Below are 980,829 nucleotides of genomic sequence, written 5' to 3'. Positions count from 1 at the left end.
CAATGGTGTTGGTGCACGCAGAGAACGGATGTTGAAGGTTGTTGATTGTAACTGATCTGTCTGGAAGAGAAGTAAAAGGATAGAGAAATGGGTAAGCCAAAAGAAAAATAGTGATGGTACAGATGTAAAAATACACTGCAGCATTGTAAATTGCTGGAGATACAGATAAGTTTAGGCTGCATCTGTGGAGAGGTGGAGAAAAACTGAGTTCATGTTACCTCAAGGAACATCATTACTTCAACTAACTAGGCATGCACTGTCCCACAGGACAATTAACAATTCCAAATAATAAATCTTTCCAATTTGTGAGAAGACTGTCCAGTTCTGAAGAAAAGTCTTCAGCCTATAATGTTTACTCTTTCAGCTCTCTTTTCAGCTTCTACACTCATTTATTAATAAACTTTTAATTCATAACTATTTTTCACAAAATGCTTTTATTTTGCACAGTTTCCCCTTGTAGTCAGTTATTTTAAGACACTGTAACCCTTTCAAAACTGATTTGAAAATCCATTAAATGTTTCTGTTGAAGTAGGAATTTCAAGGCCTTTTTTTGGTCTCACAGCAGTAATTAGCAGGAAGATACCACCCCTAGTGGTTGCTAACTTCACTCATGTCATTTATCAATGTTCACAACCTGAACCTCTTCCCAGATCTAGTGATAAATCATGGCAAATGGCATATGTAAAGCTTCTACATTTATTCCCAGCATTTATTTTTTTCAGCAAGTATTTTTATACACTGAATCATGCATCAAGAAACAATGAATTACTTTGTGTGTTATCCAAGAAAGTCAACCCATACTTAAGTACTTCAGATAGTTCAAAAGAAAAGTAAGTAGCAATAGTATTACAGAGAAGAGGTTCAATTAAAGTAGTGCAACACCATTTCTTGGGGTTAGAGTAAGGATATGAGAGAGAACAATTGTTAATGTAAGGAAAGCAGGGAACAGCATACAAAAAGTAAGTGTTCCAGCGCCATTGAGCTCAAATTCTGTCCATAGAGGCTATCCTACTGGTTAATCATTTTATATTGATTAGCCATCAAATATACACAAGAATTATCCCACCACTGCCATATTTCTCTGTGGCATGGAATTAGAAAGGCTTCCATCCATTAAGAAAATAAATTCTTCAATTCAGTGATAAATGTTCTGCTTGTTTCAATACTTAAATGTGTTGTTATTAGTCAAAGAGACTTTCCGGCATTGTGCTTTTATTTCCTCCATCATAACTATCTTGCAATGAAGAGCAATGGCACAAGTTCTTTCAGAGGTCAATTTTCTCCCTTGTTTGTTGAGACAGTGTGGATTACAAGACACAGGACATCTCTGAGAAATTAAAACAGAATGTTTCTGCAGAATACTATCTTTTCTGTACCTGATAATGGCTGAAATTTCTAAAAATATAAAAGGGGAAAATCACAAATTATCAAACTACCTGCCACCAACAAATAACATACAGCTAAAATTGATGTTTATTATTTGATACATCTTTCAAATATTGCATTTTTCCCCCTTTTATTTTTTTTCTGTTAAATAGTTAAGAACATAAGAATGGAACAAGATAGACTATCTTGCCATTCAAGCCTGTTCCACATTTAATAATTTCATGCCTGATCTAGCCTTGGACTCAGTTCTATCTGGCTTTTCTCCATAGCTTTTAATTCCACTTCTGTACAAAAATCTATCTGCCGGTAACTGTGTTTTAAATATATAATAACTACTTCCCTAGGCAGAAAATATCACATTCATTACTCTCTAAAAAGCAGTTCCTCATCATTGCCAACTTAAATTTACTCCCCCAAACCTTGAGGCTATGTCCCCTAGTTCTAGTCTCATCTACAAGTGGAAACAACTTTCCTCACTCTATTTTCTCTGTCTCTTTCATAATTTTATATATTTTTATTAGATCCCCTCTCTTCTGAATTCTTGCTCGTACAGTCCGAGGCAAATCAATCTCTCACAGGCTAAACCCCTCATCTCCAGAATCAACCTGTGAACCTCCTCTGCAGCACCTCCAAAGCCAGTATATCCTCTCTCAATTCAGGAGTTCAGAACTGCACAAAGTCATTTGGATGCAGCCTTACCAGTACTTTGTACAGAGCCTCCCTGCTCTTAAATTCAATTCCACCAGTAATGAAGGCCAACATTCCATTTCAAATTTATTGTTAGAGAATGAGCATGACATCACATACAACCCTGAGATTCTTTTTCCTGCAGTCCAGACAGAATTTCTAAATACCAATAACTGTACTCAAAGAAAGAAATGTAAACAAACTGCAAATACTAAAGAATAAATATTCAGTAATAAATAAATAATGATCAAAGTACAAGTCCTTAAAGAGTCTGAGTTTGTTGTTCAGGTGTCTGATGGTTGAGGGGTAGCAACTGAATGTGATGGTGCAGTGAGAACAGAGCATGTCCTGGGTGGTGCAGATCCTTGATAATGGCGGCTGTTCCATGTTGATGTTCTCATTGGTGGGGAGAATTTTGCCTGTGCTGTGTCCACTATATTTTTCAGGGCTTTCTACTCAGAGGTATTGATGCACCCCCACCCACCCACCAGAACATGATTCAGCCAGTCAGCACCCTTTCCACTACACATCTGTAGAAGTTTGCCAAGTTTTTTGATGACATTCTGAACCTCTGCAAACTCCTTAAGAAATAGAGGCGTTGACGTACTTTCTTCACCATGGCATCAATATGATGGGTCCACGACAGGTTCTATGAGATAGTGACTCTGAGGCATTTAAAGTTGCTCATCCTCTCCACCTCTGATCCCCAATGCTGTAAATATTTTGCATGCCTTTCTGTCATTCTTTAAGAAAGCAGCCCTATGCCACACAGACCTTTGTACCTGCTGTTTAATATGATCAGGGCTGATCTTTTATCTTTCCAGTTTCATCCTTTCTGAATGAGACGTGATCTCATTGAAACATATAAGAGTCTTACAGGGTAGATGCAGGGAATGATGTTTCCCCTTGCAGGGGTACCTTGAATCACAGCTCACAGTCACAAATTGTGTTCTTGGCCATTCAGAAGACATAAGAAGATTACCTCTGGGCAGAGAGGTTAAGTTGGTGGGTGTTTTCAAGATGGAGATCAATAGATGTTTGCATGTTCAGGCAATGAAGAGATGCTGTGGGAAAGACAAGATCAGTCATGATCTTACCAAACAGCAGAGCAGGCACTGTGTGGTCTTGTCTCTCCTTTCAGAATAATCGCTCCATCCTAGGGATCAATCTTGAACTTTTGTAGAGCTCTATTGAAAGCACATCTTTCCTCAGTAAGAGACAAACTTGCACATGATATTCCAAGTGTGGTCTCACCAGGGCTCTATACAATTCCAATAATACATTTTTACAATTAATATTCAAAACTTCTGTTCCTATTTGCATGTGGATAATGTATTAACTTTCAGTACTTTGAGCACATAGATACAAACACCTTACGATCTCTCATGATGATCTCATTTTTTTTCTACCTAGCTTTTCCAGGCTGAAAATTTTCTCTGTGATAGCAAGCTCCATGGTGATTGCTAGCTGTTGACAGTGTTACCATGGAAAAATAACTGGGCTGCGAAAAGACATGCAGCCAAGCAAACAAGAGGGCAGACAGCTATTTCCATCGCCACTAATAGCAAAGAGAGGCTTTAGCATCCAAGCAGCCCGTCAACACCTGAAGCAGCCACTGCCTGTCCACGGAAATGTCTTGGATTTCATTATGCTAATCAAAACCCAGCCCCACATCTCTGCGCTAGCCAGATGTACTGCTCACCTTAACTCTTGCAGGCAGCCTTGACACATTGTTAGCTGTACAACAAGTCTGGGAGTGATGAAGTGACTATAGATTCAATGCGACAAAAGTGCCATTGGACGAACGAACCCTAAGCCAGGCAGCCAGCAAAGCAGTGGGTTAGGTAGGTGTTATATCAGGATGTAGGTAAAGCAGTGCAGTCATTACACAACTCTCTACCCAGGATGAAAAGCAAACAAGTTTGCAGATCCTGGACATTGCAATAAAATCAAATTAAAAATGCTGGAAACACTCAGTAGGTTCTGACAAGATCTTAATTGTCATATGCACTGAAATAGTGAAAAACTGTTTTGTTGTGTTATCCCAACATCAGGCTCTGCAGAGTACAACAGGTCGTGCAAGAGTAAAACATAAAGAGTTTAATAAAGTAAGATACAGTGTCACATAAAACTCTGAAGAAGCAGATTTAACATTACAGGACAAACACCCTTTTGTCAGAATTCTGTTTCTCTTTTCCAAAAGCAGTCTGACCTGCTGAGTATGTTTTTCCGAGCACTTTATTTTTCATTTTTCTATACAATGCAATAATGACTTCTTCCAGCACCGATTCCAGTTGCACTCTTGTCCCTTGTATAAGAACGTAAGTCATAGAAGCAAGAGACGGCCATCTAGCCTGTCGAACTTGCTTCGTCATTCAGTAAGCTCATGGCTGATCTGGCCATGGATTCAGTTCCATCTACCTGTTTTTTCCTCATGACCCTTAATTCCCCTACTATGTAAAAATTTCTTTCTTAAATATGTTTAATGAGGTGGTCTGTCCTGCTTCCTTGGGCAGAAAATTCTAGCTTCACTCTAAACATACCTCAGATAAGCAGTTCCTCCTCATTGCCATCCTAAATTTACTCTTGCAAATCTGGTCTCACCCACCAATGGAACCATCTTTCCCACCTATCTTGTTCATTCCTTTCATAATTTTATGTTTTGATAAGATCCCTTTTCATTCTTTTGAATTCCAGATGACTCTATATTTCCTCATCGGATAACACCACAGTTTTGAACCTGGTAAATCTCCTCTGCATTGCCTCCATAGCCAGTGTATCTTTCCTTGTGTAAGGAGACCAGAGCTGTTCTCGATACAGTTGCTGCAGAACCTCCTTGCTTTTAAATTTAATCCTAGTAATGAAGGCCAACATTTTATTTGCCTTCTGAATTATATGTTGCACTTGCAAACTAACCTTTTTCCTATTCACTCACAAGCACTCCCTCATCCTTCAGCACAACAACATGCAACAATCTTTTACAGTTTAAATAATCTGGTCTATTTTTGCTTCCAAAGTGGTTGACCTTGCAATTTCTAACATTGTACTCCATCTGCCTGAACAGTGCCCACTCAACCCATCCACATCTCTCAGCATCCTCTGAAATCAGTGGTATCTCAGCAGAGAAGCAATACTGTCCATTCTTTCAAATTGTATACAGTAAAAGTATTAAAATCTCGACTGCTTGGGGATTGGGTCAGTCTGGCGTTTCTGGATTCTCAGGTGGTACGTCTGTGCTGCTTATGCAGTGCACGCAAAAAGCCGAGAGTTTTTGAGAAGCACGTGTTTTCGGGTGGTCCAGATTTCAGGTGAGAGTTTTCGAGAAGTCTGAATTCTCCGTAGTCTGGATCTGGATTTTCATACTTTTACTGGGCAGTGACCAGGCAGGACCAAGCACAGAACCCAGTGGTACTCCTCTCACCATCTTAAGCAAGATAGGAGTGTGCTCTTGGGTATTGTTTGGGAAGGTGGAATTGAGGTAGATGAGAGAAGATCTGATGAACTCACTTTATTTGAAAAGTATTATTCGTGCTCAGTATTCTCTTCTTAGGAGTTAAATGGGGGGGGGGGGGGGGGGGGGTGGAATGAGATGCAGAGCCCCACAAGGCGTTTCAGGCCATGGTGTGGCTGGATGCAGAGGTCGTGACGCTTCTTAGCATCCTTGATGAGTGGGGGGTCACGGTACAAGTGCAAGAGAACAGTGAGCATCGCCCTGGGTGTAGAAGCACTTCTCCACCATCACTTGATCGGCGTTGTGTCCGGCGTCCGAGCTGGGCGGGTGATTGACAGGCGGTCAGGGTTTTGGGTGGGGCGGCGGAGGCTGACCGCGCGCAGGTGCTGACGCTGGCAGCGCGAGGCTGGTGCCGGTCGGCCGCTGGGAGGTGGGAGCGGCGGCGGCGATGGTGAAACGAAAGAGCTCGGAGGATGCGGAGCGGGAGTGCGGGCGCGGCATCCCTCTGCCCATCCAGACCTTCCTGTGGCGACAAACCAGGTGAGAGCCGTCCTGGCCCATGACGAAGCCCGGGGCCTGGTGGCGGTGAAGGGAAGAGGTTGCATCGCGTGACGCAGATTGAATGCGGCCGTTCGGGCTATCCTGCCGTTGCCAGCCCCCAGACCTATTCGGATCTGCATGATGTTCCTGTCTTGGTGGACTTGCTCCTCTTGAATCGGCATATTTCTTTCCAACTGCAGAACCTAACAACCTGCTGCCTAAATTATTGTAAATGCTTAAATCTGCAAACACTGCGGTCATCTGGTTTAATTTGGACAACCCCTCCCTAATGGTCTTGGTTTGAAATGCATCGGATGCGGCAAATTCACGCATAATTAGCCGTTGAACCGTGTTGTGGAGCCGTGGTTTCCACTGGTGAAGGCTGGTTCCATTCAAATCCACCTGTCACGACCTCGAGTCCGGAGAGCAAAACAAACTCAGGAGGTTGGGGCAGAGGGAGAACCTGGAAAAAGGGGGGTGGAGGAGAAAACCAAACACCAGCCTATGGTGGCGAGAGAAGGGAGAAGCAAGGAGGTAATATACTGCATGCTTTAAAAGCAGAGATTTGGCAAACACTGAGGGTGGGGTGGGCTTGATGAGAAATCCAGTCAAGTCATGTTGAGGCCAAGATTGGATCAGCCATAATCTTGTTGAATAACAGAGTTGGGTTCCAGAGGCCGGATGGTCTACTGTCTCTTCAGAAGAGGACAGATTGGATCATGAAATAGAAGGTGGAGGCACTCAGTGGGTCAGAGACCATCCATGAGTGGAAATGGTCAATGTTTCAGGTCGGGACCATTTATCAAGTCTCAATGAAGGATCCTGACCTGACATGTTGGCTGGCCATTTCTACCCATGATGCCACCTGACCTGCTGAGTCCTTCCAGCTTCTCTTTGTCCACTCAAGAATCCAGCTTCTGCACTTTTAATTTTCTGGAGCGTGAAATAATTCATTTTGGTGTGCTCTGTGACACTTCCCTCTCAAATTCACCTTAAACTGATTTCTACAACCCCCCCCCCCCAAAAAAAAAAGGCTTTGGAATACTGTAAATACTAGGAGCAGCAAAGTCGCAATAGCGACTGAGAAGATCTCACAAGGCAAAACAGGAAAGGAAAAGCCACAGAGTTTAGCCAAAGAGAAACTTGCGGTAAGTGCTGGTCCTATGTTGATACATCTGTCATCCTTGAGCAGGGGTTGAAAATGTTTATTATTTTACATTTATTTTAATTCTTGGTCTTTGGAGTTTAAAAAATTTTTTTAATAATCATTTATACAATTTGTAATTTTCAGTGGTTCCAAATATCAGAAACATTTAAAACTCATTGCTTGCCTGTTTTTTAAAAATTAGATTATGATGTGTGCCTGCTCCTTGGCTGGGCCAGCATTTATTGACCATGCATAATTGCTTGAATTGAGGTTCTTGGTCTTCCAGAATATTCGGTATGGAATTTAAACGGGAGGTGGGGGAGGGTGGGCTTAACAAGGAGATTGGGAGTGAGAGTAGGTAGTGGGACCCTTCAACCACTTTGCTCTTTAATTTAGGATTTCTTTTATTGCAAGTGCTTTTAGCCCCCAGTTGCATTGGTGAGATTCAAACATTTGTGCTTGGATTAATATTCTATGCTTTCAGGTGTTGGTGCAGTAACTTCTGAGTGACTATACCCACACCTCTGTCTTCTGCATTGCATTTTGTTTTCTATCAGTAGTTACCAGGATGTTTAGGAGGTTGGGTTTCAGCAAATCACCATTTAATATCTTTTTTACTGTTTTCACTCTCACCTGCCAGGGTGAGAAGGTTAATTTGATTAGCCCTCCACACCTGGTCCAATAAGTGCAAGCAAGCCAAACTGAATTGAGTTTAATTTGGCCAATTAATTACAATTAAATCACTGTAAGGAAAGTGAAATAAAGGATGGAACATTCACATGATGAAATGAATAGTTTAAATAGCAAAAATAAAGTTGCAAATACAAAAATACTATGATCTGTACATTACAAGCTATATCATAATTACTAAATACCTTCCCCCCCCACCTCAGACCAGATCACTTCAACCTCCACCTCACCCCACCTGATTTTCCCCAAACTCACCCCCACTCGACTGATCCTCCTCTTCCCCACTCTAACCTCTGCCAGATCTTTACTGTTCCCTCTGACCATCCCCTCTCAGAGACGGTATGTCCTGTCCACAGTTGAGGCCTCCTCTTCATTCCCCTAGCCCCACACCTCGAGTTCCGTGCATGCCAGGATGCAAGACCCTTCTTCCATCGTCTCTGTCTCAGTGCCTGCTTCCTCCACCAGAATTCTCCACTTCCCACTAAAGACTGCTTCTTCCACCTTATGCATTCATCCTCCTCTTGGACACCTTGTCCTGGCCTTCTGCCACTCTGGATCTTTATATTACCCATAGTTGCTGAGACAGCAACAGTCTCAACTTCACTCCCCTCATTTATTCTAGTCTCACCCCCCCTTGAAATGCAGTGCCATTCCCTCCACATCACTATCAGACATGCAGACAAGGGTGGTGCAGTTGTAGTCTGGCATACTGGCCTCTACTTTGCTGAAGCCAGATGACAGATCTCAGACCATTCCATTTACTTGCCTCTTGAGCAGGACCCCACAAATAAACATCGCACTCCTGTCTCTGACCTGGTCATCTCCTCACCCAAGATCCACAAGCCCAATTGTCCCAGTAGACTTCATGTACTGGTCTCTCCCTCGCAGCCCTCCCCTCTCCCTGGCCCTCACATTCCCCTCTCTCTCTCTCTCCCTGGCCCTTCCCCCTCATCTCTCTCTCTCCCTGGCCCTTCCCCCCCATCTCTCTCTATCCCTGGCCCTCGCCCCCCTCTCTCTATCCCCGGCCCTCGCCCCCCTCTCTCTATCCCCGGCCCTCGCCCCCCTCTCTCTATCCCCGGCCCTCGCCCCCCTCTCTCTATCCCCGGCCCTCGCCCCCCTCTCTCTATCCCCGGCCCTCGCCCCCCTCTCTCTATCCCCGGCCCTCGCCCCCCCTCTCTCTATCCCCGGCCCTCGCCCCCCTCTCTCTATCCCCGGCCCTCGCCCCCCTCTCTCTCCCCCCCTCTCTCTCCCCCCCTCTCTCTCCCCCCCTCTCTCTCCCCCCCTCTCTCTCCCCCCCTCTCTCTCCCCCCCTCTCTCTCCCCCCCTCTCTCTCCCCCCCTCTCTCTCCCCCCCTCTCTCTCCCCCCCTCTCTCTCCCCCCCTCTCTCTCCCCCCCTCTCTCTCCCCCCCTCTCTCTCCCCCCCTCTCTCTCCCCCCCTCTCTCTCCCCCCCTCTCTCTCCCCCCCTCTCTCTCCCCCCCTCTCTCTCCCCCCCTCTCTCTCCCCCCCTCTCTCTCCCCCCCTCTCTCTCCCCCCCTCTCTCTCCCCCCCTCTCTCTCCCCCCCTCTCTCTCCCCCCCTCTCTCTCCCCCCCTCTCTCTCCCCCCCTCTCTCTCCCCCCCTCTCTCTCCCCCCCTCTCTCTCCCCCCCTCTCTCTCCCCCCCTCTCTCTCCCCCCCTCTCTCTCCCCCCCTCTCTCTCCCCCCCTCTCTCTCCCCCCCTCTCTCTCCCCCCCTCTCTCTCCCCCCCTCTCTCTCCCCCCCTCTCTCTCCCCCCCTCTCTCTCCCCCCCTCTCTCTCCCCCCCTCTCTCTCCCCCCCTCTCTCTCCCCCCCTCTCTCTCCCCCCCTCTCTCTCCCCCCCTCTCTCTCCCCCCCTCTCTCTCCCCCCCTCTCTCTCCCCCCCTCTCTCTCCCCCCCTCTCTCTCCCCCCCTCTCTCTCCCCCCCTCTCTCTCCCCCCCTCTCTCTCCCCCCTCTCTCTCCCCCCCTCTCTCTCCCCCCCTCTCTCTCCCCCCCTCTCTCTCCCCCCCTCTCTCTCCCCCCCTCTCTCTCCCCCCCTCTCTCTCCCCCCCTCTCTCTCCCCCCCTCTCTCTCCCCCCCTCTCTCTCCCCCCCTCTCTCTCCCCCCCTCTCTCTCCCCCCCTCTCTCTCCCCCCCTCTCTCTCCCCCCCTCTCTCTCCCCCCCTCTCTCTCCCCCCCTCTCTCTCCCCCCTCTCTCTCCCCCCCTCTCTCTCCCCCCCTCTCTCTCCCCCCCTCTCTCTCCCCCCTCTCTCTCTTTCTCTCTCTCTCTTTCTCTCTCTCTCCCCCTCTCCCTGGCCCTCCCCACTCTCTCTCTCTCTCCTTTTTGGCCTTCTCTCTCCCTCTCCCTCTCTCTCTCCCCCCCTCTCTCTCCTGGCCCTCGCCCCCCTCTCTCTCCCTGGCCCTCGCCCTCCTTTTTGGCCTTCTCTCTCCCTCTCCCTCTCTCTCCCTGGCCCTCGCCCCCCTCTCTCTCCCTGGCCCTCGCCCCCCTCTCTCTCCCTGGCCCTCGCCCCCCTCTCTCTCCCTGGCCCTCGCCCCCCTTCTCTCTCTCTCCCTGGCCCTCGCCCCCCTTCTCTCTCTCTCCCTGGCCTCGCCCCCCTTCTCTCTCTCTCCCTGGCCCTCGCCCCCCTTCTCTCTCTCTCCCTGGCCCTCGCCCCCCTTCTCTCTCTCTCCCTGGCCCTCGCCCCCCTTCTCTCTCTCTCCCTGGCCCTCGCCCCCCTTCTCTCTCTCTCCCTGGCCCTCCCCCCCCCCCTCCCTGGCCCCTCCTCCTCGACCATCCCCGGCCCTCTACCCCCAGCTGCCCCCTTCCCTCTCTGGCCACACGCCTTCTCTGTCCCTTGTTCCCCCTCCTTCGCCTCGCCTCCCCTCTCGCTCTCTCTCTGGCCTCTTTCCCTCTTTGTGTCTCTCTGTATACTCAGTCTAGTCATTATTTGAAGTCCATCCTACATTGGTGGTGCCATCTTCAAACTTGCAGATGAAGTTGGAAAAATATTGGCCACACGGTCATGAGTCTGTAGAGATACAGTGAAGGGCTGAGTATGCAACTTGGTGGGTCACAGGTAATCCGAATTACTGTGGAGTAATGACATTTTTGTTGAATCATTGATAATTGTTTTTTTTTCATTGAGATTCATAGTTTACAAACATCGTATTTTTGTTGAATAGAAATATTTGAAGTTTGTTTTGTTGATAGTACAGCAATATCACAAATGTCATCTGTATTTAAACATTACATTTTTAAATTATTCTTCTAATTTATTAAATATTTTACAATGTAAAGCCAAGTATTTTATATAAAGCTTGTCTCTATTGAGAATGTATGTGATCATGTTCCCTGTGATTTGCCATCCTATGACCAGTAGTTAAATGTTAGATCATTAAACACAAGATCTCCAGAATGTGTCAAATCAGACAGTCACATTAGACAGAAACTATTTTTATTTCTAAAAAAATCAGAAGTATGATGGAAAACCGTAGAACACCACAGTACAGAAATAGGCCTTCTAGTCTGTGCTGAACCTTTTTGGCCTAGTCCCACTGACCTGCATCCAGTCCATAGCCCTCCATACCTCGTCCATCCATATGCCTGTGCAAATTCTTCTCAAATGTTAAAATTGAGCCCGCATTTACCACTTCAGTCTCTGTGTGAAGAAATTCCCCCTCATGCTCCCCATAAACTTTTCCCCTTTTACCCTTAACCCATATCCTCTGGTTTGTATCTCACCTACCCTCAGTGGATAAAGCCTATCGACATTTATCCTGTCTATCCCCCTCATAATTTTAAATACCGCTATTAAATGTCCCCTCATTCTTCTATACTCCAGGAAAAAAATCCAAACCTGTTTAACCTTTCCAGTAACTTAGTTCCTGAAGCCCAGGCAATATCCTAATAAATCTTCACTGTACTTTTTATATCTTATTGGTATTTTTCCTGTAGTTAGGTGACCAAAACTGCACACAATATTCCAAATTTGGTCTCACCAATGTCTTTACCATAACATCCAACTCCTGTACTCAATACTTTGATTTATGAAGGCCAATATGCCAAAAGCTCTCCTTACAACCCTATCTTCCCTGTGATGCCACTTTCAGGGAATTATACATCTGTATTCCCAGATCCCTCTGTTCTCTACACTCCTCAGTGGCCTACTGTGTCATTACCGTGTATGTGCTTTCTTGGTTTGTCCTTCCAAAATGTAGCACCTCACACTTCTCTGCATTAAATTCCATCTGTCATTTATCATTCCATTGATCCAGATGGTCCAGATCCCTCTGTAAGCCTGAAAACATTCTTTGCTGTCCACAATACATCTGCAAACTCGCTGATCTTATTTACTACAAATGGTCTCAGCACTGATCCCTGAGGCACACCACTTGTCACAGGCCTCCAGTCTGAGAAGCAACCATCCACCACTACGCTCTGGCTTCTCCCATCCAGCCATTGTCGAATCCAGTTCATTACTTCACCATGAATACCTAGTGTCTATGAACCTTCCTGACTACACACCCATTTGGGACCTTGTCAAAGGCCTTACTAAAGTCCATGTAGAAAACCAAGAAAATTTTATAATGCAAAGCTAGAGAAAGCAATAAGGGCCTTGTATTACACTTTAATTAAGGTACAAAATTCAGATTTATTGTCAGAATACATACATGACATCACATACAACCCTGAGAATCTTTTTCCTGTGGGCCAGGCAGAATTTCTACTTATTGGTCATGCAAAAAACTACTCAAGTAAAGATATGTGTACAAAAGAGAGAACTGTAAACAAGAATGAAATGCAAATAACTGCAATACAGAAAAAATACAGTGAACTCCTGTTATCTGGAATTCATGCAAGAGGCAATTGCAAAAAAAATATAGGTTAAAAAATACAGGTTTAAAATTGCCGTTGCAATACTCATGCAATACACAATCTCAAACAACCAGAAAATTCACTTATCCAACATCTACCAATCCCACAGGAACCAGATACCAGGGGTTTTATTGTATTCAATAATAAATAATCTGTAAAGTAAGAGTCCTAAAATGAGCCCCTGATTGAGTTTGTTTTTTTTATATATTTTTTTTATTTTTCACACCATAAACCACATTGACCATGATACATACATTTTCCTTTTCAAATATATACAGTGTCATTTCTCCCCCTCTCCCTCCTCCCATCCCACCCTCCCTACCTCGCCCCCCATCCATTTAGAGTACAAATTCTAAGATTCGTTAAACCAGTCAAACAATGTTGTCATTCAATAAAAATAAACAAGAAATTCCACTGAGTCAATTCTTTTCATTTCGTTCTCCTTTCGTTAATTTAGGTAGTGAATGTCCCCGGTAGGTTTTCTCTATTGTGTTTCATGTAAGGCTCCCATATTTGTTCAAATATTTCAATATTATTTCTTAAACTATCTGTTATTTTTTCTAATGGAATACATTTATTCATTTCTATATACCATTGTTGTATTTTCAAATTATCTTCCAATTTCCAGGTTAACATAATACATTTTTTTGCTACGGCTAGAGCTATCTTTACAAATCTTTTTTGTGCACCATCCAAATCAATTCCAAATTCTTTGTTTTTTATGTTACTTAGGAGGAAGATCTCTGGATTTTTTGGTATATTGTTTTCTGTAATTTTATTTAATATTTGGTTTAGATCTTCCCAAAATTTTTCTACTTTCTCACATGTCCAGATTGCATGAATTGTTGTTCCCATTTCTTTTTTACATCGAAAACATCTATCATATACTGTTGGGTCCCATTTATTTACTTTTGAGTTGTAATGTATAGCCTGTGTATCAGTTATATTGTATCATACGTAACCTCGTATTTATTGTATTTCTCATCGTTCCAGAACATAACTTCTCCCATGTTTCCTTTTTTATCTTTATATTTAAATCTTGTTCCCATTTTTGTTTAGTTTACCATTTGTTTCCTCATTCTCCTTTTCTTGCAGTTTAATATACATATTTGTTATAAATCTTTTGATTATCATTGTAACTGTAATCACATATTCAAAGCTACTTCCCTCTGGTAACCTCAGACTGCTTCCTAATTTGTCCTTCAAGTAGGATCTCAATTGGTAATATGCCAGCACTGTATCTTGAGTTATATTGTATTTATCTTTCATTTGTTCAAAGGATAATAATCTATTTCCTGAAAAACAATTTTCTATTCTTTTGATCCCTTTTTTCTAGCATTCTCTAAAGGAAAGGTTATCTATTGTAAAAGGGAGTAACTTATTTTGCATCAATATTAGTTTTGGTAATTGGTAATTTGTTTTATTCCTTTCTACATGAATCTTTTTCCAAATATTGAGTAGATGATGTAATACTGGAGAACTCCTACGTTGTACCAATTTTTCATCCCATTTATATAATATGTGTTCAGGTATCTTTTCCCCTATTATCTAATTCTAATCTAGCCCAATCTGCCTTTTCCCTTGTTTGATAAAAATCTGATAGGTATCTTAATTGTGGGGCTCTATAATAATTTTTAAAGTTTGGCAGTTGTAATAAGCCTCCTTGTTTATACCATTCTGTTAATTTATCTAGTGCTATCCTCGGTTTCCCCCCCCTTTCCATAAAAATTTCCTTATTATTTTCTTTAACTCCTTGAAGAATTTCTCTGTCAAGTGTATTGGCAATGCATGAAATAGGTATAATATCCTTGGAAAATGTTCATTTTAATACAGTTTATCCTTCCTATTAGTGTTAATGGTAAATCTTTCCAATGCTCTAATCGTCCTGTAATTTTTTCATTAGTGGATAATAATTGAGTTTATATAGTTGGCCGAGATTTTTATTTATTTGTATACCTAGGTATCTTATTGCTTGCATTTGCCATCTGAATGGTGATTCCTTCTTAAATTTTGAGAAATCCGCATTATTCATTGGCATTGCTTCACTTTTATTTACGTTAATCTTGTAACCCAAACACTTCTCCATATTCCTTCAATTTCTTATATAATTCTTTTATTGATAGTTCTGGTTCTGTTAAGTATACTATAACATCATCCGCAAATAAACTGATTTTATATTCCTTGTCTTTTATTTTTATCCCTTTTATATTATTTTCTGTTCTTATCTATTCTGCTAGTGGTTCTATAGCTAACGCGAACAATAAGGGTGATAGTGGGCATCCCTGCCGTGTTGACCTGCTTAAATTAAATTGCTTTGATATATATCCATTTACTGTCACTTTCGCCAATGGCCCCTTATATAATGCTTTAATCAATTAATATACTTCTCTGGTAAACTGAATTTTTGCAATACTTTGAACAAATAATTCCATTCTACTCTGTCAAAGGCCTTCTCTGCGTCTAAAGCAACTGCTACTGTTGGCGCTTTACTCCCTTCTACTGCATGAATTAAGTTAATAAATTTACAAATATTGTCTGTTGTGCGTCTTTTTTTAATAAATCCAGTTTGGTCTAGATTTACCATTTTCGGTACATACTCTGCTAATCTGTTTGCTAATAGTTTAGCTATTATCTTATAATCTGTGTTAAATAATGATATTGGTCTATATGACGCTGGTGCGAGTGGATCTTTCCCTTGCTTTAGTATTACTGTAATTATTGCTGTTTTACATGAGTCTGGTAAGCTTTGTGTTTTATCAATCTGGTTGATTACTTCCAGGAGGGGAGGAATTAATAAATCTTTAAAAGTTTTATAGAATTCTATTGGGAATCCATCCTGTCCTGGTGTTTTATTATTTGGTAATTTTTTTATTATCTCTTGTATTTCTACTATTTCACATGGTTCTGTTAATTTATTTTGTTCCTCTATTTGTAATTTTGGTAGTTCAATTTTGGTTAAAAATTCATCTATTTTCCCTTCTTTCCCTTCGTTTTCAGTTTGGTATAATTGTTCGTAGAATTCTCTAAAGTTTTCCTTGATCTCCGTTGGATTATATGTGATTTGTTTGTCTTTTTTCCTTGATGCCAATACCATTTTCTTAGCTTGTTCTGTCTTTAAGCTGCCATGCTAGAATTTTGTGCGTTTTTCCCCTAATTCATAATATTTCTGTTTTGTCTTCATTATGTTCTTCTCCACCTTATAAGTTTGTAATGTTTCATATTTATTTTTTTTATCTGCCTATTCTCTTCTTTTAGTTGTATCTTCCTTCATTGCTAATTCTTTTTCTATATTTACTATTTCCCTTTCCAACTGCTCTGTTTCCTGATTATAGTCCTTCTTCATCTTGGTTACATAACTTATTATTTGCCCTCTAATGAATGCTTTCATTGCATCCCATAGTATAAACTTATCTTTCACTGATTCTGTATTTATTTCAAAGTACATTTTAATTTGTCTTTCAATTAATTCTCTAAAATCCTGCCTTTTAAGTATCATGGAGTTTAATCTCCATCTATACATTCTTGGAGGGATGTCCTCTAACTCTATTGTCAATATCAAGGGTGAATGGTCCAATAATATTCTAGCTTTATATTCTGTTTTTCTTACTCTATCTTGCATACGAGCTGATAACAAAAATAGGTCTATTCTTGAGTATGTTTTATGTCTACCCGAGTAATATGAATATTCCAATTCAGTTAAATGTGTTTCTTGCACAAATGCTATATCAATTTTTTCTTTTTCAGTAAATTTAGCAGTTTTTTCCTTTTAATTTGGTCATGTATTCCATTAATATTTAAAGTCATATAGTTCAGCGTAGCCATTTCATACTTTGTTTATCTTCCCTTTCCGTTTCTCCATCATCACCTTTCCTTCTTATCCATTTCTGCTTTCTTGTTTTGAACACTTTATAAGACAACATTTCTAAAACATCAAACATTTCCCTTATTCTCCTATTTAAAACTTCTTTAACCCCATTCTCCCCTCCCCCTCCTGAGTTGCTCTTTATCCCTTGACGGGCAACCACATCTCCCCTCTCCATTTGGATTTGCGAATTCACTCGCAAACGTCAACTGATTTTGTTGTGACCGTAACTCCTCCCCACCCAGCCCCCCCCAGAAAAGATTTCAATTTTCATATGTAACAAAGGTCACTCTTTTAATTCCCTCCTTATTCCCTCTATTCCCTTTCCCTCCCTTATTAATTCTTGTCTATACTCTATATATTTTCCTCTAAATACGGATACATTCATGTATACACACTATATATATATATATATATATATATATACACACACAGACATATAGTTCGTGGTCATTTTTACTCTCATTACATGTCTTCATCTCTTTGCTTGTTTTGTAGTTGTTCTGCAAATTTCCTTACTTCCTCTGGATCCGAGAATAGTCTGTTTTGTTGCCCTGGAATAACTATTTTAAGTACCGCTGGGTACTTTAACATAAATTTATATCCTTTTTTCCATAAGATCGTTTTTGCTGTATTGAACTCCTTCCTCTTCTTCAGGAGTTCAAAACTTATGTCTGGATAGAAAAAATTTTTATGACCTTTGTATTCCAGTGGCTTTTTGTCTTCTCTTACTTTCTTCATTGCTTTCTCCAATATATTTTCTCTTGTTGTATATCTTAAAAATTTTACTAACATGGATCTTGGTTTTTGCTGCGGTTGTGGTTTCGTGGCTAATATTCTATGTGCCCTCTCTATTTCCATTTCTTCCTGTAATTCTGGTCTTCCTAGGACCCTGGGGATCCAATCTTTTATAAATTCTCTCATATTCTTGCCTTCTTCATCTTCCTTAAGGCCCACTATCTTTATATTATTTCTTCTATTATAGTTTTCTATTATATCTATCTTCTGAGCTAACAGCTCCTGTGCCTCTTTAACTTTTTTATTAGATTCTTCTAATTTCTCTTTTAAGTCCTCTACTTCCATTTCTACAATTATTTCTCGTTCTTCCATATTTTCCACTCTTTTTCCTATCTCTGATATGGTCATTTCCATTTTATTCATTTTTTCTTCTGTATTCTTAATTCTTCTTTTTATCTCATTAAATTATTGTAATTGCCATTCTTTCACTGATTCCATATATTCTTTAAAAAAAGATGCATCCATTGTCTTGCCTTTCTCTTCTTCTTCCACTTCTTTCTGTTCTTCTTCTTCTTCCTCTGGATTGACCATCTGTTGTTTCCTTGTTTTCTTTTTACCCTCTTCTTTCTTGTTGTCTTATTGTCTGTGTTCTGCACCTGCTGCTGTGTTGCAGGTGTCTCTCTCAGCTGTGGAGATCGACTCCGCAGCTGTTCCCCCCTCCCGTCAGTGTGTTTTTTTTCATGCGCATCGCGCATGCGTGACTCCTCGCGCATGCGCGGTTGCGCACTTTTACTCGGCTCTGCGAGCCATGTTTGTAGTCCCGAGCCCGGGACTTCCACTGACCTGCGGGAGCGGGCTTCTCTCTCCGCGGCGGGCCTCTTCGGACAGGCCTCTTCTGACATTCTTTCTTCCTCTTCTTCCCGTTGTTTTCGACTTTTCTCTCTTCGCTGCCATTTTCTTCTCACCTTTATTTTTACTTTATTATAAATTTTAATCTTGTACCTTTGTGCTTTGTGTGTTTTTTTTTAAACTTTTCGGGAGAGGGCTGGAATTCCCTGACCGGCCACTACTCCATCACGTGGCTCCTCCATTGAGTTTGTTGTTGAGGAGTCTGATGTTGGAGGGGGAGCAGCTGTTCCTGAACCTGGTGGTGTGAGTCTTGTGCCACCTATAGCTCTATCCTGATGGCAGCAGCGAGAACAGAGCCCAATGTGGCATGGATCCTTGATGATTGCTGCTGCTCTCTGATGGCAGTGTTCCATGTAGAGTTTCTTGATGGTGTGGAGGGTTTTGCCTGTGATTTACTGAGTTGTGTCCACTACCTTTGTAAGGTTTTCCATTCAGAGGTGTTGGTTTTCCCATAACAGGCCATGATGCAGCCAGTAAGCATACTCTCCACTACACATCTGTAGAAGTTTGCTAAGGTTTTCGAGGTCACACCAAACTTCCACAAACTCCTAAGAAAGTAGAGGTGTAGATATGCTTTCTTCACAATGACATTGGTGTGTTGGGTCAAGTAAAGAGCCATAATTTAACATTATGACTCCAGGGAATTTAAATTTACATAACCTCTCGATCTCGGATTCCCCCAATGATCACTGGATCGTACCCCTTTGATTTTCCCCTCCTAAAGTTCACAATCAGCTTATTGGTTTTGGTGACATTGAGTGCACCATTCAACCAAGTTTTCAGTCTCCCTCCTGCATGCTGACTCATCACCCCTTTTTGTACAACCCATTATCATGGTACCATCAGCAAATTTGTAGATGGTATTACTGATGTACTGAGTCATGTCTAAAGTGAGTAGAGCAGGGGGCTAAGAATGCAGCCCTGTGCTGCACCAGTACTCATGGAGATTGAGGAGCAAATGTTCATACAAACCAGTTGTGGTCTGAAGGTGAGCGAATCAGAATCTGATTACACAGTGGGGTATTGAGGCTCAGGTCTTGGAGTTTGCTGATCAATTTTGAGGGAATGATAATGTTGAATGCCTACTGTAGATGATAAAGATCATCCTGATGTATGTGTGTTTGCTGTCCAGGTATTCCAGGGCTTTATATAGCGAGATGGCACCTTTTGCTGCAGTGGGCAAATTTGAACAGACCCATGTCACCACTCAGACAGGAGATGATAATACTTCAACACCAGCCTCTCTGGTGGATCACTATGGATGTGAGTGCCAATGGTTGGTAGTCATTTAGGCAGGTTACCACACTCTTATTAGGCACAAGTACGATTGAGGCCTATTTGAAACGTTTGGTGCCATGCCCTGCCGGAATGAGGTGTTGAAGATATCCATGAATAAATTGGCCATTTGGTCAGTACTCAGCTGAGTACTCCATCCCTCTGCTGAAGATAGCCTCCACGTCATCCTCAGATACTGATGGTAGACGATCATCAAGAGATGGGGGTGAGCAGTGGTTTTTGTTCTCGTGTTCAAATCCGGCTTAGAAAACATCGTGTTCATCTGGGAATGAAGCATTGCTGTCTCCTACTGTGCAAGGTTTGGTTTTGTAGCCCATTAGATCCTGCCGCAGCTGCAGGGTATCCTTCATTGTCTTGGGCATGCCTTTTCGTGCCATTGTGAATGAATCTAATTGCTGACCTGTTTCAGGTGTTAGTTCCTCTCTGACTGACAGGCACATAGTCAGAGAGGGAATGGTTTACTGCTGGACAGAAAAAAGGACAGACAGGTAAATTAAAATTTTTAAATTTAGACACAGCATGGTAACAACCCATTCAGCCCACGAGTCCGTGCTGCCCAATTTACGCCCAATTAACTTACAACCTCCAGTACGTTTTTAATGGTAGAAGGAAACCAGAGCCTCTGGGGAAAAACCAGTGGCATTTCTAGTGAAAATAGTGCCTATGGCAAGCACTGAAATAGTCCCCCCCCCCCCCCCAAAACTTAATTCAATTCTTCAACCTGCAACCATCCCTTGCCACCGCCAAGCCATCCATTTCACCTTCCCTTCCTTCCTCGCCGTGTAGAATCTTAAAATTATCATATCCAACATTGTGTTGGATATATTAAGATATTGGAAAATAATCTACACCTTAAAAAAACACAACAATCGTTTCAATTAAAAAAATAGCCTCTGCTTACTTCAAAGGCCAGCATTCGCTGAATGAAAACAGTGGGCGGTGTTCCCTGGGCCGAAGAGGAGCGGGCAAAGTTAAAGGTGTTAAATGGTTGTCACTGTCCCTATGAGTACCCTCTCTTACCTTCAGTTGAAAGGTGACTCTCGGCGCCTAACACCTGATGTGAGAGAAGCGGGAAGATACCGATGCCCATGCTCAAACACATCCTTTAGTGCATATCCTCCTTAGCCTGGCTCCAACAGGGGAGAGGGGAGGGTTCAGAGTCAGTGTCGGGAGCTCCATTCACCAGAGCTCCCAACACTCGACTCCAAACCCCTCAGCCTACTGCACACCGGAGCTCCTGACACCTGATTTGGAACCCTCACCTCAGCCTACTTTGGAGCTCCTGATGCCAGAATCCCAACTCCAAACCCTCCCTTCAGCCAGCCTACTCCAGAGCTCCCAACACCAACTTTAAACCCTCCCTTGGTCTACCGTACACTGGTGCTCCCGACGCCCAACTCTGAACCCTCCCTTCGGCAGTCGGCCTACAGACGCACACCTGAGCTCCCAACGCTGACTCCAAACACTCCCCTTGGCCTACTACTACACATGCACGAGTGCAGAAGGCTGAGGGGACGGTTTTGTATTGGGAGCTCCGATGTAGGCCAAGACTCGCACATCAAAGTGTTATGGGCCCAGAGGACCCCAAAACCCAACAGCAATAGAAATTCACCAAAACAAATGGTTTCTTAAGCAAAAGTTAATTTTAATTATCTTTAAACATAAAAACAAGATCAAACTTTAACTTATTACTATTAACTTAACCCTCTTCTAATTCTAAGCGCACGTGTATGTAATGTGTATAAGTTCAGAAAAGTTATTTGATTCACAGTCCAATCTCACTTCTCATTCCTCCAAGTTCACTGGTATCAGGCAATTCTTAGACTGTGCACAGAATTTAACATTATGAATCTTCACCAGGCTTTGGTGCTTGAAAGGTAAATGATTATCGCTTAGGAAGGTTCTTGTCAGTTTTTAGAGAGAGAATTGTTGCTCGTTGGACACAAACTGATTCTTCAAAGTTTTTTCAAAGGCACTCAGAGCCTAGACTGTCTGGCTTAAGCCAAGCTCTTGCATTTTAAATGAGATCTGTGTTGTGAAGTATTTGTATCTTTTTGTGACCTAACTTAAAAAAAAATCTCCACAATTTATCTCCTTCTAAAACATATGTATATACAATATTAAATATTACTATAATCTATCACAAAAGAAACACAATTAAAGACATTCAGTGACACCATTTTTTTTTCTTCACAAGAATACCAAATTCCTGTTTGGAAATAGTGAAAGAAAACCTGTTGACCTGCATCCCAGCTATAAAGGACAATGTTGTAATGGGAGCTGCTGGTCATTCCATTGCCATTAAAGTTGATACAGTTTAATTTTGCACCTTTGCTTCGGTTTGGTTTGGCATTTTCTGCGTACCCTCACACCAGTACGTTGTTATGAAAGCAGTTGTTGAGACAAAGAGAGCCACCAATTTTAACCCCACCACCAACAAAGCTCTACATTTTCTGGTGATTTTCTCTGAACTGTCTGTCTCCTATCCCGAGTCGATGGCGAGTTTTCACTGACAATGCAAACGGCTGGTATTTCTAGTCTGCATGAAACGTGGTAAACGATTCAAACCAACGCTGTGCATCCACCGCAGTTGCATCAGGAGTTAGAATTGGGAGGAGGTTGGCGACAGATGGCTGGGGCTAGGAGTGAAGCAATCAGGTGAGGCAAGGACAATGGTGCCCCCTTCGATACACCTATGGGGAAAATATGGGGAGAATGTACAAGCTCCTTACAGTAATTCAAGAAGCTTGGTGGGGGGGGGGGGGGGTGCGTACCACGTGATGGCGTGTGGTTAGACTTGGAATTTCTTCTCTCTGTAAAATTTTCAAAAAAGAGTTAAAAAGGCTGAAGTGATTAAAAGAAAATAGAAAGAAAAGCTGTTGCAAGGCCTATAGAACAGCTCAGAATGCCACCTTAGAAGGATAAAACAATTACTATCTTTCAAGAACTTGAACAAGAAAAGGAAGCTGATAAAGAAGAGAGGCCTACCTTGAAGAAGGATCCTGAAGCTATAATAATAACTAAATAAAAAACCTACAGATCAGATTACTTATAAAACACAGGAAATTATAATTTTAAGGAACTTTATCATTCAGAATCTATGAAAGATGATAATAAAAAAAAGATTATTTGAGTCAAGTTAAACTACCTGTGCTAAAGGAAGATGAAAAGTTAAGGTTGTCTGAAAATCTTTCTGAAATAGGTTAAGAAACCCTAATGTCTTTACAGAATAATAAGGCACTGGGTCAAGATGGTTTTCCACCACAATTTTAGAAAGAGTTTAAGGAGTTATTAATGTATGTATTAATGGAGGAATTAGACCAAATGAAAAAGATACATGATTTACCAGAAATCATTTAAAACAGCGTTAATAAGTGATTCCTAAGAAAGGGAAAAATTGTTTACAACCTTCTTCATATAAACCTATATCATTATTGAATACAGATTACAAAATTACTAGCTAGCATGTTAGCTGAATTTTTGCCAAAATTAATAATTATGGATCAAACTGTTTTTATTAGAAATAGAAGAGTAGCAGACAATATTGTTAAATTTTGAAATTTGATAAATATAGCACAAAATAAAAAGATCCCAGCGGTGGTGGTAGCATTAGATGCAGAGAAAGCATTTGATAGATTGGAATGGGACTTTTTTATTTGAAACACAATGCTTTTGGGATTCCAAATGCTTTTGTAAATTGGATAAAGGCATTATATGATCAGGCAAAGGCAAAAGTGATTACAAATAAACAAATGTCAAAACCCTTTTTGTTAGAAAGGTCTTCTAGACTAAGTTGCCCGTTATCACCTTTTTTATTTGAAATTGAAATTGAACCATTGGCAGAAATAATTAGAACTGATAAAGAAATTAAGTTTTAAAGTAGTTAATAAAATCATAAAATTAGTTTAATATACTATAACATCATCTGCAAATAATGAGACCAGAAATATCGTTAAATAAGTTGAATGAGAGATTAAAACAATATGGACTAACATCGGGAGATAAAGTCAATGTTGACAAGAATGAGGTGATGCTTATGGTACATATGGATTATTCTCAGTATAAAAGATTGACAAAATTTAAATGGAAAAATTATTTAATTAAATATTTGGGAATAAAAATTAATAGAAATATAAATAATTTGTTTAAGTTAAATTATTTGCCATTATTTTAAAAATTGGAAGAGGAGTTGAGAAGATGGAAAAATTTGCCAATAATGGTAATAGGATGTGAACTGTATTAAAATGAATATTTTTCCAAGATTACAATATTTATTTCAATCGTTAGCTATTGATGCAACAGAATCATTCTTTTGAAGTTTGAATAAAATAATAACAGAGTTTATTTGGAAAGGCAAGATGTCAGAAATTAGTTTGGAAAAATTAACATGGAAGTCTGATCAGGGAGGACTAAGATTACCAAATTTTAAGAATTATTTCAAAGCAGCTCAATTGAGATTTTTGTCCTCCTGTTATCAAAGGGGTGAAAAAGAAGCTTGAGTTCAGATTGAAATGAATAAAATTGGTGAATTTATCCCAGAGCAAATTTTGTATAAATGGGTTGTTCAAAGGAACTAAGGAGACATTAGTTTTAAAACATTTATTAAAAATATGGAATGGAATCCATATTGAGAGAGGAATTAAAAACTATCAATTACTAAAAATGTTGTTAAAACAAAATCAACTTCTTCCGTTTACTTTGAATAATTCTTTGTTTGATAATTGGTATAATAAAGGTATACAGAGGAGAAAAGATTGTTTTTTAGGATTAAAAAAAAACTTTTGACCAATTAAAAGATAAATACAAAAAGCATAATAATATAATTTTTGCAAATTATCAATTAAAATCATATTTAAAAAAGAATTGGGAACAGATTTGAGACTTCCAAAATGAAGTCAATTTGAAGATATGATAACAGATACATTTATGGTCAAGAAATTTATGATTAATATGTATATAAAATTACAAGAAACCACAAAGAAAAAAGATTTATATAAATCAAAAATGAGATGGGAGAAAGATTTAAATATACAAATTCAAGAGGAAATATGGTCAAGAAAGTGTTACGAATACAGTTAATTCTAGATACCAATTGGTTGAATATAATTTTCTCCATCAATTATACTCCATATATAAATTAAATGGACTTAACCCTAATGATTCCAATAAGTGTTTTCGTTGTACAAAAGAAATAGGGACTTTTTTTTACATTCAGTGTGGTCTTGTGAAAAAGTGGTTTGGTTTTGGAATGATTTGAGTATTATTAGGACAAATTATGAAGATATACAAAAGAATCCAAGATTTTTTTTAACTATGAAAAGGATCATTTATAAATAGAGCAATAGCGGTTGTAAAGAATTGATTAGCGATAACATGGAAAGTTGATAATAAAGTATTATTAAGTAGGTGGCGTAGTGAAATGCAAAATAGTATACCTTTAGAAAAAAGTTACATATAGTTTAAGAAATTGAGTTGAAAAATTTTAAAGTATTTGGAAACCATATAAGGATTTTATGAATAAGTTTCTGTCCATCTCTTCCACCTTATCTTCCCCTCTCAATTAGAAATTAATAATAATAATTAATGAACATATATATATGATAATGCTATTGTATATGTAGTAGTAGGTGTTTATTTTCTCTCTTTTTTTCTTACTTTTGGGAGGGAGGAGGATTGGGGAGAAAATGATCAAATGATTAGCATTGTATCCATTGAATTATTCTTTTTGTCTGCATTGAAACAAATTAAAATTAAAATTTTCAAAAAACGAGGCTATTGAGGGCTTTCTCACCAGCGTTTGGTTCTGAATATTAATGAGGGAGGATTTCTGCTGGTGAATGCAACACAATGGCAGGTGATTTATACAGGAAAACACTTTAGAGGCTTCTGTCGTTTGGGCAGCTAGCAGTTGTTTCTGTCATGCAGGCATATTACAGGATAAGTTGCTTCCATGGTGTGAGAGTCAAGGACATTGCTGATTATCCTAAACATGTTGAGGTTATGGCCATCTTCTGCTCCACTTCTTTAGAGCAAATATTGACTAAATGCAGACCCTTCTATCTTCCCTGAAAGTTCTCCTTAGTGATTCTGGAGCTTCTATCAATCTGGACGCTGAATTCAACAGACATTTGCAGAGCTGAATGATGTCATCAGTAAACAAGAGATGGCCCATCCCGATGCACTACAAATCATAGTCAGGCCTGTCTTTAGAAAATCATGCCCAACTATCACCAGCTCATAACCGGTTGTACCAGAGGTCCCAGCGCATTTGATCACTGCTACAGTATGATAAGGAAACCTATTGTTCTTTTCTGAGACCACATTTTGGCAAGTCAGATCATTTGGCTGTGCTTCTTCTGCCTGCATACAGACAAAGCCTTAAATGAGAGGCTCTGGAGATCCGGATCAGGTGGTTGCAGGAAGAACGGCTGCTGGACTGCCTTGCGTCAATGGATTGGATGATGTTTAAGAACTCAGCTGAGGATCTGAATGATTACCCCAGGGCTCTTATGGGCTTTATTAGAGCAGCTGTAGATGAATGTGTCCCCATAAATCATTCAGGAAGCCCTGGATGAACAGTGAAATCATGAACCTACCGAGACCAAGATTAAGTCTGGAGATCCAGAACACTGCACAAGGAGCAGTTATGACCTACTGTAAGCCATCTCCTGAGTGAAGAGGAGATTTTGGATAAGAATATAAAGAATAAAGGATACCCGACCGCTATAACAGGGTCTAAATGATATAACCTGCTTCAAAACCAAATCCAGTGCAGTAGAAGACAGCAAAATTTCTCTCTCATATGAACTCAATGACTTCTACTCCCGATATGACCATCAGAACAAGGAAGAACCGCTGCTACCTCTCCATGTCCCCGATGATACTTTACCGTCATTATCCGAGGATGACATGTGGGCTGCCTTCAGGAGAAAGGCATCTGGTCTGGGCGGAGTACCTGCTCAAGCACTGAAAACCTGTGCTAACTTTGCTCTGTTACCTTTGGGAAGAAAGTACAGAAGACTGAAAACTAGCACCTCAAGATTCAATAGCAGTTTGTTTCAAACAGCCATCAGAACCTTGAACCTCCTTGTTTCTCTAATCATGGACTGCTCTGACAAACATAATCATGGTCTGCACAATTAATAAATCACTTTTATTTTTGCACTTGGACAACTGAATATTTGTTAACAAACTTTAAAAAAAATATTCTTTTTAATTCATTTGTATGCTATTATAGTTGCTTACTTTTAGTTTTAAAATTATTTCTGTTATAAAGTAAGAATTTCAGAGAATATGTACCTTGTTCAATGTATGTGACAATAAACTCATTGTTTTCATTATCATTATGAGGGCTGTAGATTCATGGGAGCTTGGGACCAATTCTGGTAAGGTAGGCTTAGACATAATTCTCAGTTAATTACATTCAACAGGATTGGGACTAAAATCCTTGCAGGCAAGTTTGCTCTTGTTGGGGAGATTTGCCAAAAGGTGGAAAGCTGAACAAATATTCAGAAATAGTATCACCCAAGTCAAAAAGAAACTGCAGGTACGAACGCAGTTTATGCCATCGCATAACCATCAACTCCATGTGTGTGGTCTTTGTGTTACTTTGAACTAATTAAAAGAATCGAGCAACAACCATCTGCTGGAGGAACACGGGTTCAATCAGTATCAGTGGGATAAAAGAATGGTCATAGTTTCAGGTCGGAACCTTTCATCAGTAGCAAGAATGGAGACGGTGGGAGGGTTGAACAGAAGCCGGTGGAAGATTGAGGATCCAGGGAGATGGAAAAGGGTGATGGGCCAATGTGGAGGCAGATGATTGAAAGATGCCAGACAAAGAAGGAAGGAGGAAGATGAGTCATAGAGGGTGAAGTGGAAGATGCCTGTAAGGGGATGATCTGTAGAGACAGAGGCTACCAGTGCTGTAATCAGATGTGACAAAGTGAAAACAAACAGTGGGGCACTGCTGGAACTGCAGTAATGGCATCTTTGCTACTGGTGTGAACCCAGGAGAGTGGGGAGTGGACATAGAGTGCTGTTCTACAGGGACATGCTGCCTGGCCATGATACTGACTGCTCCAAATAAGCTTTAAACAGCCTGTTAGAGTGTTGCAGTTGTGTACTTACCTGCGTGGGGAGCAGTGCTGGTCGCCGCGGATGACGTATCCGGGAGTCGTGGTGCACATGTGCGGGTCAGTTCAGAAGGCTGCATATACTGTGATGGATGTAGGAGGAGGAGACGATTGAAAGTGTTGGGACCACCTGTGTGGCGGAGAGCTAATGAGAAGGTCAGGGTTTTGGCTGGGTGGTATTTGGTGGATTGAAGATTTCATTGTTGTGACTGAGAAAAATAAAGATGATCAACTCCATTTTGTACTGATGAATGGGTGAGTGTATTCTTTTGATTATATGTATATCGAATAAATTATAGCTGTCTCAAGTGGTGACCCTGAGGGTTGACAGCACCTTTTAGTTAAAGATGGAAAGAGATGAGATTAAACCCCTTTCGGGAGCATTCGGGGAGGTCGAGCTGGAAGTTCCCTCCATTTTCATTAACAGTGCACCAGTTTGGTTCATGATCCTCGAGGCACATTCTCCACCCTCAGTGTGACAAGTCAGAAGACAAAATTCAGTTTACTTGTGGCTTGTCGTCCAGAGGAGATTGTGAAATGGAGAATTTTCTAATTAAGCCAGACGATACCTTCCAATTCAACATCTTTAAGGCTGCTATTCTGGAGTGTACTCAACCATCTCGGGGCTCATATTGCCGGATTGCTAGCTGACAACAGCCTAGGGGAATAAGAAACCATCACAGATGCTGAGACAATGGCGCAGGCTAGCTGGGATGGACCCTATCGGAGGGGATATATAGAAGCAGAGATTCCTCCATTGTTCCTCAATGTCATTCGGGTGTCCACCCCGATGAGTTTGAGGAAACATGCCAACCTCGTCGTTAAGTCCACAACCTCTGCAGTAAAGCTAGAAGCATTAGCCACTCCTCCCAGTCAGCAGGAGCAAATAGAGCTGAAACAACTGATTACTGCACCTTGTATATGCAAAGGTAGGCCTGGTGTGTGGTTACTACTGGATTCCTGTGGAGCCTTCTGATGTTACCAAGACAGCAGTAATTACTCCTTTTGGCACGTTTGAGTTTCTTCAAATGCCATTTGGTGTGTGGAATGCAGCTCAGACGTTCCAGCATTTTATGGACCATGAACTCTTCAGCCTGAATTTTATATATGTCTATATTGATGATATTCTTGTAGCAAGCATGGATGAAGATGGGTACAAATGCCATCCTATTATCTCTGTTCCAGATACTCGATGAATTTGGCATTGTGATCAATCTGAATAAATGCATTTTTGGTGTTGCTGAACATATTTTTGGGACATAGAGTTATCAGGCATAATATATTTATTGCCTGATGAAATGAAAGTGCAAGAATTTGGAGATTTTTCGTATACCAGTTAGTTTGGCCAGTTACAATGTTTTTAGGAATGATGAATTTCTGCCATTTCCTGCTGAATGCAGCAAAGTCTCTCTTACTGAGCAAATTAAGGGATCCGATAAGTCCGTTTCTTTTAAAAAATTTAAAAAAAATAAATTTGAGTTTGGGAGACAATGCCATTCACACTTTCAACGATGTGAAGACTGCACTTGTGATTGCTATGATGCTTGTACACCAAAAGCCAAATATCTTGCCCTCTCTTACCACGGATGCCTCCTTTAGTACCATGGGAGCGCTGTTAGAACAAAGGGAAGTTGGAACCTGTGGCATTCTTTTCAGCCAAGCTGTCACCAGCTCAGGTGAGATATAGCACGTTTGGGCGAGAACTCCTAGCCATCTATCTTGCAGTGAAGCATTCCCAGTTTTTGTTGGAAGGTCACCCTTTCGCCATTTATACAGACCACCAGCCTCTTACGCATACTGCACGTACAAGCACGATTCTCTACTTGACACGGGAAATTCAGCACTTGGTTTCATCTTGCAATTTTCATTGCCATAGCTAGTGCACAACACACTGATCCTGATCTCATCAGAATCTCTGGATCAACACAGGTCTCCATCCACAAGATGTGCACCTGGATGAATCGGGTGAAACACTGCTTTGCCACTTTTATGCAGGAAGACATAACCATTTTATGCTGGTGGCATGCGGAGGGAGGTTTTCGAGGCTCTTCATAACCTGTCTCATCCTGGTAGAAGAGCTTCAGTCAAACTGATTACAGAATGTTTTACCTGGCCTCAGATTGAGCGGGATGTCAGATTATGGGCAAAAGCCTACTTGCCGTGTCCATTCTCTACAGTTTCCAGGCGCACAAAATCCAGGCTGGGAGATTTTACTGTTCCAGATTCCTTATTTCATCATGTGCACTGGATTTGGTGGGTCTACTTCCCCAGCCAGAGGATGCATATCTACTCACACATGGGGACTGGGCTAGCATTACAGGACTTCATCTCTTTTTCCTCGTACATCACCAGAATGGGCCACAATCTACTTGCTCACCTTCACCTCTCAGAATGTCCTAGACTTGCCCAGAGACCTCCCTGAATCTGCACGAGGGAGGCAATACACCATCCTGGAGTCTTGCTTGTGGCCACAGAAACAAATTGTCTGTTTCTCCAACTATTGAGCCTCCTATCACTATCATTCTGCTTTCTTCATCCTGACTGAGCTTCAGAGTGAGTTGAAGTGCCCCATATCTGGCTCCTGCAACTAATGTAATCCCCATCACCCAGCAGCAGTATCCAAAGAGGTGCACTTGTTAGTGGGATGGCTACAGGGGACCACTGCACTGTCTGCCTTCTCCCTTTACATGAAACATGTGGAACATCTTTGTTATGCTCGGATATTGTACTTTGTGTGTCAAGTGTCACAAAGAAGGCTCGCCAGCAGTTATACTTAGTGAGGTGTTAGAGGAGATTCAGTACATCTCTGAAGACTCTCGAAAACTTGTACATGTATATCGTGGAGAGCATTCTGGCTGGTTGCATCACTGTCGAGTATGGAGGCACCAAATGTCAAGGCAAGAATAAACTCCAGAGGATTGTTAACTCGGTCTGCGACATCGCAGGCACCAGACTTCATTCCATGAGGCGGTGTCTTAAAAAAGCAGTCTATGTCCTCAGAGACCCCACCACCCAGGCCGTGCCCTCTTCACTCTGCTACCATTGGGGAAAAGGTACAGGAGCCTCAAGACAAGCTCTCAGTGACACAAGAACTGCTTCATCCCCTGCTGCCATCAGATTCATGAGTAATCAATGAAGCAAAGACCCTGCTTTACTTTTCGTGCATTATTATTTAAATTTTTTTATAGTAATGTTGTAAGATGGTAATAATATGAATGTTTGCTCCACGATGCTGCTGTAAAACACCGAATTTCATCACTTGTTCATGACAATAAATTCTGATTCTGAGGTGGCTCTGCATCTCTATGGAGTGAGTGGTTCTCCTTGGTGTGCATACTGCTGTAAAAGCAGGCCTTGGATGTTTAGCAGCAGAAATGGTATATGGCATCACGTCAACGCTGCATGGTGAGTTTGTGAATCCGGGTCCAGAGACAGCGCTGTATGATCCAGCGAGTTATGTCGACCATCTTCAGGAAAACATTTGGATGCTCAGACCAACACCTATTCGATGTGTCACCTGCAGTGTATGTGCTGGGTGATTTACAACCCTTTGACATGCCGCTGTTCGCAGACCATTTCAGCAATTTACAACAGATCTTTTGAGGTTATACATTGCCACCCAAAGACTTTTGTGATTCTCAGAAATGGGAAAGCTGACTTGATTGGGTAAGTTGACAGATTAAAGCCGGCAGATATTGACGGTCGGTGTTCTGCAGTTGAACCCTTGTCAGCTGGAGCATACACTGCCTGCGGTCGGGTATCCTTTATTCTTTATATTCTTGTCCAAAATCTCCTCTTCACTCAGGAGATGGCTTACAGTAGGTCATAACTGCTCCTTGTGCAGTGTTCTGGATCTCCAGACTTAATCTTGCTCTCGGTAGGTTCATGATTTCACTGTTCATCCAGGGCTTCCTGAATGATTTATGGGGACACATTCATCATGTGCACTGGATTTGGTGGGTCTGCTTCCCCAGCCAGAGGATGCATATCTACTCACACATGGGGACTGGGCTAGCATTACGTGCTTACATGTGTCAGGGGCAGACCCAGTCATTGTAGTAGCATGCATGTGTGGGCCAGTTCAGAAGGCTACATACACAGGAGCAGGAGATTGAGAAAATCGGGATCACCTGTGTGACGGAGAGCCATTGAGAGGGTCATGGGGTTTTGGCTGGGTGGTGTTTGGTGGAATGAAGATTTCATTGTTGTGTCTGAGAAGAACCAAGATGATCAACTCCATTTTATACTGATGAATGAGTGTATTCTTTTGAATATGTAAATATTGCATAAATTATAACCACTATGAGAGATGGCTGGTGTTTTTTTTAAGCATTCTGCAGCCACGGAGGTCTGTGCCCAAGACTGCGGTGCCTTTGCTGGACAGCGTTCTGGGACGGGTTGCAGACTCTGAGGGAGCGGCACAGAGCATGAGAAATATGGGAACATCCCCGTTGAGAAGGAGAAGCATAGGAGATGACCCTACTGGATGGTAACCAAGGCAATGGACCAGCAAGGAGCTCAGTGGCTGAGGGACCCACAGAGGCTGCAGGCTACTGGTGACTTGCAGTCGAAGGACTCACACAGGCTGCAGGCAGCTAGCAACTTGCTATGGAAGGACTTAACAGGCTGCTTGGAACTGGCTCCTGGGAACCAGGTATCAGAAACGGGATTCGAGAGGGTGCTAAGGGCAAGAGGGAATCCCAAAGGCCCTTGAGTGCTGAAAGCTCCCTGATCATATCGGAGGATCTGGAGCTCAGGTTGGCAATAGTTTGAACTGGAACCAGTGTGGCTGCAAGGGCACTGCAGGTGAATCCACAGACACTCATTGTTTCTGAAGGGACTCTCTTGGTTCTCTTTTTCTTGTTGTTCGGGATGCTGGGCAACGCTAATGGTGACGCTTTGTTTGGCTTTATGGCAGGCAAAAATTGACATGTATTGAGTATACAGTACGTTTCCGATTATCCGAAACACTCTGGTTCGAACATGTATCAGTTAACTGCATTTTCAGGATATCTGAGAAATGCCTGTAAGCAGCCCAGTTTAAGCAGCAGAATATTTTTTTTATCGGCTGTCGCCGATCCCGACACCTCCCTGCTGCCGTCGCCAAACCTGCACAGGTGCCCAGGGTTGCTGCTCAGATCCCCAGTACCTCCCCACCGCCATCACAGAACCTTCCCAGGCATCCAAGGTCGCTGCTTAGATCCCTGGCACCTCCTCACCACTGTCGTGGAACCTGCCCGGGAGCCCAAGGTCCCTGCTCTGATCCCCGACACCTCCCCACTGCCATTGCTGATCTTGCCTGGGAGCCTGAGATCCCTGCTCTGATCCCAGCCCATTTGCATCGGCATAAAACAACCATAAAGAACAAGGGAAGGTTTTATCAAGCATGAAATAAAGTTTAATTCTACCTCGAGGACAGCAGGTTTAAAAAAAAAATTCAACTATTTTTTTTGTCGCTGCCGAAAATTTTCGTAGGTAATTGACAATTCTGCTAAAGTGGTTTTTGGATAATTGGAAACATTCTGTATTACATTATTTGTATTATTACATGACAAAATGGAACCTTGAAAAGGTGTTGATGGGAGCTCCTAGGACAGAGGTGACAAACAAATTGGACGAAATGAAACCAAAGGTGGGGAATCATGCAGTTAAATGTGAGAGTTAGAGGATGGAATCAGAAAGGAAGGGGGATGAGAATGGGAGGGGTTTGAAGGAGTGAATGGCTTATTCCTGCAACTATATACTATAGCCCCTTTTATATAGAGGCTTCCTACGCTTCACCTACCTGTGAGAATACAAAAAAGGGGGATCGGTGTGTTCATTTTCCTCCGGGTTCCCTCCACCTTGGCACCTAGTGCACCACCTCCTGCCTAAACCGATGAATGCTAAAACGGCTTGGAAGGGGGATGGCTAAATGATGTCATGATGACATCCTCAGACCAAAGTGCGCAAATTTTAAAATTAAAAAAGTGTTCCCGATAAAGAAGTTGTGAACTCGAACTGTGATGTTGATTCTTTCCAAACTTCAAATGGTTTGAAATTTACATGAATTACAATATTCACCAAATCCCAGACAACTGGAGAAGGTATACTGCTGGTTTAACAATTGAATTTCTTGCCAGTGACTGATGAAACAGTGAGAGAGTTCTGGCAATAAATTGCGGTGAATGGGGTTTGAAGTTTGATTTTACTTTGTTAGGTGCAATTTTACTGCAGTGATGTTGCAGTAAGAGGGAACCCTGGAGGGCTGCAGTGAGGTAAGTGCAGTTACTTGAAGGAACATTTCATAGAAAGGTAATTCTAGGTACCTGCTTTTAGATTTACGCAGTTATTTATAGCAACAGTCTAAGGAGAAGAGAGGCCCTTAGTGGGCAAGTTTCTTCTTGCATGCATCCACGCCAATAGATTTCACTTCCACGTGAGAATGAAACGAAATAGCAACTTTGGATATATTAATTGTCTTCGATCCCACATTGAGCTGCCGCTGCCCCATGAGGTGCCAAAGCAGCCTCGAAGCAGCCTGATGAGGTTCTGGAGCATTGCAAGCTCCGGCAGCACTGCCTCCCTGTCTACAACAGATGTCCCAACAGATTCCCAGTGAGGTTCTGACTCCAATTCAAACTGGCACATTGCTGAGTGAATATAAATATCATGCTCTGAGCCCCCAAAGAGGTGAAATCAAGTTTATAGAGAAAATAAACAAGAACCTGAATTGCTTCAAATGAGTAATGGGTGTTATGAGGTCAAGCAAAGTTTTATAAATGCATATATATGTGTGTGTCTGTGTGTGTGTCTGTGTGTGTGTCTGTGTGTGTGTCTGTGTGTGTGTCTGTGTGTGTGTCTGTGTGTGTGTCTGTGTGTGTGTCTGTGTGTGTGTCTGTGTGTGTGTGTGTGTGTGTGTGTGTGTGTGTGTGTGTATGACTAATTGACACTGGGTTGTTTCGAGGGTAAAACATTATGTATGAAATGGAACTGGCATTTAATGGGCTGTTTAGTGTCAGCCCTTTTAATTAAATCATATGGCTCCAAAGCAACTGTACGTGTTTCCTCAAGCAAATCTCACATTGCCATGTATGCAGAGGGATCGTTTTCTAGATTGAAGTTCACATTGGAACTAAGGAATTGTACCTACTGGGTGGGGAAAATAAACACCTTGATCCTGTTTAGGACTTGACTAAATCTACTTGATTTTAGCCATCAGGGAAATTCATTTGGCCAGGTGGTGGGGGTAGGGGCAACGGCGACAGGCATTCACATTTCCTTGGCGCTGGCAGAACGGTTCCAGCTGTGTGGGGGAATTATGGGTATCGAAGACGGCCATCGATCCCACATTGAGCTGCCGCTGCTCCATGAGGTGCCAAAGCAGCCCCGAAGCTGCCTGATGAGGTTCCGGAGCATTGCTCCAGCAAGCTCCGGCAGCACTGTCTCCCTGTCTACAACAGATGTCCCAACAGATTCCCAGTGAGGTTCTGACCCCAATTCAAATTGGCACATTGCTGAGTGAATATAAATATCATGCTCTGAGCCCCCAAAGAGGTGAAATCAAGTTTATAGAGAAAATAAACAAGAACCTGAATTGCTTCAAATGAGTAATGGGTGTTATGAGGTCAAGCAAAGTTTTATAAATGCAAGTGATTTTTAACATAAATTACTGCAAATAGTCGAAATAATAATAAAAGTGATTCACTTCCTGGTGCGTATGTTCTACAACACAGTAGAGGGCGGCGCACTTTTGCCCTGGGAAGCAGGACTTAGCAGCGTAAGCACTGTACCCACCTTTCAGATTTCACTTTTACATAGATCGTGGGTTGGGCAATAAGGCAGCTTCTCTATGTGAAAAAGGGCTTATGATTACAATTTGTGGGGAGGGTGATGGGTGTTGACAGGGGTGTGTGGGAAAGGGGACAATATAAATAGGGAAAGGGGGAATATTAAGTGGTTTGGGGGAAGAGATGCGGGCATGCTACCTGAAATTGGGAAATTCACACCATTGGGCTGTAGACTGCCCAGGCAGAACATGCGATGTGATTCCTCTAGTTTACGTTGGGCCTCACTACCAGCGAAAAAGGCCAAGTGTGGATTGGTTGGTGTAAGATGGGATGGGGAGTTGAAATGACATGTAACCGAAAGCTCAGTCAGGATGGCTGTTGTAAATAGAACATAGATTCTCTGTGAAATGATCTCCTTTGCTGTAGAGTAAGTAGCATCGGGACCATCAAATGCTTAAGTGAGGTTAGAGGAGGTGCATGAGAATCTGCCTAATTTGGAAGGGCTGTTTAGGTCCCTGAATGGTAGTGAGGGAGAGTATTAGGAGTGTTATATCTCCTGTGGTTGCAGGGGCAAGAACCAGAGATCGTAGGGAATGGTTGGTGATCCTTGTGGACAGGGGTGTGGTGGGGCAAGTTGGGTCTAGTTGCAGCTAGCGAAATGAAGAAGAATGATGTGCTGAATGGAGGCTGTTGAGGTGAAAGGTGAGAACAAGGGGAACTCTGTTCCTGTTCTGTTTGGAGGGAGTATTGAGCAAAGCTCTGAGAAATGGAGAAAATGTGAGAGGTGGCTGTATTGCCAACAGTGGAGGGGAAGCTGTGTTCCCTGAAAAAAAAGACTGGAAAGCCTCATCTTGGGAGCTGAAGTTGCAGAGGAGAAGAAATTGGGAGAAAGGATGGCATCTTCGCTGAAGATTGAGCAGGAAAAGGTGCAGTTATTTTCTGTGGAAGTCTTGAGTCTCTAGTAAACATCAGCAGATAATTTTCTTCCTGACTTGAGACTCATTTCATTGTGGCCACACTCTCACCACCCTCCTCCCATTGTGAAGAAGATTGGTGAGTATGAGATTACAGGCAAATTCTGCTTTACATGATTTTTACCCGCGAAAGACGAATGCATGTTAAGCGATTAATTGAATTAATGGGAATAATTACAATGAATCCCTGTTTTTTCAGATCATCCAATACATTAAAAATGTGTTTTAAAAACAACTTTTAGCTGCATATAATGCCAAAAGTGTTAAGGTTAATTAAAATAATCATGATATTTTTCTTTTATTTCATAATTACTTCATAAGTAAACTATTTCTTAGAAAAATATTTGTCCAAAGTTGCCTGCACAGATTTTGATTTTTTTTTCATTATACAATTTCCTATAGCTAGCGATCAATTTTTCTAAATTGCTGTGGACTTCCATGCTTCTTTCCATATTGGGATTGACATTTAGATAAAACTCCTTGGCAAAAAAGTTCAAATGCTCTTTGAGAAATTTCTGGAAATTTAGCAGCATATTTATCAGCACTGGGCAGCTTCCCCTGTAATTCTTGTTGTGCAATCCTGTTTGACATTTAAAGCTGACAAACCAACTGAAACTTGCAGCAAAAGTTTCTGTATCCCTTTGAAATTTATTTTCTTCTCTTTTCAATATTTTTATTGGTTTCATCAAATAAGTGTCACTATATGACAATAAAATAAAGAATGAATAAATCTTATATAGTAATAAAAATAGTATTGAAACCTAAGTTACATTGAAAAGAAGTTCAAAAAAACCCCAAATAAACATTAATTATTAATCCCCTCCCTCAGAGGCTACTGGTTAACTCAAACAGTCCACTACTAATAATAACAACAAAAGAAGGTAAACAATGGGGGTCAAAAACCCAAAACTAATTAATCTCACACATTATGAAAATAATTAAGAAAGGAATCCCATAAAGAAACAAAGTTAAGATTTATTTCAGTTGTGGAACCTATAATTTTTTTTCCAAATTCAAACATGCCATCATATCAGACAACCATTGAGTATGAGTGGGAGGGACAGCATCTTTCCATCTCAGCAAAATGGCCCTTCTAGTGATGAGGGAGGTGAGGGCAACTATATGGGATTGTGAAACAGTCAGTATCAAACTGTTGGCCCACTTATTCCAAAGAGGATGAGAAAAGGATTTGGAGTCAAAAGTAATATTAGCTAAAGACAAGGTTCAAAATACCCCTTCCCAAAAATTGGAAAGAGAGGAAATAACCAAAACATATGGTTCAATGTACCTTCTTCAGTGGTACATTTGTCACATTTAGAAGAGAGAATAAAATTTTGCCAATTGGATTTTGGAATAATGGGCTCAGTGTACCACCTTAAATTGTTATAATGAGTGTCTATCCCAGTGGTTTTCAAACTGCCCCCAAAACTCATATTTCACCTTTAAGCAATCCCTATGCCATAAATGCTGTGATTTGTAAGCATTTGCTTAAGGTGATTTGTAAGTGGGGAAAAAAGGTTTTGAACCACTGCTCTAGACCCAATTGTTACTGAAATATTTTTGAGAAAAATTGTCATTGGCCCATTTCCTTTGGAGTTATGAAACCGGGCACATAACGAGTCAATTAGGTACGATTAAAACAGTGGTTTTAAAACGGTTTTTTTTTCCCACTCACATACCACCTTAAGAAATCCCTTAAGGTGGAATATGAATTTAGGGGGTCAGTTTGAAAACCACTGGTCTAGGGCAAAGAGGATGAATGTGATCACTTCAAAATAGAATTACTTGTAGTTTCAGAAATTAACTGTTGAAAATCTTGTTCCTGTAGTTTTTTAAATTCTGTCCCTAGAATTAAGAAATAATTCATAAAGGCCAGATGTCACCCCTTCATAATTAGGTTTGAAATTATAAGTCATTCCTATCATATTAGGTTCCAGGCCTTCAGGGAGCTTCAAAATTAAATAATTCAAAAAGCTCCAACCTGTAAATAACAAAAAAGTGATGTCTAGGTATTATAAATTTGGTGGATAATTGTTCAAAAGAGGAAAGAATTTGGTCAGTAAAAATATCTAAAAAGGATTGGATACCTAAATTTGACCATTAATGGTAATTGGTATCTTGAACCAAAGGTAAAAAGGAATTATCTGAAATAGGTACCCAAAATGTTTCCTAAATTGAAACCATATTTTCAGTGTAGGACTAACCACAAAAATTATTAGTTAATTTGGAGACCAAAAAAGGTAAAGGTGCTCCAAGTATCGAAAGAAGAGAGTACTTTTTGGTGGCTTTAATTTCTAAATTAATCCATCTTGGAGCACCTAAATTTTCCTTATGAATCCAAAATGTAATGTATCTAATATTAGCTGCCCAGTAATAAAACCTAAAGTTAGGTAATGCTAAGCCCCCGTTCTTTTTAATATTTTGATGAAATTTTTTAAAAGACTGGGGTGCTTATTATTCCATTTAAATGAGAGAATCCAATGAATCAAAATAGAATTTAGAAACAAAAACAGGAACAGCTTGAAAAATATATAAACATTTAGGAAGGATATTTATCTATTTTGAATATTTTATTTTCATTTTTAAAAGCCATACATGTGTCAACAAAAAATAAAAATATTCAATATACAATTTAGAATTTGTAAGCTATGATACATGGTGACTATAACCCTTCAACCCTCATCCTCCCTCCCAAAGAAATGAAAAAGAAGTAAAGATAAAGAAAAAAGTCCCAATGATAATTAAAATAGAAAAGACGTGAAAAAAAGAAAGATTAGAAGATAGAGAGGAATTGTCAGGGCCCACCATCCACTCCAGAGGGTAAAATTTCCATGACTTAACTTGATAATTTATTTTTCAAGGAATGGGATAGAAAAGGAATCAAGAAAATAGAAGATTGCTTTTTGGGAAATAATTTATTAACATTTGAGCAATTAAAAGATAAATATGGAATAACACAAGGTACAATGTTTACATATTACCAATGGAAAACTTATTTAAAAGTTAAACTGGGAAATAACTTGAGATTACCAGAAAGAAGCAACTATGAATATTTAATAACAGACACAATGATAATTAAAAATTTTATTACCAACATGTACATCAAATTGCAATATAAAGAAGAGGATAAAATAAAGTATAAACCTAAACAAAGTTGGGAAAAAGATTTAAACACAGAGATGAAGAATGAAACATGGGAAAAGTTATGTAGAGGAACAATGAGGAATACGTTAAATACTAGATTATGTATGATACAGTATAATTGGCTACATAGATTATATATTATTCCTCCGAAATTAAAAGAGTGGGACCCAACAGCATCGGATAGATGCTTTTGTTGTAAACAAGAGACTGGATCAACATCACATGCAATTTGGACATGTTCAAAAGTAAAAACTTTCTGGGAAGATCTAAACCTAATAGTAAATAAAATCACAAAAAATAATATACCAAAAGATCAAAAACATTTCTGTTAAATAATATGAGACAAAAAGTTAGGACTAAAATTAGACAAAGCCCAAATGAAATGTATTATGATGGCACTAGCAGTAGCAAAAAAAAATATGACTTGGAAAACGGAAACAAACCTTAAAATACAACAGTGGTACAGAAATAAACAAGTGTATTCCATTAGAAAAAATTACATCTGAAAGACAAGAGTACATTATTCGAACAAATTTGGGAACCAGACATAAAATATGTCGGAGAATGCCGACCACAAACCTCCATCTCTTAAAACAATTTAATTATGAGCACAATAACACTTAAGTATGTGAAAGTGGACGATACGACTTTTTTCTTTTTGTTTTTATTTCTTTGTTTTATGTGTTTTATTATTTATTGATTTTGAAGGGGGTGGGGAAGGGGAGAGGGATGAAAGGGGGATAAAGAAGAAATGTCACTATGTATATATTGATGATGACCATTTGTGGACGTTATTGATATGACTCAATGCAAGAAATCATTTTAAAAATACTAGATCTCAGTTTTTTTTTAATTTTTTATTTTTCACACCATAAATCACATTAGCCATGATATACACTTTTTCTTTTTCACACATATACAGTGACTTTTTCTTCCCCCCCCCCTCCCTCCTCCCAAGCTACCCCCCCACCCCCCCCTCTCATCCATTTTAGGTATACAATCTAGGTTGCATTAAGCCAGTCAGACAATGTTGTCATTCAACAAAAATACATCAGAAATTCTACTGAGTCCATTCTTTTCTTTCCTTCTCCTTCCATCAACTTAGGTAATGTTTGTCCCCGGTAGGTTTTCGCTATTGTATTTAATGTAAGGCTCCCATACATGTTCGAATATTTCAATATTATTTCTTAAACTATATGTTATTTTTTCTAATGGAATACATTTATTCATTTCTATATACCATAGTTGTATTTTCAAATTATCTTCCAATTTCCAGGTTGACATAATACATTTTTTTGCTACGGCTAGGGCTATCTTAACAAATCTTTTTTGTGCATCCTCCAAATCAATTCCAAATTCTTTGTTTGTTATGTTACTTAGGAGAAAGGTCTCTGGATTCTTTGGTATATTGTTTTCTGTTATTTTATTTAATATCTGACTGAGATCATCCCAAAATTTTTCTACTCTCTCACATGTCCAGATTGCATGAATTGTTGTTCCCATTTCTTTTTTACATCGAAAACATCTATCAGATACTGTTGGGTCCCATTTATTTAACTTTTGCGGTGTAATGTATAGTCTGTGTAACCAATTATATTGTATCATACGTAGCCTCGTATTTATTGTATTTCTCATCGTTTCAGAACATAATTTCTCCCATGTTTCCTTTTTTATCTTTATATTTAAATCTTGTTCCCATTTTTGTTTAGTTTTACCATTTGTTTCCTCATTCTCCTTTTCTTGCAGTTTAATATACATATTTGTTATAAATCTTTTGATTAACATTGTATCTGTAATCACATATTCAAGGTTACTTCCCTCTGGTAAACTCAAATTGCTTCCTAATTTATCTTTCAAGTAGGATCTCAGTTGGTAATATGCCAGCGCTGTATCTCCAGTTATATTGTACTTATCTCTCATTTGTTCAAAGGATAAGAATCTACTTCCTGAAAAACAATTTTCTATTCTTTTAATCCCTTTTTTTTCCCATTTTCTAAAGGAAAGGTTGTCTATTGTAAAAGGGAGTAGCTTATTTTGCGTCAATATTAGTTTTGGTAATTGATAATTTATTTTATTTCTTTCTACATGAATCTTCTTCCAAATATTGAGGAGATGATGTAATACTGGAGAAGTTCTATGTTGTACCAATTTTTCGTCCCATTTATATAATATGTGTTCGGGTATCTTTTCCCCTATTTTATCTAATTCTAATCTCGTCCAGTCTGGTTTTTTCCCTTGTTTGATAAAAATCTGATAGGTATCTTAATTGTGAAAATACTAGATCTCAGTTGATGCAAGGTTCAAGGGTGAGGGGGGCATCACTAGAGTTTTGCACCTACTTTCTGTAAATATGGTTGCCATATTTTCAGAAACATGCTGTATTTTCTTAAGTTATAGATAATTTTCTCAAGGGGAACACAACTCTGCATTTCTTCATTCCAATAAGCTATACCCAAGTGGGAATCAAATTTCCAGGTAAATGGTACACATTTCTTGGCCACTGTCAATATGATCTTGACAAATTCTGTTTGATATTTGGGCAGCTTCATTATAGGTCTTACGCCTGCAATATTCCCCAATAGAAACATTTCTGGGTTTTGTGGAAGTCACTTTCAAATACTTTGTTCCAGGGAATTTGCTAGATCTACCCAAAAGGGTTTCACCTTGGAACATGACCAGGTTGAATTTAAAAAGGATTCTGTTTCTTCTCCACCTCTAAAACATTGATCTGAAATATTAGAATTTAGTTTATGTAATTTTTGAGGTGTGAGATACAGCTGGTGCAAGAAATTATATTGCACCAATTTATAACTTACATTTATTGTATTTGTCATACTCTCCCGACATAAGTTGGACTAGTTTTTTTCACAAATGTTTATATTCAAGTCTGATTCCCATCTTTGTGTAGATTTATGCACCCCCTGTTTGGATCCCATTTCAAGTAAGATATATATTGCTGAAGTAAATGTCATTGCATTTCCCTTTCAAATCAGGGTCTCCATTTCATTGCACTTTGGTAGAATCATTGATGGGCCCAATTTGTCCCTTAAATAAGATTTTAACTGAAATGGCAGAAGATTGTGTTATTGACAATATTATATCTTTAATTGTTCAAATAATATAAGTTGCCATTCTCATAACAAGTATTCAAAATCTTATTATCCATTGTTAAAGATATTTATTCTGAGTCAGGGGCGATTTTGGAGATATCTCTCCCTTAGTCCCAATTTGATTATTTATTTTATACCAGATATTAATTATATGTTGTAACAGGAGTCTTCTTTCTCACTCAAAATTAATTTTGAGTCCCATTTATATAAAAAAAATTTCTGCTATCTTTTAACCCGCCTTGTGCAATTCAATTTCACCCATGAAAGCTTGTCTCCTCCCTCAAATAGGGAGGTGACAAATTTCATCTGAGCTTCCCAATAGTAATTTTTTTTTAAATTTGGGAGTTGTAAATCTCCCATTTGGTATTTCCAAGTTAATTTTTCCATGGAGACTCTGGCCATCTTACCTTTCTAAAGAAATTTCCTAATGTAGTTATTCAAGTCCTGGAAGAACCTCTGAGGTAATGGCATAGGCAGTGTCTGGAAGAGATATTGTACTCGTGGAAACACATTCATTTTTACACAATTAACTTTTCCAACTAATGTTATTGGAAAGGTTGTTCACCTATTTAACTCCTCTTCAACCTTTTTAAGCAAGGGGAGATAGTTTAACATATAAATTCTATAAATCATTATCTGTTCTGATCCCTAAATATTTATCCCATTTTTAGCCACTTAAATTGAGAATTCCTTTGACAGTGACTATTAATATTCATCCGTAAGTGGCATAATTTTCTTTTATCCCAGTTTATTTTGTATCCCAAAACTTTTCCATAATCTTCCAGCTGTGAATACAGTTTTTGTAAATAAATTAATCTTGTATTCCAGGAGGTTAACCCTGAGTCCTTTAATGTCTGGATCTCACCAAATTGCTTCCACTGGTCTTTTGCCAAATTGAAGAATGCCTGAAATAATGGGCATCCTTGCCTGCTAGATTTAGTCAGTGGGAATGCTGGAGGAAGAATATTCATCTTGAAAATATTAACATGTCCAAAAAATGTCAACAAAACATGGGACCTTTGTGTCAAGGTCTTGGTAATAGTAATACTTAGATAGTTGAATTGATTTTTAGCTATTTCAGAATTTATTGTAATGAACAAATCATGAAATTGGGTGTTTTCCAACATCAGAGTGGAAGCATTAATATTATAACCATCTTATGACATTACTACAAAAAATAAAAATAATAGTGAACGAAAAGTAAGTCAGTGTCTTTTGTTTATTGATTATTCAGAAATCTGACGGAGTGAGGAAGAAGCTGTCCTTGTGCCATTGAGTGCTCATCTTTAGGCTCCTGTACCTTTTTCCTGATAGTAGCAGAGTGAAGAGGGCATGGCCTGAGTGGTGGGGGTCTTTGAGGATAGAGGCTGCTTTTTTAAGACACCGCCTCATGTAGATGTCCTCAATGGAGTGAAGTCTAGTGCCTATGATGTCACAGACTGAGTTAACAATCCGCTGAAATTTATTCTTGACCTGAGAGTGGGCACCTCCATATCAAGCAGTTTTGCAACCAGCCAGAATGCTCTCCACGGTACACCTGTAGAAGTTTTCGAGAGTCTTCGGTAATATACCGAATCTCCTCAGACACTTCACAAAGTATAACTGCTGATGAGCCTTCTTCGGAGATGTTGGCATCCAAGAATTTGAAGTTTTTGAACCTCTCCACTACTGAGCCCTCGATGAGGATTTGGTCATGTTCCCCTGACTTCCTCCTGAAGTCCACAATCATCTCTTTGGTTTTGCTGATGTTGAGCACAAGGTTGTTGTCTTCACACCATTTAACGAGCTGATCTATTTCACTCCTGTATGCTTCCTCATTGTTGTGTGGTGTCATCGGCAAACTTGTGGATGGAATTATGCCTGGCGACGCAGTAATGGGTGTATAACGAATAGAGCAGTGGGCTAAGCATGTATCCTTGTGGTGCACCTGTGTTGATAATCAGTGAGGAGGAGACATTGTTTCCAATTCATGTTGACTGTGGGCTTCTGATGTGAAAGTCAAGGATCCAGTTGCAGAGTGAGGTACAGAGGTCTAGGGTTTGTAGCTTCTTGACCAGCATTGAGGGAATAATGATATTGGAGGCTGAGCTGTAGTCAGTGAAGAGCAGCTAGATGTATGAATTGCTTTTTTTAAGGTGATCCAGGGCTGAGTGGAGAGCCAGCGATACTGCATCTACTGTGGAGCAATTGTGACGATAGACGAATTGCAGCGGTCTAAATATTTGCTTAAGTAAATGTTAATTCTGGCCATGAGCAGCCTTTCAAGGCATTTCATTACAGTAGAAGTTAGTGCTACTGGGCGGCACTGGTTAATGCAGATCACTCTGCTCTTCTTTGGTACTGGAATGATTGATGCCCTTTTGAAGCAGGTGGGAACCTCTGACTGCAACAATGAGAGGTTGAAAATATCTGTGAACACTCCAGCTAATTGGTTGGCTCAGATTTTCAGTACCCTGCCAGGTATGCCATCAGGACCTGATGCCCTGCTGGGGTTCACCCTCTTGAATGATGTTCTGGTGTCGCCCTGAGACAGATATCACAGGTTCCTCGAGCCTTTTCAGGGATTCTAGTATGTTTGGTTCTTGTCAAAGTGGGCACTGAAGGTGTTCAGCTCAACGGGTAATGAAGCATCACAGCCATCTATAGTGTTCGCCCTCGCTTTGTAGGCTACAATGGCCTGCACTCCCTGCAATAGCTGGCCTTAAATGTCCTTGTTCTCACCCTTAGCATGTTGTGAATTCTCTGATTCATCCAGGGCTTCTAATTGGACAATACACAGTATGTGCACATGAGCGCACACTCATCCACGCAGGTCTTGATGAAGTTGGTGACACCCATTATATATTAATTCAAGTCTTTGGATGAGTTCTTGGATACATTTCAATCCACTGATTCAAAGCAGTCCTGCACATGCTCCTCCGCCTCCCTCGACTATACTTCTGCCATCTTCACCACTGGTGCTATGGTCTTCAGTGTCTGCTTATATACCTCTTTAAAAGGAATAGATGGATTTAAAGAGCAGGAAGAACTCAGAACAAACAGCTCTCTCTTCTGCAAATTCAATTAATATCCCGAAAATTACCCAAATTGATAATAAAGTGATAAAATAGATGGAATCGATCAGTTAGGATTCAATATATACAATCAACGATCATCTGCATAAAGAGACACTCTTGTGATTTCTGAAATATCAGCCGATTGCCAAAGAGCCACTGCTGTAGGTTCTAAAGGCAAATTAAGTAATAATGGGCTTGAGGAACATCCCTGTCTTATACCACAATACAGCTTAAAAGGTCTGGATTTAATTAAGTTAATAAAGATTAAAGGTGTAGGAGATAAATATATTAATTTCATCCAATTTATAAATTGGGGAACAAAATTAAATTTCTCTAACACGTGAATATGTATTCCCATTCTACTCTATCAAAGGCTTTTTCAGCGTCGAAGGAAATAATACATTCAGATGACAAAACTGTAGGAGAATAAAGAATAGCTAACACGACGGATATTAAATTGTAAGTAACATCCCTTAATAAACCCAGTTTGATTTTCAGAAATGACTGGTGGCATGATATTCTCTAACCTATGAACTAAAATCTTAGACAGTATCTTAATGTCAATATTTAAGAGGGAAATTGGTCGTTAGGAGGAACAGTCTAATGGGTCCTTATTTTTAGCATTGAGCAAAATTGAGATTTCATAAAACGTTTCTGGCAACTTCCCACTAAGGATTGAGTAAATCCAAATGGGTATCAGTAAATGTGAAAATTATATATAAAACTCCGCTGGGAAACTGTCAGGACCAGGGACCTTACCGGACTGCAAAGAGTTAATAGCTACTGTAATCTCCTGCTCAGAGATAGGCTCTTCCAACTTTAATTTATTCTCTGAAGAAACTGTAGGAATAGTCAAACTATCCAAGAATTGCTGTATAGAATTTCTGTCTTTGTTCAAATCAGAACTGTACAACAGAGAAAAACTTATTTATTTCAATATGATCATTAGTAATCTTACCATCATCAATACGAATCTCACTAATAAGACGTTTCGCTGTATATTTTTTAATTCTCTTTTTTTCTCTAAGGTCCACCATACATATTCACGTATTGATTATTTTGTTATGGACCAACAATTAATTTTCTCTGTTGACCTTTGTTCTTACGAAGGCATACTAATTTCTGATCACTCTCTAGTGATTTTGTCTATTAATATCCCAGATTTACCTAGAATTACTAAACAGTGGAGGTTGAATACCCTTTTATTGTCGGACCCTAACTTTTTAAAAATTCATGAAAGATCAAATCGCCTATTTTTTTAGTAAAAAGTCCTCTATGGAGGAGATTTCTGTTTTAATAATTTGAGATGTTAGAGGTCAAATAATTAATGGCTAATGTTAAAAAGAAGGCTAATTCTGAGAGAGATGATTTGGCCTACCAGATGAAGCATATTGACCAACAATATGCCTCATCTCCAAAACATGAGCTTTTTAAAAGCAGGGTCGAACGTGACTTGCTTCTTATTAACCCTAAGTAAATCTAAGTTCTCTATATACATAGAGAAAAGGCAGGAAAACTTTTTGCTAGCCAAATTAAAAATGATACAGCTAAACATCTTATTACTGAGATTTGTAGAGATGATGGTAAGATTACTAATGATCATGTTGAAATAAATGACACTTTCTCACAGTTTTACTCTTTTAGTTGTGCAGCTCTGATTTGATCATTGACCTGTATCGCCTCCTTGATGGTAGTGTGTCAGATTCTGTGTGCAGGATTAAAGGGATCTTCTATAATTCTACCACTCCTGATAGATGTCTTCCATAGAGTAAAAGAAAACTTCAGTGATCTTCTCAGATGTGTTGATGATTTATGATGCTTTCAAAAAAATAGTTGTCAAGATGGGGGCAGTATCCTTAACCACCCCCAGTTAAACATCTTAGGAAATGTAGGCACTGCTGTGCCTTTCTGACTAATGATGAGGTGTTGTGGGTCCAGGAAAGGTAATTATTTTTCTGCACACGAAGGAACTTTGTCCATGATGGACAATTGATGTGTAGTGGAGAATGGTCAACCTTCAAGTCCATCATAATCTCCTTTGTCTTGCCTATTTTGAGATTAGTTTTGTTGTTCCTGCACCATTTTACAAGTTACCCAACCTCCTCTCTGTAAGCCTAGATCATTGTTGAATTGATACTGTGTGGGAAATAGAAAATGTTCCTTGTAATATTTGATGAATGGAAGGTTATAAATGGAAGAGAATAACTATTGAGATAGTTGAGCCAATAACATTGCTTGGAGGAACTCCTGTTGTGTTTCTGACTTGAGATTTAGAGTTCTTCAACATTTAAAAAAAAAAATCCTTTTAAAAGGATTGTCACATTTTCCACTCCTCCATTTTAAATATTTTTCTGAAAATTAAGCAAAAGAAAAAATTAACGATCTGTTTTTCAGCTTTGCAAAAGAACATAAGTCATAGAAACTATTCAATCAGATTGTAGCTGACCTGGCTGTGAATTCAGCTCCATTTACCCACCTATTTTCCTCAATTTCCAAACTACTCTATCTTTCTTTGTCTTAAATACATTTAATGAAGCAGTTTTTACTGCTTCATTTTGGAGAGATTTCCACAGATTCACCACTCTCTGGGAGAAACAGTTCCTCCTCATCTCTATCTTAAATCAATTTCCCTGAATTTTGAGTATATGTCCTCTAGTTCTCATCTCAGCTGCCAGTGGAAACAACCTCCTTGTCTCCTTTATATCAATTCCTATAATAAAAGTATACGTTTTTAAGAGAAACGTATCTTGAAATTACAGACACGAGATTCTGCAGGGAAGCAAACAGCTGCAGGAGAAAAAAAAGATTAATTGGTTGATGTCATTATTTTTCTTGTCCTTTTTTCAGTTGAATATATATTTATCTATCTCCTGTTGCTGTGAAAGAACTAAATTAACCTCTACTCATTTCAATATCTTATTTGCAAGCAGGGAAATGGTTGATAAATGAGAATAGAAATATATATATATTAAAGTATTTATGTGTTTGTTCCATCAAATTTTCAAAATATTGGTCTGCATTTCAAATGTAATTTTTTTTAAATTTTGCAGTGCATTTCTGAGACCAAAGCTGGGAAAACAGTATGAAGCCTCCTGCGTGGTATGGTCTGATTTTTAGCATTTCATGTGTTCTTTGGTTTTAATTTGCATTGTTAAATAAGACACAAATTAAAGTGAGAATTTGTTATCTTTATGACTATGCCATTAGAACTTCCACTGAGCTCAATTGTCATCAAATTCCATCACCACTCTCCTGTAGCTGCAGTTAGTAACTGTGTAATGTTACTGATATAACATCTCTTTCAATGTCAAAAGTTAAAAAGACTGAAGTGTGTTTCTATGTAGAAATTTTGAAAATCTGACAGTTCCCAAGTATTTTGCAATTAAATACTGTTTAACTGCATTTATTGTACCCATGTAGGAAAAAAAATGGCAAAGACAGCAATGTTATGAAAATATTGTCATTTGCCAGATTGCACATGTACAGAGTGAAACACAGGATGCTGAACTTTCGATGTTACTGAACAAAAATCTTAGAATTCCCTATGATTGACACCCAAATTGTGGTGGTTAAATGATAAGTCTAACCACCATCTTAAAGGAGTAGCTAGGAAAGGCCAAAAAGTTTAATATTGCTCATGAAGTGTAAGGAAAAAACAAAGACACTTGCCAGTGGTGGAAGCTCCCTCACCTTACCACACCACTTGAATCGTAATTCAATGATCATATCAAGTATTCTATATTTGTTGAAGAAAGGACAGCTCTGGCAACGCGATGTTTTTATTAACTAAGTTGCAGGTATGTCATTGGGACAGGGGGTGGTGGTGGGGGGGTGGGTAATAAGAGGCGATGCTGCATTACAGATCAAGGAGACCATTGCAGCAGTAGTAGGAAGTTGTAAGTAGCAGAAGGGAGTTGTCGGTAAAAGTGGGAACATGCTAGAATAGAAATTGAATGGCCCCTTATTTGTATAGTGCATGGATGTCAGCAGATTATTTCAGTATGAAGTCCAAAGTGTTAGGCTTTACACAATTAATTGGGTTCGCTATTGTGTGGTATTTTTATGTTGCAGGGTAGAGATGCAAAGGAATGGAAGAATATCCAGGGTTAGTAGAGAGATATATGGCTGGATATCAGAATGAAGATTGCCATTTTGAGATCATGAAGGATGATTATCATCTTGGTATCAAATGACAGAATTCTCACAAAAGAATGTTGGCCATGGTCAGAGGGCTGGTGGTGATCCTTGAGTCTCAAAGTTTAATCTCTGACTATAGTTTTAATAACAAATTTCTAACCAATTCATTATGATGTGAATTTTAAAAATGGTAGGATTGTTTATAAGAATCTATTGATATATTTTTTTTTACTGTCTTATTGGTTTCTAGTCTTTTGAGCGTGTGTTGGTGGAAAGTAAATTACATGGTCTCTCACCTGTACTTTCTGAGGCCATTCAGAGTATTACACGTTGGGAACTAATACAGGCTGCCCTTCCACATGTACTGCACTGCACAGCCACACTACTGTCAAACCGGAATAAGCTTGGTGAGTTCCTTTGCATCCTTCTCTGTTTGTTAATTTTTCAAACTTTAAACATATTTTGGGTATTAGGCATAACAAATCAGATAATTTTTAATACACCTGCTCATTATCGACAGACTTGATGGTAGGTGCACTTAGCGGTAAGAATAAAATAAAAGATGATAAAAGTTTATTGTCATATACACAAGTATAACGTAGATATGCTCAAAAATGTTACTTGCTGAAACTAAACGCATGCTTCGTAAAATAGAACAATAGTAAACACCAAACTGCAATGTGGAAGTATATAATAAATATAAAAGAGGATAAATTTTTCCTGCATTATTGTAGTTATGAATATTTATGTTTCAATTGTGCAGATAACTCTTTTTGTGGTGTCTGAGTAGTTTATAATTAGGGTAGTAAATGGATGTTTAAGAGTCTGACATCTGTAGGAAAGAAATTGTTCTTGAAACCTGAAATGCTGGACCAGGCTTCTGTATCTTCTTCCTGAAGATAGAAGCAAGAATAGGTTGAGAACAGGGTGTTGGGAAGCTTTATGATGCTGATGTTGTTATCATGTCCATTAATATTGATTTTTTTTGGATGGTGGAGTAAATAAATTGACGGAGGTCATACTTGTAGCAGTATTCGTATGCAAAAGACGATGAGAAAGTGTCCACTTTGCAATGGATCGGGTACTCATTCACAGTAGCCAAGTAAAATAGAATAATGATATGCATGTTCTGTTGAAAGCATGGTTCCACTTAACTGAAGGGCAGATGGTAAAGATTATGAGCAAAGCATTTCCCTTTAGTTAATATTGTTTTTACATTTTAATTCCTCAACAATTGTTTTCCAATTTTTATGCAGCAATTGAAGTTTTGATCAGAATTAAAACAAAATTTGAAGATGTACATTTTCAGTATAAAGATGATTAGCTTTCAGTTCATCAGGTGGCAAGTGACAGTGTTGAGAAATGACGACTGAATAAGCTTTGCATCTTGGTATTTAAGATTTCAGGTTATTCTCAGAGTACATACATGACATCACATACCACCCTGAGATTCTTTTTCCTGTGGGCCAGGCAAAATTACCACTAATTGGAAGTGCAAAAAAACTGTACATGGCATGCACATGAAATAAAATAAAGATTTGTAAACAGATAACAAATGTAAACAAGCTGTGCAATGAAGAGAGAATTTTAAAAATCAATAAAGTGCACAAGTAAGAGTCCCTGATTGAGTTTGTTGTTGAGGAGTCTGATGGTGGAGGGGTAGCAGCTGTTCCTGAACCTAGTGGTCCAAGTCTTTTGGCACCTATACCTCTTTCCGGACTGTGATGTCTGGGTTGTGTCCACCACCTTTCGCAGAGCATTATGCTCAGGGGTTTTGGTGTCCCCATACCAAACCATGTCAGCAAACTTTCCACCATCTGCAGAAATTTGCCAGGGTTTCTGGTGTCATACCAAACTTCCGAAAACTCCTGAGAAAGTAGAGGCACTGATGCTTTCTTCACAATAACTTTAGTGTTTTCGGTCCAGAAAGGATTCTCTGAGATGGTGACTTCCAAGAACTTAAATTTTCTCACCTTCTCCATCTCTGATCCCTCAATGAGCATTGGATTGTATTCCTCTGGCTTTCCCTTCCTGAAGTCAACAATCAGCCCCTTAGTTTTGGTGACATTCAGAGCAAGGTTGTTGTTGGTGCACCATTCTGCCAAGTTTTCAATCTCCCTCCTTTATGCTGATTCATCAACTTTCTTTATACAACCCACAACTGTGGTATTGTTGGCAAATTTGTAGAAGGTGATTTTGTTATACTGAACCACACATCCATCGGTGTAAAGTGAGTAGAGCAGGGGGCTAAGAACACATCCTGTGGTGCTCCGGTACTGATGGAGATTGTAGAAGAGATGTTCTTTCCAATCCTTACTCATTGTGGTCTGTAGGTGAGGAAATCCATGATCCAGTTACACAGTGGGGTGTTGAGTCCCAGGTCTTGGAGTTTGCTGATCAGTTTTGAGGGGATAATGGTGTTAAAGGCCAAACTGTAGTCGACAAAGAGCATACTGATGAATGCATCTTTACTGTACAGGTGTACCAGGGCTTTGTCTAGAGCTAATGACCTGTTACTTCGATAGGTGAACTGGAATATATCCCATGTCGCTGCTCAGACAAGAGCTGATACGCTTCATCACTGGCCTTTTAAAACACTTCATCACTGTTGATAGTCATTAAGGCTGGTTACTACACTTTTTGGTTTTTATCTCAACCATAGATTCTTCCATTATCAATCATTGATTAATGTTTTAAAAGTTATCTCAATTTTTTGAGCATTAATTTTTAAACATTCGATACAAACAAGTACATACCCTAGATATGTAACAATGAGACGTGGAAAAGTAGGATAAGAAAAATGCTGTTTTTTTTTCCCTTCTTTTGCTTTAAGTGGTTGAGGGAATAAAGGATGCATTCCGTCTATTCTGATGATTGTGTTGCGAGGCACAATCAAATGCCTTCAAAATATTTGCCAATGTCACCACAGACCTCAGCAGGATGACAAACAGCAATGAGGAAACATGTAAGATATAGATTAGTACAATATAATTTTTTTACATCAATTATATTTAGCACCTCAAAAATTAAAGATTTAATTTAATTTCTTCAGAATTATGTTTTAGATGCCATTAATAAATAGTTTTTTTTTTCATTCAACTTGGCAGTGTATTCAGGTTAAGTCATTTAACTATTTTTAGAGAATGTGTTAAAGGTTAAACTTCCATTAGACCCAATGTATCTTTATTAGGAAATATTAAAATGTTTAGTTTAAAATTAAGGATAACTATTTATCAAATTGAATTTTTATGATTTGTTTTAATTGTTTCAAAGAAATGTATATTATTTGGAAGTCTGATAAGGATTTGGAGATGTAGAGATGGCATACTGAAATTAGATCTTGTATTCCTCTTGAAAAAGTAACTTATAATTTACGTAATAAGTTTTTCTTTTTGAAAATATGGAGCCCATATTTACAAAAAATTGGTTTGAAAATTTAAGTTCTCATTGCTCGTCCTATTGGTGGCACTTGGTTCCATGGCAGTTGATTTGAATTTATATATTCATTGATAATCTCCTTTCTTTTTTTAGGAGTATTTGGAAGGGAGGGAGGGAGGGATTGGTTATATAAAATGTATTGTTTTATATGCATAATTCATTGTTAATTAAATGTATTGTGGTTTTAAAATTTTAAATAAAATATTTTTTAAAAAAAAGCAATGAGTAAGTGTGAGACACAAAAGTCTACCAGATGCTGTGATTGTATTAAAAACACACAGAAATACTGAAGGAACTCAGCCAGACTCAGATAGGAGATAAAGATACATTACCAACGTTTCGGGCCTGAGGCCTTCTTCAAGGTACTATTATAAGCAAAGAACAGGAAGGCTTCAGAATGAAGACTGAAGAATGGCAGGGGGAGAGGAGTCCTGACCAACAAGAGGTGTTAATATAATAAAAGGAAAGATGAGAATTGATTTTGGCTTTGTGAAAGGAGACAGAGCAGAGAAGATAAAGCTGTGAGAAAGGCGACAAGGGGAAGAAGGAGCTTGGGGCTGGGGAATTTAATAGTAACTGGAGAAGTTGATTTTAACCATCCCATTGGAGGGAGGCCAGACTGAAGATGAGAGGTTGTTCCTTTGCCCATTACCTCTCTATTTCTAGATATTCTTAACACATCTTACTGAGTGTCATTTTTTCAAACCGGCTTTTGGGCACTAATTCCCACCCTCAGAATGTTGTCTGGTAATCTCAAAATGTCAAAAAGTCGAATTATTTTTCACGTTCAATCTTAAATTCACCATTAGAGGTCTCAGCTTTACTATGATCTTGAGCCACGAGCCAAATGGATTTGAAAAAATGGCTTATTAATAGAAGTCAGTGAGTGATTGTAGAGGACGATTTTTCAGACTGGAGGACCATGATCAGTGGAGAGCCTCAGGGTTCAGTACAATTATATTTTTTTGTGATATACTGTATATAAATGATCTGGATAAGGTTGATTGTGGCAAGGTGAGTAAACATAGCACAAAACTATGCGCTTCGATAGACAGTAAAGACAATTTCATGGGCTTGCAACTATTTCGAGATCAGATGGGGATCTGAGCTGACGAATGGGAGATGCAGTTCAACTTGGAGAAGTGCGAGGTGCTGCAGTTGGGTAAATTGAACCTGGCAGGAGGACTGTAGAGTGTGTTTGTAGCAGAGGTACCGAAAGGTGCTCTTTAAAGTTGGCAGCAAAGGTAGTCAGAGTAGTGAAGAGGGCTTTTGAGATTTTTACCTTTTTGAGTCGGGGCATTGAATACAAGTGTTCGGGTATATGTTGAAGTTGTACAAGATGTAATTGAGGCCATATTTGGAATATTTTGTGCAATTTTGGATGCTGACCTTGAGGAAGCATATTATAAAGTTGGAAAGGGTACATAAGATATTTACAAAGTTGTTGCCAGGATTAGGGAAGTTGAGTTGTAAGAGAATCTGGAAAAACTAGGCTTGATTTCCCTGGAGCATGGAAAGTGACAGGAATCTTATTTAGGTCCATAAAATGATAAGGAACATTGATAAGGTAAATAGTGTCAATCTGTTTCGTAGATTAAGAGAATCTAAGAAGAGAGGGCATAACTATGAAATGAGGAAAGTGGGACTTCGAAGGAATTTGAAAAAACAATTCTTCACTTGGGAGAGAGAGGGACAAAGTGATAGGGAAAGAGAAACCAGTTTTGACCTGAAACCATTGGACAGACATTTTTAAATAACGGGAAGATTTGTATTTTGAATATGGTTATGTCAACCCTCTTTCTCTTTCCATAAATGCTGCATGCCCGATTGAGTGTTTCCAGCATTTTCTGTTTTTAATGCAATCTGAAAGAGCAGTGTTAGGGACAAAAGAATTTATGAATCTGTAGAGTAATCAAAAAAAGCCTTTTTAAGCCACTTTTGCCATTCTGTGTCATGTTTCATTCTGTATATGAAGTTCATTTACTGGCTGAATTCCATATGTCTTAATCCCCTCAAAAACCTCAATTTTGAATATACTGAACAACTGAGCATTCAGTCCTACAAGGTGAAGAATTCAAAAATAATTCTGAGATGGAGCATTTCTCATCTCAGCCACAGGTACTCTATCCTGAGACCACACAATCTTAAATTGAGTATCTTGAACCTGGGACGATTCAATCTTAATTCTGGCGTTTCCTGCCAGTCTCTCAGCATGCACTCTGCCCACTTCTCTTGTGTGAAGAGAGATCCAGATGATTGCTTTTATCATTCTCTTAATTTATGACACTTGAATTGTTTGGCATGTTTACAATGTAGTTATGCTTTTGAAATAAATATCCATCTTTGTCAGACATATTTTCCAAAAATAAGGACAAAAGGTGAGGCTTGAGCCAAACTGTGACTTTAGATAATTATTTTATGTTAGTTTTCATCCAGCATAGCTACATATATGTAATATTCTGTTCTCCCTTATCGTGTTTCTCTCTCTCATCCTCAAAAAAAGATGGATCGAACTCTCTTGATATTTTCACATTATGTTAGTACTGAAAATGACTTGAAAGACTGCAATTTGCATAAAAATGCCATGGTACTCTTTCAAAGATAAAAAAATGTATATTTTTGGTGTACTTATAGGCATTTCTTTTTGTTTAAGCACACTATCCAGAGTGAAATATGAATGATTATTTATCTATATGTTGTTAGGAATTCTCAGTGCTATTAATAAGATGTTTCCACATGCATTTGATGTTCTATTTACCTAAACATTCTGAGAGTAAGGGACCTGAAAATTTGGCCAGGTGATTTATAAATACAAATCCTTAGCTTTTTCTTTTCTGATTTTTCGAATTCTTGCAGATTAAGTTTTCTGAATTTAAAATCTGAAAATATTATAACAAAATCTTTGCTTCACATGTGTACATTGAGTTGCTAGATACTTTGCTTCATTGCATTTTTCTCACCCACTACTGAATAATATTCAGGATCAGAATTGTGAGTTGTTACTTTTTGTTGTATTAAATTTCAAAACTTTATCGTCTAACCCAGGGGTTCCCAATCTGGGGTACATGTACCCCCAGTGGTACATTTGCACTTTTCAGGTGGTACATTGGGTCTAAGAGAATTACCACTACTGTACAATACATGGTGTTGTAATCTGCACTCAGATTGCACAATGTCGTGTTTTTTTTTAATCCTTAATTTTTAGGAGTACACGGGAACCTATCAAAAATGCCCAAGGGGTACAGAGGAATAAAAAGGTTGGGAACCCCTGATCTAACCAGTTAACAGTCGGTGGATTGTTTCTTGAATATTACCTAAAGGAGAGTTTGACAAAGGCAAACTCTATAGGTTCTCTATATTCTCAAACCTGTGTAAGTCTCTGCAGTGATTCCTGGGGGAGAGATTTGAATACAGTACTCAAGTGCAGAGACTGGGAGAATTTGCATTAAGTCCAGGTCTTCTGGATACCTTGAACTGTATATGTTATTTTCTAGTTAACTTTGGTACTCCTTTTGATATTGGGCATTTAAGATGTGGTTAGTAGTAAACCAACAATGCCAAATCAGGACAGAATTTATTTATAAATTGGAAAGTGGAACAATTACCTTCAGTTATGCTAATTATGTTTAACTTTTCCTTGCTACCATTTTTATTTTTAGTACAGTATGTATCAATAATATCTAGTAAAATTCTGAAGAACTTGCATCAGGCCTGGTTGATGATGATTGTTTTTACCTGATCTCATACTACGGCTTTGAGAAGTTTATAAGATTGCATGAATTGGAAGTGCCTACTGTAGTCTAATAAGTTCGATATAAACAGCTGATGTATGTTCTACCTTACTACATTAAAGGCCATCAAGATAAGCTTGGTGTGGCAGAGACCAAGCTTCTTCATACACTGCACTGGATGCTATTGGATGCTCCTCATGAATGCAGTAATGAAACTACAGCTGCTTTCAGTACCGGAGGAGGTGGTTCCAGTTGGTCTGGGAGTAGCAGTGCTTTTATTCATCAAGTGGAGAATCAAGGATCTCCAGGCCAGCCCAGGCAATGCAGTGTCACAGAGGATGAAGAGCACTTCAGACCCAAGTTATTCACAAATTCAATGGCCACGGTAGAACTGTTTGTCTTCTTGTTTGCGCCTCTTGTCAACAGAATTAAGGTAAATTGATAATCTAATAATCTTTTTGAACACTTTGAGTACTCACCACAAAGCCCGAGTTATTTCCGATGGTTGGTGTACTGCTGAATCACCTGCTTAAATTATGATTTTTATTTTTGCAATTTAACTGTGAATTGTACAGTTTGTTTTAGTCTTGAATATTATGCTAAATGTCTATTGAATGCTAGGGTTCCCTGTTAAGTTTATCCTTTATGAATCTGGGCCATAACTCAGTCTTGTATTTCTTTCTGGTTGCCCTACTTCAGGAGAGGGCACAGAAAGGCTTTGTTGCAACATCATGAAGGGGAAGATGGTTACTGTTAGTCATGGGCAGAGATTAGAATAGCTAAGATTTTCTCCTTAGCCCAAGAAAGTTGAAAGGAAGAAAAACAGATTTTGAAAGCTATGATTGGTTTGGGTTGAATCATAAAGTAGAAATTGTTTAAAGTGGCAGGGTGAGTTAGTAATCGAAAGGCTCAATGTTGAGGTAATTGCAGGAAAATCTGAGAGGCTTTTTCTTCCAACATGGTTTAAGAATAGGAATATATTGCAGAATTTTTCAAATAATTTAAGTACAGAATTGAACGCTAACATTTTCCCAGCTAAGGAGCAGAACAAGGAACTGTAAGTAGTTGTGTGCTTACGAAGAAAGTTCACATGCAAGATCAGCCTAAAGGTTATTATCTCTGCTGCACAGTTATATACAGATGTCTAATGTAATAATTTGACTTCTTCTCTTGATCATGAAGTTCTAATATGGCAAAGGGATGAAGTATTGCAAAAAAAATCATACTTGAATAGTGATTTGTGCACACATCATTTAGTGAGATAACTTAGAATGATTAAAACATTATAAAATTATTAAGCTTTATTTAATAATAGATACAAGAATACCATAACTGTGATATAGCAAACTTGATTCCAGTGAAACGGAATTTTGAAAGATATTTTGCAAAATCACTATCTTCTTAATTACACATTTAGTAGAAGATTTATTGAAAGGATGAATTTTAGCTCCTATATATTGGAGTAAAAATAGCAATATTGTGATTGAACCATATTAAATTTATTGATAATTTCCAGTAGATTTACAGTCAGAATCAATGATGTGAAAATAATTTATTTGTCCTCCATGAATGATGTATTACCTTGAATGCTAATTTTTAGGAATCTGATCTTACATTTCGCCTGGCCAGTGGCCTTGTGATTTGGCAACCAATGTGGGAGTACAAACATCCTGAAGCTCCAGCATTTACTGCTCTTGTAAAACCTGTTAGAAATATTGTTACAGGTAAGAAAATAGTATTTTTTGCTTTGAACTTTGCAGTAAAACCCCTGGTATCCAGAATTCAGGCAACTGGCAGCTTCAAGCAACCTGCTAAAAAATGGCGGAAAATAATTAAATAAAATACATAAGTGAGAGTAAAGTAATTGGAGTACTGTGTGCAGTTTTGATCACTTTACTCCAAGAAAGATAGAAAGAGTGCAGAGAAGATTTACTGGGATGTTGCCTGGTCTTCAGGACCTGAATTACAGGGAAAGGTAAAACAGATTATGGCTTTATTCCTTGGACCATAGAAGAATGAGGGGAGATTTAATAGAGGTATTTAAAATTATGAGGAAGATAGAGTAAATATAGGTAAGCTTTTTCCACTGGGAGTAGGTGAGATACAAACCAGAGGACCTGAGTTAATGGTGAAAGGGAAAATGTTTAGGGGGAATTTCTTCACACAGAGAGTGGTGGGAGTGTGGGACGAGCTGGCAGCTGAAGTGGTGAATAAGGGCTAAATTTTAACATTTAAGGAGAATTTGGACAGGTACATGGATGGGAGAGCTATGGTGGGCTATGGACTGGGTTCAGGTCAGTGGGACTAGGCAGAGAAATGGTTCGGCAGGGACTAGAACAAGCCTGGTTCTGTGCAGTAATTTTCTATGGTTCTAATAAAACGGTAAGTTTAAATTGTAAAAGTAAATATTATCTGAAGGAAGACATAAACCTTTGGTGAAGATGGGTGCAAATATTCAGCCAGCAGAGTGCCTTGGTCATGCTTTGCTCGTAGCAGGTGTTTGATCACCCAGAATGAAGATGCTGCTTGCCGTTGGTATGACTCTCTTAAAGTGTCTCCTTATACCTGCTTAGTAAGAGTCACCCTAGTCAGAGTTTTTAAATCTGTAAACTTGGGGAAGGGCGATTAATTATCTAAAATGTGACCGGGCAGCTTAATGGAGGGGAGGAACCTGCAGGTGCAGTGATATTTAAATGTTTTTAAAAATGTGACTGAGAATAAAATAAAATGCTTTAAGATTTATATACTCATGTGAGTGAATTTGTTCAGTGCAAGTACAGTATAGTAATTTTGTCTTTTAAGCTTCTTAGCTTAATGCAGATGTATTAGTTAAGCATTGTAAGTCTCCAGCAACCGGAAAGTAGATTTATTTGGCATCTACCAATCCCCATAGGTGTCAGATACCAAGGATTTTACTATATTATTGAGTATTTTAATAGTTATTTACATTAAAGCCTTTTGTCTATTGATTTAATACAATAAATAAAAAGATTGATGAAATGTTGGGATTATTTGTAGTGTAATGATCTGGATTTTTAAAAAAATACCTTTATCAGAAATTAAACAATTAGATATTTCTCTCATATCCAACTCTGTATTTTGCTCTATGCATATAGTTGAAATCAGGATGTTTGGAGAGTTTTTAAATCAATGAAAATTGTTTATTTCTAAATTAAGGATAATCTATTTGACATTGAAGAATTAATGGGAAAAGTGCATGTACCTGCATGTATGCTTGTATTTAAATATATAATGAAAGAATTCATTTGAAAGGAACTGTCTGGTAGGAGAATATAAAATCGCAAGCAACTCAAACCATTTGTGGGTTTTGACAAGTTTTAAGGCAAAAGAATCATAGGTACAAGTCTGTCAACAAATGATGGGTCAGTCAGAACCTGACCTTTGTTTGATGCCTACTGAAGCTGTGATTTGCTTGATGAAAAGTTTGTAAGGAGAATGGGTTTTTACAATGGACTATTGGTTTATGGTTAAATTAGCATTGCAGGTGGTGTCATTCTGCAATTTTTTTGTTAAATTGAAAATTTGTCAATGTTGCGCACACTCAAGTGAAATCAGAGAAAAAACCTCTTGAAAGTCCACAATGGACCTTAGTATTAGGGATGGAGCAAATAGGTTAATTGAATGTCTAACCATCAGAATGGTTGCTTGGATCTTCTGAAGCCCCCAATGCATATTTTAAGAATTCACTTATCATGGTCATTCCAACACCCTTAATTCCCTCCCTCTTGCAAACATCCAACAAGCAGCACTCTTGCTTGATTTAAGTAGTTAAAATAGGGAGCAAAGATTAGTAAATTTAACCTCTTTTCTACTGGTGATTTTTCTTTCTAGCCAAGAGGACTTCACCCTTAAACAACAGAGGAGTACCTTGTGATTTGGATAAAGCAGGAACAACGGTGAGTACTTTGTTCTTTGAACACTCTCCTGTACCTGAATCTCTTTTGATTAAAATTTTTGAGGAAGTATTGTCATTTAATTACACTTAAAAATATACCTCAGTTGCTTTCACCTGTCATTATGTCCCTTATTACTGATTCTAACAAAAAGTCTGTTAACCTTCTCAATTTCTAACTGACTTTAACGTCTAAAAATTGTTCAACTAAATTGAAGATTTTTGTTGACCTTTATGGGAGAAATGTGTTTCCTAATGGTAGTTCAAAATCCCTGACTTGAATTTGAAGTTAAGTTCTTTAGTTCAGGACTGCCAGCTTTTCTGTGCCCAAATCCATGCCTTGCAATTACACTGGAAAACAAAGATTTCACTTCCTAAACAATTTTGCGTGTATTTTATGGATTTTGGGCTGCTGATCACAAAAAAATCACCTGAAAATGTTCTATCACATACTTATTTTTAGATATAACCTAATTTTGTGGTTTCCTGTCATATTTAAATTTACCTCAAGCATACTAAACCATTAAGTGCAACATGTCACAGAAAATTTATTTTCTGCATTCGCACTTGGACTTTTCTCCTGCTGATCTTGATGCAGTCAGTGACGAACATGGTGAAAGGTTTCATCAGGACATTGTGACCATGGAAAACCAATATATCAGGGCAACTGGAATCCATCAATGCTGGCCGACTAATGTTGTCACCGACATAAGAAGTTGAGTACAAACAAAAATTAGCAGCAAAACATTTTTAGGTCAGTTGAACTAACACAATGTGCCAGCATCATTATGTGATTAAACATGCAAAATTCAACATTTCTCCAGCGTGATACACAAATCTGAAATTATCTTTGTGTTCAGCATGAAGTTGTCTATCATAATCCCCTTTTTTCCCCCAGGAAGCAGATCTTTTGGAAAAAAAATTGTTGTCCAGTGTTATTAGCTGTTGAATATAACAAACTTACATTAAAATACTTGCCGCTTTATAAATTCATATTTATTATCACAGTGTACACACATACACATTAAATACACAGCACATGGTAATCACATAAAGACGTAAAGATATAATTTAAAATAAATATATACAGTGTCCTCAATATTTGGGACAAATATACTTTTCTCCTTTATTTGCCCCTGTGCCTCAGAGTTTTAAATTTGTAATCAATTCGAGTGATTAAAATGCACATTTCAGATTTTATTCAACGTTCTTTGGATTACAGCACTTTTCAAATTGGACCTCAATTTCAGGGCACAATGATGTTGGAACATTTGGCTTCATAGGGGTTGGTGAGTACTCGGGTATGTTTTATTGCTTCATTGGTGCAGGTATAAGAGAGCTAGGCTTTCTTCTAAGTTTTTGATCACCTTTAGAGTCTGTGGATGCCATTTTGCAACATGAGGACCAGGGTTGTGCCAATGAAAGTCAAAGAAGCCGTTACGAGGCTAAAAAAAACCAAGAATAAAACAGTAAGAGACGTTGCCCAAACCTTAGAATTACCAAAATCAAGAGTTTGGGACATCATTAAGAAGAAAAAGTGTACTGGTGTGCTCAAAAACACGAAAATCTGTCAACTCTGCGGTTGAAGTAAAAACATAATGCTAGAGAAACTCAGCAGGTCAAACAGTGTCCTTTATATAGCAAAGGTAAAAATACATAACAGATGTTTTGGGCTTGAGCCCTTCATCAAGATATGGAAAAATGTCAGCAGGAGTCCAAACAAAAGGCGGGGGGGGGAGGGATTTGTGGTTGCAAAGGCAGGAGGTGATAGGTGCAAAAGGGAAGGGGTGACAACAGTGATCAAGGGGAGGAGGGAAGGCTAGGTGTATAGAGAGGGAAAGGTGGAGGAGTACTGGGAAGGGTGAGGGTGTTGGCAGGGGGTGGGGTGGTAAGGAGGGCAGGTTAGCAGAAAATGTAAAAGTTGATTTTAATGCCATCCAATTGGAGAGTGCCCAGATGGAAAATCAGCTGTTGTTCCTCCAATTTGCACATAATCTTGGTGGAATAGTACATAAACAATGGACAGACATGTGAGTATGGGAGTGTGACAAAGAAATGAAATGGTTGGCTGCTAGGAGGTCTCTGTCACTGGTGCGGAGATGCTCATTGAAGCAATCTCTCAAAATGCGCCCAGTCTCTCTGATGTAGAGAATGCTACAAAGGGAGCACCGGATGCAATAATCGTTCCTGTGGATACACAAGTCAAGTGTTCCTTTACTTGAAAAGCCTGCTTGAGGGAGGAGCTGTGGGCACGTGTGGCATCTCCTGTAGCCACAGGTAAAGGTGTCAGGGGAGGTGATTCGTGGGGAAGGATAAGTGCATGAGGGAGTCACAGAGGCCACAAGGGGAGGAGAAGACAGTCGCATACACATACTTGCCTTCATCAGGAAGAGAGTGAGAGTGTCAAAATACCCATGTGGCAGTGAGCCCATGAGAAGGTCAGAGGAATTTAACTGCGTAGTGGTTGGGAGGTTGATAAATGCAGTATTGTACTCGACTCGGATTCACAAACTCGGCTGGCTTGCACAGTCATATGAGGTCGGGCCGAACTGTCAGCCCTCCAGGCTGTTGTGTAGCAAGACAGTTCCAATCAGTCACCTCCTTGCATGGCTTGGAGGCTGAGGGAGGGCTGTCGTAGTTGTGTACTTACTTTCGTCAGGAGAGGAGTGAGAGTGTCAGGATCATCTGTGAGGTGGTGAGCCAATGAGAGGATCAGAGGAGTTTAGAGAATTGAAGAATGCAATGTTGTGTTTAGTGAATAATAAAAAGAAAGTTGACTTCATGGTATGCTGAAAGAAACGAATGAGTGTATTCTTTATTTGTTTGTAAGGTGTGGATAATCAGTACTGTTACAGGGAAAGATGTGTCTAGTAGTAGGATCCTGTTGTAAGTGCTGGAAATTCCAGACGATAATGTGTTAGATGTGGAGGCTGGTGGTGTGGTAGGTGAGGATGGGGCGGGGTTCTATGTTTGTTATGTTTGGGGGAACGGGTAGATGAGAGGGAAAAGGAGGAGATGTGGGTGAGGGCTGAGTTGATGGTAGTGGAAGGGAAGCAATGTTTTTGGAAGAAAGCAGACATTTTGGAATATCTGGACTGGAAGACTTCATCTTGGGGACAGATGTGGTGGAGACAAAGAAATTGAGAGAAGGGGATATAATTCTTGCAGGGGACAGTGGGTGAGGAAATGTAGTCAAAGTAATTAGTTAGTGGAAAAACACACAAATTTGGAGCAAAGGTGAAGATATATAACCAACGTTTCAGGCTTGAGCCCTTCATCAAGGTGTGGGGGAACATGAAAGATGTCCAAACAAAAGGGGGGAGGAGGGTGGTGAGGGTGGGAGATGAGGGGAGGGGGAGTAGTCTAGGCTAGGAGGAGAGAGAAAGAAAGTAGGAACTGGAATAACAAGTTAAAGTGGGTTGGGGTGGGGGGGGAGGCGGGAGGCAACCTGATTAGTGGAATGCAGTGAACTCAGTATTCATGCCCTGGGGTTGGAGAGTGCCCAGACGAAAAATGAGGTGTTGTTCCTTCAATCTGCAGGTGATCGGGGTGGGGTAGTGTGAAAGGCCATGGACAGACATGTGAGCTTGAGACTGTAACTCAGAATTGAAATGGTTGGCTATGGGGAGGTCGCTTTAGTTGTGGACAGAGAGGAGGTGCTGTGCGAAGCAGTCTCCTAATCTACAGCCGGTCTCTCTTATTTAGAGAAGGAGTTAGTGGGATTGTAATGTATGGCGATGAAAACCTTGTCACCTAAAATGGAAACCGAGAAATCCAGGAAGGGGAGAGTTTTGTCAGAGATAGACCAGGTGAGTTTGAGATTGGGGTGGAAGTTGGCCGCGAAACGAATGAAGTGGACAAACTCATCGCAGATGCATGAGGCAGCCCTGAAATAGTCCTCAGTGTACCGGAGGAAATGTTGAGGGCATTTTCCCTGTGAGGCTTGCAGCTTGGATTGTCTGTTAAGTAAAAGACACTGCTTGACCTGCTGAGATTCTCCAACATTCTGCTTTTACTGGTATTCCAGGGAAGACCTCCATTGTTGATGACAGACAAATTCTCATCATAATGAAGAAAAATCCCCAAATCTCTTCAAGACCCATGTGTGGATATGTCAGTGACTACTGTCCACAGAATAATTAATGAATAGTGCAGAGGCTAATCTGCAGAATGCAAACCATGGCAAAGGTGGTATGCTTTGGACCCTGGGCAGTTCTTTTACACCTCCATACTTTGCTCTTGCCTTCACAGATGCAGGTTAATCTTGGTCTCACCTATCCACAAGACCTTTTTCCAGAATTATGTGGAATATTTCTGTAATCTGGCCATCTATTTCTGTGATTAGTTGTTTACATTGTGAAGTGTAGCCTCTGTATTTATTTTCGTGAAGACTTCTGTGAACAGTAGGCATTGACACCTCCACACCTGCCTCCTGGACACCTCCACACCTGCCTCCTGGACACCTCCACACCTGCCTCCTGGACACCTCCACACCTGCCTCCTGGACACCTCCACACCTGCCTCCTGGACACCTCCACACCTGCCTCCTGGACACCTCCACACCTGCCTCCTGGACACCTCCACACCTGCCTCCTGGACACCTCCACACCTGCCTCCTGGACACCTCCACACCTGCCTCCTGGACACCTCCACACCTGCCTCCTGGACACCTCCACACCTGCCTCCTGGACACCTCCACACCTGCCTCCTGGACACCTCCACACCTGCCTCCTGGACACCTCCACACCTGCCTCCTGGACACCTCCACACCTGCCTCCTGGACACCTCCACACCTGCCTCCTGGACACCTCCACACCTGCCTCCTGGACACCTCCACACCTGCCTCCTGGACACCTCCACACCTGCCTCCTGGACACCTCCACACCTGCCTCCTGGACACCTCCACACCTGCCTCCTGGACACCTCCACACCTGCCTCCTGGACACCTCCACACCTGCCTCCTGGACACCTCCACACCTGCCTCCTGGACACCTCCACACCTGCCTCCTGGACACCTCCACACCTGCCTCCTGGACACCTCCACACCTGCCTCCTGGACACCTCCACACCTGCCTCCTGGACACCTCCACACCTGCCTCCTGGACACCTCCACACCTGCCTCCTGGACACCTCCACACCTGCCTCCTGGACACCTCCACACCTGCCTCCTGGACACCTCCACACCTGCCTCCTGGACACCTCCACACCTGCCTCCTGGACACCTCCACACCTGCCTCCTGGACACCTCCACACCTGCCTCCTGGACACCTCCACACCTGCCTCCTGGACACCTCCACACCTGCCTCCTGGACACCTCCACACCTGCCTCCTGGACACCTCCACACCTGCCTCCTGGACACCTCCACACCTGCCTCCTGGACACCTCCACACCTGCCTCCTGGACACCTCCACACCTGCCTCCTGGACACCTCCACACCTGCCTCCTGGACACCTCCACACCTGCCTCCTGGACACCTCCACACCTGCCTCCTGGACACCTCCACACCTGCCTCCTGGACAGTGTTTCTGATCTGTTGGACAGACGTTTTGGGATTTTTTCATCATTATGATGAGAATTCTTCTGTCTTCAGCTGTGGAGGTCTTCCATGGAAGACCAGTCCCTTTGTGATTACTAAACTCACCAGTACTCTCTTCATAATTTTCCAAACTGCTGATTTTGGTCATCCTGAGGTTTGTTTTATTGTTTTATTTTTGCTTGCCAGCCTCTTAATGGCTTCTTTGACTTTCATTGGCACAACTCTAGTCCTCGTGTTGTAAATGGCAACGACAGACTCCAAGGGTGAACAAGAGCTTGGAAGTAAGCCTAGCTCACTTATACCTCCACCAATGAAGCAATTAATCATACCCGAGTACTCACACAAAGGCTGTGAAGCCAAATTTCCCAAACATTACGGTACCCTGAAAAAAGTGCTATCAATTTTACATAGTTAAAACAAAATATATACAAATAATCTTCAATAAAATCTGGAATATGCACTTTAATCACACGTGAATTGTTTGATAACAAATTTAAAACTGTGGAGCACAGGAGCAAATAAAGGAATAAAGTGTCTGTCTCAAACTTTATGGGGAGCACTGTATAAATACTTAGGAATTATTTACAGGATACTGTTCATCAATCCCACAGCCTATGGGAAGAAGCTCCAAGAGGTCTAACTAATTCCAGGAGAGTTAAACAGCTAATATTCTCTAGTTCCCAAATTTTGTGATATCCAGTACTCTCAGTAGCTTTTTGACCTCAAAAGGAGTGAATAGAATTGGCTGAATGCTAATATCAGTGTAGTGGAAATCGGAAAAAAAACTTTGAGCCCATTAACTCCCTCAGTTACATTGACTACACATCTTCCCATCCTGTAAGGATTCTATCACTTTTTCTTAATTCTTTTGACTCCATCGCATCTGCTCTCAGGATGAGTTCTTCCATTCTGGAACATCCGAAATACCCTTCTTCAGAAAACATGGTTTCCCCTCTGCTGCCATTAACTCAGCCCTCACCCTCATCTCCTCTATTTCCCACATATCTGTCTTGGCCACTTACGTCTGGAGAGGCATCAAGGACAGAATCAGAATACCCCTTGTCCTCAACTAACCCCCCCCCAGCCTCTGCATCCAATATGTTATCCTCCACAATTTCCACGGCCAGACATATCTTGCTCTCCCCTCTCCACTTACCATAGCAACCGCTCTCTCCATGACTCCCTCGTCCACTCATCTCTTCCCTCTAATTACCCCCTTGGTACCTATCCCTTTTACCACAAGAAGTGCTGCACTTCCACTTACACCTCTTCCCTCACTACAATTTTAAGCCTGAAACAGTCCTTTCAAGTGAAGCAGACCTGTGAATCTGTAGGGGTCATTTGCTACATCCAGTGTGGTATCCTTTACATCAGGGAAACTGGACACTGACTGGGAGATTGCTTCATTGAGCACGTTCGCTCTGTCCAGGGCAACAGCAAGGACCTTCCAGTTGCCAACCATTTTAATTCCACATACCATTGTCACACTGACATGCCTCTCCATAGCCTGGTATTGCCAAACTGTGGCCACCAGCAAATTGGAGGAATGACACTTTTTATTCCGACTCGGCAGTCTCCAACCAGATGGCATTTAGATTGACCTCCAATTTTTGTTAACCCTCTCCCCTCTTTCCTTATTCCTCTGTTTCCTTTCCTGCAGCTCCCCATCCCCTTCCCTTCTTTCTCCTATCAGGAACCTACCCTCGGCCCTCTCCCCATCATCTCAGCTTGTTTCTCTGATACCCTCCAACCTGTATCCAACTATGACCTCTTGCCTGTAAGCCTGTGCTTCCCCCCCTCCCCCAACCCTCTGACCTTTTTATTCAGGCACCTGCCTGTTAATTCTTGTACCTGACTAATGGCCTAGCCCAAAAAGTTAGTAACCCTTTACTTCCAGGTCAGTTCTTTGTTGTAGTTGACCCCAGCATCTGCAGTCATTCTTGTAAATCTACTTTAAGATTTAAGTTAAACAATAAAATTTTGGAAAATAAATGTAGACAGTAGTTCCTTGGACCTCTCTGACACCATTGTTGTAACGTTGGAGAACGATTTGTGAAAACGATGTTAAAACAATGGCACTTGATCATGAAAAGCCTTGCTCTTTTTAATTTTTGAGTTTTTTTTTTATCTTTAGCAATGCAATCCTGTGGAGTAAAGTTTTGAGAGATTATGAAATAGCATTTGAAGCAAAAACCAGTAGATCTAGAAAAACAAAAAATACACATGCAAGAAGCACTCAGCAAATCAAACTGCAGTAGTGGGGAGAGAATTTCAATGACGTATCAGGTCAAGGCTGCTTCAACACAACTATAAAAGTGGGATATAAAAGTGGGTAAAATTCTGGGGAAGGGAAGGTTGGGGGAATGCATGGGATGAGGTGCAGACTAAAATTGTCCAAATAACAATTACCGTAAAAATTATCTGTTGGAGGGAGAAGAAAAACAAATTGAAAAAGAAAGGTTCAGCCACATCTGTGGAGAAAATATTGACTTTCTGTCTGAAACTATATACTGAGGACATCAATTATCCCAGATGGTGCAGTTCCTTCTTTTTTCTTTTTATAATATTTTTATTGATTTTAATAAAGAACTCCTACAAAATGGGTACAATTCCATAAGATAGTATGGACAGAAGCTAAATAAGATATTCCATTTATCACTAACATACATAAATTGTAAATCATATCCATAATTCATATTCTAAATAGTATATACCTTTTTTGGAAAAAAACTAATAATATTTAAAAAAAAAAGGAAAGAAGAAAGTAGTAGAGGAGAAAAACTCAAACCCATTACCTAACCACATTGCCAGATGCTATATATGACTAATAATTTTTTAAAAAGTTAAATAAAAAATAATATAAGGAACATGGAAAAGATACAAGACAAACAATTTAATTATACTGGAGTAAAATTATAAAGTAAGATAGTGAGTCATGAATGACCCCCATAACTTCTGAGTTATTGATTGAATAATGAATCTTTTCCATGTTCAGACAGCACATGAGTAGGTGGGGCAGCATCCTTCCATTTTAGTAAAATCGAACGCCACACCAAAAGAGACAAAAGAAATGGCATGACTCTGAACGAAAGATAAAGAAGAATCATTCCCTCCTGTTGTACCGAAGAGGGCCACCAAAGGATTTTGTGTTAAATCGAAATTGAAAATTTTTGATTTAAAAAATTTCTCCAGTATTTTTCTAGACAAGATCAAGTCCAGAACATATGAATTAATAACACTTCTCTGCTCTTACACCTGTCACTCCAGGGAGTCGTATCAGAATAAAAGTGAGATAATTTAGCCTTGGACAAATGTGCTCTATGTATCACTTAGAATTGTAATAGACAATGTCAAGCACATAATGAGGAGCAATTAACCAACTTAAGAATCCACATCTGATATAGTCAAATTTAAATCCTGATTCCAAGCATTATTGACTTTAACTAATGAAGTCTGATTTGAACATAACAATTTCTCGTAAATAAGAGATATTAAACTTTTACAAGAAGGCATTAAGCTAAAAAAAAAACTCACCTGCAAAATTTAATTCAAACTCTTTTGGAAAATTACAAACTTGTGATTTAAGAAAATGCCGGACTTGCAAATATCTAAAGAATTGAGATTTAAGCAAGGAAAATTTAGCAGTAATCTGTTCAAACGATGCAAAATATTAATCAATGAACAGATCCTTAAAGCTTGGAATACCCTCTCTATTATCGTCATGTAAAGAGGGTTGAAAAAAGTGATTCAATACGATAGGACTTGAGAGAAAAAAATTATGAAATGGAAAATGTTTTCTAAATTGTGCCCAAATTCTCATAGAATATTTAACAATTGATTATCTATTAACTTAGTTGAGAATGGAAGTGAAGAGCCCAAAAATGCTAATTTAGAAACATTTTTGGGGAAATTCATCTTCATTGATGGCCATAATGGGCAGTCAGAATGATTATGAAAGAAGGACTAAAGTGTAAGACTTAGTATATTGACTGCCCAATAGTAGAATCTAAAATTAGATAGAGCCATTCCACCATCTTTCTTTGATCTCTGAAGAAGAACTTTATTAAGGCAAGAATGCTTACCCTTTCATATGTAAGACAATATGGCTGAGTCAAGTAAGTAAAAAAAAAAAAAAAAATGATTTAGGAACAAATATTGGAACAGATTGAAAAAGATATTAAAATGTAGGCAAAATAGTAATTTTAATAGAACTAATGTAGCCAACTAGAGTTGTAGACAATGGTGACCTTTGGGTCAGGGAATGTTTCACTTGTTTAAGCAAAGCTAGATAATTCTCATTAAAAATATGTTGATGATTCTTTATAATTGTAATATTCTAAGGTAAGTGAACTGATTTTTAACAACCTTAAAAGGAGAATCACCATACACTGCTGTAGAAACAAAATATCAATGGAAGAACTTCACTTTTATGCGCATTCAGTTCATATCCTGAGAATTGACAAAATTGTGATAGCAATGACATCATATGGGGAAGATAGGTGATTGGATTTGAAATGTAAAGTAGGAGATCATCTGCATAGAGACCTTTCTCTCGTATCCCCAAGATATCCTTGTACTCAAGAAATGAAATTGCTAATGGTTCAGTCGCCAGATCAGATAAAATAAAGGGCTTAACGTGCATCCTTGATGAGTGCCATGGACTAGAAGGCCCTAATGGCCTGATTCCGTGCTGTAATTGTTATGTTATGTTGCAGATTAAAAGGTTGAGATTGTGGTAAATTAGTAAAAATTGTGGCAGAGGGCCGTGAATACAATAGTTTAGCAATTCCTTGAACTTTTATTTTGGACATCATTGAAGCAATGTCAGAGATCAAGGTCTGAAGCAACTGATGATTGGTCATTCTGTTGAGCTTCTCCTGCACATTGGTGTATTGTGCTCAACCTCAGCATCTGCAGGCAGACTTTCCTGTTCAACACTATGTTTGGTCTGCACTCTTTTAGTCATTGCCTATGCTCTCTGCCACTTTTTCCTCCTCTGCAACTGAAATTACATTTCCATTTTCACCTTTCCAGGTCAGCATCTTCGCAGATGCTGAGTACTTCCAGCGCTTAGCAATTTTGTTATTTTAAAATGGCATTTGAGGTGATATTGAATGTGTTGTGGGGGTCTGCATTATGTAGGGTTTCTTTCAGGAAAGATACAGAATTGAATCCCTGAGAAGCACTCATTAACAGAAATTGTTCTGCATAGATTTCTTCATTAAAGGGAAAGAGGCAGTTTGCTAAATTTATTGTTGAACCTCTTTTAATTTGACACCTTCACAAAAATGTAGTTCAAGAAATCAATGTAAATCTGTAATTGACAAGCCTCGGAATCTTTGGTGACTGCACTATTTTGCTTTTTGTTTTGTAGCATGAAAATGAAAAGATGTTATCTTTAGTCTTCAGCTGCCCCATAAATTGGCTAAACAATCGTGTGAATTATTTTTTTAAACTTTGGTTCTTCTGGTATACCTTGGAAATAATAATGTTGTTAAATGTCACTGGTTTCAATTATGTGTTAAAATGTCAATTTAATGAACCATAAGTTAATTTATTCCCTCTAATGATACAAAGGGTTTTCAGGTGGTTTGTGAAACTGCTAAGTTGGACTCTCTAGCTCCAGAAATTGGAACACAGAGCTCTCATCTAAAAAATTCACGTGAATCTACAGGTACTTCCCAGGACAAAGGAACCTCTAACTCCAGGTATTGATGTTTCTCTTTTTAATATTAATAATAAATTATATTCCCTGACAGTTTTTAATGAAATTTGACATTCCTGATTTGTTAAATAGTAAACATTTAGTACTTTATAGAGAAACAAGGTTTTGGTGCGGCTTTCAAGCTCAGTTAATTATATTGTGGCTGGTCACATTGAACCCAATGTTCTTGCAAAGCTTGATTGTGGTGATGTTCAGTAAATTATTTTAACGCATTTTTCAGCATATCCATTTCTGCTGTGATTACTTTTTGATGATATCACCTCTGAACTCCCAAGGTGAATATACTGATGCAATTCGAAAAGTATGGTTAAGTTGAATGGTACCCAGCTATTTACGTTTTTAATTTATCACCAAATGGGTTCTGCAAACAAACAGATTATTTCTAACATCCATAAAGCCATGTGCAGAGAACAATTTATAGTATAGGATTACATTCAAAGAAAAATCATGCTTCTACATAAACCTGGGTGTCTGGGGCACTCCCAGGGTTGAATGTATTTCAAATTTTTTGTAAAGTTCTGACTCAATTACCTCAATATTATTATAATTTCATTGACACTATGAAAATGTCATTCAATCCCAAGTAAGGTGGTGGGGATTGACACACTTTAGGTTTTGAAAAATATGTGTAGCTCACTCAACAATATCTACTGAAGTAGTGATGGCACATGCACGTTCTTCTCTGAAGGATTGATAATTTTATTATATCTATTTGTTATCTGGGACTTTCAAGCATATTATTTTCGTTGAACAGCATAGGAAAAGGTCCCTTGGCCCACGTGTCTACATTGCCTCACCACTTTTCCCCATGATAATTGTTGCACCTCTAGCTTCTGGCAGCTATCTGTTTCTCAAATATCACGTTACTATAAAATTTATTCAGCTCTTTGCTTCCATTACACGTACTGAAATTAAAAAGATGGATAAAGGATCAAATGATGAAATTATTGAAAGAAAGAGACACTGAGGTGAAAGATTGCAATAGGAGGCATGAGGAGCTGAATTGTCTTTTATTTTCCATCTTTTAACTTTTTTCTTAATCTGTATAATTGGCATTTTTATTTTTATCTCTCTTTAGAGAAAATCTGGAATATATTTTCTAATTTTGTCAACAGACTTTTCCATAGAAGTCAAAAATGTTTCAGCACAAATATTTTTATTAAATAATTCAAATTGTAATTGCAACCATGCTGCATTATCCCTGCTTGCTTTTTTTGAATCTCTGCAGTTTTTATTCCCCAACTTTTTCTGCACTGTTGAATATGGTGGGTTTTTTTTAAATCTCAGTTTGGTTCCACTCACTTTTAAGATTACAGACATCACTGTCCCAGTGAAAACCCCAGGCACCTACATGCACATATTGTGTCAAGGACAATGTGACCTAGTGTGTATTCTGTACACTTACTGCTCACTCAATTCTAAGCCCTGAGTATGTTTGGCACCAGTTGGTTTTCTAATCCATAGAGCAGAAATAGCTCCTTCAGCCCATCTAGTCTGTGCCAAACTATTATTCTGCCTCGCCCATTTGACCTGCTTGTGACCAAATTTTACATCATTGTCAAAGTGGAGCCTATATTCACCACTTAAGTTGGTAGCTTGTCCCCACTCGCACCACTATCTACGTGAAGAAGCTTCCCTTAATGTTCCCTTGTCATTTCTCCTTTCAACCATAACCCATATCTTCTAGTTCTTGTCTCACCTAAAAGCCTGTATGCCTTTATCTATACCCCCTCATAATTTTGTACACCTCTATCAAATACCCCTCATTTTTATACACTCCAAGGAATAAAGTCCTAACCTATTTGACCTTTCCCTGCAAGTCCATTCAAGTCCCAGCAATATTTTTGTACATCTTTGCACCCTTTCAATCTTATTGATACAGTATATTTCCTTTAGTTTAATGACCAGAAATACACAATTTGTCCTCACCAACCTCTTGCACAAATTCATCATAACATTCCTAACTCCTCTATTCAATAATTTGACTTGTGAAGATCAACATGCCGAAAGCTCTCTTTATTTCTCTATCTACCTGTGACACCACTTCCAAGGAATTTTGTATTTGTGTTCTCAGATCCCTCCTTTCAACTGCACTTCTCACTGCCCTCCTGTTTACTGTGTATGTCTGACCTTGGTTAATCCTCCCAAAATGCATTTCCTCACACTTGTCTGAAATAAATTCCATTGGCTATTTTGCACCCCATTTTTCCAACTGGTCCAGATGTTGCTGCAAGCTTTAAAAGCCGCCTTTACTGTCCATGACACCTCTAATCTTTGCGTCCTATACAGACTTGCTGATCTAATTTGCCAAATTGTCATTCAGATCATTGATATAGATGGAACAAACGACAACGGACCCAGCATCGACCCCTGAGGCAATTTACTAGCTACGTCTCCAATTAGATATGCAATCATCTTCTGCAGCGCCTGTCTCTAATCTAATATACTACTTTATCCTGAATATGGAGTGTCTAAACCTTATTGACCAACCTCCATGGGGAACCTTATCAAAGATCTTGCTAAAGTCCATGTAGACCACATCCAGGATCTTCAAGAGGAACAATTACCGGATCTGGTTGGACAAGCATTATCAGGCCATATTTACCCATTAATTCAGGATCATCTGAGAGAACAAAAGCTTCTCCACTGTCGGTTATTTGCCTAGTGCCGTACATCTTCACCTTCGCTTTGGAAAAGCGAGCACAAAGAATTCATGTCCATTTTTGTCACTATTATCAATGTCTAATTATTCAACTTATTTTCTTGTTTCCTTTCATCCATTAAGAATAATTATAATTGTCATATATATTGTGTAAAATATATATGCACCAAAATTCTTGCTTGCTGCAGCTAGACAAATAATTTGTAAAAAAAAAACTAGAAAAGCAACAAGATAAACAACCGCAATAGTACTCTTCTTTGAAATAAAAAGTAACAATAAATTTAAAAAAACAGTTATTCTAGGGCAAAAAAGTGACTTAACAACAGTGCAGACAGTCCTTTTGTGGTGTTGGAACTGTCCATGATTACTTTAACAAGTGTAGGTTCAAGATCCTGAGAGAGCTGATGGAAAAAATTGTTCTTGAACCTAGAGGTGCTGGTCTTCAGGCTTCCCAAAGCTAACAGTGAGAAGAAGTTGTGACCAGGGTGCTGAGGGTCCTTATTGATGTTGGCTGCCTTCTTGAGGAAGCCCTTCACATGGATAAATTCAGTGGATGGGAAGTCAGAGCCTATGTTGTCTTGTATGTTTCTACAACCATCAGTGTCAAGTCAAGTCACATTTATTTGTCGTTCATACCATAAACCTTGCAGTGAACAGTGAAAACGGGATAGCGTTTATCTGGACCATGAGTGGGTAGGTTTGTGGCACCTCAGCCTTTCCTTCATAAAATCAACAATAAGGTGACATTGAGAGCAAAGTTGTTCTTGTATCACCTCAGTCTCCCATCTGTATTTTGACTTAATATTTCTAGTTATTTGGCCAACAACAATGGTGTCATCAGAAAATTTGTAGATAAAGATGGAGCCAGATTTGGCTATGCAGTCAATAATGAACAAGGTGTAAAGTAGCTGGTGAAGCTTGCAGCTTTAGGGTGCCCCTATGCTGATGGTTAGTGGAGTAGGTGAGTTGATTTGCACTGATTGGGGTCTACTGATGAAGAAGTTGAGGATCCAATTGTAGAGGGGCGGACAGGATCCTGAAGCCTTTAGCTTGGTTATAAGTTTTGGTGTGAGGATGTTGAACACTGGGTAGTAATCAGTGAGCAACAGCCTGACATGGGTGTTTCTCTGGTCTAGGTGAAAATGAAAAGCCAGTGAGATGGCATCTGCCATTGACCTGTTGAGACAATAGGCACATTGAAGTGGGTTCAGGTCCTTTCTGAGATAGGAGTTGATTTGCTTCATAACCAACCTCTCAAAGCACTCGAGTAGTTAAGGAGTATGATTCCTTGTGGCCTAATTGTATCAGTATCTTTCGTATTTTTCCATTTCTCACACGTACCAATCTATGTGATTAAAATTTAGTCATAATTTAATTTCATGTCAAATTTTATGTTAGATTTGATTTCTTTGCTACCTTCAGTATAATGTAATTGATTTGGTAATGATTACGAATGAAATATTGATGATAATGAGCTAAGTCAAGCTGATGAATGGTTAGCAGTTCCAGAGGGAACTGCACATCAACTGCTCCATTTCTCCTTCTGCATGCTGAGAAAGCTAGCATGGGTGGTAGCAAGTACAAGCGTGGCTAGGTCTAGGATGATCTGGCCTCATTTAAAGCTGGCAGTGATTTTTTTTAAAATCTCATTTATTTGTTTAAGAAATAGAGCTCTGAGAAAATGCTAACTAATGCAAAAGTGACTAATAATGAGGTGGCCTTAATAATTATCTGTGAAGGCGCAGTGGCTGCAAGGAAAGGCTGACTCATTGTACAATTTTTTTAGTTGCCATGGTTTCTAAATTATTCAGACAATCTAATCTTCAAGCATGTACCTTATCAAATCCTAAATCAATAAGGAGTTGGAATGTAATTGTAATGCATCCTTGGTCTGTGCATCAGCAGCAGGGTAATTTATTTTGGCAGCTACTAAGGCACTAAAGTAGTAATCAATTTTTATCAATAAATTAAGTCAATTTATGATGACATCAAAAAAAGAATTAAAATACAGTAATTTTGTTTTGCCTCTAAATGGACAATAACAGCCACCACTGGCAGAAAATCAGGCAGACAGAAATTCCACCTTTGTTGTTTCAGTAAAAGTATAGTGTTTGGTTAACAATAATGTCCAAGCCTATTTTTATCTCATCCATCTCTGTATTTACTGCAGTTTACCTCCTTGGTAAAAGTCGTTGTAGAACACTTATTTAGTCAGCCAATTCTTTGCCTTTACCAGTACATCTCTATTTGATCCTGAATTAGCCTCAATGTTCCTATTGTGTATGCACTCAAACAATTAAGACCCAGAGACATGATGCTTTCTCATCCTTTTCTTCCATTAGACTAACATGGCTACTGACACACCGGGTTGGGTGACATCATGACATGGGCGTAATGATGTCCTGCAGAGAGGAGGGCTTATACCCAACACTCTTCCCCCCTCCCCCCCCCCCCCCCCCCCCCCCCGTGCAGTAAATGCTGACTGGGCCCCTTCTAACTAATAAGATTACATCAGGCTCAGGACTACAAGTGAGAATTAGAATACACCTCATGAGTAATTATAATTATAAACGAGAGTGTATTTATTAATAATAAGGGCACATAGTCCTTAAAGCTTTCAGGTGGTCTTCTTTCTCTTTTGGTCTGCCTCGGCTTGGTTTGCTGTGCTGGTCTTTGCTCGGGACCTGTAGGCTCGCAGGTCGAGTCGGCGGCGACTGCCCGTCTTCGCTACCCTCCTGGCTGTTTGTCTCAGTTACTGGACTCCTTGGCTCTGTGACTGGCTCCGTGACCGTCTCTGCCCCCCCCCCCCACCCCCACACACAACTCGGCCTGAGGCGTGGGATGGTTGGGGCAGGCTGCTGCAGGTCTGGTTCCACCTCCTCTAGTTCATGAGGCAGTTCATGGACCTTCGTGTCAGTCAATGCTCGCAATTGGTCAATGTGTGGCTTTCACAATCTGTCCCCCACTAGAACAGAGTATGAACAGGGGATCAATTTTTGTAAGATTATTTCTATCACCCATGGGTCTTTATATTGTCTATAATCTTGTACCAGAACTCTCTTGCCCACTTCCAATGTTCTAACTGAGGTTTAAGGCAATGTTGTTTTTTGTCATCGGAAACCCAGATCTGGATGAACTGGACACCCTGGTCCGCAGATTGCGGCCAAACATTAGTTCTGCTGGGGTGCGCTTTCTGGTAGAATGTGGTGTGTTTCTGTATCCCAATAGGAAATCTGCAATTTTGTGTGTTTAGGAGGTATTTAGAAGTTTCATGGTTTTCATTGCTTTTTTGAATGTTTGTACAAAATGTTCTGCCTCCCCATTAGTACTTGGATGATAGGGTGTGAACAAAATATGTCTGATATTGTTGTTACACATAGATTTTTTAAAATGTTCTGATGTAAATTGAGGCCCATTGTCTGTAACTAATTCATGAGGCAATCTGTAAGTTGCAAAGATAGCTCGTAGACAGTCAATCGTGGGATCTGCTTTGGTATTTTTCAGCTGTGAAACTACTGGCCATTTGGAGTGTGCGTCCATAGCTATTAGGAAAGTCTCACCCATGTATGGTCCAGCGAAGTCTATGTGAATCTGATGCCAGGGTTTGGATGGCCATTTCCATGAGTTAACTTCGGCTTGTGGCACTTTTGGCTGCATTGACTGATATATTTTCATTCCCTTATTGTTGTTTCAATGTCTCTGTCTATGGAGGGCCACCAGACATGGATCCATGCCAGTGCATTCATTCATACCATTCCAGGATGGTTGTGGTGCAGTTCTGATAACATGATAGTTTGCCATTTGGCTGGAATAATTGTGCGGGTACCCCATAGTAAACCTCCTTCTTCGACTGATAGTTCATGGTGGCGTGTGTGGTAAGGTTTTAGATCTGCTGGGATGACCAGAATCAGGCCACCCATTAAGGGTGAAGTATAGGATCTTGCTTAATGTTGCCTCTTTTCGGGTTTCCTTTGCGATCATCTGGGCTACAATGGGTAGTTGTTGAAGTTGTTCTTCGTTGATGGCTGCGGCCTCTGCTGTCCATTTAATAATTCTCGTTGTTCTGTCTTGGGTAGCGGCATGCGAGATAAGGCATCTGCTGGCTGTTGAGTGTTCCTGATTTATGTTTTATATCATAGTTATATGCCGCTAGTTAGCATGGCCCATCTTTGAATTCTGGCTGCAGCAAATACTGGTATACTTTTGTGTGGCCCCAGGATTAAACCAAGAGCCTTGTTGTCTGTGATCTGGGTGAATATTCTTCCAAAAATATATTCATGGAATTTTGTTTTACACCAAAAATTATTGCCAATCCTTCATTTCCTAGTTGGGTGTAATTGCGTTCGCTTGTGGTTTATATTAACGAAGCGTACACTACTGGTTGCTCACCTTTTTCTGTGATTTGGGATAGTGCCTCTCCTAGTCCCACTGGTGAAGCATCCATGGCTCGTGTAACTTCTTTACTAGGAGTAGTGCATCAACACCTTTTTTGTTGATGTTAGTATTTCCTGTAGTTGATTGACTGTTTTTAGTTTCTGTGTTACAATACCATGTTGGATCTTTCTTGAGTAATGTTTCAACGGGCTGCATAGTGTAGACATATTAGGGATATGTTTTTGGTAGAGATTAACAAGGCCTTGTAAGGACTGTAATTCCGATTTGTTGGTTGGGTATGGGGCCTTGCGAACGGCTTCCGTTCCTGCTGGATTCATTTGGGCCCCCTCATTGTCGATTGTAAATCCAAGATGTGTTACCTAGGGCACATGAAGACACATTTGTCCTTTCGTAATCATACTGTTGTAGTCTGGTTATAACCTTTTCAAGGTTTTGTAAGAGTTCACTGTCGTTTCAGCCCGTGATGATAATATCATCGAGTTAACACCCAACTGAGAGTCCATGTAGTAATTTGTCCATTGTTGCTTGAAAAATCACAGGTGTTGCTGATATTCCGTAGGGCAGGTGTGTAGGTGAATAATCCCAGATGGGGATTGATTGTCACATATTCCCTTGATTTTTTTTGTCCAATTCAATCTGTTGATATGCTTGTGACAAATCTAGTTTTGTGAATTTTTGTGCTTGGAACAATTCTTCTGCCTTGGGCATGAGGTGTTCGGACATTTTGAGTGATGAATTGATGGTGATTTTGTAATTGCCGCAAATGCGAATCTCACTGTTTGCTTTTCAATCGCTGTATTGATTTAGTTCTAATATGCCTTCATGTTTAATTGAGCCTCAATTTTCCCTTTCAGAGCAAATGGGACTGTTCTGGCTTTGAAGAATTTTGGTTCTGCGTTATCTTTTAATTGCAGTTTGGCTTGAACACCTTTGATTTTCCCCAATTCTCGTGGTTGTTGAGGATTTGGCAAAGTTCTGGTGGGAGGTGTCTGTGTGGTTTACATTTAGTATTGAACTGATTTCCAGCCAGTCTAGGAGAATGCGTTGTAGCCAATTTCTTCCGAAAAGTGCTGGTTCCTGGGTATCTACAATGTAGAGAGAGACTGTTTTTGGTTCCTGTTTGTATTGTACTTTGACCGTACTTTTTCCAAACACTTTGATTCTGTCTCCTGTAACAGATCTTAGAGTTATTTGAGTTGTTTTTAACCGGGAGGCGTGGTAGCAAGCATTCCTTTACGTGTAATGGTATTTGGGAAACCTCTGCCCCGTGTCTAACTCCATCTTCGGGGGTGTCCATTTATTTTTAGCTGTATAAAGATTGCTGTGTTACCTCCATTTATTCCTCGAATGTGTAATATCTCAGGAGCATTGGGCTGTTAGCATCATCATTGCTAGGTTGTCTCTCTCTGCCATTGTTTTGACTTTAGCTGCCTGCTTATTTGTAGGCCACCTGCGCTTTGATATGTCCTTCTGTTTTGCAATGGTTGCATTTAGAATTTTTGAAGAAACAGTTTTCTGGTCAGTGGTTGTATATCCCACAACAGAAGCATTGTTGACGCGAAGACCTCCCGACCAGTATGTCTGTTTGACCCACATCCAAGTTTTTATCTGCTATTTTAGACCTCAGCCAGCCCTGTATGCAATCTGTAATATAACGTCTTGATCCATTCCTAATAATTTTTGCCTTGCTTGGTGATTTGCCAGCCCCATCACTAATCTATCTTGTAATGCCTGATTTAGAAACTGCTCAAAATCACAGTGGTCCGCCAGTTTGGGCAACGATGCCAGGTATTCACTTACTGTTTCTTCTAGTCCTTGTCTCCTTTCATAGAATCGTTACCTTTCTGCCATAACTGGTGGTTTGGGGCTTATACGGTTCCTTAGAGCTGTGCATAATTAGTTGAATGTCTTCGTCCCTGGATCCTCCGTGGAGAGCAAGATCTTAAGGATGTCGAATGCTTTGCTGCCCATTATACTGAAGAAGAGGGCATGTTTGTGGTTTACTGGACCTTCCACAATATTGTGGGCTATGCTGTAGAGGTTAAACCGTTCTATGTAGTTATCCCAACTTTCTTCTACTTCATTGCATTCCCTGAACTTTCCTGCAGCCATCTTGGTACACTTTTACCTTGATCTTTTGGCGGAAATTTGTTGGGATTGTTAGGTAGTTGTTTTCTACCTTTTGTTGTTTTCTTTCTCACTGTTGGTGCATGGAATATGTGTAGGTTCGTTTTCCTCTTCGTCGCCACTGTTGTGTATGTACTTACACAATTAAGACTTGGAAACGTGATGCTTTCTCATCCTTTATTTCTATTGGATTTACATGGTTACTGACACACGGGGAAGGGTGATATCATGACATGGGCATCATGATGTCCAGCAGAGGGCGGGCTTATACCTAACAGTTCCTCTAATGTCCTTTACTTTGAGCATGCCTATGGAAATAAAATCTTTGCATTCTTCCTTATGTTTAGCCCAAGCTATTCTCCTCCTGTCTCTTACTTCATTTTCTTATTTGCTTCTTCCCTATACTTTTTTTATATTCGGCCTAATTATCTCTTGCCACACTCACCCATTTTCTGTTTCATCCTACTCTAAAGCTTCTTTATCACACATGAGCCCTGAACTTGGTTGCTCTTCCTTTCCCTGTTGTAAGACTGTTTTTTGCATTATAGCTAAACCATTATCTTTTCAAAGGCTTTACATTTTCACCATTCTTTGATTCAACTTTATTTAAGCGAGGTCTTGCCTCAGATTGCTGAAATTGCCCTTTTCCTGTCAAGCATTATTGTTCAGCTTTGCTCTTTGTCCTAATCCATTACAACTATAAAACTTAATTTTAATTTTTTAAATTTAATTCAGAGATACCTCACACTAACAAACCCTTCTGGCCAAGAACCTGTGCTTCTGAAATACACTATGTGACCAATTAACCTACTAACCCATTACATTTTGGGAACATGGGAAGAAACCCATAGAGACCCTGGGAACATACAAACTCCTTGCATACAGGAGCGGACTTGAATCTCGGTTGTTGGCGCTGCAACAGCATTCCCCTGACTGCTATGTGTGATTCATTTATTCCTATATCTGAGACGAACCTACAATGTGGCATGTATCCTCTTAAATCAATTATTACCTAATGATATTTGATTATTTATTGTCATATACATTGCATTTTGTATGGCTCTGTTTGTATTCAATTCTGCATTTATTTTAGAATTCTGTTTTTACTTATCCTGTGTGATTTTTTTTTCTTCCTTTTTTTGTTACATTTTACTTTGCTTTTTAAACAAAAAATACACATTACACAAACTTTCCCAGCAAAGCAGGTTTAAAGGGAATATCAGAAATGGAACCCTGGTCAATTTAAATAGAGCACAAGAATTGGGACTGAGCAAATCAGAAGGCGTATGGGAAGGTGGGTTCTGGAGTGTTCAAAGACAGTGAGGCAACCAAACTCCTGGAAGGGAGAATTGAGAACCGAGGCCCTATGCTAGTTGAAAGGGAGTTGAGGAGCCAGGGCCCTGATGAGTCTGAATTTATTGTCATGAACAAGTCATGAAATTTGGTGTTGCCACAGGAGCATAGTCCAAACATTCATATTATAATGATCTTATGAGATTATAATTTTTTTAAAAATGTATAAAAAGTAAGGCAGTATCTTTGGTTCATTGATTATTCAGGAATCTGATGGCAGTGGGGAAGAAGCTGGCCTTGTGCCATTGAGTGCTCATCTTTAGGCTTCTATACCTTTTTCCCGATGGTAACAGAGTGAAAAGGGCATGGCCTGAGTAGTGGGGGTCTTTGAGGATAGAGGCTGCTTTTTTTAAGACACTGCTTCATGTAGATGTCCTCAATGGAGTGAAGTCTGGTGCCTGTGATGTTGCAGGCTGAGTTAACAACCCTCTGGAGTCTATTCTTGTCCTGAGAGTTGGCGCCTCCATGCCAAGCAATGGTGCAACCAGTCAGAATACTCTCCACAGTACACTTGTAGAAGTTTACAAGAGTTTTTGGAGACATACCGAATCTCTTCAGGCACCTCACAAAGTATAGCTGCTGGTGGGCCTTCTTTGTGATTGCCTCATCGTGAAGGCTCCAGAACAGATCCTTGGAGATGTGGGCACCCAAGAATTTGAAGTTCCCGACTCTCTCCACTACTGAGCCCTCGATTGAGGACTGGATCAAGAGACCTCATTGGGCCCAAAGGAAGAATGGAAACTGGGGTCCTGCGAAGTTGGAGAGGGATAGGGGTACCAGGTCCCAGCAAGTCAAAAGGGACGATGGAAATAGGGGTCCTGGTGAGTCAGAAGTGATCATGGGAACTGGGGCCCTGGTGAGCAAAAAGGGAACACAGCAAAAGTCACCCAGTATCTAATGGTTGGATAGCAGATTATTGGGGAATTACTGTATCAGTTTTTCGATAGTGTTTCGATTGAAGTGGTAGTTCAGCTCTACATTTATTTTCAAAATCCATTTTATTAATTTTGAATATGTTTCTAAGCATTTCTCTCACTTGCCTTCTAACATAGCTTAAACTGCATCTGTTACAGAACTTCATTAACCATTCCACCAAGCCAAAAATCTCGGTATGCCACCTATTTTGACATTGCAGTATTGCGCTGCCTGCTGCAACCCCACTGGTCTGAAGAAGGTATCCACTGGGCTTTGATGTATTATTTACAAAGACTTCGACAAATTTTGGAAGAGAAGCCTGACCGGCCTACTGAACCAGAAATAAGCCACTTACCCAGACCACGCAGTAGTTCCATGGTGGCAGCAGCTCCTTCTCTGGTTAACACTCACAAAACACAGGTAGGAATATTACAGTGCCTTCCAAAAAGTTACACCTGTACAAAGATGGATTTGTTTTGTAAAATAAAATGCCACAGGCCTGGTGATTTTTTTTTTAAAAAGGTGGATGATCATTTCAGGCTATGAGGTAGTGGGAAAATAATTAAGACATCTGATTAATGTTAAGAATTTGCAAGCTTAACCATTATTTTTGTGGTTGAGGAGTGAAAGCAACTTTTTATATTTGTGTGCATTGTAAGAAGTGATTAAACAATGTAAGATCATTTGCAATTCAAAATGATCTTTTTGGATCAGACGTAATGTCTGGAAAGTATTTGATAATGAGCAACCCAGTAGTGTATAAAGAAACATAAATTTTAAATTTAGACGTATAGCGCGATAACAGCCCTTCCACCCCAAGCCTGTGCCACTCAAATATACCAATTAACCAACAGCCCCTGTACATTTTGAAGGGAGGGAGGAAACTGGAGCACCTGGAGGAAACCCACGCAGATACTGGGAGAACCTACAAATTCCTTACATATTCCTCAAACCCAAAGTTGCTGGTGCTGCATGAGTGTGACTCATGCATGACGACTGCTACATTAACCACGCCGCCCAAACTGACTTTTCTCTTTCTCAAGGAAGTTGGACCATGATAGTATATTGAGCATTTCTTGCATTTTTCTCATAGATTTAACTCACTTTTTAATTATCTGCCCATAGATAGAGCTGATCATTTCTATTGTTATCCACCTGCAATATTAAATCAGTTTTTTTCTCTCCATAGATGACGACTAATCTGGGTGTTTCCAGCATTCTCCTTTTGGTTTCCTAGAACTGTACAGCACAATGCAAGCCCTTTGGCCCACATAGTTGTGACAATCTCTAGAACAATGTAGCATGATTACTTGGGATCTCTACAAATCAAATGGCTTTATAAACAGTGGATGAAAAGGACAACTTTGACCATGTCCTTCCTTTCGGCCTGTTCTTTTCCCCTCCCTTCCATCCTCTCTGCAACTTGAAATGAATTTGGTTTCTTGTATTTTTGCTTCAGGTTATGGGTTTTTGATCCAAAACATTGGTCCCTTGGTACCTACCCCTGTGAATTCAAGAAGTCCAATACTTGTACCACTTCCCTCATCTCTGTTGGCTCTAAACAGTCCTCGAAGTGAGCAACACTTCATCTATAAATATGTAGTGGTCTCTTACTGCAGTTGGTATTCCCAATGTGGCCCCCTCTAAATTGGGGAGACTGGGAGATAGTTTCATTGAGCATCTTCACTCCGCTACAACAGCAAGGATTTTCAAGAGACCAACCATTTTAATTCCACACACCATAGCCATACTGATATTTCTGTCCATGGGCTCATGCACTGCCAAATCTAGTCTGTGCCTAACTCTGCTTAGTCCTAATGGCGTGCACCTGGACCATTGCCCTCCATATCCTTCCTATCCATGTATCTATACATTTTTTGTTAAATGACAAAATTGTGCCTTCATTCACTAACCTGGCAGATTGTTCCACACTTTCACTACTCGTTGTGTGAAGTTCCCTTTAAACATTTCCACTTTCACCATAACCCATATCCTTTATATTTTGTCTCATCTAACCTCAGTGGAAAAATCCTACTTGCCTTTATCTGTGCCCGCATAATTTTGTATACCTCTATTAAATCTCTCCTTGTTCTTCTTCTACGTTCAAGGAAATAAAGTCCTAACCTTTGCCTGTAACTCAGTTTCTCAAGTCCCAGATCCCTTTGTTCTACTATACTCCTTAGTGCCCTACTGTTTATCATACATGTCTGACCTTGATTAGTCCCCTCCAAAATGTAACCCATCACATTTGTCTGCATTAATTCCCTCTGCCATTTTGCAGCCTAATTTTCCAACTGGCCCAGATCCTGCTGCAAGCTTTGAAAAACTTTCCTCACTGTCCAAGACACCTTCATTCGCAAACTTGCTAATCCACTTTAACATATTATCATCCAGATCATTGATGTAAATGACAAACAACAGCACTGATCCTTTGGGCACAACACGAGTCACAGGTCTCCAATTAGATAGGTAATCATCTACTGCCACTCTTTGCTTCTCCACAGAGCCCATTTCCAATCCAGTTTACTACCTCATCCTGAATACTGAGCAACTAAACCCTCTTGACCAACTTCCCTTGCGGATTCCTATTAAAGGCCATATAGACAACATCCATGGGTGAAGGAGTTCATTGTAAATAGATACTGCATTTAATTGGCTTGAGTTATAATTGATATGAAGTGTTTAACAGGTTTGGGATGCCAGGAAAGAGAAAGATTCAGAGGTAAGGGGGTGGGGGGGGGGGGGGGGTGGTGGTCAGAGCAAAAGCATTGTTTTAAAATGCTAATCAACTCAGAAACCTGTTTCAGAAAAACTTGTACTGCATTCAAAATAAGAAATAGTGACTGCAGGTTGCTGCAGGGTTAATTATTGGAGGTCCATAAGCCAGTTTTATTTGTAATAGATTGAATATCTGTTCTAATAATCTAATAGTTTCTTAATAAACCAGCAATAAAAATCCCTCTATTCCCTGTGTAATCTGTGACACTGTCTTTATAAGGATCTTACTCTGAAATGCAATGAAGAGGAAAAGTCCCAGAGTTCTGAAACATTTTCAAAGTTGTCTGTGACAAACCTTAGAAGACAAGCTGTGCCAGACCTTTCTACTGATCTAGGAATAAACATCTTCAAAAAGGTAAAGGAAGCTTTCAGAGATGGCTAATTGTCCCAGGTTAAAACATTTAATACTGACATTACTGGTGTTGTTCGTGCTGTAATTAAGAATTATTTATCCTTCTGTGTCCTGTCTCTTGTAGACAGGGTTATTTTTTATAATAATGAATAATAAAATCCATACTAGTGAGTGTATTTGCACACCTAGTTGGTTATGTGCCAGACCAATTTATGCTGCAATATAGAACATAAGAAATTGAAACTCAAGTGATTCATTTGGATCTTCAAGCCTGTTCTACCATTCAATAAGATCTTGCGTCAATATCACCTTCACCTCAATATCATTTTTTTTGATTTCTTATATATATTTTTCTGCTTTGAATGCAATTAACTTCTTAGCTTTTGGGCTATAAATTTGAGTATTACAGCTCCCTCTGATATCAGTGCCAATTGACGTATCCCTTATGTCAAGATGGTGAAATCAATTTCAGGCCTCTAAATGTTTTTGTTTGTTTCAATGAAATCATTCTCATCCTTATTCTTGTAAACTGCAGGGATAGAGGCTGGGTATCCATGAAAAACCCTCCTTCCCCGTAAATAGCTGGTGAATCTTTGCTGTGTTCCCTCCACAGCGAGCATTTTGCTCTGCTCTCCAAGTGGTGTAAATATGGCCCCACATTAACAGCAGTAAGGTATAAATATTCTTGTTGTCCAAATCAATAAACCACTTGCCTTCCAAATTGCCTGCTGCATCTGAAAGTTAGTGACTGAAGCACAAGATCACCCAGGTCTTCTTGGACATCGGCATTTCCCAGATTTTCACCATTTAATTAATACATGGCATTACTGATCCGTTCACCACTGGATTTTTTTCTACCTTGGACTCCATCTATTTCTTTAGCTTGTATTTGTCCCCTTGAAGCCTTTTTGTATTCTCATCACTATTCGCATTCCTAGTTAATTTTGCATTATCAACAAATTTAGAAATGTTGCATTTAATCTGCACAGATAATTCAAAAATACAGATTGTAAATACATTATTGGGTCCCCCATTTGTCACTCTCTGCCAACCTGAGAAGGACCTGCTTATTTTTTTTACTGTAAACCAACTTTTAGTCTATTATCTGGATTTCATCTGTGTTAACATTGTTGATCATTTTTTCTGTAAAAGATGTTAATGATAAGCTTGTTTTGAAAAGAAGAATTTAACGATACAGACAAGAGTCCCTGCAGAACCTGGTGGCCCTGTGAACTCTGTCTCGGAGGCTAATGTCAACATCTTTCAAGGGGATGAACCCTCGCAAGGCATTATGCCCTGATGGCACATCTGGCAGGGTAATGAAAATCTGCACTAACCAACAAGCTAGAGTGTTCACAGACGTTTTCAACCTCTCATTGCTGCAGTCAGAGATTCCCACCTGCTTCAAAATGGCATCAATAATTCTGGTGCCCAAGAAGAGGAGAGGGAGCTGCCTCCAAGACTATCACCCTCACATGAACTGTAGTGAAATGCTTTGAAAGGTTGGTCATGGCGAGAATTAACTCATAGAAAAGACCTAGATCCACTGCAATTTGCCTATTGCCACAATCACTCCATAGCAAATTCACTCTCACTGGCTCACCCGTGAGCCCTATCACCTAGACAACAGCATCATGTACATAAGTCTGCTTTTGATTGATTACACCTCAGCTTTCAACACCATTATCCCCTCATTACTGGTTAGCAAGCTTCAAAACCTGGGTCTCTGCAACTGAGTTCTTGATTTACTTATCAGAAGATGCGGATTGGTAACAACATCCCCCTCCTCACTGACAGTCACTGTAGGTGCATCTCAAGGATGCCATGCTTAGCCCACTGCTCTACTCTTCCTGCACCCATGACTGTGTGGCTAGGTACAATTCGTGCAACATCTACAAATTTGCTGATGGCACCACAGTCATTGGCAGAATCACAGACGGCAATGAGGAAGCGTGCAGAAGTAAGGTAGATCAGCTCGTTGAGTGGTGTCACAACAACCTTGGACTCAACATTAGCAAAACTAAGGAACTGATTGTGGAATTCAACATGGGGAAGCCAGGAGAACACAAACCAGTTCTCATCAAACTCTCAGCAGTGGAAAGGATAAAGAACTTCAAATTTCTAGGTGTCATCCTCTCTGAAGATTATCCTGGAGCCTTCATGTTGATGCAATCATGAAGGCTTGCCAGCAGCTATACTTGGAGAGGAATTTCAGAAGATTTGTATGTCACCAAAGACTGACAAATTTCTACAGTGTACCATGGAGAGCATGCTGACTGGTTGCATCACTGTCTGTTATGGAGGAGCTATGGTAGTTATGAACTCAGCCAGCACCATCATGGGCATTAGTCTTCACTTTGTTAAGACTAATTGTCAAGAGGCAATGACTGAAGAAAGCAGTCTCTATCATCAAGGACCTTCACCATCCCTTTTCACTGCTACCTTCAGGTAGAGGAACCTGAAAAAAAACACCCAATGGTACAAAAACTGCTTCTTCCCCTCTGCCATCATGTTTACGAGTGGGTAATGAAACACAGATACTACCTCAGTTTTCTCTTTTGCACTAGTTATCTTTGGCTTGGCTTCGCGGACGAAGATTTATGGAGGGGGTAAATGTCCACGTCAGCTGCAGGCTCGTTTGTGGCTGACAAGTCCGATGCGGGACAGGCAGACACGGCTGCAGGGGAAAATTGGTTGGTTGGGGTTGGGTGTTGGGTTTTTCCTCCTTTGCCTTTTGTCAGTGAGGTGGGCTCTGCGATCTTCTTCAAAGGAGGTTGCTGCCCGCCCAACTGTGAGGCGCCAAGATGCACGGTTTGAGGCGATATCAGCCCACTGGCGGTGGTCAATGTGGCAGGCACCAAGAGATTTCTTTAGGCAGTCCTTGTACCTTTTCTTTGGTGCACCTCTGTCACGGTGGCCAGTGGAGAGCTCGCCATATAACACGATCTTGGGAAGGCGATGGTCCTCCATTCTGGAGACGTGACCCATCCAGCGCAGCTGGATCTTCAGCAGCGTGGATTCGATGCTGTCGGCCTCTGCCATCTCGAGTACTTCGACGTTTACTTATTTTTTAAATGGTGTATTTATGGAAATGTAATTTATTGCAATTTTTCACCTGTACTGCATGATATTGCTGCTGCAAAAGAACAAATTTTGTGACACTTGTTCATGATAAATTCTGACTCTGAAGCTTCCTGAAAGTCCAGGTTTTTTTTTCTCTCCCCTATTCCATTCGACTGGATACATTTCCATAGAATTCCAACAAATTAGTCAAATATGATTTCCTTTTCAGAGATCAAACAAGGAATGGAGGATTATCACTTCCAGATTTTAGCTTTTACTGTTGGATGATTAACATACATAATTTACTTTTATCATTACATTTGGTTAAGTCAGTGAATTGCCCCTTCTGGGTCAAAATGGAACTGCAATTCTCAAAAAAAAACTTCTTAGGTTGCAATTTTAGGATCCTTTTTGCCATTTTCCTTCTCTATATTGACACATTATCTGTTCATGAGAAATGGATTGAGAATATGGGCTCAATTTAGGATTTTTTTGAGCTTAATGGTTTTTCCTTGGCTAGTTATAGATAACCATTTTTTTCAGCCGACCTTGCTGGACACAGGTTTCAAGGAATGGCATAGATTAGGCATCCAATGTTTTAACGATCTCTTTATTCAAGATAATTTTGCCTATTTTGAATAAGTATTAGCTAAATTTAATCTTTCTGGCAGATTTTTTTAGATATTCACAAATTAGACATTTTGTTCAGTCTAAGCTTTCTGATTTCCTGTGAATTTTAAATACTAAAATTTTTGATTTATTTTTTAACTTGGGAGTTTTATTTTAATTGTGTACTGATATCATGTATTTATAATAAATTGTTTGATTTTAAAATCGGTCTCCATGGCTGCGATCAAGATGATTGGGAATGAGTGTGATGATTTGTCTGGGAAACTAAGTGAGAGTTTGTTTACGTTGGAGAAAAGCAGTTGGTAGAAATTACAGCGTTACCGTTTGTTTTAAATAGTTTAATTGTACGCGATGGCTTCTAATTTTAGAAAAACTGTAGGATCCGCACAACGCAAAAAATCTGGGCCGAAACCTGAACTCACAGAAGAACAAAAGCAAGAAATTAGAGAAGCTTTTGATTTGTTTGACACTGATGGCACTGGAACTATTGATGTAAGAGAAATCAAGGTCGCCATGCGCGCCTTGGGGTTTGAACCCAAAAAGGAAGAAATTAGAAAGATGATTTCTGACATTGATAAGGAAGGATCTGGTAGCATTGATTTCAATGACTTCCTAGCTATGATGGCTCAGAAAATGAGTGAGAAAGATTCTAAAGAAGAAATTTTGAAGGCCTTTCGGTTATTTGATGATGATGGCACAGGCAAGATATCATTCAAAAACCTGAAAAGGGTTGCTAAAGAATTAGGGGAAAATCTGACAGATGAAGAATTGCAGGAAATGATAGATGAAGCTGACCGGGATGGTGATGGTGAGATAAATGAACAGGAATTTTTGCGGATTATGAAAAAGACAAGCCTCTATTAATTTCTATAATATTGTTCTAGTGTCTTGAATTAGAGTTAGTTTTGTTTTTATTTAAGTAATAAAGAATGAAAAAAATTCTTTGAGGCATGTTATATTTTTGTGTTCAGTATCATTTATTTAATATAAACCCCAAAAATATAAATTCAAGCAATTGAAACTTGTTATCCTTCATTTATATCAATTATTTACTGTTGTATCCCTGCCATAGAAAGAAATTTCATCTTCATTTTCTGCGGTCCCTGGGGAAATAAATAATTTTGTTGCTATTTCAGAATTTAAGTGGTTAGAATTCTGTAGAAATCATAACTTTACAGTTACATTCCTATTTGTTGTATTCAATTTCTATTTGTAAAACATGTAATTTGAGATGCTGGAAATTAATAGTTCAATTAAAATTTATGATGAAAATGAAATACTATGATACAACAGTTCAGTATTTAAGATCAATGTGTATTATATCTGGATAAACCTGATGACAGTTAATATTTGTAAACATTTGAAATCACTTGTTTTCTAGTGGTATGTTCACTCCTGTTCCTTAAATCTTTATTGTTCACTGTGGGCTGGGTACAATTTTATTTAAAAGACCACATATCCCACATTCAGCATTTTCTATAGAATTTCGTGGTAATTTTGGAGTAATTAACTTTTATTGGCGGTGTTTTTGCTGAAAAACAGATGGTGTCAAATCTTTTTTGTTTACTAATAAAATGATATGAAATTGCATCTGAAAAAAAAGATGATTGGGAATGAGATTTGAACATAACATTTTCAGATGAAGATTGCTACTCTACTCTTCGTTTGATTAATGATTCCTCATTTTGTGCAAGGCACTGATTATTACAATTTAAGGTGGTACATCGAACACATGCCCAAACTTAAATTATCTTATTTTTATGTGGATATTGATCCACTATGTGAGAAATGTAAAATTTTTGAAGCTTCTCAGATCCATATGTTTTGGGAGTGCCCAAATTTAGAGAGATTCTGGAAAGACATTTTCCAAACTTTATTAACAATTCTTAAGATTAATTTATAACCTTGTCTGTTAATTGCTCTGTCAGGTTTTTCTCATGACCCAGATAAACCTATGTCTGCATCTGAGGAAAAAGTTTTAGCTCTTACCGCATTGATGGCCAGATGAGCAATCTTATTGAAATGGAAAGATGAATCATCCCCTACTCGTACACAGTGGTTATATGATGTAATGTCCTATTTAAGTTTGGAGAAAATTAGATATATTAAAGATAGAAAGTTTCAGTTTATAAATTTGTGAGGCCCATTCTTAGAATTATATTATTATTAGAAGAATTAGAATTATTGTGTGCTCCAGAGATTTACTATCCAATGGGTTGGGGGGGGGGGGTCACCATTGGATCTACATTTTAATGTTTATTTATTATATAAGGTTACCTTGATTAAAGGGAGGGGGTAGATTAAATGTAATTTTTAGGGTTTTTTTTCTCCCCTTTTCACTTTTTATTTGGCGTAATTCAGCAAACAGGTTTAAGATGGTTAAAAAGATCAATTTGAATTATTGTTTCTTATGTTCATTAAGAAATTCTTGACTTAGTTTAATCTATTTTTTCTTTTTTGTGTGGTTACATGTATACAAATGATTTGTAATGTGCTTTCTTTTCTAAAATTCTGTATGTAAGCTTATATGTTAAACTCAGTAAAAAAAAAAAATTAAAAAGAGAAAAGTAAATCTATGTTGTCTCTGCATTTTCATATTAATCTCTTGAGTGTCTTGATGTCACATTCTATATTATAGATTCCAGCATTTTCCCAATGACAGTCTAAGAGGGTGATAGTTTGCTGGTTATTTTCCCTTCTTTAGAGTTGTTCAGCCCAGAAGTGGACATATCAGCCAACCATGTCGATTCCATCATGTTTTATAACTACACTAATTCCATTTACCAGCAATAAGACTATATCTGCATAGCTTTATGCCTTGCCTATTTAAACATCTGTTTCGGAATGTCTTACACAGTAATTATTTCTGATTCTACCACCTCCTCTGGCATTATTTAAATTCAGGTTTATTGTCACCTGATTGTTCATATACCTATATAACCTGATGTAACAGGGCATCTATGGACCATAGCACGCACGCATACAGTGCACCTTACACTCAAACGACATTTTTCACAGCGATCCAAAATAAATATTTAATTCCCCCTCCCCCCCCCCAAGTTTCTGATGTTGTTCAACAGTCCCACTGCCTGTTGGGAAAAAAAAACTGTTTCCCAGCCTGGCAGTCCTGATTTTTATGCTCCTGTACCCCTTCCTTAAAGGTAGTGTTTCAAAGATACTGTGAACTGGATGATAAAGGTCCTAAATGACTCTCTGAACCCTCTTTAAGCATTGCTCCCCCCTGTAAATGTTGATGGAGGGAAGGAAGACCCAAGTGATCTTCTCAGCAGTTTAAATCACCCTCTGTACTGACCTCCAATCTGATGCTTCGCAGCTACTGTATCACAGTCTGATGCAGCCAGTCAGGACACTCTCTATTGTGCTGTTCTTAGGATGGTAGCCTTGCCCTCCTCAACGTCCTTAAGAATTCCAGGCGCTGCTGCAGCTTTCTAACTAATGAATAGGAGGTGTGTGTCCAGGATAGGTCATCCTTTAAATGGACACCAAAGAACTTTGTGCTCCCCGCTCTCTATGTCAGAGGATTTGATATGTTATGGGGAGTAATCCTTAATTCTCTGGAAGTCCACAATTATCTCCTTTGTCTTCTTGATGTGCTCAATGTGTTCTTGAGATAACGCTGTGTATATTTTAAAAAGATTCTGCTGAAATTTTCTTAATACATCTCTCTCGCCTTTAACCTTGTTTCTCACACCTTTACTATGGGAGAAAAATGTTGACTATCCAAACATGGCTCTTGTAATCTTGTAACAGGTCACCCTTCATCTTCCTTCAACAGGGAAAACAACCACTTATGCACCACTGGATTCAAGAACCGTTTTCTTCCCTCTGGTTATCAGACTCCTGAACGAACCTCACAATAGTAAAGCTATTAATTTTGTAACTAACTAATCTTTCTCTATAACTCTGCACTTCTGTAGTGCCTTAGATGGCTGAGATATCTTGCTGGATTGCTCGCAACACAAACTCTATGACTGCATCTTGGTACATGTAGCAATAAACTTGAACAAGCCCATCTTATCCATTTTTATTCCATAAATAAAGTCCTCCTATCTATACAATATTCTCTGTCCTATCTCTAGCTCAGTCCTATTCTTCGACTTCTGACTAGATTCCCGTTCAATCTACAGAAACCATTCCAGATTTTGGATAATTTTGGAAGATGATAGAGCCATCTTCTTTCAACAGGATATAGATCATCAGTTCCTTGGAATGTCAGATTAATTTACATGAATTTATTAGTTTGCAGGCTGATTCCTAAAGTCGGGTCACTCTTTTGAGTGCTCCTGGTACCATATAACCCAGTGCTACCTGTCGCATGGTCAGGTGGTTGGCGACAAAACTGACTCCCCCACCAGGCTTGCCTGGCGTGGTGAGTGGCTACACACCTTGCAGGATGAAAAAGAGTAGAGAAACCCTCTTGTAGGGCTAATGGCCATCTAGCAAGCACGTGCTGTGAAGTGTGGAAAGGACATACCTTGCCTCAAAGCTTGGTGCGACCATTCACTGCAACAGAACTTCTCCCAGCTGTCTTGGACCTCAACATGCTGCTGAATCCAGGAGGGGATGTCAAGAGGGTGGGTCTGGACTTGTGCAAGCCGACGGACCTAAATCCATTCACACATATGCTGTTCCTTTTTGAGGAGTTAGGTATCCTCATTATCAAATGCCACAAGCTGACTGAAAGGAGCCACCATCATCCTTTGGATGGATAGCCAAAAGAAAACAAAAGGCTAAAGATATTCTGATCATTGTTATTTTATTGCTAGCTTGTGAATTATGAATGTATACATAGTAAAAGAAAATTAAATTGCAAAGGTAAGCTAGTTCACTCTAAATGTTGATATGTAACATTAATTTGTGATCCACTTCAAGTAGGATTTAATAAAAAATTATTCCTGTTTACCAGTTCAAAAGTCGTAAAGAAGACCGTGAACGCAAAGGTTCTATCCCATTCCATCACCCAGGTAAAAAGAGACCAAGGCGAACAGGAATACCATTCCTTCTACATGAGGATCATTTGGATGTATCACCAACTCGAAGCACGTTCTCATTTGGGAGCTTTTCTGGAGCTGGGGAAGAACGACGTGGTTTGGATAGAGGAGGCTGGCAAGCAACTATACTGGGTTAGTCAAATACAGTGGCATATCTCCCTTGCTTAACCTTGAGAGCTTAACCTTGCTCTCATGTAATTAATAATGCTTCTGCAGTTCTAATTCCTCCAATGAAATTAGTGATTGTATACATCTTAGCCCTTCAAATAATTAGCATTCAAGTTGCCTTCCAAATATAAGCACATCTGAAAGCTAACTTTTGTTTCATAAACTGGAACCCCAGTGTTGGTTTGTCTTCTCACTCAATTTAAATACATTTTTTTCCCGAAGTGGATAACCTCACATTTTCATACATTATGTTCCATTTGCCATCTTCTTGCCCATTCATTTAACTTCTCTAAGTACTTTTGCAGTCTTTGTGTCCTCCTCACTATTTTCATATTTGGATCCTTTATCTCAATATCATCAAGGTCTCGGCATTCATCTTTATGGCACCTGCCAGTTGCTGAATGAAATGACACATTTAACGACATGGGTTGGCGCAGCAGTTAGCACCATGCCTTTACAGCACCAGTGATTTGGACTGGGTTTCAAATCCCATGTTGTCCATAAGAAATTTATATGTTCTCCCTGTGTTTGCGTGGGTTTTCCCCAGGGACTTTGGTTTCCTCCACCGTTCGAAACATACTAGGCGTTGTCGGTTAATTGGGTATAAATTGAGTGGCACGGATTAATGGGCAGAAATGGCCTGTTACTGTGCTGTATGTCTACATTTAAAATTTAACTATTTTCTGTTAGTTAGCTGTTCCCTATTCATGCCACTTGTCCCCAAGTGTATTTGTTTTAATCTTGTACTATTATCTTTAATTTGGTGTAAATTACTTAATACTCTGTAAATCCAAATCCTCTGGTTATCAATTTCCCAGCCTGTATGTCGCATTTTCAAAGAAGCCTAGCAAATTTATTAAACTCTGTTGTAAAAGCCACCTCCAACTGTGATTGTCACAAGGTTTACTAATTGTCCAACAATAACCTCCATCATAATGGATTCCAACATTTTCGTAATGGTAGTTGGGATAATGGGACAATTGCTCCATATTTGGATTATATTTTGCAGTTCTACCATCTTCTATGACCTCTATAGAACCTAGGGTATTTTGGTAGTATCAACAATCCATTGCTCCTACGACTACTTGCTTTAAGGATTGAGGGCGCAGGTCATTAAGCAACCTTATTTTCTATTTTTTTTTCAGAGTAATGTTTCTTTCCCCTCATAAATGATCTTTTGTTATTTTATCATTCTGCATTGAAGATGATCTAAAATAATTATCAGTTCTTTCTCTTTGTAAATCCCCCAGTCTCACCCCCATAAGGGATCAGTCTCCCAGTCTTTTGACCTACAACTAATGTATGCAGCATTTGTTTTTCATTTTAAAACCATGCATAAATTCCTTAGTCATAGATCCTCCTTGTAAAATTATTTACTCACTAGAAAATACTTTTGTTTACATTTATGAAATATCTCTTTATATGATGGCTGCTGCTGTCCTGCGATCTTACCATTTAACTGATCTTCTCGGTTTGCTTTGGCCAACTCTGCTCTCCAATCATTGTATCTTAAATTTAAGGCACTTAATTTCAGACTTGTGTTTCTCATTCACCAACCAAATTTGAAGTTGCACAATGTTATGATCATGTCCAAGGAAATACTTCAGTATGAAATCATTAATCTAGTCTTTTTTTAAATATTTTTATTTTTCACACTATGAACCATACTGACCAAAATACACACAAACATTTCCCTCTTGAATATACACAGTGTCATTTTCTCCCCTTCCCCCACCTTCCCTCCCTCCTTCACTCCCCCTCCCCACCCACTCAACATTCAACATATATGATACATTAAACCCATTAAACAATGTCATCACACAATGAAAATAAACAAGAAAATTGTGTCATCTACTTTTACACACTGGGTCAGTTCATTTCGTCTTTTTCTCATTCTGTCATTTTAGGGGGTGGAGGTCCGCCGTAGACCCTCTCTGTCGTGTTCCATGTACGGTTCACAAATTTGTTCGAATACTGTGACGTTATTTCTTAAATTATATGTTATTTTTTCCAATGGAATACATTTATTCATTTCTATGTACCATTGCTGTACTCTCAGGCTCTCTTTTGATTTCCAGGTTGACATTATACATTTTTTTGCTACAGCTAAGTCTATCATAATAAATCTTTTTTGTGCTTCATCCAAATCGAGGCCTAATTCTTCTTATTACTTAGAAGAAAGATCTCTGGATTTTTTGGTATGTTGCTTTTTGTGATTTTATTTAATAACTGATTTAGATCTTCCCAAAACTTTTCCACTTTCTCACATGCCCAAATTGCATGTACTGTTGATCCAGTTTCCTTCTTACAGCGAAAATATCTATCTAATACTGTTGGGTCCCATTTATTTAACTTTTGGGGCGTGGTGTATAGCCTGTGTAACCAATTATATTGTATCATGCGTAACCTCGTGTTTATTGTATTTCTCATAGTTCCGGAGCATAGCTTTTTCCATTTTTCATTTTTTATCTTTATTTATGTTTAGATCTTGTTTCCACTTTTGTTTGGGTTTACAGCTTATTTCATCATTCTCTTTCTCTTGCAGCTTGATGTACATGTTTGTTATAAATCTTTTAATTATCATTGTGTCTGTAATCACATATTCAAAGCTGCTTCCTTCTGGTAACCTCAGCCTGCTTCCCAATTTGTCCTTCAAGTAGGTTTTCAGTTGGTGGTATGCAAACATTGTACCGTGAGTTATACCATATTTGTACTTCATTTGTTTAAAAGATAATAAATTATTTCCCAAAAAAACAATTTTCTATTCTTTTGATCCCTTTTCTCTCCCATTCTCTAAAGGAAAGGTTATCTATTGTGAAAGAGATTAGTTGATTTTGCATCAATAATAATTTTGGAAATTGATAATTTGTTTTATTCCTTTCTATGTGAATCTTCTTCCAAACGTTGAACAGATGGTGCAGTACTGGTGAACTTCTATATTGCACCAGCTTTTTATCCAACTTATATAGTATATGTTCTGGTACCTTCTCCCCTATTTTATCTAGCTCTAATTTGGTTTTTCCCTTGTTTGATAAAAATCTGATAGGTATTTTTATTGTGCTGCTCTATAATAATTCTTAAAGTTTGGTAGCTGTAAGCCCCCTTGTTTGTACCATTCTGTTAATTTATCTAGCGCTATCCTCGGTTTTCCCCCTTTCCATAAGAATTTCTTTATTATTTTCTTTAGCTCATTGAAGAGTTTCAGTGTTAAAGCAATTGGTAACGATTGAAATAGGTATTGTATCCTTGGGAAGATATTCATTTTAATGCAATTTACACTTCCTATCAGTGTTAGTGGTAAATCTTTCCAATATTCTAAGTCATCTTGTAATTTCTTCATTAATGGCTGATAATTTGTATAGATGGCCTAGATTATTATCTAGTCAAATACCTAGGTATCAGATTGCTTGTGCTTGCCATTTAAATGGTGATTCTTTCTTTGTGAAATTCGCAGTATTCATTGGCATCACTTCACTTTTATTTATCTTGTACCCCGACTTTTCCTTCTGTACTTTTCATTTTTCTTTTTATTTCATAAATTCTAGTGTCAGCCATTCTCTTAATGCTTTCATATGTTCTTGAAATTTTTTTAAAATCTATTTACTGTCCATTCATTTTACCTCCTATTCCACTGTGCAGAGCTTGGTCTTCTTCTTCTTCTGTGTCTGTTCTTGAGTTTGTGTCTTCTATTTCTCTTCCTTTTATCTGTGTCTCTTCTGACTTTCTTGTTGAGCTGCTTGTCTCAGTTTGTTGGTTTTTTTTTTCCATGGTGTCTTGATGTTGGTCCTCTTCTGGGTTGGTTATCTGTTGTGTCTCTAGTTTCCTTTTTTCATTCTCACCCCTCCCTTTCCCATTATTTTCTTTATCTTCCAGCTGGGAGCCCTGCTGTCAGGTCTCTCTCAGCTGTTCGTGCTGTGGAGTGAAACTCCACAGCTGTTCCCCCCTCGCGTCAGTGTTGTCTTTGTCATGCGCGGTTGCGCACCTCTGTTTGGCTCTGTGAGCCACCTTTGCAGTCCTGAGTTCGATGGGTCGTGACCCTGCGGGGTCTCCACTGACCTCGGGAAGTGGGCTCCTCTTTCCACGGCGGGTCCCTGCTTTTTCGTACAGGTAAGGCCTTCACCTTTCTCTTTCTTCTTTTCTTCCTGTTGTTTTTGGATTTTCTTTCTTAGGTGCCATTTTTTCCACACCTTTATTTTTTATTTGTTGTGATTTGTGTGTCTGGGGCTTTATTTTTTCTTCAGTTTTTTTCCTTCTTTTCTGGAGAGGGCTGGTATTCTCCTAGCGGCCACTACTCCATCACGTGACTCCTCCATTAATGTAGACTCCTTATGCAAGACTGATTTATATGAGCCTGCTCCTCATCATTTTGCTTTAAGAAACCTTTTTGCATCTATTCACTGAACTTCGCTTCAAGACTGACCTTGCTGTTTTGATTTCCTTAGTTCTTGTGATAATTAAGATTCCCTATCTTTTTTATGTGCGCCTATTTATTGATTTATACCCTGTTCTGCAGTAAACTTAAAAGGATGTTAATGTGCAACTACTACCAGTGATTTCTTGCCTTTATTTTTTTCTTTATCTCGACCTAAGCTTCTGAAACAATATCATCCTTGACCTTTGCAGTGATCTCATTCTTTATTAATAGATCAATACTCTTTTTTTCTGCCTATTCTACTGATAGGTCTAATATCCTTTTACATTCAATCTCTATCCCCTCTCCTCCACGAGCCCTGGTTCAGCCTGCATTCACATCTCCTCAATGAATATTAAAGGTGCCTACGTAATAATACATAAAAATGCAATTTATACAATACACTTTAACATTTGTCTGCCACAAGGCGAACCAAGATTCTCCATGAGCATTGCTAACAATCTAACAATAAGAGAAGGAGAAGCAAAAGGGAGTTACTTCAGATACAGAGTATCAGTTGATTCACTTCCAGCATTCTTCAGTGTCTAAAGCTGCACAGACTCCATTTCAAACCATTGTCAACCCCATACCCACTTATTTCTATATTTTAAATTCCTTATCCTGCAATCATGTATTTTTGTTGTAATTTTCATTTGAATCCATGTTGCTTTGTATATTTTGGTTAATATACCAATGATTTTAATGGATGCTGCTTTGAAAAATATTCTTTTACAGGAAAATTTTCTCGACGAGGCAGTTCTGATACAGCAACAGAAATGGAAAGCATAAGTACGAAACACTCTCGTTCCCATCATACTTTGCTGAGTGACATACCTGATCACTCTAACAGTCATGGAGATAATGCAATTAAAGAAGGTATGGTGTCTAATGTTTTTGTTGTCATATACATTGTACAATGTACTTATGGATCAAAATTCTTGCCGCAGCTGAATAAGCATTTCACAAAAAAAGTATACATTAAATTAAATTGAAGAGGTGATAAATAATAAACATTCTCAGTTACCATAGTGCAAGAAACAATTGGTGTGACAATAGTGCAGACAGACTCTTGTGTCAGAGCAGTTCAAGAGATTCAAGAGTCTGATAGCCATTCTTGAGCCTATAGGTGTTCTTGAGCCTAGAGGTGCTGACCTTCAGGCTCCTCTACCTTTTACTGGAAGGTAACATTGAGAAAAGATTGTGATCAGAGTGACAGGGGTCTTTGATGTTTGCTACCTTTTTGAGGTATGAATTAGCTGTAGGACATAGACAATATATAGTTTGTCCTTTGTATTCCCCTCACTCTAGGAATGAAAACAGTCAAAATTAAATCAAAATGGGGAAAAAAAATTGCAGATGTTGGATATCTAAAGTAAGAAGAGAAAATGCTGGAAATATCCAGCTTATAGATGAGAAACAGAATTAGCATTTTAAGTGGAAAACCTTTTGTCTGAACTGGGAAAGAGGGAAAAGAAGCTTGCTAAGCTTCAGAAAGAAAGGGGGAGGGATCTCTGATAGGCTAAAGCACACATGTCAAACTCAGGCCCGCGGGCCAAATTTGGCCCGTGATATAATTATATTTGGCCCGCAAGATCATATCAAATATGTATTAGAGCTGGCCCGCTGGCCGCCGCGCCAGTATAGCGCATGCACAGCTAATACTACAAATCCCAGAATGCTTTGCAAATGCATTGGCGCCGGCCCGTCAGCTCGCTAATCGCCCCCACCTCCTCTCTTTACTTTCATTAGCATCTGTGACCTGTCGCTCAACTCGCATGTAATAAACCCCTTACGAAAAATGGCCAAACGAAAGACAGAAAACAGGACCTTTCAAGACAGGTGGGAGGCGAACTCTGACCCCACAGTTTGATGAACTTGCATCTAAGAAGAGATGCCAAGTATCTGGTTTAGACCCAGGTGCATCAGAGTAAATCACAGTGTAGCAAGCTAAGCTTGGATTAATATTTTCTTTGGTTAACTTTGGACTGTTCATAGTTGAAAGATTGGATTTTCATTGAAGCAAGTTGTTTTTTTTTGACTTGTTGGTTTGTGAAAAAATATACATTTAAAAGGAGCTTAAAGGCTATAGAGAAATATTATTTATTGAATATTTTATTTCTCATTTGTTAATGCTTCTTCTGGAAAGAGTTTAACCAAAACTATTATTAAACATTTATTTTAATAAGAAAAAGTTTAACATTACATATGTTGAAAGAAGAGAAAACATGCAGGTGTTGTTGAAAATTTTCAATAAATATTTAGTTTGGCCCACAACTTAGTCCAAGTTTTTAATTTTGGCCCTCTGTGAATTTGAGTTTGACACCCCTGGGCTAAAACCTGTGAAAACTTAAGTGACCATAGAGATACAAGCTGTAAACATCGTCATCCAGTAAATGGATGAATGGGAGCAATTAGAGAGTGAAAACGTGCACAACATTACATGGACAAGAGTGTAGGAATTGTGAAATGCAGTGTAGGAAGACATAATCTGGCAGGTCATGCTGTGCACGTTCACCATTTCCAGTAGGGAAATGAAAAAAAAGGAACAAAGTAAACAAGCTGAGCCAATATAGATGGCTGGTACAGACAGAGAAGTTGTAGAAACAAATATTGAATCCAGAAGGTTGCATCATGCCCTGGCAGATGATCAGGCTTGTGTAGGTGGAGGAAGTCACAGACTGGTGGTCAGTGGCCAGTTTGAATCCATTTTAGTTTGATTAATTGATGCCTCTGTAGGTAAATTAAATTACCAAAATAATGTTATAATTAAATTGCAAACATAACAAAACTGCAAGAGAGGATGGTCCTGAAATCCATTGAGCAAATAAATATTACGACCTCAAATTATTTTATGAAATTGGAAATCAGAATTCTATTGTACAAAATTATTCTGTGACAAAATCATGTAATTAGTGGCATATACTACCAAATGTACTGTTTCAGGAAATCCTAAGTGGTTGTGTTATTCGTTAGGTTTGCTCTTAAAGTTGTAGATATGAAAAACAAAGTAAATTATTTTTATATTTTGCAGTGAGATCACAGATTTCCACAATCACAGTTGCTACCTTCAACACCACTGTAGCTTCGTTCAATGTGGGATATTCTGATTTCTTCAGTGAACATATGCGTAAACTATATAACCAAGTGGCTATACCGGAATTACCCCATGAACCATTGGCATGTGCCAACCTGCCCCGCAGTCTGACTGATTCCTGTATAAACTACACCTGCCTTGAGGAAACAGAAAACATGGAAGGAACTAACAATTTTATCAAGAAAAATGGGATGCTTGATCTAGCGGTAAAGTTTTATGATTAAAACTTGGCTTCAGGTATAAAATGAGGTCTGAAAATTTGAGCAATTAATCAATTCAATCCTTTGGAAAATCAAAATGATTTTAAAAGTAATGGTGGCTATTGTGTGATTATTTAAGGTGTACTCTTTAATTTGAAATGGTTTTTCTTCAAATGCTTTAGTGAAATAATAAAGGGCAACAACTTTGCAGGTTCATTGAGATGCAATCATTGACTTGAAGAACAGTCAAAGGGGTAAATTGGAAATGTTGTCTAATTTATTCAAAGTCAAATAAATTAAAAACCTGCTTTACAATGTAGCATAAAATTTTACAGAGATTAAGTATTCAATATGACATTGAACAGCACAGTATGGACCATTCGGTCTGCAATGTTGTGCTGACCTATTTAAACCTATTCCAGTATCATTCTGACCTTTCCAAACCTCATAGCTTCTATTTTACTTCCATTCATGCCTATTCAACATTTTTTGAGTGTCCTTATTGTACCAGCCTCCACCACCACCTCTGGCATTGCATTTCAGGCACCCACCACTCTCTGTGTATCTAAAAAACACTTGCATATGATGTTGCCCCTAATCTTTCCTCCTTTCTCTTAAACAAATGTTCTCTAATATTGGCCATGGCCACCTTGGAGGAAAGGTGCTGGCTGTCCACCATATGCCTCTGATAATCTTGTACACCTTTTGAGATGCCTCTCATCCTCTGTTGCTCTAAAGAGAAAAGATCTCACTAGGTCAACCTTTATTCAAAATACATATACTACAATCCAGACAGAATCCTGGTAAATCTTCTCCGCAGGCTTCCACATCCTACAATTGGGGGAGGAGAACTGAACACCATGTTCTGTGTGGTTTAACATTACCTCAAGCACTGAAACGTAATTCCTCAACTCATGAAGGCCTACATACTATAAGATTCTTAACTACTCTATAAATTTGCGCAGCAACCTTGAGGGATCTATGCATTTGAACACCAAGAACCCTCTGTTTCTCCACACTGCTAAGAATCTGCCATTAATCACAATCTCCACCTTCCAGTTGGACCTTCCAAAGTAGAACACTTCATACTTTCTGCAGGTTGAACTTTATCTAGCACATCTCCATCCAACTCTGCATCCTGTCCTTATCCCATTGTGACTACTACACTATCCACAATACCTCCTTGTTATGTACGTACTAGATAAGCAGCAATGGTAATACCAAGACAATTTTTTCAAAATAATTTTATTATTAATAACATAAAACTTCTTAACTTTAAACTTAACCCCACTATGCACAAAGGTGTGTGTGTGTGTGTGAGAAAACCTAAGCCATTACAGTTTAAGCTTGATTCTGAAGAGATGATTTTAAAGTTTAGTCTCAGAAAGCTTTTGTGTTGAAACTTGGTCTTTATTGCTGTTCAAAAGCAGTTATGGACTAAGTGTAAGGCATCAAATTTTTTAAAATGTTTGCTCTAAAGCAATAATGAAATATTTTGAAACATCAAGTTATCAGACCTCTTTAAAACTCGCATTTCTTTTGTAGAATTGTTTTCAGAGCAATGTTTCTTCATATGAATGATTTTCTCTCTTGCATGGATATTTTGGAATATGTGTTCAACATGATAAATCTACCCCCTTTTCAAAGACACAGCAAAGTGGTATTCGATGATGATTTCACAAACCCAGACAAGGGTTAAACAAAGTGCCCAACTAGAAAAGGACACAGTTGAACTGCCCTCTTTATCTTAAAGAGACCGTCATAAGTGGTCTTCCTCATTCAAAAACCACTTATTTTGTTTTCCTTTGACCAGGAGTAACATATAACAGCACCTTTTCTGGTTACTGTATTTCAATCCTGTCTTAATTACAGGATGGCTAGGCATCTTCTGGTTTCAAAATGCCTCTCGTTCCAGCAACATCTTTCTCTGAAAACTCTCATCACGTGATGTGTGACATGATTTCCGTTTCATTTCTCCAAAAGCATGAATCATGCCAGATGGCCTTTTAAAGTTACTTCCAAAGTTAATTCACATTTATATCCACTTTGACCCATTTCAAAAGTATGAATCTAAAGCAAAAGGCTCTGAACTATCTGTGCAAGTCACTCAAGGAAGAACTTGCTTGCTTGAACAGCTGCCAGCAGAATGCTGTGTGTACACACAAATGCTTTTAAGCAAACACCCATTGTTCTAGAGTTTCAATTAAGAAGCCACTTCATCTTTATGGCTCTGCTTTCCTAGACGCTTTTGTTAGAAACAGAAGTACCTTCACAGAAATTGCTCGAGACAAAAATTGAGAACAAAGAACATTTATTATACAACAATGCAAAGTTGGGTGCTTCCCCTTACCCTGGGAATACACACACACACTGGGGCTCACCCAACTTTTATACAGTTGATTTAAGTATAGGAATACCCTCCCCCTTACATTCTTCTGCCTCCTGGATGAGTTTGGCATTAGGCAATTCTGTCTGCCTACGTGCTGTTTCTGTGAACTTGGAGGACCAGGGGGTATCCTGTCGGTGTCCCATCATGTCATTGTCCTTATTCACACCTTCCTGACTCTCAGGGCTGACTAACTTCTTACATGCAGAACTTGCTAATTCTGTCTAAGGCTAGAAGACCCTTATCTTATTCAGACTAACTTTACTTCCTACATTCTATTATCTATTATCTACCTTATCTTATTCATACTGGTGAACTTGCTGATTCTGTCTAAAAGGCTAGAAGACCCTTATCTTATTCAGACTAACTTTACTTCCTACATTCTAATATCTATTCTTATCCTATTCATACTGGCTTTATTCTTTCTTTCTTCTTCTTTGGCTTGACTTCGCGGACGAAGATTTACGGAGGGGGTTAATGTCCATGTCAGCTGCAGGCTCGTTTGTGGCTGACAAGTCCGATGCGGGACAGGCAGACACTATACTAGTTTCCTCATCTTCATATTTTTATATCAGTTTTACTCATCTCTCACAATCCTCACTTTTCTTTTAGATCAGTGTTACTCATCTCTCACACTTTGATTCCGAAAACGGCTTCTCTCTCTGATTGCATCTGTGTGTCTCTGTGTGACCCTGAATCCAGCCCACAATTACCTCACTAAAAATCCATTACACTCCTACCTTTTTGTCATCTGCAAACTTGCTGCTGGCTGTTGGACCAATAGTATACCACTATCAAAGAGATTGCACCTTTCGAATTTTTTACCTCTACCCACACTGCCTCAGTAGTTGTGCCCACTATCTCTTCCTCTGTGAGTGCAGCTGTGACATTCTCCCTGAATAGCCATGCTATACCTACACCCCTTTTACCTCCATCTCTATCCTGTCTGAAACAAAGAAATCCAGGAATATTGAGCTGCAAATCCTTTCCCTCTTGCTTCTCTTTATAACAACCGTAGCATGATAATTCCAAGTTCTGATTCAGCCTCTTGTTCATCTGCCTTACTCACAATACTAATTGAATTAAAACAAGCACATTTCAGCTCCTCAAGTCTCATTATGACCATTCACTTGGCCTTTCAGACTTGCTTGTCCTAACATCTGCCATCCCCTCAACTCGTCCTCTTACTGTGCGTTGCTCATCTTCACATACCCCTGCTATTCAAGTTTCAACCCTCCTGAGTAGCACTAGCAAACCCCCATGAGGATATTGGTACCCCACCAGTTCAAGTACAACCAATCCATCTTGTATCGATCTCACCTTTCCTGGAGGAGAAACCAGTGATACATATATTTGAATCCCTCCATCCTGTACCAGCTCCTTAGCCAGACATTAAACTGCACTCTTTGTTTTATTGCTTCACTACCACATGGCACAGATAGTAATCCTAAGATTATACCTTGGAAGTTCTGCTTTTCAACTTAGTACCTAGCTCCCCAGACCAGTTCCGCAGGACTGCATTTCCTTTTCTATCTAAGGCATTGGTACTAGTCTGGACCATGATCTCCAGTTGCTTATAGAACATCCTATATCCTGGTGCTTTTACACAGATCACCAGAACTCAAAGCAGTTCTAAATTATTAAATGAGAATCTATTCTGAAATTGTAATAATTAATGTGACAAAGTGAGCACTCTCCACAAATTAGTAAAATATTAGCTGGTTGCTTTTCACACAAAGATTGCTTAAAGACAAGTAGATTTTTGATAGAAAATATCCAGGCAAGAGATCAGCCATGATCTTTTTGAATGGTGGAGCAAATTCTGAGGGCTGGTTCTGTTTTTGCTTAAATTCTTCTCTGAAGGATGATGTTTCCATTTCCCATTGTGCCAATGAGAAGGTGCAGTGATATTAGGCAAGTAGCTGCACTTCACCAAATTAGTGAAAGGTGAGAGTTGAGATCATTATTACAGTTACGATCAGAAATTAAGATGATTCACTTTGTTGGGGGGTGGGGGAGGGGAGGAGAGGAATTAAAATGTACCTAAGCAACAACAGTGTAAAGAACACTCCTACATGGTTAAGAAGTGTCCAGATCAGCCATTCTCAGTGGGGGCTCTCTGCCTCTCCTCCTCCAACCCTCACGGGGGAGGGGGGGTTGGAGGGGCAAGAACACATTTAAGTAAGGGCCTTATTCCTTACTTTTTCACTTCACATTACATAAATAATTTAATGTTTTTTTTAATGTAGTCAGAGAGAAATGCGGAAGAAGAAAAAAACTTGACTGCTTCACAGGGAATGGGGCCTGTAAACCTAGAGCAGAGTTCCAAGGGGCCAAAGCCAAAAAGGCATGAAAATGGCTGGTCTAGATTATTATTGAATCACATAGCAGGCTGTAGGCTAAAGGATATGTGGGTCCCCAGGACAGCATGGATGTGGTGGGCTGAATGGCCTATTTCCAAGCTCTATGTCCCTATATGGTCTCAATACTATATGAAACTGAAATATAAACGTTATTTTTTTATTTTTGCAGTAATTTCAGCTCCTCTGATTACTTCTCTTTTGTAAAACAAGTATTAGGATACACATATGCCATCTCATTATTTCCCATTATTAATTCTTCAGGCTTACTTTGTAACTCTTTTTAAAGTTTATATAAACTCTTAAGTAATTGTTTTTCTATTTTTAGATGTTTTGTGAATTCTATTTCTTACTGTAATAATCTCTCAGACTTTCCTTTCACCATCCTCTGCTTTGTTTGAACATCCTGTCCAATATTCTGGCCTTACTCTTTAAATGTTTGACCTTCCCTTGGAATTTTTCTTCATTGGAATGTATCTATTGTCTGCCACTGCACTCTGATTAACTCATCCTTGAACCTAATTTACCATTTAACTGTAGTTAACTCCGTTTTTGTCCTCAGATCATTGTCATTTAAGTTTAGGTACTAATCTTAGATCCTTGGAGGTGGAAGCACAGGTAGATAGTGTGGTTAGAAAGGCACATGAGATTATTGGTCTTCATTAGCATGTCACTAAGACCTCAACAATGATGACGCTGTTTACATCGGGTACCGCACGGATAGCAGTCTCTTCAATCTGTGGCGCCTGCAAGCTCACACCAAGACACAAGAGCAACTTCTCCGTGAACTACTCTTTGCAGACGATGCCGCTTTAGTTGCCCATTCAGAGCCAGCTCTCCAGCGCATGACATCCTGTTTTGCGGAAACTGCCAAAATGTTTGGCCTGGAAGTCAGCCTGAAGAAAACTGAGGTTTTCCATCAGCTAGCTCCATACTATGACTACCAGCCCCCCCACATCTCCATCGGGCACACAGAACTCAAAACTGTCAACCAGTTTACCTACCTCGGCTCCACCATTTCATCTGATGCAAGGATCGGCAACGAAATAGACAACAGACTCGCCAAGGCAAATAGCGTCTTTGGAAGACTACACAAGAGTCTGGAAAAACAACCACCTGAAGAAACACACAAAGATCAGCGTGTGCAGAGCCGTTGTCATACCTACACTCCTGTTCGGGTCTGAATCATGGGTCCTCTACCGGCATCACCTACAGCTCCTAGAACGCTTCCATCAGCGCTGTCTCCGCTCCATCCTCAACATTCATTGGAATGACTTCATCACCAACATCGAAGTACTCGAGCTGGCAGAGTCCTCAAGCATCGAATCCATGCTGCTGAAGTCCCAACTGCGCTGGGTGGGTCACGTCTCCAGAATGGAGGACCATCGCCTTCCCAAGATCGTGTTATATGGCGAGCTCTCCACTGGCCACCGAGACAGAGGTGCACCAAAGAAGAGGTACAAGGACTGCTTAAAGAAATCTCTTGGTGCCTGCCACATTGACCACCGCCAGTAGGCTGATATCGCCTCCAACCGTGCATCTTGGCGCCTCACAGTTCGGCGGGCAGCAACCTCCTTTGAAGAAGACCGCAGAGCCCACCTCACTGACAAAAGACAAAGGAGGAAAAACCCAACATCCAACCCCAACCAACCAATTTTCCCTTGCAACCGCGCCTGCCTGTCCCGCATCGGACTTGTCAGTCACCAACGAGCCTGCAGCAGACGTGAACGTACCCCTCCATAAATCTTCATCCGCTAAGCCAAGCCAAATTAAAAAGAAACCATGGCACTGAATACAGAAGTAGGAATGTTATGCTCCAACAATACAAAACCATGCTTAGACCTCATCTGGACTATTGTATGCAATTCTGGTCCCTCTCCTTTGGATAGGATGTGGTAAAGACCAAGAGGTGCTGAGGAGATTCACCAGGGTATTGCCTGGAGAGGATCAGTTCGGTGATGAGAGGCAGGAGAAGCTAAATCTGTTCTTCTGGATTGAAGGAGATAATGAGGAGACATTGAGGTATATTAAATTATGATGAGCATAGCTGGGGCAGACTGCAGAAAAACTTTCCCTCCTATCGAAGGGAGATAAAATTGGGAGGCACAGATTTGGAGTGGGGCAGAAAAGAATTAAAGAGGATATGAGGGGGACTACTTTACCTTGAGAATGATAAGTACCAAGAAAACACTGCCTGCGAGAATGGTTGAACCAGAGTCCCTGAAAGCATTTAAGAACTATTTAGGTGAGCATTTGAATTCCTTGCAAAGAGGGCTATGGGCAAAGTGTTGGCAAATAAGAAAGGGTGGCCACTGGTCAGTGTAAATGAGTTGGGCCAAACAGCCAGTTTCAATGCTGTTTATTGTACGATTAGCTTGACTTCAATATTCATATCCCACTTACATCATTCTGCTGTCTCTTAATGGCTGTCTGATGATATGTATTTTCATGTGCTCTGAATTCAACTGTTTCATTGAAAATACAGTGGTACCCCGTTACAGCGTGATGGTTCAGGGCCAAAATAATGGAATCGCGAGGAAAGCGAGGTCGTGCGATCACGGCTGTACTCACATTTCCCCCCCCCGTTCATGGCAACACTCATCCCCAAGTTCTAGTTCACAGCAGCACTCACCCCCCCCCGCCCCCCCCGTTCATGCCAGCACTCCCCCCCCATTCACGTCAGCACTCGCCCCCCCCCCCCCATTCGCGCCAGCACTCCCCACCCCTCCAGTTCGCTCGCACCAGCACTCCCCCCCCCCTCCTGTTCAGGCCAGCAATCGCCCCCCCACTCCTGTTTGCGACAGCACTTGCTCCCACCTTCACCCCCCCTCCCCCCCACCATTCGCGCCAGCACTCGCCCCAATCCAATAGTGGCAGCACTCACCCCCACTCCCATTCACGGTAGCACTCACCCCCCTTCCACTCCTGTTCACGGCAGCACTCCCCCCCTTTCATCCCCCGTTCACGGCAGCACTCCCCCTCCCGTTCTGAGCAACACACACCACCCCCACCCCACATCTATGCGATTTGTTCCCACCAAGATAAACTTTACTGTACTTACCTTAATCATTTAGATGTGCCACTTCTAAATATCCACTGCGCCACAGGGTGGCCATCCCTGGTACTGCACCTTCAAAACTGGCTCGCTTAACATCCTATCTCAAAGAATGGAATGTCGATGTTAAGCGTTCCAATGACTCATTGCATTATATCTGAATTCACATTAAATCGGGGCTCCACTGTATATCCATTAAAAATGCTTTCAATTTTACTCTTTTTATTAACTTTGAAACCTTTTACTGACATTCTTATGCTAACATTCTTAAATTTGTATTCTCTAGCCTTCCAGTCACATTCTATTTATCATTTCCCTTAGTCAGGTTTTTCTTCCCAGCTTGGTTTCTGCTCTTAGATTTACCACATATTCCTTGTTTATAAAAAAAAAGTTAAATTTTTTCATTATTTTCCATAAATACATTCATTCTTTGTACATTTCAAATGTATATTAAAATTTAAAAAAAAAGAAAAAAATCCCCTTTGCCCTTCCCCACCCTCCAATATAAGAATATAACTTTTCATCCCGTCATAGCTCTCATTTCTTTCAAAATACTTTTTTTGGAATATCACGTCTTTACCTACCTTAAAGGGTCAGGCTTACAATTGGATCCATACACAATCAAAGTGTGGTTGCCATATCTTAATTAAAGTGTCATATTTATTTTTTAGGTTAAAAGTGATTTTTCTTCCATAGGTATGCAACTACACATCTCCCCAGCTCATCGAGTAAAAAGGAGGGGAGAATCGGACTTCCATGTGATTGCTATACACACCTTGGCCACAGCCAGGGCTACTTGAACAAAACAAATTTGAAATTTAGTTAATTTGTTGCCCACGTCCATAAGGTTGCCCAGAAGGTACATCTCTGGGTTGCATGTGAAAGTCACCCTTGTTATTCTTGTTGGTGTTTCAGCAATATCATGCCATAATGGTCTTCACACATGAACCATATAGAGTGTCTAAATGTTCCAATTTCAGCTTGTGGTTGATGATGTAGAGATGTTATACAATATGTTTGGCTCATTCCAAACTTTTCTCGCACTTTGAATAGGAATGGTCACTTTAAAGCCTCAAATGCCTTTTCTGCATCTAATGATACAATTATACTTGGATTTTCTTTAGACTTAGCCAAATGAATTATATTAAATAGTCTGCTCAAATTATCTACAGCTTTTCTTTTTTTAAGAAGCCTATCTGGTCTGAATTTATCAGTTTAGGTAGATAATCTCCTAGTCTATTGGCTAACATTTTTACCAGAATTTTGTAATCTGTGTGAAGACTGTTTGTGCGGGTCTCTTTTTATTTTTGGTCGCTTCATAATGATAGCTGTTAAGAAGGATTACGGAAGAACCTTATCCACGACCACCATAATGAGAGGTATCAAAAGACCTTCAATTTGTGACTAAAACTCAGGTGGGAAACCATCCTCTCCTGGTGACTTATTTGCCTGTAATATTATTCAAGGCTATTTCGATCCCTTCTGTAGTAAAGTGGGCATCTGATCTCTGTCTTCCAATTTTGGCAGTTCAACCACTGAGAGAAATCTATCTATTTCAGTAGAGTACCCTTTGAAGTATGACTCATGTAGCTTTGTATAGTATTGTTTTAAAATATCATTATTTCTTTCTGATTTTTTATTAATTTGTCTGGCTCTTTTTGAATTGGATTTATGATCCTTGATGTCTCCTGTGCCTTGAATTGCCATGACAAAACTTTGTTCTCTATCTCCCAATTTATAATACTTCTATTTTGACTTCAAAGTAGATTTTTTCTTTTCTGTCTGTTTGTAAAATATTATATTCCAATTTTTTTATTTACCAAATTTTTGTAATTTTCCTTCAAACCCATTCTCTGGTATTCTTTTTCCAGTTTTGTTGTTTTTTTTCTCCAGACTATTGACGTCTGCCGTATATTCTCTTCATTTTTTCGTATATGAAATTATCAAGTAAGTGTTTAATGTATCCTATCTTAGGAAACTATCATTAGTAGATGGTTTGTTTGTTTCACAAAAAATTCTATTTGTTCCCTACACAAACAATTCTATTTGTTCCCTGATAAAATTATAGAAGTCTGTCCTTCACAACAGTGTAGGATTACAATGCCACCTGTATACATTCTCTTGCTTCTGAGGAATTGTTATCATTAAAGTCAGAGGCACATGGTCAGAGAGTAGTCTAGTTAAGTTTTCAGTGTCAACCACTCTCTTCAATTTTACTTACATTCAGAGCAAATCTATTCTTGTATAAGAGTCATGAACCTTTGAGTAGAATGAGTAATCTCTCATAATGGGGTGTAACTGTCTCCATACATCTATCAGGTTTAAATCTTTCATAAAAGATAGAACAACCTTTGTAGGTTTTGCCTTTGTTATTCTCCTTGCTGATTTATCAAGGATAGAATGCAAGCAAAAATTAAAATCTCCAATCAGTACATTTTGTGTACCCGCTACTGTTTTTAAGAAGACATTTTGTATAAAAGATTTATCATCAAAATTTGGAGCATAAGTATTCATGAGCATCCAAGATTCTGCATAGATGTGACAATGTACCATTACAAACCTTCCTGTTGGGAAAATGGATTGTCTTTGACCAATTTTTGTTTATTAAAGTTGCTACTCCCCTTTGGCATTTAAAGATTATTGTTATGTTCTGATAAAAAAATTTATTATTGTGTTCTGATTTTGTAAGACGTGTTTCTTGTCAGAAAACTATGCCTGCCTTTAATTGTTTTGTGTGCCAAAACTCTTCTTCTTTGTGTCCATTTATCCCATTAATATTGTAACTGATAAATTTTAATGATCTATTCATATTTACATTTGTACATATTTAGTTCTATCATTAGACCCTTTTGATAGATTGTACAGTAAAGTGATTTTCTCCTTTTAACAAACACATATATTGCCCCTGCACTGACTACGATGTAATCAAGAAACCCTGATTAATTTTATAAAGCCCATGGTACTCTCTGAGGAAGAACCCCTCCCCTTAGCTTCAGTGCCATTCAATAATAAATTTTTTTATCAGAACATAACAATAATCTTTAAACGCCAAAGGGGAGTAGCAACTTTAATAAACAAAAATTGGTCAAAGACGATCCATTGTCCCAACAGGAAGGTTTGTAATTCTCTCCGGCTCCATTAACCCCCCTTAAATCGGAGTCTCTACCCTGCTACTATTTTGCTAAATATTTACTCTCTTGAGTTCTCCGTATACTTATTATTTTAAATAACCGATAATAAAATAGTTCAAAAATATATTGTTTTAATTTTTATCCAATTTTTAACATTTACAATTCACTTTGTCTTTGTTCTTGATTTTTTTTCCTTCTTTCTGGCATCTATTTTTTGGTCCCCTTTATAGTTCTTGTAGAAATCTCTCTACTTCTTTTACTGTTTATAAAATCTTCGGGATCCCTCTGTTGCATCGATCATTAAGCATCTCCAAGTATAGCATTTTATATTTTATATTCCATGTTCCTAATTGCCTTTCAACATCGTCAAATTCTTTTCATTTTACTAAATTAGCACTTAAGTCTGTAAATAGTACCATTCCCCTATCCTTCTCGACTGGGCCGCCGTTTTCCCTAACATACTCCACTGCTGCTCTCAATGTTGCCTCCCGATCTGGGTAACTCAAAAAAAAACTCACCAGGACCAGTCTTGGTCTTTGGTTATCTGTTCTCCTGGGGCCGGGGGCTAATGAGCTATCTCTAATAGTAGTTTTTCCTTCAGTTTTTCCACTCCAAGCACTTTTGGGATCCAGTCTTCAAAGAAATTCACCCTCAGTCCCTTCTCTCAGACTGACAATTCAGACATTATTTCTTCTTCTAAAATTTTCCATCTGCTTGATTTTGTCCAGCAGCAGAGGTTTATCTGCTTACCACTTCTTTGCATTTTCTTCCAGGGTTTTTAATTGTTCTTGAATCATTATCAGATAGTTTTCAACCTGGCCACCTGAGTAGTCAGGACTTCATTCGCTTTTGAATTTACTGTTATTTTTCCTGTCACCTCTCTTAGCACATTTTCCACCTTGGAGAATTGTTCACTCAGAACTTCCATAGATTTTATTGGAAGTCCTGTGTCGATCCCCCATTTCCTTGGGTTTGTGCTGATGTCGTGGCTGCACCTTCTTCACCACTCCTATGTGGACTTTCTGTCGACGATCTCGACGATTCCTGAGCTGCTTCAGTTTTATTTTTCTGGGTCTTGCTCTTCCTACCCATCAGTCCTTTGTTTTTTTTTAAACACAATTTTTTTAAATTTTGATTACTTTAAATCAGTGTTTTAATCAATCTTCATGGAAAGCTCTTCCAACCTACGTCTGTCTAGATCCTCAGCATGGCCATACACCCTCTTACCACATATTACTTTTCCAAATTTTGATCCTTTGCCCCACTATAAATTTTTTAAAAATTTTAGATCTACAGCACGGTGACATGCCATGTCGGCCCACGAACCTGTGCCACCCAATTGACCTACAACCCCCGGTACATTTAAAAGGAGGGAGGAAACCAGAGCCCCCAGGGAAAATCCACATAGACATGGGGAGAACATACAAACTCCTACAGCCAGCACGGGATTTGAACCCCGGTCCCGATCTCTGGCACTGTAAAGGCATTGTGCTAAATGCTACACCAACCGTGCCACCTCAGAAATGCTCTCAAATGTGGAGTTTGCAGGAACACTGGCCCCAGTGTCACTCTGGTGTCAGTGACACGACTCTACTTTTTATGCGTGCCAGTGACCAACTGGAATCCACTTCCACTGCATCAGTCTTTGAGACCTGCATTCACTGCCAACTTGTACTCAGCTTGGGTAATAATACAGAAATGCTGTCTTTAGCCTTGTTTAATTTGATGCCAAACTCCTCACACTGACCATATGAATATAAAACAGAGTAGTACAGCACAACAACAGGCCCTTCACTACATTGTCTGCACTGAGAGTGATGCCAAAATAAAACTAAATTTCTTCTGCCTGTACAAGATCCATACCCCTCCATCCCTGAATTTTCATGTATCTATCAAGAAACCTCTTAAACACGACTATTGTGTCTGCTTCTTCTTCTACTTCTGGCAGTCCATTCCATGTACCTGTGCAGAAAAAAATGTCCCAGACACCTCCTTTATACTTTTGCTCTCTTTCCCCCCCCCCCTCCCCCCATATCATCTGAAATGCATATGTTTGACATTTTTACCTTGGGGGATAAGATTCTGATTGTCCACTTTATCTCTGCATGTCATAATCTGAACCTCCAGAGAAAACACCCCAAGTTTGTCCAATGTATCCTTGTAGATCTTCCCACCAATCCAGACAGGATCCTGATAAATCTTTTCTGTGTCCTTGACAAAGTGTTCAGTTCCTTCGTGTAAGAGAGCAACCAGAATTGCACATAATACTTCTAAGTGTGATCCAAATAAAGTTGAAAATAACTTCAACCTGACTTCCTTCCTCCTATGCTTAGTGCCCTTCCCAATGATGGCAAGCATGCCATATTGCCTGCTTTACAACCTTATCTAGTTTCAAGGAGCAATGAACTTGGAACTCCACCTTCACCCCCCCCCCCCCCATAATTCCTCTGTATGCCAATATTGTTAAGGGTTCTACCATTAATTTTATACCTTTCCATTTGTCCTTTCAAAACGTACACCTCGTACATGCTTACACTAAACTCCATCGGACATTTCCCTGCTTCTATTTCCAATTGATCTATTTTTTGATAACTTCCTCACAATCCACAACTCACAACAGTTTTCAGGTTGTCTGCAAACTTGCCAATCAGCTCATCTATATAGACTCGTATATATCACAAACATCCTAACATTGATCCCTGCAGAGCACTACTGGTCTGAACCTCCAGCTAGAATGTCCATCTGTCTTCATCGGGCAAGCCAGTTCTAAGTCCAAACTGTCATTTCATCATGGGTCCCATGCATCTTTACTACCTTGATAAGCCTACCATGAGGGACCTTGTCAAATTCTTTACTAAAGTCCATGTAGACAACATCCAGTGCCCTTCCCTCATCAAAAACTTTCATCACCTCTTCAAAGAAGCACTTGAGTTTATATGACATGCCTGAAACAAAGCCGTGCTATTTGTCCTTATTTTAGAAGTAACCAGGAAATGTTTACTGTGTTCAATCTGACCATACCTTTCCAAAAATATGTAAATCGTACCCATAATTCTCCTCTCAATAGCTTCCCTATCTCTGGTGTGAGGCTCACTGGTTTATAATTTTTTGAATTCATCCTGATTTCCTTTATTAAACAAAGGAACAACATTGGCTTCTCTCCAGTCCTCCAGGAGCTCTCCTGTTGCTTGTGAGGAGGCTGCAGTGATCTCCTCACTTACCTCTTTCAGTCATGTGGGATATTTCTCATCAGGCCCTGGGAATTTATCCACCTGAAAGCTCTTCAAAAGACTGAGCACCACCACCTCCTTGATCTCAAAATGCCTTAGGTCTTTGCATTTTCCCACTGCTCTCATTATCCCCCATGTCATTAAAGTTCTATAGCACAGAAACAGGCCTTTAGACCAACTTGTCCTTTACGCAGCCAAGTATCTGCAAGTTAATCTGCCTTACCCATCACATTCCTTGCATTGAAATAAACAGCTCATTCACCTGGCCCTTCCTATCAGACTTTTCTCGATATCCACCCTAACATCAACTCCTCTGCCGCTCAGGTTTGTACCCTCCCAACCCCGCCACTCTAGTTTAAACCCACCTGAGTACCAGTATCAAACCTCCCTGTGCAGTTCAGGTGAAAACCTGCCCTCTTCTACCTTCAAAAACAGTGCCAGTTCCATAGCCATGCATTGAATTCCACTGTGTTCCTATTTGTGATCAGCAGGCTGAGGAATAGTTTCTTCCCATAGGGAGTGAGAATGCTGAACGACGATTAAAGCAACTCTCTGTGACTCTACTATTTATTAATATTTATTTTAATATATGTACATATGTTCTATGCTCATGTATAGTTTGTATGTGTGTGATGTCTGTACACATGTTTGTTGCGCATTGTAAATTGTAGAATGCTGTTTTGTCGGGTACTGACCATTGGATGACAAATAAACTTGAACTTCTTGCCTCAGTAGCATGATGCACGGGTAATAATGCTAAGAAGTTTTGGAACTTCTGGTTTGGTTTTTAACTTGCTACCTTACTCCCGACGATCATATTACATCTCTCTTCCCTCCTGTGTCACCAGAATGGTCCACAATCTCTACTTGCTCACCTTCACCTCTCAGAATGTCCTGGACTTGCCCAGAGACCTCCCTGAATCTGCACGAGGGAGGCAATACACCATCCTGGAGTCTTGCTTGTGGTCACAGAAATAAATTGCCTGTTTCTCCAACTATTGAGCCTCCTATCACTATCATTCTGCTTGCTTCATCCTGACTGAGCTTCAGAGCGAGTTGAAGTGTCCCTGACCTGGCTACTGCAACTACCCACAGACAGGTAATCCCCTTCATCCAGCAGCAGTATCCAAAGAGGTGCACTTGTTTAGTGGGGTGGCAACAAGGGACCACTGCACTGTCTGCCTTCTCCCTTTACATGGAAGATGTGGAACATCTTTCTTTGTTATGCTCTGGTATTATTCTTTGTGTGTCATGACATGTCATGTGTCACGAGGAAGGCTTGCCAGTGACTATACTTTGTGAAGTATTTCAGGAGATTTGGCAGGTCACCAAAGGACTCGCATGAACTTCTACAGGTGTACAATGGAGAACATTCTGGCTGGTTGCATCACTGCCTGGCATGGTGGCACCAACTCTCAGGTTAAGAAAAAATCCGGGGGCTGTGAACTCAGCCTGCAATATCACAGGCATCAGGCTTCACTCCATTGAGGACATATACATGAGGCGGTGTCTTAAAAAAGCAACCACTATCCTCAAAGATCCCTACCACCCAGCCATGTCCTCTTCACTCTGCTACCATTGGGGAAAAAACTCAACAGTTCAAGGACAGTTTCTTCCACGCTGCCATCAGATTCCTGAATGATCAATGAACCAAAGACACTGCCTTACTTTCTGTGCACTAGTTTTTTTTTATATTATTGTTGTAAGATGGTTCATAATATGAATATTTGTACTATGCCGCAAAAAAATGTATTTTGTGACTTGTTTGTGATAATAAATTCTGATTCTGATTTTTCTTCTTCCCAGAGGAAGTTCCTTACCAGCCCAGAACCGATCTCAAACCTTAGTCTCAAGAAACATATCCTTCTGGGCTTTTGATCTTTGCTACAGAGAATATCAATCCCATAGCTATCCTGTCCATGACTACCACTGCATTCTTGCTTTCTCTCCCTACTTGAATGACTTCCAGTGCACATTGGTATGATCAGGAAACTTAAACTTGTTGACCCTGCAGCCCCTGTTTTCATCTAAATAGCTGAAAGAAATTCCGTCTCCTGGGATGATTGAAAAGGCTGGGGCTGCTGCATTTCTACATGTCTGGTTCCTTTACTTGGCTCACTTGCAGTCACTCTTCCCTGTACCTGACTACTGACCATATCAAAAGTGGCTACTTCCTGGTATGAAATTTCATGGTACCTTTTATCCCTTAAAATATTTGCAACTTGGGGTGCAGTTCAATTCTTTATTGTAGATGTGTTTGCTAATTTCCATTGCAATGTGGTTATTAGAAATGTGCCAAAGCCTGTGACTTGCTGTTCAGTCACTGTACCTGGCATTGCTTGAGAGAAAGCACTCGATTTCAAAGCTCTCATTGAGCTTGGGAACAATTTAAAAAGGATGATACTGTATTATAATAATGAACATTTTTTCTTAAAAAATAACCGCGCACAGAGATCATCTTTTTAAAAAAAAAAACCACTTCAATAAAAAGTTTTTTCGATCAACACTTTCTCCCAGTTGGCATCTGTAACATGACTATTTGTACAAGGTTCATAGCTGGTGAAAAAGTAAATGCTGGTGAGAAGATTTTTTTTTTAACTTAACATTCTTACATTTTAATTTGAAACATATTTAAAAAAGGATTTTTTAATCCTTTTTTATTATATTTCCTTTCAAATTGTTTTTAAATTTCTGAGTATCACAAATGGATCTCTAATGACTGAAAGGTGTCAAAAGGTGATATGAGTGGCTTCAAGATCTATATTAGAGTTTTTGTTTCTGGTCCCAGACATTCTGCTCTGTAAGATGGCTGCAGTAGTGTACCCTGAAGTTTAATTGGAATTCTGCAGTCACAAAAATTAAGTAGGGCTGTGGAATTTGCAGAGGTAAAGAGGTAAAAATAGATCTACCCTAGTTTTAGCTCTTCACATGTATGAGTGGTGACATTTCTTTGAATTTGTAATGGATATTTTCTTATTTTGTAGGTCATATTGAAAGCTTTGTTCGTGGTACTTAACCATGAGATCAGTTCTCGGATATGTGATGTTGGACTAAGCATTATAGACTGTTTGTTGCAATTGGAAGTAGTGCAAATGGTGGACAAAAATTACAAAACTGAAGAAAATAAGGAGAATAATGTCGGTGACAAATGGCAGAAAGAAGCAGTCAATCAGCGAGGAGCACCAGGAGGATCATCCTGTGCATTTTCGGCTGCACCAGAGGATGGAGATGGAAGTGGTGGCAAAGGAGATGGTGGAGGAGATGATGGAGATAAAAAGAGCAAAAGTCAAGAGGTTTGCTTTTATTTCCAACCTTTAGAGTATGAACGTTACAAATTTGTGAAATCTAGCATTTTATTTTTTTGGCTAATGAGAAATGGGAGCCTTTTAATGGTGAAACATGTTTGTTAAATTGAGCAGTGAACTCATGGTCGAGAAAATTTAGGGTTTTAAGCTGCCTGAAAATACAAAAAAATGACAATTGAAGATTTGAGTTTGGAAATTCTTTCTGTTTAGTGTGTGTACTTTGAAGCAACAGTATTAAAAGGCCATTCGCTGCTACATATTCCAATTAAAGTAACAGCAACCTGTTATTTAGAAATTTAATCAAAATTTTAACTTGCTGCAAGACAACTTGGATTACCACAATGTTGATTAACATTATTCCTTAATCACTTGGGAACAAATTGAAGCAGGTCCTTTTCTGATGTCAGTTCACTGACCACTTGTCCATGGACCATATTTTATCCCTGATGTCTGTCACAGTTTTCAAGTCCCCACGCAATGGTGTGTTATTGTGGAAGTGAGGAAGTGTTTCGTGTAGACTCTATTAAACTCAGTGAAGGCCTGTTTCACTCGATTTCAAAGCTCTCATTGAGCTTGGGAACAATTTAAAAAGGATGATACTGTATTATAATAATGAACACTTATTCTTAAAAAAATATCAGTGCACAAAGATCATCTTTTAAAAAAAAACTTCAATAAAAAGTTCTGATTACCTTCTTTTTTCGATCAACACTTTCTCCCAGTTATTTTAATAGGCACCTACTGTGCCTCAGTGGGCGAATTTGACAGCCTGGGAGCAGAGAAATTAACAAGCTCGGGCTTTCCTTTTGAGTCAAATGGTGTAGTACAAGGGGTGGTGGCAAAATATTATCTTGATGTCAATTTATCTACTTCAGTCAGAATTTCCACTCTTCTCCAGAACACTGATTTGAAGAATTTAACAAAAATTTGTCCATAACTGACTCGTAGTTCTAATCCAAAGTAACCAACACAACATTACCATTGAATCTTGGAACACTACAACATTTTATATTACTCCGAATATAAAGGATGCTACCAAAAATTAAGTGTATGTGAGTGACTGGACAGAGAAGGACCAGACTGAGCTAAAACCAATTACATATTCAAATAATTTACCAGAATTCAGTTTACAACTGCAGTACATCTTCGATTATCCTGTGATAACTGGTCTTTTTTTTTAAAACAACCCAGTAGCAAATCACTTGTATCAATGTTTAAACAACAACAACAACAAAGGAAGGCTTTTTAAGTATTAGAATAATGTTTAATTCTCACCAAAAAAAAATGCTGGCCAAGGTCAATGCCTGACACTTTCCCAGCCCCGCCGCCGATCACCGAGACCTCTTAACCACCGCCGCTGATCCTGGCATGTCCCCACCACTGCTGATGATCCCCAGGGAGGTTTCCCAGACCGGTGGAACACTCACTGGTGAGTCGGTGGGATCCTGTCTCCCTGGTCACTGGAGGTCCCGTCCCGACTCCGAATCCTCCCCTAGGCCTACCGCACACATACACTGGGGAGTCTGGTGTGCATGTGCGGGTTAGTAGGCCGAAGGGAGGGCTCAGAGTTGGTGTTGGGACAGGAGCTCCAGTGTGCTGAGAGGGGAGGGAATGCTACTGAGCCCAAGGTCCCGTTCCTACTCTGGAGACTGCTCTCTTTTGATGACGCCAGGACAAAGGATTCTTCTGACTGCTTGAGGCTCGGAGACAGTGGCTCGCAGTTTGAGAGGGCGAGTTGAGAGAAAAGTCAATAGGGGAAGGTAAAGAAGAAATGGAAAGAGAGGGGAGGGAGTTACCTGAAACAAGGACAATCGTCATTCTAATTTCATATCGGGTGAATTTTTTTTTTCTGATCTATGTGGTCAGTTCGGCTCCAAAAAATTTTGGCTGAATGAGGGTTTCTGATTTGCTTTGGATATCCTCATTTATTCAAATTGTTTTTTTAAAAATTGATAATTGAGGATTTTGGAGAATCCAATTTTGGATAATTGGACTTGTACTGTATTTACATGTGAAAAATCATCCATTTGATGAGAGCATGCAGAATTTGTGAAACAATATTTAGACAAAGCTATTACCATCAAAAATGGAATGAGTAAAACGAGGAAAAATATTTCAGCCTTTTTAACGATCAAAATTATTTCTATTCTTTGGAAATGTTTAGCCATATATAGTTCTGTTCAGAACATACATTATTTTTACTTGAGAATACGATAGAGTGTTTACTTTGTGAACTTTTTTATTTCTCGCAAACATTTATATTGCATCAGGAAATCACTTTACCATCAAATGTTGTGGTTTTTTTTTTGCAGTAGTTTCTTTCCAAGTGCTAAATAGTACATGTTTTTACTTAGGAAGAAGATATCCCAGGGAGTATTCATAAGCTCACATTAACAATGCTTATCAAAATCGTAAAATCATTGGGATGTGCGTACGGTTGTGGTGAAGGCCACCGCGGCCTCTCTGGAGATCGTCTCCGCCATCAGGTATGTAAATTCTGTTTGTGAGTACCAGTAGCAAAGATTAAAATGCTGTACAAGTTACCAAAACACGTAATCTTCTAAAAGTCATCTCTAAAATAGTAAGCGATGGAAAGTGCTTTTGCCATTGTTCCACTAATCTTCTGAAAAGCAGGTTATAATTAAGGCTAATTTCAAATTGATCCAAAATTACAAATTTTGTAGGTCCTTTTAAAATCAGTCCTGCTATTCTCATATACCCATTGAATGCTATTTTTAACATGGAACTAAATTTATTATCGTGTATTCTGACCTGTTTGTAATACAAAGTCTTTTTCCCAGGATAGTGGAGTCTAAAATGAGAGCATAGATTTAAAGAGAGATGGGAAAGATTTAAAAGGGGTCTGAGGGACAACTTTTTCATAGCGGGTATGTGGAATGAGCTCCCAGAGGAAATGTTAGAGGCAAGGACAATTACAATGTTTGAAAGATGTTTAAGCAGGAAAAAAGTTCGAGACATTTGGGCTAAATGCAGGCAAATGGATCTAGTTTAGGTAGAGAGTTTGGATCCACGAACAGTTTAGATGACATGGACAAGTTGTGCTGAAAGGTTTACTTCCAACATTCTGACTTTTTTGAATGATGTTACATTTAAATCATTGTTTATTCATTACAACAAATTGGATTGTTCTGTTGATCTCTCACTGCAGCATAATGGAGCTACCATATTTTGTAAGCATTTTGATCAGCTAATAAAATATTGTTCATTTTAAAATGTATCTATTCTTTTAGGCTAAAAACTGCCTTACAAGATTGTACAAACTTAGCAAAGTACAGTTTCGACAAACTCTACGGGAGTATGTAAACAAGGATTCATTGAACAATGTGGTGGATTTTTTGCATGCTCTGCTTGGGTTTTGCATGGAGCCAGTTACTGACAGTAAGTACTCTTGAGATACTATGATATATTTTCTTCAATTGTAGCTGTCAGAAAGTATATACCCAATGTGATTTTTTTTTTAAAGTGCTTGAAATAATTAGCATCTCAAGCAGCAAAAATAAAGCTGAAAACCATCTGCTGGAGGTACTCAGTTGAGCAGCAAAAGTGCGAGAAAATAAATGGTCAACTTTTTGGGTTCTTGATGAAGGTTCTCACCCAAAACGCTGACTATTCTTTTCTAGACCCTCTAATTAATAAAGAAATTCATAGCCCTTTAATTTTACTCTGTTACCATCATTGAAATGGTGGGGGAATCAAAACAGAAGCATAGATTAATTGATGCAGCCAACTGTTTAACATTTGGGTAACTGAGAGGAAAACAAGGGAGCAAGCTTCATTATATCTGACAACTGATGCTTGAATCAGAATTCTTTCCCCTAAATTTTAATCATCTTCTGCTCTCTGAAGATAAGTAAATGAATTTATTTTCAGAAGTTTGCAGATGCTGTTGTTCACAAGGGTGAAGTACCTAGCATTCCCATGTGACTTCTAATAATCTTAAACAGTATGAAGGATCTTAAACTTCTGGTACTAAAAAGATCCCAGAATTTAAAAAAATTTAACACCTATGCATTTTTCAAAAAATACTTTAAACCTATTAGATTGTCATATTTCATCAGTGGGAAGTTGAAAATTCTATTTTAAGTGCCCCAGCCTATGTGAAGCAGGGAAATCAATGGCTCCAATTTGGAAGCCTTGCACAGAATTGTATATTTTACTAAATCCTTTTGTTCCTATGTGTAGGTGGTAAGGTAAAAATATTGCATAAGTAGGTTTAATATTGTGGGGCATTATACTGTTCTCTGTAATGTTTGGGACACTTTTTATTTTCCTTCATTTGCCTTTGTGCTCCACAGTTTAAAATGTATAATTAAACAATTCACATGCAATTAAAATGCACATTCCAGATTTTATTGAGGGTTATTTGTATACAATTTGGTTTGATCATAAAGAAATTACAGTGTTTTTTATACATAGTTCTCCCATTTCAGGGCACTATAATGTTTGGGACATTTGGCCTCACAGGTGTTTGTCAGTACTTGGGTATATTTAATTGCTTCATTGGTGCAGGTCTAAGAGAGCTAGGCTTGCTTCTAAGATTTTAATTGCCTTTGGAATCTACAATTGCCATTTTTCAACATGAGGACCAGGGCTGTGCCAATAAAAGTCAGAGATCATTTTGTGGCTGACAAAGAAGGACAAATCATTAAGAGACATCACCCAAACTTAGGATTACAAAATCAACAGTTTGAAACATCATTTAGAAGGAAGAGTGTACTGATGAGCTCAGCAATCATAAAGGGACTGGTATTCCAAGGAAGACCTCCACTGCTGATGTCAGAAGAATTCTCATCGTAATGAAGAAAAATCCCCAAACGGACAGATCAGAAATGCTCTTTAGGAGACAGGTGTGGATGTATCCCTGACAACTTATGCAAAATCAAGATTTATTGCCATAAACAAGTCGGAAAATTTGTTTTGCAGCAGCGTCACAGAGCAAACATTTATATAAACCATCTTACAAAACTAAATGAAAATAGTGCGTGAAAAGTCACAGTAAAGCAGTATCTTTGGTTCATTGATCATTCCGGTATCTGATGGTAGCGGTGGAGAAGCTGTCCTTGTGGAGCTGAGTGCTCGTCTTTAGGCTGTACCTTTTTTCCCCGATGGTGGCAGAGTGAAGTGGGCATGGCCTGGGTGGTGAGGGTTCAGGCTGCTTTCTTAAGACATCGCCTCTTGTAGATCTCAATGGAGTGAAGTCTAGTGCTCATGATGTCGCAGGCCAAATTAACAACCCTCTGGACTTTTTTCTTGTCCTGACCTTTGGCACCTCTGTACTAGAAAGTAATGCAACCAGCCAGAATGCTCTCCAGATATACCCGTAGAACTTCTTGTGAGTTTTCGGTGACATGCCGAATCTCCTCAAATGCCTCACAAAATATAGCTACTGGCAAGCCTTCTTCATGATTCCATTGACATGGAGGCTCTAGGACACATCTTCAGAGATGTTGACAGCCAAGAATTTGAAGTTCTTGACACTCTCCACTACTGAGCCATAAATGAGGACTGGATCGTGTTCTTCTGCCTTCCTCCTGAAGTCCACAATCGTCTCCTTGTTTTTGCTAATGCTGAGCACAAGGTTGTTGGTGTGACACCATTCAACGAGCTGATCTATCTCCCTCATGTACGCTTCCTCATTGCCATTTGTGATTCTGCTGGCAACTGGTGTCATTGGCAAACTTGTAGATAGCATTGGAATTGTGTCTGGTCACACAGTCATGGGTGTTTAATGAGTAGAGCAGTGGGATAAGCACACATCCCATGTTAATAGTCAGTGAGGAGGTGTCATTTCCAATTTGTACTCACTGTGATTTTGGAATGAGGAAGTCAAGGAGCCATTTGCTGAGGGAGATGTGGAGGCCTAGGGCTGGGGGCTTCTTGACCAGAATGGAGGGAATAATGGAGTTGAAAGCTGAGCTACAGTCTATGAAGAGCAGCTTTATGTACGAGTTCACAAGATAAAGGAGCAGAAGCAGGCCACATGGCCCATTAAGTCTGTTCCATGACTCTACACTAAGCTAAACTTTGCTCACACCAAGTTCCAATTTCCAGCCTTTTCCCCACATCCCTTGATACCTTTATTGATGAGATACTTATCCATTTCCTGTTTAAATACTCCCAGTGATCTGGCCTCCTGCTTTGTGTGGCAGTGAGTTCCACAGATTCATGACTCTCTGACTAAAGAAGTTCTTCCTCCTCTCTGTTTTAATTGGATAACTTCTAATTTTAAGACTATGACCCCTTGTCCTCGATTCACCCATCAAAAGAAGCATTCATTCTGTCAAACCTTTCAATTTTCTAAATGTCTGAGATCCCCCCTCATTCTCCTATACTCCAATGAATGCAACCCAAGAGCTGCTAAATGCTCCTCATTCCTGGAATCATCCTAGTAAATCTCCTCTGCACCCTCTCCAGCAATATCACATCTTTTCTAAGAATGGGGACCCAAAACTATACAATACTCCAAATGGGGTCTCACCAGTGCCCCATAGAATCTCATTAACACCTATCTACTTTTATACACTATTCCTCTTGAAATGAATGCTAGCATAGCATTAGCCTTCTTCATTAGCAAACCTACCTGGGCGTTAACTTTTAGATTACTCTGCACAAGGATGCTCAGGTCTCTTTACACCTCCGAGGATTGAATTTTCTCCCCATCCAGATAGTACTCTGCCTGTTTATTTCCACTGTCAAAATGTAGAACCGAACACTTCTCAACATTGCACTTCATCTGCCACATATTTGCCCAGTCTCCCAGACTGTCTATATTCTTCTGCAATTGGTTTTTTCAACATTTCCTGCTCCACCACCTGTCTTAGTGTTATCGACAAATTTGGCCACTAAACTATTCATTCCGTAATCCAAATCGTTAATACAAATTATAAACAGCAGCGGCCCCAAGACTGACCCCTGCAGAACACCACTTGATACAGGCAGCCATCCTGAATGGGATCCCTTAATTTCAACTCTTTTCTTTCTGCCTATCAGCCAATTTTCTAACTTACCTGAAATTCCATGGGCCCACATCTTTAGCAGACTAACATGTGGCACCTCATTGAAAGCCTTTTGAAAATCCAAAAATATTACATCCGCAGCCTCCCTTTTTTCTATTCTCCCTGAGATTTCTTCAAAAAAACTCTAATAGATTGGTCAGGCAGGATCTACCCTTTAAAAAACCATGCTGACAAGGACCTATCCTGTCAAGCATCTCCAGGTATTTCATAACTTCATCCTTGAGGATTGAATTAGAATATCTTCCCAACCACTGACGTCAGACTTGAGGGTCAATAGTTTCCTTTTTTCTGTTTCCCACCTTTTTTGTACAGTGGAACCACATTTGCTACCTTCCAATCCCATGGAATCACACCCGAGACTATTAATTTCTGGAAGATTGTCACCAATGGATCCACAATCTCCAAAGCCACCTCGACCGGTCCGGGAGATTTATCTATCTTTAATCCATTCAATTTACCTAGCACAATTTCTCTAGTAATCTTAACTGTATCCAACTCTACGCCCTGAAGCCTGTTTCTGTCAGGGATATTACTAATATCTTCCACAGTGAATACTGATGTAAAATATTGATTTAATTCTTCTGCTATATCTTTGTAGCCCATTATAATTTCCTCAGCATCATTTTCTATCAGTCCTATGTCACACGTGTCTCTCTTTTATTCTTTTTTTTAAAACTCTTAGTATCTTTTTTATTTTGTTTGCCAATCTCCTTTCATAACTCATCTTTTCTTTCCTTATGACTTTCTTTATTTCTTTCTGCAAGTTTCTGAAGGAATCCCAGCCCTCTAATTTCTCACTAGTTTTAGCTACCTTATATGCCCTCTCCTTTGCTTTTATCTGAGCCTTCACTTCTTTTGTTAGCCATATCTTTCCTTTGACTAATTTCCTTTTCCTTGGAATATATCTATCCTGCATGGCTTTTATTATTTGCAAAAACATCTTCCAATCCTGTTCTGTTCCTCTGACTAGTTGGCTTTTCCAGTCGACTTGAGCCAGTTCCTTTCTCATACCACCATGGTTTCCTTTATTCCACTGAAAGATTGATACATCCAATAACATTTTTACTTTTTCAAATTTGAATTTGGTCACTGTTTCCTAGAGGTTCTAAGACCTTTAACTCCCTAACATCCTCAGGTTCACTGTACATGACCCAATCAAGAACTGCTGATCCCCTAGTAGGCTTCTCAACAAGCTGTTCAAAAAATCAATTTCTTAGGTTTTCTATAAACTCACTCTCCTGTGAACCAGTAATTTCCTGTCCTTCCCAATTCCCTGCCATGTTAAAATCCCCCATATTTGATATTATCTTTGTGACATGCCCTTTGTATTTCTGTCTGTATCTCATAGTCCACTTCCGGACTGCTGTTTGGGGGGTCTGTATATATGATCTTTTTACCCTTAGTATTTCTTAATTCAACCCATACTGATTCTACCACTTTAGACCCTATGTCCCTTCTTTCTATTGATTTAATGTCATTACTTATCATCAAAGCCACCCCTCCACCTCTACCCTCCTGTCTAACTTTCCAATAGACTGTGTATCCTTGGATATTGAGCTCCCAATCACACACCTCATTGAGCCATGTTTCAGAATCTGAGCAAGCAGGTCATCTACAGTTTCTAATGCTACATGCATTTAAGTTTAGTGCCCTTAAGCCCGTTATTAATGTTGTTGGCACTGTATTCCTATTGAACAGCTCTTTCTCCTGTCTGCTCACCTGCCTTTCCTTTATGTCATTAATGACCACCTGTTTACTATTAATTTCTACCTCTGCTGTAACTTTCTGTCTCGCTGCTATCCTATTCTCTTTCCCCTCATTATGATTTTCCCCCTGCAAAGCTAGTTTAAACTCTCCCCAACGGCTCAAGCAAATCCTTCTGCCAGGATATTGGTCCCTTTCCAGTTCAGGTGCTGCTCATCCCTTTTATAGATGTCTGACCTTCCCCAGAAGCGATCCCAATGATCTAGGGATCTAAAGCCCTGCCCCCTACACCAACTCTTTAGCCATGCATTCATCTGCCATAACTTCCTATTAGTATCCTGTCTAGTGTGTGGCACAGGCAGCAATCTGGAGATTACCATCCTCATAGTCCTGTCTTTTAACTTTCTACCTAACTCCCTAGATTCCCTCTTGAGCACCTTGTCTCTAATTAAAAATAAAAAAGTGCATTTTCTTAGTCTAAATTATTTTAAAAAATAAGGGAAAACAAAAGTTACACTTTTCCAATTCACATGAAAGCAGTTATGCCAGCCTTGGCTGGGTGGCACAGTTAGTGTAGCGGTTAGCGCAACACTTACAGTGCCAACGATTGGCATAGGTGTATGGGGACTCTTTTGTTAAGGGGGGGACATAGGAGTTGATTTGTCCAAAATTTTACATGGCCCCACACTGTGCCCAGGCCGTTTTCTCCTCTGCAAACCAGCTGCTGACAGGCTGAATGCGGGGGTGGAGGGAGTTGCTGAATGGGCTGAGCAGCGGATGGGGGGGGTGGCGTTGAGCCGGAGTGGTGGGGGGGGGTGAGGTGCAGAATAGGCTGAGAAAGGTGGGGGGGGGGAGGGGGAGAGAGAGTTGCTAAACAGGCTTAGAACAGGAGGGGAGGAGTGAGAATAATACCCAGCCAACAAACAGGCTGCTGGACAGATCCCAATTGACTAATAAAGTAAAGCTCCGGCTGTGAGGGAAAGAGGGAAGGTGAAATCAGGCAAAGCTGGGGATTCAGGCCTCCATCTCCCCAGCTTTGTTTGAAACGGAGAGGGAGATCTTTTTTTTGGGGGGGGGGGGAGTCCCCCCCACCCCCAATCCCAGCTTGTATGCCTATGGCGATCAGGACCAGGGTTCAGATCTCTTGCTCTCTGTAAGCAGTTTGTATATTCTCCTCATGTCTACGTGGGTTTTCCCTGTGGGCTCTGGTTTCCTCCAACCCTTCGAAATGTACCAGGTGTTGTAGGTCATTTGTGTATACATTGGGCAGCATGGGCTCAAGGGCTGAAAGGACCTGTTACCATGCTGTATGTTAAAAAAAATTAAAACTCGGGAGCCAAATGTGAAGTGCAGCCAACCCATCAGCTCAGCCTAGTGTGAGGCAATAGGCCAGATATTTGGTCATCTGATATCCAGCTTGTCTCTGACTGTTGCAGCTCATTGATGTGAAATCCAAGATTCACTGAATATTGGGGGGATGACAGGCAATAGTTCTCCATGGAAACGTCAATATTCCTTATCCTCAGTTCTGCCTTGATGCATCTCGTTTAAATTAATTTATGCATTTGAAAGATGTAGAGGCATGTAAATTCTTCCTTAACCTTCTGTATTAGGTGCACAAAGTAGCAGGGTATGTATCTTGTACTTCATCCAGTGTTTGCTTTTGATTGGTATTAATAAATCCAAATTTCAGAGTGAATACACATTGAGCTTGTGGTACTTTTACTGAATGGATGAATTTCTAATCTCTTTAATTTTAAATATTTTCCCATTATATCCTTAATCACACATGTTATTCTAATTCTGTTAAACCTACAGACCCTGTTGGCACCTTAACACTGAATAAATCCGCTGTCTAATTCAGAAATTAATGGCTGATACTTAGAATGGAAAGGAGAATAGATTGTCTGGGAAATAAAATTAAATGACAGGGAAAGGCAAAAATGATTGCTTATTGATTTTTTTTTTGGGCACATTCACCAGTTACCAGGCTGTTGTACATTGCCTACAGCTTGGAGTTCAACACAATCTGATGGATGAACTGTCCTCACTGGAATGCAGTATCTCTCTGCAACTGAATTCTGGACATTTTGATTGAAAGACCTAAGTCTGCTGGGTTGACAGCAAAACCTTGAGCACCATCACACTGAGAATTGACACACCTCAGGGCTGCATGCTCAGCCAGCTACTGTTCACACTGCTGGGTCACAACTGTACTGCCAGGTTCAGCTCTAACAAAATCATCAAATTAACAGATGACATAATGGTTCTTGGCTTTGTCAGCTTATAAAGAGGAGGTTGATACAGTGTTGTAAGAATTCATTGAGGACAACACAAAGGAGATGCTGGTGGATTTCAGGAGGACAAAGGACCACTCCCAAACACATAACAATGGCTCCATCATAGGGAGTGGGGAACACAAATTTCTTGGCGTCCGTTTAAAGAATGACCTATCCTGGACCCACAAGACCTTATTAGTCAGGAAGGTGCGGCTGCGCCGACACTTCTTAAGGAGGTTAAGGCTCCCGGCCACCATCCTAACAGCATTCAACAGGAGCACAATAGTCTTCTGGCTGGCTGCATCATCATATGGTATAATAGCGGCTGAGGATCAGATTGGATGTCAGTATGGAGGGTGATTAAAACTGCTGAGATCTACTGGGAGTGCTGCTTGAAGAGGGCTCAGAATCTTTGAGGGCCCTTACCATTCAGCGCATAGTATCTTTGAATCACAACCTTCAAGGAAGAGGTAGAGGAGTATTAAAAACCAGAACTGTCAGGCTGGGAAACCCATAAATTATTTTTGTATATATTTATTTTGGATTGCTTTGTTGTCGGGGTGTGCGTGCACTCACGTGCACTATTGTCCAGAGATAATGCTGTTTTGTCAGGTTGTATATGTACCATCAGATAACAATAAACTTGAACTTACCAAGCATAATTTAATAAAAGCATTTTGAAGCTCGCTATTGAGTCATATAGTTGAATTGTCAGCACTTGGCAATAAAGATAAATAAATGATTTGTAGTCCAATGGGAATGAATAAGAGAGATTTATGAAGATTAAAGCTCAATCAGAGGATGTAAAACAGGATTCAAACAATAAAGCATTCATTTGTATTTTCTGTGTGTTTAGACAAGGCTGGATTTGGAAATAATTTTACAACTGGTGACAGTAAATCAGCTACACGAAATATGGAAGCAATTATTGTGAGCTGCATGTTCAAGCCTCTGATCACCCGATGTGCATCCACTACACATGAATTACACAGTGCTGAGAATCTGGTGAGGATCTCCATTGGAAGCCAACTTGTTGTGAATCTGGCACCATCTTAATACTTTGTCACCTCACAACAACTTCCTAATAAATTATATTCCACTATGTACTTATTAAGTTATAGAAAGACCTTGAATTTTTTTTGTGGCTGACTTAAAATCAAAATGTTTAAAAAAAAATTATACCAAGATAATGAAGAAAATATTTGTTTGTAGCATAACCCCATTTTTGACCATGCATTTGGTAATCTACCTTAATATTCCCTTATTTGGTGGTGTCAATTTTGTTAATTTAAGTTCACAAGAATTATCTTGACTTTGCTGAATTAAATGCATATAAATACAAGTTGTTGCTACTGTTGTAGGGACTTTATTGTGACATTCGTCAGCTTGTTCAATTCATCAAAGAATCTCATGGGAATGTTTTTCGAAGGGTGACACTAAGTGCTCTCCTAGATAGTGCTGAGAAAATTACACCTGGGAAGAAACCTGAAGAAACTGAAGAAAAGAAAGTGTCAGTCAGCAAAAGGTAGTCCGTTGTTTCATGTTTTTTAAAAAAAAATGTATTTAATTGTAACCCTTTCTGATAAACAACATTGTTATAATTGGAAAGGTATTACATAATTACAGTAATAGACTTAACAGTTATTTTTCTTCATAAGACCCAAGTGGAAGTCATGTTGGGTATTGTAATCATGATGTTAATCAAATGAACAATTCATTTACGTTAACCACTGTGCATTAAAAGCTTGATTTCACAGTTCTACTTCATGCCCCAAAATGGATGCAGCATTTTCCTAGATTACAAATGGTACATGGCTGATCTCATTCTTGTTAGGTGTTGTTCCTGGTGTACTTAGTTGCCGTCCCCCATTCTGTTGTCGGGCACTTGGCTGAAATTGATGTTGGATGCATTTAGTTACAGCTCCAGAATTTGGTGGAAATAAATAACACTGCTTTGAAATTCTTGGAAATAATAGCTGATATTAATTTCACTGACTATGCAAATTCGTAATGATTTGCAACATGCTCCATTTGTATTAATCACAAGAGCAAATGCCTGCAAATACAACAATGCTCAAAGCTTTACCATTTAAACTGAAAATTAAAATCATTGGAACCTGGCAAGAACCTGATTTATTTCTTTATCTAGGATAGTTGTTTTAGATTTGACATTATTTCTGTGTTACATTCAATTAATCTGGAGCCAATCCCCAGACCTACTCTTGTGAATCAAATCAGAGTTGAAAGTGATTAGAATGAAATCTCCTTGAGAGTTGACTGCAAGAGATCGAGTTCAAATTGTGTTAATGCATCGAGTACAACCAAATAATTTGTCATTCAATTTATTCGGTCTATAATACAGCACAATATTGGTCTTATTCCTTCAAAATAATTATCAATATAAGAAACACTAAAGTACTGAAATATTTCCTGTTTCTTTTACCAATTATACTTTTTTGTATTTAAATCCTTTATTTGTAACACACAAAACTTGCAACCTTTATTGTTCTATGAAAAGTCTTTAAGTGGTTGTTCTAAGTGGTTGTTTCTTAATAACAAAATATTGGTATAAAAGTTAATACAGCTTACGATATTTAACATCATTCAACATCTTAACGATGTTCAACAATCTTTAATATTCTTTTACGATGCTTATCTTTAACATTGCTTAAAGGTTGCTTAATCGTTGTTCAATGTTATTAAATGGTCAACAGAAATTGTCAACACCTAACTCACCCTCCTCAGATCACAAACTGTCCAGTTGGACAGAGGAACCTTTATTTAAACTCCCACCCATGCGTGCTCCTTTGTGCATGTCTGTTGAAATCAAAATAACCAGATAAATCTTCAAAATCTGGTTTTGAAAGTTCAAATTCTTACTATGAGAAGTGGAATGCTCGAAGAAAGGAAGAAATTCAAACGACATGTTGACGTATCTCGTGTTAAACTCAAAAAAGGGGGCCGTGTCTATTCTGTCTGAGGAAGATCTGGTGGATGTCTGTAACTTAAGGATTCTATAGAAGATGGGGGAATTGTAATAAGTACAAACTGACTTTATTTTGTTGGAATTTTGTGTCGGTACTCTGTCCACTACACGGACTGCAGAGTGGGGGTAAAGATTATAAGGACCTGTGTAACATTTTGAATGTTACGTAGTTAATTGTTTATGTTTGGTGTATTTGTTTTTCATTACAGTAGAAAATTATACTTAGAGCCATAGTATCTTATAATAATAATAATAATTAGGGGCCAGTGCAAGAGCAAAAGGCTCGCTCCTTACCTGTTGGGCGGTGTCCCATTGGTCCCTGCAGGCGACACCGGCATCCCAGAAGTTAGTAGGCCATGTTGATTACTGCACAGGTGCCGGCAGGTGCGTGTGCGAATGTTGTGTGTGAAGGCTGGCACCGTTTGCGGTGCTGGAGGAGTATGGTTGCACATGCGCGTTTGGCTCGGCCCTTGCAGTGAACCATTGGAGCTGGGGACAATTACACTTTTAACAAAAAAATTACATTTATTGTCTTTGTAAGTTGCATAAATTCTGATTATTATTGCACTAGTATCACAAAAGTAATTTGTGAGGGCATAGATTCGCTACTTGTATTTGTATTTCATGATATTGAATATTAAGTTAAACTGGTTGACGTTATGTAGTGATAAAAGGGTGCCCAGTTCCATAAAAAAATCTCAATAATGTAATTTGGAATAATATACATTTACAGCATAGTTAGTAATTGCTTATATATCCATTTCATTTTTTATCTTTAATTTAGGATTTAATTGATAAATACAAGAACACAAAAATATAAGAACATGTTAATTTGGCCCTTCATGCCTGTCCTTCCAGTGAATATGACGATGGCTGATCCACACTTGTCTCAATTCCTGTGCCACTTTTTCATAGCTGTCATTTTCCTGTACTTTAAAATATTAGTCTGCCTCCATTTTAAACATATCCAATTAATTTATCCTCCACAAACCTTTTGAGGTGAGAACTCCAAAGATTTGTGACACTCTGAGTGAAGTTTTAGCTCATCACTGTTGAATGACTGGTGCCTGATCTTGTAACAAACTGCTTATTCAAAATTCTCATGCTAGTAAAACATGCTGATATCAACATTCTGTCCCCTCAGAATTTTTTTGTCTCAGACCGTTTTCAGGTGAAATAGCTGGGAGGATGCGGCTCTTCAGCCGGCTGCGAAGCGACATTTAGGTGGCAGCGCTGAAGGCGCTGTTCTGGCACCTAAAAGGTCCACAGCAGGGAGAGACGCCTTGGAGTGAACACTGGCTCCTGTCAACTGTGGCCGTAGTCCCGCCTTCTGTCAGGGCCGGGGCGGCCAGTGCAGGACTTTGGGGCAGGGGCGTCCGGCGCGGGACGTGAGGGCTGGGGCAACACGTGCCAGCCTCCCCTGCTCCATAGTCCTGCGGCAGCAGGGGAGGGGTCTGTCAGGCAGTGAGGAGGGGGTGCTGTCGGGCGCGTGGAGTTGGGTCGCTAGCTGATTGACTGCTTTTAGACTGCTGCTTTCAGGTTCCTCGGGGACTGCTCAGATGTGGAGATATACCTCCTGGAGGAGGGTTGGGTGAGTACTCCTTCGGACCAGATTTTGCGCTTTCAGGTGGTAGACTATGCGGCTTTACATCAGGGTACTCTGGCCACCTAAAAGTGGCTTCACTAAGTTCACCCATCTTTCTTCTAAGCTCCAAAGAAAGAGAACAACACTTTCAAAGAAGATCTGAGGAAATCACTACCAGAGGAGGTGATAGAATTGGATACAATTGCTACATATAAGGGCATTTAGACAACCACTTAAACAGAATAAGCAGAGAAGGATACAATCCTAATGTAGGGAAATTACATTAGTGTAGATGGGGAAAAGGGTTGCTATGGATGTAACAAAATCTGAATTTGTTTGGTTGCAGGGCAGAAGGGGGGTCAACCACTGATAAAGCACAAGCCTCAGCAGCAGCACCAGATGAATGTCGTAGTATTGTGTCCAGTCGCCCTCCTCAGACCCCAGAACAGTAAGTGGGAGGAAGTTGCTTAACATTTATCTACCAGTATCTTTTATATGCAATAATTCTTTTTGGACACAGTTTCCATAAAGCAAACCTGGCTCTTTAAGTTGTTTGTGTTTTAATGTTGTTTGAATATTCTTTTGTTTTATGCAATGGCAAAGTGCACCAAACTGGTGTACTTTTCTGAAATGAACTCTTAGTTTATTTGTCTCTGGAATTTAATGCATGTGCTGTGTGGTTCAAGTGTTTTATATTAGCTGTCTAAGTCTGGTTAATTGTTTTACTGAATAAAATTAATAGGATTTTGTTAGTTGAGATAGGAGCCAGTGCTGATATTCTGGGTGTAGATGTTCCAAAATGGATACAGAGGGAGGTAGCGAGGGGGAGGGTAGTGGTATTGCAAATCAGGGAAAGTATCACAGCTGCACAAAGGAAAGACATTTTGGAGGGTTCATCTACTGAGTCCCTTTGTGTAGAAGTTAGAAATAGGAAGAGAGTGATCACACTACTGAGAGAGACTGAGGAGCAGATAAACAGGTAGAGTTTGGAAAGATGAAAAAAATAACAGGGTTGTTGTCATGGGAGACTTTATCTTCCCTGTTACTGATTGGAAAAGTTTCAGATTGGGTAGAATTTGTCAGGTGTGTCCAAAGGATTCTTGCTACAGTATCTTGACAGATCGACTGGAGGATAGGCTAAACTGAATTGAGTTCTTGTTGATGAACCTGGTCATGAGACTGACCAGGTAGGTGAGATTTTCTGAGATAGAGGCCACAACTCTCTCACTTTCAGCAAAGCCATGGATAATGACAATGAGTTTATTGTCCTGTACAATCTACTTAGGCATTGAACCTTTTGCTTCTGACAAAAAAAAACAATTGAATACCTAATTGAATTAAAAGAGATAATATTCACAGTTATCCAAATGCAAAAATAAGTGACTGCAAAAGTGCAGATCAACCATCCTATGTAGTGTCAGAGCAGTCCATGATTAGAGGAGTTACAAGAGCCTGATAGCTGTTGGAATGAAACTGTTGGTCTTGAACCTAGACCAATGGAGATGGGAGCAGATGATATAGGAAAGTATTTATTGGGGTGGGCTGAATATGATGGTATGAAACAAGAACATGGGAGACTTACGAGTCCAGAGAACTACAAAACCCAGCAGCAATAGAAATTCACCAAGACAAATGATTACTTAAACAAAAGTTGCTTTTAATTGTCTTTAAATATAAAAACAGGATCAAACTTTAACTTGTTACTATTAACTTAACACCCTTCTAATTCTAATGTATATAGGTTCAGGTAAGTTCTTTCATTCACAGTCCAATCTTACTTCTCACTTCTCCGGTATCGAACAATTCTTATACTGTGCAAAGAATTTAACATTTATGAATTTTCGCCAGACTCCCTCAGGAAGGTTCTCGATGGTTTCAGAGAAATTTATTGCTTGCTGATTTCCCACGATCAGCACTTTACCGTCTTGCTGAAGAAACTTGCCCCATCATGGGTTTTCCAAATGATAACCTCTTCTAAATTACCCCCCTCCCCCCTCCCCGTAGCTTAACATACACAAATAAAAGTATTAAAACAAACAAATAAAGTGGGTTAGCTTACAATACATCATTTCAACAAATGAAACAAAAATGTTAAAAAAAATTTATGCATCTAAATTCATACATTTCAAATATGGAGTCCACATTTTTTCTAAAAAAAGAATAATAATTAATTATATGCAATTTTCTCTAAACATAAACATGATTGAATTTCATTATGCCACCTCTGTATATTCGACTCTGCATCATTTTTCCAAGTTACCGCTATGCACTTCCTTGCTACTCCGAACTCAATCAAATAAATGCAATCAAAGATTTATCCAAACATGCTGTTAATGGATTCATATATCCTAATAAACACAACCATGGATCCACATATAAATCTATTTGAAATAAATCTCGCAAAAAATTTATAACCTTTTCCCAAAAGGGTTTAACCTTTGTACAATTCCACACAGAATGAACAAAAGTACCTATATGATCTCCACACTGAAAACACAAATCAGAATCTCTAAAACCATACCTCTTTAACTTTTCAGGAGTTAAATATAACTGATGTAAAAAATTATAATTGACTAAACTATAACATATTAACTAATTTTGTAGCACTATGCAAATATAAGTCAGACCATTCATCCTCAGAAATAGAAGTAGATAACTCCTGTTCCCATTTATCTCTTATTCTCAATACACCTACCTGACTGTAACATCGAATACATTTCAGAAGCAAACCTCTTTCTTTCCCTTATCCATAAGCAATATTTTGAACTTCGATTGTATTGGTAATATCATTTCTTGACCGAAACTATTCATTAAAAAAATCACATACTTGATAATAGGCAAACAATGTATTTTGTGATATCCCAAACTTATCCCTAAGCCTATCAAATGAAAGAAATGAACCTGCCTCAAAACAATCTTCAGTTCATACCAAACCCTTTAAATCCCATTCCTTCAGATAAGGATTGTGCATAGAAAAAGGAATAAACTGATTTTGATATAACGGAGTTTTAATTGAACATACTTCTTTTGAACTTATAAGTTGGTTCCGTTTACTCCATACTTTAAATAAATGAGTTAAAACAGGTAACTTATATGTTTGTAAAAGCAATAAATTCCATTTATATATAAAATTATGTATTGATCTTTCATGTATCTGATCTATTTCCACATAAGCCCACATCGGTGGTTGATCAATATCAAACTGTCTACTAATAAATTTCAACTGCGCTGCCTGATAGTAAATTTGAAAATGTGGTAATTGAAGGTCTCCCAAATCATATGACCATGTCAACTTTTGTGTCAATACTCGAGATAATTTACCTTTCCGTAAAAAAGAATGTATCACTTTATTTAATTCTTTTAAAAATTTCCCCGGTACCAGACATGGAATTGATTGAAACAAATACTGAATACATGGATCTATATTCATTTTAATACAATTTACCTGACCAATTAATGTCAATGGTAGATCCTTCCATCGATTTAAGTCAGAGTTAATGTTGTTTAACAAAGGTAAATAATTTAAACCGTACAAATTCTTAAACTCCTTGTCAATAATTACACCTAAATATTTAATCTTCTCTGACCATTTAAATTTAGTAATTTGCATACAATCTGAATGATCCTCATCAGATATAGGTAATATCTCACTTTTATCCCAATTTACTTTATACCCTGACAGTGATCCATAAAATTTTAACAAATCTTGTAAAGGTTGTAATGAAGTCTTAGGTTTAGATAAATATATCATCAACACATCATCTGCAAATAAATTAATTTTATTCTCTCGTTGCCCAATCGTAATACCTTGAATATTTATATTTTGTCTAATTGCCTGGGCTAAAGGTTCTATAACTAATGCAAATAAGGCTGGTGATAATGGATAGCCCTGTCTAGTTGATCTATACAAAGTAAATACTTGAGAAATCTGACCATTTGTTACCACCTTTCTGGAAGGATTCGTATATAATGCCTTCACCCAGCCAATAAAAGACGGTCCAAATTTAAATCTCTCCAACATTTTAAATTAGAATTTCCACTCAGCTCAATCAAAGGCTTTCTCAGTGTCTAATGCTAATATCATCGGTTGATTAAGTTGCTGTCTTGATGCATTAATTATTGTAAGTAATTTAGTAAATATCAGCTGAATATCTATTTTTAATAAACCCTCCTTGATCCACATGCACCAATTTCAGTAAAAAAAATTAGCCAATCTATTTGCTAAAACTTTTGCTACAATCTTATACTCTACATTCAATAAAGATATAGGCCTATAAGAACCAACTTTCAATGGGTCTCTATCTTTGGAATAACTGTTATCAATGCTTTCAAAAATGATTCAGGAAACAACCCAGTATCTGTAACTGCTTCAATACATCCATGTACACTGAAAACAACAAATCATAAAATTCTTCATAAAATTCTACCATAAATCTATCCTCACCAGGTGATTTACCAATCAGCATAGATTGTAATGCCTCTTTTAATTCAAAATCAGTAAATGAAATATCTAACAATTTTGTATCTTCCTCCTCCAAAGAAGATAAATTCAGCTTAAGACAAAAAAGTATCAATCTGTTCAGTATCCACATTACCTCCAGATGCAAACAAATCTTGATAAAAGACATGGAATTCTTCATTAATCTCCTGTGGTTTATAAGTGACATCTGAATTTCCACGTATTGCATTAATTGTTCTAGAAGTTTGTTCAGTTTTCAACTGCTATGCCATTACTTTACATGCTTTTTCCCCTAATTCATAATAACGCTGTTTTGATCTCAAAAGCAAACTCTCATAATTATAAGTTTGCTTCATATTATAATGAAGTTTCAAATTAGCTAACTGTATCTTATTATATTCCATTGCATTTTCCTGAAACTTTTTCTCTAAATCTGCAATCTTTCTCTAACTCCAAAAGTTCCACTGTATATTGCTTTTGCACTTTAGCCGTATAACTGATAATTTCACCTTTCAAATATGTTTTTGAAGTATCCCACAACGTAAATATACTCATTTATCTCCAGATAAACTTTAATCTGATCTCTTAAAAACAAAACAAATTCAGATCGTCTACATAACATCTCATTAAACCTCCCAACGATAAATTATTTCAACTTTCTCAGCAATCTCACAAGAAATCAACAATAAAGAATGATCTGACAATATTCTACTTTTGTATTCTGCATAATCAATCCTTCCCTGTAGATGAACTGAAACCAGGAAAAGATCTTTTCTTGAAAATGAATCATGATGAGCAGAATAAAATGAATAATCCTTCTGGGTCGGACGAATATGTCGCCATATATCAACCAAATTTAATTCCTCCATCACTTCTCTTAAACATTTAACCACATCTTGCTTAATCGATGCCACTTCACCTCTTAATTCAGTAAATTGAAGTTTACTTTCTTGAAAACCTTGAGTAACTCGAACAGCCATATTATCCATACGTCACATAAACTCCTCTGAAACAGACAATGTAGTATCTTCTTCCACCTGTACTGTTTTGAAAGTTTGTAAAGTTGGAGATTTACTTTTGGAAGATTTTACAAGTTTTTGAAACATTTAAGGCCTATCTTTAATAAGCCTGGCAGCTTTCAAAATCAGTTCCAGTTCTTCTTCAGAATGTTCTTCTACCTCCTGTTCTTCCCCTTCCCCTCAGTTGGTAAGACAGATGCTGCTGCCCGGGCCTCCCAACTCTGGGTCAACATCTCCTCCCACATAGGCCCGACTGTTCGGGCCATCGGGAGAGGGTCGGCCCTGTCGTCAGGACCCGTTCCGACATCATGCGCATGCATGAATCTTTGCTCGTGCCCAGTACCGACATTTCCACCGTCCCCGCATCCGCAGGAGCGTGCTCTGAATCACAAGCACAGCTCCTCAAACAGACGGCCAGCAGTGGCGCCATCTTGTGTCGAGGGTGCTGGAGTTAAAATTACCTTTGCCTGGCTTGTCTTTGGAATCTTCAGCTGTTCAAAAATCGATCTCTGGGAATCCTTCAACGAGGTAGGCCTCAACTCCTCTGCACTTTCTGCTCTTTTAAACTGTCCTTTTTTTGAAGTTTGAGTTTTAATAGCTTTCATTATGACTGTTAAAATTCTTTAAAATCTTATTAAAAACATTTTTAATATGCTAACAACTTTAAAATTCGGTATTAATTATTCAACTGGGGAGAGATGGAATCTCACGTCTACTCCCTATGCCATCTTGCCAGAGCCCCCCCAAGGTCCCTCTCTTGTAATACACAAAAGTGCTGGAGAACCATAGCAGGTTATGGAGCATCTACAGGAAGGGTAATTAATGTTTCAGGGCTGAACTCTTCACTAAGATATTAGCAAAAACAGACAGGAGCCTGCATAAAATGGTAGGTGGAGGAGAGGAGTGAGGAAGAGGTAGAGAAAGGAGTGTTGGGTAAACAGGTAAGAGGTCATAGGTGAATAGGTTGGGAAGATAGAGAAGAATGCTGAAAAATTGTAGGGAAGGGGTTAGTTCTCTGAATGAGCAGAGATGAGGAGTTGTAGGGAAGGAGTCAAGGGATAGGGAAAGAGAGAGACTTGGGGAAGGGATTTAATGGAAACTGGAGGTTAATGTTCTCTGTTTGAAGAAAATGCCTGGATTGAATATTAGATTTTTTTTCCTCTTTGTTCAGCATTTTATTCTTCTACCCTCCCACCTATTTCCACCTATGACTACTTACCTCTTAGCCTGTGCTCTTCCCTCCTCTGTTTTCTCCACCTTTTTATTCAGGCTCCTGCTTGAAGGGCTTGGACTCAAAAAGTTGGTTACCCTTTACTTCCCTATAAATGCTGAATGACCTGCTGAGTCTCTCCAGCACTTTTATGTATTGCTCTACAATCACAGTGTCTGCAGACTCCTATTCATCCCACTCTAAGAAGTTGGGTTTGTTCCTTACCTAAGCACTCTCAGAAACCATTGTGCTTTACAATTTTAGTATTATCTGAGATATTGGTCAGCTAAAACCAAGGTACACAGAATTTTCTACTAACAGAGGGTATGAAATCTGGAATTCTTCACCCTTGGGAGTTTAAAGGCCAGATCACAAAAAAAAATTAAAGTGGGGTTAGATATATTTGTGAATGAGTGGGGAATTCAGGATTTGATACCGAGAAGTTGTGGCCTGAGGTGGATCAATCATGATTATGTTGAATGACAGAGACATGTGGCCTGCTCCTGCTCCTATATATTTGTGTTCCATTTCTTAACAAAATATTTTTGCTTTGAATTAACACAGTGATGAACAAATTCCTGGAGCTCTTTTGGGTCGCAAAGACTTTTGGCGCAAGATGTTTAAATCACAAAGTGCTGCGAGTGATACAAGTAGCCAGTCTGAGCAGGATACTTCTGAATGCACAACAGCTCATTCTGGAACCACCACAGACAGGCGCTCGCGTTCACGATCCAGAAGAATTTCCCTGAGGAAAAAACTCAAACTCCCTATAGGTAAATACTGATGAAGTAAGAATAACGTTTAATCTTGTTGCAGATATATCAAAGGTAGGATATATATTGCATTTTTGGAATTATTATAAATATTTATTTCAAAATAAAGTATTGACTACATTGAGGAATTTCTTTTGAATGGTGGATTTTTTATAAAAAACATTCTTTTTCATCATTTGTACTTAAATATCTTCAAATAAATTAACTAATTCTTAAAGTTGCTTTCTTTTTTCCTTTAACTTAACCAGGATAACTTATCTAAAGAGCAAAAGACTTAAAAAGCAACTGTGTAAGGTTTTTGTGAAAGTTCAATTGTAATATAACAGCCCTGATTTATACAAACAATGAGAAAAATTAGTATTGCAAGATCATAGAATAGTTGCAGCATGGTAGGAGACGTGTTCAGCTGTCAGGTCAAGGCTACTTTAATCTTTAAGAACAATCTCTTCACAAAACACTGCATTTTTTTTCCTTCATTTTAGCAGTATATCTAGCTCCCCTTTGAATGCTGCAGTTGAATCTCCTTCACCTGACAGTTCATTACCACTCTAACCAATCATTTCTTAAAATTTATTGTGTCGCTCCAATATCTGGCAAGTGGGGAGAGAGACGGCAGCACGAGTCGGACAGGCGAGGGGGGAGACTGGCAGCGCAAGTCAGTGGGAAGGGGGGGGAGGGAGAGATGGCAGTGCGACTGGAAGGGGGCGGGGTGGATAAGGCAGCACAATTCAGGTGGGCTTAAATCTGGTTTTCTGAAATATGGAAAAATCTAAAATTTGGAACACACTTTGTTCCCCAAGGGTTAAAGGATTATGTATCTGTACTTTCTCAAATGTGTGGTGAGGGCTGATGACAGTTGAAGAGTGGTCATGTATTCTGCACAATGTCCTGAGAGCAGAAATTACAGAGATGGAAGAACTGATGGAAAGTAATAGAATCCTTACAGGAGATAGGGTGGGAAGAGGTGTAGTCAAGGTAAATGTGGGAGTCAATGGGTTTATAGACCAATGGTTCTCAACTTTTTTTTCCACTCATATACCACTTTAAGTATTTCCTATGCCATAGGTGCTCTGTGATTAGTAAGGGATTGCTTAAGGTGGTATGTGGGAGGAAAGAAAAAGTTTGAAAACCACTGTTTTAATTGTACCTAATTGACTCGTTATGTGCACGGTTTCAGAACTCCAAAGGAAATGGACCAATGATAATTTTCCTCAAGAAAAATATTTCAGTAACAATTGGGTCTAGAGCAGTAATTCTCAACCTTCCCTTCCCACTCACATTCCACTTAAGCAATCCCTTACTAATCAGTGAGCACTGATGGCATAGGGATTACTTAAAGTGGTATGTGAGTGAAAAGAAAAGGGTTGAGAACCACTGTTATAGAAGATATCTGTTGTTAGTTTGTCTCCTGAAACTGAGAGAAAGGGATCAAAAAAGGGGAGATAGTAACTGGAGATGGTAAAGTGAGCCCCTGAGGCTCAGAAGGGAAGGAGGGATAAGAACAGGGTAATTGTGGTTGGGGACTCACTTGTCAAAGGGACAGATATGAGGTTTGTTGGACGAGATCGGGGATCCAGGTTGGTCTGTTGCCTCCCTGGTGCTAGGGTTAGGGGATGTCTTCTGACTGAGTTCACAGAATTCTGCAAGGGGAAGGTGAGCAGCCAGAAGTCGTGGTCCATGTGGGGACCAATGACTTAGAAGTGGGGATGGGGTCCTGAAACAGCAATACATAGAATTAGGCAGGAAGTTAAAAAACAGGACCTCCAAGTAGTAATCTCTGGATTGCTGCTGGTGCCACGCTCTTGAGAGGGTAGTAATAGGAGGATGTGGAGGATGAATGTGTGGCTAAAGAGCTGGTGCAGGGGGCAGGGGATAAGAATTTTGGATCATTGGGATCTCTTCTGGGGAAAGTTGGACCTGTAAAAAAGGGACGGACTCCACTTGAACTGGAGGTGGACCAATATCCTGGCAAGCAGATTTGCTAGATCTGTGGGGGAGGATTTAAACTAGTTTGGCAGGGGGGTGGGGAGCAGAGTTTGCGAGCAGTGGCTAGGGTGCATGGCCACCTAGTTAAGAATGATAAAGATAACAAAGGAGGGATGGAGGTTAAGGTAAAAGGTAGAATAGGGAATATATGTGAGGGTCATTCTCTGAAATGCGTGTACTTTAATGCAAGAAGCATAGTGAAAAAGGTAGATGAGCTTAGAGCATGGATTGGCACTTGAAATCATGATGTTGTGGCAATTAGTGAGACCTGGTTACAGGAGGGTCAGGACTGCCAACTAAATATTCCAGAATACAAATGTTTTAGATGTGATAGAACAGGGGGTAAAAAAGCGGGAGGAGTTGCTCTGCTTGTTAAGGAGGACATTACTGCCATGAGGTGGCAGGATGGTTTGGAGGGATCGTTCAGTAAGGCTGTTTGGGTGGAATTGAGGGGTGGAGGAGGCACGGGGGTACTAATAGGAGTGTATTATAGACTACCAAATGGGCCAAGAAAATTGGAAGAACAAATTTGTAAGGAGATAGCATATATGTGTAATAAACATAAGGTAGTGATCATGGGAGATTTTAACTTCCCTCACATTGATTGGGATACCCATACAGTTAGAGGGCTGGATGGGCTAGAGTTTGTCAAATGTGTGCAAGATAGTTTTCTTAATCAATACGTAGAGGAACCGACTCGGGACAGTGTAATACTGGATCTCCTGTTAGGGAACGAGATAGGTCAGTGTCTGAGGTTAATGTTGGAGAACAAATTGGGTCTAGTGATCACAACTCTATTAGTTTTAGGGTAGTTTTAGGGAAGTGCAGAGAAGGGCCTAAAGTTGAGGTTCTGGATTGGAGAAAAGCAAATCTCAAAGGAATGAGAATGGCTTTGGGGGAGTACTGAGTGGGACATGATTTTTTCAGGAAAGGATGTAAATGAAAAATGGAGAATATTCAAAGAAGAAATTTTGAGAGTACAGAGTAGATATGTCCCAGTGAGGATCAAAGGAAAGGCTGGAAGTCATAGGGAGCCTTGGTTTTCGAGGAATATTAGAAATTTGGTTAGGAGAAAGAGGGAGGTATAAACAGCAGGGTGATGAGGAATTGAAAGAGGACTACAAGGAGTGTAGAAAAAATCTTAAGAAAGAAATTAGAAAGGCCAAAAAGAGGCACGAAGAGGCTTTGGCAGGCAGAGTAAGAATAAATCCAAAGGGTTTCTATAGGTACATTAAAAGTAAAAGATTAGTGAGGGATAAAATTGGACCCCTTTCACATAGGGTAGGCTATGTGAAAAGTCAGAGGAGATGGGGGAAATTTTAAATGATTTCTTTTCCTTGGTATTCACTAGGGAAAAAAATATTGTACCAGTTGAAGTAAAGAAAAATAGTGGAGAGATCATGATTCATATAAGGATAACTGAGGAGGTAGTGATGGCAGTGTTAAAAAAGATAAAGGTGGACAAATCTCCGGGTCCAGACAGTGTATTCCCAAGGACACTCAGGGAGACTAGTGTACAGATAGTGGGGCCATTAACAGAAATATTTAAAATGTCACTGGTCACGGGGGTAGTGCCAGAGGATTGTTCCGCTGTTTAAGAAAGGGTCCAAATGTAAGCCTGGAAATTATAGACCTGTGAGTCTGACGTCTGTGGTGGGTAAGTTGATGGAAAGTGTTCTGAGGGATGGCATTTACAAATATTTGGAAGAACAGGGATTGATAGGTAGTAGTCAGCATGGTTTTGTCAGGGGTAGATCATACTTAACAAACCTTATAGAGTTTTTCGAGGGGGTTACAAAAAAGATTGATGAAGGGAAGGCTGTGGATGTTGTCTATTTAGACTTTAGTAAAGCTTTTGACAAAGTTCCCCACAGGAGGTTAGGAAAAAAGGTGGAGGCATTAGGTATAAATAAGGAGGTAGTGAAATGGATTCAGCAATGGTTGGATCGGAGGTGTCAGAGTACTGGTAGAAAATTGTTTGTCAAATTGGAGGCCGGTGACTAATGGAGTTCCTCAGGGATTGGTCCTGGGTCCACTATTGTTTGTTATACATATTAACGATCTGGAAGAAGGGGTGGTGAATTGGATAAGTAAGTTTGCAGATGATACAAAGATTGGTGGTATTGTGGACAGTGAGGAAGATTACCGTAGCTTAAAAAGAGATATAGGAAAACTAGAGGAGTGGGCTGAGAAATGGCTGATGGAATTTAATACGGATAAGTGTGAAGTATTGCATTTTGGAAAGGCAAATCTAAATGGGTCATATACATTGAATGGTAGACAATTGAGGAGTGCAGAGCAACAAAGGGATTTAGGAGTTATGGTAAATAGTACTCTCAAAGTTGATACTAAGGTAGATAGAGTGGTGAAGAAGGCATTTGGAATGTTGGCCTTCATAAATCAGAGTATTGAATTCAAGAGTTGGGATGTTATGATGAAATTGTACAAAGCATTGGTGAGGCCAAATTTGGAATACTGTGTGCAGTTTTGATCACCAAATTATAGGTAGGATATAAACAAAATAGAGAGAGTGCAGAGAAGGTTCACGAGAATGTTGACAGGATGTCAGGGTTTGAGTTACAGAGAAAGGTTGAGCAGCCTGAGGCTTTTTTTCTCTGGAGCGTAGAAGATTGAGGGGGGATTTGATGGAGGTGTTCAAGATTTTAAAAGGGACAGAGAAGATTTTAAAAGGGACAGAGAGAGTCAACGTGGATAGGCTTTTTCAATTAAGAGTGGGGGATATTCAAACCAGAGGCCATGGTTTGAGATTGCAGGGGGAAAATTATAAGGGGAACATGAGGGGAAATTTCTTCACGCAAAGGGTGGTTGGGATGTGGAATAAGCTTCCGGCAGAGATGGTTGAAGCAAGGATTTTATTTACATTTAAGGAAAGACTGGATAATTACATGGAGGGGAGAGGATTGGAGGGGTATGGACCAGGTGCTGGTCAGTGGGACCAGGAGGGTGGGGATTTGTTCTGGCATGGACTAGTAGGGCCGAACTGGCCTGTTCTGTGCTGTATATAGTTATATGGAATTTGAGGTCAAAGTGGAAGTTGGCAGCAAAGTGGATAAAATTGACAGGCTCATCATGGGTGTATGAGGCAGCACCAATGAAGTCATTAATGTAATGAACTGAGGAGCCTTGCCTGTGTCGGCTTGCAGTATGCATTGCCCCATATATCAAAAAAAGACAGGCATAGCTGGGACCTGTAGCTGTAGCTAAATCTTTGATTAGTAGAAAGTGGGATGAGCCAAAGGAGAAATTATTGAGGGTGAGAACAAGTTCCTTCAGGCAGAGGTGGGTGGTGGAGTAGGAAGAATGTTTAGGTCTGTTGTCTAGGAAGAAGTGGAGAGCCTTGAGACCTTCTTTATGGCAAATGGAAGTGTAAAGGGACTGGATGTCCATGGTGAAAATCAGCCGGTACAACCCAGCAAATTGGAAGTTGTTAAAGTAATGGAGAGCATGTGAAGTGTTCCAAAAGTAAAGAGGAAGGGACTGGATTAAGTCAAGGTACGATGAAACCAGTTCAGTGCGGCAGGAACAAATAGGGGTAATGGGTCTACCAGGGCAATTGGGTGATGGGTCTTGGGTAGGGGGTAGAACTGGGCAGTGCGGGGTTGGGAGACAATGACATTAGTGGCTGTGGGAGAGAGATGAATGTAAGTGATGAGGTCATTGGTGGTGCGGAAGACAGTGGCCTGGTGTTTCTTGGTGAGGTCCTGTTCAAAAGGTAAGTAAAAGGTGGTGTCTGGGAGCAGTTGTCTGGCCTCGGCAAGGTTGAGATCAATTAACCCGACCATGATAGCACCACTTTTCCCTGTGAGTTTGATTGTACGTTTGGGATTGGTGTGCAGAGAATGGCGGGCTGTTCATTCCAAGGGGTAAGATTGGAATAGGTAAGTGAAGTGGTGAAGTTGAGACAGTTGATGCTTCAATGGCAGTTGTACAGGAGGAAGTAAAGAAATGATAGCAACAGTGGAAGCAGATGGGGGTGGCTGTTATCTAAAATTTAGAAAAATCTGTGTTAAAGCAGTTATCTTCAAGGCTGTCCAGCAGACCGTCCATTGTCAGGGTGAGGCCAAACATAAATTTGAGGAACAAGGTATCATATTTCTGTTGGATAGCTTTAAATCTAATGACATGAATGTTAATTTTCCTAATTTTAGGTAACCCCATCCCATCTGATTCCACTGTTTCCATTCCTCCTTTTTCTATCCTGGTGTTCTTTTTCCTCTCTAATTTTCTTTCCTTACCTACCCCCCCCCCCCCCCCATCATCTCTTCCTAATGGTTTCTCCTATCTGTCTCTCCGCCTTCTGTCCCATATTCTTTGGGACACCTCCCTCAGGTTCTTTCTTCCTTTTATACAGATAATTTAACCTATTTTATGTTTATCTTGATAAAGGGTTGAGACCCAAGGCATTGACTGACCAGTTCTACCCATGGATGCTATCTGACCAGCCGAGTTCCTCTTGCAATTCTTTGTATGCTCAATCCCAGTTTAATGATGGGAATGTTAAAATTCCATATTACTACAGCACTTGTTTTTTTTCACCCTTCTGTGAATTTTTTTTTAATCCTGCTAACTATTTGCAGGCCTATATTAAAACCCTATCAAAGTCACCATCCTTTTTTATTTCTACATTTGACCTTAATAGCTGAAGTGAAACACGATAGGCTACAGACACTGTGATTGTAATAAAAACACCGAAATGCTGGAGGAACTCGGCTGTTCTTTTCAGCATTAATAGGGGACAAAAATATATTGCTGACGTTTTGGGCCTGAGGCTTCTTCAAGGAAAGCCTTAATAGTCTTAGAAGTTGATCTCTCCAGGATATCCTCCTTTAACTCTGCCATAATGCTCTCCCAGCTTAGCAATGTCATGCTCACCCCTATTTTCCTCCCTCCTTTCTGTTTTGTGGAACATGAAGATGGCAGCCCTGCCTTTCCCAGACCCAGGATTCTATTAATCTTGCAATCACATAATCCCATGCTGTCAGATCATCTGTTTGATTTGCTCTCCCTACTTTGCCTGCTTTACTCACTAATTTGCCTATTTTCTACATTTGAGTCAACCTCTTTATGTGCTGCAATGTTAATTCTTGAGAGTTTAAACCTTCTTGCGTAACACCAGCAAACCTCCTTCCAAGGATATTGCCCTGTTAATTCATCAACCTTATTGAAAATGTTCTGTGCATTCAGGCTTAAATATGTTTACCTGTAGCGGTAACTACCAACTCTGAAACACACCACAGGATCCTGAGGGGTTTCAGTTGACATGATTTATTTGAACTTTGCGCACGCCCTTTAAGGACAGCATGGGCTCCACCCCCCGCGCAGGTAGTGATGTCATTGCGCTGCCCTAGGCACGCACTGTGGCCTTAGCCATGAGGCACTGGGATTCCCCCGACGGCGCCATCTTCCCGCGGCTGTCCTGCTGGCATGACTATATAAGCGGGCGCCGGCTCGCAACGAGAGATGTGCGCCACCACACAACACCCCCCCCCCCCCCCCCGCCAGCCTCCCAGAACCGGCTTAAGCGTCTCGCCACTTGGGCGGCCAACCATGTCGTTTGAATTGGGCTGTTAGCACTGGCTGGCTAAGGTCCAAGTGTGTCGCCTTGAGTCTGTCGACCGTAAATAGCTCCTCCCTGCCCCCAGTGTCCAAGGTGAATGTCTTGCCTGAGCATTTCAGGATTTTATAGGGGCCCTCGTAAGGGCGTTGCAGGGTGTGGGCCTCACCAGACGAAAACAAAGTCTGTTGTAGCCACCTCCTTGGGGGTGCAAGTCGGGCGGCTGCTGTGGTGGGTCAGTGGCGGGGGCACAAGTGAAGCGAGCTTGTCCCGCAAGTCTGCCAGGAGCATCTGGTTCTCAGTCCCGGAGCCTGTGCTTGGGCTGAAGAACTCCCCAGGCAGCGATAACGGTGTGCCGTAGACCAGCTCTACGGTCGATACCTGTAGGTCTTCCTTTGGGGCTGTTCTGATGCTGAGCAGAACCCAGGGCAATTCGTCCATCCAGTTGGGGCCAGTGAGGTGTGCCATGAGAGCTGACGAGGTGCCGGTGAAAGGGCTCTATGAGTTCGTTGGCCTGGGGATGATGAGCAGTAGTATGGTGAAGCTTAACCCCCAGGGGTTTGCCAGTTGCGACCACTGGGCACCCTTGTCGCTTGTCATGTGCGCTGGGACGCCGAACCTAGTGATCTAGTGGGCGAGAAGAGTTCTGGCGCAGGACTTGGCGGAAGTGTCTTTTAGCAGGATGGCTTCCGGCCACCTTGTCATGCGGTCGACCACAGTCAATAAGTAGTGGGTGTCCCCGGACACCAATAGAGGGCCCACGATGTCAATGTGAATATACTCAAACCTCTTGGCCGGGGGGTCAAATTGCTCCACCGGAGCCTTAACATGACGCTATTCCTTAGAGGTTTGGCACTGTGTGCAGTTCCTTGCCATCTGAGCCATTTGCTTCTTGAGGCCATGCCACTCAAAGCATTCTGAGACCTTGAAAGAGGGGTAGACCAAGTCAAGGACCGTGCTGAAGGCCTGCGGCCTCCGTTGCGACGAGACTACTGTGCACAGCGAGCCGGTGGAGACATCGCAGAGTAGCATGCCGGGGCTGTCCGGCAGCTTAAGATCCTCAAGACGGAGGCCCTTGATGACGGTGTGGAAGGCCTGTGTTTCCTCGTCATCTTTCTGCGCCTGCTCTAGTTTGGCGTAGTCCAGACCAGGAGACAGGTCGTGGATCATGGGCCACAAGAACATGTCTGCAACAACGTTGTCCTTACCTGCCTGGTTTCGGATGTCAGTAGTGAATTTTGACACATAGGACAAGTGTTGCTGCTGGTGTACCGATCAGGGGTCTTTGGCCATGGCGAGGGCCTGGGTGAGCGGTTTGTGGTCAGTGAACACCGTGAACAGCCTGCCCTCCAGGAAGTACTGAAAATACCTGATGGAAAGGTACAGGGCCAGGAGCTCCCTGTCAAAGGCGCTGTACTTCAGTTTGGGAGGGCGGAGGTGCTTGCTGAAGAACACAAGTGGGCGCCACTGGCCATTCACCAATTGCTCTAGGACACCCCCGATGGCTGTGGCTGAAGCACCCACTGAGAGTGCAGTGTGGGTGTTGGGCTGCGGGTGGGCCAGTAGAATGGCGCTCGCCAGGGCGTCTTTTGTCGCAACAAAGGCTGTTCCTCTCTAGGGTCTTATTTTAAGCAGCGATTAATGCGAACAACTGTTGCATGATGCATGCTTCACCCAGGATGAAATGGTGGTAGAAAATGACCATCCCGGTGAATTCTTGTAGACCCTTGAGGGTGTTGGGTTTCCGGAACTGGGCATACAGCCGTGACCTTTTCCAGTGATAGGGCGGCCCCATCCACGGAGATGGTATGGCCCAGGAACTGCAAGGACTCCTTGCCGAACTGTCATTTGGCCACGTTGACAATGAATCCGAATTCTGCTAGGCAGGCAAATAGTGCGCGGAGATGGACTTTGTGTTCATTGTGGTCCCGACTAGCAATGAGATAAATAAACACGAAATCCAGATCTTTGCCCACTGCATCCCTTAACTGTTGGAAAGTCTGGGCCTCGTTTCTAAGGCCAAAGGCCATCTGCAGAAACTCAAATAGGCCGAAGGGGGTGATGATAGCAGTTTTGCTGATATCGGCGGAGTGGACCGAGATTTGATGGTACACCGTACCAGATCGGCCTTCGAGAAAATATTGGCGCTGTGTAAGTTGGCTGTAAATTCTTGTATGTGTGGTATGGGACATCGGTCCGGCGTGGTCGCATCGTTTAAACGATGGTAGTCGTCGCATGGGCGCCAACCCCCGGAAGTTTTTGGGATCATGTGGAGGGGGGATGCCCAAGGGCTATCCGACCTGCGGACGATCCCCAGCTCTTGTAGTTGAGAGAATTTTTCCTTCACCAGTTGTAGCTCTCGGCGCAGCCGCCTGGCCTTGGCATGGTGGGGGGGTATCCCTGGTTTGAGATATGGTGGCAGACGCTGTGTTGGGGCATGGCGGAGGTGAACTGAGGCCACAGGATGGTGGGAAATTCATTGAGAATACGGGTATATTCATCTCCAATGGTGGCTATCCACTGGTTGCACATGCCTGTGGAATCGAGGCGGACTGTTTGAAAGGTGTGCACGTGCACTAAACGTTTGCCTTTTATGTCGACCAATAAGCTGTGCGCCCAGAGGAAGTTGGCTCCCAGTAGCGCTACACCCACTGTGGGCAGCACGAATTTCCAGTGAAACTTGTCTTTGCCGAGCTGAATCTGAACGCTATGCGTGCTGAATGACTTGATCGTGGATCCGTTGGCTGCTCATAGTGTGGGACCTTGTGCTCGGGTGTGGGTCTTGAGGGTGGTTGGGGGAAGCATGCTCAGCTCAGCTCCGGTGTCCACCAGGAAACGTTGGCCGCTGGTCTTGTCGGTTATGTGCAGGAGGCTGTTCGTGTGGCCAGCCTTCGCAGCTGTCACAGTTTAGGATGCAGCACTTGAGAACCTTTGTCAAGTTCTGTGACCAGTGGTGGTCTGCAGAGATCCTTGGTGGGACCCCTGTTTGTGATGTACATTAGTGACTTGGATGAAAATGAAAGGGGGTGAGTAAGTTTTCAGATGGTACAAAGATTGGTGAAGTTGTAGAGAGTGTAGAGGGTCATCAGAGAATACTACAAATTATAAATATGTTGCGATATGAATAGAGAAATGGCAAATGGAGTTTAATCCAGACAAGTATGATGTATTATACTTCGGGATGTTGAATGTCAGGGGAATGTATGCAGTTAATGGCACGGCTCTTAAAAGCATTGATATGCAGAGGGATCTGGGAATCTAGTTGATTTTTAATATTATATTTTAATTTTTTCAAGACTCATATACAACATTATTACATACATCATATAAATAGTATTTTAAAATTGTGGAGTCTCCTTATGATTGCCCAAATCTCACCTCCCCACCCTCCCCCCCCCCCCCCCACCCACAACTGCTAACATTAAAAAAAATTGTCCAACAAAGAAGGGATGTTTGAGCATGCCTTCATTAATTAGTCCATATCTTGATCTTCAGGCATTCAACACTATGATTTAAGCCTTCCAGGGAAGTTAATTATATCCTTAAGCCAGTATGATTCAAATAAGATTGCCATATTTTTAAAAAACTCATCATATTTCTATCTAAGATTATAAGTTATCTTTTCCATTTTCCATTGCATAACAAGTATAGGGGATTTGAACTTCCATGTAACAGCTATACATATCCTGGCTACCGCTAGTGCAATCCTCATGAACTGTATTTGCTATTTTAATAGTTTTGTACCAAATAACCATAAGATTGCTCAATAAATAAAGTTCTAGTTCCAATGGAAAATGCACTAAGATAATTTTTGTCAAAATTTTTGCCAAGCCAAATCATAAGGATCTTACTTTCATGCTTAGCCAGGTTGAATATATAAATGTTCCAACCTCTATATCACACCTCTAAAACACAAGTCCGGAATTTCAGATTTTAATCAGTGTAATTTTTGCGGTGTAAGGTATAACTGGTGTATAAAATTGTTTTGTACCAATCTATATCTGACATTAATAAATGATGTCATATTATCAGAGCACAATTTTGACCAATAATGTTCTTGAATCCTTTTCAGCAAGTCCGTCTCCCACCTTTTCCTCGATTTGTGCGAGCCCAGTTTTGGGCTATTGCTTGGCAATAAGAAATACAGCTTAGATATAAATGTACTTGTGATCCCCTTTTGTTGAAGAGCCTCCACATCATTACACATTGGCAGGGTCCTGGTGGGTCCTAAACTAGCTCTTTAAAAAAACCTTAATTGAAGATTACAGAAGAAAGTTCTATTTGATAAATCAGATCTATTTTTTAGCTGTTCAAATGTCATAAATTGTCCTTGTTCATAAAAATCCTCGATACACTTGATCCCGTTACACTGCCAAGTATCCAGGATTTTATTTCCTAATGTCATTGGTATTAACTCATTTTGATACAAGGGTGTTTTTGAAGATAACCTCACTTTTAGACTTATACATTTATTCATTTGTTGCCATATTCAAATGATGTGTTTAAGAATGGGGTTATTTGTCTTTCCAGACAATAATTTAATATTCCATTTGTAAATGAAATCATCTGTTATCTTCTCACCTATTATATGTAGACCAATTTGAGTCCAATCAGGAGTCCAGAGGACCCCCAAAACCAGCAGCAATAGATATGCACCACAACACAGGGTTACTTAAACAAAAGTAGATTTTTAATTATATTTGAACAAGAAAACAGAATTAAATTTTAACTTATTATTTAACCTACTTAATCCCCCCTCTAATACTAAGTGCAGGTGTGTATAATGTAAATGTAAGATTAGATAAGTTCTTTGGATCACAGTCCAATCTCACAGGTTGCAGGCAATTCTTGTACTGTGCACAGAAGTTAGCATTAACAAAGTTCACCAGTCTTTGGTAATTAACAGGAAAGTGGTTACCACTCAGGAGGTTTTTTGCTGATTTTCAGAGAGAGATTCCTTTTGTCCCAGGGCATTCGCAACTGATTTCTTCTCAATCAGTCTTACTGACGAACATGCCCCCTTCAGGGTTCTCCAGATGATCCTCTTTCTTTCAGGTCACCTTTCAGACAGCCAGCCTTCTCCTTTGACCAGACAGTCTTCCAAATGTTTGCCAGCTTTGTCCTTCAAGAACTAATTTCTATTCCTCTCTCTGTTTTCACCCTCCCTCTCTGAGAGCAAAACTGTTTACCTGCTTACCTGCAAAAATCACATGCTTTCTCAGGCAACCTGTATGCTGATACTTCATGGTACATTTGCAAAAAGCATTCTGCAAAAGTCTTGCAAAATGTCTGTTTTAAAATGTGTGTGTGTAAGCTGCTCTAGCAATTCCTCCCAAGCTACCTTAAAATACTTTGTCACATTCCCCTCCCTCAAAAAAAAGCTATAAATTTCAATCAGGCAACCAAATAATATTTTTTAAAATCGGTTTATCATAGTCCACCCAGTGAATAATCCCAAGTAAGCTTTTCCATGGAGAGTCTTGGCATCTTAGAATGATCTAGGTCCACAATTCATTGAAAGTGAATTCACAAGTAAAAAGGGATTATTGAATGAGTCATTGAGTATAAAAGTTGGATAGTAGTGTTGCAGCTATATAAAACTTTGGTTAGGTTTCACTTCGAATACAGTTTCCCCAGTAAGGAAGGATGTGTTGGCTTTGGGAAGGGTACAAAAGACAATAACCTGGATGTTACCTGGTTTAGAGGGTACGAGTTATGAGGAAAAATTGGACAAACTTGTTTTGTTTTTCTGAAGTGCAGGATGCTGAGGGGAAACCTGAAAATTATTTAAAAAGTAATGATAGGGTGGAGAGGCAGGGTAAAAGTGTCACACACAAGAGGGCATGTGTTTAAGGAGAGGGAGAGGAAGTTTAAAGGAGATGTGGAGGGTAAATATTTTATAGAGTGTAGTAGATGACTGAAATGGGTTGCCAGGAGTAATGGTGGAAGCAGATACAATATTAGCTTCTAGATAGATACATAAATATGAAAGGTTGGAGGGATATCTACCAAGTGAAACAGCAGAGTTTAAGTTTGATTTGGACAACATGTTCAGCACAGACACTTGGGCTGAAGGGTCTGTTCCTGTGCTGTCCTGTTGTATGTTCTATGATACGGCATTGAATTTAGACAAAATGGTAGGGTGTTGATCAAACATCCTGTGATTTTCTTGAAATAATTGTGAATCATGTTTGCTATTATAGGTAACTGGTTAAAACGCTCTTCGTTGTCGGGGTTCACAGATGGTGTTGAAGACCTTTTGGATATAAGTTCTGTTGACAGACTTTCATTCATACGCCAGAATTCAAAGGTGCAGGAACTAATATTTATTTCTATTGAATTAGCACTGTCTGAATTAACTTCTTATTTATATTTGATGTCATATAAAAATGATTTTTTTTATATAAGTTCATGTACTTGGGACTTAAAAGGGTTTTGCAATTAATTGATTGTTTTCAATGAGCAGTTTTATAGCTAAATAGATGTTTGTGATTCATATCAGTTAAGGCCCCCACCATTTGCCTGGAAGTGCTTAGAAGCTAACTTGTGGCTGTAACTCCACTTAAAATGCAGGCAACCCGGTCGAATCAGAATGTTCTTTGTGGTATTTTAAGTTTGCCAAGCCTCAAGAAGGCACATTAAGTGTAACTTGTGTTAACATTTCAGAAATACTGAGTATATTTTAGAAAGAGTTTTCTTTCAGTGCATGGCCATTAACTGCTGAATCTTTGAAGTTCAGTTTCAGTGATAATCTCTCAGCAAAACAAATGTTTTATCATATAGTTATGATTTACAGCGTTACTTAAATGTGAATAGTGATGGTTTGAATCATGATATTACCAGCATAAGCAATGAAATATTACAAAACGTTCCAAACAAAAGACGTTTGTCATGTTTTTAATTTTTATTTAAGCTGGAGATAAGTTTAATTCTGTGCTCTGGTACTCCTTTGCTGCTTAAGACAGTAAGAAGTCACCAAGCATCGTGGAAGGTTTGCCACTTGAATAATTAAGTACATTACAACAAAATGTTCCTTGCAATTTCACTTTACTATACAGTACATGGAAAATAATTACCCTGATTATTTATGTTTGTTAGATACTTCCTGTGGTTCTGAATAAGCTTGCTTTAAATGCTTAATTTATTTTCTCATATAAATCAGAAAAGATTAAGTGAATACCCGTGACCCTATAAGTAGATGTGGTATATGATGAGAAATATTTATGTAAAACCTAACCTTCCATCCCTGGTCTGTGCTATGACGGCCATTTTAAACTTGCCGGCAGTCAGGCAGATGTGCTTGTGCCCACTACAGATTAATTCTCAACTTTAGTTGTGAATTACTGATTTAACTCAAGCAATTTGGATCCCTCATGAATACATCCATTTGACCAAAGCAATGGAAGGTCTCCATCTTCATGAGGCATTTGTTGCTGGTTTAAGAGTACAGAGAACAAAATAATACTGTTCATTTTCACTTCAAGATGCAATTGCAGATCTTAAAATAATTGCCTCAGTATTTCTAAATATTGGCTGTGTTTGCCAAAAATCCAGAAGCCACCAACTTCCATCCCCATCAAAATTAGGCAGAATTGGAAGCATAAATAAGAAGTAAATATGCAAAAAAAATTAAACACAAAAGGCTAGTAATGATACATTTCTTTCAAGTTAATGGAATAATAAATTTTCAATCCTTTTGATATTGTGGCCTTGTTTCTGTGGCTTTACTATCAAAAGATGATGGGTTCAAATGACATGTTTTGAGCTGATTCACTTTGGTTGGGTACAGCATGCTGCCTTCAGGAGAGTGAATCTGAGGAAAGCATCCAATCCTGAGGGAGTACCTGGCTGAGAATTAAAAATCTGTGCTGACCAACTTACCAATGTATTTACAGATATTTTCAACAGCTCCATCTGGCAGGGCGTGGTACCTACCTGTTTCGAACAGGTGTCAATCATACCGGTGCCCAAGAAGAGTGTAGTAACCTGCCTTAATATCTATTGACTAGTAGTACTTACATCAACAGTGATTAAATGTTTTGAAAGGCTGGTGTTGAAGCATATTGGCTCTTGTCTGGGCTGTGACATGGATACATTCCAGTTCACCTATAATAGCAACAGATGCCATTTCACTGGATCTACACAAAGCACTAGAACACCTGGACAGCAAAGATGCATTCATTAGAATACTCTTCATCAACTACAATTCGGCATTTAACACCATTGTCCCCTCAAAACTGATCAGTAAACTCCAAGACCTGGGATTCACCACTCAATTGTGCATTTGGATCCTAAATTTTCTCACCTTCAGTCCACAATCAGTGAGGATTGGTAAAAACATCTCCTCAACAATCTCTATCAGTACCAGAGCTCCATGGGGTTGTGTTCTTAATCCTCTGCTCTACTCACTTTACACCTGTGACTGTGGCTTGGAGCGACAATAACCCTGTCTACAAATTTGCAGTCGATACCACGGGTAGTGGGTTGTATAAACAAAAGTGTTGAGCCAACATACAAATTGAAAACTTAGCTGAATGGCGCACCAACAACAACCTTGCACTCAATGTCACCAAAACTAAGGAGCTGATTGCTGACTTCAGGAAGGGAAAGCCAGAGGTATACAATCCAGTGATCATTGGGGTTGGGGGATCAGAGGTGGAGAGAGTGAGTGAATTTCAGTTCCTGTGAGTCACTTATCTTTGAGGATCTTTCTTGGACCCAACACACTAATGGCCTCGTGAAGAAAGAAACACATCAGTACCTTTACTTCCTTAGGAGTTTGCGGAGGTTTGAAATGACACCAGAAACCCTGGAAAATTTCTTCAAGTGTAGTGGAAAGTGTGGTCTGGTATAGGGACACTGATATCCCTGAACATAAATCCCTCCAAAAGGTAGTGGACCCAGCCCAGAACATCATAGGCAAAACCCTTCCCTCTATCGAGGACATCTACAGCGAACACTACCATTGGAGTACAGCAGCAATCATCAGGGATCCATCCACAGCAACCAGCACATGCTCTGTTCTCGCTGCTGCCATCAGGAAAGAGGTAGAGGTTCCTGAACCACAAGGTTCAGGAACAGGTGTTACCCCTCCACCATCAGCCTCCTCAATGACAAACTTGATCAGAGCATTCAAGGACTCTTACTTTTGCACTTAATTGATTTTTTTAAAAATTCATTCTGTTTTGCACAGTCAGTTTGTTTATATTTGTTAGCTGTTTACAGTTTTTATTGGTTTACATGTGTATGTTATGTACAGTTTTTTTTGCACTACCAATAAGTGGTAATTCTCCTGCATCCACAGGAAAAAGAATCTCAGGGTTGTATGTGATGTATATACTCTAAGAATAAATCTGAAATCTGTTGTGTGCAGATGGATTTTATATTATTTTAGAGAGGAAAGTTGTAAGAGTACAAGATTTTATCAGAGACATGGAAATCAATTCTTGGTTGATAAAATTCTGTAAAAGAACAAATGTATTATTTTCTCCTTTATGATCCTATTGTACACAGGTGAAGTTTAATAGTGCGGTAAAGCTTTCTGAAGGTGAAGGCCTGGAAGATGGGCGAGATGAAGAAGAGAACTTCTTCAAGCGACTTGGTAAATGGCGCTCTGGTCGAAGGAATCCATCGAAGCTTCATCACCCTGAAGAGAAAGAAGGTACTTGCCCAAACACTTAATTCTAAGATGCATATTTTTTGTGCCCAGTGTATTTGGTTTTACTTAAGCTTTTCAATCATTTGTGTATTTTTTTTTCCCTCCTGCTTTGTCCCATTTTGGAATTGAATGGCATATTTTCAGCCACTTGTGTGCGTTATTTTTGCGACATGAGCAGTTGAGGCAATGCATTTTATTGAATAATTAATAGCCTTAAAAACACCTCTTGCAATATTTAATAGTTATATTTATTTGGGTGTTTAAACAGAATAAAAATGCAACATACAGGTTGACAAACCAACAAACACTAGAGCAGAAAACGTGTTGGGTGCATTTTTTGGCCACACTTGTGCACATTATAACTTGCATGTGGGAATGAAAGAAATAAGTACCAAATTGAACAAAGGAAATCTGCAATCAAGTTATGAAATCCATGAATTATTGTGGCTTCTTAGCAAGATTTACATTGATTCTACTGTGCTTTAGGTTTATAAACCTGCCAGATATAATTTTATTTGGTGTTACTGATTTCATGGACATATTACCATAATAACATGATTTTCCAGTGGTTTCAATGATCTTAAGTTTTTCATATTTCCTTAAGTCTAGCATTATTATATTTGCAAGTGCTTCTTGTGAGCAGAAGTGAAAAAGAATGGGTTAGGTATAACAGTATATAATAATGTGAAATATTTCTACCATTCCATCATCAGTTGCAACACAGCCACAATCAGCTTAGCTCATGCCCAAACTCATAACCTTTATGTTCAGTAACAATAGGAGGTACACACCACTGTTTGTATGTGCATGGTTGGCCCGCCCCTTGCTGATTGTACCTGTGGCTCCACCCCCTTGGTCGAAACACCAGAACAAGCTCAGGTCTCGGGTGAGCATCATGAGACATGCCTTCTGTTTATGGTAATAAAAGCCTATCAGTCAGGTAACTTTTAGTCTTTGGAGTTATTGATAGTGCATCAATTTCACAAACATTTTTTTTTGGAATGGATAAGTTGCTTAGACCAGAGAGACTAGAAACCAACCCACAATCATCTGAAACATTCAACAAGTTTGAATTCTGGCTTCTCTGCTTCAACGTGTTTCTGCAGCCTTCACTGCGATTGTCCGATCTAACGCAGACAAGCTGCACTTACTAATCTCATAGGTTGGGTACTGTGTTTACCTAATGGTCACAGACTGCACGGCATTCACCAAAGCAATGGATATTCTGAAAGCCCAGTACCTGGGCCAGGTGAACGAAGTCTACTCCAGGCACATCCTAGCCACGCGTAAGCAGCAAGATGGGGAGTTGATTGATTATCACCTTCAGGTCCTGTGAGACTTTGGACAGGCGTGTGGCTGCAAGGCCGCATCAGCAGAATAGTACATGGAGGAGCTGATCCAAGATGCCTGTGTAGCAGGTATTAGATCAGATTACATTTACCAATGACTGCTAGAACAAGGTGAGCTGAAGCTGCAGAAAGCCATCAAACTAGCTAAAACTCTGGAAGTAGTCCTCTGCAACGTAGACTCTTTCTCAACTGATAACGCAGCTGCCTCATGGAGAATGCAGGCACTGCCATCTTGGGACGCGGGATCTCAGGCCGCCCCACATCCCGACCTGACCACCGGTGGGCACCTGAAATGCTACTTCTGCGGCCAGCAGCAACACCCCAGGAAGCGCTGTCCAGTGAAGGATGTGGTCTGTTCCTGCTGTGAGAAGAAGGGACACTACACGAAGGTATGCAAATCCAAGCAACTTTCTAACCCAAGTGGCACTGTATGTGGGCAGTGGGGCTCTCCACCTTCTTGGATAATGTCACTTCCGACGAACAATATCACCGCGTGTGCACTATTGGAGGTTGCCATCTTACCAGACTATGAGCCACTACAGCAGATCAGACAGCACCGCTACTCTAGCTTCAGTCACGCTCGACCAAAACAGCCCTCATCAGCTCGCCAGGTCAGTGATGGACATGGAGGGAAATGGCTGTAAGTCAAGCTACCTGTTCAATAGCAGGAGCACAGAGAGCTTCATCCACCCCAACGCCGTGCAGCATTACCCCTTCACAGTGAGACCAGTGAGTTACAGACTCTACATGACCACCAAGCGACACTTGACAGAGATCCGTGGCAGCTGCATGGTGTCGCTGATTGTGTGTGGCACAGAGTACAAAAATTTTAAACTCCTTATGATGCCACAGCTCTGCGCGCCTGTACTACTGGGATTGGACTTTCAGTGGCACCTTAAGAGTGTCACCATGGAATATGACAGGCCCCATCCCCACCTCACGATCTGCAACCAACAGTTTTTAAACTGCCTGCCCTCCCTTCCAAATGTGTCCAACCAACAACCTGCCCACTGCACGTGACCTGAGGGCTCTCCACCCTCCAGATACCCCCCCCCCCCCAACCTCTGTTCGCCATCCTCACCCCGACTGTAAGCCCATCACCACCAAGTACAGTGCTGGGGACAGGGCCTTTATCAAATCAGAGGTGAGACAACTCCTGACTGAGGGGATTATCGAACCTTAACAGGTTTACGCAACTGGATGTATACCCCCCTCCCTCACATAGTCGACATTGTAAACCAAATCGCCAAATATTGGTAGTTTACACCAATGACTTAAAGTAGGCATACCACCAGCTCCCTATCCATCCAGAGGACTGCCAGTACACTGTGTTTGACACGGATGGTCGCCTCTACCACTTTCTGAGATTCCCCTTCGGGGTTACCAGTGGAGTCTCTGTCTTCCAGAGGGAGATGGACCGAATGGTGGATGAGCGTAGGTTGCTGGTCACATTCCCCTACTTCAACAATGTCACAATCTGTGGCCACGATGTGCAAGACCATGATGCAACCTCCCGAAAATTCCTCCAGGTAGCCAAAAGCCTTAACCTCACCTACAACAAAGTTAAATGTATATTCCTCACATCACGCCTGGCTATACTCAGCTGTGTCATGAAAGCCGCCTCTTTTCCCTTGTCGGCAGAGGCCTGTGAGGCCTTCAGCCACATCGAAGGCGATATTGCCAAGGCCTCAATACACGCTGTGGATGAATCCACCTGTTCCAGGTGGAGAGCGATGCGTCCAACATTGCCCTGGCCGCAACACTTAACCAGAGCAGACCTGTAGCTTTTTTCTCCCGCATCCTCCAAGAATCCAAGATCCAGCACTCCTCCATTGAGGAGACCCAGGCCATCTTTGAGGTGATATGGCACTGGAGGCACTATCTTGCCAGCAGTTTACCCTGTTGACTGACCAACGTATAGTCGCTTTCATATTCAACAACAAACAGCGGAGTAAAATCAAAAATGACAAGATTCTGAGGTGAAGAATTGAACGCTCCACCTACAACTATGTTATTTTGTACCTGCCCGGAAAGCTCAACGAGCCTTCGGATGCCGAATCCCATGTGACTTCACCAGGATGCAGATGGACCGTTTACAAGCCATCCACAGTGACCTCTGCCACCCCTGGGTCACCAAGTTCTTCCATTTTGTCAAAGCCTGCGACCTATTCGGTTGAGGACATCAGGAGGATGACCAGAAACTGCCAGATCTGTGCGGAGTGCAAACCACACTTCTACCAGCTGGGCAGGTTGCACCTGATTGAGGCCACCTGCCCCTTTGAGCACCTGAGCATGGATTTCAATAGGCCCCTGCCCTCCTTGAACTGCAACATCATTGATGAGTACTCATTTGGCCATTTCCCTGCCCAAACATGACTGCTGCCACCATCCTTAATACCTTGCTCAACCTCTTCATCCTGTTCTGATACCGCTGCTATTTTCATAGCGACCATGGGTCCTCCTTCATGAGTGACAAGCTGTGCCAGTATCTGCTGGCAACAGTTATCACGACGAGCAGGACCACCAGCTACAACCCCTGAGAGAACGGCCACCTGTCTTCCTCGCCCTGAGGTCAAAAGCCCTGCCCACTCTCCCACTGGCAAGAGGTCCTCCCTGAAGTGCTCCATGCAAACAGATCACCACCAATGCCACCCCACATGAAAGGTGGTTTCCATTCCCCAAGAAGTCAGCATCGGGAACCACGCTGCCATTCAGGTTGACACCCCCAGGACCAGTCCTGCTCTGGAAGCACGTGAGAGACCATAAGACCAACCCAGTGGAGTCCACCTCCTCCTTGCCAACTCCCAATCTGGTGTACCCAGAAGGGTGCGAGGATACTGTGTCTATCTGGGACCTGGCACGCGCAAGAAACGCTTGGATTCCGGCTGACCAATTAGTGCATATCCCCTCCCCCCCCCCCCGCCGATCATCCACCCTACCCCAGCCCCTGCCCCAACTCTCTCAGTTCACTGCCAGACACTCCATCCACCAATGAAAACCAGACCATCCAGGCCAGAAGTCAACACAGCCAGCGCTACGATGGTCACGACGGTTGACAAGATCACTGAACAGACTGAAACTGTGATAGACATGGAACCCATTTTACCCTGCCGGACTTCTTTTAAAAGAGGAGGTGAATGTGATGGAACTACTGTTAATACTGTTTGTATGTGTATGGCTGGCCCACCCCTTGCTGATTGTACCCGTGGCTCCTCCCCCTTGATTCCTCTAATAAAGGCGGCAACACCATAACCCTTCCCCCAGAACAAGCAACATGAGACATGCTGAAGTGCCAGTTAATGAAGAAACCGAAGGCTGTGTAGATAACCAGAAATCATGGCTTTTATTAGTAGAAACTTTGTAATACAATAATGAATGATAATGGGCGCATACACAGTTATACCCAAGGGGATAATACTCGTCCAATGTCAAGAGAGCAGACTAAGTGCAGTGAAAGACTGACAGCATGACACAGATTCATCACACATGCCTTCTGTTTATGGTAATAAAAGCCTCAATCAGGTCACTTCTAGTCTTTGGAGATATTGATAGCCTTCAAGTAGGGTGACTCGTTTGTGTGTGCATTTATCTTATGGTTCTGCATTGATTATTTAGGAAATGAAACAGGAAATGACTTTTTTCATTGTTGAAAGTATAATATAGCCTTTCACTTGGGCAGTCCTGTGGCAACGAGGCTGATGGTTACCCTGTTTTTGTCAGTTCTGTGATAGCTAATGAAGCAAATGGCAAAAGGGGTAGGTCAAGTGTGAGCTGGTGTCCTCTTTATGCAAGGTTCTCAGTGCCCTAAAAAAATTGTTTGAATAGATGCAAAATTGGCTTGGTTATTGGAGATAGAGGATGGTGGTGGAAGGTTGTTTTTCTGATTGGAAGTGCATGACTAATGGTGTATCACAAGGATTGGTGTTGAGACCCTTGTTGTTTTGATACATGTCAGCAACCTGGTTGTGGATGTAGGAGGAACTGTGGATTTGGAGGTGTGGATAGTGAAAAAAGCTACGGCAGGTGAGGTCAGATGAAAAATTGGGCAGAATATTGCTGGATGGAATTTAATATCAACAAGTGAGGTGGTGCAGTTTGGGAAGTTAAATAGGAGTAGGATAAATTCAGTAAATAATAGGATGTAAAGTAATGTTGATAAACAGAGGACTCAAGGGATAAGTCCACAGTTCCCTGAAATTGGCAACATAGGTAAACAGGATAGTGAGTAAGGCATATGGCTTGCTTGCCTTCAGTGGTTGGGATTGTTTATATAAAATTTGGCAAGTAATGTTGCAACTTTATAGAACACTGGTTAGCCCTCACAGACAGTATTGTGTGCAGTTTTGGTCATGAAGTCATTGAGGTGTTCAGCATAGAAATGGGTCCTTGAGTCCACTGTGCCCATGTTGACCTTTTTATCCATTTGCCCAATTATGTCCATATCCTTCTAGTGCATTTGCAATAACATCAGAATTCAAAGTGCTGGTCCATATTCCAAGTTCATCAGAGCTTGTCTAAGGCAACTGTAACATATTGATCAGATGCCAAATTGGGCAACCATTGAAAGATTGAATTTAATTCCAACAAGGGCAAGGTGCTGAACTGTTGTTTTTTATCCCCTGCATTTGTCAGCTTGCTGAACATATGCTCTCATATTTTAAGCAAAGCCATAATAGAGGATATTTGGCCCATCAAATCAGTGAAAAGTCTGAGAAGACATTGCATCAGTCGCATAATTCCAATAATTTCTCTATAACTTATTCTCTCTCATGCCCAGTCACACCAGTAATTCTATCACCCAACTGAACTCATGATAATTTTTCGTAAACAGTTAAACTAACAAGCCAATTTTGGGCTGTGGGAGGATGACGGAGGATCAGGGCATGCAGTGTGTAATTTTCATATTTGGTTTATGTTTGGTTTGTTAGTTTGAATTATGGTACTTGTGAAAGGTGCTGGATTTTTACACAGTATTTTTTTTAATTCTGGAATGAAACAATTATGATGACTTCTGGGTCATAACAAAACTCAATGGCCATAAGGTTACTTGGTTGCCCTACTGCTTTTAATTGTGCATCATGTAATTCCCTACATAACTGTCTTGCTTGTGACATGAGACATGAGTAGATATTGTCCAAGGCATAACTATCCTTGATCACATGCCCAACAGGTTTTAATGATTCTTTTCTAGGCTGGGACCCACATGTGTGTTCTATTATTTGTTTCCTTTTCTTGGGTCCCCATTCCACACCTGAATGTGTCAATTCACTTCTTATCCTTCACTCCACTGTCCAGAACCCAATATCTGGTCAGCACTTCTACCTCCTCCCCCATTTGGTCTTTAGTCACTGACCCTCATTCACATGATCCTGGATGATGTGCATTTACCTTGGTATGTCTTGCTGCAAACAAAAGCTCAATTGACCCCAAGGGCTTGGGGTTTTGGTGCTGCTGGTTTGCATTGACACACCCACAAATGAGATTGCAGTTGGAATTCATTTGGGGCATACATCAATTTCAAATTTTTGTGCTTTATAACTATGTTAATCATCTATGATAATACATAAAACATGCATAGTTAAAAACCTATTTATGTTTAAAATAATTAAATTTAGCATTTATTCTATTCTCTGATCTTTTATTGCATTACAGAAATATTATACAAATTTTATACTATTGCATTCCTCTGTATTTGGCATTTTCCTTCAACTTATATAGACAGTATAGTCATCAATAAACTTTTGATTTCAAATTGCCCACTTCTAATCCCTATAATAAATCATGTGTGTCAGTTTATGATTTATTGTTTGTCAATTAATTAGATTATAATTACTGGGGTAAATATTGCATTCTGTAACTTTTTATGATATGATCTGATATCCTCATGAAAGATACTGACTGGAATACCTAATAATTCTGTTCTTTTCACAATTGCCCATGGCTCTGCATGACATACATGACTTAAAATAGATTAATTGTAATTAAGTATTTTCATTGTCTAAGGACTTGCTTTATCATTTATTATTGGATTTCATTGAGTACTTTTTACAACACCTGGCATTTTGCCACATATATTTGAAATGCAGTAAATCCTCTGGTATCTGCCACCTATGGGGATTGGTAGATGCCGGATAAGTGTATTTTCCAGTTGCCTGAGACTTAACTCTTACACTTCACTGAACAAACTTCACTTGCATGAACATATAACTCTTAAAGCATTTTAGTTTATTTTCAGTCACATTATTGGAAAACTTTTAACCGTCGCTGCATCTGCAGATTCCTCCCCCCCCCCCCCTTTCCATGGAGCTGCCTAAAGGATGAACAATAACATTATAGATTAAAAACCTCCATTCCCCCCCACCCCACCACTCCAAGTTTACAAATAAAGCCTCTGAGGCAACTAAGATGAAGTAAGGAGACACTTTAAGAGAGTCACTCCATGCCAAGAGACATCAACCAACTCTTGATCCTGGGTACTGTTAAACACAAATTTATTCATACAGCTGCTAAGAACAAAGCACCACCAAGGCACTACGTTGCCTGAATATTTGCTCCCATCTTCACCAAAGGCTTATGTATTACTTCAGGGAATATTTACTTTTACAATTTTAAACTTACATATTCTAACCTATTACTTTATTATTTATTTTAATGTTTTAATTTATTTTCCTTATTTTTGTCATTGATTGAGGTTACCAGTTGCTTGAATTCTGGATACCAATGTTTTTACTGTATACAATTAAAACATGGTGACAATCTTTTTCTAGTAATTCTATGACCATGATATTTAACATAATAACTGACAAAAGAGTGTCAATACCACTGGGTTCTTGACTTACAGGGTAAATTCATCATTACTTAAAAAATATATTATAAATGAAGGAGGGTTTTGGATTAGTACATGATTTTTTAAAGTATTATTTCTATCTGATATAATGTATGGTATACTAGTCATAGAGTTTGACAGCACAGAAACTGGGACTTCAGTGAAGACTCTAAGCTAGTCTCATTTGCCTGTATTTGGCACAAATCACTCTAAAACTTTCCCATCCATGTAATTGTACTCACTGCTGCTGCTTGCATTGGCAGCTTATTTCCTATGCTTACCATCCCTTGTGTGATAAAATTACCCCTCAGGTACCCTTTTTTGAAAAGTTTATTTAATTTTTTTAAAAATACAGATGCAAAATACAAAAAAAACAAACCCATCCAACTGAAACCCCCGCCCCATACCCCCCACCCTCCACCCCACTATCCCACCCCTTACTATCCCTCCCCTCCCCTCAGAGATTAACATACACAAAAAGAAATATTTATAAACAAACAAAGTGGGTTAGGTTGCAATATATCAAATCACCAATCCAAACAAGAATTTAAAAATTACTTAACATCCAGATTCATATATTCTAAATATGGAGTCCACATTTTCTCAAAAAAAGAATAATTATTTTGCAAATTATATGTAATTTTTTCTAAATGTAAACATGATTGAATTTCATTATGGCATCTTTGCATATTTAACTCCACATCATTTTTCCAGGTTATTGCTCTACATTTTCTAGCCACTGCCAAACTCAATTGAATAAATGCAATCTAAAATTTATCCAAGCGCGGTGTTAATGGATTCATATAAATCTATTTGGAGTAAATCTCGCAAAAACTTTATAATCTTTTCCAAAAAAGACTTAACTTATACACAATTCCACACAGAATGAACAAAACTGTCTGAGTTTCAGATTCTCTCTGAGACGAGACTGTGACTACTTACTTTATCTATTCCACTCATGATTTTATATATCTTATTAAGGTGATCTGTCAGTCTCCAGCATTCTGGGGGTTGGTGGGGGGGGGGGGGTGGTGAATTAACAGGCTATCCATACTTCCCTTACGACTTAAACCTTCTAGCCTAATACTGGGTGATAAGATCTGTACATAATACTCAATGTGTGGTCTTACCTGTGTTTCTTTCATTTATAATGTGACATTTCAATTCCTGTTCTCAGTCCCTGACCGGTGAAGGCAAATCTGCTCAATGCTGCCTTCACCAACCTGTCTACCGGTGTCACCATTTTCAAGGAACAATATATTGTAGGTCTCTGATCTAACATGCTCTCCATTTACTTTGCTCTTCCTGCCATGTTTTAACAACCCAGAATCCAATGCCTTGGATCTCTGAGAGTAAAATTCCATTTGCCATTCCCCATTTCCCAGTTGGTCTACATCCTGTTGTAGTCTCAGATAATCTTCACTAACCACTATAGTACCATTTTTGGTGTCATCCACAAACTTATTAACCATGCCAACGACATTATCATGTAGCAGTTAATATCAGTAACAGACAACATTGGACCTAGTACTGATCCCTGCGGAGCATCACCGTTCTTGGGTCTCCAATCTGAATAAAAACTTTCCACTACCATCAAGCCAATTCACTGAGCCCAATCTAATGAAATTTGTTCTTTGGTGTAGCTTGTGTCAATTCATATTGATTGCAGTTATATTATTCGCAGGTAAGTTGGATCCCTTTGTTCTTGGGTTTGCATAGAGGTTGTTCTTCATTGATGTAAATTCGGATGATGATATCAGATCCAAGACATTTTCAGAAATTTGTTTTGAGGATGATGCTACAAGCTAACAAATTTTGTTATGAACTAACAAAGGAACAGCAATGGAAAATTCACCAGACAATGGTATTCCAAGTAATAGTTTTTATTAAACTATTAATAACATAACATTTCTTATTTCTAAACTCTAAAAAAAACTTCCCACTATACGCAAATGTATGTTTGTGTGTCAAAATCCAAACCGTTACAGTTTAAGCTTGAGTCTGAAAAGTCCATTTTAAACTTCAGCGTCAAACATCTTGTGTTGCTTGAAGATTTTTAAATTACAGTTCAGAAGTAATTAAGAAGCACTTTTTACACATCATGTCTTCAGATCTCTTTAAACTCACAAGTCTGTTGATGAGTTGTCTTTCCGAGTGAAATTTTCTTATGAGTGTTTTCACAAGTTTCCCTCTATCTTTTTAGGGTTATGGAACTGTGATCTTCATGATGATTTATTTCTTAATAAAGAGCAAAGGGGTCTTACTTACTTTAAAGCCACTTATTTTGAGTATCTCCTATGATAAGGATAACACAATACAAAACAGCATCTTTCTCCCTCTCTCTCCAGAGACTTCTCTTTCCCCCCTGTGTCTTTCACAGGCTGGTCAATTTCTTCAGTCTGTTTTTTCTTAAATGTCTCTCTGACTTCAGTTATATGTTTCTCTGAAGTCGTGGCACAACACTACCACTGTTTCATTTCTCCAAATTATCACTTCACATCCATAAAGACATCTGACCTCATCTCTGTCCAAGAGGTTTAAGTGATTATGTCTCTGCATAGTCTGAGCACTTGAGGAGGAATTTTCTTAATTGCTCAGCTGCCAGCATATTGTACACGCATATTGTCCTGGAATCAATTAAGACTGACTTCAGTTCCATCAAAGGTCTGGTTCTTCTGACTCGCCGACTCCGAAATGAACTATCTGAGTGCGATGGTGTCTCTGAAAATGTGATGTGACTTGTGTGTGACTCTGTCCACCATAACTAACTCTACTAAGACATATAAAAACATTAAACTAAATATTAGCACATCTATTATAATAATTATCTGAAGCCTGCCTTGGGATTAACTGTGGGTGATTAAAACCATGAAGATTAAAGAACATGCGAAGAATTGAAGGTTTCTTCAAAATTAATCATTTATCGTGATGTGATTTTTTTCCCCAGAATGCTTGAAGTGTAATTAGAGAGATCAAAGTCTGATTTATTTAGTTTCATATGTTTGAATACAGATTGATTTGTTAGATGAAATTTTGCTACTAGATATATGTGACAGATTAATTTCTTAACAAAGGTTCACTTACATTTGAAGTTGTGCCATTTGACGTATTATATTTTATTAGGTTGTCGTAGTTTTGAGGAACACCTCGCCGCTAATCAGGAAGAAAGCAAAAGCAAAAATATTTTGAATCTTGGAGCCATTAGACAGGGCATGAAACGATTCCAGTTCCTTTTAAACTGCTGTGAACCTGGGACAATCCCTGATGCTTCAATCCTAGCTGCCGCTCTTGACCTGGTAAAAAAAAATATATATATATATATATATATATACACATATTTTGTCTTTTATCTTTGTTTTTATATCAATAGATCTGATATTGCACTTCATCCCAGAGGTTCCTGGTAGAAGACATTCACTGTTAGATGTTAGAAACACACAAAATGCTGGAGAAATTAACAGTTATGGAAGGCAATTAATAGTTAATGTTTCGAGCCTTCATCAAAAATCGCTGTAGGTTTGTCTCACTTAACCTTAACTGGAACGTGGTTAGAATGTTGAACTTGCCACCATAGCAACAGTTGTGCAACTATCATGGATACATGAAGAGAAAAAAGCTAGGTAAATAGTGGCTGGAAAAAGTAACAGTGAATGCAGATGCAGTGAGATGTATTTCAAGATGTGGCTTTTGGAGAGCATAAATACTGGTACAGATGAAATGAGTTAATTCACCAAGTTTTGTATTATAAATTCTTCTGCGGTGTTTTGGGTGTTCCCAGCATCAAATTGAATGCAATTTAATCACAAATAGTAAAAATGTCTACAAAAAAGCCAGTTAATCAATTAAGCATCTAAGTCCATCCCACAGATCTACAACATATTATCACAGAACATCAGGCTCTTCGCCCCTACAATGTTGTGCTGACCTATAATGTACTGAACAAACTAACCCCTCCCTACCTCATAACCCTTTTTATTCTTTCATCCATGTGCCTAAGAGTCTTTTAAATGTCCCTATGGTACCAGCCTCCACCACCACCCCTGGCAATGCATTCTAGGCACCCACTATTCTCTGTATAAATAACTTACCCCTGAGATCTCCTCTAATCTTTCCTCCCTTTATTTTGTACAGATGTCCTCTGGTGTTTGCTACTCTCACCAAGAGGAAAAAGATGCTGGCTGTCCACCCTATCTATGTGTCTCAAAATCTTGCAGACTTCGATTAAGTCACCTCTCATCCTTTTTCACTCCAAAGAATAAACCCATAGCTCTGTTAACCTTGTCTCATAAGACTCATCCTCCAATCCAGGCAACATCCTGGTAAATCTCCTCTGCCCTCTCTGCATCGCTTCCACATCCTTCCTGTAATGATGTGACCAGAACTGATCACATATTCCAAGTGTGTTGTGACAGAGTTTTATAGAGCTGCAACATAAAACATTACCTCATGGCTCTTGAACACAATCTCCCACTAATGAAGGCCCGCATACCATAAACCTTAACTACCCTATCATCCTGCACAGCAACCTTGAGAGATCTATAGATTTAGACCCCAAGATCCCTCTTTTCTTCCGCACTGTAAAGAATTCTGTCATTAACCATCCAAAATGCATCATCTCACACTTTTCTGGATTGAACTCCATCTACCACTTTTCTGCCAAACTCAATATCCTGACTATACCCTGATATAATCTACAACAAACTTCTACACTATCCACAACACTTCCAACCTTCCAGTCATCTGAAACATAAATACAAGGTTAGAAGTTATTTAATTGGGTCATTTATTGAGAACATTGTTGACCTGTGGCCTCTGTCTGTATTCGCTCCTTGCCCTGCAACCTTTTTTTCCATTTCCTGAACAAAAATCAAACATGAATTGGCATCGGGAGATGATGATTTCAAATGCCTTATTCTTCTAGCCTGACTGTAATTTAGACTGTTTCCCAACACAGAAACTGGAGGTAAAATTACAAATACAGAGCATTACATTTCAGAATTGTAAAGTATGCAATATGAAGTTGTACAAAAATACAATCTGCTGGAGGAGCTCAACAAGTCGAGGAGCATCAGTGGTAGAAAAAGAATAGTTGGGGTTTCAGGCCAGGACCAAAGGGCTGGTGGGAAAAAGTTGATGTGGTGCTCCATTAGCATGTAAAATCCCTGTTTGTAAAGCTTCAGTACAGCATCAGAGCATTAAAATTATTATTCTTGGATACCTACCCATCGGTCTTTTGAAATCTCCGCAGCAAAGTAAAATAAAAGCAGAAATAAGTGTATTGTTCATCAAGGAAGCATATGTTGGGATTAAAAAAAACTGTTAACATGCAAAGGGCTATAACTTGAAGTTAGATAAAAAGAATCACAATAAAGACACACAAATGAATGTTTATATAATTGAATGGAGAAATACATTTAAGGCCCTGAATGTTTGTGTTCCACTTGTGAAAAATTCATCAAGTTTGGATTCCATCCCAAACCTATCTTTTTCCATGCATCTCCTGCACTTGACAAGCATGTGAGAATGTCTACTCTGCAGTCTTCCTTGTGTTATGTAGTTTTTATGCAATTTCTAAATAAAAATCCAGAATTTATTTTATTGAAATACAAAAAAAATTAAATCCCAGTATCAATTCAATATGCCTTTCTCAAATAAGTAATTTAACCCTTTTCAAAAAAACAATTGCCAACCTCCTTTAAAAACTGGAAAAGCATACTTCTAATTCCCTTTAGCTTTTTGTTCAAAAGGTTTATCTGTCAATCTATTACAGGACCAAAATATAATGAGTATTCCATTCACATCTATTAATTTTTTTAAAAATTGAACATACAGCACTATAACAGGGCCAATTCAGCCATACAAGTCCGTGGTGCCTAAATTACATCCCATTAACTTACACCCCAGGTGCGTTTTTGAAGGGAGGGAGGAAACCAGAGGCCCTGGAGAAAACCCACGCTAACACGGAGAGAACATACAAACATAAATACTTATAGCATGGGATTCTGGTCCCGATCACCAGCACTGTTAAGGCGTTGCGCTAACCGCTATGCCAACTGTAACTTTCTACCTGTTGAGATTATTATTAATTAGTAAAACGTGCTTTCTGTCTTTTATTGAACTTAACATAATAAGCATACATAATAAATGACGATTATAGAATGAATCAATTGTATATGAGCAAATACATACCAAAGGGAGATTTTCAAAAAAAGTAATAAAATGTGCATATGTACATTAATAGTTATTTCTACTAACTCCATCTAGTAATAAACATAATGAATGGAGCCATGTCAGACCCATTATTAGACTGTTATATTAAAATAATAAGGTTTTTTTTAAAAAAAGAAAAAACCTAAAGGACTAAACTAATCTAATCCCCTTCCTCTAATCAAGGTTACCTTTTTGAGTGGAAAAAGAAATCAATAATGATGTGGAATCACTGGTGACCCTCGGAGAACAAATAAAGAATTACAGGAATGTAATCGTCTTCTCCACTAACCTATTTTTTTGATCCTTGTCAATAATTTTGGACATATGTTGTCTAATTGATAGTTTGATGCTCTCATTAAATAACCTTTTATTTTCCTCAATGGATTTAAAAGGATTAGTAATACGTGCCCACTTACCAATTAAGTTGCTTCTCTGACTGCATAATTCCTTATTGAAAAGGGAAGCCCAACCCAGTCCTTTGTAAATGCTATTCATGATCTGATTGCAAAAGCATAAGAGTGGTAATAAGGAAAGCAATGGAAATGGATGGTTGGATACAGAACAAAATGAAAATGAAGGAAATGGAATGTTTGGGATCATTTTCTAGCTTTATTCCTGTGCTTCTTCAAGACCTTACTCTTCTTTCCCTTTGCTGCACCTACATATTTTAAATGAATATAACCTAGAGTAGATAATGGCCTGGATGGAATTTGGGTTGAGTAATATTTAGAAGCTGATACCATATTTAAATCTAATTGGCAATTTGTCAAAAGTTGTAATGTATGTTTAAAATGTATTTTGATTTTCATATCTCTCTTTGATCCATTCAGGAAGCGCCAGTTGTAGCAAGGGCAGCGTTATTCATAGAGTGTGCCCGGTTTGTACATCGATGTAATCGAGGAAATTGGCCAGAGTGGATGAAAGGACACCATGTTAGTCTAACTAAAAAGGGTTTATCACGAGGAAGATCTCCTATCGTTGGAAATAAGCGTAATCAGAAATTACAGTGGAGGGCAGCAAAACTCTTCTGTCATTGGGGTGAGGTAAGGAAGGAACTTTTGATGAATGATAACATGATTTTCTAAAAAAGAATGAAATCCAGAACTAAACTAGTATGTCCGTGAAATATTCTTCAAAATGCAGATCAGAAATAGAGGCCTGATATTCTCCTGAAACTTTGTAAATATTCAATTTTTAAAAATGAAAGAAAATACTGCCAATAAAAATTATAAAACTAACCAGTTCTGGTATTATCTGCAGAAAGTTAATTCATCACTTTTGAATGATGGTGTTTACTGTGGTTTTGGTTTTCATTTCAGATTTCCAGCATTTGCCACATATTTGTTTTTGAGGCATATAATATCCCAGAAGAATATATAATGCAGATTTACTACCAAAGAGTGTGGTAAATCTCTGAAATTCTCTACCCCAAAGGGTGTGGAGATTAGATCACTGTGGGCATTTAAAGAAGATGTAGATACATTTTTGAAACAGGGGAGATGAGGCTTGAGGCAGATTAGCTATAATCATAGTGAGGGAAGGTTTGAGAGCCCAAGTGACCTATTCCTCTGGAACATAAGAAAATACAAGGAGAAAAGACTGAAACAGATTCTCCCTGTGTCCACGTGGGTTAACTCCAGGTGCTCCAGTTTCCTCCCACGTTCCAAAGACATATGGGGTAGTAGGTTAATTTGCCACATAATGTGCGCTTGTGTACCGGAAGGGCCTGATATCGCGCTGTATCTCCAAATTGATGTTTTTTAATATGTTTGTACTCTAATGAGCTGTGATACAAGTAGAAAAAAAAAGATATGATCCAAAATTACAGTGCAAGGCTGCTGCATTTGGATGAGTTTAAGGGGAGTTGATCAAAACTCTACCCACTGGTCGATATATTGAAGATGCAAGAATCTTTCCAAGGCATGCATGAAATGTTGCCTTGGGAAATTAATGCAACAGCATGTGTATTTAAAACTAAAGATCTCTTCCTGAATGGAAGCAATGGTTGTTTCTAATTTATTTTGCCCAGCAGTGAAGCTGATAGTCTCCCACCTGCTTTCCAGTGATATGCCTTCCACCATGCACAACATCCCTTACCCAGCAAATGGACCAGATTTCTTATTCAATTCCTTGGACTTCTATCTTTGACATACTTTCAAACAGTAGATTAAAATAAGAGATTTTTATTTAAATGTGGCAAGCCAATTCTGAACCCAAAATTAGACTAGTAATGTTGGTAAACATTTTTTTGTAGTAGCATTTAACAAGTTCATAAATGATCTTCAGTTGTTGGTTTCCCAATCAAATCCAACTATGCCAAGATGGGTTCCTAGACAAAGTTACAATTCATGTATTCTTCTTCTTCTTTGGCTTGGCTTCGCGGACGAAGATTTATGGAGGGGGTAAAAAGTCCACGTCAGCTGCAGGCTCGTTTGTGGCTGACCAGTCCGATGCGGGACAGGCAGACACGATTGCAGCGGTTGCAAGGGAAAATTGGTTGGTTGGGGTTGGGTGTTGGGTTTTTCCTCCTTTGCCTTTTGTCAGTGAGGTGGGCTCTGCGGTCTTCTTCAAAGGAGGCTGCTGCCCGCCAAACTGTGAGGCGCCAAGATGCACGGTTTGAGGCGTTATCAGCCCACTGGCGGTGGTCAATGTGGCAGGCACCAAGAGATTTCTTTAGGCAGTCCTTGTACCTTTTCTTTGGTGCACCTCTGTCACGGTGGCCAGTGGAGAGCTCGCCATATAATACGATCTTGGGAAGGCGATGGTCCTCCATTCTGGAGACGTGACCCATCCAGCGCAGCTGGATCTTCAGCAGCGTGGACTCAATGCTGTCGACCTCTGCCATCTCGAGTACCTCGACGTTAGGGGTGTGAGCACTCCAATGGATGTTGAGGATGGAGCGGAGACAACGCTGGTGGAAGCGTTCTAGGAGCCGTAGGTGGTGCCGGTAGAGGACCCATGATTCGGAGCCGAACAGGAGTGTGGGTATGACAACGGCTCTGTATACGCTTATCTTTGTGAGGTTTTTCAGTTGGTTGTTTTTCCAGACTCTTTTGTGTAGTCTTCCAAAGGCGCTATTTGCCTTGGCGAGTCTGTTGTCTATCTCATTGTCGATCCTTGCATCTGATGAAATGGTACAGCCGAGATAGGTAAACTGGTTGACCGTTTTGAGTTTTGTGTGCCCGATGGAGATGTGGGGGGGCTGGTAGTCATGGTGGGGAGCTGGCTGATGGAGGACCTCAGTTTTCTTCAGGCTGACTTCCAGGCCAAACATTTTGGCAGTTTCCGCAAAGCAGGACGTCAAGCGCTGAAGAGCTGGCTCTGAATGGGCAACTAAAGCGGCATCATCTGCAAAGAGTAGTTCACGGACAAGTTTCTCTTGTGTCTTGCATGTATTAGTATCTACCTTAATGTCCTGCCACTTTGATTATTTTTAAATTGGTAAGATATTTTAAAAAGTATTGAGAAGTGACCATTCTTGGTCATTTCAGAACAATTCAGTTCTATAAATGTAAGTGGTTTAAACTCTATAAATGAAACATATACTAAACTTCAGTCCATCTGTTGAGACCACATTCAAAGAAGAATTTCTTCTCAATTCTGAATTACCTTCAATATTTCCCACGCGAGAACCTATATATAAATTACACGTGTAAATGGATTCCCACCCAGCTTACACATATGTCTTTATATGTACTTCTGTCTGCTGCATCTTCAACCTAATCCATTTTGGTGTCAGTAATTTCACTAACATGGAATTCACCAGCTAATGCAATTCATATGAAATAGAAGCCAAGTACTCCAAATGTTATTAAGTGTATTTTCCCATCTTTAATTAATTAGCACAGAATGTGGACTGTTGAAAGATCAGGCTACTAAAAGGTAAGTTTTAGCTGAACATTTTCTGATCTTCCATGTCATGCCCCCTTTCTATCTGCATTCTAATTTTACCACATTTACCATTTCCTGGAGGGAAGGGTTGTTGGGGAAGACTGAGGTGAAGATTGGTGGGTTGGGGAAATGGCAAAATATGGAAGGGTACGTTTATGCATCTCAGAATCAGGAGGTTTTTTAAAACATGTTGTATACACAGTCTTTGTGTACATGCAGATACATAAATTGCTACTCTGAAGTTATGATACTGTCTTCTAACAGGCTATTGGGACTAGACTAAATGAGCTTTGTCATACGGAGAGTGAGACCCCAGCAAACATACTCGGTGTCATTTATGATGATGAGACTAAGCGACGTTTGAGGAAAGAAGATGAAGAAGAGGATTTCCTTGATGACAGTATGTCTATTGACTTTTGACTTTAAACCTATTTTTATAATGTTTTCATGCCACAAGGGGAAATATTTTCTCTGGGCGAGCTGAAGCAAAACTGCAGACTTTTTGAGAAGACTGGGTTGTGATCTACTTGGAAACAAAAACAAAAAAGAAAATACTGGAACTGAAAAAAAAACCCAAAAAACAGGCCATCTGACATTGGTGAGGAGAAACAGAGTTGACAATGGTTCTGATGAAGGATCCTTCAGCCAAAACATCAACTCTTTTTCTCTTCTCACAGATGTTTTTTGACCTGATGAGTGTTTTTGACATACAGTTTTTGCTTTAAAGCATCTACAATTCTTTTCTGCAGTACTCCTTGTGAATAGGCAAATGTTCACTCTCTAATTGCCATGTAGAAATGCCAAAAGTGTAATTAAAATGTGATTCCTGCAGTCTATTTTGTACTGTTAAAGTGGATGGTGTAATTAGTGGGAGGCACACCTTTCACTCCTGCGTGATCGACACAGACAGAACATTAAGTATCTGTCAATCAGCAGGTGAACTCTGGCTGGCGGTTTGCATTTCTTTGCTGGTTAGGAGTATATAAGCTGCTTCACATAATTATCGTCAAACTATATGCGTGAAAATGTGGATTTCTGGTTGATACTCACGGCTGCATTGCCAGATTCAGTTTAGACAGAATCATAAGTTTGCAAATGATACAACAGTAGTTGACCTCCTAGGCAATAATGGTTGGTGCGATCAAATGGTATGTGACAACAACCTGAGTCTCAACTTGGACAAGGCAAAGGAATTGATTGTGGACTTCAGGAGGATGAAGGTCGACCACTGTACTGCACATAAATAGCTCTATCGTGGAGAGCGCAAAGTTTCTTGGTGTGCATTTAATGGATGTCCTAAATGGATCCACAAAACAACCTCATTAGTCAGGAAGGCGCATTAGAGCCTCTGCTTCCTAAGGAAGTTGAGGAGGGCAAGACAGCATTTTACAGAAGCATAGTTGAGTGTGTCCTCTCTGGCTGCATCATTGTGTGGTATGGTAGCTGCAAAACAGCGGACCAGAAGTCAGTAAGGAGGATCATTAAAACAGCCAACAAGATCATTGGGGTCACCCTGTCCTCTATTGATGACATCCAATCCAAGTCTTGCTTAAATAGGAAGGAGGTACAGGAGCCTCAAAATCAGGATTGCTTGGAAATAGCTTCTTTCCACAGGCTATGAGATTGATGAAAGATATCCTGTAACCTTGGGTCTCTTATCAATAGAAAGAATAAATTATTCCAAAATATTTACAGCATGTATATTTATGTTGTATTTTTATGTACACCTGTCATTATGTGCTGTGATTTATGTGTTTGTGTGTGCACCATTGTCCAGAGAAACACTGTTTCGTCTGATTTTATATATATCTATATATATATATATCTATATATATCTATATATATACACACAGCCGGATGATAATGAACTTGTAACAAAATTCACAATATTGATTAGTTCTTGAAATATTTTGGAAATTAATAAATTTTAAATAAATTCAGGGACCGGTGTGAAAACTATTACATCTCTCTATTTTTAAATTATCTTGATAGATATCCATTAATTTTTTTTCCCAAATAGCTTTGACTTTTCACAGTAAACAGTCAAGTGGTGTTATAACAGTTGAATCTGGATTCTTCAAATAGGAGGCAATCGATTTCTTTCTTCAAGAAGGATGGAGAGATTATTTTAGTGTCTGGAAGAGATGCTGTTTAGTGGAATAGATTTCCGTTAATATAAAACTCTAGAAATGTGTAGCAGTTAGTGAAATAGGTATGGTTCTGATCTCTGGAGTTGGATTTTGAGATTGACATGTTTTCCCTGTCACTGATGGGATTCCCCCTGGATCTTCTGCTTTTTTTTAAGATTATTTTGAGATTCAGTATGCCCACGCTGCCCATATACATCCATGTGACCAATTAACCTCCTAACTCTGTATGTCTTTGGAGTACCCAGAGGGAACCACACGGACGTGGGAGAATGTACAAATTACTTACAGATAGGGACAGATTCAAACCCAAGTCAATGGCACTATACATTCTAAAGATATACTGAATTGTAGGCCATTTGAGGTCTGGAGGTTGTTCCAAGTGTAGATGAGATTGGCTGGAGAATCGAAGGAATTGATGGGCATGTGTGAGGTAAAGGGTTATAGGAAGAAATGAGATTACTCTGACAGTCAGTAACAACCAGATGGGCTAAAGAGCCTCTTCCGAGGTCATGAAAATACGAGAATTTGAAATAAAATTGAGAAGCGTCCTGCAGCCAGAAAGACTTCTGTATGTATTTCAGTTTCTTGAGACTGAGTGGATTTTATAATAGATCTTACTTCTCATTTAACTACCAAGGATATGTGGCCATATAACAGCAATAATTATCCATAAAAAGCTGTCAGCATCTGACATGAGATCAGTGTCATTAATAATTTGAATACTTAAATTTGGCTAATGTCTTATGTAAGTTTGTGTTTATCCTTGTATTCTTTGTTGTTGTAACTGCCCAAAATGTTTGGGCTCCATGCGTATCTGAGGAATCTAACTCCTACTTTGAGTTTACTCAGAGAATTAACGACAGACACAGAGTTTCACCAAACCATGCCCCAACTCTCTTCTTTTCCAAAAATGGAGTGAGCTATTTATAGAAACTTACGCAAGCTTGACTTCAAGGCACAAGGCAGACTCGTGAGCCATTCAGTTGATTGATGGCTCCTGTTCTGGCAACTGTGATTAAGGCGCTCTGATTAGGGTGTCCTAGAATTTGTTTATATTATTTGCATATAGTCATGGACTGAATATGGCATATTTACAGTATGTGGCCAAAGAACTATTACAAAAATCTCAGAGTATTTCTTGATTGAATGTAGCAAGGAAGGCATATGTGCAAACTTGTTACAAAATTCAATAATTAAAATTGTCTGAGACCATAGCTGGGAACCCCAGCATTCCATTTAGCTGCTTTATATTATATCCCCATGAGCCTCAAAAAGCATACCGATCTGAAAAATCAAGTGAATTTCCAGCACTGAATTGTAGCAAATAATTTTAAAGCTTTGTGTGTAATCAAAGGTACGTTGCCACCTGGGTTAGGATTTGGGCGGAGGGTATAATTTTAATGCTGGATTTAGTTGTAAAGGGAATATGATAAATCAGCCAAGGAGAAATGTGCTGCAGGGATATTGAGAAAGAATGTTCTTCCAAATAGTTGGTACAAATGGAATATTCCTTTACTGTGACCTTTTGCATCTGTGTTAATCACAAATCTCAAAACAGTTTATGTTACGTCTTCTTAACCTTTCTCCATTCCAATGTTTCAAACAGATACAGTTAATCCTACTAAGTGTGGCTGTCCATTTGCATTAAAGATGGCAGCATGCCAGCTTCTTTTGGAGATTACAACGTTCCTTCGAGAAACTTTTCCTTGCTTGCCTCGACCACGTACTGAACCTCTTGTTGTAAGTATCATCAGCCGCAATATTGTGTTGGGGTAAACCATTTAACAAAACTAAGATGCTTAGAGGAGTCAATAATCTTATGTACAAAAGGCCAAAAGCAGGGCAACTTCACATTCATCCAACTGCATTTCAAGAGTTCATTTACCAGTTTAATTTTAAGTACCAGTCCTGTTGCCAAGTTTGGTACCAATGCAAGAACTTCAATTGTCAGTGGATCAGAAAATTAGTGAAAATAAATGGCTTCTCCCTCATTTTAGATTTAAGGTTTACTTTTAGGTCTCTGGAATTTGGGTCGATTTGCTATTGGTTGTGCATCAACAAGGCTTTGAAACTTTTTGTAAAATGTTGGTCTGTGCAATGTCTAACTCTCTTCAACAGGATTTGGAAAGCTGCAGACTTCGTCTCGATCCCGAATTAGATCGACACAGATACGAACGTAAAATCAGTTTTGCAGGGATTATTGATGATGAGCAAGATGCAAAGGATTCACCACACAGCAGCAGTCATACTCTTAAATCGGACACGGCCTGTGAAGAGAAAAAAGGTTGGCGAGGACTTTTTAAACAGAAAAGATTTTAAATTAAAAAAAGCTCTAAATTAATTGAGAATGCAATAAAATTAAATGATTATTTGACTACCTTTTAAAATCAACAAGCTGATGTTCCTGAGGTCAAGGTCAGAAGAAGATTCATTTATTTTCTGTTAAAATCAAAGTACTATGCTTTCAAACTGCACCAGTACAAATTATTAGTCGTGATAAGATTGAAAACCTACTTGGCTTCTTTTTTTAGCACTTGATAATTGATGTACTAAGGATGCATCTTCTAAAAAAAAAAGAAATGGGGCTGAAACATACTTCTCAATGTGAAATATAAAGGATCTGTCTGCTGGCAACAATCAATCAGTAGATATTTCAAAGCAGATAAAATCAAAAGGTGTAATGGCTGTCATAGGACTTCAGAAAATATGAAACTGAAAAGGGGATCATGAAAAAAAGGTTTACAAGTCAATGGAAGCTTAATGCACCTAAAAAGTAACTTCCGAATTAGAAACATTGATGTGATGCAAGTTGGAGAGAAATTTCATCAATAAGGAAATTGGGTAAATGAAAAGCATTTGTTCTTCTAAGCAAAGCTCAGTCCATAACTTGTATTTTTGAGCAAATGATGGTTAATGGTAAAGTATATCTGACAAAAATTCCACAGTTATCATGGACCCAAAAGTAATATTCTCCACCGTTTGGCAACCATTTTTCCCTATTTCCAATGTTAAGTACCATATTTGATGGCATATAAGACCCACTTTTTTCCCCCAAAAAAATGGCTCAAAAATATCCCCCAGGGCTTGTGTACGAAGTTGAAATTAGGGTGATAATGGTGAGTAATGCCAACAGTTATTATCCTCACTCCATGGCTTACTTGCATCACCACCATCTATTGTTGGGGGGTGGTGGTGGACTGTCAGTGGCGGGGAAGTGGGGTGAAGGGATCAGTGTGAGGGCTGATGGCAGGTTCTCAGGAGACTCCCAGCGGTCCCTGCCCTGGTCTCTCCCAGCAGCCCACTGTCGGTCCCCACACTGATCCTACCGCCCCTCCCCCCTCTGGGGAGAGCAGGGCAGTGGGACCAGTGCGGGGACGTTTTTGTAAAATGTTTTCTGCTATAGCTAAGCTGCTTTTGTTTTCTCTTGTAAATACAGCAGTATTATTATTAAAAATATTTTTCTTGTTTTAGATGCATATTTTGTCCAAGTTTTTTCTGCTATACTATAACTACATATTTCAATAACGTTGTGCTTACTTGTAAATACTGTACACTTAAAAAAATGTTTAATATTCCCTGCTGAAATAGGGGGTGTGGGTTTTATATGCCATCAAATACAGTATATTCTTGAGCAGTGAATTGTGTTCTGTTCCTCTTATACCATTCAATTGTCTTTCATCTTTTCAAAGATCCCAAAGTGATGAGATAGTGATAAACCCTGCATGAAAGTGGAAGTCATTGAAAACCTTTAAAAAGATTAGAACAAACGGATTTCACATTGAACAATCAAGCATTGAGAAAGCTGAGAGGTACCAAAAGCATGTTGTCAGGTCTCGAAGAAGCATATGGAGACATCTTTACCACAAGACAAATGTTGTCTTTGTCCTAACTGTGCCAATTTCCTGCAGCCTTGCAGGGAAGTTTGGTATCAGTGTACTGACCTGTATTGGTGTTCATGCTATTAATAAATCTGGAAATGACAAAATGTATTGCATTTTCCAGCATTGCATTGAGGCTGTCCTCTATCATGGATGTCAATTGGGTATCAAGAACATTACTCTCTAGTAGTTAGAGTCAGGCCTCAAACAAAATGAGATACCTCTAGTTATTGGAGGTCAATCGTCAGAATCCAGGGTGTTACTGCAGGAGCTCTGTAGGAGCCATGGTAATGCTGGGCAATGAACATCTCCAATACAATACAATCAATATGTTTCACAGTCAGCAACATTGCCATCACTGAATCCCTACAAACAGCAACCTAGTGTTCATCAGCAACTCAAATGGACCAGACATGCAACTACAATAAGAGCATATTAAAGGCTCTTAAGGACTGGGCCCATTTCAGATAAACATTTTTTTTTGGAGAACAGATCATTTTTTAAAAACAGCCCAGTAACAACAGCAAATCACTTGTAACAGTGTTTTACTACAACAGCAACCAACAAGGGAAGGCTTTTTAAGCATTAAAATAAAGTTTAATTGTCAACAAACAAAAATGCTGACCACCGTCGATCACCACCACTTCCCCACCAGGGTCCAGCTCCTGCCTGGGAGCTTGAGCTCTGTTGCTACTGGCGCCGGGGGCCTGAGGTCTGCTGCTGCCGACACTGGGGGCCCAAGGTCCCTGGTCAATTCAGTTCTGAAAAAAATTTCAGATACCTTTGTTTAGATGATTTAAAAAAAAATTTTGGATAACTGATAATTTTGGAGAATCCAATTTCGGATAATTGGAGTTGTACTGTACTAGTTATTCCAGCATCCAGGATAAAGATGCTCACTTGATTGATACCCAATCCACCAAGTTCATTGTCTCTACTCTGGTATGCCAGGAATAACATGGACTTCAGTCAATTGGAAATGCCGTGACCTGTTGTTACTCTTCAAGTCACTGGAACTCAGTCCCGACTATCACTGTGAGAGTGCTTTACATTAGATGGTTCAAGGAGATCACTCATCACCATCTCAAAGTTAGATTTCTTGTCAGAATGCATACCTGACATCACATACAACCCTGAGATTGTTTCTCCTATGGGCCAAGCAAAATTTTTAATTATTGATAGTGCAAAAAAACTGTACTCAAGAAAAGATATGTATGCAAAGGAGAAATATAAACAGTGCAGTGTAGAAAATAAAAATTGAATAATAAATAATATACAAAGTAGAAGTCCTTAAATGAGTTTGTTGTTTAGAAGTCTTAGGAATGAAAGGCAGCAACTCTTCATGAACTAATGATACGAGTCTTGTGGCACCTATACCTCTTTCCTGATGGCAGCAACGGCAACCACAGAGCATGTTCTTGGTGGCGGTGTTCCTGCTCTCTGACAGCCGCGTTCCAATGTCTTTGATGGCAAAGACAATTTTGCCTGTGATGTACTGAACTGTGTCCAATATCTTTTGTAGGGCTTTCCTCTCAGAGGTATTTGTGCCCCCATACCAGGCTATAATGCAGCCGGTTAGCACAGTTTATACTACACATCTGTAGAAGTTTGTTAAGGGTTTCAATCTCATACCAATCCTCCGCAAACCCCTGAGGAAATAGTTGTGCTGACGTGCTTTCTTCACAATGACGCTAGTGTGTTGGGTCCAGGAAAGGTGACTCCCAGGAATTTAAGTTTGCTCACCCTCTCCACCACTGATCCCCCAATGATGCTTGATTGTACACCTCTGTTTTTTCTCTTCCTAAAGTCCACAATCAGCTCCTTGATTTTGGTGTCATTGTTGGTGTCATTTGGTGTCAAGGTTATTGTTGGTGTACCATTCAGCCAAGTTTTAAATCTCCTTCCTGCATGCTAACTCATCGCCTCTTTTTATACAACCCACTGCTGTGGTATTGTCAGCAATTTTAATGCTGTTGTCATTGTCGTACCAAACCACACAGTCATAGGTGTAAAGTGAGTAGACCAGGAGCTAACAAAGCAGCCCTGTGGTGCTCTGGTACTGATGGAGATTATGGAAGAGATGTTTTTACCATTCCTCGCTGATTGTGGTCTGGAGGTGAGGAAATCCATGATCCAAGGCCCAGGTCTTGGAGTTTGCTGATCAGTTTTGAGGGGATGATGTTGTTCAATGCTGATCTGCAGTTGATAAAGAGCATCCTGATATACGCATGTGTTATTGCTGTTCAGGTGTTCCAGGGCTTTGTGTAGAGCCTGTGATCTGCCATAACATCTGTTGCTACAGAAGGCAAATTGGAACAGATTCATGTTACTGCTGAGACGGGAGTTGATATGCATCAACATCAGCCTCTCAAAACACTTCATCACTGTGGATGTGAGTGCCTCTGATTGGTAGTCATTTAGGCAGGTTACCACATTCTCCTTGGGCATAGATACAGTTGAGGCCTATTTTAAACATGTAGGTGCGACACTCTGCTGGAGTGAGATGTTATCCATGAATACCTTGGCAAGTGAGCACAGGTTTTCAGTACTCAGGTACTCCATCTGGACTGGATGCTTTCCTTGGATTCACTCTCCTGAAGGCAGCCTGTATGTCATCAGGGGATGTGGGGGCCTCCAGTGACTCTTCCTTGATTTGGTGGTCAAATTGACATCGAAGGCATTGATTTCATCTGGGAGTGAAGCTCTGCTGTCTCCCACTGCACTGGATTTGTTTGCATACAAAAAAGGGAACTGTAATCAAAGAAAGAAGTGTAAATCAATAGTAAAAAAACGCATAAAAAAAGCTCAGTAATAAATAATGTGCAAATGAGTCTCTGAGTCCGCCAAGTTCAGGAATAGTTTTGCTTAGGAGTCTGATGATAAGGGGTGGCAACTATTCCTGAACTTGGCTGTACAAGTACTGTGGCGCCTATACCTTTCTCCTGATGGCAACAATGAGAACAGAGCATATCCTTGGTGGTGTGGATACTTGATCATTGCTGCCGCTCTCTGTCAGCAGCGTTTCATGTAGATGTTCTTGATGGTGGGAGAGTTTTGCCGGTGATGTACTGGGCTGTGTCCACTACTTTCTGCAGGGTTTTCTGTTCAGGTATTAGTGCCCCATACGAGGCCATGATGTAGCCAGTCAGCACATTTTTCACTACATCTGTAAAAGTTTGCCAAGGTTTTTGATGGCATTCTGAACCTCTGTAAACTTCTAAGGAATTAGCAGCACTAGCCTGCTTTTTTCACAATGACATTAGCATGATGGGGTCAGGATGGTACATGGACTAGTTCCAATACAATGACATTCACTTATTTAAACATAGAAATAATGTATTGATTGCTTGCATTTTATATAACATATCCTGGCAATGGGACCATAATTTTTAAGGTGTAATTTCTTAGGACCAATTAGAAGAGCAAGACCAGGAGGGTCCCGACTACTTCAGATAAAGGGGGCACGGAGTTTTCGAGTAAAGAAGGGTGGATCTTTGTCAAGTATACGTCGAGCAGGAAGTTTGAAGAGCACAAAACTTTCACGACAAGATTCTGAGTCAGAAAATGAAGAGCTTCTAATGTCTCAAAGCCACGATACTGTTACTGATATAGGTAATTTCTTAACATGCATTTTATTCAAGCAATTTTAGGATGGGTTTTAGTGTGAAAAGATTATACATAGCATTTATTCCTATTTTTAATAGGTAGCCCCTGGAGTACTAGTGAACCTAGTATTGAACCAGAAAGGTTGAGTACAGGAGGGACAGAAGAAAACTATCATAGAAACATGACGTGGTTACCGGTATGTATTACAGTTTAATTTTTTTATGCTTCCTTTTATGTTTGAGATGCCAGGCTTTAGAGACTTGTAATTGAACCAGAAAACATAGTTGATTGCTCCATTGAAAATGGGGAAAAAACTTCAGAAACTGGAAATCAAAATACCAACAAGAAATGGTAGATATATTCAGCATGTCAGGCAACATCTGTGGGAAGTGAAACAGTGGACTTGTTCTTACATGATCACTACAGCAAATATATGTTCTGCTGCATTGGGCTTTCATTTGTTTTGGCTTGTACATGCTCCATCTTATTTAAAATAGAGTATATAAACATTAAAATATATGCAAGTACTAATGTGTTTGTACACAAGTAAATTTGCGTGGATAATTGATCAGACTTGCTTCAAACATTTGTGCAGTTTTGGTCATTTTGCTTCTCAAGAGAGTCAAAGAATTGTAATAATAGATGTGTAACGGTTAAAACCTTGTGTTTTTAACTCTGTTAATTTTGTGCCTGTCTCTTTAAGTAGTGTTAACATAGTGACTATTATGTAATATGTCATAATACCCACCCAGGCTAATCACTTGCATTCTACAAGATGTGAAAGAAGCTTGAGCATGAGAAATTTTTCTTTGAATTTTTGGATTTCTTTAAATACCTTTGTGTATCTCTTTAAAAGCTTTTTATATCATTTGCATCTTTATATATGTTTTATATCTCTATAAATCTTTGTATCATTATACAGTAAATGCTTTGTTATTCATCGTTATGAAAGTCTTGTTGCGAAGCTATGCAAAATGTTTATCCATTCTATCGACAAATTAAAACTACATACAGAGTTTGATTTATTAGATTAAAGAGATCGAAATTTGGGATATCGTAACTCATGCTTTGGAAGATGATACTGAAATTAGGATATATTAGAATAAGGAAAGTGTCATCTATAAGCTGTGTCTCTGAAATATCATAGAATCTAATATATATTTGTGCATGTATGACTGTTTGTTTGTCTGTTTTCCATGCAAATAAATATGAAGTACTCTAGAGATCTCCAAGGAGGTTCAATAGGGTTAACATTTGATGATGAATGTCATGACCACATTGATATGAAGTTTAAAGGTATTTTTTGACCAGCTTGTACTTGTTTAGGAAACATATTTACTGGCTTGCATTACTGTTTACTATAATTGTGGTAATATTTGATGCTGAAAGTCATGCCCAAATTGAATTTAACCTTTATGGTCATATGAAGTTCAAAAAAATTTGAACTTGGACCAGGAATACCTCAATTATTTACAGTCCTGTGGATCAATGTACATTCAGAATAAAAACAAGTGGCCAAACCCAGTTCAATACGGGCCCAAAAAGTGAAGCAACATTGGCAGAAGCTCTTCACAAGCCCATAGAGTTCGACAAAGGAGAAAGCAAGAGACAGGAGAGGAACATAAGTCTCTCCTCCCTGTTGAAACTTCCAGACGTGCAAGGAGCAGGCAGCAGGAAACAGAACAGCAGTGATACATCCGTCTCAAGTGCTCATGTCTCCAGGCAGGCAGCGGGAAAGAGAACAACAACACCAGGCCTGCCTCAGTGCTCAGGCCTCCAGACAGTCAACAACTGAGTGTTTTATTTCCTGGGCAATGCTGGGTATCACATAAAATAAATGGAAGCCATGTTTAATAAAGAGTATTTATGCTGAGCATCTCCATCTGACTCTATACATAAAGCTATGCCAGGGCCTAATCTTCAAATATCTGAACAATTCTCTTGAAATATTATGGAATTGCCTTTGTTTCAAACTGCACGTTACAAGCAGCAATAGACAATGAGCAAGACAGTGTTTAATTTTAAAACACTAATTTTATTTCTTACTCTTAAACTGTAGTCTTAACTCTTAAACTATCCTTAACACTAAATTTATCCCAATTATGCGCTGGTATGTATGTGTGTGCGTGTGTGTGATATACCCAAACAATTACAGTCCAGGCTAAAATCTAGAAAATTACTTCAAAGTTCACTCTTTGAAATTTAGTATTGAAGCACGGGCCTTTGAAATTTGATGCCCAGAATTAATGTCAAATTGATGGGAAGACTGGAGTTGTGGCTGCTACAGACTCATGAATTCTCCGTGCATTTCGTTTGAAGAAACGTCCATCGACACGAACTGTGGTCATAACACTCCTGGTCCTTTTGTAGGCAGGACTCTAACTGGGAAGCCTCCATGAAGCTTCCAAGACCCTGGCACTCGTCTCTCCAAGTGACCTTCACTCAAAATGAACCACTTTGCTTCCAAAAGGATCCTCCTGGCACAGGTCAATTCATCAAAAAGGCTCAGTCATTCCACAAAATGGCTGGCAACAAGAGCTGCTTCAAAAAGCTGTTTTCTCTTCAGCAGTCAGAATCGTTCTCCCTTACAAAATTGCAATGTCTTTGCAAATGTATCAAATCTGGTACAGACTTTGACAAGGCTTCTCTCAGTTCTTCCAATGTATCGAATTGTCACTGGGCTGTGACTTGTATTGATTGTGATGGTGCTTATGTAAAATGATAAATGTTAACTGTGGCCATTCAGTTCTTCCTGTCTGTGCTATCCCTTACAGTGATAATCCCATTTTACTAAAATGTGAACTCGTACTACCTTATTGAACAAAATGCTACTAATCCTGTAGGGAAGCTTGTAAAATTGAACTTATTTTCCTACTGGAAACCTGCAATAATCTGATTTTTGTAGTGTCAATTTGAGTTGATATTTTTTAAAAATATTTTTATTGTTTAATAGAAAAAAGTTAATATTTCAATTTATCTTTGTGATTAGGATTAAAAAGTATAAGCAAAAAATCAACAAAGCATGAAGTAAATTGTGATTAGATTTAGCTGCTGGCAATTTCCTAGCCAAATGAATTAATGTTAGTATTTTTTTAATTTAGAAAAATTGCCTGAGCATCAATGCTGTGCTGTCTATTTCCAGGTTGTCGCCACTTGATAACCACGTTTTTTTTTCAACCTTGTATAGTAGTAGGGGTTTTGATTAATGGGAGAGGCGGGGTCTTTTTCTTATAATTTGTATTTCAATATATAATTGAAAAAAATAAAATAAAGATGAAAAATTGCCTGAGTAAATCCAAATGAAGATTGGGAAGCTAAACAGAAATGGAGATCGTGTTTTGCAAGATTTTTTTTGCTAGGTAGAGGCAGTCCACAGGTTTCGATAGGGTTCCGTTCCTGAGAATTGTTTGTAAGGCAAACTTAAGTCAGAAATGAACAAAAGTACTGATACAGCTGCAACAGGAAAGTGAGCCATGTGGGAAGAGTGGCTACAAGCTGGGTCACTAACCAAATGAATGAGGTTTGTGACTGCTCATTGCTTCTAATTCTGCTCAACTCGGATTGGATAGACGTGAGTGGGACAGAAGGTATAGGAAATGCCTCATTCCTACTTGGCAAAAGATTCCTGCAGCCCCGTAGCAGCTGACAAATCCTTGCACATCTATGTCTGTAACTGAAGCACGAGGGAAAGGACTTGTAGCTGAATGTAAGAATAAGGAAATCGTCTTTCAATTTTATTTGATATGAATTCACCAAGAGTGCAATTTTGAATTATGACCTATGAAAGAATATTAGAAGGCTGCAGGTACAATGGGGATTCATTGGATTGATTTTTGGGATGAGAGGTCTATAATAAATGGAATAGAATAGGCTTTATTATTTTGGGATGATTGCATGGAAATATACGGCATTATTATAGGATGGGTAAGGAGAAGGTTTCATGAACTGTATAATCCAGATCTAGAAGATAATAATTTCACGATTAAATTTGGTCAACTAGGGATTAGATGAGGAGAAACTTCACATAAAGGGTTGGGACCATTTGGAATTCTCAATTTCAGATACCTGGGGATTCTCAGATCATTAATCAAAATGATTAATTCTTGGCCATCAAGAGATAAAGGGTAAAGGTAATGAAGTTGGAGTTATGTCAATACTCAATCATGATACTGAATGATTTTGAGCCAACTTTTTATATTTCTATGTTAGTGCCACAGCAAGGGAAAATGACAGGTCAGCTGGTTGAAAAGACATTTCTAACACATTTCAGTAACCTGTTAATATGCTTAGAGAGTGCTTAACTATGAATTGGAAATACTCTTATATCATTGGAAAATAATGTAGTTCTTATATTTGTAAAATAATTCTTAAAAAAACATAGAAGATTGGAAGAAAATAGGTCAGTCAGCATCTGTGAAGGCAGAAAGAGTAAATGGAGTGTTTTGAAGTAAAAGACAGAATTCTGTGGACACTGTGTTTGAAGTAAAAAACACACAATGCTGGTGAGACTCAGCAGGTCAAACAATTTCCTTTATGTAGCAAAGGCAGAAATACATAAGAGACATTTTGGGCTTGAGCCCTTCATCAAAGTATGGAGTGTTTTGAGACCTGGCATCGGGATAGATTAGAAGGAAGAAGAAAGATAACCAGTATAACAGTGTACTTGTTGGAGATGGTGGAACCAGACAGGAAAATGATGGATAGAAGGAACCAGGTTGTGGAGGAGGGATGGAGCAGATGCAGGTAAGTAACAGTTGGAGTTGAATCGGGAGGGGATGTAGGGTGAAAGCTGAGGACAAAGGACACTCTCTTGCTATTCTGCCTGGGATGGGGGTACAGAAGACTCAGAGTAGAAAATCTGGAAATGGAGGAAATGCATGTGAGGCTCCTTCATCTATGGAATAGAAAGCCACACTTCAGGAGGAAGGAGGGCATTTCAGAAGCATTAGAGCATGTCTAATCTTGAGGACAGATGTGGCACAGACAGAGAATTTCAGAAAAAGGGATAAAGTCCTTATAGGAGGCAGGGTACAAAGACATGTTGAAGTAGCCATGCGAGTTGGTGGGTATATAGAAGATGTCAGTGGCAAGTCTACCTTCTGAGATGAAGAGCGAGAGATCCAGAAAAGGAAGAGAAGTGTCAAAGATGATTCAGATTAATTTGAGGGCAAGGTGGAATTTGATGGCAAAGGTAATGAAACCTTTGAATTCTGCATGTGTGCAGGAAGCAGCAGCGATGTAATCTTCGAGGTAATGAGGTAAAGACTGGCGGGGTTGGGGGTGGATTAGGACTGTGAGCAAACAAAAAGACAAGCTTAAACAAGGCCTATATATGAGTGCGCAGGACCAGCACTTCGATCTGTAGTAAGTGAGAGGGACCAAAAGTTGAGTTGTTGAGGATAAGGACAAATTCTGCCAGGTGGATGAGAATGTTCGTGAAAGGGGACTAATTGGGACTTTATTCAAGAAAGAAGTGGACCGTCCTAATACCTTTCTGATGGGGAATGGAAATGTATAGAGACTAGATGTCCATGGTAAAGATGAGCCAGATAGGACTAGAGAATTGGAAATTATTGAAATGGCCAAGAGCACAAGAGATGCCCCAGATGTAAGATGGAAGGGGCTTACACCTTTTGTTGACATAATCTGAATGATGGACTGAATTTTTCAGTGTGCTAATTTTGTTTGAGATTCCACTTTCTTTTGTCTTTTTAATGATGCATATTTTCAGATGAGAAAATATCTGCCAGCTTCATTATCAAATCTGACTTTTGTTCTGAGTCTCACTAAGGCATAAATAACACCAGAGTTTAGCTGTCTGTTACCAGATTTCTTATTTTGTTCAAAATTAGGTTTTTTTTTAAAGTATTAATGATTATTATGTTCCTTTCCTATAGGTTATGATATTGTTAAGCAGCCAACAAAGTTTCATCTGTTGTCATGTTGATTACTGCCACCCTTGTTGCTACCAGCATCACAGCCGATCTTGTGCTCGACTTGTGAGGGCAATCAAGCTCCTCTATGGGGACACTGTGGATACAATCCGTGATGATGATTCTGCAAATAAAATTGGTTTGAGGCCCAAGAAATCCAAAGAGGTATTTATAATTCTGTAATCCTTTTACATTTTGGATGAAGAATCTTGTTTTTCTATCTTGCCTTATTCTCAGCAGAATCAGAATTTATTGTCATGTTGTTGTCCAATATTTGAATACAACATAGTAAAGGCGCACTGGTTAAATTCATTTTGCTTTAGTTCTCATCAAATGTGCTGTTTGTTGATTGTTCAAAGAGCCACTTATTGTGGTTCAGGTAGAAAATAAAGTTGATGTGGATTATTTGTCGATATATTAATTTGTAAAATTGCCATGCTTTAGAATTTCTCTCTAAATTCTGCCCATTCCTCACCCTCTGTAAAACCAAGGCGCAGGATTCCCGCTCTCCAATGCAATGGATCTAGTTCTCCCTTCCTGAACTGATGCTCATCAAGGCCCAGGGTTCCTGTTCTCTCTTCAATGCAGATTTGTGGCTCTGTCCCTGACCTGATTGTCATTGGGGTCTAGTGTTCCTGCCCTGCTGTAACATTCACGAGGCTCTGGGGACTTCCCACTGTTCCGACACTCACCGATACCCAGGTGTAAAGGTTAAAACCTTGTGTTTTTAACTCTTAGTTAATTTTGTGCCTGTCTCTTTAAGAAAACTCTTGTTTGTAATGTTACCATAGTGACTATGGTGTAAAATGTTGTAATATCCGCCCTAACGACTTGCTCATTATTCAACCAGATATGAAGGAAGCATGAGCACGAGAAATTTTTCTTTGAATTTTTTGTCTCTTTAAATATCTTTGTATCTCTTTAAAGTTTGTGTATTTATTTAAAAGCTTTTTATATCTTCATTATACAGTAAATACTTTGTTATTCATCGTTATGAAAGTCTTAATGCAAAGCTATGCAAAATGTTATCTGTTTTATCAATTAATTAAAATTATATAAGCAACAGCCACAGTGTTTGATTTGTTGGATTAAAGAGATCAAAATTCAGAATATTGTAACTCGCGCTTTTGGAAGATAATACTTTGAAATTGGGATATATTAGAATGGAACCAGGGTTCCTGCACTTCACAAGTTTTCTAGAAAATTTCTTCCAATACTGTGCGATCTTTTTTTTTTAATCTTAAGAGTGTTGGGGTATTAATAGCATGCAATAATACTAAGAAATCTGACAGTCCAGCACCACTAATTTTAAGCATAGTGGATTAATTGAGTTTTACTGTAGCTTCATCTTATTTCCCCTCAAATAATGACAATTGAATGCCACTGCCATTTTGTTTGGAGGTTGAAAAGCAAGTTCATAAATGGTTAACTGGATGTAAAGAGAGAAAGGATGGACCACTTGTCAACATTTTCTTGTTAACTTGGGTTTTCTGCAAAAATGTTTGTAAATTTGATGCCTCCTCTCCAAGACCAAAGGAAACAGCAAAATCATTCCTGGGAACTCAACCTTATGTTGGATGTCCTTTTACTTTTCTCATGCTTTTTTCTCATACCACATTTGGCATGTTCCATGTTCAAAGCTGCATCTGTTAAAAACTCATCATGTGGAAAATAAGGTCAAACAATACATTTGCATTTGAGTAAGTATAAAATACAGTAAAAGTGAAGTAATTTTTGGAATACTAGGGGGAAAAAATGTTTGCCTGTCACTTAAACCCATACTATATGTACAAAAGTACTGAAGAAGCTCAGGAGGTTGTGTCGCATCAAGAGTAAGTTAAGGGTAACCAACATTTCGGGCTTGAGCCCTTTGTCAAGGTATGAACAAAAAGCAGACAGACACCTGTATAAAAAGGTGGGAGGAGGGGGAGAGGAGAGAAGGGAGGAAGGGGCAAGGTGAAGAGCACAGGCTAACAGGGAAAAGGTCATAGGTGGATGCAGATGGAAGGGTAAAAGAGAAAAAAAGCTGAGAAGTAATAGGAGATAGGGTGGCTCTCTGAATGGAGAGGGAATGGTATAGGAAGCTGGAGGAAAGGAGACAGAGAGATAGGGAAAGAAACTCGGGGGGGGGGGGGGGGGGAGAGGGGAAGGTTTAACAGAAACTGGAGTTGATGACAATCCCATGTGGTTAGAGAGTGCCCAGATGGAATATCAGGTGCTGTTAGCTTTTAAAATGCAGTTATTTTAACCCAAATACTTATGGGTTCTCTTTTCTTTAGTGCTCTGACAAATCTTGTCTCCGTACACCTTTGAGAAAAAGGATTCCTGTTACAAGTCTGGAGGGAAAAAAGGATTCTGGAATGTTGAAATATATTAGGACTCAGGTATGATATCATTTGGTTAGTTTTAGTTTTATTCTTAGGCTAATAGTTGTACATAATGATTATCATCTCATCTGCCATTTTTCTGCAGCTCATTGATTTGGTTGGGAAAAAGTTCAGGCAATAATACTGATGCTTTATTTTCAATACAAACATCAGTTAAATATTTGAAATTCTTGTCATATGTCGTTTAACATCCACGATACTTTCTGTGAAATAGGACGTTATGCGATTTGGACATTGTGCTAACAGCATATTATATACTTAGCAAAGCAATATGGTACAATTTAGTATACCTGTATTGAACTAAATAGCCAAGATTCTGTACACATACGGAACTGTATTTTCAGCTAATAATCTGGCAAGGCAATATATGGGTTAATAAACTTTTTATTTGTAAGTAGGGAAAGTTCACATTAAAATAATGATAGAAAGTACAGTAAATATGTCAGTAACATAGGCCTTTATAATGACTATCAAGACATGTATTGTAGGTTATATATGAGCAGGAAAGGGCTTTGGCAAATACTAGAGCGCATCGGATGTCCCCCAAAGTTCCTCAACATGATTATCCAACTGCACGAAAACCAACAAGGTCGGGTCAGATACAGCAATGAGCTCTCTGAACCCTTCTCCATTAACAATGGCGTGAAGCAAGGCTGTGTTCTCGCACCAACCCTCTTTTCAATCTTCTTCAGCATGATGCTGAACCAAGCCATGAAAGACCCCAACAATGAAGACGCTGTTTACATCCGGTACCGCACGGATGGCAGTCTCTTCAATCTGAGGCGCCTGCAAGCTCACACCAAGACACAAGAGAAACTTGTCCGTGAACTACTCTTTGCAGATGATGCCGCTTTAGTTGCCCATTCAGAGCCAGCTCTTCAGCGCTTGACGTCCTGCTTTGCGGAAACTGCCAAAATGTTTGGCCTGGAAGTCAGCCTGAAGAAAACTGAGGTCCTCCATCAGCCAGCTCCCCACCATGACTACCAGCCCCCCCACATCTCCATCGGGCACACAAAACTCAAAACGGTCAACCAGTTTACCTATCTCGGCTGCACCATTTCATCAGATGCAAGGATCGACAATGAGATAGACAACAGACTCGCCAAGGCAAATAGCGCCTTTGGAAGACTACACAAAAGAGTCTGGAAAAACAACCAACTGAAAAACCTCACAAAGATAAGCGTATACAGAGCCGTTGTCATACCCACACTCCTGTTCGGCTCCGAATCATGGGTCCTCTACCGGCACCACCTACGGCTCCTAGAACGCTTCCACCAGCGTTGTCTCCGCTCCATCCTCAACATCCATTGGAGCGCTCACACCCCTAACGTCGAGGTACTCGAGATGGCAGAGGTCGACAGCATCGAGTCCACGCTGCTGAAGATCCAGCTGCGCTGGATGGGTCACGTCTCCAGAATGGAGGACCATCGCCTTCCCAAGATCGTATTATATGGCGAGCTCTCCACTGGCCACCGTGACAGAGGTGCACCAAAGAAAAGGTACAAGGACTGCCTAAAGAAATCTCTTGGTGCCTGCCACATTGACCACCGCCAGTGGGCTGATAACGCCTCAAACCGTGCATCTTGGCGCCTCACAGTTTGGCGGGCAGCAGCCTCCTTTGAAGAAGACCGCAGAGCCCACCTCACTGACAAAAGGCAAAGGAGGAAAAACCCAACACCCAACCCCAACCAACCAATTTTCCCTTGCAACCGCTGCAATCGTGTCTGCCTGTCCCGCATCGGACTGGTCAGCCACAAACGAGCCTGCAGCTGACGTGGACTTTTTACCCCCTCCATAAATCTTCGTCCGCGAAGCCAAGCCAAAGAAGAAAAGAAAGAAGATGTACTGTTGTGGTGGCCCTTTGCAGCTCCCCCGTGGGGCCTCACAAAATGGAGGGTGAACGCAATGATCCAGCAGGCTGCACGAAGCCCACAGCGCTGCCCTCCAATTGGCCATAACCAAAATAACTTAACTGGCCTATCAGGGAAAGCAGATCACAAACACACCAATCAGTGCTGAGAGGGTTTTGACCATGCCCCTCATCTTGAGATTAAAAGCAGGGCTGTGAACCCAATAAAGCTCAGTGTGTTAACTACACTCAACTGAGGTTCGTGTCATTTTTTCTGGGAACGGCATGTTCTTTCTGAGCTAACCTGCATGCAATTATAACTTCTCTTGCGCTATGGGCTAGCTACACTGTACCATTATACAGCTAGCAGTGCAATCGCTTTGTATACAACAGATATGAGATATACACATTGCATGTTGTGTTCACTGCATCCAGTTATGTCCTGTTCTCCGATTGAGATTTCTGAACTCTAACCTTATGGGGCCACGGTTTCTTGACCGAACGAATGTTATGCAGTGCATACCTGAACATAATTTCTTGGAACTCAAACTGGAAAGTTATGACAAAACTTGGAATTTTGCAGCACTTTTCAAAGTGTAGACGTTAACTGCTGTAGATTACAAAAAGAAAAAATTAAGTCGATACGTAAGTATTGACAACCAAATTCTGAGAGGCCCAATTGAAAGTGTTGCTGGTTCAAATAACTCAAGGAGGGAGGATCTTCTTGGAATCACCCAACATGGATGCTCAAGATATTGAAAGGATGAGCTGTGTTTTCTTTGTTCAAATGGAAACCTGATGTTACACGGGCTCTCGGATATTCCGGGTCAGGCAAGTGTAACTGATATGATTCGCACATTTGTAGATAACACAAAAATTGGTAGGGTCACAGATAATGATGAAGATTATCTCAGGTTACGACGGAACATAAATCAGCTGAAAGTTGAGCGAAGTAATGGCAATTGAATCTAGACCAGTAAGGTAATGCAGGAGATTGCAGATGCTGAAATCTAAAGTGAAACACAATCGGCTGAAGAACTCAGTGGGTCGAGCAACATCAGTTGAGAAGAAGAATTATCAAAATTTTCAGCTGAAGTCTCAACATAAGGTTTCAGCTTGAAATGTCAGCCATTCTTTTTCTCTCACTGAATCTGCTTGACCCCCGTTGAGTTCTTCCAGTGAAGTTGTGCATTTTTGGAGGACAAATTGTATTAGCCCACTGGAATATATGGCAGGGACCTTGATGCAGAGAGACTTGGGGGCGCAAGGTCATAACTTTCTGAAAGTGATAACACGAGTAGGTAATGCAGCAAAGAAGGCCTTTGATATGCTTGGCTAATTGATCAGGACATGGAGTGTAAGATGAAAAACAAACTTCTAGAGGAACTCAGCAGGTCAAGTTGCATCTGTAGAGGCCAAGGAATGGTCAGTAGTTTGGTTCGACCCTGCTTCAGGACTGGGAGTGTAAGAGGGAAGATAGCCAATATAAAAAGATGAGAAGTAGAGTTAAAAGGGTCTGGTAGGTAATAGGTGGAATGAGGTGAGGTGATGAATGATGGAAAGATGGAGTCAAGTGGGTGAGAGTGGAAGGTTAGAGACAGAGGCTGGTGAGTGATGGAAAATAAACAGGCAAATGGAGCCATGGAGGAAAGGTAGAGAAAGATGCTGTATTGCAGTGCTTGCAGACAGTGCTCAGGAACAGAATCTTTACATGGCTAGCATAGCAGTTAGGGTAATGCTATTACAGTGCCAGTGACCCAGGTTCGATTCTGGTGCTGTCTGTAAGAAGTTTGTATGTTCTTCCTGTGTCCATATGTGTCTGGGTGCTCTAATTTCCTCTAAAAACGTGCAGGGTGTATTTGGGTGGTACTGGCCTGTTATCATGCTATATTTCTAAATTAAATTAAACATTATCGGGGGACCTCCTGTATGTGTCTGATTGCTCTTGCCTTTGCATTCAGAAGGCACAAAACCCACTCCAGAGTGGTGAAAAAATCTGTCAGCTGATACTTCATTGGAATACTGCTGAATACTACATTAACACAGATCCTATCATTCAGGTGAAAAATAGAGGTCATGTCTGCTTTTACCAATTGCTGTAAAAAATTCTTTAATAAACATAATAAAAATGTAGACTCAGCACGGCAAATGTAGACTCAATGTAGACATTCGGCCCACAAGCCCATGCTGCCCAATTACATCCATTTTACCTACAACCCCCAGTATGTTTTGAATGGTGGGAGGAAACTGGAGCCCCTGAGGCAAACCCACACAGACATGGGGAGAACGTACGAACTCCTTACAGACAGAATTGGTGCTGTACCAGTGTTGGGCTAACCTCTACACTAACCGTGAAGCTTTTTAAGGAGAGGGGGGGAGTTTTCACTGGTAACTTGGTCAATATTTATCCTTCAATTATCATCATAAAAATCATTATTTGATACTGTCCCATACTTATTGTTGCATGCAATAAGGTCAAGTTTATTGTTATCTGATTGCACAAGTACAATTTGACAAAACAGCATTCTCCAGTGCTCAGTGAAAAGCATGCAGACGTACCATCAGACATATTACACATACAAACAAACTATATATATGCAGGACAAGTATTAAAATAAGATTGAATTATTTATTTGTATATATGATGAATATGAGAGTTTTGGATGGTTAGTGTGAGCAGATCCTTTGGTCGTCCAGCATTCTCACTGTCCATGGGAAGAAGCTGTTCCTTAGACAGGTGGTGCTGGCTCTGATCCTCCTGTATCTTTTTCCCAGTGGGAGCAGCTGAATGATGCTGTGTGCAGGGTGGAAGGGATCCTCAATGATATTGCACACCCTCTTCAGACATGATCCCAATAGATCATGTGGATGCCGGGGAGGGAAATGCCAGTGACCCTCTCTGCCAGTTTTAATGTCCTGTGGATTGGCATCCGATCCATTTCTCTGCAGCAACCATCCCATGCTGTGATGCAGCCGGCCAGTACGCTCTAGATAGAGCTCCTGTAGAAAGTTGACATAGTAGCCTGGCCTGCTTCAGTCTTTTCAGGAAATGCAGTTGCTTCTGCACCTTCCTGACAAGTGAAGAGATGTTGTGTGTCCACAACAGGTCACTAGTTAAGTGAACTCCAAGGAGCTTGGTGTAATCAACCTTCTCCACTGCAGAAGTTTTGATATGTAGTGGAGGATGGTCGTTCCTGAAATCTACAATCATCTTCTTCATCTTGTCCACATTGAGACTCAGGTTGTGCTCTTGCACCATTTCACAAGATTTTCCACCTCTTCTCTGTTGTGCGACTCCTCATTGTTGCTGATGAGGCCAAGTACTGTGTTATCATCTGCAAGCCTGATGACACTAAAATTGGAGCTGGGTCTGGTGATGCAGTCATGGGTGAGTAGCATGAACAGGAGCGGGCTGAGCACAGTCCTGAGCAGCAGTGCAACATTGCTAGACGTTCTGCTAATGACCCAGATAGACTGTTGTCTTTCCATTAGGAAATCCAGAATCTATCCTTTCAAGATGGCGGAGCACGAGGTTACAGTAGCCACTTCAGCTCCTGACAATGGTGTATACTCTGTAAAATTTATCTTTCTTTATAATTCTACTTGATCTTTGTTTTAATATAGGTCATGAGCCTGTCTCCAGCCCCACTGTCTTTGTTGATTAAAGCTGCACCTATACTGACCGAAGACATGTATGGTGACATACAGCCTGCAGCTTGGGAGCTTTTACTCAGTGTGGATGAACACATGGCTGCTGCAGCTGGTAATATCCATCTCATTGCGACACATACTTAGACTGTACCTTAAAATGGTGGAAATTTTAAGATGTTGCATTTGTTCAGTTTATGGAATGTGTTTTTTTTTAATTGGTGGCCCACCTGTAGTATTCATTTGGCAATGCTCATTATACCAAATAAGTAAGTTTGGACAGTTTACATTTCTTTATTGCCATTTCACATTCCTTGAGTTTGCTTTGAAGAAATAATATAAATTTGTTTAACAATAAACCTGTTGATTTCAGTGTAAAATGTATGTAAATATAATAGTTCTGTGCATTAATAAGACTGCTGTGTTAACTTTCCAGGCATGATTTATTAAACCCAAATAAAATTCTAATTGTTTAGAAAAATCGTATGATCTTCTGGAGATTAGTTAAATTATAATAGTGTTTGGTGGGCGGCATGTTATTAATGTATTACAACATTTTTTTCATGATTATTTTTTATATTCTGCTAAATATTGCCCAGAGGAGATAAGCATTCAGTTTATTTACAATGGTGAAGATCTTAAATGCAAGAGAAGTTCAAGTTTGTGATCATCTGTCTATACATGTACAATCCAACGAAACAGGTTTTCTTCGGACAATTGTGCACCCACATACACATGCAATTACAGGTTAAAAACTTAGAAGAAGAGTTGAGTAGATTATCAAGTTATGATGAAGGCAAATGCAATAAATAGATGAAGAAATAGAGAGATGACTAAATGATCGGAGTAGTAGAGATGGTGCAAAAATCTTAATTGATGGGATTGGTTAACAAGAAAGTATTTGTTGTCTTTATTTTTGTTGCATGAAAGTTTTTGTTCTAAATAGTTATATAGAAATGCCACTGGATTGGATACTTCATCTCCACAACTTTTTTTTAAAGTTTATGCATAAACTTTATAGCATAATGTTATATGCATGTCCTTCTGACAATGAAAAATTAAACCATTCTCAGATTGCTTGATTTCTGGTTTCAACATAAACACTGCCCAAAAGGATTTAATAAATTTGGGATTGTTGCTGAAATTAGTTGATAGAAACAAACTGTGATGGGTATTGGAAAAGTTTGAATGAAGACGTACATAGACGAGCCAGATGGACAGAGAGGGACAAGTAACATTTAACAAGTAACAGTGTGACAATGCACATTCTCAAATCAAAATAGGAGAAAGTAATATATTTTAAATAGATTAGAGTATTGAATGCTACTGAAAAAGTTTTTGCTAAACACTGCTTAGGATATTATGAAAAGAGCTGCACTTTTTTTCCTTTTTACAGCTGCCATGTTTCTATTGTGTGCGGTCAAAGTTCCTGATGCTGTTTCCGATATGGTAATGTCTGAATTTCACCATCCTGAAGCAGTACAGCGCATCAATGCTATTGTGAAATTTAACACCCTCTGGAGATTCCGGTACCAGGTCTGGCCTCGCATGGAAGAAGGTGCACAACAAATTTTTAAGGTAGACATTAAAGGAATATTTTGGAGCATCTCTGCTATCCACACTAAGAAAATGTGATATTTTGGGGGTGATATATGTGCCCTGGCTACATCTACCTTTTTTGCAAAATTTGTGAAATTTCTTTATTCCAGTGCTTTAGGGCCTTACCTTTTCTTGTACATTGTATTAACATAATTTATGGCCCAAATGACATATAGCATAGAAATTAGAAGCAGTAGTAGATCTCAACATCACATTCCCACCATTCCCAGCAACTTTTCACCCGTTGCTTATTATACCTCACCCTTTTGCGAAGTAGATGTCCCTTTCATTTGAATTAAGGGCGGCAGGGTTAGTGTAGCAGTTAGCGCAACACTGTTTCAGCACCACCAATTGGGATTGAGGTTCGAATCCCGCGCTGTCTGTACGGAGTTTGTACATTCTTCCCGTGTCGACGAAGGTTTTCCCCGAGTGCTCCTACTTCCTCCCATTATTCAAAATGTACTAGGGATTGTAGGTCAATTGGGTGTCATTGCTTGGCATGGGCTCATGGGCCGAAATGGCCTGTTACCATGCTGTATGTTTAAATTTAAAATTAAAACTTCATTTAAATGTAATTATTTCAAAACCATGTACTTTAATTGCACCTCTTATTGTTCTAAGCTCCAGCAGATATAAAGCTAGCCTGTCCAGTCTTTACATTATCTGAGGATCAAGTAAATATCCTTTGAGCTACCATACTTCCAATGTTGTTAAACCCAACTTAAATAAAAAATATATATTACAGTCCATTATATAGGTGGAGTAATTAGCATGTATGGTCACAACTTGAAAATTAATGGAGTTGTGGACAGTGAGGAAGCCATCACCAAGATAGAGATTGATTGTTCATATGGGAAGAGAAACCAGAGATGGAGTTTAATCGGCATTCTGGTATTGCATTCACAGCATCTGTAGACTTTTGTGTTTTAGATAATTCACATATATCCCAGCACGAATCTATGTGGAATGCTACTGGTCACAGACCTCCAGTTGGAATAACACCCCTCCACCACTACCGTCTGTCTTTGATGGCCAAGTTTATTTTTTAATTTAATTTATCAAATCTCTATGGATTCCATGTGCCTTAATCTTTTGGATCAGCCTGTCAACAGGGACTTTGTCAAATGTTTTGTCAACGGCATCCATTGCTGTGGGAGAGGAATGGAGGGCTATGAACTGGGTGCAGGTCAGTGGGACAAGTAAAAAAAAAAAGCTCGGCACAGACTAGAGGGGCTGAAGTGGCCTGTTTCTGTGCTGATTTAAAAAAAAAAGATTGAAAAAAGCAGCATCCATTGCCTACTGCTCTACCTTCAACAATCGGCTTTGTCACCTTAGAGAAAACTCAAAACATGTCCTTTGCACAAAGCCATGCTGACCATTTATGCTGTGTCTATGATAGTCCAGTGAGTAAATCTATCCATAAGAATCTTCTCAATAACTTCCCTTCCACTGATTTAAGGCTCCCCATTTATAATTTCCTATTGTCGCTTAGTTGCTATTCTTAAACAAAGTCCTCTGGTACCTCACCTGTGGCTAAAGATTTACATCAAGGTCCCAGCAATCTCTTATCTTCCCATCTCTCAATACCCAGGATAGATCTCATCTGGTTCTAGGGATTAATTTATCAATTATTTTATGGAAAAATACCCAACACCACCATTGTTGATGCCAACGTGACTTGGAAACATAAGTATAGATCCTCCTCTTTATCAACAGGACATGTTAGTTCTGCAGAGCTCCAATAAATTGGTCAAACCTGATTTCTTTTTCATAAAATAACATTGACTATCTTTTAATTACCTCAAAAGTTCCCTGCAACCATATCTTTACCAGTAGAATATGGTTTTCCCAATGACAGATATTTTATAAATTTAACTTCCATTACTTACCATTGTCATACCCAAGACCTTTCATTTTTCTCATCCTTTTTATATTCATTGACCTATTAACTAGTATCTTTTATATGCTTCTGATTTCCACTGTCACTTCAACTACACTATTTCCTACTCTGCTTCCAGTGAGAATTCATTCCTCTCTCTGACCTTATCAATGCTGTGTTCTTTACCAAGAGTTCTAATGTGCCTCTTGCAGAGTACAATTAAAGTTTACCTTTCTTCATCTCAACTTCCATCTCATTAGACTCTACATTCATTGCATAATCTTCTGCCACCTCAGGTGTGAAATTCATTTTTCTCTCCCCTTTCAGCTTTCCAATGGGATGTTTTTCCATCACCTTAATGTCATCTTCCCTCCACGTGATATCTATCTGTGGAAATGCAGGAGAAATCGCACCTGCCATTATTATCTCCTCCATTTTCGCTTCCCAGGCACGAAATGCAAGTTCAGATGTAACAACAGTTTTTTTTTCCAATTCAGTTGCCGTCACCACTTGCAATATTATGTCCTATTCACTGGAAAGGCTAAATGCAGATAGAGTGGCTACTTTGTACAAAGCCGCACTAAATTCATTACTATGATCTTGAGCTTCCACTATTATAATTCCCTGCCCTGCTCTTATTCTGCTTTTGACTTCCAGAACAGTTATAGTGAAAAAAAAATCAGAAAATTTGTCTCTTTTTTGAATGAGATAATTACACCATTCAATGTTTTCAACAATTTCACATCATAACCATTTTTAGGAGCGGCTGTAAACAAAGAACGATAGGTTTGTCTTTTCTACTGGTAAAGACATTATTGCAGGGAACTCTTGAGGTAATTAAAAGATAGTCAATGTTATTTTATATTGGCCTCTTGGAATTCGGTTTTGGTCATTGCAAGTAGACAAGTGGCAGGGGCAGCCTGATCTAGCCAGGATATTTTACCTTTATTTGTATATTTGCTTTTCAATTTTGAAATCCAGTTATGTCCACTACATTAGATCAGTTAATTACATTTCTATTTTTGATTCATTAATGGTCATGTGTCTGTTGCAAGTATAATAGATATTAATTAATTCCTATTTTAATTTAAAACTTTTAAATTTAGACATACAGCACAGTAGCAGGCCATTTTGGCCCACGAATCCATGCTGCCCAATTTACAACCAATTGAGCTATATCCCCGGTACTTTTGAAATGGTGGGAGCCCCCAGGGAAAACCCGTGCAGACACAGGGAGAATTGCTACACCGACTGTGCTATTTCCTATTCAAAAAGAAAAGCTTGTGATTTAAAATATCTTAAAGCCTTCTCAGTATGATATTTGAAGGGCAGTGGTACTCATTTTCCTTTCAATGGAATGAATAAATATTGCAGCTTTTCTGTAATTACTATACCATTTAATGTCTATGCAGATATTAGTACATTGGGTATAAAGAGTGTAAAGCTAATTGAAATACAAAATTTTGTCTGTAAAAGGTGATGAGATTTCTTTCTTATGTACATTTATCAATGGTCTGTTTCTTTGCATTTAAGATTCCTCCTCCAAGCATAAACTTCACTTTACCTTCTCCAATTTTGGGTATGCCATCAGTACCAATGTTTGATCCTCCTTGGGTTCCCCAGAGCACAGGGCGAGTACAGGACCCAATCAGCGAAGATCAATCTGTAAGTGTATGCTTTCTGCTAAATAAGGTTTCTGAAAATGATTCTGGTTTATACAAGATAATTTCCAGTCAGCATTATGAAAAATTAAGTTGATCTATTTTGTAGACCAATTGGACATACAGATCCATCTGCAAAATCTAGCATCATTGAGATTGTACCAGGATGGCTTTTGGATCATGAGCCATGAATTTCTTTTTTAAAAAAATCCTGAATATAATTGACAACTTGTGTTTATCACATTGTGCTCTGATATAAAAGGATTAGCTCTGACATAATTATGGTAGCAATAAGCACAGCTTGTGACAAAGATTATGTTGTGCATGCACTCATACAATTAAGACTCGGAGACGTGATGCTTTCTCATCCTTTACTTCTATTAGACTGACTGGGCCCTGTTATGAGCCCAAAAGACCCCAAAACCCAGCAGCAATAAATATTCACCAAGGCAAATGGTTACTTAAACAAAAGTTGCTATTAATTATCTTTAAACATGAAAACAGAATCACACTTTAACTTATCACTATTAACTTAGCTAACCTAACTTAACCCCCTTCTAATTCTAAGTGCACGTGTATATATGTGTGTGTAGGTTTAGAAAAGTTCTTTGATTCATAGTCCAATCTCACTTCTCATTCCTCCAAGTTTACTGGTTGCAGGCAACTCTTATACTGTGCACAGAATTTAATATTTATAAAGTTCACCAGGCTTTGATGCTTGAAAGGTAAATGGTTACTGCTAGGGAGGTTCTTGTTGGCTTTCAGAGAGCGATTTGTTGTACGCTGACACCCACAACTTATTCCTTTTTTTAATCAGCCACTTCAGTGTTTTGCCGAAAAAACTTGTCCCATCAGGGTTCTCCAGATGATAACCTCTTTCTTTCAGGTCACCACAGAGTGCCTTTTTGTTTCCCTTATTCCAATTGAAACATTAGCCAGCCAGTCCTCTCCTCTTGCATGAACCACAAGGGCTTTGACCAGGCTGAACTAAGCACTCACAACCTGTCTTCCTTATGGGGTTTTCCACAAGCTTGTCCTGTTCCATTCTCAGTTGCTGCTACTGACTGTAGAACTGATCGATCTCTCTCTCTTTCTTTCTCTCTCTCTCTCTCTCTCTCTCTCTCTCTCTCTCTCTCTCTCTCTCTCTGAGAGTAAAAACCTGTTTGACTCTCTGCTTGAAAAACCACATGACCCTCCTAGAACATCAAGTTCCACTCCAGACAGAATGCGGCTCCAACAAGCTCTTTCATCTGTTACCTTTTTGTAAACAACAATCCATTAGTGAAGTCTCTTGGGTGCCAATCAAGTGGATTGCTTTGTACTAGATGGTGTAACATTTCTTGAGAGTTGTTAGAACTGCATTCATACAGGCACATTAAAAATATTTTGGCACAGTCTTGATTTATGCCTTTATTGGTGATTTAAAATGCTTTGGCATGTCTGAAGATGGGCCATTTACTGCAAGATACCCAGTCTCTGACTTAGTGTTGCAGTTGTGTATTTATGTGACTGGTTCAGTTGAATTTCAGATCAGTAGTGAATCCCATAATATTGATGGTGTTAATTCAGTGACCTTAATGCCATTAAACGCCAAGCCGACAGGTTAGAAATTTTTTTTTTTGGCTTATCAGCCAAGTACCTGTCTAGACTGATCACATTCCAGCACATTGCCAGTAGTTTTCAATGCAATGGCACTTCAGATACTTAAATGTTAACAGTACCTATCTTTACCACCTCCTTGTTCAGATATTTCCAAACTTCACACCCTCCACGAATGTAAAAAAAAAACTTTCAACTCCCTTCTAAATCTAAATATTTTACTCTCTTAAACCTAGCTGTATACACCTCTGCTGTGAGAAAAGTGTTTTTTTATACTTTCTACCACTCTACTCATGTTATCTCTTACATATTAATTTGGTTCAGAGTCATATAGTTCTATAGCACAGAAATAAGCCTTCCAGCCCAACTTGTTCATCCCAACCAAGCTGGTCCCATGTGCCTGCAATCGGCCCTATATCAATCTGAACCTTTCCCATCCATGTACCTGTTTAAATTACTTTTCAATATTGCAATTGACTCACTTCTCCCATTTCCTCTAACATTTAATTTCATGTACCTTTTACCCTATTTGTGAAGAAGATGTCATTCACCTTAAATCTATGATCTCTTATTTTAGCCTATTAAATCTCTCCTTATTGCTTCATCCCAACAAAATCCTGGTGCATCTCCTCTGCCCCCTTGCCATTGCAATCACTGTTGTATATTCCTCCCATTGTAGGACACACTCTCATGAAACGTGGTTAATCGTTTGTATTCTTTATTTAATCTAAAATGGTTCAACTCTGTCCCATAATACAAATCTGATATCACATGCATGAGCGTTCCATAAAACTCTTCCCCCCCAAAAAATTAAACTAAGAATACCAACAATATTAGTCAGTGGCAACAAGTAAATTACTAAGCACAGTACTTCTCAATCATGGGACACAGTCCTTCAAATGTAATTGAGGATGCTTCTCATGTTTAGATCTCCTTGGCAGTGGAAGACTTGGAGGACTTTTTGACTTCTCAGGAGAACCCTTTGGTCTTTTCAAGGAAATTTTTGGTCTCGCAGAAGGAAGTACCATTTCCTCATCGGCTGTCCCTAGAGATTGGGTAGTTACTGTTGGAGTATCCAGTGGTGGCTCATCACTCTCCTGTGTACCCAATGGCGAGGGTATCTTTGGAACTGGTATTGGGGTCAGATCCAACGTGTCCTTGTTGGCATCAACCCACTCTGAATCTGGTGTGTCAAAGAGATTGTGCACCTCAGAAATGGACCCTGGAGTATCTATTGCTCTCAATTGGTCAATGTGTCATTTCCATATCATTTCTCCCACCAGTACAGAATATGAACATGGGCTCAATTTTTTCTGAAGCATTCCTCTTATTCATGTTTCTTTATTCTCTCTGTAATCTCTCACCAATACTTGTTGTCCAACTTCTAGAGTTATGGTTGGTCTCGATACGAAGCTCCATGTTCGGGTGTACCATGGAGAGTATGGTTTTCAAGTTGCATCCAAACATCAGTTCTGCTGGCATGCGTTTTGTTGTAGAGTGTGGGATTGTCCTGTATGATGACAGAAAGTTTGCAATCTTGTGATTGTTCAACGACTTCTGGGCCTTCATGGCTTCTTTAAAAGTCTGTGTAAAGCATTCCACTTCTCCATTGGTACTTGGATGATAGGGTGCTGATAAGATGCGTCTCACGTTGCTTTTTTGCAGGAATTTTTTTGAAGGCATCAGACACAAGTTGTGGTCCTTTGTCAGAGGCCAGTTCTATTGGCAAACTGTATGATACAAAAATACTCCTTTGTCACTCAATTGTTTTTTCTGCTGCTGTTGTCCGCATTTAAGAAACAATAGGTCATTTGGAGTATGCATCCACCAGAATCAGAAATTTTTCACCCAAAAAGCAATATTGACGTGAATTCGGTGCCAGGGGTATGAAGGCCATTTCCAGGTATTATCTTCGACTTGGGGTACTTTAGGTTGCATGTCTTGACAAATGTAGCATCTTGTCACTGTCTTTTCAATGTCCATGTCCATTGATGGTCACCAGATATGCATGCACACTAGGGACTTCATTTGGACCATCCCTGGATAATTGTTGTGGAGTTTGGCTAACATGGTTGTTTGCCATTTCTTCGGAATGATTGTTCTTGTTCCCCACAATGAACAATCCTCTTCAATCAATATCTCGTTGCGTCACAAATAATAAGGTTTTAATTTGGGCCTATTCCTCTCGGCTTTGGGCCATCCATTTAATATGGAGTTTAGGATCTTTGATAGGGTCACCTCATTTTGTACCTCTTTACTGATAGTTTTTGCTGTAATTGGCAAATGTCAAAGTTGCTCTTGATTGAAGGCTGTGGCCTCTGCTATCCAGCTGATCAATCCTTCTATTTGCTCTGCCTCTGGTGGAGGTAGATGCGTCAAAGTATCCGCATGGACTATGTTTTAAATCTTAATTGTATTCTGCGAGCTGCATTGCCCATCTCTAAATTCTTGTGGCCTCCAGAACCGGAATGCTTTCTTCGGGCCCAAGATTAAACTCAGCTGCTTGTTCTCTGTCACTAAGGTGAGCATTCTACATGTAGGTATTGATGAAATCTTGCGACACCAAATATTTTGGCCAGACCTTCCTTTTCCAGTTGTGCATAATTCTGTTCACAGGGTGTTAAAGAGCAAGAAGTGTAAGCTACAGGTTGTTTGCCTTTTTCTGTGACTTGTGCCAATACTACTCTGAAACCTACTGGTGATACATTGACCGCTGGGGTCACTTCTTTGCTGGGTCATAGTGAATGAGAACATTAGCCTTAGAAGTCAACATTTTCTTCAACCAATTGAAAGTTTTCTCTCTTTCTGTAGTGCATTGTTGATCCTTCTTTAGTAGTTGGTTAAGCAGGTTACATGTTGGGGATGTTTTTTTGATAATGGTTCCCCAGACCTAAGAATGATTGTAATTCTGCGGACGGCTTCAGTACCTACTGTGTTCATCTGGACTCCTTCATTGTCGATTGTAAATCCCAAGTATGTTACTGAGGGTACCATAAACACACGTTTGTTTTGACGTAGTCTGACCTTGGTTTCTTTAGCCAGATTAGCATTTTTTCCAGGTTTGCCAAGTGCTCTGCGTCACTGCAACCAGTAATGTAATGTCGTTTAGGTAACATCCCACATTTATTCTGTGCAAGAGCTTATCTATTATTGATTGAAGTATCGAGTGCTGCTGACATTCAGTACGGCATTCTGGTATATGTGAACAATCCTAGGTGAGAATTGATTGCCACATATTTTCTCGACTGAGAATCAAATTCAACTTGCTGATATGCTTGTAATAGATCCAATTTTGTGAATTCTTACCACCATTCAATGTTTGAAATGTCTTCTGTTCTGGGAATTGGATGTTGGGGTACTTGCAGAGCTTGATTAATGGTGGCCTTATAGTCATCACAAATTCGAATTTCACCTTTGGGATTTCTAACAGGAACTATGGGAGTGGTTCAATTGCTGTTTTGCAATTTCTCAATGATCCCTTTGTTTTCCAGTCTGTTGAGTTCAGCTTTGATTCCCTTCTTCATTGCAAAAAGGAACCATCCTTGGTTTGGAGAATTTGGGGTTGGCCTCTGGATTCAAGTGCAGTCTGGCCTAGACTCCTCGGATTTTCCCCAGGTCTTTTCCAAATACTATATGATACTTTTGGAGCACTTGCTCAAGCTTTGATATTTGCTCTGGCTCAGACTACATTTTTTATTGTCCCAATATCCTTCAATCCAATTGGATTTGTGACTTCCAATTTCTTCCAAACAAAGCAGGTCCCTTTGTGTCTATGATGTAAAGGGGTAAACTTTTAGATGCCTGTCCCTGATATTCGACATCTACCTTGCATTTTCCCAGTACTTTGATTTTCTCTCCGGTGACTGTTTTCAACATGATGTCAGATTGTCCCACCTTGTCATTGGGTAATACTCTTGTTTTTAAGCTCTTTAGCATTAGAGACACCGCAGCCCCAGTGTCCAGTTCCATCCAAGCTGGGGTTCATTGCAAGTAACGCCTTTGGAAGACTACACAAAAGAGTCTGGAAAAACAACCAACTGAAAAACCTCACAAAGATTAGCGTATACAGAGCCGTTGTCATACCTACACTCCTGTTCGGCTCCGAATCATGGGTCCTCTACCTACGACTCCTAGAACGCTTCCACCAGCGTTGTCGCCGCTCCATCCTCAACATTCATTGGAGCAACTTCATCTCTAACATCGAAGTACTCGAGATGGCAGAGGCCAACAGCATCGAATCCACGCTGCTGAAGATCCAACTGCGCTGGGTAGGTCACATCTCCAGAATGGAGGACCATCGCCTTCCCAAGATCGTGTTATATGGCGAGCTCTCCACTGGCCACCGTGACAGAGGTGCACCAAAGAAGAGGTACAAGGACTGCCTAAAGAAATCTCTTGGTGCCTGCCACATTGACCACCGCCAGTCGGCTGATATCGCCTCAAACCGTGCATCTTGGCGCCTCACAGTTCGGCGGGCAGCAACCTCCTTTGAAGAAGACCGCAGAGCCCACCTCACTGACAAAAGACAAAGGAGGAAAAACCCAACACCCAACCCCAACCAACCAATTTTCCCTTGCAACCGCTGCAACCGTGTCTGCCTGTCCCGCATCGGACTTGTCAGCCACAAACGAGCCTGCAGCTGATGTGGACATTACCCCTCCATAAATCTTCGTCCGCGAAGCCAAGCCAAAGAACATTCACTACTTCCATCGCTTTGTCCTCTTCAGAGCCACTTGGGTCATTGCTTGGACTTTTGTTGGAACTTTCCTCTTCCTCCTGGAGGTTCCTCCTCTTGTGTATTTTTATTTCTCAATTTCTGATTTCCCTTCTTGGGGGTGATCCTCTTTTGGCTTTTTTTTCCCTTTTCTGTGTCCCTCTTTGTCGCATAGGTAACATTTGGCTTTTTTGAAGAAACAGTTATCTGCAGCAGAAACATTCCTGGCATTCCATTTTCTTTATTTGATGTTCCCGCTGCTCTCCTTGTATAATCCCCTGGTTGTGGATGACCATTTTGAAACTCAGTCCTACTTCATATTGCAGAGTCAATGTCTAATCATCTTTTACTCAGTAATTGGTGAACTTTGCAGTCAGCCAAACCAATGATCAGCATGTCCTTTAAAGCTTAATTTAAGAATATTCCAAGCTCACAGGCTTTTGATAACCTACGCAATTCAGCTATATATTGGTTCACAGTTTCGCCTAGTTTCTGCTTTCTAGTCCAAAATTGGTATCTTTCTGCCATCACTATTGGTCTTGGGGACAGATTTCCTCCGTCTTGGGCACACAAAGCCATATAAGACATAGAATCTGGGCTTGCGGGGACGGCTAGGGATTTTGTCAGGCTATATGTCCTGCTTCTCACCTCACTTAGAAATGTTGCCTGTTTTCTTAAATTGCTCTCTGTATCTCTTATTCCTCGGCAGTACAGAATAAATTGAATCTTTCAACATTTTCATCCCAGTTTTCTGATTCCTTGTACTTTTCAAAAAGTCCTTCTGCCATTTTTGGCTTCTCCTTTGATTCGCTGTGAATGAGCTTTGCCAGCTCAAGGTCTTTGTAGTTTCAGTTTAAAATCTTTTCTCCCTCTCTGACATTTGAAGTGTGGGATAACATTTATTTTTATCCTTGTCACCATTTTGTTGTATATTCCTCCTATTGTAGAACACACTCACAATGAGACATGGTTAAACCTTTGTGTTCTTTATTTAATCTAAAATGGTTATACGGTGTCCCACAATACAAAGCTGATATATGACATCACACACATGCGCGTTCCATAACAATCACCTCCTTCTTAAGTCCATAATACACAAGACATAGGAGCAGAAATAGGCTAATCAGCCCATCAAGTCTGCCCCCGCCCCCCCCCCCCCCATATAATCATGAGCTGATCCATTTTCCTACTCAGCCCCACTGCCTGGCCTTATTCCCATAACCTTTGATGTCCCGGCAAATGAATAACCTATCAATATCTGCCTTAAATACACACAATGACCTGGTCTCCACAACTGTCTGTGGCAACATATTCCACAGATTTACAATTCTCTGGTTCAAGAAATTCCTATTCATCTCTGTTCTAAGCAAATGTCCTTCAATCTTGTCCAAGACCATGGGAAGCAACCTTTCTATATCTACTTTGTCCACACTTTTCAACATTCAAAATGTTTCAATGAGATATCCCCCTCCCCCCCCCCCCACTCTTCTAAATTCTAACGAGTACAGGCCAAGAGCTGTCATGTGTTAACCCTTTCATTCCCAGATTCATCCTTGTGAACCTCCTCTGAACCCTCTTTATCACCAAAGCTTCAACCTCATTTTCCTGCCCCTATTCTATTCCTCTTGAAATGAATACCAATATTGCATTAGCCTTCTTCACCACTAACTAGGTATGCATATTTACCTTCAGGTTCTCCTGCGCAAGAACTCCCAGAGCCCTTTGCTCCTGGATATTATCAATTTTTTCTCCATTTAAAAAAAATAATCTGCTCATTTATTTTTTTCTACCAGTCATCTAAAGTGAATAACTTATAAGAAAATATTCCAGCACTAATCCCTGTGGTACCTCAAAGGATACTAACACCCAGTCACAAAATACAACCCCCAATGCAATACATTTTCGATTATCTGAAATACTTGGGACTGAACATGTATTGGTTAAATGCACTTTCAAAATATCTACTCTGTAGCCCAGTTTAAGCAGCAGAATGCTTATATCTGCCATCATCGATCCCGACACCTCCCTACCGCTGTTACCGATCCTGCCCAGGCACCTGAGGTCCATGCATGGATATCCGGTGCCACCCCATCGCCATCACAGAACCTGCCCGGGGGCCTGAGATCCTCAATCGGATACCTGACACCTCTGCACCACCGTCAAGGAACCTGCCCAGGCGCCCATGGTCCCCACTCGGATCCCCGATACCACCCCACTGCTGTCACTGATCCTGCTCAGACACCTGAGTTCCATGCTTGGATCCCCAACACCTCCCCGCCGCCGTCACAGAACCTGCCCAGGCACCTGAGGTCCCCGCTCGGATCCCTGACACTTCCTCATCACCATTTTGGAACCTGCCCAGGAAACTCCAGACCTGGATCTGGTCATTGACCCATCAGAGCTCCTGACGTCGCAGCTGCTGACCCAAACACTGGCCCTGGTTGCCGACTCATCGGAACTCACGACAACAAGGTTTTTATTATGAAGACTGGCCCCAGTTGCCCACCTGACAGAGCTCCTGACGCCACGGCCGCTAACACGAACACTGGCCCCGCCGCCAACTCCAATGAACTCCCAATGACACGGCTGCCAACTCCAGCCCTTGTCCCGGCCACTGACCCAATGGAACTCCTGAAGCCACAGCCACAACTTTAACCTGGCCCCTGATCACCTACTCACTGGAGCTCCCAACACTTTGACCTCCGACTCCAGCATTGAACCACTCCACCTACCTGCAGGAGATCCCAACGCTGATGCCACTGACTCTTACCTGAGCCTCAGGCTAGCTATAGCTTCCTGGGAGCCTGAGATCCCCGCACCAATTCTAGCCCTGTAGCATTAGTATAATTCTTATACATTCTTATATAATTCTTATAGTGGTTAAAACAACAATTCTTACCTTGAGTACGCGCGAGCTCTGTTGGATTCCAAATGGGGCTAACAGCGCATCAGAGCCCCACTTGAGCACAGCAGGTTAAAAAAAAGAACTTTTTTTAAAACTTGTGATGTTATGTCGCTACTGAAAATTTTCACGGATAACTGGTAATTTTGGTAGAGTTGCTTTTGGATAATTAGAAACATAATGTATCTCTTGAAAATCATTGTTACTTCTGTCAGGTCAGTATTGAAATGGGCTTCAGTCTAGCCCTCTCCATAACTAGCTTAAACCTTATGGGCTTATAGTATTTCTCTCCAAAATGCCCTTCCACTGGTGCTTCCATCACTTGCCAGGCTACATCCCCAAAAATTAAATCCAGTACTGCCCCTTTTCTAGTGGGACTGTTTGTACTATCTCAACAGGTTCTCCTGGGCTCACTTAAAAATGTTCATCCTCTCTAAAACTTTCACGTACAGCTGATCCCACTTAATGTCAGTTGAAATCCTCTGCTAATGTTGCCATATTATTTTTACACTTTTCAGAAAGAACAGATGGCTAGATTCTCTTTTTTTAAATTATTAATATTTTGAATATACAGGTGCAGAATCCTTTATCCCGACATCTAAAATCCAGAAAGCACCAAAATCCGGCAAGTGGGGAGAGAGAGAGAGAGAGAGAGAGAGAGAGAGACGGCAGCACGACTCAGGCGGGCGAAGGGGAGAGACCGGCAGTGCGATTTGGGCGGGCGAGGTGGGGGGTAAAAACCGGCAGCATGAGTCGGGAGGGCAAGGGGGGGAGACAAGCAGCGCGAATCGAGCAGGTGAGGAGGAGAGACCAGCAGCATGAGTTGGGCGGGCGAGGGGGGGAGACCAGCAGTGCGACTGGAAGGGGGTGTGGTGGATACGGCAGCACGATTTGGGAGGGCTTAAATCTGGCTTTCTGAAATACGGAAAAATCCAAAATTCAGAACACATTGTCCACCAAGGGTTCCGAATATAGGATTGTGTACCTGTACAATACAAATGAAAATCACCCCCACCACCCCCCATTACCCACCCTCCTCCCACCAAAAAAAACCCAAAAGAAAAGAGATTTAAACCATTAAAAACACAATAAACCACCATGGTTCAACGCAACACCACCATGACGAACTCCAGGGAATTCAACATTTCAAACCCATATCTTTAGAAAAAAATAATAATTATCACATAAAGTATATGTTATTTTTTTCCAAAGGAATACATGATCTCAATTCCAGATGCCATCTCTGCAACCCCAGGTCAATCTCATTTTTCCAAGTTATAGCTATACATTTTCTTGCTACAGCCATTGCCAACCTTAAAAACGCAATTTGATACTTAGTCAAACTCAACATTTTAACATTATCTAATAAAAATAATGTTGGATTTATTGGTAATTGAATCTTTAAAATTTTCTCTAGAAATCCCTTAAGATGTATCCAAAATAATTTAACCTTATCACATAGCCAAGTCAAATATAAAAAATAATCTACCTCTTTACAACATCTAAAACATAAGTCTGAAAAAGATTAAATTATATTTCTTTAATTTCTGAGGAGTTAAATACAAAAAATGGATAAAATTATAATGAACTAATCTATTTTGGACATTAGTAATTTTAATCATACTGTCATTACGTGTAGTTCTCCAATTCTCTTGATCAATTCTTGGTCAGGTCCCAATCTTTTTCCCATTTTGATCTTGATTTATGAATAATGTAGCCATCTTATTTTGTAATTATTTATTTATTTCAGAAATAAACTTTTTTGTATTGCCATGGCTAGATTCTCATGTGGCAGATGGTTATTGTCTTGCATGTTTATGGCATTAATATTATATGCTACATATCAGCCCATTCCTGAATGTTGCTTTGGTCTGACTGCATTGAGGCACAGAGTGCTTCATTTTCTGAAGAGTTGCAAATAGAATTCAACAATGTGCTATCATTAATAACACTACTTATAGCCTTGTGATGGAAGCCCTATTAGTACAGCAGTTGACTGGGTCGAGTATAATTTCCTGGGGAACTGATGATTGATTTCTATTAAAAATAATAATCTTCCTTTATACAAGGTGTGAGTCCAAGGTGTGAGTCCAATAATTGACAAATTTTCACTCATCCTACCTGGACACGTGCAGACAAATGCTGTTTTGATGTCAAGGGCAGATATTTCTGACTCTCTTCTGAAATTCATTTCTTCAGTCCAATGAAATCACTGCAGGGTGACTCCCAGAGGTTCTGAAGAATGGCTCCACAGCTTTGGGAAGCTTCTCAAAGAATGAATTTGCAGCAAGAAAGGTTGAAAAGTAACGTTCCATTGTTTGATACCAGTCTTGACTGAGTTTGGCTCTGATTAGACCAGTTGGTTATGGTGATACAACCATTACACTGGCTGCACTCTTACCAGCCTACTACAGGGGATAACCTTTACCTCCAGGTAGGCAACCTGGGAGGCAGGTCCCACCAGTCTGCTGTCAATCACCGGGCCAAATAAAGACTTGAGCCAGCCCGTTTGGAAGCAATCATGCGCATGGTGCCAGAAATGTCAGGCGGCCTTTCCCCTACCGACTATAGACCAGGAGCCTGTCCTGCGATGGCCCCAGAGGTACAGATGACCACTGGACAGCCTGAACCTGTAGATACTACTTAAGTCCTAGAACCTCCCCTTTACCATCCAAGAAGTCCAGACCATGACTGAGTTCTGCAGGATCTGTGCAAAGTGCAAACCACGCTTCTTCCGCCCACCACAGGCTCATGTAGTAAAGGCCACTCGGCCCTTGAAGCGACTCAGTGTTGACTTCAAGGGACTGTTGACTTCCACGAATAAGAATGTCTTTTTCCTCTCGGTGATAGACAAATACTTCCGTTTTCCCTTTGCCATCCCTTGCCCTGACACCTCCACCGTCTCCGTTATCAAGGCGCTGGTGTAGATCTTCAGCATGTTTGGATATCCGTCATTCATCCAGAGCGACTGGGGATCCAGTTTCACGAGTGAGGGGCTGCACCAGTACCTAGCGGTGCGAGGCATCGCATCTAGTCGCATGACTAGCTACAACCCCAGGGCAACAGGCAGGTGGAACTTTAAAACGGGGTAATCTGGAAGGCAGTCCTCCTGGTCCTACAGTCAAAAGGCTGGTCCATCAACCATTGGCAAGAGGCCCTCGCCTAGATGCTTCATGCCATACGGTCGCTCTTGTGGATGACTGCCATCAAACCCCTCACAAACACCTTTTCTCCTTTCCTAGGAAATTAGCAACTGGCATCTCCCTGCCAGCGTGGCTGACATCTCCAGGAACAGTACTCCTCCATAAACACAAGGACCCACAAATCCAATCCTCTGGTCAAGCAGGTGCACCTCCTCCATGCAAACCCAAAGTACGTCTCCATCAGGTACCCCACCGGCTTGACCAGGGACCTGCCACCAGCAGGGGCCCAGGCCCCCACCCCAGGCACTCCTGGCCCATCCAGGATCTCCTGGGAGTCGACACCCTCTCTCTGCCTCTCCAAAGGGCCTCACCTCCTGCGGACCCGCCCCACACCTACGCCCCTGCACTGGTAGACACCCCCACTCTGCCAGACATCATCCCGCCCGCACTGTCAGCCACCCCGGACCCAGCCAACCCTCAGGCAACCCTGTCCCTACCAACCATTGACCAGGACCCTGTCCTGTGATGGTCCCAGAGGCACAGACAACCGCTGGAGTGCCTGAACTTGTAGAAACCGCTCGGTACCAAGAATACCCGCACCGCCCCCACCCTCCACTCCAAGGGCTCATTTTAAGAAGTGGGTGAATGTGGTGTGAATGTGGTGATGCAACCACAACACTGGCTGCATTGCTACTGCAGAGGACAACCACTGTATCTACGGGTAGGCAACCCAGGAAGCTGGCCTAACCTGCCAGCTGTCAGTCACCAGCCCGTGGAGCCAGGAGTGTACTGAGACCTGGTGTGCTCAAGTTTAAGCTAACTAAAGCCTGTTAATACAGTCTGTGGACTTTGTGTCAGTATGATTCGCACAGCAGTGCTCACATGGGTTAAAATCGTTTTGAAGCAACGAGCATTAAGAAGCACCTCTGAGATGGTGACAAATTTCTGCTGGTATCTCTTGATGTGTGATTTTAGTCTCCTGGAAAGAACCCTTCTTTCCCAACCTATTAGAAGCCTGTCCTTCTTTTCTTTGACTCTGCTATCTAAGCTGTCACACTATATTGATTACCTCGTTCCCTGTCCTGAAATCAGCAAAAAAAATACATAATCAGTGCCACTCCACACTTAAGACTTCTACCCCTTGGAAGAAAAATAACGAAAACATTAAATTGCAACAACATACAGAATAAATCAGCAACTTATCAGTAAGCAGATGAATTTCCCTTCAAATTTTGGGGGAGGTGAGTGGATCATGTTTGCATCTCTGTGAGGTTATCAAGGAATGCTGAGCAGGGAAATGTCTTGCTGGTTTAAGATGGGATCACCTGCTCACACATTAATCTCATCAAGAAAGTTTTGTTCTGGTACATTTTGCATTATTAGTAGGTCCAAGAATGCAAGATGCCTTTTTCCCCGCAAAACACATATCCAGTTTATAGGCCCTTTTACAGAGGAAAAAAAAAAGTAAAAATATACAGACCGAGATTCTCGGTCTTTACATCGCTGCACTTCCCTTCATAAAAGGTCGCCGTTTTTGAGTATAGGCCACTTTCCCTTCTCAGCGTGCAAATTGGACATCATGGTGACGGGATGCACTACTCGCTCCACCTCCTTCAGCTAAAAGCCGGCTCCCGACTCAGCTCTGCATAAAGGCACAGAGGGATCTGCCTTGTAGGTTGTCACTATAAAAGGTAAAATTGCTTTTTTTTAAAACTTGAGCTGGATATAATGCAGTGTTCCCCATAAAAAGGCCTTTTGTCTAAGGATTTATTCAGAATCTTAATGACTTAACTTGAGTGAGTTACAGCAGAGTTATATTGGGCATCTGTTTCGTGTTCTCGTGGAGAGTGAAATGGGAGAAACCCTTGCCATGACAGCTTCTTGATGGAAGGAGTTGATGGTTCTTTTTTGCTTTTAAGATCCATGTATTCACTTTCCTTTCCCACCTCTGGAAGTGCTAACGACCTCCCATTATTTCCTTTTGACCAATGTCATATTTTTTCTTGTATTTGAAATGAAAACAAATTAATCAATTAAATACTTAATTAAATGCTCCAGAATTGGATTATTTACAGAAAGATTCTGTTTTAATGATCTTAATAATCTGTTACAGAAATCATTTTCGACTCGTGCGGTTTCGCGATCACATCAGCGAGCTGAGCACATTCTGAAGAACTTGCAGCAGGAAGAGGAAAAGAAGCGACTGGGTAGAGAAGCCAGCCTGATCACAGCCATTCCCATCACACAAGAAGCATGCTACGAACCCATTAACACGCCTCCACCTGAACTAGAGGAAGAAGGTAACAGCTGCACAAGTTATGAACCAGTTCCTCAGGTGTGCCTTTAAAAAAGCATTGAAAAATGTAACACTCTCTTTGGGTAAGATCACAGTAGGCCTCAACTACTCTAAAGAATCAGGTTTATTGTTGCGAACACGTATCATGAAAGATGTTGTTTTGCGGCAGCAGTGTTGTGTATTATAGGCGCAAAATTGCTATAAATTACGGTTCTGTAAATACATTATTTAAAAATAAATGCAAAGAAATGAAGTAGTGTTCATAGGTTCATTATTGGTTTACAAGTCTGTTGGCAGATCAGGAATCAATGCAGGAAATAATGGGTTACGAACAGGCAGCAAGATAAAGAAATCATAGACAGGGAAGCTTAATTATGCCTCTTCAGAACAATATGCTTGAACTGTTAAGATTGTGGGGAGATGGAATTGAGGTCTTAGTAATCATGTGGCAATAAATGTCTATCTTTGTGTTGGATAAAGTGGAAGCCCAGAGGATTTTGCATTTCTAGTGAAGATGTGGAGCTGGTTTAAATGCCACAAGGTTTACCTGTTCATAAGATCATTAACCTTCTGAATTCAAGCTCCTTGAATGCAGAGCAATTGAAAATTTGCTTTCAGTGAATTCATTCAAAGATTTTCCAGAATGTTTCCTTTGTCTGAATTTATCCAGAAAGATTTTATTTCGTTCATTTCTTTTCCCCAAGTTCCATTAAATCGTGAGCTGAATGTATATATTGTAATATAAATTGCACCAGGATAATAGGGGATATACTAAACATACCAATTATCAGCTTCATCCTCAGTTTGTGCTATTTATAGCCCTCTCTAATGGAGCCAAAGTTTCCATTAATAATGACTTGCCCTGTATGAACTCTTTTGCTAGTTGAGGTTGTGATATTTTTAATAGTGCAGTGTCAGACTATACTTCAGCACACTCCTGGCCCTAAAAACATGTAATGAATGCAACATAATAGTTTGCTCAAAAATAAAAACAGTGCCTTCCATAATATTTGGGACAAAGACACTTTTTTATTCCTTTATTTGCCCCTGTACTCCACAGATTTAAATTTGAAATCAAGCAATTCACATTTGATTAAAGTGCAAACTCCAGATTTTATTCAAGGTTTTTTGTATACATTTTGGTTTGACCATGTGAAAATGACTGCACATTTTATACATTATCCCTTCCTTTCAGGGCACCATAATATTTGGGACATAGCAATGTACTTATATTAAAATAGTCATGTTTAGTGTTTTCTTGCATATCCCTTGAATGCAATGACTGCTTGAAGCCTTTGATTCAGAGACACCTGCCTTACGGAATATCAGCAACACCTGTGATTTTTCATGCAACAATGGACTCTCAGTGGGTGTTACCTCGATGATATCATCATCATGGGCCGAAACGACAGTGAACACTTTGAAAACCTTGAAAAGGTTTTAACCAGACTACAACAGGTTAATGAAAGGATAGATCTGTCTTTATGCGCTCTCAGTAACATATCTTAGATTTACAATCGACAACGATGGGTGCGAATGAATCCAGCAGGAACAGAAGCCGTTCACAAGGCCCCATACCCAACCAACAAATCGGAATTACAAGGCCTTGTTAATCACTACTAAAAACTTATTCCTAATATGTCTACACTATGCACCCCGCTGAATCAATTACTCAAGAAAGGTCAAACATGGTATTGGAACACAGAAACTAAAACACAGTCGATCAACTGAAGGAAATACTAACGTCAACAAATAAGGTGCTGATCCACTACGACCTAGTAAAGAAGTTACACTAGCCGTGGCTGCTTCATCAGTGGGACTAGGAACGGTACTATCCCAAAACACAGAAAAAGGTGGCGTATGATTCATGAACATTAACCACAAGCGAACCCAATTGCGCCCAACTCGGAAAAGGATTGGCAATTTTTGGTGTTAAAAAAAAAAAAAAAAAAAAAAATTCCACCAATATCTTTATGGAAGAAAATTCACCCAGATCACATACAACAAGGCTCTTAGTTTAATCCTGGGGCCACAGAAAGGTCGACCAGTATTAGTTGCAGCCAGAATTCAAGATAGGCCATGCTAACTAGCAGCATATAACTATGATATAAAACAAACAGGAACACTCAACAGCCATGCAGATGCCTTATCACGCATGTTGCTACCTGAGACAGAACAATGAGAAGAAATTATTAAATGGACAGCAGAGACGGCACCCATCAACCAAAAACAACTTCAACAAACTGTGGGGAGAGAACGGGAAGTGGGATCAGTATGGGGACAGCCCGTGCTGGGGGCAGGGGAAGCTGGGGGGGGGTTTAAGGCGCTTGCCAGCTGATTGTCATCCCGTTATCAGAGATGTGGACGAACTGCTTTTCGCAAAGGGTGGTGAATCTAGAATTCGCTGCCCACTGAAGCAGTGGAGGTGACCTCAGTAAATACAGTATATTTAAGACAAGGTTGGATAGATTTTTATATTGGTAAGGGAATTAGTGATATGGGGAAAAGGCAAGTAGGTGAAGATGAGGTGATCATCGGAGCAGCCATGATCACATTGAATGGTGGAGTAGGCTCCACGAGCTGGATGACCTACTCCTGCTCCTATTTATAATGTTTTTCTAAAGATGTCAGACTAATTCATTCTTGAGGGTGCAGCCAACCCCATGGAAAAATCTTTTCAGCTTTTTCCAGAAGGAACTGTCCCTGCCAGCTTCTTTCTTCAGTTGGCTTTCCCCTGCCATTGTGTCTATCTCAGTGTGATAATGTCAATGTCAAAGTTCTTGAGTTCCCAGGCACTGGTTGTGGTGCATCACCAAAAGCAAATATAACTGTAGATACAGGATAATTCAGCCAGTCAGCCAGTGGCAAGAGAAACCAGTGAACTTTTTGTGTCAATGACCCATCCTCAGAAATGGATTGTTCAGGCTTAGTCGCTTCTGGTGTTGTACACAAAGGTATCAATGATCAGGCTCTTAAACTTCATTTTGGTGAGTGGAAGATTCCTAGACATGATTGTCTTTTCTTTGACACACGCTTAACTTTATGATGTTGCCATACTGACTTGACATAGAATGTGTGTGGTCAATGTGTGTCCATGAACAGTGTCTGTCGATGTTTGTGCATGTATCAATTTTAAATTAGCCTCCTTTTATTTTGCATCTCCTCACGTTTTGACCAGGACCTTGCTTAGTTTTGTACAATAAACATACATCTGGGTTGTCATCTGGGTCAACTAACTAATGAAAGAACTCTGCGCATGAGGTTGCATCTGTGGAGCAGATGAGCCGTTGTTTCAGGACAGGAACCTGCATCAGGCCTGAATTCTTCAATACTTTTTGTTTTTGGGTCCAGTATTGTGACCAAAGTCATCTGTTAATCCATTTCCCCTCCATGAAGGGCTAACAGCATAACAGCTAGATAAGTGTTCAAATTTGTGTCTATTAATTTCCATGCAATTGTGTGCTACAATACGCAAGATTCGTCACAATGCTGTGAGTTTTCATGTTTTTATGCAGGCTACATCACTGCTGCTCTCTTAACACCTGAGATTATTATTGTGCTTCCATTACAGGAACAGTGCACAAAGTTCTCCATTACTTTAAAAGAAGTCAATTGTGGTTGGAAAAAGATTAATTACAAAATTTAAGGAAAGGAATAATCGTTATCTGCAACCAGTACATTACCAGATGTATTGTGATTGTGTAAAGGTGTGTATTCAATGCACATACTTAATAGTCAAAAATGTTCATTTCCTTTTGCAGTGGAGGATGCTACAAATTTAGCTTCCCGCCGGCTATCAGTTAGTCCATCCTGTGCATCCAGTACATCCCATAGAAATTACTCATTCCGCCGAGGTTCTGTCTGGTCAGTGAGATCAGCAGTCAGCGCTGAAGGTAAGTGGCAACTTGGATTCTTGTATGTCTTAACATGCAAAGATCTTGCATTTCTGAAATTCTTTAAATATTTTAACGACTGGCATTGGTATCTGTTTTCTGTGCAGATGAAGAAGATGCTACAGACAACACACCAACGCATCATGTAATGCAGCCTCCCCAGGCTGTATTTCCTGCATGCATTTGTGCTACTGTGCTCCCTATTGTTCATCTCATGGAAGATGGAGAAGTACGCGAAGATGGTGTGGCAGGTACCTTCTGTCACATCTTGCTACTCATTTGCTTTTTAAACAAATAGGTTACACTTTCAGCTCCAAATTGGGCATCATCAAATGCTTCTTGGTTGATGACACTTCCATGCTTGAGTTTGATCGCTGAGAGTTATGGATTTGCACCTGAGACTTGAGTGCAAACATTTAAGCTTGTGTCGATAAACAAAAATTTCCAGATGCTGGAAATGACTCTTGTTCATCTTCTATTTGCATCTGCTGCAGACAGGCTAAGGTTTACAAACCTTCACCACCACTAACACCACCATCTTTTGTGTCCTTTGTCGTCCCTTGCTTTTTAACCCATCACAGACATTCCTTTTTGTTTTCTCCATCCTTCTCCCCTCCTTGCATGTATGACTTCCAGCTTTTCCTAATTGTAATTAAATCTTCTAAACCTGATAAGGTGTAATAGTATATGCCTTCACTACCTCCTCTGGCAGGTTGTTCCATATATTCACCACCGAACCGCACGTATGTTAATTTTTCCCTTCTCACCTTCAACCTATGCCCTCACTTACCTGTCCTAGGAATAGAATTCTGCCTATCCTATCTATTTTACTCATAATTTTATTAACTTCCATAAGGTCACCCCTCAGCCTCCCTAGGTCCCATTGCGAATAAACACAGCTATCTTGCTGTAGCTACAGCTCTCCATTCTAGGCAATATCCTATTCCATTTCTTCTACATACCATATGCTTACAGCAATGTGGTGACCAGAATCGTGCTTAATACTCGTAATTGCAATCAAGCCAATGTTTTGTACAACATCATCCAACGTCTCTGCTCTTACATTCAATATTTCTAGATGCAGATCACCAGATCCACCAATAATTAGAGCAAGATGTTTCTACTTTTGAATTCAAATCCTCATGCAAATAAATTTTACCTTCCTAATTGGTGGTTATGTATTGCAGGTTAACTTCATGTACTCCAAGTGCAGTGCAGCCACATCCTTATGAACATCAATATCTGTCAGACTCACCATTTAAAACATTCTCCACCTTTCACTTTTTTTACTTCACATTTTTTACATATTTAATTCCATCCATGTTATATTCTATGTCCCGTGTACTGGCCCATTTTAACCTGTATTTATTCCCCTGAAGTCTCTCTGCATCTTCTGCATAGTCCATGTTCCCATCTATCTTTCCCTAACCAGCTGAGTATTTTCAGCATTTTCATTCTTGGTGTTGAGGAACTGTTGTACTGTGACAATGCTGTTCTTCAGATGAGATGTGAATCCTTTCCTCATGGGTGGAAATAAAGCATCCCAGAGATTATTCTATTGAAGAATGGGGTTTTTATTTCCCTTGTATTGCCCAATAATAAATCTTAGATCAGTGTACCACAGACATTTCTATGGTGCAAAGTCACTATTTGTGAGAGTTTGCTGTGCACAAATTGGCTACTTTCTTTACAATAGCAACAGTACTTCGAAAATACTCAAGTATGATGATGATGAAGATGATGAAGAACACTTCATAAATGCCTTTTTTTTAAACTTAAATCACTTGGTTTATTTGTATATTTTTATTGCACCATGAATTTATTTCATTTATATTATTTTCAAGTCTTAAGGTAGTGTTTTAATGAAACCTTTGATTTAAAAAATTTCTTGAAGACAGTGCCATTTTTTTTCTCTCAGACTTTCTTATTTTTATCATTGCTACTGCCTCAGTTGTACAAATCTGCAATGAAGGGGAAAGCTTTTAATGTTGGCAATGTAGATTACACCAACTTGAGCTTGGTGCATAATTGCCCATCATGACAATGTTTAGATATTCATTTTGTGCAAAACCTGTGAGCTGATATTTAACAGTGAGTTGCATTTGCATTGTTCTTTACTGATGGTAGCAGAGCAAAGATTGCTCTTTACAAATGTATACAGTTAAAATTCAACCTTGAGCCAAATAAGGAATAAAATGGGATATCAAAGGACTTCAAGCTGATGGGAAATAGAGGAAATTCAAGGGCAGCTGCTCGGGTGATTCCAGGTGTAATGAAGCACGTGAAGAAAAAATATTGCTATAGATTCTCTGATTGACCAGAGTGGGGATAAAACTAATGTTATTAGACTGAGCTGGAGAGTGCAAGATGGATGTTGTTGTGGGATGGTATGATTAAATATTTTGGATGCTGCAAAGATATCAGGAAGGATGATACACAAGAGGTGAAGGTGCTTTAATTTGGATGTGGTGGAGTAGAAATTCCATTAGAAAAGTGATGAAGTTGGCCAAAATTTTTTTATAAATTTGGAAAGTTTCAGCCCTTAGGAAAGGATAGGGGAAGGGAAAAAAAATGACAAATTCACATGTCTGGGTCAGGATTTTTTAAGGAATAGAGCTAGAAATGGAAGTTGGATGACCAAAAGAATGAAAGTTTGGAGATAGATCCCTTAAACGAGATGAGCTCAGGAGGAAAGTTGGATGGGAGTTATGGGGGAGATGGGGTGGTGATGGTGTTTGGGAATGTTCTTGATAGGGGATAGAGAGGAACCAAATTAGAAAATGTTCCTGGTTTCAGGGAAAAGATGAGAAGAATTTGAGCAAAATTGCAAAGTTTGTGGATTTCAAAATGTACAAAGAAGGTAGTCCAATAGAAATTGATCACTGTAAGTGATTTTTCAATGCTCCATCCTGTTTTGTTAGAGCAATGTCCATAGGCCAGACTATGGATTTTACTTTGGCCCAGATGATGACTGAAATGTAGGCCTCTCCTTTCACAGATCCAAACATCTACAAAAGTAAGCCTGCCTGTTTATGCTTGATAAGCAATGACTAGTGGACCTTTGTGGTCATTTTGTCCTTTGTGGAAGGAAAATTGACCCTGTTTTCAGCTGATGTGAGAGCAGTACTTATACTGTTCTCTAAAATGGCTAAAACAATCCATTCAGTTAAAAGGAATAGTGTAGATAGACAATAATTTCTTCTATTGTCAGTTAATTCACATTCTATATGCAAATTTAAGACAAAATAAATCAGTCATCTATCTTATTCTCAACATCCAAGAAAAGAGCAGAGAACAAAACAAAGGACTCTACATCACCTTTGTTGACCTCACCAAAGCCTTCGACACCGTGAGCAGGAAAGGGCTTTGGCAAATACTAGAGCGCATCGGATGCCCCCCAAAGTTCCTCAACATGGTTATCCAACTGCACGAAAACCAACAAGGTCGGGTCAGATACAGCAATGAGCTCTCTGAACCCTTCTCCATTAACAATGGCGTGAAGCAAGGCTGTGTTCTCACACCAACCCTCTTTTCAATTTTCTTCAGCATGATGCTGAACCAAGCCATGAAAGACCTCAACAATGAAGACGCTGTTTACATCCGGTACCGCACGGATGGCAGTCTCTTCAATCTGAGGCGCCTGCAAGCTCACACCAAGACACAAGAGCAACTTGTCCGTGAACTACTCTTTGCAGACGATGCCGCTTTAGTTGCCCATTCAGAGCCAGCTCTTCAGCGCTTGACGTCCTGTTTTGCGGAAACTCCCAAAATGTTTGGCCTGGAAGTCAGCCTGAAGAAAACTAAGGTCCTCCATCAGCCAGCTCCCCACCATGACTACCAGCCCCCCCACATTTCCATCGGGCACACAAAACTCAAAACGGTCAACCAGTTTACCTATCTCGGCTGCACCATTTCATCAGATGCAAGGATCGACAACGAGATAGACAACAGACTCGCCAAGGCAAATAGCGCCTTTGGAAGACTACACAAAAGAGTCTGGAAAAACAACCAACTGAAAAACCTCACAAAGATAAGCGTATACAGAGCCGTTGTCATACCCACACTCCTGTTCGGCTCCGAATCATGGGTCCTCTACCAGCATCACCTACGGCTCCTAGAACGCTTCCACCAGCGTTGTCTCCGCTCCATCCTCAACATTCATTGGAGCGACTTCAACCCTAACATCGAAGTACTCGAGATGGCAGAGGCCGACAGCATTGATTCCACGCTGCTGAAGATCCAGCTGCGCTGGGTAAGTTACGTCTCCAGAATGGAGGACCATCGCCTTCCCAAGATCGTGTTATATGGCGAGCTCTCCACTGGCCACCGTGACAGAGGTGCACCAAAGAAGAGGTACAAGGACTGCCTAAAGAAATCTCTTGGTGCCTGCCACATTGACCACCGCCAGTGGGCCGCCTCAAACTGTACATCTTGGTGCCTCACAGTTCGGCGGGCAGCAACCTCCTTTGAAGAAGACCGCAGAGCCCACCTCACTGACAAAAGACAAAGGAGGAAAAACCCAACACCCAACCCCAACCAACCAATTTTCCCTTGCAACCGCTGCAACCGTGTCTGCCTGTCCCGCATCGGACTTGTCAGCCACAAACGAGCCTGCAGCTGACGTGGACATTTACCCCCTCCATAAATCTTCGTCCACGAAGCCAAGCCAAAGAATATGCAAATTTAAGACAAAATAAATCAGTCATCTATCTTATTCTCAACATCACAAAATCAATTAAAGACAGAAGATTGGTCTAGTCTGAGCTTGAAAATTTCTGCTGGTTCCCTGAAATATGGAGCCTGCAACTTGGACAGAAAATATTGGATCAAAATACCTTGCAAGTTGATCAGATGACTTTCCATTAACATATTAGCAACGTCACAGGAAGGCTTTCATTTCAATTTTCTGCTTGTTGTCACATGGTTTGCATTGCATGCTGCCCAGCAAGTCTAACAATACACAAGTACATCAGAAAAAAACACAGTGCGAAGGCTAGAGTTATAGCTTGAATGGAGTAAGGACAAAATCATTTTACTTGTGTGAGGTTTGTTTTGAAGTCTGATAGTAGCAAGAAAGAAACTGTTATTGAATCTGGTGCTAAATGATTTCACACGCTTTAATCTTCCAGGTCATTGGGAGGTGAAGGTGGCCAATGAAGAAAAGGGAGATTTGTGTGATGGTCTGAGCTGTGTTCATCTTTGCAGTTTTTTGTGGTCTTGGGCAGAGCTGCACCCATACTATGCAGGGATCCATTCCAACAAAATGCTCTTGATGGTGTATAGTATCTGCAGAAGTTGGTGAGAGGCACCAGAGACCTGCCAAATTACCTCAAGCTTTAAGGAAAGTAGAAGCATGGTGCTTTCTTGGCCTTTGCATAGATGTGGTTGGTCCAGAATAGATCATTGGGGATAATTTATCTGAGAAACTTGAAAGCTGTCTACTGTCTTCACCTCCGCACCATGAATAGGGACTGGAGAGTGAGCTCTACTCTTTTTATTTACAATATGGTAGATTGTAAATTCCGGCCATTGAAACTGTTCAATTTCACCCAATGTACCTACAACCCCATACATTTTGGAGGGTGGGGAAAAAACAGAAGCACCTGGGGAAAACCCATGGAGGTCACAGAGAGAATATACAAACTCCTTACAGACAGCCCCTGATGCAAACCTGGGTTGCCATCACTGTAATAGCATCGTGCTAATTGCTATGTTAACTGTGCCACTTCCTGAATTCTGTGACCAATTCCTTAGTCTAATTAACATTGAGGGAGATATTGTTGTCCTCATACAAAGCCAGGGGACACTCTATCTCCTTTCTGTATTCCATTATTCAGATCCTTTAGCGGAGGTATCATCTGCAAATGTATAGATGAAGTTGGAATAGACTGTGTGATGATTTCCATTTTTTTTAGTGAGTGCAGTGGCACAACAGGTATTGTGGAACTGTTTAATTGAAGACCCTGCACTTGTTCTGCGTCATTTTCTGGAGAAGCTCACCATCAGCAATCGTCAGGTAACTAAATTTACAATGTAATTTTTTAAGAGATACAGCCTGTTAACAGACCCCCTCCACAAGTCCGCACTGTCCAATTATACCCATGTGACCAAATAACCTACTAACCCCATACATCTTTAGAAAGTTGGAGTAAACCAGAGCCTCCAGAGGTAAGCTACCTCGTCACAGGGAGAATGTATAAACTACTTACAGACAGCGCCTGGGTCATTGGTATGTTGTGTTTGTTTTGGAATTTATCTCATAATCCCATCATTGGAACTTTGGAATTTCAATTCAGTTGGTAAAATAGATTGAAGAAAAACATATACTCTCAGTTACTCAAATTTATGGCTACATTCAGGGAAGAATGTGCTTGCACTGGAAAGAATATAGAGGGCATTCACTAGTGTGCTGCCTGGATTGGAGATTGTTTGAAAAAAAAGACTGGATTTGATTCCCCTAGAGCAAAGGAGATTAAGGGATGACCTGATCAATAGTTAGGATATACTGTATATTTCGGCATATAAGTCGAGACATGAAACCCAAAAAATCTCTCAAAAAATGGGGATCAACTTATACACCAGATGTGCTTTTGAGACCTGTTTAATTGAAGACCCTGCACCTGTTCTGCATCATTTTCTGGAGAAGCTCACCATCAGAAATCATCAGGTAACTAAATTTACTTAAGGTAATTTTTAAAATGCAGATCAAAATCCAATCTGCGCTGATCCAGCGTATGTCGACCTTGAAAAACTGATTCAGTATATTAGTCAATCCTTGAAAAACAAAAAAAAACCTGACTGACAGATTTTCATTGAAATTTTTATTGAAAACAACAGTGCAATTAGCACCCTTCAAAATTGATATTGTTGTCTAAAAACAACACATTTAGAACCCTTAAATCTCTCTCGCTGTCATCGTCTGAAGCAAAGATGGTGGCAAGCACATCCATACTCTCACTGTTTAAAATGTCATTATACGGGTCCCAGTCTGTATCTGATGAGGTGGTTTCAGTTTCATCATCAGTGTCCCACAATCTTCCGTTGCACAAGAGATACCACACTTTTTAAACGATTTTTATCACAGGCTCTATTTTAACTTTGTCCCATGCTTTGAGCACGAAGTTACACAGCGCATCAAGTGATGCAGCACACATTGGCCCGCCTTTTGTAAACTGCTTTTCTGCGCTCAACATCCATTCCTCGCGCACATGGTCTTTGAATGGCTTGTTCAAGTAGACATAAAGAGGATGCAATATAGACTTCAAACCGTCATGTAAGTATAATATAATGCTAATCTACTTTTAGTCTTCTCAGTTAAGTGGCTCCGAAACATATCTCAGACCAGCAAACTCTTCTTTGTGTAAACTGCCTGGCTGCCTGTTCCACACATTGTCTATCCATAGTTTTACACTACTTTCATCCATCCATCCTTTTTCATGAAAATATACAAAAATACCTGCAGGGAATTTTATTTTCAGTTTAATTTTGCGTTTGAAGATGACCATGGGTCTTAACTTGGTCCTGTCAGCCATGCACAATAACATCACAGTAAACCTGGTCCTTTCATGGCCTGTACTTCTGGTTTGCACAATTTTAACACCTTTCCATTCCACGGTTCTATTACCTATAATGTCAAAATTCGTGGCGATTTTGTCCATGTTTCCAATATTTACCAATGAAATATTTACCCAATAAACTGGTGAAAACTTACAACTTTTTGATCAAGATCTTTTTATAGTTTCTGTGCAATTTTTGTTTTTTGGTGTAATACCAGATTTTTCCTGTTCATGAAACAATTGCACCAGCCTCAAAATCATCTCTGAGGTCTGGGTGCTACTTTGCCCACTGCAGTGCAAATGTTTTTTATTTTATTTTGGGTAACTATATAGCAATCTTGCCGCCTCTGTTCACGTACCCATTCTGCAAAGTGATTTTCCAACTCTGGCCAATGTGTGATTCCTCTTCTCATCGAACATTGTCTTTTTGGTATTTTTCTTAAAGTCTCTTTATTTTCTCTAATCTCTTACCAACTTCTCATGCACATCATTTTTTTTTTTTGCAGCACAGTTGTTGGTTTTCTTGACCATTTCTATCACTTTCAACTTAAAGCTCACTTCATATTTTCGTCGCATGTTGTATTGTGTCGATGGACCCTCCATGATAGCAATCACCTCCAGCCAATGCCCAGCAGATAAATCCGTGGGGTATCTATGGGATCGATGTATACTCTGGCCAATGGCCCATCTCAGGGAACCAGAAAATGGGGGTTGACTTATCTGCCGGATATGCTATAAAACCCTTAAAATGAGCCTGAAAAAGGGGGGTCAACTTGTATGCCGAAATAATAACTGAGAGGAAGCAACAAGGTTTATGGTGGAAGAAAACAATATTAAAGGGGCATTTGAGGGGAAGTTTATTTTTACGTGAGTGCTTGATATCTGAACCTTACTCCCAGAGAAGGAGGTGAAGTTGAATATCATCACTAGATTTCAGATGCACTTTGATAGACACTTAAGTAAGCAAGGCACGGAAGGATACAGATGATAGGAATTCTGTGGATGAGCTGAAAGGTCAGTACAGGAGTGATGGTCAAAGGGCCAGATTTTGAGTTGTCTAGCTCTATGACTAAAGTTTCCTGTCTGTTGTAAAAAATCTGTCTTGTTCCCCAGTATCCTTCAGTTGATTGTCTGCCATCCTCAGCCAGTCAAGCCAATGTTTGACTTCTCATCTGCAGTCAATGTTACTGCCTTCCAAAACAGCATAGCAAATTACCCAATTGTAATTAATATGTGATAACTATGCTAAGATAGATGAAAAATAAAGCAGGACACATAACCTGGTGTTAACTCAGCAGTGAATTTAGAAACAGCAAAGTTGCAGGTAGCTTATTTAACCTAGCAAACTTTCTTCATAAACATTTGGAAAGAGTGTTTACAGGCAGTCCCAGGGTTATGAACGTCCAGGTTATTGTGACAGATTATGTTATATTGTATATAGATATTTTTTAAAGGAGATAAATTGTGGGGTTTTTTTTAGTTAGGTTACAAAAAGATACAAACACTTCACAACACAGATCTCATTTAAAATTCCAGAGCTCTGCTCAAGCCAGACAGTTCAGGCTCCGAGTGCCTTTGCGAAAACTTTAAAGAGTACCTATAGAGACTTCACAAGTAGGTGCTAATTGGACATGCTGTGGAGTAATGGATTATTGTTTTGGAAAGCAACAGACGAACAAACTCGGAAGATTAGGTCCGATGCTGCAGTCTGTCTGAATGTAGTTTTCTGTTCTAAGGGGGTCATGTGGTTTTCCTGAGAGAGAGAAAATTCATTTCTACAGTTTAGCAGCAGCAGCAGGGACTGGAACATGACCAAGCTGGAAAGCTTGTGGTAAAACCCCATTTTGAAGACAGGTTGTGAGTTCTTAGTTCAGCCTGTTCAAAGCCCTTGTGGTCCTTTTAAGAGGAGATGGCTGGCTATACAGGTACACAATCCTTTCTCCGGAACCCTTGGGGGACAGTGTATTCCAAATTTTGGATTTTTCCAGATTTCAGAACAAAAGCCAGCTGCCCCAGATTTAAGCCCTCCTGAATTGTGCTGCCGTATCCACCCCCACCCCCTTTCAGTCGCGCTGGCGTCTTTCTCCATCTACCTGAGTCGCACTGCAATCTTTCTCTCTCTCCCTCCACTGTACCAGCACCAGGAGCTTCCGCTGGTACAGCACTTTCATCTACATGGGGGATTTTGGGTAACAACGACGGCCATTGAGTCACTGCTGGGCCAACTGAAAATGCCACAGGCGTCATTATAAGCAATTCAGAGGCACTTAGAAAGTGGCGAAATGAGTCAAGATATACGGGAGTTGAGCGAGGGTCGTATCAAATCATGTTTGGTGACGAACTCCATCTTTGACGAGCGGATGTCATCTACCGGAAAAAAAAAATGCTGGTTTTTGGAGGTTGTCGGTTTTCAGAATTCCAGATAAAAGGTTGTGTAGCTGTATAATGTTTCACCTGAGTTAATGAAAACAGAAAAGGAACTCTGGTGACCTGAAAGAAAGAGGTTATCATCTGGAAAACCCTGATGGGGCAAGTTTCTTTGGCAAGACACTGAAGTGGCTGATCAGAAGGAATCAGTTTGTGTCCAACAAGAACCTTCCTGAGTGGTAACCATTTACCTTTCAAGTTCCAAAGCCTGATGAAATTCATAAATATTAAATTCTGTGCACAGTATAAGGATTGCCTGCAACCAGTGAACTAGGAGGAGTGAGAAGTGAGATTGGACTGTGAATCAAAGAACTTTTCTGAACTTACACACACACACATTACATACACGTATGCTTAAAATTAAAAGGGGGTTAAGTTAGGTTAGTTAAGTTAATAATAATAAGTTAAAGTCTGAATCTGTTTTCATGTTTAAGGATAATTAAAAGCCACTTTTAAGTAACCATTTGTCTTGGTGAATTTCTATTGCTGCTGGGTTTTGGGATTCTTTGAACCCATAACATTATGAATAACTCGTACTGATGAACAGGCTGTTCTCCAACTCGTTCATGAGTGTATTTGTATTTGTGCCCCAATTCACACATGCGCATAAACTGGTGCACTTTTCCCCCCAATTTGCACATGTGCATAATGTTACCTCTAAATAATGAATGCTAAATAAGAACCATAAGTAACTGTTCTGCCTTACATACAAATTTGGCTTATGGACAGACCCAAGTAACGGAACTCGTTTGCAACCTGGGGTCTGTCTGTAGTTTGGAAAAGTTTTCCTACAAATCAATGAAGTAGCAGAATCATACCTCATTGACAGCATGCCAGCCTCTCAAAATCTTGGTCTATTCTGTGCTACTACTGACATTTCTCCTCTGATGAATCAATGCTGCACTTGAAGAAGGAAAAAATATACTAGAAATGGGGTATCAATGTTGATTACCATGAGTTGCTTGTGTCAGCTTATCAAGTCCTGAAAAGCATAGCAGCCACACTGAGTCTGCACCATGTAATAAACAATCTCATAGAAGGGATAAAACAGCTAGAGCTCACTTCAGTCGTTTTCCTGTTGCAGACACATTTGTTCATGGCTGCATTTGCAGGAGTGATTCCTCCATTGTCCCATTGTGGACAAAGTCCAAGCTGCAGATCAGGAGCAGGCTCCAATCTGCAATGTGGCACCACAGTCATCCAAAATGGGATAGACTCTGGAAATCTGATTTGAGTTTTGTGAAGAAAAGGATTGATAAGGGCATGAAGTATATATAGGTTTTAACAACGCTTTTAAAAAGGTCCCGCATGACTGTTTTGTCTGGAAGATTATCTCATTTGTGACCTAAGAGTGCTGATCCATTTGATTCAAAATAAGAAAAAGATGATGGCTATTCACCTTATTTATACCCCTCATAATTTTGTAAACCTCAATGAGGACCCTTCTCAACATCTTAGCCTTCACGGAAAAAAAGTCTTAAGAATATCCAGCTCTATTTGTGATCCAACTCTGCCAGTCTTGTTAACACTTTCCAGCTTAATGATAACTTTCCTTTTGCTTGAGGACCAGAATTGCGCACAATACATCAATTATGAACTCACCAATGGAAAATGCTTCTTTACTCAATGCCTTGATTGATGAATTGATGAAGGCAAGGATTTTAAATACAAACCAAAGTAGTAAATAAAACTTAGATTGCCATTTCAGATGAGAACGTATTGGAGCATGCTAAAATATTTTTTCCAGGTGTACACAATTGCACTTTCTGTGTAGAAAACACGATTGTAAGAAATAAATAATCAGAATCAGGATTTATTGTCATGAACAAGTCATCAAATTTGGTGTTTTGCGGCCGCATCACAGTGCAAACATACATATTATAACCATCTTACGATATTATTGTAAAAAAAAAATAATAATAGTCCACGAAAAGTAAGGCAGTGTCTTTGGTTCATTGATTATTCAGGAATCTGATGGCAGCAGGGAAGAAGCTGTCCTTGAGCCACTGAGTGCTTGTCTTTAAGCTCCTCTAGCTTTTCCCCGAAGGTAGCAGAGTGAAGAGGGCGTGGCTTGGGTGGTGAGGGTCTTTGAGGATAGAGGTTACTTTTTTAAGACACCGCCTCATATAAATATCCTCGATGGAGTGAAGTCTGGTGCCTGTGACGTTGCAGGCCGAGTTAACCACCCGAGTTTATTCTTGTCCTGAGAATTGGCATCTCCATACCAGGCAGTGATGCAACCATCCACAATGCTCTCCATAGTACACTTGTAGAAGTTTATGAGAATCTTTGGTGACCTACCAATTCACCTCAGGCGCTTAATAAAGCTGCTGACAAGCCTTCTCAATAATTGTGACATTGTTAATAAATCAATGTCTAATGAAATTCATGTAATTTAGAACTTTGCAAAATGTTATTTTAAGAAATATTTATCTTAAATAACTAAGTTATAAAAGTGCAAGGACTTCTGAGTTGTACTCTTCTTTGAAGGATGAACTGATCTACATGCTGCGAAAGCTTCTTTTGAATATCGGAGACATGCCTGCTCAGACGTCTCATATACTTTTCAACTATCTGGTAAGTGTTGGTGGCATCTTGTATTCCATCAGCATTATTGATGCCTGGGACAGGCTTCAAAGATAGAAGTGAAAACAGATAGGATCCTAACATTTAAGAGGTTTCCAGATCGATACATAAATATTCAGTGTGCATATAACAGTTTTTGTGTAATATCAGCACCATGTTATGTTCTGTGACCATTCCTCTGCAATAATAATTATGAATATAGCCTTCCACTTCTATTTCTGATATTTTCAATTCATTAAAGCTGTTTCTATAATCTGACTGAGTAATGGTCACATAATCGATCTATTTGAACAAAAATAGAAAATTACAAATTACATTGAAATAATTTTTAAATCATTTATCTGAAAAAGTGTTAATGGCTGTATGGGTATAATCAGGAATGTTGAAATATGTAGGATAGTCCTACATATTTTGGATATGCAACATTCTATTAATAACTATACTAATTTCATGTTGCCTTGCAGGTGGGCCTGATTATGTATTTTGTGCGCACCCCTTGTGAATGGGGTATGGATGCAATCTCAGCCACTGTCACCTTTCTATGGGAGGTTGTAGTTTATGTAGAAGGTCTTTTCTTTAAAGATCTGAAACAAACAATGAAAAAAGAACAGTGTGAAGTCAAACTGCTGGTCACAGCCTCGATGCCAGGTAGGTGCATAACTCAAATTATTTGTATGCGATATGTTTAAATAGCAACATCATTTTCTTATTCCTATTTAATTTTAATGGCATATCATTTTCTGCATTTGCTGAAATGATAGAAGATTGTTTATAAACACAAGTATTAGATCCTGACCCAGTTGACGATATATTATTCATTTTTCTCCAATATTGCCATTTCTATATAAAAATAAGCAGTTGTAGTTCAATGTTAAGCCTAGCAATCCTTTCTGTAACGACAGATGAGGCTCTCATTATTACCTTATTATTCAGGAAGGAGCGCCAGTGCCTACACTTCATAAGGAAGTTGAGGAGGGGAAGGCTACCAACCCCCATCGTGACAACATTTTACAGGATCACAATTGAGAGTGGCCTGTCCAGCTGCATCACTATGTGGCATGGTAGCTGCAAAGTATTGAACCAGAAGTCAATACAGAGGATCATCTCAATAGCTAAGCAGATCACTGGGGTCTCCTTTCCTCTTTTGATAATATTCATCAAGAATGTTACTTAAATCGGGCTCAACAAATTATTGAGGAGCCTTTCAACCAGCACAGAGTATCAGGAAGAAGGAGCTTTAAAATTAGGTCTGCCCAGCGAGGAAATAGCTCCTTCCCACAGCCTATGAGATTGATCCGTGACTTGGGTGGCCACATTCCATTCTCAGAGCAGTATGGCACATATTAAAGGCTGAGGCTTGGCCAGGATTTCCTTGGTAGTAGAAATCCTGGGGCTTGCTCAGGTCAGATGCTTGACTGCAATTAACAATATTTTTTGCCACTGAGGTGGGGATATCATTAGTTTTTAAGCTTGGTGTGTTAGTGGTTGTGATTTTTCAAGTCCTTACACACAAAAGGAACTGAACATTGATCTGGAGGCAACCAAGATTGGAAGAGCAGCATGAGTTGTGGAATCTACATTGAATTCATGAAGAGCATGGGGCTACATAGAATGAAGTGGCTTAAAGAAAATTGTTTATCAATGTATGCAGCAAAGCCACCATTCTCAATATCTGCTGTCTGGAAAGTGACCATCACCAAGTCTGGGATATCAATAAACAATCTACCTTGCTACCATCCCATCACCTTACTTGTAAGAACTTTGAAGATTCTGGAATCTCTCCTTATGAAAAGATTGAATGATCCTCAACAATATTGATGGTCAAGTTTTATACAGATCGAAGCAGATTCTGTCTTCTACCACTCACATTGATGTTAAATTCGAGGATTGCTTGAAGATAGAAGCCATGTTACTTCTGAAGTGACGCCCCGACAGTCTGCTTAAACCCCAGGAGCCCGAGATCCGCTGCTGCTGGCACCGGGACCCCAAGGTCCATGGTTAATTTGGCTCAAAAAAAATTTAGGATAAATGAGGATTTTGGATATCCTCAGTTATTCGAAATTAATATTTCAGATAACTGAGGAATTCAGAGAATCCAATTTTGGATAATCAGAGTTTTACTGTAATTAAATATTAAATTATTTGGAATTGTTCAAAAAACCTTTGCCTGTGAATCTGGTTTGACTTACAACTTGACACACAATGTTTTACGCTGATGATAAAAATGTCTTCATTATTTGTTCAGTCTTGAATTGATAAACATTCACATTGAGGATAAAAACAAATAACATCATTTGAACTCCATTTAAAAGTGCAAAATAGATCTGTATTCTTTTAATGGTTTAATAGTTTGGTCTCTCAATTAAACATTTTCAAATTTATAATGTGCTTCTTCCTTTCTAGAGTTTTTGTGTTCAGCAAAAAGAACTTGTAGAGCCAGTCTTGCATTTACTCTGTTACAGTCCAATCCAGCATAGTAATTGTTGTAATGGTCAAACCAATTCTACTATATTATGGTCACTACTTCATTGTAAATCCTTAACCACAAGTTCTCTTTTTAATTCTTCCTCATGAATTTTCCAGTGTTCCCTGTCCCTCGTGTTATGGACCCCAACCCTAGCTCTGACCATAGATGTAGCCCACAGTCCAGACCCCCACCTCTGTCCATATTCCCTGTTCGCACTGTGGAGCTCCAGCTGACATTCCAAACTAATGAGTGAGCCAGGTGCTGAACTATCGGAACTTCCAAACATTCAAATGCTGGATTATGGGAGTTGTGCCTTCTCTTTGTTCTACTGTTATTTTATTTGACTATTTATGAGCTCTGTAAGCATGTTTGGGCAGTTATGATGAATAGCCATTTCCATAACTTTCAAGAGACACATTTCACTAAAATTGCATATTCAATCAGGTACAGTTAGGATAACTTTCAGTTTGGTAATCCATCTTAGCAGAAGCATTTTCATCCTGTTGAAATCAGACAAACCTGATAAGAGATGGGCAGTCTTCTTCAGCAAATTACTATAAACCCTGCTGCAACAACTTGGAATTGTGGAGTTTATTTAACTTAGTAAAACATCTCATAGGATTTCAGGGGAGCAGCATCAAACCAAATGTGACAGATAGGAGATGTTAGGATGGTTGACTGAAAATTTGATTGAAGAAGTATATACAAGGGGACATAGAACTAGGACATAAAATCTGACTCTCACGGAAAAAGTTTAAAAAGAAGTGGGGGGAAAAAAGGACTTCTCTAAAACTTATTTAAAAGACTGTTAATAGTCTAGAGAAAATAATTAAGATGCCTCCAAAAAAAATAACTATATTGAAGAAATAACAGAGCAAATAACAGGAAAAGCAAAGAGAAGAAAAAGAAGGGCCTACCTAGATGAAGAAGCCGGGACCCGAAGTGAAGATGTCTCTCCATATAAAGAGAACCTCCAAGTTGGCCTCCCAGTGGTCAGCAGCCCCTCTACATCAGCGGGGGCGCCGGAATGAACTTGGAAGGTCCCAACTGCCCATGCGCGAGTGAATGGGAGGCCTTTGAGGTAATGTTCAGAGGCTCTTCCAAATGGGCTATGAAGACATCAGGAATAATTTCGGAAGAGGAAGAAATGCAAGAAGAAACTGACGGGAAAGATGACGAAGAAGCAGAAGATGACCCAAGATCAGAAGAATTAATAGAAGAAGATGGGGTGAGAAAGAGAACTAAAAAGATTAGTAAATTTATGTCCTGTTAAAATTATTATGGAAGAGTTAAAATTAATAAGACAAGGTATTAAGAGGTCAGAGTTAAAGGTTAATACAGTGTGTGAAATAGTTAAAGAAATACAAAGAAAACATCAAGAGATAGAAGAAAAAATTCAAAATATTAATGTGGAGTCTCAAATTGTTCATAGACGGGTGGACAAGATGGAAGATAGTTTGGATGCTATGGCAATGAATAAACAATTGTCTGAGAAAGTATTCATTAGAGAATTTCAGCTGAAGAAATAATGTTAAGATTATAGGTCCTGAAAGAAGGGGATGAAGATGTTAAACAATTTTTACAACGTTGGATCCCAGAGACTTTGAGGCAAAATTATTTTCGAGGAGATACTGAAATAGAAAGGGCTCACAGAGCTCTAAGGCCTAAGCCTTCGCCAGATCAGAAACCAAGACCTATTTTGGTGAAATTTCTCCAATACCAAGTAAGAGATAAAAATTATAGAACTGGCAGCAAAGTAAGCTAAGGAAAGAAAAGCTCCATTAGAATTGGGTGGAAATAAGATTTTTTTCTACCCTGATATGTTTTGAAGTATTGAAAAGAAGAAAGGATTTTTAAAACTCACTGTGGAAGAAAAGGTCTAATTTTATTCTACGTTACCCTGCAACTTTGAAAGTGTTTGGGCATGGTGTTCCAAATAGATGCTTCACAGATCCAGAAAGTGCTCAAGAATATGCTGACCGGTTACCAGATATGTGTCAGGATTTGATTCAGCAGATGGACATTTGAGGACATTATTATTTTCTTTGGATGAAATATTTGAAAAATGTTCAGTAAAGATGTTAAAATGAGTTTGAATTTTTCTAGGGAGCCAGAGTTAAGCTGATTGGTTTCTGCCAAACTGTGAGCTTTTTTGGTGGCCTTTGCCACAACCCATAAAATGGAGGGGGGAGAGTAGCATTGTCTGGGAAACTCAGGGCAATGTTAAAGGAGGGTTTTCTTCTATATTTCTTTATTCTTTTTCTTTTATTTCTAACTTTGCTATTATTCTTATAACTGGATTTTATAGGTTAATCTTATTTAGAATGTTTTTGTCATGGGAGATGACAGGGAGTGATGAAGGGAAAAGATGAAAGATAAGTAAAGGGCTACATTTTATGTTTTAATGTTCATGGGCTTCAGAATCCAATAAAGAGGAAGAGAATTTTAATCAATATTAAAAAAATGAAAGTAGATGTTGCTTTTCTTCAAGAGACACATGTAATTGAGAAGGAGCACCAAAAATTAAAGAGGGATTGGGTGGGAACAGTGATAGCTTTGCATTTTAATACAGAAGCAAGAGGAATAGCTATTTTGATAAATGAGAATCTTCAGTTGGAATACAAAGTGTAATTTTGGATCCATTTGGTAGGTTTGTTTTGATAAACTGTCAAATTTTCTCTGAACAATGGACATTATTGAATATATATGCACCGAATGCGGACGATGGAAAATTTATTCAAGTAACATTTTTAAACATGGGTGGTGTGGATCAAAATGTTTTAATAGGGGGGAGATTTTAATTTTTGTCTTGACCCTATTTTAGATGGATCTACGAGAGTATGGTAAGGTCTAAAGCAGTCAAAATAATTCTATTAATTATATTAATTTATTTTAGAAAGAATTTCTTAAAATAGCTAGGAAATGTGTAACAGTGTCATTGGAACTTTTTTAAAAAACACTTTATTTCTGTTTAGAGTGTAATATAATTTTCTCTGTTCTTTACATTAACATTGTATTATATTGTAATTTTTTATTAACTAAAGTTCTATGCTTAGCCTCGGAAGGTGATTTTTGGATTTCCTTTTCCAATGAAGTTGTATTTTTTTTGCATTTTATCTATATCTTTCATGTATTCCTTTTTGAGCTTCAATGAATAACTTATAATTTGTCTTCTTCAATAAGCTTTCAAAGCATTCCAAATAACGTACATATCTTCAATGGACTGTAAGTTAATATGACAAAACAATTGAATTTGTTGTCATATAAATAAACAAAAATATGGTCTTTTCAATAATAAAAATTTATTCTCCATCTTTAAACTGAAGGTTGTATTTCTGAAAACTTTAACTCAATCAAAAGAGGAGAATGGTCAGATATTAATCTAGATTTATAATCCACACCAATCACTCTTGATCGATTATGGGTAGAAAGCAAAAGGAAATCAATTCGAGAATATGTATCAAACCTGCTAGAATAAAAAGAATAGTCCCTGTCCTTGGGATGCATTCTTCACCGTATATCAATTAAATTAAAATCTTTCATCAAAGACAACAATGATTTAGCTACCTTTGACTTCACTATAGTTTTTGAAGCTTTATCCAATACAGGTTTCAAACAAAAGTTAAAGTGTCACCTGCCAAAATATTTTCATGTACATTCCCCAAATTTAAAAAGGTATCCTGAATAAATTTCTGATCATCCAAATTGGGTGCATAAATATTCAATGAGGCCCAGATGGTATCGAGAAATGCGTAATTGTATTCCTCTGGAAAAGATCACTTATAATTTAAGGAATAAATATGATAATTTTTTTTAAATTTAGTCTCCATATATACAATCTATCGGTGTTATAAATATATGAATATTATTTAATTGTAGTAGTATATAATTATATAATTAATCTGGAACTTCATCTACTCCTTGGCGCATGCTCTTTCTATATATTTATATATAATATATATATATTTCTATCTATATGTGTGGTGGTGCACATCCTCATGGCAAACTGGCCCCGCTTTTATCGCCACGTGGCGGGACAGCCCTGGGGAAATGGCGTCATCAGAGGTTTCTCTGTGACTCCAGCATCCCTTCCAGCCCGTACCCTGGGCAGCGATTATGATGTCACAATGCACCAGGTGACTGACCTCATGCTGCCCTTATAGGGGCGTGCTGAATTTGGATAAAAACAGTCGTTAGCGACCCTCAATGTGGTGGCCGTGTCTCATTAATTATATAAAACACATACACACACACACATATATATAGATTTAGAATGAGTTATATTTATATAGAATTAGAGTTAGTTATACATTATATACTTCACTTATGTAATTAATTAGTAGGTGTATATATACCTACTTATATATACTATAAGTTTTAATTTTAAAATTATATCCAATGTATTCTCTATTTTTTTCGTTTTTTTCTCTCTCACTCTTATGTTTTCTTTTCTCTTTCTTTTTTATTTTCTTTTCATATCTGTGGGATTTTGGAGTGGGAGGTTGTGGGTGGGGTGGAATGGGTATATTTTCAATCTATTGTATTTGTATATGATCTTAATATCATGTGCACCAAAGAAAAGGTACAAGGACTGCCTAAAGAAATCTCTTGGTGCCTGTCACATTGACCACCGCCAGTGGGCTGATAACGCCTCAAACCGTGCATCTTGGCGCCTCACAGTTTGGCGGGCAGCAACCTCCTTTGAAGAAGACCGCAGAGCCCACCTCACTGACAAAAGGCAAAGGAGGAAAAACCCAACACCCAACCCCAACCAACCAATTTTCCCCTGCAGCCGCTGCAACCGTGTCTGCCTGTCCCGCATCGGACTTGTCAGCCACAAACGAGCCTGCAGCTGACATGGACTTTTACCCCCTCCATAAATCTTCGTCCGCGAAGCCAAGCCAAAGAAGAAGAATATCATGTAAAAATTAAAATGTTTAAAAAAAAGAAATATATACAATACTTTTCATTTGTAAGATCTCATTGGTTGAAAAGTGGCTACAATGGTCCTGTGTAATTTCAGGTTTGGCAGCACTTTAAATTACCATCAAAGTATGTCGGCACAAACCTATGTAATTGGTGCTTCACAAAATCATGAAATGGCTACAACATTATAGGAGGCCATTGAGCGAGTCAAGTCTGTTCCAACTCCATATATGAGAAATCCCACTTGTTCTAATTCTCCACTCACTTTCCTGGTTTTAGAAATTATTTCAGATACCCAGGCAGCTTCTTTCTGAATGTTGCCACGAATAGTAATCCCCACCACTATCCACTCCAGACGTCAGCACTTGCAGCTATTAGAAATAAATCCTCATTATGTGGAACCAAAAGTTTATCTTATTGTCTCAGTTGTTTAATATTTGGTTTTTAGCAAACTTGATGTGGGGCTTCTTGTTTTACCAGGCACAAAGACTTTGGTTGTCCATGGACAGAATGAATGTGATATTCCGACACAACTTCCTGTGCATGAAGATACGCAGTTTGAAGCTGTCCTCAAGGTAAAGAGGGTTGACGTTCTGTTAGTGATCATTGGAGTTATCATTTCACGACAAGATTGTTATAAGTAAATATATAATAAATACTTAAATATTTGCTGCATTTAAAAGAATGCCTGTCACTGATACATATGCATTGTATCCTTTTTTCTGTCCTTATACACTGATCGTATTTCACTTTACACATCTTAAATTAAGCAAATACCGATTAAAAATATAAATAATTAAGTTTCAACTTATCAAATATTCACTGCTTTAAATTTCTATTAGTGTTTTGTACGATACTTATAAATACACAAAAATTATGATTCTAATTTAGATATCTTTAAATAAATTTTAAACCCAACAAAATATATTTTGCTGGACAAAAAAAATCATGATTAAGGCCCACAACATTTTGTGACCAATGACCTCACTGCAAACTCTATTTTTAATTTAGCAGAATTGGCACTTTCAACAATGGAAAGCAGAATGATTGAGTTAATATTTTGCTTTGACGACCTTCTTGGTCTGAGTAACCACCTTACTCTCCATTGCATCCATTCACCAGCTTAAGTGCAACCACCATAGCTGAAACTGCTTGTAATTTAATCACCTCCAGCCGGACATCTTGGGAGGGCCAGATTGTGTTTGGGGCCTGATCTGCATATGTGTGTGTGTGTGTGTGTGTGGCCCACACCACGATTTAATTTTGATCAATGAACACAAAACTGATCATTTTAAATGAACAAATGAAATATTTATTCCAGTTTCTTGCTGCTGGTGACCATTTCCAGAGGGCTTTTGTGCATTTCTCCTATTCAACATCAAAAGAAGTCACCCTCTTTCCTGTTCCCCTGGTTCATATTAATTGTAATTGTTCTATCTGTCACATTATTTCCTTCTAGGAGTGCTTGGAATTTTTTAATATCCCTGAAGCTCAGTCAAACCATTACTTTTTGATGGATAAACGCTGGAACCTAATACATTATGCTAAAGTAAGGCTGATCTATTTTGCTTCGCAAATACTAAATGAGCTGATTATTATATGTAAAAGATTGTAAAGCAGGAAAGCAACTTAAATTCAATAGTAATTATACTTTGACTGTTATTTGACAGTGAGTCAAATATTTTGCTGGTTGAAATATGCTTACAATATACAAAAAAAGCCACTCACTACTGAACATGCAACCTCCGACCCTCTCCAACTTAATTTACATTTTTGATCACTGGCTACTTTGAAGGACGACACTGGGAGATGCAGTGATGAAATGCCAGAAAAGCCAGCATCTCATGAATGAACTGCAAAACAATATTGAGCTAGAAAAAAGCAAGACATGGCCAGCCCACCTCTGATTACCCTTACCATTGCACCTTCTCCATCATCCTTTCCCTCCCACTCCTACCTCACCTCTTCTCAGATTCCCCTTTGGCTCCCAGTTACCATCTAAGCTGAAAGTGTTGGCCAGAAAAGGGGAGGTATTATACCTGCAACTTGCTGTCATTATTGCAGTGGAGCCCAAGGATAAATCTCTTCCTTGATGTTATGGTCATGGTAATTTGTGCAACAGAACGATTAATTTAAAATCCCTGGCAATATTTTTCATGTTATTCCTTTCCTTACTGAACAATGCTACAGAACGTCATCTGTAATCATTATACGATGCATGTCCGATGTAGATTCTTAAGTATTGATCCATGTGAAAAACAAAATTGTAATTGCAAGGCATTTTGTCATATGTCTCAGATACTCCACAATGCCTGTTTAACCAAATTCCTCAAATTACAGTTACTATTGAATTGTTTACTGTCATGTGCACTGAAAATCGGTTTAAATAAAAACATTGCTTTGCGTGTGATCCAGGCAAGCTGCTCATATAGCAGGTAGCACAATACTTAATAAAAAGATAAACAACAGTGTAGGGAGTAATTGTTACAATGAGTCGAATAAACTATGAGCTTGCAAATACTGGAGAGTGACAACTCAGCATGTTGCACAGCAATCGTGGAAAATAATAGTCAGTCACCGTTTTGGGCCTCCACCTTTCATTAGGAATGCCAAAAATCTAGCAAACACCCAAGTAAAAAGGTGGGGGGTGGAGGAGAGGGGGGACGAGCTCAGTCCTGCATGTTATAGGTAGATACAGATGGGAGGGAAAAAGTGAAAGGAGCTGATAGGTGATTGGAGAAGTGGACAGAGGCTGAGAAGGATGCTCTGACTGGCGAAAGAAGGGAAAGGGAGGGGGAGCTGGAGGAAGGAATATGTGAGTGATGGGCAGGGGAAAGACAAGAAAAGGAGTCAGAGAGATGAGGGATATAGTGTTACAAAAACATAGTACAGGTTGTTAAATACAAATAAATTGCCAGTGAGGAATGTAGAATACAACTGTTCTGTACACAATAAGATCCCACAAGAGAAAATTGTCTTTGTTTTTATTGTTTTTGATTGAATGATTTTTGATCAGAACTTTGGAAAGTGAAATTTTGAATAATGCAGCACCGAAAGATATGGGCCGAGTTCTAGTTCAGCATTTGATATGACAAATTGCATTTTTAAGAATAATCATTTCTCAGTACTGGATTGGAGTGCCAACTTAAACTAAATAATAAAAGCTGGTAAAGTGTTGTTGTTCAACAGTGATCCAATTGAGGGAAGCATATGCAGAGAGATTGAAGCTTGGATGTTTCTGGAATCAAATCCCTGGCAATGTTGTAGATTGGCCCGCTTGGTTAACTTGTTTTGAATGTTATGGATGGTTTTGCTTTTATAGACCTACGTACGAGACATTTACCCCTTTCGACGATCAGTCTCACCACAATTAAATCTTGTCCATATGCTTCCAGCCAAAGGACAAGAACTCATCCAGAAACAGGCAAGTAGAAGATCAATGTGCAGAAATATAATTTGGAATCCTTTACTCACATTTTTCATTCTCCATTATCCTACATTTTCTTCAGAGGTTTATCACCTTTTTATTTTTTAATGATTCAGCACGGTGGAAGGCCCTTCCGGCCCATGAAACTCACATTGCCCAATTGCACCCAGTTAACCTACCAGGCTGTACATTTTGTAGAGTGGGAGGAAACTGAAGCACCTGGAGGAAACCCATGCAGATCTCAGGGAGAACGTACAAACTCCTTACATACAGCACCAAATTCAAACCCAGATTGCTGGCGTTGTGCTAATCGCTGCACTATATGTGCCACCCTGCACAAAATATTTAATTATGCAAAATGGACTTAATACATTTCAAGACAATGTTCTACTCTTACAAATATGTAACTTCATTTATCAGATTGATTGTAAAGTAGCCTAAAGCTTAAATCCATATCACACTGTTGATTGAAACAAGAAAGTCTGCAGATGCTGTAATTGTAATTAATACACAAAAGTGCTGAGAAACTCGGCTGGTTTCGCAGCGTTCATAAGAGGCAAAGATATATAACCAATGTTTTGGGTGTTTCAAATAAAGTTGCTTGTGTATCAAGAAATCTGCTCCATTAATGACTACATTGGCACTGCCTCCAGTACCCATAATCAGCTCAACTTTATCCATTTTGTTGACCTCAGATTCACTTAATCTCCCATTTCTCAATCTCTCTCTCTCCATCTTGGGAGACAAACTCTACAGATATTTTCTACAAGCCTACCAACTCCCACAGATACTACGACTACACCTCTTCACTGTCCCCATAAGGATTCTATTCCTTTCTCTCAATTCCTCCATCTCGTCAAATTTGTTCCCAGGATGAGTTCTTCCATTCCAGAACATCTGAGATGCCCTTCTTCAAAATCATAGCTTCCCCTCTACTACCATCAACTCAGCCCTTATCCATATCTCCTCTATTTTCTGCTCATTTGGCCTGGCCCCCTCCATTCCTAGACACGTAAGGATAGTATTCCTTATGTCCTCATCAACTCACACCCTCCACATTCAACATATTATCCTTCACAATTTCTGCCAACTACAATGTGATATCACCACAAGACACATATTCCCCTCTCTGCCTTCTGTAGGGACCAATCCTTCTGTGACTTCCTTGTCCACTTCGCCCTTCCCACTAATTTCCCTCTTGATTCCTACCCCTGTAACCGCAAGAAATGCTCCACTTGCTCCCCATGTCTCCTCCCTCACGACCTTTCTCACCACCATTCGTACGGCCAAACAATCCTTCCATGTGAAACAGCACTTTAGTTCTGAATTTGCAAATGTCACCCAAGTCTCTCTCTTTCTCTATCCCTCAAGTCTCTCCTTTTCCCTATTCCTCTGTCTGTACTCCTCCCCCTGCTCCTTCCTCTCTCCTTTCCTCAGTTCCTCCCATCCTGCTTTGTGCTCATACCTTGATGAAGGGTTTAGGCTTCAGATGTTATACTTCCTTGCTGAGTTTCTCCAGTGCTTTTGTGCATTGCATGATTATAATGACAACCTGATCAGAAACACTTTTCCTATTTGTGTATCTCTGTGCCCCAACTGAGAGCATCATTTACCTATACATTTAATCGTGGTGAGTATTGTTAGTTCTGGCAGAATTATTTTCTTACAGCAATGCTGAGCCCAGATTGTTGGTCTACTTAAGGATCTCATGAATAAGAGAATATAAGAGAATGCTGAAGGCACGTAATTGAAGTAAAACAGGGTATTTTTATTTAAAGTAAAGTTGAATAAAATCTATTTGAGTTGAAAAGGTCTGATATGAATATTTGAAAGATTAATTCAAATGAGCTGTGAATCTCATTGCAAGAGGCATCAATCAACATTTATTAGGTATGTTCAAAGTAAATTGTAGGTTTTTTTAACATTATAATTAAAACTTTCATGATTATCCAGGATCTCGCAATGCGAGGATATTTCTTGATCAGGACTGAAAAATCAACACCAACTAATAATCTTTCTTAAAATACGAGATACTGAAATGCTGAATGCAAACACAAAATATTAGAAATAAATAAGAGGATAGGTTGTGTGGAGAGAAAACAGTGAAAATTTCAAGTTGATGACTTTAAGCAATATTTGAGTTCAGAGAGGCTTTCATTGATTGAAAGGATGTGTTTTGAAACTTGAAAAGTTCTATTAGTTAACATAGACCTGAATAGATAATTTGGGAATTCACAATATTAGAACAAGAGTAAGGTTTTTTTGTCCAATTTTAAAGGTAGTTCTTAAATTGCCACTTTTCTCCACAGTTTTTGATGTACTCAAAATGCTATTTTTGTTAAGTCCTTGTGAGACAATATTTGGAGGATTATTGTAATGAACTATTCTTAAATATTGGTTTTAAAACCTATTGTCTGGGTTCGAGTTCTTCCTGCTGCTGAGCCCAAATTTTTAGGTGAAATAACTTTGGGAGCATACTGGCATAATGATTTCTTATTTGCTGAAGTCACCAACCTTCTTGATATTTTAAAAGAAAAGCATAACATCATTATGTTAACATTAAGAAACAGATTGTAAAAACACATTTTATCTTCTCATATTTTAGCTAATGCTGAATATATAATTTTAAATAGATGTTTACACGAAAACTGGAGGAGCTTGGGCGAGTGATGTTTCTGATGTCACTTACTCAACACATGCCTGCTGTACACAAACAATCCCATGTGTCCTTGCTGCAAGAGGATCTCCTCAGATTACCATCATTCCCTCGCAATGCGGTTGATGCAGAATTTTCCTTGTTTGCTGATCATCATGGTAAAATAACTTCACCAAATGTCAAATTATGTAATATTAATTTTCAAGCAACTATTTGTTTTCTTACTTCATGGTTTCAGTGAAACATACTTAATTTCAGAGCTGATGAAGATTCATAATGGTTGTTTAATTTGTTATATCTAGGAATTATTTTTATTTTAAAGGAACAGCTAGCTTTCAGTTTTTGAGCTCTTTCATGTGGATAGATTAAGCTCTTTACTTATTCACTGAACCAATGTTTTGGGTGTTTCAAATAAAGTTGCTTTTGTATCAGGAAATCTGCTCCATTAATGACTACATTGGCACTGGATAGTGTGGAGGTTTGAAATAAAATGTCCTTATGAAAGACAGCTGCATGTCATGAAATCTTTCATTATTTTCTCAGGTAAAGAGTTATTTGGACTTGATACTCTTCACAAGAGCATGTGGATCAAACTATTGGAAGAGATGTTTTTAGGAATGCCAAGTGAATTTCCCTGGGGAGATGAGATCATGCTATTCCTCAATGTGTTTAATGGGGCTTTAATTCTTCATCCAGAGGACAGTGCATTGCTTCGACAATACTCTGCAACAGCAATTAACACTGCAGTGCACTTCAACCATCTTTTTTCATTGAGTGGCTATCAGTGGATCCTTCCTTCCATGCTTCAGGTAGGTTTATTTGAACAATTCACACACACACACACACACACACACACACACACACACACACACACACATGCATATAACGTGCATAAAATCATAAATTCTGTAAAATATTTTTTGTATAATACTCATATAACATGCGGGTATAGTATTCTAAATTCCAATTGGCAAAAGCAATTTGCATTTAAATGGGTCATGAGGCAAAGCATAGTTAATTTCCTACAATTAACACTCAATCAATTTTCCTCAGTGGTGTCAATCACCCTTTATATAGATGATATCCTGCTACAACACATTAACAAACTTTGGAGAGGAATCAATTAAATAGATCGAAGACTGGCTTCAGAGTTGAGAAGGATTTTAATTCTAATGTCTCAAATAAGAGCTGCTTGATATGTTAATCTCCTCCCTCAGGGATGGCCCGGGCCTGAGCAATTAACATTGATAAAGGTGCAGTGCCAGCCAGGATGTCCCGATGATAGGAAAACTATGGCATTCAGTACAAAGAGAAATTCCCAAGATCAAAATTTACCACGCCTGCTATAAATTGTGCTCATTTTTTCATTGTCGCTATTACATTTTCACGCTGACTATAATATTCCCACGTCTGCTATAAATGGCTGACACGTCTTTCCCATGACCGTTATTAATTGTGCGTGTTCTTTCAATGCCACTATTGTATTCTCACGCTTGCTATAAATAGCTGTTTGAGTTTCACATGCCCGCTATTAATATGTGCATTCTTTCAACATGTAAAAATATTCTTGTATAGCGCACACATGCATATAACACTCAGTGGGGGGGGGTTAACTGATTTGTAAAATACGGTTGCCTGTAAGTGAGTTGGAGAAATTTTATTTGCATAAATCACATAAAAGTTTGAGGAAATGCATTACACGGTTAAACTAGAAATACTGCGGATGCAGGTCATACATCATCCATTGGAAGTAAAGGGTAACCAACAGCCCCTTTTCCACTGGCATCCCAGTTAATTGCCCATGCAGTGTTCCAGGACAGGAAGCCCTTTGTGCCATTTCCACTGGGCTACTTTTAACTGGGACACTAATTGCTTTTCCATGAACACAACTCATCCCTGGGGATCGGAGAGTTCTACCTTCAACTGGAAACGGGTGACTTTCTGCTGTCACTTTTCCATTAATTTTATCAGCACACACCCATGTCAGCAAATGCCAGGGATATGAATAGGAGTAGAGGCAGTTAATCCCTGGTGTGAAATTACAGCATTTGATGCTGGCGTTAGGACAGTATTCCTTTTCCACTAGACCCTGTCCCAGTAAATTCCCAGTTAAAGGGCCTAATGTTTCAGGCATGCAGCCTTCATCAGGGTATAAGCAAAAAGCAGGCAGGTGCCTAAATAAAAAGGTGGGAGGGGAAGGAGGGAGGAGGACATGCTAACAGTTAAGAGGTCTCAGAATAGAGTTGGAAGGGTAGAAAAAAATTGAGGTGGTCGGGAGAGGGAGTTCACTGTATAATGAGAGAAGAAAGGGGATGGGGAGCTGAAAGAAAAGAGAGAGGAATGGGGAAAGGGAGATTCAGGGGAGGGGTTCAACAGAAACTGGAGAAGTCAATGTTATTGCCATCTGGTTGGAAAGTGCCCAGCTGCTGTTCCTGCAGATTGAGGGTAGCCTTGGTTTGATCGTGCGTGAGGCCAAGCATAAACATATCAGTGTAGCAGTGGGTGTGGAATTAAAATGGTTGGACACTGGGAGGACCCTGTTTTGGCAGTGGACAGAGCAAAGGTGCTCAATGAAATGATCTCCCAGTCTGTATCCAGTTTCTCCAATGTGGAGGCCACATTAGGAGCACTGGATGCAGTAGGTGGCTCCTGCAGATTCACATTTGAAGTGAAGCTTCATTTGGAAGGACTGATTGGGGTCCCAAATGGTGGTGAGGGAAGGAGGTGGTGAGGAGTGTCGTAAATGTACAAACATTTGCTACACCCTCATTTAACAGGTGCCTCATCCTTCACCATACTCCACGGTTCAGTCTTCTAAGGATTCCTCAATGTTATTCTGGAGACTTGAGGGGCACCTCAAAAGGTTGTGGTTATATGGAACAAGCTGACAGGAAGTGATGGAGGTGAGGTCAATTGTAATGTTCAAAGAGCATTTCAACAGATACATGGATGGGAAAGATTTAGAGCAATATGGACTGAATCCAGGTCAATAGGACTGGCTTGATCAGCAAGAACAAGTTGGATTGAAGGACCTCTTTCCATTGTGCAGAAATCTCTGACTATTAGAGCATAATAACTACAAAAAATTTAGAAAAGCTTGGATTATTTTCTCTGGAGTGTCAGAAGCTGAGAAGCAACTTGATAAATGTAAATAAAATTATGAGAGGTAGAGATAGAGACTTCTTCCTTGGGTAGAAATTTAAAATACCTCGCTTTAATGTGAGAAAGGGTAAATTTAAAGGAGATATTTGAGATAAGTTTTTTTTTACACAGAATAGTAGGTGGCTGGTATATACAGCCAGGGTAACTGGTGGAAGCAGATGGAATAGCAACATTTCAGAAGCATTTAGATAGGTGCATAAACAGGCAGGGGTGGACAGATATGAAGCACATGTAGACAGATATGATTAGTTTGAATTGGCTTCAAGGGTGAAGCCTTTATCTTGGGCTGAAATTACTGTTCCTGTGATGTACTGTTCTGTGTTCTACTGGGAGAGTAATAAAATATAAGAGCAGGGATGTGATGTTTAGTCTTTACAAAGCACTGGTGAGACCTCTCTTGGAGTATTATGAATAGTTTTGGGATCCTCATTTAAGAAAGGATGTGCTGACTTTAGAGAGGGTTCAAAGGAGATTCACAAGGAAGATTGTGGGAATGAAAGGGTTATGAAGAACATTTGACAGCTCTTGGTCTGTATTTGTTGGAATTTAGGACATTGAAAGGCATGCACAGAGTAGATGTATAAAGGTTATTTCCAATGGTGGGAGAGTCTAAGTCAAGAGAGCACAATTTCTGGATTGAAGGGTGTCTGCTTAAAATAGAGATGTGGATGAATTTCTTTAGCCAGAGGGTGATAAATCTGAGGAATTTGTTGCCACAGGAAGTTGTGGGGGCCAGGACATTGGGTGTATTTAAGATATTGTCAATTAGCCAGGACATCTAAGGTTATGGGGAGAAGGTCTCAGGCAGTAAGGTTGAATTGGAAAATGGATCACCTCATGATTAATTGGAAGGGCAGACTCAATGAGCTGAATAGCCTATTTCTGCCCCTATGTCTCATGGTCTTGTGATCTTATGGGTGTGGGTGCCTCTTGTCCATAAATTTGTCTGCCTTCTTGCCCCTTTGATGTTTAAGCCTTGCGTGACTTTGACATTACAGAATAATTCAATTCATGTCATGGCTATTAGTGAGTTCCTGGACATCCTGTGCTCTTCACATCAACCAACTGTTCTTCTTGTTGGAACTTGAGCTATTCATAAGAAATGGAAGTAGACCATTTAGCCTCTGGCACTAGTTCAACTATTTATTGAGATTGTGGCTGTTCTTTTACCTCAGCACCACTTTTATGCATTAACTCCATATTCCTTAATTCTCTTCTGTCAAAATTTCTTCTGATCTCTGTCTTGAAGAGCCAGTTCATTAGTCTGAGGTCAATGAGATACCCCAGCCACTGGAAGCATCAACTCCTGTCTACTTGTCTTTTAAATTTTTGTTTTTTTCAATGAGATTATTTTTCATTCTTCCAAACTTGAGAAAGCATAGTCATATTCTGCCTAACCTTTTCTTGTATTACGCACCTGCCAATCCAGGAATAAATTTGCCAAAATATCCTTTCTTTGGTAGGGAGACCATACCTGGACTCAATATTCCAGATATAGTCTGAACAAGGCCTATACCATAATTGTTTGAGACAAAGATACACTTTTTTCCTTTATTTGCTCCTGTGCTCCACAGTTTTAAATTTGTAAACAAACCATTCAAGTGTGATTAAAGCGGCCATTCCAGATTTTATTAAAGGGTGTTTGTGTACATTTATGGAAATTACAGCACTTTTTAATACATAATCTCTTCATTTCAGAGCACTATATATTTGAGACATAGCCATGTATATACATTAAAGTAGTCATGTTTAGCACTTTGTTGCATATCCCTTGCAAGAAATGACTGCTTGAAGCCTGTGATTCATAGACATTACCAGGTGCTGAGTCCCTTCTCTGGTGATGCTCTTCCAGGCCTCTGCTGCAGCCTTCTTTTGCTCCTGCTTGTGGAAGGGAATCTCAATTAGATTTAGATCAGGTGACTAACTTAGCCATTGAAGAATTTTCCAGTTTTTACCTTTAGAAAAACCTCCTTTGTTGCTTTAGCAGAATGTTTGGGATCATTCTCTTTCTATAGGATGAAGCACTGTCCAATGAGTTTGGAAGCATTTGCTCAAAATTTGAGCAGAAAAGATGTTTCTATACATGCCAGAATTCATTTTGCTACTGCCATCAGAAGTTACATCATCATTGAAGATAAGTGAGCCAGTACCTGTGGCAGCCTTACATGCCCAGGCCACAGCATCCCCACCAGCATGTTTCACAGATGAGGTAGTATGCTTTGAATCATGGGCAGTTCCTTTACATCTCCACCTTTTGCTCTTGTCATCATTCCGATACAAGTTCATCTTGGTTTCATCTATCCACAAGTCCTTTTTCCAGAATTCTACAGGTTCTTTGAAGTGCTTCTTGTCAAATTGTTTACTGACCATTTAGCTAACTAGTAATTTGCATCTTGTAGCATAGGCTCCATATTCCTGTTCATGAAATCTGCTGTGGACAGTAGTCATTGACACATCCACACTTACCTTCTGAAGAGTGTTTCAGATCTGTCAGACAAGCACTGGGTGATTTTTCTTCATTATGATGAGAATTCCTTTGTCATCAGCAATGGAGTCTTCCTTAGAATACCAGTCTCTTTGCGATTACTGAGCTCACCAGTAAGATCTTCTTAACAGTTCCAAACAGTTGATTTTGGTTGTCCTAATGTTTTAGAGATCTCTTTTACTGTTTTATTCTTGTTTTCAGCCTCAATAGCTCTTTGACTTTCATTGATACAACTTTGGTCCTCACGTTGAACAATGGGAACTATAGATGTCAAAGGTGATCAAAAGCTGGGAAGCAAGCCTAGCTCTCTTATACCTGCACCAATGAAACAAATAAACATATCTGAGTACTCGCCAACACCTGCCAAATGTCAAATATTATGGTGCCTGAAGTGGAGAACTATGTATAAAAAGTGCTGTAATTTCTACATGGTCAAGCCAAAATGACTGAATAACCTTGAATAAAATCTGGAATGTGCACTTTAATCCTATGTGAATTGTTTGATTACAAGTTTGAAACTATGGAGCAGAGAAGCAAATAAAGTAAAAAATGTATTTTTTCCCAAGCATTATGGGAGGACACTATAGTATTGATGCTGTTTAACAGTTGCCTGTGTCTGGGTTGGTCAAGCATGATCACTTCATTTTTAACACCCATCAAATAGTTAGCTTTTTTGTGGGGTTGCTCTTTGCTTGTCTTCTGAGTAATGTGTATATCTTCAATTCCCTTTATCATCATTTTGACCTCATCTTTAATGTTTCCTGGCCGCTTGGCAAAGAAAATTGAAAAATGAAGAAGTCTTTTAAGGAGTTTTTGGCATTATGACATACCATTTAATTGCTACTGTGACAGATTATGTTATATTTTATATTGTATATTGATATATTTTTTAAAAAGACAAATTGTGGCAGGTTTTTTAGTGGAGGCCACATACAAACACTTCAAAACAGACCTCATTTAAAATGCCAGAGCTCTGCTCAAGTCAGACAGTCCAGACTCCGGGTGCCTTTGCAAAAACTTTGAAGAGTGCCTATAAGGACTTCACAAGTAGGTGTGAATTGGACATGCTGTGGGGTAATGGATAAATGTTTTGGGAAGCAAAAGATGAACGAACTCAGAAGGTTGGGTCTGGAACCACAGTCTGTCTGAGAGGGAGTTGGCTGTTCTAAGAGGATCATGTGGTTTCCTCTGAGTCAGAAAGAGAATTCAGTTCTACAGTTCAGCAGCAGCAGCTGGGACTGGAACAGGACAAGCTGGCAAGCTTGTGGAAAACCCCCATTTGAAAAGACAGGTTGTGAGTACTTATTTCAGCCTGGTCAAAGCCATTGTGGTGCATACAAGAGGAGAGGACTGGTTGCCTAATGTTTCACTTGTAATAAGGGAAGCAAAAAGGATCTCTGTGGTGACCTGAAAGAAAGAGGGAACTGATGGGTCAAGTTTCTTCAGCAAGACACTGAAGTGGCTGTTCGAAAGAGACCAGTTGTGTGTGTCCAATAAGGAACAAATTTCTCTCTGTAAACCGACAAGAACCTTCCTGAGCAGTAACGATTTATCTTTCAAGCACCAAAGCCTGATGAAATTCATAAATGTTAAATTCTGTGTACAGTATAAGAATTGCCTGCAACCAGTGAACTTGGAGGAATGAGAAGTGAGATTGGACGGTGAATCAAAGAACTTTTCTGAACTTACACACACACACACACACACACACACACACACACACACACACACACACACACACACACGTTTAAAATTAGAAGGGGGTTAAGTTAAATTAATAGTAAAATGTTAAAGTTTTTTCATGTTTAAAGAATATTAAAAGTAACTTTTGTTTAAATAACCATTTGTCTTGGTGAATTTCTATTGCTGCTGTGTTTTGGAGTTCTCTGGGCCCATAACACTACCATCTTGAAATTTTCAGAAAGTTTTCCTGCTCATTGCTCTGCATTTTGGGCTGTGGGTTTTAGTTCAACTCTTTTTGACTTGAACACAAAATGTAGTGTATTGTAGATGTTGGAGGAGCCGGCTTTTGAACGAGAAGTTAAACAAAGAATGCTTTAGTGGGTGACCTTGCAAGAATCATAGAGTATGTTCTGTTTAATAAGATTATTAAACAGAAATTACATTTATCTTCTAAAGTTGTGTTTGGAATTTAAATAAAATAATTGAAAAATTTGTAATTATATGACCAACTCTTACTACTGTTCAAATTATTAAACTTAATTTGTTTAATATTTTCATTTACATCTTTTGAAATTTTAATTTCTATCGTCTCTCCTTTTACAGGTTTTTGCTGATTATGAGAGCAATCCATTGCTACGCCAAGCAATTGAGTTTACGTGTCGGCAGTTTTATATTTTACATCGGAAACCCTTTATCCTCCAGTTATTTGCAAGTGTTGCACCGTTGTTGAAATTCTCAGTGAGTAAACCAAATTCACTTCCTTCCCTTTCCCTTCCATCCTGATTTTTTTTTAAAATCTCCCTGCAAATACAGGTGTGCGCCACTTAATGTCCAATCAGGCAACATGCAACCACGTATATGTCCATGGTCTGATTGGGTTATAATGGAGTTCAGTCAGAAATCCCGATTGTAGAACATGAGAACAGGGCGTAGCGAATGTAAATGGACTATGCTGCAATTGAAGACACTGGCAGTTCTGGAAGGAATATGACATTTATCAATGCATAAAGAACCTTGCTTAGGCCTGGGATGATTTGACCAAAGAGTGCATGAATGGCATATGGAAAAAGAATACTGTGCATGACTTTAAGGCAGGGGTTCCCAATCTGCGGTACATATACCCCCAGTGGTACATTTGCACTTTTCAGGGGGTACATTGGGTCTGAGAGAATAACCACTACTGTACAATACATGGTGTTGTAATCTGCAGTCAGATTGCACCATGTCGTGTTTTTTTCTCCTTAATTTTTAGGGGTACACGGGAACCTATAAAAATGCCCAAGGGGTACAGAGGAACAAAAAGGTTGGGAACCCCTGGATCTTAGGGATTTGAAAAAGATGATGAGATTGCAAGGATTGACAGAGCTGTTGATGACATGGTAAACAACAATCTGAACCTAAACATAGATAATGAGGACAATGAATAACTCCTAGAAGTGTTTCCTGAGGAACTAACAAATGAAAGTTGCTGGAGCAATAGCAAATAGCTGAAGAAGAGGCAAGGGAAAAGGAAACTGCAGAAGGAGAAGAAGAACAAGTGCAACAGTGGTTCACTATTAAGGGGTTAGCCCCATTCTTTACAGACCTTAACAGCTTGTTGAAGAGTTCTGAAGGGGTGAACCGAAACACTGAATGTTTTTCACTGATAGAGAGGAATGCTCATACAGCATTTGCAGCATATAAAGAAATTTGAGAAGAAAAGAAACATCAGACTAGGCAAACACCGGGCATATTCCTGAAGGAGCCAACACCTCCCTATGAAGAGCCTCGGCCAGGTTCTTAAGGCATTACAGAGTGACAGTTCACCAATGGAGGTTATTGGACCTGAAACTCTTCCAGTGGAGCACTATGAGGAGGTTGAGAACAGAGATGTGAGTGATTCAGATCCTCTTTGTTAGATTGTGTGTGATATAGGCTAAGAAAGTGTTTACATAAAGTTTAAAAAGTGGAAAAAAATAAAACAGTTTAACTTATCATCAGTTCAGTATCCCATATAGTTTTGCTAAGTATATACAGTTTGCACAACGTCCACATCACAAGTTTCACAGAACATTAAGTGGTGCATACCTGTATTCTGAAGGCAAAGTGAAACATAATTATACTTTGGAAGGATTTTTAAAAACTCAAAATGTTGTAGCTTGGCAAAATAATAACTAAAATGCTTTATTTTTATCATTTGAATTTGGTGTTGAGTCCCAATACCATTTGCCACTTAAATATGATCGGTTTTGTCCTACTTAGACAGCTCGCTATACCTTGTGCTTATATAAAAATACTAATAATAACCATAAACCTTATATAAAGTTAACAACAGATGAACCATCAGTTTTTATTCAATGAGATAAATAGTTATGGTTGTCTTTTTTTTTTAAATCAATTCTTTCCCCTGTCTCAAATATTCAGATTCAATTTTCCAGGTGACAGACATCCTGAGTAGTGATTTTCCCCTTTTTATATTGTGAACTTTGGAAAACTTGAAAACTTCAAAGGCATGATCATGTGTTTGGATGACATTTTTAGGTCTTTTTTTTTCATTTGGAATAATTGAACAAGAATTTTGACAAGCATCTCATCCAAGAGCAGGATGCAGAGACCAGTTACAGCAATCTATCATTGCTGGCATTGAAAATAAATGTCCATGTACAGTAATTTAATTTATTACAGTATTTAATTGGGTCAACTGGTAATCAATTGATCTGGCAGAACAATTCATTAACCTTCACCCAGGATTTTAAATGCATATTTTTAAAATATTTTTGTATTTAGGATGTTACAATTAATGGATCATCCAAAGGTGTGTCTTCTCAATGCCTGTTTAATCTCCTGGTATCCTTGGAAAACGATACACAAGATATATTGGATGTACTGGAACTGGTAAAAGCTGAGAAGCCTCTAAAATCACTAGGTAATCTAAATTAATCTTAGCAGTAATCAAAGGCTTTGAGCAAGATATATGTGCAAGGAGAAATATAACAGGCATTATGCCATTATATGATTAATTCTGTTGAAAATTATTCCATTTAAAACATTGTGCAATGTGAAATTCTGTGACAATTCTCATTGTAATCTTTGCTTCTGAATGATAAGTATTATTTAGCAGTAACGAGGCAGTTGATCAATGTTATTTTGCCCACATCATAACCTTATCATAATTTAGCATTTAACAAATGCACAGATTATTGCAGTATCAAACACTCTCCTGAGATGGATTTTAAACTGTTCTTTGGTTGACAGCTAGGCATCTGTCAAGTGAAAATCCATCATCACACTTATAAATGTTTAAATGAAAGTACAGAAAAATCCTTAGATGTGAAAGACATTGTTACTTTAGCTTCATGTTTTGGGTATTAAAAAAACAGGTTTTAAATACAAAAATTCAATGCCTATTCCTCAAACTCTTCAAATAAATTATTTTTTCTGACATTAAGCAATACTTTCGTTCTGACCATCCAATGTCATATAGTAATCTTGGAGCAGGCTCGGTCTCAAAACTGGAGTTCCATTTATTTGCATCTCTACAGGAAATGGTCTTAATTTATTTTACATTGAAGACTGACAGTTGACCTTAAATTCTTATCAAGAGAGCATCAACCAGAAACTCCTAAAATTTTGAGATTAATGTATAACATGATAATGCTGTACTGTGAATAGACTTGGCATAGATCAGGTCAGATGATTTTTCTCAGCACATTAGCAAACTGCATTCTGTGTGAGTCTCAAGATATTCCATTGTACATTTTGTAGCTGGGCGAGCAGATTATCTCATTATTAATGGTTTGATCTTTTCTACCAGCCTTACACTGTGTACACTCTCAAATAGTATCCCTACCTGTTGGAAGGGACCAGGACCATCTTCAACAATCCTGTTCACCTTGGTGCATTGCAGTTGAGTTTGTTAACTATTGACTTCAGTTGAACAATATACCAGCTTGGCTATTATGTTTATAATGCTGTTCCATATCATAATTATGAATCAAATTTATATATCATCCAATTGTTCAAGTACAACCTGACAGAACAACATTCTCCCATCCACAATGCAATACACTGCAAACACAGATACAAACATAACACATACAGACAAATGATGCATATGCACAGTCCATATATACAAATATTAAAATTAATAAATATTATTTTTAAATAAATAGTAGAGTCACAGAGGATGTACATGTTCATCAGTCATTCAGCAATCTCACTACCCATGGGAAGAAGCTGTTTCTCAGCTTGGTGGTTCCAGCTCTGATACTCCTATATCTCTTTCCCAATGGGAGTAGCTGGAAGATATTGTGTGCGTGGTGGTAGGGGTCCTTGCTGATTTTGTGAGCCCTCTTTAGACAATGATCCCAGAAAATCACAATGAAGGGGGAAGGAGACCTGGTGTTCATGTTCAGGTGAAGACATTTTCCATTATTAATACAACTTTTTACCCCCAAATTGCTTATAAATTGATAATGTACTGCATAATATTAGCAAAATTATCTCAAACAGGCATTAACACATATAAATGAAACATGAGGAAAACAAACTATATAACTTTAATAATTTTCTGTATACTTCTAGATTTCTGCTATGGAAATGAGGACCTTGCGTTCTCCATCAGTGAAGCTATCAAGCTGTGTGTAACTGTGGTTGCATATGCTCCAGAATCTCTAAGGAGGTACTAGATTATTATTGGAAATTTTAAAGTGGAAAATAATTGTTCATGTATTCCACGTCAGTAAAATACATAATAGAGAAATGTGTCCATATTGTTAATACCATAAAACTTATGAAATGAAAAGTATAAATAGATTTAGATGCACAACTGACAGTTGTGAATAGATGACATTTTAGCAATGTATCTTCCATTTAATTTAGCTACACACTGCAGGAGTATTTCTTTGTATTTTTTCCAGTGGGTCAGTATGTGCCAGGGGAAATGCCCTCCTGTCATACTACTAGACTTGCACTGAATCAAGTCAGACTGGGCTGAAGAACCAGATACACCTAGCATTCAGGCTCTCAGCCGACTATGACTGAAGCAAGTAATATGACACGATCCAATTATCACATTTTTGACACATTGAGATCAAGTAGCTTTTTAAAAATTGTTTTGTTAGTTTTTAAAATAATTTGTATTTATTTCCATTGGTTTTAAAAGTTCTTATGCCAAGAAGGTCATTGGGGGAGCTCGGGAGGCAAATGCTCAAGATCTGCCAGCTGAAGGCTTGTAGTTTTAAAGCTGGTTCTTCAATGTTTATATTTTACATTCTCTGATAATGGCTACTACTTCCTAACAAAGGAAGAGAATATTGAGAATAAAGAGGAAGTCGTTTCTCCTAAACTGCCTTACCTGTGATGGCAGAATGAAAATGTATTATGCCTGGAAGAGACAGAGAGCACAAAATCAAAATTCAAAAATGAAGACAGCCAAAATGAAAAAGAGATAAGGATAGCAATTAACCATGTTGGGAATGGTTAGTGTTGAGAATAGATCAGGAATTAATGGCAAGATGTATGGCGTTACCATGTCAGTATTTCTGAGAGACAGTGGTGCTGAGAAACAGGTGCCATCTACTGGAAATAATGGCAGTGAATCAGGATCAATGTGTAATACATTACAGACAATGTAATAACAAGCTAGGCACAGATTAGCAAAAAAATCTTGGTGATTATACTGAATGCAAAAATAAAAACAGAAACTGCTGGAAGATTAGCAGGCAAGGCAAATTATGCAAGTTGTTGAATTGCTCATATCTGGACGGTTCCTATCCTTTAACACCACTTCGCGTGAACACGCCTGCGATTGTCTGATCTCAGAAGCTAAACAGGCTCAACCCTGGTCAGTACTTAGAGGGGACACTGCCAAGGAACACCAGGTGCAGTAGGTTTCTGTGAGGGGCACTGGACAAAGTGATGACTCTATGTCTGCCTTACGGTAGACAAAAGTTAAAGGAATTTCATGCATGTTACATTCTAAATGTACTGTAGAATTGCATGACAATAATGGAACTTTACCTTTTACCTTTACATCAGCCTCTGATATGAAGCAAATTTGTGTGTGTTTTAAACAAAATTTCTTGCATTCAAAGTGCTCATATTTGGCATTATATTGTAGACACACAATAGCAGAGAACATATTTTATTTATTTGCTCAGTTCTTGTTTAAGAAAAACAGCTTATTGGAGGGAATATGCTAGTGAATTTATGTTGTATAACCTACAATGTCACATTAGTTCCTAAATGTTTATACAGAAGCTAATGTAATTTATAGATTCACTATTTTATCTCAAATTTTATATTGTGAAGCTCTTTCTGCCAAAGTAGCACTTATATCCATTTCAGGTGATTCAGTTTTTAAGCAATGGATTATATTGTGTCTCTCAGCTATGCTTATTGAGTTGCAGAAGAACATATGAAAAAGCGGCAACCATAGACATGGTCTTTTAGAGTCTGATTCACCTTTTAATAAGATCACAGTGATCTGATCTCGGCTTTAACACTTGTTAAGTTCCCCATCACCTTTGACTTTCTTATTCATCCATATAATTCTTCCACGTCAAGTAATTTTAAAGTATAAATATTAGCATTTTAAAGAAAAGATACCACCTTGTGTTTACTGGCATTGATTTTTCTTACCTATCCTCTGTTCCACTTGCTTAACAAAAGATTATGTGGGAAAACAATCAATGTTATCCAGCAATGCTAACCTATTTTTGAAAATGTGAATAAAATGCCTCTTAAGGAGCAATCCTGGTGTTGCACGATCTGATTATACCTTCACATCTTCTTGCGTCTTAACTGTTAACTCAGAGAATTCGTTTTGATTTTGCCAAGCAAACTGTTTTGTCTGCTTCAATGTATCTATTCTTGCCACAGCCTTCAAATGCTGATGGTTCTCGAGGCACTAGTCCCTTGTTACCTACAGAAACTAAAGAAGCAAACGTTTGAATTGGAGTCAGCCTCTGCAGCACGGGATGAAATTACTGCCATCGCTTCACTTGCCACATCTATACAAGCTCTGTTATACAGTGTTGAATCTCTCACCAGGTAATTCCTTGTACATTTTCTTTTCAGCCTGATCAATGATTTGTCATTTCCTTCTAAATTAAGTTTACAATATTGCAAGAATTAGACCATTACTATATTGCTTTGTGTTTTAATTGTATATTAACAATAGATTCAGTTCTGGTTATAGTTAATTAAGTGTGAGGAGACAAGAGGAGAGGCCATACTTGATAAAGTACTGGGTAATGAACTTGGTCAGGTGACAGACCTCTGGGTGGGGGAGCATTTCGGTAATAGTGACCACAACTCCCTGAGCTTTAGCACAGTTATGTACAAGGATAAAAGCAGACAAAATGCTAAAATGTTTAATTGGGGAAGGGCTAATTACCGTGGGATGAGGCAGGAACGAGGGAGAGGAAATTGGGAACAGATGTTTACAGGAGAACACACAGAAGTAATATGAAGTGTGTTTAGGGACCACTTGAAAGAGGTTCTGGATAGGTTTATCCCATTGAGACGGAAAAAATGGCAGGAACATGGAACCGTGGTTGACAAAGCAGGTGAGGCAGCTAGTTAAGAGGAAGAAGGAAGCGTACATTAGATTTAGGAAACAGGAAGGGCCCATGTAAATTATATGGTAGCCAGGAAGGAACTTAAGAAAGGACTTGGGAGAGCATGTTGGATTAAAGAGAACCCCAAAGTGTTCAATGCATATGTGAAGAACAGAAGGATTATCAGGGTGAAGGTGGGACCGCTAAAGGATAAAGGAGGCAACGTGTCTGGAGGCGGAGAAAGTTCAAAATGAATACTTTGCTTCAATATTCACCAGAGAAAAAGATCTTGGACAAGGTGAGGTCAAAATAGAACATGCATGTATGCTGGACCATGTTGAGATTAAGAAAGTGGAAGAGCATGATATTCTCAAAAACATTAAGATTGATAAGCTCCTGGGGCCAGATGAGATATTCCCCAGGTTGCAGTGGGAAGGTAGGGAAGAGATAGCTAGGGCATTGGCTATGATCATTGCATACTCCTTGGCCACAAGGGAAGGGCAAGAGGATTGGAGAATGGCAAATCTGGTCCCCTTGTTTAAAACAAAATCATGGGGAGAATTCTGGGAATTGTAAACTGGTGACTCTTACTTCAGCAGTGTTTAAACTATTGGAGAGGATTCTTGACAGGATTTATGAGCATTTGGAGAAATACTCTTCTCAAGGAGAGTCAGCATGGCTTTATGAGGGGAAAGTCGTGCCTCAAGAGCCTAAATGAGTCCTTTGAGGAGGATACAAAAGAAATTTCTGAAGGTAGGGCAGTAGATTTGGTATGCATGGATTTTAGTCAGGTATTTGACAGTCCCCCATGAGAGACTCATTCAGAAAGTCATGATATCTATGGAACTTTGGCTATGTGGATTCCGAATTAGTTTGCCTGCAGAAAGCAGAATAGTAGTAGACAAAAAGTATTCTGCCTGGAAGGTCAGTGGCAAGTGGAGTTCTGCAGGGATCTTCTGGAACCCATGCTCTTTGTGACTTCTTTAAATGACCAAGATGAAGAAGTGGAAGGAAGGAAGGATCAGTTTGTGGATGATCTGGACGTTGGAGGAATTGTGGATGGAGCTGAAGGTTGTCGTAGGTTACAAAAGGATATAGACAGGATCCAGAGTTGGGTTGAAAAGTGGCTGATGGAGTTCAATCTGGATAAGTGTGAGGTGATGCATTTTGAAAGGTCAAACCTGAAGGCTGAATACAGGGTTAATAGTCGGATGCTTAACAGTGTGAAAGAACTGAGGAACATTGGGATCCAAATCCATACATCTCTTAAAGTTGCTGCACAAATTCATAGGATGGTTAAGAAGGCCTAAGGGATGCTGGACTTCATAAATCGGAGGATTGAGTTCACGAGTCAAAAGGTCAAGTTGCAACTCTACAAATCTCTAGTTAGACTACACTTGAAATATTGTGTTCAGTTCTGGTCACCTCCTTATAAAAAGGATGTAAGGATGTGGAAGCTAAAAGGAGGGTGCAGAATGTTGCCTGGATTGGAAAATACATCTCCTGAGATTAAATAAGATTAGCAGAGCTAGGACTTTTCTCTCTGAGTGAAGAAGGCTGAGAGGTGACTTAATAGAGGTCTACAAGATTCTGAGAGGCATATAGAGACAGCCAGTGCCTTTTTCCCAAGTCGGGAATAGCAAAAGCCAGAGGACATCTGTACAAAGTGGAGGAAAATTTAGGGGAGACATCAGGGTTACATTTTTTAACACTGAGATTGTAAGTGCCTGGAATGCCTTGCCAGGAGTGGTGGTGGAGACTAAAACATTAGGGTCATTTAAGACACCCCTAAACAGGCACGTGGATGACAGAAAAATAAAGAATTACAAAGTAGGGAAGGTGTAGTTTTTTCAGTAGGAATATAAAGGTCAGCACAACATCAAGCACAGAAAGGCCTGTACTTTGCTGCAGTATTCTCTGTTGTAAGTACATTTAACTATATTAGAATACAACAAAGTAAGCAACTATATATTACTTTAATTTTTTTTTTGGTTGGATTAGTCAGGCAATATTAACTAAAATGGAAGCATTCTTTGAATTTATGTAATGAGTGTTGATTTCATTCATGGGTTCGGTGCAGGCCAATGACAGCTCCTCAGATGAGCAGGTCTGACCAAGGTCACAGAGGAGCTCCAACAGCCAACCACGCCATGCCTGGAGGTGTCAACACAAGGTCAGGAAGAAGCCTTGATCGTTTTTACATATTCCTTTTTTATCGTCTTCCAATGCATGCATACAAGGGGCTGAATGGTCTATTTGTTCATTCTATTTGTCTTTCCTGAGATTTTCCAATTATTTAGTTTTGTAAGTTAAAGGTTCCTTTTTCTTATGTTTGAAGAGTGATTTATGGTCCTGGAGACTAAAGCAGTTGCCAATTAGATCTAGTGTTCTTGCATCAGCAGTGGAGGTCTTCTTTGGAATACCAGTCCCTTTGCGATTACTGAGCTTACCAGTACGCCCTTTCCTCTTAATGATGTTCCAAACTATTGATTTTGGTAATCCTAAGGTTTGGTTGATGTCTCTGTTTTATTCTTGTTTTTCAGCTTCATAATGGCTTCTTTAACTCTCATTGGCACAACTCTGGTAACTACAAACTCCGAAAGTGATCAAAAGCTTAGAAGCAAACCTAGCTCACTTATACCTCCACCAATGAAGCAATTAAACATAGCCGTGTACTCACAAACCCTGTAAAGCCAAATGTCTCAAACATTATGGTGCCCTTAAATGGGGGGGACTATGTATAAAAAGTGCTGTAATTTCTTCATGGTCAAACCAAAATGTATCCAAATAACCTTGAATAAAATCTGGAATGTGTACTTTAATCACATGTGAATTGTTCGATTACAAATTTAAAACTGTGAAGCATAGGGGCAGGTAAAGGAAAAAAAAGTGTATTTGTCCCAAACATGAAGGTCACCATATCAAGTCCCTAAATATCATTGAGCCCTCCCTACTCTTAACATTTTACTGTTTGGAAACATTTGGGTCTAGTTTAAAATGATGACATCATATTTGCTTGTTTTTAACTAATTTTCCATCACTTAATATATTTTTGCAATTGAATGATCCCGCCAATGCTCTGCCACTTTATGTTACTGGTGACTAAATTATAAATATTAATGTGGGTAGTTAAAGCCTTTATCCAGATTTTTGAGAGACACCACTATTAATTTCACTACAAACCCCATTATTCCTACTCATCCTTCTACCCAACCAGTCTCCCAACCAAATATAAAACTTTAACTAATCCCAAATGAACTGCAAATATTAGCACTTCTCTGCTGCAGTTAAATTCATGAAAACATTCAGTCGGTTTTGTTGGGGGATTTTGTTGGACAATTTATAAGCTATCCTCACATATCTCTCGTTTATTTACCCCTGATGTCTCCCCTGAACTTTCCTCCCTTCACTTTGTACAGATGTCCTCTGGTTTTTGCTATGAACATGGTTGGTGGACGGTCCTATTTCTGTCCTGTAAAACGCTTGTTAAGTAACTTTAAATCTGCAACACCTCATGTGACCCTTTGGGACTGGAAACTTCCTTTTTACTTACTCTTTCTATTCATGGAATTTTATCATCTACTTAATTCATTGGCCACTTTTATGTCTTCTGGGAATCGGTCACCAGGCTGTAGGACACTTCTTGGATCACTGTGGTTGTTTGATCACATTAGGATTTTGTTCTTTGTAGCTGCTGAATGATTCATTAGTAATTTTCATTGATTACTGATGATATTGAAATTTATTTGTCCTTATAGCTAAATAAAGCTCTTTTTCATCTGCAGAGATAACCTACATTTGTTGGAAGAGGGTCAGAATCTTCCAAATGAAGAGCTGGATGAACGTATAGCAAGAGAGGAATTCCGCAGACCTCGGGAGTCGCTGTTAAATATTTGCACAGAGTTCTTCAAGCATAGTGGTTCTAGATTGAAAATTCTGCAGAATATGGCTGGAGAGCCCAGGGTCACTGCTTTTGAACTTCTTGATGTGAAGTCACATATGAGGTAAGGATATTTAAGGTCCTGGGCCACACATTTGATTTTGCTTTTGGTTTGGAACATTGGTATTGCTGGAAAGAACAGATTGTCTTGCTGATCCATAACTGCCCTTAAATTGAATGGGTAATGAAACCATTTCTAAAGGCAATTAAGTGTGAAGATTTTGTTGTTTGCTTTTGTGAACCTTTCCGGACTTGATCTGTCCTGATTGTTCTACTCAATTTTAATTTTAGTAGACTATTCTAGAGGGCTTAGTTTATCTCCCAATGCCAATTCAGAAACTTGGCAAAACACGCATAATCATTTTCCTCTTTGATTTTGAACAAGTGCCCCCCTCCCACCCACTAACGAGAAGATAAGGTCTTTTCTTTTCAGGTTCTGTTTAAACCCATTTTCAATAAACCAGGTAACTTTGATAAATGCCTGACGATGTAAAACAATTTCAATGATGCAGGTCAGTAGAGGTGCTCCCTCAGTGGGTCAGAGACCCACTTTCGATCCTGACCTCTGGTGTTGTCTGTGTGGTATAAAGGGTGGGGCCAGTACTGCGCGCACTGCACTCCACCTAAAAGCTCCTTTGCGCAGGCCCGAGGACAGGTCCACGTCCACCCCCTCCACGTCCACCCCCTCCACGTCCACCCCCTCCACGTCCACCCCCTCCACGTCCACCCCCTCCACGTCCACCCCCTCCACGTCCACCCCCTCCACGTCCTCCCCCTCCACGTCCTCCCCCTCAAAACATGCTCACAAACTCAAGCTAGCATGCTGGAACATCAGAACCATGCTAGACAAGGCTGACAGCCACCGACCTGAACGTCGGTCTGCCCTCATTGCACATAAACTCCTCAGACTTGACATCGACATAGCTGCTCTCAGTGAAGTCTGCCTGGCAGATGTAGGCAGCCTCCAAGAATGCGGCGCGGGCTACACACTCTACTGGTCTGGCAAGCCTTTGGATGAACGACGCCTATCTGGTGTAGGCTTCGTGGTCAAGAACTCCATTGCCTCCAAACTCGAAAACCTCCCGACAGGCCACTCGGACCGGATCATGTCCATGCGACTCCCCCTTCAAAACAAGCGTCGCATCACCCTCATCAGTGTCTATGCTCCAACCCTCCAGGCAGAACCAGCAGAAAAGAACAAGTTCTACACTGACCTGCACAACCTCATTCAACGCACCCCTACAACCAACAAGGTTGTCATCCTTGGCGACTTCAACGCTCGCGTCGGCAAAGACTCAGAAACCTGGCCAGGGATCCTGGGCAAGCATGGTGTCGGCAAGTGCAACGACAATGGGCGCCTCCTGTTGGAGCTCTGCGCAGAACAGCGGCTTGTCATTACAAACACCCTTTTTCAGCAGAGGGACAGCCTGAAGACTACCTGGATGCATCCGTGATCCAAACACTGGCACCTCCTGGACTACGTCCTGGTGCGAGAAAGAGACAAACGAGATGTGCTCCACACCAGGGTCATGCCCAGCGTGGAATGCCACACTGACCACCGGCTGGTTCGCTGCAAGCTCAACCTTCACTTCAAGCCAAAGCCCAGGAACAGTAAAGCCCCCAGAAAGAGGTTCAATGTTGGAAACCTGCAGTCAGACGAAGTGAGAGGAAACTTCCAGGCAAACCTCAAAGCAAAGCTCGAGGATGCAATCTGCCTCACGGACTCGTCCCCTGAAACCCTCTGGGATCAGCTGAAGACTACCATACTGCAATCCACTGAAGAGGTACTGGGCTTCTCCTCCAGGAAAAACAAGGACTGGTTCGACGATAACAGCCAGGAAATCCAGGAGCTGCTGGCAAAGAAGCGAGCTGCCCACCAGGCTCACCTTACAAAGCCGTCCTGTCCAGAGAAGAAACAAGCTTTTCGTCGCGCATGCAGCCATCTTCAGCGCAAACTCCGGGAGATCCAAAATGAGTAGTGGACTAGCCTCGCCAAGCGAACCCAGCTCAGCGCGGACATTGGCAACTTCAGGGGTTTCTACGAGGCTCTAAAGGCTGTGTACGGCCCCTCACCCCAAGTCCAAAGCCCGCTGCGCAGCTCAGACGGCAAAGTCCTCCTCAGCGACAAGATCTCCATCCTCAACCGATGGTCAGAACACTTCCAATCTCTTTTCAGTGCCAACCGCTCAGTCCAAGATTCCGCCCTGCTCCAGCTCCCTCAACAGCCCCTAAGGCTAGAGCTGGATGAGGTCATCACCCGGTATGAGACATATAAGGCAATTGAACAACTGAAAAGTGGCAAAGCAGCAGGTATGGATGGAATCCCCCCCAGAGGACTGGAAGGCTGGCGGCAAAACTCTGCATGTCAAACTGCATGAGTTTTTCAAGCTTTGTTGGGACCAAGGAAAACTGCCTCAGGACCTTCGTGATGCCATCATCATCACCCTGTACAAAAACAAAGGCGAGAAATCTGACTGATCAAACTACAGGGGAACCACGCTGCTCTCCATTGCAGGCAAAATCTTCGCTAGGATTCTCCTAAATAGAATAATACCTAGTGTCGCCGAGAATATTCTCCCAGAATCACAGTGCAGCTTTCGCGCAAACAGAGGAACTACTGACATGGTCTTTGCCCTCAGACTGCTCCAAGAAAAGTGCAAAGAACATAACAAAGGACTCTACATCACCTTTGTTGACCTCACCAAAGCCTTCAACACCGTGAGCAGGAAAGGGCTTTGGCAAATACTAGAGCGCATCGGATGCCCCCCAAAGTTTCTCAACATGGTTATCCAACTGCACGAAAACTAACAAGGTCGGGACAGATATAGCAATGAGCTCTCTGAACCCTTCTCCATTAACAATGGCGTGAAGCAAGGCTGAGTTCTCGCACCAACCCTCTTTTCAATCTTCTTCAGCATGATGCTGAACCAAGCCATGAAAGACCTCAACAATGAAGACGCTGTTTACATCCGGTACCGCACGGATGGCAGTCTCTTCAATCTGAGGCGCCTGCAAGCTCACACCAAGACACAAGAGAAACTTGTCCGTGAACTACTCTTTGCAGACGATGCCGCTTTAGTTGCCCATTCAGAGCCAGCTCTTCAGCGCTTGACGTCCTGTTTTGCGGAAACTCCCAAAATGTTTGGCCTGGAAGTCAGCCTGAAGAAAACTGAGGTCCTCCATCAGCCAGCTCCCCACCTTGACTACCAGCCCCCCCACATCTCCATCGGGCACACAAAACTCAAAACGGTCAACCAGTTTACCTATCTCGGCTGCACCATTTCATCAGATGCAAGGATCGACAACGAGATAGACAACAGACTCGCCAAGGCAAATAGCGCCTTTGGAAGACTACACAAAAGAGTCTGGAAAAACAACCAACTGAAAAACCTCACAAAGATAAGCGTATACAGAGCCGTTGTCATACCCACTCCTGTTCGACTCCGAATCATGGGTCCTCTATCGGCATCACCTACGGCTCCTAGAACGCTTCCACCAGCGTTGTCTCCGCTCCATCCTCAACATTCATTGGAGCGCCTTCATCCCTAACATCGAAGTACTCGAGATGGCAGAGGCCGACAGCATTGATTCCACGCTGCTGAAGATCCAGCTGCGCTGGGTAAGTCACGTCTCCAGAATGGAGGACCATCGCCTTCCCAAGATCGTGTTATATGGCGAGCTCTCCACTGGCCACCGTGACAGAGGTGCACCAAAGAAGAGGTACAAGGACTGCCTAAAGAAATCTCTTGGTGCCTGCCACATTGACCACCGCCAGTGGGCCGCCTCAAACTGTACATCTTGGTGCCTCAAAGTTCGGCGGGCAGCAACCTCCTTTGAAGAAGACCGCAGAGCCCACCTCACTGACAAAAGACAAAGGAGGAAAAACCCAACACCCAACCCCAACCAACCAATTTTCCCTTGCAACCGCTGCAACCGTGTCTGCCTGTCCCGCATCGGACTTGTCAGCTACAAACGAGCCTGCAGCTGACGTGGACATTTACCCCCTCCATAAATCTTCGTCCACGAAGCCAAGCCAAAGAAGATATGGATTTCTTCCAGAAACTCAATATCCTTCCATGTTGGTAGGTTAATTGGCCTCTGTAAATTGGCCTAGTGCGTCGGTTCCTGGTGGAATTTTGGGGGAGAATGTGGGGAGAATAAAATAAAATTGTAATTATTGTGGGAATAGTGTAAACAGGTGGTTGATGGTTGGCACAGATTCAGTGGACTGTTTTGATAACTATATCTCTGTATGACTATAACGTGCTAGTATGATGGTGAATATCCTCAATGCAGTTTCTTTGAAGCCCTTGTATTAAAAGCATCATGGTAAAATGGTGGATGGCATGGTTAGCATAGCAATGAGCACAACACTGATACAGCACCAGTGACCCAGGTTCAAATCATCATTCTCTGTAAGTATTAGGTACATTCTCCCTGTGTTTCCTTTGGGTTCTCCATTTTCCTCCCACCCTTCAGAAAACGTACATGAGTTGTAGTCAATTGGGCGGCAAGGGCTCATGGGCTGGAATGGCCTGTAACTGTCCTGTATGTATAATTTTTTTTAAATTTAAAAAGAATACCAATTTCTAACTATATCTGCAGACTTTTATTGAGACATTGGATATAGAAAATAATAGACTATTGCGGCGGCTCTTTGCAGCTCCCCCACGGGGCCTCACAAAATGAAGGATGAAAGCAACGATCCAGCAGGCTGCATGAGGCCCGCAGCGCTGCCCTCCAATTGGTCACAACCAAAAGAGCTCAACTGGCCTGTCAGGGAAAGCGGATCACAAATGCACCAATCAGTGCTGAGAGGGTTTTAACCATGCCTCTCATCTCCCTCATCTTGAGAATAAAAGCAGGGCTGTGAGCCCAATAAAGCTCAGTGTTAACCACATTCAACTGGGTTCGTGTCAGTCTTTCTGGGAACAGCGTGTTCTTTCTAAGATAACCTGCATGCAGCTATAACTTCTCCTGCGCTCTAGGCTCCATGGAGCCATAGCTTGTAGCAGCTAGCTACACTATCATTACACTCCATGTATTGATTTTAATGCTCCATATATTTGAAAGCTCTGCTTCTGCATTATCAAGAACCAATATATTCAAAGGGCAGCAATTATAACTTCAACGTTGATTTAATCCTAATCTATAAAATGGCCAAATGGATATAGTAGTGAGGAGATATGGTGGGGAGAGGGTCAGGGGGTTGTGGGTGGTTTTCAGTTGGAGAAGGCAGGAAAGAAAAAAGGAACAGGGTAAGTGGGGATGGAGGGTGATGGTGGTGGGGTTGAAAAGAAAACTGTCCAGAGAGGTCCTGGGTGGATGAGAAGGAAAGAGAAAGGGACAGAAGAGAGTGGGTTTCTTGAAGCTGAAGCATTCATTGGGTTGGAGGCTACCCTGGCAAAATATTAGTGTTCTTTGAATTCGTGTTTGGCCTTACCTAGCAATGACAGGTTGGTGTGGGAATGAGGAGGGGAATTGAAAGGGTGGCAACAAGGAGATCTAGTTGGCACATGAGGACAGAGCACAGGTGCTTGATAAAAGCACTTGTCTGCATTTGGCTTCACTGATATAGAGGAAGTCAGATATAGAGAATATATATGTATAATCTTTCCCACTACATGCATGCTGAAACCTTCTTTTGACGAATGCTTTCTTCAGTTTGAAAGCAGAAAATGAATTTGTCTCGATGATGAAATATTCAACTTCATTAAATTAGTCTTCCTTAATTTATTCTTCTTAGCATAAATGTGATGTTATTTGTGTCCAGGTTGGCAGAAATTGCACATTCCCTTCTGAAACTTGCGCCGTATGACACCCAGACCATGGAAAGTCATGGACTTCGAAGATACATCATGGAAATGCTTCCAATCACTGACTGGACTGCAGAAGCTGTACGGCCTGCTCTCATTTTAATCTTAAAGCGATTAGATCGGATGTTCAATAAGATTCACAAGATGCCAACCTTACGGTAAGTTGAATTGTAACTTAATAAACATGGGGAAAAATCATTTCAGTTTCGCCTTCTAAATCCCGGTGTTTTAAAGTTAATGTGCAGTGCTTGATTGACAACATGAACTGATCAAGGGACAACCAAGGTCTGCAATCTGACTGAGCAAGTAAGCCAGAAGTATTGGAACTATCACATATCACACTGGAACTAACAATACAAACACAGAGGGAGTCTAAAATAGAGTTTTGTTTTTGACAGATGCTGCCAACAAGCCTGTTGAGTGTTTGTATTTTCTGTTTTTATTTCAGATGTCCAGCATCTACAGTATTTTAATTTTCAATTATAAATCAAATGGCTGAATTTGATATTAAGGTCTGAAAAGTTTTTTATTTAAAAAAAGACATGCTGAAATTTTGAAGTAAGAACAGATATGCTTTTTTCATGTTCCACACTGATGAAATATGGTCAAATCATGGAATGAGCTCAAAATCGAGCAGAAGAACAATTGAATTTAGCAAAAAGATAAAACATAATTAGGTATTAAATTGAATGTTTAAAAATTTCCGACTAGGACCAGAAGAAATGAGACTCCATGAAGGCTAAACATTTAAAAGATAGCAGAGTCCTGGAGGATCTCAATGTGTACTTCATAATGATAAAAATTTTAACTATCTGTAGAGATACAGCTCGGTAACAAGCCCATCTGGTCCACAAGCTTGTGCCATCCAAATACACTAATTAACCCACAAACCTGGTTAATTTATTTTTCGTCTAAGCCACTGCACTCCATCTGAGGAAGGTTTTATTTAGGGTATTCCTAAATTTGACCCAGCCACAGTGAAGAAACAACTATATCCTGACCAAGATTGTGCACATCTTGTTGGAGGTTTTTGTATGTAAAATGCAACTTGATATGTAAAGTAGCCATTAATCAGCAGAAAATTTTAAAAAATATTCATTGGGATCCAAGAGAGATGCACAAAACTATGAGAAGAGTAGATAGCAGGCTATCAAAAACAAGTGGTTTAAGATGAGAGGAATACATTTTAAAGGGGATCTAAGGGAATTGTTTTGCTTATATGAAGAGTGGTTGATTTCTGGACAGTGGACCATAGGAGGCACAGGTACATAATCCTTTATTTGGACATCTAAAATCCAGAAAGCTCCAAAAACCAGCATTTTTTTTCCTGGTGCTGGTACAGCGGAGGGAGGGAGAGAGAGACAGTAGCGCGACTAAGTTGGGCAGGGAGTGGGGGAGAGACGGCAGCATGACTCAAGTGGGCGAGATGGCAGTGTGACTCGAGCGGGCGGGGGGTAGAGATGGCAGCGCCACTCAGGCGGGCAAGGAGCAGAGAGACAGCAGCGCGACGCGGGTGGGTGAGGGGGGAGAGAATCAGCAGCCCGACTCAGGCAGGTGAGGGGCAGAGAGACTGCAGTGCGACGCGGGCGGGTGGAGAGAGTCGACAGCACGACTCGGGTGGGCGAGGGGGCAAAGAGATGGCAACGTGACTCAGGCGGGCAGGTGGAGAGAGATGGCAGTGTGACTTGGGTGGGCGAGGGGTAGGAGAGAGAGATGGCAGCGTGACTCGGGTAGGCGAGGGGGGGGGAGATACGTCAGCACAATTGGAAGGGGCTGGATACAGAAACACAATTGGAAGGGGCTGGATACAGAAGCACAATTCATGTGGGCTTAAATCTGGGGCAGCTGGCTTTTGTTCTGAAGTCTGGAAAAATCCGAAATTTGGAACATACTGTCCCTCAAGGGTTCCGGATAAAGAATTGTGTACCTGTAGTAGAGAACTACTATATTGAAGAAGCATTTACTCAGGCAATTTAAAAGGCAAGCTTTGCAAGAAGGATGTGGAGGTTTTGGAGAAGAGGGTACAGTAATGGTTCATCAGTTTATTGCCTGAATTGTGGAATATTAGTGACAAGGAGAGGTTGGACAAGCTTTGATTGTTTTCTCCAGAGCACCAGAGGCTGAGGGCTGACCTCACAGAAGTTTTTTTTTAATTCTGAGAAGCATAGGAAAGGAAGGGAGGCAGAGACTTTTTCCTGAGATGGAAATGTCAAATACTAGAGCATAAATTTAAGACAACAGTTGAGAGATTAAAATTACTGATGAAAGTTTTCTACACAAAGAAGGGTAGGTGTCTGAAATGTGCTGTAGAGGAAGTGGTGAAAGCATATATGAACACATTTAAGAGGCACTTAGACAGATACATGAATAGGCAGGGAATAGAGGAATCTAGAGCAGTTTAAATTTGGCATCAATCTTGATGTGCGATGTGATGTATTTTGCAAGGACAAACCAGAAGGCTGAGTACAGGGTTAATGGCCAGTTACTTAAGAATGTGGATGAGCAGAGGGACATTGGGGTCCAAATCCATACATACCTCAAGGTCACCACGCAGGTTGATAGGACAGTTAAGAAGGCCTAAGGGATTTTGGGATTCATTAATAAGGGGATTGAGTTCAAGAGTCGAGAGGTCATGTTGCAATTCTACAAATCTTCGGTAAGACCGCACAAGACTATTGTGCTCGGTTCTGGTTACCTCATTATAGAAAGGATGTGGAAGCTATGGAGAGGGTGCAGAGGAGATTCACCAGGATGTTGTTTGAATTGGAAAACAAGTCTTAAAAGGCAAGGTTAGCAGAGCTGGGACTTTTGTTTTTGGTGTGTAGAAAGATTAATAGAGGTCTACAAGATTCTGAGAGGCATGGATAGGGTGGACAGCCAGTATCTTTTTCCAAGGGCAGGAATAGAGGACATATGTACAAAGTGAAGAGAGGAAAATTTAGGTGAAACATCAGGGGTACGTTTAGAGTTGTGGGTGCCTGAAATGCCTTGCCAGGGATGGTGGTGAAGGCTGAAACATTAGTGTCATTTAAGCAACTTTTATACAGGCACATGAGTGGAAGAAAATAGAGGGTTAGAGGGTAGGGAGGGTTTAGTTTTTTTTTTAAGGAATACAGGTGTGCGCCACTTAACATCCACGATATATTTTATGAAATTGGGAGTTGTGCAATGTGGACTGTGTGAACACTATTATATACTGTACTGGGGAAAAGCTATATAGGATACTGTAGTGAACCTGTAAACTTTGCATTTCTGAGTAGGGATCAGAATGGTGACCGACATGGGGCTATGAGCAGTGGGGACTGGTACAGGGCTGTGGGGAGAGCGTGGGGCAATGGGATCAATGTGGGGACTGGTACAGGGCTGTGGGGAGAGTTTGGGGCAATGGGATCAGTGTGGGGACAGATACAGGGCTGTGGGATCAGTGTGGGGACTGGTACAGGGCTGTGGAGAGAGCGTGGGGCAATGGGATCAGTGTGGGGACTGATACAGGGCTGTGGAGAGAGCGTGGGGCAATGGGATCAGTGTGGGGACAGATACAAGGCAGTGGGATCAATGTGGGGACTGATACACGGCTGTGGAGAGAGAGCAGGGTAGTCGGATCAGTTTGGGTATACAGAATACAATTTCCTATAGCAAGCAATTGCTTTTTCTAAATTGCTGTAGACTTGAATAATTATGGGACCACAATATATACATTCAGATGTGGCCCGAACAGACTTTAAGCGGTGCATACGTGTATATTTGAAGGCATAACATCAAGGGTCCAAAGGCCTGAACATAGTGTTCTATGTTTGTCCCTGTGCTGTCTTGTGCTAAGTTCTATCCCAGTGGTTTTCAACCTTTTTCTCTCCACTTGCATACCACTTTAAGTATTCCCTATTCCATATGTGCTCTGTGATTAGTAAGGGATTGCTTAAGGTGGTATGTGGGTGGAAAGAAAAAGGTTGAAAACCACTGTTTTATTCATACATAATTGTTATCTGCATGGTTTCATAATGCCAAAGGAAATTTTTCTCAAGCAGAATATTTCAGTAACAATTGGGTCAAGAGCAATGATTCTCAACCTTCCCTTCCCACGCACATACCACCTTAATCAATCCCTTACTAATCACAGAACACCAATGGCATCAGGATTACTTAAAGTGGTATCTTATAATTACATCAGTAATTCCAGGCCACTTTTTTGGTGAGTCTCTTCTGCACTGCCTCTAACACCACTATATCCTTCCTGTAATATAGCAACCAGATCTGTGGACAATACTCTGTCCTGCCTCACCAACATTTTATACAGTTGCAATATAATGTCATGACTCTTGCACTCAATGCCTTGGCATACATGGGCTATGTGGAACAGTTCTTGTTCCTCTCAAATTCACTTTGACAATTTTTGGCCCTTGATCTCCATCTCCATCTCAGGAGACATGCTGACATTTACTCTAAACTACTGACTCCCTCAGCTACTGCGACTGTGCTATAGTGTGCTATGTCCTAGCCAATCTTCCCACTCTGTCTTCTTTAAGAGTACCTTTCCTTCCTCCCTTTACGCCTTCACCACATCTGCTCTCAGGAGGACATTTTCCTTTCCAGGACATCTGAAACCTCCCTTGCCAGGGAATGCAGCTTCCCTTCTACCATAGTCAATAGAAGCCATTTCACACATTTCCTCCATCCCAGAGTTAAGAATATTTATTCTATTTACAACATGGTAGAAGAACCTGATTCTGGTCAATGTAAGATCACTGGAGAAGAAAATGAATCACCTGAGGTTGCATCTGAACTAGAAAGAACTGGAGAGCTGCTGTGTCCTAGTGATTATAGAAATGTGGCTTCAGGACTCCATACCAGACTCAATGATCCAGTTTGATGGCATCTCCTTCAGGGCAGACAGAGATGCTGCTGCTTCTAGCAGGACTTGAGGTAGGGAACTGTGCATTTACATCAGTGAGAAATGCTGTACAGATATCTCTAATTGTGAAGACCTACGCAGCAGAGATGGAGTACCTGATGTTGAAATGCATACTCCTCTGCCTGCCCAGGGAATTTTTGGCCACGCTGATTGCCACAGTCTGTGTTTTGCCTTCAGCTAATGATGATGAAGCAATGAAGGAGCTTTATGGTGCCATTTGCAAAGCCCAGATAGCCCATCCTAGTGGCACCATGATTGGAGCGGGTGACGTCAACCGTGCCAAGCTGAAAACAATCTTACCATGGTTTTAACAACTGTCAACTTCACCACCAGAAGAGAGAACACTCTGGATTGATGTACACCAATGTCCCTCGTGCATACAAGGCCGTCCTTGACTCCCAGCTTAGATACTCGGATTATGTATCTGTCCTGTGAACTCCAGCATACAAATTGCTGGCAAAATGAACTAAGCCAGTCCACATGGAGATCAGGACGGGGTGGGGAGCGCGGTAGAATTGACCACAACAGTGCTACAAGACTTGTTTGTGATCATGGACTGGACCTGATTCAGGTGGGCAGCCACCTACAACAGCCATGTAAACATAGACAAGTGCACAAGCTCAGTGACAGGCTATATCAGCAGATGCTTTGAGGATGTCACTGCATATATATTAATGTGTTTTATGTCTTGTGTGTTTGCATATTTTGCACCGAGGACAGGAGAATGCTATTTCATCTGGTTGTACTTGTGCAATCAGATGATAAATGAACAAACTTGAACTTGAAACCTGTGCTGCCCCAATTGCACCAATTGACATACTATATTTTGGGAGGGTGGAAGGAATGTACAAAATCCTTACAGTCAGGCTTGTATTCGAACCCCAGTCGCTGACACTGTCATTGTGTTGTGCTAACCACTACACTAACTCTGCTGTTCTCCCCCTCGCCAGCCAAACAGAACAGCGATAGGGTTAATCTTGTCCTCACCTTTCACCTCAGTATTCAGCACATCATCTTTCATCATTTCTGCGAGCTGCAATTAAAACCCACCACCAGACACATCTACTCCTGTCCATCCCTTTCTGCCTTCTGGAGAGATCTCTCCCTCTGTAACTCCCTTGTTTACTCGTACCTCCCATCTTATCTCTCTGACCCCTAATGCTCTCACCTGCAACCACAGAAAGTGCAAATCTTGCTCTTACGCCTCCTACTCTACCACTGACCAGGGATCTGAGCAATCCTTCCAGGAAAAGTAAAGATACTTGAACACCTCTACCAACCTGCTGCATTCGATGATTCCAATGTGGCCTCTACATCAGTGAGACCAAGTGCAGACTTGGGACCATTTCACAGAGCATCTGAGCTCTGCCCACAATGGCCATCCTGAGCTCCCAGTTGCATAACATTTCAATTCCCATTCCCACACTGGCCTTTCCATCCTGGGGCCTTCTCCATCACCTGAGTGAGGTTCAATGTAAACTAGAGGAATAACTCCTCATATTCTGCCTGGCAGTCTGCAGTTCATTAGTATCCTCCCCCTCAAGTTCTTTGATCTTTGACCACATTTTCCCTACTGGATTCTAATTTAGCCCCACCCCCTCCCAACTTCAGTTCCACTTGGTCTCTCATTGCCACTATTACTACATCAGATTCCAGCACGACCAGACTTTGTCTCTGCTTATCATCACCTCCATCCTGTATGACTCTTCTTCCTCAACCTGACCCTTTTACCTCCCAGTCTGGCCAATCAACTGGCTCTGTCCATCATTCTCACTCTTCCCTAGTTAACCAATCCCCTACCAGTCCCTGTCTAGCATCTCCCACCCTGTTTTCATGATACTGGCTATCTCCCTTCTGCACTCAGTCTTGATAAAGGGTTCTGGTTGAAAACTTTGACTACCCTTTTTCTCCCACTAAAATGCTTCTAAAGTCACTGTCCTTTTCTCTCTGCATCCTACAAGAATTTTACTTTCTAAAATACATTATCTCACACTCATCTGGATTAAATTACATCTGCCACCGCTCCACCCAGTCTTCCACCTGATATATGTCCAGCTATATCCTCAGGTAACTACCTTCCCTGTCAATGGCCACACTAATTTCATGTTGCCTACAAACTTACTAACCATCCCACTTACATTATCTGAATCATGCATATTCATTGAAACAACAAAAAAAATCCACGCTGAGATTTAACATTTAAATTTCCACATGATCGTTCATTCTTAAGATCCATATTGTGGCAGCTCGCCTCAGCGTATTTCAAATCGGCTCAGAAAGTCAGGGGTAGATCACGGACTTCAGCAACCGGGAGGACTTTGACTTTGGGGCGAACCACAGGCCCGAAGGTGACGTCATTTCCGCCTCACAGCGCACGAGAGTTCCTGGGAGGAAAGTTTAAAGCGTGTGTGAACAAATAAACAGGATGCCACTCAAATCAGACTCCTCCTTTCTCTCGTTGCGACACAGCGCGACGACATGTTTATCAATCTGAGATTGGAGAACCTTTTACAGTTTTGATTTGGTATGCTTAAGAGACAAGCTCAAAAAAGCAGTGAGGATTAAACAAAAGGTATTGGAATATTTGAAAAGCAGACCTGAAAGTTGCAAAGTTGAGAGGTGCTCTCGTGCACACAGTAGAGGATACCTTGAGAGTTGGACAATTTATTTTAAAAATTTTTATTTTTCACACTATAAACCATATTGATCAAGATACATACATTTTCCTTCTTAAATATATACAGTGTTGTTTTCTCTCCTCCCCTACCTCCCCTCCCATTTATTTAAAGTTCAGAATATAAGATACATTAAACCCGTCAAACAATAATGTCACTCAATAAAAAGAAACAAGAAATTCCACTGAGTCAGTTCTTTTCATTCTCTTCTCCTTCTATCATTTTAGGTGGTAGATGTCCACGGTAGGTTTTCTCTATTATGTTTCATGTATGGCTCCCTTATTTGTTCAAATATTGTAATGTTATTCCTTAAATTATAGGTTATTTTTTCTAATGGAATACATTTATTCATTTCTATATACCATTGTATTCTCAAGGTGTCTTCTAATTTCCAGGCTGACATAATACATTTTTTTTGCTACAGCTAGGGCTATCATAACAAATCTTTTTTGTGCACCATCCAAATCGAGTCCAAATTCTTTGTTTTTTATGTTACTTAGGAGGAAGATCTCTGGGTTTTTTGGTATATTGCTTTTTGTGATTTTATTTAATATCTGGTTTAGATCTTCCCAAAATTTTTTCACTTTCTCACATGTCCAAATTGCATGAATTGTTGTTCCCATTTCCTTTTTACAGTGAAAACATCTGTCAGATACTGTTGGGTCCCATTTATTTAACTTTTGAGGTGTAATGTATAGCCTGTGTATCCAGTTATACTGTATCATACGTAACCTCGTGTTTATTGCATTTCTCATAGTTCCTGAGCATAACTTCTCCCATGTTTCATTCTTTGTCTTTATGTTTAGATCTTGTTCCCATTTTTGTTTAGTTTTACCATTTGTTTCCTCATTCTCCTTTTTTTTGTAGTTTAATATACATGTTTGTTACAAATTTTTTGATTATCATTGTGTCTGTAATCACATATTCAAAATTACTTCCCTCTGGTAACCTCAGACTGCTTCCCAATTTGTCCTTCAAGTAGGATTTCAGTTGGTAGTATGCCAACACTGTATAGTGAGTTATATTTATCCTTCATTTGTTCAAAGGATAGGAATTTATTTCCCGAAAAACAATTTATTATTCTTTTGATCCCCTTTTTCTCCCATTCTCTAAAGGAAAGGTTATCTATTGTAAAAGGGATTAGCTGATTTTGCGTCAGTATTAGTTTTGGTAGTTGGTAATTTGTTTTACTCCTTTCTACATGAATCTTCTTCCAAATGTTGAGCAGATGATGTAATACTGGAGAATTCCTACGTTGTACCAATTTTTCATCCCATTTATATAATATATGTTCAGGTATCTTCTCCCCTATTTTATCTAGTTCTAATCTAGTCCAATCTGGCTTTTTCCTTGTTTGATAAAAATCTGATAGGTATCTTAATTGTGCGGCTCTATAATAATTTTTAAAGTTTGGCAGTTGTAAGCCTCCTTGTTTATACCATTCTGTTAATTGTCAAAACTCTATTGTCAATATCAGGGGTGAGTGGTCCGATAATAGTCTAGCTTTATATTCTGTTTTCCTAACTCTGTCTTGCATGCGAGCTGATAACAGGAATAGGTCTATTCTTGAGTATGTTTTATGTCTACCCGAATAATATGAATATTCCTTTTCCTTTGGGTGTTGTTTCCTCCATATATCCAAAAGTTGCATTTCTTGCATCGATTTAATTATAAATTTTGTTATTTTGTTTTTTCTGTTAATTTTTTTTCCCAGTTTTATCCATGTTTGAATCCAAATTAAGGTTGAAATCCCCTCCTATTAATATGTTCCCTTGCGTGTCTGCTATCTTCAAAAAAAATATCTTGCATAAATTTTTGATCTTCTTCGTTAGGTGAATATACATTGAGTAAATTCCAAAACTCCGAATATATCTGACATTTTATCATTACATATATCCCTGCTGGATCTATTATTTCCTCTTCTATTTTAATTGGTACATTTTTACTGATTAATATAGCTACTCCTCTAGCTTTTGAATTATATGACACTACTGTTACATGTCCTATCCAATCTCTCTTTAATTTCTTGTGTTCCACTTCAGTTAAGTGTGTTTCTTGTACGAATGCTATATCAATTTTTTCTTTTTTCAGTAAATTTAGCAGTTTCTTCCTTTTGATTTGGTTATGTATTCCATTAATATTTAAAGTCATATAGTTCAACATAGCCATTTCATACTTTGTTTATCTTTCCTTTCCGTTTCCTCATCATCACCTTTCCTTCTTATCCATTTCTGCTTTCTTTTTTTGAACACTTTATAAGACAACATTTCTAAAACATAAAACATTTCCCTTATTCTCCTATCTAAAATTCCTTTAACCCCACTATCCCCTCCCCTTCCTGAGTTGCCCTTTGTCCCTTGTCGGCAACCACATCTCCCCTCTCCATTTGGATTTGCGAATTCATTCGCAAGCGTCAACTGATTTCGCAGTGACCGTAACTCTTCCCCACCCAGCCCCCCGAGAAAAGATTTTAATTTTCATATGCAACAAAGGTCACTCTCTTAATTCCCCCCATATTTCCTTTCTTCTCTTTCTTTCCCTTCTTAGTTCTTACCTATATTCTATTTTTTTTATATATATACAAAGACACATACACATATATATATATATACCTACATACACACATACATATAGTCTGTGGTCATTTTTGTTCTTGATACATATCTTCCTCTCTCTGTCTGTTTTGTAGTTGTTCTGCAGATTTTCTTGCTTCCTCCGGATCCAAGAATAGTCTGTTTTGCTGCCCTGGAATAACTATTTTAAGTACCGCTGGATACTTTAGCATAAATTTATATCCTTTTTTCCATAGGATTGTTTTTGCTGCATTAAACTCCTTCCTCTTCTTCAGGAGTTCAAAACTTATATCTGGATAGAAAAAAAATTTTTGACCTTTGTATTCCAGTGGATTTTTGTCTTCTCTTATTTTCCTCATTGCTTTCTCCAATATATTTTCTCTTGTTGTATATCTTAAGAATTTTACTAGAATGGATCTTGGTTTTTGTTGTGGTTGTGGTTTAGGGGTAATGTTCTGTGTGCCCTTTCTATTTCCATTTCTTCTTGTAATTCTGGTCTTCCTAGGACCCTGGGGATCCATTCTTTTATAAATTATCTCATATTCTTGCCTTCTTCATCTTCCTTAAGGCCCACTATCTTTATATTGTTTCTTCTATTATAATTTTGCATTATATCTATCTTCTGAGCTAACAGCTCTTGTCTCTTTAACTTTTTTATCAGATTCTTCTAATTTCTTTTTTAAGTCATCTACTTCCATTTCTACGGCTGTTTCTCATTCTTCCACCTTGTCCACTCTTTTTCCTATATCTGACATGATCATCTCTAATCTATTCATTTTTTCTCTACTTTTTACTCTTCTTTTTATTTCACTGAATTCTTGTGATTGCCATTCTTTTACTGATTCCATATATTCTTTAAAAAAATATATCCATGTACTTGCCCTTCCCTTCATCTTCCATTTCTTTATGTTCTTCCTCTTCTTCTTCTGAGTCCACTCCAGGATCTGTGTCCTTTACCTCTGTCTCTTCTGGTTTTCTTGTTGGTTTGTTTGTTTTATTTTGTTGGGTATTTTTGGTCTTCTTATTTTTACTAAAAGTGTCTTGCTGCTGGTCTTCTTCCTCTGGGTTGGTCATCTGTTGTTTCTTTGCTTTCTTTTTACTCTCTTCTTTCTTGCTCTCGTTATTTTATGTGTTTTCCTCTTGCTGCTTTGTTGTGGTTGTCAATTTCAGCTGTGGAGATCGACTCCTCAGCTGGTCCCCCCTCCCGTCAGTGTTATTTTTGTCTTGCGCATCGCGCACTTTTGTTTGGCTCTGTGAGCCATTTTTGTATTCCCGAGTTCGGGGCTTCAACTGACCTTAGGGAGCGGGCTTCTCTCTCTGCGGCGAGCCTCCTCGGACAGGTAAGGCTTTCACCTTCTTCTTCCGACATCCTTTCTTCTTCTCTTCTTCCCGTTGCTTTTGGCTTTTCTTTTTTCGCTGCCATTTTCTCCACACCTTTACTTTCACTTTATTTTGGTTTTTGTGTTTGTGCCTTTGTTTTTTCACTGTCTTTTTTTACTTTTCTGGAGAGGGCTGGAGTTCCCCGACCGGCCACTACTCCATCACGTGACTCCTCTCGAGAGAGTTGGACAATTGATGTGTTTTGTTGGTAGGAATTTAGTCAGGTGGGGATTACAAGTGGCAACATAAAAGTTAAAGAAGACTTTATATTCCATTGTAGTTAAACACATAACTCACCCCAGAAGGCCATAATATTTTATGCCCTAAAGCCCTAGACCATGTCTTAAACCTGGAATGGAGATGTACCTGAACAGTTATGTGGAAGCTCTTGGTCCAAGAGGCCTACTTTTCTTCAAGTATTGCATTGAATTTGCTTTTCTTATGCAGTTTGTAGAGCAATTGTGAAGTTTTATCAATAAATATCTTGCCCTGGATACTGCAATAAATCCTTAAAGATCAAATGGTTCTATTTTTAATGCTTATTGCTGAGGTAAGGATTAGATCACAATGGAAATACAGGTTACACATCAATCCTACACTCTGTAATTGTGCTCTTGACATGGTGGAATGAATGCTTGCCATAACTTGATAGTCTGCATGCAGAAGAACCCTTCTCATTTTGGACAACCAAACTGATTTTGTAGAGTAGCTGCACTTTAGTGTGGAACACGCAAAGTGAAGAAAAGTACGTTGTTACCGGACTTTACGATAAAAGAGGAAATCTAACAGTGATTTCTGGAGTGTGGATGTGTGCAGTTAAATATGGAGGTACACAGTGAATGCACTGTGAATTCATGCTAAGTTCAGATATTTGCAAATAGACCTAAAATTTGATGCCTGGGTGAAGATCTGCAACTTAATACAGTCAAATCCCTGTTTTCTGGAATTCAAGCAACCGGCAAAAAAAAATGCAGAAAATAAATTGGTTAAAAAAAAATACAGGAGTTTAAAATTGGTGCCCCTCGCCGTTAGTTTGGCAATCACGTTTCACACGATTTCAAGCAACCAGAAAATTCACTTATCTGGCATCTACAAATCCCCACTGGTGCTGGACACCATAGGTTTTACTGTATTTATGTTTAGTAGGCTAGTCAGCCCTAATTAGTGCCTAACAATTGCTCTGGCTACCAACTATAATTTTATATTTGTGAATTGTCTTTAATATTCTGTTCTTTTGAAAATAACAAAAATGAAAGTTGATTTTATTATAGTATTAAATATATCACATATTTAATATTATATTCTCCTTTAATCTGAATATATTCCAACCATAAAATATTAAACATAAAATGAATTTTTATAAAATTTTGGATGTGCATTGTGTTGAATTACCGTATTTACTGTGATGAGGTTGTTTTTTGTTGCCATTTTGATGACATCACTTGCTGAATGCCAGATATTCTTTGGAGTGGATGGCCCACAGTGTCTGGTGTCAGGAATGAAAAATCCACACCAAAGAATTTGCTGGAACTGCATAGCTGATTACTAGGCTAAGTCCATAACCAGTGCTGTTAAGCCATGCTTCACTACATTAGCCTTTGATCTAAACTGTGACTTTGAAGAGGCCCAGGGTATGGTCCCAAGAGAAGGAAGAGGAACAAATTCGTTTTGTTTTCTTTTCTATTATCAGGTTTTGATATGAATGGATTATTTTGCTCACCTGGATACAAGCAATTATGTACATGTTATATGTACAACATTTGAGATCGATATTTTGAACTGATACAGGTTTAGGTCCATCGTGAAGCTTGTTTTAGCAGAGCCAGTGCGACTAACTACTTAGTCACTGTGATAACATCATTTGCTAGATGCAGAAGTTGCCAGGAACTGATGCCTGACAGCAAATGATGTCAGAAAAGGAAGAAATTGGTGCCACAGAAAATGCTGGCTCTTCATGGTCAATCAAAAGGAATAGGTTAGTTTGCAAAGAACAATAATTGATCTGGAATTTGGGATCAGCTGTGAAGAACTAACATGATTTTCTTCATTTTCTTCCATTCTGTAATCAGTTGCTGCTGGGCATCAAATGTCTGGCATCCATCATGTGATTAGCTTTGAGACAATGAGCAGTCAGTCACATTGAGGAATTAACCAAAACAGCAAATAAAGAAATGAAAAGCATTGAGTGTTAATTAACTTTGAAAATATTTAACAAAGTGACATTAAAATCAAGCTGCTTGCCGTTTTCACCCAATAAATTAGCCGAAAATATTGGGATATTTCATCAGGTTCTGCTTAAACGATCTTTTGTTTCCATAGGCGTCAGGTGGAGTGGGAAGCCGCCAGCAGTTTAATAGAAGGCATTTGTTTAACTCTTCAAAGACAGCCAATCATTTCATTTCTGCCTCATCTCAGGTCATTGATTAATGTCTGTGTCAATCTGGTGAGTAGAATGTCAGCACTGTGATTTAACCACTTTTCGCGTAACTTTGCATATAGTATTGTACAGAAAGACATCAACTATCAAGGACTGAACTGTATAGATCAAAAGATAAAGCTTTAATTTCCAAGCCATGCTGATTGAGTTTTGGTGTGATGCTAGTTAGGGTTCTATATTTGGCCTCCTTGTCAACACACAAGGGAGATGCAAACTATTTGCCATTGTTCCTGCTCTGGTCAGCTCTGTTAAAAAATCTATGCATTTTTAAAATGTAGGTTCCCTACATGAATTTTGATTGGGAAGAATTAAGATTAAGTAGGTAACAAGTTAACTGGCTGTCACAGATTGGCTTCCAAACAATATGTATCATCTTCAATAAGATAATGTATTTTAGTGATTGCATCATGGCAGACACACACTTTCTGGGAAACTGTACTGGTGCTTTTACATTTTTTCTACTTTCTCCCTCCAATTCTAACTTCTCAATTCTCTATTACCAAGCCATTGCGCACTCTCAACCATGGCAACTGAGGAAATATTTTCTGTACCCAGCACTAGGATACAAGATCATTTTTCTGCGGATATAAACATGCCTGGAAAGTTCGTAAAATGATTGTAGGTTAATATCACCATGAACTGTTCCAATTTATGTATAAAGGTGCTATCACAGGCATTCAAATATATAGTACTAGTATTTTGCAAGTTTGGTGAATGGATTTAGGGGAGAATTTGCAAATGGTGCCCTTTTTCCCTGCTTTGCTACCTTTGCCCTTCTAGGCAGCATAGCTTATGTATTTGCAGTGAACTGAGATTCACTGGTGGTGTGTTATACATGGCTGGCTCCGTCCCCATCTACCCATATATAACCTTGGTGTCCTGCCTGAACCCTGAGGCCCTCTGAAGACCACTGTAAGACCCTACCCTCAGTTATAAGCTAATATGTTCTCCCTCCAGTTGAGAGCTTTTATTCATGCTACAATTTTATGAACTTATTCCCTAAACTATGGAAGTGCTACTCAAGCCAGGTATGCTGTTGATAGAGTTTCTGTCCCCCAACGTGGCTGAGGTGTTCACGTACTGGCTAGACTGCTTCCAGGCCTACCTGAACACGACCAGAGACGTCTTCCACACTGGGTATGCAGCCATCAGGGACTGCTCTACTTATGACGCCGCCAACAAGACATTGAAGACTCGCTCTACATTCCCAACGGTCAGGAGAGACCATCAATGACTACCTGCTGGATCTCTGGATGCTTGCAGGCACAAAGGGGCTACGGGCTACATTTGTGAAGAAGAACAGATCCGGGACACTCAGGCTACATGAGGCAGCGACTGCTTGAGTCGGGTAAGAGGGACCTGGCTAGCCTTGTTGAACTGGCCAAATCATTGGAGTAGGCTAAACTCGAGAATGACGACCTCAGAGTCAAGGACCGGCTGATCCCACTACCCCAGCCCTAACGGCTACCACTTCCCGTGCTAGTGAGCGCTCCCTTGCTAAGGAGTGCCTTTTCTGCGGCAAGAGCCAGCATTCCCGATCGCATTGCCTGGCTAAAGACTCAGTGTGTTCCAGCTATAGCAAGAAAGGACATTGGGTGCGGGTTTGCCACGCAAAGAGAAGCCCAGGGAAGTCCTCAGCCTGCACCGCTCCTGGATTCGATTCCAGCCCCAAGCCATCTGCACCGAATTCACCCAAACCCACTTGCTATGCTACACACTGATGGAGGGTGGCAGTGAGGAAAGAGCGCAAAATGGCTCAGCAGCCTTCTTGCCGCGATTCAAATTCAAACTCAGCATCATTGTCGGAGGAGGAAGGAGGGCGGCCATCTTGCCGCACCACGAGGTCAACGCCATCTTACCCACAAGGCAACCCAAGATGGTGGGGACCACTCGAGTGAGGAGTATGGAGTCTCTGGGGTCCTAGCTTCGATGGTTCTAGATCAGGACAGACCTCACCGGCTCAGCAACTCCATAGTGACTGTGAAGGTAAATGGACATTCCACTAAATGTCTAATCCACACGGGCTCTCCTAAAGATGTATCCTTCCAAATATGGCATATTCCATGCATCTCAGTCACACTCTACACATATTCAACAACATTGTATAGTACATTTGTCGTTTGAAGGAGTGGAATATTGTAATTTACGCCTGTATGTACTTGATGAATTGTGTGTTCCTGTGCTGTTGGGTCTGGACTTCCTGTGTCTCCTTAAAAGCATGACCTTGGAGTATTCTGGTCCCCTCCCTCCTGTAACGGTTCGGAACGGAGGGCCCCTAAAATCAGAACCCACATCCAGCCTCTCCACACTGAATATTGACCCCCTCCAACTTCTCTTCTTGAATCTGTCCTCTGACTGCAAACCTATTGCTGCTAAAAGCAGGAGGTACAGCACAGCAGACCAAGATTTCATACACTCTGAGACACAATGTCTGCTTAATGAAGGTATCATCGAACCTAGCACAAGCCCATGGAGAGCACAAGTGGTAGTGATAAAAGGGGAAAACAAGTCCTGGCTAGTAATTGACTATAGCCAAACAATTAATAGGTACCCACTCCTGGACGCATACCCCCTCCCTCGAATTTTGGACATGGTGATATTGTGCAGTATCGGTTCTATTTGACCATTGACCTGTAAGCTGCTTATCACCAGCTGCCAATCTATTCCGAGGGCTGTCCATATATGGCATTTGAGACTAACGGTCATCTCTGTCAATTCCGGGGTCCCTTTCGGTATTACTAACGGGGTTTCTATCTTCCAGAAGCAGATGGACAGAATGGTGGATGAGTATGGGTTGAAGGCTACCTTCCCCTACCTTGATAATGTCACCATCTGTGGCCATATCTTGGAAGACCATTATATCAACCTCCAGAGCTTTCTCCACACGGAAAAAGCTCAGAATGTCACATAACTATAGCAAGTGTATGTTCAGGACTAAACATCTGGCCATGCTCGGCTACGTGGTGGAGAATGGCATCATTGACCCCAATCTCAAAAGGATGTGCCCCCTGTTAGAGCTCCCCATTCCCAGGACCACGAAGCCTTTGAGGAGGTGCCTGGGGTTTCTCTCCTATTTCACCCAGTGGATCCCTCAATATGCTGATAAGGTTCATCCTCTCTTAAAAGCCACCTCTTTCCCCCGCTTGGCTGAAGCCCAAACGCCTTTTAACTACCTCCAAAATTACATTGTGGAAATCGCCATGTAAGCGGTGGACGAGAATGTACCTTTCCAAGTGGAAAACGACGCTTCGGACGTAGTCCTGGCTGCTACCCTCAACCAGGTTGGGCAGGCCAGTTGCATTCTTTTCTTGAACATTACAAGGCCACAAGCTCAGAAACACCTCTGAGGTAAAGGAGGCTCAAGCCATTGTAGAAACCATGAGGCAGTGGAAACACTACCTGGCTGGTAGGGAATTTACGCTCCTCACTGACCAGCGCTCGGTCACATTCATGTTTAATAATGTCAAGAGGGTCAAAATCAAAAATGACAAGATTGCTAGGTGGAGGATCGAGCTTTTCACCTACAATTATGACATTGCCTATGGGTCAGGAGCCCTTAATGACCCTCCAGATGCCTCTGCACACACTGGCCAACTGTGGTCTCTGCATAATGAGCTCTGCCGTCCAGGGGTCACCCGCATGACTCATTTTGTCAAGGTGCGCAATCTGCCCTACTCCATGGAAGATGTCAGGGAAATGACCAGGTATGCGCGGAGTGCAAGCCACACTTCTACCGCTCCACAAAGGAGCACCTGATCAAGTCATCAGGCCCTTCAAACGACTCAATGTCGATTTTAGGGGACCTCTCCCCTCCACGAATGGGAGCACCTTCTTCCTCTCTATCATTGACGAGTACTCCTGCTTCCCATTCACCATTCTGTGTCCAGACACGTCCACTTCATCAGTCAGAATGGCCCTAGATTCCATTTTCACCCTTTTTGGGTATCCCAGCTATATTCATCGTGACCTGGGCTCATCCTTTGTGAGTGACAAGCTATTACAGTACCTGCTGGCAAGGGGCATCGCATCCAGCGGGACTATGAGCTACAACCCCCCCCCCCCCCCCCCCATCCCCGGGGAACGGGCAGGTTGAAAAGGAGGGTGCCATGGTCTGGAAGGCTATCAAACTGGCCCTGAAGTCGAGGACTTCCAGACTCAGCTGGCAGGAAGTCCTTCCTATGGCGCTCCATTCCATTTGATTGCTACTATGTACCACGACCAACGCTACTCCTCATGAGCTCCTATTCAATTTCATAAGTAAATTAGCATTGGAACCACACTCCCAACCTGGCTTACTCCTGGTCCCGTCCTTCTAAGGAAGCACATGAGGAGAAGTAAGACCGACCCCCTGGTGGAAAGGGTGGAACTGCTCCATGCCAATCCCACGTATACCTATGTGGAGTACCCAGATGGCAGGGAGGACACCGTCTCCATCAGTGACCTGGCACCTGCCGGAACGAGTGCCCTGCGAGCCATGGAGTTCATTCCCACCATCCCCATTCAGGGCCTCAGGGAATCTGGTTCAGGAGTAAAGTTCATTTCCCTCCATTGTAGAGCCAGAGACCAGCTCGCCTCTCCTCCCTCACAAGGGGACCAGGAGACCCAAGGAGGCCAAGGCCCTCCCGTGCTCAGGTGCTCCACCCCCCCCCCCACTAGATTGCTTAAATTTGTAAATGTATATTTTCTTGAATTTTTTTTTTGAATCAGTGTTCTATGTCTTCATCCACAGACCCTAAATTCTGCAGGAAAGGGTGAATACTGTGAACTGAGATTCACTGGTGGTGTGTTATACTGATGGCTGGCTCTACCCCCATCTACCCATATATAAACCTGGTTTCCTGCCTAAACCCTGAGCCCCTCTGAAGACCACTGTAAGATCCTACCCTCAGTTATAAGCTAATAAAAGTGTATGTTCTCCCTCCAGTCGTGAGAGCTTTTATTCGTGCTACAGTATTCAAAAGGTGCTGTTTAAGAAACTTCACCGTGTTGCTGCACTGTACCTTATAAATGGTACACAATTTATCTATCATGCAGTAATGTTGGAGAGAGAGTGAATGTTTAATTGCTCTTCAAATCAAGAGGACAGTTTTACTCTTGACTGTATCAAGCTTCAAGAGTATTGTTCGGGCTACCATCACACTCTTGCCTCTGCAGAATGTTTCTTGGAGCTATTTGATCTACGGAACATTTGAAGAATTCAGGCAGCCTATGTACATCTGAAGCTTCATTGTGAGTTTTGTTTTGTATTTAAATGCTCTTTCAAGAAGAAAATGTTTTTAAAGTAAACATTCTTCAGTGAGAATATTAAACAGAATAATGTTCAGTTATTAACAGAATGAAAATATCTTTGCTTTGTTAGTTACTGAAGATTTTTGGTGGTGTTACCTGTCTGACTCATTGTGGTGAAATTTAATTCTTTCATTGGTTTCCACAGGTAATGGGTGTTGTTGGTCCATCAAGTGTTGCTGATGGTCTACCCCTTCTGCACTTGAGTCCATACCTTTCTCCTCCATTACCCTTCAGCACAGCTGTTGTTCGGCTTGTTGCTTTACAAATTCAGGTACGTTTTTTTTTTTTTTTTTTTTTTTTTTTTTTTTTCACACCATAAATCACAATAGCCATGATATACACTTTTTCTTTTCCACACATTTACAGTGACTTTTTCTCCCTCCCCCCTCCCTCCTCCCAAGCCACCCCCCATCCCCCCCCTCTCATCCATTTTAGTTATACAATCTAGGTTGCATTAATTCAGTTAGACAATGTTGTCATTCAACAAAAATACACCAGAAATTCTACTGAGTCCATTCTTTTCTTCTCTTCTCCTTCCATCAACTTAGGTAATGTTTGTTCCCGGTAGGTTTTCGCTATTGTATTTAATGTAAGGCTCCCATACTTGTTCGAATATTTCAATATTATTTCTTAAACTATATGTTATTTTTTCTAATGGAATACATTTATTCATTTCTATATACCATTGTTGTATTTTCAAATTATCTTCCAATTTCCAGGTTGACATAATACATTTTTTTGCTACAGCTAGGGCTATCTTAACAAATCTTTTTTGTGCATCCTCCAAGTCAATTCCAAATTCTTTATTTTTTATGTTACTTAGGAGAAAGATCTCTGGATTCTTTGGTATATTGTTTTCTGTTATTTTATTTAATATCTGATTGAGATCATCCCAAAATTTTTCTACTCTCTCACATGTCCAGATTGCATGAATTGTTGTTCCCCTTTCTTTTTTACATCGAAAACATCTATCAGATACTGTTGGGTCCCATTTATTTAACTTTTGCGGTGTAATGTATAGTCTGTGTAACCAATTATATTGTATCATACGCAGCCTCGTATTTATTGTATTTCTCATCGTTCCAGAGCATAACTTCTCCCATGTTTCCTTTTTTATCTTTATATTTAAATCTTGTTCCCATTTTTGTTTAGTTTTACCATTTGTTTCCTCATTTTCCTTTTCTTGCAGTTTAATATACATATTTTTTATAAATCTTACAAATTCAGGTACGTTTATGTTGCTGTAAAATTTCACAGGTGTTGGGTGCTACCAGTTGCTCCAGTGATGCACAGACAAAGACTGAGGGGAACGATAGGCTTTATTACACTAGAGATTGCTGGCCCGGATTAAGGCTACGGAAATGAGGAGAGGAAGAGGAGCGACCTTAATGGCCTGGTTCACATGGGAGGAGTCTAGGAAAGGATATCATTAGGAGGGCGCCCCAGCCGGTACATACAATGATATCATTACATTCAACCCCTCTTTTAAAATAGAAACCTCAGGTAACAAACATGAGGGAAAAAAACACAGGGGTGGGGGAGAAGGCTCCTTCAGACTAGAGGTTTAGACGCACGGGTGACCTCCTCCTTCTACCAGACCACCGAGGGGCCGGTGTGTCTGATCCCTGCTCCTCCAGAGAGGGGGACTGTCGCGGGAGAATCCAGGATGGGGGCTGCAGGGGACAGAGTGCTGGCGGGGTACTCCCGAGGGAGTTTCCATACTGTGGGTAGGCTCCTGGAGGTTCATCGGAGAGACAGGCAGCTCGGACTCCAGGACTGTGCTTTTGTGCAGTGCGATCAGGTCCGCAGTCTGATCCGTGGCCAGCAGGGCTGTTTCAGGGCCTCAGGCCCTTTCCAGGTCTCGGATCGGTATAGTGTCCTTGTGGCCATCAGGGTATCTTACGAATTCATATCGGGGTTTGGCATAAATGAGGTGCACTGCTTCCACCAGAAGGTCCGTCTTGTGGCCCCTGACGTGCTTCTGAAGCAGGATCGGCCCTGGGGTTGCCAACCATGGAGGGATGAATGAACCATTTGCCGATTTCCTAGGGAAAGCGAGACGTTCATGTGGGGTGGTGTTAGTGGCGGTGCATAGCAATGACCGGATGGCGTGGAGAGCCTCGGGCAAAATGTCCTGCCAGTGGGACACTGGCATGTTTTCTGACCTGAGGGTCAGGTGCACCGCCTTCCAGACAGTGGCGTTCTCCCTTTCCACCTGGCTATTACTCCTGGGGTTATAGCTGGTGGCCCTGCTGGTGGCTATGCCTCTGGCTAGGAAGTACTGTCGCAGCTCCTCATTCATGAACGAGGATCCCCGGTCGCTGTGAATGTAGTCTGGGTACCCAAACAGGATGAAGATGCTATGCTGTGCCTTGATAACCGTCAATGAGGTCATATCTGGGCAGGGCATAGCAAGGGGGAACCTGGAAAATTTGTCCACCACTCAGGAAGTAGGCATTCCTATTGGAGGTTGGGAGGGGGCCCTTGAAATCGACAGTGAGTCATTCAAAGGGGTGTGTGGCCTTAATGAGGTATGCCTTTTCTGGTCAGTAAAACTGGGGCTTACACTCCGCAGATCTGGCAGCATCTGGTCGTGGACCGGACATACTCAACGGAGTGCAGGAGGTTCCAAGTCTTAACAAAATGGTACAGCCTTGTGACTCCGGGGTGGCACAGGTTATCATGTAGGGCCTGGAGTTGGTCGAGATGCGCGCCTGGCGCACCATCCCCCGGGATAAGGCATCTGGAGGAATCGTTGAGTTTGCCCAGCCGGTACAAGATATCGTAGTTATAGGTGAACAACTCGATCCTCCACCTAAGAATCTTGTTGTTCTTGATTTTACCCTGCTATTTTGTATTAAACATGAAGGCCACTGCCCTCTGGTCTGTCAACAGGGTAAATCTTTTGCTGGCCAGGTAGTGTCGCCAGTGGCGCACTGCCTCAACGATTACCTGTGCCTCCTTCTCGACGGAGGAGAGCTGTACTTTGGGACTGTGCAGGGTGCAGGAGAAAAACACTGCCAGCCTGCCTGCCTGGTTAAGTGTGGCGGCCTGTGCGAAGTCGGAGGCATCACTCTCCACCTGGAGGGGGATGGATTTGTCCCACTGCATGCATCATGGCCTTTACAATGTCTCCTCGGATCTGGTGAAATGCAGCCTGGGCTTCCGCCGATAACAGGAAGGTTGTGGACTTAATCAGGGGGTGGGCTTTATCAACGTAATTGGGCTCCCATTGTGCGTAATAGGAAAACAGCCCCAGGCACCTCTTCAACGTCTTTATGGTGTTTGGGACTGGGAGCTCATTAAGGGGTTGCATGCGGTCAGGGTCTAGGGCAATGAAACCAGGCGATCTGTATTGAACACGCACTTGTCCTTGTTGTATGTCAAGTTGAGGGACTTGGCTGTACTTAAGAACTTGGCAAGGTTAGCATCGTGGTCCTGCTGGTCGTGGCCGCAGATGGTGACATTATCGAGATATGGGAACGTTGCCATCAGCTTGTGCTCCTCCACCATCCGATCCATAACCCTCTGAAAAGCAGAGACATCATTAGTAACACCAAAAGGCACCCGCAGGAAGTGGAATAGTTTTCTGTCGTCCTCGAATCCCGTGTAGATTCGATCGCTTGGACGGAGGGGGAGTTGATGGTAAACCGACTTGAGGTCAATGGTTGAAAAAACTCTATTACACGACCTTATTGACCAAGTCGGCTATCCAGACTAGCGGGTACGCGTCCAACTGGATGAAGAGGTTGATGATTTGACTATAGTCGATCACCATCTGGGGCTTGCTCGGCCCTCTGACCACAAGGACCTGTGCCCTCCAGGGACTAGTGCTAGGGGTTATGATTCCCCTCCGCCAGGAGTCGCTTAACCTCAGCCCGGATGAACTCCATATCCTCAGTGCTATAGTGCCTACCCTTGGTGGCGATCGGTTTGCAGACCGGAACGATGTTCGCGAATAAGGATGGAGGGGCCATCCACAGGGTGGTGGGACTGCAGGACGCTGCCGGAGACTGGGTGTCTGGTTGGGGAGTAGAGTCCGAGAGCTGGGGGTTGTGGACAGTCAGTGGCGGTTGGGGGCCCCTGAACACCATCGTCAAACTCCTGAACTGACTCTGGAAGTCAAGGCCCAGGAGGATCGGCGCACAGCTGAGACATAATGAACGATACAAAATCATTGTAACATTTCACCCCCCCCCCCCCCCCGACACCATTGGAGACGCTACACAGTACCCCCGGATACAAGTTTGTTGTGACGGGAAGGGAGAGTCTACGGACCACGTCGGGGTGGACAAAGCTTTCTGTACTGCTGCTGTCAAAGAAGCAGTTTGTCTTACACCAATTCACCTCGATCTGCATCATGGAGTTCGTGGTCGGGTGGGGGCTGGCTTGATCCATGGTGATTGATGCCAATACAGGCATCTCGTCACCGTTGTTGTCGGTGGGGAGGCACGTCCAAGATGGCGACCTCCATGTTGACCATGCAGCCCTTGTCGGAGAAGAAGGATGAAGTGGAGTTGTGGCAGGTGGAAGTGATGTCATCGTAGGGGTAAGCCACGGCATAGAGGTTGGGAGCGGGTAAGATGGCGCCCCCCCCTTACCGCGCACACTGTCGGCACCGGAAGCTCCTCGGGCACACACGCCGCGCTTCTCATGGACAGGGTTCTGGACTTGCAGACTTTCTGGTAGTGGCCCTTCTTCCCGCAGCCCAAGCAGGTGGTTCCTTTCGCGGGGCAGAGATGTCTCGAGTGCCTAGCCTGCCCGCAGAAGTTGCATCGTGGCGATGCTGGTGTCACCGCAGCCATGGTTGGGTCTTTAACCCTGACGCTGAGTCCCAGAATGGCGGCCCCCGTGGTGGAATGTACACAGTAGGCCCTCTTCTGCCCGCAATCGACACTGCGTGGCACTGGGCCGAGTCTAGAGTCCTGACCAGGTTGATGGCCTTTTTTAGCGGGAGTTGATTCTCTTCAAGGAGACGCTGTCGGATATAGTCCAACCTCAACTCCGACACACAGGCGTCCTGGATCAGGTCTTCCACGCACTGGGTCAATGATATCAAGGCCGTGGGGTTCCCCAGACAGTCTTTTCCCAGTGTGACCAAAGAACAGATGAACTCCTCAGTGGACTAACCAGGCTGTTGTTTTCTGGAAGCCAGCAGGTAACGGGAGTAAACCGTTCACCCATGGCTTGTACAGCGACTGTAGCTCGGCCATGGCATCAACGTAGGTCGCGTTGCTCTGGATGGCCTGGTAGGCCCTCTGGCTGACTCGCGCCTGCAGGATCTTCAACTTCTTTTCGTCGGAATCGACCACTTCAGCGGTGGCGTTGAGGAAATTATTAAAGCAGTTCACCCACTGTTCGAAGGGTTCGGGTCCACCCGGGAGTTGGGGTTCTACTTCTAGCTGTTCAGGGCGCAGCAATTTCTCCATTACTGGAGATTTTCAAAATCTAGTGTAATAAATTATTGGGCGCTACCAGTTGCCCCAATAATGCACAGACAAAGACTGAGGGGAACAATAGGCTTTATTACACTAAAGATTGCTGGCCTGGGTTAAGGCTAGGAAAATGAGGAGAGGAAGAGGGGACTTGACCCTTATGGCCTGGGTCACATGGGAGGAGTTTAGGAAAGGATGTCATCAGGAGAGCGGGCCAGCCGGTACATACAACCATATCGTTACAACAGGGCCATTCAATTGTTATTATAAACATGACTGACACCCTGGAGAAAAACACTTGTGTGGACATTTATGCAATTCTTCCAGTTCCATGCAAGTTGCATCCAATGATTGGGTGAACCAAACGTAGATTTCCTGCCCACTGAATATTATTCAAGCAGTGATCTACTAATGGATAACTGAAACAAAATGTTAAATACTTGAAGAAAGAAAGTGACGTGAGAATTTTTTGCCCATTTTAATTATTTGCTTAAGTTTTATTTTCTGAGGAATTGTCAAAGGAAAGAATTCACCCATCTTGAAACAGGTAACCAGTTAAGTTCATCAAAAAACAAACAAAAGTACCGAAGTTGTAAATTTGAATTAAAAACAGAGAATGGCGACATTACTCAGCAGATCAAACAGGGTCAGTGGAAAGAGAAACAGAATTAATTTTTAAGTTTGTTGATCTATCATCAGGACATAGAAAAAGTAAGAAATCAAACTTTTTTCAAGTTGCAGAGTGTTGGTGAGACTAAAGTGATATAGTCCAGGAATGAATGAATACAAGTGTGGTGATGGCAGTTTCGACTAAGAGAAGTAGGTGAATGCTTGTCTGGAGGTTATGTATATTGACAAAGAAATGCAGAACAGAGGAAATGAGCAGAGAGAACGCTGCTAGAACCGCGCAAATCCAACTGGTGAAGCGAATTATTGCAGGTACTGGAATTCCAAGGTTATACAGCATCTGGTACAAATTGAATGATATTAGTAGATAATCAATACATATTTGTTCAATGTACAAATGTCATGCCATCTTTTCAGTTTCCAGTCACCTTGATTCTTTATCCCAATTTTGCCTTTTATACTTCCCATTAAAGTCCAATGGAAACTAGAGGGACAACATTTCTTTTTCCAAGTAAGCACATAGCACCCATCAGCAATTTCAAATGACCCACAATTCAATTTGATCCAAAAATGACAGTCTCTCTACCTGCGTTAGTTCTCACTGCTTTCTTTTCACGGTGCCAGGTTCTGAAGTTCTTTGCTTTCCCAGACTGACCCTCACAATAAGCATTAGTTCTTACCATTTTCATCTCTTTTCTCCTTTGTTTTGGAATTGTCTCTGTGGGGTCTATCAGCAAAACACTGAGGAGAGAGGGCAGCTACTTGATAACCCAAAAAATGCCCATTCTCTTGGTAACCCTGCAGAGTCTAGATAGCAAGTCTCAGGAGTGGAATAAAGGATATTAGCATTTAGTCCTACATAACATAGTTGCATCTAGTGTCGGCAAATCTATAACCAGAATCAAAATTCAGGTGCTCCTCTTCCCACCCCTTCACAGGCATTCTCTTTGTTCTCTCTCTCTCTCTACTACTCCTCATTACCATGTTTGATTTCTAACTTTTCTTAATTCAGCTACAAAGTTAATTCCTTTTTTCTCTTTTTACCCCTCAGAGGTTGCCTACCTCCTGAGTGTTTCCAGCATGATCCAATAAAATTGTATTTTTGTTAGTCTGGATTTGCAGTTCAAAAAAATTCAGCCTTTTGTTGACATTCAAGCTGAGAAATCACAAGAAATAGAATTGGCTGCTGCAGATATGTCCATATCGATGGCAGACTGGCACGGTTAGTAGAGCTTTTGCTGCACAACACCAGAGAACTAGGTTGAATGCTGACCTTGGATGCTGTGTGAATAAAGTTGACACCTTCACCTTGCAACTGTGTTGGTTGCTTCCCAATTACCAAAGACTTGGAGGTTGGTAGAGTCGCAGAATTTGTAAAACACCCATAATTGGCCCTTTGGCCCAACTAGACCTCACTATCTGTGATTACTGTCTACAGTAATGCCATTTGCATATGTAAACTCTGTGCCCCTATACTCCTTTCAAAATGTAGATACCTGTCCAAATTCATAACTGAACCCAGCTCTACCACTCTGGCAGCTTGTTCCAAATAACCACAGAGTTTGAAAGCCTGCCCATCAGAAACCTTGAAATCTCTCCTCTCTCACATTAAACCTTTGTTCTTGTGGTGATATGTATATACTGTTTCTGCTCTCTGTATAAGTGGCTGGCTCGTCCACTGCTGACTCGACCCCATGTAACCCCTCCCCCTATGACCTGGCCATAAAGGTCGAGACCTCCCTGCCCCCTTCCATTCATTCGAGCACATGGAGTTGGGCCATCTGAAATCTAATGTGTATTAAAGCCTCACTCAGTCTTTAGAGTCATTGATAGAGTGTATCAGTTCTCTAGTTTTCCCCCATCCTAGGATGAAGTCTCTATGTCTATACCCCTTGCTTTTATAAACCTCATTTCGGTCTCCCTTCAGTCTCCAATAGAGTCATACACCATACTGAATGGAACAGGCCTAACTCTTCTATGTTAATCAAGTTGGCATTCTGGACTACTTCCATTTCATTGCATTTCAGATCAGATATTATTTATTGTCATGTAATAAAACAGATGTCATATTGCACAAAATCTTTGTCTCTCATAAGGCAGACAAAGATTCACCATTAGCATTGCCCACCACTCCTTACAGTCAGAGAAAGAAAATCAAAAGAGTCCACCTAGAGTTTCTGAGTGTCTGTGGATTCATCTCCAGCTGCACAAGACTCCAGTTAAGTTCAAGCCATCAGCAGCCTGAGCCCAGATCCAAACCTCTGACATAATGAGAACCCTTCAGCGCCCAGGATCTTTCAGGAGCCCTCGTTGCTCTCACTATCTTCTTGAACCCTGGTTCTGATACCTGATTCTTATGAGCCAGTCTCCAGCAACCCACAGGTGTGAGCCTTTTGACCTCAAATCAACAGAAGCCCACAGTCTGTGTGTATCCTTCAGCCATAGAGCACCTCTCTGGTCCATCACTGTCCTGTAGGATCATTTCCTCTGCTTCTCCTCATCGGGAAGTGTTCTCCCATTACTGGTGCCTTGTGCTAGTCCACTGTTCCCCCAGAGTCTGCAACCCCTCTTGGGAGCTGCTGATTGCAGGCACCACCATCTTGGGCACAGACCCTATGGTCACAGGATTTTAAATAAAACACCGTCATTTAACAGGCCGTTTAAAACCTGTGTGGAACCCTGAGCAGAAGGACCCTATGAGGGAATGCTGTCTCTCTGCTTTCTGCTCATATCCTTTTAAATTTGTCCTATTTGTATATGTCTAAATGTCTTTTTTGATGTCTTAATTATATCCACTTCTGTAGCTTCCTCTGGCAGCTCATTCCACATATGGGTCTACTTGGGTGATTAAAAAAAAAATGCCCCTCTAACACTGCCTTTTTACCTTAAACCCTCTAGTTCTGGAATCATCTACCATGACTTTATCCATGCCTCCATAAGGTCACTCCTCAGCCTGCAATTCTCCAGAGAATAAAGACCTAGACTGCCTCATACCCTACCCCTAACTCAAGTCCGGGTATTTTGATAATACCCTGGAAAATCTCTTCTGCAACTTAATGTTATCCTTCCTACAGCTGGGCAACCAGAACTGCACAAGGGTGGTCTTGCCACCAACTTGCTTAGCTGAATTATGTTATCCCAACCTTTGTACTCAATGCCCTACTCAGTGAAAGAAAGCACATTGACCATCTTTAAAAGTTAGGTTCTGATCAATTTCCTGTTCAATGACATTACCCCCATAGATGCTAATGCATCTATGCATAAAGAATATGCAGTGTTTCTCAGATCCTACTTTTCAGATTTCTTGATGTGTTTTCCCAGAATTATTTTCTAAAATGTTTGTTAAAGCAATCATTTATATTTTATATCATTTATATTTTATATCAATCATTTATATTTTGAATCAATACTTTTATCTTGATCTGCTGCAGATATTAAGCATTTCAAATATCTTATAATTTACAAACTACTGTATCACCCTGGACTTTTTAATTCAAAAACCATAAGAAAATGTATGCCGTGACAGAACACATTGAAATGCTGTTGAATTCTAAACAAAGGATTTCTTTTCAATGAAAGGCTTTGAAAGAAGATTTCCCATTAAGCCACGTGATTTCACCATTCACTAATCAAGAAAGAAGGGAGGGGATGCTTTTGAATCTTTTGATCCCATTTGTTCTAACAGTTGGAACTGGGAGCAAAGGTCAGTGTTATGATTATATTTACAAGTGAGTTTTCGTAAGCATCTTACCACTAAGAACTAGAATCGTGTTTCTTAGCTTGTAGAATTTGTGAAAATCAGACAACCTTTCAGTGGAAGAAAATTAACTTGAGGTTGTTTCTAAATGTATTCCTTTTTTTTGTACACCTCCTACAAGTCAATTTTGTCCATTAGTTGGAAATGTGCAAAATTACTCAATATAATAATCATATCTCAACTGTATTTGTAATGAATGGTGTTGATGAGAACCAATTGACAGAGCATTTCGCATAAACCTATGGTCTTTCCCCGCATCATTTCGATTATAAAGAATCAGGATGGCCCACTCCCAGTAATCGAGTTCTATGGGCTTGAAGTATAAGTCGATGTTGGATCATTTAATTGAGTATCATTGCATGAGTATCAATAGAAGTGATCACTTGCCCTTTTCCAAAGCAATTCTCTTAAGTTGCCCTCTGTATGAAACTGGCAGCCAATGTTCTTGTGAAACATTGATATCTGATAGATGTGGGGAGGTTGAACTAATCATATTTGTGGAAGATTGTTAATATTTATAGGTGTCTGTAATCTGAAGAGGGATAAAGGCAATGGGTAGCAATTTCTTTTAAATTTATCTGTGAAAATTCTTTATATGGTAAACCCCTTCCCCCAGTCTCTTACCCTATCCAACTATCTGCTTTCTTCCAGATACCCACCCCTTTCTTCTCTGATTAAAGCTACTGCTCAATCCTCTTCTCTCTTCTACCCTCCTACCTGTATCCTGTGCTCCTCTTTCTACCTCTTTCTCCCTCCTCCCCCTCTCCACCTTTTTATTCAGGTGTCAACCTGTTTTTCCAGATTCCTGACAAAGGGCTCAGGCCTGAAAGTCTGACTGCCTTTTACTTCCTCTGGATGCTGTGTGACCTGCTTAGTTTCTCCAGCATTTTTGGGTGTTGCACAAGACCCTAGTATCTGCAGATTTACTTGCTTATCTTTTTATCAGCTGGTACTTTTCAGATTCAAAATTAAAGGGTGACATGAATAGTGATGTGATTCTCTCACTTTCTAAAATGACATAGATCTATTCCTCTCTGGTATAGATAGCCCTAACTTGGAGCAGCTCGAGGTTTTCCTGCTGTTGCAGACCGTAATCAATATCCTTCTCCCGCCACGAATCATCAGTACTTCCCGCAGCAAAAACTTCATGCTAGAGAACTCTCCTGCACACTGTTCAACTCCGGGGGATGCTGGGAAGGATCTACGACGGGAAGGATTAACAGAATCTACAAGCCAGGCAGCTTACTTGGGTAATGTGAGAGAGCATAGTTTTAACAGTAGACAACAAAAGATGTGCTTCAAGCAGAGTTTATCTCTCTCTATGAATCAGATTGAGATGTTTATTGCCATTTCACTGGTGAGATATTTTCAAATTGAAGCTGATTTAAATTTGGGATGTAACTACCCAGCTGTGCCTTATGAATTGACATTGCAATAGTTCCATGTAAATAGAAACTCAGAAAAGAAACAAAATGGCAATGATTATAAAAAGAAATAGGACTGATGCCAAGGCTGGCTGAAATAAATTGTATAAATTTAGTGCTGGATGATGTGTTTTTTTAATGGTGCATCATTTGAGCAGTTGATAGAAAAAATATGCTTTTAATTTTATTACTTTTTAATATAGTAATATTTATTTATTTATTCCCTTATTTTAACCCAATTAACTGTTATTAATCCTGTGTAAAATATCCAGATAAAATTAATTATTAATAAGGCTTATTGACATTTTTCTACTTTGTGAATTGTTCTGTCTACCTTAGCATTGAAGGTGATCCTTGTGTGCTTTGAACATCATTTGGGGAGCCAGTGGTACAAGCTCAGTTTGCAAGTTAAAGAAATGGCTTTGCGGAAGGTTGGAGGACTTGCCATGTGGGATTTCATAGACTTTATAGTAAGAACAAGAATACCTATCTTTATCCTGCTGCGCCCTTTTATCCAGTGCAAGGTATATATTTATATAATTATTTGGTCTTTTCATTGTCACTTTGGAAATTGTCATGATGCCTTAAATTTCCATATCGTCTGGCCTTCCGAAATACAGACCAAAAGTTGCCTTAATTTTGAAGAACCTCCTCCGACTCGATTGCACATTGCTGAATGCAAACCCCGCTGTGAGTCATGCAACTAGCCAGTGACTTAAATTCAATTTTGTTGTCGCATGTCACAAGAGATCACAGGAAATCAAATTGCTGTGAACCCAAGTGGCTTATAGAATTCAGCAATCTTTTGTGATGGTGTTATTTTTGAATGAAAAAAGATTTTACAACAATTAATATTCTCCTTTACCATGATTGAACAAACTGCTCCAGGCTGATATTATCAAAAGCTGCAAATGCAGCTAAAAGCTTTCGGAGCCTGCAAGCTTGCCTATCCTCAACAGCATTAATTTCAAATTAAAGTGTTACATGTGATGAGAGTTGGGCTGATTTGTTAAAGGGATGAATCACAAAAGATTTATTGCTGTCACGCCTCTAGCCAAATCAGCAGGTAAGACTACAGTACTAGCATCTTTTAAACTTCAGCACCTGGTTAGCCCTCCTGGGACCCAGGAGTGATTACTGGGGCAAAGGTGCTGGAAGCACCTTTTAAATTGTAGGGAAATCAACCCATTAAATCGCCAACCTGGCAATTTAAGGGGGATCCCGCCCCCGCAATGACACGTCACATACTCACCGGAAGAACGGCTGGATGTTTGATGCTGGCTGCCCAATGATGCACGCTTGCAAGCATTGACATCACCAGGATAAGCGGGTTGGCCATTTTCGTTTTCAAATCACCTGTGGGCACAATCTAGGTAAGTATAACTGGGTTCCCTGACTACCTCTGAGGTAGGTCAGGGACCCGGTTGGATTCCGACAGTTTTGACTGGGTCAGACCCTTTCTTAACTGGGGCACTAACTGTGGTGATATGTAATTACACCACTAGGTCATCAGGGGTCATCCCGGTGACCTTGTATGTAAAGCAGTCCAGAGCTACAGTCTAGCCTTCCAGGTTTGTCTTGCAGAGAGACAAGACCTCTTAGTGTACATATTAGTTTATTAAAGCTGTCTTATACTTGCACTGCTGTTATGGTTATTGTCAGTACACTCACCAGGCCAATTGCCTGGTTAACCCCATTTTACATGGCAGTTTGAAAGGGCGTACTCATTCCTTTCTAGGCTAACACTCAGACAAATAAATCCATATTATGGTCTCCTTTTCAGGAGATGAGGAAAAATTAAAGGCTAGATCAGCTAATCCTTCTGCAAAGCTTCAGAACTTTGTAGGTGAATGAATTACGCTATTATCTAGCTGATTCCAGATGGTATCTCTTGATATCCCATGGGGAGAATGTAAAAGATGAAGATAATGGTGTTTAAAAAAAGGTGATAACAAACTGAAGGCAATTTATAATAGCCCTTGTTCTTTGGATTCTTCTAGCTGTTAAGTCAACCAGCAGAAAATCATGAGGAAGTAACTGCTCGGCATCACATTATAGACCAGCTGGAGCGCCGATTTATTCCAAGGCCACTCAGCAAGAGTTCACTTGTCGCTGAGTTTAATAGCGAACTAAAAATCCTGAAGGAAGCAGTCCATAGCGGATCAGGTAATGGTAAACTAAGCACCCAAACTTGCCTTTTGTAAATTACTGTACTTAGCAATAAAACTGACAGTTCATTCACCATGCATGTAATCTAGGTCTTGGAATTATGTTGATAACAAAGTAGAAGTGATTGCTATGGGTTGAATTAACATACAAATGCATTTATTTTAATAACTTTTATCTATGTTTATGCATTGACTCCAATTCTGTGATATTGCACTCCATGAGATTAGTGGCACCTTTATCACAGAAGTATTTTTCTTATCGGAGAACTAGCCCAGGATTTGTTTACTGCTAGGCTGAATTCTAGCTTGCTGCATTTTATGACTCCAAGGACTTTTAATCATTTCATACCTGAGTCTTATAAAAGCACAAGTTTGGCAATGCAGGTTTTTGCTTTATGGCTTCATATAAGCTTAATTTAAAGAGCTCAAATACACAGTTGAGGTAATGCACAAGACACATGCATGAATCACACAATATCTACAGACTATAGCAATGTGCTTGCTGTTGACCAACCTCTGCAGGAAAAGTTGTACCGATATCATCTGTAGCAAACGTGCAATTAAATGACCTCCAGATCAGAAGTTGGTGATGTCAAACATGCTTGTATCTTTTATGGCCATGGCTTATTCTCATCTTTCATTTAAATGTTTCTTAATGTGCTGTTTATTTATGTATCAAACAACTGATTGATGTTTCTGTCACCATGACCTGCACTGTCATTCATTTTCACAGTGACTAGTATCTGTTGTTTTGATGTAATGACTGTTGGTCACTGATAGCTGCAATAATATTGACTTTGTATCCTCACCTGAGCGACTATGTTCATGTTCCACTGATTTGATTTCTCTTAAAAGATGCACATGGACAAAGTATTCGATGGAACCTAGTTGAAGTGTAGGTATACATGAATGCAGTTTCAGAGCGGTAAGAATATGTGAGGGAGAGCAAGGGATTTGTAAATATGGCAGATGTTGTCAGGTAATGTTGCTGACATAACATTTGGGGAAGGTATCTGGTACTAGTCCTGTTGAGACACGAGAGAGACAGTCCTGAAGTAGGGTTTCAACCTGAAACGTCAACCCCCATGGATGCTGCCTGACCCGCTAAGTTCCTCCAGCAGTTTATTGTTTTTGCTTTAGTTTTGTTGAATTTTTTTCTGTTTGTCTTCTTAAGTTACGACCTCATCTTCTATGTGGAGGCTAGGCAGATCTATTAAGCAGAGCTGGTACATTATTTTATTCTATCCCTGTACACTTGTTTGCTTTCGGGTGACTTCATCACATTGACTACACGATCCATTAATGTACTCTTTGACCATTGTGCATCAAGAGTGTTTTGTGGAAGATTTTCTTATCTGGCTTTGCAAGTTCAGACCAGCATTAGTGATGAACATTTTGCATAAGAAGCAGTTTTCTTGCACTGCAGCAAGATTGCAGAATTGTTCATGTTTGTTGCTCTGTGTTAGTGTGAACCAATTTTGTAAAAGAAGTTAAAAATACTGGGGAAAAAAGATCAACACAGACTATTAATGTGACATAAAATTTTATAATCTAATCTACATTTCCTTCTTATACATTCAAATCTATTGTTGAACATTAAATTGTTAAAAGAATGGAATTGTGCTTCAGCTCCGCCAAGTATATTTTTACAGCCTCCCAGCATTAATGGTATGTGAATGCAGTTTAGTATCACTAATTTTTCACATGTATTGTTTCTTTAAAATACATGTTCATTTTCTTCACCATTTTTATCAAATTTCATTGCCTTACAAATTGCACATCATTGTGCATCCTCTGCATTGAGAGCTGGATAGTCTACGCCACCGACTTCTGCTCAACTGCTATCCTTGAATTTTCTGATTAGGTGGTGAGCAAAATGAATTCTTATTGGGTGGTTTCTAACTGCTTAGCACAGAACTGAATAAATTTGCCCAACTGGATTAAGCAGTAACATGGCCTTGTGGTTTGGACTCAAGTCATGTTTCAGCTCCTAAGATTTCCCAGTAACCTAGGCAAAAGCATCTAGTCTTAATCTCAAATGCAAACTGGTTTAACTTTGCATTTTCTACCACCCTCTACAAAATGATTGACATTTTATCAGTATTTTCTACTGATTCTAATTTCTTGTGCAAGACGCCTGTTACTGCTTGCAGTTGATGAAAGTAGTAAGACTCTAATCAGAAACTTGCACTGTCATATTTGTCTCACATAACTTGTTCATTATATCTTTGCAGCATACCAAGGCAAACCTTCCATCAGCACTGTGGGAACTTCCACATCAGCTTACCGCTTGAGTCTGGCCACCATGTCTCGTTCAAACACGGGGACAGGCACTGTGTGGGAGCAGGATAGCCAACCTTCTCATCAGGCCTCTCAGGACACACTAAGCAGGACTGATGAGGAGGATGGTGAAAGTGAGCATTTGTCATTAACAGCTTCAGTTCAATTTGCATGCTAATTGCTTTAGCAGACTGCACGTGCCAGTTTATTCATCCTTTGTTTATTTTTCCATTTCAACCATCATAATTTAGAGCTATGAAAAAGCATAAGCTGCAGTTTCTGTTTGATACATTATAAGGTCTAAGTTGAAATCGTTTTTGAATGGTGCCTGTTGGAATGTTGAATTCACCTTTATATTTCACATTATTTCCATTCTTTAAATTATTTGTAATACAATTATTAAAGCTTCACATTTACGCAGGCAGTTTTAATTCTGATTCATCATTATGCAGAGCCTGATGAATACAGACATACCCTGTACACACAGTTATTAAGCTCTAAATAAATTCAGTGTTATGGAAAACTGCACTGTTCAAGCATTATTACAATGCACTTTAAGATAATACATTCTAATTCGATATTTATTGGCAATATGTGAACATCTTTTATTTAAGTCAATATTTGTCTAATGTAGATTTGCATCAAATCGTCCACGAGAGACTTTCACCAAAGTTAGATTGGTACCATCACGGATTGTTCAGGGAGTCCAATCACAGCGTGGACAGCAATAACTTTCAACACAGCCACTTAACTCTCTCTATTCCACAGCAAATTCCAGGGTTCCCCTCCATACAAACAGATTCCCATCAGTGTGAAGCTGCGGGATAGTTCAGGGAGTCAGATCACAGCAGGGGCAGCAATAACTTTCAACACAGCCACTTAACTCTCTCTATTCCACAGCAAATTCCAGGGTTCCCCTCCATACAAACAGATTCCCATCAGTGTGAAGCTGCGGGATAGTTCAGGGAGTCTGATCACAGCAGGGGCAGCAATAACTTTCAACACAGCCACTTAACTCTCTCTATTTCACAGCTCAGTGCCTATATTTCAAATGTTTTAAACTAGAGTCTTGGAAAGTATCATGAGGTGGTTTAAATAGCAACAACAATAAAATTTTAACTTTGCAAAATTTAAAACTGCAGGTCAGAAATTTCAAACCTGTGCTTTTTGAAACCTTGTTATACAGGGTATGCCTGTAATATTAGAACATTTTACATAATTTTTATGTTAACACATATTTGGCTCTTAGTCCAAAATGCAATTGCTTTCTGTTTTTCTTGCTTTATTTTTTTTCCGCTTTATTTCTCCGATACAATGCATAAATGCAAGTGGTACGATACTGAGCCACAATGATTAGGTTTGTCCAAATCCTGCTGATGTTAATGATCAAAAATATTGCAGTAAAAGTTGTTGGAGACACCCTCAACCTCCAACCCCAACTCCTCCTGCACAACTTTGCTCCAACAGCAATGGAATATTGATTGTGTTTGTTGCGGGTGTCCCAGTGCAACCTTCCCTGGTGTTTTTTTCACTGCTCTGAGAAATTTCTATCCCAGTGTCTCCGGGCTCATGAGTGGAAACAGTAGGAATTCCTTCTATTGATCATTATTGAGTTTAGTAAAGATTTCTTCTCAGAAGCCTTTAATTTGAGTGGTGTTAGAATAGATCAGAAAAATTAATATTAAAAACAATTATAGCCAGCAGCCTAAAATGATAAACTAATAACTCATTGGTATGTGCTGGGTGAACGCTGAAATTGTTCTGCCAATGGCTCTATGGCCTCAAGTTGCACAATTTGTTGGGTGAGTTTATCGCATAAAGCAATGAGTGGGCTGCTCAATTTCAGAAAATGAGCTCTGCATTCTTCTTTCAATGTTTTAATTGCCATTTTAAATACTCTAATACAAGAAATGTTGCTTGCCAATATGGATTATTAGATAACTTTTCTGCCAGTAAATCAATGTCCTCAAATGCTAAGGATTTGATATCACAAATACAAGTACCATATAGACTGGTTTGAAATTTGGATGTTCACCGTGGTTGATGTCTATTATAAAGTAAGAGAGATTTGTTTTATGTCGTGCATACATTCCACTTATGTGTCCGCTTAACTTCTTTACAGCCATTTTTGTTTAATTTAAATTTAGACATGAAGCACTGTAACAGGGTGTGCTTCCAGCCCTCCCAAATACACCAATCAACCTACAACCCTATACGTTTTGGAGGGTGGGAGGAAACCCATGCAGACATGAGGAGAATGTACAAACTCCTTGCATACAACATGGGATTCGAGCCCAGGTTGCTGGCTCTACGACACTGTTGTGTTAACGCCTTTTAATATCTTAAAGTAGGAGTTTCCATAAACAGATTGTGATGACCAGATAATAAATATTTAATATTTGTTAAAGGATCATTTTTTTCCAGTAAGGTGGATGAGCTTGGATACATTTCCAAATTTGCACACATTAATCATTTCTTTTCATCTTTGCAATACAGCAGGAGGCCACTCATCCCATCACCCATGCCGGTTTTTAGTCCAATCCTATTACCCCAGTTATTTTCCTCTAACCTGTTCACACACATGTCCATTCTCCCGCAATCCACCTACACTAGATATCATAACCAAACAGAAAACTCTATGGATGTGGGAGGAAACTAGAGCACCCAGGGAAGACCCATGTGATCACAGGTAGGACAAGCAAACTCTACACAGACAACATCAAAATTGATGCTGAATCATTAGAGCTGTGAGATAGCTGCACCACCTAAGGTGTGACTCCACTCCCTGTCGCTACTTAACTTCCTCTGTGCCAATCATCACCATTTCCCCTCATCAGATGATAAACATTCTGTACAGGGATGGGCCAGAAAGTGGTCTTAGGTAGAATGTGTTAAATGTAGCTATAAACTATAGCATTTGATACTTTTCCTCGCTTTGTCTTATCCACAGCTCTAGTCTTATTCTCTAAACATGTAACTAAAATTATATAATCTTTGACCACTGATGAGATCACGACCATCAGGTCCAGATCCTTAATTACTATGAAATGTGCATGCAAGTTGTGTGAAATTTTCTTCAGCTATTTTCTTAAATTAAAGAGCTATTTGAAGACAATATTTGTAATTTGGTAAAATAGAACAATGTTGCTACGATACATTTCTACAGTATGTAGCTTTAAGATCACACAGACAAAAAAAAACTATTTGGCTGAAGAGTGCATCCTAATGAATTGACTAATGAAATTCATCTCATGTTTATAAATTTTATAGTTGAATGCAAACAGACAGTTCAGAGATAAACCCTTCCTGTTAAGTAGGAAGTGATGTGTTGTCGCTTAAAAACTGGGAAAGGAAAAATGAATATTAATGAATTAGAAATGGCTAACAGAAGGACCTTTCTCATTGGATGTGAAAGGCTCGTGGATTCTGAGTTAAATTCCCCTGTTCCAGCCATGGGCAGATTATCATGCAATGAATGAAACCTAAATTTTATTAATGAAATCTTCATTAGCGACATTTGAAATAAAGGATGTTGCATAGGAAGGAATGTAATTCTGATATTTATCACCTTATTGGATCAAATTGACAGTTGAACAGGTGCACAGATTTTGAAACTTCTAAACCCTCCCCACAGAAGTGCTGCTTTTATTGGGAGTTTCAGCATGTTCCATGCCAGCCTTATCATTTTAATCTGCTGTCGTTGGTGCACCATATTGCTGTTATTAAAATAGAAAAGTGTTTAAATAGGTTTTCCTTTCTGTCTTCAGATGACACCGTAAGCATGCCAAGCGTGGTTAGTGAACAAGAAGCATATCTGGCCAGCAGTAGTCGAGGACGCCGTCGATTTTCCAGCCACATCTCCACAATGTCTGCTCCTCAATCTGATTCAGGAATTCGAATTTTGCCCAGCCACAGGTAATATAGCTTGCAATTTTCTGACATGTATTCAAGTAATAATATTTAAATATTCCATAAATTATCAACATTTTATTGTGCTGTCGATGAAATTTGAATTTTGAGCAATGGCATTTGAATATGGGAATATCTTATTGTTTCAATAAGTCTGTAAATTTTTCTTGATGACTTGAGATTTCCCTCTTGCAAGATCAGTTCAAGTTCAAATTTATTTTCAGAGTATATAAACATGGCATCCTGAGATTCACTAATAAATAATATGCAAAATAAGAGTCCTTAAATGAGTCTCTGATTGTGTCTGTCATTGAGGAGTCTGATGGTGGAGGGGCAGCAACTGTTCCTGAATCTAGTGGTACAAGTTTTGTCGCACCTGTCCCTCTTTCCTGATGACATCAGTGAGAACAGAGCATGTCCTGGGTGTTGTGGATCCTTGATGATTGCTGCAACTCTCTGATACCAGCATTCCATGTAGATTTTCCTGATAGTGGGGAGAGTTTTGTTTGTGATGTACTTGGCTGAGTCCACTACCTTTTGCACTGCTTTCCACTCCAAGCTATTGGAGCCCCCATGCTAGGGCATAATTCAGCCGGTCAATACACTTTCCACTACACATCTCCAGATGTTGGCCACGGTTTCCGATGTCATAGCGAACCTCCAAAAATGCCTGAGGAAGTAGAGGTTTTGACGTGCTTTCTTCATAATGAAATTAGTTTTTTTGGGCCCAGGAAAGGTCCTTTGAGATAGTGACTCCCCGGAATTTAAATTTGCTCACCCTCTCCACCTCGGATCCCCCAGTGAGCACTGGATCAAACTCCTCTGATTTTCCCTTCCTAAAGTCTACAATCAGCTCTTTAGTTTTGGTGACATTGAATGAGAGGTTGCTGTTCATACACCATTTGGCCAAGTTTTCATTCTCCCTCCTGTATGCTAACTCATCCCCCCATTTTTAATGTGGCATCAGCAAATTTGTCGATAATGGTGTTGTCATACTGAGCCACACAGTTGTAGGTGTAAAGTGAGTAGAGCAGGGGGTTAAATACACAAGTTCTGTGGTGCTCCAGTACTGATGAAGTTTGTGTTAACCAAAATCAATCAAATAATTCATGCACTTGCAAGAGCTATATCCTTAAAATATTGTTTGATTGTTCATGACCCAGTTACTGTCTACTAACTTTTTTGAGATGTCTATGTAGGATAACATAGAAGAATTTGGGAAGACAATTTACAGAATTTTGTTCCCACCTACATTACTAACATGATTGTTGTAACATAGCGTGCCAGAGGAACAGGAGTGTGCTGAACATGATGTCCAAATCAAACTCAGACTCTGCTGCTTGCTCTTGCTAGACATCCCTCCAATCCCCTCATATTCACATTGTGTATCTAGAAACCTTTTAAATGCTACTTTTGTATCTACTTCTGGCAGCCCACTTCAGGCATCCACCCCTCTTTGTGTAAAATATTTGCCCCACACATCTCCCTCCTCCTCATCTTAAAAGCATTCCCCCCTGGGGAAAAGATTCTGACTCTCCACCCTATCAATGTCTCACATGATTTTATAATCCTCTATCAAGTTGCCCCTCAGCCTCTTACACTCCAGAGAAAATAATCCGTTTGTCTATTTCTCCCCATAACTCAAACCCCATAAACAAGGCAAAATACTGGTAAATCTCTTCGGATTCCTTTCCAAAGCCTCGACCTCCTTTCTGTAACAGAGCAACTGGTAATGCACACACGATGCTGACCAAAGTTTTATAGAGCTACAATATGCTTTTATATTCAGTACACTGCTCTATGAAGCCAAACATTGCATACGAAGGGCTCAGTCCCGAAACATTGATTCCCTTTTGCTTTCTGTGGATGCTGTGTGATCTTCACCAGCCACTTCTCTCTCCATATCCTGATCTATATCATGTTGTATTATTTGATAACTCCACAATTCTACCAATGTTTGTACCATCTTACAAATTTGTTAACCTACCCAGCTACTTTTTTTACTTTTCATTTATATTTATCTCATACAGCACAAATTAAAATTGACAAAATTAAAAAAAAAATTAATGAATGTTTAAGTTTCATTTGGATCATGGTTGGAAATAGGAATTTTCCAGTTCTATGAACTATTGGTTTTTTCCCTTTGCTCTAATGGTCCTTTAGTACATGGTTTCTTGAATTTTAAAATTAATTGCATATTACTTGCATGTTTGTAACAAATGTTCCAATTTGATGATGTATTTACAAAGTTTGTGCAAAATGGACATTCTCAAGCATTGAAATGCCTTATTTCCAACCCATTGTTTTAAATCGTTTGAAGGCCGTAAATAGTTTGGGGAACAGATCACACTATTTTATCTGAATTCACCATGTCAGTGTAACATTGCCATGAAATATTAACAAATGCTGGTCACAACAAGGGCATCAGCTCAGGAACCACACTGTATTTTTTGCCTTGGTTCCCTCTGGAATTTATTTATCTTGAGCTGTTATTTCTGTGCCTGTTTGCCATCTAATTAACATTTACATACATGCAGTTCTGAAAACCATATCTTGCAATCGCCTATTTCCTGGAATTAATATTCTCCTTCAACCTTTGGTACATTGTTATGCTAATTAGACATGGCAGAAATTTGTTTTTAAAAAGCAGACAGTGCCAAAACGATTGTGTGTTAATTTTCAAATTGTTTATCAAGCCAAACAATTAGCAAAAATCACAATAACTGTGGTAAATAACAATTATAAATTACTTGTGTCCATGATTTTTTAAAATTTTTTATTTTTCACACCATAAATCACATTAGCCATGATATACACTATTTCTTTTTCACACATATACAGTGACTTTTTCTCCCCCCCCCCCCCCCCTTTCGTGTCCATGATTAATACTAAAATAGAGTACAGACATTTTGAAATAAGATCATGTCTGTATCTCCATTTGGACTTTTTTTGCTCTGTGGCGATCGTGCCAATATAATGTGTTCTTTGAAAACAATAGCACTTCTTTTGAAATGCTATTTTCTGTGCTATGCAATCTCCCTTTCTGGGCTGGTTTGATGCTTTGAAGTGTCTGCTAATTATTTGCTTTAACGTGCTACTAAAATGCAAGCAGAAATAATGTGAATTACCTGCCTGCTGATGTTGGTTCCTCAGTGTCACCTCAGCACAGAATTGTGCAGGTAGAAACTATCTTTTAGAATTCCATTCTGCAAATTAGTTTGATTCAAAATACATGCAAATAATTATTTTGTAGAACAATATGAAAGGAATACTGGCTGTCATAAATGTGCAATGTATTCTGAAAAATTTACAATTGTCACATTTAATTTTCAGAAATAATGAACATGATTCTTTTATGTTACAAACAGGTCTTCAGCAATTGATGTTTCCTGTATACAAAACTCAAAAGTTTTACTTGTACACTATATTACAATATCGATAATCTATTTTGAACTTCCAGTCCCAAAACCAGTATAAATTTATATTATTTTTGTAGTTTATATGAAATACATGCATTTGAAAAGCATGTGAGTTTGTGAATAGCCCTGTTTGTGGATAAGGAATGCATAATTTCCCTAAATACTCATCTCCCTGCTCTGCAGTGAACCTAATGTGCTCGATGAATCCCAGGGGCTGGCTGCTGAGATTAACCTTTCTAGGTACAGTGTAATGTATTTGTGTCAATATATGTGCTGGGAATCCTAATAAACACGTTCTTTGTCATTTAACAAGTCTTGATATTTAATTATCATTCTACTTTTCCCTCAAAAAAACATAATTCCATTCACTTGTCTTTAAACTCATAAATTTTGTGTTTCTTTTTGTTTGTGGAACTGTGATTTAATTAAAAATCAGATATGTTGTAAAGATTTCCCATTATATTGATCTTATAATCTCATGATCTCATAATGTTCATGTGCTCCGGCTTTGTAAATGATCAATTCATTGATGCAAAATTGCATGGCAAAGGTGGAAATGTTGCTTAACACAAAATTATTAAGAAGCAACGAACAAAAAAATTCCCCTTTTTATTAATGACTAATCTCTGTCTACTGAAACATATTCACCCTCATAAATTGTACCATGAGACACTTAAAGACAAAACTTGAAATGCCCCATAGGCTGCAGTTATACAGGAAAATAAGGCAACAGGAAATCTGATAAATGGGATTACTCTCCCAGCATGGGCAGGTCAGCTGAGTGGCCTCTTTATGTGTCATTATAAGACCAATAAACAATCGAGTGAAATCTCAGGATATCAGTTGGCTATGTGAAATAGTCCTTCCAATAGTACTCTGGTTCTAAACTTTTTCTCAATTGCGTCAAGGACTGTATTGGTGCTGCCTCTTCTACCCATGCAGAACTACAATTTCATCAACTCCGCTCTCTAACTTCCACCCTGTCCTCATATTCACTTGGACTAATTTTAACACCTCTCTCCCCTTTCTGGACCTTTCTGTCTCTCAAAAGAAAAATTAACTACAGACATTTATTACAAGCACACTGACCTCTGCAGCTGCAAGGATGACAACTCTTCCAACCTTGTCTCTCGTAAAGTCACTATCCTTTCATCTCTGCCCCAAATGTCTCCAGGATGAAACCTTCCAACAGAACATCAGAACATCTGAAATGTCCACTTTCTCAATCCATCTTCCCCACCCACCCCCCCTCCCCGAGTCAGAACGTAGATAGAGTTCCCTTGGTCCTCATTTTTTATCCTTGGTCCTCATTTTTTATCCTTGGTCCTCATTTTTTATCCTACCAGCCTTCACTACCAGACACATCTTCCATTCCCCACACCTTATTCAGGGATCACTCTCTCCATGACTCCTTGGTTCATTCTTCTCTTGCTTCTCATCTTTCCACCCCCTTAGTCACTTCCTGTTGCAACTACAGGTGTAATATTTGTCCCTATATCTCCCCTCTCACCTTCTAGGTGAGGCAGACATTTGTGTTCCTCTATTCCAACATAGTCTAATGCATTCATTGCTGACCATGTGGCTTCTACATCAGTGAGACCAAATGTTTTGTCGAGTGACTATGTTCTGTCCTCACACACCACCTGGAACTCCCGATTTTCCTCTCCCCGTTGTCACACAGACTGACCTTGACTACATCCATTGCTCTGCTGGGGTCATACATAAACTTGAAGAACATCATGCCATATTTCCAAGCCTAACACCCAAGGACATGAAGAATGAATTTTCTGATTTCAGGTAACCCCACCTCCCCCCCCAACTCCAGTCCTTCTGTCCTTTACATAATCCCATTGTCCAACAGCCAGTGATCTCCTCCTTTACCTGTCTTCCCACTTCCCCTCTCCCACTTTCATTAGTCCAGTTCTCGTGGTCCCTCCCCTCCTTTTTATGCTTGCTATCTTCGCTTCCCTCCTTGCCCTTGAGAAAGGCTCCTGTCTTGAAATACTGACTTTCTTTTTCAATCTTTTCTATTGGCTTTTATAATAAATACACTACAATGAAGAAAAGGGAACGAAACTGAAAATACAATATCAGATATGTATATCAAGATAAAACTTCAAAACAGTATAAACTCAGTCCCTCCTCCACTGCACTGGATGAAGACAGAAAAGACATCAAAGATATTTTTTACATATAAAACCCCACCTAAACTGCCCTATTTAAAAAAAAACCTAACCAAATAAAAACATCTGAGCGGCTCATCCCGAGGTCAAAATACTAACTGCCCATTGTGGTTTGCACAAAACCGAAGAGACTGCTGCTATAAACTCTGAGTGAGTCTTCAGAGGGCTGGCTCAGTCTTATATCCCGGAGGGTGATTGACACCCGACTGGGTGGGGGTTAATCCATTCAGGTCGGCTGATTGACAGCGGCCAAGTGTGGTCCTGTCTTCCATACTCTCCTGCAGGTACAGAGGTTGCCCCCTGCAGTAGGCCAGTGGTGTACCACCACACCCATTTCTCTCCATGGACACTGCCTGACCTGCCAAGTTCCTCCACCTTCTCATTGGTTGCTCAAGATTCCAGCATCAGCGTTTTCTTCTCTCTCTGAAATTTAATATTGTTAAGGTGCTCAGGTCTATCCATTAGAGAAATCATTGCTCATCTGTGTAGGCAGAATGTTTGCAGCTTTTAAGGAAGTAATAACAATGGAAAGCAGGATATAAATCGTCAGTGCATTATTGTCCCACTTAACAATTCATGTTCTCATTATATTTATGTGATAAAAGTGAAGGATGTAAAATGTAATTGATCCAGAATAATTGACTTCCACATCAACACACTTGATATCATCAAGAATCTAGAAAAATTATTGTTAATATGCCTATTCCACACACTTTTGTACATGCTTATATCAAAGGATCTAACATACCGTTCTGTCAATTTCTTATTCATGAATAACATATCTTGCAAAGTCAGAACTTATTGCCTATCCCAAATTATTTTAGAGTTTATGATGGTGAGCTGCATGTTGAACCACAGAGGTTCATGCAGTGGGAGTATTTTCACACTTAGTAAAGGACATGGAAAGAATGGTACTGTACATATTTTCAAGTCTGGCCTTTTGTGATTTGGAAGTAGTTTTCCAACAAATCTGTTTCCCTTATCCTATTTTAACAGTGGAGGTGACAGATATGGGATATACCATTGGGGGAACAAGCCATGGTGAATTGTAGATTGCTGTGGTGCGTTAGTAATAGAGGAAGCGAATGTTTAGGATGTGGTGACAATCCTCTCCTGACACATCTCTTTGGTGTAGTTGGAGTTGCATTCATCCGAACAGTGGATAGAAAGCTTTATCCATACAAATGGCTTGTGTCCTGTTGGTAGATGAAAAGGTTTGGTGAGTTATACTGAACATAGCCATACCATGTTGTATGTCTGAATTTAAAAGTTAAGTCACTTGCATGGTCCTCGTCTTGTAGCCATAATTTTCTTTTCCCAAGTTAGCCATAATTTTATGATTTTGAAAGAGGGGATCCAGGGGATTGCACCGGTTTGACATGCATTGTAAAATATACAGATTTCATTGTGATCTATTGTGGAAGGTTTACGAGGTTGACCTCATTTATAGAGATGTTCCGTGCTGCTTCTGGTGTGGTCTTCATTTGTTGAACATGGGCAGCGTGATGGTACTGTAAAATGAGAGATTATGAGGGTTTACACAACTTTAATCTACCTTGTTCTTACTGAGCTTGTTTAGCTGTTCAACTGCAGAAGACTATTATTTAACAGGTAAAATAAAAGTGCTGTAACTTCACCAGATTGATATCTCAATACTTCTGATACATTTCACCAGATTGCTCATTTCATTGAAGTGCATCTACTCATGTATTTCCCTCATTGAAGTAGGGCAGGAGTCCTAACTTGACGATAGGCTTTTGCTGTTGGTCTGCGTCTCATGTGAGCCAGATTGGGTAAGGACAAGGGCGTTTGTGAGTCAGATGGGAGAAGAGTTTGTGGTTAAAATGCTGCTTCATTGTTCAACATTTACTTAATTAACTGAATCATCCAATAGTCCCAGAGGGACACAGTGAAGGACACTGTTTCTCCTCCCTATGGATCCGTCAGCCTTCACAATATGCTGTATCTTTATCTATCACTTCAACGGCTTATTATCATCAATTAGCATCACTTTTGTTTCAGAGTTCTTATAGTCAGTCGCTCTAGAGAATAATATTTTAAGCACAGGAGCAGCCTTTTCAGCCCACCTCATTCATGTTGACCGTGATGCCGACCTTCACTAATCCCATTGCCTGCATGTATCTAAGTACCTGTCGAAATGTATTTTAATATTGTAATTGTATCTGCTCTACACCTCCCCTGAGAGTCCATTCTGGATATAGATAGTCATCACACCTATATGAAAAATTTGCCTCGGATCTCCATTAAATTTCTTCCCTTAAATCTGTGCCCTCTCGTTCCTGATAACTCTGCTGTGGTGGGAAAATTCTGTCAACATCTGAGCCCAGTGTTAGTTTGGGAACAAAAGCAGCAAAATCTCCTTAGCTATCTGATCAAAGCATGCAGTTATAATGGGTGATTTCCTTTGAGCAGCTGGTGTGGAATATGTGCCAGTAGCTATTTGAACTGAGAAATGTTGTCTATTTTCAATTGAGCACAAATACTTCTTACAAATAAAATTATATCTCATAAAAGATTGGAATTTTGATGCTTCCCTTGTTCTTTTTATTTGAAATAAAATTTGAACATTTGAAATAAAATGTTCACACCTCCACCATTGCCAAACACATTTTTGTGATTACCAGACCTCTGTGATTTCTAGTTTTTATTTCTGTTTTAGCAGCATTATCTTCTGACTGAAATATTGTTCAAATTAGTATTTTGCATGTCAGAAGGAAATTATTTGGGTTGCAATGCAAAACAAATATTCTTTTGGAAAAATGAAGCCATTGATTTTCTAACATTATTTACACAGGATATAAGAGTTTTAGTAAAATCTACTTGTGGATTGTTAAATATTTGGCTTAGACCATGATTAATCTTGGATTAGTAATTAAAAATGAAATTATTCAAATCTGAAAAAGGTTTTTTGGCTTTTTAATTTCTAGTGCATGAAAAGTTTTAACAAAAATTTCAGACATGCAGAATACAATCCTGAAATATTACATATTGTCCCATAAATTTATTTTTAATTGGGTGCTTTAATATGTAAACAATGTTTTTGCTGGAATTAAAAGGAATCTTTAAAATCTCTTCTGTCAATTGTCTTTATGACTGCTTATCACAAAAACATGAAGCAAGCCCTGCTATTTTTTTTGTTTTGCTTAATAATTAGCATTTGCAATCTAATTCACGTTTAATGTGTTCAACAGGGTCGCAAGTGTACAAAGTGAACCTGGTCAGCAGAATCTTCTTCTCCAACAACCTTTGGGAAGGAAGAGAGGTCTTAGACAGGTGAGAGTAAATTTTGATCTTTAAGAGCAATGCTGAAAACTTGGGAATTGAACTATGAATGTTATTTTGGAATGGATTGGGAGAAAAAAATCACAATGTTGATTTGATATTTTGAGGTTCATTAAAACATAAAATGACAGATCATCAAATTGAGCATGCAAAATACATTCAGTGATTCATTAATGTCTGAAGGGTGTGCCAATTGCAGTTCATCAATGGACCAGCCAACATACCAGCTAAATTTGTCAGGCTAAGCCTGTGATAACCTTCACCTTGTTTGTCAAGCATCACTGCAAGGAGAGCCCATTTACTAAAACACTTTGTAACGTTGGTCCTTCAAGGTGATAAATATGGGTAACCCTGGAAAACATTTCTTGCCTGTCACCTTTTGGGTGGTCAGTGGGCAAATTTCTACCCACATTAAATAAGGTTGTGGCTGAGAAACATCACCAAGGCTGTCCATGTATGTGCTGTGCTGTATTGAAAATAAATAATCATCTCCCTGCTACCACTATGAAACCAAAGCTCAGCATTGTGTTTTTTTCCTCACCTCAGCAAGTCAACTTGTTGAATGCCTCAAATTGCTTTTGAATCCTGTACTTGCACCAGAATTAGAGTTCATTTTTTGATGATTTCTCCCACCATAGCAGTGCAAGCTGCGAGAAATACTGTTTATGGATGGAAGCATAATTTTCAGTAACGTTACAGCAGTGGACACAAGTTTCATGAATTATTGCTTTGTTTAAAAAAAAAACTTTTGTTCTGGTGTTGAATTTTTGTATGTACTAAAATCACTGTTTTTCCAATGATAATGCAAGAAAGTATTTCTCTGTAAGGAACATTTATTCTAAATATAGCGATATTATAAGCAAATAATTCTTTGCTTATTCCTTGAAGAAGGGCTCAGGCCCAAAACATCGCCAATATATCTTTGTCTCCTATGGATGCTTGAAAACTGGTTGAGTTACTCCAGCATTTTGGCCTGTTTAGCAATCACAGTCTGTAGACTTACATGTTTCTACTAACGTTTCTGGCCTGAGCCCTTTTTCAAGGTATAAGCGAAAAACAGGAAGGCAACTGGATAAAGACTGGAGAGAGAAAAAGGGAAGACCTCAGGATAGGCTGCTCAGATTATTTTTTTGGTTAGTTTTTTTTAATAGAGTAGGTTAGGTGAGGTTTTATCATGATATATATATCTGATATTGTATTTTCAGTTTTATTCCCTTTTCTTCATTGTACTGTATTTATTATAAAAAAGATTGAAAAAGAAAGAAAGGGGAAGAATGGGAGGGGGAGGAGTTCAAAGACCAAAAAAATGTAAATTGGATATGATGAGGAAAGGTGAGAATTGATTTTGGCTTTGTGAAAGGAGACAGACAGAAAGGGAGGGAGAGAGAGACAGAACTAGAGGAAAAGAAACAGGAAGCAGAAGGGTGTGAGGAGGGTGTTTATTGGAAAATGGTGGTCGATGTTGATGCCATCCAATTGGATGGTGCCCAGACAGAAGATGAGGTGTTGTTCCTCCAATTTGCAGTTGGTCTCAGTCTGGCAGTGTATGAGTCCATGGACAAACATGTCAACAAGAGAATGGGATGTGGAATTGAAATGGGCGGCCAATGGGAGATCCACGTTCTTCTGGAGGACACAGCTGAGGTGCTCAACAAAGCGATCTCCAAGTCTGTGTCCAGTCACTCTGATGTAGAGGAGACCACAAATGGAGGCAGTAGATAACCCTGCAAATTCACAAGTGAAATGTTGCTTCCTCCAGATTCCCACCTCTTCCCTCTCCATTTAGTGAGCCTCCCTCTCTGTCTATCATTTCTCAGCCTTTTTCTCTTCTACTCTCCAACCCACTTTCACCTGACCTCTTGCCAGTTAGTTAGCCTGTACTCCTCCCCCTGTCCCATCCTCCCTCCTCTCCTCCCCCCCCCTCTCATTTTTATTCAGTTGCCTGTCAGCTTTTTGCTCACACCTTGACAAAGGAATCAGGCCCGAACCATTGGTTACCCTTTACTTCCTATTGATGCTACATTACCTCTTTTAAAAAATGTAAATAACTACACCTGCAGGCGATGCATTCAGCTACAACTGCTCACAGCCCGAGTTTGGGAACTGGACCTTGAGTTGGACGAACTGAAGATCTTGGAGGAGGCAGAGGTAGTTGCCTATGAGAGTGTTGAGGAGGCAATCACCCCTAAATTTCAGGAGGCAGGTAGATGGGTGACTGTCAGGTGAGGGAAGGGAAGATTCGGACAGTGCAGGATTCCTCCAAGGCCATTCAAGTCAACAACAGGTATACCCTTTTGGATACTGTTGACAGAGATGAGCGTCCAGGTACAAGTCAAGGTGTTGATGTCTCCGGTACAGAGGCTGGCCCTGGCTCAGAAGGGAAAGGGGAAGAAGAGAAGACCAATAGTGATTGGGGTCTCTTTCATTAGGCGTGTGGATAGCGATTTCTGTGGATGAGATCGAGGCTCCCGACTAGTGTGTGGCCTCCCAGGTACCAGGGTCAGGGACGTCTCTGATCAAGTTCACAGCCTTCTGGTGGGAGAAGGGGAGCAGACAGACGTCATGGTCCATGTGGGGACTAATGACATAGAAAGGAGTAGGGATGAGGTCTTAAAAAGAGAATACAGGGAGTAAGGTAAGAAGTTAAGAAATAAAACCTCGAGGATGGTGATCTCAGGATTGCTGCCAGGGCCGTGTGAAATAAGATGGTAGAAATAAGTTGTGGCAGATGAAGGTGTGGCTGAAGAGTTGGTGCAGGGGGCAGGAGTTCAGATTTGTGAATCATTGGAATTTCTTCTGGGGAAGGTCTGACCTCGACAAACAAGATGGGCTGCACCTGAACTAGAGGGGGACAATATCCTGGCAGGCAGATTTTCTAGAGCTGTTGAGGAGGGTTTAAACCAGTTTGGCAGTGGGGTGGAAATCTGAATCTTAGTGCTGAGATTAGAGTAGAAATAAACCAGGGTGTAATGGTAGCAAAGTTAAAATTGGAAAAAAGTCCAAATTGATATGCAGCAAAAAAGGCATAAAAGACAGACAAAGGAAAATACAAGATAATTTGGTGAACATTGGAACTACAGAGAAATCAGAGGGCATTGTACTTAAATGCAGAGTATTAGAATAAGGTAGATGACCTAGTTTTACAGATGCAAATGGAAAGGTATGATATGTGGCCATCACCAAAACACGGCTGAATGAGGGATGTGATTGGGAACTGAATGTACAGGGTTACACCTTGTAAAGGAAAGATAGGCAGGTAGGTAGAGGGGGTGGCGTGGTGTGGTCCTAGTGGTAAACAATGCTATTAAATCACTTTAAAGAAGGGACATGGGGACAGAAATTGTGGAATCGTTATGGGTTGAAATAAGAAATGGCAAGGGTAAAAAGACCTTACTAGTGAGGGTTTTACCCATGAGGGCTTCTCACCACTGGAATGCAGAGTCTCCAACAGAATTGTATTACAAATATCATTGAAATTCTATTTTAGCTTCAAAAGCAATAAGCATTTGGGCAAAGAATACTTTATTTAAGTTGAATTAAAGTCATTATTGAAACTGATTAGAGACCATTTGTATTGTTTTTTGGCATCAGAAATGTTTTTAAAAAAAATGTTCTACATCCAAACACAGAGAGGCTTCACATTGTCAAAATAAGTTTTAGATAAGAAATTAAATTAACCTGGGGAAGAAATTAAGCTGTAAAATTCATTGTCAAATGGATCGATATTCCTTGCAGCCTCGGCGAGCTCTCCTCTCGCGCCCAAAGCTACAGACTGATGTCAGAGGACGACAGGGGGCCCGGTTGTCCACTACCAGACGAGGGATCCAGCCAAAGGCTAAACCACTTGGTAAGAGCAGGAAATTTGTTTCTTGATCCCAGGGGTTATCTAATGCCTAAATACATTTAGAAACTAGAATGACAGAAAATATTGCGTGGAAATGCAAATTTTTGAAACATAAGATTTCAGATTTATTGTCAGAATGTATGTATTCTGACAACCCTGAGATTCTTTTTTTTTCTCCAGATGAGGCAGAATTACCACTTATTGGTTGTGCAAAAAAAAACTGTACACAGCGAATACATGAAAACAAAGAACTGTAAACACGGAACAAATGTAAATAAACTGTGCAATACAGAGAGAATTTTTTAAAAAGCAATGAAGTGCACAAGAGTCCCTAAACGAGTCCCTGATTGAGTTTGTTGTTGAGGAACCTGATGGTTCGAGTCTTGTGGCTCTTTATTTAATAATTTATGTGGTTAAGACGAGGTGTATACAAAAAGAGAAGGCAGGGGTACCAGCATCTTATTTTGCTCCCATGGTCAATAGGCATATAAGAACATGAACATTTGGGTAGGTATGTTTCTTATGTTCCCCTCAACAACAGTGAGCTTAAATGTATTTGTCTCAAAATACATTGGACAGTATGATGGGTTCTTCTATGAACAGACCATAAGTTATTCCTAGCATTGTATATATTATGAATAGAGCACAATTTTTAGAATATAGATTTTCAATCTAAAGCACCAGGTAAGGACAGCATGAGAGCACTGTTATGGGGTTCATTCAGGAGCCAACGGCTTTGGGGAAGAAACGGCCTTTAAGCCTCTTGATGTATTTTTACACTCTTACCCTTCTCCCCAAAGGGAGGAGAGAAAAGAGAGCATGCCTGGGGTGTAATGGATCTTTCAGTTTGTTGGGTGACTGTCCTCGAAGTAGATGAAGTCCATAGAGGGGAGGGAAGTTTTCATTATGAACTGAAATTCACTAGCTTTTTTCCCCATCTTGAGCCGAGCAGTCCCCATACCACACTGTGATGCGTCCTGTAAGTTTGTTTTTGATGGTACACCTGTGGAAGTTGATGATAGACAGGGGGAGAACTTCCTTAATCTTCTAAAAGACGTAGAGATGTCAGTGTGCACATTTGATTGTCGTGCCAATGTGCTTGTCCTAGATCAGGTAATTGGAAATATTTATTCCTAAGAACTTGATGCTATTGATAATTTCCAATTCAATGCCATTAATGTGGATATGGTGTGGACTCAGCCCCCCTTTCCTGAAGTCAATGGTCACCTCTTTCATTTAATTGACATTAAGAGATTGTCATCTTGGCATCATGCTACAAGACTTTCAATCTCTTATCTATATTTCGACTTTACTGTTATTTGATAACTTGACCATTACTGTGGAGTCATTGGCAAATTTAAAGATGGAGTTTGAACAGTATTTAACTGTACAGTCATGGGTGTAGAGGGAGGATGGAAGGAGATGCAACACTTCTTCATTGATTGTAGTCTGTTAGACACAAGGTTCAGTTTCTGATGCTGGAATAATGATGGTCTTCTTGAAGCAAGTGAAGACTTTCGCCAGTTGTGGGAGAGATTAAAGATGTCATTGAATGTGTCCAAATCAGAATTTACTGTCATGAACAAGTCACAAAATTTGTCTGGCAGTTGATCTGCACAGGCTCTTAGGACAAGACTCCATCTGGGCCAGTCCCTTTCCATGGGTTCACCTGGCGAAGGCCACCTGACTTCAGCAGCAGTGACCATGCATGCAGTAGTGATGTGGTGATCTCCTCCCTATCAGCTCCCTGTTCAAATAAAGCATAGAACCTGTTGAGTAGTGTTGTACTGTTGCATGCTGCACTTTGCTTTGTGCTCCATGATAGCGTGCATCCCCTGCCATGGTCCCCACGTGTCTCTGATGGGACTCAAGCTTGGTGTGGAACCATCTCTTAACTTCTGTAATGACATTTCAGAGTTCAATTCAGAGTTGTATGTGTTTGGGGGGGGGGGGGGATCCTTTTCTGATTAGAACTCGTGACTAGTGTGTGCCACAGGAGTTGGAGCTGGGTCCAAATCATTGCTATATAGTTATCAATATAGTTAACATGATTGGTAAATTAGAATATATCTAATTTCCATATAGTAGATAGGAAATATAGCTAATTGTACAACTAGATCATTTAGGAAGGAGGGCCAAGGAGTGGCAAATCGAAGTCAAACAAGTGTAGGACTTGCACAGTAACTGGCAGGACTTTAGAAAGTGTTGTCGACCTAGGATGCAGGTGCACAGTTCCATGAAAGTGGCAACTTAAGTGGATAGGATAGTGAAAACGGTGTTTGGCATGCTGACTTTGTATAACATAGAGTGCTGAGTACAAAAGTTGGACCCTCCTGATTCCACTGTACAAGGAGTTGGTGAGACCTCACTTGGAGTTCTGATCACCCAGTTATAGGAAAGACACAAAAAAATTGAAAAGGGTGCAGAGGAAATTCACCAGGATTTTAAGTTATACAGAGATGGAGAAATTTGGCCTAATGATAATGTTTGATAATGTTTATTGTCATATGCAATATACGTGTGCACCGAAATTCTTACTTGCTACAGCCAAACAGATAATTAATTTAAAAAAGCAACTAAATTGTACACATTAAATTAAAAAGAGATAATAAATATGAAAGTTAAAATTTTACATTTACCATAGTGTAAAACAAAACAAAAATGACATTACATTACAAAAGTGCAAACAGTCCTTTTTGTGGATTTGGAATTTTTTATGATTAATGTACTATGCACTGGTTCAAGGCCCTGATAGCTTTTGGGGAAGAAAGTGAACTTGAATCCAGAGGTAGTGGACTTTTTGTGCTTGCTACTTGAAGGTAGTAGCAAGAAGCGGTTGTGATCAGGGTGATGGGGTTCTGTGTGACATTGACTGCCTTCTTGAAGCAGCGCCTCACAAAGATGTCTTCAGTGGATGGGAGGGCATCCCTCAACAACTTTTACAGGAATGCCATTGAAAGCACCCTGCATGGTATAGGAACTGCTCTGGCCCAGACTACAGAAACTGCAGGGGGTTGTGAACTCAGTCCATCAGCTCTACCCCCTCCCATTCATCGATTTCATCTATACTTCCCGCTGCCTTGGAAGAGCAGCCAACCTCGTAAGACTTATCCAACCTCTTCACCCCACTCCCATCACAAAGAATCACGAGTATGAGATGGCATACCATGAAATTCAATGACAGTTTCCTTCTTGCCATTATCACGCTCCATAATAAACTCTAATATAGTAACACTATGTTGCTTTACACCATACTGATCATGCTTTGTAATTCTTTACTTTTGTACAGTGTCTTACTTCTTGTATTGCCCAGAAAACAGTCTATCACCGCATCGTGCTACATGTGATAATGAAAGAACAAGGTTGAATTTGCTGGGTCTGTATTCACTTTAACTTGAAAGCCTGATGGGTGACCTTATAGAGATTTTAAAAATCATGAGGGGCATAGAGAAACCTTTGAACTAGAGGGCATGGATTTAAAGTGAGCAGAGAATGGTTCTGGAGGGACCTGAGGGGAAAAATTTTCACTCAGAGCATTGTCTCTATCTGGAATGATCTGCCAGAAGAACCAGAAGAAGAGAATATGATTAAGTCATTCATAAGGCATTTGGATAGAAAGGGCTTTGAAGGATATGGATGAAATGCGGGCAAAGGGACTAACCCATAATGCCTATTTGGTTGGCATGATCAAGTTGGGCTGAAGTTGTTACTGAAGTTGAACTGAAGTTTAAATGAAGTTCAGTGTTGTATGCCTCAAGCATGCTTAGATAAAGGGAATGCTTGCTCACAGGTATGAAGATGACTGAAAGACACAACATCGTTAAAACCCCATCCAACACGGAATCTAATGAGATGGTGTGGTTCTGGTCATGAAATCATGTGATTCTCCAAAGCTTATAACAAATTTTTGGCAAGAATTATGTCTGAGGTAAAGCAACATGCTGTTTGAATGAAGGAAAAAAAACAATCCTTTTTTTTTAAGATTCCCTTTCCTTTGGATTATAATTGGTAAGAATTAATGGTAATATCACTTAAACAAATATTACATTATCCTTTACAATCATATTTGTTTCAATACTTCCTGGGCACAAAGATGGCTAGTCTGTTAATAATAGACTAACCACAAGCCAGAAGTGGAAATAATAGACTATACAGGCACATGGTGTATTTTGTTGTCTTTCCAAACATCTTATTTTTCCTTATTTCACGTTTACTCATAAGATGCCCTGTAATTAGGATAATCTGAATTTTAGGTTATTTTCTGAAAGACTGCATTATTTTTGTAAAGCCATTGACATTCTTGAAATAGCACAATGGATGTGTTAATTGGATCACGTAAGATATGTACAAGGAAGAAACAGAGCCTTCAATCCACTATATCTGTGCCAACCATGATGCTAATCTAATCCCATCCCTCCCTCCATTCATATCTCTCTATTCTCTGCCTGCCTGGCTGTCTGTCCAAATGCTCTTCAGCATTGCTATTGTATCAAATTCTTCCTCTTCCTCGGCAGCTGTTCAAGCAATGACCACTCTGCATTTATAAAAATATTACCTTTCAAATCTCCTGTTACCCCCCCCCCCCCCCCCACCCCTCATCTTAAAGATATGCCTTCTCGTATTTGACTTTTCCACCTTGGAATAAAACAGAATCTACCCTAACTCTGCATACTGTACATCGTTTCTTAGTACTATATTTGTCTTCTGTTGTTTGATAATGGAGATTTCAGATAACTTTGCCTTTCTGCATCCCCTCCTGATCAGAGACTGATGTAGACCAAAAGGTGAATTGCATAAAAAAAGAGAAGAAATTCAAAATTGTGCAACAGGCATCGATATATCACGTTATGTTATTAGAAGCCAACAGTTAATTTTCCAGTTTTGTTACAATTATCTATCCATTCTGTTAAATAAATATACATTATGGCTGATGATGCATTGACTTTATCATACTCTTGTTGTTTAATGAATAAATATTTAGAAAAAAAATTCAGCATTTTACTGGATTCTTACAGAGCAAAAGAGATCCGTTACATTCACTGAGAGGCAGCAGGAAAGCATTGCTACTCAGCAACAGGCAACAATTGCAGAGGGGAAGGAAAGTGCACCTGAACAAACTGAGGGCAATATCCCAGGATCTTCTGCTAAACCATGTCCAACCACCACCTCACCTGTTTCGGCGGTGCAACTTGCATGCCTTTCACATCAGGATTCAAGTATTTGTGACAGTAGCCAGGTAAATGTCCTTAACTGGAAGCTAATCTAGAAGCTAATAGTTGCAAACAAAAATTGTTTATTTTAATGTCATGTTCACTAACTTACTGGCTTCAGTCTTTGATAATGGAATAAATATTTTAACATATTTATTTTGGAAAGGCTAGTTACAATTATATAAATGAAGCAGGCGAATTCATATTGCAGGATCTCATGATGAGCTCTGTCAGAATTGCCAAATCAGCCTGCCTTGATCGTTTTGGCTGAATATTAACTGGAACACCAGGGAAATGACATTATCATTCAGAGAATTCAGGGAAACATTTGAGATTCTCAGAAGACAGAGAGGACATTGGTTAACTTCTCAACTGAATTATCTGCAACACTTGGTACTGAAGTTCTTTGTGATTTAAACTTTTTTTGTAATTCTTTATTTATCACACTATGAACCATATCAACCAATATATTTACAGATGCATCTCTTTAAATATTCACAGTGACATTTTCTCTTTTTTTCCCCATCCCTCCCTTCCCACCCCCTCCAAAAACAGTAAATATTGAACATATAAAATACAATAAAACAATATACTTATTCAAAAGGAATAGAAACAAAAAAGACGTATCATCTACTTATTCACATTAAATCTGATCACGTTTATCTTCATATCATTTTAGGTGGTGGTGGTCCGAGGCCTGTTCTTTCTGTTATGTTCCATATATGGTTCCCAGATTTTTTCAAACTTAGCAACTTTGTCTCTTAAATATATGTGACTTATTTTTCCAATGGGATACACTTAAACTTGGTTATATATTCCATTAATGTTTATAATCATATAGTCCAACGTGGTCATCTTATATCTTTATTTTCACTTCTTTTCCACCTCTTCACCGCCTCCATCCCTTTTTTCCATTACTGTCTTTTAAGTTTTCCTTTTTAATCTCAATATATGACAACGCACTTAAGACATGAAATACCCCAACAATCCCCACAAGCAATAACCCTTTAACCCCAAATGAACCTCCCCTCCTTGGATTGTCCCTTGACAGCAACCACAACTCCCCTTTCCATTCGGTTTACGAACTTACTCGCAAGTGTCAACTGATTTCGCAGTGACCATTATTCTCCCAGCCCCCTCCCCCCAGAACACTATTTTCCTATACTTATAACAAAGCTCTCTTTTTTTCCCCCTTCTTCCCTTTCTCTTATCCATCTTTTATATATATATATATATATATATATTATCTTTACTTTATATTTTTACATATTTTTGTATATTTTCTTGCCGGTCATCCTTCTTGTCACTCCTCCTCCTCCTCTCTTCTCCTGTCCTGCAAATTTTTGGGCTTTCTTTGGGTGCAAGAACAGTCTATTCCGTTCCCCAGGAATAAATATTTGAGTACTGCTGGATGTCTTAATATAAAGTTATACCCTTTCTTCCATAAGATTGTTTTCGCCGTGTTGAATTCCTTCGTCTTCTTTAAAAGTTCGAAGCTTGTGTCCGGGTAAAAAAAATATTTTTTGTCCCTTATATTCCAATGGCTTATTGTTTTCTCTAATCTTCTTTCTTGCCTGCTCCAGTATGTTTTTTTCTTGTCATATATCTTAGAAATTTTACCAATATGGATCTCGGTTTTTGATGTGGTGGCGGTTTCGGTAACTAGCGCTCTATGCGCCCTTTCGATTTCTATTTCTTCATGTGAATCTGTCATTCCCAGCACCTTCGGGATCCATTCTTTTATAAATTCCTTCATATCTGACCCTTCTTTGCCTTCTTTCAGGCCCACTATTTTTATGTTGTTTCGCCTACTGTAGTTTTCCAATACATCATTTTTTTGAGGCAATAAATCTTGTGTCTCTATACATTTTTTTTCACTCTCTTCCAACTTACCTCTTAAATCCTTTATCTCCATTTTTACAACAGCTTCTCGTTCCTCCACATTTTCTACACTTTTCCCTATTTCAGTCATGACCAACTCTTAAGCTTTGCATTCTGTCTTCAGCTCTTTTCATTTTTCTTTTGATTGAACTAAATTCTAATGATAGCCATTCTTTTAATGGCCTCATTTCTTCTTCAAAAAAGGCTTTATCTAAACTTTGTCCTTCTATTTTACCTTCTTCTTTCCTTTGAAATTCTTGGTCTTCTTCCTCCTCTTCTTCTGTGTCTGTTTCTATGTCTGTGTCATCTTCTTCTCTTCTCTATATCTGTGTATCTTCATCCTTCTCTGGTGAGCTGTTTCTGTATCCTTGCTGGGCCTCCAGCTGCTGTCTCCTGTTGTTGGGCCTCCTGCTGCCATTCGACCCAGCGCTGGGCCCCCTGATGCAGTCTGGCCCCCTGCCGGTCGCCCCATTGGCGCTTACTCTCTTCCAGCCCTTCATTCTCTTTCTCACCACTCTTCTTCTTTCTTGCTTACTTCCCCCAGCTGAACGCCCCGATACTGGGTGTCTTTCAGCTGGCTGCTCCGCAGCTGGCAGCTCCCCAGCTGAGTCCCCCTTCCGCCAGCGTTAACCTTTTTACTTGCGCATTGCGCATGTGCAACTCTTCGTGCATGCGGAGTTGCGCACCTCTTGGCTCTGAGAGCCATTTTTGAAGTCCGCCGGTCGGGAGGTCACAGCTCCTCTGGGGACTCACAAACACCCGAGATCGGCCGCTCCTCTCCATGGTGGCTCTCTGCTCCAACATGCAGGTAAGGCCTTCTTCTTTCTTCTCCAGTGATTTTCCTTCTTCCCTTTTCTCTGTTGTTCTTACTTTTTCTCTTTTGGATCCCATCTTCTGTCTCTTCTCTGGAACTTTATCTTTGTTTTCCGGTATTTTATGTTTATTGAGCTCTGTTTTTTCACACTTTTTTTTTCTCTGGAGAGGGCTGGTTCTACTCGACCAGCCATTACTCCATCATGTGACTCCCCTGGATTTAAACTCTCAGTGAAGTAATGGTTAAGATGTCAAGTTGGCATTTGAGATGTGGACATCTTGTAATGATATCTAAGCAGATTAATTGAATTAGAATTTTATAAAAAAAATAGAGGCTATTGAATCCAGTACATGCATGCCATCTCATTAACAGAATTTTATAAAACATAAACACTTGTAACTCTTTGTCCACATTTAATTTGTTTTCTGTGCAATACTCATACATTTAATTTTCATGTAACACTCATACATTTTCTTGCATTGTAAAATCTTTAATGGATGCAATATCTCTATTCAACAATTTTATGAATGAGAGATTTCTCTGAATGAAAGACGTTCCCAAAACATTTGGAAATCATTAATTTTTTAGGATTACCAATCAATAATTGAAAATTGTTTTGCTTTAATCTTAAATTTATCTTCTAAAACTCCTACATTGTTTTGAATTCCAAATGGAACTGAAGCAAACTCTTCAATTCTGTATTTTCTGTGCCACAAAAATGAGTGACTTGGGCAAATAAGGCCTTTTGAGCTGAAGATGGTGTGATGAAATATCTGGGGATTTAGATCCAGGTGCTAAAATAAGGAGAAAATGATCTAGATATGTAATGCCCGATTCACATTATTCGAATGAGATGTGGCCATTGACAGTGTCAAATAAATATGCATAATACATCCCATAACTCTGCCTGCTAATCTCATAGAATGGCCATGGAATTTTGCATGTAAAAGGACTCCAATTTGTGCATTAGGAAAGGCTCATGTTAACTTGGTTGAACTCTCCAACCTCCCACCAATGGACTTTGAGAATCAAGGGTGACATCTATGAACTCTGAATTAGGCCCAAAATTCTGTCATTCTATTCGGTTTAATTATTATGAAGGGTTTGGATGGATTTTCAACCAGGTTATATGGGGTTGAATTTACCCAGGGATGTGGTGGCTACTGGATGATAAGGATGCCACATTCTATTCAGCCATTGCCTGCATTCCAGCAAGTTAAATAAAGGTATGTAGAGCAGCAAAGATCAGAATTGTGAAAATAAGAGAAGACGACTATATCAACTGCAGTGAAGATAGTAACGGGTATGAAAATAAATAAAAACATTAACAAGTGCAAAAATACAAGCAGAAGACAAAATAAATGAAAGGGAAGGGCAGTGATTTATTAAAAATGTTACAACACAGAGAGAATAACAATTAAACCTAATTCTGGAGAATTCAATTCTTTAAATTGTGTCTGATGTAAACTGGTCATCAGTTAAATTTAGCGTTGACCAGGAAAGGATAAAGGTAAGGTACAAGGCAAGTCAAAGTTCAAGACCGTGAAGTCTGTTCCTACCAATTATCTAATGTTAAAGAAGGATTAAAATTGTAGAAATGCCAAGTGAAGAATAATATGTATGGAAACTAAAAGGAGGGGAGAAAGATCTCCTTTATTTGAGTCTTAACTATTTACTAAGATGCTGACAAAATACATGTTGGGATATTGTTGACCAAGCAACTGAGTGGCTTGATATTTGATGCCCTTTATGTATTAAAAATACAGAGCATAATAAAAGTATAATCCATAATGGTAACAATTCTGCACACTTTGATAAAGTGCTAAGGCTTTGGGTACTGTGACCTTCTGATCTCTATATTAAAACAATAGAATGAGGTGGCCTCTATAGAAATGATATGTTTCCTTTATTCACAGGGAGAGTCATCGAGCCATACAGCGTGGAAACAGGTCCTTCTGCCCAACTTGCCCACACCCACCAAAATGTCCCATCCACACAAGTCCTACCTGCCTGCATTTGACCCATTTTCTTCTATCCATGCATCCGTTCAATTTTTTTCTTAAACATTGGAGTAGTACCTGCCTCAACCACCTCCTCCCACAGGTCATAAACCCACCACCCTCTGTTTGGGGAAAAATGTTATCCCTCAGGGTCCTGTTAGTCTTTCCCTTCACCTTAAACTATTGTCCTCTGGTTACTGAATCCCCTACTCTGGGCAAAAGACTAGGCATTCACGTGATCTATCCGTCTCGTGATTTTGTACTCCTCTATGAAATCATCTCATGCTCCTGCTCAACCACTTCCTCCATATTTAATGCCCCCCGAGTCCTGACAACATCCTCGTAAACCCTCTCTGCACCCTTTACAACATTTTTGTACAATACCGTGAACAAAACTGAGCATACTTCTCTCCTCACGAATGTCTTGTACAACTGTACATGACCTCCCAACTTCTATACTCAGTACTCTGGCTGATGAAGGGCAATGTGCTGAAAGCCTTTCCCACCACCCTATCTACCCTTGATGCCACTTTCAAGGTACCATGTACCCATTCTCATAGATCCCTCTGCACTAACCACTCCCCAGATCCATACCATTCATTGTTCAGGCCCAACTCACATTGGATGTCCCAAAAGGGAATTAAATTCCATCAATCATTCCCTCTGCCTACCTGCCCAACTGGTCAAGATCTTTGGCAATCATCTTCACTGTCTACAACATCAGACACTCTAGAATCATCTGTAAACTTGCTAATCATGCCATGTATGTTTTCATCTAAATCATTGATATAGATGACAGAGCAATGAACCCACTACCATACCCTGAGGCACACCACTAGTCAGAGGCCTCCAGTGTGAAACAATCTTCCACCATCACCCTCTGCTTTCCACTCCGTTGTGTCCAAGTTGCCTAAGTTATTGCTTTGAAAAGGAATGCCTTAGTCTGTTATAAAGTAGTCCTTGTACTCTCCTTAGGTGAAGCCAACATTTTCAGGGAGTGAATACATGGATCATAAAACAGGAAGCATGGATCCAGCCCAAACACAACCACCGGAACAAGTCCCAGTCCCTCACAGTGAAGACTTTGCTGGGCTTGAAATAAGCAACTTGCCGGAACATCCAGGGACAGCCCTGTATATCAATGAAGAGAATGGGGCAGAAAACCCTCCCCTTTCAGATCCACTTGTTTTGTCACATGATTCTGGTGAGACTGAAGCAAATGTAGATGAATCCCATGTTTAATGGCGTGTGTCCTCAGGGATGGAGAGCTTTTCCTTCATTATATTTGTGACCCAAATTACATCACGTTTTCTTGTTAGTAAATCTTTCAATCAGTAATATAGTTCATTTTCTGGACAGTTTTATTGTCCAGAATCTATTGATGCATTGGTGATGTTTCAAGATAATTGGTCAGTCAAAAACATAGCTAAAATATCAGCTGCCACAAACCTAAATTAATAAGTTTAATTCTCATGATTTATTCAGTTTACAGAATTTCTTTGTCTATTGCAACCGTGTAACAATGTGCCATCCTATAAATAGCGCAATGACCCAAAGCTAGCAAGTCAGTTATCAGCCATAAATGTAATGGTCTAAATTGTCTGAAATCTTGATGTTCCGTCATTGTAAAATAACAGTGTTACTGCCTTATGAACGTATTGTACTGCAGAAGTGAACCTTCTTTATGTCATTAAGTGTGTAGTGCAAATCATTTAATGTAAGTACCTACTCTGAATCCCAAGTTATTTGTCTCTGTGATAACTTTACAAGTTTTCTGCTATCCAAACACTCTAAATATTAAGCTGCGCTTAAGCTTGTTATTTGCAATGTACAAGCTTTATTTTCCTAGCTAAAGCCAATCCTTAAATACTATTAATGATTTGTGATGGAGTTGCATATTTCATTGTTTATGTGGCATACATGTTTAAAATATAGATGCATTATTCAACAGAATGAAATTATTTCATTCCATTGGTCATATACGTGATGGCATAAGATAATGCAAATCTTGTCCTCGTTTTGGATTTTGTTACTAATGCTAAGTGCTTTTAAGAATGTGAAGATTATTATTTTCATTAAAATTGGAGCCAATTTCCCACATTAGCCAGCGAGACTTATCAGTGCGTTGTCAGGCATATTATTTTGATGCAGAGAGTAAAGGATGGACTTCATACATTTTTTGAGGATCAGTTTCCTGTCATTTGGTTTGTCTCATTATTCCTGGTGCAGTGAGAGGGTTCTTCTACAAGCAGTGGAACAGGTCAACTCTAACAGTAGAAAGTAAAATAAAAGAACAACTCTAGAGCATGGAGTTACAAATGCAATTTTTAGGTTAAATGGATATGGGCCAAACATAATCAGGTGGGACTAGCGTAATGGAACATATTTGCCCATGGCTTGGGCAAAGGGGCTTTTTCCACACTCTGTAATAAGAAAAAGGTAATCTGCTGCAATAGCAAGGACCTCCCAGTGGCCACACACCATTCCCACATGAACATGTCTATTCCTAGCTAAATGACGTGCACAGTGGTGTGGCAGCAAGGAGCAGAGAGTCATGGGAAAAGCAGACAAAAAAAATGCGACTATAAAGTGAATGATCAGTCTGTGTGATTCAAGGATAAAAGAAAGTGAGAGAGCAAAGCCTAAGACAAAGAAAGAGGATCCCAGTGCCTTAAACACACAACTGGGTCCTCCCAATTACATCCTGGTTGATACCAATTTCTCTATCAAGACCAAGCTGGACATTGTGCAAAGTGTATTCCCTATAATCACTGACTGTGTGACTGGGAGAAAATGGGAATGAAATACAGTGTCTCCCTCAGAATAGCAAAGGATCCACGGTTTGAATAACTGCCCTGAATGCACAAAGGAATGTATACCGACGATTGTCTAGTGAACAGAGATCTGAAAAGGAGGATCTGGAAAATTCCAAGGGTTCCTATTATGTACATCTCTAATCACTGGTATAACAGAACGAATACCAGAGAACTATGGTGCTCCAAGATTTTGAAAAGGCAGGAATATTCTGGTTGCATTGAAAGATGTTTGTATTTTCATAAAGAATTGTTTTTGTTTCATATTAAACAAAGTTGCTGTTTTTTTTAAAAAAATGTCTTCATAGCCTCATATTCTGTCTGGCCTCTGTCTAACCAGATGGCATTAATATCAATTTCTGTTAAACCCCCCACCCTCCCCACCCAGTCTCCCTTCCCCAATCATCTCTCAATTTTTCTCTTCTACCCACCTATGACCTCTTACTTTGTTGGCCTGTCCTCCCTCCTCCTCTTGTTTTTATTTAGGTGCTTGCCAATTTTTGCTTGTACCTGACGAAGAGAGTGTGTCCAAGTAATGGGTTTTTCAATATGTTGGCTGTCTTTCTAAAGCAACATCAGATTAGATGGAATCCATGACTGCATTCACCGCCTTCTGCAGCTGCTTCCTACCTTGAGCAGAACTGTGACGCATCCAGCAAAAATAGGCTTTCAGTGGCACACCTGCACAAGTTGTTGAGGGACAAGGGAGATATCCCAAACTTATTTTGTCTTCTGAGAATGTAGAATTTCTTGAGTGCTGCATTAACATGGCTGGTGCATGTCAGGTCACTAGAAATATTTTGTTCTAAAGAATTTGAAGCTGTCCACTCAGAGGCATTGATTTGAACAGGTACGTTGTCTTCTGAAATGACTATCTCTTTTATCTTGACATTTAGAGAGAGGTTGTTAGCTTCTCAATTGTCTTTCTGTATTCATATTGTAGGTGACGACACCCTGCTCATTTCAAGACAAGTGCCAAAAGGCAGACTGATGAGGGCAGTGGACATGACGTGTGCTGGAGGGCCAGTTCTAACTCAGTGAGTATGAGTGCTGAGAGTTCATCAGGCCTTAAAAGGTACTCTAGCTTTTGTATAAGGTTCTGCAGGAATGCTAACTGAAGAAAATGCATCTGCTTTTCAACCTATGCAGAGCCAGGCTGAGCACAAATCTGGTTTCACAGCACCACAGAGAAGCTACAAGACTGCACTCATCATTCACACCCCAGGATATATCTGAGGTGCTAATCAATTTTCATGTTGTGGCTACATGTCTAATTTACAGTGAGATAATTAATCCAAGATTGTTGTGTTAGGACTGAAGGGCCTTTTATTTTGTGTATGTGACTCTACTAATCGAATGCAGAATTTTTGGGTGCTCATGATTTCTACTTTTTTTCCCCACTTGACATTGTTACTATATCACCCCCCTGCTCAAATGTTGATGTTTAGGGTAATCTTAATTAGCAAAGTGTATGACAGGAGTATATAGCAAATATTCAATGGCAAAGCTCAGGGTGCTAAATATGTAGACAATGAGTGGGACAAGTTCCATTGTACTTTCGTTCCACCGTAGAAACCTATTAAAGAAGCTGCACCATCAACTCTGACATGCTACTCACTGCATGAGGATGAAGTACCGTAAACATTCGTGTAAAATACGACCTCCCTCACCCCCATATTTTTGAAGGGAAAAAGGACATTTTTCTTGCATTATACACAAATATTTACAGTAAGTTGGAGCAATCAAACTCAAAGGGAGACATCCACTGCAAGGTTTCTGCTCGTCTCTGGATTGTGCAATACTTGTTGAAAAATTGCTGTCGTACTGATTGGAATGTGTACATCAGGTAAGTATTTAATTCATGCCTAGGAATCAATGACACTTGTTTTATTAAACTTTGTTATATAGTCTGTCCCAATGATTTTACATACAATATTGAGACAATTTGAAGTTTATGACTGGAGTGTATGTAATAACAATGTACTTTTATTGAAACAGAACTATATGCAAGTTTGCCAAAAGCATGTAACTTTTCACTTATTGCATTTACAAACTCACTATTATTTTGCTAATGGAGGTATTGAAATGTGTTAATGTCTGGAATTAAATTTCTATCTCTTTATGAACAGGTGAACTATTACCAACATTTAATATAAATCCCTACTACTATATAGCAATATGTTAAATGTTTCCACATCTTGACCAATATCTAGTTTTTTTAAAAAAAGTGAACTATCCCCAGTACTGACTTTGAATTACTTTCTATTCTGTTAGAAAAGTCATTTGTTAATAGAACACTGCAGATTGTTACAATCTTTATTTACATGAACTGAACTTTCTAATCAATTGGTGGCTACTTCAACCTTTAAATATGGCAAGAAGATTCCTTTGATACATTGTTCTGAATGGACTGAGAAAAAGATGGGGTGGAGGATGATTCAAGACAATTTGTAAAAAAAGGTTTTGATTGGTGTTTACATTTGGAAAATTGAGGCACAAAAGACAGTTTAATTAACCATAGTAGCTCTTTTAATATTTATTACTTAAGACAAAATAGTCAATGAAATAAACCATTAGAATGATCATTTTCTTCTTTAAACAGGATTGTAAACAATGTTTCCAGGTAAGAGCTGACCTGTTCCATCACCATTTTGTTTTTTGGGGGACCTATTTTCTCTGGTTTGCTCCACTAAATGCCCAGGAACTTGAGTGATTACGTTCTAGGTAAATATGCAGATACAGGTGCTCCCTTACTTATGATGGTTCTGTTGCCGCTCTTGCGAGAGTGAAATTGATGACCGTCACTTTAGCATCCCCAGCAATTAATTTTAGTTAAATGCTTCAAACATTCTTCATGCCCAGTGTTTTTTCAGTGTTGAACAAAATTTAATTATAAAAAAAATGGTAGGTGCACTATTCTTTTTCGAAAGAATGTAACTATTTGTAAGTTGAGGGGTACCTGTACCTTTAAGCAGAATAGCCATAATTTTAACTGAATTTGCAAAGGAACTAAAAATAAGTGTAAACCCCCCCCAGCTCAAATAATCTCCTCACATTAGATACGAATAATATTGGTCCAAAGCCACATCCAGGTTTCAATGTTTAGTCTCTGGTATTTCTCAATTAATCTCACACAGTTGTACAGACAGAGAGAACAGGATCCAGACCAGTGATGCAAGTCAAACAGATCTTACTCAATTTGGTGTAAACTGCTGTGAGAACTATAGTATTCATCATCTGATGGTCTCCACAGTTGATGTTTCGGTTCTCCCTTATTCTCATGCTGCATCTCCAGAAGTGGGCAGCAAATACCGGAATAGGAATAATTTGTTGTCTGCTCCACCACTCAACAGCAACTGAAAAAGAGAAAAACATGGATTAACTTCTCCACCCCAGTTTGGCTTACGAAGGTTAAATAAAAAATTAATACAAGAAAATCAAACTTTTTGCCTAGCACTGGCTGTGAGGTCCATCTATGAGACAAATTGGGAAAAAAATGACGCTATAAAGGTAGGAGCGGATGTACTCAGGGAAATGTTCAGAAAATATTTGCTGGTCCTATGTACAAGGGACGCAGAAAATATAGTTTAGAAGAAAGAAATTGAGCTCAAGCAAGGACAGGCAAGTAGGATTAAAGAACAAGAGGATGTAGGACCAATCAGGAGTGATAGGAGACATGTGTATGGAGTTGCAGTTGGACTTTAATACTTTGCTTGAGTGTTCACCAGAGAAAAGGACCACTTAAAGCAGACTGAAAGAGCATTTGAAAAGCATGAAGTTAGACAGGTTGCCAGATGAGATTTATCCAAGGCTATTGTGGGAAGTGAGGGAGGAGATTGCTGAGTAACTGGCAAAGATCTTCACTAGGGATAGGACAGGAGTACTGGAGGGTTTAAAACGTTGGTCCTATGTTCAAGAAAGGGAGTAGAGAGACAACTGAGTCTTACTTGAGTGGTGGGCAAGCTGTTGGAGAAGTTCCTGAGAGACAGGATTTTCATTTAGATGGATAGTCAGCATGGCGTTGTCAGAAGGTTGTATCTCATAAGCCTAACTGAATTCTTTGAGAATGTAACAAAGCAAATTGATGAAGGTAGTATGGTGGGTGTAGTGTACATGTATTTCAGTAAGGCATTCAATAAGGTTCCCCATGCAAGGATTCTTCAGAAAGTAAGGAGGCCTTGCTTTATGGATACAGAATTGGCTTACCCACAAATGTAGACAGTTTGTATTCTGCATGGAGGTGTTCCACAGGAATCTGTTCTGGAACCCCTCCTTTTTGAGATTTTTATGAATGATCTGGATGAGAAGGTGGTGGATTGGTTCAGCTGGAGAGTTGCCAGAGGTTACAAAGGGGATGCACAGATGGAGTTTAACCCAGAAAAGTGTGAATTGGTTAATTTCGGTAGGTCAGAATACTTGAGAGATCTTGGGATCCATGTCTTTAGTTGATCGTGTTGTTAGGACCCTGTATGGACCTGCGTTAAGTGTGGGATCAAATTCAAGAGCCGTGAGATAATATTACAGCTATATAAGATCTTTGACACCACTTGGAATATTGTGTTTATTTCTGGTCATCTCACTACATGAAAGATGTGGATGCTGCAGAGAGATCTGCCAGGATGGGAGTGCATGCCTTTATAAGGTAAAGATTGAGTGAACTTGGAGGACGAGAGATAATCTGCTAGAGGTGTATTAGATAATGAGAGGCATTGTCATGTGCATGGTGAGAGAGGGAGAGCAAAAGTGAGCACGGGAGAAAGAGTGGGAGAATGTGAGAGTAAGGGAGAGAGCATAAGAGAAATAGTGTCTGAGTAAAAAAAGACTATGGGAGAGAGTGAAGGAGAGTGTGTTAGAGTGAGACTGTGAAAGAGCGAAAGGTAATGTGAGTGAGTGCGCAAGTGTGTGAATGTGAGAAAAAGGAGTGAAAGTGTCCCCGTGAGTGTGAGAGAGTGGGAGAAAAAGAGTGCAAGCAAGAGAGGGAGAGCACATGTAAGAGTGGGTGAAGGAGCGAGGATGCAAGGCAGTGAGGTATGGAGAAAGAGTGAGAGAAATAGAGTGCGGGAGAGCGAGTGTAAGAGAGGATGTGTACCACACTTCATTTCCTTACCTTATCTTGCTAAATTATGGAAACGTCGTCTCACCACCAATGTATTCGTAACTTAGATCAAACTTCAGTAGACATAGCAATGCAGTTATTAGTATTTGGGATGCCATCTAGCACACTTCCAAATAGCTCTTTTAATATTCATTAGTGAGATCACAGCTGTTGCTCCTTTATACCAACTGAAGGACTAAATATTGCCTCTATAAGGTCATTTAGCGGCCTAATTTAGAGTTCTGTGTGCAGTTCTGGTCGCCTAATTATAGGAAGGATATAAACAGAGTGGAGAGAGTGCAGAGATTTACCAGAATGTTACCTGGGTTTAAGCATCTAGAGTACAGGGAGAGATTGGGCAGATTAGGTCTTTATTCTTTGGAGCATAGAAGGTTGAGAGGAGATTTGATAGAGGTATTTAAGATTATGAAAGGGATAGACTATTTCCGTTAAGAGTAGGAGAGATTGAAACAAGGGTCAGAGGTTTAGAGGTAACATGAGGGGAAACTTCTTTACTCAGAGAGTGGTAGCCGTGTGGAACGAGAGAAATAGTGGCGGCAGAGTCAATTTTATTATTTAAAAAAAGCTGGACAGGTATATGGATGAGAAGAAGATGGAGGGTTGTGGTCATTGTGCAGGTAGGTGGGACTAGAAGGGCCTAATGGCCTGTTTCCGTGCTGTAATTGTTATGAAGGACTAAACATTGCCTCTATAATCCTTATTGCAAACTTACCCCAGTCTCTGTCCAGTCGACACAAAGTACTCTATCTTCATGTGCATTCATATCATATAATGGAGCCTTGCAACTAAAACAGAAATGTAATAAATACATCTTACTGAATGGATAGGGTGTGAGCAAGTCCAAGCATAATGCAAATTCACTTCATCCAAGATTCTTTTTGTGTAACCAACCTAATTGATTATGGATACAATCAGTGACAAGGCAAAGGTTGGTCAAAATAAAAATGGAAAACACAGATCAGGTGGTTATTGAACTGGAGCCAGCAATCCATTAAGAGGGATGTTACTTATTTTCCAGTAAATCATTCAGAGGCATTTTATTAACGATATGATAAAATCTGCCACTTTTAAAAAATCAATGTCTGATCTTCAACTAAACGCAAATCAAACGTACATTGATATCTGCTTATAATCTGGGTTGTTGCTGCCATCGAGGAACTATCCCACAACCATCTATCTGGAAGAAGAACAAACTAGTTACGTCATTATTGTTGGACAGGGGAGGGAAATGGAGGTTTTGCACGTTACTAAAGAGCAGCTGTCCATCCCCCTGCAGACAAATTCCCAAGATACCTTCGTGTGTCCCACAGCTTGACCAGTTTGTCAAAAGAACCAGAAATCAACTGATATTCATTCATGGGCGACCACTGCACTGCCGTTACCCATCCATTGTGTGAAGTTAGAGACAGCAAAACTAGAGATCCATCTGCAAGAGAAGGTAAACATTTACCACAGGTTCAGTAAATAATCCTTTTCTAATAATATGTACCCAAAGACAAGCTTTAACACACTTCCATTCTTTACAAAGAGGATAATTGTAGTGACCTCGTAGCATTAAAGTACCAAGAACCAGAAACATCTTTGAATCCAAGGTCATTGCGTAGTGTATCAGGGATTACAAGTATAAGTGCATCTGCTCTGTCACTCAAGATCGCAATTTTTTTTTCTATCGACCCCACTTTCCTACATATCAATATCCTTGATAATCAAAATTCCACCAAAGTCTCTACAATTCTTGGGGTTAAAAGCTTTCAGGAGAAAATCAGTGAACCGGTGCGGACTCGAAAGGCCAACATGGCCTGTTTCCACTCCGTAAATGGTTATATGGACTGCAGATAGTGGAATGTGGAGCAAAAACCAAATGCTGTGGGAACTCAGCAGGCTGAGAGGATCTGTGAGTGTGGGGAAGGGTGGAGGAATTCTTGGCATTTTGGGTTGAGTCCCCAAAACATCAACAACCCTCCTTCACTGATGATGTTCAACCCACTAAATTATTCCATCAGTTTATTTTTTGCTAAAGTTTTCTCACCATTGTCCAAGTGGTCAGTCCCTGCTTGTAATCCCTGTTTCTTTTTCTAAAACACTGGATAATTTCCTCTCATGCATCTAACTTCAAGACATTGTAAATCCTGTCTGTTTAATCTCTCCTCTCAATTTTGCTTAATACTTTAATTTTATAATGTCCTGGAAAATATTGGCATATGGTCTTTAAAATTATAGCAAATATAAACAAACAGTATCATTTATAAAACTGAAATGTTTAGGCATCATAAAATCTGGTGCAATATTAACATCCTATAGGTGGAGACCAGACCCGTTCCCTCAATGTGTCAAAATCAACCACTGAATTTTGTATCGCAATTCTTGTGCAAAATTATGCTACAATAAGAGGTAGCCCTGTCAATAGAGATTTTAGACTAAAGGGTTTAAACAGCCTTTAACTCAGGAGTGGTACAAGTTCCCGGATTCTTGCACCTGTGGACATAAGATTTGGACTTGGATTGGCTCAACTGTAATCTGCTCCTGTCCAAAACCAGATCCACTAATGGACACACACACAGGTGAGTGTAGAAGCTGGAACCTGAAGCTAAAATGGGTGGCAAGGATGGCATAGTGGTCAGCACAACACCAGCGATCAGGATCAGACTGGGGATAGAATCCCACGCTGTCTCTAAGTTCTCCTCGTGGGTTTTCTCGGAGGGCTCCCTCCGTTCAAAACATACTGAGGGTGTAAACTGGGCAGCATGGACTCATGGGCTGAAATGGCCTGTATTTTTAAAATTTAAATACAACCAGCTGGAGAAACATAGAAGACAGTGTATAGAGTACAGGGGTCCAAGGTGGACAGGCAAGAAATTCAATGGGATCACTTGGTGATCCAGGGTGTGATTGGTGATTAGACAAAAGCTGCCAGTTTTGGAATGCAGTGAAGGCTAGAATGATGGCAGAAAGTGACCAGATAGAACCGGTGGGGTGTGTGTGCATATAAATACACACACAGATAGGTTATGGAATCAAACTGATGGGAATATGTGGGGCAGAGCAGAAGGGGTACAGAACAACATTTATAGTAAATTAGCATCTTACATGTCAAACTCCTTGTATATTACCTTTCGAGCGTGGATCCCACAGCCTGATGTGCCTGTCTGTGCTGCCTGAAACCAGCCTTTTGGACAGAGTGGAATATGAGATGCAGTTAAACACTTTATTCCCAGTCTGCAGAAGACAGAAAATGAAACATTCAGTTTCAGAAAGCACAAAAGTAATACACCACATCAGATAGATGCTTGAGTACCAAGGGTGGTGGTGGAGACAGAACAATAGGGGCATTTAAGAGACTTAGGCAGGCACATGGATGAAAGGAAAAATAGAGGGTTACTTTTATTTGGGTAGGTATACATAGGTCTGCAGAACATTGTGTGCCGAAGGGCTTTTACTGTGATGTAGTATTCAATGCATCATATGTGATTTAACCAAAGAAGAGGTACAAGGATTGCCACATTGACCACCGCCAGTGGGCTGATAACGCCTCAAACCGTGCATCTTGGCGCCTCACAGTTCGGCGGGCAGCAACCTCCTTTGAAGAAGACCGCAGAGCCCACCTCACTGATAAAAGACAAAGGAGGAAACACCCAACCCCAACCAACAAATTTTCCCCTGCAACCGTGTCTGCCTGTCCCGCATCGGGCTTGTCAGCCACAAACGAGCCTGCAGCTGACGTGGACATTTACCCCTCCATAAATCTTCGTCCGCCAAGCCAAAGAAGTATTCAATGCATCATATGTGATTTAACTACATCACACAGATTACATGTTCATTCTTGCTTTACAGTAAAGTTTAATCCTGTAAAGTTTAAGATTTTTAGCCACAATTTGTCCAATAAATTATTTTGGAAGAAAAAAATGAGACACACATGCAACCACTGGAATACTATATAGTACTCATTGTCTGGACTTACTCCTGAAGTGTAGCAAGACACATGAAATTAGTTTTTTTTTTAAATCATAAACACACTCTACTAGAAACTAAAAATAAGTTTTGACTTTCTAATTGGGAATTCTCCAAAGAAGCTTAGCTTACTCTGCAGTGTTTCAACAACAAGGTATCGGTTTAATGAAATGTTCTTTCATTTCTCAATACAGACAAGGAAAATCTAAAATAAAGTCCTCAAACCTGAGCAAGCACACAAATGAACTAAACCACAAACTCTTCGTTATAACAAAAGAAGCTGCAGCAACAGTTCCTTTACCCAACTCTGCTATTGTCTCCTTTGAAAATAAATTCTGTACTGCCCACACAGATGTTTAAACTGGAGCAGATAGGCTATGAACTCACCAGGGTACACTTCTGGGATCCAGTCTCAGCATCCCATATCTTGATGGTATGATCCCAAGATGCACTACACAGTTCCTCAGAATCAGACCACAGGACTGAAGAAACTGCTTCGGAGTGGCCAGACAGCGTCATCATGGGGGTCTGTGGAAGGGCATATTCAACATATCCAAAATCATTTCTCAGTTGGACTTGCATTCCCAGTTAATCTTCCACTATTTAAATAATAATCCAAAGTGGATTACCTTATGCTAACCATTATATCACTTCCAGACTGTGTCCTCTTCCCAATTTGTTTTTCCATTCAATTTAGTATCATCAGTAAATTTAGATACATTACATATATTGTGAACAGTTGTCAGCCCAGTCGAAAAAGGATGAGAATAGCTGCTCCAGATCGTATCCTTCAATTACCTACCTTCAACTGCAAGGTCAAAAGTAGGAATATTCACTGATAATCTCCCAATGTTCAGCACCATTCATGACTCTTCAGATAATGAAGCAGTCCAAATGCAGCAAGACTTACACAACATTTGGGCCTGGACTGACAGATGGCAAGTATCATTCCTGCCACACAAGTGCCAGGCAATAGAGAAAATACAGCCATAACCCCCTGACATTCAATGGCTTTACCATCACTGAATCTCCCACTGTCAATATCCTGAGGGTTATTATTGGCCAGAAACTGATGTGGAGTAGCTACAAGAGCAGTTCAGAGGCTAGGAATCCTGTGGTGAATAACATCTCCCAACTCCCCAAAGCCTGACCACTGTATACAAGGCTCAAGTTAGGAGTGTGATACAACACGGTCCACTTGCCTGGATGAGTCCAATCTCAACAACTCAAGTAGTTCAACTCCAGACAGGACGCAGCAGACCACGTGACAGGTATCCCATTCCATCACGGACACATAGCACAATAGTAGCAGTTTGTACGACCTACAGGATTAATTGCAGCAATGCACTAAGGCTCCTTAGACAGAACCTTCCACAACCACAACATTTACTGCATGGGAAGGACAAGGTCAGCAAAAGCACAGGAACACCACCATCTGGAAGTTGTCCTGCAAGCAACACAACACCTTGACTTGGAAACATGTTGCTGGATCAAAATCCTGGAGCTTTCTCCCTAACAATATTACGGGTAATACTATTCGTCAAGAACTGTAGCGGTTCAATAAGGCTGCTCAAAGGCAATTAGATATGGGCTCATCTGTGAAGCCCACATCCCTTGAATGAACAAAACAAAGACATCACTTTATGGCTGATCTAGTTATGACTCCCAAGAAGTCACAATACAAAACTCCTTACTCTTGTTAATCCCATCTGTTCAGTCTTCTGTTTCTTCTTTGGTCGGTTTTCACACTCCTCCACCACCATTTCTTCATCCTCATTGGGAACTAATAGAACGCAAACAGAAAGGATGATGAGAAAGTTGAGATGGTACAGCATAGAAAGATTTTAAAGTCCAAACCACCCACAAGAGAAACCACTAATTCTGAGAAATGAAGCAACTGAGAGCAATAGAAAGGCTCACCTTGGATTATACAAAACCACAAATGGCAGTGGCACACAGAAGTGAATGATCTATTTCCATAGCCAAGATAAAATGCATGATCCTTCAGGCATAACACTGTGAAATAACACTGTCCATCCTGTTGTCTGCTTACTCTATTAAGATAACCCTGTGCAATTTATGTGCACTTGCCTCCCAAAGATCATTCCTACAATATTCTGCAAGTGTTTCAAATACACATTCTCACAAGAGCTTTGAGCAGCTTGTTTGATCAGTTAGGAACAACTATATTGAACAGCATCAGATTTATAGGCACATGGGCAATTCTGCCAAAATAATGTTATAAAACTTTATAATTCAATGACCAAAAAAAAAATTTGAGATAAGCCCTGCAGTTTTGGAGGTAAGAACAGGAAGGAGGACTATTATCTAAATTGTATCTGTTTAGGAAAAGGGGAGATGCAGAAAGAACTGGGTGTTGCTGTGCATCAGTTATTGAAAGTGGGCATGCAGGTGCAGCAGGCGGTGAGGAAGGGGAATGGTATGTTGGCGTTCATAGCAAGAGGATTTGAGTACAGGAGTAGGGAGATCCTGCTACAGCTGTACAGGGCCTTGGTGAGACCACATCTGAAGTACTGCGTACAGTTTTGGTCTCCTTATCTGAGGAAGGAACATCCTCGCCATGGAGGGGGTGCAGAGAACTTTCACTAGAATAATACCAGGGATAGAAGGACTTGCATATGAAGAAAGGTTGGATAGACTAGGCTTGTATTCTCTGGAATTTAGAAGATTGAGGGGAGGGTGGGATCTTACAGAAACATATAAGATTCTTAAGGGATTAGACAGACTAGATGCAGGTATTGTTTCCAATGCTGGGGAAAACCAGAACCAGGGGTCACAGTTTAAGGATGGGGAATGTTTTTTAGGACTGAGACAAGGAAAAATTTCTTCTCTCAGAGGATGGTAGATCTGTGGAATTCTTTGCCACAAGAAGTAGTTGAGGCTGGTTCCTGTCAATATTTAAGAGTAGGTTAGATTTGGCCCTTGTGGCTAAGGGGATCAAGGGGTATGGGGAAAAGGCAGAAACTGGGTACTGATCAGCCATGATCATATTGAATGGTGGTGTAGGCTTGAAGAGCCAAATGGCCTACTCCTATGTTTCTGTTACCAATTATACTAAGACTCTATCCTGTACAAAATGTGCTCTTTTATTCAAGAAATGCTGTATCTGTCTGCAACTTGCATCATGCAGATGGCCAAGAAACTAATTACGAGCAGTTCAAAAGGTGGCCTAAGGAGTTGAACAGTTTGTGAACAAATACTTTAAATGAAGCCAAAATTCCAGACAAAATCCTTAAGTACCTGTTGACCAAATCTTTACCATCTTGTCCCAGGAGCCACTGCAAAACTAAAAAAAAAATACATTACTAAATGAGATGAAGAAAAATACTCCATACAGCTATGGTCAAGAAAATAATTAACTGCACGCCACAAAATGCCATTAAACCACAGAGTTTCCTTGTGTGAAGGTCATTGAAGAAACCCTTTCCTCAAATTGCTCAGAGGTTTCTGAGGTAACAAGCTCGGAGATGATTCTGGTCTGGGGAGAGCTGGAGGCAGATAGGCCCAGGGAGGCAGCATTTTTGACCACATCCCACAGGTGGTGATGTGGGAGACTAAGATCTTAGTGAGTCATCAACACATGAAGCTGTCATCTCCCAGCAATGGTCCAGGTTATCTGTGCTGAATGGGGTGAGTCCAAGCCCCACACGCTGCTCAGTCTGGCCTGCCCAACTCCAGCCTCACAGTTAGTCTCTCTCCACTGATTCGCTGCCTTGCTAGGGGATTCACAAGATTCCTGGCATAGCAATGCTATCAGTAACTCAAGTTTCTCATGTACAACAGTCCCCTTTAACACTCATTCCATTAGTTCCCTTACTCCAGCATAAAATATCAAGAGGGAAACTCACTTTGGTTTTGGAGTTATCCACAGCAATTGATTCCACACTAGCAGCATGACCTCGACAACAGTGCAATGCTTTCACTTTGTTATTTTCACAGTTCCACTCCCATAAAATAATATTCTGGTCCTGTGAGGCAGTGAGCAGCAAGTTGGTGGGAGCAGCTAACAGAAAGAACATGCATAATAGTTATTCAAATTAAACATCACACATGAAAGCTAAAGCAGGAGCTGGGACTTCACGCTACAAATGTGCCATCTGTTGATGTGATTGTACTTGGAGTACGGTGTGCTGCTCTAGTCATCATACCCTGGGAACGATATCGTTAATCTGGAAAGGGTGCATGAGGGTGTTACCTAAGAGGAGGCTGGGACTTTTCTCTCTGGTGCCCCTGTCATAAATGTTCCCAAGGGCAAGTGAGTATAAAATGAGGGATAGATTTAAGGTAAGAAGGAAAAGATTTAAAAAGGACCTAATGGAAAACTTTCCAACACAAAGGGTGCCAGGTATGTGGAACGAGATTCAAGAGAAAGTAATAAAAGTGGGTACAACTACAACCTTTAAAAGCCATCTAAACAGGTAGATGGGTATGTTAGGAATTAAAGTACCTTTAAAGAAATTGCTCGAGACAAAAATTGAGAACAAAGAACATTTATTACTACAACAATGCAAAGTTGGGTGCTTCCCCTTACCCTGGGAATACACACACATACTGGGGCTCACCCAACTTTTATACAGTCAATTTCAGTATCAGAATGCCCTCCCCCTTACATTCTTCTGCCCCCTGAATGGGTTTGGCATAGGTAATTCTTCCTGCCTACGTGCAGTTTCAGTACACTTGGAGGACCAGGGGGGGTATCCTGTTGGTGTCCCTTCATGTCATTGTCCTTATTCACACCTTCCTGATTCTCTGGGCTACAGTCTCTTGATATGCAGAGTTGACTCATTCTATCTAGGGTTGGCTAATTTCATATGTATAAATCTGTGTATGGTTAGCTAATTAGAAATGTATGACTTGGTACTTCTGTCCAGGGCTAGGAGACCCTTATCTGATCCAGACTACCTCAACTTCCTACATTCTATTGTACCTTACCATTCCTTATCTTAGTCCTATGGTCTTGTCACAAAGGATAGAAGATTCTTATGTTAATCGTGCTGACTCTGCTTTCCTGCATCCTAAGCCCCAAACTTATCCTGTTTGAACTGGTTTCAGCCATTTTACTGATGAACTTTAGTTTCTTCCATGTTCATAATTTTAGGTCAATTTTCCCATCTCTCACAATCCTCACTTTTCTTTTAGATCAGTAATACTGATCTTTCACCATGATCAGTGTTACTGATCTTTGGTTACTAGTGTCAGTGTGACTGATCCCCCCCCCCCCCCTTCCTCACTTTTCTTTTAGATCAGTAACACTGATCTTTCAAGTGTAAGGTGTAGTTTTACCCAGCTGGTCAATAACCGAATTGTAATGTCTGTGTAAAGTCTTTAGGTAGGGGAGCACCATGAAGGTCAGGGGAGTGAGTCCAGCTGCTTATTAGGGTTTGGAGTATCAGGCTCCAGTTCTCAGTAAAGAGTCTAGTCCATCCCATACGTTGAAATATGGAAGCAGTGTCTTTGAAGCACACGACCTTTGTTAAGTGTTGTCCCGACGAAGTCTGTGAGAGGCGCTGCCTTCAGCAGCGAACGAGTAGCAGTCTATGAGAAGCGCTGCCTTCAGCAGCGAACGAGTCGCAGTCTATGAGAAGCGCTGCCTTCAGCAGCGAACGAGTCGCAGTCTATGAGAAGCGCTGCCTTCAGCAGCGAACGAGTCGCAGTCTATGAGAAGCGCTGCCTTCAGCAGCGAACGAGTCGCAGTCTATGAGAAGCGCTGCCTTCAGCAGCGAACGAGTAGCAGTAGTCAGGCGGTTCCGTTTGATTGTGGCTAGTATCTGATGTCCCCTTCAGCCCCGAACCCTAGGGCCACCGATCTCCGAAGGCTGTTTGGAGCCTGATATTAAAGTGTCAAGCAGCTCACGTTGTTGGAAACTGGTGCTCCCTTTCATGGGGTGATGAAAAGAGACCAAGCTGGGGGGGGGATTGTTTCTTGTGATTTAACTGTGTGTTGCAGCTTGTCTGCTAACATTCATTGAACTTGTGAGTTGCAGCCTGTCTGTGTACATTAGCATATGTGTCAACTCTCTCTCTCTCTGCTACATGTACAATCCAATGTCCTTTGTGAGGATTTTGACACCCTGCACTCTACTTCGCTCCTTTCCACGTTATATAAGCACCAGATGAGCAGCAGCTCCCTGAAAACAGGTGTTCCCCTTCAGGGATGATCAGAGAGAGAGAGCCAGGTGGGGGATTATGTGTCTCGTGGTTGTGTGAAGTGTCTGTTTGTTTTGCGGTTAGCTTGTTAGTTTCCCCCTTTGTGTGAAATGTACATTGTTTGTTTTGCGGTTAGTCTGTGTACACAGGTGCCTCACTGTGTGACTGCCTATCCCCACTGTGTTTCCCTGATCCGTATTCTAAATACCTTGCCTCTATGCCCTCTCTAGCCTGTAAAACAGTACAATCTGTAACCTCTGCTACCCCTTCTCCAGAAGTACTTAAAACATCGAGAGTACTCCACTAAAGCTGTTTAATTCCCCTGGTCCGTATTGGGATCCCTTATATCCCATTATGACTATACATTAAATCTATGCCCTGTCTACATTCTAAAGGAGCTGAATTGTAACCTCTGCTGCCCCTATTCCAGGGGGGCTTAAAACATTAACGAACAATATTCCAAAGAAATTAGTAAACAACAATGAAGAATACATGTAAGCTCATTAAAATACAATAAGAACTTAATAAAACACAAAAAATGTAAAGCTCATTGAAAACTGCAATAAAATGCAAGAAGAACTGAATAAAACCACAATAAATGTAAAGCTCATTGAAAACAGCAATCAAATGCAAGAAGAACTGAATAAAACCACAATAAATGTAAAGCTCATTGAAAACAGCAATCAAATGCAAGAAGAACTGAATAAAACCACAATAAATGTAAAGCTCATTGAAAACAGCAATAAAATACACAAAACTGAATAAACCATTAAAAAAAACGAATAAAATTGTAACATTATGGCACTTTGTCATTAATTCTTTGAATGTGGGTCCAGCCTTTCTCTCTTGTTCTTACTGCTGTGTCTGTAATTAAAAGTACACAGAAGGGACCATCCCAGGCAGGTTTTAGTTGATCCTCTTGCCATGCTTTTACATATAACCAATCACTAGATTTTAATAAAATGAATAACAATCTGACTTTCCTTTGTGTTAGTGTAAAAATTGTAAAATGAAACACAAACCATATTTGCATGGGTTTTGAATATGTTAGACCTTATTAAAATGCAGTTGGAGCTGCTTGTCTGTATGGGGCACAACCCTCCAATTTGTTAGAGTGAGTACATAACAGACATTGCAGCACAAGAGCCCCTGCAAGAGAACTTGAAACATATTCAACCTTTAGTTCTGCCTTAAGTAAAATGCCTTGTGCCACAGCTCACAGGAGCTGGCCTTATTTAAAACAGTCTGTAAAACAGGCACCAAAAAAAAGTTAAAAGATGTTCTTCTGAGGATTGCACACACAATAATTTAAGTACAGGCTAGTTTCTATTATATTCCACTTAAAAGTTCTGCTGCATGAATCCTGGAGCTTGTGGAGTCATTATTGAATCAAGAAATATTGGTACCATGCCAATCTCATTCTAACATGCCAATTTCTCCAGTCCTTAAGTCAAGATGTACTGAATAGCATCTGGTACAAGATCTGTGAGTTCTTAATGATATTATTATTCTTATGCACCCAATTGTTCTGAACTATGCCACCAATTTAAATCATATTCCACCTATTGCAGTACTCACACAGCACCATAGACCAGTTCGCAGGTTTATTTCTCCATTAAGCTGAATCCAGTTGCGCAGGGTTTACCTCCGTGATTATTTACAATGTAACTTCCGCACTACCGGATTTAAATATAAACCTGATGAATGGGGGAAAGTTATCATGAATTAAATAACAGCGGCAATACAGAGAAATTGTGCTGAGGCATTAATTTCACTCCAGAGGAAAATGCACCAGAGAAATGAATGATTAAACTTATAGGAATCCCCATAGGAATCCCCAGAGGTATCTTTATTCTCCAGAGGTGGGTGATCTTTAAACTCACGGACCTTGACTGCTGAATGTGTAGAAGAAATGTATTAAATGTGTTGATAGGGCTCCATACCTCTAACTGCAAGACAAGAGCCTGAAGCCTCAATTTCAAGTGCCACAGTGTACTTAAAGGGACATGCACACTCCCCCTTCAACTGGCTGATCCAGCCACTTTACACATCAGATCCTTTCTTTATCTCACATACACTTAAAGTTAAGATGTATAGAACTCACCCTATTTGCGCAAACATTTCTCCCTGCAAATGTTATAACATCACTCAACTCTCAGGTACTCCCTGTGCAAAATCACATTTAAATACAATTTATTTCATAAATTGGAATTAACTGGTAGTTAAATTCGCTAATTCTACAGTATTGAAAAACGATCATTTATGACATTTAATTTTTAGCATGAATTTTAATCAATATTGGTCAGTGACTGAAGTGGGAAGTCGTGATTTATGAAATTATCTCTGGTCTCTACTCTCCCACTCCCTGCACTTCTCCCAACATTCAGGAGCTGGCACACAGTCCCTGCCTTTTTTTTTTTGTTACTCATCTACTATTCCTTTAACTGCTTGCATCAAAATGTTAGCCTTTGCTTTCTGCTTATCCTCAGATGTCTGGACAAATGCTTTTTGTGTGATCTGTAGAAGCTGGGTTATTCCCTGCTCATGCCAATTTTCTGTCTTTTGTAATTTTCTCTTAATGTCTGGGGCTGAGTTGGTAACAAAACCTGTTAGTACCAATTGTTCCCCTGCTGGGGATTCTATGTCGAGACCCCCATATTGTATATATATTTGGTCCCAAAAATTGGTCTAACTGTTCGGCACATCCCTGGGGATCTTCTATCAGGGAGGTCAGTTCTTTCTTAAAGTTACACACTTCAGTACTGGTCAGGGGCACATTTACGAAACCGAGACCCTCTCTCATGGGAACTTCCCGCAGTGGTCTCATCCAATTGGTTTCTGGCTTATTAGGTCTGGGTTCCTGCTCCCTGGGAAATGAATCAAAGGGTTCTGCCCTTTCTTCCTGAAGAGTCTCACGCTGTTCTGAATTAAAGTTACCTCTCTCTCCTGCCAACAGAGGTGGTAATCGAGTGCTTTGTGAGCAAGTTATCATACCACTCCTGCTCTCTTCTCTAGTGGTGGGGGAGGTGGGGAAGGTGCAGAAGGGTAGGTCATAGGAGGGGAAGGAAAGATAGGAGCCGGCATAGGAGGAACATAGGGTGGAGGGAGGGAATGTAACACATCCCAACCCTGTGGTTCAGGGACAAGAGGTTCCTCCTCTCTCTTATCCCTGGATTCTTTCTCATTCAAAACCAGCTGTTCAATGGATCCCTTGAGCCAGCAGGCTGCATATTCCCTGCTCTCAACATTGTCTGGCTGGTTTTGATAGAGCCATAAGTTCAAAGCTTCACACATCCATTCATCCTCGGATCCGAATTTTGGCCAGTACACGGAGCTCCCTTTAACCGGGTATCCCACCCATTCATTACAACAATATCTGACCGTCGTCAGTTTGTCTTTACCGCGGGTCTTTCCTGTGCCCCACTCAGATAACATCATCCCAAGCGGGCTGTACGTAGCTATCTGGTGGTCACGTCCTGTGTCAGGACTCTCATCTCTACTGCCCGCTAGTCTGTCTTTACCGCGGGTCTTTCCTGTGCCCCACTCAGATAACATCATCCCAAGCGGGCTGTACGTAGCTATCTGGTGGTCACGTCCTGTGTCAGGACTCTCATCTCTACTGCCCGCTATTCCCATACTTAGGAACAAGTAAAATACTCTTACCGAGTTCTGGCAGTACTGCTCTAGCGCGCGTCCTTCCGCCGTTTGTTCTCAATGCCTCTTCTCGGATATCACTCGCTTCTTCCACTGACCAGCCACCCGTCGCCCGTGAGTCCAGCTGAATCAGCCGGGGTGCACCTACTCTCGTCGTCAGGGTACTCTGTCAGTGGAGGGAGTGTGATCCCGGACGAGCCCCCATTTGTTAGGAATTAAAGTACCTTTAAAGAAATTGCTCGAGACAAAAATTGAGAACAAAGAACATTTATTACTACAACAATGCAAAGTTGGGTGCTTCCCCTTACCCTGGGAATACACACACATACTGGGGCTCACCCAACTTTTATACAGTCAATTTCAGTATCAGAATGCCCTCCCCCTTACATTCTTCTGCCCCCTGAATGGGTTTGGCATAGGTAATTCTTCCTGCCTACGTGCAGTTTCAGTACACTTGGAGGACCAGGGGGGGTATCCTGTTGGTGTCCCTTCATGTCATTGTCCTTATTCACACCTTCCTGATTCTCTGGGCTACAGTCTCTTGATATGCAGAGTTGACTCATTCTATCTAGGGTTGGCTAATTTCATATGTATAAATCTGTGTATGGTTAGCTAATTAGAAATGTATGACTTGGTACTTCTGTCCAGGGCTAGGAGACCCTTATCTGATCCAGACTACCTCAACTTCCTACATTCTATTGTACCTTACCATTCCTTATCTTAGTCCTATGGTCTTGTCACAAAGACTAGAAGATTCTTATGTTAATCGTGCTGACTCTGCTTTCCTGCATCCTAAGCCCCAAACTTATCCTGTTTGAACTGGTTTCAGCCATTTTACTGATGAACTTTAGTTTCTTCCATGTTCATAATTTTAGGTCAATTTTCCCATCTCTCACAGGTAGGAATGGTTTAAAGGGATATGGGGCAACACAGGCAAATGGGATAAGGTTAGGAAGACAACATGGACAAGCTGGGCATAAGGTTCTATTTGCATGCTATAAAGTTCCATGTCATTAGAACATTTACCTTTGACCAATACTTGTAGCTAAAAAGAGGGAAGCACATAAACAGCAAATGGTCAAAACCACAACAATCTGCTGGGCCAGGGTCTATTAGCAGTGATCATCTGGTGGGCTTTGTCTCAAAAAAATAACCAGTACATGTTGCACATAAAGCAGCAATTCACTTCAATTCACACACCCACTGGTGATCAGCTCTGAATTTGCAGTCAACACTAACATCAGTTAATAATTTCTTCAGTCAGAAGTCTGACAGCTGAAGAATAAAAGACTAATACAAAAGAGGGAGAGAGAGATGAGACATAGTGAAAGATGGGGTGGCGGGGAGGGGAAGAATCACTAACGGAAACTGGAAAAGTTGATGTTATTGTTATACAGTTGGAGAGTTGGCACCTACAGATTCACAAGTGGAGTGGATGAGGGAGCCATGGAGTGAGTGGTCTCTGCAGAAGGCGGAGAGGGGAGCAGCAGGGAAGATGTATCTGGTGGTGAGATCATGTAGTAGGTGGCAAAAATGGCAGAGAATGATATGTTGGATGCAGAGACTGGTAGGATGGTTGGTGAGGACAAGAGAAATCCTGTCCTTGTTGCACAAGGGGAGGAGGGGGCCAGGGCAGATGTGCAAGTAATGGTTGAGATGATGGTGTGTAATGGAAGACTTAAACTGTGTTTTTTACTTCTGCAGCTGCAAGGCTGAGAACCTGTTTGTTTTAATCCAATTTACACCCATGAGGCCCAGGATGCATATTTAGTAGACACACCATGGGGCCCAGGATGCAGTTGAACAGAAGACATTATCTAATTTACACTATGGGGCCCAGGGATGTATATGAATCAGTAGACATTATCCAACTTCCACCATTAGGCCCAGAGATGCAGTTTTCTTTTGTTGGTCAGACAAAAGAAGACTGTCAGGAGACCTTGAAGATAATTAAATCATTTGTTCAAAGAGATAAGATCTGAAGTAAACAACTTTTGGGTAATATAAGCCATGGTCCCACTGCTGAAGTTTGAGACTCTCCAAGAGGTGGCAACATCTCTCAGCAAGAAGAAGAACTTCAAGAGTCCAGCTAACATCCTGGTCGAGGGAGGTAGAGAAGCTGCTACCGGCGCCCCAATAACCTACTACAAGTGTGCAGTCATTGCCTCGCTTCGGCAGTTGGGACCAGTCCAGGCGTTGATGAGTATAATTAGGAAGGGCTTGCATATTGTAGTGTGAATTCAGCTTTAGATTTAGTAATAAAGCCTTGTATAAACTAAACTGCTCTCGGTGCGTGTGTGTGTCTATTTTCTTTCGGTAGCTCAAACACTGTGACCAATCTAAAACGAACAAAATGAGAGGTATAAGTTTACCCAAGACATGGTGGTAAAGGGGAAGCCATGTTGTTTGAAGGAGGACATCTCAGACGATCTGGTAGGGAAAACCTTGTCCTGGGGGCAGATGTGATGGAGATGGAGGAATTGAGAAAAAGGAATGGAATCCTTTGTGCCATCTGTCCAATGGGTGATGAGTAGCAAATCTGTCATGTGTTGTGCCCTGCTTTCATCAATGAGTGTATGGTTTGGCTTCGTTTTCAATAAAACTGCAATTTAATTTGGACCTCTAGGCTTGTACTCAAATTAATCAAACAATTCTACATCCATAATAGCTTAAAAATGTTCCTTTCCTCACTAGATAACTTGCTCATGGCCTTTGCAGCAACATTGGAAGAGAGCATTGAATAGCCCCCTCCTCCCACAAAATGCACAGCATAAAACCAGGGCTCATTAAATGCCCAAACTCCTGAATTTGAGCATATGTCTACATATACTTACACTGCAGGCAAAAAAATTTTCTCGATTCCAAGATGTTCAACTACTCTGGCAAAACTCTTTCAAACTTTAATATTTGCTGCAGTTACTACCTTGGAAATAACAGGTTAGTGAAAGTGGCATTAAATTACACTCCTAAATTTCAAAGCACCTGAGCTTCCAGGAGAGGGCCTCGGTCAGGAGACAGCAAGAAACAGAGCTGATGTGTGTTGGGTATTTGGGTGAATATATAAGAAAGCAGGTCAAGAAGAGTGGTCATTTTGAAAGGGGTTGGTGTCTTGTGCGAGTGTTGCTGGTTGTCTAGGTACAAGCTTTGGTGAACCGGGGCTTCTGTGAAGACAGCAAAACCAAGCTAAGGTGAAAGTAAAGTTCTTAATCACCACTCCCAAAGTTACTTTCCTCAAACATTTTGGTCACGGCAGGTGAGCTTACATCTGTACCATGCTCAAACCTCTTGAGATAGTGTCAGGGGAGATGGCTCAAAAGAGAAAGGCAGCAGTAGCCAAAATCATTGCACTGTGGGTAACTGCTGCCCAGGAGGGCCGAAAAAAAAGTGGCAGAAAATATAGCAGCAGGGATTTCATTTTAAGGGGAATGGACAGGACTTTCTGTGCCACAAGCTGGGCTCCCAGATGGTGTGTTGCCTCCTGGATTAAAAGATCAGGAATGTTAAGAAGTGGTTACAGAGCATTCTGAAAGTGGAGGGTGAACAGCCATTCGTTGTGGTGCAAGTGGGTACCAATGATTAGGTTAAAAAAAACTGGATGAGGTCCTACAAGTAAAATTTCGAGAGCAAGAAAGCAAATCTTCAAAAATAGCAGTCTCAGGTTTACTAATAGTTAGCATGAATATCTGGCTCAAGCAGTGGTATAGGGAGGAGGCTTTCAGAGTCCTGAGGCATTGGAACAGTTCTCAGGAAGGTAGGACCAGTATAAACTGATCAATCCACACTTAAGCACAATTGGGATCAATGTATATTGGGAATTGTTTGCTGGTCCTGTTGGGGAAGGTTTAAATTAATATGCAGGGGATGGAATCCAGCCAGAATGACAGAGGGAAGCAATGAAGAGACCAAAGCAAAAGTTAAAATAAAGAAAAAGTGAGGTATGGAAAGGTCAAATGCAAAAGATTGTTAGATTCTAAAAGGAGAATGAATATAAGGGCACTTTATCTGAATGGCTGTAGCATTTGAATCAAGGTAAAGGTGGCACAAATTAGAACAAGGGAGTATGATTTAATGATAAATCATAATGGCCATTACTGAAATATGGTTGCAGAGTGGGGAAAATTTGGAATTAAATAGCCAAAGGTATCAGGTAATTCAGGATAGCCAGGAAGCAAAGGGAGGTCAGGATGAGATCAGGGTGATAGTGAGAGATGATACAAGATCTAAGGAGCAGAATGTTGAATCCATCTGAGTAGAGATTTAGAAATATCAAGGAGAAAAATAAGTCAATAGTGGGAGTTGTCTAGAGGCCACCAAATAATAACATTACCACGGCACAAGCAATAAACCACAAAACCATTGGAAGCAATGCAATAATGGAATGGCAGTTGACACAGTAGAATTGCACATAGATTGGGCGAATCAAATCAGGTTAGGCAGACTTGAGGGGGACTTCAAAGAATGCACGTGTTAGCTTTCTTGAGCACCACAGGAATTTACTAACCAATGTGTTATTTTAAAATCTGTTACAGTACTATAATTCAGGTGTAATGAATGAGTTAGGGATCATCTTAGAAAGATGATTTGAATTTCTCATACAGAATGAGCATGTGATAGCACGATCCAAAACCAATTATGCCTAAGCAAGGAAGACTACAATGGGACAGGAAACAAAGGCTAGATCACAGGACAGTTGAGGAACAGTAGATTTCAAACACATTTTTTCACTGTGCTCAAAAGTACAATCCAATTATGATAAAGCAACAATAAGGGTAGTGAGAGCCATCCTTCTATACAAAGGCACCAAACTAAAAGCTCATGTACACAAAGTTGCCAATGGTAGTGGGAAAATGGCCGACTGAGAAAACTTAAACAACAAAGGACCACTAATTAGGCAATAAAGAAAAGATAAATAATGAAAGCAAGCTTGCATACAGCATAAAAAAGTGGTTTTATAACTGTATAAAATTGAAAAGTGAAGCAAATATGCTGGCAGAACAGCAGGTTAGGCTGCATCCATGGAAGGCAATCAATAATCAATATTTTAAGCCATAATCCTTCATTAGGAATAGCAAGAAAAAGGGCAGGCACTCAAATAAAAAAAGTGGGGGGCAGGGGGAGCAGAATGAATCAGCAGGTGATAGGTGAATCCAAGAGGGAGGGGTAAGAAGTGGGGTAAAAACTTGGAGGTGGTAGGAGAGGCAGAGGCTGAGTGAGATGCACTTTGATAGGACAGTGGATCATAGAATAAAGGGAAGGGAAGGGGAGGCTGGAGAAACTGTGGGTGGCAGGCAGGTAGAGAGGGAAGGGGAAGATGAGGAAAAAAAGGAATGGGGCCAATGAGAGAAAGCAAAGGGGCTGGCCATCAGAAACTGGAGATTGACATTGATGCCACCTAGATGGAGATTGCCAAGACAGAATATAAGGTGTTCTGGTTTGCAAGTGACCCCAAACTGGCCATTTAGAAGGCCATGGACAGACAACGGGAAGGGAATTAAAGTGACTGGTCATTGACAGATCTTGGCTGTTGTGGCAGATGGAGTGAAGGTGCTGAATGAAGCGATCCTCCAACCTGCACCCAGTTTCCCCAATGTAGAGAAGTCACACTGGGAGCACCAGATGCAGTAGATGATCCCTACAGATTTATAGGTGAAGTATTGCCTTATTTGGTAGGACTATTCAGGACCATGAATGGTAGGGAGGAAGGTGTAGGTTCCAGTGTAGCACTTGGTGAGGTCACAGGGATAAATGGCAGGGCAGCAATTAGTCGGAAGGAATGAATGGACAAGGGAGTCGCAGAGAGAACTATCGTGCAGAAAGTAGAGGGGAGAAGGAAAGGATAAGATGAATCCTATCCGTGTTATGTTGGACGAAGGGGGTTCACCCAAGTGCTGTAAATGGAGGAGATGCAGGTGAGAGCTATGTTGATAGCACGAAGGGAAACGATGTTTATGGAAGGAGGATACCTCAGATGTCCCCCAATATAAAGTCTCACAGAGACAGAGGAACTGAGAGAAAGGAATTGCATCCTTTCAAGAGACTGGGTGGGAAAAGGTGTAGACTGGGTAACTTTGACAGTAGGTTTGCAAAGATGTCAGTAGTCTGTCTTCCAAGATAAAGTCAGAGGGATCGAAAAAGAGAGGTACAGAGATGGACCAACAGAATTTTGAGCGCAGGGTGGAAGGTGGCGGGGAAGCTGATAAAGTTGATGAGCTCATCATGGGTGCTAGATGCAGCACCAATGGGAGAAAGAGTTTGCAACATGGATTGTTCTACTTGGCCAAAAAGCTGGGGCCCATACAAGAACCCATGGCTAAACTTTTAAATTGGAGAAACTGGAAAGTGAGAGAAGTTGAATGAAAAGTTATTGAGGGCATCTATGAGTCCTGGCAGCCAGAAGAAGGTAGAGATAGAGGTGGAGGGGGACTGCTTTACTCAGGAAGAAGCAGAGAGCCTAACACCTTCCTTATGGGGATGTAAATATACAGGAATTGTATATTGTAAGGTAAAACATCATGAGATGGGAATGTGTAAGGAGTTACCCTGCCCTGTACAGGGCTGTAACAAGATGTAAATGCATCCTTGTACTTACAAGATAAGAGAGACATTGATGGATTGAGAGGCAGGAAGCTAGCAGGGAAAGGATAGCAACAGTTTTAGTCATTGGACAAGTAATGATATGATGATGTTCTAAGCACGTATCCAAGGGTATAAAAAATCACCATTTTGCTGATAACGGCAGAATGCATTCTCCGACTAACATGGTTGGTCGCAAGTGTTACAATCCGGTAATAAAGAACAAAGAACCCTGATTTCGACTCAGCCTGGTGTTTGTCTCACTCATTCATGAACAAAGCAAACCTAACAATTTCAATGGTGAAAATCAGGCGGTTTGGCAGAGGGAACAGAAAGCTGTCAAAGTGGTGGAGAGCACGAGGTGTGTTAGATTTTAAGTGGAAAAGAACTGGACCAAGGGGGACAAAATGGATTTGAGATGCAATGGTACAAATTCGGTGAGCCTGGAAGGTGGAAACAATAGGTCCACAGGGGCAGATGTGTTTGTGGATCTTGAGGAGGTTGAACCGAGTTGTGTGGGGTTGGTAAACAATGAGGTGGGTCACTGTGGAAGAGAGATCTCTGGAGGTCTTATGGCTCTTGGTGCGTTCTTGTTAAAGAGGTAAACAAAAGGAGCCACAGCAAAAAGTAGTCAGTGAGATAGACTACAACAGGACCACTCTTGTCTGCGGGTTTGATGGAGGTTGGGATTTGTGCCAAGAGGGTGGCAAGCAGTGTATTCAAAGGGCTCGAGGTTAGAATAGTGGAGGCAGTGGCAAAATTAAGGGTTGATGTCCCGTCAGCATTTGAAGATGAAAAGATCCAGTGTGGGCAAAAGGCCAGAACAGAATGTCAAAGATGAGGAAAAAAAAACAGGGATGGGAGTTGGGGTCACTGGCAAGGGGTGAAGAAGTTGTCAGGGAGATGGGGGCAGAGGGTATAAGAGCTCTGCATCAAAGCAGGAGCAGAACTCATTGAGTTCTGGATGATGCAGAAGGACAATGGTACAATGGTGATGCCTTTACTGAGGACTGTTTCAGAAAGGGGAAGGTCAGAGGGAAGAGGATGGGGCAGGAAGGGAATAAAGGAAGGGTAGGGGGGAGAGGGGAGGGTGGAGGTTGAAGGGTGGAGGAGGTGCGGGAAGAATGGAGGCAAAAGGGATCCAAGGAGGCCAGAAGGTGAAGAGGGTCTGAGTGTAGTGGGTCAAGGGGTTGGAGGGTTGGGAGAAAAGGGGGCCTCGGAGGGGGAGGCGTAAGGGAACAGGGATGGGTAGTGAATAGTAATAGAAAGGGGATGTGTAACCCAGTGGCCCCTGGACCTGATGGAATGCATCCTAGGGTACTGAAAAAATGGTGGAAGTTACGGTAAAGGTGTTTGTAATAATTTACCAAAATTCTCAAGGCCTTGGACATGTCTTAGTGGATTGGAAAACAGCAAATGTTATGCCACAGTTTACAAAAGGATGTAGGCAACAGGCAGGTGATTAGAGGCCAGTTAACTTGATGTCTGAAGTCAGGAAAGTGCCCAACAGTATCATTTATGTTTTTTATTAAACACACACGCAGCCACTATGTTCCAGGAAATGATTCCCAATTTCCTAGAACTCATTCCTGTTCCAACATTTTACCTCCTTGACCCTTAGTTATTTTCATAGATCACCTGCAGTCTAAACTGAACTGAAGAAGATTCGTGAACAGGTTAATGAATAGGATGTCCAGCCTCCTTAAATACCACACTTCAAGAACTCTGTCTAAACCCAAGGTGTGATATGGATATTTGGAGTTTTGTTCATTCCTGTGTGAACGGCCATTCCCGGAAGGTAGGGAGACACTTAGGAACAGAAAAATCACGTAAATTTCTAGGTAAAAAAAAACATGAGGATATATATAGCCAGACACCTGAATAGAAATGGTTGCATGGATTCAGGAAGGAAGGCAACATTTGACAAATTTACTGGAGTCATTTGAGGATATAATGAGTGCAGTGGAAAGAGGGGAACAGGAGGATGTTTCTACTTGTATTTCCAGAAGACGTTCAATAAGATGCCTCATAAAAGATGCTCAAAAGATAAGAATGCATGCAATTGAGCCTTATATTTGCATGAACAAAGGATAGATTAATCAATAGAAGAAAAGAATGGGGGTAAATAGGTGTTTCACTGGTTGGAAATCAGTGATGTGCAGAGTGCCACAGAGGCTTAGAGCAAGGCCTCCAATTGCACTGCATATATTAATAATTTGGAAGAGCAGGCTGAGTGTAGCCATGATCTTATAAAATGGCAAGGGTGGAGCAGACTTGATGGCCCAAATAGCCCACTCCTATTTCTATGGTGACAAAATCTTACTTACTTCTCAGCTCTTAAATGTAGTAAAGTATTTACCAATAAATATTTTGTTCTTAAAATTCAAGAGTTCCAACAGCTTATGAAATCAAACTAAATGTGGAAAGAATCTGTAATGTCCATTACATTATATAGACATAACCACAGGCCAGTCCGCTGCTCAGATGCAGAAGTACAAAACGATATTGTCACTTTTCTAAAATTTAGACATCCAGCGTGGTAACAGGCACTGTTCCCTCTAAGCTGTGCACCTGCGCGCACGCCCACGCAATTTGCACCCAACGCACAAAGAAAATTCATGTGCGCACAAAAGATCAGTTGCCTAAAATAATGTAGTCATTGATAATTATACTTATTGAAAATAATCTCTGAGCGAACGGTTTCTGTTAATTATTTAGTCAGTTTTAAAACAATCCAATACAGTTTTATTAGCCATGAGACAGGCTGTGCCAAAATTACCTTGGAACAATTGCAAGTTTACATCTGCACAAGCGTTCAGTGCGCTCATACTTTTGTCACAGGAGAAAAAATTTGCACCACATGAGATTTTTGCACACACTGACCACTAAAAATTAGAGGGAACATTGGTAACAGGCCCTTCCGGCCCACGAGCATATGCCACCCTCTTACAGCCAATTAACCAACAATGCCCGCACGTTTTGAATGGTGGGAGAAAACCTGAGCATCTGGAGGAAAACCAAGCAGTCTCAGAGAGAACAGACAAACCTCCTTATGGGGAGTGCTAGATTTGAACAGTGCTGTAAAAGTGTTGCGTTAACCACTGTGCTAACCGTGGCGCCCAACTCTTAAGTTTGACAGACTTAGAAGAATTTTATCAATCACAATATGGGCATCCAAAAACCTTAAGCTTTTACACATTCAAGGAGTCATAAGAAACTCCGCTCTATATGGATAGAGCCAAAGTTCTTCTATTTAAAAATGAACACAATGTTCTAACTTACTGATTGAGCTATGAAGGTAAAAAATTATCTGTGATCTCAAAGCCCAAATACACTCAAAATAGACAGAACTTAGTTGAACCCTCCCCTCCCTCTTGTGGCAAAACAAAGAACTTACCTTTCCTAACCCATGCTACATCTTTGACTACTTCAGTATGTCCAGAAAGAGCCACAAGTGGGGAGCCATCTAATGTCCAGATATGAGCAGCTTTATCATACGAACCTGTGAGAACCCTGCCAGAACACAAATTAACCGTATCACAAGCAACAAACTGATATAGGAGCACGGTGTGGTTGGAGAATACAAATAAACAATTAACATCAAGCAGCATTGACATGGACCACAGTGCAAATTGTACACAAAAGACGATCCTCCCATTACAGATGCATACCTTAAAAAGGAGTGCAAGGGAGGGTTCTGGGGAACTTATTTTGTGTAAAGGGATACCAGAGCTTTAGGTCATTACTTTTGCTGGATAAAGGTGGAGGTAAAGTGAGATGCTCCCGTTCCTGCAGGATAAGTCTGCTGGACAATGACCCTTTAATACCCAGGAGCAAACTACAACCTGACAAACAAAGATCCGATGATCCTCCTGAGGTTTGTCTGGAGGGATTTATGAGATCTAGGCCAGGCCACAAGCAACAAGAGGCTTGGCAACTGGGGAATGACTCATGAAGAGGGCAAGGCCTCAATCTTTGAGAGAACAAACAAATAGAGATCGGAGAACAGCAGGATCAGGCTGGGTCTGGAAATCAAGAGGGAATGTGCTTACCATAAAGGTTGCAAGTTAACAGGCAATTGAGATAGATGAAAAGCCTCTCAAAGGAGACTGAAGAAGGGGATCAAGATGAGGGAGGGACCTGAGGCCCAAGGCCCAAGAGAACTCGTTTAAGGAACCAATAGTCTAATATGTTCTATATTTCAGCAATGAAAAAAATGCAACAAAAAAGGTAGAGAATCATCAACAATCCAAAAATCATTCTATTGGCACTGATAGAAATCTAGTCCAAGCTATCTTGTCGAGCAGCCAATCTCAACCTTTTTGGGGGTATGACCCTAGGGCTCTGCTCAAAGTTTATCGACTCCCTTCCCTGCGAAGCTGCTAAGATTAGTTGGTTTCTTCCCTATGCCTCTTCTATATAAAAAAAAATGATTTTGGTCTGTGTCCCCCACCCCAGGGACAGTATTGCTCTGTTGAGAATGGTTGTTATAGAGAAAGATATTTTCTCCATTATTAGAGTCAAAGATCACACTATTCATTGCACCTAAACCATAACAATGTCTTGAAAATCTTTAATTAAAAAGGCAATAGTATAGATTCTCCATTAGCTTAAACTTAAAAAAGATTGTTTAAATCTTCAGCGCCATGTTTCAAATCCAGATTCTTACCAATCTCAATGCCAATTTGTTCTGTACTTACCAATCACCTTGTGCCTCGACAGCACTGACCCAGTCATCGTGGAACAAACATTCTTCTGGTTGAGGGGCACTGTACCGTTCAACATATTCAATCTCAACCACCTCTTCCTAGTATATTGGGGAGGAGGAGGTGGGGTGGGGGGGGGGGGAGAAAGTATCAGTGTTCTTCACAATTAAAAAAAAACCAAAAGAAAACCAAATACCAATTTTGTCAAATATTGTTGCCCTATAATTTAGTAGATGATTACTGCATTAATAAACTTCAGCAGGATGTTTTACGATGACTTACTGTTGAAATGTTCTCCAGTTCCATGTGCTTACCCAGCGGTACCCGCAGGAACTGGTCCCTGATGAGGAAATCAAAATCTGCATGCCTGTGATCAACTGCAAGAGAAGAAATTGGTGCTGATTAATTTTACACAATCCAACATTAAACCCGCATCGACATTTCCTCACCATGCACAACAACAGAAACACTTATCAGAAATCATAGCTACATATTTCTTGGTCCAAATCTCAGAGAATCATACAAGTCATTGCTGACCAAGTCATCTAAAAGTGCTGGTAAGGTCACTGAACTGGATATATTGTGGTGTGGTGGCCCTTCGCAGCTCCCCCACGGGGTTTCACAAAACGAAGAGCGAACGCGATGATCCAGCAGGCTGCATGAGGCTCGCAGCGCTGCCCTCCAATTGGCCACAACCAAAAGAGCTTAACTGGTCTATCAGGGAAAGTGGATCACAAACACACCAATCAGTGCTGAGAGAGTTTTGACCATGCCCCTCAGCTTGAGAATAAAACCAGGGCTGTGAGCCCAATAAAGTTGAGTGTGGTAACTACACCCAACTAGGGTTCATGACGTTCTTTCTGGGAACAGCATATTCTTTCTAAACTAACCTGCATTCAGCTATAACCTCTCCTGCGCTATAGGCTCCATAGAGCCATAGCTTGTAGTAGCTAGCTACAGTGGAATATTATAATGGACAGGCAGCATCCACCATCTGGTGACGCTGATGCACTCCTGTTCGGAGGACACACTACCTGCCAATCAAGGTCAAAGACTCACCCCAAGCCATCAAGGCGACCCTTTCAATTGGCCCACTTAAATCACCAGGTACCGCAGTACAGGCAGTCTGCCCAGACTCAGCCATGACCTTCACCCAATTGGACCAGGTGAATCACCTCGGCTGACCCCTGCTGAGCCCCTGCACTTGGCTTCAAGCCATTGACCACAACAGCCAAAAGGGCCCAGCCTGCCCCGAGTGATTGCCCCCAGTACTGCCTACAGAACTATAAAGGACCATGTGCCTCTTTGGACTCCTCATGGCATGTAAGTAGCACCTTTCACACTGGGTTGGGGTGAGTCCCGAGGTCAGGTAGCAAGAGCCATGTCCGTACTGGTCAAGGGGTGGGGGCATGTAGTATCACCTTGATCCCAACCGTTGAATGTGTGTGTTCATGTAATTTCCAGCAGTCTTCTGTCAGTTCTTCCCTCGTTATCCCTTGTGTACTGTGTGTATACAAGTTTGCCTAGCATATTGACCCTGTTGTCCCATTTGCATCCCCAAAATAAACCCATGCTTTGTACCTCAGCTTTAGTCTGGTTCTTAACCTGTTGGACCCACATGAACCTGAACAACAAATGGCCACACATCATGACATTTTTTTTTAATATATCTAATACACAAATGTGCTTTTTTTAACATTTCCTATACCAATCACCATTGAAATCATAGAAAATTAGCCAGCTCCTTTTCAATGTCAGGGCACTTTGGTCCTTCTTGCGAAATACTTTTTCCTTTTAAAATATTTTTATTGAGTTTAACATAACCATCCATGTACAAAATATTAAAAAAGCAAGGCAAAAATAATAACATATACATTCCATCCCTTAATATTATTTGTGATTATCTGTTAAAATAATTAATACATATAAATCAATTAATTACTATTACATCAAATCACAATACATCATAATAAGATCTAAAAAAAAGATAATTATAATTAAACCAACAAATCCACTTATCAAAAGAAAAAAAACCTCAAACTAAAACTAATCTACCCCCACCCTCTAATCAAGGTTACAAGAAAAATAGAAAATTGGATCAGGTCACGACCTCCAGAAGACAGACAGAACACCCCAGGAGCACACAAATCCTCAAACTGGCAAATCCTCACATTGTCAAACTGTCCGCACGGAGATGTGGACTGGCCCACAAAATGGCCAATGAACGCTGCAACCACATGGACTTGGCCGTTGTCCCAGGTGACCTCCCGCACGGCAGGAAGACAGTGAACTCTGGTGGGAATGCTGGCCAATCCCAGGCCAACACTCTGATGACACGGTGCCCTGACATCAGTGCTTGGGGCCCATAATGCCAGTGCAATGAACCAGCCTGGACTTCAAGGCTTTGGTGTGCGTGCTGTTCTTTTCCACACCCATGTAGCAGAAACAGTACTTTGGTGACCCCAATAGGTTTAACCGGCAGTTGGACCTGAAGATTACAAATCAGGTGGAGCCAGCGACCATCCACGTGGTCTCACTCAGGCTCCCAACATTTTGAGTGTTGCAGCCACACGTGTGGTTCGAGCAGGCTGAGGCTGAGTTTCAACTTCGATATATTGCCGATGACGGCACCTGCTATTTCAATGTCGTGAGTGCACTCAATCAAGACACAGTGCTGCTACGGCAGCATCCGGAGCAAGGCAAATACACGACTCTCAAAGAGCTGTTAATCTGCACTTTCGGGCTCTCCCAGCGCGAGCACGCAGACCAATTGCTGCGTATGGACAGACAGGGGACAGGGCCCCGTCCGCCCTAATGAGCGAGCTGCTTGCTTTGACCAAGGGCCACAAGCCTTGCCTGATCTTCAAGCAGATCTTTCTGGAGCAACTGCCCGAGGATATCCAATTCTTGCTCGCAGGTAAGGACTTCAGCAATGCCTGGAAGGTTGCGGCCCAGGTGGACATGCTGTGTAGAGCGAAGAAAGATACCAGCACCATTGTGGATCACATCAGTAAGCCCCACGAACAGCCGACTGCTAAACCAAGACCAGCGGAGAGGCAAGTTAATAACCCAGGACAATTTTCTGCTATTACGATCAGCAATGGGGTGCGGAGTCCTGTCGATGCCTCCCACCCCATGGGTTTCCGGGAAACGCACTGGCCAACTGTTGTTGATGGGTGCGGCGGTTGGTCCACGTGATAGCCTCCTCTACTTTTGGGATTCCTTGTCATGCAGGCGTTTCCTGGTCAATACTGACACCAAACTAAGCATCCTGCCCCCCAGAGGCCTTGACACTCACAATAAGCAGGACCCAGCACTGAGGGCAGCTAACAGCTCCTCCATACAAACTTTTGGTACCTGCATCATCCCCCTTCCGTTTGGCAACAGCCAGTTTACATGGACTTTCACCCTTGCGGCAGTGGCGCAACCACCTCTGGGGACCCAACTTCCTTCATGCCCACTTCTTGCTTGTAGACCTCAAGAGACAGTACCTTGTACACGCCTGAACTTTTCAAACTCGACCTCTGGGGGAAGCCAAACTACTTGCCCCCACCCCCCCCCCCCCCCAACCTACCTTGATTCTATAATGCTTTCCAATGAATTTTCCCACATCGTGGCAGAGTTCCCCTCAATAGTGGCACCACATTTCTCCATGGCCAAGTGAAAGTACGGAGTAAGATACTGAATTCTGACTGAGGGCCTCCTGCTCCGCGCCAGGGTGCATTAACTCCCTCCCAATAAGCTCAGCCTCATGAAGGAGGAGTTCAAGAAAATGGAGGAGATAGGGATCATGTGGTGCTCCAACAGTTCCTAGGCCTCCCCCCTCCACATGTTGCCAAAAACAGCTGATGGGGGGGGCACGCAGTGGAGGACATGTGATGATTACCGCCGCCACCTCAACAAGGCCACCACACCCAACAGATATCCCGAACCCCACATCCAAGAATTCATCGCCAACCTGAACAGGACACAGGCGTTTTTCAAGGGGTACCACCAAGTCCCAGTTCATCCCCAGGATGCCCCCAAGCCCATGATTATATCCCCCTTTGGCCTGTTTGAATTCCCACGCATGCCCTACTGGCTGAAAAACACGGCACAAACTTTTAGTGGCCGATGGACACTTTGGGCCTGGATGTAGTGCTGTAATGGAGGATTAAAACCATGTACCCAGATGCTTTTTGCTTATGTGGAACTGACGACACTGGGTCCACACGCAGGTCACCTTACTTTCAGAACTAGCAGATGTAATTAAACTCAGCCATGGGGACTTATCTGAAGATACACTTTGAAATGGAATTCCACTGTGAGGCCCAGGGAAAGCAGTTGTCAAATGCAACACTCTGAAATTGACGAATTGGTCACAACCTGTCTTGCTCGAGAAGTTTTAATAAGTCTTTGTATCTACGAGATAAACCAGGAAATAATAACATCCTGGTTCCATAATAATTAATCTTCTAAATTGTAGAATGTAATGTTCAGTTTTGATTTTGACTGACAAATATTAGAAGGAGTAGGCGCATGATTAATTGTTTTTGGGGTATATAAGCCTGTGGTCCTGCTGCTGAAGTTTAGATTCTCCGAGGGGTGGGAACACCCCTTGTCAAGAAGGAAGAACAGCCAGAGTCCGTGCAACGTCCCGGTCGGGGGAGGTGGAGAAGCTGCTACCAGCGCCCTGACAACCTACTACAAGTGTGCAGTCGTTGCCTCGCTTCGGCAGTTGGGACCAGTCCAAGCGTTGATAAGTATAGTTGGGAAGGGCTTGCATATTGTAGTGTGAAATCAGCTTTTGAATTAGTAATAAACATTTGTATAAACTGAACTGCTCTCGGTGTGTGTGTCTATTTTCTTTCGGTAGCTCAAACACTGTGACCAATCTAAAATGAACAAAATGAGAGGTATAAGTTTACCCAAGACAAGTGCATTCATCTATTCAGACAATATCCTTATCGCTTGTCCCAGCTGCAAAGACCATCTGAGACAACTGTGCACCCGGTTGAGAAAATTCAGCTTAACAATTAACCCCGCAAAGTGCCAATTCGGCCTGGACACTGTTCATTTTCTGGGGCACAGAATAATCAAAATAGGGCAACATCCTTCCCCGAAAAGGTTGCCAAGCAATGAACAGTAAATAGGCTGCAGGAATTCACCAACATGATACACTTTTACCACAGATTCATACCGGCAGCAGCCCACATCATGCACTCCTCTTTGCGATAATAGCAGGCAAGTCAAAGGACGTTACCTGGGACAATGAGTCTTTGAGCGCGTTCCAGAATGCCAAAGACACGCTGGCCAATGCCGCCCTCCTGGTACACCCCAGACCAGAGACACCGACCGCTATGACAGCTGACACCTCCAGCACAGGAGTAGGAGGCCATACTGGAACAGCTCATTGAAGGCCAGTTGCAACTCCTGGCCTTTTCCAGCGGTTTTCTCCGCAAACACAACCCCCCCCCCCATCAAGAGCGCCTTTGACCGAGAGCTATTTGCATTGTACCAGCCAGCAAGATATTTTCGTTACATTTTGGAAGGTCGGCAATTCAAGGTCTTCACCGATCATAAGCTGATGGCCTTCGGCAGCACCAGAGACACTTGTCCTATGTGTCCAAATTTACCATGGAGATACAGCACATCTTGGGGAAAAGCACTGTCACGCCCCACAATCGAGTCAGCCCATACCCTGTCCCAGGGGGCCAACTACGTGGCCCTCAGCAGCAGGACCCTGAGATCTCCGTGTATAAGACAGCTGTCTCCGGTCTCAGGGTGGAAGACGTCCCCGTCAGCCCAGGGAACCTGACACTACTGTGCAACACCTCCACCGGCAGCCTTCGCCCCATCATCCCATCCACATGGAGGCGCCAGGTTTTCAACACCATACATACAATACCAGGTGCATCCGGCAATACAAGCCACAGTCAAGATGGTGGCTAGCAATGTTTGTTTGGCACAGCCTCCAGTGAGCCAAGTTCTGCAGGCACTGCCAGTCTTCACACAAAGGTCCCCACACAGACTTCTGAATTAGAGTGCCCAAATTCAGCTATCTGCATATCGATGTAATGGGGTCACTACCAGTTTCCTGTGGGGCGAGATATCTCTTGACCATGGTTAACCGCTCCATGTGGTGGCCTGAGGCAGTCCTGCTGACTGATACCACCACAAAAACCTGTGCCAGGGCACTCATCAACACATGGGTGTCCAGATTCAGGGTCCCTGAGCACCTAACCTTGGGGGGTGGGGGGGGGGGGGAGGGGGAATTTACTTCTGGGCTCTGGGCAGATCTGGCTAACTTCCTGGGGACACACTACGACATACCACTCTCAGGCCAATGAGTTGGTGGAGCGGTTTCACAGGCACCCAAAGGCAGCTTTGATGGCCCAGCTCAAGGGTCCCAACTGGGTGGACAAACTGCCTTGGGTCCTACTGGGGATTCGCACCATGCCAAAGGAAGTCCAACACCTTGGCAGAGGAGATGGTCTACTGTACATCTTTAATCATTCTGGGGTAGTTCCTGGCCCCCGACAAATGTCCGGGAGACCCTGCAGCCATCCTCGAGAACTTGCGGTGAAAACCTTGGTCCCGCAACAACCACCACCATCTGGTCAGCCCAAACATAACATCCCCAGGGACTTAAAGACTGACCAATATGTGTTTGTGCAAAAGGACACAAACCAGTAAGGAGGCCTTTACCGTTGACCACCTGAAGCCAGCATATCTGGACTGTAACCAGCCGGTCTCCACTCCTCCCATGCAACATGGGGCAGACTGCCCAAGGCAATGGACAATGGCCCAATCGCAGCAGGTTCTGGGTAGGGGGAGGGTCATGTAGCGGCCTGCGCACAGAAATGCAGACTAGCCCATAAAATGGCTGACGAATGCAGCGACCGCGCGGACCTGGGAGTGACACCGGCTGTCATCCTAGGTGACTTCCTGCACAGTAGGAAAACAGTGAACTGTGGTGGGAACGCTGGCCAATCCCAGGCCTGCGCTCAGATGATACAGTGCCCTGACGTCAGTGCCTGGAGCCCGTATAAACGTGAAGGCCAGTGCATAAACCAGCCTGGTCTTCAAGGCTTTGGTGTTTGTTCTTCTCCACGATCGCATTGTGCCAACACTACAATACTTTATTTTCTCTAAGCCCAAATATGACATTATATCGTGTAAGCCACTGTGCATGAATCAGTGAAAGTTCATCTTTCCATTTCATTAAAACTGCATGACTAGCTATCAACATACTAAAAGCTAAAACTTTCACTTGAGATGTTGATAAAAGTTTATCTGGTTCACATGAAAAACCAAACAATGCAGTTAAAGGGCAAGAATCTAATTTAATCTTAAAAATCATTGACAAAGAATTAAAAATATTCTGCCAATAACTTCGTAATTTAAGACATTCCCAAAACATATGAATCAGTGAGGCTTCAAAATTTTACGTTTCACAAAATGGATCAACATCCGCATAGAAACAGAATAACTTTAGACATGTGTATTTTATGTATCACCATACATTGTAATAAACAGTGCCTTGCACAAAACGAGGAATCATTAATTCCTAAGAGTGGAATACTAATCCTCATCAAAAAAGTTATATTAAGATCACGTTCCCAATCAATTTTAATTTGAGCCATTGAGGCTTCTTCTCGTGAAATCTACTGAAATTTCATATATCACAAATCAGTGTTAGATTCCAATCCAGATAGTATATAGTTCCAGAACATTTATTTCATGGAGAAAGGCTTTAGAATACTTCGCAGAATATTTCTATTCAGGACACAAGTATGCCACTGAGCTTCCAGTGCCTTTCATTTTATTTCCCAGATGAAGTGATGAAGTGTCAACTGCCCATTTCCTTCTACAGTTGCTGAGTTCCTCCAACATTTGTTTTTTGTTCTAGATTCCAGATCTGTAATCTTTTGCCCCCATTTTACTTTCTTGCCTCACTCCCTACTTTTCTCCAAGGATGCCCAGAACAAGCTCAAGCAGCAATGCCTCATCTAATTTTCAGTAAAACTTCTATTTTTCCCTACCAAAGCAGATGTAAATTTAATTTAGCATTAATTTTAATTTAGAGATATAACATGGTAACAGGTCCTAACAGCCCATAAACCCATGCTACCCAAATACACCATTTAACCTACAAATCATACATCTTTGGAGGGTGGGTGGAAACTTCTTTTCTTTCTTCATTGGCTTGGCTTCGCGGACGAAGATTTATGGAGGGGGTAAAAGTCCACGTCAGCTGCAGGCTCGTTTGTGGCTGACAAGTCCGATGCGGGACAGGCAGACACGGTTGCAGCGGCTGCAGGGGAAAATTGGTTGGTTGGGGTTGGGTGTTGGGTTTTTCCTCCTTTGCCTTTTGTCAAAGTTCCTCAACATGATTATCCAACTGCACGAAAACCAACAAGGTCGGGTCAGATACAGCAATGAACTCTCTGAACCCTTCTCCATTAACAATGGCGTGAAGCAAGGCTGTGTTCTCGCACCAACCCTCTTTTCAATCTTCTTCAGCATGATGCTGAACCAAGCCATGAAAGACCCCAACAATGAAGACGCTGTTTACATCCGGTACCGCACGGATGGCAGTCTCTTCAATCTGAGGCGCCTGCAAGCTCACACGAAGACACAAGAGAAACTTGTCCGTGAACTACTCTTTGCAGACGATGCCGCTTTAGTTGCACATTCAGAGCCAGCTCTTCAGCGCTTGACGTCCTGCTTTGCGGAAACTGCCAAAATGTTTGGCCTGGAAGTCAGCCTGAAGAAAACTGAGGTCCTCCATCAGCCAGCTCCCCACCATGACTACCATCTCCATCTACATCTCCATCTCCATCTACATCTCCATCGGGCACACAAAACTCAAAACGGTCAACCAGTTTACCTATCTCGGCTGCACCATTTCATCAGATGCAAGGATCGACAATGAGATAGACAACAGACTCGCCAAGGCAAATAGCGCCTTTGGAAGACTACACAAAAGAGTCTGGAAAAACAACCAACTGAAAAACCTCACAAAGATAAGCGTATACAGAGCTGTTGTCATACCCACACTCCTGTTCGGCTCCAAATCATGGGTCCTCTACCGGCATCACCTACGGCTCCTAGAACACATCCACCAGCATTGTCTCCGCTCCATCTTCAACATCCATTGGAGCGCTTTCATCCCTAACATCGAAGTACTCGAGATGGCAGAGGTCGACAGCATCGAGTCCACGCTGCTGAAGATCCAGCTGCGCTGGATGGGTCACGTCTCCAGAATGGAGGACCATCGCCTTCCCAAGATCGTGTTATATGGCGAGCTCTCTACTGGCCACCGTGACAGAGGTGCACCAAAGAAAAGGTACAAGGACTGCCTAAAGAAATCTCTTGGTGCCTGCCACATTGACCACCGCCAGTGGGCTGATATCGCCTCAAACCGTGCATCTTGGCGCCTCACAGTTTGGCGGGCAGCAACCTCCTTTGAAGAAGACCGCAGAGCCCACCTCACTGACAAAAGGCAAAGGAGGAAAAACCCAACACCCAACCCCAACCAACCAATTTTCCCCTGCAGCCGCTGCAACCGTGTCTGCCTGTCCCGCATCGGACTTGTCAGCCACAAACGAGCCTGCAGCCATAAACCCATGCTACCCAAATACACCATTTAACCTACAAATCATACATCTTTGGAGGGTGGGTGGAAACTGGAACGCTTGGAGAAATGCACGCAGAGAATGTACAAACTCCTTGCAGCGCCGGGTTTGGACCCGTGTTGTGCTAACCATTCTATGTTTAAAACTTTGCTTTACATTTTTGTTACAACTGCTCATCCTCAAAGTAATTATCACCAAAACAACTTTGGTCCACACTCTATCATAAATATTTTTTCCGTTCTCTCCTCTCAGCAACTTTACATGCTGGTCTCCACATTTTTGCCCTTCTGATCATGAGTTTAACAGAGAATGGAAACTTTGATGCTGCCTGACTATGTGTCCTTACAACGTTGTTTAATTTTTTCTGTTTGGAATAAAGGTACACGATCCTTTATCCGGAACCCTTGGGGGGACAGTGTGTTCCGAATTTCAGATTTTTCCGGATTTCAGAAAGCCCACCTGAATTGTGCTGCCGTATCCACTCCCACCCCCTTCCAGTTGCCCGGCCGTCTCCCCTGACCTGCAGTTTCTCAGCCACCCGGCCACCTCACCCAACCACAGTCCCTCCGTCACCCGGCCACCTCCCCCAACTGCAGTCTCTCAGCCGTCTCCCCCGACCACTGGACCCTCGGCCACCCGGCAGTCTCCCCTGGCAGCCGGCCCCTCAGTCACCCAGACATCTCCCCCAGCCGCCGGCTCCTCAGCCACCCAGAGGTCTCTCCTGACCACGGTCCCTCGGCTGGCAGTACGTCTCCCCTGACTGCGGTTCCTTGGCCGCCAGGACGTCTCCCCCGGCCACCGGTCCCTCGGCCACCCCTCCCCCCCCCCACCAATTGCGGAGCAGTCTCCCCTGGCTGCCCGGCAGACTTCCCTAGCCACTGGTCCCTCGGCAGTCTCTCCCGACCGCCAGTCCCCACTTGCCAGATGAGTTTTCCGGATTTTAGATGTCCAGATAAAGGATCGTGTACCTGTACAGAATCAAACTAATCTCAATAAGTGGTGGCTGACAGATGTCAATGAGGACAAAATATGTGTACAACTTAAACTCACCATGTTTAACTTCCAGAAGTTTATTTATGATCTTACTGAGGTCAAGAACCTCAGATGCAGCTGGCACAGAGAATGGTATGTCATCTACTTCGTATCTGTGATCAGAAAAATATAGCAGAATGTCACAATCACACATTTTACTGTCAACTCTCCCTCATTTTGGTTGCCAAAACAAGGACGTATACAATAAATGTGAGAAACACCAGGGAAGTTTGACAAACAGAAGGAGCTCGGGGTTCCCAGGAATGTCAGAATTAGAGATTTGATAGAAATATATAAAATCATGATGGGAATAGATGCAAGCAAGCTTTTTTCAGTGAACTAGGGTTCAGGGTAAAAGGTGAAATGTTTAAAGGGAACATTTGTGCAGAAAGGGGTGAGAGCTTGGAACGAGTTGCCAGCTGAAGTGAACGCAGCCTCCATTTTGACATTCATGAAAAATGTGGATAGGTACATGGATGGAAGGGGTATGGATGGTGATGGTCCAGGAGTAGGTCAATGGGACTAGACAGACAAATAGTTTAGCACAAATGAGATCAGCCGAAGGGCCTATTTCTCTGCTATATTCCTTGAGATTTTTCCTCTTCTGGTGAGCTGTGCAGAGATGATCAAATATTACATCTTGGGCAGTGATTATTTGACACAAAATATACTCCAACAATGTTGAAGACCCATCCTGATAGTCTCACTCCCTTGCTCTCTCGTTCATATCCCTATATTTTTCTCATTCAAGCACTGATCCAACATCTGATCAAATCTACTTTGGTGTTATATTCTAAATTTGACAGTGCTCTCTCAGAAACCTCTTTTGGTGAGAGAAATCAGTTTATTTTTATATATATTTGAGGAATTTCAAAAATATTACCATAAATCGCATTTTAGTTCTCTCTGCTCTATAGATCAAAAGTTGAAAATCACTTAACTTAGGACAAGGGAGGGGAATACAAGGTGAGTGTTGGAGGTGAGGGAGGGAATGGACAACCAAGAAAATGGTGGCACCGAGGATGGAGGGAAGGAAGCAGCAGGGGTGAGGGGAGGGAGTCGACGGCGCCAGTGGTTGGTGAGAAAAGAGGGAGCTCTGGGGAGGGGGCTCGTGAGAAAAGAGGGGGCTATGGGAGTTGGTGGGGAAAGAGGAGCACTGGCGATGGGGTGGGTGGGGAAGGAGGGGGCGCGGGGGGCGGGTGGGGAAGGAGGGGGGGGCGGGTGGGGAAGGAGGGGGGGGCGGGTGGGGAAGGAGGGGGGGCGGGTGGGGAAGGAGGCGTGGGGAAGGAGGGGGCGCTGGCAAAGGGAGGTTCAGTGGGGGGGTGCTGGTGAAGGGAGGGGTGCTGGGGAAGGAGGGGGTGCTGGGGAAGGAGGGGGTGCTGGGGAAGGAGGGGGTGCTGGGGAAGGAGGGGGTGCTGGGGAAGGAGGGAGTGCTGGGGAAGGAGGGGGTGCTGGGGAAGGAGGGGGTGCTGGGGAAGGAGGGGGTGCTGGGGAAGGAGGGGGTGCTGGGGAAGGAGGGGGTGCTGGGGAAGGAGGGGGTGCTGGGGAAGGGGGGGTGCTGGGGAAGAGGGGGTGCTGGGGAAGGAGGGGTGCTGGGAATGGGGGTTTTGGTGGGGAAGAAGAGGGGTTTCTTTGGGGACGTAGGGGGGTTCGGGGGCGCTGGGAAAGGGGGTTCGGTGGGGAAGGCAGGAGCACAGACTCGTCGAGTCCAGTGGAGCGGTGGGAACCCCCCGAGTCAGTGTGCCTGGGTGTTTGGGGGGACAGGCAGGACGGGGTGGGGGGGGGGGGCAGACGAACCGCGGGACCCTCCTCACCTTTTGTTGTCGGTGCGAAAGCGAACCTGCACCTGGGCCATGTCGGAGCACGAGTCAAGTCAGCGCCTGCGCACTGCCCACTGCTGTCACAGACCTGAGACAGCACATGGCCGCGCCAGGCCCAATCAGCCGAGCGCCGTGCCAGACCCAACTAACCGAGGGCCATGTCGTCGATCTCCTTCGGGAGCATGCGGCGTCGTAGAACCGGAGCACTGCGACGTCTCCACAAAAATGTGGTCGTCTCTACCGTGTCTTCAACGGGGCAGAATTCGGCCATTTGGCCCATCGAGCCCGCCTTGGCCTTCAATCATGCTGATTTGCTATCCCTTCCAAACAGTGGGCATCTCACATGCTGCCATTTATTTTCAGCCCATGGCCTTTGATTCCCCTCCGAATCAAGAACCTATTAATCTCTGTCTTAATTATACCCAATAAGACAAGTTGGGAAGGAAGCAGTCCAGCTGGAGTGAAGTTATACAGGAAAGTCCACAGACGCTGTGATTGTAGGGACACAAAAAATGCTAGGGAAACTCAGCAGGTCACACAGCATCTACTGTACACGAAATCAAGGGTAACCACTATTTTCATGCCTAGGCCCTTCATGAAGGTAACTAGCCAGACCGAAGGAAGGGGAGGGATGGTATTGCCAACCCCTCACCACTGTGACATCAGGTGCAGTCATGTTGAGAGGGCTGAAATTATCAGCAGGATTTCTGAACCGAGGCAGTAAAACAGTGTCCGGCAGATAGGCTGGACACTGGCTCATGGGGACCAGATATTGGAACTGTGATTTGAAAGGGCGCTGAGGGAATGAAGAGCTTCCAAAATGCTTGGGGTGCTGAAGTTTTCCTGATTATGTGCTAGGTTTGGATCTGGAGCTCGGGTTGCCGGTGAATTGACAAGAGTCTGTGCAGTTGCAGAGGCAAATCTACAGACACACAGTGACTCTGAAGAAAATTTTGTTTTCTCGTACTGTTATGGGTGCTGGGCAATACTAATGGTGACTGACTGAGCAGATAAAATTTACAGTATATCATCTGTTATATTTTTAATGAAAGACTTTTGGTGTGTGTTCACCATCAGTCTTGGAGGTGAATGAGACCTGAGGCAGCACAGGATGGCCGATGGGCGTTTGAAGAACACACAGGCCAAAAGGGTGGCAAATGTTCACAATGTCACCATCCAGTCAGAAAATGAAAGTGACAGAACTGCAGCACCTGAGATTCCCATAGTTTGTATATTGTACCCTGTCCTGCCCGAATCATGGGTCCTCTACCGGCATCACCTACGGCTCCTAGAACGATTCCATCAGCGCTGTCTCCACTCCATCCTCAACATTCATTGGAATGACTTCATCACCAACATCGAAGTACTCGAGCTGGCAGAGTCCGCAAGCATCGAATCCATGCTGCTGAAGACCAAACTGCGCTGGGTGGGTCACATCTCCAGAATGGAGGACCATCGCCTTCCCAAGATCATGTTCTATGGCGAGCTCTCCACTGGCCACCGAGACAGAGGTGCACCAAAGAGGAGGTACAAGGACTGCTTAAAGAAATCTCTTGGTGCCTGCCACATTGACCACCGCCAGTGGGCTGATATCGCCTCCAACCGTGCATCTTGGCACCTCACAGTTCGGCGGGCAGCAACCTCCTTTGAAGAAGACCGCAGAACCCACCTCACTGACAAAAGACAAAGGAGGAAAAACCCAACACCCAACCCCAACCCACCAATTTTCCCTTGCAACCGCGTCTGCCTGTCCCGCATCGGACTTGTCAGTCACCAACGAGCCTGCAGCGGATGTGGACATACCCCTCCATAAATCTTCGTCTGCGAAGCCAAGCCAAAGAGAAGTAAGATATTGTAAACCCAGCCAAACCTATCCATTAAATAAAGGAGATAGGAAAATTCTTCCAATTTGCATACAATGGATCAGGATACCAATTGGCATTCAGTGGAAGTAACTTAATAATAACAATGGAAAGGTGGAGCTGCTCAAAATATGAACCCTTACTTTGAAATACAACATTGGCAATCCTAGGATTTAGGGTAGGGAAACCATATACTGTAGATGTTAATAACCATTCCCAGATTCACCCTTTTGGGAACAACAAGTTAATTAAAAGGTCATTGGTTCTTCACAGTTGCTGTCCTACCCATGTGTTTATCACAGTTTTGAAACTGAGCTACTGAAAATTCGTTTCACTACCCTTTCATCGCTGGACCAAAATCTTTGGAAGGTCATCCCAAATAGCATCAAAAATCTTCACATCTATTTACAACCTTCAGGATGTCTTTTGATGGAGGTACTCGGTCAAATTTATTTTGTTTTAATCCATTATCCCTTGAAACCTGTACTGACTATTTGACCTTACCAACAACAACAAATCTCAAATCTGAGCACAGCAAAAGGCATATTTTTGCAATGATACATTTATAGTTATCCTAATACATCAAATATTGTTATTTAAAGCAGCTTTAAGCATTAGTATAGGAACTGCTCTTCCCAAGACCTCAAGAAACTTAGGAGGATTGTAGATGTGGCTCAGATCATCATTCCCCCCCACACACTCCCCCCCCCCCCCCCCCCCCACCACCACACACTCCCCTCGATTTATAACCATTGCTACCTTGGATAATTAGTCAACATATTAGAATACTCACCTCCCCTCCTGTTCAGGAAGATTCACAAGTATGAGCCAGAATGATAGTCAGTTCCTTTGCCACTGTTATCAGATTCTTTAAGGAACCTCAAAATAGCATCATTATATTGCCTTTGCTTTGTACCAACTGATCTCTCTCTGTAACTTTGCACTTTATTTTAGTCTTATTGATACAATTATGAGATATCTACTAGACGGGTTGGAAAACAACCTCTCCCACTGCATTTTTGATACACGTGACAATGAACTAAGGTCTGTTGTGTGAGATTTGGAGGATGGCCAAAGCATACCAGCCATGTGCAGACCACTTGGAACTTGTGCCCTCTGCTGCAGAACATGTTGGAGAATAATCCTTCTGAAATTTGTACCTACCTAATCATCATTAAATCTTTGAATGTGCTCTTGTTGCCAGTTCTGAACTTGAAAACTTTTTACAATGCTTGGTGCTTCTGATAAAAGTCAATGCCCTGTTGACAAAATCCAAGATAAACCCATTAGCAAGCACAATGTTGTTAATTTGCATTGAAAACTGAAGTAATTGGGTATCCAGGGAGAACACCTTCTAGTTGATACACACCTTGCACAAAGAAAAATGGTTTTGATCGTTGAGATCAATCATCTGTTTTTCCCTACAAAAGTTCTTCAAGTGAGTGTCCAAGGCTCAACCATATAGAAAATTCCTTCCATCATAATCTCAGACGTGTGGATATTCATTAATGATTACAATGTTCAGTTTCATTTTTAATTCCCTCCGAATTAAACTGTCCATGTTGATGTGCAGCAAGAGCCAGGCAAAATTTGTAGTACAAATATTACTTGTTACTAAAAAGTCTGGAAATTACCATCTCCAACAAGAGTATCGAATCACATGCACAGTTAAATATCTATTCATCTATTCATCAGAATCCCAGAAAGGAAGCATTCAGCAAAAAATAAATTTCATTATCACATGTTCAAAACATTATCAAATGTCTACATGAACTTCAGCAAAGTTTTAGACAAGATCCTGTATGGTAGGTTGGTCCAGATTAGATAGATCCATACATGATCGAGGGTGTCAGCCTACAGGAATCAAAACTGGTTTGATGGAAGGAGGGGGGTAAGGAGTGGGTTTTTTTCCCCCTAGATTGTCAGCCTATTATCAGTAATATTCTGCAGGGATTGGTGGATCCTCTGTTGGTTGTCACTTATTTCAATGATTGGAGTGAGAATGTAGATGGCATAATTAGTAGACAGCATGGTGGACAGTCAAGGTAGTCTCAGGTTACAAAAGGTTGGAGATCAACTGTGAAAGTGGGCAAAGGAATAAGATTGAATTTAGCTCAGACAAATGTATTTTGAGAAGGTAAACCAGAGCAAGACAATATGTAAACAATGCCATGGGAAGTGTGGTGGATGAGACACCTAGGGGTACATAGGTGGCTGAAAATAATGACAAAGGTAAACAAGATGGTGAAAGCAATATGGCACACTTGCTTAATTGTTTATGGGCTGGTGCATCATGTTACAGCTGTACAAGACATTGGTGACACAACATCTGGAATACTGTGTGTAGTTCTGATTGTCATTCTATAAGAACATGATCAAGCTGGAAAGTGGCAGATCAAATTCACAAGGATGTTGCCAGAACTGAAGGGCATGAGTAAAAGGAGAGATGGGAAAGGATTGGACTGTTTTCCTTGTAGTGAAGGGACTGAGATACCAGATATCAGAAACAGGAAGCTAGGGGCTGCCGAAGGCACTGAGGGGTCCCTGACTGTATCGGAGGTTCAGATCTGGAGCTCGGCTTGTCAATGGTTTGGACTGGACTCTGTATGGCTGCAGAACACTGAGGTGAATCTACAGATACTCGGTGGCACTGGGGGAACTTTGCTTCTGTGACTGTAAGAGGCACTTCAGGCATGGCAAATCTGTCTGCTTTACAGCAGGCAAGAGCAATTTCATGTAACATGACACTGTTTTATTACAAAATCTTGAATCTTAAATTAATGAGTGGCATAGATAAAATGGATGGTTGTGGTCTTTTTTCCAGGAGAGGGAGACTAAAACTAGAGGGCATAGATTAAGGATGAGTGAGGAAAGATTTAAAGGGAACTGAGGGACAGGTTTTCAGAGGTTGGTCAGCATTTGGAATGAGCTGACAAAGGTGAGAGGAGGGTACCATTAAAATGATTAAAACATGCTTGGACAGATTCATAGAGAGGAATGGTACAAGGGCATACAAATCCAAAATAGCTTAGGAAGACATTTTGGTCAGCATGGATGTGTTTACTGCCAAAGGATTTGTTTCTGTGCTGTATAACCAACTCAGCCTGTCAGGCAATGCACAACATGACTGAGAGCAAGAGGTCATTCAGTGCCAGGAGGGCCTCACTTTTTCTCTGGAGTTTTGCAATTACGTCAGCCATTGCTGAAACTAGCCTATCACAGCCCTTGTGATTTTGTCCAGATCACAGTCATAGCAAAATATAGTATAAACATAGGCCCTTCGGCCCAGTATCTACACCGCTTATCAGCTACCCTTTTGCACTCTCCACCTGGCTCCATCTACTCATCAAAATCCTTCTCATCTAAATCCACCATTCATTCGCTTACCAGCTCCTGCCTCGCCCTCCTCCTCCTCCTCCTCATTTCCTCATACTATCTATCTCCTCTCTACACTCTCCATCTCGACCCGAAATGTGGACTATCTCTTTCTCTTCACAGATACTGCCTGATCCATTGAATACTTCAGCAGTTTGTTTTTAACTTCCCATTTACCCTCATCCTAATTTAATCTCATTTTAAAAAATTCTCCCTATAGTCTGATCAACTTTCTCCAGATTCTACCCCTCATTTTCCTTTGAGGCAATTTACAGTGGCCAAATAACCTACCCACTCAGAGGTCAATGGGATGTAGGAGGAACCAGTGCACCCAGCGGAATTCCACATAGTCATAGGGAGAACATCCAATCGCCACACAGACAGCACCCAAGGTCAGGATTGGAGAGCTCTCCAGAGATGTGAGGCAACAGATCTATGACTAAACCACTCTGCCTCCCTTGTTAGAACTGCTATCTGGACTTGCCATGTATTAGAAAAATTGTTTTTTTTTCTTGCCTGACTGTGGGGGGAGATGTGTGTGAGCATGGCTAACACTGTGCTAATGTGAAGCGAAGGTCGCACATTGTCGCAAGTGCAGGGTAGAACTGAGAGACTGGAATCCCACTGTGATTACTGGATGCAGCTGCATGAAATTCACCTGCAGATTTAACATGCTGCTCAAATTTCCATGAAAGGAACCATGCTGGGAAAAATGGCATCAATGCACCATTTACAAATATAAATGATAATTGTTTCAACACCATTTGGAAGCAAAGAATTCTCGGCCAAGTCCTCCCCACCCCCTCCCACAGAAAATGATTAAACTGCTAAAGTTCTTAAATTATAAAACAATGTGATGCATCATATCATGAGAGTCTGATATTTTAACAATTTTTTACAACATTCTTAGTCTTTCTCAATAAAAATACAACTGTCCTCCAAACAAAACTTTTAAAATTAAAAACAACAAATGATCAATAAAAGTGGTGTTATTTGAATTATTTTAATTCTGTAAACAAATGCAATCTTCTGCAAACACTGATGTACTAAACATTATCTGTGATCAAAACTCACTGCAGCAAATGCACTTTTTAAATGGCTCAGGTAGATGTGTAATCAGAGAAATACAATTAATCCTTCTTATACCCATATTAAAATTGGGGTAGAGTATATTGGCAGTTCCCTGTGAGTTTGCTAAAAGGATAGGCAGGGCAACAGAAAGGTTGGTCCTACTTTGCCTGAAAAACATATTCCACTTGTCTTAGACCAATGAAATAAGTTTTACCACCAAAGATGTTCCACTGATTTAACTGTTGGATCATCTCATGTGGCGCACCTTCGTCATCTTAATTTTTTTTAAAATGTGTGTTCTGTAAAGCTTCCAAAAAATAAATGGCAATTTTTTTTAAATATGATTGCCTGTGGCATCTAAATATAAATACACATTTTAATTTTTGAAGTTAATCAAATAGTGATAGGAATTGCCATCAAAAACGCTTGTGGTAATTCTCTGCACCTTAACATTAAGAAATTCACAGCCTAAAAATGTGAAAGCTTCTGGTGGTAGTTTTGCCACAATTGCATGTGCATTGTTTATCACGAACTGAAGGCCTGTGTGTATGACATGTGATCGCATGGGCATTACAGGTATTCTCCAGAAGATGGCCTCTTGTTCCTGAACAAAGCATCTTAATTACAGTCACACTGGTTTGTACAGAAAAAGAGCTCACATTTCATCTTAAAATACAATATACCTTTTTAAATCAATTGAGTTAAAAGAAATGATGTTCTCTTTAACTGTAACTTTACATTTCTGGATTCCTGCTATTCATGCTGTGAGCACATTTTTCAAAATAGTGGGGAATACAATTGGCAGGAACCAGATGAGAGAAATTTACTGCAACACGTTCATCCATCTTACAGGCTTTAGAAGAATGCTTTCTGATGGCAAATTCTCATTGGCCGTCAGTCCCACAGTGCAAATCTAACTGCATTTCTAAGCTGCTTGCTAGATGTCAGTATTCAAATCCTGAGCAGTTTCTCCTCTATAATTTTGACGACAAATCGAAAGACTTCAATTCCACCTTCACCCCTGACCAAACCAATCATTAGCCAATATAAAATCGGTCCATATTTGCCCACTCAAAAAAAGTTCAGAATAAATAGATCAGATGATCAGATCTGGCATGCTTTTAATTCCTGTTTGCTAATCAGCACAGATTTGGCAGCAGCACCAGAAATAACAATAGATAACACTGACAAGCAGTGTGAGCAAAAGAATCTTTAATCAAGACTTGAAGCAGCCTTAGGTGAGGAAACCAATACCTAGGATGATCTCTCACGTTGCTGGCACATGCTCCAAAACCAGTTGGTAAATACTGAGCTGTACCACGTGATCTGTTATCTGCATTTGCTGATATTTTATGGAAAGATATATTCACTATTAAAACTGAGATTTCTTTAAGCAGCTGATTTTTGCTAAAGTGTTCAGTGTCCCCCACTGTTGATTCTTGAGAAGATTGAGCAGGAGATCCGTGTATTTAGTAAGTTTCTCTTTTTAAAATTCCCACTTTACAAAGTGGACAAACATATTCCTTCAGTTTGAGTCGAAGAAAAGCTTTAACCTGGTATGTGCCTGAAATCAGGTTCTTCTCTATTCCATGATAGTTCAGGAATTTCTCTACACCAGGGCTGCTATTGATCACTGGGTACCAGCTGATTCTTTGGTTGTGCACATGAAGTGAACAAAAACTTTCAGTCTCCTGGTCTAGCAATTTCAGACAAACAGGGCTCAGGTGCAGGTAGAATTCCATCTTCAGATTCCTCTTTCACTTGGATAATATAACTGTCTTGAGCTAGAATCACATGAAAAGAAAAAAAAAGTAAGTAATAATATTCACCAAAACAGCAATTAATAATACTAAATTTCTGTCAAAGTCATAGGGAAGCAATTCATTTAATTCTGTGGCTACAAGTCCATATTTAGGACTTCCAAATAAAAAGGGTAAAGTGCTATAAATACTCAGCAGGTCAGGCAGCATCCAAAGAGAGAGAAAGAGAATTAAATACTTCTGATCAATGACTCTTCAAATCAATAATTGTACTTCTCTCTCTGCAGATGCTGCCTGACCTGATAAGTACATCCAGCATTTCTTCCCTTAAAATAGGATTTACAGAATCTGCAGTTATATGATTTTCAATTATTTAGTGTTTAGGATCTACATTATGTCATCAATAAAAATGCAAGACAAGGTTTCTCTTGGATGCCAATTTTCAACAATGGATTGATATCGGCTGAGAGAAGCGAAGGTAAGTCTCCTTCCACTGCATCCTTCTGAATCAGTGGGAATAGCATTTGAATTCAGCTTGTGGGGAAAATGATTAATGTTTTCTTTCCATTGGCCATCACAGAACAAAAGTCATCATGACAATTACTTTCTCAAACTTTTTAACTCATCAATAGTGAAAAAAGAGCACCCTGTGATAGTACAGAGTCTATCACCAATGTGTATATGTACAGATGGTTGTGTAGGATGACTGTGATTGGCTGAGAGTGTAGCCACACTTACTGGCAGGTCTTAAAGGAATGACCAGGTCATTCTGGACTGGTCGACCTACTTGTGATATGCTCCAGTCTTTTCAGTTAATAAAAGCCTTGGTTTGGATCAACAAGTCTTTGGTTCTTTCGACGCGCATTACAATTTTATTAACTAAAAAAAATTTTGAAGGGATGGAGCGTATGCTACGGCTGGAACGCCTTGACATCGACCCACAGTAAGCTACAGCCTCGAATGACTTTAAGCACTGGGTGAGATGCAGCTCTCTGACCCTGCCGTGATAGAGGACAACCATCGACTACTAATATTGATGACTATGGTGTCCCCGAGAGTCTACCAGAGTGTCCAGGACGCGACCTTTTACACCACAGCCATCAAGGTGCTGAAAGGGCTCTACGAGCGACCGGTGAACAGGGTCTATGCTCGGTACAAACTTGCTACAAGGAGGCAACAGCCCGGTGAGTCCTGTGGAGCTTATATTCAGGCACTAAGGGCAATGGGCAGGGACTGTGCCTGCACAGACAGAACTGCTGCGGAGACTACAGACAATCTAATTCGGGATGCCTATGTGGCCAGGGTCCGATCAAATTAGGTGAGGCAGCAGCTGCTAGAGCACAGGGGAGAAAACCTAGAGGACGTGATCCAGATCGCAGAGACGATGGAGGCTGCGGTCTTAAGTATGGACATGTACTCTCGGAGCTGGATCCCACACTCTGATGTGAATAGGATGCCCTCTCTCTACCCTACTACTGCCGCTACACTGCCCGATGCAACCCCAAAGTGTTATTTCTGTGGGAGGAACAAGCACAGCAGGTCCCAGTGCCCGGTGAGAAAAGCCAGGTACCAGAAGTGCCTTAAACCAGCCACTTTGCTGCAGTCTGTTACTCCAAAATGGCCACCGTCAAACACAGTGCCTTGTGTGAAGCCCAATCGCCACCCTCCCATTCAAACACTTCTTCCTCAGAGCTCTCGTTCAATGAGAGCGAGAACTCCACCGCACGGCAGCGCCTGATGTCATGGGGTAGATGCTGAGCGTGCAAGGTACAATCCACCCTCGCCGCAATGATGTTCACCCAACCTCATGAAGCAACGTCTGACCAGGCCCCAGTCCCGACCTCAACACTGCTGCCGCTGCCGGCCAGGGACCCGCCGCCACCGCCAGCCAGGGAACTGCCACCACCGCCCGGGGCCCTCCGCCGCTGCTGACCGGGGACCTACCGCCACTCAGGCAACTGACCAGGTACCTGCCGACACTGCCGACCGGGGACCCGACGCTGCCGACCAGGGACCCCCCACTGCTGACCACCCCACCACCGATGGCAAACAGCGACCCCCAACACTTACCGTTGGCTGCAGGCAGCAACACCAACTCCTCGAAACTGCCTTTTCAGGTCCAACAGTTTGCTTGACGTCATCACGCACACGTTGCGTGACATCATCACGCAGGACTCCATTGTCCCCATTACAAGTCTCTGCATCAATAACCCTCGACCAGGACTTCCCTATCCCCTCACAATAGCAATGGAACTGATTAAAGTGCATGGACACTATACCAATTTCTTATTTGACTCGGGATCAACTGACAGTTTTATCTGCCCAGACCTGGGCCACCGTTGCGGACTGGCTATTCTCCCCACTGCACAGAGAATTTGATTGGCGACCAGATTGCACTCGACTGGGGTAAAGGGGTACTGCATGGCAACCCTCAAAGTCCAGGGCATCACGTTCACAGACTTCAAACTATTAGTCCTTGTCCAAATGTGCACCTCTGCACTGCTGGGATTGGATTTTCAGTGCCAGTTTCAAACCATTTCCCTGCACTTTGGGGAGGGCCTCACGCTCCGCTCTCTGTCTGTAACCACTCCACCCTGGGAACCTCCTGCCAGCAGCAGCCCGAGCCACCCACCCCCGCGCCCCAGGGCCTCACCTGTAGTCTCTCTACCCTCTGAGTTGCTCCGCCAGCACGTTTCGCAAATCTCACCCCTGGCTGGAAACCTGTGGCCACCAAATGCCGGCAATATAGTTATGAACACAGGAAATTTATCACAAATGAGGTGCGCAGACTGCTGGATGAGGGCATTATCGAACCTAGCTCGAGTCCATGGAGGGCCCAGGTGGTGGTTGTTAAAAACGGAGAGAAGCTGCGGATGGTGGTTGACTATAGCCAGACAATCAACCGCTTCACGCTTCTGGATGCGCATCCCCTTCCACGGATTATGGATGTGGTCAATCAGATCGCCCAATACCGTGTATTTTCCACCATTGACTTACGTTCGGCCTATCATCAACTCCCGATCCGCCGAGAAGACCGACCTTTCACGGCCTTCGAAGCGAATGGGCGGCTGTATCAATTCCTCAGGGTACCCTTTGGGGTCACAAATGGCATCGCAGTCTTCCAGCAGGCAATGGACCGGATGGTGGACCAGAACGGGCTGACAGCTACTTTCCCGTATCTGGACAATGTCACAATCTGCGGCCATGACACACAGGATCATGATGCCAATCTTGAGAAATTTTTTCAGACTGCAATTCGGCTGAACTTGACCTACAATTTCGACAAGTGTGTCTTCCGGACCAATCGGCTTGCAATTCTGGGTTGTGTGGTGGAGAATGGGGTGGTCATGCCGGACCCCAACTGCATGCGTCCCCTCATGGACTTCCCCCCCACCCCCTCACCCAGAAGGCTCTCAGACGCTGCCTGGGTTTTTTCTCTTACTATACTCAATGGGTTCCACATTATGCCGACAAGGCATGGCCGCTCATCAAGACCACCTCCTTCCCCCTGTCAACCAAAGCCAGAGTGGCCGGCCGGTAGCCTTCTTCTCCAGAATCTGCCAGGGTACTAAGAGCCAGCACTCCTCTGTCAAGAAGGAGGCCCAGGCCATAGTCGAAGCATTACAACGTTAGAGACACTACGTCACTGACAGGCATTTTACGCTGCTGACTGATCAACATGCAGTCTCCTTCATGTTTAGCAATACCCAGCGAGGTAAGATCAAGAATGACAAAATCGCCAGGTGGAGAATTGAGCTCTACACCTTTAATTATGACATACTGTATCAGCCAGGTAAACTCAACAACCTGCCAGAGGTTGCGACAACATAAAACTGGACAGGCTGCAGAAACTCCACGAGGGGCTCTGTCATCCAGGGGTCATTAGGTTCGTGCACTTTGTCAAAGCTCACAACCTGCCCTACACATTCGAGGAGATTCGCTCCATGACTCGAGCCTGCCTGGTGTGCACTGAGTGCAAGCCCCACTTCTTCCATCCGGAGAACAGCCACGTCATCAAAGCCACCCGGCCCTTTGAGCGTCTCAGCATATACGTCAAGGGGCCCCTACCGTCGACCAACCATAACACCTACATCCTTATGGCCATCGACGAGTACTCTCGCTTCCCTTTGCTGTGCCCTGCTCAGACATGACTGCCTCCTCAGTTATAGAGGCCCTGCACAGCATCTTCACCATCTTCGGGTACCCCAGTTACATCCACAGTGACAGGGGTCCTCGTTTATGAGCGCGGAGCTGCGGCAGTACCTTCTGGAGCTTCGAGCAGGCCACCAGCTATAACGCACGCGGTAATGGGCAAGTCGAAAGAGAGAATGCCACCATCTGGAAAGAGGTTACGCTTGCCCTCCGGTCCAAAGGTCTCCCCACCTCTCGCTGGCAGGGCATGCTCACTAGTGCCCTACACTCCATCCGCTCCTTCCTATATACCGCGACCAATACCACCCCCCCATGAAAGGATGTTCTCTTTCCCGAGTAAATCCGAGTCGGGTACAACCATACCGGCGTGGCTCACGGTTCCCTGTCCGGTCCTCTTACGACGCCACGTCCAGTACTCAAAGAACGACCCCTTAGTTGACTGAAAGCGAACCCGCATTATGCCTACGTTGAGTACCCGGACGGGTGGGAGGACACAGTCTCAGTAAGGGACCTGGCCCAAGCCGGATCAAGTGCAGCAGTGCCTTTAACCTAACCTCCCCCTATTCCTTCTTCCCCAGGTCATGTGCTTGAAAAGAGGGACCAGCACCACCCTACCAGCTCAGGTCAGACTGTCAACAACACCGTTGGGAAATTGAGCGAAGCAGTGGCCGCACCCTACGGGCTTGCTGGCGACACCACTCTGGCGACCCCAATCCCGGCGCCACAGCGGTCATGCCGGATGGTCAGGTCCCCTGACCTTCATCCACCCGGGGGTCGGTTCTCAAAGAAGGGGTGAATGTACAGATGGTAGTGTAGGATGACTGTGATGGGTTGAGAGTGTAACCACACCTACTGGCAGGTCTTAAAGGATTGCTCCTAGCCAGACCAGGCCATTCTGGACTGGTCGACCTACTTGTGATATGCTCCAGTCTTTTAATTAATAAAACCCTTGGTTTGGATCAACAAGTCTTTGGTTCTTTCGACACGCACTACACACCCATACCAGCTTTCTTTCCAAATATTGGAAAGAATTTTCATTTCCACTAAAAATTCAGAATTAGGTTGGCACTTGTCCAATAAACAATGTAAATCAGAATATGAACATATGAAGTGGGAGTAAAGGAACCTACTTAATCGATCAGAATTGTTATGCCATTTAATATGATCATGGCTGACCTGGCTGCAACTTTATCTTGCATTTCTGTCTATGATAATCTTTCATCTCCTTTGTTCACATTTTCCTTAAAACATTCAAAGACACTCCTTCCAGTCCTTTATGAAGAATTTCAAACACGAACAACTCTCAGGAAAAAACCCAACCTTTCTGTCCTTTTCTTTGAAAATTTTATTTATCATTTGCATCAATACAAAATATACATTCAATAATAGTAATTATAATAAATCATACAAAATGATACAAAAAAATAATTTTCTCCCCACCCCAAAAAGAAAAAAAAGGAAGAAAAAAGAACACCTACTTCTAAATATATAATATTATTAACATATATAATATTCATTGATTATTTTTTATAATTTCTAAACAGAAGGGTGAGTAAGGTGAAAGATGTGGATGGAATTTTATTCTCAAATCCATAAATGGTTCCCAAATTTTATAAAAGTTTCCAATTTGATTTCTTAAAGTATGTCATTTTTTATAAAGGTATACAATTTTGCATTTCAATATGCCATCTGTCTAATTGTACCACACTCTCAGTTTTCCACCTTACTGCTATACATTTCTTTGCAGTCGTTACTGTTATATTTTAAAATTTTTCTTGATATTTATTCAATTTCAATTTTATATCTTTTTCATATATATTCCCAAGTCAAAATATTCTTGGATCCTTTTGTATCTTTATCTTCATAATTTGTCCTGAGAATACACTCAAATAATTCCAAAATCATTCCACTTTCTCACAGGAACATACCGAATATAAAAAAGTCCCTATTTCCTTGGTACATCGAAAACACTTATCCAAATAATTAGAATTAAGTCAATTCAATTTATGTGGAATATAATTGATGAAGAAAATTATATTGAACAATTTGATATCTTGCATTAACTATATTTGTACCACTCTCTTGACACAACTTTGACCATATTTCCTCCTGCATTTGTTTATTTACATCTTTCTCCCATCGTAATTTTGATTTGTATAAATCTTTTTTTCCTTTTAGTTTATTGTAATTTTATATACATATTAGTAATAAATTTCTTAATAATAAAGTATGTTATTATACCTTCAAATTGACTTTGTTCTGGGAGTCTCAAATCAGATCTGAATTATATTTATCTTTTAATTGCTCAAAAGCTTTTTATAATCCCAAAAAAAACAATCTTTTATCTTCTTTTGTACCTTTATTATACCAATGATCAAATAAAGAATTATTTAAAGTGAAAGGAATAAGTTGATTTTGTTTTAAGAACATTTTAAGTAATTGATAATTTTTAATCCCTCTCTCCATATGAATCTCATTCCATACTTGCAATATGTTTAAAAAAAAGGTACTTCCATTTTTCCTTTAATCAATTCACTATTCCATTTATACAAAATTTGTTCTGAGGTATTTTTTCCAATTTTATTCATTTCAATCTGAACCCAAGCTGTTTTCTCACCCATTTAATAACAGGAGGACAAAAATCTTAATTAAGCTGGTTTATAATAATTTTTAAAATTCGGTAATTTTGGTCTGCCCTGATCAAATTTCCATGTTAATATTTCAAGACCAATTCTTGACATTTTACCTTTCCAAGTAAATTCTTGTATAGTTTTATTCAAACTCTGAAAAAAATTTCTGGTATACGAATGGGTAATGATTGAAATAAATATTGTATTCTCAGAAAAATATTCATCTTAATACAATTCACACATCCTATTAACTTTATTGATAAATCTTTCCATCTTTTCAGATCTTCTTCTAACTTTTTTAATAGCGGTGAATAATTTAACTTAAATAAATTATTTATATTTCTATCAATTTTTATTTCTAAATATTTAATTGCTTTATTTTGCCACTTAAATTTGTCAATCTTTTACATTGTGAAAAATCCATACCCACCATAGGCATCAACTCACTTTTATTAACATTAACTTTATAACCCGATACTAATCTATATTCAATTAATCTCATATTCAACTTATTCAATTATATTTCTGGTCTTATTAAATATACTATAACATCACCTGCAAACAAACTAATTTTATGTTCTTTATTATCTATCTCAAAGCCATTAATTTCATTATCAATTCTAATTATTTTTGCTAATGGCTCTATTGCTAATGCAAATAAAAAAGGTGACAAAAGACAACCTTGTCTAGAAGACCATTCTAACAAAAAAAGTTTTGATATTTGTCTATTCGTAACCACTTTTGCTTTTGGCTGATCATTCAATGCTTTTATCCAATTTACATAAGTATTTTGAATCTCAAAAGCATTAAGTGTTTTAAATAAAAATCCCATTCCAATCTATCAAATGCTTTCTCTGCATCTAATGCAACCACTATCACTGGTATCTTTTTATTTTGTTCTATATTTATCAAACTTAAGAATTTAACTATATTATCTGCTACTCTTCTATTTTTAATAAAATCAGTTTGATCAATATTTATTAATTTTTGTAAAAATTTAACTAACCAATTAGCTAATAATTTTGATAGAATTTTATAATCTGTATTCAATAATGATATAGGTCTATATGAAGAAGGTTGTAAATAATTACTGTTATTAATGCTGTTTAAAAAATTCTGGTAGGTCATTGACCTTTTTCATTTGGTCTAATATCTTCATTAATACAGGTACTAATAACTCCTTAAATTCTTTATAAAATTCTGGTGAAATCCATCTTCACCTGGCTTTTTATTATTCTGTAATGACATCAAGGTCTCATAGACTTCTATTTCAGAAAAAGTATGAGATAATTATAATTTTTCATCTTCATCTAATGCAAGTAATTTAACCTGTTGCAAATACTCTTCTATTTTATTATCATCTTTCAAAGATTCTGATTGATAAAGTTTAGAATTTAATTCCTTAAAATTATCGTTTATTTCCTGTGTTTTATAGGTAATTTGACCAGTACTTTTCTTAGTGGCAAATATTGTTCTAGAAACTTGTTCTCCCTTTAATTGCCATGTTAGAACTTCATGAGCCCTTTCACCTAATTCATAATATTTTTGTTGTGATCTCATTATATCTCTCTCTCCATTCTGTAAGTTTGATTTGTATTAAATCTTATTTTTTATTCTAACAATATTCTTTTCTCCTCATTTTTTTTGCACTTGTATTTCCTTCTCTAATTTCATTTCTTCTTTTTCCAACTGATCCACCTCTTTCATATATTCCTTTTTTACTTTTGAAGTATAACTTATTATTTGAGTTCCTACTATGCCTTCATAGAATCCCATATTGTAAACTTACTCGTTACTGAATCATTATTAGTTTGAAGAAAAAATTTTATTTGTTCTCTCATAAAATTACAAAATCCTTTTTGCTTTAGTAGTGTTGTATGTAACCTCTGCCTATAACCTATCTTTTGTTCTTCTTCCAACAAAATTGACAAAATTAAAGGTGAATGATCCGATAGAACTCATGCTTGATACTTGTGCTTTTGCACTCTAAATTGAAATTGTGCAGAAATTAAAAACATATCTGTTCATGAATATGCTTTATGTCAAAAAGAGTAAAAAGAATAATCTCTTTCACTTGGATGAATTCTTCTCCATCTATCCACTAACCCAATGTCTTTTATTGAATCTATTGCTATTTTAGCTACTTTATTTTTCATAATTTTATCTCCTGATCTATCAAATTTAGGGTTCTAAAGTAAAATTAATATCTCCCACTAATATAATTTTTCCCTTGACATTTAATAATTGCGTAAAAAATATCTTGCACAAATTTACTATAATCTACATTAGGTGCATATACATTCATTAAGGTCTATTATTCCAAGTAAATTTGACAATTTCCCATAACATATCTTCCTGCTACATCACAATTGTTTCTCATATTTTCACTGGTAATTTTTATTTATCAATATTGCTGTACCTCTAGCTTTTGGATTAAATGAAGATTCTATTATAGTTCCTACACAATCTCTTTTTAATTTTCCATGTTCTTTTTCTGTCAAATGTGTTTCTTGTAAAAAGGTAAAAAAGTTATTTGATTCTGTATCCCATTAATATTAATACTAATAAAATTCAATTTTCCAGCCATCTGATCATTTTACTAAATCTACTAACCATCCATCTTTCCACTCACATCTCTCTCATTTTAAAAACACACACATATATATATATAAATATATATATTTTGTAATATTTTTGATAAAAAGAAAAGAAGAAAAACGGAAAAAGATAGAACAACCCCCCCCCCCCCCCACAAACCCTGAGTTGCGGTCAAAACCACATCAGCACTCATGACTTTGAAGAAGTTAGTCTTTCACTCCCAACTAACTTTCCAATTACTGTACTGTCTCTTGTTATATTAGAACTATACAGTCTTTGCCAATTACAAATTTTTACTTATTTATAAATCTTTCAGGTTAAAAACTTTCCTCCCTAATATTCTCTCTCTCAAAAAAATCTTTTTTTAATATATTTGCTGTTTCCCTATAATCCTTCTGTATTATTTCTCATTTCAAATATCACTCACTTCTTGTCTTTCTTTCTCAGGCAATGAATCTGCAAACATCTTTGCCCCATTGGGTTCCGTAAAAAATCTATTTTTCAATACTGCCAGATACCTTAGGACAAAAGCGTAACCTTTCTTCCATAACACATTTTTAACATCATTGAATTCTTTTCTTTTTTTCACCAAATCAAAACTTACATCAGGGTAAAAGAAGATCTTATTTCCATCATAAATTAATGGTAATTGTCATTCTTTTGCTTGTTTCACCACCAGTTCCAAGATCTTTTCTCTCACTTCATAGCAAAGCAATTTTCCCAATATCGAACAGGGATTTTGATCTGGTTATGGTTTCGGTTGTAATGCGCTATGAGTTCTTTCAATTTCAATATCTCTTTGAAATTCAGTTACCCCCCCCAAAACTTCTTCATGTCTTGACCTTATTCGCCTTCTTTAAGTTCAACAATTTTTATATTTCTTCGTCTAAAATTTTCTAAAATGTCAATTTTTTTAGTTAGTTGCTCTTTCAGCTTGAATTTTTTAAAATCTGTCCTTTAACATTTTGAATTTAAAATTCATTTCCTTTAATTTTTTCTTCCACAACTTTAAATTTTTTATCCACTTGCTTTGTAAAATTCTTATTTTCAACTACATTCTCATTATACTTTTTAACTTCTACTGTTAATTGCACCAAAGATTGCTGAAAAATTTCCATGTATTTCTTCATTTTAGCTTTAGATATACGTCTTTTTCACTTTTTCTGACTTTTTAGCCATAGCTTCTTGTTCTAGATGTAATTCCCATTCTTCTTGATCTTCATCCTGATCATTGGAGCTGGAGGCTTCTTGGGCTTTTTAAAAAATTGCCTCATTTTTTTCTGCTCTGTACATGCGCAGTCACTTCTTCTCCGGTAGCAGGCAGCCATTGTCGGGGGAGACCTTGTACAGCAATGTCCAAGGTCTCCCCAGCTCCAGACTTTTCCCCACAGACTCCTACCTTTCAGCTAGCTCCAGGATCCTTCTTCAAGGTAGGCCTCTCTTCTTTATCTGTCTCTTTTCTTGTTCAATTTCTTGTGAAATTATAGCTGCTTTATCTTTCTTTGGTGACATCTTGTACTGTTTATTAGATCTTCCAACTTTTTCTTTTTTTTTAAGTATTTCAACCTCTATTAACTCTTTTTTTAACTTTTTGGAGAGAGAAGGGATTTACAGTCTAACCCCCAGCCAATTTTCTGTCCTAAATTTTTTAAAAATTTCTTTACACCTACAGTGATCCTTCATTCTAGATACATCTTCTCCATTCTCTGTCAAAACACCTCTGGATCTTCTATGTTTTAATCAAATCATCTCTCAATGTGCCAAACCTTCAGATGCAAGCCGAGTTCGTCAAAAGACAACCTGCTCATTCAGGTTAATCATCCTGTCACATTGTATAGATTAAAGCAAAGATCAATTACGAATTGTCATCTTAAATTTGTTAAATTATGGTTGCATTAATGAAGTATATTTTATTTTTTGAGGAGGTAACAAGGAGAGTCAATGAAAGAATGATGAGAGAACTTTAACATGGTCTACAATGGATTTTAGCAAGCCTTTTAACAAAGGCCAAAAACTTGACTGGTATAAAGCTTGTGGGAGTAGCTATCACGCAAGAATCAAGGGAGTAACAAATTCAATTCAAAAAGTAAGTTCAGTGAAAGAAAAGTGATAGGTAATAGTTGATTGCAGATTTTGTGATTAAAAAGTTGTTATCAGGATCCCAAAAGATTCCCTTTCTTTTTGTAATAATATTTAACAATTGTTATCTAAATAAAGGGAACATGATAAAGTAATGTACAGATAGGACATAATCTGGCCACTTGATCAATAGTGAAGAACGAAGTTTAAGACTGTAAGGTGATATCAATGTTCTATTCAATTGGGTAACAAGTGGCAAATGGAATTTAATCCTGAGAAGTGCGAGCTAATGTATACAACAAGTAAAGGCATTAAATAGCAGAATGTGGAGTTGTGTGGAGGAATAAAATTACCTTGAAATTATCTCCATTTAAAGATAAAAGATCAACAAGATGGTTAATACAGCTGTTTCAAAAACTGACTCTAATTTAAAAGGTAATTTCTTATTAATCAAAATAGCAACCTCTCTTGCTTTTAAATTAAAAGAAGATGATATAACCTGCTCAACCCAATCCCTTTTTAATTTTTGATGCTCTTTATCTGTCAGATGAGTTTCCTGCAAAAAAAGCCACATCAACCTTCAATTTTTTAATATAAGCCAAAACACTCTTTCTCTTAATTGGGTTATTCATCCCATTAACATTAAAAGTAACAAAATTTAAATTAGGCATTTAGTAGTTCTTTAATCATCCCACCATAAATGGAGAAGTACCTCCCCACAACATCAATACACAAAAAAATTAAGCATCTCCTCCAAAAGACAGAAAGAAAAAAAAAGCCCTATTAAAAACCCAATACAAAAAAAATACCCAATGGTGCTACCTCCCTCAATTACGCGGGAGTGACAAATGCCACAAAGTGGTCGACGACTTCGGAAAGATCAGCAGTTGGACTACCCCACCCCCCGAACAGAACAATCAAAAATAATACAGAAAATCATCTCAAGTATGAAACACTTCTTCACCTGATCATCAATACCCATATCAATCAACTGCTGAGATTCCATCTCTCATTTACCATTCTTCCCCTTCAGAATAACAATGAGCTGCTGAGGAAATTTATCTGAATTTTGACCCCTGCTTATTATCAGGTAAAGAATTAGCAAATCCAAAGCTTCAGCTTTCGAGACTAATAATCCTCAAAAAACTTTGAACACAGCAGGGTAACGGAAAGCAAATTTATAACCCTTCCTCCACAAAACAGCTTTAGCCGAATTAAATTTTTTACAATGTTTAATCACAATTTGGCTCAGATCAGCATAAAAATAGACCCTGAATTGTTATCAAGCAAAGGCCCCTGATTATTTCTCGCATTCTGCACCGCAAGTCTCAAAATCAGTTCTTTATCTTAATATCATGAACAACATATCAGAATAGACTTTGATGCTTGATCAGGAAACAGCTTCCTTCGTATTGCCCGATGAACTCTATCCAACTCCAGACCATTCGCAAAATGCAATGTTCCCAAGACCTCAGGAATCCACTTTTTAAAAAACTGAACTGGGTTTGGAACTTCAAAATCTTAAGGAAGACCAACCATCTTAACTTTATTTCTCCGACTCTGATTTTCCAAAGCATCAATCTTCTTTGACCAATCAGTTTTATGTATTTCCCATCCAGTAAATGAATCCTCCAACTGTCCCACCTTCTCCTCACATAAGTCAACATCATCTTTCTCGTTAATAAATTCTTCTCCAATCTTTTTAAACTTGTCCTGGACTTTATCCACAACATTCAAACATTTTGCCACATTCATTTTAATTGTTGCTATTTCCCCTTTCATCTCAGCCAATTGATCTTAATGATAGAAAAGCCTTGACTTATTTGCAGAGCTAAATCAGCATTTGAAGGTAAATCTGATGGGTGGGACCCAGACTTAGACTTGGAAGTCTGGCTCACCATGGGCCTACCCTGAAATGTAACAGTTTCCTCCTCAGTCAGATGTAAATCTTCTTCCTCCACTCAACTGGTGTCTTCTTCTTCCTCCGTCAATAAAACAGATGCCTTTGCCTGACTGTGGGTGCAGGACCCTCCCTCCCCCACCAGCCCAGGTTCACTGAGCCGGTGGAGATCGGGTCCCCCCACAGCCTGGGCCTTGTTGGGCATTGTGTGCATGTGCGAAAGTTCGTGCATGTGCAATTGTTCTCCTTGGTCAGGAGTCGATCGACGCTGCACACCAGCGCCATCTTGCGCGATTGCATGCAAAGTCAGCGCCAGTGTGGTGGACACCTTTCCGATGGATTGTCGTTGAGGCCTTGGTTGAGTAGAAATCGAATCCGTAGCTGCATTGTCAAGGTAGGCTGAGATTCTTCCGATGTTGTAGCTGATTTAGTAGCCGTTTTTTAGTAGTTTGAGTTTTAATTTTCCTTATTGCTACTAGTTAGATGCTTCAACTATGTAATCTACAATTTTTAAAGTTATTTCAACGCTTTTCTACAGGCTGTTAAAAGTTCTGCCAGGAGGGGGTGTTTTTTCACGTCTTCTCCCTATGCCATTCCTACATTTGCTATTTCGATAACCCCCGTTGCACTAATCTCTTGCAAATTATGGATTCAATAGAGCACAAAAATGGAAAGCTTATTAAAATGTAAAGATATTAGAACTAGGATGTATATTTAGGGTCTGTTAATTAAGGAAGAGCCCTATACTCAATGTTGCAACACTGAGATAGATCTTTTATGTATAGTTTTACATATCTCAAATTGCAAAGGATTAAGGCTTCATAGAAAATATCTGACTGGGCTGACAATTGAAAAGCTTTACAGAAGATGTGTTACAGGTTGCAAAATGAAGAGGATTCAATATCATTCAGGAAAAAGTTAAATAAATTATTATTTTAGCAGAAAGCTAACACATAAAATTTTAGATTTGGACTAAAAAAGTTCCTATACGGAAAAGCAAACATTCCCAGTGACATATAGGTGGCACGGTTTGCATAGTGGCTGGAACAACACCATTACAGTGCCAGTGTCCTGGCAAGGTCTGTAAGGAGTTTGTACATTCTCCCTATGACCCCATGGTTTTCTTCGGGTGCTCCGCTTTCCTCTCAACTTCCAAAAACATGATGTGGGCTCATCAGCCCGAAGCACCTATTACCGTGCTGTATTTATAAAACAATTTTTTAAAAAAGCAAGTTCCATTTGGTTTGATAAAGACTGGATAAAAGTTAGATTTTTTTAAAAATTCAGCATTTAATTTAATGCTAGTTTGGCAAGATAGCTTATCCTTCTCAAGAGCAGCTGATTTGAGCCAAGGACAACTTCAAAGAAAAAAAAATTAAAAACATAAAATAGAGAGGACCATACCAAATTATCAATTTATTACATGAAATCCTTAAAACACCAAATTCCATTAATAAAGACAATTAAACTTACTGCCTGTGGTAGGTGGTGATGAGGCTTCCATGATTTGTACAGGGATGGTCTGCCCAGGTCCAAGCAAGATCTGGTGAACTCCTCCATCAAGGCTTGTGTCTCCTCCAATCGAGGTTCCTACTGTTACCAGCTGCCCCATGTTAACCATATTCTGTTCAGATCCTGCCACGCCCACCAAGGCTGAAGTTGCAGAGTCACACTCTGACAGTGAACTGCTAAGCTGCAAGAAGTGAGCTTGGCTAAAAACCTGCTGCTGTGCAGGGGGGCTGTTTGAATCCAGCACTGTGGAAGAGTTGTTGATGCCCACTTGTTGAGAATTCAATGTAACAACTGCTGTGCCTGCGTCAGAAGCAGCAAAAGCTGGCTGTAATTGTAAACCCTTAATGAAAAAATAGCAATAGTAAATGACAACAGATAATGCGCTGCAAATTGTTCAACCTTCTTCATCACAGAGATTGCTAAGGAACAGAAGTCACCCAGTAGGATATGCATTTAATCAAATTATTCCATCAGTGAAGCAACAAGCTCCAATTTAAAAATTCATTGAGTACCACACACATAAAACTACACTTAATTCAAACTGAAACTGAAATGTCACAATTATTGTCTGTGATGTAAATTCCTTTCTGTGTATATTTTAGCATGAATATGATAGCCACACACAAAGCCAGTTAAAACTTCTAGGCAAAACATTGCAATGCATTTTTTGAGAATACAACTAAACAAAATAAGGGCACTAAGAAAGACAACTAAATGCTTTGTCAAACAGAAAGATTTTAACTAATATCTTTTAAAAGGACAGGCAGAGGGAGGAATTCCAAAGATTGGAAGATGGATGGGAAAAGGAACTTTTTTTTTCCCAATGATAGGGATAAGGATACAGAAGTTGCCACATTGGCAAGAACTCAAGACATCTAGGGCAGGGGTGTCAAACTCAAATTCACAGAGGGCCAAAATTTAAAAAACTTGGACTAAATCGTGGGCTAAACTAAATATTTATTGAAAATTTTCAACAACATCTGCATGTTTTCTCTTCTTTCAACATATGTAATGTTAAACTTTTTCTTATTAAAATAAATGTTTAATAATAGTTTTGGTTAAACTCTTTCCAGAAGAAGCATTAACAAATGAGAAATAAAATATTCAATAAATAATATTTCTCTATAGCCTTTAAGCTCCTTTTAAATGTATTTTTTTTCACAAACCAACAAGTCAAAAAAATAACAACTTGCTTCAATGAAAATCCAATCTTTCAACTATGAACAGTCCAAAGTTAACCAAAGAAAATATTAATCCAAGCTTAGCTTGCTACACTGTGATTTACTCTGATGCACTTGGGTCTAAACCAGATACTTGGCATCTCTTCTTAGATGCAAGTTCATCAAACTCTGGGGTCAGAGTTTGCCTCCCACCTGTCTTGAAAGGTCCTGTTTTCTGTCTCTCGTTTGGCCATTTTTCGTAAGGGGTTTATTACATGTGAGTTGGGCGACAGGTCGCAGATGCTAATGAAAGTAAAGAGAGGAGGTGGGGGCGATTAGCGAGCTGACGGGCTGACGCCAATGCATTTGCAAAGCATTCTGGGATTTGTAGTATTAGCTGTTCATGCGCTATACTGGCGCAGCGGCCAGCGGGCCAACTTTAATACATATTTGATATAATCTTGCGGGCTAAATATAATTATATCACGGGCCAAATTTTGTTTGACATGTGTGATCTAGGGAAAGGATTTGGACACAAGAATCATAACTAAATAAAACGACAGCTTGATCAATTTAAATCAAACATCAACCAACAAATATGGTGAATGGGTCAAAGGACCATGCAAGCCTTGATCATGACGTAGCTCCAGAGTTCTGATCAAGGTCATGTTTGTGGCAGATTGATGCTGGGAGTTCCAATGAGAAAGCATTAAATGATCTGGAGGTAATAGACAGAAGTTTCTGCAGCATTACAATGTTCATAACACGATTCAAAACTAAGCTCAAAAGCCAGACTTTCCCATTTTGGTAAAAAAAAACAAATTGCAAGAAATTAAATTAACATCTGAATGAACAGTGAGAGGTTTAGGTTTCCTTTAGCAGAACATATCAATCTGACCTGTAATTGTGCAAAAAGCTTTGGCTGTAATGAGGAGATTGTTGAAGGAATCTGTGTTGCCTCTGGAGACAGCGTATCTGCCAGCTGGGAGGACTCCACCTTTGTTATGACTGAATCAGCTGTGGTACTCTCTGTAGAAAACAACATCCATGTAAAGATGTTAATATTTTAATGTTAAAATTTCATCTGCATTTTTCATTGAAATTAACTGGATAATGTATCCTCCAGAAGTAGAGTAAGATAAGGCAATCTGGTATACAAATACCAATGAAACTTCAAAATGTTGTGAGAAATTATAAAAAATACAATGCTATGGAATGGACTGTAGTCAAATGGGTCATTGCAATGGTCACTTGAGTAACTAACAGCATTTACAATTGAAAAATAATGAACTGGAAGATGAGCACACTACAACATACGAAAATCTCATTCAGCTTTAAAAATGGCATTCTATTGACATATTTTATTTCTACCTATTTCTTATAATGAAGTCTTGCTGCAGCAGATTTCAAGCTGTGAATACCTTAAAAAGAATTTGCTTAATCCTTCAAAAAATTTTTTGAAAAGATACCTTACTTTTCTCCATTTAATCTTTGACAGAAACTACTGAGGTCCATCATCCATCAAGGTGCCAATGCTTCATTTAAAACTTTAACAGTTTTTCACTGCAGAAGGCCCAAATTCTGAAGCTGGCAATAACATCTTTGCCATTCATGTTGCCAAACGCAAACCACACCCCCATTAGTGAGGACTACCTTTATTTCCCAGCTGTCAAGCCAATGCTGGGGTTGAATGCAATACACAAACATGCTGGAGAAACTCAGCAGGTTATGCAATATCTATAGGAAGTAAAGGGTAACCAATGTTTCAGTCCTGAGCCCTTCATCAAGATATGAGCAAAAAACCAGGCAGGTGCCCGAATAAAAAGGTGGGAGGAGGGGATAAATAATAGGAGAGGAGGGAGAAGCACAGGCTAATAGTTATGAGGTCAGAGGTGGATACAGTGGGAGGGTAGAAGAGAAAAAAAGCTGAGAAGCAAAAGACGGAGAGGGTAGCTCTCTGATAGGAAGAGGGAAGGGGGTGGGGAGCAGTTAATATCAACTTAATATCCAATTTCTGTTAAATCCCTCCCCCACATCTCTCTCTTTCCCTATTACTCAATCTCCTTTCCTCTAGTTCTCCATCCCCTTCCTTTTCAATCATGTTGAGTCATGGGATCGACTCTCAAAGTTATTACTTGAATATGGTCATTAACACCTAGAAAGATCCTGCAATGGCCACAGTAACAAGCCAGGAGCCTACAACCTAGTATTGATGCACATCGGACCATCCTAGAAGAAAGTGCAGCCAACAAGCACTGACGTCTTTGGATTCAGTAGAAGTTCTTTACCACTAAACCCAGGTGGCAACATTTCTACAGAAGCCAAAAGTGTTCTCCTTGAATCAGGAAGAGGAGATGAGATGAATAGGTTTTGGGCAAAATGCTTTTCTAAAGGTTATTATTATTTGTTCATTGCAAAAATCACTCATCATATCTTTGGATATTCCAAGCATCTTTGAAATGTAGTCAATGCTGTAATGCAAGCAGTCATTTTCATTTCAAAGGGAATATATATTAGCTGAGACCCCTCTGTTTTTGGAGTCAGAGAATCAGAGTTTATCTCACTGACTTACACTAAACCTATTTTCTTGCATTAGAACCATATTCTTCTTTGCATTGAATGAAGACATCTTTTACATCCATCCCACAAGGCAAAAAGAGACCATTTAATGTATCATTTGAACAAATGATTATTCATTATAACTAAGCAAGGACTGTTCTGACATGACAAAAGGACTAACTGCATCACTTATTTCTTGCACTATGGTAACTGAATATTTATCATCTTTCTTTTGCATTTTATGTATACTGTTGTATGAATTTTGGTGAGATTATACATTGATTAATAAACTCATTATTGTTATCATTCTCATTCAGAGACATGGTTATTACCATTAGAGTCACAATTGCTACCAATGGCCAATTTTGATGTACACTGATATTGAAATCAAGGACAAATTTATTATAGTTATTTCCTGCTGCACATTACAGATTTTAGATCAAAATTATCATTAAAACTTGTACCAGCACTTACCATCTCCAGGTGCAGATGCAAGTGTGACTGTCACTGTCTCTGTGTGAAGACTCCCATTGGAAGCTGTCCACTGCAGCTGGAAAAATAATCTCCATCATTAAACACAGACTGAGTTGAGAAATACAGAAGTCACTGACCCAGGCACCATTTCACATGCAACTCAGAGGGCACTGGATAGCTGAATATTTAAAAGATAGCACAATCCAACGATAAGAGCAGATTCATTCTCCCCAATACCCTCACCACAATTTATTACCTTTACCATTTCCAATTAAACATTAACTGATCACCATTTCACTGCTTTATCTGGGACCTTGCTATACATTAATTAGCTTAAAATCTTTGTTTTTCCTTGGGGTAATCAGCTTACCTGCAGCATATTGCCTCAAAGTTCCAGTTAACATCAGGCAGTAAAATTTGGGTACTCACATTATTAAACTTTATCTACTTCTTTATATGCAGGATTTAAAAAATTTGGCACTTTGTCTATAGCTACAAACATGCAATAACATTCCAATTAATTAGGATATGATTATGCAGTCCAAATACAACAACCTTATACTATAAAATCTCGCAAATATAAAAGTTGTTCTTTGCTTAAAGAATGTCAACTATACCAAAGAAAGAATAACTGGTGCTTTTCAAATAATAATAGCAAATTTACAATCTATTTAAACCACCAGGAAAGGCAGACATGGCATCTGTTTAAAAGCTAGAATAACTCATGACTTTATTGCAGATGTAAATAAGATTCATAACTAATTAAGAAATAAGTAAAAACAAAACCTTTGGTTTCTTTCATACAGCTATTCATAGGTTAGTAGATACAGTTAAAAGGGCCAAGATCAGAGGTGATACGTTTCTCCACCAAAGTCATGAAGATTGAACTAAATACAGTGTTTTTAAGGAGAACTTGGGAAAAATACCAATGAAGATGAACATTCTCATGGCCCATTTCCTTCTCATTTATTTATCCACTATAAATTTTAGCTCATCCAAAACTCAGTTGCCCTTCTCCTAATTCTCACTATTATTATATTTACCCATCATCTGTGCGCTGAATAACCTGATTCATAATTTGGCTCAAACTTTAAAATTGTTCTCTCTTAATTTCTCTAACAAACTCAAGTCATTTGCTAAAATTTATAATCATCAACAAACTTTACATTTCAATTTGGCCATGGCTCAGAATAAAAATTCATTTGAAAATCCTGGTGAACTATGTGAGAGCTTTTTTGATTACATTAATAGCACGGGGAATTGTTATTGTTGCACCTGACAGATGGTTACCAAGTCTGGCTGCCAACTACATGTTAAAAACATTTTTGAGAACCTGAGAGGCAAGATTCCTAGAATAGAAAGGCAAACTTGAATATTGGATGTGTCACAAAAAAGTGGGTGGACAAAGCTTTGATAGACATATTCACTAGGTCAAATATTTGATTCTTTCCCGTGTCTGTAACCTTTCTAGACTCTAACTTGTACTCTGCTTATCGGATATACTGAGCTAGCAGTCCACCTTAAGGCTTAGAACAAGACTAAGGGATCTTATGGGAATGGTATTTTTATTCTAAACCTCTTCACCATAGCAAAAGAAGAAACTATCTCCATCAGGTAAAACTAAAATCATGGTCCTCACCTGACACTAACTACAAATTGTTTCAAGGAAGGCTTTCCAAAACAGACATATATTTTACTAGATACCAAATAAAAAAAAATAAAGATGGTGAGAGCGAACACCTAAAAGATCACAAAATTGCCCCTTACCGCAGCCACCTATTCATTAAATTTCACTCCTTTGTCAGCATGCTAAATTCTGTGGAATATTTTGAATGAATCATTGCTTCTTCATATTTTGTATAGACATTCTTCATGCCTGAACTATGATAGGTCAGTGCTATGGCTTTTGACTCTACAGGACAACACAACTAACAGTGCTCTCACTCAATTGCTCATATGCAGGCATTACTAGTCAAAAGCAAGAACTCCCCAACGTATTCTTATTTTGCTTATCATCACTAAGGTCAACCAAAGGACCTCAAATTTCCCTCAACCAACTTCATCAATGGTGAAAAATATGCGTAATTCTCATCTGCAGTGGGCATTTTCACTCATGTGTTTCAGGTTAATAGTGTTTGTAGATCAGTGTTTGTGCCAAATATATCACCTTGGGTTCAAGAGAAAAAAATATGCTTAGTGCTATCTTAAAGTCAGATTCCACCTTTCGAACAAGAGTAGTTTTAGTTTAGCTGGAAAATAAATGCAATTCACAACAAAGGTTGTAACTATTAACAGAACTTTATGTGGAGGCAGAGGCATTAATAAAAGGATAGTGCTATTTCCATCTATTGTTTGTCACGATGCAGTTTGTTAGGGACTCAGACACACTGGATACTAATCTGGGGTTTGGTCAGTTCATGCAATGTGATGTGAAGATGGTTCAACTTGTGCAGAGCCCATGCCCTTAAAATGTTTCTTATTTAGATCTAATTCCTTCTGTTGGCTGGAAGCATGAAAGCATTTGACTGAAAAGGATCCTCGTCTGCAAGAAAAGATGCAGCATCAATGGAGGCCAGTATTCCATGTGACCTACTGAAGTCATCCAACATATAATGATTGAAGACTCAAGTTGAGAAAGATGATGGAAGGTAAATGCTGTGTATTTCTGTAATTAGGAAAACATATGTACATTTATTGCTGATCATAAAGACAAGGACTGGTACAAAACTAGAAATATTCAAAGTCGGAATGATTCAGGAAGAGCTGGATGGCTAATAATGTTATTTGGCATCATTTAGGTGTTTTATTTTTAATATGGTAGAATTAAAAAGCTATTGTCATCACTGGGAAATCAATGAGAAGTTAAAATCCACTGACAAAACAAAACAAACAGATCTTACCGCTGCAGTCATTGATCCAGACGTGTACTCCAGCTCGCCCCTCTGGAGTGCTAACTGTGCTTCATGGATGTGATTTTTGATGTCATTGACGGTCGGAAAGAAGGAAAGATTGTGTCTCTCAGGAACATCATCTGGTTTAAACAGTTCCCTTTCCACAAACTTTCTGTACAAAGGAAAACAGACCATCAATTATAGTCCAGTGCATTACACTTGACAACTGAATTCATCTGATCCAAATTTTAAATAATAAAATAATATGCCAACCTTTGTCACATTCAGTCAGCTTAACAAAACTGACATAACCCAGATAAAGCAGAACTCTTATATTTATTCAAAATGCAACCAGAAATGAATGAGTTATGATTTAAAGTGGGAATAACAAGAAAAATAGATGAACAAATAGTTGGATGTAACCTGGTTGCCTGCTTCCCAATTTTCCTTCTAATCTATTCAGAGTTGGTGGATTGGCTGATCATGAATATTTCACTTAGCAAGCTTTAAATTGGCATTCCTCATTACAAAACTCATTATTTGCTTCCCTTTTATTTCAGCATGCAACCAGAATGTAAAATAAATTTACTTTAAAAATCCAAAAGGATTTAAATGACAAATGTGACTTTTAAGAGTAAATCATATTGATACTATTCACTTCAAGATACATAATCAGTTCCAATCTTATAAAATAGAAAGTCAACGTTGAGCTCTAACCTTCCATCAGGAATAGCAAGAAGCCTGACTAACAGGGTGAGGAGGACCCATCCCTCTAATCAAAGTTAGTTTGTAAGGGTATAAAAAAAAGAATCGAATAGCGATCTTCAGACACCAGACAGAGAGTCTCCGGAGCTTCCAAACTTTTTAAATCTTCCAATTATGATAATAATCTATGAATGGGCCCTAGATCTTGCCAAATTGAAACTTAATGTCTTTAATATATCTAATTTTCTCCAATCTTAAATAGGACGTGACATCATGTAACCACTGAGAATGAGTGGGTGGAGACTTATCTTTCCATTTCATTAAAATTGCTCATCTGGCTAGCAACGAGGTAAAAGCTAAAATTCTCTCTTGGGTTGAAGTCAGTAATATATCCTCTTCTCAAGAAAAAACAAACAAAGCAATGAAAAGGCATAGTTCTAATTTGATCTTTACAATTATTGATAAAGTTTGAAATATACCTTTTCAAAATGTTTCTAAATTGGTGCATTCCCAGAACATATGAATCAACATCCACATAATTTGACTTTGGACATATGTATCTTATGTACCACCTTAAATTGTAACAAACAATGTCAAGCACAAAATGAAGAGTCATTAATCAATTTAAGAGTGAAAAATCAGTCTTGATCTGAAAATGATATACTCAAATTACCTTCCCAATCATTCTTAATCCTAGTCATTGAGGCTGATTTCAAATCTAATAAGTTATTATAAATAATTGATATTAATCCATGTGGGAGATCCACAAATCAAAAAGTAAATCCAATTTTTTTTTAGAAATTTGAAGAAAATTAGAAACTTAGACTGAACAAAATGCCTACCTTGTAACAAAAAATCTAACAAAAAATGTCTATTTGAAAGTTTAAATTTGGCTTTTATTTGTTCAAAAGAAGCAAAATTATTTTGAATAAAAAGATCTTTGTAGCTTTTGATACCTAATCTATACCATTCCTTAAAACCTGAATCTAACAAAGATGGTTGGAAAAGATGTCTATCTATAATAGGACTGGCAAGAATAAAACTATTATAGCCAAAATTAAATTGTGTCCATATTCTCAACCTATTTCTATTATGGGATTATTGTGTCAATTTAGAAAAAGGGATAAGAAGAAATCTAAAATTGCCAACATAAATAAGTTTTTAGAAAAATTCAATTCCTTTTCTACCAAAGAAGGGCAGTTTACCCATGTATAAAAATGTACCAAGAAAGGTAGATTCCCTATATTAACCGTCCAGTAGTAAAATCTAAGATTTGGAAGTGATAATCCCCCATTCCATTTAGTTTTTTGAAGATGAGCTTCATTTATGCTAGGTTGTTTTCCATGTCATATGTTCAAAGAAATAAACAAATCCACTGAATGTAAAAAAGATTTAGGAATGAAGATTGGTAAAAATTGAAAAATATATAAAATTTTATTCTAATTAAATTAATGCGTCCAATCATTGTAATGGCTAAGGGAGACCATTCTGATAATAATTCTTTAATCTGATTAAATAATATCAAAAAGTTTTATTTTAATAGATTTTTATAACTTCTAAAAAAATGTAATTCCTAAATATCTAAATTGGTTTTTTACTATTTTAAACGGGAAATTAGAATATCTTGAAAAAGATCCCTTCAGTGGTAATAGTAAACACTCATGCAAATTTAATTGATAACCTTAAAATTAGCTAATTTGGGTAAACAAGTTTAGTATATTTGTAATAGAAATCTCAGGGTTTGAGATAAAGAGCAAAAGATTGTCCACAAATAGGGATACTTTATGTTCAACTCCATTTCTAGTTATTCCTATAAAATCTCTGCTCTCATGAAGAGCAACAGCTAAAGGTTCTAATACCAAGTTAAAAAGCAAAGGACTAAGAGGGCAGCCTTGTCGAGTTCCCCTATAAAGCCTAAAAAGTTTTGATTGTTGTAAATTGGAGCAAGTTGAATATAAATAAATATAAATAAATATAAATATGAATATAATATCTTAATCCATTTAATAAAATCTGGACCAAAGTTAAATTTTCCTAAGAGAGCAATCAAATATTCCCATTCCACCCTATCAAATGGTTTCTCAGCATCTAATGAGAGAACACATTCTGTCACTGGTGTTGAGGGTAAATATAAGATATTCCGTAATCGATGTTTGTTAAATAAGGATATTTAATAAAACCAGTTTGGTCCAAATCAATAATTAATGATAAAAAAAATTCTAATCTATGAGCAAGAACTTTAGATAAAATCTTCATATCTACATTAAGTAGAGAAATAGGTCTATAAGATGCACATTCTGTTGGGTCCTTCCATTTGTTCAGAATAAGAGATATTCAAGCTTCATTGAAAGATGAAGGAAGCTTCTCATCCTTGAATGAGTCATCGAACACAGAACTTAACTGAGGTACAAGCCATTTGAAGATTTACCAGACTGAAAATAAGGAAGTAGCTAAAAATATTTCCTCCTGAGAAAGAGGTGCCTCCAGACTTGTATGCTAATCCTAGGAAAGGGTAGATAAATTAAGAAAATCTAAGAAATTCGTCACTGAAGTGACAAATTATTATATTATTATTACATTCAGAGCTATAAAGATTAGAGTAAAATTCTCTATGTTTCATTTATTAAGAATGATCTGTAGTCATTTTACCATCTCTCATCTGAATCTTGTTAAATTTGTTTTTTAGATGAAATTCCTTTCAATTGCCCAGCCAGTACCATATCAGATTTTTCACCATGAATATAAAAATCCTCAACAATTGCTGTTTGATAGGATAAGGTCAAATCTACTCTTCTTTTGTCTTGAGCAAATTGTATATCAATTTGGTTAATCTGATCAATTAATTCCAACCTTTCCTTGTTGGAGGGTGATTTAAAACTTGGGCGAAGGATGTACCAAAAACAACCTTGCACTCACTGTCACCAAAACTAAGGAGCTGATTGTGGATTTTAGGAAGGGAAGACTTGAGGTGTACGATCTAGTGACCATTGGGGAATTAGAAGTGGAAAGGGTGAGCAAATTTAAATTCCTAGTTGTCACTATCTTGGAAGATCTTTCCTTAACCCAACACATGAATTGTCATCGTGAAGAAAGCACATTAGCACCTCTACTTCCTCAGGAGTTTGTACAGTCTTAGTAATGACAACAGAAACCCTTTCAAACTTCTACAGATATGCAGTGGAAAGTGTGCTGACTGGCTGCATCACGGCCTGGTATGGGGGCACCAATACCTCTGAGCAGAAAGCCCTGCAAAAATTAGTGGACAAAAAATAATGTACATCACTGGCAAAACTCTTCCCCATCACTGAGAAAATCCAAATTGAATGCTGCCGTCAGAGTGCAGCAGCAATCATCAAGGATCCATACCACCCAGGGCATGCTCTGTTCTTGCTGTTTCTATGAGAAAAGCGGTATAGGTGCCATTATATTCGAACCTCCAGCTTCACGAACAGGTGGACTCCTAAGGAGTCTTACTTTGCACATTATTTATGACTAAATGTTTTTCTCTGTTTTGCAGTTTGTTTACATTTCTTTCTTTTTTATATATTTCTCTTTTATGTATACATAACTTTTTTTGAGTACAATTTTTTTGTACTACAGATAAGTAGAAATTCTGCCCGGCCCATAGGAAGAAAGAATCTCAGGATTGTAAGTGATGTCATGCATGTATTCTGACAATAAATCTGAACTTTTGAACTCTGATGCAGTCAGGTCAGAGAATGCCAAGATGGATTATAAGGTGCTGTTCTTCCAATTTGTGTGTAGTCTCAATTTGGCAGTACAGTAGGTCATGTCAAGAGATGTTAGTATGAAATGGGAAGTGGAATTCAAGTGGCTGGCCACTGAGAGATCCAGGCTGTTGTGGCAGATGGAAGTGATAGTACTTGCCCTCTCCACTCTTTCATTTGGGCTACAACCCTTTTCTTGCTATTCCCAAAGAAGGGTTATGGCCTGTAACGATATCTATGCCTTCCATGGATGCTGCTTGACCTGCTGAGCTTGTCCACCATTTTATGTGCTGCTCCAGTTTTCTACCATCTGCAGTCTCTCTTGCTTATCTCCATTCTTGTAAATATATATCAAATAGGAAACTTGGTCACTGGAAATGAGATTTTTAAATGCTGAAGAAAAGCAAAACTATACATGAGATAAGTTTCTACACCACTGATAGTGTTTACCTTCCCCATGAAACTAAACTGGTACCCTTTCATTTTGAGGCTGCTGAATGAAGATGCAGAATTTGACCAAATGTTATTTATTTTTTTTACATGCATTATATACCAGCTAAAACACAGCCCTGACAGACAATTTTATATTGTTGAGTTGCTCTGCAAGTACATTTTAGAATGGAACTTCTGATAAAGTTGTATGTGAAATAAAACGCTGAAAATGAAAAACATACTCTGGTAGAATTTGTGGACGATGAAGCACAGTTCACATTTCAATTCAGTGACCTTTTATCAGTCCTTAATTAGTTCCAAACAAAAATCTTGACCTGAAATGTTAGCTCTGCCTTTGTTTCTCTCCAATTTGATACTAGTTTGCCAATTACACCAAATATTTATAATTTCCACCATCCATATAATTTTGTTTCATTAAAACTATACCTGAGCTGCTTCCGGACCATGTAGACCTGGTCAATTCCCTGAGCAACCAGCTCTCGAATCTTATCAGTGACCCGTGGGTGTAAGCGAGATGGAAGGATCCCATTTTCATCCATCATACCGACATCCTCCTCTTCAATGGAGACAAATGTTGGAGATGGTGGCAACGGAGGAGGTGGTAAATAGGAGCCATTCTGATCATGATATTGATGAGCCTGTGGTGTCGGTAGCTGTACATACCACCTATGACAAACACAAGACTTGGTCAAAGGCAAAATTTGTCGGTTATCAGAAAAGACATCAAGCAACAAGCCCATAGCCCAATAAACCCTGTTAATATTTCAGTCTCGACCAGTGAAATTATTTTGAAGTTGTAGAAGGCCATGATCTCTGCAAATTCAAAGAAAAATTTAAGTATTATGTTTTTTGCAAGAAAATTATGTGGTCAGACAGGTGATCGTTACCTTTGCAAGCATGGAAGTCCAAGTTTGTGCCACAAAGCTATTCTGAATTCAATTGAAAGGAGTAATCTCTGGATAAAGTCAGTGCAATGCACAATTAAAAGGAGAAATAGGAAAATATGTAATCACCAAATGGTTAGAGGCAGAATACAGGAGGGAGAGGTTCTGATGCCTGTGAACTGGGGCTATTTCTATGACACTAGATAATATTTCAAGATATACAAGTTGCTCCTTGGCTGATGTGACTTCTTCTCAACCCCATTCTCTTGCCTTCTCCCCATAACCTTTGACACCTTTACTAATCAAGAACTCATCAATCTTCACTTTAAATGGTCTTTGAGATTTAGACTAACAGGGGAGTAGCTACGTCATATACTCTAGACCAGCGGAGCGGTCCTCTTCTAGGGGGCCATCCTCTGCAACCGAGCGCTGAGCTTCAGGAGGGACGCACATGGAGCTGTGAGGGAAGGGTGACACCCGCCTAGCCAGCCAGATCAGCCGAATCATCTCTAGCAATCAATGGGGTGACAGATGTCGCAGCCAGATCGCCCTCACACCCAAACTACTGAACAATAAAACACCGGGAGAGGATGGACTCCCAATAGAATTCTATAAAACATTTAAAGACTTATTAATTCCTCCTCTCCTGGAAGTAATGAACCAGATTGAAAAAAAACACAAAACATACCAGATTCATGCAAAACAGCAATAATTACAGAAATACCAAAGACAGGGAAAGATCCACTAACACCAGCATCGTATAGACCAATATCTCTATTTAACACAGATTATAAGATAATAGCTAAACTATTAGCAAACAGATTGGCCGACTGTGTACCAAAATAGTAAAACTAGACCAAACTGGATTTATTGAAAAAAGACGAACAACAGACAATATCTGTAAATTCATTAACTTAATCCATGCAGTGCAAGGAAACAAAACTCCAATAGTAGCGGTTGCTTTAGACGCAGAGAAAGCCTTTGACAGAGTAGAATGGAATTATTTATTCAAAGTACTACAAAAATTCAACCTACCAGAGAAATATATTAATTGGATTAAAGCATTATATAAGGGACCATTGGCGAAAGTGACAGTAGATGGATATATATCAAACCAATTTAAATTAAGCAGATCAACAAGGCAGGGATGTCCACTATCTCCCTCACTGTTCACGTTAGCTGTAGAACCACTAGCAGAACTGATAAGAAGAGAAAATAAAATACGAGGGATAAAAATAAAAAAGGAATATAAAATCAGTCTATTTGCAGATGACGTTATAATATACTTAAAAGAACCAGAAATATCAACAAAAGAATTACATAAGAAATTGAAGGAATATGGAGAAATATCGGGGTACAAGATCAATGCAAATAAAAGTGAAGCAATGCCAATGAATAATGCGGATTTCACAAAGTTTAAGAAAGAATCACCATTTAGATGGCAAACACAAGCAATTCGATACCAAGGTAAACAACTAAATAATAATCTCGGCCATCTATATAAACTAAATTATCAGCCATTAATGAAAAAATTACAAGACGACTTAGAGCACTGGAAAGACTTACCACTAACACTGATAGGAAGGATAAACTGTATTAAAATGAACATCTTCCCAAGGATACAATACCTATTTCAATCATTACCAATTCACCTAACAGACAAATTCTTCAAGAAAATAATAAGGAAATTCTTATCGAAAGGGGGGAAACTGAGGATAGCACTAGATAAATTAACAGCATGGTACAAACAAGGAGGCTTACAACTACCAAACTTTAAGAATTATTATAGAGTAGCACAATTAAGATACCTATCAGATTTTTATCAAACAAGGGAAAAACCAAATTGGACTAGATTAGAGCTAGATAAAATAGGGGAAAAGATACCTGAACATATACTATATAAGTGGGATGAAAAATTGGTGCAACGTAGGAATTCACCAGTATTGCACCATCTGCTCAACATTTGGAAGAAGATTCACGTAGAAAGGAATAAAATAAATTATCAACTACCAAAATTAATATTGACACAAAATCAACTAATCCCTTTCACAATAAATAACCTTTCCTTCAGAGAATGGGAGAGAAAAGGGATCAAAAGAATAGAAAATTGTTTTTCGGGAAATAAATTATTATCTTTTGAACAAATGAAGGACAAATATAATATAACTCACGATACAAGGTTTGCATACCACCAACTGAAAACCTACTTGAAGGACAAATTGGGAGACAGTCTGAGGTTACCAGATGGAAGCAATTTTGAATATGTGATTACAGACACAATGATAATTTAAAAATTTATAACAAACATGTACATCAAACTGCAAGAAAAGGAGAACGAGGAAACAAACTGTAAACCTAAACAAAAATGGGAACAAGATCTAAACATAAAGATAAAGAATGAAACATGGGAAAAGCTATGCTCTGGAACTATGAGAAATACAATAAACACGAGGTTACGCATGATACAATATAATTGGTTACACAGGCTATACATCACAACCCAAAAGTTAAATAAATGGGACCCAGCAGTATCAGACAGATGTTTTCGCTGTAAAAAGGAAACGGGAACAACAATACATGCAATTTGGACATGGGAGAAAGTGAAAAAATTTTGGGAAGATCTAAACCAGATATTAAATAAAATCACAAAAAGCAATATACCAAAAATCCCAGAGATCTTTCTTCTAAGTAATATAAGAAATAAAGAATTTGGACTCGATTTGGATGGAGAACAAGAAAGATTTATTATGATAGCCCTAGCTGTAGCAAAAAAATGTATTATGTCAACCTGGAAATTAGAAGACAACTTGAGAATACAACAATGGTACATAGAAATAAATAAATGCATTCCATTAGAAAAAATAACATATAATTTAAGAAATATCATCACAATATTCGAACAAATATGGGAACCATACATGAAATACAACAGAGAAATCCTACCATGGACCTCCACCACCTAAAATGACAGAAGAAGAAGACAACGAAATGAATTGACTCAATATATAAAAGTAAAAAACAAAAAATTCTTGTTTATTTTTATTAAGTGATGACATTGTTTAACGGGTTTAATGTATCTTATAGATTGAACTTTGAATAAATGGGAAGGGGGGAGAGGGAGGGAGGGAAGGGAGGGGGGAAAAGGGGAGAAAATGACACTATATATTCAAGAGAAAAATGTCTGTATGTATTTTGGTCAGTATGGTTTATAGTGTGAAAAATAAAAAAAAATTTAAAAAAAATCTTCATTTTAAATATACCCTACGACCTGTCCTCCACTGCCATTTGTGGGAATAAATTCCATATTCAGCGGGTTCTGTCTCCTCATCTCTGTTCTGAGGCTGCCCTCTGGTCCTCGATTCTCCCATGACTGGAAACACCTCTCCACATTCTCTGTTGAGCTCTTTCAATACTTAAGATCTAAAATTCCTTTCTTGTCATGTAATAACACACAAAATTCATTAAAGTTTTCCTGCCGTAAAGACACTCACACATATGCCACTAGCCTAGTCCAGCACCTGCAACAATAAAAGAAAAAGAAGCAAAAGGGATTCCCTTCAGATTTGACTCCAGCGCTCCCACAGCCTCTAGCCAGATAATCTCGTATCTGATCCATTGGGAAACCCAAGCTCCCAGTTTGAGACCTCTGATACGAACATGGCCCTTTCTGGAGCCCTTGCCCTCAGCATCCTCTTCATTCCCAGTCCTGACACCTCACTCCCATGAACCAGCCTCCAGATATCTGCAGCTTAGTGTGATTCCTTCAGCAGGCAGACTCCGATCTCCAGCAACCTGCAGCCTGGTTTACCTTTGGCCTCCAGTAGCCCACAGCCTGTGTGATTACTTCAGCCGCTGAGGCCCTTGCTGGTCCACTGCCTTGGTCACCTTCCTTCTAGGGTCTTCTCCCAGTCTTGTCCTTCTCAGGCAGTGGGGGGGGGGGGGGGGGGGGGGGAGTAGTCTCCCACTTCTGATGTGTTTCAATAAAATCTTCCCATCATCCTACTAAACTCTAATACATAAAATATATAATATAAAATAAAAATAGGCCCAGCACCATCAACCCTTTTATTACCAGGATCATCTGATAAACCTCCTCTTATCTCTCCTCATTACCAGCACGTCCTATATATCCATTAAATATGGGGGTCAAGAATGATCACAATACTCTTAACGTGGTCTCACCATCTTTGCTTTTGCATTCTAGTCCTCTCAAAATAAATGCTAACATTGCATTTGCCTTCCTTATGACTGGCTCAACCTGCAAGTTAATTTTTAGGGAATCCTGCGCCTTTGAACTTCCACTTTCTGAACTCTCTCTTCATTCAGAAAATTGTTTACTTCTTTACTCTTTCAAACAAAATGCATGACCAGATACCCCTACACTGTATTCCATCTGCATGTCATCCCAACTTGTCAAAGTCTCACTGGAGACTTCCTGCTTTCTCAACACCATCCACCCCTCCACCTATCTCTGTATCATCCACAAAATTGACCACAAAGCCATTAATTCTGTCATCTTAATTATTCACAAACAACGTGAAAGGTACCTCTGCAGAACACCATGAGTCTCTGGACAGCCAGAAAAGGCCCCCTTTCTTCCCACTCTTTGCCTTCTGTCAGTCAACCAATCTTCTATCCATGCTCGTACCTTTTCTTAAAATTTAAGTAAATAACATCCACTGACTCTCCTTTGTCCGTCCTAATTGTTACTTCCTCAACAGATTTGCCAGGCAAGGTCTTCTCGGAAGGGAACCATACTGACTTTGGCCTATTTTATCTTGTGTTTTCAAGTACTCTGAAACATCATCCTTAATGATGGGTTCTAGAATTTTACCAATCACTGAAATTAACTGACCTACAATTTCCTGTCTTATGCCTCTCTACCTTCTCAAAGAGTGGAGTGATATTTCCAAATTTCTAGTCCTCCTGAACCATTCCCGACTCTAGCAATTCCAGAAAGATCATTACTAATGTGTTCACAACCATCTTCAGCTACCTCTTTTAAAACCCTGGGTGCTATCCATCAAATCCAGGTGACTTTATCTACCCAACCATCTTCTCCTTAGTATTAGTGACTCCACTCAATTCTGCCCTCAACACTCTCGATTTTCCACAGTGAAGACTGATACAAAATACTTATTCAGTTCATCTGCTATTTTTTTGTTCCCCTTCCACTTCTCTAGCATTTTCCAGTGGTCCAAAATCCAGTCTTCCCTCTCTTTTACTCTTTATATATCTGAAAAAAATTTTGATCACCCTTTTTTATATCATCAGCTAGCTTACCACATTGAATTTTTCTTCCCCTTGTGGATTTTATGCTACCTTCTGTTGGTTTTTAATGGCCACCCAATCCCCTTGCCTTCTATTAATTTTTGCAATATGGTATTCCCTCTCTTGGATTTATGCTGTCTTTGTCTTCCCTTGTCAGCCAAGGTTACCTCATCCTCCCTTTAGAATGATTCTTCTTCTTCTTTGGGACGAAACAATCCTGCAACTTGCGAATTATTCCCAGAAACATTGCTGCTCTATTGTCTTCCCTCCTAGAATCCCCTTTCAATCAACTTTGTCCAGAGCTTCACTTGGGCCACCATAGTGACCTTTACTCAGCTTAACACTGACACATTTGAATTTAGTTCTCCCACTCAAACTGCAGTGTGAATTCTGTCATATTGTGATCATTGCCTTCTAGTGGTTCCTTTACCTCACGCTCCCGAATCAAATTCAGTTCATTGCACAGCATTAAATCCAGATTTGCCTTTTCCTTGTGGTCTCGATCACAAGCTTCTCTAAAAAGCAATCTCATAAGCATTCCACAATTTCCTTCCCTTGAGATCCAGCAGCAGCCTGATTTTCCCAGTCTACCTGCATACTAAAAACCACCATAATATTGCCTTTCTTACATGCCTTCTCTAATTCTTAATGCAATGTGCTCCCTACATCCTGGATGATATTTGGAAGCCTGTATGTAATTCCCATCAGGGTCTTTTTAACCTTGCAGTTTCTCAACTTTACCCACAAGGATTCTACATCTTCTGATCCTATTTCCTTTAACTCAGGATTTGATTTCTTTCTTTTTTAACCAACAGAGCCACCTTCTGCCCACCTGTGTGTCTTTTCGATAGAATGCGCTTCCTTGGATCTTTAGATCCCAGCTGTGATTCTCCTTCAGCCAAGTCTCTGTTATGCTTACAATGGCATACCTGCCAATTTCTAAGTGTGTTTTAAGCTCATCTACCTTGTTTCATGGACTGTGTGTGTTTAATTACACCTTCAGTCTGTGCTCACCCTCATTCTTTTCAAGGTTGTTTCTGTGTTGCCAAAGTTTAAATTTTTGTCCTTTTCTAAATATTCTGTCTTACTTTTCATTCTGGAGACTTCAATAACCTATCCTGTGCTCCCCTTCCTAGCTTTATCCATACTTTTCCAATCTGCTGAACCAACCCCCAACCCAGTTTAGTTTAAAGTCATATTCACAACTCTAATTATGCAATTCACCAGAACCCTGGTCTTAGCACGGGTCAGGTGGAGCTCGTCCCTTTGGAACAACTCCCTCTTTCCCCCAATTCCCACAAATTCAAACCCACTTCTCCCACACCAGTCTTTGAGCCTCACATCCAACTCACTAATCTCACTGATCTTGCACCAATTTGTACATAGCTCAGGTAGTAATCCAGAGATAACCACCCTTTTGATTCTGCTTTATAATTTGGTGTCCAGTTGCTCAAAATCCCTCAGCAGAACCTTTTTCCTAGTTTTATTCACATGAACCACCAAAACTGGATCTTTCCCCTCCCACTTCAAATTCCGCTGCCAGTCAGATGAGGTGTCAAGTTCAAGTTTATTATCACCTAACTGTACATGTTCAACCACATGAAACAGCATTTCTCTGGACTAAGGTGCACATCTTTTTCTTTCTTCTTTGGCTTGGCTTCGCAGTCGAAGATTTATGGAGGGGTAAATGTCCACATCAGCTGCAGGCTCATTTGTGGCTGACAAGTCCAATGCGGGTCAGACAGACACAGTTGCAGCGGTTGCAGGGGAAAATTGGTTGGTTGGGGTTGAGTGATGGGTTTTTCCTCCTTTGTCTTTTGTCAGTGAGGTGGGCTCTGCGGTTTTCTTCAAAGGAGGTTGCTGCCCGCTGAACTGTGAGGTGCCAAGATGCACGGTTTGAGGCGATATCAGCCCACTGGCAGTGGTCAATGTGGCAGGCACCAAGAGATTTCTTTAGGCAGTCCTTGTCCCTCTTCTTTGGTGCACCTCTGTCACGGTGGCCAGTGGAGAGCTTGCCATATAACACGATCTTGGGAAGGCGATGGTCCTCCATTCTGGAGATGTGACCCACTCAGCGCAGTTGGGTCTTCAGCAGCGTGGATTCGATGCTGTCGGCTTCTGCCATCTCGAGTACTTCGATGTTAGGGATGAAGTCGCTCCAATGAATGTTGAGGATGGAGAAGAGACAACGCTGGTGGAAGCGTTCTAGGAGCCGTAGGTGATGCCAGTAGAGGACCCATGATTCGGAGCCGAACAGGAGTGTGGGTATGACAACGGCTCTGTATACGCTAATCTTTGTGAGGTTTTTCAGTTGGTTGTTTTTCCAGACTCTTTTGTGTAGTCTTCCAAAGGCGCTATTTGCCTTGGCGAGTCTGTTGTCTATCTCGTTGTCGATCCTTGCATCCGATGAAATGGTGCAGCCGAGATAGGTGCACATATGCACATACATAATACATATCTTACATAGCACATAATAATCAAATACATACATAAAAAAAGTTATTAAATAAGTTTGAAAATTCCAAAAACTTTACTCAATTTAATTAATAAGAGACCCAATGTCCCAAAGTCCTGCAGGCAATATAGCCTTGGATTTGCTCAATTCTTGCTAGAGAATGATATCTATTCTCCTAATTATATTATCCCAATTATCGCTTCATCCTCTTAAATGGTTTCCTAAACCACTGTGCCACCATTAAGTAGTTCATCCTCCTACAGTCCATATTCTCACTCACAAAGTGACCAAAAATCTCTGACCTGTTAGATGAGCTCAAGAGCAAAGGCTTCTCCAGCACTGCCTCTTGGATCCTCCCACCTGACTCATTAGTAGTCACCCCCTCTTATCCCTGACCACAGTCCGAACTTGAAGCAGTTAATCTAATGGGAATGAGTATTTCCTGACACAGTTTCGAGGTTATCCTCCTTGAGCCTGAGTTCCTCAAGCAACCAACACAATGTAACTGTGGTCACCTGGATCCACAGCGGAGTCCACCAGCTCTCACATCTCTTGACACTGACGCCCTACTTTATTTAATTAGTTCTAATTTGGTGTCTTGTTTAATAACTACGTTGCCACTGTGAGATATTGCACTTCAGGAAGTCAAATGTAAGGAGAATGTATATAGTTAATGGCAGGACTCTTAAAAACAATGATACACGAAGGGATCCTAGGGTTCAGGTTCATTGATCCTTGAAAATGGCCACAAAACTAAATAGATTGGTAAAAATGGTATATGGTATGCCTGCCTTAATTGGGTGGTTATAGATGTAAGGAAGTCATATTGCAAACATTCAAGACTTTGGTTCAGCTGCACTTTGAAGTGTGTGCAATTCTGGTTGTCCCATTACAAGAATATGGAGGCAGTGGAAAGGGTACAGAAGAGGTTATCAGGATGATGTCTGGATTGGAGTGTATGAGGTAGGAGAGGTTGAATAAACATGGGTTGATCTCTCTCTGGCGCATTGAAGACTGAGGGGTGACCTGATAGAAGTTTATAAACTTATAAGAGGCTTCGATCGGGTAGTTGGAATTTATTTTTCGCAGAGTAGGCACATCACATACTAGAAGACATGCATTTAAATTGGAGGGGAGGGGTTGGGGTAGTTTAAAGGATATGTGGTAAAGTTTTTTCCTTTTACACAGAAAGTGGTAGAAGTCTGGACCTAATACTACCAAATAGTGGTGGAAGCAGCTACAATAGAAACATTTAAGGGGCTTTTAGATTGACACATGAATATGCAAGAATAGAAAGATATGCATCATGTGCAAGTAGCAGGGTTTTAGTTTAACTTAGGCTGTAATGTTCTATGTTCTATACTCTATCTAGTGGAAGATAGACAACAGATCTCTAAGACAAATACTGTGCAAATCATGGAGTAACAATGAAAGACATTGTACCCCAATGTTGAATATGTCGGTGACTATATTTGGGGAGGTTTTATAATATGTTTTAGAGAGTATTTTTAACTTTATTTGAATATTTTATTTTGAGAATTTTCAAATATGCAGTCAAAACAAAAAAATAATCAAAAAAAATCAAAATCAAAAATATTGACAAAATAATACAAGTACCAATCTGCAAGTTGAAAAAAAGAAATCAATATGTGATTCAAATATTATAGAAAAAGAAAAATTACAATAATATTACAAAAATGCAAATTCAAAGTCCATATTAAACTAAAGGGAGAAAAATAGAAATAGAGAAAAAAGAACAAAACAAGAGGAACGCTCCCACCCAGCAAGAAACAAGAAGAAAGAAGAAAAAGTAAGAAAAGAGAAAAAATAAGAAAAAGAAAGGATTGCCTTTACCTGGAATAAACCCCACTCCCACCAATGGACAAATAACCGGACTTATCAAGGGTCCTCGGTGCTGTGAGCACCATGGGGGGGAGAGACAAGAGAGGGGAAATCATTAAAGATTTACCCCAATGTATGAATTCCATATTCTTGAAAATACAACATACCTGTTTCTGAGGTTATAGGTGATCAGAAGACCAGGGGAACACAATTATGCATTTCTATCTTCCAATGGGATAAACCTAGTTGGGAATCAGATTTCCAAGTAACTGCTATGCATTTCCTAGTCACTGCTAAAGCGAGCTTAATGAATTTTAATTGATAAATGTCCTCTAAATACCCCAATAAAAATAATTCAGGTGCCTAATGGAATCGAATTTCAGTAATTTTTCTCCAAGAGATTACACAAATCTTTCTAGAAAAGCCTCACTTTAGGACATGACCAAGTTAAATGCAAGAAAGTACATCGTTTTTGACCACATCAAAAATATTGGACTGATAATTCCAATTTGAATTTATGTCACTTTTGTGAAGTAAGCAAATGCAAGAAGTTATATTGCACCAGCCGATACCTTCCATTAATGGTGTTAATCATGCCGTCCAAACGTAAGTCGGACCAGTAAAATGGATCAATTTCTCTAACCAAATCTAATTCCCACCTTTATCTTGGTTTATCACGCCCTTGTTTAAGGGTTCCTACCTGAAGTAAGGAATACATTTTTGAAATAATTTTTTTGTGCTCTCCTTTTGAACCAGAATCTCTATTTCACTACACTGTGGTAAGGTCAGTACAGGTCATAATTTGTCCCTTAAATAAGATCTTATCTAAAGATAGAAAAAATGCATTTAAAACTCCATATTTATTCCTAATTTGTTCAAATGTCATAAATTGTCCCTGCTCACAACAATCCTCAATACACTTGACCTCTCTCTGGGACAAAGTGTCCCAGATTTTATCATCAATCATTTTAATGGAATTAACATATTTTGAGCAAGGGGTGTTTTAGGTGAAAGACCCCATCCATAATTTGACCATTAATTTTATTCCATATAGTAATATGCTTTAATTTGGGGGAGGGGTACTTCTTTAGGGCCCAATAATAATTTAGAATTCCATTTATATACAAGGGTTTCTGCTATCCTCTCACCAACCTTATGCAACTCCAATTTTACCCATGAAGACTTGTCTCCTCAATCAAAGAGGGAGGTGACAAACTTCAATTGGGTTGCCCAAAAAATTTTTTTTTAAATTCAGGACCATTAATCTTCCTAATTCATAATTCCAAGTTAATTTATCAATAGAGACTCTGAAAGGCTTACATTTCCACAGAAACTCCCTGATGCATTTATTAAGGCTTTGAAAGAATCTCTGAGGTATAGGATCAGGCAAACTTTGAAATAAAATATTGTACCCTAGGCAGCACATTCATTTTAATACAGTTAACCCTTCCAACCAAAGTTATTGGGAGGGTCACCCATTTATTAAAGATCATCTCAATTTTCTAAAGCAAGGGAAGATAAATTCAACTTGTATAAATTCTGTAGGTTGTTATCTACCTTACCTAAATTTATAATCCCATTGAGCAGCCACTTAAATTGAGAATTTCTCTTAATTTGTTCATAATTCCCACCCATAAGTGGCATAACTTCACTCTTGTCCCAATCTTCCCATTTATGCTGCAAATTTTGTAACTGGTTCTGTCAGATATATTAGAACATCATCAACAAATAAATTGATTTTATGTTCTTCCTGATTGATCCTGGAAACACTTTAGCTCTGGATCTAGGTGGATGGATTCCGCTAATGGTTCAATAGACAGGAGGAAAAAAGATGGAGATAATGGACAACCTTGTCTGCCTGATTTGGACAGTGGAAATGCTGATGAAATTTGACTATTAGTTATTACTTTAGCTTGAAGCTCAGAATATAGAGCTCTAACCCAATTAATAAATATTTGTCCTAGTTCAATTTTTTTCCACCATTCCAGTCTGCCAAAAGCTTCCTCCATATTTCGAGCTATGAAGACACTCAAGTCATTTCTTGTTTCCGCCATATGTATAATACTGAGCAATTTGCTTACATTGTCCACTGATTTCCTTCCCTGCACAAAGCTAGTTTGATCAGCATTTATTAGTTTAGGCAAATAAGTTGACAATCTATTTGCCAAGGCTTTGGCAATAATCTTATAGTCTGTATTCAAAAGTGATATGGGTCTATAAGATGATGGTTTCAATGGATCCCTATCTTTTTTTGGGAATCACCATAATAACTACTGTCGAAAAGGACTCTGGGAGAGTGTGGGTCACCATTGCCTAATCTAACACCTCCATAAACATAGGTATTAATAAATCTTTAAATTCTTTATAAAATTACAGTGGAAATCCATAATCTCACATGGATTTATTAATTTGCAAGGAGGCCAATGCTTCCCTATCTCAATTTGAGTTAAGGGAGCATTTAACCACTCCCTTTCTTCTAAATTCAACTTTGGGAGATCCAATTGTGACAGGAAACTCTCAATTTTATTCAAATCCCCCACCAATTGAGATTTATATAAATTAACATAAAATTGCTTAAAAGCTTCATTTATATCCTCCAGTTTATAAGAGATCCTGTCCGAGTTTAGCTTAATCGCATTTATTGTTCTAGAGGCTTGTTCTGCTTTCAACTGCCAGGAGAGGACCTTCTGAGGTCTTTTCCCCAGCTCATAGTATTTCTGTTTAGATCTTAATTTTTCCATTTTATATGTATATATTGTATTATACTTGAGCTTTTTATTAATGATAGTATTCTTAACTTGCAAAAGTTAAGGCGGGAGTAACTATGACTCTCCTGTCACCAAGGCAAATGAGCTTGAGAATACAGAATCACATTGCATGTAACTGTGGTGTCTTCTTGGATTCTGAACCACAGTGAGTCACGCTTCCTCACTGGACCCACTGGAAACAGCTTGACTGCTGGCCAAAGTTACTGTCGAAGACTGCAGGCGAGCGTGGTGTATGATGGTTGCACCACTCAGAGAAAAATGGTGAGCATGTAGATTTAACAACCTGGTCGGACTCCTCATCCACGTGTCTGCAACAACACGCGATGGTAATTACATTTCTTGCATGAAGTCTAGTGAACCACCTTCGTCACGAGCAAAAATCCCCTCGCTACTTAAATTGATGAGGATTTGAGGCTAAAAATTACCACGGGTACCAGGATGAAACTGGAATGTGGCGACAAGTCTAAAGTACAAGACTGATAAACCAATAGGTGAAGACCTGGAGGACCTGTTTGATGGAGAGATCAAGACCACCATCTTTTATAATACGATTACCATATAAAGGAAGAAGAGCATGGTCAAGTACTCCCTTCTGAAACTGAATCAGGCAGGGATGATGGAACATCCGTACACAAATCCAAAAGCATCTGAAGACAGAAACCAAAAGGATGAGTAGTGATGTTGAGATCCAGTTCCCTCTAGGAATTCTCCAATGTGTTCAAGAAGGCTACAATGAAATTCATCCCATACTGGGGACATTCCAGGCACATGTGAGAAGGAAACATTAAATCCGGTGAATAAAAGTAGCATGCTCAAGATGTGGTAGGACTGGGAACTATCATCCTATTACCTGCCATAATTGTATGTAAAGGAATGAAGGAACAAGAGAAAGAGAAATAGTTTGTTTGTATGTAATGAAGCCTTTGAGACTGGATCAACATGAGCACCACCATTTCTGATCTCAGAAATGTGAAGAGAGAAGCCACAGTCCTTCAACAAGAAAGGCTTGGAAGGAAATCCAAGTTGACTCATGAAGGGGTATGTTTCCTGATACAACTGGAGGAGAAACTAAAAGGAAAAAAGAACATCAACATCAAAACAGCCAAGATTCTAACAAGAAAGACAAATAAGCAAATTTCTGAAAAGAAAAAACAACTGAAAGAAAAGGCACAAACCACAGCATTTCAGACCAGAAATGAGGAGTCTGAAATGGCCACGAACACTGCTGAAGACTCAAGAGCTGTCAATTCCCCATCAAAATTAAGAATGAAGATGACTTTCTCTGTTGGGGGCAACCTAAGAGCTCATGACATGGAAAAAAATATTGAACAGGCCATGAACCTGGTCAATAACAGAAGGGCTAAAGCCAACTTTGCCCTGGGAATCGGTTTAATTAAAAGCATAATCCTTGATCTTATGGGAATCTAGGGTAAAATTCCCATGGTAAGACAAGATAACATGTAACAGAAATATACATTTCATGAGGACCCCAACAACGGTAATGGAAGAGGTATGCCCAAAAGAAGGTCAAGTATAAGAACCCCTAGATAATACACAAGAAAGATTGCCAAAGCCTAGTACACCAACTAATGGGAGTTCCAACACTGAGCAACTGCCCCTCAGCAAAGAGGAAGCCACTGACCGCTTCCTGCAAAAAAAAAAAACTGGCCACAGCAAACAACCAAGCGGACCACAACAGTTGGTGGGATACAATGGAGGGGTTGATGCCAAGATGCTTCTTCAGGACATCGAGGTGCAGGAGATTACCATTGTAATGAAAGAGATCAAGGAAGAGACTGCGCCTGGTCCAGATGGTATAAGAGAGACTGTAACAAGCTTTTGAAAACAAAGAGAACATCTCATCAGAACTCTTCTCCCTGTGGCTCAAGGTGAACACCATTCCCGATTGCCTAAAAATAACAATCAGACCTATGCTCCTGAGATTCTTTACCAAGATCATCACTAAATGCTTCAATGAGTCCATTCAAATTAATCTGAGGCAAAAGAGACATCTGTCCAACATCCCAGGGTGCAGTGAGAATATATCAATCCTTCAAAATATCATCAAATGATTAAAGAGACGCCAAAAGGAGCTGGCAGTCTTATTTGTGGATTTTGCCAAAGCATTCGACTCAGTCGGCCACAGTTAATTGTTAAGGCTCTGGCAGAATGCATTTGACAAAGATCTTCATTGACCTTGTTTTAGATCTGTAATGCTAGTACTGTAATCAAGGTCAGAAAGGAAAAGACCGACAACATCAAGATCAAAACTGTGTCAAACAAGGTTTACCGGGGGGGGGGGGCATGGAATGATGGCATAGGGTGAAGACGTGGGAAGTCATCTCTCCTAACTGGACAGTTTAAAACCTGAAATTAATGAACTGATAAATATCTGAAAAGTTAAGAAAAGTTTCCTATGATATGAGAATGAAAGAAGCAAGAAGAGGAAAAGTACAACAATCAAAAAAACTACACTTCAAAGTACTGGAAAAAAAACAACTTGGGCTTACTGAAGAATTGAAGCCTCAGGATCGATTTCAGATGGATCCGAAGCCCCAGTGTACTTCTCCGGCAAGGTTGACTGTAGCGGCGGCGTCCTCAGTGCATGCAGCGACACAAGATGGCACCGCCGCTGTCTCCCTGGCATCGCTCCAGGAGGTGCGCGGGAGCGCCGCACTGAGCGTCGCTAGTAGCGTGGCCGAGCACAGTGGGGCCAGGGGACGCAAACATAAGCACAGTAGTGTGTCTTTGAGCACGCTGGTACGTGCCGACGCGTCCTCACTTGAGTCCCATTCCCACGCTAGTGCGCGCATGCGCGAAACCCTTGAGCGGGTCCAGGCTCCGGCGGGGGCCCCATCCACCGCCACACTGATGATGTCGGCCCGAAGTGGAGAGGCATCCAGACCCACAGCCAGGCTGCTAGAGAGGTGAGTTTAATACATGAAGAAGATGAGGAAGTTACTGACTATTTAGATGAAGAAGATAATGAGCTTCTTATGGCTGCTGCTAATATTATGGAAGGTAAGCCTAGAACCTTAAAGGCACCTTCACCATATAAATCTCCAAGTCTGAGGAGCCCTTCACCTGGACCTGATATGGTAACCATGTTAGAAGGATAACTAAGCAAAATGAAAATTGGATGGACTATATATCTACTAGTTTTCATAGTATTGATGAACAGTTTGCTGATATTAGAATTAGAATAACTGACATGTCTGGGGATATTGCTTCAATGAAGTTGGATATTAATAAATGTTTGACAGCTGTTGACGTGGTTCAAGAAAGAGCGAAGAACGTTGAAGATAGAGTTGATCATATTGAAGAATCTATTACCGGATGGCAAATGGAGAAAAAATTTTTTTTGCAGAAGATGGATTCATTGGAAATCAAAGTCGTCGGAATAATATTAAAATAGTGGGTTTACCCGAGGGTATTGAGGGAGCAAATTCTACAAGGTTTTTAAAAAAATGGATTCCTGATGTTTTGGGTTCTGAATATTTTCCTGAGGGTTTGGAATTAGATAGAGCCCATCATGCTTTAAGAAGGAAACCTTTACCAGGTCAGCCGCCGCAGGCAGTTTTGGTTAGATGTCTTAGGTGTCAAGATAAAGAGATGATTTTACGTGCGGCAATTCAGCAAGTTCGTATGAATAAAAGCCCGATGATGGTATGGGTAATAAGGGTTTTTTTTTATGCTGATTTGAGTCAGGAGGTTATTCTGAGACATAAGGAGTTTAATGCGGTTAAAGCGGTATTGTGAAAGAATGGATTTAGATCTGCCTTTCGATATCCAGCAATTTTGAAGGTGTTCTACAGGCAGTATCAATCACAATTTTTTGAAAGGGCACAAGACCCATTAATTTTTGCTCATTCTTTGTCAGATTCCAAGTTGACTCAAGATCTTTCTATAAAACCTTTGGTGACCATAAGTAAAGCTGGAAATGGACGGGGAAGTAGAAAGCTGGAAACTGAACAATTGGTTGATTTGGAGGTGGAACTTCCAACTACATCTGAATCTTGATTGAACTATGTATTTCATTATTGAGTTGTCTGGTTGGGGAGAAGATGACAATCCAGTTGTTTCCGAAGTCATCAGCTACTGTTGGTATTAACTGCACCTGGTTAAGAGAGGGGAGGGTACTGCTTTTGCAGTTTTATTTTAGGGGGGATATTTGTATTTTAGTTTAGAGGAGAGGGGAGTTTGGGGTTTTTTTTCCATTTTTTAGGAGGGGGGGCTTATATCTATTTAGTAGTAGTTTGGAGACGTAGTTGAATTTATATTTTTACTGTGTACCTGCTTTATTTTAGTTGTAATGCCTAACTTAAATTTTGCAACCTTTAATGTTAAGGGTTTGAATAATCCAATAAAAAGGAAGCGCGTATTAGCTTATATTAAGTAAATGAAAGTGTTTCATTGGTTTTTTACAAGAAACAAATTTGACAGAAAGAGAACATTTAAAATTGAAAAGGGACTGGGTGGGCCAAGTTATTTCATCTTCTTTTAATTCTGAAGTGTGTGGAGTTGCAATTTTAATTCATAAAAATTTGTCTTTTACATTGGATTCAGTATTGGAAAGAAGGGTAGGGTATTGATGGTTAATTGTAAGATTTTTTTCTGAATTATGAACGTTGTTAAATGCTTATGCTCCTAATATAGATGATGAAAAGTTTATTACTGAAGTTTTTGGGATTGAATCAGGCAAATTATAATATATTGGTGGGAGGGGATTTTAATTGTTGTTTAGAACCTTTATTGGATAAATCCCCAAAGTCTGTAAGAAAATTAAAGATGGCAGATCGTTTGGCAGAAGTTATGAAGGATTTAAATTTAGTGGACATTTGGAGAAAGAGGAATCCGACTGAGAAAGATTTTTCATTTTATTCAGCTAGACATGAATCTTTTTCAAGAACTGATCTTTTTTTTTTAGTATCTGCTCAATTGCAAGGGAGAATAGTTAGTGCTGATTATAAATGTCGAACGTTGTCAGATCATTCACTTTTATTGATTTCATGTGTCAGTTCCAATGTGGTTCCAACTAGTTATAGATGGAATTTTAATATTGCGTTGTTGAAACAGCCAGAATTTATTACTTTTATTAGAGATCAAATTAATATGTTTTTAGAATTAAATGAGAATTCAGTGCAAAGTAAATTCATGTTATAGGATGCTTTGAAAGCATATTTAAGAGGTCAAATTATTAGCTATACTTCCAAAGTTAAGAAAAAATATTTGACAGATAGTAATAGGCTTGAGGAAGATATGGAGAAAGACTTGCAGAGGATGTTACTGAAGATAAAAAGATAATTATTTAATTTGAAAATGCATTATAATACTTTACAAACGTATCAATATGAGAAGTTAATTCAAAGATCTAAACAGCGGTATTATGAATTGGGAGAAATAGCTCATAGGGTTTTAGCTTGGCAGTTGAAAACGGAACAAGTTTCTAGGACAATAAATGCTATTAATAAAGGTACAAAAATTACATAAACCTCAAGAAATGAATGATGAATTTCACTCTTTTTATCAGAATTTATATAAATCAGAGATTGAACAAAATGTTAATAGAGTAGAATCTTTCTTGGCTGGATTAGATCTTCCATTTTTGAATGATTTAGAAATTCAGGATTTAGTTTCTTCTTTTACGGATATGGAAATTAAAGAGGTGTTACAAACAATGCCCAATGGGAAATGTCCAGGAGAGGATGGATTTATGCTGGAATTTTATAATTTATTACTTCCAGTATTTCGACAAGTATTAGAGCAAGCAGTAGAAACATCTTCTCTTCCGGAATCTTCTTCTAGAGCATTGATTACGGTTATTCCAAAAAAAGATAGAGATCTGTTAAAAGTAGCTTTTTATAGACCAATTTATTTGTTTAATGTAGATTATAAAATTGTAGCTATAGTGTTGGCAAATAGGTTAGCAAAATATTTACTGAAGTTAATTCGTGTAGATCAAGCAGGATTTATTAAAAATCGTTACTCAGCTGATAATGTTGTTAAATTAATTACATTAATTAATGCTTCTAGAGAGCAACGTGAATTACATTTGGTAGTGGCTTTAGATGCAGAAAAAACTTTTGATCGTGTTGAATGGTATTATTTATTTAAAATTTTGGAACATTTTAAATTCGGTCCAGTTTTTATTGGATGGGTAAAAGCTTTATATAATAATTCTTCAGCTAGGGTAGTACAAATGGAATAATTTCTCCATCATTTACTTTATCAAGATCAACTAGACAGGGTTGTCCACTGTCTCCGGCTTTATTTGCTTTGGTGATTGAGCCTTTGGCCTAATCAATTAGACAGATGTTAATATTAAAGGTATTATGGTTGGGGAGTATGAATATAAAATTAATCTATTTCCAGATGATGTGTTAATTTATTTAACAAATCCTAAAGAATCTTTAGTATATTTACAGACATGTTTGGAACAATATGGAAAGATCTCTGGGTATAAAATTAATTGGGACAAGAGTGAATTATTACCCATTTCAAATGATGATTATTCGGAGTGTAAACAGATTACTCAGTTTTGTTGGTCTGAAAAGATAAAGTATTTAGGAGTAGTAATAGCTGTGGATTATTGTCAGTTATATCAGTTGAACTATATACCATTGTTAAGAAAAATTAAAGCAGGTTTGAAAAAGTGGAAAGATTTACCTTTAACTTTAATAGGAAGGGTGAATTGTATTAAGATTAATGTGTTTTCACAAATACAGTATATTTTTCAGTCTATTCCTTGTTTTTTACCAAAGTCTTTTTTTTAAAGAATTAAATGCAGCTGTTCATTTATTTTTGTGGAAGAGTAAATTATCTAGAGTTTCACTGCAAAAATTGACTTGGAAATATGCATTAGGAGGTCTTCAGTTATCCAATTTTGAAAATTATTATGAGGCCCAATTGAAATTTACTAATCGAATGTTAGATAGGGAGCAAACTCCTATATGGTCTAGAGTAGAATTAACTCAACTTTCAGAAAGTGATGTAAATTATTTTATATATAAGTGGAGACCAAGTTTTTTGAAGTCTTATAATGTTCCTGTGCTTAGACACTTAATTGATATTTGATATAAGAGAGATTGTATAATTGGAGCAAAGGGTAAAATTACTGATCGGACTCCTACATATAAAAATAAGATTATACCATTTTCAATGGATAGTTGTTATTTAAAGGAATGGGATTTTAAAGGTATTGAAAGGGTAGATGGTTGCTATGAGAAAGTTTTTCTTCCTTTTATTCAATAACAAGAAAAATTTCATATTTCACTGAATTCAATATTTGCTTATTATCAAATATGAGCTTTATTAAAGGACAAGAAATTAAACTTCCTAATTTCTCCAGATTTGAAAAATTAATTACAGAACCTTTAAAAAAGGATTTATATCAGAAATACATGGCTTGTTGCAAGAGAAGATGAATAAACTTGGTGTTTTTAAGAACAAAAAGTAAATGGGAGAAGGAGTTACAACTTATTATATTGGAGGAGGATTGGTTAAAGATATGTGAAAATGGGGTAACTAAGATGATTAATGTAAGATATAATTTAGTTAATTATAATTTTGTACATCAGTTATATTTGACACTGGAGAAGTTAAAAAAAATATGGTTTTAGGGATTCAGATTTATGTTTCCGGTGTGGAATACAAAAAATGACTTTTTTTTTACATTCGGTTTGGTTATGTGAAAAGGTGCAAAATTTTTGGTTAAAAGTTAGACTATTTTTAGAACGTTTATATAATATTCAGTTATTACTTGATCTGATATTATTTTTATTAGGATTTATGGCGGACTTATAGGGATTGAAATTGGATAAATTTCAAATTGCTTTTTTTTAAACTTTAGCTGTTGCAAGAAAATGTATAGCAGTAACATGGAAAGATGATGTAGAGAGTAGTGTTCAAAGATGGCATAATGAATTGAAATCTTGTATCTAGAAAAAATAACATAGATTACATAACAATTATTCTTTTTTACTAAAATGTGGGATCCATATTTAAAATATATGGGTCTTAGTATATGTTAATTAAGATACTTTAATTATTCTTTATATATGTTATGTTGAGGCACTTTTAAAATTTGTATAAGGCTCCTTTAGCATGTAGAAGTAGGGGTAGTTTGTGGTTTTTTTCAAGGAGGGGTCAGGAGATAGGGGTTGGGGTTGTTTATTAATTTAAGACTATTTTACTAATGTATTTTTGTAACAGGAGTTTTTTTATTGTAATATCTTTTTTAAATATTATAAATAACGATTTTTAAAAAAAAACAAGGTTTACCCCCCCCACCACCCATCCATCTTTAACATTTGCAGTTATAAGAAACATGCTGTCCCTCAACTAACTCCGATAACAAAATAGTTGAAACACTGTTCAAGATGGCCAATGAAAATAACCCTGAAACCTTCGAAAGACAGGTCTATCAGCCCTCCAAGAAATCGACGCATTTCAGAGCAATGGCATGATAACAACACCACGCAAATAATTTATTGAGAAAATGAGGAAAATCAGAGAGACCAAGCCACATCAGGAGGGGAGGAAAAGACCAAAGCCTCCAAATTTATGTGTAGGATTGCGAGCATAGGAATTTGAGAAGTGAGTAAACCTTCCATGTCAAGTCTTAGGCATCAAGGAATTTGAGGGACCCACAATTTCAATCTCATAGGTAAAATACAACAAGACGTGGAAAGATTGATGCCCTTCTGCTTAAGTGTGGCCTACACCCAACAAGGTGCACGAGGAGTCGTGGCAGCCCTGACCATGCCAAGACCTGTAGAAGATATCGTATGGCTGACAAAATCCAGGCACACCTCTTGGGAAGACAGGTGTGTGGAAAAACTCCCACATTAATCTCCACAATAAGATCGTCGACCATCTGAAGGATGGATGGACACCATAGATCAAACCACATATCCGTACTCCGGACAGGACACTTAAGAAACCTGACTTAATCTTGGCTAAAGATAGAAAAGTTGCTGTGGTCAAACAGGTCCATCGAGAAACCCTGAGACAAAACAAAAGACAAATATAAGCACCCGGGACACCGAAATTAAAATTGACCAAGGACCAGGGTTTCCAATTATTTGGCTTTGTCATCAGGGCCAGAGGATTTATGGGCTAAGGATAATGACAAGCTGATGAAGTTCCTTGGAATTAAGGACCACAATTTTTGCAAAGCCCATCTACAGTCTTACCATCGAACTAACTACAGATATCCTGCAAATGTTTATGGACTGACAGGGGAGCATGTGTGAAGAGTGAAGAAGTCACCCTCCACACGAGATTTGCACATTCCAACTGAGACACGCCCCATGATATTGGATTGGTGTCTTTTGTGAATGCAGGAAGGAATCTATTGGAGTAGATATGACACTTTAGACCATGAGAGATGAACAGTCTTCGGATGAAAATTTTTTAGATTAGCAAAATAAACATGATCAATTGAAAATGCCACAATAAAGGAGCATCTTGAGGAGAACAATCACATTACAGTAGGTTCCACTTTACTTGTAAAAAATTACAAAAAGGCCGAGATATAAATGAGCCACAGACTGCCCTTATAAAGGAAAAGGCGCCAGTTCCAATTTGTAAAAGGACGTCAACTAAAAGGAAAACAAAACTGAATACAAGAAATACAAAAGGAAACTTAAAATAAATGTGGGACCATGAGACTGTACCAGAAGATGGCTAACATAATATGTCCTGAGTATGTATGTCAAAAAAATGGATCTTGAGCTTTTATAAATAAAGAAATTATGTAAAAACAAGAAGTTTTACTAACTCTGTTTAATACTAGTTCTGCCTGTTCTAGGACATTAGGTCCAACAATGAATTGCATATTTTACAATGTATGTGGAGATTTTCAAACAGTATGAAGTGTTGGTAGCAAAACATAAATAATCGGATTTATTAGACCAGGCTTCTGCATTAATAGTTGCAGAATTAAAAATCATACAGTGTCAGCGGTGGAATTTAAATTCGGTTAATAATCAGGATTTAGGAGAAACAAAAATCAACTAAACTTAGTAATGATGACTGAAGAAACCACCTAATTTTTCAGAATCAACAAATGTGGGGTTAGCATAATGAAATGATACTTTTGCAAAAGATAGGTCACACCCTTCTTGAATTATATCAGGAACTGGGTTCAGTGTGGTATTTTTCTTACATTCTGCTAGCTAGACTATTTTTTATGGAAATCTTCAAGGTGCTAATAAACTTTGGCATTTACTCATTTGTGTACACTAAACTACGATGTTAAAAATCCAACTGTTCACTGTTGTCATTCATGGGAGAAAATCTGCTGTCTTCTATCAAGTTAATTCTGTTTGTAACTATCTATGTGAACAGCTGCTGCTCTACAGCTCTATCTACCTGGCTTTAATTCTGATCTCTGGTGGTACCTGCATGGATTTATTCCATCTCCTGTTGACTATGTGGTCATGCTCCAGTTTCCTCCCACATCCAAAGACTTGGATCAATCAGTAGGAGGTGAGTGGTAGAATCCAGGGTGTTTCATGGGAATATGGTGAAACTAAAACATGGTTAAGTCTAAATGATCAGTGCAGACACAGAGGCCAAAAGGGCCTATTTCTGTGCTGAAAGATTAAGAATTATGATGGCACAATAAATAATTTCCAGTGACACTCGTCTTGAAAATGTAAAGAAAAATAGGTGATATAGTCATTGGGGATATTTTCCTTTAAAGCGCAAGGTTAAAAAAAGATTTTTCTAAATGTTTAGCATCATGAATAGTTTAAATAAAGCATATAAAGCAAAACCATAATCAGATATTAATATTTTCAGTGTACATGAACATGTTTATTGAAACCTTTGTCAAGATTTCCATCAAAAATTGACTATCTAGTAAAATGTAGGAAATAAACAGTGGGTCTCATCTCTTAGCAACAACCAGGAAGATCATGGCTGATCTTTTCTCACTACATCCTTTTTTCAGTACCAATGCATAATCCATTTATTCCCTTAACATCCAAAAGTTTCCTTATTTCAAGTGCACGTGATGAAATGACTAATATTTATGACCGTATCACAACAGAATTTGCTTTAAATCATTTATCAGCCCTTCTCTGTGATCTTCATATAGCACAGAACAGCCCTTCAGCCCAACTATTCCAAGCCAACAATGTTGGCATTCTGGATTAGTCCCATTTGTCTGCATTTGGTTCTCATCCTTCCAAATCATTCATGGATCTGTCCACATGCCTTTTTAATTATGTAATTGTACCCATTTCTATTGATTCCTGGCATCTCGTTCCAGATACAGATTACCCTCTGAATGAGAAAGCTGCCCCTCATGTCCATCTTAAATCTTTCCCCTCTCATCTTAAACATACACCCTCTAGTTTCACAATTGTCTACCTTTTGAAATAGACCGTGAACGTTCATCTTATCTGCTCCATACACCCCCATGATTTTATAAACCTTTCTCGAAGTCACCCTTTAGACTTGTATGATCTAGGAAAGAAAAGACCCAGCCTATCCAACCTCTCCCTATACCTTAAGCCCTCCAGTTCCAGCAACATTTACTGCATACAGTGCTCCAAATATGATCTTACCAGCCCACTGTTTAACTGAATCATAAGGTCCCAACTTTGCACTCAGTATCCTCACCAACAAAGGTGAGCAGGCGAAACACTTTCTTCATCACCATGTCCATCTGTGTCACCAATCTCATGAAATCATGCACTTGCAGACCTTTCTGTTTCTACAACTCTCCAGGGCTCTGCCATTGTCTACGCAAGCCCTACCAGGGTATCACTTATCAAAATGCAATACCTCCAACTTATCAAAGTTAAATTCCATTTGAAACTCCTTGGCACTACCTTCTTCATTGATATTGATCCTGTTGTAAACTTAGATATCCTTTCTCACATCCCATTACACCAGGGGTGTCAAACTCAAATTCACAGAGGGCCAAAATTAAAAACTTGGACTAAGTCGTGGGCCAAACTAAATATTTATTGAAAATTTTCAACAACACCTGCATGTTTTCTCTTCTTTCAACATATGTAATGTTAAATTTTTTCTTATTAAAATAAATGTTTAATAATAGTTTTGGTTAAACTCTTTCCAGAAGAAGCATTAACATATGAGAAATAAAATATTCAATAAATAATATTTCTCTATAGCCTTTAAGCTCCTTTTAAATGTATTTTTTTTCACAAACCAACAAGTCAAAAAAATAACAACTTGCTTCAATGAAAATCCAATCTTTCAACTATAAACAGTCCAAAGTTAACCAAAGAAAATATTAATCCAAGCTTAGCTTGCTACACTGTGATTTACTCTGATACACTTGGATTTAAACCAGATACTTGGCATCTCTTCTTAGATGCAAGTTCATCAAACTCTGGGGTCAGAGTTTGCCTCCCACCTGTCTTGAAAGGTCCTGTTTTCTGTCTTTGGTTTGGCCATTTCCCGTAAGGGGTTTATTACATGTGAGTTGGGCGACAGGTCGCAGATGCTAATGAAAGTAAAGAGAGGAGGTGGGGGCGATTAACGGGCCGGCGCCAACGCATTTGCAAAGCATTCTGGGATCTGTAGTATTAGCTGTATACTGGCGCAGCGGCCAGCGGGCCAGCTCTAATACATATTTGATATGATCTTGCGGGCCAAATATAATTATATCACAGACCAAATTTGGCCCGCGGGCCTGAGTTTGACATGTGTGCGTTACCCCATCAATGTTGAAGACATTTGAATTTTACTAATCATGTTAACTACATTGTAATCCAAATCGTTAACACAGATGACAAATAACTGTGGACTCAACGCTGATTCCTATGACACACCAGTAGACACAGGTAAATAACCACCACCACCTTTTTTGCCTACCATCAAGCCACTTTTGAATCCAATTGAATACCATGTGATCCAACCTTCCAGACTAACCTGCTACCTGATCATGCCTTAATCAATCCCATGACCACCTCTTCATTAAACTATCGGATTCATGAGAAAGAATCACCCATACACAAAGTAATGCCAATTACAGGTGCCTAACCTTTTATCCACGATTCCAAAAACTGGCAACCTCCAAAAACCAGCACTTTTTCCTGTAGATGACATCTGCTCATCAAAGACAGAGTTTGGTGACAAATACAACCCAATGTGACTCTTGCTCAACTCCCACGTATCCTGTCACATTCAGTGTCACTAATTAGTGGTATCGTTACTTTATAAGTACTCTACCCATCAAGCATGACCCTCACTCAACTCACATGTCATTCTGCTACTTTATACGTGCCTCCAAATTGCTGTATATTGTCTGTCCAGCATCGTGTTTTCAGTCGGCCCAATGGCGCAGCTCAGTGGCCACTGTCGCTACCCATGATCCCCCACACGACTGAAATTGCTGTACCAGCACCAGCACAGGAGAACCACGAAGGGGGCCATTCCCCTGGCGCTGGTACAGCAGTGGCAATGGGGGAAAGAGAGAGAGACAGCAGCGCAACTCGGGTGGTGGGGAGGAGGGAAGGAAGCGTGACTCAGGTGGGAAAGTGAGGGGCGAGAGATGGCAGTGTGACTCAAGCATGCAGGGTGGGGAATAGACAGCAGCATGATGGGCAGGTGGTGGGGGGAGGAAGAGACAGCAGCACAACTCAGGCAGGTGGGGGGGAAGAGACGGCAGTGCGACTCAGGTGTGCGGATGTGGGAGAGACGGCAACACGATGGGCAGGTGAGGGGGAGAGATGGCAGCACGACTCGGGCGGGCGAGGTGGTGAAACAGCAATGCGACTCGGGTGGGTGAGGGAGAGACGGCAGCGCGACTCAGGAGGGCGGGCTTAAAGGGACCGAAATCAAAATGATTCTGAAATCTGAAAGATTCCAAACAAAGGCAGGTGTCCAGTCCCGTTGATTCCAGATAAAAGGTTAGGCACTTGTATCTTTAATCAGTCCCTATCCTCTCCCATAGAATTCCCTCCAGTAACTTTGCCACTACTGACATTAGTCTTGCAGGCCTTCACACATTAGCCACTCTCTAGTTTTATGGCAATTCACATGAAATAAAAGATAATGTAAATATCTCTGAAAGGGGTCCCTGCAATTTTTTACCTTGCCTCCTTCAAGGTGCAGGATGCTCTGGGCCAGGTCCTGGGGAATTATTCACCTTAATGATCTCCAAGACCACCAAAAACCCCTCCTTTCCTGGTACTTCATACATGTCCTTGGGCTTAGCAACTTGTTTGCTTCAATTCTTTAGCTCTTATGACCTTCACAATAAAGACTGATGAAAAATATTAGAAATATTTATTTAAATCCTCACTCATCTCAAGGCTCCAGAAAATGACAGGCAGTTTGATCTTTAATGGCTCCAAGTCACACTTTCAATATATCTGTAAAATTTCCTGGAATTTTTCTTTACCTTGATTGCCAAATCCATTTCATGTTCACTTTTTAGACCGTTTTCCCTTTTTGCGTACTCCTTCACCTCTTGTATTCACTGACACAATTGCTTGCTCTGGAAAGCTTCAGGCTAATGTATGCCTCCTTTTCCCCTCATGATCCAGGTTCCCTTAAACTTACTATCCTTGCCCTTCACCCTAATAGGAACAGGTCGTGCTTGAATTCTTAGTATCTCACTTTTAAAAGCCTCAACTTTCCAGCTGTCCCCTTACCTGTAAACATCCTTTCCCAGTCAACCTCTGCAAGATGCCACCTAACACCTCCAAAAATTGGACTTTAACTTGCAGACCAGTCCTGTCTTTCCTCATTACTATTTTAAAACTAATTGAATTTTACTCACTACTCCCAAAGTGCTCCCCCACTTACACCAGTCTTAATTCTTAAGAGGAATCCCAATTTTCCACTCCGTCTGGTCAGGCCCTCAATATATTAATTTAGTTTTGGAAAACTTAATACAGTCTGAATTTTTTAATTAAACTCATAAATGATTTTAAAATACATATTGTTTTACACATTAAAACAGTATAAATTTAACAGATCTACATTTTTCTGGTGTGTTTTCTGGGAGATCACTTTGGGATTGTCAACCATTACTTTCACCAGAGAGATAACTACCTCAAGAGCTTTAGAATCAATCACATTATTTTAATTTGACAAGATCTTTAGAATCAATCACATTATTTTAATTAGAACTTAAATCCATGACCCTCTGCCGTACTTTCATAATCTTAAAAAAATTGTGCACGTTACTAATATTTTCTGCAATGTGAATTGCACCATTACACGTTCTGTGTGCTCACAATAATTCTGGATCAGCTGAAAATGGTTCAGCAAATAACCATAAAACTTAGAAAATTGCCATTCAAATTAATAATCAAGCTTCCTCCCACTGACATGAAGAGAACACAAGTCATGCTGTGATCAGAAAACTCTCCTTGCTTTTTTTTTGGTTTTTCTGTCCTCAACCCTGAGGAGAATCCTAGCTTTTGCTTCAATGATAGCTAGACGAGCAATTTTGATGAAGTGGAAAGATAATGTTTCACCCACTCACATTCAATGGTTACATGATATCATGTCATATTTAAGTTTGGAAAAAATTAGACATAATATTAAATATTCAAAGTCTGAATTTGAAAAGATTTGTGGTTAATTAAGCATTATTTTGTGATATTGTAAAGAATTCTGGGAGTTTTTACATTGAACATGGCCAACTCTTATTGATAAAGAATTATGGGAATGTAACTATAGATGAACTTTTAACTAAAAGTGAACTTTCTTGTTAAGTTACTGAAAACAAAAACACATTAGGTTTACATCTCCCCAGAAGGGCTGTCTTATCAAAAAAGAGCAACATTCTACATCTGTAGGAGACATTAGCTGTGACAGTATTGAATGAGTAATTGAAACTAAGAAGTAAAGGTTTTGGGAGATTTCACCAAATGAACAAAGAAATACTAAGTCCATGAACAAATGTGAAAGGTATGTCCAACTAGTTAGAACACATGAAGTCATAAGTAGACATTGATCTAATTTACTATATAAATTGAGCCATTTCTGTACAAACTTTGATCAAGGAATCATCAATGATATTTCATAGTGTCTCCATCTCTCCAACCGGTGTTACAATTGAAGTATTAAAACTGGTTGTATTTTAATACTGGTTCCGTGGTTCTCTGCTGCGTTCTTTATTCACAGGTAAGTTTGCAGCACCTGTAGAATTTAACAGATGTGGGGCCCATTCATGGATTATTATCATAATCTGAGGATTTAAATGGTGTGGATGCTCTGGGGATTCCCTTTCTGGGGTCTGGGGGCCGTTATTCAATTCATATTTACAATATATACAGATAATGGGGATAGATTAGTAGGGATTACAAAAAACTTTTTTTTCCCCTTTTTACTATTAAGGCAAATAAGTAGGGGGGGGGGGTTTAACTACAGATTACAAAAAAAATCACAAAAAAAACCACATCAAAGAAGTATAAAATATCTTGTATAAGGGCATTTTGCATGCATTATTTGTGTATTCAATATTATTTTGGGGCATAGTATGAGCTATGATTTAATTGCTTAATTATTATAATTATAGAATTTGATGTCCTGAACAAAATAAGTTATGTAATAATTATGGTTCTGCTTCTAATTTACAATTGATATTTGATATGATTTGATTTATGCTATCATTAGTATACCTTGTGTAAAAGGTTTTTGTTAAACTCAAAAATATTTTAAAAAGAAAGAAAACTCCTGTTGACAGGTAGGAATGTGAAATGGCTCAACTTATGATTGTGTTTGGATCTGTTTCAGGTCAGTCTGAAATACCATGATCTAGCAGAGTTAGACACAAGCTGCTCCTTTCCCTGACACTGAACATTTAGATCATTCACATTTAAGCCTTAACCCCAGTTGTACCACACCACTTCAATATCATAAAGAACTTCAGTGTAAATTTATCACAAATAGATTTTATACTGATAGTCATTCAATTTAAAAGATTAATATGCTTGACAATAGAAATAACAATTTTCATTATGAAAATGAAAAGACATCTCCCATATTGAATTTGCAGTGATACTTAATGAAGTTTAGTCACATGCAGAGCAAAATATTGTAATTTCCAGTGAACCAAGGAGCCACTTACTCGTTGATACATACAACATCCCTACCTAACAACTCCGCCTACATCAAATCCATTCTTCTTCAGCATATTAAAGGCCTTTTCCTGCTCTTGCCGAATAACTTTCTTATCAATTTTAGGATCTGTGGGAACCCTGTATTCTGGAAATTTCCGCACTTTTTTAATGTAGATCCTGAAAGAGAATAACAGTTATAGTAGAAAAAGGTTTAATTACAAGACAGATGACAAACATACATACATGACAAACCTAAGTTCATCTTAAGAACAGAGTTATTCATGAAGGTCAAAATATGTCAAAGATTCTCATTTATGAAATGCTGTATTTGCCCTTCCTTTTACATGAAGGCCCCTAAAATTACATGCCAATTACCAAATGGGGTCTTAAAATTTGTTATGGTTGGGTTCAGAACAGTTCCAAAACAATTTTAGGGTAACTAATTCATCTTTAACGTTGTTCGGTCTATATTTATAAATGACATATGAACTCTAAGTAGCTTTAAATACACAAGAACTCAAGCAAATAGCAAGAGTCTGCTAACCCAGCCCCTCAAGCCAGCTCTACCATTCAATGGCTCATGATTAATCCTCCCTTTAAGTCTTCTGTGACAGTTCCACACCACCTCCAATTCTTTGATATTTCAAATAGTTATCTATTTCACCCCAAATACATTTCATGATCCGGTCTCCACCACACTCGGGAGCAGAAAATTCCAGCGATTAATTACTCTCTGAGAAGAAATGCCCACGCAGCTCATTTTTAAATTCCTAGCCCCCTAGCTTGACATCTCTCCTGCCATTCCCACTTTGGATCTGTCTTCATCAGGGAAGATATAGGAAAAGGTCAGGTAAGGGATAGAGGTCCTTCGGTATTGAAGAAATTGATAGAAATTTAAATGGTAATGGAGGAATTGATGGAAATCCAGATTCAGAAGCATGTAGTCTTGGGTAAATTGAATGGACTGAAGGCTGATAAGTCTTCAGGGCCTAATGGACTGCATCCCAGGGTGCTTTGGGAGGTTGCTCTTGAAATTATGGACATTTTCCAATGTTCTATAGATTCAGGAGAGGTGCCTGTGGATTGGAGGGTGGCTCATGTTGTGTTGCTTTTTAAGAAGGGAGAAAACAGGCAATTATAGACCGGTTAGCCTGACATCAGTTGCGGGGGAAGATATTAGAATCTATTAAAAAAGAAGAAATAACAGAACACTTAGACAGAAATAATAATATCATTACAAGTCAGCATGGATTTCTGAAGGGAAAATCATGCTTGACTAATCTGAAATTTGTTGTGATGAGAAGGGTGGACGTGAAAGAGTCAGAAGGCTTTTGATAAGGTCCCACATAGGAGATTAGTAGGCAAAATCAGAGAGCATGGTATTGGGGGTAGGGTGCTGACATGGATAGAAGATTGGTTGACAGACAGGAAACAAAGAGTTGGGATGAAGGGGTCACTTTCAGAATGTGACAAGTGGGGTCCCACAGGGCTCAGTGCTGGGTCCTCAGTTGTTTATCATATACATTAATGATTTAGATAAGGGGATTATAAATAACATTAGCAAATTTACAGATGACATTAAACTGGGTGGCAGTGTGAAGTGTGAGGAGGATGTCAAGAAAATGCCGGGGACTTGGACAGGTTAGGTGAGTGGGTGGATGCATGAAAAATGGGGATAAATGTGAGGTTATCCACTTTGGTTGCAGGAACAGGAAAGCAGATTATTTTTTAAATGGAGTCAAGTTAGGGAGTGGGGAAGTGCAACGTGATTTAAGTGTACATATACATTAGTCACTAAAAGCTAGCTTGTGAAAAAGGCAAATGGCATGTTGGCCTTCATAAAAAGGGGAGTTGAGTATAGGAGTGAAGATGTCCTTCTGCAGTTGTACAGTGGCCTGGTGAGACGACACCTGGAGTATGGTAGTGCAGTGTAGATTCACAAAGTTAGTTCCCGGGATGGCGGGTTTGATGTATGCCGAAAGATTGGATAAACTGGGGTTGTATATGTTGGAATTTAGAAGGATGAGGGGATATATGATTGAGGTATATAAGATTATTAAAGGATTGGACACAATAGAAACTGATTACATGTTCCCAATGTTGGGGGAGACTAGGTCTAGAGGTCATAATTTAAGAATACAGGGAAGGCCCTTTAGGTCAGAGATGAGAAAAGAAAATTACCTAGAGAGTTGTTGGTCTGTGGAATGCTTTACAGCAGACAGTGGTAGAGGCGGGTTCTCTGGATAAGTTCAAGAGGGAGTGAGATAAGGTTCTTGTGGACATAATTAAGGGTTATGGGGAGAAGGCAGGGACAGGGTACTGATAGTGGAAAATCGCCATGATCTAAATGAATGGCAGTGCAGGCCAAATGGCCTACTCCAGCACCTATTGTCTATTATCTATGACATGTTACATGGTTCAAAAAAAATTCTAAATTCTAATAAAAAGAACTCCACCCTATTTAAGTTCTGTTGATTAAACAATGTTTTCATCCCAGGATTCGCCTGGTATTTTAGACTGCTCTCAAAGTTACTATCTTTTTTAGGTAAGAGGAGCAAACAGTGTGCAGGTTTAGCCTCTCCAAAACCCTTTACAACAGTATTATCCACCCCTCTGCAATAATGTCCAATGTACTAAATGCTCTCTTCTTTTTTTCTTTGGCTTGGCTTCGCGGACGAAGATTTATGGAGGGGGTAAAAAGTCCACGTCAGCTGCAGGCTCGTTTGTGGCTGATGTTAGGTCTGCTTTGTTCATGAATGAGTGAGACAAACACCAGGCTGAGTCGAAATCAGGGTTCTTTGTTCTTTATTACCGGATTGTAACACTTGCGACCAACCATGTTAGTCGGAGAATGCATTCTGCCGTTATCAGCAAAATGGTGATTTTTTATACCCTTGGATATGTGCTTAGAACATCATCATATCATTACTTGTCCAATGACTAAAACTGTTGCTATCCTTTCCCTGCTAGCTTCCTGCCTCTCAATCCATCAATGTCTCTCTTATCTTGTAAGTACAAGGATGCATTTACATCTTGTTACAGCCCTGTACAGGGCAGGGTAACTCCTTACACATTCCCATCTCATGATGTTTTACCTTACACTGACAAGTCTGATGCTCTCTTAACCACTTACTATACTTGCCTGCTAACTTTCTTTGTGATTCATGGACAAGAACACCTAGCTCCTCCAAACTTCAATCATTTGCAGCCTTTTTCTATTTAGATAATAATTTGCTCTTTGATTCCTCTCAATGAACTGTATGACCTCACACTTTCCCACATTAAATTCCATTTGCCAAGTTTCCATTACTACCCAATCCTTCATAGCCTATTGCAGTCACAATATCCTCGTTACAATTTACCTTTCTAACTATTTTTGTGTAATTGACAAACTTGGACTCCTTACATTTTGCTTTCTCTCTAGTCAATAATAAATGTACGGGGGCCTGGTTTGCAAGGCAGTTAGCACAATGCTATTATAGTGCCAGTGTCCCGGGTTCAAATCCGGCACTGGTAATACACAAACGTCTACAGACATGTGGTTGAAGTAAAAACACAATGCTGGAGAAAATTAACACATCATACTTTATCTTCTTTGGCTTGGCTTCGCGGACGAAGATTTAAGGAGGGGGTAAATGTCCACGTCAGCTGCAGGCTCGATTGTGGCTGACAAGTCCGATGCGGGACAGGCAGACACGGTTGCAGCGGTTGCAGGGGAAAATTGGTTGGTTGGGGTTGGGTGTTGGGTTTTTCCTCCTTTGTCTTTTGTCAGTGAGGTGGGCTCTGTGGTTTTCTTCAAAGGAGGTTGCTGCCCGCCGAACTGTGAGACACCAAGATGCACGGTTTGAGGCGATATCAGCCCACTGGCGGTGGTCAATGTGGCAGGCACCAAGAGATTTCTTTAGGCAGTCCTTGTACCTCTTCTTTGGTGCACCTCTGTCACGGTGGCCAGTGGAGAGCTCACCATATAACACGATCTTGGGAAGGCGATGGTCCTCCATTCTGGAGACGTGACCCACCCAGTGCAGCTGGATCTTCAGCAGCATATATATATATATATAGCAAAAATAAATATACATAACATTATAGGCAGGCTTGAACCATTCAACAAGGTATGGAAAATTGTTGATAAGTTCAAGCCTGTAACTTTGGTTATGTATCTTTATCTTTGCTATATAAAGTACACTGTTTGACCTGCTGAGTTTCTCCAGCAATGTGTTTTCACTTAAATCTGACACTGTAAGTTTATATGTTATACATTCACTCCATGACAGTGTGGGTTTCCTCTGGATGATCCAATTTCCTCCCACCCGGCTTTGATTTGATGGGCTTAATAGCCTATTGCTACTCCTATGTGTAATTGGGAGGCACATGTTTCATGGGCTGGAAGGGCCTTCTACCGTGCTGTATCGTTAAAAAAAATCTGAAGATGTTTTAACAGTGAGAATTCTCTTGAGTCTATGACATTCCCTTTTCATTCTAGCAATTACTTTGAATCCTTTATTTACCACTGTTCAGTAGAAGTCCAAGCCATGAGAACAAGACTGTAAATTTCTCTACTTCCCGCCAATATTAATCTAAGGAAACAGATGAAATGGTTCAGTCAAACCATTCTGACAAAAAAAAATCTTTTATTTTAACCATGAATTTAACCGAAGACAACTAACTAACTAAGCTAATCAGAAAGGCGGGGTCTCATCTTTGAATTGTTCAAAACTAATTCAGAATCTAAGTGTAACATCAGATGAAAAACTGGAATAGCTCAGAAAAGGGAATCTTTCAAAATTTCCTTAAGCCATTAAGCAGGAAGTGAAGTCCCACAAAACACAAGGACTTCATTTCCCATTACCTGACAGTACAGAGATTTATGTTTGGTAATCAGTTGTGGAAAATTGTAGAAGATATCAAATTGCAAGGGTTTGGTTGGGTGGGCCGGTGGGGTGTACCAAATGAAACATGAATTGCATCAAATTGGCATTTAACCGATAAATAAAATGGAAGATTAAAAATTGTGACTAAATACTGATAGGAAAGAGATCACATGTCTTGGTGCAAAAGGGATAGAATAATAAAAATCTAGGATCAGACATTTACAATTCTTTAAAAAGTAGCAATATGTCTGTAAAGACAAAGATGCTCATTTTCAAAGGATTACATGAAAGGGATATAATAAATAATCCAGAAACTTGGTTATGTCAAACAGAGTATTGTGTGTAGTGCGGCTGTCAACACGACAAGAGTATATCAATGATTATAACATTCAGGAAATAATCAGCAGGTTTAGATTCTCCTCTCTGTAAATGAGATGATTGAACACAGACAAGTTATAAATCTTCAAAATAATGAAGGGGTACAATAGGGTAATATGAAGAAAGAGTTCTACATAGATAAGTCCACTTCAAGGGCCATATATTCCAAACATTGCAGATTTACCACTTCATAGAATCACAGCAAGGTCCCTTTCAGCCTTCCACATTTATGCCAACCATGATGCCTATCTGTGCTAATCCCATTGCTTCTTGCATCCCTCTCTGTCCTTCCTATCAATTGCCCAAATGCCTTATAATTGTATATTCCTCCACAAATGACATCTCTTTCCAGATAACCACCATCCTACAGAAAATTTCATTTTAAACCTGTTCACACAAATTCTAGATTATCCTACAGTGGGAAGACTCTTGAGTTATATATTCTATCTTTGGGCTTCATGATTTTATAATCCTCTATCAGAAAATTCAGCCCTCTATCCCAAGGATTATCTTGGTGAATCTCTTCTGACCTCTGTTGCAGCCACATCCTTGTACTGCAGTCACCAGAATGCTACACAATACTCTCAGTGCAGTCTTCTAACCAATATTTTAACCAGTATTTTGTGCAGCTATGATAGGACATCCCGAAACCAACATTTCATGCCTCAGCATACTGAATCCCTTCTTCACTACCCAATTTGCTTAAGTTGTCAGTTTCAGGGATTTATGCACCCAAAGACTATAATCTCTCTAAAATCTCTACCATTCATTCTATGCTACCAGAATTTACCTTCCCAAAGTGCATTTCCACACTTCTCTGCATTGATTTCCATCTGCCACTGTGCCACCCAATTTTCCAACTGATCTACATCCTGCTGTATTTTACACAATCATCTTTGCTATCCAAGACTCCACCAGTTTTCATGTTATATACAAACGAACAATTAGGACCACCTACATTCTTACTGAAACCATTATATACATTAAAAAATCCTACTACCCCGCACACAGCATCCTCCAGCTATTCCCATCAGGAAACAGACACAGAAAGCATCAGGGCTAGAACCACCAGGCTGAGAAACGCCATCTTTCCACAGGCAGTGAGACTGCAGAATGACTGATGAACTGCTCATACAAACCCTCTGAGACTATGATTTATTTTAACAATATTTATTTATTTTCATATATGCAGAGCATATAAATTACTTGTAAATATGTGTGCTATGTCAATATACATATTTGCATGTTTTTACATGCAAGAAAACTGCTTCATCCACTTGTACTTATGCAATTGGATGATAATACTAAACTTGAACTATCACCAAGCCAATCTTGGATTCAGTTTCCCAACAAGCCTCAGATCCCTAGCGCCTTAACCTAGACTAGCCTTTCATTTAAGATCCTGACTAAAGGCTTTATGAAGTTCATACAGATCAATCTACTGTGTTGTCTTAATCAATTTTATTAATTTGAAGTATTTCCTTCAGCAGAAAATAGTGAACTTGCTGTTACAGCCAGAGATTGAGGCAAGGCATTTAGGAAAACTAATTAAAGCGAGAGGAAGCAGAGGCCTGCAACTGTTCACAAAGTACATGAACAATCTGGAAGTGAAGACAGAGTGTAGTGTATCTAAGTTTGCTGATGACACACACTAAATTGAGGGGAAAATCAAATTGTGCAGAGGTTACAGAGAGTCTGCAGAGAGATATCGATAGATTAAGTGAGCGGGCGAGGGTCTGGCAGATGGAGTACAACGTTGACAAATATGAAGTTAGCCACTTTGGAAGGAAAAATGGAAGATCAGAATATTATTTAAATGGCAAGCAATTGTAGCCTGCTGCCGTGCAGAAGGACTCGGGAATGCTTATAAGTGACTTGCAAAAGATTGGTTTGCAGGTGCAGCAGGCCATCAAGAAGACAAATGGAATGGTGGCCTTCATTGCTAGAGGGGTGGAATTTAAGTGCAGGGAGGTCATGGTACTGGTACTGGTGAGGCAGCATCTGTAGAACTGCGTGCAGTTCTAGTCTTCATACTTGAGGACAAATGTACTAGCTTTGGAGGCAGTGCATAGGAGGTTCACCAGGATGATTCCAGAGATGAAGGGATTAGCCTATGAGGAGAGATTGAATCATCTGGACTGTACTCGCTGGAATTTAGAAGAATGAGAGGGAAACTTGTAGAAACATATAAAATTAAGAAAGACATAGATAGGTAAAGAAGTTGTTTCCATTGGTAGGAGAGACCCATACTAGAGGACTTTGCGTCAAGATTCAGGGTAGTAGATTTAGGCCCAAGTGATGAGGAGGAACTGCTTTCCCCAGAGGGTGGTGAATCTGTGGAATTCGCTGCCCATTGAAGCAGTGGAGGCGACCTCAGTAAATATATTTAAGACAAGGTTGGATAGATTTTTACATAATAAGGGAATTAAGGGATATGGTGAAAAGGCAGGTAGGTAGAGATAAGTCTATCATCAGCCATGATCTCATTGAATGGCAGATGGCCTACTCTTGCTCCTATTTATGTTCTTATATAGACCTTAGCTACTGCAAGATATCTTTTGGGCCTTACATTACAGCTTCATAATATGTTGCAGTTCCACTTGAAGCATCACTTTGGCACAGCAAGCAGGGTTGATGCCTCACAGCTCCAGCACCCCACCAAGCCTTTCACAGCTGTCTGTGTTATGTTTGTATGTCCTCCTTGTGACCATGCAGGATTCTTCTGGGTACTTCAGTTTCCTTTCATTGTCAAAGAAGACAGCTCATTCATGTGCATCATCCCAAAGATATTCTGCCAATTGCCCCTAGTACGTAGATGAGTGGTATTACCTTGGGAGATTTGATGGACATATTGAGTGAATAGGATAGATTAGGGTAGAATTTGGATAAAGATGGGTGTCCAATGGCCAGTGTGAATTTGATGGGTTAAAGAGCTTACTTCCATGCTGTATTTACATATGGCCTTTTCTCAGCAGTTGAAAATAATACAGATTTTCTTAATGATATTTGACTGATTACTGATTTATTATCTGATAAACATTCTGAATCTGTTTATTTCAGGAATAGGGTCAACTTCCTGTGGGGCTGAAAGGACTGTTTTATGCTGTATATTTTGCATAATTTGAGGCAAAAGGAGTATCAAAAGTAAAAATGATTCCACAAAGTTTCATAACTCAACATTTAGGTTTTGAAATGATATTTATAGTTGAGCTATTTCCTGCATGAAAGAATCCACCCTCTGTCTTGGAAACCATTGACTTTAATTGTCCTCTCATGCAATATAATTTGGGCATTTTTGTGACAGGATCACTGTCAGTTAGCACTTGAAAATAATAGTTCTATTATCGATTTCAAAATCTAATAGCAATGTGAGAGCAAGGAAAGTAGCACTTCAGGCAGGTGGCTCACCATCACTTTCTTGTTAAGAATGTGCATTAAATCCTAATCTTATCAGTAATGCCCACATCCCCAATAATTATGTCTCCCATGAGACATAATTGGGACCTTTGAAAACAATTTAGACTAAAGAAACAGCAGTTTGAGTAACATTATTATATCCACATTTACAACTACAGTAGTTATTTCCATTATCTGGAAATTCAATCAACTTGAAACTCAAAAATCAAGGAAATAAGTAAACATATCACAATAAATAATATTGAGCAGATGGACCGCACATGAGTACGCTAAGACCTCATTGGACATACAAAGCTTTTCCCCCATTGAAATAACAATGCTCCTCAATGCACGGGTATTCCTTTTACTGTCGCTACTTGCGTGGAGATGAGTCAGGTTGTTAGTGCGAGGAAGATGCGCCGAGGGCCTGACCAGGACACTTGCATGGAAATGAGTTGGGTTGTCAGTGTGAGGAAAGCATTCCGAGGATCTGACGGGATACATGCAGAGAGGTGAGTTGGGTTGTCAGCATGAAGAAGGTGGTAGAGTGCACCTGGGGCCTGACTGGGACACCAATATAGAGAAGGCCATAAAGGTCACAGATCGGGAGATCGCTTCGCTCAGCACCTCTACTCCGTCCACCACAACAGAGACCTCCCAGTAGCCAGCCATTTCAATTCTGAGTCACGCTCCCATACTCACATGTCTGTCCAAGTCCTATGTACTATCTACCCTGACCATCTGCAGATTGGAGGAACAACACCTTATTTTCCTTCTGGGCACTCTCCAGCCAATTGGCCTTAACAGAGACTTCTCTGCTTTCTGCTAACTTGGTCACCTTTTTCCTTCCCCTCCCCCTTCCCACACCCAGCTATCCCTCTTCCTCTGATCGCTGCTGACCTCTCCATCCCTTCTCCAGCTATCACCTCCTGCCTTTACCACCCCCTATCTTTTTGTTCAGACACCTGCTGTCATTTTCTCATTCCTTGATGAAGGGCTCAAGTCTGAAACGTCGGTAATGTATTTTTACCTTTGTTACACAAAAGACACTGTTTGACCAGCTGAGTTTCTCCAGTATTTTGTGTTTTTACTCAACTAGGTGACTTTAGATTTTTGTGATTTACAAATGTCGCAATATCATCATGAATGGATTTGTTTCAGACAAGTTAAAAATTAGTGTCCATTTCTTCTCGGGATTCTTACCGTGCAGCACATGTTGCCTTGTAATGCTGATTTGTGATGTTCTCCTGTTCTGTTTTCTTAGGTTGAACTCCTTTTCGCCTTGGTCCAAATTGGCATTCCATGACAATGGCCCTACTTCCTTAAAGAGAGCAATACAAATGCTGGTCATGCTTTCAGTCAGTCAAATGACTTCAAACAAACTAAAATCATTCCTGACTGCTTATATAGGAGCTACCACCTCTCCTTCAGCTTCAATAAAGGTAGGTCCAAAGGCTGAAGAAACATGATGACGTAACTGAAATCATGGGCTGCATAGCAAGTTGACCACATGAAAAGGCCATTCAGCTTAACTAATGTATCTCCACGGTTTCTACCCTACTTGAGCTTTCTCTCATCCTCTCAGCATATTTATTGTCCTTGCTCTCTTGTCAACTTATTTGAATATGTTATATGAAGGGGATGAAGAGATATCTATCAGTACAAAGACGATATTTGCTTGATTTGGACATCATGCAGGTACAGACACGTGAGTTGAAAGGCCTGTTTCTGTGTTCTATTGTTCGATGTTCTAACTGATTTCCCATTAAAGTTGAACTGCTTAGTGCACTGTTTTAGTTTTGAACTACAATCCAGGAAATCACTTGTATTTTTACTCGGGAAATTTAATTTCACAACTTCCTTTGAATATAAATCTTTGGGTTACCAGCCTAGTGTCATAACCACTGTACAATTTAATCTAATTCTAGCAATCACTTTTTAAATATTATTATTCAATTTTACATATAAATCCTACATATATAGTCTCTAATAAAACAAATATCAGGTCATATAATTTACAAATGGATAGAAAATAAGTAAAACTACATTAGACAATCTCTTGATCTAAACAAAGGGTAAGTTCTGTCTAATTTATTGATCTATGGCAACCATATTAAAACCCATATTTAACAAGTTAATAAAAAAAATAAAAATAAAAAAGGAAAACAAAAAAAATTCCTAAAACTACATCTAATCATACCATCCCTCTAATCGAGGTAACCTTGTAGAAAAGGATGTAAAGATATGGATGAAATAACGACCTTCAGACACCAGACAAAACTTCTTAAATCTGCCGATCATGATTGTATCTATGAATGGACCCCACGCCTTTTCAAATTGAAAATTTCTATCTTTAATGTTGTATCTAATTTTCTCCAAGCTTAAATATGACATTGCAATATTATTGGGTGATTCATATATGTAATCTACTTTTATTATTACATTTTTATAAATTAGTGAATCAACCCACTTGGTTAGAAATGGAGCTGAAGTTTTCTAAAAAATCATCTATATTGGCAATTTTAGGTTCCTTTTTACCCTTTTCCTTTTCTAAATTGAAACATAATCCGATAAAAGGTTGAGAATATGGACTCCATTTAGAAAATTTGGTTATAATAGTTTTTCTCTTGCTAGTCCCATTATAGATAACCATCTTTTTCAGCCATCTTGTGTTTGTCACAGATTTTAAAAAATGGTATAGATTAGGTATCAAATGTTATAAAGATCTTTTTGTTTGAGATAACTTAGCCTCTTTTGAACAATTGTCAGTTAATTTTTTTTAGATGTTTACAAGTTATGCATTTTACAAGTTAGGTATTTTGTTCAGTCCAAGCTTTCTGATTTTTTTAAATCTCAAATTTTCTTTATTTATGGTGGATTAATATCATGTATTTATAACGACCTGCTGGATTTAAGATCAGCTTCAATGGCTGGGATTAAAAATGATTGGGAACATGATTTGAATATAATATTTTCAGATTGGTATTCCACTCTTAGCTTGATTAATGATTGCTCATTTTGTGCAAGGCATTTTTTTACTACAATTTAAGGCGATAACATAAAACACATATGTCCAAACTCAAATTATCTTATTTTTATGTAGATGTTGATCCATTATGTGAGATGCATTAAATTTTTGAAGCTTCACTGATTCAATTTTGGAAAAAAATTTCCATACTTTATTAATGATTTTTAAGATCAAAATAGAAGTATGCCCTTTAATTGCCTTGTTTGATTTTTCTCGTCAACCAGATATACCTGTCAGCAACCCAGGAGAAAACTTTAGCTTTTATCATGTTGATAGCCAGATGAGCAATTTTAATGAAATGGAAAGATGACTCTTCACCCCAATGAGAATGGTGTTTTAAATAGTAAAACATTAAAGTCCTTAGGGGTTCAAATAGACATTTTGGGAAAAAAAATGGAGGACAAGATTAAGCTGTAAAAATTACAAGTTTAAAGAGACAGGCATTCACATTCCAAAGAATTCCCAAAGCAATTCAATAGCCTGTTAAAATAATATCATTAAATTCCAGATACCCCTTTTTCTGAAAGTCAAAGCCACCAATAGGGAGATGAAGAAATGAATGAAAACAATCAATTGTGAAACTATAGAAACAGACCATCGAGGGAAAATTTGGGAAGATTCTTTGAACATGAATGAGTTTGATGAAGTTAAAAAGAACAAAAATCTACTGGCTGGCACTGTGGTTCTGGAAACATTAAATCAGAACTAAAGAATGAAGGGACAGATCAAGAAACTTCTTTCATGCGGCAGTTTGTTTTGATTGTATCAAAATCAGAATGCATACTTTTTAAAAAGAAAACTATACAAAACTGAAAACTTTTTAAAGGTATGGAATATCAAATAGACAGTTCTTATAAAAATCTGGTACAGAAGCACTGAACTGAATACCTTTCCTTGTATTACAAAATTCTTTTGTAACATAGGATGGAGAATAATCAACCTTCAGCATTCCTATCTTTCTTTTCTTTGGCTTGGCTTCGCGGACGAAGATTTATGGAGGGGGTAAATGTCCACGTCAGCTGCAGGCTCGTTTGTGGCTGACAAGTCCGATGCGGGACAGGCAGACACGGTTGCAGCGGTTGCAGGGGAAAATTGGTTGGTTGAGGTTGGGTGTTGGGTTTTTCCTCCTTTGCCTTTTGTCAGTGAGGTGGGCTCTGCGGTCTTCTTCAAAGGAGGTTGCTGCCCGCCAAACTGTGAGGCGCCAAGATGCACGGTTACTAGGAAAGGCTCATTACTTTAACATTTAGGAAATAGTATGTGAAGTGAGATTAGTCAGAACAATGAACAAGAATAAATAATATAAAAATGGAACATGGGAATCGAAAAAAATTTGAAATATCAAATTTAGTTATAAGTGTCAATGAAATTTTTCTCTAGTATCTGACCTGCATTAACAAATGGAATTCCATCATATGGGACATACTGGGATTTCCACATCAGCCTGGTGGCAGGCTTGGCTGGACTTGGAGACTGCCTTGTCCCCCAGACACTTTGTGTTTGCTGTTTGTGGACTGTTAGTACGTTTTCCAATTCAGTTTCACTCTCACAGTATCCACGGTAGGAGTCTCCAATTTTCTAGAATAACAAAATGAAACAGAACGATGAGAAGGTTTCTCTTCAGACATTTTATCTGTAGTCATGTTTTCTTCTTAGCATCCTCTGATTCTTTTTGCACAACTAACTATAATATTCCAATAAAATAGGCTAAGGTAACTACATAGGCTTTGATTAACTCACATTTTAGATATCACATTGAGTTCTGAACACTGACCAGAAAATGAAGCATCTAAGTACTGAGATAACAACAAAAAGTGTTGGAAATACTTTGTCAGACAGAGTCTTTGACCTGAAATCTTCATAGTTTCTTTTTCCACAGATGCAGTCGGATCTGCTGAGTGTTTTCAGTATTTTCTGGTTTTATTTCAGATTTACAGTGTCCGCATTTTTAAAAAAAATCTAATCTCTGAAGTGCGGTTAAGCAATGAACATTTAAAGATATTTCTGGATGGTAGGTTGCCTCCCATGTACCAGGGTCAGGGTCGTCTCTGATCGAGTTCATAGAATTGTAGAGGGGGAGGGCCAGCAGCCGGATGTTGTGGTCCACATGGGAACCAATGACATAGATAGGAGTAGGGACGAGTTCCTGAAGAGGGAATATAGAGCATTAGGAAAGGAGTTAAAAAGCAGGATCTCAAGGGTACTAATCTCAGGATTTCTTCCTGTACCATGCGCCAAAGAGGGTAGGAACAGGAAGTTGTGGCAGATGAAGCATGGCTGGTGCCAGGGGCAGGGGTTCAGATTTGTGGATCATTGGGATCTCTTCTGTGGAAGGTCTGACCTGTACAAAAAGGACGGGCTGCACCTGACCTGGAGGGGTCCAATATCCTGGTGGGCAGGTTTGCTAAAGCTGTTGAGGAGGCCACCGCACAGGTTGATAGGATAGATAAGAAGGCCTAAAGGATGCTGGGAATCATTAACAGAGAATTCAGGAGTAGAGAAATCATGTGGCAATTCTACAAATCTCTGGTAAGACCACACAGAGTATTGTGTTCAGTTCTGGTTATCTCAATAAAGGAAGGATGTGGAAGCCAAGGAGAGGGTGCAGAGGAGATTTACCAGGATGTCGGCAAACAAGTCTTATAAGGAAGGCAAAGTTGGCAGAGCTGGGACTTTTCTCTTTGGAACATAGAAGAATGAGAGGAGACTTGATAGAGATTTACAAGATTCTGAGAGGCATAGACAGGGTGGACAGCCAGCAACTGTTTCCCAGGGCAGAAGAATAATCAGAGAAAATATCTACAAAGTTAAGGGAGGGAAGTTTAGGGGAGACACTGGGGTATGTTTTTTTTTTATACAAAGTTCTGGGTGCCCAGACTGCCTTACCGGGGATGGTGGTGGAGGCTGAAATATTGGAGGCATTTAAGAGACTCTTAGACAGACACATGGATTAAAGTAAAATAAAGGGTTACAGGTCAGGATGGTTTAGTTCTTTTTTTTAGGAAGAAACATATGGGTCAGCACAACATTGAGGGCCAAAGGGCCTGTACTGTGCTGTATTGTTCAATGCTCAATAAAAGGGACTCTGCAGCATTGTATAATGAAACATTTTGGTTAATAATAGCTATATTTTTTTCATCAGATCATGCCCATGGGAGAGAATCTAGTAAAATACAAGGATGGATAACAACTGGGAGCAAACAAAAGATACATCAATGGCTGCTTTCATAAATACAATGGTGGAAATAACAAGTCTAAAACTTCAATGAAATGGTTAGATGCCATCACAAATTTTGATGAATAAGATAGACAAAATTGCTAACTTCATTGTAACTGAACAATTATCAAAAAACCACTGGGCCTACTTAAACTAATTTAACCTGAGTTGCCAAGATGAGGCCAATTGTAAAGTTGAAGAAGAATACATCATATTCCTCTTGTACAGCCTTCAACATAACAGCATGAAATTTTAGGAAACTTTCATCTCTAATTGGGTCCATTGCTTCCATCTCTTCTTTATCTACCACTTTCCTCCGTTTGCCCCCTCCCAATGGTCTCTTCCACCTTTTGTCCAATACCCTATTACCCTCTCCAGCAACTTTTCCCCTTTATATACATAACCTTCTTCTTACTTACACCCCTTCTTTCTTCAGTCTTGATAGTGTACCAACCCAAAATGTAACCAATCATTTCTGACCATGATCCATTCTCATCTGCTGAGTTCCTCCCCAACATGTCAATGCTTCCTCAAGATTGAAGATTTGATATTTTTTTTGTGCATCCCTAGCTTGAGTAATAATTTCACCCCTTATTCAGGCTCTTGCAAGAAATATTAGGAAGAAATATGCCAAAAAAAAGCAATATCAAAATACTATCAATAGCCTCAAGGATCCCACCACCAAGATTTCACAATGCACAAATATTTTTGCAATTTACAGTGGAGCCAACATAGCTCAAATCCATGTGTGAGATGGTGGAGCATCCTAACTGCATAAGGTCATGTGTGAGATGGTGGAGCATCCAAACTGCAAAAGGTCATGTGAGAGATAGTGGAGCATCCTAACTGCATAAGGTCATGTGAGAGATGGTGGAGCATCCTAACTTCATAAGGTCATGTGTGAGTAGGTGGAGCATCCTAACTGCATAAAGTCATGTGTGAGATGGTGGAGCATCCTAACTGCATAAGGTCATGTGAGAGATGGTGGAGCATCCTAACTGCATAAGGTCATGTGAGAGATGGTGGAGCATCCTAACTGCATATGTCGTCAGAATATGAAAGTAAACTTTGCTGTTCCTTCTACATACCGACTTGGAGGAATTTCAACAATGGAACAGTCTCTTTTCCCATCAATATAGGCACAATATCTTCCTATACTTAGGACAGCAGGAGCAGCAAAAACCTTCCTCCACTGTATAAACTGACTGCAGGTTTTTAAGAAATGAATTCTAGAAGTATGAAATAAAAACAGGGACTGGTGGAAAAGCAGGACCAGAAAGAGAAAAATACCGAATCATTCAATTCTGTCAGAAATCTTGGATGTTCCTCATTTCTCTGATCTTTCATTATTTTTAATGAATAAACCAAACCTATACATTGTCTATAAAAAAGATTATTGAATTTGTTTGCTTTCTGTTCATTACTTCTGATGAAAATTTATACTCTTTTGAAACGTTAAGAATAATTTTTTTTAAATATCTGATCTCAGACTGTAACCCTGATCATTTTCCACAAGAGTGCGCACTGTACCTACAGACTAAAAAAAATTTCAAGATCATATTGCTGAATTAGAAATCAACAAGGCAAACATCCAATAAAGATGATATATAATTAGCTTATCAACCTCACAGCTCCGAAGTCTTCGTGCCCAGGCAGGAGTGTTGTGTGGCAATGGCTGAAGTGGGACAGAAAAATTATCTTCAACCATTCTGAAATACAAAAAAAGTTGAACTTATTATTGCAATTTTCCATTCCATATAACCATTTACGGAGCGGAAACAGGCCATGTTGGCCTTTCGAGTCCGCACCGGTTCACTGATTTTGTGCGCCCTCTTCAGGCATGGATCCCGGTAGATCTTCATTCAATAACGATGGGCGAATTCAATGCAGGTGGAATCAGTCATAGAAATGTTTGTGAAATGTGCAGTTCAATACTTCTGGGCACATTCAATACAGGGTCAATCTGTTTCATTATATTACATTCAGCAATAACAAAACTGATAGGCAGAGGCAAGAAAGAGAAAATTGCTACACCAAAAGAAACTCCATTCATTACTGCTAACATCACGAACTTCAAGCCCCATCAATTTCACCAAAATTAATTGTACCTTCTCCAAATGAAACTCCATGTTAATATTTAACTCCAATTTCTTGCATGGTAATTTTTTTTCAGATCCAGCCATTGCAAATCCATTGCTTTAATGATCTGTTACTTCCTTAATCCCACCAGAATGACATCAACAGCAACTCAAGTTAAGGGTGTATCCAATTATGCAAAGTCTCAATGTTCCATGCAAGTCAGAGCCTCAAGATCAAATGATACAACAGAAGTCATGAGTAAGATTTTCTATACTGGAATTTCTCACTTTGTTTAGAGGATCCTGCAGTTTCATTCGTAGATCATCTGATTTGGCCAGGTAGACCAACTGACCAAACATGGAGTGGTTTTTTTTCCAAAAAGTGGGAAGAAGTCTGGAATTCACTCCCCAAAAGAGCACTGGAGGTAGAAAACCTCAACACATCTTTTTTAAATGCCTGGATGAGTACTTGAAGAACCATGAAATGTATGGTTGCAATCAAGTACTAAAAAATTAGATTACATTTGGTACATTTAAAATCAGAATGAACACTATAAGCTGACTTTTCCCATGTTATAAATTGTCTCCGATTCCATGATTTCAAAAGGATAAAGGTTTGTCTAGATTCCATTGAAAGGACAGTGTACAATTCTACTCATTAATCAATTAAGATATTTGTCAAGGTGGTTCAGGGTAATAGAAATTTAATGGGAGATTAACAATTAATGTAGCTTTGATAGATTTCAGGCTCTTGCAAATTACAGGTTAAAAATTGCCCAGATATTTGACTTGCCAAAATTGGCTCCATGGCAAAAGGTTTCAGATCTCAGAGAATGTATGTTAAAATTAAGATGGAGACATAGCAATTGTAGATGCTGGAACTGGTGCCTAAAAGAACTGCTAGAGGAACTCTGTGGGTCGGGCACATCTGTGAAGGCGGATGGTCAACAATTCATGAATGAGAATGGACAGAGGATACAGCCAGTAGAAAGAAGAGAGGGAGAGGAGTGGCACAGGAGCTGGCAGGTAATAGGTGAAACCACATTAGAAGAGGGTAAATAGGCAGATGGAGCCAGGTTGTGGGGGAGGAAAAGGTGGAGATTGAGACAGTGGCTGAAAAATAATGCGGAGGCACAAATGGTACAGATTTAGGAATACGACAGAGGAAAGGTGAAACAAGGAGAAAGTCAGTGGATAAAATAGGGATAGGAGGTGGAGTTGGAAATATGAGGTGAGAGAGGGAATCTGGGTGGATCAGGAGAGAAAAGAAAAAAACTGAATGGTGCAAGTTGTCTGAAATTCAAACAATTCGAATTGTTTTCCCACTGATGCTGCCCGATCTGCTGAGCTCCTCTAACAGATTGGGGTTTTTTTTCTGGTCAACTTTAATGCTTTACACATATACTTGAGGAACATAAATCTTCAAGAAAGGCCCTCTGATATCAACAATATAAATTTATTTAAAAGACAATTCTATATTTTATATTTTATGGGAAGACTGAAATTAGGCTCGTGATGAAGAGGTTACTATAATAAAGGGTGAAAGCCAAATTATGCCATCAATTTTTCCATATACTAAAAGGTTTGCAATTGCATCATTTATCACTAATTCATGTTATTCCAACCTACAAACTAAGGTAAAAGAATAACGAATAAAAGAATAAAACTTAGCTGAGTCATTCAGCAAAATAAAATGAAACTCATCATAAACAACCTACACCTGAACGCCAAGACAAAGGAGATGCCAGAAGAGCACAGTGGGACCACTCTCCGCTGACCATCGATGGGTCCACCGTCAAGGTAGTCAAGAGCACCAAATTCCCTGGTGTATACCTGGCGGAGGATATTTCCTGGTTCCCCAACACCAGGTCCATTGTCAAGAAGGCCCAACAATACCTTTACTTCCTGTGGAGGATGAGGAAAGTTCAGCTTCCACCCTCCACCCTCACTACATTCTACATGGGATATATTGAGAGCATCCTATGTAACTGGTTCGGGAACTGTACCATCTCAGAATGCAAGTCCCTGCAGCGGATAGTAAGGACTGCTGAGGGGATGATTGGGGTCTCTCTCCCTGACAATGATGGACATTTATAATGGCCACTGTTTGCGGAAAGCCATAAACATTGTGAAGGACTCCACACACCCCTCCCACAATCTGTTCTCCCTCCTGCCATCCAAGAAGAGGTACTGAAGCGTTTTGGCCCTCACTACCAGATTACAAGACAGCTTTCTCCCCCCACCCCCCCAAGCTGTGAGGCTTCTGAACTCCAGGGACACAGGGCTAGCATTTGTAACATGAGATTTAATGAGAAATATGTTATTTATAAAATTTGTTCATAAGGTAACTTAACCATTTAAATAACCAGCTCCATGGTCTAGAGAAATGCTATCTCGTTTTTCACTGTTCACTGCAAGGTTTATAGTATGATTAACAAAAAAAGCGACGACTTGACTTGGAATATGCAATTGTAACATTCATTTATACCTAATGTAAGCATATATCCTGTACGTACCTGATTGCTGTCTTTTTGGGCAATGTTATTGAAGACTGTGGGTGCAAAACATAGCCAGTGTTATCTGCTATTGCAGCTACTGTCACCGTCTGAAGTTCATCATTTATCTGTTTGTCATCTGCTACATCTGTCAATAAATAGGTTAAGATTAGAAATTAAACCTTCAGTCCGTGCCCTCTGTGTTACAGACGGACATGAAAGAGCAAAAATTTTTTTTTAAAGTGGGATAGGTGAACACATACACCAACACACAGCTCATCGTTGCTGCAGAATAACACAGCAATGCTCATCTCCAGCAGTCTGATTACAGCCCTAACCTACTGTGCTGTCCACAAGGAGTTTAGATGTTCTCTCTGCAATTACATGGATTTCCCCTGGTGTTCTCAATTCCCCCCACCACATACCAAAAACATCCCTGCAGGTTTAATGGACCAGAGTCATAGGGCTGGGAGTGGGGGGGGAAGAGAGTGGATGGAAATAAGAAGTTGATACTACGAAAATAGGTTATTTTTGGATGTGTGTGACATCATGACCTACTACCTAGGTAGAAAAAAAGTCTAACCTATTCAATAATAATGCGGTTTGATGCTGCTGCAAAACACCAAATTTCATGACTTGTTCATAACAATAAATCCTGATTCTGAATAGATTTAATATATTGGATTAGATGGTGTTAATGTTTTTCATCCTGAGCAAGGAAACGGTCCAGAATTCAAGTGAAATAAAGACTGCACTCAAGAGAAATTAATGAAAAAGTACAATAAAGATGGTGATTACTGCACTTGCATTTATTGGACAGGCACTGAGTATGAGAGTTGAGATGTTGTGTTACATCAGTAATGTACAATACATATTGTGACTGCACCTGGAATATTGTTTGCAGTTCTGTTCACCATATTAGAGGAAGATATAATTAAACTAAAGAGGATGCAGAAAAGATTCACAAGAATGTTGGCACAACTAGATGACTAGATAGGTTGGGAGTGTAATCAAAGGAGAAAAGGGGGGTGAGGAGTGGCCTGAGAGAAGTTTATGAAATTATGTAGGGCATAGACAATGAAACATATCTCCAATATCCTAACCTGGAACAAGCATGTTGAGGCGACAGTCAAGTAAGCATACTGAAGCTTCTACTTTCTCAGAAGACTAAGGAAGTTCAGCATTTTTCCCATCCTTCAACAACTTCTACAGGAGTGTGGTTGCCGTCAAGGGACAAGGGTCAATCCAAGGAGGGGGGGGTTCATTTGGGGTTAAAGGGTTATTGCTTGTGGGGATTGTTGAGGTATTTCATCTCTTAAGTGTGTTGTCATATATTGAGATTGAAAAGGAAAACTTAAAAGAACAGTAATGGGAAAAAAGGGGATGGAGGTGGTGAAGAGGCGAAAAGAAGTGAAAATAAAGATATAAGATGGCCACGTTGGACTATATGATTATAAACATTGATGGAATATATAACCAAGTTTAAGTGTATCCCATTGGGAAAAAAAAAATCACATATAATTTAAAAGACAAAGTTACAACGTTTGAAAAAACCTGGGAACCATATATGGAACATAACAGAAAGAACAGGCCTCGGACCACCATAACCTAAAATGATAAGAAGATAAACATGATCAGATTTAATGTGTATAAGTAGATGATACGTCTTTTTTATTTGTATTCCTTTTGTATAAAGATATTGTTTTATTGTATTTTATATGTTCAATATTTACTGTTTTTGGAGGGGGGTGGGAAGGGGGAAGGGAGGGATGGGGGAAAAAAGAGAAAATGTCACTGTGAATATTTAAAGAGATGCATCTGTAAATATATTGGTTGATATGGTTCAAAGTGCAATAAATAAAGTATTACAAAAAAAACCCAACTTCTGCAGGTGCACCATTGAAAGTATACTGGTTGAAAACATCACAGCATGGTAGGGGAGCTGCTCTGTTCAAGACCAAAAGCTGCATATGGTAATAAATGGAGCTCAGATTAATACAAAAACTTGCCTCCCCTAACAGACTCCATCTACATGTCCCACTGCTGAGGAAAGGCAGCCAACTTACAAAGGTCCCAGCCTATCCCAAACAAACTCTCTTGTTCCCCACCAAAGAGAATGCTTTAAAGTGTTTATGCGTGTACCAACAGGTTTTAAGAGAGTTTCTTTCACCCAGCCATCAGGTCCTGAAAAAAATCCCACGAAAAATTTAGCAGTTGAATGGGCAATGGAGTTCATTCAAAACAAAAGGTTTGAAAAAGGAGTGACTCAGCAGTTGTTTGGGCAATCAGGTTCAACAGATGAAGGGAATCAAGGTTATGTGACTGAAACATCACTATAAAAGTGAGGGACTATGTAGTGGAGTAGTGGAGGGAGGGACAATGGAGTAGTGGAGGGAGGGACAATGGAGTAGTGGAGGGAGGGACTATGGAGTAGTGGAGAGAGGGACTATGGAGTAGTGGAGGGAGGGACTATGGAGTAGTGGAGGGAGGGACTATGGAGTAGTGGAGGGAGGGACTATGGAGTAGTGGAGGGAGGGACTATGTAGTGGAGGGAGGGACTATGGAGTAGTGGAGGGAGGGACTATGGAGTGGTGGAGGGAGGGACTATGGAGTAGTGGAGGGATGGACTATGGAGTAGTGGAGGGATGGACTATGGAGTAGTGGAGGGAGGGACTATGGAGTAGTGGAGAGGGACTATGGAGAAGTGGAGGGAGGTACTATGGAGAAGTGGAGGGAGGGACTATGTAGTGGAGGGAGGGACTATGGAGCGGTGGAGGGAGGGACTATGGAGCAGTGGAGGGAGGGACAATGGAGTAGTGGAGGGAGGGACTATGGAGTAGTGGAGGGAGGGACTATGGAGTAGTGGAGGGAGGGACTATGGAGTAGTGGAGGGAGGGACTATGGAGTAGTGGAGGGAGGGACTATGGAGTAGTGGAGGGAGGGACTATGGAGTGGTGGTGGGAGGGCCTATGTAGTGGAGCGGTGGAGGGAGGGACTATGTAGTGGAGCGGTGGAGGGATGGACTATGTAGTGGAGCGGTGAAGGGAGGGACTATGTAGTGGAGCGGTGGAGGGAGGGACTATGTAGTGGAGCGGTGGAGGGAGGGACTATGTAGTGGAGTAGTGGAGGGAGGGACTATGGAGTAGTGGAGGGAGGGACTATGGAGTAGTGGAGGGAGGGACTATGGAGTAGTGGAGGGAGGGACTATGTAGTGGAGGGAGGGACTATGGAGTAGTGGAGGGAGGGACTATGGAGTGGTGGAGGGAGGGACTATGGAGTAGTGGAGGGATGGACTATGGAGTAGTGGAGGGATGGACTATGGAGTAGTGGAGGGAGGGACTATGGAGTAGTGGAGAGGGACTATGGAGAAGTGGAGGGAGGTACTATGGAGAAGTGGAGGGAGGGACTATGTAGTGGAGGGAGGGACTATGGAGCGGTGGAGGGAGGGACTATGGAGCGGTGGAGGGAGGGACTATGGAGCAGTGGAGGGAGGGACAATGGAGTAGTGGAGGGAGGGACTATGGAGTAGTGGAGGGAGGGACTATGGAGTGGTGGTGGGAGGGCCTATGTAGTGGAGCGGTGGAGGGAGGGCCTATGTAGTGGAGCGGTGGAGGGAGGGACTATGTAGTGGAGCGGTGGAGGGAGGGACTATGTAGTGGAGCGGTGGAGAGAGGGACTATGTAGTGGAGCGGTGGAGGGAGGGACTATGTAGTGGAGCGGTGGAAGGATGGACTATGTAGTGGAGCGGTGGAGGGAGGGACTATGTAGTGGAGCGGTGGAGGGAGGGACTATGTAGTGGAGCGGTGGAGGGAGGGACTATGTAGTGGAGCGGTGGAGGGAGGGACTATGTAGTGGAGCGGTGGAGGGATGGACTATGTAGTGGAGCGGTGAAGGGAGGGACTATGTAGTGGAGCGGTGGAGGGAGGGACTATGTAGTGGAGCGGTGGAGGGAGGGACTATGTAGTGGAGTAGTGGAGGGAGGGACTATGTAGTGGATTAGTGGAGGGAGGGACTATGTAGTGGAGTAGTGGAGGGAGGGACTATGTAGTGGAGTAGTGGAGGGAGGGACTATGTAGTGGAGTGGTCATCATCAGAGTAGAAAAGCTTTGTCTCAAGGGGCTTTGGTAAATAGGGGCTGAGGTGGTGGTGCTGGAGTTGAAGTAAGAAAGGGCCACCCTATTCGAGGAAAAAAAAGGATTCATTAGGTAGGCACAGGTAAGGGCAGGTTTAAGATATCATTTCTTTTCCTCGTCATAAACAGTGGGAATGGCAGCCAAGGTAGGGAATGCTCCTCTTGCAGAATGTGCGTCATCAGGGAAGCAAGCAGTATCCCTGACAACTTCATGTGTGAGAAATGCATCCAGCTGCAGCCCCTGACAAGCCAAGTTACGGAATTGGAGCTGGAGTTGGATGAACTCCAGATCATTTGGGAGGCAGAGAGGGTAATGCATAGGAGTTACAGGGACACTATCACACCAAGGAGGCAAGAGGAGGGTAGGTGGGTTACAGTCAGGAGAGCTAAGGGAACAGGCAGGCAGTGCAGGGCCTCCATGGTGCCAGGGTCTGAGATATCTCAGATCAAGTCAAGGTATTTTCAGGAGGGAGGGTAAGTAGCCAGATGTGGTGGACAATATAAGGACTAATGGCGTGGGTAGGAAAGGTGAGGAGGTTCTGGAAAGAGAGTTCAGGAAGTTAGGTGCTAGGTTGAAGGACAAGACCTCGAGGGTAGTGACCTCAGGATTGCTACTTGTGCCATGTGCTAGTGAGGTAAGAAATAGGAGCCTAACATGTGTCGCAGGAGGGAGGGCTTCAGGTTTCTTGATCATTGGGCTCCCTTCCAGGAAAGGTTGGACCTGTTCTGATGGGACAGTTTGCAGCTGAATTGGAGGGAGACTAACATCTTTGTGGGAAGGTTTGCAAGTGCTGCTCCAGCAGGTTTCAACTATATTAGGAAGGGGATGGAAACCAGAGTGCCAGAATAGATAGAGGAGTGGAGGGAAAAGATTATGTGAAAAGTGCATGCACTGAACGGGTTGTACATGGTGGAAATGTTCTCAGGTGCATCTATTTCAATGCAAGGAATACTGTAGGAAAGGCAGGCGAGCTTAGAGCATGGACTGACACGAAGAATTAGGATATTGTGGCCATTAGTGAAACTTGACTGCAGGAGCGGCAGGACTGGCAGCTCAATGTTCTGGGCTTCCATTGTTTTAGATGTGACAGAAGGGGGAATGAAAGGGCGAGGAGTGGCTTTGCTCATCAGGAAAAATATCACAGTGGTACTCAGGCAGAACAGACCAGAGGGCTTTGTCTACTGAGGCTATATGGGTGGAGCTGAGGAACGGCAAATGTATGACCACATTGTTGGGGTTGTATTAGAAACCACCCAATAGTCAATGAGAATTGGAGGAGCAAATCTGTAGAGAGATAGCAGACAGGTGCAGGAAACATAAGGTTTTGATAGTAGGAGATTTTAATTTTCCACATATTGACTGGGACTCCCATACTGTAAAAGGGCTGGAAGGCTTGGAGTTTAAGGAATGTGATCAGGAAAGTTTTCTAAATCATCATGTAGAGGTACAAACTAGAGAGAATGCAATACTGGATCTCCTTTTATGGAAGGAAACAGGACAGGTGACAGAAGTATGTGCAGGGGGACTCTTTGGGTCCATTGATCATAATGCTATTAGTTTCAAGTTAATTATGGAGAAGGATAGGTCTGAGCCTCGGGTTAAGATTCTAAATTGGAGAAAGGCCAATTTTGAGGAAATGAAAAAGGATCTAGAATGCATGGATTGGGATAAGTTGTTTCAGACAAGGATGTGCGAGGTAAGTGGAGGACCTTCAAAGGTGAAATTCTGAGAGTACAGTTTGTATGTTATTAAAGGCAAGGTTAGCAGGCATATGATTTTCGAAGGATATTGGGGATCTAGTTCAGAAGAAGAGGTGTACAGCAGGTATAGGCCACATGGAGCAAATGAGGTACTTGAGGAGTATAAATATCCAAGAAAAACTTCAAGAAAGAAACCAGGAAAGCTAAAAGTCATGAGGTTGATTTGCAGTCAATGTGAAGAAAAATTCTAAAGGTTTCTACTGGTATATTAAGAGCAAAAGGATAGTAAGGGATTTGATCAGAGTGTTTGGCTTTTAAAGAGATGAGACAGGTCTTGAATATTTTTTTTAAAAATCAGTATTCACTCAGGGAACAGGCACAGAGTCATGGGAAGTAAGGAAAACAAAAATTGAGGTAATGGAACCTCTACGGATGAAAGAGAAGGGAGGTGCTTGCTGTCTTAAAGCAAATATGGGTGGATAAATCCTCAAGGCCTGACAAGGTATTCCCTCATACATTGAGGGAGGCTACTGTAGAAATTGCAGGGGCTCTGGCAGAAATATTTAAAATGTCCTTAGCCATGAGTGAAGTGCTGGAGGACTGGAGGGTAGCTCAAGTTGTTCAAAAAAGGCTCCATAAGTAACCCAAGAAATTATAGGCCAGCGAGCCTAACATCAGTAGTAAGTAAATTATTGTAAGATTTTCTAAGACATCAGATATACAATTATTTCGACAGCCAGAAACTGATTAGGGATAGTCAACATGGCTTTGTGCGTGGTAGGTTGTGTTTAACCAATTTGATAGTTTTTCGAGGAAGTTACCAGGAAAGTTGACAAAGGAAAGGCTGTGGACATAGTCTACACAGACTTTAGTAAGATCTTTTACAAGGTCCTACATGGGAGGTTAGCCAGGAAGATTCAGACACTAGATATTCATGGTGAAGTAGTGAATTGGATTTGACAATGGCTGGATGGGAGAAGGCAGAGGGTAGTGGTGAATGATTGCCTCTCAGACTGAAAGCCTGTGACTAGTGGTGTTCCTCAGGTTGGTGCTGGGACCATTGTTGTTTGTCATCTATATCAATGATCTGGATGATAATGTAAATGTGATAAGTTTGCAGATGACAGTAAGAATCTTTTCAAAGCTTGCAGAGGGATCTGAACCAGCTGGAAAAATGGGCTGAGAAATGGCAGATGGAATTTAATGCAGACAAGTGTGAGGGGCTGCATTTTGGAAAGACAAACCAAGAAAGGACATACATGGTAAATAGTAGGGCACAGAGGAGTGAGGTAGAACAGAAGGATCTTGGAATACAAATATATAATTCCCTGCAAATGGTGTCATAGATAGATAGGGTTGTAAAGAGAGTTTTTGGCATACTGACCTTCATAAATCAAAGTATTGAGTATACGAGTTGGGATGTTATGGTAAAATTTGGAGTATTCACAAGATCACAAATTTGGAATATTCACGAGATCACAAGATAAAGAAACAGAAGTAGGCCATTTTGCCCATCGAATCTTCTCCGCAACTCCACCCTGAGCTAAACCATTCTCATATCTGGTTCCAAATTCTGGCCTTTTCCTCATATCCCTTGATACCCTGACTAATTAGATACCTATCGATCTCCTCCTTAAATTCACCCAATAATTGGGCATCTGCAGCTGAATGTGGCAATGAATTCCACAAATTCATGACCTTTTGGCTAAAGAAATTTCTCTTCATCTCTGTTTAAATGGGTACCTACTAATTCTAAGACTATGCCTTCTTGCCCTGGATTCACCCACCAAGGGAAACATCTTATTCATGTCTACTCTGACCAATCCTTTCAGCATTCAAAATGTTTCCATGAGATCCCCTATTGTGTGCAGTTTTGGTCACCTAATTACAAAAAGGAAATCAATAAAATAGAAAGAGTGCAGAAAAGATTTATAGATGTTGCCAGGACTTCAGGAACTGAGTTACAGGGAAAGGTTAAACAGGTTAGGACTATATTCCCTGGAGCATAGAAGTATAAGGGGAGATTTGATAGAGGTATTTAAAATTATGAGGGGGATATGTAGATAGGCTTTTTCCACTGAGGGTAGATGAGATACAAACCAGAGGACATGGGTTAAGAGTGAGAGTGGGAAAGTTGAGGGTAAACATGAGAGGAAACTTCTTCACACAGAGAGTGGTGGGAGTGTGGAACAAGCTGCTAGCTGAAGTAGTGAATGCAGGATCAATTTTAACATTTTAGAAGAATTTGAACAAGTACATGGATGGGAGAGATATGGAGGATTATGGACTGGGTCCAGGTCACTGGGGCTGTGCAACAAAAAAAAATGGTTTGGAATATATTAGAAGAGCCATTGAGGCCTGTTTCTACGCTGTAATGTTCTATGGTTCTAATGTGGGAAAGAAATGCGTAGTGATTAATGCAACATTATTACAGTGCCAGTAACCTGGGTTCTTATCCAGCACTGTCTGTTAGGAGTTTGTCTGCTCTCCCCGTGTCTACGAGGATTTCCTTTGAGTGCTCCAGTTTCCTCACACTCTTCAAATCATACAAGGGTTGTCAGTCAATTGAGTGTAATTGGGCAGCACGGGCTTGTGGGCCCAGTTACCGTCCAGTATTTCTAAATTTAAAAAGTATAATTTAAAATTTAAACTAGTCCATCGGGCCCACATGGCCAAAGTCAAACTATCTCACTTTTATGTGGATGTATCTCCTTGTTGTGACAGATGCAACAATGGAGACGCTTCACTAATTCATATGTTTCCAAAATGTCCAAGGCTTTGGAAATACTGGAAGTATTTCAAACTTTTGCTGTACTTTTTAAAGTAAATTTTAAGCCTAACTGCCTTGTTTGGTATTGTTGGAGAAAGTGGCATAACTTTAACGTCATCGGATTTGCAAGTAGTAGCTTTTATTTCTCTTATGGCTCGGTGGGCAGTGTTGCTCAGATGGAAGGACGTTGCTCCGCCTACCCACACTCAATGGTTATGTGGCATCATGTCGTGTTTAAATTTAGAGAAGATTTGATGCTTAAAATCCGATTAAAATTTAAATTTTCAAGCACCGTGGGGATCTTTTTGAATTACTTTCAAAATCTCAGATTCGGTATTAATGCAGAGGTGTTGACTAATAAGACAGGGAATTCTTTTTTTTCTCTTTGCCATACAGCTTCGGTTTTGGGAGTGGGATTGGAAATTTTAATAATAAAATATTACTGTAATATATTTTGCTTGATTAAAGTATAGTTTTCTATTTTTTTAATATGTATTCTTATGTACTCTGTATTTTTTAACGTGGAATTTCAGTTTAAATAAAAATATTGAAAAAGAAACAAAAAGGACTCTGGCTGCCCTTGCTCAGTGCCTCTTGATCTTTATTTTTATTTCAATCCTGGACTTTTTAAAATGTTTACATAAATGTGTGAAGGCAAAGATAACCTGTTAGCTTGCTTGTATAAAAACCTTTCTCAATTTTTTCCAGACAGGAGAGTCTTAAAATAGAGGTCATAGCTTTAAAGTGAGAGGGGAAAGATTAAAAGGAGATCTGAAGCTTTCTTATCATGGTTCATCTCGGCAGCTGTTGAATTTACAGGCTGTTCCCAGCTACACACTCAGAGATAGACATCCATTGCAGCTGGAAGCTGATTAACTCAGTGAAAGACGTCCTTTCTTTTGCCCGGAACGTAATCGTTTTTGGGCAAAGTGAAATATCTGTGAGGGAAAGTTCCTGAATGACACTTTCAAGGCTGCAGGAGCACATGCTGAGGGATATATTGAAGCTTGGTGCAGCCAATGCAAAGATATTGTTGGGAAGGACCACAGTCTAGAGCAGTGGTTCTCAACCTTTTTGGTTACACTCACATACCACTTTAAGTAATCCTATGCCATCGATGCTCTGTGATTAGTAAGGGATTGCTTAAGGTGGTACGTGAGTGGGAAGGGAAGGTTGAGAATCACTGTCCTAGACCCAATTGTTACTAAAATATTTTGCTTGAGAAAAATTGTCATTGGCCCATTTCCTTTGGAGTTATGAAATCAAGCACATAATGAGTCAATTAGGTACAATTAAAACAATGGTTTTCAAACCTTTTCTTTCCATCCACATACCACCTTAAGCAATCTCTTACTAATCACAGAGCACCTATGGTATGTGAGTGGAAAGAAAAAGGTTGAGAACCACTGGTCTGGAGTCCTTTTGCTACTAAACAATGAGGGGCTGAGAATGGTGGGGAAGTCCTTTAAATAGCTGAAGGGGGAGTAACCTCAGGGGGTTACGCAGTATAATTAGTGGCTAACAAAATGTATATAGGAATATGACAGTATGTCATTTTTATTATGAATTAAAGTTTATTTTTGGATTTAAAAAAACCTGAGAGGCAAGTTTTTCCACAGTGGGTGGAGGGTGTATGGAATTAAATGCCACAGGAAGTTTTGAAAGATGTTCATGGATAGAAATAGTTTAAAAGGAAGAGGCCAAATGCAGACAAATGGATGAGTTGGGTTGTAGGGCCCGTTTCTCTTGTGCATAATTCCAAGGCTCTAACCAACAAGACAACAGACCAATACGGAAAGTAAATTAAGTTGGAGAATTATTTTTCTGCAAGCAGATATAAATGAGCCAGACTCATCCTCTATGTCATAGTTTTCTACAATTCTAAAAGAACATATATTTTAATACTCAACAATTTAGGTTTTTATCCCCTATATGGAATTTTTATTTACCCATTCCCTCTGTACTGAATTAAAACAAATTAAAACAAAACTATACCAGAATTTAGTTGACTTTCAAATGTAGTTGTGAATGATGCTCTAGAATGAATCTGGATTAAAATGCACAATCATCATTCTGGTATTCTTTTAATTTTCCTTTATTTTTGAGGAAGATTTACTTGTGCTGGTCAATAAGGTTTAGAGTGGAGTGAAGGATATGGAAGATGCTTGGGCAAGAAAGTCTAAAAGTATGGACAGGAAAGGGCAGTGAATGGTCACAGCGAGACTAAAGGGCTGAATTGTATTTATTTTTGTGCAAGTATTGTGGGCAGAACTGATGAAAGTGCCTGGATCAGTACTTGGAATGATAATGTTGTGGCTATTACAGATGCAAGAGGGACAGGTTTACAGCTCAATGATTTAGATACAATAGGGAAGAGGTAAAAGAGGAGGAGGCATTGCTTTGCTCACCAGAGAGCGTCACAGCTGCAGTCAGAGGACACATAATGCTGAGCTCATCTACAAAGGCAACATGGTTGGAGATCAGAAATAAGAAAGGTGCAATCACTCTGACAAGGTTATACCAGAGGCTTCCCAATAGCCACTGGAGGGGTGGAGGCACAGATATGTAGAAAGATTATGGAAAGTTGCAAAAGCAACTGAGTTGACTTCATGGGAGACTAATTTCCCCTATATTGACTGGGATGTCCTTAATGCAGAGGATTAGATGCGGCAGAATTTGTTAAGTGCATCCAGGATTTCCCGAAACAGCATGCAAATATTCCAAGGAAGGGGCCATACAAGAACTATATTGGGAAATTAGCCTGGACAGGTGAATGGAGTTTCAGTGGGAAAGCATTTTGGGAATAGTGATCACTATTCCGCAAGATTCAAAGTTCAGATTTATTTTCAGAGTACATATCTGGCAGCACCTACAAACCCGAGATTCTTTTTCCTGCAGGCCAAGCAGAATTTCTATTATTGGTTGTGCAAAAAAACTGTCCTCAAGAAGCAATACATATACAAAAGAGAGTAGTGCAAAGAAACTGTCGAATACAGAAAATAAATATTCAATAATAAATAATGTGCAAAGCAAGAGTCCTTAAATGAGTTTCCAATTGACTTTGTTGTATTAGACTCTCATGGTGGAGGGGTAGCAACTGTTCCTAAACCTGGAGGTGTGGGTATTGTAGCACCTATACCTCTTCCTTGATGGTAGCAGCAAGAAAAGAGCATGTCCTGTTGCTGCTCTCTAATGGCAGTGTTCCATATATATTTCCTTGATGGTGGGGAAGCTTTGCCTGTGATGTACTGGGCTATGTCCACTATCTTTTGCATGGCTTTCCGCTTAGAGGTAATAAGTACCCCCATACCTGGCCATGATGCAGCAGTCAGCACATTTTCTACAACACATCTGTAGAAGTTTGCCAAGGTTTCTGTTATCATACCAAGACTGCAAACTTCTGAGGAAGTAGAGGCGCTGATGTACTTTCTTCAAGATGACATTCATGTGTTGGGTCCAGGAAAAGTCCTCTGATGTAGTGACTCCCAAGAATTTAAATTTCCTCGCCCGCTCCACTCCTGATTCCCCAATCACTGGATCCAACACTTCTGGTTTTCTCCTCCTGAAGTCCACAATCAGCTCCTTGGTTTCGGTGACATTGAGTGCAAGGTTCTTGTTGGTACACCATTCAGTCATGTTTTCAATCTCCCTCCTGTATGCTGACTCATCACCCGCTTCCATACAATCCACTACCATGATATTGTCAATAAATTTGTAGATGGTGTTATTGTCATACTGAGCCACACAGACATAGGAGAGAACACAACCCTATGGTGCTCCAGTACTGACGGATATTGAGGTGCAGGTCTTGGGGTTTGCTGTTCAATTTTGAGGGCCTAAACTGTAGTCAATAAAGAGCATCTTGATGTATGCATCTTTGCTGTACAGCCAGTGAGATGGCATCTGCTGTAGACCTGTTGCTGCTGTAGGCAAATTAGAATGGATCTATGTCGCCGCTCATACAGTTGATATGTTTCAACACCAGCCTCTCAAAATATTTCATCACTGTGGCTGTGAATGTCACTGGTCATTTAGTCAGATTACCATTCAATGCATGATTGAGAACTGTTTGAAACAAGTGGGTACCAACAGATAGAGTGAGATGTTGAAAATATCTGAGAATACATTGGCAAGTTGGTCAGCACAGGTTTTCAGTGCTTAGCCAAGTACTCCATCTGGACCGGATGCCTTCCTTAGATCCACACTCCTGAAGGTAGCCTATATGACATCCTCAGATGCTAACAACAGAGGATCATCATGAGTGGCTCTTCCTTGTTCCAGTAGACAAATCAAGCGTGGGAAGCATTTAGTTCATAAGGGAGTGAAGCTCTGTTGTACCAGATTTGGTTTTGTCGCCGTTTATGTCATTTAAGCCCTGCAACAACTGTCAGGTAGCTTTCATTGTTTCTGCTCTCCTCCAGAATCTTTTTGAAGGTCGTACTTGCTCCTCGTGTAGTGCTTTGGATCTCTGGATTTGAATCCTGTGATCTGGCTCTCTGCACATTCTGGATTTCATTGCTCATCCAAGGCTTTTGGTTGAGGAAAACGCTGAATGATTTGGTGGGAACACACTCATCACAGCTGTTTTTATAAACTCCATAACTACCCTGGTGTAATTATTCAGATCCTCAGCTGAGTTCTTGAACTATGACAAATTCACAGACTCTAGGTTATCATGTAACTGTTCTTCAGCTTCCCATGACTACATTCTAGCTGTCCTCATTTCTGGAGCCTCTCTTTTTAGGCTCTGTATGAAGGTAGAAGGAGCACAGCCAGGTGATCAGACTTGCAAAATGCAGTCTCGGTAAAGAATGGTAGGCCTTCCTTATCTTGGTGCAGCAGTGATAAATTGTACTGAAGCCTGTTACAGCAGGTTAAATGCTGTTGGCAATTGGGCAGGGTTTTCTTGAAACAGGCCTGGTTAGTCACCAACTATGTGTCGGGATGGGCTATCTCTTGTTTACTGACCATGTCATGTAGCTCCACAAGTGCCTGTTTGTCAACAGCATCAAGAGGGATATAAACTCCAGTGAGTCACTGATGAGAACTCTCAGGGTAGATAGAAGAGTCTGCATTTAATCAAGATTTTCTCTAAGGCAGTGGAGCAGGAGATTGACATGACCCCAACGTTCATGAACCAAATGGTATTAACTAAAAAGCACACACTGTCCCCTCTCTTTGCCAGAATCTGAGTTCAAATCCAGTAAGTGAATGGTGAAGCTCTTTGGTCGGATCTTGGTGTTCTAATAGCCAGGACTCAGTGCAGCAAACAACTGATATTTGTTTCATCTGTCTCTGATAAAACAGCTTTGCCCTGATATCATCAATTTTATTTTCTAATATCTGGACATTCACCAGTAGTATTAATGATGAGGGAGGACTCAGTTCCCTGTGCTTCAGTCTGGTTTGGATCCAGCCCCTCATGCCACATTTCCAGCCTTGGTCAGGGTGGTGGCCTGGCCCTTTAAAGCCTCTGCATTTCAGCTAGCCTGTCTTAGCCATTCCCCGAGAGATTTGAAGATCGTTAATGCAAATTGGCAGTTTCGGAAAGAAAGTAGAAGGAAAGCTGTTGTCGATTGCTGGTGCCATTTCAAGTTTCAAGATATTATGAATAAGAATAAGCTTGGACATTCTGGAAAAGTAGTAATTTGTGGAGGGTAAATTATAAAGTTAGGCAGGAACTAAGGGGAGTTAATCGGAAAAGGCTGTTCTCGGGCAAGCCCACAACTAACATGTTGGGGCTGTTTACGGGCCAACTAATTAGAATCCAAATGGAGCATGGTCAGGGATGGCAAGGTATGAAAACCTTGGACATCAATGATTTAGTTGAAAGCGAGTTTGCAGATGGCATAAAAGAGTCTGTCATTCTAGATCTTGAAGATTATTGCCAAACATTGCAGCAGGATCTTGATCCAATGGGCAAATGGAGAAAGGAATGGTTGGTGGAATTTAATACATGTAATAAAACAGCTTTGTGAAGTGTTGCATATTGAGAGGTCTAACATGGATAGGACCTTCAAAATGAATGGTATAGATCTGATAGTGTTGGAATCCTGTAGAGCCTAGGGATTGAGGAGTGTAGATACATAGTACCTTGAACATGGCGTCACATGTAGATAGAGTGGTCAAAATCACTAGCCTTCATTGGCACATGTACTTAATACTCTGATTGATGAAACCCAGAGGTTGGGAGGTCATATTGAAAGCTGTACAAAATGGTGGTGAGGCCCCATTTGCAGTATTGTGTTCAGTTTTAGTCACCATCTTATAAGAAAGATGTCATCAAGCTGAAGAGGATGCTGGGAAGATTTACAACAATGTTGTCAGAACTTGGAGGCCTGAGCTCAAGGGAGAAGTTGAGCAGGTTAAAGGTTTATTCTTTGGAGCGCAGGAAAATGATGTGGAATCTCATTGCGGTGCACAAAATCATAAGCTGAATAGATCAGGTGAACACAGAGAATTATTTACCCGGAGCAGAGAACAGGTTTAAGGTGAGGGGGAGAGGACCTGAGGGATAACATTCTTTTTTACACAGATGATGGTGGGTGAATGAAATGGGTTGCCAGAGGAAGTGATTGAGGCAGGTACTATTGCAATGTTTAACAAAAAAGGACAGATATATAGATAGGATGCATTTAGAGAGATATGGGGCAAAAGCAGGCTAGTGGAACTATTGTAGGTCAGTCATTTTGGTTACTGTGAACAAGGGCCTTTCTCCATGCTTTATTGACAAGTGAGATCTTGAATCAGTGGCGTCACTAGGATTGGTGTCACCCAGTGCAGTAGCTCATGGTGTCACCACACCCCCTCCAACCATGGACCTCCTCCTGTACCAGATCACAGGCTCCTTAAGAATGTTTCTTGCACTAAATGTTACTCATAAATCACAAATATTAATTACTACGATATTGTTGCTAAAACATCAGAAAATTTGACAAGAGCAGTCACGATAAAAATACCAGCAGCAACAAAAACAACAGCACATGCTTGTAGCGCGTGCAGACAAAACCACGTGATTTGAAGCATCACGTGCATACAGATTCCAAATTGTTTGTGTGTCCCATAGCACACCCTTACTGAGAGGTGGTCAGGTGGAGCGTAGAGCCTCCTGGCTAGGAAAGGGAAAATGTGTGGGTGTGGGTCTTTTTTGAGGTGGTCAGATGGTGTCAACTCTCCTGGCTAGGAAGGGAGCACCAAGTGGGAGGTTCGCAGCACACGGACTCAGAATTATGCAATGGGTGGCATTATGAGAATGACTTGTCTACACTCACACAGCTCAAGGGATGTTTTACCTGTGGGTGCTTGAACTGGTGATGGCTGCATTAAGTTATGGTTAGAGGCATGGCTGATAAATACACCGACAGAGCCAACAACTTCAATGGTACTAAAGACTACTGCCAACATTAATCCCTGACAACACGGAAAACAGAGACTCTGGGGTGGGGGGGATAAACTGTCCAGTTCCACGGGTTTTGATATTCCTGTGTTGGAAAGATAATGATCGCCAACCAACTTTAACCCATACCAGTAGTAGCGGACATCCAGCTTCCCAATGGGGTAGGTGCCCTAGGGGCAGGACTTTCTCTGTGCACAACCTGGCCAATACAAAGTCCTAATTCTTAGAGTGAGTCCCCAAACTGTGAGCAGGTCTTGGGAATGTTTGTGCAGATGGTACAGCCAGCACTGCTCTATGCAATTGGTGAGAGTGCAAGCAGAAACAGTATCCAGACATGAGAGGGTCTGCAGCTCACAGCCCAGCACTCCCTGGGGGCTAAATGGTACGACCTAGATGTGTGGTTGTTGGGCTGACCCCTGGTTACCTATGGGACAGTACATACCTGCTTTTTGGGATATGTTCCACCATATTCCACTTAATTCTGAAAGAGCATTCGGACAAATAGCCATTGTGGTGGAGATACTGATCAATGAAGTGGCTATAACATTTCGTCATAAGGAGGAATCAGGCCTTGGACTACCTACTCACAGACGGAGGTAGCACCAGTGTCGTTGGTAAGGAGCAGGGCACTTGCGTTCTGGGCCAGTCGGAAACACCACTCACTTGCCACATGCTGGGGATGGGTCCCTTGGACACAACTCCACATGGGGAAGCTGGTGGACCTGTGGGGCTGGGGAATTGGCAGGCCATCAGTGGGTATAGGCTATGTGAAAGTCACCGCACCTGCAAATCAAGTGTTAGATCTGCCCACAGGTAAGGCAAATGCGTGATTGGCCCTCGCAGGTCAAGTGGACACGTCTTGCAATGAAAAAGTCGAGCATGTTCAGTATCTGTTCTCTCTCTTTGTTTGCTGCTGCTGCTTGGAGTCCATCACTGAACTCCAGGCTGCAGGCCACAGGCAGCTCCAGAGGTTTAAATGCAATGAGTCCGTCCCGGATCCCGATTCATAGGCAATACTGGAGGCCAGGTTAATTTAATATATTTGTTGATTGTAATTAATTTACTGTTTGCTAGTATGCTATGCCTGATAGAGATAGAGAGAGTTTATGGTACTGTGTGTTTAACCTTTGCGTTCCCAATTGGGAGTTGAGAATGTTTAGCAGTAATTTATTCGTATCCGATATGTAGTTATTTGTATATTATTGCTATGTATGTGTTTGTTAGTTGTGACCATTGCTAAACTCCAAGCCACGAGCCACAGGCAACTCCAGAGGGCCAACTCAATGGCCAAATCCTAAGTAGCTGAGACACTGGAGATCAGATTCATGTGTATATACTCATTAGTTACGCAGTATACCTTGCCTTCTGGGTGGTGGGTGCTGAAGAAGGTAAACCCTTGCTTCTGGGTATACTGTGTCTATGGGTAGTATGTGCTGAAGAAGTTAAACCCTTGTTTCTCAGTATACCATACGTGTGTGCTGTGTACATTAGTCTGTGTGAGTGTGTGCCCTTTTGTATATTCGCCTGTATATAAATAAAGCCCACTGTTTGTTGATAACATGTGTTCAGCCTTGATTCTCTTTGAACCCATGGAACCTATTCTTGAACACAACACTCCTTACAGACATCGGCTGATTGGAGCATGGGTCACCGGCGCTATCAGAGGGTTGAAATGTGATGATACAAACACCCAATACTCTAACTTTTGATAACATGACTTCACACTGTTACGAACTAACAACCCTTTTAAATTATTTTTGGGACTAAAGGGACTTTGTTAGTACTAACACAGGAAGAGCAATGGAAAATTCACAAGAGAGTGGTAAATTCAAAATACTAGATTTTTAAATTAAACTATTAACTATTTCTTTCTTATCTCTAAACTTGACTAAATTTAACCCCACTAAGCACAATTGCAAATGTGAGAGAGAGAGAGAGTGAGAGTGAGAGAGAGAGAGGTCAATCTTTAAAAGTTCAGCATCAATTTAGTCTTGCTTGAAGGTCTTAAATTCTCAGTTCAGAAATAATTATAAAGCACTTTTAAATGCCTTATCTTCAAGCATCTTTACTCAAAATGTAGCTATTTTCTTCCACGATGAATTCACATACCCAGACAAGGGTTAAACAGATGTGGTTATCTTCTCGCACGATAAATGAAGTAGTGATACAAAAAGTAGAAATCTGTCCTCTTTTCCAGAGAGAGCGAAATAGTCATCCTTATTTCAAAAGCCAATGATTCTGTGTTCCCCTTTTCCCCGGAGTAACACAACAGCAACAATTCTGGTTACTGTAACTTATCTCAGTCTTTCAGAAAGTTTCAACCCGTGTCACAGGGATCTGACTTCTGTCCTCTCCAAACTGAACTGATCTCTTTGTCTCTTATTTTGATAATATAGTTCTGCCATTTCTCATGTCCCATGGTATGTTGCATCATTTCTGTTTCTTGACACTAATGTGCTAAAAGTCCACTTATGTCTCCGAGAAGTCTGCTTTCCTCAGAACTAATATGGCCATGCGTTTATATAGGTGCTTCTAAAATAATACATATTGTTTCCAATATCTCAAGAACCATCACAAATACTTTTCATCTTCTTGACTCAAAAATCAATCAACATCCACTTTGTCTCAAATTGGTTTTTGTCTTCTATCTCAAAGAACCATGTGTGTTTAAAATATAATATGTTGTCTTTGTGTCCCTGTAATGACCCAAACTAACTAAGAATGCATCTTCTAAGACATTCAAGATTAACATAAATTGGTTACACGTCCTTCCCACAGAGAAATTTTGAACTTGTAAATGGCCAAAATTTTAAACTGCAATTTACCATTTGTTTTTTAATAGATTTCACAGCCTTAAACAATATAATACAAACAAATGAAGCAGAAACATATAAATTCAACATCTAGATAAGCAATTAGCAATAACACTGTCTCATAATGTCATTATGTTTTATAGCTAATTCATAGGTTTGCAAAAATAAACTATGGTTTAAAAATAATCTATACTTTTTATTTTACACAAAAATTATGGTTAATTTAAACAATTTTTAATCCCATAGAAGTGCAAACATCAAAGCTAATAAAAGAGGTAATAATTATTTTCCAATAGTAGAATATTTTTTTTTAATGTTTCTTGAATTTCTTAAGACACTTAAGCCACTGGATTTGTGACATAACAAACTTTCAGTTTGTAAAATGTTTCTTGACAAATGGCTGTCCAAATAAACTTTCCATTCTTCTTTAGAATATTAGTCAAGTAAAGAGCAATGTCAACAAAGCCTTTACAGAATTTCCCATAGTATCCAACTATTGCTAAAAATCTCCTAACAACTTCCTTACTTGTGGGCATAGGAAATTCAGAAATTATCTGAATTTTCACCTGAACATGCTCCAATTTTCCTTGGCCAACGAGATAATTTACTTGAGCATGACAAAATTCACTTTTAGCCAAATTAACGATAAAATTGGCTTTCAAATGTCTATCGAACAGATTTTCTTTAAATGACTCTCAAGAGTTTTAATAATGCAGTTAACTATATTTACCTTAGATGTTATCTCATTGTGCCCAGACAATCTTGCTATAAGATTATTAGATATTGCTGAGAACAGAATTAACACTTTATCTCCTGGTTTAAAACTTCTCTCAGAATATTTTCTGCTGTACCAAACATTCACTTTGTCTTGAGCCACTTTTAAATTCTCCTCAGCTACCTTACAATATTTTTTCCAGTGATCTTTATACTTTTAAACATAATCCAACAAATTCAACTGCACATCCTCATTAATCCACTGTTCTTTTAACAACGTTAAAGGTCCTCTAACTTCATGTTCCCTTACTTCAAACAAAAGTAGGTGAACATCTTAATCCCAATTCTTTTCATTTTCATAGTAAGTTCTCTTCATAATTTTCAAAGTTGAATGAAACCTCTCCAAATCTCCCTGAGATTCTGGGTGAAATGCAGACAATGCTATTTCTTCAGCTCAAATTTATAAACTAACTGTTGAAATACGTGTGACAAAATTATTTCCCTGATCTGATTATATTTCTTTAGGCAGACCAAACAAACTGAAAATTTTTCCTAGAGCCCCAGGCACAGTTTTTACTTTAATGTTCCAAAGTGATATGGCTTCTGCAAACCTGGAAATGGCACACACGATAGTCAACAAATATATATTTCCATCTTTTGCTTTGGATATTGGACAAACTCAGTCCACAATACTTTAGTAAAAGGTTCTCCAAAAACATATTTTAAAGATAATACTGTGGGACCTTCATTAGGTTTCCTTGCAACTCAACAAGTGTGACAAGTCTTACAAAATCTCTTAACATTTTTTTTTTGTTTAAATTAGGCCAGTAAAATTGTTTCATAATTTTGTAGATAGTTTCTTTTACCCCCAAAGTGCCCACCTAAAGGTGTTTTATGAGCCATGTTCAAAATCTTGTCTCTATAGGCTCTAGGAAATATAACTTGGTAAACCACTGCCCATTAGCAATAATCTCATGTAACCTCTATTTTCTCACTAATGTGCCTCCTTTGAAATAATATGCAACTGGCACTTTCTTAACTTCTCTTCTCCAGAGAATGGTTTCCCTCTAACTTCAGCAAGATCACTCTATGAATTCTGACATATCCTTTTCCAGCTGCTCTGCAATATCACATACTTCTAGAGGTAAAATACAGGATTCTGTTGACATCGTGATTAAGTGAAAAACCACGCAAATTCTGGAGAAACACAGCAGGTCAAACTGCATCTTTATATAGCAAAAGTGAAGATACATCACCAAAGTTTTGGGCTTGAGCCCTTCATCAAGGATCTTAACCTGTACACTCACCTTTCAGGTGGCAGCCCTGGTCCACCTGAAAGGGCCTATTCATATTCAAAGGCTCATCACAGCGCCTCCAGATCTGATGGAGGCGGGGCAACTGGTGCCACAGCGCCACCCATCATAAATATGTGGCATAGCAATGGCTGTCTTCCCTACCTATAATCCCCCATGCAGGTGGAACCACTCTGTGTTTCCCACACATTCCACCTGCTTGGAGAATTAGGGGTTGGGAAGGCCACCATTATTATGCCACATTTTGAGGTGCAAAGAGCAACGTTGGTGCAAGAGCGCCCAGCCAGGCTGTGACAGCCTGCACTGGCTGTCCCCCGACGTTTCCCCACCTGCCCCCCCACCCCAGCATTCCTCTGCCGACTGCCCCTGCCCCAATGACCTCCCATCCCCAGTAGGGCATGGACCTTCAGGCAACTGGGTGGGGAGGGGGGCTGTCAGGCGGCGGGGCGGGGGGCTGTCAGGCGGCGGGGCGGGGGGCTGTCAGGCGGCGGGGCGGGGGGCTGTCAGGCGGCGGGGCGGGGGGCTGTCAGGCGGCGGGGCGGGGGGCTGTCAGGCGGCGGGGCGGGGGGCTGTCAGGCGGCGGGGCGGGGGGCTGTCAGGCGGCGGGGCGGGGGGCTGTCAGGCGGCGGGGCGGGGGGCTGTCAGGCGGCGGGGCGGGGGGCTGTCAGGCGGCGGGGCGGGGGGCTGTCAGGCGGCGGGGCGGGGGGCTGTCAGGCGGCGGGGCGGGGGCTGTCAGGCGGCGGGGCGGGGGGCTGTCAGGCGGCGGGGCGGGGGGCTGTCAGGCGGCGGGGCGGGGGGCTGTCAGGCGGCGGGGCGGGGGGCTGTCAGGCGGCGGGGCGGGGGGCTGTCAGGCGGCGGGGCGGGGGGCTGTCAGGCGGCGGGGCGGGGGGCTGTCAGGCGGCGGGGCGGGGGGCTGTCAGGCGGCGGGGCGGGGGGCTGTCAGGCGGCGGGGCGGGGGGCTGTCAGGCGGCGGGGCGGGGGGCTGTCAGGCGGCGGGGCGGGGGGCTGTCAGGCGGCGGGGCGGGGGGCTGTCAGGCGGCGGGGCGGGGGGCTGTCAGGCGGCGGGGCGGGGGGCTGTCAGGCGGCGGGGCGGGGGGCTGTCAGGCGGCGGGGCGGGGGGCTGTCAGGCGGCGGGGCGGGGGGCTGTCAGGCGGCGGGGCGGGGGGGCTGTCAGGCGGCGGGGCGGGGGGCTGTCAGGCGGCGGGGCGGGGGCTGTCAGGCGGCGGGGCGGGGGGCTCAGGCGGCGGGGCGGGGGGCTGTCAGGCGGCGGGGCGGGGGCTGTCAGGCGGCGGGGCGGGGGCTGTCAGGCGGCGGGGCGGGGGCTGTCAGGCGGCGGGGCGGGGGCTGTCAGGCGGCGGGGCGGGGGCTGTCAGGCGGCGGGGCGGGGGCTGTCAGGCGGCGGGGCGGGGGGCTGTCAGGCGGCGGGGCGGGGGGCTGTCAGGCGGCGGGGCGGGGGGCTGTCAGGCGGCGGGGCGGGGGCTGTCAGGCGGCGGGGCGGGGGCTGTCAGGCGGCGGGGCGGGGGCTGTCAGGCGGCGGGGCGGGGGCTGTCAGGCGGCGGGGCGGGGGCTGTCAGGCGGCGGGGCGGGGGCTGTCAGGCGGCGGGGCGGGGGCTGTCAGGCGGCGGGGCGGGGGCTGTCAGGCGGCGGGGCGGGGGGCTGTCAGGCGGCGGGGCGGGGGGCTGTCAGGCGGCGGGGCGGGGGCTGTCAGGCGGCGGGGCGGGGGGCTGTCAGGCGGCGGGGCGGGGGGCTGTCAGGCGGCGGGGCGGGGGGCTGTCAGGCGGCGGGGCGGGGGGCTGTCAGGCGGCGGGGCGGGGGGCTGTCAGGCGGCGGGGCGGGGGGCTGTCAGGCGGCGGGGCGGGGGGCTGTCAGGCGGCGGGGCGGGGGGCTGTCAGGCGGCGGGGCGGGGGGCTGTCAGGCGGCGGGGCGGGGGGCTGTCAGGCGGCGGGGCGGGGGGCTGTCAGGCGGCGGGGCGGGGGGCTGTCAGGCGGCGGGGCGGGGGGCTGTCAGGCGGCGGGGCGGGGGGCTGTCAGGCGGCGGGGCGGGGGGCTGTCAGGCGGCGGGGCGGGGGGCTGTCAGGCGGCGGGGCGGGGGGCTGTCAGGCGGCGGGGCGGGGGCTGTCAGGCGGCGGGGCGGGGGCTGTCAGGCGGCGGGGCGGGGGCTGTCAGGCGGCGGGGCGGGGGGCTGTCAGGCGGCGGGGCGGGGGGCTGTCAGGCGGCGGGGCGGGGGGCTGTCAGGCGGCGGGGCGGGGGGCTGTCAGGCGGCGGGGCGGGGGGCTGTCAGGCGGCGGGGCGGGGGGCTGTCAGGCGGCGGGGCGGGGGGCTGTCAGGCGGCGGGGCGGGGGGCTGTCAGGCGGCGGGGCGGGGGGCTGTCAGGCGGCGGGGCGGGGGGCTGTCAGGCGGCGGGGCGGGGGGCTGTCAGGCGGCGGGGCGGGGGGCTGTTTAAAGTTTTGGAGAAATTTAAGTTTGGTCCTTCTTTTATTGGTTGGATTAGGGCTCTATATAGTAAACCGGTAGCTAGAGTATTGACGAATGGTTTGATTTCTGAATCTTTTAAGTTAACTCAATCAACTCATCAAGGTTGTCCTTTATCACCAGCTTTGTTTGCGTTAGTGATTGAACCTTTAGCACAGCTTATAAGACAAAATACACAGATACAAGGTATGAAAGTTTTAGATGAGGAATATAAAATTAATTTATTTGCTGATGATGTATTGGTGTACCTAACAAATCCAGCTCAGTCACTTTTGCATTTGAAGGAGTGTTTGATGCAATATGGATGTCTTTCTGGATATAAAGTTAATTGGGATAAAAAGTGAAATATTACCGGTAAGTGAAGGAGATTATTCAGTTTATAAGAATATTATTAATTTGAAGTGGACTGATCGAATTAAATATTTGGGTATAATTTTGAATGTTAATTATCAATCTTTATATAAATTAAATTATGCTCCGTTAATGAAAAAAATTAAAACTGATTTGATTAAATAGAAATATTTACCTATTAATTTAATGGGTAGGATAAATACAATTAAGATGAATATCTTTCCACGTATGCAATATTTGTTTCAATCTATTCCATATTTACTTGATAAAAATTTTTTTCGAGATTTGAATAAAATGGTTAGGGAGTTTTTATGGAGAGGTAAATTTTCGAGAGTAGCTTTGAATAAATTAACTTGGAAATATGAATTAAGGGGACTACGTTTACCACATTTTCAAAATTATTATGAAGCAGCCCAACTTAAAATTATTAGTTCATTGATGGATTTGGTACGGCCTCCTAGTTGGGCTAAAATTGAGATGGCAAGTATTTCTGAATTTGAAATACATCAATTTTTGTTTAGATGGAATACAAATTTGTTACAACAATATAATGTGCCTATACTAAAACATTTAATGAAGTTATGGATAAAGAAAAATAAAATGACAGGCTTTAGGGGTAAATTATCAGCTTTATATAATAATCAACTTATTTCTTTTTCAATACATAATCAAAGTTTATTGCATTGGAGATTTAAAGGTGTGAAAAATTTGAGAGATTGTTTTAAAGAGGGTAAGTTTTTAATCTTTTAATCAGATAAGGGAAGGTTTTGGTATTGATAAGAACTCTATTTCTTTATTATCAAATTTGATCTTTGGTAAAATGCATGGTTGGTAGAGATATGATTTTACCTAAAATGACTAAATTTGAGACTTTTCTTATGAAGGGTTATATTTCATCTATGTATCAAATATTACAGGATGGTATGGATAAAAAGGGTTGGGATAGAGCTAAAATTAAATGGGAAGCGGATATTGGTTTTATTTTTTCTGAAGATGATTGGTTAGATATCTGTTATGATAGTGTAACTAGATTGATAAATGCACGTTATGCAATGATTAATTACAATTTTTTACATCAATTATATTTGACACCTGAAAAATTAAAAAAATATGGTTTTCATGAATCAGATTTGTGTTTTAGATGTGGTGATACGATTGGAACTTTTTTTCTTGCTGTTTGGTTATGTATACATATACAATCTTTTTGGAAGAAAATTCAATCATTTTTAGAATACCTGTATAAGATTAAAATAGTTTTCGATCCAACAGTATTTTTATTGGGTAGTTTGCAACCTTTGAAAGGTTTGGGATTAGATAAGTTTCAGCTTGCTTTTGTATATTTAGCTTTATCCGTAGCGAAAAAATGTATTGCTAGTACGTGAAAGATACAAATATGATTGATATTAATAGATGGCAAAATGAGATTAAATATTGTTTAATAATGGAAAAAATTACGTACGTTTCGCGTGATAATTATAATTTTTTTATTAATAAGTGGCTGTTATACTCAGAATATTTACATTTCAATTTATATTGAGTAGATTTTAATATGTATATTTAACTTTTTCTTTAATATTCTTTCTTTTTTCTTTTTTATGGCTCTCCATAGGAGAGTTGGCTGAAGGGGGGGGGTTCTTTTCTTTTTTTTTCTATATAAAAAAAATTCATGTTTATGTTTAATTGCTGCATATGTCATATATTATTTGTTTTTGAACAAATAAATAAAGTTTTAAAAATATATATATTTATTAAATGCTTTTAAACATAATATTTTCAGGCCTCTTTATTCACAATGCTGCTATTTATTTCCATGATGAATTCACAAACACAGACAAGGTTTAAACGAAGTGGCCAAACACAAAAACAGACCCAGTAGAAATCTGTCCTCGTTTCCAAAGAGACAGTAAAATTATCTTCCTTATTTCAAAAGCCACTGATTCTGTGTTCCCCTTTTCCCAGGAGTAACACACACACACACAACAGCACCAATTCTGGTTACTGTTACTCAACCCTGTCCTTCACAAGGTTTCAACCCCTGTGTCACAGGGATTTGACTTTTGTCCTCTCCAAACTGAACTGATCTCTTTGTCTCTCATTTTGATAATATATTCTCCCATTTTTCATTTTACATGTTATGTGGTATCATTTCAGTCTATGAAGCTCATAAGGTCTTTTGTCACGAATGTTCTAAAAATATTTAAGTTCACTTATGTCTCCAAGAAGTCTGCTTTTCTCAGAACTAAAATGGCCTTGCTTTTATACAGGTGCTTCTGAAATAATACATATTTTTTCCAATATGTTAACGACCATCATAAATCCTTTTCATCTTCTTGATTCTAACTTCAATCAACATCCATTTTAATCTCAAACTGGCTTCTGTCTTCTATCTCAAAGAACTGTGTGTTTATAATGCTAATATGTTGTCTTTGTGCCCCTGTAACAACCCAGACTAATTAAAAATACACTTAATCAAACATTTATTTCTAAAATTAACATTAAATTAAAAATTAACATAAATCCATTACCACATCCATACTCACACTTTAATTGCCATAAAATTGTTCTCACCGTGTGAGCTTGCAATGTCGAGAAGCTGTCCCTGTGGAATTAGGACTTGTGCAACACCGGACTGATTGGATGGAATCACATGAAGTACCTGGCCATTTTCTGACTGGCTGGTAACAATCATCTAGAAATAGCAACCAACAGAACTTGTGGCAGATCATGTTTAGTATACAAATATACCATTTTAATCCAAAAGCACATTGACCCAACAGCACTCTTACCTTTTTTCCCTGTATTGAAACAAGCAAAATAATTTTGGCTCATGTTTTACCAGTTTTAGCCAAACATTCTAAAGTCATACGATGAAATGGACATAACTTTAATTCTGCTGTCAAAATGTATATTTTACTTATTCAACCTTTTTTGGGGTAGGGGTTTAGATTAGATTATCTAGATCTCCTCTTTTTTCCTCTCTTTTGAATTTACTCATGTTTGTTGAACCCTTTCCGATGAATTACCATCTATGTTTATACAATTCTGTAGTACCTTTTACATTTTATTTCTTAATTATAATGAATGATAATATTAACAAAATTTAATGGTTCCTATTTGTATAATAACTATGTTGAATCCAATAAAGAGATTTTAAAAAGAAATGGAAGCAATTGAAGAATATCTTGTCAGGGATATGGAATTGAAAACCTGAAAACAGCATAAAACATGATTATTTTTAAGCAAGTTGTTTTTAAGTAAGCAATGCCTTTTTAAGAAATATTATTCCAAGACATCCAATAGATAATTTTCCCTCTTGCATTATCACAAAATTAATGAAAGTACTTTAATATTTTAATCAAGAAATTACAGCAACAAGGCGCAATATGTCATAAATACCATTAAATACAACAAAGAAGTTGAGTTGAATATCTCTCAAACGATAAGCAATGTTTCATTGATGCTCAAATTTTTCAATTCATAATGATATACTGGAAATATTTTATAACACTGCTTACATATTTGTAAGAGTTGAGTAGGAAGGGGGTGGTATTAAATATATCAAGGGGGAAAAGAGGCTGTGGAGGGGCTGAGGTGAAATGGCATTGGACAGAAGATGGGAGAGGTAGAGAAATAAGTGGAGAAAGAAACCACTGGAGTAAGAAAAGGAGTAGAAAAAAGAGATGGAAACAATGAAGCCAGGTCATGGTAGGGTCACCTAAAATTTGAAAAATCAATGTTCTTGAGGTCTTACAAATTAGAAATAATTTGGTGAAGAAGTTCAACTGTAATTTGTCAATGTGTCTTAGAGGAATTTTCTTGTACTTGATTTCAATTTCCACAATTTTAGTGCAAACAGCATGTAGAAAAGTGCCAAAGTGGATTCCAGGGCCTAGATGTTTAAAATCAAATCAAACACAAAAGATTGAGATTCCAAAACAATAGCAGAGTTAACTATTCTGAGTATGTGCCTTCAGTTCATTAGAAAAATCACTTGGGATGTTTATTCTCTGGCTATTTTTCTCAAGCAGCTGTGATAGTAAGGCCAGTCACTGAAACTGATGGGCCAATGCAAAGCTGGGTTTCACCAAGGTCCCAATCAAGAATAAGGCAACTATAAATTATGGAAATAGAAAAGAGAGATTAGAACTAAAACACTAAAGGTGTAAATATAAAGTATGTCCTAAGCTGGCTACCTGGAAACCTGTTTAGCAAGCTCCAAATAAGTAAAACCCATGGTATCCAGAATTCAAATAACTGGCAGCCTCAAGCAACCGGCAAAAAAAAAATTTAAATCAAGGAACATAAATAAAAAATTAAAATAAATAAGAACAAAATAATAGGTAAAAATACTAAGTTTAAAATTGTAAATGTTCTCTGAAGTAACACAAACCTTTGGTGAAGATGGGAGCAAATATTCAGCCAGCAAAGTGCCTTGGTCATGCTTTGCTTGTAGCAGCTGTTTGAATAAAGTTGTGTGAAGGATGAAAAGTTGGCTGATGCTGCTTGCCATTGGGGGTGACTCTTTTAAAGTGTTTCCTTATCCCTACTTAATAAGAGTTGCCCTGGAGAGAGGGTTTATCTGTAAACCTCGGGGTGGGAGGGGGTTAATTATCTATGTTATTATGCATCTTTCAGGTAGCTCCATGGAGGGGTAGCAACCTGCAGATGTAGCAACGTTTGAAAATTTTCAAATAAAGTGACTTAAAAAGAAAGATGCTAGGAGGTTTATATAATATTTATATATAAGCAAGTGAATTTTATTCAGTGTAAGTACTGTATAGTATTGTTGTCTTTTAAATTGTTTATTCTTTATGCAGGTACATTTGTTAGCCATTGTAGGAGTAAGTCTCAAGCAAATGGAAAATACACTTATCTGGCATCTAACAATCCCCAGAGGTGCTGGATACAACTGTTTTTTTTTAAACTGTAGTAACATTCTAACATTTACTTTTTCAGGAAATACAAGTCTACTCTCATAAAAAGTTAACTTTTGCCTAAGCTATAAAATCCTTTGTAAATGTCCTCAACAAATGTTTGTGTTTTCTAATAAATCCAGCCTACATTTTCATCATCCTTTATGGATAAAGATGCTTGTTGTGGGTTCTTCATGCCATGATTCAAGACATGCAGATTTTTTAACAATGATGAAAAGGTTACAAGTATAGTGAAATTATCACTATTCAAAACTTTTGCCATGTGTATGAGTCTAGGGACAGGCATCAATAAATGTTTTTGGTTGGATCAAAGAAAATACACAATTTATCATTACTAACCATACGTGCATTCGTGTCCCCCAGTGACTGAAGTTCATACTGGATAGGATGCCCATTCTGATCCATCAGCTGGAACTGGTCAGTAGATAGGGACTGTGGTTGCTGAGACACCTGTACTGTAGGATTCTGGGAAGCACCTGAGTCATCTGTAATATGTACCGTGATAGGAATGACAGTGATTGGATCGTTCCTTCCAAATGTAGAATCTCCATCGTCTATCCAAGCCAATTGCTTTGAATTAAAAAGAATACACAAAACTGAGTTCAATAGCTTTGTACTTAAGCAAGAGTTGTTGAACAACCTTTTAAAAGAGCTAAGGGAATGTTTAAGTGGAGACACACAAGGGAATGTGAAAACTATTTTCTGGAGGAACTTGCATTTCAACCAGCATCAGTGTGAATAAAAGATTGGTTAATGTTTTGAGCTTGAAGTCTTAATGAAGAGTTTCAGCAGGATTTCTTGACAAATACAGTGAAACCGCGTTAGAATGCGATTCGTTAATCCGCGGAATCGCTTATAGCGCAGGTGACTGTGGACCCCAAACACTGATTTTAGGAGCCAGGCTAACAGTGGCTAACAGCCACAAACTCAAAAACTGATTCTTATAACTCATTTACAGGGTGTGTATGTTCTTATGTGGAGTTTAAAGGTCCTAAAGGTCTTATTATAGGGTTTGAGTCACAGTATTCTGTTTTCCTGCTTCCTGAATCATGAAACTGTTCCGCAACTCGGCTGTAACGTGGTATGAAATTATGGACGCTAACTACCGTGTTCTAGCGAGGTTTTAGTATATTGCATTTACCACTGTTAAATGACTGTTTTAAATAAATGCAATCTACTGGAGAAATTTAGCATGTTAAGCAGCATCAGTGTGAGGAAAAGAATGGTCAACATTTTACCCTGAAATGTGGATTTGTGGCGGCGCACACTCTCATGGCGAACTGGCCCCAGATGTATTGCCACATTGCGGGGCAGACAGGGGAAGATGGCATCGTCAGGGGTTCTCACTGACTCCAGCCTCCCTTCCAGCGTGGGCCCTGGGCAGCGATTATGACGTCACCACGCACGTGGTGGCTGAGCACGCGCTGCCCTTAAAGGGGCGCGCGCTGAATTCAAATAAACAGTCATTCACAACTTTTGGTGCTTTCTCCAGCTGCGCAGAGCGCCACAGTGGTTACCCCGACGGACCCAGACGTCTTCCTGGACCCAATTAATGATGGACACAGCTGAGGTAAACACCATAGCCCTCAAGCTTCCCCCTTTCTGGTCCCATCGCCCACGAACATGGTTCAGGCAAGCGGAGACACAATTCCACCTGCGCTACATCTCAGCCGACGCCACGAAATTCTACCACGTCGTGGGCACGCTGAATCAGGAGACGGCGGCGAGGGTGGACGACCTCATACATCGACCACCAGCAGAGGGCAAATATACCGCCCTCAAAAACCTGCTCCTGGGGAAGTTTGGACTTACCCCCCCCCAGCAGCGTGCTTCCAGGCTCTTACACATGGACGGGTTAGGTGAACGCAGCCCTTCAGCCTTGATCCTCTGCCAGAGCCAGCATCATGAGCCGTGTTTCCTCTTTGGCCAGATTTTCCTGGAACAAATGCCAGATGATATCCAGCTACATTTCTCTGAAGAGGACTTCACTGATCCCCATAAGGCCACAGCCTGGGCAGATGCCCTCTGGGGCACAAAGCAGGAAAACGAGCGGGACCCCATCGATTGCAGGCTGCCCCCAAGCACAAGCCAGAGGAAACCCAGTGAACATGGTGCTTTTACCACCAGTGCTGGGAAGCGCAAGCCATAAGTGCTTCCAACCCTACAATTTTCAGGGAAACGACCAGGCCAGCCTCCAATGATGGATGGTTGGCCTCCTTCAATTCACAGACAGATCCACAGGCCGTCGGTTCAGGGGCCGAGCTGAGCGCCCTGCCCCCTACAGTGCTGGAGACTTGTACCTGATCTCCCGGTCCAACCCTGCGGACGGCCAATGGCTCCGCAATCAAGACCTATGGCACCTGTGGAGCGCAGATACAGATCGGGGAAGAAAAATTAACCTGGAGGTTCGTGCTGGCCTTGGTGGGCACTGCGCTGTTGGGGGCCAACTTCCTAAGGCTCACGGGCTGCTGGTGGACTTGAGGGGCAGGAGGCTGCTCAATGCCCGCACTTTTCATTCAGTGCGACTGGGCATGGCGGATGTCAACAGGCCCAGAATTTCCGCAGTAGTCGCCGCCAAGGACGAGAACACTGAGATTCTCAGTGAGTTTCCCGCCATCCTGGAGCCACAGTTCAATGTCACTTTCCCCGATACGGAGTGTTCCACCACATCGTCACACGAAGCCCCCCGTTGCACGCCAGAGCTAGATGGCTGCCACCAGAAAATTGAATTAGGTGAAGGAGGAATTCTCCAGGCTCCAGGAGTTGAGCATCATCTGGCGGTCGGACAGTGCCTGGGTGGCGCCTCTGCACATGGCCCCCGAAATCATCTGGCGGATGGAGGCCCTGCGGAGACTACAAGCGGTTAAACGACGCCACAAGTCCAGACAGGTACCCGGTCCCTCATATCCAGGACTTCTCAGCCAACCTTCACGGCTCGCAGTTCTTTTCTAAGGTCGACTTAGTGCGGGGATACCACCAGATCCCAGTTCACTCCGACGACGTTGGAAAGACTGCTATTATCACCCCTTTCAGCCTTTTCGTGTTCCTCTGGATGCCGTTCGGGTTAAAGAGCTCTGCCCAGACGTTCCAGCGCCTCATGGACGAGGTAGGTAGGGATTTGGACATTGTCTTTATCAACCTGGGTGACATTCTGGTCACCAGCCACAGCCGTGAAGAGCACAAGGCCCATCTCTGTACCCTGTTCGCCCGGCTAGCAGTGTTTAGCCTCACATTCAACAAGGCCAAATGCCAGTTTGGGAAACAAACATTGCAGTTCCTGGAGCACATCTTAGCACCTGGGGCAGCTCCGGCACTGGAGAAAGTGGCAGCTGTCCAGCGTTTCCCCAAACCCTCCACCCTTAAAGGCCTACAAGAATTTGTGGGGATGGTAAATTTCTACCATAGATTCATCCCCAGTGCTGTCCGCACCATGTGCCCTCTGTTCGCACTGATTGTGGCAAAGGAGAAGACCCTAGCCTGGTCGGAGGAGGTGGACGATGTCTTAACACAACAAAACAGGTTCTCGGCGGGGCGACATTATTGGTACACCCACAGCCGGAAGCACACACGCCGGTTTCAGTCGATACTTCGGCTATGGCAGTCAGGGGAGTATTGGAACAGTGGCTGGAACAGCAATGGCGCCCGCTGGCCTTTTTCAGTAAGCAGTTGCAGTCGCCAGAGCTCAAATACAGCACATTTGACTGGGAGCTCTTGGCGCTGCACCTGGCCATTTGCCACTTTCGTTATTTCTTGGAGGGCAGAACTTTCACAGTCTTCACTGATCATAAGACCCTCACCCAAGTACTGGCTATAGCCAAGGACCCGTGGTCCGCCAGACAGCAGCGGTACCTTTCCTATGTATCTGAATATACCACGGACATACGGCCCAGGGCGGGCAAAGACAAGGTGGTCGCGGACACGCTCTCCCGCCCAGCCATCAACACGTTAGCTCCCGGCCTCAACTACACGCAAATGGTGCAGGCCCAACAGCACAATGCCGATACACAAGCCCTCCGAAAAGCCATCTCGGGTCTGCACCTCCAGGATATCCGGCTACCCGACTCCCCTCAGGTGCTGCTCTGTGATACCTCCACTGGCCCAGTAGTTCCACAGGAGTGAAGGGTGAGGGTCATAGGCTCGATCCACGATCTCACTCATCCCTCAATAAAAGCAACAGTGAGGATGGTGGAGCAATGATTCATCTGGCAAGGGCTCAAAAGAGGCGGCGGAGTTGGCCCGGAACTGCACCAGGCGCCAGGCTTCTAAAATTCACAGGCACATGTAGGCCCCTATCCAACATTTCGACTTGGCAACGCAGAGGTTCCAGCACATTCACTTGGATGTCGTGGGCCCCTTACTGGTGTCCAAGGAGTCGCGCTACCTTTATACGATAGTGGACAGAGCAGCGAGATACCCGGAAGCCATCCCAGTCCGTGAGGTGTTGGCAGAGATGTGTGCCAGAGCCCTGGTCAGCCAGTGGGTCGCTCGTTTTGGCATGCTGGCACACATCATGAGCAACAGAGGTGCCCAATTTACCTCTGTGCTATGAACTCAGCTGGTGAAGCTTTTGGGTTAACACTCCACCACACCATGGCCTACCACCCACAGTTTAACTGATTAGTGGAGAGGTTCCACTGACACTTAAAGTCCGCTCTGATGGCAAGACTTTCCGGACCGACTGGACAGACTAGTTACCCTGGGTCCTTCTCGGGATCAGAACGGCGCCCAAGGAAGACCTGCAAGCCTCGTCAGCGGAGATGGCATGCAGCGCGCCACTCTCCCTACCAGGCAAATTTTTGACCCGGAGGCCAATGCGACGCCCAAAGAAGAAGAGCTGCTAGCTGTCCTCCGCAAAAGACTGGCCAACTCACCCCCATCACACCACGGCACCCGACCATCCCGTAGACCCAAGGAACTGGATGCGGTGCGGTTTGTATTTGTCCGGAGAGGACCACAGAGGGCCCCATACGAAGCGCCCATACGAAGGACCGTATAAGGTTCTCCGGTGATTGGGTGGGACTTTCACCCTGGATGTGGGAGGGGGGGGGGGGGGGGGAGGAGGAACTTTTCACTGTGGACTGCTTAAAAGCCGCTCATTTGGACTTATCCCAGCTGGTGCAGACGACCATTCCCAAGAGCCGGGGCTGGCTGCCAAAGCGGCGGGACGCATAGCCGGTTCTGGAGGGGGTGGTGTGGCGGTGCACGTTCACATGGCGAACCTGCCCCGTGTGTATCGCCACGTGGCAGGGCAGCCATGGGAAGATGGCGTCGTCAGGAGTTCTCCCTGACTTCAACCTCCCTTCCAGCGCACTCCCTGGGCAGCGATTATAACATCACCACGTTGGCTGAGCCCGTGCTGCCCTTAAAGGGGCGCACACTGAATTCAAATAAATAGTAGTTAACGACCTTTGGTGTGGTGACTGTGCTTTCTCCAGCTGCGCAGAGCGCCACAGGTTATTATTTTTCTCCTACTGATGCTGCTGACCCACTAAGTTCTTCCAGCAGATTGTGTTTCCCCTCATATTCCAGCAACTGCAGTCTCCTGCGTAACTCTGCTCAGTTTGTTGCTGTGGAACTGTCAATTTACAGACAAAATCTGGCCATTTTCTTTCATTATGGCTTTACATGTGACTGTCTCTCATATTTTGGCTTGGTCTCTGTTTAATACTTGGTCTGAAGATAATAAATGCAATATTCGTCAAGAGGTCCTGCTACTCGACTTCTCTTGGAGTTCAGCAACAAAGCTGCAAATGTAATCTCCCAGATTTTTAGCTGTAGAAAACTGGTTTGAAGCCAGGTTAAATATTCGCCACTGATTTCAACTGGCACTATAGAGAAACAAAAGCTAATTTCTGTCTCTAAACAAAAACAACTATATTTAAACAAATTCTCAACTTTTTTTTTAAAATATGTATGAGCTAGACACTGACTTCTAAAATGTAAATAACTAAGGTGGGCACATTTTGCCAAAACTTTCTGGAAAGGCCTCATCCAGCACAGATACCACTTAAGCTTTGTAATTAGAACCAGGGACATGTTTGGACATGGTGTGATTGTACGCACCATTTCTGCTAGAAATATCTGGCCAAGCTCTTACATCAGATTCAAATGATTATTTACTTTATTCTCAACCTTTTCCACAGACAGTTTATGGAAAGATCTGTAACCACTCTTACAGGTGCTGACTGCATCATATTCCTGCGGTATATTTTGTTCAGCTTTCATTTATTTTACCTGGAAAACTTGTCGCTCTGCCTCAGAATCCTCAGTTATGTCAGAGTCTGATCCCAATAATGCTGGGCTCTTCTCAATACTGATATCATCCTGACTGACATCTTCTTCCATCTCAGAAATAACCACTGGGGAAAAAAAATGGCTTACTCGTTAAAAAAATAATCAAGTAGAAAAATTTAACCATAGAAAATAGATAGATGGAAATTAACTTTTAAAATTGTACAATAAAACTAAAATGCATAGAAATAGGAATGGAACAGGAACTCAAGACTGCAGAAGGCAATAAAAACAATTCAACATACATAAAGTAATGAGAAAGGCAAATCATTGAGTACAATGGATGAACCTTTTAGAATATGCTGCAATGGCAGCTCCCAATTACAGCAATATTCAGAAAGGTTATCAGTTAAGAGTACTGTCATAAATAATGATTATTTATGAAAAGCTGTAATGCTCCTTTATGATGGAATAATCCTGCTGACGTTTACCATCAACATAACATTATGTGCATGATTACTTGGGAAAAACATTGGTGAATACTGATGTCTTTAAAGGAACATTTTCAATTTACAATATCACATAGTACAGGGGTGGCCAAACCTTTTTGGTTTTGGGCTACATGTTGAAAAATATAAAGAGTCATGGGCTACACCATATTTTTCAACCAGTTACACTTCAACAAAAACAATGTTTTTAGACAAGAAAACCCCAGTACCATCCGAAATTCATTTTCTATCAAAATAACTGAACGGTTAAACTGTTGACATTACAGATTTATTGATGTCCTCACATATTATAATAGGCATTTTAATTTAAATGAATACAGTACAATAAAACTTTTTTTAAAACTCATTCAAATAGCAGAGGTAAATGTTTTTTTTAAACTGAGGCAAACATTTTCATCGATGAGTAACATTTCAACGGTCGGTCTAATAGTTGCTCAAAACGGCAGCAACATCTAGTGTTATATTTTTCTGCATGTAGCCCAAAACCAAAAAGGTTCGCCCATCCCTGTATTATGTGATACAGTGCAATTTATTGTTAGAGACCGTGTACTAACAGGCCATATTCCACTTCATTTTTAAAATTCACCTTGGGTTTAAAAAGAGGCAAAAGGGTGCAGATGGTCCAGTGGCCATAGTTTGGCCACCCCGATGTAATAGTTCTCCAGGACCACTTCTGCTCAAGTCACATGACGTGGAATGAAGACCTTGGAAGATTGTTAAAATTAATTGATGACAGGCTATGTAACCTGAATCAAGTGTAAAAGAAAAATCTAGAATTGAAAGAGATATAGATTAGTCTGCATAAACATGAGGAACCATACACCTGAACAAAATATACAAGTTTTATATTCAGTCCTTCCTAAAAAAGGCTTCTGGAAAGTTCAAGATGGTGTAAAAGAAAAACGGTTGAATAGAAATTTATAATCTCAAATTTTTGTTCAAGCTTTTTTCATTCTGCAGTATGTATATGTTTATCAAAAATTAAAATAACTGGAGATGCTGGAAATCTAAAATATAGAAAATACTCAGATCGTCAAAGAGAAATACAGTTAGCATTTCAAGTCTTACAAATGGTGTCTGTCATGAAATGCATCTCTTTCCATATATGCAGCCTGACCAACTGAGTATTTCCAGCATTTTCTACCTTTCCTGCATATGTATAACTGTACCAAAGTAAATTCTCTTGTCTTTACTTACACTAAAATCCATCCACTATTTGTCTGTTCCTTTCAAAATCTTGAATCTTCTTTGTATTGGCTCACTGATAGGATTTAAAAAAAAATCACATTACATCAAGAAGTACCTCTCCTCAGTTACAAATCAAAATCATCTGTGCAAATATTTCCAACACTTTAACCAATATTCAGTTAGAAAATTCACTATTAATCCCATACATGAATAATGTCTGCATAGGTGTTGTTTCCAAACAAGATGATTGGAAAGTTTTATATCAAATTAATATTGCATTTGTTCTCAGATATGACTGCAAATGCTTTGGGTGGAGTTCAGAGTATGCTTTCAATCACGTCACACAGGTCATTTCTGAGGAGAGCACATGAGCAATTTAATGGAACTTATTTTCTCAATCATCTCTTAATCACAAAACATAATATTTGTCCATTTCCAAATACTTATAATTTTAAAATAAGATTATAATTTTATAGTCAGAACAATGCAAGAAAACAGGCCCTTCAGACTGCCATTTACACACTGACCTTCAACCTCTCATTTGCACTAATCCTTCATGAATCCCAATTTGTTTATTCTCCTCACATTTTCATCAACTCCCCAGATCATATCACTCGCCTATACCCTGAGGGCAATTTACAGCATATCTTTTGAAATGTGGGAGAAAACCAGAGCACCCAGAAGAAACCCACATGGTTACATGGGAATTGTGCAAATTCCACATCGAAGTGAACCTTGGACTCTAGAGCTGAGACTGCAGGACCTAGCTCTTTGTGAATAAGATAACACAATTCAGTGTGTGGTACAAATAAAATGTATTCTAAGTCATGGATGAAAAAGTAATTTTGGCATCTTCAGTTAAACAATCTGAAACTTGATCTCACTGCTTGATTTCTGTTTCCACTATATTTCAGTGATTAACTGCACAAAAAAAACCCCAGAATATCTGTATATTTGTACAAACTAATCAGAGTAAATAAAAGCAAAACACTGTGGATGTTGGAACCCTGAATGAAAGCAGGAAATGATGGAAACCAATCAGGTGGCTAACGATAAAGCAGAATTCACACTTTAAATACTTTTCATCAGATCATTCTTTGAAGGCTTCCATTTCCATGCTCAATGCTGCTCTTCTGAAAGCTGGTTCTTAATATTCTGAAGACTCACAATTAACATAACATCAACTTCAATAACCAATTACCAACATAATAACAACCTCACAAATATTGTTTTCCTGAAAGTGAATAAATGCAGTGTTGTCTTTATTATTAAACATTTTTTACATCTGTATCATGTGTTTTTTTCACAAATGGATGAATACTATATTCAAACACTTTATGGGAAACCTTTCTGCACTTAAATGGTTCTATTGCTATTCTAGCATTCGAAAATGTACTGCTTAATTTTTTTTTAGAATTAGGAAACGATTGTTATAGGATCTATTGAGAATGTGGTCACATAGAACTTGGACACTGGTTTATGAAAATGCAAGGTTCAGCAAGCATCTTGGAAGACAAATGTATTACCCTTTAATACAAAGGAGTTGGAGAAAATACAATCTTGCTCCAATTATGCAAGGTATTGGTGAGGCTACAGCATTTTGGTGTCTGTATCTTGTGGATATATTTGCAGTTAGTGCAGCCTATCCTAGACATTGGATTTGCCAACAATAGATTAATCATCCTGAAATCTTAGAAAAATGGGAGATTGTGTAATTGAGCTATATAAACGTGAGAGGAATTAGCATCGCAGCAAGAGACTCTGCCCTCAGCCTGGATGGGTTTATTTTAGGATCTATTGTCACACGGGGGTGATGGAGTAGTGGCCAGTAGGGTAAAACCAGCCCTCTCCAGAAAAGAAGAAAAAAAGTTAAGAAAAGACAAAGTTCAATAAATACAAAATATTTATAAAATGAAAGCCTTCATTAGAGGGCAGATAAGTTATGTAACTAAGATGAAAAAGGACTACAATCGGGAAATAGAACAGTTGGAAAGGGAGATAGTAAGTACAGAAAAGGAATTAGTAAAAAGGGATGATATAACAGAAAAGAGAGAATTGGCAGACAAAAAAATAAAATATTTGTAAAACAATACAAACATACAAGTTGGAGAAGAACATAGTGAAAATAAAGCAAAAGTATTATGAACTAGGAGAAAAAACATAAAATATTAGCCTGGCAACTTAAAACAGAACAAGCTAAAAGAACTGTATTGGCATCAAGGAAAAAGGACAAACAAATTACATATAATCCAATGGAGATTAATGAGAACTTTAAAGAATTTTATGAACAATTATACCAAACTGAGAAGGAGGGGAAAGATGATAAAATAGAAGAGTTTTTAGCTAAAATTGAACTGCTGAAATTGCAAGAAGAGGAAAAAAACAAACTAATAAAACCATTTGAAATAGAGGAAGTACAGGTTATATTAAAAAAGCTGCTGAACAATAAAATGCCTGGAGAGGATGAATTCTATAAAACATTTAGAGTTATTAATTCCTCCTCTCCTGGAAGTAATGAACCAGATAGAAGAAACACAAAACTTGCCAGATTCATGTAAAAGAGCAATAATTAACAGTAATACCAAAGACGGGGAAGGATCCACTAACACCAGCATCATATAGACCAATATCTCTACTTAATTCAGATTTTAAAATAATAGTGAAATTATTAGCATGCAGATTGCTGATTGTGTACCAAAAATAGTAAAACAAGATCAAACTGGATTTATTAAGAAAAGACGAACAGCAGATAATGTCTGTAAACTTATTAATCTAATTCATGCAGTTCAAGGAAATAAGAAGCCAAAAGTGGCTGTTGCTTTAAACACATAAAAAGCCTTTGACAGAGTAGAATGGAATTATTTATTTAAAGTATTACAGAGGTTCAATCTACCAGAAAAATATATTAATTGGATTAAAGCATTATATAATGGACCATTGGCGAAGATGACAGTAAATAGATATGTATTGAACCAATTTAAATTAAGTAGGTCAACGAGACAGGGATGTCGATTATCCCCCTCACTGTTCACTTTAGCAATAGAACCATTGGCAGAACTGATAAGAACAGAAAATAAAAGAGATAAAGATAAAGGAGGAGTATAAAATCAGTTTATTTGCAGATGATATCATAGTATACTTAACAGAACCAGAAATATCAATAAAAGAATTACATAAGAAATTGAAGGAGTATGGAGAAATATTGGGGTACAAGATCAACGCAAATAAAAGTGAAATGATGCCAACGAGTAACGCGGATTATACAGAATTTAAAAAAGAATCACCATTTAAATGCCAAACACAAGCAATCCAATACCTAGGTATTAGGTTAGATAATAACTTAAGCCACCTGTACAAACTAAATTATCAGCCACTAATAAAGAAATTGCAGGAAGACTTAGAACATTCGAAAGAATTACCACAAACGTTGTTAGGGAGGGTAAATTGCATTAAAATGAATGTCTTCCCAAGGATACAATGCTTATTTCAATTCCCTTAACAGAGAAATTATTTCATGTACTAAAGAGAATAATAAGGAAATTCATATGGAAAGGGGGAAACAGAGGATAGCGTTAGATAAAGTAACAGAGAGGTACAACCAAGGTGGTTTGCAGTTACCAAACTTTAAAAATTATTATAGAGCAGCACAATTAAGGTATCTATCAGATTTTTATCAGACAAGGGAAAAACCAGATTGGACCAAGATAGAGCTAGATAAAATAGGGGAGAAGGTACTAGAAAATGTACTTTATAAGTGGGATGAAAAGTTGGTGCAATATAAAAGCTCACCAGTACTGCCTCATTTACTCAAGAAGATCCACTTAGAAAGGAAAACAAAACAAATTACCAAATACCAAAATTACTATTGATGCAAAATCCGCTAATCCCCTTTACAATAGATCACCTTTCCTTTAGAGAATAGGAGAGAAAAGGAATCAAAAGAATAGAAAATTGTTTTTTGGGAAATAATTTATTAACATTTGAACAGTTGAAGTACAAATATGGAATAATTCATGGTACAATGTTTGCATATCATCAATTGAAATCTTATTTAAAGGATAAATTGGGAAACAGACTGAGATTACCAGAAGGAAGCAGCTTTGAATATGTGATTACAGACACAATGATAATTAAAAGATTTATAACGAACATGTACATTAAGCTGCAAGATAAGGAAAATGATGAAATAAGCTATAAACCCAAACAAATGTGGGAAAAGGATTTAAACATAAAGATAACATAGGACCCTTGGAGGATGAGAACGCAAAACTGGTAGCAAAAAATGAGGAAATGGCCGAGGCATTGAACAAATATTTTGTGTCAGTCTTCACGGTGTAAGACACATCCAGCATGCCCAAGTGCGGAGTTAAGGATGCGAATGTTGGGGAGGGCCTTGATAAAATAGTTGTTACAAAGGAAGTAGTGATGGATAAACTAATGGGACTAAAGCTAGACAAATCACCTGGTCCTGATGATATGCATCCAAGGGTTCTGAAGGAAATGGCAGAAGTTATAGTTGATGCATTGGTGGTCATATACCAAAATTCCTTGGATTCTGGGCAGGTCCCGACAGACTGGAAGACAACAAATGTCACGCCACTTTTTAAGAAGGGATGTAGGCAGAAGACTGGAAATTATCGGCCAATTAGCTTGACGTCTGTAAATGCTTAAAGATGAAATAGTGAAACTTTTGGAATGTAAGGGTTCAATCAGGCAGACGCAGCATGGTTTTAGAAAGGGAAGATCTTGTTTAACAAACTTGTTAGGATTCTTTGAGGATATAATAGGTGCGGTGGATAGAGGGGAACAGGTTGATGTTGTATATTTGGATTTCCAGAAAGCATTTGATAAGGTGCCGCACAAGAGATTTATCAGTAAGTTACAGGAAAGTGGAAGTATATTGGCATGGATCGAAAATTGGTTGTCTGACAGGAGACAGAGAGTCGGGATAAGTTGGAGTTTTTCAGGTTGGCAGAGAGTGGTAAGTGGGGTGCCGCAGGGGTCGGTGCTATGCTCAAAAACTGTTCATTATTTACATTGAGGGGACAAAATGTGGTGTAGCCAAGTTTGCGGATTACACCAAATTGAGTGGAAGAGCAAATTGTAATGAGGATGTGGACAGTCTGCAGAGGGATATAGTTAAGCTGAATGAGTGGGAAAAGGTCTGGCAGATGGAGTACCATGTTAGTAAGTGTGAAGTTATCCACTTTGGCAAGAAAAATAAGAGCTGAATATTATTTAAATGGTGAAAAACTACAGCATGCTGTTGTGCAGAGGGACTTGGGGGTGCTTGTGCACGAATTGCAAAAAGTTAGTTTTCAGGTGCAGCAGGTTATTAAGAAGGCAAATGGAATGTTGGCCTTCATCGCTAGAGGAATTTAATTCAGGAGTAGGGAGGTAATTTTGCAACTGTACAAGGTACTGGTGAGACCGCACCTAGAGTTCTGTGTCCAGTTCTGGTCTCCATATTTGAGGAAGGATATACTGGCTTTGGAGACTGTCCAGAGGAGGTTTACTAGGTTGATCCTGGAATGAAGGGGTTGACTTATGATGAAAGATTAAATCGTCTAGGATTGTATTCACTCGAGTTCAGAAGAATGAGAGGAGATCTTATAGAAACATATAGGATTATGAAGGGCATGGATAGGATAGATGTAGGAAGGTTTTTTGAGCTGGCCGGGGAAACTAAAACGAGAGGACACAGTCTCAAGATTCGGGGGAGTAGATTTAGGACAGAGATGAGGAAAAATAGTTTTTCCCAGAGAGTAGTGAATGTTTGGAATTCTCTATCCAGGGAAGTGGTTGAGACTGCTTCATTAAACATATTTAAAATTCGGTTAGATAAATTCGGTTAGATTCGGTTAGATGGGCCATTTTTGGTCTACTCCTGTTCCTACTTCCTATGTTCCTATAAAAAATGAAACAGGGGAAAAGTTAAGTTCTGGAACTATGAAGAATATAATAACCACAAGGTTACACATGATACAGTATAATTGGTTACACAGTTACATATCATGCCCCAAAAGTTTTTAAAAAATGGGATCCAACATTATCAGATAGATGTTTTCACTGTAAGAAGGAAACGGGAACAACAGTACATGCAATTTGGGCATGTGAGAAAGTGAAAATGTTTTGGGAAGATCTAAATCAGATATTAAATAAAATGACAAAAAATAAATACCAAAAATTCCAGAGATCTTTCTTCTAAGTAATATAAGTAGTAAGGAATTAGGCCTCAAATTGGATAAAGCGCAAAAACGATTTATTATGATAGCCTTAGCAGTAGCAAAAAAAAATGTATAATGTCAACTTGGAAAATGGAAGAAAGCCTGAGAATACAGCAATGGTACATGGAAATGAATAAATATATTCCATTAAAAAAAATAACATATAATTTAAAAAATAAAGTCATATTAGTTGAACAAATTTGGGAACCATACATGGAACATAACAGAGAGGGCTTGCCTTGGACCTCCACCCCCTAAAATGATAAGAAGACAAAACGACTTGATCCAGTGTGTAAAAGTAGATGACACATTTTTCTTGCTTATTTTTCATTGTGTGATGACATTGTTTAATGGTTCTATTGTATTGTGTAGGTTGAATATTGGTTGGTTTTGGAGGGGGGTGGGAAGGGGAGAGGGAAGGTAGGGGGGAAAAATAGGGGAGAAAATGCCACTGTGTATGTTTAATGAGAAACGTTTGTATATGTTTTGGTTGATATGGTTCACAGCGTGAAAAATAAAAAATTATTTTAAAAAAGTCTGGGTGATTTTTTTCTCCAGAAGGATGTACATCTTCTCAAGTCTCTACCCTGGAGGGTTACAATTCCTCTGACTAAACATTCACGGCTGAGGATCAAAACATTTTTGGATATAAATGAAATCAAGGAATTTCTTGATTAGTATTGTTTGTAGGTTCAACTAAGTTATGGTATTTCTTGATCTAAGGTAAGGAAGGGGATAAATTGTAAAGATCCTATCAAAAAGTCACTCCTACAACGTGGTGTAATTGCAGATGAGGACCAGGACCAACCTTACTTGGGCTTGCTTTCAATGACTGAACAGGTGGCAACACATACAGATGAAAAATAACCACAAAGAAGTCAGTGAGTGACACTGACTTCTAGTACTGCTGAATGAAATATTAATCATGTTTCTCTCCTTTCTAGGTGCTAATTTGTTGATCAGTGAGCATTTTCTACTCAAAACATCCATTCATGTGATAAAACATTCAAAAGAATGTTATACAAACATAGGGAGAGAACAGGAAGTTGCACTGACATTACACCATGTATATTATCTCATGCATTCATTCATTCCCATCTGGCTGTAAAGCAGTACAAAAATCTTAAAATTGCATTTTTAAAAGGAACTGGTTCCCCCTCTCCATTCCTTACCACTATTCTGTCTAATACTTTGCTTGTAATAAACTGTAATGTTTCCTAGCAAAAACAGTGATTTGAAAAGTAGAGGATAGTACACTTTTGACTTCTATTGATTGGAAGTCCTTCGCGTATGTGAAGCACTGTAAAATGCTCTGCACCATAAATTTATGTGAATCAAGAAGCAGAATTAGGAGAAATGCCATACTGGAACTTAGAAAGTGAATAATTGGGTAAAAGAATATTATTTCTTTAAAAGGCATGCAAAGCAAGTATACATGCATAAATAACATTTTTATAGAAGCCTAGTAATTTGCTACATCAAGGTCAAATCCTCATCAACCTCATTTTATTTTTTTGATGTCCATGTTCCATTCTGGTATTGATCTTGACCACAAAATCCCAAGTTGTTTGTAATAACACAAAGAAAATAGTTTCTTGGTGGAGGTAAACTATCTACTTGTTTTTCTCCTTGTCTTATAAGAGACCGGCTTCACAATCTTTCCAAGAAGGACAATGGAAACACATTTGGGCAAAAAGGCAGGCACAGGTCAAGAATTAAACACGAAAAACTGCAGACACCATGATTGAAGTAAACACACAAAGTTGGAGAAACTCAGCAGGTCAAACAGTGTTCTTTAGATAGCAAATGTTTTGGGCTTGAGTGATTCATCAGGATGAGTAAAACGTAGGCAGGAACCTGAACAAAATGGAGGGGGAGAAGGAGCACAGTCCCACAGGCATGAGGTAATAGGTGGACAAGGGAGGGAGGGCACACCAGCCAACGGGAGGGTGGGGGAATGGCTCTGTGAATGGAGAGGGAAAGGGTGGAAAGTTGGAGGAAAGAAGAGAGGGATAGGAAAGAGAGGGAGGACAAGGAGTGGGCTAGCAGAAACCAGAGAAGTCGATATTAATGCCATCTGGTTGGAGAGTCCCCAGGCAGAATATTTGGGGTTGACTCTCCAATTTACAGGTGGCCTTGGTTTGACAGTGGGGCACAGAATTGAAATGGGCACAGGCCAATTTTAATGTCTTCATGCCACAATATTCATGCCATTGATACTACATCTACAAGATTAGCACACAGCCACTGACCTCTTCCCAGATGCAGAACAATGGCATGCCACAGGATGAAGACTGACTAGAACATTTTATGTGCACCCTGACAATCAAGCATTCTTCGTTAATCACACCCTTTCTTTCTCCTGCATAGTCATCAACTCTTGTCAGACTACTCACAAAAATAATTCACTGAGAAGGCATGCACAAATAGAAATATTTATAATAGCTCACGAAAATCAGGGAGTCTTTTCCAAGAAAAAAAAACTTTATAACATTTTCAACAGCTTACACGTAGGTTTTTTTTTAAAAAAACTTTAAATCAAGGTAGACTCGTTTTCATTGCATGGGTTTCTGAGACCCACAAATGACAAATTTGATGACACAAAATTTGCTTTACACACGGAGACACATACTGACAGAATACCAAAATATTGATAAAATACAGCACAGCTTCACATCTCAGCCCCATATAATCTGTGGAAAGGGGGATGGAAATTAAAATGTATAAAGTTATCAAAAGCTCTTCGCATGTACTAGTAAATATGCTGACTTCTCAGCTACAAAATATCAAATATTTGCATAGATGAAAACATAGGGATATCATGCATGCGCAAAAAAAGGACACATATTTAACAGGTTTACAGTTTTAAATTGTCTTTAATTGAGTGTGGTTCCTAGGTACTACATTTAGTTTTAATCAGGTTTCAAAATTTGATGTTGAAGCACTTGAAAAAAATCTATTATAAATTTCTACATTTGTTTTTTAGTGGTCCAATAAACCAACACCAAACAACCTATGAAATTTATGATACTTAGGGCTCTGTCTCTTCAAGGGCGGCACGGTTGGCCGAGCGGTTAGCACAGCGCCTTTACAGCGCCAGCGATGAGGACAGGGGCTCGAATCCCATGCTGTCTATAATGAGTTTGTACATTCTCCCCATGTCTGTGTGGGTTTTCCCAGAGTCTCTGGTTTCCTCCCACCATTCAAAACGTATCGAGTGTATAGATTAATTGGGTATAAATTGGACGGCACGGGCTCGTGGGCCAAAATGGCCTGTGACCGTGCTGTATGTGTAAATTTAAAATTTATAAATTCAGAGCTAGCCATAAATGTATAACCCTAATACTTGTACATGTGCTCCAAATTTTGAACTGCTGATCTAAGCCATCATATTCTGGAGAGTGGATACAAGGCAGGTCAACAATGAAAAATTTGAAACTTAATTCAAATCCATATCAACAACTTATTGTAGTTACTTTTAATAAGTAAAAATTCCAAGTTTTAAGATACCAGACAATATTAATTTCACACATTACAACAGCATACTTTTAAGTCTATGTAAACATCAAATAACTTGCATTAATTGATTTTAACAGTAATGGTCTACAATCAAAAATACAACATGAAATATCTCCAATGAAACACCTCTTCTTGTTATTTTCCTGTGCGCTGACTGATACAAACTAATACAACTAAGAGCCATTTTCATATTTATATTCAAAGGAACAAAACCAAAAAGAAAATTGAATGCAACTACCACTTGTGAATAAAACATTTTTGAAAACCCTCCTACCAGAGGATTTTTAAATCAGCATCAAAATAATTCAATTAATTTACTTCTAAGGTCAAAATTAGTCAAACATTTACATGCAAGCTTCCAAAATAAATGGTGAATGGAGTTTTAAAAAACAGAAACACACCCACTGGAAATAATTTAAATTTTAGCCTTAAGTGACAACATGTGAATTCCAAAGGGGTTCACATTTTTGAAAACTGGTAACAAATACTTTGGTTTCAATCTTTCATTGCTGCAGTCGGAGGTTCCTACCTGCTTCAAAAGGGAATCAATCATACCTGTGCACAAGACCAGTGAGCAGGCTTAATGACTATTGCCCAGTAGCACTCACATCTACCGCGATTATCTTCTTCTTCTTTGCCTTGGCTTCGCGGATGAAGATTTATGGAGGGGTATGTCCACGTCTGCTGCAGGCTTGTTGGTGACTGACAAGTCCGATGCGGGACAGGCAGGCACGGTTGCTGCGGTTGCAAGGGAAAATTGGTGGGTTGGGGTTGGGTGTTGGGTTTTTCCTCCTTTGTCTTTTGTCAGTGAGGTGGGCTCTGCGGTCTTCTTCAAAGGAGGTTGCTGCCCGCTGAACTGTGAGGCGCAAGATGCACGGTTGGAGGCGAGATCAGCCCACTGGCAGTGGTCAATGTGGCAGGCACCAAGAGATTTCTTTAAGCAGTCCTTGTACCTCTTCTTTGGTGCACCCCTGTCTCGGTGGCCAGTGGAGAGCTCGCCATAGAACACGAACTTGGAAAGGCGATGGTCCTTCATTCTGGAGACGTGACCCACCCAGCGCAGTTGGGTCTTCAGCAGCATGGATTCAATGCTTGCGGACTCTGCCAGCTCGAGTACTATATGCTTTGAGTATATGGTTATCCCCAGAATTAACTCATACCCAAGTAAATACCTGGACACACTGCAATTTGCCTGCTGTCACAATAGCTGAACAACATCTCCTGTTCTCCACTCAGCTCTGCATTACCAAGAAAAGAGCAACGCATATATTAAGCTACTACTCATCGACTACAGCTCAACTTTCAATACCATCACACCCTCATTGCTAGCCAATAAGCTGCAAAAACTGGGCGTCTGCACTCCCCTCTGCAACTGGATCCTTAACTTCCTCATTGGAAGACCAGTCATTATGAATGAGAAACAACTTCTTCTCACTGACAATCAACACAGGCACATGCTTAGCCCACTGCTCTACACACTCTAGCCCATGATTGTGTGACTGGGAACAATTCAAATGTCATCTAAAAATTACTGATGACACCACTGTCATCAGCAGAATCACAGACGACAATAAGGAATTGCACAGGAGATAGATTAGCTGGTTGAATTGTGTCACAAAAACCTTGTACTCAATGTTAGTAAAGCTAAGGAACTGATTGTGGACTTCAGGAGGGGGAAATCAAAACACAAGCCAGTCCTCATCGAGTGGTCAGAAACAGAAAGGGTTAAGAACATCTCTGAAGATCTCTCCTGGGGCTTTCCACGTCGATGCAATCATGAAGAAGACTCGCCAGTGGCGGTAAAGTGCGAAGTCTGAGGAGATTCATTATATCACAAACATCCGTGCAAATTTCTACAGGTCTACCTTAGAGAGCACTCATTTTCTGGTACGGAGGACAGCTCGACCAGCGCCATAATGGGCATCACTCTTCACTCTATCAAGGACGTCTACAAGAGTTATGTTTTAAGAAAGCAGCACTATCCTCATGGACCCTCATCACCCATGTCATGCCCTCTTTTCACTGCGACCATTGGGAAGGAGGAACAATATCTTGAAGATGAACATCCAGCAGCAGAAGGTTAGCTTCTTTCCCCCTGCCACCAGATTTCTGAATGAACAATGAAACACAGACACTACCACACTCTCTTCTCTTGCACTAATTTATATTTTTAATGATGTATATCGTAGTAATATTTGCGGCTGCAAAACAAGGAATTTTGTGACATGTTCATCACAGTAATTTCTGATTCGGATGGGGTTTATCAAGATGAAAGGAAATCAGAAAGTCATCCCACAAATTTTAAGATCTTAATTTACAATTTCCTACCTTGTTTTTAAAAGATCCGCACACAAACAAACCCATGACTTTCAATCAAGGGAGCCAACATTTTACACTCTGATTTAAGTGGCAAAATGTCACTCTTTAAAAAAAACTCATTGTAACTAAAGTTTGATTCCTCCCGCCCCTTTTTTTATGCACTACAATGAATCAATTCATCGTGGTGCACCAATGTACCAGTTCAGCTACCACAACCTGGAATATATGGCAATCAAATGTCTTCCATTCGATCTGCCAAGGGAGTTCTCTGCCACTATCTTGCTGTGTTTATTCCACCCCAGGCTAACAACAGGCTGGCACAGGAGGGGCTGGGCACTATAAACACAGCACACCCTGATGTAGGGGACTTCAACCAAGGAAGCCTGAAGAAGTCTGACAAACTATCACTAGCAGATTACGTGCACAACCAGAAGAGCCAACACACTTGACCACTGCTACACCATCATCAACAACACCGACCTAGTCATACCGTATCTGCTCTTTGGCAACTGATTACCTTTACTCCTGGTGTACAAGCAGAGACTGAGCACTACAGCACCAATGGTGAAGACAGTGAAAGGATAGCCGAGGGAGGTGGAGGAACACCTGCAGTACTAATTTAAATTGGTGGACTGAACTATATTCAAGAACTCATCTTCAAACTTGAATGAATATGCCACCACTGTCACTGTCTTCATCAGAATGTGTGTGGATGAGTGTGTGCCCACGTGCATATACCATGAGTACCCCAACCAAAAGATGTGGATGAATCAAAAGATTTGGAACCTGGGTCAATGGTGTCTAAGAACAGTAATCCAGATCTCTAGAGGAAGTCCAGGTACGATCTATGGAAGGCTATCTTACCCAAACTCAAAGGAAGCTAGAAAAAGTCATATACAGGGTTTGGAGGCCATTACATCCTACAAGCCGAAGCCTAACATAAATGGCTGTGATGCTTGACTACTTGATGAGCTGAACACCTTTTCTGCTCACTTTGAAAAGAATTCAACGGTACTCATGAGAATCTCTACTGACGACCCTGTGATATCGGTCTGAGAGGCCAACATCTTTCAAGTGGGTGAACCCTTACAAAGCATCGGACCCTGATGGCGTACCTGGATGGGTACTGAAAATCTGTGCCAGCCAACTAATGGAGTATTCAGACATTTTCAATCTCTCATTGTTGAAGTTGGAGGTTCCCATCTGCTTCGTAAGGAGTTTGAGGAGATTTGGTATGTCACCAAAGACTTGCAAATTTCTACAGGTGTATCATGGAGAACATTCTGACTGGTTGCATGAGGTGCCAGTGCACAGGACAGGAAATTAGTCCAGTGTCATTATGGGCATCAGTCTTCACTCCATTAAGTACATCGACAAGAGGCGTTGTCTAAAGCAGCTTCTATCCTCAAAAACCCTCATCATCCAGACCATGCCCTCTTCTCACTGCTACCTACCATCAGGAAGGAGGTACGAACATCCAATGTTACAAAAAGATTCTTCTCCTCTTGTCATTAGATGTCTGAATGGACAATGAACCACAGACACTACCTCACTTTTTTCTTCTTTTACACTAATTTTTTAAAATGTAATTTATCAACATTTTGCGACAGTAATGGTGCCACAAAACAAATTTTGTGACACATGCTCATGACAATAAATTTCTGATATCTGGATCTAATTCGTTCACAGGACCATTTGACAAATCCACATGGTTCAACAGGAAAAGAGTTACATAGGGTTGGAAAAGGGATAAGAAACATTCTGAATACACCCCAGTTTAAATACATATTGAATCATAAATGAGAAGTTAACATGGTAAGTTCTGAACACGGTTCTAAGCATTTACTCTGCCCCTCCTCTCCAATTAAGTTTCAACCACGGTACATGGTTCCCAATGTTCCAATAGTAGTTTCTACTGGGAGCTGCGGTGAGAGAACAACGTTTTGCATTCAGGTGTTTCTGTCTGCTTCCAGCAATTTTGTTTTTTCTTATTACACATTTCCAGCAACTGCAGTTTAAATCTTTATTTTGCAATGAAGTTTCCAATATACAGTAAATAATCTATTAGAAAAGAGGTGCAACAATTTGTTTTTTTTAAATTACAGAGACCATCTTCTTCACCTTAGGAAGCTGCCCAGGGCCTTTCCCCAACAGCGCTGCCCGAGCCGTCCGGCCACCACCACCACCCCCCACAAAAGCCTGGCAGGTGGGCTGGGCTGGGCTGCCCCCACCGCCCCCAAAAAAATCTACACAGCCTGCAGCATTCTCGCCATTTTGTTCCCCGGTAACTTGGCCCAGAAGCGTCCGCAAAAGCTGGCACTGGAGCCGAGCTTGTTCCTTCCCTCCCCTCCCCCTTCCTCTCGGACGCAGCAGCCGGTCTGAGGGCCTGAGAGCGCGGGACAGGCATACGGAGAGCAAAACACCGGAACGAGTCTACTCAACCTCGTCTTCGCTTCACAACACATCCACCATGGAGAGCCGGGCCGCGCGCAATGCGCCTGCGCCGCACGCCTTGTCCCGAAGCGCGCTGTGGCCAGTGCGCTTGCGCCGAAGCCGGAGTCCGTGGAATTCCCAACCGTTCACCGAACGAGAAAGTGACACCTTTTTAAAAACCAACCTGGACCCAACCAATCTATCCCGTGTTTCAAATTTAAACAGGAAAGCGGACCCGAAAGGCGAGAGTGCGGAGCAGATCCGGGGGGAGGAGGTGGTTGAGGTTGTGACCGAGGAGGTCGAGGGGAGTAGAGGGGGAGGCGATGGTTGACAAGGTGCTGGTTGAAGAGGAGAGGGTGCTGGAGAAATCGGAGGAGGAGAGGGGTGGTGATGGCTGTGGAGAAAGGGTGGATGGCGGAGGAGCAAAGGTGGGATGGTGGGTGCTGGTTGAGGAGCAAAGGTGGGATGGTGGGTGCTGGTTGAGGAGCAAAGGTGGGATGGTGGGTGCTGGTTGAGGAGCAAAGGTGGGATGGTGGGTGCTGGTTGAGGAGCAAAGGTGGGATGGTGGGTGCTGGTTGAGGAGCAAAGGTGGGATGGTGGGTGCTGGTTGAGGAGCAAAGGTGGGATGGTGGGTGCTGGTTGAGGAGCAAAGGTGGGATGGTGGGTGCTGGTTGAGGAGCAAAGGTGGGATGGTGGGTGCTGGTTGAGGAGCAAAGGTGGGATGGTGGCTGCTGGTTGAGGAGCAAAGGAGGCGATGGTGGCTGCTGGTTGAGGAGCAAAGGTGAGATGGTGGCTGCTGGTTGATGAGCAAAGGTGGCGATGGTGGGAGCTGGTTGAGGAGCAAAGGTGGCGATGGTGGGAGCTGGTTGAGGAGCAAAGGTGGCGATGGTGGCTGCTGGTTGAGGAGCAAAGGTGGCGATGGTGGCTGCTGGTTGAGGAGCAAAGGTGAGATGGTGGGTGCTGGTTGCGGAGCAAAGGTGGCGATGGTGGGTGCTGGTTGCGGAGCAAAGGTGGCGATGGTGGGTGCTGGTTGCGGAGCAAAGGTGGCGATGGTGGGTGCTGGTTGCGGAGCAAAGGTGGCGATGGTGGGTGCTGGTTGAGGAGCAAAGGTGGCGATGGTGGGAGCTGGTTGAGGAGCAAAGGTGGCGATGGTGGGAGCTGGTTGAGGAGCAAAGGTGGCGATGGTGGCTGCTGGTTGAGGAGCAAAGGTGGCGATGGTGGCTGCTGGTTGAGGAGCAAAGGTGAGATGGTGGGTGCTGGTTGCGGAGCAAAGGTGAGATGGTGGGTGCTGGTTGCGGAGCAAAGGTGGCGATGGTGGGTGCTGGTTGCGGAGCAAAGGTGGCGATGGTGGGTGCTGGTTGCGGAGCAAAGGTGGCGATGGTGGGTGCTGGTTGCGGAGCAAAGGTGGCGATGGTGGGTGCTGGTTGCGGAGCAAAGGTGGCGATGGTGGGTGCTGGTTGCGGAGCAAAGGTGGCGATGGTGGGTGCTGGTTGCGGAGCAAAGGTGGCGATGGTGGGTGCTGGTTGCGGAGCAAAGGTGGCGATGGTGGGTGCTGGTTGCGGAGCAAAGGTGGCGATGGTGGGTGCTGGTTGCGGAGCAAAGGTGGCGATGGTGGGTGCTGGTTGCGGAGCAAAGGTGGCGATGGTGGGTGCTGGTTGCGGAGGAAAGGTGGCGATGGTGGGTGCTGGTTGCGGAGGAAAGGTGGCGATGGTGGGTGCTGGTTGCGGAGCAAAGGTGGCGATGGTGGGTGCTGGTTGCGGAGCAAAGGTGGCGATGGTGGGTGCTGGTTGCGGAGCAAAGGAGGGGATGGTGGCTGCTGGTTGAGGAGCAAAGGAGGGGATGGTGGCTGCTGGTTGAGGAGCAAAGGAGGGGATGGTGGCTGCTGGTTGAGGAGCAAAGGAGAGGATGGTGGCTGCTGGTTGAGGAGCAAAGGTGGCGATGGTGGCTGCTGGTTGAGGAGCAAAGGAGGAGATGGTGGCTGCTGGTTGAGGAGCAAAGGAGAGGATGGTGGCTGCTGGTTGAGGAGCCAAGGTGGCGATGGTGGCTGCTGGTTGAGGAGCCAAGGTGAGATGGTGGCTGCTGGTTGAGGAGCCAAGGTGAGATGGTGGCTGCTGGTTGAGGAGCCAAGGTGGCGATGGTGGGAGCTGGTTGAGGAGCCAAGGTGGCGATGGTGGGTGCTGGTGGCGGAGCCAAGGTGGCGATGGTGGGTGCTGGTGGCGGAGCCAAGGTGGCGATGGTGGGTGCTGGTGGCGGAGCCAAGGTGGCGATGGTGGGTGCTGGTGGCGGAGCCAAGGTGGCGATGGTGGGTGCTGGTGGCGGAGCCAAGGTGGCGATGGTGGGTGCTGGTGGCGGAGCCAAGGTGGCGATGGTGGGTGCTGGTGGCGGAGCCAAGGTGGCGATGGTGGGTGCTGGTGGCGGAGCCAAGGTGGCGATGGTGGGTGCTGGTGGCGGAGCCAAGGTGGCGATGGTGGGTGCTGGTGGCGGAGCCAAGGTGGCGATGGTGGGTGCTGGTGGCGGAGCCAAGGTGGCGATGGTGGGTGCTGGTGGCGGAGCCAAGGTGGCGATGGTGGGTGCTGGTGGCGGAGCCAAGGTGGCGATGGTGGGTGCTGGTGGCGGAGCCAAGGTGGCGATGGTGGGTGCTGGTGGCGGAGCCAAGGTGGCGATGGTGGGTGCTGGTGGCGGAGCCAAGGTGGCGATGGTGGGTGCTGGTGGCGGAGCCAAGGTGGCGATGGTGGGTGCTGGTGGCGGAGCCAAGGTGGCGATGGTGGGTGCTGGTGGCGGAGCCAAGGTGGCGATGGTGGGTGCTGGTGGCGGAGCCAAGGTGGCGATGGTGGGTGCTGGTGGCGGAGCCAAGGTGGCGATGGTGGGTGCTGGTGGCGGAGCCAAGGTGGCGATGGTGGGTGCTGGTGGCGGAGCCAAGGTGGCGATGGTGGGTGCTGGTGGCGGAGCCAAGGTGGCGATGGTGGGTGCTGGTGGCGGAGCCAAGGTGGCGATGGTGGGTGCTGGTGGCGGAGCCAAGGTGGCGATGGTGGGTGCTGGTGGCGGAGCCAAGGTGGCGATGGTGGGTGCTGGTGGCGGAGCCAAGGTGGCGATGGTGGGTGCTGGTGGCGGAGCCAAGGTGGCGATGGTGGGTGCTGGTGGCGGAGCCAAGGTGGCGATGGTGGGTGCTGGTGGCGGAGCCAAGGTGGCGATGGTGGGTGCTGGTGGCGGAGCCAAGGTGGCGATGGTGGGTGCTGGTGGCGGAGCCAAGGTGGCGATGGTGGGTGCTGGTGGCGGAGCCAAGGTGGCGATGGTGGGTGCTGGTGGCGGAGCCAAGGTGGCGATGGTGGGTGCTGGTGGCGGAGCCAAGGTGGCGATGGTGGGTGCTGGTGGCGGAGCCAAGGTGGCGATGGTGGGTGCTGGTGGCGGAGCCAAGGTGGCGATGGTGGGTGCTGGTGGCGGAGCCAAGGTGGCGATGGTGGGTGCTGGTGGCGGAGCCAAGGTGGCGATGGTGGGTGCTGGTGGCGGAGCCAAGGTGGCGATGGTGGGTGCTGGTGGCGGAGCCAAGGTGGCGATGGTGGGTGCTGGTGGCGGAGCCAAGGTGGCGATGGTGGGTGCTGGTGGCGGAGCCAAGGTGGCGATGGTGGGTGCTGGTGGCGGAGCCAAGGTGGCGATGGTGGGTGCTGGTGGCGGAGCCAAGGTGGCGATGGTGGGTGCTGGTGGCGGAGCCAAGGTGGCGATGGTGGGTGCTGGTGGCGGAGCCAAGGTGGCGATGGTGGGTGCTGGTGGCGGAGCCAAGGTGGCGATGGTGGGTGCTGGTGGCGGAGCCAAGGTGGCGATGGTGGGTGCTGGTGGCGGAGCCAAGGTGGCGATGGTGGGTGCTGGTGGCGGAGCCAAGGTGGCGATGGTGGGTGCTGGTGGCGGAGCCAAGGTGGCGATGGTGGGTGCTGGTGGCGGAGCCAAGGTGGCGATGGTGGGTGCTGGTGGCGGAGCCAAGGTGGCGATGGTGGGTGCTGGTGGCGGAGCCAAGGTGGCGATGGTGGGTGCTGGTGGCGGAGCCAAGGTGGCGATGGTGGGTGCTGGTGGCGGAGCCAAGGTGGCGATGGTGGGTGCTGGTGGCGGAGCCAAGGTGGCGATGGTGGGTGCTGGTGGCGGAGCCAAGGTGGCGATGGTGGGTGCTGGTGGCGGAGCCAAGGTGGCGATGGTGGGTGCTGGTGGCGGAGCCAAGGTGGCGATGGTGGGTGCTGGTGGCGGAGCCAAGGTGGCGATGGTGGGTGCTGGTGGCGGAGCCAAGGTGGCGATGGTGGGTGCTGGTGGCGGAGCCAAGGTGGCGATGGTGGGTGCTGGTGGCGGAGCCAAGGTGGCGATGGTGGGTGCTGGTGGCGGAGCCAAGGTGGCGATGGTGGGTGCTGGTGGCGGAGCCAAGGTGGCGATGGTGGGTGCTGGTGGCGGAGCCAAGGTGGCGATGGTGGGTGCTGGTGGCGGAGCCAAGGTGGCGATGGTGGGTGCTGGTGGCGGAGCCAAGGTGGCGATGGTGGGTGCTGGTGGCGGAGCCAAGGTGGCGATGGTGGGTGCTGGTGGCGGAGCCAAGGTGGCGATGGTGGGTGCTGGTGGCGGAGCCAAGGTGGCGATGGTGGGTGCTGGTGGCGGAGCCAAGGTGGCGATGGTGGGTGCTGGTGGCGGAGCCAAGGTGGCGATGGTGGGTGCTGGTGGCGGAGCCAAGGTGGCGATGGTGGGTGCTGGTGGCGGAGCCAAGGTGGCGATGGTGGGTGCTGGTGGCGGAGCCAAGGTGGCGATGGTGGGTGCTGGTGGCGGAGCCAAGGTGGCGATGGTGGGTGCTGGTGGCGGAGCCAAGGTGGCGATGGTGGGTGCTGGTGGCGGAGCCAAGGTGGCGATGGTGGGTGCTGGTGGCGGAGCCAAGGTGGCGATGGTGGGTGCTGGTGGCGGAGCCAAGGTGGCGATGGTGGGTGCTGGTGGCGGAGCCAAGGTGGCGATGGTGGGTGCTGGTGGCGGAGCCAAGGTGGCGATGGTGGGTGCTGGTGGCGGAGCCAAGGTGGCGATGGTGGGTGCTGGTGGCGGAGCCAAGGTGGCGATGGTGGGTGCTGGTGGCGGAGCCAAGGTGGCGATGGTGGGTGCTGGTGGCGGAGCCAAGGTGGCGATGGTGGGTGCTGGTGGCGGAGCCAAGGTGGCGATGGTGGGTGCTGGTGGCGGAGCCAAGGTGGCGATGGTGGGTGCTGGTGGCGGAGCCAAGGTGGCGATGGTGGGTGCTGGTGGCGGAGCCAAGGTGGCGATGGTGGGTGCTGGTGGCGGAGCCAAGGTGGCGATGGTGGGTGCTGGTGGCGGAGCCAAGGTGGCGATGGTGGGTGCTGGTGGCGGAGCCAAGGTGGCGATGGTGGGTGCTGGTGGCGGAGCCAAGGTGGCGATGGTGGGTGCTGGTGGCGGAGCCAAGGTGGCGATGGTGGGTGCTGGTGGCGGAGCCAAGGTGGCGATGGTGGGTGCTGGTGGCGGAGCCAAGGTGGCGATGGTGGGTGCTGGTGGCGGAGCCAAGGTGGCGATGGTGGGTGCTGGTGGCGGAGCCAAGGTGGCGATGGTGGGTGCTGGTGGCGGAGCCAAGGTGGCGATGGTGGGTGCTGGTGGCGGAGCCAAGGTGGCGATGGTGGGTGCTGGTGGCGGAGCCAAGGTGGCGATGGTGGGTGCTGGTGGCGGAGCCAAGGTGGCGATGGTGGGTGCTGGTGGCGGAGCCAAGGTGGCGATGGTGGGTGCTGGTGGCGGAGCCAAGGTGGCGATGGTGGGTGCTGGTGGCGGAGCCAAGGTGGCGATGGTGGGTGCTGGTGGCGGAGCCAAGGTGGCGATGGTGGGTGCTGGTGGCGGAGCCAAGGTGGCGATGGTGGGTGCTGGTGGCGGAGCCAAGGTGGCGATGGTGGGTGCTGGTGGCGGAGCCAAGGTGGCGATGGTGGGTGCTGGTGGCGGAGCCAAGGTGGCGATGGTGGGTGCTGGTGGCGGAGCCAAGGTGGCGATGGTGGGTGCTGGTGGCGGAGCCAAGGTGGCGATGGTGGGTGCTGGTGGCGGAGCCAAGGTGGCGATGGTGGGTGCTGGTGGCGGAGCCAAGGTGGCGATGGTGGGTGCTGGTGGCGGAGCCAAGGTGGCGATGGTGGGTGCTGGTGGCGGAGCCAAGGTGGCGATGGTGGGTGCTGGTGGCGGAGCCAAGGTGGCGATGGTGGGTGCTGGTGGCGGAGCCAAGGTGGCGATGGTGGGTGCTGGTGGCGGAGCCAAGGTGGCGATGGTGGGTGCTGGTGGCGGAGCCAAGGTGGCGATGGTGGGTGCTGGTGGCGGAGCCAAGGTGGCGATGGTGGGTGCTGGTGGCGGAGCCAAGGTGGCGATGGTGGGTGCTGGTGGCGGAGCCAAGGTGGCGATGGTGGGTGCTGGTGGCGGAGCCAAGGTGGCGATGGTGGGTGCTGGTGGCGGAGCCAAGGTGGCGATGGTGGGTGCTGGTGGCGGAGCCAAGGTGGCGATGGTGGGTGCTGGTGGCGGAGCCAAGGTGGCGATGGTGGGTGCTGGTGGCGGAGCCAAGGTGGCGATGGTGGGTGCTGGTGGCGGAGCCAAGGTGGCGATGGTGGGTGCTGGTGGCGGAGCCAAGGTGGCGATGGTGGGTGCTGGTGGCGGAGCCAAGGTGGCGATGGTGGGTGCTGGTGGCGGAGCCAAGGTGGCGATGGTGGGTGCTGGTGGCGGAGCCAAGGTGGCGATGGTGGGTGCTGGTGGCGGAGCCAAGGTGGCGATGGTGGGTGCTGGTGGCGGAGCCAAGGTGGCGATGGTGGGTGCTGGTGGCGGAGCCAAGGTGGCGATGGTGGGTGCTGGTGGCGGAGCCAAGGTGGCGATGGTGGGTGCTGGTGGCGGAGCCAAGGTGGCGATGGTGGGTGCTGGTGGCGGAGCCAAGGTGGCGATGGTGGGTGCTGGTGGCAGAGCCAAGGTGGCGATGGTGGCTGCTGGTGGCGGAGCCAAGGTGGCGATGGTGGCTGCTGGTGGCGGAGCCAAGGTGGCGATGGTGGCTGCTGGTTGAGGAGCCAAGGTGGCGATGGTGGCTGCTGGTTGAGGAGCCAAGGTGGCGATGGTGGCTGCTGGTTGAGGAGCCAAGGTGGCGATGGTGGCTGCTGGTTGAGGAGCAAAGGTGGCGATGGTGGCTGCTGGTTGAGGAGCAAAGGTGGCGATGGTGGCTGCTGGTTGAGGAGCAAAGGTGGCGATGGTGGCTGCTGGTTGAGGAGCAAAGGTGGCGATGGTGGCTGCTGGTTGAGGAGCCAAGGTGGCGATGGTGGCTGCTGGTTGAGGAGCCAAGGTGGCGATGGTGGGTGCTGGTGGCGGAGCCAAGGTGGCGATGGTGGGTGCTGGTGGCGGAGCCAAGGTGGCGATGGTGGGTGCTGGTGGCGGAGCCAAGGTGGCGATGGTGGGTGCTGGTGGCGGAGCCAAGGTGGCGATGGTGGGTGCTGGTGGCGGAGCCAAGGTGGCGATGGTGGGTGCTGGTGGCGGAGCCAAGGTGGCGATGGTGGGTGCTGGTGGCGGAGCCAAGGTGGCGATGGTGGGTGCTGGTGGCGGAGCCAAGGTGGCGATGGTGGGTGCTGGTGGCGGAGCCAAGGTGGCGATGGTGGGTGCTGGTGGCGGAGCCAAGGTGGCGATGGTGGGTGCTGGTGGCGGAGCCAAGGTGGCGATGGTGGGTGCTGGTGGCGGAGCCAAGGTGGCGATGGTGGGTGCTGGTGGCGGAGCCAAGGTGGCGATGGTGGGTGCTGGTGGCGGAGCCAAGGTGGCGATGGTGGGTGCTGGTGGCGGAGCCAAGGTGGCGATGGTGGGTGCTGGTGGCGGAGCCAAGGTGGCGATGGTGGGTGCTGGTGGCGGAGCCAAGGTGGTGGCTGCTGGTTGAGGAGCAAAGGTGGCGATGGTGGCTGCTGGTTGAGGAGCAAAGGTGGCGATGGTGGCTGCTGGTTGAGGAGCAAAGGTGGCGATGGTGGCTGCTGGTTGAGGAGCAAAGGTGGCGATGGTGGCTGCTGGTTGAGGAGCAAAGGTGGCGATGGTGGCTGCTGGTTGAGGAGCAAAGGTGGCGATGGTGGCTGCTGGTTGAGGAGCAAAGGTGGCGATGGTGGCTGCTGGTTGAGGAGCAAAGGTGGCGATGGTGGCTGCTGGTTGAGGAGCAAAGGTGGCGATGGTGGCTGCTGGTTGCGGAGCAAAGGTGGCGATGGTGGCTGCTGGTTGCGGAGCAAAGGTGGCGATGGTGGCTGCTGGTTGCGGAGCAAAGGTGGCGATGGTGGCTGCTGGTTGAGGAGCAAAGGTGGCGATGGTGGCTGCTGGTTGCGGAGCAAAGGTGGCGATGGTGGCTGCTGGTTGAGGAGCAAAGGTGGCGATGGTGGCTGCTGGTTGAGGAGCAAAGGTGGCGATGGTGGCTGCTGGTTGAGGAGCAAAGGTGGCGATGGTGGCTGCTGGTTGCGGAGCAAAGGTGGCGATGGTGGCTGCTGGTTGAGGAGCAAAGGTGGCGATGGTGGCTGCTGGTTGAGGAGCAAAGGTGGCGATGGTGGCTGCTGGTTGAGGAGCAAAGGTGGCGATGGTGGGTGCTGGTTGCGGAGCAAAGGTGGCGATGGTGGGTGCTGGTTGCGGAGCAAAGGTGGCGATGGTGGGTGCTGGTTGCGGAGCAAAGGTGGCGATGGTGGGTGCTGGTTGCGGAGCAAAGGTGGCGATGGTGGGTGCTGGTTGCGGAGCAAAGGTGGCGATGGTGGGTGCTGGTTGCGGAGCAAAGGTGGCGATGGTGGGTGCTGGTTGCGGAGCAAAGGTGGCGATGGTGGGTGCTGGTTGCGGAGCAAAGGTGGCGATGGTGGGTGCTGGTTGCGGAGCAAAGGTGGCGATGGTGGGTGCTGGTTGCGGAGCAAAGGTGGCGATGGTGGGTGCTGGTTGCGGAGCAAAGGTGGCGATGGAGGGTGCTGGTTGCGGAGCAAAGGTGGCGATGGTGGGTGCTGGTTGCGGAGCAAAGGTGGCGATGGTGGGTGCTGGTTGCGGAGCAAAGGTGGCGATGGTGGGTGCTGGTTGCGGAGCAAAGGTGGCGATGGTGGGTGCTGGTTGCGGAGCAAAGGTGGCGATGGTGGGTGCTGGTTGCGGAGCAAAGGTGGCGATGGTGGCTGCTGTGTCTGTACCAATGTTGTGGACAAACTTGTATCCAAATCAAATATATTCCTGTCATTAAAAGCAAACAAAATGAGGAACTCAGCAGATCAGGCAGTGTTTGTAGAGGGAAAGAAATCATAAACTGGACAGGAGACTACAGATGCTGGAATCTAAAGCTAAAAACAATCTGCTGGAGGAACTGGCGGCATCAGTGTGATAAACACAACAGCTGCAGATGCTTGTATCTTGAGCAGACAAAGAATGTGGGAATAACTCAGCAGGTCAGAAAGCATCATGTATAGAAACGCTCAGTCAACATTTGCAATTAACCCCTCATCAAGTCTTGATAAAGGGTTTTGACTGAAAAGATTGACTTACTGTTCCTACCTATGGATGCTGTCCTAACTGCTGAGTTCATAAAGCAATTTGTTATTTCCATCATAGAGACATGAAGGATTACATCGAAATGCCAACCATTCTTTTTCTGACACTGATTATCGCTTGATTCACTGTGTTTCTCCAACAGAATGCATTTAGTAGGTGATAGTGGATGTTTTGTTTAGAATACCTGCACTGGTCCTGATGCAAAAGAAAATGGTGGCACTTCTGATGGCACAGGTACAGAAGAGTGGAGAGTATAGACACAAAAATCCTCTTCAAGGACCTACTGCCCAGTCATTATGGCAACAGACCTGTACAGATTTCAAACAGCATGAAGAAGGGGCCAGTATTGTTTTTTTTTTAAAAACATCAGTGAAATCACAGATGTGTTTGCCTGATGACATCCATGCTTGGCAGCACGTCTAGATGTTTATGGACTCCGGGGATCAGTGGACTGATCGCAGAGGACCAGACCAGAAACCCTGGGAGAGGACCCTGCAGGGAAAGTAACTACAACAGTAGACCAGTGAGGGCCTCGGCAGCAGAAAGACTCAGTCAAGGTGCTAGACACTGGTTTACATTAACCTGCTATTGGGATTATGATTCATTAGGGTGCTGATGAAGAGAAGGACTTCTGAATGGCCTCGGGTATTAGCAGCTTCCTGATCATATTGCAGGTTTGGAATCAGAAGTTTAGGTTCATTGCTGGAATAAATAGGAGGCCTTATAGCTGCAGAGTTTGCAGGAGCACAAGCAGTGAATCTACAGACATTCAGTATCTTTGAAGGAACTCTTTCTCTTTTTGGTGGCCATGCCAGACTAGTGGTGCCCCTCAATGTGCCTTTACAGCCAACAAAAGTTGCCATATTTTGTGTATGTACATGACTAAAATAATCTTGAAAAGATTGTGACCCTAATTGCTGATCACCCCTTTGCCTCTACAGATGAGGGTTGGCTCGCTAAGTTCCTCAAGCTCTTTGAGTTGTTCCTTAGAACACTTTACTTGGTTGTAGTGTCCATGAATGAAGGATTTCATACTGCGAAATAGAAATATGAGCATATCAGTTCTCTGCATAAGCAGTGCGAGGTTCCCACCAATCTGCTGGTGAAAACTTACCGTATGTTTGCCGAATGGTGAGAGGAGATTATTTGGTTTAATCTAAGGTAAACTACAATGAACACTGTTGATCAGAGAACCAAAAGTCTGAAACGTCAATTCTAACAGTGTACTATTGTATACTCTGCTGGAGTTAGGTAGATTTTGTTCTAACATAATCAGTCAATTCCCATGAGCGTTATTATCTGTGCTCGGCAGCATTGAAAGCTCATTTTAGTGTAAAATCCTTCCTTAAGATTCACATCCATGTTTCCCAGAAGAAATGTGTTCTGAATGTTGATGTTTAAGTTAAGTGTATGTGAAATGGAAAAGGAAAATAGGCAACGCAACAGACCAGGCAAGTCTCAGAGTTCTGGTCCACAAAGAAGGAGGAGTTTAGTAATTTTTTTTAAATAAAGACACACAAAACTGCTGGAAGAACTCAGCCGGTCTTTTCGGCATCTATAGGAGATGTTAGAAGGGCTCAAGCCTGAAACGTCACCAATGTATCTTTGTCTCCTATAGATGCCGAAAAGACCGCTGAGTTCCTCCAGCATTTCAGTGTGTTCTTGTGACAATCTCAGCATCTGCAGACTTGTGTTTCACTTAGTATTTTTCCCCCCCATTTTGTAAATAAACTGCTCCAGAAACACTTTTCTCCACGTAGATTATTGCCAATGATAGAAATTTTTAAAAACTGCAATATTTGTCCCTCCCCCCTCTGTTTATTAATCAATTGTGAATATTATTCAAACAGATTTATTGAGAAATTCTGATCCCAGCAGTGTAAGGAGTCAAAGATACAATCATAGTCGCTAACAGCAAGTTTATTATACAAGTTTTCTACTGGAACGGAGCTAATCTATGGAACAAATGGTTATCTGTTCAACCTTTCCTTACCAACTTGTTCACTTGAAGATCTGAAAATTAGCCTTCTGCTTAAGCAGAAAGGTGCTCTGCAAAGGATCCCTGCTTTATATTAGGCTGTGAAAATAAAGATCCAAGACAAAGTAGGAAAGGGTCGTCCACATCATCTGAGTGAAGGCTAACATTGATGATGAAATTCAATAAGACTGCCTGACTGTAAGATAAAGAGTTTGAAGACCAAGGCCCTGCCTTCTCACGTGGGGTTGAGATGCTGACTCAGCACGGGAGAAATACAACCAGGAACATGAAGATAGTATTGACAACATGGAAACAATGTGTCAGGACCACAAACAACAAGGTATCTCTGCCAGTTTACAAGGTCCACTTCCCTATCAAACATTTGCCTCATTTGTAGCAACGCCTAGGATCCCACATCAAAACTCAATATTATTCTGAATCCCAAAGTAAAACCAAATAAACTAGCCTTGATAACAGGAAAAGTGGAATGTGATTATATCAGATCCTAATGGGTTTAGGCAGGGTGGGTGGTGAAGAAGATTTCCTCTTGTGGAATCTTGGACAGGAATCACTGAAAATAAGGAGTCAATCACTTAAGATAGAAATGAGACATTTCCTATCTAAGGATTGTGACCCTTTTGGAACTCCATCAAAAGAGCAATGTAATCAGTCTTTAAATATTTTTTAAAGCAGAGTTGATAGTTTTTGGATAAATAAATGGGGTAAAAAGGTAATCAGAAATACAGATTTAAATTTAAAGTCAAATCAGCCATGATCATATGAAATGACTCGAGGGATCAAATACCTCTAGTATAAAGCAATTGAGATTATTTTGTCTGGAAGCAAAATCTGAGCACCACTAGATGACAAGCATTAAAATGACATTAGAAAAAGGTAAGTGTTGCTCTTGAGATGATACTTAATTCAGCAGTGGAAAGGAACTTAAAAATCAGGACACAGAATCAAAATACATTCAGGAACCACTGTTGTTAAAAGTTGATAATGTACAAGACAAATCCAGATCAGAAGAATGAAGACTGTTGCCACCCATTCAATTCAGCGCATTTTAAAAATTCATTTTGAATAACAAAGGATTCAAAATTAGTTGAAAATTCATAGTCCATTTGCAACACAAACAATATAATTTGCAGATACAAAAGAACGATTGTGCTTCGACAATTTGCATTTATTTATCGCCTTTTTTAAGAAGAGAAAAAATTGTGTTCCATGAGCTTCAGATAGATAAAAGTACATACAGTTCCTTAGGAGCTAATGAGAGTAAGTGAAAGTTCAAAGTGGTTTGTTATGCATACATAAAAGTAGAATGGTGAAGAGAGGGGATTCCATCTCATGAGACTTAATGCTGCTAACAGTGTGAAGGGAACAGAGAGGCAGAAAGAAAACAAATCAGTGGAAGGAAGAATAAGGCTCTAAAAAAAAAATTAAAAACAATTGGACAGCTACTGCAGTCTTTCCAAGGAGGAAAGAGTCCTGTCAGGAAACATTGACTAACCTTTTCCACTCATAGATGCCACTGAATTGTTGATTCCCTGCAGCTTCGCTTTGTTCTCTCGATACCAGCAACTGCAGTTTTTGTGTTTCTTTTCACCATGGAGTGATAGCTGCCTTCATACCTGGTATAGGGAAGAATAGTTACAGTAAAACCTCTAGTATCCAGCATCTATGGGGATTGGTAGATGCCAGATAAGTGTATTTTCTGGTTGCTTGAGATTGCGTGGATTGGCGAATGAACGGTGAGGCGTGCCAATTTTAAACCTTTGTGTATTTTTTTTAAAAAACACTTATTTTTCTAAATATTTTTGCCAGTTGGTCAAGGCTGCCAGTTACTTGAATTCCGGCTACCATGGGTTTTACTGTAGTTTGAACACCATTTTTTAAAAAAAAAGGTCTCAGCAGCAAATGGGCAGCAACAGGAGTGGAGATGTGCAGATTGTAAAGATGGAAAATAGAATTGAAAGCAGCATGGATATTTCCAAAAGCCGAAATCAGGTTGAGATTGTTGCTAGTGAAGGGATTGAAAGCAGTGACAGGAAGCAATTCAGATTCTTGAGCCTCTTCTGTCATCTACAGGAGGTGGCCCAAGTCCTTCTTCAAGGTAGGATAAATATCTTTACTTCCTTTGGACCTGCTGAGTTTCTCCAGCAGTTCAGTGTTTTTACTCCAATAATCGCGTCTGCAAACTTTCATGTTTCATTGTCATTCAGTTAAATCTTGGCTGATCTATGGCTATTCTCCGTATCCTTTGATATTAGAAAGAAATGAAGCTTTAAATATTCTATATCCAGTCTTTTTAAAACCATCAGTTCCAGAAATTTTCACCCAATGTATGAAAAGGTGCTTCCCAATTTCCTACCTGATCATCCCGACCTCATTCCGACTGCAATGTTGATATTCTGTCACCTTGTTCCAAATACACCCACTCAATGTAAAAGCCTTGATTTGTGCATTCTATATATAATGTTAAAACTCACTTAGATAACAATTAAGGTGAAAATAAAAAAAATATAAAGCAATATGAAAACACGTTGATATTGAATCGGAACTAAATTTGAAATGCACATTTAGTATAGTGACTAAAAGAGGAATCAGAAATTCCACAGAGAACAGGGAAAACAAGTAGAAAAGGAAGTCAATCAGTAGATTGAGAAGAAAAGCCAGATATTTGGCATGAATCAGAAAAGTGGGTTGGGGAAAGAACTGTTCTTGGAGACTGTTCCTGGTAATACCTATTCTACTTCCTAAAATGTTTACTTGGGGTCTTCCAGATAACATGGTATGCTAGGTTGGATTTCTCTGGCAGACTATAAATTAGCTTGACATTCCAAAAACTTTTATATGGGATTCTAATAGTCAACATTAAAGTTTCCTTACAAAATGAATATTTTTTGTGATTACACAATTGCATGTTTACAGAGTTGCAGGCAAGATGTTAATTATTCATCCTGGTTGGAGTCTTCACCCTCTTCGATTGGGGTGCAGACATGACGTGTACCAAATTCATATTTTCTGATGTTTTCCAAGGTTAGTCCTCTCCTTCCAAAACGACCCACAGGCCTTATCCCACGTCCAGTATACCATGACGAATCAATATCAGCATCTGCAAGCCAAAGCACAAACATTTATAGTTTCAGCACTTTGTATCTTTATTTGATAGAGATGAAATAAAAGAAATCAGAACCATCTTTTCTGCTCTAAAGGCACCAGCCCAAACGTATCCTGCTCAGAAGAGATACTAAAAACGCTTGTATGTTCCCTTGAAACATTTTTATCAGCACTCCCATCATGTTACAGTGTGAAGAGCAAAGAGATCAGGAGAAAAAAAATTGCTCCACCAAGCTTCATGTTAAATACATCAATAGCGGTTACATTTTCTTACCATATTTTGCCTCTTCAATTGAAGGACATCAGTGCTGGGAAGGAATTAATTGTTCAGATCAAGCACACCCAGGACAAGTTCATCACAAACTAGTTCAAGTTTAAAATTATTATTATCTGATGACATAAACAACCAGACAAAAATTTCTCCAGACCACAGTGCACACACCTCATATAGACATAACGATAGATAAATATTTTGGGAGAGTGTTCTTAGTATCAGGATACTGCTTAATCTCCCAGATTTCCCCATTTCAGAAACTATTTCCCAATCTGGAGTTTCTGATTTGGGTGCTCTTGTGCCTCCTTTTTGATGGTAGTGGGTCAAAGATACTGTGTGCTGAATGGAAAGGGTCCTCTATTATTCTTTGAGCCCCATTTAAGCAACACTCTCAGTAAATGTTATCAATAGAGGAAAGGGAGATCCCAGTGAACTTGGCCATTTTGATAATCTTCTGTATTGACTTCCAGTTCTATGCTTTGCAGCTACTATTGCCACAATGATGCAGGCAGAGATGATACTGTAAAATATTGTAAAATATAAACCTTAACTGTTCTGTAAAATATTTTCAACCTCCCTAAGTGTAGGCTCTGCTGCTCCATCCTGACCAATGAGATGTTATGGGTACAGGATAGGTCATCCTTTATATGCACACCAAGGAATATTGTGCCCTCCACTTTCTCCATATGCAATCATTGATTGTAATAGAGAGTGGTTAGCTTTCATCTTCCTGAAGTTCACAATGATCTCCTTTGTCTTACCCACATTGAGATTCAGCTTTTTGTGTTTGCACCATTGTATGAGCCTCCCAATTTCCCCTCTGTAAGCTGACTCATTATTGTTGCTGATGAGGCCAGCTAGTGATGATTCTGTTTGAACTGAATCTGGCAATGCAATTGTGAGTGAGCAGCATGAACAATAATGGGCTAAGCACACAGCCCTTGGGTGTGTCAGTGTTCAGCATGATAGGACTTGATTTTGCTACCAACCCAGAAATATAGCAGTGTAGCTGCAGCCTCGAGGAAAAAGACCCTCCACCACCACGTTGACACTTTCAAAGGCAGTTTCAGACAAAACCCGCGTGTGCCCCTTTAAGGGCAGCGTGAGCTCCGCCTCCGCATGGGCGGTGACATCATGTTGCCTGGGACACGCGCTCAGCTCCAACAATGAGGCAAGGAGGTCCCCTGACGGCTCCCTGTACTCCAACTGCCCACCAGTGTGGCGGTACAAACCACCACACAAACCCCCCCCCCCCCCCGAGAACTGGCACACACATCTTGCTGCTTGGGCGGTCGGCCTCGGCGCTTCGGTTGGGCCGTTTGAACTGGCTGACTGGGGTCCAGGTGCGCCGCCTTGAGGCTCGATCGTGAATAGTTCTCCTTTGCCCCCAATGTCTAAAGTGAAAGTCTTGCCCGATCGCTGCAGGACTCTGTAGGGGCCTTCATAAGAGCGCCGCAGGGGCACGGTGTGCAAATCTCACTGGATGAAAATGTACTCGGCTGCATCCAGTTCCTTGGGCAGACTGGACGGTCAGCCACCGTGGTGGGACGGAGGTGGGGGGACTAGCGAGGCGAGCTTACTCTGAAGGTCTGCCAATAAGGTCAGATTGTTGGCTGCCAAGTCTGTGTCTGGGCCAAAAAGCTCTCCGGGTAGCAACAATGGCGCACCATAAATCATCTCCAGGGATGATACCTGCAGATTCTCCTTCGGGGCTGTCCTGATGCCAAGCAGAACCCAGGGCAACTCGTCTGCCCAACTGGGGCCGGTGAGGTGAGCCATGAGAGCTGACTCAAGGTGCCAGTGGAATCGCTCCACTCGGCCGTTGGCTTGAAGGTGATAAGCCATGGAGTGGTGGAGCTCAATTCCCAAAAGGCTCACCACTTGCGCCCAGAGGGCAGACATGAATTGGGCACCTCTGTCGCTGGTAATGTGCGCCGGGACTCCGAACCTGGCAATCCAGTGAGTGAGTAAGTTCATGCCATACGTCTTGGCGAAAATGTCTTTTAGTGGAATGCCTTCCGGCCACCTTGTCACTCGGTCGACCACCTTCAACAAGTAGCGGGCGTCCCTGGATTCCGGCAGGGGGCCCACAATGTCCACTAGTATATGTTGGAATCTCTTGGCCACGTGTCAAATTGTTGTATTGGGGCTTTTATATGATGGTGGACTTTGGAGGACTGGCACTGCGTGCAGCTCCTCGCCATCTGGGCTACTTATTTTTTGATCCCATGCCACACAAAACACTCTGCAACCATCCAAACCGATGTCTTTACTGAGGGGTGGGCCAAATCGTGGACCATGCTGAAAACCCACGACCTCCACTACGGCGGGACTACAAGGCACGGCGAGCCGGTGGAAACATCGCAGAGCAGAGTGTCTGGGCTGCCCGGAAGTCCCGAAATTGGAGTCCTGTAATGGCGGTACGGAGGGCCTGTGTTTCTGCATCCTCCCTTTGCGCCTGTGCTAAATGGACGTAGTTCAAGCTGGGGGTGAGGCTGTGGATGGCGGGCCGCAAAAGTGCATCTGCCACAACATTGTCTTTACCTGCCTGGCGCCGAATGTCGGTGGTGAATTCTGACACATAGGATAGGTGCCGCCACTAGCAAGCTGACCAGGGGTCTTTTGCTATCACAAGGGCTTGTGTGAGCGGCCTGTGGTCAGTGAACACAGTAAATGGTCTGCCCTCCAGGAAATATCAGAAATGCCTGATGGCCAGGTACAGGCCAGGGTCACCAATGTAGTGGCAGCTACTCTCCACCACCACGTTGTGAGTTTCAATGGCAGTTTAATTCAAAACCTGTGCGTGTCCCTTTAAGGGCAGCGTGAGCTCTTCCCCTGCATGGGCGGTGATGTCATCACGCTGCCTGGGGCACGTGCTCAGCTCCAACGAGGCAAGGAGGTCCCCCGACGGCATTCTGTACCCTCAACTGCCCAGCCGGCACGGCGGTACAAGCGGGGCCGGTTCGTTACAAGTAATTGCGCCGCCATAGCAGTAATATTCTGCTTTGTCAAACAAACTAAAATATCATGCACCATTGATTAAATTCAGGATTATGGTCATCCAGATTCTTAAATTGTCATAATACTATCCTGCTCTGTATTCCTGTGATAGAATTTTGATATACGTTGCCCTCTTATGCTTCCATAGGAGTTGCTTTGCTCTGTTGAAGAAGAAACCTTGGCTGCATCAATCCTCAATGAAGCAATCCACTGGCATCATGTGTAAAATGCTGGAGGACGTGAAAGTGCAGCACAGTATGGACCATGATATTTGTAACAACCTATATAAAACTAGTCTTTGTCAACCTAACCGTTCCCTCCCTCAAAGTCCATAACTGTCCATTTTTCACATACCCATGTGCCTGTCTTTTTAAATCTCCCTATTGTATCAGTCTCCATCACCACTCCAGCAATGCATTCCACACACCCACCACTTTCTGTGTTGGAAAAAAAATACCTCTAACATCTCCCTTAAATGTTGCTCCACTCACCTTAAATGGATTAGCTTTGATCTGGCTGTTCACCCGTTTCACATAATCCTCGTACAGTTCTATTATGATACCTCTTATTCTCTATCCCTCCATGAGAAAAACCTGAGCTCACTTATTTTTCTTCATAAGAAATTTCACCAATCCAATCAGTAACCTGGTAAAGCTTCCACATCCTTTGACTGACTGAACACAATACTCTCAATGTGGACTAAACAGAGTTTTATAGAGCTACAACATTACCTTGCAGCTCTTGAACCTACTAATCCCCCAACTAATGAAGGCCAGCACACCATCACCTTCTTAACCATCCTATGGCAACCTTAAGAGATCGGTGTTGGACAAGATCTCTCTTCCTCCACACTGTTAATAATTCTGACATTAACCATTAACTCTGCCTTCAAATTAGATCTTCGAAAGTGCATCACTTCACACGTATGTGGATTGCACTCCCATCTGCCACTTCTCACCCAACTCTGTATCCTGTCTTTATCCCATTGTAATCCACAACCTTCTACACGATTACAACACCTTCAACCATCTGCAGACTTAAGAACTCACTTCTCCATTTCCTCTCCAAGTCATTCATAAAAAATCACAAAGAGTAGGAGTTCCAGAATACTACCACCCTCTGATCTGTGTGCAAGCCAATCAGAATCCACACAGCCAGATTTCCATGGATCCTGTGCATCACTTTCTGGATGAGCCTACCATGTCAAACACCTTACTAAAATCCCAAAGCACTACATCCTCTGCCCTACCTTCATCAATTTCTTTTGTCACTTCCTTGAAAAACTCAATTCGGCTCTGTAGCATGACTTGCCCCTCACAAAGCTGACTATTCCTATTAAGACTATATTTCTTTAAATGCTTGTAAATCCAGTCCCCAAGAATTCTCTCCAATAGTTTGCCAACCACTGGCAGAAGACTCACTGTCAATAATTCCCAGGTTTGACCCCATTACCTTTCTTAAGCAAGAGAACTAGATTTGCCATCCTCCACTCACACTCCCTTGACTAGGGAGGACTCAAAAATCATTAAGCAATGTCCCAGCAATCTCTTCCCTTCTGGTCCTGGAGATTTATTTATCCAAATGTTCTTCAGAAGTTCCAGCACTACCTCTTTCTTAATCTCAAAATGCTCCAGCATATTTGCCTTTTTTCAATGAATATCGCCCAGCAGCACTCACATCCTCTGTGATGAAAAGCCTCAGTAAAGATCTGGATCTACTGCAATTGGGCTTACACCACAATTGCTTCACAGCATGTGCAATCTCACTGGCTCCCCACTCAGCCCTGGATCACCTAGACATCAGCAACATGTACATCAGGCTACCTTTCATCGACGAGAGCTCAGCTTTCAACATCATCATACCCTCAGTACTGCTTAGCAAGCCCCAAAACCTGGGCACCTGCACACTCCGCAACATTCCCCCGCCCCCACCCTGCAACTGATCCTTGACTTCCTCATCAGAGGACCGCAGTCAATAAGAATCAGAAACAATGTATGCTCCTCACTGGCAATCAACACAGGCACACCTCAAGGATCCATATTTAGCCCATGACTCTACTCATTCTACACCTGCAACTGTGTGGCTTGGCACAATACAAATTTGCTGATGATACCACCATCATTGGTAGAGTCACAGATGAAAATGAAGAAGCAGCCTTTATCCTCAAGGACACTCACCACCCAGGCCATACCCTCTTCACATTGCTACCATTGGGAAGGAGGTAGAGGAGCCTAAAAACAAACAGCCAACAGAACACAAACAGTGTCTTCCCCTCTGCCATCGGATTTCTGAATGGGCAATGATCCAAAGGCACTACCTCACTTTCTTATTTAAAAAAAACTGTAATTCATAGCAATATTTGAACCTGCGATGCTGCCACAAAACCACAAATTTCATGACGTGTTCATGACAATAAATTCTGATTCTCTGTTTCCACGCTGACCTCAAATCTTTGCTTTATGGCAGACTAAAGGCAATTTTGTATAACATTTATGCCTGTTTTATTCCATGACAATAAAATAATCTTGAGCCAAGGCTATCTCCCAGATGAACACTGAAGCAAAGTATCATTGAGAACCTCCCCTACCTTCATACTCATGTGTCTCCCCTTTATCCCTGAATAGTCCTACCCTCATTCTAGTCATCTAATTGTTCACATAGTGGTAGAACGCCTTGGGGTTTTCCTGAATCGTACTTGCCAAGATCTTGTCATGTCCCATTTTATATTAAGTCCTTTCTCAAGTTCCTTCCTGGTTACCTTTCCATTAATCCCCATGATCTTTGCCTGATTTTAGTTTCCTAAACATTGTAATTGCTTCTCCTTTTGACTAGATTGGGTAAACACAGTGACTTTTGCCTAGAGCAGGGGAATTCATAACCAGAGGACACAAGTTTAAAGTGAGGGCTAACTCTTTGACACAGAGGGTGATGGAATGAGCTGCCAGAGGAGGTGGTTGAGGCAGGTACTGAGAAGCATGAAGAAAATTGGACAAATACATGGACAGGATGAGTTTAGATGGATATGAGCCAAATGCAGGCAGGTGGTTTTAATGTGGGTGGGACATTTAGGACGACATTGGCAAATTGTGCCAAAGGGTCTGTTTCTACACTGCATGACTATGATGTATAGTTCCACCTCTTGTCAATCATGGTTCCTTTTCCTTACAATTTTTCTTCTGTCCCAGTGGGACAATCATATGGAGAGTCCCATCCAAGTGGTCCCAAAACATCCTCTACATTTTTGCTGTGCATTTTTCTGAGAATATCTGCTCCCAAGTGTCTACCTCTCCCAATTAAATATTGTCTGCTCCTATCCTTGTCCGTGGCTATGTTAAAAATCAAGATGTTGTGGTCACAATTACTGAAATGCTCACCCACTGAGTAGTCTGTCACTTGACCAGGTTCATTATACAGTACTAGATCCAGTATGGCCTCTGCTCAGGTCAGCCTGTCCACATACTGTGTCAGGTATCTTTCCTGGACACACCTGACAAATTCTGTCTCATCTAATACTTTTGCACGAAGGAGATGCCAGCCAATATTAGGAAAGTTGAAGTTACCCATGACAACAACCCTGTTATATTTGCACCTTTCCAAAATCTGCCCACTTTTTTGCTCCTCAATGTCTCAGTAGCTATTTAGGGGCCCATGGAATATTCCCAAACGAGTGATCACTCCCTTTCTTGTTTCCAACTTCCACCCACAGTGACTCAGTGAAAGATCCCTCCATGTCATGCTCTCTTTCTGCAGTTGTGATACTATTTCTGATTAGTCATGAGACTACCCTCCTTTTTTTCACCTCTATCCCTACCGGTTTTGAAACGTGTAAGCCCCAGAACAGCAAGCAGCCACTCCTGCCCTTCCGACAGCCACCACATAATTTCACGTGCTGATCCATGCTCTTAAGTTCACCATCCTTATTCTTAATACTTCATAAATCAACACATTACAATCCATCTAAATAACTGCATTTATGACCTATCATTGCTTATCCTTAGACCCACAAGGACTCAGTAAACATAGGATCCACCTTTCCACAAACTATGCCAGCATCTGACCCAACACTCTGGTTCCCATCTCACCATCAACTAGTTTAAACCCCCAACAGCTCTCACAAACCTAACTGCAAAGGCATTGGTTTCTCTCCACTTCAGGTGGAACCCATCCCTTTTGTACAGGTCATATCTTCCCCAGAAGAGGTTCCGATGATCCACAAATCTGAAAACCTGCCTGATGCATGCACCAACTCTTCAGCCATGCATTCATCTGCCAGAACCTCTTATTCTTACCTTCAATTATGCATGGTGAAGGCAGCAATCCAGTGATTGCTGCTTTTAGCTTCCTTTCTAACTCTTTATATTCACTTTTTCAGGATCTCATCCCTTGTCCTATTTATGTCATTGGTACCAATGTGGTACTACGATTTTTGGCTGCTAGCCCTCCCTCTCAAGAATTCTGTAGTCTCAAACAGAAACATCTCTGACCCTGGCATCTGGGAGGCAGCATACCATCTGGGGTCTCAATTTCATCCTTAATCTCATGTCTGTTCCCCTAACTTATCAACCCCATCATTCTCACTCTCCTCCTCTCCCTTTTTCCTTTCTGAGCCACAGAACCAGACTCCATGACAGATATGAGTGGCTCTCCCCTAGAAGGTCATCTCCCTGAATGATATCCAAAGCAGAATACGTATTTTGGGGAAATCAGCCACAGAGATACCCAGCACTGACTGCTTTTATGCTTTGCCTCTCCTGACAGTCACCTGCTTGCTACATCTTAGATGTGACAGCCTCTCTGTAATGCCTCTCTGTAACTCCTCCCTATCACTCCCCCCCACCCTACCCCCACCTAATCATGTGGAATTCATCCAGTTCTAATTCCCCAACATGGTCTGTAAAGAGTTGCAGCTGGATGCATTTCTCACAGATGATGTAATCAAGGACACTGAGGTTTCCCACTGCCATTGGTCCATCTGTGCAATAAGAAAGCAAGAGATCTTACCTGATCTCATCGTCTCTCCTCCACGTCACCTCCCGAACTAAAGCCTCGACACTTCTCCAACCTTAGCACTTGGTTGCACCCAAAAACCTTATCTGTTCTTACCTGTGCCTTCTGCATAGAGCCATTTTTCCTAGAGATGCTGTCACTCCCAATGCCTGGGCCACACTCAGCCTCTTCACACCCAAACCTCTTGAGCCAAAGCCTCAGCTCCCCACTCTGACAAGAGTAGTATAAAATTGTGGGTCATTTAATTCAGTGGGTCATTGCAAACTACTAACCAATCTGAAATAAAGCAAAACTATCTTATTTGGCAACAATGAGTTCAGAGAGTATATGTCAAGTGTTAGATTGCTGTATATTCTTGCAGTTTCTTTCCACTCTCAATATAACATGCCAATCATGCTTAACTATACATTGGAAAAGTCCTCTGTTAGCCAATTGTATTGGAAACCAGTCATTTGCTGATATATTGGCAATGGGAATCTATCAAAATAAAAGCAGAAAGTGAAAATAATTCCCTCAAAAATTTTGAAAACTTTGAACTTCACATAGTCAGGGCTGGGAAAAAATATTTTTTGAAACTTGAGCCTTCCTCATGTCTGCGCGATCTGCTCACACACTCTTTTTTTCCCACATTTCATAAAAAGGATGGATTCACTACACAATTTGCAAATATACAGCACAGTATAATTCAGACGCAAATTTGCACAGATTATATTTAGAGGAACAGCGTTGAGCAACTTTTCCAGATGGTAGTAAAACACGAAAGTCTGCAGACACCGTGATTGAAGTTAGAAAAAGATTTATAATGAACATGTACATCAAACTGCAAGAGAAGGAAAATGGTGAAATAAGCTATGAACCCAAACAAAAGTGGGAAAAAGATTTAAACATAAAGATAAAATATGAAATATTGGAAAAGTTATGCTCTGGAACTATGAAGAATATAATAAACACAAGGTTACGCATGATACAGTATAATTGGTTACACCCCAAAAGTTTTTTTAAAAATGGGATCCAACATTATCAGATAGATGTTTTCACTGTAAGATGGAAATGGGAACAACAGTACATGCAATTTGGGTATGTGAGAAAGTGAAAAAGTCTTGGGAAGATCTAAATCAGGTATTAAATAAAATCACAAAAAGCAACCTACCAAAAAATCCAGAGATCTTTCTTCTAAGTAATACAAGAAGAATTAGGCCTCAAACTGGATGAAGCACAAAAAAGATTTATTATGATAGCCCTAGCAGTAACAAAAAAAAATGTATAATGTCAACTTGGAAATCAGAAGAGAGCCTGAGAGTACAGCAATGGTACATGGAAATGAATGAATGTATTCCATTGGAAAAAATATAATTTAAAAAATAAAGTCACATTATTTGAACAAATTTGGAAACCATACATGGAACACAACAGAGAGGGCCTGCCTCGGACCTCCAGCCTCCTAAAATGATGAGAAGACAAAATGACTTGATCCAGTGTGTAAAAGTAGATGACACAATTTTCTTGTATATTTTCATTGTGTGATGACATTGTTTAATGGTTTTATTGTATTGTATATGTTGAACGTTTAATGGGTTTGGAGGGGGTTGGGAAGGTAGGGGGGGAAAAAAGGGGAGAAAATGCCACTGTGTATATTTAAGATTTTGATTGATATGGTTCAGTGTGAAAAATTAAAAAAAAATAATGCTGGAGAAACTCAGCAGGTCAATAGTGTCCTTGATACAACAAAGATACATTTCGCAACGTTTCGGTAAGATGGGAATTTTCCATACCTTGAAGTGCTCAAACCCGAAACATTGGGAAATGTATCTTTGTTGTATCAAGGACACTATTTGACCTGCTGAGTTTCTCCAGCATTATGTGTTTTTACTCTCCAGATAGTAACCTAACATCAGTAACTTCACATCAATAGTATCTACATTTAAATACGTTAAAAAAAATTGAATTCTGAAATGAAAACAGAAAATGCTGGGAACATCAGCACTTCTCCCCACCCCCCGCGGATCTTGCGGGCATTTCGGGTCGCCCTTCCACTCAAACGGGAAACCCTGAACTCCAAATCCGCCCATACAAGTGAACCCTCGTTTTCCTTCCATGCCCGCGCCGAACTCTTCTAGCCCGCTCTATTTGTGCTTCTGTTACCCCCCCCCCCCCCCAGGAGCTCCGGTGTCACATATCATTCAGGGTGATACATTTCATCCCCATCCGTCCTTTCCACCCTTCCAATGTATCCACACAACACCCGTCAGACGAACAAAACGGATGAAAAGGATTCCAGTTAAAGAAACCCTGCAGTTGATGGGGGTCGAGTACATAAAAGTACTGGAGAAACTCAGCAGGTCACACAGCACCGAGTGGATGTCGCCCTGACAAAGGGCTCGTTTTTGGCTTCCCATGGAGTTACTCGAGCACTTTGGAGTAGTGCATTGAAACGATTTAAAGTGGCAAAGAATTGCTGGAGAGACATTCAGCAGGTCAGACAGCGCCCATGGATGGAAATAGTCATCCACGTTCCGGCTGCAAGTTCCATCCCTCGGCAAGGATGCCGCCTGACCTGCCCAGTGCATCTTCCAGCTGGCAGCTTTTGCGTTTCTCTCTTTGCAGCAGCCACCCATCACCAGCTTGGTCAAAGGCGATCACTTACTCCTGATCTCCACCGGGGACCCATGGACTCGGGAAACCGCATCAGGGAACGAGGTGCACATCAGGAGGCAAATGACACAACAAACCGACAGCAGCTTCATTCTTCGACAGGGGTTGTTCTTTTGACTGCAGCAAAAAAACAGGTGCCTTGCATGAATATATATTATAAATAGATCAGATTATAAGAGCGGACACTTCCAATAAACATCCAATTTAAACACGAACTCTACAAACTTTGAACTGCGGAGTGAAGATCTGCCTCAAATAAATCACAGAAGGGAAAGGGACGTCCCGCCAAGACTGACCTGCCGGGAGCTTGCTGGCTGCCGACCATCTGCTCGGTTTCACACCAGGTGTGGGGTGGACAGACTGATCCGCTTCATCAAGGGCCGCTTTTTATCCCATCATAGGGTGATGACGTCAGTGCCCGCCCGAACCTACTTTGCCCGGTCCCAGCTCCGCCAGCGTCACTCTTCTCCGCCCTTCTGAAGGTGGCGGGCGGTCACGCTCCATCAGTCGCGCGGCAGCGGAGCTCCCGGATCACCTGACCGCGCCCGCAAAACTTCTCCCTCCTTTCCTGAGCAGTGCTGCACTTGGCCGAAAGTTTCGCGTCGGTCCCACAATCTGTTGCAAACTGTCGTCCTGTTCCGTTATGTCGTCTGAGAAAGACTTGACTGTAATAGTGAACACGCACTCAGTTCCACTGAACGTCACCCGCCCGCTGCTTTAGAATGACCATTACTCCGTGTATAAAGCATCCATCCCGCTCATCTGGAAACTCATCAACTCTAACTTCACACACTGCCTCTCAAATTAAATTCTTTTGGCTTGGCTTCGCGAACGAAGATTTATGGAGGGGTAAATGTCCACGTCAGCTGCAGGCTCGTTTGTGGCTGACAAGTCCGATGCGGGACAGGCAGGCACGATTGCAGCGGTTGCAAGGGAAAATTGGTGGATTGGGGTTGGGTTTTTCCTCCTTTGTCTTTTGTCAGTGAGGTGGGCTCTGCGGTCTTCATCAAAGGAGGTTGCTGCCCGCTGAACTGTGAGGCGCCAAGATGCACGGTTGGAGGCGAGATCAGCCCACTGGTGGTGGTCAATGTGGCAGGCAGGCACCAAGAGATTTCTTTAAGCAGTCCTTGTACCTCTTCTTTGGTGCACCTCTGTCTCGGTGGCCAGTGGAGAGCTCGCCATAGAACACGATCTTGGGAAGGCAATGGTCCTCCATTCTGGAGACGTGACCTACCCAGCGCAGTTTGATTATCTAACTTTTTACCCTTCCAAACTCACTTCCGCTTTCCCCTCTCCAAAGGTTTTGCTTCTTCCTAACCTTCTTTCTCCCATCTCTCCCTCTCTTTTCCACATCCTCGTGTTCTCAACAGGGCTCTTGGTTTGGACCATAGGTGAGTATTTGGGACATAACATAAGCAGGAAATTATAAAGACATTTGATAATTATTGAAATGGTTCTTGAGTTGACAATGAGGAAGAAACCTTTGGACAGCAGGAAGAAGAACATGGTTTGGTCATTTGGGTAGAGCAGTGACAACTAGAATTAAACTGGGATAAGTGTGTGTTTGTGGGGGTGTGAGCAGTGGAAGAGACACAGCCATCACATTGAGGGTCATTAATGACAGTTTTTATCCAAATTCAGCACGCCCCTATAAGTGCAGCATAAGCTCAGTCACCTGGTACATTGTGGTATCATAATCGCTGCCCCAGGGTGCGGGCTGGAAGGGATGCTGGAGTCAGAGAGAAACCTCTGACAACACCATTTCCGCAGGCCTGCCCCACCACGTGGCGATACAAGTGGGCCCAGTTCACCATGAAGATGTGCGCTGCCTCACAACCCCCTCCCCCCAGAACCGTCTACGCGTCCTGTCACTTTGGCGGCCGGCCCCGGTGCTTGGGCGCAGCTGTCTGCACCAGCTGTGATAAGTCCAGATGGGCCGCCTTCTAGAGGTCCACCGTAAATAATTTCACTCTCCCCCAACATCCAGGGTGAAGGTTCCGCCGGACCAGTGCAAGACTTGGAATGGCCCCTCATACGGTCGCTGTAGCAGTGCACCTTGTGGTCCCCTCCACACAAAAATGAACTGGGCTGCGTTGAGCTCTTTGGGGAGATGAAACGGCCAGGTGGGGGAGCTAGGGAGGCCAGTCGCCTGCGTAGGTCTGCCAGCAGGTTTTTGTCAATGGCCGTGGTGTCAGGGTCTGGGCTGAAAAACTCACCCGGCAGGGAAAGCGGTGCACAATAGACCATCTCCACTGTTGGTCTGCAGGACCTCCTTGGGTGCCGTCCTAATCCCGAGGAGGACCCAGGGTAGTTCATCCACCCAGTCTGGTCCAGAGAGCTTGGCCATAAGCGATGCCTTCAGGTGCCTGTGGAACCTCTCCACCAACCTATTGGACTGTGGGTGGTATGCTGTGGTGTGTTGGAGCTTGACCCCCAGGAGCTTCGCCATCTGAGTGCACAGGGCAGTCATGAACTGTGCCCCTCTGTTGCTAGTGATGTGCGCTGGGACTCCAAAACGGGCGATCCATTGGCTGACCAGAGTCTTGGCGCATGTCTCCATGGAGGCCTCCTTCATCAGGGCAGCCTCTGGCCACCTTGTGGCCTGATCCACCACCGTGAGGAGGAAACGAGCTTCAATGGATACCGGCAGGGGCCCGACGACATCAACGTGGATGTGTTGGAATCTGCAAACCGCCGGGTCAAAGTTCTGGATGGGGGCTCACGTGTGTCGCTGGACCTTGGAGGTCTGGCACCTGGTACAGTTACTGGCCAGTTCTGCCTCCTCCTTCTTCAGCCCGTACCACACAAACTGCTCTGCGACCGTCACACAGTTGTCTTTACTGCTGGGTGCGGCATACCTGTTGAGATGTCGCAAAGCAATGTGTCCGGGCTGCTGGGCACCCAGACATCCTTGAGTTTGAGTCCCGAGATGGCGGTCTGCAAGGCCTGCATCAATGCGTCATTCCTCTGTGCCTGAGCCAGTTGCTCGTAATCCAGGCTGGGCGTGAGAGTGTTGATGGCTGGATGGGAGAGCACATCCGCCACTACATTGTGTCGGATGTCAGTTGTGAACTCAAAGACACGTACGAAAGGTGGCGCTGCTTTCATGCAGACCACGGATCCTTGGCTATCGCCAGTGCTTGAGTGAGGGGCTTGTGGTCCATGAAGGCTGTGAAATGGCCTGCCCTCGAGAAAGTAGCGGAAATGGTGGATGGCCAAATACAGCGCAAGGAGCTCTCGGTCGAAGGCGCTGTATTTGAGCTCCAGCGGGTAAAGGTGCTTGCTTAAAAAGGACAGTAGGCGCCATTGTCCATCAAGCCACTGTTCCAGAACCCCCCCCCCCCCATTGCCGTAGTTCAGGCGTCCACGGAAAGTGCCATGTGCGCCTCCAGCCGTGGGTGCACCAGCAGCGTGGTGCTGGCTAGAGCCTCCTTTGTCACGATGAAAGCTCTGTCTGCTTCCTCTGACCATGATAAAGTCTTTTCTTTGGTGGCCATGAGCACGAACAATGGGCACGTGGTGCGCACAGCTCCGGGGATGAAACGATGGTAAAAGTTCACTATCCTCACGAAATCTTGGAGACCCCGATGTGGCCCCAGCTGCCGAAATGGTGTGCCCCAGGAACTGGAGGGACTCCTTGCCGAACTGGCATTTGGCCACATTGACCGTGAGGCTGAAGTCCACTAGCTGGGCAAAGAGTGTGCGGAGGTGTGCTTCGTGTTCATCGCAATTGAAACGTGCAATGAGAATACGTCCAGGTAAATGAAGGGCATACGCAGGAACTTGAAGAGGCTGAAAGGGGTGATAATGGCAGTCTTACATATGTCATCTGGATGTATTGGGATCTGATGGTATCCCCACACAAGGTCCACTTTGGAGAAGATCCAAGTGCTGTGGAGGTTGGCGGATAGGTCCTGTATGTGGGGCACTGGGTACCTGTTGGGGGTGGTTGTATCATTCAACCGACGGTAGTCCCTGCATGGTCTCCAGTCACCGGACGATTTCGGGACCATATGGAGTGGTGATGCCCAGGTGCTGTCCGAGTGCCAGACCATTCCCAGTTCCTGGAGCTCGGAGAACTCCTCCTTTGCCTGCTGGAGGTTCTCAGGTGGCATATGTCTGGGTCTAGTGTGCAGCAGGGGGCCCTGTTTGGCAATGTGGTGGAAGACCCCATGCTGGGGCAGGGCAGCGTTGAACCGTGGCTCTAAGATGGCAGGGAATTAACTGAGGATCTCGTCAAACTCTTCCCTGGTGGTGGCTACAGTGGCGATTTCGGTCCTGCGGGCTTCTGCTGTGTCCAGTTGGGTGGAGTGGAATGCTCAGGTGTTGACCAGCCTTTTACACTTCATGTCAACCAGTAGGCCGTGAGCTCTGATGAAGTCAGCCCCTAACAGCATGGTGCCCAAGGAGGCTAGGATGAACTTCTAGTGGAACTTCTCCTTCCTGATCTGAATCTGTGCCCTGCAGGTGCCGTAGGTCCTGATGGTGGAGCCGTTGGTCACCCGCAGGATTGGATGTTAATATCGGGTGTGAGTCTCTAATGCTGTGAGAAGGGTGCTGAGCTCAGCCCCGGTGTACACCAGGAATCAACAGCCAGCCTGGTCGTTTCCCTGAAACCCGCAGGGCTGGCAGCACTTAAAGGCTTGCACCCCCTCGCGCTGGTGGTAGAAACACCAGGTTGACTGGCCCTCCTCTGGCTTGGTCTTGGGAGTGGCTTGCGGTCGGCTGGCTCTTGGTCATGCCACCTGGTTGAAGGCTGTCTCATTCTCCCTCTTCGTGCACCAGAGGGCATCTGCATGGGCTGCTGCTCTCCTCGAGTTCAAGAAGTCTTCATCTGTGAGGAGCAGCTGGATGTTCTCCGGCATCTGTTCCAGGAATATCTGGCGGAAGAGAAAACAAGGCTTGTGGTCTTCCACCAGGACCAGCATTTTGTCCATCAGCGCCGAAGGACTATGGTCCCCAAGCCCATCTAGGTGAAGGAGCCTGGAAGCCTGTTGCTGGGGAGTTAGCCTGAAAGTTCCAAGCAGCAGGTCTTTGTGGGCGGTGTACTTGCCCGTATCCGGGGGGTGGTGAATGATGTCGTCTACCCTCGCTGCCGTATCTTGGTCCAGAGGGCTCAAGACATGATAGAACATCGTGGCATCTGAGGAGATGATGCAGAGTTGAAATTGTTGTTCCGCCTTCCCGAACCACGTTCTTGGTCGGTGGGTCCAAAAGTGGGGAAGCTTGATGGAGACAGCATTAACCTCTGCTGAATCCATGGTGTTTTGAGTGCAGAAAAATGTCTGGGCTCGTCAGGGTCACCACTGTGGGGGTGTGAGCAGTGGAAGAAACACAGCCACCATGTTGAGGGTCATTAACGACTGTTTTTATTCAAATTCAGCACGCCCCTATAAGGGCAGCATGAGCTCAGTCACCTGGTGCTTTGTGACATCATAATCACTGTCCAGGGTGAGCGCGGGAAGGGATGCTGGAGTCAGAGAGGAACCTCTGAAAATGCCATTTCCCCAGGGCTGCCCCGCCACGTGGCAATACAAGCGGGGCCAATTCGCCATGAGGATGTGCGCCACTACACGTTAATGTTTTTAGGGAGGCAGAGTAAGGTACCATAACTGAAATGGTGCAGAGAGGAGACCTTAAAGTGTATGTCCACTGCCCTCACAAGGTAGAATAGTTGGTCATTTGTTTAAGACATCCCTTTATGTGCTGGACGGGAATTTAAGAACAGGTCTATGCTGGACTTGGACAGGTAACAATTTGAGTACTGCATTTAAAAGAGACTTACAATGATGTTCCCTGGAAATGAAAACATTAATGATGCGAAACTAATGAATAAATTAGGGGTGATTCTTTGAGACAGAAGAGGCCAGAGACAGACTTAGTTGAGGAGCATAAAAATTAACAGGAAGAGGAAGAATCTGTTTCTCTTATGAGAAGGGTCAAGTACCCGAGGGTATATGCTTAGTTACCAATAAGGATGAAAGAGGCAGAAATCCTCAGCAAAAGTTAACAGGACTTGGAAGTAACGTGAAGTGATGGGACATGCAGGGGTAGAGTCTAAAGCTGGAAGATGGATTTGAAAGTTTTATTTTAACTAGTACAGGCACAAGAGGAAGAATGACCTACATTTTACATTTTCTCTTTCTAAAAGACCCATCAGAAATTCTTAAAACTGCAGCCTGCCATTGATTTCTTCCAGTGGTGTTATTGTCATCCGTGGGAGCATTCCTGCTGCTTCGTCAAATGCTTGTGGGTGCAAATCTCACTCCAGAGGCTTGCATGCAAAGACCTAAAGTAACAGCACAGTGTGGCATTAAGTGAAATCTACACTATGATGGCCTGTTAAAAGGGTTCCCATCTAATCTCTTGACAAATATTAAAAAAAACATTTTATATAAATATACCCTGCTGCTCTGCACAATTTATCCTTCAATCAATATGAGTCATATAATTATCTGATTATTGTCCTATTACTTTTTTAAAACAAAATTACATCAGGCAAAGTTGCCACTGCATTTCCCAAGTTCTACGTTCCAAAAGCTTTTTGTTGTCTTCAGCAGGAAAATTCAATAATTTGTTAAAATGTTACATGTGCTTTGTGAAGTTCTAATCACTACATGAAAACAAGTCTATCTTACCTTCAGATTTGTAGTAAGCAAGTTTTACAAATGTAGGATATCCTAGGTAAGATCTGCATATATGCTTTTTGCTGCTAAGATTTTGTTGACTATTGATTGAGAAGAACCACTTTTATGTATAAATCATGTGTGTCACAGTATATACCAAAGGAAATGATTATACTCTTTCATTGGTCTAGATCAAAAAAATATATAGTTCCTGTGATGAGATGCCTTTTTAGATTGCTGGGAGTGTTCCTTCAATCAACATTTGATAAGCTCAGGCTCCATTTCAGAACACCGCACAGTGAATATAAATTTTACCATGGTCGCTAAGTAATAGATTGTCCACTAGTAGGGTGATCACTGACTCAGTAGAAGATTGAACATGAAAATCTGCAGACGCTGTGAATGTAGTAAAAACACACTGAAATGGTGAAGGAACTCAGTGGTCTTTCGGCGTCCATAAAAAGCAAAGATATATTACCCATGTTTCAAGCCTGGGGCCTTCTTCAAGGAATAAGCAGAATGAGCCTGGGTCATTTGGCTTATTCCTTGAAGAAGGGCTAAGGCCAGAAACGTGGGCAATCTATCTTTGTTTTTCAGTGGTAGATTTCCTGCCTTGAAATCTTTCTGGTTGCTTCTGAGTCCTCTTCCAAAAAGCGGAGGACAGAGCTCTGGCCCTGAATATTGAGGATGCTTCCAAAGAAGAATTTGGATAGGTTGGCCACTTGCATTTCCCATGTCCCACAGCAACAGGCATACAATGTGGCACTGATGGTCTCTTTACCTTTGCTTGAAGCTAAACCAGGAAAATATACCCTGAAGAAAATCTGAAGTATGGCAATGGAAAACTATGTTTGCAACTTTTCCCAGGTGACTGGTTCACAAATTTGATTGTTTTAGACCTGGATTAGGATGTGATCTGGTGTGAGCTTGCAGGCGCCTCAGATTGAAGAGACTGCCATCCGTGCGGTACCGGATGTAAACAGCGTCTTCATTGTTGGGGTCTTTCATGGCTTGGTTCAGCATCATGCTGAAGAAGATTGAAAAGAGGGTTGGTGCGAGAACACAGCCTTGCTTCACGCCATTGTTAATGGAGAAGGGTTCAGAGAGCTCATTGCTGTATCTGACCCGACCTTGTTGGTTTTCGTGCAGTTGGATAATCATGTTGAGGAACTTTGGGGGACATCCGATGCGCTCTAGTATTTGCCAAAGCCCTTTCCTGCTCACGGTGTCGAAGGCTTTGGTGAGGTCAACAAAGGTGATGTAGAGTCCTTTGTTTTGTTCTCTACACTTTTCTTGGAGCTGTCTGAGGGCAAAGACCATGTCAGTGGTTCCTCTGTTAGCGCGAAAGCCGCACTGTGATTCTGGGAGAATATTCTCAGCGACACTAGGTATTATTCTATTTAGTAGAATCCTAGCGAAGATTTTGCCTGCAATGGAGAGCAACGTGATTCCCCTGTAGTTTGAGCAGTCTGATTTCTCGCCTTTGTTTTTGTACAGGGTGATGATGGTGGCATCACGAAGATCCTGAGGCAGTTTACCTTGGTCCCAACAAAGCTTGAAAAACTCATGCAGTTTGGCATGCAGAGTTTTGCCGCCAGCCTTCCAGACTTCTGGGGGGATTCCATCCATACCTGCTGCTTTGCCACTTTTCAGTTGTTCGATTGCCTTATATGTCTCATCCAGGGTGGGAACCTCATCCAGCTCTAGCCTTAAGAGAAACTTGTCCGTGAACTACTCTTTGCAGATGATGCCGCTTTAGTTGCCCATTCAGAGCCAGCTCTTCAGCGCTTGACGTCCTGCTTTGCGGAAACTGCCAAAATGTTTGGCCTGGAAGTCAGCCTGAAGAAAACTGAGGTCCTCCATCGGCCAGCTCCCCACCATGACTACCAGCCCCCCCACATCTCCATCGGGCACACAAAACTCAAAACGGTCAACCAGTTTACCTATCTCGGCTGCACCATTTCATCAGATGCAAGGATCGACAATGAGATAGACAACAGACTCGCCAAGGCAAATAGCGCCTTTGGAAGACTACACAAAAGAGTCTGGAAAAACAACCAACTGAAAAACCTCACAAAGATAAGCGTATACAGAGCCGTTGTCATACCCACACTCCTGTTCGGCTCCGAATCATGGGTCCTCTACCGGCACCACCTACGGCTCCTAGAACGCTTCCACCAGCGTTGTCTCCGCTCCATCCTCAACATCCATTGGAGCGCTCACACCCCTAACGTCGAGGTACTCGAGATGGCAGAGGTCGACAGCATCGAGTCCACGCTGCTGAAGATCCAGCTGCGCTGGATGGGTCACGTCTCCAGAATGGAGGACCATCGCCTTCCCAAGATCGTATTATATGGCGAGCTCTCCACTGGCCACCGTGACAGAGGTGCACCAAAGAAAAGGTACAAGGACTGCCTAAAGAAATCTCTTGGTGCCTGCCACATTGACCACCGCCAGTGGGCTGATAACGCCTCAAACCGTGCATCTTGGCGCCTCACAGTTGGGCGGGCAGCAGCCTCCTTTGAAGAAGACCGCAGAGCCCACCTCACTGACAAAAGGCAAAGGAGGAAAAACCCAACACCCAACCCCAACCAACCAATTTTCCCTTGCAACCGCTGCAATCGTGTCTGCCTGTCCCGCATCGGACTGGTCAGCCACAAACGAGCCTGCAGCTGACGTGGACTTTTTACCCCCTCCATAAATCTTCGTCCGCGAAGCCAAGCCAAAGGAAAAAAAAGAAGGATGTGATCTAGGGCGGAACAGATTAAGCAAACAAAAGTACATTTCATTCATTTCATGACATGAAGAGCTCAATGGCAAATGAAATAGAAACATTGTAGTGACATAGGAAAAGTGATAACCTATTTGCACTGAACAAGGTCCTGTTGATAAAGGAGATAATAGGGGAATGAGGACTTTAAAGAGACCTCTGACAACTTATCACACAAGAACCATATTTGCATACTATGGATGATAGAAACATGAATACCATGTTAGTTAAGGTGGGGGGTTTCAGCTTGATCAGAATTCAGCCTATTTGTTTTTTTAATTCATGTTACTACCCTACTTGCTTGAAGAACAATATTTCAAAATTTGCAGAGACTGCTTGGAAATGCAAATAATTATAGCTTTCAGATATGTATAAAATGATAGACACACAGAAGATGATCTAACTGCATGCAACCATAACCACTGGATACTCACCAATTCTGTCCATTTCTATATTTTTCTCTAATATCCAAAATAATAGTACAGCTCAAAATTGGGAATAAACTTTTATTTTGCATTTCATCATAGATTGAAACAAAATACATAATTATTGCATGATTACAATGAAAATTATAAGGATTATTCATAAATAATGAGGCCACTCATCTCCTCAAGGCCACTTTCTCCAGAGTGACAAGTTGATAAGTTTGTGGGTTCTACCAGATTTCTCTGAAAATGGCTGGTTTATCAATTAAGGGCTTTAGACTATGGTGCTTTCCCCTCTCAGTTTCTGAGCTAGTCTGTATATAATTATGTTGATTGAATATTTATGGAACACAAACCATATTTTTGAAAGTTTAATTTTTAACAGGAATTTTCATTTTTTGGTTATTTGTTTATGCATTAATTATAAGTATTTTTGATGAATTTTTATTCTCAACAGAAAATGTTCAAAATTATAACCCATGATTTCTACTGTCCCATTCATCTATTTCACAACACATCATGTGTTATATTTCATAATAGATGCCAATTTCAATTCAATTACTATTTCTGTGCTTTAATTAATCATTTTTCAGTTGATGGAAAAAATTCAAATTATTAACCAAAGTCGAGAATCCATAACAATAGTCTAGGCCTGTTCTATACAGACCCCTGTACTTTTAAAATTTCTGACCCCTTTGGGCCTTTCAAGCCAATAAATGCAGAGACTGGAATGAGACATTAGGTGGGAGCTGTTCTACTGCAGTATAGGTCAGATACTTTATTGTCTACAATAAAAAAAATAGGGTCTCAGAGGCACTGGAACTGTACTAGTTGACAAACAAGCCCTGGTTAGGAAAGATGTGTTATTGGCCTTGGTGGGGTGTGTAACGTATGTCAGCATGAATCATCAACAATATCTGAAGGGAACTGTGCAAGGCTGATTTTAGCACAACACTAACAGAATTATTCTTAACTTCAAGAATATTGCACCAGCTTAATACATTATAAAAATGGTATAGACTGATTTAGACAAATGAAGAGAATGTGACAGGGTTTGGCACAGTGTAGAAATTGCAGGGGCCCTGGCAGAAATATTTAAAATGTCCTTAGCCACAGGTGAGGTGCTGGAGGAGGGGAGGGTAGCTCATGTCATGTTGTTCCATTCTTTAAAAAAAAGGATCCAAAAGTAACACAGGAAATTATAGGCTGGTAAGCCTGAGTCAGTAGTAGGTAAATTATTGAAAGGTGTTCTAAGAGATCAGATATACAAGTATTTGGATAGCCAAGGATCGACTAAGGATAGCTATGTGCATGGTAGGTTGTGTTTAACCAATCTTTTTTTTTCAAGATTACCAGGAAAGTTGATGAAAGAAAGGCTTTGGATGTTGCCTACATGGACTTTAGTAGGTAGTAATTTGATAAATTGGACCAGCAGGTTTGCAGAATGCACAAAGATTGGAGGTATCGTGGACAGTGAAGAAAGTTTTCAAAGCTTGCAGAGGGATCAGAATCAGTTGGAAAAACGGAATGATAAATGGCAGATGGAATTCAATGCCCAGAATTGTGAGGTGTTGCATTTTGGAAGGACAAATCAAGAAAGGACATACACGGTAAACGGTAGGGTAGAACAGAGGGATCTGGGAATACATATATAATTTCCTGAAAGTGGCTTCACAGGTAGATAGGGTTGTAAAGAGAGCTTTTGGCATATTGGCTTTCATAAAACAGAGTATTAAGTATAGGAGTTGGGATGTTATGTTAAAGTTTTATAAGACATTAGTGAAGCTAAATTTGGAGAGCTGTGTTCAGTTTTAGTCACCTAACCCACAGGAAAGATATCAATAAGATTGAAAGAGTGCAGAGAAGATTTATTAGGATATTGCCTGGCCTTCAGGAACTGTGTTGCAGGGAATGGTTAAACAGATTAGGACTTTATTCCCTGGAGCGTAGAAGAATGAGAAAAGATTTAATAGAGGTATTTAAAATTAAGAGGGGTGTAGACAGAGTAAATGTAGATAGGCTTTTTCCACTTAGGTGAGATACAAACTAGAGGACAAATGTTAATGGTAAAAGTTTAGGGGAAATATTGGGGGAACCTCTTCACACAGAGTGGTGGGAGTATGGAACGAGCTGCCAGCTGAAGTGGTGAGTGCAGGATCAATTTTAACAAAAGAATTTGGACAGGCACAAGCATAGGAGGGGTATGGAAGGCTATGGATTGGCTGCAGATCAGTGGGACTAGGCAGAATAATAGTTCAGCATAGTCTAGAAGGGCTGAAAGGCCTGTTTCTGTGCTGTAAAGTTCTATGGTTCTATTTCAAGCAATGGACAGGAAATTCAAGTTAGTTTTAACTTGAATTGTAGTAGCTGCTGTACATAGATCATGAATGAATCCTGGAGTAATAATTGATCATTCCTTAAAAGGTATATAAACAATATTCACCATACTTTGGTAAAGCAAATGGGATATTTAACCATTGTTAGAAATAGAAAAACAAATATGATCTTAACTCTTCAAATACAAATTGAAACAATATATTTGACAATATATCATTGATTGAAAATTATGGAAGAGTTTTCCTTGTTAATAGCTGAGGATAATTGTGGCAAGTGTGTCACTGTATCTTAACACATCCCATATGAGATCATTTACCTCATGGAGTGCAGGAATTGAAGCTGGAATCTTTCTTTTAGTTCGGTCACTCAGTAACAATTAGGCTATGGTGGCATCTACAATTGATGTACAAAATTATTACAAAAAAGGGATGAAATGTGTCATGCACAATACATTATTCTTTCAAAACTTTTGAATTTTTATGAGCGTTATAGCTGTCACAAAATGGTCGACGGTACTTGCATATATTTCCATATAGAGGATAACCATTACTCAGAGGATCGATCGTGTGTAACTCAGGCTGAGAGAAATAATATGGCATACAAGCTCTTTGGTATTGCATATCATTCAGCAAGCTGATTGGTTCTGAAAATGAGGAGTTTTATTCTCATTCTGGGAAACTTGCGCATTTTGAAAGCTGGAGCACGCAGATCACTTGATGGCTTTTCTCTTATGGTCGCATAGACATGACTGGTTTCTGTTCAGCAAAAATAATACCTAAGTGTGAACATTGTGCAAAACAGTAATGAGCAAGAATAACAGGAGAGCTATTCCACCTTGATTTATGCCAAATTATTTTCCTTTTACAAACCTATTAGTCAGGCTGTTCTTGCAGGAACCAGGTCTGGTTCTGTATTTTAGTCTAAACTAGGAACAGAGAATTTCATTCCCATCAACATCAAACAGATCAATGGGAGCTCTATGCTTTATCTCAGAAGAGTAGACAAAATAATAATGGAAATACCGAGTTAAAAAAAAGTCTTTGATACTTCTTTTTTCCCTCCATAGCCTGAATTAGATATAAAATATCACAAAATGGTAAAAGGTTAGGGCCTGATCACATTAATGTTTCCTTGAATTATTAACCCATATAGCTAATGCAGAAGAAATACACACACAGTGCAAAGTAATAAAAAGGTTTATTAAAAGCTTTTCTGAAAGCTTGTTTGCAAATATCAACTGCTGGTAAGTAATTTTTTTCAAATCACAAACCTGATCACAGAACATTTTTTTTCGAGAGAGGTGCTGTGTTTACTTGAATATAGGGTTAATTTTAAATAGTTTTCTTTAAGCTGCAAGGTTTATGCTTCTATGTTTATAACTATAAAACACTACAGCACAGAAACAGACCCTTCTGCCCATCTAGTCTATAACAAACTATTATTCTGCCTTGTCCCATTGACAAGCACCCAGACCATTATCCTCCATATCCTTCCCATCCATGTTTCTATCCAAATTTTTCAAATATCAAAATTGAACCTGCATTCACCACTTCATCTGGGAGCTCATTCCACACTCTCACTGCCCTCTGCATGAAGAAGTTTCCCCTAATGTTGCATTTAAACATTTCACCTTTTACCCTTAACCCCTGTCCTCTATTTCTTGTCTCAGCCAACCTCAGTGGAAAAGCAAGCATAAATGAGTCAACCACTCTCTTCTTTCATCAATGCCTTGAATTCTTCCACCAATGTGTACAGTCTTGCGCCCTTTTCCTACAGAGGCAAATCTTACCTACCATCCCTATATAGTGCAGGTAGATGCCTTCACCTGATGTACAGGAGCTGTTCCCTCTTCCCCAGTGGGGAGTTCCACCTTCCAACTCAGTTCCTCATTAGCTTCTAGGAGAGTAGAGGCATGGATTGCAATGCAAATGAAGAGCAGTGGCAGTTTGAAATAGGTTTTACATTGCTTCCCCAACATGTAGCAGAAACAACTCTTCATATTACATACAACTGGTAGATCTGTCAGTCTGAAGGAAGACTGAACTAAGTAGTAATATAAAGCAAATTCTTTTACAGAAGGCAATCATTTCAAATTTACTGTTGAATAAAAAAACAGGTGCTAATATAAGAATCTCTGTCCAGGGCCTCATGCAGTGTCAAACCAAGGCAACCTGCAAACTAGAGGAAAAGCACCTAATATTCTGTCTGGACACTCTCCTACCAGACAGCATCAATATTGACTTCTCCAGTTCCATTAGAGCCATACCCTATCTCTCTCTCTCTCTCTGTCTCTTTCTTTCTCTTTCCCTCACCATTCAGAGAGCTACCTCCTCCCCGCATCACTTCTCAGCATTTTTCTCTTCTGCCCTCCCACCCATATCCCCCTATGACCTCTTACCTGTTAGCCTGTCTATACATTTTCATGTTTTACTGCTCCCCCTGTAACTTTCCTCCCACCTTTTTATTCAGGCACCTGCCTGCTTTTAGTTCATACCTTGATGAAGGAATTGGGCAAAAAAACATTGGTTCCCCTTTATTTCCTACAGTTGCTGCATGACCTACTGAGTTTCTCCAGCACTTCCGTGTATTGTTCAAACAAGAAATCCTGATCTCAAAAATGGTGCTTCACAAGGAAACGATTATAGGTCTGTGACCAACACCATCTCTGCAGATAGTTGTGGAGGGGGCTGAATTCCAGCACTGGCATGAACCGAGCTGTTCAAGGATACAGCCACACAGTTTGCCAAGGACACCAGCTGAAGGGAGTGCTGGCTACAAGGAACTCTGACTCTGTGGTGGACTTGTACACCTAACAAGATCCTTAACGTACCGCAAAAACATGGTCCAATCTCCTACTCTTGTTGCTTGGATTTCTTTGAGTGAGCGACCCTTTGTGCTGCACATTTCGCTCGCACGTTTCATTCTTGATAGCTGTGGGAAGAGCATTATTTATTATTGAACAACACATCTGCATATTTATCAGGCTAATTATGCTGATCCATGGAGAAGAAGGCTCAAGGAAAACTTGATTTTACATTATGATGGGGTTTGAGAGGATAGATTGAAGTAACATTTCTATATAAGAAACTTTTACATTATGATGGGGTTTGAGAGGATGGATTGAAGTAACATTTCTATATAAGAAACAATCCAAAACTATTGTCATTCACTGATCAAGACAATAAGAAATTTAGGAGAAACTTCTTTACCCAGATAGTCTCAAGTCAATGTGGCAGTGGAGGCAAATTACTGTACAGAACAAACACAAAAGAGAAATAAAGTCTCAATTTTTGGAAGGATGAGATGAAGAGCAATGGCTTTGCCTGTGTCATAAACACTGCAAAAAACTGTGAGGCTAACTTATCTGTTTAGAAATATTTTCAGCTCAATGCCAAATATGCAGACTTCAAGAAAAAATGAGGAGGAGTCACGTGATGGAGTAGTGGCCGGACGGTGAACTCCAGCCCTCTCCAGAAAAGTCGGGAAAAACAAAGGAAAACACAAAGGCACAGAAATAAAAGTTACAGAAAAGTGAGTATAAAGGTGGAAAGAAGATGGCGACAAAAAAAGAAAAATTGAAAGCAACGGTAAGAAGAGAGGAAGAGAAGACAAAGGAGGAAAAAGGTGAAGGCCTTACCTGTCCGAAGAGGCCCACTGCGGAGAGAGAAACCCGCTCCCTCAGGTCGGTAAATAATGGACTACAAAAATGGCTCGCTGAGCCGAGTAAAAGTGCGCAACCGCGCATGAAAAAAAACACACCGACGGGAGGGGGGACCAGCTGGGGAGTCGATCTCCACAGCCGGCAACGACAGCTGCAGAACACCTGCAGCAAGAAGAGACCACAGAAGACAATAGAAACAAGAAAGAAGAGAAGGAAAGGGCAACAAAGAAACAACAGATGGCCAACCCAGAGGAAGAAGAAGAGGAAGAGGAAGAGTACAGTGAAATAGAAGAAGAAAAGAAAGGCAAGATAAAGAAGGTACTTTCTCTTATTAAAGGATACATGGAGTCATTTAAAGAATGGCAAACACAGGAATTTAATGATTTAAGAAAAAGAATAAACAACACAGAAGAGAAAATGAATAAAATAGAGATGACCTTAACAGAAATGGGAAAGAAAATGGACAAGATGGAAGAGCGGGCAGTAGCAGCAGAAATGGAGGTAGAAGACTTAAAAAAGAAATTGGAGGAATCTAATAAAAAAACTAAAGAGACACAAGAACTACTAGCTCAAAAAATAGATATAATGGAAAATTATAACAGAAGAAATAACATAAAGATAGTGGGCCTTAAGGAAGATGAAGAAGGCAAGAATATGAGGGAGTTTATAAAAGAGTGGATCCCTAAGACCCTAGGATGTCCAGAACTACAGCAAGAAATGGAAATAGAAAGGGCATATAGAGTATTGGCCTCTAAACCACAACCACAACAAAAACCAAGATCTATTGTAGTAAAATTCCTAAGATATACATACTACAAGAGAAAAGGTACTGGAGAAGACAATGGAAAAAGTAAGAGAGGGCAACAAACCACTGGAGTATAAAGGGCAAAAAATTTTCATTTATCCAGATATAAGTTTTGAACTCCTAAAGAAGAGAAAAGAGTTCAATACAGCAAAGGCGATTTTATGGAAGAAAGGGTATAAATTTATACTAAAGCATCCAGCGGTATTGAAAATATTTATTCCAGGACAACAAAACAGACTATACTCGGATCCAGAAGAAGCACGAAAATTTGCAGAACAATTACAAAAATAGACTGAGGGAGGAAGACGGGTAATGAGAGTAAAAATGATCACGATTGATATGTATGTGGGTAAAGACAAAAATAGACTGAGGGATGAAGACGGGTAATGAGAGTAAAAATGATCACGATTGATATGTATGTGGGTAAAGCGGTATAAGAGTGAATAGAGACAATGTGCATACGTGAATGTATCTGTACTTAGAGGAAAATATAGATAGTATAGACAAGAATTAATAAGGGAAGGTAATGGAATAGAGAGAATAAGGAGGGAATTAAAAGAGTGACCTTTGTGACATGAAAAGTGAAATCTTTTCTGGGGGGGGCGGGGTGGGGGGAAATAGCGGTCACTGCAAAATCAGTTGACGCTCGCGAGTGGATTCGCAAATCCAAATGGAGAGGGGAGATGTGGTTGTCCGACAAGGGATAAAGGACAACTCAGGAGGGGAAGGGGAGATTGGGGATAAATAAGATAGAAATAGGAGAATAAGGAAAATGTTGGATGTTGTAGGAATGTTGTCTTATAAAGAGTTGAAAATAAGAAAACAGAAATGGAAAAGGAGGAAAGGTAATGATGGAAAAACGGAAAGAGAAGATAAACAAAATATAAAAGGGCTACGCTGAACTATAGGACTTTAAATATTAATGGAATACATAACCAAATTAAAAGGAAGAAACTACTAAATTTAAATGAATAAATGTATTCCATTAGAAAAAATAACATATAGGTTAAGAAATAATATTGAAATATTCGAACAAGTATGGGAGCCTTACATTAAATACAATAGCGAAAACCTACCGGGGACAAACATTACCTAAGTTGATGGAAGGAGAAGGAAAGAAAAGAATGGACTCAGTAAAATTTCTGGTGTATTTTTGTTGAATGACAACATTATCTGACTGGCTTAATGCATCCTAGATTGTATACCTAAAATGGATGAGAGGGGGGTGTGGGGGGGGTGGCTTGGGAGGAGGGAGGAGGGGGGGGGGAGAAAAAGTCACTGTATATGTGTGAAAAAGAAATAGTGTATATCATGGCTAATGTGATTTATGGTGTGAAAAAAAAAAGAGAAACAGTCAAACAGGTGTCGCTGGGTTGGGGGGGGGGGCGGCAAGAAATACACCAAGGAAGAAACAACACAATTTTAACCAGAGAGGAAAGAGGGAAAGGAGACTGTGCAAGAAGGTTGAGGCGTAGAAGATATGGTAGCAGTAAGGGGATATAAAATTGTATTAAACTTAGATTGGTGGGATGACAGGGAGGAGGAGAAATTAAATAAAGGACTAGAAAGTGATCAGGATTGTGAAAAATAGATACATTGAGTAAGAAAAATGAAGGTTTATGGGTGTATGGTAGGGAAAGGTTAGATTGTTGTAAAGTACAATATGTAATGCAAAGGCTGGAAATTATGCTTGACCTGCTGAATGTTTTCAGCCTTGATATATTATTGAAAACTAACAAAACCAATATACAATGCAATCAAAATTATTAAAAATATTCTTTTTATACATATTTGCACATTTCAATCAAAATCGCTACCACTGCGAACAGACTTTTTGAATCCTTATTTCCCGGTGATTTTGAAATTTTCCTCTGAGGAGGCTGCTGGACCATCATTGTCTGTAAAAGACAAATACAATGGATGAACAATTGTTGGTTGAATGACTCACCGTTCAAAGCATGCTAATCAAAATAAGGGTTGGTTGTTGATTTTATGCGTACAATTAGAATCTCCATGGGAATGGTAAAGGTGACCAGTGCTCTCCAGATGCATTCTGGGCATTTGGGCACCAATGAGCTGATCTCAATACAAGATTTACACTTTGCACTTAAAAAGATTGCTAATGTACAGCTTCAGTAAGGTCACAGGGAATGGCAGAGAAGTTGATTCTGTGCCAAAGTTATTCCACATCACTCGATCTAAAGCAACTTTGTACTCAATTTGGATTTAAATAACATTTTTCTCATTTATAGACCCTATTTTTCTCCCCTTCTATCAATGCTGAAAGTTAATGATCTCATCTCACCCAGACTGCCACTCCTTTCAAGCTAAGTTGAGATACCAAAAGCCACAACTGAGCCCAATTCAGTGTTCCTCAAATGCCCATTTTCCAGCTACAGTCACTACCTGGTTCAGGAGGAGTGACTAATATATGTCCTACTAATATTTCCGACTGTGGCCCTCAAGCCAGATGGATTACTTCTTCTCTACAATTGGCGATCACGACTGAAAGTTTCCCAGTGTCCTGGAAGTTCAGGGTCAACCATCTTAATGGGCCTGGAGTCACAAAGAGGCCAGAGTGATAAGGATGGCAGGTCGCACCCCTTGGAAGACACAGTGAACCCCCACCCCCAAATAGTTTTTGCCACAGACCTGATGCTACTTTATTATTTATTATTACTTTATTATTATTATTTATTATTTCAGATTTATTTAAAGTCTCCACTTTCCTCTGGACTTAAATACTATGTTACTGAATGTTTTTGTGTGGACACTGGTACCTTGCCAGATCCATGGAGACTGCAATGATAAGCAAGATTCTAATGAAGACTTGGCACATGAATATCATACCACTTAACAAAATAAAAATGCATCACGACATTCATAAATATTCAAAAAGTTTGGGAGTGAGATATTTCAATACATCATATATGGAACCAAGAAGACCAGTATTTCCAACAGTTTGCTTCGGCTGAACAAAGTCTTTTATAACTTTTGATCTCCCATCATGACAAAGACAAACCAATGCCTAAACTTGGAAGGCTGAGGAGATTTGGCATGCTGTTGAACATCTATCAAACTTATGCAGATACATCGTGGAAAGTATACTGACAGGTTGATCACAGCCTGGATTGGAAAGTCAACTACCCAGGAATGCAGAAGGCTCCAGAAGATTTAAAAAAAATATATAATCAGGTCTATCACAGGCTCTGACCTTCCAACCACTGAATACATCTATGTGAGGCCCTGCCTCAAGAAGGCATCCAATGTGATAAAGGACCCCCATTACCCTGGTCACAACCTCTTCTCACTGCTACCTTCAGCCAGGTGATTTAGAAGCTTGAAAATGAGCTGTTATCAAGAACGTTTCTTTCCAGCAGTTTTCAGGCTCTTGAACCTCCCCTTTTTACAGAAATCAGGGACTGCTGTCACTCTTTTGCAAAAGGATAACCGTGAATATTTATATCTATTACTTTTGTGTTTATTGTCTATTTTTATTTCAAATAAGTATACTACTATAGTTTATTAGTTGTACAGGTGTATTTGTTTTTTTTAAACCAAGTACCTGTTCAGCTGCAGCAAGAATTTCAATGCATATGTACTGTACAGTGCACAATGTATAAGAAAAGTTCTTCCCCTTCTCCCCCTTCTTTTTCCTTCTCCCCTAACTTCTTTGTACCTCACTGAGAATGAACTCTTAACTAATTGTCTGCCATGACTTTTTTCTCTATTTACCACATTTTAAAAAATATTAACTTTAGTCATTGAGTCCCATTCCATATGTTTTGCAGGTCGCATGCTTCATTTATTAGGTTTAGCAGAGAATGCCAACAACCTGCAAAACTGGAAGGGTTTTACTGAGTTCTAGCTGTTCCTCCCCAACATCCACTGACCAAGATAATGCTGATGCTGGAATCTGAGAAGAAAAAAGTAAACTGCTGGAGGAAACTGATGAAGGACAGGGGATGTCAACTGTCCATTTCCCTCCATAGATGCTGCCTGATTCACTGAGATCCTCCAGCAGTTGGATTTTTGCTAACCACATACCATGTAGTTAGCTTGAAGGCAGTGAGTATCAATTGAAGGCTGGTTTTCTCTCTCCATGACCTTTCAACAAATTGCAACTGACCCAGATTCAGCCTTGCCAAGATCAGGTAATTCGGTGAATGCCTACATTTAAATCTTCACATTGTCTTCAGCTTCACTGTAATACCTTTGGTGATGGAAGCAATTGAGAACAACACCTCATCTTCCATCTGGGGACCCTCCAACCGAATGACATCAGCATCAACTTTGCCCGTTCCCTCTAAAACACCCCACCCCAATCTTCATCCCCTATCTCCTTTCCTCTAGTTTTGTCTCCCTCTGTCTCCTTTCACAGAGCCAAAATCAATTTTACCTTTCCTCATCATATCCAATAAACACCTCTTGTTTATTGGGCTGGACTCCTCCCCCTCCCATTGTTTCACCTTTCTCTCTCAGTCTTTATTGAGTCTCCTACCTGCTCAAGCACGAAATGTTGGTAATATATCTTTACCTCCTATGGATGCTGCGAGACCAGCTAAGTTCCTTCAGCATTTGCTGTGCGTTTTTGGGAATGTTTCTAGCCTTTTTGGAATAATTAGAAGCAGAAATACCACTTTCTGGGCTTTGACTAACATTATGTTTCACATTGTTATTTAATTACAATCAAAGGCAAAATCTATCGACATCTATACACACACCTGACAATCTTTTTTGGGGTTTTCCACAGTGGAGGCATTCATCCCAGCAGCACACAAAGCTGCAATCCGGTTTTCTATTTCTGAAACCTGGAGTACAAAATCACTCTGAGATTTCACACAGCGGAGACATCGAGCTTCCTTGTTTGGTGATACTATGCACTTTTCCCATGCAATTCCGCAAATCATTTTTTGATAAATTGACAGACAATTCCTCAGTTACAACCATTCTTATTCTCATGGATTCTTTAGATCACCTTTTTATAATGTCATTATGATGAATAGCCAGGAGAAAATCAAGAGACATGATAGAAGATTGTAAATCCATTATACATCTGTTAACAATGTAGATTTCTAGAATGTACAGAATAACTAAGATGTTATGAAAGTGCATTCAAAAACAATAGAAAGATAGAAACCACAGATGGCTAGAAATTCAGAAGCCCATTATTTTTACAACACCTCTTCTCTGCATTTTTTCCCCTCCTCAAAATGGAACACAATTACAATGATTTTCAAGTTGAACTGTGTCAATTGTGAAATTCAACCAAGTGCACTCTGGGGACAAACAAAAGACTGCAGATGCTAGAATCTGGAGGAATTGAGTGGTGTGAGCAGCATTTGTGAGAGGAAAAAGACTGGTTAACATTTCAGGCTAGAGCCCCTTATTGAGACCAGAGTTCTGCCCAAAATGTTGACCTTTCTTTTTCTCCCACCGATGCTGCTTGACCCACTGAGTTCCTCCCACAGATTGCAGTCTGAAAGATATTCTGAAGCGAATCATCTTCATCCATCTGATGTGAATTCAGATGCAATTCAAATGGTATAATTTTCCTCAGTATTACTAACTTTCAAGGTTGCTATGAATATTAGTGCAGAATGTCACCCAGGGCTGGAACCCAACTTTGGTAAACCACATCACTTACCTCAACTATTTTGACTCTGGACCCCACCCACCCCCAACCCTCTATAATTCCCACACTTTCATCCATCAATCCTGGAACGCCTAACTGTTTCATTGGCCTAAAACCCAAAACCCAGCTTCCCTGATCCTACCGGTCAATCCATTCCTACACTCCACAACTCCTAATTTCCTTAGCCTCAACCCCAAATATCTGTTGCATGCCCAATCTCACTAACTCCTGACAATAAGGCTCCAATCTTTGGCCAGCCATCAATTCTCTTCCCAGAAAACAACACCAACTACTGGACTATAAACAACGTCCTAGAATTTCCATACTGCATAACTCACCGTTACTCCCCGTGTAGAAAAAAAAACATACCCCTTATACTTTCAAGCACCTTCCCCCTTGTGTTAGCCATGGGAAAAGCCTCTGGCTATGCTCATGATCAAGAGTTTCCTTTCATCCCTGATACCCAGCCCTATATAGTGCATGTTTTCTTTCATGTTCCTGAGCCAGTTTTCTTTTGTTGTGACCTTCAGCAATGTAAAGAAGTGCTGTGTGATGTTATCACAAACTTACAACTGGATATTTCAGAGCATTGCCATTTAACATTGATTATAAAAATGTCAACTTCATTGATTATAAAAGTCTCCATGATTTTATCTAGTGAGTAGGTATTCAGTCATATTCTGTTTGATCACTCTGGGAGAATCATTATGGTTAATTTACAACCTCTTTATTACAGTTCAATATCTAACATTTATGGCATTTTGTTGGGAATAAGAACGGCTCCTTTGGATAAAATTTAAAAAAGCCTGGGAAAAGGACATGCAGCTTTTAATCTCTGAAGAAACTTGGAAAGCAATTTTCAAATTGGTTCATATCATCTCATCTTCATGTGCCTGTCACTCCATGGGGCTCACATGTCCAAAGTCAAATTATCTCATTTTTTTGTGGATGTATTTCCTTGTTGTGATTGATGCAACAATGGAGATGCTTCATTCATTTGTGTGTTTTGGATATGCCAGAGTCTAGGGAAATACTGGAATGAAGTATTTCAAACTTTTGCTGTACATTTTAAAGTTAATTTTAAAACTAATCCTTTAACTGCCTTGTTTGGTATTGTTGGAGAGAGTGGCATAACTCTAACAGTATCTGATTTGCATGTATTAGCTTTTACTTTTCTTATGGGTAGGTGGGCAGTGTTGCTAAGATGGAAGGATGTTGCTCGGCCTACTCATGTTCAATGGCGATATGACATCATGTCAAATTTAGAGATTAGACGCTCAATTTCCGATTTGAATTTTATAACACTGTGGGGACCTTTTATGAATTATTTTCAGATTCTCTGATTTGATATGAATGCAGAAGTGTTGACTAATAAGGTAATTTATCACTCCGATAAGGAATTTTTTCCCCTCTCCTTGACAAACAGAATCCCCCTCGTCCTAACCTACCACCCCATCAGCCTCTACATCCATCACTTTATCCACCGAAATTTCCAGCACTTACTACAGGACCTCACCACCAGACACATCTTTCCTTCTCCTCCCCTCTCAGCCTTCCTTAGGGACCGCTCCCTTCGTGTCTCCCTTCCCTCCCCACCCATCGCCTTCCACCGTGGTCATAGGAGGTGTAATACCTGCACCAACCCCTCCTCCTCACCATGGACCGAGGTCCAAAACAGCTTTCAGGTGAAGCAATACTTCACCTGTACCTCCAAAGAACTCATTTACTGTATCCGATACACACTCTGTGGCCTTCTCTACATCAGTGAGACTGGTCATAGATTAGAAGATCGCTTCACCCAGCATCTCCCTTCTGTCCACAACAAAAGCGACCTCCCCGTAGCCAACCATTTCAATTCTGAGTCACAGTCTCAAGCTCACATGTCTGTCCATGGCCTTTCACACTACCCCACCCTGACCACCCGCAGATTGGAGGAACAACACACGTCATTTTTTGTCTGGGAACTCTCCAACCCCAGGGCATAAACAATGAGTTCACTGCATTCCACTAATCAGCTTGCCTCCCCCCCCCCTTAACTAGTTATTCCAGTTCCTACTTCCTTTCTCTCTCCACCTAGCCGAGACTCCTCCCCCTTCCTGCGGTGTTACCCCCCCACCTATCATCTCCCACCCTCACCACCCCCCCTCTCCCTTTTGTTCAGACATCTCTCATGTTCTCCCACACCTTGATGAAGGGCTCCAGCCCGAATTGTTGGTGATGTATCTACTATATAAAGGCACTGTTTGACCAGCTGAGTTTCTCCAGCATTTGTGTTTTTTCAGTTTTTTTTGGTAGTCGGTATCTATTTATAATAAAATATCACTATATAATACAATTTGTTTAATTGAGAATGCAGGGTACTTTGGATGAAATGGTAATGATCTAAGTGTAATGAATTATTTTTTGAATTTTAATATGTATTCTTATTTACTCTGTGTTTTTCAATGTGGAACTTCAATTTCAATAAATATATTGAAAAAGTATAATTTTTGTCCTTTAAGAATTTCCCATTGGCAATGTGAAAAATCGACAGCTCATTATGTGACTTTTCAGAGTTGGAGGCTGAAATATGTTATATTTCTTGTGTTATATTTGTAAAAGTCATCTAAGCTCCTTCAGTAATCATTGTCTACAGTTACTTAGAGTTGAAGAATGTGGAAATAGGCCCTTCGGCCCAATTTGCCAACGTTGACCAAATGTTCCGGCATTTGGCCCATTCCCCTCTAAATCTATCCTCTTCATTGCAGCTGTCCAATTTTTTTCTAAAACATTGCAATTGTACCTGCCTCAACCATCTTCTCCAGCAGCTCATTCCATATAACCACCACCCTCTGTGTAAAAAAAAGTTATTCCTCCGATTCCTGTAAAAATCTCTCCTCCTGTCTCCTTGAACCTGAATCCTTTAGTTATTAGCTCCCCTTCTCTGGGCAAAAAGACTCTCTGAAGAAAATAGCAGGGTAAGGTTTATTGCTGGCCAACAGACCATCCACCTTTTTTTGTGGTCGTGGTCTTGATCTTCAAACATTAGTTTCCTTAGATGGCCAGAGACCCTGCTGGTGCACTGAAGGTAAATGTAATCATCAGTATCTCTCTTTGTTAACAGCCAGCTTCTTGCATTTGTGATTTGAACACATGCCTGTTGGTGACACAGGTAATAATATCATTCCACCAAGGACACTTCTTAAAGGAATTGCACTTATTAAATGCTCTAGGCTAACAACACTTTTCTCAGGAGACTACCCTGGGAAAAGATACATCGTATGAGACATCAAAGGAGGCCTCCAGGGAATATCTGCTTTGTAAAATTTAACTATGACAGAGCAGCATTCTCTCAGCTCTGCATTGGAGATTTTTCATCTTCAGGCCTGTGAAGTGAGAGACTGTAACCCAATGGTTCGCAACCTTTTTCTTTCCACTCACATACCACTTTCAGTATTCCCTATGCCATAGGTGCTCTGTGATTAGTAAGGGATTGCTTAAGGTGGTATGTGGGTGGAAAGAGTTTGAAAATCACTGTTTTAATCCTACCCAATTGACTCTATATGTGCCCGGTTTCAACACTCCAAAAGGAAATGGGCCAATGACAATTTTTCTCAAGCAAAATATTTCAGTAACAGTTGTGTCTAGAGAGTGATTCTCAACCTTCTCTTCACACCCACATACCACCTAAAGCAACCCCTTACTAATCAGACCATAGGGATGGCCACATGGCATAGGGATTACTTGAAGCAGTATGTGGGTGGAAAGAAAAAGGTTGAGAACCACTGCGTAAACCTCTCGACTCAGAAGCCAGAATATAGACAGCTGAGCTGTAGCTGATCTAAACTTATGATTCTGTGGATAGTCAATGCCATGTGGAGAGAAGGAAAGGTTTTCCAATTTCAACACATGTCCTGAGATAGTAATCAGCAAGATTTTGCAGGCTGGTTTGGAATGGATTTCTGCATCCTATCTGAATTTAGTTTTACACGTTCTAGTTTTTCAGTACTTTTCAATAACTGAATAACTAGCAAGGGCATGTCAGCAGATAATTAAAAGCTGACCTATTACTTTGCTGGATTCACCTATACACCAGTGGATGAAAAGGTCAACAGTTTTCTTCCCAGAAGAACCAGGCCACCTGGTGGCATAATGGCCACCATCACTAATGGTAAAATCTTACCTCAGATTCCCCAGAATTTCGTGAGTAGAATTTGAATCCATATTTCTAGACTATATTCCCAATCTTGTAAAATAACTACTATATTATTACATTCATAAACTCATACTGAGTTCTACTTTTCCAACTCTTTTGTGAGCAGGAGAATATCACATTGAAGGTAGAGGAAGCAGAATTTTAATTTGATTGGGTCATCATGTTCAGCACAGACATGGGTCGAAGGGCCTATTCCTGTGCTGAATTGTTCCACGTTCCTTACTTGCCTTACTTCGATGCACAACCTAGGGGTTATGGTGGCGATGAAGTATTGAAAGTGTGAGGCCTTACACTTCCTTCCCAGGACAGAGAATGTGCCTTTTGTTCCTTTCTTGTTGCACCAGCTAAGATCTGTGTTACTTCTGGTCTTGATGGTCCACACCATGCAGAATCATTAGGACTTGTAATGCTTTGCACTGTTAACCTCCAACATCCTCAATTCCAAATTATGTTTACTCCTAAATGAATGGGCTTTACTTCTCACACATGTTAAAAACAACCAGTGTCCATTGAAGTGAAATAGGACAGAGGAAAGGTTAATATCCTGGAAGTATATTACTCATTTCCAATCCAATTAACAGCTTATTTTCCTTGCTGCTCTTTCAATACTGAAATAGATCTAAAGGAAATACTTGTGCATCCTAATATTGCTGTAGTGTATTTAATATAAAAACAGACAAGAAAGCACACGTTGACATAATACTTTATGTGTTCAGATACATGCTATTGCTGCTTAATAGCCAAAGGAAACAAAAGAACCATTATGAAGTAAAACACGCAGAGTTACTGTTCAGGTTAATGGGGAAGAAGATCAACATCTTTTTCCCTTTTAAGAGATGGAATAATGGAAATATCAGAAAACCTTCTTTTCAGCTGAGGGCATCGATCAGATCTGAGCATAAGTATCTTATCATTTTATGTAAAAAATGTGCCATCTAACATGAAAATGTTTTGATAATTAAAATAGTTCAAGAAAGTAGAATCATTTCTGAACTATAACATGTCAGTCTAGTCAAACTTCTTCAGACTTGGAAAAAGCACAGTGTCATCAATGGTGTTAAATGACTATGGACGAAAAGAACAAAATATGTCACATTATTGGACCAGACTCTTTGGCCCAACTGCTGACTAAGTTGTGCTAGTTTCATGATTATCTTTACATTTACAAACTTTTATTTAAGCTTTATTTAATTATATGAATTTTAACTGTTCTTGTGGGATTCAAATATAATGAGAGGTGACAAAAGGCAAGGTGGTTGATGTTATTTAATTGATTTTAGTAGTGTTTGATAAAGTCCCACATGGTAGGTTGATGTGGAAGGTTAGGGGTAAGGGGCCAATTAGCCAACTGGATAAAAAATTGGCTCAGTGATAGGAGTCAGAGAGTGGTTGCAGAGGGCAGTTTTTCAGGCTGGAGGTCTTGACCAGTGGAGTGCCTCAGGGTTTGGTTCTGGCACACTTACTTTGTGTAATATGCCAAAATGATTTGGACAAGGATGTTTGTGGAAAGGTAAATTTGCTGATGACATGAAAATATGTGCTATAGTGGACAGTGAAGAAGGTTAGATAACCTTCTATGGGTTCTAGCTCAGATGGGAAACTGGACTAAGGAATGGCAGATGAAGTTAATCTTGGAGAAGTGTGAGGTTATATATTTGGGTTACTCTGTTAACAGCAGTGTGTAAAGAGTGTTGTGGAGCAGAGGGTCCAGGGATGCAGATACATAGCTCTCGAAAGGTGGCAGCACAGGTAGATGGAGTAGTGAAGAGAGCATTTGGTATTCTTGCTTTCATCAGTCTGTGCAATGAATTCAAGTTTTAGGTCATGTTGAAATTATGTAAGACATTGGTGAGCCACACTTGGAAAAAATAAGAAGGATACCATAAAGTTGGAAAGGGTAAAGAAGAGGATTATGAAGTTGTTGTCAGGATTAGGAAAGTTGAGTTATCGTGAAAGACTGGAAAAAAGGCCTGTTTTCGTTAGAGGTTGATAGGGGATGTAATTGAGGTCTATATAATCATGAGGGTCATTGGCAAGTAATGGTCTGTTTCCTAGAGATGAGAGGGCATAACTATAAGATGAGGTGGATGGGATTGAGAAGGGGAAGGGACATGAGTGGACATTTCTTCCCTCAGAGGATGGTGGGTATATGGAATAAGCCGCCAGACAGAGTGGTGGAGGCAGGTACATTCACTTCCTTTAAAAAAAACTTGGATAACTTCATGGATGGGAGGGGATTGGAGAGGTCTGGTCTTAAAAATGGGCAAGTGGAACTAAAACAGGAGTGATTTTAGTCAAGAGATGGGCTTGGAGAACATTTAAAGTATGAAATCAAGATTATTGCACAGAACCAAAGTCTGTTCACTTATTGTTGTACAGTAGGGCCCTGGAGAGTATTGAGGAAGAAAGACGCAATGAGGGCAAAATGAAATTAAAGATGATTTATTACTTGTGTTTCTAGATGACTTCTATCTCAAGAGGACATGGACCTGTGGGCCTGTTTCTGTGCCGTGAGAGCCTATGGCTATGAAATAAGGCTAGAGAACAATTTGTGTGTTGATCTTTCAGATGAAAGATCTGACCAACCTTCCCAGTCTTAGCTTCAGGGTCTTATTTGACTCTTCAGGATGTGATAGGTTGTTTCAAACACCCGATTATTTTTTAAAAGTGAAGCACTAATATGTAAATTCAGCATTAATGTTATAAACAAATAGCAAGTGATTGAATGATTATGTCAGTCCTTTGAGGGTGGACTATTTGTCAAAGTCAAAGAAAATAAAGAGAAAGTAAGTATAAACTTTTGAATTGAATGCCTGCACCAGCTCAGTAGCATGTTATCAGCAGATTGGTCTGTCACCAAGGAAAATAATTTAAAAACAGATTTAGAACACAGTAACTTATCATCTAGAGACAATGTATTATCAGAGTATTTTTATAAGCGTTTTGACTTGATCAATGTGAAGGTGCTAAAATTGATACAGATAAGTGCTGAGAAAGATATCAGTTTACTCTCAGGTTTACTCCAAGAAGGCAAGAGACCTCAGATGTATTGTTCTGACTCTGGTATGGTATGACACAAATGTAATAAAGTTTTGGAAGTAAACTCAGGCATTACTTTTCTCTTCCCTCTATTCTTCAAAATGTGTGACATTGGGATTAAGAGGTTGGTTTGTCTGTTCTTATTTCTGCTTTGGGAAACCCCGCATTTCCCCATTTCAGACACACAATGACGGCTTTCTACAAGTATCCTGGCAATGTACAATGTCTTCAAAGGCGGACTTGAATTGGAATAGCATATCTGCAGCAATGTAAGGCTACAGTGATGGAATACTTGTTTTTTTAAAAAAAAGATTATAGTTATTAGTTAATCAATTAATCGAATTTTGATTCCATCTCACAGTACCTTCACTTTGCCCACCTAAAAAGAATGCAAGACACTAGCACATTGGTATGCCCTCTTGAGATAGAAGTTATCTAGAAACTCAAGTAACAAATCATCTTTAAATTCATTTTGCCCTCTTTGTGTCTTTCTTCCACAATGCTCTCTAGGGCCCTACCTTACAATAATAATTGAATAGCCTTTGGTTCTGTGCAATAATCTTGATTTCGTACTTTACGTGTTCTCCATGCCCATATCTTGACTAAAATCACTCCAAGATGAGAGGCTGGTGAGAAGTTGCATCCCATCATTCCTTTGTGTTGGGTTCTGCGTGTTTCAGGGATGGACTCACATCCTGAATTTCCCTTTCAGCTTACAGATTGGTGCCTAGTGTCAGAGTATGCCCTCCACAGCCATGAAGCTACAAATTCAAGAAACTACTCTGGGACAAAGTGTGGGCTAGAGCTGACATTCACATATTTTTTTACATTTAGAGATACAACATGGAAACAGGCCATTCCTGCCCATGCTGCCCAATTATACCCATGTCACAATCAACCTACAAACCCTGTAGGTCTTTAGAACATGGGTGGAAACTGGAGCACCTGGATGAAACCCATGCAGACACAAGGAGAACATACAAACTCCTTACAGACAACAGCGTATTCAGACCACGGCCACTGGCGCTGTGATAGCATTATACTAATCATTACACTAACTGTTATAGTAGAACCCATGACAGATGAGCTACTGCTATGCTTTGCAGTGCTTGTCTTTTGATGGCTGAAAAGAACAAATGTTTATTGGCATTCCTCTGGAAATTAAGTTCTATGATGAAGTATATTATATATAAATATGTTTTTAATGGAGATAGATTGTGGAGGGTTCGTGTAGGTCGCCACAAACAGTGAAACACTTCCCATTTAAAATGCAAGAGCTATGCATAAGGAGATGCAACATGTTCACAGTGATTTTACAGAAAGTTTGAAAAATGCCTATGGAGACTTCACAAGTAGGTGTTAATTGGACTGATGCTGTGAGTAAATGGATTATTGTTTTGAAAATAACAGATGGTCAAGGTCAAGAAACTGATTCCGGTACTGCAGTCTGTTTGGTTGGAGTTTGCTGTTCTAAGAAGGACATGTGGTTTTGCAAGCAGAGAGAGCAAAAAGACCAAACAGGCTTTCTCTACAAGTGAGAGAGATAGAGAATCAGTTCAAGTTCTGCAGTGGCCTTTGGAAGCTGGCAGCTTGTTTAAACCCCATTTTGAAGATGGGTTGTGAGTTCTGAGTTCAGCCAGGTGAAAACCCTTGTGGTCCTTACAAGAGGAAATGGCTGGCTAGAGTGTTTCACCTGAAATAAGAGAAACAAGAGGAACTCTGTGGTGACCTTGGAAAACCCATGATGGGGAAAGATTCTTCAGCAAGACACTTAAGTGGCAGATTGGAGGAAATCAGTTTGCCTGTGTCCAATGAGCAACAAATCTCTCCCTGAAACCAACTACAACATTCCTGAGTAGTAACCATTTACATTTTCGCTTGAGCCTGGTGAAAATTCATAAATGTTAAATTCTGTGCACAGTATAAGGATTGCCTGGTACCAGTGAACTTGGAGGTGTGAGAAGGGAAATTGGACTGTGAATTAAAGAACTTTCCTGAACATATACATATTACATACACATGCGCTGAGAATTAGAAGGGGGTTAAATTAGGTTAGATTAAGTTAATAGAAATAAGTTAAAGTTTGATCCTGTTTTTATGTTTAAAGATAAATAAAAGTAACTTTTGTTTAAGTCACCATTTGCCTTGGTGAATTTCTATTGATGCTGGGTTTTGGGGTCCTCTGGGCCCGTAACAATTTGCTTTCAATTAGCAACATAGATGGTCCATCAAATCACTGCACAGTTACATTATAGTCAACAGCTCTCAATACGATTAACTCAGTGAATTGAACTTGAAGGATTCAAACACCTGAGAGAATTACTCTGGCTCCAACTGAATATTCATGCCCTACCTTTAGGGTATCATTGTAGAGGTCATCACTGGATGAGCTCATTTCTCGAGGGTCTTCAGCCTTCCTTTTCGGCTCCTCTTCAGAGGAAAGACCCTTGTCACTTATATTGCCGGCCAACTCGTCCAATTTCTTCTTCAGCTTTTCCTCTTCCAAGTCTGCATCTGTCAAATCTAGTCCAGAAGCCTCGGACAAAATGGGGGATGACACTCGATGCCTCCCTTTGGGGTCAGGAGACTACAAAATCAAAAAGCATACAGATGAAACGGAAGCACAGAAGAAATTTATTCAAGTTGGACTTTACGTTGAGTAACAGTGTTGTGCAGCACAGAAACAGGACCTTGGGTCAAATCTGTCCATGCTAACAGTGATGCCTATTAACACGAATGACATTGCTTGTATTAGGCCCATACCCCTCTGCTCCTTTCCTATTCAAGTATCCATGCAAATGTCTTTTTATTGTTGTCATTACATTTGCCTTGATGATTTCCTCACAGCTTGTTCTATAAGCAGATCACCCTCTGTATGAAAAGCTTGCCTCTCAAATATCCATGAAAAACCTTTTTTTAAATTAAACAGAGAGTGGTGGGTGTCTGGAATGCATTGCCAGGAGTAGTGGTGGAGGCTGGTACAATAGGGTCATTTAAAAGATACTAAAATAGCCACATCGGGCATCAGAGAAATAAAGTGTAATGGAGGGAAGGATTAGATTGATGCTAGAGTAGGTTAAGCATGGGTTAGCACAACATCATGGGCTGAAAGGCCCATAAAGGCCCATTGTACAACTCCCCTCTTATCATAAACCTATGCCCTCTAGTTTTAGATGGCTGCGCACTGCTAAAAGGCCTCTATCTATGCCATTTGTGTATTTATATTTTATAAACCTTGACATCATCACCCCTCATCTTCTTGTTGCAGTGAGAATAATTCCAACCTACCCAATCTCCCCTTATAAGTAAAACCCTCCATTCTAGACCACATCCTATTTAAGACTATAAGATCTAAGAGCAAGAAGTAGGCCATTTGGCCCATCGTCCACTCTGCCATTCTATCATAAACTGATCCATTCTCCCACTCAGCCCCACTCCCCATAACCTTTGATACTGACTATTCAGATACCCATCAATCTCTGTTTTAAATATACCCAATGGAGATATACATCTGGAGATTCCTCTGCATCTCTGTTCCTCTGCTCTAATTCTAATACTGCCATATTCTTCCTTTAGTAAGGCAACCAGAACTGTACAACATTATTCCAAGCGCATAAGATCAATTTATTGTACTATTACAACAACATGATGTTGTAATTCATATTCAGTGCCTCACTCTGAAGCAATCATGCCTCATGCCTTCTTCACTACTCTTTCCACCTGTCATCATTTCTCAGGAACTATGAACTTGTGGCCCAAGGTCCCTCTGTACATCAACCCTTCTGTGGTCTCTGCCATTTATAGTATGTGTCCTGATGGCCCAGAATGCATTAACTCTTGTCTGGATTAAATTCCATCTGCCACCACTGTGCTAATCTTTTCAGCCTATGTCCCACTATATCCTTCCTCAATCTTCTTTGCTATTGAGGAAATCACGTGATGGAATAGTGGCTGGACGGTGAACTCCAGCCCTCTCCAGAAAAGTTGAAAAAAATAAAGGAAAGCACAAAGGCACAAAAATAAAAATTAAAGTAAAGTGAATATAAAGGTGGAAAGAAGATGGCGACGAAAAAAGAAAAGTCGAGTCTCCAGGTGGCGCTCATGGAGTGAACACGTTTTGGTTTTTGCTCCATAAAATATACTATTTTTAACCTGTATCCACCTTTGAACGAACTTCACAGAAGTCAGAAAGATCTTTATTATTTCTCTAATTATACTTGAGTCTGAAAATTTTGAAGAAATGACTGAAGGAAAAGCTACACGAGCTAAAACCCGGGCAGAAAAGGTAACGGCCGAGAGAAGAAACAACCAGACATTAAACTAAGTGAGATGACCTTCACTGACTTTTTAAAATTCTTTCGTGATGAATTCAAAGATGTTTGTCGCAAAAAAGACCTAGCTGAACTTCGTACAGCTTTAATTGCCTCAGAAGCTGAAACCAAAAAACAACATACCTTAATTGCAGCTCTTCAAACTGAAGTTCAACAAAAAGAGATTAGACTGACTGAGGTCGAACAGAAACTTTCCAAAGCAATTAAACAACTAGAAGCACTCCAGCTGAAAAGCATTGATTCAGAGAACCGTTCCAGAAGACAAAATATTCGTTTGGTTGGAATTCCTGAAGGCATTGAGAAAGGAGATCTCCTGACGTTTTTTGCCGAGCTTTTAAAAGAAGCATACCCATCCGAATTCCCTGCTGATCCACCGCTACTTGATAGAGTACATCGTATCTGGAACCGAAATGCTGAAGCTTCCAAACCCAGAGTGGTGATGGTCCGTATGCATTACGTGAGTACAAAGGATAGATTGATTCGTACAGCCAGAAGACTTGGAAATGTGACTGTTCGTGGCTTTAGTCTAAGAGCCTATGAAGATTTTAGTCCGGAGGTAGTATGCGCTCGAAGACTGTTTAAGGATCTGATGTCCGAATGTTTTGAGAAGAAACTGAAACCTGCGCTCCTGTATCCTGCGAGGCTCAGGATTTCTCCGGAGAACCAAGCTCGTCAAATATTCGACTCCGTGTCTGCAGCACGGAACTACCTGTCGGCTAATTTCCCGTCTAGCGCGACCTCTCAGCCTGAGTGACTGATAAAAAATGCGGTAGTTATTGGTCTTTTTCAGGTTAATAGTCAGATTCTGATTTCTGACCATTCGAAAAGTAATAGATCATTATAGCTCTAATTATCCTGTTCATCTTTAACACATTTTTATATATTTTCTTTCTCCTCTGTGAGAAATTTTTTTTTAAATATATAAGTGTATGTTTAATTTTATATTAATCTATACTAATAATATGATTATATTCTTTACTATTTTATTTCTGAATTACTGAAAATGGCGATTTTTTATCTTTTGTTTATTAAAACTTTTCATGGTTTTTTTTTACATTCGCCATTTTCTCTTTGTCTTTCTTCATAAACTAATTTTAAAATGATTTAACTCTTTATGACTTTGTTTTATCAGTAGGTACTACACAATTACGATTTTTCTTTTATTTCTTTTTAAATATTTTTCTTTCAATATTTAGTATTTGATTTTAGCTTGAGTTATCCTTTTTATAAGTTTAGGTGGTGGATCTTATCCTAATATTAGGAGCTGCCGTCTGAAGACATGGGGGTAGGTTTAGTACTATCTCTTCTTTTTTCTCTGATCACTCTCTGGTCAGATGGGGGGCTTTGTGGGTGGGGGGTGGGTTTTGTTTTTCCTTCAGGGGTTCTTATGTTTCATTTTCTTTTGTTTTTTCTTGATTTTTCTTTTAGAACTACAGATATGGCTGACACGTCGTCATTTCCGGTCCTTCCTTATATCTTAATTCTTCTTCCGGGCGCATGGATCCCTGCTTTGGTTAACCCTTTATATATTGGAGGGTTGACCTAAGTAATGGATCAAAACATTAATTTTGTCTCTTGGAATGCTAATGGTTTAAACAACATGTTTAAAAGGAGGAAGGTCTTTAAAGTATTCCAGAGACTGAAAGCACAGATTATTTTTTTACAGGAGACTCATGTGAGGAAGGAGGATAATTTGCGTTTTTTTAAATCTTGGAAAGGCCCACAATTTCATGCCAACTCATGCTCTAAGACTCGAGGTGTATCTATTTTTATTGATCCCTCTATTACATTTGTTCAACATGACATCACTGTAGACCCTAACGGCAGATTTTTATTGGTTACTGGGTTATTATTCAATATTAAGGTTGTCATGGTTAATGTTTATGCCCCGAATGTAGATCACCCTGAGTTTTTTAGATCTTTGTTTACTATTTTACCCAATCTAAATGAATATCATTTAATAATGGGTGGGGATTCTAACTGTTGTCTGAATCCCCTGCTAGATAGGTCGAAACCTTCACAGCTCCTACCGAATAAATCGGCTACATATATTAACTCTTTCCTTACTAACTCTGGAGCTGTTGATATTTGGAGATTTCTTCACCCGACAGATAAAGAGTTTTCCTTTTTTTCTCATGTATACCATTCATACTCGAGAATTGATCACTTTTTTATTGATTCACGTTTTATTCCACTTGTAACTGCTTGTAAGTATGACATTATAGCCATTTCGGATCACTCTCCATTACAACTCTCTCTTAAATTCAAAGACTCTGTTTCTACTATTAAGCACTGGCGTTTTGATGTTACATTATTGCAAGATTTAGACTTTGTTAAATTTATGAAAGAACAAATTAACTTTTTCTTTTCAACAAATTACACTACGGAAATTTCTTATGGAATATTGTGGGGGATACATTCAAGGCTTATATTCGTGGTCATATTATTTCTTACTCAGTAGCTTTGAAGAAATGCATCAAAAACAATATTCATCTATTGGTTGAGAAGATTAAAGACATTGATAAGAAATATGTGACTGATCCTACTGAAGAACTTTACAAACAAAGAATTGAACTGCAGATGGAATATAATTTGTTACTTACATCTTCGATTGAAAACCAGCTAATTAGATCTAAATCTGATTTTTATGTGCATAGTGAGAAATCGGGTAAACTGTTGGCTAATCATCTGAAGAATATTTCAGCTAGACGCCAAATTGTGGAGATTCGCAAACAGAATGGAGAACTGACTGTTAACCAGGAAGAGATAAATCAATCTTTCCAAAATTTTTATACATCCTTATATAGTACAGAATCCCCTCAAGACCTTAGTAATATGTTTAATTCTTTAGAACATTTGAAATTCCCAAAAGTATTACCTCAAGATAACTTAGAATTAAGTAAACCCATTACAGATTCGGAGATCAATAATACTATTTTCTCACTGAACTCGGGGAAAGCACCAGGTCCCGATGGATATTCTGTGGAATTTTATAAAGCTTTTTCTTCTACTCTCTCTCCCTGGCTGATTAAGATGTTTGATGAATCTATCACATTGGGTAAACTACCACAATCATTTTACAGAGCTACGATTTCTCTAATCTTGAAAAAAAATAAAGACCCGACCGAATGTTCTTCTTATAGACCTATTTCTTTGTTGAATGTTGATTCTAAGATCTTCTCTAAAATTCTAGCGACAAGGCTAGAGAAGATATTACCATATATTATCTCTGACGACCAGACTGGATTCATTAAAAATCGTTATTCCTCCTTTAATATTAGAAGATTGATGAATATTATTTACACTCCTTCACATAAGTCTTCAGAATGTGTTATTTCACTAGATGCTGAGAAGGCCTTCGATAGAGTAGAATGGCCTTATTTATTTACAGTTCTTGAAAAATTTAATTTTAGTCCGATATTTATATCTTGGATTAAACTTCTTTATAATTCCCCAGTTGCCTCGGTTTTTACTAATACCCAAATATCGCCATATTTTCGATTATTTCGGGGCACCAGGCAAGGGTGCCCTCTTAGCCCTTTATTATTTAACTTAGCTTTAGAACCTTTGGCAATTGCTATCAGAGAAGCACCCAATATTACTGGTATTATTCGTTGCAGGGATATTCATAAAGTATCACTATATGCAGATGATTTATTGTTATATATTTCCAATCCTGAAAATTCTATTCCTGCAGTTTTATCTTTATTAGCCCAATTTAGTAATTTTTTGGGATATAAACTGAATTTAAATAAAAGTGAATTATTCCCTTTTAATGGATGGGTCCCTATTTATGATAGTTTACCTTTTAAAATAGCTAGAGACCATTTTATATATTTAGGGATTAAGATTACTAAAAAACATAAAGATTTGTTTAGGACTAATTTTTTCCCTCTATTGGACCTGATCGGCAGTTTACTTACCAATTGGTCACCATTATCCCTATCCATGATAGGCCGAATTAATGCTATTAAGATCTTACCTAAATTTTTATATATATTCCAAGCTATACCTATTTTTGTTCCTAAATCTTTTTTTGATAAGGTCGATTCTAAATTGTCCTCGTATATCTGGCAAAACAAGAATCCTAGATTGGGGAAAAAATATTTACAGAAATCTAAACTAGAGGGAGGGTTGGCATTACCCAACTTTAGAATTTATTACTGGGCAATTAATATTAGTTATTTAAGGTATTGGTTGAATTATTCAGAATTATCTCTAAATCCCCATTGGGTGAATTTAGAAATTAAACCGATACAAAATTTTTCAATTAGCTCTATTTTGGGAGCTGCTCTCCCTTTTACTCTTACTAAATTATATAAACAAATTGATAATCCAATGGCTAAACATACACTACGTATATGGTTTCAATTCCGGAGATTTTTTGGCCTGAGTCATTTTATCTTGGAAACTCCTATTGTACTAAATTTCCTTTTTCATCCCTCTCTAATTGATCAAGCTTATTTACTCTGGAAAGTTAAAGGTATAACAAGCTTTTCGGATTTATTCTTGGATAACTCTTTCATGTCATTTGAACAATTATCCATGAAATATGATTTACCTCGATCTCATTTCTTTCGATATTTGCAGATTAGGAGTTTCTTAGTTTCGACTTTACCCTCTTTTCCCAATCGGGAGACTACGACTGTTTTAGAGGATATACTATATTCAAAATTCCCTCCAAAAGGTGTGATATCTAAATTATATAATATAATTACAAAAATAAATTCTGGGACTTTTGAAAAGTCTAAAAATGATTGGGAAAGAGAACTCAACCTTCATATTTCTAATGAAAATTGGAATAAAATTCTGCGACTGGTAAACTCTTCTTCTCTATGTGCAAAACATTCACTAATACAGTTTAAAGTTGTTCATAGAGCTCATATGTCTAAAGATAAACTCCATCGCTTTTATTCTCATATCGATCCTATATGTGATAAATGTCAATTGGAAATAGCTTCCCTTACACATATGTTTTGGTCCTGTCCCTCTTTACAGAATTATTGGAAGGAAATTTTTTCCATTATATCTACTGTTTTGAATATTGATTTACAACCACATCCCATTACTGCAATTTTTGGATTATCTATGATAGATTTGACTTATTTATCTCTTCCTGCGGATCGTATGATTGCTTTTCTTACACTAATGGCTAGAAGATCTATACTATTAAATTGGAAAGAGGTAAATCCTCCCACTGTTTTCCAATGGTTTACCCAAACCATACTATGTTTAAATTTAGAGAAAATTAGAAACTCTGTCTATGAATCCCCTTCTAAGTTTGAGTTAACCTGGCGACCATTTATTCAATATTTTCATTTGTGGTGAGTTGATCTGGCTCTGTTTTCTTTCTATGATTATGTATGATAATTGGGCTGTAAGATGAGATCGGAGTGATCGGCGTGGTTTAGCTATATCTGTAGGTTTTTTTTTAAAGTTTTTTTAAAAGTTTTTTTTAAATTCAGATTTGTTTTTTCTTCTTTTTTGGGGTTTTTTTTTCTCTTTTTTCATATATTGTTATTAATTATATCTTTTTTTTAGAGATAGTTCACACCCTAAACTGATCAAAATTTTTTTTTTATGATATATTTTTATTCTGTAATATTATTGTTTAATATCTCTGTATTAATTCATTACTTACTATGTATTTTTTTATATCTCTTTGAACTGTATGTGTTTATAAATTATAATAATAATAAAAAGATTGAAAAAGAAAGAAAAAAGAAAAGTCGAAACCAACGGTAAGAAGAGAGGAAGAGAAGACAACGGAAGAAGAAGAAGGCCTTACCTGTTCGAAGAGGCCCGCGGTGGAGAGAGAAGCCCACTCCCTCAGCTCGGTAGAAAGTGGACTACAAAAATGGCTCGCTGAGCCGAGTAAAAGTGCGCAACCGCGAATGCGCGAGGAGTCGCGCATACACGATGCACATGCAAAAAAACACGCCGACGGGAGGGGCGACCAGCTGGGGAGTCGATCTCCACAGCCGGCAATGACAGCTACAGAACAGCATCAGCAAGAGGAGAACATAGAAGACAACAAAAACAAGAAAGAAGAGAAGAAAAAGAAAACAAAGAAACAACAGATGGCCAACCCAGAGGAAGAAGAAGAGGAAGAGGAAGAGTACAGTGAAATGGAAGAAGAAGGGAAAGGCAAGACAATGGATATATTTTCTCTTATTAAAGAATACATGGATTCATTTAAAGAATGGCAAGCACAAGAATTTAGTGATTTAAGAAGAAGAATAAACAGTACAGAAGAGAAAGTGAATAAAATAGATATGACCATATCAGAAATAGGAAAAAGAATGGACAAGGTGGAAGAACGAGAAGCAGAGGTAGAAATGGAGGTAGAGGACTTAAAAAAGAAATTAGAAGAATCTAATAAAAAAGTTAAAGAGACACAAGAGCTGTTAGCTCAGAAAATAGATATAACGGAAAATTATAACAGAAGAAATAATAGTGGGCCTTAAGGAAGATGAAGAAGGCAAGAATATGAGAGAGTTTATAAAAGATTGGATCCCCAGGATCTTAGGATGTCCAGAACTACAGCAAGAAATGGAAATAGAAAGGGCACATAGAGCATTAGCCTTTAAACCACAACCACAACAAAAGCCAAGATCCATTTTAGTAAAATTCCTGAGATATACTACAAGAGAAAAGGTACTGGAGAAAACAATGGAGAAAGTAAGAGAGGACAACAAGCCACTGGAGTACAAAGGGCAATAAATTTTTATTTATCCAGATATAAGTTTTGAACTCCGGAAGAAGAGAAAGGAGTTCAATACAGCAAAGGCGATTTTATGGAAGAAAGGGTATAAATTTATACTAAAGCATCCAGCGGTATTGAAAATATTTATTCCAGGACAGCAAAACAGACTATTCTCGGATCCAGAGGAAGCACGAAAATTTGCAGAACAATTACAAAATAGACTGAGAGATGAAGACGTGTAACTAGAGTACAAAAGACTGCAAACTAAAAAGACGTGTGTATAGGACTATATAGATATATAATACATATATTACATAAGTGTATGTGCATTTAAAAGAAAATATATAGTGTATAGAGAAGAATTAATGAGGGAAAAAAGGGGAAGAGAGGAGTAAAGAGGGAATTTAGAAAGTGACCTTTGTTGTATATAAAAATTGAAATCTTTTCTGGGGGGGCTGGGTAGGGAGAAATTACGGTCACTGCAAAATCAGTTGACGCTTGCGAGTGAATTCGCAAATCCAAATGGAGAGGGGAGATGTGGTTGCCTGACAAGGGATAATGGGCAACTCAGGAAGTGGAGGGGACAATGGGGTTAAAGAAATATTAGGTAGGAGAATAAGGGGAATGTTTGATGTGTTAAAAATGTTGTCTTATAAACTGTTCAAAGAAAGAAAGCAGAAATGGATGAGAAGGAAAGGTGATGATGAGGAAACAGAAGGGAAAGATAAACAAAGTATAAAATGGCTACATTAAACTATATGACTTTAAATATTAATGGAATACATAACCAAATCAAAAGGAAGAAACTGCTAAATTTACTGAAAAAAGAAAAAATTGATATTGCATTTGTGCAAGAATCACACTTAACTGAAGTGGAGCACAAGAAATTAAAGAGAGATTGGATAGGACATGTAACGGCAGCGTCATATAACTCAAAAGCTAGAGGAGTGGCTATATTAATCAGTAAAAATGTACCAATCAAAATAGAAGAGGAAATAATAGATCCAGCAGGAAGATATGTAATGATAAAATGTCAGATATATTCGGAGTTTTGGAATTTACTTAATATATATTCGCCTAATGAAGAAGATCAAAAATTTATGCAGGATATTTTTCTGAAGATAGCAGATACGCAAGGGAATATATTAATAGGAGGGGATTTCAATCTCAATTTGGATTCAAACATAGATAAAGCCGGGAAAAAAATTAACAGAAAGAATAAAGTAACCAAATTTATAATTAAATCGATGCAAGAAATGCAACTTTTGGATATATGGAGGAAACAACACCCAAAGGAAAAGGAATATTCATATTATTCGGATAGACATAAAACATATTCAAGAATAGATTTATTCCTGTTATCAGCTTGTATACAAGATAGAGTTAGGAAAACAGAATATAAAGCTAGAATATTATCGGACCATTCACCCTTGATATTGACAATAGAGTTAGAGGATATCCCTCCAAAAATGTATAGATGGAGATTAAACCCCATGCTACTTAAAAGACAGGATTTTAGAGAATTCATAGAAAGACAAATTAAAATGTATTTTGAAATAAATACGGAATCAGTGAAGGATAAGTTTATATTATGGGACGCAATGAAAGCGTTCATCAGAGGGCAAATAATAAGTTACGTAACTAAGATGAAGAAGGATTACAATCAGGAAACAGAACAGTTGGAAAAGCAAATAGCAGATATAGAGAAAGAATTAGCAAGGAAGGAAGACACTACTAAAAGAAGGGAATTGGTAGATAAAAAAATAAAATATGAAACATTTCAAACATATATGGTGGAGAAAAATATAATGAAGACAAAGCAGAAATATTACGAACTAGGAGAAAAAACGCACAAAATTCTAGCGTGGCAGCTTAAGACAGAACAAACTAAAAGAATGGTATTGGCATCAAGGAAAAAAGACAAACAGATCACATATAATCCAACGGAAATTAATGAAAATTTCAGAGAATTCTACAAACAATTATACCAAACTGAAAACGAAGGGAAAGAAGGCAAAATAGATGAATTCTTAACTAAAATTGAACTACCGAAATTACAAACAGAGGAACAAAATAAATTAATAGAACCATTTGAAATAGTAGAAATACAAGAGACAATAAAAAAATCTGCTGAATAATAAAACACCAGGAGAGGATGGTCTCCCAATAGAATTCTATAAAACATTTAAAGATTTATTAATTCCTCCCCTCCTGGAAGTAATCAACCAGATTGATAAAACACAAAGCTTACCAGATTCGTGCAAAACAGCAATAATTACAGTAATACCAAAGGCAGGGAAAGATCCACTTGCACCAGCATCATATCGACCAATATCTCTACTTAACACAGATTACAAGATAATAGCCAAATTATTAGCAAACAGATTAGCTGATTATGTACCAAAAATAGTAAGTCTAGACCAAACTGGATTCATAAAAAAAAGACGAACAACAGATAATATTTGTAAGTTTATTAACTTAATTCATGCAGTAGAAGGAAATAAAACTTCAACAGTAGCGGTTGCTTTAGACGCAGAGAAGGCCTTCGACAGAGTAGAATGGAATTATTTATTCAAGGTACTACAAAAATTTAGTTTACCAGAGAAATATATTAATTGGATTAAAGCATTATATAAGGGGCCATTGGCAAGAGTGACAGTAAATGGATATGTATCAAAACATTTTAACTTAAGCAGATCAACAAGACAGGGATGCCCACTATCGCCCTTATTGTTCGCGTTAGCCATAGAACCACTTGCAGAACTGATAAGAACAGAAAATAAAATAAAAGGGATAAAAATAAAAGGCAAGGAATACAAAATCAGTTTATTTGCAGATGATGTTATAGTATACCTAACGGAACCAGAAACAGCAATAAAAGAATTACATAAGAAATTGAAGGAGTATGGAGAAGTGTCGGGATATAAGATTAATGCAAATAAAAGTGAAGCAATGCCAATGAATAATGCGGATTTCTCAAAATTCAAGAAAGAATCACCGTTTAGATGGCAAATCCAAACAATACGATACCTAGGTATACAAATAAATAAAAACCTCAGCCATCTATATAAACTTAATTATTATCCACTAATGAAAAAAATACAGGAAGATTTAGAGCATTGGAAAGACTTACCGTTAACATTAATAGGAAGGATAAACTGTATTAAAATGAACATTTTTCCAAGGATACAATACCTATTTCAGGCACTGCCAATACACTTGACAGAAAAATTCTTTAAGGAGTTAAAGAAAATAATAAGGAAATTTTTATGGAAAGGGGGGAAACCGAGGATAGCACTAGATAAATTAACAGAATGGTATAGACAAGGAGGCTTACAACTGCCAAATTTTAAAAATTATTATAGAGCCGCACAATTAAGATATCTATCAGATTTTTACCAAACAAAAGAAAAGCCAGATTGGACTAGATTAGAGCTAGACAAAATAGGGGAGAAGATACCTGAACATATATTATATAAATGGGATGAAAAATTGGTAAAACATAGGAATTCTCCAGTACTGCACCATTTGCTTAATATTTGGAAGAAGATTCATGTAGAAAGAAATAAAACAAACTACCAATTATCAAAACTAATACTGACGTAAAATCAGCTAATCCCTTTTACGGTAGATAACCTGTCTTTTAGAGAATGGGAGAAAAAAGGGATTAAAAGAATAGAAAATTGTTTTTCGGGGAATAAATTATTATCCTTTGAACAAATGAAGGATAAATATAATATAACTCAAGATACAGTGCTGGCATATTACCAATTGAAATCCTATTTAAAGGATAAATTGGGAAGTAGTCTGAAATTACCAGAAGGAAGCAACTTTGAATATCTGATTACAGGCACAATGATAATTAAAAAAATTTATAACAAACATGTATATCAAATTACAAGAAAAGGAGAATGAGGAAATAAATGATAAAACTAAACAAAAGTGGGAACAAGATCTAAACATAAAGATAAAAAAGAAAACATGGGAGAGGTTATATTTAGGAACTATGAGAAATACAATAAATACGAGATTACGTATGATACAATATAATTGGATACATAGGTTATATATCACTCCTCAAAAGTTAAATAAATGGGATCCAACAGTATCTGACAGATGTTTTCGTTGTAAAAAAGAAATAGGTACAACAATTCATGCAATCTGGACTTGTGAAAAGGTGAAAAAATTTTGGGAAGATCTAAACCAGATATTAAATAAAATTACAGAAAGCAATATACCAAAAAACCCAGAGATCTTCCTCCTAAGTAACATAAAAAATAAAGAATTTGGACTTGATTTGGAGGGTGTACAAAAAAGATTTGTTAAGATAGCCCTAGCTATAGCAAAAAAATGTATTATGTCAAACTGGAAATTAGAAGATAATTTGAAAATACAGCAATGGTATATAGAAATGAATAAATATATTCCATTAGAAAAAATAACATATAGTTTAAGAAATAATATAACATTATTTGAACAAATATGGGAGCCGTACATGGAATATAATAGAGAAAACCTACCGGGACATCTATCACCTAAAATGACAAAAGGAAAAGAGAATGGAAAGAATTGACTCAGTGGAAGTTTTTGTTCGTTAATGTTGAGTGACAACATTGTTTGATGGGTTTGATGTATCTTGGACTCAGAGTTTTGAATGGATGGAGGGGGAGGTGGGGGGGGGAGGGGGGGAGAAAAACGACACTGTATATATTTGAAAGGAGAAATGTGTATATCTTGAATAATGTGATCTATAGTGTGAAAAATAAAAAATCTAAAAAAATCTTCTTTGCTCTTGACAACTCCGCTTATTTTTGCATCATGCACAAATTTACTAATCCTTGTTCAAGTCATTTATATCTATGATAAGCAACATTTGTCCCTGCACTAAACACTGTGGTTCATCACTTCCAGTCTGAAAAATGCCCCTTCACCACTGTATACTGACTTTGATCACCAAGCCAATTTACCAACACCTTTTGGATTCCATGTGCACTAACCTTCTGGACCAACAAACCGTGTGAGATTTGCCTTATTCGTTTTCTTAATAATCTTCTCAAAATACTCAATCAGGTTTGTCAGACTGGATTTCACCTTCACAAAATAATGATGACTCTTCCTAATCAGTTCCTGCCTTTCCACATGAATATACGTGTCATCCCTTACAATTTTATCCTTTAAGTTATTAATGTAAGCCTCACTTGCCTGTAGTTCCATTACTCATTTTGAAAAAGGGAACAGCATTTTCTATGCGCAGCCTTCTGGAACCACATCCATGGGTAACAAAGATGCAAACATTTCTGATAGATCCCTAGCTGTTTAGTCTCTTGCTTCCCATAGTATGGGATAGCTAGATTTCTGGGAACCATGCCCCCAAATCTACTTCTCCTAACTTTATCAGCAATGCTCTCTTACTTTGGCTGAACTCGCTTCCCTTTAAATGAATCTATGCCATGCACCCCAAACTACTTCCACTGATGGTAGGCTTCATACTCTCACCATTCTTTGGGTAAAAGTGCTTCTTAATTAACTATTTGAATAGTTGCGGACTCCCATGCTTTGATAACCTTTACTTTTGTTTTTCATTTCATGAGAAAACATTCTCTCTCAACTCATCCAAATCCGATTAGAATTTTAAAGACCTCACAATGAGTGTCATGGTAGGTACAACGTTGGAAAGAGCATGGTTGGTTTCCGTGCTGCCAAAAATATTTGGACATATATTTCTCCCTCCACTTCCAAAGCATGAAGTAGTAGCTCAGGAGAAATGAATGAGTTTATTCCTAAGCCACTTTTTGGTCTGCAATTGTGCACTATCAGAAATAGATTCAGGTTTATTGTCATGAACACGTCAGGAATTTGTTGTTTTGTGGCAGACAAGGTGCAAAATTACTATAATTACTACAATTTACAGTTTTGCAAGGTTAAAAAATTACTAGTGTAAAAAAGCTTCATGAACTCTTTCTTTTGAAAATTCCTGGTATCATCGTCCAATGACATTCATAATGATGGGATTATTGTCATATACATTGTACAATGTACACATGCACCAACATTTTTATCTGCTGCTTGTAAAGGTACTTGTAAAATAAAACGATAACGGTAAACTTAACAGAATTAAAAGAGACAATAAATACATAAGAAAGCTAGATAATAAATATTCACAGTAATGGTAGGGCAAAAAGAGACTTTGCAATAGTGCAGACAATCCTTTTGTGCTGTTGGAGCACTCTCTGATCAGTTTTGTACAGAGAGGTTCAAAAGGCCGATAACTGTTGGAAAGGAACTGTTCTTGAACCTCTGCTTCATTGCTGCCTTTCTGTCTGAAGGTAGCAGTGAGAAGAGGTTGTGATCAGGGTCATAGGAGTCCTTTATGACTTTGGCTGCCTTCTTGAGGCAATAATACTACTTTTCAGATAAATATTGATTCTCTCCACTTCCCAGTCAAACAAATATTCAAAGCTTAATCCATGCAACTGATGTCCTTGGCTTTCGTTATTTTCTCCCATACACCAGACCTGATGTTCTCAAGCTTCTTTTTCCCTCACACCATTGTTTGTACCCTCTTCCCTGCCATGGACCAACCCAATGGCAGGAGGATAGGGACTGGTGAGGTGGAGTCCCTTCCCTAACCATCAATGGAATTTTTGTTTTGATTTGATGGGAACTTTTTTTGAAAATTTGGTTTTATTTGTTGTCAGATCTACCACCTTGTTTTCCCTATTACTTTTTTATTATATCAGTGCCATTTGTCTTCACTGCCTCACGGTGGACCATGTATAACAAGCAGTGGTTCACGGACCACAGGTTAAGAAGTACCGAATCAGATCATCACAATGAATTCTCAGGTTGACACCAGTCTGAAATGTTGGACATTGTTATTTGAACCCACCAACTATTAGAAGTTAGAATGTTACCTACAGCTAATTTAGTTTGATAAGACGCATTTCCCCCCCCCTTCTCTTCTGCACCCTGTTCTGTTGATGTCAGGAAAAATGAAGATAATTTCTAGACTAAGAAAGCAGTCAAAATTTGTTTGGTATGGGATACGTTATCCCAATCTTGGAGCATCATGAATTGTAATATCTCCAAATTTGCAGACGACACTAAGCTAGGAGGGGTTGTGTGCACTGAAGAGGGGGTTAGGAAGCTCCAGTGTGATTTGGATAAATTGGGGGACTGGGCAGAATCATGGCAAATGCACTACAATGTGGATAAATGTGAGGTTATCCACTTTGGTAGTACAAACCAGAGGGCAGATTACTATTTGAATGGCAATAGATTGGGAGATGGGGAAGTGCAGAGAGACCTAGGGGTACTTGTACACCAGTCACTGAAGGCGAGCATGCAGGTACAGCAGGTGGTTAAAAAGGCAAATGATATGTTGGCCTTCATATCAAGAGGGTTTGAGTATAGGAATAAGGATACCTTACTGCAGCTGTACAGGGCCTTGGTGAGAGCCCACCTGGAGTATTGTGTGCAGTTTTGGTCGCCTTATCTGAGGAAGGATGTTCTTGCAATGGAGGGAGTGCAAAGGCGATTCACCAGGCTGATACCTGGAATGGCAGGAATAACTTATGAGGAAAGATTGTGCAATTTGGGATTGTACTCGCTGGAGTTTAGAAGATTGAGAGGGGATCTCATAGAGACATATAAAATTCTGGCAGGATTGGACAGAATGGATGCGGAAGGGATGTTTCCAATGGTGGGGGAGTCCAGAACCCGGGGCCATGGTTCGAAGATAATAGGCGAACCATTTAGGACCGAGATGGGGAGGAATTCTTTACCCAGAGGGTGGTGAATCTGTGGAATTCATTGCCACAGAGGGCAGTAGAGGCAGGTTTATTGAATATATTTAAGAGGGAATTAGATATATTTCTTCAGTATAAGGGAATTAGGGGTTACGGAGAGAAGGTGGGAATGGGGTACTGAACTTTAAGATCAGCCATTATCTCATTGAATGGCGGAGCAGGCTCGAAGGGCCGAATGACCTACTCCTGCTCCTATCTTCTACGTTTCTATTTCCACATCACATGGAGGCATTGGAAAATATGCCAAGAAGAATTATTAGAATGATAACATCACCGAAGAAAGGTTAATGAGATTGTGTCTCTTTTTCTAGAAGAGGGGTTGGATTAAGACATTGGATTAAATTGTTCAGTGGGAAATTGGAGAAAAAGTATTTTGACACAGAAAAGACAAGGACAAAAAGGCCATAAATGTAAAATAATCAATAGTAAATAGAAGATGTATTTCAGAAGAAAAATTACCCTATATGAAACTGACTATTTTGAGAAATGAACGAGCTTAACAGTGCTGGTATTTTTAATGAGAAATTAGATGTAGATGAAGGAAAAAAGAAAAACAGCATATTCGTGGTAACATTTGGAGGCGACCTGAGGGGATTATTGAGATTAGAACCGATCTCCTAGTCTGAATGGTCTGTTTCTGCAAAGTACTCAGTAATGATCATTTGCTGTAGAATCAAGCAGAAAGAAAAGACATTTTGCCTTCCATGCATGCATGCTTTTAAAAAATGCTCTCCTGTTTGTCCCATTCCCTAATGTGCTGTTTACTTTTCAATCTCCACATTAGAGCAGTAAATGCCTTGAAAACTCAAACCAAAGGAAGCAGTTTCTTTACAAATCCGCATAAAGCTTTCTAGCTGATGAATTCACCCATCAGTTTCTTTGAAAAGCATCTGCATTTCTACCCCGATGAAAGCTTTCAATACCTGTCAACATTCTGAGAATTAAAATTGTGTGAAAGAAAATGATTCAATCTCTAATACTGCCCCCCACCCCCCCGCTCAAGATCTAAATAAATTTTGAAAATGTGAAATTTGTGGGGTAGATGACAGACTCCTGACAATCCCGGTTTCTTTCTTTCTTCCTATTCTATTTCTTCGTTCTTTTCTGCATCTCCGTATTTCTTTCTTTGGGTCTTTATTCACTATTCATGGGAGGGTGGGAGGAGATGGGGATTATAGCCATCATGTATCAAAGATTATTATTTTTAGTCTGTATTCAATTTGTACTGTTTTTGTTGGTCTCAGGGTTGGAATATAAAATATAAATAAAATATTTTTTAAAAAAGAATGATTCAACCCAGTGTGGAGAAGAGAAACAAGAACAACTACTTCAAGCACTACTGGACTGGCTATTAGTTTTATTATGGAAGTTTATTTAAAGGATGCAACTAATTTGTTTGATATGGAAATGCACACAGCATAACATTTTTCACAACACAATCCCTTCAGTAAACAACTTGGCGTTCCAATCAAGGCAGCTGTGTGTCATTAAGAAGGACTGCAAAACAAATGCCACGTAATGATTACCTGAGCGCATGCTGCTTGAATCAATTTGCCTTTGAGTCATCCTCTTTGCCTTCTGTAAATTTCCTGTTTGATATTATGGGTTACAGAGGGGACAGTAGATGGAACCTTGCAACCCAACAAGTCAATCTCGTGTGGAGAAGTCACAACAACTACCTCAAGCATTACTTCAAGTTGAAGTGCCTTAGGAAGTAGCTCCATCTGAGTATTTATAGTTAACTGCACTGACAAATTAAATTAATCTTTCAACTGACTATGAAAATAATCTTTTGCAAGTCCTTTTGGTGTCCAGGACTAGCAGTATTCACTTTGATTATTTCATTTGATTTTTTTAAAATTTAGAGATGCATCATGTTAAAAGGCCCACATCGCCCAAATACACCAATTAACCTAAAAACACTGTACATTTTTGAAGAGAAGAAGGAAACTGGAGGACCCAGAGAGAACATAAAATTCTTTTCAGGAAGCTCCGGATTCATACCCGAACTACTGGTGCTGTAAAAGCATTGCTATGCTAACCCTGCTGCCCAAGCAATATTTGAGATGCATCTACATTCCCAAACAACCTCCAAATAGAAAGGTCCCTCCACTATGGCCCCTCCTTTCTCCCTCTCGAGCACACATAGGTGACAACATGAAGAACATTTATGTCGGATGAAATAAACTAACTGGGGAACCAGTCAGTGGTACACTTCACTTTGGAGTTCTGCTCAAGTGTTGCTATTGCAGTGATGGAGACACCTTCACATCTTTCAGTGTTGTTATATAATCACAAATTTCATCCAGTAAAATGTCTCAGGGTGTTTCACCAGAATTTCAATATGCAAAACTGATAATTTTTTAACAAAGCAAAAATTAGCAGGGACATCGTAATGGAGGACAGCTTAGTTTAGATGGCATTCGAGTTTAGTATCTTAGCAACTGTGGGCACAGTTCTCAATCACAGGGAAATTAAAATTAGAGGTGTGTCAGAAGCCAGAATTGGAGGGAAAACAGATGTTCTGAAGGACTAAATGAGGTTATTGATATAGGGAGAGATTGGCTCTTGGCCAATGAACTCTGGAGCCCAACCTTGACAAGGGAGTTACCAGGTGGCATATTTTTCACCATGTAAACCTGATCTTCTGTGTCTGAAGGCTGGGTGGGCCACAGCTGAAGTCAAGGTGTTGGGAATTGCACCATAACTTTCATTGGCGCCCTGCATCGACACCATTCCAGTGCAACCTACTGGGTGCATTTGATGTCGAAAGCACCTTCCGATGGTCCTAACATTAAGATAGTTCCAGAATAAGGGCTAGATCAAAATGCCAGAAAAATTCATGAAGCAAGGTAATAGAAATCAGAATATTCTCTGAAGGATGTAAATCACATATGCTTATTTCTTTCACTAAATACTCCATCTTGCATTGATCAGAGCAGGTAGAGTTATTTTCGGTATTTCAATTTTCCATGCAGAGGAAGTAGTTACAATTGATTTTCTACTCACTTATCTTCAGAAGGTAATGAACAGGGAGTGTAAAGCAGCAGACATTCAACTCTGAGGGTTTTTATAACTATCAGAATAGTTAACCCAAGGCTCTGACTGCTTTCTCAGTTGGAGGTAAAAGATTTCATGGCATTATTGAAAAAGAGCAGAGGGGTTCCCTCAATGTCCTGCAGAATATTATCCATCAATTAAAATTAAGAAGAGTTTATCTGACTATTTATCTAATGACCATGCTGCACACAGATTTGCTGCACTGTTGGTCTTGAATTCAGTGTTGTGGAGAGTTAAATTTGCATTTAGACATACATCATGGTAGCAGGCCATTTGGTCCATGAGCCCATACCACCCAATTACAGCCAAAAGACTTATAACCCCCTGGATATTTTGAATGGTGGGAGGAAACCTGAGCCTGTAGAAAACCAATGCAGACACGGGGAGAACATACAAACTCCTTACAGCCAGCATGGGATTTAAACTCTGGTTCTGATCACTGGTGTTGCGCTAACTGTGCCATTAAAAGGAAGGTCGGAGGAGATTCTGAAATGTGCCATGTCAGGGGACATTGGGAATAAAAATATCACTGCAGATTTAATTTTGGGTGCAGGACAAAAGATACAATTAAAAATATAGTAAAATGTAACTTTGGACTGACTTTAGGAGATTTTGCATCACAGATCATTTTACTCGTCTATTGAGATTTTGTTTTCTATTCACTTTCAGGGAGGCTATTCATTAAAACAATATAGAAATACATATTTCTGCATGAATTTGAATACCAGCAGGACTGCATACCACGTGGGTTTCCTTAGCAAAACCCAATTCTTATACCAGACCTCCATGAAGCAAGAGAGAGCAAGTATAGTAACAGCTGAGTAGGACTTCCCAAGAGATGGCACAGCTCCTGGCTATTTCTCATGCTGCATTGAATCAGTGATATGTGCCTTTCCTGAAGTTTTCTTTCTTCTGACTTTAATCCTCTCAACATTTATTCGTGTGTGGGGGGCGTAGCCATGCTGAGGATCTGAGCAGACAAGCTTTGAAAGAATTCTCTATAAAAAATATTAAAAAGACAGTCTGAAAGCTCAAAAGCTAGTATTTTACTGTCAAAAATGGATAAAACTAGTGGTAAATGACCAAGGCAACCAAAAACAAAAACTGAAGAAGCAACAGCTCAGCCAGGAAAATGGAGTGAAAGCCCAATGTTGAGCGGCCTTGTGACCGGCTGAACCCAGCAGAGCTGGGGTCTGGGGTGGTCGGTCCAAGATATAGCCACCATCCTGAACAAGATGGAAACTTTGTGCACTCGTTTCACGAGTGTTGAATCAGCGATAAGAGACATATTGGAAATTAGAGAAATCGTGGAAGATTTAATGGAACAAATGACTCAAGTGGAGGCTGAGCTGGACAAAAGAGGCTAAAGGCTCAAGAAGAAAAAGCAAAAACATGGACACAGACAGAAAAGGATTGATGGACAAGATCGATCATATGAAAAGTTCAGCAGACACAAAAATGTAAGAATCATTGGACTGAGAGAAGGAATCGAGGAGAAAAACCTGGTGAGTTTCTTTGAAACATGGATCCCACAAATGCTGGGAATAAACAAATTAAACACAAAGTTGCAAATTGAAAGGACTCACAGGACCCTCGGACCCAGAAGAACTGTTGAACACCAACCATGACCAGTCCTGGTAAGACTTTTAAGTTATCAGGAGAGGGATGTGATCTTGGGAGCAGCATATGAATATTCAAAAAATATCAATGGCCCATTAGTGGTGGACAATGCAAAAGTAATGTTTTTCCAGGACTTCAGCCCTGTCTTGGTCAAAGAAAGAAAGGAACTTGATAGAAATAAAGAGACAACTGTGATCTAAAAACTTTAAAGATTCAATGACTTACCCAGCGACATTGAGGGTGGACGTCTCAGAAGGTAATCAACGAATTTTCAAAAACAAAGAAAAAGTGGAAAATTTTTAAAGAAAGTTATAAAAAGATTAAAGTCACCAGATGAGAAGACTGAAAAGACTATTTGAAAATAGGACTAACTGAAAGATATATTTTTTAAATTTATATTTAGTAGTATTGTTTTTACTGCTAAAAGAAAAATCATTGTAATTTACATGGTGAGCTCTGAAAAGAAAGGAAAGTGGTGAAGAAAGTAGCAGAGTGGGAACTCCGATTTATGGAGGAATATGGAGCCAGGAGAGGAGCGGTTTTAAAAGATAGTGCGAAAGGGAGGGGTTCTTCTTCTTTGGACCCAATACTATAGAAATCTGCAAGAACAGTAATGAGGGTGAAAGCAGCAAAAACCACAATTTCACATATGAAGGATCTAAATCTTATCGATACATGGAGCCAATTAAATCCCAGTGAGAGAGAAAGACTACTCCTTTTACTCAAGGGTGCACAACTCACATACAAGGATTGACTATTTTTTAGGTCTGCCCAGTTAAAAAGTAGAGATAACAACAGAATACCTAGCGAGGTTTCTATCAGACTACTCACCACTAACATTAACTATTGCAAGAAAAGCAAGAAAATGTATACAGATGCCGTCTTAATATCACACTACTTAAATTTATAAAGAGACAGATAGAAATATTTTGTGAAACAAATCAGCCATCTACTAAGAACTTTTTTTGATATTGGACATGCTCAAAGCATATTTGAGGGGACAAATTATATCCTATACAAAGAAAATCAAGAGAGAATATATGGCAGAAGTAAATAGTTTTGAGAAATATTATAGAATTAGAAAATAAAATCAAAGAATTGGGCTACAATAGAATGCAGATTACTGGAGAATAAAAAGCTAAGATATAATACAATACAAACATATAGAACAGAAAAGGCTATATTAAAAACTAAACAACAATACTATGAGTTAGATGAATGGGTGCATAAAGTTTTATCTTGGCAGATTAAAGCAGCGGAGTCATCAAGAATGATAAATGGTATAAAAACAGACACAGACACTAGCATATAAACAAAAGGATACCGATAACATTTTTTTTAGAAAATATTACACAAAGTTATACAAATCAGAATTACTAGACAAGAATGAAAGAATTTTTGTTGAACGTTGAACTTCCAAAACTAGAAGAGAGAGAAAGGAGAGAACTAGACACTCCCTTTAGAAGGGAAGAAATTCAAAAGGCCCTGGGTTCCCTACAAGCCAATAAATCACCTGGAGAGGATGGATTCCCACTTGAGTTTTATAGACAATTTAAATAATTATTAAGCCCCTGTTAATGGATGTTCTGGACCAAGCAGTAGAAACTCAGAGTCTCCTGGAATCATTCTGAACCGCAATTATTACAGTGTTACCCCCCCAAAAAAATAGGGACCCATTAAAAATTTTGACATACAGAACAATATCCATGTTAAATGCTAATTACAAAATACTGGCAAAAATGTTGGCTAATAGGTTAGGACAATATTTATCAAAATTTTTAGACAGAGCAAGCAGGATTTGTTAAAGGAAGATATTACTCAAATAGTTAGATGATTATTTAATATAATGCGCATGGCAAAATTCAAATAGAATCCAAGTAATACAGTCACCTTGGATGCGGAAAAAGCATTTGATGGTTTGGAATGGCCCTTTTTATTTAAAACACAGGAAAAATTTGGCATAGGCAGAACATCTATAAACTGGATAACATTATAACCAATAATCAGATATCAGCAGTGTTCCCCTTGAATAGATTGAGTAGACCGGAATGCTTCTGTCCCCAGTGTTTTTTAATTTTAGCAATTGAACCGCTGGCAGAGATAATAAGAGGGGATCTGGATAAAAAAGGATTTCAAATTTGGATAAGAAGAACATAAAATGAGTCTACTTGTTGACAATGTGCTACTACACCTATCAGACCCAGCTAAATCTTTGAAAAAATTACAAGGAACACTAGAAAAATATTGAAGAACCTCAGGTTATAAAATAAATATGGACAAAAGTGAGATATTGCCATTAACAAATTTTAAATTTAAAGGAAATAAATTTAAATGGAAGACAGATGGAATAAAATATCTTGGAATAGCAATTGACAACAACTTACAAAATTCGTATAAACAAAATTATTTTCTTCTTGGGAAGAATGGAAAGAGGCCTGCAGAAATGGAGAGACTTGCCAATTACTTTAGTGGGAAGGGTTAATTGTGTCAAAGTGAAAGTGATGCCACGACTGCAGTATCTTTTTCAATCACTGCCTATTCCATTACCTAAAAATTTATTTGAACTACTAAACAATCATATTGGACAGTTCCTATGGAATAATAAGATACCAAGAATCACACTGGAAACATTGACATTGACATTAGCTATGCAGTCTTCTTCATTGAAGACAACGTCCCCCCCCCCCCTTCAGATGGGAATGTGCTCAATGGAGGAGGGGGAAAGTAAAGGATTGTATATATAAATGGAGTGTCAAAATCTCTAGAAAAAATAAGATAATCCCATTCTAAACACAAGAGCAGAATGTGGCAAGAAATTAATGAATAAATAGGAAAAAAAGTAGGGATATCAATAAAAGCACCACTGTGTAAAAATGTGTTATTGCCTTATCAATATAGGCAATAGAATATTAAATTCATGGTATGACAAAGGTATATGATATATTTAAGGCTGCTAAACGGAAGGAACCCTTATGTCCTTCAAACAATTAAAACACAAAATACAGACTGGCTAATGGGATCATTCTTATGAAGACCAACGTTAACCCCACCTGAAATAAGTGAAACAGAATGAACAGTCTGGATGAGGAATGCACCCAAATTTATAACAAAAAATGTACTGTGCTCTCTGGAGCAAAAGTGCAAAACCAGGATTATAGAGGACAAGAGAAAGATGGGAGTTGGACTTGGGTGTGGTGATTTCAGAAAGAAGCTGGTTAGATTGGTGTAAAGACAGCAGGACATCAATTATAAATGCTATGGACTGGTTCAATATAAATTTTTACACCAATTATATCTTACCCCACAGAATTTATATAGATCAAAAGCAGAAATATCAGAGATGTGTTTCAGATAGATGTGGGACTGAGACAGGAACTTTTCTACATGCTATGTGGTCATGCGTGAAGGTGTGGTCATTTTGGCAAGACATCAGAGTAAAATTAACCAGGTTAACAGGAGTGGCCTTCACGTGTGACCCAGATCTCTAGCTCCTAGGTAATTTTATGGAAAAAAGTGACAAATTGAATAAATATCAAATCATATTTATAGAAATAGCACTGGCTGTAGCAAACAAATGAAATCACTCGGAAGTCCAACTCCCCTCTACTTATAGCGTGATGGACTGTGGAAATGAACAGCTGGAAAAAAAATCACATATAATTGAAAGAATAAATATGACACTTTTGTAAAGGTCTGGCAGCCATTCCTGGACCACATAGGAGCCCAGATACAGTAATAAAAAAAAGAAAAAGTACTATAAGTGCAACCATTAGATATATTTAAACATGGTTTCCTCAATTGCATTCTATACATTTAAAAGATACTTAAGCTCTGACGGTGTGCAGATTCTTATGTATGGAAGGAGGGAGGGAGGGAGGGAGTGTTTTGGTTTTGTTTGTTGTTGTTTGTAAGAAAAAGTTTAATATATTATGATATTGAAAATTTTATTATGTATACTTTTGAAAAAAATCAAAAATAAAATAATTTAAAAAATTATTGGTATGTGACTCTGGTAGAAAGAATGATTGATAAGGACATTATATATGAAGGGACTTCCCACAGGAACTTAAATCAGTTACTTAAAAATGTTACACTGTGATTATTCTGATTTGAAATATCTCTCCCTTCTTTTAATCATAGTGAAAATGCAGGCTTTTTTTTAAAAAAAGATGCTTTCGTTACACTGTCTAAACTAAACACAGTGGTTGGCAGTAGAAAGCAGAAAACCGACCTGAAACAAACTGGATACATTTGATCAATGCAACACTGGGATATCCCTGGTGAAAAAGTCCTAATTATAGACATAATGGAGTTAGGTCCCAGCATGTTATGGTGTGTCTCCTTCCTGTTCAATAATTACTGTCAGCTTGCTTAGATCCAGCACTGTATCTGAACTGTGCACAAAAAAAAAAATGGAGAACCATGATAGATTGTAACCACTGCTTCAGCTTTTACAGATGGTAGGGGCAACCAGTTAGTGATTCTTCCAAACATATTTCTTCTCAACCTGGCTGGGTTGAACACAATTGCTTCCACTCGTTGTGAGGACACTGTAGTGGCTGTGGACTCCCACTCAGGATCAGCACACTCTGCGGGGGTGGGACAAATGTGATCAATGGGGAACATTGTTGAGTTGTCTGCACACAACATTACTTGGTGTTCATGTGCTCCCTTCATAGAAATGGATAATGGAAGTGTCAATGTGAGTAGTATTTTGTAAGGAGGTCCCACAAATTACAAAAATCAGGGAGGCTTTGAGGATATCCTGGAAGGGATCTTCTCCACAGGATCTCCCAATGGTGGAGTTGAGAGCGGAGTCCATGGTTCGATACATTAGTGTAAGGCATGTGAATGATGGAGGTTGCTCTTCAGAATGGATGACTGTGATCAGAACCACAGTGCTGGGGACGGTGGCTTGGAGAACCAGCTGACATTGATACACCCATATCAGATGAGAATTTGGCAGATTTTTAAAAGAGTGAGAGGCATGGTGATGTCATGAATGGGTGAATGTGGACATTTCTCCTCCATAAATCTTCGTCCGCGAAGCCAAGCCAAAGAAGAAAAGAAAGAAAAGAATGTGGAGAGAATGTGCCTTTTTTGGGAGAATCTAGAAGCAGGTTTCACAGTTTAAAATTAAATGATTGCCCTCTTAAGACAGAATATATGAATAATTTTCTTTCCAAGGGTCACCAGCCTTTTGAACTGTCTTTCTGAAAGGTTGTTGGAGGCAGAGCCTTTCAGTTTTTCTAAAGGATTCTTGATAAGCAAGAGTTGAAAATTTCACTGAAGTGCAAATCAGAAACATGCAGCACAGAACAGACCCTTCAGCCCAACTTATGCATGCCTTCTAGTTGGCTTTCATGGTAAGCCCTAATTGTCGGCATTTGGTCCATAGCCTTCCTATGCACACATCTGTCCAAATGTCTTTTGAACATCATAATTGTAGCCGCTTCTATAGATTTTTCTGGAAGCTTGAACTATATATGGACCACCTTCTGAGTGAAAAGATTACTCCTCGGTTTCCTCTTAAATCTTTCCCCTCTCACCTTGAGCCTATGCCCTCTAGTTTAAAAATCATCTACCCTGGTATAAAGAGTGCAAGCATTCGCTTTATCCACCCCCTTCATGATATCATAAACCTTTATAAGATCAACCCTCAGCCTAATTTGCACCAACCTATTTAACTTCTCCTTATAACTCAAGGCCTCTAGTCCCACAACATCCAGGTGAATCTCCTCTGTAACCCTTTCCACATTAATATCCTTCCAATCACTGGGCAACCAGAACTGCACACTGAATTTCATATGTGATCTCACCAACAGTTTAAACAGCTGTATAATGAGGACTCAATTTTTCTACTTAGTTCCCCGCCCAATAAAGGCATGTGTGCCAAATGCCTCTTTCACCACCCTAAGTCGCTACTTCCATTTAAACATGCATCTGTATTCACAAGTCCCTCTCTCCTACAAATCACTGCTGGGTTTCACCATTTACTGTGCAAATCCTACTATGATTTATGAAGATGCATCGCCTCACTTCCAGCGCTACTGAGTGTTGATTATGTCAGCCATAATCTAATTGAGACTCAGCAAATTTGAGAGATGGGGAGCTTCCTCCTGCTACCAGTTCAAATGATCTTTTAGAGGCACCATTTGTGGGACGTCTTTGCAATGCCTGCTGTGGTTGTCCATATCTGACAATCTTACAGAACTGTGATCTTCCCATTTTGCATCCTCGACAGATCAAACTTTTCTTCTTTATACAGCATCATTCTCCCTTTTGCCTTCATCATCATTCTGCAGGCCAATTAATCCCTCTGCTTTTTTTTAAACCTTATAACTGAACTCTTCCTCTGCTCATTTCTACAACACCAAATTTGCCTAAGACCATCTAAGAACTTTTCCAGTTCTCCACAAATGCTGCCTGGGCATATTGTGTCCAGCTTTTCCTGGATTGGCTTTAGACCAGTTAGTACTCTCAGATGGGTTGAGGTGAGATTTTTACCTCCTATCTAGCCCTGACTTTCCCACTAATGTTACAATTTAAAACTACAATTGGAAATCGCAGAGTCTAATTTTCCCATCATCAATAATTACTCATTTTCACCTTTGCACTTTTCAAATCACAGATGTTAAGCAACATAAAATACAGTAAAACCCCTGTCATCTGGAATTCAAGCAAATGGCAGCATCAAGTAGCTGAAAAAACCCCACAGAAAATAAATAGGTAAAAATTATGGAGATTTAAAACTGGGGTACGCAGTCTCTAGCAAATGGAAAATTCACTTATCAGGCATCTACCAAACACCATAGGCGCCAGATACCAGGGATATTACTGTATTTCATCTTCTTTACTTTGCCCTCATTTAAATCCAAATGTTTTTAAACTGAACTAAAGCTTTCATTGCAGAGGTACCTTGGATAAATTTGGAAGTTTCCCTCTCTTTCTTGTCAAATAGAATCAAGAAACAAACAAGAGAGATATAAAGAAAAGACAAGAATAACAAGATGTCCAATTTATGGCTGAATAAATACGCTGAAAAATTACAGATTTCACTAAAATTTCTCCCTTTATCCTGATTTATGTATCCTTGGGTTGGATTACCTCTTGTTAATGGCTGGTTACCTGGACAAGTCATTTGTTATACACAAATGTTCTGGAGAAACTCAAAAGGCCACATAGCATCTAAAGAAAGTACAGGGGAACTTGCATTTCGGCCCTGGGCTCTTTATCAGGAATAAGCAAAAGAGTGCCTGAATAAAAAGTTGGGGGAGGGGGAAGGAGATGAGGTGAGGAGGGACTGGAGGAAGAGAACAGGCCAGCAGGCAAGAGGTAGATACAAGTGAAAGGGCAGAAGAGAAAACGCAACAAGGTGATGGGGAGGGGGTAGCTCTCTGATAGGAGAAGGAATGGAAAAGGATGGGAAGGTGGAGGAAAGGAGACAGAGGGATGTGGTTGACGGAAATTTGCAAAGTCAATGTTAACACGATGAGTTTATGAAAGCAAAGTTATCAGATGTCATATCTAGTTAAACTGCAGCATTCAAGCAGTGTATACTTTACTTGCTCATGATATCACTTTCCCCACCCTAAATTTCACAGATTAAATCTCGCTTTACATTCATTGATAATAGAAATATGCAAAGTTAATTTCATACTTTCAGCCATTTTCCTCAATGCAATTTAACACCAACAATTACCTTTTCAGAGCTAGGGGTTATCTTCTCCTCCAGTCTGCTGAGCATTTGTTCAATGGAGGACATGCGCTTGGATAGGTCTAAAATCTACAGGGAAGGGAAGGGTCAAACCATCACCAGCTCACCACCATCACCAGCAGGATGAATACACATCCAAGCTCAACCATCTGAAAGAGGATCAGCAGTGTCATATTAAATGGTGCATATTGAACCCCAATTTGGATATTGAATGCAAAGCATTCTTTTCACTCCCCAATCCAAAGAATTATACACTTCATTTGTCATCCTTACTCTTACACTAAGTATCCCCTTTCAATGTCATTATCAAAACACATCTGGCACACAGAACACCAAGAAGATTTGATCAGTGTGAAAATGAGTTGCAGGAACTAGCCAACTCATTATAAACAGCAGGAAAATGGAGGAAAAGCAGCAAAGGAAAATATCTGCAAGACTTTGCAAAAGTTAGTAATTTGTAAATAATTGGTTCTAACTACAAAATGAGTTCTTTGAAGATATAACCGGTAGCATAGATATGGAGCACATGTGGGTGTAGTGCATTTAGATTTTCAGAGGACTCAAAATAGGGTCACAGATGGGAAGTTGGTCAATAGAGTAATGAAGAAGGCATGTGTCACACTTGCTTTCATAGGAGGGGTCTAAAAATACTGGTTAAGCTACACACCTGAGTATAGTGTGTGGTTTTGGAGGAGATTCTGCAGTCCTGAGCAAACATTGAAAATCTGAAGGAAGTCAGCAGGATGTGGCCTGAAGCATATAATTTAATGGTATTGATGGAAATAAAAGAATGGGAACAGATGGATAAGTTGGCTGTCTAATGTGTCACTGCAGGGGCTAATGCTTTGACCTCTGCTGCCCATCATCAATGATTAGTTACTGAGGAGACCAAATATCAGTTTTTAAAATTTACAGTTGATCCAAAACTTGGAGGGAATTGAGAGGGGGGAGGGGGATGGAAAGAAAGGTTCTAAATAACATTAACTGAATGAATGCATGAGAAGTGGTAGGTGATTGCTAAAGCAATTTCCACAAATTCCAAATGATACATAGTTCACTTCAACTTTGGTCGAATTCCAATAACATTTCCTAACAAAAACAACATTGGGTCTTGAGGAAATTTTACTCCTGTAATTTTTTCTAAACAATTTCCAATACCTATCCAAAATGGTTTTACTTTTGGAGATTCCCAGGAGTACAAAAATGTTTCAATTTCTTGACCACATCTAAAACACAAATTTAATAATGTTGGTTTCAATTTATTTAATTTTTGTGGTGTAAGATATAATTGATGTAAGAAGTTATACTGAATCTATATCTCACATTTGTCATACTATCTTTACAAAGTTCTTTTCTATTCTGTTCCGCTATCTGTCCATGTAAATCTTTTTCCCAACTTAATCGAGATTTATGAATTCTTTCTTTCACTGATTGTCTTTGCAATAAACCATACATTATAGATGAAAATTTTTCAATATCTGTCACTTATCAATTTGTCAATCACATTAGATCCCATTATATTTATATTTGGTCCCAATTCATTAATTTAAAAGTCTTTAATTTGATTATATGCAAATTGTGAAAATTGCTTTAGCAATATCTAGAAATATATTGAAATAAAGTGGAAATTGGATATTGAGTATGGAAAGGTGGAATGCTGAAATTCGTAGTTGTATACCACTCGAGAAGATAACATATAGCTTGAAGAATAAATTTCATGTATTTTGGAAAATATGGAGCCCATATATGCAGAAGATGGGTATTAATCTTTAATTTTTAAATATTTCTTTGGCAGTCTCAGCCTTGATAACCTCCCTAACAATAGCAAGATAATATATGATTATTTTTGTGGAATAGCACTCACTTTTAATTCATTTTGTTTCTTTCTTTTTAGTTCTCTTGGGGGTGGAGGGGGTAGGTGCTATTATTTCATTTTTTTCTTTTTCTTTTCCTTTTGTATCCACATTATATATTGATCAAAGTTATTAATCCATTTTAAGTTTAAGAATGTATGTATATTCAATGTGGGAAAAATCTATAAATAAAATTATAAAAAAAAGTGGTAGGTGAAATAATACATGGAAAATGTGAGGCATCCACTCAAATGCATAAGATGAAAAAGCAGAGTTGATTTTTATATTAATTTAGAGATACAGCAGGATAACAGGCCCTTTCCACCCATGCCACCCAAATATGCCCATGTGACCAATTGACCTACTAACCTCGTATGTCTTTGAAATGAAGGAGGATACTGGAGATCCAGGAGGAAACCAATGCGGGCTTGGGGAGAACTCCTTAAAGACAGTGACAGATTTCAATCTGGGTCACTGGAACTATAATAGCATTGTGCTAACTACTGCATTTACTGTGTGCACCCCCCCCCCCCCACCCCCACAAATGGTGATAGATTACTGTTCAAAGGGAGCCACAGGTCATTGAAGTGCAGCAAGCAATGAGTAAGGCAAGTAGAACTCGGTCATATATTTTCAGAGGATTTGAGTACATGGGCAAACATGCTGAATTCCAATTACATGGCTCCAACTTTCAAGGCCAGCATTTATTTTGGCAATTATATAGTGGAAGAGGATGACATTACAGAGCTCCATGATGGATGGAACCAACTTCTCTCAGCTAGTTGCTAGCAGGGAAACTGTGTGAGTTAAACATGAAGCTTTCTCATAAGCTAGCAGCAGGAGGGAATGAAGACTGCAGATGGCTTCCCATCAGCAGGGGTGTGTTGAGGTTATTGTTGCTGTGAATTTTCCTTTTATCCCAAATAAAAGCACCAGCAACAAAACTGAAGTGACATCAGAGTGACAATTTGATAGTAAGGTAGCAGGTGTTTGGCCTTTTTTTTAGATAAGTAATGTGAGAAAAGTGATCACCTCCACATGGCGCTGAATGCAAAGGCAATTATTGGTTTGAAGAGTTAAATAAATATCTATTTAATGAGGAAGGGTATGGAGTAAAGAGCAGGGAAAAAAAAATAGTGCACTGGTCTGTCCTGGACAGCAATATGGAGGACATCCTCATCAGATACTAAACATACTGTCATGTATGTTCACAGTGTTGACCCCAAAGATGATATAAACACCAGGTTGTGTGTACCACATAATTGTGCTGACAGATATAAGCCAGTTTCCTTGAAGTTGTTGTAGATTTACCTGACTTCCAGCAGAGCCTGAATTTTCCTGAGAGGAGTTTTTACTCCTGTGCCGTATGAAGTGGTGATGGTACACTGGATGCTCGGGAGTCTTGTCACTGTCAGAACTCTCCATGTCAGCGTAATACTGAGCCCCATACTTCTGATATGGTAAAGACTGCTGTAGATCTGCTTCTTCAGTTGAGACCCAAATGGACTGAAAATGGGGAACCTTCATCTCATGATGCTCATTCTCTTCTGACATCAAAGTACATGGAGGGAAGGACAAGGAAAAGACGTTAATGTGAATTTAGAGGATCCATTTCTGCAGAAAAAATTGGATATGTTTTTTGTGGAATATAAAGGAAACAGGAAAAAAATTCAAACGGGGAGTCTGTAGGGTTAAAAAGGCCATAAACTATTCTTCATGAGTAGATATCACACAAATCCCAAGGCCCTTTATTCATACATTAAAAACATGGAAGGCTGAGGGAAGGATAGATCCACTCAAGGACAAATGAAAGCGCATAAGAAATAGGAGAAGGGGCAGATTACAATTACCACATTTTCAAAATTATTATGAAGTGGCCCAGTTGAAGTTCATTAGTAGATTGATGGATTTAGATCAGCCTCCTAGCTGGGCTAAAGTGGAGATGGCGTGTATTCCTAGGGTTGAAATACATGAATTTATATTTCGTTGGAATTTGAACTTGTTACAGCAATATGATATGCCGATATTGAAACATTTATTAAAGATTTGACTAAAAAAAATAGGGTGTTAGGGTCAAAAGATAAATTATCTATTTTAACTCCACTGTATAATAATCAGCTTATTCCTTTTTCAATGTTTAACAATCATTTAAAGATTTGGGATTCTAAAGATATAAAGACAATACAAGATTGTTTTGTAGAGGGGCAATTTCTTTCTTTTAATCAATTGAGAGAAAGATTTGATATACCTGTAAATTCTTTGTTTGTGTATTATCAACTTAGAGCTTTGATAAAAGATAATTATGGTAGAGAGATGATTTTACCTACTTTGTCAAGATTTGAATCTTTGATTTTCTCTATACCGAAAAAGGGTTATATTTCAGTTATGTATAATTTGTTACAAGATAGTATGGATAAGCCAGATTGGGAGAAATCTAAACTTAAATGGGAGAGTGATTGAGTATTTATTTTTTCTGAAGAAGATTGAGTCAGAATGTGTCAAGATTATGTAATTAAATTGACCAATGTGCGATATGGAATGGTTAATTATGATTTTTTACATCAATTATATTTGACCCTGGAAAAGTTTTTAAAAAATGGGTTTAGTAATTCGGATTTTTGTTTTAGATGTGGTTCGTGTATTGGAACTTTTTTACATGCTGTATGGAATTGTATTCAAGTTTAATTATTTTGGCAAGGAATCAAAGTAGTTTTGGAGAAATTATATAATTTTATATTACCATTAGATCCAATTATTTTTTTGTTGGAAAATTTATATTCGTTAAGAGGAATGGGATTGGATAAAATTCAAATTGCTTTTGTACGTTTGGTATTATCAGTAGCGCGTAAATGTGTTGCTAGTACCTGGAAAGATGATACTGAGATTAATATAGCTCGTTGGCACAATGAATTGAAAGTATGTGTTGTTATGGAAAAAATTACTTTTACTTTACATGATCATTCTTCTTCTTTTGTTAGTAAGTGGTCTCTGTATTTGAAATATATGCATTTAAATATACTTTGAAATGTTGTTAACATTTAAATTTTTTTAATATAATAAATTTTTTTTTGCTCCCCTTAAGGGAGGGAATGGGTGTTAATGAATAATTTTCTTTGACTGTTTTGATATTGTATGCTATGTTTGTTTTCTTTTAAATAAAGTTTGAAAAAAAAGAAACATGAGAAGGAGTAGGCTTGTCAAGCCTGCTCTTTATTTGCCATTTCAATATCATCATCCTTAATTCTACTACAATTCAAAAATCTATCTGATTCACTGCTCTTTGGGAGAAGCAGCTCCTCCTCATTTCCATCCTATATCTACTCCCTAGAATTTTGAGGCCCTGTCTCTAATTTAAGTGCGATCAATCTTCCTGCTTCTATATATCTATTTCTTTTATAATTTTGAATGATTCTAAAAGATATTCCTTTGTCCTTCTAAACCCCAGACTACCAAATCTCTCTTCATAAACTTTCCCCCTCATATCCAGAATTAACCTGATGAACCTCCTCTGCATCGCCAGTGTATTCTTTCTTAAGTAAGGAGGCCCAATCTGCATCAGTTTGTCAGGTGCATCAGTACCTGTACAGTTGTAGCAGAACCTTCTTGCTCTTAAATTAAATCCTCTCCAGCAATGAAAGGCAACATTCCATTTGCAAGACACTGAGGTGACGGCTCAGTGGGTGTCCAACGAGCAACAAATCTCTCTGAAAACCAATGAGAACCTTCCTGAGTGGTAACTATTTACGTTTCAAGCATCAAAGCCTGGTGAAGATTCATAAATGCTAAATTCAGTGCACAGTATAAGAATTGCCTGATACCGGTGAACAGAAGAGTGAGATTGGACTGTGAATCAAATAATCTTTCTGAATCTACACACGTGCGCTTAGAATTTGAAGGGGGTTAAGTTAGCTTAAGTTAAGTTAATAGTAATAAGTTAAAATTTGATCCTGTTTAAAGATAATTAAAAACAACTTTTGTTTAAGTAACCATTTGTCTTGGTGAATTTCTATTGCTGCTGGGTTTTGAGGAGATTGCCAGGGCATTGACAGAGATCTTTGTAGCTTCTTTCATTCCAGGCAAGGTCCCAGAGGACTGGAGAATAGCCAGTGATGTTTCTTTGTTTAAGGAAGGCAATATGGATTATCATACATAGTCAGGAAACTATTGAAGATTCTGAGAGATAGAATTTACTCACATTTGGAACAGCACCGACTTAATAGGGATAGCTATTAAATGCGTAGTAGGGAAATTATTGGAGAAGATTCTTCGGAATAGTTCTTGCCTCTGAAGTAGGGAAAGACTGGAGATTCCTTGGTGTAGAAACTACTCACATTTCAAGTAGCATGGACTTATTACATCCATGGTAGGAAAATTATTGGAGAAGATTCTTCGGAATAGTTCTTGCCTCTGAAGTAGGGAAAGACTGGAGATTCCTTGGTGTAGAAACTACTCACATTTCAAGTAGCATGGAGTTATTACATCCATGGTAGGAAAATTATTGGAGAAGATTCTTCGGAATAGTTCTTGCCTCTGCAGTAGGGAAAGACTGGAGATTCCTTGGTGTAGAAACTACTCAGATTTCAAGTAGCATGGACTTATTACATCCATGGTAGGAAAATTATTGGAGAAGATTCTTCGGAATAGTTCTTGCCTCTGCAGTAGGGAAAGACTGGAGATTCCTTGGTGTAGAAACTACTCACATTTCAAGTAGCATGGAGTTATTACATCCATGGTAGGAAAATTATTGGAGAAGATTCTTCGGAATAGTTCTTGCCTCTGCAGTAGGGAAAGACTGGAGATTCCTTGGTGTAGAAACTACTCAGATTTCAAGTAGCATGGAGTTAGTACATCCATGGTAGGAAAATTATTGGAGAAGATTCTTCGGAATAGTTCTTGCCTCTGCAGTAGGGAAAGACTGGAGATTCCTTGGTGTAGAAACTACTCACATTTCAAGTAGCATGGAGTTATTACATCCATGGTAGGAAAATTATTGGAGAAGATTCTTCGGAATAGTTCTTGTCTCTGCAGTAGGGAAAGACTGAAGATTCCTTGGTGTAGAAACTACTCACATTTCAAGTAGCATGGACTTATTACATCCATGGTAGGAAAATTATTGGAGAAGACTTGGACTTTACATCTGAGAAGGGGAAGGTTTGTAAATTTTTAGGGTTAGAGTCCACTCATGGACATATTTGGGATAGAGATCATGAATAAGAAAAAAAACAGCACTGCTGCAGCAATGGCAGTATTGCTGCTAGTGTGGATCCAGGAGAGTGAGCAGTGGAACATGTCTTCCAGTGCTCCTCTGCAGGGTCCTACTGTCCACTTATCATGCCAATGTGGCTGTACAACTTTAAACCACCCGTAGAAGGGGTTGGCCATGTTTTTTTTAGAATCCATGGAGGTCTGTGCCCAAGATGGCAACGTCCACACCTGGCAGCTCAAACCATCATGGTTGCAGGCTCTGGGAGAGTAGTGGGCGAGCACAGGGCATTAGAGTGGAAAAGGAGAAGCTTCCGAGAGAACCTAACAGGGAAGGAGACCACAGCGAGGGGCTCAATGGTTAAAAGATTCACACCAGAGCCCATATCTGGAATAGAAAGCAAAAGAGAGTCCTTTCAGAGACAATCATATCAATGGATCCTGACACCTTCTCCGATGCTGCCACCTCCTGAACTCTCATAACCTCTGTAGTTACACAGTATCTATCTGCTTCAATAATGAACTCAAGCTCCAGGGATCCAAGTTCCTTCAGCATGGTTCCCAATACCTGCTGGTTCATGGGAACCAGGTATTAGGATGTACTCTCATGATGGAGGCAATGGAGACCAGGGCTTCCGAATGACTTTGGGTCTTAACAGCTGCCTAATGGTATCAGGTGTTGGGAACCATGCTGAAGGAACTTGGATCCCTGGAGCTTGAGTTCATCTACAGAGGTTATGAGAGTTCAGGAGGTGGCAGCATCGGAGAAGGTGTCAGGATCTATTGATATGATTGTCTCTGAAAGGACTCTCTTTTGCTTTCTCTTCCAGATAAGGGGTCTCGACTAGTCACGCTTCTTTGTTTACCTTTTAGAGCAAACAAAATATTTTGTGTACTTATGTAGATGATAATAAAGGAACCTTGTGCAAGGGAGATGATGTCTAGTGAACACATCAGAGTTTTTTGAGGAGGTGCTGGCAACGGAGATTATTTACGTAAAACTTTAGACAAGGTCCTGCATTATAGGCTGATGCAGAAGATTAAAGCACATGGGATCCATGGTGACTTGGGTAGAGAGGACAGAGGGTAGGGATAGAGGGATGCTATTCTGAATGGAAGTCTGTAACATCAAAATAAATAATTTGAATGTAAATGATAGTGGACTGATCAGTAAATATGCAGACAACATAAAAATTGACAGTTGTGGATAACAAGAAAGTTGTCAAATGATTCAGCTGTTGGAAATAGGGATAGGGAAATGGCAGATGGAATTTAATCCGACAAGTGTGAGGTGCTGCACTTTGGTCAGAGGAAAGTATCCAGTAAATGGCAGGACCATTCAGAGTACTAATGTACAGAATGATCTTGGGGTGCAAGTCCATTGCTCCCTGATAGTGTCAACAGAAGTAGTGTGGTGGAGAAGGCACATAGTGTACTTGTCTTTATTTGTTGGGGCATTGAGTATTGTTACGAGCCCTAAGGACCCTAAAACCCAGCAGCAATAGATATTCACCGAGGCAAATGGTTACTTAAACAAAAGTTGCTTTTAATTATCTTTAAACACGAAAATAAAAACAAACTTTAACTTATCTATTATTAACTTACTTAACCCTCTTCTAATTCTAAGTGTATGTAATGTGTGCGTAAGTTCAGAAAAGTTCTTTGATTCACAGTCCAATCTCACTTCTCATTCTTCCAAGTTCACTGGTTACAGGCAATTCTTATATTGTGCACAGAATTTAACATGTATTACGTTCACCAGGCTTTGGTGCTCGAAAGGTAAATGTTTACTGCTCAGGAAGGTTCTTGTAGGGTTTGCAGAGAGAGATTTGTTATTCCAGGACATCCACAATTGAAGTACTTCCATTAGTCACCTCAGTGTCTTGCTGATGAAACTTGCCCCATCAGGGTTCTCCAGATGATAACCGCTTTCTTTGAGGTCACCACAGAGTTCATTTCTGTTTCCCTTATTCCAAATGAAACATTAGACAGCCAGTCCTCTCCTCTTGCATGAACCACAAGAGCTGACTTGGCCATCTTCCACACTGGAGCTTCTGTTTCAGTTCCACCAGCTTCTGCTACTTGACACTACTGTCTATCTCTCTCTCATCCACTCCAAGATCGAGACAGCCTGTTTGACTCTCTCTGCTTGCAAAACCACATGACCCTCTTACAACAGCAAGTCTTCTGTAGATAATAGGGCACCAGCCTGCTCTTTCATTTGTTGCTTTTCGGTAAACAACAACACATCAGTGACCCCTCTGAGCACTCTTCAAAGCTCCTGCAAAAAGATGTGAGAAGCCTCTATATCTCCTCTGTTGCTTTAAAGACAATAGTCCATTTATTCCACAACATCAGTACGACTTGTGAAGTCTCCATAGGCATTCTTCAAAGTTTCTGTAATTCAAATTTAATCTGTTTTAAAGTGTTTGTATGTAACCTACTCTAACCTTTCCCAATTCATCTCCCAAAAATATGTCTGTACACTGTCACAGTATACAAGCTAGGAGGTTATGTTGCAGGTCTTATAAAACTTTGGTAAAGTGAGTTTTGAGCGCGATTCTGACTGACTCATTATAGGAAGGATGCAAAGGTTTTGGGGAGAGTGCAGAAGTTGTTCTCCAGAACATTACCTGGAGAATGAGAGCAGTGGCCAAAAGGAGTGTAGGAAAAAAAAATTGGATTGTTTTCTCTGGAACACGGGAGGCTGAGGGGTGAGGACAGGTTTATAAAATTATACGGCAGAATAGGGGAGAAATTGGAGACTTTTTCCCAGGGTGGAAATACCAAATACAATAGGGCCTAGTTTTTTAGTGATTCAAGATAAGTTTAAAGGAGATTTATGATCCAATTGTCTCACACAGAGAGTGGTTGGTGCCTGGAACACACTGCCAAGGAGGTGGTTGAAGCAGATACTACATTGAAGACATGCACATGAACAAGCTGGGAATGGAGGGATATGGACCACTTTCAGGCTGATAGAATAAGTATAATTTGGCTTCATGGCTGGCACAGTGTGAACCAAGCCGTATGTTTCTGTGCTGTACGGATCTTTGTTCTGCGGTCATGCTAGCAATATTATTCCAGAGTACTTCGGGGATTTCATTCTCACAATGGATCAGAATTTTGCATCAAATATAAAATCTCATAATTGAAATGAAAAATTGGAGAACAAAAACAGAAGGGAAAATACATTAAGGATGTAAATTGCATGTTAACCTCTGTTGAGATGCCACAGGTATGAGGGAGGCTCGCAGGGTTTGATTATCTCCTGTATTTGAGGCATTGTGCTCAATACAAGAGGCCAAACAACTGGAATTTAGCAGCAGAGAGGAAATTTGGAGAAAATAATTGAAAAGAATTCTGTGCAGGTAAGAGGAGGTTTGGATAGGAGTTAAATAGGAAAAATTGCATATACAGGGGTCTTGAGAGTAGAGATCAGAGACACCACAGAGCTCTAAAGGGGTCAACCACCCATTCCTAATACCAGCAGCTCCTTACAGGCTTTAAACAGCCTGTTGGAGGAGCCGATGGTGCTTCAAAGTAAAATCCTGTTCCGAAGATGGTGGCACCTATGCTCGGCAGTGGTATCAAGAGGTTGCAGGGTCCGGAGAACATTGGCTGGCATACAGTGCCAGAAATGGGAAAGAACATGCCTCCACCCCCACCTATTAAGAAGGAGAAGTAGAGGACATGACCCTACAGGGAAGGTATCCACAGCAATGAACCAGTGAAGGGCTTAGTGGCTGAGGGATCCTTGCAGGCTGTGGGTGACGCAGTCAGGTGACTTCACATGGACAGTGGGTTGCTGGAAACTGGCTCATGGGAACCAGGTATAGGAGCCAGAATTCAAAATGGTGCTGAGTGCAGGAAGGGTTCTTGAAGAGCCTCAGGCACTGAAGGCTTTCTGATCACATCAGAGGTCAGGTTGCAACTGCAGAGACTGTGGGAATTCTGGAGGAGAATCCACAGACACTCAGACTATGAAGGGACACTATTGCTTCTCTTTCTCGCTTACTGTAAGTGATGCCAGGCAAGACTAATGCAACTGTCTTTACCTGCCTTAAGGCAAGCAGATAGCAATATTGTGTAATATTACATTTTCTGTGCTATTAAATAATAATAAAGGAACCATTAATCTTGGACCATTCATGGGAAGAAAAAGGGAGTCCATGTTTTAGGGCCTGAGACCTTCACCAGGAATCTGGAAAAACAGGCAGATATTTGGGCTCAGGCCTGAAACATTGATCGTTTTTCACTTCCTTTGGATACAGCAAGACCTGGTTAGTTTCTTCAGCACTTTTGGGTACTGAATGGAAGGAAAATATTTAGGAACTTCAATTCTTTGAGTTATTTTTACTCCTTTCATGCATTCGCATTTTAAAATTTTTTAACTGATCTTTTTTTAAATCATCTATTTTCCAGACATTTTCTTCCTTGGCTAAAACTGCAACAATGTATTTGATGATTTGATGGTCTGTGTAGAGCTGAGCAAGACAATCATTGCTGGCAATACAAAAAAATGCAGGAGGCAAATTGCATGGGTTATCCTCTCTTTCTGAAACTGACAGGTACTGCTATTTTGCAAAATTTACCCTTTACTCTTAACTTGATGGAATCCTGAGAACTTGTATGCAAGTTCTTTTATTTTGCTAAACCTATTTGTTTCTGAAAGAACAGGGGTGTCAAACTCAAATTCATAGAGGGCCAAAATTAAAAACTTAGACTAAGTCGTGGGCCAAACTAAATATTCATTGAATATGTAATGTTAAATTTTTTCTTATTAAAATAAATGTTTAATAATAGTTTTGTTTAAACTCTTTCCAGAAGAAGCATTAACAAATGAGAAATAAAATATAAAATAAAGTTTGCTGTAAAACTAGACTTCTTTTCATCTCCTCCACCTTCTGGAGCTTTTGCTTCTCGTTCAGATCCTTATACCTGTCCTGGTGTTTCGTTTCATAGTGTAAGGGATACTGGAATGTGAGGAGTCAAGCAAGTGCTCATTAAAAATGAAGTATTATGGGTTAAATCAGGGTGAAGGGATGCTGGAATGGGAGGAAGGGTTATAAAAGTATAATAAAATAAGGATCTTCAAAACAGGATAGCAAGTAGATAGCTTTAGCAAGTCTTGGAGATTGATTAATGAGTAAAGAACAAAGACATGATATTTCCCAGCTAACAAGTTTGCAGGAAGGCACATAAACTGATAAGAAGTTAGAATCCACGTGGGCAGAATTACCTAATGCTAAACCAATCCAGGAGGCAGAAGAATGTTAGGGGGAAGGTATCTCTGTACTGAAATGAAATGTATAAAAGTTGGGTCAGCCTCAGTATCTGTATGTATTCCCAGGGTAAGGGGAAGCACCCAACTTTGCATTGTTGTAATAGTATAATAAAAGTTCTTTGTTCTCAATTTTTGTCTCGAGCAAATTCTGTGAAGGTGCTTCTGTTTCTCACAAATGGGGACTCGTCCGGGATCCCATCCGGGATCCCACTCCCTCCACTGACAGAGTGCCTGACGACGAGGGTAGGTGCACCCCGGCTGATTCAGCTGGACTCACGGACGGCGGGTGACTTGTCAGTGGACAAAGCGAGTGATATCCGGGAAGAGGCATTGAGAACAAACGACGGGAGGATGTTAAGGAAGCGCGCTAGGAATAGCTACTGGATCTGGTAAGAGAAATTTTACTTACTTGTTAGTATGGGAGGTGTGAGTAGCAAGGGAAATAGTCCTAAGGAAGGACGGGACAATCAGATAACTAAGCAAAGTCCGTTAGGATTAATGCTATCTGATTGGGGTGCGGGGAGAACCCGTGGGAAGGACAAACAGACCATGGTCAGGTATTCCAGTATGGAATGGGTTAAAAGTCTGATTAAAGGGAGTTCAGTATATTGGCCAAAGCTCGGATCCGAGGATGACTGGATGTGTCAAGCATTGAACATCTGGCTCTATCAAAATCAAAGAGATAATATTGAGAGCAGAGAATATACAGCCTGCTGGCTCAGTGGATCGGTTGATCAACTGGTTTTGAATGAAAAGGAATGTAAGGACAAGAAGGATGAGGAACCTTTTGTCCCTGAAACACAAGGATGGGATGTGTTACATTCCCTTCCTCCACCTTATGCTCCTCCTATGCCGGCTCCTATCTGTCCCCCCTCCTATGCTCTACCCTTCTGCACCTTCCCCTCCTCCCCCACAGCTAAAGAAAGGAGAAGAAAGTAGGGGTGGTATAATGACCCTTCACAAAGTACTTGATTACCACCTCTATTGACAAGAGAGAGAGGCGACTTTAATTCAGAGCAGTGTGAGACCCTCCGGGAAGAAAGGGCAGAACCCTTTGATTCATTTCCCAGAGAGCAGGAATCTAGACATTATAAAGGAGAGGATAAGCCAGAAATTAACTGGATGAGACCTTTTTTTTTAAATTTTTATTTTTCACACCATAAATCACGTTAGCCATGATATACACTTTTTCTTTTTCACACATATACAGTGACTTTTTCTCCCCCCCCCTCCCTCCTCCCAAGCCACCCCCCCACCCCCCCCCTCATCCATTTTAGGTATACAATCTAGGTTGCATTAAGCCAGTCAGACAATGTTGTCATTCAACAAAAATACACCAGAAATTCTACTGAGTCCATTCTTTTCTTTTCTTCTCCTTCCATCAACTTAGGTAATGTTTGTTCCCGGTAGGTTTTCGCTATTGTATTTAATGTAAGGCTCCCATACTTGTTCGAATATTTCAATATTATTTCTTAAACTATATGTTATTTTTTCTAATGGAATATATTTATTCATTTCTATATACCATTGTTGTATTTTCAAATTATCTTCCAATTTCCAGGTTGACATAATACATATTTTTGCTACGGCTAGTGCTATCTTAACAAATCTTTTTTGTGCATCCTCCAAGTCAATTCCAAATTCTTTATTTTTTATGTTAGTTAGGAGAAAGATCTCTGGATTCTTTGGTATATTGTTTTCTGTTATTTTATTTAATATCTGATTGAGATCATCCCAAAATTTTTCTACTCTCTCACATGTCCAGATTGCATGAATTGTTGTTCCCCTTTCTTTTTTACATCGAAAACATCTATCAGATACTGTTGGGTCCCATTTATTTAACTTTTGCGGTGTAATGTATAGTCTGTGTAACCAATTATATTGTATCATACGCAGCCTCGTATTTATTGTATTTCTCATCGTTCCAGAACATAATTTCTCCCATGTTTCCTTTTTTATCTTTATATTTAAATCTTGTTCCCATTTTTGTTTAGTTTTACCATTTGTTTCCTCATTCTCCTTTTCTTGCAGTTTAATATACATATTTGTTATAAATCTTTTGATTAACATTGTATCTGTAATCACATATTCAAGGTTACTTCCCTCTGGTAAACTCAAATTGCTTCCTAATTTATCTTTCAAGTAGGATCTCAGTTGGTAATATGCCAGTGCTGTATCTCCAGTTATATTGTACTTATCTCTCATTTGTTCAAAGGATAAGAATCTACTTCCTGAAAAACAATTTTCTATTCTTTTAATCCCTTTTTTTTCCCATTTTCTAAAGGAAAGGTTGTCTATTGTAAAAGGGAGTAGCTTATTTTGCGTCAATATTAGTTTTGGTAATTGATCATTTGTTTTATTTCTTTCTACATGAATCTTCTTCCAAATATTGAGGAGATGGTGTAATACTGGAGAACTTCTATGTTGTACCAATTTTTCGTCCCATTTATATAATATGTGTTCAGGTATCTTTTCCCCTATTTTATCTAATTCTAATCTCGTCCAGTCTGGTTTTTCCCTTGTTTGATGAAAATCTGATAGGTATCTTAATTGTGCGGCTCTATAATAATTTTTGAAGTTTGGCAATTGTAAGCCTCCTTGTTTATACCATTCTGTTAATTTATCTAGTGTATCCTCGGTTTCCCCCCTCTCCATAAAAATTTCCTTATTATTTTCTTTAACTCTTTGAAGAATTTTTCTGTCAGTTGTATTGGCAATGCCTGAAATAAGTATAGTATCCTTGGAAAAATGTTCATTTTAATACAGTTTATCCTTCCTATCAGTGTTAGTGGTAGCTCTTTCCAATGCTCTAAATCGTCCTGTAATTTTTTCATTAGTGGATTGTAATTGAGTTTATATAATTGGCCTAGATTTTTGTTTATTTGTACACCTAGGTATCTTATTGCCTGCATTTGCCATCTGAATGGGGATTCCTTCTTAAATTTTGAGAAATCCGCGTTGTTCATAGGCATTGCTTCACTTTTATTTACGTTTATCTTGTATCCCGACACTTCTCCATATTCCTTCAATTTCTTATATAATTCTTTTATTGATAGTTCTGGTTCTGTTAAGTACACTATCACATCATCCGCAAATAGACTGATTTTATATTCCCTGTCTTTTATTTTTATTCCTTTTATATTATTATCTATTCTTATCAATTCTGCTAGTGGTTCTATAGCTAGCGCAAACAATAACGGTGATAGTGGGCATCCCTGCCGCGTTGACCTGCTTAAGTTAAATTGCTTTGATACATGTCCATTTACTGTCACTTTCGCTAACGGTCCCTTATATAATGCTTTAATCCAATTAATATACTTCTCCGGTAAAATGAATTTTTGCAAAACTTTGAACAAATAATTCCATTCTACTCTGTCGAAGGCCTTCTCTGCGTCTAAAGCAACTGCTACTGCAGGTGCTTTATTTCGTTCTACTGCATGAATTAAGTTAATAAATTTACAAATATTGTCTGTTGTGCGTCTTTTTTTGATAAATCCAGTTTGGTCTAAATTTACCATTTTCGGTACCTGTTCTGCTAATCTGTTTGCTAATAGTTTAGCTATTATCTTATAATCTGTGTTTAGCAAAGATATTGGTCTATATGACGCTGGTGAGAGTGGATCTTTCCCTTGTTTTAGTATCACTGTAATTATTGCTGTTTTACATGAATCTGGTAAGTTTTGTGTCTCATCAATCTGGTTGATTACATCCAGGAGGGGCGGTATTAATAGGTCTTTAAATGCTTTGTAGAATTCTATTGGGAGTCCATCCTCTCCTGGTGTCTTATTATTTGGTAATTTTTTTATTATCTCTTGTATTTCTACTGTTCCAAATGGTTCTGTTAATTTATTTTGTTCCTCTATTTGTAGTTTTGGTAGTTCAATTTTAGTCAAAAATTCATCTATTTTCCCTTCTTTGCCTTCGTTTTCAGTTCGGTATAATTGTTCATAGAATTCTCTGAAGTTTTCCTTAATTTCTTTTGGATTATATGTAATTTGTTTGTCTTTTTTCCTTGTTGCCAATACCATTTTCTTAGTTTGCTCTGTCTTAAGCTGCCATGCTAAGATTTTGTGTGTTTTTTCACCTAGTTCATAATATTTCTGTTTTGTCTTCATTATATTCTTCTCCACCTTATATGTTTGTAATGTTTCATATTTTATTTTTTTATCTGCCAATTCTCTTCTTTTAGTTGTATCTTCCTTCATTGCTAATTTTTTTTCTATGTTTACTATTTCCCTTTCCAACTACTCTGTTTCCTGATTATAGTCCTTCTTCATCTTGGTTACATAACTTATTATTTGCCCTCTGATGAACGCTTTCATTGCATCCCATAGTATAAACTTATCTTCCACTGATTCCGTATTTACTTCAAAATACATTTTTAATTGTTTTTCAATAAATTCTCTAAAATCCTGCCTTTTAAGTAGCATGGGGTTTAATCTCCATCTATACATTCTTGGAGGGATGTCCTCTAGCTTTACTGTCAGTATTAAGGGTGAATGGTCCGATAGCATTCTCGCTTTATATTCTGTTTTTCTTACTCTATCCTGCATACTAGCTGATAACAGAAATAGGTCTATTCTTGAGTATGTTTTATGTCTAGCCGAGTAGTATGAGTATTCCTTTTCTTTTGGGTTTTGTTTCCTCCATATGTCCACAAGTTTCATTTCTTGCATTGATTTAATTATAAATTTGGTTACTTTGTTCTTCCTGTTAATTTTTTTCCCCGTTTTATCCATATTTGGATCCAAATTCAGATTGAAATCCCCTCCTATTAGTATGTTCCCTTGAGTATTAGCTACCTTCAAAAAGATATCTTGCATAAACTTTTGATCTTCTTCGTTAGGTGAATATATATTAAGTAGATTCCAAAGCTCCGAATATATCTGACATTTTATCATAACATATCTCCCTGCTGGATCTATTATTTCCTCTTCTATTTTAAATGGCACATTTTTGCTAATTAATATAGCCACTCCTCTTGCTTTTGAATTATACGATGCTTCTGTTACATGTCCTACCCAATCTCTCTTTAATTTCTTGTGCTCCAATTCAGTTAAGTGTGTTTCTTGGACAAATGCTATATCTATTTTTTCCTTTTCCAGTAAATTTAGTAGTTTCTTCCTTTTAATTTGGTTATGTATTCCATTAATATTTAAAGTCATATAGTTCAGCGTAGCCATTTTATATTTTGTTTATCTTCTCTTTCCGTTTTTCCATCATTACCTTTCCTCCTTTTCCATTTCTGTTTTCTTATTTTCAACTCTTTACAAGACAACATTCCTACAACATCCAACATTTTCCTTATTCTCCTATTTCTATCTTCTTTATCCCCAATCTCCCCTTCCCCTCCTGAGTTGTCCTTTATCCCTTGTCGGACAACCACATCTCCCCTCTCCATTTGGATTTGCGAATCCACTCGCAAGCGTCAACTGATTTTGCAGTGACCGCTATTTTCCCCCACCCAGCCCCCCCCCCAGAAAAGATTTCACTTTTCATATGTCACAAAGGTCACTCTTTTAATTCCCTCCTTATTCTCTCTATTCCATTACCTTCCCTTATTAATTCTTGTCTATACTATCTATATTTTCCTCTAATTACAGATACATTCACGTATGCACATTGTCTCTATTCACTCTTATACCTCTTTACCCGCATACATATCAATCGTGGTCATTTTTACCCTCATTACCCATCTTCATCCCTCAGTCTATTTTTGTCTTTACCCACATACATATCAATCGTGATCATTTTTACTCTCATTACCCGTCTTCATCCCTCAGTCTATTTTTGTAATTGTTCTGCAAATTTTCGTGCTTCTTCTGGATCCGAGAATAGTCTGTTTTGTTGTCCTGGAATAAATATTTTCAATACCGCAGGATGCTTCAGTATAAATTTATACCCTTTCTTCCATAAAATCGCCTTAGCTGTATTGAACTCTTTTCTCTTCTTTAGGAGTTCAAAACTTATATCTGGATAAATGAAGATTTTTTGCCCTTTATACTCCAGTGGTTTGTTGCCCTCTCTTACTTTTTCCATTGTCTTCTCCAGTACCTTTTCTCTTGTAGTATATCTTAGGAATTTTACTACAATAGATCTTGGTTTTTGTTGTGGTTGTGGTTTAGAGGCCAATGCTCTATGTGCCCTTTCTATTTCCATTTCTTGCTGTAGTTCTGGACATCCTAGGGTCTTAGGGATCCACTCTTTTATAAACTCCCTCATATTCTTGCCTTCTTCATCTTCCTTAAGGCCCACTATCTTTATGTTATTTCTTCTGTTATAATTTTCCATTATATCTATTTTTTGAGCTAGTAGTTCTTGTGTCTCTTTAGTTTTTTTATTAGATTTTTTAAGTCTTTTTTAAGTCTTCTACCTCCATTTCTGCTGCTACTGCCCGTTCTTCCATCTTGTCCATTTTTTTCCCCATTTCTGTTAAGGTCATCTCTATTTTATTCATTTTCTCTTCTGTGTTGTTTATTCTTTTTCTTAAATCATTAAATTCCTGTGTTTGCCATTCTTTAAATGACTCCATGTATCCTTTAATAAGAGAAAGTACCTTCTTTATCTTGCCTTTCTTTTCTTCTTCTATTTCACTGTACTCTTCCTCTTCCTCTTCTTCTTCCTCTGGGTTGGCCATCTGTTGTTTCTTTGTTGCCCTTTCCTTCTCTTCTTTCTTGTTTCTATTGTCTTCTGTGGTCTCTTCTTGCTGCAGGTGTTCTGCAGCTGTCGTTGCCGGCTGTGGAGATCGACTCCCCAGCTGGTCCCCCCTCCCGTCGGTGTGTTTTTTTTCATGCGCGGTTGCGCACTTGTACTCGGCTCTGCGAGCCATTGTTGTAGTTCTTTTTCTACCGACCTGAGGAAGCGGGCTCCTCTCTCCACAGCGGGCCTCTTCGGACAGGTAAGGCCTTCACCTTTTTCCTCTGTTGTCTTCTCTTCCTCTCTTCTTACCGTTGATTTTGATTTTTCTTTTTTTGTCTCCATCTTCTTTCCACCTTTATACTCACTTTTCTTTAACTTTTATTTCTGTGCCTTTGTATTTTCTCTTGTTTTTCCCGACTTTTCTGGAGAGGGCTGGAGTTCTCCGTCCGGCCACTACTCCATCACGTGACTCCTCCAACTGGATGAGACCTTTACGGGAAGTTCCCATGGGAGGGGGTCTCAGTTTCGTAAATGTGCCCATGACTAGTACGGAGGTGCGTAATTTTAAGAGAGAATGCCCAATAAACAGAAAGGAAAGGCTAAGATTTTGATGCAGGCAGTCAAGGAAGTCGTTGAGGGACAGCATGAAAAGGGTAGGGGTTGTGTGCCAGCTCCTGGACATTGGGAGGAGCTCCGGGAGTGGGAGAGTAGAGACCAGAGCAGGGGCAAGGGTCGAGGGGAATTCCGGGGATGACGACCATTCCCGAGACCTCGTGGTAATCACGGTAGGAATTGGGAAACAGGAGCATTAGTTTGCTACCATTGTAAAAAGGAGGCACATTTTAAGAGAGAATGCCCAATGCAAGCCAGGGAGACGTGATCTTACGCACTGATGTGTTGGAATATAGGGGTTAATTAATCGTGGGGAGTGTGTGGAGTGTGTGCTTATGTATTGTTCAGTTTGTGTGCATGGATCCAGTACTATGTGGCAGTTTAATGTTTACCTCATGGTGAAGGGAAAGAGTAATGTAAGTAAGGGGCAGCCACAGTATGTAGCAAAGTTGGCTGATTACAGTAGGTAATCGTCTGGTCCCAAAATAAAAAAGAGAGGATATGTATGAAACAATTTAGTAGGAATGTTAAGGCAAAAGGAGGTGTTGATTAGCACAAACAAAAAGAATCTGACAGAGACTGTCAGAAACAAAGAGAATGGAATCAGTAAGAAGCTAAGACAGAAGGAGGTGTTTAGTAAGAAGAATATGGCCAGATGAGAACAAAGAAATAATTAGAAATATCTGGGGTATGAATTGATTTCTGATCAAAACAACAGGATATTCTGACCTTGAGGATTTTAAAAAAGATGGGAGCTCTACACCCCAGATAACTGCAGAGCAGGAAATTACTTGTGATAAATCTTATGCAAGAAATCTAGCAAACGAGGCCAACTTTTGTTCTGTTTGATAAGGTTGAGCTATATAAACTGTAGAGACTGGACAGTAGAGGTCAGTCTTGGGGAGTAGCTCACTGTGCAGGTGACCTATGAACTAATGACTGAACCAGAGCTCTGTTAAGCTTTATTCTTATGCTGTGTAATAAACTGATTCTCCTATCACTTCATTTAACGAACACGCTGGACACAGACGACACATAAACTAAATTCTTCTTCTTTGGCTTGGCTTCGCGGACGAAGATTTATGGAGGGGGTAAAAGTCCACGTCAGCTGCAGGCTCGTTTGTGGCTGACAAGTCCGATGCGGGACAGGCAGACACGGATGCAGCGGCTGCAGGGGAAAATTGGTTGGTTGGGGTTGGGTGTTGGGTTTTTCCTCCTTTGCCTTTTGTCAGTGAGGTGGGCTAAATTAAGGGTAGGGTAAAGCCAGAGTCCGACAGATGGTGGCAGATTATGAATAGGGGAGTCACGGTTCTCAGTCAATACACACCGTGGGGCTGCACGGAGAACCATTGGTAAATTTAAGCATAGAACCCCACAGTGACAAGATGACCTTTTTAGTAGATTCTGGGGCAGCCCGGTCTAGTATTTTACAACCACCCGAGGGTGTTAAGACAGAGGGGACAGTGATGATTTCGGGAGTAGGAGGAAGAGACTTTACAGTCCCTGTATTAAGAGATGTAAGAATACAAATGGGAGAATAACAGAGGATATTTTACTAGTTCCCCAAGCTGGAGTTTGTTTGTTAGGACGAGATTTACAGGACCAATTGGCTATCGGCACCAGACCACAGAAATCAAGCATCAGGGTTCAATTGTATGTGTTAAGCGAGGAAGATCGAGAACTAATAAATCCTGGAGTATGGGTAGAAAGAGGCAATAGAGGAGTGTTAGATATTCCTCCCCTGCAAGTTACTTTAAAAGATTCTGAGCAAGTAATTAGACGAAAACAGTATCCAATTCCTATGGCTGGCCGAAAGGGGCTGCAGCCAGTAATTGACCAGTTGGTGAAAGATGGTATACTCGAACCTTGTATGTCACCTTTTAATACTCAAATTTTACCTGTCCAAAAACCAGACGGTACCTATCGATTAGTGCAGGACTTGAGGGAGCTGAACAAAATTATTCTCCCCCATCACCCGGTTGTACCTAATCCCTATACAATAATGGGTAAAATCGATCCACATAGTAAATGGTTTAGTGTGATTGACCTCAAAGATGCTTTCTGGACCTGTCCGTTAGCAACAGGGAGCAGAGACATGTTTGCCTTTGAATGGGAAAATCCTTTTACTGGACGCAAGAATCAATATCGGTGGATGGTCCTTCCCCAGGGCTTTACAGAATCACCAAATTTATTCGGTCAGGTCTTAGAACAAATACTAGATGAGGCTCCTCAGAGAGAGAATTGTCAGTTGATACAATATGTTGATGATTTGTTAATTACGGGAAAAACGTATGAATTAGCTAAACAGTATACTGTTGAACTTTTGAATTTTCTTGAGATTAAGGGTGTCAGGGTGAGCGAATCCAAATTAAAATTTGTTCAATTAGAAGTTAAATAATTAGGTCATCTGGTAAGTCAGGGAACTAGGAAAATAAGACCAGAGAGGATACGTGGTATATTACAGATCCCGCCCCGAGAATGCCCAAGAACTTAGGAAATTCCTTGGTTTAGTGGGATACTGTAGAATCTGGATTGAAAATTATTCTAGCCTGGTCAGATTTCTCTATGATAAACTCACGATTCTAGGGGGCGAAGCTGTTGTCTGGACAGAGGAAGAGATTAAAGATTTTAACTTGGTGAAACAGTGCCTTATTAGTGCCCCAGTGTTGGCTTTACCCAACCTAAATAAGCCATTTGACCTATATACCAATGCGAAAGGAGGTGTAGCCACCGGAGTACTAACACAAGAGAGGGCAGGCTGTAGGCAGCCAGTTGCTTTTCTGTCAAAAGTTTTAGACCCTGTTTGTCATGATTGGCCAGAGTGTGTGCAAGCCATCGCAGCCACTGCTATTTTAGATGAGGAAGGACGAAAGATTATGTTTGGTGCCCCGATGATAGTTCACACTCCTCACACAGTCTGCAATATTCTCTTACGATGTGCTGGAAGGTGACTCACAGACTCTAGAATTTTAAAATATGAAGCGATCCTAATGGATAGGGATGATTTGACCCTGAGTATGAATAAAGAACACAATCCAGCAGCTTTCTTGGTTTCTCCAAATTCTGACAATACCATAAATGAGTTAGAGCATGTATGTTTAGAGGTAATAGATTTACAGACCAAAATTAGAGAGTATTTAAGTGATGAGCCTTTACAGGAGGGTGAAATTTGGTTTATTGATGGATCTTCTTGTTGCATTGATGGCACTCGCTATAGCGGGTATAGTGTAGTGGATGGGAAAGAAGGAGTGGTGATTGAAGCCAGTCGCCTTTCCGGTCATTGGTCAGCACAATCTTGTGAATTGTATGCCCTCTGTAGAGCTCTCCAGGGTCTAGAGAACAAGGTGGGCACGATCTACACAGACTCAGAGTATGCTTTTGGTGTAGTGCACACCTTTGGGGAGATCTGGAAAGAGCGGGGAATGATAACTGGAAAAGGACAAAAGTTGATCCATGAAAACTTAATTGTCCAATCTCTAGATGCTCTTACATTACCTGAGGAAATAGCTGTAGTTCATGTATGGAGCCATCAAACTGGTGACAGTCCTGAAGCACAGGGGAACAGACAGGCAGATGCAGCTGCCAAACAGGCTGTGCTCACGGAGATAATAGACATGCAGCTGTTACTGCCCACCCCTGGAATATACTATTCATTCTATTAAGCCTGGCGATTGGGTATATGTAAAAGCATCGCAAGATCACCAACTAAAACCTGTCTGGGATGGCCCCTATTGTGTACTTTTGATTACAGACACTGCAGTGCGAACAAAAGAAAAGGGGTGAACTCAAATACAACGAATTAAACAAGCTGCTGATCCATGGACTAAAGACATTGATAATCTACCCTCCACCGGGCGTGCTGTCCTTCATCCTTCTGATCTGAAAGTTACACTACGCCGGGAAAAAGTGCTGTAATGTTGTTTTTACCATTTACTGTATTGTTTACTTGTTGTTTCCCCGTTTTTAGGACATCCCTAAATTACTCACGATGTATTAAGTCCTCCTGGAATAGGGGCAGCAGAGGTGACAATTATTTACCTTTAGAATGTAGACAGGGCATAGATATAAAGTATAGTCATAGTGGGGTATGGGTTAATATAGGATCCCAACATGGACCAGGGGAACAGAACGGCTCTAGAGGAGTAGATTTGATTTGTATTTTGGCCTCTACAGGTATTAAAGAGAGAAGTTTTAAAGGGATAGCACAAAGGAGATGGTGGGACAAAGACAGACAGAATGGTAGTCAGGGTTGTACATGTGGCAGAGATAGAGTTAATACATATGCTAATGTTCACAGACAGGCTGCAACTCACAGGCTCAGTGATACTTATGCTAATGTTCGCAGACAAGCTGCAACTCACAGGTTAAGTGACAAGAAACACCCCTCCCCAACTTGGTCTCCTGTAAAGCATCCTTTGGGTCACACAGACATTCGGAATGTTAAAAAAACCACCACTGTAAGGGGAGTTCTAGCTGTAAACGAAGTAAGCTGCTCCAGAATACTAAAGCTGCTTGGCATTTAAATCGTTTAATCAGACTCCAGGCAGCCTTGGAGATCATCACCGAACAGATAGCAATGGCCCTGAATTTAGGGGCTGAAGAAAAACGACAGATACGAGCCACAGTTCAACAAAACCGCCTGACTCTCGATTACTCGTTGGCTGCTGAAGGCAGCGTTTGTGAAAGACTGGTTAATGACAATGCTCACAACAGTCAGGCGGTTAAAGACACTTCTTCAGGAGTTCGAAAATCTTCCCATGCCCAGGTTCAGACGGGGCAACCTTCTGATGAACTAGACTTTTTATTGGTAACTGGAGTCTGATACCCATAGCCCTTATAGCAGCTGGACTCGCTATTCTGGCCATTATGGTGCTCCCCTGCCTAAAGACTTGTGTGCAGTGTTTAATTCAACGGGCCCTTTGGCAGGTCACTACAACCCAAATGATGTATGCTTCCCAAACTCTGTCTGATGATGCTGAGGCCGCAGTTCATTTACTCACTCGCTGGGAAAGGGACCAAGCTTAACGGAACACTACCGAATGGGGATTTACTAAGCGTAGCTAAAGAAAAAGGGTGGATTGTAAGGGATACTGGAATGTGAGGAGTCAAGCAAGTGCTCATTAGAAATGAAGTATTATGGGTTAAATCAGGGTGAAGGGATGCTGGAATGGGAGGAAGGGTTATAAAAGTATAATAAAATAAGGATCTTCAAAACAGGATAGCAAGTAGATAGCTTTAGCAAGTCTTGGGGATTGATTAATGAGTAAAGAACAAAGACATGATATTTCCCAGCTAACAAGTTTGCAGGAAGGCACATAAACTGATAAGAAGTTAGAATCCACGTGGGCAGAATTACCTAATGCTAAACCAATCCAGGAGGCAGAAGAATGTTAGGGGGAAGGTATCTCTGTACTGAAATGAAATGTATAAAAGTTGGGTCAGCCTCAGTATCTGTGTGTATTCCCAGGGTAAGGGGAAGCACCCAACTTTGCATTGTTGTAATAGTATAATAAAAGTTCTTTGTTCTCAATTTTTGTCTCGAGCAAATTCTGTGAAGGTACTTCTGTTTCTCACAATAGTGTCGTCGTATGTTATATTCTTTAACTACAGACACGCTGGCTCCACACACAAGACAAATAGATTTGTCTTTTAAAATGTTGAACATATTGTCTGCCTCCCACCTGTCTTGAAAGGTCCTGTTTTCTGTCTTTCGTTTGGCCATTTTTCGTAAGGGGTTTATTACATGTGAGTTGGGCGACAGGTCTCAGATGCTAATGAAAGTAAAGAGAGGAGGTGGGGGCGATTAGCGGGCTGACGGGCCGGCGCCAACGCATTTGCAAAGCATTCTGGGATTTGTAGTATTAGCTGTGCATGCGCTATACTGGCGCGGCGGCCAGCGGGCCAGCTCTAATACATATTTGATATGATCTTGCGGGCCAAATATAATTATATCACGGGCCAAATGTGGCCCATGGGCCTGAGTTTGACATGTGTGTGATAGAATGAGGATAGGTCTAAAGGAATCCTGACCATAAGGAATCCATCAGCTGAAAGGTCTCCTCCAATCACATATTGTTGCCGAGTTAAAGTCAGCAAAATGACAAGAGGTTCAAGAAGCCACCTACATGAGAGCACATGCTTGAGCTGCTTGAGATTGAATGTCTGCTTTGGCTATTGGAAATTAAATATATTGAAGATTCCCATTCCAAAATGGCATTGATGCCTATCCCAAAGATGAAATGATTAAATACTATCTCTGCATTACATTTCATAATATATAGGATTGAAGGGCGTCTACTTAGAACAGTGATGCGGAGGTATTTTTTCAGCCAGAAGGTGGTAAATGTGTGGAATTTGTTGCCACAGTCAGTTGTGAAGGCTGTCATTGCATTTATTTAAGGCTGTGATTGATAAGTTCTTGATTAGCCAGGCCATCAAAGATTATGGGGAGAAGGCCAGGGAGTGGGGTTGAGTGGGAAAATGGATCAACTCATGATTAAATTTTTTTATGTATTTTTTTTAAAAAGTAAATAATTTCAGCCCATGAATCTATTCCATCTAATTTACACCCAATTAACCCACACCCCTAGTATGTTTTGAATGGTGGGAGGAAACAGGAGACTCTGGAGGAAATCTGTACAGACATGGGGAGAATGTACAAACTCCTTACAGACAGCGTGGGATTTGATCCCAGGTCCTGATCGCTGGCGCTGTAAAGGCATTGTGCTAACCTTAGGGTGAGGCAGACCCAATGGGCTGAATAGACATTGCTGCTCTGTCTTATCAATGTAGTCTATTTCATCGCATGCAAAACAGTTTTTATAGAAAACAAACATACCGAATTTTGGAGATTTCTCCAAGCTTTTCCTTCTTGCATTAATTTCCAATCGGACTTCTGTGTTGAATACTGGGTCCGTCATCAGGTTCTGACTCTTCTCCTGCAGGATGCTTCGAAACACCGAGACAAGAGCTGGATTTTCTATTGATCCCCTCCTGGAACCCTGTCCCACTGCACCATGGTCAGGGAAAGAAAGCTCTGAAAATGACTGTGAGAAAAATAGAAATGAATTAAAAAATAATGCTCTCTGCTAAAACCTCCAGTTGCAACAGACATTAGCCAATAAAATTAGGTGCAAGAACTGACCTGATAAACCCATTTTCAAGGGAATTGCTAGAGGAGTTGAACCATCAACCAGAACACTGTTAATTCCAAGATTCTCTGGGTTGACTGTTCATGTCTAAAGTGTCAGTAAGAGTCCTGTGAATGCCTACAGGAGTAGCAAGATGGAACGCAATAACCTTCCTTCATCCACTGGCAGACACTGTCTACACTATGCACTACATTACTCAGCCATGCTACTCTATTACCATCTCCCAAACCCATCATCTCACCTACCAAGAACGGCAAATGTAGATGGCATATCAGAACCACCATTACCTGCAGATTCCTTTCCAATCTTGAAATTCCTCCTGTAATGTGACTGATTGCACTCAAAGACAAGTGAGGGGTACAAACACGCTTTTAATAGCTTACAATCAATGGCCAGTAGATACAATAGTTCTCAAGTGAATCTGAGGTAAGGCAGGTGTAGAGCGCGTCGAAACAACCAAAGACTTGTTGATCCAAACCAAGGCTTTTATTAACTAAAAGACTGGAGCATATCACATGTAGGTCGACCAGTCCAGAATGACCTGGTCTGGCTAGGAGCAATCCTTTAAGACCTGCCAGTAGGCGTGGCTACACTCTCAGCCAATCACAGTCATCCTACATTACAATCTGAACATATACACATTGGTGATAGAATCTGTACTCTCACAGCAGGAAAATCAAGGTTTATATTAGGGTGGGCGAGACTGGAGCCAAGGGAGGAGCCAGCCATCAGAACAATACACAGACAGTGAATTCCAGTTCACTGCACCTCCCTACAGAGAGTATTGTGGAAAGTAAAACATGCAAGTCTGCAGACACTGTGACTGAAGTAAAAACACAATGCTGGAGAAACTCAGCAGGTCAAATAGCATACTTTACATAGCAAAACTAAAGATACATAACTAACATTTCAGGCTTGAGCCCTTCAAGTATGAGCAAAATGTAGGCAGGCACCTAAATAAAATGGAGGGGAAAAGAGGGGCAGGGGGAGGAGCACAGGTCCACAGTCAGAAGGTAAAGGGAAAAAGGGCACACCCCAGCAAACAGGGGGAGGGGGGATGACTCTGTGAATGGAGAGGAAAAAGGGTCGAGAGCTGGAGGAAAGAAGACAGAAGGATGGGGAAGAGGGGATAGCAGAAACCAGAGAAGTTGACGTTAATGCCATCTGGTTAGAGAGTGCCTGGATGGAATATTAGGTGCTGTTCCTCCAATTTACAGGTGGCCTTGGTTTGACAGTACAAGGCCATGGTCAGACATATGCCAGTGCAGAAGTGGGGCACAGAATTTAAATCCAGTCATATTATAATCTTTACTTTTGCTATACAAGTGCACTGACCTGTTGTGTTTCTCCAGCATTGTCTGTTTTACTTAAAGTATTGTGTTCAGTTTTGGTCACCTCATTACATGAATTATGTGGAAACTTTAGAGGATACAGAGATTTACCAGGATGTTGCCTGGATTGGAGAACATGCCTTATGAAGCAAGGCTGACAGAGTTAGGGCTTTTCTCTTTGGATCGACAAAGAAAAAGAGATTATTTAATGGAGGTATAGAAGAGGGGCTTTAATTGGGTGGACAGTAGGCCCATTTTTTCCCAATGGCATTAATGGCAAATACAAGAGGACATCAGTTTAAGGTGATTGGATGAAAGTTGAGGGGAGATTTTTAAATTGTAAAAAATTTTAGACATACAGCATGGTAACAGGCCATTTTGGATGAGTCCGTGCCACCCAATTTATACCCAATTACCTACACCTCCAGTACATGTCGAATGGTGGGAGAAAACCAAAGTCGCAGGAGAAAATCTATGTAGATATGGGGAGAACATATCTTACAGACAGGATGGGATTCTAATCTCTGTCCCTATAGCTGGCGCTACAAAGGTGTTGCACTGACTATAAGTCAGAGAAAGGTTTTTTTTAAAACAGAGAGTGGTGGGTGCCTGGAATGCATTGCCGGGGATGGTTGTGGAGGCTGGTACAATAGGGACATTAAAAATACGGTTAGATAGGCATATGGATGTAAATAAAATTGGAGGGTTATGGGTTTGGAGAGAGGGAAAGATTAGATTGATGTGGTGTAGCCTTATAGAGATGAGCACAACATTGTGGGTCAAAGGGCTCAAACTGTGCTGTAAGGTTCTATGTCCTCTGTACTCAACAGTTGGCTGGGATTCTCTACCCAGTAGATGTGCAGCAGTTCACGAAGGTGGTTCAGCATTGCCTTCTCAAGGGCACTTAGTGATGGACAATAAACCTCAGCCTCCGGATGCTCAAGTGCCAAGACTGAATATAAAAATAAGATGGTGTAGAAGAAAATTCTCCATGACTCTTGCTACTGTCTGTATTGGAGCCAACAACTCCACAGGCACTCACTGGTACCTTTCATATGTAGCTATTTTGTCTAAATAATTTCAGGAACTTAAAAAAAAAGGAACACGCAGAAAGGACAGGCTTTCTAGATGGGTCTCAGTGACAACACAATTTTCCAGGATTTCCACTGGGGCATGCAGAACTATTTTATATTTTAATTTAGGAAGAGTATGGCAGGGTTGGTGCCAGAACAAGTCTTAGCAGGGGAGATTAGGTAACCGGGAGGGGAACAACCTGATTCTCAGCAGGGGTTGGGGAGTGGGGAAGGACGGGGGGGGGGGTTACAATACCTCTGTGCCAGACAAGCTCTGTGCTTCTCTGCACAGTTCTGAGGCTGTCACAACATCGAGGCAGAAAGAGAGGACAGGTAACATCGACCAGGTTTCCCCTCACTGCAGGAGTATATGAACAGGAGACGCCTGTCCTTGCTCAGCTCTGCAGCCATGGAGCCCCAGTGCATAGGCTGGCATTCTCCAGAACTGCTGGCTACAAATCGTTGATTTGAATCACATCAACCACTGGGCACGACGATCCCTACAAACCAGGCAGCAGCATGAGGGGAGAATCAGAGCCGCCACCATCATCCAAGCAGCTTGGAGAAGTTACCAAAGTCAGCAAGAAATTGCCGGCCAGAAGCGGGCTGCAGTGAAGATTCAGGCTTTGTTCCAAGGATACCATATCAGGAAATTATTAAGGAGGATTAGCAAGCACCCGGAGGTGGAGGAGGGAGGCAGCTCTGGGGGGAAAATCAAGGGAAGTATCCACAGATACTGTTGGGGGATAACCCCAGGAATTTTCATCTCCACACGAGTGCGGCGTGGGATCTCAGAACCAGAGAGGTAGTGAGCTGGGAAGCACAACTCAAGGCCGAGGGACAAACAATTTGGATCAAGCGCAAAGCTTGCTACAACCCCTGTAAAGTGGCCATATGTGTGAAGGTGTCGCTGGCAGACATATGCTGAGACAGGTACCTTATAAGCACCTTCAAAACACATTGCCAGCCAGAGATAAATGGAAAGATCAGCACTGCCTCTAGAATGAAAATGATAACATCCTACATATACATCGGCTTGAGTGGTTAGGGGGAGGGGTGTCACAATACCTCGTTTGGGGGGGGGGGGAATGCCCATGAATGCCCCCCCACCCCCGGCACCAACCCTGGAGTATGACATTCCAAAAGTGCAAAATATCTTGTTAATTTTGAGTCATGGGAGTTTGGCCCTGCATCTAGCCTGGTTAAGGTTGCCCAATCTTGATCTTAGTGTTTAGATTTTAAATGCGATGGGGATTTTCTGTGGAAGAATTTGCATTTCCAAAATCTGCAGAATTTAACACAAAAGTTCCTTAAAGTGAGGTTCCTTGCTACAGGCACCCTGGATATCAGAACACAGCTCCTATGAATGGGAGGTTTTCATCAGAAGGCTATGATGTAAATGAATAGGCCAGAGGGTGATTAATTAGAGTGGGCACATTTGGTAGATGATCAGGAGGTCACTTGGAAGACACATGATTGGGGGTATGGGGTTGGAGGAGCAGTACAGAAGTTTAATGGGTAACCTCTGTCCCACAGCATTGAGTAGAGATTCTAGCCTTACAGTGGCAGCATTAATTGCTGGCTTTCAGCTCCTGTGATTCCTCACGGATTGGGAATCTCAGCCAAGTGCTTTAAATTGAAAACAGGCAGAAGTATTGAACCTGATCCCATGAACAGATTAGCTGCCTATGATCATTAAGATTGAACATGAGATTTCTTCAGACTTCATCTGCTGTTTCACAATTGGAAATGAACCCATGTTTTGTTTGTGGGAGGTTGGGTTGAGCCCTGGTCTCTTGAATGGGGAGATATACAATTTCCCAGCATTACAAAGCACCATACTGAGAAACATTAAATTCATTGCAACAGCCTGGCCTATCGACATGTTAGCTTGTGGGCTGCAGATGCAGTCATGCGTGGAGTGCATTAGAATGTTTTTGAAACAAATTATGTCTGCTTTAGGAACAACATTAGTACTGTCGCATTTTGCTTTGCTGCTCACACACCTATTAACATGGAAATAAGTTTCTAACTGCTTATTTCTAATGTCAGTTTACTCTTTGGAAAATGTCATAGTTTTTCTTTCTTTGGCTTGGCTTCGCGGACGAAGATTTATGGAGGGGGTAAAAAGTCCACGTCAGCTGCAGGCTCGTTTGTGGCTGACAAGTCCGATGCGGGACAGGCAGACATGGTTGCAGCGGTTGCAGGGGAAAATTGGTTGGTTGGGGTTGGGTGTTGGGTTTTTCCTCCTTTGCCTTTTGTCAGTGAGGTGGGCTCTGCGGTCTTCTTCAAAGGAGGTTGCTGCCCGCCAAACTGTGAGGCGCCAAGATGCACGGTTTGAGGCGTTATCAGTCCACTGGCGGTGGTCAATGTACCAACACAAAAATACAAGTCATTTGGAAAATATAATCTTTGGTCAAAGTCCATGGTTTAATGAACAGACATTGAAGCCGCAGACCAATGTGAGGCTTACTCCATTTCTTAGTGCTTTCCCTGATGCACAGCTGTCAGCCACTGCCCGCTCCTTCCCAGAGGAGTCCTTCACCTTGGTACTCACACTGATGTATGAATCTGATAGTGTGTAAGGAACACCGATTAAATAAAGAGAGTCAGGAAAAGGAGTCCAACTACTACTTGGACTTGCATATTTAAAATAATTGCCAAAATGAACAATGGGGATTGAAAGAATATCTTTAAATCAGAAACATCATTAAAGAGTGATGGGAGAAGTAGCTTTCAAAGATATGGTGCGTGAACTCACGGTACAATGTTTGCATACCACAACTGAAAACCTACTTGAAGGACAAATTGGGAAGCAGGCTGAGGTTACCAGAAGGAAGCAGCTTTGAATATGTGATTACAGACACAATGATAATTAAAAGATTTAGAAAAAACATGTACATCAAACTGCAAGAGAAAGAGAATGAGGAAACAAGCTGTAAACCCAAACAAAAATGGGAACAAAATCTAAACATAAAGATAAAGAATGAAACATGGGAAAAGCTATGCTCCGGAACTATGAGAAATACAATAAACACAAGGTTATGCATGATACAATATAATTGGTTACACAGGCTATACACCACGCCCCAAAAGTTAAATAAATGGGACCCAACAGTATCAGGCAGATGTTTTCGCTGTAAGAAGGAAACGGGAACAACAGTACATGCAATTTGGGCATGTGAGAAAGTGGAAAAGTTTTGGGAAGATCTAAATCAGGTATTAAATAAAATCACAAAAAGCAACATACCAAAAAATCCAGAGATCTTCCTTCTAAGTAATATAAGAAGTAAAGAACTTGGACTTGATTTGGATGGAGCACAAAAAAGATTTATTATGATAGCCTTAGCTGTAGCAAAAAAATGTATTATGTCAACCTGTAAATTAGAAGATAGCCTGAGAATACAGCAATGGTACATAGAAATGAATAAATGTATTCCATTGGAAAAAATAACATATAATTTAAGAAATAACATCACAGTATTCGAACAAATTTGGAAACCATATATGGAACACGACAGAGAAGTCCTACCGTGGACCTCCACCACCTAAAATGACAGAAGGAGAAGAAGACAAAATGAACTGACCCAGTATGTAAAAGTAGATGACACAAATTTCTTGTTTATTTTCATTGTGTGATGACATTGTTTAATGGGTTTAATGTATCATAAATATGTTGAATGTTGAGTGGGTGGGGAAGGGGGGTGAAGGAGGGAGGGAAAGTGGGGGAAGGGGAGAAAATGACTGTGTATATTCAAGAGGGAAATGTTTGTGTGTATTTTGGTCAGTATGGTTCATAGTGTGAAAAATAAAAAAAATTTTTAAAAAAAGATACGGTATGTGTATAGTTATTTTTAACCATATAACAATTCATGGCATGGAAAAGGAACATTTGCAATAGTTGGTTAGAGCAGGCAGTGGAACCAGTGGGTCATCGTATTCAAAGAGCCAGCATTGGTACAATGCCCTCATTGGCCTCCAACGTCAGCCTATGATTCTAGAGTGCACACATTGACATCAAGTTTAGAGACGCTAACCAATTACAGCTTATGTAAGGAAATGGACTCAGCAAATCCATGATCTGCAAAGCTCAGTAATCTATGTATAGAAACATAAGTGGGCACAGATGCTGGAATCTAGAGTTGCTGGAGGAACCCAGCAGTCCAGGCAGCATCTGTGGAGGGAAAGGGATGGCGGCATTTTCAGGTCCAGACTCTGCATCAGGATTAAGAGTTAAAAGGGGAGGTAACTGGTATAGAGAAGTGACGGAGGGGTTAAGCAGGAGCTTGCAAACAATAGGCGGACCCAATTGGGGAGTGGTTGATGGGCAGATGGAACCAGGTGGGGTTGATAAGGAAAGAGGCTGGAGTGGGAGGAGGGGGGTTGACATGGAGACAAAGAGATGCAGACAATGGAATCTCCCCTCTACACTCTTAAGTCCTCATGCAGGGCTTTGACCTGAAATGCCAACAAGCCCTTTATCTCTACAGATGCTGAATGACCCTCTGAGTTGCTCCAGCAGCACAATTGTTTTCTCACTTGGAGAGTACACTTGGCTTTGGGACAGCTGGAAATGGTAAAATGCAACTGAAATTACCTGGAAGTCATCCTCTTCGAAGTGCAGTGATGAGAGCTGGAGAGACTGGCGTCGGGATTGGGCAGAGTATTCTGAGTCCATGTCAAAGTCAAAAGGATGTACTGAGAGCAGACGTTTGTTTTTACGTTGCTAAGGAATACAGAGTGGAAAACAATGCCAGTATTTCAGTTCAAGGTTACTTCTGATATTTGTCTTTGGAAAAAAATACAAATACCTTAACCAGAGCTTTGAAAAAATAACATGTTTAAACTACTGAATGAATAGCTTTTCCTGAAAACCAGCATAGGAACAGCAGGCAAAATGATCTCTTCCCTTTGCTGTTTAATTCCATGACATCTGTCATTCTTCAATGAGTAGAGCATTAATGAATGTGCATTAATCAGTGGAACCATAAAATCTTAATTCAGTCCAATGCAATGGAATTCAAGATTTCAGTGAGGGGAGGAGAATAATGGAAGAATGGCCTGGAAAAAAAAACTTGTTAAATAACAAACTAAAAAAATGGAGATAATACATCCTAATTTGATTGAATGTACAGCTGATGGTCACATGAATTCTGTTTTCAGATGAGAACGCAGTGTTATCCATTATGTATAAATGCAGTGCCTACTTTATCTTAGGCAATAAGTAACACGCACTGAATTAAGGCTCCTAAGTTAACACCATATTTTTCCATAGCAAGTCAGCAAACATCAACAGGGGAGATTCAGGAGACGTGAAAGGAGGTAACCAAAGTTAGCTGTAGCAGACTGGAGTTACAAGGAGGCGTTCAGAAGTCGAAGGAGAGATGCTGAGGGATCCATAGAAGGATTTGAACATTCAGATACTGGGTGCTCAAACTTTGGTCATTGTTGTGAAGAAATTTCCACTTCCAAGACATGGGAGAAAAAAAATTCTGATTTTTTTGACCTCTGGAGGGAAACCTCATCCAACAGGAATGCAAATCTGAAATTCAGAGACGTTCATGCTTTCTCCTGTCTATGACTGGGGAGAAGCTTCATGATGAAGTAGTAACCAAATATTTTGTTTACATTTTGATAAGGCTGAAAGAAATTTCTTTCTCTGAAATCCTTCTCCTACACCATAGAACATAGCCACACAGTACAGACCCTTCAGCCCATGACAATGTGCTGACCTATGTAAACCTGCACCACAACACTCTAACCCTTCCTTACCTCTTTTGTATAATCCTCTATTTTTCTTGTATCCATGTGCCTGTCTAAGAGTCTTTTGAATTCCCCCATTGTACCAGCCTCCACCACCTCCCTCGGCAATGCATTCCAGGCACCCACCACTCTATGAAAAAAAATCTATCTCTTTCTCCTCCCCTAAACTTTCACTAAAAAGGTGTTGGCTGCCCCTGATAACCTTACATACTTCCATCGAGTCACAAATTAGGAATGGATACTGAAGAAATTGGAGTTGCTAACACAATCCAGGTACAACAATGTGGGAAAAGATCTTAAAAATGTAAATGTTGGGACATTTGTAGTTAATTCTAAAACTAAGTGGAAGGACTTTGGGAAATTGCTATTTATACAAGCCAGATAAACAAAAATAGAAAAATAGGATTGCTGTCCAGAACTACAACCTAACAAAAGATAACTTTGTGAAGGAGAAATGCAAGAAAGGTCCTGTATTTCCAACATTTGTATCGAGTTGATAATAACAACTTCATTTTCCAGTGTCTATTCATTTGAATTAATCATTCCATTAACTGACCTCTAGCTCTATTTCTGGATGGCCATTAAACTTGGCCTCAATTCTCCAGAGTTTAGATGCTCGAGAGTAAATTTCATTTAAACAGATCACACCTCCGGGGTTGTCAGTAGATGCAAGGTTGCACAGATTAAGTGACCAATTTGTGGAACACATGCACTCTGTCCACAATGGCCGTCTCAAGCTTTCAGCTGCGAGCCTTTTTAGCTTTCCTTCCCACTCTAACCTGTGTATCCTTGGCCTTCTCTGTAAAACTCTGGTTAGACCAGGATTGTGTTCAGTTCCGGTCACCTCATTATTGGGAGGATGTGGAAGCTTTGGAAGGGGTGCAGAGCAAATTTATCAGGATGCTGCCAGGATTGGTGAACATGTCTCAAGGAGAAAGGTTGAGTGATCTAGGGCTTTTCTCTTTGGAGTGACAGAGGATGAAAAGCAACAGAGGTGTATATGATTATGAAAGGTATAGATATATTGAACAACTCGCACTTTTTCCCCAGGGCAGCAATGGGCAACACCAGAGGACATCTGTTCAAGGTAAGTGGAGAAGAGTTTAGGGAGACACAAGAGATAGATTTATTTTTGCAGAGAGATTGGTGGGTGCCTGGAATGCACTATGGGTGGAGGATGGTACAATCAGAACATTTAAACAATTCAATAGGCACATGGATGCAAGAACAATGGAGGGTTATGGGTGTGAGAGGGAAGGAGTAGATTGATGTGGAGTAGCTTTATATGTCAGCACAACAATGCAGGCTGAAGGGCCATACTGTTCTATGTGCTCCATTGGCACAGAGAGGCCAAACATGACTTGGAAGATCATTACATATTCTGCTTGGTCTGAAGATGAAATTTTCCAGTTTCAAGTAATGCACTCCCCTGTGTTTTCCTACATTCACTATCTTGTCCACTTAGTTTTCTCCCTTAGTTTCTCCCACTCATCCATTCCCCCCATATGCCCATCATCCCCTCTCCATCTGGTTCCACCTATCACTGACCAGCTTCTACTGCCCCTCCTCCCCACCACCCTGTGTTCCTTTAAACTGGCAATCGGTCTGTTGCAGAGTCTCACCCTGCAGCATTGACTTATGTCTACGGCCTCTCTAGGTGCTGCCTGACCTGCAGGGCTCTTCTAGCCTCCTAGTTTTGCTCCAGATTGCAACATTATTTTTGTCTCAGTGTAGGGGTGGGTATTTTCTATGGATGGGGTATCTCAATCCTGGGTCAAAGCATCAAAATTAGGAGATGTCATTCAAAACTTAAATGAAAAGAAATTTCTACACTTTGAGGACAGTAAGTCTTGGGAATGTGCTGGCCAAGATGGCTCTGGAAACTCACATGTTGAGAAAATTCAAAACAAATATCAATAGATATTTGGGCATTAAGGAAAGTAGTGGTGAGCTACATGACCAGCCATGATCTTATAGAACATTTGAACAAGTTGTATACTCCTGCATCTATATCTAATGTCCCTTTTGAGCATTGCAAAACAGGCACATCATGATTGAGTCATTGGGATTCGTAATAATTATGTTCTATTATTGTGGAGTATAAAACTGCAAATATTTCTTTATATATACAGTGTACGCAAGGTTTTGAGTTCCAATTAAGCTTTTAACATGCACCTCCATTTTATTTCCTTGCCATGACATTCCATGGTCTATATTTCGCAGGAGATATTTAGTATAACTTGTTATGATCAATGCTTACCACAGTTAAGCTTCCATATCCAGCAATACAACTGGTTAACAGTATTGTATTTACTTGTTTGTCTTGTACTTCGAGATTGTTGGCCAACATCTCCAATAATAAATGTAATCAACATAATTAGAGATATCACAAGAAAATGTCTAAAGTAAACTCTTATTGTAGAAGTTAGTAACATATTCAAAAGCAAAATCTAAAAGGTGTATTTACTATACTATAGCGCTGAGCCTCAGAGTTATCCAAAGTATCTTCGTCCTCTTCAATGACCTCGGCCATCATCTGTGGATTGTATCCACCTGCAGGATGGAAAACAGATGAGAAAGGCACATCAATAATGCTGCACTTTATTGTAATTCTGACTGTGAAACACTTACATCCTACAAATCCATGTCTTCTAGGAGCACGTAGAGGAATATTGAACATCAATTTCACTTCTGATTTAATAGCATGGTAGACTTCCCCTGACACGCACCCTAAATCAGAAGGTGATTGCTTGAGCCATGTCACAGGATCTAATATTGACGCAAACTGGATGTTATCAATTCCATGTTTAATTGATGAACACAAGGAATTAAAACAACTTCATCTCCTGCTGTTAGCAAAGGGATATCTTTTAATTGAGTCAAAATTTTGTCAATTGACTCTATCTGACTTAACAAACGAAACAGGCACCAGCTAGAAGATAGATTGATGGAGTGAACAGCGCATTAGGAGCTAACAAGGCAAGTCTTTACTCATTCAGAGAAGGACAAAATGTTTACTTTTTCGTGTCCTGGTGAAGGATGGGAAAGACATCCATAACAGGTTCAATGTTGGGAAGCATGTTAAAGTTTACTTGATCCAACCTACAGAAGAATAGAATATATCTGGGGCCTACGTTTCTTTCAGTCACAACAATACAAATAAGATGGGTTAAACCTTAACCCAAAGGGGACGAATATCCTAGTGGGCAGGTTTAATATAGCAGTTAAGGAGGGTTTAAATTAATGTGGCAGGGGGATAGGAACCAGAGTGTTAGGGCTGATGCAGGGGGAAACAGAAGTAAATCGAAGATAGTGTGCAGGGAGGATAACAGGCAGTTGAAGATAAAATTGTAACCAGAGGGATTACATAGACATGGTACATTCAAAAACTAGTCTGAAGGTATTAAATGCATGCAGCATTAGAAACAAGGTGGATGTTTTTGCAGTACAGCTACAGATTGGAGGGTATGATGTTGTGGCCATTACCATATAACAATGATAGTATGGAAAAAGGTAATCTCGGCCCCTCTAGTCCACACCGATTTAAGAGAACTCCACTCGTTCCACCTCCCCGCTCCCCATCCATAACCCTCCAATCCCCTCCCATCCATGTACTGATCCAACCTTCTCTTAAATGATAAAATTGACCCTGTTGCAACAACCTCTTCCGAAAGGTCATTCCACTCAGGCACCACTCTCTGAGTGAAGAAGTTTCCCCTCATGTAAACTTTTGCCCCTTAATTTATGACCCCTCATTCCAATCTCACCTACCCTCAAGGGGAAGAGCCTATTCACATCCACTCTGTCTATCCCCCTCATAATTTTAAATACCTCTATCAAATCCTCCCCCAACCTTCTACACTCCAATGAATAAAGACCCAGTCTACTCAATCTTTCTTTGTATTCTAGATATTGCAATCCCAGCAACATTTTAGTTAATCTCCTCTGCACCCTCTCCACCTTATTGATATCCTTCCTATAATTTGGGGACCAGAACTGCACACATTATTGCAAATTTGGCTTCACCAATGCATTGAACAGTCTCAACATCACCTTCCAGCTCCTATATTTTATGCTTGATTTATAAAGGCCAGCATACCAAAAGCCTTCTTTACCACCCTATCTACATTGGAATCCACTTTCAAAGAACGATGAATCATTATTCCAAGATCCCTCTGTTCCTCTGCATTCCTCAATGCCCTCTGCTTCACTGCATATGTTCTGTTTTGATTATTCTTCTCAAAATGAAGCACCTCACACTTATCAATATTAAACTCCATCTGCCATCTTTCAGCCCACTCATCGAAGCAGTCCAAATCCTTCTGAAGTCCCCGAAAACCATCTTCACTATCCACAACTCCCCCTATTTTTGTATCGTCTGCTTATTTACTAACCCAATTTACCACTCTATCATCCAAATCATTACTGAGACAGTTAAAGGATGGATGTCATTGGGAGCTGAATGTCTGAAGATACACGGTGTATTAAAAGGATGAACAAGTAGGCAGAGAGGGTGGTGTGGCTCCTGGTAAGCAGCAATATTAAATCATTCGAAAGAGGTGACACGGGGTTGGTAGAGGTAAAATGCTTATGGGTTGAGTTAAGGAATGCTAAAGGACAGTTATATGGCAGTTATATAAAGGCCTCCAATCAGCAGCCAGGATGTAGACTATAAAATGCAACTGGAAATAAAATAGGCATGACACAAGGATAACATTATGATCATCATGGGGGATTTAAACATGAAAGTAGATAAGGAAAGTCAGGTCCGAACTGGATCTTAGGATATAGAATTTGTGAAATGGCTGTGGGATGGCTTTTTAGAGCCCAGCATGGATCGGCTGTTCTGGACGGGTGTTGTGCCATGAACCCCATAGGTGATTAGAGAGCTTAAGGTAAAGGAACTCTTTGGAGGTAATGATCACAATATGTAAAAACCCAATGCTGGAAAACCCAGCAGGTCAAACAATGTCCTTTATATAGAACCATAGAACATTACAGCACAGAAACAGGCTTCTTCGGCTCTTCTAGTCTGTGCTGAATGATTTTTTTTTGCCTAGTCCCACTGACCTGCACCCAGTCCATAGCCCTCTGCGCCTCTCCCATCCATCTGTCCAAATTCATCTTTTAATGTTAAAATTGAGCCTGCATTCACCACTTCAACTGGAATCTTATTCCACACTCCCACCACTCTGTGTGAAGAAGTTCCATCTCATGTTTCCCCTAAATTTTTCCAATTTCACTCTTAACCCATATCCTCTGGTTTGTATCTCACCTACACTCAGTGTAAAAAGCTAATCAACATTTACTCTGTCTATCCCCCTCATAATTTTAAAAACCTTTATCAAATCTCTCCTCATTCTTCTATACTCCAGGAATAAAGTCCTAACCTTTAACCTTTCTGTGTAACTCAGTTCCTGAAGTCCAGGCACTATCCTACTCAATCTTCTCTGCAGTCTTTCTATATTATTCATATCTTTCCTGTAGTTAGGAGACCAAAACTGCACACAATACTCCAATTACTTTACAACCCTATCCACCTTTGACACCACTTTCAGGTAATTATGTATCTGTATTCCTAGATCCCTCTGTTTTACCGCACCCTTCAATGCCCTACCATTTACTATATATGTTCTCTCTTGGTTTGCCCTTCCAAAGTGCAATACCTCACACTTGTCTGCATTAAATTCCATCTCCCATTTATCTGCCCATTTTCACCTCCAATCTTAGTGCCATCTGCAAACTTGCTGATCCAATTTACCACATTATCATCCAGATCATTGATATAGATGTCAAACAACAATGGAACTAACACTGTCCCCTGAGGCACACCACTAGTTACAGGCTTCCAGTCTGAGAAGCAATCATCCACCACTACCCTCTGGCTTCTCCTGTCCAAGCATTGTCAAATCTAGTTCACTACTTCACCATAATTACCTAGTGTCTGAATCTTTCTGACTAACCTCTCTTATGGGACATTGTCAAAGGCCTTACTAAAGTCCATGGAAACAACGTTCACAGCCTTTCCTTCGTCAACAGTCCTGGTAACCAAGCTGAAAAACTATAAGATTGGTTAAACACGACCTACCACTTACAAAACCATGTTGACTATCCCTAATCAGTCCCTGGCTATCCAAATAATTCTACATCCGATCTCTTAGAACACCTTCCAATAATTTACCAGGCTGATGCCAGGCTCACTGGTTTATAATTTTCAGGGTTACTTTTGGAGCCTTTTTTAAACCAAACAATGTGAGCTACCCTCCAATCCTCTGGCATCACACCATGGCTAAAGACATTTAAAATCTTTCTGCTAGAGCCCCTGCAATTTCTACACTAGTCTCCCTCAAGATCCAAGGGAATATCTTGTCAGACCCTGGGGATTTATCCACCCCTATTTGCTTTAAGACAGCAAGCACTTCCTCCTCTTTAATCTGTAGTGATTCCATGACCTCTCTGCTTGTTTTCCTTACTTCCCACACTCTGTGTCCTTTTCCCGAGTGATAATTTTGGCTCCATACAAAGCCTACCACTCTGATTTTCAAGGGGACCAATTTTGACCCTTACTATCCTGTTGCTCAATATACCTGTAGAAACCCTTAGAATTTTCCTTCACTTTGTCGGCCAAACCAACCGTGAGTCTTTTTTTAGCCTCCTGACTTCTTTCTTGAAGTTTTTCTTGCGTTTTTTTTATATACTCTTCAAGTACCTCATTTGCTCCACGTGGCCTATACCTGATATACATCTCTATCTTCTTCCAAACCAGATCCACAATATTCCTTGAAAACCAAGGTTCCCTATACCTTCTAACCTTGCCTTTAATCATGACAGGAACATACAAACTCTATACTCTCAAAATTTCACCTTTGAAGGTCCTCCACTTACCTTGCACATCCTTGCCCGAAAACAATTTATCCCAATCCATGCATTCTAGATCCTTTCTCATTTCCTCAAAATTGGCCTTCCTCTAATTTAGGATCTCAACCCAAGGCTCAGACCTATCCTTCTCCATAATTAACATGAAACTTAAGGCATTATGATCAATGGACCCAAAATGTTCCCCGACACATACTTCTGTCGCCTGTCCTGTTTCGTTCCCTAATAGGAGATCCAGTATTGGATTCTCTCTAGTTGGTATCTCTTTATATTGATTTAGAAAACTTTCCTGAACACATTTGACAAACTCCAAGCCATCCAGCCCTTTTACAGTTGGGAGTCCCAGGCAACATGTTGAAAGTTAAAATCTCCTACTATCACAAGGTTATGCTTTCTGCATCTGTCTGTTATTTTTCTACAGATTTGCTCCTCTAATTCTCGTTGACTATTGGGTGTTCTTTAATACAACCCCATGAGTGTGGTCATATCTTTCCCATTCCTCAGCTCCACACATATAGCCTCAGTCAATAAGCCCTCTGGTCTGTACTGCCTGAGCACAGCTGTGATATTTTCCCAGATGAGCAATGCCACTCATACCCCTTTCATCACCCTATTGCGTCTAAACCAATGGAAGCATGGAACATTGAGCTGCCAGTCCTGTCCCTCCTGCAAACTGTCCCTCCTGCAAACCGTCCCGATGGAACAGGACCCTTCCCTGGAAGAGAGCCCAATGATCCAGAAACCTGAAGCTGTCCCTCCCACACCATGTCTTTAACCACATGTTAAGCTGAATTATCCTATTTCTAACCTCACTAGAACGTGGCACAGGTAGCAATCCTGAGATCATTAGCTTGGAGGTCCTGTCTGTCAACCTAGCGCCTAATTCGCTGAACTCTCCTTGCAGGACCTCACCCTTCTTACTCATGTCATTGATCCCTACGCAGACCATAACATCTGGCTGATCACCCTCCCTCCTGAGAATGCCGTGAACTCAATGTGAGATATTTTGGACCCTGGCACCAGGGAAGCAACATACCATCCAGGATACTTGATCTCTTCTATAGAACCTCTTATTTGTCCCCCTAACTATGGAATCCCCTATCACTACAGCTCACCTTTTCTCCTCCCTTCTCTTCTTAGCCACAGGACCAGACCCCATGCCAGAGACCTGACTGCCATGGCTTGTCTCTGGTAAGAGGGAAGGTGTGGTCACAAAGCCAGGAGGTAATAGGTAAAGAAGGGAGGGAGGGAGGCCACAGCAGCAAGCAAGGCTAGCCATCCATCCTTCCCTTGTTTAATGGTGTACCCTCCCTCCCTTCTCTACCTATTACCCCGTACCTTTGCCTTCCCCTTACCATTTTGTTCGGATGTCTTCCGACATTTTTCCATACCTTGATGAAGGGCTCAAGCCCGAAATATCGGTTATGTAATTTTATCCTTGCTATATAAAGGACACTGTTTGACCTGCTGAGTTTCTCCAGCATTGTGTTTTTACTTCAATCATGGTGTCTGCAGACTTTCATGTTTTATTAGTGTTCACAATATGATTGAATTCATTTTGTAACTTGAAAAGGAGACGCTTAGTCTGCTGTGTCAGTATTTCAGTGGAGTAAAGGAAGTTACAGTCGCATGAGAGGGGAACTGGCCAAAGTTGATTGGAAAAGCACATTAATTGGGAAAACAGCAGATCAGCGATGGCTGGAGTTTCTCCAAGAAATGAAAAAAGTGCAGGACAGGAACATACCAAAAAGAAAGAAATATATGAATGGAAAAACGAGACGATTGTGGTTGATGAGGTAAGTTAAAGCCAAAGTAAAATCCAAAGAGAGGGAATACAAGGAAACAAAATATAGGGCAACTTTTAAAAACTTAGTGAAGAAAACTAAGAAGATGATAAGGAAGGAAAAGATGAATTATGAAAGGAAGTTATCAAATAATACCAAAGAAGATATAAAACCTTTTTTTTTTAAAATACATGGTTAAAATGTTCCAAACAAGTTCAGTGTTAAGGAAAGCCGCACTATTCAAAGCATTATCACAATGAACTTTCATGTAATATGTTCCAATCCTACAATTATTTATTATTTTACTTAGAACTCTAATGCAAATGTGCATACAACATTTAAAAGGAGAATATAAAACTGAAAAATGATAAAAAGTCTTTATTGGCAATAAGTGAACATTGTTTATTTAAGAAAATATGTCTAATGTACAGTAGTTTGCACTATTTTAGTCAAGCTCTCCCTGCCTGTCTCCGGCAAACTCAGCCCGCAACACTCATTGTGTGTGATCCGTCAGGTGAGGAGGGGGTGGGGGTGAAGATGGTCTTGGGACTGCAGAGACACAGAGCCAAGTGATCATTGGACACCTGTCTTCAGCTCGGAACAGTGTCTGCCTGCTCCGGACGGCGACTGACCACTCAGAACGGGGATCAACTGCATTATGTCAAAACCTGTGCTATCTAAAACTGTGTTATACAAGGTATGCATGTATATAAAGAATAAAAGTGAGATTAAAGTAGGCATAGGGCCAATAGAAAACAATGCTGGAAAACAAGGTGATGGCAGAGGAAGTATATGAATATTCTGGATCATTCTTCACTGTGGAAGACATTAGTAGCATAACAGACACTCAAGGGTCTCTGGGAAGAGAAATGAGTGCAGTCAAGATTATGAATGAGAAGGTACTTTGGAAGCTAAATGGTCTAAGGGTAGATAAGTCTCTCAGACTGGATGGAATGCTCCTTTGAGTTCTGAAGGAAGTAGCTGTAGGGTTTGTGTTGGCATTGGTAATAATCTTCCAGGAATCAATGGAGTCTGACATGATTCCGGTGGACTAGAGGATTGTGAATGTCACTACACTGTCTTAAGAAGAGAGCAAGGAGGCAGAAAGGAAATTATAGACTATTAGCCTGACATCAGTGGATGGGAGTACCCAGAGGCACATGAAAAGATTGACTCAAGTTAGCATGGTTTCTTTAAAGGAAAATCATGCCTGACAAACCTATTGTAGTTTTCTGAAGAGATCATACATAGGATAGACAGGGGAGATGCAGTAGAGATTGTGTATTTGGACTTTCGGGAGGGTTTCAACAAGGTACCACACATGAAGCTGCCAAACAACGAGAGTCCATGGAACTAGAGGAAGGATACTAGCATGAGTAGAGCACTGGCTGATTGGCAGGAAACAGAGAGTAGGAATAAAGGGATCCTATTCTGGTTGGTTACCAGTTACCAGTGGTGTTCCGCAGGGGTCGTTCTTTACATTGCATATAAATGATTTAGCTTATGGAATAGATGGCTTTGTGTCTAACTTTGCAGATGATACCAAAATAGGTGGTAGGGGAGGCAGTGCTGAGGATTCAGAAAGGCTGCAGAGAGACTATGGTAGATTAAGAAAATGGGCAATGAAGTGCAGATGAAATGCAATATTAGAAAGTGGACAGTCATGCACTTCGGTAGAAAAAATAAACAGTCAGACCTTTATTCAGATGGGGAAAAAATTCAAAATTCCTAGGTGCAAAGAAACTTGGGAGTTCTTATGCAGGATACCATTAAGATTGACCTCCAGGTGGAGTTGGTGGTGAAGAAGGTGAATGCAATGTTGGCATTTATTTCTCGAGGGATAACATACAAGAGCAGGGATGTGATGTTGAGACTCTACGAAGCACTGGTTAGACCTCATTCGGAGTACACTGTACAGTTTTGGGATGGTATTGGAGAGGGTTCAGAGAAGATTTATTAGAATGATGTCAGGAACAAAAGGGTTAGTATATGAGGATCGATTGTCAGCTCTTGGACTTCATGGATAGGCATTGCAGATCGGGAGCTTTTCCCGTCCATCTGATTCAAAGTCTGGGCCTCTCCTAAACCTTGACTCAAGCATCTCCAAAATAAATGCCTCGTTGCGCTTTCTGTTTATCAACTTCTGGGGGGAGGGTTATGTCCCAGGTGTAGATTGTTTTTTTTTAAATTTTTTTAATTTTTCACACCGTAAATCACATTAGCCATGATACACACTTTTTCCTTTTCACACATATACAGTGACATTTTCTCCCCCCCCCCTCCCTCCTCCCAACCCACCCCCCCCACCACCCCCCCTCCCATCCATTTAAGATATACAATCTAGGATACATTAAACCAGTCAGACAATGTTGTCACTCAACTAAAAAAAAAACACCAGAAATTCTACTGAGTCCATTCTTTTCTTTCCTTCTCCTTCCATCAACTTAGGTAATGATTGTTCCCGGTAGGTTTTCGCTATTGTATTTAATGTAAGGCTCCCATATTTGTTCAAATATTTCAATATTATTTCTTAAACTATATGTTATTTTTTCTAATGGAATACATTTATTCATTTCTAAATACCATTGTTGTATTTTCAAATTATCTTCCAATTTCCAGGTTGACATAATACATTTTTTTGCTACTGCTAGAGCTATCTTAACAAATCTTTTTTGTGCATCCTCTAAATCAATTCCACATTCTTTGTTTTTTATGTTACTTAGTAGAAAGATCTCTGGATTCTTTGGTATATTGTTTTCTGTTATTTTATTTAATATCTGGTTGAGATCTTCCCAAAATTTTTCTACTTTCTCACATGTCCAGATTGCATGAATTATTGTTCCCATTTCTTTTTTACATCGAAAACATCTATCAGATACTGTTGGGTCCCATTTATTTAACTTTTGAGGTGTAATGTATAGTCTGTGTATCCAGTTATATTGTATCATACGTAGCCTCGTATTTATTGTATTTCTCATCGTTCCAGAACATAATTTCTCCCATGTTTCCTTTTTTATCTTTATATTTAAATCTTGTTCCCATTTTTGCTTAGTTTTACCATTTGCTTCCTCATTCTCCTTTTCTTGCAGTTTAATATACATATTTGTTATAAATCTTTTGATTATCATTGTATTTGTAATCACATATTCAAGGTTACTTGCCTCTGGCAAACTCAAACTGCTTCCTAATTTATCTTTCAAGTAGGATCTCAATTGGTAATATGCCAGCGCTGTATCTCCAGTTATATTGTACTTATCTTTCATTTGTTCAAAGGATAAGAATCTATTTCCTGAAAAACAATTTTCTATTCTTTTAATCCCTTTTTTTTCCCATTCTCTAAAGGAAAGGTTATCTATTGTAAAAGGGAGTAACTTGTTTTGCGTCAATATTAGTTTTGGTAATTGATAATTTGTTTTATTTCTTTCTACATGAATCTTCTTCCAAATATTGAGGAGATGATGTAATACTGGAGAACTTCTATGTTATACCAATTTTTCATCCCATTTATATAATATGTGTTCAGGTATCTTTTCCCCTATTTTATCTAATTCTAATCTCGTTCAGTCTGGTTTTTCCCTTGTTTGATAAAAATCTGATAGGTATCTTAATTGTGCGGCTCTATAATAATTTTTATAGTTTGGCAGTTGTAAGCCTCCTTGTTTATACCATTCTGTTAATTTATCTAGTGCTATCCTCAGTTTCCCCCCTCTCCATAAAAATTTCCTTATTATTTTCTTTAACTCCTTGAAGAATTTTTCTGTCAGTTGTATTGGCAATGCCTGAAATAAATATAATATCCTTGGAAAAATGTTCATTTTAATACAGTTCATCCTTCCTATTAGTGTTAGTGGTAAATATTTCCAATGCTCTAAATCGTCCTGTAATTTTTTCATTAGTGGATAATAATTGAGTTTATATAGTTGGCCTAGATTTTTGTTTATTTGTACACCTAGGTATCTTATTGCCTGCATTTGCCATCTAAATGGAGATTCCTTCTTAAATTTTGAGAAATCCGCATTATTCATAGGCATTGCTTCACTTTTATTTACGTTTATCTTGTAACCCGACACTTCTCCATATTCCTTCAATTTCTTATATAATTCTTTTATTGATAGTTCTGGTTCTGTTAAGTACACTATCACATCATCCGCAAATAGACTGATTTTATATTCCTTGTCTTTTATTTTTATTCCTTTTATATTATTATCTATTCTTATCAATTCTGCTAGTGGTTCTATAGCTAACGCAAACAATAAAGGTGATAGTGGGCATCCCTGTCGCGTTGACCTGCTTAAGTTAAATTGCTTTGATACATGTCCATTTATTGTCACTTTCGCAAACGGTCCCTTATATAATGCTTTAATCCAATTAATATACTTCTCCGGTAAACTGAATTTTTGCAATACTTTGAACAAATAATTCCATTCTACTCTGTCGAAGGCCTTCTCTGCGTCTAAAGCAACTGCTACTGTAGGTGCTTTATTTCCTTCTACTGCATGAATTAAGTTAATAAATTTACAAATATTGTCTGTTGTGCGTCTTTTTTTGATAAATCCAGTTTGGTCTAAATTTATCATTTTCGGTACATGCTCTGCTAATCTGTTTGCTAATAGTTTAGCTATTATCTTATAATCTGTGTTTAGTAAAGATATTGGTCTATATGACGCTGGTAAGAGTGGATCTTTTCCTTGCTTTAGTATTACTGTAAATATTGCTGTTTTACATGAATCTGGTAAGCTTTGTGTTTCATCAATCTGGTTAATTACATCCAGGAGGGGCAGAATTAATAAGTCTTTAAATGTTTTGTAGAATTCTATTGGAAATCCATCCTCTCCTGGTGTCTTATTATTTGGTAATTTTTTTATTATCTCTTGTATTTCTACTGTTCCAAATGGTTCTGTTAATTTATTTTGTTCCTCTATTTGTAGTTTTGGTAGTTCAATTTTAGTCAGAAATTCATCTATTTTCCCTTCTTTCCCTTCATTTTCAGTTCGGTATAATTGTTCATAAAATTCTCTAAAGGTTTCCTTAATTTCTTTTGGATTATATGTAATTTGGTTGTCTTTTTTCCTTGATGCCAATACCATTTTCTTAGCTTGTTCTGTCTTAAGCTGCCATGCTAGGATTTTGTGCGTTTTTTCACCCAGTTCATAATATTTCTGTTTTGTCTTCATTATATTCTTCTCCACCTTTTATGTTTGTAGTGTTTCATATTTTATTTTTTTATCTGCCAATTCTCTTCTTTTAGTTGTATCTTCCTTCATTGCTAATTTTTTTTCTATATTTACTATTTCCTTTTCCAACTGCTCTGTTTCCTGATTATAGTCCTTCTTCATCTTGGTTACATAACTTATTATTTGCCCTCTAATGAATGCTTTCATTGCATCCCATAGTATAAACTTATGTTCCACTGATTCCGTATTTATTTCAAAATACATTTTTATTTGTTTTTCAATAAATTCTCTAAAATCCTGCCTTTTAAGTAACATGGGGTTTAATCTTCATCTATACATTCTTGGAGGGATGTCCTCTAGCTTTACTGTCAATATTAAGGGTGAATGGTCCGATAATATTCTAGCTTTATATTCTGTTTTTCTTACTCTATCTTGCATACTAGCTGATAACAAAAATAGGTCTATTCTTGAGTATGTTTTATGTCTAGCCGAGTAATATGAATATTCCTTTTCTTTTGGGTGTTGTTTCCTCCATATATACAAAAGTTGCATTTCTTCCATTGATTTAATTATAAATTTGGTTACTTTGTTCTTTCTGTTAATTTTTTTCCCAGTTTTATCCATATTTGAATCCAAATTCAGGTTGAAATCCCCTCCTATTAATATGTTCCCTTGCGTATTTGCTACCTTAAAAAAGATATCTTGCATAAACTTTTGATCTTCTTCGTTAGGTGAATATACATTGAGTAGATTCCAAAACTCCGAATATATCTGACATTTTATCATTACATATCTCCCTGCTGGATCTATTATTTCCTCTTCTATTTTAAATGGCACATTTTTACTAATTAATATAGCCACTCCTCTTGCTTTTGAATTATACGAAGCTGCTGTTACATGTCCTACCCAATCTCTCTTTAATTTCTTGTGCTCCAATTCAGTTAAGTGTGTTTCTTGCACAAATGCTATATCAATTTTTTCTTTTTTCAGTAAATTTAGCAGTTTCTTCCTTTTAATTTGGTTATGTATTCCATTAATATTTAAAGTCATATAGTTCAACGTAGCCATTTTATACTTTGTTTATCTTCCCTTTCCGTTTCTCCATCATTACCTTTCCTTCTTATCCATTTCTGTTCTCTTGTTTTAAACCCTTTATAAGACAACATTCCTAAAACATCAAACATTTTCCTTATTCTCCTATTTAAAACTTCTTTAGCCCCAATCTCCCCTTCCCCTCCTGAGTTGTCCTTTATCCCTTGTCGGACAACTACATCTCCCCTCTCCATTTGGGTTTGCGAATTCACTCGCAAGCGTCAGCTGATTTTGCAGTGACCGCAACTCCTCCCCACCCAGCCCCCCCGAAAAGATTTCACTTTTCATATGTAACAAAGGTCACTCTTTTAGTTCCCTCCTTATTCCCTCTATTCTATTTCCTTCCCTTATTAATTCTTGTCTATACTATCTATATTTTCCTCTAAATACGGATACATTCACGTATGCACATTATACATATACACACTTATACCTCTTTACCCACATACATATAAATCGTGGTCATTTTTACTCTCATTACACGTCTTCATCCCTCAGTCTATTTTGTAATTGTTCTGCAAATTTTTGTGCTTCTTCTGGATCCGAGAATAGTCTGTTTTGTTGTCCTGGAATAAATATTTTCAATACCGCTGGATGCTTTAGTATAAATTTATACCCTTTCTTCCATAAAATCGCCCTTGCTGTATTGAACTCCTTTCTCCTCTTTAGGAGTTCAAAACTTATATCTGGATAAATGAAGATTTTTTGCCCTTTGTACTCCAGTGGCTTGTTGCCCTCTCTTACTTTTTCCATTGTCTTCTCCAGTACCTTTTCTCTTGTAGTATATCTTAGGAATTTTACTAAAATAGATCTTGGTTTTTGTTGTGGTTGTGGTTTAAAGGCCAATGCTCTATGTGCCCTTTCTATTTCCATTTCTTGCTGTAGTTCTGGACATCCTAGGATCCTAGGGATCCAATCTTTTATAAACTCTCTCATATTCTTGCCTTCTTCATCTTCCTTAAGGCCCACTATCTTTATGTTATTTCTTCTGTTATAATTTTCCATTATATCTATTTTCTGAGCTAACAGTTCTTGTGTCTCTATAACTTTTTTATTAGATTTCTCTAATTTCTTTTTTAAGTTCTCTACCTCCATTTCTGCTGCTACTGCCCGCTCTTCCATCTTGTCCATTTTCTTTCCCATTTCTGTTAAGGTCATATCTATTTTATTCATTTTCTCTTCTGTGTTGTTTATTCTTCTTCTTAAATCATTAAATTCCTGTGTTTGCCATTCTTTAAATGACTCCATGTATTCTTTAATAAGAGAAAGTATATCCTTTATCTTGCCTTTCCCTTCTTCTTCTATTTCACTGTACTCTTCCTCTGGGTTGGCCATCTGTTGTTTCTTTGTTGCCCTTTTCTTCTCTTCTTTCTTGTTTCCATTGTCTTCTGTGTTCTCTTCTTGCTGCAGGTGTTCTGCAGCTGTCGTTGCCGGCTGTGGAGATCGACTCCCCAGCTGGTCACCCCTCCCGTCGGTGTGTTTTTTTTCATGCGCGGTTGCGCACTTTTACTCGGCTCAGCGAGCCATTTTTGTAGTCCAATTTCTACCGACCTGAGGGAGCGGGTTTCTCTCTCCACCGCGGGCCTCTTCGAACAGGTAAGGCCTTCTCCTTCTTCCTCCGTTGTCTTCTCTTCCTCTCTTCTTACCGTTGCTTTCGATTTTTCTTTTTTTGTCGCCATCTTCTTTCCACCTTTATACTCACTTTTCTTTAACTTTTATTTCTGTGCCTTTGTGTTTTCCTTTGTTTTTTCCAACTTTTCTGGAGAGGGCTGGAGTTCACCGTCCGGCCACTACTCCATCATGTGACTCCCAGGTGTAGATTGGTTTGACGGCAAACAAAGTGAACCAAAAGGTGCTTTCCAAGAAGCCCTCGCTGATCTGATTCTGAAAAATCACCTGTCCCAGAAAGTCACTTTCCTAACCAGACTTGATAATACAAATGGCACTGAAAGCACCTTAGACTTATTACTAACTACTCATCCAGACTTATATTCAAATATCTCATCTGGTGCTGAAATTATCCAAGCAAAACTGCACACATAGACTAAAAACCACCTCATAAAATCCCCCTTTTTAGTTTGTTTTATTTAGTTTGTTTTGTTTTCTTTTATTTCTTACTTGGATTATATAGTTAATTAGGTTGTTCCTTTTTTAGGTTTTTGGTGGGGGCTCTGAACACCACTTATATTTGTATAATGTAAGGCTAAGTGTTTGGGGGTGGGGAGGAATAAAACACAGACTCTGTATGTTCTATGAATGTGGAAAAATATTGTATTGATTGTTGGAATTACTTTGAATCTGTAGAAAATCAAAACAAAATATTCAAAAAAACCAACTTGGGAAAGATCTCTTTAAATTTGCCACCAGATAAAAAGTCCATCGAAGACAACTAAGTATGGCTAAGAGACTCACTAAATGATATCGTCACAAATCATATCCCTCATAAACTTATTAAGGCCCACATGCGTCCTCCTTGGTTTTCTGCAAAACTAAAACATCTCTGCAGTAAGAAAGAGAAATTTTACATCCGTGCCAAGAAAAATGGTACAAAATCGAACTGGGACAAATTCACCAGAGGGCAAAAGTACGTTGACAATACCATTAGGAGTACCTATAGACAACATGTTTCTGCAATCCTTGAAGGAGAGCATCCGAAGGATTTTTGGAGATATGTGAAATCCAGACAGACAGACAGCACTGGTGTCCAGATGCCAGTGGCGGCATTCATTTCTAGAGGGATAACATACAAGAGCAAGGTTGTACTGTTAAGACTTAATAAAGCACTGGTGAGACCTCACTTGGCACAGTATAAAGTTTTGGGAACCATTTTTGAGGAAAGATATGCTGGCATTGGAGAGGGTTCAGAGAAGATTTACTAGAATGATGCCAGGAATGAAAGGGTTATCATACAAGGAATGTTTATTGTAAAAACACAAAATGCCGGAGAAACTCAGTTGGTCAAACATTTATTGGCTCTTGGTCTGTACTTGGTAGAGTGTAGAAGAATAAAGTTGGGGGGGGGGGAGCTCATAAAGGTATTTTGAATGTTGAAAGGCCTAGACAGGTAGATGTGGCAAGGATGTTTCCCATGGCAGTGGAGCTTAAGACAAAAGGGCACAAAGTCAGGATAAAAGGGCGTCAATTTAAAACGGTGAAGCGGGAAAATTTCTCGAGTCAAGGGATCATGAGTCTGTCAAACTTGTTTACACAGGTGACTGTGAAAAGTGAGGTTGTTGGGCATTTAAGGCAGAGATTGACAGGGCATCAACGGTTAAGGAGTGGAGGCCAGGGAGTGGGACTGAGTGAGAGGATGGATCTGCTCATGATTAGAATGGTGGAGCAGACTATATCTTGTGAACTTGTAAACTATGTGAGTTGCTTATGAATGAAACACACTCTGATGGATCTGTTGCATGGTGGATCCATTGTGGTGACTATAGCTGATGACATCAGGACTTTGTGATTTCATGTGATAAAGTCAAAAAGGTGATCGAGAGTTTTATACTATGAAACAACATCCAGAATTTATCACAACAATTCAGAGACAGTGGGAATGCAGTGGATGTAATTTGTCTAATTATCAAAAGATAAACTACTCCATAATGAACTCATGAATATGCTGAAAAAAATGCAGATATAGGTACAAATGACAGAAAGGATTGCTTGTGGGTTTCAAGCCAATACACAGAGTGTGAAGGAACAGCAGCTATTTGTAGTGGAAAAAGGTGGCCAGTGTTCTGTCAGGATTAGTGCTGAGACTGACCATACCAGTTCACATCTTGAATTAATGACCCAGGCTCTGGAATAAAAAGCATAAGTTCTAAATCTCTGTACGATAACCAAAATTGGAAGAGATAGTTACTGAGGAAGACTGCAACAAATTACAGGACTGCATTAATATACTTGCAGAATGGGCAAATAATTAACAAATGTTTAACAATGATAGATGGTATAATTTGGTGGGTAAGGCAGGAAGGTTAATCGGAAGGGAAGAGGGTCAATGGAACAGAGGCAATTCGGAGAATACAAAAGCAATAGGCCAACCATTGAAACCTATGTCACGGGTTAGCCATTAAAAAGCTTTTGAGGGTTTAGATTTTGAAGAATAGAATTTAACAGTAGGAATGTAATGCTGAATGGGTATTGAATCCTACTTAGAGCATTTTTAGAGATCATACAGTTTTGGTTCTCAATTAAAAAGAGTACTAAAACACTAAAGAGGATGCAGAGAAGATTCACAAGGATAATATATCCTCTGGTAAATCTCTCACCTTCTCTAAGGTATCAATGTCCTTCCTAAAATCGCCTCATTTTGGAGAGGGTGCAGAAGAGGTTTAGCAGAATGTTGCCTGGATTGGAGCACACGTCTTATAAAGCAAGGTTGACCGAGCAAGGCCATTTCTCTTTGGAGCGACAAAGGATAAGAGGTGATTTCACAGAGCTGTGTAAGATTATGAGGAGTTTAGATAGAATAGACAGCCAGCACATTTTTCCTGGGTGACAGTTGCAAATATCAGAGGACATCTGTTTAGGGTGAGTAATGGTAAGTTTAGGGGAGGTATCAGAAGTATGCTTTATACACAGAGAACAGTGCCTTGAATGAATTGCTGGAGGTGGGGGATGGCAGGTGGGGAAGGAGAGTTTGAGGCTGACACAATAGGGATATTTAAAAGGCCCTTAGATAGACATATAGATGTAAGAACAAGAGGGCTGTGAGGTATGGAAAAATTAGATTGTAGAATAGGTTTATATACGTGCAGTAATGTTCTAAGTAATAATACCAGAGAGGTAGGCTATACATTTCAACATTAGATGAACACACTGAGTTTCTAACTGAGGGGTGACAATATTTTTTAAAATTATGAAGGGTTTGGAGAAGAGGATGCAGGCAGAGCATATTGACTTGATGGTATAGCATTAGAGACTGAGAGCAGGAAGTCCAAAAGTGAATTCAGGAAAAAAATATTTACCCAAAACATGATGAGAATGTGAAGTCACTGCAGCAGGGAGTTAAATAAGTAATATTGAAGCACCATTTTAGGAGTCAGTATGAGCATATGGAGGGAGAAACAATTAGGGGTGAATGGATCATTGATGTCATTTGTTGTTGTTGAATGGCTCGTTTCTCTGCTGAATATGATGACGATTATGTACTTTATTGTCATCGTGCTGGTAGATCAGCCAACAAAACATGATCAGCATTGACCAGAATTCAAAATAGAGTTACATACATTACAATTACAACCACATTATTCTAAAATATTTAAAATACAAGCACAGCACTACTCAATGCCATGAATTGGTGTTTAACATTGTCACAGCTTCAATACAAAAAGCTCTTTTTAAGCCTAGTGGTGCATGAGTGAAGGCTCCTACATGTAGAATATCCTACATATCTAATCTAGTTTAAGGGACGGGTCAGAAGTTTGTGGAGGAGATCATATATACATCACGACGATCATTAGATCTTCAACATTGGATGACACTGGATAGAGTAGATAATGACATTTAAGGTTTTCCACAGATGTGTATTAATTCAATATTTTTTTTGCCCTCTCTACCATAAACTTTAATCCTAATTAATGAAACCAGACCAATGGGTTAGGAATTCAGTACCTCTTGGAATGACGACAAGAGTCTCAATTCTGATGATGATCTATTCTGCACTTGGTACTTTTCCTGTCAATTAACAGGTTGACATGAAAAGTCAATCAGCAAACTTGTGAACGGTTGTTGATGCCGCCAATAAGCATGTGGTGTGTTACTACCATCAACGGATGCACACAGGAATCTAAAACTAGTGACATCAAATTGCTGTAAAATGGAAAACCATTATTCTGTAGGTTTACTCACCCTGCAAGTAGCTGTCAACTGATGCATAGTCAAGTCTACCTTCTCCAGAGTGTGAATCTGTAAGAGGGTGCAGATACATTAACAACAAAATTTTTAACTTTTCAATGCAACAGTTAACTGCATGGGATGGCATGGTTAGTGCAATAGTGGCACAGTTAGTGTCACGATTAGTGCAGTACCATTACAGTGCCAGCGACCCAGGTTTGAATTCGACGCTGTCTGTAAGGAATAGGAATGTTCTCCCCGTGTCTGTGTGGATTTTCTCTCACCTTTCAAAAATTTACAGGGGTTATAGGTTAATTGGGATATTTGGGCAGATGCACTCGGGGGCCAGAAGGGCCTATAACTGTGCTCCACGTCTAAGTTTTAAACAAAATTAATTTTAAATTAAAAACATTACAACCTCAATGTTTGCCTGGGAAAAAGCTTGTAGGTTACTGAAGGAAACCATAAGCTACAAGGAGAGTTTGTACAAACTTGGATTGTTTTCTATGGAGAGTTGTAGGCTGAGGGGAGATCCGATTGAAGTTTATAAAATTATGAGAGACATTGATAGGGTAGACAGTCAGAATCTTTGTCCCAGGATAGAAATGTCTCATACTAGAGGACGTGAAAGGGAAGAAAGTTCAAGGAATATATGGGGTGGGGGAGATTTTATTTAGTGGTGGTGTATGAAATGGGAAGCTGGGAGCAGTGGTGGAAATATTGGTAGATACAATGGTTATTTAAAGGCTTTGAGGTAGCCACACAAATATGCAGTGAATAGAGGGATATGTATCATGTGCAGGCAACAGATGTTTAGTTTAACTTGAGCAGCATGCTCAGCATAGACATGTAGGCTGAAGGGTCTGTTCTATGTAGCCATGGCTCAGGAGAAACAGGGCTTAGATTCTACACAAGGAGACCAGAAAGGTTTCTTCAGTTAAAACCATCAACAAATATCACCTTGCACTATTCAACTTAACCGTAGTAAAACTCCAGAAAATCTATCTCCAGAAACCCCTTGTATATCATTTCAGCATGCCAGGTAAGATTAATATCCTGAAGGAAATCTAGGGACATAGCATCAGTACCTGGGCCCCAGGTGCTCATCAGTCATATTTGTATGAAGAGACCAAGTATCATCTTTCCAAGTTAACCAGATTTTTGATGTCAAACCATTAGACAGGATTGTGAATAGGAAAGAGGATGAGACATTTCAATGGGCATGGAGAGGCTGAGGGAGAAGATAAGATTCAAAACAAGTAAACAGGAAAATCTGCAGATACTGGGGTCCAGTGCAGTACCTAAATTTGCTGGAGAAAACCCAGGACACACAGCATCCACGAGAAGTAAGACACAGTCTTCGTTTTGGATCTGAGCCCTTGTTCAGGGGTACCAAAAATCAGTCAGACACCTGAATAAAAAGGTGAAGGGAGGAGCACAGGCTAACAGGCAATAGATGGAGGATAGAAGAGAAAGAAGCTGAGAAGTGATAGTGGAAGAGGGCAGACGACAAAATAATGTAGAAAAATGGGGTGCCACAGTGGTGCAGCCAATAGTGCAGGGACTTCACAACTCCAATGATATAGGTTTAACCATGACTTCCCGTGGTGTCTGCACATTTTCCCCTGTGACCACATGGGTTTCCTATGGGTACTCCTTCCCCTTCCCCCCACATCCTGAAGTGGTACATGTTTGCGGGTTAACTGGCCACTGTGATATTGGCCCTACTGTAGTAAAAGTAAAATCCCTATTGTAGTTGGATGGTAAAACCTGGGGGAAATTGGTAGGAATGTAAGGGGAATAAGTTACTGAAAAATAAGTAGGTGGGGGGGGGGGGGGGGAGGAGAAACAAACTGCTAGAGGAATTCAGCAGGTCAAACAACACCTGTGGAGTCAGAAGTGTAATCGATGTTTGGGGCCAGGCCTTGCATCGGTGTGTTCACTGAGTTCTTTCACATTTGTCTCTCGCTCTAGATTACGGCATCTACAATCTCTTGCATCTCCAAAAGAAGTGAGAAAATGGGTCATTTGGTGCCTGAGCTGGCATAATCTTGATACTTAATGGCTTTTCTATGAATTATGAAAATATTTCTACTTTTTTATCCACTTTAGAGCACAAAACAAAAAATCCAAGAGCAAATATTACTGAGGATCAAAGGGATCTAAGAGATCTCTGATGTTAGTCACTTTAAGGCCATCAGGCCTTAAAGAATCCAGTTAAAAATGCCTGGATAGTCTTTATTATGGGAGTGCTTTGCTTTGAGTGTGAGAGTAAGTATTTACATCGGTGAGAATGCACTGAAGTATAATGTCAAGCTTGCTTCCAGGGATTTGGGAGGGTGGGGGGGGGGGGTGTTATACGAGGAGTGATTGAGTGGACAGGAACTGAATTATTTGCGAATTAGAAGAACAAGACCTTTGACAGCCCTTGCATGGTAGTCTGATATCACATGAGATTCAGGGTGAACTGGCCAATTGCATACAGAATTAATGGATTTGTGGAAGGAGTCAGAGGGTAGTAGCATAGGGTTGTTTTTGAGGCCTGTGAAGAGCAGTGTGTTGCAGGGATCAGTGTCAGTCCTCCTGCTGTTTGTCATCACAATAAATGATTTGGATGACAATGTAGGAGGTGTAGCAACTGTGTCTTAGTGCAAAATGAAGAACGAGAAAATGTAGACTACATGGCGCTTGCCAAAGCTCACCATCAGGATGATGAACTCCCAGCCTATAGAACTGGTGTCACAAGCCTGTAACTCAAGGATGTAGCCTTTGGGCTGCAAGGTACCACTCTCCTGTGCGACATGGGCGTGGACTTCCTTTTCATAAACTTGGACAACATACTCATCGCCAGCCTCCGACCTCAAAAACAACCCTATGCTACTACCCTCTGACTCCTTCCACAAACCCATTAATTCTGTATGCAATTGGCCAATTCACCCTGAATCTCATGTGATATTAGACTACCATGCAAGGGCTGTCAAAGGTCTTGTTCTTCTCCATTAGTCGCTGGAATGTTTTGTGCTGCACTTTTGAGTCCAAAAGGCACTCCCAAAATTTCAAAGAGGCCGAATGGTGTTATGATGGTGATCTTGGGCACATCCTCCGTGTTAACGGGTATTTGGTGGTACCCATGCACCAAGTCAATTTTAGAAAATATCCTGGCCCCATGAAGATTAGCTGTAAAGTCCTGTATATGGGGCACAGTCTGCAGTGATAGTGTCGTTGAGACGCATTTAATCCTGCAAGGTCTCCAGCCTCCTGTGGCTTTGGGCACCATATGTAGCGGGGAAGTCCATGGGCTATCATATCTACATATGATTCCAAGTACCTCCAATTTGTGGAACTCTTGTTTTGCAAGCTACATCTTGTCAGGGGGGCAGGTGTTGGGCTCAGGCGTGTAGAGGAGGTCCCTGGGTGAGGATGTGCTGTGTGACACCATTTTTGGGAATGACAATGTCTGGAAACTCCGCAAGAAGTTTGGTGAATTCGTTGTTCGAGTACTCCACGCCATTTAGGTGCAGGGTAGATAGTTTGGCTTTTCCAAGACAGAAAGTTTGGAACATTGTGGTGTTCACCAACCAACGCCCCTTTAAGTCCATCATCAATGAGTGGGCTCTGAGGAAGTCGGCACCCAGCAACATCCGGGACACAGCAGCAAGAATGAACTTCCATGTGAACTTATTGTTGCCGAATTTCAGGGGTATAGTTCATGTGCTGTACATACTAATCAAACTGTTATTCACCTGTGATCGCCGGACCTGCACTCCTGTTAAGGGTGTCAAAGCCTGAAGGAGGAAGGACACTAACCTCTGCACTTGTGTCAACTAGAAATTTGCACTCGGAGAGTTCATCCCAGACGTAGAGTAGGCGCTGTTACAGTGGTCAGCCATTGCATTTCCTGGAAAAGTGCAAATTGGTCGGCAGTGGTGAGCTCCAGAACCCCAGCGTTGATGGTAAAAACACCAGGTGTTTGCCACGGAGTCGTACTTGTCCAGGAGAACATACATCCTCATTGCCAGTACTTGTGGATTCTGGGCCTTTGGGTGTGACGCAGCACTAATTTCTGTGGGCCTTGCACTTTGCTGTTTCATAGTCAGAAGGTTCAAGGGTTATCAAAGTCCTCATCAGCTAACATGAGGCGGATGTCTTCTGGTATATGTTCTAAAAACAACTGCTCGAAGAGAAAACAAGGCTTATGGCCATCTGCCAGTGCCAACATGTAATTCATCAACTCCAAAGGGGTGCAGAGGCTCAGGCCATTGATTTGGAGGAGCCGTGCAGCTCGCCACACCGTGAGAGACCGTAAATCTGGAGATCAAGGGATTTTAGGACTTTGTACTTTGTCGAGAGCTGGTGGGTCCTAAAGGAAATCCACTACTCGACTGGCCGTGTCCTGGTTGAGGGCGTTTACCACATGATAGTACTTAGTAGCCTCCACTTCTATTTTGCGAATGTGGAACTGCGCCTCAGCCTGCCTGAACCAAATTTCAGGTTGAGTGGTCCAAAAGACAGGCAGTTTGAGCAAAACTGCTGCATTGTCCATGTCGGGGTCACTAATGTAGTAACTATGTTACAGTGCGAAAGAATGAGAAAATGATCAGACATAGTTGAGTCGAAGTTCAGTAAAAGTTATTTACTCAATCAGAAACCTGTAGATTTTTTAAACCCTGTGCAGTCCAGATGATGTCATCACATTGACATTAGTCAGAACCTCCTGAGCTGGTTCAATTAAGCCTCTGGTGAGCTGCTACAGAGGCATGATTAGTGACTTTGTTGATGAAATCAATATCGTTGGTGTGGAGGACAGTAAAGAAGGTTGCCTGAGGGTACAACAGGGTTGGGATGAACTGGGAGATGGGCAAGGAATAGCAGATGGAAGTTAAACCAGGGCAAAAAATGACAGGGCCCTGAGAAGTGAATAGCCTTATGACCATCTTGTCAGTGAGACACACTTCCTGGTTCCTTGACCTTAATCCCACTGAAACCATCTTCCCTTCTTGGTATGCAAGCTTCAGGGTATAGAAAGTAGGACTACAAGTAAGATGTTTGGCCTTTCTTGCCTGCTCAATTATTGAATACAATCATGGATGATCACCCAGTTTAGAAGACTATTTCTGCTTCTCCCGAAAACCTTTGGAATTGAGAAATAATGTTTACCACCTTATTGTATTTATGTAATGACGATAAAACTACCTGATATTGTTCAAGGACAGAGCCTCTTCACTTTATATTTACTGTCATTGTTGCTCTTGACCAATAAATTACCTTTCCTCCCACATCTCCAAGATATATGGGTTGATAGCTTGATGTGCCATTGTAAATTGCCTGACTGTAGGGGTGAAGTAAAAACTGGGAGGAGTTGACAGGAATGTGGAGAGAATGGGATGAGTGTAGGACAAGTGGAAATGGGTGCTTGATTGGTTGACATGGGAGAGCCTATTTCTGAGCTGCCTGATTCTACAGCATTGGCCACTTAGTGAGCGCTACTGAAGCAGGCAGTGATGGGACCAGGATCAAAATGGATGATAATGCTGCAATATCTTGTGTACCCATTTGCCAACATTAGAATACAGAGATCTTAACATATTCTAAATGAATAAACAGATTCATCTTTTGTTTGGTCACATGGCTCTATTTGGATGGTGCAGGAAGGGCCTATTACCATGCTATATCTCTAAAAAAATTATAAATATCTTTAAATACATAATCTTTCAATTTCATGATGCGCACTGTTTAATCATAACTGTTAGTTAACTGTTTAATCTTGGTCACTCTTCTATTTATTCTTGCTTATTTCCTCAAGGCATTACCCATCCAACTAGTTTTCTCAAAAATAGAGATCTATACTCTCCCATTGGCTGAATTGTAGCATTAAATAGACTGCAATATACATAGATGGAAGGAACAAAGCATACCTAGGTGTTGCAGGGGGTATTGTTCTCCACTCTGAAGTCTCTTGTTTAATGAGTGCATCACCTTAGCACTTCCAAAGTTTTTGAAACGAGACTTCACATGATTGTAAAACCAGTCCAGTGACCCAGTATTCACAATCCTGAAAAAAAAAACCCAGAGGGATGGATTTAGAACCAGAGGTTGATGCTTTGTTTATGAGGTTACTGAGATGTCGCACCATCAGTTTTGACTCCCACTGCTACTCTGTTCCTTCAGGAACCAAGTGCCAGATTTACTCCTGCAATGTTAAATTTAAGTTCACCCAAGTGGCCTCTCCACCCCCATAAATATCAGGCTCCTCAAATATTAGTTTAATTTTCCCTCTTTGAAATTTTAGCTGCTCTTTTAGTTCTGCAGCCAACAGAAATTTAAAATCTAATTTCCGCTTGTTTACCTTAGGGAATGAACGTGGAGCTTTATGTACACATTTCAGCTCTTTTGCGGTCAGGAGAGTTTGATTTGATGAGCCATACTCCCTGTCCCAACACTCAAAGAAAATTTGACTGATCCAAAATCTGGCTGCCTCAACGTTCTTCAGGTGAGGATCATGAAATGAAATATCCTTTTGGGTGGAACTCCGAAACCTCCCACCCATGTTCCAGTTTCCCCCACATCCAAGAGATATGTAAATGCTGTAAATTGGTCCAAGTCCATACATGAATGGTAGAAACTGTGGAGAGGTGATTGGAATTGAGGGGATTAGTTTAGGATTAGCATGAATGGATGACTGAGTGGACGAAAAGGCCTGTTTCCATCCATATGTTTCTATGACTCTATGTTCAAGTTCAAAGTTATTATTATCTGACTGTACATATACAACCAGAAGAAACACTATTTCTCTAGACCACATTGCACTTATGCACACATTCTATTCTGATGGCATTAACGTTGACTTCTCCAGTTTCTGTTAGTCCAGAGGTTCTCAATCTTTTTCTTTCCACTCATATACCACTTTAAGTAATCCCTCGGCCATCGGTGCTCTGTGATTGGTAAGGGATTGCTTAAGGTGGGAAGGGAAGGATGAGACTCACTGCTCTAGACCCAATTGTTACTGAAATATTTTGTTTCCTTTGGAGTTATGAAACTGTGCACATAACGAGTCAATTAGGTATGATTAAAACAGTGGTTTTCAAACTTTTTCTTTTCAGCCACATACCACCTGAAGAAATCCCTTACTAATCACAGAGCCCCGATGGCATAGGGAATAAAGTGGTGAGTGGAATGAAAAAGGTTAAGAACCACTGCATTAGTCTCCTCCCCAGAGTCTCTCTCTTTCCCTGTCACCATTCCTCCAGCTCCCTACCCTCTTCCCTTTCCATTTAGAAAATTATCCCTTTCCCCATCACTTCTCAATTTTTTTTCCTTTTCTGCCCTCCCAGTCATATACACCGAGGAGCTCCAGCCTGTTGGTCTATGCTCCTCCACCTGCCCCTTCCTCCCTCCTCTCTTTTTCCCCCACCTTCTTATTCAGATACCTTCCTGCTATTTGCTCATAACTTCACCTGAAACAATGGTCATCTTTTGCTTCCAATAGATGCTGTGTGACCTGTTGAGTTTCTCCTGCACTTTTGCGTATTGCATTACAATCATAGTGTCTGAAGACTTTCCTGTTAAACTCCATACATACACAATACATGACGTGTAATCCTACGTAGTTATGCTGTTGCTTCTGCATGGAAGGGTGTAAGTTTACTTTTCCCACCAGGAATTGAACACAAATATAAGCATTTTCTAAAGCCATAATATGTTATGAAGACCCAAGATTATTTTTTTCCATTTGTTTGCTCTATAAAGGCATACAAAGAACCTCTATTACTACAATGCTGCTTTCTAGACAAGAAAGAGAATGAAAAAAGTGTCCCTTCAGAGAAATCAAGTTTTGGTGGATCAAGCCACTTCCTCCGATTCTGTCCCCTGCACCCCTATAACCTCCGTAGCTGTATGGCCCCTTGCCTGGACCAATGGTGACTCAAGCTTGGGCATCCAAGTCACACCCCCTCAATACCTAGTTCCAAATCCCTGAAGCATTAGGAAGCTGTCAGTGCCTATGGTCCTTCATAATCCCCTCTTGCCATTGGTCCCCTCACAAATCTTAGATCTGATACCTGATGTGTGGCCTTGGGCCACTGACCCCCTAGCTGAACACTACTCCTGCTCTGTGGTCTCCTACACCATAGGGTCCTCTCCCAGAGTTTTCCCTCTCATGGGTTGGTGGAAGGTGTTTTCTCACTATGATACTCTGCGCCATTCCACCAAGCCTGCGATCCTTGATGCCTGGGCTGACAAACATGCAAGCTGACTTGGGCACGGACCTGAGGATCTTTGTTGTAAAGATCTTCTGCTGACACTTCCACAGCAACTTAAACCTGCAGGGGGTGTCGACTGATGCCGTACGACATGACCTCAAAGCCTACCTGTTATGTTATATGATTTAGAAAGATGTTAAAGATTACATGGAACAGCAGCAATATCTCTCAATCTTCTGCCTAGTGTTGATCCCTATAGCACTATACAAATAGATCACTGGCCACGTATCTCCATGTTGATGATGTGCTCCTGTTCTGGATAACAAAGGGGGGGGGGGGGATGTTTGCCCATAAAAACCAAGAAAGAAACCATTCCACCACGGACACTCAATTTCTAAAACATGATGCTCTGCAGAAAAAACACATTTATTGTTCAACAGGAGATCAGCCAGCAGGATTTCAAATCAGGTAACGGATTCATAATTCAACCTTCCCTAAGGAGATTGATGGCTCAAGTCTATTTTGGAAGAATTCAGTACAAAAGCGCAATTAAAATTCAATTTAAAAATGCACGTATTTAAAAAATTTATTGCTGGTTGGTTGAAATTAATGAAATGAATGCAGAGGGGAAGAGTACAAGATGTATATATATATATATATATATATACACACACACACACATATATATAATTCTATGACACACACACATATATATAATTCTATGTTACCAACTAGGCATGAATTTTTGGGCGTGAGCTAAATTTCTGCAGATGGTGTTTCAATTTTTCCATGTAATATACATGGGTCGCTGGAGAAATGGTGTAAACAATTTTATTTTCACTCTGAAAGGGAGGGCTGCTTCAACATTCTTCATGGGATCACAAAGTTTCGATAGAACATGAGATGGAGCCCATTACACAAAACAACAAGGAAGTTTGATTGGGCAATCCTACACTTGGCTCTTTGGGACCAACATCTTGAAAGAGGAAGGTGGCCTGAGGGAGGCACAGGAGCTTACAGGTTTTCCCCATCCAGGAAGAAAAGGAGTAGGATTCAGGAGACAAAGAGGACAAAATAAGAAGAGACATGACATAGAGGATAAATTGATTGGAGTTTGAGTAGTACAATAATATTCAGAAGAACAATGGACAATTATTAAAAAGTATACAAGGGAAACGTGTGTAAAGAATGAACAATAATGAAGATTGAACAGATTGTCCTAAAAAAATCCTCTGCAAATCTGTTTAGAAATCAAGCTCAGTATGCTATTTCATTTACAGACAAAGATACTGTCACCTTACCACAAGATGGCAATCAAGCTACAGAGCTGTTTTGGGGAATGAGTTGCACAGCATGCTACCATCATCTGACAAAGTACACATTATTGGCTTTGCAGCTTATGATTCACGAAGAGTTAGCAAATTTGGCACAATGTTATTTGTGCTCACCATTCTTCTGCATTCAAATATCCTCATCTTGCACCAAATGTATTACTCCTGATCGAAATGATGACATTCCTAGAATAAAACTAATCGTAAAAGGATGTAAATTAAAATCTAAATTTTGGATGTAATTGGAAATGCAGTTAATTTCCTGATAATAATTTGTTTGCAAATACAGCCTTAATGAGAACTTTGATTCTAATTACGGCAATGACGTTGTGGCGACGCATATGTTTGTAGCGGCGAACCGGCCCAAGAAGGGCACATACGCACTTGCACCGCCGTGACCCAAGTGCCAGGACATTGGGGGCGGGACCAGAGGGGGGGCTTAAAGGCTGGAGTGTGGAATTCAAATTAAAGTAGATGTGGTACTCGAGCTCTCAGCCTGTTGCCTCAGTCTTTTCACTGCCCTCGCTCATAACACGCTACAATGTCACCTTAAAAGTTTCAAAGCTTCTCATGATTAGATGTCTCAATATCTCTCTGTAAGGTACTACAGTCAGTAAGTTAGTAGTTCAAGAGACTAGGACAGTAATTTGAATAAACAATAGAGAGGTCATGTTACAACTCTACCAATCTTTGATGAGACCATACTTACTGAGTATTGTGTTCATTTCTGGTCACCTCATTATAGGAAGGATGTGGAAGCTATGGAGAGGGTGCAGAGATTTACCAGGATGATGCCTGGATTGGGAAATAAGTCTTATAAGGCAAGGTTAACAGAGCTGAGACTTTTCACTTTGGAGCATAGAAGGGTGAGAGGAGACTTGTTAGAGGTCTACAAGATTATGAGAGATATAGATAGGGTGGACAGCCAGCACCTGTTTCCCAGGACAGGATCAGCAAACACAAGAGGATATATGTTAAGGTTAAGGGAGGGAATTTAGGGGAGATAGCAGGGCTAAGGTTTTTTTTAAACACAGAGAGTTGTAGGTGCCTGAAATGCCTTGCTGGGGATGGTGGTGGAAGCTGAAACATTGGGAGCATTTAAGAGGCTCTTAGATGGGCACATGGATGAAAGTAAAATAGAGGGTTATGGAGTAGGGAGGGTTTAGACTTTTTTTTAGGAAGAGCTATATGGGACAGCACAACAGCGAGGGCCAAAGGGTCTGTATTGTGCTGTATTGTTCTAAGGCATTTTGTTATATTCAGTTCTGGTTGTCTCACTACAGGAAGCATGCAGATGTTTTGGAGAGGGAGAAGAGAGATTTACCAGGATGTTGCCAGGATTGGAGAACATGTCATATGAAGCAAGGTTGACAGAGTGAGCGCTTTTATCTTTGGAGCGATGAACGATGAGAGGAAACTTACAGAGTAATGTAAAATATGAAGGGCATAGATAGGATGGAGAACCAGCATCATGAGCGACAATAGCAAATACCAAAGGACATCTGTTTAAGGTGAGCGGAGGATGGTTCTGGGGAGATGTCACAGGCTCTATTTATTTATTTTACACAAAATGTAGTGGGTGTCTGGAATGCATTGCCAGGGGTGGTGGTGAAGGCTGGTACAAAAGCAACAATCAAAAGACTCTTAGACAGGATTATGGGTGTGAGGTAGGAAAAGTTTAGATTGTTATAGAATAGGTTTACATAGATTGACACAGTATTATGTGCTGAAGGGCCTATACTGTGCTGTAATGTTCTATGTTCTACATTACATAAAATAAATCAATATTCATACTTTTAGGTACAGAAAAGCCCTCTAGCAGGTTCCACATTAAATGATGTTACCAGAACTGAGGGTACTTGGTCACATGAAACAGATTTTAAAATGGCATCAACCAACAATAGCACACCAGGACCCTCTTTCCCTGTTATTTTTTTAAACTCACAAAAACATGCACTTAATTCGCTATGTTCAACAAAGTCTGACCCTGGTGAGCACGTCCATGTAATCTGCAAAATGGCAGGTACCTGCTAACAGGTCAAATGCCATTTTCAAAATGTCCACAAAACTCCCAGTGGTTCATTTGGCAGCTTTTTATTTATTTTTTTTATTTTTTATTTTTCACACCATAAATCACATTAGCCATGATATACACTTTTTCTTTTTCACATATATACAGTGACTTTTTCTCCCCCCCCCCCCCTCCCTCCTCCCAAGCCACCCCCCCACCCCCCCCTCATCCATTTTAGGTATACAATCTAGGTTGCATTAAACCAGTCAGACAATGTTGTCATTCAACAAAAATACACCAGAAATTCTACTGAGTCCATTCTTTTCTTTCCTTCTCCTTCCATCAACTTAGGTAATGTTTGTCCCCGGTAGGTTTTCGCTATTGTATTTAATGTAAGGCTCCCATACTTGTTCGAATATTTCAATATTATTTCTTAAACTATATGTTATTTTTTCTAATGGAATACATTTATTCATTTCTATATACCATTGTTGTATTTTCAAATTATCTTCCAATTTCCAGGTTGACATAATACATTTTTTTGCTACGGCTAGGGCTATCTTAACAAATCTTTTTTGTGCATCCTCCAAATCAATTCCAAATTCTTTGTTTTTTATGTTACTTAGGAGAAAGATCTCTGGATTCTTTGGTATATTGTTTTCTGTTATTTTATTTAATATCTGATTGAGATCATCCCAAAATTTTTCTACTCTCTCACATGTCCAGATTGCATGAATTGTTGTTCCCATTTCTTTTTTACATCGAAAACATCTATCAGATACTGTTGGGTCCCATTTATTTAACTTTTGCGGTGTAATGTATAGTCTGTGTAACCAATTATATTGTATCATACGTAGCCTCGTATTTATTGTATTTCTCATCATTCCAGAACATAATTTCTCCCATGTTTCCTTTTTTATCTTTATATTTAAATCTTGTTCCCATTTTTGTTTAGTTTTACCATTTGTTTCCTCATTCTCCTTTTCTTGCAGTTTAATATACATATTTGTTATAAATACTTTGATTAACATTGTATCTGTAATCACGTATTCAAGGTTACTTCCCTCTGGTAAACTCAAATTGCTTCCTAATTTATCTTTCAAGTAAAATCTCAGTTGGTAATATGCCAGCGCTGTATCTCCAGTTATATTGTATTTATCTCTCATTTGTTCAAAGGATAAGAATCTACTTCCTGAAAAACAATTTTCTATTCTTTTAATCCCTTTTTTTTTCCCATTCTCTAAAGGAAAGGTTATCTATTGTAAAAGGGAGTAACTTATTTTGCGTCAATATTAGTTTTGGTAATTGATAATTTGTTTTATTTCTTTCTACATGAATCTTCTTCCAAATATTGAGGAGATGATGTAATACTGGAGAAGTTCTATGTTGTACCAATTTTTCGTCCCATTTATATATGTGTTCAGGTATCTTTTCCCCTATTTTATCTAATTCTAATCTTGTCCAGTCTGGTTTTTCCCTTGTTTGATAAAAATCTGATAGGTATCTTAATTGTGCGGCTCTATAATAATTTTTGAAGTTTGGCAATTGTAAGCCTCCTTGTTTATACCATTCTGTTAATTTATCTAGTGCTATCCTCGGTTTCCCCCCTCTCCATAAAAATTTCCTTATTATTTTCTTTAACTCTTTGAAGAATTTTTCTGTCAGTTGTATTGGCAATACCTGAAATAAGTATAATTTCCATGGAAAAATGTTCATTTTAATACAGTTTATCCTTCCTATCAGTGTTAGTGGTAGATCTTTCCAATGCTCTAAATCGTCCTGTAATTTTTTCATTAGTGGATTGTAATTGAGTTTATATAATTGGCCTAGATTTTTGTTTATTTGTACACCTAGGTATCTTATTGCCTGCATTTGCCATCTGAATGGAGATTCCTTCTTAAATTTTGAGAAATCCGCATTATTCATAGGCATTGCTTCACTTTTATTTATGTTTATCTTGTAACCCGTCACTTCTCCATAGTCCTTCAACTTCTTATATAATTCTTTTATTGATAGTTCTGGTTCTGTTAAGTACACTATAACATCATCCGCAAATAGACTGATTTTATATTCCCTGTCTTTTAGTTTTATTCCTTTTATATTATTATCTATTCTTATCAATTCTGCTAGTGGTTCTATAGCTAGCGCAAACAATAAAGGTGATAGTGGGCATCCCTGCCGCGTTGACCTGCTTAAGTTTAATTGCTTTGATACATGTCCATTTATTGTCACTTTCGCTAACGGTCCCTTATATAATGCTTTAATCCAATTAATATACTTCTCCGGTAAAATGAATTTTTGCAATACTTTGAACAAATAATTCCATTCTACTCTGTCGAAGGCCTTCTCTGCGTCTAAAGCAACTGCTACTGCAGGTGCTTTATTTCCTTCTACTGCATGAATTAAGTTAATAAATTTACAAATAATGTCTTTTGTGCGTCTTTTTTTGATAAATCCAGTTTGGTCTAAATTTACCATTTTCGGTACCTGTTCTGCTAATCTGTTTGCTAATAGTTTAGCTATTATCTTATAATCTGTGTTTAGCAAAGATATTGGTCTATATGACGCTGGTGAGAGTGGATCTTTCCCTTGTTTTAGTATTACTGTAATTATTGCTGTTTTACATGAATCTGGTAAGTTTTGTGTCTCATCAATCTGGTTGATTACATCCAGGAGGGGCGGTATTAATTAGTCTTTAAATGTTTTGTAGAATTCTATTGGAAATCCATCCTCTCCTGGTGTCTTATTATTTGGTAATTTTTTTATTATCTCTTGTATTTCTACTGTTCCAAATGGTTCTGTTAATTTATTTTGTTCCTCTATTTGTAGTTTTGGTAGTTCAATTTTAGTCAAAAATTCATCTATTTTCCCTTCTTTCCCTTCGTTTTCAGTTCGGTATAATTGTTCATAGAATTCTCTAAAGTTTTCCTTAATTTCTTTTGGATTATATGTAATTTGTTTGTCTTTTTTCCTTGATGCCAATACCATTTTCTTAGCTTGCTCTGTCTTAAGCTGCCATGCTAGGATTTTGTGCGTTTTTTCACCTGGTTCATAATATTTCTGTTTGTCTTCATTATATTCTTCTCTACCTTATATGTTTGTAATGTTTCATATTTTATTTTTTTATCTGCCAATTCTCTTCTTTTAGTTGTATCTTCCTTCATTGCTATTTTTTTTTCTATGTTTACTATTTCCCTTTCCAACTGCTCTGTTTCCTGATTATAGTCCTTCTTCATCTTGGTTACATAACTTATTATTTGCCCTCTGATGAACGCTTTCATTGCATCCCATAGTATAAACTTATCTTCCACTGATTCCGTATTTACTTCAAAATACATTTTTAATTGTTTTTCAATAAATTCTCTAAAATCCTGTCTTTTAAGTAGCATGGGGTTTAATCTCCATCTATACATTCTTGGGGGGATGTCCTCTAGCTTTACTGTCAATATTAAGGGTGAATGGTCCGATAGCATTCTCGCTTTATATTCTGTTTTTCTTACTCTATCCTGCATACTAGCTGATAACAAAAATAGGTCTATTCTTGAGTATGTTTTATGTCTAGCCGAGTAGTATGAGTATTCCTTTTCTTTTGGGTTTTGTTTCCTCCATATATCCAAAAGTTTCATTTCTTGCATTGATTTAATTATAAATTTGGTTACTTTGTTCTTCCTGTTAATTTTTTTCCCCGTTTTATCCATATTTGGATCCAAATTCAGGTTGAAATCCCCTCCTATTAGTATGTTCCCTTGCGTATTAGCTACCTTAAAAAAGATATCTTGCATAAACTTTTGATCTTCTTCGTTAGGTGAATATACATTAAGTAGATTCCAAAACTCCGAATATATCTGACATTTTATCATAACATATCTCCCTGCTGGATCTATTATTTCCTGTTCTATTTTAAATGGCACATTTTTACTAATTAATATAGCCACTCCTCTTGCTTTTGAATTATACGATGCTGCTGTTACATGTCCTACCCAATCTCTCTTTAATTTCTTGTGCTCCAATTCAGTTAAGTGTGTTTCTTGGACAAATGCTATATCAATTTTTTCACTTTTCAGTAAATTTAGTAGTTTCTTCCTTTTAATTTGGTTATGTATTCCATTAATATTTAAAGTCATATAGTTCAGCGTAGCCATTTTATATTTTGTTTATCTTCTCTTTCCGTTTTTCCATCATTACCTTTCCTCCTTTTCCATTTCTGTTTTCTTATTTTCAACTCTTTATAAGACAACATTCCTACAACATCCAACATTTTCCTTATTCTCCTATTTATATCTTCTTTATCCCCAATCTCCCCTTCCTCTCCTGAGTTGTCCTTTATCCCTTGTCGGACAACCACATCTCCCCTCTCCATTTGGGTTTGCGAATCCACTCGCAAGCGTCAACTGATTTTGCAGTGACCGCTATTTCCCCCCATCCAGCCCCCTCCAGAAAAGATTTCACTTTTCATATGTCACAACGGTCACTCTTTTAATTCCCTCCTTATTCTCTCTATTCCATTACCTTCCCTTATTAATTCTTGTCTATACTATCTATATTTTCCTCTAATTACAGATACATTCACGTATGCACATTGTCTCTATTCACTCTTATACCTCTTTACCCGCATACATATCAATCGTGATCATTTTTACTCTCATTACCCGTCTTCATCCCTCAGTCTATTTTTGTAATTGTTCTGCAAATTTTCGTGCTTCTTCTGGATCCGAGAATAGTCTGTTTTGTTGTCCTGGAATAAATATTTTCAATACCGCTGGATGCTTTCGTATAAATTTATACCCTTTCTTCCATAAAATCGCCTTTGCTGTATTGAACTCTTTTCTCTTCTTTAGGAGTTCAAACCTTATATCTGGATAAATGAAGATTTTTTGCCCTTTATACTCCAGTGGTTTGTTGCCCTCTCTTACTTTTTCCATTGTCTTCTCCAGTACCTTTTCTCTTGTAGTATATCTTAGGAATTTTACTAAAATAGATCTTGGTTTTTGTTGTGGTTGTGGTTTAGAGGCCAATGCTCTATATGTGCCCTTTCTATTTCTATTTCTTGCTGTAGTTCTGGACATCCTAGGGTCTTAGGGATCCACTCTTTTATAAACTCCCTCATATTCTTGCCTTCTTCATCTTCCTTAAGGCCCACTATCTTTATGTTATTTCTTCTGTTATAATTTTCCATTATATCTATTTTTTGAGCTAGTAGTTCTTGTGTCTCTTTAGTTTTTTTATTAGATTCCTCCAATTTCTTTTTTAAGTCTTCTACCTCCATTTCTGCTGCTACTGCCCGCTCTTCCATCTTGTCCATTTTATTTCCCATTTCTGTTAAGGTCATATCTATTTTATTCACTTTCTCTTCTGTGTTGTGTAAGGTAAAACATCATGAGATGGGAATGTGTAGGGAGTTACCCTGTACAGGGCTGTAACAAGAAGGGGAGGTGTCCTTGTACTCCTGTTAGGTAAAACATCATGAGATGGGAATGTACAGGGCTGTAACAAGATGTGAATGCATCCTTGTACTTACAAGATAAGAGAGACATTGATGGATTGAGAGGCAGGAAGCTAGCAGGGAAAGGATAGCAACAGTTTTAGTCATTGGACAAGTAATGATATGATGATGTTCTAAGCACGTATCCAAGGGTATAAAAAATCATCATTTTGCTGATAACGGCAGAATGCATTCTCCGACTAACATGGTTAGTCGCAAGTGTTACAATCCGGTAATAAAGAACAAAGAGCCCTGATTTCGACTCAGTCTGGTGTTTGTCTCACTCATTCATGAACAAAGCAGACCTAACAATTTGGTGACCCCGACGTGATGGGTGAGTGAACACTGGACGATGGTTTCTGTTTTTTCTGACAATCATCTCAGCCGGCTGATAAAAAGGTCCAGAGAAGCCTGTTTTAATAAAATTCTCTTTTTTTTTTAAATCTTTATGATTGTCAGTAAGAACTGGAGATCGGACAAATTAGACGACCACAATTGAAGGTCGCATGCCAGGATTGTAACACGTAAGTGATTACAGACAAGATAAAAGTCCTTAAGGTGTTTGAATGACATTTATTAAGTGCTTCGCAAGAAACTACTAGAGTTTAAAAGTCTTTATTGTGTCGTTGCAAAGTCCAATAGAGTGAGAAGGTGGTCTATAAACAATTGAGGACCTGAGTTTTCTGCCCTAAACTGGTTATTAAGAGGAGAAATCTCCCACGTGAAGGTTGGGCTTTGAAAGAAAACAAAGGTTCAGGCTTATTGGCCTCAATTGTATCTGAGAGACTGACTTATAAATGTCCGGTAGGTATGATAATGTCTGTACACTTGAGAAGTTAAGAATTTATTTCCCCAATTCGCCGTGGTGGAATACCACAGCAGACACTAGAGACCTTGAGACAACAAAAAAAGTACTCAGGGACGCCTGCCTGGTGAACAAGAACGACGACAGAAGGCTGCGACAGCTGTGTCCGGATCAGGTAGGAGATATTAATGAAAAAGTTGATAAACTCCTAAGAGACACCCGGTTTATTCGAAATACTTTTGATAAGTTAAATGAGGGTATTCCCAACATCACCAAGGAGATAAAGTTACGTAAATTCATAGATTGGTACAGGGAAACAGGACAAAAGTATAGCCCAAATATTTGGTTTTCTAGTTGTAATTTAACTTTCAGATCCCTTTGGGAAAACAGAGAGTGGAAAACGAGCAATCAGAGTATACAGGACAGTCTGAAGTCAATTGGAGGACAAGACTTAGAGACTGTTCCTTTAAAAGATATTAGTCATCCAGCTTGCAAGGAGACATTTTTAAAAGCAATTTTCGTTGACATAGATCCCCTAAACGGACAAAAACCTAAATTAAAACAGGCATTAGAAAGCGGTCCCGCAGCTATGGCTGTACAGTTGCCTGCTAAGACTTTTGACCAAGTTATTAAGGAAATTAATCAGGAATTAGAGGAGCGAAATACCAGTAATGCGGCATTGGAAAAACAAAAAATGCTCCGAAAATGTGTAGACCGCTGGAGGAAGAGGGGTTGGTTACCCGGGGGCACTGAGATGTTCCTGACAGGTGAGGAAAAGAGGAAAAAAAAAAAAAAAATTTTAAAACGTAGAGGCTTAGATAAGCTGGAAGAAACAAAACACAGAAGGGAAAGGAAAAGTGCCTGTTTCCAGTTTCCAGCCACGAAGTGTCCGGGTTTGCTCTCTCCCTCCCTCCTTTCACCCTCCCCCCTCTCTCTTCTCTCCCCCCCTCTCTCTTCTCCCCCCCCTCCTCTCTCACCCACTCCCCCTCCCAATCCCAATCTGTGGCGGTGCTGCCCTGAAATCCCCAGGTTGGGCAGGGCAGAGAAATACAATTTGGTTTTAATTTTGTGCCCACAATTCCAGCTCCGCATCAAATGGGATCCTGTTTTATCCTCTCTCCCTCCCTCTTTCCCGCACCCCCACCATTGCGGGATCAGGGCAGACATTGTGGGCTGACATGTAGCTCACTCGAGGTGGGAGGGAAGGAAGGAGTGATAGTTCCCAGTGGTGGGAGACCCAATCTGATCCAGACCAGTGATCACAGGATGAGAACCTTTTAAAACCTTTGAAACGAAAGTGTTAATCTGAAGACTTTTCTCCCAGTGGGGCCAGTGCAAGGCATTTTCTCTCTCTATCTCTTGTGCTCTGTGTATCTGCCTCTCTATCTCTTTCTCTCGCTATGCTCTCTCTCTCTCTCTCTCTCTCTCTCTCTCATAGTCTCTGGATGTATGTGATGTCATGTATGTACTCTGACAATAAATCATTTATAAGTGAGTCTTATACAATTAAACAAAACGGGACACAGAAAACAAAATCTTTAATCGCGAGTCAGCAAAAAAGAGGGTGAGAGACAAGGAGATGCAGTACCGCGATGTCCTAGCTATATTCGAAGAATTTGGTCTCCCTGATAACCCACCTATTATGGCCCCTGTAGAAATAGCTTGTAGACCCCCGCCCTATGCATATGTGGAGTCACAAGGTGCCCCTGGCACCCCAGATGGGATCCTGGAGTCACGTCCCTTATATCCAGATATTGAGACACTGGGGTGTGACAAGAACCTCGGGAATAGGGACACATCAGACGAGGTACAGGCCCCTTTAATAAAAATAGAAGGGGGAGTAATAGATGTAGAGACCCCTCTGGAGTCCAAGAAAATAGAAAAGGAGTTAGAGATACAGAAATGGAACATGAAAAAGGTTCAGGATAACATTAAAAACTTAAACAGAGATATTAATGTGCTGGGGCAGATCAGTGAGGATCAAAAAGAATTAATGGTAGGTGTATTGAAGGAAGTGGAAAAGATAACTACAACACTGTCAGGAGAAATTAAAGCTGAAGGAATGGTAATAGGAGTAAAGGACGAAAAGTGTAGTACAGATGAGGAAACGAGATACGATCCACCATGGGAGGAAAGTAGAAGGAAAAGACTCGGGAGGGAGAAAAATAGACATGCCTACCTGGACATAGTTAGAACAAAAGAGAAAGATGTGAAACAACTAAACTATGGCCGAAAAGATTATCTTAGAGATGAACGTGACCAACATACCTTTGACCCTGAGACATTGGAAGCTGATAGGGACAGTGACAGTGACGAAGAAGAGTCAGAACAAGGTGGGATAAATAAATGCATGCCAAGAGTAAAGAAGGAGCAGAAATCCCCAAAATTGAGATATCAATGCCCATTACTGATCACGGGACGGGGAACTCAAAAATATGTACCCTGGTCACGAATGGACTTAGAGAGTTTAATGAAAAAACTACCTCCGTTGAGTAATGGGGCTAGTCCATGGATTTCTTGTTTTGAGCGAGAAACCTGCCAAGAACAATTAGCACTCGCAGATGTCAGAACTATCATGATAAAATTAAAGGCAGAAGGGGCCCTGAAGCAAATAGAGAAAATTGTAAGAAGCAGTAAATTGGGGGATGAAATAGAATTTAACCCACTTCGGAATAAATTTTGGGAAGCACTTAGAGAAACATTTCCTACACCCTATAGTTTGGATGCCTTGGTAACCCTTCAACTAAAGGAAGGAGAGACTGCACACGAGTATTTCACTCGAGCATGGGACTTATGGGAAACAGGGACTGGAGAAAGACCTGACCACAGCCCCTTAGGAAGGGCTCACTTTCGTAATGGGATAATAAACGGACTACCTGCTACGGTTCAAGCAAAATTAAGGGACATTGTGGGAGTAGAGACAATGTCAGAGGATTTGTGGAAAAGACACCTGACACATGCAATCAAACGACATCGTCAATCAGAGCATGCTAAGTCAGAAAGTGCGTCCCAGAAGGAGGTGGACAAGACAACCGATAAATTGGTGAGAGCCATAGAACATATAGGGGTTAAATTAGCGGCCCAACAGATAGTCCCACAGGTCATGGGGCCAGTGATAAATCCGGGACCCCAAGTAAGAAATGGTTGGGAAAGACAGCTAGGTACAATGTATAGAGGGGAACATGTAGTATGCTGGTACTGCCAAAATCCTGGACACTACCAGCGGAACTGTCCGGAGGCTGGGAGAGCAAGGGGAAAAAGATTACCCTCTATTAGAGGCTATCGGGGAAGAGGAGGAAACTTAAGAGGACAAGCAAGGGGTAGGGGTGGACACATTGATGGGCCCCAGAGAATCGGGGGGTGGCAGAGTGATCAACAAGTCCAGGCACCTCAGTGTAATGACTATATTGAGGAAGGTGCTGAATTTGATTATTGACGGTGCCCAGGAGAATCAAAAATCACGCCTCCCTGGGAGCCACCAAAAATTTGGGGGACGGTAAATGGAGAAAAAATTGAATTTATGGTTGACACAGGGGCAGCAGTTACGACAGTGATTAAAAAACCCCCAGGGAGCACATTTTCGGGCAAAACATTATCTACAATAGGATTCTCCGGGATAAGGGAAACACAGCCCTATACAGATAACATCGACATGACATTTGGACGACAAAGGGTTAAAACGCCTGTCCTGGTTGTGCCAAGTTGCCCCATTAATTTATTAGCAAGGGACATTCTTACCAAACTAGGAATAACCATACAATGTTCTGAGAAGGGCCTTCGGTTAACATACCCAGGGGATACAATAAGAAGGGGAGGACAGTTTATAGTAATGACCCCATCTAACGCTTCAGAAGACTCTGTGGAGGTTAGTATTTTCTGGAGTCGGCTACTGTATGATGAACCAGGCCCAGGGCTGGTTAAACAGTTTTTTGAGTGGAGGGCCAGTATTCCTCGGTATGGGGATTACCATTATCCACTAGATCCTATGCATGTTACATTAAACTACACCATCCACCCGGACCAGGAATATGAGGAGAGGTGGGACTCTCTAAAAGAAGGGAAGACAGAAACGATACATTGTCCATTTATCTTTGTAGGTAAGGAGGGAATAGCTGCTATGGTTGTCATGACAGAAGAACAAATGGAGTGGTTCTGCTTAGGAGTAGAAAGTGTGCCTCATGTGACCTTGGGTATTGCCAAAGATCATCACGCTCGACAGCTGGGTCCGATGGTAAAGGAAGCGATAGGGTGTGAATACAGGCAGACAGAAATCCCGGGATATTCCACCTCGGAGGGAGGAAAATTTGTCAGACTGAATATTGAAGCATGGGACCAGGTAGTGAATGAGAAAGTAGAAAGAGACCGAGCCATAGAAGGAGAAAATATTGATCACAGAGACTCAGACAAATATCTTTCTAATCTGAGTCCACATATATGGACAACGGGGCCCTATGATGTGGGAGTAATAAAAGGAGAGGTATTTCTAGAATTGGCCAACCCCGGGCAGAAACCAATATGGAGAAAACAATACCGCTTGTCGCCCAGTCAGGAGGAGTGTTGGACTCTTGGGGCCGGGAGGAAGGAACCCTGATGGGGTATGGATTGATGCCATTGGCCAAGCCCGGAATATTCCGGACGAATTTAAATTAGCCGATGAGATTGCAGCTGGGTTTGAAAGCTTTCCTGTTTTTAGTGCAATATTTCCCATCACTGTAAATAAGAATGTTAATAGGATCAACCTTATTCACTATAATGTCCAGCGCCTTGCAAATTTGACCAGGGACGTTGTTGAGGCAATACATCAACAACTGTCAGAAACTTCCCTTATGACACTTCAGAATAGGATAGCGATTGATATGGTCCTGGCAGAGAAAGGTGGAGTGTGTGCTATGTTTGGAGATCTATGCTGCACTTCTATCTCTAATAACACAGGGCCAGATGGATCACTCACTAAGGGGTTAACGAAACTTAGGGCATTGGCGAAAGAATTAAAAGCCCAGTCTGGAGTCTCCAATCCTGTTTTATCCTGGTTACAGGGAGTGTTTGGGAGATGGAGCACATTGTTAGGACAACTTTTGCTGGGTTTGTTCATTTCTGTATCAATTTTTATCACTTGTGGCTGTTGTTGTATTCCATGCATTCGAACGCTGGTCACGAGGACCATAGAGAGAGCCTTTGCTGACCGTGATGAACTGCCTCCGAAATATCAAGCTGTGCAGGCTGTGGAGCAAGACTATCTCACATTACAGGAGGCGGAGAAAGTTGCTGAGATCGATCTGGAGTCTGATGGGGAATGTGATGGGAAGGAGGGATTGTGAATTAGATTGTTACACATATAATTTTAACCTTGCTTGTAACCTAAATATTATAACCTTGATTGTAGAACAAATATTATAACATTGATTGTAACACAAACATTATTAATCAGATTGTAGAACAAGTATTATGAATTAGATTGTAGACCATATGTTAACTTGGGAATTTACTAATGTACGGGGGGTTAGCTAGTTTTTTGCTTGGGGGCAAATGGGATGAAACTTGTAAACGGGCAATGGGATCGGGGTGACGGATGGGGGGTGTACGCAAAGGAGGGTTGGGGGAGCCCTCGCCCACCAGCCGAACTGCCCTGTGAACAGAACCCGTATAGAGCTTGGCAATAATAGGCGAACTAATGTAACGCGGTGGTAGCATAGTCAGGGCGAGATTGTCCTCTAAAGAGGACAAAGGAGGGATTGTAAGGTAAAACATCATGAGATGGGAATGTGTAGGGAGTTACCCTGTACAGGGCTGTAACAAGAAGGGGAGGTGTCCTTGTACTCCTGTTAGGTAAAACATCATGAGATGGGAATGTACAGGGCTGTAACAAGATGTGAATGCATCCTTGTACTTACAAGATAAGAGAGACATTGATGGATTGAGAGGCAGGAAGCTAGCAGGGAAAGGATAGCAACAGTTTTAGTCATTGGACAAGTAATGATATGATGATGTTCTAAGCACGTATCCAAGGGTATAAAAAATCATCATTTTGCTGATAACGGCAGAATGCATTCTCCGACTAACATGGTTAGTCGCAAGTGTTACAATCCGGTAATAATGAACAAAGAGCCCTGATTTCGACTCAGTCTGGTGTTTGTCTCACTCATTCATGAACAAAGCAGACCTAACAGTTGTTTATTCTTCTTCTTAAATCATTAAATTCCTGTGTTTGCCATTCTTTAAATGACTCCATGTATCCTCTAACAAGAGAAAGTATATCCTTTACCTTGCCTTTCCCTTCTTCTATTTCACTGTACTCTTCTTCTTCTTCTGCTTCCTCCGGGTTGGCCGTCTGTTGTTTCTTTGTTGCCCTTTTCTTCTCTTCTTTCTTGTTTTCATTGTCTTCTGTGGTCTCTTCTTGCTGCAGGTGTTCTGCAGCTGTCGTTGCCGGCTGTGGAGATCGACTCCCCAGCTGGTTCCCCCTCCCGTCGGTGTGTTTTTTTTCATGCGCGGTTGCGCACTTTTACTCGGCTCTGCGAGCCATTTTTGTAGTCCTATTTCTACCGACCTGAGGAAGCGGGCTTCTCTCTCCACAGCGGGCCTCTTCGGACAGGTAAGGCCTTCTCCTTCTTCCTCCGTTGTCTTCTCTTCCTCTCTTCTTACCGTTGATTTTGATTTTTCTTTTTTTGTCGCCATCTTCTTTCCACCTTTATACTCACTTTTCTTTAACTTTTATTTCTGTGCCTTTGTATTTTCTCTTGTTTTTCCCGACTTTTCTGGAGAGGGCTGGAGTTCACCGTCCGGCCACTACTCCATCACGTGACTCCTCCTTTCATTTGGCAGCTTTATGTAATGGGACAATTTTCCCACCTGGAGCAACTCTTATCTGCTGACACTAAGAGCAAATTCTTCCTTTAGTCTGGTCACTTGTTTCATAATATATTACCCTGAATAAATCACACAGATCATTGTCTTTCTCTCTGTATATGCATGGGTTTTCTGCAGTAGTGGGGATTATTCCCATTGTACAATTTTCAGATTCAGGCAAGGTGCCCAAATTTTAGCAGAGGTGTGTGTGTGTGTGTGTGTGTGTGTGTGTGTGTGTGTGTGTGTGTGTGTGTGTGTGTGTGTGTGTGTGTGTGTGTGTGTGTGTGTGTGTGTGTCTCACACACACATCTCAAGCATGCTGGTTGATGATGAATACACAGAAGCAGAAGCACACAGACACATATTCTACATCTAATCTTAGTACAATAAAACCAATAATTGACCTTCTGATTGTTCCAAAATCCTAATGGTTCAGTGCATGGCTCATTGTTTTTTTTGCATACTCTCTTCAAGCATTCCAGGGTCTTTTTCCCGAGCTCCTTTTAAACATACCATGTCAAGATTCCAATGATCCATTGAAGTGCCCCAAGCCGGTTTGTCTCACTTCATCAAACTCACCAGGTGCTGTCTCCATTGTTCACTTTAAACATACTGTAGCCCCATACCCAATGTTGTTTTTACACTTAACAGAACTCTAGTTTCTTTGAACTCTTTAAACTCATTGAATATTTCTTCTAGCACTCCCCTTAAACTCACCTGAATCTTTCTTATTTTTCCTTTAAACTCCCTTCCTCAAGACCAGAAGATTTAGGAGCAGAATTAGGCCATTTGGCCCATTGAGTCAGCTCTGCTATTCAAATAATGGCTGATGTATTTTTCCTCCCAACCCCATTCTCCTGCCTTTTCCCCATAAATTTCAACTCTCTTACTAATCAAGAACCTACCAATCTCTGCTACAAATCAACCCAATGACTTGGCCTCTATAGCTGTCAGCATCAATGAATTCCACAATTTACAACCCTCTAGTGGAAGAAATTTCTCCTCATCTCTGTTCTAAAGGGATGTTATTTCATTTTGAGGCTGCACCTTCTGGTCCTAGACTTACCCATTTTTGAAAACATCTTTTCCCTGTCCACTCCATCTAGCCCTTTCAATATTTGGTTTGCTTCGATGAGCTGTCTCCCCTCATCCTAAACTCCAGCGAGTATAGGCCCAGAAACATCAAAATGCTTCTTGTATGTTATCCCTCTCATCATGTAAACTTCATCTGGACTTTTCTCTAAAACCTCAGCATTGCATCTTTGCCTTTTTGTCCTTCAAAATGAATGCTAACATCGCATTTGCCTTCCTTACTACTGACTCAATCTATATGTTAACCTTTAGGGAATTCTGCCCTATGATTCCTAAATGCCTTTGGACCTCTAGTATTATACCTCTTTATTCCTTCTACCAAAGTACATGACCATAAAATTTCTTGTCTGTATTCCATTTGCCACTTTTTAGACCTATCCATGTCCTGCTGCAGACTTCCCTTAACACATTTGAAAACTTCCCCACAAAAGTAATCTTACAGTTTGAAAAGTAGCAGACCCCACACCGGCTGCTGTGTAACACTGTTAGCCATCAGCAGTCAGCCAGAAGGGTCCCCTTTATTCCTATTCTATGCATCCTGCCAGACAGCCCAATCTTCTAGTCATAGTGGAACTTTTCTTATAATACCATGTGCTCCTATCTTGTTTAGCAGCCTCATGTGTGGCACCTTGTCAAAGGCCTTCTCAAAATCTAAGTAAACAGATCCATTGACTCCTTTGTCTGTCCTGATCATTACTTCTGCAAAGAATTCCAATAGATTTGTCAGGTAAGATCTCCCCTGAAGGAAACAATGCTGACTTCGGCCTATTTTAGCTTGCACCTTCAGAAATCATCCTTAAAGAATGGAGAGTTACTTGCAATTTTTCAGTCATCTGGAACAATCCCCACTCTCGTGAAAGATCAGAATCAGATTTATCGTCATGAACAGATGTCATGAAATCTGTGGTCTTGTGGAGGCAGTATTGAGCATTACAGGTTCAAAATGGCAATAAATTATGGTTCCAAATATACAATATTAAAAAATAAATAATTAGTGCGAAAAAAAGAGATAATGTCTATGCTTCGCTGTCCATTCAGAAATCAGATGGCTGAGAGGAAGCTGTTTTTATAATGTTGGGTGTTCATCTTCAGGCTCCTGTACCCCCTTTCTGATGGTAGCAGTAAGAGGGCATGGCCTGGGTGGTGATAGAGGCTGCTTTCTTGAGACACCACTTCTTTAAGAAGTCCTTAATGGAGACAAGACTAATGTGCATGATGGCACTGACCTAATTTACAACCCTTTGTACCTTTTACTGTCCTGTGCTTTGACACCTCCATACCAGACAGTAATACAACCAGTCAGAATCCTCTCCATGGTGCACCTGTAGAAATTTGCAAGAGTCTTTGGTAACATATCAAATCTCCTCATGAAGTATAGCTACTGGTGAGCCTTCTTGACATGATGGCCCCAGAATAAATCTTCTGTAATATTGACACCCAGGAATTTGAAATTCTTTAGCCTCTCCAGTGCTAACCCCTCGCTGAGGACTGAAATTCACAATCAATTCCTTAGTTTTTTTGTTGTGAAACTCAACTCAATGATCTGATCTACCTCACTCCTGTACCCTTCCTCATTGCTGTCTGTGATTCTGTCAACAATTTGTAGATCACTACTAAGGTATTCACAAGGTTTTCTGCTCCCTCTTTCCTCCACTTTTGCTTAAACAGCTCAAGGCCCCATTTCCTGTGCTCTATTTCACTGGACAATGTATTGCACTCTAGTGTTACATGTAAAGAACAAGTAAATATACAATGGGTTGAGATATTAACATGAGTAACATCCAGTAATGCAGGAAAACATGCCAGTCCGTTACCATCAATGTCCCAAGGTATTGCATTCTGGGAGTTTGACTCATGTCACCATTTTCAAATTAATACAGAGAATACTTCATGAAAAAGGAAAACATTTAAAATTTTCTGATGGACTAGATACATTTACAAAGGAAAGGCATGGTGATCAGTATGGATTTGTTCATGGGAGATCCTGTGATGATTAATTTAATTGATTATCTGAAGAAGCAGCAGAATTAATATAATGAGAGCAGAGCAGTGCAGTTGAAGATGCCTATATGGACCTCATCAAGGCCTTCAGCAAGATCCTGCATGGAAGGCTGATCCAAGAGTTTAGGTCCTTGGAACCGAAGCAAATTGGCCAACTGAATCCAGTTTGCTTGGCCATTCGGACAGAGGGTGATAGTGGAGCATTGCTTTCATGATGCGCAAACAAGAGAGAGCTCTGGCACTTCATGGATGACCCTACATTGCCTGCTTGCAGATGTTGGTGGGAAAGGTGCTCACATTTGCCAGCCAAGCTGGAGAAACCAGGCATGTGAGTCAGTAATCAGACAAATTTATTCATCTTCCCTCCCTTCTTACTTTTTAAAATATTTTTATTGAGTTTAACATAATAATTCATATACGTTATTTATATAGCAATGCGGCCGCGTCCATCTCTCGTGGCGAACCGGCCTCGCTTGTATCGCCGCGCCGGTGGGGAGGCCGCGGGAAGATGGCCAAAGCGCGCGCCTCGAGCGAACGTGATGACGTCACCCCCAGCGCAGGGGCGGAGCTCACACCACCCTTAAAGGGCGCGTGCTAAGTTTGAATAAATCAGTTCAACTGAAACCCCTCAGCGTCCTGTGGTGAGTTTCAGAGTTAGTAGCTGCCGCTACAGCAAAGCAATATAACATATACATTGCATATAATTAAAGTAAATGCACAACACAACAAATTTTAAATTTCATCTCTAATTGTTAAATGTGATTACTTGTTAAAATTATTATGCATAAATATCAGTTAAATAATGTTATAACAAACCTCATTGTACCTTAATATAGTATCTAAAAAATACATAATCTAGAATTATCATAATTAAACCCCATAATCCATTTATCAAAAGGAAACCCTAAACAAAAGTAATCTAACCCCTTCCCTCTAATCAAAGTTATACAAGAAAAATACAAAGATAGATCAAGTTGCAATCTACAGAAGATGGATGGAATAACACTAGAGCACCCATTATCACCCATCTTTCCATTTCATTCCCTCCCTTCTGACACTGGGGAGTAGCTCCCACAGCATCCAGCTCTGTTGGTTAGGGGGAGCAGGTGAAGAGTTGTCATTGAATTTGATTATGTGCCTTGACCAGCATATGGAAAGGACTTGTGTATATATTGATCCATTTGATTTGTATCTTTAAAAAAAATGTTTTTTGTTCTTTTTTTTTCTTTTCCATATATATTTATAACATATATGTAAAACTTACTGTTTATAGGTCACTTATTGTCTTTGTGTAGTGATTGCAAAGCCATGCGACTTCCAAGGGTTGGATTGTTATAAGTGAATTGTGAAGGAAAACATGGTCTCCCTGCATGTCTGGAATATTGTGGATTGTGGGTGGTCACGTGTCCTCCCTGTCTGAAACCTGCAATTCAAGGTTGGACTCCAGCCACCCATTAGTGCACCTTTCCATTGGCTAATTTAAATCATCTAGGCTCATTATTGACTAGACCCCCAGGTCAGAACTATGTAATACATCGATGCATAACACATTCTTTCTCTCTACCTCGTGGTCCAAGCCCTGGACATCACTCCATGCTAGATCGCTACTGTGGACATTGCTGGAAGTATCGTGGGTAAGATGTGCACTACACTGAAGCTGAGCTGTAGTACTGTGATAGATCAGTACTTGCAGAGAGCTGCACTCTCATTGATGCAGGGACTCGGGTATGGGTGTGAAAGTCCTTGTCTGTAGAGTATATATTCAAGTACGTGAGCGAGCAGAGTATAGGCAGCCACTTGTATCGGAGTCCAACCTAAATCTGATGTGAACGTCTATGTCGTTGTTTAATACCATAATCAAGTACCATTTGATGTTCTCCCCTGTTTAGTTAAAGTTGCGTGTGATTCTAACACTTGTGTCCAAACTCACTGGATGCAAGTGGAAAGAAAAAGGTTTGAAAACCACTGTTTTAAATGTACCTAATTGACTTGTTATGTCAATGGTTTCATAACTCCAAAGGAAATGGGCCAATGACAATTTTTCTCAAGCAAAATATTTCAGTAACAATTGGGTCTAGAGCAGTGATTCTCAATTTTCCCTTCCCACTCACATACCACCTTAAGCAATCCCTTACTTATGGCATAGGAATTACTTAAACTGGAATGTGAATCTAGGGGGACAGTTTGAAAACCACTGGTTTAGAGGGATGTGGGCCAAAAGCAGGGAGGTGGAACAAGTATGGGTGGGACATTTTGGTCAGTGTGGGCAGGTTGGTCCAAATGGCCTGTTTTCGTCTTGTATGACTTATGGACAGATACAATTCTGCCCATTGCAAGTAATCATTCACAATATCTTGGCACCTTCCATAGACTGGGAGCAACTTAAGGATCATGCTTTGGAGATGCAGTCCCAAAACAAACTCTTGAATGAATTGAAGCAATAGGGAAAAAAAAGAGAGTCATTGGAACATCTTGCATTAGGTAGAACGCATAATCTGATTTTTAACAACCCTTTTGGATCCCTATTAAGATTTGTTTCACCCTTACTTCCCATCCCTACAAATGATAATGACAATCAGTTTATTGTCATACACATTGTACAATGTACACATACACTGAAATTCTCACATGCTGCAGCCGAACAGGAGCTTCAGTAAAAATAACACACAAAAACAGCTACGATGGTTTCAATAGATTTTAAAAAAAGACACTAAGTACAAAAAAATATAAAGCACCAACCTCATTCGTCAAACCATAATCTTAACAATTCCCTGAGAAAGCAATCGCAAAGTACATAAATATGCATTCACAATAAATCAAAGGATATGGGTTAATGCAGGAAAGCTGTGCGGAGGTAAAAGATCAGCCACATTACTGAACAGAGGAGTGGGTGATTAGCATGCTCCATTGTTTCTATTTGTTACCTATGAATGGCTCTTGCATTATTAAGTGGGGCTCCATAGGAGTGGAAAAAATTGGAGAAATCCATGCTTAAAGAATAGGGGTGTTCCTGCACAAGCAAGATTGTTTTTATGCATTTTCTCACCTGATAATCCAGCACGAATCACACACCCAGCCATACTCCTTTTTGTTGAATTTGCTGCACTTTTTGCATGTGTTCAGAGAGCAATCCAGACATCGACGTTTGCCGTTCACCAAAAATTGGAAGGGCTCCAGGCAGTGAATGCAATGACCTTCATTAAATTTGGCTTGCTTTGTCAGAAACTTCCTCTTAGTCCCTTCTTCCTCAATCCTACATTTTAGATCCCTGGTTGACAGAGAGCAAGACAGAAAGGAAAGAGACAGACAGAAATATAGATAAAAAGATGAATGAATCAAAGTAAAAGATAAAAAATGCATTGATCAGAAAATCTGTCATATAGATTTAATGCAGTGAATAATTCATACTCCAATCTGATGGTTTACATGCCATGTAATATTGAAGGTTGCAGCTGAATATAAATTTTTGGTCTCAAAATTAGGCAAATATAAAATTTATATGCTGTGGTGCATTGGTAGGATTGATCAGGGATGCAAGTGAAGAATCCTTTGGGATTCGTTTATTTCACAACCAAATTGCTGAGCATGCCTTCAGTGCGTAAATCCATCCCGGTGTATGAAACTACAATGCATAGTTTAAGCAGTGTTACAAGTTATAAACCAGATACCCAAGCCAGTAGTTGAAGACAAGTCAGATGTTGCTTTCAATTTTAAAAGATTGGTTTCAGAAGCTATCCAGGAGTGCAACATGCATTAAAGTGTAAAATATTTAAACATTATTTCACAGCATAAATAAACAAATTTGTGTTGACTTTGGCACCATTAATTTTGATTAAATCCCCTTCCATTTTGGTGACACCATTCAAATTTTAAAAACAGTTCTTGAATTTTTCTTTGTAAAAACTGAAGTGTTAATTGTTTCTTCTGTAGTCTTGTGAATTAAAGGTCCCATCTGTTCTTGTTAGGTTGGTGAGTCAGCTGGGTATAAGGCCTGCCTGATACTCAAGTCCAATGCTTGCTCACTGCAAACAAACAGACCAATTTCCTCAAATAAAGGGTCTTTTTTCCTTAATTTGAACAAATCATTTGAAAGAATTCAGACTGTATGTTTCAGGTAACGCCTCATGTTTGTTAACCACAAAAATTTTATTTACTTCAGCAGGAAGAAGAAAGGTTGGTTGTGGATGCTTTATTTGGTTGGGACAGAGATAAAATGAATATTTACAGATATTCAGAATGTGCTTACAATTTTGCTTTACAAAAATTAAGAGAATACACAAATAAAAGAACAGAATACTAGTTTTCTCTGTGAAACAAATAAAATTGCAGAGTTTTGTCACCATTCTGGTTAGTAATCCTAAAATCATAAACTGAAAATACATCATCATAAATCAACTATGATAAAAAGAGTTTATTACACGTTTTAAAAAAAATTCACCTTCCAATCAACATAAGTCACAGGAGATTCCACATTGCAAATGAACTCTGAAGAGATTTATTATCTTTTCTACACTGGGTTCAAAATTAGACAAGGACACGTGAAACTCTGACATATGTGGCACACTGGACCCACAATCCAATTCATTGCTTAGAGATGTTCCCATCAATTTAAGCGATTCCAACTAGTGTTCCTAGCAGTGTCGAGCTAATAGAATCTACTAGTTACCAGTGTGAATATTAACTCTAGAGGAAACACATCATAAACTAGAATCCAATCCAACTTTAAATTCTAACTTCAGCAACGTTATAGATTCCAAAACATGAAATGGGATAAATCTGCATTAAAATACATACTATTGTTATGAGCCTAGAGAACTCCAAAACCTAGCAGCAATAGATATTCACCAAGACAAATGGTTACTTAAACAAAAGTTGCTTTTGATCATCTTTAAACATGAAAATAGAATCAAACTCTAACTTATTACTATTAACTTACTTAACCTCCTAATTCCAAGAGCACGTGTATGTAATGTGTGTGTGTAAGTTCAGAAAAGTTCTTTGATTCACAGTCCAATCTCACTTCTCGCTCCTCCAAGTTCACTGGTTGCAGGCAATTCTTATACTGTGCACAGAATTTAACATTTATGAAGTTCACCAGACTTCGGTGCTTGAAAGGTAAATGGTTACCACTCAGAAAGGTTTTTGTCAGTTTTCAGAGAGAGATTTGTTGTTCCTGGACACAAACTGATCCCTTTTAATCAGCCACTTCAGTGTCTTGCCGAAGAAACTTGCCCCATCAGGGTTTTCCAGATGATAACCTCTTTCTTTCAGGTCACTAGAGTTGTTTCTCTTATTTAAAGTGAAACATTTGGCAGCCAGTTCTCTCTTCTTGCAGGAACCACATGGGCTTTGACCATACTGAACTAATCACTCACAACCCATCTTCAAAATGGGGACTTTCAACAAGCTTGCCAGCTTCTCCTGTTCCAGCCCCAACTGTTGCTACTGACTGTAAAACTGCAGAACTGATATCCCCTCTCTCTCTGAGAAAAGCCTGTTTGACTCCCTCTGCTTGAAAAAAAACCACATGACACTCTTAGAACAGCAAACAGCACTCCCAGACAGCCTGCAATTCCAAACCTTCTCCTCTGAGTTCTTTCATCTGTTGCCTTTTTGTAAACAACAATCCATTAGTGAAGTCTCTTGGACACTCTCCAAAGCTTTTGTATAGGCTCTCAGAGCCGGACTGTCTAGCTTGAGCAGAGCTCCAGTATTTTAAATGAGATCTGTTTTGAAATGTTTGTATGTGACCTACACTAAAAAAAACTTGCCACATTTTATCTCCCCAAATCATATCTATATACAGTATAAAACACAACATACTCTGTCACACTACTAACAACAAGTATGCATAAAAGCTATCAATCAAATGATCAGGTGGATCAATGTAACACTCAAAATTCATTTGGATAAATGATCAGGGTTTAAATTATTCAGCTTATAGTTTTCGCCCTTCGTCCCAACTTACCCACACCGACCAAAATGACCCACCCACACTAGTTCCACCTGCCTGCTTTTGACCTATATCCCTCTAAACTTATCCAATCCTTGTATCTGTTCAATATTTTTCTTAAATATTACAATAGTACCTGCATCAACCATCTCCTCTGCTAGACCGTTCCATACACCCATCAACCTCTATGTAACAAAGTTACCCCTCATGCTCCCTTGCCTTGGTAACATCCCGTAAATCTTCTCTGCAATATTTCCAGCTTGACAATATCTTTCCTGCAGGACGATGACTAAAGATGAACACAATACTCCAAATGGGGATTCACCAATGTCTTGTGTAGCTGCAACATGACTCCCAACTTCTGGACTCAATTTTCTAATTGATGATGGGTCAAATGCCTTTTTGACCACTCTATCTACCTGTGGCTTCACTATCAAAGTACTATGCACCTGTACTCTCTGCTCTCCAACACACCCCAGATTCCTACCATTCACTGTTTAAGTTCTACCCTCATTAGACCTCCCAAAATATAGATATACAACATCTACATCTCTGTGCTCATCAACCTTCTTGGTCGTATCTTCAAAAAGCTCAATCTGATTTGTGAGACACACCTCCCACTTTCAAAACCATGCTGACTATCCCCAATCAGCCCACATCCATCCAAGTGCATGTATATCTTCTCCCTCAATATATTTCCTGGTAACATACCAACCAGAGTTAGGCTCATGCCCTTTAGTTCTCAGGCTTTTCCTTGCCACCTTTCTTGAATAGAGGCACAACATTTGCCACCCTCCAGTCTTCCGGCACCTCACCTGTACTGAATGATGACCCATAAACCTCAGCCAGGGATGTACAATTTCTGCTCAGGCTTCCCACAGAGTCCTTGGATCTATCTGTCCAGACCCAGGAGATACATCACTTTCATGGGCATCACAACATTCAGCACCTCCTCAACCATAATATTAACTGCTGTCAAGGCACTACCATCAACTGCTCCAGCCTACCCCAAGCCTTCCTGTCCTTTCTAAAAAAAAACTTTATTTAAAACTTTTAAAAACAATGTAAAAACATTACAAAAAAATTATACAATAAAAAATATCAATAAACACCCCTCCCTCCCCCCCACCTCAGCCAGCCCCTGCAAGGGGAGCCAAAATAAACAAACCATATACAACATTTTAAGATATTTCTAAACCCATATATTCCAAATGAGGCGACCACATTTTAACAAAAAAATAATCATGTAAATTATACGTGATTTTTTCCATATAAATACAAGATCTCAATTCATTATGCCAGCGAACATAATCTCTACATTATCCTTCCAAGTAATTGCTTCACATTTTCATGCCACTGATAACGCTAAACAAAAGCTATCTGAAACTTATCCAACCCCAAACCAGTGAAAGAAACCATATAACCCAACAAAAAAATCTCTGGGTCTAATGGTAATTTAATTTTAAATAATTTCTCCAAAATTACCCTATTTCTTTCCCAAAATGGTTGTACCCTATCACAAGACCAAACTGCATGAAAAAACGTTCCAGTATTTAACCCACATCTAAAACACAAATCCAGATGAAGAAATCCATATTTTTTCAGTTTTTCAGGAGTCAAATATAGTTGATGCAAAAAATTATAATTAACCAAACCATACCTTACATTAGTCAATTTAGTTACCCCTTCACGACACATAACCTCCCAATCCTCCTGAGGTATATCATAAGTTAAATCACTTTCCCATTTATTTCTAGATTTCTCCAAATTCTGTTTATCCATGGTCTCTTGTAACAACCAATACATATCTGAAATAAAGCCCCTCCTTGGTATAGAGGAAATTAAAGATTCAAACTTCATTAACTCAGGTAATTTCATATCCTTTCCATAATTATCCCTTATCAAAGCTCTAAGTTGATAATACACAAATAAAGAATTTACTGGTATTCCAAATTTCTCCCTCAATCGATTGAAAGAAAGAAACTGTTTCTCATCAAAACAATCCTGGATCACTTTTATACCCCCAGAATGCCATATCTTTAAATACCTGTTAAACATTGAAAAAGAAATAAGCTGTGCTTATTGCAGGCATAATGATATGCCAGTTATTAAATCACTTACTAAAGATATGGGTTAATAGAAATAATGTTATAGGTACCAAGGGTAAATTATCAATTCAAACTCCGTTATATCAAGGCCTCCTGTCCTCATGTAAAAATGGACAAGTACCTGTTGGGCACCTTGCCTATCTCCTGTGGCTCAACACAGAATTAACTACATCGATTCCTGTGAGGTCCAATTTTTCTCTGGTTACCCTTTAACCTTTTATGTAGTTATGAAATATCTTTTGATTTTCCTTAATTTTATCTGATGAGTTATCTCCTGTTCCCTTTTACCCTTTTCTATTTCCTTTTTCACCTTGCTCTTCAGTTCCTGAACTTTCTCAGGCATACATCTGATCCCATTTGCTCATCTCTGCCCCAAGCCTCCTTCTTGCTCCTGTCCAGAGCCTGAATTTCCCTCATCATCCAATCTTCCCAATGCTTGCATGTTTGACCCTTCACTCCAACAGAAATATACAGGTCCTGTTCTTTTGTCAGAACACTTTTAAAAGCATCCCATTTTCCTAATGCTCCTCTTTCTTCAATCAGTTTCAAGCAACTTGAGCTAGTTATTGCCTTACACCTTCAAAGTCAGTCCTGTCCCAATTCCAAATTTGAACTCATGGTCCCACCATGTCTCTCCATAATTATCTTAGACCTAATAGAACAATGGGCACTGGTCTCCAAAGGCTCATCCACAAACCCTTCATCCAGGTACTTCTCCCAATTTCCCAAGATTCAATCAAGTGTTGGCCTCTCCCATGTGGAACCTTCGACATAATCCCAGAAGAATCTTTCCTGAACACTGTCTAAAACTTTCACACTATGACTTTCCCAGTCAATATTTGGAAAGTTAAAATCCCCTACTATTACAACCTTATTTGACCAACAGCTGGCAGCAATCTCCTGGCATATTTCCTCTTCTAATTCCCATGGACTGTTTGGGAACCTGTAGTACACTCCAACAAGATGATAATGCCTTTCTTGTTCCTAAGCTTCACCATATAGCCTCACATTCAGACCTGTCTGTAATGTCACCTCTGAACATTGCTGTGATATTCTCCTTAACCAATAACACATCACCCCCTACTCTTTTACCACTTCTTCCTCCCTCCTGAAGCAGCTGTATCCTGGAATATCCTGCCCCTCTCTTAACCAGGTTGCTGTAATGGCTAACACATTTGCATGTGTTTATCCATCCCCCAAGTTAATCGGCTTTACCTGACAAGTCTCCAACATTAAAATCGATGCAATTAAAAACAAGTTCTTCATCACTCCCTGCCTTTCTCCGATGCATTAAACCTTCTCTCATCACCCTCCTTACCAACTTCTAACCAACCTCTGTCTGACATGAGATCACAAAACCTCATTCCATTCCAGTTGAAACCCACCATGTTGCACTCATGAACCTGCCTGCCAGGGTGTTGGTCCCTCTCTGAATCTGGTGCAACTTATCCCTCTTCTCCCAGAAGAGACCTCAATCAAAAACCTGAATTCCAGCTCCTCAGCCACATTTACCTTGCCTATCTGCCTATTTTGGAGCTCATGAGCACATGGCACTGGGAGTAATCAAGAGATCAGTACCCTTGAGGTCCTGCTACTCAATATCAACCTGGTGATATTGTGCAGCACCTCATCTCTTACTGAACCTATATCATTTGTACCAACATCTACAAAAACCTCTGGCAGTTCACTCTCCCCCTTGGGAACTTTCTCCAACCACTCAGTGACATCCTTGTCCTTAGCATCTGGGAGGCAACACACGATCTGGGCATCTCCTCTGCACCCATAGATCATCCAGTCCATCCCTCTGCAGCCAAAGAATCTCCTGCCTGTTCCCCTATCTGTTGAGTCACTGATCATGTCATCCTGCCTGCTTGATCCCTTAAACTCTAGGCCTCAGAACAGTCACAGTGCCACTGACCAGCCTGTTGCTGCTAACACCTGAAAGGTAATTTCCCTCCAAATGATGGCTTTTTTTGAAAGGAAAAACAAACAGTATTCAAAGCAGTATACCTGTTAGTAAGGGGAATGGGCACAGGGGATCTCTGTACTGTCTGCTCGCATTCCTTTCCTCTCCTGGTGGTCACCCATCTAACTGCCGGCTGCTCCTTAGGTATGACCACCTCAGCGAAAGACTAATTTTAGAGGTTCTCAGCATTCCAGATGATCTGAAGTAGCTTGACCCTGTCCGTCGGGAGCTGCAGCTGTGTACACTTCCCATAGATGTCATCAGCATGGACAGCACAGAGACTCCCTAACTCCCCACATCCTGCAGGAGGAGCATTCCACTACCCTGACTGCTGTGCTGCCTTCGAAGTTTTAAGGTGCTATCTTGGACTCTGCTCGCCGAAGCCCCTCTAGTCAAAGCCTCAAAGTCCCACTCACAAACTCATCCCACAGTGGCTCCTCCATTTGAGATACTTTTTCCTTTTATTGGCTACAGAGCCAACTCACCTCATTTATATCGCCTGCCCCCAGCAGCAATTGTGTCTTGTTTGACCAATCTTTGGCAAAATTATCTTTCTTTCGTTGGGCTTTAAAAACAAATTAAGCTATCATTTGATTTCCATAATGAAATGCAACAAAATTATTGATGATAATGCCTGTACCAATGTTTTCTCTTTTTCACTTGACTGACAGCTGTATTCTATTACATACAAACAAATACAAGTCTTTGCACGTCTACCGTGAAATTTATTGGATCTTGCTCACATTGATGGAGACAGCTCCAATGCATTTCCATGGTAATCCTCTACACATCATTCATACTTCAGTCCACCAGTAATTCCATTTTTCATTGGCATTTGGATATAAAACACAAAAGTTTGCAGACACCATGGTAAAAGTAACAACACAATGCAAGAGAAACTCAGCAGGTCAAACAGTGTCCTTTGTATAGCAAAGATAAAGATAATATAACCAACATTTCACGCTTGAGCCTTTCATCAAGGTATCATTGTCGGGGTGAGAACATGGTCGTAGAGCTTGAGCGCAGCAGGGTTTACTGATGGGGAGTGGTGAGAGAGAATCCCACAGAACTCCATTTGGAGAACTTCTTCAGGGTAGGCATCCATCGAAGAGATTTCACAGTTTTGCAGTAGTCAGTAGTATTAAATGTACTTGTGTAATTATTGATACTATGTAATAATTGACTCCTCTCCACTTTTTAAATGGCCCAAAAATCAGGTGTTTTTGTATGACCCGTGTTAAAGTTGACCCCCCTATTCTTGGCCTTGAGCGCCTGCCCAACTGAGCTCCCAAGCTCAGATTCTCGCCCTAGCTGCCCGTGCATCTGAGATCCCAACCAAATATCCTCACCCTGGCCACCTGTGGATCTGAACTCCCAAAGCCCTGGTCGCCCACGCATCCAAGGTCCCAACCGCGATCCTAGACCCGGCTGTCCTCCCATCCGAGCTAACGGACTTACCACCTGGTCCCAGTCATCTGAGCTCACAACACCTGGAATGACACAGGTACTTACCAAGGTCAAAAATTTGACCCATGTTAAAGTGAATTCCACATCCCCCCCCCACCCCACCCCACCCCCCCAATTTTTTTGGCCTGAAAAGTAGTCCAAAAATTTGACGATTATATGAGTATATACAGTAAATTGTTCAAGGGCTCAAGCCTGAAACGTTGATCATGTATCTTTATCTTTGCTATATAAATTACACTGTTTGACCTGTTGAGTTTCTCCAGCATTGTGTTTTTATTTCATTGGAATGTAATTGAATCTTCTTTGCCAATTAATTTCATAATCTTAAAAACCTTAACATCACTTCAATGACTCTGCTTTCTCAAACAATGCAAGTTTTATTTCCTTGATCTTTTATGACTACCCTAATTAAATGGTGTCATCTTTTATAGCCTCACCTGGCTAGCCACGTGAAACTGGACAAGTCACTGGAACAGGCCAAGCTCGAAAACAACAATCTCGTAGCGAGAGAGCTCGCTCACCCAGGTGAATCCTTCCAAGGACCAGCTGCTCCCGCTACCCCTACCCAATGGATGCCACTTTTCTGTGCAAGGGAGTGCTTTCTCTGAGGCAAGTGCCAGCATTCTTGATCTCGTTGCCCGGCTAAAGTCGCAGTTTGCTCCAGCTGTGACAAGAAAGTACATTGAGAGAGGGTTTTCTGCGCGAGGGGAAGGGGAAGTCCACAGCTTGAACTCCCAGATCCAATTCCATCCCCAAGCCATCGGTCCTGAATTTGCCTGAACCCAATTGCTGTGCTGCATGCTGAAGGAGGGTAGCTGCAAGAAAATGGTGCGAAAAGGCTCGGCGCCATCATCGTCAGAGGAGGAAGGAGGGTGGCCATTTGCTGCGCCACGAGGTTGACGGCATCTTACCTGGGGGCAACCTAGGATGGTGGGTGCCACTCGAGCGAGGAGTACAGAGTCTCTGGAGTCCCAGCCTTTATGATCCTAGATCAGGACAGACCTCACTAGCTCAGCAACTCCATAGTGATTGTGAAGGTAAACAGACATTCCACTAAATGCCTAATCGACATGGGCTCTACTGAAAGCTTCATGGACTGCATGAGAATATAACCTACGGGTGTGTCTCAGTCACAATCTACGCTTGTTCAACAACATTATCGTTTGAAGGGGAATTTTGTAAGATACACCTGTATGTACTTGAACGTGTGTTCTTGTGCTGTTGGGTCTGGACTTCCTGTGTCTCCTTAAAAGTGTGATCTTGGAGATTTCTGGTCCCCTCCCCCCTGTAACAGTTCAGAACAGAGGGCCCCTAAAATCAGAACCCACATGCAGCCTCTCCACACTGAAATATTCTTTTCTTTTTCAATCTTTTTATTATTATTATAATTTATAAACACATACATTTCAAAGAGATATAAAAAATACATAGTAAGTAATGAATTAATACAGAGATATTAAACAATTAATAACAAAATATGAAAAAAGAGAAAAAAAAACCCAAAAAGAAAAAACAAATCTGAATTAAAAAAAACTTTAAAAAAAAAACCTACAGATATAGCTAAACCACACCGATCACTCCGATCTCATCTTACAGCCCAATTATCATACATAATCATAGAAAGAAAACAGAGCCAGATCAACTCACCACAAATGAAAATATTGAATAAATGGTCGCCAGGTTAACTCAAACTTAGAAGGGGATTCATAGACAGAGTTTCTAATTTTCTCTAAATTTAAACATAGTATAGTTTGGGCTGCAATCGTGTCTGCCTGTCCCGCATCGGACTTGTCATCCACAAACGAGCCTGCAGCTGACGTGGACTTTTTACCCCCTCCATAAATCTTCGTCCGCGAAGCCAAGCCAAAGAAAGAAGTTTGGGTAAACCATTGGAAAACAGTGGGAGGATTAACCTCTTTCCAATTCAATAGTATAGATCTTCTAGCCATTAGTGTAAGAAAAGCAATCATACGATCCGCAGGAAGAGATAAATAAGTCAAATCTATCATAGGTAATCCAAAAATTGCAGTAATGGGATGTGGTTGTAAATCAATATTCAAAACAGTAGATATAATGGAAAAAATTTCCTTCCAATAATTCTGTAAAGAGGGACAGGACCAAAACATATGTGTAAGGGAAGCTATTTCCAATTGACATTTATCACATATAGGATCGATATGAGAATAAAAGCGATGGAGTTTATCTTTAGACATATGAGCTCTCTGAACAACTTTAAACTGTATTAGTGAATGTTTTGCACATAAAGAAGAGTTTACCAGTCGCAGAATTTTATTCCAATTTTCATTAGAAATATGAAGGTTGAGTTCTCTTTCCACACACTGAAATATTGACCCCCCCCCTCCAACCTATCTTCCCAAATCTGTCCCCAGACTGCAAACTATTGCTACCAAGAGCAGATTAAGATTTCATAAAGTCTGAGACAATGTCTACTCAACGGAAGTATCATCGAACCTAGCACTAGCCTGTGGAGAGCACAAGTGGTGGAGGTAAAAGGGAAAACAAGTCCAGGCTAGTAATTGATTATAGCCAAACTGATAATCGGTACACACTCCTGGACACTTACTTCCTCCCTCGAATTGCAGACATGGTGAATGATATGACGCAGTATTGGGTCTTTCGACCATCAACCTGAAATCTGCTTATCACCAGCTGCCAATCCGTTCTGAGGACGGTCCATATACGGCTTTTGAGGCTAATGGTTATCTCTTTCAATTCCGTAGGGTCCCTTTCTGTATTACTAACAGGATTTCTATCTTCCAGAGGCAGATGGACAGGATGATCGATGAGTATGAGTTGAAGGCTACCTTCCCTTACCTCAATAACATCACCATCTGTGGCCATAACCTGGAAGACCATGACACCAAGCTTCAGAGTTTTCTCCACGCAGCGAAAAGTCCTGAACCTCACTTATAACTTTAGCAAGTGCGTGTTCAGGACTAAATGTCTGGCTATCCTTGGCTACGTGGTGGAGAATGACATCATTAGCCCAACCCCAATAGGATGCGCCCCTTGTTCTAGCTTCCTGTTCCCAGGACCACAAAGGCTTTGAGGAGATGCCTCGGGTTTTTCTCATATTATGCCCAGTGGATCCCTCAATTAGCGAATAAAATTGTAGCGTGAAAGGGTGAAACTGCTCCATGCCAATCCCATGAATGCCTATTTGGAGTACCCAGATGGCAGGGTGAACACCATCTCCATCAGGGAGCTGGCACCCGCTGGAACAGAGGATCCATTGCATCAAGTGCCCAACGAGTCATGAAACTCATTCTCGCCACTCCTAGTCAGAGCCTCAGGAAATCCGGTTCAGGAGGAAAGTGCACTCCCCTCCACTGTGGAGCCAGAGACCCCGCCCACCACTCCTCCCTCACAAGGGGACCAGGAGACCCAAGGAGCCCAAGGACCTTCCGCGCTTCAGTGCTGCACCAGGATCTCCAGACCGCTTAAATTTGTAAATAACTATATTTTTTGCTTTTTTTTCTGAATCAATGCCTCCGTCTTCACCCACAGAGCCTAAATTCTACAGAAAGGGGTGAATGCAGTGAACTGAGCTTCAATGGTGTTTTATACTGATGGCTGGCTCCGGCCCCATCTACCTATATATATAACCCTGCTTTTCCGCCTAAACCTGAGCCCTTCTGAAGACCACTGTGAGACCCTACCCTCAGTTATAGCTAATAAAAGCGTATGTTCTCCTTCCATTCGTGAGAGCTTTTACTCACACTACACATGGTAGCTGTGGCTAGGATAGGCTAGGCATTTCATCCAGGACCCTTCTCACCTGTAAAGCATGACTGTATTAAAGTCCCACCCATTTATTTATATTAAATTGGTACACTTGGCAATGGATATGGACTGAGGATTAGTTAATGGAATCAAAATACATGACCAGAAGGACAAGATTGCCCTGGATTTGGTGCACAGGAGATTCATGGGGATGTTGCCTCAGATGGATTCTTTCAGTATTGAGGGGAGATTGAATAGGCTCATTTATTTTCCATGCAGCAGAGGAGGCTGTTGGCAGACCTGATAAAGGGATGCGTAATTTTGAGAGGCGTAGATAGAAACTTATCCCTGTGGCAGAGGCAACTAAGACCAGACTGCAGAGGGTTAAGGAGCAAAATAGGAGGTACAGAGGGGATCGGAGAAAGGAATTTTTCACCTAGTTGAAATCTGGAATGCAATGCTAAGAAGGTGGAGGGAAGTACTTCTTAGCATTTAAGAAGCATCTGGATGAGCATTTGAAATGCCAAAGCATTGTAGGATATTGACAAAGCACTGGTAAATAGGACAGGTACTGACTGATCTGCATGGACATGATGGGTAAAAGGGCTTATTTCAGTGTTGTAATAACTCTGTGACTATGAGAGAAAAGGAATAATAATTGGGTCCCTTTTTGAATTGGGAGACTGCTGTGCCTACAACTGGCCGTAGCTACAAATAATTTGATTTGGATGATGGGATCAAATGTAATACATCTCAAGCTAAAGATATAGTGCCCTCCATAATGTTTGGGATAAAGACAAATTTTCCTTTATTTTCCCCTGTGCTCCAGAGTTTTAAATTTGTAATCAAATAATTCACATGTGATTAAAGGGGAGATTCCAGATTATATTCAAGGCTAATGGTGTACATTTTGGTTTGACCATGTAGAAATTACAGCACTTTTTATATGCATGTCCCCTCATTTCAGGGCACCATGATATTTGAGACATAGCAATGGAATATATGTAGTAAAGTAGTCATGTTTAGTACTTTGTTGCATATCCCTTGTATGCAATGACTACTTGAAGTCTGTGTTTCATAGAAATTACCAGGTGCTGAGCATCTTCTCTGGTGATGCTCTGCCAAGCCTCTTGAATTCAGATTTATTGTCAGAGTACATACATGACATCACATTTAATCCTGAGTTTCTTTTCCCTGCAGGCGCAGCAGGGTTACCAATTATTGGTAGTGTAAAAAAAGCTGACTCAGTGTACACATGAAAACAAATAGAAATTTAAACAAACTAAATGTGCAATAATTTTAAAAAAATCAATAAAGTGCCCAAGTAAGAGTCCTTAGATGAGTCCCTGATTAAGTTTATTGTTGAGGAGTGATGGTGGAGGGGTAGCAGTTGTTCCTGAACCTGGTGGTGTGAGTCTTGTGACACCTAGACCTCTTTCCTGATGGAAGCAGTGAGAACAGAGTGTGTGCTCGGCGATGTGGATCCTTGATGATTGCTGCTGCTCAGTATTACTAACAGGATTTCCATCTTCCAGAGGCAGATTTTTGATGGCTTTGCCTGTGATGTCCTGGGCTGTGTCCACTATCTTCTGCAGGGCTTTCAGCTCAGGGGTATTGATGTCCCCATACAAGACCACGATGCAGCCAGTCAGCACATTTTCCACCACATGTTTATAAAAAATTTGCCAAGGTTTCCAATGTCACACCAAACCTTCGCAAACTCCTGCAGCTATGCTGAGCTCCTACTTGTTTTTTTTTTTTGGGGGGGGGGCATGTCCCCTTATGTTTTCTCTTCAGCATTTGGAAGGCATGCTCAATTGGATTTAGACTGATATGGCCATTTGAGAATTTTCCAGTTTTTAAACTTTGAAAAACTCCATTATTATTTTAGTCGAACGTTAAGGGTTCATGTTTTTGTTGTAGGATGAAGCATTGTCCAATAAGTTTGGAGATATTTACTTGAATTTGAGCAGGTAAGATATTTCTATACACCTCAGAATTAATTTTGCTACTGCCATGAGCAGTTACATCATCAATGAAGATAAAAGCACCAGAATTCAGCAGACTCTTTTAAATACTTCTTGGCAAACTGTAATCTGGTGTTTCTGTGGCTAACTAGTGGTTTGCAACTTGCAGTGGGGATTTTTCTCCATTATGATGAGGTTTTTTCTCTCATCAGCAGTGGAGATCTTCCTTGGAATACAAGTCTCTTTGTGATTAGAGCTCACCAGCATGCTCTTTCCAAACTGTTGATTTTGGTAATCCTAAGGTTTAGTTGATGTCTCTTACTGTTTTATTCTTGTTTTTCAACCTCATAATGGCTTCTTTCACTTTCATTGGCACAACTCTGATCCTCATACTGAAAAATGGCAACTACAGACTCCAACGGTGATCAAAAGCTTAGAAGCAAGTCCAGCACTAATGATGTCTTCTTTGGCTTGGCTTCGCGGACGAAGATTTATGGAGGGGGTAAAAGTCCACGTCAGCTGCAGGCTCGTTTGTGGCTGACAAGTCCGATGCGGGACAGGCAGACACGGTTGCAGCGGCTGCAGGGGAAAATTGGTTGGTTGGGGTTGGGTGTTGGGTTTTTCCTCCTTTGCCTTTTGTCAGTGAGGTGGGCTCTGCGGTCTTCTTCAAAGGAGGTTGCTGCCCGCCAAACTGTGAGGCGCCAAGATGCACGGTTTGAGGCGTTATCAGCCCACTGGCGGTGGTCAATGTGGCAGGCACCAAGAGATTTCTTTAGGCAGCCCTGTGAAGCCAAATGTCCCAAACATTAAGGCCCCCTGAAATGAGGGGATTATGTATGAAAAGTGCTGTAATTTCTACATGGTGAAACCAAAATATATACAAATAATCTTAAATCTGGAATGTGCACTTTAATTACCTGTGAATTGTTCGATTACTGTGGAGCACAGGAACAAATAAAGGAAAAATATGTCTTTGTCCCAAACATTATGAAGGGCACTGTACATTACAGTTAATCACAGAGATCGAACATTTACAAAACCTCATGATCCACATGCTGAAGACTTTGGAGATGAGATCTGACTCCCTCTGAAAACTTAAATGGACTATGATGCTATTCAAGGCGATGAAGGCAGCATGCCTATTTAGTGCTGCCTGCTAATTCCAACAATGTAACATCCAGCCTGTACTATCTGTGGTGTTCATTGGCCAGACAGGCAAGGTTAGCCTGCATCGAACACAAAAGGTGAGAAGTTATGTTGCAACTTTACAAAACCCTGCTGCCAGAGGAGGTGGTGAAATCAGATACAATTACTGGGTTTGATGGCATTGGAGAGTGGTGACATTTTGTGAGCTGTTCCTGGGAAATATTCTATTTGCTTGAATTGCAATCATCCTTCCCTCTTCTATCTCTACACTTACATCACTGCTTATTACATGTCACAAACTAATTGCACCGTGCATTTTTGTTTCATTTTTCCACTACCTGCTGTTTTTAAATATGCATCGACTTGCCTGGATGGACGCAAATCAAAGCTTTTCACTTTATCTCGGTACATGTGATAATAAATGCAAATTGCATTTACACACAGACCTTAGTGGACAATGCAATTAAATGGGATTTGTGTAGATGGGTAGAAAGGTTGGTATTGCAGTGGAAGAGCCAGTTTCTGTGCTACACAACCGTATCAGTTTATCTCTGAAAGGCTGGAGTAGGGGTGGTGTATGATAAGGTTAAACATTGGAACTGGAGTAGAAGCTGGCAGATGTTTTACAACATCAAAATAACCTGTAACACAGAATGATGCCACATGGCATTCAGTGGGATCTACTCTTTGCATTATTGCATTGGAAGCTTTGTTGAAGATCTCAAAGACAGAAAACATGTCTTCTACCCAGAGCAGAATGGCCCTTGAAGTCAATACTTTAAGTAAGGACTTCATGCAATGCTGCAAGTATTCAGTGAAGAGGAACACACAATGGGAAAGATGTGATCATGCTGGAGGGGGTGCAGAGCAAATTCACCAGGATCCTTCCAGGGATGGAATGTTACAGTTATGAAGTGAGATTGGAGATGCTAGGTCTGTTTTCCATCGAGTGGAGGAGTGGCTAAGATGGGACATGATCGCGCTAAATAAAATTACAAGAGGTATAGATAGGATGGTCTGTGGGAAACTTATCTCTTTATCAGATGTGAATGAAACCTGAGATCATAATTTCAGGGCAAATTCTAAGACAGTGGGTCGAAAGGGGACCTTTTCATCCAGAGAGTGGGGAGTTTCTAGAATTCACTGCCTGTGCAGAGTCACTGACACAAGTGTCTCTTTGGCATTTGAATTGTCTGGGCACAGAAGGCTCTGGTCTACTTGCTGGAAGATGGGATTAATACAGATGGGTGCCCACTGGTCAGGATGGGCACATGGGCTAAAAGGGCAGTTTCGTCCTGTATAACTCAATCACTCTAAAGCTAGTTGGAATTAGAAAATGCATCTTCAAAGAACTGATCTAGCCAAATGCCTTGGTTATTTCTAAACATATTGATGGGTGGCACGGAGAGTGTAGCAGTTATCACAACACTATTAGAGAGCCAACAACCTGGGTTCGAATCCAACACTCTCTGCAATTTGTACATTTTCCACCATGACCACATTGATTTCCTCCAGGTGCTCTGGTTTCCTCCCATGTCCCAAAGGGATGTGTGGTATTAGTAGGTTAATCGGTGACATGGGTGTATTGGGGCAGCATGGGGTCATAGGCTGGAAGGGCCTGTTTCTGTGCTGCAACTCTAAATTTAAAAATACTTACCATAACCTCATGACTCGGGCACATGCTTGGACACACGAGAATGATGGCCACATCAGCCATATACATTGCCCTGGCATACTTCTCTCACAGCAATCAACTCAATGAGCTTCTTGTCGACTGCCTGAATTCAAGCACATCCGCTTGATTTTTGGAGACTAAAACTATGTGCAAGATGCAGCCAACACCCTGAAAAGTTGCATCTAATTTTCCCTATTTTTATGCTCATTGCCCACTGCAAAAAAAGGTGAACACATCATTAGCTTTCTAAATTGCTTGCAAACCCTTGCAAATATTTTGTGCTTCCTGTACTGGAACCCTCAGACTCTTCGATACTGAAATATTTGTGGTCTTACTCCATTTAACAAATGACTGACTTCTTCATCCTTCCTTCCAAAGTGCCTCCTGCCCACTCACACAACCAATCTATTTCCATCATCAGGCTCTTAGTGTCCTACCCATTACAGACCTATCCACCCATCCTTATTGCATTAGCACATTTACCAGAGTACAAAGAAAATAAGAACTGGAATACCAATCAATAACACAATTGATTTATGCCCAACAGGAAGATGCTGAGGTAGCAGCCCACAGCTGAACATGCATGGGGATATAAGACCTTTATTTTAAAGAAAAAGCAGGGAGGCTAATGAAGACATCTACTGAAGGTCTAGTGCAGGTACAATTAGGCAAGTGATTATCAAATGAGCTGTACAGATAAACTGTACCCATCACTGAAATCACCTATTTTTTGTCACAGCAAATAAGAATTTTTGTGCATAAGCACATTGTACAAGGTACATGATGATATCTCATCATCATTAGATTTAAGCTTATCTAAAACTATGGCAGACAGAGCTATCACTTTGTCCTTGAATAATGATCCTGTCCAACCAAACACAGAATAATAAAAATGTACAAATAAGCTCTTTGGCATGTGAGGCTACTTTAACTTTTAGATGAAAATTGGAAAAAAAAGATTTTGGCTCTCCCAGGAGAGATAGGTAAGGGATGCATTTTACACATTTGAAATTGTTATCATAACATACATGAAAATCTTTAACATCTACTGCAAGGAAGACAGAGTCATCACTTTGTCAAGCGCCCCTCACAGAAATGAGGCCCCAACGAGTTACAAACTCGCAACCCCTGGTTTACAAGACCAGTGTTCACAGAAACTAGCTAAGAGTTGAGGTGAATTTGGTGTAGGTGAGTTGTTCAAGTTCTTAACAGAGGTCTGAATACAAAGAAGGTGAAATTAGACATTGGTGGGGCACAAAAATGGAGGTTTCTAATTGGCTCCATTCATGTTCAGTTTCATAACCGAATTAAACAAGATTGGGCGTGCCACATACTGGTCAGTAAATGTAGTTATGTCTATTTTACATCCCCACCCACATCCAATTCCACAAATATTTTCTGACCCACAATCAACTGAGTTGAGGTAATAAAAACTGCCAAATCTTCATCCAATACTTACATTTCTGCTGAAACAAAATGAAAGTTGAGAGTTTGCCAGCAGGCCAATTGTTGCCAACTAAATATCCAGATTTTAAGAACTGTTAATACTTCTCTCTGATGTATTTTAATCACAAGAACAACACACCTATCCCAAATATGTGATGGAGGATTATTATTTGCATATTGGGTGGTTTTGTTTCCTGTGTGTTCAATGCACCTGATAAAAATTTTAATAAACAATACATTGCACTGTTTATTAAGTGGCTTGTTACCTACAATCCCAAAATGACAAAGCAAACAGATACTGAAGTTTTGGCCTTGACCTGTCAGTACACACAAAGGATGACATTAAAAGATCCAGTGTAATTTTGTAAAGGGTCCGTAAATGGTTATATGGAGAGGGAGTAGACAACATCCATGAACTGAGCCCAGTCTCAATCTGTCTTCAGCATTTCTCAAGATAATACCGTTGGTTTTGAGAGGAATATTGTAATGCTGCATTGTACAGGAAGAAATTGTTATAATGGCTGCAATCCACCATTATAATGAAATGAGAAGATTTTAGTCAAACCATGGATAAGACCATAGCAAAGGCTGAGTACTGCCCTTTCACCCATCCCAGTGTAGAGAATATTGGACACTATAGCAATAGCAAATTGTATAGCATCAATAATCCATATAATGAACTTCCCTCTTGACCCAAAATTGTTTCTTCTGGGGAATTTGACAGTTATAAATATTTATCAACTTCTCCAGAAATAAATCTATATTTATTAAAATTGTGTTGTCAATAGCCAGGAAATGGATAGTGGTAACATGAAAATCTGATACCCTACATCACAATCGTTGGAATGTGGAAGTGAAAAGTTGTATTCTCCTTGTGAAATATAAAAGTGTTCACAATCACTACTCTGGAGACAAAGTCTTGGAGAACAGGTTCAGCTTTATTTCGAGTCTGCAGAGTTGGGTGTCCCTGGTCTGGAGACACACCGGAGGTTCAGAATTATCACTCTTTTGTACAGTCCCGCACTCAACATCACCCCACTTTCATTTACTTTCTTCCAATCAGAATCCCAATACATTACATCATTCTCCTTCTCCCTTCCATCAATCCAGGTATCACTTAGTTCCTCCCTCTTCATACATCGCATGTTATGTTAATTAGTCCATTCCCTCCTTAGGGGCATCTAAGTTAATATTCATGTCTTTATTAAGCAAGCGCAGTACTCGCTATAGACTACCTTAGGTCACTGTACCAGCCTGAACCAGATCCTTGCATCCTGGGGGCTCTTGATAAGAGGCCTACTAGCTACTGTTTTCAAGCTTTCGTCTACATTCTTTGCATTCCATCCCTTTTCACAGAATGGTGCGAGTTTAATAATCTTCAACCATATTTCACACCCTTGAGAAGATTACTTATAGTCCTAGGAATAGATATGGTATGTTTGTTGAAATTTAGCAATCTTATTTAGATGCCCAGAGTGTATAATTTATTTTGATATTTGTCAATTAGTATACTCCGTATTTGAAATGGAACACTTTTAAAATGATGTGTCTCTGAGATGTCGAACCCTGTTCCTGCTGCTTTTTCTTTACTATTTTCTTTCTTTGTCTCTCTCTCTATTCCCTGCTGTCTGTCCCCTTTTCTCTCCAATCTGGGGAGGAGGCGCTGAGAGAAGTGGGTCTCTTTTTTTCAAACCTTATGAATGTTTTTCTATAATTTTATATTGTTACATTAATTGAGTCCTAAATCCTGTATTTTCTTAAAACATATTTAAAAAAGAGAAAAAGATATGTAAACAAAAGAGAGAAATTTAAATAAAGAAAGAAATGTAAACAAACTGCAATACCGAAGAAATATTCAGAATCAAAATCAGGACTTATTGTCATAAAACCTGGTGTTTTTCGGCAGCGTCAGTGCAAACATTCACATTATGACCATCTTAAGACATTACTATTAAAAACAAATCCATAAAATGTCCCAGGAGTATTTATAAACATTTTATACTGCTATATTGGCTCCAGTCATCTGCCATGTTGGTTATGATAGTTTCCCATTTATCTCTCGAGCAGAAGCCTTCCACTTAGCTGCACCTGTCTCAACATACCAGTACTGCACCAGTGGACTTCTCGAGGGAATCAAAGGGAGGAGCAGGCTTCCAATATTTTGCAACACAGGCTGACAAATCCACTCAAGAGGTTGTGCTGTGAGACCAGGCAAGTCCTACAGACTGATTCTATCAATGGCAAGAAGCAGCTGGCCAAAGAGATGTTAACTTCCTTTAATTATTTAATTTTAGTTTATCTACACCATATAGCTTTATTAAATGAGTGAGAGGGTTTCTTTGCAAGGACTGCTTCCTTTGAAAGTCATGGTGGAGATGGAACTGGAGCTGGTCTCCTTGTTAGACATGGAGCCTATCACATAATGGGGCATTCGTTGAAGGCAAGCAAGTCTGTTGGCCAGTGTCTACAAGCACGACATCCCAATGTCTCTTACTGACTTTTATTGATGCACCATAGAAAGAATCCCGCTTGGATTCATCACAACTTGTGGACAGATAGTGGGGCCATTAACAGAGATATTTAGGATGTCACTGGTCACAGGGGTAGTGCCAAAGGATTGAAGGGTGGCGCATGTGGTTCCGCTGTTTAAGAAAGGGTCCAAATGTAAACCTGGGAATTATAGGCCCGTGAGTCTGACGTCTTTGGTGGGTAAGTTGATGGAAAGTGTTCTGAGGGATGGTATTTACAAACATTTGGAGGTACAGGGATTGATAGGGAGTAATCAGCATGGTTTTGTCAGGGGTAGATCATGCTTGACAAACCTGATTGAGTTTTTCAAGGGGGTTACAAAAAAGGTTGATGAAGGGAAAGCTGTGGATGTTGTCTATTTAGACTTTAGTAAAGCTTTTGACAAAGTTCCCCACAGGAGGTTAGGAAAAAAGGTGGAGGCATTAGGTATAAATAAAGAGGTAGTAAAATGGATTCAGCAATGGTTGGATGGGAGGTGTCAGAGAGTAGTGGTAGAAAATTGTTTGTCCAATTGGAAGCCGGTGACTAGTGGAGTTCCTCAGGGATCGGTCCTGGGTCCACTATTGTTTGTTATATATATTAACGATCTGGAAGTAGGGGTGGAGAATTGGATAAGCAAGTTTGCGGATGATACAAAGATTGGTGGTGTTGTGGACAGTGAGGAAGATTACCGTAGATTAAAAGGTGATTTAGGAAGGCTGGAGGTGTGGGCTGAGAAATGGCTGATGGAATTTAATACAGATAAGTGTGAGGTGTTACATTTTGGAAAGGCAAATCTAAATAGGTCATATGCATTAAATGGTAGGCTATTGAGATGTGCAGAGCAACAAAGGGATTTAGGAGTGATGGTAAATAGTACCCTCAAGGCTGATACTCAGGTAGATGGTGTAGTAAAGAAGGCATTTGGAATGTTGGCCTTCATAAATCGGAGTACTGAATTCAAGAGTAGGGAGGTTATGATGAAATTGTACAAGGCATTGGTGAGGCCAAATATGGAGTACTGTGGACAGTTTTGGTCACCAAATTATAGGAAAGATATGAACAAAAATAGAGAGAGTACAGAGAAGGTTCAAAAGAATGTTGACAGGATTTCAAGGTTTGAGTTACAGGGAAAGGTTGTGCAGACTAGGGCTCTTTTCTCTGGAGCGTAGAAGATTGAGGGGGGGACTTGATAGAGGTGTTTAAGATTTTAAAAGGGACAGACAGAGTAAATGTGGATAGGCTTTTTCAATTAAGAGTGGGGGAGATTCAAACTAGAGGGCATGGTTTAAGATTGAAAGGGGAAAATTATAAGGGGAACATGAGACGAAATTTCTTTACGCAAAGGGTGGTAGGGATGTGGAATGAGCTTCCGGCAGACGTGGTCGAGGCGGGATCATTGGTTACATTTAAGGATAGACTGGATAGTTACATGGAGAGGAGAGGACTGGAGGGGTATGGACCGGGTGCTGGTCAGTGGGACTAGGAGGGTGGGAATTTGTTACGGCATGGATTAGTAGGGCCAAACTGGCCTGTTCTGTGCTGTAAGTAGTTATATGATTATATGGTTATATGGTAAGTAGGGAAAGAAGGAAACAGTGGAATCAGAAAGAGGTGTGGTTTCCCAAAATTGGAAAAAATCAATGTTAGGCTTAAGGCTCTACAGGAGGCACATGATGTGTACTTCCTCGTGTTCATGCTTGGCCTCAAACTGAGAATGGGCAAGGCTATGAACAAATATGCCACTGTCAAAACAGTTGGGAGGGAAATTAAATAGTTGGCTACAGGAAGCTTAAATTTAGTCACAAAATATGGAATGGAGGTGTTGAGCGAAGAGGTCACCCAGTCTGTATGGTCTCACTGATGTAGAGGAGGCCACATTGAGTAAATTGAATGCAGTAGATTAGGTTGTAAAGCTCTACCTCATATGGAAGGTCTGATTGTGGCCTTAGATAGAGATGAGGGGGGTAGATGAAGGGACAAAGTTTGCATTTCTGAGTTTACAGCAGGAAGTGTCAAAGGGGATAGAAAGGTGGGTGGGGAGGGAAGAGTGGATTAGAGTGGAGAGACTGACCTCTGCAAAGAGTGGAGAGGGGATGTTGCTGGTAGTGGGACAATGTTGAAGCTGGAGGATAACATGTTGGGTGTGGAGGTTGGTGGACCAGCGGGACTTTCCTTGATCTATATTGGGGGGAGGGGGGGGAAGGTAGGGTAAGAGCAGAAGTATAAGAAATAGAGGAGATACAGGCTCTACTGATGACAGAAATGGGGAATCCACATTTGTTAAAGAGGGAGGATAATAGTTGGATGTCCTGGAGTGGAAGGCCTCGCCCTGAGACCAGACGCAGCGCAGGAAGAATTGGAGAAAGGAAGATGTCCAGACAAAGAGGGAATCTATCATTCTAACATTGACATTCACTAGCATTATCATTGAGTGCCCTATCATCAATGTCAGTGACAAGGGTGGGGGAGGTCACTCATGACCCCAGTATGAACAAGTAGTTCACTGAGCAGGGAGTTGAGAATCAGGAAGGTTGGCAAGCTGAATTTCAGATGAATGGAAGATACAATCTTCAAAACAAAGGGGCCAGTGATTTAGTCTGAGCTAGTGAAACTGTGGCAAGAATTGGTGTTCTTTATCACTGATCAGTAAATGAATATTTTGCATGTCAGTCAACAGAAAGAAGAACAATGGAGAGGTAGATTGAACGGAACCTTGATTTCCTGTTTTTATCCCGCTTGCATTCAAAGCTTTCTCCCAAACATTATGTGGCCCTCCCACGTTGCCATCCAAGTGGTCAAACTGGGAGAAGTTTTGGGAAGGCCACAGAAAAGGTATAACTAACCCACCATCCCCATCCCACCCCATCAGCAAATCTGATACTCTTTGCCCAGATGATCAGTGGTGAAGAATCTTAACACCAAGGGAGGAAGACTATGAGGGCCATGTCCAGAGAAGGCTGAGGGCTCTAACCAAGGGAGTGAAGGTTGCATCAACAATTACGGAGGTAGGAGACCAAACTTCATGAAGGGCAAATAAACCCTGGACTGCAGGAGTGAATAACAATGCCTGTGACCCATCAAAAGTGTGACAAAGAAGATTGGGACTTGGATGGATTAATGATAATGAGCTAGTTATACATGTTATACAATGTACATATGCACTGAACATCAAACTTGGTGGGTGGGGGTGGCGGTGTGTGTACATGTGGGTAAAAAGTAAGCTGTATTTACACCTGTGTCCTTTGTTTTGAAAGTATGGAACAGCTGAGTAAAACGTATCTCAAATGCTTGAAAGGAGTAGAACCAATACAAGAAACAACTGGTTCTGCCATACAAATATCTTGGCTACAGAGGTACAACTCTGGATGTCCTGCAGTAAATGACTATGTCCTTTCCACCACTGATGGAGTGTGATGGAACACCCTCCACTTGGCTGAACGAATGCAGCTCGAAACTGTCTGCGACAAAGCAGTCAGCTTGATCAGCACCCCAGAAACATCCTGAATATCCTTTTCCTCCACACTGCCTCCTGGTAACTGCAGCAAAATGCACTGAAGTTACCCATCGGTCACTGCAATGGTACCACCATGAAAGGCAAAAGCAACTTGCAGAGGACCACTCTTTCTGCAGATTCCCCTTTACTCTCACATCATTTGTCACTTTAGTGCAGTGGTTCTTAACCTTTTTCTTTCCACTCACATACCACTTTAAGTAATCCCTATGGCAATGGTGCTCTGTGATTAGTAAGGAATTACTTAAGGTGGTATGTGAATGGGAAGGGAAGGTTGAGAATCACTGCTCTCAACCCAATTATTACTGAAGTATTTTGCTTGAGAAAAATTGTCATTGGCCCGTTTCCTTTGGAGTTATGAAACCAAGCACATAACGAGTCAATTAGGTACGATTAAAACAGAGGTTTTCAAACTTTTTATTTCCACCCACATACCACCTTAAGCAATCCCTTACTAATCAGAGCACCATAGGGAATACTTAAAGTGGTCTGTGAGTGGAAAGAAAAAGGTTGAGAATCACTGCTTTGGTGCAATACACAAAAGTGCTGGAGAAGCTCAGCAGGCCATACAGCACCTATCGGAAGTAAAGGGAAACCAATGTTTCAAGCCTGACCCCTTCATCATGGTCATCTTCAGACTCAGGCCCGAATTGTTGGTTACCTTTTACTTCCTAGAGATGCTGCATGACTTGCTGAGTTTCTCTAGCCCTGCACTACAATCACAGTGTCTGCACTTTCCTGTTTAAATCTGCCACTTTAGTTTCACTTCCCATACCCACTCTTGTTAAAGTCAACCTACGCTGAAATAAGAAACAAACAATAGCAGAAGCAAAGAGGATACAATCACTTCTTTATTGTACGGGAATGAAGGGTACAAAGAAAGAGTAAACAATGTAACTCATGGTTTGCATTGATCCCAACTCAGAGAACACAGCATCCTTGTACAACTGGTATAGTCCTTTAGACCACACATGTCAAACTCTGGCCCACGGGCCAAATTTGGCCCATGATATAATTATATTTGGCCCGCAAGATCATTTCAAAAATGTATTAGAGGTGGCCCGCCCTGCAGCGAGAGCCGATGCTGTTTTTTGGTAATGTCACACCCACCATCCTCCCCCTTCATTGCACATCCTTCCCCACCCCCTAACTATCCCCTCCCCCCCTAAAACCATCCCCCTTAAAAGATGGCCAGAATATTCTCAAAAAGGAATCCAGAATGGTAAAGTTCCACAAACCTTCTGCTGGGAATCCTAACAACACCCGGGCATCAGATCCACGGGACGCGGAGGGAGCAAGAGTGTTGCAGGTTGACCGTGCAAACTTTGAGAATGGGGAAAACAAAATTGTAACACGAGAAGTCTGTCGATGTCATCAGCCGGCAAGCCAGTTGGAAGGCTCCCCGCACAACCAGTCATTTCTCCCATCTGTTGAGCCATGCGGCGGATTGGCGAGCGCCTGTGATTTCCTGTCGGCGCGACGGACATGGCAGGCTGCGCACGGCCCCCGCTGTTCCGCAAAGGCTGATCGGCAGCCCGCTGGGCCTGAGTGGGTGGGTAAGCAGGGGTGGGCAGAGGGTGTAGGTGAGGAGTAATGGGCAGGGGAAGTTATGGTGGTGCGAGGGGCAGTTAGAGGGAGGGATGAGTAGAAGGAGGGGTGGATAGGGAAGAGGTAAAAGGGGAGGGGCAGGGCGAGTAGGGGAGGGGTGATTAGAGGATGAGAGATGGGTAAAGGGAGGAACAGGTTGAGGGGAGAGGCAGTAGAGGGGCGTGTATAGGATGGGGTGGGTAGAGGCAGAGCGAGTGGAATGAGGGGTGAGTAGAGGTTGGGTAAAGGATTGGTCAGGTAGAGGGATGGTGGGTCGAGGGTGAATAGAGGCCTAGAGCCTGAGGAGTGAGCAGGAAATGCTGAGTCCTGATACAGGCCAAAATGGACACAGCCTGTGAATGCTTACTACATCTCCACAGGGACCAAATATGTTTCCCTCAGGAAAGGGTGAACTTGAGCTACCTACTCCTGACCTGTAACATTATCCTCCTAAAGTTATATCCTAAAGTTTAACATTACATATGTTGAAAGAAGAGAAAACATGCAGATGTTGTTGAAAATTTTCAATAAATATTTAGTTCGGCCCTCGACTTAGTCCAAGTTTTTAATTTTGGCCCTCCTTGAATTTGAGTTTGGCACCCCTGCCTTAGACAGATGCCTACGTGCAGTTTTACATATTTTTTACTATTGGCAATCTAATGTTTTTGCTAATTCTGTCCTTTGCAGTTTTTGTGACTTACAACCCACCTTCTTTCTGATATGCCATATCTCTTGCTTCATACTCCCATCCCACTCTAGTCAAGCCATGTTCTGCAGTTGTGGACTGTTTAATCTACTAAACCATTAACTCTTTGTTGGCTTACTTACCACAGCAGGAACCCATTCCCATAAGTTTTTACACACTGATCTGTCTGTTCAAAACCTACTTAGCTGCCATGGAGGTCATATGCAAATTAGAGTAACTTATAATTCTGTCTTGCCAGTCTCCAACCAAATGGCATTATCAACCGCAAATTTCCAGTAACTTACCTCTCCTCCTTTGCTTTCAATCTCTCTGGCCCCATTCCTCCTCCTTTTAATCCTTCTTCCCTCCCTCCCCCACACACCTGTCACCTGCACCTTCCTTCCTCTAGCTCCCCACTTCCTTCCATTTGTCCCATGATTCACTGTCCTCTTGTATCACAGTGAATCTCCCTCAGCCTTCTACCTTTTCCTATCATCTCTGAGCTTCTTACATTATTCCCACTTCTTTCCCCCTCCCACCTGGACTCACCTGTCACCTTGTGCTCCTTCCCCTGTCCCTACCATTTTATTATGGCTTCTGCCCTCTTCCTTCTCAGCCCTGATGAAGTGTTTTTGGCCTGAAACATTTGTCTGCTGCCTTCTGCAGATGCTGGTTTCCACCAACATTTTGTGTGTTGCTCACACATCATCCTGACTTGCATAGATACTATTGATCCACTGTTATTGCTGGGTCCAAATGCAGGAACCCCACCCAGCAGAACTGTGGCAGTCCCTTCACCAGAAGGACTGCAATGATTCAAGGAGGAAAAATCACTACCGCCTGGAGCAAAGAGGGATGTTTAGTGAACCCACAGATCATGAAAATGAAAATAAAAGCAGGATTGCTGGATCTTCATTTATCAATTAATTAAGGCTTAGGTGACTTTTGTCTTGCTCTATTGGCCCTTTATCACAGATGGTGATGGAACCTTCACCTCGATCAATCCCTCCTATAAATGTACAATGTGTCTGCTTACCCGAGCCGCTCATCTTCCTTCTTGCGAAGGTTCATGTCGCGTTCAACCACATGGAAGACATGTTCGATCTCCTCCTCTGTCAACTGAGAAAGATCCAGCTTCCTCGCCATCTTCGGTGTATCCTCCTTAATTCACTCGTCACAAGTGTACCAGGTGAAGAAATCTGTGCAGGAACAAATTTCAGACCATTTAATGAATTGCAGCAAAATATATTCTGGTTACACTCTTTAAATCACAGAGTAGATGAGAATCATTGAAAGGTATCCAACAGTCTGGTCTCCTTTTCATTGATAAACCTTAGTTTCTAAAAGAACGTATCCCTCTTGAAATATGCATTCAAACAACCATATGACGTACAAATAGAATTAGGCCATTTGATTCACAGATTCTGCTCTGCTATTTGAATCATGGCTCTTCCCCCTGGTTCCCTGGCTTCTTCCCATAAACTTTAACACCCTTGCTAATCAAGAACCCATCAACCTCCACTTTAAGAATGACCAATAACTTGGCCTCTTCAGCCATCTGTGGCAAAGAATTCCACAGATTTACCACCCTCTGGCTGAAGACATTTCTCCTCATCAATGTTCTAAAGAATTTTATTATGGGGCTATGCCCTCTGGTCCTAGACTCTCTCACTACTGGAAACATCTTCATGTCCCCTCTATCTTTCAATATTTGGCTGGCTTTCATTTTGATAAAGGGTTTCATGCCTGCATTGTTAAATTGCACTCTCTTTCCACAGATGTTCCTTGACCTGCTGACTGTTTCAGCATTTTTTGGTTTGTTTCATGCATTCAAACATCTTTTAAAATGCTTCCCTAAATTATCTATGCCAAAACATTAACTTTTTTTTAGATATTTGCAAATTAGAGGCTTTCTCCATTCTCAACTATCAAGCCTTTCCCAGCCTCCTGTCATGAATTTGATAGAAACAATTTACAATCTACAACCATCTCGGAAAAGGTGAATATCTGTTGTATATGATACTTTGTTGAAATCAAGACAAATCTCATTGGACAAAATTAAAAAGACATGGGAGCAGGACCTCCTTATTTCAATTTCTGAAGATTCTTGGAATTTTTAAGTGATTAACACATCATCCTTATGGGCCCATCACTCACTACTACAATTTAAAATTGTGCATCAAGCCTCTATGTTAAAAATTAAATTAGATTGTATTTATCCTAATATCAGCTCTCTTTGTGACAGATGTAAGAAGGACAGTTCACTCATTCATATACTCTGGTCTTGTCCGACTCTAGTCAAATATTGGGGAGAGGTTTTCCGTACTTTATCAAGAATCATTAATGTAAACATAACACCATGTCCGTTTATTGCCTTGTTTAGGGCAGGTGAACAGAAGGCAGTGAAACTGTCTTCATCTCAACATCATGTATTAACCTTTGCTTCTCTTATTGCTAGACAAATAATTTTGATGAGATGGAAAGAGGCTGTCCTGCCCACTCAATCAATGGCTACATGATAATATGTCATATTTAACTTAGGAGAAAATATGTTCAACAAGTATTTTAAATTTTGGGGGGCGTGGCAAGATGGCATAGGGAGAAGATGTGTAAAGCCACCTGTCCTCAGCTGAGCTATTTAATGTCCAAATTATAAAGCCTGGAAAACCTGGAAAAAGTTTTAAAAAATATTCTGAAGACATCAAGTATACTAATGGCTGCAAATGTGAAGAAACTAAAAGTCAATTGCAAAAGAAACTGCCTTTTAAAAGTGCCGAAGAATTGAGGCTTACTCAGCAGAAAGAAGCCATGGAGTCGATTGGAGCTGCTCCCAAGTTGCAACGGACACCCAGCAGGTTAAGTATTACACCTGCGCCGGTCTTGCAACTGCAAAATGGCACCTGTTCTTCTAGCCACCCGGCAGACTTGGAACCAGGCACCCGTGTCACCGAATGGCAGGTAGTGACATCCTCTCTCACCCAGCGCGAGCCCGTATGCATGGCCGGTGGCCTGATGACTCACATCGCAAGACGTGCCTATCCGTCTGTCAGGACTTCTGGGTATGTGCGGGAATATGAGCATACGCAATTTGCTGGAACGCGCCTGGGCTGTGGGGGGACCCGTTCAGCGTCGAGCCGAAGTGGTTGGCCCAAACATTGGCGGGGGTCCAAACCAGCAGCAGGACAGCGAACCTGGCAAAGACTGCAGGTGAAGAGGAGGAAGAAAGTCCTGCCCTGTTGGATGTAGAGGAGGAAGCAATTTTAACTGGCAGCAGCCAAAATTAAGGAAGGTAGGCCTCAAATTGGTGCTTTAACTGGGATGTCTTGAGGAATGGAAGAAACTGGGATTGAAGCAGTTTTTTGTGTTCTGGAAGGTATTGCTAAACAGATGGAGAATATGGCTTTTCAGATGACTTCACAGATGAACCAAGGATTTATGGACATGAAGGGAAGAATGAATAATATTTGTGAAGAAGTTTCATCAGTTAAAAAGGATATGTCTACAGTGAAAACTGATATCAATAAGTGTTTGAAAGTAGTGGATACAGTACAGAATCATTTTAAGATTAAAAAGGTATTTTTTTGATTCTAGAGAGCAAGTGGAATAAAATAGAGAAAAATGGAAGATTTTTTATGGGATGGGAAATTCAGAAGAGGGAGTTACTGAAGAAGATTGACTCTTTGGAAAACCAAAGTCAACGTAATAATGTGAAGATAGTGGGACTTCCAGAAGATATTGAAGGCTCGGATCCAGTTAAGTTTTTTAAGAAGTGGATCCCGGATATTTTGGGTGATGAATTTTTCCCCAGATGGTTTGAAATTGGATAGAGCGCATAGGGCATTAAGGAAGAAATCTTACCCAGGACAGCCTCCTCGGGCTGTCCTTATACGATGCTTGAGGTACCAAGACAGGGAGATGATTTTTGCAGATGGCTGTTCAGAAACCCCGTCAAAGTCAGACTCCACTAATGGTACAGGGTAATAGAGTATTCTTTTAAGCAGATTTGAGTCAAGGAATTTAATTCAGATAAAGAGGTATAGTGGAGAAAAGGTTATAAGCTTACTTTTCAATATCCTGCGGTGTTAAAAGTTTTTTTTAAATGGGAATTATCAATCTCAATTCTTTGCGGGTGATCATGATGCAATAATCTTTGCTAATTCCTAGCCAGATCTACATGTTTGATCTGATTAACCACAATCACCTAAGAGGAAAATATCTGAGAAGAGGAAAGGGAACAGGAAGAAGGGGGAAATATTGCAAAGCTTGCTTGATGATGTTGAAGACCCCAAACACTCTTTGTCTGGACTGGAGACAGTAGGATGAACTTGGACAGGGTGATAAATTTTCAAAGAAGCTCAGCATGGTGGGGTTGCGGGGGGGGGGGGGGGGGGAGGGGGGAGGGGGGAGGGGGGAGGTGGTTGACTTTGATACTTCTGAAGTGATCTGCCACTAGAGGTATTGACCACACCCAGTTAATTGGGGGTTTACTACATTTGTTGTAGTTTTGGGTTTTTTAAAAATATATATATTGTAGCGGCAGCTACAGTGCTAACTGAAGGATTGCATAACCAGACGGGTTGAGTTCAGTGAGCAATACTGATTTATTGCAGGCTGCCTGGCTGGTCTTATACTCCCAGCCTGGACCTGGCTGAGAACCGGGCTGGGGTGCCCCGACGTCACCAGGGTGTCAGGTGGGTCCCCAAGCATGGGCTTCTGAACCCGGTGTTGAGGTCGGGAGGAAACCCTGACGGCGCCATTTTGGCCAGCTGCCCCACCGTGTGCGTGACAAGCGGGGCCAGTTCACCTGCCTAATGGTGTACTGCCACACAACCCCCCACCCCAGAACCGGTGCCAATGTCCTTTTTAGCTGGGCGGCTTCACTTCTTGGGTTATTTATAAACCTCAGGAAATTAATGACCAATTTCATTTATTCTATCAAAGGTTATATACTTCAGAGGGTGTTGACGAAAATGGTTCTATTGATTCTTTTTTATCTGCTTTAGATTTGCCAGTTTTAATGGACGAGGATGTGAAGGAATTGGAGGTTCCATTTACAGACTTTGAAATTAAGGAGGCTATACAGACTATGCTAAATGGCAAATCTCCTGGAGATGATGGATTTACTGCAGAGTTTTTATAAGGAATTTTATGAAGTTTTATCTCCTGTATTTATGGATGTGCTTAAACAAGCAACAGAAGAGGAATCATTGCCAGATTCTTTTTCAAGAGCAATAATTACAGTAATTCCAAAGGAAGATAGAGACCCTTTGAAAGTAGCTTCATATCAACCAAAATCTTATTGAATGTAGGTTATAAAATAGGAGCTAAAGTGTTAGCAAATAGACTTGCTAAATATTTGCTGTAATTGGTGCTTGATGATCAAGCAGGTTTTTATTAAGAATAGATATGCTTCGGATAACATTCTTAGATTATTTTGATCAATGCCTCGAGGCCTCAACCGAACCAACCAATGATAGTCACACTTGACGCGGAGAAAGTGTTTGACCGAGTGGAATGGCATTTTTTATTTAAAGTACTAGAAAAATTTAAGTTCAAGCCAGTTTTTACTGGTTGGGTTAAGGCACTATATAAAAATCCAGTTGCTAGGGTGGTGACGAATGGTCAAACTTCTTCGTCATTTAAACTATCGAGATCAATGCGGCAGGGTTGCCCATTGTCACCAGCCTTATTTGCATTGGTCATAGAGCCATTAGCTCAAGCTATTAGACAATGTGATAACATTAAAGGAATAAAAATTGCAGAAGATGAGTACAAGATCAATTTATTTGCAGATAATGTGTTGATATATTTAACACATCCTGAACAATCTTTGAGATATTTGGATGAGTGTTTAGAGCAATATGGAGTAATGTCTGGGTACAAAGTTAATTGGAATAAAAGTGAAATATTACTGATTTCAGATGATGATTATATTAATTGTAAACAAATTACAAGATTGAGATGGTCTAATAAAATTAAATATATAGGGGTAATCATTGATGTAAATTACCAATCTTTATATAAATTAAATTATGTAACCATATTAAAGAAAATTAAAGCTGATTTAAGTGGAAAGGCCTTCCTATAACATTAATAGGTCATGTGAATTGTATTAAGATGAACATTTTCCACGTACCCAGACATTACTCCATATTGCTCTAAACACTCTTGCAAATATCTCAAAGATATTTGCAGGGGTATATTATGCCTATTTTAAAACATTTATTGGAGATTTGGACTAAAAGAAATTACATTATAGGTTCTGCGATAAAATTATGGCTCAAACCCCGTTATATCAGAATAAAATTATTCCTTTTTCAATGAACAATCCGTATTTAAAGATTTGGGACTCTAAAGGTATTAAAGTGGTAGATGATTGTTTTGAAGATGGACAGTTTCTTTCTTTTAACAGGCTTACGGAGAAGTTTGGAATACCAGCTAATTCTTTATTTGTATATTAACAAGTACGAACTTGAGTGATAGATAACTTTGTAAGAGAAATGATGCTACCTAAATTAACTAAGTTTGAGACTTGAATTTTGGATATAATAAAAAAGGGATTTATTTCAGAAATGCATGCCTTGTTACAAGATAAGATGAATAAACCAGATTTAAGTAAATCTAGAATTAAATGGAAAGAAGATTTATCTTTTGATATTTCTCAGGAGGATTGGGAAGTTATGTCAAGAGAGTGTAACTAAATTGATTAATGTAATGTTTAGTCAATTATAATTTTTTTAACATCAGTTGTATTTGACTTCTGAAAAGTTAAAAAGATATGGTTTTAGTAATTCAGATTTATGTTTTAGATGTGGACTTCATACTGGAACGATTTTACATGCAGTTTGGTCTTGTGATAAAGATCCCCCATTTTGGATAAAAATTAAAAACTTTTTGGATGATTTATTAAAGATAAAATTACCATTGGATCCATTAATTTTTTTTGTTGGGTTATACTGTACCTTTGACTACTGTTTTAAAGTTGGATAAGTTTCAGATGGCATTTGTTCATCTGGCATTAGCGGTAGCACGGAAGTGTATTGCGAATACATGGAAAGATAATGTGGAAGTGAATATGGCTCATTGGGCACAATGAGTTGAGATTCTGTATTTATATGGAGAAGATAACGTATAATCTATATAATAATTATTCTTTTTTTTTTGCCCAGATGTGGTCACCTTATTTGAAATTTATGGGCTTGGAAATGTATCCTAAAAAAATTTTTGGATTGTAAATTTGACACATCACACAGCAAATGTAATTAATTGATATATGCATTTTTTTGCTCCCCTTGGGGTAGGGGGAGGAGTGTGTGTGTGTGTGTGTGTGTGTGTGTGTGTGTGTGTGTGTGTGTGTGTGTGTGTGTGTGTGTGTGTGTGTGTGTGTGTGTGTGTGTGTGTGTGTGTGTGTGATCAATTTGTAAATAAAGTTTAAAAAAGTATTTACATTTAAATTTTTCTAATCTTTGGGGCTCCTTTTTGAATTACTTTCATGACCTTTAATGGGATTTGCGTTTCTTCTTATTTTTACTTGTAGTGTACTTTTTCTTTAAACATGCAAGTTTGAAATGGTTTAGGGTTTGGATTAGATAATTATATTTTAAAGTTTATTTTCTCGGTTTTTTTCTGATTTTTTTCAATATATCCTTGAATCAATAATGTTCCTGAAGGATTTTTTTCTGTTAATGAGTTTGCTTACTTTGTTATAACTGCATTAATGTTATGCCTCAATTTTTTATGTATTATACAACAACTTAATTAAAATATGAAGAAACAGAATATATTCTCATGAACATGTGTCATGAAGTTTGTTTTGCAGCAGGATTATAGATGCCAAATTGCTATAAAGTGAATTTATAAAATAAATAAATTGGTGCAAAAGAGAAAACTAATTATATCTGGGTGAAAGTCGAGATCTTATCATAATTACCACTTTTGAACCATTGACATTCTTTTGAGCTTTTCATCAGATTTCAGAATCAGTCTGGAACAGCTGTCTAATTTTTTTTGGAATTGGATCAGTCTTAGTCCTTACCAGTTGGATGTTCTTTGATACAAGAATGACACAACTTTCTGTAAAACACAATTCCAGCTAAAACAAAAAAAAACCTGCTGGGTCAGTGAATGAAGGTCTCTATTTGGAACTGTATTCACTAAGAGCACCTTCATGGCAAATGACCTTCCAGCACAGCTGATCATGTGGAGAGCATTATAGATAAGAGTTTCAGTGAGGTGGTCTCACCGAAGGTGCAGGCAAGGAGTGACTGGGTTCCTATCCAGAAGGGTAGATGTGGCCTGAAAAGACAAGAACCCACTGTGACAATCCTCCTCAGTAACATCACTTTGGAGGGGGGGGGGGTGTCACATTTGTGGCCCGAAATGTGAAGTTTATTAAACATCGAGCACAAGTTTTATCAGGTAAACTTCTCAGTGTCTTTATTTTCCAGTTTCCTTTGTTCTCCTGCTTGTGCTCTTATCTCTCTCTCATACCACGTGACTTCCGGTACATCTCATACATATTCATTATCATGACATCCCTCCTTTAATCAGAAATAAACTTTACCTTCACTTATCAATATCCCTCGGAAACCTACAAACATCGTAACTAATGGTAATACTATAACTCAACTACATAAAATTTACTTCCTACAGCACTCATACATGCACTATATGATACAAGATTAAAATACTGTCCCAAAATTCTTATTAAAACTATGGCACAAAGTCTTCGTATCGTTTGGGCGCTTTCCGGTTTCGTTTCGGCCTGTCTGCGATATTGTCGTCGCTTCTCGGTTGTTCACTCTCAGCGTCGGAAATACTGCTCGCCACGGTTTCGGGTGTATCTGGCGCTCTAGTCACTTGTAATTTGTTTATCTCTGGACTGGTAGCTTTTTACATCTGATACATTTCTCTTATACAGGAGTCCAGTCAGAGGCTTGACTGTCACCATACTGCCACTTCTGGATACGACAGTATAGGGTTGATGGTAATAAGGTGTGTCTAGCTTACCACCAGTTTCATGCCTCACTAGAACATTATCTCCTGGCATGATGTCTGAGTACTTGGCTCCACGTTTCGAATCTGTGTACAGCTTTGCTGCACCTTTCTTTTCAGCATCGTGGTCCCTCATCTCCTGGTCGTCTCGGATTTCCTTTATTTCTGGCATTTTTGTGCGGATTTTTCTCCCAAAAAATGCTTCTGCAGGACTTTTTCCAGTGGTTGCATGAGGCGTTCCTCGATAGACAGCCACATAAGATAGCAATGCTTCTCGCCAATTTTGTCCTTCTGCGTGTGCAATCCGCAATCGTTTTACAAAGGTCTGATTTTGTCTCTCTACTTCCCCGTTGGCTTGCAGCCATTTCGGAGTTACTTTATGATCGTGGATACCTGTGGTCCTCATGTATTCCACAAATGTCTCTGAAATGAATTGTGGACCATTGTCAGAGTATAATGTAACAGGTAATCCATATCTTGCGAATATCTCTGCTAATGCTTGTATTGTTTTTTCAGTGGTTGTGGACTTCAACACCACGTACTCATAGTATCTGCTGTAGTAATCCATCACTACCATAATTGATTCGCCCGTCGGTAAAGGTCCAAGAAAATCAACAGCTACGTCGATCCATGGTCCTGTCGGGAGTTGCGTACTCCGGATCGGTTCTGGCGGATTACTCCTACTTGTGATTTGACATCCATGACAAATTTTAACAAATTTCTCTGCGTCTTTATCACAACCTGGCCACCATACCTTGGTCCTGAGGTTTTGCTTGGTACCAACAATACCTAGGTGTCCTTCATGCACTAAGGATACCATCTTCGGTCTCAATCTTTGCAGTATCACCAATCTGCAACCTCTTAATACACACTGTCCGATGCAACAAAGTTCGTCTCTAATGGGAATGTAAGCCTTGTGAGTACACTTGTCCCATTGTCCACTCTGTATGCATTCTCTTACTTCCATGAGTTCTGGATCACGTTCGGATTCTCTCTCGACTTCCTTCGTAGTCACAGCTTTCGGTGTCGACTGAATAGCTACGAAGCGTACAAAGCTCTCTGTTTCTGTTCCAAATTCTGACTTGGATTGTGGACCACCATCCTTCACCAATCTGGACAGCGAATCAGCAATGTTTGCTTTCCCTGCAATGTGGATTACTTTATATTTGTAGGGTTGTAGTCTGAGTACCCATCTCTCTATTCTGGCACATGGTTTGGATCTAGGTGCATAGATCACCTCTAATGGCTTATGATCTGTGATGAGTTCAAATTCAATGCCGTATAAATATGCATGGAACCTCTCACAGGCCCATACAAGTCCGAGTGCTTCTTTCTCTGTCTGAGAGTATCTTCTTTCCACATCTGATAACGATCTTCTGGCATAGGCAATGATTCTTGGTCCTCCATCATGCATCTGGACCAACACGGCTCCTAAACCAACCGGGCTGGCATCCACTATGACTTTGGTTGATGCCGCCGGATCGTAATATCCAAGAGTTTTTGCATCTGTCAGGCTTTACTTCAGCACTGTGAACGCTTTCTTCTGCTCAGATCCAAAATGAAATGGTACACCTTTCCTGGTTAGTTTCCTTAGTGGTTCTGCCACTGTAGCGAAATTAGGAATGAACTTTGCACAAAAATTGACCAATCCCAGGAAACTCCTCACCTCTGTTGCATTCTGAGGTGCACGTGCCTCTGCAATAGCTTTCACCTTGGCCTCTGCAGGGTTTAGTCCTTCCCATGTAAGTCTGTGTCCCATGAAGTCCATTTCTGACACACCGAACTGGCACTTGTTTCCATTCACGGTAAGGCCTGCCTCTTGTAGTCTAGATAGTACACGCCTCAACCGTTTGCCATGCTCTTCCTTCGTTGGTGCATGGACTATGATGTCGTCAGAAATGTTGGCAACTCCAGGAATGCCTTGAATCACTCGATGGATTTCATATTGGTAGATCTCCGAAGCTGCATTAATTCCAAATGATAGTCTCTTGTAACGATACAATCCACAGTGAGTCACAAATGTTGTTACATCTCGGGAACCTGGATCCAGCTCTAATTGATGATAATCCCATTTCAGATCAATTTTTGAGAATACCTTGCTGGTAGTTAGTTCTTGAAGTATTTCCTCCACTGTTGGTTTAGGGTGTCGTTCTCTAATTATAGCTTCATTGGCCATTCTCATGTTAACACATAGTCTTATGTCACCCTTTGGTTTGGGCACAATCACTACGGGACTGACCCATTGTGTCGAATGTTCCACCGGTTCAATAATGTCTTGTTCGATCAATTCTTTAATTTTGGCTTCGACTTTCCCACGAAGTCCAAACGGAGTTCGGCGCATTGGTTGTGCCTTGGGTTTGACCGTTTCATCTACCGTTAGCTTCAATTGTCGACCTTTCAGCTTTCCTACCTCTTGGAAGACTGCGGGGAATTCTTGCTTCATATCCTCGTATGACTGAATTGAATTGACACAAGCTCCAATATGAAGTATTGCCAGGTCTTGCGCTGTGCTTCTACTCAGCAATGGTTCTCCCCTCTCTTCTATGACCATAAACTCTGCTTCGGTGTACTTATCTCCAGCTTCAACAGTTGCAGTAAAACATCCAATGGTCTGCAATGGCTTGGTTGCTGTGTATGGATACAGTTTCTTGGAACACTTCTTTGAGGTACAGATGATCTTTTTCCTTTTCAACTTCTCCCATAAATGTCGATCAATCACATTACTGTCACTGCCTGAGTCTACAATGACCTGCACTGTCACTCCACCAATGATCACTGGGACCTTATCATGATGTATATCATTCAACGTAAATTGGTAACAACTCTGTCCCTCCTGGGTATCATCATCGTCACCATCTATCTGGCGAATGGTGTCTTTCTTTCCAGGATACTTTACTTTCCCCCAGGCTTTGCCTTTGGAAGTTGTACTCTTCCTCTTCTGATCTGCATTGGACTTGTTTTTGCACTTCTTTGCAAAGTGGTCCTTACCTCCACACTTTCTGCAAACTTTGCCTTTGGCCGGGCAATATGGGTCTTTTCCAAAGTGACCTCGGTTTCCACATCGATACCACTCCACGTCCTGTGTCGACGTATATCTTGGCTGGTTATGGCAATGTGAGAGCCTCTTAATTTGCTGGCTTGAGTTGTCTTTCAGGGTCATGGTATGAAATTGCCCTTCAACAGCCTCTAATGCAGCAGCAATGGCTAAAGCATCGGTGAGTTCCAACTCACTCCCTCTTTCCAGTAGACGTCTTCTGAGTTTATCTGATCTGCAGTGCTGTACGACTTGATCCAATAATTGGTTGTCCAAATCAGCTGGCATGTAATTGCATCCAACAGCTAGCTGGCGTAGTCTCGTCACGTACTGAGCAATTGTCTGGCCATCTTCTTGTCTCGTTTTCCGAAACAAATGGCGTTGAAATGTAGCATTCGGTGTCACTACATAGTGTGCATTTAATGCATCTACCGCTTTCCGGTACTCATCCTTTCTTCCAGTATTCAAAAGTGTCTTAAATGTTTCCCGAACTGCGGGTCCAGCTGTGAAAAGAAGTAACGCCCTTCTCTGCGCTTTTTGTTCAACCGTACCGGTATCTAGAAATAGGCCACGACTGTCGGCGTAGGATTCAAATTCTTCCAGCCATGCCTTCCACTTCACACTTACAGTGCTTGCATCACCCATTGGGTCAAAATGAGCAATTCCACTATGTGTTAGAAAGTCACCATCTGCCCCAGCCATGAGGAAATATTCCAGCCACAAAAGTACTGAGTCAAAGAAAAAATTCTTATCACCTTGAAGTTCTCTGTAATCTTCTTTAGTCTTTAATTTTTTTCAAGCTTCTTTCATCCTCGTCGCCAATGTCACATTTGTGGCCCGAAATGTGAAGTTAATAAAACATCGAACACAAGTTTTATCAGGTAAACTTCTCAGTGTCTTTATTTTCCAGTTTCCTTTCTTCTCCTGCTTGTGCTCTTATCTCTCTCTCATACCACGTGACTTCCGGTACATCTCATACATATTCATTATCATGACAGGGGGGTGAGAGGATGACCTCCCAGGAGGTCACAGCAGCCACATCTCTGGCTCTGATGCTCAGAAGGGGAATTAAAGGAGTGGGATAGTGATATGGGATTCAATAGTCAAGGATTCTGTAAGCAGGATCGAGATGTCCTGATAGCATGTAACCTCCCATTGCCTGGGTCAGGAACTTCTCAGATCAAGTCCACAGCATTCTTAAAGCAGAGGGTGAGTAGCCAATGGCATAAGGATGGAATGTGATGGGCCCTGCAAAATGAATATCAGGAGTTAATAAGGTTTAAAAAGTAGGTCTTCATGGTGGTAATCTCTAGATTACAACCAATGCCATGTGCTAATGAGATGAGGAACAGGAGAATAGAGTGCATGAACATGTGGCGGAGCACTTGGTGCGGGGGAAGGGGTTCAGATTTATAAACAATCAGGATCTCGTCTGTGGTAGAGGTGACCTGTTCCATGGGAATGGGTTGCACCTGAACCAGAGTGGAACCAATATTCTAGTGAGGACATTTGCTGGATTCACCCAGGAGGCTTTCAACTGGTAGAGGGATGGCATCAAGGATAGAGAGAGAGGGACTGAGAAGACTATGGGTACTAAGGAAGGCAAAGGAATGCATTGAAGTGGAACAGGCTGGTGGAAGATAAGTGTCAAGGAGAGATAGGTAGAAGCCTGATGGGGAAAGCAGAAAAGCTTAGAGTGTGGATGGGTACAGAAAAATGGGATGCTGTAGCCATAATTGAGACGTAGTTGAAGGACCAGGAGTGGCAGCTCACTGTTATGTGATACTGATGCTACAGGTGGAATAGGAATATTGGGAAAAAAAATGGGGTGGGTGGGTTGCAATATTAGTCAAACAAAATGTTACATTTGTGTTTAGACCATAAGACAAAGGAGCAAAAACTGTCTATTCAGCCAATCGAGTCTGCCCTGCCATTTAATCATGAGCTGATCCATTTTCCCCACTTAGCCTCTCTGCCTGACCTTCTCCCCATAACCTTTGATGCCCCAGCTAATTAAGAATCTATCAATCTCTGTTGTGAATACACCCAACAACCTGGCCTCCATGACTGCTAGTGGCAACAAATTCCACAGCTTTACCACCCTCTTGATAAAGAAATTTCACTGCATCTCTGTTCTAAGTAGACACCCTACAATCCTGTCATTGTGTCCTTTTGTCCTAGAACAGGGGTGTCAAACTCAAATTCACGGAGGGCCAAAATTAAAAACTTGGACTAAGTCAAGGGCCAAACTAAATATTTAGTTTTCAAAACAATATTTTTTATTAATTATTAAGAACATAACACTTCTTACTTAACTCTAAACTTAACCCACTATGCGCAAATCTGTGCGTGCCAACCCATTACAGTTAAGCTTGATTCTGAAGAGATGATTTTAAAGTTCAGTCTCAGAAAGCTTTTGTATTGAAACTCAAAGTCTTTACTGCAGTTCAAGTCTTTACTGCAGTTCAAGTCTTTACTGCAGTTCAAGTCTTTACTGGAGTAAGTGTGAGGCATCAGATTTCTTTAAATTGTTGCTCAAAAGCAATAATGAAGTAATTATGGTAATAAAATTGATACGCTATCTTCAACTCCAAAGACTAGAAGTTACCTGACAGAGAAGCTTTTATCACCATAAACAGATGGCACATCTCATGTTGCTGACCCGAGACCAGAGCTTGTCCTGGGAGAGGGGTTATGGCATTGCCACCTTTATTTAGGGAATCAAGGGGGAGGAACCACAGGTACAATCAGCAAGAGGCAGGCCAGCCATACACATATAAACAGATGCAAACCACAGGCAAGGGTTAAGGGTGAAAGGGGAAAGGTTTAGGGGAACTTTACACAGATTGGTGGGAGTGGGGAAGGAGCTGCCAGCTGAATGCAGGCTCAATTTTAATATTTAAGGGGAATTTGGACAGGTACATGGATGGGAGGAGTATGGATGGCTATGAACTGGGTGCAGGTCAGTGGGAGAGGGCAGAAAAATAGTTTGGCACAGTCTAGAAGAGCTAATAGGCCTGTTTCTGTGCTGTAACATTCTATGGTTCTAACATTTCAGGCCAGAACCCTTCATCATCAAATATTTTAAACCATCATCACCAGACCGCTTTAAAACTCACAAATTTCTTTTGTCGAGCTGTTTTCAGAGCAATGTTCCTTCATACGGATGATTTTCTCTCTCTTGCACAGAGATTTTGCAATCTGTGTTTCTCCACGATGAACCTGCCCTCTTTTTCAAAGAGACAGCGAGATGGCTATTTTATTCCATGATGATTTCACAAACTCAGATAAGCGTTAAATGAAATGGCCATACAAAAATGGATCCAGTAGAACCAGTCCTCTTTTCCAAAGAGATGGCGAAGTGGCAAAATTTTTCAAAACCACTTTTCCAGTGTTTCTCCTTTTCATAAGGAAAACATAAGCAGCCTTTTGTTACAGGATGATCAAGCCCCTTCAATTCTGTGTTACCTACGATATGGCCAGGCATCTTTTGGTCTCAAAATGTCTGTTTTCAGAAATATCTTCTTTCAAAAACTCTAATTATGTGACATGACCTCACCACTGATTCTGTTTCATTACTGATTCACAGCAAATGGCCCAACTGAAGTTACTTCATATCCATATGCTAAAAGCATCTCTTCCAAGTTTGAATGGATCAGATTCCGATCCTTTTGCACAGCTCAAATGGCAAATGGCTTTCTTGCATATACAACTGTTTCTCTAGCAAACACCTATTGTTCTGAGTTCTCAATGGAGAGCAGTCATAAGATTTTTATGACTGTATGCAGTTTTGAATTATCAATCTTTTTAAGCATATAAGCTTCCATCAAAACAGTAACAACATACATTTAGACTTTCACAATGGTTTCTGAGTGCAAAAGTCCATGGTGTCTGTAAATGTGCCCCTCTCCAACCAAAAACCTTGACTAAAAATGTAAGATTTTAAACTTTAAATATTAACACAAATCCATCACAGTATATTTTTGCCTCAATTAGAAGAATGTGAAGCTTCTGGTTTCTGAAGAAGTGCGAGATTGTTTTGTTAATGTGGGCATCCTTGTGCCAGATTTGGATGATCTTTTGGGGGCCTCACTTTGCCCTCACAGCTGAAGTTTGCTGTAACAAATTCTGCACATCACAGTCCAGATAGAAAATAATTCTTTGTAAGCAGTGAATTTATTTCTTGTTGACTATCTTACATTAATGACCCCTTAATCTGCTGCACTATGGTTGATTTATAAAGCATTTTGTAGCACAAGGCCATGATCAGTTTAGCACTGTGAAAAAGCATGAAAAGCATGTGCTTACCTTGTGACTGAAGAAAGCTAAATGATTCTTTGTTCTCAATCTGCCATAGATCCTTTTTAACATTGCAAGACTTTCTATTGCAAAAGGCACTTGCTGTAAGTAATGAGACTTAAATCTATAAATGTACTGCTCAATACACTGGCACAAAGAATCATTCAGCCGTTTGCTTTTATAAAGTGGATAACCACACCAGAGAAATACAAGAGCAGTTTGCAGCTATTATCAGCTAAAATTTGTGTGATAGACAAGAGAATGCTATAATCTGGGGCAAATAAACAAACAGCTGGATGAATGCAGTAGGCCGATTCATCAATTTTATTACTTTCAATACAAACTACCATCTGCCCTCAAATTCACTGGGTCCACATCTGACACCGCTCTCTCTTCTAGATCTCATGAGATAAACCTTCTACCTAATGTCCATGGATTCACCTCCAGATCTCCCCTAGACTATGCAGCCAAAATAACCTCCTGTCCATTCTAGTGGTGAACTCAAGCTCCCAGTTCCGAACCTCTGATGTGATCAGGAGACTTTCAGGTGTTCTTCTTGCCATCCCAGTAGTTTTATAGTAAATGACAGTGGAAGGTTTACCAATTAGATTTGTTTTTTTTCAAGTTGTTGCAGGAAGACCAATGGAATGGGCAGCCCATCCTCTGACATAACTTTGTTGCCAATGTATTCATCTGACTGGCTGGTGACTTTAGAACATTTATGGTGGCAGGTTTGATCAAAGCAATTCTGTTGAATGAAGGGCAATTCACCATTACATATCAATGGTTCAGTCATAAAGAAAGTAGAGAATTAATATTAATCGAGGAAATTAAAAGGTGCGTCCCAGAGGAGATTAAATTATACCTGGATGAGAGAGACGTGGGGACATGGCAACAGGTGGCTAGATTAGCAGACGAATTTGCTGATTCACAAAACTACATTCCAGAATAGTAGGCATTTTCAGAGAGCTAATGTGGAACAGATTAATAAACCTGTTCAAAAGGTTAGTATGGAGCAGGATAGTAGGTCTGGAATAAAGTTTGGAGAAAATGTCAAAAGAAAAGATGAAGGAAAGGTAGGAAAGGACAGAACTTCTGCATTTGTATGTTATTTTTGTAAGAAACCTGGTCATGTGATTGCAAATTGTCTAGTCTTGAAAAAGAAGAGGTTTTACCAGAAGCATGTATTCAAACAGTGGAATTTAAGGAGAGCAGAGGTGCCAAACCTGATAAGGAGGTCATGGGTGTTTTCAAGCCTTTTGTGTTGGAGGGCTTTATCTCAATAAAGGAGGGAACCACAGATGTCTTGATTTTGTTGGGGAATGATTTGGCAGAGGATAAAGTTGGGTCAGTTTTAAGATTTAAAAAATCGACCTAGTAAGGATGCGGTTAGAGAGGATGGTGAGATATATCCTGCGTGTGCTGCAACAAGGTCTGTGACTAAGAAAATGACGACAGCTGAAGAAGATCCAGATGATAGAGATTTGCCAAGTCGTTCTGAAGTACTTTTGAAAGAGCAGGATCATTGTGAGAGTGAGGATTTCTCTTTGTCAAGGAAAGAGTTAATTCAGCAACAGAAAATAGATGCAGATCTTTCTATCTTAAGGGAGAAAGCAGTAACTGAACAGGAGATTAAAGGAATGGCTTGTGGATTTTACTTGAAAGGTGAAGTGTTGATGAGAAAATGGAGACCTCTTGATATTCCTGCTAATGAAGAGTGGGGAATGATTCATCAAGTGGTTGTTCCTAGAAAATACCAGAAGGAAATATTAGATCTAGCCCACAGTACACCTTTGGGTGGTCATCTTGGAGTAAAGAAAACCATGAATAAGATATTGAAACAATTTTCCTGGCCTGGTTTGAGGAAGGATGTTATAAATTGGTGCCAGACATGTCACATTTGTCAGGTTGTGGGGAAACCCAACCAGGGTCCTCCAGTAGCTCCATTACAACCTATTCCTGTTGTTGGGGAACCTTTCTTTAGGATTATTGTAGATTGTGTAGATCCCCTGCCAAAAACTAAGTCTGGTAATCAGTACTTATTAAGAATTATGTGTACAGCATCGAGATTTCCAAGGCTATACCACTAAGAAATATTAAAGCCAAAACGGTGGTAAAGGCTCTGGAAAGATTTTTCAGTGTTTGGACTACTGAAAGAGATCCAGAGTGATCAAGGATCTAACTTTATGCCTGGGTTGTTTCAACAGTTATGAGTTGGGAATAAAACAGATCACTTCATCTGTGTACCATCCTGAAACTCAGGGAGCTTTGGAAAGATTTCATTGTACTCTTAAAAATATGATGAGAGTTTACTGCACAGAGAATGGAAAAGATTGGGATGAAGGTATTCATTTATTGTTGTTTGCAGCAAGGGAGGCTGTGCAGGAGTCATTGGGTTTCAGCCCCTTTGAAATTGTGTTTGGACGTCAAGTTAGAGGACCTTTCATGTTGATAAAAGAACAGTGGGTTAATGAGGATTTACAGTTGAATTTGCTAGATTATGTTTCTAAATTTAACGATAGGTTACATAAAGCGTGGACTTTGGCTCAAGAGAATTTGAAAATGGCTCAGGGTGAAATGAAGCATTTATTTGACAGGAAAGATCAGATGAGGAATTTTAAGACAGGAAGTAAAGTTTTGATTTTGTTTCCAACACATGACAATCCTTTAAAAGCTAGATTTTCTGAACCGTACACAATTAAATCAAAACTGAATGATGTTAACTATGTTGTTAACACTCCAGATAGAAGGAATAAAACTCAGGTTTGTCACAAATATGTTGAAACCTTATTACGAGAATAAGGGTAGTGGAGAACAACCTGTATCAGAGGTGTTGGCTGCTGACAGAGTGGAGGAAGTGGTGGATCATAAGATTATGGAAATAGAATCTTGTGAGGGTAACCTTCAAGAAACCATGGTTCCTGTGCGCCTGTCTAACTCAGCAATTTTGGAAAATTTGAAAGAAAAGTTAGGACATCTTAAGTTACAAGAGCAGATGCAGTTGAAAGAATTACTTTTGAAATACACAAATTTGTTCCCTGATGTTCCAAAAAAGACATCAGTGATTTACCATGATGTAGATGTAGGAGAAGCAAATCCCATAAAACAGCACCAATATAGAATAAACATTCAGAAAAGTAAAATCATGGATCAGGAGGTGGAATATATGTTGAAGAATTACATTATTAAACCTTCAAACTCAGATTGGAGTTCTCCTTGTATTCTGGTACCAAAACCAGATGGAACTGTTAAGTTCTGTACAGATTACAGGAAAGTTAACTCAGTAACTAAAACAGATGTTATCCTATTCCTAGAATAGATAACTGTATTGATAAAATTGGCAAATTTCTTACTATGTTAGATTTGTTTACTATGTTGGATTTGTTTAAGGGTTACTGGTGTGTATCTTTAACTGAGAGAGGAAAGAATATTTCAGCTTTTGTAACTCCATCTGGTTACCTTTTGGCATGAAAAATGCCCCTGCAACATTACAAAGGATTATTAATTCAGTAATCCAAGGGTTAACTCATGCAGATGCTTATATTGATGACTTGGTCACAAAAAGTGACACATGGGAAGAACATCTAAGGCAATTGGACAAATTGTTTGTATGGTGGTACACCACTGGCCTACTGCAGGGGGTAACCTCTGTACCTGCAGGAGTGTACCGCTGGCCTACTGCAGAGGGCAACCTCTGTACCTGCAGGAGTGTAAGGGGACAGGACAACACCTAACCGGCTGTCAATCACCCTCTGGGATATAAGCCTGCGCCGGCCTCCCAAGGACTCACTCAGAGTTGCTGCAGCTATAGCCAGCCTGGCCCTGTGGAAGTCTTTGTGGATTAAAGCCTGTACAGTCTTTACCTTGTATGTGTCTGATTCTGGCTAACAGCACACCACAGTTTGCAAGATTATCCAAAGCAAACTTAACTGTTAATTTAGCAAGAAGTCAATTTGTAAATGCCACAGTAACATACTTGGGCAATGTAGTTGGCCATGGCCAAGTTGAACCTATTCAAGCTAAGGTGAATGCAATTTCTAAGTTTCCTACTCCCAATGGCAAGAGAGCAGTGAGAAGGTTTTTTTTTTAAGGAATGGCAGGATATTACAGGAAATATTGTTGAGGTTGCTCTTCCTTTAACAATCTGTTGAAGAAAGGGGAGAAATTTGTGTGGATGAAAGATTGTCAGGCAGCATTAGATAATTTAAAGGAGATGCTATGCCATTGTACTGTGTTAAAATCTCCTGATTTTGACAGATCGTTTTCTGTAGCAGTGGACATCAGTGAGGGAGCAGCTGGTGCAGTTTTATTGCAAAAGCATAATGAATTGACCATCCAGTTCCCTACTTTAAAAAAAATTCAATGTTCATCAAAAAGAACTATTCCACTATTGAAAAAGAACTGTTGGCTATCATATTTGCTCTGCAGAATTTTGATGTATATCTTGGTACCTCTCATGAACCAATTGTAATATTCACTGACCACAATCCGCTGGTGTTTCTGAATAAAATTAAAAATAAAAACAGAAGGATGTTAAACTGGAGTTTGATAATACAAGAATATGATCTGCAAATTAATCATATCAAAGGTGTAAATAATGTGATTGCCAATTGTTTTTCAAGATGTTATAACTGATCATGTATAAAAATACTTTCAAAATTGAATTACTGTACTATAACATGTTATATTGTGTATTATTTATTACCTTTTTAGTGATTTTTTTAAGATAGCTTGGTTATAACTTTCCCTTTCAAGGGGGAAGATGTGACAAGAGTATTTTGAGGTGGCTTGGGAGGAATTGCTAGAGCAGCTTGCACACACACATTTCAAAACACAGAATTTTTGCAGGACTTTTACAGGGTGCTTTTTTCAAAAGAGCAACAAAGTCAACATACAGCTTGCCTAGGAGAGCATGTGATTTTTGCAGGCAGAGAGAGAACAGTTTTTGCTCTCAGAGAGGGAGAGTGTGAAAACAGACAAAGAGGAGACAGAAATCAGTTTCAGAAGGACAAAGCTGGCAAACTTTTGGAAGGCTGCCTGGTCAAAGGAGAAGGCTGTCTGTCTGAAAGGTGACCTGAAAGAAAGAGGATCATCTGGAGAACCCTGAAGGGGGAAGTTTTGTCAGCAAGACTGATGGGAAAGGAATCAGGTGCGGATGTCCTGGAACAAAAGTAATCTCTCTCTGAAAACCAGCAAGAACCCTCCTGAGTGGTAATCATTTGCCTGTTAAGCACTAAAGACTAGTGAACTTTGTCAATGCTAACCTCTGTCCACAGTACAAGAACTGTCTGCAACCAGTGAGATTTGGCTGTGATCCAAAGAACTTTTCTAATCTTATATACGCATTACACACAACTGTCCTTAGTATTAGAGGGGGGATTAAGTAGGTTAGGTAGGTTAAGTAAATAGGTAAAGTAACAAGTTAAAGTTTAATTCTGTTTTCTTGTTCAAATATAATTAAAAACTATTTATGTTTAAGTAACCCTGTGTTGTGGTGCATATCTATTGCTGCTGGTTTTGGGGGTCCTCTGGACTCCCTAACACTCTTTCCTGTTCTTACCTCCAAAGTGGATAACCTCGCATTAATCCACATTATATTACATCTGCCATGTCTTGACCCACTCATCTAACTTGTCCAAATCACTATGCACACTCCTAGCAGCCACAACACAGCCAACCCCACTACCCAACTTCGTGTCATCTGCAAATTTTGAGATATTGTTATCTATTCCCAAATCTAAGTCATTGATATATATATATATATATATATATACCCTAACCCTAATATATATATATATATATATATATATATACACACCCTAACCCTAATATATATATATATATATATATGTTGTAAACAACTGTGGCTCCAGCACAGAGCCCTGCGGTACCCCACTAGTCACTAGCTGCCATTCTGAAAAGAACCCATTTATACCTACTCTTTGCTTCCTGACCATCAACCAATTCTCTATCCACCTTATTACCATACCTCCTGCACCGTGCTTTTTAAGTTTGTACACTAGTCTTATCAAATGCCTTACTAAAGACCAGATATATCACATCCACTGATTCCCCCCTATCCACTCTACTGGTTACATCCTCAAAAAAGTATTAGATTCGTCAGACATGATTTTCCCTTCACAAAACCATGCCGTCTCCGTCCGATGATACCACTACTTTCCAAACGTTCTGCGATTGCATCTTTAATAACTGATTCTAACACCTTCCCCATGACTGATTAGTTTATTATATATGACAATTAGCATTATCATTATCCTATTACCTCTTGGCCCTTCCTTAATTGCTTGCTGTCTCCCCGTTCTATCTTGATCTCGAAAACTCAACCTGAAGCGGTGATTGTCCATTTTTCTCCAGAGATGCTGCATGACCCACTGAGCCTGTCAGCAGCAGATGATGTGATCTTTGCTCTCTATTACATCATCTGCATTATCGTATCTCTTCACCACCATAACAGCCCTTGGATATCATTATCAGATTAAAGATTCAAAGTGTCTGCACTGCACTGCCAATCATTAGGTCAGACATCTGGCAAGACAGGGTATCAAAGGTTATGAGGAGAAGGCAGGGGAGTGGGGCTGAGCAAGAGAATGGATCAGCTCACAATGGAATTCAATGGGCCGAATGGCTATTTCTCTTGTATCTTACGGTCTTATGGACACACCAGGTAACTTGCTAAGTGTTCATTGAATTTAAGTAGGAAGAAGAGTTGCAACTCTTCACATACCACAAGAGCAAATATTGCTCTCTTGTCTCATGAGCTTGGGTTGTGAATTGATGCAATTTGCTTTGTGAGTGATCATTTGGAAGAAAAAGAGAACTTTCCATTGGGACCTGAAGATTTGGATCAAGCAGGATCTATAAAATTGGTTATGCCAGGCAATGATTGGGAGTTTTACATTTTCTTCAGCTGCTTTCAGGTGGCCAGATACCCCAATGTAAAGCCACATATTCTACCTGAATGCAGCTGTTGGGAGACCATCTGAAAGCGCAAAACCTGGCCCAGAGGAGTACTCACCCAACCGTCCTTGGGGACGTAAAATTTTCGCATCCAAGCAGTCCCCAAGGCACCTTAAAGCAGCAGCCTTAAAAGCGGCTGCTAGGGACTGGGCTGATTTCAATCAGACGGCGCCTCCCCCGCCGCCTGGCGGCCCCGCCTCCCCGCCGCCTAATATGCAGGTATATTATCAGAACAAAAGGATAGTAAGGGATAAAATTAGTCCTCTTGAAGATCAGAGTGGTTGGCTATATATGGAACCAGAAGAGGTGGGAAAGATTGTAAATGGTGTTTTTGCATCAGTATTTACTCAGGAAACTGGCACAGAGACTTCAAGCAATGAGGTCATGGAACCTATACAGATTAAAGGGGATGAGTGCTTGCTGTCTTAAAATAAGGGTAGATAAGTTCCCAGAACCTGACAAGATATTCCCTTGGACCTTAAGTGAGGCGAATGTAGAATATGAAGGGGCCCTGGCAGAAATATTTAAAATTTCCTTAGCTACTTAGAGGGTAGCTCATTCTGTTCTGATGCTTTAAAAAGGCTCCAAAAGTAATCCAGGAAATTACTGACGCCAGTAATAGGTAAATTATTAGACCGTGATCCAAGAGACTGGATATACAACTATTTGGATAGCCAGGGACTGATTAGGTATAGTCAACATGCTTTGTGTGTGGTAGGTAATGTTTAACCAATCTTAGAGATTTTCGAGGAGGTTACCAGGAAAGTTGATGAAGGCTGTGGATGTTGCCTAGATGGTTAGTAAGGCCTTTGACAAGATTTATAGGAAGGATATTAACAAGATAGAGAGAGTGCAGAGAAGGTTTACAAAAATGTTGCCTGGGTTTCAGCATCTGGAATACAAGGAAAGATTGAGCAAATTAGGTCTTTATTCCTTGGAACGTAGAAGGCTGAAAGGGGATTCGATAGAGATGTTTAAGATAATGAGAGGGATAGATAGAGATGATGTGGAAAGGCTTTTCCCATTGAGAGTAGGAGAGATGGATACAAGAGGTCATGGGTTGAGAGTTGATGGGCAAAGGTTTAGGAGTAACATGAGGAGGAACTTCTTTACTCAGAGAGCGGTTACTGTGTGGAATGGGCTTCCAGGAAAGGTGGTGGAAAGGGTCAATTTTGTCATTTAAGAAAGAGTTGCATAAGTATATGGATGGGAGGGGGATGGAGGGATATGAGCAGAGTGCTGGTAAGTGGGATTAGGGGAGGATCAGTGCGGACTAGAAGGGCCTGTTTCTGTGATGTAATTGTTATATGGTTATATAGTCCAACGAGTGAGGTTAATCAGGAAGGTTCAGAGCTCAGTATATATGGTGAAGAAGTGAACTGGACTTGACAATGGCTGGACGGGAGAAGCCAGAGAGTAGAGGTAGATGATTGCTTCTCAGACTGGAAGCCTTTGACAAGTGGTGTGCCTCAGGGATTGGTCCTGGAACCATTATTGTTTGTCATCTATATTGATAATGTGGTAACCATAATCAGCAGGTTTCTAGATGACTCTAAGATAGGAGGGATTGTGGATAGCGAGGAAGGCTTTAAAAGCTTGGAGAGGGATCTGAACCATGAACTGAAAAATGGCAGATGGAATTTAATTCAGGTGTTACATTTTGGAAGGACAACCCAAGGTTTGACATACACAGTAAATGGTAGGGCACTGAGGAGTGTGGTAGAACAGAGGGATCTGGGAAGATGGATACAACATTCCCTGAAAGTGGCATCACAGGTAGATAGAGTTGCCCTCGTAAAATTAAGTATTGAGAATAGGAGTTGGGATGTTATGGTATCAATCATTGGTGAGACCAAATTTGGAGTATTGTGTGCAGCTTTGGTCACCTAACTACAGGAAAGATATCAATAAGGTTGAAAGAATGCAGAAAAGATTTACTAGAATGTTGCCAAGACTTCAGGAACTGAGTTAGAGGGAAAGGTTAAGCAAGTTAGGACTTTATTCCCTGGAGCGTAGAAGATTGAGGGGAGATTTGATAAGAGGTATACAAAATTATGAGAGTATAGATAGAACAGGCATTTTTCCCACTGAGGATAGGTGAGATACAAACCAGAGGAAATGGGTTAAGGGTGAAAGGGGAAAAATTTAGGGGAAATATTAGGGGGAACTTCTTCTCAAAGAGAGTAGTGGAGTGTGGAGTTATCTGCTACCCAAAGTGGTGAATGCAGTCTCAAATTTAGCATTTAATATAAAAGTGATACATGGAGGGAGGTGTATAGTGGCAGGTTAGTGAGTCTAGGCAGAATAACAGTTTGTCACTGAATAGAAGGACCGGTTTTCCATGCTGCAATGTTCTATGGATCTACAACTGGAGCTTTGCTCACAAACAAATGTAATATCTAGAATGAAATGCTGCTACCAAAGAATGCTGCTCTTTTATAGATTCCTGAGATCTACAGAAATGAAGGACTAGGCTGTTTTCGGAACCATCAGTATGAACACTGCTTTAAAGTGGTAACTTGACATTTCTACTCAAAGCATCTTTAAGACCCTCTGACTGAATCTAGTCTTCCACAGATTCCAAAGCACTTCACCTTATGACTGGTAAATGTGGATTGGAATGATTAATATTTGGATTGTACACCTGGTGTCTTCAACAGTAAATGGACCAAATGCATTTCTGTACACAGTTCCTGTTCCACATACCAATTGAATGGCTCACCTAATCACATGTCAAACTGTTACTGTATTTTGCAAGAGTAATCAAAAAATACAAAGTGTTTAGTTTTTGTTTGCCAAGTGTTCAGTGGATGAAAATGGACAGAATTCACAGATAAACATAAGCCCACCCTTTACACAAATAAATTATTGAGAATAGATTAGGTACACTCATACTATCTAAGGCATGAGTTAGCATGGTCTGACAAATTGCAAACCTGGACAACACCTATGATTTTTCCTCTCTTGTTTCTTCCCTTTCACTGTCCCTGTGCCATTTCACCAATCATGTCTTCTGAGACAGGCCACAGTAAAAAGTATCTCAGAAACAATAGGAAGTTAAACACTGAAATTTTATCTATACACTGAAACCTTGTTAGAACGCGATTCATTAATCTGTGGAATCACTTATAGCACGGATGTCTGTGGATCCCAAACTTTGCAAATTTTGAAAGCTAGATGGATGGAAAAAATGATGGGTTTGACAGATTATTGATATGCGATTTGCCCTCAAAATCTGTTTCTTTGAACAAGATGACAAAGGGAACCAATTGAAATTATAAATTAAATACTTAACTTATTTTTAATAAATGTGTTTGACTGACATTTTGTATATTTGCAGCTTGAATTTAGTTTATTTGAAGGTGTTAATCTGCATAAATTACCTCCATTATCACGAGTTGATTTACTTCTCACCTATTTAACACTGCGGATTCTTCAAAAATTGGTAATATTTGAGTTTGATTATACGTGGGCACTCTGATATATATGCATCTGTTCCGTGAATCGGCTGTAACGCGTTATGAAATCTTGGACCCCAACTACCGCGTTCTAATAAGGTTTTACTGTATTTTATCTTTAAATTTCCCATTTACTACTTGCAGAAACTTGAAGTGATGCATTCCAAAATAAGAAAGAAAAACAAATAGCACAATTGATTGTCACATCCATCTGACACTGACAGTGTTGTGGACTTGATATTGTAGAACATGAAAAAAGACAATGGATGACATGCCACAATACTAGTTTTTGTAGTGTATTGCATCAAGGCCAAAGAACAGAAACAAGTCATTTGGCCTAAATGGTCAAGCTGAGTGTCAATGCTCTAGACTCAGTCTATCTCCTATCCCACCAAGATATTTTTCACTTCACAATCATAGACCAAAATTTAAAATATACTGGCAATGATGCCAAAAAATATTCTGTTGATGTAGGTCAACATTAGCTAATCTGTTATTAAGTTAGCAATAGAAGCAAACAAAACCCCAGAAGGTGCAAATTACACCATATATACAACAATGAACTTTGGTGAGGATTGGCCAAGACCATAGTCACCAATTCTATAATTTATAAAGGAAAAACTGCAAATAGAAAGGCAAGTTTGACTCAGTAGAAATCCCTCCAAACCCATAAGCAAGCACTTTTAGTAAACTTTTGAGCATTGTAAAATTGAATTGAGTTGTCATCTGTGCCAGGAATAAAGTGAAAGGCTTTGGTTTGCATGCTATTGAAGTCAATCAATTCATAATTATGCCCATTAGTGCAATATTAAAACAAAAATGCAGGGTAGAGTGTTATAGGAATTCAAAGCATGTAGAGTACAAAGGTAATTAGAACAACATTGGATATAGAGAAAAAGTGCAGTTAAACAGTGCAGATCTTTTACCAATGGGAGTTCCATTCAAGAGCCCGATAACAGCAGGAAAGAAACTGTCCTTGAATTTGGCAGTTTGTGTTTTCAAGCTCAGGGTCTGATAGGAGGGTGGCCTTGTGGGGGGGGGGGGGGGGGGTGGTGGGAGTGTAGATGAGAGTGCAGCTGAGTGTGTTGCGTCCTTTAATATGTTGGCAGTTTCCCAAGGCAATGGAAAGTAAAGATGGAGTTGACGGAAGGGAGGCTGGCTGGCATCATGGTTTGAACTGTGCAGTTTCTACACTAAGCTGCAATGCATCAAGGCAGAATAATTTCCATTTTAAGTGTTAAAATGGGTAAGTGATATTGAGGACATGCTGAATTTCCTCAGAGCAAAGATATTTGAAAAATGCAGTGTTGTCAGAGATGGAAGGATGTTAAAATAACATAGCAAGATTTAGCTCAAACATCGAAGGAGGAGATGGACTCATATCATTTAATTTTGCATAGATGCTAGTAATCCAAGAGAATAATGTTCAAGAATCATCAGATGTGAAAAACGTATGCCTTGTTTCTCAATTGGAGAAATGCAATGCAAAGGTAAATAGAATTACCTCTCACACATGAATTATACAGCACAAGTCTGCTGACATGAATGAAGGTTAACAGTGAGAACTTCAGTTATATAGTCATAGTTTGGAACACATCTCCTGAATAGTTTGAATAATTCAGCTTTACAAGGACTTGGTGAGACTGCTCGAACAATAATGTGTGCAGTTCTCATTGCCCAGCTGAAAGAAGGACAACAGTAAATAGAAGGAGTGCAAATTCACCAGATGATGCCAGACTGGAGGGCTTGAATTAATGGAAGAAGTTCTTATTCCCTGGAGCAAAGGAGGCTGTGGGTTGACCTGAATGAGGTTTACAAAATCATGAGAAGCACGGATGAAGCGAATGCTCACAGTATTTTTTCTAGGAAAGATGATTCTCAAGTTAGAAGGCTTAGATTTAAGGTGTGAGGGAACCAAGAGGATGCTCTTCACTCAGAACTGGCAAAGGAAACTGTAGAAGCAGGCACAATAATCTTTGGGACATGGGAAGGAACTGGAACACCCCGAGGAAACCCAGCCGGTCACAGAGACAATGTAGAAACTCCATGAGGTCAGAATTGGACTCTGATCTCTTGCAGGGTTAACCAGCTGTAGCACTGGCTTTTATGGCTCCATGCCCATTATTTTATTGGTGGCAGTGATGTCCTTATTCTCCAGAATTGGACTCTGATCTCTTGCAGGGTTAACCAGCTGTAGCACTGGCTTTTATGGCTCCATGCCCATTATTTTATTGGTGGCAGTGATGTCCTTATTCACCAGCACCACACAGCCTCCATTAAATCTTGTTTCTACATCCTCTTTCTACAGTCCTTTCTAAAAAACACCCTTTCAATACCCCTTGATCTAGTGCAACCTCTATTTATTCTCCATTGAACTGCTGCTAAGGTTCTGATTTGTCCTACTTAATACACTGAAATTAGCTGACAACTGGGGTATAAAATTGATGGAATTGGCTGATTGCTATCATAATTTGGAGTACAAGTCAGGTGGCCAGTAAACATTCAAATCACTAAATTAACCCCCAGTAAACTAAAAAATTCTATCTGATACTGTATTTTGAAAACAAGAACAAAAAAATTTCAGGGGCTATGCCTCTGCTCGACTTGCTTAGCTCAGGCAGAAAAGACAAGGAAACCCTCATTTCAATCATTTTCCACAGACTTCGGTCAATGCAGATGGACAGGTTAACACAGGGGAAAACAATCACACACAAAGCACTCTGAATTTGTCTCTTATTTCGACTGGAGTTCCTCAATTAAAACCAGTGGTGTTCAAACTGCCCCCCTAAACTCACATTCCACCTTAAGCAATCCCTATGCCATAAGTGCTCTGTGATTGGTAAGGAATTGCTCAAGGTGGGATGTGAGTTTCGGGGTCCAGTTTGAAAACGGATTTAAACTCTTCCAAAACATTTCAGCTGTGAAACGCTTTGGCTCATCCTGAGCTCTTGTGGAAAATACACCACCTCGGTGTGCTTTTATTGAAAAGAATGCTGCTAAATGTTGAGGATAGATCAAATCATGCATACTTGTGAACTACCAATATTCAAATCCAATCTCTCCAATATTACTCCAGAAATAAAGACTTAAACAAACATACAAATATCCTTATGGTCTTGCCAATTTATTCTAAAATTTATGTTCTAAGCTACACAAATTAAATAGGTAAATCGATGAGGCGTGTTTAAAAGCCTATGTTATCGTTGAAATAATATCTATAAACTGTAACAGCCTTACAACCTCGTAAATGCTTCATAAAACTTCACACCTTGCATATTTGATTTTGCACTCCAGTTCAGAAGAAACATTTGACCCTCTTGCAGAGTTCATTCATATTGATTTGCAATTGAATTGTCGATCAAGAATTCCCTCTGTGACTGAATTCCAATGTTTTAACTCAAATAAAAAGTTCCACAATTCTGCCATTATCCCCCAAGTTGGAGAACCACCCCCCCCCCTCCATTCATGCATCAATTGGCAAATCTTTCGAACTTTTTAAACTCAACAGTAATCACTAGGACGATGATTTTACATTGAGTTAAACAATCATCATCTTTCTGACTGCGCGCACTTCTGGGTCATTTTAACGGGGCCGAACTGGTGACTCCAGCATTTGCATCAATACAGACCAGACTCAATAATTTAACCGCGACGGACATTACCAAAATTAGAAGTTGAAACCGACAGGTTGCAATCTCGTGCGAAGCCGGAATTGCCTTTCAAGCTGAGCGCAACTCCGCTTCGGGACTCGGCGCGGGCTGAGGGTCTGCGCTCTCCTGCTCCCGCCGCAACTTTCCGAGCACTCCGGCCATGCACCACCGTCACACGTCACGGCTGCCCGACGGGCTCACAGCCTCCCCGCAACTCGTCGGGGAAGAATGTGATCACGTGACGTGGAAAGGGCCGAGAGTGGCCGCGTGTCCGAGTCAACTTGGAGCTGAGTTTCACGCCCAAGGTGTAACTCAGAACTGGACACGAGGTCAAAGCGCCATTCGTGGTTTATTCATTCTTCCACCGCCTCTGGACCTTTTCTCATATTCATTGTATCCGATAACTAACTAAATGGCAAAAAAGTTTATCCCCGGGACGTAAACTCTGCCCCCAGCCAACCAACACGTTCAGTGATGGGGTTTGGATGTCGCTCATTGTTATCCTTGACAAAGTGCTGGCGAGGACGCTAACCGCAACCAGTGTATCCCCTGATCTGAGGGTGCTGTGTTGGGCAGGGAGTTGCAGGAACTTTACCTCGCGTTAGAATATGGTGCCCTTTGAAGAAGAGGCTACAAGTGGAGTAATTCCTGTCGTTGTCGTCGACCATCTGTGGGGAAATCGAACCAGAATTTACACAATCATTGCTTGTCTCAAACCCTCCCTCTCCCAACCCCCCTTTCTCTCCCAACCCCCCTTTCTCTCCCAACCCCCCCTTCTCTCCCAACCCCCCTTTCTCTCCCAACTCCCCCTTCCTCCACCCTCCCCAAACCCTTCTCTCTCTCCCAACTCCACCCTATCCCTTCTTCCAATCCCTCCACCCCCTCCCAACTCTTCCACCCCCTCCTAACCCCTCCCACTCCCCTTCTCTACCTCCCTCCTTCCCACATCCCTTGTTCTCTCCTCTCCCAATTTTAGACAGTGTAGAGATTAGCACATAACTATTTCAGCACCAGCCCTTCCTTGGCCCAACAGCTGCTGAAAATTTTATGCTTGCCTGCATTACATCAAGGCTTCATTATCAACCAGCTCTCTGAGAGCCAAGTTCCTCCCCTCTCACTAAGTCTTAGGTTATCCAATGGATAATGGCCTGATTCACTGAGTAAAGCTATCCCATTCAAATCATTCTTTAGGTATGTAATCTCCAGTTACATAACCTTCCAAGTTCTCTGTACTATCTGATTCTTGCCTCCACCTCATTCCAAAATGTAATCAGATCACCAATGTCGATGGTGCATTCAGCTACTGAACAATGGAATGTGATCTTCTACCTTTCTGCCATTAAACTTTATTTCCTTCATTGGGAAACTCTCTCACCCCTCTCCATTGGAGAAAGCCTTACTCTCTCACCTGGCCCAGTGTCAGTTCTTGCTTGTAAAGCATTAATAAAAATACAGGTAATTCTTGCTGCATTAATGTTGCAGTATAATTGGGGATAAAGAAGATAGAAATAGGAGAATAAGGAAAATGTTGGATGTTGTAGGAATGTTGTCTTGTAAAGAGTTGAAAATAAGAAAACAGAAATGGAAAAGGAGGAAAGGTAATGAGGGAAAAACGGAAAGAGAAGATAAACAAAATATAAAATGGCTACGCTGAACTATATGACTTTAAATATTAATGGAATACATAACCAAATTAAAAGGAAGAAACTACTAAATTTACTGAAAAAGGAAAAAATAGATATAGCATTTGTCCAAGAAACACACTTAACTGAATTGGAGCACAAGAAATTAAAGAGAGATTGGGTAGGACATGTAACAGCAGCATCGTATAATTCAAAAGGAAGAGGAGTGACTATATTAATTAGTAAAAATGTGCCATTTAAAATAGAAGAGGAAATAATAGATCCAGCAGGGAGATATGTTATGATAAAATGTCAGATATATTCGGAGCTTTGGAATCTACTTAATATATATTCACCTAACGAAGAAGATCAAAAGTTTATGCAAGATATCTTTTTGAAGGTAGCTAATACGCAAGGGAACATACTAATAAGAGGGGATTTCAATCTGAATTTGGATCCAAATATGGATAAAACGGGGAAAAAAATTAACAGGAAGAACAAAGTAACCAAATTTATAATTAAATCAATGCAAGAAATGAAACTTGTGGACATATGGAGGAAACAAAACCCAAAAGAAAAGGAATACTCATACGACTCGACTAGACATAAAACATACTCAAGAATAGACCTATTTTTGTTATCAGCTAGTATGCAGGATAGAGTAAGAAAAACAGAATATAAAGCGAGAATGCTATCGGACCATTCACCCTTAATACTGACAGTAAAGCTAGAGGACATCCCTCCAAGAATGTATAGATGGAGATTAAACCCCATGCTACTTAAAAGACAGGATTTTATAGAATTTATTGAAAAACAATTAAAAATGTATTTTGAAGTAAATACGGAATCAGTGGAAGATAAGTTTATACTATGGGACGCAATGAAATAATTCATAAGAGGGCAAATAATAAGTTATGTAACCAAGATGAAGAAGGACTATAATCAGGAAACAGAGCAGTTGGAAAGGGACATAGTAAACATAGAAAAAAAATTAGCAATGAAGGAAGATACAACTAAAAGAAGAGAATTGGCGGATAAAAAAATAAAATATGAAACATTACAAACATATAAGGTGGAGAAGAATATAATGAAGACAAAACAGAAATATTATGAACTAGGTGAAAAAACACACAAAATCTTAGCATGGCAGCTTAAGACAGAGCAAACTAAGAAAATGGTATTGGCAACAAGGAAAAAAGACAAACAAATTACATATAATCCAAAAAAAATTAAGGAAAACTTCAGAGAATTCTATGAACAATTATACCAAACCGAAAATGAAGGGAAAGAAGGGAAAATAGATGAATTTTTGACTAAAATTGAACTACCAAAACTACAAATAGAGGAACAAAATAAATTAACAGAACCATTTGGAACAGTAGAAATACAAGAGATAATAAAAAAATTACCAAATAATAAGACACCAGGAGAGGATGGACTCCCAATAGAATTCTACAAAACATTTAAAGACCTATTAATACTGCCCCTCCTGGATGTAATCAACCAGATTGATGAGACACAAAACTTACCAGATTCATGTAAAACAGCAATAATTACAGTGATACTAAAACAAGGGAAAGATCCACTCTCACCAGCGTCATATAGACCAATATCTTTGCTAAACACAGATTATAAGATAATAGCTAAACTATTAGCAAACAGATTAGCAGAACAGGTACCGAAAATGGTAAATTTAGACCAAACTGGATTTATCAAAAAAAGACGCACAACAGACAATATTTGTAAATTTATTAACTTAATTCATGCAGTAGAAGGAAATAAAGCACCTGCAGTAGCAGTTGCTTTAGACGCAGAGAAGGCCTTCGACAGAGTAGAATGGAATTATTTGTTCAAAGTATTGCAAAAATTCATTTTACCGGAGAAGTATATTAATTGGATTAAAGCATTATATAAGGGACCGTTAGCGAAAGTGACAGTAAATGGACATGTATCAAAGCAATTTAACTTAAGCAGGTCAACGCGGCAGGGATGCCCACTATCACCATTATTGTTTGCGCTAGCTATAGAACCACTAGCAGAATTGATAAGAATAGATAATAATATAAAAGGAATAAAAATAAAAGACAGGGAATATAAAATCAGTCTATTTGCGGATGATGTGATAGTGTACTTAACAGAACCAGAACTATCAATAAAAGAACTATATAAGAAATTGAAGGAATATGGAGAAGTGTCGGGATACAAGATAAACGTAAATAAAAGTGAAGCAATGCCTATGAATAACGCGGATTTCTCAAAATTTAGGAAGGAATCCCCATTCAGATGGCAAATGCAGGCAATAAGATACCTAGGTGTACAAATAAACAAAAATCTAGGCCAATTATATAAACTCAATTACAATCCACTAATGAAAAAATTACAGGACGATTTAGAGCATTGGAAAGAGCTACCACTAACACTGATAGGAAGGATAAACTGTATTAAAATGAACATTTTTCCAAGGATACTATACTTATTTCAGGCATTGCCAATACAACTGACAGAAAAATTCTTCAAAGAGTTAAAGAAAATAATAAGGAAATTTTTATGGAGAGGGGGGAAACCGAGGATAGCACTAGATAAATTAACAGAATGGTATAAACAAGGAGGCTTAAAATTGCCAAACTTCAAAAATTATTATAGAGCCGCACAATTAAGGTACCTATCAGATTTTTATCAAACAAGGGAAAAACCAGACTGGACGAGATTAGAATTAGATAAAATAGGGGAAAAGATACCTGAACACATATTATATAAATGGGACGAAAAATTGGTACAACATAGAACTTCTCTAGTATTACACCATCTCCTCAATATATGGAAGAAGATTCATGTAGAAAGAAATAAAACAAATTATCAATTACCAAAACTAATATTGACGCAAAATAAGCTACTCCCTTTTACAATAGACAACCTTTCCTTTAGAAAATGGGAAAAAAAAGGGATTAAAAGAATAGAAAATTGTTTTTCAGGAAGTAGATTCTTATCCTTTGAACAAATGAGAAATAAGTACAATATAACTGGAGATACAGCGCTGGCATATTACCAACTGAGATCCTACTTGAAAGATAAATTAGGAAGCAATTCAAGTAACCTTGAATATGTGATTACAGATACAATGTTAATCAAAAGATTTATAACAAATATGTATATTAAACTGCAAGAAAAGGAGAATGAGGAAACAAATGGTAAAACTAAACAAAAATGGGAACAAGATTTAAATATAAAGATAAAAAAGGAAACATGGGAGAAATTATGTTCTGGAACGATGAGAAATACAATAAATACGAGGCTGCGTATGATACAATATAATTGGTTACACAGACTATACATTACACCGCAAAAGTTAAATAAATGGGACCCAACAGTATCTGATAGATGTTTTCGATGTAAAAAAGAAAGGGGAACAACAATTCATGCAATCTGGACATGTGAGAGAGTAGAAAAATTTTGGGATGATCTCAATCAGATATTAAATAAAATAACAGAAAACAATATACCAAAGAATCCAGAGATCTTTCTCCTAAGTAACATAAAAAATAAAGAATTTGGAATTGACTTGGAGGATGCACAAAAAAGATTTGTTAAGATAGCCCTAGCCGTAGCAAAAAAATGTATTATGTCAACCTGGAAATTGGAAGATAATTTGAAAATACAACAATGGTATACAGAAACGAATAAATGTATCCCATTAGAAAAAATAACATATAGTTTAAGAAATAATATTGAAATATTCGAACAAGTATGGGAGCCTTACATTAAATACAATAGCGAAAACCTACCGGGAACAAACATTACCTAAGTTGATGGAAGGAGAAGAAAAGAAAAGAATGGACTCAGTAGAATTTCTGGTGTATTTTTGTTGAATGACAACATTGTCTGACTGGCTTAATGCAACCTAGATTGTATACCTAAAATGGATGAGAGGGGGGGTGGGGGGGTGGCTTGGGAGGAGGGGGGGGGGAGAAAAAGTCACTGTATATGTGTGAAAAAGAAAAAGTGTATATCATGGCTAACGTGATTTATGGTGTGAAAAATAAAAAATTTAAAAAAAAATGTTGCAGTATAGAAGCAAGATATTAACACTACACTGGGGGTCCCTGGAACAACTGCGGCTTGTTGCCCATTTTTAAGTGACTCAGGATGAATTTTAAAAATAAAATTGACCCTGTGACAGGTTATGTTATATTTTATATTGTATATAGATTTATTTTAAAGGAGATAAATTGCAGCAGTTTTTTTAGTGTAGGTCACATACAAACAGATCTCATTTAAAATGCAAGAGCTTGGCTCAAGCCAGACAGTTCAGGCTCTGAGTGCCTTTGAAAAAACTTTGAAAAATGCCTATATAAGGACCTTACAAGTAGGTGTTAATTGGACATGTGTAATGGAGGATTTAAACCATGCTTTTGCTTATGCAAGGCTGAGAATCAGTAACCTGCTTGAGACTCAGCAGACATAAGCTAAATTCGACCATGGGGCCCAGAGGTGCAGTTACTTGACAAAAAGACATCTGTGTACCAAGAACATTTAATCTTCCTGCTTGTTAGTATATTGGTCACAGACTGTCAGACAGCGACCTAACCTTGAAGCAAAATAAGCCATTGATTTCAGTGATAAGCTAGAAAGTTGTGTTATTCGATAGAAGCCTAGGCATGCTAGCTTGCTTGCTTATCTTTTTTTTATGCTGGGAATAGGTGCTTGGGTAAGCAGTTTTTGGGTAATATAAGCCATGGTCCCGCTGCTGAAGTTTCAGACTCCCTGAGGGGTGGCAACATCTCTCAGCAAGAAGAAGAACTTCTAGAGTCCAACCAACGTCCCAGTCGGGGGAGGTGGAGAAGCTGCTACCGATGCCCCGGCAACCTACTACAAGTGTGTGGTTGTTGCCTCGCTTCGGCAGTTGGGACCACCCCAGGTGTTGATAAGTATAATTGGGAAGGGCTTGCATATTGTAGTTTGAAATCAGCTTAAGATTTTGCAATAAAGATTTGTATAAAATGAAGTGCTCTTGGCGTGTGTGTCTATTTTCTTTCGATAGCTCAAACACTGTGACCCATCTAAAACCAACAAAGTGAGAGGTACAAGTTTACCCAGGACAATTGGCGTAGTCAGCAGGATTGGTCTCAAGATGTTTCGCCAATGTATAGATGGAGATTAAACTCCATGCTACTTAAAAGACAGGATTTTAGAGATTTAATTGAGTGACAAATTAAAATGTACTTTGAAATAAATACGGAATCAGTGAAAGATAAATTTATACTATGGGATGCAATGAAAGCGTTCATCAGAGGGCAGATAATAAGTTATGTAACTAAGATGAAGAAGGACTACAATCGGGAAATTGAACAGCTGGAAAGGGAAATAGCAAGTACAGAAAAAGAATTAGCAACAAAGGAAGATACAACAAAAAGAAGAGAATTGGCAGTCAAAAAAATAAAACATGAAACACTACAAACATAGAAGGTGGAGAAGAACATAATGAAGACAAAACAGAAGTATTATGAGCTAGGAGAAAAAACGCACAAAATACTAGCTTGGCAGCTTAAGACAGGACAAACTAAAAGAATGGTATTGAGAAATACAGTATTGGCATCAAGGAAAAAGGACAAACAAATTACATATAACCCAACGGAGATCAATGAAAACTTCAAGGAATTCTACGAGCAATTATATCGAACTGAGAACGAAGGGAAAGAAGACAAAATAGATGAGTATCTAGCTAAAATTGAACTACCGTAATTGCAAGAAGAGGAGCATAATAAATTAATAAAATCATTTGAAATAGAGGAAATACAGGATATATTAAAAAAACTACCGAACAATAAAACACTGGGAGAGGATGGACTCCCAATAGAATTCTATAAAACATTTACAGACTTATTAATTCCTCCTCTCCTGGAAGTAATGAACCAGATTGAAGAAACACAAAACATGCCAGATTCATGCAAAACAGCAATAATTACAGTAATACCAAAGATGGGGAAAGATCCACTAACACCAGCATCGTATAGACCAATATCTCTACTCAACACAGATTATAAGATAATAGCTAAACTATTAGCGAACAGATTGGCCGACTGTGTACCAAAAATAGTAAAACTAGATCAAACTGGATTTATTAAGAAAAGACGAACAACGGACAATATTTGTAAGTTCATTAACTTAATCCATGCAGTACAAGGAAACAAGACGCCAACAGTGGCAGTTGCCTTAGATGCAGAGAAAGCCTTTGACAGAGTAGAATTGAATTATTTATTCAAATTACTACAGAAATTCAACCTACCAGAGAAATATATTAATTGGATTAAAGCATTATATAAGGGACCATTGGCGAAGGTGACAGTAAATGGATATATATCAAACCAATTTAAATTAAGCAGGTCACCTAGGCAGGGATGTCCACTATCTCCCTTACTGTTCGTGTTAGCTATAGAACCACTGGCAGAACTGATAAGAACAGAAAATAAAATAAGAAGGATAAAAATAAAAGATGATGTCATAGTATACTGAACAGAACCAGAAATATCAATAAAAGAATTACATAAGAAATTGAAGGAATATGGAGAAGTATCGGGGTACAAGATCAAAGCAAATAAAAGTTAAGCGATGCCAATGAATAATGTGGATTTCACAAAGTTTAAGAAAGAATCACCATTTAGATGGCAAACACAAGCAATCCGATACCTAGGTATTCAACTAGATAATAATCTAGGCCATCTATACAAACTAAATTATCAGCCATTAATGAAGAAATTACAAGATGACTTAGAACATTGGAAAGATTTATCACTAACACTGATAGGAATTAAAATGAATATCTTCCCAAGGATACAATACCTATTCCAATCGTTACCAATTCACCTAACAGAGAAATTCTTCAAGGAGCTAAAGAAAATAATAAGGAAATTCTTATGGAAAGGGGGGAGACCGAGGATAGCGCTAGATAAATTAACAGAATGGTACAAAGAAGGGGGCTTAAAGCTACCAAACTTTAAGAATTATTATAGAGCAGCACAATTAAGATACCTATCAGATTTTTATCAAACAAGGGAAAAATCAGACTGGACCAGATTAGAACTAGATAAAATACGGGAGAAGGTACCTGAACATATACTATATAAGTGGGATGAAAAGCTGGTGTAATATGGGAATTCACCAGTACTGCACCATCTCCTCAACATTGGGAAGAAGATTCACGTAGAAAGGAAAGAAACAAATTATCAACTACCAAAATTAATATTGATGCAAAATCAACTAATCCCCTTCACAATAGATAACCTTTCCTTTAGAGAATGGGAGAGAAAAGGGATCAAAAGAATAGAAAATTGTTTTTCGCGAAATAAATTATTATTTTTTGAACAAATGAAGTGCAAATATGGTATAACTCACAGTACAATGTTTGCATACCACCAACTGAAAACCTACTTGAAGGACAAATTGGGAAGCAGGCTGAGGTTACCAGAAGGAAGCAATTTTGAATATGTGATTTCAGACACAATGATAATTAAAATATTTATAACAAACATGTACATTAAACTGCAAGAGAAAGAGAACGAGGAAACAAGCTGTAAACCCAAACAAAAATGGGAACAAGATCTAAACATAAAGATAAAGAATGAAACATGGGAAAAGCTATGCTCTGGAACTATGAGAAATACAATAAACATGAAGTTACGCATGATACAATATAATCGATTACACAGGCTATACACCACACCCCAAAAGTTAAATAGATGGGACCCAACAGTATCAGACAGATATTTTTGTTGTAGGAAGGCAACGGGAACAACAGTACATGCAATTTGGGCATGTGAGAAAGTGGAAAAGTTTTGGGAAGATCTAAACCAGGTATTAAATAAAATCACAAAAAGCAACATACCAAAAAACCCAGAGATCTTCCTTCTAAGTAATATTAAGAAGTAAAGAACTTGGACTCGATTTGGATGGAGCACAAAAAAGATTTATTATGATAGCCCTAGCTGTAGCAAAAAAACGTATTATGTCAACCTGGAAATTAGAAGATAGCCTGAGAATACAGCAATGGTACATAGAAATGAATAAATGTATTCCATTGGAAAAAAATAACATATAATTTAAGAAATAACATCACAGTATTCAAACAAATTTGGGAACTGTACATGGAACACAACAGAGAAGCCCTACCGTGGACCTCCATCACCTAAAATGACAGAAGGAGAAGAAGACGAAATGAACTGACCCAGTATGTAAAAGTAGATGACACAAATTTCTTGTTTATTTTCATTGTGTGATGACATTGTTTAATGGGTTTAATGTATCATATATGTTGAACGTTGAGTGGGTGGGGAGGGAGGGTGAAGGTGGGGGAAAGGGGAGAAAATGACACTGTGGATATTCAAAAGGGAAATGTTTGTGTGTATTTTGGTCAGTATGGTTCATAGTGTGAAAATTTTTTTTTAAGGGGACACTGATGTACGGTTTTTGGCTGCTGGCCACAGCTTTACGCCGCTCCATTCAACGTGAAGCAGAATTTGTTCAGCTAGAAGTAAAATCCCAGCACAAGAGAGAGCAACTGGAGGAGGAGATAGAAGCCATGCGACAACGCTATTCCATGATGAGTGAGATTGTTTGCACCAGTCAGGTCCGAGCCAAAGAATGGGAGGATAAGCATGTCCAAACGATCTGCCATAATATTAAACTCCGGCAGCAGCTCTGTGCAGATAAGGAAAAGCAAGGGGTAGAACCCGATCCACATCGTATTCATGCCATGATAAGGAATGGCGACGATCCTGATGTTATTGATGAATAGGACGGGAATATCTGGAATGATGACAATGGTAATTATGCAGATGCCTCTCGGCATGTGCCTGACGTACTACTCTCTCCACCCGCTGTTCACGCCCGCCCCGTAAGTCAGCGGACTTTCCAAACAGATGGAGACAGAGAGGGGTGTGATGTAATGGTAGAGATTGAAGGGATAGATGCCCCTTCCTCCCAAGTGGACTCAGGGGAAGGTACTCGAACCCCTGCTTATTCTCAATGGCCCCCCCCTACAGGATGGCCTCGGCCTCCTCCCGACCACTGGGTGGAGGGCTCTGTGGGCTAAAGTGGGAACAGGGGTTGGGAGCAGTCAATGATATGTTACTTCTCTATAAAAGAGCTGGCCGCCATTGGAGATCGATTTAGGCAAAAGGCAGGAGAAACTCTGGCGGCCTGGCTCCTGCGTGTTTGGGAACAAGGAGGGGGTAATGTATATTTAACCCCTGAGGAATTGTTGGGATTAGGAACATTGACTGCTGATATCCGGGTCACTGCTGAGCTATGTGGTAGAAGGAGAAGGGTGGATTACTTACTTGCCACTCTAGGGGATGCCCTGTTACGGGTATACCAGTCACCAGTAGATTGGGATTTACATTTGCAGAACAATTGGGGCACCCCAGAGGAGGGTATAGCAGTAATTCGTGAACAGGCCATGGCCTCTGCCTTGTATGCAGGGTGTTTGAGGCTGTGCGTACATGGGGGGAGCCCTGACGAAGAGACATTCACTGCCAGAATGCATACCCGATTAGTTCGTTCCGCCCAACCTACTGTACGGGGATTGATTCTGTCTGTAACTGGTCCGCTAATTGTGTTCACTGAGAGTTGAGGAGGAATGTCGGAGACTGCTTTGTCCCTTTCTTGATCTTTCTCTGGTTCTTATTTTGCACACACCTTTTTATTTTGCACTACTATTTGAACGAGAGTTTTAAAGAATGTTATTGTATTCATTTAAATTAAAGAACAGCGGATACAGAAATGCCTACTGTAATATGTGAGCACATCAATAAACTATAATATCGATAGTTAAACTATTCAATAGTGTTTTATAATTATTTTGATAGAAAATGAATTTTTGATGGACAGAGGTTTCCTGGTCTAAAAACAGTTTTTCTTGAGTGTATGAGTGTACCTGGTTGAAAACTACTGAGCTTAATATTGTTTGGCCCATGACCACTTATATTTCATTGTATATGGCCACAACCAAAAATGTACATTGTACAAATGCAGAGTTGGAAATGTAATGCACAAAGAGGACAGTGAAACCAGATATTGATTAGAGTAGGTAATCTGATGTACATATGTAAAATCGAGTGTGTGTCTCATCATATACATACTTCAGGTGGATATTTAATGTAAGGGAAACAGCTGAGTATTGATGTAGGCAGGGTAACTCAGAGCAGGGCATTGGATGTAACTGGATCACTCACATCTGGGAGCATGATTATACACAGATGATAGAGCTGGGAGTGTGATATACAAAGTTTACTGGAGCTGGGAATGTGATGTACAGAGTCAATAGAGCTGGAAGTGTGATGTATGCAGGTTAACTGAGCTGAGAGTGGGATGAACAGTGTAACAGAGCTGGGAGAGTGATGCACACAAAGTGAGTTGGAGTGTGACATATAACAACAAGATGGATTACAGAAGAGAGACAGAGGGATTTGTTGCTTGGTGCCAGGACAACAACCTCTCCCTCAATGTCAGCAAGGTATAGACATCAAGAGGAGGTGCAGAGCCCCCTTTCTGATCGACATCACCAGTGCTGAAGTGAGGATAATAGGTAGCTTACGTTCCTGTGAGTAAACTGCTCCAGTGATTTATCAGGGTTCACCCACATCAACACAATGGCCAAGAATGTGCACCAGCTCCTCTACTTCCTCTGAAGCCCGAAGTAATTTGTCATGTCACTTTACAGTTTCTACAAGTGGATCATCGATGAAATCCTACCAGGATGGTATGGGAACTGTTCCATCTAAGGGCACAAGAAACTGCAGAGGGTTGTGGATGTGACTCAGTTCATCCTACACCCCCTTCATTTATCGACTCCATTTATAACTCCCATGTCTTGGAAAAGCAGCCAACATATTAAAAGACATCCGACTCTAGCCATTCTCTTTTCACACCCCCTTCTCTCAGGAAGTAGATCCATGTGTGAGATCACACACCACCAGTTTCAAGCCATTATTAGATCACCAAGTGAAGCTCTGTACCAACTAATCTCTCTGTAACTCTACTTTTGTACTGGTTTATTTGTTGTATTATGTATTAGATGACCACTGGACTACTCATAAAACAACCTGCCACGACATTTTTGGTGCATGTGATGATAACCTTGAACTTGAATAGTGTAACACAGAGCTGGGACTGTGATGTATGCAGTGCTTGGAATGTGATGTACACAGAATTACAAAGAGCTGGAAATCTGATGTATACAAATAACAAAAAAGATGGGAGTGTGATGTTTACGAGTAGCTTGGAGCTGGGATATGGTGCACACTGTGGAACTCAGAGCTGGAAGTGTGATGTGAACAGAGCTCAGAGCATGAACTACACCGTGCAACACAGAGCTGGGTTGTAATGCTGATGCACCATCAATAACTCCAAAAGACTGAAGTTGAACACACTGAGAGGCTTTTATTAGCCTTAGAACAAAAGCTCGTTTGTTCTGCATTGGGCAGGGAGCCATGGAACATTCTGGAGCCTGTTGAAAGAGTCACAGGCACAGTTAGCCAATGGATGTGCCCAAACATACAGTGGGTTACAACATTCACCCCTTTTTTTTAAAAATCAAGAGTAGCAGGGTGAAGTGGTGATGATACAGTTCAAATTAAATGGTCTAGATTTTCACTGTTACCATTGAATTTGGGCTGCGGTTGTGATGCAGTGATGGGGACCTGGGGAACCTGTGTGCAACTGTTGATGTTGGGCTGGTGGGTATGTGGTGACGAGTCTGGTGTGTCCTCTGTTGGGGGTGAGGTAATATTCCATGGCCCTGGTGCATTATGGGTGGGTAGGGGTGTGGAGTGATCAGTGAAGGTCTCCAGGGCCCCTGAGGGTGCCAAATCTCTAATGGAGACAGTGTCCTCATGCCCATCAGGGTACACCACATAGACGTATTTGGGGTTGGCATGGAGGAGGTGGACCTTTCAAACTAGGATGGCGGCCCCCACGTGGCGCTGCTGGGGAGGGGTTTAGATTGACCCATTTTAGCATTGAGTCCCTTCTTCCTGCAGGTGGAGCGGACCGTGTCTTTCGCTGGGCAGCATTTCCTCGGCTGCTTGCCCAGCTCACAGAAATAGTACTTCAGGTGCTCCCAGAATGGACGACCACCGAATGCCTCACCAGGTGCTCTATAGTGAACTGAAGAGTGGCAGGAGATCTCAAGGTCGTCCACGTAAGCGCTATAAATTTGCTGTAAAGGAAACCCTATGCTACTGTGGCATCCTGCCAAGAGAATTAGAAGCTGTGGCTGCTGACTGATATCGCTGGTGAGCCCTGAGCGATGAAGCCTATGCCAGTTTCAAAGTCAGGCACTGCCAAAAACTGGTGGAAGGCCGTGAATGGCGTTTCAGTGCAGCAGCCACAGTTAATACAACAATGGACTTCCAGTGTCCCCATTCTTCCGGACCTTCCGCTTCCAGACTGGGACTGGGCCATGGATGAGTTGTTGACTGCACCTGGTGGTGGTAATCAAAGGTGTCCACAAGGTTCTGCCACTGTGGTCAGATCATTAGCAGGGTAAGAGAGTGGCAGCAAGTCCCAAGTTGACGGCGTGCAGGGCAACCACAAAACGGTCGCATTGTTGGTTGAGTAGGCCTCCATATTCTGGAGGGCCATTTCCAGCATACATGCCAGCTCAACTGCTCTCCACAGACTGAGCTCCTCTTGCTCCAATAATCTTTGGTAGATGTAGTTTGACCTGATCCCTGCAACATTGGTGTCTTTGATCAGGTCTTCCGTGTACTCCGTAGCCATCATGGCCTTACATTCACAGGCCATTCTGAGGGTTCGCAGGGCCCAAAGGAACTCGACGTTTGACTCCCTGGGTCGCTGCTTTCAGGCCACCTAGCATAGACTTCATTAATCTTTTGTGGGTACTGGCCCTTTAGAATGATACAACACAGCATCCCTAATCATCGACTCGGGAGAGCAGTACCTGTAATTTGTCTGTCTCTGACCACACAGTGGCTGAAGATGTTTGCAGGACTGCCCCAAAACAACGTAGCCAGAGTTCAAAGTTGGTAAATGCCTCAGGTGATTTAGGGTCGATTTCCAGCTTCTCTGGCTGTAGGATCTGCTCCATTATAAAACTAAAGCTCATGAAATTGATGCACCATCAATAACTCCAAATGACTGAAGTTGAACAAATTAATAGGCTTTTATTAGCTTTGGAACAAAAGCACACATGCTTCTCGACTGTTCTGCACTGGTCAGGGAGCCGTGGAACATTCTGGAGCTGTGGGAGGAGCCATAGGCACAGTTGACCAATGGGCGTGCCCAAACAGACAAACATATGCATACAGTGGGTTACCACAAATGCACACCATGTAACACAGAGCTGGGTTGTGATGCACACCATGTAACACAGATCTCAGCTGCAATATACACCATGTAACAGACCTGGGCTGCGATGTACACAGTGTAGCAGAAATCTGAAAGTGTTAATTACACAGCATAACACACAGCTGGCAGAGCTCCAAGTGTGACGTACACAGAGTAATGAAGAGCTAGGAGTATGATGTGCACAATCTGACACAGATCGAGGAGCGTGTTGCACAAAGAATAACACCTTACTGGGAGATTGATAGAGCTGAGGGTGTAATAATCATACTACCTGCGAAGGTACAAAATACACAGCAGAACCACAAAATACAAGACACAAATTTTATTTGAGTCACCCCAGCGCTGTTGGAGTCACTGAGTGCCTTCTACAGCTTTTGACAATTCAAATTGCGTCCGACAGATTGTCAAACCTGAACAGCTGCGTTTGCGCGGGAAGCTTTTTATGAATGGAGTTTCCTGTTGGCAGTTGAACAGGATGGAATGAGCCATTTAGTGCTTCCATCTGTAAGCCCACTTGAATGTTTCTTTGGCCAGGAACCCAGAAAATGGCTGAAGTAGTTAATTCAGAATGCCTTTGCATAAACAAATGAGAGGTGTTAATTGTCTTGTCTGGAATGTGTTTTTTCTCTCTGACAATCCCAGGTTTCTCCCTGGGCCCAGCTCAGGGCTGGTGACTGGTGTTTTAATACAAATAAATCTGTAATATTTTTCTCATAACAGTAATGTCTGAACATCATAAAAATGCAAACTTTAATATTCCCTCCTGTTTATTATGAATAAGATAACTAATTAGATAATCTTGTTCAAGCCATCCATATGCACACATTTAATCAGGGCAAACACACTCTTGACTAGGAAGGAGACGAGGATGATCATTAGAATAATGCTACCATAATGTAATATCACTCCCCAGAAGTCTCCCTTATATTAAAGGGCCACCAGCCAGAATTTCCCTTGCTTCCCATGCTGCAAATGCTTACACCAGTTTTTTCAATTTTGTTCACCTCCCCAGTGATGTGGTGCGAGTGGAATGATAGTGATCATGATTGCAATGCAACTAGCAATGCCTTAAGGATTATAGATCCTGTTTGATTATACTTGGCTGCCAGTAGGAGGCTGACACAGAGCAAGAGAATCCAGTATGCAAGATCTGTAATGGAGGCTTGTAGCCTCATGGCATGCCTCATGGTGCTGTTTACATCAACTTTAAAGAACCTTTCCCTTCATCCAAGAACTTACACATACGAATATAAGATCAAACACAGTATCAGAAGTGGGATGAAGGAAATTAAAAAGAAATACTTTAAAAGGAAAATCTAAAGTCAGCAACTGATCAGTGAAGAGTTGCTATCAAAGTGGAAAATGGAAGGATTACATCCACCAGCGAAACTTCAGCTGACAGGTAATGTGGCTGAAAATTGGAACAGAATTCAAACATTTTGGATTGTATGTTTGGCAGTTGGAGCTGGTGAGAAAAGTGATGAAGTGAAAGGATCAGTTTTCTTACACATCATGGCTGATGTAGCTCTGGATGTGTATAATAACTTCATATTTGCTGCTGAAGGAGACAAAATGAAACTGTAAAAAAAATGGAACGGTTTGAGGCATACTGCATACCTAATTGTAACGTGGCATTTGAGAGGCACAGATTTTTCACATGTGTACAGAAAATGGAAGAAAGTATTGATCAGTATGTAACTGAATTGAGAAACAAAAACAACACATGTGAATTTGGTGGACTGACCAACTCACTGATAAAAGATCAGTGTGGTATTCTAGATAATAGTCTAAGGGAAAGATTGCTAAGAGAGCAAAATCTAGACCTGGTAAAACCCATAGCACTCTGTAGGGCTACAGAAACTGTAAAATTGCAGGCAAAAGAGCTGTTAAGTAAAACTAGCTGCAACGTGGATGCAGTGAGCAAGAATGGACATAAACCATTTAACAAAAAGAGCACCAAAGTGAAAAGAGAGGCATGGCCAGCGAACAAAAATGAAAGGGACAATCGAAAGCCATGTTGTCAATGTGGTACACAATAGGTACCAAAAAAGTGTCCAGTATATGGTAAAAACATGCTATATGTGCAACAAAAGCAACCATGATGCCCGTTGCTGTCGGAACCAAGTGCAACAAAGCAAGGTTCATACAGTAGATGAATGGGAGATAGAGGAAATCTATGTAGATGTTGTGACTGAAAACAAGAAAGAAAACAGAGACTGGATGTTGAGATTAAAAGTGAATGACATATACATTTCAGTTAAATTGGATACTGGAGCACAAATTAATGTAATATCAGAGACTGATTTTAAGAAGGTTACACCCAGACCCAAGATGTATGGAACAAAAGTGAAAGTGACAGAATATTCAGGTACCGATTACCAGTGCAAGAAGAATGCATGGTCCAAGTGAAATACAAGGACAAGGAGTACATGCTAGCATTAATCATGGTACCAAAGGATGTACAGGCCATACTAGGTTTAATAGCCTGTGAGAGACTGAACCTGGTAAAAAGAGTCCTTGTGGTGAAAAGTGAAGGAGAGACAGTCTATGATGAACTCAAGAAAGAGTACAATGACCTATTTCAGGCTCTAGACTGCCTTCCAGGAGTACAGAATGGATAAACCTGTGCCACCAATAATACATCCATGCAGAAAATTTCCATTTGCACTTCAAAAGCATCTAAAGGCAGAGTTGGACAGGATGGAAAGCCTGTACGTGATTCAGAAGATAGATGAGTCAACGGAGTGGGTGAGTTCACTCGTTGTTGAGGACTAAAAGAATAGAAAGCTTAGAATTTGCCTGGATCCAAGAGATCTAATCAGAGCAATAAAGACAGAACACTTTAAGCTTCCACTGAGCGAAGAAATCATGTCACTTTTGCAAATGCAAAGTTTTTCAGCAAATTAAATGCATCATCAGGATTTTGGCAGTGAAATTGAATGAAGCAAGTTCAAGACTGTGCCCGTTCCATAGACCATTTGGCAGATACAAATTCTTAAGGTTTCCATTCAGAATTGCCTTAGCTCCTGAAGTGTATCACAAAGCTATCCATATGGTCTATGAGCACCTGGATGGAGTTGATACCTCAATGAATGATATCATAGTATGGGGAACCATGAGAATGGAGCATGATGAGAGAGCAAATCTGTTGAATAGAGAGAAATGCCAGCATGGGGTGACAGAACTAACATTTGTAGGTGATATTATTGGCAATGAGGGCATCAGAACAGATCCCAGAAAGGTATCTGCCATTGGGAACATGCCAACGCCACAATGCAAAAAGGACATACAGAGGTTTAATGGAATGGTCAACTGTATGGGTAAATTCATATCCAACCTCTCAGAAAAGATGGCTCCACTGAGAAGATTAACAGAAAAGAATATTGAAATGGAGTGGAATGAAAGGTCACGGAGCGAACTAAAGAAACTGCTCACAGAGGAACAAGTTCTGAGGTTTTACAACCCAGTGAGATCCATCAAGATATCATCAGATGCATCACATAGTGGGCTCGGTGCAGTTCTTTCGCAAAAATATGATGACTAGCAACCCATTGTATGTGCATCACTCTCAATGACAGATGTGAAAAGGCAATATGCACAAATTGAAAAGGAGCTGCTCAGCATCACATAAGGAGTTCATCAGTTTGTGTCAGGACAAGCAATCAGTGCTGAGACTGACCATAAGCCCTTGATTGCATTGTTCCAAAAGCCATTAAATGAATGTCCACTGAGAATACAAAGAGTGATAATCAGGCTTCAACACTATACTCTGAATGTGCATTGCACTTTGGGTTAGTTAATGTACATAGCAGACATTGTCTAGAGCTGTTGACACCACAAACACCAAAATGGATGAAGATGTGAATGCCTTCATGGACATGATAACTAGTTCACTGCCCATATCAGATGCAAAACTGGAGCTCATGAGGTCAAAGACAAACAAAGATGAAACACTGATACAAATGAGAAAAAAAACATCTAGGATGGATGGCCCAACACGAAGCAGGACTGCTCTCCTGACGTTTCAGAGTACTGGAACTGCAAGGCGGAACTATCAGAGGTTGAAGACATCATCGACAAAGGAAGTAAAATCCTTATCCCAAAGAATCTGAGAAAAGAGATGCTGAAAAGGATCCATTGAGGACATCTCGGAATCGAAAAGTGCAAGAGCACTAGAGGTGATGTACTGGCCAAGAATCAACAATGTACAAAATGCTAGAAATAATCCTGCAGAACCACTAAAGCTACACCCAGGACTATACAGACCTTACCAGAAGGTAGGTGCTGACCTATTCATGTGTCAAGGGAAGGACTATCTTGTAGTCACAGACTATTACTCCCTGTATTCAGAGGTGTGTAAACTGAACATCACGATTGCAGATGCTGTAATAACAGGTATGAAAGCCATATTCTCCAGACATGGCGTGGCAAGCAAGGTCTTCACAGACAATGGACCCCAGTTATGCAATTTAAAATTCTGACATTTTGCCAAAGAGTGGGACTTTGTACACACCACATCAAGTACTCATTTTCCACAGTCTAATGGTCGAGAGAAAAAATCAGTATAGACAGTGAAAAGACTGATGAACAAATCAAAAGACAGTGGAATGGACTTCTACCAGAGCATCCTAGTATACTGCACAACATCTCTCGAGTGTGGTATGTCACTAGCACAACTCCTTATGGGATGTAGGCTAAGATCAAACCTACCCATTCAGGAGATCCTCCTAAAAATGAAAGAGGAGGAGAAAGTGAGGAAATTTAAACAACAGAAAGAAAAGCAAAAGTTGACAGAGGAACAAAAAATCTATCACAACTCTACACTGATGATCAAGTATGGCTAAAAGACAAAACAAACTTAGTGAAGTCTAACCAAGATCATACACCATTTAGACAGATGAAGGTGCTGTTCTGTGAATAAATCATTGAGATCTTCAAATGGGACCAGCCTCCAGTAGATAGAAAGATGGATACTGTTGAACAACCTGAATACACAGCTGAGAAGACGTCATCTGAGGCAACAACTGAGATTCAAGGACAATCAATTAGGAGATCGTCAAGACACGTAAATCCTCCTAAGAGACTTATAGAGCAAATTTAAAGACTCCTGTTATAGAATTAAGTAGCGCTATCTTATTCACTCTTCAAGTTTTAGTGTACGTAAATGTGAACACATAAAACAAGTTTGAAAAATGTTAACAATGTTGATAATAATGAAAATGTAAATTCCTGGTGTTAAAGTTAAAATTGCAGAGTTGTACAAAGAAAAGATGTTAGTTAAAAGTAAGATACTTTTGTTTTAAGTGATCATGGTGGCAATGCAACTAGCAATGTCTTAAGGATTATAGCTCCTGTTTGATTATACTTGGCTGCCAGCAGGGGGCTGACACAGAGCAAGAGTCTGCAGTATGCAAGATCTGTAATGGAGGCTTGCAGCCTCATGGCAAGCCTCATGGTGCTGTTAACATCAACTTTAAAGTAGTGAACCTTTTCCTTCATCCATGTGTTGTCTAAGATCTCACACATACAAATACAAGATGAAACAGCAAGAGGTCTGTAATGTTGGAGGATTCATCAGGGATATATGTGCAGCATTGCTTCCCATTGAGTGCAAAGCTTCCACCCTTTTCAGCTAGGAATACTTCCAGATCCATTCGGTTCTGTAAAACCGTGTGCCTTATGGCAATCATTTCAGTGGTAAAAGCTGACATCTGGCTCTGGGTGTGTGTTAGGCACAAGGAAGTACTGTTTGCCACTTACTCAAGGGCAGCTGCCAAATTAATGATTCCTCGTGAATTCCTAGCTATCCCATAGACGAGGAAGGCAATCATCCAAAATCTTTCACCTTCAGAGATAGCCCTTGGCTGTCTGTTTAAATGGGGGTGATCTCGCAACTGGGGTAAAATTCTTAAATGAGGAACCAGAAATGTCAAATAACAGCACCCAGTCCATTGATTGTGGTCAGGTTGATCATCTGTTCAGTGGTCTGTTTCCCCTGGGAGCTAAGTGTAGGCTCGTGGGCCACGTATTCAATAAGTGCTGTTGACTGGGCTGGGTAACACCTTAGTTCCCGTGCAGCTGCTGTTTCCTAAAACGATTGTGTCCTCTCTCTCTTGGAAGTTACAAAAACAGACAGTTAATTTTCCTGTCCCTGGATTCTTCAGGCACCCACAAGTAGGGCCAATGGACAGTTTTGGCTTTATAGGGTGACCCATTCCACGAAGTATCATTGTCCCTTGTTTTCTGACAGGTGTCATGCTCTTTCAGGTGGAATTAGATAAGGCCCATGCAGAGAGAAGTTCACTCTTGTTAAGGGGAACAACTGAAATAAGGATCATGCCTCTACCATGAGGTAGGACTTCAGCACATACTGAACAGTGATTATATTAGCATAGTGAAAACAAAGAGAGAAAGGTGTTTTTATCTGTATCGCCTGTTGTAGGTAAGGTGGTGGCTGTAGAGTGGTCATTTCGGGGGTTGAGCCCTGTGGTCTTGGTATGCTCTGGGATGCATGCTAACGATTACAGGTCCTGTCCGGAAATGGTGGAGCCATCCCAAGGAAAGAGAGCTCCGTATCAGAAAGTACATTGTTTAGTCCAATCAGTCTTTATTTGAGGAAGTCGCGATGATTTTTTTGCAGTCCTTGTAGTGAATCCACTGGGGTGTCCTTTGACTTTCACTGCTGTAGGGGTGGTGAGTAGAATTTGGATTGATCCTTTGCACTGCTGGCCCAACTTCTTGTGGTTCCAGTTCTGAATGAATATGTAGTGTCCTGGTTGGATGGAGCTGTGACCAGGTCTTCAGGGGCTGCTTTCTGTGTGGCCACAACCTGTGAATGTAAAGCTGACAATATGTGGGTTAGTTTCTGGTTGAATCTATCACTTTTTTACTTACAACATGTAAATCGAGGATGATGTCCACATTTTTATCTGCCCCCTCACAGGATGCAAAAAGGACAACCGTAGATTATCTTAGCGGTATCAGGCCAGTAGTTGAGTGTAGAGTGACTCTCATTTCAAACAGGGCCAACGGCAAGACTTTACCCATTTTAACCGTTTACTCAGCTAATTTGGCGAGCTTGGTTTTTTACATCCCGTTGGCTTGCTCCAGTACCCCAGCTGCCTGTGGGTGGTGGATACAGTGAAATTTCTGCCTTGTTCTGAAATGTCAACATATTTCTTCATTAATTTTTGCTATGAAGTATGGCCCATAATCAGAGCTGATGGTATCTGGCTGTCCAAACCTGGGGATTAATTCTTACAGTATTATTCCCACCACTATTCCTGCCATTGTGTTTGTCGTGAGTACTGTTTCAGTCCACCTACTAAAAATATCTATTATCCCCAAATGATACTTACAACATTGAACTCTATGTAATTCAATAAAATCAATTTGTACATTTTTGAATGGCTGTGGCAGCATGGGAGTCACTCTTTTCAGGCATCACAATGCCTTTCCAGGATTATTTCTTTTACATATTTTACATTTTGATACCTGTTTCAAGGTTTCCTGGTGAAACTTCTGGTGCCAGTAGGTTTGCTTAGCCATCTTTACTATTCCCTCCTTTTTGGAGTGTGTCAGGGAGTGTATCTACTTTAGGAGTAGTGGTAAGAAGGTATCAAGTACACAAACTTGTCTGAGAGGGGTAAGCCAAAGGCCCATAGCACACCCCTGTCATTTCCATTCAGCCATTTGCTCTGTAGAGGTGTCCCCTGTATTTGAATTACCTCCCCTACGACAGGCAATGCTGATCTATTCACTATTTTTTGGTCTCCCCTGGGGTAACAACGAGGTGCAGTCCTCTAGCAGCACCTTTTGTGACCTTGTCTGCAAAAGCATTTCCTAGAGTGACAGGAGATCGCTACAGTTAGCGTGAACATCACATTTAATGTCAGCCAGGGAGATGGGAGAGAAATGGCCTGTATCAGATTTTAAACATAAAGGAGATTCTTTATTGGTGAACCTGAGGATGTCAGATATCCTTTATGTTGCCACAAAGCCCCAAAGTTGTGCGCCACTCCAAAAGCATATTGGGAATCAGAGTACATGTTCAAAGACTGCCTCTGTCCGAGAATGCAGACACAGGTTAAGGCAAATAACTCTGCTTGTTGGGCAGGAGGGTGTACTTGAAAAGCAGCTACTTCACTTATTTTAGCTGTTCGTTTAGTGATGGCATATCCCAATTTCTTTTGGCTGAGTTCGTTCACATAGGCTGATCCATCTACAAACCAAGTCTCAGCTCCTGGTATAGGTGTATCCTTTAAATCTGCTCTTGCTCCTGTGCAAAGTTTGTTCCTGTGGAGACAATCAAGGTCTGGGTCACTGTGTCAGCTCCTGGTATAGGTGTATCCTTTAAATCTGCTCTTGCTCCTGTGCAAAGTTTGTTCCTGTGGAGACAATCAAGGTCTGGGTCACTGTGTCAGCTCCTGGTATAGGTGTATCCTTTAAATCTGCTCTTGCTTCTGTGCAAAGTTTGTTCCTGTGGAGACAATCAAGGTCTGGGTCACTGTGTTCTGTTGGGGCATGGGTGAGGAAAGCAGAAGGGTTGATTGAAGTACAATTGTGAAAAGTCAGTTAGGGGATTGACAAGAGCAAAATCTCATAGTGGCTCAGCCTTGCTTGTGTAAGGTCGTGTGTTTACTCAGATGTCAGCAGTGTAGCAACAGAGTGCTTCATGTAAACTTTGACTAGCTGATGAAGTGTGGTGTTGGGTGCTGCCAGTACAATAGCATGCCAGGCAGGGAGTATCTGAGTACACTGAGGGAGTCCTGGGCTACTGGGTCCAATTTAGTGGATAAATATATCACTGGTCTCCAGACATCCCCATAATACTGTGTGAGGACTGCTGTTGTACATTCCTCCTTTAAGGTCACACACAGCTGAAATGGGCGTTCATACAGATGGTGCAGAGGCTGGGGTTTTTTTTTAGAGCCTCAAAGGAAGTCTCTAAGTTTGTGTGGGGCTTTGGGTAAGGCTAGGGGAGATTGGTGTGTAGCGCAATGTCAGGAATTCACTGTCTGCAGAAGTTTAATAAACCTAAAAAGATTCACATTTTTTGGGGGGGGGGGGTCTGAGGGTGCTCAAACTTTACAATTGGTTCCAGGTGGGTGGGTGTCTCTCCGTGGCACTTACTGTGATGCCAATAAATTTAACCTCCTGCTGTCCCCTGGTTACCATCTTTTGTGGGATCACATATCCCCAGTTGTGCAGTATTCAGCAGGGTGATCGTGTCTTCATGGTTTTCCTCTTCTCCAGGGCTGCCCACCAGCAGGTCATATCACGGTGGATTTCCTGGGGAAAGTTAGTTCTCCCAGCTGTTTCTGTAGTATCTGAGAAAATAAGGTTGGCGATTGCACAAAACCCTGTGGTATCCTGGCCCATATAAACTGTTGTCCTTCATATGAAAATGCGAAGAGGTATTGGCTGTTCTGATGCAGTGGAATAGCGATGAAAGCATGTTGTAAATCTATCACTGTAAAGATGAAACCATCTGAGGGTACCTGACTCAGTGCCATTTATGGCACACAAATCCTGTACTAGGCACCAGTCAGATCTCCCTGGCTTGGAACAGAAAAAATAGGCATGTTACAAGGGACTAAAATACCCTGAGCCAGCAGGGACTGAACTAGTGGCTGGATTCCTTCCTTTGCCTTGGCTTAAGCAGGTACCTTTGTGAAATCAAAGGTAGCTTTGCCGAGGGTTTTAGAGGCTCCTCAAAAGGGGTGCAATCTGTCTTTCCCACCTTGTAGGGAGAGGTGGACCATAACTGTTCTGTAACCTCATCAGTTGAGGGTACTTGACGTCAGGTGACTGTTCTGCTAACCGTTGTCATCTAGGGCCACAATTTAATAGTCCCTTGCATAAAGGTCTGGAGTTTCAGAAATGTCAGCTTGTGTCACCAGTGTCTGCGTGAGGAACCCCAGCTCCTTCGCCCTGTGGCACTTGTTTACCTCCAAGGTAACATGAGGGTGTTCTAAGCCTGATTGTCACCAGAGATCATCAGGTACCTCAATGCTTTCCCCGGGGGTCATTTAACCAGCCCTTGGATCCAAACTTCAACCTGGGTTCCCTCAAACTTTGCGAAGTGATCCTCCACTTTCCTATCTATCCCCGATGTGATATGTGGCATGGAGGTTGTGGATGTTGTCGAAAGTAGATGATTGGTGGAAATCAACTGACCACCACTGCGGGGTCATTAAGCATAAAGCAATCATTCATATTTTAACATGTTCATCAACATGGACTCCTTTATTTGAACAATGGATTTTGAGTCCCATTCCCATTAGTTAATCTCTCACAGCCAGGTTGCATCCCAGACTATGGGTGATTGAGAAGGGAAGGCAGCGCATTGTGTTGCTATTTTCCACATTTAAGGGGTCTGTTGATTGGTATTCTTTCCTTCTTCCTTCTAGCCCAGAAAGGCAGACCGTATTGTTAGACATGAAAGTTATACTGTTCCAGTTTCTGATCCAAAGTTGAGAGTATTGCCCAGGTAACGATCAAAATTAGAGTTGGGATTCTCTGTACAGCCATTTCTACAATTGGCTCCAAGGGGAGCATTGTGGCAATCCTGTGTTAGTCATTGCCATTTTGTACATGGACATGGGGACCTCTTTTTCCCACCCCTGTCTTCTTGAGACTCTGGTATAGGATCTGAGTTCCGTCTTCTCTGGTTATTTCCAGGTCCTCTTGTGAGGCTGAATACTTAGATTTATTTTCATAATTGTCCCTGGAGTGGAGCGGGAATTCATATTTGGGTTTTGGATTAACTACAGTTTCCTGTTCTCTGCCTTTGGGCCAGGATGCAATTACTGCATGCCATTGAAGGTCTCTTGAATTATATGCCCAATCAAGATTTGCCTTTAGTAAGGAGGATGTGCTTGCTCTGTAACATGGGTGCAAACAAGTGCACTGAAATCTGTGATTGGGATACCTCCTTTTCCCACAGTTCCTGTGATATTTGTCATCTTCTTCTATATTGAGAATGGCATATCTCAGGGAAAAAAAAATCTCGTGGTGGCACCAAGTACATTGTCATGGTTGATCATAGGGTATTTTACAAAACTGAAAGGGTCTTTATCTCTTTTAGGAGCATTTTGGGATATAAGCATAATTTCTCGAGGCTTCCAGGGAGTGTATAATTCCATAGTGTCGAGTTGATTTGCACAACCTGCCCTTGGGTTTGGGGCCATTCTGTTAGCCTTTTTACTCCCTCACTTTGGGCACATTCTCACTGTTTTGGCTGTTACCCCATACCATTCCTCCTCTCTCTCTCTCTTTTTCTTCTGGTTCCTCTTCTATGAGTGGTAGGGCTGTTGGAGGGAGAGTAGGCCTCTGTTCAGGAATGGGGAACTTTAGAGTGGGGATGGCACATAGGGTGTCGACTGTAAAGGCTAAAACTCTGTGTTTTTGATTCTTAGTTAATTTTGTGCCCGTCTCTTTAAGATAACTGTTTGTAGTGTTACCCTAGTGACTATGATGTAATGTGTCATAATATCCACGCAGGCTAACGGCTTGCCTCTTATTCTATGAGATGTGAAGGAAGTGTGAGCACGAGAAAAATTTTTCTTTTGAATTTTTGTATCTTTAAATACTTTTTGTATCTCTATATATCTTTGTATCTCTATCATAAAGTAAACACTTTTATTCATTTTTATGGAAGAATTGTTGCGAAGCTATGCAAAATATTTATCTGTCCTATCAACGAATTAAAGCTACATAAAGTAACAGCCACAGAGTTTGATTTGTTGGATTAAAGAGATTGAAATTTGGGATATCGCAGCTCACACTTTGGAAGATGATACTCTGAAATTAGAATAAGGAAAGTGTCATCTATACCCACTGGGAATCCAATAATTCCTCTTCCTCAGTATCATGTATAAATAGGTTCACTGTGCCTGACAAGTGGTCCTGAGGTATACTATTGTAATGCTGCTTTGATTTGGTAAGAATTTGGCATTTTTGTTGTTTTTCCTTGTCTATCCTCTCCTGCTGTTTGTTGTGCCATTTGCATTCTAACTGCAAAATTTGCCAGGTTCACCATTCTGAGTGCTTATCCCTATTCCTCTGCATTGTCTCTCCAGCTTTTATTTTTCTCACATCCCCCTTCTTATTGGCATCCTCTATCCATTCCCTAATTTTCTTTTTCCATTTCTTAGGTGCAGCTTTTTTCCTCACCTTAATTGTTCTGCCTCAGCAAAAGTGCTTTTATTTCATGTTCCTCCTACTGGCCAAGCTTCATCTCAAAGAGTCTTTTGCTTAACATAGCTGAGAGGAGACAGTACAGTTTACCATGGTTTGGGTGCAGAAAACACATCTGCTGCACCGGGGTAACCTCATTGCTTGTATCCATAGCCTGGTCTGATTTGCAAACAGTTTTCCTCATTCTATATCAGATTGAGTTAAACTGTGATTTACCATACAATTTCCCTGACTAACAAACATAGCCTTTTCTGAATGAACAGTTTAACAGTAAAATTTCTGCACCTAACAAGCGTAGCTTTTCCTGAATGAACCAATTCCAAAAAGGTTCGCAGTTAAGCAAAAATTTTGTAACCAGCCTCTGAGTTAAGGTCCAGATTCACAGATGGCGTAAAAGTTATTTTCCCTGTCTAACAAAGGTAGCCTTTTCCAAATTAACCATTTCCAAAATAGATCTCAGTATACTTTTATCACCAGTCTTGGAGTTAAATTTGCCCGGCTAATAGTCGTAGATGTTTCCGAATGGAACCATGTCCAACACAGTTCTCATTAAATTTAAGCCAGCGCTTACAAGTCTTTCCGATAACAAGCATAATTTTGTCCTTATGCCATCCTTCACAATTCCTTATTTAATTTTTCTTACCTTGAACTCTGGGTCTTTGGTTATCTGCATGGTTCTGTCTCTCAGTGGGGAACCAGATCCACCTCATATGAGGGACCACAATGCTCCCCAGTAACGGTGAAAGAGTTCGGGCTCATGGGTCTTGAAAGTATACTTAACTCTGTCCAATGTCCCAGAGTCTTTGTGGCTGCTTACAGCATACGTGATGATCTTCCCAGCAAGAGGTTGCCGATTATGCCAAAGTAGTAATTGTGTTGCCTGTTAGGGTATAAAAGTACACAACAGAACCACAAAATACAAGACACAGATTTTATTTGAGTCAGGCAAGCGGGAATGACTAGCATTAATATCAGGTAGGCAGTGCCACCCTGGTTAATACTGGAATCTCATTGAAACAATACAATATTTAAGGCATATTCTTGCATACAAATTTGATAGGCATTTCTTTGAACCCATTATTACAGGCACAGATTTTCATTCCCTTCTAAAGACAGGGAAATAGTTTGACGTTAATCATTTATAGACATGTACAAGTTATAATTAAAAGATATCCTTCTTGCATACAACATTAACAGTCATCTGGAAGAGTTGCTCCCAATATACAATGACATCCATTCTCTGCCTGCCTGATATCTGGTCTTTAATTATCATATGTAAAAGGATAGTTTCACAATAATATTAAACCATCAGGTTAACAATGAAGAGCGAAACCTCTGGGCAGAAACAATATTGGGTTGGAACTGGGTGCGTTTGATAGCCTTTGACAATTGTGAAACCTGGACAGCTGTGTTTGCGCATGAAACTTTTTATGAATGGAGTTTCCCAATGACAGTTCAACAGAACGGGATATTTGATGGGTGTTAATTGTCTTGTCGTGAATGTGTTTTGCTCTCTGGCAACCCTGGGTTTCTCTCTGGCCCCAGCTCATAGCTGGTGACTGGTTTTTTAATACAAATAAATCTGTAATGTTTTTCTCATAACAGTAATGACTGAACATCATTAAAATGCAAACTTTAACAAGGATGTGATCAAAGGTTCCTTTTATTGTCGTGTACTGATATATAACTCAACTCATGTCTGCCATAAGGCAAATGAAAAATCACCATGACCATAGTAGAAAGAGAAGCAAAAGGGAGTTCCTTCAGAGTCACTGAGTGTCTGTGGATTCACCTCCAGCGCTCCTGCAGCCAAAGAGATTCCAGTTCAAGCCATTGGCAACCTGAGGTCCAGATCCAAATCTGATTATGATCAGGAAGCCTTCAGCATCTGAGACTCTTTGGAAGCCCTTCTTGCCCTCGGCACCCTCTCAAATCCTGGTTCCAATACCTGGTTCCCATGAGCCAGTCTCCAGCAGATAACAATCTGTGTAAGTCCTTTAACCACAGGACACCAACCATAAACAAACTGTGTGGGTCCTTTAGCTACTGAGCCCCTACCGTGGCCCCTGACCTGTAGGGTCATTTCCTATGCTTCTTCTCAACAGTGGTGTGTTCTCCTTGTTTCTTGTGCCCTGTGCCAGTCTGCTGCTTGCCTGAAGTCTATCCCCCCCCCACCCCCCATGGGCACCACCATGTTGGATAGAGACCTACACGAGCGATCATCATCACACTGAGCAGTAGGGCCCTGCGGAGCCACGTTTTACCTTCACTCCCTGCTCTCCCAATTCTGCACCAGTGGCATCGCTGTCATTTCAGTAGCTCAAGTAGCACTGACATTTTAAAAAAAATATATAGAATAGCAAAAAAATAGGCATGTGATGTTTACAGAAAAATTCAGAATTGGGAGTATGATGTACACAGAGCTGGAATGGTGATGTAGACAGAGTAACACAAGAAATTGCAGCAGGGTTCCTTCTGTCATTTAAGAGAAGGTTGGGTGTGAGGGGGTTGAAGGGTTTTGGGTGGAGAGTGGGAGGGGGAAGCTAGTGAGGTTGTTCAAGTGAACTGGCGCGGACTCGAAGGGCCGACATGGCCTGTTTCCGCGCTGTAAACAGTTATATGGTTATATGGTTATAGTTGGGAATGTGATATACACAGATAAACAGAGCTGGGTGAACACAGAACACAGAATTGGGAGTGTAATATATACAGAATAGCATCAAACTAGGTGTTTGATTTAAACAGAATTACACAGAGCTGTGGGCATGATGTACTCAGGATTAAACAGCTGGGAGTATGACGTAGATAGGATAACAGAGCTGGGAGACTGGCATAAACACAATAGGCCTTTTCATAGTTGGCCTCCCCATGGAGGTGAATGAAAAGGTATTTCTTACCTTTTCATGCAGGCCCAGAGAAGCCTGCTCCAGTCCCCTTTTAGCCTGGAGGTGATTGGGGTGTTGATGCAGCTTTCAGGAGGTGTGGCTACTGGTGCCATGAGCTGAAGCAGCTGTGTTGCAGTGCGATTGAAGAACAAGACAATGATCGGACGTGGTCGAGTCGAAGTTCAGTAAAAGTTGTTACTCAGTCACCTGCAGCTTTTAAAACCCCCGCAAATTCCAAATGACGTCATCGCATTGTGATGTCATGATGTCGCTCGGAACCTCCCGAGCTAATTCGATTAACCCTCTGGTGAGCCACTACAAGGCACTCCCCGAACCAGTGATAGGAGATTAAATCTCCGGTGCCGTTACTATCCACTACTCTTGGGCTTTAGTCGGTCAATCGTTAATGTCTCTGGATCCCCCAATGTCCAGTACACAAGTTGTACTATTGTTTCATAAGCCTCTGAAGAGGGCCCTCATATGATCTTGGAAAGGATGGCGTGTGTGCACCTCTACGCACAAAGACAAACTCACAGTCCTGGAGTTCCTTTGGGATGAAGGGTGTGTTGTTCCATGCCTTGACATGGGAACGGGAGACAATTTTCCAAGCTGCTCTTGGCACCTCCTGTCTGTGTCCTATGGGCATGAATTCCCCAGATACAATGAGCGGGGTTCCATAAACCAACTCAGGTGATGAGAAGTTGAGATCCTCCTTGGATTCTGTTCTTATTCCCAGGAGGATCTTATTCCCAGGGCAGCTCCTCCTGAAGGTAGGCCATCAGTGAAGCCTTCATGTGCCTATGGAACTGTTCACCAGGCCATTCAACTGCAGGTAGCAGGCTGTCATGTGGTGGAGCTGCATTCTCAGCAGACATGATAAAACATCCCAGATTGTGTGGAGGTAAACTGTGGGCCTCTATCAGAGGTAACATTTGTGGGTAGGACAAACTGAGATACCCAGGCAGAAATTAAAAACTGTGGTGCATGAATCGGTTAATGAGTCTGTCATAGGAACTGCCTCCAGTCACCTAGTGAATCTGTCGATTATTGTTAACAAGTACCTAGATCCTCATGATACTGGAAGCAGGCGGTCCAACAATGTCGACAGGTACGTGGTCAAATATGCGCTATGGTGGCTGGTAAGGCTGAAGTGGCGCCTTCACGTGCTTTTGCATTTTTGCAGAATGGCATTCCATGAAAGACTTTGCCCAGTACATGACCTGCTTTTTGAGTTCATGCCATATAAACTAGTCGGTTATCAGGCGGACCATCGCTCGAATGGAGGGGTGGGACAGTCCATGAATGGCATCGAAAATGCAATGTCTCCACTCAGCAGGGACAATAGGGTGAGGCTGACTTGTGGAAACGTTGCACAGGAGAGTGGTACCTTGCAGCCTAATGGCTATATCCTCAAGTTGCAGGCTTGTGACAACAGTTCTATAAGCTGGCGTTGAGCTTTGGCAAGTACCATGTAGTCCACACCTGGAGAGGGGGCACGTACTGCTTGAAAGGAGGAGCGGACAGGGCGTCAGCTACCACATTAGTCTTACTGGATACATTTTAATCCTGGTTGAAAACTCGGATACGCAAGTTAGGTGGCATTACTGGCAGGTTGACCAGGGATCTGATGCCTTTGCGGTTTGTGGTTAGTAAAAACCGCTAAGTCCCCGCCTTTCAAAAAATAGTGTCTGACCTCTAGGTACAGTGCCAGCAGTTCCCTATTGAATGTGCTGTATTTAGTTTCTGGAGGGTGGAGATGCCTCCTAAAAAAACGATAGAGACTTCCTTGTCCATTGGTGTACCAATGGACACCGCCTACTGCAGCGTTGGATGTGTCTATCGTCAAGGCGGTTGATGCATCCATTTGTGGATGGACCAGCAATTTGCCTTCGCTAGGGCATCTTTGGTCTGCTGGAATGCTACCATCATCTCCTAGAAAGTGATGTTAGAAATTGACCATTGCCACAAATTCCTGGAGTCCTTTGATGGTATCAGGCCTCATGAATTTGAGGATGGCTTCCACCTTGCTAATTAATGGAACGACACCCCAGCTACTGATCTGATGTCTCAAGAACTTGATAGAGGACTATCCGAATTTGCACTTGTCAGGGTTCATAGTTAGTCCAAACTTCTGTAGGTGATGGCAGAGTAAACACAGATGCTGCAGGTGCTTTTTGTGGGAGTGGCTGCCAATGTACTCATTGGGACTCATGTCATCCTAGTATACAAAAAGGAGGTCCATGCCATGCCCACGGCGTCCATTAGTTGCTGGAATGTTTGTGCAGCATTTTTGAGTCCAAAAGCCACTCTCAAAACTTCGGAGGCCAAACGGTGTTTTGATGGTGATCTTGGGCACATCCTCCAGGTTTACAGGTATTTGGTGGTATCCCCACACCATCAATTTTAGAAAATATCCTGATTCCAAGATTAGCTATAAAGTCCTGTATATGGGGCACAGTCTGCAGTGGTAGTGTCATTGAGATGCCTGTAATCCCCTGCAAGGTCTCCAGCCTCCTGTGGCTTTGGCAACCATATGTAGCGGGGAAGCCCCAAAGGTATCAGCCTACATATGATTCCAAGTTCCTCCATTCTGTGGAACTCTTGATTTGCAAGCTGCAACTTGTCGGACGACAGGCATAGGGCTCGGATGTGTAGAAGAGGTCCTTAGGTGAGGATGTGGTATGCGACACTATGTTTGGGTGTGGCAGTGGAGAACTTGGGAATGACAAAGTCCAGAAACTCCACAGGAAGTTTGGTGAATTCGTTGTTCAAGTACTCCATGGCGTCTAGGTGCGAGGCAGGTAGTTTTTCAAGGTGGGAAGTCTGGAAAGTTGTGGTGTTCGCCAACTGGTGCCCTATTAAATCTACCATCAATGAGTAGGCTCTGAGGAAGTCGGCACCCAGCAATGACCGTGACACAGCAGCAAGAATGAACTTCCATGTGAACATTGCCAAACTTCATAGTTCATGTGCTGTACTTACAAATCAAACTGTTATTCACCACAGTGAGCATTGGACCTGCCCTACTGGTATGAGCATCAAAGCCCAAAGGAGAAAGGACACTTACTGGGTCGACAAGAATTTTGTCCTGGGAGAGTTTGTCCCAAAACGTAGAGTAGGCTGTTACAGTGGCCAGGCATGGTGTTTTCACAGAAAAGTGCAAGGGGGTCGGCAGCTCCAGAACCTCAGCGTTGATGGTAAAAACACCAGGAGGTTGTCACTGAATTGTGCTTGTCCAGGGTACTTGTGGAGCCTGCGTCTTTAGGTATGATGCAGCACTAATTTCTGTTGGCCTCGTGCCTTGCTGTTTCGCGCACCACAGAATGTCTGCACAGGCGGCCACTATTTGAGGGTTATCAAAGTCCTCATCAGCCAACATAAGGTGGATGTATCTTCTGGCATATGCTCTAAAAACAACTGCTTGAAGAGCAAGCAACACCGATGCCAATGCCAGCATGCCGTTCATCAACTCCGAAGGGATGCAGTCCCCCAGGCCAGTGACAGACCGTCAATCTGGAGAAGGAGGGCTTTTAGGGCTTCGTATTTGGTGAGAGCTGGTTGGTCCCGAAGGAAATCCACTATTCGACCAGCCATGTCCTGGTTGAGGGCGCTTACCACATGATAGTACTTAGTGGTTTCCACTTCTATCTTGCGAATGTGGAACTGCACCTCAGCCTGCCTGAACCAAACTTCGGGTTGAGTCGTCCAAAAGACAGGCAGTTTGATCGAAACCGCTGTGTTGTCCATGATGGGTCCAAAATCCGTTTGGGCCCATTGGGGTCGCCAATGTAGCAGCTATGTCCCAGTGTGAAATGAAGAACAAGACAATGATCGGACATGGTCGAGTCAAAGTTCAGTAAAATTTGTTACTCAAACAGTCACCTGCAGCTTTTAAAATCCCGCGCATTCTAAATGACGTCATCACATTGTGACATCATGATGTCACTCAGAACCTCCTGAGACGGCTTGATTAAGCTTCCGGTGAGCTGCTACAGAGGCATGATTAGTGACGTGGATGAAATCAAAATGGGTGGTATGGTGGACAGTAAAGAAGGTTGCCTGAGGGTACAACAGGGTTGGGATGAATTAGGAGAATGGGCAAGGAATAGCAGATGGAATTGATCTCAGGCACATGGAAAGTGATGCATTTTGGGAAGTTAAGTTACCAGGCTCAGTAACAATTGCTACCCCTCCATCATCAGACTCCAAAACAACAAACTCAGACTCAGACTCATTTAAGAACTCTTACTTAACACATTATTGGTTACTGAATATTTATTTTTTCTCTGTATTCATTTTCATTTCTTTCTTTGTTCACATTTCTCTTGTGTATTCATATCTTTTCTTGAGTACAGTTTCTCGCACTCCTGATCAGTAGAAATTCTGCCTGACCTGGAGGATAAAGGATCTCAGGGTTGTATGTAATGTCATGTATGTACTCTGACAATAATTATGAACTTTGAACTTTGGTATCAAGGGCAATGAGCTTGATGTATACCGGATAACTACAAAGTGGCAACTCTACATACAGTGGAAGAGTTTGACCTGGGAATCTAATGTGAAAATGATAAATCATGGCCAGGACCAGAAAGTACACAGGGACATAATACTTAAAACATATTTCCCTCAGAAGCCTGTGCCATCTTTGTTGGCTTTGTGAAGCAATCTATGCTGCAAGCCTAGACAGGCAAGGCTTCTCAACTCTTCCTCCATTACACCACCGAGTACTTTGGTGCTGCTTCCTGCACCCAAAACGAGCTTGTCAACTTTATCGACTTTGTTGCAAACTTTCATGCCGACCTCAAATTCATTTGGTTTATCTCTGGCAACACTCTCCCTTTTTTCGATCTCTCAGTCTCCAGATATTTTCTACAATCTACCAAATCCCCCAGTTATCTCAATTACACCTCTTCACACCTTGTGTCCTGCAAGGATTCTATATTTTTCTCTCAATTTATCTGTCTCCATCATATTTTTGTCAAGGTTGAGGTCTTTCATTCCTTAACATCCAAGATGTCCTCATTCTGTAAACATCCTGGCTTCTTCTCTACTGCCATCAACTTGGCCCTTACCCACATCTCTTCCATTTCCTGCACATTTGTCCTCGTTCCCACTGCCCCTAGACACAACAATAACAAGATTCTCCTTGTCCGTACCTACCATGCCACCAACCTCTGTATTCAACATATCATTCTCCACATTTCTACCACCTACAATGTGATCCCACCACCCAACACATCTTCCCCTCCCCATCCTCTTTCTTCAGGAATTGTTCCCTTCATAATTCTCTCATCTACTCATTCTTTACCCTGCCCCTGTGATTGCAGGTAATGCTACACTTGTACCCACATCTCCTCTGTCACTAACATTTGGTGCCCCAAACTGTCCTTCCAAACACAACTGTGAATCAGCAGGTGTCATGTACTGTATCCAGTGCTCCCATTGTGGCCTCCTCTGCAACAGAGCAACTGAATGCAGATCGATAGTTTGTTAAGTACCTTCAATCTGTCTGCTGAAACAGCAAGAACCTCTCAATAGCCAATCATTTTAATTCCATGCACCATTCCCACACCAACATTTCGGTCCATAGCCTTAAGCACTGCCAAACTGAAGCTATCTGCTAATTGGATGAACAACACCTCATATTCCGTCTGGGCATTCTCCAACCAGACAGCATTAACATCGACTCCAATTTTTATTAAAAACCTATCTCTCTCTTACCCTTTCTTCTGTCTCCTTAGCTCCAGCTCCTCACCCCCTTCCTCTCCATCTCCATTCAGAAAGTTACCTTCTCATCTAATCATTTCTCAGCTTTTTTTTCTTTTCTACCCTCTCACCTAAATCTACCTATAAACCTTTTGCCTGTACGCCCCACCTTGCCGCTCAGGTGCCTATCTGCTTTTTGCTCTTATCTAGATGAAGGGCTCAGTCTGAAACATTGGTTACCCTTTACTTCCTATGATGCTGTGTGACCTGTGGCGTTTCTCCAGCACTTGTGTGTTGCACACAACCCTGCATCTGCAGACTTTCAGTTTAACTCCAAATAACTCAAAGCAGAAAGTTTAATCAGCACAGGCTAATTCAGAACTGGATAATTAATAGACATTAGTAACAGAGGTTGGAGCATGGCATCGGTAAATTAATAGTAGAAGGGGAAAGTTTGGCAATTCAGAATTACAATTTGATGTAGAGAAAGCAAATTCAGGGCTGAGAGTTGTGCTTGCATGAGATCAGAGAGCAGGGAGTTTGATGTCCATGAGATGGTAGCAGAGGTGTCCTTTTGATTCTCAGTGCAAAGGCTGAGCTGTCATCTTTTTATTAATTTCAAGATACAACATGTTAACAAGCCCTTCCGCCCCACACAGTTTCACCCTTGTGACCAATGAATCTACTGACCTTGTACATCTTTTGAATGTGGGAGAAAACCAAAGCATCTGAAGGAAACTCACATGGACGTGGCGGATTTCAACCCAGGTCACTGGTGCAGTAATTGAATGGAGCGAATTGCGGAACCCTTTGAATTGGAAATTTCAAACAAATCAGCTATACACAAAAGTTGGAATTTAAAATTAAGGGACTTTCACTTATTCAGTGCCCTTCATGAATTTTTGCGATCAGAAAGCACTTGGAATCTTAGTCACTGCAAGTTCCTTGCTGTTGCAGCAGATAAATCAAAGATGCTCAATGAAATAATCTCCTAGTCTGCATCCATTCTCCCCAATGAAGAGGGGGGGCCACATCGGCATTATTGGATGCAGTAATTGACCCATAGAGATCTGCAGGTGAAGTATTGCTTCACTTGGAAGGACAGTTTGGGGCCCTGAATAGTGGTGAGGGAGGAGGTGTGGGCATTTCTTGCAGCGGTAGGTACTGTGGTTGGGGGGTGGGGGGCATGATTATTGGGAAGGTTTGAGTGAGCGACAGAGTCCCAGAGGGAATGGTCCCTGTGGAAAATGGAGACAGGAGGGGAGGGGAAGATGTGTCTGGTGCAGAGGATGAGATTATGGCTGCAGAGGCTGGTGGGGTAGAAGGTGTGGATGAGCGGTATTCCGTACTTGTTACGTCCAGGGGGAGGAATATGGACAAATGTGCCTCCCCCACTTCCTGATTTGACGGTTTGCTCGATCTTGGTGCTCGTGAAGGACAGCTCTAGTCTGAACATAAGAATATAAGAAATAGGAGCAGGAGTAGGCCATCCGGCCCATCAAGCCTGCTCCAAGATTCAACGTGATTATTGCTGATCTGATGATAGGCTAATCTCTACCTGTCTTTTCCCCATAGCCCTACTTCCCTTACTGTGTAGAAATCTATCCAACCTTGTCTTAAATTTATTTACTGAGGTCATCTCCTCTGCTTCATTGGGTAACGAATTCCAAAGATTCAGCCATCTCTGGGAAAAGCAGGCCCTCCTCATCTCTGTTCTAAATCTACTTCGCTGAATCTTGAGGCTATGTCCCCGAGTTCTGGTCTCCCCTATCAATGGAAACAACTTACCAACCTCAATCTATGCCTTTCATAATTTTATATTTCTTTAAGATCCCTTCTCATTCTTCAAAATTTGAGCGAGTACAGTTCCAGATGACTCAATCTCTCCTCATAGGCTAATCCCTTCATTCCTGGAATCAACCTGGTGAACTTCCTCTGCACAGCCTCTGTTCTTTGGCTTGGCTTCGCGGACGAAGATTTATGGAGGGGGTAAAAGTCCACGTCAGCTGCAGGCTGGTTTGTGGCTGACAAGTCCGATGCGGAACAGGCAGACACGGTTGCAGCGGTTGCAGGGGAAAATTGGTTGGTTGGGGTTGGGTGTTGGGTTTTTCCTCCTTTGCCTTTTGTCAGTGAGGTGGGCTCTGCGGTCTTCTTCAAAGGAGGTTGCTGCCCGCCAAACTGTGAGGCGCCAAGATGCACGGTTTGAGGCGTTATCAGCCCACTGGCGGTGGTCAATGTGGCAGGCACCAAGAGATTTCTTTAGGCAGTCCTTGTACCTTTTCTTTGGTGCACCTCTGTCACGGTGGCCAGTGAAGAGCTCGCCATATAACACGATCTTGGGAAGGCGATGGTCCTCCATTCTGGAGACGTGACCCATCCAGCGCAGCTGGATCTTCAGCAGTGTGGACTCGATGCTGTCGACCTCTGCCATCTCGAGACAGCCTCTGTAATGCGCGTCGAAAGAACCAAAGACTTGTTGATCCAAACCAAGGCTTTTATTAACTAAAAGACTGGAGCATATCACAAGTAGGTCAACCAGTCCAGAATGACCTGGTCTGGCTAGGAGCAATCCTTTAAGACCTGCCAGTAGCTGTGGCTACACTCTCAGCCAACCACAGTTATCCTACACTACCATCTGTACATATGTACATATACACATTGGTGATAGAATCTGTACTATCACAGCCTCCTAAACCAGTACATCCTTCCTCAAGTAAGGACATTAGAACTTCATGCAGTACTCCAGATACAGTCTCACCAGTACCTTGTACAATTGCAGCATAACCTCTCTGCTCTTAAATTCAATCCCTCTAGCAATGAAGGCCAACATTCTACTTCTTGATAGCCTGCTGCACCTGCAAACTAACCTTTGGCAATTCATGCATAAGCACTCACAAGTTCTTCTGCACGACAGCAAGCTTCAAGCACTTGCCATTTTTTAATAATCTTCTGATCTTTCATTTTTCCTTCCAAAGTGGATAACTTCACATTTACCAACATGATACTCCGTTTGCCAGACCCTTGCCCACTCACTTAATATATCTACATCTCTCCACAGACTCTCCATATCCTCTGCACAATTTGCTTTTCCACTCAATTTAGTGCCATCAGCAAACTTAGATACACTACACTCTGTCCCCTCTTCCAAATTGTTTATGTATATCGTGAACAGTTGCAGGCCCAGCACTGACCATTGCAGCATCCCACTCACCAATAGCCAAACAGAAAAGTACTTCTGCACCCCAACTCTCTGCTTTCTATTGGTTAACCAATCCTCTATCTATGCTAATAGATCACCCCCAACTCTATACATCCTTATCTTATGTACAAGTCTTTTATGTGGCACCTTATCAAATGCATTCTAAAAATCCAGGTAAAGAACATCCACCCCTCCTCTCTATCTACCACACATGTTATATCCTCAAAGAACTCCAGTAAATTGGTCAAACAGGATCTGCCTTTGGTGAATCCATGCTGCATTTGCCTGATGGATCCATTTCGCTCCGGATGCATCGGTATTTCTTCTTAAGTGATAGTTTCAAGCATTTTCCCCACCACAGATGTTAAACTAACTTGCCTATAATTCCCTGCCTTTTGCCGACATCCTTTTTTGAATCTTTGGCTTGGCTTCGCGGACGAAGATTTATGGAGGGGTAAATGTCCATGTCAGCTGCAGGCTCGTTTGTGGCTGACAAGTCCGATGCGGGACAGGCAGACACGGTTGCAGCGGTTGCAGGGGAAAATTGGTGGGTTGGGGTTGGGTGTTGGGTTTTTCCTCCTTTGTCTTTTGTCAGTGAGGTGGGCTCTGCGGTCTTCTTCAAAGGAGGTTGCTGCCCGCCGAACTGTGAAGCGCCAAGATGCATGGTTTGAGGCGAGATCAGCCCACTGGTGGTGGTCAATGTGGCAGGCACCAAGAGATTGAAAGTGTGATTTTCACTGTCTTTCAACCCACCCAATAGAGGTACCATAATTGTAATGTAATACTACATTTAGAATGTAACATACATTAAATTCTTTAATAGTGTCTGCTCAGAGCCCAGAGAATTTTGGTAATTTATCACCAAAGCCTTGACTATAATGCCTGCCATTTCTTTCAGTATCCTGGGATGTATTCCATCAGGACCACGGGATTTATCTTTGGACCCTCATGTTTCCTGACTATGACCTGTGATACCTATTACATCCAGGTCCTCACCTTCCATCCCATCCATAACATCTGTATTTGGCGTATTTGATGTGTTCTCCACCATGAAAACAAACAAATATCACTATTCAAAGCCTCAACCATTTCCTCATTGCCTAATACAAATTCCCCCTTCTCATCTTCCAAGGGCCTAACCTTCACTTTAGCCACCTTTTTGCGCTTTATGTAATTATAAAAACTTTTATTGCCCATTTTTATATTTTGTGCTAATCTTTTCTCATAGTCTATCTTCCCTTTCTTTATTGCTCACTTCGTGGTTCTTTGTTGCTTCTTAAAATTTTCCCAATCTTCTAGTTTTCTGTGGGTCTTGGTGACTTTATACACAAAAGCTTTTAGTTTGATGGCTTCCTTGATTTCCTTAGGTATCAAAAGTTGGGTGTCTTCTCCCTTAGTGTTCTAGAATATACTTTTGTTGAGCACCGTGAAAAATCTCTTTGAAAGTCTTGCATTGTTCCTCAACTGACCCTCCATATAGCCTGTGATCCCAATCTTCCCTGTCCAGTCCTCCCCATTTCCTTGTTTAGGCATAATACACCTGTTTTAGACAGAATGATAACACCCTATATTTGTATGATAAACTCAATGATACTGTGATCACTCTTTCCTAGAGGATCTCAAATTACAAGATTGCTATTTTACCTGTCTCATTGAACAGGACCAGATCCAAGACATCACATTCCCTTGTAGGTTCAGTAACACGCAGTTCAAGGAAACCATTGCACATAGACATTCTATGAAGTCCTCCTCAAGGTTGCCTCAAACAACATGATTGGCGCAGTCAATGTTAAAGTCCCCCACTGCTGTTCCATCCTTAAATGCCTCCAATATTTCTTGGTTTATTGCCTATGTCACTATTATATTATTATTGGGTGGCCTGTTGCCAACTCCCAAGAATGATTTTTTTTTCTCTTTACTATTCCTAATCTCTACCCAAATGGACTCAACATTTTTCTCCTTAGGTCTTGCCTCATCTCTCATGATTTCCCTGATCTCACCCTTAACTAAATGTGTTATCCCATCGCCAACCCCCACCTGTCCTTCTTTATTACCTGATATCCTTGCATATTTAATTCCCAATCTTTTCACCCTGCAACCATGTTTCTGTAATGGCCACTAAATCATACCCCTTTGTACTGATTTGTGCCACACGTTCACTGATCTTGTTTCAAGTGTTACAGATAAGGTGCCCTTATATCTATTGTCCCTCTAAAATCTGGGACTCTGCCTCTTTTGCACTTGACTTTTATCCCATAAACTCTTCTCTTTTTTTTAAACCTTTGCTTTTACTTTATCTATCCATCTCTAACGTGTTGAATCCACCACCCTACTATTTACAATCCTAGTTATCAGGATCCAGGTCCCATCATGGTTCAGATCGAGCCTGTCCCTTTTGAACATTTCCTTCCTTCCCCAATATTGGGGCCAATTTTCCACTTCTCCCACACCAATCCTTGAGCCTAGCATTTAACTCTCTAATCTTCTTGACCCTGTGTCAATTTGCATGTGGCTCGGGTACTAATCCAGAGATAATCACCTTTTTGATTCTGCTTTTTAATTTGGTCCCTAGCTCCTCAAATTCCCTTGAAGAACCTCTTTCCTCATTCCACCTACATCATTAGCACCCACTTGGGCCATGACAATTGCATCTTTCCCCTCCCACTGCAAATTCCTCTACAGGCCAGATAAGATGTCCCAAACCTTGGCACCAGGCAGCAATGCAGCCTTCTGGAAGCTCTGTCCCTACAGAGAACTTTGTGTATTTCCCTAACTATATTATCTCCGATTAGCACAACATTTCTCTTCTCTGTCCCCAATTGAATGGCTTCTTGAACTACAGTGCCATGGTCAGGCTGATCAGTCTTCTTATAGTCCCCATTCTTATACACACAAGGATCAAGAACCTCAGACTTGTGAGACATGATCAAGGACCGAAGCTCCTCCAGCACTGTCTCTTGGATTGAATCCCACTACTTGCCTCACTTTCAGTTACATCCCCTTGTCCCCAAACACAGGTCATATTTGAGGCAGCTATTCTAATAGGTATGACCTCCTCCTGAAAACATCTCCAGGTACCTCTGCCCCTCCTTGATGTGTTGCAGTGTTCATAGTTCAGATTCCAGGTCATCATTTTTGAGCCTGAATTTTTCAAGCAACCAACGCTGGCTGAAGATTAGTCATCAGTAACCACAAAGGCGTTCAGATTCAGATTTATTGTCAGAATACATACATAGCATCACATATAACCCTGAGATCCCTTTTTCCTGCAGGCATGGCAGAATTACCACTAAATGGTAGTGAGAAAAGTAAACTGTACACAGCGTAAACAATCAAAAGAACTGTTAACAGGTAAAGAATGTAAACAATTGACTGTGCAATAGAGAGAGAACAAAAAGAAAATCAATAAAGTGCACAAGTAAGAGCCCTTAAATGAGCCTTTAATTGACTTTGTCATTGAAGATTCTGATGGGGCAGGGGTAGCAGCTGTTCCTGAACCTGGTGGTGCAAGTTTTATGGCACCTATACATCTTTTCTGAAGGCAGCAGTGAGAACAGAGTACTCAATAGTAAGGAGGATTTTGCCTGTAATGTCCTGGGCTGTGTCCATTATCTTATGGAGGGCTTTACACCCAGGGGTATTGGTGTTCCCATACCAGACCATGATGCAGCCGATCAACATACTTTCCACCACTCCCCTGTAGAAACTTGCCAAGGTTTCTGGTGTCATAACCAACCCCACAAACTCCTGAGGAAGTAGAGGTGCTTATGTGCTTTCTTCAAGATGCCATTGATGTGTTGGGTCCAGGAAAGATCCTTCAAGATAGTGATTCCTGAGAACCTACATTTGCTCAGTTTCTCCACCTCTGATCCCTGGATTGTATACCTCTGGCTTTCCATTCCTGAAGCAGATGTCACCTGCTCCCATATTGTGCAGCTAGAACAAATACCCTAATCCCATGTGATTACTTTAATTAGCTGTAATTAAGTGACTTTTAGAGAATCACTGCAAAAGCCTTACCTATTCCTCACCATGCAACCTCACAACTCAGTCCCACTCCTACACTGAACCACTCTCACACAGACTGTTCCATTTGCACTTCCCCTCATTTTATTGGCTGCAGCTAATTAGCCAATGGAAAAATTTAAAGGAGTACCTACTTTCCCAGTGCTTTTAAAAGCCTTATGAGCTCATCTTCCCTTTTAAGTATCCTGCAAACAAAGTTCATTTCCTGACACTCACCAGTCACTGAACTAATAACTGCCTAATGCTTTCCATAGATGCTGTGAGGCCTTTAAAATGTTTCCAGCATCTGCAGACTCTTTGTTTAACTGAGCTTCATTTGTTTACATTCTTGGACTAGTCTGTTACATCTTTCTGTTAATATTTCCTTTGATCCACACTGATTCTTCTTGGAGCATGATGAAAGTTCAAAATCTCTACACTGACACAGTCTTACCATCAATTTATTACCTCTAATGCAAAGCCTGAACCATTTTATAGCTGGATGTCAAATGCATGAACTCAATGAGTTCTACATGAATATCACATTGTGATTATGAAACCTGACAATGTTCGCAGTGGTCTGGGTCAGTCTGGGCTAGTGGTTGGACCAGGTGAGACTATGGTGGAAGACAGAATATCAAAGGTAATGGAATGGTGGTGGAACACAGGTTGGGAATGATGGTGAAACACAGGCTGGGAAAGGTGGTGGAACTCAGGCTGGGAATGGTGGTGGAACACGGACTGGGAAAGGTGGTGGAACACAGGCTGGGAAAGGTGGTGGAACTCAGGCTGGGAATGGTGGTGGAATACAGACTGGGAAAGGTGGTGGAACACAGGCTAGGAAAGGTGGTGGAACTCAGGCTGGTAAAGGTGGTGGAACACAGGCTGGGAAAGGTGGTGGAACACAGGCTGGGAAAGGTGGTGGAACACAGGCTGGGAAAGGTGGAGGAACACAGGCTAGGAATGGTGGTGGAACACAGGCTGGGATTGGTGGTGGAACACAGGCTGGGAATGGTGGTGGAACACAGGCTGGGAAAGGTGGTGGAACACAGACTGGGAAAGGTGGTGGAACACAGGCTGGGAATGGTGGTGGAACACAGGCTGGGAAAGGTGGTGGAACACAGGCTGGGAAAGGTGGTGGAACACAGGCTGGGAATGGTGGTGGAACACAGGCTAGGAATGGTGGTGGAACACAGGCTGGGATTGGTGGTGGAACACAGGCTGGGAATGGTGGTGGAACACAGGCTGGGAAAGGTGGTGGAACACAGACTGGGAAAGGTGGTGGAACACAGGCTGGGAATGGTGGTGGAACACAGGCTGGGAAAGGTGGTGGAACACAGGCTGGGAAAGGTGGTGGAACACAGGCTAGGAATGGTGGTGGAACACAGGCTGATTGATGTACCATCAATAATCACAAAAGGCTGAAGTTGTGAAACTATCAGCCTTTTATTAACTAAAGACCGGAACAACCATCAACCTCACTGACTGATCGAAGCAAAGAGAAATAGGGAACATGCAAGGGGCAATGGGTAGGATTGGTATTGGGAGGCATATCCAGCCAGCAGCAGCCAATCATGGCATAAACAGTGGTTTACCACATTGGTTAAGGTGGTGAGTGGTGAACACAGGTGGGAAAGGTGGTGGGATGGTGAACACAGTCTAAGTAAATTAATGGAGTAATACAACAGGGTGGACCAGGTGGTGGAACACAACATGAGGCAGGTGTGCGTAACCTGGTTCCTTAGAAGATATTTGAGTAGGAATTCATTTGCATGCACCAAACATACACTGCAGAGAATGAATATCAAGGAATAACAAAGCTTCTCTAACAAGGTTCAGAAAATAATAATAAACCCTGTGCATGTTACTATTGGACTAATAGTCTAGTTACTCTTCTTGTTGCAAAGGGAGCTATCATATGCCTCCCCCTTCCAAAACAAATCTATAATTTATCCGTATATGGAAGTGCACCAGATGAATGGATTTCAAGTTTGGAAGCAAGTAAGTCCTACTGATAGGAGAAGCATGGATAGCAGAGGCCTGAGATATTATCATTTGCAGGTTCCAAATTGTCATCTACCTTCTTGGCTAAGGAATATTATTGCTGGGTTTAAACCCAACAATAGGAAACATTGCAGTGGTTCAAAGCAACACCACCTTCTCAATGGCAATTAAGGTTGGGCAATATACTGTAAATTGGCCATGCAATGCCCACACCCTATATATTTATAAAAGGAAACTGCATGAGAGGCTTGTCTAGAAGGTTGGATCATATGAACTCCAGGGCAGGTGAGGCAATTGACTAGTTGTAAAGTCACAGAGGGTAATTTGGAGATCTGTGATAAATAAATGCTGTGGTGGGCAGGGGGGGGAGGGATCAGTTTATAAGTTTATGGATGACATTTCAATTGGTTTTTTAGTGGCCAATGAGGAAGGTTGCCTAAAGGATCTTATTCAAAGGTCTGAGGAATGACAATTGGAATTTAACTTGGACAAACATGAAGCATTGCATTTTGGTTAGTCAAACCAGGGCAGGACTTCCACAGTAAACAGTTGGGCCCTGGGGAGTGTTGTGGAACAGAGAGACCTGGGGTTGCAAAGACTAAGTTTTCTGAAAGTTGCAACACAGGCAGACAGGGTGGTGAAGATGTCTGGCACACTTGCCATGTGAGCAGGAATTGAGATATTATGTTACAACTGTACAAGATATCGGTGAGGACTGATTGAAATACTGTGTACAGTTGTGGTCACCTTGCGAGAGAGAAGGATATAAAAGGGGTATAAAAAAGGTTCATGAAGATGTTACTGGGTCTGAAGGGCTTGCTTACATTTTGCTCATACCTTGATGAAGGGCTCAAGACCGAAACTTTGGTCTTGAGCACTTTATCTTTGCTATAGAATGTACACTGTTTGGCCGACTGAGTTTTTCTATCATTATGTTTTTACTATAAACAAAACTGTTGGATTGAGTGTGTTATGGGAAATGATTTATCACATAATGAAGCTGAGAAATGTGGGCACTGTACTCCATCACCAGTCTCTCAAGTCTGCCAAACCATTCAATGAGATCATGATTGATCTGTATCTTAAGTCCATCAACTCCTTCTTGTTTCACATCTTTTAGTCTCCTTCACCATTAGAAATTTATAAAGCTCACATTCAAAGCTATTATTTTGTGGAAGGATTCCACACTCGCAATACCTTTTGTGGTAAGAATCAGTATTCTGAATTTCTCCTCTGCATAGCATGATTCATTCATTTCTGGAAAATATTTATCTCCATTTACCCTTTCAAAATCTTAAAAACCTCACCCTCTATGTAATTTCCCATTAGTGTTGCAGTTTTTATAAACAAATATTGATTTTTTTCCAAAAGCTCATTAGCTTGATCATCAATCAAGGTCAAAGCCAAGGTTCCTTTCTTGGCAAGTATATAAATGCACAAAATTTAATTTTGTTTGCCTGTAAAGGCACACAGAGGTACCACTAGTTCAGCACCCCTACTAAAAGAGAAAAAAACCCTCAAAAGATCTGTCTGTGGATCCTACCGCCAGCTCCAATGCCCCGTAATCTCTGCAGTTGCATGGCCTCCTGTCTTGTCCAAGTGGTGAACCAGAGGTCCAAGCATCAAAGATCCCCTCTTTGGTACGTGGCTCTGAATCTCTGATTAGGAGGCTTGTCAGTGTCCAAGGCCTTTCAGGAGTCCCGCTTGCCATCAGCACCCTTCAGCAGTCCTGAGGCAACTTGTAGTTTGGTATGGGGCTTGGTCATTGATTCTCCTTGCTGGTCTGCTGCTGTAGTCTCCTGCCTTTTAGGGTCCTTACCCAGGCTTCTTCTCCTCAGTGGTGTGGCGTTCTCCTGCTCTAGTGCTCAGCACCTGTCCTCTGCTCCCTGCAACCCTCATGGTCCAGGCTTCCAAGCTGGGTGCTGTCGTCTTGAGCACGACTTCAGTTTGTTCTCTGACATTAAAATAACACACCTGGCTCTGGGATATTCTTTAAACCTATACAGGGCTGTCAGTGAAATGACTGGCAGTAGGGCCCTGCAGAGGAGTATAATGCTTCCCATTATGTCACCAGCAACTGTTGCTTTCAAATGCAGTCACTTGAAATCATATCATTGTACAATTTATAGTGTGATGCTTAATTTTAATATTCAGCAAAGCTGAGATATTTCTCTTGCCCAACATTCATCAAAATTTGAAAAAGTAATTTTGAAAATTATCTTTTGAGTTAGACATGAGGAATCAAATCAATTTTGTACAAAAAAGTTAATTTATTCCAGACTACTTTATATTTGCATTTTATAATTTCATAATAATCATTATAATGAAAAATGTTCATATTTTAAAATTTGTACCACCTGTAAAGGATAAAATTCTACCTACTTTAAGCAAAGAGAGCAAACAGCATCGACGATATAGTTTTGAAATAGGGGACCACATTCACTGGTTATCATAGAGCATAGAGCATTACAGCACAGAAACAGGCCTCTTCGGCCCTTCTAGTCTGTGCCGAACCATTTTTGTTGTCTAGGCCCACTAAACTGCACCCAGTCTGTAGCCCTTCATACCTCTCCCATCCATGTACCTGTCCAAATTCTTCTTAAATGTTACAATTGACCCCACATTCACCACTTCAGCTGGCAGCTCATTCCACACTCCCACCACACTCTGAAGAAGGACCCCCTCGTGTTCCCCCTGAACTTTTCCTCTTTTTGATTTATATCTCACCTACCTTCAGTGGGAAAAAAGCTTACCTATATTTATTGTTTATCCCCCTCATAATTTTAAAAACCTCTATCAAATCTCCCTGAGGCACACCACTAGTCACAGTCCTCCAGACTGAGAAGCAATCATCCACCACTACTCTCTGGCTTCTCCCATCTATCCATTGTCGAATTCAATTCACTACTACACCATGAATGCCTAGCCCCTGAAGCTTCCTGACTAACCTACCATGTGGGTCCTTGTCAAAGGCTTTAGTCCACACAGACAATATCAACAGCCTTGATAACCTTCATGGAAAATCTTTCTATGATTGGTTAAACACAACCTACCATGCACAAAGCCATGTTGACTATCCCAAATCAGTTCCTGGCTATCCAAATAATTGCATCCTGAAAGTATTAAGAATTTTTCATCAGTCTTCATTCTCAATGGAAACTGAAAACTGTAGATACTGGAAATCTGATATCAAAACAAAGAATACTGGCAACACTCAACAAGCCAGGCAGCCTCTGTGGAAAAGAACATTCAACAGAATATCAGATGAGTATTTCCGGCATTTTGTTTTTTTTTTCCCTGAAGTTTAGATAAAAGGTGTGATAGTACGGATTCTAACACCAATGTGTATATGTACAGATTGTAGTGTAGGATGACTGTGATTGGCTGAGAGTGTAGCCACACCTTCTGGCAGGTCTTTAAGGATTGCTCCGAGCCAGACCAGGTCATTCTGGACTGGTCAACCTACTTGTGATATGCTCCAGTCTTTTAGTTAATAAAATTGTAGAGCGCGTTGAAAGAACCAAAGCCTTGGTTTGGATCAACAAGTCTTTGGTTCTTTCGACGTGCTCTACAAAAGGTTTCACTGTGCTTTCCATCCCAGAAATGCTGCTTCACCTGGTGAGTGTTTGCCATATTTTCTGTTTTTAGTTCCGCATTCTTAATCTATTAAATTAGATTCCCTATTTGTTAAAATAGGATAGTCATGTTTTTAAGGCTTCAAGATGGACACATGAATATGGAGGGAAGAAAGGGATGTGGATCATGTGCAAGCAGCAGTGATGTAATGTAATTTGGCACTGTGTTTGGGCAGACAATGTGGGCTGAAGCGTCTGTTCCTGTGATGTATGTTCTAGAATGAATAGAGAATATGCACTCATTTTTCTCAGCTCACAGCCAATTCTCTTGAAGGCTCTGATTTCTTGCCAGCAGTTTTAGAAGAACCATAACAACAATGTTATTAAGAACTAAAGACACAATTATGTTTTTATTACATAGAAATTACTTTGTTTTCCATTCACACACGAATGACCAATACTTGAAATCTCCGGTTTCTTACGTTTTTAAGTGTGGTAAGTAAAGAGGTGGGACTTGCAAATACGTGCGCTATTCATTAACCCGTTGTTGCAGTCTGCCTGCAGTTCAGTTTAGACCAGACAGTCTACAAAATTGTATAGGGGTGCAGCAGGAAAATTTTCGGAACGAAACTCAATTCTGTTCCAAACTTTTTACACAGCCTGCTTTGTGGGAATTTTGCAATAATTTCCTGTTACTCAGCGGCTGTGTCTGTGTAAAAACCAGAAAAGCTGGAAAAACTCAGCAGGTCATACAATGTCCTTTATATAGAAAAGGTAAAAATACATAACCGACATTTCAGGCTTGAACTCTTCATCAAGGTATGGAAAAATGAGGGCAGGCGTCCAAACAAAATGGTTGGAGGGAGAGGGGTAGGGGGAGGAGCACAGTCCCACAGGCTGGTGGATAAGAGACGGATGGCACATCAGCAAACAAGGGCAGGGGGAATGGCTCTGTGAATGGAGAGGGTTGGAGAGCTGGAGAAGAGAAGATAGAGGAATGGAGAAGAGAGAGGAAGAATGGGGAGTAGGCTAGCAGAAACCAGAGAAGTTGATGTTGATGCCATCCACTCGGAAAGTGCTGAGACAGAAAATTAGGTGTTGCTCTACCAATTTACATGTGGTCGTGGTTTGACAGTACATGAAACCATGGAGAGACATGTTAGCACGGGAGTGGGGCACAGAATTGAAGTCGTTGGCCACTGGGAGATCCCTGTCACTGATACAGACAGAACGAAGGTGCAAGCTAGAACTGAAACTCTAACTGTTTTCTGTCACTCTGGGCCACATAGTGAACATTAAATTCTAATAGAGCTCTTGAACACCTGAGACCTGAGACCTCCCTTGTTCATACAGCTTATAATCCTACCAGACAAGGATTCATGGCTTCAGTACTCTCAAGCACCTTCTGTCAAAAACCATGAAAGTAAACTCTGCATTTCCATCATACTGTGGCACCTATGAAGTCCTTTTTGATGTGTTGCGGTAAATATAGCAACCAATCAACTAGCTCCAATGAACAGTAATTCTGTGGGCTCTCTCCAATGAGCCAATTTGTTTTCTGTTCTTCATATCAATGTGGAGAATGATCTAACCGCAAGGTTACAATTTATTTCACAGATGTCATGTGTCTTGAAAGTTCTTCATTGGTTAGAAAATGTTTGGGATATCCATAGGTTGTACAAGCTGCATGATAAATGCATGTTATTTCTTGCGCATGATGCCAATCCACTTCCGCATTGTAAGGTAAAACATCATGAGATGGGACCGGAGAAGGAGTCACCCAGTACTAAGGAGTAACAGAATGCATCCTTGTACTTACAAGATAAGAGAGACATTGATGGATTGAGAGGCAGGAAGCTAGCAGGGAAAGGATAGCAACAGTTTAAGAGAGACATTGATGGATTGAGAGGCAGGAAGCTAGCAGGGAAAGGATAGCAACAGTTTTAGTCATTGGACAAGTAATGATATGATGATGTTCTAAGCATGTATCCAAGGGTATAAAGAATCACCATTTTGCTGATAACGGCAGAATGCATTCTCCGGCTAACATCGTTAGTCGCAAGTGTTACAATCCGGTAATAAAGAACAAAGAACCCTGATTTCGACTCAGCCTGGTGTTTGTCTCACTCATTCATGAACAAAGCAGACCTAACAGCATTGACAGGCATCATCAGTGCAGCGCCTGACTGATTTCCATTCAATGAAAGGTACTCCAAGCACCACCTCATTGGAATTCAGAACAAATCATATAGTGCATCCCAAAAAGTAGAAGTTCATAGAGTCTTGCTTTTGGAATGTATCGAGCCCTTGATACACATTGTTAAGCTGCTCATTATTTGCAATCCATTTTAGGTAAATATAAGTTAATCAAGCAACATCTTTGAGGACAGACTTTGGAGCAAGTCTGTCAGAGATGGATAGTGGCCTGGTTATAGATTGATCCACAGGTTTCCTGACATGGCAATCACTCTCAAGACTGACTACCATGTCTTTATTTCCCTTCTGCTTTTTAGCTGTCTCTCTAGAGAGGGTGGAATTGGAGGCAAACTGCTCTAAAAAAGCTTACCACAGCTATATGAAAGATTCCAGCTGGAACATGAACTGAATTCTTTTGCTAAAAATTGCTAAGTGAAAGGCAAAGCTAAGTCATAGAGAAAACAAATGAGAGGTTCACAAAATGTCCTTTTAAACTGTCAAAACTCTGGAGATCAGTAAATCTATTGATTCTTGTAGCCAAGTAATAAATGTTGGCCAGCTCAAAAATTCCCCAGTTCCTTTTCCACTACTTTAGCATCTAATCCACATCGCAGCACTCACAACATACAGCATCTCCCTCCCCAGTACGTCAGCCTTTATTACGTCCCGCCTCCTGGGGAAGGCTCAAATCTACACTGGCCAGAAAGAACAACAGACTACCTTTGAGGACTTCTCGCTATGTCACAAACTCATCCCTACTGGTCTCTTCTCACTCTATCAATTCATTTGTGTCAGAGAACAAAGAACTGTCCAGCACAAGAACAAAGCTTTCATCCCATGAAGTCTATGATGACCAGGATGCCAACCCAAATCCATCTCCCTGCACAAGGTCCATATTTCTCTTTCCCTGCTTGTTTTCCTTTCTGTTTAAATGCTTTTTCTTTCTTTTTTAATATTTTTATTAACATTGAAATTTCACACCCAAAAATACAGAGTACATACATTAACAGTCAAGAAGATACATTACATTTAAATCATGCAATTTCCTCCAAAGTACTGCACATTTTAATCAAAAAGGAAAATCTAAACCCACCACCAAGAAAGAAGGTGTTTGGCAAAAAAAAAGACAGAATTCTTATCAGAATGATAAATCTTTCTTAAACACTGCTATTTGCTTCCACTGTTGACCACCCTCTGATTAAAAACCCTGCCTGATGAATCTCCTATAAATTTTGCCTCCCTCATTTTGACCTTCTAGTATTTGACACTTCCATCTCAGGAAAAAGACTGATTATCCACCCTATCTATGCCTTTCATGGTTGGACACTGAGGTTCATGCTCAAGATAGTGTCTTCAGGACAGGAGACAAGATGCCAGGGTTGAAATCTCCCGTGCAATCTGGAAGGCAAAGCGTGGATACACACAGAAGATCCATAGACAGCTGTGCGACACCATATGGCAAGGATCAAAACTATAACAGACCACAGGATAATCATGCGCATCAAAGACAATGATGCCTCTCTTCCTGATGGACTGAACATTATCTATGCTCGATTCAATGAGAAGAACAGACTGATGCTAAAGAACACTCTGTGTCTCCCTGATGAACCACAGAGAAGGTGACAAGAACTCTATCCAAGATTAACCCACCACATAAGGCAGTGGGACCAGACAACATACTTAATCAGGTACTGAAGAACTGTGTAGACTAAATGACAGAGGTCATCATGGGCATCTTCAACATGTCACTGCAGCAGTCCATTGTCCCCATGTGTTTCAAGACAGCCATTATCATCCTGGTACCAGGACTCAATGACTACCACTCAGTGGCACTGACCTCCATCATTACAAAATTCTCCAAGTGTCTCGTGATGGAACACATCAAAGTACACCTGCCAGAGACATTAGACCCATTTCAATTCACCGATAGAAGAAACTGTTCCACTGATGACACTGTAACCTTGTCTCTCCACTCTGTCCTGACCCTCCTGGAGAATAACGCTTCATACGCCAGGCTGCTGTTCATCGATTCCAGCTTAATGTTTAATACGATCATTCTCCTGAGACTGGTGGAGAAACTATCCCTGCTGAGAGTTCAACACCCCTCTCTATAACTGGATTCTGGACTTGGTAACAGAAAGATCACAGTCTGTCTAGGCTGGCAGAAGAATATCGAGTAGCGTCACATTGAGCACTGGCACATCTCAGGTCTGTGTGTTCAGCTCTCTCACAAGCTACCCACTACTGGCCAACATCCTGTCAATATTATACAGGAGCTCTATAGAGAGTGTCGTAGCTGGCTGCATCACAGTCTGGTGTGGTTGCTGTAAAGCATTGGATCGGAGATCAATCCACAGGACCATAAGAGCAGCAGAGAGGATCACTGATGTCTCCCTCCCCTCCAATGATGTGATCTACCGAGATCATTGACTGAAGAGGGCCTGCAAAATAATTTAGGACCCCCTTTCACCCCACACACCAGCACCTTCCAGCTACTCTCATCAGGAAAGAGATACAGGAGCATCAGGGCCAGAACCCCCAGGATGAGAAACAGGCAGTGAGTCTGCTGAATGACAAATGTTACGTCTGTTTGTGTGTTTGAATATTTTTGCACCAAGGACCGGAGAATGCCGTTTACAGCAGCGCTTGATGTCCTGTTTTGCGGAAACTGCCAAAATGTTTGGCCTGGAAGTCAGCCTGAAGAAAACTGAGGTCCTCCATCAGCCAGCTCCCCACCATGACTACCAGCCCCCCCACATCTCCATTGGGCACATAAAACTCAAAACGGTCAAACAGTTTACCTATCTCGGCTGCACCATTTCATCGGATGCAAGGATCGACAACGAGGTAGACAACAGACTCGCCAAGGCAAATAGCGCCTTTGGAAGACTACACAAAATAGTCTGTAAAAACAACCAACTGAAAAACCTCACAAAGATTAGTGTATACAGAGCCGTTGTCATACCCACACTCCTGTTCGGTTCCGAATCATGGGTCCTCTACCGGCATCACCTCCGGCTCCTAGAACGCTTCCACCAGTGTTGTCTCCGCTCCATCCTCAACATTCATTGGAGCGACTTCATCACCAACATCGAAGTACTCGAGATGGCAGAAGCTGACAGCATCGAATCCACGCTGCTGAAGATTCAACTGCGCTGGGTAGGTCACGTCTCCAGAATGGAGGACCATTGCCTTCCCAAGATCGTGTTATATGGCGAGCTCTGCACTGGCCACCGAGACAGAGGTCCACCAAAGAAGAGGTACAAGGACTGCCTAAAGAAATCTCTTGGTGCCTGCCACATTGACCACCGCCAGTGGACTGATATCGCCTCAAACCGTGCATCTTGGCGTCTCACAGTTCGGTGGGCAGCAACCTCCTTTGAAGAAGACCGCAGAGCCCACCTCACTGACAAAAGACAAAGGAGGAAAAACCCAACACCCAACCCCAACCAACCAACTTTCCCTTGCAACCGCCGCAACCGTGTCTGCCTGTCCCGCATCGGACTTGTCAGCCACAAACGAGCCTGCAGCTGACGTGGACATTATCCCTCCATTAATCTTCGTCCGCGAAGCCAAGCCAAAGAAGAACTTGTTCAAACAGATGACATAATTTCATAATTTTTTATCTACTTTTACCAGTTACCCCTCAGCTTCCTATGTTGCGGGAAGCAATCTGTGCACATTGCAACATTGTAGGATGAAGGGCCTGTACTGTGCTGTAATGTCCTATATTCTATAAAAACAGGAAACCAGACTGATGAACTGGGAACAAGTGTGAGATGATGATCTTTGGGAGACCATTGAGTGATGGAAATTGAGGAAGAAGCCAACAACGACAGCAGGGACCTATAAGCAGGGATTGTGCAATCAACTTCAGGGCTTCAGGGAAAACATCATTTCAAATGATTCAGGAAGATTCTCAATGCAATAACAGATGACTCACCCAAAGGTAAAAAGTTAAACTGTCAGACAAATATAGGCAACAGCAATATATTTGGAGATGTCATAACAAAAAGCATTTAAATGATCATGAGGTTGCCAAGAGGTTTTAGGATAATGGATGATTTGAATGTGATCAGCAGTTTTCAACATTTCTATTTAAGACCCAGGGTTCAAGATTCTCAATTAGAAAAAGTTTCAGACCAAACTGCAGTGGATATAGGTATTCTATCTCTAGAAGTATTTTGAGGTTGATAGGGTGTTATATGTGGAGGAACGTGGGCTCTCTGTCTGGAACATTGAGGATTGTGGAGGGTCACGTATCCTCCTTGTTTCAGAGTCCTTCCGCTGCCAGGCATTGAGGGATTGAGTCCAGAGACAAAGTTCCTCAAACAACAGAGGGGGAAGTAACTACAAGGGGCCAGAGTGTTGGCAATGATCCAACGTAGCAAATTAGAGAACAAATGTAACAATGGAATGTATGAATATGACACAAAGGATCCAAAAAGACTTGCACGGTTTTCTTTTGTACATAATTTTATTGTGAATAAAGTTTAGTTTTGGGGGGAAAAAAAAGCACAGCTGATGATCTCCAGTGCATTCACGGTGCAGAATTCCACAGTTTATTGTCCCACAAACTGCAAGGAACCTGAATTTGCACCTGGGGACCAGCAGCTAATTGGCAGTATCCACCACTGTAAGTGAGCCTCAATTGCATATTCCTTGCACAGAGGCAACTGCACCAAGTATTTAACAGATCATCTTTGGACTTTTTGCCAATTGAAGCAACATTTCTGCCCAGTTTGATAAATCTGGCAACATTCCACAACACAAACTGGTCAGAGTATATGTGGTCATTTTAATTTGTTGCGCATTTGAATGAACATTGCTGAGCTGCATTCAGAACAAGATGATAAACAACACCACAGGTGAAGTTAATGGGAGGAACTGCATGATTTTCTACTGCAGGCACCCAAGGGCAGGGCATTTGTTCTCTGTGATGGGAATCTATTATCTTGTCCCTATCTTAACCAAACTAAAAAATTTCAGCTCAACAGTTACATTTCTGATCAATTTTATATTCATAAAAGTAAAGCATGCCTATATGTGCACTTCATATTTCCATCAATGAGGTAGCAATCTGCTCTGCCCTTATAGGACCGAGACCGTTGACCCTCTGGGAACTGTCCTGCATGGCCCAGCTATTGATTCTCTTTGAAAGTGATGGTTTCAGTCAGTCAAGGGAGAGGCGAGCAGGGGTATCCTGTCTTTGTCTTTTGTTATAATGAGAGACTGCATGCTCAGAATGGATCAATGTGTATCTTGCTGAACATTCCCTCAGTATGCTACATTATATAGATGATGGAACAGGAACAGGCCCTTTAGTCTACAACGTCTGCACTGTACAAAGATGCTGATAATAACATGCCATCATTCATATCCTTCTGTTCCCTATATGCCTGTCCAAATACCTCATCAACCTTTCTATATTATGTGCTTCCATTACCACCCCTGTCAGTAATTTCCAGACACTTAACTCTCTTTGTTTACAATAAAAAAAAGCCTCCTTTAAACTCCCTGTCTCATCTTAATGCTCCACACTTCAGTTTTTGACCTACTCTGGGTAAAGGACTATCAGTCTGCAATTGCCACCCTGGTCTCCCAAATCCATGCTTTTCCATCCCCACACAAGTCAGTCCTTCGCCTTCACCACTGACAGACTGAGGCCGAATGCAAGCTAGAAAAGAGTACCTCAGACTCCCTCTGGGATGTCTGCAACCCAATGGTGTGAACATTGAATTTTCCAAATTGTCACCCATGCCTTTATCTCTCCTGGTCTCCGCATCCCCTGTTTCCCTGCTACCTAGTGTTCATCCTCCTGCCCCTCCTGGTTCTCTTTTCTTATCACTCACACTGTACATTCAGGTACATACTGTAGGGGAGAAGATAGCATGAAATTATATACAAATTGGATACTAAATTAAATAAACCAAAAAAGTTAGCCCTGTATTAAACGTGGCAAAAGATAAACCAGATTATTGGGTTAAAAGTACGACTGTCTCTCAAAATGCCCCTAACCCAGAACAAGTTAATTCCTATGACCATGGGTAATAAGATCCTGGACACCTGGTGCCAGAAAGGGATCAGATGTATCGAGGACTGTTATGAGGTGGGGAAGCTCATGCCATTTGAGCAATTAAAAAATAAATTTGATTTATCAAATAAGACCACCTTCTGCTAGCTTCGATTATGTTTTTTTCTGAGAGACATATTAGGCGCCATCGATGGTCCTGCTGCTGTTTAGAGACATGGAGGCTCTAATTCAAAAGGGGATGATCACACGTAAATTCATCTCTGCTATGTCTATTCTGTTCCAAAACGAGGGTTTCCATAAAGCGAGACAAAGATGGAAGTCAGACTTAGGAGCAACAATTCCTGAACGATGCTGGTCCGACTTCTGTCGGGACAGCATGTTGGCTGATGCATTACAATTTTTTGCACCAGGTCTACTTTACACCTTAAAAATCGCACAAGTTAAAACCAGAAACTTCAGATTTGTGTTTTAGATGTGGTGAGGAGATAAGAAACTTTGTGCATTCAACCTGGCTATGTGCCAAGGTGAGACCCTTTTGAGTAGAATTAGGGGACATTTTGGAGAAAATTACAGGGGTGGAATATCCACAGGATTGAGCGATGTTCTTGTTGGGGGATATTATGAACATGAGTCCGAGGTTGTCCAAACACCAAACTCAATTCATAAAAGTTGCCTTGGTAGTGGCCAGGAGATGCATAATGGTTATCTGGAAATCTGTCTCCCAGCTAAGCACAGTACGATGGAACATGGAGATGTGGAGCTGTGTTCCTCTGGAGAAAATTACCTATAACTTGAGAGGGAGACACAGTACGTTCATTAAGATGTCGCAGCCATACTTGTGATACATTGAGGTGCAAGTGTGATTAACCTTCCCAATGCCTCTCTCAAAAGGAAGCAATGGGCTCACACAAGTCCTGGAATTTCAAGAATGAGGAGATAATTTACAGGCCAGGCTGGAACCCCTTTTTTTGTGTATTTGCATTGTTTATTTTAGTAATTGATATTTCTCTCTCTTTGTTAATGTTGGGGTGGGAGGGGGGGGATGAAAGATGGGGGGAAAAATAAGGACTCTGTATAAACCGATCAGTAAAAGGGGAGGAGTCATCCCCTGTGATGATTGTAAAGTTTGAGTCTGTAAAACTACAAATAAAATTAAAAAAAAAAGTAAACCAGGAAATTACAGGCCAGTGAGCCTGATGTCAGTAGGAGGTAAATTATTGGAGGTGTTCTGAGAGATTGGATATACAAGTATTTGGTCAGCCAAGGGTTGATTAAGGATGGTCAGCATGGCTTTGTGCGTGGTAGGTCATATTTAACAAATCTTATAGAGTTTTTCAAGGAAGTTACCAAGAAAGTAGATGATGGAAAGGTTGTGGATGTTGTCTACATGGATTTTATTAAGGACTTTAACAAGGTACCACATGGGAGTTTAGTTCAGAAGGTTCAGATACTAGGTATCCATGGAGAGGCTGTAAACTGGATGGGAGAAGCCAGAGAGTGGGGGTGGATCATTGCTTCTTAGACTGGAGGCCTGTGACAAGTGGTGTGCCTCAGGTTGGTGCTGGGACCATTGTTGTTTGTCATCTATATCAATGGTCTGGATGATAATGTGGTAAATTGAATCAGCAAGTTTGCTGATGACACTAAGATTGGAGGGGTTGTGGACAGTGAGGAAGGCTTTCAAATCTTGAAGAGGGATCTTGACCAGCTGTAAAAATGAGCCAGAGAATGGCAGATGGAATTTAATGCAGACAAGTGTGAGGTGTTGCATTTTGGAAGGACAAACACAGTAAATGGTAGGGCACCAATGAATGCTGAAGACAGAGGGATCTGGGAATACAGATACGTAATTCCCTGAAAGTGGCGTCACAGGTTGTAAAGAAGGCTTTTGGTATCATGGCCTTCATAAATCAAAGTACTGAGTACAGGAGTTGGGATGTTATGGTGAGGTTGTATAAGACATTGGTGAGGCCAAATTTGGAGTATAGTGTGCAGTTCTGGTTGCTTCACTACAGGAAGGATATCAGTATGATTGAAAGAGTGCAGAGAAGATTTACCAGGATGTTACCGGGCCTTCAGGAGTTGAGGTACAGGGAAAGATTAAAAAGGTTAGGACTTTATTTCTTGGAGTGTATGAGATTTGATCGAGGTTTACAAAATTATGAGGGGTATATGAGTAGGTTTTTTCCACTTAGATTAGGAGAGATAAATACAAGAGAACATGGATTTAGGGGGAAAGGGGAAAGGTTTAGGGGGAACTTTTTCATTGAGAGTAGTGCGAGTGTAGAATGAACTGCCATCTGACATGGTAAATGCGGGCTCACTCTTCAGTTTTAAGAATAAATTGGTTAGATACATGGATGGGAGAGGTCTGGAGGGTTATGGATTGGGTGCAGGTCAATGGGACTTGCGGTATAATGTTTCAGCATAGACTAGAAGGGCCAAATGGCCTGTTTTCTGTGCTGTAGTGTTCTATGGTTCTATGCCTCAGTAGGGGAAACCTGACTGTTCCACAATCAAAGAAGCTTATCCTTACCAGATTCAGATTTCAGATTTTTTGTCAGAGTACGTACATGACACCACATACAACCCTGAGATTCCTTTTCCTGTGGCACGACAGAATTACCACTAATTTGTAATGCAGAAAATAAACAGTACACAGCATAAAGCAGGTAAACAAACAAAGAACTGTAAATAGATAACAAATGTAAACAAACTGACTGTGCAATACAGAGAGAACAAAAAGAAAATTAATAAAGTGCACAAAAAAGAATCCTTAAATGAGCCCCTGATTGAGTTTGTTGTTGAGGAGTCTGATGGTGGAGGGGTAGCAGCTGTTCCTGAACCTGGTGGTGTGAGTTTTGTGGCATCTATACTTCTTTCCTGATGGCAGCAGCGAGAACAGAGCGTGTGGTGGGTGGTAAAGTTGCTGCTGCCCTCTGATGGCTGCATTCCCTGTAGATGTACTCAATAGTGGGAAGAGTTTTGCCTATGATATCCTGGGCTGTGTCTACTACATGGAGAGAACAAAGCAAGTCCCATTCACTGTGGAGCTGGCTGGCCACCTCATCATGCAAACGGACCTATAAGCGGTTTACAGCATGGAAACAGGCCCTTTGGCCCAACCTGCCCCTGCCAGCCAAGTTATCTACCTCAGCTATTCCATTTGCTTGTCTTTGGTACCAATTCCTTTAACCCTTTCCTGCCTACTGTATGTGGAACAGTGGAAAATGTGAAAATTTTATGGCATATCTCCAGTAGTATAGGCAGCTTTTCCTTTATTTTCTCTTTCCAAATAACTCCAAATTAAATGATGTATAAAGCATTCTAAACCCTGGCACAAATTACTCACTAGTTTTCTGCCTGGTGCCTCTGTTATGGCCCAAGTTCTATAGTGAATGTTTCAGTAAGATGTGTTTGAGAAGACAAAGATATCTTTTAATTCCATCGTATTATGCTAATCCCATGACTGTGACTTTCCACTCTGAGGACCTCATACCGTTGATCCTCTTTATTCTTTGTTTGAAACCTGGATGGCTCTGAACTGTCAAAATGCTCAAAACAAGCAGAATACTGTGCCTTTTCAATGAGATCATGAATCATGATTAGTAACAGATGCTTAAAGAAATGTTACATAAATTGGAAAAATTGGACACCTTCATAGGGTTTTACATGATTTCTAATTTTCAATTGGATTGTAGACAAAACACTTTTTAATCAGTTAGCAGTCAATTTTAGTTCTAAGGTTATTCTATTAGACTAATATGGTTGGAGCTCAAGTTCAAGAAATTAATTTTGGGGTTATTTATTATATTTTAACTGTATCATCATTCATAAGGATTTTACAATACACTGTAAATGATTGTGCAAAGGGCCAAAGCAATAATGATCCCAGATGAAAGCAATGTCAGAAAAGATAATGAGGGTATTGTTAGAAAACAGGGTAGATGGCAGCAACAATTCTTTTCAATTGTTGCAAGAAGGATTTCATCCGTAGTTAAGATGGAGGATGGAACCAGAACCCACAATGTGGCCTGGAAAAAGTGATGGGCATTTCCTTGTCTCAGAATTAAACCCACATCTGAATTAAATGATGCATGATACCACTTTGATATGTTTAAGAGCCCTGCCATTAATTGGCGGAGTATTCTCGATTTACCATGTATACTCGTGTAATCATCAAATTCTTTGGACCACTTTTTTGGGCCAAAAGGTGGTGGGCTGGGGGTGGGGGAGCGACTATTACATGGGTTAAACATTTGCGGGGATAAAATTTGCACAATAATCCATAAGAAGCATGTCTGTTGCTGAAGTCTTAAAGAATAAAGAACTAAAACACAACGAATTAAAGTAATAATATGGAATCTGCATCAAAATGACCACAACCATACTGTATCTCCTTGCATCACAAAAGCTTTAACCACAATTTCATATTCAGGAGTATGGTATCTTTTTTAATGGTATTTTTGTTTTTAATACATTCAATGCATCTTAAAACACACATTATCTAAATAAATAACAACAACAGAAATAAAAATAATTACTAGTAGTAAATTTTTATTCATGGAATTTATGAAAAACAGTGAAGTACATAATAAGGCTTTCAAACACAAAAGGCTATTTAACACCTTCAGCATCAAATAAAGCACCACAGTCATCAGGATGAATGATTTCATCGAACAGGTCATCTTCATCTTCTTATCCGTGCTGTTCGTAGTCTACGAGTCTTCACCATACCAGTCATCACATAGATAATAGTCTTCTGTACCATCCAATGCATTAGAAATTCCACATTTGTTGAATGATTTGACAATAATGTTGGTTTTCATTTCCTTTCATGAATCAGTGATTCATTCTCAGATCTAATACAGTGATGGAGCCCACATACTGCCTCCTTTTGTGCATGTTTTTCTCCTTCACGTATCTAGTTACTCCACCACCTTCTCATCATGTTCTTCAATGGCCAGTTGATACAAACATCCATTGGTTGCAAAACACTTGTATGTCCGTCGGGAATTACAGCAACGTGAGGGTTTTCTAGTCACAGTTAATCGGCAACAATCTTCACTAGATGTGCCCTAAACTGATCCCAGTTGAGAAAACGCTTTTTCTTGAAAATGTCACCAGGTCGCATCTTCCAAACTTTTTTTATCCATTATCGACATCCGGCTTCATTTATCCAGCCTTGTGGATGTACATGGATGACGATTGCTTTTGGCAATTTCACTTTTGGCAGAATCTTTCTCTTAAAAGCAACCATCAGCTTTAATTTAGTACCATTGGACACACAACAAAGAACCAAGTTAAGACTGCTTCTCTCATTACCACTTGTTTTCTCCAATACTGTTTTTTTCTCACCTTTTTGGTTAATTGTTCGATTTTCTGGGATGTCAAGTGTAATTGGTCTTTCATCCATGACCCCAGTGCATGACAGCTGGTAGCCTTTCTTCCTCCTATGTCTGATTATGAACTGGAGAAACTTCTATCTTATCATCCAGATCAGTGGGCTGCTTTGGTGAAATCTTAGTTCTATGCCGAAGTGCAAAGTCATACTGCCTCATGAACCTCGTGCACCATCCAGCACTTCCTGTAAAATACAAAATTATTTTCTTCCTTGCTACCTTTCTGCATGGATTTGAATGCCACCACAAGTAACACTTCATCCATCTTTCCAATTTTCAAACACCCACTCAACCACTTATTTTTCCAATTGTGGCCACTTGCTAGATTTACCTCTGTCATCGTAGCCTTTATAAATCAAAGTATTGAGTATAGAAGTTGGGATGTTATGTTGAAGTTATTCAAGTCATTGGTGAAGCCACACTTAGAATATTATGTGCAGTTCTGGTCACCCAGCAGCAGGAAAGATATCACTAAGATTGAAAGAGTGTACAGAAGATTTATTAAGAGATTGCTGGGAAAGATTAAATAGGTTAGGACTATACTCCTTTGAATGAAGAAAATATGAAGGGAGACGATAGAGATTTATAAGATTATGAGGAGTATAGATAGAGTAGATGTGAGTAGAATGTTTCTACTTAGATTGGGGAAGATAAATATGAGACGTCGTAATTTTAGGCTGAAGGGGGAGAGATATAAGGGGAACATTAGGGGAAAGTTTTTCACTCAGAGGGTGGTGGGAGTGTGGAATGAGCAGATTTAATCTTGAGTTTTAAAAATAAATTAGATAAATACATGGATAGGAGAGGTCTGGAGGGTTATGGAATGAGAGCAGATCAGTGGGATGAGCTAGTTTTATTGGTTGGCACAGACCAGAAGGATTGTAAGGCCTGTTTTTCTGTGCTGTAATGTTCTATGGTTCTATGTCTGGTTTGTTTGATATCTTTCTTCTGTCTCTCACAGGTTTCTCTGATACACACGTTGCTCTTGCTGCTTCACAGTTATTTGTCTTCTCAGCAATTTTAACAACCTGTTGTTAATGCTGCTGTATATTTGTTGTATTTTCTGGTGAGCATTTGACATAAAATGGAGTCAAAGTTTTGAAACCATGAATTTGAAAGATTGTAACCCTTCTTTGTGCTGACGCATTTTTACGTATTCATGCCAATTTTTTGCATGCGATACCTGGAAAACGCAATATTTAGGCCAAAAAAAGGGGTGGGGGTGGTCAACCATTACATGGTATTGACAATTACCCGAGTATCATATTTTCACTCATATAATGTGCACATACATATAATGTGCAGAAAATCATAAACTGTGTAAAAATATTTTTGTATAATGTGCACACGCATATAATGTGCGGGTGTGGTATTCTAAAATCCGATTGACAAAAACAATTTTTATTTAAATGGGACATGAGACACAGTGTCTCCACAGTTAACTTCCCAAAATTAACACCCAATCAACTTCTCCATAGGTGTCTATTGCCTCTTACATAGATGATATCCTGCAGCAACATATTAACAAGCTTTGGAGAGGAATCAATTAAATAGATCGAAGAGAAGCTTCAGCAAAAAGCAGGATTTTAATTCTCAAATCAGAGGCACTTGATATGTTAATCTCCTCCCTCAGGGATGGGCCTGGGCAATTAACATTGATATGGTGCAGTGCCAGCCAGAATGCCCTGTTTATAAGAATACCATGGCGTTTAGTACAAAAATATATTCCCAAGATCAAAATTTCCAACGCTCACTATAAATTGTGCATGTTCTTTCATTGCCACTATTACATTCCCATCCTTGCTATAACTTCCCACACGTGCTGTAAATTGCCGGTGCATCTTTCCCACAGCCGTTATAAATTGTGTGTGTTCTTTCACTTAATAATGTAGGCGATTCCCTAAGTTCTCTCTGAATAGTCTGTGCACACTAAAATTCAGTAGACTATAAAAATGCAGCAAGTGACACCACTAATTTCATGAGTAAATAACTGAGACAATGAAGGGACATTCAAATAAGGATGAAATGCTTGTTGCAGGTACTTCAAAACTAGAAATAAATGGTTTATTACTTCCAATAAAAGATTGGCAATAGTAGAGTGTGATGGAGAATTATTCGATAATCACTGAGATGGAGAGTTGGGGAGTGTGATGGAGAGTTGCTCCATAACCTACTGAGATGAAGATTTTGGAAGTGCAATTGAGAGATAACACTCACACAGTGCCCTCCAGAATGTTTGGAACAAAGACATTTTTTTTCCTTTATTTGCCCCAGTGCTCCACAGTTTTAAATTTGTAATCAAAACAATTCACATGTGATTAAAGTGCACATTCTAGATTTTATTAAAGGTTATTTGTATACATTTTGGTTTGACTGTGTAGAAATGACAGCACTTTTTATACATAGTTCCCCCATTTCAGAGCACTATAATGTTTGGGACATTTGGCTTCATAGGTGTTTGTGAATACTCTGGTATGTTTAATTGCTTCATTTGTGCAGGTATAAGAGAGCTAGGCTTACTTCTAAGCTTTTGTTCACCTTTGGCATCTGTAGTTGCCATTTTTTAAACATGAAGACCAGAGTTGAGATAATGAAAGATGAGTAAAACTAATATGAAAATGTGAAAGATGAAGAAAGCTAGTATGGATATATGTGTAATGAATAAAGCCAGTATGAATAGGATAAAGTAAAGTTAGTCTGAATAAGATAAGGGTCTAGCCTAGACAGAATTAACAAGTTCTGCATAATAAGTTAGTAAGCCCCTGAGGGTCGGGAAGGTGTGACTAAGGACAAAGGCAGGTTTGTGAATAAATAAGGACAATGACATGATGGGACACCGACAGGATACCCCCTGGTCCTCCAAGTTCACAGAAACAGCACGTAGGCAGACAGGATTGCCTAATGCCAAACTCATCCAGGAGGCAGAAGAATGTAAGGGGGAGGGTACTTCTATACTGAAATAAATTGTATAAAAGTTGGGTGAGCCCCAGTGTGTGTGTGTATTCCCAGGGTAAGGGGAAGCACCCAACTTTGCATTGTTGTATCATAAATGTTTTTTGTTCTCAATTTTTGTCTCGAGCAAATTCTGTGAAGGTACTTCTGTTTCTAACAAAAGTCAAGAAGTTATTATGAGGCAGTAAAACAAGAATAAAGCAGTAAGACATCACCAAAACCTGAGGATTACCAAAATCAACATTTGGAACATTAGTAAGAAGAAAGAGTGCACAGATACGGCTGAATCCATTACTTGTGTCCACAGAAGACTTCATGAACAGAAGTATAAAGGCTACACTGCAATATGCAAACCACAGTTAAACACAGAAACAGGATGACCAGATTACAGTTTTCCATGAAGTTTTTAAAGAGCCTGCAGAATTCTGGAAAATAGACAAAAAAGATAGACAAAATTAACCTGTGTTAGTGATGGCAAGAGCAAAGTGCAGAGGCTAAAGGAACTGCTCAAGATCCAAAGCATACTACTTCATCAGTGAAACATGGTGGTGTGGGTATTATGGACTGAGCATGTATGGCTGCCACAAGTACTGGCGCACTTATCTTCATTGATGATGGAACTGCTGCTGGTTACTTTAATATACACATACCATTGCTAGTCCCAAATATTATGGTGCCGTGAAAAGAGGGGACGATGTATAGAAAGTGCTGTAATCTGTACATGGCCAAACCAAAATGTATACAAATAACCTTTAATAAAATCTTGACTGTGCACTGTAATCACATGTGAATTGTTTGATTACAACTTTACCATTGTGGAGCACAAAGACAAAAAAAGGGAAAAAATGTGTCTTTGTCCTGAACATTATGGAAGGCATTGTACATTCTTCTTTGGCTTGGCTTCGCGGTTGTAGATTTATGGAGGGGTAATGTCCACCTCAGCTTCAGGCTCGTTTGTGGCTGACAAGTCCGATGCGGGACAGGCAGACACGGTTGCAGCGGTTGCAGGGGAAAATTGGTGGGTTGGGGTTGGGTGTTGGGTTTTTCCTCCTTTGTCTTTTGACAGTGAGGTGGGCTCTGCGGTCTTCTTCAAAGGAGGTTGCTGCCCGCTGAACTGTGAGGTGCCAAGATGCACGGTTTGAGGTGAGATCAGCCCACTGGCGGTGGTCAATGTGGGAGGCACCAAGAGATTTCTTTAGGCAGTCCTTGTACCTCTTCTTTGGTGGACCTCTGTCTCGATGGCCAGTGGAGAGCTCGCCATATAACACGATCTTGGGAAGGCGATGGTCCTCCATTCTGGAGACGTGACCTACCCAGGGCAGTTGGATCTTCAGCAGCGTGGATTCACATATACACAGAACCTAAATACATCTTATATACATATTAAAAATAAATACTATTAATAAATAGTAGAGCCTTGGGGAGTGTGCAGTTTTGGTCACCTAACTACAGGAAAAGTATCAATAAAATTGTAAGAGTGCAGAGAATAGTTATTAGGTTGTTGCCAGGACTTGAAGAACCAAGTTATAGATTAGGAGTTTATTCCCTGGAGTGTTGGAGAATGTGGGGAGATTTAACAGAGGTATACAAATTTATGAAGGGTATAGATTGAGTAAATGCAAGCAGGTTTTTCTCACTGAGGTTAGATGAGACATGAGTTAGAGGACATGGGTGAAAGATGGAAGGTGAAATGTTTAAAAGGAACATTAGGGGGTATTTCTTCATGCAGAGTGGTGAGAGTGTGGAATGAGCTGCGAGTTATAGTGGTGAATGCAGGCTTGATTTTGACATTAATGAAAAACTTGGATATGTACATGGATGGGTGGGGTATGGAAGGCTGTGGTCTGTGGGACTGGCAGAATAATAGTTCAGTGCTGTTGTGTTCTATTTTATAGTTACAAATGCAGGTAGATTCCTATCTCAATGTTCAATTAATTTATTGTTATAAACATGAATACAATGTATAGATGCACCAAAATTCTTATTCTCTGCGGCCAAACACCTATTGCAATATTAAAAAAATCAAAATATTGCAAATGCAATACCGAAAAAGATATAATAAATGTCAAAGGGATGGATAACAAAATACTATCAATTGAAGTTAGAAAAAAGTAAATGTTTCAGTTATGCACATTGAACCTTTGGTTGTCCTGCGATAGTTTATAGTTAGAGTAGAATGGGGAAGGTTCAAGCACTTGATAGCCATTGGATTAAAAACTGTTCTTGAAGTTGGAAGTGCTGGACATCAGAGTTCTCTACCTACTGCCTGAAGGTTGCAGAAAGAAGTTGTGCCAGGGTGATGGGGGTCAGAGCTTGTGATAGACCTGACTAAGTTTTCCATGCTTTGCAGCCTTTTGTGTTCATGGGCACTTGAGTTTGCAAACAGGTTTCTCTCAGGATCCCTTCTAATAATGTTCCCACCAATGATGTCAAACTCAGCAGTCTATGGCTCCCTGGCTTGCTCTTGTGAGAAATGAATAAAACTGATATAAAAATATGAAGATGAGGATACTAGTATGGATATATGTGTAATGAATAAAGCCAGTATGAATAAGATAAGGATAGATAATAGAATGTAGGAAGTAAAGTTAGTCTGAATAAGATAAGGGTCTTCTAGCCTTAGACAGAATTAGCAAGTTCTGCATATAAGAAGGTTGTAGCCCTGAGAGTCGGGAAGGTGTGAATTAGAACAAAGGCAGGTTTGTCAATAAGGACAATGACATGATGGGACACTGACAGGATACCCCCTGGTCCTCCAAGTTGTTCACAGAAACAGCACGTAGGCAGACAGGATTGCCTAATGCTAAACTCATCCAGGAGGCAGAAGAATGTAAGGGGGAGGGTACTTCTATACTGAAATAAACTGTATAAAAGTTGGGTGAGCCCCAGTGTATGTGTGTATTCCCAGGATAAGGGGAAGCACCCAACTTTGCATTGCTGTATAATAAATGTTCTTTATTCTCAATTTTTGTCTCAAGAAATTTCTGTGAAGGTACTTCTGTTTCTCACAAATGGGGGCTCGTCCGGGATCCCACTCCCTCCACTGACAGAGTGCCCGATGATGAGGGTAGGTGCACCCCAGCTGATTCAGCTGGACTCACGGATGGCGGGTGACTGGTCAGTGGATGAAGCGAGTGATATCCAAGAAGAGGCATTGAGAACAAACAACGAGAGGACGTTAAGGAAGCGCGCTAGAACTAGCTACTGGATCTCGGTAAGAGAAATTTTACTTACCTGTTAGTATGGGAGGTGTGAGTAGTAAGGAAGAGAGTCCTAAGGAAGGATGGGAAGATCAGATAACCAAGCAAAGTCCGTTAGGATTAATGCTATCTGATTGGGGTGCGGGGAGAACCTGTGGGAAAGACAATGACCATGGTCAGGTATTGCTGTTTGGAATGGGTTAAAAGTCCGATAAAAGGGAGTTCAGTATATTGGCCAAAGCTCAGATCCGAGGATGACTGGATGTGTCAGGCATTGAACATCTTGCTCTATCAAAACCAAAGAGATAATCTTGAGAGCAGGGAATATGCAGCCTGCTGGCTCAGGGGATCGTTTGATCAACTGGTTTTGAATGTAAAGGATTGCAAGGACAACAAGGATGAGGAACCTTTTGTCCCTGAAACACAAGGATGGGATGTGTTACATTCCCTTCCTCCACCTTATGCTCCTCCTATGCCGGCTCCTATCTTTCCCCTCTCTCCTATGCTCTACCCTTCTGCACCTTCCCCTCCTCCCCCACAGCTAAAGAAAGGAGAAGAAAGTAGGGGTGGTATGATGACCCGTTCACAAAGTACTAGATTACCACCTCTATTGACAAGAGAGGGAGGCGACTTTAATTCAGAACAGTGTGAGACCCTCTGGGAAGAAAGGGCAGAACCCTTTGATTCATTTCCCGGAGAGCAGGAACCTAGACATAATAAGCCAGAAATTAACTGGATGAGACCTCTGCGGGAAGTTCCCGTGGGAGGGGGTCTTGGTTTCCTAAATGTGCCCCTGACCAGTACGGAGGTGCGTAACTTTAAGAGAAAAATGACCTCCCTGATAAAGGATCCTCAAGGATGTGCCGAACAATTAGATCAATCTTTGGGACCAAATATATATACATGGGATGAGTTAACATCTATCTTTAAGATGCTGTTTACTTTGGATGAGCGTGGAATGATTCGCCAGGCAGAGATTAGAGTCTGGGATAGGGAACACCAAGGGGGACCAGAGGCGATACCTGGAGAAGCTAAATTTCCCCTGGTAAACCAAATTGGGATAAGAATACTAATGATGGTCGCACATTAATGGAAGAATATAGGGTTAATCTGATAAAAGGAATCAGGGAATCTGTTCCAAAGGGACAGAATTTTATGAAAGCATTTGAGGTTCCCCAAGGTCCTGAGGAGACCCCCTCTGCATTTCTGAATAGATCGCGCACGGCCATACTGCAATATGGGGGTCTAGATATGGAATCCCCAGCAGGTGAACAATTAGTATTAACGGGTTTCGTTACGAACTCAGCCCCAGACATTAGAAGGAAATTGCAGAAGACTGAGAATTGGCATGAGCAGGGAATAACCCAGCTTCTACAGATCGCACAAAGAGCATTTGTCCAGAGGTCTGAGGATAAGCAGAAAGGAAAGGCTAAGATTTTGATGCAGGCAGTCAAGGGAGTCGTGGAGGAACAGCAAGGAAAGGGTAGGGACTGTGTGCCAGCTCCTGGACGTTGGGAGGAGAGCCAGGGGTGGGGAAGTAGAGACCAGAGTAGAGGGAGGAGTAGAGGAGGATTCCGGGGACGACGACCATTCCTGGGACCCCGTAGAGACCCAGGTAGAAATTGGGAAACAGGAGCAGTAGTCTGCTACCATTGTAAAAAGAAGGGACACTTTAAGAGAGAATGCCCAATGCGAGCCAGGGAGATGCGATCTTACGCCCTGATGGAAGCAGATTATGAATAGGGGAGTCATGGTTCTCAGTCAATATACACTGTGAGGCAGCATGGAGAACCATTGGTAAATTTAAGCATAGAACCCCACAGTGACAAGATGACCTTTTTGGTAGATTCTGGGGCAGCCCGGTCTAGTATTTTACAACCACCCGAGGGTGTTAAGATAGAAGGGACAGTGATGATTTCGGGAGTAGGAGGAAGAGATTTTACAGTCCCTGTATTAAGGGATGTAAGAATACAAATAGGAGAAAAGATAATAACAGAGGATATTTTACTAGTTCCCCAAGCTGGAGTTTGTTTGTTAGGACAAGATTTACAGGACCAATTGGCTATCGGCACCAGGCCACAGGAATCGGGTATCGGGGTTTATTTGTATGTATTAAGCGAGGAAGATCGAGAACTAATAAATCCAGGAGTATGGGCAGAAAGAGGCAATAGAGGAGTGTTAGGTATTCCTCCCCTGCAAGTTACTCTAAAAGATCCTGAGCAAGTAATTAGATGAAAGCAGTATCCAATTCCGATGGCTGGCCGAAAGGGGCTGCAGCCAGTAATTGACCAGTTGGTGAAAGATGGTATACTCGAACCTTGTATGTCACCTTTTAATACTCCAATTTTACCTGTCCAAAAACCAGACGGTACCTATCGATTAGTGCAGGACTTGAGGGAGCTGAACAAAATTATTCTCACCCGTCACCTGGTTGCACCTAATCCCTATACAATAATGGGTAAAATCGATCCCCATAGTAAATGGTTTAGTGTGATTGACCTCAAAGATGCTTTCTGGACCTGTCCGTTAGCAACAGAGAGCAGAGACATGTTTGCCTTTGAATGGGAAAATCCTTTTACTGGACGCAAGAATCAATACCGGTGGACTGTCCTTCCCCAGGGCTTTACAGAATCACCAAATTTATTCGGCCAGGTCTTAGAACAAATACTAGTTGAGGCTCCTCAGAGAGAGAATTGCCAGTTGATACAATATGTTGATGATTTGTTAATTATGGGAAAAACGTACGAATTAGTTAAACAGTATACTGTTGAACTTTTGAATTTTCTGGAGAATAAGGGTCTCAGGGTGAGCGAATTCAAATTACAATTTGTTCAATCAGAAGTTAAATACTTAGGTCATCTGGTAAGTCAGAGAACTAGGAAAATAAGTCCAGAGAGGATACATGGTATTCTACAGATCCCCCCTCCCAAGGATGCCCAAGAACTTAGGAAATTCCTTGGTTTAGTGGGATACTGTAGAATCTGGATTGAAAATTATTCTAGCCTGGTCAGATTTCTCTATGATAAACTCACGATTCTAGGGGGCGAAGCTGTTGTCTGGACAGAGGAAGAGATTAAAGATTTTAACTTGGTGAAACAGTGCCTTATTAGTGCCCCAGTGTTGGCTTTACCCGACCTAAATAAGCCATTTGACCTATATACCAATGCGAAAGGAGGTGTAGCCACTGGAGTACTAACACAAGAGAGGGCAGGCAGTAGACAGCCAGTTGCTTTCTGTCAAAAGTTTTAGACCCTGTTTGTCGTGGTTGGCCAGAATGTGTGCAAGCCATCGCAGCCACTGCTATTTTAGATGAGGAAGGACGAAAGATTACATTTGGTGCCCCAATGATAGTTCACACCCCTCACACAGTCTGCAATATTCTCTTACAACGTGCTGGAAGGTGACTCACAGACTCTAGAATTTTAAAATATGAAGCGATCCTAATGGATAGGGATGATTTGACCCTGAGTACGAATAAAGAACACAATCCAGCAGCTTTCTTGGTTTCTCCAAATTCTGACAATACCATAAATGAGTTAGAGCATGTATGTTTAGAGGTAATAGATTTACAGACCAAAATTAGAGAGGATTTAAGCGATGAGCCTTTACAGGAGGGTGAAAGGTGGTTTATTGATGGATCTTCCCATTGCATTGATGGCACTAGCTATAGTGGGTATAGTGTAGTGGATGGGAAAGAAGGAGTGGTGATTGAAGCCAGTCACCTCCCCGGTTGGTCATTGGTCAGCACAATCTTGTGAATTGTATGCCCTCTGTAGAGCTCTCCAGGTTCTAGAGAACAAGGTGGGCACTATCTACACGGACTCAAAATACGCTTTTGGTGTAGTGCACACCTTTGGGAAGATCTGGAAAGAGCGGGGAATGATAACTGGAAAAGGACAAAAGTTGATCCATGAAAACTTAATTGTCCAATCTCTAGATGCTCTTACATTACCTGAGAAAATAGCTGTAGTTCATGTACGAAGCCATCAAAGTGGTGACAGTCCTGAAGCACAGAGGAACAGACAGGCAGATGCAGCTGCCAAACAGGCTGTGCTCACGGAGAAAATAGACATGCAGCTGTTACTGCCCACCCCTGGAGTATCCTATTCATTCTATTAAACCTGGTGATTGGGTATATGTAAAAGCATGGCAAGGTCACCAACTAAAACCTGTCTGGGATGGCCCCTCTTGTGTACTTTTGATTACAGACACTGCCGTGCGAACGACAGAAAAAGGATGGAGCCACATCCAATGAATTAAACGAGCTACTGAACCACAGACTAATGACATTGATAATCTACCCTCCATCTGGCGTGCAGTCCTTCATCCTTCTGATCTGAAAGTTACACTACGCCGGGAAAAAGTGCTGTAATGTTGTTTACCATTTACTGTATTGTTTACTTGTTGGTTCCCAATTTTTGGGACATCACTAAATTACTCACAATGTATTAAGTCCTCCTGGAATAGGGGCAGCAGAGGTGACAATTATTTACCTTTAGAATGTAGACAGGGCATAGATATAGATTATAATCACAGTGAGGTATGGGTTAATATAGGATCCCAACATGGACCAGGGGAACAGAACGGCTCTAGAGGAGTAGATTTGATTTGTATTTTGGCCTCTACAGGTATTAAAAAGAGGAGTTTTAAAGGGATAGCACAAAGAAGATGGTGGGACAAAGACAGGCAGAATGTTAGTCAGGATTGTACATGTAGCAGAGATAGAGTGAATACATATGCTAATGTACACAGAAAGGCTGCAACTCACAGGTTCAGTGATACTTATGCTAATGTTCGCAGACAAGCTGCAATACATTCCAGTTGAGAATTCACGAAGCATAGCTAAAAGAAAAGTGAGGATTGTGAGAAATGAGTAAAACTGATATAAAAATATGAAGATGAGGAAACTAGTATGGATATATGTGTAATGAATAAAGCCAGTAAGAATAAGATAAGGATAGATAATAGAATGTAGGAAGTAAAGTTAGTTTGAATAAGATAAGGGTCTTCTAGCCTTAGACAGAATTAGCAAGTTCTGCATATAAGAAGGTTGTAGCCCTGAGAGTCGGGAAGGTGTGAATTAGAACAAAGGCAGGTTTGTCAATAAGGACAATAAGGACAATGACATGATGGGACACCGACAGGATACCCCCTGGTCCTCCAAGTGGTTCACAGAAACAGCACATAGGCAGACAGGATTGCCTAATGCCAAACTCATCCAGGAGGCAGAAGAATGTAAGGGGGAGGGTACTTCTATACTGAAATAAACTGTATAAAAGTTGGGTGAGCCCCAGTGTATGTGTGTATTCCCAGGATAAGGGGAAGCACCCAACTTTGCATTGTTGTATAATAAATGTTCTTTATTCTCAATTTTTGTCTCGAGCAATTTCTATGAAGGTACTTCTGTTTCTCACACTCTCTAAGCCCTTCTTAACTAATGATCTTTCCTACCCCTCTGTCTCTTCCAGTTCCCTACCCCCTACCCTTCCTCTATCAGAAAGGTACTCTTGAACCTCTCTCCTCACCTATCAACTTTTTGCACTTCTACCCTCCAACCCCTGTTGACTTACCTCTTACCTGTCTGTGCTCCTCCCTCTTCCCTTCCCCCTCCCACATCTCCTCTTCATCATCCCCTCCCGCACACCTTTTTTAAAAATTCAGGCACCTACCTAGTTTTTACTCATAAATTTGTGAAGGGTTCTGGCCCGAAACATTGGTTATCCTTTACTTCCGAAGCATGCTATGTGACCTATTGAGTTGTTCCAGCATTTTTGTGTATTGGTCTACAATCCCAGGGGTCTGCAGACTTGCCTATTTAATAACATTAGCCTCCAGTCTTTTGGTACCTTACCTGTGATAAGGGAGACACAAAAATATCTGTTAGGGTCTCAGCAAACTCTTCCCTTGCTTCCCTTATTAACTTTTCTTTTCCTCAAAACTGCCAACACTTCCTCTTTTGTAATATCAATACATTTCAGGACATCACTCTTCTTTCCTGCATTGCCCAGCTTCCATGCAGCTCTCCGCAGTCAGTACAGTAGGTGAATGAGATGGAGAGTTGCTCTAAAACCACTAGGTGGCGGAGTGCACCAGCAAATAGAACTAATGTCTAACAACTCCAGCGATCTGGGTCCAAGAATGACCTTGGGTCTCCTTTGTGTGCAGTTGGCACTTTCTCCCTTGGAATGTATGGGTTTCCTTCAGGTGCACCAGTTTCCATTCACATAATGAGAATGTGTGGCTTGGTAAGTTAATAGGCTACAGTGAATTCGGATCACCTCGAAAACAGCAATTCATACAGCTCTTCATCGATTACAGCTCGTCCTTTAATACCATTATTCTCTCAGTACTGGTCAAGAAACTACAAACTCTAGGCCTCTGTTCCCCACTCTGCCACTGGATCCTTGACTTTCTCATCAGAAGACCACAGTCAGTACAAATTAGAAACAACATCTCCTCCTCACTGATTATCAACACAGGCACACCCCAAGGATGCGGGCTTAGCCCACTCCTCTTCATTATAAACCCATGACTATGTGGCCAGGCACAATTCCAATGCTATCTACAAGTTTGCCAATGACACCACATTTGTCGATAGAATCACAAACAGCAATGAGGAAGTGTACTGGAGGAAGATAGATCTGCTTGTTGAACGGTGTAACAACAACAACCTTGCGCTCAATGTTAGTAAAACCAAGGAGATGATTGTGGACTTCAGAAGGAAGTCAGGGGAACACAACCCAGTCCTCATCGAGGGCTTAGTAGTGGAAAGGGTCAAGAACTTCAAATTCTTGGGTGTCAACATCTCCGAGGATCTGTCCTGGAGCTTTCATGTTGATGCAATCACAAAGAAGGCTCGCCAGCGGCTATACTTTGTGAGGTGTCTGAGGTGATTCGATATATCACTGAAAACTCTCAAAAACCTTTACAGTGTACTGTGGAGAGCATTCTGGCTGGTTGCATCACTGCCTGGTATGGAGGCACTAACTCTCAGGATAAGAATAAACTCAAGAAGGTTGTTAACTCGGCCTGCAACATCACAGGTACCAGGCTTCACTCCATCAAGGACATCTATATGAGGCGGTGTCTTAAAATAGCAGCCTCTATCCTCAAAGACCCCCACCACCCAGGCCATGCCCTCTTCACTCTGCTACCATTGGGATAAAGGTACAGGAGCCTAAAGACAACCACTCAGTGGCACAAGGATGGCTTCTTCCCCACTGCCATCAGATCCCTGAATAATCAATGAACCAAAGACAGTGCTTTACTTTTTGTGCTCTACTATATTTTTTTTAACAGTAACTTTATAAGATCGTTAGAATATGAATGTTTACACTATGACGCTGCCACAAAACACCAAATTTCACAATGTTCTTGACAATAAATTCTAATTCTGAATACCCCACTCTGTGCAGGTGAATATTAGAATCTGCGAGTGTTGATGGGAATGTGGAGAGAACAAAATGGGTGAGGGAAGGATCAATCCCATCTGCCTGCACATTGCCCGCCTTTTCATTTGTCTGTTTTAATGCCTCAAACATTTCTGCTTCCATCACCTCCCCTGACAGTCTGTTCCAGACTGTAACAATGGCAAATCTCCTTTAATCTTAAAGGTATGCCCTTTAGTTTTTGATATTTTCTCCATGGGAAAATGACTCAATCCACCTTACCTATGTCTCTTATCATTTGATGTACATCTATCAGGTCACCAATCAGTCTCTTACACTCCAGGGAAAATAACCCAAGTTTGTCATAAGAACAGAATGGACTAAGAACTAATATTCTTCAATCCAGGCAACATATTAGCAATGACTATATAAAACTTTGTTCAGGCTGCACTTGGAATATTGCGTGCTATTCTGGCCGTCCATTACAGGAAGGATGTGGAGGCTTTGAAAATCGTGCAGAAGAGGTTTATCAAGGTATTGCATGGTTTAGAAGGTATGAGTTATGGGGGAGAGATTGGTCAATCTTGAGTAATTTTTTTCTGGAGTACTGGAGGCTGAGAACAACTGAAAGAGGTATACAAAATCTGGGAGGCATTGATATGGTGGACAATCAATATATTTTCCCCAGAGGAAAAGGTCACACACTGAAGGACACGTGTTAAAATGAGGGGAAAAGAGTTTAAGGAAGATGTGTGGGGAAAATACTTTGCACAGAGAGTGGTTGGTGCCTGAAACGGGCTGTTAGGAGTAGTGAATGGAAGCGATAGTATGTTTATGATGGGGACAGGGGGTTATCTATTAGATGCAAATAGCAGAGCTTTTGCTTAATTTGCACTATGTTCGATGCAGACATGTGGGCCAAAGGGCCTGTTCCTTTGCTGTCCTATTCCATTTTCTATGTTCTGTGATAGCACTTACATCTATTGGCATGAAGTGCTATGAGCGGTTGGATATGGAAAAAATCAATTCCTGCTTCATGAAGGTCCTGGACCCCCTTCAATATGCCTATTATCACAACATGTCAACATCAGAAACTATCTTACAGGCTCTTCTGGCTTGTTAGATCACCTAGATCTCAAGGACACCTAAGTCAGGTTGTCATTCACTGATTGCAGCTCGACATTTAACAGCATTACAGCAGCAAAACTAATAATCAAACACAGTGATCTGGGACTGTTCATCCCTCTGCGACTGGATCCTCAACTTCCTCATTGTTAGAGGCAACACAGTGTGGACTGGCAAAAATTACCATCTAATCGCTAACTACAACTGTGAATGGTTATTTATCTATTCGATGATATTTATTTGATTTCTTTCTGTCTCAGCATATTGTGGTATTAAATTTTTACTATTGTAGTTGGCGTATCTTGCTTATCTTGGAGAATTTGTATATCATTCTTACGTATTTCTCAATAAACTCACATTGACATTGAAGCTCTTCTACACTCTCACCAAAGCCTGGACATTCATTCTGCAATATGGCATCTTGAACTGCACAACTCCCAAAGTGGCCCAATGTAAGTTTTATGCAGCCTTAACATCATTTGCCAACTTTCCCTGATTGAACATTTTTTTCTTCAAGTTTATTAACATGTACCAAAAAAAATACAGTGATAGTTGTTTTGTGAGACCAGTTAGTCATCTCATACATAGTACAATAAGTAAGACACAGTGCAAAATTAATGAGAGATAGAGAGACAGAGAGAGAAATATCAGTTGGTATAGAGCAATGGTTCCCAACCTTTTACTTCCCACTCACATACCACTTTAAGTATTCCCTATGCCATAAGTGTTCTGTGATTAGTAAGGGATTGCTTAAGGTGGTATGTAAGTAGGAAGGGAAGATTGAGAATCACTGCTCTAGATCCAATTATTACTGAAATATTTTGCTTGAGAAAATTTGTCATTGGCCCATTTCCTTTGGAGTTCTGAAACCGTGCACATAACAAGTCAATTTGGAATGATTAAAACAGTGGTTTTCGAACTTTTTCTTTCCACTCACATACCACCTTAAGCAATCCCTTATTAATCACAGAACACTTATGGCAAAGGGAATACTTAAAGTGGTATGTGAGTGGAAAGTAAAAAGTTGGGAACCACTGGTATAGGGCAAAGACAACATAATTTTACTATTGTGAGGTTTGTTCAGGCATCGGACAATATCACGAAAGAAACCGTCCTTGAATCTGGTGGTGAGTAATTTCATTCTTGTGAATCTACTTCCTTTTTTAATTAATTTTTATTTAATACTTCACTGTGAACCACTTTAGTAACAATATGTACAAATATACAGCATTAAAATATACATAGTGACATTTTCCTTTTTTCCCTCCCCTATAATTAAAGCAAGAAATGAAAGAAAAAAAGAAGAAATAAATAAACAATAGAAGAACACAAAAGAGAAGAAAAAGAAAATGAAATTGAAATCGTGTCATCCAATATTTCATATTTTAACTCTTTTCATAATTGTAATATCACATCAAGAGATGGAGATATGAAATTGGCGGTTTCTAATATACTCTATGTATGGTTCCCAAATTTATTCAAATAAAGTATATTTGTCTCTTAGATTATAGGTCATTTTTTCTAATGGAATACACGTTCATTTCTATGTACCATTGTTGTATTTTTAAGGTTGCTTCCATTTTCCAAGTTAACATTATGCACTTTTTTGCTGCAATCATATAAATCTTTTTTGAGCCTCGTCTAATTTTAGACCAAATTCTTTATCTTTTATGTTGTTTAACCAGAAAATTTTGGGTCTTTCGGTATCCTAGTTTGTGTAATTCCATTTAATATTAGGTTTAAATCCTCTCAAAATTTTTTCACTTTTTTACATGTCCAAATTGAATGTATTGTTCCAATTTTTTGTTTACAACAGAAGCATTTGTCCGATACTGTTGGATTACATTCTTTTAACTCTCTATGTAGCCAATTATATTGCATCATATGAAACTGAGTATTTATTGTATTAATCATGGTCCCTGTGCATAGTTCCTTCCATGTTTCATTCTTTATTTGTATATTTAAGTCTTTTTCCTAACTTTGTTTGGGTTCATATATTGCTTCATCCTTGTTTTGCAATTTGCTATACATGTTTGTTATAATTTTTTTTCACTATTGCAGTGTCTGTAATTAAGTATTCATAGCTCTGCTCTCATGTAATCTTAGACTAGCTCTCAACTTTTCTTTTAAATAAGTTTTCAACTGATAATATGAAAATATTTATTTTTTAATTGTTCAAATGTCAATAAATTATTTCCCAAAAACCAATCTTTTATTCTTTTAATTCCTTTTCTATCCCATTCCTTAAAAAAATAAATTGTCTATTGTAAAAGCAATTAAAGGGTTTTGTCTTAGTAATATTTTTAGTATTTGATAATTTATCATCTTTCACTCCAGATGTATTTTCTTCCATACTTTTAGTATATGATGTAGTATTGGTAGATTATTATGTTGCACCAGTTTCTCAACCCATTTAGAAAGTATATGTTCTGGTACCTTTTCTTCTAATTTATATAGTTCTATCTTGAACCAATCTGGTTTTTCTCCCATCTATTAAAATTCTGATAGACATCTTAACTGTGCCTCCCTGTAAGTTTTTGAAATTTGGTAGCTCCAATCCTTCTTGTTTATGCACCCATGTTAATTTTTCCAAAGCCACTCTTGGATTTTTTACACTTCCATAAACTCTTTCTTATTAATTTATTTAATTTCATTTAAAAAATTATCCTGTCTGGGGAATTGGTAGTGCTTGGAACAGATATTGTAGCCTTGGAAATACATTCATCTTGATGTAGTTTACTCTCCCTATTAAAGTTAATGGTAAATCTTTCAATTTCTCGAAGTCTTCTTGTATTTTTTCATTAACAGTTGGTAATTTAATTTATACAAATGATTTCAATTATTATCTATCCTGATACCTAGGTAATATATGGCCTGTGATTTCCATTTAAAAGGGGATTCCCTTTTACATTTTGTATAATCGACTTTATTCATTGGCATCACTTCACTTTTATCAATGTTAACCTTGTATCATGATATCACCCCATATTCTTTCAATTTTGTATATAATCTTTTTATTGATTTATTTGGGTCTATTAAATGTACTATAATACCATCTGCAAATAAGATCATTTTAAATTCTTCCTCTTTTACTTTTATTCCCTTTATCTTAGGTTCTTTTCTTATCAGCTCTGCCAATGATCTATAGCCAAACCAAACAGGGATGGTGATAATGGGCATCCCTGTCTTGTTGACCTACTCATTTTAAAGTGGTCTGAAACATAACCATTTGATACCACTTTTGCCATTATACAATGCTCTAATCCAATTAATAATTTTTTCCATTAATTTGAATTTCTGTAGTACTTTAAACAGATAATTCTATTCCACCCTATCAAAAGCTTTCTCTGCATCTAGATCTACTGCCACAGTTGGTGTTTTATTTATTTGTGCTGAATGGATTAAATTAATAAATTTACAGACATTATCTGCCACTCTTCTATTTTTAACAAATCCTGTCTGATCTAGCATCACTAATTTCGGTACACAGTCTGTTAATTTATTTGCTCGTAATTTTGCCATTAATTTGTAATTGGTATTTAGTAAAGATATTGGTCTATATAAAGTCAGTAACAACAGGTCTTTTCCTGCTTTTGGAATTACACTGTAATTATTACTGTTTTACATGAGTTAGGCAAATTCTGGGTCTCTTTCACCTGTTTCATTACCTCTAAGAAGGGCAGAATTAATAGATTATTGAATACCTTATAAAACTCTGTAGAGAATCCATCTTCACCTGGCGCTTTACTATTTAACAATGTTATTAGTGTATCATATATTTCTTTCTTGTCAGGGGTTTTAATCATTTATTTTGATCTTCCAATTGTAATTGGGGCAATTCAATTTTTGACAAAAATTCTTTTAATTTGTCGTTCTTCACTGGGTTTTAGGTTTGACACAGTTATTTATAATTTTTTTTAAAATTCCCATTAATCTCTAATGAGTTATATGAAATCTGTTTATCCTCCTTCTTTGTTGCTATGATAGGTCTTGCTGTTTGCTCTGTTTTTCATTGCCAAGCCAATATTTTGTGGGTTTTTCTCTTCTAATTCATAATATCTTTGCTTTGTTTTCATAGTGTTTTTTCTCCACTTTGTATGTTTGCAATGTGTCATATTTTAATTTTTTTCTCTGTCAATTCTCTCTTTTTCTCTATATCTTCCCTTCTCATTAAATCTTTTTCTATAGTTACTATCTCTTTTTCCAACTGTTCTATTTCCCCGATCATATTATTTTAAAATCTTGATCATGTAACTAATTATTTTTCTCCTATTAAAAGCCTTGATTGTGTCCTGTAATATAAATTTGTCTGTTACCGAATTCGCATTTGTCTTGAAATATATTTTAATTTGCTGTTCTATGTATTCCTGAAAGTCTTGCCTTTTTAACAATATAGGATTTAGCCTCCATCTATATGTTTTCGGCAGAATATCCTCTAAAACAATTGTCAATAACAAGAGTGAGTGGTCTGATAAAAGTCCTGCCTTCTATTCGGTCTTGTGAACTCTCCCTTGAATCTGAGCCAACAACAAGAACATATCAGTCCTTGAATAGGTTTTATGTCAGTTTGAATAATATGAATAATCTCTTTCTTATGAATGTTGCTTTCTCCATATATGAACTAATTTAGTGGCAAACAGTGCGGTATTGTGATCCGCCACCATCAGTTCACAGACGAACCTGACACATCACGGGCTAGCAGTGCTGGGCACCAAAGTACAGTGAGTGGATCAGATAAAGCCCCTGCCTAAAGGCACAGGGCGCTAATGGCTCATATCAGCTGTTCACTAACGAGCTCATTAACAGGCAGGGAATAAAAGGTCTGTGTATGTCTGCAATAAACCAATCTTGAGGTGACTACCTTTGTGTGTGTTTGCCTTTATTTAGTAGCATCTACTGTAATAGCTGTCACATTTGTGGCCTGAAATGTGAAGTTAATAAAACATTAAACACAAGTCTTATCAGGTAAACTTCTCCATAGTCTTTTTATTTTCCCGTTTCCTTTGTTCTCCTGCCTGTGTTCTTATCTCTCTCTCATACCACGTGACTTCCGGTACATCTCATACATATTCATTATCATGACATCCCTCCTTTAATCAGAAATAAACTTTACCTTCACTTACCAATATCCATCGGAAACTTACAAACATCGTAACTAATGGTAATACTATAACTCAACTACATAAAATTTACTTCCTACAGCATTCATACATGCACTTTATGATATAAGATTAAAATACTGTCCCAAAGTTCTTATTAAAACTATGGCACAAAGTCTTCGTATCGTTTGGGCACTTTCCGGTTTCATTTCGGCCTGCCTGCGATATTGTCGTCGCTTCTCGGTTGTTCACTCTCAGCGTCGGAAATACTGCTCGCCACGGCTTCGAGTGTTTCTGGCGCTCTAGTCACTTCATCAGGAGTGCTGGTAACTGCCTCTGGAACATCATCAGGTCTCTCAGTTTCAGCATCTCGTATTGGTCTTTCAACCTCTTCGCTCGATGTACCTCTGGACTGGTACCTTTTTACACCAGATACATTTCTCTTATACAGGACTCCAGTCGGAGACTTGACTGTCACCATACTGCCACTTCTGGATACGACAGTATAGGGTTGATGGTAATAAGGTGTGTCTAGCTTACCACCAGTTTCATGCCTCACTAGAACATTATCTCCTGGCATGATGTCTGAATACTTGGCTCCATGTTTCGAATCTGTGTACAGCTTTGCTGCACCTTTCTTTTCAGCATCGTGGTCCCTCATCTCCTGGTCGTCTCGGATTTCCTTTATTTCTGGCATTTTTGTGCGTATTTTTCTCCCAAAAAATGCTTCTGCAGGACTTTTTCCAGTGGTTGCATGAGGCGTTGCTCGATAGACAGCCACATAAGATAGCAATGCTTCTCGCCAATTTTGTCCTTCTGCGTGTGCAATCCTCAATCGTTTTTCAATGGACTGATTTTGTCTCTCTACTTCTCCATTGGCTTGCGGCCATTTCGGAGTTACTTTATGATGGTGGATACCTGTGGTCCTCGTACTCTGCAAATGTCTCTGAAATGAATTGTGGACCATTGTCAGAGTATAATGTAACAGGTAATCCATATCTTGCGAATATCTCTGCTAACGCTTGTATTGTTTTTTCAGTGGTTGTGGACTTCAACACCACGTACTCATAGTATCTGCTGTAGTAATCTATCACTACCATAATTGATTCACCCGTCGGTAAAGGTCCAAGAAAATCAACAGCTACGTCGATCCATGGTCCTGTCGGAAGTTGCGTGCTCCGGATCGGTTCTGGAGGATTACTCCTACTTGTGATTTGACATCCGTGACAAGTTTTAACAAATTTCTCTGCGTCTTTATCACAACCTGGCCACCATACCTTGGTTCTGAGGTTTTGCTTGGTACCAACAATACCTAGGTGTCCTTCATGTGCTAAGGATACGATCTTCAGTCTCAATCTTTGCTGTATCACCAGTCTGCAACCTCTCAATACACACTGTCCGATGCAACAAAGTTCATCTCTAATGGGAATGTAAGCCTTGTGAGTACACTTGTCCCATTGTCCACTCTGTATGCATTCTCTTACTTCCATGAGTTCTGGATCACGTTCGGATTCTCTCTCGACTTCCTTCGTAGTCACAGCTTTCGGTGTCGACTGAATAGCTATGAAGCGTACAAAGCTCTCTGTATTCTGTTCCCAATTCTGACTTGGATTGTGGACCACCAACCTTCACCAATCTGGACAGCGGATCAGCAATGTTTGCTTTCCCTGCAATGTGGATTACTTTATATTTGTAGGGTTGTAGTCTGAGTACCCATCTCTCTATTCTGGCACATGGTTTGGATCTAGGTGCATAGATCACCTCTAATGGCTTATGATCTGTCACGAGTTCAAATTCAATGCCGCATAAATATGCATGGAACCTCTCACAGGCCCATAGAAGTCCGAGTGCTTCTTTCTCTGTCTGAGAGTATCTTCTTTCCACATCTGATAACGATCTGCTGGCATAGGCAATGATTCTTGGTCCTCCATCATGCATCTGGACCAACACTGCTCCTAAACCAACCGGGCTGGCATCCGCTATGACTTTGGTTGATGCCGCCGTATCATAATATCCAAGAGTTTTTGCATCTGTCAGGCTTTGCTTCAGTGCTGTGAACGCTTTCTTCTGCTCAGATCCAAAATGAAATGGTACACCTTTCCTGGTTAGTTTTCTTAGTGGTTCTGCCACTGTAGCAAAATTAGGAATGAACTTTGCACAAAAATTGACCAATCCTAGGAAACTCCTCACCTCTGTTGCGTTCTGAGGTGCACGTGCCTCTGCAATAGTTTTCCCTTGGCCTCTGCAGGGTTTAGTCCTTTCCGTGTAAGTCTGTGACCCATGAAGTCCATTTCTGACACACCGAACTGACACTTGTTTCCATTCACGGTAAGGCCTGCCTCATGTAGTCTAGATAGTACACACCTCAACCGTTTGTCATGCTCTTCCTTCATTGGTGCATGGACTATGATGTCGTCAGAAATGTTTGCAACTCCAGGAATGCTTTGAATCACTCGATGGATTTCATACTGGTAGATCTCCGAAGCTGCATTAATTCCAAATGATAGTCTCTTGTAACGATACAATCCACAGTGAGTCACAAATGTAGTTACATCTCGGGAACCTGGATCCAGCTCTAATTGATGATAGCCCCATTTTAGATCAATTTTTGAGAATACCTTGCTGGTAGTTAGTTCTTGAAGTATTTCCTCCACCGTTGGTATAGGGTGTCGTTCTCTAATTATACTTCATTGGCCATTCTCATGTCAACACATAGTCTTATGTCACCTTTTGGTTTGGGCACAATCATTACTGGGCTGACCCATTGTGTCGAATGTTCCACCAGTTCAATAATGTCTTGTTCGATCAATTCTTTAATTTTGGCTTCGACTTTCCCACGAAGTTCAAACGGAGTTCGGCGCATTGGTTGTGCCTTGGGTTTGACCGTTTCATCTACCGCTAGCTTCAATTGTCGACCTTTCAGCTTTTCTACTCCTTGGAAGACTGCGGGGAATTCTTGCTTCATATCCTCGTATGACTGAATTGAATTGACACAAGCTCCAATATGAAGTATTGCCAGGTCTTGCGCTGTGCTTCTACTCAGCAATGGTTCTCCCCTCTCTTTTATGACCATAAGCTCTGCTTCGGTGTACTTATCTCCAGCTTCAACAGTTGCAGTAAAACATCCAATGGTCTGCAATGGCTTGGTTGCTGTGTATGGATACAGTTTCTTGGAACACTTCTTTGAGGTACAGATGATCTTTTTCCTTTTCAACTTCTCCCATAAATGTCGATCAATCACATTACTGTCACTGCCTGAGTCAACAATGACCTGAACTGTCACTCCACCAATGATCACTGGGACCTTCTCATGATGTACTTCATTCAACGTAAATTGGTAACAACTCTGTTCCTCCTGGGTATCATCATCGTCACCGTCTATCTGGCGAATGGTATCTTTCTTTCCAGGATACTTTCCTTTCCCCCAGGCTTTGCCTTTGGAAGTTGTACTCTTCCTCTTCTGGTCTGCATTGGACTTTCTTTTGCACTTCTTTGCAAAATGGTCCTTACCTCCACACTTTCTGCAAACTTTGCCTTTGGCCGGGCAATACGGGTCTTTTCCAAAGTGACCTCGGTTTCCACATCGATACCACTCCACGTCCTGTGTCGACGTATATCTTGGCTGATTATGGCGATGTGAAAGCCTCTTAATTTGCTGGCTTGAGTTGTCTTTCAGGGTCATGGTATGAAATTGCCCTTCAACAGCCTCTAATGCAGCAGCAATGGTTAAAGCATCGGTGAGTTCCAACTCACTCCCTCTTTCCAGTAGACGTCTTCTGAGTTTATCTGATCTGCAGTGCTGTACGACTTGATCCAGTAATTGGTTGTCCAAATCAGCTGGCATGTAATTGCATCCAACAGCTAGCTGGCGTAGTCTCGTCACGTACTGAGCAATTGTCTGGCCATCTTCTTGTCTCGTTCTCCGAAACAAATGGCGTTGAAATGTAGCATTCGGTGTCACTACGTAGTGTGCATTTAATGCATCTACTGCTTTCCGGTACTCATCCTTTCTTCCAGTATTCAAAAGTGTCTTAAATGTTTCCCGAACTGCAGGTCCAGCAGTGAAAAGAAGTAACGCCCTCCTCTGCGCTTTTTGTTTAACTGTACCGGTATCTAGAAATAGGCCACGACTGTCGGCGTAGGATTCAAATTCTTCCAGCCATGCAGTCCACTTCACACTTACAGTACTTGCATCACCCGTTGGGTCAAAATGAGCAATTCCACTATGTGTTAGAAAGTCACTGTCTGCACCAGCCATGAGGAAATATTCCAGCCCCAAAAGTATTGAGTCACAGAGAAAATTCTTATCACCTTGAAGTTGTCTGAAATCCTCCGTAATCTTGTTTAGTCTTTAATTTTCTTCAAGCTTCTTTCATCCTTGTCGCCAATGTCACATTTGTGGCCCGAAATGTGAAGTTAATAAAACATTAAACACAAGTCTTATCAGGTAAACTTCTCCGTAGTCTTTTTATTTTCCCGTTTCCTTTGTTCTCCTGCCTGTGTTCTTATCTCTCTCTCATACCACGCGACTTCCGGTACATCTCATACATATTCATTATCATGACAATAACCACTACACTATCTTCATATCATGCATTGAGTTCAATGTAAATTTAGCTGCTTTATGTTTTATAATAGTCTTCCTGGTTTTATCTATTGAGGGGTCAATGTTAAAATTAAAATTCCCCCCCAAGTAAAATGTGTCCCTGTGTATCTGCTATCTTTAAAAAAATGTCCTGCATAAATTTCTGTTCATCTTCATTAGATGCATAAATGTTCAACAAGTTCCAAAATTCTGAATAAATCATCATTATGTAGTTACCTGTTGGGTCTGTTATTATTTTATTTATCTTAATTGGCAGATTCTTATTAACTAATATAGCAACTCCCCTGGGTTTTGAATTGTACGATGATGCCACTATGTGACCTTCCCAGTCTCTCTTCAGTTTACAATGTTCTAACTTGGTTAAATGCGTTTCTTGTATAAATGCTATGTCTATTTTCTCTTTTTTAAAGTCATGTCAGTAACTTTTTTCTCTTAATTTGGTTGTGAATTCCATTAATATTAATAGTCCAATAGTTCAATTTATTAATTTTACCCATCCATTTTCACCTTTATCCCACCTCTTCAACCCCATCCATCTCCCTTCTTCCAAATTTACCTTTATATTGTTCTTACTCTTTACTATACACGATGACAGAACTAGTAGGAAAATAACAAAAATTATAAGAAAACTAAAGAATAATATTAAAGAAAACAATATTAAATCCCCCTTCACTGAGTTGCCCTCACCACCTCGCAAGACAACCACAACTCCCTTTTTTACATGGGTTGTGGTATATACTGTAAATGTCAACAGATTTCGCAGTGGACAAACCCTCCCCCCTACCTAGCCCCCTCAGAGAATCACTATATATTATTCTTAAAAATATAACAAAGCCTTTTTTAAAACCTTTTTTTCTTAAACATCTGTAATCAAACTATTAATATTCCAACTTAGTTATATACATCATCTTGACAGTCTTTTTATTATTTTCTTTACTCCTCTATTTATTGCTTATTTGGTAATTGGTCTGCAAAGTGATGAACTTCTTCTGGATCTGAAAACAGTCTATTTTGCCCACCAGGGATGAAGATCTTCAACACTGCTGGATGCCGTAACACAAAGTTATAACATTTTTTCCATAGTACAATTTTTGCTAAATTAAACTCCTTTCGCTTCTTTAAAAGTTTAAAGCTTATACCTGGATATTTTTTTCCCCATTTGTATTCCAATGGTTCTTTATTTCCTTTCACTCTTTTCATTCCCAGTTCCAATATTTTCTCTCGTTGTATATCGTAATAATTTTATTAGTATGGACCGCGGTTTCTGATGTGGCTGTGGGTTTGGTGCCAGTACTCTGTGGGCTCTTTCAATTTCTATTTCTTCTTGGAGTTCTTCCACTCCCAAGATCTGTAGGATCCATCTTTTTATAAATCCTTTTATTGCTGCCCTTTCTTCACCTTCTTTCACACCCACTATTTTTATATTATTATGTCAGCTGAAATTCTCTAAAATGTCAATTTTTTGGACTAAGAAGTCATCTGTCTTTTTAATCTCCTTATCTCTACCTTCCAATTTTTCTCTTAACTTATTCACCTCCATTTCCACTCCTATCCCTCTGTCTTCCACTTCAGCACTTAGCTTTCTCATTTCTGCCATAGCATTCTCCATTCTTTGCATTTTTACATCTGTCTCTTGATGGTTTTTTTAATAGTACTGAACTCAGCCATTATTGTTTCCATTAGAATTTTATTCGACTGTCAAAGTATTCCTTATCTACAATCTATGTCTGTATTTTACCTTGTATTTTTTCTTGTATGTCTTTATCTTCCTCTTGATCTTCTTTCTCTTGCTCCATTTCTTGGCTCCGTGTTGATCCTACTTCTAGTGTTGTCTTCTTCGTGGCTTTTCCCATTACCGAGTCCGCATATTGTTGTCAGTGTCTGTTCCCTTCAGTGTCTTCTTTGGAATGTGTATCGTGCATGCACGACTCCTTCCACATGTGCGCTGGCATTTAATTTTCTGGCTCCTCAAGCTAGCGTTCCAGCCTGCCCCGGGGGATGTCACCACCGAGCTGCCCGCCTACAGGCGTCCTCTTTGTTCACGGACTCTGGTAAGGCCTTCCTCTTTTTTTTCTGGCAATTTCTTCATCTCTTCTTTGTTTGTCGTTGTAGTCTTTTCCTTTTTTGGAGCCTCTTCAGGTTCTTCTTATACTTTTTATCTTGCAACTTTTTTATGTTTTATTTCTCTGCCTGTTTTTCTAACTTTTCTTTCAACTTTCTCTGGGGAGGGCTGGTTTTCCCTAACCACCCTGTAAATCTACTTCCTGACAGAAAGGGGAAAAGGTGAAAACAGTGTGACTGGTGTGGGATGTCTTTTAATATATTTCCAAGGTGATGGCAGGGAGGGGGAATGTGTGTTGGCCTGAGTTACATTCACAACCCTCTGAAACTTCTTGTGGTCTTGAACAGAACAATTCTTGTGCCACACAGTGATGTATCCCGTTAGGATGCTTTCAGTGGAGCACCTGTAGAAGTTGTTAAGAGATGCATGTAATGTGTCAAATTTCATTAGGCTTCCAAAGAAGGAGGAACCAGGAAAAGTTATTAATCTCCGAGGAATTTAAAGATATCTGCTCTTTCCTTCTCAGCACATTTGAGTTGACTGCGAAATGAGCTCCATACCTCTTCTGGAAGTCTACAACCAGCAAGGCTAGTGTGCCATTCAACTTCTTTACCATCCTATCTCTTGTGTTGCCACTGTGGAGCTTTGGACTTGCTCCTTATGCAACTAATCTTCCTTGTCTTTTGTATCTCTCTCCATCAATTTTTGTGTTGTCTGCAGAAATACTATTTACTCCACCTACATTTTCATCTGGGTCATGGATCCAAGCAACAGTATTCTCAAGACTAATCCACGTGGAACTATTAGTCACAGCCTGTTGGTCAGAATAACACCACTGTGATGAAGCCATTTCTGAATCCAACTTACCAGCTCACTGTGCATCCAATGTCATTTAACCTTCTGGACCAACCGACAATGACAGACCATGTCTAATGCTTTAAAAAAGTACACGTAGTCAACATTCACTGCCCTATTCCCAATCATCTTCTTACTGCAGAAAGTTGTATAAGGTGGCAAACATAGCCAGGTTCATCACAGTCTCTGACCTCCCATCCACCACGGACACCCATGTGACGCATTGCCTCAAGAAGGCAGCCAACATCATATGGTCATAATCTCCTCTCACTGCTACCTTCAGGCAGAAGGCCTGAAAACCAGCCCCTCTAGGTTCAAGAACAGCTTCTTTCCACAGCTACAGGCTCTTGAACCTCCCTTCTTCCACTAATCATGAACTGCTCCAGCATCACAAAAGGTCTGTCTGTATGATTATTGTAAGCTGCTTTATTTGTACTAAGCTGCCAGCTGAAGTGGTGAATGTGGGGTCATTTTAACATTTAAGAAGAATTTGGACAGGTACATGGATGGGAGAGGTATGAAGGGCTACAGACTGGGTGCAGTTCAGTGGGCCTAGACAACAAAAATGGTTTAGCACAGACTAGAAGGGCCAAAGAGGCCTGTTTCTGTGCTGTAGTGCTCTATGCTCTTACGATTACTGTGAATATTTATGTATTATTGTCTCTTTAATTCAATTTGTTTACTATTTACTGTTTTTCTTTTCAAATATCTGTTTGACTGCAGCAAGTTAGAACATTGGTACATTGTATAATAAGTATAACAATAACCCCATTATTATTCTTATTACTTCCTTAAAAAAACTCAATCAAATTTGTGAGACTGGACCTCCATTCTGACTTTCCCCCATGTCTATATTCTTCCACATGTAAGTAAATCCTATCTTCTGCTGATGTAAGGCTCGCCGACCTGTAATTTTCTGTTTTTTCTTGTTGACCTTCTTAAACAAAGGATGAATATTGACTATCTTACAGTGTCCGAGGACCTAACCCATAGCTAAAGAGGATAGATACAACCAGCTCTACTAATGCTCAGATAATCTCAAACCTTCCAGGGTAATCTGGGAAAGATTCCCTTCAGGGCCTGGGGATGTATCCATCCAATACTTTCTCCTCTTTCTTAATATCGATATGCCCCTTTCCTGATCCTGCCCTCATCCAACACCATTCCCACACTGCCATGTCTGCCCATGGCCTCATGCACTGCCAAATAGAGGCTACTATTGGAGGAAAAACCTCTAATATTCTTTCTGAGTACTCTCCAGCCAGATGGAATGAACATTGACTTCTCCAGTTTCTGTTAAACCCCTCTCCCTAGTCTTTTCCTTTCTCTATTCCTCCAGCTCCCTACCCCTTCCCTTTCCCCTTCATTCAAAGAACTACATCCTCCAAATCATAGCTTTTTTTTTTCTCTTCTATCTATATCCACTTATGACCTCTTACCTGTTAGACTATGCTCCTCTCCTGTCCCTTCCTCCTCTCCTTCCTCCACCTTTCTATTTAGGTGCCTGCCTGCTTTTTGCCCATACCTTGATGAAGGGCTCAGGCCTGAAACACTGGTCACCCATTACTTACTGTAGATGTTGTATGACCTGTTGAGTTTCTTCAGTACTTTTGTGCATGGTGGCATCATCCATGTTGATATCCTTGGTGAATGCTGATGCAAAGTACTCATTTAGGATATCATCTGCTTCCTCTGGCTCGAAGCATAAATTCCCTGCCTGCCTTCACCTTTGCTACCCTGTTACTTTTCATATACATGTAAAATGTACAAACATTTTCCTTAATCATCTTTGTCAAGGATATTTCATGGTTCATTTTAGCCCTTCATTTCCTTTTTTTTTCATGATAACTATATTTTTCAAGAGCCTTGAATGATGTCAGATCCCCAACTTTACATATGCTTCTTTTTACCATTTGACTGAACTTATCATCTCTCCTGTCATTTAACATTCCCAAATCTTTTCATCCATATCTTTCATCCTCACAGGTACACACTAGACTTGAACTCAACCAGATGGCCTACAAAGGGCTTCCATAGGTTGGATATGGAGTGACTGCCAAATATCTGCTCCCAATTTACTCTCTAGGAACCTACCACTCACTGTGCAAATAACTTGCCTTTTAAATCACCTTTAAACCTTCCCCCTCTCATCTTAAAACAATGCACTTTAATATTTGACATCTCCACCCTGGGAAAAAGATTCTGACTGTCTATCTATGCCTCTCACTATGCCTCTCATAGTTTCATGAACTCCAGAGAAAAACCTCTGATGTTCCAGGGAAAACAATCCAAGTTTTCCACCCTCTCCTTATAGCTATTAATCTCCAATCCAGGGAACATCTTTGAGAACCTCTTCTGCACCCTCTCTAAAACAGCCACATCCTTCCTGTAAAGAGGTGACCAGAACTGCACACAATACTCTATGAGTGGCCCAAACAAAGATTTCTACTGCACAATTTGGAACTTGCATACTCAATGACCTGACTGATAAAGGTAAGTATGCCATGTGCTTTCTTTACCACTCTATCTACTTGTGCTGCCATTTTTGGAGAGCTACAGATGTACCACATGCCACCAATCATACCACTGCCTCCTTGCCTACCAAGTCTTTCTCCATCAATTTCTATGTTGTCTGTAAACTTGTTAAATTATTCCATTTAAATTTTCATTCAGATTTCTGCCTCTACTGTTATAATTAGACTTTTGTCAATTGAGCACTTCTCCTGAAGACTAGCCCTATCTAAATCTATCTAAAACATACAGAGGTATTGATAATTTTTCTCAACATGCTCCTCCATTGAAACTTTGGCCAAGTGTCCAGGCATGTTTTGCATTCAAGGCTATGTAAGGCCCCTTCCCTATTAGGCCATCCACATATTGTTTCAAGAAACCCAGCATGATGCACTAAACAAATTCTGCCCCATCGAAAACTTTGGCACTAAGGGAGTGCCAGTTAATATTTGGAAAGTTCAACCACCGCACCAACTATTTTGCTTTTAAACCTTTCCTTAATCTGCCCATGTATCTAGCTCTTACTGGCTCTCGTGTAGTGCCATCATTGTCATTGCATCTTTCTTATTCCTGATCTCTTCCATTTGGACTTGTTGGATGAGCCCTCCAGTATGTTCTCTCTGAATGCAGCTGTGACATTCTCCCTGATATCAGCAATTTAACTCCCCCACCATTTTTTACATTCCTCCTAATCTTGGCTGAAACATCTCAAATCTGGCTGAAGCATCTCAATCCTGGAACGCTGAGCAGTCAGTCCTTCTCTTAACCAAGCGTCTGCAATGTCTGGTACATCATACTTCCATCCACTGATCCAGGCTCTTAGGTCATCTGCTTTATCAATTATATTCTTTGTATTGAAATAGCTTTAGTCAGGAAGGTGCAGAAGCACCTCTGCTTCCTAAGGAGGTTGAGGAGGGCAAGTATACTGGCCTCCTCATTTTGACAACATTTGACAGGGGCACAATTGAGAGTATCCTATCTGGCTGTATCACTGTGTCATTCGGAAGTCAATACAGGGGATCATCAAAATGGCTGTGAAGATCATTGAGGTCTCCCTTTCCTCTAATGACAACATTCCCTGGGAGTGTTCCTTAAGTAGAATTATCAAGGATCTCTACCATCCATTGCACAGTCTCTTTGATCTACTACCACCAGGAAAGAGGCACAGGGCATCAAAATCAGGACGTCCAGACTAGGAAATAATTTCTTCCCGCAAGTTGTGAGATTGATGAACATTATTCTGTAATTTGGGAATCTCTTATGAATGAAATTAGTAAATTACTCTGAAATATTAATAACATTTATTTTATATTATATTTTTATGTATACATGTGATTATTAGGTGTTAGGAATTACGTATGTATATGTGGTCAAAAGTTGGAAATGTTGAACAATTTAAGTCAAGTAACTCTAAGAGAAAGAACTAGCATGGCAAAGTTAATAAACAATGTTGGACTGACGCTTTGTTGTATTTTAAGTTCAAGTTTGTTTATTATCATCTAAATGTACATACACAACCAGATAAAATAGGATTTGTCTAGACCACATTTAAACCCTGTGGAGAAGCACTAGCAAACCTCCATGCAAATGCAATGGACCCCCTCCAGTTCAGGTGCAACGTCCATCCATACAGGTCCCACCTCCCATGGAAGGGAACCCATTGATCCAGGTGTCTGAAGTCTTCTCTCTACACTAATTCAACTGTCCTGTCTTCCTATTTGTTGCCTCACTAGCATATAGCACAGGGAGTAGAACCATGACTAACAGTACAGAGGTCCTTCTCTACAATTTTTTGCATAATTCCTTAAATTATCTTTGCAGGATAATATATTTCTTGTTGCCTATGTTGTTAGTAATATTGGCTACTATCTTTGGCTGTTCACCCTCTCCTTTCAGATTGCTCTGGGACCACTCTGAGATATTCCTTGGACCTTGTGGATGGAGCTGAAGCACCCTGGGAGCACCCCCTGAAGTCTCGATCACAGTGCCAATCTGTGCCTTGACTATAGTCTCCCTTCACTACTGTTGGCTTACACTTTGAACCTCACTGATGGAAAACAGAACCAGTTCATAATGTTACTGTTGCTCTTGCTTCCGCCATTAAGTCAACTACTTCACACACTGTACATTTAATTTACTTTCATTATTGTATTAAAATAGGCATACAGATCATCACTGATTCATGATTTTTCAAAGTTACAATGGTTTGAATCCGTACTTTCAATTTTGAGTTCCGATCTGTTCCTGTGCTTGTGAAATGTGGTACGCTACTCTCTTGTGATGCTGGGTGATAGCAGAAATGGCAACTACCAGAGGACATATGCACAAAGTTAGGGGAGGGAAGTTTAGGGGAAACATCAGAGCTAAGATTTTTTTTTACACAGAGTTGTGGCTGTCTGGAATGCATTGCAGAGGATGGCGGTGGAGGCTGAAACATTAGGGGCATTTAAGAGATTCTTAGACAGGCACATGGGTGAAGGAAAAACAGAGGGCTACGGGGTTGGATGGGTTTAGTACATTTTTTTAAAGGGATATATGGGTCAGCACAACATTGAGGGCTGAAGGGCCTGTACTGCGCTGCATTGTTCTATGTTTTATGTCTACTAAATGTCCATGTGTGTCTCCTGCTTCTAGTGGGAAGACACATTCCATCTTTTCTACTAAACACCCAGATGTGTCTCCTGCTTATGGTGAGAAGAAAAAGAGGAAAGCAATGACTTTGGAGACAAAACTAAAGATACTTGCTCAGCAAGAAGGCAGCAAGCAGCTGGTAATGGCTATAGCACATGAGTTAGGACTTTTGTAATCAACGTCTTGACCATCTTGAAGGATAATAGGCGAACCAGTGATGCAGTGAAATTGTCAGCATCAGATTCATCATCACGAGGAAAAGAGCTGAGCCAATTGATGAGATGGAAGGATTACTTATCATGTGAATGGAAGATCAAACAAAAATGCGGATATCGCTTAGCCTACTGAAGATACAAGCTCAGGCAAGAAGTCTTTTCAACCAGTAATGTATAACTTACTTCAAACTAAGGCCTCCAAAATTGGGGTGGATAAATCAAGATTAAGATGGGAATTAGATTTAAATACTCAAATAGATGAAAAGGATTGGATGGATTTGTGTAAGAATATTATGATTAGTTCAATATTAGTTCAATATAATTTTTTACATCAGTTATATTTGACTCCATAAAAGTTAAATAGATTAAAAATCCTGCCATATCAGATTTATGTTTTACATGTAGATCTGAGGTTGAAACTTCTTTTTCATTCAACTTGGCAATGTCCTAAAGTTAGACAATTTTTGTTAAGGGTAGGAATTTTTTGGGGACAAATTACTGGGGTCAAATTCCCACAGGATACGGTGTTATTTTTATAGAGTAATATTAAGGTTATAAGGCCAAAATTAAAATTAAATATTTATCAAATTGAATTTGTGTTTATTGGAAATGTACAACAATATGATGGAAATCAGAAATAGATTTAGGCATTGAAAGATGGCATGAAGAGCTTCATAGTTGTATTCCATAAGAGAAAATTACATAATATGTAAGATCATTATCAATCTTTTGAAAATATGGAGCCCATATTTACAAAAATATGGTTTGCATGTCTGATTCACTCTCTGAAGGAAGACCTCACTTCTTGATAACCTCCAATAGACACTGTGGCAGCATACAGATATGTTTTTGGGAGAAAAATTGGGGCAGGGTTTGGTGTGGATCACATACACACATTAAAACAGATCTTATTTAAAATACTGGAGCTCTGCTAATGCTGGACATGTCGGGGCTTCAGTGTTTCGCTTGGAATAAGAGAAACAAGAAGGAACTTTGTGGTGACCTGAAAGAAAGAGGTTATCATCTGGAGAACCCTGAAGGAGGCAAGTTTCATCAGCAAGACTCTGAAGTGGCTGATGGAAGTAAATCAGTTGTGGATGTCCTGGAACAACAAATCTCTCTCTGAAAACTGACAAGAATCTTCCTGAGCGGTAACCATTTACCTTTCAAGCACCAAAACCTGGTGAACTTTATAAATGTTAAATTCTGTGCACAGTATAAGAATTGCCTACAACCAGTGAAGTTGGAGAAATGAGAAGTGAGATTGGACTGAGAATCAAAGAACTTTTGTGAACCTTCACACACATTACATACATGTGCGCTTAGAATTAGAAGGGGGTTAAGTTAGGTTAGTTAAGTCAATAGTGATAAGTTAAAGTGTGATTCTGTTTTCATGTTTAAAGATAATTAAAACCAGCTTTTGTTTAAGTATCCATTTGTCTTGCTGAATATCTATTGCTGCTGGGTTTTGGGGTCCTCTGGGCTTGTAACAACTTTATTGTATATATGTTTTATTTTCTTGGCATTCTCTAATGTTTTCTTTCTCTTTTTTAGGAGTGGGGGTATTGAGAGGGTGGGATGGTGGGTTGAAAATTTAAAAAAAGTATTTTCGATATGCTTAAAGAGCGTGCTGATGAACCTACATATATGCAAACATTTACAGCAAGTCATGGGTGGTTCCAATGGTTCAAAATGCGTCATAATTGTCATAATGTGAAGGTTAGCGGTAAGGCAGCAAGTGCTAATTCTGAAACTGCCGAAGTTTTTAAGGAAGAGCTACATATGATTATTGTTGATGAAAAATATTTGGCAGAACAAATATTTAATGTTGATGAAACAGGCTTGTTCTGGAAGCGCATGCCAGAGCGTACCAACATTCATCAAGAGGCCAAGACCATGCCAGGTTTCAAGGCATTCAAAGATTATATAATGCTGCTTTGGATGGAAACGTTGCAGGGTTCAAATTGAAGGCTTTCCTAATCTACCACTCTGAAAACCCAAGAGCATTCAAGAATGGGAGCAAGCATAAGCTTCCTGTTTATTATCACCAAAACAAGAAAGCCTGGATGACATTAGCATTATTTGAAGTCTAAGTTTTTAACTGTTTTATTCCCCAGGCAAAGGAATATTGTTGTCAAAACAACATTCCATTCAAGATCCTACTGATTTTAGACAATGCTTTAGGGTATCCAGAGCTTCTCGGCGACATGCATCCTGACATAAAGGTTGTGTTTTTGCCACTGAACACAACCTCATTCATTCAACCAATAGTGGAAAGGTTTTAACTTTCTAAAATGCTATCCAGAACATTGCTGCAGCATGGGAAGAAGTCACAAGGCGATCCATGAACGGCATTTGGAAGAAAGTTTTGAAGACATTTGGGAGCACTTTCAAAGATGTTAATGAAGAAGCTGCTGTTGATAAAATACATAACACAATATTAGTGCTTGAGGAACAGCTCGAATTGGAAATGGATGAAGAGGATGTTCTTCAGCTTGTTGGCATTGAGGCTGAAAAACTTTCCAATGAGGAGTTGATTGAACTGGAGGAAGTAAGAAATAAAGAAACTGAGGCAGAGGAAGCAGATATTATACCCGAGGTATCAATAAAGTTCACAGCAAAGAAACTGGCTGAGGCGCTTGCTACTATCAATAGTGGTGTACGGATATTAGAAGAAATGGATGTCAATTATAAGAGATTTACAAGAGCTGACAGGCAGATACAGGATCCTCTTGCTTGCTACAGAAACATTTACAATGAAAAGAAGAAACAATCTGTCCAGACAAAAATTGATATCTTTCTGAAGACTATGCCTATTAAACCATCCACAAGTGTCGATGCCCCAGTGCATTCTATGAGCTTTTCTTGAGCATCTTCAGAAAAGAGTGAAATTGATGACCCTGTTGCTTTAGCATCCCCACCACCCTCACTATCCTGCAATTAATTTTAGTTCAATGCTTCAAATATTCTTCAGGCCCAGTGTACATTAATGGATATTTCAGGGTGGATTAAAGGTATTCAATATTTAATTATAAAAAATGGCAGGTGTGGTAGTCTTTAGCAACATGATTTTTTATGACTTATGATGGAACATAACTCCATTGTTTGTTGAGGTCTACCTGTATGTGCTTTTGATATTCAGTTTCTAATTTCTTTTCCCAAGATACTTTTGAATTGCATATGGTTTCAAGGAGGACCAATTGATCCCCAATAACAAGAGAAATAGGTTCTTCCTATTCACTTTTTGTAAGCCCCTTATGACCCCAGTAGAGTCTCACCTTAACCACTAATTCTAAGGAAATACTTGACCTTATCCGGTCTTTCTTTGTAAATAGCTACTTCCTTGCACTCTCTCTGGTGCAATCACTTCTTTCCGACAGAGAGGAATTTTATGGAGCTCCAAAATCATGGACAAGATGGCATTGAACACGATTCTGGCATTCTGCTGCATGGCTACACAGGAAAGCCTGGTGGGACAAGCTGCGTGAACTTTGCTGGGGTGGAAGAAGACTGGAGGCAGGGCTCTCAGCAGGTGGCTTCATTCAACTCATTGTGCTCAGGGGGAAAATCTTTTCAATGAACCTCAACAAGAGAGGAGGATGCTCTGCGTTTCAGAGGTCTGCATTCCACTACCACCTCTGGCAACCACAGCCACAATACCCTTATTCCGAAATCTTGAAACTGGCATTTTTAAAGTGCATTTGAGCTCCATTTTCCATATATCTGGCCAATTTTCTCCAAGGCAAACATGTTTACTGTATAAAAAAAAGCATTTCATTTTCTGGCCAAATTACTGATCCTGGGTTTTATCCATCCATCTGGTGAGTTGTTCTTTTGGACAGTAAACATTGAGACAGTGAAGAACATCCAGTTTTATCCACTATGAGCCACAGGATTGAGAAATTGCAGTTTATCATCTTGGCTGGAATGGAATGAGGTCAAATTATGACATCAATCTCGAGTGCCTTAACGCCAACTCATCTGAACAGGATCTGCAACAATTCTTTCAGCACCAAGAGTTTTGGATCGTTCACTTCTCTGGTTTTAACCATTGACAAACACAAGCCACTGAGTCTATTGTGTTTGCTCTCTCCAGTTCCATTTGATTCTGTTGATAGTTTTCATTAACACTGGGCAGACCGTTTGACACTACATTGTAATTCTTTTAAATTAAGATTGCATTTGGAAGCTTGTAGATAATCTGCTATTCAATGACTGGATGATGAAGTTTAATGTCATATCTATATGTATAATGTACAGATGAAATCACAACCTTTCTTGGTTCAGCTTTCCAGGTACATATAACACTCACGACACATAACAACACACAAGGTAATAGTAGAAAAGGAATAGAATAGAAAAAGAAATATTCACAGTTTATCATTAGTGCAAAGAATGATATGTCAGTTGTGCAGACAGCTATTTGTGGTCCTGAAATTGTGTTTTAGTTAGGGTATTATGGTGTGGTTCAAGAGCCTGAGAGCCGTAGAAAAAAAACCTGTTCAGAAACCAAATATTGCCAGACATCAAGCTTCAGTACCTTCTGCTTGAATGTAGCAGTGCGTAGAGAGCTTGACTAGGGTGATATGGTCTTTAATGATGTTGGCTTCCTTCTTGAATTCTTCTAAATTCCAGCTAGTACAGCCCAGATGACTCAATCTCTCCTCATAGATTTACCCTCTCATCTCTGGAGTCAACCTGGTAAACCTCCTCTGCACCACTTCCAAAATCAGTAAATCTTTCCTCCAGTAAGGACTCTAGAAGTTCATGCAGTACTCCAGATGTGGTCTCACCAGTACCTTTTTACAGTTGCAGCATATCCTCCCTGCTCCTAAACTGAATCCCTCTAGCAATAAAGGCCAACATTCCATTTGCCTTACTGATAGCCTGCTGCCCCTGCAAACCAAACTTTTGCAATTCATGCACAAGCATTCCCAAGTCCTTTTGCATGATAGCATGCTGCAATTGGCTGCCAGTTAAATAATAATCTAATCTTCCATTTTTATTTCTTTCTCTGAAAGTCCGTTGCACACCATCCACATCTAGACTTGGAGTTCAGGAGCCTGATGACTTGGGGGAAAAAGTTGTTGACCACTCTGGATGCGAGGTGATACAACCACTACACTGGCCGCAATCCTACCAGCCTGCTCCAGGGGGCAACCACTGTACCTGCAGGTAGGCAACCTGGGAGGCTGGCCCCACCTGCTGGCTGTCAATCACCGGCCTGTATAAAGACTTGAGCCAGCCCCTTCCGGGACAGTCAGACACGTGGAGCCAGCAAGATACTGAGACTGGTGTGTACAAGTTAAGCTTATTAAAGTCTGTTATACAGACTGTGGACTTTCTGTCAGAATTTAATTAGCTTAAAATTAAAAGGACCATGGAGAATTTCCTCACCAATGATAGGCTGGATATCGACCCTCAACTCCTGGATGCTCCAGCATACTTCAACATCTGGAAGCATGCGATTGAGGTGATCATCCACACACAGGCTAAGGTCATTAACACTAACCAGAAGAAACTCATGGTACTACGTACCAAGCTGGGCCCGTGTGTTTTCCAGGTTATCTGAGACTACACAGATCTTGAACCAGTGATGGTCGTCCTGTAAGGCATGTACTGGCGTCTGACGAATATACTGTATGCCCGGTACCTGCTCAGCATCAGGGTACAGCAGCTTGGTGAGATGGCAGACACTTACCTGGGGGCACTGTGAGAACTAGCATGCCCATGCATGATCGAAGCTGGGGTGACTGCTGGGGAGGTGGAGCGACTCGTCCGAGATGCCTGAGTGCAAGGATTGCGGTCGAGAGTGACTTGACAGAGACTGTTGGAGGAGAATAATGCCTCCCTTACCAGGATCATGGAGGTGGTCCACTCCCTAGAAGCTGCAGCTCACCATATACTTCGATGCTCGCCTCCCCCCAACCTCTGGCCTGGCTGACACCAACAACAGCAGTCATTGGGGGGCCCTACATGGAAGAGACAATCGGTGCCACCGACGCAGTCCGCTGCAGTAAGTACTGCAGGTCCTGGTGTGGGTCAGTTCCTGAAAGAACTGCCCTGCAAGGAACTCGCATTGCTCCCGAAGTGGCAAAAAAGGCCGCTTCGCTAAACTGTGCATCTCTAAACCCACCGGGAGTGCTGCAGCCCTCCGCAACCAACCAGGAGTTCTTTCCAACTCTCTGAACAGCCCCACGTGCAGATGCTGGGTAGTACCATTACTCTGCCTGCCACTTCTGCCTGCACTGATGACATCACTTCCGTCCTGGCTGTCAAACAACATCACTGCCCTGTGCTCACCACAGGCGCTGCCATCTTTTATTGTCCAACTTCCACCTGCACCGATGACATCTCTTCCAATGTCATTTCTGGTCAAGTTGCCTGACCACGCCAACTCCATGTGTTTCTCCTAGGTGCCGTCATCATGGGCCAGCCGACTGCCCAACTCACTGTCCAGATGACGTGGTCAACATATGTGCATATAAAACTGTGCACTCGTTGCAACCCACACTCCTAAACGCACCCACTGGCCACTACTTGCCACAACCATTGAGGAGCAGTGACTTAGACCCTGAGGCAGTCCTAGTATCCACCACGCTAATGGAGGTCATTCCCCAAAGATTCCGGTGCTCGATGATGGACATCGCTGTCAATGGGAAGGTAATAACATGTCTCTTTGATAGCGGAAGGACTGAGAGCTTTGTGCACCTGAATGTGGTCCATATACCCAATGAACTTCGTAATGGCCTTCGCAGCACAGGACCACTCCATCACAGAACTAGGGTGCTGCTCAGTGAACTTGACAGTGGGGGGGGGCATAGCGAGGGTTCAGGCTCCTGGCCATGCCCAAGCTCTGTGTCCCAGTTATCCTGGGACTAGACTTGCAATGTCACCTCCACAGCCTCACCCTTACCTTCAATGACCTACCCCCCCCCCCCCACTCACCATCCACAGCACAAAGTTCAGGACCACCCCCAGTCCACCTGCGGGCTCTCCACCCTATGGTTCCCCCTTCATCCCCTTTCAACTACCTGACACCAGACTGTAAGCCTATAACTGCCAAGAGCAGGCGCTACTGTGCAGACGAAGGACCTTTATCAAGGCCGAGGTGAGACGGCTTCTGGCAGAAGGAGTTATAAAGCCCAGCACCAACCCCTGGAGAGTCAAGATCCTTGTCATAAAAGTGGGTAGCAAACAAAGGATGGTCATCAACTATAGTCAGACCATCAACCAGTACACCCAGCTAGATGCCTACCCACTGGCGCACATCGCCAACATGGTAAACAAGATAGCCCAGTATAGGGTTTTCTTCACGATTGACCTGAAGTCGGTCTACCATCAGCTCCCCATCCATGCCCGGGATAAACCTTATACTGCCTTTGAGGCAGACAGACACCTTTACCAATTAAGCTGGGTCCCGTTTGGGGTCACAAATGGAGTCTTCATGTTTCAGCGGGAGATAGATTGCATGGTAGACCGGCACAATCTAAGAGTGACTTTCCTGTATCTGGACAATGTCACTATATGTAGCCACGGCCAGCAGGACCATGATGCCAACCTGGAGAGATTTCTCTGGATGGCAGAAGCACTGAACTTCACTTACAACAGGAGAAATGTGTGTTCAACACCACCCACCTCACCGTCCTGGAGTGCATAGAGGAACATGGTGTCATTGGTCCTGACCTGAACATACACCCCCTAATGGAACTGCCCCTCTCCCACACACTCAATGCCCTCCGCAGATGCCTAGGGCTCTTCTCTTACTACTCCCATTGGTTCTCTCACTTCTCAGACAAGGTCCTCCCATTGGCCCAGGCCACCACCTATCCCCTCCCTGATGAGGCGCAAGTGGCCTTCACCTGCATCAGACAGAATATCGCCAATGCTACGATGCATGCTGTGGACGAGACCACCCCATTCCAGGTGGAGTGTGATGCCTCTGACATTGCCCTCGCTGCCACTCTCATTCAAGGGGGCAGACCTGTGGCCTTTTTCTCCAAGACCCTCCACAGTTCATATCTCAGACACTTCACCACCGAAGAGGAGGCCCAGGCGATCGTGGAAGCAGTCCACTATTGGTGCCACTAACTGGTTGGCAGAAGGTTCACCCTTCTCACAGACCAGCACAGAGTGGCATTCATGTTCAGAACCACCCACAGAGACATGATCAAAAACAAGATCTTGTGCTGGAGATTCGAGCTGGCCACATTCAGCTACAAGATTCAGTATAGGCTAGGGAAGCTCAATGACTGCCCCAATGCCCTGTCCTGGACCTGTGTCAGTGTGCAGTCCAAACAGCTTCAAGTGCTGCACAACACCCTTTGCCACCCGGGCGACATGCACCTGTATCATTTCATAAAGTCCTGGAACCTCCCCTTCATCGTCCAAGAAGTCTGGACCATGACTGAGTCCTGCAGGGTTTGTGCAGAGTGCAAACTGCACTTCTTCCACCCACCACAGGCCCTTTGAGCGACTTAGCATCGACTTCAAGGGACCACTGCATTCCATAAATAAGAATATCTATTTCCTCCCAGTTATAGATGAACACTCCCATTTTCCCTTCGCCATCCTTTGTCCAGATACCTCCACCGCCTCCATTATCAAGGCGCTGGCGCAGAGCTTCAGCATGTTTGGTTATCCGGCATTCAACCACAGCGACCGGGGGTCTAGCTTCATGAGTGAGGAGCTGCACCAGTACCTGACGATGTGAGGCATCGCGGCTAGTCGCATGACTAGCTACAATCCCAGGGACAACAGGCAGGTGGCACGTGAAAATGGGGTAATATGGAAGGCAGTCTTCCTGGCCCTGAGGTCAAAAGGTTGGTCCTTTGACTATTGGCAAGAGGCCCTCCCTGAGGCACTCCACACCATATGGTCACTCTTGTGCACGGCTACCAATCAGACCCCTCATGAATGCCTTTCCTTCTTTCCTAGGATGGCATCTCCCTGCCAGCATGGCTGACATCTCTGGGACCAGTACTCCTCCATAAACATACGAGGACCCACAAATCCATCCCCTGATTGAACAGGTGCACCTCTTCCATTAAAACCCAAATTACGTCTACGTCAGGTACCCCAATGGACACCGGTGAGGACACCGTCTCGACCAGGGACGTGGCACCAGCAGGGGCCCAGTCCTCTCTCCCCTGGCCTATCCAGGATCCCCCGGAGGCCAAAACCCTCTCTCCGCCTCTCCCTGCAGACCCGCCCCATACTTACACTCCCACTCTGCCAGTCACCATCCTGCCTGCACCGCCAGCTGCCATGGCCATCCTGGACCCAGCCGACATTCAGATAGCCCTGCCCTGACCGACCATTGACCAGGAACCTGCCCTGTGATGGTTCCAGAGGCACTGACGATTGCCAGATCACTTGAACTTGTAGATACTCGGACTTATTTTAAGAAAGGGATGAGTTGGACGGTCGTCTGGCCCACTACACTGGCCGCACTCCTACCAGCCTACTGCAGGGGTCAACCAATGTACCTGCAGGTAGGCAATCTGGGAGGCTGGTTCCACCTGCTTGCTGTTAATCACCAGCCCGTATAAAGACTTGAGCCTGCCCCTTCGGGGACAGTCAAACACATGGAGCCAGCAAGATACTGAGACTGGTGTGTACAGTTAAGCTAATTAAGCGTCCAGATGGCAGAAGGGAGAACAGTTTACTTGCAGGATTTGGGGAGTCTTTCACAACGTTTATTGCTTTTGACCTGCATCAAGTGTAGTAATGTCCTTCATACTAGGAAGAGGTTCCCTAATGGTCTTTTCCACTGACTTCACTATCCTCTGCAGGGTCTTGTGGTCTGAGGTGGTACAGCTTCCAAACCAAGAGGTGATGCAGTTGCACAGGATGCTCTCAATACATCCTCTGCAGAATGAGATAGTCTTGGAAGTGCTGTTTCCTTAACCTATCACTTAACCTATCTATATCTCTCTACAGACTCTCCATATCCTCTGCACAATTTAGTGTCATCAGCAAACATAGATACTCTACACTCTGTCCCCTCTTCTAGATTGTTTATGTATATCATGAACAGTTGCAGGCCCAGCACCGACCCCTGTGGCACCCCGCTCACCAAAGCAGGTGAGCAACCTGTCAATTATACTTTCCACATTGCACCTGTAGATGTCTAATTTGTCAAGTCTCCTAAGATTTGCGAGAAAGTAATGGCATGGGTATCTCAGGAAACAAAAAGGAGACTGCAGAAGTTGGAATCTGAAGCTAAACACAATCAAGCAGCATCAGTGGTACAAAACAAATAGTTGACATTTTGGGCTGAAAGCCTAATAAAGACTGGGGATGTGGAGGAGAGAAGCTGGTGTAAAAAAGGATAGGGTGGGAGATGTGGGATAGGGTCCTGTGTGAGCAAGGGAGAAGTGAAGCATGATGGACAGAGCCAGTGGATAGGAAGATGCCAGACAAAGGGAGAGAGACACAAGAGAAACAGAGAGGTCAGATGGAAGAAGATGACTTGTACAGAGTTGTGTGGGTGATCAGAAGACAGATGGTGCCAATAAGAGGGTGAAAATGGTGGTGTTAAAGGGGTGAGGGATGGGAGAGTAGAGAGTGGAAGAATCTATTGGAGAGATGGGGGTGGGTGGGAAAATGGAACACAGGGGGCGGGGCTGAGAATGGGTATGCGGGGGATTGTAAGGGAATAGGTGGGAAAGTGGGCAAAAGAGTAGGAGATGAGCTGAAGGCGTGTAGAAGAGAGAGGGATCATTTCCTGAAATTACATGAGAACTCAGGTGACAGAGCTTCAGGTTTCAGGGGTGTAATTGAGGACAGAGGTGAGGATGAGCTGCTTTTCCCAGAGAGAAGTGAATCTGTGAAATTCTCTGCCCAGTGGAAGCTCCCTCATTAAATATATTTAAGACACAGTTTGGAAGATTTCTGCATAGTAGGAATTAAGAGTCATGGGGAATAGGCAGGTAGGTGGGGTTCAGTAGATCATGTGGTGAATGCAAATGCTGGTGGGGTGAAAGGCAGGGACCAGAGGAACCCAATCCCTGTTCTGTTTGTAGAAGGGATGGCATGAGATTAGAATTCCAAGAGATGGAGAAGATGTGGGAGATGGTTGCATTGACCATATTAGAGGGGAAGCTGTGTTCCCTGAAAAAAAGAGAACATTTCAGATGTCCTGGAATGGAAGGCCACATCCTAAGGTCACATAATAAATGCAATGTACATAAAATACTTCAACATTTGCCTGCTGTAAGACAAGCAGTTGCCATGAGCATTGCCCAGTATTCCAAACAATAGGAGAGAGTCAAACGATGGTTCCTCAAAGACACCAAGTGCCCGTGGATTTGCCTTCAGCAGTCCCACAACCTCTGAAGCTGCGCAGACTCTGGTCAAACCATCAGCAACCCCAGCTTCAGATCCAAACCTTCAGTGCCCAAAGCTCAACCTTGCCCTCAGCACCCTCTCAAACCTCAGTTCCGATATCTTGTTCCCACGAGCCAGTCTCCAACAGTCCATAGCCTGTGTGAGTCCTTTGACCACATCACCAATAGCCCACAGCCTGTGTGAGACCTTCGACCACGTCGCCAATAGCCCACAGCCTGTGTGGATCCTTCAACTGCTGAGCTCTTTGCTGGTCTGTTGCCAGGGTCACCATCCTGTACGGTCATCTCCACTGCATTTCCTTCTCAACAGAGATGTTCTCCCGTTTCTGGTGCCATGGATTGATCCACCACTCCCCAATAGTCTGCAACCCTTCATGCTACACTGCCCAGTACAAGTACTACATCGTGGGCACAGACCCCAAGGTTGCACTATATAAAAAACACCATCAGCTCCTTTAACAGGCCATTTAAAGCTTGTGCAGATATATCGGCTTTAGGATCTATGACACCGCTCTCTGATGTCCACACCAGAGGTAGTGCTGCCATTACAGCAGCTTTGGCAGCACCACCATTTTTGGTGGGAGTAGGAGATGGCATCCTTATAGGAGACAGGGTGGGAAGAGGTGTAGTCGAGCTAATGGTGGGAGTTAGTGGGTGGGTAGCAAATGTCAGTATGTAGCTTGTCCCCTGAGATGAAGACAGAGAGACCTAGAAATGAGAGAGAAGTGTCAAAATGGTCCAAGTGAATCTTACATGGGATGGAGGTAAATTGCAAAATTGATGAGTTTTGCATGGGTTCAGTAAGCACCTCCTTTGCAGTCATTGATGTAATGGAGGAAGAGTTGAGTGTGGAACCATGGTGGTTTGGAACAAGGACTGTTCCTCATAGCTAACAAAAAGGCAGGCACAGCTGGGGCCCTTGTGAGTAACCAGGGTTACACCTTTCCTTTGTAGGAAATGAGAGGTATTGAAAAAGAAGCGATTAAATATGAGAATAAGTTTTGCCTGACAGATGAAGTGCTGTGGAAAGGAACTAGTCAGGACATTGTTCCTGGAAGGGACTTTCCTGATGGGGATGGAAGTGTCCAGAAACTGGACATCCATGGTAATGATGAGACAGTGGGAAGCAAGGGAATTGGAATGTCATCGTGGTGAAAGCCATGGAAGACACCCTGGATGTAGGTGGGAAGAGATAGGACAAGGGCAGAGAGGATGGAGTGAAGCTATGTGGAGGGTACGTTCAGTGAAGTAACATCACCTGGCATGTACAGCACCTTGTTACTGTTCCACATGCTGTCACACCCAGTGCTCCTCAAATCCTTTTCACAATGCACCATCCATCGTAGAACCATAGAGTATTACAGCACAGAAACAGGACGCTCAGCCCACCTTGTCTGACCCAATCTATTATTCTGCCAAGTCCATTTGATCTGTACCTGAACCATAGCCGTTCATACCCCTCCCATCCACGAACCTAATAAGTTAGTGAGTTTACTGTCATACACATTGTACAACAACATTTTGAATTTTAGCTCTGCTTAACTTCTAAAAAACAATGAGCATGTGGGCCAATTTAGTCCACTTCCAATAGATTCCCATTGCAATGTTGCCATTGACCTTTACATTGGTTGGTTATCCATTACTTAAACACATTTTAATTCAAATTCCAGAGCAGCAATAAAATCAAGTATTCTATGCCTCGACTGGGTTACAGAAGTGCAATTAGGTCAATGACTCATGGTTGCTTCTGGACGAGTGAGTGAATAGTTAATACTTTAAAATGCAACACCAAAGAGTATAGTTGCTCTGCTCTGTGTAGAGTTCAGGGTGTAACACTAAAGGGGAGAGTTTAAAACAGAGGTTAGGACAGAAGTATTGAGATACCCAAATGCAATGAATACTGGTGGGCAGAAGTGTGAGAACTTACAAGATGATCATAGGGAGGTTCAGAAAGAAACAAGTGTCATAGTTCTGACGTCAAAAGAAAGAAGAGATTGTGTGGAAGATGGTGTGATAAGACTTAATAGATTGTAAAAATGCACTTAGCTTCATGGTATTCATTAATAAGGAGTAACTAAACCAAGTTTATAAATGTACATAAACAGTTGTAAAGTTTTAATGTTTCAGCATTTTGAAAATGTAGTTTACAAGTTAGTGAACAATGGGTTGCTTAAGAATAACCATTATACATGTACTTTGAAAAGAAAGGACATTAGTTTCAGACACTGAAGTAGACATTACAGTTTCACTCAATATATTAAAGATTGTCATGTGCTTGAGTGGATTTTGGTTTTCTTGTAGGATATACAGATGAATATGCTCTGTCTTCAACAAATGATCTTTAAAAAAAAAGTGTTTGATTGAAGCAGCATGCCTTGTATTGAAATCTTCATGCTGCAGACTAACTAAAAACATACAGTCACATAAAACACATCAAGTCATGTTTGCATTTATGTCTTGAGGTGCAGTGTAAAGGTTCATTTTGAGTGCTATCCAGCAAGGCTATCCATTCATAAGTACAGCAGAATAAAATACAGTCTAGAGAGTAGGGCAGCATGGTTATTGTAATGGTTAGGGTAATGCTATTACTGCACCAGCGACCTGGTGCCACCTGTAAGGAGTTTGTAGGTCCTCCCTGTGTCTGCATTCCAAAGATGTACAGGTTAGTAAATTAATTGGACACATGGGTGTATTTGGGGCCCGTGGACTCCTGTGCCAGAAGGGCTATTACAGGCTGAATCGCTAAATTACAAAAATTAGAGTAGAGTTACAGTGAGAGATCAGTTAAAATGTAAGAGCAATATAATCTTAATAGTGTGAGGTTCATTCAAGAGTCTGATAACAGTGGGAAATAAACTGTTCTTGAATTGAGTGGTGCGTGATTTTCACACTTTTCTATCTTCTTCCCAACAGGAGGAGGGAGAAGAGAGTGTTATACTGGATAAATATTGGGAGGAATTTGGTAAGATTAGTGGGTTACATACATACACACACTTTAAAACAAATCTTATTTGAAGTACTGAAAAATTCATATTAAGTAACATTGCTGGATCTATGGAGAATATTATGCACATTTCACAAGTAGGTGTTAATTGAAATGATGTCATGAAATTGTTTGGAATTGGAGATAGGCTGGCTGGTTGGATAACTACAAGGCTTCTGGCCTTTCTGCAAAGTGCTCACATAGGGTCACACCTGGGCTTTGTTTATCTAAGACAACAGATGGGAGCAGAAGGATAACTCCTGTTGTTTGCTGAAGAAGGTGGGGGTTTTTGCAAGTGAGAGAGTCAAATGGGCTTTCTGGCAGTTGGCGAGAAAGAGAGAGAGAGGTGAGACCAAGCTCTCTCAGCCAGTGTGTGTGTGTGTGTGTGTGTGTGACACTGAAAGCAGCTGAACAGTGCAAGCCAGAAAAAGCTGGTTGGAAACAGAAAGTTCCACGGCAGTGGATGGCTAGAAGTGCTAACTGTTTGATATTTCTCTTGGAATAAATGGAACAGAAAGGAGCTCTGTGATGGCCTGAAAGAAAGAGGTTACCATCTGGAAAACCCTAATGGGGCAAGTTTCATCAGTGAGACATTGAGGTGACTAATGATGGTACCTCAGTTGTGGACATCATGAAACAACAAATTTCTCTTTCTGCAAATCCTACAAGAACCTTCCTGAGCGGTAAACATTTACCTTTCGAGCACCAAAGCCTGGTGAACTTATACATGTTATATTCTGTGCACAGTATAAGAATTGTCTGCAACCAGAGAACTTGGAAGAAGGAGAAGTGAGAGTGAACTGTGAACCAAAGAACTTTTCTTAAATTTTCACACTATCATACACGTGCGCTTAGTAATAGAAGGGGGTTAATTTAGGTTAGTTAAGTATAGAGATAAGTTAAAGTTTGATTGTATTTTCATGTTTAAAGATAATTTAAAAAAACTTTTAGTAACTACTTGTCTTGGTGAATGTCTAACTGCTGGGTTTTGGGGTCTTTTGGGCTCATAACAGTGTGGCCAGACTCTTCTCATCCTTAAGTATGTTGGGTGCGTTCCTGGGGAATGGGAAGTGTAGATGTAGATGAAGCCAAAGAAGAGAAGATGGGGTTTGTGTGATAGTCTGATCTGTGTTCACAATTCTCTGCAGTTTATGGCAGTCCTTATAGGTGCATCTATAGAGGCTTGTACATGTTAAAATTCAATGAGTAGGCAATTTTATGGCAAGATTTAATACCTGAAAATGAAGGGGCTTCAGACTGAGTGGAAAAATTAAATCCTCAACATTTCGAAACCCAACTTAATTACCCAAACCCACCCACTTGTAGTTTTAATGGAGCTCAGGAGCACGGTCCATCTGCTATCAGGAGAATTCTTTTTGGGTTAAAAAAAAATTCTGAAAACTGGTCACATCTCCATTTTATCATGATCCATACTTTCCTGGGCCTGGGGAACTCAGGATGCAAAAGGTTCTGCAAAGGGTTGCATGCAGAGCAATCCTTGACTGCAGAGCTGGAGGGTGAAGAGGGGGCAGGAATCCTCTCCCCTTGCCCCATAAATTATCTTTGTACTTTCCAGCAATGTTAAGTCCCCACTGTCATCATCAATAAACTCTTTTGAATAGCTGCAATCCTTTTCCTGGAGTAGGGAATTCCAAAGCTGGAGGGCATTGGTTTAAAGTGGGAGAGGAAAGATTTAAAAGGGACCTGATGGACAACTTAATCACATAAAGACTCCTGTGATTATTCCATAAGCTGCCAGAGGAAGCTGAAGAGGCAGGTACAATTGAAATATTTAAAAGACAAGTAGACTGGCACATGGATTGGAAAGGTTTAGAGGTCAATGAGTCAAACTCAGAGAAGCACTTTGCTTGGCGTGGAATAGTTAGGTCAAAGGCCTATTTTTGTGCTGTACAGCTCCACAACTCTTCATGATTTTGTAAAACTCCCTCAATCACTGTCTCCCACATGATAGTCACCAAATCAAACCCTAATCATTGGTCCCTCCCCAGTGTTGACTATCCTCCTTACTCAAGTTAGAGTTAACAGCACCAAAACAGTCCCTCAGCCCAACTTGTCCATGCTATCTCAGAAGAGGTAATGTCATGGCTCTAAACCCTGGTCTGGATGGAATACATTCCAAGGTACTGAAAGAAATGGCAGAACATATGGCAGATGCATTTGTGTAATTTACCAACATTCTCTGGACTCTGGAAGCAAATATAAATCTGCTTTTTTTTAAAAAAAAGGTAGCAAAAGCCAGGTAACAATAGGCCATTTAGTTTAATGTTCAAAGATGGGAAAATGTTTGAAGCTATCATTAAGGAAGAAATAACAAAACCTGGACAGAAATTGTTCTAATCAGACATCAATAGCATGGATTCAGGAAGGGAAGGCCACATTTAACTAAATTATTGGAGTTATTTGAGGATATAATAAATGCATTGGATAGATGTCAGGAGGTAGATGAGGAATGTGTAGGTTTTCAGAAGGCATTCTACAAGGTGCTGAAACAAAAAAGCCTGCACAAGATAAGGATGCCCAGAGTTGGAGGTAATGTAATGGCATGGAGAGAAGATCAGATAATCAACAGACATAGAGTTGGCATTAGTGGGTGTTTATCTAATAGGCAATGAATGAGTGGTGAGTAGAGTGCCACAGGCTTTACAAATGTTCACCATATAAATAAATGATTTGAAGAAAGGGACCAATTAAAATGTATTTAATTTTGCTGATGACAGTACATTAAGTGGAAATGTAAAACATATAAAATATGTGGAGAGGTATGGATAGATTAAGTGAGTGGGCAAGGGTCTGGCAGATGGAGTAACATTTTGATAGCTATGAGGTCATTCAATTTGGAAAGAAAAATGATTGATTGGACTATTATTTAAGTAGTGTAAAATTGCAAAGCTGCTTGAGAGGCCTAGGAGTGATTGTGTATGAATTGCAGAAGGTTGGTTTGCAAGTTCAACAGGTAATCAAGGATGAAAATGCAATGTTGGCCTTCATTGCTAGAGGGATTCAATTTAAGAGCAGGGAGGTGTAATGGAGGATTAAAACCATGTACTCAGATGCTTTTTGCTTATGTGGAACTGACGACATTGGGTCCACACGCAGGTCACCTTACTTTCAGAACTAGCAGATGTAATTAAACTCAGCCATGGGGACTTATCTGAAGATACACTTTGAAATGGAATTCCACCGTGAGGCCCAGGGAAAGCAGTTGTCAAATACGACACTCTGAAATTGACGTATTGGTCACAACCTGTCTTGCTCAAGAAGTTTTAATGAGTCCTTGTATCTACGAGATAAACCAGGATATCATAGCATCCTGCTCCATAATAATTAATCTTCTAAATTGTAGAATAGTATGCTCAGCTTTGATTTTGACTGACAAATGTTAGAGGGAGTGGGTGCATGATTAATTGTTTTTGGGGTATAAAAGTCTGTGGTCCTGCTGCTGAAGTTTAGACTCTCCGAGGGGTGGGAACACCCCTTGTCAAGAAGGAAGAACAGCCAGAGTCCGAGCAACGTCCCAGTCGGGGGAGGTGGAGAAGCTGCTACCAGCGCCCTGACAACCTACTACAAGTGTGCAGTTGTTGCCTCGCTTCGGCAGTTGGGACCAGTCCAAGCGTTGATAAGTATAGTTGGGAAGGGCTTGCATATTGTAGTGTGAAATCAGCTTTTGAATTAGTAATAAACATTTGTATAAACTGAACTGCTCTCGGTGTGTGTGTCTATTTTCTTTCGGTAGCTAAAACACTGTGACCAATCTAAAATGAACAAAATGAGAGGTATAAGTTTACCCAAGACAATTGGCGCTGCGAGCAGGGTTGGTCTCAAGATGTTTCGCCGAAAGAAAGAGGTGAGCCCTGAGCAGTTTTTGATTCCGGGATGGACTTCCAAAGATGATGGGTTTGGCATGCTGGCTAATACCCTGTCTTTGTTGGGACCACCCATCAGTTGGGATGAAAGGTTAGAACCCTTAAGTGTGCCTCTGGGAGAGCGGGTTGCCACTCTCCTCCGAGAAAGTAAATTTCCAAAAAAACGGGGGACGCTGACAGACGGTTTTTGGCTGCTGGCCACAGCCTTACGCCACTCCGTTCAGCGTGAAGTTGAATTAGTTCAGCAGTAGGTAAAGTCTGAACATAAGAGAAAACAACTAGAGGAGGAAGTAGAGACTCTGCGACAGCGCTGCTCGATGATGAGCGAAATTGTTAGCACCAGTCAGGATCGAGCCAAAGAATGGGAGGATAAGCATGTTCAAACAATTTGCCGTAATATTAAACTCCGGCAACAGCTCTGTGCGAATAAGGAAAAGCAAGGGGTAGAACCTGATCCACACCGTATTCGTGCCATGATAAGGAATGGCAATGATCCTGATGTAATTGATGATTGGGACGGGAATATCTGGTATGATGATAATGGTAATAATGCAGATACCCCCCGGCATGTGCCTGGCATACTCCCCTCTCCCTCCGCTGTTCAAGCCCGCCCCGTAAGGCAGCGGACTGTCCAAGCAGACAGACAGGATGAAAGGAGAGGGGCTGCTGTTAATAATGGACTGACCAGAAAAGAGCTTTTTCTAACTTTGTTAAAGTTAGGCGTACCTAAAAGTGATATTGATGGGAAACCTACTGCAGTCTTGTATGCCCTTTATAAGAGGAAGGCAGGGGAACATCATCCCCAGATGCTGGGTCCTCCCGGCCCAGCTGTGCCTTCTGCTCCCACTGCTGCTTCTATCGAGTCAGCTTCTCCTGCCCCAGTTACCCGTGATGAGGTACAACAATGGGTTAAACAGGCTCTTAAGGATAACAATAGCATGTGGCCCTGGAAACCCCCGAACCCTTCTGAAGCCTGAAGGTGTGGGCAGGATTCCCGTGTCTATTCCATCGAGACACGGCGCACACACGGGGATCCGCGGCCCTACATACCATTAACAATTCACTGGGGTGGGGGTAATGATCGCCAATACTTGGCTTTGGTTGACACCGGTGCAGAGCACTCGGTGATTCCTGGTAACCCCGACCTCTGGAACGGACCCACATTTCGAATAGAAGGAATGGGAGGGGCAATCACCCTGGCAAAGGAAATAAAAGTCCGTGCCACGGTGGGTGATGGCCCTTCCCCCATATGGTTACATGCGTTGGTAGCTGCCACTGACGAGTGTATTCTGGGTATTAATATGTTGGCCGGTACAGCCCTTAATACTAGCCAAGGGGGGTTTGCATTCGGAATTCGGACTATTACAAAAAGATTAGTGGTGGGTCAGGCCAAGTGGGATCCCGTGGTGGTGCCACCCCCCTCAAAACCTGTATGCATTCCGCAATATCGCCTCCCTGGAGGGCAGGAGGAGATTACCGCCACCATTGATGCTTTGAAAGAAGAAGGGGTAGTGAGGCCTGCAACGTCGCCCTTCAATAGCCCTGTTTGGCCGGTCCAGAAGCTGGACGGCTCCTGGAGAATGACAGTTGATTATCGTTTTTTGAACAAACATGCCCCACCACTTGCTTCAGCAGTTCCGGACATTGTCACTCTTATTGAAAACATTGCTACTGGGAACTCAGGAACATGGTATGCTGTCATTGATCTCGCTAAGGCCTTCTTCAGTATTCTTATAGCTGAGGACTCACAGGATCAGTTCGCCTTTACCTGGAAGGGGCGCCAGTATACCTTCACCCACCTTCCAGTATCGCCTTCCCTCTCAATTCACCATTATATTGATGATGTGGCCTCCTGGAGCCTCTGGCAGAAACAAGAGGGTCGCCGAGTCCCACTAGGATTCTGGTCACGTACCATGCCTGAGGCTGCCACTCGTTATTCTGTTTTTGAACAACAGTTACTAGCCTGTTACTGGGCCCTGCTAGAGACTGAAAGAATGACAGGTGATGCAGATGTTCAATTGCGACCTGCACTTCCTATAATGAATTGGGTCCTGGCTAATGATGCTAATCTAAAGATCCGGCGGGCTCAGCAGTCTTCTATTGTTAAATGGAAGTGGTATATTCAGAGTCGTGCGACCAGAGGGCCTGAAGGGGTGGGCCGCATACACGAACAGGTGGCTTACCATCCTAGGTCAGGAACTCAGTTATCGGAGGAGGGGGATGGTGGCTCCAGTCAGTATGCTGAGTTGAAGGCAGTCACTTTACCACTAGATCCCCATGATCACCCTCTTCGCCTGTTTACTGATTCCTGGGCTTTGGCTAATGGACTTGTGGTATGGATGCCTGATTTGCAAAAGAACAACTGGATGATACATGACCGCCCAGTATGGGGCAAAGAGTTGTGGCAGCTGTTGTGGGATGCTTCCCACCATCGTGAGATAACCGTTTATCACGTTGATGCCCATACCAATATGGCGACTAACATGGCTCAACATAATGCAGTAGCAGATCAGCTTGCCACTATCAGCTGTGCTGATACCGTCCCCCTGGCTCGATGGGCACATGAACAGAGTGGTCATTTGGGGGAGAAGGGATCAGCTATGTGGTCCCGTACACATGCTTTATCCATCCATAAGGATGATGTCCGCATGGTCATATGTACATGCCCAGAATGTCAGCTTGTGAAGTTCCATACCGTTCCACCTGGTCCGCATGGCCGAATAAAACGGGGTGCTCACTCAGCTGCGGTCTGGCAAATTGATTACATAGGCCCCATGCTAGACTGCATGGGTAAATATTACGTCCTAGTAATGGTTGACACCTTTTCGGGCCTGGTTTTTACTTTTCCCACCAAGACGGCTGACCAAGCTAGCACTATCCAAGGACAAAACCATTTGATTTATCGTTATGATGTTCCAGAGGAGATTCACTCTGATAATGGCTCGCACTTCTCCGGGAAAGCAATCTGTGATTGGGCAAATGACAACGGTATTTTATGGGTCCACCATATTCCTTATTACCCGCAGGCTGCCGGGTTAGTTGAACAAATGAACGGCTTACTGAAGGAACAAATTCATTTGTTAACATCACTGGGGACCCAGAAGGGATGGTGCCATGTGCTGCAGCAGGCAGTCGACAATTTGAATCATCGCCCTTTAAAAGGAGGTACACCTTTCCACCGACTTCTTCACGCTCCTGAATTACAGCCTATTCCAGAGGAATAACAGTCAATGCCCCCCATCCCCGAACTAGAGAATGTTGGACAAAAGGTATGGGTGGCACCACCAGGTAGTGGCCCTCCTGTAAAAGGGGAAATAGTGACACCTGCCCAGGGTAACACTCGGTGGGTAGCTATTGAGGGACAGGATGATTTAGTCTGTTTAAACACTGAACGCTTATGGTATCGTGAGTGACATGTGTCAGGCTTCTTTGTTCCAGGTTCTCCATTTTACACTCCTGGTGATCTGGCTTAACAGCTGCTTTGATGCCAGCAATTGGATTTGTAATGTCGAAGACGTTCCAAGGGAGTTCCCAATGGGAAACACGGTCCGATGCATTACACCAAGGAAGTCCTCGGTCACCAGCCTCAAGTGCAGCTTATATAAATATGTTATTGTTCAGCATGTTTCAAAATCTGTTCGTGAGCTCCAGTATCTGGGTATTGTGGCCAACAAGGATAATTTGAGCCTTGGTTGGAATCCTTTCTCATGGCTAACTGCTACATTTGGGGGAGTGGGCCACAATATCCTCCGTTGGTTGCTCGCGTCATTGCTTATCTTTGTAATTGTTGTTTTGATTTCTCTTTTTTCGCTCCCTCTGTACTCAAATACTGGTTAGGCCTCGCAAATGACAGATTGTGACCAAGGGGTGGAATGTAATGGAGGATTAAAACCATGTACTCAGATGCTTTTTGCTTATGTGGAACTGACGACACTGGGTCCACACGCAGGTCACCTTACTTTCAGAACTAGCAGATGTAATTAAACTCAGCCATGGGGACTTATCTGAAGATACACTTTGAAATGGAATTCCACCGTGAGGCCCAGGGAAAGCAGTTGTCAAATACGACACTCTGAAATTGACGTATTGGTCACAACCTGTCTTGCTCAAGAAGTTTTAATGAGTCCTTGTATCTACGAGATAAACCAGGATATCATAGCATCCTGCTCCATAATAATTAATCTTCTAAATTGTAGAATAGTATGCTCAGCTTTGATTTTGACTGACAAATGTTAGAGGGAGTGGGTGCATGATTAATTGTTTTTGGGGTATAAAAGTCTGTGGTCCTGCTGCTGAAGTTTAGACTCTCCGAGGGGTGGGAACACCCCTTGTCAAGAAGGAAGAACAGCCAGAGTCCGAGCAACGTCCCGGTCGGGGGAGGTGGAGAAGCTGCTACCAGCGCCCTGACAACCTACTACAAGTGTGCAGTTGTTGCCTCGCTTCGGCAGTTGGGACCAGTCCAAGCGTTGATAAGTATAGTTGGGAAGGGCTTGCATATTGTAGTGTGAAATCAGCTTTTGAATTAGTAATAAACATTTGTATAAACTGAACTGCTCTCGGTGTGTGTGTCTATTTTCTTTCGGTAGCTAAAACACTGTGACCAATCTAAAATGAACAAAATGAGAGGTATAAGTTTACCCAAGACAGGAGGTTCTGCTGTAACTGTACAGGGAACAGGCGAGGCTGCACCTGGAGTATGTTGTGCAGTTCTGGTCTTCTTACTTGAGAAAAAAAATAAACTGGCTTTGGAGGAGAGGAAGCACAAGTTCACCAGATTGATTCTGGGAATGAAAGGGTTGGCTAATGAGTATTGAGGAAACTGGGGTGGGTGAACTGGGGATCTTATAGAAATATATAAAGTTATAAAAGGAATAGATAAGATTAAAGCAGAGAGGTTGTTTCCACTAGATGTGAACTTGGGGACATCACCTGAAGATTTGGGAGAGTAGGCAAACAGAAGAGGAACTGTATTTGTGGAATTCTCTGCCTGAGGATTTAATATTTACTCAAAGGGGAAATGCATTTCCTGTAGAGGCTGCCAAATTGAATATATTTAAGACATAGATAGATCTATTTTTGAATAATAGGGGTTGACACCAGTAACTCTGACAAATTTGTCCAGGGAAAGGGCCAGATTAGCTATGATCCTATTGAAAGGCCCTTTCCCTGGGGATGTTGAGTGTCACTAGTGAACTCCTAGGAACTTGGTAGTCTCACTCTCTCCACTACTGAGTTGTTTCTTCTTAAAGAAAACCTTTATTTAAAACTGTTAAAAATAATGTAAAATCAATAGCAACAACAAAAAAAAGTTATTATACAATATAATAAATCCCCCTCCCAGCCCCCCTTCCGCTAGCCCCCTCAATGGGAGACAAAAAAACCCATAAAACATATACAACATTTAAAGATATTTCCGAACCCATATATTCTAAATAAGATGACCACATTTTAACAAAAAAAGAGTAATTATCATGTAAATTATATGATTTTCTCCATATAAGTACAAGATCTCAATTCATTATGCCAACAGGCTATATTAATCTCTATATTGTCTTTCCAAGTAATTGCTACACATTTTCGTGCCACAGATAATGCCAAATGTACAAAAGCTATCTGAAACTTATGTAACCCCAAGCCAGTCAAAGAAACCATATAACCCAACAAAAAATCTCTGAATCGAATGGTAATTTAATTTTAAGTAATTTCTCCAAAACCAACCTAACTTTTTCCCAAAATGGTTGTACCCTATCACAAGACCAAACTACATGCAAAAAAGTTCCAGTACTTAACCCACATCTAAAACAAAGATCCGAATTAGTAAATCTGTATTTTTTCAATTTTTCAGGAGACAAGTATAACTGATGCAAAAAATTATAATTAACCAAACCATATCTTACATTAGTCAATTTAGTTACCCCTTCATGACACATAACTTCCCAATCCTCTTGAGGTATAACATAAGTTAAATCACTTTCTCATTTATTTCTAGATTTCTCCAAATTCAGTTTATCCATAGTTTCCAGTAACAATCGATATATATCTGAAATAAAGATTTTACTGGTATACCAAATTTCTCCCTCAATTGATTAAAAGAAAGAAACTGTCCCTCTTCAAAACAATCCTGAATCACTTTTATACACTGAGAATACCATATCTTTAAATACCTATTAAACATTGAAAAATGAATAAGCTGATTTTGATATAATGGAGTTTGGATTGATAATTTACCCTTTGTTCCTATAACATCATTTATTTTAACCCATATCTTTAACAAATGTTTTAATTCTGGCATATCATATCCCTGCAATAAATTCAAATTCCACATATATATATGAACTGGTGAACATCAAATTCAGAAATACAGACTAACTCCACCTTGGCCCAACTAGGAGGATGATTAATATCCATTATTCTACTAACAAACTTCAACTGTGTAGTTTCATAATAATTTTGAAAATGAGGCAACTTGAGTCCACCTTGTGCATATTTCCATGTTAATTTCTGTAAAGCTACTCAAGCTAATTTTCCCTTCCATAAAAATTTCAAATTATGAAAAAAACCCTTTGAATTGACATGGAATTGACTGAAATAACTATTGAATATGAGGAAAAATATTCATTTTAATATAATTTACTCGACCTATTAATGTTAATGTTAATCAAATCCATTTTAATCTTTTTCAATAAAGGTACATAATTTAACTTATATAAAGATTGATAATTTGCATTCACAGTTACCCCTAAATATTTAATTTTATCAGACCATCTTAATTTTATAATATTTTTACACTCTTTATAATCCCCTTCCAGATTGGCAATATTTTACTCTTATCCCAATTCACCTTAAACCCAGATAACTTCCCAAATTGAACTAAACATTCTTGTAAATATTTCAAAGAATGTTCTGAATGTGTCAAATAAATCAATACATCATCAACAAATAAATTAATCTTATATTCATCATCTGCAATTCTTATCCATTTAACCTTGTCATTCTGTTGAATTGCTTGAGCTAATGGTTCAATGACCAATGCAAACAAGGCTATTGAATCCTTCTTATCTAAGATAAATTTACCGGTTTTGGGGGAGAAAGAGGTAAAGGAATTGAAAGCTCCATTTACAGATTTTGAGATTAAAGAAACTATACAAGAGTGTTCAAGGCATTGGTGAGGCAAAATTTAGAATACTGTGTACAGTTCTAGTTACCGAATTAGAGGAAGGATATCAATAAGATAGAGAGGGTGCAGAGAAAATTTACCAAAATGTTGCCTGGATTTCAAATATAGATTACAAAGAAAGATTGAGTAGATTAGGTCTTTATTCATTGGAGTGTAGAAGGCTGAGGGGGGATTTGATAGAGGTATTTAAAATTATGAGAGGGATAGATAGAGTAAATGTGAAAAGGCTCTTTCCCTTGAGGATAGATGTGATTCAAACATGAGGTTAAGAGTTAGGGGGCATAAGTTTAGAAGTAACATGAGGGGGAACTTTTTCACTGAGAGAGTGGTGGCTGAATGGAATGACCTTCCGGAAGAGGTGGTCACAGTAAAATCAATTTAATCATTTACAGAAAGGTTGAAGAGGTATATGGATTAGAGGGGATTGGAGGGTTATGGGGAGAGTGCAGGTAGGCAGGACTAGAGGAGATCACTTAGATTGGTACGGACAAGAAAGGCTGAGATGGCCCATTTCCGTACTGTAATTGTTATATGGTTATAGATGTCAAATGGAAAGCCGCCAGGGGATGATGGATTTTCAGTGGAATTTTATAAAGTGTTTTATGAAGATTTATCTTCTATATTTAGGGATGTGTTGCAACAAATAACTGAAGATCAGTCACTACTGGAATCTTGTTCAAGTGCGATAATTACAGTGATTCCAAAGAAAGATAGGGATCCATTGAATGTAGCTTTGTATCGACCAATTTCTTTATTAAATGTGGATTATAAAATAGTGGCTAAAGTATTGGCAAATAGACTTGCTAAATATTTACCTCAGTTGGTACATACAGATCAAACAGGTTTTATTAAGAATAGATGTGCTTCTGATAATATTCTTAGATTGATAACGTTGATCAATGCATCAAGACAGCATCCCAACCAACCAATGGTGGTGGCGCTTGATGCGGAAAAGGCTTTTGATAGGGTTGAATGGAATTTTTTATTTAAGGTGCTGGAGAAATTTAATTTCGGCCCTTTTATTACTGGTTGTAACCCAGTATAAAAATCCCATTGCTAGGGTGGCGATGAATGGCCAAACTTCTTTGCCATTTAAATTATCACGATCAACTCGTCAAGGTTGTCCATTGTCACCACTACAATGTGTAGTTGATGTGTAGTAGAGAGTGGTCATTCCTGGTCCTCCTGAACTCCATGATCATCGTCTTCGTCTTGTCCATTTTGAGACTCAGGTTGTTTCTCTTGCACCATTTCACAAGATTTTCCACTTCTTCTTCATAGTGCGATTCATCATTGTTGCTGTTGAGGCCCTCTACTATTGTGTCATCTGCAAACAATGAGAATGTTGGAGTTGGATCTGGTGATGCAGTCATGGGTCAGTAGCATGAACAAGACCAGGCTGAGCCCACAGCCTGGAGGTGTGCCAGTGCACAGCATGATGGTGCTTGAAATTCTGCTACTGACCCAGACAGACTGGCCTTTCCATTAGGAAGTCCAGGATCCAATTACAGAGAGGAGTGTTTGGATGCAGCAAGGACAGCTTCTCCTCCATTCTCTGGGAAAGGATCATATTAAACACAGAGCTGAAGTCAAAGAACAGCAACCTGGCATATGAGGCATCGTTCTCAAGTGGGCCAGAATAGAGTGAAGCAACAAGGGTATAGCATCATCTGTGGAAAGATTTCTTCTATAGGCAAATTGAAATGGATCTAACGTATCTGGGAGGTGTGCTTTGATGCATTCCATCACCAGACACTTGAAACATTTCATAATAGTGGTAGTCATTGAGGCCTGTTATTGTTGCCCTCTTGGGATGATGGTGGCTGTCGTGAACCCTGTGGAAATGATGGACTGCTGCAGTGAGGTGTTGAAGATGTCCATGAAGACCTCCGTCAATTGGTCTGCACAGCCCTTCAGTACCCAACCAGATATGTTGTATGGTCCCACCGCCTTGTGTGGGTTCACCTTTGAAAGGGTTCTCCTCACCTCGGCCTGTTCATCAGGAGAACACAGGGCTTTCTTTGGCATCATCCTGTTTTTCTTGTCAAACCATGCATAAAAGGTATTCAGTCTGTTCAGAAGGGAGGCATCATTGTCCTTAAGTCACAAGTTTGACTTCTATCTGTAATATCCTTGATCCCTTGGCATATGCTACTCCTGTCGCCAGTGTCACAGTTATCTGTGGATCTTCTGTATGTACCCTCATTTTGCCTTCTGGATTGCATGGGAGTGTCAGCCCTGGTTGATCTTAGTGCCACTGTGGTGGTATACCACTGGCCTAATGCAGGGGGCAAACTCTGTACCTGCAGGAGCGTACCGCCGGCCTACTGCAGGGGGCAACCTCTGTACCTGCAGGAGTGTCAGGGGACAGGACAACACCTGGCCGCTGTTAATCACCCTCCGGGATATAAGCCTGCGCCGGCCTCCAGAAACTCAGCTACAGCCAGCCTGGTTCTGTGGAAGTCTTTGTGGATTAAAGCCTGTTGTACATTCTTTATCTTGTGTGTGTCTGATTCTGGCTAACAGTGCACCACAATTTAATCCACAAAATTTTCCCATGGCTGCCATGGAAAAATTCCTGAGCGCAGGGAGCCTCGAAGTCGACCCATACCACCCGAAAGCCCAGACATGCTTCAAGATCCGGCAACACGCGGTCGAGGCAATCATTGAGGTGCATGAAGGCAGGATCCTGGACTCAGATTGGAAGAGGCTGGTCCTACTTCGGTCAAAGCTGGGTCCCCACGCCTTCCAGGCAAGCAAAGGCTGCTCCACGTATAAGAGCGCAATGGACACTCTTGAGAACTTGTACAAGCCGCCCATGAATGCGGTCTATGCATTCAACACCCGAGCCCAGGAAGCCGGGGAGACGGCTGAGTCTTACCTGGGACACCTGCAAGAGTTGGCCTAACTGTGTCTGGCTGAACCCAGGGTAGACGCAGAGGAGGTCGAGATGCTGATCCGGGATGCCTTCGTCCGAGGGCTACGCTCGAGGGCCATCCGGCAGAAGCTGCTGAAAGACAATATCTATGCCCTAACTAAGAAAGTGGAAATGATCCAAGCCCTGGAAGCGGCAGCCCTGCATATCGAAGCTTTCGATTCCATGTTCCCCCAGGCTCCCTCATGGCCCTCTCACACTGCAGCTGCAGCCCCAGACTGAGCAGGGGAGGAAAATGTCGCTGCGGCAGGCACCCAGCGCCCCTGTAAGTACTGTGGGTCCTGGCGTGGGTCAGGCCGACGATCGTGCCAAAACTACCCAACTAGGAACCAGTACTGTTTCCAATGCAGCAAGAAAGGCCATTTTGCTAAAGTGTGCCTCTCAAAACCAGCCGGCAGCTCAGTGGCCCTCCCACCTCCCCCGCGGACCCCTCCACAAGCGCATACCAAGCGGCGCCATTGTCTCTGCTACAACTTCCGCCTTCTCCGACTTCGATGGTGCAGCATCTGGCCCCATCAGCGACAGTCACAGTGTGTACCACGAGCACCTGAACCAGCCCCCAGCCTTACCAGCGCCGCTCACCGAGAACTACAGCGACGTCACTTCCGGCTCACGGCGTGACATCACTTCTGGCTGACATAATAACGTCACTGCTGCTGGCCCCGACAACATCACTCCCCCCGGCGCAATGAATGGCTGGAGAAGGAGGCCAGCCATGCAGCGGGCCCCCATGTGCCGCCGCCATTTTGGACCAGGCAGTGGCAGACACAGAGGGCCCTCGATGACGATGAGAATGATGGGTGATGAAGGGCCAAGTAGCCTTTACAACATAGGCCTGGGGCGGGCAGAAGAAACTGGGTTTACACTCCGTGCAGACCCGGCAGGCCTCAGTCATATCCCTAATGTCCCTGATGGTATACAGCAGATTCCGGGACTTAATAAAGTGGTACAGTCTGGTGACACACTGCCCACGGCTCCGGGTGCCAACAGCTGCCACAAACCGCACCCCATGACCATCGTTGATGTGGTCAACACGGGTGATGACCAGGCTGCCCTACCAACGCTCCCCACCCCTCCAGATGCCATCGGCTACTGCATGCTGGACCCCACGACCGATGTCGATGTGGTCAAAATGGGCGATGACCAGGCTGCCCTACTGATGCTCCCCACACCTCTGGACGCCCTAAATTGCTGCACACAACAGGAGAGCGATGACTCTGACTCCGAGACGGTCCTGGCCACCACCACACTGACCAGGGACATCCCTCACGACCTCGGGCGCTCTATGATGGAGTCAACGGGCAGGTAACAAAGTGCCTGTTCGACAGTGGCAGTACAGAGAGCTTCATTCACCCGAGCGTGGCCCACTTCCTGAGATTAAAAGTCTACCCCACCACCTGCTCGATCGCCCTTGCCACCAAGGATAAGACTGTTGGTACCCTCGGGCACTGCTCGGCCGATATAACTGTGGGAGGGGAGACTTACACAGGATTCAAACTCCTGGTCATGCCCAAACTCTTGCCCAGTCCTCCTGGGCCTAAATTTCCAGTGCCACATGCAGAGGGTCACCCTTGCCTTCAGGGAGGACCCAACCTCCTCTCATGTTACACAGCACATCAACCTACCAGCCCCAGCCAACCTGCGGCCTCTCCACACTACGCATTACCCCACCGGCACTCTTCCCACATCTTATGCTAGGCTGCAAGCCGATCACCGCCAGAAGTAGGCGCTATTGTGCCGCAGACTGAGACTTCATCAAGGCGGAAGTGTGGCGACTCCTGGTAGAGCCCAGTAAGAGCCCTTGGAGAGCCCAAGTTCTGGTGGTCAAAGAGGGAAGTAAGCCAAGGATGGTCTTGGATTACAGCCAGTCCATTAACCAGTACACCCAACTGGATGCCTACCCCCTGCCGAGGATCGTCGACATGGTCAATGAAATAGCCCGCTACCAGGTTTTCTCCATGACTGACATGAAGTCGGCATATCACCAAATCCCCATCCACCCAAAGGACAAGCCCTACACCGCCTTTGAGGCGGATGGGCGCCTGTATCAATTCCGCTGAGTTCCCTTTGGGGTCACGAATGGGGTCTCCGTCTTCCAGCGGGAGATGGATCATATGGTAGACCGGCACAAGCTGAAGGCGATGTTCCCGTATCTGGATAACATCACTATCTATGACCAGAAGGACCACGATGCTAACCTGGAGAAATTCCTACAGACGGCCAGGGAGCTGAACCTCACTTACAACAAGGAGAAGTGTGTGTTTAGCACCACCTGCCTCGCCATCCTGGGGTACATCATGGCCCATGGGGTCATCGGCCCAGATCCAGAAAGGATGGGCCATTAATGGAGTTACCTCTCCCCTCCCACGCTAAAGGCCCTCAGCAGGTGCCTTGGTCTATTCTCTTATTACTCGCAGTGGGTCCCTCATTTCTCGGACAAGGTCTCCCTACTGGCCAAAGCTACAACTTTTCCCCTCCCACCCGAGGCGCAGGCAGCCTTCATCCGCATCAGGCAAGACATTGCGGACGCCACGATGCAGGCTGTGGATGGTGGAGAGCGATGCCTCCGAGGTAGCCCTCACCATTACCCTCAACCAAGAGGGGGGCCCCGTCACTTTCTTCTCCAGGACCCTCCACAGCTCCGAGCTAGGGCATTCCGCCATTGAAAAGGAGGCCCAAGCGATTGTGGAAGTGGTCCACCAATGGTGCCACTACCTGGCCGGCAGGAGATTCACCCTCCTCACGGACCAGCGGGTCGTGGCGTTCATGTTTAACACTGCCCACAAGAGCAAGATCAAGAACAACAAGATCCTGTGCTGGAGAGTCGAGCTGGCAACCTCCATCTACGACATCCAATTCCGCCCCGGGAAGTTTAACGACTCCCCCGCTGCCCTCTCTCGCACCTGCGCGTCTATGCATGATGACAGGCTGCAGGTATTGCTTGAGTCCCTCTGCCATCCAGGTGTCACCAGGTTGTACCACTTTATTAAGTCCCGGAACCTGCCGTATACCATCAGGGACGTCAGGGACATGACCGGGGCCTGCTGGGTCTGTGCAGAGTGTAAACCCCGTTTCTTCTGCCCGCCCAAGGCCCATGTTGTAAAGGCTACTTGGCCCTTCGAGTGTCTCAGCATGGACTTCAAAGGGCCCCTGCCTTCCAGCGAACTGAAACATCTACTTCCTCACGGTAGTGGACGAGTACTCACGCTTCCCTTTCGCCATCCCTTGCCTGGACACCTCCACGGCCACCGTCATCAGGGCCTGGGGCGGATCTTCACCATGTTTGGTTACCCCGCTTTCATCCACAGCGGCCAGGGGTCTAGTTTCATGAGTGGCAAGCTGCGCCAGTATCTGACGGCAAGGGGCATCGCAACCAGTCGCACGACGAGCTATAACCCAAGAGGCAATGGGCAAGTGGAATGCGAAAATGGGGTGGTCTGGAAGGCAGTCCTCCTGGCTATCAAGGTGGGCCTTTGAATACTGGCAGGACACCCTGCCCGAGGCACTCCATGCCATTCGGTTGCTGCTGTGCACGGCTACCAACGAGACCCCGCATGAACATCTGTTCTTATTTCCCAGGAAGTCAGCGACTGGAATGTCCTTCCCAGTATGGCTCACATCCCCGGGACCAGTGCTCCTGCATAAGCATGTATGGACACACAAGTCCTAAGCCCTGGTCGAGCAGGTCTTCCACCTATATTCGAACCTACGCCTACGTTAGGTTTGGCAGTGGCAGGGAGGACACTGTCTCAACCAGGGACCTGGCACCAGCAGGAGCACCCACCACACCATGTCATCCTTCAGCCCAGGATGACACCGACTGGACATACATCCCCGTCCCCAGGCAGCTATGGGGCGCACAGGACCTCCTTAACCACCAGGGGCCCACTTCAGCCCTGGGAGACGACCCTGCCCCCCCCACCTATCCAATATGACCCTCATTTGTTGACCCTGGCCACCCCGGCCACCCCGGCCACCCCTCTGTGCGGCACCACACCAGTCACACAGACCCCTGCCACCAGCCCCCCCCCACTTCCCCTTCGACCATTGACCAGGAACCAGTCCTACGACGGTCACAGAGACTCCGGCGGCCACCGGATCATGTCAACCTGTAAATATTGTATGTTGTATAGTGGGTATGATTCCTTGTTACCCCACATGGGACAATTTTTAAAGAAGGGGGTGAATGTGGTGGCCTACTGCAGGGGGCAACATCTGTACCTGCAGGAGTGTACCACCGGCCTACTGCAGGGGGAAACCTCTGTACCTGCAGGAGTGTAAGGGGACAGGACAACACCTGGCTGGCTGTCAGTCAGTCGGCCTGAAGGGATCAAGCCCCACCCGGTTGGGTGTCACCACCCTCCGGGATATAAGCCTGCTCTGGCCTCCTGAAGCTCACTCAGAGTTACTGCAGCAACAGCCAGCCTGGCTCTGTGGAAATCTTTGTGGATTAAAGCCTGTTGTACAGTCTTTACCTTGAGTGTGTCTGATTCTGGCTAACAGCGCACCACAGCAATCTTATCCCCTGTCCTGAAGGCAGCATCATGAGTTTTGAGAAGGGCCCAGACCTCTACATCCAACCATGGTTTCTGGTTAGCCCTGGTTATGAAGCATTTGATCTCAGAGACATCCTGAATGCATTTGCTGATGTAGCCAGTCACTGAACTTGTGCACTCCTCTATGTTTACATGACCATTGTAGGTGGCTACCTCCCTGAAACAGCTCCAGTTCATGGTCTCAAAGCAGTCTGACAGTGCTCCTATTCTCCTCCTGACCACATCCTAATCTCCCTGTGAACTGACCTAGTTTGCTTTGCCAGTGGTCTGTATTCCAGGGTTAACAGGACAGATATGTGATCCGAGTAGCCAAGATGTGAGCAGGGTTCAGCCTTGTATGCACCAAGAACATTGGTATAAACCTGATCCAAGGTGTTCTATCCTCTGGTGGCGATGTTCACATGCTGTTGACATCATGGTAAGACTGTTTTCAGATTGACATGATTGAAGTTGCCAGCAACAATCATGGCACCATCAGGGTGGGAAGTCTGGGTTTCGCAGATGGCACCGTAAAGCTCCTTCATGGCTTCATCTTCATTTGCCAAAGGTGGAACATAAACTGTGGCAATTAGCCCAGAATTTCCTTGGCAGATAAAAGTGTCTGCATCTTCACAGGAGGTACTCTATCTCTGCTGAGCAGAAGGTCTTCACAACAGAGATATTTTTAAATTTTTTTAAAAATTTTTCACACTATGAACCATATTGACCAAAATACACACAAACATTTCCCTCTTGAATATACACAGTGTCATTTTTTCCCCTTTCCCTCCCTTCCCTCCCTCCTTCACCCCCCCCCCCCCACCCACTCAACGTTCAACATATATGATACATTAAACCCATTAAACAATGTCATCACACAATGAAAATAAACAAGAAATCTGTGTCATCTACTTTTACACACTGGTCGGCGCTTTCATTTCGTCTTCTTCTCCTTCTGTCATTTTAGGTGGTGGGGGTCCTTGATGCACCAGTTCCTGACTCCTACTTATTGCCATATTCATCTTTCTTTGCAGCTGGAGTTTTCCCTCTGCTTTGGAAGACAGCTTTGGAGGACTGCATATTTTGGGGCACTTTCTTAAGCCTTGAGAAAGGGAGTGCATTATGATTGCAAATTGCTAATTAATCTGTTTTTATTGGTGCTGTGGATTGAGGGATAAATATCAGACAGGACACCAGGCATAATTCCCTGACTTTGGAAGAATGGTACCATGGGATCTTTTGCATCTCCCTGAGGGCTGAGAAAACACCTTTCAGAGTCAGGCATGATAGTGTATGGTATAAGGAAATTTCACACCAGAGCTGACTATTGGCAATCATATGTTTCCATAAAAGTTGCAGACATGCAAGGAATTACCTACAGCATGAGGGGGACATGACTCTGCACTGTTCTAAACCCTGCAGTCTACACTACACCATGCTGGTGAGATCATTACTTTCAGAGAGACTCAAATGGCATGAAATTTCAATGAGGATGGAGCAGTTCTGCTGAGAGACATTTGGGCTTTGTGGCACAAAATAGGAAACAGTTTTACTTGATAAATCTAACCTTAAAAAAATCTGGAGAATATTACATAACTCAGACCATTATCTTAACATTGTTAAATCCCAGGGAGTAGAAAATGGACCTTGGGGAGCATATATTCAAGGCAGAAAATAGACACCAATGCCTGACTTCACATCTGCTTAGATCTGCCACTTCAATTAGAGTGCTGAATGTTCCCTACCAAAGAAGATTTAATGGTTATTGAACTGAATTGACTGTAGTGAACCAGACAGTCAGCAGGCAGCATTGCACTAAGTCTTTCCTTATGATTTACCCACTTAAACATTTAGTGCAATGTCTTAATCACATTATTTCACATTAAGGACAATGAGTTTACTACCTTTAACTTCAAAAAAACCCAGTGACCAGCTATTCAATATTTTCGTATGACTTGAATTAATAACAAAATTGAACCCCTTCCAGTTTGTTTTTTCCCCCCAAATGCGTTGTGTTTACTCAGGAAGAATTTCCTTTCTACTTACTTTGAACTTACTCACAGAATAGATTGGTCGGTTGTCTTTGTTTTTGGGTTTTAAATTTTTAAAACATTTTTTACATCAAAGTTAGATTTTTTTTGTTTTAATCATTAACTCTTTATTTCCTTACTCCATGTAACTGTCAATATACAGAAATGTTGAATTGATTTAAAAGTTCTTGATTGTTATATTCAAGGACAATGTACATTACTTTTTCACATTTTCTGTATATTATTCCATGTTTATTTTTGTGGAAAATTAATAAAAAGATAAAAAAAGAAATAGAAATTAGTTTATTGTCCTATACATATGAACAAAGCATCTATGTACTACAATCCTTACTTTCTGCAGCCAAACTTCTTATAAAAATATAAGTGCAATAGAACACATTAAATTACCCCAATTTGGAAAGAGAAAATAAATATAAAGAATAGATAAGATATATAAATACAGCACAATGCTGATTATCCAAAACGGTCGGGACCAGGCCCATTTCGGATAAAGGTTTTTTTTCAGAGAACTGGTCTTTCAAAACAGCCCAGTAGCAACAGCAAATCACTTGTAACAGCGATTAAAAACCACCAACAACAAGGTATGGCTTTTAAAGCATTAAAATAAAGTTTAATTCTCACCAACAGCATGCTGCCCATCACCGATCACCAATAATTCCCCACTGAAGTCCTGTTCCTGCCCAGGAGCTTGAGGTCTACGCTGTTGGTGCCAGGGGCCCAAGGTCTACTGCTGCCAGTGCCTGGGCCCCAAGGTCCGCTGTTACCGCCATCGGGGCCCTGACGTCCCCGGTCAGTTTGGCTCTGAAAAAAATTCGGAGAATCGAATTTCCCAGTTAAAGTTAGTGCAAGAAAACTAGTGCAGACAGTTTATTTTGTGGTCCCAGAATAGTTTATGGTTAGGGGTGGATCAAGATTCTAATAACCATTGGATAAAATCTTTTCTTGAACCTGGAGACCGGACTTCAGGCCTAAAGGAAGCAGTGAGAGAGTCCTTTGGTATATTAGCTGCCTTTTTGAGATCACGTCAATGTCTTCAATGGATGGGAAGTCAGAGTCTGCCATGCACTTGGGTATCTTTACTACCTTCTGCAGCACTCTGCATTCCTGGTAATGAATTACCAAACCATGGCTGTGATGCAACCAGTGAGTATACATGCCACAGTGCTCCTGTGGAAGTTTAATAGAGTATTCAATAACATTCAAAATCTCCTCAGACTTCACAGTTGTCTTGATGTGCTGGCTCAGGAGATGTCCTCTGATATGTGGACTCTCAGGACCTTGAAGATTCTGACCCTCTCCAGCTCCATCCACTCAATGTGGTCAGGTGCACTGTCCCTTGGCCTCTCTTTCCGAAAATCAACAGTAAGCTCCTTGGCCTTGTTGAGATTGCAAACAAGGTTCTGGCTCTACTCAACCAGGTTATAAGACCATAAGATGTAGGAGCAGAAATAGGCTGTACAGCCCATCAAGTCTGCCCCACCATTCAATCATGAGCTGATCTATTTTCCCAATCAGCCTCACTGCCTGCCTTCCACCACCACTTCCCCCCACCCCACCCTGCTCCCCTTCTCCCCCCCCCCCATAATCTTTGATACTGGGGCTAATCAAGAACTGAACAATCTCTCCCTTAAATATACCCAATGACCTGTCCTTCACAACAGCCTATGGCAACAAATTCCACAGATTTACCACTCTCTGGCTGAAGAAATTTCACCACATCTCTCTTCTAAGTGGATGCCCTTCGATTCTGAAGTTGTGCCCTCTTATTCTAGACTCTCCCACCATGGGAAACAACCTTTTTACATCTACTTTGTCCATGGCCTTCAACAGTCAAAATGTTTCAGTGAGATCCCTCCTCATCTCCTAAATTCCATTCGATAAGCCTTTCATTCCTGAAATCATCCTTTGTGAACTTTCTTTGAGCCTTCTCCAATGTCAATACATTCTTTCTTAAATGAGGAGTTCAAACTGTTCTCAATACTCAAAGTGAGGTCTTACCAGTGCCTTATAAAGTTTCACCATCACATCACTGCTCTTATATTCTATTCCACTTGAAATGAATGCCAGCATTGCATTTACCTCCTTCACCATCTGCTCAATCTGCATCTGACTCTCTGCTTCCTGCCAATTAACCCACGCCAGTCTGTTTCCTATTATACCATGGGCTCTTATCTTGTTTAGTAGCCTCATGTAAAAGGCCTTCTGAAAATCCAAATACACAACACCCTCTGTATCTCCCTTATCCAACCTGCTTCTCACTTCGTCAAAGAATTCCTATAGGTTTATCAAGCAAGATTTTCCTTGAAGGAAACCATGCTGGCTTTGGCCTATGTTGTCATGTATCCATGTACTTCGTAGCATCATTCTTCACAATCAATTTCAACATCTTCCAAACCAATGACACATCTATAATTTCCTTTCTGCTGCCTCCCTCCCTTGACCAATTTTCACCTTTCCTCTCCTTTCCCCATCCATATCCAATTATCACACATTGTCTGCTGGCCTGTGCTCCTTCACCTCCCCTTTTCCTCAGCCATTTTATTTAACTGCTTTTTAAAACTGTATACCTTAAAGAATGTCATGAGGCACAAGATAAGTAGAACCTTGGTTGAGTGGATAAAAAATTGGCTTGCAAGAAGAAAGCAGAGAGTAGTCGTGGAAGGAAAGTATTCTGCCTGGAGGTCAGTGACTAGTGGAGTGCCGCAGGGATCTGCACCGGGACCCCTGCTCTTTATGATTTTTATAAATGACCTGGATGAAGAGGTAGAAGGATGGATCAGTAAATTTGCACTTGACACAAAGGTTGGAGGAGTTGTGAATGGAGCTGAAGGCTGTTGAAGGTTATAAGAGGATACACACAGGATGCAGAGTTGGGCAAAAAAATGGCGGATGGATTTCAATCCAGATAAGTGTGAGATGATGCATTTTGGAAGAACAAGCCAGAAGGCTGAGTACAGGGTTAATGGTCAGTTGCTTAAGAGTGTGGATGAACTGAGGGACCTTGGGGTCCAAATCCATACATCACTTAAGGTCGCTACACAGGTTGATGGGATAGATAAGAAGGTCAATGGGATGCTGAGATTCATTAATACCTTATTATAGGAAGGATGTGGAAGCCATGGAGAGGGTGCAGAGGAGATTTACCAGGATTTTGCCTAGATGGGAAACAAGTCTTATGAGGCAAGGTTAGCAGAGCTGGTACTTTTCACTTTGGAGCGTAAAAGGGTGAGAGGAGACTTTATAGAGAGGAGATTATGAGAGACATAGATAGGTGGACAGCCAGCACCTGTTTCCCATGGTGGGATCAGCAAACACCGGAGGACATAAGCTTAAAATTAAGGGAGAGAAATTTAGGGGAGACATCAGGGGTGTTTTTTTTTTACACAGAGAGTTGTGGGTGATGGAATGCCTTGCCAGGTGGAAGCTGGAACATTGGGGGCATTTAAGTGACTCTTAGACAGGCACATAGATGAAAGTAAAATAGAAGGTTATGGGGTAGGGAGGGTTTAGAATTTTTTTTGGAATGAATATATGGGTTGTCACAACATCGAGGACCAAAAGGCCTGTACTGTGCTGTATTGTTCTATGTTCTAAGGGCTCAGGCCAGAAACATTGATTATATATCTTTATCTCCTGTGGATGCTGAGACTTGTTGGTTCTTCCTGCATTTCTGTGTTTTTACTACAATTACAGGATCTGCAGAATTTAATGTTTGCTTCAAAGTGACTGGGAAGTATCTTTAACAAATTATAAATATAGCACACAATTTAAGAAGGTCGTTAAAAAAAGTACTGGTGCTCATTTCCAAAGGGAAAGATTTGAAATGTAGAGAACCTTTGTCTTGGATGGAAAATCTGCATAAGCTGTGATTGTCATTCAAAACACAAAAGTATTTGAGAACTCAGCAAATCACGCAGTGTTCCTTATCTAGCAAAGGTATGTAATGAACCAAGGTTTCAGGCCCAAAACTTTGGTTCAGTATCTTTGCTGCACAAGGAACACTGTGTGACTTGCTGAGTTTCTCCAGGACTTTTGTGTATGTTTTGGTTAAAAAGCATTTAGAATTGCCATTTCATTGGTGGAATCTTCTTCTTTGGCTTGGCTTCGCGGACGAAGATTTATGGAGGGGGTAAAAGTCCACGTCAGCTGCAGGCTCGTTTGTGGCTGACAAGTCCGATACGGGACAGGCAGACCCAGTTGCAGCAGTTGCAGGGGAAAATTGGTTGGTTGGGGTTGGGTGTTGGGTTTTCCCTCCTTTGTCTTTTGTAAAGAGTGCAGAATGATGATTCCAGAAGTGAAGGATGGGCCAGCCTGCAGACTTCCTCCTGAAAGCAATAGCTCAAGAACTAATGAGAAAATAACAATGATTTGAAAGGATAGCCATAGAGAAAATATTTCCTTCCCAAGGCAGTCTAGAACTAAATGCTGCAAGAACAAATGTTCAGTGATAATCTCAGGAGGAGATTTAGTCGATAGAAGTTGGACAAAGGTAGACACCACAATTTTTTTCGAGGTGAGGTGATTCATGAGGGAGGAAGCACTTGATGGATGGGCTCATGGTTATCAAGCAAGTTATGTAAAAGTCCATTTTAGGCATAAACATTGCTTCAAACCAGGTGGAAAATTTCCCTGCTGTAGTCTTGATGTAAGCCATTAGAATAAAGTAAAAAATTAAAATTCCAATATCAGAAGATTCCAAAATGGGCGTTTAATTCTAAATTCCAAAAATTGTGACATACATTGTAAACACTTTTACAGCAATTGTATCTGTTTTGGCAATATGTCAACCTGGCCCAGTTGAAAGTTGTTCAGTCTTTTTCACTAAATTACATAAAAAGATTAATTATTTTGTCTTGGATGACTTTCAGATTTCTATAATTTAATTGTCTTCTAAACCTTGGAAAATGCACTGATTTGAATTTGTGGAGGCAATTATATTTATTGAATAACATATTTGAATGCCAATATGTTATTCAAATGAATATTCAGTTTTAATTAAACATTGATGCTCAGAAGGTAACTGAGTGGTGGCTAACCCTTTCGTTTCAAAAACATTTCAAAATACATCTGAATTAGTGATAAGCTTAAATGAATGCAGAATTTTACTGAGAGAAAAGGGTATTTTTGAGGAATTTCTGAAATAGTGACTGACATCAATTCAAGGAATTAGGCGGATAAACCTTGATTTCTTACAGTGAGAATACAAGGTTGCAAACGTTGTTTGCACATGGCCACCTTAAATTGTGGGGAAAACAAATGGAAAGCTCCTGTGGCAAAGTACATAAGCATCAAATCTCTACTACTTTTCACTCAAGCTTCTAGGAAGAAGCAGGCCAGGGAGCAGGCAGCAAGTAAATGTGTGGTCAATGACAATGTTTCTCTCAGCCTTAGTTGCTGCAACAGGAGAATAAAAATATTTAAGAAATGGAAGGAGGTATAGGTTCAGAAGTTCCATGACCCCTCAATGAGATCTTGGCTAATCTGGAATTTCAAATCCTCACCAGATCGGATTTGCCTCATGGTCAATTATCTATCAGCATTAGTCCGACACAACGACTGAGCAACCGTAGCCAAATGGATTCGGGGAATTATGAGGAGTCATAATGTGCTGAGTAAAAAATAAATTCTCCACAGCTCATTCTAAATTTTGTATGCCTCTTGCAAATATTCCCTCATTCTGATGCTCGAGGGAATAAAGTCCTAACATTTTCAACCTTTCCCCAAAACTCAGCTCCTTGAGTCCTGGCAGCATCCTTGTAAATTTTCTCTGCACACTTTAACTTATATTGACATCTTTTCTATACACACAATACTCCAAATTTGGCCTCACCAATGTCTATCACCCCAACTCCTGTACTCAGTACTTTGATTTGTGAAAGTCAATGTGCCAAAAACTGTATCTATCTGTGATGCCATTTTCAGGGAATTATGTATCTCTATTCCCAGACCCTGTTGTTCTGTCACACTCATCGGTCGCCTACTGTTTGCTGCGCAAGCCCTACTCTGATTTGTCCACCAAAGAACAGCACCTTATACTTGTCCACATTAAATTCCATCTGTCATTTTGCAGCTCATTTTTCAGCTGGTCCAGATCCTGCTACAAGCTTTCAAAGCCTTTCTCATTGTCCACTACATCCCCAATCTTAGTGACATCTTCAAATTTGGTGATAACATTTACCACATTACGATCCAGATCATTGATATAAATGGCAAACAATGATGGACACAGCACTGATCCCTGAGGCTCACCACAAGTCATAGACCTCTAGTCAGAGACAAATATCTGCTCCTCTCTTCGGTTTCTCTTGTAAAGCCAATGTCTAATCCAATTTACTACCTCATTCTGAATAGTAGATAACTGAACTTTCTTGACCAACAACCCATGCAGATTCTTATCAAAGCCCTAATTAAAGTCCACGTGGACATCAACCCTGCCTTTCCTTTGTCAGTTTGAGTTGTTTGATGAAATAATATGGCACTGAATGCTAGGGCTGTTCAATGTAGTGAATGAGTTTGTGATATGGCTTTGGCTCGAGAGACTTTGGGAAGAGGGCTGAACAGATTTACTGATAAGACACAGTGGAGTGGGGATAGCAGTCAGGGCAGAGGTGTGGGACCTGCAGGTGGGACATCAGGTAGCATTTCAGTTCTGGGTATCTGCACTGTTAGAAGTACGTCCAGCTGCAGCTCCTTATTGTCAGAGTCGGAGAATTGCTGCTGGAGTTGGATGAACTCTGGATCATAAAGGAAGCTGAGAAAATCATAGATAACAGTTGCAGTGAGGTGGTCACATCCAGGGTTCAGACTACAAGTCAAAAGATGACTACTTGGAAAGGAAGTGGATGTGGACAGACAGGGCCAGGTTCCCTGTGGCCATCCCAAATATACTGCAATGAATATACTGGTGGGAGGGGTTGGGGAAGGATAACCTACCAGGGCACAACAGCAGTACAGTGTCAGTGGCATCCTCACACCTTGTGGGAAGCTCATAAACAAATCGTGGAGGCCCTTGCTGAGATTCTGACATCAACTTTGGCCAGGGGAACTACAGGGCAATGAGCCTGACATCAGTGGTTGGAAAATTTCTGGAGAGAATTCAAAGAGACAGGATTTACTGAGACATGGCTAGGCAATGACTGATTGGAGGAGGTCAACATGGATTGTCTCACCAATCTGAGAGAGTTTAATTGAAGAGGTGACCAAAACGGTTGATGAGAGCCAATCCATGGAGGTTGTAAAGATGGACTTTAATAAGGGCTTTGACAAGGTCCACATCATAGGTTATTTGTAAGGTTAAATCTCATGGGATCCAAGATGAACGAGCCTGTTGGTTTCAAAACTGGCTTAGTGGAAGGAGGCAGAAAGTAATAGTGGAGAGATATTTTTACTGATTGGAGGCCAGTGGTGTGTCACAGGTTCTGTACTGGATCCACTAATGCTTGTCATATGTACTAATAAATTAAATTGCAATGTGGTGAACTTGATCAGTAAATTACCAGATAGCACAAAGATTGGTTGCCAGTATTGGAGTGGTTGAGTTATAGGGAGAGGTTGGATGGGTTGGGTATTCCCTGGAATGAAGGAGGCTGACAGTGACCTGATGGAGATGCACAAAATCATAAGGGGCATGGATAAAGTGAACCCTCAAAGTCTTTGTCCCACAGCAGATGATTCTAGAACTAGAGGGCTTAGGTTAAAGGTGAGAGGGGAAAAATTTAGGCGGGATCAAAGAGAAATTTCTATTCATGCAGAGGGTGGTCTGTATCTGCAACATGCTGTCAGAAGAAGGGAATAGACTAACAATGTTCAAAGGGCATTTGGACAGATTTACAGATATGAGGGGCTTGGAGGGAAATAGACCAAATTCAGACAAGCGGGACTAGACTAATTGGTTGGCATAGACTAGTTTGACCAAAAGGCCTTTTCTATGCTGACTCTATGACTTTCGATGTACAGATAAACAAATGGAGATTGGAGTGCATATCTAGAGATCAATGAAAATGTCAGGGCAGGGTGATGTCATGTCTGAGAGAGCAAAGCAAATGCTTCTCCAATTGGCTGGAGAACTGGACATAACAGCAGCTGGCCACAGCTTGATTATTGCATAGAGTTCTGATCATCACACTGCAGGAAGGATGTCTTGGCATCAAATAAAATACAGAGGAAGTGATGTCAGGAACAGAGAATGTATACATGAAGAAGATTAACAGGATTGTTTTTTTTGGAAAAGAGAAGTTTGAAGGGAGATATAATTTGAATATACAAATCCGAAAATCCAGAAATGTGGATAAAAAGGACACGTTCAGTTTCTAAAGAGGCCAAAGATGAGGACAATTGACTCAAGGATTAGAGAGTAGCTGAGGAAAAACTTCACCCGGTGGGTGGATAGGGAAAGGGTTTCCAACTCACTGAGGCAGAAATGCTTCTTTCAATTAAAAGGCTCTTGTATTAGTATTTAAATGAAACAATATTTAGTGGGTTGAGTGCAATACAGCAATGTGCTAGAGAAACTCAGCAGATCACGCATCATCCACAGAAAGTAAAAGGCAACCAATATTGCATGTCTGGGGCCTTTGTCAGGTGTAGCAGAAAAATAGGCTGACCCCTGAATAAAAAGCTAGGAAGGGTGTGGTGGGGGTGGGGGGGTGGTTGGAAGGAAGAAGCACAGCCTAATGGGTAAGAGGTCATAGGTGGATACAGATGGGAGGGTAGAAGAGAAAAATGTTGAGAAGTGATGGGGAGAGGGCAGAGGGATAGCTCTCTAATAGGAGAAGGAAGAGAAAGTGGTGGAGCTAGAGAAAAGAGACAGATGGATAGAAAAAAAGATGACATGGGGAAGAGGGAAATTTGAGATATCTATCCATTGCCTCATGCATTGCCAAACTGAAGCAACATACAAATCTAAGGAACAACACCTTATATTCTGTCTTGGCAGACTCTAGCTAGATGGCATTTACATTGACTTCTTAAATTTCCCAAAATATTGGTTAAACTTTACTTTCTGTGGATGCTGTGTGACCTGCTATGTTTCTCCAGCAAATTGGTGTATGTACAAGTACTTAATATGCCATGACCCACATACCCAGGACCAAAGATGGGAAAATGTGACTGGGCAAGATTTGGCTTTACTGATCATTATAAACACTGGTCATAAAGGGCTTCTTTCATGCTGCAAACTTGTATGAATGTGATGAGGCTGTCTCTGACAGTACGGTTTCAACTGTGGCCATGTTCTGCTTATACTGGAGTCAGGAGCCAGGCAATGAGAGGATATCCCTCAAGTATTAGTAGCCACCTTTACATAGTCATGGGCATTCTAACATTAATACAAGGATGGGCTGGTGCAAAGTGCAAAAGGCTGAGGATGGTGCAGAATGCCTTTTGGCTAACCAAGCCTCATCCATACGGACTATGATGCCTTCCACTTGCTTGTATGAGGCCCATATCCTTTATTCATTTCCTTTGTACAAATGCCTTTTAAGCACACTTATTGTATCTGCCTCTTCCATCTTGTTCCTGTTCCACCATAAACGTGGTTGTGTTCATCTTGTGATTGGTGTAAAAACCTGGGCGCAATGCAATTGTCACATCAACAGGCACAGGCACTGCCCCCACCTCTCCTCTTTATACTGACCATCTTTCCTCTCCATTCTCAGGTATTGATGTAGGACCTTCACTTGACATATTGACAATTCCATGCCCCACTTCCCAACAGATAGTCCCTGACCCACTACAGTTATTCACTCCAGCTTCCAGTGTCTGCAATCTATTGTGACTTCAACCAAGCTTTTATTCACATGACATTACATTTTCCTTGATGATGGGTTGATAACAGAATCTGGTGACATTTTAGTGTTCAAAGTACAATATTTAATGGGTGTCACAGTTGGTGTAGTGCCAGTGACCTGGGTTTGAATCTGGCTCTGTCTTTAAAGAGTTTGCACATTTTCACTGTGACCTGCATGGGTTTCCTCTGGGTGCTCTGGTTTCTTCCCAATCTCCAAAGATGTCGTCAAGTAATTAAACAATTGGTGTAATTGGGAGGTGCTAGATTATGGTTTAGAAGGGCCTGTTACTCCAAAATCTGTATCTCCATATTAGAAAAATATATAAATACGAATTGTTCAATCATTCCAATTTCACAAAGGACCACTTTCCACTTTCCACTTTGAGGTCAAGGATCCTAATATTAATTCCTCTAGCTATTAATTACAAATGAATTTGGTAATTCTTGATGAAATCATAAGATTAAAAAGAGGCATTGATGAGAATTTTGTAAGTAAATGAGTTGAGTTGGATGAAATGAGGTGATAGAATTGGTTTTAGTGTTTGGTGGATGAGTGGTCGGAAGTTAAACGGCGTTATAAATGATTCAATGTTGCAGCAAATTTGGAGAGTTGAATGAAGTTGGCACTAGCAGGTGGAACAGATTTGTTGCTGGACAAAAGATACTGCATTAGGTTGTCCCAGTATTTATTTGGAAGTGGTTTCAGCTTATCAAGAATGTCGGAAGAAAAGTCTGATCATTTGGAGATTCTGGAGGGCTTTGTTGGTGATCAGTAATCATGTGGAAAATGCTTCTGGGCTTTTGATAATGCGAACAAACTCCAACATATTTGTGAAGAACAAAAACAGGAAATGTAACAAATACACAGCATTTTAACTCATTTAAAAGAGCAAAGTTCACATACTTAATTTTAAATTTAAAAATTTTAAATTTAGACTCAGCACAGTAATAGGCCATTTTGGCCCATGAGTTTGTGCCACCCAAATTACACCCAAATAACCTACACCCTGGTTCGTTTTGAATGGTGGGAGGAAAACAGAGGTGTAGGTTAATTGGGTGTAAATTAGGCAGGGAAAACCCACCCAGACACGGGGAGAACATACAAATTCCCTACAGACAGAGCAGGATTCGAACCCTGGTCCCAATTTCTGGTGCTGTAAAGGCGTTGTACTAACCGCTATGCCAACCATGCCACCCCTATTTTAATGAAATCCAATATTAACATAGAAACATAAAAAAAGGAGCAGAAAGCCATTCAGCCCTTTGAGCCTGTGACATCATTCATTATGATTAGGGCCGATCATTTGACTTCATTACCCTTTTCCTGCTTTACCTCCACACCCTGGTTCCTTTAACCAATTGGTCCACATCTAATATATCCTTAGCTTTATGCTTTTGGAGTTCCAAGTTCTCTGAGCAAAAAGTTTGTCCTCAGGTCAGTCTGAAATGACTTGCCCTTATTCTAACATTGGGTCCCCTTGTTCTGTACTCAATAAAAAAAGGTCTTTTGTCAGATTTGGAGACCAAAATGCAATATACAGGATGTGACCTCACCAGAACCCAATGTAATGGCAGTAAGATTCCCCGCTTCTATGTTCATAACATCTCATAATAAAGGTGAACATCCCATTTGTTTTCTTCACCACAGTACCTGTGCCCCAAACTTCAATGGCTGATGCACCATGACATCCAAGTCCAATTGCAACTCCCCTTTCCCTAATTTGTCTCTAGTCAGGTAATAATCTTCTTTCCCATTATTGCCATCAAAGTGGATCACCTCACATTGTACTATATCTACCACATATTTACCCACTATCCTAATCTGTCCAAGCCATCCTGGAATCTTCTTCACAGCTCTTCACAGAATGCCACCCAGCTTAATGCCAGCTAAAATATTAATTCCTTTATCTGTATCAGCCTGTTTCAACCTTTTTTTTGGCTATGGCCCCCTCGGGACTCTGCTCAAGATTTAGGGGGTCCTTCCCTGTGAAGCAGTCAGGTTTAGTTACTTTCTTTCATAGTTTTCACCTACCGACTGATGCACTATGACATCCAGGTCTGGTTGCATCTCCCCTTTCCCTTTATAAAAAACCATTAAAAAAATTATGATTTCAGTCTGTGGCCCCCCTAAAATATGCTGTGGCCCCCAGGGTGGGGAATGTATGGCCTCTGTTGAGAAAGGTTGATCTAGATCATCAATATATATTGTAAATTGCTGGGCTCCAGCATTGAACTTGTGGTACCCCAATGCCAATCCGAAAAGTAACACTCTTGGCTTCCTGCCTGCCTGCCAGTTTTCTATCCACGTCTGTACACTCCCTCCTGCTTTATGTCCTCTTGTGTGAAACCTTTCCAAAAGCTTTTTGAAAATCCACAAACACCACACTACTGCTGTCCATGTGATTGGATTTCAAGCATGATTTCCTCTCATAAATCCACATTGACTTGTATTAATCCTATCACTCATCTCCAAATGTGCTGCAGCGACATCTTTAATTTTTTCTCCTCTACCAGTCTGCCTAACTGATCTTTAATTCCCTGACTTCTCTCTCCTTCCTTTCTTAAAAAGTTGGGTCACAATAGCAATCCTTCAGTCTGAAAGGAACTGATCCAGAACGTCAATCCATTCAAAATGTGGTCTGATTTCAGCTTGGCATTGTAAATAAACACCGGCTGAGTCAACTGGTAAACCACCCTGACCATGGCAATGTTTGGAAATGTAGTTACTGGGCCACAACTGCAGGATTCCACAGATGCCCTGGTTTTGTCTATCAGGATGCATCATTCAGGAATTAAGAACTGAAAGTACAGAGCCACATATTTACAGAAGGGACTTCAGTGAGAATTTCCAGAATGGCTGGGGTTTGGTGGAGGAAGATGCTAGGAAGAAAGATTACATCAACCCTTGTTGTCCCAAAGGAGCAGGCTGCTCCACCTGGCTCCAGGAACGCAAGAAAGATGTCCAAAGTTTACTTTGCTCCCACTAAGCTTATCTGGAGGGAAAACTACAAGTGGCATCAATTGTACATTTGACACAATCTTGCCAATTGAACAGAATAAATTGGTCACTAGTAACAGATATCTAAATACTAAGTGAAGAGTAAAGTGATTAAAACAATTGAAAGAGAGAACATTTAGCTTATTGATCATCATGATACAGAAGAGTAAACGTAAAAAACGACCCTCCCCCCGCTGATCCATCGGGGCATTATCGTTCACTCGTTTTCAGTCCACCAGTCACCTACTGACCCATATTCTTCTCATCCTCCCATTCTCCTCTTTATATTGGCCATCTTCCTCTCCAACCCTCCTACCCAGTCAGGATACAAGATCTTGACCTGAAACGTCGACAATCCCTTCCTTCCCCCTCCCCCACCCCCTTCCAACGGATGCTGCTCAACCCCAACATTCCTCCAGCAGGTTTTTTTTGCTCCAGATTTCAGCATTTGCAGTCTCCTGTGTGTGGAAGGTAAAAACCTTCACATTTGACAGGTATTTATATGGCAAAATCCTATTCCCAATGGAGTGTCTGCTGCTGTTCAAATCCAGAATGCTTTGCAATGGACAAAGGCAGTCTGAGGTGCAAAATTTTCAAAACAGCCAAAAAAACAATAAAAATTAATTCTGACCAAATCTAGAAGTGCTGCCTGCATTCCCAAAATATCCACCAATGAGTGCCTGGTATCACATAAATCCCAGATCATGCCTCTTGCCTTGAGTTAATAGGAAAAAACTGTAAATAATATTCTTCAAATAGAGAGAAACTGATCTGACTCAACTTACTTCACAAGAAGAGATCAGCAGATGAACATCTTGTATATCTTGCACACATTTAATGAATTACTGGTTTTGACGGTAAGTGTTTGTTTTGCAATTCTAACTCGATCACAGGAACCACTCGCTTTTAAGAAGCTATAAAGCCACTGTGGTTTCTCATTATGCTCTATTTTATTTTACCCTTTTCCATTGGAAGAACTATCAGAATTACCTGGGATCCACAGGGATTTGGACGAAGTACTTAATAGCGAACTGTTAATATAATTTATTTACATTGCATGAGGCAACTTTCTGGGACTGGAATTCAGTTCTAAAATATATTGGACAAGTAAAGCTTAATTTGTGGTTTTTAAATGCAGGGTTATTATCCCATAGTTTCGTTTATCTCTTTGACTGAAATTATATAATGACAAATTCTTGAGTTACAAGTTTGTTGCTGAGAAAGGTCTTCAGTTATTGATTACATCTTGAGTACTACTTCATGGAATGCTACCGTCAGAGGGGAGCAGCAATCAGCAAAGACCCTCACCACCCAGCACATGCTCTGTTCTCACTGCTGCCATCAGGAAAGAGGTATAAGTGTCACAAGACTCACGCCATCAGGTCAGGAATGGCTGCTACTCCTCCACCATCAACGACAAACTCAATCAAAGACTCATTGATTTTCTTTTTGTTCTTTCTGTATTGCAGAGTCAGTTTGTTTACATTCATTCTCTGTTTACAGTTGTTTGTTTGTTTACATGTTTTATGTTGTGTAGTTTATTTTTTGCACTATCTATTAGTGGTAATTTTGCCATGCCTGCAGGAAAAAGAATCTCAGGGTAGTATGTGATGCCATGTATGTACTCTGACAATAAATCTGAAATCAGTGACCTGTGGTTTAACTCTAACAATGTTATGTGAACCTTATCTCAATACAAAATACATCATCTCTCAATGACAGAAGGGTTAAGTGTTGAGCAGAAGTGGATGAAAGCAAGAAAAAGTAAGGGTTATGGACTGTGAAGTAGGAAAGGATTAGATTGTTAAGGAGTAGGTTTACTTCAGTTGGTACAACATCTTGGGCTGAAGGGCCTGCACTGGGCTGTAATGTTCTGTGTTCTATGTAAGTGAGATTTTGTCTCATTTTCTTCCACTGCTATTTCTCATTACAACAGAGGATTGAACCTTTAAATTTATTTTGCCACAGTACTGAGGACGTTGTTGTATGTCAGACCAGCAGCAATAGAAATTAACCAAGAGACTGTTATTGTTTTTATTTTAAAACAATATGTTTATTAATAACTACTAATAATGTAACAATTTAGAAAACTTAACCCCAACTATGCACAAATATACTTATCTGTATATGTGTGTGTAGAATACCCAAACTATTACAGCTTAGGCACAATTCTGGAAAGTCATTCCAAAGTTCAGTCTTGGAAATCCTGTGTTGAAATTCAGACTTTTAAACTGATACAAGAAGTAATCACAAAGGAGGTGAAAGACTGAGTGATTAGACAGCTGAAAACTCATGAATCCTTGTCAATTTGCTTTGAGATAAATGTTCTTTAATGAGAATGGTGGTCACAACTCCCCTCTTCCTTGTGTAGGGGAAACAAAACGTGACTTCCACGAGTCTTCCAAAAACCAAGGACGAGTCAGATGAAATGACCATCACAATGGTCATGATCCAATGAATCAATTCTCCTGCTTCCTTTACCAAGTTATGGGTCAATCAAAATGACCATTACAATGGTCACAGAGGTTCAAGAATTCCCCTGCCAAGGAGAATCCAGCAGAATTGTTCATTTCACACAGAGTTATTCAACCTCTGTGTTTATCAGATGGTTGGCTGATCAAACTGGATCCTGTTTCTTTAAGTGTCCCAATCACATGACTCAAAATGACATGTCTCTCTCGCCATTTGTTTTTCCTGAATAAACAACCATTGTTCTTTTTCTCTTCCGGAGTATCAACTTTTGTTTATAGTCAATACTTTCTGATGCCACACCATCTCACCACAAGCTGTGAATGGTTGCAGCTTGCACTAATCCTTAAAATTACAGTCACACTAAATGAAATGTGATATATGGGTATGTCTGACCTTCCAGGAGCACGTGAAAGATCCCATACCACTACTCAGAAAGGGTAATGCTCTCTTTTTGTGTCACTCCTTGCAGGTTTCACCAGATCACCATTGGGAAGTGAGAGATTCTCTGAAAATATGATCAGATTGACTGTCCTGACATTCACACTTTAATGTCTGGAAGTCAATGACTAGTGGAATTCACAGAGATCTGTTCCAGGAACCCTGCTCTTTGTGAATTTTATAAATGGCCTGGTCAATAACATTAGAGATGACATGTAGGTTGGAAGTGTTATGGAAAATGTAGAAGGTTGTTGGAGGTTACACAGGATCTAGACAGGATGCAGGGTTGTTCAGAGAAGTGCAAGATGGAGTTCAATCCTAATAAGTATTAAGTGAAGCATTTTGAAAGATTGAACTTGAAGATGGAGTACATAGCGGAACAGTGTGGAAAAATAGAGAGACATTAGGGTCCAAATCTATGTATCTCTCAAGGTTGCAATGCAGGTTTCTAGGGTAGTTAAGAAGACTTATGTTGCTTCATTGGTTAGGTGATTGAGTTTAAGAGCCATGAGGTAATGTTGTAGTTCTATAAAACTGGTTAGACCTGAAGTGCCAGTAAATGAAGAAACCAAAGGCTGTGTAGTTAACCAGAAATCATGGCTTTTATTAGTAGAAACTTAGTAATACAATAATGAATGATAATGGGCACATACACAGTTATATCCAAGGGGTGTGTCTTAGTGGTAGAGATAATACACGTCCAATGACAGAAGAGCAGACTAAGCACAGCGAAAGACTGACAGCATGACACAAGACCATACTGGGAATATTGTGTCAGTTCTGTTTGCCTCATTACAAAAAGGATGTGAAAGCTTTGGAAAGGTTACAGAGGAGAATTGCCAGGACATTGCCTGAATTGGAGAACATGTCTTATGAAGTAAGGATAACAGATGTTGGGCTTTTCTCTATGAAATGAATGAGGATGAGAGGTGACTCAATAGAGGTCTACAAGATTCTGAGAGGCATAGGTAGGGTGGACAGCCAGCACCTTTTCCCAAGGCAACAGTGGCAAATGACAGATGACATCTGCATAAGGTGAGGAGAAGAAAGTTTAGGAGAGATATCAGGGTAAGTTTTTCTTTCACATAGAAGGTAATGAGAGCTTGAATGCATTGCCAAGAGTGGTGGAGGAGGCTGGTACAATAGGGGCATTTAAACGACTTTTAGGCAGGCACATGAATGCAAGACAAATAGAGGGTTATGGGTGTGAGATAGGGAAGATTTAGTTTGCTGAGTAGGTTTATATAGGTCAGCACAACACTATGGGCTGAAGGGCCTGTAATGTGCTGTAATGTTCTATCATCTATATTCTAAATTGCTAGTCAGGTATCCGTGAGACAATAGCCAGGTATGCATTACCAACATCAACTCAAGACTGCCGTGTTTAATAGTTTCTCTGCAGCACCAGGACCCTAACTCGCTGCAGCAGCTGTGAAGAGAAATGTAAACAAAAAAAAAGAGGTTTTGAAAACTGTTCCAAGAAGAAATTGTTCAGTCTGCATTTATCTTCTCTGATAATTTTTGAAGCCCAGCTGCTAACTGAAGTTTTTCTCCCTGCAATTGCCAATTTTGTGGCACACTAAACAGGAAGAAACTGGATCTCATCTATTTCCTCTAATTTATTGTTGCCGAATCCTTATTTGGATGGTTTAGAGTGGTGCAATTTGACATTGCTGCTCACGTTATCATTGCAGGATTCAACATGAACACTCCTACAGGTAATGAGTGTTGCAAATGGAAATGAAACTCTGGGGAGGTCAACTCAAAAAAGAAAACTGCTGCAAATGGCATGAAGCCCTCAACTTTGAGAATTGTATTTTGAAGGTGACTGAAGTTTTTAAAGTTATAAGCTGATTTGTCTTTTCTCTGGCTGTTAATGGAGTGTCTCATAACCTGAATGAATGAAACTGGAATAAGAGGTCCAGAAATGGGCCACATCAGGTTGATTTCATGGACACAAGAGACTGTACCTCCCGGCTTCTGTTGCTATTGGTACTCTCCTCTCTGCCACCCTTCCTCACCTGGATCCACCCATCACGCCATTTGTCACCTCTTTACACTGGCTATTTTCCCCCTTATGTTTTCAGTCCAGATGAAGGGTCTTGACTTGAAAAGCCATCTGTCATTTCCCTGCACAGATGCGACCTGACATGCTGAGTCTTCCCAGCATTTGTTTTTGGTAGAGGTTGGACTCAGCTTGCTCCACCTGGTCACTATTGCATATACCGTATACAGAGAGCTGAATCCCCTCTCCTGTGACTCAGGCTGTGAGGCTTAGCAAGTCCTCAGCATTGAAAGGCATCAGACACTGTTGAGGCTCTGCTCTGATAGTCTTTGAAAGGAGGCATTTCTAAATGATTCATCTGAAATGTCTTCACCCCTTTCCATTCAGTGCTTTTCTCAGTTCAATACCTTCTGTACTTCCACAGCTTTGCCTTCAGTACAGCAGTAGGGAGTGTGCTGGAGGTCAGGTGTCAATTGCATGAGATTTCTCTTGGCATCCTCTGATTCTGTGCACTTCGCATCTGGCCTTTTGGGAGACCAACACAATCTGGCCCCATTCATTAGCTTTGCATGGACAATGGAAATGAAGAATGATGGTTTGTTTTATTCCCATTTAATAAGTGAATTTGTTTAAATTATACAGGTTAAAAGTTTTTACAGGTATTCCACAACATACGTCCATGTTCCATTCTGGATGACTGGTTGTATCTCGGAATGGACGTATGTTGGGGAATTGCCCTACATGTGATACTCAAGAAAAATCTCATGTAATTGACACCTGACCTCCAGTACATTACCTACTGCTGTACTGAAGGCAAAGCTGTGGAAGTACAGAAGGTATTGAACTGAGAAGAGCACTGAATGGAAAGGGGTGAGGACATTTCAGATGAATCATTTAGAAATGCCTCCTTTCAAAGGCTATCAGAGCAGAACCTCAGCAGTGTCCGAGACCTTTCAATGCTGAGGACTTGCTAAGCCTCATAGCCTGAGTCACAGAAGAGGGGATTCAGCTCTCTGTATACGGTATATGCAATAGTGACCAGGTGGAGTGAGCTGAGTCCAACCTCAACCAAAAACAAGTGCTGGGAAGACTCAGCAGGTCAGGGAGCATCTGTGCAGGGAAATGACAGATGGCTTTTCGGGTCAAGACCCTTCATCTGGACTGAAAACGTAAGAGGGAAGAGTAAAATGATCGATTTCCTTCCAAATAACCATTTAACAATTACAGTACAGAAACAGGCCATAATCGACTCTTCTAGTCTGCATCAATTTAAGAGAACTCCACTCGTTCCACCTACCTGCTCCCTGACCAAAACCCTCCAACCCCCTCACATCCATGTACTCATCCAACCTCCTCTTAAATGACAAAATTGACCCTGCTGCAACCACCTCTTCCGGAAGGTCATTTCACTCAGCCACCACTCTCCTCTTAAGTTACTTCTAAAGTTTTTCCCCCTAACCCTTAACTTATGACCCCTCATTCCAATCATTTCTACCTTCAAGGGGAAGAGCCTACTCACATCTACATTAGTTCATGCCAAACTATCGCTGTGCCTTGTTCCATTGACCTATATCTGGACCATAGTCTTCCATTTCTCACCCCTCCACGTTCCTCTTCAAATTATTCTTGAATATCAAAATAGAGCCCTCATTCACCACTTCAGCAGGCAGCTCATTCCACACTCCATTCTCTATCTTAGAATCCTTCTCATTCTTTCTGTGGTTGCGGACCCTAAGCACCCTACTGGCCTCTAAAATCTGTCTAACCATCAGAAGATTGAGCAACAGAATCAGAAAAAAGGAACACAAGGAGTTAAAATGCGGTGAAATCTCTCAACGTGGCGTCCAACCAGCCAGCTCTCACGAGAGGTTGATTACTGCTTCCAACCTCTTGCAAGAGGCGTTATCTTCCATAGATAGGCCTGATTTTCACCGTAATTGCATAATTACTGATGAACATAAGTCGTGTAGGTCGCAAGTCAGGGAGTAGCTGTAATTAACTTTTTGTTTCTTAAAAGTCATTTTAATATATTATTTAAATATATTTCACTGCTTTTCAATGCATTTTATCATCAGAGAAAATTAGAAACGGTTGCAAAAACTTTCTTTGCCTGAACCATCTAAATGGGGCCTCAGGATCAGTATCTTTATCCTCTGCACAGGCCACCCTTCACATGGTGGCTGAAGTATCAGCACTCCAAAGGGATTTGCTACCATGCCTCCCCCCAATCTTTTATTCAGACGCCTGCTGACATTTTTCCATATCTTGATAAAGGGCTCAAGCCTGAAACGTCGGTTCTGTATTTTTACTGTTGCTATATAAAGGACACTGTGTGACCTGCTAAATTTCTCCAGCATTGTGTTTCACTCGATCATTCAGAGTTATTGAGTATCCATGGATTCACCTCCAGTGCTCCCACAGCTTCCGTAGTTGCTGTTCAGACTACCATTCATTTGATCAGCAACTTGAGCTCCACATGCAAAACTCCAACTCAACCTGTGAACCTTAAGCACTTAAGGCTCTTCGGGAGCCTTTCTTGCCCTTAGCAACCTCTTGAATCCCAACTCCGAGACTTTGTTCTCATGAGCCAGTCTCTAGCAGCCCACAGTCTGTGCAGGTCCCCTTAGTCTGTCTGGGTCCATCAGCCATTGGGTTCACTACTGTAGTCACCGTCCTATAGAGTCAACTCTTCTGCTTCACCCTCTCAATCGGAGGTGTTTCTCCCTGTTTCTGGTGCCCTGTGCCACCCTCTGCTCTCCCATGGTCTGCATCCATTCCGTTGAGCATAGGCGCCGTCATCTTGGGCACAAAGCCTGCAATTGCAGGATTTTAAAGGAAAAAAACCATTAGGACTGGGTGTCTGAACCCTTCGGAGCAGTGCGGTGTCTCTCCTTCCTGCTTTCCCAGGTCTGCACCAGTGACAGCGCTGCCATTACAGCAGCTCTGGTAGCACCCACCATTTTACATTTGACATGTAATATTAGGAGGTTATCGAAGCTGTGCTTTGTCATTTAGACACTAGCTGTTCATATCCCCTCAGCAGATCCTTCTGCTTTCTCCTCTCTACATTATTGATTCCTTTTGGCTCAAGGAACTTACTCCTCCCATCCACCCTTAATGAGGTGCTCCTAATAACCCCAAGCTAACAATAGGCAGACTGGAAGTCACGCTTCTGTTCATAAAGAGCAGCTTCTTACCCCAATGTTCTCAGGCAGAAGGTGAAATGCATCATCCACACAATACCTCCAGCTTAACATGGAGGTCAATGCTTCAGACTTGTCGTGTTGGGTCCCATCATTGCTACATCATTCTCCTCCTATTAACATATTCATTGCCCTCTCTCACTCGTGGCTCGATATGGCAATATTACACATGAAGATTGCTAATTAATTCTGCCTCATTGCAAAACACCCAGTCTGAGATTTGTTACTGATTTATATTAATTTTTAATTTAATGTTAAACTCTATTTTATAAAAATGTCTTAGTAAAGTAAATTATAGAGTTAAAATACTGTCTCTGTATTCTTAGTAAGTTAGCTGTGGGTTGGTACAGGGTCACACACAGGTCACAGCACATTTATAAAGAAGAAGTGTGTGGGCAGACAGAGCTAATGGATTTCAAGTGGGTCTGAATTATTCAAGAACTGCTGAGGAAGCCATCTGTTTTTAATCAAAGCTACTTATACCTCTTGAACAGAGATGAGGTCAGAGGTTGTTATGGATATGGAATGGTTTTGAAAAAGAAACAGAATTTTGGTAGAAATAAAACTGATGATCATGTGGCTTCTAAGAATTGGGACTCACCTCAGTGATGGATTTGGAGAAATATATTACCGAATTCAGACATTTTGAGTTCAATTTTGGAAGAGTTTAGTTTGTAAAGTACAGAAGTCAAAGACAGGGTTGAGTTACAGTAACCAGATATGGTGCTGTTGTGTGTGTTACTTCTGGGAAAAGGGGAATCACAGAACCAGTGGCTTTTGAAATATTGAAGCCAATTTTGCTGTCTCTTTGGAAAAGAGGACAGAATTCTACTGGGTCTATTTTTGTGTTTGGCCACTTCATTTAACCCTTGTCTGGTTTGTGACTTCATTGTGGAAGAAGATAACCACATTTGTTTAACCCTTGTCTGGGTTTGTGAATTCATTGTGAAAGAAAATAACTTCATTTAACCCTTGTCTGCGTTTGTGAATTCATCATTTGTGAGTAAAGTGACCTGAAGCTATAATCTTTAAAAGTGCTTTATAATTATTTCTATACCTTCAAGCTAAACTAAAATGATGCTGAACTTTTAAAGATTGACTTTTCAGAGTGGGACTTTAACTATACACACACACTTAAATTTGCACATAGTGGGTTTAAGTTTAGAGTTAAGTAAGTTAAGAGATAAGTAAGAAACGTTATGTTATGTAAAAAAAAATTAAATTTACCATTGTCTGGTGAATTTTCCATTTCTGTTCCTGCGTTTGTGCTAACTAAGTCCCTTTGCCCCAAAAATAATTGAAAGGGTTGTTAGTACGTGTAATGCACGTTGAAAGAACCAAAGACTTGTTGATCCAAACCAAGGCTTTTATTAACTAAAAGACTGGAGCATATCACAATAGGTCAACTAGTCCAGAATGACCAGGTTTGGCTAGGAGCAATCCTTTAAGACCTGCCAGTAGGTGTGGCTACACTCTCAACCAATCAGTCATCCTACACTACCATTTGTACATATACACATTAGTGATAGAATCTGTACTATCACAGTATGTAATTGTTCTCTAGTTGGTTTCTCAACAAATTGATCAAGGAAACCATCCGTCAGACACTCCAGGGAAGCCTCCCAATCTGCGGGCACATGAAAGTCACCCATAATAACTGCTGTACCTTTCTGGCATGCTCCACATATCTCTTGCTTGATGCCATCCCCCAATATCACTATTATTGCTTGGAAGTCTGTACATCTTCCCACTAAAGTGTTTTGTCCTCTGTTGCTCCACAACTCGACCCATTTAGATTCCACATTTTCCAACCTGATGTCCTTTTTCACAATTGTGTTAATCTCCTCTTTGATGAGCAATGTTGCCCCACCTTTTTTTTAGTCTATCCTTCCTAATGTTGAATACCCTTGAAAGTCAAATCCCCAAACTTAGTCCTCCTGGAGTCATGTCTCTGTAATCCCTATCAAATCTATCTCTGCTGTTAGTTAATCTACCTTATTGTGAATGCTCCTTGCATTGAGACAAAGAACTTTAGGCTTGCATTTTTGAAAACTGTTGTCTTTTTAAAATTAAACTGAAAAATGCCCTTTTGTGTCCCTTGCATGGCTTTTTCAGCCTCCTTTTTTACTTTTCTTTGTTTTTACTTTTGTTACTACCTCCATTTTGCACCACTCATGTCCCTGCATGAATTCCTATCCCCTTGCCATATTAGTTTAAATATTCCCAACAAACAAACTCGCACCCAAGGACATTGAACCTTGTCCTGCCCAGATGTAGACTATCCAGTTTGTACTGGTCCCCCCCTTCCCCAGAACAAATACCAGTGATCCAGGAATTGAATCCCTCTCCCCTACACCATGGCTCTGGCTGTGCATTTATTCTAACTACAGGTACTCCCTGAAGGATCAGTCGTATCTCAGAATGGCCATAGGTCGGAATTGCGTAATTACCTTGTTAATTGGCATCCTGGGTGCAGCCATCTTGATTCCTGGGTGCATGTGTGAGTCTTCAGTTGGCGCATGTGCGAGTTGCGTATTGGAGTTCGGTTGGCGCATGCGTGAGAGTTAAGTGCACTAATGATATTGAATTTGCGCCCTTAACTCTCACACATGCGCCAACCGAACTCCAATACGCAACTCGCACATGCACCCAGGAATCAAGATGGCCACGCCAGTGTACGGACCCCAGGATACTGATTAACAAGGTAAGTATGCACATTTTGGCTCTTATATGTTCTGTATCCCTGTTATAGATTGTCAAATACAACATAAACCACGTAAATTCTGTCTTTTTTCTTTATTTTTTTAAAACATATTTCGGTTGTACGTGCGGATTAACGCAAGTCGCATAGGTCGGAAGTCAGGGAGTACCTGTATCCTACTATTCTGACTTAGACTGGCAGATGGCACTGGTAGCAAAGCCAAGATTTGAGGTCTAATTTATCTCCCTAAATTCAGCTTGAAGGAGCTCATCTGATTTTTCCTACATAATTGGTACAGTATCTACAAGCATGACCATAACTGACTGTTTAACTTTCCCCCTTAGAATATCCAGCAGCTGCCCCAAGAGATTCATGACCATTGTACCTGGGAGACAACGTACCTTCCTGGTGTCTTACTTGCAGCCAGAGAGCCTTCTGTCTACCCACTCACCAACAAGCTTCTCCCATTTTCATTCTGCCTGACCTCACCCTCCCCTCTTGAGCCTCAGAGCCAGTCATGGTGCCACTGATCTACCTGATGTTCAGATAGGCCATTCCTCACCATATAGTATCCAAAGCAAAATGTCTGTTTGAGAGGGGAATGGCCACAGGAGAACATTCAACTACCTACCTACTCCATTACCTTTCCTAGTAGTCATCGACTGATTGAAGCCTGCATCTTTAGTGTGAACACTTTAATTGATGAACTTTTCTGTCCTAGAGGATCCTGAGATCATCCAGATCCATCTCCAGTTCCTCAACATGTTTTGTTAGGAGCTGTAGCTGGATGCACTCTTCACAGGTGCAGTTACTGGGGGCACTGCAAGTCTCCCTGATATCAGATATCCTGCAGCAGGATAACAACTCTGTCCTGATTGCCATTCCAAGTACATTGGGCAGTACAGTTAGTGTTACACCAGCAACTAGTGTTCAAATCTGCCATTTTCTGTCAGAAGTTTGTACATTCTCCCCAATGATCTGCCTGGGTTTTCTCGAGTTTCATCCCACTCTCCAAAACATATAAGATTGGTAAGTTAATTGGGTATAATTGGACAGCATGGGTTTCATGGGCTAAAATGGCCTTCTACCATGATGCATCATTAAACTTAAATAAATTGTCAATCTAGAACCCAACCCTTTGGTTGTCCTTTTTGGTACCACTGGAGAGGACGAGTTCACCTGACTCCAAACAAATGTCACACTCTGTCCTTCACCTCTCTTTTGGTCACACATGCAGTATTACTAAGATGGAGAAATGCTGCCCCACCCACATACGCTCAGTGGCTGAGAGATATTATGTCCTAAGTCTTGAAAAGATCCACTACTCAGTTTGAACCTCAAACAAAAAGTTCCAAAAGATGTGGGGACTATTCCTGAATTATATTCAGAACCTCTAGTTAAACTAAGGAGTTATTTCTTCACTTGCTTTTTTGTCTTCTCTTTCTTTGCTGATTCCCATCAGTAATATAATCTGTAGAAGCTTATCAGTTGCTTAACCCTTCTTTTATATATCTATTTATTTACACATTATTTATTTATTAAATATGAAAGCATATTTCTAGTACCTTATTGTATCACTCCAGGAACAAAGAACACTTTTAAATATAGAACTCCAGCTTTTTAAATTTGACATCTATGTTGTGCACTCTACAAATTTTCTGAACATATTCTGTTTATTTATGTAAAATTCAATAAAAATATAATTGAGAACAAAATTTAATACATTGTCTAAAGATTGTGGATAAAATAGGCCTTACCTGACCATCTCAACTTCCTCACCTCAGCCTCTCATGTTTGTGATTCACAGTCAATCAAAAGATTGCTCCGCCTCCTCACCCCTCTCACCACTCAGCTGCTCTCCCAGAGCATGTTTCAAGATTCAAAGATGATGATGAGTTTGACCACTGCTCTCTCAGTGAGTGATTCATTAAATACTAGCAAATCTGCACCTCTCTTTCCTTTACTGAGGCTGAGATAATTATTGAAATGAACAAAACTGCTCAATTAGGGAGGTGAATTTTGCACATTAAAGCAATTGAAAACAGGAGTTTCAACAAATTCTCAAATATATTTTTCATATCAAAGCTGAAGTGACATGTATCTCTGATGTCAAGATTTTTTAAAGAAGCAATTTGCTTTGATTTCAGAGTAGTGTTTTATAAATTGTATTTCTTCTTGAGATATGAACAATCATTTATTCCGTATCGACTCATTCCCAGAGGTGTCAAGTTCCTTCTTGGATCATAATGAGGATTTCCCAAGGCTGAGTTCAATAGTTTTACCCCGACCATAATGTGACTAAAATGTATAAATTGAAAGTAGTGAATTCTAACAATGTTCCATTTACAACCTTAGTAAGAGCACAAATACAATATCTATTGATACCCTGTAAAACATTTTCCCTGCATTGAATGGCTGAACACTGAAAGCAGGCTGGCTGGGGATAACCAGATTTAAATGTCGTCCTTTTTCAACTTTTAGTGAAATTGTGGCTGATCTGCTGTCTAACTCCATGTAAATGTTGCATCCTATATCCTTGAATCACATTGATGTATTTTATTAAAAAATCAATCAATTCTAAATTTAAGAGAAGTATATGTTCAGGGATCAATTTTCAGATCCTGCTCTTGCTACTACCATCCATGTGGATGTGTTCCCTAATTTTATCTTTGAAAGTCCTGCCTATAGTGTTGAACAATGCAAATGAATTGCAGAGAGAATAATTTCTAACATCCCATCTTGAGGTGATTGATCAAATTTCACAATAAATTTACCACCTTCCAGAGAATTACAATCCAAGTTGGCTTAAACTTTTGTTGTAATTTAACCCAAGGTTTCAGATGGGATTCTGGTAAATCCTGGTGATACCAATTTCTTTCTCTCATTTCCTCTGTCTCTGCTGCATTTGATCCCTATTGGTGGCTTTCCATTCCACAACATCTGAGATGTTGTTCTCTTTCAGTTAACATGTCTTCCCCTCCACTGCCATCAATACAGCCATTACCCGCATCTCCTCCATTTCCCACATATCTGCCCTAGCTCCATTATCTCCCAAAAGTAACAAGGACAGGATTCCCCTTGTCCTCACCTATCACCCACTAGCCTCCACATTAAACATATCATTCACTACAATTTCTGCTATTTACAATGTGATCCCACTATAATGATATACAATATATGTATATGAATTGTCACCTTGTCGTAGTGGAGGAGCTTGTGTGGACCTGAGATCCTGAGATTGATGGCATCAGGAGCTGTGCTCCTGGTAGGGCCACCCATGGTGGTAAGGTTGAGGGAGATGCCCCTGATAACGAACAATCCAACTAAGACCTCAACGGTGGAAGAGGCGGACAAAGTTACTCTGAACTCACCAGCTGTGAAGGTGGATGAAGGCTGCATCAAATCCATCATCTCCAATCATTGTGGTTTCCATGCCATTGGAATTAGTTGGTTGATTTGTGAACTATCGTATGTTTCTTGTACACATTAAACAAATACACGCATAGGTGTCTTCACTCTGTGTAAAATGGAATGAAGTCCATCATTCTCGACCTTGAGGGATAGCCACAGCCAATCCCACTATAAGATACATCTTCCCCCTCCTCCCCAATTCAGCTTCAATTGGCATTGCACTCTCTGTGACTCCCTTGCCCACTTGTCCCTTCCTACCAATTGCCCCCTTGATACCTACCCTTGTGACTGCAAGAAGTGCTACACTTGCTCCTACACCTTGTCCCCTCACCACCTTTTGGGCCCCAAACAGTCCTTCCAAGTGAAGCAACACTTCATCTGTGAATCTCTGCAGGTCATTTACTGCATCCAGTACCCACAATGTGATCTCCTCTACATTGGCGAGACTGGACCCAGACTAGGAGATCACTTTTTTAAGTACCTTCACTCTGTCCGCTGCAACAGCAAGGGCCTCCCAGTGGCCAGCCACTTCAACGCCATTACCACATTGATATGTCTCTGTGACCTCAAAAACTGCTAGGCTGAGGCTACACATAAATTCTGCCTCTGCAGTCTCCAACCAGATGGCACCAATATCAACTTCCAATATCCAATAAAATCCCTTCCCATTCTATTTTTTCTTCCTCTCTTTAGTTTACCTTCATTTTCTGACATTCCCTTCCCTTCTGTTTCCCCTGCACCATCTTTCCACCGGTACCCTACTTCTTTTTCCTTCCTTCTTCCTATCAGAGACTGTTTCCCAGCCCCCTTACCCTGCCTTTCTTCTCTCTCCCATCTGTATATACCTGCCACCTTAATCTTGTACTTGCCTGATTTTTGGCATTCCTGAAGGAGGGCTCAGGTCAGAAACATCAACTGCCCTTTACTTACCACGGATGCTGCATGATCTGCTGTGTCCCTCCAGCACTTTTGTGCACTGTTCCAATACTCCAGCATCTCCTTGTTTATCATATCTTTTTGCAAGTATGGTTTCTAGTATGGTCTCCAGTTATCCACATGTGGCCTTAATGGGGAAGGAGGCAGGCCCTTCTAGCCCATAAGCCTGCACTGGCCAATTAAATCCACATGACTAATTAACCTACTAACCCTGTGTGTCTTTGGAACGTGGAAGGAAACTGGAGCATCTGTAGGAAACCCATGTGACACAGAAAGAATGTATAAACTCTTTACAGCCAGTGGTGGATTTGAACCCGGGTCACTGGTCTTGCACTAGTGTTGTGCTAATCGCTACGGTAACTGTGCTGGTTTATGTGATGGTCAGAGCTGCATTCACAACCTGCTGCAGTTTCTTGTGGTCTTAGGCGTAGCAGTTCCAGTACCAACTAATGAATGAGTCCTGACAGAATACTTTCGATGGCGCATCAGTGGAAGTTATTGAGGGATGTACATGATATGCTGAACTTCCTCAGGTTTCTGCGGAAGCCACGATTCAATATTATTTTCTTCAGAGTGTTGGAAATGCTGTCCTCTTCCTCAATACTAAATAATGTTGCAAAGTAATAGTTCTGCATGCTCGTCATTTCATAATTTGCATTTTCAATACTATTTTTGTGTGGTCTTTTTATTATGATACCATGTACAGGTTGACAGAGTGCAAAGTTACAGAGAGATTAGTCGTTCTCAACCTTTTTCTTTCCACTCACATACCACATTAAATATTCACTATGCCATAGGTGCCCTGTGGTCAGTAAGGGATTGCTTAAGGTGGTATGTGGGTGGCAAGATTGTAATCGTACCTAATTGACTCATTATGTGCACGGTTTCCGAACTCCATAGGAAATAGGCCAGTGACCATTTTTCTCAAGCAAAATATATCAGTAACAATTGGATCTCGAGCAATGATTCTCAATCTTCCCTTAGTACAGAGCAAAGGCAACATTATTTTACTCGTGCAACACACAAAGGAGCTGGAGAAATTCAGCAGGCCTTGCAGAATCCATTGGAAGTAAAAAAGGTAATCATCGTTATTGGGCATTGTCAGTATGTGTAAAAACAGGTTGACACCTTTTACTTCCTGTGGATGCTGTGTGACCTGCTAAGTTTCTCCAGCACATTTGTGTATTGCAATCGACCCCAGCACCTGCAAATATTCTTGTTTAACATTATTTTACTGGTGGAAGATGGTTCAGGAGACTAATAATGGTAGGAAAGAAACTGTCCTTGAATCTGGAATGTACCAACATTGCATCAGTACAATCAACTGGGTTTACTTTAAAATGAGACGTGAGACTGGTGAAACTGAAATACATCGACTAGATGCTCATTCAATAGTAAAACTAAAGGCAATAAATAAAGTGAAGAAATCTCCAGAGCAAAGAATCAGATCAAAGTATCACAGTTCTGCCACTTCATTGTAAACAAAGGGGCAAAAGTTAAAAAAAAAAGATCATGGCAAGAGAAGGCTCCAAGAACATTCCAATCATCAGTAAGGGTGACGTCGTGAGTGCTCAAGATACAGTTGAAGCATTTTCAGCTATGTTCAATGTGATTATTCATCTTGGTTTTTTCCAAGATCCCCATCATCACAGAAGCCAGCCTTCAGTCAATTAGACGGACTTTATGATATCAAGAAATGAAGGAATAATTATCTCTCAATGGTTAAATAGAAAAAATATATATAAATTATTACTCTCCCAATGCTCAAAACAATTAGACAGTAAACACGTCAAACTAAAATATACAGATATTGAAAACTAAAAGACAAGAACTTTGGTTGCAGTTCAATCTATAGGTGGGGCATTGTGGACAATTCTGGCTGCTCCATTACAGGAAGGAGGTGGAGGCTTTGGAAAGGGTACAGAATGTATTTTCCTGGATTCTATCTGGATTAGAAGGTATGAGCTATAAGGAGAGGTTGGACAAATTGTCTTTTTTTCTCTAGCATGGTTGAAGGGAGTCCTGGTAGAAATTTATAAAATGAGAGCCATTGATAGGGTGGACAGTCTCCCAGGGTAAAAATGTAACCAATTGGAGGACATGATGAAGTTTGGGGATAAAATTTAAAGGGGATGAATGAGGCATTTTTGGCATGGAGAATGGTAGGTGCCTGCAATGGGCTGGCAGAGGGAGGGGTGGTGTTGTGGTCATGTACTTACCTGGGTTGGAAGTCGAGCCAGTTGCTGTAGGTGATGTATCTGGGGCGATATGCGAGAGAAGTAACATGCATGTGCAGGTCAGAATGAAGCAGTGCGCACAGCATGATGGACCACGCGCATGCGTAAGGTTGCAGGACAAGATTAGGAGTAATATGGCAGAAAACCAATTTAAATGGCTGGGGGGCGTTGGTGAGAGATGCTTTAAGGCAATAAGTTATATTGTGGAGAAGAATCCTGACGTTCAAATCCATTTTTGTGCTGAAGAAAGAGTGAGTGTGTTCGTATATCATATAACATACAGACCCTACAAGTGGTGATCCTGTGGGTTCACAGCACCTTCTGTAAAAATGGAAAATTAGAAGGATAAACCCATTATAGGGCAGTTGGAAGATCAAACTTGAAGTTCTCCCCCTTTTTATCAACAATATGCAGGCATGGTTTTGATCCTCAAGGCGAGTTTCTCAATGTGATGATTCAGAAGACAAAATATGTTTGCGTGTGGTACGACTCCCGGAGCAGATTGTCTGTGAAGTGTAAAACTTTCTAGTTAATCCAGCCAAAAACTTCCCATATGACACATCCTAAAGCATGCTATTTTGGAGCAAACTCAGCATCCCAGGAGTTTCGTATTGGTGAACTGTTAAGTGACGGCAGCCTTGATGATAGGAAGCCATCACAGATGCTGAGAAGATGGCACTGGCTGGGAAAGAGCCTATGGAAGGGAAAGTATGGATACTGATTCCTCTGATGTTTGCCTCCTCGAATTCAAGGACACCTGGTAAGTTGCTTGACAAATTAGTGGAGTGGCATATGTTGACAAATTAGTGAGATACACCGACTTCGTTATGGCCATAACCTCTGCAACATAGCTAGAGGCATTCACAGATGCCCCCAGCTTAGAAAACTAAGCTGAAATAACAAGCTTCACCACCCAGTCAGTAGAAGGCAACTGAGCTGGAGCAGCAAATTGTGTGCAAGTCTAGACTTTAATCACCCAATAGAATATCCCCATTTACGGCCCAGTTGGAATTGTGCGGGTCACAAACGCAACGGAGGCGACGGGCATTGTCTTTGCAGGAATCACTGGAAATTTGGCGCTCCAGGCTGATTGTGCCAGCCACCTTGTGATTTCTACAAATGGCAAATGGGAAATGAGGAGGCCCAGCAGTATAGGCAACTAACTGCTGCTCATGAGCAATTCAGCCACCATCTTTTCCTCAAGGACTGTCTCTCGGGTGTTCAATTTCTTGGCAATTCTGGTCCAGAAATTTCTGTGCTCCCTCCAACTCCTGAAGAGTGCAGACACCCTAATATGTCATATGCTCTGTCCACCGCAAACCATTCTCATATTCAGACATATGGGCGCAGGTCACTCATGCTGGATTACGGACTCAGTAAGCCATTTTGATGGGTTTTTATGGTTGCAAATGTAGCAAATTCCATTGTGGGGCGGATTTCTGTCCCACTTTACCCTGCTGGTGGGCTTGAGGAATCGCTGTGTGGTGGACAGCAGCACTTGTATGCAAGTGAGCAGCTTTTGTTGACCCTCAAAGGTCGTCACTGCCTGACAAGTTTCCAACTTAGCTCCTGTCCATTCTGAGGATTTCTCAAGCGTTTCCCTCACTTGGTAACCCCGTCATATTGACATGGGGACATCAAACATGCCCTAACCCACCACATACACAAGCTTATAGATTGTCCCTGAATTCTCATGATTGCGTACTTGCGTGGATCGGGAGTAGAGCCTGTTGCTGCTGGTGATGTATCTTGGGCGAGGTGTGAGAGAAATAATGCAGGGAGTGCGAACAACGTGTTGGACCACCTGCATGTACAAGGTTGCAGGAGGAAGAGGTTAGGAGCATCACAGTCATCTATGGTGGAGAGCCAATGAAAAGGGCAGGGGGATTTGGTGAGAGGTGTTTTATGGGAAGAAAATGAGTTGTGTTTTGGAGTAGAATGAAGAGAGGCAACTCCATGTTTGTGCTAAAGAGTATGTTCTTTTAATTGTGTGTATATCATATAACTTTCAGTCTCTATAGTGGAAGTAGATACAAGAGCAGTATTAAAGAGGCTTCTAGAACTGAGAAATCTTGGGGTTCATGTCCACAAGACACTCAAAGTTGCTGCACATGTTGATTATGACATTAAGAAGGAACATATATGATGTATCTGCCTTTATTAACTGTGGGATCAAGTTCATGAGGCAAGAGGTAATGTTGTAGCTATATAAGACCTTAGATATACACCAATTGGAATATTGTTTTCAGTTCTGGTCACCTCAATTCTGGAAGGATGTGGATTGACAAGGATGCTGCCTGGATTGGAGAATATACCTTATGAGGAAAGGTTGAGTGGACTTGGTCTTTTCTCCTTGGAGTGATGGAGGATGAGGTTTATAAAATGATGAGAGGCATTGATCATGCCAATGACCAGAAGCTTTTTGCCTGGGCTGTAATGGCTAACATGAGGGGACATACTGTATATACTCATGTAATATTTGAGTATTTTGGACCAATTTTTCTGGTTAAATTTGACTTTTACATATTAGTCATATTATTGACTGCAGGAAGAACCTATGTTGTTTAAGGTTTCAAGAGCTTGGATGGCCAGGACTGGATAGTAAATCCACGTTTGAGGCATCAGGAGATCGGATAGGTGGACGGCTGGGGACAAGAAAAGAGTCCGTGGCCAGGGTGTCGTGAGCTCGGATGGGGAGGCGGCCAGGCCTAGGAGTCTGTGGCTAGGGCATCGGGAGCTCCGGTGGGTGAATGGTTAAGGCGAAGGTCCACGTTGAGCCGTTGGGAGTTCTGGTGGCGGGCGGCCGGAGTGAGGATCGTTGGGGCATCGGGAGCTCAGATGGGTGGGCGTACAGGACATTGGGAGCTGAGGTGTGCAGGTGGTCAAGGTGTTGAAAGCCCGGATAGGCAGGCAAATAAAGCAAGTGTTTGCAGTCAGGGTGTCCGGAGCTCGGACGGTTGGGGCCAAAAATAGGGGTCAACTTTTTAAATGATTTTTGGATCAAAAAAGGAGAAGGGGGTCGACTATTACATGGGATTGACTATGACATGAGTATATTTGGTCATTTTCAGAGTTATTGTCAGAGCATATACATGATATCACGTACAACCCTGTTTTAAGATGCTTGGGAGCAAGTTCAGGGGGATTGTAAGAGATACACACAGAGAGTTGTGGGCACATAGGATGTGCTGCTGGCGACAGTGATGGAGGAAGATAGCACGGGATTTTTAAGAGAGCATTAGATGGGTACATATTAAAGAGGAGGAGGTGCTTGCTGATTTCAAGAAAATAAGGGTGGGTAAATCCCCTGGGCCTGATAAAATATTCCCTTGGACCATGAGGAAGCTTAATGTAGAAATTGCAGGGGCCCTGGCAGAAATATTTAAAATGTCCTTTGCCACAGAGGAGGTTCCATTGTTTAAAAAAGAGATCAAAAGTAACCCAGGAAATTATAAGCTGATGAGCCTGACATTAGTAGTAGGTAAATATTGGAAGGTGTCCTAAGAGAGTGGATATATAAGTATAAGGATAGCCAGAGACTGATTATGGATAGTTAACGTGGCTTTGTGTATGGTAGGTATGGAGTTTTTCGAGGGGGCTACGAGGAAAATTATTAAAGGAAAGGCTGTGGATGGTATCTACATGGACTTTAGTAAGGCCTTTGACAAGGTCCCACATTGGAGGTTAGTCAGGGAGGTTCAGACACTCAGTATTCATGGTGAGGTAGTACACTGGATTTGACAATGGCTGGACGGGAGAAGCCAGAAAGTAGAGGTGGATGATTGCTTCTCAGCCTGGAGGCCTATGACTAGTGGTGTGCCTCAGGGATCAGTACTGGGACCATTGTTATTTGTCAGCTATATCACTGATCTGAATGATAATGTGATAAGTTGGATCAGAAAGTTTGCAGATGACACCAAGTTTGGAGGGGTTGTAGACAGCGAAGAAGGGAAAGCTTGCAGAGAAATCTGGAACAGATAGAAAAATGGGATGAAAAATGGCAGATGGAATTTAATGCTCTGACACCCAACAAAATCCTAGCTATAGTGCTGAGGCTTTCTGGATCTGGCTGAGATTTTCCAGAACAATGGCAACACCAGCATCAGGATGATAGTGTGGAAAACAGCCCTAGTACATCATGGCCACAAAAAGAGGGATTCTTGCCAAGTGATTATTGCAGAGAAGGGGTATCTCTCAATTATCACCAATGTTATGAATGGTCAGGCGACACATGTTGGAGACGGCTGTCCTGTTTGGGTTTCCCACTGAGCTTCAGAGAAGTGAGAATGGCTACCCTTGTCATCCACGTGAAGCATTAAGGAGTCTGGGTGTATTTGAAGTCAATAAGCATCTTGGGGGGGAAACAAAACCAACCCAGTTTGCCCAGAGGAAGAATGTTGCTGTTGTTGGAAATGAAACATCAACATTATGCAGAACTTCCTGTGATAGTACAGATCTATCACCAATGTACATAGTGTATATAGTTACTGTATCTAGACTGTGCTTACAGCGATTGGCTGAGAGCTAAGCCACGCCTATTGTCTGGGCCTTAAAGGGTCGTGTCCCTAGCCAGGTCGGATCATTCCGGACTGGTCGGCCACCTGTGAAGAGCTCCTGTCTTTTGTTAATATAAGCCTTGGTTTGGATCAACAAGTCTTTGATTCTTTCGACGAGCCCTACACTTCCTCATTCTAGTCACTCAGTTGTTTAATCAATGACTGTTCATCATTCATAAAGACAGAATTTTATTTTGTTTCTTTTATTTATTTGTTAGAGTGTCAATATTGCTAGCAAGATCAAGGTTTATGCCCATTTCTAATTGCCCTTTGAAGATAGTGGAGAATTGCTTCAGTCCTTCTTGTGCAAATACTCCCATATTTTAAGAAATAGTTTGGCCATTTTGGTCGGTGTGGGGAAGTTGAGGTGATGCTGTATCCCCATATGCCACTCAAAAGCTTTTCCTTCATTTTTAAGGTGCAAGTTAAGAGTGTTGTGGAATACTGTCTATTTGGCTGGACAAGCACAGCTTCTGGAACTTGCAGAAAATGCAACACCATTCAGGCCAAAGCAGTGGCTTGATGTGTACCTGATCCTTCAAGCTCCTCCTCATCACCACCTCCCCCCTCCTCTTTGCCCTTCCAAAATATTCATTCCCTCCATCAAAAGTATTGGTTATCATCTACAAAATGTGCTGCTATTGAGCAGTTATCTTATAAGGACCTACCAAATATTGAAAGAGCCCGATAGAGTGGACGCAGAGAAGATGCTTCCAGTAGTGGGCGAATCTTGGACCAGAGGGCACAGCATCAGATTAAAGGGTATCACTTTAGAAAAGAGATAAGGAGAAATTTCTTCAGCCAGAGGGTTGTGAATCTGTGGAATTCATTGCTACAGACAGCCGTGGTGACATTGGGTATATTTAAAGCAGAGGTTGATAGGTTCTCGATGAGTAAGGTTGTCAAAGGTTGTGGGCAAATTTCACAGGAATGGGATTGAATGGAAAAATACAATAGCCATGATTTGAATATTGGATTGGACTCGACAGGCCAAAAGGCCTAATTCTGCATATGCACCTTCAGGTCTTAAGTTGCTCTGAAATCACCTGGAGATCTCATACCCATTTCACAAGGAAGGATAAGGGTAGAAGGCCTTGAGAACACCACAACCTATACATGTTCACCTCCAGATTGCCCACCATCTTGACTTGGAAATATATTGCCACTCCTTCAGTGGAGTGATGTTTAGATCCTGGAAGCTGATGCAAGAGCACTGTGGAGCAACCTGCTCTGTTGTACCCCTGTTCAAGCCTTCTCTAACGTGACTGATATATTAATGAAATCTAACAGCATGAATATTGATGTTTCTAATTTAGGTATCCCCCACCTCCATCTGTTTCAATCTCTTTACTATTTCTGGATAATCTCTCTTTTCTTCCACCCCCTAACCCCACCTAATGGTCTCTCCCTCTGCCCATCTTCCACCATTCACATTTTCTGTCCTTTACCTCTTCTGGGACTCTCCACTTCCTTCTTTCAACCTTTACACATGTAATTTTATCTATTTTATCTTTGTCTTGATAAAGGGCTCAAACCCAGAACGACCATTTCTACTCATGGATGCTGTCTGACCTCTTGAGTTCCTCCAGCAATCCTTTGTCTGCTCAAGATTATTACACTTGCAACTTTTGTGTTTCTTTTCTATATTGCGTACCTGTGCCCATACCTCATTAAACCCATTCCTCTGGCCTTCCCATGAATAGATTTTTTTCTGCTTCAGCTATCCTGGGTGGCTGTGAGTTCGTACCACTCTTGCAGAGAACCAGTGATTCTTGTTATGTCCCATTCCTTGCTTATAACAGAGTCATAAAACAACTGCTTCTTGATGAGATGCATTTCTGAGGTGATGTACTGTTTCTTGCAGGTCTTCGCAGAAGAACATTAAAATGCACCGCTCTGTGCTCCTGTTGTTGGCGCTTGAGCTTGTCCTTCTGTGCTTTGTGACTGAAACACAACAGGGTAAGGAATCATCAAAAATCAGAGTCCAGAGTAAGGATCACTTTCTATGTTTCATAAAGTCATAGAGTTCTACAACAAAGAAACGGGATCTTCAGCCCAACTTGTCCATGAAGATCAAGTTTGTTCAGTTTGCCTGCATTTGACACATAAACCTTTCATATCCACATACGTATCTAAATAGCTTTAAAATGTCACAATAGTCCTCCACTTTTGCTAGTTGCAAATACCCATCTCCCTCTGTGTGAAGGTGTCCCTTTACAATGATTGACATCACTGATCTATAGTTCTCTGACTCATCCTTGCAGCCTTTTTTCAATAATGACTAAATATTTGCCATTCTCCAGTCTTCTGACAGTTCATCTGAGTCCTAAGATGATGTGAGGGTCTGCAATTTCTTCCTTCATTTCTCAGAAGGTGAGAGGATCGCTGGGTCATCATAAGATGTGAGGATCACAGGATTTGTCCACCTCAATGCACTCCAAGGTTGCTAACACTTAGAACCAAAGAACATTACAGCACAGAAACAGGACCTTCAGCCTATCTAGTATGTGCCAAGCTGTTATTCTGCTTGGATCCATTGATCTGCAGCTGGACCATACCCCATCATACCTTTCCCATCTATCTATCTGTCCAGACTTTTCTTAAATGTCAAAATCCAGCCCGCATTCACCACTTCTGCTGCCAGCTCATTCCACACTCTCACCACTCTCTGCATGAAGATACCCCTAATTTTCCCTTTAAACATTCCACCTTTCACCATTAATCCATATCCTCTAGTTTTTGTCTCAGCCAACCTCAGTGGAAAAAGCCTGCTTGCATTTATTTTATCTGTACCCCCCTCATGATTTTTATACCTCTATCAAATCACCCCTCATTCTCTGATGCTCCAGTGAATAATGCCCTAATCTGTTTAACCTTTCCCTGCAACTCAGTTTCTAAAGTCCCAGCAATATTCTTGTAAATCCTTCAAAAACATAGGTAATGGGGTATAAATTGGGCAGCTGGGCTCCTGCAGGCAAGCACCATCTCAAGTCCTCTTTTTGCCATTCTCATTTCCCTGTTAGGTGTACCCCTCCTCCAAACTGGATTAGTTTGTTTCAGACTGTTAACGACTTATTTATGCCTTCTTCTTTTATCTGACCACAAACTCAGTGTCCTTCATCAACCAGAGTTCCTTGAAAGTCAGCCTTGGGCTTCACCCTGATAGAAATGCACTTGAGTCTTGCTAATTCATCTTTAAAAGCTTCTCACTTTCCAGCAATCCTCTTGCCTGCAAATATCCTCTCCCAATAAACACCTGCACGTCCCTACATAATTGCTCTAAAATCAGCCTTGCCCCAACTAAGGACAAAGACAGATCAATCTTGCTTTTCTCCATTACAATTTAAAATGAATTGATTTATTGTCATGGCCTAAAGTGTTCCATCATTGACTCTTCAATCATTTGCTCTCTTGCCCCCACTAGTAAGGTCTTCAATCTATTGATTTAAGAAGCTTATTTGGATCCATTTAACAAATTCCACCCCCTTTTGCACTATGGGTGATCCAGTCAATTTTGGGGAATTTAAAATTTCTCAGTAATACTACTCTATTATCTTTACAGCTATCTCCAATCCCATTTAGCCTAACTGGACAATCCCCCAAGAATATCTTCTCTAATCACTGATATTATGTCTTCTGTTATTAAAAAAGGCATCTCCCCTCCCCCTCTTCACTTCACCCTTTTCACCTCAGTCAGGTATCTGTACCCAGTTATCAGCTTCTGCCATTCTGTCAATTACATTTCTATTTTGGATACCAAATCTCAGTAGCCTGAGTCAATCCACATCCTAAATATATCGGTCTTACTGTTGAGCCTCTCACATTAAATAAATGCAATTTAAACCACTGGCCCTTCCCCTCACTTTGAAATGTTCCTACTTGTCCTGTCTCTTTGACCAAAATAGGTTATTTGCCCCCCAACTATACATCTTTCTCATCTCCACCATGGACTGTAATCCCCTGCCAATCCATCTTAAAGCCTTCTGAGGTATACTATTAAGTCTTCCTGTCAGGCTAATGGTCTCCCCCCACACCCTCCCTTCCCCCCCCCCCGCCCCCACCAGTTCAAATGTAACCTGTTCCTCTTGTACAGATCACATCTGCCCCTGAAGAGTTCCCATTGATCCAAGGACCTGAAACCCTACCCTCGCAATAAAATAAGATGAATCATACTTGGACACTGGTGTGTATTTTAATTTGAAACCCTCATTCCTAGTTTCATTTTGTTCAACTTATGAGGAAAGCCTTTGTTGTTGAGGATAATACAATAAAACCCCCAGTATCCGTCATCTATAGTAGAGCCAATAAATGAATCTTAGTTACTTGAGACTGCATGTTGTGTGATCGGTGAATTAACAGGGAAGCGCGCCAATTTTAAACTTGTGTATTTTTTTTCCCATTTATTTCCACCATTTTTTTGCTGGTTGCTTAAGGGTGCCGGTTGCTTGAATTCCAGTTAATAGGGGTTTCACTGTACAATGTTTCTTAAGGCATGGTTTTTGAATGAAACAACATCTTTTCTCAGCTAATATATAAATAGCAAATGGGATTTTTAAAACACCTTTAATGTTGGAAGGTAACTGACAACATTTCAGAAGAAATAGATGACAGGTTAAACAAGGAAACAGTAGATTTTTTAATACTAATGTTATGAGCCCAGAGGACCCCAAAATCCAGCAACAATAGGTATTCACCAAATGAGTACTTAAACAAAAGTTGCTTTTAATTATCTTTAAACATGAAAACAGGATCAAGCACTAATGTATTACTATGAACTTAACCTAACTTAACCTTCTAATTCCAAGTGCACGTGTATGTAATGCATGTGTAAGTTTAGAAAAGTTCTTTGACTCACGTTCCAATCTCATTTCTCACTCCTCCAACTTCACTGGTTGCAGGTAATTCTTACACTGTGCACAGAATTTAACATTTATGAAGTTCACCAGGCTTTGGTGTTTGAAAGGTAAATGGTTACCGCTCAGGAAGGTTCTTGTCGGTTTTCAGAGAGAGATTTCTTGTTCGCTGGATACAAACTGATTCCTTCTAATCAGCCACATCAGTGTCTTGTTAAAGAAACTTGCCCCATCAGGGTTTTCCAGATAAACTCTTTCTTTCAGGTCACCACAGAGTTCCTTTTTGTTTCTTTTATTTCAAGTGAAACATTAGGCTACCAGTCCTCTTTTCTTGTATGGACCACAAGAGCTTTGACCAGGCTGAACTAAGCATTCACAACCCGTCTTCAAAATGGGGTATCCACAAGTTTGGCAGGTTGTCCTATTCCAGTCCCAGTTGCTGCTGCTGACTGTGGAACTGAATTCACACTCTCTCTCTTTCTCATTGAAAAGCCTGTTTGACTCTCTCTGCTTGCAAAACCACATGACCCCCTTAGAAAGTAAGCTGCACTCAGACAGCTTGTGGCTCTGGACCTACTCCTCCGAGTTCTTTCATCTGTTGCTTTTCAAAACAACAATCCATTGATGAAGTCCCTTGGGCACTCTTCAAAGTTTTTCCAAAGGCACTCGAAGACAGCCTGCCTAGCTTGAGCAGAGCTCCAGTATTTTAAATGAGGTCTGTTTTGAAGTGTTTGTATTTGACCTACATTAAAAAACCTGCCACAATCTAACTCCTTTAAAACATATCTATATACAATATAAAACACCACATAATTTGTCACACTTTTTAAGATGCGCTGTCCTCTTACCCCTTGAGGTTGGTCTATATGCAGTTCATCAAATGTTTGCAGAAGGTAAAACACAATCCTCAATTTTCATGCAAGAACTTCTTCACTCAGAGGCAAACATTAAAGGAAATTGTAAATGTGTACAATGTGTTAAGGGATGCTTATTGATGTTTGGATTACATTGTGCTTATGTCTTTCATATTAACTACTTTATTCATCAAGAAGCCAGCATATCCAGAATCAGAATTGGGATTTATTGTCATGAACAAGTCATGAAATTCAGTGTTTTGTGGCAGCATCGTAGGGCAAACATTCATATTATAACCATCTTACAACATTACAATAAAAAAATAAATAACATAGTGCTTACATTCCAGTGCTGCCCATGTGATGAATCAACCTACTAACCCCGTAAATCTTTGGAACATGGGAGGGAGCCCACGTGTATATGGGGAGAAAGTACAAACTTCTCACAGAGAGTGGCGGATTCAAACCCAGGTCATTTACGCTGTAATAGTATTACACTAAATCCACTTCAAAAGGCATTTGGAGCTCTTTGTAGTCTCATTCCTGAATGTAATGTTTAAATCAGACATGTTACCTTAAAACTAAGTTATAATGTAAGAGGGATCAGAGCTTTTAACAGAGGAATAGGATGCCCCCATGGACACTGCAGGAAACCAAGAGAAGAAATTAAGGAGGTGGGACAGAGTGGAATATCACTCGGGAATCCACCTATGACTGGTGCCCTTTGTGCAGCTTTCTGGTGGCCCAGCACTTATTTGGAGTCAAGGCCCGTCATGGGCCATCTCTTTTGGGACAGAATGGGGTGAATTGCTGCTAGTCTGGTCTAATAGACAGTTTAGTAGCTCAACCAGTCAAGCTGCTGCCTAACAGTTTCAGTGATCAAGGATAGTTTTCCACTTCTATCAGACTCTGAAATGGACCTCTCATTGGTAAAAGATGATGAGCTTGCACTGCTTCATCAATACTTTTCTCTATTTCTGCACTTTGCTTCTGTAACACTATATCATGTGCTCTTTGACTTACTGACTAATCTTAATTAGTCCTTGATTTCCAAATGCAGATAGATTCTGTTTCTGAGAGCCCCGTCCAGTAACTTTTTCATCACCTGTTAGGCTCACCAGCCAATAGTTCCCTGTCTTGTTATTGTCGTCATTTTTTTATTAAAGGCACAACATTATCCACCTTCCACTATCTAAGGAATCAGTGGCTAAGAAAATTATAAAATCTCTGATGGAGCCACAAACTTTCTTCCGTAGCTTCGCAAATTACCCCAGGGTACTTTCTCCTCTCCTACCCATCTCAATATGCTCATCACCCACACCTTTCCTCTAGTTCCCCACCTCCTTCCCTTCTTTCGATAATCAGAGGGCAGAGGTTTAAGAATGGACAGCTGATAGGAGAAGGGAGGGGTGGGAGATGGAGGAAGTGACTTCTTTGCCATCTCCCCCATCATTTCTCAGTTTCTATCCTCCCTCCTGCATGAACCTATTATCTTTTATCTGTCATCCTATGTCTCTTCCCTTCCTTCCTTTCCTCTCCCCCTTTCCATCTCATCCCACCTCTTTATTCAAACATCTACCTATTTTTCCTTCAATCCTGACGAAGGGCTCAGGCCTGAAGCATTAATTATATTTAAGTTCTACAGATACTGTGTGGCCTGCTGAGTTTCTCCAGCATTTTTGTGTACTGCACTCATCCCCAGCATCTGGAGGTTTTCTTGTTTACCTCTCTTAAAAGTACACATATTCACAAAATTGTACTCACCAATAAAAAGAGAAACATTTGCCACAGGGTTGTCGTTGATTAAATTGCACATGTAGAGAAAAGCTGTTATTCGATCAACATATATTTATCACAATAAATGAGGGATAGATGTGCCACAGAGCAGGTCTCACATTTGTTCCATTTCTGACAACTGCTGGTGATCCCAGGCCTGGCATTATCCAAGTCATACGTGAAGGTAATCTCCCTATCCCCAAAGTCATCAGGCATTCTCAAGTCAGGCAGAGCAGGCAGTAAACTTCCTCGGAATAAGGACCAGTGGATTAAGGAGATGTGACGGAGAGTTGACATCCCACCAGGCTGAAAGGTGAAGGACCAGGAGACTGAGGAGTTGGAGGAGATTTTGTACGTCACCAAATACTCTTCCAACTGTCCACATGTGTACCATGGAGAGCATTCTGTCTGGTTGCATCACTGTCTGGTATGGAGGTGCCAACGCACAGAACAGAAAAATACTCCAGACGGTTTTTAACTTGGCAATGACATCATCAGTCTTCGCTCCATCTACAAGAAGTATTATCTTAAGAAAGCAGCCTCTATCCTCAAGGATCCTCACTACCCAGGCCATGCCCTATTTTCATTGCTACCATTGGAAAGGAAGCCTGAAGATGAACATCCAGTGGCAGAAGGTTAGCTTCTTCCCCTCTGCCAAAAGATTTCTGAATGAACAATGAACCACGAAGACTACCTCACTTTCTCTTCTTTTGCACTCATTTATTCTTTTAATGTATTTTTTAGCATTATTTGCACTATAATGCTGCTGCAAAGCAAGAGATTTCGTGAAAGGTTTATGACAATAAATTCTGATTTGGATAGTAGACCTCCCACCAGGCCAACGGAGGAGGGTGCAGGGGATCAGAGGATTGAAGGGGTGTGACAAAGAGTTGACATCCCACCAGGTTGCAAAGAGGTGGGAGTAGGGTATCGATGGGGTATGACCAAGTGCAGACCTCCCACCAGGCCACAGGGAGTAGGGATTGAGTTGCAATGGAGAGCAGGCAGTTGGATAATCAGGGCTCCAGCAGGGAGTCTGGGGGAGCCAAGCCGACTCCTTCGGAAGAGACAGTGTGATTGTTCACCCCTTGCTATCTCTCTAGGGCAGGGATAGCCAACGTATGGCGCATACTCCAAAAGTGGTTCACTGCACCCCAATGATAAAAATTAAAAAGTAAGTCTACTCATGCACAAAGTATTGACTAAAAATTGATTTGTAGGAAAAAAAAATCTATAACTGGAATTCAAGTAGCTTGGAGCTAGAAATGGGTTTACTGAGAGTAAATCTAAAACTTAGCAATTATTTTTAGTATTTTATTATTTCGTGCACATCTCAGAAGTCTCATGAAGGTAAGTAATGTTTAGCATTTTTTCTATTAAATGAATATATCATGTAAAAATGCTAAATATGTCTATATTAACATATTTTTACAAGAATTGAAGGGGAGTTGCATGGCACATCTGAATTTGTGCGTGAAAAAATTGACCCATGGAATGTAAAAGGTTGGCCACCCCTGCTCTAGGGGCTTACATTCTTTCTTTCTTTTTCTCCTTATTTTCTAAGTTTTCACCAGAGGTGATGACTCTTTGCTCTCTTTTGAATTGCAATCAAAAGAAAGCTTTTCACTGTATCTTAGTACATGTGGGAATAATAAATCTATAAAAATAGAATCCTTCCAGCTCACACTCTTGGCTTGAGTTGGCTCATGTGACCTTGAAGAGAAAAGATCACCCAGCTGCACCATCTTGGTCCTAGTTTTACAGGTGGAATCATGGTTACAATACAAATTCTCTTGGGAGCATTTCAATTGAGACGCAATTGATAACTCTAAGAAATCCCATCAAAGTAGTCCCATCACCCGACACTATGCCTGATGTTTTCCACTTTGAGAAGCCAACAACACGAATCCTATTTTCAGTGACACGTGGACCTATCAAAAACGTCGACAACAACTCCAAGACTGTGTTTCTCAGTCCTAGATTCTTGATTCATAACAGATGTTGGAAGCAGCAGGTTCAAGTTAACTAGAAGCACTGTATATTTTGCTGGTTCAGTCCAGTTAGGCAATGGTTTATAATTGTCCTATTGGATGTAATCTTCAAGGTAAAATTAACAGTTTAAAATAGTTTTGAAACATCAGTTCCTGCTCCTGCTCACTCTCCATTAATATAAATGTTAAGTGTCACTGCACTGATGGTGCCTTGTCCACTGCTAGATAACTGGCTGTGCATCACTTTTAGAATAGCGGGTGGCGTCATGTTATTGCAGCACCAGCGACCCAGATTCAAATCTCTTTCTCTCAATTCCTCTGCCTTCACTGCACCTCAAGTTCATTTGTTTATTTGTCATTTGATTGTATCAGCAATGCAAAACGCATATACAGTCAAACAATACCTATATATACATTATTAATAAATAGTAGAGTCATGGAGAGTTGTTTTAGCAGTCATTCAGTAGATTCATTGCCTGTAGGAAGAAGCTGTTCCTCAGCCTGGTGGTTCTAGTTCTGATACTTCTGTATAATTTTCCTGACGGAAGTACCTGGAAGATGCTGCATGGTGGTAAGGGTCCTCCTTGATTTTGTGAGCCCTCTTTAAACAGTAAATCATGTTAATGGGGGTGAGGGAGCCTCCAGTGTGATCTTTTCAGCCACTTCTGTAGCCCTGTGGATTGACCGCTGATCCAATTCTCTACAGCAACCATACCACACAGACCAGGACGCTTTCGGTAGAGCTCCTGTAGAAAGTTGACAGAATGGTGGCTGGAAGCCTTGTCCACTAAGGAAGTACAGTTGCTGCAGGGCCTTCCACACAAGTGAGGAGATGATGAGGGTTCAGGATTCCAAGGAACTTGGTGCTCTCTACTCTCTGCATTACTGAACTATTAATGTGTAATCGAGAATGGTCATTCCTGGTTCTTCTGAAGACCACAATCATCTCCTTTGTCTTGTCCATGTTGAGACTCAGGCTGTTTTTCTCTCACCATTTCATGAGATTTTCCACTACTTCTCTGTAGTACTACTCATCGTTGTTGCTGATGAGGCCACAACTGTTGTGTCATCTGCAAACATGATGACTCAGTTGGAGGTGGATCTGACATTACAGTCGTGGGTCAGTAGCATGAACAGAGGTGCACCAGCATTCGACATGATGTTGCTTGATGTTCTGCTGCCAACCCAGGCAAACTGTGGTCTTTCCATTTGAAAGCCCATAATCTAGTTACAGAGAGGGATCCCAGCGAGGACAGGTTCTCCACCAGCCTCTGGGGTATGATTGTATTAAATGCTGGACAGAAATCAATTAACAGCAGCCTGGAGTCATTCTCCAGGTGGGACAGGACAGAGTGGAGGGATAAGATTATAGCATCATCAGTGGAACGGTTCCATCTGTAGGTGAATTTAAATGGGCCGTGTCCCTGGGAGGTCCATTTTAATACATCCCTTTTTCCAGACATTTGAAGCATTTCATAATGGTGGATGACAGTGATTGATGCCTGTTACTGTCGCCCTCTTTGGTACCAGCCTGCCTTGAAACCCACAGGGATGACGGATTGCTGCAATGAAGTGTTGAAGATGTTCATAAGGACCTCCATTAGATGGGCTGCATAGTCATTCAGTACCCATTTGGCTGTGTTCTCTGATCTTGCTGCCTTGTGTGGATTCACCCTGGATAAATATCTTCTCCTCTAAGCAGTGGTATATGTTCCACTCCAGTATGGCCAAAATATCCTCTTTCTTTAATAAACATGGATTCCTCTTATTGATAAAACCACCTCCATTTCTTATACTTCTGCCCTCACTCCACCTCCCCCCAAGCCCCTCTGGTTCATACTTTCTACCCCACCAGTTTAACATCCAACACATTATCCTCCAAAACTTTCAGGAACTTCAGTGCGATCCCATCACCAGTCACAACTTTTTGCAGGGTCTGCTTTCTCTCCCCACTCACCCTTACATCCCCTGAGGCACTTCTGCATCTCCCTACCCCCCCACTTCCATCCTCGGCCATGACCATGCCCATTATCCAACCTAATCTACTGCATATGGCCTCCTCTACATCAGAGAGACCAAACACCAATTTTGTGACTGCTTGATCAAACACCTGTGCTTTGAGCATGGGTCTAAGCTTCAACTTCTTGCAGCCAACTATTTCAACACCCCCAACCATTCTTCATCTGTCCTCAGTCTCATCCATTGTCAGGCTGAGGCCAAACATAAATTTGAGGAACAACACATCATATTCATCCAGGATAACCTTAAACATAACAGCATGAACAATGTTTTTTCCAACTTTACTTAACCCTCACCTTCACCTCTTTCTGAATCTTCTTTACCTATTCCTCCACTTTTATGTTCTCTTTTCATTTTTATTCTCTCTCAAACTTCTCTTCCCTCCTCCCTCCTCCCCCAACCACTTTCCACTGGACTCTCCCTTTACCTTTCTCTCCACCTCTCACAACTTCTCTCTAATACTCTATCACGGTCGTTTTACAACCTTTTTCTTTCCACTCACACACCACCTTAAGTATTCCCTATGCCATAGATGCTCTGTGATTAGTAAGGGATTGCTTAAGGTGGTATGTGAATGGGAAGAAAAAGTTTGAAAACTCCTGCTCTATCACCTCTGTGGTCCTTTCCAGCTTCTTTTCCCCTTCATTAATGTAATTTCACTTATTCTATCTTAGTTCAAATCCGAAACATTGACTGACCATTTCCACCCACGGATGCTGCCTGATCCACTGAGCTCCTCCAGCAGCTCCCTGTTTGCTCAAGATTGCAGTCTTTGTGTTTTTCTTTTTTTTAATTTTATTTATAAATTTAAAACTATCACATGATTGATGATATTACAAAATCAAATCCAAATACATGTGGCATGTATAAAAAGAAAAAAAAACCCTCCACCCTCTAACCCCTTGCTAAAAAAAAAGAAAAAAATGGACAAGAGACCCTCAACAGGAGCGCCTTCACTTTACAGTTTCTTTTATTTACTGAGGCCTTAAGGAGAAAGGGTCTGTCAGAGATTCACTTAAATATTCATACCCATACTTTGTAAATATGGGAACCATATCTTCCAAAATATATGATATTTATCTCTTATCCGAACTTCCACATGCCATCTTTCTGTACCCAAATCTCTATCAGGCTTCCAAATTATAGCAATACATTTTCTTGTTATTGCTAAAGCAATTTGAACTTTCTTTTGATACATATTCAATTTTAATTTAGGTTTTACACCTCTAATATCATTTAATAAAAATAACATTGGATTCTGTGGGAATTTAATCCCATTATTCATTCCAATAATTTACCCATTTCGAACCAAAAAGGTTTAACTCTAGGACACTGCCAAGTAGAGTGCAAAAATGTCCACATCTAAAACATAGACCCGAAAGGGTCTTGTTCAATTTAAGTTTTGTGATGTCAAATATAACTGTTGAATAAAATTATATTGTACCAGCCTGTACCTCACATCTATTGTGCTTTTCATATTTTCTCTACATAACTCAATCCAATCACATTCATCTATTTGTTTGTTCAAATCTGCTTCCCATTTTAACCTATACATCACTGAAATAAATTTCTTTATACCTTCATTACACAACAACGATCCTAATTCCATCTCTGCTGGTAATAATGGCTCGACCAAAATTTTCACGTTAAAAATTCCACAACCTGATAATAACTAAGTCTAGTATTCTCAGGTACCTTGAACTTCTCCTTCACTCTATTAAAAGTAATAAATTTCCCTGCTTCAAAAACATCCTCGATCTTCCTAATACCCTGATACTGCCAAATCTTTAAAAATTGATTTCCCATGGAAAACAGTATCAATCTATTCTTGAATAATGATGTTTTACTTGACAATAAACCTCTTCCCCTAATGTCAGTCATTGTGTTTTTCCACTGCATTCAGGGTACTTGGTGTAGCCTCCTCTACTTCAGGGAGACCAAACACAGATAGGGCGACCGCTTTGCTGAACACCTGATGATGCCGAGGACAACATGCGAAAATCTTGCAGGGAATTAAAATGGTTATCTGCTAGGTGTTCAAGCCTTTGTCATATTCCTCCTGAATATCCTTAAACTCAAAGGCATGAAATTGATTTTTCTTATTTTAGGTAACTCCACCTCTGTAGTTCTTTTTTTTAATCTGTTCTTACTTTTCTCTTTAAACTAACCCTCCCCCCCACCCCCCCACCAAAGTGATTTCTCCCTCTCTACCTGCCTCTCCACTTCTCCCACCTTATGACCAGTACCTCTTCACCACTTGGCTCCTCCCCAACTATTTTCCCCTTTATATATTTCATATCACTCCTTCTTACTTTAGTCTTGATAAAGGGTCCCAACCTGAGATGCTGACTGACTCCATTGAGTTCCTCCAGGGTTTCGTAGTTTGCTCTTAATTATACATAATTTTTTCCCTCCTTTTCAGAAATTCTCCATGATCTGATCTGCAGGTCACAGGTGCACTCCCTGGAATAGTATTTTGGCTGCAGTACGTTACTTTACTATCCAATTACATCTCTCTTCCACTTTTATGAGATTCCTGAAATAATGACTTCACATTTTTGAGCCGTTGGCTCTGATTTAAGACATGACTGTTTCATGACTTTATTTCTGATTTAAGACATTACTGTTTCATGACTTTATTTCTGATTTAAGACATGACCACTTCAGGTCAGCTAATATCTAACCTAATTTCTTGTTCCTCCACCCACTCTAAAGTTCCTCCGATACATGAAGTACTTATTTTTGTTGGTCCTTGCATATTGCTGACTAAACACTAGATGGCCTCTTGATTTGAGTGAGTGTATAATAGTAATAATTTGTTATGGTAAGACTGGTGTTCTTTGAAAGTGTATTCAAGAGTGTCTCAGAAATAAAATCAACTCCTTGTTACTTCAGAGTTTGAGTTCTCAATTTGATCATCACCCTTCTAATCTAAATAAATTGTCTAAAATTTATTCCCTGCAAGTCCTGAATGCCTCGCAAGTCAGGGAAGCTAGTCTGGATTGATCTTGAAATAAGAGACACAAACCAGCCTGATATTTGGCTTGCCCCTCTCATCCAAGATTGCTATAATCCAGTTGTTCTGGGTTCTCTTTTTCTTGTTATTATCAATACTCACTGGGTTGTGGCTTTGGACTTTACTTTCCTCTCCCTCTCAAACTTGTTTTCTACACAGTTTGTTCCTTTATCTGCAACCAGCAATAATTGTTCAACCCCCAGTATTAAACTGCAATTTCTTTGGGTCTGAAGGCAATTGATTACCTAATTCTAACTGTCCTCTGACAACCCATATTTTTTAACATTTCATCTTTATTCTGGTTTAGTAATATATTATTTACTCAGGTTTCAGAATAATTCTTGGTGAATTCCCCGATGCTGTTTTTATCGACTTCATGCATTAAGTGGCTAAATGAACTTTGTGCATGATATTCAGTTTTTGCATATTTTGAGGATGTGAAAGACATTGTATGAATGCAAAATTATTTTGTGCTACCTGCCTTAACTTGTTCATTCTTTAAAATCTTTTTCTTGAAAGCACAAGAATCAGCGGACCTAATTTTCTTGATTGATGGATCAAATAATTTGAGTCATGATGAATTTCAGTTCATACGTTCTTTTATTGCAAGTTTCATTGAAGATCTTAACATTGGCCCCAATGCCATCCAAATTGCTGTGGTGCAATATAGCAACACCCCTCTCACTGAGTTCTATTTGAACACATACCACACAAGAACAGAGGTGCTCAAAGCAGTGAAAAGTCTTCGGCAGAAAGGCGGGGGTGAAACCAACATTGGATTGGCTCTTCAATTTCTGATCGACAGTCACTTTATTACATCTGCGGGCAGCAGGGCAGCAGATGAGGTTCCTCAGGTAATGGTCCTCATAACTTCAAGACCATCCAGCGATGACGTCAGGAGTGGAGTGTTTTCAATAAAAAAGAGGGGCACCTTCACATTTGCTGTTGGAGTGAAAGACGCTGAAGCAGTTGAGGTCAAGACGATAGCCACTGATCCTTCATTTACAATGGTCGTTCCTGATGTCCAACAAATGGCTTCTGTCCAACAGCAGCTGATGTCTCTGTTTTCGTTGGTGGCCAAGAAACAATTAGTGATCGAGATGCAGGAAACTAAGGTAGAAGGTGGGCAGCTTCCAATATTAATAAACATCATTTAAAAAAATTTAGACATACATGGTAACAGGCCATTTCGGCCCACAAGCCCACGCCACCTAATTTACAACCAATTAGCCTACACCACTGGTATGTTTCAAATGGTGGGAGGAAAACGGAGTCCTGGGGAAACCCGTGAAGACTCGGGGAGAATGTACCAACTCCCTACATACAGCGTGGGATTCGAACCCTGGTAAAGGCATACTGCCCTAATTGCAGATATAATAATTGTACAAAAATCTTCAACAAAATTGATCATTTTTTTCCTAATAAAACAGATTTGTTTGTACACAGGATTTCAATCTGGAAGGATATTGGCCTGTTCAAAGCTAAATATCACACAGTTTAGAAAATTTGTATTTGGCTTCTCAGAATTTAAGTGATCTGACGAGTCATGTTTTAGAATCCAGTTATTTCAAGTTCGCCAACCTTAAGAACTCCTCAGTGTAATTCCAATTTTGACATCCCTTCCCTGTCATTCATCTCCCTCCTTCCATCAGGCAGTTGATACATCTGCTTGAGAACATGAACCTCTAGATTTGGGGACAGTTTCTTTCCTACTGTTATGGATCACACACTGGCAAAAGGTAACACTTTTGTAACTACACCCTGCCTTATGAATTTGGTATATCTATGTCTTTCATCGTGAAGACCAAAACCTATATTTGTTCAAGGTTTGAACAATTCTGTATTACCCATTATTAATTCCCCCCTCCTGTCTTCTAAGGCACCACTCTATAGCAACTCCTTTCAGCTTTTTTACATTTATAAAAATATTTACTGTCTGTTTTTATATTCTGTGCTCAAATATTTTTAAAATATATCTTCCCTCTCTTTACAGCTTCTTTGCTGCTTTTTAAGATTTTATAATTTCATACTACTCCTGACCATTTTTAGATGCATTAGTTTTGCACATGCTGTTTTCATTATTTCCTTTGCTATCCATGGCTGACACTTCCCACCCTTACTGTCCTTATTAACTGGAAAAAACTTGTTGAGCACTTGGAAAAATCTCTTTGGAAGTCCTCCACTGATCCTCAATTGTCCCACTATACTATCTCTGTTCCCTGTCTGGCAAATCCTCCCTCATCCCATTGCCATCTACTTGATTAGACACATCACACACTTGTTTTGGATCTTCCCTTCTCATCCTCCATCTGTATTAGAAATTCAACCATACAAGAATAATTCTTTCCAATAGGATCCCTAACACCAAGATTATTAGTTTTTCCCATCTCTAATGCAGGACCAGAGCTAACATGTTAATACTCCTAAGTGCTGGAGGACAGGTACCATTGCATCCATACGAGGCAAAGAATTTTTAACTAACAATTCGGGCCTGAGCTCTTTGTCAGGGTATAAGTAAAAAGCAGTCAGTTGGGGTGGTGGGGAGGGGGGTGGAAGAGGCAGGAGAGGAGCACAGGCCAACAGCCAAGAAGCCATAGGTGGTTATGGAGAGGAAGGCAAGAGAGAAAAGCTAGGAATTGATTCAGAAAGGTGGGTGGGGGGGGGGGGGTAGCTCTGTGATTACAGAGCTGAGAATTGATTAGGACTCTTCTCTCCTGCCCTCCTATCCATGCATAACTAAGCTGTTAGCCTATACTCCTCACCCTGGCTCTTCTTCCCTCCTCCCCCTCCCCTTATATTGCCTGCTTTTTCCTCATACTATGATGAAGGGCTCAGGCCCAAAACATTGGTTATATATCTTTGCTTTCTATGGACACTATGGGACGATGAATTTCTCCAGCACTTTTACATATTAACTACAATCACATCATCTGCAGACCTTTGTGTTTCACACAAGATCTAATGTGTCAAGTGCAACACACAAATGTGGTGGAGCAAATCAGTCGGCTCTGCGATATCTGTAGGAAATAAAATATAACCAATGTTTCAGGCCTGAGCCCTTCATCGGGAATATAAAGGCCCAGGCATGGCAATGTTTATATGTTACTACATATAAAAAGTACACATCTACCTCAATAATAGTAAATTACTTCTTGTAAGTTTCTCATTCATGATTCAAGTACAAGATATACATTTATTCTTTAAGATTAAAAAGATAAATTTAAGCAAAATATGTCATTATTCAATGTTACCTTTTACTTCCTGCAGATGCTGCGTGACCTGCTGAGTTTTTCCCAGCGCATTTGGCCCCATTATCTGCAGATTTTCTTGCTTAACCTCATCTAAGACACTATGCCCTCTGGTTTGTTGCTCAAGGAAACTATAATGAATGAACTCATTTAACTCCTCCTCAAGGCTGGCTTGATCAATCAATATTAAAAGCCCATATGATAAATGTCCTGTTTCTCCTTGAGTCAGTTATTTCTTTATTTAATGCCTATACCACTGTAATCTTATCACTTGGTGGCCTGCAGACTATTCTCACCGGAGACATTTTTGCCTTACTAGTCCCAATCTTCACCCAGATTGATTTAATATTTTGCTGGAGCCTATATTATCTCTGACTTTTACCCTGATATCATCCTTAACCAAGATGTTAGCCCCCCCACCCCTTACCTTCCTGCCTACTCCACTGTACTTACAACAACGATGCTTTATTTTATTTGTCTTTTTTTTTACTATTGCTCTACTTGCTTCATGAGTTGGATTGCCTGGATAGCACACAGACCAAAGCTTCTTATAGCATTTCAGTACACATGACAATTAAAAAAAAAATCAATTTTAATTTTTCCATCAGACAGGCAGTAAACATCATGAATGTTTAGCGGGCCAGGGAGCCTCACAGAGAGAGAACCGGTATTACTTCTTCAGAACTGCAACTTGATTGAAATTCTACCAGCTCTTGATTTTCTCTATCTGAAGCATTTGCCCAATGTTTTGAGCATCCACATAATTTCCAGCTTAAATAAGAGATACAAATAATGGCAATATTTTTCCCTTGCAGTAATCCTTCTGTCATTTAGTACCCATCTGCTTGCCAAGAAAAAGTAGCTTTGTTTGGAAGTGTTTGAGGTTACTTCAAAAACAAGATTCTTAGCTGACAGGAAATTGATAGCAGTTAATCCTTGTCCCATTCTCCATCCATCAGCTTCCCAACTTCCCCCTCCAGGCCTCAAAAACTTTCCGCCAAATATCATGTTGAATTCCTTTGTTGGTTAATAAAATGCTGCAAATGGTGATCATTAGGCAGTTCAGGTGAGCATCTCATTATAATCACTCAATATGAGGAATATTATATATTTATCAGTGGCAGACTTCATTGAATGCTGTATATTTTGCTTATTTAATTAGTAAATACAATAATCAACTAAAGTAATGAATATAAATTGGAAAATTAAAAACAATATTTGCCAGTTATTTTTGTCCAGATTCATTTTAAATGGTATCAGGCAACAATATTCCATCTGTGAGGTGGAAAATCCCATTGGACTTGCTCTCAAATTTCAGATATTTACAGTGTTACTACATATAAAAAGTACACATTTACCTCAATAATAGTAAATTACTTCTTGTAAGTTTCTCGTTCATGATTCAAGTACAAGATATACATTTATTCTTTAAGATTAAAAAGATAAATTTAAGCAAAATATGTCATTATTCAATGAATCAAATTTTACTTTGCAGCCCAAGTCAGCAAGAGAGACATAATATTCCTGGTGGATGGCAGTTCAAGTGTGGGAAATGCAAACTTTTTGGAAATATCCAAGTTTATTTTAAACATGGTCAACAAATTTGTAATTGGGCCAAACTCTGTGCAAGTTGCAGTGGTGCAGTACAGTGAGGATGTAATGACTGAATTTTACTTAAATACCCACACAACACAGTCTGCTGTGCAATCCGCTCTGAAGAGACTCAAAATGAAAGGCGGTTGGGAAGTTAATACTGGAGCAGCTCTGGACTATGTTTTTAAAAACCATTTCACCAGAGCAGCAGGAAGTAGGAAAGAGGATGGAGTTCCCCAGCTTTTGGTTGTTATCACAGGCGAAAAATCTGTGGATGATGTGAAGCTACCTGCTGAGACACTTAAGCGAGCTGCAGTAATGACCCTTGCAATTGGAGTGAAGGATGCAGATCTAGAACAGATGAAAGAGATCGCAATTGACCCAAGTTTAGTCTTCAATGTGGAGAAATTCCAAAATCTCCCAGAGATAAAGGATCGAGTGCTGACACCTCTCTCAACATTGGCTGGAGTAATTATCAATTATGAACCACCAACTAAACCATCTAAAAAAGGTATTTAGACTTTTAGAAACTTCTCTGGGTTTTGGCTTTTTCTCTTTATTGTTATGACTCTTGTTCAGGAACATTACGCAATAACCCCCTTTCCTAAATTTGTTTAAAAAAAGCAATAGCTTGTGAGAGGAAATATATTCCAAGGTTATTTGCATTTAGTTTTATTTCCTATTTTGTGTAAAAAGAACAATGTTTACTTTTAATGAATAAATGTTAAGTGCTTCTACTGAGTCCAGATATATGGTTCATTTGCATATTTGGAAACTACATTTAAAAGTTATTAATGAATTGCTGGTTCCCAATTGCTGGCTCCCAATTGTTGCCAAATAATGCATATATTTCATATAGATAATCCTTTTTTTGTTTCTTGTGGCAATTATGTCTCTGAATGTCAAAGATTTGATTCTCTCTAGTTGTTGGCAACTTTTTCTTGTCTCCTTTTGGCATGAAAATTACTTGGCACATATCAACATATACCAAGTGAATTTATCTGCCAGGGTACCAGAATTTTAAGTTCTTCTTGGTAAGGAATCAGCTATCAGTTTAGTCCAAGTGCTGCTTGGTTTCTGAATAACAAGTGCGTGACATGAGAAGGTGAAGGAGATCATGTCCAAATACCAATGCATTTCAAGTAATTACACAAATGAGCAAATCTCTACATTGCTAATGAGTAAACCGACAAAATGGTAAATCCACTTGACTTGTGTTTGAAGTTTTCAAACAAGAATAATCTCAATTTCTTAACAAATAAATTACTTCCAAATTACACTGACATCATAAATATAATAGTAAGAATAAATCAAGCATTCATGCAATAGAGTTTGGAAATAGCTGACACCATTATGTAATAACTGTGTGTCTTGTTTGGTAATGGAACAGAAGCAGACAAGAGAGACATTGTGTTCCTTGTTGATGGATCATATAGCAGTGGAAGAAAGCATTTATCTGCTATCAAGAACTTCATCAAAGAAACAGTTGAGGCCTTGGACATTGGAAGTGATGCCACTCAAGTAGGCCTGGTACAGTACAGCGATATTTCAGAAACTGTGTTCTTTCTGAACACCTACTCATCAAAAGATGACATACTCTCTCAGGTAAGAAGACTCAGATTGAGAGGTGGGACTGTTCTCAAGACTGGAGAAGCCTTAAACTATGTCCTCAAGTACCTTTTTACCAAATATTCAGGAAGTAGGAAAGAGGAAGGTGTTCCACAGTTTCTGGTGCTCATCACTGGAGGAGAATCAAGAGATGATGTAAAGCAGCCATCTGATGCCCTTTCACGAGCTGGTGTTACAACTTTGGCCATTGGATTTGAGAATGCCAGAAAGCAACAACTTAAAGACATTAGTTCGGACCCCAGCTTAGTTTTTGAGGTGAAAGAGACACATTCAATTCCAAAAATAGAGCAGGATTTGCTATTGCCCCTGTCGACTCTGAATGGTAGGACGCAAACCTCTGAACTGCCAATATCTCCAACCAGCAAAGGTAAATGAATTTTGATCTGCTATGCTTTCATCAAACTGCTTTACACTGAATTAAATGAACAGAAACATTCTAGCTCTAAATAATCTCCTTTCTGAGCACTCCACCAATATTCTGTTAAGTGATAATATTCTTATTGCAATAAATGGGCAACTCCTTAAACCTGAAATGTTAACTCTTTTCTTCTTTCCAAAGATGCTGCCTGACCTGCTGAATACTTTCTGTACTTTATAGTTTCGTCGCAGCAAAGGAGTACTTTAGCCTCGGGGGATAAGATAAAAGTCAATAATATTCCTTTGACTACTATTTTGGTAAAAAGTATTCATAAGATTGATTCTTTGCATTGCTCTAAAGTTATCAATGCCATGTAACTTGAAGGGGTCAATGGTCTTTGAGAAAAGAGCTGTTCATTTCTTTTCCACACCATTGGAAATCTTACTATAGTGGAGTTGTAGCCAAAACCTCAGCCCAAAATACATGCACAGGTGAATTTCAGGAATTATTTTTTGCTCCAGTTCTATATGTTGGCAAAGGCTCTCTTTATTATAATGCTGTTTGCTATATTCATTATTTTCATACAACAAGAGCAGGAAGATCCTGGAAAATAATTGTATTCATAGAAATAACATATCCACTATAAATGGAAGGAAAGCCATGTTATCCTGGAAGGAGACCAATAATCTTCTGGCTGTGGGTCAGGACTTTCCAGAGAAAGGTATAAATATAACAGCAGTTTGCTTCAACTCCACAGAACATTGGTGGTACCAAACCTGGAGTAATGTGCAATACACAAAAGTGCTGGAGAAACTTTGGGCCTGAGCCCTTCATTAAAGTTGTCCTTTACTTCTTTTGGATTGTGTGTGATCTGCTGAGTTTCTCCATCTACTACCTTTTCTTGTAAATATTCATCTTCTGACCTGCCTTATTTATAGTTATTGATAAGTAAAAATTCTGCTTGGCCCACGGGAAAAAGAACTTCAAGGTTGTATGTGATGTCGTGTATGTACTCTGGCATTATCTTTAAGTTTCTCCAGCACTTTTGGGCATTGCACTAGATCCTTGTATCTGAACATTTCTTTGTTTCTCTCCTGAAGTAAATTGTACATTTCTGGTCTCCTTATTTAAGGAGTGAGGTATTGGAAACAGGTGAAGGGGGCTCAAGAAGCTGATTGCTGGATACCTGGCATGTCTTAGTGGGTAAAACAGAGCAGGGCGTACCATACATTGGAATTTAGAAGAATGAGATGAGGTTTTGTAAAACATAAGAGTCTAAGGAGACTTTGGAAGTTAGATAATGATAATGGGTTTATTGTCATATACTTTGTACAATATACATATGCACTGAAATTCTTACTCGCTGCAGCTGAACAGATACTTTGTAAAAAGAAACAATGACAAAAACGACAATAGTATATGTAATTGAATTAAAAAGGGACAATAAATGCAAAAAAAAAAATCACTTATCCTTGTTAAAAAAATGACTTTCTATAGTGGAGTCCTTTTGTGGTGTTAGAGCAGTCTATGATTAGTGTAACATGGGAGGTTCAAGAGCCAGATTGCTGTTAGAAAGAAACTATTCTTGAACCCAGAGGTGATGGTTTTCAGGATTATGTACCTTCTGCCCAAAGGCAGCAGTGAGAAAAGATTGTGACCAGGGTGATGGGGGCACTTTATGAAGCTGATTGCCTTCACATAGATATATGCAATGGATGGGAGTTGGAGTATGTGATAGGCTTCGCTATTTATGTTTGTTACCTTCAGGAGATTTCTGTGTTCCTGGGCAGTCATTTTCCCAAACCAGGTTGTGGTCTAACCCATCAGTAAATATTCCCCTCTAGAAGTTTGATAGATTATTCAACAGCATTCCAAATCTGCTCAGACTCCTTAGAAAGTGGAGGTGTAGGTTCATGGTTGACTCGATTTGTTGGCTCCAGGAGAAGCTTTATGAAATATGCACTCCCAGGAACTTGAAGTTTTTTTTACCCTCTTCACCTCCACCTCATCAATGCAGACTGGTGCTTGGATTCTTGGCCTTTCTGACCTAAAATCAATATTAAGCTCTTTGGTCTTGGTGATATTGAGAGCAAGATTGTTTTGGCTTCCGCTTCACCCAACCAGATTCTTGATCTCTATCCTTTATTCTGACTCATCATTTCCAGTAATTTGGCCAACAACAGTGGTGTTGTCAGCGAATTTGTAGATTGAGTTGGAGCTGAACTTGGTTATGCAGTCATGGGTGTACAGGAATAGAGTCAGGGACTATGAACACAGCCATGGGCTGTCCCTGTGTTGATGTTCAGCATGGAGGAATTGATGTTGTTGATTTGTACAGATTGGAGTCGGCCGATGAGAAAGTCAGGGATCCTTTTGCAGAGGGGTGGACAGAATCTCAGGTACTTTAATTTGGTCATGAGTTTTACTGGTGTTGAACATTTAGCTGTAGTCAATAAACAACATCCTGTGGCATGGGTGATCTAATGCAGAGTGGAAGGCCAACAAAATGTCATCTGCCATTGACCTGATCTGATGATAGACGAATTGAAGTGGGTCCAGGTTCTTATGAGACAGGAATTTACTTTAACCCTAACCACTTCATCATGGTGGTTATCAATTTCAGTTAGTTGAAAAATCTAGATTAAGAGACATAATTAAGCTGCAAAAGGGTGCAGAAAAGATTCACAAGAATGTTACCTCAAGAATTTTGAACTTTAAAGAAAGGCTGAGTAGACTGGGACTTTTCTCCTTGGAACATAGAAAGTTGAGGGGTGACTGTATAGAGATTTATAAAATCAAGAGGGACATGGATAAGGCAAATAATCATTGTTTTTCCCAGGGTAGGGTGATCTAAAACTAAAGGGCATTGATTTAAAGGGAGAAAGGAAAGATTTCGAAGGGAGCTGAGGGATACTGTCTTCACACAGAAGCTGGTGGGTATATGGAATAAGCTGTTAAGGAAGTTATAGAAGTGGGGTCAATTTTAAGTCAAAAGACATTTAGACAGGTAACATGGATAGGAAAGGTTCAGAGGGATATAAGGTGAATTCAGGTTGGTATGGCAAGATGAGCTAAGAGGCCTGTTTCCATGCTGTAGAACTCTATTCACTCGTGTCTAATAACGTCACCCATTTAAGATGGCAATAATAGAGAATTTCTTCTTCTTTGAATTCTCTATCCCAGAGAAGTGTGCAAGGGTGATTCACTCAAAGTCAAGATAGATTTTTCATACATCTGGTGGTTAAGGATGAAAGGAAAGGATGGGAAAGTGGAACTGAGCACAAGGTCTGATTTGCCATAATGTTGTTCAATGTTTGACCAGGCATGAGAAGTCATTTTGTAACACCATGCTCCTGCTTCTGATCATATAGCACATGTCTGCCAGTGACCCTGGCCTCTTATCTCTACTACTGAGCTCAGCCCCAGTTCACAATCAGAGTTCAGTTGTTCTGAAGTCACACTGGATACACTTCACGACTGGCCCTGGTCAAACAGAGGCACCCACCTGGATAGAAAAGGTACATAAAGGTAAATACTGTAGCTTATTTTAACTTATTTACACATGTTTCAACTGGTTTTAAGCTTTCCTGATCATTAAGGACATTTAGAGTGTCCTGAAAGTGGCAACAAGAGTAGATATGGTGGTGCAGAGGACTTTGGTACAAAGTTAGCCTGAATTTAATGTTAAACAAGAAAATTTGCAGACACTGAGGCCAAGTGCAATACATAAACATGCTGAAGAAACTCAGCAGGTAACGCAGCACCCACAGGAAATAAAAGGAAACTAACTTATTGAGTCTGAGGTCGTTGTCAGGAATAAGAAAAAAAAACAGGCAGAAGCCTGAAGTATATGCAATTCTGGTTGCTGGAAAGATGCGGTTGTGCTGGACAGATTACAGAGAAGATTCACCGGGATAGTGGGTGGATTAGAGGACTTCAGTTATGGGAATTCAAAGAAGAAGAAATTCTCTATTATTGCCATCTTAAATGGGTGACATGTTATTACACATGAGTGAATAGAGTTCTACAGCATGGTAACAGGTGTAAGGTAAAACATCATGAGATGGGAATGTGTAGGGAGTTACCCTGTACAGGGCAGTAACAAGAAGGGGAGGTGTCCTTGTACTCCTGTTAGGTAAAACATCATGAGATGGGAATGTACAGGGCTGTAACAAGATGTGAATGCGTCCTTGTACTTACAAGATAAGAGAGACATTGATGGATTGAGAGGCAGGAAGCTAGCAGGGAAAGGATAGCAACAGTTTTAGTCATTGGACAAGTAATGATATGATGATGTTCTAAGCACATATCCAAGGGTATAAAAAATCACCATTTTGCTGATAACGGCAGAATGCATTCTCCGACTAACATGGTTAGTCGCAAGTGTTACAATCCGGTAATAAAGAACAAAGAACCCTGATTTCGACTCAGCCTGGTGTTTGTCTCACTCATTCATGAACAAAGCAGACCTAACACAGGCCCTTCCAGTCCATGAGCCTGTGCTGTCCAATTACACCCAATTTACCTACAACCCCTCTACATTTTAAAGGGTGTGAGGAAAAGACCTGAAATGTTGACTAACCATTTCTCTCCATGGATGCTGCCAGACTCGCTGAGTCCCTCCAACTTCTCAGTTTTCTCTCAAGATCCAACCACCTGTAGTTACTGTGTTTCTCTTAGCCTCATGAATTTCTTCCGTACTTTCTCTATTGCTACCTAATCCTTACTGTTGTGTGACAACCACAATGTTCTCTCATCAATACCTGTACAACCTCAAAATGATGTCCCAACTCTTATACACCATTCCATCTGTTTAATGCAGGTATTTGGATTTTAATGGTTTCTCTCTGAAAAATTAGCATTATTTTACTTCATCAAACTGTTCTATAATAAGGACAAATCATACCTTGAATTTACATCACTATTTGTGCATCTTTTTCCTTTTTAGTTAAAGCTAAAGCAGATAGAATCAAGAAAGATATTGTGTTCTTAATTGATGGATCCATTCATGTGGGAAACAGAAACCTACCAGCCATTCGTGACTTCATCATAAGCACAATTGAGACCCTGGACATTGGAAGAGAAAGAGTGAGAGTTGGCCTTGTACAGTTCAGTGACATTGCAAAATGTGAGTTTTCTCTAAACACCTACTTTTTCAAAGATGAACTGATCAATAAAGTGAAGAGACTCAGATTGAGAGGTGGCACTGAGATCAAGACTGGGGCAGCGCTGGATTACGTCCATAAATATATTTTCACTAAATATGCAGGAAGCAGGAAAGAGGAAGGTGTCCCACAGTTTCTGATCCTTGTCACAGGTGGAAGGTCAAGAGATGGCATCAAAGCACCGTCAAATGCCCTGCTACGATCTGGTGTGATGACTTTTGCCATTGGAGCTGAGAATGCAGTAAAACAGCAACTACAAGAGGCGGCTTTAGATCCTAGCTTGGTTTATCATGTGGAGGAGTTTAATTCACTTCCAGAGGTACAGCAGGAAATGCTAGTGCCATTATCAACTCTAAATGGTGTGAAGATCATTTCAGAAATGCCAACAATGAAGACTATTAATGGTATTAGAATCTTCAACGTTATAATTTGATAGAATGTCTGGTGTTAGTGCAACTTAATAGGACTAGCTGAGCTGCCTGTGAATTCTAGTAAAAACACCGAAATGCTGGAGGAACTCAGCTGGTCTTTTCAGCATCTATAGGAGACAAAAATATATTGCCAATGTTTCGGGCCTGAGCCCTTCTTCAAAGAAAAATCAGAAAAGGCAGAAGGAGGATATATCAGAAAGTCTCAGAGTTCAAACAATGGGGGAAGAATCCAGACCAACAAAAGGTGTTAATTGGATGTGATAAGGGACTAGGTAGAATTTATCACATCTGTGTGAAAGGAAACAGGGAATGGGAAAATGATGGGGGAAGAAGGGGTTGGGAGGGGAGGGCATGTTTTAAATTAAACCCATAGAAGTTGATATTAAAGCCATCAGTTGGAAAATGCCCAGTGGGAAGATGAGGTGTTGTTCCTCCAATTTGCGGGTGGTCTCAGTCTGGCAGTACATGAGACCACGTACAGACATGTTGGCAAGGGGATGGGATGGAGAATTGAAATGGGTGGCCACTGGGAGATCCATGCTGCTGTGGTGGACAGAGCCAAAGTGCTCAATGAAGTGATCTCCCAGTCTCCGATGTAGAGGAGACCACAGCAGGAACACCAGATGCAGTAGATGACCCCTGCATGATTCACAAGTGAAACGTTTCTTCACTTGGAAGGACTGTTTGGGGCCCCAAATGATGCTGAGAAAGGAGGAGTGGGTGGAAGTGGAGCATCTCCTGTGTTCACAGGGGTAGATTCCAAAGGGGCAGGGAGGAGTGGACAAGAGAGTCATGGAGGAAGCAGTCCCTGCAAAAGGCAGAGAGGGGAATATGAGCCTGGTGGTGGGAATACGGAAATGGCGGAGGAGGATGTGTTGGATGTGGAGGTTGGTGGGGTGATAGGTGAGGACAAGAGGAATCCAGACAATATTGCATGTGGGGGCGGAGGGGGGCAGGGAGATGTGTGGATAATGGAGGATATGCAGGTGAGATTCAGCTATGCCTGCCTTTTTGTTGGTTATGTAGAACAATCCATGCTATAAGCCTACACAGGCAAAGCTCCACTACATCAATGACTACTTTGGTGATGCCTCATATACCCATAATGAGCTTGTTGACTTCTTCCAATTTGCTGCCAACTTCCACCCTGACCTCAAATTCACTTGGTCCATCTCTAGCAACATTCTCCCTTTCCTCGATCTGTTTCCATCTCGGGAGACAAACTCTCAACAGACATCTGCTATAAACACACCAACTCCCACAGTTTCCTTGACTACACCTCTTCCCACCCTGTCCCCTGTAACGATTCATTCCATTTTCTCAATTGCTCTGTCCTCATCGCATCTGCACCCAGGATGAGGATTTCCATGCCATTATATCAGAGGTGCCTTCCTTCTTCAAACAACTTGGCTTTCCCTATACCACCATCAATGGCACTCACCCACACATCTGCCCTACGGCCCTCTCCCCCCATGCGCAACAAGATTCCTCTTGTCCTCACCTACCACCCCATCTGCCTTCACATCCAACACATCCTTCTCCTCCATTTCCACCAGCTACTATGTGATCTCACCACCGGACACAAATTCCCCTTTCTTCTCCTCTCTGCTTTCTGAGCATCCTCTCTGTGACTCCCTTATCCACTCCTCATTCCCCGCCAATAGTCCCATTGTGACCTACCACTGCGACCTCAAGAGATGCTCCATTTACACCCATACCTCCTCCCTCAGCACCATTTGGGGCCCCAAACAGTACTTCCAAGTGAAGCAAAATTTCACTTGTGAATCATGCAGGGGTCATCTGCTGCATCTGGCGTGGTCTCCTCTACACTGGAAAGACTGGATGCAGACTGGGAGATCATTTTGTTGAGTACCTCACCTCAGTCCGCTGCAATAGCGTGGATCTCCCAGTGGCTACCCATTTCAATTCCCCCATCGTCTCTCAATTCCCTGTCTCCTTTCACTCAGACATGATAAATTCTGCCTAGTCCCTTATCACATCCAATTAACACCTTTTGTTGGTCTGGATTCCTCCCCTATTGTTTGAATTCTGAGACTTTCTGATATATCCTCCTTCTGCCTTTTCTGATTTGTCTTTGAAAAAGGACTCAGTCCCAAAACTTTGGCAATATATCGTTGTCTCCTATAGATGCTAAAAAGACCAGCTGAGTTCCTCCAGCATCTTGGTGTTTTTACTACAATCACAGCCTCTGCAGCCTATTGGGTTTCATTCTTCCTGTGAATTCTATTTTTGGAATTCTTAGAAACCCAAACAGGCAAAGGCTATTTATCACTTTAACATTCAATAAGATAGTAGGTGATCTGTGACCTGATTGCTGATCTCCCCCTGTGATAAATAATCCTTCGACTACCAATGAAACTAAATGCCGATTTCAACATGAATGATCAACCTAGTATCAATTGCTGTTTATAGATGAGAGAAGTTGAAATCTCTCTTGCCTTTGCCTGAAGACCTGGCTTTAACTGTTGACTCTGTTCTCTGATCATAGATTTTCCATCCATCCGAAATACTTCCCCTTTCAGAGATCTGCAGAGTTCTAGATGCTGTAGGTACAGTTCTTCAGGCATTGAGTTCACAGTATCCATTTCTACATTAACCCATTGTATTCTATGCACATTCCCTTCAATTCCAGGTCCTACCATCTACATACAGACTGGAGGCAATTTTCAGTGGCCAATTAATGTAGAAAACTGCAGATTATTGGTTCGTGGGGAGAAACTAAAGCACCTGAAGGAATGCCAAAGAGTCACAGGGAGAAACACGCAAACAGCACTCAGACAACACAGGAGGTTACGATTGAAGCTGGGTTTCTGAAGCTGAGTGGCACTAGCTCCACAAGATGCGCCATTCTGCTGCCCATCTGTCTCTCCATCGTACCATTCATCCCATCACTTCCCTTTATTGTCTCAAAAGCTTTGATCAGCCACTGCCCTCAGCCCACTTAAAGAACAATGTAATTTCATTGAACATAGCCCTTATGTCATTTATACAACAGAAAGACTTCTTTATTATTCAGTTCCAGCACCAAATGGTCTTGCATCCTTTGAATTTAATTTTGGGACAGCTTAATCAGCTGATCACTATATCATTCTATGATGTTTGTGAAAAATGAAGCTGTCACTTCTGAATTTTGCCACAGGGGAGAGTAGCTTAAGAGAATCTAGATGGGGTGTGTTTTGGAAAGGATCTATATCATATGTTAATAGTCTGACCCAATTTATGTTCTTTATGGCAGAGATATAGAATCGGATGGCCTTTGGGGACAGAATTCAGATGCTTCACATTTGGTGGCCTGGTCTTAATCTTGTTCCCACTGATGTGGACAAGTGTGAGGTGTTGCACTTAGGAAGACAAACCAGGGGTAGAACTTACATGATAAGTGGTAAGGAACTACAGAGTGTGGCAGAACTGGAGGATCTGGGAATACAGATACATAATTCCTTGAAAATTGAGTCAGAGGTAGATAGGGTTGTAAAGAAAGCATTTGTCACATTGGCCTTTATAAATAAACTGTTTGAATACAGGTGTTTGGATGATCTATTAAAGTTACGTAAGACATTGGTTAGGCCAAATTTGGAGTATGGTATACAGTTTTTGTTACCAACCTACAGGAATAATATTAATAAGATTGAAAGAGTGCAGAGAACATTTGTAAGGATGTTGCTTAGACTTGACGAGCTGAATTAGAGGGAAAGGATGAATAGGTCAGGAATTTATTCCCTGGAATATTTGAGAATGAAGAGAGATTGGATAGAGGTGTACAAAAGTAGAGATAGGGTAAATGAAAAAAGGCTTTTCCCATTGATTTTGGAAGGTGAAATGTTTAGAGGTGGCATGGTTAGCGTGAAGATCCTGTACTCTCAATATCTCTTCTTTAAATATCCTCCAAATCTCCTCTACATCCTTTCCAGAAAAAAGATCAGCCCATATACTTTTTGCAAATCCCTTCTCAGTTGTTCAAATCTAGACTTCCGCCACTCGAAGACCTTCAACCTCTGACATGACCTATCCCTTTCCATATTGAAATGGAAGCTATGGACCCATGATCACTGGATCCAAAGTTCTCACCAACGCATACTTCTGTTACCTGCCCTATTCCGTTCCCTAACAATAGATCTAACACTGCCTCCCCTCTAGAAGATACCTCAACATACTGCTGTAAAAAGCAATACTGAACACATTGTACAAAGTCTAAGCCATCCTACCCTTTCACTGATTGTGTTTCCCAATCACTGTTAGGAAAATTGAAATCCCCAACTATCACAACCCTATTTCTACTACTCATCCAAGCTATTTCCCTGCATATTTGCTCTTCCAATTCCCTATCCTCTTTTGGCGGCCTATAAAATACCCCTATATTTGTAGCCTCACCTTTCTTATTTTTTAGTTCAACCCACGGAGCCTCACACGATGAGTCCTTCAGTCTATCATCCACTACCACTCTCTAGCTTCTCCCATATAGCCAATGTTAAATCAATGTTACTACCATAAATGCCAAGCATTGGAACCGTACTGACTAATCTCCCAAATGGGAAATTGTTAAAGGACTTATTAAAGTCCATGCAAACAGCATCCTGAGCCTTTCCTTCATCAACCTTTCTAGAAACATTCTCAAAAAATTCTATAAGATTAGTTAAGCATTGAATGGGCTATTTATTTTTTTCTTGCATCCGAGTGACTTCAGCTTAAGTCATGTCCCAGTAATTGGGTCATTGTCTCTTATCAGTGTTCTCCCAAGCAGATTTACATCCCAAGGTCTGACTTTAAGTTCTGTCAATGCATTTGTAAGAATTTTCCTGGAGTGCGAAACTAATGACTGTTCTCTTGGTAGAAAATGCTGATCCCCAGGAACGAGACATTGTGTTCTTGATCGATGGCTCATCAAGAGTGGCTGAATCATTTCCAGTTGTTCGAGAGTTTTTGCGTGGTATCATTCAGCAATTGGATATCGGGGAGAATAGGAGCCGAGTGGCGGTGGTACAGTTCAGTGAGAAGGCGAGGGTGGAGATCCCGCTGAGCGCCCACTCGGCCCGAGATGATCTGATGGCCACGGTGGACAATCTAAGGCCGGTTGGTGGAAAGAGGCTGAACATGGGGGCTGCGTTGGAGTACGTTGCCAGGAATGTCTTCTCTGTTGCCACTGGCAGTCGGCGAGATGCCGGTGTGCCACAGATCTTGGTGCTTCTCACATCCGGAAAGTCGAAGGACAAAGTTAGGAAGGCAGTAGCAGGACTGAAGAGAGCTGCCATCGTTACCTTTACCATTGGTGTTGCAGAAGCAGACAGCCAGGAACTGAAAGAGATTGCACATTCACCCAATCTGATGTTTGCTGTGAAAGATTTCAAATCACTTCCAGAGATCCAGGACCAGCTGCTTCAGCCCCTGAAATCGCTCATCATTGAAATTATTAAAATGCCATCTGGAATCACTGAAGGTGAGTTTGACTGAGCTCTTATGCATGGGAAGGAAAAGGCAGTTGATGTTTCAGGCCTGAGTCCTACTTCAAGAATGTGGAAAAATAGGTAGAGGCTTGAGTAAAAAGGTGGGAAAGGTGGAGAGAGGGAGGAGAGAGGAGAGGAAGGAAGGAAGGGAATGGCTAACAGGTAAGAGGTGAATACAGGTGGGAGGGTAGAAGAAAAAGAAGCTGAGAAGTGATGGGCGAGAGAACAGAGGGCTAAGCTCTCTGAAAGAAGAAGGAAGAAAAAGGGATGGGAGCTGCTATAAAGGGAACAGAGGGATACAGAGGGAGAGAGAGAGAGAGAGGGAAGGGGGAGGGGATTAATGGAAATTGAAGAAGTTGATTTTGATGCCTACTGGTTGCAGACTGGCAAGACTGAATACAAGTTAGGAGTGGCCACTTGAAAGGAGTTCTGAAGGCCGGGCCTACATGGGATATACAGAGAAAGTGAGCATACCCAGAGGAAAATAAAAACACTTGGCACCAGGGTTACATTCAGTACAAATGCTGAGGAATAAATGTGTAAAAATAACTTGAAGAGATGTCTAAAGGAAGTCACGCGCAGAAAACAGGAAACACGTCAAGAGACGACACTAGAGGGCAAAGGTTTAAGGTTAGCAGGGAGAGGAGGAGCTGAGGAGAAACTCAGTAGATGGTCTGCATCTGGAACAAGTTGCCTGAAGAAATTATAGAAGTGGGTATATTTTCGATGTTCAAAAGACATCTAGATAACTATCTCGATAGGAAGGGTTTGGAAGGATATGGACCAAATGCAGGCAAATTGGACTAGCCCAGAATGCCAACTTACACTCCATAGATAAGTTATGCTGAAGGGTAGCTTCCTGTTGTATGACTCTTTAAGTCTAGAGACTACTTAATACCCTGACGATAACATGAGTAGAAAAGAAATAGGAAAGAATAATGGTATGTAGAAAATAATTAAACAAATAAAAGAATAACAAGAAAAAGGGCGATGAAAATTAAAGAGGTCCTTGTAGACATCTTCAATATGCCACTGTAGCAGTTCTTTGTCCCGCAGGTTTCAAGGCAAACATTTTCATCCAGGTACCAAGAGGATGACACTAACAGGCATCCACAACTACCTCTTCCATTATGAAATGCATTGAGAGTCTAGTGATGGAATGTATCAAAATGTCCCAGACACAGGACCGATTTCAATTCACTTATGATGGAACTGTTCCACTGATAATACTATATCCTTGTCTCTTCTCTCCATCCTGACTCACCTGGAGAACGATGTCTCATTCAGCTGCTGTTCATTGATTTCAGCTTGGGGTTTAATACAATCATACCCCAGAGGCTGGTGGAGAAGCTGCCCTTGCTGGGACTCAACATCCCTCTTTGAAACTTGATTCTGAACTTCCTAACAAAAAGACCATTGTCCGTCTAGACTGGCAGCAGAATGTGGAGCACTATCGCGCTGAGCACTGGTGCATCTCAGTCCACACTGTTTACGCTACTGATCCACAACTCAACTGCAATCACCAGTTCCAGGTCCAATAGAGTCTTCCTATTGCAGGTGACATGACAGTCGGTTGCCTCATCAGCAACAACGATGAGTTGCAATACAGAGAAGAGGTGGAAGGATTCATGAAATGGTGAAGGAATAACAACTTGAGTCTTGAAGTAAATAAGTTAAAGGAGATGATTGTGGAGTTCAGTAAGGCCAGAGATGACCATCCTCCACTACACATTAATAGTTCGGTAGTAGAGAGAATAGAGGGCACCAAGTTTCTTTGTCCACATAAGAAGTGACCTATCCTGGACACATAAGATCTCATTAATCAGGAAGGCACAACAACAACAACAACTGCACTTCCTTTAAAGGGTGAGGCAGGCAAAGCTACTGGCCATCAACTATCAAGAACGTCCTGTAGAGCATTGAATCGGAGGTCATTCCACAGGACCATAAGAGCAGCATTAAGGATCACTGGGGTCTCTCTTCACCACCCCCCCCCCCCCCAAACCCTCCATTTATGTTATTTACTGGGATCATTGTATAAAGAAGGCCTGTAAATCAGCGAGGAACCTTACCACCAGTGGGGGAAGAGATAAAAAAGTATTAGAACCAGAACCACCAGGCTGAGGAACAGCTTCTTCCCATGGGCAGTGAGAATGCTGAATGACTGATGAACGGCTTAAACAACTCTCTGAGGCTCCACCAATTATTAATAATATTTATTTCAAATATATATGTATATATACATACTCTACTTGTTTGTAGGTATGTGTTATATCTGTATGTGTGTTTGCACTATTTTGCACTGTGAACCAAAGAACACTGTATTGCTGGTTGTACTGGTACAATTGGAAGATAAATGAACTTGAATGGAAAAGAACATTCACAGTGCATGAGTGAGGACGCCAATGGATCAGACAGGAGTCTGTGCAGCTGCGGGAGCACAGGAGGCGAATCCAAGGACACTCGAAGGGACTCTCTTGCTTCTCTTTCTTTTACTGTTAAGGCCATCGGGCTATGATAGTAGTACCTCTTTATGTGCCTTTAAGGGAGGAAAATTTCATCAAATTTTGTATATAATTATATCTTATGTATTATTACATGACAATAGAGGGACCTTAAATCTCAGAGAGAGAGAGAGAGAGAGAGAGAGAGAGAGAGAGAGGGAGAGATTTTTTTATAATCTTCTGAATTTTGACAGGCAATGACTGGACTTTCTTTGAGAAAGGAGGAACTGAGGGATAAATTAAAGCAACAACTGCTGAGGAAGGAGATAGTTGAAAGGGTAGGGTGGTCTGGAGTCTTGCTGTTAAATGCCTGGGTGCAGAAGGGAATGAATAAGGGAATGCAAGGAGAGCGAGAGAGATGGGCCAGAGACTGTTGATATTGCTTTTCGCTACACTGCAAAGAAAGAGATAAACAAATGATACAAAATCAAGTTCTTTTATTTCAATAATCACAGGGCCTGTTGGGGAATGGTAGAACCCCACCTTGACAACATTTTACAGGAGCATAAATGAGAGCATCCTGTCTGGCTACATCATTACATTGTAGCATCAGACTGGAAGTCATACAGAGTTTCACTAAAACAGCGAGAATATCCTTGGGGTTTCCCGTTCCTCTATTGATGGGAGACACAAGAGCATTGCTCATATAGGACTCAAAGAATTATCAAGGATCCCTATCTGGGAAATTGCTTCTTCCTGCAGGCTGTGAGATTGATGAATAGTATCCTGTAACCTTGGGCCTCTTATAAATGAAACAAGTAAATTATTCCAGAATATTAATACATTTTTTATGTATGCATGTATGAGCAACGTGGTCCTGAGAATCGCTGTTTTGTCGGGTTGCATATATACAGTCAGATAATAGTGACTTGAACTTGAACAAGCAGAGATGAAGCACATTGTTTTCAAGAAACAGAAGGCTCACCATTCCAGGACCATTCGCTGAGTAGCCTTAGTACTAATTACCTTTTTTTCATCTTGCAGGCCATAAGCGAGATGTTGTTTTCCTAATTGATGGTTCTTTCCATGTGGGAACATACTTTTATTTCATTCGTGACCTGATCATCAATTTGATCCCTAATTTTGATATTGCAAAAGACAAGGACCAGATATCAGTGGTGCAGTACACTGAAAATGCAAGGATTGAATTTCCTTTGAATGCATTCACAAATAAAGAGGAGGTTTTGGCTGCAGTCAAAAGATTACGGCTGAAAGGCGGCAGCAAACTGAAGACCGGGGCGGCACTGGACTTTGTTAGGAGAAATGTCTTCAGCAAATCAGGTGGGGGCAGGAAGCACTTGGGCTGCTCGCAGATTCTGCTGCTCATTACATCCGGGAAGTCCGAGGATGAGGTGAGGCGAGCCGCGGACTTGCTGAAGCGGACCGGAGTGGTGCCCTTCACAGTTGGCATTGGCCAAGTGGAGACAAGAGAATTACATCAGATCGCATACTCCCCCAAGTTGACTTTTCAGGTGGACAATTACTGGGATCTCTCTGACCTGGACCTGAACCTGCTCAGTATCTCTCGGCACCTTGAGAATATCCCCATACCAACCACCATCAGCACAGGTAATCAAAATCAGCCACACCTTTGCTTAGTGTCTCAAAGTACCTTGAGAATATCCCCATACCACCACCTTCACAGAGGCAATCAAAGTCAGCCACACCTTTGCTCAGTTTGGATCACCGGACTCAAACTGCGAACTGCTTATTATCACTGTTAGATGAATAGAGCTATTCCAGAGCCACGAGAACTTGGACTGCTTCTAAACCAGTAAGACCCCAAGTGCTTATCTCCAGCTTGGGATTGTACTGATTCCCACATCCATGTGATTCCAATACCAACCACACCAGTCATTCCCTCACACATCTCTGTCCCTACACTCAATCATTTCCAACCCAATTCTGGTCACACCAACGACCAGGAGCAGACAACCTTCCTTTCTCTTGAATGAAGGTGCAACCAGTCAATATTAAGGCTTTGATGAACACACTTTTGAAAACCAGCTATGTAATATCCTCATACTGTAGCATTTGATTCTAAAATGAGTCAGCCTTTTTCAACAGCCCTCCTCCCCCACCCCAGGGGCTAAAGTACATTTAAGGGGACCACAGACTGAAACCATAAAATATTTTAAAATGTTTTTTTTAGTTAATTGGAGAGTAGTATGAAAGAAACAAACTAAAATTGACTGCTTCACAGCAAAGAGGGCCCATAAACTTTGAGTAGAATCCTAAGAGGGGCATAGCCAATGAAAAATTGAAAATGGCTGATCTAAGTATCAGACCAGGCCCAAAAACAGACCAGTTGTTCGTCCATAATATATCCTCCTGTGTGCTCCAGAACACAAATATTCCAGTGTAAGACCATGCTGGTGGATACTTGCTTTCTTTATGCACCAAGTCACAATGAAAAACTTTTAGAAATTTCTCTTTTAAACAGAATCTCTTGAGAATGTCCAAACAAACCATGTTGACATTTGTTACTATTGTTGATTTATGGTCCCTTAAATTTTACATAGAGTTTAGACCCTCTGGCTCACAATGTTGGGTCAACCTCTGTAACCTACTCCATAATAATCTAGTCCTTCCTTATCTCACACCCATAACATTTTAATTTTTTTTGCATCCATTTGACTCTCTAACAATCATTTGAATGTCCCCATTGTACAGTACCAGTCTCCACCACTACCGTAGGCATTCCACCACTAAAAAGAAACTTCTGACATCTCCCCAAAATCTATCTCCACTCACCTTAAACAGATATCCTCTGGTATTTGGTATTGTCACCCAGAAAGATAGGTGCTGGTCGTCACTCTATCTATGCCTCATTATCTTATGTACCTTTTGTCATTAATTCTTGTATACTTTCAATTGCAAGATGCACTTTTTTTTCCCTCTCTTAGATCACATTGACACTGATGCCTTAAATAGATATAATCTGGTATTTCCTTCTACTACCCCAACACATTTTCATCTTTTTTGTTTCTTATCTTGCCTAATTTCTAGTTTCTTATGGATTATTTTCCATTTTTCTTCTGAAGCATTTGCTATGCACACACAATTCCATTAATGCAGGGAAAGACACTCACATCCCTTAGAGATAACTATCTTGTACTGCACAGGTGGATCACAAACCCTTCTGTCCACTTCCACCCAATTAATATTCATTCTCACTGTTTGAAAGTTGATAAATCACTGCCAATTGGCTATCTTTAGTTTCTACATATAGGATCCTCCATCTTTGTGTAAATGTTGCTAAATCAGTGACTTTAGTTTCCACATATAGGATTGATCTCTATCTTTGGACATCTGACGATAGTTAACCTCTCTGGTATTTGATGCTCTGATTCCCACCTTTATCGTTCTACCCTCTGTTACACACACATTTGATGAGTGGGTGCCAATTTTAACCTATTGCCATTCTGGTGTAGTATATACTGCCCCGCAGTGAGGTGAGCTGACACTTTGGACAGCTAAACAGTTGAGTTGCACCAACTCTCTGTTTGTGGGTCTTGATTTGGCTGCACTGATCCGCAAATGAACTGAATAGTGGAGGTACAGGCTTGCACTGGGCTGAGATCACAATGGTCCCAATTGTGGGGGGGGGGGTCACAAAGGATCATGGGAGTTGTGCTGATAAGTTCTCAGAGATTTTCAGTAAAGTCAGTTGTTTGGTTCAACTCACTCACAGCTTCAGTGGGACTTTTTCTTTTGTTCACTGAATAGCACCCTGACCTCAGTCTCTCATTTTTTTGCTCACTGCCACGCGGCTTTATCACAACCTTTGGCACCACATTGCTTCATTACCCCTGTATCACCCACCCACCACAATGCTTATTGGCATGAATGATTTGAGCAGGGCCGGAGTGAGGTGTAAGTGTGAATGGGGGTCAAAGTATGGGGTTTTCTGATAGTAAGTGTGGGTGAAAAGGGCAAGCTGCATTAAGGTAAGGGCAAAGAGGCATTTCCTTTGTTCCCAGTTTTCCAAGGCAGGCATGGTAGTCTGTGTAAGAGTGGAGAGGAGTTACAGGAATGTTGCCAGGACTTGAGGAACTCAGTCCCAGGGAAAGGTTAAACTGATTAGGACTTCATTCCATGGAGAGTAGAAGAATGAGGGGAGATTTGATGAAAATTATGTGAGGTACAGATGCAAGCAGCCTTTTTCCACTGATGTTAGGTGAGACAAAAAGTAAAAGATATAGGTTAAAGGTGAAAATTTTAAAGGGAACATTAGGGGGAACTTCATGCAGAGAGTGGTGAGAGTGTGGAATGAGCTGCGAATTGTAGTGGTGAATGCAGGCTTGATTTTGACATTTAAGAAAAAAAATAGAAAGATACATGGATGGGACAGGTATGTAAGGTTATGCTCTGAGACTCGACATAATAATAGTTGAATCCAGACTAGGTGGACTGAAGGGTCTGCTTCTGTGCTGCAGTGATCCATGGTTGTATGGAATGGAATATCCCTCAGTGCAGACGTGGGACATCAGGGACAAGTCAGGTGTCACTGATGCCTACAGGAAGTGTGTCTGGCTGCACACCTTTTTAGACCACATTGATCAATTGCAAAAGTGGGTGGTCCCACTGCAGACCACTCCAGAGGCAGAGAGGGACATAGGTAAGAGTTTCAAGGAGTTGATCACTCCTAAAGTTCAGTTAGGTAGATGGGTGATCACCAAGAGAAGCAGGAATCCCCTGTAGCTTGCCCCCACCCCCTTTCCCCCCACCCCCCAAACAAGTGTTCCAGTCTGCATATGTTGGGCAGGATAGCCTGTCAGTGAAAATAATAACAGCAGCCAGATTAGAGGCACCACAAGTGGTTTTGCTGTGCAGCAGGGTAGGACAAAGTCTTGCTGAGCAATAGAGACAGGACTCTGGTGAGGACCATAGACAAGGTAAAGAAGAATTTACAGCAATATTAAGAGCAAAGAAGGAATTTGGGAGAGCATGGGTTCTTTTAATGATCAACATGGAAATCTATGTGTGGAGACTTAAATAAATACTTCTCATCTGTATTTACTGTAGCAAATGACTAGGCTCATGTCCAAATTACAAAAGAGGAAGAGCTCATAGTCTTATTAAGGAGGATAAATCAGACTGGGGTCTGATCAAGGTATCCTTGCACATCATGGGAATCTTAGGAAAAAATCACTGAGGATCATTGCTCGCCAGGTGAGGTGATGGAAGACTGGAGGGTGATTAATATTGAGCCTTTATTTAAGGACAGCTGCAAGGACAAACCATGAAGCCTCAGCTCAGAGAGCCATACATCTATTGAGAGGATTCTGAGGGAAAGGATCTACCAACAACTTGATGGTCAATGACTGATTAAGGAAAGTTAGCATGGATTTGTGTGTGGGAAGTCATAAAAAATGTCGCAAGAAGATTTATGAGGGAAGGGTAGTAGATGTTGTCAAACTGGATGACAGCAAGACCCATTCAAAAGGTCTTGAATGGGAGGCTGATCTGGAAGGTTACATCACATTGCATCCAGGGGGATCATGTCAATTGGATTCAAAATTGACTTGGCGATATAAGACAGAGGATGGTATTAGAAGGCTTTTTTTTTTAATGAGAATCCTGTGACCAGTGGTGTACCATTGGGATCTCTGGGTGCACTGTTGTTTCTAATCTGAAGCAACAATTTGGATGATAATGTAGTTAACATGGTTAGTAAGTTTATGGATAACACCAAAATTGATGGACAGTGTAAAATTATATGCGAGTTAACAGCAGGATCCAGAGGAACTGGGAAAGTGGATGAGGAATGGCAGATGGAATTTAACTCAACAAAAGTGACATTTTAGATTTTGGTAAATCAAACCAGGTAGGACTTACAAAGAAATTGGTAGGGCCTTAGAAGAGTGTGGTGGAACTGAAAGATCGAGGGGTACAGACATGTAGTTTCCTGAAAGTGGGGACACAGGTTGGCAAGGTGGAGAAGTAGGCATTTGACACTCTTGCTTTCATCAGCCAGTCCATTGAATACAAGAGCAGGGATGACAAAATCGTGAGGACAATGACTTTTATCTAGGTTAGGAGAGTCTAAAATTAAAGGGCACAGATGTAAGGTGAGTGGAGAGAGATTTAAATGGGATCTGAGAAGCACCTTTTTCCACACAGAGGTATTTTGAGCAAGCTGCCAGAGGAAGTAGCAGAGGTTTGTTCAATTGCAACATTCAAAAGATATTTGTATAGATAGGAAAGATTTAGAAGAATGTGGGACAAACTATGACCTTATCTGGACAACTTGGCTATCATGAATTTGTTGACTGAAAGGCCTGATTCTATGCTGTGAAACTGCATGACTCTAGGATCTGCTATAACCACAATATTATACCACAGGAGAGATTAATACTGTTTGCGCTAACCTTGAGTGTTTGCGGGCAAGGTGTGGGGTCCAATTGTCATGCTCTGATCTATAGAGGTAGAGGAAGGGAGGCCTGCACTGGTCTGATGGGACTCTCTCATCCATACCTTCCCATCTTAGATCTCCCTCTCTCATTTGTCTTTCTCTTTCCCTCTCTCTTCAATCACATTATTTATCCTTTCATCACTTTCCTGCACCTCCTTCCTCTTGTTCTCTTTCCCTAATTTTCTCTCCTTCTCTCTTCCTCTTGTGGGCTTCCCTTTCCTACCACTACTTTCATCTGCACCATTTTCTCTCCCCTCTATGAAAATGGGTCATGTTTATACAGATCAGGCTTGGCTGTCAAATACCAAGAGCAACTGGGAAACAGCTTGGGGAGGAAGTCAAACATAGAGAAGCCCATATGCCTGTAACTCTCCCTGGGCTTCCCAAACCTATTTCCTTACAGCATCCAGTCTAGAACAAAGATTGCATAATCCAAGCAGTTTGGTAACCATGCTGTTTGATAATGGAGCACAAAGTGGGTTGAAGTAAATTGAGAATGTGTAAGAGGCTGAATTACATGCATGGTAATGGATAAACATGGGAATCAAAGGACTGCAGGTGAATGAAAAGATTGGGGCAAGCCCTTAGGGTGATTTAAACATGGTGATTTTAATTTTAATTGTTGAGTGATTAGGACAAAGTATTTTTCCTTTCAATTAATAATTGTAATTCACAATGGCTCCACAAATTCCACATATTATACCAAATATCCTATCAATAGCAAAACATCCAATGTTAGTAATTTCATAGAAATCTCTAATAAAAATGGCTCTAACACAGGTGAAAGATTATTTAGTTCATACCTGTTGAATGTAAGAGCAAAATCACTGGAATAATTTCCCCCCTTCTCCCCACAAATGTTTTCCCTTTACATCTTTACACAGCTCTCGTCTGAACATCACCTTTTAATCTTTCTCCACAACTGCCCTGGCAATGAACTCCACATCCCAACTACTCAATAAATAAAAGTATTTGCTCAGGTCACAGTGACCGGAGGGCATGGTTAGCATGGTGGTTAACGCAGCACTATTACAGCACCAGCGACTCAGGTTCCAATCCAGCACTGTCTGTTGGAGTTTGTACATTCTCCCCATGGTCTGTGTGAGTTTTATTCGGGGGTTTCGCTTTCCTCCCACTCTCCAAAAACATACAGTGTTGGAAGGTTAATTGCATGTAATTGAACAGCACAGGTTTCAATGGCTGGAATTAGCTTCTTCCTTGTTGTAAATAAATAATAATAATAATTATTAGCCTTTTGCCAGTGGCCTTCAATCTCTGCCCCGTGCTTTACGGCCTTTTACCAATGGCAACAATCTGTCTTTGCTCCCTCTTTACCCTTCGTGATTTTAAGCTTCTCAGTTAGATTCTCCAGTAACTGTTTTAGTTAGAACCACCCAAGTTTCTCCATTTGATCTAAATCATAAAACTCTTTATCAATGGAATCACTTTAGTGAAATTCTTATGCACCTTTCTAAAGCCTTTACACATTTTGGAAACCACAGCACACAGAACCAGTTTTATAAAGGTTCACCATGATTTCTGTATTTTTCCACATTGTGATGCTTTTTAGCAAACTATGAACATACATTCCCAGATTGCTCTGTTCTAGTATCCCCTTCTAAAATAGTTCCCCCCTTTCTTTTTGCCTTTTCTCCTACTATTTTTCTGCATTCAACTTCATCTGCTCCATATCTGCCAAGTCCATCCATCTGCCCTTGACGTCTTAATACTGAGTCTTTTCTTTCATTCTCCAAATATGAAAATTGTATGCATCTGAATCATTAAGATATATTAATAAGAATATTGATCCAATTGAGAACTGCAATATATAATTCCTTCCGGCCACAAAACCACCTTTAAGTATCCCTGTTTCCTATTACAATCCATTTTTGCTCCATGCTGCTACAAATCTTTTATTCCAATGAATTTCAATACTGATGTCAAACCTATTGTGTGGCAATCAGCAAACATCTTTTGGAAGCCTTATACATATCACATCAAATGCATTCCTCTTGAGGAAATCAGGGAGGTCAAACAGTGTCCTATATATATCAACAGTAAAGATACATAACCAACTTTTTGTGCTTGGTGAAGGGCTCAAGCCAGAAACGTTGGTTATCTCTCTGCTATATAAAGTACCCTGTTTGACCTGCTAAGTTTTTCCAGTAATGTGATTTTATTCAAACACAGTATCTGCAGATTGTTTTATTTCTGACAAATAAAACTTCTGACCTTATCCCTATTGAATGTGGGGGCATCCGGAGGAAACCCAGGCGGTTATGGGGAGAATGTAAAACCCTTACAGATTGTGGTGGATTCAAACCCACGTCACTGGTGCTGTTACAGCATCACATTAACCGTGCCCCACATTCCCCGAATTATTGCTCCTGAATCACTCTCTACCTGTTTGCGATCTAAGAGAAGGGTAATGCCCTCCAGAAATCTTTTACGTATAAGCATGATGTGAACATCTTCCAACAAGTGACTTATTTCTTTCAGATGTTGATAGAAGGGATATCGTTTTCCTCATCGATGGCTCTTCTAAAATTGGAAAAGGATTTCAAGTGGTTCGTAAGTTTATGGCAAGGATCGTTGAAAGTTTTAACGTTGGAAAGAGGAAAGTTCAATTTGGCGTGGTGCAATTCAGCGAGAATCCAAGAACTGAATTCCTCCTGAACACTCACTCAAACAAAAAGAAAGTTTTGGTCGCGATCAAGAAACTCAGGCTGAAACGTGGCAAAAAGCTCAACATAGGTCTGGCGTTGGAACATGTCATGAAGAACGTATTCATCAGCTCGGCTGGAAGTAGGATTGACAACCCAATTCCACAGATTCTTGTTCTGCTCACTTCCGGGAAGTCAAATGATGCAACTTCACAGCAGACAGATCAATTAAGAGAGCTTGGAATCGTGACCTTTGGAATTGGCGTGAAAGAGGCTGATTCCACAGTCCTGGAGCCTTTGGCATACTCCTCCAGCTTGGCTTTTCCTGTGAAAACCTTCCCGGCTCTATTCAACTTTTGGAATCAGCTCCAGCAAATCATGAAAACCGTGGCTGTGGAAGTTGTTGATTGACCGTTGGAGGTATCAATCCAACATTTTTGTTCTATTTTATCATATGGGTTGACTTATATCAATGGAGAAGAAAAAAAAGTTACAAAAGAAATACTTGCATTACTTTGCTTGATAGATTGTTCATCTCTTGCTCAAGGTGACTGAACTTGTAGGGATGTTGAACAAAGAGAAGTTGAAGGGACTCCAGGGTCAGACAGCATCCATAGAGAGAAAGATTCAGTCAATGTTTCCAAATATCAGTCCTTTGTCAAGACGAAAGTGGGCAAAGGAGAATTGAAAGCATAGAAAGAAAGGGGGCTGGGCAGGACCAAAGTGGTGAAAGGTGAAAAGCAAATGAAGGTGGGAGAGGGAGATAGAGGGAGTGAAGGAGACCACAGTGGGGTAAGTGGAGAAAAGTAGAACAGGAACAGGAGAAATGGAAATAGTGGAACTGGATCAGGGTAGGGGGAGGGGGTGGGGTGAGGTTACATAAACTTGGAAAACCCAACATTCATGCTGAGTTCCTCCAGCATTTTTGTGTTTTCCCAACATTAAGAGATATCTTTGTACTAGACTCCAGCATCTGCAGATTTCTATGTTCTAGACCACAACATTTGTAGATTTCCTTGTAATCAACCCCAACACCTACAAATTTCTTTGAAGTAGACCCCATTATCTGTAGATTTTCCTGCACTAGATCCCACATCTGCAGATTTCCTTGTTTCCCACAAATATAAATTTCAAGTAACCAATTTATTTTTCTTTATTTTAGACAAATAAACAACTTTCCAGATGGTTGTACCTGCAAAGATTTACTGCTTGTATCATGCATACATACAAGCTCTGTGTTGCATCCAGATGTACAAAGTGATCACTGAAAAAGGAATTGGCTCCAACTCAAACCACAGGTCAACTAAAAGTATTATTGTGTTCTTGGGGGTTTTGTGATAAGAATTTCAGTTTTTTTTTAGTGATTGCTGCAATTGAAAATTTAAAACTATCTAATTCTCTGTATATTTTATTAAACAATCTGCAGTTAATTGAAAATTAGATGTGTGACTTAATTTGCATGAGCTCTAATGTCTTCAGTGTGAACGCAATGAAAGGACATCATGTCATCTTTCAGTTAGTCTTTTTGATTATGTGTGTTGTTAGAGGCCTCATGCATGTTAGTTAATGAACATTATAATTGTAACAGATATTTCATTATGTTTCAGTGTCAGGAAAAATAATTAAAAAATAGATGTAAATGAAAATGATAACATTGGTTTGTTTTACATGTATTTATCCAAATGAAATATTAAGCATAGAATAAAGAACAGTACAACACAGTATGGTCTTTTTGGCCTATGATGTTATGCTAACCCACGTAGACCTACTCCTCATATTGACATGTGCTATTGTCACCTCAGGCTGTGCACCCTATTTATGCCTCTTATAATCTGGTACACCTCTATTAAGTCACTTCCACCTTTGCTCCAAAGAGAGAAGCGCTAGCTCTGTTAACCTGGCCATTGCTGATCTTGGAAGAAAATGCTAGCTGTCCATACTTCGATGCTTCTCATAATCTTGTACATTTCTATCAAGTTGCCTCTCATCCTCCATTGCTCAAAAGAGAAAAATTCTAGTTCACTCAACCTTTCCTCATCTGACATATTCTCTAATCAAGGCAGAATCCTGGCAAATCTCTGCACCCTCTCTAAAGATTCTACAGCTTTCCTATAACAATTTGCCCAAATCTGAAGATAATGATCTTAAATGTTGTCAAACCAGTTGTATAGAGCTGTAACATTACCTCACAGCTCTTGAACTCAATAATCCTGACTGATGAAGGCCAGACACCATCTGCCTTCTTAACTACCCTATCAACTTGTGCAGCAACCTTGAGGGATCTATGAACTTGGACTCCATGATTCCTCTGTTACCCCACACCACTGAGAATCCTGCCATTAGCCATATGCTCTGACTTAATGTTAGATCATTTTACACTTTTCTGGATTGAAGCTACCATGTCTCTATCCTATTGTAACCTACTACAACTTTCTACACCATCCACCACTGTTCCAAACTTTGTATCATCTACTGAACAACCCCTTTTTCCTCATCTGAGACATTAATAAAAATCACAGAGAGCAGGGAACCCAGATCTGATTCCTGTGGAACACCACTAATTACCAACTTCCAGACAGAATATTCTTCATCTATTATCAAGCTCTACTAACTGTGGGAAGTCAATTCCGAATCAATGCAGCCAAGTTTCCATGGATCCCATGCCTCATGGCTTACTGGAGGAGCCTACTAAAGGAACACCTTACTAAAATCCATATATACCACATTGGCCCTACCTTCATCAACTTCTTTTGTCACATCCTTGAAAAACTCAAATTAGGCTTGTATGACACAACCTGCCACTCACAAAGTCATGTTAACTATCACTGTTGAGACTATCTTTCTCTAAATGCTCATGTATTATCTCTAAGAATCCTCTCTGTTAGCTTGCCTACCACTGGTCTATCATTCCCAGGATTATCTGTTACCTTTCTTGAACAATGGAACAACATTTGGTATCCTCTAATCCTTCAGAACCCCTCCTGCAGCCAGGAAACACACTAAGATCATTACCAATGCCCCAGAAATCTCTTCTCTCTCTTCCTGTGAGACCCTGGGGAATATCCCATACAGTGCTGGGGACATACATCATAATGCTTTTCAGAAGCTCTAACAATATATCTTTCTTAACTTCAACATGGTCCAGCACATTTGATATTCTGCACTGACCTCGCGACCATCAAGATCACTCTCCCTGATGAACAATGAAGCAAAATAGTAATTCAAGACCTTCCCTATCTCCTCCGCATCCAGGTAAGTTTCTCCTTTATTCAAAGGCAGCCCTACCCTCACTCTAGTTGTGATAGTTGGCCCATGCTGTCAAGACAGAAAATACATGGCAGAACCACAGAGCATAAAATACAGGTTTGTTAAATTACACTAGTGGGAGTGAGGTATATCAAGTTCAGGTAGACAGGGTCACCTCAGTCAATATCAAACCTCACTCATATTTTGGCAGCATCTCTCTTGCAAACTGATAAACATATCTCTGAATTTGTTTGAGGTACATTGTTACAGTTCCTTGTTAACATTTGTCAATGTAGTTCTCTCTAATGAAATGTATATCACTGACATCAAACAGTTATCCACATTAACAGTTAATTCTGTTTAAGTTTCATGTCTTAAAAACAGTTGAGGTAACATCTAGAAGTTTTGCCTTCAATACATATTGAACATCCATGCTCTGTGTACTTTTGAGTTAAGATTTAATTATGAAATGCTAATTATTAATCTGGAGAGTTAATCAAATTTTTAAGACACACAGAGCAAAGGAAGCTTATTCTTAAAGACACACAAAGCAAAGAAACTTCCATTGGTGCCTGACAGAAAGGTACGAGTTTTCTGCCTTCTGTAGTAGCACCAACAGGCTGCCTATCACCTGGCTGTTTATGAACGAGAAACAGGTGTGGACGACTGCAAAGCTGTTGATGAAAGGGAGTACAGGTGTAAAGGAGACAAGTGGGATGTGTGGGTGGAACATTTTGGTCAGTGTGGGTAAGCTTGGCACCAGACCCTGCACTCTTTGACCCATTACAACCCCACAAAAAATGAAGGTTTTCACTAAATCTTGGTGCATGACAATAAACAACGCAATTCAATTTTCTTGCTAGCTTCATATTCCAAGCAGTAAATCCGCTGATTAGCCGCAAATAATAAGAGACACAAACATCTCTCCATTTTAACCATATGAATTAGTGCCTCTTTATTAGGTCACTTTACTTGTCTGTGAGGTGGTGCCTGTCATTTAAAAGCATTTTCCTGAGCTTGGGTAGGTGGGTGTGGAAGATTCTGTTCTCTTGACCAAACCAGGTTACAGGGACAGTATGCTCAAGACAGAACTTCCCAAAGAAAATTTTCAGAGACATACAAGAAAGAGGGACATCACCTTAGTTTTTGCTCTTCATTCTTCTCACATATTTGATACTACTCTAGGGTGAAAGGATCAATTAAAGGATTGGACAATTCTTGACCTCCAGTTAACTGGAAAGCGAATCACTGGACAGCAAATTTTTTCAAAAAGTTAACTTCATAAAAATAAATTGGGGATTACGATAAACATATTCAAGCTAAACAAAAAGATAATTTCAGATTTGCTGTTTCACATTGGAATTGGAAAAACATTACATGCTTTTTTATTGAATTTAGCATGTGTAATTACATAATGATGCTGACACACTGCGTTAGTTCATCTGACCTAAAAATATTTTGCCACTGATTTTCGTTTGTACTCAGCATCTGATGCCTCTCATATCAGTGTCCAACAATAGTCGGCCAGCATTGATGGATTCCAGTTGCCCTGTTATCACTTTTCTATGGTCATAATGTCCTGGTGAAACCTTTCACCAGGTTCGTCACTGACTGCACCGAGATCAGCAGGGAAGAAGACCAAGTGTGAATGCAGAAAATTAATTTTCAATGACATTTTGCACTTCATGATTTTGTATGTTTGAAGTAGACAAAATATGACTGGAAAAGATAGGCGATAGGAAAATTTGAAGGCAATTTTCATGATCAGCAGCCAAAATCCATAAAATACACCCAAACGTGTTCAGGAAGCAAAATCCTTGTTGTCAAGTGATATCAGAGTTTTATTGAAGATGGATCCATTGAACAACATGTTAAAGATCTCTTCTTCATTCTGCTCAAAGAATACACAGATTTTTAAACATTTTGCAACTTATGCTTATCAGAAGTTTGCAGCATTTAGTGCAGACTGACATTTCCTTATTCATTCATCTTTAGTTTCTTGTTTTTTTTTTCTCTTCCTACTTCCTTGAAGAGCACATGTTGCATGTGCTGTTTTCTAATATACTGGGACCTTTCCAAAGTCGAGGGAATTTTGGAAGAGGACCATCTCTCAGCAATGTTCTTTAGAGACCATGGATAAAGATCAACAGGTACATTTAGTCCCCCTCCCACCCCCCCCCCCCCCAAATGACCCAGTGATAGTGATTTTCATATGTTCCCTATCTTACTGATTACTAACAATTGTTGGGAACTGGGATAAAAGAAATGGATGAACAGATGATCAAAACACTTTTCCTATGTTGGAGTCCACTCCCCTATTGCCCAAACACTCATGATTATGTAGCCAAGTTTAAAGCTACCATTTTTTGGCCAAATAACATGAAACAATGAGTCAGAATATAGGATGGAGATTGAGAACCTAGCTGCGTTGTGCCAAAACAATATTCTTGCTCTCAATCTTGTTTCCACACTATATAACTCTATGATTCTGAATGCTGGGTTCATTAGTGAAAAATAACAAGAATTCCTCAATGAAATCAACATTTTATTTGTACTCACAACACACAAATCCAAGAAACAACGTTGATAAATAAGATGCTGATATAAATTGTTTGTTTAATTTCAATGTTGATGATTCTGCCACCACTAGACACATATTCCCCTCTCCTCTCCACCTTCCACTGGGACCGCTCCCTTTATGACTCCCCCGTCCACTCCTCTCTGCCCACCAATTGTCCGCTTGGAACCTATGCCTGTTACCGCAGGATATGTTCCACTTGCGCCCACACAACCTCCCTCATCACCATTTGGGGCCCCAAACAGTCCTTCCAATTGAAGCAACATTTCACTTGTGAATTTGAAGGGGTCATCTACTGCATCCGATTTCTCTATAATGGAGAGACTGGACACAGACTGGGAGATCACTTTGTTGAGCACCTCAGCTCTGCCCATTGCAACAGTGTGGATCTCCCAGTTGCTAACCATTTCAATTCTCCATCCCATTCCCTTGCCAGCATGTCTGTCCATGGCATCATGTAAATTGGAGGAACAACACCTCATCTTCCGATTGGGCACCCTCCAACCAGATGACATTAATATTGACTTCTCTGGCTTTCGTTAAAAATCCCCCCACCCCCTTCTTCTCTTGTAGTCTATTCCCTGTCTCCTTTTGCACAGACATGATAAATTCTAACTAGTGCCTTATCACATGAAATTAACACGTTTTGTTGGTCTGATTCCTCCCCATTTGTTTGAATTCTGAGACTTTCATACATATCTTGCTCTGCCTTTTCTTATTTTTCCTTGAAGAAGGGCTCAGGCCCGAAACATTGGGAATGTATCTGTCCCCTACTGATGCTGAAAGACTGGCTGAGTTTCTCCAGCATTTTGGTGTTTTTACTACAATCACAGTGTCTACAACCCATCATGTTTCACTTAAAATCCCCTGTGATCACCATAACATTGCCCTTCTATTTGTTGCTGTAATTTGTTATCTACATTCCAACTACTGTTTGAAGGTCTGTGTAAAACAGCCAACAGCATCGTTTTACCCTTGCCATTTCGTAACTCACCTCACAATGATTCTATGGTATTTCTTTTGATCCTATGTTACCACTTTCTAATGATTTAATGTTGTTCCTTACCAACAGTGCCACACCACCCCCCACCCCTTCCACATACCTACCTATCCTTTCAATACACTGTGTATCCTTGGACATTCAGCTCCCAATGACATCTATCCTTTAGTCACGATTCCGTGATGTCCACAATGTCATACCTGCCAACATGTAGCTGTAATGCAAGGTCATCCATTTTATTTCTTATGCTGCATGAATTTAAATACAAAACAGTTAGCTCTTTATTTCTTTTAATTATGTATCACTACTATTGTGTCTGCCAAACACATTCTGTCAAAAATAATTAGCCTCTTAAATATCCTTCCTTTAAAGTTATTCCCTTCACCTTAAACCCATGACATCCAGTATTTGAGATTCAGATTTATTGTCAGAGAACATATATGACAACCCTGAGATTCTTTTTCCTGCAGGCGAGGCAGAATTAACACCAATTGGCAGTGCAAAATAAAACTGACTCAACGTACACATGTAAACAAATAAATGTAAACAAATTAACTGTGCAATCCAGAGAACAGAATCAATAAAGTGTAAAAATAAGGGTCCTTAAATGAGTCCCTGATTGAGTTTGTTGTTGAGGAGGGGTAGCAACTGAATCTGATGGTGCGAGTCTTGTACTCTATAGGTCTATACCTCTTTCTGGATGGTAGCAGTGAAAACAAAGTGTGGTTTGGGTGGTGTGGATGATTGCTGCTGCTCTCTGTAGATCACTGGTTTTCTAACCTTTTCTACCCACTCATATAAGTAATCTCTATGCCATAGGTGCTCTGTGATTAGTAAGGGATTACTTAAGGTGGTATGTGAGTGGAAAGAAAAAGTTACTGCTGTAGATGTCCTCGATGGTAAGGAGGGTTTTACCTGTGATGTCCTGGGCTGTGTCCACTACCTTTTGCAGGCCTTTATGCTCAGGGTCATTAATGTCCCCATATCAGATCACGATGAAGCTGATCAGCACACTTTCCACCACACATCTGTAGACATTTGCCAGGGTTTTCAACGTCATGCCAAACCTCCACAGACTCCTGAGGAAGTAGAGGTGCTGAAATGCTTCTTCATGATACCATGTTTGTGTTGTTCCAGGAAAGATCGTCCAAGATAATGACTCCTAAGAACTTAAATTTGCTCACCCTCTCTGGAGAATTTCACTCCAGAAAAAAGTTATGCCTTTCATAATTTTACCAACTTCTCCCAGGTTGTGCCTCAGATTCCAATACTGCAGAGACAATAATCCAAGTTTGTCCAATCTCTCCTTATTCCTCAAACACTCTAATCCAGGTGACCTACAGAATGTTTTTGTCACCTGCTAAAAAACCTTCACATCCTTCCTGTAATGGGCCAACCAAAACTGCACCAAATGTGGCTAGATCAAAGTGGTATAAAGTGGCACGAACAAAAAAAATCTACAGATGCTGGGGTCGAGCGCAATACACAAAAGCGCTGGAGAAACTCAACAGGCCATCCTACATCCACAGGAAATAAAGGGCAATAAGATTATTGATAAAGGGCTCATGCAATGGAGACAAAGGAATTGAGAGAAAGGAATAGAATTCTTACAGGGAACAGGGTGTAAAGAGGTAACTGTGGGAGTTGGTGGGTTTGTAAAAATGTCCGTCGGGAGTTTGTATACTACGATGAGATAGAGGGATCAAGAAAGGGGAAAGTGTTGCAAGAGATTGACCAAGTGAATTTAATGTTAGGATGAACCATGTCTGTTCATGGTCTCATGCACTGCCAAATTGAGACCACCAGCAAATTGGAGGAATAACACTTCACAATCTGTCTAGATATCCTTCAACCAAATAGCAGTAACATCAACGTCTCTGGTTTCTGCAAGGACTCCCCCATCTCTCTTTCCCTATCCCTATGTCTCCTTTCCTTCAGTTCTGCACTTCCATCACTTTCTCTTTCTATATCCCTCTATCTCCTTTCCTTTAGCTCTATATTCACAAAGCTGCCCCTTCCCCTGATCAATTCCCAGCTGTCCTTCTATCCATGTCCATCTATGGCCTCTTGGCTGTCAGCCTGGATTCCTCCCCCTGCATCTTCATCCCTCCTTCCCCCAGGCATCTGCATTTTTGCTCATAACTTGACAAAGGGCCCAGGCTGAAACATTGGTTATATATCTTTGCTTCCAACTGAGTTTTTCCCAGCACTTTTGTGTATTAAATAGTTGCATACAGCCAATGAGAAAAGACACCCTTTCTTCCCACTCTTTGCTTTCTGCCAGTCAGCCAATCTTACATCCATGCTGGTACCTTTCCAGTAATACCATGGGTTCCTACCTTGTTTAGCAGCTTCATGTGTGGCACCTAGTCAAAGTCCTTTAAAAATCCAGATACAGAGCATCCTCTGTCTCTCCTTTGGATGTCCTTCTCATTACTTCCTCAAACCATTCCAACAGATTTGTCAGGCAGAATCTCCCTTGAAGGAAACTACACATACCTACCCCTCAAAAGAATGATACCCTCACTACCTTATAACCTTCTATTTTTTTTCATCCATGCGTCTGATTCAGGGTCTCTTAAATGCTCTTATTATCTCAGTCTCCACCACCACCCCTGGCAATGCATTCCAGACACTCACTCTGCACCCTCTCCATAACTTCCATGTCCTTCCTGTGATAAGCTGACCAGAAGTGAACACAATATTCCAAGTGCGGTCTCACTAGAGATTTAGAGAGCTGCAACCTTACCTCATGACTCCTGAACTCAAAACCCTGATTAATGAAGCCCAACATACCATAGGCCTTCTTAACTGTTCTATCAACCTATATGGCAACCTCAAGAAATTTATGGATTTGGACCCCAAGGTCCCTCTGTTCTTCCACACCATTAACCATGCAATCAACCTTCAAGTTTGACTCACCTCTATCTGCCTCTTTTCCACCAACTTTGCATCCTGTCTATGTCCTGTTGTAACCTATGACAATGTTCAACACTATCCACAACAATCCAACCTTCATATCATTTGCATACATACATACCTTCCCTTTACTTCTGTGTCCAGGTTATTTCTAAAAATTGCGAAGAGCAGGAGTCTCAGAACAAATCCCTGCAGAATTCTACTAGTCACTAACCTCCAGGCAGAATACTTTCCATCCACTACTACTCTGCTTTCTACAGGCAAACCAATCCGGAATCCACATGCCCAAGGTTCCATGATTACATGCCTCATGTCTTTCTGAGCAGGACTCCCATGGGGAACCTTGTGAAATGCATTATTAAAATCCATACACACCACATCTACCACTCTACCTTCATCAATTTCTTTTGTACTTCCTTCAAAAGACTCAATTAGGCTTGTGAGTCATGCTGATTGTCCTGAGAAGACTGTACTTCTCTAAATTCTCAAGATTCTCCTTATGACCTTTTTTAAACAAAGGGATGACATTTACCATTCTTCGATCCTCCAGCACCTCCCCTGTGCCAGAAAGGATGCAAAGATCATTGCCATCACCCCAGAAATCTCTTCCGTCCCTTCCCATAGCAACCTGGGCTATATCTCACCCTATTCTGGGGTCGTATCAATTCTAATATATTTTTTTAAAAAGATCCAGCACTTCCTCCTTCTTAATCTCAATATGGTCCAGTACATAAGCTAGTTCAATTCTCACCGTGATCAAGGTTATTTTCTCTGGTGAATATTGACGCAAAGTATTCATTTACGACTTCCCCATCCTCCTCTGCCTCCAGGCACATGTTGCCTCCCTCATCGTTAGGTGGCCTTACCTTCACTCCCATCATCTTTCAGTTCTTCATGTATGCATAAAATCTTTTAGGATTTTCCCAAATCATTCTTACCAGGTCCTTTTCATGCCCCCTTCTAGCTCTGCTAAATCTTTTAACTTCCTTCTTAGCTACCATATAATATTCATGAGCCCTTCCTGTTTTTTATTCCTATATATAACTTCTACTTCCTCCTTCCTCGAAACTAGCAGCCTCACCTCTTTTGTCAACCATGGCTCCCTTTTCCTGCTATCTTTTCTCTATCTCAGTGGGACAAACCTATCCAGAACCCTGTGCAAGTAGTCCCTAAACATCCTCCAAATTACTTCTGTGGTTTTCCTCAAAAACATCAGTTTCCAATTTACTCTCCCTAGTTTCTTCCTCATCCCATCAAAATTAGCATTTCCCCAATAAAACTTTGCCACTTCATCAGCTTTTATCCTCATCCATAGCTATACTAAAGTTCACCAAGTTGTGGTCACTATCACCGAAATGCTCCCCCATTGAGAAGTTTGTCACCTACCAGGTTCGTTACACAGTACTAGATCCAGTATGGCCTCTCCTTTAGTTGGCTGGTGATATAATGTGTCAGGAATTATTCTTGGGCACACCTGAGAAACTCTGCCCCATTTATTCCTCTCACAATAAGGAAGTGCCAGAAGTTGAAGTCTTCCATAAAAACAAACTTGTTATTTCTGCATTATTTCAAAATCTGGCTACCTATCTATTCCTCAATGTCCTGAGGGTTATTTGAAGACCTAGAGACTACTGACAATGCAGTGATTCCTTCCTTCCTATTTCTGACTTCCACCCACACCAACTCAGTATCTCCTTCCACAGCTTCCTCTCTTTCTGCAGCTGTGATTCTATCATTGATTAATAATGCTACTCCCACCCCCCTGCTTTTTCATCCAACCCTATTCCTTTTAAAACATCTAAACCTCAGTACTTGCATCAGCCACTTCTGCCCTTCTGTCAGCTAAGTCTCCGTAACGGCCACAACATTGCAATTCCACAGACTGATCCATGCATTGTTTATCTCCTTTATTCTTAATACTCCTTGCATCCTCCCAAATGACTACATTTATGCTTCCTCCCCTGCCGATCCATCCTCACAAATCCACAACATATTGCATCATCCTTTCCTTCTTCTGCTCTATTCCCTGCCCTTATATCCTGGTTGCCATCCCCCTGCCAAACTAAACTAATCCCAACAGCTCTAGTAAACCTGCCTGCCAGATATAGGTGCCTCTCCAGTTCAGGTACAGCCCTTTTAGTACAGGTCAAACATCCTGAGAAGAGATCCCAATGATCCACAAATCTGAACACCTGTCCCCTGCACCAACTCTTCAGCCATGCATTCATCTGCCACAACTTCCTCTTCCTACCCTCACAGACAGCAATCCTGAGATCCTCGAGATCCTGCTTTCAGCTTCCTTCCTAACATCCTATATTCCCTCTTCAGGACCTTATCTCTACTCCTATCTATGTCATTGGTACCAACGTGGACCATGACATATGGCTGCTCACCCTCCTGTTTCAGAATGCTATGGACTTGATTTAAGATGTCCCTGACCCCGGCTCCTGGGAGGCAACATACCATGCAACAGTCTCGATCTTGTTCACAGAACCTCCCATCTATTCAAACTACTGATTCAGTAATAACTATAGCTCTCCTCTTCTCCCCTTCCCTGCTTAGCCGAAGGCCAAGAAACTGTGATAGATACCTGCCCACTATGACTTGTCCCTGGTATATTATCCCCCCCAACAGTGTCCAAAACAGTATACTTATTGTTGTGGGGAACAGCCACAGGGATGCTCTGCACTGATTGTCTATTCCCCTTTCCTCTTCTAACAATCACTCAGTTACCTGCCTCTTGACTTTTGGGTGTAACTGTCTCCATCTCTGCTTCTGTCTATCATCCACTTTTCCTCCCAAGTTCATCCAGCCCAGCTCCCTAACATAGTCTGTAAGGAGCTGCAGCTGGATGCATCCATTGCAGGTGAATTCATCAGGGACTATGTGCTCTCCCAGAATCCCCACATCCTACAAATGGAGCATTCCACTGTGCCAGCTGCCATCTCCACTACCTATACTATGTTACTATGGAAGGATCTTACTTGACCTTATAATTTGTATGTCATTAGCCTCTGCTCATTGAAGGTTCTCAAGCCAAAGCCCCTAAATCCCCACTGGGCCCCTCACATACTGGCTGCTCCACTTGAGCTTCCCTTCTTTTTACATATTGCAGGCTCTATCTGTCATTGGGTGTATTTAAGATAGAAATTGACAGGTATTTGATCAGTCAGATCATCAAGGGTTACGGAAGAAGGCTGGGGAGTGCAGCTGAGTGATAAGGCCGAGCAGACCGGATGGGCCGCTTTTCCTCCTGCTCTCTTGTGACTCCAACCAATCGGCACTCCAGTTACCTTTCAAACGCTCCTGAAAGAAAGCCCAGCTCTCACCACTCAGCAGACATTGTGAGATCCAGAGTAAAAAATAATTCTCATGGAAGTTGCATTCCAATTTCTATTAAATCTTCAACTTGAATTCCTTGGTGCATGTGCAAATGATGTGGTTTCACGTTGTGGAAAATTGAGATGATGACCACTCTCTGGGAACAGCACACTCTCTTCCATTCCCACTCCCGTAACGTGAGGGCTACCTGCATAATTAGTCTGTGCTATGTTTAGTGTCATAGTTGATGCCTAGAAAGTATATTATGCTATGTATTTTTAAGAATTATGCAGATATAAGAAAACAATTGCAGGGTGGAATATGAGATTAACTCTGTGTGACTTTTCAAAAACAACTTTGGGAATAATCTGGATTTAGGATATATTTGTGATGTTAAATTTAGTTAATTGGAAAGATTTGTTGGTTAGGTTTAAGACCTGAACATGTAAATATTTTGCTGATATAATTTATATGCATTGCTTATAGTTTACCTGTGTTTGCTTCTTTTTTTTTCATAAGTATTGTAGTATATATGAAAGTGGCTTTACCGACTGTGTGTTCCATGTGGTATTACTTTTGAGACATTGTCTTAAAAGGCATGGTTGAGTGTTGATTACTTTCAATAAAACAAGATTTGCAGCGTTTCAAAGGTTAGGAATTCTTTGTTACTCTGACTCCCTCTACTGAAAAAAATCCTTAAAAGCACTAAATTGCTTTTTGCAAGAATTTTCCATCCCTTCATTGCCTTATTGAGCTGACCTTTAATTGAAGGTTCTGTATATCTGGTTCCGTCTAATTCTGTCTGTTGCTGCTAGAATAGAAAGCTTCAAGATGCTTGTCAGAAACCAAGCTGGTGTCTTAGTTGAGACCACCAAAATGAGAAATGTAAGAAAAATAGTGGGTTATGGGTGTGAGGTGGGGAAGGATCATTTCCCTGTGCAATAGGTTTATTATTAGGACATTACCCCTCCATAAATCTTCGTCCGCGAAGTCAAGCCAAAGAGAGAGAGAGGTTTACATAGTTCAGCACAACATCATGGGTCAAAGGGCCTGTACTGTGCTGTAATTTAAATTTAGACATACAGCACTGTAATGGGCCCTTTCAGCCCTCCAGCCCATGCCGCCAAATTACACCCAACTGAACTACAACCCGGTACTTTTTGAAGAGTGGGAGGAAACCGGAGCACCCAGAGGAAACATTCGGACTCCTTGAGACAGCTCCGGATTTGAACACGGGTTACTGGTGCTGTAACAACGTTAAACTATCCATGCTGCCCTAACATTTTATGTTCTTTGAATGTGAATCAAAGTTCAAAAATAGGATCTTATGGCATGAATTATTTAGCACCTTAGGCATTTGTGCAGTTGATGATTGGACTGCAGCCATTGAAGTATAAGCAAGGGTCATTCTTCTTGTGGACTTCCGGCCAATGGTTCTTTGGTGCCCCTGCTCCAGTACCCACATTCTTGGCTGTGGAATGCTTTTGCAAAATAAAAGAAGGGGGAGGAGGTTGAAGACGCCAATGAAATGAAAGGGTAAATCACATTGTACAAACGTGGAAGGCTGCAGAACATCTGACAAAGATGTCCCCTAGGGCTTACAGTGAGAGAATACATCAGGATATGATTAAAGCCACGTCAGCTTCATGTGAAATAAGCAGGGAAAAGAGCCAGATGTCTTGTGCATTGAATTCCATGCATTGGTGTTGGATGGGAATGATTCAATGACATGCATAATGAAAAAAACTTCAAGCTCAAGTTTATCATCTGATTAAATATGTAAAACTTGATGAAGCAGTATCTTTCCACACCATGATGCATGCACAAAAACACACAATAGATAAGATCTCATAAGTAATCCAAAACAAATCTATATGAATATTTGGGATGATTTACTTGGTTACAGGATACTGTTCATCAGTTTCACAGCCTGTGGGAAGAAGCTATTCCCCAGTCTGGTATTCCAGATTTTGATGCTCCTGTACCTTCTTCCTGAAGGTAGTGGGTTGATGATACTGTGCACTGGAAGGAAATAGTCCTCTATAATTCCCTGAGGCCGATTTAGACAGCACTCCCAGTAAATGTCATCTGTAGATGAAAGGAAGACCCCAGTGATCCTCTGGGCTGTTTTGCAGTTACCATACCACACAATGATGCAGTCAGACAGGACACTCTCATTTATGCTCCAGTAAAAGGTTGTCCAGGTGGGCGCTGGTCGCCTTGCCCTCCTCAGCTTTCTTAGGAAGTGTCAGTCCTGCTGCATCTTTCTGACGAATGAGGTGTTGAGGGGGTTCACAACTTGCTATGTGCCCCATAGCTGAGAGATGTTGCTTTGGTAGAAACCTTTTTGTGGCAGGAGTTTTGTTTGTCCTTGGTCTATTTGTGAGTCAAGATTATATTAAATGTGTTCCCAGAAGGTTTCTACCAGATTTCAGATTTAATCTCAGAGTACAAACATGACATCACATACAACTCTGATTCTTTTCCCTGCAGGCGCAGCAGAATTATTACTTAGCTGTACACACAAATAAAGAACTGTAAACAGATAATGAATGTAAACAAAATGACCGTACAATACAGAGAGAATAAAAAAATCAATAAGGTGCAAAAGTAAAAGTCCTTAAACGAGTCCTTGATTGAGTTTGTTGTTGAGGAATCTGATGATGGTGTTAGTAACTGTTCCTGAACCTGGTGGTGCGAGTCTTGTGGCACCTAGACCTCTTTCCTGATGGTAGCAGCGAGAACAGAGTGTGGTTTGGGTGGGGTGGATTCCCTGTACATGTTCTTGACGGTAGGGAGGGTTTTGCCTGTGATGTTCTGGGCAAAACGTATCACAGCTGTTGCAATGTTGACAAGACATTTCTACTGTATTGAATCTTCCTGAAGACAATAAAGGCCATTGTTAAGTACACTCATTATGTTATTGCCTAAAGAACATGTACATCAACATGTGTTCAATCTATATCAGTGCAATGCACAGCATCTGTATATGTGAGTGTGGTGGTCCACCGTGGCCCCGATTTTACCTTCCAGGTGCAGACGTGCAAGAACCAACATACCCAAAGACCTGCAGGACTGTGAGCCTGTTTTAATTCGCAGTCCACCGCTTCAGAGGCCATATGAGGGCACAACAGGGCCACGTTCAAGCTGGAGGTCGGAGGCAAGACAGAGGTCTTCACCACAGACAGGTTGAAGCTGGCACCCCTGGAGCCGGTGTGCCCGGTTGAGACACCAGCACCACACTGAAGAGGCAGGCCACTGAAGGCTGCAAAGGCTTTGCCACTGGACACCAAGGACAATAACAAGGACAATACCGCCAGTTATGGGGGAGGGGGTGGGTTGATGTGGTGGCTGCTATCGGAGCTCCAGGCGGCAAGTGCAACCAAAGGTCAGCAGCCCACGCAGTGGCACTGGCCCAAACAAATGAACAGATGGGTGAATGGCAAGGGCAGCTTAAAGGCCAGTGACCCCAAAATGGCGCTGGCCTTGCTGCGCAGCCAACAGACAGGGACAGCATGCAGGAAAGAAGGGCATTGTTATGCAGGAAAGTACCCACGCGCGTGAAACCTGCTTTTGTTATGCATGTTGTGACGTCACCCAAGGGGGGCCATGGCAGGAATAGTGCAAGAATAAAAGTTAGGAATGAGTCCTAATAAAACTCAGAGTTTAACCTGACTATAGTACGTGTGTGTGTCTTCTTTTGAGTAGCACGGTCCTTCCTCTCATGGACCTTCCACAGCCCCAAACCCAGAAGGCACTCAAATGCTGCCTGGGTTTTTTTTTATTATTATGCCCAATGGGTCCCACAGTATGCTGACAAGGCATGGCCACTCATTAAGTCCACCTCCTTCCCCTTGTCAGTGGAAAACAGAGCGGCCTTCGTCTGTATCAAGTTAGACATCACCGTGGCCACCCTGCATGCCGTAGACAAATCGATACCCTTCCAGGTAGAGAGCGATGGTTCCGACTTTGCACTGGCAGCCACTTTAAACAAAGCAGGCAGGCCTGTCACCTTCTTTTCCAGGATCCTCCAGGGCCCAGAAAGCCGACACTCCTCTGTCGCGAAGGAGTCCAGGCCATTGTGGAGGCTGTATGTCGTTGGGACATTACCTCGCTCGCAAATGCTTTACACTGCTGACCTACCAACGTGCAGTCTCATTCATGTTCATGTGGCTACTTGAGATCCTTTTACAACCTGTCTGCATCTATCCTGACTAAGCATGCCCAGGCCTAAGTCAATATTTGCATAACACCTGCACTGAGTGCATGCCCAAGCATGCTTGGACTGACCTAAACAGCTTGCTTTATGGGCATTATCCTAGTAGTCTTAAAATATGACAGGAAATCAAAAAAATAGGTTACATTTAAAAAGCGATACATGATATAAAAATTTTAAGGTAATTTTTGGAATCATTAGCCCAAAATCCATAAAATACAACCAAAAGTGATTAGAAAGCAAAATCTTCATTGTCCAGTGTTATTTAAAATGGACTTGAGGGGCACCTTCTCCATGTTGGTGGGTCTAGGACAGTGATTCCCAATCTTTTATTTTCCACTCACATACCACTTTAAGTATTCCCTCAGCCATAAGTGTTCTGTGATTAGTAAGTGATTGCTTAAGGAGATATGTGAGTAGGAGGGGAAGGTTGAGAATCACTGCTCTAGACCCAATTATTACTGAAATATTTTGCTTGAGAAAAATTGTCACTGGCCCATTTCCTTTGGAGTTATGAAACTGTGCACATAACGAATCAATTTGGAATGATTAAAACAGTGGTTTTCAAACTTTTTCTTTCCACCCACATACCACCTTAAGCAATCCCTTATTAATCACAGAACACTTATGGCATAGGGAATACTTAAAGTAGTATGTGAGTGGAAAATAAAAGGTTGGGAACCACTGGTCTAGAATAAGAGGTAGAGGTTGCGAAAACTGTAATGTTTAAAAGACATATCAATAGATACATGGATAGAAAACTTGATCAGCATGGTTAGGTTGGGGCATAGGGCTTCTTTCTATGCCGTAGAACTTCTATGTTTAACAGAAATCTTGGCTATGTTAGATTTAACATCTGGATAACACATAATGTTAGCATTCATTGCTTGGGCCCTTGAATGCATATTGTGATAGAATGGGATCCTATCAATCTCTGTATATATTTGTATATAGTACTAATGATTGGCTGAGAGCCATAGCCACACCTACTGGGCAGGTCATAAAGGGCTGCACCTAACCAGACACAGGTCAGTCTGGACTGGTCGACCTGATGCACCACGCTTCAGTCTTTTGGTAATAAAAGCCTTGGTTTGAGTCTTTGAATCATTTGACGGGTTATAATTTTATTACCAAAATGATCAATGGATGGAGCGAACGCTACAACCAGAACACCTCAGCATCGACCTGCAGTCAGCTACTACTCAGAGTGATTTCAGGCACTGGGTGAGGAGTTTTGAGGCATACCTGCAGCTCTCAGACCCCATCGTGGAGGAAGACACTGAAAAAATGTTGGTTCTAATGTCGATGGTGTCCACAAGGATCTTCGAAAACATCCAGGACAAGACCTCCTATACAGCAGCCATGAATGTGCTAAAAGGACTCTATGAACAACCTGTGAATAAGGTATATGCCAGACACATGCTGGCGACCAGGAGACAGCAGCCGGGTGAGTCCTACAGAGCCTACATACAGGCACTAAAGTTACTGGGCAGAGCATGTGCATGTACCGATAAAATTGCAGCCGGGATCACTGATGACCATATACATGATGCTTACGTGGCCAAACGGTCAACTGTTTCATGCTCTTGAATGCTTACCCTCTTCCGTGAATCACGGACGTGGTGAATCAGATCACCCAATACTGTGTGTTTTCTACCATCGACCTTTGATCAGCCTACCACCAGCTCCCAATCCATCCGGAGGCCTGCCCCTTCACGGACTTCAAAGTGAACGGGCACTTGTACCAATTCCTCAGGGTCCCCTTTGGTGTTACTAATGGTGTTGTGGTCTTCCAGCGGGAAATGGAACGGATGGTAGATCAGAACGGCCTAACAGCTACATTCCCATATCTGGTTAATGTCATCATCTGTGGCCATGACCTGCAAGACCCTGAAGCCAACCTTGAGAGATTCTTCAAACCATGAAATGGCTGAACCTAACCTATAATTTTGAGAAGTGTGTCTTCCGAACCACTCGCCTCGCAATTATAGGTTGCGTGGTGTAAAACGGGTTGGTAAGGCCAGATCCTGACCGCATGCACCCTCTCATGGACCTTCCACCACCCCAAACCCAGAAGGCATTCAAATGCTGCCTGGGATTTTTTTTTCTTATTATGCCCAATGGATCCCACAGTACGCTGACAAGGCAATGGCCACTCATTAAGTCCACCTCCTTCCCCTTGTCAGTTGAAAACAGAGCAGCCTTCAACTGCATCAAGTCAGACATCGCCGCGGCCACCCTGCATGCCGTAGACAAATCGATACCCTTCCAGATAGAGAGCGATGCTTCCGACTTTGCACTGGCAGCCACTTTAAACCAGTCAGGACCCTCCTGGGCCCAGAAAGCCAACACTTCTCTGTCGAGAAGGAGGCCCAGGCCATTGTGGAGGCCGTACATCATGAGACACTAACTTGCTTGCAAATGCTTTACACTGCTGACCGACCAACGTGCAGTCTCATTCATGTTCGGCAACAACCAACGGGGTATGATCAAAAATGACAAAATTGCCTTTAACTATTACATCCTGTACCGGCCTGGCAAACTTAATGACCCGCCCGATGCTCTTCCCCATGGGACATGCGCCAGCATACAACTGGACAGGCTGTAGAGAATCCATGAGGAGCTCTGTCACCTGGGGGCCCACAACCTGCCCTATAAGGTTGAGGAGATCCACTCCATGACCCAAGCCTGCCCTGAGTGCAAGCCCAATTTCTTCCGGCCTGAGAAGACCCATGTCATAAAAGCCACCCGGCCCTTCAAACAACTCAGTGTAGACTTCAAGGGGTCCCTACCTTCAACAAACTGTAACACCTATATTCCCACGGTGGTCAATAAGTACTCCCGCTTCTCGTTTGCTATTCCGTGCCTGGACATGACCGCCTCTACAGTCATAAACGTACTGCACACCATATTCGGGTACCCCAGTTATATCCACAGTGTCCATGGGTCCTCGCTTATGAGTAGTGAGCTGAGGCAGTATCTTCTGGAGCGTGGTCTTGCTTCGAGCAGGACCACTAGCTACAACCCACGTGTTAACGGGCAGGTCAAAAGGGAGAATGCCACCATCTGGAAAGCAATCACACTTTCCCTCAGGTCTAAAGGCCTCCCTACCATGACATACTCCCAAATGCCTTACACTCCATCAGGTCCCTGTTATGTACTGCCACCAACGCTACCCCACACGAACACATGTTCTCATTTCTATGGAAGTCGGAATCAGGGACTACCACACCAGCTTGGCTGATCATTCCTGGACCTGTTCTGCTGAGATGTCATGTCCGGTACTCAAAAGACGACCCTCTAGTGGACCAGGTAACGCTGCTACATGCGAACCTGCACTATGCTTATATCGAGTACCCGGACGGACAGGAGAACACAGTCTCGGTAAGGGACCTGGCTCAAGCTGGATCTAACATTGTAACATTCATTCCCCAACCTTCCTCCAACTCTCCTCCATGTAACATGCTGGGACAGCGGGTCCAGCAGCAGTATGTGGATGACGACAGCAGTAGACGGGACCAGGACACAGACAACGACGACTGCGGACTAGGGGCACCCGCACCGACCCTCAGAGACTCCAACGACGATCATGCACCGCCCCCTGCCAGCTACTCCAATTCTGGTGCCACGGCGATCATGTCGGACGATCAGGGCACCCGACCGTTACAGCCCATAATCCCTGCATGCTATCCTCCCCAAGTTTTGGAGTCCAAAAAAAGGGTGTACCATTGCCATTCCCCTCCATACAGACTACAGACTATTAAGAACCCAGATAAACCACCACTCTGTAACCTCCCCCTTTTTTTTAAGCTACCCCGGGGTTAGTTCTTAAAGAAGGGGTGAATGTGATAGTATGGGATCCTATCACCTCTGTATATATTTGTATATAGTACTAATGATTGGCTGAGAGCTGTAGCCACACCTACTGGCCAGGTCACAAAGTGCTGCACCTAACCAGACCCAGGTCAGTCTGGACTGGTCGACCTTGATGTACTATACTCCAGTCTTTTGGTAATAAAAGCCTTGGTTTGAGTCTACAAGTCTTTGAGTCATTCAACACACCACACATATTTCAGTAATAAAGGGCATTAATGAGACCACATCTGAAACACTGTGTATTGTCTTCTTATGCTTATGAGAAATAATATAATTATGATGGAAGCAAGTTAGTGAAGGTTCACAAGTTTCATCGTCTGAATGGACAAGTTTTCTAATGGATAGCTAGCTTGTGTTACAGACAGCAGCAGATTCTAACCCGGATCGTTGGTGCTGTTATAGCATTGCCCCAATCACTGTTTCAGATTTACAACACCTGCAATTTTTTTGATTCTGCCTTTGGCCTGACTGAAGCACTTCAGGCAATTTCTGCCGATGGCGAATCTGTCTGCCTTGCAGCAGGCAGAAGCAATTTCTTGTAATATATCACTGTTTTATTACAATGACAATAAATTGAAATCTTGAATTTCAAAAAAGGTCAATGCAAGCTTGAGGAGCTTCACCTCATCGCCTGATCTAGGACATCCTAGGCTTCAGGACTGCATACTGAATTCATCATCATGAGATAATCTGCAATTCCAGCCTTGTACCTGACATTACCAGCACCCATTAATTGTGATGGTTTTAGATTTAATTTGTTTCCTATTGTTACATGGAAATAAAAGGAAATTTTCATCAACAGAGAATTCCAATGGAAATTTCTGCTCTCTCTACTTTAAAATGTTAAGCTACCTCAACTGAGGAACTTTGAGGTGAAGTTTTTCAAAGATGAAAAGGATTTCCTCATTACTGGATTTGCATGGATCACCACATCCATGAAATTGTTGCCTGTCATGTCCACTGGACTGATGATTCCAGTGATTGAAATGTATTATAGACACATTGCTACTGTTGCTTGGTAATTGGGCAATTGCAGGTTATATTGAGGTATGACAGGCGGAACCTGCTCACTACATTGCAGAAAATACCATTGCTGGATAAACAAGTCATTATTTGCATTTCAGAAGGATGTTTAATTGGCTCTGCATTGGCTCTCACAATTTACTTTTCCCCAGCTCCTTTCTAAATGTGAATGCTCTCTTACGGTACTCAAATTATTCACTGTCCGACCTCTCTACAAAGGGAGTTGAGAGTTGAAAGGATCATTTGGAATAGAGCGCTTCAAAAATTGGGGATGGGTGGGCGGATTATATTCTTTTGCACCAATTTATTTAATTTTAAAATATAATTTATAACAATATTTGCACCTTTAATGTTGCCACAAAACATCAAATTTCATGACATGTCCATGACAATAAATTCTGATTCAGAGACCCATTTTGGAGAT

At 40.9% G+C, this 980,829-nt stretch overlaps 7 protein-coding genes, 4 long non-coding RNA genes and 1 pseudogene across 40 annotated transcripts; 9 read left to right on the top strand and 3 right to left on the bottom strand.

Annotated features, from left to right (window-relative positions):
- The first annotated feature begins 5,918 nt into the window (after positions 1-5,918).
- Positions 5,919-340,922, top strand: LOC138761753 (protein unc-80 homolog). Its single transcript, XM_069934449.1, is given in 64 exon segments — positions 5,919-6,064; positions 48,814-48,862; positions 50,151-50,307; positions 57,192-57,502; positions 58,670-58,793; positions 60,922-60,986; positions 72,097-72,227; positions 83,855-84,116; positions 86,695-86,829; positions 95,447-95,663; positions 100,846-100,986; positions 103,142-103,410; positions 120,551-120,859; positions 123,226-123,357; positions 124,123-124,270; positions 132,748-132,896; positions 133,253-133,416; positions 136,809-136,910; positions 143,715-143,923; positions 157,688-157,794; positions 160,998-161,085; positions 172,441-172,613; positions 176,358-176,570; positions 179,683-179,818; positions 183,175-183,308; positions 183,687-183,852; positions 188,855-189,058; positions 189,151-189,248; positions 194,950-195,150; positions 197,265-197,369; positions 202,846-202,984; positions 204,266-204,447; positions 207,881-208,012; positions 222,480-222,666; positions 226,424-226,555; positions 226,663-226,806; positions 232,471-232,571; positions 239,029-239,115; positions 239,589-239,772; positions 246,998-247,092; positions 247,977-248,066; positions 249,840-249,941; positions 252,578-252,758; positions 253,144-253,409; positions 260,534-260,668; positions 262,697-262,835; positions 264,494-264,590; positions 266,792-266,962; positions 269,552-269,644; positions 271,230-271,475; positions 277,185-277,385; positions 291,084-291,207; positions 296,636-296,761; positions 306,132-306,255; positions 307,353-307,559; positions 308,073-308,257; positions 309,734-309,899; positions 312,136-312,315; positions 315,949-316,096; positions 319,693-319,749; positions 324,905-324,986; positions 328,731-328,842; positions 333,855-334,075; positions 339,720-340,922. Coding segments are annotated over 64 exon segments (9,894 nt in total). The 5' UTR covers positions 5,919-5,972; the 3' UTR covers positions 339,987-340,922.
- Positions 90,754-91,475, top strand: LOC138760072 (centrin-2). The gene has a single exon (XM_069930494.1). The coding sequence runs from the start codon at positions 90,871-90,873 to the stop codon at positions 91,381-91,383; it is 513 nt and encodes a 170-aa protein (XP_069786595.1). The 5' UTR covers positions 90,754-90,870; the 3' UTR covers positions 91,384-91,475.
- Positions 340,923-341,003: 81 nt separating the features above from the next.
- Positions 341,004-341,824, top strand: LOC138761755 (rRNA-processing protein FCF1 homolog pseudogene; annotated as a pseudogene).
- Positions 341,825-344,063: 2,239 nt separating this feature from the next.
- wdr12 (WD repeat domain 12) lies at positions 344,064-387,515 on the bottom strand. Of its 3 annotated transcripts, XM_069934448.1 has the most exons (14): positions 387,426-387,515; positions 387,221-387,315; positions 382,393-382,487; positions 372,005-372,099; positions 371,717-371,823; positions 370,414-370,529; positions 354,491-354,645; positions 353,883-353,928; positions 352,316-352,404; positions 351,009-351,149; positions 349,784-349,889; positions 347,967-348,099; positions 347,386-347,458; positions 344,064-344,913 (listed from the first exon to the last, which is right to left on the bottom strand). In XM_069934448.1, exons 2-14 carry the CDS (start codon positions 387,229-387,231, stop codon positions 344,836-344,838), a joined length of 1,245 nt encoding a protein of 414 aa, XP_069790549.1. In that variant the 5' UTR covers positions 387,232-387,315; positions 387,426-387,515; the 3' UTR covers positions 344,064-344,835. The 3 variants fall into 3 exon arrangements, 2 of the variants coding, with proteins under 2 accessions (XP_069790549.1, XP_069790548.1); XM_069934447.1 differs by lacking the exons at positions 387,221-387,315; positions 387,426-387,515 and adding an exon at positions 384,189-384,769; XR_011356483.1 differs by lacking the exons at positions 344,064-344,913; positions 387,221-387,315; positions 387,426-387,515 and adding exons at positions 347,788-347,850; positions 384,189-384,773.
- A 2,905-nt stretch (positions 387,516-390,420) lies between these two features.
- Positions 390,421-534,291, bottom strand: carf (calcium responsive transcription factor). 4 transcript variants are annotated; one of them, XM_069934427.1, is made up of 17 exons: positions 532,857-534,291; positions 505,376-505,439; positions 504,765-504,948; positions 503,673-503,797; positions 497,778-498,008; positions 495,073-495,193; positions 468,865-468,991; positions 465,895-465,979; positions 462,442-462,631; positions 459,232-459,349; positions 449,417-449,560; positions 419,530-419,769; positions 414,227-414,389; positions 411,327-411,402; positions 409,192-409,322; positions 407,095-407,473; positions 390,421-392,286 (listed from the first exon to the last, which is right to left on the bottom strand). In XM_069934427.1, the coding sequence occupies exons 4-17, from the start codon at positions 503,781-503,783 to the stop codon at positions 392,186-392,188; spliced, it is 2,217 nt and encodes a 738-aa protein (XP_069790528.1). In that variant the 5' UTR covers positions 503,784-503,797; positions 504,765-504,948; positions 505,376-505,439; positions 532,857-534,291; the 3' UTR covers positions 390,421-392,185. The 4 variants fall into 4 exon arrangements, with proteins under 4 accessions (XP_069790528.1, XP_069790531.1, XP_069790529.1 ...); XM_069934430.1 differs by lacking the exon at positions 532,857-534,291 and adding an exon at positions 519,874-520,509; XM_069934428.1 differs by lacking the exon at positions 504,765-504,948.
- On the top strand, positions 519,950-531,830 carry LOC138761750 (uncharacterized). 2 transcript variants are annotated; one of them, XR_011356485.1, is made up of 3 exons: positions 519,950-520,138; positions 529,508-529,599; positions 531,216-531,830. It is a non-coding gene; the product is annotated as an uncharacterized lncRNA (long non-coding RNA). The 2 variants fall into 2 exon arrangements; XR_011356484.1 differs by having other exon boundaries at positions 519,952-520,147.
- Positions 534,292-535,904: 1,613 nt separating the features above from the next.
- Positions 535,905-538,050, top strand: LOC138761751 (uncharacterized). Its single transcript, XR_011356486.1, has 2 exons — positions 535,905-536,083; positions 537,889-538,050. It is a non-coding gene; the product is annotated as an uncharacterized lncRNA (long non-coding RNA).
- An 11,957-nt stretch (positions 538,051-550,007) lies between these two features.
- LOC138761752 (uncharacterized) lies at positions 550,008-602,279 on the top strand. The gene is made up of 3 exons (XR_011356487.1): positions 550,008-551,148; positions 565,815-566,177; positions 597,467-602,279. It is a non-coding gene; the product is annotated as an uncharacterized lncRNA (long non-coding RNA).
- Positions 555,288-783,662, bottom strand: LOC138761747 (melanophilin-like). 14 transcript variants are annotated; one of them, XM_069934432.1, is made up of 19 exons: positions 779,834-783,662; positions 777,580-777,816; positions 770,496-771,578; positions 750,347-750,419; positions 720,375-720,537; positions 692,619-692,840; positions 667,725-667,861; positions 661,825-661,881; positions 643,513-643,598; positions 639,880-640,008; positions 632,566-632,773; positions 609,299-609,534; positions 608,357-608,428; positions 606,120-606,203; positions 577,246-577,479; positions 566,748-566,834; positions 563,855-563,921; positions 560,388-560,488; positions 555,288-558,312 (listed from the first exon to the last, which is right to left on the bottom strand). In XM_069934432.1, the coding sequence occupies exons 5-19, from the start codon at positions 720,482-720,484 to the stop codon at positions 558,286-558,288; spliced, it is 1,857 nt and encodes a 618-aa protein (XP_069790533.1). In that variant the 5' UTR covers positions 720,485-720,537; positions 750,347-750,419; positions 770,496-771,578; positions 777,580-777,816; positions 779,834-783,662; the 3' UTR covers positions 555,288-558,285. The 14 variants fall into 14 exon arrangements, with proteins under 14 accessions (XP_069790533.1, XP_069790534.1, XP_069790541.1 ...); XM_069934433.1 differs by having other exon boundaries at positions 770,496-771,564; XM_069934440.1 differs by lacking the exon at positions 566,748-566,834.
- LOC138761748 (uncharacterized) lies at positions 680,426-800,409 on the top strand. Its single transcript, XM_069934446.1, has 2 exons — positions 680,426-685,462; positions 800,054-800,409. Exon 1 carries the CDS (start codon positions 681,216-681,218, stop codon positions 683,070-683,072), a length of 1,857 nt encoding a protein of 618 aa, XP_069790547.1. The 5' UTR covers positions 680,426-681,215; the 3' UTR covers positions 683,073-685,462; positions 800,054-800,409.
- Positions 742,141-745,271, top strand: LOC138760071 (uncharacterized). The gene is made up of 2 exons (XR_011355371.1): positions 742,141-742,350; positions 745,086-745,271. It is a non-coding gene; the product is annotated as an uncharacterized lncRNA (long non-coding RNA).
- Positions 800,410-893,034: 92,625 nt separating the features above from the next.
- Positions 893,035-959,947, top strand: LOC138761744 (collagen alpha-3(VI) chain-like). Of its 11 annotated transcripts, none has more exons than XM_069934418.1 (11): positions 893,035-893,144; positions 896,892-897,021; positions 916,111-916,235; positions 929,275-929,877; positions 933,499-934,107; positions 934,987-935,592; positions 940,532-941,152; positions 946,032-946,634; positions 950,130-950,714; positions 958,063-958,646; positions 959,389-959,947. In XM_069934418.1, exons 3-10 carry the CDS (start codon positions 916,133-916,135, stop codon positions 958,635-958,637), a joined length of 4,305 nt encoding a protein of 1,434 aa, XP_069790519.1. In that variant the 5' UTR covers positions 893,035-893,144; positions 896,892-897,021; positions 916,111-916,132; the 3' UTR covers positions 958,638-958,646; positions 959,389-959,947. The 11 variants fall into 11 exon arrangements, with proteins under 11 accessions (XP_069790519.1, XP_069790520.1, XP_069790518.1 ...); XM_069934417.1 differs by lacking the exon at positions 893,035-893,144 and adding an exon at positions 895,987-896,074; XM_069934420.1 differs by lacking the exon at positions 893,035-893,144 and adding an exon at positions 896,126-896,232.
- Positions 959,948-980,829: the final 20,882 nt, after the last annotated feature.

The sequence above is a fragment of the Narcine bancroftii genome, chromosome 4, assembly GCF_036971445.1.
Source record: "Narcine bancroftii isolate sNarBan1 chromosome 4, sNarBan1.hap1, whole genome shotgun sequence".
Lineage (NCBI taxonomy): Eukaryota > Metazoa > Chordata > Chondrichthyes > Torpediniformes > Narcinidae > Narcine > Narcine bancroftii.
This window is presented reverse-complemented; position numbering and strand designations above follow the sequence as displayed.

Coding starts and splice junctions, on each gene's coding strand:
- LOC138761748 (XM_069934446.1), top strand. CDS start 681,216: ATGCAGTACCGCGATGTCCTAGCTATATTCGAAGAATTTGGTCTCCCT.
- LOC138760072 (XM_069930494.1), top strand. CDS start 90,871: ATGGCTTCTAATTTTAGAAAAACTGTAGGATCCGCACAACGCAAAAAA.
- carf (XM_069934427.1), bottom strand. CDS start 503,783: ATGGAAGAAGATGTCAGTCAGGATGATATCAGTATTGAGAAGAGCCCA. Junction 468,992..495,072: donor CGACATTGCAAGCTCACACG/GTGAGAACAATT, acceptor ATTTATTGACAG/ATGTAGCAGATGACAAACAG. Junction 409,323..411,326: donor TGCATCTGCACCTGGAGATG/GTAAGTGCTGGT, acceptor TGTTTTCTACAG/AGAGTACCACAGCTGATTCA.
- LOC138761747 (XM_069934432.1), bottom strand. CDS start 720,484: ATGGCGAGGAAGCTGGATCTTTCTCAGTTGACAGAGGAGGAGATCGAA. Junction 577,480..606,119: donor TAACCCCTAGCTCTGAAAAG/GTAATTGTTGGT, acceptor TTGATTTTGTAG/TCTCCTGACCCCAAAGGGAG. Junction 566,835..577,245: donor TCTACAATGATACCCTAAAG/GTAGGGCATGAA, acceptor TTTGTACTCCAG/GTTTCAGAAATAGAAAACCG.
- wdr12 (XM_069934447.1), bottom strand. CDS start 384,229: ATGGCCCAGGTGCAGGTTCGCTTTCGCACCGACAACAAAAG. Junction 353,929..354,490: donor TGGATAACTCCAAAACCAAA/GTGAGTTTCCCT, acceptor TTTTTTTTTTAG/TTTTGCAGTGGCTCCTGGGA. Junction 347,459..347,966: donor AAGCTGTGGGACACACGAAG/GTATCTTGGGAA, acceptor TTTCTGTTTTAG/TTGCAAGGCTCCATTATATG.
- LOC138761744 (XM_069934416.1), top strand. Junction 935,593..940,531: donor AATATCTCCAACCAGCAAAG/GTAAATGAATTT, acceptor TTTCCTTTTTAG/TTAAAGCTAAAGCAGATAGA. Junction 941,153..946,031: donor AACAATGAAGACTATTAATG/GTATTAGAATCT, acceptor TTCTCTTGGTAG/AAAATGCTGATCCCCAGGAA.